The sequence below is a fragment of the Dermacentor variabilis genome, chromosome 9 (genome assembly GCF_050947875.1).
Source record: "Dermacentor variabilis isolate Ectoservices chromosome 9, ASM5094787v1, whole genome shotgun sequence".
NCBI classification, from domain to species: Eukaryota; Metazoa; Arthropoda; class Arachnida; order Ixodida; family Ixodidae; genus Dermacentor; species Dermacentor variabilis.
This window is the reverse complement of record NC_134576.1, coordinates 127,873,427-128,960,089: the sequence shown is the minus strand read 5'-3', so window position 1 is coordinate 128,960,089 and position 1,086,663 is coordinate 127,873,427. Positions and strand designations below refer to the sequence as shown.

Sequence of the window (1,086,663 nt, the reverse complement as noted above, 5' to 3'; positions counted from 1 at the left end):
TTGATGGCCGCCTTTTCGCTTTGGACAACGTTTCAAATGATATCATAGACTGCAAAAAAAAGAAAAAAAAAAGAAACGAAGAACACGTCAGCATGCGGACGCGCAGCGCTCAAAACCGCAATCAGCTACGATCATAAACATAAACGCGCGCAGCCTGGTGAATAAATTCGACGAACTAGAAGCTGTTCTGCTTGCTTACCAGCCTGATATCGCCGTCGTTACAGAGACATGGCTTCACTCGAACATCTTAAACCAAGAAATTGTGCCACCGGTATATGCAATTGTACGCAAAGATAGAAAGACAAGAGGTGGGGGCGTTGCACTGCTGTTTAGGCAAGGGATATCTTACAGCGTCATGCCCGAGGCTACAGTAACCGAGGCTGTTTAGTGCACCGTCCGTCAAAACGATGATGTCTTCCATATAGGTGCAGTTTATCGGGCGCCTGATGCTGAGCCACTATTCTTGGAATCTCTTTCAGAATACATGCAACAACACATATCCTATGTCAGTAAAATAATAATGGCGGGAGACTTCAACTTGCCTGACATAAGGTGGAATTCTGTGAGCCCGGGAAATGTTACGCTTGACACCATATCAGATATCCAGTTAGCATATAACCTGACACAAATTGTCGATTTCCCAACCAGAGTTGTCGGTACCTCAAGTTCACTCTTAGACGTTGTGTTTATCAGCGACCATTTCCTTGAGAACACTGTTCACGGTGAACATCTTGAAGGACTGTCTGACCACAAGATAATATCTTGTTCTTTACAATTCCCAAATCCTGTGCGAACGCTAGGTCCTATAAAGCGAGTGCTCTCGTTCAAAGATGCAGACGATGCAGCTATCATGACCTACCTTGCCTACAAATATGAACATTTTCTTGACCTCACTTCCGACCAGCAGTGTCTATTGATGTGGTGTGGACTCAGTTTAAAGCCATTGTGACGCAGTGTATAAACGCCTTTGTTCCACGAGTTCAAAGAAAAACTAGAAAACGCAGTCCTTGGATATGTCGAGATATAATCCACTTGAAGCGCAAAATAAAGAGACTTAGGAAAAGAAGAAAATCGCATATGTGTAAAAAAATCTGACTCGGAAATAACACTGCTCACGATGTCATTGAAAAGTAAAATACGTTGTGCCAAAAACAGTTTCCTCAAAAATTCACTAGATAGCTTTATCAGGGACTCGCCTAAAAAATTCTGGCGCTACCTAAGCGTGAAACGCTCTAACATACCCTCCCTGAATGCTCAGGAAAGTAAGCAAAAAGCTAACGCATTTAACAAGTACTTTCAATCCAATGTCACCGTCGATAATGGTTCATTGAACCATTTCGTCCCTAGCCACTGCCAAGAAAGCGTTTTGCGCACCCCAAATATATCGCAAGCTGGCATATTATCTCTCTTGTTGAATTTAGACGAAAAGAAAAGCAATGGCCCAGATCAAATTTCGAACAGTTTCTTGAAAATGCACGCTGAACCAGTAAGCAAGTTTCTTCATTTAATTTTCATAAAGTCACTCTGTGAGAGCCGCCTTCCTGCAGAGTGAAAGGTCGCAAAAATAATTCCCATACCAAAATCAGGTGGCACATCTTGCCTGTCTAACTACCGGCCAATTTCTTTAACATGCACGTGCTGCAAAATACTAGAGCACATAATCTTAATACACTTAACAGAATTCACGGAGTCAAACAATTTAATCCATTCAAACCAGCACGGTTTTCGAAACGGTTTATCAACAGTCACCCAACTCGTGGAAACCCTTCACGACTTAACTCAAAACATTAATGAGCAACTACAGGTAGACATAATTTTTATGGATTTCTCTAAAGCGTTTGATCGTGTTTCCCATGTTAATTTGCTTCACAAACTTAACTGCCTGCTTGGTAACGGCCCTCTTGTTCGTTGGATCAATGACTTTCTGGCAAACCGCTTTCAGTACGTAGAATACAATAATCACCTTTCTGATGCTGTCCCTGTTTTGTCCGGCGTTCCCCAGGGCTCTGTTCTGGCCCCACTTCTGTTCTTAATGTACAGAGATGATATTAAAAACCAAGTCGACGTTACCATTCGCCTCCTTGGAGACCATTGCATCATTTATCATACTATGAGTAACCACGAAGGTCAAGTAAAACTGAACAATTCCCTAAATAAGGTAGTGCGGTGGTGTGCAGATTGGTAAATGGTGATAAATTCCGACAAAACTGTCTGCACGTCGGTCACAAACAAAAAAATCAAGTCTGCAGTTCCCGTACGGTTTCAACGGCCCTGCTCTCCAAAGCGTCACCCAGTATAAATACTTAGGCGTAATCATCTCATCTGGCCTCAGCTGAAATACGCACATACAATACATAGCTAAAAAAGCTCTAAACAAACTATACTACCTCGAACGCACCTTATCGCATTCCACCAGCCAGACAAAGCAGCTTGCTTACGTCAGCCTTATCAGACCGGCACTCGAATATGCCAACATAGTGGGGTTTCCACATTCCAAAAACCACATTCATACGCTCAAACGCATACAAAGAAAAGCTACCCGATTTATCTATAATCGTTTTAAACGCACATATTCACCAACCGAACTTCTTTCTCGAGCAGGCCCCGCTACCCTAGAAATTCGAGCTAAGGTTCAACGATTAAAGTTCCTATACCTATCCCACTATCCCTCAAAAGGAAAGTGTATAACAGCTGTGTGTTACCAGTACTCACATATGGGGCAGAAACCTGGAGGCTCACGAAAAGGGTTCTGCTGAAATTGAGAACGACGCAACGAGCTATGGAAAGAAGAATGATGGGTGTAACGTTAAGGGATAAGAAAAGAGCAGATTGGGTGAGGCAACAAACGCGGATAAACGACATCTTAGTTGAAATCAAGAAAAAGAAATGGGCATGGGCCGGACATGTAATGAGGAGGGAAGATAACCGATGGTCACTAAGGGTTACGGACTGGATTCCAAGGGAAGGGATGCGTAGCAGGGGGCGGCAGACGTTGACAGATGACATTAAGACGTTTGCAGGGACAACATGGCCACAATTAGTACATGACCGGGGTAGTTGGAGAAGTATGGGAGAGGCCTTTGCCCTGCAGTGGGCGTAACTAGGATGATGATGATGATGATGATGATAATGATGATGATGATGATGATGATGATGATGATGACCTAGTATTACACAACGCGCTAAAATTGGATCCCGCCGCCTTTGTAAAGTACAAACACACCAGACCGACTCGGCATAAGCACGCTTTCACGCTAGAAGAATTTCTTTGTAACAACAATACTTTTTCCTTTTCATTCTTTCCGCGAGCTGTGCGAAAGTGGAACTGCTTAAACACGGCTATTACTGCCCAGCCCACATTAGAAACATTTACAAATCATCTAGCAGAAACAGTCGCTATCACAACTTTGTTTTTTTTTTTGCAAGAGCAATATTGTGAAGACCATGCAATGTGTTATTGAATGAATGGAAGTGTTCATGTTTTTCTATGCTGACTCCTTGTTTTTTCAGTTATTTTGGTCATATTGTACTTTTTTATGACCATGTGCCCATTCCTGTAATAATCCCTATCGCGATTGACAGTATTGTGAAATAAAATAAAATAAAATAAACTATAAACATTTGGAGGCCTCAAATAAAGCTTCATTAAACGTCGCCTCCAAACCACAGAATCAATCAATCAATCAATCAATCAATCAATCAATCAATCAATCAATCAATCAATCAATCAATCAATCAATCAATCAATCAATCAATCAATCAATCAATCAATCAATCAATTCAGTATCAAAGACACTTGGTGAGTACAGACAAAAAGCCATCTATCAGGCTTGACGAGGTCTGCACCCCCGAGTACTGGCAGACAAGGCGCACAAGAAATACAGCATGTCAACAGAAATAAAGCGAACAGTGTAGAGAAGTCGGGTACATTAATTGTACGGTCTTAAATCAGCTGCTATTATCATAAATACTAGTAAACAAGCATAACAAATCATTGTGTAAAAAAAATCTTGAACACACGACAGGTTCACATGAGTACATGAATACTGCATGAGCATACAAATTATGTTGCGAAAGGAGAAACACCGAGAAAAATACCGACATCACAGCAAAGCGAGTCAGGTGTGTTAATTGTACGGTATTAAATCAGTTTCTATTGTCATAAATACTAGTAAAACAGCATACTGACAAATCATTGTGTAAAAAAAAAACGGGCTTGAACACACGACAGGTTCACATGAGCACATGAATACTGCATGAGATTACACATTGTGTTGCGAAAGGAAAAACACTGAGAAAAATAGCGACATCACAGCAAAGCAAGTCAGGTGTAACAATTATACGGTATTAAATCAGCTGCTACTGTTATAAATAATAGTAAAAAAAGTTTCGTGCTGTTTACGTATAATCGGTGTTCGGCATATCCGGGTTTCAGTGAAAGATGCGTGGCGCGGCTCCATGGGCCTTTTTTCTTCTCTTCGGGCGTAATTATACCTTCAGTGTCAGCTCGGACAGCTCTCTCGAGTTTTTACAAGCGAACTGTTCTTAAGCGACATGACTCGTGCGCCAAGCGTCTGAAGCACTGGTCTGACCGAGGGAAGCGGGCATTCGGTCTTTTCCAGGCATGCGTCCGTGGCCTAATGGGTGGAGCATTGGGCTGTTGCGTTGGGGGAACCAGGCGAACCAGTCTAGAAACCCAACCGTCCTGTCGGATCTGTGATTTTCTGTGATTGTGAGGTCTTTTTTTCAACAATTGGTGATCTCACTGTCGCAGAGCACGACGACAGCATAATACGACAGCATATCGTACGACCAGGGTGATTCGATACCGGCAACTAGGCACTGTGTATACGGTTGGCGTTAGTCGGTAGAATTCGTCAAGCTGTTTGCAACAGCTTTTAGCCGACGATGTCCCTGGGAATGACTTTTTCACCCTTGTAAATAAAGTTTAGTTGTGTTCAGCCAGAACAAAGCAAATGCAATGCCGTAATGTATAATGGTATTTAAATAAGTGAATGCACTTGTGAATCTTTTTAGTTGACATTTTGTCAACACTGGCATTTTGTCCACGCTGACATTTCTTGTGCCTGTCCCCGTCGCACGACAGCTAATTGGGATCACAAGTAGGACGGCCACCAAAATGTCACAGGCGGAGATGAATAAATATTTCTTTGCAAAAATATATGCAACGTTTCACAAAACAGGCAAGACGGCCGATTGTTGTTACCTTTAACGCACATCGTACGAACTCCGGAGGTGTGTATGTGTGTGTGTGTGGGGGGGGGGATCTTTTCCAGAAATCACTCGTATTTCCATTGGCAAAAAAGAAGAAAGGAGAAAATGGTAACGATTCCACTCTGTGGAGATGGAATGGCCGCGAAAGCTGACGACAGTCAAAGCTCTCAAACGAAAGGCAAAGTGCTTTCGCTGCCATTCCATGTTCACAGGGTGGAATGGTTGTCATTTTATTCCGTTGCCAGTCTGGCGTCGTTGCTCGTTCGAAGGCGCCCGGGCTCGCGGTTGTCGTTTACTTTCAGCATCGCGGGAACGTTCTTCGGCGGTGGTCGTTTCGCACCGGCGCCGTTTACATTCTCTTTGCTGATCCCTCCGGTGCTCCTCGTACGCATGTTGTTCTTCGGGTGTACGAACTATGCGTATCCGCCTCATCGAGAACGCAGCTGTTTTTAGCGCCGATATACCTCTCCTGCTTATATACTGCAATAACCTTGACGTTGCGCTATTGTTCACGGCGAGCGTTCTAATCTGCTCCGCATGTTGCCATCTGCACCCCCGCAGTGCATGCACCCGTGCTGGTTCGTTAGAAATCGCTAAGTCCGCTTCTGTCGCCGGACGCCAAAAAAACACTACAGGAGGTTAGCCATATACAGCTTTCGTTGTAAAAAAAAGACCACGCACCTTTCTTGTAGCAGAAGACATTATGACACGTAGGCTTTCATCACTGATACTTATTTTAAAAAAAAGATAAAGAAGAGTAGAGGTACTGGGTATGCATTCCAGCACATGTCGCATGCTAAGCGAGCGCTCTACCATTTGTCCTGCACCCCCGGACTATTCGCTAAAGGGTCGCAATGCGTGTCCATGTCACGCTGTGAGCAGTTCCACATTGGTGACATACAAAGTGAAAAACCTTTCGTCCTAATTCGAGCCAAATCTAATCGTCAGATTGGCCTTATCTGTGGAAAACATTCCTGTCATCAGTGTTTCATAACAATATATATATATATATATATATATATATATATATATATATATATATATATATATATATATATATATATAAAACTGTCCCCACGAGAAAAAAGAAGTGTCACAGTGGAGGTGCTGGGTATCGATCCCAGTACCTCTCGCATGCTAAGCGAGCGCTCTACCACTCGAGCTACACCTTTTTTTCTTTCTTTCGTGGTGTTTATTACAGTAGCATTCAACCCGACATTCACCAGTTGGGCATAGTCAGAGAATAGAGGGCACAATAAAAGTCACACAGAGAAAAGGCATCGTTCATACTGTAGGTAGAAATGTAGGTTTCACTTTAGAAGGGTGGTGAGGATAGGCACCTCACCAAAATGGGGTACCAGTCCGGTTGTATATCGAGTCCGTCATAAACCTGTTTTGGGTGTAGTGTCATTTGGATGAAATGTACCTTTGTAGGTACAACCGTTTAGGCGTTTCGGTCCATCATTCGCGTTTTCCACAAACTGTGCATTCAGCTGAAAAAAAAAAAAGCATTCCGAAAGATGCACTATAATCAGAGGTCGGCAGCAAGTATCGCACAGTGTGAGCGTTAGTCCGTTGGAGGACATCCCAGAATAGTATGGCGTCGGTGCAGCTAACAAAACAATGTTCAGTTGTCTCTGGTACATTACAAAGGCGACAGTTAACAGAAGAGACAAAGATACCCTTTCTTTGTAGCCATGTTTTTACGGGTATGGTTTCACTATGAATTTATAAAAGAATGTTTTACAGCAAGAAGATATGCGCATTTTACGAACTCGCTTCAGAACATCGTGACCTGGTCATTGAATGTACAGTGATCGATAAAATAGAGGCGGAAAAGGCATGGACAATAAATCTTTGTATAACGTTTTACGCGACACAGAGTACAAGTATTCAGTGGAAAACCGAACTGTCAGGAAACGAACAGCCAAGTAAAAAACTTCTTGCATGAACCCCCCACAAGCATAAACGTCGAAGAAAAATTTGAAGAAACAACTAAATCAGGTAACGCATTAACAAGTGCGACTTGCGTGAATGACCGAATTATAGGATGCGAAGTATCGCGAAAAAAGAAGAAACGAGACACTATTAGCCGAAAGATGTACTAAGCCCAGCCTGCCTTCACTAACAGACCTAAAAATATTGTCTCGCCTCATGGACTCCAAAGTTGAAGACCATACGAAGGTTGCAAAGATTCGGTGAAAGCGTTGGATGTATAGCCTGGCACAATGAATAACTCGCAATACTTCGTAAATTTTTGTTGCCAAGAACTTATTGGAAGCTTCAGCTTTCCCGAAAATAGAAAGTCGTTGTGGAGCGAATGTCAGCGCGTAACTTTTCGGGGCCAAAACCCGTTATTTGCAATAGTGTGCGCTTAATTTATATGCCTCTAGCGGCACGCCAAGATACTTTGGCGGGGCATCAGTCCAGTTAACGCCGGAAAACAGTTCTGTTGTGTAGCACCATGAGCCAAACCATAAGCCTACCCTTTTCGAGGGGTTCACTCGTGCTCCTGATACGCTGCCGAATTCCTCTATTGTCGATACTACCTTTTCAAGCATGGACTTATCTGTGCAGAAGCCCGCTAGATCATCTGAATAAGCTAAGTCTTTCACCTAATTACCCAGTATATTGAAGCCATGGATGTAACTCGACTGAATTACGCTTAAACATGGCGGTTCCAGGTAAAGGGCGAACAGTGGAGGGGGGGGGGGGACATCGGGCATCCTTGTTTTACTGATGAGCAAATAGAAATGCGTTCGGTGAGATGGCCATTAATAACTAAACGTGTAGTACAACAAATGTAGCAAAGCCTTTAAGCACACCGGAGACAACATTGGCATGCTCCAGAAGAGAAAATAAATAGGAGTGACTGACACGATCAAAAACTTCAGCGAGGTCTACCTGGAGCATTGCAAGCTGCTCAGTGGAACCATAACGGTATTGCAGAAGTGTACGGGCGATATGTATGTTGGTTTGAATGTATCGGCCCCTAATTCCACACGTCTGATGGGAACCAATTAGAATTGACATCGCAAATTGCAATCTATTAGATAAAACTTTTGCAAAAAGTTTGTTATCAACGTTTGACAGTGTGATTGGTTGGTAGCTTTCAACAGAACGCAGTTTCTCTTTATCTGGACTTTTGGGAATTAAAAATGTGTGGGTTTTGCAATAAGATTGCGGAAGGGCGTCCACCTCTAAACTTGTAATAAAAATGTCCAATAATATGTGACTGATAATTGATTTGAAAGCTTTGTATAATTCACTTGAAAGTCCATCAGGGCCGGGTGTTTTCGACAAAAGCAGCTGATCCATACCTAGCTCAATTTCTTGGATCGTAAGACTACCACTGATGAAGGCACAATCATCATCCTGTAACGGTTTTGCAAGAGATACAAAACTCCCTAAAACTTTTGCATCGTGATCGTTGGGAGGAGCACTAAACAACACAGTGTAGTAAGTTTCGAAGTGAGAAAGTCTTTTTCATTCGTATTTGTTAGAAGACTACCTTTGGAGTATATTTCCGCAATTACTTTGGAAATAGCGTGATGTCGCTCGTCAAGTAAAGCTTGACGGGTTGGGTGCTCAGACTGCAGAGCACGCCTATTTCGGGATCGAATTCGCGCACCTCTGTAACGCAGTGCATCATACTTTTGTAACTCACATTTCAGATTTTCTGTGTCAACAACGGAAGTGCCTGGCATTTCGCATTCCATCTGATGAAGGCTACATAGGCTCTTAAGAAGCATTTTTTCTTAATTGTTTCTATAGAATTATTTCACCGATCCAATTTCTATAGCCACTGTACGAACCTCTTGTTTAAAGGATTCCCAAGCAGCAAATAACGGCAAGTCAGTAGAAAGTGAATTTGTTAGGGCCATGTGCACGCGAGTAATAAATTCCTGGTCATTTAGGAGCTCGGAGTTAAGCTTCCAGAGTGCCCACTGTGGTCAGAAATTATTTACAGATTTCTCACCAATCATTGCGATAACCATACAATAATAGAGAATGAAACTGGGATAGTAATACAGCGCAGTCCTCGGGAGAGGAGTGATGAAGAAACACAAATCCTATCAAGTAGTCGGGCGCAAGAGCGACCTTAAATTCGCGTATAAGAGCGCACTCCCTGTTCCGGCACTCCTATATCAATGAGCCCTGCATTTTCTATTACGTTAGGCAAAACTTTACCACTCCTGTCCCGCTGAGTGTTAATGCCGCTTCGATCGCTTGGATTACACACACAATTGAAATTTACCATTAACACAATGCAACGATCACAGTCCAATAGACTAGACACAGTATCAAATAAAAGAATTCGTTTTGCAGCGTCTTTAAATGCATAGACGTTGGCTATTCGCCATGGCACACCCTGCAAACAAAATCACAACATATATATCGACCTCCAGTGTCTACATGGTAACTAAATGCTAAACGGCGTAGGCTCTTTTTCAGAAACAGGAAACAACCCGCGGATAAACCAAGAACGTGTAAAACGCACACGGTATACTCAGACAGAAAAGGTCGCAAAGCCCTTTCTGTCTCGTCATCACGTGTTGAGATGCTTGGGTGTATCAGATGAGTCATCTGCGGCTGCCTCATTCGCTTGCTGGGCAGCAACTGGTTGCGTGGTAGCGGGTGCTTCTTTGCGTTCTTGCTTGGATTGGCCATCTTTCTCTTCGCTGCTTTCCTTTTTCACGGGCAGTACTGGGATGCCACGTCTTTAACGTGTAGAGGGGCCTTACTGGCACAGCCGGACTCCGCGGAAGAGGGAACGTCTCCAGTCGCGTCGAGAACCTCCGTAATATCCATTGTGAGATCTTGCAAGCTTTCATCCGGAGGCCTTATTCTGTGTTGTAATTTATCGGCGTATGCTACGACACACTGTTCAGCTGTGTGGCCAAAGCCCCGGCAGGCTTTGCAACGTGGGGTTCTGCATTTTCGACGAATGTGCCCCACCTTGTTACAGCGCAGACAAAGCAGGGACCGGCCTGGAATCAATACAAGTCTCTGCACTCCACAATTAGGTAGTAAATGTGGAACGTCCCCCACGCTGACTCCATCGGCAACAGTCAACACCACGTCACAATTTAGCGTACGAATTTGTTCCATCTCCGATACTCACCAGCTTTCTGCTGATATAGACTTCACTGTCCCATGATCTTGGAGCGCATCTCGAATGTAGTCGTCTTCCAAACGCTCAGGAAGCCATAAAAGGTTCATTTTAACTCCCTTGGGCTCAGGATCAATAACGACGCAGCGTCTACCTTTTACTGATAATTCCCCACATGTGACTAGCTTTGATTTTGTCATGCCTGATTTGCACGTCACCGTCCACACGTGCGAGATCTGAAATTGACCGATGGAACTTATTTCCTTCAGGTCAATAACGTCCCGAAGGGCGTATCTGCCGTCTTGGGCTCTGTACGGTCGACCACTTACGTCAGCGTGCAGGAAAATGGTGTCCACAACCAGCTTACCGGTAGGAAGACGAGGTAGCGCAACACGGTTGTCATTGCTGCTAGCTGAAGCCTGAGCAGCACCTCGGCCAGGGGCCGATAAATCCTTTGAAGCGGATAACATAAAAAAAGCGACCGTTCAGAACGCTGTCTTCGGTCGATGGTGCGCATGCTCTTAAGCGGGGTTTTGTATGAAGAAGTGCGGACGCGGCACATATGAACGTGCCTTCGATGCTGCGTCCACTTCCTCTTCGATAGGGTCCCGCCAACAACAGCCTCCCACAATTTCCGATGCGAACGTAGCACGTTTAAGCTATCGCGTTCCGTTCTTAAAGGGAACTTTAACCGTCTTCAGTTGTTGTGCTAGCTGTGATATACTCACCCTCGTTAATACTCGCGTCTACTCACGCTCACTCACCTTCGTACTCCCGTCTACTAATACTCGCGAGCACTTACATTCATACCGTCCTTTACACTCACACTCATATTCAGAGACACCTCAACTCACAAGCACTCACTCACATTCACACTGACCTGCACTCACACTCACGTTCACAATCACCTCCACTCAATCACAAATACCACGTTCACACTCATTTCCACTCACTCTCACAAGCACTCACACACGTTCACACTCACCTGCACTCACTCACGTTCACACTCAGCTGCACACGCACTCACAGACACTCACTCACCTTCACACTCACCTCCACTCACTCACAAGCACTCACTCGCACTCAGCTCCGCTCACACTCACTGGCACTCACTCACACTCGCACTTACTTCCGCTCACACTCATTGGCACTCACTCACACTCACCTTCACTCACAGTCACTGGCAGTCGCTCGCACTCGCTATCCCCTCCGCTCACACTCACTCGCACTCACTCGCACTCGCACTCACCTCCGCTCACACTCACTGACACTCACTCGCACTCACCTCCGCTCACACTCACTAGCACTCACTCTCACTCGCACTTACCTCCACTCACACTCACTGGCAATCTCTCGCACTCGCTATCCCCTCCGCTCACACTCACTAGCACTCACTCGCACTCACCTCCGCTCACACTCACTCACACTCACTCGCACTCACCTCCGCTCACACTCACTAGCACTCACTCTCACTCGCACTCACCTCCACTCACACTCACTGGCAATCTCTCGCACTCGCTATCCCCTCCGCTCACACTCACTAGCACTCACTCGCACTCGCAATCACCTCCGCTCACACTCACTGGCAATCTCTCGCACTCGCTATCCCCTCCGCTCACACTCACTAGCACTCACTCGCACTCACCTCCGCTCACACTCACTGACACTCACTCGCACTCACCTCCGCTCACACTCACTAGCACTCACTCTCACTCGCACTCACCTCCACTCACACTCACTGGCAATCTCTCGCACTCGCTATCCCCTCCGCTCACACTCACTAGCACTCACTCGCACTCGCACTCACCTCCGCTCACACTCACTGGCAATCTCTCGCACTCGCTATCCCCTCCGCTCACACTCACTAGCACTCACTCGCACTCGCACTCACCTCCGCTCACACTCACTGGCAATCTCTCGCACTCGCTATCCCCTCCGCTCACACTCACTAGCACTCACTCGCACTCGCAATCACCTCCGCTCACACTCACTGGCAATCTCTCGCACTCGCTATCCCCTCCGCTCACACTCACTCGCACTCGCACTCACCCCCGCTCACACTCACTGGCACTCACTCGCACTCGCACTCCCGCCTTTGAAATGAGTGCGAGTGAGTGTGAGTGAGTGCACTCATGAGTGACGGCACCGACCTATGATGAAAGCAATTTACCACCGTGCGGGTCTGCGTTTCGGCTTGCATTCCGGAATACCAACGCATCATTTGAAAATAGTGGGATTGTGTGAATATCCCAAACTGTCGAATAACGCATCGAATAGTCACTATTAGAAAATGCGACTACTTTTCGACTATTTTTAAGCGTCAACAGCGCTCACTTAAACATAAGATTGAAGCAAAAGCACGGTAAATGTTCACCACACACCTCGCGGGCACGCTATAGGCATAAAACATGAGAACTTGGTAAGCGGAGCAGGCGACGTTGCTTAGGTAGCCATACTTTACAGGTTATATGGCGATCATTCGCAACCTCTGAAGAGCACTGTGCATGAGAAGAAACTACTCGTTTGATCATACAGTGCTCCATTTGTGCTTTTAACAAACCCCGCTTCATAACGTACTATGTAATGATAAAATCTTGCAAACTTTAAGAATACTAGGATGCGAAAATCGTTTTGTATTAATTGTGATAACGGCCCTTCATTATTCGAAAACTGTTCGAAACTCGATTCTACTTCGATTCGCTTCTCGCTCTATCCTATTCGCGTTCGATTCGGTCTCAAGGCTTAGAACGACAGAAAGCTGAGTTAGTTGGTAAGGATTCATTATGCAAAAAAGAAGTGAGGCGTGCCGACAGGACGCACGCCTCACTTCCTTTTTTTGCATTCGGTCTCGAAAATCGCCATTCGCGCACCCCTACAAAATATAGGGACGTCGTTTTGTTTCCACGTAGGCTCGGCTGAACTACGCGCTACGTGCGTGACCGCGCGTACACGTGCCTTTAATTTCTCCTGGAATGAAGTCATCTGTGACCTTTGAGCTATCCAGACTAAGTTAGAAGAGCAAGAAAACGCATGAAGCAAGCGCGTAAGTGACATACAAGCACGCCAGCGCTACCTCTTAAACTCGCCATTTCCGTTAAGGCAAATGCTATATCGGCTGTCGAAAACAAGAAGCGGTCACGGATTCTTGGCGTTTCTTTAGTCGGACTCTTTTGTTGGTTTCCAAGAGCCCAAAATCACGCGGCACATGTGACACCAATTCGTTTAAGCTTCTATAGCTTCCCATAGCTTCTACAGCTTGGAAGCGGAAGGTTCAATTGCTTGTGCCTTAATTGAAGATCAAACAGTATAGCGGTAACAGATGACGTAACAGAACTTGCTGTCGAGCTGTAAGCGTAAAATTTACTCGCCATCCCGGCCTTGTGAAAGTGGATGTCCCGCCAAACTGTTGAAAACCGCCACTACAACTGTTGAGGGGGGGGGGGGGGGGAGGGCATGCTAAGTTTTATTGCTTTAGAGTAATGGTAGCAATGGTCATTTAGAGTAATGGTAGTAATGGTAATTTTGACAGCACGCCGCCGCTGGTCGTATGCCGTTTCTTTTTCGCTTTGCTGCTCCTTGTATTCACGTTGCTTCTCGGGAGTCCTAACTATGCAGTGCGTATCCATAGTCGTGCTGCAACAATAATTATATCAGTTGCTAGGACGGTGCTTTTATGCACGAAAGGCTAGTGACGTCACTCCCCACGTCGCACGCTGCCGTCGCCGCGGCAGCCTGTGCAACAGCAATATCTGTCGGCAAACGTATGCGGGGAGCGCTACGTGCTTCGGATTATCAGGAGCGCCTGATCAATTATGTGGTTCGGATGTTTGTTTTGTTCTTGTTCTTTATTGAAACGAATGTTGTCCTGTATGTTGTACGCGGGCTTCCAAAGATTGTATGCACCTTTCGCTTCGCTTTGCTGAGTACTTAAAGCCTGCTTCACCTCCGCGGTGGGTCGGCCCGGTATTGCAGTCACTCCGGGATCGGCCCACATGTTTCCCCACTGACGAGGACACGAAAAATCCCGGCCAACTGGAGGCTGGCACTTTGGCTGTAATAACTGCATCGTCAACACGGCGGACACAAGAAAGTGCGAAAGACACGAGAATATGTATGTAGCGCTCACCATCTGTGTAAATTTCAATTTACATGTAGCGTTAAATATCAATTTGTATTTCAATATCCATGACCGCGTCACTTTAGCATCGTATAGATAGGTATAGATAGTTTGCACATGACGTCCCGGACGCCGCCTCTGACCGTGCTAGTAATAAAACATGGTGGCCGCAATGACGTCAGTGACGACAATATTACCACGCGTACATTGTTTGCCCTTTTGACCGTTGACCGTTCTTCATCGGTTTATCACGGTTACCAATTTGTCACTCGGTACAAGACGCGCCTTTGGTGCTGTGACATTTCTTGTTAACACCAATTTTTCGACGTGCTGATACCCCAAGATGGCGGCCAGAATGACGTTATTGCAATCCATCTATATGTCCTTCCTTTTTCATAACCTTTCATGTTTTGCGTGCGCGCGCGCGTAAGTGCATGCGTGTGTTCGTGGCCGTGTGTGCGCGTGCGTGCGTGCGTGCGTATAATGGAAACGACAGCGTCGGTCCTAAAAAGATCGGCGACGTGGCTTTTCCGATCGCTTTGTATTTTCGCTCACACGGTAGCCAATGCAAGTTAACCACGCAAAAGGGAATATTTCTTTGCGAACTCTGTTGATTACGAAGAAGGAGATACTTTGCGCGATATAATCTTTAGTCGGGTCACATCAATCCGGTCTGATATTCAAAGAGAAGAAAACAAGTTGCGCTATACTCACTTGGTTGCACACAGGGGCACCGATAAAGGCTAGCGGCGTAGTAGGTGTTATTCTCGTTGTCCCTGGCAAGGAAACTGCTGCATCTCGCTCCGTGCACACGTGCATATAGTTGCAAAAGCCTTGTCTATGTCGATAACCTTGTTTCACGCAACAACATTCTTTTGTTGGCTCGCAGTCTGCGCTTGGCGTGCAAGGCTTTCCACCAACGTAGTCGACGGCGTTCTTATCCTGTTGCACAAGCCAGCTGTCTCTCTCTCTCTCTCTTTTGCTTGCTTACAACTCTGTTGCCTTAGTACAATGTACATGGTCCAGTTCTTGCTCGGCTGTGATATTGCTGGTCCCCACAAAGCAGCATAAGCGTTGAAAAGTTACACTGTCTCCCCGCATTTCACGTAAGCATGATCTGGAGGGAGGCCGGAGTGCCGACCCGCTGCTCGCCGGAGAGAAACCAAAAGTAGAGCCGCACGCGTAGAGAAACGCTATTCTTCCTTTCTGTTTTCTTGCTGCTTCATCTTTAATGTTTCCTTTAATGACAAGTATATGTATGACCTTCGCACGGGCGCTGAACTTTACACTATGGTATCCGCGGTGACTCACGTACAGTACAACAGCAAATGAGGAACGTGGCTTTCTCGCTGTTGTTTCTTTTATGTAGTTACCTTGCTATCGTCCTCGTTTTTCTTTTCTTTAACGTGTTCACGTCGTTGCCGTGTGGTGGCATTATGTGCAATTGTGCTAGTAGATTTGTGTACATATTTGGGCGCCACTCGTATTTACATACACCAGACTCCTGCAGGCTTCTTCTAACGTGTCTATCCTGTTACTGTTCCAAATACGAAACCATGCTTCCGAGACTGATGCCCGTGACGACTCTACTTGAAAGCCGGTGACTTGCGTTAGCGTGTTTGTAATGTCTGTCATTTTTTAGCGTGTTCTCTCTTTCTTTCATTGGAATTAGCCTTCTAGGAAACTTCGCAAAATTTCTGCTATGTTTGTCCGTGTCTATCATCTTTCGCATACCCTGTTATCGAAGTTTCCCACCAGTTTGAGCCAATAGGTTATCTGCCGGCTCCTTTAATGGCGTGCAGATAACGTGGGACGATGGAAATGTGCCCGAACAGACGACTGGCCTAGCAGACGACTTGGGTTACCGGGTACGGTGCCACTGGGTACCAGACAGACGACTCTGGCACCCAGAAAGACAGACATCTGGCATCTACTTTCAATTGCGCGATGACTGACACTTCCAAGTGTGTTATGCTTCCGCGTAAATCAAACCTGCAGATTGGATAGAATAAACTTTATTAAAGGTGCTGTAGGGCGCGCGTCTCCCACGTAGAAACCAGCAGATGTTTTCGTAAAGCTTAAGTGAAAGCCTACGATGATTGTTCGCTTCTTGTTTGTGCCATCGCAGGCTTTCCTAACTGATCTGACGCCGCAACTGCCGAAAAAATACAAAAGTGAATAACTTTTTAATTACGTGAAGCCGCTTTTGAGGCCTATTACTTGAAGCGATTACAGAGACTCTGTAGAGTGAGAAGTGTCTTTATGAAGTAACGCGTGGTAATTCAAAAGCAAAAAAAAGCAGGTCCTGTATTCACAAAGAAGGCTATTACGCTACCTTGAAGTCCAATGCGAGGTGCCAGCGAATCGGATTATTTGGCATTTTATTGGAATATGCGCCCGGCTTATATCGAGCTGCACTCGCGAGCTTCGTGAATACCACTCCTGCAACTTCTCCCGACATCAGCGCCAATTGCGATGAATCAAGAATTCAGGTGAAAACTTGCTCCTTTTTTGAGGCACAGGGGCTCGCTCTCTGAAGCACTAGTTTTTATTTCTGATTAGTCTTTTTTGAACGCGGTCGCAAAGCAATTCATGTTTCGTTCATACCTATGGTTACAGTATCGAAGCATGCATTTGGTGTTGCAGAGAATGCCGCAGTTACGGAACATTTTTATGACACTAGATGCCTCACAGAAGTGGTCAAAAATGAAACGATGAGAAATTTTAAAACAATGATGAGATTGATGGCAATAAGGGCGTTCGAAAAAAAAAGGAATCTTCGAAGTTCTGTGGCGGTACGACGTGTGCTTCTCAGGAAAAGGGCTTTGTAGGACGAATCTGCGCATCCAGCGAAGTATGGGAACCAATGGCCGGCTACTGCTGTGTCACACCCGCGTATACGCACGACAGCAAGGTATATGCCAGGGACGTGCTCTTCTTAGGGAGTGGTGCTCCATTACAGTACACAGGTCCAGCGTTGTGAACAATTAATATGCCCCACTCGTGCGGACCTGCCCCCGCGTACAACCGAGTGGGTGACGGCAAACGTTAAACTGAACATTGCAGAGCCCCAATGTAGCATTGGGTTTGACCCTTTATCTTAATTTTGCTTATTTGCGTCAAAAGAAACTGTTTTAGGTGTACAGCCTGTTTTAATTTATGCCCTTTCGTTTCGCAGTTTTTTTTTTCATTCATGAATTATTGCGCTACAAAAATCATGTCGCATAGCAAACACCGCCTTGCCCTAAGAAGAAGTTAATCAGCAGTAAATGTTGCACTATATGTAAAGTCAAGCTTTGTTGAAGCGGGTAACTGAATGCTGCAGTCCAACGGATACCTCAATGCATATATGAATCACTCTACTGCTGCACCATGAGAAGCCAACAAACACTGACACCAAAGACAACACAGGGGAAATTACTTGTGCTTAATAAATGAAATACAGAAACGATGAATTAATGGAAATGAAAGTGGATGAAAAAACAACTTGCCACAGGTGGGAAATGATCCCACAACCTTCGCAATACGCGTGCGATGCTCTACCAATTTAGCTACCGCGGCGCCATGTCCCCATCCACTTTCCTGGGTATTTATGTTTCCTAATAGAACCCCGGGAGTGTTAGCCAGCGCCACCACTCGCAGACCTTGGCGGTGGATGTGGAACATACTTTCTGCCGCAGGCGTCACGAGAAGGTGATCTTTTGGGGTGAAGGCAACTGGTCAATAAACCCACGCATGCTACCTGAAGGCACAAATGTTGTCAGATTCGACACCCTCGTTATGTATTAAACGAGAAGAAAGGGGGTTGACCGAGGGGCCCGATTTTTATTGGTCCTATCATGAGAAGCCCCAACAAACACTGACACCAAGAACAACACAGGGGAAATGAAATAAGCAATGAATTAATGGAAATGAAAGTGGAGGGAAAAACAACTTGCCGCAGGTTGGTAACGATCCCCCAACATTCGCATTACGCGTGTGATGCTCGCGTAATGAGACACCGTGTTAGACTGCACTGCCTGTGGGATCCGCCCATATCTTTCGTCAGGTGGGTACCTGCATGGTCTTTGAGGTTCGCCTGTAATAGCATTGCATTAAAAATGAAGTTCCATAATTATTGAACGCTGAAGTACATTTTTATATACATGGTCAGATTTCCCAAAGCAAAGCCGATGAAAATAAAATGATTTACTCATTCATACCATGTAACGACATAACTCCGAAAAAAACAACTATCCGTGTAAGGCGTGCCCGTTAAAAAAATTGAAGTGGACAAAGCCTAAAAATTGTGCATGACTTTTCAGGATGCCACCATTGCTACGTAGGGATATTGTAAATCTACCATGAAGAACGAACTCTTATAACAGGCATGTCCACCAACTTATGTCTTACTGAAAATTACTGATAGGAGCCGATGACGCCCTCACGATTGCCTGTTTCAGAGCATTAAGACAGTGCTGCGAAGATAATGTAAAGCAGTTGTTAAGCTCACAACAGTATATATTATTGTCCGATTAACTGTCCAGGAAGTTTCTTGTGCTCTTACTAGAGCTGAAATGTTCGCAATACATCAAAGCGCACTCGAACGCTGTCAAACGACTAGACGAAGTTGAAAGTTTGAGTAATTTTGCACATCACTCCTTTGTGGTGCTAAACAGCGTCGTTAATCGAAGTCCTCGCAACAGCAGTCGCAGATTTGTCGCCAATTTGTTTCCTTCTTTTAATGCCTCACTTGCTCCAGGACGTTAAAGGGCCGTAATGCATTGGGCATCCGCCAAAAATAAAACGTGGGTTCCTGGACCACACGTGGAAAAGAACTTGCGAACTCTCGCCGCAAATGAAGCGTTCTTCCTTTTTCGATACATCATGAGTGCATCCAGTGTGTAATATTACAGGAACCATGCGTCCGGGTACACAGGTTTCAAGCTCGTTCTACAAGCCCTCACAAACATGGCTGCTAAGCGGAAGGCACAGCTAGAGCCCTCGCAATCCAGACGCTGCCGCAGCTTCACGCCCACCTCAACCCCTCACTCCGACAAAAATTCTGGCAGCACTCACGCGCCATCGTTCCACCGTGTGTATGCTACCTCCCAAGTCGCCATGCTTGCGCAGGAGAAGTTGTGCTCAGGAGGCTTCGCGTAGGGGTGGCCCTTACACCGGCTATCACGTATACTCGGAAATGGCCGCGCTTTTCACGGGGGCGGTGACGTGTTCATACTGCCTCCTTCCGGTGACGGAAGGAGATGCCTACCACAATGGACTTGTCCAAGCTTGCAGGAGGAACGCGCCAGTCTCCTGCTCCAAGCTGGCCTCCGTTACAGCGCCACGATGGTCACTGGGTACATGAAAACAGGTACCACAAGACACTGCTCGAATTTATACAAAATACGGGCCTTACAGCAAGCATATACTGCCCACCAAGCCCTGTCTTAAGGCAAGTCTTCATTGCAATAAAAACAAAAAAGACAGTACAGTCGGCGAAGAGCTTACAGAATGCAAGAGAGAGAAACGAAAAGGGAAAAATACGCAGGTTAACCAAGGACGTGCCCAGTTGGCTACCCTGCAATTGGGAGCGGAAAGCGAAAGAATAGATAAGAGAAGAGGGAACCATTCGCAGAGTCAGTCGCAGAGCAAGATTTCGCGAGAAACGGCATTGGTCATGTCGTAGTATAGGCCTGACGGCACTCTTGGCACTGTGCAGAGATACTGAGCTTGGCATAGTGGCAGAGACGCTGTCGGCCGTACACGCGTGCATGCGTCCGGGCCGATTCTCGCTAAATCTCGCGAAACTAATCGCCAAAAGTCATCGCCCGATGATACTACCTCAGAGCAGTCTTTCTTCAGACTGGGAAAAATTGTGATCATACGGAACAATTGGGGTGTTCTGCTTAACCGCTCCGCGCACTTCTGCTTTTCGCGCTCTGCCTTCTGCATCACCCAGGAGTGCGTTGACCAGCGCAAATTAAGCCTTTGCTTCAGGAAAAAATACGCGACCGATGGAGGAAAATGCCAAGTCTGACGTCGTGCAGCGAGTAGAACATTTGAAACACGTCACGTTTCCAGGCGGGAAGGAAACAAACCTATAGAGCTCTTCTCTTCGTGGAAGTTAACCTTTGCTAATGCACTCCGGTTATGTACTTAAAGAGGCCTCATCCGTTTGTAGAGTCAGCAACCCGCGGAATAGCTCAGTTATTACATGAACATGAGCGCACCACTTGGGTGCGTTGTTATGCTTAATTTGATCCTATCTATTTTCGCAGGTCCCCCACGAAGTGTTCAAACTGTAAGTACACTTCATGCTGTTTTGTTTGCCATTCAGTCTGGCATCTATATATTCACTTTCGCGGAAACGAACGCATCCTCTCGTGTTACCCTTTACGGTACATATGCAAACTTTTCTATCTCGTGTTAGCGTGCGATGAACGCGCTCCTAGGGTTATTGATGGTAGATCACCCTATTAATGCGTAAGATTGTCTGGCGACTAACCCGCATCGTCACATGAAATATGTAGCGCCTTGTATCTGCACGAAGCTTTGTAATTTGCAAAGTTGACATTTAATTGTTATAATAGCGTAAATGTAGATCAATGGTAGATTTATGTGTCCAAAGGAACAATAAAAAACAAAATAAAATAAAAAGAGAATGCCCATACATATACACACGGCTCCTTGAATAATGCACGGGGTAGCTTATAGCAGAGGCGGGCCAAAAGAATTTTGTGGCCGGGTCAACTTGAAATTTCGATTTGGAAGTATCGAAATTCGGGGATGCACAAAATGAAATTTGTGGGTGGGCCAAATGAAGTTTCGGGGTATGCTAACGCATATTTAGACAACTCCAGTTGAGGAGGAGGAGGAAAAAACTTTATTCAAGAGAAATTTTCAGGGCTTTGTAGATAGCCGCTTCTATGCAGCGAGCTCTTCCGCCCAGACAACGGTTGCCTTTTCTACTTCTTATTTTTTTGGGGGGGGGGAGTAGTGTCCCCATGCCATTTCTGAGTGGGCTGTCAGAAGCTCTTCGGCTGGGGGAAGGCTCTCGAATTCCCAGAGGATGTAGCTTTGGCTTGCTATGGCGATTCTATTCCAGTTTTTTGCACACTGGGTCAACCTATTCATCTGTGAAGATCGCTAAGCGATGAGGAGTGGTGAGACTGTTTGAATTCGGTGGACGACAGTGGCCTGCACTCTCGTGAGGTTGCTGTGAGGGAAAGGGCGTCTTCTCCTGTCCTATCTATATAGGTTCGTAAGTGCGTTGTAGAAAGTCACTACCTCTCCTACCAGGAGCGGGGAAGGGGGAAAGGGGGGTTTGGTTCCAAGAAGAGTGCGAGCCGGCTTGTTAATACTCGGGCCAGTTTATGCGCTTCGTCGTTGCCGGGATATCCCGACTGACCGGGGACCCAGACAAGATTGATTTTGGTTCTGTCTGTGTGATTGAAGTTTCTCAGGATATCCGCAGGATTTAGCCCCACGCTTCCACTCACAAAGCTGACAACAGCGCTCTTTGAGTCGCTAAGGACCGAGTGGGTAGTTGGGTTCAAGGTGGCCAGCGCTATAGCCACTTCTTCGGGCTCTTTGATTGATGCAGCTCTAGCTGAGCCCACCGTATAGGATTATAAATTCTCCATCCACTGCAGTCGGAGCAAGAGCTCTTGGCCGTAATTCCGGCGGGTGCCCCAGCCCACGAACTCCCCGCACGCAAATCGTTCTGATTCGAAATAAAGTTTTCTCACCCACTCACTCGGGGTGCCGTATGTGTTCGTGTCCCTGGCTGGCGGCATCGACGAAGACCGCGGTTTGGTATTGCTTGGGCTCTTCGCGTAGTTTGTCTGCCCGGGCTTTTCTCTGGGCGTCTTGCCGGCCGGCCAGGATGTTTTTGGGTATGGGTTTGATATTTAGGTAATGTCTGATTGCGGGAGACAGCGGTGCTCTGCCTCCCGTTGTGTGTATGGGTTTAATGTTCAGTCTAATCAGGATATGCAGTCCCGTAATCGTGTCTGATAGCTGTGTTATTTGTGCTCTTTTGTGTGCTTCGATCAGCTCCTCCAGGGTGTAGTACACTCCAAGTGGGAGGAGGTTTCTCGGTGCTGGCAAAAACAGGCAAACGTGGGGTCCATATGTACGCTTGTCGAATTATAGCTTCTTTTTTATCCTTGTCTGATTTCCTGAGGTCATAGTAGTGGCAGGAGTTCACTACACGGTTGATTAAGAATGCCTGAATCAACCTACACAAGTCCATCTCCTTCATTGCTCTTTGTCTGTTGGCCACTCACCTGAGCAGTCCACGAAATTGTTAGGCGGTGTTCTGCAGCTTTGTTAGGGCCGCGGTATTCTATGTGTTATATTGAATAAGCATGCGCAGCACTCTAATCGTCTGAACCGGAGGAACCGGGCCCCCGCCTTCCAACGCAATTTTGACCGGTGCTTGCTGTTGGGTGTCAGTCGCTGGCGTATTTTTGATTTTATTTCTAGTGATTAGGATTTCTGATTTCTAGGGGGAGCATATGTTAGCTTGGAGTGCCTGACATGCTCTTGCGCAACGTCTGCTGCCTGCTGTAACGCGTCACCTATCACACCATCTTTGCCGCTGTTTCTCCATATGGTAACATCGCCCGCGTAAATGGCACATTTGACGTGTGGCATCCTGTTTAGTTGTTGTGGTAGGTTCATCAGGGTGACAGTAAAGAGTAGGGGGTGAGAGAACGGCACCTTGCGAGGTGCCCCTTGTCTCTAGCATAAGCTTTTGATTGACCCGTCCACGTTCGCATTCTGCTTAAGGAAAAAAACACGAAAAATCTGCGGCTGAAAGTCGGAAACGAAAAGACTGACGCAGAACGACAATTACTGGAAAATAATACACGTGAAACTTACAAGTGGCGACGAAATCGACTTTGTCTTCATTCATTAGCGTAAATGCTTACAAATATTAATATTTGCGAATTCACATCGGTGATGCATATACACATTATATATATATATATATATATATATATATATATGTATATATATATATATATATATATATATATATATATATATATATATATATATATATATATATATGGATACTACGGCATGTCCCTTATCGGGGAGTCTAATTTGTAGGGAACTAATAATTGATAATCGAAGCCTAGCAGAGGATCATGCTATATCCTGGACTGATTTCTGCACGCCATATTTATCTAGAGTGCTGATGCCGGCTTGGTGCGGCGCGGCGATGCTGAGTAATCCTGGCCACTTGGCAAGTTCATGCCAGATGCGCATCCACCAGCGCTTCTTCCCGAATACAAAAGACACTCTGTCGTTGGGTAGTCCACTTGTACAAAAAAGAGAAAAGAAACCTACAATAAAATGTTATCTGACTAAAAGCCGGATTGGTAGAGTGATTAGGTATTTCGTACTTGCTTTTCCGAATTATCCACAGCTGAAAGCTCCCTCCAGCGTATAAAAAAGCAGTTTCCTGTTTTCGATGTTTGCAGTGCCTAAATCAAGATATTGAGGTTTGAACCCATCAAAGCGTAAGTAATACGTTGGGCATGGCAGGGTTGAAATCTGATATCTTCAATTCTTTGTCAACTAATGCCTGCTGTCCTGTTATGCTTCCGCGTAACGCAAGCTTGCACATTCTTGTGTGAATTTTCAATATAAGTCTGTGATGATTATGCGCTTTGGGTTCATGAGAGTGCTGATTTTTATACTTGATCTAATGACGCGGTGGGCGAAATATTACGAAAGTGGACAACCTCTTGATTATTTGAAGCCAACTTTTTGAAGCAAATATAGTAGCCTTAAACCTGCTCGTGCTGGAAATCGCCGAACTTCATCACAGTACCGAGTTAGGTAGCCAGGTAAACACCTTTCTATGGGTGCCTATAGTCTTTGTGGTGTGATTGGCAATGAACTCGCCGACAGTGAGGCAAGATCGCCATTTTCTTCCTCCAATGAAGTAAGGATTGCTTACTCGCGAGCTGGCACCAACTCTTTGATCAAGGCACTCGCGCATGACCTTACAAAGGCATGCAGAGCTCACGATGACAACATCCACAGACGCCTAAATATCATCCACTCAGACGGTAAATTCTGTTTGCCCCAAAGTTTACGCGGAGCAAAGCGTCATTGCTATGCAGGATTCGGCTGGGCGTTGCTGACCCGTCGCTACGCACACCTCATCGGCCATTTGAACAGCCCCGATTGTGACCACTGCCACACGCCTGAAACGCTGGAACACATACTGTGCGATTGCCCAGCATATATGCTGCAGCGAAAGACGCTGGAAAGTTCCATAGCCAGCGTTGGCGGGCAACCACTGTCGGAGGACGCTATCTTTGGTCCATGGCCCGACACTGCAACTTCAAGGTGGGCAACTGAAGCGCTGTTGAAGTTTCTGCAGGACACCAAGCTAGACGAGCGGCCCTAATAGGGCCACTGTTCAATATATATAAGCACTCACCACTTCTGTTATCAGCATCACCCATCCGCGTACTTTCGCTCCCCTTCCATCTTCCCCAGTGCAGAGTAGCAGACTAGAGCGCACTAGCTCAGGTCGACATCAGTGTTTCTCCTGTGAATAAATTCTATATACCTTAACACGAAGTAAATAAGAAAACTGGAAAGCGAGGCCCGTATTAATGATAGCTTTAAGCTAGTTAGAACTGTTTGTAAGAGCATTCAACAAACGCGGCCAGCCAATATTATATAGCGAAATGAAAAGCTTTGTGAATGCGACTTCTAACAGTTCGCACGCTCGTCCGCGTTAATAAAAAAAAAACGGAAATTGGAATTGAACTTGTATGTTTGGCACTAAATCGCGGTGGCGAAGTGATGCTTGTGACGCATTCGCAAAGCGCTTCGTGTTTGCTTCATACCATTGGTTGCAGTATCGATGGTACATTTTTTTTTAAAAGAAGGACAGAGTTCTATGAAACAAACCTCTTGTGTAAATTAGAACCGATGTCTCGCACACGTGTGAGAAATTAAAGAAGAAAATTTTAATAATAATAATATTTGGGGTTTTACGTGCCAAAACCACTTTCTGATTATGAGGCACGCCGTAGTGGAGGACTCCGGAAATTTCGACCACCTGGGGTTCTTTAACGTGCACCTAAATCTAAGCACACGGGTGTTTTCGCATTTCGCCCCCATCGAAATGCGGCCGCCGTGGCCGGGATTCGATCCCGCGACCTCGTGCTCAGCAGCCCAACACCATAGCCACTGAGCAACCACGGCGGGTAAATTTAATTATAGACTACTGCATATATGCGTCGTATGCAGCAATTTACGAGGTTGTGCCGGTGCTGTGCTTATCTTTCAGAGTGGCGGCAAAGTAGGAAACGCCTGCGAATCAAGCGGTGATTGCGGCTCATTCGCAGAGTCCTGCTGCGTAATACTCTACTACGGACCAAACCAGAGAGGCACTTGCCAAAAGCGTGGTCGTATTGGTGAGCCGTGCTCCGTTACAATGTACAGAACCAGCTCAAACAACAATCACCACGCTCCTTACCTGGGAGCCTGTCCCTGCTACCAACCTCGTAAGTGATTGCAAACGTTAGACCAAACACTTCAGAATTTCAATGTGTCAGTGACTTTTAACTTTTATTTCTTGACTGTGTGCATCGGATATCAAGGAATCTAGCGGAACATTCGGGTGGTCACTTGAGCGCGCTCTGGCCTTGTTGCGAGAGCGGTGAAAAAACGGCTTTAACGCCGTATTGCGAGAAGAACCGGGTGTGGAAGTGATGTGACCCTGCTTCTGCACCGTCAGCGGAGCCCACTTACGCTAGAAGTGAAGCTTGGTTGCTCTTTATTGCATAAACATTGCAGTGCTGCCAGAGCGCTCTCAAACGACCACCCGAATATGCCGTCAGATTGTTGGCAAACGTATACTAGTTTACGGACCACCGGAGACACGGAACGCGTGCCGTAGCGCTGGCTACGATTTCTTGACAAATTGGCACCAACGACACAACACGGAATTGCGCTTACTTGCAGCGTCAATATCCGACGCTTTATGCTGGTGCAAAGGCTTTTGGCAGCAATTGTCATCGGAGTATAGTGCACTTATTTGTCTCCCTTCTGCTACAACAATGACTTAACAAAAAATGTATCTAACGCGTTGTGGCTGAAGATTGCGCGACAAGATGGCGCCACCAGCACTGATGATTGCATAAATGTACCCAGTACTGGGGAATTCCAAAGCTGAAATAGACTTGCGGACACGCTAAAACTCTCCATTGATGTACCTAGTACTGCGGCAGTGGATAATGCGTATATTGGTTTGTTGCAACAACAGTTATTAGCTAAGGAAATGGGTTTGCGCTTCATTGACCGTGCATTCATAACGGCTGTGCCTTCTGCTTCAGAGCCCGTGAAGACAGATGCATGCTAGCCCAATCTTTGGTCATCTGAGATGCAAATGTATACGCTTAGTCATCAACGGCGAGCGACTTCTTTATTGTTTGGCTCGTGCCATACACATACGATTATCGAAAGATTTGCCGAAACAGATGGACGAAAGCCTGACATAACAACACTTAAGGATGTTCTGTAGGTCATCATCATCATCATGCATAGCCATATTATGTCTTCTCCAGGAAGAAGCCTTCTTCCAGTGGTTTACAGTTACCCTTGTCTTGTGCCAGCGGACTCTATCTTGTACCTGCAAATTTCTAAACTGCATTGTACCACCTAACCCGCTGTGGTTGCTCAGTGGCTATGGTGTTACGCTGCTGAGCACGAGGTCGTGGGATCGCATCCCGGCCACGGTGGCCGCATTTCGTTGGGGGCGAAATGCGAAAAAACCCGTGCACTTAGATTTAGGTGCACGTTAAAGAACCCCAGGTGGTCAAAATTTCCGGAGTCCTCCACTATGGCGTGCCTCATAACCAGAAAGTGGTTTTGGCACGTAAAACCCCATAATTTAATTTTTTTTCGCACCACCTAGTTCAGTGCCGTTCCCGACTGCGCTTTCAATCTCTCGGCACCTATTCTGTAACTGTAATAGTCTGCCGGTTAACTGCCCTGCGCATTACATTGCTTGTACAACGCTATCTTGATCTATTTCTGTTGATGCGATGTATTGTTGAATACCCCGCGCCTTCCTGAAGCCAACCTGTTCTCTGAGCTGACTGAAGTGTTGCCCTAATTCTATTAGAAATTATTTTGGTGAATATTTTGTCTAATACTGAAAGAAAGAAAGCCTGATGAACCTTTAATCATTCAATTCTTTAGCGCGTCCGTTTTTCATGGATTAGTATGATGTTGGCATTCTTCCAACTGTAAACATGTAATCTTTTATTAAGGGTCGCAAATATTTTTCTATTTATGTCTTGCGAGGCCGTTCTAACTTCACCGCCTGTTACACGCGGAATTTCTCTGTTCTGTTCATCCTATGTCTAAACACGGTCACGTGGCTGCTCTGGGTACCGTACAGTTCAGGTTACTGGGGGTCCCGAGAAACCAGCGCTAAAATTTTTGTATGAGTGAGTGCCACGCAACTGGACCGAATCAAGGTAATGTTTTTTTGCCGTCGTTTGGAGACAGCCAGAATATATATTTTTTTCTGTTCCGCCGAATCACATAATTAGTTAGAACTGCTGTACTACTTCGAGATGCGCGCAACGTCGTATTAGTCCGCTGTCGGATCGCTGGTCGTAGCCTCCGAAACACACGCAAAGACACCAGCGCTCTCGGAGTCTGCGCGGGGCGCAAAAGCCAGGAAGACTTGTTCAGCTCCAATATTTCGGGAAAGACTATTGAACATTTTTTGTTTATTTAATTGCAGAGGCGCCATCAATTGTGATATATTGATGCGCACTCCGCAAATAAATACCTTAATCATTCCGCTGGGCTATACCTGCTGCCAAATTTCTCATGATGTAAAGTTGACCGCAATGTTCGCGGCCCACGGGATCTGAAAAACAACTCAATATCTCCGCAGCCTGTTATATATATTAATAGTGCATGCGAACGACATTGTGATGTTCTGTCTTACTGTCTACTATTACAGGCTGCTCCGAGCTTAAATGTTTTCTGAGGTGCCGGGAGACGAGAACTCCTGGCCGTAACCTCGCCGTGTGCCCCAGCCCACTAACGCGCCTGACTCGAATCGTTCTGATTCAAAATGAAGTTTTCTCACTCGCTCCCGTGGTCGTTAAACACTTGTGGTTGAGTTTACAGTTCGCTACGCTTCTTTGTTTCTTGTGCAAATGAACACAGACGGATAATTTCTCCAGGAGTGCATTTCAGTCGAATGGTTCTCCGTCTAAAAGACGTTTATATGCACTTCAACTGCACATTCTTGCGGCCCTTCTTGCGAAACTATTATTGACTAGAATAATCTTATTAATGGTGCTGCAGTGCAAGATGCGCCCTCATTGTTTCGAAATCACGTCATTCGATTTTATTCCTGTTTACTAGAGATGTAGCATTTTGATCCAGCTAACAACAGCGACACAAAAACTAATATGTCCTTCATCAATTGCAGAACTCACGACGTGTGACCATAGCAACCCAGGCGATCATGGGTTAGGGATTTGTCGGCGGCGATGAATGCAGATTTGGACAGCATATGGCTAACCTAAAGACCGTTTCGCGCAGCTCTGTGCCTGATGGTAAAAACAAAGCAATGTATCTACTGCTTGTTCGGCGTTCTCATTCACAATTGTGCAAGTTGATGCTCCGTTGCGTTTCTATACTTAGTAAACTTCAAACACATTTGCACAAACTTTTCTTTTGATTGAATGTTCGTCTATTGCCGCAGCTAAAGCAGAACGTATACACGCCTGTCGGCGAAGAGTCCACGACGTAAACTGAAGGAATATTGTTAACTAAAGAGTAACTTTGAGCTAGAGCAAAGTTGGAGTCTGCATGCCGCACGAAAAAGTTTCTTGCACAGTCTTTCGCGTGTACCTTTCTCCCAGGTGGGGGAAAATACCGTTGACATTGCGTACTTTTGGTTCCATAAGGCCACAGCTGAACTTAAAACGGCTATGAAACATTCTAGCCGGCTGCATTTTTTTTTTCGTACGTTTCACCCATCTACAGCGTAAGATAATTCGTCCTCGCCGTTGTGGCATCATTTCCTGTATCGCTCATAATTCACAATAAATGTAGCACGATAAATTCCACGGTCACGATAAATGTAGCACGTGTTGTAGGCATTGAAAATTACTGGTAAATGAGTGAACTGGCAAAATTAGTAGTTCAATAAACAACCTCAACCATAAGGTAGGAAAATCTACTTCCCAAACATTACTCGCCTCCTAGCGAGGCTACATGCTTGCGTTGTCATTTCGCGTTCATCTGACACACCCGCCGTAGTTAAGGTACGGCCATGATGATTTTCTTGCTTCGCGTTAGTAGTATTCGTCTCCAGCTGTACAGTGGAGCACGGCAGCATTGCAGTAGCACTGAAATACTTGAACGAAACTCTTTTGACTGTTAACGTGTCCAGTGGATACCAGGGCATTGCGACATTCCTGGCAACACAGCAGCCGATGAAGCAGCACGACAAGTGCACCTCAAAGATGATACGGCTCCGCTCCCAATATCAAAGGATGAATTACGCTGCATTATAAGGACAACGTCTTTCAAAATGTCTAGAAACACTTGGTTTGACCAGAATTGTAAGAGCTCGGACTTATATCATATTGATCCATTTATTGAATTCAAATTTTCATTGTCATTAGATAGGACTATGGAAATCCTTATTTATCGATTAAGGCTAGGCACTGCCTACACAAAGCATTTCTTACACAGAATTGGCCGTGCGGAAACCCCCGAATGTGATTGTGGATTTGTAGACGAAGATATATATCACCTCCTTCTAGATTGCCCATATCACGACAGACCAAGAAGCCGACTTAAATCAGCGCTAATTAAATTAGACCGCAGACCTTTCAGTTTAAGGAAACTTCCGGGCCCTTGGCCAACAACGGCCTTACAGAAGAGTGCTTTAAAAGCACTAAATACTTTTCTTGAAGACAGCGGCATTGCTGGACGTTATTAGCGCTTTCATTGTTCCCTTCATTTCATTGTCACTGTATATATCCATCTGTTTGTGAATTATGTTATGTTGACTGTTCCGTTGTGACTGTATGTGATAATGCATTTACACGATGTATGTACCACCCGCTGACTAGACAATGTGTTAATAGGCGACAATATCTTTTGTACTTTTGAGACTTTCATCTACATAAGTGTGGAGATATTTACATTGTATATTGTATGTACCATGTGTTCCTTACGTCATAGTCTTCCTGTGGAAACGTTGCGTGACAAGTCCTGGTGCTTGTGTGAAAAGACTATTTGATATGTAACCTTGAACCCTGTACGATGTATGACGGAACCACTCAAGAGATGAGGAGTAGCCGGCCCTTAAACTGTGCGCCAACATCTCCTTGTATCATATCAATAAAAAAAAAAAAAATAAACGTGTTGTAGTGTTGCGGTGAGAAGAATGCCGGGATGTTCTTCCAGATTATTTGAGCTGCTGATTGCAGCAAAAGAACGTTTTCATGAGTTAAAGATACTTAATGACTGTCCACGTGCTATTTAAAAAAAACGTCACGCTTCATCGCGGCCCAGACACAGAGGCGCACAAGCTGAAAAAAAGAAAAGTCGAAAGCAGTGCTGCTATCTATCTGTCTCAGCAGAGAAAAAGCGAATTGTCTGAGGATGTAGTGTCTTTTCTTTTTGTTTACGTAGAAGGCAGATACCATAAAAAAACAACGCACCAATCCAGGAACATATGTGTTCAATCGTTTACCCTTTCTTGCAACAAAATAATGCATGACGCCCAATGGCATGAAAATTTACTTTTTTTATCAGCCATGTCTTCCCAGGTAATGTCTCCCTGGGCAAGCCAAAATAAGAAAGCCTTCACTTGCGTTGAAAAAGTCATCTCCGTTTTAAAAACGCCATTTTTTTTAGGCCTAGACATAAACATCGACCGTTAAATTTGTATTGGTAGAACTGGGTATCCCTGCTCAACCTCGTGCGAGTGAAGCGACTCAGGTAGCAGAGCAGGAAACGCACCATCGGTGATCTACAAATCAAAAACAACTTTTCGCAAAAACATTTTCTATCCTCTGTGACATTCGGCCTGTGGTGACACCAAATTGTCATAACGCTGTTCCCAAGCTAAGTTGGGAGATGGTGCGCAAAACAAAATGGATCCGTCACGTCTTTGATAACAGGAAGCGATTCACCACTTGACGTGGAAAGGCTTATGCGAACGCCAATGCGCCGTCACACAACCACCAAAACAGATTCGTGCTACCAATATTGTTCCAAGTGGATACACAAAGAAATACCAGGAAGATTCTATGCAACTTTTGAACATTGACTGGGGCGGTGCAAGCAGTTGAAATAAAAATATGCTATTCACTCTCTTTTGTCTATTGACTCACATTTGTCTTCTCTGTACATTTTGTCTTGCGCATTATTTTAAGTGCACCAGCACAAATACTCCGTAGCTGTTCCTGGGCACTATAATAAATATTTTATTGACCAATTGATAGATAGATTGATTGAAAAGGTATAGGCATCACCATTACCAGTGCTGAATAATGCCTTTTGTTTACATTTCAGTAAAAGAAAATTCGCCCACGATTGCGATGCTCCCTAATGAGAAATTTGAGCGCAGCTTTGAACGTGTTTTCATTTCACAATATACTGGCTACCGCGAAGAATCTGTCTCGTGCGGCGCTTTACAGACGGAGCGAAGTGTGGCGCGACTGCCTCTCTAATCGAAAGATGGCGAGAGGCAGCGCGTGGGTGACGCGTGTGCGCGATTAAGAGCAGCAGCCGCAGACAGACCCCCCCCCCCCCCCCCCGCATGAAGCGCTTTATCGCCACATATGGTATCGGTGGACGCGCTCGCCGCATACTCTTGGTGAACAGACGACGGCGCGCTATTCTGGCGCCATCTCGTAGCGGTCGTCGGCGGTCGTAGCACCACGCTTTTGTTCCCACGCTTTCGCCATACCCTCCTCCTTCGCTTTTCTCCTCGCGCTCTCTTCGCTATCGCCCTCTTGCAACCGCCGATGCGCTCCGCTTGAACGAAAAAAACCAGTCAAAAACACAAAGGACAAGAGGAGAGGTTCACACCACAACGTTGTGGTGTGAACCTCTCCTCTTGTCCTTTGTGTTTTTGACTGGTTTTTTCGTTCAAGTATGTACCAACTGGCCCAGATTTGAACCCTTCTGATGCGCTCCGCGTTCGCTCTTTCGTCCTTCGCTTTGCTCGTTAGCTCTGTTACGTCGACGCCGACGCGCAACGCTGTAACGTAAGCTTCGTTAAGTCAATGAATAGGCCTTATGTGAAGAGATTGTTTTTAATGTTATTCAGGACACGTTCCTTAACAGTAAACAAAGCAATCCATATTGACCTTGCTTCTGGGAAAGAAATCGGGGGGTTTTACGTGTCAGAACGACTTCCTTATTATGAGGCACGCCGTAGTGGTGGGCTCCGGAAATTTTGACCACCTGGTGTTCTTTAGTATGCACCTAAATTTAAGTACACGGGTGTTTTCGCATTTCGCCCCCATCGGAATGCGGCCGTCGTAGCCGGGATTCGATCCCGCGACCTAGTGCTCAGCAGCGCAACACCATTACCACTGAGCAACCACGGCGTGTGACTTGGCTTCAGCAAAACAAAATTGAGCAACACATGTTGTGTTGTTGTTTCTTCGTAAAATGTTACGCACATAAAAAAAAAATTATCTTTTCGACTTCTTTCGAAAAGGTAGCCTTGACGGATAGCGGGCAAAATTGGATAATTGTTCTTTTCACCATTGTTAAACATCATAGGCTACAGGCTATTCCACTCTAACTCCTTTAGTTTCGTCCAGGAGAACACCGGATTCAATATGAAATTTGAATTGTAACTAAGCGTAAGTGTAATAAATTTTAAAATACATTTCGCTGAAATTATTTGCAAATCGTCCATTTCTATAGGAGCTTGCTGCGTTTGAGATTCATAAAAGTCGAGTGCAATTCTGAATCATCAGTTGGACGCGCACAAATAAAAGATTCTGCAGGTTTCCCTGTCGCTTGACGAGCGCGACATTGTGATGCACTGTTAACCAGCGAACTGCATTGTTACGTCTCAAAACAGCGATGAGCATTCGTTCGACGCTTCCGACGAGGTAATCCTTTCGTCAGCGGGTGCCCAGACGGCGGCAGGGCCCGTCATAGACCGTGACGCGCAAGCGAGGGAGCTCACTTCGAGGCGACAGCAGCCGCCACCATCCGTGGAAGCGGTAACTGCCGCGAAGACCACTCTACTTGAACCTGACCCTGACAAGCGGAACGCCACAAAGAGCCCACGAATCGACAAAGGGGCCAACGTCGATGACTTCCATGGAAACGGCGTCGACATCAAGTTAGCAGTTTGCCATGCCGTTGTCTCGTATTCGGAGGTGATCGCGCAACATTGGAGGCGGAGTCCGGCGGAACGGGGCAACGTGATGGGCGGAATTTCGCGACGCCAACGTAGGATGACTAACCAAGGACAACCTGGCGAGCCTCCCTGCCTTTGCTTCAATTAATAATAATCGCCGAGTAACCAACGCACGAAATCAAATCTTTCGGCGTTTAGAAGTTGAGAAAGTAGTTTGCTGTGTCCATGCTCTACCCTATGTTCCCGTTACGCCACCCTCGATCGCCATTTTGTCGCCGTCACCGTTATCGCGATGCCATGCCACCCGCTTCAAGCCTCGCCGTACGACGAACGAAAACGGTCTGGCCGATGCAGCGACCATCATGCTGCCGTCAGCGTGAAGATACAAGACGACCGTTCTTGAAAAGTCTTATCGGACTTCCAGCGCTATGCAGGGTTACACTCGTGTTTTTTTTTGTTCATGATCCGGCCACATCAAAACAAAAAGAAACCTTGCCCACTTCTGCCACGTGTGTTTACACCGATGACGTTAGTTCGTGACGGTATTTTCTTGCTTTTCCCGGAACTGTTCAACGGGTCACGCTAACAAAGCCTATTGTTTCTCAACTTAAGGCTCGAGTACTTCTGCGCACGATCGTACTCTCCAATGTTTATGTGTAATACGCTAGGCAAAAAATCATGGCGCAACTTCTGCTGCCTTGACATTTCTTGGCTGAGCAGGAAGCATCTGTAACTCCTCCAGACTGGAACGTGTTGACACGTGCATTTATCCTTTTGTCGGGGACTGCCTTTTAACCGCTAAGAACATAAGGTTATCGCTCAGCGCAAGACGCACATGCGTCATTTGGAACTTGCTCGAAGGTTATCGTTGATTCTATATGTTGTGTCTGTCGTCACTGCGCCTTGTTACAGCGAAGCTGCATATGACTAGGACGTTTCCGTCGTCACCAAACAACGCGCGTACTTGGTTTAATCTATCACGTGCAACGCTGTGTAGGCTAGATATATATTTTTTGTAGTGGCTGCGTTCGCACTTAGAAATAGCTCGGCATTTCTTGACCCGATTTTTGTGAAAATTTTCTTGGTATAAGCTGTTCTGAATAAAAAAAAAAAGAATGTACTCTTAGAAACAAACAAACAAACCACGTACTGATACTGCTTTGAACACGTACAACGTGCTCGCGCGAGCGGACGCCTCCTGGCGCGCAGCGAAGTATAGGCGAGAACGCGCGGAGTGATAAATTTTGGTGACCGGACTACTTGCGTAGCTTCCACAGCGTTGCACGGGATGTACGAAAAGGAGTGTAGCTCGCTGGCGCCTTTCGGTGCAAGTGTACGAACGCAGTCGTGCCACTGCTGATGCCTTCGTCCCCCGCAGGGGCGTCTGCGTCAGCAGGCGTTTGGTGTGTTGCGACACCACGTACCCGAGCACACGAGGGTTGGAACCCCTCGCGTGTAGCCGTGCGCGGCTTAGCCGTGTCCGGGGAAAGGGGGATCCTCGGGGTTGAGCCGATGCCGGGTGTTCGGACCGTTAAGTCCCCCCGGCGGAGGCAACGCACCCCTTTGGCCTCTGCTTCACGTAGACGGCACCTCCAGGCTGACCCACCTGGAGGAAATCGGCAGTCACCTTTTCCTGTCCTCCTCTCCAATCTTCGTCTTTGTCTCTCGCCTTTTTCATCTATCCTGTCTTATCTTCACTTCTCCTCACTTCCTAGTTTCCCGGCGGCAAGGGTTAACCTTGTGTGGCTAGCCAGCCTTGGTTATGCTGTATTTGGCTATGGCAGCGATGTACGGCCGGCGTTGGCAGGGTTTCTCTAGCAGGAACTTCTGTCACGTCCTCCTGTTGGGCTCCATGGTGGGTGGTTGGCATATCACGGCCGAAAACACAACTATACTTATGGAAAATGCATTTCCTAAACTCCCTGAACGCCTTCAGAAACGGGGGCGCACCGAAGAGGTCTTTCAGTTTTTCGGACGCCAAGTCCACAATTTTCCTCGTTTACAAGTAATTCACTCGGAAAAACCAGACAAACCAGTACAAACCATTTCACCCTTCCTTGTTTCGAAGTCTCTGACTGGAGTTTTCGGTACAGGATATAAGGCGTCGAGGATGGCAAGCGGTGATCTCCTCTTGGAGCTCCGCGACCAGAAGCAGTTTGAGAAACTGCCGAAACTTCTGTCATTTGGGGAGACCCAAGTAACAGTAACATCGCACCGTACTATGAACACCACCCGTGGTGTTGTCTCGGACGATGACTTGCTGGAGCTCACTGAGGCTGAACTCTTGGAGGGCTTCAGTGAACAGAATGTCATAAATGTTAAACGAATAAAGATGAGGCGAGATGGTAAAGAGATCCAAACCAAGCACCTAATAATAACCTTTGGTTCAAGTGTCCTGCCAGAGTCAATCGAGGCCGGGCACATCAAGCTCCGTGTTAGGCCATACGTGCCAAATCCACTCCGATGTTTCAAATGCCAGCGCTTCGGCCACAGTTCGCAGAGCTGCCGAGGCCGCCAAATTTGTGCGAGATGCAGTGCCCATGAACACACAACCTCTTTCCAGAGGATATCGCTAGAATTGATTCTCTGTATAGCACATGCCTCTGGGATCTTGGGTTTCAAGGGCTCTTGTGAGGCAGTAGTGCTCTAGACAATTTTAGCATCTCACGTATTTTATATATTGCATTATTCTTTTTCAATGCATTCTAATGTACATAGTACACGCTAATAGTCTTCCCCATAATTTTATTACTTGTACATATTATGGAATTTGCATCAACTCTCTTAGGCCCCTTTACAGCCATGGCGCGTTAAGATCACAGAACCCATCAGTCCACTGCGAACTCATTAACATTAGCATGGCGCTCTTTGCCCACACATGGCCCTTGCGCCATTAAACATCAAATATTCGATTCATTCACGCCTTCGTCGTCGCCGTGTCCTTCCACAGCTGGCTGTGCTGCCACTTATTGCTTAAAGTGGCATGAGGCCTTCATTGGCAAGCGGAAACTGTCGTTGTCATCGTCATCATTAACTATCATAATCTGGAATGGCTCGAGCATCTTTTTCTTTTTCCACAGCTGGCTCCGTTGCCGCTCACCTTTCCAGCGCAGAATTTAATCTTCCTTCAGCAATCGTTACGGAGAGGCCGCGTCAATTTTTTTGAAAGCACAACTCTTTGACGCCCGTTCCCGTGTTGCGCGTCGCCGTCGGCCTCGTCGTAACCAAGGTCATCATCCGCTCGCTGCTCTAGCTGCTCGCGCTCCTGGCGGCATCTCTCGCGCACGGCGCTCTCTTCGCTCTCTCCGCTGCTCCTCCAATGCCACCCCTGTGCGGCGTCAGTCAGAGCGCCGGCTCGGGGGCGGCTGATGTCGATGTGCTGCTGCCCAAGCCTTAACGCATAGCCACCGCCGTTCGAAACTGCGTGTGCCTGGACGCTCCCAACGCGCTCCGACGCGCCCGGTGTCGAGCGACGCTCGCCCGCGCGCCGATCACGTCGGACTATAGACGCGCCTTCAGTCGTTGCCATCTCTTCGCCGCGCAACGTTCCTATGCGCCTACGCGCTGCCTCTCGCGACCTCTCGATAAGCGAGGCAGTTGCGCCAAGCTGCGCTCCGTTTACGTCGGCTGGTGCGAAATGTTCCGCACGACACGGACTATCCGAGGCTCACAGACGGTTTACATGCTCAATATACCGAAAAACCGATACAGCTGAAGAGCTGCGCTCAAAATTCTCATTAGGCAGTAACGTAATCGTCAGCATTCTTTTTATTTTTTTTTTATTTACGGTGGTACGAACTATTGTTTAAAGGGCCGGGGTATGAGCCATTCATAGTCTTGCGTGACGGACGCCTTTAAGAGCAGAGGTGATACTAGAATGTATGTGCATAGCTGTCGTTAAGATAACCACCGATCAGGACAATAAATATTTTCGTACTTTTTTTCAAAATTCTGTGCCACCTCTTTGCCATGTGCTAAAGTTTCGCTGCTCATCCACCTTCGCAGAGTGGAATGACTCATAAATTTTTAATCTGATTGCATGCGCTACGCGAATTGTGTGGTACCCTCTGGACGACAGGCGGGCACCAGCGATTACGCTGCTACCTTCTGTGTCGTATCAGCGGCAGGCAGCATGTGCGGTATACCCGCCTAAAGCGGTAGACGATGCGCTTGACAACAGAAGGGTACTAGCGCTCTCCCGAGCGATCTGTATAAATTACCGCCGCTCAGTAAAGCCGGGGCTTTTCCCCACTCCGGCACTTGGTCACGATGAATGTGATACAGCTTCGACGAGTCACGTGTAAACGCCGACGCGCTTGACCTGCAGATCAGATTTTCGAAGAACGCTGACGTTGCTAGCCGCTATCGTTGTGCTTTGGTGTTACTTGTTGGGCACAGGTTCGCTTGATAAAGAATTTGTAACTCACAGTTTCGACACTGCGTCGTTCTTCACCCTCACTGCAACATTACATTCGTATAAGCAGCACTGCAAGGGGGTATTCTGTGAGAGTCCACCTAGTGGACTGTCCATTTCGGCCGTTGTTGATTAGCTAGGGTCGTTTGTCTCCTCCTCTCTCCTACAGCTGCATCCAATCAGCTGCGGCTGAAATGACAGTCCACTAGGCAGACTCTTACAGAATACCCCCTCAGAGCTATGACAGCAAAACTCGCAAGAACTTCCCGATGCGCGCACAAGTAGCAGCACGGTTAAACGTAGAGTAAACACGGGGGTGGGGGAGTGTGGTGGGGGGGGAGTAAATAAACTATGGGCGGGCGAATATCAACTCTACAAGGGAATTTGCCTTGGCTAGGATCTGAAAAAAAAAAACCCAGATGGGTCCGAATTGTTGACAAAAAAAAATCATCAAGGAGGCCGATTCCGGTAATAGTGAAGAAAGGGTCCAAGCTCTACGTACCCCTGTGGGCTCGCTAGTGTATGACGATGCGTGTCGAAACGTCAGTGCATATGTGCAAAGTTAAAAAAATAAGAAAAAGAAAAAAGAGAACAGAACAACAAGAGAAATAGCAAAATAAAGGAAACAAAAAATAAATACTAAAGAATACAAAAGAAAAAAACGAAGTTACCTGTTCGTGCCGTTATTCAACCAATATAGCACAACCACCATAATGAACTTCCTGCTCCCTCGGCGCATAGTTCAGCCACAGGTGAATATGGACGTGCGGACTTCCCCTGTGCTGGAATTCCACGAGCTCCTTTGTTAACCTCAACCAAGTTTCTGCCCTTTGTGTTAGCACCGGTTGAATGCAACGACTGTGCACTTTTCGACGACGGTGGTTAGCTCCGTGTCAGGATTTGGTAATGTCTGCCGTGTGCACTCCAATCTATTTTTATTCTTTCGTAAATTTCCCTCTCGTGATCAGAGATCCCTGTGAGAAATTGATGTAGACAGACATACTTCTGCACCAACTCCGGAGGTTGACTTGCGTTCACGAATTCTTGTTCCTTTTGCCAGGCTACTGAAGGTTAACGTTGTCTTCTGCATATTAATTTTCAACCCCACTCTTACACTTTTTTGTATAACGGTCTTCAATCATTTGTTGCAGTTGGTCCCCAGTGCTGCTGAAGACGAAAACAGTCACCTGAAGTCCGAAATGTGTTGAGATATTCGCCGTTTAGCAGCCCTCCTAAGCCTTCCCAGTCTAATGGCTTGAACACTTCTAAGCATGCAACTGGAGAGATTGTGTCTCCTCGTGTGACCCCTTTGTTAAGTAATTTTCTACTTTTCTACTGGAGAAACAAGATTTGTGTGTATTCCCGTATGCCTCCTATATTCCTTGATTGCGCAGTGCCTCCATGACTACTGATATCTCTACCGAACGAATTGCTATTTCATAATCGATGAAAGCCATATAGAGGGGTTGACCGTACTTCGCATATTTCCCAATTACCTGATTGATGACGTGGGTGTGGTGCATTATAGAACATTCCTTCCTGAAGCAAGCCTGTTCTCTTGGTTGATCGTAGTTAAATGCTGCCCTGATTCTGTTGGAAATTATCTTGGTGGATATTTTATACAATACCGAAAGCAAGCTAATGGGTCTATAATTCAGTTCTTTAACGTCTCCCTCCTTATGGCTTGGTGTGATGTTGACCTCCTTCCATCTCTATGGTACACGAGTGATTTCGCGTAAAGTGCCGCAAGCTTTACAAGCATAATACCTCTTTCACCTATGATGAAATATATTGTATTCCATCTTCTTCTGCCGCTTTTCTCCAGGCCCGTCTTGCAAGGCCCTTTCAACTTCATCACTAGTTACAGAAGCAGCCTCTGCATACTGTTCATCACTACTTCCAATGAAGTCTGCGCGGATACACGAGAGTCTGTACAGGTAACTGTAGAATTTACTTGTCGTGTAGACGCTTGTCGTGTTAGTCACGTCGCGTAACAAAGATTTACTTTAAAAAGTGAGGAAAGCGCACTCTCGTAGATGACAATGAAGACATAATTATGCCTGAAAGAAGAAGCCCATGCAGCCCTGAAGTCATTCATTTAAAATCAGGTATGCCGAACAGCAGTTGTACAGTGTCCACAGGTCAGAACTGACGGTGGTCGGGAGGCCATGTATTTCACGAAGTTCTGTGGCCTCCAAAGGCTTATATGCCGTGGTTGCTAGTGGCGCACTGTGGCACATTTCTGCGGCATGTCGGGTCTCGCGTTTAATTAGGTTTTACTGCCGGTTTTTGTGGTACTGCGCCGATACATCTCGCTGCTTTAGCGTAAAGTTCGGCCACACCGATTAGCGCGATTCTGCTAACGGGGAGCTTCCGTTCCAAGACGCTTTTGCTCCGTTCCGCACGCATATTCCACGAAGCATTTATTTGCCGCAATTATAATCAAAGAATGAGAAAACGCAGCACGAGCAAATGGTTATTTCTTTATTTATTGCATCCCAAATTATGTACTTCCCACTTTAGGGTATCAATATTATTTCTCCGGACGTTCATTCTTCATGGCCTCTGGCAAGTTCCTAGCCCTCCGCTCTCAGGAATGGCTCTACAAACGTAGGCTGCAATGAAGAACAACGTATGTAGCTACGGGTACATAAGTACCAGGCGCGATGAACGCCTCTGTTTAATGAAGCAGCTGCAGCAAAGGAACAAACAGCATGAAATGAAATGAAATTGTTTATTTGCCTTCTTCACATTTACAGATGGAGGGACTGTAGAAAAAAAGCTATCCTTCAACAGCTTCACGTGTCTACAATTCCTGTTTCTGCAGGGAGGCAGCATAACATGTGTGCACATACATATAAATACATAGATATAGCTGTATACATAACTTCACTGACATGTTTCTCACTCACATTTTGCTTCATGTCAAGAAACAAATTTAAATACACAGATACATAACGCTGCCAGATATTGCATCGAAACCGTATACACCAGTTTCAGTTCCTTGGATGATGACGTAAAAAGATCAAATCGGACCGAATTATAGTAATTTAATAGCATTGGTATTATGTATTTAAGGCATTGTTTCCCATAGTTTGAACGTGGTGTTGGTACTAACCAATCCTGGAAGTGTCTTGTAACGCAATTTGTAGCTTTTCTGTGAAGTTGGGCTAGAGTACGCAGGTTGTTGATATTTCGATGGATTTCCAGTTTATATACATGACTCAGACGATATCTCTAGAGATTGTGAGCTGGGATCACACCACAATTATTAAAGAAGGTTATTGTCGATGCTGTGTAGGAAGCGTTATATGCGGGGCGGAGATACTTCTTTTGTAACAGGTGAATATGTCCCAGATTGGTGAATGTTGTGTTACCCCATACTAATGGGCAATAGCTTAAATGTGATTGGAAAAGTGAATTGTACAGCAAGAGTTTAATACGTGTGGAAAGAATGTATCTCATACGGCCTACTACACCAGTTATTCTACTTATTTTGCTTAGAACATATTTGACGTGATTGTCTCATGACATGTTCGCTGAAAAGATGACACCCAGACATTTGAAAGGCTAGACTATTTCAATACTCCTCGAGTTTAATACAATGCCTTGATGGTGAAGTGTTTGCTTGTATTTCGGTGTGAATATAACTGCTTTTGTTTTGTTTGCATTTATCTTAATTAAATTCACTCTCGATCGTTCCTCTAAGGATTTCATTGCATTGTTACATCGTTCTATAAGAACATGAATATTATTACCAGTGAAAAAATACTCATGTCGTCCGCATAAATAATAAACCTTGCCTGAGAGCTAATATTGACGATATCATTCAGATAGATATTAAAAAGCAAAGGCCCTAAAATACTTCCCTGTGGCACTCCCCAATAGACAGCTCTAGCTTTAGAAGTGAAGGTGTCGATTTTCACAATTTGTGTTCTGTTAGATAAGTAGGATTTGACGAGAGATAATGCCTGCCCTTGCATTCCATAATAGTTTAGTTTCTCCAATAAACCGTTATGATCAAATAAATCAAAGGCCTTAGAAAAGTCTGCGAAAATACCAACAACTATAGCTTTGTTTTCAAACTTCGTTAATATATATTCTTTCTGCTCTACTAATGCTAACTCGATAGATTTTTTCTTACGAAAACCATATTGGTGTGGCGTTAACAGGTTATGCTTTTCAATAAAATTTTAATCCTCAAATGCAAATTGTTTTCAAACACCTTTGAAAAGATTGATAAAATAGATACCGGCCTGTAATTTCCCAAGTCATTATGATCTCCTTTTTTATATAGAACGGTTACTTTCGCAGACTGCATTTTCACGGAAAAAATTGCCGATTCCAAACACATGTTAAAAATATGGGGAGTATTGGGGCAATAATTTCATCTACATGTTTAATTGGGCACACTTGAAAACCGTCAGTGTCACAACTACTGCTATTGTTTAAGGTTTTTATAACTGACACAACTTCATCGGCTGTGACGGGCTTAAGGTATACTGTGTTCTCATTGTTAGTGCAAATATATTTACTAGCATAACAGGTCGTAGCGCGAGTACTAGCCATATCTGCGAAAAAAATAATCAATGCGTCAGCTAGTTTAATACCTCATAATTATTTGCCGTTAATTTGCAACTGCGATAAAGGCTTGTGGCAATCACTACGATTCAAAAGTCGGTTCAACCTCGACCATGGCAGACTGTGTTTACCGCTTTCGATGTCCAGGAAAGATTAGTATGCTGTGCGTGCAGGCCATAACTTCTTAGCTAACTTGTTTCGATACTTTTTAAATATGGCAAGGCCATCTGTTGATCGCGTGTGGAGGAAATGTTGGTATATCTTGTGCCTCATTTTCACTTCATCGCGTAGATCAGGTGTAATCCATGGTTTCCGGGTTTTTCTACTTTTCCTACGCGTCCTGGAAGAACAGCTGTGGTGGTATAGGCGGGACAATATATCAATGAACATATTGTAAGCATCAGGAATCTGTTGGGTTAGTTATCACATCCCACTTTACTGTCAAAAGTGCATCACAAAAAGATTTCAGAGTTGTGTCTGTAATTATTTGGTACGACAGTGGTGGGAACATTTTTTCTCTTAATTCACTTATTTCAGCCCACCAGACAAAGAAAGCAATAAAATTTACGTTTCCCTAAATAACGGTCGTCGAATTTCGAAATTCTGAACACGAATTGACAGTTCGGGCTATATTTGATTCGTACTGAAATTTTGATATTGTCAAGCTGTCGTGACGGTGAAGAATGAAACGCATTCCAGAGGCATGACAAAAAAATTTCACATCTTTATCGGGAAAACCTGTGCCTAGAGTGTGTATTCGCTGTTGGGATTTTTACGCCCCCCTTACACAATGCCCTACGGGCCTGTAAGGTACTTAAAATAATAATAATAATAATAATAATAATAATAATAATAATAATAATAATAATAATAATAATAATAATAATAATAAAACAAGGGAAACTCCGAGTGCAATGAAACGGAGAGCACGATCGTGTATCGTCGAAATCCGGGGCGCGATGGGAGATCGTTGTTCGACGCGCGTGTTCGCTTTGCGTTCACTTTCGGCTCACGCGACTGGCACAGGCCGCGCCCTGTCGTCAGCCGCCGAGATCGTGCCCCTGATCTCCGGCTCAAGCGCGTGGACTGTTTATAGATGACTCGTGGATTAGTCGAGCGTAATCGCTGGTGCTAGCGTGCGATCCTCAATGTACTGCTACCACCGATGCTCGGTCGAGGCAATATCGAAACCGAACGCGCCTTGAGCGCAGGAAAAGGCGGCCCCGCTATCATATCAGACAGGAAACGCCCCGTGACGACAAACGCGAGCAGAACGTCTCGGCCAGTCGCGGCAGATATGAACACGGCACGTTTTGCCTGGAAAGCATCTGCCGCAATGTGTTGTGTCCTGGGCCGCTATTTTGTAGCGATGCCTTATGCCTTATTCTATGCTATTCTTATCATCCACCACACACGGCCGCCTGATCCCGTTGATAATGTGGGCACACCGTCGCTCTGACCACTGGCCAAGCGCGAAAAGTCTGAAAAAGCACAGAATCGGTAAAGGCATCGCTAGAAAATACGGGCCCAGTGTTTGCCGCGACATGCCATCATTCGAACTTCGTTCTGACCTTTCGTCCCGGGGTGATTCCGTCTGATGGACTTAGCTTTGGACGCGCGCTCGGTTTCGATATTGCTTGAATTGAGCTACTTGCTTACCACTAAAGAGTCCGCGACCTGCTAGACACGCGTCTTTGTCGACAAGCGAGCCTGAAGATCCGCTAAATCCGCAACGTTGATCGCGCATATGTTGGTAAAGCTACTGCAGTATTTTTGTGTAGCGTAAAAAAAATTTGTTACGCTAGCTCTGCGGGGCATTCACACACTGCGTATTTTAGAACATACATAACTACGTTGTCGTTCTGATCTGATTTAACGCTTCACCATGCAATTCAATCAACAAGCCGCAGTTTCGCCCATAATAAGGAGCACAGACACGATGTCCGGCGCAATATTATGCGCAGATCGGTGGCCCAGTCACACTGGAGGAAAAATTTGCCGACAATTGCGATATTCACTATTGCGGAATTTGAGCGATATATTGGTTGGCGCGGACAATCTGTCTCATGCGGCACGTTGAAAACGAGGTGAAGTGTGGCGCGACTGCCTCGCTAAACTGGAGATAATGAGAGGCGGCGCGTGGATGCCGCGTGGGCGCGTTTCACAGCAGCCGCTGCCGACAGGCCTCCCAGGCGACGCGCGCTACTCTGGCGCCATCTCGTATCGCCGCACTACGCTTTTCTTCTCACGCTTTCGAGATACCCTCCTCCGCTATCCACCTCAGGGTTCTCCTGCATCCTCCCCCTCCGCTTTCCTCCTCGCCTTTCATCCCCCGCGGCACTCCACGTTCGATCTTTCATTTTTCGCTGTGCTCGTTCGCTTCGGTTACGCCGACGCCGACGGCCGCCGCAGGAAAGGGCACCTAAGAGCTGCGCTCTAAAGCCCATGCTTCACGTACGCTTGCGGACGCATGCGCAGACAGTGCGACACGGCTCGTAGCGTCGAAACACGGCGCGACCTCGGTGAACAGCTCCTCTCTCTTATCGCGCGCTTGGGTTGCCTCGCCTGGCTACGCAGATAGGGCGCGGTACATTCAACTCTCGACGAAGCAGATTTATATCATGCAAGAAAGTGCTTAACCTATCGTTCTTGTGCGGATCTAAAGATATAACAATTACGTTTATAGATATTGAAGCATTTTGAAACACTGTCAGTAACAAAGTACGAAGTGGCGTATTCCAAGGCGTCTATGAGTGAGCCCAGCGAACGCGTGCTGTCGCGCGCATGGAAGCGCGTCTTTGTGGATTCAAGCCACCATTCCTCGCGAGCCGCGGCATGCGCAAGGCGCGTAGACGCGAGCTTGGGCGCGTTCGCAAGCGTTACGTGTGGTCTGGGCCTAAAACGTACGTGGCGCGCTGGCGGCGGCGAAGCGCTACTGCGGCATTGCGGCCACACCGACTGGCGGCGCGCCGCTGCTGCATTCACGTGACGTCATGAAAACATCGTCTCCTCTCTTTCACTCTGCGTGTAGGTGCGAGATGTCGCACACCTTTGCCTTCGTCCGCTGACAGCACAGAGTTTCAAACAAAAATTACCGGAGGGATCCCCCGGTGCTAATGTCTACAGGAGCTGCAATCGGGACGAGTCAGCAAGAATGGGAATTATAGGAAGCACATGGATTTGCCTGAACTTCGTCCTTGTGGCTTCAAAGCGGCTCCGCGACATTGTAAGTTGATCATTTTCAACAAAATACTGCGTAATAAAGAGTTGAATAATCGTTAGGATTGTCGCATGGCAGGATTCGAACACAGAACCTATATCATAGAGCTCCGGTATTGAAATCATTCGGCAAGTGAAACCATCGAAACTATCGACAAGTGGCATAGAACATCCTGATGGATTCCTTGCAGGCAAGCCAGTGTGTTAAAAAGCTTGGCGCGTTTCAATTTCGCCACCTAGGCAGGTTGAGCCGCTGCAATTGTAGCAATTGCGCGTGTTCGCAGAGTATTCTGCACTTAGAGAAATATAGATAACTTTGAAATTTAGGACAATGAAGGCAGGTAAAGCATAATAAACAAAGAGGCAAGAACGCCTGAATCCACAAGAAATCAGAAATTCTTCACTTCTATTTTTTTTTGCCGAATTGCGGCTGTAAATGCGAAGTCAACATATCCATTCCCAGTGGTGGACCTTTCTTGGACGAGCCCGACCTTATCTGCCGGTAGCTCCGCTACACGGCGCTGCTGTCAGTTGTTGGAGATGGCGGTTGTGCTTCACACGCTCACGGCGTACGATCAACGAAATGTGATTTGTTTTCTATGGAGAAAGTGACGAACGCCCATCGAAATCCGTAGGGGGGTGGGAAGAGAGAGCAAATGATAAATGAAAGGTAGGGAGGTTAACCAGGGCTGGAGCCCGGTGGGCTACCCTACACTGGGGAAAGGGAAAAGGGGACGGAAAAATGAAATGCAGCCCACGTATAGGGAAAGGTGTCTCGCTTAGACAAGTCTGAGGTGGTGGCGTTTTGAGTTTGCAAAAGGCCGTGAAGACTTGCGTGACCATGAGCGTTCGGGGAGGCCGCGAACGGGAATACTACAACAGCGCATCTCAAATTCAGTGCTTCGATGGGACAAATGTGCGAACCGGTGTGGGGACTATTCGCAAAAATGGTGTAAAGTACGTAGAATAGTAAGTGATATTTGTAATTACGCATATGTACCTTATTTTGGCTAATAAAAAATAGGGGCAAATAATTTCTGATTCGCCATCGTACTTCCCACCATTCCCATGGTGACTATGGCTGACAGAAATGTTCTTTGCTTACGTTCTTCGACCTTCGTTCTTAAACTCGAGCCATGCCTGGGATGATGACGACGCCACTGCCACTGAGCCATTTCCACGCGAAACGTCCCAGACTCCTAAAGTGACCATCGCCAATTCCCTTAGCAAAAAATTTGGCTACTTGGTGATTGTGTGAGTAAGGTATCGCCAAAGTATTTTTCTCCTAAAAAATTCTTTTGGGCGTAAGCGCTCCTTGAAGTTTCCGCAAAACAAAAGTTGTTTGAAGGTAACTTTTTTTAAGTGTGAAACTAGGTACAATGACAAACCTTATTTTAGAATATTTTACTGTCGTGGTTCTTTTATGTGGCACTACAGGTAAAACGAGAACAAGATGAAAGCCGGAGCTAACGTACCGACAAGGGGACTTTGGTCTTTGAAAAAAGACAAAGGACACGCTTCTCGCCTCGGAGGCAATGCGCGGATTTCTCGGCGGCGGCACCAGATGGCGCAGCGTGTCTACAATGAAACGCGAGAGAGACGCCCGGTTGGCGTTTGATGCGTTTCCCAGCGTTCACACTCACCGGCGCGCCATGCATTTCGGAGGCCATGCGGCAGACTTTGCTGCGGCGGCTCTAGATGATACCTAGTGTTCTCAGGGAAGCACGTCAGAGGAGTCCCGTTGCGGTACATGCCCCATACGTAACTCTGTTCGACGGTGGCCATATTTTTGTCGCTATATCATTAAATGATAACGCATTACCGTCGGCAGTCATCATGAAATGTGTTCTGCCGTAATTTGTTGTCATCGAATAGCTGCTGATACCCGGTGACCCAGGTCTGCATGCAAGACATTAGATACAGCCGAACGGGTGAAGTTCTCAAAGAATGTCAATCACATGAAAAAAAAAACATAGGGATCGCATAATTAACCAGTGGGGAGCGTCACATGTATATCTTGAAGAGTAGTTGTAAAAATAAGGAGGAATTATGGGAAAATGCGCCCGAGCACGTGATGGCAAGCGGTGTTTCGTAGACCCCACGCGGCCCTGCGTTAGGCTCGTCTTCTTTCTCTGCTGCCCCACTCGCGTGACGACTGTAGCCTTGTGCGAAGGAGATCAAATGCGATCTTTGATTGCCAATAACTCCGCTTCTGCTGAACGCATTAAAATATTTTATGATGCAAAGTATTTCTGAAATAGTGCATTTTAAAGTGAAATGTATTTCTCGACTTCGATAAAGTGGAGCAGGGCAGATTTAATGTTTCAATGGGTGTGCGTGGCGTAACACGCCGCTGACTAACCTCTAGCTGAAAGACTAAGCGCCCGTGAAATAATTACCCCGTTGGCGCAAACACTGGATAACAGGAAACGCGCCTTCATGGTTGTGTTCTCGTTCTCGCGCTTTTATTCTGACACGATGGAAAGTATTCGAAATGAGAGCGTTCTTTTACCGTAAATGTCGATTCAGACGCTACTTAATCTTATTTTTGCCAACCAGGTTTTATAGAAGTCAATGACACCGAAAGAAGAATTAGAAGCCACAGTTAGAAGACTGTAGGCTATCAGAATGCATTGGGAATCATCTAACGGTTCACCGCCAATGCTATTTCAATTGGCACACCATTTCATGTTCGAGTTCTAACGTTCGCAAATTATAACTTTAGATAAGGTCAGAGGGAGTAACAAACCGCAAATAGTTTATATGCTGATCGTTGACTTGGTGCCGAAGATAATTGCACTTTTTGGTAAAAGCCACTAAAATCAGTATACTTACGTGATAGGCAGGGGCAGGCCCCTATGTGGAGCATGTTATAGGCGGTGGGCTTCGCGTTCGAAGACTGTGCTGTCGAGCATTTTCCCAGAAGTCCAGGTTTCTGTGTGCAGACTCCGCTTGTTTGACCATTGCTTTTTATCACGCAGCATAATTCCGTCACGTTACGGCAGTCACTGTCACCACGGCAACTTCCTTGCTCACCGACCTGTTGGAAGATTCGCCATGTGCAGTGTATTAGCAGAAGCGCATGGGAGAAATCATTCGGTTCTCAAGCACCTGCGGCAAACTTTTGCCACACACAAAAAAAAAGGATATTAAAATTTGATACATTAAAAAATTAGTATCCCACTAAGTTATCCGTATCGTATCGTCGAATACACATGAGAAATCATTGCGTCATTTTTCCTATGCGAACATAAGTGAGTTCATTAAGAAGCATTTTTCAACTTCGTACAGTCTCTCCTATATATATATATATCATAAGAAGCCAACAAACAGAGACATGATACGACTAATAAATATCTGGACCCTCGGTTAACCCCCTCTCTTCTCGTTTATATATATATATATATATATATATATATATATATATATATATATATATATATATATATATATATATATATATATATATATATATACACACGTCTCCCTAGTGCGTGAGCTAGGAGCGTCTAGATTATTGAGAAAGTGACCTGTGTTTGTTTGCGATCCTGGGATGTAATGTTGTCAGGGTGATTTCTGCGTTCGGTCTGTTGGTGTGAAAATCGTTTATGAGCGTTTTCATGGCTTTAACTGTGTCGTCACCGGTGTCGTGTGTGTCGTGGGGTCGTCACCGGTGTCGTAGACCTTTATTTATTTATTCCATTTCAGTATTTTCTTTTAATTTTTTTTTTCACGAGGACCGGTTCCTGACGCTCCTTCTATTATATCTTTCAGAGGCACGATAGCGCACGACCACCGACGAAACGGGTAATAGAGCGCTGTTGTGCACGCCGTTGACACGCCGGCTGACACACGGCCGTTGACACGTGATTGACAGACGGGCGTATCTCTGGCCTTGTACACAGCACTCTTTTATTCTCAATTCTACCCCTCGCCGCTAAAACACCTTCGCTCGTTGCCGCACCCACCCACCTTACGCCCTCTCCCCTTTAGGAGAACCCACCTATATATACTGTGGCGAGGAAAGAATATTTCGCCTTGAAGAAGGCAAGTCCACTCGTCGAAACGTTGGCTCCTGCTTTCACCTTGTTCTCGTTTTGCTCATTGCTTAGTATTGAGAAATACATAAACGGTAATTTTTCCACATTGTCTTTCGGGCTCCATATCCGTGACCAGATACCATGATTACGTCCATAGTGGAACGTCATCTGCCGAGTCCTACCATGCTATTTAACAGTATCTGGATGTTTTCTACCCATCACTCAAGGCTGGCATCAATATTCTTTTTTGGTTGTTTCACTGAGGCAGCTTTTGTAAGGCTGACAAGACGAAATGAATCCAAAGGAGAAGGCACATTTCCAGGTTTCTAGACTGGGTCTACTCTGGTTGTTCTATAAGTCGGGAGGCGTTCTGAAATCTAAATGTCATTGAGCACTTCTAGTAAGATTTATGTTTCAAGCGAACCAAGGTTTCTTACGCTCCGCAGGTTATGTAATCTTAGCCCGCGGCAGCCTTGTTTCGGCAAGTTTTAAGCATACATTTCACTTCCCCGATAGAAAATGGTTCATTGAGTTTCGGGTTAAGTTCATTGTACTGTTAGGTAACTAGTGATTCAACTTCTGCCGCTGAGTTTTGAACACTATCGTGTTCAGAGTAATGCAGTCTGACAAAAGTTGATTAGCAGTTGTTATTTCTGAAACTTGATTTGCTGAGGTTCAAGCACTAAATGGCTGTTGCTATATGTCACAGGCCTCATATGGCTGTGACTAACAAAGATCGGGCCCTTCGCTTCCCTTTCTTCTTCAGGCCAACTAAAGAATGTTACAACGTTTCATAACTTCAGCTGCAGAGTTAAAGCTGTACTGACATGATATTTTCGACTGTTCCTTATTTGCTTGCCTTAAATGAAGGTCGTGTACATCTATATCTCCCGACACAGTATCCCCCTGGAAATTAAACCGAAAGTGGCTGTGGAAAAGCTATTATGCTGATTTATTAACGGTGCTCTGAGGCTTGTCACCATTTCTTCTAGGGTTTAGAGGCACAAGGTTTTCACTTTACGCAAGAAATAAATTTTGAAGTGTTTAAAAAGAAGCAGAACCCTTCACCACTTTCTGCTCAGTTTCTTACGTTCAGAGCGTATTTTAGAGTATGTTTTACGAAATTCTATGCATGCGTCCAGAAGTCCTCTAAGCCGGCACTTCCGCTCCAGCCTCTGTCAAATAGCTTTGAGCAGTCCGTATGCTGAATTTGCAGCGGTATAACCGCGTTTGGTATAGTTATGGTCTTTGTTTCGGAAGTCTATGATGTTCTGAATGAGTAAAACAAGACTTCCTACATCACTTATCATGTCAGTCATATGGAACTTGAATGCTGGTCTTTTTGTCGTTTTAGTAGTTTGAAAAGGCTGCCAAAAGCGCGAACGACCATACTGACGCGTGTACTTCTTTATCCTTCTTATGGGGAGTGTATTTCACCCAATGAAAACTTAATGTTAGCGCTCACCGTAAGACGTGCCTGTACGAAATGGAACTTGCTCGAATGTTATCTTTGATTCTATTGTTGTGTATGTTCTCGCCGAACTTTGTGTAATCAGATGCCATGCGCGACACGGATTGTGTGGTACTTTCTGGAAGGCGCGCGGGCACCAGCAATTACGTTGCAGCGTCCGACGAGTCATGTGTAAAAACCGACGCGCTTGATCCGCAGACAGGATTTCGACGATCGCCGACTGCGCTCGCCGCTATACCGTTGCGCTTCGAGTGTCACTTGCTCTTGTGGGCACAGGCTGGCACATTAGTTTCGCAATTCACATTTTCGCTACTGTGTTCTTCACCGTCACTACAACATGACAATATCGTATAGATAGATAGATAGATAGATAGATAGATAGATAGATAGATAGATAGATAGATAGATAGATAGATAGATAGATAGATAGATAGATAGACAGATAGATAGATAGATAGATAGATAGATAGATAGATAGATAGACAGACAGATAGATAGATAGATAGATAGATAGATAGATAGATAGATAGATAGATAGATAGATAGATAGATAGATAGATAGATAGATAGATAGATAGATAGATAGATAGATAGATAGATAGATAGATAGATAGAAACTTCATTGCAATGGAAAAGATTTGAAGGAGGGGTGGCCGGAACCTCTCAGTCCAGGGCCCCACTGGCCTCTGCCGCCTGCCCGACCTGGCTAATTAAGGACTTTTGTCCTGCCAGGTCGGAGTGGGCGAGCTGTGCCTCCCACTGCTCCATTGTGTTACTGGTATTTGGCCTATGAGGGTGATTAGTGCACTCCCAGTTTATATGTATTAGGGTAGGTATGCCACCCCACCAAGGACAGTTGGCCCTATAACGAGTGGGATACATGGCCTTTAGCACTTTTATATGGGGGAATACCCCGGTCTGTATTTTACGCCAATGGGCTGCCTCTTCCCCGCTAAGTTGTGAGTGAGGCGGCGGGTATCTTCTGCGGACTCCGCGCTGATAAGCAAGGGTGTCGTTGGCATTTAAATTGCTGGAATTTTGTGAGGGATAGTGCGGGTGGTTGGGAAATGGTCACTTCCTCTTCTCTCCACATCTGTTCTCTACTCTATTCCGCTTGCGAGATAGCTCGAACATAACGTACGCCCGTGAGCAAAGCATTCGGACCAGAGGGTCGCCGAAAAAGACAGAATTTCTTCGTAATTAACACGCATAAACGGAAACTGACACGTGCACTAGGAAATTTGCAATGTCAAGCTTGGACTGCAATCTTTACTTTCAAGTTGCATTCAAAGACACAGGAGAAAATTAGTGTTATCGCGCAATCTCCAGTCCGTGTACTTTTGCTCACGGGTGTACGTAAATTCAAGACAACTATGGAGTAATTTTACCCACGTAAGAATGTTACAGAGCCATCATTTCACAGACATAGACCCTTCTACATAACCTTTCGCAGTATGTTTCCACGGCCGTCACATTCGTTGTTCCCCCCCCAGCAGCGTTATGCGCTATAACATCACCACAATGATAACCGTGCCTTTACACAAGCACAGAATCCGCATCAGGGCAGAAAAGAAAACCTTTGTGGACGGCGGAAAACGTACACTGATTACTGATAAGCTCACATTTTCGATTTTGACTTCGATTGCCACATATTCCGGTATATCGAAAATAGACGCTTCTACGCTGCTAATTTGAATGAAGGTAGGTCTTTACACACACGGATCATTGCTTAGGCGAGTAGATACATACCATGTGTAAACCACATAGTTCGTAGTTCGCTAAGTGATAATCACTAACCACCCCTGCTTCCGCTATTCTTAGCACTGAGAATGCATGCTGCGCCAGCTGTTTCTGGAAATCTGCGCTCTTGGACCCAAGGCTGCGAACATTCTCTTGAAGTACCACCGCATTTTATAACAAATTATCAAAGTCTTTGGCGTCTCACAGAGAGTGATTTGCAGCATCAGATGCTCCATCCAGAAGATCGTTTTAATTTCAGACTATTCCCCTGCAGAAATTGGGAACAGCAGTGGAAGAATGAGTTTCACAATCGAGAAAGCAAAGCTCGGCCGTGTTGTCTCTCTTGTTGGTTGCAGTGTTCCCATCTCGTCCTTCCTAACATCGCGAGTCATCGTGTAGGAATCGCTTCTCTCCTTTCCTGTTTGCGACGTTCCCTTTGTGTGCTGCCACGCGCCACATAGGTGTGTTGCAGAGCCACTTGATTCACTCGAAATATCTTGTCGGGGTTCCGGACCACGAGTATCGAGAGTCGACAGGGGCCCTCAGACCTGTCTCCATCCCCCCAAAATTTTACAACCATAGTGTAACTGGGTGTCGATATATATCGCTTGCGGTGACTTTCATGATTTTCGTTCTCGTACTCTGAATTGATGGTGCTTAAGGTGAGAAGGGCAGGGCCACAGGCTGCTGTGAGCGTTAAGAAGCTCGTGTTGGCCCTGTCGCGTAGCTGTCATGTTCTGTGGGCAACCAGAAAACTATGCGGCGTAGGAACCAGTCCGATTCCCGCACTTTGGTTGTCGTAGTGATTTCCAGTCATTGCAACGGTGATCTTCTGCACACACTTAATTTACAACGTATGTTTCCTCTGCATTCCTTCGCTAAATGGCCAAATCTCTGGCAATTGTGAGACTGCAGTTCAATTACACCTTTCGCACGAAATTACTTATGCAAGCGCTCCAGAGCTTGATAAGCATAACTAGATGGGAAATTTGCCCAATTTCTTGAAAGAACTAATCGCGCCACAAAGTTGAAATTCTGGAAGACTAGGGAGCATCTTATACGTGATGATGCATCCCCGCAGTGTCAATAGTGTCACTTAATCACAGATGTTCCAGAAAAAAAATTATACAAGCGTTCGAAAGCGTCATGTGGCCATTGTACTTTAAGATAATTGTACTTGACACTAACGACCTTCTCATACTATCAGTTATAGAAATATATCTCTACGCGGCCGACGCCGCGATTGCACTACCGGCGAAAAACTACAACGAAGGAGCTCGTGTTATGCAAGACGATATAACATGTTTGTCAGATTGGTTTACTCAAAATGGAATCTTTATTCATAACTTTAAGAGAAATATGTTCTGTTTTCACAATCCTCATAAAAAATAAGATATCCAATTCATTTACCTGATAGTACCTTTAAAAACTATGCATGTAATCCAGCGGATCTAATTATTGTTATCATTATTATGTCTATATTCTATTAACACCGCTATTATGGCATCATCACAGAGAACAAATTTCACAACGGTTAAAATTAGTGGGTGAACACCTGTAGGCGTTCCCTTCCTTATGCGATATAGGTGTCAGAAACTTGGCGTATTAGGCCTTCGGTGAATCGATCATTACATATGGCTTGATTTGTGAACCACAATAATTGTGGATCTCAATTTGTGTATCGCAACAAAACAAATTTGTAAACAATATAGCAGCTCACCTCGCAAACAAAACACAACATTATGGAAAGACCAGTGATGAAATAACGGACCACATTCAAATGCTTTATGTTCGTGCACAACACATCTTTGACGCCTTATTTAAAACAATTTATTTTCTAGCAGTTTTAAAACAGGTAATGTAAGAACGCGCTGTCGAAGACGCACAGATTAATATATGCTACATCGAATCTACACCAACTGCGAGAAAAGAACCCACGCCTTTGTGATCCCTTTGTGTGTGTGTATGTATATATATATATATATATATATATATATATATATATATATATATATATATATATATATATATATATATATATATATATATATATATATATATATATATATATATGTATAATGAGTCTTCTCATACTTCAATGACTAAAATTAAAATATTTCTGAGGTCATGGGTGCAGCTAACCTTGATGCAATAACTTCCCATGGGTATAGCGTCCGCATAAATTATATATTGTATGCTGCAGCTCCGTGTTTTCATTTTTACCTTCTCTTTGTCCGAGACTTGTGTTGCGCTGTTACGAACCTTATATGATGTATCCTCTGCATTGTATCGGTAGGGCTCTTGAGCCTCGTGTGAGCATACTTCATTTAGGTTGTGTGATGTCGCAAGCCCCGTTTACAATGGTGGCAGTAATAACTTGGCCGCATACCTAATCCGCGGAGAGGTTGCTACATCAATGTCGTAAGAAACCTATGTTGTAAGCAGCTGAATATAGCTCGAGCAAAGTGTTTCTTTGCCTGAGTGCCGAGGCACTTATACAAGCCGTACATGCTTCGTAAAATGCACATACAGGGTGTCTCAGCTAACTTTAGCCTAAGATTAAATTTATGCAAAGGCCGCGATGCTGGACAGAGCAAAAGTAATGTTGTTTGACGTTGCTTGGAGATGCTCACACTACTTTGTTCATTCAGCCTAATTAGATAATTAGTCTCAGTTGATTAATCCACTTCTCAAACATTATAATTAGATTAAATGTGTCCATGAGAAAATTGTAGCGCGACATGAAAAACACCCGATACAGCTTTCTGTTGCTCAATACGTGCTACACGATTTTGAAAGCATGTTCTGTAGAGACGCTATGAACAGGCATTCTGCTCCACATACTTGCGGCAAGAATTATCTGCGCCAGAGGCAAAGGAAAATAAATTTTCGCATGTTTATTCATGAAGCATTTACGTACGGGCCATAATATTTGGTTCATCACAATATATATAAGTGGAAGGTGTTAGCCCGAGCAGGTCCGAAAAATCAGGCTTAGAAGTCGGCCGGGGACTGTCCTGAAGTCGGCCGGGGACTGTCCTGTTTCTTTTTAACTAAATGTCCTAAACTGGAACCTAATGAAAGAGGTCGCAGTTTCGCCCGCAAGGCGAAGCACCAAATTAGTGGACGGCTAAACGAAATGCGGATAGTAGTTATATGGGCCGCACAAACTTGTAAACATAGGAATACTAACTAAAGTAACAAGCATGGTGCTGCGCGCACACAAGCGAAGATGAACATATCTCACTTGGTGACCGCGGAAACTCCCTGTAAAAGCGCTGCAGTGAGGAAGAACGGCAGCAGCAGCGAGTGAATTGACCTTCGTGCTGCCTCTCGCATCAACACGAACTAAGCCGGGGAAACACAGCGCGCGGTGGGCTTCAAAATACAACGGCCGGGGGGGGGGGGGACGCGCGTCCACCCGCACGACCACCGTAGGTTGTAAATCTATTAGTGCCAATATAACAGTCGTAAACGAGCTCCAAGGAGCAGGCATTTTGCGATAACATCGCAAAGGTCGGCAGGTACGTCGAGTACTAAACCTATAGCAGCATGTACCACAACTGCAGATGCAGCTGACACGTAAACTTGATTTATAGTACGCCTTCTCCAATATTTGGTTTTTCTGTTTCTTTTTACAAGTGAACATCATTTCAATTTTCAATACGACGGGGGGGGGGGGGGGGGGAGAGGAGCTTGCTCCACAAGTTATTGCAATTTGTTATTTAATAAAAACAAATAATTTCCTTCTGTTTTTTGTTGTGAGGTAATCTAAACGTTTGCGGCAACTTAATGCGGTAATGTTTTGCGGTCAAGTTTGCTATCGTAAATGTTGTGTGGTAATGTGAAAATTTCACTCTTCTACAGAATGTTGCGCATGTACTCTGACGAAGCATGTCCCTTAACTGCGATTGATAGTTTAATCTCTGAAGCGCGTAGGCCAGCACCATCCAGTCTCCATGTCTAATGGCAATTTTCCTAGGCTTTTCGAAGACAGGCGCGACCAAGGTTCCCCCTCAACCGTCTCACCAACTCTTTTCAGTCGTTCAGTGAGGCGCTGCGTGTTCTAAGAAACGAAGTATTTCGCCCATTTTTGTGGCTGCCGGCGTCTCAAAGCGTGTGATCATAGGCCATCTATAGAGGAGCCGTTCTCTTGGTTCTCTATTCGAGCTGGCTGACGTGACCCACAGGTTTAGCTTCAATACAAGCACTTGGTGAGACAATTAAACTTACTTGCTTGTTCGAGCCTGCTGTCGGTGGGCAGCTGCTGCTCCCCTGCGTGAGGAAAAAGAGACTGTATGTAATGAGGAATACAGATTCTTGAATTGTTACTACAGAAAATTTCCTAACAGACCACTCGTCTTCTTTTATTTTCACCGAGGACTTGCGCTACAGGAGGTTCTTTTTCTCTAATTTTTCGTCAAGTGTCTAATCGTAGCATGGTATGCATTTCATGGCTCTCAGGAAGGCTATGAAAAAAAGTCCTGTATTGTAGAAAGATAACTATAACTACAGCAATTATTAAATTTCTTTGTGGCAGTATATTGTGTGGTGTGCACTCTACATCTACGAGCACTGCGTTTTTAGCTATGACCCGCCGTGGTTGCTCAGTGGCTATGGTGTTGGGCTGCTGAGCACGAGGTCGCGGGATCGAATCCCGGCCACGGCGGCCGCATTTCGATGGGGGCGAAATGCGAAAACACCCGTGTGCTTAGATTTAGGTGCACGTTAAAGAACCCCAGGTGGTCAAAATTTCCGGAGTCCTCCACTACGGCGTGCCTCATAATCAGAAAGTGGTTTTGGCACGTAAAACCCCAAATATTATTATTTTTAGCTATGTCATTCGCTGTATATTAAGGGATGGTGGATCGATAAAAGGGCCAAAATAGTCAGAAAACACAACAAAAGGGTGCGACAGCGCAATCGCGTTCAATGACAACGAGATTCACTTTTTTGCATTCTTCGTTGCGGTATGTGTTTCTTCACATTTCAGCTGCAGGTACTGCACACTGATTGTCGGCCCTCTTATTTAACGCTATTTGTCACGACAATGACGGAAACAGTTAGTTCAAAAAAATGCACGCTCACCTCTGCCAGAACTTAATGAACAGTTTGAATTAACAAACTGTATAATAGCCTCATTGTCACGATGTGTGGCGGTGAAGAACGGCAGTCACTTCACTGTCTAACTCTGAGTCACAAATCCGACTCTTCATTGGACGAACTCACGGAATCGTCTTCAAAAAGAGAAAGACCCGCTCAATGTACATACTATGCATTTGTCAAGGCACAGGCGCTGACAAAAGTGGTTACAGGGGCCAATACACTCCGATATAACGCGCGCGCGCTCGTCATGGCGACGTTACGTTGGCGAAAACACGACCCTCTGCAGTCCGGCGGCATCTGGCGCCGACGCGACCGGCGGCATTCAGCGCGCTCGGACGTCGTCCGGCGCCGAATGCAACCGACTGCATTTCGCGCCGACTGCGCCGAGCAAGTTAGCGCCTAGCGCCCTCTCTCGTCGAGGTAGAGACTCGCTACTCGGCGGGCTGAGCCAGAACGAGATTGCCTCTTCGCAAGAAATCGTGCATGACTTGTGCGGCTCCGAAATCGAAAAGTTTCTGGACGCCGTCCAGCAACACCCTTGTGTCTACGACACCAAAAGAATGGACTACTGGGATGCGGAGCGGGAAAACAACGCGTGGCAGCAGATACGCATGTACTGTACTCCGGCCTCTCAACAGGAGTGTCAATGCTACGCGCGTGTGTATATACGTCTCCGGACATGCTCTGCACTCAGCGCCTGTTTGTTTGTCTTGTTTTCCCTGTTTCAGTCGAAGAGTGCCTGAAACTATGGACGCGGCTGAGGGACCGCTATACTCGTGAACTGAGAGCTATTGAAGCGACGAAAAGGAGTGGCAGCGGCTACGTGTCTGTGTTATGTAGAGAGACCTGTTCCTTTTGCGACGCAGACGACGCACCAACAAAGCGAGAATAAAGCAGGAGGCACACGGTACGATTCGGCGTCCGATCCGACGTGCGGCGCCGCATGCTCCGGCACGCGGCATACGACGATTCGGGGCGCACGGTGCGTGCGTCCGAAAGATTGAGCGGCGCGTAAGCTCCGCCCGGATCCAGCTCCCCAGCTTGACTTCAAAGCCACGTCGAGAAACGCAATATAAACTCGGCACAACACTGCTTCGCTTTACACGAACACTGTCAATAAAATCATGCCCCTGCAAGTGACAGAACACTTCACGACGGCGCGTTGTCTACTGACGACTCCGCTAACAGCCAGCGAAAGGGCCGGTAGGCCTAGCTAGCCAGACGGCGCTTACGATCCAACCAGAGCTCGTCGAAGAGCGCTTATGTTTGCCGAAACAACTAACACTGTACACTCAGGTCGCCCGTAATTAAATACACTTGGTTTACTCGACGCAGTCGTTGCGAAGGGCAAACGGGAAAGCGAAGCGAGCAGCGTCGCTCAGACGGTCGGTGGGGGATGTCTGACCGCGAAATGCCCTCGCGTCGCAGCTTCCGATCTCGCCAGCAGCTTAGTACTAGTGTACAAGGCGCTGCTTTGCATAACAGGCACACGTTCGAGATAATTTGACTGAACTGGCAACTATTTCTTGTCGGAAACAAACTGCAGCAGGCAAGGAAAAAAAAAAGCAAACACTGCGAGAAACCGGCCAGCCAGCGCCGCCTCCGTGGAGGGAACGTCGGAGAACGTCACATGCCAGCCGCGCTGTCATTGGCTGCGGCCAGACGACGGTGCGGTTGCCGGTCGCGTCGGACGATGAAAATCTGACCTGTTTGGCGCACGCCGGTCGTCCGATCCGGCGCTTCGGCACGGCAAAACACCTCGATTCCGGCTGCCGTTCCGGCGCGTCGGACGCCGGATCGGACACCGAATCGGACCGTGTTCTCCCGCTCACGTAACCAGGTAATTTATACGCTTAATAGGCGGATTTATTGACTATAATCACTATAAGGATCAGTATATCTACTTCTCCTTGCTAGCCTGATATGCGACAAACATGTAGGTTGAAATGTTTCGAATGCATATGGACGAGCCCAGAATATACACGCAGAGCTCTCCCAGCAGTACACAGAGGTGGCGTAGAGAAGGATTGACCTATTCGTTAAACTGCAGGAAAGTTATCTTCAAGAGGGCACTTAGTAATGTGCTGTTTGGTATATAAACAAGGGTGCCAGTGATACCAGTCACGTTACTTTTCAAACAGACCTAGCATACGATGACGCTTAACGTGGCTAGGGCAATTAGTGCGCGCGAAATTGAAGATATAGAAACCTGATTGAAAAGGAAAAAAAGAAGTGCACTTACAGTTCTTGTACTTGAAGGCCCAGCGAAAACACCTGATATGAAATGGAGAATAAGAACGCACAAAAGTGATGCGTTCATGTCCGTATAATGACAGAACCACACAATGGGTTAAAGCAAGCACACTACTACAAATGGATGCACGCGGTATCTCCTTCATATACGTCACCAGTCCGCATTAGCAGCGACGCATACTTCTGAAAAGGCACACCGAAAGAAACATCCTATTGGCTGGTTTCAATATGCAACTGTGAACGTCACTTGCTACCTGCTGTACTGCGTCAGGCTTGACATTTTACTCCCGCAAATCATGTTATGACGCAAACTATCCACTAGCACGGCATACTGCATACTTGAGTCAAGAAAAAACGCACATAAAATTCTCAGCATTGTCTACTAGCGCGTAGCCATTCTTCGCTTCGGCTGCTACTTCGCTTTTGCTTACTTATTTCGCTAGCTTATGCATGAATACGCATCGCTACCAATCATCTACTTTTAGACTGTTATAACAAGTACGTGTATGAGCTTCCTTATTATATGCATTAATTTTGCAGATATATCGTATCAACTAAGCCGAAACACCGACACAAATGTTTTGTGACGGTGTTCATATTTTTTTTTTCGTTTTTGTTACGGCCTTGAAGTGGCCACAGCGACGTCACCACTTTCTTTTCTGACGCTGCCAGTCTGCCATTAGACTACTATAACGATTACACGTGTTAGGTTGACCGATTATGCATTTATTTTGCAGATATAAGGCGCCACAGGACGGACAGATTTTGTTGGGGCGCAGGCTAAAGATTGCTTACGCATTAGTGTAGGAACGTAAGAAACTAAGGAAATAGAGAGAAACCCCTTAATTTCCTTTTGGCCTGAACCATGTGCGATGTAAACTGAGGCCAAAGCAACTTTCACTCTCATGAATGTAATGCGGCTAACACAGACATCTGCCTGCCATGGTGCAGTCTGTAGTATGAATACCGATCAGAAGTTTCTTTTGTTGTTGTTGTTTTTTTTCCTAACGTTACCAATCATCTACTATTACAGTACTCTAGCGATTACATGTGTTATATTTAACAAAGAGGAATGTGTGTCTCGATTCAACTATTTCCTCAGCGCCATCTCTAAGGGCACCATAGGTCATTGACAATGTACGGAATCATTTTTGTCCTAGCAAAGTCGCAACTAGCATGCCGTGTTTCGCCTTATCAAATCGCACTCGGCATGTTTATGTTGAACGTGCTTTATTTTGTTTTGTCAGTAATGTGGGACCACACACCTGGCAACAACTAGAAGGGCTCTTACGGACTATTTGAAGAGCACGGGACCAGACTCGAGTCATTGAAGCGACAGGACAACGCTCAGAAAACGAATCGATTTAACCCCGCTGATGGAAAGATTACCTTTTGTATCGGCTAAAACGAGCCCCGTCTTTCTCATTAAACGTGGATTTATTAAAACTTTTCGCGGAGCAGTTTCCTCTAGAGGAACCAGATGGCGCTTTCGGCGGTGCGCCGCACGTTGCCTCAGCGAAAGCGCACGAATACGAAACCATTACCACTTCTGCCCCGCTACTGCGCGATCAGCTGTTGGAAATGCTTCTGCGTGTTCACCAATGCACTGGGCTTCATTAACGCTGCAAAGTGTTTAGCGGATGACTGGAGACGTGTGCAGAAGTTGGTTGGAAAAATACTGGCCGTCATGCTCAGGAATGCAATTTTTTAAAGATTAGATTCTGGGCTCTTGCGTGCCAAAACCTCGATATGATTATAAGGCACCCTGCAGTGGGGAACTCAGGTTTAATGTTGACCATCTAGGGTACTTTCACGTGCACCCAATGCACGGGCGTTTTTGCATTTCGCCCCCATCGAAATGCGGCCGCCTCGGCCGGGGTTCGTTCCCGCAACCTCCGGGTTAGCAACGCCCCACCAAAGTCACTACGCCCCCATGGCTGATGAGGGAATGGAATGCACGTGTGTGGCCAAGTTCGTGTACCGCTACTGCAAATGTCTGCGTTGCCGGCACTTCGAGATGTACGGCTTTTCTCGAGGATAAAGAAATTTGTCCATCCGTCAGCGTTGTGTCGCTAACATTAAATAAAGAAGAGCTTCAGCTCCGGAACGTCGGCAAGAGCAGGCACCGCACGCTACACAGTGAAAAAGGGAGTAGCGTCGCTTCCTGGAATAGTAAGTTTCTCGAACTTCATCTACATACGTCCACAGCGGCTAACACGCCAACGTACGCCCACCCTATCGCCAACGTATCAAGTTAGTGGGCGCGCACCTGAATCTACGCGCCGAAGCTTGGGTGCCGGTGACTACACCGACAGCACACGGATGTTCCAAGGTGAATGTTTCGTGACGGCCCACAAAGTAAGCTAGTGACTGGCGATAATACGTCTTTGCTACCAGTTTTCACGAAGTACAGCACATCTGCGTTTCATGCTCTTGGACGCCACAAGAGCAAATCTATCGCAACTGAGCACACGCATGAGCGATTAAGCAGAAAATGCACAATCACATAGCGACCGCACCGAGGAACATTAACGAGTCAGAAACATGACAAGCTGCTGCATTAATGGGTTTGCCAAATAAAGAACGAAGAGCGAAACACACTGATTTTGATTTACTTTATAAACACAATGTTTGAACAGCTTCGAATACATTTCTAGCTCCGCGTTTAGTACAAGCACCATGTACGCAGCTCGTGCCCTTTGAACAAGGCGTAATGAACTCCTAAAGCGCTTACGTGTCCTTTGGGGCTTGGGCCAAAGCTTCGCGTCGTCCGCCCAATCACTGTCTACAATATCTGCTGAAACAGAGGTTTGCTGAGCCAAACTAGGGCGTCATGCACATCCAAGTCAAGCCATGGACACGTTACCACGTGATCAAATATGGCCGCGCCCACGAGATCGCCGTGAAAAGGGTCAATATTTCTGATTCTTTAGTAAAAGTCGGGAAAAAATGACATTTGGCGCCGCACGTGGCAAAAACATGGAGCATGAGCGACGTGTCACGTTACCTTCTACTAATGCGGTTCCTGGTCTTCTTTATTAGTATTGAAATGCAGTAAGCGTTTCTTTCTAATAGCAGTTCTTTTTTCTAACTTACAAAGGGCAGATCAGACTTCATTTGTAGCAAGTATAAAAATGGGCGCTGCCTTCGCCTTCGTTTTCAATTAGTTGTCCTGGCTCGCCTGTCGAACGACTAACGATGCGGGGTGCCAGCGAGCCATGATGTAGGCGTGAACATGGGGAGAAAACGGGGTACAAATACAATAAAGGTATCTACAACAACGCGATTTTACTGCAACAGCTTTTTCTTTTCCGAAGCGGTTGAGAAAGTAAAAATAAAGGTGGTTAACCACAGTTGCACTCACTCTTCTATATGCAGAACGACGGACGGCTTTCACAATTTGCGAGGCGGGTTATCGGCATCGCTCTCGCTTCTCAGCGTTGCTGGAGGAAGAGGAAGGAGTCTTCCTTTTTTTTACAGGCTGCTATGATCGAACATTTCTGCTTTCAAGATATCCACACGTGTTTGGAAGTAACCGCGGCAGGTGTAAACACTACCGAGTTTGAGCTTATTTTGTTGCGCCATGAAAAACTGGGTCCTCAAAAATGGGTTGTCAGTCCCTTCAAGGAAACCACCCTTATGCGGTTAATATACATACGCGTTCCTTATTCCTTTTCTCATCATCATCTTTCGTGACTTTTTGTCCTTTTCCTTTTTCCCTGTGCTAGAGTATCAGGCCGGAGCGCACAATCTCAGGTCGACTTCTTTGCCTTTCAATCAACAAATTTTGCTCCTCGCGTTTCATTTGCAGTGGTGCGCGAATTGTGTTCGGAATGTGTGCGCAAGCTTGCTCCCACGAAGTGTTCTTTTATTTTTTTATTATTTTTTTTATTTTTTTTTTTGCGGGAAGGTGTTGGCTGTGACACGTTATATTCTTTCTTGGAAGCAGATCGATCACTTGCTTAGAATCAGCAAGCAGCTTTACGGTTGCATTCCTGCGCTATGAGAAGCCGTTTCTGCAGCAGGTGAGTGAGTGAGTGAGTGAATAAACTTTATTGTAGGTCCGGCGAGGACGCGAACTCGTCGCGCACCCGGCTAGTCCCACGTCGGGACCGGCAGGTCTAGCCCACCGGCCCGGTCGCGGGCACGCTGGACGGCCAGGATTTGCTTCTCTAGAGCGGGGCTACGCAAAAGCGAGTCCCACTCCTCCTTGATGAACTTGGGGTATGTCGACCCACACTCCCACAGCATGTGCGCTAGAGTGGAGGTCTGGCCGCAGGAGGGGCAGGCGTCGTCGCGATACACGTCCGGGTAAGCCTCGTGGAGAACGGACAGACACGGATACGTACTGGTCTGCAGAAGCCTAAGCGAAACGGCTTGCGCCCTATTCAACTTGGGGTGAGGGGGTGGAAAGACCCTTCTAGACATGTAGAAGAAATTAATAAGCTCGTTGTGAGTAGCGGGAGCGTCCCTGTGGCCGTAGGGAGGAGGGGAGTCGATGCTTCTTGTAGAGGAAGCGCGGTCGGTGAGGTCACGCGCAGCCTCGTGAGCAGACTCATTGAGGTTCGGGGGAGCACCCTCGACCGACCCTACGTGAGCTGGAAACCAGTGGATTGAATGATGCGTGAGAGCATCTCGACTCGAGCTGCTAAGCGGACGAGCAGCTTGCTTGGCGATGCAACCCTTCTGAAAAGCCCTAACTGCTGTTTTGGAATCGCTATATATCTCGGATCCACGACCGTCTAGCAGGGCGAGGGCGATGGCGGCTTGCTCGGCGACACCGGGGTCTGAAGTGCGAATGGAGGCGCAGTTGGAAATCTTGCCGCTGGAGTTTTGGTCCTCGTGAGATCGGCGCATGTCATTACCCCAGCAGATGAGAATAGAAGGAGCGTGACCACCTGCTCATCGCGGAGTACAGCGATGAGCAGGTGGTCACGCTCCTTCTATTCTCATCTGCTGGGGTAATGACATGCGCCGATCTCACGAGGACCAAACCAGTTCTGACTGCCGTCACCTCGCTTTACGCATAAGCGCGAACAGAACGCAGCATGCGTCGGGATTTGTGCAGTGTTTTGGACGTTTCGGCTTTTTACAGCGAAGCTGTCCACGGCTAGGGTCCGGGATTTCATGGCGTCCGTGTGGAAAGACTCTCCCCTAAAAGAAAGTAAGAGTGAAAGAACCAACACCATAAGCAAATGCATATCGTTGCTCGCGTTGGAGATCGGTTACACCTGTGTCTAAAACGACGTGTCTCTGTGAATGTGTGACGTAGTGTGTGACGTAGCGTGTGCCTCATAAGGCGACCAAGGGGAATTTTCGGTAGCATTTCGCTCCTCCGTTGCTCTGGAAAGGGTGTATGCGGTACGACACCGCGGTGGCACCGAGCGACTTATCTCGCTGTTGGCTTTGGCGAGCGGAGTAGGGTGGGCACTGGTGATTTTCCGTGGGTCCAATGCTTACATGATACGGCCTCTGTTTCCTAACATGAGTTTCTTTTTTACGCGAAAGTGTCAAATGGGGCCCATCGAGCGAAAGCGCCTGCTATGTCTGCAGATGCGAAAGTTCCCGTTGGCTGTGACGTCACGTCAGGCTGGCTCGCGCTTGCTGGCTCGGGCCCCGACGGAGCCGAGCGGACGAAAGGGAACGCCTGCGGCCGCGGCATTGCGCGAGGGGAGAGGGAATCGCCGCAACGCCACGTCGCGTCACCCTCGCTCTCGGAAGCCTCTCCTTGTCCGCCCAAGCTCTCGCCTTCGTTCTGACTGCGCCTCGCTAAGGCCACATCAAATTGCGCCAAGCGTTTCAACCCGCTCGCTTACCCTCGAGGAGTTCACAATTCGATGGACCCCACATCGTGTTCAATTGGTCATTAGGAGGAGGCTTTAGCTCGGGTGCTCCTCTCTAAATACATGTAAAAAGAGAATGCATTTTTTCTCGGCAATCATTGCACGAATTTGACTAGCTTTGTTGCAATTTAAAAGAAAGACTTAAAATCTAATGACTCTTCGTTTAGAATTTCCGATTTAGGTCGTCAATTTTTTATTATAAATTGGCGGAAATGGCAACTTTTCACAAAACGAAACTATCAAGTTTACTACTCTAACTCAGCACCGAAAGATGATGTCATAGTTCTGTGAATTATACCTTATAGTACATCTAAAGCGGACAAATTTGATATTTTACAGATGAATTTGGAAAAACAATAGTAATATGGAAATACAGCTTTTGCAGAATCCATATAAACAACGTGACAAATTCACGTAAGATATTAATTGACATACAGAATTTGTCCGCTTCGAATGATCTAATGGGTGCCGTTTACAGAACTGTGATAACTGTTCTTGATGGAGAGCTGTTAAGTTGTATACTCCCAACTTCCACTTCTAACAGTCACTAGACTCTAACTTTCTAAAATGCAACAAGTTTCTTTAATGTCTTTAAACGCAGAAAAGCGTTTCTGCGTTTTACATCTATTTGAATAGGCCGCGTCGGAGTTGGGCCCGAGCTAAAGCTTCCTCCTAATGATTTCGCATTCACAACTCATAAGAGGTACTTGGGTGTCCTCAGAATTTCAAAGCGATAGTTTACTAACATCGTCGAGCCGAGTTTCGCTGTCGCCGCGAATTTGACCTTCGTTTGACCGCAGCTGCGCCGTAGCATTGGCAACGCAACGCGTGACTCGCCGCGCCGAGCTCCGCCGCCACTGCCGGCGGCTTGGCGCATGCGCCCTGCGCAGCTGGGTCGCCGCCTTACCACGTGACTCGCCTCGCGCCTGCCCCCCCCCCCCCCCCCAAAGACACCTAGGAAAAAACCTGGCTAAGAGGAGCGACGCACTCGCCTAGTCAAGTGCGAGCTTGGCCATGGGTGAGAGTGAGGCCGGGCCGTCTTCTCTGAGCGTTGCGCGGCAGCGGGAGGCTTTGAGCCGTCGTCGCCAAGCGGCGTCTGACCACGCGGTGAGGGTCTGCTTCACTGGAGGGGGTCTGGAAACCAACAAACGTCGCATTGTCGAGACCAATGCAGCGACCGCGTTCGCGCCTTGTCCGTTTGGGCTTCGACGCTGCGCACGTTCGCGGCGCCTCTTTGCACGTCTAGCGCTTGTGATTTCCCTGTGGCACAACAGGCGTCGCACCGTGGAACAATGCGCGTCCACCAAGCCTAATCGCAGTCATGTCTAGCCACCAACCTAGGCACAGACGTCACACCTGGCTTAACGATGATTACATACTTATGTAATTACAGCTAAACCAAAGGTTAACCAAGTAAAACCAAGCTAAACCAAGCTTTCGCTTTGTATATCCAGGGTTAGCTTAGCTAAGCCGCAACCAACTTTTTCCTATGTTCCTCATTCCTGGCCCTGAAAGTGAAGCCGCAGCGCGCTTCATGTACGAGGGCTTGTGCGCTCCTTGGCAGCCCTTGCGGTAAATAAAAGTGTCCTCGGCAAAGTGGTGGGTCGCTACATCCTTTGAACGCTAATCGCATTAGCGTCGACAGTCAGTTTTATTCCACAAACCGAACGAGTGAGGCTTAGAATGAGGAGGTGGGCTGAATATGCGACGGCCTCAATGTCATGACGATGTAACCGTATACGGATGGATACGTCATGTCGAGCGCCACCCTCGACTTCGCCCCACTTTTCTACGCTGTTTTACTTTTATGTTCCAGTACTAAGAGTTTAATATCCAAGCATATTAAGTATTACCAATGTCTTCCCAATTTATACAAACGCAGATACAAGAGACGTGTAGCCGCCGTTGCCATGCCAACCGTAATGAATCGTTACCAGCAATGTTTTTATTGCGACAGCAACTACATGGACACTCCAGGTGCATTTCTGCCGTCGCCGTGAGGTTCCGTATAAAATCTGAGGGCAATAAAATCGTCGTCGCGCGCCGTATACTGTACGTGCGGTTGAAAGCGTGCGAGGGTGAGCCGGCGAACGCGGCTCAATCTCGCGTGCGCGAGCGAGATTGCCGGTAGCTTCGTATGCGCTGTGCTTTCGACGTTTCGTTCGCGCCGAAGCGAGAGATGCGCGAAGGTCAATTAGATGGCTGCTGCTGCTGCTGCCGCGATTCCTCACTCCAGCATTTTGACAGTGAGTTTCCGAGCGAGATGTGTTCATGTTTACCTGAGCGCGAGTGACACCGTGCTGGTTAATTTAGTTAAAAACACGTTGGCGGGCTAGTTCGTTGGAATCCACGGTAAAAATTGTAAGCGCGACTGAACAAGGACGTAGAAAGAAACAGTCGCCCAGAGAAAGCGCTGTATCTGTGTGTGTGTTTATTTGTACGTGCTCGTTCAGTCGCGCTTGCATATTATATCATTTTTCATTTAGTTAGTAAGCGATGGTTTGCAAGTCTTTTACGGCTGATAAAGCTACTATCCTTACCATCTACAAACAACTATCTACAAATTTGCGATCGCAATCGGCGCTTCGCCTTCAACGCTATTTTCGAGCTTTCCAGGTGTGTGAGCACGTACACCGCATGAGTAATTCATGACTACTCAGTGCGTTATGCCGCCTGCTGCTTAGAGAAATGTCACGGTCCATATGTTTGCGTTTGCGCAGTGTCGACATAGCACATAGTTGTGTTACTTTCAGATTTGAAGCCGGCGTTTCACATAGTGGATCCCAAAATATTATTGCAGAAGCTAGAAAGGCCGTAACCTCGGAGAGGCAATCCGCATTTTCTTTTTCAGCAAATTATTATAAGAAGCAGCGCGTTTCGTTTCAGGATTCCTCGCGCGCAACACAAACCGTTGGAATTCATGTTCCCGGGGTCATTCCTGGGTCCCGCGCCATTTTATATACACGCTAAACACTTCCCGGTAAATCTGCTAGAAGCTAAATCCGTAATGCGTTGTCCGCAAACTTAGTGAACCTGGCATTCGTAAAAAAGGCCGACATGCCGCAGAAAACTCTGACAATTGCACAAACCAGTAAAACCCACTGTCCTTATATACACACGTGGTCCCGTTACTTCAGAAAGCTCGTCATCGATCCAGATTCGAAAATTCCCATACTTTAACATCGATGGGATCTGAATTTAATGCTCTCAGAGTCTCTCTTATCTACATCCAACAACAGCCGCCTAACAGGGCGGTCCTTATTTTTTGAGACCATGGCTGCCGTCCAAACTCTACAGCCTACTTAAGTGTCCTCAAGAATGACCCATGTCGGAATAAGGTTGGCTTATCACGGCGCTGTCGAAAACACGTCCACAATTAAATTTCGGTGCATCGCTGCCGGTCATTGCGACATTTTTCATCTGTTGTGCCTCTTGTGATAACCAGTGGATAACAGTATTCTTGAATCTGTCCAGTGTACAAGTACCTTGGTGTTCGTATTATGACTGACCTGTGTTGCGCGTTCATACTGAGTAACGATGCTATAGCCAGAAGCTAAAAATTACCATCGCCGAAATTTTACATCGGCCCCGTCCACTCTAATGCTACTGCCCTATACGACACTGATACTACCAAAATTAGCATATACATCGGTAGTTTGGGAGTCATGTCAAGGTATGCTGATTACTTCTCTTGAACTTGCTCAAAATAATGGTGTTCGTCCAATTATTTCCAACTACAATGGAATACAAAACATCAAGCGTTATAAAAAGTAACCTCAACTTACTGTTATCAGCATCTTGCCGCAAAATATCCCTCATTTAGCTTTGTTCCCATATGTTCTACCATCACCCTAACTGAGAATAATCATCCATCATCCTGTACTGCGAAATAGTGTCATTCTGGAACCGCTGTATGTTTCTCATCGCGCTGATCATTATCCAAGATATTTCAGCCATTTTTTACGCGCACATCTTGCTGCAGACTGTTGCAGTTACTGGTAACAATGCCTTTAAGCAGCATTAGCTGACCTTGTATAAATGGCAGCTATTCTGTACCCACCACACCTTGCTTCTTCTCTAGTTATTGCCTTACCTGACTTTATGTTCACTGTAGTAAGTGCCTGACCTAACATTGTTCAATTAGCAGCAATTTTTGTTCTTTTCTATGTTGTAGCCTAGCGGATTCTTGTAAACATTGTGCAATTTTTCATAACCTCTCCCCGCCGCATTGCATCTGGCATTGAGAGCAGTATAAACAAACAAACAAACAAACAAACAAACAAACAAACAAACAAACAAACAAACAAACAAACAAACAAACAAACAAACAAACAAATAAATAAATAAATAAATAAATAAATAAGTAAATAAATAAATAAGGGCACTCTTTACGTGCTGCTCAGCCGACTGGACCACATAACCTTCAGAGAAGAAAAGATATGCTAACAATGAACTCAACCATCGTGCGAATAAAAAGCCATCAAATTCCCGCTGCACTTTTTAAAGGTGACTGTGATGTGCGACCGCCTCGAGTGAACACTGAACGCAGTTGTTCGCAAAACTTCATACATATTCTGCTAACAAATTTTTATTCATCTCCACCTTGGCCATTTTGGTGGCCGTCCTATACTTGTGATCCCAATTAGCTGTCGTGTGGCGGGATGAATGTCAATGAATGTCAGCGTTAACAATGACAATGAATGTCAGCGTTGAGAAAACGTTGGCTGAATATATTTTCAGGTGCATTAACTTACTTCTATACCATTATAAAGTATGGCATTGCACTCACATTGTTCTGACTGAAATGAACTGAACTTTATTTCCAAAGGTGAAATGCGTCCTTCTCAGGACGTCGTCGGCTAAAAGCTGTTGCAAACAGCTTGATGAGGCCCAAGAAACTTACAATAGATGACCAAAACACTTAATAAAGTAAAATACATACAAAAATGCACGTTGTTACATCGCTTTAAGCACGATAAAAAAAGAAAGAAATACACCGTGCAATATTCGTGCATGTTTCGTTCGCCTCGAAAAGCCGAAACAGCTGAAGGGCTGCGCTCAAATTTCTCATTAGGAAGTAACGTAATCGTGCGGCGCCAAATGTCATATTTTTGGCGACTTTTACTGAAATATTAGAAATATTGACCCTTTGCACGGCGATCCCATGGACGCCGCCATATTTGATCACGTGGTGACGCGTCCATGGCTTGACTCGGCGGCCTCGGTCGCCTCCGTGTTTACCTTGGATGTGCATGACGCCCCAGTTTGGCGCAGCAAACCTCTGTTTCGGCAGGTATTGTAGACAGTGATTGGGTGGACGACACGAAGCTTTGGCCCAAGCCCCAGAGGACATGTAAGCGCTTTAGGAGTTAATTACGCCTTGTTCAAAAGTCACGAGCTGCGTACATGGTGCTTGTACTAAACGCGGAGCTAGAAATGTATTCGAAGCTGTTCAAACATTCTGGTTATAAAGTAAATCAGGATCAGTGTGTTTCGATCTTCGTTCTTTATTTCGGAAACAATGTAAAGCAGCTTGTCGTGTTTGTGACTCGTTAATGTTCCTCGGTGCGGTCGCTATCTGATTGGGCATTTTCTGCTTAGTCGCCAGCGGGTGGGCTCAGTTGCTATCGGTTTGCTGTTGTGGCCTCCAAGGGCATGGAACACAGATGTGCTGTACTTCGTGATAGCTGGTAGCAAAGACGTACCATCGCTAGCCACTAGCTTACTTTGTGGACCGTCACGCAACCTACAGCTGCGAACATTCGTGTGCTGTCGGTGTAGTCGCCGGCACCCAAGCTACGGTGCGTGGATTCAAGTGCATGCGTACCGATTGAGCTTTACGATGATACATTGGCGATAGAGCGGGGATAGTTAGCGTGTGATTCGGAGTGGACGTATGTACATGACGTTCGAGAAACTTACTGTTCCGCGGATACGACGCTACTCCCTTTGTCGCTGTGTAGCATGCGGTGCCTACTCTTGCCGACGTTCCGAAGCTGAAGCTCTTCTTTTTTTAATGTTATCGATACAACCCTGACGGATGGGCAAATTTCTTGATCCTCAAGAAAAGCGGTACATCTCGAAGTGCCGGTAACGCAGACATTTGTAGTAGCGGTACGTGAACTTGGCCACACAGACGCATTTCATTTCCTCATCAGCCGTGGCGGCATAGTGACTTTGGTGGGGCGTTGCTAAGCCGGAGGTTGCGGGCACGAATCCCGGCAGCGACGGCCGTATTTCGATTGGGGCGAAATGAAAAAAAAAAAAAGAAACACCTGTGCATTGGGTGCGCGTTAAGGAGCCTTAGGTGGTCAACATTAACCCGGAGTTCCCCACTACGGCGTGCCTTATAACCATATCGAGGTTTTGGCACGCAAGATGCCAGAATCTAATTTTTAAAAATTGCATTCCTGAGTATGTCAGCCCCTATTTTCCCACCCAGCTTCTGTACACGTCTCCCGTCACCCGCTAAACATTTTACAGCGGTAACGAAGCCCAGTACATTAGTGAACGTGCATTTGCATTAGAGACAGTTGATCGCGCATTAGCAGCGCAGAAGATGTCATGGTTTCGTATTCGTGCGGTTCCGCTGAGGCAACGTGGACGCGCCGCCGAAAGCGCCATCTGGTTCCTCTAGAGGAAACTGCTCCGCGAAAAGTTTCAATAAATCCACGTTTACCCGCCGTGGTTGCTCAGTGGCTATGGTGTTGGGCTGCTGAGCAGGAGATCGCGGGATCGAATCCCGGCCATGGCGGCCGCATTTCGATGGGGGCGAAATGCGAAAACTCCCGTGTGCTTAGATTTAGGTGCACATTAAAGAACCCCAGGTGGTAAAAATTTCCGGAGTCCTCCACTACGACGTGCCTCATAATCAGAAAGTGGTTTTGGCACGTATAACCCCAAATATTATTATTATAAATCCACGTTTAATGAGAGAGACGGGGCTCGTTTGAGCCAGTACGAAAGGAAATCTTTCCGTCAGCGGGGTTATATCGATTCGTGTTCTGAGCGGTGTCCCGTCGCTTCAAGGAATCTAGTCTGATCCCGTGCTCTTCAAACAGTCCGTAACAGCCCTTCTAGTTGTTGCCAGCTGTGCGGTCACGCATCGCCGACAGAACAAAATACAGCACGCTCAACCCAAACATGCCGAGTGTGACTTGATAGGTCGAAACACGCCAGGCAAGCTGAGACTTTGCTAGGACAAAGATGACTCCGCACATTGTGAATGACCTATGGTGCCCATAGAGATGGCGCTGAGGGAATTGTTGAATCGAGACACACATTTCTCTTGGGCAAAATTAACACACGTAATCGTTATAGTGGTGTAATATTAGATGATTGGTAGCGCGAGAAAAGAACAGCGACAAAAAGAGAAACTTGTGATCGGGATTTGAACCCTGGACCGCAGCGTGGCAGGCAGATGTCCGTGTGAGCCGCATTACATTCATAGGAGTGAAAGTTCTTTGGCCTCAGTTTACATCACACATGGTTCAAGTGAAAAGGAAATTAAGACGTTTCTTTCTATTTCCTTAGTTTCCCATCGTTCCAACACTAATGCGTAAGCAATCTTTGACCTGCACCCCAACAATATCTGTCCGTCCCGTGGTTCCGTATAACTGCAAAAGAAATCATAATTGGTCAACCTAACGCGTGTAATCGTTATAGTAGTCTAATGGTAGATTGGCAGCGTTAGAAAAATAAAAGTACTGACGTCGTTGGGGCCGTGTCAAGGCGATAACAAAAGCGAAAAAGAAATATAGTGAGGCAAAAAAAGAAAATTTGAAACCGTGTTCCGGTTTAATTGATACGATATATCTGCAAAATTAATGCATATAATAAGGAAGCTAATACACGTACTTGTTATAACAGTCTAAAAGTAGATGATTGGTAGCGATATGTATTCATGCATAAGCTAGCTAAATAATTAAGCGAAAGCGAAGTAGCAGCCGAAGCGAATAATGCCTACGCGCTAGTAGACAATGCTGAGAATTTTATTTGCATTTTTTCTTCACTCACGTATGCAGTATGCCGTGCTAATGGATAGTTCTCGTCATAACATGATTCGTGGCTGATGGTGTAAAATGTCAAGCCTGACGCAGTACAGCAGGTAGCAGGTCACGTTCACAGTTGCCTATTGAAACCAGCCAATAGGGTGTTTCACTCGGTGTGACTTTTCATAAATATGTATCTCTGCTAACGCGTACCGGCGACGCGTACGAAGAAGATGCCGCGTACATTCATCTTCAGTAGTGTCCCTGCTCTAACCCACTGGGTAGTTCTGTTAGCATATGAACATGAACGCATCACTTTTGTGCGTTCTTATTCCTAATTTCATCTTAGGTGTTCTCGCTGGGTCTTCAAGTACAGGAACTGTAAGTGCACATCTTTTTTTCTTTTACAATCTGGTTTCTATATTTTCAATTTTGCGCCCACTAATTCCCCTAGCCACGTTAAGCGTCATCGTATACTAGGTCTGTCTGAAAAGTAACGTGACTGGTATCACTGGCTACCTGTTTATATACCAAAAAGCAAATTACTGAGTGCCCTCTTGAAAATAACTTTCCTGCAGTTTAACGAACAAGTGAGTCCTTCTCTACAACACCTCTGTGTACTGCTGGGAGGGTTCTTCCTGTATATTGTGGGGCTCATTAATATGAATATTAGGAACGTTCGAGAGATTTCAACCTACATATTTGTCGCATATCAGGCTAGCAAGGGGTACATATACTGATTCTTATAGAAGGTATAGTCGATAAATCTGCCTATTAAGCGTATAGATTACTTGGTTATGCATACCATGTCCGTCGTTGACGAAGAATAGATGGTGACATACTGTGCTTGTAAAATACAACAGCATAACCGGAAAAGTTGAAGTCATTGCTTAAATTATGGAGGTATTATCCGTTGTGCGGAAGTAACACCGGGTAGATCGACTTTTTTGACTTGAAGAAGATCAAGGAGGTTACTCCAAAATGTGACCGGATATCTTTTTAGCTGGTGGGACAGAATTATACCACTTAGTAGAATAGTTGGACAGAATTAAAACATGATAAAGCTAATAAGAAATCTGAGGACACTTAAGCACTTCTTAACTATTGTGAATACGAAAGCATCAATGTACAATTGAACGCTGCTTAGTGGTCCTTCGAGGTATGAACTCCTAGCGGGCAAGCGAGCGCGTTGAGGTGCTTCACCGCAGTGCCGGTGCACTTCGATCCGTGACGTCATGCCACCGTGCCTGACGGCCACGTAACCTCATGGGGGTCCGCTCCCAAGTATCAGCGGTTATTTTGACGACACCCCTTTCGTCATGCCAGGCTTGGCTGTCCGAGTAGCATGATGTTACAAAGCAGAGTGCACAGGCTTGCCGTGGTTTAGCGAAGTGGATAAGACACTCCGCTTCTGAGCGGGGGCTTGTAGGTTCGAAACTTACTAGCGCCATCGCTTTTCCTTTCGGCTTGATTGCTTTTATATACACTAATTTTTTATAGCGATTACCGAGGCGAAGTTAGAACGGAGGCGCAAGCTTACACGGACAAGCAACGCGCAGATGACACAGGCTTCCGGAAACGAGGATGACGTGGCGTCGCTGCGATGCCCTCTCCCCTCACGCAACGCCTGGTGCGCAGGCGTGGCAGGAGGTGTTCCCTGTCGCCCGCTCTGCTCCGTCGAGGCACGCGCGTCAAGTGGCGTGGCAGCCAATGAGAGTTTAGGCGCCATTTCTTTTGCTACAGACACCGTATTTTTCGCTCAATGGGCCATTCGATGATTTCTCATCGAGAGCGAAACAAAGGATGCCGAATAACGAATAGATCGTGTTTAGAATATTCGAATTGCTCCATCTTGAGGATGAAGCACACAAGAAGGAGTAGCAAAATAGATTATAAAGCATTAAGAGAACGGTTGCGGAAAGTTTGAAATCAGGCTACAGCCAAATTCGGTGTGGCTAGAGTGTGGTATTTCTAATAATAAAGTAGGCCAGACGAAGGGGAATCCAGCGCAAAAGTGGCTGTGTTTAATCGAAATCATGAGGGAAATAATATCCATAGCTGCACTGTTGCAGCACTAAACGACGTGGTTTGCTGAATCATATTGATCGCAAGCTCTATGCGAAGATTTCAATTCTGCTCATTTAGAAGCACCTGAATATCTCAGAATGCTAATGACGGCACTGTGCCTGCGAACCCTTCAGCTGGCAAGTATAACTCATTCGGTGTTCCTTCGCGAAAGGACGTCAAATAACACCTTCAGTATTGTCTCGAATATTTCCATCAATAAGCCACCAAGATGGGGCAGCATAAAGATTTTAAGGACGCTTAAGCTTCGCCTTTATTAGCGGAACATGATAGCATTCAGAGATCCCTGACTGGTTCTCAGGCTTCCAGGCAACTGCAGCTCATGCAACGCTATGCACGAAGGTGGTGGTGGTGGTGGTGGTGATAAACTTTATTGAAAGGGGGAAGGGTAAAGAGGGACGTGGCTGAGGGTTAGGGCTCAAGTAAGGCCCTGGGCCTGCTTGGCCTGTGCACGAAGGCGAGCTTTCTCCTAGAGACGCGGCTTCTTGCGTGGGCTGCGATTCGGAGGAGGTGAGAGCCGTCTGGAGGTGTTGCAAGGAACCGAGTGCGCCGCTCATTGACCTCCGAGATTCGCGCGCGCCAGTGCGCGCAAATCTCAGACGCCATAGACGGTCTATGAAGGGTAGGAATGCTGGAAAAGGCATTTGTGTTTGAGTTTCCGCGTAACATAATTATGTTTTCTCGTAATTCAAATTGCAATCATACGCCATCATGTCTGTAGGTTGCAAGTAGTATTTTAGGATTTTTCTGATGTATATTACTTTGAGTTGCGTAATTTTTTGCGCTACACGAAAGGTCTGCGTGGTTCGGTCTGCCTTGTTGGATTTGCATCGTTCAGAATGATTTGAGTTCAAAATGAAGTGTAATATGGGTTTAGGCAATGTAGACGTACAACGACGCTTTTAAGGGAAAACTAATTTCGTTGCCAAGTTTGCTCTGCACAACAACAAAATAGCACTCTCGTTGCGTTCTTGATAAACACAAAGAATTTTACGTTGTAGGTCACACTCTACTGCTCAACAAGCTAGTGTTAATGGGTTTTAAGAAATATCTTAAGCGAAAAAGAAATAAGTGTGGAATTCCACAAAGATCTACAATCAACCCACTTCTCTTCAATATTCACACAAATGATGTGATTACGTTGTTATCGTCTTCCGTTTTTATACCAGCACGCTGATGCTGTTGCATCAGTGAATGCAGGCACTTCCCGTGAGAGGGCAGTGACATGTTGAAGGAAAATTTTAACAGAATTGTCGCTTGGACGTCTCAGAATGAGATATATGAGAACCAAAGTTAAACGAAGTTTAAATGCACGAGAAGTCCCTATAAAATCTATAAACACATATAGCCACACATATGGACACTCCAGGTGATTATCCGCCGTCGTCCTCGCCGTTGGCATCACCGATGTCTTCCGTAAAAGTCGAACTGTGCGATAAGATCACGACCGCGCACCGTAGGCTGTACGTGCGAGGAAACCTTGCGAGGGTTAGCCAATAAGGGCGGTGGCTTCATCTCGTCCGCGCAAGAGAGAGGGGTGGGGGGCACCTGCGCCGTCTTCTCTCGCGCGCAAGGGTGGGGGGCGGAGGAGAGAGGAGGTGTGTGCTCGCTTGCAGGGAAGGGGGCGGGGTAGGGTAGCACTCTTCTTCTCGTTTAGTGCTGGGGCGACTGCGTATTGCGAGATCACTTGCGGCCTATCTTGAAGGTAACTTGCGGTGGGTGCAAAGGCTCGACAAACCGAGATAGCTGATGGCTTCGGGAGTGCTTCGTTCCCGTCACCCTAGTTCGCGTTGAAACGAGAGGCAGCACGAGGGGGCCGTTGTTCGCTCGCTGCTGCTGCCGCTCTTCGTCGCGTCAATGCCATGAAGTGTCCGTGGTCATCGATGGAGATGTGTTTTCTTGTGCGCGGCGTCACGCCATTCTCGGTAATTTAGTTAGTAAGCGAATATTAACAGCAGTTTACGGGGCCGGTAAGAGTAATATTCTTGATAATTCGTGTACAGCTGTCAAATAATTTGCTATCGCATTCAATGCTCCGACTTTAGGGCGAAACTGCGACATTTCCGGCTCGTCGAGTATTGTTGACGCAGAAAATCAGTCCCGTCCCAAGCCATCGATCATTACAAGGCTGGCAACAAAAGGAGCATGGCAGCTCTTTCAAAACATGTTTGATCCGCGAACAAGCACTAAGAGTGCGAAATGCTATATAAGATGCGCGTTTGCCATGAGCATTTCTCGATAGACGTCATGGTATACTATCGAGTGCATAAAACACCTATCTACCTGTTTCTGCATGCCGTCTACAGAAAGTTTTGTAGCACCTTATGGCATAAATTGTATGCCTGCGCTCACCGTCTCTTAACAAATGCGTGGTAGGTACTGTGAGCAGGTCTTTTTTCCGGGTGCTTCCGCAAGTTCGTGCAATAAAGTTTGGTTTGTGGCTCGGAATGTTGTGACAATAAGGATGTTCTGCAGTTTGGCCATTCAAACTGTTCCAACAGTGTTGGAAGGGGTGAGCTTGGATTTCCTTGAACTATTTTCGTCATTCTCCTAACAAATAACGCTCAATAGGGGGCCTACACATAGTGCACAGTACTTGCAACTGGAAGGTCATGAACAATATACCAGAACGAGGAATATCAAAAAGTCCGTCTCGTATTTCCACCTGATTGCGCTGTCATCCTTTTAGTGTCTTTTCTGACCATTTTAGCCGTTTATCTGTGGCATTTCTGGTTATGCAACTAATGACGAAAATAGAAACATAGTGCTATGAAGTATAGCGTTTACACAGCACGCTACTGCCACAGAGAAATTTATTTTTTGATGTCAGTATGGTTATCTTTCTATGATAAAACAGTTCTGTCAGAGCCTCCCTGACGCCCATGAAAAAAAAAATATATATATATATATATATGTATATATATATATATATATATATATATATATATAGAACACACTACTCCCTTCTAGCAGACTTCACCGTTAGTAATATTTCAGTAGCGTCGTTTCGGGCCTTTCTTTCGGATGTGTTAGGTTAGAGGATTTGCAGTAAGCATAACCAGTTCTTTTTTGATAGATCTTTGTGTTATGGCTTCCCTTGACGCGTATATGCTATCGTGAACTATGCGTATACTACCCAGAGCTCATATGGAGGCTTCACAAGGTCGGGTATACGTTAGCTGTGCCTGTGCAGTAGGCAACATAGACGTTAATGCTTTGTAGCGTTCGATGGACTTGAACAATTCTTTCAAAACGTGCCATGTATACGATGCTTCGTACTTCGTACATGTTATCGTCCTGGCGGAACTGTGTCGCGATTGTGACTAAGTGTTTGTATCGTCACTTGTTTGAATAAACTTTCCTAAACACACGATTGAACACAGCTTATCCCGTAGCCTACGAATTTTCACTGAGCATGGAAGGATTTCAGGTGCTGCGCTAAATTTTTAGAAATGTCGTTATTTGTTCAATGGTTCCCCACAGATACGCCCAAGTCCCCTTTCCCGTCTTCAAAATAGCGATTCTTTTCGTATTTTAGGCCTTGATCACACCTATGATGACATATCAGATTCTGTGTGGCCCTCAGTTCTTGAAGATGTATGGCAAAATATTCAGGATGTTCAAGGGTGTGATTTACCCTTACTAGAAAGAAGGTACTTAGCACAATCTGTATCTTGCGGCCGTGTGTGGCATGTTCGTCACGTCGTACAGCGACCATTACTGGTTACTAGGTCATTGCAGTCCCTTCTTGGTTTCTTCTTCTGGTCGGGCAGTACAGAACTGGTCTGTCGCGCGGCGCTTGGGCAACCACGCTATCGCGGTGGGTTCGCCTTCCTATCCGTGTCTGTCCGCTTCCGGCTGCTTGCTTTGCGATATCTGTTCCGCGTGTTACAACGTGATTTGTTGTGATCCTGAACCCGCGCTTGAACTCGCCTGCCGTGAACTCGTCTTGGCACAAAAATTCGGTACATGCTACCTGGCGTACATTTAAACCGCGGACCACAAGTGTTAAACGCGCCTGCATTTTACTCTACGGTCGTGGCATTTGATCGCCAAGTACAACAGGAATGTCCTGATGTAGATGTTCTCGAAAACCATGTTGTGGATGCAATGTCAGCTTTACTGCTTCCTATAGTTCCCCCAGCGCGCCGCGCACGCTCCAACAATGTGTCGTGGGGTGCAAGAACAGCGTCATTTCGGCCTGGCGTCTAGGGTGGCAACTGCTCCCAACGCGTGACAGATTAGAGCGGTAGGGCACCATAATCCCATCTTCTCTGTGTCCCAATTGCCCCCTTCAGTAATCCAACAAGCACGTGCAGCTGCAATGCGTGGTTGCCAGGGTATTTTGGAGGGCCGCGCATGGTGGTTGCCGTGGCCTTGGAGTGAACCGCTTTATTACATCTGGTCACTGCTCACGTGGCCGCTTTGCGCGTCTTTTAATTGCGGCAGGGCCCTTTTGTCTGTGGTGTAACCGGTGCGAGGCAGTTGTCGCGGGGCATTGTCGCCGCGCTCTGTTCCCACTTCTGGAGGGGCTATACTTTGAGCTACTGTTGTTTCTGTCAGAGGAGTTGTTTCTTGGGGAAGAGGAGTTCCTTCGACAGTGGTCATGCCGTTTCCTGTAAGCGGCTGATGGACGCGTATAGCTTAATTTAAGACGAGGCTTGTTCTTGTCGCCAGGCCATCAAGATTATTCGGTGAATACACATGTGTGCAGGTGCCCGTGATTCTGTGGTCTCGTATGCATGATCATCTTTGTAAACACACATTTCAAAGCATCGCTACAAACTATGTAAAGTCACATCATCATTGTACATAACCATTGTGCACACTGTATATATTGAACATCATCTTGTGTAATGTGACAGTTTATGTGTAACTGTGCGTTTCCGTGGGTATATGCAGTTATGTGTTAGTTAGTGCGGACTCGGACACTTTCAAAACGTGCCATGTATACAATGCTGCGTAATTTGTATATGTTATCGTCCTGGTGGAACTGTTTCATGATTGTGACTCAGTGTTCGTATCGTCTCTTGTTGAAATAAACTTTTTCTAAACATATATAAAATCACCACCCGAGCACTCCGTACAGATGGTTAACCAGGGGAGCTATTCTGTAAGAGTACATATCCATTTCGTCTGCTGCTGAAGTGCTGATTGGCTGTGGCGTCTCGCCGCTGCGGACGCGCAGCCCAGCCCAGCCAAATGGACATGTTACCTAGGTGGACTCTTACAGAATACCTCCCCAGTGAATCTGAAACCTGTGGCACCGGTGTTCATCACTGGGTTAATACCGACGGTTCATTAAACGACGGCCTGGTAGGCTGTCGGGTCCTCGGTACGCAGTTGCTGCTTCCGCTCGGATTCACGAGCCTGTTCTTGTACCCGGGATGCAGCATCGGCAAGGCGTAGACGAGCTCGTTTCCGGTTCTGCTCGCGGCGTCCCTGATCGAAAACTGCCTGCTCTTCAGGAGCACGTATGGCGAGTGGGCTACCCATTTCGAAGCCGGAGAGAAACTGCTGCGCGTGCGCTCGACTGCGACGGAGAGCAACGACGTCACCACCGGTGCAGCCAATCGTGCGCCTCTTTCTCTTTTTCTTTCGCGCATGCGCATTGGGCGTCGCCGGAGGAGTTTTCGACGCGCAGGCGACAGTCAGACGGACGGACGAATCAGCTAGCCATACACAGCTTCACTGTAAAAAAGAGAAGACGGTTACAAAATGTTTTGTACTAACAAGCCAAGATGTGCATTGCCCATTACATACGGTCTCTTTTTCCTCACGCAGGACAGCAACGGCCACTCAACCACAGCAGATGGAAACAAACAAGTAAGTTTATCTCACCTACTGCTTGCCTTGGAGCTAAAGCTATGCTTCACGCCAGTCAAGTAGACTAGAGAACCAAACGAAGGGCTCCTCTATCGATCGCCTCAGATCACCCGCTCTGCGACGCCGACAGCCGTATAATTAGGCTGGCTACCTCGATTCTCGGAACACGCAACGCTTCAATAAACGACTGTACATAGTTGTCGAGGGGGGTGAACAAGAACCAAAGTCGTGTATGTCTTCGAAAAGTCAAGAAAAGTTTCTGTTAGACATGGAGGAAGTAAAAAAAAAAACTGAGAACGGGCCTCACTCAGTCCACGCACTAGGAGAAGAGTGCAGATTATGCCTCGTGGAATTTATCGCTGTAGAGGCCATGTTGTCGAGGCACATTGGCGGCTTCATTACGGTGGTGTCTGCTGAGTAATGTAACGCAGTGGTGAGTAGTGTGTGCTGAGCAGAGTAACGACCCTCTTCCGAACTCGAAGGAAAGTGTCTGGAGTGGCTTAAGTGTGTGCTGCTGCGTAGATCTCTTATCGTGGCTAAGGCGTCACGTGTGCTTTCGCTTACGCTTTCAAAGAGTTTCTTTGCAAAATATTTATTTGCATGGCTCTTACAGAAGCATGCTTAATAAGCATTTCTTCGCTAAGGTATATAAAATCGGGCCCCTCGGTTTACCTCCTTTCTTCTCGTTTATTGCATAACGAGGGTCTCGAATCTGGCAACACTGATACCTTCAGGTAGCACGTGTGGGTTTATTGACCGGTTGCCTTCACCCAAAAAGGTCACGTTCTCGTGACGCCTGCGGCAGAAAGGATGTTCCACGTCGGCCGCCAAGGTCTGTGAGTGGTGGCGCTGGCTAACACTCCCAGGGTTCTGCAAGGAAACATAAATACCCAAGAAAGTGGACGGGGAGACGGCGCCGCGGTATCTCGGTTGGTAGAGCATCGCACGCGCAATGCGAAGGTTGTGGGATCGTTCCCCACCTGCGGCAAGTTGTTTTTTCATCCACTTTCCTTTCCATTAACTTATGGTTTCTTTGCTTCCTTTATTAAGCGCGAGTAGTTTCCCCTATGTTGTCCTTGGTGTCAATGTTTGTTGGCTTCTTATGATACCCTTAGAATAACAGTAGCACTCACTTGTTTTGCGTAGGAAAGAAATTGACTGTGGGTGCGCAAGAATCAACTTATTTCTGCCATATGAATTTAATTTTCCCTTATACTCTAATATACAGCTCGTTCTGCGGACCGGTTGCACGGGAAGCAACCAGTGTGGTGACCCAAGCGCTCAGTGCTGTGTCATAACAAGGCAAGGTGAAAGCCGCGGAACTTGCCAAGCGAAACCAGGACTCGGGAAAACGTGCTCAACGGTACATTCTTCGAACGGCAGACCCAGGTCTGGTAACCTTCTTTACTTAATGGGCTGTCCCTGCGGAGATCCTGGTAAGCAAACTGATTTTCTTGGCTTTTGCCGAAACTCGCAGTTCTCTCTTCGTACCAAGGCACTGATTACCGCAGAAATTAATTTCGCTTTAATATCGTTTTGTCGCTTTATCTAAACATAAATTAGCGAATTTTAATATTTTGATCGGGAAGGATAAGGGCTATTTGGCCGGTAAAAATAGCACTTGCAGTGAACTCGGAGCTGAAAAGCCGAAAGGCATTTTTGTAACGTCAACTTACAGGGTATTGCTTACCGTTTGCCTGAGTGCGTTGACTTTTGCAAAACACCGTTGCTAAATATAAAAGGCAGACTGAATCGCGTATAGGCCAATATTTTCCGACAATAAAGAAAGCTTTCGTGACACATATTTAACATGATGCCGGAATAAAACGCGAGCACTAAAAAAACAAGACAGAATTTTCAAGGCACATTCCCCATTTGCCAGTATTTGAGAAACTGGAGTATATTCATCCTCATGTGCTTAGTTTCTAGACTAGAACCCCGTTAACGACAGGTTATGTTAGTAAGGACTACTTCTGCGCGAATGTATGCCTACTGTCCTCGTCGTTTCGACCTGTTTAACTTCCAGTGTGTTGTAACAACTTTCGCATGCTGCCTAAAATTAGGGCATGTTTGTTTTACAATCGGGAAAGTTATTGTGCAATATTGTAACTTTTCTACGCGGCTCTGAAGCCACCTTGAAATGATGTTACCAAGAATAACCAACCACCTATGGGTGAATTGGTCACAGATGAAAATATTCCGTCAGAACCCATCTCACGATGGATATCGATGTTAATGCGCGATTAACATTAAATGAATGTAGCGACACACCGTATTGTCAGTGTAAACACATGATTGACAATCTAGCTACCCAACCACGAAGGCAAGTGATACCACGAAACAGTATACTTTGTTGTAATCACTGCACCCCATGTTAAAACTCCGCAGTATTCCTAGCATCATGGATGCAACTTCGTTTCGATGGCCCTCTATCGTGCAACCACGGTCGACTCGTATTTATGTTGTGGCTGGCGCGCTATCACTTTGATATGCATAGGGATACATGCGTATTGGGTCACCTTGGTACCTCTATTGTGGAAATAGGCTGAAAATTGTCACATACCAATGCCGCGTAACACACGCAGTGCCGAAGTCCTTTCTTCGGGCACATGCCCAGTGGTCTACGTCTGCTCAGCAAGAAAGCAGTCAGCAGATACCATAAGGGTCAAACCTAGTAGAAAACTTGGGTCACTGTAAACACATGAGCCACCGCGTCATCTGGGTCAGCCGGGGTCCCCGGGTTTGTGAAGCAGGTTAGATACAACCAGACATGCCGCAGAAGTGGCTGACGTTCCTAGAGGACTGTAATCGCATTAAAAGCACGTCCTTAAAGCTTCACGAAGCAGCCACTATTTTCATGTATTTGTGACTTGTGATGGCGCTAAACATGATCGTATAGTTGAAAATTTAGTATGGTAAATTATCACCCAAATTTAGCAGCTCGAACTATTCGATTCACATTCAAAATCTCGTTATTTGTGCGCCCTTGTATGAGAAACGATAGATTATTGTTTCGTTGACTCTTTGAGATATTAGTTCCTTTGTTCACGGCGTTCGCCTGACGTGCTCAATGCGCCTTGTTCTTCTGTAGTTACGTACGTTGTTGTTCATTGCAGGACATTCGTGTACCCATGATAGTCCTCTGGAGAGAGTATTAGGCGTTTGCTGAGTGGTCTGAAGAACGCACATCTGCACAAAGGATAACTATGCTAAAGTGTGGAGTGCGCGAGTTGCTGTTTAATCATTAAAGCTGATACTTTGAGTATTGTGCTGTTTATTTCTCGTTTTAATTCTAACGTGTGGCAAATAAACATGTATGCATAACGAAGTAAATTGAACTTCAACGACTTTTTTTTTCTTAGTGCAGCAGCATACCATGATGCAGTTACGTTTGCTCTGCATCGTAGTGTAAAATGTCGGAGTAATATTTAACGAGAGGTCTCTAGGAAAAATCAAACTCGTGTATAGCGATGTCTATGCGTCTGCGCCTCTGCCGTAAAAGCGTCTTCTTGGTTTCTGAAGCTGCCAAGACGCCGCCGCGCATGATGGCACTCAAAAGATGCCTTGCCAAAAAAGTTAAGTAGCGTTTCACTTCCTGAAAGCGGGTGACGCGCAAGCGTATGGGTGCTATAGCGATACGACGCTATCTTATCTCGGTGCACCTTGACGCCTACACTCTCCTCATCTCAGATCTTATTCAAGACGGCTTGCTCGGCTGCGTCATAAGCAGCAGCAGCCGGAGTAGAACGCCCCGTCGTAAACATTCGCTCACTATCTAAGTTACCTAACATGATGTCAATGCGCACAGGCAAACACTTCACACTTCACACTCGACGACCGCGGACACTCGCTGTCGAAACGGCGGTGTGAGGAATCGCGGCAGCAGCAGCGAGCGGAGTGGCCTTCGTGCTGTATATCGCTTCAACGCAAAATTGAGTGGTGATGACATAGCGCACGCAAAGCTACGAGCCGTCAGCCCAGCCAGACTGTGCCTCCAAAGCAAATCGCTTTAATCCTAAAGTCCGCGCAACCGCGCGCGGCCGAAGTATTATGGTTTGTTGTTGAATTGTTAATGGCACGAAGGGTTTCTTTTTAAATTCGAAAGCGTTATACGTCCCACGAGGAAGAAAATCCGCGGTGATCAAGCGACCGTACCAAGACATCGTCATCATCAGTGACTTCAAATCAGAGGCTTGTATGACGTCAATAGGAATACGGATGATTGTAAATAGTAAGCGTCTTTTATTACTTCTTTAGTGAGACAGAAGATAGTAAATGGTGTAACAACATCAATTAGTAGTTATGGGTAATTAAAGTGAATGAAGGTGAATTAGAGTGAAGTAAAGTTAGTTAAAGCTAAAACAAGTAGAATGAGGTGACTTAAGGTGCAGTAAAGTGAATTAAAGTGAAGTAAGGTTAATGAAGTGAACTAAAGTGAATAAAGTGAAGGTGCATTAAGCTAAAAAAAGTGCAATAAAGTTGGTAACCGGCACATTAGAACCATTACAACAAGGTTGATAATGTGGTATAAGATGGATTAAAGCGGATTGAAGTTGGTACAGATTAGAGTAATATGAATAAAGGTGGAATAAGATTGATAATAATATTTGGGGTTTTACGTGCCAAAACCACTTTCTGATTATGAGGCACGCCGTAGTGGAGGACTCCGGAAACTTTGACCACCTGGGGTTCTTTAACGTGCACCTAAGTCTAAGCACACGGGTGTTTTCGCATTTCGCCCCCATCGAAGAATAAGATTGAGAAAAGTGGATTAAGGTTTGTACAAATGCTAGCAAGGTGAATTAAGGTGAAGTTGTGGAAGACACGTGGCAATATTTGACGTCACGTATCATGGACGTAACCGATTAATTAGAGAAGTCATAATGCTTTCGCATTACGTAAGGATACTGACTGTAAATATTTATTTCATCTGACCTCCATTGCAAGATTCGATCCATGCGTCATCGGCAGTTTTCGACACGAGATATTGACTGTGGCCGTATGTAAGCCGGAACTTTGAGATGAAACAGCTAAGGGCATTATTGCCAACACATTGCGCGCGTTCCCGGCCGTACATCAGATATCAGATCGCGTTCACTATATTTGGAATATTGCTCAACAATAAAAACGCGTTGTTCTCTCGTGTAGCACTCCATTTTTTTAATAACCCTGAACTGTCAGCTTTCACAAAGGGCGCAAAATTCAAATCTTGCTTGAATTTCGGGACACCCTATGGATGGGAGACAAGCAAGCGAATAAACGTGGAAGCAAGCACACTCATCGCCTTTCCTTACGATGGGCACGCAGGCTTCGTTCTTTAATTCGTCGGTTGAGGGCGCTATCGCCCAGACGCTCAAAATTTTGAAATTTTGGTTCTAGTTACGTGAAACACACGGTGCAATCTGTCTACTTTGGCTTTACGGTAACGACGATTCGATGCACGGAAAACCAAACGTCTTTTTTCTCCTTGAGCACATTACTCCGACTAATAATGTGAATTTTTGGGAATCTCATATTTTGCGTTTTGATTTTCTTTATGCCATGCCTCGCCCCGCCTATCTTAGCCTACGTAAGGGAACAACTGCCAGTGTGAAGTTGTTTGAAGTTGTTTTCGCGACGTGGCCTTGCGCACTATTTAGTTCAGCAGTCATTTGGGATTATCTTAATTATTCAACGACCTTTAGATTTCGCAACTCTAATCTTCCGTTATTCGGCTTTTCACGTGCGAAACCACATTAACTACATCGTTACTGCTTAGCATAAAAAATTAGCAGGCTTCAGCAGCTTCTTAATTTTAGAGCGCAGCTCTTAGGCGGCCGTTACGGCTTTGAGCGTCGGCGTCCACGTAACCGAGCTAACGAGCACAGCGACGGACGAAAGAGCGAACTCGGAACGCAGCGGCGGATGAGAGACGGCGATAGCGAAGAGATCGCGAGGAGGAAGGCGGAGGAGGAGGGTACGGCGAAAGCGCGAGAAGAAAGGCGTAGTGCTGCGCGAGACGGGCTCCGCGGCCACTACCGCTACGAGATGGCACCAGAATAGCGCGCCGTCGTCTGTCTACCGATGGCATGCGGTGAGCGCGTCCACCGATATCATATATGGAGTTAAAGCGCTGCATGAGCGAGGGTCTGTCTGCGGCTGCTGCTCTGAATCGCGCCCACACATCGCCCACGCGCTGCCTCTCGTGATCTCCCGAGTAGCGAGGCAGTCGCGCCACACTTGGCTCCGTTTTTAAACTGCCGCACGAGACCGATTGTCCGGCGAAGCCGATATATCGAGAAATAAATACACGTATAGAGCTGTGCTCAAATTTTTCATTAGGGAGTATCATAATCGTGTGCGAATTTTTTTTTAACTGAAACGAAATCAAAACGCATTAGTCAGCACTGGTAATGGTTATGCCTATGCCTTTTCGATCAGTCAATTAATCGATTAGTCAAATATTTATTATAGTGCCCAGGAAGAGCTACGGAACCTTTGTGCTGGTGTACTTAAAATAATGCGCAAGACAAAATGTACAGAGAAGGCAAATGTGGTTGACAAAACAACGTAAGATTGAGAAACAAATAGAGAAAGAGAAACAAGGCCGCAAAAGGGAGTTATTCATACAACATTATCATCTACACATATGCAAAACACAGAGAATGAACTCGGAAATATGTCAATAAGGCTGAAACCTTAACACAAGCATAATAGTAACAATATTAATGCAAGAAGAAAGATCACCGGTTCAGAAAACTTAAAATGAGCTAAAGAGTGTAAATGAGGTCTCGATATAGACCTAGGCAAACTGGAACATATAGAGAAATGGCGATGCCTCTTGATGCCGCAAACTTGGTGTAAAGCTTTTGCGATCGTTCTCAAACTGCTTCAGACGACAACTTAATGACAGCGGCGACGACAGCGCTATGACGATGACGACCCGACTATGGGGACGGTGACGGTGGGACGATGATGACAGTGCAATACGACATGACGGCATGACACGACACCACGACAAATCTTTCATAACGATCGAGTAAAGGATGGCCCGAATTTTCACCGACCTACTGACGACACGATGACAATATCGACTTGAAGACATTTTTCTGGCGGGAATCCCAGAGAGCGAATAGCAGATTGTTGTATTTCAGCTGCTGCACCGCTCCAGTGAATGTTCAAAAGTTGCAACGAATCTTCGCAATGTTTCTGTGGGTATCCACGTGGAATAATATTGGTAACCCGAATCTGTTTTGTTGGTTACATGACGGTGGACTAGCATAGGCCATTCTGCGTCGAGTGGTGAATTGCTTCATCTTATCAAAGCCGTGAAGGACTCATTTTTTTGCGCACCATCTCCCAACCTTGCTTGGGAACAGCGTTATGACAATTCATTGTCACCACAGAATGATTTCCCGGGAGGATAGAAAGAGTTTTTCCGAGAAGTTGTTTTTAAATTTTAGATTACCGTAGGTGCGTTTTTTGCTCTACTACCTGAGTCGCTTCACTCGCACGAGGTTGAACAGGGCACCCAGTCCTATCAAAACAAATTTAACGGTCAGTGTATATGTATAGGCGCAAAAAAAGGGTGTCTTTAAAACGGAGATGACTTTTTCAGCGCAAGTGAAGGTTTTATTATTTTGGCCTGCCCACGCAGACATTACCTGTGAAGATATAACTGAGAAATAAATAAATTGTCATGCCATAGGGCGTCGTTCATTATTTTTTATGCAAGAAAGAGGAAACTATTGAACACATATGTTCCTTGATTGGTGCGATGGGGGTTTTCTATGGTATCTGCATAAACGTAAAAAAAAAAGAAAAAAAAAACACTTCATCCTCAGACAATTCGCTTTTTGTCTGCTGAGAGACATAGAGGGTAGCACTGCTTTCGACTTTATGTTTCTCAATTTGTGCGCTGATGTTTCTGGGCACGCGATATAGCGTCAAAGTCTTTTTAAATAGCACGTCGACACTCATTAGGTATCTTCAAGTCGCAAAAACGTTCTTTTGTGGCTATCAGCTGCTCAAATAATCTAGAAGAACATCCAGGCATTTTTTTTTTACCGCAACACTACAACACGTTAAGCGTCAAAAGAGCTTCGTTCAAGTATTTCAGTTCTACTTCAATGCTGCCGCGTCCCAGTAAGCAGCTGGAGACGAATACTAATTACGCTAGGCAATGAAATCATCATGGCCGTACCTTAACTGTGGCGGGTGTGTCAGAGGAATGCGAAATGACAACGCATGCATGTGGCTTCGCCAGGAGGCGAGTAATGTTCGGGAAGTAGATTTTCCTACCTTATGGTTGCGGTTGTTTATTGAACTATTAATTTATTTAGTTCGCTCGTTTGCGAGTAATCGTCAATGCATGCAACACGTGCTACATTTATCGTGACCATGACATTTATCGTGCTGCATTTCTCGTGAATTATGAGTGACACAGGAAACGGTGCCACATCGGTGAGGACGAATGATCTTAGACTGTAGATGCTTGAAACGGACGAAAAAATAAAAGACAGCCGGTTATAACGTTTCATAGCCATTTTAAGTTCAGTTGTCGCCTTATGGAACCAAGAGTACGCGATGTCAACCGTGGTTCCCTCCACTTGTAAGAAAGGCACACGCAAAAGACTCCAACTTTGCTATAGCTCAAGTTATTTCCAGAGACCTTTTGAAGGTTACTTTTTATATAACAATATTCATTTAGTTTACGTCGTGGACGATGCGTCGACAGGCGCACGTTCTGTTTTTGCTGTGGCAATACATGAACATTCAATCAAAAGAAAGGTTCGTGCAAATGTGTTTCACGTGTACTAAGGATAAAAACACAACGGAGCATCAACTTGCAGCATTGTGAATGAGAACGCCGAGCAAGCAGTAAAAGCAATGCTTTGTTTTAATCACAGACTAAGCTGCGCGCTACGGTCTTTAGGTTAGCCATATGCTGTCCAAATCTTCATTCATCGCTTCCGACAAATGCCTAACCCTTGAGGCCTTCGTTTGCTGTGGTCGCACGTCGTGAGTTCTGCAATTGATGAAGTACATATTTGTTTTGTTGTTGTTGTTGTTAGCTGGATCAAAATGTTACATTACTAGGAAACAGGAATAAAATCAAGAAAGGTGGTCAATCAATCAATCAATCAATCAATCAATCAATCAATCAATCAATCAATCAATCAATCAATCAATATTTATTATTCATTCATCATCAGCCTGGTTACGCCCACTGCAGGGCAAAGGCCTCTCCCATACTTCTCCAACTACCCGGTCATGTACTAATTGTGGCCACGTTGTCCCTGCAAACTTCTTAATGTCATCCGCCCACCTAAATTTCTGCCGCCCCTGCTACGCTTCCCTTCCCTTGGAATCCAGTCCGTAACCCTTAATGACCATCGGTTATCTTCCCTCCTCATTACATGTCCTGCCCATGCCCCCCCCCCCATCTCTTTCTCTTGATTTCAACTAAGATGTCATTAACCCGCGTTTCTTCTCTCACCCAATCTGCTCTTTTCTTATCCCTTAACGTTATACCCATCATTCTTCTTTCCATAGCTCGTTGCGTCGTGCTCAATTTAAGCAGGACCTTTTTTGTAAGTGTTCAGGTTTCTGCCCCATACGTGAGTACTGGTAAGACACAGCTGCTATACACATAAAAATAATATACATCATCATCATCATCAACAGCAGCGGTGGCGGCGGTGGCGCCGCCGCCAGGGCAAAGGCCTCTCCCATACTTCTCCAACTACCCTGGTCACGTACTAATTGTGGCCATGTTGTCCCTGCAAACTTCTTAATGTCATCCGCCCACCTAACTTTCTGCTGCCCCCTGCTACGCTTCCCTTCCCTTGGAATCCAGTCCGTAACCCTTAATGACCATCGGTTAACTTCGCTCCTCATTACATGTCCTGCCCATGCCCATTTCTTCTTCGCGATTTCAGCTAAGATGTCATTAACTCGCGTTTGTTCCCTGCCCCAATGTGCTCTTTTTTATCCCTTAACGTTACACCTATCATTGTTCTTTCCATGGTTCGTTGCGTCGTCCTCAATTTATGTAGAACCCTTATCGTAAGCCTCCAGGTTTCTGCCCCGTACGTGAGTACTGGTAAGACACAGCTTTTATACACTTACACAGCTGTTATACACTTCAGATACAGATAGTAGTATACAGAAGGAGGTCTCATAGTTAAAACTGAATTGGGACCTCCTGTTCATGGTTAACATAAAAGTTCATTTGGCAAGCAACGGCACCTCAATTGGTACAATGAGTGCGCATCTTCCACTGCAACACCAATAATAAGATTATTCTAGTCAATAATAGTTCCGCGAGAATAGCGGCAGGAATGTGCACTTGAAGTGCATAGAAACGTCTTTTAGACGGAGAACCATTCGAGTGAAATGCACTCCTGGAGAAATTATCCGTCCTGTGCAACGGCCCAGCGTAAGTGTTTTCCTCAAACTGTCCATTTCCACAAGAAAAAAAAAAAGCGTAGCGAACTGTACAGTCAACCACAAGTGTTTAACGACCACGCGAGTGAGTGAGGAAACATTATTTTGAATCAAACGATTCGCGTCAGGCGAATTATCGGGCTGGGGCTCCCGGCCAGGTTAGGCCCAAGAGTTCTTGTCTACCGGCATCTGAGGAAATATTTAAGTTCGGAGCAGCCTGAAATAGTAGCCAGTAACACCGAACATCACAATGTCGTTCGCATGTACTATTATTATATATAATAGGTTGGGGAGATATTCAGCTGTCTTTCAGATCCCGTGGGCCGCAAACTTTTGTGGCTGACTGTACATCATGAGAAAATTTGGCAACCTATCTAGCCCAGCGGGGCAATCGAAGTCTTCATTTGTAGTGTACGCTTAAATATATCCCCACAATTGATGGCGCATTTGCAGGTAAATAAAAATGACAATAATCTTTCACGTAACATTGGCGCTGAATAAGACTTCCTGGCATTTGCGCTTCTTTCGGAGGCTACCACAAGCAATCCGACAGCGGACGAATACGACGTTGTGCGCATCTCGAAGTAGAAGAGTGCATCTAATTATGTAATTCGGCGGAAAAGAAAAAAAAATTATTCTGGCTTGCTCGAAACGAAGGCGAAAAACATTACCTTGGTTCTGTGCCGTCTCGTGGCACTCGCACAAATTAAAATTTTAGCGCTAGTTACTCGGTACACCGTGTAGCCGGAACTGTACAGTCCTTAGATAACCCACGTAACCGTTTTTAGACGTAGGATAAACAGAAAAGAGAAATTACGCGTGTAACATGCGATGAAGTCGGAAGGGCCTCGCAAAACAAGAACAGAAAAAAATTTGCGACCCTTTATAAAAGATAACATGTTTACTATACAGTTGGAAGAATGCCAACGTCATACTAATTCATGAAAACAAAACGGGAGGCGCGAAAGAATTGAATGATTATAGTTTCATCAGGCTTTCTATCTTTTTGGCATTAGACAAAATATTCAACAAAATAATTTCTAATCGAACTAGGGCAACACTTCAGTCAACTCAGAGAAGAAGTTGGCTTCAGGAAGGGGTATTCAACAATACATCACATCAACAGAAATAGATCACATCAACAGGAATAGGCAATGTAATGCGCAGGGCAGTTAACCGGCATGCTATTAGACTTATAGAATGGGTGCCGAGATATTGAAAGCGCATTCAGGGACGGCAGTGAAGTAGGTGGTGCAATGAAGTTAAGTTATTTGCAGCTACAAAATAGAGTCCGCTGGTACAAGACAAGTGTAACTGGAAATCGCTGGAAGAAGCCTTCTTCCTGGAGAAGAAACAAATTGGCTATGCATGATGATGATGATGACCTGCATAACCTCCTTAAGTGTTGTTATGTCTGGCTTTCGTCCATCTGCTTCGGCAAATCTTTTGATGATCGTATGTGTATGGCACGAGCCAAACCATAAAGAAGTTGCTCGCCGTTGACGACTACGCGTATACATTTGCATATCAGATGACCGAAGATTAGATTATCATGCTTCTGCCTTCACGGGCTCTGAAGAAGAAGGCACAGCCTTTGTGAATGTACGGTCAATAAAGCGCAAACCCATTTCCTACCTAATAACTCTTGTTGCAACAAACTTATATACGCGCTATCCACTGCCGCAATACGAGGTATATCATTGAAGAGTTCTAGCTCGTCCGCAAACCCATTTCAGTTAATGGAATTCCCTAGTGCTGCAGACATCTATGCCATCATCAGTGGGAGAGATGACTACGAAGTGTCCTGTGTGGAACGCTGCCTTTTTGTCTCTGAGAACTTGAAGCTATTTTGTGGGAGACGCCGTTCACTTAACTACGGCGATGAACGTGGAGTCGCCTGGAGAGGTTCCTGGTCCTTCTACGTCAACAGCGGCCGCACCGAGAAAGCGGTCTAGTCGCCCGAGTGACATCGATATCGAGGACACTGTGATCTACTCAGGGACCAGTGATGAAACCTCGGATGACAGCGACATCGTGCCCGTAGCGAAGCACAAAGCAAAGAGAAGACTCGTCAGGACATCTCCTTCCACAAGTAAGGCAACTGTGATCCCGACGCCAAAGCCATCAGACCTCACCATTTTATTTGCGCCTGTGGCTGCTAGCGACAATCTAAAGCGGATCAACCGCCAAGCCACATCTGTATCGCTCGAGGCACTTATTCGGGGTCAGATCAAAGATGTAAGGATCAACGCCCGTAAGAACATCCTCGCTATAGATGTCACAAACCGCAGCACGCTAGACATTCAGAGCAACGTTAAGGCGCTGGATAGCATGAACGTACGCTGCTATAAACAAGACCATCATGACTCTACGGCCGGCGTTGTGTATGACGTAGACCAGCAACCATCGTTGTGTATGACGCATGACTTAGACGTTCCTTATCGCCTGGGCCTGACGGGCTGACATACGCAGCTCTTGGAAACCTCGGTCAAACAGCCCGGCATGCACTTCTAGACGTGTGCAATAATTCATGGCGTGAAGGAGAAGTTCCTGCTGCATGGAAGTCCAGCCGCCTTGTGCCTTTGCTTAAGCCAGGTAAATCACCCCTAGACGTGGCGTCTTATCATCCCATTGCTCTGGCCAGTTTTCTAGGAAAGGTGATCGAGAGGATGGTGCTGACGCGTCTAGAGTGGTGTCTAGAACACAAGTTATACCCTGACGCTATGGCAGGCTTTCGACGCGGACACTCTCAGTAGACTGTTAAAAAAGCCTCAGGAGACTGTCAGCGGCGATGTTCCTGGATGTTAAAGGCGCATATGACAACGTAACCCATCAAGCCATCCTGGACGCTTAGGGCGATGTCGGCCTAGGCGGCCTTGTTTTTCGGTGGATATCCAGCTTCTTGAAGGACAGGTCATTCTTTGTGCAAACAGAGGACGGTGCGTCATCACAACGCAACACCTACTGAGGCGTACCACAAGGCGGAGTCTTGAGCCCCACTCTATTTAACCTGGTGCTCATCGACCTGGTTCATACCCTTCCGGAATCCGTCCATGTGTCGATCTATGCAGACAATATATGCATTTGGTCATCAGGAGCAACGCGTCCTCAGGTGCGCGCCAGACTTCAAAAAGTGGCCACACTAACCTCAGGTTATCTTCGAGCACGAGGTCTGGAGCTGTCCTGCGAGAAGTGCTCTATAATCGCTTTCACGCGTAAAGCAATGAAACCGTACGTTATCAGAATTAATGGACAGCCAATTGCCTACGAGAAGACGCACCGCTTTCTAGGAGTGATAATAGATCGAGACCTTTCCTGGAGTCCTCATATCTCCTACCTAAAAAGGAAATTAGTCATGACAACCGATGTGCTCATATTTCTTGCTGGAAAGTCATGGGGTGCGTCTGTGAGTGCGATGCTCTAACTCTATAACGCACTGTTCCTCGGTCTCCTGCGCTATAGCATACCTATACTGGGTGGGACCGGCAAGACCAACCTCCGTGCCCTCCAATCTGTACAAGCTCAAGCTCTGCGAATTTGCCTTGGTCTTCCCAGATGTGCGTCCACGGCAGCAAAAATAGCCATCGCACATGGCTACCCCATCAACACGTATCTTCAAGTCGACACTTTAAAGATGCATATCAGGCACTTCGCCCGACTTCCATCGCTTCATCTCGCCTCCCTTCCTGCCGCTCGACCTCGTTCAGCGTTAAGCAAGATTGTTGCCGCCAACCATGGAACTTTACCGTCAAACATCACGCCTGCAGCATGACCATCTCAACCGCTGTGGTGCCTCCATCCACTCCAGTCTCTTCTTGTTATTCCCGGTATCAAAAAGAAAACGGAGAAGTCAACTTTCGCCCTCAAACAAACCGTGCTTTCAGTGCTACATGAAAAGCACAGAGGACGCATCCACGTTTACACGGACGGTTCTGTCTCCTCTAATAGTTCAGCTGGAGCAGTGGTGATTCCCGTAGAGTGTGTCACCCTCAAGTTCAAGACATCTCATATTACATCATCGGCGGCTGCAGAACTCGCATCTATCCGTGCTGCTCTGGAGTTTATTGTTCACAAATCATCACGTTCATGGTCCATCTTATGTGACTCAAAGGCAGCTCTTCAGTGTCTGATGTCCCCTTTCAAGCATGGACCAAATGAGCAACTAGTCGCAGACATCCGACTACTCCACCATCACGCAATCAACAAGGGACACAGCATTATCTACCAGTAGATACAGGGTCACTGCGGAATTTCAGGAAATGACAGTGCGGATGACGCTGCCCGGTCGGCTCATGATGGTGCCCAGATTATACCCATACCGCTGTCAAGAACAGATGCAGCCACAAGTCTTCGCTCCCTCGCCCGCGAGCTTACACAGAATCTGTGGAACACCAGTGAATTCACGAACGCACGTCTCCACAAATTGGATCCACGTCTGCAACTCCGCGTACCACCAGGGTTGCCACGAGCGGAAGCAACACTTCTGTGCCGCCTGTGGCTCGGCGTGGCATTCACGAACTCCTATTCATTCCGCATTGGAATGGCCGACAGCCCTACTTGTGACACCTGCGGCTGCGAGGAGACGATTGATCCCCTTCTTTGTGACTGTCCCCGTTACAAAGTGCGAAGGGCTCGTGACCGCTCTCGCAAAACTGGACAATCGCCCCTTTACAGAGGAAAAAGCTCTAGGGCACTGGTCCAGACGGGCTTCGGCACTCAAGGCCTTAAGGGCTTTGTTGAAGTGTTTAAGGACATGCGAATTGTGCGACCGCCTTTGAACGTTGTAGCGCGTAGTTTCGCGTTACTGTGTGAATTTTCTTTTTTTTCCATTTGTTCCCTCTTCTTCTTTCTCCTTTTATTCCCTTCACGCCTTACCCCAGCACAGGGTAGCCAGCCGGTACTTACACTGGCTAAACTCCCTGTCTTTCCTCTCCTTTGTCTCCTCCTCCTCCTCCTCCTCCTCCATCATCAGTGCTGGTGACGCCATCTTGTCGCGCACTCTGCAACCGCAACGCGTTAGATACATTTTTTGTTAAGTCATTGTTGTAGCAGAAGGCCGGGAAACAAATAAGTACACTGTACTCTGGTGATGATTGCTGCCAAAGCCTCTGCACCAGCATGAAGCGTTGAACATTGACGCTGCGAGTAAGCGCAATTCTGTGTTGCGTCATCGGTTCCTATTTGTCAAGATAGCGTAGCCAGCGCCACGGCGCGAGTTTGTGTCTCCAGTGTTCCGCTGGTCCTTAAATTCGTGTACATTTGCGGACAATCTAATGGCATATTTGGGTGGTTGTTTCAGAGCGCTCTGGTAGCGTTGCAATGTTTATAGAAAAAAGGGCAACTAGGAGTCACTGCTAGCATAAGTTGGCTCCGCTGACGATGCAGAAGCAGGGACATCACTTCCACGCCCGGTTCTTCTCGTAATACGTCGTTAAAGCCGTTTTTCACCGCTCTCGCAACAAGGCCAGAGTGCGCTCAAACGACCACCCGAATATTCCGCTAAACTCCGTGATATCCGATGGATACCGTCCACGAATAAAAGTTAGAAGTCAATGACACATTGAAATTCTGAAGTGTTCGGTCTAAGCAGCCACTTACCAGGATAAGCGCAGGGACAGGCTCCCAGGTAAGGAGCGTAGTAATTGTTGTTTACGTTGTCTCTGTACATTGTAATGGAGCACAGATCACCAACATTACCCCTTTTTTGACATTTGCCTATCTGTCGTGGTTTGTAGTTCTGTATTACGCAGCAGGAAGCTGCTAATGACCCGCAATCAGCGCTTGATTCGCAGGGGTTTCCTACAGTGCCACCAGTCTGAAAGATAAGCACAGCACCGGCATAACCTCGTAAATTGCTGCATACGATACATGTATACAGCAGTCAATATTTCAGATTTTCTCCTTGTGTAATTTCTCCCAGTGTGCTAGACATCAGTTCTAATTTACGCAAGAGGTTTGTCTCATATAACTCTGTCCTTCTTTGAAAAAAAAAACATCCAAACTGCAACCAAAGGTATCGAGCAAGCACGAAACACTTTGCGAATGCATCACACGAATCACTTCCTTGCCGCGATATGAGGCTAAACGGACACGTTCAATCTCAATTTCCATTGTTTTTTGTATATACGCCGACGAGCGTGGGAACTATTAGAAACCGCATTCAGGAAGATTTTCTTTTAGCTGTCTTATAATGGCTGGCCGCCTTTGTTAAATGCTTTGACAAACAGTTATAGCTAGCGTAAAACTATCATGAATGTGGGCCTGGCTTTCCAGTTTCCTTATTTACTTAGTGTTAAGGTAGATAGAATTTATTGGCAGGAAAGACAGAGGTCTACGTGAGCTAGTGCGCTCTATTCTGCTATTCTGTACTGCAGGGGAAGAGGGAAGGGGAGTGAAAGTACTGGGATGTGTTATGCTGATAACAGAAGGGGTGAGTTCTTAAGTATATTGAACAGTGGCCCTACTAGAGCCGCTCCTCTAGCTTGGTGACCTGCAGAAACTTCAACAGCACTTCAGTTGCCCGCATTGAAGTTGGAGTGTCAGGCCATGGGCAGAGGATAGCGTCCCCCGACAGTGGCTACCGCCAAAGCTGTCTAGGGAACTTTCCAGCGTCCTTCGCTCCAGCATATATGCTAGGCAATCGCACAGTATGTGTTGCGGCATTTCAGGCGTCTGGCAGTGTTCACAATCGGGGCTGTTCAAATGGCCGATGAGGTGTGCGTAGCGACGGGTGAAAGCAAGGCCCAGCCGAATCCTGCATAGCAATGATGCTTTGCTCCGCCTAACGTTCAGGGGCAAACAGAATTTACCGTCTCAGTGTATCATATTGTCACGCGGTAGTGACGTTAAAGAACACAGTAGCAATACTGTGAAAGACAAAACTAGCTTTTATTGGGCGAACCTGTGCCCACAAAACAGGCTACACTTAAAGCACCACGAGAGCGGCGAACACAGTCGGCGATCGTCGAAAACCTGATCAGCGGGTCAAGTGCGTCGGCTTTTATAAATCAGTCGTCGAATGTTCCAGAGTAATTGCTGGGACCCCCATGCTTTCTACAAAGTTCTACGCCATTCGCGTCGCGCATACATGCAATAAGATTACACAAGGTTCGGCGACAACAGACAGCGGATAGAAGCATCGATAACGTTCTAGAAACTTTCGATACATTTAGACGCGTCCTGCGCTGAGCGATTAGATTAGATTGGAGCCAACTTTATTTATGCCTGCAGTTGGGCGCTCGCGCGCATTTCGTGGACGGTAAAAGCGCTCACCCGTAAAAGATATACGAGTTCACGTGTTAATATGTAGGCGTCTGTGGATGTTGTCATCGTGAGCTCTGTATGCCTTTGTAAGGTCCTACATATGACACACTTCGGTGAAAGAAGAAGCAGCGCATCTAAAGAAAGCAGCAGTGGAATCACGGCTAGCCGGAACACCACTGTAGTTCCGTACGTTCACAAAGTTTCGGATCCCACACTTTGAAGAAACGTTTCACAGAAGGCAGGTGTGAGACAGTTGTTTGGTACTGCCCTCGCAAACTTACGAGGCCCCCCGGTGCTGTGACAAGCACGCCTGTACCTACGTGATGCATATACTACGCATTGAAAATGCATGCACAGAAAACCTTGGCCGCAGCCTGGCGAATACCATCACAGAGGCGATGAGGGAAGCTTCATGCCTCCTAACGTTGACGGCAAACCGTTCCCAACTTGACGTAGAACTGGAGAGGCTAACCGTACTTCCACGACGAGTTGAAAGGATATACAGGCGCACGAAGCCAGTTTGTGACCTATGAATGGCACGGCAAACGCAGAAGAAAATCCAGCGCCATTTGGACAAATTGCAGAAACAACGCTGGAAGGCCTTTTGTGAATCATTGGACCCTCGCAAACATCTTCCATACATCTAGAGAACTGTTCGTGGCCTGCTCTCGTCTCCTTTCATGGCCTTAGCCCTACAACACTGCCAGACGCAACTTGAGGTGGCGAATGATATTTGTGTGTGCGGATCGCTGGAGTGTGTTTCACCCCCAATGCCGAAAACGCGAGTGTCGTCACTGTGTCTCGTGTCCCATAAATGGGAATTCCATTTACTGTTGAAGGAATGCACGCCTCTTTGGCTGATTCTCGACGCTCCTCTTCACCAGGGCCCGACGGCATCACCTATGCAGCTCTCGCCCATCTTGGACAAGAGGTCAGGCAACAGCTGTTTAATTACTACAAGAGCTTATGGCATCAAGGCATCGTTCCTCAGCAATGGAAGATTAGGAGGCTCGTAGCGCTACTCAAACAAGGAAAGTCTCTTTTCGACCTGACGTCATATCGCCCTATTCCCCTGGCAAGCTGCAAAGGGAAAGTAATGAAAAAGATGATTCTTACACGCCTCGAATGGTATCTTAACGCAAGAATGTGTAACCTAACGCCATGACAGGTTTTTGACGAGGCAGGTCATGAAAATAGAAAATGTTACTTACCTATTAACATTCATACAACAACAAAAATGCCTCAAGTGCATATCAGTGGCACTCTTTCTTGATGTGAAAGGGGCGTACGACAATGAAGCGATCCTCGAGTCATAGGAGGCTGTTGGAATCGGTAGTGAAATGTTTCTGTGGATCCCTGACTATTTTACCAGAAGGTCATTCTTTGTGCTGACCGAAGATGGCCCGACTGCCAACTATATTACACACGGTGGCGTCCCAAAGGACGGGGTCCTAAATCCTATTCTCTTTCACCTATCTATGGTTGGCCTTCCGGAAATATTACTCAAGACAATTCACCTACCCATGTACGCTGATGATATTCCTCTTTATTCTTCTGCAGTGACTCGTCTTCAAGTGCGCGCAAGAAATCAGAGGGTAGCCACCTTAACATGTTCGTGTCTCCGCAAACAATGCCTATGGGCAGCCATCGAAAAATGTTCCCGTTAACGCGCAAACCCATGACACCATAACTTGTTTCTCCCTTGGCCAGGTTATCAAATACCAGAAGTATCTCCGCTTTGTAGCTTTGACTATTGACAGGGACATTTCATGGAGCCACCACTGCATCTGCCTGAAGCGGAAACTAATTTTGATTGTACATATACTGAGGTTCCTGTGCGGAAAAACCTGCGGCACGTCGGTACAGTCCATGCTGCAGCAGTACAGAGCGCTGTTTCTGGGCTTTTTACTGTACAGTTCGAGGGTTTCGGCGAACACATTTAAAACAAACATTTGTGCCCTCGAAAGTTTGCAAGGCCAGGCTCTACGGACATGTCTTGGACTACCACTATGCGCTTCGACTCAAGCAACAACCATGATTGCTAGACTACTTGGTTCCAACATATATAACGATTGACAACCTTAGAGCACACATTCGACATCTCTGTCGCGTATCCAATCATTATATTTCTGCTTTGCCAGCACAAACACTTCACGCCACATTTCCTAACTTGTTGCGACACATCAAGGCTACCTCCCGCCGCGCTTTACACCAGCAGCAAGACCACTGTTACCACTGTGGTTCCTACGACAACCACAAGTACTCCTCACGATTCTGGTAATAACGAAGAAGACCCGTCTTTTAACAGTGGCTATACGTGAGTTCACACTATTATTACTGAACGAGGCATATGAACAAAGAACGCACATTTACACCGATGGCTCTGTCTCAGGCACCAGCTCCACAGGCGCTGTTATCATCCCGGCCTTACAAGTTGCAATTACTTTCAAAGCGACCTCTACGGCAACAGAACTTGCCGCTCTGCGTGCCGCTGTTAATTACATCGCAAAAGCCAAACCTCGAAAGCGGGTCATTTTTTCTGACTCCAAAGCAGCCCTTCAGAGTATGCTGTCAGCCTTACGACGCAAGCCCCATGACCAGCGGGTGTTTGAGAGCAGAGAAGTTCTTCATCAAGCCCTCATAAAGGGGCACGACTTCATCTTCCAGTGGCTTCCTGGGCACTGTGGCATCATCAGAAATGATCTTGCTGATGATGCCGAACAGTGAGCCCGTAAAGAAAGCCTGACATTTCCTATATTTTTATCAAGGACCGATGTTGCCAGGGGCCTTCGGTTTCTTCCCCCGAACCCAGACTGAAGCTTTGTGGAAAACCCCGATTTTCTCCTACTGCCGTCTCCACCGGTTGGATCCTGCATTGAAGCTCCAGATTCCATCGAACTTCTCCCACCGCGATGCAATTTTCCTTTGCCGCCTCTGATTAGGGGTAGCTTTTAAGAAAGCCTACTCATTCCTTATTGGAATGTCCGACACACCGATCTCGTGCAACTGTGAAAATACGATTGAGCACGTGTTGTATTTTTGTAATCTCTATGACAACAAACGCGACATGTTAAACCGATTAGATAAGAGACCATTTTCAGAGACTAAGATTGTCGGACCATGGCCTCATGTGTCGCAGGCTTAGAAAGCGGCGCGGGCACTGCTACGTTTCATGAAAGCAACTGGCCTCATTGACCGATTATAGGCGTGATGTTATGGGCATGAGCATATACTCACACCGATAGTACCTTCTTCCCTCCCTCTCCTTTCTTTTCTTCCCTGAAACCCCTTCCTCGGTTTGCTTCCGGTAGGGTAGCAAACCGGACGAGCGTCTGGTTGATCTCCCTGCATTTCCTTCCTTCCTTTTCATCCTCCTACTCGAGAAGTTTTCAAAGTTTCTTTGGCCTGTGGCCGCTGCTACTTTGGTCGAACTGGCCGTTTCATCAGTTTTGTGAGCACGTGAACTAGCAAAAGGCTGTGCCTTCCAGCCACTTCCCTAGCCATCTACCCACGCGCAGCTGTTTCCGGACTTTGTTCGATGTGATCTCAAAACGACATCGGAAGCGCGGAATGGGCTAACCTTCCAAAAGTCTTTGCCATATCTTCTTCAGTCGCCAATGAATTCTGCCAACGGGAAGTTGAGTTTTCACCGCCTTTCTTGAGCCTTCAAAATCACGAAAAGCGTAGAGCGGCGGAAGACATTGAGAACTTGCGATTCTTCCACGAATTTTGTAAAGTTTAATGACCGCGTGTGGGCTCGTTGCGAGAACCCTCCAGAGTGTAGCGTCACACATGAGAACGTCAGCTGCGTCACGGCCTCTCGGAATGTCAAGTGGCCACTTGTGAAGGCTATGTGAGGAAAACGTAGTAGTTAATTTCTCCTATGGTGGTGCCTAGTCCCATTGTCTGTTCTCATCATGTAATAATAAATAAAAAAAAAGACCTGGGCCTTGGATCAACTTGTTCATTTCACACATTGTAGTTTGAAGTACACTCCGCGCATAAATTTAATATACTTGGATAGCGGGCTAAAGAAAGAAAGATTGACTTCTTGAGAATGTTTCGGACGTCAATTGCTGAATCCGTAGAAGAGACGGAGTCGACAAACCCACGTAATATCCGTACTAACCCCTTGGAAGAAAGTGAATAGTAGGTGACCTCTGAAGAGACCATTGACCTTGTTGTAAAACTGAGGGCCATATTAAATGACGTCAGAAAAAGTGATTGACGCCGTCGAAAAGACGTGGTTAATAATAAGTGATACTAAATAATTGCGGCACAACTCATCTCACGATTTCGGTCGATGGTAATGCGATTAGTATTCGAGTAACGGAGTGACACACCGCATTTCTGCAGTCCAATTTGTTTAACATCTGTAGTTGTCGCGCTGAAACCCGTTGCTTTGAATATATGCGGCGTAGGTATCCTTCCATGCACTGCTACGGCACTCTATGTTGCCATGGTAACGCTCGAGAGTGGCGGCACCACGACGAGTGTATGACGCCGATGCACTAACGAATAGGATTGACGTCGACGATACCAGAATGGCGGCGCGATCACAATGAGATACGAATTTTTTGAATGAGGACATCGGTACAACGACGACAGCGTGACGACACCGTGACGACACCGACATGACGACAATCCGTCTTTTCTCACGGCGGGACGGCGCATGCGCCCCGTCCTGGCGGATTAGTCTGGAATCATGTTGAAGGGTCGCATGCGCCGCCGTGCGGCCCGATTTCGAGAGAAAGCCTCCCCCCCCCCCCCTTCCCGAAAAGAAAATGCTGAAACTCCACTGGAGTTTGAATGTAGGCTAAAGAACTTCCACCTACGTTTTCGACTCTCTCAAAGAAGGAACGGCAACCATCCAACTGGGTGAAATGCATGGTCAAAAGCTTACGCTAGGGGCAAAAGGCACCTCGCAAGGCGCGGTTCTCTCACTCCCTACTCTTAAAGTCACGCTGATGAACCTACTACAACAACTGAGCAGGAGGCAACACGTCAAACGTGCCATATAAACGGACAATGTTACCATATGGACAAACGAAGGCTCGGATGGTGCGATAGATGACACGTTATGGAGGCAGCAAACGTTCTGCATAAGTATATCAGGCACAAGAAGCTAATGTGCTCCTCCTCAAAATCTGAACTCCCAATCATTAGAAATAAAGCCAAAAAGACGCCAGTGCCTGACGCCAACAGCAAGCACCGAACAAAATCGCGTTGGAAGGTGGTCCGGTTCTGAGCATTAGAATGCTTATTCAACATGCTTATTCAACATAACACGTATAATACCGCGGCCCTAACAAAGCTGCAGAACACCGCCAAACAAGTTGGTGGACTGTTCAGGCGAGTGGCCAACAGACACAGAGGAATGAAGGAGATGAACTTGTGTAGGTTGATTCAGGCATTCTTAATCAACCGTATAGTCTACTCCTCCCACTATTATCATCTCAGGAAATCAGACAAGGATAAATTAGAAGCTATAATTCGGCAAGCGTACAAATAGACCCTGTGCTTGGTGTTTATGCTAGCATCGAGAACCTGTTCTCACTTGGAGTGCACAACACCTTGAAGGAGCTGATCGAATCATACAAAAGAACACGAATAACAGGGCTATCAGACACGATGACGGGACTAGATATCCTGAGTAGACTGAAGATTAAACCCATACACACCACGGGAGGCAGAGAACCACTATCTCCCGGAATCAGACATTACCTAAAGATAAAACCCATACGCAAAAACACCCTGGCGGGCAGGCAAGGCGCCCGGAGAAAAGCCGGGGCAGACAAACTACGCCAAAAGCACAAGCAAGACCAAACCGTGCTGTTCGTCGATGCCGCCAACCAGGGCCACGAACACATACGGCACCCCGAGTGAGTGGGTGAAGATGAAGAAAAAACTTTATGAAATTATGGTCCGGCAGTTTTTGTTGTGGTGGCCTGAGGTGGCGGCTCGAAGTCCTTGGAGTTGGGCGGCACCTTCGGCTTGCTGGACGGCCCAGAGCTGGTCTGCCAGCTCTGAACGTTTGAGAGCCGCCTTCCAGCGGCGGCGACGCTGATGGAGAAGGTCCTCGGCAGCTCCAGCAGCCGGGGCGGCGTCGGGGAAAAGCGAGCTCGAGGCTTCCTGTACTCTGGCAACGGCCGTAGTTATGGACGCGTCGCGGAACGGAGGTGGTTTCAGTATCGTTGTTGCCGGCACATTCCCAGAGCATGTATCGTAGCGTTGCTCTCTGTCCGCATGCTTTACACGCATCAGTTAGATGTAAACCGGTGTAGAAGTTGTGTGAGACGGCGGGGTTAGGGTAGGTGTGTCTGGAGCAAGCGTAAGGTTATGGCCTCGTTCCTGTTTATCGTGCGGTGGCGGCAATATACGCCTTTCGAGTCTATAGTGTTGGGTGACGTCTCTGAACGTAGTTAGGCGATCGCCCAACGCCCACTGGAATTCTTGTTGTGGGTGAGAAAACATTCTTTCGAATCAAAACGATTCGCATGCGGCGAGTTAGTGGGCTGGGGCACCCGCTGAGGTTAGGGCCAAGAGTTCTCGCTCCCAGTGCAGTGGATGGGGTATTTGTAATCGTAAATGGTGGCCTCAACTAGAGCCGCATCAATCAAAGAGCCCGAAGAAGTGGCCATAGCGCTGGCCATCATGAACCCACCTACCCACACTGTCCTTAGCGACTCTAAGAGCGCTGTTATTAACTATATAAGGGGCAGCTTGGGATCAAATAAAGTCAAGATCCTGAGAAATCGTCATAATCGCGCAGAGCGACAACCTCTTGGAATTCGATGGCCTTCCACCACCCGGAGAGTTTCTGTCAGCTCACTCAGAAATGGCATGGGAGACCCTTATGTGGTCTCCCGAAGAAAGAAGTACAAACAGCTATCATTGCCTGGGTGGAAGAGGTCAGCGCATGCAAGCGGCCATCTACAAAGCCCTGAAATTTGAATAAAGTTGTTTCCTCCTCCTCCTCAACTGGAGCTGTCTAAGTATGTGGAAGCATACCCCCAAATTTCAGTTGGCCCACCCACAAACTTCATTTGGCTCGCCCGCGAATTTCAGTTGGCCCAAATCGCAATTTCAAGTTGATTCAACCCCAAATTTCAAGTTGACCCGCCCACAAAATTCAGTTGGTCCACCTCTACTATAAGCTTCCCCATGTATTTTCCAAGGAGGGCTATGTATCCCTATATTCTCTTCTTATTTTATATTTTTTTGTGTTTAGATTGTCCCTTATCACTTATAAAGCTACCAATCATCTACACTTACACTGTTATAACGATTAAATATAGTAACTTTGCTAATTACGCAGCTCTGTGTAGATAAATGGCACTATGCTTTTCGCGATACGTGGCTAGTTGGTCCCTAAAGAATGCCTACGCATTAATAAGGCAATCTACCATCAGTAATCCAAGGAGCGTCTTCATCGCACGCTAACTCGGGGTAAAAAAATTTGAATATGTACGCTGAAGGGTAACATGAGAGGAGGAGTTAGTTTCTGCGAAAATTAATATATAGATACCAAACTGGATCGAAAACAAAACATCACGAAGTGTACTTACAGGTTCCCTAATTCGTGGTGGACCTGCAAAAATAGATAGGATCAAATTAAGCATAACAACACACCCAAGTGGTGCGCTCATGTTGACGTGATAATCGAGCTCTTCCGCGGGGTGCTGACTCTACTGCAAACGGACTAGGCCTGTTGTTTAGCTGTATCGCCGGAGTGCATTAGCAAAGGTTAACTTTCATGAAGAGCACTATCAGTTTTTTTCCTCACCACCTGGAAACGTGACCTGACGTGATTGATTTGTTATACTCGCTACACGACGTCAGACTTGGCATTTTCCTCCATCGGTCGCATATGTTTTTCTGAAGCAAAGGCTTAATTTGCGCTTGTCAACGTACATTTGGGCGACGCAGAAGGGAGAAGGCGAAAAGCAGAAGTGCGCGGAACGGTTAAGGAGAGCACCCCAAGAGTTCCGTATGATTCCTTATTTTTTATTTTTTTATTTAGACATACTGCTAACCCTCATGAGAGGGTCATGACAAAGACGGAATACATCACAAATACAAAATTTATATGGAAGGAACTTTGACTGATCATAAAACTTCAACAAGACATAATCGAAATATATCGAGATCATCGAACAATCAGTAGAGAATGATTGACAGGAATGCATAACATCACAAAAACATTGAAATAATTTCAGGGAACAATACTATCAAGAAAAGCTTCAAACGCTTTTACATCAGTGCATTCAGCAATATGTGCGGGAAGTCAATTCCATTTTCCGACGACATCAGGAAAAAACTAATAACGAAAGACGTTTGTGCGGATTTCTTAAGGACAGATGGTTGCATCATGATTTATTCTCTTGCTAAGTCTACTAGGTGCGCGTATGTACCTGTTATTATCAACCTTTACGTGACTCTGGAGAATGTGAAATAATAATTTTATCTTGTTCCTCTGTCGCCTAATTTCTAATAATTCCAAATTACATGAACTTAGCATTTCGATAACTGAGTCTGCTTTCTATACCTGGAACATATAAATCAGAGTGCAAGTCTTTAAAATCTTTCCAGTTTAGCGTTTAGACATTTTTGATGGGGACTCCAAACTTCGGTAGCGTATTCTATAACAGGTCGAATAAAAGTTTTGTATGCCATTAGCTTGACATCTTTGGTTGCGTTTCGTAGCTTTACTCGAAGAAAACACAGCCTTTTGTACGATGCAGAGCACATATTTTCAGTCTGACTGCATCAGTTTAAGTTATGAGCAATCAATACACCAAAATATCTGAAACTAGACACATTCGTCAAAATAAAATTTCCAACACGATACTGGAAGGAAAGGACGTTTTTCTTTCGGGTAATGTGCGTTAAGGTGGTTTTGGCATAATTTATTTCCATGTCCTATTTCTGTCACCAAGTATGAAGACCTTCGAGACAGTGGTCAAGTTTTACCTGATCGTTTTTACAGGTCTCTGGTGCATAAAGTAAGCAGTCATCTGCAAAAAGCTTCAACACCACTGGCGGCTGAACAACTGTAACTACATCCTTATATAAATCAAAAACAATAATGGGCTTAGCACCGACCCCTCTGGTACTCTAGAAAATACCTCCAGAAAACCTGAAACACAATTACTAACGTGTACAACTTGCCTCCGACCTGTTAAATATGATTCAATCCGTTTTAAAATGTCATTATTGATACCTACATGGAGGAGTGTAAAAAGCAGTTTATTATGTGACACTTTATCAAACGCTTTCCTAAAATCAACGCAAATCACATCATTCTGTTGGTGTTCGTCTAAAGCCACTGAAAAATCGTGAACCGTTTCGATTAGTTGGGTAACCATTGAGAGGCCCTGTCTGAAACCATTTTTTTTAATTAACACGGCAAGCTGGGCGAGTTGGTGATTGAACATGTTCCTATGGGTGGGCAGCGCAACCCGGACGAAGGACGAGACGAAGTACAGAATACGAGCGCAGACTAACAACTGGTTTATTATTTCAAGAAATGGACTACAATATTCAGAAAATGTAAACACGTGTAAAGTGACGTTTACAAGGGTGTTAGCCTATCTTGCCATTCAAAAAATCAGTTTCTTTATCCTGCAGAGTGATAGAAGTCTGGCTGACGCTAACAGGGCTCCAGGTAGAAGACCCATTCAAAGTAAAAAACTCGGAAGATGTAATTAGGTTTTTACAAGAGGGGGTTTATCCAGCATGCACAACTTTCAGCATCGACGTCACAAGTTTATACTATTCCCTTCCTAGAAATAAGCTGATCAGGACATTCAAAGATTGCATTATGGAAAACGACGCGTTAAAGTTTGGGAATGATAGTGGCGTCCCGGTTCAGCCTTTTCTCGAACTCTTGATTTTCTATTTAAATTCCACGTTCGTTATCTGGGATAATGAAATTATGATTCAGAAGCACGGGGTCTGCATTGGCTCTCAGGTCGCAGCAATTCTTAGCGAGATCTTTCTCGGCACTGTTGACCGGGCACTCGAGAGCGTCTTGGCAGGAACATTGATCAAGTGCTTCAGGTTTGTTGACGACTGCCTGGTAGTTATCCGCTCCCAAAACAGTTCCAAAGATATTGGAGTTAGTCTTGCAGCCTTTGATAAAGAAGGAATGGGTCTCAGATGTACTCATGAACTGCCCAGTAATAATGAAATTCAGTTTTTGGATTTGCAGTTAAGATTAGCAGCGCAACATATGTGTTGACAATATAACCTCAGGACATGCAAACCAATTCCAAACTACGCCTCGGCACACTCAAAACTAGTGAAAAGAGGAATTGCTATGACGTGTTTGGGTTCCGCACTTAGAAAGTCATGTCACCACCTCGCCTATCTCAGCTTTTCGCAACAACTCAATCGTCTAGAGAAGGCCGGTTTTCCTAAATCTATTATCGTGTCAATATGTGAAGTGCTAGTGAATAAAATAAAAAGGGCAAGCACCCCAAACACAGATCGAAAAAGTTAAAAAGTACGCAGTCATCCCTTATGTACATCAGATGGGGCATGGGTTAAAAAAGACAGCCATGAAATATGGTGCTCAAGCAGTCTTTTCAGCAAAGAACTCCTTAAGCAAGATTTGCAATCTTGTCAATAGACCTCAACAGGCATCCTAAGCTACATGCCGCGTCAAACACTCGGGGCAGCTTGTGGCATGCTCGGTGTGAGTGGTCTACGTCATTCCACTTTCGTGCGGCAAAATGTACTTTGGGCAGACGGGACGCTGCCTTAACATCCGCCTTAGGGAGCACCAAGGCGCGATCAGGAATGAAACAGGTTCTAATCTGGCCGCGCATTGTAGAGTTTTCTCATGCAAACCCATGTTTGAACAAACGAAAATACTGTATAGAAATATGAATCAAATTAACCGCCAGATTGTAGAGGCCTACTTCATGCATGTGAACTCAGGCGCATGCGTCAGCCAGACTTCTATCACTCTGCGGGATAAAGAAACTGATTTTTTGAATGGCAAGAAAGGCTAACACCCTTGTAAACGTCACTTTACATGTGTTTACATTTTCTGTATATTATAGTTTGTTGCTTGAAATAATAAACCAGTTGTTAGTCTGCGCTCGTATTCTGTACTTCCTCTCGTCCTTCGTCCGGGTTGCGCTGCCCGCCCATAGGAACATGTCTAAAACCATGCTGATTTGCATAAGGTAACTTATTTGTTTCCAGAAAATGAATAATGTGTTTTGCTATTACGTGCTCGAGTTTTCAACATACACATGTCAGGGATACAGGGCGATAGTTGTTTGGAAGCAAGCGATTTGCACTTTTGAACACCGGAACAACAGCAGCGCCTCGCCAATCTTGTGGGAGGGAATGAGGCGTAAAGAGTGTTCAAAAATAATTTCTAAAAAAAAGGACATGCACTCGGCTTGTCGCTTCAGAAATATCGTCGGTATCCCGTCGAGGCCACTGGCTTTATTTGAATCTAAGTTTAGCAGCTGATGAAACACGCCCTCCTGGTGAAACGAAAGGGGCTCCAAAGGAAAAGCGCAGGAATAGTTTACGTCATCTGTGACGTGAGTATATGTATCTCTGTGAAACACCGACTGAAAGAACTGATTGAAACCATCTGCCATTTGTTGCGTGTCTGTCAAAAGGTCGCCTTCTATTGTTATCTGCTCTATTCTTGCTTTCTGTGCTCCGAAAAAACGCCAAAATTTTTGTGACGCACTTTTAAGGAAGTTGCCGAGAATGTAATTGAAGAACTTTCTTGTTGATTCTGATAATGCTGTTTTAAGGTTGCTCCGCACCTGTGATTGTTCGTTTAGCTTCCTTGACTGTTTGAGTAGCCTTTTTATTTTACGTTTCACGTGAACAATGTCGCGAGTTATCCATGCATTCTTGTTTTCTTTTTTGTAACAACTTCGTACAAATCTGTCGACGCAAGTTGTAATAATACATTTCAATCGCTGCCACAATTCCTCGACTGACTCCGACTGGGAGATAATTTCAAATTCGTCAAATGATTGTTCTAAGTAGTCCAAAACCGAATTATCATCTGCTCGTTCGTAATCTTTAACCGAGATTCGTTCTTTCCACTTTAAGGGGCAGAATGATTGCACGATGAGGGCAGTATGCTTACTGAAACCATCTTATGATCGGATATACCATGCAGAATTGATAATCCATAAGCTCCGACATTACTGGACAGAAACACCAAATCCAATATTGATCGGGATGCGGGTGTCCCCCTTGTGTATTCGTTAACAATTTGTCTTAATTCACGAAAAAATGCAATTTCCAATAATATATTTGCACTCATTGTCTCGGTGTGGTTACTTGACAGAGCCTCCCAATCAATGTGTCCTAAGTTAAAGTCGCAAGCCAATATTAGTCGAGTGCATCTGTTTACATGAGTGCAGAGAAATTCGTTGAGGCCATCTAAAAATTCAGGTGAAGTAGCTGGTGGCCTGTAAACTACTCCAACAAGGTACGAAATGTTCCCAAAAATAATTTACACCACACTGACTCTGACATATTGCTGTCTACCATTATGGCCAGACAACAATTTTTAACAATAATGGCGGCGCCCCCACCTCTTGCATCTCTGTCCCATCTAAACATGTTATACCTTGGCGGTGCAATACAATCGCTTGGTATCCAGGTGATTAACCAGCTTTCGATTATTAACATGACATGAGGGTTTGACGACAGTAATATATATATGCGAGATCAGTAATTTTATTAATAATGCTACGAGCGTTCAAGAGAATCAAGCGTAGCTATGGTTCAGGTGGCTTAGTCCGAGACGAATGCGTGTTCTGTGCTATGCCGGTTTCAAAACCTGTGCTTTGATGCCCTTTATCTCGGCGACTCTGATTTGGGCACCGTTCATTTCGAGCTGTGTTCCATATGTATACTTGCTCGTCTATCTTAATCTTGTCACCGAGAAGAGTTGCCTTTTTGCCATTCGCCCTGTCCGTAGCAGCACTTTCCCACAATGTTTTGCGAACTACTACAGTTTCATGCGCATAATCATGGCTGATGCTTAGAGAGCTCCCTTTCAGTTTTTTTGCAATTTTGCAGCACGCTATCCTTTTTCCTGCCGTCAAAAAATTTCGTTATTGTGGGTCGACATTTTGCTGGGTGTTTTTTTTTTCCGATGTGGTGAATTATTTCTATTGACTTTACTTGAACGCCCAACTACTTTCCAAATATGTCATTCACAACAGCTTTCTTCAAGTCAGCCTCAGATTCTTCGCTCCGCTCCTGAACACTAAAAATTAGAAGGTTGTTGCGTCTGCTTCTATTTTCTAAGTCTGTTAATCGTTCAGCCTGGTATCTTAGTCTTTTCAAGAGAAGCAATCTTAACTTTCATTTCCTGGGCTACCTCAAGCATATCGGTTAGTCGGTCTGTTTGAAAGTTTAGGGCTGAGGTTTACTCTGTAATAGCATGTAACCTGCGGTCCGATTTAGCCTGGTTGCCCAAAATTGTCTGTAACATTTGCTCTATTGGTGGGCAAGGATTCTCCTCTACATGTCCCGATGTCCACAATAATAGCATCATAGACCAAACATCAATCAGTACAGCATGACACCGCCGAAGGCACGACAGAAGCAACAAAAATCTATCGTCGCTACGCTATGAAGCAGTATCATTCCCAGAAGTAACCTGGAAAAGTAACAGTAATCGTTCATTCATACTGTCCGCCATATAGATGCCGTGCCCTCTGATGTGGTCAATGTTGTGCCGCTCCTCTTGTATTCTTCCTGCCGGTGACGTCACCGTCGACCGCCTTCGGTCAGCCAATAATGCAGCCATCGTCTCGTCGCCAGTGCGATGAAGCAAGATTTTGCCGCGCGTTTCATGAGTGTTCCTTGCCGTTGCTGCCGCAATCCAAAACCAGGGCATGTTCGGGAAAAGTAACAGTAGCCGTTCATTCGTACTGTCCCTCAGATAGGTGCCGTGCCCTCTGATCATACTGTTTCCCAGTCTGAAGAAAGACTGCTCCGAGGTGGTATTATCGGGCGATCACTTTCGGCGATTAGTTTCGCTTTCTGGAGATTTAGCGAGACTCGCCCCAGACGCATCCACGCATATACGGCCGACAGCGTTTCTGGCGCTATGCCAAGCTTACTATCTCTGCACAATGCCAAAAGCCCTGTCAGCCTTATACTACGACATGGCCAATGCCGTTTCTCGAGAAATCTTGCTATGCGGCTGACTTTCCGAATGGCTGACTCTTCTCTCGCCTTAATTATTCTTCGCCTTTCCCCGCCCCGATTCTAGGATAGCCAACCGGGCAAATCCTAGGTTAACCTCTCTACGTTTCCTTTTTTTCATTTCTCTCCCTCTCTCTTGCATTCTGTAAGCCCATTGTGGACTGTACTGTCTCCTTTTGTTTTTATTGCGATGAAAACTTGCCTTAAGACAGTGCTTGGTGGGCATTATGTGCTTGCTGTAAGGTTCTTATTGTGTATAAATTCAAGCAGTATCACCGTCATCCGACAGACCTTCTGAAGCAGAGTAATACAGCGGGGTGTCCTCGTTGCCCGTGTGGCTCATGAGGTGATTGCGCTTCCTCGGAGCGCTTGACGCTGTAACGTCCGTCTCATCCGTACGTCTTGCTGACTCCGCTTCCATCGCCGAAGGTCTTGGGGCAGCGCCTCCCGAAAACACGCAAAAATACTCGCAAAAGGAGAGCAGTGGAAAACAGGGTTCCGCACAGGAGTCACTTCGTCTTCCCCTCAAGTGGATGGAAGTTGGTACACATCAGAACAAGGCAGATTATTGGCGTGATCTTCGCCTCTTGTCAGCCAATTAGATAAGGCAAGTCGCTCAGTGTAGGCAATGTTATTCGTTCTCAAAGCAAACAGAAGTGACCTCCTATGAACGAGGATAGCGCTTGATTGGTCTGTTCAGACAACCCTGTGGGTATCCGCCCGATGCTGGCGTCGGGAAGTGCGCAAATTTGACGTCAGGAGATCGGAATAAAAACATATTCGAATAGTTTTACGTTATATTTATTGACTATGGCCGTATGTTAGTCACAACTTTGTGATGAAACAGCTAAGGGCATTGTGGGCGATTGCCAACACGTTGATCCTATTGCTGGCCGGAAAGCAGATCGCCTTCATTAAATTCAGAATATTGCTCAACAATAAAACCGCATTGATCTTTCCCGTAGCGCTCCACATTTTATTAACCTTTAACTGTTAGCTTTCACGCTGTCTTTTTTTCCCCTTGGCAACACTTTACCACACAACTGGTGCAATCAAATCTTGCGTGAATTTTGGGACGCCCTATGGATAGGAGACAAGCAAGCGACTGAACATTGATGCAAGCGCACTCGTCGGCTTTCCTTACAACGGGCACGCGGGCTTCGTTCTATAATTTCACGGTTGAGGACGCTGTCGCCCAGCCGCGCAAAATTTTGAAACTTTGGTTCAAGTTACATGATTACACGCGGTGCATTGTGTCTACTTTGCCTTTACGATAAGGACGACTAGATGCACGGAATCGAAACCTCATTTTTCTCCTTGAGCATATTACTCCGGCTAATCATGCGAATTTTGGGTAATCTCATATTTTGATTTCTAGATTTTCTTTATGCCATACCTGGCCCCTGTATTCCTCTTATCCTACCCATGGGAACAACTTACAGCGTGAAATGGCAGCTTTTCGCAATGTGGCCTTGGGCACTATCAAGTTCAGCAATTATTTATGATTATGCTAATTATTCAGCGACGTTTTGATTTTGCGACTGTAATTTTCAGTTTATTTCTGTTTAGTCTGGTCATTGAAAGGAATAAATCATGCATTGAGCATTGTGGAGTTACTAACGCTTGCCCTACATCATTACTGCTTAGCATAAAATATTCAGTAGACTTCAGCAGCTTCTTAATTTTAGAGCGCAGCTCAAAGGTGCCCGTTCGAGCATTGAGCGTCGGTGTCGGCGTAACCGAGCAAACAGGCACAGCGAAAGTTGAAAGAGAGAACGCGGAGCGCAGCGGGGTATGAAAGAGGGCCACAGCGTAGAGAGCGCGATGAGGAAAGCGAGGAGGAGGGTATGGTTAAAGCGCAAAAAGAAAAGCGTAGTGCCATGCAAGACAGGCTCTGTCTGCAGCGACGACCGCTACGAGATGGCGCCTGAGTAGCGCGCCGTCGTCTGTTCACCGATAGCATGTGGCGAGCCTGTGCACTGCTACCATGTTTGGAGACAAAGCGCTGCATGAGCGGAAGTCTGTCTGCGGCGGCTGCTGTGAATCGCGCCCACGCATCACCCACGTGCCGCCTCTCGCGATATCTCGTTCAGCGAGGCAGTCGCGCCACACTTCGCTCCGTTTGCAACGCGTCGCTCGAAATAGATTGTCCGGGTCAGCCATTATATCGCGAAATGAAAATACACGTAGAGCGGCGCTCAAATTTCACATTAGGGAGTATCGTAATCGTTGGTGAACTTCTTTACGGAAATGAAAACAGAAGACGTTAGTCGGCCGTGGTAATGGTGATGCCTACACCTCTTTAATGAATGAATCAATGAAAAAATCCCCCCCCAATCAATCAAATAATAAATAAAGTGCCCAGGAACACCTACGGAGCCATTGTACTGGGGGTATTAAAAAAGTAATACGCAAGACAATATCTACAGAGAAGAGAAATGTAGTGGACAGAACATTGTGAGGTAGAGAAAGAAATAGGGAGACAGAGAATTTGAGCAGGCAGGCGCAAATGGGAGTTATTTATGCAACATGACCACCTACACATATACAAAAGGCAGGGAACAAACACTAGAACATATCAATATAGGCAAAAAACGTATTACACGTATAATAATAACAATAACAATGTAAGTAGAAATGTCACCAGTTCGGAAAATCCAAAGTGGAATGATCTAAAGTGAGTAAATGAAGTCTTTATGTGGACCCTGGCACACTGGATCATACTGAGACAAAAGGCGATTGCCCCAGATGCCATAAACTTTCTGTAAAGCTCTTGCGATCGCTTGCTAAATGCTCCAGACGACAACGTCATGACACCGACGACGACAGCGATTTGACGACGACAATCCGACTGTAGAGATGATGATGGTGGTACAATGATGACAATACGTCACGACACAAGGACACGACACGACACCGCGACAAATCTTTCATAACGATCGAGTAAAAGATGGCCAGAATTTTCGTCAACCTACTGACGACACGATGACGATATCGACTTGAAGACATTTTGCTGGTGGGTATCCAAGAGGGTGAATAGCAGGCTCTTGTATTTCAACTGCTACACCGCACCAGTCATGTTCAAAAGTTGCATCGAATCTTCGCGATATTTCTGTGATACCACGAATCTGTTTTGGTGGTTGCGTGACGGTGGACTGGCATTGGCACACGCCTTTCCACGTCAAGTGGTGAATCGCTTCATGTTATCAAAGACGTGAAGGACCCATTTTTCGCGCACCAACTTTGCTTGTGAACAGCGTTATCACAATTTGTTGTCACCACAGACCGATTGCCAGGGAGGATAGAAAGTGTTTTTCTGAGATGTTCTTAACTTGTAGATTAGCGTTGGTGAGTTTTCTGCTCTACTTTCTGAGTCGCTTCAATCGCACGAGGTTGAACAGGGACACCCAGTCCTGCCAAAACAATTTTAACAGTCAGTGTATGTGTCTAGGCCTAAAAAAAAGGTGTCTTTAAAACGGAGAAGATTTTTTCAGCGTAAGTGAAGGCTTTCTTATTTTGGTTTGCCCACGGAGGCATTACCTGTGAAGACATGGCTGACAAAGAAATGAATTTTCACGCCATGGGGCGTCGGGCATTATTTTGTACGCAAGAAAGAGGAAACGACTGAACACATGTGTTCCTTGATTGGTGCGATGCTGCGTTTCTATGGGATCTGCCTTGAGCGTAAAAAGAAAAAAAAAAAGGACACTTCAACCTCAGACTATTCGCTTTTTGTCTGCTGACATAGATAGATGATAGCACTGCTTTCGACCTTCGATGTCCTTCAGCTTGTAATAATAATATTTGGGGTTTTACGTGCCAAAACCACTTTCTGATTATGAGGCACGCCGTAGTGGAGGACTCCGGAAATTTTGACTACCTGGGGTTCTTTAACGTGCACCTAAATCTAAGCACACGGGTGTTTTCGCATTTCGCCCCCATCGAAATGCGGCCGCCATGGTCGGGATTTGATCCCGCGACCTCGTGCTCAGCAGCCCAACGCCATAGGCACTGAGCAACCACGGCGGGTCCTTCAGCTTGTGCGGCGCTGTTGCTGGGCACGCGATGAAGCGTCACGTTTCTTTAAGTAACACGTCGACAGTCATTAGGCATATTTAAGTCACGAGAATGTTCTTTGGCTGCTATCAGCAGCTCAAATAATCTAGAAGAACAGCCAGGCATTTTATTACCGGAACACTACAACACGTTAACAGTCAAAAGTGCTTCGTTAAAGTATTTCAGTGCTACTGCAATGCAGCCGAGCTCCAGTGTACATCTGGAGACGAATACTAGTTAGGGCGGGCAAGGAAATCATCATGGCCGTACTTTAACTGTGGCGGGTGTGTCAGAGGAATGCGAAAGGACAACGCATGCACGTAGCTTCGTGAGGGTGCGGATTATGTTCGGGAAGTAGATTTTCCTACCTTAATGTTCCGATTGTTTTTCGAACTAATAAATTATGTTGTTCGCTCGTTTACGCGTAATCTTCAATGCATACAACATCTACTACATTCATCATGACCAAATTAAGAGTGATAGAAAAAAGTGATGCCACAAACTGCTGGCACGAATGAACGTAGGATGTAAAACATACGAAAAAAATACAGCCGGCTAAAATGTTTCATAGACATATTAGGCCCAGTTTTCATCTTTGAAACCAAGAGTGCGCATTGCCAACATTGCCACCCCCCCCCCCCCCCGCAACCTGTGAGAAAGGTAGACGCAAAAGCAGTGCAAGAAGCTTTCTAGTTCGCCACGCAGACTCCAACTTCGCTATAGCCCAAGTTATTTTTGCGTTTCCAGCGATTTCTTTAAAGGTTACATTTTATTAACAATATTCCTTCCGTTGTCCAGCGCGCTGCGCAAACAGGCATGCAGTCTCCTTTACTGCGGCAGTGGACGAGTATTCAGTCAAAGGAAAACATTTGGGCAAATATGTGCCAAGTGTACTGAGGATGAAAACACAACGGAGCATTGACTTGCACAACTGTTAATGAGAACGCCGAACAAGCAGTAGAAATAATTTATTTTTTATTTTAGTCATCACACACGAAGCTCTTTAGGTTATTTATCTGCTGTCCAATCGTGCGTTTGTCGGCTCTTACAAATTCCTAACGATGGTGTTCTTGGGTCCTTGCGGTAACACGTCGTGAGTTCTGCAATTGATGAACGACATATTAGTTGTTGTTGTTCTTGTTCTTGTTGTTGGCGAGATCAAAATGTTACATCACCAGTAAACACAAGTAAGGTCAAGTGAAGTGGTTTAGAAACAATGAGAGCGCATCTTGCACTGCAGCAGCATTAGTAAGGTTATTCTAGTTAACAATAGTTTCCTGAGAAGGACGGCAGAAATATATGCACTTCAGTTTCACCTAAACGCATCTTAGGTGCCGAACCATTCGAGTGAAGCTAGAGCACTCGTGGAGAAATTATCCATCCTCTGTTGCGGCCCAGTGTAAGCGTTTTCCTCGAACTGTCCATTTGCATAAGCAAAAAAAAAAAGAGTAGCGCACTGTACAATCAACTACAAGTGTTTAAGGACCACGGGATTTATGAAAACGTTTAATTTCGGAGCCGCCTGTAATGGTAGCCATTAAAACCGAGCATCGCAATGCGGCTCGCGTACACTAATAGAGGCTGGAAACGCGTATACCAGGCTCCGTTGTGAAACTGCTGAAATAGTCAACTGTTGTTTGTAATCCCGTGGCCCGCCCACCTTGGTGGTCGACTGTACATCATGAGAAATTTTCAACAATTTGTAGAGTACGCTGAAGCATATCCAAACAATTGATGACATCTTTGCAGTTAATAAAAGGAAAAGTGTTCCATAGTGTCTCTCGAGACATTTTAGCTAAGTATTCCTAGCTCTTGCGCGCCACGCAGACTCCGATATCCCTGGCGTCGTTACGTGTGTTTCGGAGGCTATGATATACAAGACGATAGCGGACGAATACGAGGTGTCGCGCGTCTCGAAGTAGTTCTTGAGGAGGTGCTTCATCATCAGTCGTTATCGGTGCAGATTCTCTTTCCGTGTGCAGCACCACATTTACGTATATCTCTTCTGAATTGAGCTTATCTATTAGTTCCGCATGACTTACGTTTAGTCAATTTGCTGTGTGCACGAGAGCCGGTATAATTTTTCAAACTCTATTCTATGACTTTCTTGCGATCCACCTTTCCTTGGACTTTACGCGAAACATCACGGCAACGCTGACGGCGACGGCAGAAATGCACCTAAGAGTGTCCATATAATTGCTCTTGCAATAAAATATTCGCATTTACAAATAGCGGCTACTCGATTCGGAGACCGAGTCGAATACCGCCATATAAGATTCGTTATCCCAAGATAGAGAATATTCATGCAAACCCAGTGCTAAACGTAACAAACTTTTTGTGTGTTTTGTGAGTTTTCTTTAATGCTTGAAGAAAAAAAAAACCGTTATGTAGTACGCATTGAGCAATGGAAATATGAATCGGGAATTTTTCATGGTGGCCTACAATTTTCTGATCGACAGTATTGCACTGATTGTAATATTTGAGAAGTCAAATAATTCGTAATAATACTAATTATGTAACTATACAGAAAAGTAATCTGGCTTGCTCCAAACCACGGCAAACAAGATTACCGTGGTTCTGTCCAGCTGCGTGGCAATTGCATATTTTTTTTAAATTTTGCCACAAGTCACGGGGTAAACCCCGTGTACGCAAGTGTACAGTACGCAGTTAGAGCAGCCACGTAACCTTGTTTAGACGTAGTGATGAACGGAAAACAGAAGTTCCACGTGTAATATGCGATGAAGTTAGAAGGGCCTCGCAAGACACGTCAAGGGAAAAAGTGGCAGGACAAGATGGAATAACAGAAAAAAAATTTGCGACCCTTTATGCAAGATTTCACGTTTACTAGACAGTTGAAAGAATGCAAACATCTTACTAATCCATTAAAAGGGAGACGCTTAATAATTGAATTATTATAGGTTCATCAGGTTTTCTTCCGGTTCTTTGTGGTATAGTATCCAAGGTAATTTCCAACAGAATTAGGGCAACACTTGACTTCATTCAGTTTCAGAGAACAGGTTGGCTTCAGGAAAGGGTGTTGAGCAATGCATCACATCCACAGCAATAGATCAAAATGGAGTTGGACAGGCAATGTAATGCGTAGGACAGTTAATTAGCCGGCCGACTATTAGAGTTACAAAATGGGTGCCGAGAGATTGAAAGCGCAGTCGGGGACGGCCGTTTGAGAAATTTGCAGGTATAAGACAGTGTCAACTAGCAGAAGACAGGGGTAATTGGATATTGCTGGAAGAAGCCTTCTTCCTGTAGAATGACATAAATTGGCTATGCATGATGATGATGATGACCTACAGAAGCTGCGTACATGCTGTTGTTCTGTCTGACCTTCGTCCATCTGCTACGCCAAATCTTTGTGATGATCGTTTGTGTATGGCACGAGCCAAACGATAAGCAAGTCGCTCGCCGTTGATGACTACGCGTATACTTGCATCTCTGATGAGTGAAGATTGGGTTAACATGCTTCTGTCTTCACGGGCTTCGAAGAAGAAGGCACAGCAGTCGTGAATGTACAGTCAGTAAAGTGCAAACCCATTTCCTAGCTAATAACTGTTATTGCAATAAAACTATGTACTCTATCCCCTTCTGCAATACGTGGTTTATCAATGGAGAATTTTAGTTGTTCGCGAACCTATTACAGTTTATGGAATTCCCAATTATTGGAGACATCTATTCTACTATGATGATGATGATGATTGAATGGCATTTCCTTTGAAAAGGGGCGATGACAAATAGTCACCTAGCCTGCTTGATTCAATCAGCTATGCATACATGTTTTTTATCTAGTACTTTTGTGTACATATTCTTAACCTTTTTTCCCCTTCAAAATCTACCTTGTACCGCTAGCTATGAGTGTAAGAGGTCCGGTCGTAGCAATGTCTTCTCTGCTTTTCTTCCGCCAATACGCTAAACGTCTCTTGCTTGCCTCCACTACTGACCGGTCGACGCTTCCGTCCACTTTAAACGCAAGAGCGTCTGGAAGGTGTACGTCACCTGCAGTTCTCACTGGCTCAATCCCTTCACATTTCGCTAGGAAGTGCCGAGTCTTCTCCGGATGTAATTACACCCGGTAATTCTCGCAATACATCGTTAAAACCGTTTTTCACCACTCCCGCAAAAAGGCCAGAGCGCGCTCAAACGACCAGCCGAATTTTCCGTTAAACTCCGCGATATCCGATGGGTACAGGCAACAAGTGAAGGTTAGAAGTCAATGACACATTGAAATTCTGAAGTGTTTGGTCTAACGTTTGCAGCCACTTACCAGGATGGCGGCAGGGACAGGCGCCCACGTAAGAAGCGTAGTAATTGTTGTTTGTGTTGTCTCTGTACATTGTAATGGAGCACGGCTCACCAAGACCAGGTAGTTTTCGGCATATGCCTTTTTGTCCTGGTTTGTATTCCTTTATTACGCAGCAGGAAGATGATAATGACCCGCAATCAGCGCTTGATTCGCAGGTGTTTCCTACAGTGCCGCCACTCTGAAAGATAAGCACAACACCGGCATACTCACGCAAATCGCTGCAAAGGATGCGCATATATAGTCGTCACTAATTAAAAATGTCTCCTTGTTTAATTTCTCCCACGTGTGCGAGACATCGGCTCTAATTTGCGCAAGAGTTTTATTCACGATGTATCACGATGTTCACTTAGCATCACGATGTGGGGCGTGATTCAGCGTTTCAGCTTGTTCGAAGACGCGAAATTCTTTGATAATGGCGCCAATAGTTGAAATATCGCCGAAAATGAACAAGTTCAAGGCGTCGTCTGCGATACCCTTAAATACGTGGGCCACCTTTTCTGTTTCAGACATCTTGTCGTCTGCCTTGCGGCAAAGAGCCAAGACGTCTTGTATGCGCAGGGCTCTGTGGGGCTCTAAGCAAGCGTCGCAATATCACTCTGTCCTTATCTTGAAAAACAAAACAAAAACAAAAAAACCCCGAAACTTACCTTCGATACCGTAACTAAAGGTATCAAAAAAGCACGAAGCCCTTTGGTGTTGCGTCACAAGAATCACTTCGTCACCGCGGTTTGGTACTAAACGAACAAGTTCAACCTCAATTTCCAATTTTTTTTTTTCATTGACTTGGACGACCTTGCGAACTGTCAGAAGCTGCATTCAGAAAGCTTTTCTTTTCGCTATCTAATATTGGCTGGCCGCCTTCATTAAGTGCTCTTACGAACAGTTCTAGCTAGTGTAAAACTATCATGAATGCGGGTCTGGCTTTCCAGTTTCTTCATTTACTTAGTTTTAAGATAGAATTTATGGACAGGGCGAGCTCGACCTGAGCTCTAGTCTGCTACTCTGCACTGGGGAGGAGGGAAGGGGAGGGAAAGTACTGGGATGGGTGATGCTGAGAAGAGAAGTGGTGAGTGCTTATGTATATTAAACAGTGGCCCTACTAGAGCTGTTCGTCTAGCTTGATGTCCTGGAGAAACATCAACAGTGCTTTAGTTGCCAGCATTGAAGTTGCAGTGTCAGGCCATGGGCAGAGGATAGAGTCCTCCGATAGCGGCTGCGGTTACCCATCAATGCTGGCTAGGGAACCTTCCAGCGTCCTTCGCTCCAGCACATGTGCTGGGCAGTCGCACAATATGCGTTGCAGCATTTCAGGTGTCTGACGTTACTCACAATCCCAGCTGTTCGAATGGCCGATGAGGTTGCGTAGCGACGCGTGAAAGCAAGATCCAGCCGAATCTTGCGCATAGCAATGACATTTTGCTCCGCGTAACCTTTGGGTTTAAACAGAATTTACCGTCTGGGTCGATTGTATTGACACGTGGACTTGTTTATCTTTTTCGCGTGAGCGCTTTTTCGCCGTCTAACAAATGTTATCGCTCGGCGCGGGACGCCTCTGCATGTATCCAAAGTTTCTGGAATGTTATCGATGGTTCTATTGGCTGTCTGTTGTCGCTGAACCTTGTGTAATCTGATTGCATGCATGCACGACGCGAATGGCGCAGAATTTTGTGGAAAGCACGCGGGCACCAGCGACTGCTCTGGAACGTTCGATGACCCGTGTATAAAAGCCGACGCGCTTGAGCGGCAGATCAGATTTTCAGCGATCGCCGACTGTGTTCGCCGCTATCGCCGTTCTTTGAGTGTTTTAGCCTGTTTTTTGAGGGCACAGGTTCGCCCACTAAAGCGTTATTTTCGTCGGTCACAGTTTTGCTGGCTTTTTCACCGTCACCAGTACGTGAAATCTGGTGGAGGTGCTGAGTATCGATCTCAGTACCGCTCGCAGATGTCGCGTAGGCGTCTGCGGATGTTGTCATCGTGAGCTTTGTATGCCTTTGTAAGGCCCTGCACGAGTGCCTTGATCATAGAGTTGGTGTCAGGTCTCGAGTAGGCAATCCTTACTTCATCGGAGGAAGAAAATGCCGATCTTGCCTCACTGTCAGCGAGTTCATTGCCAATCACACCGCAATGACTATAGGCACCCATAGAAAAGGGATCACGTGGCCACCTACCTAGGCGTTGCAATGAAGTTCGGCGATTTCCAGCATGAGCAGGTTTAAGGTTAATGTATTTGCTTCGGAAAATTGGCTTCAAATAATTGACAAGTTGACCACTTTCATAATATTTCGACCACCGTGTCATCAGATCAAATATTGAAATTCACCAACCTCACGAACTCAAAGCGCACAATCATCATAGGCTTACATTGAAAATTTTCCCCAAGAGTGTGCCAGCTGGCGTTACGCGGAAGCGTAAGAGGACAGCAGGCATTAGTTGCCACGGAATTGAAGATATCAGATTTTAACCCTGTAATGCCCAACGTATTATTTACTCTATGCTGAGTTTATAACCTCAATGTTCCGATTTAAGCACTGTAAACATCAAAAACGGGAAACCGTTTTTTTTTATACGCTGGAGAGAGTTTTCGGTTGCGGATAATTCGGAAAAGCATGTACTAAATAAATAATCACTCTACTAACTAGGCTTTTAGTCAAATATCATTTTATTGTCTTTTTTTCTTGTACATATGGGCTACCCATAGACAGAGTGCCTTTTGTATTCGGGATGAAGCGCTGGAGGATGCGAACCTGGCATGGACTTTCCCTGGAACCTGCATTACTCGGTTTCGCTACGCCTCCCCGACCCGCGATCACCACTCCAAATGAAAATGGTATTACTATCGATAGTATTACTATCGATAGTATTACTACGATAGTATTACTATCGCGCGTCACGTAATCATTATGAAATAACAACTATCACTAAATACGCAGCTGGTCTCAAAACGAAGATTAGGCTCTGTGCTCAAAGCTGAAAATGTTCAACTGCAGCTCAAAAAGACAAAGGTCACACGTAGCCCTCGTGTATGTCTCCGTTTTTTTCTTACTTTTCTCAGTTTTATTGAGCTGCTGGTAGACATGGTCAACGCTTTTTCTCTCAGTGGCTCGAAATCGGATCCCGACCACGGCGGCCGAATTTCGATGGGGGCGAAATACGAAAACACCTGTGTACGTAAATTTAGGTGCACGTTGAAGAACCCCAGGTGGTCCAAATCTCCGGAGTCCTCCACTACGGCGTGCGAAATAATCAGAAAGTGGTTTTGGCACGTAAAACCCCATATTTTTTTCTCAGTGGCTGTAAGAAATAATTTGTAATTTAGCACATTGGTAAAAGAAAACGAATTTCTGCTTTATTTTACATCAGAACACCACTGGACAGATAAATATGAAAACAGGAATATTAAAAGAATTGTTTATGTGCACTAGGTTCAGAAAACAAGCAGCATCGCTTTTCCTCCAGGTGTTATAACAGCTTAAAAGTCAATTTCCCAGGCTATAGATGAACTTCGCCTTGCCGTGGATCGCATGCGTACATTGGGAAGTCCAAAATCAAGAAGGGGGCTGACAGCTCATTACCTCTGAAGTCTCTCCCTTTATAACCAACCGTCACCGACAAAAACTGCACGTGGCGTCACTGCGCTAACCCTTTGGAACTAACATGCTGAGGATGACGAGGCCGCCTTTGACGAAGATAGGTCCTCCTATCGAAACGTTGGCCAGCCTTTTTGAGGCACCTTATTCCTGTTTACAAACTTTATACCACTGCGTACATAGAGAAGGAAGAACAGGAAAAAGTGCATGCCGTTTCAAAGGAAGGCAAGCGAATAAAGACGCACATCTTTGCGTATAATACAACGGTAGATACGGCTGGCCAAGTTACGGAACGCGCCCAACTCTGTCAGTGAGTGAGTAAAGAAACTTTGTTATGAATGCCTGCAGAACGGTTAGCCTTCCCCTGTTAGGGAGTCGTTACCGTGACGCGGCCATGACGTCTTCCCGGCGTGTGGCGCCTCTACTCCGGCCGTGGCCGCATCACTCCCTTTGGTCGACCGCGCTGGCCCCTCTTTTGGGGTGGCAGCCTCCCTCCGGTTTTTTTTTAATTACTCAAGGAATGTACCCACCCACAAATTTACGATGCAAAATAGCATCAACATGGGTGTGCAATGTGTATGAGGCTTCATGGTACGTTTGCATTATGTCACAGTGTCCAGGTAATGTGAAGTGCACAATGAATAAATGTGCGTATTTTCAGAATGCAGATACAATCGAAAGCATTTTTGATGTAAACAGTAACTGTTGTGTAAAGTCAGATATTAGTATAACAATCGTAGCTGAGCCGCAAAATAGCAAAAGTGTTGTCGCTTGAATACTGTTTAAACTAATTTCACTCTAACGCTTGCTTTATTTTTCAATTAATGAATTCTGGGATGTTACGGGCCAAAACCACGCTTTCATCATGAGGGGCACACCGTAGCGGTGGTCTCCGAATTAATTTTGGCCACCTGGGGATCTTTAACGTGCCCCTAATGCACGGGACCGAGGCGTTTTTGCATTTCGCCCCCATCGAAATGCGGCCGCCGCGGCCGGGATTTGATCCCGCGACCTCGTGCTTAGCAGCGCAACACTACAGCCGCTTAGCCACTGCGACAGGTGTTTGTTTTTTTCTCGATAAACCAAGGAACCAGATATTTCATGGAGTCATGCGTGACAAAGAGCACGTGGCAACCCTAAGCAGCGGTAAATGATGCTATATAGAAGAACCAGGCTACAGTTTGTGTCGTGCAAAAATAAGAAAAGTGGTATATTGTAAAGCAAGAAACACTGACAGCTGAATAGGCCACGTGAAGACAAAACAGAAGCAGCGAACTTCTTACGACAGTTTAAAAGAACCAGCTTATATATCAAACCATATTGCTGCTGAAACAAAAACTAAAGTGGCCTCGGCATTACATTGATGAAGGGTTTTGCTTTAATACTTGATCACGAAGACACCTCATTATGGAGAAAACTTTTGGTGCGAGGCCGTGCTGCTTGCTTGCGCGCTAGATCTTGGTTCCTCTCTCAGGGCGTCATGCTGCGTTTGACCTGAAAACAACAGTAGCAGTGTTGCTTTAATATAGATCAGCAGTAGCATGGTTGTACAGAACTGAGTGAAGCACAATACATTTTTTTCTGGAAGAGCGATCAACAAAGCCCTGCAGTGTGTGCGTATGTGAGTACCATGTAAGAGGCCACTTCCAAATTATGTTTATTCCAGCCAGACTACTATTTTGTTTCAGATGACTGCAGAATATTAATACGTGGCCAGTCAGTTGCTCCGCATACACTTTGAAAGGAACAGCGCTCACGATGGGACATATTGTACACGCCCTCCGCCCCTCCCTCCCACGCACAACACACACGTACAAAACACACGTGCACATGCGCACAACACACAAACACACAACGCACACACAACTACATGTTGGTGGTCGATGTTCGCTTAAAAAATGTAGAAGCCTATACAGAACATTGCACTGACAAGCTTCATTTTGTTGCTGCCAATATGCACTAAGCTGGCGAATGTGTGAACCTCATGTTAATTGTAGGGTCTGTGGTTTCCTTTAAGTACAGTTAAGTATACAAAAGGCGACAGATTCAGAATGAGTGTTGCTTCATTTTAAAGGGACAACAGTCAGTGAAGAAAGGAAAGAATCTCAGGTTTGTCTCCACCGGTTCAGCTACAAGTGCAATTACCACCTTACCACTATCTTGGTCGTTTTGTTGGTTGTTTTTATGCGTGTCGCCTATTCATGACAATATTAACATACCGTTTGTGCAATATGGTTCCAACATCTTTTAAACCATGCAGCCAGTTAGAAGGTGATTTCAAAAACGAATGTCCATATTATTTCCTGACTTCCTCTTTTATAACTTTTCTAAACTAATCTTAGTATTCACTTTATGGCACATGTTGAAATTGCGGAATTGAAGCCGATCAGGTCGAGAAGTGATTCGATGATTTGATTACTTCTTGGCCTCAATTTAGGAATCTATACATATGCTTTAAATAGAATACTTGTGAAGTTATTCAGTCAATCGTTTTGACTAACAACCTGAACATTGCAATCTGTCGCTGAAGTCCTTTTCTTCATGTATTTCATATCAATAGGGCGGATTGTGGTTTATGCTCCATGCGTTTTTTTTTTTATTTTTTGAAGTAAACAAAAGCGGCACTTTCGCCGGAAAGGCGAAGCATCGGTTACGACAGCTAATTAGTAGACAGCTATACAAAGTAAGGATACTAGTTTTAGCTGCAGTATAAACTTGGAAACATTCGCTTACCAACTGAATTAACAAGCATGGTATGCTTCCTCCGCTGCTATTTAACCTTGCGACGCTGCATCACCCGGCCCAGCTAAACGGTATTGAAGGCGTGCGGTACGCGCTGTACACCGACGATGTTACCATCTGGGCCCCAGAGGGAAAATAGGGCACATGGAGGAAAACCTGCAAGCAGTCGCCCACTTAGTGGATCGCTACGCAGAGTGCTGTGGACTCCAGTGTGCACCAAACAAATCAGAATTTGTGCACCTTCGACCAACACCTATGGACACTACACAAATTCGTCTCTCTTTGGCTAGTGGTCCCATACACGAGGCCAAGGAGCTCCGAATTCTCGGACTCTTTATCCACAATCAAAGAAGAGTCGACACAACACTATAAAAGCTCCGCAAGGTTGGGGACCAAGTGGGCTGAATGGGCCGGCGTGTCTTCAACAAGAGAGGGGGATTACGAAACAGGGATGCTGTGCGGCTAGCTCATGCTTTCGTAACCAGCCGAATTCTATATTCGGTCCCCTATCTCCATCTGCGGAAAAATGATGAAGCCAAACTCGAGGTCATCCTCCGCAAAGTGATGAAGAGGGCCCTTGACCTCCCTGTCACAACTTCGAACGCGAGACTTCTCGCTTTGGGAATAGTGAACACCTTCCAGGACCTCAAGGAAGCCCACCTTAATAGCCATTACACACGTCTAGCTCAGACAAAGCCGGGACGGCATTTGCTGGACCGGCTCCACTTGAAACTTAGCTTTGAAATTCAGGAGTGGGTCCGAGTACCGGAACACTGGAGACGCGCCATGAGAGTTCGACCCCTCCCCACAAAGATGGACAGGGAAGACCACAGTGGTCGTCGCCTGGCGAGGGCGGACGCCTTGCGACGCCACTACGGCAACAAACGCGGAGTCTTCTACGTGGATGTGGCCGGTCCATGCCGCGGGAAGTGGTATACGGCAGCGGTCATCCTCGAGGAAAAGCAAGTAGATGTGCTCACTTTCAAAGCCTCGGGCTCAACACATGCAGAAGAAGTAGCTATTGCCCTAGCTGCCTCTGACCCCCGGTCTGGATATATCATAACCGATTCGCGCGGGGCTTGTCGAAATTATGAAGCTGGTTGGGTCACTCCGCTAGCGGAACGAATATTGGAGAACTATAGCAACGGGGGAATTGACCCTACGCCCCATTGCCTGGTCTGGACTCCGAGTCACCAGGGCCCAGCAGGGAATGACGCCGCGAACACGGCGGCCCGAGCACTCATTTACTGGGCGTCCCAGTTAAACCGTGAGTAGCTGGAATCCGAAGGCATTTATCTTGTAACATTCAAAGATATCACGACCTTTTACAAAGATAGGCATCGCCAATAGCAAACTCCTGCAAAAAGGCTTGACAAGGCTAATGAGCACATCTTGATCATACTTTTCACTAACACTTTATTGTGCCCTGCAATCTTGAAACATTTCGATTGTTCCTTCACTGGCAAGTGCCAATACTCTGGGGAGGTGACAGACACCTACCACATGGTTTGGGCTTGTCAGCTAAATTCAGCTTTCCCTGAACTCTAACCCAACCCGAAAGGAGTGGGAGGCGACGCTACTCGATTGCTCGGACCTTCAGGCCCAAAAGGCCTTGGTCCGGAGGCCTAAGCTAGCGGCTCGTACCAATGGGGTCTCGGAATAGGGACTCCACCCATTGCGGAGCCCCTTAAGGGCTCCCCCCCCCCACCTCTTTTTTCGTTTTCAATAAAGGCTTTCAAGCAAGCAAGTCTGCAGATCAAGTTCAAGATACGGCGCGCGGTCGCGAAATGCGCAGTCGCAAACAAATTACGCATCGGCTATTTTTGTAACAATGTCCAGCAGAATGACAGAAGGTAGAAAAATTGTCCGGATGATTTAAAGCGGTAAACACATTACGTTAACTGTATAGTATTAGTTACGTCAAACAATGACACGTGTTGCTTTATTACATTACTTACTAAATACGTTGCTTCAGTTCAATTTATGCAAATTTTGACCATTTGTTTCTCACCTTTGCAGTCTACCATTCATACATTTTGTTATTCTTTGTCAGAGGCAGTAAATGAGGCTACCAGACAACATGCGAGCAATTTCTTCGTGACCACGAGCGCGACGACAGCATATCTTCGCTGCTCGAGTACTAGCACCTTCCGCGCTGTGCTCTTAAAATGCCCAGAGAGTACACAAAGCCACACAGTCTGGTGTTCCTGCTAACTATCTTAAATGTGAAGCCACTTAGTCAGTGGCAAGGCAAAATCATTTCCCGACGGCAACGCACTAAAAATACTCGAACCGCAGCTAATGAAGCAACAAAATCAGTACTAGGTATATCATGTGCCCTCATATGCAGCGGGTTGATATGCCAGCATCAAAACAAATAAAATATTACACAACACAAAAATTTCGCACTTCGCGTTCACTCCAATAAAGTAAACACTTTATCTTAGCTAAGAGCTCACATCGCCTAGTCAGCTTTCTTGAGAGCTCACGCATGCTTTCTTTTTCTCGCAGCCAAGCAAAAGCAAGTGCATTCCGAAAAGGCAAGAATAGACAATAATACATTTGTCAAGCCCGCTGGCTAGCCCTTACGTGTGCTGTAACAAAAAACTAAAGCTAAATTTAATACCCAAATCCCACATTACGTCACAAAGCGCAGCGTACGCTGAAATACGTAGTTGCTAAGTTATGTCACTGTCCGCCTGAATTTTCTTTGCCGGCTACATTGTAGTCCTTGCGTGTGCCATGAACACTTCTGAAAATATTGCGCAAGAGAATACCTCGTGCACTGTTTGTAATGTACTCGAGAAGAAAACCACTCACCTCTTAGGATTTTCGAAAGAAGAAACTGAGCAGTGCCAACATGCGTTGACTCGAAGAGCAGCCATCTTGATTATGGCACGGGGCATCAAAGCGGTACCGCAAACTGCGCGTCGTGCTTGGTATATACGCAAAAAACGGTGTGTATGAAAAGAAAAAGATTCTTCAATTTTATTAAAATTTTTTACGCAGAGACAATAATTTAAAACGGTTCCATATTTGTTTTCACTTGATTTATAGGCTAGAGATCAACAAGAACCGAAAATGCTTGTTTTTTTCTTTTAACAGGTTTCTGTCATTGAGCATTCACAGCAAATATCTTTTGTGGTACAAAAAATATCTGTAAATTTTCTTTAAATTAGCAGCTTTTTTTATATTGTACGCTTTCATTATCAATCACCAATTCGCGAGAATTTATGCTCCCTGATACGAGACATGCCGTAGTTTTCCCCTTCCCTTCGTTGGCCTCGAAGTCGTCCCTGTAAATAAACACGTTTTCACCAGCGTAGCCAGAAATGGCGTACCGGATGTTCAAATATTTCTTGCCGTGGAACTTTTTTGGGCATTACAGGGTTGAAGGAAGCACAAAGTGCATTGACCCTCTCCTTGGCTGGCACTGCGAAATTACTTAAGATGAAATTAAGAAGTTTCTAGGTGCCGAGCACGTTAGTAGTTTGGTGATTATCGAATAAAGTCGATGCTTTCAAGTGACGAAAACACTTCCTTGCACGCCCCTTCTGGCGCCGCTGTTCACTTACATGAGTTTGGAGTGCTTCTGGACAACGAACGGATAAGGCTTATTCAGCTCCAGCCTGACCATCCGACTCCGGGCTGTCGAGCGTGCCGAAGGGGTAGCCGCCAAGCACGCCTAGCGAAACCACGCATGAATTCTTGCTCGTTCCCGTCCAACACCCGATAAAATATAGGCGTTTCTCTCTCTCTCTCTCTCTCTCTCTGTATATATATATTATATGTATATATTATATGTATATGCATCGCACATGGGAATTCACAAATATTAATATTTGTAACATTTAGGCTAATTACTGAACACAAAGTCGCTTTCATCGCCAGTCGTAAGTTTCACGTCTGTTATTTTGCAGTAACTGTCGTTCTGTGTCGGCCTTTTCGTTTCCGAGTTTCAGCCACAGAAACCTATTGTTTTTGTCTGAAGCAGAGTGCGAATGTGGACAGGTCAATGCACACACACTTGGGTGAAGGAAGCAACGCATCCAAAAAAAAAGCAGCAGTGCAATACGGCTAGCCAGAACGCCACTGTAGTTCCGTGCGTTCCCAAAGTTTCGTATCACATGCTTTGAAGCAACGTAGCACAGAAGCCAGGTATGAGACTGTTGTATGGTACGGCCCTCCCAAACTTAGCTGGGCCCCCAACTGTGTGAGAAGCACGCCTGTACCTACGTGACGCATATACTACGCATGGAAAATGCATGCAGAGAAGACTTTGGCCGCAGCCTGGTGAGTACCATCAGAGAGACAATGAGGGAAGCTTCATGCCTCCTAACGTTGACAGCAACCGTTCCCGATTTGACGTAGAACTGGAGAGGCTAACCGCACTTCAAGGACGAGCTGAAAGGATATACAGACCCACGAGGGCAGTCTGTGACCAGAGAATGGCACGACGAACACAGAAGAAAATCCAGCGCCGTTTGGACAAATTTCAGAAACAACGCTGGAAGGCCTTTTGTGAATCAGTGGACCCTAGCAAACCACTTTCATACAGCTGGAGGACTGTTCGGGGCCAGCGCTCGTCTCCGCAACAGCGACATCCTTTCATGGCCTTGGCCCTACAACACTGCCAGACGCAAGTTGAGGTGACGAATGATATTTGTGCGCGGATCGCTGGCATGTGTGTCACCCCCAACGCCGAAAACGCGAGTATCATCCCTGTGTCTCCCGTCCCAGAAATGGAAATTCCATTTACTATGGGAGAACTGGAGGCCTTTCTGGCTGCTTCTCGACGCTCCTCTTCACCAGGGCCCGACGGCATCACCTATGCAGCTCCTGCCCATCTTGGACAAGAGGCCAGGCAAGAGCTGTTAAATTACTACAACAGCTCTTGGCATGAAAGCATCGTCCCTCAGCAATGGAAGATTAGTAGGCTCGTATCGCTACTCAAACAAGGGAAGTCGCCTTTCGACCTGACGTCATATCGCCCTATTGGCCTGCAAGCTGCATAGGGAAAATAATGGAAAGGATGATTCTTACACTCCTGTAATGGTATCTTGAACGCCACAATGTCTAACCTGACGCCATGAAAGGTTTTTGGCGAGGCAGGTCATGACACTTTTATTGACCTAACAACGTTCATACAACAACAAAAATGCTTCAAGCGCATATCAGTGGCACTCTTTCTTGATGTGAAAGGGGGGTACGACAATGTTACACATGAAACGATCCTCGAGTCATTGCAGGCTGTTGGAATCAGTGGTGAAATGTTTCTATGGATCCCCGACTATTTGACCCTGAAGGTCTTTCTTTGTGCTGACCGAAGATGGCCCGGCTGCCAACTATATTACACACGGTGGCGTCCCAAAGGACGGGGTTCTAAACCCTATTCTCTTTAACCTATCTATGGTTTGCCTTGCGGAAAGATTACTCAAGACAATTCACCTATCAATGTACGCTGATGATATTCCTCTTTGGTCTTCTGCAGTGACTCGTCTTCAAGTGCGCCCAAGAAATCAGAGGGTAGCCACCCTAACATGTTCGTGTCTCCGCAAACAAGGCGTTTGGGCGTCCATAGAAACATGTGCGTTGATCCCATTTAAGAGCAAACCCATGACACCGTACCTTGTTTCTCTCTATGACCAGGTTATCAAATACCAAAAGTCTCTCCGCTTTGGAGGTGTGATTATTGACAGGGACATTTCATGGAGCCACCACTGCATCTGCCTGAAGCGGAAACTAATTTTAATTGTACATGTACTGAGGTTCCTGTGCAAAAGCACCTGGGGCACGTCGGTACAGTCCCTGCTGCTTCTGTACAGAGCGCTGTTTCTGGGCTTTTTACTGTACAGCTCGCGGGTTTTGGCGAACGCATGCAAAACAAACATTTGTACCCTCGAAAGTTTGCAAGGCCAGGCTCTACGGACATGTCTCGGACTACCACTATGCGCTTCGACTCAAGCAACAACCATGATTGCTAGACTACTTGGTTCCAACATATATAACGATTGACAACCTTAGAGCACACATTCGACATCTGTGTCGCGTATCCAATCATTATATTTCTGCTTTGCCAGCACAAAGACTTCACGCCACATTTCCTAACTTGTTGCGACACATCAAGGCTACCTTCCGCCGGGCTTTACACCAGCAGCAAGACCACTGTTACCACTATGGTTCCTACGACAACCACAAGTACGCCTCACGATTCCGGGAATAATGAAAAAGACCCGCCATTCAACAGTGGTTATACGCCGGTTCACACTATCATTACTGAAGAGGCATATGAACAAGGAACGCACATTTACACCGATGGCTCTGTCTCAGTCACCAGCTCCACAGGCGCTGTTATCATCCCGGCCTTACAAGTTGCAATTACTTTCAAAGCGACCTCTACAGCAAGAGAACTTCCCGCTCTGCGTGCCGCTGTTAATTACATCGCAAAAGCCAAACCTCGAAAGTGGGTCGTTTTTTGTGAGTCCAAAGCAGCCCTTCAGAGTATGCTGTCAGCCTTACGACGCAGGACCCATGACCAACTGGTCTCTGAGACCAGAGAAGTTCTTCATCAAGCCCTCATAAAGGGATATGACATCATCTCCAGTGGCTTCCTATGCACTGTGGCATCACCAGAAAGGACCTTGCTGATGATGCCGCACAGTCAGCCCATAAAGAAACCCTGATTTCCTATATTTTTATCAAGGGCCGATGCTGCCAGGGGTCTTCGTTTACTTGCTCAAACCAAGACTGAAGCTTTGTGGAACACCACGCTCCAACTGCCGTCTCCACCGGTTGGATCCTGCATTGAAGCTCCAGCTTCCATCGAACTTCTCCCGCCGTGATGCGATTTTCCAGTGCCGCCTCTGATTAGGGATGGCTTTTAAGAAGGCCTACTCATTACTTATTGGAATGTCCGACACACCGATCTGTGACTCGTGCAACTGTGAAGATAAGATGAAGGACATGTTGTATTTTTGTAATTTTTATGACAACAAACGTGACATAAGAGACCATTTTCAAAGACTAAGATTCTCGGACCATGGCCCCATGTGCCGCTGGCTTACAAAGCGACGTGAGCACTGCTACGTTTCATGACAGGGACTGGACTCAATGACCGATTATAGGCGTGAAGTTATGGGCATGAGCATATACTCACATGGATAGTACCTTCATCCCTCCCTCTCCTTTCTTTTCTTCCCATAAAGCCCTTCCCCGGTTTGCTTCCCGTAGGGTAGCAAATGGTACGAGCATCTGGTTGATCTCCCTGCCTTTCCTTCCTGCCTTTTTATCCTCCCTACTCGAGAAGTTTTCAAAGTTTCTTTCGCCTGTGGCCGCTGCTACTTTGGTCGAACTGGCCATTTCTTCAGTTGTGTGAGCACGTGAACTGGCAAAAGGCTGTGCCTTTCAGCCGCTTCCCTAGCCATCTGCCCACGCGCAGCTGTATTCCGGACTTTGGTCGGTGTGATCTCAAAACGACATCGGAAGCGCTGAACGGGTTAGACTTTAAAAAGCCTTTGCCATATCTCCTTCAGTCGCCGATGAATTCTGCCAAAGGGAAGTTGAGTTTGCACCGCTTTTCGTGAGCCTTCAAGATCACGGAAAGCGCACAGCTGCGCAACACATTGAGAACTTGCGATTCTTCCACGAATTTTGTACAGTTTAATGACCGCGTGTGGGCTCTGTGCGAGAACTCTCCACAGTGTAGTGTCACACTTGAGAACGTCAGCTGCGTCACGGCTGCTATACTTGGAATGTCAAGTGGCCACTTGTGAAGGCTATGTGAGCAAAACGTAGCAGTTAATTTCTCCTAGGGTGGTCCCTAGTTCTATTGTCTACTCTCACATAACTGTAAGTAAAAAAAATGCGGGCCCTGAATCCTCTTATTCATTTCACACATTGTAGCTTAAAATACACTGCACGAAGAAATTTAATATACTTAAATAGCGGGCTAGAGAAAAAAAAGGGCAACTTATAAAGAATGTTTCTGACGTGAGTTATTGACCCCGTAAAAGAGACGGAAGTCGACAAACCCACGTAGTATCCGCACTTACTCCTTCGAAGAAAGGGAATAGTAGGTGACGTCTGAAGAGACCATTGACGTCGTTGAAAAACTGGGGTCAATATTAAGTGACGTCAGAAGAGGTGATTGACCCCGTCGAAAAGACGCGGTTATTAATAAGTTAAACCAAGAAAGTTACGATGCAACTCATCTCATGATTACTGTCTATAGTGAAGAGATTAGCATTCGAGCTACGCAGTGACACATCGCATTTCGGAAGTACAATGTGTTTACCATATGTAGTTGTCACGCTGAAACCCGTTGCTTTGGTTATATGTAACGTAAGTGACCTTCCATGCATTGCTATGGCACTCGATGTTGCCAAAGTATCGCTCGAGAGAGGCGGCATGATGACGAGTGTATGACGCGGATGCACTAACGAATAGGAAGGAGGCCCACGAAAGCGAAAAGGTGGCACGATGACAGTGAGATACAATTTTTTTAAAAGATGACATTGGTACGACGACGACCGCGCGACGACACCGACATGACGACAATCCTTCTTTTTTTCACAGCGGGACCGCGCATGCGCCCTGCCCTGGTGGATTAGTCGGGAAACGTTTTGGAAGGGTCGTGTGTGCCGCCGCGCCGCCCCCCCCCCCCAAAAAAAGAACAGAAAACAAGAAAGAATGCTGAAACTCCACTGGAGTTTGAATGCAGGCTAAAGAACTTTCGCCTGGGTTTTCGACTTTCTCAAAGGAGGAACGGCAACCACCCAGCTGGGTGAAATGGTTAGTCAAAAGCTTACGCTTGGGACAACAGGTACCCCGCAAGGTGCCGTTCTCTCACCCCCCTACTCTTCAATATCACCATGATGAACTTGCCACAACAACTAAACAGCGGCTCGGATGGTGCGATAGATGACGCGTTTTAGGAGGCAGCAAACGTTGTGCAAAAATATGTCAGGCGCAACAAGCTAGCATGCTCCCCCTCGAAATCCGAACTCATAACCATTAGAAATAAAGCCGGAAAGACGCCAGCGACTGACACCCAACTGCAAGCACCGATCAAAATTGCGTTGGAAGGCGGCGCGGTTCCTCCGGTTCGGACCATTAGAGTGCTGGGCATGTTTATTCAACATAACACATCGACTACCACGGCCCTAATAAAGCTGCAGAACACCGCCATACAAGTTGGTGTACTGGTCAGGCGAGTGGCCAACAGACACAGAGGAATGAAGGAGATGGACTGGTGTAGGTTGATTCAGGCATTATTCATCGACCGTACTCCTACCACTATTATCATCTCAGGAAATCAGAGAAGGAGAAAATAAAAGCTATAAGTCGGCAAGCGTACAAAGGGACCCTATGTTTGCCTGTTTATGCCATCATCGAGAACCTCCTCCCACTTGGAGTGCACAACACCCTAGAGGAGCTGATCGAAGCAAACAAAAGAGCCCAATTAACACGGATATCAGACACGATGACTGGACTACATATCCTGAGTGGACTGAACATTAAACTCATACATACCCTGGGAGGCGGAGAACCACTATCTCCCGCAATCGGGCATCGCTTAAATATCAAACCAATACCGAAAAACACCCTGACGGCCAGGCATGATGCCCGGAGAAAAGGCAGGTACAGGCGAACTACGCGAAAAGCACAAGCAAGACCAAACCGCGGTCTTCGTCGATGCCGCCAACGAGGGACGCAAACACATACGGGACCCCGAGTGAATGGGTGAGAAAACATTATTTCGAATCAGAACGATTCGCGTCCGGGGAGTTAGTGGGCTGGCTCACCCGCCGAGGTTACTGCCAAGAGTTCTTGCTCCAAGTGCAGTGGATGGAGAATTTGTAATCGTAAATGTGGCCTCAACTAGAGCCGCATCAATCAAAGAGCCCGAAGAAGTGGTCATAGCGCTGGCCATCATGAACCCAACTACCCACACTGTCCTTTGCGACTCTAAGAGCGCTGTTATCAGCTTTGTGAGGGGCAGCATGGGACTAGATACTGCCAAGATCCTGACAAACTTCAATCAGAAAGACAGAACCAAAATCAATCTTGTCTAATTTCCCGCTCACTCGGGAAATCCCGGCAACGAGGAAGCACACAAACTTGCCCGAGGGTCAACAAGCCGCTTGGCGCTCTCCTTGGAACCGAACCCGCCTTTGTCCCTTCCCCACCCCCGATGGTATAGGTAGTGACTTCCTGCAACGAACTTACTAACCTATATAAAGAGGACAGAAGAAGACGCCCTTTACCACACAGCAACCTCACGAGAGTGCAGGCCACTGTCGTCCGCCAAATTCAAATAGCCCTACCACTCCTCATCGCTTAGCGATCTTCACAAATGGAGAGGTTGACCCAATGGGCAAGACACTGCGATAAGATCGCCATAGCAAACCAAATCCACATCCCCTGGGAAGGCGAGAGCCTTCCCCCACCCGTAGAGCTTCTACCAGCTCACTCAGAAACGGCATGGGAGACTCTAATACGGTCCCCCAAATAAAAAGTACAAAAAGCAACCATTGCCTGGGCGGTAGAGGTCACAGCAGGCAAGCGGCCATCTACAAAGCCCTGAAATTTCTCTTGAATAAGGTTGTTTCCTCCTCCTCCTCAACTGGAGTTGTCTAAGTATGCGTAAGCATACCCCCAAATTTCAGTTGGCTCACCCACAAATTTCATTTGGTCCACCCCGGAATTTCAGTAGGCCCAAATCGAAATTTCAAGTTGACTCAACCCCAAATTTCAAGTTGACCCGCCCACGAAATTCTCTTGGCCCACCTCTGCTATAAGCTTCCCCGTTAATTTTCCAAGGAGCCTTATGTATATGTATGGACAATCTCTCTTTATTTTATTTCCTTCGTACGGATTGTTCCTTATGACTTATAAAGCTACTATTCATCTACATTTACACTACTATAATGATTAAATGTCAACTTTGCAAATTACGAAGTTTCATGCAGATAGAAAACACTACATTTTTCACGTGACGCTGTTGGTTAGTCGCCAAAGAATGCTTACGCATTAATACGGCAATCTACCATGAATTATCCAAGGAGTGCGCTCATCGCACGCTAACTCGTGGTACGAGGTAAAAAAAAAGTTTGCATATGTACCCTGAAAGGTAACATGAGAGGATGCGTTAGTTACCGCGAAACTAAGTATGTAGGTGCCAGACTGAATAGAAAACAAAACAGCATGAAGTGTACTTACAGGTTGCCTAACTCGTGGTGGACCTGCTAAAATAGATAGGATCAAATTAAGCATAACAACGCACCCAAGTGGTGCGCTCATGTTCATGTAATAACTGAGCTATTCCGCGGGTTGCTGACTCTACAAACGGATGATGCCTCTTTAAGTACATAACCGGAGTGCATTAGCAAAGGTTGCCTTTCACGAAGAGAAGAGCTCTATAGCCTTCTTTCCTTCCCGCCTGGAAACGTGACGTGTTTCAAATGTTCTACTCGCTGCACGACGTCAGACTTGGCATTTTCCTCCATCGGTCGCGTATTTTTTCCTGAAGCAAAGGCTTAAGAGGAAGCTTTAGCTCGGGCCCAACTCCGACGTGGCCTATTCAAATACATGTAAAACGCAAAAACGTTTTTATGAGATAACCCCTGGACCGATTTTGATGAAATTTGTCGCATTTGAAAGAGAAAGTTAAATTCTAGTGACTGTTGGAAGCGGAATTTCGATTTAGGGCTTGAATTTTCTTAAAACGATTTTCAAATATTTGACCGTTTGAAAAAAATAGAAAAATGAAGTTTATAAATTCATAGCTCTGCATCCAGAACCGATATCGCGGTTCTGTAAACGGCATCCATTAGATCATTCAAAGCGGACAAATTCAATATGTCATTTTACATCTTACGTGAATTTGTTACGTTGGTTACAATGGTTTTGCAAAAGTTGTATTTCTCTATTATTAAATTTTTTTATATTCATGTGTAACATATCAATTTTGTCCGCTTTAGATGTACTATTAGATGCAATTCACAGAATTGTATCATCGTTTTTAGTGGTTAAGTTACAGAGTTGTAAACTTGATAGTTTCGTTTTTTGAAAATTTTCGATTTTTGCCAATTTTTAACAAAAAATTGACAATCTAACTCAAAAATTCGAAACCAACAGTCACTAGATTTTAAGTTTGTCTTTTAAATGCAACAAACCTCGTCAAATTTGGTGCAGTGGTTGCCGAGAAAAACTAATTCTCCTTTTACATGTATTTAGATAGGAGCACTTGAGCTAAAGCTTCCTCTTAATTCCATTTTACTCGTAAGAAAATTGACGTAGCATTCACTTGTGAGGTTTGAAGGCAGGAGCTGTAACGTGCAAGCCATCGCTTCACATGGCTTTTTTGGGCGGATGAGGGGCCGTTGTTTTGTCAATCCGCGTACTGCAGTCTGCCCGCTTAATATTTTTGTCTTCAAACCGAGGCATAGTGTATATTCTATAGCCAAACTTCAGTTCTTTCACTGACGCATCAAGTGGAGCAAGCACGAAAAAAAAATACGGTAGGAAAGCGGCTTAAGTGCCGGGGAGAGCTGTGTGGTAGGCAGGGTTTATTGCAGAGAAGCCGAGCTTGTTGCCCATCTGCAGAGTTCAGGTGGTCTGTCATTGGGCTGGTCTGCACGACCACAATAGAAGTGAAGGGGCAGGAAAGGATGACCACGTAACTACGGTCGACATCACTTCTGGCGAACCTTGCACGCTTCTGCCTAACACGTACGCAACACAGACTGCACTCAAGAGTATGTTCAAGCAGCGGTCAGCACTACACCCGTTTAAATGCCACACCTATCGCTCTGAAATCCCTGCCTGCAATGAAACATGGAGAAACATGCAGAAACATGGAGAAACATGTTTCATGAAACATGAAACATGCGCCTAGACATGGCGCCTTCATGCGTCCCATGTCCAGGCGCGTCCGGGCTAGAAGATGAGATGCAGGCTCCCCTGCACGCCTCCCCCCTCCCTCTTTTGCGCGCGCGCGACTAGGCGACGTGCGTCAAGTCACCATCGTTCCCGGTTCACCTTCGCACGCTTTCTCTCACACCTGCAACATACGGTGCGTGGGCCGCTATCTTACCGCACCTGGAATTTATGGGGAACCTTCCGGTGACGTGGACGCCGGCGGCGAAAGTTTACTTGGAATGTCCTTGTAACCCATTTCCTGGGTATACTAAAGCTACGCACTATCTTCTGCCACACATGAGGTCTATTAATTCACGTTGTCCACAGTTTATGGAATTGTAGGATACCGGAGACATCTAGCCATCATCAGCGCTGGTAGCGTCATCTTGTCGCAAACTCTTCAGCGAAGACACGTTAGATACGTTTCTTCTTTCTTTTTGTTAAGCCATTCTTCTGGCAGAAGGAAAAAAAATACGCCATACTCTGATGATTATTGTTATCAGCCCCCTTGCGCTAGAAGATCATGTTGGACATACTCACTGCAAGCACACATAATGCTGTGTGTTGTAGCTGACGTCAATTCCACAAGATAGTGCCGCCATCGTCACGGCACTCGTTCGCGTCTCCAGTGTTTCGGAGGTCCGTAAACCAATACTTTTATGGAAACGTTAAACTGTGATATCTGGTTGACACAGGCAACCAATGAAAGGTAAAAGTGAATGCCACATTGGTGTTCTGAAATGTTTCGTCTAACGTTTCCAGTTACTTACGAGGGAATTTGCAGGGGCAGGCGCCCACGTATGGGGCGAAGCGATTGTTTGTTATGTGTGATCTGACCATCGTAATAGAGCATGGCTGATTAGGAAGAGCAAGTCTCTGGCAGACTCCTTTCAGTCCCGGTTGGTAGGCCTGAACTACGCAGCAGTGGGTATCTAGTGAGCCGCATCCATCGCTGTATTCACATTGTTGTCCTGTAATTCGGTCCGCCTGAAAAACACACAACGTACCAGCATGACCTCAAAAATTGCTATTTGCGATGCCTACCGGTATGCTAAATTTCTTTTTGTTTCAATTTTGACTTTTCTACGAAATGTCGGTTCTCATTCACACAAGAGGCGTGTCTCATAACACTGGCATTCTGGAATAAGAATATTTACTCTAGAAACCGCATCGAAAGCGGTGAAGTAAGCACCGTGAGTGCGCCACTAGAGTTGCTGTTTAAAGCGCCCATGCTCTACAAAAAAAGGAGCCCAGGCCAACTAAAACATAAATTTTTTTCTCGTATTAAGCAGGTTAGAACGGAGTTTTGCTTTGTCTGGGCATTAGGCAATTAATAAACAGCCTACTTTTATATTGTTTCTGCAATTGAGTTGTCATAAGCAAAGTCACAATGATTTGACTTTAAGTAACACAATCATCATAAGCATGCATTCGAACTTTCTGAAAGCTTACATTATACGCCGAAGCATAATAACCTGATAGCGGGAGTAAGTTCCTGTGGAATTGATAACAGGCGCCCGCTTAAGCAAAATTATTAACAAAGCGCAAAGTGCACTTACCAATCTCACACTAGGCTTTGCGAAAATATTTACGATGAAATTAAAAATAACAAGGCGCACAAACAACGTGCTCATGATTACGCGATTCTTAGCTATTGAGCGGGTTTCCAATTCGAGAACGAAGACGCTATGGCAAGCGAAGGATACCTTTTGCTTTGTCTTCTCGTAACGCTCGCCACTTTCAAGCATTCGTATCCGTTAACAGTTGCAGCACGACAGAAGCGCTTGACATCAAATCGTACGTTCCAGGGAGCAGCACTCGGAAGCACGACGACACACTTGCGTCATAAACAACGATCACTCATCCAAAAATCGCGCTCTTCCTTGACAATAGGTACCTCTGGATAATGCAATACTCATTGCCATGTTGCTTCTTTTATCTATTTATTCATTTACGCGCCACTGCAGGAGAGGTTGGCGCCAGCTAGCTTTCTTAAAAGGGCAAGCTCCTCAGCGTTTGGACTAAGATGAAAGTGGGCCAAATAGGACCCGTATGAGAACAAGTTAAGGACTGCTCGAAGAGCGATGGAACGAAGAAGGTTAGGCATAACTTTAAGGGACAAAAAGAGAGCGGTTTGGATCAGAGAGAAAACGCGTATAAACGACATTCTAATTTGACATGAATAGAAAAATATGGCGCTGGAAAGGTCATGTAATGCGTAGAGTAGATAACCGTAGGACCATTAGGGTGACAGAATGGGTACCAAGAGAAGGGAAGTGCAGTAGAGGACGACAGAAGACTAGGTGGTGCGACGAAATTAGGAAATTAGCGGGTGCCAGTTGGAATGGGTTGGCGCAGGACAGGGGTAATTGGAGATCACGGGTAGAGGCCTTCGTGGACATAAAACAGTCTGATGGTGATGATCAGACATTAAGCTCATGAGGTTAGTTTTAAATGCGTAAGCATTTCTATGCCTGCTCAACGCGGAAACCCGACCGTCGGTCCATCTGTCACGTAAGATGAATTGCTATAGGTAAATTATTATAGGAAACAAAATAAATTCAACAGCAAAACGGTGGCTGTGGGGTGTTTCGAACCTACGACACCACGCTCAGATAGAGCCCCTTAAACTTCGTAAAGTAGTGCCACGCTTTCAAGAATGCCGCCTCCTCCTCGCGCGCTCTGGCCGACGCCGCGTCGCTATTGGTCTAATAGCATCACGTGGGCCCTCGCGCCGTGCATCAGCGCCATTTCTGCTCGAGAAGCTTCTACGGAGTGGAGAGGAGCGCGTGTTGGCGCCGTTGCTACGATCTAGCAGTGTAGGCGGCGCCATGGTCGAGCAGGGAGCGTGAAAGAGACGAGAAACGAGGAGGAGTGAAGGCGGAGCAGGAGAGTGCCGCTCCTTTACGAAGTTTAAGGGGCTTTTAGCTCAGAAGCCGAGAGTCCAATTAGTGGGCTGAACACCCACTCTTCCAGAAGGTGACTACATCTGACCCATATTGTACCGGCGGTACAAATGCCAAAGGAGAACAGTTTCTGTGAAGGCTTTGTTGAAAGCTTTAGTGATGGTAGAACAAACTCTAGCACCACATGTGGCCGACTTGGAGAATTGTAGACATCAAGAAAATTTGCATGTTTCGGAAACTTATTGCCAAACTCGCCCCATCCCCGATGTGTTTCGGGGGTCGCAGGATGCGCCTTCCGTTGGCGCCGAAATGCCACCGATCTCGGAGGGCCCGTGTGCTTCACATCGCTCAACACACACAGATAAGCAGTCATTGAGTTGATAAGAATGATAAGAAGTAATGAGCAACTATATGGGTCTCATCAAGGTTTATAATGGTTGACGCCGATTGATAGGGTACTAAAGAGCGATAAGGGCGTATATTGGTCGGTGTAATTCTGATAAATAAGCACAGATATGGGTTGGTAAGGGCCGGATCAAGTCCGATCAGGTTGATAAAGACCGATAAGACTTGATAAGGCTCGGATCACGTACGGTAAGTTTGATAAAGACAGATAATGGTTGATGGGATCAGATCGATTGTGCTCAGGTTGATACCGACCAATAAGGTTTGATAAGGCTCGGATCGAGTCTGATAGGGCTGATAACGACCGATAAGGCTCCTAAGGGCTTATACTGGTTGGAACAAATTTCATAGCATTGACGATGACACCGGGCTGTGGGGAGATCGCAACGCCTACGCATACTTTGAAAACTCCTAGAGGAGTTTGTACGTGAGTTTTTTTTACCCGAAAAAATTAACTTCTTTTAGGGATAAGAACAGAGGTCATACAAAATTTTGCTTACAACTTCTACTGCTTTGAAGTGACTTTCTTTCTTATTTAGCGAAAACACGGGGAAGGCGGGAGATGGAAATTCAAGACGTTGAGCAATACGAGAACAAGGTGAAAGCTACATAAAAATTGTAACAGCGCAAACACATGCAACCACAGATTATCAAGGACAAGACGCAAGCGCTCGTCCTTGATACTTTGTGGTTGCATGTGTTTGCGCTGTTACAATTTTTATGTCAAGTATGCACCAACTCGCCCAGAAAGAAGCTTTAAAAAAGGCGAAAGCAGGAGCCAACGTTTCGAGAAGTGGACTTTTCTTCAAGGCGACATTTTGCGACATTCATTATTCAACGGAAGCCAGTGTGTGCGCGTTTATGTGTGATTCTCTACCTATTTATTGAAGTTACGTCCTGGCAGGCGAACACCACAGGGGAACACGTTCCCCTGACCTCGGTGCCAATTGCGTAGATGTATGTACCCACGTAGAACACGTACCAGATATTAGGATTCTAACAATAGAGTTTGTAGAGAATAAAAACATTATCGACACACTCTGTTGTTATCACCTTGATATCTGGTACGGGTTATATTTGGATCCAAGAGAACAAATTATTTTTTGGAATTTGGCGAAGTACTTGAAGCCTGCTGCATTTCCTCTGTGTGTCGGGCAGATATCGTATTATGCTGCTTTTGTTTTATTGTGATATCAATTAATATGAGCACTTCAGGCGAATTTTCGCTGTTGCCGTCGTCGTTGTCGTGAGGCTCCGAGTATATTTAGGTATATGTTTTCTATGTGTCATGCCATGCTACAGGACATGCTATATTTGCGAGTTATATTTCCACACTATTCTAAAAGTAAAGTTGCTCACACCATGTCTTAGCTTCTTCGACAAAATCATTGCTTGGAATTTCGACAATGGCAACCCACAAACAAATGTCATGAAACATAAAACTGACAGCGCATGCCTTTGTCTTCAAATCTTTCCAGACTAACAACTATTAAAAACGTGGAACAATATCACAGCTGAAACCTGAAACCGATGTAATCGTACTGGCGTGGTAGGCTACCCTATCTCCAACACCTGCCCACGAAAGAGCTTTGAACGTGCCCGATAGGGAAAATTCATAGTAAGTCGCTAAAAAAGACTTCGTCTTTAGTAACTAAATATGAATGAAATTACCCGTCGACAAGATTCTACTAGAGGTCCCCCAGCACAAAAGCGATTAGAAACTCTAACCATTGAGCCACGGGTGCATGCCTCAGTAAACAGAATAGAATGGCCTTAGGAATTTCCCCCGTGCAAGCCAGCGTGTTGAGACGCTTGGTGCGTTTATGAACGCTCCACGCGATTTCTCGCCATCTTGAATGATTACACATAAAAATGCTAATGCCTTCAGCTGTAATATATTTTCGGAAGAACACTACTCACATTGATTGCGCGATGTTCCTCTACGTCAGAACTTGAAAGCCAGGTAGCCAAATATGTCTCGGCGTGTTCGTGTTCCAATCGCAGAGACCGGTGCACAGAATAAGCCGTATTCTAAGACCTCCGATTCGACAAGTTTCCTCGCTCGCAATGAAGCAAGGAGAACCCGCATTCGCCCGAAGGCCACTCCGTTAGTTGAGATGCGGAAACAATGTGCTGCTCTGTGCTTGGCGCACGCTGCAGCTCAGCACCGATGGAGCACACAGGTGGTGCTTCGGGGACACGAGACCAAGAATAAGCGACGACGTCGTCAAAACCGTGCAGTTCAAAATATAGATAGTAATCAAAAGAACGAAATACGACTTGACTCTGCAACCTCTGAGGGAGCACGGAGAAGCGTGGTCAGGTGGAGGCGGAACGGGAAGCTAAAGTAGATAGAGAAAGACGGAGGAGGAGGAGTAATAGGTTCCGCTGCGTGCGACAGGTGGTGGTCCTCAGCAAAGGGGCCAGCTTTGTAACGGGCGCTCACAAGTTGGAGTTTGCCAGTTGAGTCTACGAACTCCAGCAGGCTTCGTCGCACAGGGAGTCGGGGACACACTGGAAACAGCAAGTCAGTCTCTGCGGCCATTGGAAGGCCGTAGCGCCCGTAAGTCGTGACGACTTTGAAGCGTTCTGGCGTCAAGAGTGGCCAGACACAGAGAAGGCGCTCCGGAGTCTCGGTGTCTCCGCACCTCTTGCAGAGAGGTGACGTGGCGCCGCCCTTGGCACACAATCGCGCCGCAGTCCAGGTGCAGCCATTCTGTAAGCGCAGGAGCATGGAACGGTGTCCTCTGGAGACGCCGTTCTTAGGAAGCGGCTTGGGAGCCTTGCGACTAGTCATCAGGGGTTCCGGGTGGATGGAGGTGAGCAGGCACCATAGGGGACGTCTCGTGTAGTCCGAGGCCGCTGCCGCTCTGGTAATGGGGACTCCATCGCAGCTTTGGCGCGTGCGTGCACCTCCTCGTAGCCGGCTATCCCTACGTATGACAACCGCCAGTGGAAAGATATGGCGATTCCGGCGGTGGCTAGAGCTGTTAGCTTGGCAGGCAGCAGCACCCCTTGTAAGTCCTGCCTGCCGTGGGTTGACCAGGACCTGGAGCGCCGGCTTAGAGTCGTACATCACCGCCACCGGCTGCTGGGGAGGGTCCTCAGCGAGGGGATCGGCAGCAAGATGCAGCCCCGCGAGCTCAGCTGTGGTGGAGCTCGCTGCAAAAGGAAGCCGGCACTGCCTGTGACAGGCGAGGGCTGGAACTGTGCACCCCGCTGCTGTTGACCCGGTCGGGAGGACCGAACAGTTCGAAAGCGCGAAGACGGACGCACACGTTTTGCCTGCAGCGATGCATGCCTCTGCACGGGAGCGCGAGGCCAACACAAGGAGACAGTTCTGGCAAGACGCTGTAGTTTCTAACCGATGCGGCTCGCGGTCGCCGAGTTTTTCTCTGTTCTTGTGTCTGCACATGCCACACCACCTGTGCTTATTTAGTCAGCTTACGTTTGCTGTAATTCATACTGCCACTACAGCTACGAGCCTTACAGTTCGTGTAATTATCTAACATATGTTGCTATCGCATTCATTGCTTCGCCCTTATGGTGAGACTGTGATTTTTTTTGACTGGCGAATGGAACGCAGTTGATGTAACTTTATTTTGTATAACTGAGAATAACACAAAGGGCGCAAGTAATTGACTTAGAGTAGCCTCTTTAAAGCGAAGCTGTCTTTACACCCCACCCCCACCCCTCCCCGATGTTTGGTGCAAGTATGTAAGTACAAACTCCTCGCCGAATACACAACACAATCAACCCTAAATGTTGATCGGCGAAGTAGTGTCAGCAACTGCACCTGCTTTCTGTGTATTCAAGCCGTAAATCACGACATAACACCTGTACGTAATATGTACAAAGCATGCGATAATGTAAAAGAGCATTCGATGGTTCGCAGGTGCCATGGCAGAAGAGTGTTTCTCTTTTTCTTTGTTTGAAGTTACTACAACTTTTGTGAGATCACGAGGACGACCGTACACCGCCCCCCCCACCCGGTTATGTCGCACCCATATACTATGACCTCCACTAACCTTTGAGTTACGCGAACAGCATTCCATTGCATTCTTTGCACATGTGGTATCTTTTTTCGATTACGGTCAAACTGCTTTTTATACAAACTCTAACGCGTAGTAAAAAAATGAAGTGACATAAGTGAGTAATTACACCACCAAGTGAAGCAATAAGCATCAACATAACATAAGGCCGCAAAGCATCTGTAATAATTGAGGTGGTACTATACTCGTACATTTGGCTCCATAAACACGGTATAAGTTGTACGCTTTATATAACCATTAATGACTGCATAAAACAGACAGGAAAGATATACGTTGCTGCACCAAACATGTCGGCAATGTCGTGAGCATGTCTCTTGCTATAGTTCAGCACACATGTCAGCTTACCTATGCTTTCACTAATTTACTCTCTCTCTCTCTCTCTCTCTCTCTCTCTCTCTCTCTCTCTCTCTCTCTCTCTCTCTCTCTCTATCTCTCTATCTCTCTATCTCGCCCTAGAAAGCGTGGCGAACTTGTGTATTAGAAATGACTCGCAAGCTTCTCTGTCGTAGTGAGTGGAGAATACTGATTTCAAAATAGTGGCCTCAAGTTCTTGGAGTGTTCACATAGTGTGTTCGCATGTTTAGAGAGAGGAAACTACGGCGTCGATATTACATGTGATTTGCGATCGTTAAAAGTGTAGCCTAAAACAGGTTTCAGTTTATCCGATGTGTTGCATTTTTACGTATGGCTGCATGCACTTCTCATAAGAAGTAAACAAACACAGACACCAAGGACCACATGGGGGAAATAACTTGTGCTTAATAAATGAAATAAAGAAACGATAAATTAATGGAAATGAAAGTGAATGAAAAAAGAAGTTGCCGCAGGTAGGGAACGATCCCACAACCTTCGCATCGCATGTGATCGTTCCCCACCTGCACCAAGTTGTTTTTTAATCCACTTTCATTCCCATTAATGTATCGTTTGTTTATTTTATTTATTAAGCGCAAGTAATTTCCCCGATGTGGTCCTTGGTGTCAGTGTCGGCTTCTTATAATATGAATAATAAAAATCGTGCCCCTCAGTTAACCCCTTTTCTTCTAGTTTATTGCATGCACTTCTGTTGTGTGTGTATATATATATATATATATATATATATATATATATATATATATATATATATATATATATATATTGCACAGTCAATCACAAAGAACTTGCAGAACGCAACCTTTGCTATTTGTTTGCGTAAATGCTCGCTCTGTGGCGTCTCTTCCTGTTCCGCCCGAAAAGCTCGGCTCAAACCTTCAGGTGAGCGGCGTGCAAGCTTCACATTCAGCTATCAGGCTGAGACGTCGCGTTGTCTCCAGCTAACGATAAGATGTAACCGCGAAAATGCGTTCACCTGCTCGCAAAAAGTCCCTGTATTGATCGCCGCATTGATAGCTGGATTAACAGGATCGCCCTAAAATGCCGTCTGTCTGAAAAACATGCACCGCAGCGGCTGGACTTAAAAAAATTGCTACTTCGAATGCCTAGAAACATTCTGAAATACCTTATTCCTTGATTTGTGACATCTCTGTGTGGTGTTGACTCTCATTTAAACAAGACGGGCGTTTCATAACTCCAATAAAAAAAAGAAGCTTACCTTTGATACCGTATTCAAAGCTAGGAAGTGTGTATTAAATGATTCGCGACTTAAATACTGCGATACAGTGCCTCTGCGCTTCAAAATAATGAGCCGAGGTCAACCTTAATATAATTTTATTCTTTTCTGAACGTTATATTATTTTATGGATATTTCCTATTTGTTTTTTAACAGAGTCGCACCGGCATCGTGCGCAATGTAAGAGTTGTCGGACGATCCTACCGCTGTCAACCAGATGTAGGAGTCGTCGGACGATCTCGCCGCTGCCACCATTTGAACGAGTTGACGGTCGTAAAGAGGAACTCGGTGAACAGGATTTATTTACATTATTTACATCTTAGACAAGACATGTATAGACAGTCTAGCGTGACTCCCATATGATGCCCGCAAGTCTAACATGCAGCAAACAGCTTACGAGCACACAGCTCACTAGTACATCTCGAGCACGACAACGAGCACACAACGAGCACTCACTACCAGCCGACCAATCGCTGCTTATATCCTCTCCGCTCGACGTCATAGTTCGACGTCATTGAAGATGACCCGCCCTTTTGGAGGAGGCGGGCTCACATACACGTGTTGCACAGGTTTCAGTGCCGCACACACACACAGGTGTAAAGGTCCGGAGCCGACGTCAGAGGGGCTTCGTAGAACTCTGCTCCGTCCCGGGTGGCACGCCGGGTAGCACATTCCTGAGCTGACCCCGCGTCACGTGGCTGCCGGTTATTCGCAGTTCTCTGAAGTGCGCCCCGTCCGGTTGGATTGGAACACGTGCAGCGGGCTGAAATAGCTGGCACGTTGTCACCCCGTACGGCCATTCCTAACAGCAACCATTCTAATAACGAAAGAAACGGATGCGGCTGAGATGCGCCATGTACGCGTCACCACGTGATCAAACATGGTGGCGCCCACGTGATCGCCGTGAAATTGATCTATACTAAGGAGGGAGCTAAAGACCGAACTCGTCAATTTTCGGGAAGTTTTACTGAAACACAATGGTCCGAATACTCAATTTTAGAGAAATACTTTCAGAACACGTGTCGTTGAAGGCATTGCTGTTCCGGCTAGCAGTTCTACACACATTTCGTAGAGTACAGAAACATATGTGGAACAGCAATGTGCATCGCTTGAGATTTTTAGTAATGTGATAGCGCTCTACGAGTGTTGACCGAGTCACTGCCGTATTACGCGCGCAGACGTTCCGTAATGGAATTACAACCGTTCAAAGTCGAACAAGACATCAAAGTTTTATTGTCCTTGTTCTGCTAACACTGTGGAGCATTTGCCTTTGCGCCTGCCTACTCTTTGAAGTCAGTTGACCTAAAAGACACTATTTGCCAGGTTATTCTACGGCAGCTGCACAAACTTTTTACAACAGTTGAGCGTTAGGAATGAGTTGTATAACATAAGACAAAACAACATAGCTGGTATCACAATATGAATTGGATTGACTTACGGGGTTTTACTTGCCAGAACCACGCTCTCAGGGGGTACACAGTTAAATCAAGATGCGCATTTGCAAGGCTGCTAATCAGCGACGCATACTCCTCCATGTGGAACATTACCATTCACCAAAAAATTGCACTTTCGCCTGAAAGGCGGAGCATCGATTGCGCTGGCCAATTAGTGGTCGGCTAGAAGTAAGAACAGTAGATATATCGGCCGTATAAACTTGTAAGCACAGGAATACCAACTAAATTAACAAGCATGGTGTCACGCGCGCACATGCAAACACGAACGCATCTCGCTCGGTGACCGCTGAGACTCGCTGTCACAACGTTGGAGCCAGGAAGCGCGCGGCAGCAGCAGCTAGCGAATTGACCTGCATGCTGCGTCTCGGACACGGAGCAAGAAACATTTAGGAGTGGAAACCACAGAACACCTATACAAACTTAGAGAAGGGAAACTGTACCTTCCACAGTGCTACGGAAATAAGCGTAGCGGTGGCGTCGTGAACTAAAGTATGCGACCACAGGTGGCGCTGTACAACAGGAAACGGAAACGGGGTTTTGCACAGCATGGCCGTTGGCTTTACCAGGTGTTCTGTGGCTTTACTGCCTTTCTGGCTGCTGCGCCTCGATCGTGCACCCGCCAGTTTAGTTGCTGTGTGGCAGACGGCGCTACGTTTGCCACACGTAGGCGCTACGTTTGCCACACAGCAACCAAACTGGCGGTAGCACGATCGAGGCGCAGCAGAATACATGTAGCCCTGAGTCATATCGAGTTGAGGCACACTCTGAACTGACTTTTAAGGGCATCCCGAGCGGGTTTCCGTTTATTACGCCGCCGTTACCCCGAGTTGTGCCGCCGCGCTCCAGCTGTTGCATTTCGTGTAGGGCTACTGACAGAATGCGGTTTTCAGGTGGCACGATGGCCTCGACTGGAATAAACGCACACGACACCAAAGATTGAGTAAGCCTGAAAATATTTTATTTGCATTTTACAAGTAAAACAAAGAGCACACGTCTACGCATCCACACAAACGCGGTTACATAGTCAAGAACATAGTCAAGAAATGGCTCATTAATAAGGGTAGCACAAGCGCGCAAGAAAGAAGACCTAAGCTACAAAACGTACGGTCGGCTGCTAAGTATAATAATTTCCCTGTCACCGCGTGTCACTTTTGTACAGCATCTTTACAGCACTACCAGGCCGAGTAGTTTGGCGGAAAGAACGCAACAGCTTACGGCCGTCAGCTGCCTCTTCCTTACGGGTGTCATAATTATCCTAATCTCCGCATCAACGTCGTGCAAGTCCGCAAACAGGCATCTGTATCTGAACCATATGTACCAGCTTAATACATGTGTAGTAAAATTATGATAACCACTGCGTCTTATCAAACGTATTGGTTTTGCAAATGCGCATTACAGCTGACGGAACGACATACTGTAAGTGAAGCACAAGAGAACAAGGACAAAAGGAGGGTACAACACTTGAAGAAAGGAAGAATTAGTAGGCGTACAGCAAGCAAGCGATGACGGAGAACACACAATGATGCATCGGGTGTTCTGCGACATCGGTTTGCGTACTTACGGTGTTATGGAGATCAACGGCATAAGAACGTACCTCCAAGCGTACTCCCTCAACCTCCGCCGCATTCATTATGATAATCAACGCCCAAAACAAAATGAGGCACTATTTTTTGCCAAGGGTAGACCTCTTTACAGCAAGTCTATGTAATGACTCGCAGACGAAACCAGCATGCTTTCGAAAATGTTTTACCGCCGTAGTATTCGAACGCCAACGGCCAGGAAACACATCGATACCAATAGGCTGTCGGCTGTCGGTGGTTAATCAAGTACAAAAACCTTGACGCTATGACTAAAAAGCAGCTTCAACAATCTAATTTAAAAAAAATCAACTGCCTATTTGTCTGAGGTAACAAAACATCCTTAGACACCTCGATTGTTTATGTCAATGCTTTGGGTAAAGTAAAAAAATCCGGCATGTTCAGCGCCCCTAGCAGAGAAAGCACAAATTAAAGTATTCGACCAAATTACAGTAGCTACACTTGCGCTTACGCTGAAACGCGCCTCGATTGACTTTTCGCCCTCTGTGGCCATTTGTTGAACTTGAGAGTGTGCGGGGCCTGTGGAAACTCGCTGTTTGCGGCGACCAGAAAAGGTCACAAGCCCGCGGAGCCACTATCATGCTGGCGGCGCCTGGCGACCGTTTCGGTTGCCAGGGCAACCGGTCGAGCGTGTTGCTCCCGTTCGGCCGCGCGCGCCTGACTTCTATTGAGGGCACGGAGGAAGTGGCCGGAGAGCGCGCCGGAGCCGCCTGCCCGGGCGCTGCATTTTTTTTTTTTCGCTGCGGCTTCTACGACGCGCCGCATGGCGCCGCATGGCGCCGCCACTGCATACGGCCCCGTCGGCACATACAACAATTGTGACCTGATCTGGTCCCCGCGCTCGCTCGCGCTGACGGGAGTTTCACCTCCTAAATGTCTTCCTCCGTGGTCTCGGATCAACGCGAACTAATGCAGCGGCCCGGGCCGGCGCGCGCGGCCGCTCCGGCCGCCCGCAGTAGAACGCGCCCCCTCTCTCTTCCCTCCCTCGGATCCTTGCGCGCGACAGAAGGCGGCGCGCGTGCTCTTCGCTTTCCTCCGTTGCGGACGCGATATTGAGTCGCGATCGCCGTCTCACGCGTGCGCTTTCACTCGCGCATACAGCATACGGCGCGTGACGACGATTTTATCGCCATTTGACCTTATGCGGAACCACACGGTGACGCCCACGGCATAAATGCGCCTTGATTGCCCATATAATTGCCATCGCAGTAAAATTATGCGCACTTTGAACATTGGTGCAAAGTTGGTATACCGTTGCATTGATGACAGTTATGAAGATATTGGCATCTCATATGAAACGGGCAGGGGATATATCTCACCAAGCTCGTTCTTTCAACTTGCTAGTGTCTTTACGTCTTTAACTACTTCGGCACCCTACACTACACTTGCCCTCCGTTACTGACGCATACAAATGAAAATACTTAGCGTGACGTATTGTTCACAAATACTGTTACGTCCGTAGAACGCGTGCAACCAATTCAGTACATATTAGACAGCTTTAGTTACACGTACGTAGAGGCTTTGCGTACGTAGAGCTTCTACGTGTGAGCAGTGCGCATGCGTAGAACGTAGCGGGCGCGCGCGCGTCTCACGGACGTACGTGAGATTCAATTCTTTGCGTGCGTTTCTTGCGCACGTAGGCAGCTTCGCGCGGGAGTTCCGCAAGATCACGAACAAGCGATAGCGGGCCGCGCGCGCGCAGACGGCTCGTATCGAAATTGGCTACCGCCGTGTTCACATTTCCCGATAGATGGAGCTACGGGGTCCCTCTTGGCGTGCGTCGCGTACGTGTAGCTAAAAGCGTTTCAGATGGCGTGCACGTAAGGTGCGCAGGCTTTTCACGTTTGCGTACGTGAAGCCTCTACGTACGTGTAACTAAAACTGTCCATTATTGCCCAAGTATTATTGCGCAACAAAAAAAGACACGGACGTAGGAGAAGAAGACGCACCAAGCGCAAACTTTCTACTAAATTTATTGTACCACTGAATCGGTTTAGGTATGTGAAGCAGTATAGGCTGCGCATGCGCTTATACGAAGAAAACGAACTGCGCATTCGTGTAACATTGTTACGAGTCATGTGATGCCGCCTCCAAGAAACTCAATTCTTTTTCTGTGAGAGCCAGTGAAGGGTGACTAACGCACTCATCACCCAATTTAGCAATCATCTGCACTTTAGTTATTTCACGAATGAGCTGCGTCCGGCCACGCGACACGATCGCGCAATCGTCCTCGATAGGTTTACAGCCACGATCGCGACAATGAATCGCCAGGAACCCACCGGTGCCATTTTTTTTTGTTTTTTACGTTGTTGTGGTGTTCTCGGAGCCGATCATTGAGACAACGCCCAGTTTGCCCCCATAGATTGCTTGATATATGTTTGCCCGATCCTAACTCTCTTGCATGCGTAATCATGCGAATGGCAATTAAGATTTCTAGTCGGATATCTCGGAGCACGGACACGGTGGAATTCTTCCAGCGGATACCGTGTAGGAACACGACTGCCTCTAACTTTTCAATACACACATGCCCACTTACTGCAGTGAACAAAAAGTCAATTATTTAATTTTAGCTAGTCGGGCTGCTGACAGCGATAATTATCGTCTCGCTTTGTGTCCCCCTGGCCACATAACTTATTTGCACTGGTAATCTTGGCGTGCCTCCCAGTGCCTAATTTTCAGAACACCGTAAAGCTTAATTTTTGAACACCGTGTAGATAATACGCATCACGAATAAAACATTTGCAAAAACGACAGCATAACCATTTTCGGTGTGCGCAATACTATATATAAAGCCTCTCAGCAAATTTAAATCCCAGATAATTTGTACTATACTTATGGTCTCTGTGTTGTTACCGTTTTGTTTGTATTTTTCTATACACTACATTTCACAAAGAACTTGAAGTTCGCTTCGCCTCTGTTATCGTCCTGTGGAGCTTTGGCGCGTTTTTACAAGGTGAAGGACTTGTGACTTGTGACTCAGCGCACGTTAATGTTGAATAAGTGTTTCGCTTTCTCTGCAAGGTCCACCGTAATCTGCCGCACGTCTTTTGCCGTAATGCGCCATTGTGCCTTGCTGGTTTATGAAAGCTTAGCGTACACCGATTCCCACAGTGCGTGTATCCGCTTAACTTCTTCACAAAAAAAATTTATGCTGGGGCTCTACCGAAAGTATGTCCCGTGTAAGGTCACGGCACAATCATCTGGCAAAGAAGTGAGTTGGCAATACTTTACGTCGAGGTAGCGAATCTTGTGAAAACAGTTGGTAAATAGAACGACCTTTTCTTTAAAGAATGTGGCGTTTAAGGTCACGTCTTGTTGATGTCCGCAATATTTGCTTGCATTGCATGCAAGCCAGAGGATTGACATTTTCGACTACTAGGCTATCCTAGTCGTTTTTTTTATAACATTATACGACCTTTTAGAAGTACGACTACATTTGCAAAGATGACATGTACGTGTACATTCAACACAAGTAACAACTACATCGCCAGCCTCAAAATGTTACGAACAAGAAAAACAAGGCACGTCATCAGAAGCCGTTGTAAAATGCGAAAGGGATGTTCAGAGCACAACGAACATGCCAGAGTCGGCAGCACAACTAGCGGTCGTAGTCGCACAAGAAAAATAAGGGTAGCAAATGTGGAAGCCGGTCACTATACCAACCTGCACGAACATGCTAACCCTGTTTCCGCAGTTTAGACAGGACCACTAGCACCGCTAGTAAAGCTAATATAATTTGCTGTTGCTCCTTACCTGTAGCCAGGCTTTGATGGTACGCAGAACACGTGGTATGACCGATAAGTGCAGAAGAAGAGAATGACCAGCCACCGAACAGTCGGATTCCACCTATCGTAGGGCTCTGGACACACACAAAAAACGAAGAGTAGTTTTTTTTTTGCAGTTATTTATAGAATATGCCACTTCCGCTGCATGTTATTGTCACAGAAACCTTTGTGCAGTCTGAGCATGATTCTTACTAAGGCTTAGCTGCAATGCGAGCTGCGCATCCCCTAGAAACAATTTGTATATTCTCTTGAGACCCCTTGTATGCAGTGTTACACATGCATTGCGTATATTTAAAGTATTGTATACATATATTTGATGTCTATTAAACAATACTCTTTATTTTTCAGTTAACTCGGGAGCGATTACGGAAAATATTTACACCGGATGTAAACTCCGGGGGGGTATGCGAAACTGAATGGAAGCTGTTTAAGCATATTCTTGTCGTCATCTGGCCCTATGATTGGCACACATTTGATCAAAACCCTTGTGTCGTTACACGGGACGGAAATCATCCTGGAACGACTGTGTTTTGAAACCGCGAGCTGACACGAAAATGTAGGCTGTTGCACAAACACGCCGACTTATATACGATGCGATGTTACAACTTAATATTTGTGCATAGGCAATAAAAAAATGGTTTTCGTGACAAGAAACATTAGGAAATGGTTACTTTCTCCACGCACATGAAACTACTGCAATCAGCACGAGACCGCAGTACTTAGGCAAGAAAAGTGAGATTTTCAAGTACATTTCCTTTGGCAATGAGAACCGACTTGAAAAGCGATTATGTCCCGGTGTTGTGAAAGGAGGATATCCAAGTGAGCTACCATCCGTTTGCTACCGTTGCAACGCTGAGGGCTGGTGTGATTTTTTATCTCGACAATCCTAAGCAACATCGATACCGGGCGCATTCAGTAAGCAAATATATATTATATTATTTATTTATTTACAATACTGCTGCTCTCATCTGAGAGCGTGGCAGATGGGCGATACAGTATACATGTATATCAGTACCCATCTAGGCAGAACAGTTAAATGAAAAAAGTAAAAAAAAATTACCGACGATTACGTTACTTCCTGATGCGAAATTTGAGCGCAGCAAATAAGCTGTTTCACCTTTTCGATAGATTGAGGCAAAGAAATCGAGCAACACATGTATGCGCTATCACAGAATTTTTTTTTTTATTTTTCACACGTATTCCTTTAACAAAGACTCCACTAACAGTTCTTGACAGTCATGAAGGAAGCTTTGTGGTCGGAGAAATAGACTGATATATGTTCGACTTGGTACACCAATGCTTGATTCTCAAAGACGAGACCTATACAAGTGCCTCGCGAGGTTGTCACAGCCGTGAGACGCGTTACGAGCGAGAGGAACGGGATGTTCTCCCGCATAAGTGTTAGGAAATTGCTGTTTGTCTTTATGTCAAGCCGCCACCGATCTGGCTCTCTGTTTGCCACCGCACAGGGCGAACGGCAGCGGCAATTTCGGCTCGGGCGGTGCACATATACAGATCCGCCGCCACCGATCTGGCTCTCTGATTGCCACCGCACAGGGGTTGCATTGGAGGAGGAGCGAAGAAAGGAATTAAGTTCGAGCCGGCGCTTTGACAACCGGAGACTCGCAGGAAGAGGGGGGAGGGGGGCGGCGTGTACACCCAGCGGCGAACGATGGGGGCAGAAGCGCGCGCAGCAAGCGGACAACACGATAAGGGGAGGAGGGAAGAGATAGCAGCGACTGACTGATGCCGCTGACGCCGATAGTGAGTCAACCCCAGCTGCGGAGTTGGTTTCAGGGACAACGCCGCCGATGCCGACACAAACAATATGATACCCTCGCTTCCGCAGCGCTAAGAACCAGGTCTAGCCGTGGGAAGGTGGTCACGTATTCGTCGACGTGCCGGGGCCTACGTGAAATAACCGGCGCGTCGGCAACTGAAGAGCACCCTATCCGCCACACAAGAACAGGGGGGGGGGGACCCTTTCCTCCTCTTTCTGCATGGCGGCGACGGTGTTCTATGCAGTCACGTTATCTTGACTCTCTAGCGGCGTCAGCGGCATCCAGCGGTATCAGTCGGTCGCTGCTAGCGCTGGGGGGATGAAAGGGGGGCGGAGCTGGTTACGAGGCCGACGACGACGCGAAACCCAGGAACGGACGCCAAAGAGCTGCGCTCTAAAGAAAGAAAACGATTGCCCAAGGATGGCAATATAAGAAGAAAGCTGAGTTTAGGAGTTATATGAGCTCTTACTCCTCGCGCGATAGAAAGGTCTATAGCCTTGCCACATCTGCGCTGAGCGCACGTACGTTGGTCTGCAGAGGTTTCCTACAATGAATACTATAGGAAACTCTGGCGCTGCGATGAGCTTATCTTGTCGCCATACTATAGTATTCATCTATGTGGCGCGTCATTTCTGTTATTTTTTAACGCCGCAGGCCCGACACTTCCACGACAAGGAATGGTATATGCGCGTTATCAGCGTGGCGTTGTAATATATTCTTGACAGGAAAAAGGAGCGAACGCGGAGTTTTCAAGAGTGCGAAGGCAAGTAAGACAGATGGCGATTGTTGTTTGTGGACAAGATATATACGCCCCAGGGAGTGTGCGCTTTGTTGTTTACAGATATCCACGAAAGTGGACGGGAGGACGGCTGACGTGGTATAGCTCAATTGGTCATGTGTATGATGTGGATTTGGCTGCAACCTGCGACAAGCTGCCTATGCGTCCGCTTTGATTTCCCTTTTGCTTAATATTTCTGCATTTCAATTAAAATAGGAACCCCCTATGCTTTCTCTTGCTTGGTGCACTGTCTCTTGGCTTCATGTGGTTGGCACTAAACAACAACAACAACAAAAAGCGAACTTCTCGATTCTGCCTCGTTCTTACCTCCCCAAATGAAGACTCAGCCGTGTACTCGAAAAATCAAATGCAGCCTGTACAAGTCCGCGTTTTCGCAGCGGTCAGATTTCGCCGCTTACCGATCATACGATGATTAATTTCTTTGCACTTTGAAATAGTTCATCCTGACCCGCTATACCTACATCCGCGGTGTTAAATTCGCTGACATTTGACGGCCTAGCAAACATATTCCAGCCCACCACTTAGGATGCAGCGCACTTCCTCTTGTACGTCTGTCTCTCGTTAGATTGTTTGGGAACACAGTAAAACTGCCCGTCAATGGATGCAACGCGGAGTGCGCCGTGAATGCCAAGTGTTTCGAATGGCGACCATCTACAGCTTTTCTTTTCTCGACGATTATCACCGCTGTCTGACCGAAACGGCTTCATCTTGTAGATTGTCTGTTCTCTAGTTCAGAACAACTGTCTCTGTGTGGTGTCGCGCTTTTAAAACCTGCCTTTTTATCAAGATGCACCATCCATGTAAAATGTGAGCGCGTTGTTAGTTACCTGCAGCCTGTTCGTAGGGCTTCGCACCAAATCAACCTTTTCCGCATTTGCCCCACAAAGCTTCAGAGACCCCCGAAAATTCTATAGAACACGAACTTACTCTTGCATTCACATTAAAAAAAGCGAAGGCTGAATCAGTCGCTGAATGCTACTGCGCCTCAAGAAGCGCCTTAGGCTGTAAACTTTGTTGTGCAAGTGCTTTGCGACGAGGTGCAACAACATCAAATTTCTTGGAACAAATACATGAATGCCGTAAAAAAAAAAAATAATCAACGCGGCCTCAAGCGCTCATCACTTGAGTATATCTAGTCTTGTGGACGAGAGTTCTTGATGGTCAGAGAAGCTAAGGGGGCCAACATTTAATAATAATAATAATTGGGGTTTTACGTGCCAAAACCACTTTCTGATTATGAGGCACGCCGTAGTGGAGGACTCCGGAAATTGTGACCACCTGGGGTTCTTTAACGTGCACCTAAATCTAAGCACACGGGTGTTTTCGCATTTCGCCCCCATCGAAATGCGGCCGCCGTGGCCGGGATTCCATCCCGCGACCTCGTGCTCAGCAGCTCAACACCATAGCCACTGAGCAACCATGGCGGGTGCCAACATTTAGAGACGTGGGAAAGGACCAGTTGGCTGATATTTGTAAAACAACCGAGGAAGGTGCCCCCAATTCTGGCTAAACGTGTACAGGGGGTTTCAGGGAACACTTTCACCATTATTTTTTAACTTCTTTTGGAAGACTGCAGCACAATTCTATAACATGAACTAGTCTACTGGAACAGACGGAGATTACTTGCACAAAAATTGAAATGCATAATCGACTAATTACCAAAAATTCCTAATCAAGTTTCTAACTAATTACCGTATGGCACATATTGCTATTTGCGAATTCTAGCGGGTGAGGTTGCAACACGTATCCATTTGAAAATAACTGCGTGGATGACGCCGTCAACCTTGAGGTAAACATACACGATCGTTCCACTTGATTTCTTAACATAACGTTGTTTTATGCATTGAAAACAACAGCAAATGGAACGCCAAAGCATTTTTCTGGAAAGTTCTGGAATTAATATCTAGAAACTGGTGCCGTCCTTATAATTAATTCTAAATGGATCGGCCTTGCAAGTTTCCCGGCTAGAATTTGTAAATTGCAGTATGCACCATAAGGTAATTGGTTAAAAAACCTAATTGGTAAACGTTTATTAAGTATACGAACATGCATTTCAGTTTTTGTGGAAGTAATGCCCACCCAATTGAGTACTCCTTGCAGCACACGGACTAGAATTGTGTTATCCGCCACAGGCAATTTTTAAAAATTTTTTGAAAGTATTCGCTGAAACACCCGGTATACACACCGTGGTATCGTTTCGGCCGACATATACAAGTATGCTTACAGTAGGGCATGAACTTCCTTTATGTAAATAAACTGCACCTTCTTTTTTCTTCCTTGCCTTGCTTTCCCACAGGGAAAGTAGCTGGGAAGTTTCACCAACGCAGGTGCGCTCCTTTGCGCTTCACTGCAAATAAACGTTTGCCCTTTCTCAGTATAGGCACTCATGCTTAGGTAACTTTTTCACTGATGGCTTGCTTGCGTCAAGAAGCATGCCACGCGCTGTATTTCGTGCCGAATGGCACCTAATACGCAGGATATTTGTCGCATCAGTGCACTAGGTGCTATATGAGGAGTTTTAGGTTGTTCGTAAACGCATTGCCTTTTGAAGAATACCGAGTGGCCTCAGACGCAAACGTGAGCGGCAGGGTTGGTAGCACCACCTCATGGCACCGAGTTTAATTAGAGGGGACAGAGATGAATTATTACGGGAACCAACCGTACTACTTCTTTCTTTGCTTCCGGTGTAAAATGGCGCAGTCGTTTACATCCAATCCTCCTCTTCGACAGGAACACCCCTGTAACTCAAAAGCGTCTCTAACACATTGTGATTAGAATGAGCGTCATACAACGTATTCCGTGAAGGTTAACGTGGTTCCGCACATGCCAAAAAGCCCTATAGACCACGGGGCTGAGACTCACAGGGATTTTCGTTGAGAAGTGCTGTTTTTCAGACGCTAAACACCTTCGCTAATGATATGTCCGTCACTATGATTAGCTGTCATCCACTCTTACGAACACTCCTAGCGTAAGTACTATTCTTTTTTTTTGGGGGGGGGGGGGGGGGAGGTGGAACACGGGCCAAAATTGGGAGACACATTGCGCGCACATAATAACAAAGCCGGCGCAGTACATCTGGCTCGTCGCTGCTGAAGGAGTCAGCGGGTTCCACTTAGGGGCACCACGTGTGTACAGGGTGATTTCGCACGTCAAAAGTCGGCAGATTTCTTTTTTAATTAAGCTTGTAAAAAATAAGCATAAAAAACATTATTGCTTGGCGCCGTCAGTGCTGACGTTCCAAGCAGGAATTTCCATAATCCTAAAGAATGTGTGGCGCGCGTCAGGCTTCTGTCACATGTTCTAACGGCTGCTTTTTGGGCCCCTATAACCTTTTCACGTGCAAATGCCACTTGCATTTTAGCGTTGCTCACGTACGTATGCGTTTCTGTGGCCCGAATTGTAGCTCGTTTAAGGTCATAAGAGGCACGCCGCCTTTCAGTAAGCGGTTAGTAAGAAATAGGGCGTAGTTCCGCAGAAGCGCAGTTATCATGTTTCAATTGAATATTTTCTTGGCGTCCGCTAGTCAACGTCATCCAACAACTGACGAGTAAAAAACGGAACATGTGCACCTGATGACGCAAATTAATGTAGGAGCAGGCACCGTTGTTTCGCTTATAACTCACTCAGTAACATCGCTGGTTATCGGTTCGGTTCTAGCTGTGCCAGAAGCCGCATTTCCAATGAGAACGAAAATATAACATTAAAGCAAGGATCAACACAAAGAAGCTATGATCAACCTTATTGGCAAAACTATCGAGCCTCTTCCGTCGCTCAACTCACGTAGCATTTGATACCGAACGTCGCCATGACACTATAATTCCATGGCGACGTTTGGTAGCAAATCCTACATGAGGTTAGCGACGGATGGGGCTCGATATATAATGCCGTGGTGACGTTCGTAAGCAAATGCTACATGAGGTTAGCGACGGAAGGGGCTCGATAGTATCTCAAATAAGGGTGATCATAGCTTCTTTGTTTTGCTCCTTGCGTTAAAGTTATATTTCCGCTTTCATTGGAAATGCGGCTTCCAGCACAGATAGAACCGAACCGATAACCAATGGTGTTACGGAATGAGTTATAAGCGAAACAACAGTGCCTGCTCCTACATTAATTTGCGCAGTCATGTGCTCATGTTGCGAACTCTAGTCAATTGGTTCCAATTTTGAAAGGTGTTAACAGTGAGAAAGAAGGCAAAGCGCAAAAGGTGCCACATGAAAGTACCAAAGACAGTGAACGAAAGGATAGCCGGCGTGGTGCCTTGCTGGGGAGCATCGCACGCTTAGTTATGAGGAAGACGTGTTAGAATCACACCTGCGGCAAGTTGTCCATTTTCGTCACCTTTACTTTTGCTTTTTTCTTTATGTTCAACCCAATGACTTTCTTAGCGAGTTACCCCCACTTTTCGGCATCCGGTATGTCTGTTTATAGCCTTTTTTCATTGGCCGATCCTGGAGATGATGAAGTCTAAAGATGTAGACCTTTCCTGTGCGTATTATTCGCTCTGCAACCAGCGAAGCAGGTAACAGAGGGTTGCTGTGCACGCCCTTTACACACCGGCTGACACACGACCGTTGACACGTGACTGAGCAGGCGGCCGGGTCACCGGCCTTGTGAAGAGCACTCCTTTATTCTCAATCCTACACCCTCGCCCCTAACACACCTTCGCTCCTTTCCGTACCCACCCGCCTTACCCTCACTCCCCTTTAGAAGAACCCTATCTATAAATACTGTGCCGAGGAAAGCACGTGTCGCCTTGAAAAAGACAAGTCCACTTGTCGGAACGTTGGCTCCCGCTTTCACCTTGTTCTCGTTTTGTTCATCGTCTTGAATTTCCGTCTCCCGCCTTCCCCCTGTTTTCCCTGGATGTCTTGGAATTGGTAGATATTTAGCGGGAGAAGATTTGTCCTGACAAATCGTGCCCTACGGGTGACAACCAAATACGTGGACAAGCGCGATGCAATGCCAGTACACTGCGATGACGTGCACGATATCTCAGCTGAAGCAACGCGAGCCAATTGGAGCTCTCCTGCAGGTTCAGTCAGCAGACGTCGCTTTAATTAAGCGCTGATTTGTGCTACCAGTCTGAAAGGTAGAATGGTTGCACTGACAATCGTAGCTTTCAAAGGAGGACAACGATTCGCCTATTTCATGAAGGTGGAAAATGGAATGAATTTACGCGAAGTGGTGAACTATGCAAAAGAAGTTACTTCAAAACAGTGCTAACATAATGTCCTCCGGCTCTGGCGTTCACCTCGTTTAAGTGCAAAACGTGTTCACCTTTAATGCAGCTAGAATATTAAAACTCATGCCGTTTTCTGTCTAGTGTTACAGGAAGCCAGCTTGTTTAAGGTGCATTCCGAGCAACATCATTCCTTTTAACGGTTTTGGAAGAAGTTCGGACTAAACGACGTCAGCATCAGCAAATATGTGACATTTAATTGTTGAGACGTAGGCTCGGTGCCCTTAAACTGGCTTTTCAGCTTTATGTGAACTTTTCGGCGCTTTCGATGATTGTTGATTAAAGTTCATCTCGTCTGTTTGCTTGCTAAAAGTCGCCATGACACCATCCTCCCTGGTTCGCCAAATGCGTGTCTGCTGACCTTTGCCTCCTATGGCTTTCCGCCACGCTCTGCATTTAATTCCTGAGTAAAAACCAAATAAATATGATGCCAGCGGTGCTGTACAGCTTTCATTGTCCGGGAGGGAGTCTGTTAGAAAGGATCAGGGCTACGAAAGGGCAGCAACGCGCACGTGCTATTGCTACATTATTGGGTGGTACTGAATTCCACTGCTTTTACATTAGAAAGCTGCTGTACTTGTACCAAGAGGATGGCGTGTTTGCGCATCGTTGTAGCGGTCACTGCAATTGCTATACACTTATGCCTGACTACTGCGGCAGTGACGAAAGAAAAAGCGACACCTAAAGTACCGAAGATAAAAGTAAGCCTTTCATTTGACTTCATCTTGATTATGTCGTTATCCTTTTATTGTGAACGTAATGGTGTCACTAAGTAGGAAATCTTGTGTACACGCCTCTTCAATCGAGTAATAGGCCAGTAATCAAAAGCTGGAGAAGCTGGTTTTGTCTTGGTTTTATCTTGAATATCTTGCATCTAGGTTAACCTTGTTCGCGGGTATCACACGCTTTCTCCCTATCGTGTCTGTATTGCATCATCTTTCTTTCGTTTTTCGTTTCTTCGTCTTATTCTTCTTCTTTTTATTTTTTTGAAATCACACAAACTACCACCGTCTTTCTCGCTGGTGTTTGAAGTCAAGGAAACATCTTCTTTCCGGCTGTCGCCGGATGAGAGCGCTGTATTACGATAACGCATGAGCGAAGTCGCGTGGTTTTATTTGATATATCGTGGGCTTTCTTTAAACGCCGGAAAAATCATCCCGCAGCTCGTACGTTGCCACAAAAAATTTGGATCGGTCGTTTCGGAATGCCTTCTGCAACAAAACGAAGCGGACTAATATACTTAAAATTTCTATAATTGTCCTTAGTTAATTATCTAATTAAACGGAACATAAAATGTACTCTAAGGGGCGCCACATGACGTAAAATAATTAGTCGTTGGTTTCGTTCAGCTGCGGTTAAACACCTTTTTTTTTTAAATCCTTGGTTAAAGTTACGTGAAACAGCCTGTATAGAGTGCTAATTTTATAGAGGAGTAATTGGTGGGACACATTGTCGGAACGCCTGCGACATCCAGAAACATGCATTCCACCTTCAATCCTTTTTCCGCGGCGAAAGGGGAAATAAGTGGTGGTAGATAAGAGTTGCGTTCTGCATGAGTAGTTCCTGCGAAAACCACGCTGAAAGTCGCTGAAAAACGAGTTAGAGTGTAAAATGTTTGCGGATAGGTAAGCATTACATGTACGAGTAATTTGCAGGGAATACTTGTTTTAGATGTTGGATTGTAATTTAGGGGACAATGCGGGTTGCCGGTTTTAAATACAGGGACCACCTTCCCCAACTTCCATTCAAGAGGGAAAGTTGAACACTGTAGTGACGTGAACAAATGCGATAAGAATATTGAAGTGTAAACTGCAGTATTTTTGAGAAATATCACATTGATTTTGTCAATGCCGCAGCTAGAGGACAGTTGAAGTTTCTGGATTAAATTTAGAATCCCAACGGAGTCCATCGCAGTGGCATCTATGCCACAGGAACAGCTGTTCTGTAGCTGTGGCATTGAAACTGCGCAGGAAGAAGAAAGAAGGGCATCGCAAAAGCATCATTTAGTGCTTTGACGCCAACTTGGCTCACTGTCTATGCGCCACTGTGTATATGTGCCGCTCTTCCAGGACAAAATAAAATATTCCGGCAGACCCAATGTCACAATGAACGTCGGCGTTGGTGTGATTGACATTGAGGCAACGTAGCGATACTGCACAGCATCCCGATGCCCTACCCATTACATCCACGTGGCCCAAGTTGGCGGGAAAACACTTAGGCACGGACAAACCCACAGACATACCACCAAAGAATGTTCCCAAAGGATGCTAACAGCATTAAAATAAAAGCTTTCAAAGCTTCTTGGGTGTACAACGTGATCGATCCCGCGTCATATATTTATCTGAAGATGTGTTCACACGCGCGCTCCGCGAGAACTTCGCGGCGGCACCACTAGATGGCACTGCGTGTTCGGAAGGATGCGCGACAGGGGAGCCTGGCGGCAGTACACGCCTCATATATGATACGATTCGGAGGTGGCAACACGTTGCATCGCTAAATTGCTTTAAACGGCTAATCGCAATAACGTCGAGAGGAATCCTGAGGGGGGATTCTGCCGTAATTTCATGTGAATACGGGTCTTGAATTACAGGCTGCGTGCCCATACCTTGAGAATACATAGCTTTTCCTTAAAGTCTTGTGCCATGTAGGCTTTTGACGACAGCTGTGCCTGAGCGTTTCGTAAACCTAATAGATGGTATCCTTTGGGTGAGTCGGATCCCATAAGCAAGATACCACTGAAAAGCAACGGGGACATTATCGACAATAAGAAGTTGTACAGAATAAAAAATTTAGGGGCTTAACGTCCTAAAAAAGTTCGGCATCTTGTTCCACTCCTGTAACGCGTAAAAGCGAAAGGCTGCTGCATACGCGGTAGTGCATTAAGCTGTACGATCGGATATGGGTCAGACTTCAAGACATAACGAGCCGCAGTGTGAAGTAAACGTATGGCGCTTTAGGTCGACCTCCTCCACGACACATGTGAGCACCTAATGTACTACCTAAAGGTTGTTTCATTCCTTTTTTCTTTCTCTCTTTCTTTCTGTCTTGTTTTCTTTTGTTCTTTCTTTATTTAGTTCTTTCTCTTGTTTTTACTTTCGTTTCTTCGTTCACATGCAGCCATTGCTGTTTTGCTTGCTTACGGGAGTAAGAGTCATTCTTGATGGCGGTATTTTTTTTCTCTCACTGGACTATAAGCCGCTTTTTTCTAGTATGAACCATTGCAACCAGTCACTTAAAGCTTTCGAATTAATAGCACAGTTATTTGTGAAGGACGCCGTAGTCAAGGAGTCCGAATTAATTTTGGTACGTAAGGGTTCTTTGTTGGGCACTTAAATTTGAGCACCAGCGCTCTTGCATGTTGTCCCCATGAAAACGTCAATAGGATAGGATAGGATAGATAAACTTTATTGAAGGAATAATCAGAATAATCACTAATGGTTGGGGCCCCTAGTCCAGGACTCCGCTGGCTCTTGGCATCTTCTCAACTCTCTGGGTCAGCTTGAGCTGGTCGCCGAGGGCCGAGCTGGACAGCAGTGCCCCTCCCATTGCTAACTCGTGGTGCTCGTGTCGTGGTGTTCAATGTTGTGTAGCGTGCACTCCCACGTAATGTGGTGTATAGTTGGTATGGCCCCACACCACGGGCATTCGTCCCTGTAGGCTAAGGTACTGAACCATCACGATGGGATACGTTGTAGCCCTGCAGTTGTTGTTGCTGCTTTCCCTTCTTCTTCTTCTTCTTCTTCTTCTTCTTCTTCTTCTTCTTCTTCTTCTTCTTCTTCTTCTTCTTAATTTTAGATGTATTGGAAGGTATACAGACACCACGCAAATAAAATTTAAAAGGGGCATGAATGTTGTGGGATAAAGCGAACCATGTACCAGCTATCACCGCGGCAAGTTGATGTATTGAGCATTACATACGATCACACGCCCTGACATGTCGAAAATGTTGTTTCTCGTCCAACTTAGGAGGGTGAACCGTGCGACGGCGATAACGAGTGTGACAGTGGATTGTGCTGCGTGCGCCCCACCATTGATAGTGGAACAGTGTGCGCAAAGTTGGCCAAATTGAACGAATCATGTTCGAATGTTAGGCTTGAAGAGGATCGCAAAGTATTTTCGTGTCGAGAAGACGCCGAAGCGGCAGGATCGACAACAGACGTGTACAAGCCTCCTTATGATGGAGCGTGCCCTTGCGAAAACGGTAAGTGTTTGACTGACATCATTAAAAGTAATAAATAGCCAGGGATGCATAGTAAACTAAAGTATTGGATATTTGAGTTTTTATACGCACAGTGCCGGCGTCATTTCGCGGATATACTGTGGTAACTGCTGTCCTGATCCACGACATCGCAACTAGTGGTAAGAAGTGAGGATGAGGACCGCGCGAGCCGGTGCGCTCGCAAAGGCAGGTGTAAGCCCATCGGGGGACTGGCATATTAGCGAACATGATCGGTCAATGGCAAACAGCACTTACGAAATAAAAATTTCTTGCATTCAGCCCAGGCTTCAGTCAAACGAATCTAACAGACTGTCTGGCCAGGCGGTCCTGCTGAATCGACTGGGTTTCAATTGATGGTGGAGGCCGCGGCTGCAGTTGGTGATAGGCTGAGAGCCTAGCTCTGATATGTATGCTTATTAGCATAACGAAGCGACATACGCAGATTTGGCTTGTGACGTCACCCGTTTAAACAGAGGCTCAGAGGAACAGACTGACTGACTAATTGGGCTTACTGAACGATTGGCGGACGGGGTGGAGCGGAACGAATGGCAGGCGCATGTGTATTTCATTACCCGCCGTGGTTGCTCAGTGGCTGTGGTGTTGGGCTGCTGAGCTCGAGGTCACGGAATCGAATCCCGGCCACGGCGGCCGCATTTCGTTGGGGGCGAAATGCGAAAACACCCGTGTATTTAGATTTAGGCGCACGTTGAAGAACCCCAGGTGGTCAAAATTTCCGGAGACCTCCACTACGGTGTGCCTCATAATCAGAAAGTGGTTTTGGCACGTAAAAACCTCATAACTTAATTTTTATCTCGAAAAGACCCGTTCCGAACGGAGAAGGTAAACAAAACAGACGTGCTTGTCCCTCGCCCGCATTGGAAATATCTCGCGATAACATACGTACGCACGTGCAACCACTTCTTGACAATTCATGTGACTGCTGCAGTTCGCGCCCAATGCTCAATATTTATGCCCCCCCCCTCACACCACCCTGGGTAACATAAATCTAAATGTACGTATCTACAACACCAAACAACTCGTGTATTTGGAAGTGCATCTTAACAGAATTAAGTATAGGGTTAACACGGGTTAGGCTGCATCATATCAGAATAATAAATAAGTATGTGAACGGGACTTACAAACATCATCATCATCATCGTTGTCGCCGTCATGATCATCATCCCATTTTATGTCCACTGCAGCACGAATGCCTCCCCCTGCGATCTCCAACTACATATATACATTATACATATATGCATATATACTATTTTGCAGTGATCTAATTTAGACGGCATTAGATGAAGTGCACATTTTGTAGACTATTCTATTCCCTTGCATGGCAGTGTTTATACGCCGCGATTGACTTTGTTATATTTTTAGGTGTGTACATAGAGACTGATGTGAAGTACATACGTATCAGACATTTATTGTGTATTGTATTTTGCGTTGCCGGTTTCAGTGCGAAAACGATTTGCGCATTTGTCAATGTGAGTGAATTGTATGTCGTTTGCCACGTGAGATCTCGTTTTATAGATTTGGACCTAACGACGATCTCCGACCAAGTAACAGGGGATGAGAAATCCGCCTAATAGCAGCTGCTTTCTTCACTTGTGGTGTTCTGTAGTGTGCATAAAATTATAAACTACTGCTTCTAGGCCGCCTTCATCTCGGCACACAGGAAACACAGGACAAGCGCTGAATACATAATTACTGAGCTCTTCATGCGTTCTCATCTTCTTGTGTTCCCATTTATTACGCTTCCCTCAATTTCATGCTATGGATGGCGACATGCAAGTATAGCACAAAGTTTGGATCAGGAAGAAAAGATGAAAAGTTACACAATCATTATTTTCTAGCTACCTAAATGATTAGAGTAAAATAAAGTACTTCAATTGGCGCGTGTGTATTGCAGACAGGATTACTGTAGTCGTTCTAATTGTCCTATCTAACCAATAAGAAGGGGAACTGAGGGCCCGCTTATTATAAGTCACTACCATATTACGCCAAAAAGTTAATGAAGCAATGGAAAGCACAGAGGAAATAACTTGCTGTTCCTAGTTGAGTTTGGAAATGATAAGGCAAATAGAAATCAATGTGGAGCCAAAGCAACTTTAACATTGTCAGCGCCGAACCTACATCATCGCAGTCCTTTCGTGAGTAGACTTATTTTGAAGAAGAAAAAGGGGGTAGGGGACATCACTGCTTTTTACTCCGTGTGTTAGCATTGAGGTGGCGTAAAATTCAGTTTAGGTGTCATACGTGGAGAAAAACCATTCATACATATGTGTGCTCTTCTATCATGACTATAGTTGTCACGCAGCGAGTGCGTTCCCGGATGAACGCTGTGTTCGGCAAAACGATGAATTCGACGACTATATGGGTCGCTTGCGCGTGTGTCCTTTCAGGCATCTTGCCCTTGCCTTTGTCTGTAAATACAGTGTAAATATACGGTCCTTCTACATTTCGCTGCCGTCGCACTTTGGTGGAAGTGCGGGATCAGCCAAACCTAGCAATCAAACTCCGTCATAGTATATATAAAAGCTTTCATCACGCCACCGTGACATCTTTCAGGGAGTGCGTCTAAATGTTTTCCTGCTGGCAGTGTAGCTTTGCGGACGTTTACAAGCGCACACCATAATCACATATACTTGTTTATTCGTTGGGACACTAAACACCAGAGTTCAGCCGTAGCATAATAGCATCTACACGATTGGGGTATACTAGCCGTCATCACGGTATCTAAATCTTCGAAAAATCGGAGCAGTGTACTGTGCTGTTCGAGAGCACTCAATATAACGCGCGCATACTGTGTTGAAGGCCATGAAATATCTATAACTAGTGACGATTATTGCCTTCCATTTTCGTTGCGGCTGCAATAACTTTGAATTCACTTGTTTGCCTTATGCCCTGTGTCTAAACATTTCCGAACTGCTGCCCCGTGTTGCTTCCTTTCTTTCTTTTCACTCGTAAAACCTTGAAGTTCACAAAATACTTCGTAGTTTAGTAGACGACCGCGTATGTGTTTTGTGCATTAGTACTGGTCGTTGCCAAAAGACGCGTATTTTTTAAATGTGTGAGTCATTTATAAGAACCCTAAAGAAACAGATATGTGATCGCATTTTTATATCAAATTTCAGGTTTCGTTTGTAAGTTCAATGGAAAGAAGAAAAGAAACGCCAAAGAAGAAGTGGAAACGTTAGGAAATGAAAAAGAAGTAGTACTTGGAAGGTGTAAACCGCAGGAAACTAAACGGCTATAGAGAAAGGTACCTATATATAACCCACACCTTGCAATTAATTAGTTGCCTATCGCCTACAAAATAAACACATATATTTAATCTCTCTGAGTCGTTTCTTTTAGTTCTGCCACGGACCCAACATCATCATCTCGCTGATAGAGCAAGAGCGAAATAGAATGTGGGCAGTTTTCACTAGTGGTGCAAGGTTGGGTCACAGCGGAGCTAGTTCTCGATTTTGCTATGTATTGCTAGGTTTCGCTAAGTTTTGCGAGGTTATACATGGCTCGGGTAGATTCATACTAAGCGTTGCTAGGCTTCCCTAAGTCTTACGAGGTTATGCATGGCTTAGCTATGCTCATACTAAGTGTCGCCATGATTTGCTAAGTTTCGCCAAGTTTTTGCGACGTCATACACGGCCAGGCCGGTAAGCCGCACAAGCCCCAGCAAGTCACGCGCATACAAGCCACAGTACGTGCGTCACAATTTATTATGCACAGTGCTTCAGTACCAGTCGTCATGATCGTCGATCCGGTCCTCGTCCTCGACGTCCGACCGTCGTCGTGGTCGTCGTCGTGGTCGGTGGCGTCGCGGAAGGTTTCTCGAAGCACTTGCAAGGCAGAGCTCTTCTGTTCAAAGTTCCGTATCGAGCTCACCGTGGAAAGATTCACGTCGAACCAGAGCCGGTCACAGACGCGGCAGCTGTGCCCGAGCTCTATGCCGAGGAATTCGCGCTGGAAGCGGCCGTTCGCACCCCCCGTGTATTTGCGGGCTTGGCGTTGGAAGTCCTCGGTGGCGCGCAGGCCCGGAACCGATTCCCGCCTGCGCCGAGCATTCAGTCGGCAGCGTTCGTTGTCTCTGGACCGATACTCGGGATCCTCGGCTCGGCGACGGCGTTCGTCGACGGCGGCCTCGGCCAATGCCTCGGCGCGATGGGCGGGATGGGCTCTCCTTCGTCGATCGTACTCCCGCTGAGCCGCGCGCCGAACTTAATATTAATAATAATTGGGGTTTTACGTGCCAAAACCACTTTCTGATTATGAGGCACGCCGTAGTGGAGGACTCCGGAAATTTTGACCACCTGGGGTTCTTTAACGTGCACCTAAATCTAAGCACACGGGTGTTTTCGCATTTCGCCCCCATCGAAATGCGGCCGCCGTGGCCGGGATTCGATCCCGCGACCTCGTGCTCAGCAGCCCAACACCATAGCCACTGAGCAACCACGGCTGGTGCGCGCAGAACTTCATTGTAGGTCACAGACGAGACAGCTGTGCCCGAACTCTATGCTCAAAAATTCGCGCTGGAATCGGCCGTTCGCACCCACCGTATCTCGGCGGGCTTGACGCTGGAAGTTTTCGAGTAGTCGCAGGCCGGGATCGCTTTCTCGGCGACGTCGAGCGTTCAGGTGCCGACTCTCGCGTTCCATGGACTGAAACTCGGGATCCTCGGCTCGGCATCGCGTCTTCTCAGCCGCAGCTTCGACGCGGCGTTCCGGATCAGCTCGGCGGCGACGTATCGCTTCTCGCTTGTCAATACGGCGCTCTTCCTGATAAAGGCGGAACCGCATGGCGCGATTGCAGGCGCGATTGACGCGCGGATGGTGGGACGCGCGCGTCATTTTGACGCGCGCCCAACATGATCCGTCACGAAATCGCGCCGCCGCGTGCTGCTGCTCGGAGTAGTAAAAATCGCGTCGCGCGGCGCGTCCACCAATCAGAGTTCAGCTAAGTCACGTGGCATTTGGTCACGTGGCGTTTTGGTTCTTTTTTTGCCACCAGATGGCCCTGCTCTCTGCGCATCTCGACGGAACCTCCTTGGCGGAATTTTTTTTTTTCTCGGCAGAACTGGCGCGCGCGTGAAGGAAAACGTGTGCTACCGTGATTTGGTTCGCGCAGCGTGTTGGTTCGCGCATCGTGTTCACCTAAAATGAACAAATCAACTTTCAACGAGGCCCTAATAACTAAAGTGGAGAAGCGTCGCGTCTCATCGCTAATACTGGCAAGACAATTTGCTAATATTACCAGTGTATGGTGCTCGCTCTCTTCTCAACCAGGCAGGCCGCACCCACATGTACCTCCTGACGCGCATTTTTTCTTGCTTCAGTATCAGCAATCCCCAGTAGCAATCGCCTATTCTGCTCGGTAGTAAGCGGCCGACTCTCCTTTTTATGTGAAGTTGTAAACAAGCAGCGGCTTCTCAGCATGCGGAAGGTACATAGTCGCAGTTTCGCGCACAATATTGCTGCTTGAAATTAAGCTTGATAAATACACTTTGGAAAGAAATGTCGCTGTCTAACTACACTCAGATTATTTTTATTGTAGTGTTCTGTAAGTTTAAGGGCATATTATATATGCGGTAACAGAGACAATACATGTCGTTGAGAGTTATGTTGTCTGGCAACCCGGAAAACGCGGCGCTAAAGCGCCGCTCCCTTTTTTTTTCGTACGGGTGGTCGCGCGTCGGCGGCAACGCGGGCGTTTGCCGCCCATCGCGTTTTTCGCTCGCGAAAAACGCGCCATGCGGTTCCAGCTTAAGCCGCTTCTTCTTCGGGCGTCGGGACTTTCTTCGGTCTTCCCCATGGTAGCAGCACGTACGCACGGGGTAGAGGAGGCAAGAGGTGTGTCGCCGCGCCGGCTGTTCCGCGCTTTTACTCACTGTTGGGAACTCAGCGCTGACGCCCGTTGTTGCACCTGGGTCGCAAGCCCCAAGGGTAGCGTTGGCCTGGCGGCCTGGGGCACAACTGGAAGCATCCGAAGGTCCCGGCAAAGCATCAGTCGACTAGTAACAGAACAACTTGTTTATTCTAGCATCGTAAAAGAGCGGGCGGTCAGGTCGACCGAAGTGGAGAGACGGGAGAGCACGTAACTCAACTGAAGAAATCGGAGCCTCTCTCTTGGCGTCCGGGGGCAGCTGCTTTTATACTCTCGCAGTTGAGGGCAAGAAGGAACGCCTCTATAGACGTGCACGTGACTGTGCCGCTCGGGAACGTTGGGACGAGTAGGTGACGCATCCGCTGGGCCGGCGCCGCTCGGGCACGTTGGGAAGAGTAGGTGACGCATCCGCCGGGCCGGCGCCGCTCGGACACGTTGGGACGCGTAGGTGACGCATCCGCCAGGCCGGCGCCGAGCAGACCTCCTCGCTTCACAGTTGGGGAGCTCCTCTCCCCGGCTGCCGCGCTTCGACAAGCGTGGCACCAACATACACACACACACACACGCACACGAAGACACGTGGCATTGGAACATGCCTGGACGCGCTTGGCGGGGAGGCGTAGCAGCGGCGCCGAACGGGCCAAAATGTCTGCCGCTTTGAACTCCGTTGCATCCGCGCCGGCTATACCGCGCGTCGTAGGCGAAACGTAACAGACCGCCCCGCCGGGGGAAGGAGATCCCGATGGTCAGGGGACTGCATCCGCTGTCCGGAGGGATGTCGCTCGATGATGCTCATAACCCAAGTCGGGCGTCCCTCGACGTTTCTTGAACGCAGCGCACAGAGAAGGCCTCGTTCTCTCGTTCAGGTTCACACAGGACACTGCAAAGTGACTTCGGGAGAGTTCACATTTTTGTTCTCGTTCCCGGCAAGCGTTAGAACTACGCCGAAACTCAACCGCTCAGTCAGCAAGCACGGCACAACCCTCACTAAGCCCTGCCAGGCTCTTTCCCCTTCTATACCACTGCCTAGTTCCTTACAGTAGTCTAGCAGCACTTAGAACGCGTCCACAAATTGGAAAATTGCACTAGAAAGCACGTCATCACTTTGAAACACTAAACAAAAGCAATATGTTAAAAATCCTGCCTCAGGAAGAAAAACATCAGTAACAAACAATTTTGAGGCTGATTCCTACGTTAGGGGCTTCGACTTAAGCCATCGGCGTTACCGTTGAGACTCCCCTTTTTGTAACGCACCTCAAAGGAATATTGTTGCAAAGCGAGGCTCCAGCGCAGGAGGCGGCCATTTTTGGGAGAGATGGTCTGCAGCCATTGGAGAGGGCAGTGATCCGTCTCAATGATAAACCTCGAGCCGGCTAGATAGCATGACAATTTCTGAACGGCCCACACGAGACACGCACACTCTTTCTCGGTGGCGCTGTACGCCTCCTCACGACTGGTCAGCTTACGACTAGCATACAGGACGGGGTGTTCTACTTCTCCATTTTCCCATTGGCACAGTACAACGCCCATGCCTCGCTCACTAGCATCGCACTGAACAACGAACCCTTTTGTATAGTCTGGCGATCGTAGCACAGGCTGGCTTGTTAGGGCGCTCTTTAGGGCGCTAAAAGCTCTTTCCTTTGTCTCGTCCCAGACGACTGTTTGCGGCTCTGTCTTTCTTAGAGCATCCGTCAGGGGAGCCGCGATATCAGAGTACCTGGGGATCTACCTCTGATAGTAGCCGGCGACACCTAAGAACGACCGAATATCGGTCTTCGTGCGCGGTTGCGGGAAGTCTCGCACAGCGGCCACCTTTATTTCAGAGGGGCGGCGACGACCCTGACCAATCACGTGACCGAGGTACACAACCTCGGCCTGTGCTAACTGGCACTTGGGAGCCTTGACTGTCAAGCCCGCATCGCGCAGGCGGGTTAGCACTGCCCGCAAGTGTGCCATATGCTCAGACCAGGATGCGGAGAATATCGCTACGTCGTCTAGATACGGTAAAGCGAATTCTTGCTGTCCCCGCAACACTTTATCCATGAGGCTTGAAAAACAGTATGGCGCGTTCTTCAAACCAAAACTCAACACTTTAGGACGGAATGTTCCCATTGGTGAAATGAACGCCGCATACCTACTAGCCTCTTCTGTAAGTGGAACCTGCCAATAACCCCTGACAAGATCTAGGGTGGAAATAAACTGAGCGCTACTAACTTTCTCAAGGCGCTCCTCGATGTTAGGGATCGGATAAATTTGATCCTTAGTGATGGAATTAAGCCTGCGGTAGTCGACGCAAGGACGAGGTTCCTTGCCCGGCACCTCAACTAAAATCAAAGGGGAGGTATAATCACTCTCACCTGCCTCAATAACACCGAGCTGTAGCATTTTCTTTACCTCAGCCTCCATAATATCGCTCTGGCGGGGTGACACCCGGTACGCCTTGGATCGTACTGGCTCTGGGGAGGTAAGTTCTATATCATGAGTATGGACAGAAGTCCTACCAGGCCTCTCAGAGAGCAGACCTTGAAACTCTTGTAAGAGCTGGTGTAGTTCGGTTTTCTGCTCAGGCGACAGCGATGCTCTACTGATTAAGTCACTAATGACTTGATCGGTGTCTTTCCTGTTCGTCACTGAGCCTAGTCCCGGAAGCTCGACCGGAAGCTCTTCAGGAACGTTTACCATCATGCACACCACTGCTTCCCTTTGTCTATAGGGTTTCAGCAGATTACAGTGGTAAACTTGCTGTGCTTTCCGCTTTCCTGGCAGACTCACCACGTAGTTAACGTCCGACAGTTTTTGAACAATCCGTGCTGGGCCCTCCCACTGCACATCTAGTTTGTTTTTTAGCGATGTGCGCAATATCATGACCTCATCGCCCACCTCGAAACGACGGGCCCTGGCTGTCCGATCATAATAAACCTTGGCCCTCTGCTGGGCCTTTGCCATTGCTTCACCTGACAACTCCTGTGCCCTTCTTAAGCGTTCGAGGAGCTTAAGCACGTACTCCACCACGACTGGGTCGTCGCCCCTGCCTTCCCACGATTCTCGAAGCATGCGAAGCGGAGACCGCAGCGAGCGACCGTACACCAGCTCAGCTGGCGAAAACCCCGTAGCCGCATGCGGCGCGGTCCTTAATGCAAACATCACCCCAGGCAGACACAGCTCCCAGTCAGTTTGATGTTCAAAACACAATGCTCTCAACACGCGCTTCATGACGGAGTGGAGCTTCTCAACGGAATTCGACTGTGGGTGGTACACTGAGCTGTGTAACAGCTTTACCCCACACCTTTCGAGAAAAGTTGTCGTCAAAGCGCTAGTAAACACTGTGCCCTGATCTGATTGGATTTCCGCAGGAAAACCAACTCGCGCAAATATGGACAGTAGTGCATTGACTATCTCAACTGAGCTGAGTTCTTTAAGCGGCACTGCTTCAGGGAACTTTGTCGCTAGGCAGATCACAGTCAAAATGTGTCTGTACCCCGTGGCTGTTACCGACAGAGGTCCCACTGTATCAATAACGAGCCGTCTAAAAGGCTCCGTAATGACAGGTACCAACTTCAACGGCGCCCTCGATTTGTCCCCTGGTTTGCCCACCCGCTGACAGGTGTCACATGACCTCACGAAGTGGTCTGCGTCCCGAAAACACCCTGGCCAATAGTACTCTTGCAAGAGACGGTCCTTAGTTTTCTTAACTCCTAGGTGTCCGGACCACGAACCCCCATGCGACAAGCGCAACAGATCCTCACGGTAGCACTGAGGAACGATCAGCTGATCGAACTCCACTCCCCTGCGGTCTAGATACTTCCGGTACAGGACCCCACCTCTTTCCACAAAGCGAGCATTTTTCTTGGCGATACCGTCCTTGATAATGCAGCGTATGTTTTCTAGGCTGCCATCCTTTTTTTGCTCGGCTATCAAAGCCGACCGGCTGACTTTTAGCAACCTATCAAGTCCGTCTGACGTAGGCGCGATGAGCAAATCTGCAGATAGCTCTTCTAACTTTCCCGCATCGGTAATTTCCTCTCCAGTATCTGGTGCCTTTAACGCTACAGGCTCAATTTTATTCAGTTCAGGCGTGCTCTGAATATCAGCTTGCTGCGCCTCTGACCCTTTTTCATTGTTTGATAACGTCGGCCCCGCAACTACCGCCTTTGCAGCGAGCTCCCGAACCTTCGATCTGGTTAAGGCCTGAACGCTAGCCTCACCAAACAAAAGCCCCTTCTCGCGCAGGAGGTGATCGGACCTGTTCGAAAATAGGTACGGGTACTGGGGGGGCAGCATAGATGACACTGCCGCCTCCGTCTCAAGCGCTCCGAAAGGTCCTTCAATAAGCACTTTTGCTACGGGCAGACACACGCTATGAGCTCCCACGGCTTGCTTGATCCATGCGCACTCGCCCGTGAACATATGGGGTTCTACGTACGAGGGGTGAACTACATCCATTGTAGCTGCGGAATCGCGAAGCACTCGGCGCTCTTTCCCGTTCACGAGGAGGTCTCGCATGTAAGGCTCGAGAAGCTTCATGTTCTCGTCAGTGCTGCATGATGACAAAAACACGACTTTTGTTTTTGTTTCCGGACACTGCGCCGAAAAGTGACCCGACTTCTGGCACGTATAACAAACGCGCGCTTGCCTCGTCTCGAACCGCTTTCTGCGTTCGGCTTCGGCTGCCGCCGTCTCCTTAGGTTCGGTCGCACTGCTTTCACTCGCATCCGCACTACGTGTGTTCCCCTTTGCTCTCATGGGTGTGAACTTCGGCCTCTCAAACTTCCAGCCAAATTCACCCTTTTGACCGTCCTTAGCTCCGCGAGCCCGACGCGTCACAAACTCCTCGGCTAGCTCCGCGGCTTTAGCCACCGTACAAACGTCTGGCCTATCCAAGACCCAGTACCGCACGTTCTCAGGTAACCGACTATAAAACTGTTCCAGCCCGAAGCACTGCAGAACTTTATCGTGGTCACCAAACGCTTTCTCTTCTTTGAGCCACTCCTGCATGTTTGACATAAGCCTGTACGCAAACTCCGTATATGACTCACTTCTGCCTTTCTCATTTTCCCGAAACTTCCGACGGAACGCCTCTGCTGACAGCCTGTACTTTTTTAGCAGACTCGATTTCACTTTGTCGAAATCCTCTGCCACCTCTCTATTCAAGCGAGCGACTACGTCGGCCGCCTCGCCGGGTAACAAAGTGAGCAAGCGCTGTGGCCACGTTTCCAGAGAGAACCCCTGCTTCTCGCACGTTCGCTCAAAGTTAACCAGGAACAAACCAATGTCCTCTCCAAGCTTAAACGGCCGCATCAGGTCAGTCATTTTGAACAATACTCGTTCTCCTGCACCGTGTGCCCGACTTCCATTACGAGCGCGTTCCATCTCTACCTCGAGACGCTTCATTTCCAAAGCGTGGTCGCGCTCTTCTTTTTCTTTCTCTTTTTGTTCTTTAAGTTCGCGCTCCTGTTTCTCTTTTTGCTCTTTAAGTTCGCGCTCCTGTCTTTTTGCAGTCTCCCTCTCCTCAATGGTCTCAAGGCATTCCGACAGCTCGTCATCCTCAGCTTCTAAGTCAAGAATAGCCCTCAGCAGTTCTGGTTTGCTGAGTTTGTCTGAGACATCCAGACCCACCTCTCTTGCAAGCTCCAGCAATTTCGGTTTGCGCAACGACTTCAAATCCATGGCTGCTCTGAATGCTGCTTTCTCTACTGCCTACTATTGTCTTGCCGCAAACTAACCCGGCAGCAACGACAACCACAATTACCAGCTCTGTTTCTGACACTAACAAAAGCCTGGCAAAACTCAGAAGAAGAAAGTCCCGCACTCACCAAACCTCGCAGCCAAGAATTCAGCGCAGTCGTTCCGCTGCAGGCAACCAGTCATCACACAGGGCTCGTTGCACTGCTCCTGGATGGTCGTTGTGCTGCTCAGCATACAGTCAACTGCATATCTTCGCTGCTGGCCTCCGTTGTCGCGATCTCACCGCTGGCAGACAGTTGTTGGGAACTCAGCGCTGACGCCCGTTGTTGTACCTGGGTCGCAAGCCCCAAGGGTAGCGTTGGCCTGGCGGCCTGGGGCACAACTGGAAGCATCGGAAGGTCCCGGCAAAGCATGAGTCGACTAGTAACAGAACAACTTGTTTATTCTAGCATCGTAAAAGAACGGGCGGTCAGGTCGACCGAAGTGGAGAGACGGGAGAGCACGTAACTCAACTGAAGAAATCGGAGCCTCTCTCTTGGCGTCCGGGGGCAGCTGCTTTTATACTCTCGCAGTTGAGGGCAAGAAGGAACGCCTCTATAGACGTGCACGTGACTGTGCCGCTCGGGCACGTTGGGAAGAGTAGGTGACGCATCTGCCGGGCCGGCGCCGCTCGGGAACGTTGGGACGAGTAGGTGACGCATCCGCTGGGCCGGCGCCGCTCGGGCACGTTGGGAAGAGTAGGTGACGCATCCGCCGGGCCGGCGCCGCTCGGGCACGTTGGGACGCGTAGGTGACGCATCCGCCGGGCCGGCGCCGGCAGACCTCCTCGCTTCACAGTTGGGGAGCTCCTCTCCCCGGCTGCCGCGCTTCGACAAGCGTGGGCACCAACATGCACACACACACACACACAAGCACACGAAGAAACGTGGCATTGGAACATGCCTGGACGCGCTTGGCGGGGAGGCGTAGCAGCGGCGCCGAACGGGCCAAAATGTCTGCCGCTTTGAACGAAGCCCCAGCGTCCGTTGCATCCGCGCCGGCTATACCGCGCGTCGTAGGCGAAACGTAACATCACCTGTGACGTCACGACTCTGCCTTATGCGCCTGGGGTGCGAGGAAGTTACGTGGCTCGGTGCTCTCCCAGGTGGTTGCTAGGCAACGAGAGGCGGCGCACAGCTGGGCTGTTTTCTGGTGAGGCTCCACGGCGGAACTAAAAGCTTAAACAGCTCCGCTGTTAAAACTGGACAGTGTTGCCCGAAGAGCGGAAGCACTGCAAGCGATAGCAAGGTTTAACATTGCGCTGAAGCTGCTCGGACTGTATGGGAACAATACGCGAAGGTGACATGTTGGCATGACGCAGCACGCAAGGCTACAGCATAAACAGTGCCCCTGCAGCTACCAGACGTCCCACAACGCTGGCGTGATGAGGTGCGCCTCCACCGGCGTTGCAGCTGACGCACATCCATGGTGCGCGAGATGAGAACGAAGGAAGGCCGCGGCGTTTGTATCGCTTGAACTTTGCTGTCACTTCCGCTCAGACCATTGTATGCATCACGGTCTGCACGGTACGCACACAGCTTCTCACCAGGAACGCTACTGTATGCTCCCACAACGCTCATGCCAGTGTTACAAGGCGGCGGAACGCTGCCTTGTGGTTTACTGCAGAGCTTATCGGACAGATTGAAGTGGCGAGTTCATTTCACTTAGTTCAGCGTTTCTCGCGGGCAAATGCGTTCCGCGCCTCTGGAGACCTTCTAACCAACCGCGCGCGCGAGCGCACCGTTAATAACTGGACAGTGGGACAGCGCGAACCACGGTCGCGCTGGAACGCAGGCAGATTTCAGCGCTGCCGTGCGCGACGGCGCCTCGAGTGTTCGTATAATTGATGTAGCATTAAAGGTTTATTTCCTATCGACTCTTATGGTATCTACGACTGGTCGCCCCCATCCCCTGAAGCGGAGTTGGGCAGATGCGGCGTTCCCCGAACTCGGAAGTAGAGGACGAGTGCGCAAGCCGAACGTGTGACTCGCTCCCAGAGGAGGAGATGGCGGATGCGAAACCGCGTGGCTACTGCCAACGTCCGATGTTTCGCCCATGCAAAGCTCCCGGCGCTGGGACGCGCTGTGGGAACAGCGTTTTTCGAGACGCCAGCAGGGCAGTGGCCTAGGTTGCCTAAGTTACGGTGGACCGTCGCCATAGAGTTTCTCACTATATTACCTAGAGGGAAATTTGGCGCTGCTGCGCTGTGGTATGCATGGGAATGCCGGTATATTGTGACTTCAGATTGGCACCGTTTTTGGGGAGCCACGACACCTTGCACACGCGCCTGGCAAGCATAGAGTTTCTCACTACATTACCTAGAGGGAAATCTGGCGCTGCTGCGCTGTGGTATGCATGGGAATGCCGTATATTGGGACTTCGGATTGGCATCGTTGTCGTAGAGACAGGACACCTTGAAGACGCGCTTGGCAAATACCGTTCCGTCTGTCACAATGATTCATTTTCTACTAAAGCAGCACGTGAAAAGCTGTTTTAGCTTTATTATTAGGCGAAAACATGTTTTGTTTAACTATGAGACCTTGTTATTGTGTGTACGACTACATGTTACGTGAAAAGTATCAGCGGGCCGCTAAAGTTGGAGGACAGACGACAACGTTCACGCTCGCTTTGAAACGGTCGTCTGTTCTTGCTTTTCTTCGCTTGGTCACGCATTGTGGGTGAGTAAAGATGTAATATGCGTGAATGGAAACAGTTTATGAAGATTTTACTTTGAGAACGCGTTATTTGCGTAGCCATATCCACGTTTTAGACGAAGCCTCTTACAACACCAGCCAACACGAGCCTCGCAGACACATATACCGTCATTCCCATGACGGCACGGTGCCCCCTTAAGAAACTCCCATAGACGGTGGCGCGAGATTGCCCTCTAGGTGTTATAGTGAGAAACTCTATGCTGGCAAGCACCGTTCCGTCTTTCACAATGATTCATTTTGTACTAAAACAGCACGTAAGAGGCTGTTTTAGCTTTATTATTACATAAAAACGTGTTTTATTTAACTATGGGAACTTGTATTGCATTTACAATTATATGAAACGTAAAAAGTATCAGTGGGCCGCTAAAGTTGGAGGGCAGACGACAAGATTCGCGCTCACTTTGGAACAGTTTGTCGTCTGTTCTTGCTTTTCTACGCTTGGTTATGCATTGTAGGTGAGTAAACTTCACTGGAAGATGTAATATGCATGAATGGAAACATTTTATGAAGATATTTCTTTAGGAATGCGTTATTTGTGTAGCCTTATCCACGTTTTAGACGAACCCTCTTGCAAACACCAGCCAACACAAGCCTCGCAGACACATATACCTAATTCCCATGACGGCACAGCACCCCTTAGGAAACTCCCATAGGCGGTGGCGCCAGATTTCGCTCTACTAAACTGTTGCCTCTGGACTGCCGACACTGTGCGCAGTGACCGCGTGTGTCAGTGACTGCCTCTGATTATTAAAAATTGGTTGTTCAAGTTAACACTGATAACTTTTGATGACCAAGCTTTATAGCTTTGGTATATATACAAAGTTACCCTAATATCGTCAATAAAATGCTTGATAAGATATCACTATCTAGCTCATAATTACTGTTAGGAGACCTGTTGTGATTCCAGAGTCGAAGTCAGCCAGTAATGAAAGCAAGACCGCTTACTGGAAGCATTATGCGTAAAGCACCAGTTTCATATATATTGGCTCAAAATGGGCGGTGAAGTTTATTTCTCTTCCAGATGTTGGTCTGTTAGTTTCGCTGGCCGCTGAAAACGAACATCATATTTACTGTGACAGTACGATTTGCGTTCTAGGAAGCGTTAGCTTTGTTTACATCAGTTTCGCAAACACCCTATGCATACCTTTAGAGATATTTCGTGGCAATATGTAGGGTACACATTCTGCTTGTTTTATGCAGCGTAAAAAGTAGTTCATAAAATTCGTATGTGTTTTTTGCACATTTGCAAAGATCTGACATCGGTCCTTCATTTAAAACCTCTATTTTTGTAAAATTTAAGGGCCAAATAAGAGCGTGTTTTCACTAATCAATGAACTTCAGCTTTTTTTTTTTAGTATAGCACGTTGTATTCCATACGTTGAGTCGTTGCCTAATAGTACAGTTCCGTGATCCACTTGCCTTTAAAGAGAAAAGCACACAGGTGAACTTGCTATTTTTAAAAGCAAAGCTTATCATTACGCATCTCGCCCGTTTTTCGAGACCGAGGGTGCTGCGGCGTGGCTGTTCTTTAGCTGAGTAGGCCAACCAATCACTCGACGTCGCAGCGCATCCGCGCTCGCCTCCACGCGTCCACGGGGATATTAAGAATAAATTCGGCACAAAAGAAAGCGTACTTCAGACTCAAACTGATTGAGTAGCAACATAGATGTCTGAGAGATCAATATTTAGCATAGAAAACATCTACTGAAAAAAAAAAAGCAGAAGAAAATGTCCCTAGTAACACGGCCGCAGGACCCGATGAAATCCCAATACCGCTAATCATAAACATCGGTCCAAAGAGCAAGGCACAGCTGACTAATACCATATATTAAGTGATTAGAACGAAGAAAATTCCGCTTGGATGGCGTGAGAACAAGATTAACCTCATCTGCAAAGGCAAAGGTGATAAGGATAGAACGAGCTCGTACAGTCCAGTTACAGTGACGTCGGTGATATAAAGAATGGCAATGCGAGCCATAAAATTGGAACTGTCTAAGTGGGTGGAAGAAAATTATGTACCGGAGGAACTACAGAATGGGTTCAGACCAGGCAGATGCTTAGAGGATAATATGTTTGTACTAACTCAATGCATATAGGTTTCAGTAGCTCAGAGTATACCTTTATTGATAGCATTTATAGATATTAAGGGAGCCTACGCCAACGTACACAGGGAATTGTTGTGGGATATTCTCAAGCAAGAAGACACAGATGACGATTTTGTGGAGCCGCTGAGTGAGATATGTATAAGTCAACCGAGTACACATTGTATGGGAAGGCCGAAAATTTAATGAAGCAGGGGAAATTCACCAAGGACTGAAGCAAGGACCTCCCCTGTCTTCATTGTTGTTTACGCTTTATGTTAAGGGCATTGATTGACGACTGGAAAACAAGGACTTAGGGTTTGATTTATACTAGACACCTAATAGACAAATTATGCAACAGGAGGTTCCCGGACTGATGTACGCGGACAACATAATGATACTAGCGGACAATGCAAGATACTTGCAGACAGTTGCGAACATCTATGGCAAGCAACGACAAATCTAGGCCTTAAGTTTAGCGCAGAGAAATCGGGAATTATGATATTTAATGAAGAGAGGAGTAATTGCGTGGTGTCAATTAAACAACAACTCAAGCAATATAAGTACCTCGGCGCAAGCACGTGCCCAGGGGGGGGGGGGGGGAGCACTAAGCCGCATACAACACCTCACCCCCGACCCCCCGCGCTACCCCACGCCACCACTCCTCACACACATTCCTAAAGCGCCGCCAAATCGATCTCGAGACTTGACAGCTATTCAGCGGTCAACATTTTGCTGCCTTTTTCACTCCTTTTGGATGGTGGTAGTTGTCGGCATCTCTTAGGGTGCGAAGGCCAGTTTTCTCATCGATTCGGTGCCCGCGCGATTAACTCGAGGTGCGTTCAGTTGTCACCATCTACTGCAACGGTCACGCGCGCGCATCGCTGTTGCTTTGTTAGTTCAACGTTCTTTGTTTAGACAGATCCAGGGACCAGGAAAGGGATTCGGTTCGTAGTCAGGGGGTCTGTATGCTCGCGGAAATAGTTGCGGCTGCAGACAACGCCTGTTGCTTTTACCATTTCCTTTTGCTTCACTATTTCCTTGAGTGACGGCTCGCCGTGACGCTGGCAGATCCTCGAAACCATACACCCGTGATATGCGTTAGATAAGGTAGAAAATAAAATATTGCGAAACAGCGTCCATTACCAAACCCTGCAATAACCATATGACTGTTTTTCCCTAATTGTACAGCACTTTTCATGCAAAATTGGCAACTGCAAACAAGAGTCGCAAGGAGTTGAGAAATTAAGCTATCTACTAAGGCAGAAAGCCGAGGCAACTGCCAAACAGGAAGAAAGAACGAAAACTAACAAATTTATCCGTTGCTTGTGAAACTATTTATGGATCAACATCTTTTAATAAAAAATGAAGTAGAGAAGGGTTCCAGAAGTGGAGAAGGATTCCGTGTGTTTTGAATGACGCTTCTAACGTTACAAGTCAAGCCGCTTGGCGTAGCCACTTAGCCTGACTCCTGCTTACGCGGTGACTGCCACGTGTGCAGCGCAGACCTCTGACTTTTTAATCGTTTGTGTTAAATAATAGAAAAGATGTCGCATCAACTAGGCCGAAACCTAAGGCTTGCATGGTACTGTACTTCTTTTATTTCCAACACTTTGTGAGTCGTGGTCGATGCTAGAATGAATCGACGTTGATACATATGTTCAAGGATAACGACGACATCAGCAATGGCTAATAATAACATATGCCATAATTTTTCCCAGGGAACGGGTGGCATTCACCTGAAATGTAAAAGCAAATAATGCAGCTTCAATTTCTGCAGAGAAACGGAAAAACATAAAAAAACGTGCCTTACGGTTTTAAATTTATCACTGTAGCACGTAAACTACTTAATCATCAAACATATAGATATTAATCATGCGGAAATCAAACATAATTGCTCCTATTGTTTGTAATTGTAATAGTAATTGTGATTTAGTTTGCACAAGAGCGAGCTTGAGCTCGTTGGCGTGCTAGGCAGAACAGATAGGCAAGAACCCTTGCGCGCGAGCGCCTGCAAGACTGCCACGCGGTGCAGGAGAAAAATAAACAAACGGGCAAATGAATATGCATTATGACAAGAGTGAGCGAGCATAGGATGAGATGGAAGCAGAGTGAAATGAAACGAAAGGTAGGCAATGCGAGATGTGATGAAGATGACCATAGACGGAAGTCAGAAGTAGAAGTGGAACAGCGACTCCGTGATGGAGGGACGCGGAGTTGTGGGGAAAGACTGGAGTTAGCTAAAGAGGGGAGGAGGGGAGGGAGAAGGACGAAGCGCTTTGTTGTGACCGGTCTTGAAAAGCAAAACACGTCAACACCTTCGAGAGTTCCTGGGACTCTACATGTGCGGTGGGCATGTCATGAAGCAGAGCTAGAGGGATGGACAGGAATTCCTTAACGGAAGCAGGGAGCAGATACTCGCGGTGCCTGTTTGTCCTGCCGTGAAGTGGCTCGGGGTTGTCCGGATCTCTTGCCGACGCGCATCGAGGACGACAGCTGACAGTCGCGAACGAAGCCATCGAGGAGTCTGCAGAACCCGTGGACTATGAGTACCCTTCGACGCTCGTCCAATGGCCGTCAGCAGAACGATGCTAGGCGTGCAGGGTATGCCTTTCCCGCCCTGTCGTGAGCTTCGCTCACGACATGGCAGGAAAGGATACCTTGCATCTCCTCGTTCTTCTTTGCGACACCTACCGTGAGCGAAGCTCACGACAAGGAGGAAATAATTCGCGTAGCCCGGCGCTGGATGCCCTCAAGTCAGTCAATTAGATGGCGCTCGTGAGCGAACCAGACAGCGCAGCAGTATTCAAGCAGGGGAAGGACCAATGCGGGGTGGAGAACTCGTCGCGCCGTAGGGCCGCAGTGTTTTGCTGCACGAGATACGAAGCCAAATCTTCGCCGAGCTTCAGCGACGACACAGCCAACGTGCAACGAAAGGTCCAAGCTGTACGAGAGCGTGACGCCCAAAATCGTTGTCGGTGGCTGTCAATTGAGACTCTGTTATCTTGCAAATAGGGTTTTGGTTAAGCAGGTGACGCTGCTTTTTGAAATGTTTAGCGCTAAACGATTTGTCAGGGCCTTTTGTTAGTCTCATCCGCAGGAGAAGACGTTCAGTACCGCTTCCAGACACAGGTTGCTCATTCACATGTGTGTGATTGGGGCCGTCGCTCCCCTAGATGACGGATATATCGATTATTTACTCTATGCCGCAATAATACAACTGATCCGCGGGGTATTCCTAGTAGAAAGTAGGGCATGTTGGTGAGCATTCATGATGGTAACAGCGCGAAAAAAAAAGAAACGATGGACGAGGTGAGAGAAAAGGGACTATTTTTTACCACTAAGGGCTCCTCAACACGGGCCGAAATTAAATCTTAGACATGCCGCACGCAGGGTTGCGTGGTGTGAACGCCTATAAGAAAAATTTCATTCATCCATTCATTCATTCATTCATTCATTCATTCATTCATTCATTCATTCATTCATTCATTCATTCATTCATTCATTCAAATAACTTTATTGAGTGCAATTTGGTGGAGTGGGCCTGCACCCCGCCTCGTAATCAATTGCTTCTTGTATTCCAAGAATATTCAAGACGCATATACCAACCCTCACGAAACCTATCCCACATGAGGATAGCCTACTGTTGTGCTGCGTTTCGAAGGAACAAAAACAAAAGAAAGAAAGAACAAAAAAAAAAGAAACATTGACCCTTGTTTTCAAGCTTCTCCTGAGCGTCTTATATTTGCGGAACCGGGGGTATACCATGATAGTACAAACAACATTACGAAAGAATATACAACCTAATACATTCGCTGCGATGCGTAGAACAGCGCGCAACCACACAATGAAGGCGCTAGATGTTGAGGCGGGTACAAACTCGGCAAGCTCGTTGCGTTTACTTGCCTTCCGCCCCCTATACCCCGCACTCTCTGCACGAGCGCCATCAGAGCACCGTACAGACACCTATCACCACCTGAACACGATGACGCGAAACTTCCAGCTGCAGCCATGTCCTCTGAGAATGCGCGCGCTGGCAGGTTTTGCTCCGGCTGTCCCATTCGGCGCGCTTCCCAGCCAAAACAGTGTGATCCCACTCGCGCCCTTGTATGGGCGCTCTGGCCGAGGGCTCCTAGAGTTACTGTATATGCTACCAAAAAAAGTATCATATACTGTAGCAGCATATAGAGTAACTCTAAACGATCTTGCACCCCGCTGAGGTGACTGTGAAGCGCTGACCGCACGAGATCTCAACCAAGACATTGCCTCTCTCTTTCGCGTGTTGCGAAAGATTTTCTGCGAACATAACCCAGGCAATTTTTCGGCTCTGCCTCTAGCATTTTGCAGTCTCTCCCATGCAGTTCTCTAATACCTTTTATTTTTCCCCGTACCTTTCTATATTCTTATCCGTTGATTTGGTAGTATGTTATGATAGGTCTAGTCATTAATTTTTTTAAACGAATCATGTATGGGTTCACGTACCATTTATTGTCTCTGAAATTGTACCTTATCGTAGATGGCAGAGTTTAATTGTTGTTGCCTTCTTTTACTTTGTTTCCTTTCATTTATTTTTCTTTTTGCACTTTTGCATTGCGATGATTGAGCACTTGATATGACATTTGCCGCGTTTGTACTGACTAGCTTCAACTTTCACCTTATCACGAACGTACAGACTGCTTACTTACCTTGGTTGGCCAGACAAGGGCAATATTCCTGGTAGTACCCTCCCATAATTTGATTTTCGCTGCACCGCTGGCAGTACTTCGCCCGCCGTTTACAGGATCTGCCGCCGTTGTGACGCACACAGCACAGTTTTTTCCGGCATTCATCGCTGTTCAAACAAGGCTGGCCAAGCTTTTTCTGAGGCAGGTAGAAAAAATGACGTTTAGTTTCACATGCGTGTAAGGAGATGTTGGCGCATCACAGAGGCGCAGGCAGCTTCTCTGTTCCGACGTTGAACACCTTGTACCTAATATCTCGAATACCAGGACAGAGCCACAAACGATGATGGCTGTCCGTCGTACACGCGGGAGTCGGGCACTTAATGACACGTTGCAGTATGATCAGGTGCATATATCCAAACATGAGAGCAGGGGAAGGGCGGGGTATTCTGTAAGCGTCCACCTAATGGGCATGGCCGTTTCGCCTGCTGCTGAAGTTCTGATTATTTGGGCTGGCGTACGTGTCAGAAGGAGACAGGCGCCCTCTGCCAATCAACACTTCAGCAGCAAACGGAAGGGACATCTCCAATAGGTGGATAATTACAAAATGCCCCACGAGGTGTCAGGGACATCCAAACACGAAGAGCGCTGAAGACAAACTTTGTTCACCCGAGAAAGGGGAAAGATTGCGGGGAAGGAAGCAGACCCACGGAGCTGTAAATGCGCATGTTGTCCCGTTGACAAATGGGTGTCTGGGCTTGGAGGAAAGCTGGATGGTTAGAAGGAAGCCAGCATGTTCAACTTCATTAGTGCACCTATACTTGATTGAGTTGAGCATCTGGACATGTCCAAGGCGTCGCTTGCTGCGGATTAGAAAATTCGCGGTCGCGCACTGCAAGCCATTTTTCATATAAGTAAGCGAATCGGCACGATGGACAGCGTTTTCAACAGTGCGCCTTCATACTTGTGTACAAAACACAACATAACAAAATTTAGCCTCACGTTCGTTGCGTTTGCAGTCACTCTATAGTGTGCCTAAAGTTTTTGCAACGTTTGCCTTACTGCACGCGAGTTCAGTTGCAGGACCACCAGACTAGTATGGAACGTGCCCTGTGGTTTTCGCGGACTGCTGAGATGCTCTTGACCGCTATATGGGTGAATATAATATCACTGCAACTACTTTTCAGCATACTACAGTGTTTGCATTCGACGTCTGCCCATTTGTGCTCCGACGGCGTTAGACGGAGCTGCCGACAGGGAAGGAAGCCGAGGACACGCTGACTGGTGACCTTATGATTTATTGCCGGTAAAAGCACCGCCATTGCACATTCATGGCCCCATCACAGGCATCGACAATCGGTGGTCCGTGAGCCGGATCCGAACCGAAAGGCGATGTCATGCGGCAGTCATCCCGTGCCTAAGACAGGTAGCCAACCCTTTCGCACGCTCTGTCAAAGGTACTTGATACGTTTGAAATGACTGTAGCTGCTTGAAACGTTTACAAGGTTGCGTCATTCGGGATCGGGTAAACGTGCGGTTGCATTTGGATGCATAATTGTATTTTCTCAGTGTCACTTCGTTTTTTTTCCTCTTCTAATATTTGTCAACTATTTATTTTATAGTCGTAGATCGCTGTTAGCGAAGGCCGCCGTGCCCCAGGTGGTTACCGAAAGAACAAACGGGTCTCATATGTGTCCGGTATTGATAGGATGATTCCTTACGAAGACCTGCGTGAAGACCAAACCTGCTGAAGATATAATTACGTATTGGTGTTTTGAATGAGCAAATAAATTTCGCGGAAATGCGCGAAGTAGACCACGTTTCCCGAACTTCCATGCCATTCCCCTTCCTCCTCTTTACTCGCGGTCTTATTTCTACGGACATTTTCTTTCCTGTGAAGACAGGCGTTGTGACACACCTGGGGATAATAGCCAGTCATTTTCTCCCTCTCTCTTTGACCGTTTTATATACACAAACACATAATTGACAAAAACTAGGCCAGAGCTTAGCACGACTACATCTAAGTATGCGACTGCAGGCTTAGACTGTGATGACTGGCACGTTTCGTTTTGGCAACTGCGCGCGCAAGCCTCATCACGGGCGACCTTGCGCACCTACATTTATCAAAGCGTCCTTTACCTCGTATCCTTTGTGTTACGTTTCAGACAAGCGGCTGTGACAGTGATGTCGCGTACCGGGCAAGAGGGACGGACTGTAACTGACGATGTGTTTGCTTTGTTATGTGCTCTCTCTCTCCTCCCATCTTTCATCCCCCCCATCCCGCTCCCATGTGTAGGGTAGCAAACCGGTTAGGCTACACTGGTTAACCTCCCTGCCTTCCTTCTCCACTTTTTCCTTCCTTCCTTCCTTCCTTCAGGCATCAAGTACAACGCCGTGGAAGCTACGCAAGAACTTTGGTCACGAAAATTTATCACTCCATGCTTTTCTGCGCGCCAACGGCGTTTGCTCGCGCGAGCATGCACGTGAGGCTGCCGCACCGGGCTGCAAATAAAAAAAACCAAAATGGAGAACAACGAAAAGCATTAACAGTCGTATACCACAGTTTGTTTGTTTCTCAGGATAAAACTTTTTCTCATTCAATATTGAGCCTATTCAGGGTGTTTTAGGGAACACTTTAATATTGTTGAAAGTTGCCTGCGGCAGATAGCTGAATTCTAGTGTATGAGCCGGTCTACTCGAAGCGGCGGACACTACTTGCACAAAAAAACGGAAATTCAAAGTTCACTAGTTAACAAGAATTTATCAATTAACTTTTTAGCTAATTATCTTATGACCCATATTGCAATTTACAAATTATAGCCGTGGAGTTCACCAGGCGGATCCACTTGAAACGAATTCTCAGGACGGCACCAATTTCGAGATGTAAATTCCTGAACTTTGCGGAGAAATGCATTGGCATTCCAGTTACTTGTGTGCTTCAGTGCATGAAACGACGTTTTGTGAACAAATTAAGTGGGACTCCAGTGCATTTCTCCGTAAAGCTAGGGAATTTATGTCTCGAAGCTGGTGTCATCTTGAAAATTCGTTCCAAGTGGATCCGCCTTGCGAACTCCACTGCTCGAATTTGTAAATTGCAATATAGGTCACATCGTAGTTATTTAACAACTTAATTAGTGAACTTTTATTGATTTGTCTATTTTGCATTTCAATTTCTTGTGCAAGTATTGTCTGCCACTTCGAGTAGACATGCTCATGAACTAGAATTGTGATATCTGCCACAGGCAACTTTTAAAGATATTGGAAAGTGTTCGCTGAAACACCCTGTAAATGAAGAACCGTTCCGTCGAAAAAACATCAAACTATTCTGTAAGCACGAACGCTGGCACTGCAAGAAGTACTTCCAAAGCGTTGAACCTTTGATATCTGAAACGGAGTGCACGGGCTTGCAATTTCATGCACAGTTTGACGCGCTCGCGTACTCTAAACCATAGTCAATATCTCCAAAGTGCCTGAAGTCCTCCTATAATGCTGTGAAGAAATGCGTGACCGACGGTGGCATCAAACTTCTGTCGTCCAGCACAGCAGTGCAGTGCTCTTACCATTTAGACCACGATCGCACGCATGCTTCTCTCGTGCCACACTGATTCTTTAAAACGCCTGGCTCTTGCGTCACGTGCCAGTTGTTCGCATTCTTCACTCGTGGCGGCTAGCGCTTTGATACGTGTTAGACCGCACTGCTTTCGGGATCGCTCACATTTTTAACGTGAATCATCCTTGTCCGAGTCAAACCAGTTTTTGTTGCCTACCTGGCCCTTCTCGTCGGTCGATCCAGGAGAGAGTTCAGTCAAAAATGTGTGCCACTGAGACCCTCTGGTGCGTGCCACTTGGTCGTTATGCCCATACCAGCCGTATGTATGTGTGCGGCTGGTATGTGCAAAAAATGTGCACGACTGGGTATGTGCAACTGGGGCCACTAGTTATGTCCGACTGGGTATGCTCTGGAGCCACTGAGTGTGTACCACTGGATATGTGCCGCTATTCAGCTGATCTCTTAGATGCCACCTTGTGCATGTGCCACTGAAAGTGTACGTACCCAAGAAGTGTCCAGGAGCTTTACGTCGGGTTGGGTGGCACCAGCGACTCAACGCATACTAACAGCCAAGCTGCCAGAAAGAAATATTAAAATAGTGTGGACACTGGCTCACGCCTCCCTGGAGAGCACTAAACTCGCCTACTCTAAAGCCCGAGAACATGCCGGCCAGGCCCTGGAGGACGCAGAAGAGCTCACTAGACTGACAACATATCAAGAAATCGCTCAACACTACAGACTCAACCGCAGAACATCCCCACGTCCAGAGCTCGCGAAGACTCAAGAGACAACACTCAGATCGTTGCAAACAAACATGTTCCCGCACCCAAGGAGGCTTCGTCTCATGTTCCCTACTCAATATGACGATCAATGTAAGTACTGCGAACAGTTGGGAACATTCCCGCACATTGTCATAGATTGCAAACAAAATCCAGAATTGCCTCCTCTACCCCCTGCCTCCCCCATCCCCCAAGAGCAGCGGGAGATGCTGCTGGGGATTCAGCTCCCACCTGTCGCACCAGATTATCTTGGTGGAGAGGGCGGTCGCAGCCAAGACGGCGCATGGATTCTCGTGAATAGGGAATCACTCCTGCAAATCAAATTAAGGATGTTCTCTCTCTCTCTCTCTATCTATCTGTCTATCTATCTATCTATCTATCTATCTATCTATCTATCTATCTATCTATCTATCTATCTATCTATCTATCTATCTATCTATCTATCTATCTATCTATCTATCTATCTTTCTCTCTCTCTCTGCCACCACTGGAATATGCCATTGGATATGTGCCGCTCTTCAATGAATGTATTTGACACAAATTTGGGTCAGTGGGTATCGCACTGAACGATGCAGATATAGTGACATCTAGAAAGTAGAGTTGAGTGTGGTTGGATTTTTTAAAGAGTGCCTTTGGGATTGGCCTGTGCTCTTAGTCCAGACGGTAAAACCTCCATTTTCTAAATTCCAACAAAAACTTATAGTTTAAACATGTATATGCTCAATTTCATTACGATTCCTTTTTTTCCATTCCTTAAGAATTGGCACTTCACTAACATAGTCAGGCGGTTTCCATTGTCTTTGTCGTCGCAGCAGCTCAGTTAATTTCAAACGGCACCAAGCACGGCTGCAACTTGTACCTCACTTTATGGTATGCCACACCTCTGCCGTAAAAGCTACATATTCGCTATTTCATCTATCCACTCTGGCAACCTATGTTTAACGGAGCACTTACGCTTATTTTCGAAGTTGTAGAAACTCTGGCAGACAATGACACACATAAGGGGACATCGCACTTGGAAAGTGCGAAGGTTTGTACGCAATTTTAAGGTAATTTAGTTAAATACTAAAATTGACCTTTACAATGATGGACCGGGCGTCGCCGACATTCATCGTGAAGTCGTGACAGATAGCGAAATTCGCTGGCATTGTGTAGCCGTGAGGCTAGGCACGGTGACGTCGCTCGTGGAACATGCGCAATAGTGGCGCACGCGTTTCTTACATGCAGCAGCCGGAGTGCGCATATGGAGCTGAACGAGCCATTCCTTCATGAAGTCACGACGTATCCGCTCCCTGCGCATGGAAGCCGAAATTGAAGCCGAGTTCACGAAAGCTTTTCGTTCCTAACAGTTATATTTGCCATTGACCGGACGCCTTCGCTAATAATAGGTTCAGCAGCAGGGTTGGCTCGAATTCTCTCTTACGAAACAATTCTAGCGTAAGAACTTTCTACCCTGATTCGGAGAAACAATTTCTACTGTAAATTATATAGGACTTTCTCTGGCTCTCGAGTAGTATATTTTGTTATGGTTTACAGCGCCTGGACTTGGTTTGGACATCCATTCAACGCAAAATAAAACAATATCGAAAGAAAATCCTAAAAATTTTGTCAGTGCTACTTTAAGTTATAGCTTTCTTTTGTGTGTGTGTGTGTGTGTGTGTGTGTGTGTGTGTGTGTGTGTGTGTGTGTGTGTGTGTGTGTGTGTGTGTGTGTGTGTGTGTGTGTGTGTGTGTGTGTGTGTGTGTGTGTGTGTGTGTGTGTGTGTGTGTGTGTGTGTGTGTGTATTTCAATTTCTCGCTGAGTGCCGCCAGAATTTTCCGCTATTGTCACTTTAAGCTAGTCGCTTGCTGAGTTACTGAATCACGTGCTTCCATAGTGTGGCGAAACGCGCATGCACGAACGCGTCGAAGTATCTGCGACTCTGCTAAAGACTGTGCGAAATGGCAAGACGGCAGTGAACACGTCATAAAATCTCGTTTTGAAAGGACCGAAGAATTAAGTAACTCAAACACATCTAAAACGCTTTCAAACTTGGTCTCGCTCGCTCAGTGTGCATCAGCGTAAAACGTCGAAATTGGGAGATCGGTCTCATATGGAGATGAAAAATCTACATTTCTTTTTTTCATAGTTAGCAGGCAACGCTACGGAAGTCACGGTAGTAGAAGTGTGTATTGGAAAGCATATTACTCGTGCGGTATTAGAAGTACCACTCCGAACGTCTCGCAGCGCAATTGATATCATTTTTTTTTCTGCGACCCTTTCTACGGATTAACTATACTTACCTGATGTTTCGGCCGTGGCTCTTCGTCGACAATTCCAAGGTCAATAAAATCCACAGGCACTTGATGCGAGTTTTCGTAAGTCGCTGTGTGTTGCACGTGAACGTATAACAACATTATAATCGCACAACGCGTCACCAAGCACCGCATTTTTTTCTTGCTGTGAATTTGTTCTCCGGAACTTTGAACGTGGCTCGTCGCTGGCGTCTTGGGGAGTGGGGCGTCGTTTGGCGCTGCTTGCATCGGCGTGCCGCTTCCGTCTTCTATAGTTCTCGCAAAGGCAATAAAATATATAAATAACAAATAAGGTGACGCTTACAAGATGTGCTCTGCGTCAGTCTCGCCGAACTAGCAGTAAATTGTTGCGAAATCGTCCACTTTCTTAAATGGCATATGTCGTGCTCTCGCCAAGTAGCCATTTTTGCTACTGCACATAATCACAGTTTTGTAAGATTTGACTGAGCAATATGCAGGCAGCTTCTTCATCGCCATTCGACCTCCTGCGGCGCAAATATGAAAAGATGACAATTGCTCGTTTGACATTTTGCCGTTACCATGGCACTTGAGGGATCGTTTCGCACGTTTATGTTTTCGCTTGTTGGAAATGTGAGAAGTATTCGCTAAAAGGAGCATAGATTTTTTTGTTATTCTTTATACGTGAGCGCTTTGCTAGAGCGAATTGCCTACCGAGTTTGCTTGTCTGCCTTATTTCTAACAGATTTGCCACTGTCCTTTTGAATTTCCTGCTGTATGCAGAGAACAAAAACTAGGAAGAAGAAAAAACGTGACGCACGTAAAGCCGATGTGCAGCAAAAAAATATATATATCACGCACATACTCCTCTGGGAGTCATCTAAGACATGCGTCAGCATTTGCTACTAATCGCCTACTTTTCGTCGACGTAGGCTGGCGTGTTTTAGTATAATGGCGAAAAACACCACGAAAGTCGTATAGAAAAACAGACAAACGTTGTTGCAACGCCGTGATGTTAATTAAACGAGCATAATCAGCAAAGTCATGCTGCCCGAAGCGCCGGTCAGCATGAACTTCTTTCTTCTTCTGCTGTAGCTCTTGGTCGCCATCATCATTCATTAACTCTTGTTGCTGTTGTTCATCGCTCGACCCAGGTGCCACCTTGAGTTGTTTCTGTCGTAAACTATATACTGCCGCTGACGCTCTGCAAATTTGCTTCACTCGCGAAACACGACAGACATGTGGTTTCGCACCGCTTTGTGGCAACGAATGGGTAGCGCAGAAGAATGCGATATGATCAGCGTACCGCATGCTTCTGCTCTGCCCACCCGTTCTCGCGAAGCCGCGCAAAACCACATCCGAGGAGAAGCCTAGTATCGATAAATCTGTTTCTATCACGGAAGAGTTTGTTACCGTCTCCGGTGCGCAAATGAATCACTCTATGAGCTCCAGCTTATAGTTTGGACGTTGGGCCATCAGACCACCACATTATGATGTCATTGAATGGTCTTGTCTGCCACCCAAACTGTGTCATCTAAATACCTGGAAGTTCCACTGCATACCTACAAGTTAGGTGCACACTACTGAAGAGAGAACTTTCCAGCCCTTTAGCGCTACACAAATATATTTGCCCGCACCATCTTTCAATATTTGGAAGAGCAGAAGCCTGCGCCATGTTTGTGACAATCATAGTTTTCTATGTCTTTCAGGCTTTTCACTGCGCGGGGATTTACATTCAACTTTCTCACAGAAATTCTTCAACATTGATATGGCCTTCCAGTTTTGAAACTATGAGACGCGAAAACATTTTTTGACCAGTGATTGCTGGAGGGTTAGGGTTGGCGCATTTGTGCGTGAGACAGTTAATCTTGCGATTTCTCTTTTTTCGGCACAGCTCTCATCCGATATTACGAGCCTTCTTTCAGGTTAACCTGGCTCATGTCCTGGAAGAATTGGTGGTGTCTTCGAATTTCCTTTCCAGGCTTTGTTTATGGAGGCTCATGCGTGAGGTTTACTTTTCTGCTGCTTTTCTAACTGTTTGTTCTTATAAAGATTATTTGAGTATGGATAATCAGTGAAAAAAATTTGGCAGAGCGATGTCGTATACGTGCTTAAAAGTCTCGACAACATTACATTGCCATGAAAAGATATTCTACGCAACGAAATCAATTCTCTTCGGCATCTTAGAGTAGCCAGCGCCACAACAACCGGTGGAGAGCCATCTTCTATTCCTTTTGGAACGGGGTCATCTTTCAGCTATTAAAAAAAAGATATTTAGAACGCTTCAGTTTTGTCCCTTATGTTCATACATCAATATCGCAGGCACGTCGCTTTGACATGCTAAGTTTCTGTGGTTTCTTGGCGTCGTGTCACAGATAGACGAAGTGGGCGTGGGCCGAAATCATTTTGACCAATCGCGGAAGGTTAATGGTGACAAAGGCGTAGAATCGGATGGGAACGGTTGTTGTTGTTGTTGTTGTTGTTGTTGTTGTTGTTGTTGTTGTTGTTGTTGTTGTTGTTGTTGTTGTTGTTGTTGTTGTTGTTGTTGTTGTTCGGCCTGATCACACATATTCCGTTTGTACACATCATCTTCAGGTGGAGACTTTTGAGGTTTTTCGTGACGTCTTCTGAGCTCAAAAACTCTAAGCAATTGTGGATGGCAACTTAAGAAAATCCAATAGAAATACATTGAAATACCTTGACGTTATAGCGTCCCAGCATCTGTTTTGAACTTAACAGTGTTGCGTGTTTGTTGAACAGAGCAAGTCAGACGCCCCACTGCTTTTAAGTAGTCGAGAGCTGTACCCAAATTCTGATGTCATAATGGTCCACAACAAGCTGTGCGATAAAGTAGTACTCCCACACCCATAGCTTAGCTTTAGAGATGCTGGACGTCATGCTGTACTTTGTTGGTTGCCTAAGGATACTTACTTGCATCATATGACGTGCGCTAGAAATTGAGCGTAGTTTTAACACCACTGTCAAGACATCTGCCGTAATGTAGTTTGTTAAAGTTGGGTTACTGAGTGTGGGTACAGATTATTTAGACAGCTGTGAACTGGTTTATAAATGTCCGGCACTGCTAATAATGTGTTCATATAATAATTGCCACTATATAACTACAGCACTGCTTTAAGAATTGCTGCCTCTTCGCTGGAACACCCGGTGTGAATACCGGGAATCGAATGTCCCAAATGTTAGAAATCTAAACAATGTAGAGCTTCACAACAAGGTGAAAACTGGAAATTGTCAACGGTGGGTGAACAAGGCAGGCCTCAGGCTGGAGCCGACGTTTGTACAAGGGGATTGCGTCAGAGCAACCGCCTTACGAAGTAGTTGGCCTGACGAAGACAAATTCCTATGTTCAAACGTTCGCACTGAAGCATCCCTTGCCCGGCTGCTGTAGATCACTTTAGATGTCATAGGACTCTTACAGTATTTTCTTTGTTCGTTTAAGTACATATTTAATGAAGATAGTTTGTGTAGCAATAAATTCGAGGAAGCAATAGTGTAGTGTAGCAATAGCTTCGAGGAATACGGACTCAGTCTCTTTTTCAGTTTCTCTTTCAGCATTCAGTTTTCTCTTTTCTTTGTAGTGTACGAATGTTCTAAGTATTGATTTTCCATTTAGAAACGTTGCATGTAAATCTTGTATATGCCAACCTATTGCTGTTCATGTGTACCTGAGGCACCGGATGCTCCCTCAAGCTGCTTTTAGCAGCTTTTATTGCCCAGTATGCCCTCTTCCCTGCAATGTTTTGCACCGCGCGAAAGAGGAATAAACTTTCTATTTATAACAATGCACTTCTATTCCAGTTAACGCTTCCCGTAAGCTTAGGTGACCGCTGAGAATTAACGTCATGTTGATGCGAAAGCGTCCAATGGCCCGTTGAGCGAAAAAGCCAGCCCCTGTTTGTAGCACCGAAAGGGCGCCAAAATTCGCCTTGCGATTGGTTGTGACGCCGCGTCACGAGCCTGCCTCCGCGGAGCAGAGCGGGCCAATGGGAACACCTCCTGCCGCGTTAGCGCACCAGGCGTTGCGTAAGGGGAGAGGGCACCGCAGCGACGCCACGTCACCCTCGCTCTCATTCTCGGAAGACTGTGCTATAGGCGAGTTCCTTGTACGCGCAAACTCTCGCCTGCTTTCTCTCTGTGCCTCGGTAAGGCCAAATCAAAACACGCCAAGCATCTCAACATGCTCGCTTGCCCAGAAGAACGTTATAACTTGAAGGACCGCTCAGCGGCCCTTCAATTTATTAATGCTTTCGCATTAACAAGTGCTTAGATGTTCTCGGATTTATTTATTTTAGTAGTGCGATTTGTGTCAGGGAAAGTGTCACTTTTCGTTTAGATCAGTTTTGCAGAGGCTCTTCTATAAATGTGAACATATTTCATGGCGATTTATGATGTATGACTTTTTTCTTGTTTTGTGCACCGTAAAGTGCAGTTAACAAATTTCATATGCAGTTTTATTACATTTGTAGCGTCATAAAATTGGCAGTTCATGTTAAGAAAAAAAGTACTTTTTTACTTTATTTGAAAGTTATTCAGAACCAAGCCGAAAAGTCTTTAGAATAGTCACTGGACTATAGGTTTCGTTTAGGTGTAGCACATTTTATTCAATATGTTGCTCCTCCGATTAATGAGCCCATTTCTGCGTTTCTTTTATCTTTGAATGGGAAAGGGCACAGAAAAGTCGCTCTTAGGCAGATAATGTGACTTCTTTTTTATGTTGGGCGACAGATGGCCTTGCTCTTACCGTCACATTGTTATTGGGAACATCTACCTAATGATTTCAAACCGCAAAGCCGCCTACATGCAGTTCTTTTATTTCACCTGAGTCGTGGCAAATGGCGTGATGAATCGACGTAGAAACATGCTCAGAGATAATTATCACCTCAGCGAGCGTTATTAATAGCACCTCCCATAGTTTTTCTTGGGGACCATGTGGCATTCGCCTGAAACGTAGAAACCAATTATGTAGCCAGAACTAAAACAAAAAAGGATGCAGACATTAAAATGTACTTTACTGTGTTACAATTCATAATGTATCTCGTCAGATACATAAATGGTCTAGAGGAAAACAATATATAATGCTTAATACTTGTTGCGGTGAAGTCTTCACTTTGTCTCATCTGCAAAGGAAGTCACCCTGTGATCCCCCAACAGGTGTATTGCTCGTTTTCATCTGTGTGATTTGGTCTGTGACTCTCCTGATTGATAGATACACACATTATTTGCCTCTGTTTTCTTCTGACATACTCATATGCCCGGTATTCCACATTAATGGATAGAGATTGTTACCACTGCCAGATGTTCCTGAACGCGCACCGAAATTTCGTTTAAGGCAATCGCACACAAATCTGCGTGGTGTATCGGAGATTGGCTTCGGCTTGGCTGCGTTATTAGCCCCTTAATTCGTATTCAAGAATTTACGGTCATTGAAGATAAAGCCTGATCGTATACAGACACTCGCGAAACTTACACCCCTTGAGGATACTGTATTGTTACCCTGTGTCCTGAAAAAAAAAATGTCGCAGTCACGCCCGAAAGGCGAAGCACCGATTGCGATAGCAAATTAGTAGATAGCAGTACGAAGTAATGGTAGTTTTCTCGGGCGCATAAACTGGTAAATATTGGCCTACTAAATAAATTAACAATGATAGAATGTTTAAGCGTGATTCAATGGCGTAGAAAGAAACGGACACTCAGAGACAGCGCTGTCTGGGTCGGGCATTCTGTGCCTCGGGTGGCCATTCGCGCGGCAATTTTGCGCGCATTTGCGGCCTTCTTTCACGCTCGGTAAAACACTTTTATGTAGCACGTATGGAGCAGCAGAAAGCTGTATCCGGAGGTTTTTCATGTCGGTCTATAATTTTCTCATTGGCACTTTTAATCTAACTATAATATTTGAGAAGTTGATTAAATAATTAGGGCAAATTATCTAACTAAGCGGTATGAAAAGAAAAGCTTGAGTATCGTCAAGTGACGGCAAACAACATTACATTTCTTCTGTCCAGCTACGTGGCATTACCATATTTTAATCTCTGGAATAAATTAGCTGGGACACCCTGGTGCTGGAGTTATCGCTTAAGCACCATTGCTGCTGCTGTTTTAGCGTGTGCACCGTAATTTCAGTATAATACAGTGCTAAAAGCTGCAGTATTTTAGCTATCAAAACGTAGTGTTTGATTGGCTGGCTTATCATGGATTTTAAATGGCACCCGTAAATACGGCATCCAAATGTGGATCGTCTTTTTTGACCCTACTCATGTGTCCTTGTCCTTAGTGTTCTTATTTTAACATTGTAATGCCCGTTTCATTTTTTTTTTTTTTGCACTGATTTCCTCAAGCATGTTCTTGCTGATTGGGCACTGTTTTACGTTGTTGTCACCCTGTGACCGGTTCCATCTGTCTCCTTATTGTGAACATTCTAACTGATTCCTTACCTTTCCGGCAAGGGCAATATTGATGGTAGTACCCTCCCATCATTTGGTCTTCTCTGCACCGCTGGCAGTGTTTCGCCCGCCGCCGACATGATCTTCCACCATTGCGACGCACACAGCACAGTTTTTTCCGGCATTCGTCGCTGTTCAAACAAGGATCGCCAAGTTTCTTCTGAAACCGATACGAAAACATGTTTCATGTGATTATATATATATATATATATATGTGTGTGTGTGTGTGTGTGTGTGAGGTAGTAGTTCTACGGAAACCCGCAAGGTGGAGAGAAGTAATGAATAAAGGGAAAATCAGACATCCACCCGTTTGTAGCAATTGCTACAAAGGAAACCCAAACTTTTCCTCGAAAGAAAAGCCTCATATTTGAAGAAAAATTCGTCCTGGTCCGGGACTCGAACCCGGGACCACCGCCTTTCCAGGGCAGCCGCTCTACCATCTGAGCTAACCAGGCGGCTAGCAGATGGCAGGGCGAAATCGAATTTGTCGACAGCACGAAGCAAAGGCAAGTGTTAGACGTTTCCTTTGTAGCAATTGCTACAAACGGGTGGATGTCTGATTTACCATTTATTCATATATATATATATATATATATAACATTAATTACCGTACGTAAAGAGGTGTTCGCGCCTCGCAGAGGCACCGGCTTCTTTTGTATTCTCGAACTTGCGATAATCAAACACTTTGCAATAAATAAAATGTCATATATTTAGAAATCATGTCATATTGCAAAAAAAGAAAATGGCAGAAAAGGTATTGCAGAAAAGAAAATAGTGCATGTTGTGGGCGAGTCGGTCGTCCATCGTTAAGCAAGGTGCTGCGCAATACAAACATAGACAAAAAGGAGCATAAGGACTTCCCTTGATCATCACCCTTGTTCTTTTTCATAAGAACCTTTAGTTACACGTTAGGTTCGTTGCCTTTGCAGGAAGAAACAAAATATAAGTATTTGGGTGTCACAATTACTCACAATTTATCATAGATTTGCACATTGATAATATCTGTTCTTCAGCCTTGCGTAAATTATATTTTTTGCGACATAAACTAAGGGATTCCCCACCTAACGTAAAACTGCTTGCTTATGATTCATTAAACCGAAACTTGAATATGCATGTGATGTTTGGGACCCGTTTACTAAACAAATTATTAAATGTCTCCACTAGCCAGAAAAGAAGTTCAGTGGGGCCCGTATGAAACAAGAGTAGCAACATACAGGCCACCACAATAAACCGTACCATACCATTCTAATAATTTTCCCCGATTCTAGTTTCTTCTATAAATTCTATAAGCACACGCCTAGATTGCAATAACGCTATACAGCACCTGAAGTAAAATGTGCATCTTCGCTGATTCATCTGTCTGCTCCTGCAACCCAAGCTTAAAGGAGCATTAAGGCATTTCATTTAGAAACACTATTGCATATGTTTGTCGCAAGTCAAAGGACCGCGCTTACACATAAAGATTGAGAAACGCTAAAGCTATTTTAATTTGTCACATAGGTTGCCTCGCAACGACATAATGATCGCGTCCCCACAGTACAGAATAAAATGTTCTGACGTTGTGTAATAATGCGACTACGTATGGTGGTGTTGCTCATAAAAATGGCAAACAGTGATGGGCGCATTTCTCGTGGCTGCGCTTGCACATGGTAGCCACATGACCAGCTACTCTAACATGACGTCATGACGCATGCACCACCCTTATAAAAACCGGTATCAAAACCGAAACTGGTTCGTAGAGACACGTATTAATGTAAACTATTCAGGGCGCGGTGATACACGCTAGTATTTTTCTCAGGTATACAGCCTTTTGGCGTTCATTTAATGCAAAAATACATTGGGAATATCGTGCCTGTATAATTTTTTAGGTTATAGTTACCTTGCTTCAGTGCCAAGTTACGTAATATAGTAATTCACTGACAGCCGCGAGAACTTTTCCTCTATAGTGTCCGTATAATCTAGTTGCTTTCTGAGTTAATAAATCACTGGTTTCCCGTCTGGACACTGGTCCAGACGGGCTTCGGCAATCAAGGCCGGGCTTTGTTGAAGTTTTTAAGGACATGCGAATTGTGCGACCGCCTTGGAATGTTGTAGCGCGTAGTATCGCGTTACTGTGTGAATTTTCTGGTTTTCATTTTCTTTCCTCTTCTTCTTTCTCCTTTTATTCCCTTTACCCCCTTCCCCAGCACAGGGTAGCCAGCCGGTACTTACACTGGCTAACCTCCCTGTCTTTCCTCCCCTTTGTCTCCTCCTCCACTGGTTTCCTCGGTCTCTTGCATGCACACACTCCAACGCATTGTATATGCGTATACATGTCCGAGAACAATTCGCCAGGTGAAGTCTGCAATGAACACTTCATCAAGGGTCGTTTTCAGTGGACTGAAAACTAAGGAAGTCTAGCATTTAAGTGACCCTGTTGGACAATGTCCCTTTCGCTCCGTGTGTATCTGTATAAAACACAAAGATATTTGAGGTCAGCCGCTTATCAAGCAGATAATATATATATTCAGTTTCTCACTTATCAGGCAACGCTGTAGAAGCTTCGAGTCTCGGGAGTCTGATAGGAGTCTCACTGCTCGCATTTCTCAGTTGGCTGTTTATCTGTGGCTCTTTCTAGCCTATAACTTCTTAATATATGGTAACTAATTAAAATTAAATTATGGGGTTTTACGTGCCAAAATCACCTTCTGATTATGAGGCACGCCGCAGTGGAGGACTCTGGAAATTTCGACCAACTGGGCTTCTTTAACGTGCACCAAAATCTAAGTACACGGGTGTTTTCATATTTCTCCCCCATCGAAATGCGGCCACCGTGGCCGATGTTCGATCCCGCGACCTCGTGCTCAGCAGCCCAACACCATAGCCACTGAGCAACCACGGCGGGTATATATTGTAACTACAGTTTTCGGACGTGAGATGGCGTTAAATTGTGTGTTGTTTTGTGCACCTTTGTGGTTACAGTGCGCCACGTACTGTGGTTAGGTCACGTGTGCAAACGTTCTGGGCCCACTGGTGACAGAGATGTGTCACTCCGCTCGCTTGTTCTTTGCTATAGCTTGAAATCTACTACGCATTCCATGTAATTATTACGTCATATTTCGCGCGAAGTGCCACGTGAATAGTCACGTGACACTTTTTTGGATTCCTCGGGCGCTCTTACAAGCTCGAAAAAAGGAAGACATTTATCTAACATGTATTGAGCAACAGAAAACTGGATCTCGAAATTTTCAGTGTGGTCTACAAATTTCTCATTGAAACATTTGCTCTGAACATTATGTTTGCGCAGTTCATTAATTAATAGCAACTAAATATATTAATGAGCGAAATACAAAATGTAAAAAAACAAAAATACAAAAACTTGTTGCAATCGACGGCAAACACTATATACCTTGCATGTGTCCAGCTACATGGCACTTGCATACTCTTTAAAAAATTTCACGCACTTTACGTGAGCCCCATTATATATGAAACAGTGCATAGAACGGAGTATATCCTTCGGCAGACAAAACGTTCCTTCTTTTCTGTTATGATTTCGGCGTTCTTTTCGTTATTTTGAAAAGATTCCTACATCACTCAGGAAACGCTGCTGTGCTCACGTTGAACTGTTAAAACGTGGCGCGTCTTCTAACAATCTGCGCCAAACTTGATTGTTGCAACAAATCTGATTGTTCGTCTTGCTGGTGCTGACCACTGGCACTTCGGAAACATAGCAACGCATAAGTCAAGGTGACTGAAAGAAACGCCGAAGACCGTCGTGGTTTCAGTATCACGTGTCTTATGCGCCGCTACGTTTTTTGAAGAAATTCTTACCTGATGCATTGGCCATGGCGTTTCGTCGACAGTTCCAAAGTCCGGAAAATCCACGGGAAACTGGTGCGAGTTTTCGTAAGCCGCCGTCAGACGCACATGAATGTCTAGCAACAGCATAACCGCGCCACACGTCAAGAAGCACCACATCTTGTTTTTCGCAGTGAATTTGCTCTCCGGAACTTCCAACTCAGCGCGAACAAACTTGCTTGTCGCAAGCATTCTATTTATACTTACGTTTCGGGGAATGGTCTGTCGTGTCGCACTGCTTAACTCAGCACGCACGTGTGTTTCCTGTAGCTCTCGCAGTGGTGACGTCTGTATCAGGACAAAATATAAAAGAACTAGTAATGTGACTCTTATACGACGTACTGTTTCTCGGTCTCATGGCTGTTGCGAAATTTAGAGAAATAGTCAACTTTTTTAAATGGCACGCATTATGCTGGCGATAAGTAGCCATTACGACTGCGCGTTACCATCTGTTATAGCACTCGAGCGAGCAATGCGCGGCAGTTTTTTTTTTTTTTTTCCAGCACACACTCGAGCTTTGACGACGCAAATGTGAAAGGGTTGGCAATTGTTCGCGTGACATTTCGCCGCCGCTGTGGCATGTCTCGAGCGAGGGCGGGAACTCGTCACATGTTTCTGTCCTTTCGCCTTCTGAAATGCCAGAAGCATTCGCTAAACGAGGCGCAACATTTCTTGATACGTCTGTTCGTTGTTGCTAAGGGAGGTGAGCCTTGGTTTGTTCTGTGCCTCATACCTAATAAATTCGCTATGGCCCTTGCCGATCTTCAATGCTATTAGCAATTCTGTGGCAACTTCGCCCAGTCAGTGGTATGTCTCCATCTCTCCATGTATATATGTATTTATGCCCGCGCATATCCTTTCATCGGCCACCTCAGGTCGCTGGGTAGTCCTTGCTAAAATAGGAGGAGCACCGGGTCGCTGTGCTGGAGAAATCGCGTTCGGAACCAACCGTTGGGCCAAGTTGTGTGATTGGGTACGGAACTCTGGGTATGTGGGGCGCTACAATACAACTCTTAAAGACCAACTTGGATCGCCGCTCATGTGTGATTGTGTATGTGCAGTTTTTCATAATAGTTATCATTAAACGAAACATATCATCAACAGTTACCCAGCAACCATAAAATTTATTGCTAATAGCATTAAATCGCCAGTCATCTCTAAATAATAGATGCACCACCGGTACCTTTGCTGTGATAATAAAGAGCGACGAATTCCGCCCAGACGTTTAAAAACAACGCGCAGCAAATAAGTGGCTATTGTAAGTATAACTGGTGAGTCTTTAGAGCTATGGTAATCGGCTTTTTGTATCATGTTAGCAGAATGCTTCCAAATGGCCCGAGTAAATTCGTAAATGAAGACCAAAGTACAAATGATGTACAGTTCATGTTGCAACAGATGGAGATGGATAGTGCATTTAAGATATAATTGAAGAGCGTGGCAAATGCTTTTATCGCAAAGTAACATTTAATTACACTAAATTTTTTTCAATAGCGTGAGCTGCAGCTGACTATTTGGTTGTTTGTGGCGGTGTCCTTATCGTTGTTTGCAGCCTTGTTAGTAATAAATCATTTAATTATTGTTCATGTGCCAGAAAGTCCCATTGAAGGATTACATAGAAGAAGAGAAAGCCGGTGCATTATTAACAAGCATTTGAACTGAAAAACATCTGCTAATAGAAATATCTACAAGCGATAGATAGATCTGCAGAAGAGGCATTGAACTGAGAAAGTATTACGTTTTGAAGAAGCTCAACAAACGGACGACAGACGAATCATCAATAACAGATACCGCGTCGTAGCCAATTTCAGTGACATTGGCAAGAAAAAGGAGGTGAATTACGAGACGGCTCAGTATATGCCGAATGATATGCTGTAACCTAAAGGGGTGACTTCAAGGCTCAAAAACATGAAGGGTTGCCCCGATATAACATCGTCTTAAGTTCTCAACCGAGATTTATGATAGTAAACATTGAAAAATCAGATAACGTGCGAAAAGGAGATATGCACGCTTGAACATCTGCTCTGGGAGTGTGGGTCGCTCGGCCCTGGCATTTCCCGGAATCGGTTTTTAGGAATGATCAGATCTCCAGATCATATCCCTCAAGTCCTGGCTGTCCAGTACGCCCGTGATAGGGCTAGGAGGCTTGACCTCCCGGTCCCAACATGGGACTAGCCAGGCAGGTGGCAACACCTTGTACCGGACAAGAATAAAGATTTTTCCTACTCTTCCTCCATAACGTGTGTTAGTATTTTACGATTCTTTTTTTTTTCCAAATTCGCCGGAAGTGTTCCCGGAGTGGCCAACGCAGCGAGGTAAATTAAATCTTGCAGTGGTTGTGTCGATGCTTATTGCAAAGCTATACTACACCCTAGTACACATACACACTTGTCTAAACATGTGTAAACAAGCCATTGAGTAAACATGTGCTGTATTGAAGAATTCTTTGAGATCTTCCTTCCTTTCTTTCTTCCTATTTTGTATTGTTTCTTCTTTGAATTGTAAGGAGATGACGCTTTGCTTGTTCGCACTTCTTTTTTTTCTTTTTTTCTTTCTTGTGTTTCATGTGTTATTAGGTTGTTAAACCCTTTATGTATATCACCCGCCGTGGTTGCTCAGTGGCTATGGTGTTGGGCTGCTGAGCACGCGGTCGCGGGATCGAATTCCTCCCAAGGCGGCCGCATTTCGATGGGGGCGAAATGCGAAAACACCCGTGTGCTTAGATTTAGGTGCACGTTAAAGAGCCCCAGGTGGTCAAAATTTCCGGAGTCCTCCACTACGGCGTGCCTCATAATCAGAAAGTGGTTTTGGCACGTAAAACCCCAAATATTATTATTATTATGTATATCCCACTCCTGCCTAGGGCCTTGAAAACAGGCTGGCCGTACAAAATAAATAAATAAACGCCTGAACGTTTCAAGCTATATTTAAAAAGTTAATTCATTTATCTCGGCTAATTACTCAAAGAAAGACGCGCAAAAAATGGTACTGTATGTTTAGATAAACGCTAACAACATCCACGCGATTTCTGTTCTGAAGAACGCATAGGTTCTTTTTTTTTTCAAAATCTTGGTCCAAGTTAGCTGGAACACCCTGTATGCTGTCCATCCGCGGTACTGCGCTTCCAGTGAAATTTCTCGATATCATCTAGCTTTCAAAAAAGCATTCATTAGGATCTCGTGGAGTAGCCGATAACGACTAACCGTTATCGGATTCTTTAACATTTGAGCGAGTATTTCCGAGCAGCATTTGCAGCGACGCTCGACCTTCGACGTCGCAAATATGAAAAGGCTGACAATTGTTCATTCGACATTTGACCACTAACACGACACGTGGCGGATCGTTTCACGTGTTTCTGCTTTCACTCGTAGGAAATGCGGGAAGTATTCGCTAAAAAGGCATCGAAGTGCTTGATACGTGCGCGCAATAAGCCGAGTTTGATTGTCTGCCTTACTTCATATAGATTCGCTGTTATCTTTTCGAACTTTGTGCTATATACAAGTGAACAAGAAGTGCGCCAGACATGTAAAGGTGATGGCAAGCGAGAAAAAAAAGAAAACATTAGCTATTGTGGAGACAGCCAGCTTGTCTGTATATATAGATCTGCATTATTTCAACCTCTTATATTATGTCGGCATAAGAAAGAAGTTGACATGGTGATACTGTAACGCCTGAAGGTTTACATGCTGCATTGAAGCCATCAGAAAGGACAGCATTCCTCATCTGCCGCTGCTCTACTTGCCCGTGTGAGAGGAGCGTGGCAGTCGCCTTCTATGTCCGCGCTCTCAGCACTGGAGATAACAAACACGTGAACGAATCGTCTTATGTGCATAGAAACTGATACCAGCGCTACCTGTGTGCTGCATGGTTAACGACTCCGTTCTCTGCGGAGTGAAACGACAAACCCCACCTAAATGTCCTCACTGAAATAAACGTACGCCTTCTAGGGCGTCATTCATTTAATAAATCGAGTAGCTTTCTATAAGCGTCTGGCTATTCGCTTACTTAGACAATTATCGTCGATGATTTTTGCAGAATTCTTTCTTTTTTGCCATGATTGTGACGAGGGCGATGCTGAATATGAGGAGGTGGCCTAACGATGCGACATTGGTAACATGGCATGGTGGCGACGGCGAGACGATAGAAGTGTAGCGTAAAAGACGGACAAACATTGGAAAACCTGTTTCGAGCTTTTAACAGCTGTCGCAGCGCTACCTGCTATGTCAGCACTATGCACGACCGCGCTCGTGTGGAGACTATATGCTCCATGCGCTCGACAGTCGAACCCTGTCTGATGTGTATCGTTGAGTATACATACATATACATACATATACATACATATACATACATATACATACATATACATACATGCATATACATATATAGCCTGAATTTGTATACATAATCGTTCGTGTCATTGGGCAAACTTCCGAAATAAAATGGTGCAGATAGCTGTCGCAGCAAAATTATTTCGCATAGCATACAGTATATAAAACGCCTGCTGGAGTTCTTACTGATGACGCGAAAAAGCAGCAGAATAGCAGTTTTGCCCGAAGGTGAAGAGCTGAGAACGATAGCAAGGTTTAGCACTGCGCTGGAGACCTCTGCGAACGCTGACGTGGTGACGAGCGCCACCAGCAGTGCCGCAGGCGTCGCACCTATAGATGTTACAACGGTGCACAGGAGATGAAACCGAAGGAAAACCGTCGGTAACTGTTCCCTTTCCTTCCTTCCTATATCTCTATCGTCTCTCCATCCATTCGCCTCCTTCGGCACAGTGCTGAACATTGTTTGTTTCATTTTCGTTACTGTGGATCTAAAAAAATGAGAACTTGACTAACCTCCACCGCTGATTGCCACTGTGTGTCTTCCCGACAGCTGGGTTAAATTTAAAGAAGTCCCACCAAGAGCGTTGATTGGGTGCTCGGAGGCTCGCCAGCTCTTCTTTTTTTTTTTTTAGTGTTTAGATGTGGAGGACCGTCAATTAATGCACAGAATGAAGTGTCGAAAGTATCATGTAAGTACTTATTTTAAGGAACGATCTAACGGTGAAAAACGCGAAGTACTGCCCGGACGCGAGCTTCACTAAATCAGGATTTATGATGATAAAGCTTATGGTAATCTGATTGATATCAGCGATGGTATAGACGACGATATCTGTCGTCGATGTTTCCGTTGACCAAGCGGGTGCGCACGGCAGGGTAAATTATAGACAGTGGTGGTCGCTCTGATGATGATGGCGTACCACCCTTCCTGTTCACACCCGGGAAGGGGAAGTACAGCGGAGACGGCTGATCCATGCAACATCAAAACAAAAAAAAGCTTTTTATTGTTTGTGTGAAAGAAATGGCGCTTCGCAGGTCAGTGAGTCGATACACGGCAGTGTATAATATATGGTTAAGGTTATCTTTGCCACGTCAGCGTCGCTTGGCATACGAACATTCGCCGAACCTCCGGCCCCTAAACATGTAGCAGTGACCTGAAAAAAAATAAAAAAAAAATAAAAATGAACAAAGAAAGAATTGAGACGTCACAGATAGCGTTGTTTACATCTTGCGCCTGCGAACGACAAAAAAAAAAAACATCTCTTTTAGAGCGATGCTTTCTTAGCGATTCCTCCCGGAATGTGGTGACCGTGACTTGCGAGGTTCGACAGCGTCTATACATTGTGTCTGACGTAACTTGAAATAAACTTTGAATAATGGTGCACGATATATCGTGTACCATTATTTAAAATCGGTATTGGTTTTTAGTAGTGTCGAGTTACACACTGCTTTCGAGAGCGATTAGTAAGCTAATTAATTAGGTTGCAGAATGCGAAATCTTAAGTATCCGTTTTAGTTTAGTACGTACGCCGTCCATGAAAAGCTGCAGAGCGCTTTAGGCACAGCCAATGAATTTGTTTCCAAGATGTCTTTCATGTGGTTCTCTCTCCTTTTTTTGTTTTTAACTTTCAAGAGGAGCACCAGAAGAAATGACGCAACAGGGCTTCTACGCTTCTAGGTGGCACCGCTCCCAATCGTGTTTCGAAAGAACGAAACCCGCATGCCCACCGCAAAAAAAAAAGAAAGCTGAGTTTCAGACGAATGTATTCCCACTGTGTTTAGATATGAGTTCACGAGAAAGCATACGTGCTTATGGTCGCCACCACTAGATACAGAGCTTATGTAGGGAACCAAAACCCCGCACAAGTAACCAAGCGTGAAGGCTACGCGACAGTGGTCAGCTGTTTCAGCAAGCGGACACAAGCGGCACATTGTCGAATGCGGGTCCAGGAACGCCCCCTTCTCTCCAACCACGGTTTTGACAGGTAGCGTTTCTTGATGCAGAGACGAAAACATAGATTAAAGCAAGTAGATGAACCCTAACTGAAAATCAAGTTCCTGAACTGTAACGCTAAGAAGGTGCGGGGAGTGAGAGAAGACCGCGGCATCCCAGAGAGTCCCAGAAGACCGCGGCATCCCTACAGACTGTTTCATAGATTATAAGGATGTCTTGTTCTTCCGGGACGCTCTCCAGATGAAAAAAGAAAACGCTTAAAAAATGTTTAAATGTCACGCCATCCGCAATTCTTGTCTATCTTTTCGGAAAACAACCGCCACATTAGTTGAGTGTCTATGGGGTTTCGCTTCCGAGCTCGATGTCCTGGGTTCGATCCCGGCGCGGCGTCCGCAATTCGATGGGGGAGAAATGCAAAAATACATATGTACTTCGATTTAAGTGCCCGTTAAATACCCCAGGTGGTCCAAGTTAATTCAAGTCCTCCACTACGGCGTGTTTCATATTGAGATTGTGGTTCTGGCACGTAAAACCTGAAAATTCGTTTTACATTGCAACCTCTTTGAAAAAATTCCTTTGACCAACCGTATGACATGTTTATGTTACTGCATAGCATTTGACGCCTGTGGAATATCTGACAGAATCGCTGAAACACCGCAAAGCGCTCGGTTCTTCTTTCGGGTATCTGCTGCATCAATTCGCAGCGTGAGTGTGTCGTTTTTTGTGTGTGTGTTTGTGCTCTAAGATTGTCAATCGTTATATATGTATGAACCAAGTACTTTCTAGCTATTATGATTGTCGTGTAAGTTGAGATGCATCGTGGTAGACCAAGACATGCCCGTAGGGCCTGGCCTTGCAAACTTTCGAGGGTACGAATGTTTGTTTTCAAATGTCACCAAAACCGGCAAATTGTACCGTAAAAATCCCAGAGACAGTGTTCTGTACAGCTGCAGCATGTACCGTGCCGACGTGTCCCAGGCTTTTCCGCACAGGAACCTCAGTGTACGCGCAATCTGAATCCGTCTCCGCTTCAGGTAGGTGCAGTGGGGGCTCCATGAAATGTCCCTGTCAATAATCACACCTAAATATCGGAGAGACTTCTCCTATTTGATAGCCAGACCATCGAGAGAAACGGGGTACGGTGCCATGGGTTCGGGCGTAAACGCGATCAACGAGCATTTTTCGATGGACACACTAAGGCCCTGTTTGCAGATGTACGAACACGTTAGGGTTGCTGCCTGCTGAATTCTTGCAGGTGCTTGAAAACGAGTCACCGCAGAAGACCAAAGAGAAATATCGTCTGCGTACATTGATAGGTGAACTGTCTTGGGTAATATTGTATTGGGTAATATGATAGCGCAATCGCTGGTGCTCGAGCACGTTCCCGAATCTGCGCCACTATTCGCGTCACGCGCGCAATGCGATTAGACGTGATTATCTCGCTATAGAACCGACGACAACGGTCGGAAAAGTTGCAACACATGTGCGCGTCTTGCACCGAGCAGCAAACCGGAAGTGCGTCTTGTTGACCTCCCTACCTTTCCTTCCTTTTCCTCTTCTTCCTGTCATTATTTGACACAAAACCAGCTAAGTACAGCCACACTGCGCTTCTCAAAACGTCCTCTTTGCTCATCGTTACGCATCGCGTCGTTCGTTGAGACCGCGTTCCCACAGAAATAAATAATCAGCGTCACCATAAGGTAATAAGCGGCATTGCGTGATGAGCTTCATTGAAGGAGGAACTCGTATAAACAATGTCCGGGCTGTGAGAATTGCGAGGATCCCGGGGCACGGTGGGGACATACAACTACTTGCTTACCAGCTCTGCTGTCGCAAGGGCAGTGACCCAAGTAGGATCCGCCTTTCAGTTGATCATTTGTGCATTTCTGGCCGAATCTAGATAGCGCCTGGCAAGTTTTTGCTCCTCCCCGTTGCCTGCAGCAGAGCCGCGGGTAGCATTCGTCGGTGCCCTTGCAAGGCTGTCCTACGCTTTTTTTCTGAAATGTACAAACAAGACAGTTACAAAGAGAAGCATGTCGACGCTGCGCTGTTGTGCGTGCGTGCGTGCGTGTGTGCGTGTGTGTGTGTGTGTGTGTGTGTGTGTGTGTGTGTGTGTGTGTGTGTGTGTGTGCGCGTGTGTGTGCGTGTGTGTGCGTGTGTGTGTGTGTGTGTGCGTGTGTGTGTGTGTGTGTGTGTGTGTGTGTGTGTGTGTGTGTGTGTGTGTGTGTGTGTGTGTGTGTGTGTGTTTGAGGTTGTGCGAGGTTTTGTGAAAATTGACGCTAAATTTCATATAGATCAATGTGTCGTCACAGACGAAGAAAAGCAACCGTAGAGTGCGTTTCGAATTTGATGAGATGACTTGAAGATCCAGAATCTCCATTTTCATGTACATGCTGCCTTCAGCATCCAGCCGTAGTATCTAAAGGGTAAACAAATGTTGTTTTTTTCACATTCGCAATGTGCTAATGTATTTTTAAAGACCTACATGAAAAATGTCCTTCTACCTAGCCGGCGTCGCGAAAACTTGGTTTTACAATCATGAGCGTGATTTCGTCAACTAGAGCACCTTTAAACACCATCTACGCCAGATTTTCGCGAACTCGTCTGTCCGCTCCGATATCGCCAAGAAGCAGCTTGCTGAGCATGTTCAGCACTCGGGCGAGTCGTACACTTCGTACATAGAGGGCGTCCTCGCCCTCTGCCGCCGCGTGGACACATAGATGGCAGAGAGTGACCGTGTACGCCACTTGCTCAAGGGTATTGGGACTGTGGCATTCAATACTCTTGTAGTACTGAACCCCACTACCGTCGCAGACATCATCAGTAACAGTATGTGTCAACGTCTCGATGAGCTTCATATGCTCCGCTTACACCCTGACGCATGTGATTTCAAGGCGTCCAACGACAGCGAGCTGCGTGCCTTGATTCGCTCCATCATTCGTGAGGAACTGCACGCCTAAGCTTCGTCAACCCCTTCGGAGGTCCATATGACGCCTCCTGGTGGCGGCCTGCACCATATCGTGAGGGAAGAGCTAGCTGCCGTGACCTGCCCTCAAGTCCCGAGCCCGCACCCTATCCCTACGCCAACGTACGCTCGGTTTGCCTCTAAAGTGCCACCCTCCGAGCAGCCACCACAACAGGCACCTGCACCGCATGGGTCCCTACTACAAGAACACCGCCTCTTCCGTCTTACAACGCATGGAGCCCACCTCGACTGGTCTGCTACTATTGCGGCATCCGCGGCCACATTTCAGGGTTTTGCCGACGCCGTCAGCAAGATGAAAGGCGTGACTATGACGGGTTTGAAAAGGATGAGTTTTCTGGCCCTATACCACAATGTCTGATTCTTACTACAATTATTATCTACGACGTTCCCCATCTCCGCAGGAATTCAACGCTGCCGGTTCATTGCGTTTCCCGCGTCGTCGCTCTCCATCACCGATGCGGCGCTCCTCTCCCCCTCTTCGACCGGCTACTTCGTCCTCCGATCACCGCCCGGAAAACTAAATGTTGCAGCTTCAGGAGGGAAAGCCGCATCTTTTGGACAACTTGAAACTCCTCCAGAGCGCCCGTCAGATGTACTTTGGTGTGTGTTGAAGGTGTCCGAACCGAAGGCTTGGTTGACACAGGAACATCGCTTTCCGTTATTAGTACTGACTTGTGTTCTCGATTGCGAAAAGGGAAGACGCGGTATAATGGCCCTCCCCTTCGTTGTGCTAATGCAGTTCTTGTACAGCCCTCCGGTGTTTGCACTGCGTGTGTTTTCATTGATATCATCCTTACAACTATCTTCGTGTACCTACGCGATGATTTTGGGATGGGACTTCCTGTCCTGCCTCAGCTTTCATCTCTTGCCGTCAGCGAACTATTCATATGACGGACACTGAATCTTCGTCCGCCGTCGATGCTCACAGCCTACGTTTCGTCACGTCTACCGACTGTTTCATTCCCGTGGGCAATGAGCATATTCTCACAGCGACCTCCGACACTATTGTTAACGGTGATGTGTTCCTTCCGCCGAGCGGTAGCTGCATTTCTGGTGGGCTTAGCCTTACCCTTAGTCTGGTATGGTTTCAGGGTGGTACAGCGTTCGCCGCTGTTCGTAACCCTACTTCTTCGCCACTTGTGCTCTCCCAGGGCACCACTGTGACTTACTTTACTGACATGGAACCTCTTTCGCTGGTACCGCCTCACACGGAATCACCACGTTTGTCTACCACAAATGGTGATCATACTGTTGCCGCTGCTTTAACGGCCGCGATAAATCCTGGTATAACTGCTGCGCAGAAAGAAGACCTTTTAGCACTACTGCAAAAACACCGCGCCTTATTTGACGTTCACTCCAAGCTTCTGGGGCGCACATCCGTCGCAGTACATCGCATCGAAACCGAAGGCAGTTCGATTGTATGCCGCCGCCCGTATCGCGTGTCTTCCGGAGAACGGAAAATCATTGCGGATAGCGTTGATGACATGCTCAAAAGAGACATTATTCAGTCATCGTCCAGTTCTTGATCGTCTCCAGTTGTGGTGGTTGGCAAGTAAGACGGCTCTGCATGATTTTGCGTCTATTATCGAGCCCTTAATTAGATCACGCGCAAAGACCTATGTACGATGCCAGGAATCGACGATGTCATTGACTCCCTCCAGGGAGCAGAATATTTCTCAAGTCTAGACCTCCCATCCGGGTACTGGCAAATCCCCATGCACGAACCGGACAAGGGCAAGACAGTCTTTGCAACACCAGATGGACTTTACATGTTCAACGTCATTCCCTTCGGTTTATGTAATGTTCCTGCAACATTTGAACGAATGATCGACACAGTTTTAAGCTGCCTTAAGCGAAAGACCAGTCTGTGTTATTTAGATGAGATCGTTATTTTTTCTACAACTTTTTGTCAGCACCTTGAGCGTTTGAACAAAGTTTTCGCGTGCATTTCTAACGCTGGACTCCAACTCAACACAAAGAAATGCCATTTTGCCAGAAAGAACAACATAGAATTGGGCCACCTTATCAGTAAATATGGCGTTCGACCAGATCCCGACAAGGTTACTGCCATGCTTCGCTTCCCTCGCCCTGAAAATAAAAAACAATTAAGAAGTTTCTTGGGCCTGACATCCTACTTCCGCCGCTTCATAGGTCATTTTGCTGCCATGGAGTCGCCACTGCACAAGCTGCTCACGTCAGGCACTGCTTTCCCTTGGAAAGACGACTGCGAACTTTCTTCCCAAGCCTTCAAGCAAGCATCTACCGCAGGCCCTGTCCTATGTCGCTTCGATGAGAACGCACCAACTTGTTTGCACGCCGACGCCAGTGGCCATGGGATAGGTGCTGTCTTTATACAGCGTGATACCGCCTCACGAGGAAGAGTTGTTGTCAATGCCAGTCGCGCATTAACGGCTGCCGAAAAGAACTACTCGATCACAGAGCAGGAATGCTTCCCAGTCGTTTGGGCCGTACAAAAATTTCGACCATATCTTTACGGACGCCACTTCACGGTCATAACCGACCACCACGCCTTATGCTTGTCGTTAATGAAAAATTTTTCTGGACGCCTTGGTCACTGGGTGGTCCGTTTAGAAGAGTAAGATTTTGACGTTGTCTACAAGTCTGGGAAAAAGATTTAAGATGCCGACGCTTTCTCTCGCTCCCCTGCCAATATTATCTTTGAGTACATCTCTCCATTTCTTGCCACTTGATGATGAGACTAAGTCTCCACTTCCATCATTACCTCTAGCGGTTACTGGCACATTATCTTCCAATCGCGTCTCTCAGCTCACCTCGTGTCAACGGTCTGATCCCTACTACAACAGCATTATCCAACGCCTGTGCGTAACTACTTGCTAGATTACGTCTACAACTGCAACTATTTAAGCTCGACAACGATGTGCTGCACCGCTACATTTACAACTCCGATGGACACCACTGAGTACCTGTTCCTCCAGGTTCGCTGCGCACACAAGTCCTTGAAGCCTTTCACGACGACACATCTGTTGGCCATTTGGGTTTCCAGAAAACCTACCACCGCGTTAGGAGCCGTTTCTTTTGACCAGGCACGTCTACCTTTGTGGCCAAGTACGTCGCTTCTTGCGTCCAGTGTCAACGGCGCGACCGACTTCGCCTCCTGCTGGCCTTTTACAAGCCATTCCATGTCCCGAGACACCCTTTGCCATCATTGGGATAGACCTAGTCGGCCCTCTGCCCATAACACCGGCAGGTCATCGATGGATCGTGACAGCTGTTGATCGTCTCACACGTTACACAGAGACCACTCCTCTACGCTCTAGTTCGGCCTCAGACGTTGCCACCTTCTCTCTGGATGCCATTGCGCTGCGTCATGGTGCACCTCGTGTACTGTTAGGTGACCGCGGCAAGACTTTCATGTCAACAGTGATCGAAGAAGTACTCGGAGCTTGTTGCACAGTTCATAAGACTACACCCGCATATCACAGTCAAACAAATGGCTTAACAGCGATTTCATCGCACACTAGCAGATATGTTATCAGGCCAAATGTATACCGGGCCAAACCACGACAACTGGGGCAAACTTTTATCTTTTGTGACGTTTGCTCACAACACCGCTATCCAACGAACTACGGGGTACTGACTTTTTACCTAGTTTACGACCGTTCACTGGCATTCACCATCGACGCTGCTTTCTTGAATGCCCAAACTAACACTTCGGCAAGTATACCCGAGCAGTTCGTCTCGAGACTTAAGGAATACCGTCAACGTGTTCGCTTCAACACAGAAGTCAGTCAGCTGGATGGCAAGCAACATTACGACATCTCTCATCGCAACGTCTCCTTTCGTCCTGGAGAGGAAGTGCTCCTTTGGACGCCCATTCGTGTACCCGGTCTGTGTGAGAAGTTTGAATCCCGCTTCCTTGGACCCTACATTATTAATGAACAAGCATCCCCCGTGAACTATCGCGTTACTCCCGTAGACGCTTCTTCGGAACATCGTTATCGTGGTTCGGAGATCGTTCACGTTTCGCGTCTCAAACGATTCGTTCGGCGTTTGCCTCATGGCTAAGTGGCAGCCTGGCTGGCCACTTGCGCGTGCGGGAAAATTAATGTGAGTCTGGGCATTATTCATACGCTTCGTAGTCTCATCTGCACATACTCATCATCACCGTTTTGGGGCCTGATGTGCGGCTCTCACTCTGGAGAAAAAAAGAACATTGCCTAAACATTTCCTCACAATATATATATATATATATATATATATATATAACACGGGGAAGGTCGCTGGCAGTTGACGCGTGCACACTTGTCATAGAAATTGTCCTGCGTTGTCCTTTCAAGAAAGAGCGATAACTTTCTGACAGTGGTTAGCTGGTGACAAAAGCTCTTCAGAAAAAATATAAACAGTATGTGCGTGCCAATAAAATATACTCGTGATACCTTTTCACAAGTAATTCGCGATTGTTTTTGCGCACGGAGCAATGCTCTCCGAGCTTAGGATATGCTGTACATCCTCAAATAGCTCAGAGGAAATTTAAAAAAGAATACTTGCATGGATAGACCAAGATTGAGCAAGGCAAGTCTGAGTCCAATGACGATACTTTTACTAAAGAATTGTATTCTCCAAGGTTAGATACTTGTTTCTGCAAGGTCATTTGTAAAGATAAGTTGGCTCTTGGCTGCATCTTTCCATGCATTGCCTAGCATCGATTGATTCGTTTGGAACTCCATGGTGGGACAACCATATACTAGGTAATATATATCAAAGTTGATAACATTTTCATATAGTTATTGCTACTTGGGCCGAATTATATACTAACCCGATATTTCTTACGTATTCCGTTGATTTCGTCGAATATGGGACTTTGCACACGCCTTTGGTGCCAGTCGTCGTTGGCCGTTGTTTGGAGCGTGAGTACTGCTAGATACAGAGCAACGAAGCTTATCGATAACAGTGTCATCTTTACCAGTTAACTTGCTTTCGCAAAAGGCGGACAAAAGTTAACAGGCTCACGACTCCTGCCAAAGGGTCTCTTATAGTTCTGTGTCACTCGTACGCCATCACGTTGACCGCGACAGAAACACGTCACCTTTCCGTGATTTTTGTATTTGACGCTGTCACGCGGTCGCGTAACGAAAGACCGATCTCCAGGAGAAAACAGAAACGTAGCGGACGACCTTTAGCTACTAGAGCTTTAGTGAAGGATTGCTAGACTTTGTCCCGGAGCGAACAAACAGAGCAATAATAATCGCTTCCGGGAATCGGCCCTCCTCCGCTCCTAAGAAAAATGAAAAGTTATATATATAAAAAATGGCGCCCAAAACTTCTCGGCGTGACATGACCTCAAAGTGAAAATGTCTACTTCTGTTCACGCAAGTCACCACGAAAGCTTGTTTGGGCTGGAGGATCACACGACAACTGTCATTCAGTGCCAGGGGCTGCGCGACAGCAGACAGTAAATGTCCGAACCACTCAACGCGTGAGCTCCGATATCAAAAAGTCATCCGCCGTAAACATCCTTCCTTTTGACCTTAGAGCGTCATTAGAGACCTTAGAGCGTCCTCATTTGATCAGATATATATTTTTTTTTCTTTTTTGTCAGCGCAAACAAGAATAACCAACTCGTTCTTGCTCATCACCTTGTGTTCAGCAAGGTGACAATGGTAACAAAATTTAAACACCGAAGAGTTTTCGTTTTCTCTACTACTGGTGTGTAACGATCACTCAGATGATACAGCCACGCTAAACACCTAACTCTTTCAACGTCTTTGTCTTTCCGGTCAACTCCTAAAGAAGCAAGTACGGACGTCTGTTTCCATCCACTTGCAGTTAAAAAAAAGTCCAAAAAAGACCTGAAACTGATTCCAATCCTCAGAAAAACAGTAACTATCACTGAAAGGAAAACGAACTCAACAATATTTCTGAGCTTCTTTCAAAATAATTGAAGGAAATATATAAAGAGTTACTAACGTACCATGTTAGTTTGAAACCTAATCAACTTCAGTTTTCTTGTATTCGGAACCTCCTTCCCACCATCTCGCTTCGCTGCCAAAAGACCGTCTGTGTGCCTCTTTTTGTCAGGAGATATCCGTTTATCACGACTGCCTCCGTACAGATTTGCGCATTCAAAGACTCCTGGTACCTCCATGGTGTTTCGCTTACCCACAAGGTCGACTTTCAGTATCAGGCAGCAATACGAAAGGAGGAGTGTTGTCGTCAACTCCGAAGCAGCCACCTCTACTCATTCTACGCGAGACTTACAAGGACCATCTTGAGATTTATACTCCTTGCTTGTCCACGCGAGTGCGGAGGGACGTTGGAGGAATCAGTAGCTTGTGCATCTTTCCTGCAAAGCATATCGCCATGTTGCTCATGGCCTCTTACCAGACAACGTTGACTGCTGCGGAGCTTGCTGCTGTTCAGAACGCACTTCCTGAGATTTGTGAGTAACCGTCTCTAGAACGGAACGTCTTGACTGATTCTAAGGCAGCAATACGCTGTTTGCTATCTGCCCGGCAGTGTGGACAACACAACCAACCATCGCTTAAAATAAGTGAGCCGTATAATCACATTGCCGAAAAATTGCACTGCGTTGCTTTTCAGTTACTTTCAGGTCACTGCGGCATCACGGTAGCCAACATGCCGATGAAGCTGTTATTGGAGCACTCACGAAGATGGCGTGCAAGAACCAATCGCGCTCCCAAGAACCGATGCAGCTACGAAGCTTACCACGCTCGCGCGTAATTCCCTGTGGAACATGTTAGGCTTCTTCCACACCCATTCGCATCATCCATGATCCTTCTCTCCGACTCCGTATCCCATAGGGACTTTCTCGAACCGAGACAACTGTTCTATGCCGACTGTCCACTTGGTGCAGTTTTTACGAATACCTTTGCTTGCCACATCAGAATGGCGACAGGACTGCTTGTAAAAAATTGTGTCAGCGAAGAAATCATTGAACATATTTGCCATTGTCCTCACTACAGCGCGCAGAGGCGACCACTCGCCACCGCGTTGGCACGCTTTGACAACCAGCCACTCTAGGAGCACTCTCGATCTTGGATATCCTGCACATACCGGCGTGCTACCAGAACGCGACGAAGGCGATACTAAATTTCCAACTCTTAAGTGACCTTGTAGAACGATTAGAGCACCACCACGTTTTATATATACGCCTGCACGTAAGTTTTTCTATCTCCCTTGCTGTGCTTGTGCTCCTCTTCTCCACTTTCGTTTCCTCCTCCCTGCCTCGCCTAACCATTTATACAGTACGGGGTAGCAAGCCCGATCTTTGCATTCCGGGTAATCTTCCTGCCTTTCGTGTCTCATTCCTCGCTACCTTGTATTTTGAACGAAGTAGAGGTGTCGTCTCTGCAGGAATACGAATCCAGGCCTTCACCAAAGCGTCACGTGAACGCTCTACCACTGCGCGCGGCACGCGACATACTATCGCGTTGTTGGGAACTCAGCGCTGACGCCCATTGTTGCACCTGGGTCGCAAGCCCCAAGGGTAGCGTTGGCCTGGCGGCCTGGGGCACAACTGGAAGCATTCGAAGGTCCCGGCAAAGCATGAGTCGACTGGTAACAGAACAACTTGTTTATTCTAGCATCGTAAAAGAGCGGGCGGTCAGGTCGACCGAAGTGGAGAGACGGGAGAGCACGTAACTCAACTGAAGAAATCGGAGCCTCTCTCTTGGCGTCCGGGGGCAGCTGCTTTTATACTCTCGCAGTTGAGGGCAAGAAGGAACGCCTCTATAGACGCGCACGTGACTGTGCCGCTCGGGCACGTTGGGATGAGTAGGTGGCGCATCCGCCGGGCCGGCGCCGCTCGGGCACGTTGGGAAGAGTAGGTGACGCATCCGCCGGGCCGGCGCCGCTCAGACCTCCTCGCCTCACAGTTGGGGGAGCTCCTCTCCCCGGCTGCCGCGCTTTGACAAGCGTGGGCACCAACATGCACACACACACACACGCACACCGAAGACACGTGGCATTGGAACATGCCTGGACGCGCTTGGCGGGGAGGCGTAGCAGCGGCGCCGAACGGGCCAAAATGTCTGCCGCTTTGAACGAAGCCCCAGCGTCCGTTGCATCCGCGCCGGCTATAACGCGCGTCTTAGGCGAAACGTAACAGACCGCCCCGCCGGGGGAAGGAGATCCCGATGGTCAGGGGACTGCATCCGCTGTCCGGAGGGATGTCGCTCGATGATGCTCATAACCGAAGTCGGGCGTCCCTCGACGTTTCTTGAGCGCAGCGCACAGAGAAGGCCTCGTTCTCTCGTTCAGGTTCACACAGGACACTGCAAAGTGACTTCGGGAGAGTTCACATTTTTGTTCTCGTTCCCGGCAAGCGTTAGAACTACGCCGAAACTCAACCGCTCAGTCAGCAAGCACGGCACAACCCTCACTAAGCCCTGCCAGGCTCTTTCCCCTTCTATACCACTGCCTAGTTCCTTACAGTAGTCTAGCAGCACTCAGACCGCGTCCATAAATTGGAAAATTGCACTAGAAAGCACGTCATCACTTTGAAACACTAAACAAAAGCAATATGTTAACAATCCTGCCTCAGGAAGAAAAACATCAGTAACAAACAATTTTGAGGCTGATTCCTACGTTAGGGGCTTCGACTTAAGCCATCCGCGTTACCGTTGAGACTCCCCTTTTTGTAACGCACTTCAAAGGAATATTGTTGCAAAGCGAGGCTCCAGCGCAGGAGGCGGCCATTTTTGGGAGAGATGGTCTGCAGCCATTGGAGAGGGCAGTGATCCGTCTCAATGATAAACCTCGAGCCGGCTAGATAGCATGACAATTTCTGAACGGCCCACACGAGACATGCACACTCTTTCTCGGTGGCGCTGTACGCCTGCTCACGACTGGTCAGCTTACGACTAGCATACAGGACGGGGTGTTCCACTTCTCCATTTTCCCGTTGGCACAGTACAACGCCCATGCCTCGCTCACTAGCATCGCACTGAACAACGAACCCTTTTGTATAGTCTGGCGATTGTAGCACAGGCTGGCTTGTTAGGGCACTCTTTAGGGCGCTAAAACCTCTTTCCTTTGTCTCGTCCCAGACGACTGATTGCGGCTCTGTCTTTCTTAGAGCATCCGTCAGGGGAGCCGCGATATCAGAGTACCTGGGGATGTACCTCTGATAGTAGCCGGCGACACCTAAGAACGACCGAATATCGGTCTTCGTGCGCGGTTGCGGGAAGTCTCGCACAGCGGCCACCTTTATTTCAGAGGGGCGGCGACGACCCTGACCAATCACGTGACCGAGGTAGACAACCTCGGCCTGTGCTAACTGGCACTTAGGAGCCTTGACTGTCAAGCCCGCTTCGCGCAGGCGGGTTAGCACTGCCCGCAAGTGGGCCATATGCTCAGGCCAGGATGCGGAGAATATCGCTACGTCGTCTAGATACGGTAAAGCGAATTCTTGCTGTCCCCGCAACACTTTATCCATGAGGCTTGAAAAGCAGTATGGCGCGTTCTTCAAACCAAAACTCAACACTTTAGGACGGAATGTTCCCATTGGTGAAATGAACGCCGCATACCTACTAGCCTCTTCTGTAAGTGGAACCTGCCAATAACCCCTGACAAGATCTAGGGTGGAAATAAACTGAGCGCTACTAACTTTCTCAAGGCGCTCCTCGATGTTAGGGATCGGATAAATTTGATCCTTAGTGATGGAATTAAGCCTGCGGTAGTCGACGCAAGGACGAGGTTCCTTGCCCGGTACCTCAACTAAAATCAAAGGGGAGGTATAATCACTCTCACTAGCCTCAATAACACCGAGCTGTAGCATTTTCTTTACCTCAGCCTCCATAATATCGTGCTGGCGGGGTGACACCCGGTACGCCTTGGATCGTACTGGCTCTGGGGAGGTAAGTTCTATATCATGAGTAAGTACAGAAGTCCTACCAGGCCTCTCAGAGAACAGACCTTGAAACTCTTGTAAGAGCTGGTGTAGTTCGGTTTTCTGCTCAGGCGACAGCGGTGCTTTACTGATAAGGTCACTAATGACTTGACCGGTGTCTTCCCTGTTCGTCACTGAGCCTAGTCCCGGAAGCTCGACCGGAAGCTCTTCAGGAACGTTTACCATCATGCACACCACTGCTTCCCTTTGTCTATAAGGTTTGAGCAGATTACAGTGGTAAACTTGCTGTGCTTTCCGCTTTCCTGGCAGACTCACCACGTAGTTAACGTCCGACAGTTTCTGAACAATCCGTGCTGGGCCCTCCCACTGCACGTCGAGTTTGTTTTTTAGCGATGTGCGCAATATCATGACCTCATCGCCCACCTCGAAATGACGGGCCCTGACTGTCCGATCGTAATAAACCTTGGCCCTCTGCTGGGCCTTTGCCATTGCTTCACCTGTCAACTCCTGTGCCCTTCTTAAGCGTTCGAGGAGCTTAAGCACGTACTCCACCACGACTGGGTCGTCGCCCCTGCCTTCCCACGATTCTCGAAGCATGCGAAGCGGAGATCGCAGCGAGCGACCGTACACCAGCTCAGCTGGCGAAAACCCCGTAGCCGCATGCGGCGCGGTCCGTAATGCAAACATCACCCCAGGCAGACACAGCTCCCAGTCAGTTTGATGTTCAAAACACAATGCTCTCAACACGCGCTTCATGACGGAGTGGAGCTTCTCAACGGAATTCGACTGTGGGTGGTACACTGAGCTGTGTAACAGCTTTACCCCACACCTTTCGAGAAAAGTTGTCGTCAAAGCGCTAGTAAACACTGTGCCCTGATCTGACTGGATTTCCGCAGGAAAACCAACGCGCGCAAATATGGACAGTAGTGCATTGACTATCTCAAGTGAGCTGAGTTTTTTAAGCGGCACTGCTTCAGGGAACTTTGTCGCTGGGCCGATCACAGTCAAAATGTGTCTGTACCCCGTGGCTGTTACCGGCAGAGGTCCCACTGTATCAATAACGAGCCGTCTAAAAGGCTCCGTAATGATAGGTACCAATCTCAATGGCGCCCTTGATTTGTCCCCTGGTTTGCCCACCCGCTGACAGGTGTCACATGTCCTCACGAAATGGTCTGCGTCCCGAAAACACCCTGGCCAATAGTACTCTTGCAAGAGACGGTCCTTAGTTTTCTTAACTCCTAGGTGTCCGGACCACGAACCCCCGTGCGACAAGCGCAACAGATCCTGACGGTAGCACTGAGGCACGATCAGCTGATCGAACTCCACTCCCCTGCGGTCTAGGTACTTCCGGTACAGGACCCCACCTCTTTCCACAAAGCGAGCATTTTTCTTGGCGATACCTTCCTTGATAATGCAGCGTATGTTTTCTAGGCTGCCATCCTTCTTTTGCTCGGCTATCAAAGCCGACCGGCTGACTTTTAGCAACCTATTAAGTCCGTCTGACGTAGGCGCGATGAGCAAATCTGCAGATAGCTCTTCTAACTTTCCCGCATCGGGAATTTCCTCTCCAGTATCTGGTGCCTTTAACGTTACAGACTCAATTTTATCCAGTTCGGGCGTGCTCTGAATATCAGCTTGCTGCGCCTCTGACCCTTTCTCATTGTTCGACAACGTCGGCCCCGCAACTACCGCCTTTGCAGCGAGCTCCCGAACCTTCGATCTGGTTCAGGCCTGAACGCTAGCCTCACCAAACAAAAGCCCCTTCTCGCGCAGGAGGTGATCGGACCTGTTCGAAAATAGGTACGGGTACTGGGGGGGGGGCAGCATAGATGACACTGCGGCCTCCGTCTCAAGTGCTCCGAAAGGTCCTTCAATAAGCACTTTTGCTACGGGCAGACACACACTATGAGCTTCCACGGCTTGCTTGATCCATGCGCACTCGCCCGTGAACATATGGGGTTCTACGTAAGAGGGGTGAACTACATCCATCGTAGCTGCGGAATCGCGAAGCACTCGGCACTCTTTCCCGTTCACGAGGAGGTCTCGCATGTAAGGCTCGAGAAGCTTCATGTTCTCGTCAGTGCTGCATAATGACAAAAACACGACTTCTGTTTTTGTTTCCGGACACTGCGCCGAAAAGTGACCCGGCTTCTGGCACGTATAACACACGCGCGCTTGCCTCATCTCGAACCGCTTTCTGCGTTCGGCTGCCGCCGTCTCCTTACGTTCTGTCGCACTGCTTTCACTCGCATCCGCACTACGTGTGTTCCCCTTTGCTCTCATGGGTGTGAACTTCGGCCTCTTAAACTTCGAGCCAAATTCACCCTTTTGACCGTCCTTAGCTCCGCGAGCCCGACGCGTCACAAACTCCTCGGCTAGCTCAGCGGCTCTAGCCACCGTACAAACGTCTGGCCTATCCAAGACCCAGTACCGCACGTTCTCAGGTAACCGACTATAAAACTGTTCTAGCCCGAAACACTGCAGAACTTTCTCGTGGTCACCAAACGCTTTCTCTTCTTTGAGCCACTCCTGCATGTTTGACATAAGCCTGTACGCAAACTCTGTGTATGACTCACTTCTGCCTTTCTCATTTTCCCGAAACTTCCTACGGAACGCCTCCGCTGACAGCCTGTACTTCTTTAGCAGACTCGATTTCACTTTGTCGAAATCCTCTGCCTCCTCTCTATTCAAGCGAGCGACTACGTCGGCCGCCTCGCCGGGTAACAAAGTGAGCAAGCGCTGTGGCCACGTTTCCCGAGAGAACCCCTGCTTCTCGCACGTTCGTTCAAAGTTAACCAGGAACAAACCAATGTCCTCTCCAAGCTTAAACGGCCGCATCAGGTCTGTCATTTTGAACAATACTCGTTCTCCTGCACCGTGTGCCTGACTTCCATTACGAGCGCGTTCCATCTCTACCTCAAGACGCTTCATTTCCAAAGCGTGTTGACGGTCGCGCTCTTCTTTTTTCTCTTGTTGCTCTCGCTCTTTTTGTTCTTTAAGTTCGCGCTCCTGACTTTTTGCCCTCTCCTCAATGGTCTCAAGGCATTCCGACAGCTCGTCATCCTCAGCCTCTAACTCAAGAATAGCCCTTAGCAGTTCTGGTTTTCTGAGTTTGTCTGAGACATCCAGACCCAACTCTCTTGCTAGCTCCAGCAATTTCGGTTAGCGCAACGACTTCAAATCCATGGCTGCTCTGAATGCTGCTTTCTCTACTGCCTACTATTGTCTTGCCGCAAACTAACCCGGCAGCAACGACAACCACAATTACCAGCTCTGTTTCTGACACTAACAAAAGCCTGGCAAAACTCAGAAGAAGAAAGTCCCGCACTCACCAAACCTCGCAGCCAAGAATTCAGCGCAGTCGTTCCGCTGCAGGCAACCAGTCATCACACAGGGCTCGTTGCACTGCTCCCGGATGGTCGTTGTGCTGCTCAGCATACAGTCAACTGCATATCTTCGCTGCTGGCCTCCGTTGTCGCGATCTCACCGCTGGCAGACAGTTGTTGGGAACTCAGCGCTGACGCCCGTTGTTGCACCTGGGTCGCAAGCCCCAAGGGTAGCGTTGGCCTGGCGGCCTGGGGCACAACTGGAAGCATTCGAAGGTCCCGGCAAAGCATGAGTCGACTGGTAACAGAACAACTTGTTTATTCTAGCATCGTAAAAGAGCGGGCGGTCAGGTCGACCGAAGTGGAGAGACGGGAGAGCACGTAACTCAACTGAAGAAATCGGAGCCTCTCTCTTGGCGTCCGGGGGCAGCTGCTTTTATACTCTCGCAGTTGAGGGCAAGAAGGAACGCCTCTATAGACGCGCACGTGACTGTGCCGCTCGGGAACGTTGGGATGAGTAGGTGGCGCATCCGCCGGGCCGGCGCCGCTCGGGCACGTTGGGAAGAGTAGGTGACGCATCCGCCGGGCCGGCGCCGCTCAGACCTCCTCGCCTCACAGTTGGGGGAGCTCCTCTCCCCGGCTGCCGCGCTTTGACAAGCGTGGGCACCAACATGCACACACACACACACGCACACCGAAGACACGTGGCATTGGCACATGCCTGGACGCGCTTGGCGGGGAGGCGTAGCAGCGGCGCCGAACGGGCCAAAATGTCTGCCGCTTTGAACGAAGCCCCAGCGTCCGTTGCATCCGCGCCGGCTATACCGCGCGTCGTAGGCGAAACGTAACAGCGTTCAATATGAGCTGCAACACGCCAGCCGTGGCTGCAGCGATGCCCTCCAAAATAAAGGTGGAGACACTCGAGGCACCCAAGGCCTTAATTATTCTGCGCCAAGTTCTTAAGGGCTCGTGAATTGTTCGACCGACTTTGAAAGTTGTAGCGAGCAGCGTCGCATTATCATGCGATGTTTTCTCACTTTATATATATTTTTTATTTATTTCTTCTAACTACTTTTATTCCCTTTACCTCTTTCCCGAGCACATGGTAGCCAGCAGGTACTTACCCTGGCTAACCTCCCTGTCTTCCCTTGCCCCCTCTCTCTCTCTCTCTCTCTCTCTCTCTCTCTCTCTCTCTCTCATGCTTAGGCAGGGGCCAACCCTGATGCCACCTATTCAGATATATGTAAAACGCAAAAATGCTTTTCTGAGGTAAGCTCTTCATCGACCTGAATGGAGCTCATTGCATTTGACAGACAAAGTAAATTCTAGTATGGAGCAGAATTTTGACTTAGGCGCTGGATTTTTTTATTTGCAAAATTTGGACAGTAAAAAAATAGAACCATGAAGTTTACAAATCCACAACTCTGCACCAAAGACAGATATCGCAGTTCTGTATCCTGCTACCTTTAGAGAAAACAAGCCAACAAGTTTGATATGTTAATTTATATCTTACAGGAATTAGTTGCACTGCTTATGAGGGTTTTGCAAAAGTTCTACTAACGTATTATTGGTGTATTAAAGAGCCATGTAAAATACATACATTTCTTCCCGCTTGATATGTTCCATTAGATGAAGTTTACACAACTGTAATGTCGTTTTTCATTGCTCAGTTATAAAGTTGTAAACTTGATAGTTTTATCTCCGGAAAATTAGGAATTTTCAACAATTCTTGTGAAATCATTGCCGCCCTAAATCAAGATTTAACTACATTTTTACTATTTCTTTGACAGGAAACAAACGTCATCCAATTAAGTGCTATGGCTGCCGAGAAAAAAAAAGCGATTTCTCCGTTCCCATGTATATACATAGGGGCCCCTAAGTTATGTTTTCCTCGTAGTCCTTGCTTGGGTGCGCTGCTTCAGTAGGAGCAGAAACATCTCATTCAGTGGGAAATGGACACTAGTAAACAAATTACGCTTCTCGATATTTTTGCTCCCAACGGTGACCCCTTCATTGCGCGTCGTGGTAACTTTATTGTTTTGTCGCGAAGCCGAGTAAATGTCGTGATGCTAACAGTCCTCCAACCGGTCACATGTTTTGTTTTCTTCTTCGACTTAGCAAAACACGTCGAAGCGGCAAATGTGCCACAGAGCAGCTTCCCGCTTCTATGCCGACACTTTCGCGACGCAAAAAGTCTACCGTATTGTTCGTTCGGAACAACTTTTACTTCTGTATCCTCGCCGAAACGTGACTTTGATGCCAAGTGTCTGACTCGGGATGTGCGTGAGCTCGCCGCCTTTCTCTCTTTGCTGTCCGTCAGTTTTGACGCACAGGCTGGACACACTTATCTGTTTTGTGGTGTCGCTCGTGTCAACGCTACTTGTCACCAAATTGGTGACATATGTGTGGTTTGTGGATTTGCTTGGCGCGGGAAAGCCTCTCAAGTACGCGAATAACAGCTTGTGCTGTCACAATAGTCCGGCACTGTCGCGGTTCGGGGACGCAGAACACGCCGAGCCTGATGACTTTTTGTCTGCACCCACCCTATGTTCGTGATACTGAAATAAGGATTGATTGATTGATTGATTGATTGATTGATTGATTGATTGATTGATTGATTGATTGATTGATTGATTGATTGATTGATTGATTGATTGATTGATTGATCGATCGATCTTTCGTCTGCTCTTGTTGCTATACGAGAAATATCACCCAGCACTGTGGACCTTTTGGAACGCGCAATAACGCCAAATATTCGGGCGATGTTAGGCAGTGCTCTATCTTTCTCTACTTTGCCAGAAAGAGCAGCAAACTGCTGGTTGTTCAGAAAGCAAAGCGATTTTGCAGTGTATAGGAACACTGCGCGTGTAAAATCCAAAGTCGTTGCGCACTGTTAAAGGTTGACAGTGCGAAAAAGACAATTGGATAACGCAGGACAGGCATTGAACTCACAACCATGAAGTTTATGCGAATCGACGAAGCAACTGAATCAAAGCAAGAAACAAAAAGTTATAGGGTTCCTTCTGCTACGCTGAATAGGGTGCATGCGGAAGCACCGTACCACTTGGCCTCTCGCACGCAGCACTCCCGCGATGTGAGGATACCCGGACGCTACCAGCAATGCCACCGGCACCTCCCAGTCATTCTGTTTTAGGACGTGACTTTAATTTGCTTGTCTACCAAGTGCAGGTTACATGAATTATGAGGAAATTAACAAATCCTCTCGAGAAAGAAAAAACGCCACATCTAACAGTCCCATGTCAAAACATACAGACCTCATATAAAAACCAGCATATGTATACAGGGATGTCCCAACTATCATGCACCGAGATTTAAAAATGTGCACATGCCACGCAGCCGGACAGAACCAAGGTGATGATGTTGGCCATCTCTTGGAGATACTCGGACTATTTCTTTTTTTTGCATTCCGCCGAATTGCATAATTAGTCTTAACTAATTGATCAACTTCTCAAATGGTATAATTAGATTACAAGTGTCAATGAGAAAGTTGTAGAGCAACACGAAAAACTCCCGCCACAGCTTTCTGCTGCTCGATACGTGCTACGTAAACGTGTATTGCGGAGCGTGAAAGAAGCCCGCGAATGCACGCAAAGTGCTTCGAGCGGCCGGTCGCGCGGCAATTTACATAATACAATATATGGATTTCATATGCAATGTAAGATTCATATAAGTTGAAATGGGGTATGCCTCGTAGATATATTGAAACATACGGGCTTTTATATGGGTTATCCGTATGTTCATGTGAGATTATTGGATATGTGGTGTATGGGTTCTTTTTTTTTTTTTTTTGACAGGGAAGAGAGCTGTCATAATGACATATAGGAGCAGAATGGAGTAATGAAACTTCAAAAGGTTAAAAAATCGTCACATAATCACGAAATATGACATATGTACGGATGTCAAACAAATGCAAGAATGGAATAGAAGCAGCTCGGCGCATCAGCAACCGGAAGAGCACGAAATGTTAAAACCGTTCGTTTAGCGCCATACAATAAAGAAGAAAATTACAAGCATAAAATAAAGAACACATCAATCAAGGAATGGCAGAATGTGCATAGTTATAGATTAAACAAATACGGAACACACAATAACGGTAAGACGATCTCGTCACCTATCAGTTCACTACGTGTGTTTCGATACAAACGAGATCTTTCCCTCACCTTTAGTGATGCTTGCACCTTCCAGCTGCAAAACTAATTGTAAAGGTCGCGAAGCCTGCACGGACTGCTGAATGCCGGCAACTGATAATGTAATGTCATGATAATGTAAGGCGCATTCATTATCCCTCCTCGTCTCTAATGTAAATGTCGTCCGGTTTCAACAGGTGCTCTTTTGTCTCTATCCTCCCGTCGAACTTGTCAAGCGACAGCGTCGCGAACGTGTGTCGTCACAAGAAAATAAACGCCGAAGCTCGCACATCAGTAGGGCTACGCTTCGAGTATCTCGTGCAACCTGTCGCTGTTACTCATCTGTGCTAGGCGACGCGTCTCTCCAGCTTCTGAACGAGACTCTAAAAAGAGAAAAATTATTTGATCTGTATTTGTAAGCTATCCTTCTGCAATATTTATTTATTTATTTACTTATTTGTTCATTTATTTATTCACAATACCTTACAGGCCCATTGTAGGGCACTGAGTAAGGAGGGTAGCAGTTTCTACAGAACAGGGAAGAGGTTGGCATCAAATAACGGGGTAACGAAACAAATGTTACAAATAGTACAGTGTAAACATCACTGAACAACGTTATCAGAAAGCGCATTCGGGTTCTCACGAAAAGCTCCGCGGTTTGATGTGGATGCAATGTGGTCCGGAAGATTGTTTCAATGGGCAATAGGACCCGCTGTGGTTGCTTAGTGGCGATGGTGTTAGGCTGCTGAGGACGAGGTCGCGGGATCGAATCCCGGCCACGGCGGTCGCATTTCGATGGGGGCGAAATGCGAAAACACCCGTGTGCTTAGATTTAGGTGCACGTTAAAGAACCCTAGGTGGTCATAATTTCCGGAGTCCTCCACTATACGGCGTGCCTTATAATCAGAAAGTGGTTTTGGCACGTAAAACCCCATAATTACATTACATTAAGGGGGGGGGGGGGGGTAGCAGTTTCTACAGAACAGGGAAGAGGTTGGCATCAAATAAAGGGGTAACGAAACAAATATTACAAATTCAGTGGAACATCACTGAACAACGTTATCAGAAAGCGCATTCGTGTGCTCACGAACAGTTCCGCGGTTTGATGTGGATGCAATGTGGTCCGGAAGACTGCTTCAATGTGCAATAGCGTGAGGCGATGATCATGAGTTAAATGCCTGCGTTTCGCCATCTATGCGCGTGGAACTGAGTGCGCCGTGAAGGCGTCGTGAGGTGCACAGAGGTACAGGAATCGCCGGACGGTGAGAGAGAGAGAGAGGGAGGGGAGAGAGAGAGAGAGAGGGAGGGGAGGGAGAGAGAGAGAGAGGGGAGAGAGGGGGGAGGGAGGGAGAGGGGGAGGGGGAGGGGGAGAGAGGGAGGGGAGGGGGAGAGAGGGGGAGGGGGAGGGAGGGAGGTTGATATAGGAAGGCAGGGATGTTAACCAGTCAAGACTCTCGTTGGCTACCCTACGCTTGGGGAAGGGAGAAAGTGAAGGGAGAGAGAAGGTGTAGATACGTGTATGGACAGTACTTGAGATTTATCGACAGAAATGTGCCCGTGAAACAGATGTAGAATAACGATCACTCAGTGAGTTTCCAATCACTGAAGTGAAATGACTTTTTATTTTAGGGCTATGCTAGAAATGTGGCCGTACTTGGGCGGTATGAATCTGGCTATACTCTATTCTGAACAGCTTTTAACATGCTGGCAAGGTACTCCTGATATGGTGACCGGGTGGATGAAGCTAATTCCAGTAGCGGACGAACATAGGTTAGGTATGCTAATTTCCGTGCATTAGAAGGTGCAGGTTCCTACGCAGATAACCCAGAGACTTCGAAGCTCTGGACGAGGTATAGCTTCTACATGCGTACTCCAGTGAAGATCAGGTGTAAGGTGAACGCGAAGATATTTGTACGATGGGGTGTTACAAATCATGGTGTTATTAATCGAATAACGAAACACTGAGTTAGGGTGTCTACAACTAAAAAATATTATATTTGCATTTATAGGCGTTAAGCGAAATCTGCCACGTTTTGCACCAACTACAGGCTGGGCCAAGGCCATTTTGTAGACTAGAATTGTCGTCGAAACAATTAATAGTGCGATGGATAATGAAGTCGTCAGCGAGCAATCTAAAAGAGGATGATAGGGTAGCGGGTAAGTCGTTACAGTATATTAAATAGTAATGAACTGAGGACGCTGCCTTGGACGACACCGGACGTGACTTCACAAAAGTTAGACGAAAAGTCACTACTGTAAATTGCTGACGCATACGCAGGAAGTTACGAATCCAAGATAGTGTTAATGAATCTAAACGAAGGGCAGACAACTTGTACATCAAACGGCAATGACGTACAGCATCGAAAGCTTTAGGTAAATCATGAAAGAAGCAGTCGGTTTGGTCGTTAGCGTTCATGTGAAGGTCACTTGTGAATTCAAATAAGTGCGTGTCACATGAGCAGCCTTTCCTGAAGCATGATTAGAGAAGAAAAAGTAATTGAATTCAAGGTGACTATAAATATGAAAAGCTATAACATGCTGAAATAATTTGCAATATATGCATGTTAGTGAAACAGGTCGATAAAACTGGGTGAGTGCCAGTCACCAGATTTGAAAAAGGAGAACCATCTTAGCGATCTTCCAGTCCTTAGGTAGTTCACCAGATTATGATGATTGGTAAAAAATGAGACACAGAACGTGACTGGAAATATCTGCAGTATTCTTTAGCATTTTTGAGCTTACGTTATCAATGCCAGATGAAGCAGAAGCTTCAAGACTGGTAATCAGGTTAGAGATACCTTTGGCAGGGACTATGATTCATGCCATGAAGGCGAACTTTTGCTCTGGAATGAAAGCCACATTGGCACAATCTTCCGGGGGAAAAGCAGATGAGAAATATATACGCGTTGAAACCGACCGGAGAAACTTAATTAGAAAGCAGAGTTTTCATTACATCGTGTATCGCGATTCGTTTAGTAGAATTGCTAGGGCAATGTACTTCCCAGAATTTTTTTTAGGATTATGCCTTGTAAATAATTTCAAGCCCTGAGAATATTTCCTTTTGGTAGCAGCTTGACAATGCAATATATATATATATATATATTACGCGGATCCAACGTACACCCCTGAGCAAACAAAAGTATTCGGACCACAGGATCACCGGCAAAAAAAACTGATTTTCTTCGTCATTAACACGCATAAATTGAAATTGACGAATGTACTGAAAATTCCGTAATGCCAAGTTTGAACTTCAGTCTTTAATTTCAAATTCCATTCGCAGGCGGAGCAGAAAATCCGCTTTATCAAGCAATCCCGGGTCCGTGCACTTTTGCTCACGGGTGCACATTTTGGAATCTATGTGAAGTGGAGGTTTCGCAAAGCGGTGAATGAAATACTGTAAATTTTCCCATTTCATCCACTCGTCTTCTGCGTAAAGGAAACCGCCCCGCGCGCATGCGCACCCACGCACACGTGCTATACGCAGTGTAACACATCATCATCATCATCATCATCATCATCATCATCATCATCAGCCTGGTTACGCCCACTGCAGGGCAAAGGACTCTCCCATACTTCTCCAACTGCCCCGGTCATGTACTAATTGTGGCCATGTTGACCCTCCAAACTTCCTAATCTCATCTGCCCACCTAACTTTCTGTCGCCCCCTGCTACGCTTCCCTTCCCTCGGAATCCAGTCCGTAACCCTTAATGACCATCGGTTATCTTCCCTCCTCATTACATGTCCTGCCCATGCCCATTTCTTTTTCTTGATTTCAACTAAGATGTCATTAACGCGCGTTTGTTCCCTCACCCAATCTGCTCTTTTCTTATCCCTTAATGTTACACCTATCATTCTTCTTTCCATAGCTCGTTGCGTCGTCCTCAATTTAAGTAGGACCCTTTTCGTAAGCCTCCAGGTTTCTGCCCCGTACGTGAGTGCTGGTAAGACACAGCTGTTATAAACTTTTCTCTTGAGGGATAATGGCAACCTGCTGTTCATGATCTCAGAATGCCTGCCAAACGCACCCCAGCCCATTCTTATTCTTCTGATTATTTCACTCTCATGATCCGGATCAGCAGTCACTACCTGTCCTAAGTAGATGTATTCCCTTACCACTTCCAGTGCCTCACTACCTATTGTAAGCTGCTGTTCCCTTCCGAGACTGTTAAACATTACTTTAGTTTTCTGCAGATTAATTTTTAGACCCACCCTTCGGCTTTGCCTCTCCAGGTCAGTGAGCATGCATTGCAGTTGGTCCCCTGAGTTACTAAGCAAGGCAATATCATCAGCGAAGCGCAAGTTACTAAGGTATTCTCCATTTACTCTTATCCCCAGTTCTTCCCAATCCAGGTCTCTGAATACCTCCTGTAAACATGCTGTGAATAGCATTGGAGAGATCGTATCTCCCTGCCTGACGCCTGTCTTTATAGGGATTTTGTTGCTTTCTTTATGGAGGACTACAGTGGCTGTGGAGCCGCTATAGATATCCTTCAGTATTTTTACGTACGGCTCGTCTACACCCTGATTCTGCAATGTCTCCATGACTGCTGAGGTTTCGACTGAATCAAACGCTTTCTCATAATCAATGAAAGCTATATATAATGGTTGGTTATATTCCGCACATTTTTCTATCACCTGATTGATAGTGTGAATATGATCTATTGTTGAGTGGCCTTTACGGAATCCTGCCTGGTCCTTTGGTTGACGGAAGTCTAAGGTGTTCCTGATTCTATTTGCAATTACCTTTGTAAATACTTTGTAGGCAACGGACAGTAAGCTGATCGGTCTATAATTTTTCAAGTCTTTGGCGTCCCCTTTCTTATGGATTAGGATTATGTTAGCGTTCTTCCAAGATTCCGGTACGCTCGAGGTCATGAGGCATTGTGTATACAGGGTGGCCAGTTTTTCTAGAACAATCTGCCCACCATCCTTCAACAAATCTGCTGTTACCTGATGCTCCCCAGCTGCCTTCCCCCTTTGCATAGCTCCCAAGGCTTTCCTTACTTCTTCCGGCGTTACTTGTGGGATTTCGAAATCCTCTAGACTATTCTCTCTTCCATTATCATCGTGGGTTCCACGCGTACTGTATAAATCTCTATAGAACTCCTCAGCCACTTGAACTATCTCATCCATATTAGTAATGATATTGCCGGCTTTGTCTCTTAACGCATACATCTGATTCTTGCCAATTCCTAGTTTCTTCTTCTCTGCTTTTAGGCTTCCTCCGTTCCTGAGAGCTTGTTCAATTCTATCCATATTATACTTCCTTATGTCAGCTGTCTTACGCTTGTTGATTAACTTCGAAAGTTCTGCCAGTTCTATTCTAGCTGTAGGGTTAGAGGCTTTCATACATTGGCGTTTCTTGATCAGATCTTTCGTCTCCTGCGATAGCTTACTGGTATCCTGTCTAACCGAGTTACCGCCGACTTCTATTGCACACTCCTTAATGATGCCCACAAGATTGTCGTTAATTGCTTCGACACTAAGGTCCTCTTCCGGAGTTAAAGCCGAATACCTGTTCTTTAGCTTGATCTGGAATTCCTCTATTTTCCCTCTTACCGCTAACTCATTGATCGGCTTCTTATGTACCAGTTTCTTCCGTTCCCTCCTCAAGTCTAGGCTAATTCGAGTTCTTACCATCCTGTGGTCACTGCAGCGCACCTTACCGAGCACGTCCACATCTTGTATGATGCCAGGGTTAGCGCAGAGTATGAAGTCTATTTCATTTCTAGTCTCGCCATTCGGGCTCCTCCACGTCCACTTTCGGCTGTCCCGCTTGCGGAAGAAGATATTCATTATCCGCATATTATTCTGTTGCGCAAACTCTACTAATAACTCTCCCCTGCTATTCCTAGTGCCTATGCCGTATTCCCCCACTGCCTTGTCTCCAGCCTGCTTCTTGCCTACCTTGGCATTGAAATCGCCCATTAGTATAGTGTATTTAGTTTTCACTCTGCCCATCGCCGATTCCACGTCTTCATAGAAGCTTTCGACTTCCTGGTCATCATGACTGGATGTAGGAGCGTAGACCTGTACAACCTTCATTTTGTACCTCTTATTAAGTTTCAGAACAAGACATGCCACCCTCTCGTTAATGCTATAGAATTCCTGTATGTTACCAGCTATATTCTTATTAATCAGGAATCCGACTCCTACTTCTCGTCTCTCCTCTAAGCCCCGGTAGCACAGGACGTGCCCGCTTCTGAGCACTGTATATGCTTCTTTTGGCCTCCTAACTTCACTGAGCCCTATTATATCCCATTTACTGCCCTCTAATTCTTCCACTAGCACTGCTAGACGCGCCTCACTAGATAACGTTCTAGCGTTAAACGTTGCCAGGTTCATATTCCAATGGCGGCCTGTCCGGAGCCAGTGATTCTTAGCACCCTCTGCAGCGTCGCAGGTCTGACCGCCGCCGTGGTCAGTTGCTTCGCAGCTGCTGGGGACTGAGGGCCGGGGTTTGATTGTTGTGTTCATACAGGTTGTGTTCATGTGTAACACAGGCGGCGATCATCTCAATGAGCTATCTGCCGTTGACACGAAAGAATGATAATGTGTGATTGTGACCTAAGGATTAGAGCACGGCGTTTCTGCGGTGAGGCACATAATTTCCATGCCACCATATAGGACACGATATGCAATTGTTTTTATCTGAGAGCTATTAAGCCACACAGCAGCAGCACCCAGAAGCCACGGTCAGAAAGACTACTAGGGGAGGGCTGGCGAAGAAAAGGAGGGGTGGGGGTGAGGCTTCACTTTAAAACACTGTTATCTTAACAGAATAGGCCTACAAACAAAGACGCCAAAGACAACACAGGGGAAATTGCTTGTGCTTACTAATTGAAATAAATTATAAATTAATGGAATTGAAACTGGATGAAAAAGTACTTGCCGCATGTGGGGAACGATCCCACGTCTTCCCTTTACGCGTGCGATGCTCTACCGATTGTTAAATTCCACCAACTTCCAGGACACGGAAATTCGACGCTTGCTCTGTGGTTAGGGAATAGGCAAGGTCCAAGGCACAAAAGAATTGCGCAGGAGGGAGTTCAGATTCTAGTTAGCTCTCTTTTCTTTTTTATTGCCACTGTGTTGGCACTGTCGACTTCGTAACGGGACGAGGGCGTGGAAACGTTCAAAGTCCTGGTCTGCAGTTATGGAGGTATATTTAGAAAAGCTGTAATGTGTTTTCGACTTCAGCATTGTCGTCGAGGTGCTAACGAAACAGGACAAGATGCAAGACAATAATAATGCTCCATGGGTACGTTTTAGCTCTGCATAATCATTTCAGTGTAAAAATGAGCTTACGCTTGTTGCACTGCAACTGAAATATACTGTACAGGATTTCTAATTGAATACACGTGCAACTAAGCGACAGGGCGTTTAAATCAACGTTTACTCACGCGGCCGGGGCTGAGGGCCCAAAGGGGCCTCTTGGACCAGGCCACGGGGTAAGACATATTGGAGGTGAAACTCGCCGTCAGCGCGAGCGAGCGCGGGCGACCAGATAAAGTCACAATTGTTGTATGCGCCGACGGGGCCATATACAGTGGCGGCGCCATGCGGCGCGTCGTAGAAGCCGCAGCGAAAAAAATAAAATGCAGCGCCCGGGCAGGCGGCTCCGGCCACTCCGGCGCGCTCTCAACGCAAGTAATTTCTTTCCAGGCCGCCAGGCGCCGCCAGCACGATAACGGCTCCGCGGGCTTGTGACCTTTTCTGGTCACCGCAAACAGCGGAGTTTCCACTCCTAAATATTTCTTGCTCCGTGGACCAGGCGGAGAGAGTTGACAGAATCCCCACTAGTGTCCTGGAATAGGGACCCACCAAACCGCTTCCCTCGCACCCTGCCCTTTCCCTATTCCCCTCTTTCCTCTCTGTGATTAATAATGTTCCTCCTCCTCCTCCTCCTCCTCATGCGCCGTTCATAATCAACGTCGTTGTCACCGTTTTAGGTCCACTGCGGACGAAGGGCCCTCCTTCAGATTTCCAGATACTCCATGTTTTGTGCCCGCTGACACCATCTTATGCCTGCTAATTTCCTTCTTTCATCACAGCACCTGGCCGTCCCCGAGTGTGGTCCCTTTGTCTTGGCACCCAGTATGTGACTCTAATATACCACCGGCTATCTGCTCTACACATTACATTCCCTGAGTGCGCCTGCACAGGTTGTGTGACAGCGCCCACGAAGACAGTTTCGTGTTGCGTTTACTTTTCCTGTTTTCCTCGCATCTTTCGCACCCCATTCCATCTGTCCCGGTACCGGGTAGCCAACCGAAGAAATCCCCTGCTTACCCTCCCCCCATTTCCTTCGCATTTATCTCGCTCTCTCTCTCGCCCTCTCTGCCCAGCTCCATTTCTCCCTCTCAATTTCAACTTGAATATCGCCGTTCGTACGTCTAAAATAAGCACATGAGTTCTTTCATGGTAACTAACGAAAAATTAGACGAACGATACATCTCCCAGTAAGCGAGAGCTTCCGTACTCTCACATTTCACTTGATGTGTTCAGGAAGGCTTTTTAAAGCTACCGGTACTCAAAAGCTAGAATAATTACTCCATTAAACGTAGAAGGTCATCAAGTTCAATAGCAAAGGCATCGCGGGAAGTGGTATGCAGGTGGCAGTATGAATGCCGGCAGACGTCTTGCTCCTTCTGCCAAACGTACTACGCCTACAAAACCTTCATCTATCGGCGCTGCGAAGAAATATGTCAAATACGTCATTAAAAGTTTTTAGGTGGCTCTTTATACTTTCTTACTGTCAGATGAAAGTAAAGCGGCACTTATCCTTTCCCGTAGCAATGAACGAGAAGGAAGGGAACCCCGGGGGCCCAATCTTTGAGGCTAACAAAAAGCGGGCCTCTCGTTTTCCCTCTTTTCTCGTTTATTGCCTAGCGGGGGTGTCTACTCCGAGAGGTTTGGTGCCTTCAGGGGAGGTATTCTGTAAGAGTCCCACTAGTGGACATGTCCATTTCGTCTGCTGCTGAACTGCTGATTGGCTGTGGTGCCCGGTTGCTGCGAATGCGCAACCAATCATAACTTCAACAGCAGACGAAATGGACATGTCCACTAGGTGGACTCTTACAGAATACATCCCGAGGTGGCATACGAAGGTCAGCTGCATGAGAGAGAGAGAGAGTAAAAACTTTATTGAATATAAGTCAAATAAGGCACGATCTGGTTCCAAAAAGTTTTACTCAATGCGCGACACCTTCGGTCAAAAGGTTTTGCCACATCCGCCCCTAAGCATGGCCACGTGTGGCCCTGGCGAACACTTGCAGGGTCGGATCTTGCGCACACAAATAAATGCCCAAGGATGTGGACGTCGAGAGACAGCCGTCCCCGTAGCTGAATTAGAGCACCGCACGCGTGGTACCGAATATTTGGGTTCGGCTCCCAGCACCGGCAACTTGTCTTGCTTTTCTTTTTTTTCATCCGCTCTCTTTACTCCACCAATCCTACATTTCGAGTAAAACAACGAGTAGCTTCGGCTGTGTTTCATTCGGCTTCATTATCTGTTGCCAGAGCAATGGCAGAGAAGCAGTCAACGTTTTGCAGGATTGCTCCTGCAGTGGCATAGATTTATCTTTTTTTTTTTTCTGCGTCATATAGTACGTGGGTAGGTGAAGCAGCGAGACGGCCCGTTTGCAAACAAACAGAGCTCATAAATGAGAAATTATTCTCTGTCTGCTCTCCAATCAACATTGCTTAATAGGAATGCTGGGACTAAGAACTCGAGATCTGCATTAAATCTAAAAGGCTGCACTGGACCGTTATTTCGAGCACCTAATTTTTTTCTTGGGCGCATCCAATCTTCATAAGCTCTGCAGAAATTCATGTAATTATCAACAAATTGAAAGTTTCACGCTTTTCTTAAAGAAAACGTTTATGAGAAACACGTTGGAATACTCTGCAATCATTTTAGAATGTGTATTTTCCCCAGCCTCCTTGTGGAACATCTCTTCCGAATGAACGGCGTACGGGCAAGGTGATTTCCGTGCACACATTCGGATCGCCATCCGATGCAAGTAATTACTGTGCAGTCTCGCTCACTACCATGTTATTTAAATATATGAAACACATCATATTCACCTACCTTTTTTAGGGTCCGGGTTCTTTACGCCTGTCCAACACGGTTTCCGATAGCTGTTTTCCTGTCTATCCCTTGGTTTCTTTATTGAACTCTTTTGCTGAACTTTTATTTATTCTTCTGTTCTTTATTTCAGGAGATTGTACCTTGTTTGTATGTTGTTGCACCTGACTTCACATTATTCCCCATCGCGCACTTTTGCTTTCTCTCGGTTTCCGTGGGGTACGCTTGTGTTGAACTTTTGTTTTCTTGTGTTATTATTTCAAATCTTGGTACCTTGTTTGTATTCACTGATCTGCAATGTGTAGCTCGCCTACGCCCCTTTGTAATGTCGTAAGGCCCTGAGGCTATAATAAATGAACGGGAATGAAAAAGGGGTATATCATTTTTTTTGTTATCTTCAAAGCTGTCATTTTCTAAAACTTTTTTTTCCGAAACAATGAGAACTGTCATTATGTAGGTTCAATCGTTTATGTAGATATCACATAAAATGACCGTTCAGTAAATTCGTACATACTTCTTCCCGTGTTAATTATTTCGCAATGATTATCGCAGAAATCACTTTTTTTTCTCTGCAATTCTGTTTATCGGTATGGCGAGTCTTCGGAACCGCTCAGCGAGCTTTCGTAGAGACTTCGTCTCATCGCGTCAGCTTCCAGCCATCACTAAATAATGTGGAACAATACTTTTAAAAAGTACTTGGAGAATAGTGCGACAAAAATGTCAGTGTAGCGAGAAATGCCAATATTCTGACATTCCACCACAAGCGTCAACGGTTTCGGCAAGTTGGTGGCCAAGCATTCTTGACTGTGCAGCGCCGTGGACTAGCACTTGAAGGTCTCGTGCAGCGCACATTCCTTTGTTGTCACATATTCAGCGCTGTGCACTGAAAAACCACTGAACCACACCACCAACCTAACGCTCGCATAAAGACGATGTGTTTGAGCGTCATGTATCTAAAGAAACTAACATGAGTCCCTGATCAGCGTTAAGTTTTTTGCAAGTAGTTGTGTCTCTTGGAAAATAAAATTAAGAGCGAAACGATTGAGTCCTCATGAGGTCACGTGGGAGAGCTTATAGGCAATGAAGAATAAATAAACTGCGGCGCTGAAAGATCCAAATGAAAAGAGGGCAGAGCAGAACTGCTTGTACGGAATATTTGTTTATTGTTTGTTTCATTCCTTCGATCTGGTTACGTGCTGCCTTCATCCCCTTCTCTGTGACTAATCCCCTCCTCCGTTTGAGCCATGTTTCGAGGCTACGATAACAGCTACTACTACTGCCGCCACTACGACAACTACAACAAATAAATTAAATTATGGGGCTTTACATGCCAAAACCACGATTTGATCATGAGGCACGCGTAGTGGGGGACTCTGGAAATTTGGACCACCTGGGGTTCTTTAACGTGCACCTACATCTCAGTATGCGGGTGTTTCCGCATTTCGCCCCCAATCGAAACGTGGCCGCCGTGACAGGGATCCGATGACCGGTCGCGGTCATGACCTGGTGCCTAACGCCATAGCCACTAGGCAACCAAGGCGGGTACTACTACTACCACTCGCACACTAGTTCAGACAGAGCTGCTTGAAGGCTCCTGCGAGTAACGATGAATGACAGCAGTGGTAAAGAAGCTACAAAAGGAGGATGTGGAGCAGGAAAGAAAGGGAGAAGTTGTACACGAAAAAAAAATCATCGATGCCCTCCTCAGTCCAGGGCGTCGCTGGCGGCGTGCTTGAGTGGTAGGCCGACAAAGACCGCAAAGAATCGTTGGTCGTGAACGTGTAGTTGCGGCTGCCAACCACTTGGCGGAAGGGATTGGTGTAGAGAGATGCCAGTTTTAACGCGATAGCGTTAAGGAGCTTGCATTGCAGAAAATCTGGTGTCGGCGTCGGACGCCGTTTTGGCAAAAAGATTTTCGAACCACCCATACCCGGGCTCTCCGTGTGGCGCGATATACTTACTGAACTAATCGCATTTCTCAAGGTGAAATACGTAGAAAAATCGTAAAGTACGACTTACACACAAACTACAGACATGAGTTCTCTCGGATGGTAATTTGAATATACGACAAAAGATAACTCTGTTACGCTAAAACTCAGACGAACCCCTTTTTCCGGCGTTTCTACAATTCATATACCGCCGACGGCGTCCGCCATTTACGCGCGCCGGCGTGTGAATATCTCTGAGTCCACGTAGCGGCGCGCCCGCTTCATTGAAACACTTCCAGATGGCACTCGCCTCCGCCGCATCGCGGAGCACGCAAAAGGCCGCGTTTCTACCAGAAAGCCCACCTATTTGTAAGCGGTCGCCGCCAGCCTTTCCCGGTAGACGTTACGGTTACATACTCTGCAGTTGCCGAGAAGCGTGAGAAGCAGTCAAGGATATTTAAATGCTGTCGCGTCGTACTCTTAAAGGCAAAGCCCAGGCGTCCTGCAAATTTTTTGTAACGGGAGAGGGGGGGGGGGGGTAGTATTGGATGTCATTGCCATAAGACGTGCGATGAGTTGGGAGGATAGACACCGCAGTGGCTACAGCGACGGGGGTCTTCAGTAAGTAGGTCCTCAGACGAGGTGCTTCAGGGATGGAGTGAGCAGGGTGTTCGTCTGAGCTTGTCGGATGAGTGTGCCCTGTTGCCTTGTAATGTCGGGCTGTAGCTTTATACCCTGCGTTCGTCCTTATATGGGTGTAATTGTAGTGAAGGCGTTCGTGAGACAAATGTATTTAATTGGAAGCTGTTGGCAGCTTGGAGTACCATATCGCAGGATAGCTGATTAGCTCGGTCATTCCCCAACATCCCCTCATGACGAGGAATTTAGACAATGTCTACCTGTCAATGGAGAAATGTTTGTAACTGCTTTGGGATATGTTTAAGGAAGTCGTCATATATGAACTTTGTACGTGCTGGCATCGATTCAGTAAATATGATGGGTGAGTAATAAGTGTTACTGGAAGATGCATCGCTGCTATTACTGCTTGGAGTTCTGCTGTGGCAGTACCAGTGTGAAGTTAATTCATTGTATATCTCCCGAAGGGTGTGATCTATTACCGTTATAGCAGTGTTTTTGTCTTAGACGCTAGCATTTGGATAGCAATAGGTGCCATGTGGTTTGTGCCCTACGTGTCTTTGGAAGAATGCTACTCTCTGTGTCCCCCTTGCCTAATTAATCACAGGGTGAACGCGTCTGGGGAGCGGCGCGACTTGTAGGGGGAAGGGAAAGTGGAATAGAAAGGAGGCAAGATAACGAATGTGGAATTGAACAAGGAAGTCTTACTCGCCCATTCACGTGGCCACTCTTTTTTCAAAGCAAGCGCAACCACAGTTGCATGTTAGGTGCACGGATCGCAGTTTACTAAGCGTTTCTACCAAACAGCTACTGCCTGTACATCTCTGTCTTCAGCATATAGAGACCTTCGAGCTGACAGTACGGTCTGTATTATTTTGTTCTGCAGCAACAATGTTTACACCTAGAAAATATTTAAGGACGCAACGCTTGTTCTTTTTTTCCATAGTTTGAAGCATTCGCGTGGCCTGTCGTAACGCTTACACAGACTATGAGTGACAGTGACGAGCACACTTTAACTCCATGTTACGACGGGATATAAAGAAAAGAAAAAAAAACTCGTGTGGTTGTGTTTTGACAGGACATCGGCGTTTATGCGCGATGTGTGCGTGCCAGCACTCGTGTTTTTCTTTGGTTGCCAAGGCGACGCCTGTGTTTAGGCATGTCGTTCGGCCGCTCAGCTTAAGTTCCTCGGCTTCAATACATGGTACGACGGCGGCACTTTGATGACAGAGCTAAACGAAAAAAGAGAGAGAGAGAGAGCAAAAGAACGACTGCACACCTAGGAAGGTGTTTCTTTTTTTTTTCATTCATTCGTCATAAAGAAGCCTCAAAGAAGGAACGGGCGGTCTAACTCGAGTCGTGAAGCGCCGCCATGGCGTCCCCTCATGAAACCACGTGACTCTTTTGAGCCTCAGGAGCGGGATATCAATTCCTGCGCTCATTCCGTGTCACTGTCGCCGTCGCAGCTGCAGCTTGTGTGTGCAATAATTTATGCGCTGACGGTGATGTATACGTTGCATCTCAAAGCCCCGTTTGCGGTTTTAACAATAAGTAAACGTCTGAATCAGGCAATATGGAGACCATCGGTGATATCCAGCTGCGCCTCTTCAGACGTTTCCGAATGGTTCGTGATCTGACTGTGCGCCTCTTTCTCTCTCGCACGGCTTGTTACAGTTAGTGCCCCTCTTAGAGAAGAAGCGAAGGGTAAACCAAGGTTAGAGGCATCCCGGGGCCAAAGGTGAACTTGATTAAAAGAGTGCTTGCCATTAGGACCATAGGTCCAGTTGCGTATAGTTGCCTACAGGCCATGGACGTTGGAACATTGCTCGTCGTTGTTTGCATTGCGCTGCTGACCGTCGCTGTGTCTGTGCTGTCCGAGGAAGAGCGCGCATTTGTGGAGCAGCAACCGATCGATCCCATCAACAGACGGCCTTACTTACCTGTAAGCTGTTTCTTCATATTGTCACGCTCTTTCCAAAGCGCCAGAACAACAAGATCTAATTACGAACCTTCTGTTCCTTTCCATTCAGGTTTTATTGCTTTCGATACACCCATTGTGGAGGTACTGTCCAGGGTCAAAGAAAGCTATCTTTCAATGCAATCTGGAGATCATTTAATTGATTTGATTCTGATTCTTCAGGTTTGACGCTCCACAGCAACATACGGCTGTGATAGACGTCATATTTGTCTTGTTTGCGTTATCTTTATTGAATACTTTGCACTCGCTACCTCTCTGTCAAGAATACTACGTCACACTGATAACGTACATGCCTTTCGTCACCTGCAAGTACCGGGCGCGCAGCATTGAAGAACGGAAAGGCACGGAAGATAGATAATTATTTTGGGGTATAAGATAAGCTGGAACGGGCGCAAACCTTTTCTTAGAGCTCAGATACTCAATAATTTTGACGGCCTACGATATTATTTTTCTGAGGGGCACCTATATCTGAGCACACTAGCGGTATTGAACTACGCCCCGATAGGAACGCAATGACCGTGGCTGGGAACAAACCCGCAAACTCGGGCTCAGGCGGAGATCGAGCCACCGCTGTTAAAAAAAATAAATTCTAGAATTTTACGTGCCAGAACCGCCATATGATTTTGAGGCATGGTGTAGTGGGGGACTATGCATTGAATTATACCACATTGGGGTCTTTAACGGGCGCCTAATGTACCGCACACGGGTGTTTTTTTTTTTTTTTTTGCATTTCGCCTCCATCGAAATGCGGCCGCCGCGACCAGGATTTCATCCCGTGCACAGGAGCTTAGCAGCGCCGCGCCAAAGCGACTACGCCACCACGGCGGGCGAGCCACCGTTGTGTATGCCTGAGATTTTGCGCATCTGAGACATGGCCGTTTAGAAGGAAGTGTCATTCGCAGTTTTGACGCCACTCGGATTGTTCTGCGGCCTGTCGTGACATTGTACGCCGTCTGGAAACGACGCTCGGAAGTCGCGTCGACGGATGGCTGTTTCAGAGTGTACGACGTGCTCCTCCTCCGATTTTGTTTACGAAGGGTTTGTCGCTCGAAGGACGACCAAATTTGTAGGCGCGGATATTCTGAATTCTTCCCAGCGAATAAGAGACTCTCCGACTACAGGTTGCACAATTCGAAATTATTGACACGACACCTGTCGAGTAGTGGTCGATATGACCGTTTAAGTGAGTTTTTTTTTTTTACTAGCATTGTAGACACTCACAGGTCACTACTGCTTTGGCTGGCCTTTTACGGTTCATATCGTTGATCGACCTATATTTTCCGTAGCATTTCGCTCAATGCATGCTTGCGGCTGACAAGCACGCTCACGTACGAAGTGTGCGCGAAAAATATCAGGCGCATACAAACTTTCTCATTGGTCTTTATTTTTTCATATTGCGTTGGTGTCTCGGTTGTAGCCATACGCAGAGTGCCGTTACATAACAACGTTATTCTGAACTGTCGCGTCATGCGACAGTTCAGAGGTGTTTTGCATGCTAAGAGGTGCTTCGCATGCAACCACATAAAAAAAAGATCACGGCGACTTTCTCGCACGTTTTGCAACGAATTGACTCTACGCTCATAATCATTTAGTTAGCCATATGTAGGCTAATTTAGCCCGTTACATTTCGGGGCTAAATTTACATAAGCTCGCGAGAACCAGTTCACTCCGATCATTTATTTTTGTGTCTGAACTGATGGAGTCAAGGTGGCACGTCTTCATGCGCACAGAGAATCTCATGTGAAGGAACTGCCGGAACAGTTGGTCAAGCTACCCCTGCTGTAACAGCAACACCACCACTGCCATTACCAAATAAAGCACCCACAACATGGATGGGACTCATTATCCTGCCATAAGACTTTAAAACTATTAATGTGTGTGTGTGTGTTTTTTTTTTTTTGCGATGCGCTGGGCTCAGTGAACGCTTATGTTGTTGGAGAATGATGAAACTATATGTCATCACTCGCTGAAGGGAGAAAACGACGATCTTTGCACGTGTACGTCCTGGTGGGCAAATAAATTTTGTTGGGCACCACGTCACAAAACTCCATTGGTTTGCACTCCAAATTGGTGCAACACTGGAACGACTCCTGACCCTCCCAGGGGCTCAACATCGACGTAACATCGAGGCAGCTACAGGAGGTGCAAACAGCAGCCACTGCTGAAGTTCAGCAAGTTGTGCACCTTGAAATGTACTCGGGACTGGCATCGGAGCGCAAACCAAAGCAAAACACGTCCACGGAGACAGTGGGGAAATGCTTCTATTCCGGTGGACCGTGGCCCCATGAGTGCGGATGATGCTGCTGTCTCGCAACAAACAAAACTTTCCAGGCGTGCAGAAAACGCGGTCATTTTTCTGCAGTCTGTAAGGGAAAGAGCCAACACTGAGGTACAGAACACAGATTAGTGAAGCTAAGCTCAAGCTCGAACTCTGATGACTAGGCCTTTGCAACACAACGCAGCAATGCCAAAGCCCTGACAGTGATGGTGTCCCTCAATGTCCTCAGCATTGAATTCATCATGGACACGGGAGTGACGGTGAACATCAGTAGCCGAGCAACATATGACGCCGTGCCAAAAAATCAATCTTGAGCGGTTCAGCGCTACAACTGTTTGCCTGTGGATCGAATTGAAGTATTTTCCACCTGTAGGACAAAAGCTTAGACCCATCCCATTCAGCGTCTAAGATGCAGTCACATAAGAGGTTGAGCGGCTCGAAGGACTCGATGTACTTGAGAAGGCAACTGGCCCCACCACATGGGTCTCTTCGATTGTTGTGGCACCGGAACGCCAGTGACCAGTCGTCGTACGAATTTATGTGGACATGCGTCGTGCCAATCAAGCCATAACAGGAGAGCGGCATGCATCTTCAAAGTTAGAACTTGTCACTAGCCTGAGTGGTGCATCAGCCTTCTCAAAGCTTGACCTAATTGATGGGCATCGCCAACTGGTGATACACGAAGAGTCAAGGTACATCACGACGGAATCACTGCCGCAGCAGAGTTGTTACAAAACACAATGAGAGAGGTTATAACAAGCATCCCAGGAGTCATCAACATTAGTGACGACATTCTTGTGTACGGCAAAGCAGAAGCAAAACACAATGTCTGAAGATGGTGCTGTAATCTCTTTATAGCTGTGGTCTAACACTCGATCCAAAGAAAGTTTGCTTCTCGCAACCCGAATTTATATTCTTTGGTCAAATATCCTCAGCAAAAGGCCTCAGACCTGGCCCAACAAAGGTCCAGCCAGTGATGTACATGTCACTACCAAACAAATGAGGAGCTGATTACATACTGTGGCAGATTTATTTCCAACCTAGCAAACGTCTCGCAACCTCGTAAGGAGAGACGTTGAGTGGAAGTGGATGGTCTACAACAAGTGGATGTCGCCTAGCTGAAAGAATTCCTGACAGGTATCCATGCCCTGGCCTACTTAGACAGCAAGAAGTCAACCCATCTCACCGCTGACGAAGGGCCAGAAGGTCTTAGCGCCATACTGGCGCAGAGAGATTATGACAGCACCCAAATTGTGGCCTATTCAAGCCACACGCTCACCAGTGCAGTGTGCCGCTACTCCCAAATCGAAAAGAAATCTTGCCTGTTGTGCGGGGAATTGAACACTTCAACATTTGCTTGTACAGAACTCACATCGTGCTCCACACTGATTACAACCCATTTGTCAGCATCCTGTCTAATCCTTCTGCTTGACTCTTTGCTAGAATAGGGTACTAGTGTCTCAGGGTCCAGCTTTATAGCTTCTCCGTGCAGCATTAGAAAAGCACAGACACTCCATCCGACCGCATGCCACGTCATCCACTCAAATTCGCTCAGAGAGGGTACAGAACACACAAGGTGACTGATGAATATCTCCTGTTCTTGTCGCAAGTAACAGTGCTAAAAGGAGTGATGACAAAAGAGGTAATGGAAACAACCAACGGTAATACTACCTACGGTCAACCAAGAGAAGCCATCTAAGCTTAGTGCACAAGGAGCACTAAAACTGCACAGAAATGTTGAACCATTTTAATGGAGGCGAAATCCAAGAACGCCTGTGTGCCGTGCATTTAGTGCATGATGAAGAACCCCAGCTGACCGAAATTAATCCGGAGTCTCCCCACTACAGCGCGTCTCATAATGAGATAGTGGTTTTGGCACGTAAAACCCCAATATTTAATGTTTAGTACATTTGTTCATTTTATTCTGCCATTTTTTCTCGTATATTCTTAAACTTCATTTTGCAACTTTTCATTTAAGAAAGGGGCTAACATAGTCTATCGGCCCAAGCCAAGCCAACCCAGAAGCCATGCAGCAATCTAAGGCAAGACTAAAAGTGAGAATAAAGACAGTGTCGTCTTGGAAATCAAGGCAGTGTCTACGTCCTCCCTCTTCCGTAGCGTTGAACACAAAGTTAAACACAACACCGCCTAAACGCCATCCAGCTCTAAGGATGTGCACACTCAGGAGTGTCTATACCAAGGTATTTATGCAGTCGAAGTTACGTATCAGACAAAAGTAGTTAACTAATCAAAACACTCCACCACTCTAACTAAATTTCGTGGACACGCACGCAAGACATGTGACTTTAAAAAAAAACTATCAAAGAAGCTGCAGCTTGGCTTGTCAATGAAGACACGCCAAATCGTATAGATAAATATGTACTGTCCATCAATCCTGCAGTCATTATTCCAGCGACACGTGTCCCTTCGTATTTTTACGCCAAAGCTATTTGGCTATGTCCAAACTTCCGGTTTGACAGGCCCATTATCCGCACTATTTTTACAATTCCTGCCAATTCCCTCTGCAATGCATGGGAGCCAGTGCGAGCCACCAGCACATCACCACATTCCCTGTCATTTACACATGTTGTTCAAAGAGCATTGATAACATTCGCCACGCGCTCCAACCGCTCCGTGCCAACTCTGTGCTCGCTCTTTGATTCAGCATGGCGTCTGATGAAAGGAAGTTGAAGTATCCCTAACCATGCCCCATAACATATTGACCGCAAATAAAGACGGGTAAAAAGGGAGAGAACACATAAACAGCACGGGCGGTAACTTTCAACTGTTTTATTCACAGCAGCCCGTGGGCATATATAGGCAAATAGAACATGCGCAGATCGCAGCAAACAAGCAGTAAATACCAACTAGGCCAAAGAAGTTCTTCTCATGGCCCATAAACTATGACCAACTACTGGAAAAGTGGCGCCCTCTAATGACACACGGTTTCGGCGTTACTGGGCAGGAATTCTGAAGAATTAGAGGAGGCTGCGGTAAGGTGATTTCCCAGTGCTGGCGGTGTGTGAAGCACGCGTCTTCATTGTGTTGGATTGTGCCTCTTTCGTGCGAATTGAAATTTTAGGTGTTTACCTGGCATTGTCTTTTCGCAACGCAGGGATCGGTGGGACCTGGGGGCTACTGCCAAAGCACGCGGCAATGTCGCCGCGGTTGGTGTTGCGTGAAACAGTACAAGCGCGGTGATTACACTTGTCAGAAGATGCTCGGAATTGGTCGGAGGTGCTCTTCGCAGACGGAGGTTAAGGCTGGCTTGTACCTCAAGCGCTGTCCCTGCGTCAGCCATTGTAAGTGACATTTAGACCTGGCTATAGCACTGAATGAAGGAACGTTTCCTTTATATGTTTATTTACGTTTCTACAAAACCGTAACGTACAAGCATTCACAACTGGCACAGCACATGAAAATTAAAGCAGAAACAAATAAATCAAGCCAGAGGGGAAAATTACTATCAAGTCAAAGCGAGTATAAAAGGTCAAAATCTTACACAAAAATTATCTTGCATGTTATATTCGTGACAATACCGAAGTAACAATTATACGCAGCATGTGCAACCATATACAAAACCAATACATCCATATTAGCGGTGAGCAATAAACAAAAGAGGTACATCGACAATAATATACGTAAAGAAAACTGCGCAACGCAATGGCAGTGCAATGGTTCTTCACACTGAATGAATGAATCAATTATTAATTCTCTTTCGTTGCCCTTTTCTCGTTACAAAGTTGACAGAAGGAGACGACTTGGCCATTATGAGATCATAACTCCGTGACGACGATGAGGCGTGCCAAGCTTACTGGAAGCGTTTTTTGGTATATACCTCAACTTCGCGTTGTGGTCTCGCGCTACGCTCACGGTGCGCAAGCTCCGAGTGCGCGTGTCAGACGTGCACCGGGGGTTCGTGCGCTCCTAGCCGCCACGCATACAGGGCGCCGCACCGGACCCGGCCCAGTCCGTGTGCCGACGCACCCCACCGGTCCCAGCTAGGGGTGAAGGCGAGACCGGGCTCGCAGCGAGGGAGACCCCAGGCGAAGCTCTCCGGAACGAACAGATCAACATTTATTAGGCAGGGGGTTCGACACACGCGCAAGTTTAAACAACACGTCCGAATCTGAATCTAATCGCGACACAAAACGCGGCCGAATGGTCGCCCATGGCCGCTAACGGCGTCCTGCGACAGAAAAAGACAAAGAAGAAACCAGCAAAGAGAGAGATAGAGAGAGAGAGAAACAACTTTATTGACCCATAACGAAATGGAGCGCGTTAAGCGCCTGACGGGGTGGCTCCCTCTTCAAGGGTTCCATATGCTTCCCGAGCCTGGCAGCCCTGGAAGCATATTGTATTGTATCTGGCGCAGCACTGGCTTCGCATCTACGGCACGTGCGACGTGACCGATACAGGTATCGCACATGACACATAGTGGTGAGGGAACATACCCTCTCCCATGTAGTGTATATATACACGGCTGTTGAATAAACGGGGACGCTTTCCGCTCCCCTTGCTTGGAGCCTCTGGTCATGTCTTGCCTGCGGCACCGCACGATACACATATGGCCCTGGAATAGACGAGGCAGACCATCCTTCGGAGAGCACCTGCCATCGCACACCCCGGTAGAAGAGAAAAGGAAAACAGAATGAAAGTGAAGAACAGGCGCACAACCGCTGAGAGCGGTGGAAACCCCACAACATTAACTTAGGGGATAACCTAAATATGTTGAGTTACATATGTTATACTACACGTTGTGGAGAAACAGAGTGCGCAACGTTCGAAGAAACGCAACAGCGCAGCTTCGACACGATATGCACGGCGAAAATGGCGTGACGTGTTATGAAAAAAGAAAGGCGAGGAAATCGTAGTGGAACCATTACCGCTGCCTGCAAATGAAGGCACAGGAGATTTTCCGTAAATGCGTGGCGTAACAACGTGGCTTCCGATGCTGCAAGTTCTCGTGTTGGTGTCGTGATGGTGCAAATATGCTGCACAAACGTTTTTTTTTTCTTTTGCGTAATGTGGTAATTACAAGAAAATATGTTTTAATTTCATTTTGGTTCCATTTCACCCCTCGATGCTGGAGATGTTACAAGGGACTCTGAAAATATTTTTGCCAACACAGGACTTTCACTGTTTCTTGGAACCAGGTTAGCACGGCAGTGAAGGCAGTGAGTCGACCTTATCAAATGCTCAATAGGCCTGTCTCTTTCGAAAGGTTACTTCTAGGGGTGCGCGAAGATCCTAACCTTTCGGATAAGGAATCGAATAGTGTCCTATTCGACTTTGTCTTCGAATTGAATAGTCACTATTCGTAAACGCGAATATTTTTCGAATACTTTTCGGATATTTCAAAACCTCAAATGCGCCCAATAAACATACAATTGGAGCAAAAGTGCGGTAAATTTTTACTCCTGCGGTCACAGTATAGACATAAATCACGAGAAATTGCGTAGCGGAGCAGGCTACCACGCTTAAGTAACCATACTTTACAAGCTATACAGCGGTCATTCACACTGTCTGAAAAGTCCCGTGCATGCGAAGAAACTGCTTGACAGTTCCTAATGCACCAAATGGTTTTTTTAATAAACGATGCTTCGTAACGTACTATGTAATCACAGAAACTTGACAGGGCAGGCTATCGTTGAGTGTACGACGAATGTTTAAAATATGCAAACAATGAGTTACTGCCTTTTATCGGAAATTACTTATGCAGGCGTTGCAGAGCATTATGAGCGTGTTTTATGACAACCCGCGTAGAAAGTTTGCTTGGCGTCGTCAAAGAACTACACGTGGCCGGGAGTTTACATTCGGCGGTAATAGTTGGTGATGTGCGGGCAAATTTTCGAGCGAGAGTTAATCTCAGCATTTGCAAAAATGACTGATTTAAATTCTGGAAAGTTTTACACAGGTGGTATACACGATGTTACCCAACGTCGTGGCAGAACGGAATGTGGTGCCGAAGTTCACATTTGGTGAAAAGGGGTGGAGTGATGTTAGCAATAATATGCCGCTAAAGTTTGAAGTTTCTGGACTAATTACAATTTTCGCAGGTAATTATACTGAGTACTTGTTTCCCCTTATTTCCACGCGTAATAGTAATCGCGTAGTTTTCACCGGTGTCCTTATCGAGCCGAACGTGACACTTAATGCATATTTGGTGAAAATAGGGGGCGGACGATAGGTGATGCGCAGAAGTTTGGAAGGTATTGTCATTTGCAGCACATTGATAGAGCGTTGTAAGTGTCCTTTTATCTAAAGAGCTACATAGAAGGTTTGTCAGCTGGCCTGGGAGAACTGTATCTGACACAGAGCTAATTTAGTTGAAATGAATGCATTATATGATTGATCTGCTTGTAAAGTGTAAAAGTCGTACGCTGTAGTCACGGCTTATATCTTAAAATGTACATTCAAGTACAAGGAAGCATTATATACATAGCTGTTATTTGTATAACCAAATTTGGCGCCAAATTTATACTTCTGGAAATAAAGGCTACGTTATACGTCATTTACCGGTAACGTTCAAGGTTTATGGTACAACTGCAGTCATTGCCGTATCAGATTGGTGTGCATGTGCTCTAGTGCTTTGTACGCGTGCTTGACAGACCGCGTTGAGTGTATGGCCATTGTTCTGTGAGAATACCTCAGCGCGGTACCACCATTTATTGAAGATGAGGCGCATTATGTTTTATGTACAAACAAAATTAACATGTATTCTTTAGTCATGTTTTCCAAGGTAAATTATCTACTGACTACTGGAGACTGTTATACAACATTCATACGCAAATTTTCTTGACGTCCAGGGAAAACGAGTTGTAATATAAAGAATATAAATATTCGTGAAACTGGAGCTAGGGTATGGTTCAAATGGGAGCAAAATTTTGAAGTGTGAGGTTTAATCGCAGGCATTCGAAGTAAAAAGAAAAGGGGACTAATTCAACTGCTGAAAAGAAACAGCTTCGTTAAAACATAGGCTGTGATTCTGCTAAATAAGTCAAGTGCGTGGAGATTTTTGTCCCCTGAGAACCGCACCTGACTTCATTTGTAAGAACATTCATGGACTTGTAAGCGTTGTGCGTCACTCTCGGAGGAGGGAGTACGAAGTCTTTCAAGGTCACACTTGTACATCACTTAGCTGCTGATCGAGTTATAGTTAGGCCATTGCATCGGCATTCATGACATCTTGGCCACGTTTGTTCAAGTGTTCTGTTTTGATCTTCCATTGCAGTGCGGTGTCGCGGAACTCGTGCCCTGAAGTTGTGCCTGCCGAAGAACTGGTGGCCCGACGTCGCACCGTATTAAAGTTTGCCAAGCTTGTTCCCGTGTCCGCAAACGTCGGCGCTGTCGTAAAAAAAATAACTAGCGCAGCGAAAAACGCCTGCACCCTGATCACTACACATTGGGTTCAGTATTACAATAGGTGGCTGGCTTTGTTGCGGAATTGGCGCGATACGAGCTCATACTGAAGGGTACCGCGAGAATCAAACAACGAATTCAGCAGCCTTCTTTGCAACAGGCGCAGTTGGTAGAAAGAACGTCGTGTGACCCTGCCACGTATATAGTGTGACACTAGTGACCCTGCCAGCATGCAGGCAGGCGCCGCAGTACATGAACATCTAAGAGTTTAGGACTTTATGGAAGGAGCTTTCATTCAGCAATCAGATGTGTAATGTGATGGGAGAGTACACATGAACGTGGCCTAGCGGCCATGGCGGTGCGCTGCTCAGCACGAGGTCGCGGGTTTGGATCCCGCGCACAGCGGCCGCATCTCAAATGGGGTGTAATGGAAAAATGTCAGTGTACTTAGGTTTAGGTACGTGTTAAAAACTACCCCGGTGGTGAAAATTGATCCGGAGTCCTCCACTGTGGCGTGTCTCGTAATAACATTCTGGCTTTGGCACGTAAAACCCGAGGTACCGTAAACAGAGAAACGTGATAACGCAGTCGTCAGATAAAGTGTAGAGCTTAGTAACAGGAATGCTATTGTAGGTGGCAACCCAGGAATGCATAGACAAATGCATACTCCGATGTCCAACTTGGAAAACTTCTAGAGGTGCGTTAGTCAATTACAGTGGTTCCTTCCCGTGAAGTCAGAGCAGAGGCGAAGATATTTCAAAATCTGAGTTTCTCGGGGACCATTTTTCCAGAGTTGAGGTACAGGGGCCGGATGGGGTGCGGTGTCATTTTCCTTTTGGGCGGAGTATGTTAGCACTTCTTAGGTATCCGCCGAACGTAAGGATCAATTAGCTGCTATAGTGTCTGCGCATGTCTACAGTACAGCCCGTCATACAACGTGTAAATGGCGTTAGGTGTATGAATTAATCTAAACTTCGGCCCTTTGGCTTTGAATGACCTTTTGGTTTGTCATATTAGGCTAACCTGACATCGTAAATGTACTGTATAGTAAAAAGTAGTATCATCCAGTCACCTGTTTTCTTTCCTAAATGGTTTTTTGTTCAGTATAAATAAATGGAAGTCTACGAAATATAAAATATAATAAACCATATTAATTTTTAGTGCAAAAATCTTCTTTTCAGTTTATTTGTGCACTCGCCATTACGCGATATTATGCGTTCATTGCAACTAAGGTTCCGCATTTTCAGGTAAATAAGAAAAAACTTCTAAACACACTCGCCGAAAATTTGTCCCCAATTAGGATTTATTAGGCTTTTCTTCCTCGGACTTGCCAATGCATTTCACCGCCAACTCCGCAATTAGTGACATCTTCAGAAAGGAAAAAGAAAGCCACACGCCAAAGTGCTACAAAACTTGGCTGGAGATACAAAAAACATAATCAAAACACGTTTCCTCGCTAATAAAATGTTACTTTATCGCAAGTAAATACGAATGAAGAAAGGGCACGCAGACCAGCGTACTACTCGTCGAGCTAGTCTCCCATTCGATGATGCTACAGGCGCATTCCACTTTGTCAGAAAACGATATGAACACGTGCAGGCCTCTCCCGGACTTTTCCTGGCACAGCGCAGTCCACCGAGTCCACCCAGTGCTTGCTGTGTGCCTGAATGCTCTCTCTCTCTCTCTCTCTCTCTCTCTCTTGGAAGTGGAGAGATGAGCCGCTAACAAACTTCGCTGAAGAACTTGACCGCATGCTTGACATCGTTGAACAGGAAAAGCGATCTGACGCAGTTGGCCTTTTCTTTCTAGCAAGTTCTGCTACACAGTGTGTGAGAAGTGAAACCGTACTGTCCAATAGAACGTTGCCCATGAACAGATAAGAGCGACTCATTCTGGTGCTGGGTGCAAATTATAAACCCCAACGTATAAGAACCGATTTCCCCCGGAACATTCGAGACCTACATGTCACTGTTCGCCCTAGTTGTGACACAAGATGATGATGCATGCATGCATGCTCCCGACTGGCCTGTTTTTTTTTGTGTGTGTGTGTGTGCAGGAAAAAGACGACGAACATGTTGGAAGTAAACATGGCTTACTTCCATAAGGTTCGCCGTTTTTTTCCTGTCTGTATATATACATATATATATATATATATATATATATATATATATATATATATATATATATATATATATATATATATATATATATATATATATATATATATATATATATTACAACCAGTTGTAACCAGCAATCACGATTCTGGTACCAGTTGCCGAACAAATATTTTTGTATTAACAGTGCCTTCTTGTGTTAAAAACAGATGCCTGAACTTGAGAACAAATAAACAAAATCCAAAAAACTCCGACTTTGGGATATGTAATAGTATGTTAAATTCAAACACGCCGAAAGAACTTCGAATTTCTTTTTAAAATATTACCTCCGAAAAGCACTCTCCGAGGTTGTCCAAACATACACGCCGAAAACGCAGAACCCTCATTCTAACCTAGTTAAAGCACTCAATACTAAGACAGCAAAATACAGTCATGTCCTTTTCGGGGAAATTGTACAACGCGCGTTATAGTTTAAGACCGGGCTATGCGACGTAATTCTCATACCCGTGACATTCTCTTTCTTTTTTTTCTTGAGAGAGAGTTTCACTCATATCTCTCCCCCAATTTATTATCATGGTTCATTGAATTTAATTTCTTTTTGCCCAGTCAGCATTTATGTATAGTCTACGTCTTCTTTATTTCTCTAAGTTTTCGACTAGACGTATATTTGTACTCACTGCTTTTCTTTTTTTTTTGTAGGCACATTTTACTAGGTATCTTCTGCAACATCTCGTTTTTTTTTTCATTTTCTTTTGCAACTCATTATTGCCCTTTTCGAAGCCTAACGCTGCTTACTTCCGGCTTTGCACAAAGTCAAGTCCACCAGAATGACAATGTCTGTCGACATACAACGATGTTTTTCACCTTGTTTTACATCTATAAGAAGAAAGTGCAACACGTATACGCCCAATTCCTCTCAGTATAGTAACTGACCATTTCTTGAACGCTTCCAGTTCACTTTCATTGCACCCTTTAATACTCGCTTAGGCTCCTAGTACTCCGCAAAGGACGAGGTACTACATATAAACGCTGCCAAGTGAAACACTCGTTGCCTTGACGGAAACAGGTCTCGTTGTTAAAATCAGTGCTGTCACGGGTCATAAATATTTGTTAATTTATGTTCATTACAATTCAAATACGCAAAGCCATCACCATCGCCCTCAACCGTCATCTTCTTCTTGCATGAGTGGCGCACTCTGCTTCTCCAAGTACCGATAATGTTCTCCACTACAGCAGTAATTTTTGCTTGAAAAATTTCTCGAATTCAGTAGATTCTTTATGATGGCAAAAAGGCATCTTCTACGAAGTTGTCGCCGGCACGGATTCAGCTTTTTGTTAGTTGTGCAATGCGCCATCTGCTTCGGTGGTAACACAAAACAATTACCTACACATTTCTCGGTGCAGTACGTGATTTAAATAACCTAAATGACGCACCGCGCGTCTAAAATACCATCTGGCACCGCGCGTCTGAAGTGTTCAGTGTGTTTGAACTGGATGAAATCTGGTACCTGACGTCTGGAGTCTGAAGTGTGTTTTGGACTAGATGACGTCTGATACCTCAAGTCTGAAGCATTACGTGTGTTTCGAAAAAGACATCTGGTACCTCAGTTCTGAAATGTTAAGAGTGTTTTTACTATTTCAAGTCCAAAAATGGCAAGAGAGGTTCATATCGCAGGCTGCTCGAGCGCAGCAAAAGTTTCTCGCGCTAAACCGTGACCTATAGCAAAACTATAGCAAAGTACGATTTCTTTAGAATTATCAAATTTCGCTATTGTTCTTTTGTGAAGACGCAAAAAATCTGTGGATTCCAAAGCTTTATCACTTCACTAATACTTGAAGAACATCAGTACACCCACTGAAAAATCACTACCTGTGGCAACACTGAAAACTTTGGTTCCAGCCTGAGGCTTCCTTTGTTCGCGAGCTTATGTTCAGTGATAGAGAAAGGAACTTGCAACTCTAGAGGCTTAGATACTTGGACCTGGACCACTAAGTAGTGGTCCTGAAAGGACTGTTTTTAGTGTAGTGAAAGGCTTTCTTATGACTACGTACACGTGCTCGAAATACTAGGGGCGATTTTACGCAGTGTCCCCTTCGCTGCTGATATTCGAACTTTTCATTTCTTTCTATTTTTCTCTTTCTTGTGTGCGTAGGTGTCTGCCCGTGCTAAATTGTCGTCTTATTGTCAGGATTCTTTATCTCTTTCGTCATTTCCTTAGCAAACTTATTATTATTATTATTATTATTATTATTATTATTATTATTATTATTATTATTATTATTATTATTATTACATATAAGTGAAATGGAGTAGCTAGAGGAGTACTGTTTCCAACCGGTCAAGTTAGACTTCTTTGACGCTATCCTGCTTACCCACAGGACATTTCTCTACGAGGCACAACCAGAGCAGTGCCAAGGCAGGACATAGAATCAAATTTTCACACAAGAGTGTAACTCAAATCTAGAGACAGAGAGGTCAACCCTTATCTTGTAAAACGAGTAGAACTTGTTGCTGGGCGAGTTGGTTGGGATCTGAAGAATACATTGTTGCGCCAAAAAAGGAAAATAAAGACTTGAGAAGGAAGAGTACGAAAGCGCTCAATCTGTCTTTTCGTACTCTTCCTTCTCAAGTCTTTATTTTCCTTTTTTGGCGCAACAATGTATTCTTCAGATCCTTATCTTGTAAATTGCTCCTTGTGCGAGCCGTCGTCGTTGGACCCTCCGGTAACACGTCGTGCGGTACATTGCGTAAGAAGAGACATCACCGCGGTGAAAATAACTTTAAGTCAGCCTGGACAAGGAGCGCCGCCTAGAGATTCTCAGCGACGATGCAATTCCAAGCCTTCTCAGACAGGCGAATGGGGGCGCGAGCGCGTCAAACTTTAATTTCAAATCGAACAAGTTCGGGGAGCTGCTGAGCGATATATATATATATATATATATATATATATATATATATATATATATATATAGAGAGAGAGAGAGAGAGAGAGAGAGAGAGAGAGACAACCGAGTGCAAATTGTATCGGAAGGCCGAAAATGTAATCAAGCGGTGGAAATTCACCAAGGAGTGAAGTAATGATGTCCTCTGTTTCCATTTGTGGTCGCGCTTTATGTTAAGAGCATAGAAATACGACTGGAAAACTGTGAATTAGAGTTTGATTTATCCTGCATGCGTAATGGACATATGGTGCAACAGAGGGTCCCCAGACAGATGTATGTGGACTGCATAGTGCTACTAGAGGACATTGCAAGATATTTACATAAACTTGCGAATATTTGTGGCAACGCAGCGAAAAAACTTGGCGTTAAGTTTTGGCCTAGAAAAATACAGAATTATGATAATTAATGAAGAGACGAGCAATTACGTGGTGTGAATCCAACAGCTATTCATACCAGCATACTGGTCATACGTGTAATCAAGCAATATAAATACCTCGGCGTATACATTAACGAAGAAAAAAACTTACTCAAGCACCGACCAAGATATTCTGAAAATAAACGTGAAGCGGAATGCAGCAATAATGAAACATAGAGCACTTTGGGGCCACAATAAACATGCGCCGTGTGGAATCTGGAAAGGAGTACTGGTGCCAGCGCTAGGATTCGCAAATGCCATTCTGTGCTTCGAATCGGATATCTAGTCGGTGTTGGAAGTTAACCAAAGATCGGCAGGCTGGGTGGCATGTAACCGCAAATTAGGCATTGCAGGGTTACATGAACTGGGCCTCTTTTGAAGTCTGAGAAACTCATAGGAAAATGAGTTTTGAAGAAATAATTAGGAACATGGATCAGTATAAATGGGCGGTTAAAGTGCACAAGTATCTGTATCTGACACTGTGGACACAGAATGGAGGAAGAGGTCAAGGTAGTTGGCAACCAAGTACAGGGTGATTGAAAGTGTAAATAAGCAACCAGGGGTCATCAAAAAGAACGAGAGGGACAGAGACAGTGAGTTGGTTGCAAAGTATGGAAACAAAAATGACCGTGGAGATTTACAAGAATGTGAAGAAGTAAATTAGAAGGAAAAATATGTACGGTATAACATGAAGGGCAGTGCCTCGTTAGTTGACGCTTGAGGTCGTTGCCTCACGACAAAAACCTACCGGACCAAATATTAGCAACAAGGTAAGGAATGTGTATGCTGCAGCGAAAATCCGGAGACCACACAGCACATGCTAAAGGAATGAGAAAGGATTAACCCAGTCAGTCGCAGAGGTCACGTACACCTTTCAGAAGCACTTGGAGTCAAAGTGGACGGAAGCACCAACCGGTCAGCAGTTGAGATAAGCAAAAGACGTTTAGATTATTGGTGCAAAAGAGCAGGGTAGAGATGTATACGAACGCATCTGTTACAGTCCTAGGTAGCGATACGCGATAGAGAAGTGTTGAGGGAAAAAAGGGGATTGTGGAGCTGCATGCTAAAATGCTAGAACGAAAAACATGGACAGTATACCTGATTAAAGTAAGCAGGCTAGGCGACTATTTGTCACCGCGCCACTGAAAGTGGATGCCAATAAGTCATCATCACCTTCATGAAACAGAAACAACTGGAGTGTACTAGAAACAACCTATCCGACAGCAAAGCGACGTTTTCTAAGGGAAAGAAACGTCAGATCATTAAGCTTACTAACTTGCTGAGGATACATCGAACTTTATTTCCTTAATTATTTTTGAAAATGCGTCACAAATTGTGTCGCACTTTTTTATTCTGATCTGTGAAGTTCCTTAAGTCTCTTGTGATCACTGTCAATCGTAGTATTACCTTTGTACTTATCTGGTTCACGCGCATCATGTTTTTGCCATTTATGTGTTGAGTGTGAACTTTTTCAGAAGAGTCTGCAAAGATCTGCCTGGGCACACGGATCTCGCCAAGCTGTCGCAACACAAGTTTTTTCTTCATGTTTCCTGCACTTCTTTTGTATGGAATGTAAAAAAAATTAATTAAATAAATGAAATACTACACACTACCGGGATTACGTTTACACCTACAGTATTTATAACAGAGAGAGACGCTACAAGGGATCACGTTTTCAACGAACACGTGTTGTTAACGAAACATGTGATATATTGCCTACTTTATTTTTTGTTAATCCAAGTTCTATAAATATTTATTTGTATCGGCAGTTGTTGAGTTGTCTCGCATTCGTTTTGTTATTTACTCTGGCCTATTAATAACTCATTGGCTGGTATAGCGCTAGCGTAAAACTATTCCAATCTGTTTTTATTCCAAATCCGCCATCAGCCCTGCGTGATAGGTCAGAATGGTTCGAGTCCAGTCCATATAGGCGGGTGCCACGCCCAAATAGGCAGAGCCCAAGCCCTTCTGACCTATCACGGAGGGCTCATAGTGAATTTCGAATAAAAACAGATGGGAATAGTTTTTACATTACTGGGTCTATGGTCTCGTACTTCCTGTAACGGCCCGAGAATAGCTAACAGCACCAATAAATAAGCACACTGTAAACCTTATTAAGAAACAGTTCAAGAGCCAGAGTCATGAGCTTATCTACGGAGCCAACAGAATTGACGTTGAGGAGCTGCTCGTTTGGTCTTGCTCAGCGTCTCCTGAGTAATGCGTTTCTCTAGCTCGTTAAAAATGTGTAAAAATAGGAAATCTTACCCTTGATTGTTATAACATTTGTTAGAGCTGTCATCGCTCCGGGAGCGAGCGCAGCTGCCTTAGCTGTCCTTCTCGCTCGATGGACCAGTTGGAGCTGGTCCATGGAGTCGGAGCTGGACAGCGCTGCCTTCGGTGGCTTTTCGTGAAGAGGGAAAATTTGTCATTCGCCCGAATGGAGCACGAACCTAAAAAAAAAGTTTCACACTTTAAGATAAGTTCGTCCTGGTACGGAATTCGAGCATGAGACTATCGCCCTTCCACGATGCAGTCGCTTTATCTTCCGAGCTAACCAGAAGGCAGGGGGAACCAGTCGACAACCCGAGCCTCAGAGATAATGAACATGAGTTATGCGGAAATCCGCAAGGAGGAGGAACATTTACGAAAGGAAAAAAATGGAAAGCTTTCTCATGCACCCGACAGCAGCATGAACCTACAAAATAAACCATACGGGTTTTTTTTGTTCCTTTCTGTCGAAGTCTTGCGCGAAAATCACTTTGTTCTTGTTTATCTCTTTTCTCGAAAGTGACGTGAGGAGATAGAAGGAAGTTCCTTGAACGAGGCACAATTCAGCACGCGGACAACATCCTACAAAGCAAGTCACTACTCTCTGGCGGCGGCGGCTTTGACACCCGATGACGAACAAAACAGTTTCTGGCTTGCCGAAGCCATCGCTCGCAATGGTAAAGGAGAATGACTGCGAGAGGCCAAGTACAGCTGCGGAACCATTCACATCACGAGCGAAGCGGCTGACATTTTTCATAGCGCGTTGACGTCAGCATCCGGATTAGGACATTGAGACCGCAGCAGGCGCTCCGTCTGACACTCGTATTTAAATTTTCACGCAGCGATAAATTCGTATTTTTCGTGCGCGGTTATATACATACGTGAACGTACATGTACATGCGTACGTTACGTACGCTACGTGCGTTTGTGTACGTGTGTGAAATCTACATGTGTGAAGCGTATGATTTAATTGCTTCGGACTGAGAGCGCCTATCAGTTAAGGTGTGTTACGTTTCGCCTACGACGCGCGGTTTAGCCGGCGCGACTGCAACAAAGCGGCAGACATTTTGGCCCGTTCGGCGTCGCCGCTACGCTCCCGGCCAAGCGCGTCCAGGCATGTTCCGATGCCACGTGTCTTCATATGCGTGTGTGAGTGTATGTGCCATTGTGCCCGACCGGAGGCGCTACGAGAATAGAAGTCACCTTCTCCTCCCAGCCATTGTGCCCGACCGGAGGCGCTACGACAATAGGAGTTACCTTCTCCTCCCAGTCTTTGTGCCCGACCGGCGGCGCTACGACAGTATGCGTCACCTTATCCCATTGTACAATCACGTGCTCGTCTATTGAGGGGTTCCTTCTTGCCCTCAACTGCGAGAGTATAAAAACAGCTGCCCCCGGACGCCAAAAGGAGGGCTCCGATTTCTTCTGTTGAGTAAAGTGCTCTCCCGTCTCTCTACTTCGGTCAACCTGACCGCCAACTCTTTGCGATGTTAAAATAAACAAGTTGTTTTGTTGTTACCAGTCGACTCATGCTTTGCCGGGACCTTCGGATGCTTCCAGTTGTACCCCAGGCCGCCAGGCCAACGCTACCCTTGGGGCTTGCGACCCAGGTGCAACCACGGGCGTCAGCGCCGAGTTCCCAACAGGTCGTACCATCGGTGCGACCACAACAACCGTTGCCATCGGTGGGATTCAAACAACTGTCTGCCAGCGGTGAGATCGCGACAACGGAGGCCAGCAGCGAAGAGATGCAGTTGACTGTATGCTGAGCAGCTCAACGACGATCCGGGAGCAGTGCAACGAGCCCTGTGTGATGACTGGTTGCCTGCAGCGGAACGACTGCGCTGAACTCTTGGCTGCGAGGTTTGGTGAGTGCGGGACTTTCTTCTTCTGAGCTTTGCCAGGCTTTTGTTAGTGTCAGAAACAGAGCTGGTAATTGCGGTTGTCGTTGCTGCCGGGTTAGTTTGCGGCAAGACAATAGTAAGCAGTAGAGAAAGCAGCATTCAGAGCAGCCATGGATTTGAAGTCGTTGCGCAAACCGAAGTTGTTGGAGCTTGCAAGAGAGTTGGGTCTGGATGTCTCGGACAAACTCAGAAAACCAGAACTGCTAAAGGCTATTCTTGAGTTAGAAGCTGAGGATGACGAGCTGTCGGAATGCCTTGAGACCATTGAGGAGAGGGAGACTGCAAAAAGACAGGAGCGCGAACTTAAAGAGCAAAAAGAAAAAGAAGAGCGTGAACGTAAAGAACAGAAAGAAAAAGAAGAGCGCGAACTTAAAGAACAGAAAGAAAAAGAAGAGCGTGAACGTAAAGAACAGAAAGAGCGAGAGCAACAAGAGCGTGACCGTCAACACGCTTTGGAAATGAAGCGTCTTGAGGTAGAGATGGAACGCGCTCGTAATGGAAGTCAGGCACACGGTGCAGGAGAACGCGTATTGTTCAAAATGACTGACCTGATGCGGCCGTTTAAGCTTGGAGAGGACATTGGTTTGTTCCTGGTTAACTTTGAGCGAACGTGCGAGAAGCAGGGGTTCTCTCGGGAAACGTGGCCACAGCGCTTGCTCACTTTGTTACCCGGCGAGGCGGCCGACGTAGTCGCTCGCTTGGATAGAGAGGAGGCAGAGGATTTCGACAAAGTGAAATCGAGTCTGCTAAAAAAGTACAGGCTGTCAGCAGAGGCGTTCCGTCGGAAGTTTCGGGAAAATGAGAAAGGCAGAAGTGAGTCATACATAGAGTTTGCGTACAGGCTTATGTCAAACATGCAGGAGTGGCTCAAAGAAGAGAAAGCGTTTGGTGACCACGAGAAAGTTCTGCAGTGTTTCGGGCTAGAGCAGTTTTATAGTCGGTTACCGGAGAACGTGCGGTACTGGGTCTTGGATAGGCCAGACGTTTGTACGGTGGCTAAAGCCGCTGAGCTAGCCGAGGAGTTTGTGACGCGTCGGGCTCGCGGAGCTAAGGACGGTCAAAAGGGTGAATTCGGCTCGAAGTTTGAGAGGCCGAAGTTCACACCCATGCGAGCAAAGGGGAACACGCGTAGTGAGGATGCGAGTGAAAGCAGTCCGACCAAACGTAAAGAGACGGCGGCAGCCGAAGCCGAACGCAGAAAGCGGTTCGAGATGAGGCAAGCGCGCGTTTGTTATACGTGCCAGAAGCCGGGTCACTTTTCGGCGCAGTGTCCGGAAACAACACCAAAAGTTGTGTTTTTTTCATTATGCAGCACTGACGAGAACATGAAGCTTCTCGAGCCTTACATGCGAGACCTCCTCGTGAACGGGAAAGAGTGCCGAGTGCTTCGCGATTCCGCAGCTACAATGGATGTAGTTCACCCGTCTTACGTAGAACCCCATATGTTCACGGGCGAGTGCGCATGGATCAAGCAAGCCGTGGAAGCTCATAGCGTGTGTCTGCCGGTAGCAAAAGTGCTTATTGAAGGACCTTTCGGAGCGCTTGAGACGGAGGCGGCAGTGTCATCTATGCTGCCCCCCCAGTACCCGTACCTATTTTCAAACAGGTCCGATCACCTCCTGCGCGAGAAGGGGCTTTTGTTTGGTGAGGCTAGTGTTCAGGCCTTAACCAGATCGAAGGTTCGGGAGCTCGCTGCAAAGTCGGTAGTTGCGGGGCCGACGTTATCAAACAATGAAAAAGGGTCAGAGGCGCAGCAAGCCGATATTCAGAGCACGCCCGAACTGAATAAAATTGAGCCTGTAGCGTTGAAGGCGCCAGATACTGGAGAGGAAACGCCCGACACGGGAAAGTTAGAAGAGCTATCTACTGATTTGCTCATCGCGCCTACGTCAGACGGACTTGATAGGTTGCTAAAAGTCAGCCGGTCGGCTTTGATAGCCGAGCAAAAGAAGGATGGTAGCCTAGAAAACATACGCTGCACTGTCAAGGAAGGTATCGCCAGGAAAAATGCGCGTTTTGTGGAACGAGGTGGAGTCCTGTACCGGAAGTATCTAGACCGCAGAGGAGTGGAGTTCGATCAGCTGATCGTTCCTCAATGCTATCATCAGGATCTGTTGCGCTTGTCGCACGGGGGTTCGTGGTCCGGACACCTAGGAGTTAAGAAAACTAAGGACCGTCTCTTGCAAGAGTACTATTGGCCAGGGTGTTTTCGGGACGCAGACCATTTCGTGAGGACATGTGACACTTGTCAGCGGGTGGGCAAACCAGGGGACAAATCAAGGGCGCCGTTGAAGTTGGTACCTATCATTACGGAGCCTTTTAGACGGCTCGTTATTGATACAGTGGGACCTCTGCCGGTAACAGCCACGGGGTACAGACACATTTTGACTGTGATCTGCCCAGCGACAAAGTTCCCTGAAGCAGTGCCGCTTAAAGAACTCAGCTCAGTTGAGATAGTCAATGCACTACTGTCCATATTTGCGCGAGTTGGTTTTCCTGCGGAAATCCAATCAGATCAGGGCACAGTGTTTACTAGCGCTTTGACGACAACTTTTCTCGAAAGGTGTGGGGTAAAGCTGCTACACAGCTCAGTGTACCACCCACAGTCGAATTCCGTTGAGAAGCTCCACTCCGTCATGAAGCGCGTGTTGAGAGCATTGTGTTTTGAACATCAAACTGACTGGGAGCTGTGTCTGCCTGGGGTGATGTTTGCATTAAGGACCGCGCCGCATGCGGCTACGGGGTTTTCGCCAGCTGAGCTGGTGTACGGTCGCTCGCTTCGATCTCCGCTTCGCATGCTTCGAGAATCATGGGAAGGTAGGGGCGACGACCCAGTCGTGGTGGAGTACGTGCTTAAGCTCCTCGAACGCTTAAGAAGGGCACAGGAGTTGTCAGGTGAAGCAATGGCAAAGGCCCAGCAGAGGGCCAAGGTTTATTATGATCGGACAGCCAGGGCCCGTCGTTTTGAGGTGGGCGATGAGGTCATGATATTGCGCACATCGCTAAACAACAAACTAGACGTGCAGTGGGAGGGCCCAGCACGAATTGTTCAGAAACTGTCGGACGTTAACTACGTGGTAAGTCTGCCAGGAAAGCGGAAAGCACAGCAAGTTTACCACTGTAATCTGCTCAAACCTTATAGACAAAGGGAAGCAGTGGTGTGCATGATGGTAAACGTTCCTGAAGAGCTTGCGGTCGAGCTTCCGGGACTAGGCTCAGTGACGAACAGGGAAGACACCGGTCAAGTCATGAGTGACCTTATCAGTAAAGCACCGCTGTCGCCTGAGCAGAAAACCGAACTACACCAGCTATTACAAGAGTTTCAAGGTCTGTTCTCTGAGAGGCCTGGTAGGACTTCTGTCCTTACTCATGACATAGAACTTACCTCCCCAGAGCCAGTACGATCCAAGGCGTACCGGGTGTCACCCCGCCAGAGCGATATTATGGAGGCTGAGGTAAAGAAAATGCTACAGCTCGGTGTTATTGAGGCAGGTGAGAGTGATTATACCTCCCCTTTGATTTTAGTTGAGGTACCGGGCAAGGAACCTCGTCCTTGCGTCGACTACCGCAGGCTTAATTCCATCACTAAGGATCAAATTTATCCGATCCCTAACATCGAGGAGCGCCTTGAGAAAGTTAGTAGCGCTCAGTTTATTTCCACCCTAGATCTTGTCAGGGGTTATTGGCAGGTTCCACTTACAGAAGAGGCTAGTAGGTATGCGGCGTTCATTTCACCAATGGGAACATTCCGTCCTAAAGTGTTGAGTTTTGGTTTGAAGAACGCGCCATACTGTATTTCAAGCCTCATGGATAAAGTGTTGCGGGGACAGCAAGAATTCGCTTTACCGTATCTAGACGACGTAGCGATATTCTCCGCATCCTGGTCTGAGCATATGGCACACTTGCGGGCAGTGCTAACCCGCCTGCGCGAAGCGGGCTTGACAGTCAAGGCTCCTAAGTGCCAGTTAGCACAGGCCGAGGTTGTCTACCTCGGTCACCTGATTGGTCAGGGTCGTCGCCGCCCCTCTGAAATAAAGGTGGCCGCTGTGCGAGACTTCCCGCAACCGCGCACGAAGACCGATATTCGGTCGTTCTTAGGTGTCGCCGGCTACTATCAGAGGTACATCCCCAGGTACTCTGATATCGCGGCTCCCCTGACGGATGCTCTAAGAAAAACAGAGCCTCAAACAGTCGTCTGGGACGAGACAAAGGAAAGAGCTTTTAGCGCCCTAAAGAGTGCCCTAACAAGCCAGCCTGTGCTACGATCGCCAGACTATACAAAAGGGTTCATTGTTCAGTGCGATGCTAGTGAGCGAGGCATGGGCGTTGTACTGTGCCAACGGGAAAATGGAGAAGTAGAACACCCCGTCCTGTATGCTAGTCGTAAGCTGACCAGTCGTGAGCAGGCGTATAGCGCCACCGAGAAAGAGTGTGCGTGTCTCGTGTGGGCCGTTCAGAAATTGTCATGCTATCTAGCCGGCTCGAGGTTTATCATTGAGACGGATCACTGCCCTCTCCAATGGCTGCAGACCATCTCTCCCAAAAATGGCCGCCTCCTGCGCTGGAGCCTCGCTTTGCAACAATATTCCTTTGAGGTGCGTTACAAAAAGGGGAGTCTCAACGGTAACGCCGATGGCTTAAGTCGAAGCCCCTAACGTAGGAATCAGCCTCAAAATTGTTTGTTACTGATGTTTTTCTTCCTGAGGCAGGATTTTTTTTAACATATTGCTTTTGTTTAGTGTTTCAAAGTGATGATATGCTTTCTAGTGCAATTTTCCAATTTGTGGACGCGTTCTGAGTGATGCTAGACTACTGTAAGGAACTAGGCAGTGGTATAAAAGGGGAAAGAGCCTGGCAGGGCTTAGTGAGGGTTGTGCCGTGCTTGCTGACTGAGCGGTTGAGTTTCAGCGTAGTTCTAACGCTTGCCGGGAACGAGAACAAGAATGTGAACTCTCCCGAAGTCACTTTGCAGTGTCCTGTGCGAACCTGAACGAGAGAACGCGGCCTTCTCTGTGCGCTGCGCTCAAGAAACGTCGAAGGACGCCCGACTTCGTTTATGAGCATCATCGAGCGACATCCCTCCGGACAGCGGATGCAGTTCCCTGTCCATCGGGATCTCCTTCCCCCGGCGGGGCGGTCTGTTACGTTTCGCCTACGACGCGCGGTTTAGCCGGCGCGACTGCAACAAAGCGGCAGACATTTTGGCCCGTTCGGCGTCGCCGCTACGCTCCCCGCCAAGCGCGTCCAGGCATGTTCCGATGCCACGTGTCTTCATGTGCGTGTGTGAGTGTATGTGCCATTGTGCCCGACCGGAGGCGCTACGAGAGTAGAAGTCACCTTCTCCTCCCAGCCATTGTGCCCGACCGGAGGCGCTACGAGAGTAGAAGTCACCTTCTCCTCCCAGCCATTGTGCCCGACCGGAGGCGCTACGACAATAGGAGTTACCTTCTCCTCCCAGTCTTTGTGCCCGACCGGCGGCGCTACGACAGTATGCGTCACCTTATCCCATTGTACAATCACGTGCTCGTCTATTGAGGGGTTCCTTCTTGCCCTCAACTGCGAGAGTATAAAAACAGCTGCCCCCGGACGCCAAAAGGAGGGCTCCGATTTCTTCTGTTGAGTAAAGTGCTCTCCCGTCTCTCTACTTCGGTCAACCTGACCGCCAACTCTTTGCGATGTTAAAATAAACAAGTTGTTTTGTTGTTACCAGTCGACTCATGCTTTGCCGGGACCTTCGGATGCTTCCAGTTGTACCCCAGGCCGCCAGGCCAACGCTACCCTTGGGGCTTGCGACCCAGGTGCAACCACGGGCGTCAGCGCCGAGTTCCCAACAGGTCGTACCATCGGTGCGACCACAACAACCGTTGCCATCGGTGGGATTCAAACAGGTGCTTTCATATTATACATGGTTGCGCGATCAGCCGTGGACTGAAATTACCTGACTTCATTCCGTTAACACTACTTAAGGGTGGAGTAGCGTTAATTTGACGCAATAAATGTGAAGTGTTTTTTTTTTAATATCGAATACATGTTCGCATTTCTCAACGGAAACTTTTTGGCAATCATAATGGGAAATGTATCTCAAGTTACGGCATCCTAAGTAATGAAGTAGTGTCTCTCTCAAGAGCCCTATTCCTCACTGTGCTTGCGAACTTTGTGTTAGAGGAGACAGCCGCGGGAAGCAGTGTGGAAAAGTTATTTCCCTGTGAACTTAATGCTTCAGAGATAGAATTTCGAGCTTTCTCTCGCTCAGGAGCAAAATGGAGAAATGTTGAGCATTATATCCTGCTCTGGCAGATCCTGATGTTCGACATGTATTTGTTTCCATTCCTGCGCGTAAATTACGGCTTTTGCAACAGCACCTGTTACCTGCCAAAGAGAGAAAGAGAGACAGAGAGAGAGAGATACCCCTCTTGCAAAGATACTTTAGTCGAGCAGAAGCCTGCTCCGGAAAATATCCGCTCCCTATCGGAAGCTTGCTGGGACGATTGTCGTAACGAGCTCCGTGTCCTACTTCATTTCTTCGGTTCTTTTTCGGTTTTTTTTTTCTGTTTGTCTCAGTACTTACTTTTCCTGATAAAAGTGAATATCTTTTTCACTTACAGCTGCTGAAAAGCTCAAAATGAGAGGGTCAGCAAGCTTCGGAAGGTTGGGCCATCTCATGACCATGCCACGCTTGGGCTTTGTAGACATATCGGGTATGGAGAGTTGGAACACCTCAATTTGGAATTAACTTCTGTCTCAACGATGCCAAATCGGAGCTCGGGACTTTGAATGCAATAATTCAGTTATTATTTCTCCGGTTTTACGTGCGAAAACTATGGTCTAACTATAATGAACGCCGCAGGTGGGCTTCGGATTAATTTTGACCACCTTGGGTTAAAGACCACCTTGGGTGAAGCCCACAGGTTCTTGTATTTTGCTCTGTCCAGATGCGGCCAGCGTGGCCCGGATTTGATCCCCCGACCTCGTGCTTAGCAGCGCAAGACCATAGCCACCAAGCCACCACGGCGAGTCATGTAATGAAATGATGAACCTGGATGGTAGTCAACATTACTTAACGATATGGTGACAAATTTTAACGTGATCAATCATGTCCGCGGTCAGGCTATATTTCGGTGCTAATTACATAAGTAGCATAAATATATTTAGATTGATTACCATAATTTAGGAGTGCAGCGCCTTATACTACAGCCGGCGTCAAAAGTTTACCGACAGCAGTCCAAGCATTTCATGCCCGGTGCCAGTAAAGCACGCAACATCATGTTGCTCACATGTACCAGTACACGACGCTGTTCTCAGTAGTCATTCATATAAATGACACTATGCTCACCAGAACCAGTATCAGTAAAGATTTTTAAAAGCCGACATTTAAGACTGCTTACTTGCGGGAAGGCGAAAGCATTATACCGTTTGTAGACCTCAGAACGCTATGGACGCGCTGATGTTACACATACATGACGTAGCGCCACCTCCTCCCAATTGGCTGCGCCGTCACGGGCCAAATGAAGCGCCCACTAGGCTACACCTTTAATCAGTCAGATGGCTGCGGCGTGACGTATGCGATGACGCAAGCACTAGGCACACTTTTAGTCAGCCAGAACCGTGGAGGCGCCATGGGGTCGGGAACGCGTGCTCGTCTCGCACCCTGGAAGCCCGGGAACCAGATTCTCTTTTCAAGGCCATTAATTTACTTTGCTTAAAAAAACCTCCCTGAAACATTTGAAGCCAGTCCGAGCATTTTGACGTGTTTTTACTATTGGCGCCATCGGCCATTTTTGGTACCATATTTCGGTCACGCCGACGCCGACGGACTTTCGTGTAAGGGTACATATAATGCTTTCGCATTAAAAAAAGATATCGCCACACGTTATCTTCACAAGCTACTCACGGGCCACTTGAGATGCCGTAGTGTGGCTGCGCACTCCATGTTAATTTTTGGCCGCCTGAGGCACTTTGACGTGATTCCAAAGCATGGTACACAGGCGTTCATTGCGTTCCGCCCCCGTCGGAACGCTTCCGCCGCTATCGGGAACCAAACCCTCGACCTCATACTCAGCACCATTACGCAATAGCCGGCGATCCACCGCACATGTCACTGCAACTGTCTCACAAGTTCTGTTTTTGGACGCTTTGTTTGGTCCGCCGCCATGCCGGAAATGCGGAGCGCAGTGACCTTCTCAACGAACTGCGCTAAACAACAGAAGGCCTTCTGATGGGTAGGAGCGATGACGAATTGAAGGAACAAGGCCGGTGGCCGAAATGTTGCAACGGAATGCTCACGTTTTGGTTCCTGTTTAGAGTACGTGTCCCCAGTATCATTTCGAGAGACAACCAAAACATTCTTTAAATATCTTAGGCCTTATTCCTTTCAAATTTTTATTTGACACCTCGACCCGACTTTCCTGTCATCACGATCAAATTACCATGTGATTGTTCAATCTTATTATCTTTATATTTTCTCCGTGCGCAACGTTTGTACATACGTTGGTGTGGCCTCCTTGGCAAGAAAGTTGCCACTGGCAGGTCACAAAGCACAAAGAATAACAGAACAATTTGGTCACCAAGCATCGGTGGCATGAACCATGGCCGAGACAGTAGATTAGAATTAGTGCATGGCACAACATTCCTATGAAACAATGTCTGAAAGCAAAGCTGAATATTTTCGTGCTTATTTGGCGCGCAACACGACAACATTTCATCATGAGAAATCAGGTGTACATAGAAAAGAAAGAAAGGATAGCGAATACTAAGAACATGTTAGAGAAAGTGTATCTTTAAGTTCAGTAAACACTTGCGACCTCAAATATAATAACCTGAACGCATTCATACATAAGTATAAGACATGTTATCGAGAAACACCTCTCGAAGGTTTAAGCGTGATTGTGCGGTGCGAACAGTGAGGCGGCTGTTTGGCTTGTTCAGCGAAGAGAGAGAGAAAACAAGGGTAGGAAAGGCAGGGAGGTCAACCAGAACAGCATCCGGTTTGCTACTCAACACTGGGGTTGGGAGAAAGGGGATGTTCAGCGAAGTGTGTGCCAAAGGGGCTATAGTAAATATATTTATAGCAGTGAGGAATGATGTGCCACATAGTTTCATTGTCAAATGATCAGAATGGTACAAATGGTATTAGAATGCACATTGTTATCATAATTTTTAATGTGATAACAGGCAGCAATTAAGATACAAAAGAGAGTAGTGCCTGGCCAGGGCGAACAAAAGTGAAAACGTCCGCCCCTTCTTCAGAACTGTTGTCACAGAAAGAGTGCCGAGAAAGAGGTGCAGTAAATATGACATGTCACATGATTCTTAATTATTAACTTATTTTGATAAGGTGATTTATTGACGGCAAGCGGCAAGCGAAAAAACCAGCACAGCATCAACAGAACACCAGTCTCGGGCCCAACAGCTCATGATCTGCGCTGGCGCCCCATGTCGCTGGCAGTGCTCCAGTGCTGGCTGTTGGGATGGAAAGCTAGGCGTGTTGGTTTGGCATATTCTGGCGGGAAAGGCGCGTAGACGACGACACACACGAGAGATACACACGCGTTGGGCGTGGGCCTCTCTTTTGTGTGTCATCGACTAGGAGCCTTTCATCTCAGAAAGTGCTACTTACTTCTGTCTTCTTCACCACAATTTATAAATGCGTTAGCATTCTTTACGCACTTTTCAGGGGCTATCTATAGATTTATGTTTGTATTTATGTATCTGTCTATGAATGTTTGTATGTAACTGTCTTCCCGCGTACCTGGGTCACTGTGTGGTCAGTGGTGCAATGCGTAACACATCGAGCAGCTGGGATGAGGTAACAAGGTTCGAAGCCAGCCATCGGACCAACTTGGGTCACTGTGTATATGTGGCAACGTGTGCTTACGTTCCGCCGATCTTCAACGAACCTCTTTCAGCCGATATTGGTCACTGCAGTGTTGATGCCGGACTGGGTAAGGCACAGCTGCTCGAATTAACCATGAGGCCGACATGGACCACAGGGTATGTTCCACTCGGTCCTTGCTGACCTTCAATGAACCTCTTTGATGCCAACTTTAGCCACCGGGTTCATTTCAGTCGGTCTGAGCTGGTCTTCCATGAACCTTTTTGATGAGCAACGCAGCAACAAAGAACGCCAAGCGGAATGTCAGGGAGGCTGAATTGATCTCAAGGGTGGCGCGGTTATGGAAAAGAAACCTGCCATGAACTACTTAAGTGGAAAAGACGAAATCAGGAAAAGACACTTTGTGATAACTCAAAGGGAAGCTCGTTACTTTTGGAAGCGAGATCAGGGTGCCTTAGAACACGCACCTATAAAGCGAGATATAAGAAGGAAGAAGAAGCATGTACTTGCTGCGGTAAAGCTAGGGAAACGATGGAGCATATGTTTTATTAGAATGTGAAGACATCTGCCCAGCGGCCGATTAAGGCACCACTGGCCTCCTTGAAGCCCTTGGGTTCAGGGAGGCCAGTGGAAACATGTCTGCACTAGAGATTAGTAAGAGGCTATATGAAGATTGGTGGAAGAAAAATAAGGAAACGACAAAAAAAACGGAGGCGTGCAAATACGAAGTTCACAACAGGGGTTCAGAAAGTTTGGTCATGGGAATTCATCGTGGGTTTTTCTTTTCTTTTTTTCTTTTAACCTAGGTTGGACATTAGGTAGTATAATAGCAAGAGCTTGGTGGCGCAACACGCCGCCCCGTTCCAAAGGGGACGCTCATAACATCCATCCGTGCAGGCTTCGTGCAGGCTTCGCAGCAGCAGCGCCTGCTGGCGCCGAGTCTTAGAGAAGTGCGAAAGAGGAGTACTGTTGCTATACACGCCTCAGGCACAATTAGTTTCGTCTGCAGGAATTGCGTTGTGTCGGTATGTTGATTCGATGCTAAGGCGTATTACCGGCGACATTCATCGTGAGATGGGTTCTGTCGCTTCTTTTCTATTATTGTTCTTTTTAGCTTCTGCCTGATGCGGTGCGCGTAGCATTTCGCCACGTTCCAGAAACGAATGCACTTACCTTCGCACTGACAGTTATTGGCTGTAAAACACAAAGACGTGGTAAGTCTGTTACATCGTCGAGGGTGGTACGCAGCAGACAGAGCAGAAGATAGTGTCTCAGAAACTGCGCATGCAGGACGCGAGAACACGACATTTCGGCTCTAAACAAAGATCGCAGAGGCTCCGTAGAAACATTTCACGTAAGTGTAGTCAGTTTTGCTTGCAGAAACGCTCAAACGCGTCACTGGTCTTAGTTCGCGTTGGAGAGAGACGCGCGGGCGCCTATCTTGAAAGCGATCTGCAATGTGCGCAGAGAGCGGCGAGTGCTGATAGCTTCGTGAACCCTGTGTTGGCGCCGCTTAGGTGCTGCCTTCGTGCTGCCTCTCGCGTTGACGCGAGAGGCAGCACGAAGGTGAATTTGAAAGCGATCGCCTTACGGGACGGACGGGCGGTTTTGATCGTTGGATAAGCATTTAAAAACTGACTGTGCCATTAGCCGGTGCTGTGGCGCGTCTTGAAACGCAGCACTCTCATCGCCTGTCTAGTTATGAAGCGTTGACCGCCTGACGGGTTGAGTATCATGTAAGAGGGGATGAGTTCACGTTCCACCGCTCTCGGTGGTTTATGAAAGAGAGAAGCTGATAACGCGCAGCTCTCTAAAGAATACATTTCGAGGAATATGAAAATACATATGTACGTATTATATGTATAGCAGCCGGCCCCGGCTGAGTGCGACCAAAACCCAATCCCCTAGGTGCGCACAGGTTCGCGTAGGCTTCTCAAAATATGTCGTACTACAATGCGCTGATCGATTATCTCGGTACACAACTTTAAAAAAAGATACCGAAAATCTGGAACAATGCTCTTTGTTTCCCCTTGCCGGTCCCGCTTGCCCAACGCCGCCCAAACACAATGCACCCCGAATGGGGAGGGGGGGGGATGACGCACGTGAGGTAGTGATTCGCATAACAGAAAGCCCTCCAGGGCCGGATTCGCAGCTGCGCAGAGGGCAAGTGTTATGTACGAACCACGCTGCGAGAATTTGAATATTTAGTATTTCCAACTTAAACGACGCGCAGTGACGTGAATGACGAACGGAGACGGCGCTCGCGATTTCTCCAGGCTTTCTCCGCGGTCTTCTTAAGGACACCGACGAGACGCGTGCAGCGACGGGACGATGACGACCACAGGTGGACAATGACAGCACAGTCTTCGGCAGGTGCGCCCGGGCTGTGTGCCTTTGTCTTCGCGGACCTCTCTGCCTTTCGACCGGCGCCTGCGAGCTGACGGCAGTAAGGGAGTGCAGTGTTGGGACGGAGGGCGAATACCGGAACCCCCCTCGTCGGCGTTTTGCCTCACCACCCAAGAACGGAATGCGACAGTCTCCACAGCTGGGGAATTCGAGAATGCCCCGCACGAGGTGGTGTTGACAACGTCGCCAGACTCGACGCCGCCATTAGCGGGCTCCGCCCACAGCGACCGCGCCCTTTCGTCATTGAAGGCATCATCCTCGAGAGGACTCGACACCGGTCACAAGTGTGCTAATTCGCTGGGTTTTTTTTTTTTCTTGTCAACCCACTTCTGCAGCATCTAACCAGCTTCAGTCTTCATATGCCTCTTGTGAAGAGTTCGCACTGACCGGTCATGCTGCTCCGATTGTCAGTTTTGCTGGCGACATGCGCGCTGTCGATGGCGGCGGAACAAGAGGACAACCCCTTCCCCACGTGGCTGATTGAGGCCGGCAGTCACACCAGCGAAGCCGACACGGCCATCGTGAGCACTCGAAAGCCACGAGTCACGGGCAAAGTGAGTATCCATATGTGCAGCCACACTGTGGGCCGACCTACACCCTTAACGGTGTTCTCTGTACATAACTCGCGCCGTTACACTCCTAACGGTGTAAGGGTGTGAGTTGTGGACCGAGTTACACTCTTAAGCGTGTGTATTGTTTCACAGCGTACTGTCCCTCAGCCACGCTTCGTGTTGCGCAGGCGCATCGCGTCAGCTGGTGGCCTTCGCGACCGCTGCCTTCGGATTTGTTCGCCTCACGTATCGTGGACTATAAAGCTTCTTGCTAAGGCGTTTTTTTTTTTGCAACGTGTAAAACAGCCGAATTTTTATTTTTATTTTTGCGTGAAAACCGTGATCCCGTTATCAGGAAGGCTGTAGTGGGAGTACCCCGAATTAATTTCGACCACCTGGGTTTCTGCGACGTGCGCCCAGGGCACAGTACACGATGGAGTATTTTTGCATTTGAGTCCCACACGGAAATACGGCTACCGCGGCCGCTGGATCGAACCCGCGACCTCGTACTCAGCAGCTTAATGCGATATCTACTCATTTACCGCAAGCGGTTCTTCGTTTTATGTGTTACTTGATTTCTTCAGTGCAGGTGTGTGTGCAGACTACGTTCTAGTATCTTATTCGCCCTCTGTCGTTAGCTATCTTCATATATAAGGCGAAATGTTGAGTGTTTTGTGTGTCTTTTTCATGTCCTTCACCTTTCCTTCGTTCAATGCCGTCTTGTTTCTTTTTCCATTGGTACGTAATCTAGTTCTATGATGAAAAGGAGTAGGCAGCGTCGCTTAAAGGCGCCGACACCTCTTAAACATCGTGTATTTAAGGAAGAGGCCCTAGGGGAGTGGCCTCACCCTTAATCAGCCGAGAAAGCCACATGAAGGCACCTCCTGTAGCTGCAGGCAACTCGAGTGTCCAACCACACAGGCGCGCTGCGCATTGCTTTGAATAATCTTAGCTCCTGTATTCTCTCTTTCACTCCATCATCCCTCTCTTTGCATGTACGGTAACCAACTAGACAAAGCGTATTTAACTTTCCTGCCTTTTGTGCGTACCTTCCTTCCTGCATCCTCGCTCTCTCTCTCTCTCTCTGCACTCTTTCTCAATCTCAATTCGCGCGCGCTTAGTGCCTCCTCTCTTTTCTATATTTACCATCTTGCGCACCCTTTCTCTTTTTCTTTAGCCCCTCATACTAGTGCGTAGAAAAGGGAGCCGGAAGCACCATCTGGTTACTTTTCCTTCTCGCTCTTCAATTTCATTACTTGCAATCCATCGTTAGAATTTATGTATATATTTTCTTCTTCTACTACTTCTTCTTTCTTATTGTTTCTTTATATACTGCTTAAACTTGCTACAGTCTGCTTGCAGCCTTTTTCCCACAGCATTGTGGCACTCAAGTATGTTCTGCTCGCGTCATTCGTATTACGTCTAACATAATACAACCAGGGCAAAGGGATCAGTCACCCGCCGTGGTTGCTTAGCGGCTATGGTGTTGCGCTGCTAAGCACGAGATCGCGGAATGGAATCCCGGCCATGGCGACCGCATCTCGACGGGGGCGAAGTGCGAAAACAACCGTGTACATAGATTTAGGTTCACGTTAAAGAACCTCAGGTGGTCCAAATTTCCAGAGTCCTACATTACGGCGTGCCTCATAGTCAGATCGTAGTTTTTGAGCGTAAAACACCTTAATTTTTTTTCAGAGTGATTAGTAGAGAGAGGGAGAATTAAGTAGTACGTTGCAATCTTACACAATGTTGCCTCCTACTTTTCTCGTTCCGGTCTTTCTCTCCCTTCGCATTTATAGAAAATAACAGCGTGCCGCTTTGTATCTGCATGTTTTCAAAACAGATGGCTCGCAAGAAAGCATTGTGGGGTTTAGATTCTTGCTGCGGACTTTCAGCGAAAACAAAGATCTGCTGTAGTTTTGGTCTTGTTAATCTGTGTTATGTCGCTCGGTTTGTCTACGCTAGCATTCAATACGCGATGACCGCTGTGCAGGTCAATAGCTTTGTGTTGCATAGATAAAACTGACACACATAAGAATATCTGCAGATCCTATGCACTATGGTAATCGGTTTAAGCAAAGCTTTCATTGGTGCTTAAGAGGAGTGAGGTTGCTGCTTAGCGACCACTTGCAAGTAAGCACAACTCAAATTGTGCAGATTTTTTACTGCGAACGGTGTCGCTAAACATAAAACTTGTCGCATTCTGAATGTGACTCTGTCGCACATGAAGATTACTGTACAACGACGACGGAAGGGCGACGATGGTTTAACGACAATGGCATGACAACACTGGAATCTCTGCGGCAAAATGACAAATATACAATTACCAGAATGGCATACCGAAGACTACATGACGACCGTGGAATGACGGGTATGAAGTGGCGACGATAGTATGACGGCGACGGCGCGATGACGTGGTGATCATAAGATGACGAAGCTGTAGTGGCGAAGATGGTGTGACGACAATGGCATGACGATGACTGCATTATGACCATTGGATGATGGTGTGACGTAAACATGACGCCGATGCTCTAATGACGCCAATGGTATGACGATGACAACACGAGAACGATGGTGCGACGACCGAAAGGACGAAGCTGGAATTACGGCGATGGCATGACTACAATGGAATGCCGATGTTAAAATGATAACAATGGTATGACGATGCTGGCGGGTCGATGACGTCGTGACGACAATGAGATCACAATGTAGGAATGACGATGATGACGTTACGATGGCCAAGGGATGATGGCAATGGGATGATGACTCAGGAACAACTACGACAATATGGCGACTAATGGAGCAACCATGGTGCCATGACATCGACTCTGTGATAACTATACCCACTGACATGACGACGACGGTTCAAAGATGGCGACGTTCTGACGACGATATGACAACGAAGTGACAACGGCAAAGTGAAAACAGAGGAAAGATGACGATGACACAACGACGATGGAATGATCATAATGGCTTGAAGGCGATGAAATGACAACGACGGCGTCCCGGTGTTGGAGCTCACGTTCACGTGCATAACCTGACGCTGTTGGCCGCCTTAGTTCGCACTGTGTTCGGTGTCTGCTTGCACCATGTCCGGCACCGGCCAGCCGGAACGACTTAATCCCGACTTATATATGGTGTTTGCATTAACGTCAGGTACCGGCCTACCAAGACAGCAGCAGCATCAGCAGCAACTGGAAAACTGAAGCAAGAGGCAAAGCAAGTTTCGCTTTGAGAAGTGGACTCGAGCACGTCAACGCTGCAAAATAAGAACCCTTAGCAGGAAATGTTCAAGACGCAGTCGATAATCGTGCGAGCCATCGTGCACAGTTCAGTTTGCAAACGATCGGTCATTTTCGCCCGAATATGCAACTATACATTTCAGCAATGCCGTAGGAACATTGCAGATTCCGGTGAAGAAAAAGTAGATTCCAAGAAGCTTAGCACTTGGCGTTTATGTGGCTGAAAAGGAATTATGTGGTTTCACGTGATATACGCTGATTGGTTCGGTTACAACATTAGACATAATCTTGGCCAAAGTTAAATACATGCAACACCGTTGTTGAGTAGCTGAGTGATTGGATTGGTGTGGTGGCACTTCAAACCAAACTATTCTAGCACAGAATGAGTGAGACATTTCTTGTCTGGTTTTGGAAGATTCGCACTGAAGTCTCCAAGGATGATCGCAGGGGTAGTGTCATCGCGGCTAACCCATGCAAAGTGCTGGACATGAACTCGATATCCCACATGGGTGCGCCTGGAGATATATATACACAGTGGATATCCCAATTCCGCCTTTCGTTTGTACGGCACAAACTTCCCCACAGTCAGTGGCATTGTCCTCTTGCGAGCCAAAGATGTGTGGTTGTACATACACTCTGCAGGGGAGTCTTTTTCTTTCTCTATGGTCTAACCGCGCACGGCTAGGCCGTGTCCATGGAAAAGAGGATTCTGGGGGTGGAGCCAATTCTGAGCGTATGGACCTTCATGGCCTCTCGGAGGCGGTAACACGCACCTTTGGCCTCGGCTTCACGTAGACAACACTCTGGGAGAAATCGGTAGTTGCCTTTGCCTATTATCCTCTCAAACATTCGTATTTTTCTCTCAGTTTCATTCTTTCCTGTTTTCTTGTCTCTTCTATATTCCAATCTTTTTGGCAGCGAGGGTTAACTCTGCGTGAGTAGCCAACCTATGTAATGTCATATTCGGTTATAGTGGCGACGTACAGCTGGCGTCTGTAGGACCTGTGTTTACAGGCGCTGCAGCGTCCCCTTGTAGGGCTCCACGGTGGGTGGCTGGCGTTCATGCCGAAAACTACAGTTTCATTCCTTCAGACCCTGATCGCCTGCAAAAAAGAAGGCGCACCAATGAAGTCTTCCAGTCTTTTGGTCGCCAAAAAGAAGCTTTCCCCATTTCCATGTCATTCATTCTGAAAAAACAGACAAACCAGTGCGAACAATTTCACCATTCCTTGTTTCGAAGTCTCTTACCGAAGTTTTTGGTACAAGTTATAAAGCGTCCAGGACTGCAAGCACTGATCGCTCTTGGAGCCCTGCGATCAGAAACAGTGTGAAAAACTGCCCAATCTAGTGTTATTTGGGGATGCCCGAGTAACAGTAACCCCACACCGTGCTACCACCCGTTGCGTTGTCTCAGATGATGATCTGTGGGAGCTGACTTAAGCTGAACTCCTGGAGGGCTTCCGTGAGCAGAACGTCATCAGCGTTAAACGAATTAAGATGAGGCGTGACGGCCAGGAAATCCAGACCAAGCACCTGATACTGACATTCGGTTCAAGTGCTCTGCCCGAGTCCACCAAACCGCGTACATCAAGCTTCGTGTTAGGCCATACGTGCCCAGTTCTCTCAGGTATTTCAACTACCAGCGTTTCGGCCACAGTTTACAGAGCTGCCGAGGCCGCGAAACTTGTGCTCAATACAGTGCTCATGAGCACACCTCTGAATCCTTGTGAAAACTCTCTCCACTGCGTAAACTGTGATGGCGAGCACGCCGCACACTCGCGGTCGTGCCCATCCTGGAAAAAAAAAATAGTTACAATCAAAGTAAAATAAAATATAACTTTCAAGGAGGCACGCAGGCGGGTATCATACCTGCCCAAGGATAGCTTTGCCAATGTGGCACGCCAGGGGGCAGCGCTACAACGACTTCCGGCAACCGCCCGGCCCACACGCAATGAGCCGCCAGTGACGTCATCCGCCCCATTGGCGGCTGCAGCTGGCGCTGCTCCGCCGACCCGGCAGAAGGGGTCATCCACCTCCAGGCTGGTGGCCTCAGAGGTCTCGTGTCCCAAGACGAGGCCTTCAGCTCAAACGTAGCGCCGTCCAGTGCCTCGCAGGAGGCAACGGACACAACAACCAGCCAGACGGTGCCGACAGCGCCTAAGGAGCGGCGAGATTCTCGCGATCGCTCCAACGAAGACAAATCTCGCGTCATGGCGCCTGGAAAGGGCCCGCGAACTATTTATTCTTGAACACACACCATCACACACACTATGAAAATGAACACACAAATCCAACAGTGTAATGTTAGAGGACTTCTCCACAATCTCGACGATGTCACAGAACTACTCCATAAGTTTAATCCAAAAGCGCTGTGTGTTCAGGAAACACATTTAAAAACCCACACAAACAGATTTCCTCAGCCAGTATGCTATCTTCCTGATATACCATGACGACGCGGTTGACTCGTCCGGAGGTGCCGCAGTACTCGTAGGTAAGTCTGAGGCGTGCCAAAATCTTTCTTTCCAGATACCCCTCGAGTTGGTGTCTGCGCGAGCGATTCCCTTTCTCAAATTAATAACAATCTGTTGCATTTACATAGCGCCTTCTTACCAACTTTGCAAAACAGAAGTCTACAAGCTAATTGGCCAGCTCCTAGAACCTTATGTTATCGCTGGTGATTTTAACGCTCACAGCACTTTGTAGGGAGACTCCCGGTGTGGTGCCAGGGGTCGGCTTATAGAAAACTTTCTGGCAAACACAGGTGCGTGTCTCCTTAATAAAAGAGATCCCACCTATTACAATATCCACCACATTTCATTTTTTACCACAGATTTAGGGATTGGCACTGCGACCCTCTTCGCTTATGTAGAATAGAATGTCGTTAAGAGTCCACTTGGGAGCGACCACTTTCCTATAACACTCGCCTTGACGCAGAAGCATGATAATCCACCCCCCTCCTTTGGAAAGTAACATAATCTGACTGGAAACATTTTAAAGAGTCAACTTGATACACGATTTGATCAACAATTTTAGTATTTATGACGCAGTAGCGTATTTGTTGTATACTCTACAAAGCAGAAAAATTCATTCCACAAGAAAAGTACCTCATGTAAAAGACAGATGTCTTGATGTAATTAGAAGTGCAGACTGGCACAGAAGAAATAAAACAAAGCGCGGGGTGTACTGCGTCGCTTCCCGACTATGGAACATCTCATAGAATTTAAATTTGTAAAATTACGAGGAAGGCAGACGCGGAGACAGGCGAGGAGAGCTAGCGCTGGGACAGGTTTCTCTGGCATAATATCCTACACTCAAGAGTCTAAAGTAGGGAATGGCCTAAGAAAGCAACACTGTAAGAATTTTACACTCTTGAGGGTGCTTTCTTGTCGCACTACCCTTACTGTTACCCTTGCTGTTACGACCTTACAAAACCTTATAGAGGACGACAACGGAGCTTCAACTAGACGTGCCGTGACAAAAGACGCAGTTGAAAACTACTTAATCATCCTGACAGCCTTGGTCGCACAGAAATATCCGACAGGAGAGTTTCATATCTCACCCTGTGAAATTCTTTTGTTGGATAAGTCTGTGCGCCCAAGGCTGCCAGAATGATTACGTAGTTTTCAACTAGGTCTTTTGTCATCGCCCGCCTAGTTAGAGCTCCATTGTCTTCCTCTGTGAAGTTTTGTAAGGCCCCATCGGTAAGAGTGTTAGCAGTGCCAAAAGAAAACACCCTTAAGGGGGTAAACATTTTCACAGTGTAAAGGGGCAGCAAATCCATCCATTGCCCTTAGTTGACGACCAAGGGAATACCTCGGAAAACCAGGCCAACGCTCTGGGCGAACAGTTCGAGCGTGTATCGAGCTACACATATCACTCAATATCATTCCTTAAATACAAACAAGTAGCTGAACTTACGTCACTGGATCGTAAATGCCGGCTGAATGAACCACTCAACCGCCCTTTTAATATGGCAGAGCTGAAAGCTGCCTTGAGCGCATGTAGAATGTCTGCACCGAGAGCTGACAGAATGATGTATGACATGATTAAAGACCTACACACCGACACACAGATGACTTTTCTTTGACTTTTCAACACTATCTGGGCTGCCTGCTGTCTGCCATCATCATGGAAGGAAGCTATTGTTATTCCCTTCCTGAAGCTTAGTAAACACCCTTCCTCAGCGGCAAGTTACCTTTGTTCGATAGCTCTCACAAGTTGCCTGTGTAAGCTTCTTGCAAAAAAAATGATTAATCGTCGATTTATGCAATTCCTCGAACTGAACAATATGCTTGATCTCAATCAGTGTGGCTTCAGAGAAGGGCGGTCCACAACTGATCATCTTGTGCGCATTGAAGGAAATATCCGTGACGCATTTGTACTTAAACATTTTTTCTTATCGACATTCCTCGATATGGAGAAGGCGTATGACATTGCGTGGCGTCACGGAATCCTGCGAGACTTGTTGGGAATGGCCATCCGTGGAAATATGATAAACATAATAGAAGGCTATTTGTCCAATCGTACCTTCTGCGTGAAAATAGGCAATGGATTGTCGCGACCATTCATACAAGAAACTGGTGCGCCCCAAGGAGGTGTGCTTAGCTGCACGTTCTTTATCATGAAGATGAACGCGCTTCGTGCTTCATTACCGCCAGCTATTTTTCATTCCGTCTACGTAGATGACATATAAATAAGTTTGAAATCCTGCAACCTCGCAGTGTGTGAGAGACAAGCACAACAGGGCTTCAACAAGTGTCCAAATGGGCAGACGAAAACGGATTTAAAGTGAACCCCCACAGAAGCTCTTGTGTGCTTTTAAAAAGGAAGAAAGGGATCATTGTAGATCCTATTATGCAAATGTATGCCCAACAAATACCTGTGAACAAAAAGCACAAGTTTTTATACTTTATACTTTACTCCAAACTAACTTTCATTCGAAACATAATATATCTCAAGGAGAAATGCTTAAAAACAATGAACTTACTGCAAATTTTATCCCACACAGCATGGGACAACGACAGGAAGTGTTTAATGAATATTTACAAGAGCCTCATTCGATCACGATTGGACTATGGTGCCTTGATATATTACTCTGCCGCCCCGAGCACGCCTAAGATGCTAGATCCCGTTTACCATCTAGGTATCGGCCTGGCCACTGGCGCTTTCAGAACAAGTCCTATTGAAAGTTTATAAGTCGAACCAAATGGATGGTCACTCCATCTGCAGAGAACGTACATCAGCCTAACATATTTTGTCAAAGTTCGCTCTAATCATCAACGCACGTGCTCTAATACCGTTAACTATATCACATGTGCTACACTTTTCGTAACCATCCCTCTATAAGACAGCCTTTTTCACTGCGTGTGAGTGAGCGTAACGTTGAAATGGATATCCCACTCCTCGAACATCGCTTAACGCCTCCAGCTAAGCAGCTACCGCCTTGGGAGCGGCAGCTGATAGAGTTCTATATATATTTTCTAGAAGTTACAAAGCATGCTCCAGAGTTCCAAATCTGAATGCATTTCATAAACTTTAGAGTTTAGAGCTTAGAGTTTTACACAGACATTTTAAGTCACATGGCGGGGTATCTTATGCAGCCGTCGGTCCATCTTTTTGGGAATTCGGTGTACTGCACCCGGAAGCAATTATCTTTATGGCTGAGGCCTATGCGCCATTGTCGTTTGTGAATCATATAAGAAAATCAAAGCAAAAATGCAATTATATTTACAGACTCTTTAAGCGCCGTAAGAATGCCACGGCATTAAAACAAAAGGGTGCAGTTCTTCATTTGCTGAACCACCACAACAGGCTGCGTTTGGAACTTTTGCGTTCAAACTCGGCCTGTGTGTCGCTGGCGGGGCTTGGGAGAACCAGCGAGCCAAATTACTTTGTTGTTGCGTGTTTTCTTCTTTTCTCAACAGAGGTTTGTCGTTTGCGCGGCACCAAACCCTTAACACCTTTTCCCACCCCAAGTCTCTCCTGCCCATATTAATGCCACGCACGTTGTTCTGCCGAGATTCGACTCCGCAGCCGGAATCAAAGTGACACCGTGTCGAACAGCCTCCACTATAATCAACTACATCCAGGGCTAGTTCGCCGTGCGACTAATTAGGCGCTCCACCCAGAGACCCCAACTACAGATGCACGCAATCACGGTTTCACCGGTAGTGGGTTCGCAATATACACCGCAAGGTCCTTGAACCCGCCACCTCCCATATTCGAAGGAAGAAGCGTTCATTGCATCTTGTCACGAAGCTGGTTATCACTTCATAGTTTGCAGAGGTATATGTGTCTGTCGATAGCGTCATTGCATCGTCGATAGGGACAACGTGAATGCGGCAGAAGAAATGATCAGTGAGCTTTGCAGCCCAACATATACAGCTGCGCCTGTACAGTGGTTGGAGACGTGGGAGGGCCAGACACAAATGTGTTCTCGTTGTAATGCGATTATAATTTTATTGTGATTAGCATCATTAGGGCACTCCAAGCACCTTCCGTTGCTTTCTATGTATGTGGCTGCCTGTCTTTCCGCCTGTATCTCTACCCGCCAACTTGGATCACTGGGTGGCCTATGGTCTTATGATTCACACCGTCGCGCTGCTGTGATCAGGTAACCGAGTTCGAAAACAGTCCTCACGCCAACTTGGATCACGGGTACCTGTCACAGCGCATGTGCCTCTCATCATTAACTCGTTACTGGGCATGTGCTGCCACTTATATGCCGCCGTTCAATGAAGTTTGTTCATCCCAACTTGGATGACTGGGTACGTGAAACTAGCTATGCGCCACACATCAACGAACCTCTTTAATGTCAATTTGGGCCACCTCTTTACCGCAAACTTGTGTCATTAGTTATGTGCCGTAGGGGCGTGGTCCACAGGGTAGATGTCCCTCCTCAACGAGTCTCTACGCTTGCCGCGCTCTCGGTGGTGCAGCCTGTAAATGCGTCGCGTTGCTATCCCTGAGGCACCATTGTGGAGTGGCTTCGATTGCTCTCGGCCTCGGAGAAATTTAAAAGATCTTTTTCGTCACTTCAGCGCAGCACATTACTAGTGGCACATAACTGGTCACCCAAGATCGTTGAAGAGCGACGCAGACCTACTTGCACATAAACCGTGACCCAAGTTGGAAACGAACAGGTTCGTTGGAGACGAGCACAGACCGCGTGGCGCTTGCCCTGTGTTCCGAGTCGGCGTCAAAGAGTTTCTTCGGACAGCGGTACCTAGCCGGTCTCACGTGTGCAGTGACCCATGCCGGCGTCTAAGAGGTTCGTTGAAGAGCGGCACGTTTCTAAAAATTGCCACGTGCTCAGTAAACCCAAGTTCCGATGGTTGGCTTCAAGCCCTGTTACCGCACCACATCCGTCCGATGTGCTACCCATCCAACCACGAACAATCCAGTGGCCCAAGTAGGCGGGAAAGCAGACAGACAGACAGACAGACATTAGATAGATAGATAGATAGATAGATAGATAGATAGATAGATAGATAGATAGATAGATAGATAGATAGATAGATAGATAGATAGATAGATAGATAGATAGATAGATAGATAGATAGATAGATAGATAGATAGATAGATAGCCCTCGAAAAGAGCGCGAAGTACCCAAATTACCCTAACGCATTAAAAATGTGGCAACTTTACCATCAGAGCAGCTGTCTGTCTTTCAAAATTTCGGATGAATACAAAAGATAAATATTATGGGGTTTTACGTGCCAAAAGCACTTGCTGATTATGAGGCACGCCGTAGTGGAGGACTCCGGAAATTTCGACCATCTGGGGTTCTTTAACGTCCACCTAAATCTAAGTACACGAGTGTTTTCGCCCCCATCGAAATGCGGTCGCCGTGGCCGGGATTCGATCGCACGACCTCGTTCTCAGCAGCCCAACACCATAGCCACTGAGCAGCCAGGGCGGGTAAATACAAAAGATGAACCGGGCATGTAACATTTTTTTTCTCCGGATAAAATAGGCTGTACTTTGTGGAACAAAAAAATTGAGCAGCCATTCCACTCTGTCAAGCTAGGTGACCAGCCGAACCTGTAGCTCATCACACACAGTTATACTAGGGTACATGTATTTATTTTCATGGTCGTAATGGTAATGACAATAGCTTTGATATTACAGCGATCGTGCACGCTTCAGTTGACAAACGATCGGTCATTTTGGCCTAAATATGCAACTATACAATTCAGCAATGCAAGAATGATGTTGCAGATTCGGGTGAAGAGAACTTAGCAGATTAAGATCTTTAGCACTTCGTGTTTATATGACCACAAAAAAAGTAATTGTGGGTTTTCATGTGCACCACGATCTGATTACGAGGCATGCCGCAGTGTTGGGCTCCTAGTTAATTTTGGCGAAATGGAGTTCTTTAACGTGGATCTGAATCTAAGTGCACGAGCTTTATTTTTCTTTTTTTTTTGCATTTCGTCTCCATCGAAATTGGCAGCGCCCCGCCATAGCCACTAAACAACCGCGGCGGGTCTATGTGTTTGTTCATTTGTTCCTGTGAAAGAGGGAGGGAGAGAGAGGGAAAACAAGAGTTGAAAGGCAGAGAGGTTAGCCAGATTAAGTGTCTGGTTGGCTACTCACCACAGGGGGACGGAGTAAGGGCAGCGAAGATGAGAAAATAAGACAGAGAGAGAGAGAGAGTAAACTTTAATGACGACCAGCAGTTCAGTCGGCTGGGCCTAGGCCTCCCACGACGGGACGTCGAGGTCTTGCCTCTTCGCCGCTTCGTAGGCCTGCTGGGTCGCCCAGAGTTGGTCGTCGAGATGGGAGCTGCGCAGGGCGGCGTGCCATCTCGACTAGAGGGTCACGGGATTAAGGTCTTGGTATTGATGTTTGCACTCCCATAGCATGTGGGGGAGTGTTGCCGATTCAGTTTTACAGACCTTGCACGTCTGGCTCGGGTAGATGTCGGGGTATATAGTGTGATAGCGTGTGAGGGAGGGGTATGTATTCGTCTGTAACAGGCGAAGGGTGGTTGCCTGTGCCCTGTTTAACTTGCGGTGAGGGGTGGGGAAGGTTCTTCTTGCGAGGTAAAACGACTTTACAAGGTCGTTGTATCTTGTAAGGCGGTCGCGTCCTGCGGGTGCACCTGCACCGTCTCCGGCACGGTTGACTAGTCCTCGTGCTACGGAGTGTGTAACCTTGTTGAGGTTGGTGAGGTGCGGGTGGACAACGCCCGCGTGTGCTGGGATCCAGACGAGGTTGATTTGATTTTCAGGCGAATGCGGGGCTTGTCGTAAGATACGGAGTGATTGATGAGAAATACGACCTTTGATGTAGTTGTTGACCGCTGCGCGAGAATCACTCAGTATGGTGTGACAGGCTGGGTCAAGAGTGGCCAGGGCGATGGCCACTTCCTCGGCCGTCTCGGCATTTTTGGTAATGATGCTGGCAGCATGTCGGAGCAAGCCGCCTACTGTGGTAACCGCCGCAAAGCGCCGTCCATCTTGGTACTCAGCTGCGTCGACGAAGGTGACGCCCGCGGTGTTGGCGTACAGTATTGGGGAAATGACAGAGCCTTGCGGTGTGCCCGTGCTGCCGAGGGAGAGTTCCTCCGATCGAATGTCTCCGACCGACAGGAAGGCCTTCCGATTAGATAGAAAGTCTCTTACGTAGTTGTAAGTGCGTTCTCCAAGGTTGAGCAAGGAGATGCGCTCGAGGATGGTGGAGTGCCTTATATTATCGAAGGCGCGCTCGAGGTAGAATAAAAAAAATAACCCATCAGTTCGCACACACTGCAGCTTTCGATCAGTCCAGTTCATCTTAAAAAGCACACTAGCCCTTTTAAAGCAGTTGCAGACGACGCCTGGGACCAGGGTCCAAGAATTCTGGTTTCCATAAGGGGTCTGTTGTCAATCTTGTCGAGCGTGTTGCTGAGAACGTTTCTTTTTGCATTGAAACGACGACACTCACAATGAGGGTTCGCTAGCGTCTCTTTGCACCCGCAAATATCACGTTGTGGACTTGTGGCCGCTTCGACAACGTAGGAGTAGGCATTAGTAAGAGCTACTCCTAACCATAGACGAGAAATGAGAGTTACCTGCCGTCGTGGTAAACTGCAGGTAAGGCGTAGCTTTAGATGGGGATAAAGGGAAGAAAGGCGCCGGTTTGTATTCTCTGTCGGGTTCCATCGGGCCAACGTAAGCTCGCGAGCAAGCGCACAGAGCTTTCCCGCTGCGTCTGTCCTTGACATCTGGATAGTGACGCAATCCCTACTGCACATGTGTAAATCGAGCGGCTGCGTTTGCTTGTTCGCTTTCAACGATGCCACAATGACTAAGCAACCATTGAAACATGATGTCATATCCTTTCTCAACCACCCGATGGTAATTCTTTTCTGTGTCCGCGACAAGTTTTTCGTGGGGTCCGTGGAATAATGCGGAGACCAGACCCTGGAGGACGGCTGCCTTGGAATCGCGGAAGAAGGACCGTTTCTGGGCGTTTCCCGATTGATCGATCGAAGTATTGCATGCACAGCTGCAAGTTAGACAGGCATCGTTGATGTCAAGTGTGACGTCCTGAATTTTATCTCTGTAGATTCTGATGGGACAAACACTGCAGCTGCTGAACTAGAGTGCATGACCGACCTATCGGTGTGAACATGAAAGCGGTCACTGTGGACTCCGTGTACTAGCAATAATAGCGCCTGCTTCAATGCTGCTAACGTCATTTGTGCCTTCTTCTTGGTGCCTGGAACGGTAAGGTACACTCCAGCTAAATGTACAGACCACTGTGTCAACGAAGACCATGCTGCTGCTAGGACCTAACTCGGTGGTAAGGATGCTCCGCGAGTACCCAGGAGACGGCTAAAACTCGTATGTGGCCTAGTTGTTGGCAGGCAAGCAAGATGGTGAAAGGGTATCCCAGCGACATACAGAGTGTATACATTAGAGTGCCGTCTGCAATGTTGTTACAGGGTGGTCACGCGCACTGGCGATTGTGGATGCTGTTAATGCACACTTAAAGGGTCACTAAAGGCATAATGTATTAAGCCAAGCTGAAGTGCACGATAGATTCGTCAAACGAAATCAGGATTTAGAAGAAAACTTGGTCTGGTCGGGATTGCTCAAAGTCAAGGGTAAAACGGACGCCGATCAAAACATTAAAAAAGTAAGACCAACACGTTCCTGCTCCCATACGGGGCCTTTCTTCACAATCGGTTTACAGATTAGTCCTAGAGAATGTCTAAGGATTATCGCGAACAGAGCTTTAGTAATCGAGAAATTGAGGCAAATGCAGGATGCGATTAGAGACTCCCCCGGGACGTTCAAATACTAGCCCGATGACGAAGGCACTGCTCATTAGAATTCTGTCACTAGTACTCAACCACTCGCAATAAAAAGATCATTGTATTGCATTACAAGACAAAGGAAAATGATGTGTCCAGTTCTATTAGATATTTAGTAATAAGGAACCCATTGGCGTTACTCCTGACAACGACACGGGTGGCCGAGAGGTTTCGTTTTCTCGGCTCTGCGCCGCCTGTGCTTTCGAATTTCTGTCGATTCATTAGAGACTTTTAGCCTGTCCGCTAATCCGGCAAAGGGGAGCGGTTTGGGCGGATTGCCGGATTTGCGGGAGCGTAAACGTGTCCGGCCAGAGCGGTGCAGCCGCCTGGTAGCGTAGAGTTCAACCAGACAAACACAGAGCTAAAGCTACAGTTACCCACGATATCCTGCTTCGCCGCTGGTGCAAATTTTTGGCAGCGGTGTAATTGTGAACACGATTACACCGCTGTCGAAATTTTGCACCAGCAGCTAAGCAGAATATAGTAATTAGCTTTGTGTTTGTGTGGTTGAATGTGCGCCACCAGCTGGCGCCACTAATTTGGCCACTCACGTTTACGCCCCCGCTAATCCGGCAAACCGCCCGCGCTTGCCGGAATACGAGACGCACGAAAATTCTCTAATAGAGAATTATCGCGTGACGTCGCAGCGAATCCAGTGCTTTAGCTTGGCTCTGTTTCTCCATGACTGCGTGTTTGCGTTTTGCAAGAAAATCGGCAACGCCGTCTATCGGGCGCCGTCGTGGCGTATGCAACGTCACCACTGCCTGCTCGGGCGCGGGTGATTTGAATTGCGCTAAAGGCGTGCGTATCCTTCAGACGCAACTTCGCCGTATAAGTCGTTTCTCGGCACAGCACAAGCGGGGCGAGGTTTCTGGAACGATGTTTTAGCAGTCCATGTTGGCTTAGCATTCGCCTTAGCATTTGAATTAGCGTTTGTGTTTAGTTTCCCTTTAAGAATGCCGAGCCACGTTCGTAAGACTTGGACTCGTATGCTCAGGAGTGTGCGTAGGTTCGTATTACTAATGCTACCCGGCGCGGGCACGCTGTGTCTTAGACACCCCATAAATAGTGCATGCCCGCGTGACTCTATGCGCGCGAGTAACTTTGCGTGTATTCGCGGGCTTTCTTTTTTCATGCTCGGAAAAACACTTTTACTAGCGCGTAACTGAGCAACGGAAAGCTGTATCGGGAGCCATTTCATGTCGCTCTACAATTTTCTCATTGACCCTTTTCAACAAATTATAATATTTGAGAAGTTGATTAACTAATTATGTAAGACTAATTATGCTTTTAGCCGGAATGCAAACAAACAACGTATCTCCAAGTGATGGCAAGAAACATTACCTGGGTTCTGTCCAGCTACACAGCATTCACACGTTTTTTTTTTTTTAATTTTGGTGCATGATGGTTGGAACACAGTGTATATATACATAGGGTCCTGCTGTAGCTGCAAGCAACTTGCATGTCCAACCGTACAGACACGCTGCGCGTTACATAATCTCAGTAATAATTTCTTAATAATCCCATAATAATCTTAGCTCCTGTATTCTCTCTTTCACTCCGTCATCCCTCTCTCTGCGTGTACGATAACCAATTAGACAAAGTATATTTAACTTTCCTGCCTTTTGTGCGTACCTTCCTTCCTGCGTCCTGCCCCTCTCTCTCTCTCTCTCTCTCTCTCTCTCTCTCTCTCTCTCTCTCTCTCTCTCTCTCTCTCTATGCGCGCTTCGTGTCCCCCCTCCTTTCTATATTTATCATCTTACGCATCCTTTCTCATTTTCTTTACCCCCCCCCCTTACCAGTGCGTAGAAAAGCGAGCCGGATGCACATCTGGTTACTTTTCGATCTCGCTCTTCAATTCTATTACTTGCAATGCAGCCTTACAATTTTGTATTTCTTTATGTAGCCTAAGGTATATTTTCTTCTACTACTACTACTTCATCTTTCCTTCTTGTTTCTTTATATACTGCTTAAACTTCCCAGAGTCTGCTTGCAGCCTCTTTCCCACACCACTGTCGCATTGAACAATGTTCTGCTCTCGCCATTCGTATTCCGTCTAACAGAATGCAACCAGAGTAGAGGCATCAGTGACCCGCCGTGGTTGCTCAGTGGCTATGGTTTTGGGCCATGACGACCGCATATCGACGGAGGCGAAATGCGAAAACAACCATGTGCTTAGATTTAGGTTCGCGTTAAAGACCCTCAGGTGGTCCAGATTTCCGGAGTCCTCCACCACGGCGTGCCTCATAGTCAGATCGTGGTTTTGGAACGTAAAACATTTTTTTTTTTTCAGAGGGATAGTAGACAAAGAGAGAGAATTAAGCAGTACCTTGCAATCCTACAGCATGTTGCCTCCTACTTTCCTGTTTCAGGTCTTTCTCTCCGTTCGCATTTATAGAAAATAATAGAATGCCACTTTGTATACGCACGTGGCTGCACAGATGGCTCGCTAGAAAAGCATTGTGTGGTTTGTATTCTTGCTGCGGACTGTTCAAGCAAGAACAAAAATCTGCGGTGTTTTCGGCCTTGTTAATCTGTGTTATGTCACTTGGTTTGTCTACGTTAGCATTCAACTTGCGATTACGGCTGCGCCAATTGTCAGCTTTGTGTTGCATCGCTAAAACTGACACACACAAAAAAAAAAATCTGCGGATCCTACGCACGTGGGTAAAAGGTTTAAGCAACGCTTTCATTGCTGTTGAAGACGAGTGAGGTTGCTGCTAAGCGACCATTCGCAAGTAAGCACAACTCAGCTGGACACATTATTGACTGCGAACGGACCCGCTGTTTGGGATCGCACCGCTGGTACGATCTGTTGGGAACTCGGCGCTGACGCCCGTGGTTGTACCTGGGTCGCAAGCCCCAAGGGTAGCGTTGGCCTGGCGGCCTGGGGTACAACTGGAAGCATCCGAAGGTCCCGGCAAAGCATGAGTCGACTGGTAACAACGAAACAACTTGTTTATTTTAACATCGCAAAGAGTTGGCGGTCAGGTTTGACCGAAGTAGAGAGACGGGAGAGCACTTCACTCAACAGAAGAAATCGGAGCCCTCCTTTTGGCGTCCGGGGGCAGCTGTTTTTATACTCTCGCAGTTGAGGGCAAGAAGGAACCCCTCAAAAGACGAGCACGTGAATGTACAATGGGCTAATGGTGACGCACACTGTCGTAGCGATGCCGTAGCACCATGTCGAGCACGATCTCGTAGCACCCTGTTGTAGCGCTGCCGTAGCACCATGTCGAGCACGATCTCGTAGCACCCTATTGTAGCGCTGCCGGTCGGGCACAAAGACTGTAATGAGAGGATGATCCCTGCTTTGGCATCGCCTGTTTCGGGCACAATGACTGGAATGAGAGGATGATCCCTGCTTTGGCATCGCCTGTTTCGGGCACAATGACTGGAATGAGAGGATGATCCCTGCTTTGGCATCGCCTGTTTCGGGCACAATGACTGGAATGAGAGGGTGATCCTTTGCGGTCGCATCGCCGCAGTCGCGCCTGGAAACACCTGCCGATGAGTGTTGCGGCGACGACGATCGGGCCAAAATGTCTGCCGCCCCGCCGCAGTCGCGCCGGCAAAACCACGTGTCGCAGGCGAAACGCAACAGACCGCCCCGCCGGGGGAAGGAGATCCCGATGGACAGGGGACTGCATCCGCTGTCCGGAGGGATGTCGCTCGATGATGCTCATAACCGAAGTCGGGCGTCCCTCGACGTTTCTTGAGCGCAGCGCACAGAGAAGGCCTCGTTCTCTTGTTCAGGTTCGCACGGGACACTGCAAAGTGACTTCGGGAGAGTTCACCTTTTTTGTTCTCGTTCCCGGCAAGCGTTAGAACTACGCTGAAACTCAACCGCTCAGTCAGCAAGCACGGCACAACCCTCACTAAGCCCTGCCAGGCTCTTTCCCCTTTTTATACCACTGCCTAGTTCCTTACAGTAGTCTAGCATCACTCAGAACGCGTCCACAAATTGAAAAATTGCACTAGAAAGCACATCATCACTTTGAAACACTAAACAAAAGCAATATGTTAAAAAAAATCCTGCCTCAGGAAGAAAAACATCAGTAACAAACAATTTTGAGGCTGATTCCTACGTTAGGGGCTTCGACTTAAGCCATCGGCGTTACCGTTGAGACTCCCCTTTTTGTAACGCACCTCAAAGGAATATTGTTGTAAAGCGAGGCTCCAGCGCAGGAGGCGGCCATTTTTGGGAGAGATGGTCTGCAGCCATTGGAGAGGGCAGTGATCCGTCTCAATGATAAACCTCGAGCCGGCTAGATAGCATGACAATTTCTGAACGGCCCACACGAGACACGCACACTCTTTCTCGGTGGCGCTATACGCCTGCTCACGACTGGACAGCTTACGACTAGCATACAGGACGGGGTGTTCTACTTCTCCATTTTCCCGTTGGCACAGTACAACGCCCATGCCTCGCTCACTAGCATCGCACTGAACAACGAACCCTTTTGTATAGTCTGGCGATCGTAGCACAGGCTGGCTTGTTAGGGCACTCTTTAGGGCGCTAAAAGCTCTTTCCTTTGTCTCGTCCCAGACGACTGTTTGAGGCTCTGTCTTTCTTAGAGCATCCGTCAGGGGAGCCGCGATATCAGAGTACCTAGGGATGTACCTCTGATAGTAGCCGGCGACACCCAAGAACGACCGAATATCGGTCTTTGTGCGCGGTTGCGGAAAGTCTCGCACAGCGGCCACTTTTATTTCAGAGGGGCGGCGACGACCCTGACCAATCACGTGACCGAGGTAGACAACCTCGGCCTGTGCTAACTGGCACTTAGGAGCCTTGACTGTCAAGCCCGCTTCGCGCAGGCGGGTTAGCACTGCCCGCAAGTGTGCCATATGCTCAGACCAGGATGCGGAGAATATCGCTACGTCGTCTAGATACGGTAAAGCGAATTCTTGCTGTCCCCGCAACACTTTATCCATGAGGCTTGAAAAACAGTATGGCGCGTTCTTCAAACCAAAACTCAGCACTTTAGGACGGAATGTTCCCATTGGTGAAATGAACGCCGCATACCTACTAGCCTCTTCTGTAAGTGGAACCTGCCAATAACCCCTGACAAGATCTAGGGTGGAAATAAACTGAGCGCTACTAACTTTCTCAAGGCGCTCCTCGATGTTAGGGATCGGATAAATTTGATCCTTAGTGATGGAATTAAGCCTGCGGTAGTCGACGCAAGGACGAGGTTCCTTGCCCGGTACCTCAACTAAAATCAAAGGGGAGGTATAATCACTCTCACCTGCCTCAATAACACCGAGCTGTAGCATTTTCTTTACCTCAGCCTCCATAATATCGCTCTGGCGGGGTGACACCCGATACGCCTTGGATCGTACTGGCTCTGTGGAGGTAAGTTCTATATCATGAGTAAGTACAGAAGTCCTACCAGGCCTCTCAGAGAACAGACCTTGAAACTCTTGTAATAGCTGGTGTAGTTCGGTTTTCTGCTCGGGCGACAGCGGTGCTCTACTGATAAGGTCACTAATGACTTGACCGGTGTCTTCCCTGTTCGTCACTGAGCCTAGTCCCGGAAGCTCGATCGGAAGCTCTTCAGGAACGTTTACCATCATGCACACCACTGCTTCCCTTTGTCTATAAGGTTTGAGCAGATTACAGTGGTAAACTTGCTGTGCTTTCCGCTTTCCTGGCAGACTTACCACGTAGTTAACGTCCGACAGTTTCTGAACAATTCGTGCTGGGCCCTCCCACTGCACGTCTAGTTTGTTGTTTAGCGATGTGCGCAATATCATGACCTCATCGCCAACCTCAAAACGACGGGCCCTGGCTGTCCGATCATAATAAACCTTGGCCCTCTGCTGGGCCTTTGTCATTGCTTCACCTGACAACTCCTGTGCCCTTCTTAAGCGTTCGAGGAGCTTAAGCACGTACTCCACCACGACTGGGTCGTCGCCCCTACCTTCCCACGATTCTCGAAGCATGCGAAGCGGAGATCGAAGCGAGCGACCGTACACCAGTTCAGCTGGCGAAAACCCCGTAGCTGCATGCGGCGCGGTTCTTAAAGCAAACATCACCCCAGGCAGACACAGCTCCCAGTCAGTTCGATGTTCAAAACACAACGCTCTCAACACGCGCTTCATGACGGAGTGGAGCTTCTCAACGGAATTCGACTGTGGGTGGTACACTGAGCTGTGTAGCAGCTTTACCCCACACCTTTCGAGAAAAGTTGTCGTCAAAGCGCTAGTAAACACTGTGCGCTGATCTGATTGAATTTCTGCAGGAAAACCAACTCGCGCAAATATGGACAGTAGTGCATTAACTATCTCAACTGAGCTGAGTTCTTTAAGCGGCACTGCTTCAGGGAACTTTGTCGCTGGGCAGATCACAGTCAAAATGTGTCTGTACCCCGTGGCTGTTACCGGCAGAGGTCCCACAGTATCAATAACGAGCCGTCTAAAAGGCTCCGTAATGATAGGTACCAATTTCAACGGCGCCCTCGATTTGTCCCCTGGTTTGCCCACCCGCTGACAAGTGTCACATGTCCTCACGAAATGGTCTGCGTCCCGAAAACACCCTGGCCAATAGTACTCTTGCAAGAGACGGTCCTTAGTTTTCTTAACTCCTAGGTGTCCGGACCACGAACCCCCGTGTGACAAGCGCAACAGATCCTGACGATAGCATTGAGGCACGATCAGCTGATCGAACTCCACTCCTCGGCGGTCTAGATACTTCCGGTACAGGACTCCCCCTCTTTCCACAAAACGCGCAGTTTTCCTGGCGATACCTTCTTTGACATTGCAGCGCACGTTTTCCAGGCTGCCATCCTTTTTTTGCTCGGCTATCAAAGCCGTCCGGCTGACTTTTAGCAACCTATCAAGTCCGTCTGACGTAGGCGCGATGAGCAAATCAGTAGATAGCTCTTCTAACTTTCCCGCGTCGGGATTTTCCTCTCCAGTATCTGGCGCCTTCAACGCTACAGACTCAATTTTATTCTGTTCGGGCGTGCTCTGAATATCAGCTTGCTGCGCCTCTGACCCTCTTTCGTTGTTTGATAACGTGGGCCCCGCAACCACCGCCTTCGCAGCGAGCTCCCGAACCTTCGATCTGGTTAAGGCCTGAACACTAGCTTCACCAAACAAAAGCCCCTTCTCGCGCAGGAGGTGATCGGACCTGTTTGAAAATAGGTACGGGTACTGGGGTGGCAGCATAGATGACACTGCCGCCTCTGTCTCAAGCGCTCCGAAAGGTCCTTCAATAAGCACCTTTGCTACTGGCAGACACACGCTATGAGCTTCCACGGCTTGCTTGATCCACGCGCACTCGCCCGTGAACATATGGGGTTCTACGTAAGATGGGTGAACTACATCCATCGTAGCTGCGGAATCGCGAAGCACTCGGCACTCTTTCCCGTTCACGAGGAGGTCTCGCATGTAAGGCTCGAGAAGCTTCATGTTCTCGTCAGTGCTGCCTATTGAAAAAAACACAACTTTTGGTGTTGTTTCCGGACACTGCGCCGAAAAGTGACCCGGCTTCTGGCACGTATAACAAACGCGCGCTTGCCTCATCTCGAACCGCTTTCTGCGTTCGGCTTCGGCTGCCGCCGTCTCCTTAGGTTCGGTCGCACTGCTTCCACTCGCATCCGCACTACGCGTGTTCCCCTTTGCTCTCATGGGTGTGAACTTCGGCCTCTCAAACTTCGAGCCAAATTCACCCTTTTGACCGTCCTTAGCTCCGCGAGCTCGACGCGTCACAAACTCCTCGGCTAGCTCAGCGGCTCTAGCCACCGTACAAACGTCTGGCCTATCCAAGACCCAGTATCGCACGTTCTCCGGTAACCGACTATAAAACTGTTCTAGCCCGAAACACTGCAGAACTTTATCGTGGTCACCAAACGCTTTCTCTTCTTTGAGCCACTCCTGCATGTTCGACATAAGCCTATACGCAAACTCTGTATATGACTCACTTCTGCCTTTCTCATTTTCCCGAAACTTCCGACGGAACGCCTCCGCAGACAGCCGGTACTTCTTTAGAAGACTCGATTTCACTGTGTCGAAATCCTCTGCCTCCTCTCTATCCAAGCGAGCGACTACGTCGGCCGCCTCGCCGGGTAACAAAGTGAGCAAGCGCTGTGGCCACGTTTCCCGAGAGAACCCCTGCTTCTCGCACGTTCGCTCAAAGTTAACCAGGAACAAACCAATGTCCTCTCCAAGCTTAAACGGCCGCATCAGGTCAGTCATTTTGAACAATACGCGTTCTCCTGCACCGTGTGCCTGACTTCCATTACGAGCGCGTTCCATCTCTACCTCAAGACGCTTCATTTCCAAAGCGTGTTGACGGTCACGCTCTTGTTGCTCTCGCTCTTTCTGTTCTTTAAGTTCGCGCTCCTGTTTCTCTTTTTGCTCTTTAAGTTCGCGCTCCTGTTTCTCTTTTTGCTCTTTAAGTTCGCGCTCCTGTCTTTTTGACCTCTCCTCAATAGTCTCAAGGCATTCCGACAGCTCGTCATCCTCAGCCTCTAACTCAAGAATAGTCCTTAGCAGTTCAGGTTTTCTGAGTTTGTCTGAGACATCCAGACCCAACTCTCTTGCAAGCTCCAACAATTTCGGTTTGCGCAACGACTTCAAATCCATGGCTGCTCTGAATGCTGCTTTCTCTACTGCTTACTATTGTCTTGCCGCAAACTAACCCGGCAGCAACGACAACCACAATTACCAGCTCTGTTTCTGGCATTAACAAAAAGCCTGGCAAAGCTCAGAAGAAGAAAGTCCCGCACTCACCAAACCTCGCAGCCAAGAGTCCAGCGCAGTCGTTCCGCTGCAGGCAACCAGTCATCACACAGGGCTCGTTGCACTGCTCCCGGATCGTCGATGAGCTGCTCAGCATACAGTCAACTGCATCTCTTCGCTGCTGGCCTCCGTTGTCGCGATCTCACCGCTGGCAGACAGTTGTTTGAAGTCGGAGGCGATCTCACCGCTGCCAACCAGATGTTTGGGATCGCACCGCTGGTACGATCTGTTGGGAACTCGGCGCTGACGCCCGTGGTTGTACCTGGGTCGCAAGCCCCAAGGGTAGCGTTGGCCTGGCGGCCTGGGGTACAACTGGAAGCATCCGAAGGTCCCGGCAAAGCATGAGTCGACTGGTAACAACGAAACAACTTGTTTATTTTAACATCGCAAAGAGTTGGCGGTCAGGTTTGACCGAAGTAGAGAGACGGGAGAGCACTTCACTCAACAGAAGAAATCGGAGCCCTCCTTTTGGCGTCCGGGGGCAGCTGTTTTTATACTCTCGCAGTTGAGGGCAAGAAGGAACCCCTCAAAAGACGAGCACGTGAATGTACAATGGGCTAATGGTGACGCACACTGTCGTAGCGATGCCGTAGCACCATGTCGAGCACGATCTCGTAGCACCCTGTTGTAGCGCTGCCGTAGCACCATGTCGAGCACGATCTCGTAGCACCCTATTGTAGCGCTGCCGGTCGGGCACAGAGACTGTAATGAGAGGATGATCCCTGCTTTGGCATCGCCTGTTTCGGGCACAATGACTGGAATGAGAGGATGATCCCTGCTTTGGCATCGCCTGTTTCGGGCACAATGACTGGAATGAGAGGATGATCCCTGCTTTGGCATCGCCTGTTTCGGGCACAATGACTGGAATGAGAGGGTGATCCTTTGCGGTCGCATCGCCGCAGTCGCGCCTGGAAACACCTGCCGATGAGTGTTGCGGCGACGACGATCGGGCCAAAATGTCTGCCGCCCCGCCGCAGTCGCGCCGGCAAAACCACGTGTCGCAGGCGAAACGCAACACCGCTAAGCATAAAACTGATACATAACGTGATGCATGCCGGTTGGTTCGGTTACAACCTTTGACGTAATCTTGGCCAAAGTTAAATCCATGCCACACCGTTGTTTAATAGTTGAGTGATCGGACTGGTGGGGCCATATATATGTATATATGGTTTGCATTGCGCGCAATCGCGTAATTAGTCTTAATTAATGAATCAGCTTCTGAAAAATTTTGATCAGTTGAAAAGTGTCAATGAGAAAAGTGTGGACCGACATGAATATATATATATATATATATATATCATAAGAAGCCAACAAACAATGACACCAAGGACAACATAGGGGAAATTACTTGTGCTTAATAAATGAAATAAAGAAATGATAAATTAATGGAAATTAAAGTGGATGCGAAGGTTGTGGGTTCGGTTCCCACCTGCGGCAAGTTGTTTTTTCATCCACTTTAATTTCCATTAATTTATCATTTCTTTATTTCATTTATTAAGCACAAGTAATTTCCCCTATGTTGTCCTTGGTGTAATTGTTTGTTGGCTTCTTATGATATGACTAATAAAATCGGGACCCTCGGTTAACCCCCTCTCCTCGTTTACGGATGTATAATATGCTCACGCACTAATAACACATTCTTTCCTTTGACAGGTCAGGGGTGGCACCGCCTGCCTCAACACCGAAGAGTGCGGCATTGGCAAGTGCTGCCTGCGACGGTCCAAGGACCCACGCCGTCGCTGCAGACGTTTTCAGCGCGCTGGCGAGCGCTGCACAGACGAGCAGATGATGGGCGGCTACTACTACGGCCACTGTCCCTGCAACAAGCACTGTGCGTGTCTCTTTTTGAAAACGTCTACGTCATAGCGGGATCTCGTTAAACCGAACCTCGGGGCACCGGAGACGCACAGTTCTGTTTGCGGCGGCCAAAAAAATTGCAGAGTTGCAGTGCTATGCGTGGTGGATCATTTTGAAGTATTGCGGTTTTCTTCTTTTTTTATATATATATATATATACGTCGCTTGTTGTACCTAACACAATACTAGTGTTTCAAGCTGGATTGTCCAGAGAAGCGTCGATTACTTGAAAGAAAAAGAAAACGAAAAACATTTGCAACTACATCACAAGAATTGGCTAATTAACTTTTTTTTAAGTCATTACTTACGTATTGCAATTTACGAAATGTAGCCAGCGAGCTTGTAAAGCTTCGCCACTTGGTGTGAATTTCCAAAATGACACCAGTCTGCACCATTAGACTCACCGTAAGAATGCACTGTTGTTCCACGTGCTTAAGTTAACGAAACGCTCCTTTATGCATTGAAGCACAGAAGTAATCGGGACGCCCGTGTATTTAGCCGGACAGTCTGGCAATGAACGTGTCAGAACTGGTGTTGTCCTGCACATTCAATTCAAGTGGACACGTCTTCCAAGTTCCCCGGCTACAATTCGTAAATTTCAATAGGTACCATATTATTTGGGATGGTACTTAGTGATTTTTTATTAATTACAGGGATATGTGTTTCAATTTCTCGTTCTAGTAATGTCCGCTTCTTCGAATAATTCAGCTCACGGACAAAAAAATAATGTTAGCTGCCGCAGGCGAGCATAAAAAATTCCGGGAAACTTAAAAATGATGACTGCGTAGAGATGCGTGTACTATGACAAAGAAATCGTTTCGATCGGCATCCACAGCGCCAAAATCCCAAAGAGAAAGTTAGAATATACACACTGTAGGAAGCATATTTTTAATTAAGGCAATCATTGTGGCTTTAAAAAATTCAAGAAAGTGTCAAGATTAGTAGTAAAAAAAAAAGAATTGAACCCAAGTTTACAACACGGCAACTCCGTAATAAGAAGAACGATGCCTGAATTTTAGTAAAGTGCACTTATTGGTCCGCGCAATGTTATGTATTATGCGTCGCTTTAAAATGTACCAGTAAATATTGAGTACGACTGATGCAATATCCTTCGTAAACATTGTGACAATGTTACGTGAACTGCTGGCTTATGTGTTGCATTTATTCGCTTTAGATGATATAGCAGTGATATAGAGCAGATGCAGTTTGAAGAATAGCGATATCTGTCTTTGGTGCAGATTTATGGATTTGTAAAGCTTCCACTTAAGTTTCTTTTTTAGACGACAGTTGCCGGTAGTATTCGCAATGTATGCTTGCCAGGCACTACACCAAAATTTTGCTTTCTGTAGAGTCAGAATTTGCATTTCTCTCTTATATGCCGTAAATTTATTTCCAGTTGGTTCGGCAGTTGTCTGGCGAGAGTATTTATGCACCTTACATGTATATGAATCGACAAATTGGAGTTGGCTCCCACATAATATTTCCTCCTAGGTGTCCGATCGGTATTACGCTTTCGGATACGCTAGAACTCTCTAATCTTACTGCGATAGCAGTTATACGGACATTCCAAGCGAATAGCCACCGTCGGCGTTGCCGTGATGTTCCGTATGTATTTATGTGTCTATGCTATATGTTTGATTTATGCAGGATGGAAGAATATCATTATTGTTAGCAATCATGTGAACATACATAAAAACACGTGAAAGAGAAAGAAAAGCGGGCTATGAACTGCCTCCTAAACGGGGAGACCGCGGCCGCCTGCTTGCAGGTGACAGAGAAAGAAAACGAGAAAGGAAAGAAGGAGACATTATGAAGAAAAAAGACGCAGTTTCTCCCGAAAGGCGAAGCATCGATTGTGATAGCAAATTGCTAGACAGATATACGAAGTAACCTGCGCTAACCCTGGCATCATACAAGATGTGGACGTGCTCGGGAAGGTACGCTGCAGTGACCACAGGATGGTAAGAACTCGAATTAGCCTAGACTTGAGGAGAGAACGGAAGAAACTGGTACATAAGAAGCCGATCAATGAGTTAGCGGTAAGAGGGAAAATGCAGGAATTACGGATCAAGCTACAGAACAGGTATTAGGCTTTAACTCAGGAAGAGGACCTTAGCGTTGAAACAATGAACGAGAGTCTTATGGGCATCATTAAGCAGTGCGCAATAGAAGTCGGTGGTAACCCCGTTAGACAGAATACCAGTAAGCTATCGCAGGCGGCGAAAGATCTGATCAAGAAACGCCAATGTATGAAAGCCTCTAAACTTACAGCTAGAATAGAACTGGCAGAACTTTCCAAGTTAATCAGCAAGCGTAAGACAGCTGACATAAGGAAGTATAATATGGATGGACTTTAACCTGCTCTCAGGAACGGACGAAGCCTAAAATCGGTTAAGAAACTAGGAATAGGCAAGAATCAGATGTATGTGTTAAGAGACAAAGCCGGCATTATCGTTACTGATATGGATGAGATAGTTCAAGTGGCTGAGAGTTCTATAGAGATTTATGAAGTACCACTGGCACTCACGACGATAATGGAAGAGAGGATAGTCTGGAGAAATTTGAAATCCCACAAGTAACGCCAGAAGAAATAAAGAAAGCCTTGGGAGCTATGCAAAGGGGGAAGGCAGCTGGGGATGATCAGGTAACAGCAGAGTTGTTGAATGATGAGATTGGGTGAGGGAACAAACGCGAGTTAATGACATCTTAGCTGAAATCAAGAAAAAGAAATGGGGGGCATGGGCAGGACATGTTATAAGGAGGGCAGATAACCGATGGTCATTAAGGGTTACGGACTCGATTCCTAGGGAAGGGAAGCGTAGCAGGGGTCGGCAGAAAGTTAAGTGGGCGGATGAGATTAAGAAGTTTGCAGGGACGACATGGCCACAATTAGTACATGACCGGGGTAGTTGGAAAAGTATGGGAGAGGTCTTTGCCCTGCAGTGAGCGTCACCAGGCTGATGATGATGATGGTGGGCAGATTGTTCTGGAAAAACTGGCCACCCTGTATACGCAATGGCTCATGACCTCGAGCGTACCGGAATCTTGGAAGAACGCTAACATAATCCTAATCCATAAGATAGGGCACGCCAAAGACTTGAAAAATTATAGACGGATCAGCTTACTGTCCATTGCCTACAATGTATTTACTAAGGTAATCGCAAATAGAATCAGGAACACCTTAGACTTAGAAATGACCAGGCAGGATTCCGTAAAGGTTACTCAACAATAGACCATATTTACACTATCAATCAGGTGATAGAGAAATGTGCGGAATATAACCAATCCTTATATATAGCTTTCATTGACTACGGGAAAGTGTTTGATTTAGTCGAAACCTCAGCAGTCATGGAGGCATTACGGAATCAGGGTGTAGACGAGCCGTATATAAAAATACTGTAAGACATCTATAGCGGCTCCACAGCCACCGTAGTCCTCCGTAAAGAAAGCAACAAAATCCCAATAAAGAAAGGCGTCAGGCAGGAAGATACGATCTCTCCAATGCTATTCACATCGTCTTTACAGGAGGTATTCAGAAACCTGGATCGGGAAGAATTGGGGATAAGAGTTAATGGAGAATACCTTAGTAACTTGCGATTCGCTGATGATATTTTCTTGCTTAGTAACTCAGGGGACCAATTGCAATACATGCTCACTGACCTGGAGAGGCAAAGCAGAATGGTGGGTCTAAAAATTGACCTGCAGGAAACTAAAGTAATGTTTAACAGTCTCGGAAGAGAACAGCAGTTTACGATAGGTAGCGACACACTGCAAGTGATAAGGGAATACATCTACTTAGGGCAGGTAGGGACCGCGGATCCGAATCATGAGACTGAAAATATCAGAAGAATAAGAATGGGCTGGGGTGCGTTTGGCAGGCATTCTCAGATCATGAACGGCAGGTTGCCATTATCCCTCATAGGAAAAGTGTATAATAGCGGTGTCTTACCAGTACTCACCTACGGGGCAGGAACGTGGAGGCTGGCGAAAAAGGTTTTACTTAAATTGAGGACGACGCAACGAGCTATGGAAAGAAGAATGATTGGTGTAACGTTAAGGGATAAGAAGAAGAACAGATTGGGTGAGGGAACAAACGCGAGTTAATGACATCTTAGTTGAAATCAAGAAAAAGAAATGGGCATGGGCAGGACATGTAATGAGGAGGGAAGATAACCGATGGTCATTAAGGGTTACGGACTGGATTCCAAGGGAAGGGAAGCGTAGCAGGGGGCGGCAGAAAGTTGGGTGGGCGGATGAGATTAAGAAGTTTGCGAGGACAACATGGCCACAATTAGTACATGACCGGGGTAGTTGGAGAAGTAGGGGAGATGCCTTTGCCCTGCAGTGGGCGCAACCAGGATGATGATGATGATGATGATGATGGTGATGATGATGCCAAGTAAGGATCGCAGATCACTTTCAAGACAGGAATCACGGGGCCGTGCCCTACGCAACAGCCGCTAGAATAGCAGGCCCCACCCATCCCCCGCCCTTCCTGTCCCTGACGGAAGACGGCGCGCTTCCTCCTCGCTTTCCTCCCTCGCGCGCGCGATTTATCCGCCATCGTCGGCTCGCCATTGCACGCTTTCACTCGCACATACAGTAGACAGCGTGCAGCGATGGTGTTATCGCCCTTGGACTTTACGCAGAACATCACGGCGAGGGCGACGGCAGTGGCAGAAATGCGCCTGGAATGTCCGTATATTGTTATCGCAATAAAAACGGAGAGGAATAAAGAACATGGTCGCACGCAGAGTACTAGTGTTACAAACGAGAGTCTAGTCCCGTGGGCGACAAATATTCCTGTACACCTTTGTAAGCCTCATATCGAGCGGGCGCACGACATTTCAGAAACGATGTATCTTTAAGCGCAGTTCGTGCAAGATTAAGTCGTTGAGACTTGTTCAGCTGAACGCAGCGACAACTTGGTTCAGCTGAGCTGGAAGTCTTAACAGCAAGTCCTCGAGCCTTTCGCTGGAGTGTCCACAGGCGAGGCATGAAGAGCTTGGTGCGTGTCCTTTTCGGTGAAGGCGATGAGCGAGATTTACGCACCCGATTCGTAACGCCGTCTGAAGAGTTCCAGCACAACGCTAAACTTTTCAGTTGCCGTTAGTGTTTATGGTGGCCCCTTCGGGCGATACTACGAATTTCATTATTATTTGTGTGTGTGTGTGTGTGTGTGTGTGTGTGTGTGTGTGTGTGTGTGTGTGTGTGTGTGTGTGTGTGTGTGTGTGTGTGTGTGTGTGTGTGTGTGTGTGTGTGTGTGTGTGTGTGTGTGTGTGTGTGTGTGTGTGTGTGTGTGTGTGTGTGTGTGTGTGTGTGTGTGCCCGCGCGTGCGTGCGTGCGTGCGTTTGATCTTTCTCTTTTCTCTCTGCCTTGAGAAACTTAAAATTTTGTCTCACTCTGTTTTCTTGTAGCCGACTGCACGCCCGTCCACGGTGTCCTCAAATGCGTCAGGAAGCAAGTACACCGGCTCACTGCCCCGGGAACTCGGCCGCAGACCGTACCGCCGGAGGACACGGGCAAAGAGAGCAAAGAAAGCGATGAGACGCCGAAACGCCTCGCGCCACCACCGAAAAAACCGAACTTCAACGAAACCAAGCTCGAGTTCCCGGAAATACCGGAGTTCTTCAAAACCTTCGCCGTGTCAGATAATCCCGCGCCGGCCACCGTTCCGCCCGAGGAAGGCGGAGGAGAAGAAGGTGGCGAGGAGGGCGGAGAGGAAGAGGGTCTACCGAATGGTGCCGAGGACCTGCCTGAAGATATTACCCCGACGTCAGGAGGCGGCAAAGAGCATAACGAGTCTCCAGAGCCGCCCGAAACTTCGAACGAAGGCGCTGCCGAAACAACTACCACGGACGCGCATTCACCGCTACGTGGTGGTGGAGGCGGCGGAATGTCGGAGCACTCTATGTCTGCTCATCCGGTGCGGCATAGCTCACCGCATATGCACTTTGTGGGTCTCCCAGGTTCGCGTAGCGTACCTCGGTTGCCACCGCCTCCTACGCTACGCCAATAAAGCGCCGAGCAGCGATTCCCGTCGCCAAATGCCGTACCACGTCCTGCGGCAGGTCTCGGCAGTGGCGCAGGGGGACTCGGTCTGCGAAATTCTATAGATGCAGATGTATTATACCAGGGTCTGCTGTGTCGCAACTTGGTGGCAATAGAGCGGCAAATCTGGGGTCTCGGTCGCCTAACAGAGAATGACTATCTAGTGCAGGCACTGCAACTTCACTGTCACAACCAGCTGGTCCCTTCCAAGTGCCTCCGTCGCCTGGAGCGCGCCTAGTGGGTTCAGAATTTCCTGCAGGACAGCCCGCAGAAATTGGAGCCGGATATCCGGGGCAGCCTTTTTTCATTTCTCTGCAGCAGCCTCCAATGCCATCGACCAGCAGAGCAGAGCTCAGAAGGACCGGCTAACTTATGGGTCGTAATCGCGCACCTTTCCGTTGCTCAAGTACTTCCGCCTCCTGAGGCATCTACTCTATTACATCCTCCACCGACGCCTCGCATGTTTTAAGCACCTCAAAAGCTGTCGGTTCCCAGCCTCGGAAAAGAAGACGGTGGCTTAAGGAGCTGAGAGATCACTAGAAATCAGATCACACGAAAGAACGTTGAAGCACGCGCTGAGCCAGCAGCAATTACTGCCCACCAGATAGATCTGTCCCGACTCTTTTTGCTAAGGTCGAAATGGCTTTCACGGTTCTGAAGACCCATTATTTACTCAGGCTTGCGTCCCTACTATGCGGAGAGAGGGCAGATACAAAAAAAGGAAATTATTTACAGCGTGTCGTTGCACTTAGGTTCTCATTTTCCGTCACCTACCACAGTGATGAGGTTGTATCGTGGGGCCAGCCACTGCGCGTGTTACAGTTTTTCGCATTCATTCTAAACGCGATGAACTGCCGCTACTGAAATCCTCGTGAACACTCTCTTCGGAAATATTTTGCAAACTTGTGACAACAATAAATTCGCACTTACCCTCTTTCCGCTGATAATTTTAGAGCCTCCTGCGGTACTAACTGCCGAGGTGTAGATATATAGCTTATTTATTTTTTTTTATTCTGGGGCGACGCACTGCCGTAAGCGTTTACCATATTGCGTCAGTATGAGTTGGCCAAAGTAATCTTCTCGCGTCTGACCGCTTCTTCTGTAATACAGTGAACTCTCACTTGAGTGAACTTCAAGGGACCCAAGGAAATAGTTCACTTAACTGAAAGTTCACTAAACTGAATATTCACTGGAATATCGAACAACATGGAGCACAGCAGACGTCGAGTCAAAAGTGTGAAATGCAATTTATGGAGTTACGTACATCATCATAACCAGGTGTGTAACAGTTACGTTGCTGCCAATCTCATGTTGAAGAAGAAAAAAATCTAAATTTCGCTAGCACTGGTGCTCTTAAAGCACAAGTATATAGTTACAAAGTTGACCAGAGCGTCTATGTTTTCGTGTGCTTCCTCTAGCACAGCTTGTTGCGGAGACCCGAAGTCTAGAAACTTTCCAAGGCGTCCTACAGTCTCAGCTAGAATTACAGGAATTGAATCGTCCATCGGATCTTCCTCGTCGCACTCTTCTGCTTCGGGACGAACACTGGAAACAGTTTCCAGACCTGAAGGTTCAGCGCAGGTCACCAGCTCACCGTGGCACTGCCCATAGTCGCCGCTGGAGGAGCGATTAGGGAGCGGCGGGCATCGGCTACGTCAGCGCTGGAGCGCTCAAAACGTCGTTGAACCGATTTCAAAAATGAGCCCGGGTCCGCTGGTGAAGTTTGTTCAACTGAAATATCCGCTCTTTAGAAATTTGCCTAAGTGAAATATTCTTGCATTGAATGCGCAGGAAAACTGTCGAGGAATTTTTAAAAGCTTGTTATTCCGAAACATCGTTAAACCGGCGTTCGTGCAACCGGGAGTTGACTGTAGCAGCATGAATGCAAGCGCGAACGGGTCGAAAACGAGTTGTTACTTTACTGTTGCGTTTCCAGGTTCACCTGCGTTCTTGGCCTAATTTAGGCTCCAAAGCCTACGTCTGGGACACTCCGCTGTTAGAAATCAGCTACGTGGCGGTTGCACGTCACACATCCGTGTAGTTGCGGGCAACAGGTATTTATGCTTGAATACAGGAGTAGAGGAGAGCCAGATCACTGTCTGTCTGTCCTCTATACTCCTATTTTCTGCCAACACTCTGCGCTGTCTCACGTATAAAGATCGACGGTGATCGGAATAGCTCGCGTCACGAAATGCTGCGTAACAGGCGTTCTAATCAGATTCTTGCTGTTCGGATTTGGATTTATGCTGAAAGTTCGCGCAATCTAAAGTGAACGAGTGTTTTCGCAAACGATGATAGATTGATTACGTCGGATTTCGTTGTGCGCGCATACGATTTCCTGTGTGCGCCTGCTGTATACTTGAATAAGCAAGTGCCATTCCCTAGACGAATGCATCCGGTTATGAACTCGCAGAATGCCTGGTTTGCTCGTGTCCCGCCACGATGATAAACCATAACGGCTTGGTGACTGCTGCCGCGTTGAAGACATCCATAAAGTGATAACCTTACTTTGCAAGCTTTCTCTGTCCTATCGTGACGCACCAAGGACAATCCACGGCCTGTCCAAGAGTTGAAACGGGACTTCTCTCGCGTTGTGCGCACGCTTATACTTACGCCACATTATAAACACCGCGAGCATTACTTCTCTACAGCTTGAAGAAGTGTGGGTGAGCTGTAATGTTGGTCCGCATCCCCTATATCAATCGTTAATTTTCGGTGACACCTCAACGCGCTAATGGCAGTACACGTGACGAAAGTAACTGCTCGCGAGGAGCACCTAGCTACCGTCAGCACTGTTCTCATTTCGCTCCATTTTCGAGAGCATTGACATGATAGGCAGAATAAACATCGCGACGTCTAGAAGTGGTTTTCGCATTAGTTAAAGTAGCGCAATACTTTACTGGTTGACAATGAAGCTTCCATGAACGTAACAGGGCTGCATCACAATGTTAAGAATGTCTCGACAACGGCATTTCTTGAAATGAAAAGGACGTGCACCTATTAATGCGATTAGCATTCTTTGTCTACTTCAGTCGCTATGAGCCTATCTATCTATCTATCTAATCTATCTATCTATCTATCTATCTATCTATCTATCTATCTATCTATCTATCTATCTATCTATCTATCTATCTATCTATCTATCTATCTATCTATCTATCTATCTCCTTATGCCGACCAAGTGACTGAAGTCCTCTAGCAACGTGTCCCACTAGGTGTGTGCTCGTGGTAGCGATGCCGTCGCAATTGCTCCGTCGTCGTCTCCTGACTCCCGTCATGCCGTCGTCGTCACGCCTTATAAGCCGATATAGTGGCCTAAGTTACTAATGGATTGGGCCACTAGGTCTTGCTCGTGGTCACGTTGCCGACGTGGTCATTGTCTTCCGGCTTTGTCATCAGACTATTGTTACGACATCGTCACGCCATTGTCGTCATACATTCATTGTCATACCCTCGTAGCGATACCGCCGCGGTCGTTCTATAATCGTCATTGTAATCTCGTCATTCCGTTCTAGTCAGCCGTCGTCGCCACACAGTCGCCGTCATTAAATTGTCGTCACGCTAACGTTTTACCATGGTCATCAGTTCAGAAAATTCATTCACTCGTCGTCACAATGTCTCGTGGCTCCGTCTACGTCATTCCTTTTGCGTCACTGTAGCGTACTCGTGCTGTTTAGTAACGTGGCCTGCAGTGACCTTATACTGCGTGTGACCTGTACTGTGTGCGTGTTCTGCTTTATTCATAGGCATTTGCCATTTTGCTCTTTCTTTTCTCTCTCCTGCCCTCCTTCCCCTCTTCCTATCTTATATTTTTATGTTTCTGCCTCCTGCTTTCTGAAGAGCAGACAGGCGTTGTGCGCTTTCTGCTGGCAGTTAACCAGCCTGCTCCTCGCTTTTCTGTTCCTATCGAGTGCATCTATGTTTCCAAATCAAATAATAACAACAATAATAATAATGCTGTCTTCATCCAAACGTGATTATGCCACCGTTGTCACGCCATCGTCACAATTGGGTCGTCGTCAGACAATCGTCATGTAATTCCTGCCATGCATCCATTGCGATACCGTCGTCGTCATAGAGTCGTCATGGCATTCATTGTCATACCATCGTCGTGATTCTGTCGTGGTCGTTCCATCGTATTCACTCCAACTTCGTCGTCTGACTCTCATCTCGTCGTCATCGTCATACGTTCGTCGTTGTCCAATTCTCCTTCTCGTACCGCTGACACGCCATTGTCGTCATTACGCCGTCATATTGTCGTCGCCCTGCCGACTCGGACGTTCCATCGTCGTCGTTCCAACTTGGTCTCATTCCACTCACGCCATGCCTCCGCTCTCGCTGTCGTTTTGCCATCGCCGTCGCTTCAAAAACGTCATCCCATTGCTAAAGAAAACCTGTCCCTAGGTATGAAGTTGATATTATCGTTGACACACTGTTTAGCAACGATGCATATAGGGGCTGGGTGATACCCACCATTATCAAATTGTTTAGGTCAAGCTCGCCGACTAGTTCTCTTATGCTCAGCTCTAGAACATGTTGTCTAACTGCAGGAGGTAACTTTGCACATAATCTCCAGGACACCATCAGCACGTTTAGAGATAAACGTCACTAAGCCACGCCGCGATACATATCGGCGTTCCAAGTTGATCTGCGGGACAGGACTTGACGGATATTTTTGATGACGCAGCGAAATATGACGCAGCATATTTTGCTGCGTACTTTGCCGGCTGCATTTTTTTAAATGTCGCACTATTCTGAAGACTTGCATTACTGAATGTGACATGAAAACTAAGCGGATTTAATTAAGTTTTCGTGAAAGGTTCCACAAACATCAATTGCCTAAGTGCTGCAAGACACCAACACGCGACGAAGTCTTTAAAGCAGTACGGATAAAAAACGGATATATCAATGGAAACTGCAGGTGCATTTGGCTTCGTGCCTAGTACAATAAAAAGGCCCTAATAAATTCATCGAGCATTCACTTTAGTAAACGCAGACGACAGTGGCTTCACCTTCTACGTGCTCAATCGCAAAAACAACGTTAATAGCGTCGGCAAAGTTTCTTCTGAAGTCCTAAACACGGAAAAGCTGTAGCATCAGCCTATATTGGGATCTAGCTCAAGGAAATCCCTTGCTTCGCAACAGTAGTTTTGTTTGTTAGATACCAGAATACTGCAGCGTCAACTGGCGCCGCGTTTGGGTGCTTCCGCCGTTTGTCCCGCATCATCCAGCCCGGAGTTTGTGCAGGAGTGAATGAATCCGCACAAGCAGTGAGCTTAAACTGTGCATACAGCGGCCATAGAATCCACAAACACTGGCGAGTCCCTTAACTGCTGTCTATTAACTTCTGAGGTATTTATTACGATAGAAAGGATGAGAGGTCCGCCTGAATCAATGTTTTGACTTGCTACTTGGCGTTGGGGGAAGGGTGTAGAAAGAAAGAATAGAGAAGACGTTGATTATGAGGATGAAGGTGGCGGTGAAAATCTTGCACGCTCCAAGACTCTTCAAAGTCTCTTGTCCAGTCCGCTCTTATACAAAGATTTGTTGAGGGCCTTCGCACTACCAGGCTAACGAAAGAATCAGGCGAAGGTCCCAATGGAACCTTTCATTTAATGATCCAACACTAAATTTTGACAAGATGTCTGTGAGCGATTTTCTCTGTTCATCAAATCGCGGGCAGATGCACAAGAGGTGTTCTGTCGTCTTAGGAATACCGCATTCATCACAATTCGGACCGTCCGATGAGATGTAGGTAGCGCCGGGTGAAGGCCACACCTAATTTTAATCTGTGCAGAGTAACTTCAGAAGCCTCAGCTGTAGCAAATTGCACAGTTCTTTAGAAATCCTGGTGGGCCAGGCGAACACAACCTCCAGTGGAGTCGCAGTGGGTCGGTGTACTGAAGGCTATGTCCGTAAACGCTAAAAATATCCCCATTGTGGGTTAATTCGTCTAGGTGCAACTTCGCAGGTTGAGTTACACCTGCCTTGGTATAGTGGCCGCACAACGCACCAACCGTCGGAAAGGTCACATCGCAATGTTTAACGATATTCGCGTAGACAGCAGGCACGAGTGAACTGCCTTGAAACATCGACATCCATCTTTCGATGTGCACGTGAAAATTATTTCTGAGTCTAAATATTCGTTTTCAGCTCTTGCTGCATGGGATGTACTCCTACTAAGAATTTCCGCAATTTTGGTAAGTATGTCATTTTTCTGTGTGTGAAGCGATCCCGATGATGCAATGAAAACAGGGCTGATGCCGGAAATGGTGCAATCCGTGGTCGTGTGTGTTGGAGAGCTGGGCATATATATATAAAAGGAAGCATTGCGGAAGTGTGGTATTTGCACCTGCATCATGGAACAGCGGCACATTCTGAAAGCCAATAAGTGTCTCGCCTGACTTATACAGCAGTACTTGATGTAGAACACATGTAGTTCGTATGCGGGTTATAGCAAAGCAAAGTTAACTGATGCAAGAAGAATATGAGCAGCATTTATTTGGACCGTTTCAAGAAACCTTCGCTTGTTTGAAAGATCCCGACAAGTGCGCTGGATCTACTACTTTTTTTTTGTACTTGTCAAGAACTTTAGAACTATGCTAAGAGCTCTCTGCTAGTTTGGTTTTTACTAGTGCCGGTCACGTTGAATAAATGTAGGACAAATGAACACAAAATCGAAGATGATTGCAGGAATATATACAGTTTAATTGCATCCGTTTCTGTACAACATGCGTGCTATTTCTTTGTACATTTTCTCTATTGTGGATACAGCCTGAATCGAAAACAAACGGAGTTTGATCACGTGTGTTAGCACCCAAAAATTCAATACTTCAAGGCGGCGTTGGGTGCAGATAAACAGAGTGACGGTGCCGTATCAGATAGTACGCCTTCTTACAACGCTACTGCAATAGACATCGCATTTGCTGGCACTTACAGCAGAGGAATGAACCAAGTAATTTTCTTTATTTCACTCTTACTAGAGGTTCAATTTATTGCCAACAAAGAAAAATTATTACCTTAAAAGGTTTTGTTGCACCTAGAAATAAAATTCACAATGGATTGAGTTGTGCAGTTCCTCTTCGTTGTGTTTGAGGGACCATAGATATCGTAGGTGTGGTAACCGTGAAGGCAAAGCTGTTTGCTTGAAGACCCGACTTCTACTAGCTGGTATTCCATCGGATCTAACTCTGAAGCGTACAAGGCATCAAAACAGTGCATTGCTATCATTTTAGGGACGGTTCTTGCATAATACGTTAAGTTCTACAGCCACACCTTCTAGCTGCCACAAACATCTCCGAAACCCATCCGCTAGGCTTCATCAGTGTTGCGGAGGTTGTGCCTATAGTGGACGTGCTTATAGCGTTTCACGTCCGTCATTCCCTGACGGATTCAAAAAAGATAATACTTCAGAAAGTGAACCCTATTTAGAATGTCATCTGAACATCGCAGCCTTATGCGAGTGCAAGCCTCCGTTTTTATCAGCCGTAGTTATCAAACTTCAGTGATCTTCGATTCACGATTATAACCGAGACGTGTACCAGTCGGCGATATCTTGAAGAACTTGTTGCCCCATTTCGCCAGGTTCAGTGAGAAGGCTGTGGTAGCAATCCTTGTACACCTGTAAGGGAAGAGTGTGTTAGCTTTGATAGAAGCACTTAAGCTTTCTTTTCTAGTAAAGTAAAAAAAATTGTGTTGGGCTTTCCATCTATGCCAGCACACGTAAGACAAATATTAGAGTCCAACCAGCTTTAGTACAGTAACACGGACAGCAAGTATATGTTTATGTATCTGTCGCAGCTTTATTTTTGTTCTCTTTATTGTCCCGTTAAATTATTTTTTGATGTGGAATAGGAAAGAGATAGCCGATGTAATGTCAACTTCAGTCTACAGAAATTGATTTATAACTGAACAGAAGACAAATGAAACGCAGTCATCGTATATGCGGATCCCACTGTGCTGCAGACTAAGTATTCGAGACGTAACCTTACTGTCTAAAAAAAGAATGTTAGAGATTTGGAATTAAAGAGTAAGGAGCACGAGCCGAATTTTAACGTTAAGCCACGAGACTGTGTTCTTCGGCCACATACTGCAGCGGATTCTTACGCAGGCGGGACCGCCGAAATAATTACTTTATTAACGCGCCTTTCGCACGAACACAATTCTGCCAGTGCTAATTTTGACCTGCCATGCTAAATTGCGTGTATCGGTTACATGTTGGTAGACTTTGGACTTTCGCACTCCTTAGGGACAGAGAAAGAGAAGGGTTTGGGGGAGTACAAGAGGTGAAAGGCAGAGAGGTTAACCAGATTACGTGTCTGGTTCGCCGCCCTGCTCAGCGGGGCTGGGGTAAGGGCAGAAAAGATGAGAGAGAGTTAAAGAGAGCAAAGGCAGGGAAGTCAACCAGACGAGCGCCCGGTTTGCTACCCTACACTGGCGTTGAGGGAAAGGGGGAATAGAAAGAAGAAAAGATAAAGGAAATGATGACTGTGTGCATTAAAGCACCGTGACACCGAAGTGGAGTTCCACAGGTGGTGATCTGCGTCGATCACATCTGGGACGACCAAAAGGCCAATGATCGTTGCGCGTAAAATTGGGGCGGTGGCCGCGCTTCGTGAAGAGCTGGATATACAGCCGGGTCACTACGAGATCAATCGAAATGGCTAAGTTTATTCTTCGCCACGCATCGAATGCGCTTAAACCGGGACGACGACGCCCTTACAGCTTCAAACGGCCATTCTCCGACATGCCTTTGTAAATGACGTTTTTTTTTTCTTCATATTCTACACTTCCTTCTAACAGTATTTCTGCATTAATAGCGTGATCATCGTACCTTGAAGCTCTTGTCCTTGCTGGGCGCCTTCTTGAAGAAATCTTCGGAGCCAGCAAGTTCGCAGAGTTTGTCAGCAGAGCCGTGCTGAATGAGGAATGGCGTGTCGACCGAGTCGATTTTAGCCTGGAGGTCCTGCGAAAGAAGAATTTATTCATGTATTTATTTATTTTTTATTTTTTTGCATCCTTGACGGAGTTCAATGACTCCAGGCAATACGCTCCATATAAGAAGGAGGCGAAGAAAAGAGAAGGCAGATGAACGCAGGCATATTGACCCGAAAGGCGTCCCGTTCGCTACCTACGCCAGGACGCCTTAGAACGGCTCAGTTCCGACCACCTGCAGGGGCACATTAACGTGCACCCAAAGCACGTCAAAATACGAACGTTCTTAAGTTCCGCCCACACCGCTATGTGGCACCGGGACGAGGTAACCGAACCCGCGAACTTGAGCTCAGCAACAAAGCGGCCCTGCTAATCACTGTGTCAGGTGACAAAATGTTTCTTCGCCCACCAACGTAGCTGGGTACATTAAGTAATGCTTAGAAAATTCGATTAGTATACGAATGACCCGATTATATTAAGTTATGGCGTTTTACGCGCCAGAACCACGATCTGATTGTAAGACACGCCGTAGTGTGGCACTTTGGAACGTTTTTTAACCGTCTGTGGTTCTTTGCCGTGTACCTTAATCTACGTAGACGAGCGCTTTTTGCATTTCGACCCCCCCCCTGTAATGCAGCCGCCGCGGATGGGATCGAACCCGCTACCTCAAGCTTATCAACACCCCATAGCCACTAAGCTATCGCGGCGGGTAAATGGCCTCATAGTGACTCATTAAAGATCATTTATAGATTGATTGATCATATAAGGCAATGTACTAGTATACCATGCTGAGCTCATATTTGTGCAGCAGACCAAAGCCTTATACTGAATACGGTTGATGAAAATAGCAGGATACTTTAGTCAGCAACCTTGCGCAAACAGTGATGATAAAAAGAAAATACACGCACAAGAGGGGCTCGCAGCTCATATTTAACTACTTTGCATGGGTACTCCGTTAACACAATTCAAGAACACATAAGGCCCTAGCATGACAAAGCGATAGCGTCTTCGTTAATCCAGGAGCCTGGATCAGATTCTCGACTCGCCCAAGCATATAACTCAGTGCACGTCAGCATGTTACTAGAAAATCTGTCGGAGCAGCATAATTGTTCCTGCGTGTAACCGGAGTGCTGAAGAAAAAAAGGAAACGTTTACTCTGACATTCCATGTGACGCTAATGTGTCAATCCTTCATGCACTGTAAAATAATTTGCACCGTTGAAAGTTAATAAGGGTGTAAATTAATATAACTCAGACCCTTAGACCCTATTTGGGTCTAACATTGTAAGTTTGGTTTACACCCCTTATTCATTTTTATGGGTGTCATTGGTATTGCAATATTTGCTGCAATGAAAGCGCGTGCAGTCGGCATATACTGAAACGCAATAACTGACCAGAACGCCCGTTGCGCGTAATAGCATATAACCACGACGTGCAATCGCTCTGCAGCCGGCTTGTAAGCAAGTGTGCGTTTCGGAGTACGACTTTGACTACTGTTACACAAATGCACGAGAACCCGGGAACGGAACGACAATTAGCGTAGTTTCGTAAATGTTCGCGTTTCTATTTAGGCTGATAGTACCTTCTGTTGTTTACGTATAGTTTCGTTTACAATACGGCTATATATCAGCGGTATCACCCAGTGACCTAGCCGGCTAAATTTAGCGGGAAAAAAAAAAGAAAGGCAAGGGCAAGTAGCAGGAGTGACTTTGAACAGAAGCCCACGGCATTGTATGTTTTCCAATCACAATTTAACAAGTCCTGTTTGCCGTAAGCTGCGCAAAAATTGACAAGTTCTAATCTCGAGGCATTGCGCGCCTCTACCTTCCATCTGAAACAGTAAAAGGAGACCTTCTTGTAGGTCGAAACAAAATGCGCCTTTTTTTTTTTTTTTTTTTGCCGTAGTAGACTGATAAGGCACGTGACCGGAAGTTTCTTGGGGCCGCGGACTCTCTGCCTTTATCGCGCACACGCACGGTACGATGCAAAATCTATTGACTACGACTGCACTCGCTTCAACGTCAATGACCTTGAGCGAAGCTGAAGCATAATCACTATAGGCAACGACAGAAGAAGCCGTGCAACCGGCTGAGGCGCACGCTTTTCCGGGTTCTTGCGACCAGCACGTCTTGCGTCAGAGCTAGGTTGCCCAAGACAGAACGATATGCACGCTCAAGCCCCCCCCCCCCCCCCCTCCAAACAGTACTTGCAATCGTTTTCTTGCTCCAGGCCACTATAAAAGCGCAAGCGTCGGAGACGTTAGAGGCACGTTTTGGTACTTACGCAAATCACCATAACTGTTCTCACTTTGCGCAACTTCCTAACGGACGTGATTAGAAGGAAATTTGCTTTAGGATTGACATTTCAAATTGTATAACGGCTGATGAAATTTGTAAATTTTGAAGAGGTTCGTTGCGTTCGAAGGAAAACGATAAAAAAGACCAACTCTAGGGTGTAAATTTTTTTTATTTAGACTATAACTTTTTTTTCTATAATACGTGAAAATCGCAAAATGCGAAAGAAAACCAGTATGAAGTATATTGTCGAGTTTACGAATCTAATTCAGCAATAAAAAAATATCCCAATTCTGTTACCTGCACATCTTGAGCTTTCTAAAGGAGACAAATTAGGTGTATCATGAACTTTTCTGCAAGAGTAGAACTGATTTGCGAGTAGGACTTTTACAAAGCACTCGTATACGCTGTAGCAGCTTCATCTTAGCTATAAATCTCTGGGTCAAGTTTGTTCACTTCAAGTGTTAACAGGTAGTTTGCAGCACTGCGATATCAGTTTTGGGTGCAGAATTACGGATATCTAAACTTGGTGCTTGAATTTCTCTAACTTACTAAATTGTGGCACTCTTTATTTTAAAATATTGGCGCCATAAAAAAACAAGCATTTCGGTTTCCTCCTTTAAGCGCGGCAAATTTCATTCAAATCGGCATTGTGGTTCTTTAGTAAAACCCTTCCTGCGTATAAGACTTTTTTTTTTTCACTTGGGTTGCCACGCGGCATAATGGCATAATGGAGTTAAGTATAAGCATGCAGGCCCGTTTCATAAAGATGCTGTAACAGTGACCTACGATTTATTTCAATAGAAAAGTCTGAGTTCACCCTGAGCTAATGATTCCTCATAACGTACTTGGTTTCATTTACTTTGCTAGAACAGAATTCTTTTAATGGGGTTTTAATAATCTCATAAAACCTCATAATAACCTCATAATCGGATCATGCCAAAAGCATGATCCGATTATGAGGCACGCCATAGTGGGGGACTCCGGAAATTTGGACCACCTAGGGTTCTATAACGTGCCCCTAAATCTAAGTACACGCATGTGTTTCCGCATTTCGCCCCCCTCGAAATGCGGCCGCCATGGCCGGGATTCGATACCGCGACCTCGTGCTCAGCAGCCCAGCACTATAGCCACTAAGCAACCACGGCGGGTAGAACTTAAATTCGGACTGGCTGGTTGGTTGCTGGTTATTCATGACTGTCAAATACCAGCGCGTCAAAAAAAAAAAAGAACGGACGAACGTGTGAGCAGACATACGCAGCGCTGCGTGCTCCATTACTTAGGTAACTGACGAAAACCGAAACAAAGAAAAACGGAAGAATGTGGGTACCGTATCTGAAATTCCTAAAACAAACCTTGGCATATTTGCCCCTGCACTGAATGTCGTTGCACAAGACTTCTACACAGCGAAGATCAAATCAGCTAGGGAACATTTAACTCTTGCACGAGACGACTGCGCCCTCTGGAATGCGGATCGAGCCACATTTACGGAAGAGCTGCAGCAAGTTGCTGTCGGACGATCTCCGAACGGGTGATTCCAGCGCTTTGCGCGGTGTCAGCCAGCCGACGAACTCCGAGGTCATGGAGTCCCTTTCAAGTTCGGGCTATACCCTGCCTGCAGCAGATGTTTGTTTTCTGATGAGCGATGAGAATCCAGCGGTACGTTATACCGAAGGAGGTAAGGGGCCAACGCTGAAGTGAAGGAAAATTTTGGGTGTCTGCTGAAGTTTTAGTACCTGATTATGTGGAACAAAGATGTGGGCATCGTCATGTGAGTACATTGATCCCGCTAGTACTGGATGCAACAACTACTTTGAGGTCCAAGGTTGCGCATATTTTGACCATGGCTCATCCAGGGGTATAGTCCGAGTACAGAACATATGCAGATGATGTCTCCTTTTTATTCAAGAAAATGGAAACAAAGAAACGTATATGGTGAAATTCAGTTAGTAAAAACTACAAAGTTACGAAGCAATAGGTAGATGACGCAACAAGGAGTAATTGCTAAGGCAAGGCACACTAAATGTGTCGGAATGCGGTGCTATCTCTGCACGCTGCAGTGCTGTGGGCACTGTCCTTTCTACGTCTCCTCCGCAGTGTGTCTCACGCTAGAACTCTCAAATTAAATAAAGTTCAATTTACTAACGTTCTGCTAATACCCTAGAATAAACCCACAATCTTTAACCCTTTCCCACGCGTCATCCCTAACGTACTCTCGTTTCACTGCAAATTTAAACTCGGCGTAGTCTTTTCTTTTTTTTTTCAGGACAGCTGTAAAACGTACGCATACTATAACCCTTTCGTGCGCCTCCAGTCGCACTATAAATTTTCGCTTAAAACAGTCGTTATTTCTACACTATTAACGCAGTATTACATGGTGTACGAGAGCAGAGCGAACTCACACACCTGGAGAGCGTTCAGCATGGCCGCGGCCCAACCGACGCGTACGCTGCCGTGGTATCGCAGTGGGTCGTTGGTCATCCAGGCCACCGTTTCCGGGTCCTTGGACACCAGGGACAGGTCCAGGTTGCCGATGGGAAGGGTGGGCACCACTCTACCAAGGATGCGAGCCAGGGTCACCTGGTGTTGGCGTAGCGAGGCGAGAGACTAACGTTAGCAAGAGTCGGATGTGTGGCACACTCATTCGTTCTTCGCAGCAGCTAAGCGTGGCTTTGTAAGTTAATTTCGCTTGCACCTCCTCCAGGCTGTACTGATTCGTCAGCACGCGCTCTCAGAACACGTACCATCGTGGACGAGTTAAATGCGAACCAATCAGAGTTAACCAGAACGCGTCATTTCTTTTCCACTTTGTGGACCTCGCGCATCGGTCATCGTGATTTCGACTTGCACCCGTAGTTTGAGATATTCAACGTTATTTCAACAGATTTTTCAGCCTCATTTCAACAGGCTTTCAACAAGAGAGTAGGATTACGAAATCGATCTCTTGTCGTATTAGTTGTAAGAGGCCGGCGCTCTAAGCTTTATATTTTCCTGTTCGCGATTTCTTGGCCCCCAGTAGTACAATCAATAAAACTGGCTCGACATACGGGGCACACGGGCCCGCATGCATTCATGTTATGGTGATGCAGTAAGTCAAGTGCAGACACGATAAGGTGCTTCATGCTTATGTTAATGACTAGCAACTGTAATCTGTCATGTCTAAAGCCACGGATGCGCCAACGAGGGTGCCCTGCCGACTTACTGAAAGCGAGGTTTGGCACAGGCAGAGAGATATCGAAAACAAACCGACCCTACCATTAAGTACTTCTTTCAGTCGTTCGCTTATTGAATGTCCAATACGGACTATAATTCCGCACGCCCAGCCGACAAAGGCCTCAAACATCTCTTCGAGGGCACCGCTTAAGTAAAGGTTACGCCATCCGCATATGTAAATATCGTCTGCCACTGAACGCTCCAGGAAAACGATCACGCAGCTTTCGTAATGGTTAAGAGTAGTCAGCATTACGCGTTAACGTCGCCTGCCCTGCCATTAACTGGTCTCTTATCACCAGATGTCATCGAACAGCACTTATAGATACGCAATTTAAGGCTTCATTTCGCATGCAGAAGCGACCGCTATACGATTTAACCGATGCCGCAATCAAATCGCCAATGCATTGACCGCTAATGTTTCCGACAGCTAGCGCCGAGGCAGCATGTGTGATATAGTCAACGAAGCTATAAATTATCCTACGTTTCACCTGTCGATCGGTACAAGGGCAGAGAAAAGGATTGATTCACGGGGAAGAGGAGAGCTTGCTGAACAAATGCACCGTGACTGTACAGCGCTCGGCTGACTCCTGAACGTCGGTCAGCAGAGTGGGCAAGGAGGATAATGAACGGAAAGATGAGAGACAGGAAGGAAGTGGGCTCAGAGCTGATATTGCTCTGCTGCGGCATGAGATGCTCTGCGAATGTCTTCGCAATTTTCTATTTGGTGACCGTTTTATTATTGGCAGATGCGTTTTTGACACAACCTTGAGTGAACGGTCCTTAATTAGTCAACTGAGAACGTACGGTCGGCAACAAAAGCTTACGGGACATCGGTTCCACGACAAGCTAATTGCTTCTCTGTTTAGGCATGCGCTTCTAATTTAATGGATCCCTGTATGTGATCGGCCTCTACACATTTAAACTTTGTATTGAAGGTTGTGTGCTGTGGCTTCGCAGGAATTCGCCTTTTCTTTCGCAAACCCCGCCTTCCCCGTAAACCTTTGTGGCCGACCGTACATCTGCACAGGTTTATGGACCGACGCAAAGATAAGTAAGATGGGCCTGGAAATCATTAACAAGACTAAATACGTCGGTTAAATCAACAAAATTCACACACATTGCGGCTTAACGCACGTTCGCACAGAAAAGATTCAGTGCACTTTCATCCGACACAACCATAGTCGGTGACAAATTCAGAACGTAGTGTCAAATACATCGCTTCCCAACTCAAAGAATCTGTATAGATGTGCCAGCCAATTACATTTGCGGATATCCGTGACGTCCCCCAGCAGACGAACTTGTTTAGAGGGATGCTTAAGAGAAACATTGAAGCAGTTTTGACTGATAGCTTCTTTTTTCGAAACTACTTTCGTTAATCGCGCGATAAGTTGCTCACGACTAGAAGAAAAAGGTGAAAGCCAAGCTTGCATTTTTTTTTTTTTTTTGCTAACTTCACCTCGAATTCCCTGCGCCGTACGTAATTTTTTGAAGAATGTTGTCGTACTTTGGTGGCGGTCGCGGGCTCCAGTTCAAGTTCTCAAAACTCTCCCAAGTTCGGTCTGTGGCTCCTCGGAAGTGCTGCACAGTCCCTATTTACCGATAGACAATTACCTATTGGCCCGAGCAAGCGGTGTCAACCTACGTCCGTGACGTCTCGTCAACGTCGACGACGTCGCGGTTGGCTGGTACGGGAAGTTCAAGGCGGCGTCACCACCAGTCCACAATTTGTTGTCACTTTTTAGGATACTCTCACAGCAGAAATAGCTTTTTTTGGCATTGTAGAAGCTTAATTTGCTAATATAGCTCTTTTTCGTTTTATCTTCATTGTCCCTTTAATATCGCTCTCTTTCACTGAACTCTTTCGGAGCTCGGAGGCATACAAGGCTGGTGGGGTGCTGTTTCGTGGGCAGTACTTGCGATGAATTCTGAATAAGTCACCGACACACACGACCGCAAGAAAATAAGGGTGGGGGGGAGCTTTGCCTGTCCTAGCACTGTCCAGCACAAACCTCACTTGTTTCATATGGGTTGCTTACAGTTGCGTTGTTGTCAATATTGAAACACCGGACACACCGAACCGGCGAGATACGCAAGGAGAATAACGCACAGCGCTGGCACAACCGACGAAATTCACAACTTCAACTCGTCGTCGGAATGATAAACTCAAATTCAGCTACTCAGTCGTTTCATGCTTGGTCGTACAAATCGTAGTTTTCAGTACAGACTTATTGTCTCTTCATCTTCCGTGCCTGCCATCATACTCGTCTTAAGTTGGTTCAATCCACAGTTATGGACCGCAAGGCGTTCCGCTGCGTTTTTCGGGCAGAAATATGGCGTCTTATTCCACCAGCCACTGTGGCACCGACCGGGATGGACCAAGGCCAACTTATTCAGGTTGCAGTGTTTCGTGTTAGCTATAGCTTGCAGGACTTCGTATTTCGGTGTCTCCTTACACAAACCCTCGTTCTCCTTAGTTACAGCTCAGAACTGCTTACCAAAGCACCAACAACCGAGCGACGTGCGAATACATCAATCGTCACACGATCTTTCGTGTCTTCTCCAAGGAACGCGAGCTGAATCACCGGCCAAGGGAGCAGTGCATTTAATTTTTTCAACTCCAACGCGGTAGCGTCGTTCACAAACAAGGAAAAAAAGCACAGCGTTTTTAAGTATATATACACTTCAGCACGTCACGCAAGCACCAAACATGCATCGACGGAAGTGTCCCGTCGTTCCAGGTGCTTCACTTTGGACCCTTAAGACGGCACGCATGTTCCCAGCCAGACGGTCAAAAAAAAAACTTTGGATTTCGTCCTGCTTTCGGGTGTCGATCGTTTAGCTGCGATCACCCCGACCACAACCACCACCACCACCACCACCACCAGGACACAGATTCACATGCCGACGCACCTTGAGCCAAGTACCCTGCTCCTTGTCGATGGCTAAGAGCGGTGCCATCATTATGACGCCCGCAATGTCCTTGGGTCTCCTTTCGGCCGCCAGGGCGACTAGTAAGCCTCCCTGTGGAGAGAAGCACATAACGTCTGAACAAAAAGCGGTGTCGTTACCTTGGTCCAGCTGCACTGCACGGGATCCAGCCAGACGGCCGGGGCGTTCAGCACCATGCCGGCGAATTCGTCTGGACGCTCCAGGGCGCTCCTGGCGCACACCGTGCCACCCTTGTGTCGGCGAGTGCGGTTCCAGGGCGCGCCGGGAGATGGCGTTGTTAGTAAGACGGGCACGCAGCGATGGAGAGAGTTAGTAAGACCATGATTAGTCGGGGAGAGGAAGCAGCCTGATGAGCATTAATTATAGAAATCAATAGTGGCGATATATGTTACAGGTGAATCAGCATTCGCAGTCCGGGAGGGCGAGGACTGTCAGTGAAATTCAAAGAATGACGGAAACCCGTCAGGTATAGTAGTGATACACGAGACACCGCGGAGAACGAAGGGAACCGAGGGGTTAGATTTTGTTATTCGTGACCGCACAAAGCCAACAGATATGGAAGCCAAGGAAAGCGTCGGGGAAATTACCTGTGCTTGAAATAGTAATGTAGAAAATAATGAATAAAGGGAAATGGAGGTGGACGAAAAGGTAGCTCGTCACCGCAGGAGCCGAACCCATAACCTTCGCCTTACGCGTGCGTTGCGCTACGAATCGCGCCAAAGTTATCTTTACCGTTCACTTTCATTTCCCTTTTCTTCATGATTTTCTACATTTCACTTTCAACCACAGTTAATTTCCCCGATGCTCTCTTTGGCTCCATTGTCTGCTGTCTTTATGCAGCCATGATATAAAGGGATTCCACGGAATATGGGTTTTCGATAGGGAATTAATAGTTAGTAGGGTCTAGTTTTTCATTTCTATTGAGCAAGGCTCCCGCGTGTGAATCTAAAGGTTAATGCTGCTTACTTTCGTTGCCGGCGTTAGTTTTAAAGTAAAGACGATTGTAGGGTTAACTGCTACAAAGTATAAGACTGTTACTTCTCCATATATCCCCAAATCCGCCCGGCGGACTTATTGACTTGCCGCTCAGGGATGGAACGTAACAGGGGGAAATGAAATCGATGTTGGCAGGCGCCAAAAAAAGAAGCTCAGTTTAGGAAACAAGCTTTAAAGTTAAACTTTTGCTGACAGGTGTGCTCCGAGCATAGAAGACTAACACACGCACAATTTATATATATATATATATATATATATATATATATATATGCCTGAACTCATGACTAGTGACAAAAATACATCGGCGTTATATCTTGCAACATTTTTCGCGCAAATCAGCTCAAAAAAGCACGAGAAAATGCAAAGCAGGTGAGTAAAGCTGAAAATATTTGTAAGCCCGCAGAATTTATAAGAGCAGCGTCTGAGCTTTGACTCGTGATAAAGACAAACGCAATTTTTAAAAAAAGCGCAGAGCTAGACCTGGCGAAAGTCGCGATTATTGAACCTCGCGCCACAGTTTGCAGCACCAACAGAGATACCAAAGAAAGAAAGAAATCATATCGTAACGCCACGTCTGACGACGGTGGGTAACCCGAAGATTCAACAGCGCGAACGAAAAGAACAGCTGACGAAATATGTCGCAAGGAGCCGCACTCGACAGTTTCGATCTGTCACCCACCGTAGCTTAATAACATCTTCGAGTTGGCAGCGGAGAGGGAAGGGCGCACCAAAGGAAGTGGGAGGCGGGAAAAGGAGTTTTGAAGGGGCACACAACCTGTCGTCTGTTTCGAAAACCAAGCAACCTTTCTCGCTTGTTGACGCTTCGCGTATGTTGTTTGTACGCAGAACGCGGTCGGTGTGTGCGTTGTTCCGACAAAAACTGTCATGCCCTCCAGACGACGCGAAGCAGACGAAAAATGACGCGTGAAAGTCTGCTCCGCGACGGGCGTCAAAACGGGATTGGTTTGAAGCTAACAAAAAAATGCCGCCAGCGACCTTCGTCGAGATGTGTGACCTGCGTGGTAAAGTTGCAGAAGCACAAATGCCGAAGGCGCCTCCAGCTAGGAAGCGGCGGAAACAACGCGGACGCCCTCCTGCAAGGTGGTCACCGTTCTTTTCTGCAGACTGCGAACGTTAAACAAGATAGCAAAACCTCGGCAGAACGCCCGTCTCTTTCTGGCATCGCCGTTTTGTTGTGGCCTTCTGACCTGTACGTTTCTTAAAATGCTGTCGTCCTATTGAACCACAATGTGCACTGGAATGACAGCTTCAATATTAAGATGGGTTAAGGTCGCTTGTTCTTAGATTGCTCGGTGTTAAACGCTGCTTGCGCGGTGTGCTGATGGCCCTTGTCGCAATGTTTAGTTTCGTTACTGGAAGCAAGCACTATCCGAGCGAATCGAGCGGATAATTTCTCGTTTTCGTCGTTAGCATTCAAAATGCCGCGGCAAAGAGCTGCGACTGACTGACTGGGCAAAGGAACCGAGGTTTTATTAGAGCCGCTACCTTCCGTTTTCATATTACTCGCAACTGGTCCGCTCTGCACTCGTTTGTGATAGGAAGCAAACAAAGGCGGCAGACACACTTAAGACTGCTTACGTGTGGGAATGCGAAAGCATTGTAGTCGATTTGGCGAAATTTCTTTCGCTTAGATATGCATTCGCGTGTCATCGTGCACGTTGTAAACGTGCATGGCGTTCCATTTGAAACGTGATATAGCGGTGGTTCATCTCATTTTATACACTTATGATGTGGCGTCGAGTGTGTTGTTGTGGTTGTTGTGGCTGTGGTTGGAGTGGTTGACGTTGCGATGGTTGTTGTGGTTGCGATGGTTGTTGTAGTTGCGGTTGTGGTTGTGGCTGGGGTGGTTGAGGTTGCTGCGGTTGCAGTGGTTGCGATGGTTGTCCTGGTTGCAGTGGTTGTTGTGGTTGCGTTGGCTGTTGTGGTTTCCTGTCACGTATGTGGTTCCTACACACTACGGGGGATTGCTCAAGAAATGGATTCGCAGAATGCAGTGGTGCCATTTCTTATCGAAGGATTGTTAGCGCGTGACAGAAGACGATGACCCGCAAATCATTAAAAGTGTCGCGTGAGGTTTTGCATGTAGGTAAGACATGATGTCGGGACATGTAAGACACTGAGAAATTTGACGTCAAATCCGAGCATTTATTGAAGTGTTCTTTTACTCCTTGCGCCGTCGCCCATTTTTTGGTGCTATGTTTCGGTCACGCCGCGGCCGGATTTCTGTGAAATTGGGCATATAACGATTTCGCATTAATAACCGCACCTCTGATTCCGCAATAACAAAAAGTAGCAGGACTGCTTAGTGGTCGACACTGAGTACTGGTACGTCAAGGGGAAACGGATAAGCGACACCACAAGGTGAACAATGGTATGAAAAGTAACTCATTGCAAAAAAAAAAAAAATGAAAGCGCAGGACAAATAGCACTGCTCTCTAGATCTTTTCAGATTGGCTACTGTGTGTCTCATTAACGTTCCAGAGACGGCGCAGTCCAACAGCACAAATCGGCATTGATTTCTATCAAATTCTGGTGCTCCTCCTCTGCAATTCGAAGCCGGACCCAAACAAACAAAAAAAAAGCACACTGACGCACAAAAAATCGCCGCGTCATGCTATTGCTGCTCCTAGACTAAGCGCAGTCAGCAAGAAAATGAACGCAGCCCCCAACGTGGAATTTGCGGAGCTCTTTTGTGCTATTCGAATTGGGTTCGTACTTTTCTTTTTTTTCTTTTTTGGCATCGCTTCATCCAACGCAACGACAACTGAACAGAAATACTAGGCGAAGAAAAAAAAAAGCTCATGTTCCGCTGACGACGCTTTCCGCGCCATTCGATCCTCGTTTTTCTTCATTTCTCGGCACTATAGGCTGCAACCACACGAACCCGCCGCCCTCGCAAACCATCGCCCGCCTGCCCGCCCGCCCACCCACTTGCCAAATTCCGCGAGAACTGCTACGATCGACATAAATCTATACCCGGTTCTCTCGTTACCTCCTTTTTATTTTGCCTTCCGTTTTAGATTTTCAGCGACCCAATTTGATCCCGCTCTTTGATTGCGGCCTCCGTTCGTCATCATACCTGCTCTTTTATTTCATCGTGTCCTGCAAACTTTAATCTTTGTGACGTTCAGTGAGGCGTTCGCGTAACGACTGTACGCCTATACACACCAAGCCATGGATCGTCTCAGCAAACGACAATTCAATCATGGGCGGGATTTCTTTTTTTCGCTAATCTTTTTGAAAGTGGAATTCATCTTTTGTGAACCGTTTGCGCGGTGTAGTCCGTTCTTTGCCGCGGAGAACGAAATGACGGCTAGATGAGCTGTCATTCCAGCGCTATTCGGCGTTATAAATAGCTGTGTGAGAGCGTGTTTTTGAGCTCGTCTCTATCACTTTCTCTCTCTCTCTCTCTCTCTCTCTCTCTCTCTCTCTCTCTCTCTCTCTCTCTCTCTCATTTTTTTTTTTGCGAATCAGGGTTGATAATTGTGTCGGGCCTGATACTTAGAAAGGCGTTTCCATTCTCTGCTAGCATTTTCGCGCTTTTGGACCGCAAACGTTTAACATTCGTGACGATGTCATTATGCACAGGTTCGCTACAGTTCACTGTTCGGTCGCGCTCTTGGGTGCAAGACTACAGCGCGCGAAGGATAGTCAATCGAGTGACCCAGCAGCATAGGGTTCTAAATATTATTCTGTTGTGGTTGTTGTTGCGGTTGTGGTTGTTGTTGCGGTTGTTGTTGCGGTTGTTGTTCAGTCACTCCAGACGTGGTAACTGCGATGCGCGACGTTGGCTCCCTTCGCTGCGCGGAAGCTGCGCCCTCTACAGCGAATTCACTGAACCTGTCGCTGCACATAATTCAAGCCCATGCACTTGAAGAAAAAAAATTGTGCACGTCGTGAATAGCCAGGATTCTTTGCAATGTAAACAAGGTCGCGTACTATTGGGCCCGGTTCGTTTGAACGGACACCTCTACGTCAATTTCATTAACACGTCAGAACTTGGGTAACTCGGCACTTTGCCACAGAAACAGAAGCCAGTGCCGGTTGTCACCTTGCAAAAGTCGTGGAACTTTCACGGGCAATAATATCCCTTAATCACAATCTCATTGTTTTTTTTCTTTTTGCTGGAGTGTTCTTGTTACACTTTCTATGGTGAATGCAGGTGCAGGGCTCATTTCTCGCATGATTATGATCATCCAATAAATATATTTACCACGACTGATGACTCAGTATTAGATGGCGGCTGCTTAGCGGGAATGAGAATCAGAAAAGAGAGGAGGCAGAGAGGTTAACCAGAAGAGCGTCTGGCTGTCCACCCTTCGACGGGGGGAAGGAAAATGGGAAATGGAAGGCCGGGAGACGACGGAGGAAAGAAGTGGTGAATGCGTGTACACCCGCGAGCAAAAGTACACAGACCAAGGTTTTTGTGATAAAACTCATTTTCTGCTCCGTCTGTGAAATTAACGTGACGTTAGAGGCTGCAATCCAAACTTGTCATTACCAATTTTCTAGGGCACTCGTGAGTTTTCGTTTATGCATGTCAACTACTAAGAAATTATGTCTTTTTCGGCGATCCTGTGATCCGTACACTTTTCCTCGCGGGTGTACGTGCACGTAGACTGCGCCAAGACAGTCAAAGACGTTCGCACAAGCCACACCCGCCTTCAAGAAGCACAAAAGAGTATTCACTGGCTTGTTGGCCGGCGACGAGCGATACGTTGTTTGAGTAACAGAACTGCTTGTTGGCCTAGTTGTCTTTAGGCGTCTTCCTTTTGTGTGTGTTTTAACTTGCGGCAAAAAAAAGCATGTTTAAGTAGCACTAGCGCACGGACGGCGCGGCTGATCGCCAAAGTCGTCGCAACGCGTTGCCAAGTGTCCTTGTAAACCAAACAGTGGACAGTGGCCAGATTTTTACTCCGTCAGATGCGGGCCGACGATCTGAACCGACGCTGCTGCGCGGCTCGACAGAGATGGTCACTTCGGGCGTAGATCCCTGGAAATCGCTTAAGGCTCACTCACGCTATAGGGCGACCCGACACCGATTTGGGTCTGCCAACTGTCGGCAACAGCGTTTTTATTTTTTTTAAAGACTTAAGCCTTTAGTGGTATCATGAGTGTCCGGGCGCATTCCGTGGTGGACGCAGGAAAGCGGTGATCACCGGCTAGGGGAGCAAGTAGAGGAGGCGCCATGCATCCCATGCTCTCGGCCGCGGCGGCATCCGTTCGCAGAACAGTCCAGACAACAGCTACAGAGGCATTCATAGATAGGCTTTCGCCTATCGCCGTTTAGCTCAGGAGAGTACCCATAGATGTTTACCTTCGTGTCGGCGCCCCTGTCGCACTGTACACAGACGCCGAAAATGTGCCGACAGTCGGCGGAAAGCTCGGCGTTGGTACAGTGTGACAGAGGCGCCGACACGAAGGTAAAAAAAAAAGTTACCGACGATTACGTTACTTCCTAATGCGAAATTTGAGCGCAGCAAATAAGCTGTTTCACCTTTTCGATAGATTGAGGCAAAGAAATCGAGCAACACATGTATGCGCTATCACAGAATTTTTTTTTATTTTTCACACGTATTCCTTTAACAAAAAGCGGCAATTTCGGCTCGGGCGGTGCACATATACAGATCCGCCGCCACCGATCTGGCTCTCTGATTGCCACCGCACAGGGCGAACGGCAGCGGCAATTTCGGCTCGGGCGGTGCACATATACAGATCCGCCGCCACCGATCTGGCTCTCTGATTGCCACCGCACAGGGCGAACGGCAGCGGCAATTTCGGCTCGGGCGGTGCACATATACAGATCCGCCGCCACCGATCTGGCTCTCTGATTGCCACCGCACAGGGGTTGCATTGGAGGAGGAGCGAAGAAAGGAATTAAGTTCGAGCCGGCGCTTTGACAACCGGAGACTCGCAGGAAGAGGGGGGAGGGGGGCGGCGTGTACACCCAGCGGCAAACGATGGGGGCAGAAGCGCGCGCAGCAAGCGGACAACACGATAAAGGGAGGAGGGAAGAGATAGCAGCGACTGACTGATGCCGCTGACGCCGATAGTGAGTCAACCCCAGCTGCGGAGTTGGTTTCAGGGACAACGCCGCCGATGCCGACACAAACAATATGATACCCTCGCTTCCGCAGCGCTAAGAACCAGGTCTAGCCGTGGGAAGGTGGTCACGTATTCGTCGACGTGCCGGGGCCTACGTGAAATAACCGGCGCGTCGGCAACTGAAGAGCACCCTATCCGCCACACAAGAACAGGGGGGGGGACCCTTTCCTCCTCTTTCTGCATGGCGGCGACGGTGTTCTATGCAGTCACGTTATCTTGACTCTCTAGCGGCGTCAGCGGCATCCAGCGGTATCAGTCGGTCGCTGCTAGCGCTGGGGGGATGAAAGGGGGGCGGAGCTGGTTACGAGGCCGACGACAACGCCGACGACGACGCGAAACCCAGGAACGGACGCCAAAGAGCTGCGCTCTAAAAAAAGAAAAGCGCTGTCGCCGACAGTTGGCAGACTGAAATTGGAGTCGGGTCGGCCTATAGCATAAGTGAGCCTTTGAGGACGATTGTTTCGGCTCTTCGTTGGCCAGGCCTGTCGAGAGCGACTGACTTTTGCCCCCGAGTCCCAGCCACGGCGTAGCTCCGCGCTTCGCAGGTGAGAGAGACGCAAGCGTCGCGGCATCGAATTCGTCACCACAGCATCGCGCGTTGGGTGTTAGTGGGTTACGACACCGCCCTTGTGTCGAGCTGCACTTCGAACGAGCAACCGATTGCGAAGATAAGGTGGGCTGCAGAGGGCGCACTGAAAGAGCTGTAGGCCAGCTCGTTCTGCTCGCTGTTTGCGTGCGACGTTAAAGAGCGGGGAATGAAATGCAACGCAAAGGTAATCGATTACGTCTTTTTATTGATTACTCGATTACTTTAGTTGGTCAGTAATTTACCACCGTAATCGAAGTTATTGTAATCGATTACTCCTTTTTTTTTTCTGTTACGTGTACAAGACTCACAACAACCACGAAAATGGTCGATGTAAGCTTCAAACTGGGATACATAGTGCAAGAATGGCACAGGGACGAAGCAGGAACGCGGGACGAGCGCTCGTCCCGTGTTCCTGCTTCGTCCTTGTGCCATTCTTGAACTTTGAACTTCATTTGTATCTATACAACGTACAGATAGCAGGGGCACAGACAAAAAGCCATAAAATCGGCTTGACCAGGTCTGTGTCCCTTATTGGTTTCTTTGGCATCACGTAGCAATGCGTGCACAAGTACGAGATGAACAGATGTATTGGAAGAACAATAAAAAAATATTAACAATATGTGGATAAATGGGACTAGTTATACAAAGTTACTTCGCACTGCGGCGAAAAAATTGACATGAATGCAGAAATTGTAATTGTCATACAAGTTACGAAAAACAGGAACAGGAAAACAACAAAATGCGGACAACATGAATCACTTTTCATTTACGGGTAACATTCACAGAAATACAAAACTAAATAAGTCACTGTGCAATTACAGCTTAGAATACGTATACATCAGAACAAAATACAAGGAAAAACACTAAGCATTCACGTGAATGCCAATATGAGTGGCAAGTTTGGCCACCTAATTGAAATGATAATAAGTATGGCGATTAATGAAGAGAGTTAAGTAGAGATGGTAGTTCACGGCGCAGCATTTGATTCCCGCAGTTAGTTCTTGAGTGCGGAATATGCCAAGTTTTTTCTGTGACGTGTACTGAAACTGCTTGTATTTAGTGTTAGCCTTGACGAGTGCTAAGTACGCCGGTTTGTATGTATCCAGTCAACACGCCCAAACTTATTCCCTGCTAAAGATATAAGCTTCGCTGGCGCACACACGACGGGCAGCAGCTCGGGAAGATAGTGACGATTTAAGGCAAAGCTGCAGGAACTACATGCGGACGAGGAACGAAGTCCGTGCTCACGATTGTGTAAATATGCTGTGTAACCTGTAAAAAGGAAACTAACTTGAGTTAAAGTAAGGTTAACTTACACATATATGACAGTGACTACGCAAAGAATACGACCGACTGCGGTGTCACCAACGACACAGGTGCAAAACAAATCAACTTTCGCAAGCGAATAGACATTGCAGTACATTTTTTTTTTTAACTTATGCTTTAGGACGAGTCGAAAGGCAAGTTGCCGAATTTACCAACCATGGAATGCCCGAACAGGAAGACTGGCGTGCCCGGGAACTTCTGTTTGACCAAGTCGACGTGTGTCAAGATGTCGTCCACGTAGATGTCGGCCGACTTGACGATGCCTCGTGGACCGTCGCTTTTGCCGTGGCCAACTGCAAACGCACATCGGAGATAATCGCACTCGCTGAAGGTTATCGCTGTCGCGCGGCCATAATTTCTCATTAGCACCGCACGACGACAAGCGTTTCCTGGTAAACGCCCTTGGATGGATAACATCTGGGCAATGTCGCACAAAGCGGCTCTGCAACGTCACCGAGGTATACGGTGGCTCTTACAGAACCACGCGAACCGCTAAGACGGGCGGTGTATTAATTACCCCGATGCAAATTAACCGCGTTGCGAAGTCTAACCACAAGAGCTATCTACTACGACATCTTTTACGCTTGACATGCGCCGTCGCCAATAAGGAAGTTAATTTGCGCATTCGAAACCGCACAGCACCTCACTCGGCCGACGTATCATGCAGAGATGCTGGAAAGATTCAGTAAGTGCGTGTACGCTAATACATCTCCCGTATACTGAAGTACGCTGTGACTTTCCTCTGTCGTTTAAGATTTCGTAGAACTTATCGATGTTGAAATAACTCAAGAAACGCCAGATTGAAAAAAAAAAACATCAGCTCAAATGCGCGCCGTGCTTGCGCCACTTAAACGGTTATGCGTCGTTTACTTCTAATCCTTCGCGTCACCTACACGCTGTTAGATTTTTTTTTTCTTGCCCTTTATTCAAAGTCGACATGCCTGCTTGCGTATCGCCGGGCTAGTTATTCGTCAGTAGCTCTTTACTACAGCGATGTAAGAATTGTCGTGATTTACTGTTTTCTCACGACCGCCCTAATTTCACTTGTATCTTTTTTTTTTTTTTTTGCAGCACAAGCTGTGATTGCTTGCAACACACAACGATTTTCATTATGTGGAAGCCTGGAAAGATTTAAACATACGCCTTAACCCAAGGCGTACGCCTGCTTGTGTAAGAGTTCGCGATACCGAATGCCATTCGACGGTGGCAAAGACAACTCCCACGCCGATGCTGTTCTGGGCGCCGAATGTCAAAATTTGCCTCTCGAATTCATCAAATACCTTTCATTACACGGAGCTTCTCGTGTCTCGGTTCCGTAAATCGCTCGGACACGCGGTGAATTACCTTTTATAGCTTACGTCATCGACCGATCGAGGCAAGACACCGCACATTGTAACATCTTCGCCAGCCTATATTTGGTAATCTGCATGTACAGTCGCGATCAATTTGAAGGTGATCGCGCGAGCATCGACTGACGGGCCTTCCAAGCAGCATAGCGGCCGATTTCGCAACTGCGAAGATAAAAATTGCGCTGCCTTCTTCCCCTATTATGCTCTTCCAGGCTGCAACCATCACCCCCAAGACCAACTCGCCACATTTTGTGTTTGTTTCCCTTTCATAGCAATGATCTGTCTGCGTCGCTTCCTCATGCATATCTCGGCTAACAATGACGCCTCTGTGCAAAAGCTCATAACGCAATCGAAATGAATTCGCAGGTTATGCCATGAACGGTGACGGGAGTGACAGCTTTTCAGGGAACACTAAAAGGGAGAGAGGGGAGCTATCTGACGTTTCCCTCTCGACCGACGGTGATGACGTAACGTGGCGCTGCTCCTAGTTTTGCTCGCCGCTCGAGCGATCACCTTCAAATTGATCGCGACTGTACGCGTTGGTCCTCATGGCAATCACTTCTAAGTAAAGGACGACCTACTTCTGCCGTGTAAGTCCGTGCTTGACACAGAACCGGAGATGTCGCACGCCCAACCGCGGGAAGACAAAGCTGGCACCATCAATTAAAGGCATGTTCTGCGAGACCAATGAAGTATGCACAAAGAAGCTTCGCTTCGCGTTTCGTTTTCAGCGACAAGCTATGCATGAAAAAAAAAAAGCGAGCACCAGCGTATCGCGAAGACAAACATTTCAGAGGTTGTATAACAACTTTACAAGAATGCGAAAGTGGTTTCTCTCGGGATCAGCACTGAACAGCGCCGATACCGGTGGTTGTCTGCAGCGTGAACTTAAGCTTACTTGAGAACAATTGATGAATTAATAATTAGTCCATTGTTCTCAAGTAAGCTTAGGATCACGTTGTAAATAAGCACTGGTATCGGTGCGGTTGAGTACTCCGCTTTATTACAAGCCATGCACTTTTAACTGTTATCGGTTGTATGGGATAAAGCAGGAAATTCGCGGACTTCAGATTTTTTTAAAAAATTAAATTATGGGGTTTTACGTGCCAAAACCACTTTCTCATTGTGAGGCACGCCGTAGTGGGGGACTCCGGAAATTTCGACCACCTGGGGTTCTTTGACGTGCGCCTAAACCCAAGTACACGGGTGTTTTCGCATTTCGCCCCCATCGAAATGCGGCCGCCGTGGCCGGGATTCGATCCCGCGACCTCGTGCTCAGCAGCCTAACACCATAGCCACTGAGCAACCACGGCGGGTACGGACTTCAGATGGAGTCGCTATAGCGCAAGAGGGGAGTAAGCGGGGCTCGCTTGTCTAGGCATTTGTCCTACAGTAAAAATGAGGAGGAGGAGGAGGAGGAGGAGGAGGAGGAGGAGGAGGAGGATGCGTTGTAACCAACCACACCAGTTTAAATTACGAACATCAAGCTAGGCTAGGTGGCTTGTTTTCATTCTTTCCCTGTTTGACAACGTAACACAGCCCGGAAGTCACTGCGGCATCGTCAAGTAAATGAACCACTAGCCAAGTATCGATAGTATCGATAGGAGCCGAGAATGGATTGCGCCGTTGCCTTTTCCTCGACTCCGCGTATTATAGTCTCAGCCGCTCAGGTCATTCTCGGAAGCAAAAGATCCTGGCACTTCGGCCGAAGAAGGCCTGCGGGCGCAAAGACGCTGCTGATGCTCTTGCTGAAAGCAACCATAGCTGTACAAGTGCTTGCGACCACACCTGAGTGAGCATCGACTAGTGGGTGTGCGTGGGACCTTACATGCCCCGAAACATCTAAAAAAAAAAAACGAATACCTTTCTTTTTCTCCAAATGCACGTTTCATTTGTATTTAACTTTTGCCTCGCCACACGAGCTGCCGTAGTAGTAAGATAACTGGGGTGGGCGATACAGAGCGTGCACGCTGGATTAGCTAACGCAAACGAAGGCTGTCGAAAATAGATGAAACCGAACGGCCCCACTACGCAGTGTGGCTCGCCGGCCGCCACTCTAGTGTTTTGAACGACGTCTGTAGGAGAGCACGAGTGACAGATAGAGAGAGGAAAGAACTATAAAATCAAGAGGAACCGCAAGGTCCTTCTACACGAACGACAGGCTTCAGTCCTTACGACAGTACGCCTGGGCACCAGTACATAGTATAATCTAACTGGCGACCCTTTTCTTTTTTTCTCTACTTCCCATCTTCTGAGAGTCTCCGCGTCCACAAGTGCTCAGCGAAGTCACGTGACATCGGAGAGTCGCAGCTCTACTTTTAACGCGCTCGCTACGCACTAGTGCACACCAAGGAGTGTTGTAAAACCTCCTCGGTGCACACAGCGTTACGATGTGGCGGAATAGATGAAGCGTTTCTTTTTTTTTTTTTTTTCGCTTTCAGCGGTTTTGAAACGGCCAATTTCGCCATGCAGATTATTGTTGATGTGTCTGTCACCCGTTTTAGGATCAACATTGAACGTCTTGACAACTTGTTATGGGAGATCGCGATATGACGAATAAGCCAATGGCGATATTCCAGCCCCAAACAACAAGCTTTTATTCTTCAGTCACTCCGGAATTTATCATCGCAGAGTAAGAGCAGCCGCACTGCCACTATTCTCCGCCTAGTTCAGCACGCTTTTAACGATGAAGTCGGGTACAGCGCTGGCTTCACCTCCGCTGGTAAAAATCTGCGGGAGTTGCCACTCCAGAATTTTTTTGTAAAACCTCCTTGGTGCACACCGACTGCGTAAATATTTTCATCAACGTCTCTGGATGAAAGTATAGCACAAGAGAGCTGCAGGTATAAGAAGAGCAGCATTCCGGGCAAGTTGGTAATCCATTGCTTAAATGATATTGCGCGACATAAAAACGACACGGACGTGAAAGAAGACGACACACCAAGCGCAATGGTGTGTCGTCTTCTTTCACGTCCGTGTCGTTTATATGTCGCGCAATATCATTTAAGCAAGGTATAAGAAATGTCGGAGAGATAGCAGGCCATGGCCGAGAGGACCAACAAGAGGGGGGGAGGGGGGAGGTGTCACGAGTTGTGGCGTCTCGCTCCCGCACGATCACCCGAGTGGACACGGTTTCGAGAGAGCGACTGCGTCAGGACCTCCTCGCGCGCCTCACCGGCGAGTGCACAGGGCATCGTAAAAACGCTACGCGGAAACGGAGTCACGTGGTGAAAAGCATACAGCGTCCATCTTCAACAGCGGTCACCGCAAAGCCTTGCACCGGTGTGTAATAAAATGACCCACGTGCGGCTCGATCCGCTGGCGCAGTTCCAGGCACCGGCAACGGGAAGAAGCTCGCCCCTGTTGTTTCCTCCTCACGGCGGTTTCGCCGCTTCGGTTGCCGACAGCGTCGGCGCGTGTCTGCGATCATGTTGATTACGCGGCATGCAAATTGCCGACGAAGGATAACGCGCCGCAGGGCCTCGTCGTGTCTGGAGTGTCACGCCCTTGGCGTAACACCACAAGCCACTGTGAGAGCATGTGACGCGTACTATATGCCACCAAAAGAAAAAAGAAGAGGACAGGTAAGAGGGAGTTAGGGGGGGGGGGGGGGGAGTAACGAACATGCGTAAGTGTACCTCTCCTACTTTTGTGTAAGGCATATCGCACGCGCTTCAGCCTACCGTGCACATCCAAGCATTTCGACAAATATTTTTTTTTCTTTCTCTTACGCCCATTCCTCGCCTGTGTTGTGATGTCAAGATACTATCAACTGCATGATGGTCCAGATTGAAGACGACGACAACAACAACAACTCCGGGTTGTTGGAATCGATGCTATATTAATTAGCGCTGCATTTTGCTTGACTGTAAACGCCGGGTATCTTTTTGCGTTTGTCTCGGCGTTTCAAGAAAAACGCTTTCAGTGGTTGCACAACTAAGATGTCCATCGGTTCCACATTATCCTGGGCCTGTCGCTCACAATAGGCCCATGGCGCCCCGCGCAATTCCATGGCATGGCATATCATCAGCAGCAGCAGCAGAAACAGCAGCTGCCTATTTGAATGCAGGACGAAGGTCCCTCCCATCGATCACCAATTACCATTGTTTAAGGGCGCACGGCATACATGCATCCTTAAAAGCGACCGGGCTCGGATTAATTCCTCTAATATCAAGAAGTTCTTCCGACGAGAGGTGTTCGTAGATAGGTACCTATTTGAATCACTAGACACGATCACCCCTCTCGGCTGCCGTCACGGCTAGGACGGGTAAACGTATACCCGGCGTGCAGGATGTGGGGATTGCAGGGCACGCGAGCCCAGAAGTGCCCCGCTAGGCTAGTTTCCGCGAGAAACTTAAGAGGCTGGAGCACGTACGGCCTTTCATCGCTCCTGTTGATCCGCTAACCGGTGCGTGAAAATGTATTCCTGTCGCCTCGCACCGCCGCACTGAATCCCCAAGTCGCGCCACCAATAAATACGTGCCTGCTTTCGCGGCTCGCGACATTTGCATGGGCGTCCATTAGCGTAGTCACGATTAGGGAATACACAGTGCACGTATGCCGCCAGATGAAAGCAGAACCGTGAAAAGGCTTGCTTAGTTTAGGTCAGAGGGCAATAGCAATTGTACAGCGTTGAGCCGATAATGTGGCTAGTCGCGCACTGCGGTCCCTAGTGGAAACGTTACTCTGCGTGTATGCACTGCTCAATAGTGGACGAGGAGATTCGAACGAAGCTAACCGGATATATAGCTCGCTCTCGGCGGCGAATTCCCGAGGCCACGATTCACTTTTTCTTTGTGGCGTTCATGTTTCCTTGGGGAAGGGGGGGCAGGGCGGGAGATTAAAAGCAACGCCGGTATCTTTGCGACTTGTATCTCATCAGTTCACCAGGACGTCGTTTTGGCAACAAGTTTAGGGTGAGCGCCCTGTTTTTGCACAAGGAGACCCTGTGTGGGGTACACGTCACTGAATAGTCGGGGCATGTCTTGCCAAAGACCGTGAACGTCGGTCCTTCCGATGATAATCGAGCGACACGGGCATTGGGCCTCGAAAATACTGACAAACTTTTATATATTTGTCACAAAGCCGCCTGTGAATTTTGCTTATAGACAGATGGACAGACACACAGAGAAATACACACAGAGACAGAGACGCAGACAGAGAAGCAGCCAGAGACAGAGTACCGGCTCTGACCACGTCCCTGTACTCAGTGTACACTGAGGACAGATCTGGATGTCTTGCGAAAATCGCGTACGCCTGCGATGGTTAATTACTGCTTTAACGAGGCGGCGACGGGACTGAGCGTACCGTGGTCGTGAGCGAACACATAGCATCCCAGCTCGACGAGCCTCCTGGCCAGTGAGTCGTAGCAGGGGACGTGGCAGTGCTCGGCGTAGCCGTGGGCCAGGAACACCAGCGCCCTGCAACGGTGGCATACGTAAAGAGGGTGGGTGAGAACCTACAATCGACATTCTCGTGACATATCAACGATGAAACAAGGTTAAATCGGTGGAGTTTAACCCCACAAAGCCCGAACGCCGTTCCACACACAGGCCGTTGATAGTGCAATCGTACCCCTCCACCCACCCACCGCCACACACACACAAGAGAATGAAAGAAAAACGCTACGTTATTTGAGTTCAAGAACGTCAGTATAGTAATTAACTAATGATTGGTTTTCTGAGCGATCGACTGATTTTTCGCTCCAGCATGCCAGAAACATTATTGTGGACTTTGCGTTACGTTTCCCGCTCTGAAATGTACATTTTAAGGTATCAAAATCAAAAGTAATGTGCTTTGTCTTCTTGAGGTCAAGGTTCCGGCACTGCATGGTGCTTTGTGAAGGACGTCATAGTGGAGGCCGTGGCGATAACCTTGACCACCTGGCGTTTTTCTAACCTGCACATGTACAGCCGCCCTGATTTTTAATAATATAGCGCGAGCGTCGACTGAACTGCTGGTGAGCGCCTTATAACGGCGATAAGCGTGCAACAAGAGCGTGCAACAAGGCGAGTGCAACAAGGCAACAAGGCTCGTGCGCGAACTCTCGCCTTGTTGCACGCTTATCGCCGTTATAAGGCGCTCACCAGCAGTTCAGTCGACGCTCGCGCTATATTATTAAAAATCAGGGCGGCTGTACGTAAGTACATGATGGTTTTTTTTTTCTACCTCGTCCCCATCGAAATGCGGCCGCGGGGACCGGGTGTCGAATCCTCGACCTCGAGCTCCGCAATTGCACATTCCTGAAAAAAAAAAAAAAACCTTAAACACTCTTAACACAGAGTCACCTTTACACAATGTTGAATTTGAAACGTTCCCTCTCGAGAACTGACGCTCTAATGAAGTGATGACGCTCTAATGAAGTCATGACAATCTAATGAAGTGCTGACGTCAGGATGTTTTCTTTCATGGTATTGTCAACATGGAAAAGCTAATAGACGCGAAGTATGCAAAGATGTAGACGCTACGGTGGAGCGCCAGAGTTACAGAATAGGTGCCAAGGGAAGGAAAGCGCAGTCGAGGACGGCAGAAAATTGGGTGGGGGGGGGGGGGCGAAATTAGAAAACGTGCAGGTGCAAATTAAAATCAGCTAGCGCAAGACAGGAGGTAACTTGAAACCGCTGGGAGAGGCCGTCCTGAAACGGACATAAAAATGGCCAGATGATGATGATGACACCAGTGTGAACCTGAACACGCACCCGATTTGCTTCTTAGAGCTGGTAGTTATTCTTACTCTTGAACTGAAGTAAACTTTCCATGAGCGCGATTTCTCAGCATGACAACCCCCTCCCCCCCCCCCCAAGAGAAAGTAAGAGCAGCGGGTGGAATTCTGAACTGCTGACCCGCAAGTTTGTAAGAATCGCTGTTAGAACACATACTAACTGTTCCTTTTCATAGTGGTGCAGTGTATTCGCCACCATCGAAAAGAGGCTGCCGTGGCCCGGATTTGATGCCGCGGCCTCGTGCTTAGCAGCGCGACACCAAAGCAACTAAGCAACCACGGCGAGCAGGGATCACTCTCGCCCCTTACATCCGCGTTCCCCGGAGCCAAACGGTACGTGGGCCTAGTTAATACGTCACAGCTCCTTAGTTCAGAAGTTCTGCGTGTTCACATGCGAGTGTGCGCTCACACGCACACAGACACACACACCTCTCGTCACAAAACGAGTTCTTGGTGATAACTCCGAACCATTGCAAGCGCTTCATACACAAACGCTCCTTGACTTTCCATTTCTTGACTAATAGTTAAGAGCGCAACCCTCATGCTGTTTGTTTTCTTTCACCTTTCTTTTTTTTTAGATGTAGCAACATGGGAAGGCAGGCTACGTCAGAGCCGGCAATTCCAAAAACCTAGGATCGTTACACAAGAAAAAAAATAAAAAACTATCTCGAGGAACACGACACACACAAGCGCGCAAATATTATCCCATCTACTCTTTGTTCTCGTGGTTTCTGTGGGATGCTGAAAACTTACTGCCCCCATTTCTTTCAAGAACTAAATCTGATCGAAAGAGGTCTCGCGTGTGTTCGCGGTATATCAGTAGTGAGAGAGGCTTTTGTCGAAAAAAGAACACCCACAAACGCATTTCTGCTCCTTTCCTGTTTCGCTAATAATCATCAACCTTAACCAAGCAGTATCATTTCCAATAACTTTGCAGTGCACGCCATGTCAGCGATACTGGATGTCATCTTGGCGTCGAGCTTTCCAGTTAAGCAACACTTGAAGGAAAAAGCAAGGGACGGGACAATATGTTGCTTTTCTGCCGTCTTATTTGCCATATCGACCGCACGTGCCTGACCGCTTTCGCCATTCGTACACACTTTCGGGAATCGAGGAAGCTGGCAGCAAAAAAAGAAAAGCGCCCAACGGGTGCAGTGTGCGCATAACGCCCAAGCGTATTGTGCGCATCGCCTCTCGCCAACGGCTGCCCGGGAGGCATTCGTGAGGCCACAACAAACGCGGACGCTTCTCGCGTACACGCGCACGCAACTCTTTCGTCAGTGCTGAAGCGAGACACGCGATTCTTCGCTCCAACTCTTTCAGAGGTGACCTACCGACTACACGCCAAGCAAACTACAGACCTGCCAGCTCGCTGGCTCACTCACCGACCGACTGACTGCGTTATTTATTTTATTTATTTTTTATTGTTTCAGTAGGCGTTTGATTGATTCGGTGGACTTTCGATTGTTCGATTGATTTGGAAGATGCTCGATTGATTCGGAGAACGTTCGACAGATTCGGAGAACGTTCGACAGATTCGGAGAACGTTCGACAGATTCGGACAACGTTCGACAGATTCGGACAACGTTCGACAGATTCGGACAACGTTCGACAGATTCGGACAACGTTCGACAGATTCGGACAACGTTCGACAGATTCGGACAACGTTCGACAGATTCGGACAACGTTCGACAGATTCGGACAACGTTCGACAGATTCGGACAACGTTCGACAGATTCGGACAACGTTCGACAGATTCGGACAACGTTCGACTGATTCGGACAACGTTAGACTGATTCGGACAACGTTCGACAGATTCGGACAACGTTCGACAGATTCGGACAACGTTCGACAGATTCGGACAACGTTCGACAGATTCGGACAACGTTAGACTGATTCGGAGAACGTTAGACTGATTCGGAGCACGTTAGACTGATTCGGAGCACGTTAGACTGATTCGGAGCACGTTAGACTGATTCGGAGAACGTTAGACTGATTCGGAGAACGTTCGACTGATTCGGAGGACGTTCGACTGATTCGGGGGACGTTCGACTGATTCGGAGGACGTTCGACTGATTCGGGGGACGTTCGACTGATCCGGAGGACGTTCGACTGATCCGGAGGACGTTCGACTGATCCGGAGGACGTTCGACTGATCCGGAGGACGTTAGACTGATCCGGAGGACGTTAGACTGATTCGGAGGACGTTAGACTGATCCGGAGGACGTTAGACTGATCCGGAGGACGTTAGACTGATCCGGAGGACGTTCGACTGATCCGGAGGACGTTCGACTGATCCGGAGGATGTTCGACTGATCCGGAGGATGTTCGACTGATCCGGAGGATGTTCGACTGATCCGGAGGACGTTAGACTAATTCGGAGGACGTTAGACTGATTCGGAGGACGTTAGACTGATTCGGAGGACGTTAGACTGATTCGGAGGACATTCAATTGATTCGGAGGACGTTCCATTGATTCAGCGGTTGTTCGATTGATTCAGCAGATGTTCGACTTCTCTTGTCGCTAGCTTGATTGGTAGAATGAAAAATATGTTGAATTGTACCTTTCTTGGTAGATTGATTAGTTGAGAGGTTGGTTGGTTGTCTGTCTGGCTGGTAGGCTAGCTGGTTGGCTAGCTGGTACGCTGGTAGAGTTTCACGTCCCAAAACAACACATTAGAAAAAGCTGCAGGTAGGCTTCGGGTGAATTCTGACCACCTAAGAATCTTTCAGACGTGCACCCGTTGCTCAATGCACGCGTATTGCCTTTCATTTCCCCCGCCACAGTAGTGCGGGAGTCGAACCCGCTACCTCGTACTAAGCAGTAAAACAGGCATTGAGTTTCGACAAAGAGCGGCAAGCTATTGCGAAGCAGTGAAGCGTTTAGCACCATAATAACCAAACGCCCGTGTACCACGCATTGGATGCGCGCTAAAGAACCCACACATGGTCAAAATTATCCCCCACCCCAGCCCCCAAAACCGCGTACCTCCTAATTATATCTTGGCTTCGGCACGAGTAAAACTCAAGAATTTAATGAACTTAATTTATTACTGGCCCTATTGCGAGAAGTACTGCTGAGAACGTACGAAGCCGCCTTCCCTAACACTGCACCGCACTAAACCGTGCACCACACTAAACCGAGTGACACGCGGAAAGAAAAAAGTGCGCAGTCTACGACAGAGCGATTTGCAACGCACGACACGACATCTCGCGATGGAGAAATTGATTGCGCGTACGCACCGGCGCACTTTCCTGGTTTGTCATTTCTGCTTGTTACGAAGGAGGAGGAGTAAGGAGGAAGGAGCAGCGGCGGCTGCACAACGCTGCGAAACGAGGCCGCCCCGTTCGGTGCAGCTCAACCGAACCTTGAAGACTACGCAATATCCGAGCGAATAACGAAGCCGAAACACAAGTGGCGTGTTCTTGTAGGGCCCACGCTACTACTTGCACAACTGATGCGTAGGGTGGTTGCGAAGGCTGTTGAAAGATGCATTATTACGCGTCAACTTACTTGACAATATTCTTGAATGACTCTTAGCGATAGCCAGTGTAGCTTTAGTCAGCAAATTCTTCCAGTGCATCGGTTGGCCAATTGATTCGTTTATTGTTATGTATGACATGTTGATGATATGTGCGATTTAGTCGCGCAGGGACCCGGTCTGTCCAAAGAGCGCCAAGTAAGTTCATGACACGTTGGCAACAAATGTCGCCGAAGATGCGTGCATAGTCCGTCCTCGCAGTCACTGCACTGAAAACGCGACGTGCGCGTACTTGACGTTGCTGCATTGCCCTTCCTTCCTTCCCTTTAACCTCGCCATCCTACCTGTACATAGTATGCACGTACGTCATGCAACGATACTCCGCGGCTTCCGGTTTACGGCAGCGCCATGTTGGGGAACCTATAGGCCTATGCCAGCCTATGCGCGCGCCTGTTGATAAGGTACCCCAAGATGGCGGAAGGTAGTGCGGAAGCAGACGACAGCAGCGGATGTGACGTCACGTGCATACTATGTATACTTATAATTCGTACACTGTGGCTTCGGGAACTGCTGACATGGGGCTAGAGCGTCAGCCAATCACGAGCGCGATCCCATGAATGCACTAGCATAAACGACGCCGCGGGTCCATCTGCGTGACGCGTTGTCCTCTCAGAATCTGGAGCCAAAACACACCTGTTAGGTTTCATTCTAGTGCCCAATATTTGATACAGTAGAGGGAGCCGGTGGGGCTCTTTAGTTTTATGGTTTTGAGGTCGATGGTTGCTTTCGACCGCCAACAACACAAAACGTCAACACGACGATCGTCGTCGCTTACGTGTAGCCGTCCTCCTTGATAATGTGGACAGTCAGACCACTGCCGTGATGTCACGGTTTCCGTATTTAAAGAAGCCTGCAGTCTGCGAGGAGTTGCTCCACCATCACAAGCACGCGCTACTCTTCAGCATTGAAGCTACGCTGCAAAGTGCAGGCGAAAATGCTAAGGCCGGCTCGAAGAGCAGAAAACCTCTTCAACTGAGGAACTGAATCACGTTGGTTATCCAAACACAGCAGTGACAGTACGTGTCCGATGACTGAAGCGTCTCGCTCACCTCTTCGGGGGAAACCAAATTCACCGCGCTGTGGAATCGGCGACCGGATGAACCTCAGACTGAAGGAAACGGCTCATCGTGGAACTGTCAGCGACGGCGAGCCCTTGCTTGGGGATGACTAACGAAGCCGTCTACGTTTGTTTCGATGAGCTGCGCCAAGCCCCGTTCTCTTAAACGCTGCGATTGAGCGAACTATATGTAGATTTAGTACCTACCTGTTAGAAACTCGAAAACTGTGGCCCAACATCGTGTTCATTTGGTTGGAGTTTGTCTATGTCTAAGTCATATCTATCCTTGGTTTGTTTTACACGCGTTCGTACATGTATACCTCAAAGACCTAATGCGGACTGGTTGTAGTGGCTAACACAACTGGCAATTAATACAGAAAGCACACGGTTGGGGTAGTAAACGAGCATAACTATAATAACGAAAATTGACGCGATAAGCTATATTTTGCTCCATTTATGCACCCACTTTTTGCACGTTACCACTCAAATTTCGCCACGAGTTGAAAACCTAGGATGTAGAGAAGAGTTCAAACGAATGGTTGGAGCGAACGCTGCCAATGCTGCCCACCGAGCGCACGAGGACGGGAGGAACAGCTGTTCATTCGTTTATTCATTTCTTTTCTAAGGTTTCTGCGTTAATTTGTTCCTTTGTTTGCTCGCTTTCCCTCTGCCGGTACGTCTCGTGCATTTTCCAGTGCAGTGAGAACTGGGGACGATTGACAACGCATGTCATCTCATGAAATGACCTCACGAAATGCCAAGCCAATACTGAAATCATCACTGACGCCATTCGATGGGACACAATTCGGCTTAACCATATTACTAGCACCATGGTGCGAACCAATGCGATACAACAGGGCTTTCTACCAGCTTTGAAAAAAAAAAACATTTCTTGGGGACAGTGGCATTTGCGAGTATAGTTAGGCGATATCAGCGTATCTACATTCACCATACGAACATTTCTTTTTTCTAAATAGAAAGCACCTTGTTCATTTCAGTGTTTTATTTGTACCATCACTCCCAGCTGCCCAGCTGTCTGTGTTAAGTGCTAGCGCTGTTTCGTTCGCACTGATATACAGGCACCTTCATTGTAACGCTTTGATATTGTTGTAAAGAAGATTGCACGTTGTGCACATGTTTGTGTTATGTGTTTACAGTATTTTATGCGCGTGTGTCACGTACGCGTACTACGTTTCGTATATGTTTTCCGTACCGTCCACTGCCAAGCGCCGTGACGAGGTACAGGGAAGGTCCACCGCCACCAAATATGTTACGCAGGAAGACGCAGACGATAAGCTATACGTGTACGGTTATATTTACAAACATATACGCCGCAATTGGCCAAGAGGCAACAGCCCGCGCTAGCCTCTAATCGTCGTGATAGTTACACTACTGGCCTCTTCGTCATCGTAGATAATGGCCCGTAGCAATACGTTACGTGTGCAAGAGTATCAGAGAGTATCGTGCCATGTCTGAGGAACCATATAATTTGATTATACAAGCAGTGGCGGTCGGAGCCATGCGTGTTTTATTAATATAAAAGGCCAAGCGACCGCGCTCTGTAGTTTTCCGCTGGCATCGTTAAGAGTGGAGTTTTCCTGCTTGCGTTTCGCTGTGCCAACGACTACGAACTTGCACCACGGAGACCACCCCGTCTCTATTGTCCACTGGTTAGAGGTTAGACATTAGGCAGGCAGGAGGCGAAAGTCGCACTCGACAGCGCTTGCCTTCATTGTTGTGGGATTTGTGTCGACGCCGAAGTCAGTGTGTACCGCGTTTGTCCGAACAGAAGGAAACCATTGTTCCCGCTGCGTCTCCGTGTGTGACGGATTTCTTTTTTCATTATTCATTGCATTGTAGACTTGCCTTGAGGCCTAATGTTTGTTGTGTATAGTGCGTGCGCTATACGGCCTGTGTTGTGCATGAAGTCAAGCCCAACCACACGACCTGTTAAGTGATCATATGTCGCACCAGGAGTATTGCGGTATAGGCTGACGAGCAATGACAGCAGATACCGCAAAACTCGAGTGCGGCAGATCACTTAAAAGGTCGTGTTGGTGCTGTTGCGTGAGTTAGATTATTATGCCAAAAAAAATAAAGGAAGCAGGATACGCCATGGGCAAGATAGAAAAGACAGCCGCTCAACTGGCAGGTCGCTCATTTTGAAAAATAAGCATTTCTGGTGGGCACAAGCGCAGTATGAAACGCACCATCGGGTTTAACGAACAGCAATCAGCAAGCTCATTGTCAGTGGCAAAAAAAAGCTATAACAAAAATCGATGTGTGAATAAACTACATTGGCCAACGGACTGACGTAGAGGAAAACTCATCAAAGGCTACTGCGCACCTCACTGGTAACATGCAAATAAACGTCATATATACAGTCAAACGCGGTCTTAGATAACGAGTTCAGATTAGTCGAGCTAGTGTGCGCAAACTAAGCATCGAATGAGATCCAGCCAGATGTACGTGCTGCATCGGTGGACTCAAATCAACCCTTTGTTTACCAAAGGCGACAACTGTTGCCGTCAGGGTACGGATGTCGCCGTATTACAATTATTGCGGTCATTAGTGTGAAGGTGTATTTTCGATGTCGAGGTACGCGACACATTCGTGCTTTATGAAACATCAAACTTCATTTGTCTTAATTGATCCACTCGAAGGCAACGAAAACCAAATGTACGCATTTCGCTCGTATCGTCGGCCCTCGACATTTCCTGCAAAAACTGGTAACTGATTTATCGCCACATTTCACATTCGCAGCTCGCTGACTTAAATATTGAAGCACCCTCTTGTGGGGAACGCCGTATGACAGCACAGAACACTTGAACGAACCTCCGGCGCCCCCCCTCCCTTTCCTTGTTTCTTTAGAGATATTCAACGCTCGTTCCTGACGGAGCTTCTTGTGGAGCCTGAGACAGCGACCTTTGGGCAAATCCTGTCTGGGAGTTTCCACGAATGCTGCCTTTCGCACCTGCTGTCCTCGCACGTGGGACTTACGTAGGTGAAAACGCGGCACCCAGTCTGCCGGTTCGCGCTGCCGATCTTTAGGCCCTGCCACCGCTTTCGCGTTGCCGTTGACGCTCGGCGTCCTTTTGTTCTCCGGTTAATTGCGTCACGTTGCCCCGCCAGGAAAACGAGACAGGGAAGCACAAAAGACAAAATGCGAGTCGGAGAGGCGTTATCTCTCCTCTCCAGAAACTTGACCGCCGTGTATATTTTTTTCGACGTCTCCGCTTCCGAGGGGAGCCTGTCGGTCTGGAGCTCCAACCGTTGATATAACTTTGTTTTGCACAAACGTGGTCTGACACGATAACGCTATCAACGAACCGGGGCGCTCACACGCGCAGTTCAGTGTGCTGTAGAGCGCAGCTCAACACTCTCAGTGCTTTTTTTTTATTATTGCAATGGCTTCCCGCCCATCTTCGCGCTGTCTTGAATGATTGTTCTTTACCGTAATTCGCAAAAAAAAGGGGGGGGGACTCATTTCGTAACTACAGTCGAACTCGGATATATCAAACCCGGAGGATCACAAAAAAAAATGTTCGTTACATAGGTAATTCGATATATAAAATAAAACCTTTATACAAAAATTTTCGTGGGAATTTTACTGAGTTTCGTTATGCACAATAATTCGTTATATGTGGGTTTGATATATCCGAGTTCGACTGTATATCTTTTCCTTTATTTAGTTTATCCCACTCCCATTACGCCATTGTATACGACGTGGTATCGGTTGATTGCTTTGGATACGGCAATACAACAAGTGAAAGAATTTACAGAAAATTGTTTCGATTTTCAGAGATGAGCAAGCGCGAGACTAATGTTTCGAGTATGATGTGACGCTATCATTATCGTTACTTTTGTTTTATTCTCTTTTCATTTGTGCAAAATGTACCGCATTACGACTAAAGTTTCCATCTTCCTCCTCGCATCACAGAGTGCTCCAAGCTGGCGCGACCAGCCTGCTTGGTATGCCCGGAAACATTTCTTCAGCTGCTGCCGTCATCATTTTTCCTCTCCCGTCACAAATGGGACGCCACAGACGCGTGTGCTTGGAGATTAGACTTTATGTATGCAATATGTAGGATGGTGAACAAGGAAGTTATAGCCCCTACTTTTTAAGCCAAGTTAGGGCTGTAAATGCGAAGTCAAAAATTGGAGGCTTATCAAGGTTAAGCCCAGTGGATGCGAAGCATCCACTGGGCTTAACCTTAGCGTATCCTTAGCGTTTGGAGGCATCTTGACCGCATACACGCCCGGCGCAAAGACGCTGGCGCGGTTGCGGGCACAGAGACTGACGCGACGGCGGGCGCGCGCCGCTTCATCTCTGGCGTGACGTCACATATCACGTGATGCAGCGATGGTGGCGCCGCCGCCGCGTCGCGCGCGACGGCGCGGACCGAAGCGTGGAGGCCTCTGCCGGGCGACGTCCGACGGCGCGATATGAGGCCCCATCTGCAGCCGGTGTGACGTCATCACGTGACGTCACATCATGTGATCTCACTTCAGGGTCAATGGTGGCCACCGCCGGGAGGCGACCGACGGCGCGATATGAGGCCCCATCTGCAGCCGGTGTGACGTCATCACGTGACGTCATGTCACGTGACCCCACTTCAGGGTCAATGGTGGCCACCGCCGGGCGTCGCGCGAAGGCCCGAAACCTACGTTAATATGCTTCGCATAATATATCCGTTCCCACCGGTGCACTCTTCTTGGACCGGCCTGGCCTTAACTCCCGGTAGCTCCGCGGCACGGCGCTGCTGTCATTCCCTTTTTCAAGATGGCGGCTGTGCTTGAGATGTCCACGGCGTACGAGCAACCAAGCGCGATTCGTTTTCTATGGAGCAAGGGATGAACACCCTTGGAAATCCACGGGGAAATGCAGCTCACGTATGGGAAAAAGTGCCTCGCTTTGAAAAGTGTGACGTGGTGGTGTTGCGAGTTCACAAAAGACCGCGAAGACTCGCATGACAACGAGTGTTCGGGGATGCCGTGTGCATCGCTGACTCACGACAACGTGGCACAGGGGCATCTCACAATTCAGTGCTGCGATTGGACAAACGTCTGAACCGGTGTTGAAACTATATAAATGTTGTAAAATAAAAGAAAATAGTGTAAGATACGTAAACTCGTACGTTAAATCTGTAATTACCTGTATGTACCTTAATCTGGCGAATAAGAAAAATAGGGGGCCAAATACTTTCTGATTCGCCCTCGTACATCGACAGCTGTTTACGGCGAGTGTGACGTAACAACTCGACATAGCCGACAATGCGCAACATCGCTGGTGGGTCTGCACCCTTCGTTTGCGCCGGAACCGGCGCACTGCACTGGCGCGGAGCCGAAAGAGCAGAGCACCTTTCCAGCGCTGAGTTGAGTGCGAACAAAGGGACACCCTCACGCGATCCGTGTTCACAACGTAATCAAGGACGAGCACGGCGGGTTGGCCGTATGCCCGGCGTAGGTTAATAGAGTCGAGGTTGTATAGGAAGCACGTCTGGCCGGGAAGGAAGATGCCTCCCGATTAGATTAGTGACCGTAATTGCGATAAGTATGCGTCGTTTTCCTTTCTCTCTTTTTTTACAGTTATGTTGTCTTGCTTTTCAATCTCTTCGCATGTAAGCGCCACGGCTAACGAGTAACGGAGACGGAGGGCAGATATCGTCAGGCCTACTACATAATTAATTAGCTATAGATATGCAATTGTATTGCTTTGACGTATACCTTCCTTTCTATATAACTTATTTACGTTACAGTATAAGCATTTCTCGTGTTATATTTGTGCACTTGTGTGCTATTTTGATTATCCAATACCGTGATTCTACTGTTGTGCTTTTATGTTATTCTCAGTAATTCCTTGCAATATGCATTTACTTACTACTTATGTTGCTCACTGACATTTCCATATATTGAATAGGCGCCAAGTAAAGCCAGCGACTAAACATCTAGACGTTATCATGCGAATATGTCGTGAAAACTTAGCTAAGAATACATTGAATCCAAGGTTTTCCAGTCCCGCCTGATACCACCACGGCGCTTTCTTTGTCCGATACAAGAGACTTCGCGATGGTTTGAATGTAAAAAGCAACAATAAAGCTCAATTGCAATGACAGACCATGGAAATGTGCGTTCAATGAAGTGCTGCACGCTATATATACGTTAAGATTAATATTCACCGAGGTTTCAGTACTCCGAGCGGTTGGACGCGCGATTGTGCGCGGATGTTACGAGCCTTGTGCGCGGAGTTATTTATCAGCATCGAACATCTTCAGACGTACAGAATTAGAACAAATCGAATGGTGGAACGGTGGTATAGTAATGCCGCTCCCTTTCTTGTTCCCTGTGATGCAGCATTGGCAGCTTGCTTGGCTTATCTGCGACTACGTGCTTGCAGTAATTCCGTAACATAGCTTGCAACACGCGGATAATGATATTGAGCGCATCCCAGACTTCGGAGGCAGAAGCGTCCGAGTACCTTGGCCGCATTACGTGCGCTCATTTCGGTAGCTTTCTTTTCTGGTATCGCGGTGAATTCGTTTATCTGCGCAACACTTTCGGCGTATCAGAAGAAAGACAAGAAAATGCGGGGAAATCAAATGTATCGTTTGGTTTGGAGGAGCTGGCTCACTGTTGGCCGCTTCGACGTAAGCGAAGATAAGGACAGCATCCCCGCGTCCTTAACTTCGTCTGCTGCTACTGCTGCTTCTGTGCTGCAGGAAGTTACGCGAGCCAGACGCACGCACGATTTGCTACCACACGCAGGTGGTGGGGGCTTAAGCGGTGAAAAAAAGTAGGAATGGGATGGACGGACAGACAGACAGACAGACAGATAGACAGATAGATAGATAGATAGATAGACAGATAGATAGATAGATAGACAGATAGACAGATAGATAGATAGATAGATAGATAGATAGATAGATAGATAGATAGATAGATAGATAGATAGATAGATAGATAGATAGATAGATAGATAGATAGATAGATAGATAGATAGATAGATATACACCCGCAGCTGCGCATACAAGTGTACAGGCGTTCAAAAAAATGGAACGGCGAGATCCTAACGAAAATGCCAATTTTTGCACGCGACTATTATAACGGCACACACGTTGCCGTAACGCGAGTAATTGAACGCAAATTAACAAATAAAAAATTGGAGGATGCTTAAGCTTCGCCTTCAAGAGTGGAACGCGACAGCGTTCCCGTCGACCCACCAAGGGGTGTAAGACAGTGGGCTACGGCGCAGCGACTACGCGCCCCGCATCGGACGCGGTGAGCGTCGAGCAACGCAGCGTTCGGCGCGACAACGAAATGTGCGCCTGAGCAAGCGACGCACGCCTGAGCCTTAGAAACAGTTCGTTTCTAAGGCAACACCGCGTTCACTAGAGGCGCTTTTGTACCGCTTTGACGCATCGAACTCGTGGCTCAGAGGTAACGTCTCCGCCTCACACTCCGGAGACCCTGGTTCGATTCCCACCCAGCCCATCTTGGAAGTTGCTTTTTATTTATGAAGTGCCTGCCGTGATTTATCGCTCACGGCCAACGCCGCGGACGCCGACGCCGACACCGACGCCGACGACACCGGCTTTTCTGCGACACGAGCTCCTTAACGCTATCGCGTTAAAAGTTCGCACGCGATGAACGCGCCGCGCGTCTTCTCGTGGGGCGGCTTTACGTTCTTCGGTAACCACCGAACAACGCGGCTAACGCGGCCCGCCTTGCGATGAGGCACCCTCGCAGCCTCGAGCATCCCTACAGTCTTCGTGCTGTCGCCATGTGACAAGACAGACGCCACTTCCGCGAAGCTTTCCCCCTTCTGCCGGCGCGCAGATAGTGACAGCATTTCCGAGGACAGAGTGATAACGCTAAAGAAAAAAAAAGAAAGGAAAATATTGAAGAAATGGAACACCATGGAATCACAACGACGCGTGCGGCGGAAGTTCTGAATCCGTACAGCGGGCGACGTTTTCATCCACGCTGCCGGAAGCGCCCTTCCCGGGGCCGGCGAGCTCTGCGATGCATAGGTGTGACGCATCGTCTGTGAACGAGGCCCACACAGCGGGAGTGTCTGACGCTTGCCTTCGAATTGCCCGCACGTTCGCAATGCCAGTTCAAATTGCTGGGCGTGCGATTCAGAGCGCGCCTGAGAGAAGCCGTCAGTCAAGTAAGCGTACGCGTAGCGGATGTCTAGTGTGTTCTTTCATGCACACACCGGGGTACCCTATTCAAGTAGGCCATGCTCGCGCGACGGTAAAGCGCAGTTGTGGATGTTGCACCACCGCACGAAAAGAGAAACATAAATGTGTCAAACAGCGCTCGTGTGTGAATCCCCGCGAGTGCCGATGTTCCTTAGGGTCTTTCCTCTTCTTTTTTCTTTCTTGGCGGTAAATACTTCCTTTAGTATGCACAAACTGCAGCCGAAGAACAAGTTCCGTGAAAGCCTTGCTACCTCCTTCGCTTTGCGTGTAACGTCACCGTGCAACGACTACTTCCAGTGGACCGACTCAAATTTTCATCTTAGTTCAGCCGGGGAAGAGAGAGGGGGGAGAAAGTGAGGAGAGGAAAGGCAGAAGTTTCGCAAATGTGTGATGTTACCTGAACTATTATCGCGTTGCTAATTTCTCTCTTTCTCTTTCTTCCGCAATATAAAATTGTGTCAAAATAAACTTTTATTTTTGTTCACCTATTCGCATTTCATCTATTTCTCATCACAGACTGGAAGAAGCCTGGAGAGCACTTAGGGTTACTACACTTTCAGACCGCGTATGATGTCGCGCGCGCGCGCGTGTTGAAGAAATAACATCAAGGAAACGAAAATTTTGCTTTCGGAGTTAAGGGGTTTCATCACACAGCGCTTTCTCTCCACGGTGTGTCAAGAACTTATCGCGGATTTCCAGCTGCAACTGAAGGATACGTCGACTCAGCAGCTCTTCATTTCGCAACTGCTTCGCCTTCTCGCTTACACCGAGCGAATGCTTCGCCTGCTGTTCTACGGTAGTTTCCCCATCACTGTAGAGGTGAGCACACCAACGAACAGGCAGAGCGAGATAAAGAATTCCTGTGCGCGTTAAACCTAACGTCACTCGAGTGAATCGAGCAAGTGAACCTGGTGACGGAATCGGGCGAGAGATCGTTCGATTGCTCCCCATTTTCGGAAGCCCTTTATCGTGGTGTTCACGTTACGAGCTTCTATACGTGGATGTATCTTCTTGCGTGCACGTCGAAGCAAAAAAAAAAAAAGAAAACAGAACAGAACAAGAAGAAACTCTGACGCCTGAACCAACTGCATTGTCAGCAATACGAAACGAAAAAAGAATATGAAGGCGAAGAGAAGGAGGGCGGTGAGAGAAGGGGTGTGCTTTTTTCACTTGCGCATGGCCGTATCTCATTGCACTTCCGCGCGTCCGATGCCAGTGTACCGCGTGGTGCGACGTAAATAAACGAGCGTGCAAGGAGTCGGCGCGAGGAACAGCTGCTCAATTGACAGCACAGCTGCGCGCCAAGCGTATGGGTCGGAACTGAGCCTCAAACGTCGCCCCGTGCTCAACATAGACAGCCCTCTATGTCTCTCACACACACGCGCGCGCTCATACACGCACGCACACGCACGTACACACAAGCGCGCACACTATTTATTCTCACCCCGCTTCCTGCACCCTCCTGTCACGCCGTGGGTCACGCCGTGGGTCACGCCACTCCGGGGGGAAGGGGGGGAGGGGTGTGCCGGTTTCTTATACTCAATGGCCACCGCTGTACCGGCTTCGTCCCTGGGACCTTCCTTGTTTTTCTTTCTTCCCTTCCATTCCAGTCTTCCCATCCTTTGCATTCTCTAAACTTGTATCGAAGTAAGCTCGTAAGTGAATCGCGGAGTTTAACGTTCCGAAGCAACATAAGGATGATCTGGGACGCCCGTAGTGTATAGGGACCCGGATCAACCCCGAAAAGCTGAGCGTATCATATCTGATACGGAGAGGTTTGCTACCTCGAAAATGCTTAATTAAGCGCGGGGAAACTTAAAGCAAAACCAATTCTAGCGTTTTCGACATCCTGAAGCGACGTTTTAGTCGCGGACAGTTCAGAAAACTGATTACTACAATAAACAATTACTACTACACTAACCAACTTAATTACAACTCAAAGAACTGTCCTTTTCTTACTTATTAATTTTTTACGAATGTACTGCTTCTTGAGTACCAAAAATGAAGGTGACCGAGTTTTTCTAATTTTCCTTGATGTGAAAAGAGTGTTCGGGCTTTCCTAGTTTTAACCTGAACCACTTGGCGGATCTTTAACGTGCTCCTAAATCTAAATGCTCGAGCGTTCTTGCTTTAATTATGTGCCCGTTGAAATGCAGGCCACCGTGGGCGGGAATCGAACCCTCGACCTCGCGCTCAGCAGCAGAACGTCACTGAGTCCGCCGCGGTGGGTCTATATATATCTCGGAGTACTGCACTGTACTGTTGCGCCCCTGTAGGGAATGGATCGCGTTTAACTACGCAGGCTGCAATTGGAATGAAGCCGTGCGCACGCAGCCACGGAAAGCTTGGCGTTAACAAAGAATGGGCTCTGTAGCCAATGGTGACAGTGGAGACAGAAACACCTCTGATGCACCGCGCGTGGAGAAAAGAAAAAAAGAAAAGCACGCGGCCGCTTTCAAAGGAGTCCTAACATCACCGAAGGGAACGGCTTGCGATTTGAACAGATCCATTCTACGCTTTTCTTTCTTTTTTTTTTTTTTTGTAGGGCAGTTAAAGTATCTCGAGGTACAACGTTCGGCCATTGCAAACGTGATACCCGGGTCGCAAGGTAGTCGGCATGTATTTTTTTTTTTGTCCCATTCTCTCCTCGTTTACTGACATGGGTTGACATTGGGGGCACCGAGTTGATGAACTGTACTACAGGATGAAAGTGAGGGCCCTTGTGAAGCACCATGCGATTGCATTTGGCACACCCATTGGATTGTAACGTGCAGTCACCATGGTGGCAGCTCACCGGTGTCGCAAGAAGCCCCGGCAGAGCATGTGGTCCGCTTATCGCATTTAAATTACTCAGCACTGCAAGTCTCGACGCGGCCGAGGCGCCCCAAAACGACGTTCGACGTGTAGCCGACGCGAATACGTAGATACGCGAAAGCGTCAGTCTCAAAGACGTATTATATCCTGCATTGCGCGGGGCGGTGGTCTTAGGGGCACGCTTTTATTTTTGTCACGCTCTTCTGGCTTCCCCTCTCCCTTCCCCTAGCGCAGGGTAGCAAACCGGAGGTTTTAACTTAAGAGGAAGCTTTAGCTCGGGCCCAACTCCGACGCTGCCTGTTCAAATACATGTAAAACGCAAAAACGTTTTTTTGAGATAACCCCTGGAGCGATTTTAATGAAGTTTGTTGCGTTTGAGAGAGAAAGTTAAATTCTAGTGACTGTTGGAAGCCGAATTTCGATTTATGGCATCAATATTGTTAAAAAGGTTTTTAAATATTCGACAGTTTGAAAAAAACAGAAGCACGAAGTTTACAAATTCATGGCTCTGCATCAAAAACAGACATCACAGTTTTGTAAACGGCATCCAATAGATCATTCAGAGTGTACAAATTTGATATGTCATTTTACATCATACGTGAACATGGTATGTTGGTTACAAGGGTTCTGCAAAAGCTGTATTTCCATATTACTATTTTTTTTTAGATTTATGTGTAACATATCAATTTTGTCCGCTTTAGATGTACTATTCGATGGATTTCACAGAATTGTATTTTGATTTTTTGTTGATGAGTTACAGAGTTGTAAACTTGATAGTGTCGTTTTTGAAAATTTTTTACTTTTTCCAGTTTTTAATAAAAAATTGACGACCTATGCATTCGAAACTAACAGTCACTAGATTTTAAGTTTTTCTTTTAAATGCAACAAACCTCGCCAAATTTCGCGCAGTGGTTGCCGAGAAAAACGAATTCTACTTTTACATGTATTTAGATAGGGGCCCCGGAGCTAAAGCCTCCTCTTAAACGGACACTAAAGTGAAACATGATTTCTTTTGCATCAGTAAATTACCGTTATACAACATCAAAGACTCCACTCGTACAACGATAAGACGTTTGGTAAGCCAGAAAAAGCGCAAGAACGAAATACGGGTGGCGACGCCTACTTGAGTATCCGCACCTGGGGCTGTGATGTCTTGGATTTTGATGGCATCTTCTAGGACCTACTAATTATATATAGCGGTACAGATTAACTACATGGTGTTTTAAAGGAACCAAATAATAAACATGGCAAGTTTCGGGAACCTTTATTCAGCCAACGCGGCACAAATTCGAAAATATACTTTGGAATCCCTGACGTCAGGCTGACGTACGGGCGCTGGGGTTTCGGCGCGAAATTCAAATACTGATACTTGGACCTTCATTTTCTCATCTAATAATCAAACTATGTTTTTTAAATAACTGCCAGCAGGGTTCTCAAACAACGCTTAATTATTCTAAATTGATTTATTGTTTCGCTTTAGTGTCCCTTTAAAGGCAGGGAGGTTAACCTCCCTGCCTTTCTCTCATTTGCATCTCTCTCTCTCTCTCTCTCTAAGAAGTCGCGACCACGCAGCATGCACTCGATGAGGACAGGGAGAGAGTGGGAGGACAGAACGGGAAGGCTCCGGTATCATGTGCGTGCCAAACTCGAAACCCTGCAGGCGTTCGTGCGAAACCGAAAACAAGCGATCCGCGGGACTGCACGTCGGTTCGTGGCGATATGGCAGGTTTAGCCTGGCGTGCAAGGCCGGCAATCGTTTGCCTGTGGGCTGTCGTGCTGAAATGGGCCCACTATATACCCAGTAAATAATTCTGCACCATTAAAACAAATATTATGTCACTCCAATGTCCAGGAGTTCAGAGACACCCTATTCACCTTTAGTGAATTCACAAAACATTTCTCTCTGGAGAGAAGAATCTTTCCTCCACCACATGAAAAGCTTACAGGACCTCAGGCATGCTTCAGACTAGCTCTTATCTTAGTCTGGCCTTCATGCACTGTTTATTCCCGGGCGTTTTTAGCTCAGTGTCCTAGTTGCGGTGGGGGACATGCAATTTAGATCACATGCTCTGGCGGTGTCCCTCGTTACGAGAGTATAAGGACATCACTGAACAGAAGTGGAACTCGGCCATAAAGAGCTCTGAATATCATCGTCAGCTTTGGGCTGTCCAGAGAGCCTGCGATGCGGCAGTTAGATTAGGCCGAACTGTCCCCACGTGGGAGCGGCCCACGGTGTCGCCCAAAAGGGGCGGCACTTCTCAGGGTCCTCTTAATCTAGTTCTTTGTATCCGTATCCGTATGTCGTCTTACGTGCCAGGACAACGATTTGATTGCGATACACGCCGTATCGAGGGACGCCGGATTAAGTTTGACCACTTGCGTTTCATAAATGTGCATCTACATATAGGCACACGAGCTTTTTTTTTTTTGTATTTCGTCCCCTATCGAGATGCGGACGCGATCGAACCCGCGACCTGGATGCCGCCTAGCGGCACGAAGCTTCACCACGAACCCAACAAGGCTTGTTGTTCTGCCTCGATGACTCGTCGAGCTTGCCATTTTGCGCGTCGAGTGCTATAACCGCGGCGACCAAAGTGTCGGGGTTAGTTGAATCAACAGTCCCGTGAAAGGTTGGAGCCCTGGGCCTCTTTGGCGAAGTTGCACGTACGCGCGTTTCCTTGACCCTTCTGAGTCAATTCACTCGCGATCAAGTTGATGCGTCATTGTTGTTAGCAATAGAGAGTTTTAGTTTAGGGGACGCAAGCGGCTTGCGTACGCAAGAACTAGGGTCGACGCTACTACGCATGCGCAAACCCAGACGTGGCGGTCTGCGCATGCGCAGTAGCGTCGCCCCTAGTTCTTGCGTACGCAAGCCGCTTGCGTCCCCCTAAACTAAAACTCTCTAATACTGTGCAGACCCTACGGTCAGCAGAAGTATTCGAGGCGGGAGATGACTGAGAAATGCAGTGACGCGGCGGAGCCGTAAAACATACTATCGGTGCTCTGTTTACACGTGTCGCTGTGGCGATATTGAGGCAGAAAATACTTCGGCTACTTCATTGACATGTCATAGGGCAAAAAAATAATTAGGAATGAAAGGTTGCCGTGACGCAGAGTTTGATAGGTGACGTCCATATCCACGATGCACGGACTGCTCTCTCGGGGTACCAAGCTAATCTCGAAGGCCATGCCTTCGCTAATTGCATGCGCCGGAAGCAATTGTGGTCCCTGAAACACGTAATACACGCCACGTTTTGGTCGCGACCTATTGACATTTACGTAGTGAAAGTGCCGATACACAAATTCAGCATAAACATGACTGTGATATTTAGATGAAAAAAGTGCCCCAACAGGGTCTAACGTAAGTGCAGGTTTAGTATACTGGAAGTATAGCATATGGGCTGCTTCCATTCATGTGCTAACGTGGGCTGAAACGCGACGTGAATGAATGAATGTTTGGTGTTTAATGGCGCAAGGGCCAAGTATGGCCAAAGAGCGCCATGCCCATGGTAATGAGTTTGCAGTGTAATTATGCGTTCTATGAAGTTGGTGTGACGTGGCTGTAAAGGGGCCTTAAAAAAAACGCGACGTGAGCCAGTTGTGCTATGATGAAGTGAGCGAGGGCTTACACCTTTCGGCTCACTTCCTGCCGCATTCGGGGCAATAAATTTCGTTCATTTATATTTATTTGCTTTGTGCACAGAAAAATAAAATATGTTGAGACCCGAAGCCAATAGCTAGCAGGAAGTCAAAATACTACGTGTGTGTGCGAGGAACAGGAAAGTCTGCAAGCAGTGGGGAATCAGCGTGAAACAAGTCTTGGAGTAAGGGCAACAATTCGTACTTATTTGTTCAGCCAACTAGCTTTTTAGCCATGGGGACGCAGTGGTGAACGGGCGATAAATTTTAGCTCAGCAAGCTGATTTCCTTTTTCTTTGTTTTTTAACTGTTTGTTAGTTGTTTGTATTATTACCTCGGTGACGCTGGACTCAGGCGTGCCTCTCGTAGGCACATTCGAAGCGCCATGTCAGCGAACAAAAACACAAGCGTGAACAAAACCGCGTGAACAAAATTTGTTCGCGCGAGTTCGTTTATTTCCTCGGAAAGGAGTACACCTGCTGTGTGTCATGGGCTAAACGCGCCTCAAAGACCAGAGTACATTACGCAGTGACACGCGACGGCATCTGTATTGGCGTAGATACCTCATTTGAAATTGTAATGTATAGCCTCGCTCAACTATGGCTGGGCGGAGCCCGTGAGGGCAGCGCGTTAGAATGGAACTACAAACGTTACTTTTTGCCCAGCCACGACCCAAATGATGCATTACGGTGTATCGCTCTTACCGTTTCTTTTTCTTTTTTTTTTTTTTTGACGCTCCTGACGGCAACGTACGTTTCAATACGTCTCAGTCCCTTTCTCGCAAACCAAAGCATTAATTACTGCGATACATCCTAGCTTGCACACATTCTACTCCGCGTGTAGATAAGCTGTGGCTGGAGACGTCTCCGGAAAATATACGTTTCGCGGCAACAAGTAATAATACTTCTCTGTACTCAGAACTCGCGCGCATTGTTTAGAGACCGGCTGAAAGAGAACGTGCATGTTAGTTTGGTATAGCATGGAAGACAGCATGAACAGGAGTACGCATAAGTGTTCGTAAACAAGTTCACGAGTAAGTTCATAAACAAGTTCATAAATTAACAAATAAACACACAAGTAAATTCACCACAAATAGATTCAAACAAGTTCGCAAGTGATTTCGCAAGTACGCAAATTGCTTCGCAAGTAAGTGCACAAGTAAGTTCACAATAACGTCCATGATAACGTCCATAAAGGGCGACATCTTCGTGATACCACCGGTAACAGAGTTGTTTTTTAGCAACTCCACGTGGCAGCTTCCTCCATAAGGCAGTTCCTAACGACGCTGATGGAAGGCAAGGCCACTCCCACAATACCACAGCCATAATTTTTTTTGCGAGCTTCCGCCACTAAAATAGCACCTTGCAGAAGTTGCACAGCTTTCGTCCGAGGTCTCGGCGTAAGCTGCTCAGCCATGTTTACACGAACCTTTCCTCATCTATTATCTGCAGAGCTCGAGGGAAGCCATCCCGGCGCCATTGTAAGAATTCAAAGCGCGCTCAAGAACTGGTTTCCCTTGCTAGAAAATACATAGCGCACTGGTCACAGAGATAAGTCCTCTTACTTATTTTTTTAAAGCGTCATTCGTTGAATTACTTGCTGTGCTACATACGCTTGATGTGATGTGCAGCGAGCTTATTTAACTTGCGACTAATTGTGCTATGCGTGTTTTGTGACGTACAATGGACTCATTCGAGTTTTCTGTGAACAGTACGGGAGCCCGATAGGACTTCTTTTTGTAATGTTGCATCGTTCTTTGTTTGAGCGGACCTAAATTTGAGAGAAAAAGAGAAAGGATACGTAGAAAGGCAGGGAGGTATACCAGAAGTAGCTAACCAGTTCGGTCGGCTATCCTGTACGGTCGGAAGGGAGCGAAAAGGGAGAACGGAAAGGGGAGAGAGAAAGAAAGACAGACGATCTCAAACCAAGTAGCCGCGTACGCTACAGACCGGTAGCAGACGGCGTTCTTAGTCTATCTTTAAGGCCCGTGCACCGCGAGAATCTTAGTATAGCGCGACTATAAAGCCTTCTGCGCGGAGTCTCTCTGGGCGCACAGGCCTAGAACGTTTAGCTCTGATAGCAGACGATCGTCCAGTTGGTGTACGCACTCTGCACACCACTTGCCTCTCGGCAAAACAGCACGGGCAGACGCAGGTAGTGTGTGCGAGCGTCTCATCAGAGCTGCACGTGTCACACGTTGGGCTCTTTGGCCATTCCTTGCTAAACGCGACGCTGGGCCATCAAACTGTACAACATGGCCTGTTCGCGTCGCGGTAATCAAGGCCGTATATGTAGCTGTACATCCGGGAACAAACGAACGTGAACGGCACGCGGTGGAAACGTTCAGAGTTCGACAGTGGCAATGTATAACATTCCTCGAGCGCTGCCCAGCCGCAGCCGGCAGATCGCGGAAGCGGAATCAAAAAAAGAAAGGAACAAAAAAACATCGACCGCTCTCGTGCGCCGATCGGGCCGGCTTGATCGTTGTTGTTATTCCCGCTGATATTGCACCGTACCTAAATTATTTCATATGAACAGTTTTGCTAAGCTGAGAAATAATAGCCAGTATCACGTGATACCAAACTCTCCTAAACACACGCGCAACAAACAAACAAAAAGACCTTCTGATGAACAGGCCAGGCATAAACAATTTGTGCTTTGAAGTTGTGTCCGCTAAAACTTTGTGAATCTTGAATTGATTTTAGTTTCATGAATTTAAGACGAGGCGCGTTCCCAGCTGCAAATTTCGCTGGCTATTCCTCCCGACGTTATCGAAAAATTAGACACCCCCAATGCCTGCCTTGGATACCGCGAAATCCCGCCATCTTGTACCCCCTGATTGGGCAACGGGGATGCTGTGCTCCCTGTGTTTGGCTCGAAATGCCAGCTTGACAGTGCACATATTAACGCACCACGGAACAAAGCTCAAGCGTACAAGCAGTAGGATACACACTGCATTCGTGTACTGAGAACCGGTATAAGTTAGAGCCTCGGAGCATTTGGCACTAAGCTCATCGAGCTGCTTGCCGCCTTGATCTGCGGCTGCTGCTTTTTATCGACATTTAAGAACTTCCTTTATATACAGTTTCGCAACATCTTCCGAATATCTTCTTGTTCCTCCTCACCACGGGAGTACTTCTTTGTTGCCTCCTCGCAGAATATCTCTATGGCGCCTCTGCCCACTTCCACGTCAAAACCATCGAGGCTCGAAGGCTTGAGCTCGCTCCGACGTAACAAGCTAAATGTGGCGCCTTCATTACGAGCCATGGCGAATGTGACCCGTTTTTATTGCCCCGAGGTTATGAGCGCGGGCACCCAACGACGTTTGTTAATTCTCGATCGCACACAGGTTAATTGCTTCCATGACGCAGATGGTCGAAAGTCTTTTTTTTTTTTTTTAAGAACGATGCCGGATTTGCAGGTGTGGTCGTTGGCGTCGTGAAAAAAAAAAAAACCAGCCACAGAGTTCGCAACGACCTCAGCGAATCTAGAAACGACTAAGCCGCGTCCTTTCTTTTTTTTTTTGTATTTGCTAAATTAATTGGCATACGCTACGGTTTCGCAGAGCACATATCGGCCTGGCTGGTATCGATGTTACACGTTGAGTTGACGCGCGTTAATCGCCGGTTTACTTAGACGCCTTCCCAAACCGAGTTGCGCAATCTAAGAACCCGGCGTTGCGTGATGCTTACGCAACCACCGACGCCACTGCCATTAACGTACGCTTCCTTTCGTCGCGGAATGTCTCAGCTATACGCACACACACGTGATTCCCACGTGCGCCTATTCAGCTTCCCACGTGAACGCCGTATTATACTCCGTGACTTGAGCCACACGCGAGCGTTCTCTCACGTAACGGAGAGAGGGGAGGGGGATTTCGTTGCAATACACATCACGCGACGAAGCGGGTGTCACGTAGTACGTGTAGTAGTTATTTCTTGCCTGTTCGTCCTTGCGCGATGAATTAAAGCTTCACGCTGTTCCACGACCGTAAAGAACGGCGTTGCAAGGAGAGGAGACATCTCCACAAGCGTTTTTCTAACACCCTTAAGAGTGTATAAAGGGTGCTTGATGTGTCTCACCGCTCAAACCCTTACTCTTGAAGGAGTAAGATTGAATCGATGGGGTCAAGTGAAGTTTTCTTCATATATACTTTTTGCGACTTGTGAGCGACGTGATAGCTACGAGAACGGCACTAGGACTGCATGAAATAAGCTTTAATACTTATTGATGTCTTTTTAATGAAAATAAAAAGAGATGTAGTCACGCTATAGTGGTGGCGGCTACCTTTTTTATCATAGCGTAAATAACAATATACAAAGAAGATGTATAGTATGAAAGAAAGAGAGAGAGACAGAAGAAAGGGGAAAGGCAGGGAGGTTAACCAGAGGGGTAGATCCGGTTTGCTGCCCTACTTTGGTGAGAGAGGGGAGGGGGAGGTAAAGCGATAGCGAAGTAGACAAAGAAAATGAAAAGCGACGTCACAGGGTCAGAAATCTACAGCATAACGTCCTACACATCCGGGAACAAATAAATATAAACGGCAAAGGCAAGCCGCATCACCGTGAGTTTGTTATCGATGTCTTAATTCTCTTGTCAGATATTACGGCGCGCGCCAGATGGTCATAATTAATAGGGAGTTTTCGAGCACGGTTTCTCTAATCGGATCTCATCGGAGGTGCAGCTTCACCTGACATATTTGTACAGACAATTTGTTTTACGGCCTTGGGACTGGGCCAGCATCCTTGAGCGTAAAAAGAAAAAAAATTGAGTAGCCCTCTTTGCATAGCGCATATCGCAGTGCCAGTGTGTAGTTACAGAGGCGTAGGTTGGATGTGCAGCTCAGTTTTGTAGGGGTTTGTTATCCGCGTACAAATTTCGCAACCACCGAACCAAAAATGCTCGCGGTTCGTGCAACGCATATTATATATATATATATATATATATATATATATATATATATATATATATATATATATATATATATATATATATATATATATAGATAGATAGATAGATAGATAGATAGATAGATAAGAACAAGGTAAAAAGCGGGAGCCAGCGTTTTGAATACGTTGGCAGTGGAATTTCGAACTCGTCACGAAACATCGAAACTCGTCTAGTGGAATCAAGACGATAATGGCCTTGAATTACCTTGCATCTCCTGCCTTCCCCGTGTTTTCCCTGGATACTTAGTATGCCGCATACGGGTGGCAACGTGCATAACATTATGCACTCAAGTTCAAGTGCCTCGCGGTTACCTCAGACCTCGCAATTCGATGTTTCCGCAACGTGCGCCGCATTTTTTATTGCCGCAGACGACTCGAGACTTCGTGTAAAGGTCTTCTAGAGGACGTCTAGTAGAGGAGCGCAATTAAACCTTCGCGCGCATTCCTGCTCATGGTCATTCGCCGATTATAACCAGCGATCTCGCAGTCCCTATAAATCGATGGAGAACGATGGCGTACAACAGTAAAGGGGGGGGGGGGGGGGGGCGACACAGAGTTAAGCGATTCCTCCAGCTAGACTAACTCCTTTACGGCAACAGCAGCTTGCCTCACGCGGTGCACAGTACCACCTTCTCAAATACAACATTTTGAAGCCCACAATATCATCCTGGGTGGGCTACAGTGGACCTACAGTGCCTGCAGTGGACCCCCAAAATGTAGACACATACGCCGCCGTTCCCACGGTCTGCGTGGCACACAGAAATCGGCGCAACAAAAAATATTTACCATCTGCAATGCAGAGTTGCGTGGTAATGCTGTGGCTAGCTCGGCTGTGGCTGCGTCAGCTCGCCGCTATCACGAACCGGCGGGACGGAAGCACATCGCTGGCGAAAGTGGCGCAGTCAATGCCTTCTTGACTGCCCTGTCGCCTTTTAAGCGGCAGCACGCCCTGTTAGACGCCATGTTCGTTTTTACGCGGACGGTTTGGGCGCGCCGCAATCACGGCGTGCAAGTGGATATGCCACGTGGTGTATTCTTGTATTTCGCGGGCACCCGCAGTAAGCTGAAGAACAACAATACTTAATCGATAGAAAGTTAGACGAAATCGGACGTTTTGCAAAGCGCTCTTCAACTTCCCAATTGGAAATGTTTGTCTAACCGTTGCTTCTGAAGTTGGTTAATTATTCTTGAATAATTATCTAATTAAGCAATATACAAAACATAGCGTGACACACTGCATACAAAAGTGAGCAATGGGCATTTGGTCGCGTCGTCTTAGAGTGCATCGGCGTATCTTTAAACTCTGGCCAAAGTTAGCTGAGACACCCTGTATACCGCGGTTGCTGTCGCTGCCCCTGTTTTAGGCCTCCTGCGAAACCGCGATTTTTCTTTTGGTTGTTTCCTTCCTACTGCAGACAGTACGTGCTTGTTACCGGTAAATCTCCAGAAGGACTAGCAGGCGAGAGGGCAAACCGGCGATATCCTCTCTTTAAAAATCAGCTCATTTCAGCGACTGCCCCCTCCGGCTTTGCAATCATTAAACGCTGCCGCTGGCAGCTTCCCGCAGAGGTCACCTTCATCTTTTTCAAGAAAAGCTACTTCGTGATGCTTAAGACGTAGTCCTGCCATCGTCTTCCATCCAACGAAGGGTGGGCAGCCGGACGTTTTGAGCGTCTAACTGAGGTCGCAGTAACGGTCACTAAACGTACCATGACACCTAACAGGGGGGTATTCTGTAAGTGTCCACCTAGTGCACTGTGCATTTCGGCCGCTGCTGATTGGATGCAGCTGTACGAGCGAATAGGAAGACGCGCGGCCCCAGCCAATCAGCAGCGGCTGAAAATGGAAGGTCCACTAGGTGGACTCCTACAGAATACCTCCCCAGACGTCAGTCCAAGCCGCTGGAAACGTACGAACCGAGTCGAGGTCTATCTAGCTCCCATCGCACTGCGCGGATTTAGTTGGGGGGGGGGGGGGGGGGGGGGGGGGGGGGGGGGGGGAAGAACGAAACGCTATTTTCTCTCTGCCATTCCCAACGTTATTCAGCCGCATTTCTTTCTCACGCAGGAGCTGCCAAAATGTATTTTCTTTCTTTCCCTCGTTCTCAGTGGTCGCAACGAACGACGCGGGCAGCTCGTCCGAATTTCACGCGTGACGAGGAAACTTGGATCCGGTCACTCTCGACTTCGACGTGTGTCGAGGTTGCCCGACCGAACGCAGGCGCAACGTCGGCGCGCTTGCAGCTGTTGTCGTGCGGGAAACATTACCGAGAGGGCGACGAGACTTCTTAATGATTCTGCCGCGATGTAAATAAGCACCGAGCAAGGTCGGAACGCTTATCGTATACCGCTTGGCGTCTGAATATCTGCGACACCGCGTCGCGCTTTCCCTTTCGAAGTTATGCTGCTGGTTTTCCTCCTAAGCGTGCGGTATTCACAGTTCCTTTACCTCTTCTGCCCTCCTCTCGTCTTTCCCTCGCTCGTTGCAGGTAGGAAACCGGATGTTCCCATCTGGTTAACGTTGCTGCCTCTTTCTGCATGCACTGGCTGGGCGGGCAGCCATTAACGATGCGTTTTCCGTTGAAGCTGAGGGACCAACCTTCTCGGGATCCCGTGGGCAGGGAGAAGGCGTGCTCGCAAAGCAATTAGAGCCGTCTTTGACATTATGCGGAGAAACTTGTCTCGATGTGAGCCGGGTGTAAACAGTCTTGTCACCGTGCTCGTGAACTTCACCACTGTAATGATCGATGTTATCACCGTGTCATTTCCTTCTACACTTCCCTCACTAATGCTCAGCATCTCTCCAGAACATTACCGACTCAGACCGCTATCTTTCTTTATGTATGATTTCTTTTCCTCTCTGTTAATCTACTCATGGTCTCGTGTGAGCGCTCTAGCACCAAGCAGATCGAAACTGGCATGAATCTAGGCACAAACAGGAAACAGTGTCAGGCGCTTAGTGAAGACGTATTTTATCGCTCTCGAGGATTTCGTTGTTTCCGACTTCGACTGCGACTATGCACATTTTTTCTTTTCGGGAACTTTTTAGGCTGGAGAATAATTTTGCGGGCACATGTTTCGTACGACTCTAAAGAGAGAAAGTTTCGCCTCCCTTTCTCCCGGCAGTTGCAGCTGCTACGTTTTACCGCTGCCCCGGTCTCACAACGATTCGCACGGCACTCGCGTCTTGGCTGCGATCCAAAAGACCAGGCGCACCATTGCGTGACACAAGGCGGTTGCGTTCGCAGAGTTCGTCGAAGCCTTGAACCCTCTTCCACGGAATTTTTTACCGAAAGAAACAATTGTACCGTGCAGTTAAGATGTGGGAATACCGTCGGCTTGTCTTTAGCCGCGAGACAAGGTCGCCGAGCGCTTTGTCAATGTGCTCTTTGTGCTTAAATCTGTACCGCTTTTTTATTCCTCCATTGCTTCTGGATAAGTCTCTTACTACACTACTGTATCGCAATTATTTAAATAGTCAACCAAGAATCGACCACAATGCGACATCATTGAGTTTACCCTAAGATGCAAGATACAGGTGCACGCTTCACTACTGTTTAATATCGCAAATTACCGCTGCGATTGTATCGGCGCGTTCTCGAATAGATTGTTCTGCGACACGGGAATGTCGTCTCACTCCAAATTGCTTTCAAACGCCCAGCGTGTAGTCTTTGCATTACAGTAGACTCCCAGTTATATTGAGCGAAGAAAGTTTTGGTCAACATCCGGAGCGAAGTTCGTGTCCCCCCTAAGCCGAGAAGTGGGCGCGCAACGCTTCACGGTCGTGCAGAAAGGACTCTAATTGCCTTGAGTATGGCCTCATCGAGGCTGAGAGATGAATGAAGACAGACCTTCCACTTAATGGCAACAGAAGGACGCGCTCTTCGGTTTAAGTACCATTTGACCTCGAAAGCCGAGGCTGCGCGGCAATTCGAATGGAGCAAGCTCTCCGGCTATCCGTCTGGTGGTTCGGCACGAAAGAGCAAAGCGGGCCAACGCGTGAAAGTTCGTGCACGGATATTGACACGCGTACTTGTGTATCTTCTTTCGGGTGACCGCTTTTCACCGTCAAACAAACGTTTTCGCTCAGCAGGGGCCGCGTGCCCACGTGTATCGCAAGTTTCTCGAATGTTATCGATGGTTCTTTCTGCCGTCTGCTGTCACCAAAGCTTGCGTGATCTGACCGCATGTGTGGCGCGAATTACGCACAACTTTCTGGAAGCCACGCGGGGAACAACACCCCTGCGACACCATGCTAGCATTACGCTGACAACTTTTTCACTCGCAACAGTGCAGACGACATCAACCGTTCTACGTCGCCGTGATACGTCGCTCTGACTACCACTGTTGACACTAACGTCACTCTCGGTGTTAGCGGCTTAAAATTTCTGCGCCGGAGACCGTTACACACTGACCTGTTCGTTCATTGAACAAAGTCATAGGACGACTAAAGGCCTTTTTCTCCACGGACCCATACCACGGTTTCGCGTTCAATATTTCAATGAAGTTGTTCTCTCTCTCTCTCTCTCTCTCTCTCTCTCTCTCTCTCTCTCTCTCTCTCTCTCTCTCTCTCTCTCTCTCTCTCTCTCTCTCTCTCTCTCTCTCAGAAGTAAACGACATCGACAAAAAGAACTTTACAATCATGTAATAAGTTTCACGCTTGGAGCTAGGCGGAGACACTAAGTCTGGACAGCGATTATTATTGTTTTTTTTTCTGTCTTCCGCGAGGTTCACTGCGCGGCCTAAACATGGGGCTTGACGTCACATGACCACGCCTCCCTCCGCTGGCCTCGGACAAGTTCATCACCGTGCTTAATAAGTATAGCTGACTCGAGCAAAATGGCTGTTGCACCTGCGACCTTTTTTTTTTTTTTTTTGCTTATCGTCGCTGACGCATTAGGAAAAAAGATATCACCTAGATGCGGCCTGTGCTTACGAACTTAGGAGGACCATCTTCTGTCGGGATCTTTTATCGGAATGCAGGAATAGCAGGTGCTAACTTTCAACAGTAATGGAATGCTTCTTTTTCATTACAACAGCGCAGTAATTCGTTAGAACGATTTCGATGTCAGTATCCAAAGCATGCACAAGTGAAAGGAAAGAATTAAATTATATTGTGAAGTTTTGCGCGTATATGAGTGCTTATAATTTAGACCCTGTAGCAATCTAATAACGTTTCCGCAATGTCGTCTACCAGAAAAGTCCGCAAGCGTCAGCACACTAAACTACAGTTGGTATGGGAGGTATACAAGTGCAGTGCGAGAGGCGAGAAGTATCAGTAATAAGAAAAATCGCCTTTTTTGACACATTGCGTCAAAATATACGTTCACGCACGCCTCATAAGCCGCGACACAAATTTCACGCCTCACCGAAAACTTAGCATAACAAAAACAAAATGCAAGTCATTGAGCACCTCTAGACACATCGAAGGTGGTGGGTAAGTACAGAACATTCATGCAAAAATTTACAGCCTGGAGGACACCTTAAAAAAGGTGGTTCACAAACACGATGAAAAAAAAAACGCAAGATAACGTTCTCATACCTTTTTCGTTTTTAGATGCCAACTTGTCTAACGGGGAAAATAAACTGTAGTTCGGGCAATCGTAATGAAGCGAAGGCACTTATTCGTCCAACTGACATGCCGAATTAACTATACGAGATGGAGCCTGAATGACACAAACCTGGGTTGAACTTCGGGACTCCAGGTGACGCAGGCGATCTTGTGTCCGTCTCGGTTGCGGAACGAGCCGCTGTCGTCTGCTAGCACACCGATGGTTGAAGACATGGTTGACCAACTTTTGTAGCGTCCTCCGATCCTCGATAGCATCAGAGATGACGCTGTACTTCCCGACGCTTCGCCTCCTGCCCTCGACACAGGTGCCAAGCTCCGAGTCCTTTGACCCGCGCTCACACACACCGAAAGGGAACGCTGGCTGAGGTATCCAAAACGCAGAAGCGAAACCGACTCCGCCGATGATGTCGTCTGCAAAGAGCGGCACAACTCGTCGTCTGCAAGCACAACCGCGGGGTCACAGCTTTCCAACTCGCGAAAACGGCCGATACTCGAAAGTTAGTAGGAAATTGCGATATAACTTGTTTGCAATTATCAAATAAACTTGTAGATAACATCAACTCGCGAAGCCCAAAACGAAGTTAAATGCCGACCGCGGGGCTCCGGAGTTCGTAGCGTCGCTCGCGGTGGAGCAATGCCAAATGTGAGGTTGCGGCGGCGCGTTCCGGTTTTCAAAGCAGGTTGTTGGCGCGCTGTGCTCGTTTCTGTCTTTTTTGCTTGTCCCCTGACGACGGCGCACCGACCGGTAGTGACGTATGCTCGTGACGAAACTACAGTATACTCTCTTGCTCTCCTCTCCAGGTTTCTCTCCCATCTTCCCATCCCGCCAATCGACTGCTTCCTTCACTCTCTTCCCAACGAAGCGCGTTGAATTTTTTGGTTTCTCTCGCTTGCAAGAGCGGGAAACTCGAACGATCTGACGTGGAACCTCGTTGCTATCGATGCTCGAGTGACGAAGTTCTGCCTACCTTTTTTGTTCGCAATTGGATAATGACGCCATCTACAAATAATGACAGAAGCCACTCATCACAGTCGACAGAAGGCTGTGCACAGCCGTGATAGCGAACTCCTCGAACTGAGTTCAAGCTTGAGTTTTTATTAAATAACGTTGGCTCTCTGACCAAACACGACACTCACGTAACGAAGGCTGCGTCTTTCAGTTTATCCTGAGCCGGTCTGTCTTAATCGCAGTTTTGTTATGACCATCCAAGCTAGGTTAATGTCATCGCTAGCTACCACAAAGAAACGGTCGGACCGAGCATACGAGGTACCGACGCTTTTTCAGATTATTTGGGGCGATAACGGAGGTGTGACGTATTCTTTACGTTGCTATTATTGTGGCAACTGACCAGCCTTTTGTACTTCGAGCACTACAAGACTGGTGGGCTGACACGGCACACGAAAGTCCTGACCCCCTGTCTTTTGATCAGTGGATCGATTGGGCGCAATTCCGTAAGCGGCCGAGGGCGTGTGAGAGACGCCGTCACGGTATGCCCTAGATTAAGTGTTAGCACCTAAATTTTACCACCTCAGCCATTAATTGCGAGCCCGAGACCACGTTTCCTCAGGAGAATGCCATTGCCGCAGAGTCGCCTGGCAGGTCCTTATTTTCCGCAGCATCTGGGTTTGATCATACTGCTGGCAGTTCGAGAGCCCGTTTCAGAACGCTCTGACAGCGCCGCAGAGTTCACGTTCAAGAGATACTAAACGGGATTCCTGTTGCATACGCCGGCTACAGTGATGAGGAAGCAGGATCATCGCTTCTATTTACGGCTGTTCTCGTATTACAGCATTAAAGATGCCTTTCATCCGCTTCGTATATAGCACCACCGGGGTGCTTCAAAACGACCACACTAATATTCCAAGGATGTGTGCGTATGCGTGTGTGTTTCTTTTGTATATTACTTTTTGCACGTAGTCGGGAAGAAATTGCTTGAAGCCAATCAGCTCACTGACAAGCCTGCTGTGGCTCGTGATTATGTGTATAGCCCATGAACGTGCACGTGACATAGAAAAGAGCAGTCACACAGTGCGGTCTCTCTTGTCCCGCCTCGCGCGTACAGGCGCTGTACGTCGTCCAATCACGAATCACCAGCCGGCACAAGCTTTCGCAAAGCCGTCGCCGCAGCGCGTGACCAAACATGCTGACGTGGCGATCACCCAGAACGTCGAGTCACGTGGTGGAGCATGCTGCGTGCGTTTATTTAATGCATCGTCAGAAAATGCTAGTGCGGGACAAATTTCGGCTGTATAGAAGCTGGGAGGACTTACAGAAATGAGACATACGAAAACAAACTACGGGGGGGGGGGGGGGGGGGGGGGGTCCGAAAATACCCCCCGTCGTTGCCCCCGCCGGCATTCTGTTTTCTTCGCCTTCCTCGCGGCGAGGCAAAACAGGAAGAACGTTTCCGGTGGCCGAAAGTAGCAGCTGGCTCGCGCCTGGCCACGCATAGCAACCGCTCTCGCGTTAACCCGTGGGCACACTGTCCTCCGGTCAACGCACCGAGCCGGCCGCACTGGTTTGCTCCCCCCCCCCCCGCTTGCTCTGGTCTCGTACCCTCCTTTTAGGTGCTCTTCGTTTCGTTTTACCTAGTTCACTGCACTGAGGACTATATCCGTAGCCGTCGTCCCACCACTGCTGCGGTCGTCTGGAGAAAACGCACCGGTCACGTGGGTCATTAGCATATACGGCGGATTGGCGAACTCTGGCGAGGCATGGGCCAGAGATTCGAAATCCTCGTTCACCGATCTGAACTAACTCGACCGCCTCTTTAAGATAGAGTATCGCTTCGAGTAGGCTTGTCGAAAGCGGTGGCTGTGTTCTTGCGACTTATCTTGAAGATCTTCATTAACAAGAGTGAAGGTTCTTTTTTACTTGTAATTATGGGGTTTTACGTGCCAAAACCAGTTTCTGATTATGAGGCACGCTGTAGTGGAGGACTCCGGAAATTTCGACCAGCCGGAGTTCTTTAACGTGCTCCTAAATCTATAGACGGGTGTTTTCGCATTTCGCCCCCATCGAAATGCGGCCGCCGGGGCCCCGATAAAGTGAAGCTTAAAGGGGCACTAAAGCAAAGCAATTCAGTCAGTTCAGACAGATAAAGCCTTCTTTGAAAACTCAGTTGTCGTTAATTTCAATATAGGTTGATTATTGGAAGAAGAAAATCAAGGTGAAAGCTCCAGATTTTTTTTAAATTTCGCGCTGGAAACCCAACACGGGTACGTCACTTTGACGTCACAGATTTCAAAGTAATCTTTTTTTACGTACTTGGGCCTCGTTGACTCGGTAAATATTCCAGAAGCTTGCCACGTTCAGTCCTTGGTTCCTTTGGAACACAATGTAGTTCATTTTGTGCCCGTAAAGAGTGAGCTAGGACCTAGCAGACGCCATCAAAATCGACGACGTCACAGCGTCTTGATGCGGGAACTCGGAGTTTGCGTCGCCACTCGTGTCTCCCCTTCGCGCTTTCTTACTGGCTTTCCAAGCGTCTTCTCGGGGAAGGGGTGGTGTCTTTTGTATTGCGTAGGAGTAATTCACTAACACGGCCAAAATCATATTTTCCTCTGTAGTGTCCTTTTAAGGCTCGCTCTGACGAAAGATACTCTGCCAGGCCTTCAGACATACTGTGCGCTTCTCAGGTAGCGGATCCACATTTGGGCGAAAGCATCGGTAGAAGCTCGAGGGATAAGAAAAACTTGCGCAAGCAGGCATGCGGCCAGACGTTTAAACTCCGCGCCATCAAGCAAACACACAAGCGGCCATCAAGTTATGTTCTCACTGAAGGAGCTTTGTGCTATGCGTGGTAGCCGCTGGTGTGATTGTGCCAGATGCCGTTTCTTTTTTCGCGTCTCAGTTATTTTCCCGTTCGTCAGGAGTAAAATACTCTTCCCCCGTTTTATGCCTCGGGGCAAAATTTCAAATTACAGACAGTTCGCTGCAGAGCCCATCGAACGTGAATGTCGAGACTTATCTGAGCCTTGTGGCTAAAATTAAAGCGCATCATGATTGCCCAAGTGAGCGAATAGCCTTACGCTGACCTCATAAATCAAATGAGCGCACTAGCAATATACTTGTTAAATGGGCTGCTGGGGTCGTTTTTTTTTTTCGTTTGATGATGATGGCACCGCATATTATCGCAGGTCTGTATTGGTGGACGGCACGCCAGCGTGACGACGACGATGGAACGACATCGGCTGCACGTCGGAGCCTCTCCGCTCGTTCACTACTCGAAGGCCAGACACTCCTCCGGCCATTCGCATTAAAACATCGATGGAAGGACGGACGGACGGACGGACGGACGGACGGACGGACGGACGGAAAGATGTTATGAGTGTTCCCTTTTGAACGGGGCGGTGGGTTGCGCCACCAAGCCCTTGCTACTATACTGCCTAATGTCCTACCTAGATTGAACGAGAAAAAAGAAAGAAAAAGAACACGATGAACTCCCACAACCAAATTTTCTGACCTCCTATTGAGAACTTTGCTTTTGTACGTCTCCGTTTGTTTCTTTTCTTTTTTTTTTTTGTCGTTACCCTACTTTTCTTCCATTAATCCTCCGACCTCCTCTTACTAATCCCTATGGAGGACACGCTTACTTTTCCCCTGCTCTCGATGAACCCAAGGTCTTCAAGGAGGCCAGTGGTGCCTAAATCGACCGCTGGACAGACGTCTTCCCGTTCTAATAAAACACGCTCCATCGTTTCCCTAGCTTTACCGCATCCCCAGCACACGCGCACTACGGAGTGCGCCCCCTGCCGGAAATGGCTGGGCGCGCGACGTACAGGCGCCCAAATCTTTAACTGGCGTGCGCGAGCGGCGACTTTTCCGTGCGTCAGCGCCGTATGACGGGGCGAGGCTGGAAACAGCTTAGCAGACGATGGGCCCAGCTGAGCGCGCTTTGTCCGCATGCGCTTAGCCTCAGACTCTTTCCAGCCGCGCCCCGTCATACGGCGCTGACGCACGGAAAAGTCGCCGCTCGCGCACGCCAGTTAAAGATTTGGGCGCCTGTACGTACAGGTGCCGCACGGCGATTCTGTCACATCCCGCGTAAAGGCTTGCCGTTTCAGCCGTACCGTAGTTTGCCAATCGAAACGCACACTCGCCGGGAAATCCCGAGTCTGATTTAGACCTTCATAATTCGCACGCGCCCAATCCGGCAGCTTCCGCAAGATCTCGTTCTAAACGAATTAACCCCAACTTGTTTTTCACCTAACCTAACCTAACGTTGCACCAACTTTAATCTCCATGCTAACACGCGCTAAAGAAAGTTTCGCCAGTGCGAGAATTGTCACTCCCTAGATGGCGCTGCATCGCCGTGCACCACGTAATCATCACCATCAACCAACCATCTCCGGCAGGGGGCGCACTTCGCAGCGCGTGCAGCACGTTTCGTAAAATAACGCAGATCCCAACCCTCTGTGGGATTCGGTCTACACGCGAAGCTGTGGTGAGCCGGCGATGTGAACCGGCTACAAAGGACGAGGGGACCCCGCCGCAACCGTCATCCGAGGTGCCGGACGAAACGTGACGCAGCGCCGCCGACGGAAACAGCAACGTTTGAACCTTCTGACGTCACAAATCCCTGGCGAGAGCACGTGCGTCTTGAAGGCGCCATAACTGGCGTTCGGTGGCCAACGCGATCCCCAACCCGATCCGCCGCGCGATAGCAAGCACCATGCGCATCGGATCACTTGCATATGGTCTGTTACGTTTCGCCTACGACGCGCGGTATAGCCGGCGCGGACGCAACGGACGCCGGGGCTTCATTCAAAGCGACGGACATTTTGGCCCGTTCAGCGCTGCCGCAACGCCTCCCCGCCAAGCGCGTCCAGGCGTGTTTCAATGCCACGTGTATTCGTGTGTGCGTGTGTGTGTGTGCATGTTGGTGCCCACGCTTGTCAAAGCGCGGCAGCCGGGGAAAGGATCTCCCCAAATGTGAAGCGAGGAGGTCTGATCGGCGCCGGCCCGGCGGATGCGTCACTACACTCGTCTCAACGTGTCTCTCAGCGTGTCCGTGCCCCGCCGTCACGTGCGCCTCTGACGAGGCGTTCCTTCTTGCCCTCGACTCCGAGAGTATAAAAGCAGCTGCCCCCGGACGCCAAGAGAGAGGCTCCGAATTCTTCCGTCGTGTAGCGTGCGCTCCCGTCTCTCCACTTCGGTCGACCTGACCGGCCGCTCTTTTGCGATGCTAGAATAAACAAGTTGTTCTGTTAGCAGTCAACTCATGCTTTGCCAGTACCTTCGGATGCTTCCAGCTGTGCCCCAGGCCGCCAGGCCAACGCTACCCTTGGGGCTTGCGATCCAGATGCAACAAGGCGGAGAAAGGCCGGCCGCCGACCACGGAACGGGCAAAATAGCCAAAAGAAAGCCATTCGCTCGAAAGAAAATGAACGCTCTACACGGCGAAAGAGTTGACAAAGCCCCTACAGTAGTAATCGGTGGACAAAGCCTGGACTTTGCAAAAACAAATCACATAGCGCAGTGCGCGCACCTCTATGGATGCCACGAATGCGGCGAAGGATGTTTTAACGCGCTAGCATCACGCAGTACATTGACCGGACGTTGTTGACGTGGACTCAAAAATAAAGAGGGGCTGATCTCGAAGGCTTCATTCACTTGACAGTGCGCACTTTCAGCAGTGCGAGATATGCACGTCCTCTCAACGTTTCCGACGCGATTTGCAACGGAGGCGCAGTGCTGCACCGGAAATCGTAATAAAGATGCGTCGGTCCCGATAACCGACGTAAAGTCTAGGTCAAGAACTTCGCGCTCAGTGCTGCGGTACTCTTCGCCGGCAACCGCTCCCAAACAGGACGCTTCGGTGAACCCCTATGAAAGCCTGCTGTTTTGTCGGGGCTGAAAGTTTCCTGTGGAGTTTCAGCGAATGCCAACCGCCGAGGTTAAGCACGTATCCGGTCACGCTATGTGAAACTATGGTTGCGAGTGGCTAGGGGCGACTATGAGTGTCCCCACTGTTGGCAACGCGCATGCAAACGCGATCGCGTTGGGTGAGCTCTTCGAAACCAGCGACGAACTGCAGGACGCGGTTCGCGCGACCCGAAGAAAAGAGTTCACGAGGGAGGGAGCCAACGTCAGCTACACACCGACTGTCGCCACGCCAACCACCAATTCTTTCTTGTCTCGCCTTGACGCGGGTAGCTGCTCAGGTTTAAAAAACGAGTTAACAAAGCTGCCGGCTAGCGCGGTCTCAGAGCCACTACCAACTACTCGCCTGAAAAGAAAAGAAAGATGAACACTCGACAATGCGGAAGACCTGACAACGCTTGGACGCAGTCAGCGAAGTCGCATAGTGCAGTGCGCGCCTCTGTGTAAGCATGAATGCAGTGTGGAATGTTTTAGTGCGATAGCATCGTATGCAGCACATTCACCGGCCATTGCTGATGCGAAAAGCGGATACACGGCGGGCTCGTAACTAATAAAACTTTTAAAACGAGCTAACGAAATGACCTTCCAGACAGCGCAAAACATGCGTGCAAAACAAAGCTTAATCGCTTACCTCAGCTTGGTTCGGTGGGTCCCTCCCACTCCAGTGCTGGCACATTCGTGCTCCGCCCCACGTAGGTTCCGTACCGCGTAGCAGTCGTCTGTTCGGCACAAGTTGTGCCCACGTGGTTCGACATAAGCGATACGAGGTTGAGCCGCGGACCAACAGCATTTTTGCCGGCCGGAAAAAAAAAATCTGCCTGCCCCACTCGTTAAGTTTTCGCGAGCAGGGACAGTTTTAAAACGCTCGTTTTGCAACTCGGAACGTTGTCATTGCCACGTATAGCGTTAGGTTTCTTGCAGTGATGCGTACTGCAACTTTCGGCGAGGCCAGCCACGCGGGTCACATAGAGTTTCCCTAGAATTACTATGAGGAACTGTGGTGCAGTGATCGTTCACCCACCATGGGAATGACGGGTAGCCCATGGATTTGTCTGCACTTCGTGCTTGGCTTCGTTTGGCTTCGCGGCTTATTCGTTTATCACGTTTTATCTCTTCCTAAATTGTACTAAATTTCAAAGCAATTTATAGCTTTCTTTAATGCAGAGGGTGATAAGACTCTGCAAGCAAGCATATAATCGCTGCTACTTGCAGTGGTTCCGCTGGTCCGTGCGTCCGTGGCGTACTGGTTTCAATATCGGGCCTTCCGTGCTAGAGGTCCTGTGTTCGAATCCCGCCGTCGGACACCTTTAATTATGTTTACTCAATTATTTAAAACGCGGCAAATTCTTAATAAATGGTCACTTTTCGAATTCAGGAATCCGTTTACAGCCAAAGGGACGAAGTTTAGGCAAATCCATGTATACTACCCAGCATTCCCGTGCTGACAGAACTGCCTCGCTTGCAGCTCGCGCAGACAGTAGCGCCACAGTTACCCCTAGTGTAATTGTATGAAACTCTATGACTCGGGCTGTGACGTAGGCCGTGACGTAGGCCGTGGCGAAATTCTAAACATTAGGAAGCGCGCGTGAAGGCTTGGCGATCGGAGCGCTACTGTATACAACTGCGAGGTGAAGCATTAAATCGAGAATGTGAACGTCATGACGCAACCGCCCCTGTCCAATAGTGCAATGTTCAATTTAAAAAAAAAAAGAAAAAAAAGACTATGGTAGGGCGAGAGTGGTCGCATGGTCAAAATAAAACTAGCACTCGCTCGAAGTAGGAGGAAAACAAACGTGCATATAATTGACGTCTCGAGGTTGCTATAAGGGTCTCCTGTCCTTAACGAAGAGGTGCGCGAGAGTGCCCGTTCTATCACGACTAAATTGCCCTGTCTTGTCGGGCTAATTAACTGTGAATGTAATAACGTCTCAAACCCAAGAACTGGACTTTATTAAAACCGACGTTGCGGTACCAAATCGGCTTCTTCGGCAGTGTTTGAGCGACGGGGATCTGGGGGCGGAGCACAGCTTTATTGAATATCTTTATAATGCAGAAGGTATTGGTTTCACTAGGGTTGGCAAGCTCGTTATTTTTTTTTTCGACGCTGTCAACAAACAGGGATGGTGAAGGAGGGCGAGAAGGAGTGCGTTGTTTGAGTGTGGTCTACGTGTGATGGTATATCGACACTGAAGGGAAGAGTCTACTGTTGTGGTACGTCGCCTCTTTGTGTCATATATATATATATGTGTGTGTGTGTGTGTGTGTGTGTGTGTGTGTGTGTGTGTGTGTGTGTGTGTGTGTGTGTGTGTGTGTGTGTGTGTGCGTGTGTGCGCGCGCGCGTGTGTGTGTTTGTGTGTGTGTGTGTGTGTGTGTGTGTGTGTGTGTGTGTGTGTGTGTGTGTGTGTGGGTGTGTGTGAGAAGAAAAGGGGTTAACCGAGGGGCCCGATTTTTAATAATCGTATCATAAGAAGCCAACAAACAATGACACCAAGGAAAATGTAGGGGAAATTACTTCTACTTAATAATTTAATTTATTTAAAGAAATGGTAAAATAATGGAAATGAAAGTTGATGGAAAACCAACTTGCCGCAGGTGGGGAACTATCCCCTGTCTTCGCATTGCGCGTGCGATGCTCTATACCACTTTGGTCAAAGAAGGAAATTTGCATTGCGTAAATTGAGACGAAATCGTATAGGGTATACTTCAAGGCGAGGCATCTTTATTGATTGCTTGGAAATTTATTTGCAGAAGCGATCTGAGCCGTGGGTTGGCTCTGAAACTGGCGCCCGGAGTCTCAGCAGTGACCTCGATTCGGCTGCCTCCGAATTATTTGGAGTAGTCTATTGGTTGCGCGTCGGTACAGATGGCTTTCGCGTGACGTCATGCACGGACGCCGCTTCTCGCCGTGCCAATGTGGCCCAACATGGCGGCCCCGACGACGTCAGTGCACCCTTCTATCACGCGCGCATTGTTTTGCATTTTGACGGCGACGGCTTTTTTTTTTTTTTCACCCGGATCATCGCTGTTATCTATTTGTCGGCCGGCGCAAGATTCGCGTGTCGCGTACTGTCACGTAACTTGTCTACGCACGTTCTCGCCGTGCTGGTGTATCGCGAGTTGACGTCGACGCAGAAATTAATGCGAACAACCAGTACTTCTGCTGCTTCGACACTTCTGCTGCTTCGATACTTCTGCTACTTCGGCCCTGTAGACTCCAGTGAGTGTCCTTACTCTTATTATTCGAAAAAGAACGGGAAAATTCGGAAATTTTGTATCGCGAATTCGCGAATAGACTAGCAAACACAATTCGCATCGTACCTTAAGTTTCGAGCATTCGCGGAAACCCAGTGCCAAGGGGTCAGAAACGCAGCTGAAGACAGGCACTCAAGTGCAGTAACGACACTCATTATGAAATTTGAAGGCGTAGGAACAGAGTTTGGCTGAATCAAGGCAGTCGATTGAAGGTTGTTTGGAGAGACCTTCGTCCTGTAGTGGACGGGGAATATCAATTAGTTACACGTTCTGGGGTTTTACGTGCCAAAACCGCGATCTGACTGCGGGGCACGCACACCGGAACTGGGGGACTCCAGTTCTTTAAGGTGCGTCGAATGCAAGGTGCATGCACCTCATTCAAAATGCGGCCGCCGCCGAGAGTCGAGCCCGCGACCTCGGGCAACGTCGTTGCCGCTAAGCCGCCGTGGCTAGTTGACAGAAAAATATATACGAGACTCAACATCGGGATGCTCATCATCATCATGAGCAGTCACGAAATTCGATACTGCGCGTTAATATAAACTGCTCTCTGATGAAGGTACTCTTTTTGTCTTTTTTTTTATGTGAGCTACCGGACTTCGTCCTGAGCCCTAAGTGGGACAGTGACGTCAAGTTCGTTCGAACACCCACACATCCATTCTATCTTATCGCATGTACAGTGCCCGAGGTGCAGATGTCTTACACCATGGCCGAATCTGATGCTTCTCAATGCCGGGCTTCGAACAATGGAAGTCGGCGGCCGTGTACGTTGAAACTGAGACGCGATGCCCACCGGTACAAGGATACTGTCGGGCAGGAGTCGGTACTTGGCTAGTATTTGCGGTCTATCTCTGACTCAGAAAGGTTGGCAGCTGGGCGAAACAATCGCCTCGCGAGACTAAAGCAGCGCGAAAAACGGAACACGAAGTGCAGAACAACAGGACAGGCGCTTAACTCGCAACTAAGCCTTTTTTTGGCAAGAGCACTTATACATGCACTATAGGAAGAAAAAGAAAACTCAGAAAAACAAGAACAAAGGAAAAGAATGTGCTGCAAATTGGCCTCAGCTGTAGCACATGCGCAAAGTCATGATAACCCGTCCCCCCAACGTCATCTGATATATCAAATAATTTAACTAGATTTCGAGGCTTTACGTGCCGAAACAACGATCTGATTATGTGGGAAGGTGTAGTGGGGGGACTTCGGATTAATTATGAACACCTGGGGCACCTTAATTTAAAAATAAATTATGAGTCAATAAGTGCCAAAACCACGATTTGATTATGGGTCACGCCGTAGTGGTGGACTCCGGAATAATTTGCATCATCTGGCGTCCACTAACGTGCACCTAAATCTGAGTACAACGGGTGTTTTCGCATTCCGCCTCCAACGAAGTGCGGCCGCCGCGGCCGGGATTCGATACCGCGACCTCGTGCTTAGCAGCCCAACACCACAGCCACTAAGCAGCCACGGCGGGTTGGCGGCTCCTTAAGGTGCACGTATATCTAATTACACTAGCGCTTTTGCAATTCGCCCGCATAGAAATGCAGCCGCCGCGGTGGGGATGGAACACAGTGTGGCACGTAAGTCTGTGGCTTAACTAAGTTTATAGCCTTTTATTCCACGAGCGAAATCATGCCTAATACCTGCCGTAAACCAGCCCATCAAGTCCTATACCAACGCGGTGATAAAATATCGTAATTAGCGCCTTTGTTAACCAGCGCGAACTGTGTTCTGATCATGCCGAAATATACTAAAAATTAGAGGTTGATCCTATCCCGGCGAAAACGCAGCCTTCTTTTTCTTGTCTCCATCCGCTTGTCGCTTCTTAATGTTGGACGGATGGACCACCTTCTCCAGAAGAGGTCTGCTCTGGGGAGAGCCTTGCCGAGAACCAATCGACAATATCTTTGAGTACCTGCTGTCGAACGTCTTCGGGTTCGCACAAGAGATCGTGGTACGCTCCAGGATAGGTCTGCGAAAGACAAAGGAAAAAAAACAATAACCATAAAATTTCCACGTGCAGGAGTGTATTCACGGAGCAGTTCTTACGCTAGTTCGTAAGAACAAGAGCCAGCCAGTCAGCGTTGGCTGGTTCTTAACATCGACCGTCTTTTAAGCGAAGATGTTTACTTAAATGCTTAAACCTATTTCCATATTCAAATGTTAATTTCTGCATGCAATATACCTTGTAAGGGTGTTGCCAGTAGTACAAATGAAAAACAGTTTCCCCCTTTGCTTTTCTAGGCATAGTCTAAAATCAACAGCACTCTATTGTTTTTCGGGGGGGGGGGGGTCTGATTCTGTCTGATTCTGAAAATAGATAGTAGTCAAGAATTTAGCAAAGGTCAAAAATACGTAATATTTATTTGATGGTAGCCCTACAGTTTCCACGTTTATTTAAATGTGTAATATATCTCGCAATCTCGTGTGTTGCAAACACTACAAGTTGAAAACAGTTGCCACCTTATGCCTGTCACGTGTTTGGGCACAATTTAAAATAAAGCAGCAGCTTCTTTTTTTTTATGCATAGCGTGTCTCCGACTTATATTCATGATTCGAAATCGGGGGTCTCAAGCCATCATTCATAAGTTTCTGAATCGCGTTTTGAATCGTTGTTTTCCCATTTCGCGCCCATCGAAATGCGGCCGCCGCAGCCGAGATTCGATCCCGCGACCAGCGTGACACCACGTCTGCTAAGCCAGCCGGCAGGTTGTAGCGGCAACACCGTGGGACTGAAAAGCGCGGAGTCCAGATAATCGGCAGCTTATGACGATTATTGCGATTTGTTTTTCATTGGCATCCCCTTTAAAACAGGGTGACGACAAATGGTCACCTAGGCTGCTTGGTCTAATCAGATTTTGCTACATCTGTCGCAGTCTAGCATTTCGTCCATCTGTCCTTGAACTTTTCCCTCTTCATTAAAACATATATCTCCACACTGTACAGCCACCTGCGCCTGTGACCACCGCGGCCTTATCGATCTCTTTCCTGCTGTCTTTTTTTTTCATGTATCTTGCTTATCTCGACTGGTAAACAGTTAATACTTCCGTCCGCATTGAATCTCAGTGCCACTGGAAACGACGTTGCAAACAAGTCTTTTCAAACAAGAGCGTCGCCGCGACGTTCAATATCGACGTCCACGCGTCTTCCAGAGAAGTGCGCATCGAGAAAGAGAGAGCGCCAGGGGAGAGGGTAGCGAACGGCTGGAGAGGGAAAGCCTTCGCTCACCTTCGAGCTCAGAGTTGTTTATGGGGCCCTGTAGGTGTGCTAAGATTAGACACACGATAAGGACACAAAGTGTTTACCTTCATGGTCTTATCCTTGCTGGGAGCTTTATCGAAGAACACCTTCGAGCCTTCCGGGTCGCAGACCTTGTCGGCAGAACCGTGCTGTACGAGAAGCGGCAGCCCCACAGAGCTTGCGTGTTCCACTGCAGTCTGCGAATAACAACAGATACCGTATGCACTCGATTCTAACGCGCAGTTGTTTTTTCCCCGAAGAAAACGCTAAAAGAATGAGAAGCACTTTAGAATCGACTGTGAAATCGAAAACTACAAAACGTTTTGCCCAAATGTCCCGTCCCAACGTCGAATCCCGTCTGCCATGGTTTGGGAGACGTTTAATACCCCAGTCATACGGGGAACGTTCGGTGGCGATTAACACGATCGGGATCGAGTTTCTCGATCTCCATTATTGACTCACCTCCCGCCGCTTCGCGCGGCAGAGCCAATCACGTTCGAGCAATTCGGTCGCGATCGGGTCCGATCATGTCACAGTTATTCTTAATGAAAAAGATACTTCAGCAATCTCTCCTCGCATGGCCATCGCGTCGTTACTGGCATACAGAACTGATATGCATACTAAAATACCGGAACGCAACCACATTTCGCGCAACGCCCGCACAGAAAAAATGCTATACATAGAGTATCGGTGGACGTCGCCGGCAGCACATTCTTGAGGAGAAACCAGCGATGGAACGCGCCCTCCTGAAGGGCGCCAGGTGGCGCCACGGTGACGTCAGACGTAAAACTCCTTAAACTTCGTAAAGTAGCGACACTCTCCTCCTCCGCCTTCACTCCTCCTCGTTTATCCTCTCTTTCACGCTCCCTCCTCGACCGTATAGAGCCGCCTATCCCGCTATAGCGTAGCAACGGCGCCAACATGCGCTCCTCGCCACTCCGTAGACGCTTCTGGAGCAAAAATGGCGCTGATGCACGGCGCGAGGGCCCACGTGATGCTATTAAGCCAATAGTGACGCGGCGTCGACCTCGGCCAGAGCGCGCGAGGAGAAGGCGGCATTCTTCAAAGCGTGGCACTACTTTACAAAGTTTACAGGGCTTTAGGCAGAACGGGTTGCAGACGACGGCTGTGCGAATCAGGCCTAACTGTACGCCTTTAGGACCTCTCTTTGCCTTGTGTGTGGCGTTCAGCGTTGGCTACCGTGCCACACTGACACTCACCTCGAGCGCAGTGATCATGGCCGCCGCCCATCCGGCACTGGCGCTGCCGTGGTAGCGGAGTGGGTCGCTCGCGAAGCGACGCACCGCCTCGGGGTCCCTGGACAGCAACGCCGGGTCGAGAGTCCCCACGGGAAACGCCGGCAAGACGAAACCGAGAACGCGAGCCAGGGTCCTCTGTTGGGAAGCACGGGACGCACGCGCGAAAATGAATGAATTATTTGCGCACATTGTTTCATAAAGCGAATCTTTCTTTACCTAGCCCATGACAAGATTCGCTTCTGTCAGTCGGTATGGTTTTGCCGAGCTGTGTGTTAGTACACCTGCCTACCTACATACGTGCATACCTACCTACATCCGCACCTGCTACATGCATACCTGCTACATTAATACCTCGCCGTGTGTCGATTACTACGTCATGTCTTTTCTTTCTGTAATGTCACCTATGTTTTGTGCAATGTGCGGATGACAGGACCCACGTCAGGCAGATTTCTACCTTTAGCGTTGTCATCCCAGACAAACTTGAATCTAAAACAACTTGAACATAACTGAAACCATGCTACCTGCATACATGCATGCCCACTTACATGCATACCTACATTACCAACATACATACATACATACATACATACATACATACATACATACATACATACATACATACATACATACATACATACATGCATGCATGCATGCATGCATACATACATACATACATACATACATACATACATACATACATACATACATACATACATACATACATACATACATACATACATATACACACACACATACATACATACATACATACATACATACATACATACATACATACATACATACATACATACATACATACATACATACATACATACATACATACATACATACACACATACATACATACATACATACGTGAAGTATGATCTGCAACACCAGTACCCGTGGTCGAAGGGGCTCCAAGACTGTACCGCTGCGCAGACACAGGTAAGTTCCAGACCTAAATACACCTTCAATTAGTGGCATTTGTTAAACCGCTATTTCGCATGTCACAGCCGCCGCGCATGTCAGAGCCGCCCCTTCGACCACGAACAAGGGTGTTGCAAGTCATACTGCACGCGACTGTACACTGTCTTTCTGTTACGCTGCTTGTAATAATGATGTCACCTTGAAGGTTTTTCCTTTCTTGAACTTACCCTGAACCAGGTGTCCAGTTCCTTGTCGAATCCGAGTAAAGGTGCCACCAAAACGAGGCCGGCGAAGTCGTCGCGCCTTCGCTGCGCTGCGATGACCGCCAGCAGTCCACCCTGGGCGGGATTGGTCCTCCCCAATGACGACAGTTTACGAAGCGCAAGATACGGGAAACAAAACAACAACAGCAAAAAAAAATGCGGCAGGTCCAACGCACCTTGTTTCAATCTACATACTCTACGGAGCTTCGTCTATAGCTGCGCAAGGAGTGCCCAAACCTGCGTTCGTTTCTGCGTTATTGCAGCATCACTTCGTACCAAAAGTTTCTGCCCAAACCACATCATCCGCCTTACAATTCGTATTTGCTCGGGCGCACGCGGCTGTGCTATACGCACGCAATGCGACACACGCGACGATCATCCCAAATGCCCAGTAGCCGTTGGCACTATTGAAATGTACGTGCGATTGTTGCGTAATGGTTAGAGCGTCGGGTTCCTGTGCCAGGTGACCGAGATTCGACGCTGACATCGGGCTCCTTATTCAGTTTCATTTTCTTTTTCCAAGTGCAAGCTATTCGGCAAAGCAGCAGAAGCAGGCACAGTGGCGTAGCTAGGTCATCTGGCACCCGGGGCCCGTAGGTCTTCTGTCACCCCCCCCCCCGGGTGTAGCCGGCGGAAAGGGTGTCTTCAGACGTATATGACACCCCCCCCCCCCCACTGGCCCCTTGCACACGGGGCCCACGCCCCCCCCCCCCCCCCTGTTAATACGCCACTGATGCTGCAGGCACGGTCGGTAAAGTCGTGAGATGTTCGCGAAGAAAGCTACGCTTTAACATTAAATGTATTCCCGGCTCTATTCACATCACGATTGCACGCTGGGAGCGCTGGACACCGGAAGTTATGCGATACTATCGCAGTTGGCCCAACACCGCCTAGATAGCACAAGGCCTTTTCACTCCGATCCTCGTTGTCCTCCTAGCGGCCCGACTTTCACAGAATCTAGCGGGGATGCTCCCGAATAGGCAACAGTGCTTTCGACGTCACCGCTTTCGTAACGCCAACCTTGGCAGCGAAAATTCTGGGCCAGTATCATGACGTAGTCCACAGGCCTTGTGCTATCTATCTAGGTGGTGTTGGTCGGGCCAGCAGCCCTGCACTCTACGTCATTGAGTTTCATACAGTATCTGTGCTCTGCGTGACAACCACATGTACGCGCATCTGGACGACGATGACTGGCCGGCGATGCGCACTGCCGAAAAAAAATATAAAGTTGAAATTCGAAACCACGATATCATTATGAGGCATACCTTATAGTGAGGGAGGGGATGGGGGGGGGGCTGGACTCCGGATTAGTTTTGACCGCTTGAGGTTCTTTTAACTTGCACCCAATGCACGGTTACAACGAGCGTCATGTTCTTTCTTTCTTTTTTCATCTTCTTTTTTTGCATTTCGTCCACCTAGAAATGTGGCCGCCGCGGACGGGATTTCATCCCGTCCCCCTCGGGCTTAGCAGCGCGCAACGCCAAAGCCGCTACGCAACTACGGCTAGTGACGCTCACTGTGTATACTTTCAGTTATGCTTTGGGCGCATGCGCTCCGCTGTTCGTGTTTTAGTTGACCTCGAAAGCACAGCACTATCCGCACCGCGCGCAATCTGATCATCGTACACGCCTCCTTCACTCCACTATAGAGCTGGCGACAAGGTTTAGGAATTTTCAAATACTGTCGACACGTCTTGCGTCGCGAGCGCTTGGAAACAGCGGTAATCCGGTGGAAAACGAACACCGACGAATGGAAAACGACGAAGCGGATCAATATTTTTTCTTCGCTCCTCGATGGCTTACGCAACAGTTACTATAATAGGTCTCCACTCTTCAGTCTTATCGGAGCGCCGTATATGCTGAAACGCTGCTATGACGAGCTTCGCAAATCGTGAGATTGAAGAGCTCTGCAGCGTAGAAGGGTTTCTCTGGATCTCCATTGCATTTTAAAGCCGCTTTTTTTCGAGTGCTTCCGATTTTTTTTTTATTTTTACCACGCCGGTTCACTGACCATGGAATGGCCCACGAGGTAGACAGGCCTGTTGGAGAACTTTGACCGCTCCGTGTCCACGTGCTTGAGGATGTCGTCGACGTACACGTCGGCGGACTTGACCATCGCACGACGCCCTTCGCTCATGCCGTGGCCGACTGCGAGGAGGCGAGCGTATACCATTCCTCGATTACGGCTTATTTTACACAATGTCGTACAGTCGACTCCGTAAGTCTGCGGAGCGCTGGTTATCGAGCGCGAAAGCTGCGTCTACCGCACACCGTGAATGCGTAGCCCATAAAAGGAGCACAGCGTTATGTTAATGGCGCACACTGCTACAAGCTGCGTATGTGCACACTTCTTAGCGTTACACGGGCCCCGTAAACCTTTCTTTTTACGAGCGATGTTATTTTTGCTCTAAATAAAGAAGGAAAGACACCTGAGGGTATGCGTTCGTTATGATCCCAAGTACTCTGAATCTGAGTATGTGAGCGTCGCTTAAAGAAACTATTGTCAAAGATGCTTGAGATAACGCACTTACGAAGAGAAGTCCGAAGCATTGGCTCTGCAGGCTGAGGCCTGCCCCTGCTCACCCACTTTGGTCGCAGTTTGTCGTTCAATAAGCGTAGGCAGTTCGCTTAGACGTCCATCGTGGGCGCCATCTTGGTGCACCACTAGCACATCGAGAAGCCGCGTAAACAATAAACGTGACAGCCCGGCAGGGCTCTGACAAAGAAAAAGTTCCCTCGTTCGAGACGTTGGCTACAGATTGAGAACATCGCTTGGCAAGCGATGTTCTCAATCACCACTCTCCGTGACTTTGTGCTCTGATTGGCTCAAAGGGATGCCGCCATTACGAATGATAGAATTAGACTATGTCCAAAATAGCAAACCTCCTCTCCCCCCACCCTCCCATCACTTTGAGTCTTCGTCTTCCTGTGAAACCAGTCTCGCCGCATAGATCACAACGCACACCACAGCGTAACAGAAGCAAAGGGGAATGCATGGAGCTCACGCTGTTTTAGAGCTCTTAACTCTTGTCGTAGTAAAACACTCGATAAAGGATCATTTGCACGTAACATCACTGCGGATAACTTGCCGTGGTCGTGAGCGAACACGTAGCAGCCGAGTCCTACCAAGGCCCGGGCCAAGGTGTCGTAGCTGGGCTCGTGGCAGTGCTCGGCGTAACCATGCGCCAGGAATACGAGCGCCCTGCATGTATAGAGAAGCAGCAAGGTGTGAGCTTGTGCAGACAAGCACTGCTGCTGATCGTCTTTGTTGGCTCGCAAACGTTGCACGCAACTAAAAGTAAGGGGAAGAAATGTGCAAACGCACATCTCGGAATCTATGCAAAGCAAAATTTTCGTGCAGCGGGTAATCAAATGCTATAAGTTCGCCCGTTTTTGTTTTTTTCATTCCTGTGCCTTTCGTGTAACGGAAACGGGCTACGCGAGAGTTAGTAGTCGAGTAGAACTTGTAGTCGATGCCGCTGTGCCTGTCATCATTAACTGTCAATGATCCGTCATTAGTCGCTTTCTGTTGCCTGAAGCCTCTTTCTTCATTTGACGATGTCAGCAGCGACGAAATCTTATGACTACATTAGAAATGTACTTTCCCGGATGCGTACGTGTAGCTTTCTTTCCAAATCACGCGCACAGCACACGGCACTGTACCTCGGTTCCGATTCGCCCCTCCAAGACTTGCAGACGATCTTGTGGTTGTCGCCATTGTAGAAGAAAACGCTGTCGTCGACTTTGACGTCCGAGCTCGGTGCTGTCGCAGGAGCGCTCATCCTGACGCGCCTTCGAGGGCAGTCGGGCGATAATGAAGGAGGTGACAATGGGCCATTGTACAGAGGTGTCGCGATGACGACGACGATCGCGCTTACGCTGCAGTTTGAATTCAGGTACGGCCGTTTCGCGATCGCATTCCTGGCATTTTCTCCCCAAAAAATGAAATAAAGAAACGAATCGTTTCTGAAACAAAAGATAATGAATTCGCTATCATCTTTTTTTTTATTTTGCCACACGCAATATTACAGTGAGCCCCACAAGGGTCGGACTCTAGGTTGTGCGATAGTATATCAGTGACATTCTGCATGTCCTACTTTGGCTCGGTCCTCCATCCGTCCGATGTTCTCTAACACTTACGCCTCCTTATCGAGCGCTGTCTCAGTTGCTGTAATCTCATAGCAGGGGGAAAAGCTAGAATGGCCTAAGTTTAGTTAGTCTCAAGTCTTTCTGTCGTACTTGTTGTTGTTGTTGTTGTTTTAGCTGAAAAGTTTGGGAGGTCGGCACCACAACACGAGCGGAAATTTTGAAAATGAAATGTTGCCGCACATACCATTAACCAGGAAATTTACTATCTGGGTTCCAACGTTCAAATGGTCAATTCCCCTTGTTTTTATACGCCCAATTCATGACCAATACCCCACTGTGTGTGTGCGTCACCACCACTCAGGTCAACAACAACGACGTGCACATAAAGAACCAACTCGGCTCTGCTCTTTGCCCCAGACTAACCGTCCAGAGTCAGCCATTCCAAATTTACGTTTCACCGCTGCTGTACTGCATTACGAAACGATGCGCCGCATCGAGTTTCACCGTGACCCAGCTTACTACTTACGTTGAATGCGCATGTAACTGGATGAAGATGACATACACGTAATCACCTGTGATGGATGTATCGGGCTAGATTATGTGAGCTCATTCTCATCGTCACCAACCTTCCGGGCGGCTTTCATTGCAATAGCAATTACGTGGACACTTCAGGCGCATTTCTGTCGTCGCCGTCGCCGTGAGCTTGCGCATAAAGTCCAAGGGCGATAAAATGGTCGTCGCGAGCCGTGTGTTGTGTATGAGAGTGCAAGCGTGCGAGAGTGAGCCGGCGATCGCGGCTCAATGTCGCGCACGCAGGGGAGGAAAGCGGGGAGGAAGCGCGCTGTCTTTCGTCGCGCGCAAGGCTCTGGGGGGAGGGTAGAGAAGGGGGCGCGTTCTACTTCGGCCCGCTGTATGTTGAAAGCCATCTGCGACGTGGACAGAGTCCGCCGTGCGTTGGGTTTTCGCGGCTTAGTTCGCGTTGGGGGAAGCGAGAGGTAGCGCGAAGATCAATTCGCTCGCTGCTGCTGCCCCGCTTCCTCACTCCAGCGTTTTGACAGCGAGTTTCCGCGGTCATCGAGTGAGATGCGTTCATGTTTGGTTGTACGCGTGACACCATGCTTGCTAACTTAGGTAGTATGCCTCTGTTTATAAGTTTATACGCCCAACAGAAATACTATCCTTAGTTCGTATAGCTAATTTGCTATCGACTAATTTTCTATCGCAAGTGATCCTCCGCCTTTCGGGTGAAACTGCGACTTTTTTCTTGTCAGCCGTCCATGTGCATATATACTTGAATTGATTGATTGATTGATTGATTGATTGATTGATTGATTGATTGATTGATTGATTGATTGATTGATTGATTGATTGATTGATTGATATCCCGACTGAATAAGCTTGTGCAAGTGAACTTGAAGTTTCGTTTAAGTAAGACGATAGTGTGATTGATACCTGATACCGTATCCCAATAACAATTCTTTTTTCTCGAGGCCACGTTTTTCAACGAACCTGATTCCCTATTCGTCATACGTTCTTACGCTAGAACTGTTCGTAGAAGCGCATGGTAGCTAATGGCTATATTGAACATACCAGTGAAGGAGACCGACCAATGAAAAACGTCGCTTACGAAAGAAAAGCTTTGTTAATTCGCCCGTTCAATCTCAGAATTCTTTTCACGACACAACTTTCATATCACGTCACGACGAATTTAGCGTCCAACATCGACTGGAAAGGTGCATTCAACGCACCTAAACAACTGCTGCTGACTGACAAGTGAACGGTTGCTGAACCTGTCGGTGCGCGCAATGCATCACCATAATTATTCGCATAATACTGGCACCCGTCAGAACAGCAATGAAAAAAAATCATCGCATGCTCGAAAAATTAATGCCCCGACAATCGTCTGCTTCTTCCGACGTCAGTTTTGGCACCGACTCTGAATAGGTCGGGCCGGAGTCTCTTAATTTATACGTTTAGTGACTCTGTATGTTTAGCTGGTGTTTAGTGGCCCTTGTAGTTCGAACTACAAGGGCCATTGTAGGGTTCTACTCAAGCGGGATCCCGCTTGAGTAGAACCTGTGCTCTTATTATAGACCGTGAGTTCTTTGTGGAAGCAATAGTTTGTTTGTGTTTATAGTTGCTGGCTTGAGAACCCCTATTTGCAGCCCCTTTATTATTATCATCTTTTTCAATTTTCTATCGACCACCTGGAATCTTCTCTCAGGAAATTTCTCACGAAAAATAAGAGTGCCTGCCTTATGCGAGTAACTTTCGTGTTCAGCGCAAAAACTTGATGAAAAAAAAAGGATAGAGCACGAGAAACATATCAGCGCTACTTTCAACAACTGCTCATGTAAAAAGTAGCATCACGAGTGAATATACCCAAGACAAAAAAAAAAGAACAAGCATGCGCGAACTATGAACCAGCGAGGAATGACAGTTCTCTCAGCGGTAACAATGGTGAAGGCGTAAAGACGCATTTCTGGCCAACGTTATCTGTTGTTGCGGATTCAGTTATTAATCTCGTCATATCTCGTCTTGATGGCTGTGTGCTCGACAAAGCAATTACGGAACAGAAGCGAGCAACGACGTGTGCTGCAGTGTGCAGATAAACCAGCTGACCATCGCGTCCTTTGTCGACATTACTACAGCGTTCTCTAAACCTGTCGTTCATGCAATTATTTCTGTGTAATGCATAGACACATTATAAGAGAAAAGAAGGGGGAAAAAGCTTAAGTTGATGGGCCCCGATTCCTTACAGTACGGCTATTAACGACAGGTGAAAAAAAATTTAAAATCTCGTAAAATGTAATTAAAATAACATACCTTATAGAGGAAATTATAAGCAAGTAGACAAAGATATATAGGCAGATTGCGCATTTGAAGCAGTTGTGAAGAAAGCCAACAGATATGTGTACAAGTGTAGCAGTTGATTACTACTACTATCATTATATATGCCGTGCTTTTTTTGCTTGACATACACGAAACTACAATCACGGAAGATAAATAGTCGCCCCTTCGCTTGTCAAGTCAACAGCTGTAATATCTTTGATTGTTACGTTCCCTTTCTTTATGAAACCGTCTAATCGTTAACGTAGAGTTCTTGTATCTCGTATGCCCTTTCCCGTATAGGCCTGAATAGGCTTACAGGATTGAACAAATGAATAAAATAAATAATCTATGGGTCTCTCTTACAAATCTTACAAGTCCCACCTTTATTTCATGTCCAATGTATGTCCTTCGTGCGATAAATAAATTGTGAACTTGTGAGACGACCTTCTCTGTTAGCATAACCTATATACGGGGTGCTGGATTTGTGGACAAGTACTTGATAGAGTTTAGAAATTGCACAAAGCAGGGATAAGGCCACCTCTTGACAAAAAAAAAAAAATAGGTTCAACCAATCGAGATGTCGGCCAGCCTGCCTGAGACGGGTCGACCGACGGCCGTCCATCTATCGGTTCCCATCTTAATAATAATAATAATAATAATATTTGGGGTTTTACGTGCCAAAACCACTTTCTGATTATGAGGCACGCCGTAGTGGAGGACTCCGGAAATTTTGACCACCTGGGGTTCTTTAACGTGCACCTAAATCTAAACACACGGGTGTTTTCGCATTTCGCCCCCATCGAAATGCGGCCGCCGTGGCTGGGATACGATCCCGCGACCTCGTGCTCAGCAGCCCAACACCATAGCCACTGAGCAACCACGGCGGGTCACGGTTCCCATCTTGACTAAAGAGAGTTTACTGCATCTTCAAATTCAGTCACAGCGAACGACTCGGTTTTTCTTCTGAAGCGGCGTTTATGCAGTCGAAGTCATTGCTGTGAGAGTTGCTGCGTCACTCTGCTGTTCGCCGGACGAGTGCGGTCGCGCTGTCGGTGTCTCCTCGGTGGGAATCCTCGAAGAGCACCAGTTAACGATGTCTTTCAGGGCTTGCTGCCCGACACCTTCGGGTTCCTTCAGCAGGCTATGATACGCGTCGCTGTAGATCTGTTGAGCACAAAGCAAAAAAAAAAGAGTATTTTTAGAACAGATTCCGGTAGGCTTGTTCAAACACAACTTGAGAATATTGTTCGAAATATGCTCTCGTAGGGTGTATCTTGTCGACGCACGAAAGTTGCCGTGCTTCAGTTTTGAGTTCTGAATAGCGATATATTCTCGCATTGGAAACAGAAAAACGAAACAAAACGCCGACAAATATGGTGCTGCCAAAGGGGGTGGACGTTCCGGCTTCCGCAAGGGAGCCTTGTAGTCTAGATTCGTCCCCATGTTACTCGCGTTAGCGAAAAATGCTTGCGTGTTAACAATCATAACCAAGGTAATAACCAAACTCGTAGGGCACGTTGAATGACACCGACCAGCACCAGGTATTTTGGCAGGACGTCTTGTACTTGGTGATATTTTAGGTAATGACAGTAGAATGTATGCCACGCGCGGAGGCATTGCTATATATGGTTTTTATTTCAACTTCAGAGGTTTAGTTTCGTAGCCTAAGAAACCAACTTTGAGAGGAAGTAGGCAACTAGTCAGAATCCCTTGGTTTGTGTGTTTCTCCACGGGCCCATGAACTCTATAATTCATTGATCTGTGCTTAGGGGATAAATAAAACTTTGTCAGTACGTTTGCCCAAGACAGTCATTCTTGCTTTCCTATCAACCTGTATCGGGTGCATAATGTTCCAATAATAACGAACAACTATCGACAAATTGGCAATGGCCCAATGGTTAGCACGTTGTACGTTTGGCACTTGGCGAAAGATTGGACCTCGGGGTGCCTTCTCACTCTGTCACAAGTACTAGACAACAACGAACGCAAGGCTTTAGGCAAACAACCCGGGCGTGACGAAACTTCAAGCACTCGAAAAATTGCTTCCGTATTTGTATATCTAATATATCCAATCCAATCCAATATCCAATATAGCAGCGTCCCGATGAAACGAATCAATCACTCGATAAAAAAATCGACCAATCAAATCACTTTGTCTTAAAACACCTAGAAAACGAATATCGAAGTATCTGGACCAATAGCAGAGGAAGGCTAGTTCTTGCTCCAGCAAAAGATGAGATATGCAGGTCGCTGTAGAAATAACAACGTGACAAATAGCCACGTTTGAGGATTTTCTTGCAGCATAGCTAAAAAGTGAAGCGGAAGTAAACAAAACACGATAGTTCAGTTACAGATTCTGGTTTCCGAAAGGAAGCAACTCGCCACTTTGCTTGCAGTTTCGTGCAGCCTCAATCCAGAGGAGTAACACATAGCCCAGATTTTTTTTTTTTTTCAGCTGCAGAATTCAATTACTCTTTTAGCATATGCATCGTAACAATTTGGCAGGTTAGTGTGGCCGTTCAAAGAGTGCCTCGTATTGCGGGCCGACAGAAATGGTTTCGGGCTCTAGTAAAAAAGTCACACACGAAAACTCTTGCTTAGTGTCCTCGCTGTTTAAGTTTGTCGGCAGCAATCGTGAAAACTGAACGAGCAAATGTAGAATAAAACCGGGAGTGCAGACATCCAAAGCTGCACGGATCCGCTGCAGCCTGAAGAGCTGTCGGCCACTTTAGCGAGTGATAAAGGCAGCGGCACAAACTGCAATGCTGCATGCAACACAACCACGTAGAAGTTTCCGCGAACGGGCACCTTGATACTCTTGTCCTTGCTGGGAGCATTCTTGAAGAAACCAAATGAGGCGTCGGGGTCGCACAGCTTGTCGCCAGAGCCGTGCTGGATAAAAATTGGCAGCTCCACAACGTTGACCTGGGCGTGGGCGGCCTGCGATCGAAGTTTTAGGATATTTGATTATAATTACTCGACTACCGAATGCTCCACATGCGGCATTCATGGCCGCCACAGTTGCAGCTGCTACCAAAAGAAAAACTCCCGTTCACCTCTAATGGTATTTCACGTAGATGACAAGGCCACGCAGTCTGAACCTGACGGCGAACGAAAAGAAAGCTCTATGTTGCTACGGGGAAGGCTTGAAAAGTTCCACTGTGCTACGAAGTTGCTTTTGGCTCTCGAGCTTCTGCTTAAGCGTATATAAATGCTTGTATGCCTTAAGTTGAATTCGTTCACGTAGTTTCTCGTTTATGTAGTTATTCGTTTACCCTCGTTCTTTAATTCGGCGCTTTTCAGTGGGTCCATGTACGTGACTATCACGTGATTGAGAGAGGTGGGTGAGGAAGTTCGCAGAGGGTCCGAAAGGAAGGGGAGCTTGAATAAACGGCAAAGACGTGTCAATTTGGCGCGTGCGTACATATATTAGTGAAGTATAATTAATAGACACTGTTTTAGCACTTTCACAAGATGCATAAAATGAAAAGTATTAACAATAGAAGCACTTAGGCAAAAATGATTTAACAGTTGAGGCACTCGGGACCCACCAATGAAAAAAAAAAGAAATAGGTGCAGTTGAGCTACTACAGTACAGAATATCGAGGCTACACGCCCACCTGTATTGCCGCGGTCACGTGAATACAGAAATTTCCATCTGTGCATCTGTCACTGCCAAGCAGACTTCCGCAGAGCTGCTCTCGGTATTTTCAGTTCAAACCTCACCAGAGCCCTTATGCATTGTCTTCAACGTTATTTTTTTTCAGGAAACCGACGTTTAAACAATCACCCCCAAAATTCATTCCAAATATGAAGTCAGATTCAGGCAGAACTATGCGAGCGTGATTCAATCGTATTCTCGCGCGTAAACTTTCGTGAAACTTTTACACTAATTTGATCTGCTTCGCTGTGTCATCACTGCCGACGAAAAAGCAACCGTGAACGTTTACACTAATTTGATCTATTTCGCTGTGTCAACCCTGAGGACGAAAAAGCACCCGTGAAACTTTACAATAATTTGATCTACTTCGCTGCGTCATCACTGAAGACGAAAAGCACCCATGAAGTGCGCTTCGAATACGGCGATACGACGAGAAAGAAAGTCCAGGATACGGCGTTAACGTGTCAGCCCAGGACCCGCCGCGATAGGTGCAGGTCGCGGGTTTTACCCCGGGTCCATGGCGGCCTCAGTTCGGCGGAGGTGAAATGCAAAAAAAAAAGAGAGAAAAACACTAAGAAGAAGAAAGCTTGTGCACTTAGATTTAGGCGCGCTTAAAGAATTCCAGATGGTCGAGGCTAAACTAGAGTCTCCCACAACGGCGTGTACCTCATAATCATATCGTGGTAGTGGCACGTAAAACACCAGAATTGAATTTAATTCTTAAATTCCAACCCACGACGCTATCCTACATCTCGATCACTATCCTACATCTCAGAGCAGTTCTTTTTAACCATAAAAAACATAAGGAGACGGTTACTTTCGCCCCCTATGAACATGTCGCTTTTTTCGGCGTCTAACCGTAGTGTGAAATTACACAGAAAAAAAATTCTTTCGCGTTCGCAGCAAATCAATCGGTAGTAAGAAATAACTTGGTTAGTGATTTCGTCACTGAGCTGTCTTAGGGACTATACAGGGTGATCACGTTTAAGTTTTATGTAATTTTTAAAGAGATAGCCTGCTGCAGATGACATAATTCTTGAGCTTAATTATTCAAAGCGGCGGACATTTCTTGCATGAGAAATCAAAATACTTATTCAAATAATTTGCAAAAAATCACCAATTATATTTTAAATTAATTACTTTACGTCACATATTGCAATTTACGAATTGCAGCCAGTGAGTTTCGGAGGCGTATCCGCTTGGAATGAATTTCCAGAATGACTCGAGTTTGGAGATATGCGCCATCAAACTCGGCGTAAAAAAGCGCTGTTGTTCCACTTACCTCTTTAACAAAAACGCTCTTTGATGCATTGAAGCACAAAAGTAACTGGAACGCGCACGTATTTCGTTCCACAATGTGAGAAATAATGTCTCGAAACTGGCGCCATCCTGGAAATTCATTTCAAGTGGATGCGTCTTGCAAGCTCACTGGTTCTAATTCATTAATTACAATATTTACAGTAAAGTGATTAATTAAAAAAGATAATTAGGTAATTTGTCTTGATTAGTTGAATGTGTGTTTCTATTTCTCGTGCTAGTAATGTCCTCCTCTCCGAATCATCCAGCTCAAGGACGACAATTTATGCTGTCTGCCACAGGCGATTTTCGTAAAAGCTCCACAAAACGTAAAAAACGATCATTCGTATTAAGCAAGACGAGACAGAATAGGTCCTCACCTCGAGCGCACTGAAGATGGCGGCTGCCCAGCCCGCACTCACGTTGCCGCGGTAGCGCAGGGGGTCGTCGCTCATCTGCTTGACGGCGACGGAGTCCCGGCACGCCAGCTCGACGGCCGTCTTGGCTATGGGAAGGCTGGGCAGCAGGCGACCCAGGACGCGAACGAGGTTCGCCTACCCAGAGTAGAGCCTCTTGCTCATCGAGCACGTGGTTCCCGGCTACTGTCGCCGCAATTTCTACGTAAGTGGAATGCGATAAAGCGGCCCCGTGGTGGGCTAGCTCTAGCTTAGACGCATTTAATGTCAATACGACCGCGCTCGAGGAGGAAAGAGGGAGGTGAGGAGGAACAGGTGGTCGGAACCAACATAATTTCATTTAACAAAATCACGAGGACACGTAAGCACTCCTTGCGAGTTGCGAATGCGAAAGCATTGCTGTCCAATTGAACGCCGTTGAGAAGTCGTTCGGGTTATGGGCTGAGCTACTCGCGGGCAAGCGAGAGCGTTGAGGCGCTTGGCGCGTTTCGGTTTGGCCTTACCGAGGCGCAGTTATAGAACGCAGCCGAGAGAGGGCTTGCGCGGGCAAGGAGCGTGCGGATGACGCAGGCTTCCGAGAGTGAGAGCGTGGGTGACGTGGCGTCGCGGCGATTCTCTCTCCCCTCAAGCAGCACCTGGCGCGCTATCGCTGCACCAGCTGTTCCTTCTCGCCCCGCTGTGCTCCGTCGAGGCGCAGCTCGTGACGTGGCGTTGCAGCCAATGAAAATTCAGGTGCCATTTTTCGTTTGTCCAGACGACAGACGGTGGCTTTTTCGCGCAATTAACCATTCGATGCTTTCGCATCAATACATTAAACTATGCCGCAGCGAACGTTCCTCTGCTATGGATGTGATGTCTTTCTTTCTTTCTTTCTTTCTTTCTTTCTTTCTTTCTTTCTTTTAATCAAGTGTAGAGATTTTCTACAAAAGTTCATGTAGCTGAGTTAACATTGCTCATAATTGTTTAAAATGATCAATCCGCAAAGTCACGCAGCCATTTGAAGCCAAAAGTAGGAAGTTTAGCGGGATATTAAGCGACCCGAACCGCTATAGCACCAGTGCCCGTAGACATTCACGAGCCCCAGAATTACCTCTAGTAATTTATGCTGCAAAATATATGTTCGAAGCAAAAACCTTAGCTCGCGGTGTGTCTTAGTTTCCATTACAATGGGTGTTGGACGCAATGGCGCATGTGAAAGAAGGAATGCACATTCGGGGTGCTTTACTTCCTAGTTCGCGTTTTATTCCAGCGTGATAGCAGACACAGAAGGGTGTAGGTTTGGGCCCATTAGCAAACCATACCTTAACCGTCTGGATGATCAGCGTAAAAAAAAAAATTAAGCTATGAGCGCTTATTTAAGCCTTGTCTTTTAAGGCTTACTTTTGTTACGCTGACCTGAACGACAACTGAGCTACGCTAAATGCGTTACAAGAAGTACTTACTTTCTGGTCAATCTACGAATCACTGCGCTTTCAATATGTTAATTAAAGTAAGAGGACAGAGCATCTATAGGCATAGCGATAAATCTCGTATTGCGCAGTGATTGTGTCGTATATCGACTACTTCCAGGTGTCGTTTGAGAGTTTCCGCCTCCATTATTTAATTTGTTCGCTCCTTGTTAAAGAGGCTACACAGAATGCCCTCGCAGAGATTCGGCAGTTGCCGAACAACGTAAGGGGCGACCTGACGAAGACAAGTATACACCCTTGCTGACACGTTGGCTCATAAATGGGACCTCATTTGTCTCCGGGTCGTTCATCGCTTTCGAGTGTCCCGCTTCCCGCGTACCTCTGTGCCGTCGCAGAGAAGAAGGTTGAGCACCAAGTATAATAAGGCACGCATGACGAAGACTATACACAGTCACCTTGAAACACGAGACCTGTTCAACGCCCAGAAGTGGCGCCAGCAGTACCATGCCTGCGAAGTCCTTGGGCCGGCGCTGGACAGCTCGGACGACGAGGAGGCCACCCTGCAGGACAACAAGGCGGTGGGACCGCATGACTGATCTTTCAGGACTCGCGAGTCGCCAAGAAGGAATCACGACTGTTAGGCTTTCAGAGTAGGCGAACGCGCATCGAATGCAGTTGAGGAGCTTTTCTGTTCTGGAACGTGCACCTATAGGTCATCGAAATGTGCCCTCTCATTCACAGGATCGTGGTATGAGATTTCAGCCCCGCCCACCGGGACAGTTGCAGGGACATCGTGGCAACGCAAAAGGGAAACGGCTTTAAGTCACAGCCGGAGCCTTCCAGTGCGGACTTCGGGGCCCTGACTTTCTCAAAACAAGAAAGACGATTCAAATGAAGTGCCTGTGGTGACACCGTATTCTGTTTGGATAGATTAACCGACACAATCTGTAGACCCATCCAGGAAGCACTTGTGCGTTAAACATTTTACAATCTATAGATTATCAATAGAATGTATTTTGATTGTTCAGCTTACACACATGTTTCTTCTAACTTATTTGTATCAATTATTGTCTTCTCCCCCTCCCCCGCCCTGTATGTAATGCCCAAATGATCGTTTAAGGCAAATAAATGAAAAAAAAAAGAAAGAAACGCTTCGCAGACCGCGGAGAATGAGGCGCAGTGGCGGATTTCTATGTGGCAAGGTGCGCTAAACATTGTGACTGCATATGTTTCTTCCATTTAAATTAGGCGGAGACTTGCTGTCGTTTGTTGCCATTTTCAAGGCTACTTAACTCGTATCCGTGCACAGTACAAAGACGGAGAAACTTACTGACCGCAGCGCATGTTTCCGCAGCGGGAAAACATTTGCATGTAACATGTCGTCAACGTGTGCACGTTTAAGTGACGAAGCAACTGCGTAGGCTGCAAGGGGAAGTTACGTTTACTTTCAGCTCCTGGAGTTCGGTGTGGGCGGACGCATACAATAGCTTTTCTTTTTTCAGTTTCTTTGACGTGGCCTAACTCGAATTACGCAAGCCACGTTTGTAATTGTGCTTGCCAGCTGTTACTTTCTGTTCAGCACCAAAGGTTCTGAACCTGACAAGAGGCCTGCTTCAGAAAGTGGTGAACTCTTAAAGAAAAAAGTCGTAGTAGTCACTACCGAGTGCCACACCATTTGCTACGTTAGTATAACTGCAGTTGGTGTCGATATAGTTGGTAACATAACTGAGTAAAAAAAAAAGGTATAGTCACTGTTACTAGTGGGTCTCAGCTACCAATTCCAAACGCAGTTACCACCGTCTGATACAAAGACACCTCTGCTGCATATATCAGACCAGCTGGGGCGTATTCCAAAGTGGTTCGGATGTATGTTTATAAAATAGAAATTTTGGATCCGGTGGTGCTAGCCTAACGGCGTTCGGAATTTGTAGCTGACACCAATTAGTACCAGTAACTACCTCGTTTAGTCAGTTATGTTACTAACTCTATCGTTACCAACTGCAGTTATTCTAAGGTAGCAAGTGGTGTGACACTAGGTAGCAACTACTCCGACCCTCTTTCTTTTTTAAGAGTGTATACGCAGACACATATTTAAAGGGCCTCGAAAGCCACTCTAACCATAGAATAGCCCAGGAGGTAGACAGGCTTGCCCGAGAACTTGGCCCGGACGGTGTCCACGTGACTCAAGATGTCATCCACATACACGTCGGCTGACGTCACTGTTGCCCGGGGCCCATCGCTCTTCCCGTGGCCGACTGCGGCGGACAAAGTGAAAATGCTTCGTCGTCAGGGCAACACGGCAACCTAGAAGTGTTCAACTGTTAACCTACCAGCCTAGCCTAACAATGTAGCTTTCGCCTAGGCTGTCTCACATTGTACGTTACCCATCAGTAGCAAGCAAGGTCAAAAGCGCTGAAATTTAAATGCCACCCAGCTCAGCAGAGGGAGTAGCGGCAGGGAGGCGTATGTGCGTACAGTAACGACTGTTCACAATATCTGCTTGTCAGGAAAGGAAACTTCGCCATCCACCATATGTGGCTTTTCGTTAAATTCACTTCACTAATCTGCCTGTTACTGGCCGACGATTTCATTATTTCATTTATTGTGACAGCCGTCTAGTCCTTAATGTACGAACTGTTCTAACGTACGCATGTCTGGTCTCGCTCTACACAAATTCTGTTCATTCCTGGTATAAGTGCCTCTGAGTTATACGAAACGCTCCCGAATAAACTATGTTCGGTTAATTGTTTCGCTCCACTCCGCATATAATCATGTTGCAACTGATGACCTGCGCGTTCCCGAGCCCGACATTGCCGATTTACGAATATCTCTTTTCTCTCTCTTCTTTTTTCTTCTAGTTTTGAGAGCAGTATCCATATCCTCCATGTCCGCTGCCGAATCCTTGCATTCCACAACGCGTGTACCTGCCACCTCCTGAGTTTCATCTATGAATTGAAATGAACTTAAGAATAGTCTCACTTATTCTGACTTATTCGCTTCTAGGTTGGTCGTAAGCACTGTGTGAGAACTACTCCATAGTTTTGTGGCAGTAATTTGGTTCTAACTCTCTCATCAAAGGCGATTAATCGAATCACCCACTCGCGTCACTTGCTTCCATAATCGACGTCATACTGCTTTCATTTCTGCTGCTGCTGACGGTCAGCTCTTCCAGTGTCTTCTCTGATTTTCTTTCTTTTTCTTTTTTGTTCTTTATCGTCTTGTAATAACAATAATTGGAAAGTAACACAGAACAGAAACTGGCTTGTGTTCATCACTCTTTGTAAGTGCTCGTCTTCTTCAGCACAAACTTAGCTCAACAAACGCGCGAGACAAGCTTGCCCATCGGTCATTCCTCATGTAGCGACAACTCTGACTCGCTCTCACTCGCGCACGCTTGATATATCCTGCCCTGCTCTGAGATGCACTGAAGATAATAGGAAGTTGAGGGAACTGATAAGGATTCGTTCTATCAAGAGGTAGGCGTGAAAAAAAAATGGACACAAGATCATGGACCGTACGAAGGGCAACACAATTGTCGTGCCGCCCTTTTCGCTGGCCTATAAGCTTCTGGGATAAGCAGGCGTTGCGCGCCCATATGCAAACATTTGGGGCCGAACATCTCTGGCCACAGTGTGTTAACTTGCCGTGGTCGTGAGCGAACACGTAGCAGCCGAGTCCGACCAGCGCCCGAGCCAGGGCGTCGTAGCTGGGGTCGTGGCAGTGCTCGGCGTAGCCGTGGGCAAGGAACACGAGCGCCCTGCGTGAAGGTGAAGTTGTCGCTCCGCAGTCATAATTATGACGATGATCATCTCAAAAAATGGGTGCGAATCAACAATGGGGGGAGGGCTAGAGGGGAGGGGGAGGCTACGCGCAGAATCTTGTGGTAGTGGGAAAGTGAAAAGATGAATGAAATTGTAAAGTAAACGTGAGCGAATCAATGGAATGACTAACAGGGTAGAGTCAGCCTTTCGTAAATTCCGCAAGGGTTCAAAGCTCTAGGAACTGCAATGGTGTATTAAAGTAGACAAGTGAGGTCCCATACACAGCGCCTCCAACAGCGTACTAAGAAAGGACAAAAATTGTCGGCTGCCCGAAAGGAATGGGAAGATACAAAGGAATGGCCGCACAGTGCCAAGTTCAGGGTCAAACCCGCCAACGGCGCCCTCTAATCGCCGGTTGAGGTCATGACCTCCTTTATTAAGATTATAAAGAATATTGTAGAGGTTCAGGTACACAATAACGAGTTTACGCTCGCAAGACACAGCAAGGCACGCGTCATGGGGAAGGCGAACCCTGTGTTTGCTGCGGCCCGGTATTGTGGCGCTCTTTCACGCACTAAGCGATTCACGGCTGTTGCTTTTGATGTTTCGGCGCATAATAACGCGCGCATGTCCGTGTGTGTATGTGTTCGTATAGATTGCGATCAGAAGTAACATTTTACAGGGTTACAGATCTCGGAGGCGCATATGACACACAAGAGGCTTCAGGCAAGAGGCTTTGCGAAACAATACAAACACTACTTATAACTTGTAATTGCAAGTAAAAAGGAGGCGTTCACAAGCGACAGTAGCACATGAAGAGAGCTCACGACCTTGGTTCTGCGTCAGCACTCCAGGACTTGCAGACAATGTTTTGGCCGCCACTGTTGAGGAAGGAAACGCTGTCGTCGACCCGGACTTGCTGGCTCGACGCTGTCGGCGAAGCGCTCATGTTGGGACGCGTTTCGAGATGTAGAATCTTCTTCTTCTCCTTCTGGCTATCCAATGGCACCTGCCCTATATGGGTAAGTGGCCAATTATCAAGTTGTTCAAAAGCATTATGCAGGTCCAACACACACGTTGGCGTCTGTGTGGGTCGAAGCTTTATTGAAGCGGTTAATTAAGTCACACTCTACTAGCGGTGATGCGCACCACTGTGTTTACTTTCACCCTACGCAACCTATAATCTCATACAATGTTTATATTTATCCAGCACAAAGATTGCAACTTCAACAACATCCAATATTTTCCCTGCCCCAGTGCAGGAGCTAACCGGAAACTCGCATCTGGTTAAACTCCCTGCCTTTCCTCTCTATCTTTTTCTATCATGTAATGTTCATGTTTACGCGGAACAGTCGAGGATAACGCTTGACTATGCGGATCCCACGCACGATAACGAAAGAATGACGACGTCGGCATGACAATAATGGAATGATGACATTGTGACGTCGATGACGCGATGACTACAATGCAACGACGACAATGCCGTCACGATTTTGGAATAATGACCACGGTACGACGACCTTGCGACGACGGCGTGACGGCGAACGCATTACGACAATCCTGCGATGACGACAGAACGGTCGACGACGTCGAGGGCACGATGAGTCGTACGAGGACGAGGCAATGAAAGCCATGGCGCGATGACAGTTGTATGACGACTCGGGAATGATGACGACGGTATCGCAACTACGGCACGACAATGCATGACAACACTGAAATGACGACATTGGGATCAAGAAGTTGGAACGACGACGATGGAGTGGTCACTATGGTATGACGACAGCATGATGACAACACTGGAATGACGACATCGGAATCAAGAAGTTGGAACGACGAGGATGGAGTGGCCACTATGGTATGACGACAGCATGATGACAACACTAGAATGACGACATCGGGATCAAGAAGTTGGAACGACGAGGATGGAGTGGCCACTATGGTATGACGACAGCATGATGACGACACTAGAATGACGACATCGGGATCAAGAAGTTGGAACGACGACGATGGAGTGGCCACTATGGTATGACGACAGAATGATGACAACACTGGAATGACGACATCGGGATCAAGAAATTGTAACGACGACGATGGAGTGGCCACTATGGTATGACGACAGCATGATGACGACACTGCAATCACGAAGACTGCACGAAGAAGTTATGATGGAGAATGTGTAGTGACGACGATGAAATGACGACGATGGAGTGTCCACGATGGCGATACGACGACAGTATGACCACGTATACATGACGATTTTATAACGATGACGCAGTTACAACGACGGAATGATTATATAAGCATTGTGCTCATATTGGCACTCGGAGCACATGCAAGCTTCGTGTATATTGCAGAAGGGTTGAAAATTGAGCCTGTTGGTATATTACGAGAACACTTTGTGTAAGAATAGACCTACCTCTGTTTCTCTGTGCCCTGTGTTGTCTATTCATGTCCAGTCTTCCCGCTCTGTTCCCAGGTTTTTTCGTGATATAATGTTTCCGTATCACGGAGGACACTCTCGTAACCGTAACCGACAACCGAGAACACATTCCACTCCTCAACTTCAGCTTATCGATCCAAATTCTCCCGCAAGACATCTCGGAGGCAAGCGTGCGCGCGCTCGACGCACGCGACTTAACCGCATCCTCGTTAGGTGCCGACATTCTTTCGAACCCTTCGTCGCACCCAGCACCTCCACCAAACCGGTGCGGGGATTTCGCGTACACAAAAAATGGAAGCGAGAGTGCACGTACCCGACATGTAAGTACAGTGGTGTCAAGCGGCAGCACCGATCAGCAGCACGTACAGCGCTTCGCCACAGTCCCGTTTCTTTTTTTCGCGGGACTCTCGGAGGCTTCGGGTTGACGCGTGAGTGCCGCGTAGTGTACGTCCTAACCGCGAGTATATCCGGCGAGGAAGCGGTGACGGAACGCCAAGCACAGGGGAAGGGGGCAAGAAAGCTTCGCTTTATAGAAAGTGAAGTCCTGTCAGAAGACAACAGAAAAGAAAGAGGAGGAATAAAAAGAGAGAATATTAGGAAAGGGAAAATAACAAAATGGATAGATAATTTAGCTAGAAAATTGCCTTGAAAAAAAGGAGAAGCTCCTCAATGAAGAAATTGCTCAAGAGCGGAGGTTTCCCGAGAGAAGATATGTGGACGGAAAAATGGATGCGAAGAGTTCATCTACTTTTTTTTTTCACATTACGTGTTACGTGCACTCAGCGCGGGGATTGAGAACGTTAGTGCCAAATGAACAAAGCTGAAATGTCTTTTTTTTTTTGTTACTTGAGCTACTCGATAGCATTACATTTGCGGGCTTTGACATTATAGGCAGATGTAGTGGTGCTCAACTTCGTTGTTCTTTACTTTTGTTTAAGATTACTGTTATTGCGCAATGTTTAATATTTTCGTGGAAATGCGATAGTGTAGTGTATTTTGTTGTGTTTTTCATTTTACTCCGATTACTCGTATGTTCTTTTTTTGTTGTTCCTTTGTCTCGAGAAGTAAAAATGTGTTCTCTGTTTTGCCATACTGTATACAATTCTAGTGTGTAGAAGAGGAAGAAGAAACTTTAATAAAGAATAGTCCGGTAGTTTTTGTTGTGGTGGCCTCAGGTGACGGCTCGAAGTTCATGGACTCGAGCGGCATCTTCGGCTTGCCGGACGGCCCAGAGCTGGTCTGCCAGCTCTGAACTTCTGATAGCCGCCTCCCAGCGGCGGCGACGCCTACGGAGAAGGTCTCCGGCGGCTCCCGCATCCGGGTCGGCGTTGGGAAGAAGCGAGCTCGAGCTTTCCCGTACTCTGGATATTTATTTTGTTTTTGTTTTCTCTCTTGCTTTACTTTTCAGGCGAGCCGTCTTTCTGCAAAGTTGTTGTGCATAGTTGCAATCCAGTGTGTATTCTTCTTCGTGACCAGTTTTCTTGTGCTTTTCGTCATGATGTCACACGCCTCTAATATTGATTGATTGATTGATTGATTGATTGATTGATTGATTGATTGATTGATTTCGAAAATTCAAGTGAACGAGGTGGCTGATAGCCTTGTGAGAGCGGCCACCAGAGGTTCGATTATATCGACACTTCCCGCTTCACCTTACATAAGTGCTGCTAGGAGTTAACAAAGGTTCGAACTAGGAATGTCGGCTGAAGTCAACGTTTCTTCACGGGGACCTGCCTCTGTCAGGACTGCAACTAGTAACCTCAGCAGCGTTTACGGACCAGTAGCTCACTCTCCCCCACCCTCGATACGTTGAGGAGGAGGAAAATGAGCTCCACGTGCTTGAGCGTATGAATCCTTCTTTCTTTTTCGTTGTTGTCAACCCTGTTTCCTGGAAGGACTGGCAGCAGTACCTCCACATTTTCCCTATATACTGGATGCTTTCTCGAAGACTGCCAAAATATTTGTAAAAGTCGACTAGGGCAGCAAAATTCTTGTACTCTAGCTGGATTACTCGAAGAAGCGGACATCACTTCCACGAGAAATGGAAATGCGTGATCGACTATAATAACATGCTACCGATTATGTTTCAACTTATTAGGGCACTCGTTCGAGGTCGAAGCTTTGCGATTCCCGCGCGCTTTTCTGCCTTTCCCGTCTGCAAGCGAGACGCCTGGCTCTTCAGAAAACGCAGTACTCATGAGCGTATTAACCTTACCTACGGGAATGTCGATCCTCAGCGCAGGTCTCCTTTCGTGCATCGTTTACCTGTTTATCTGCTTCGCCTGTCTTACCGTTCCTGGAAAGATTCGTGCCAGCCTACACGTCGGCGCACGTCAGCCAGTTCAACGCAAACAAGATTCCCCTGTAATTGCAGCCTGGAAGACATCGATAATAAGTCGAGAAAGTGTCGGCTCAATTACGTTTGAGGGCAGGGTACCTCCACACGCGCGCCCGCGCACCTTTCTACCTACTTGGGGGCAATAGACGAAAACGCCCGCTCCCGACCAATTTGTTGCTAGGCCAATAAGGGCGTGAATGAGTTAAGAGCAAGGCGCAACAGACCAGGACAGAAGAACACAAATGACAGGACCGGCGTCGTTTGTGTTCCTCTTCTGTCCTGGTCTGTTGCGCCTTGCTCTTAACTCATTCAATCATGAACCAACTAGCCAAAGCAAGAGTTTTACTTGACCAGTAAGGGCAATAGACGGCCATTGGACGACAGCGTCTCCGACTAGACACGAACGTGCATCTGGACACACGCGTTATTCTAAAACGAAATACGGCCACTCTCTTTGTGTGAAGACGTCGAACGGACCACTGTTTATATATAGTATATATATAGTTCAACACTCCCACCAGTGCTAGGCTTTTAGCACGAAGAAAGGTTATCTGGCGTAAATTTGCAAGTCTTTCGAAGAACGATAGCTTGCTTCTCGCCTTTCCGAAAAAAAAAAAAAGCCGGGACTTATTTTTCTGGCAGCTGCCCATTTCCTCCCATGTCCTGTCAGAGTGTTAAGAATGCTCTCTTTGTGGCGTTTGTCTCCGCTAAAACAAATTATAATTCAACTGCAAAATAAGAAGCTCATATATGAAGCCGCGTTTTTTTTTTTTTTTCAGTAATGTACAAGTATGGAGATAAAATATGTTGGCGGGTCCCTCTCTGATGTTTCGCCCATGTTTCGTGGCTAGCCCCGCGAGGTCATATTACCGCACTCAGATGTACTGATAACACTGTTCTATTTTCTTTCAGGTCCAGGAAAACGGCTGACTTCTGGTGTCAATGCCCAGGTTATCGACTAAGCGCAAAACATGCCGTGTAAACACCGGTTGCCTGATTGTTCAGTCAAGGGGCATATGCTCCAAACCGAGGGCATCCCAACGTTTATTATTAGTGCGAGGTTACAGAAGGGAAATTCCCGCCATGCTAAAACATTCCTTCGTCGAAGTTGTTTGTGCCCACAGAGTTCAAAAGCCGCTTAAATGAGGAATTAGCTCAGATGTGCAAGGCTTCACCAATGAAGAAAGTTGAGCGCCGGGGCTGGAGACTCCTCGCAACCGTTTCTTTGGTGAACTACCGGCGCCAAAGGGTTCATTCATTCATTCATTCATTCATTCATTCATTCATTCATTCATTCATTCATTGACGTCGGGTACCGCTCTCCTCCTCGCTTTGTTTCAGGACACGTTGCATTTCAGTCGGAGGTTTAAATTTGCCACGTTCGTAGAGGATTGCAAGGTTGCTTGGGATTTCATTCGTCTTTGGGGGAGGATGAGTGGCGTTTTGTCACCACAAATCGCCCACAGGGCACGCTTTTTCTGCACCGAATAACGCTTGCACAAACTATCATACTTGCAAACGTAAAGGAGGCATACCACTGGGCAAACACACCTAGACTACAATATTAATTTTTTACAAAGACATTTAGAAAAAAAAAAGCAGCGAAGATTACGCGCGAAGGTCGCTGACATGACGTCATGTTGTTCTGATGGCACCACGGCGCCGGTCTCGCATACGTCATCACCTGTTTACCGCTTTGACTGCGCGACGCGTCTTGGTTTAGTGCCGAGGGTCCTCTTCGGCTTGAAGCTATAGGCAAATGTGACGCTTGGAAAGAAACCCCACATCTGTGTACAAGAGACAGGCCCGACGGCCTCGCGACCCCACCAGCCGAGATAACGATAACACCTCTCCGCGAGAGGTCATTACCCGGCGGTTGACAACACTGGCACGCGTCGCCTTCCTGTAGCGAACGCTATGCACGCAGCGTCGCTGAAAGTATACCTGGCACACGGCGTTAATGAAAGGAAACATTCGCAAAAGCCATGACGATCGCGGTTGAGGGACAATATTGCAGCTCGTAAGCTGCAAAATGTTATAAACCCTAACTTCCTCATCGTGCGAAGTTTGAGTTTACAAAAAAAAAAAAAAAACGAGTGGTAGTTTTGAAATTTTGCAGGTCAGTCTGCCAAAGGTTGTTCTAGATCAGTTAAGGATCCAGGCTAACGACAAGTATTGAGCATCTTGTCTTTTTCCTTGTTTGCTCTGAATGCTAAGTTCGTCACTGAGCTAGAGCCAGCCCGCTGCGAGATTCTCCTTGATTTTTGATGGCCAAGTCGTAGCGCATAGCTTGCAAGTAAACGCCGACTATACGTGCTACAGGCTTCTTTTGCACCTCCGACGGGCCACATCTGTGCAGTGTCAGGTACTTCGTCGTGCACCTGGACGTCTTGCGAATACGAATTAAATTCGTTGGGTTGCACACTGTGAGTCAACGAACTGCTGGGCTTTTTTTTTTTTTTTTGCGTGCGTGCGTCGGAGCCTCGAGCCTGCGGCTTTTGATATGCAGCCCCAACTCTTTCAGGAAAGGGTGAGGAGGGACAATATTGAGGGCACGCGCATGTCTCGCGCGCTGTTGTTGCCCGCATCAGCTTTGCCCGCACGAGGTGTGTCAAGATTAATTTATTCACTCCATTGGCGTCGTTTCTGCGTTGTGCGTGCAGTATATGTAGGCGCATAAATCTTCGCGAGAGGTGTATGCTTACTTTTTTTTTTCGGGCCAGATGTACAGCAGGAAAGCTATAAGCAATACGTGAATGAAATTGCGTGCATCGAGTACGTCCTTTTTTTATTTATCTTTTTTACGTGCATCTGCTTTAGACTGGGCAAACAGCCAGGGAGATTTCTTTAGAACCCGTACATTCGCTTGTTTCACCACCTGCAACTGTGGGTTAGGCGGGGGGGGGGGCGAAGAGAGTGAGTTCTTCGTACCAGGCACGCATGAGCAAGGCCATGCGGCATGCACGTTTGCAATACTTAGTTAACTGGTCCTTCAGTCAGTCAATCAGTCAGCGATACTTGAAAGACACGGGACTTTCTGACAAATTGTGACTATACACTGTGTGACGTAGGACTGTACGGTGACACTGCGTAAGACTAGGAACGCCTTTGCGGGCTGCGTGACAGTGCCCGCAGAAATAGTTCGTGTGTACGTGCGTGTGTGCGCTTAGATTTTCTTTTTTTATTTCTTTATCCTTCTTTCTTTCTCACCTATTGCATCCCCTTGCCCCTCCCCCAGTACGGGGTAGCCAACCGGAGATGATCTCTGGTTAACCTCCCTGTCTTTCCTTTGCCTTTTTCTCTCTCTCTATCAGTCAGTCAGTCACTCAGTTAGTGAATGATTTAACCATACGCAGTCGATAAGTTAGCTCCTTAAGTAATCAGTTAGTTAGTTAGTTAGTTAGTTAGTTAGTTAGTTAGTTAGTTAGTTAGTTAGTTAGTTAGTTAGTTAGTTAGTTAGTTAGTTAGTTAGTTAGTTAGTTAGTTAGTTAGTTAGTTAGTTAGTTAGTTTTTCACAGTGTAAAAGCAACTAAGACCACCTATATCCCTAAGACCGCGGTAGCCCGATGGCGCAGGCGTTGCGCTGTTGAGGTCATGGTCGCAAGCTCGATCCCTATCGCGGCGGCCGCATTTCGACGAGGCCAATTAAATGCAATTACACCCGCGTACTTGGATTGATGTGCTCGTTAAAATAAACAATCCGAGGTGGTCAAAATGATTTCGGAGTCCCCCACTACGGCGTGCTCCTCATATATCGCATCGCGGTTTCGTCCCGTAAACCCGACAATTCATTTTCTTTTAGTTTTCAAAAGAATGGCTTGTAAGGTGTCTGTCGACGTTCATATTCTGTTCCGTTCGCATTGTGTGGTGCGTGTACTCGCGTTTCTTTTCGTGGACGGCGCCTAAAGAAAAAAAACTGACACGACTGAGTCTAAACCACACCCGTCATGTACCACTCGCGCTGAAGAAAAAAACAAAAAACCTCCACGCGGAGGATTTATCGCCGTCCGCTTGGATCTTATGCGGGTCCGGGATCAGCATAAAGAGCGCCCGCAGCGCGCGCGACCACCACGTCAGAAACCATTCGTGCGCAGCCGCCACTCAGTCGAAACGTTGGAGTCTTCGGGGCTTTAAGGAAGAGAAACAACAATGCATTCGATGGTTGTGACAGTCGCTTTTGTCTCGGCGCTTGCGGCTACGACGCTGGCCCAATCCAACGGCCAGGTGGACACGGAGTGTGTCCGGCGCTTCCGGGTCTGCGAGCAGGAGTGCGTCGCCGAGGCCGAGACGTCCAAGCAGATGGCCAACTGCACGCGAGAGTGCGAGTCCAAGAACGACTGCGACCAGCCCAGTAAGTGTGCTTCCGGGAACGACGGCGGTCATATTCCGCTGGTGCCGTCTTCTCAAGTCCCGGACGCAGAGTTGTAAAGCTGCGGTCACGTACGATGGACGTAACGTTAAGGGGATAAGAAGAGAGCAGATAGGGGGAGAGAAAAAAACGCGAGTTAATGACATCTTAGGCGAAATCGAGAAAAATAAATGGGCATGGGCAGGGCACGTAATGAGGAGGGAAGATAACCGCTGGTCATTAAGGGATACGGATTGGATTCCAAGAGAAGGGAAGCGTATTAAGAAGTTTGCAAGGACAACATGACCGCAATCACCGCATGATCGGGGTAGTTGTGACTTATTATTATTATTATTATTATTATTATTATTATTATTATTATTATTATTATTATTATTATTATTATTATTATTATTATTATTATTATTATTATTATTATTATTATTATTATCGATTTCAGTGGATGTTTTGCGCGCCCAACATTTTTTTCGACACCTTTACGGGTGTATACAGGGTGCTTGGTCGTCCCACGGCTTACACCCTCGCGTTGAAGGGGTAAGGTCAAATCGTTGGTGTGGACAAGATCTCTTGTTTGCCGACTTTATGGTGTCGAGTAATGATGATAGATGCGACAGACGACACGAAATGTGCACTAAATAAACATTAACAGCTATCGCTGTTCAATTATCGAAACAGATAATTCTGCGCTGCCCCTGGGAGGTCATGTGATAATAATGAACAGTTTTCAACTGCGCCTTTTCTGATCGCACGTGTGTTTAGATCTCGCTGTCACGTGTAATTAAATGTTATAGCCGTAAACGTGAGGGTGTTACCTGTCTGGGAAAAACCAACATGCTTGAGAGTGTAAACACTTTTAGGTTTCTAGTTGTTTTCGCTGACGTATCGGGGACTGCAAGTCCCCGATAGTCAGCGTAGTATATATCTACGTAGTATATATACTACGTAGCTATATACCCTGTAGTCACCTGTAGTATATAGCTACGCGGTAGCCTTCTTGACTAAACTATATGAGATCATGTGTTAATACGTCGACGCGCCTTTTCAAGGGCAGTTTATCAGTATAAAGTTGCCCACGAATTCTTTCTTAGCTTTAGGAACTAGAACACTATTTTCTCCAATATTTCAGCCATAACTAAATCAAATTGTCCTGCTCATTTCACTAAAGATTCTTGTCTTTCGATGGTTCCACACTGTCTAAAGGCCTACAAGGGCCCATACATTTATTGCAAGACTTCGAAATCGTTATTGTAATAATAAATTTTACAAATTCGCAACAGTTGTTTATGAATAGAAACAAATCATGTTTGCAGTACACCCCTCCAATTGTCGTTGTACTAAATGATACGTTTTGCATCAACCATAATGGTTGCATTTCTCGGCCAAAAAACGATGTTCTTCTTGAAAGTTATCTTGTGTGTTTCAGATCAGTTTGTTCATGTGCTATGTTCTGCATTGCCTCAGTGCTTATAATGTACTGTATAAGCGTGTCTGTTTTGCTGTATGCGTATGTTGAGAGCATTGTTGCTATGCATGTAGCCATGAGAGCCAGAAAACGGCACCAAGAATTGCCTCGAGCACACAAGCAATGACTTTTCTCATTGGTTCGTTTCACATTATCTAGCTATGTATCGAGAAAAACAAATAAAATTAATAATTAAATAAGTAATAAGTATGTTATGTACATTACTGACTTAAACCACGCAACGCCCGAACAAGATTCTACATAAAAATGAATTAGAAGAACTCCGTGTTCACCTTCATATTTGTCGCCACGAGAAGTGCATTCTTATACGAAACAATACGCATTTATCAGGCGCAAGTAACTATTATTGTAATTATCAATAATTAGTAGACAGTTTCCTGAGACGCCTACAATTGACGAATTACTCCCGGTATACATTAAAAAACGCTACCATGGGCTTTGCGTTAACTTTGCGTTAACGTGAAAATCGGAGTTTGGACAAATATTTAGTTATTACGTTTTAGTTAGTTATTACGTAACGTAACCGTGATTATTATTATTATTATTATTATTATTATTATTATTATTATTATTATTATTATTATTATTATTATTATTATTATTATTATTATTATTTTATTATTATTATTATTATTATTTTATTATTATTATTATTGTGATGATGATGATGATATCAAACGTGATACGTTGGGCCACGTGGGGTCAACACACATTTCACCTTACATCGCCTCTTTCGGCGTTACGATAGCTGGAAGAGAAGGCAGAGGCACGCCGGCACTTGATCAGCCCTGGTATAACATATATAGAACAGAGTTGAACACGCCCCTTGAGAAGGCCTAACGCTGCTAAGACAGAGTAAACGGATTATAAGGAGGACGGGCAGAATGCTACCACACGACCACGTTCACCCCGCACTCAATCAGCACATCAATATCAAACGATTGGTAACGTTTAAATCTCATGACTATATCTTAATGCTGGTCGGATACGAAGTGCATAAGAACTCCACCAAATGCGTTTCGCGCGGTAATTTCTCCAACTTCAATTTCAGCCTCTCTGAAAAGACAAATCACTCTTCCTCATCGATCAACTTTTGTCTCAGAAGGCTCTCTTTGTACCTTATAGCCAGACCCTTACTGTTGTCGGCGTGGCGTGATATCATAAGAGAGAGAGAGAGAGAGAGAGACAACTTCATGTAGTCGCCTGCAGAACGACACCATGACTAAATGGCGCCGTGACGCGGGCCCTGACGTCTTCTCAGCGGGTGGTCTCTACTCAACTCCAGCGCGTGTTACTCCCGCGGTTGGTCGCCCTGTGGGGCAACGTTCCGTCGGTTTCGCTCGGCCTTTGTCTTTCAAGAGCCGCCGAGACCTGCTGGACGGCCCAGCCTTGCGCGAGAATGGCTTGGATTTGAGACTTTCGAGAGTTTCCACAGTCTGTGTTCGTTCGAACCACCACTTCAGACGTTAGCGTCAACAATTTCCTATATTTCTATTTCTTGCTCCCCCCCCCCAATTTTCCCCTTCCCCAATTATGTGACGCATGTTAGAACCTCGTTTCATGCCAACCTCTAGGTCTTTTTTTTTTCTATCGTAACGAAATTCCTATCTTTTTCAGGCTGCCCTCAAGACTACGACGAAAGCAAGTGCCTGCTGCAGACGCCGTTCCTCAAGACGTGCTACGTGGACGCCATGTGCCCCGAGGGTAGTCGATGCTGCGCGACGGGGGACGAAGCTTGTGAATGGAGGTGCACGTGGCTCTTCTGAAATCGCTCCCCCTCCCCCCTCTGGGTCACGTGTCTTTCGCCTTCAGGCAGAGAAGATGTAGCCGTCTCTTGCGCATCGTTGTAACCTCCTTTATCCGCAGTTCACTCTTGTCAAGTGGGACACTTCTTGCGAAACAGGAATGTACGGCTGGTTGGTGAAAGGGCTTATTCTTTTCTTTTTTTTGTATGCTGCGGCTAGCACCCTTGCAAGAAATAAAATGATGCTGTGAGTCACCCGCTTATCTCCCACTCTCTGACTTGTGAAAGAGTTTGCAACGTGGAAACGTTCGATCGCCGATACAGGCCGCGTCGTATGACGTCTGCGCGAAGAGGGTGACATGGTAGTGTTTGCGCAATTCATTCATTTATTTATACATTTATTCGTATCACTACGTTAGCCCGGAGGGCATTATTGAATGGGAGGCGTATTATTACAATGCACACAGAGCGAGATGTACAAAAGGATTAGCACAATTATACACTGTAACGCTTAAATAAAAGGCTCAGAGCACTGAAAAGGATAAGGAGACAACCGTGAAGGGAACAGGATGTATAAAGCCAAAGAAGCCCACCAATTCGCGCGGCACTAACTTGGCGTAAGAGGAAGAAATCACGGGGCCAATTATCTGGACCTTAACTTGGTTCCGACACTCGCGCCTATATACGTACTACATAACTCGCCGAGGGCTGTCAGTCGAAATAGTAAAGTACGTGCAATCCATTTTCACGTGTGAATAATAAAGTACTCGGTTGAGTAACAGCATCCTCATGCGGAATTACAGCAGGCTATACCGCTCTGCAAACCAGAATCTGCGTTTGACAGTTTTAACGTATTGATTGCGCTAAATACACCCCAGCCATTAGCCATTTACTCTGTTAGGCTGGAGTAAAGTATAGACGGAGTGCCATGTTACTCCGGCCTTAACAGCCTGGGGAGTACGAAAGGGACATGACGTGATTTCACACCGGGTGCAAAGTAGTTTTCTAACATCCCCCTCCTGCCTCTCTCCAGGCAGGGAGATTTAAGAGGGCCTGCGCAGACAGCGGGTGGTCACGTGGGCACTTGCCATGTGGCTAAGCGTGGTGCCAGCGAACTGTGGTACTCAAGAACCTAGAAGCAGGTGACGGTTCCTTTTTTTTTAACAACGGGGAAGTATTTTGCACGATGCGTAGCAAGGAAATATGGTGCAGGAGGCCAAAAAAGCCTACCTACCCTCACGTCGGGGACTTGGCACAAAAGCAAAAAATCACGCGGCCAATTATTTGGACCTTCGTTTGGACGTAACCCTCGCGACAACTACGCCTAATTGTCGTCTCCGCTGGTTCCCACGGGTTCTGGCTTTAAAAAAACATGGTTGGGAACGCAAGGTGTCGGTCGGAGCGAAGACACGTCGAAATAAGTAAAACGTTTACGCGAGCTAGATACAAGGAAAACAGCAGGGCACACACTGCACTGCGAATTGCGTCTTCTGCTTTATTATTATTTTTTTCTTGAGTACGTGTTGTTTGACTCCTTATTTATTGTTAGTGCTGTTCGAATAAGACAATTTTATAACCGAATCGAATACGAATGTTCCGAAAAGCTACGTTCGAACATCGAATCGTATGCCGAATATTTTCTCATTTCTAAACAAAGTGAAATAGTGTAGCGTAGTCCGCTTGGTGAATAAGAAGGAACAACAGGTGCACGTTAATAACCCCAGGCGGTCCGAATTTCCTGACTCCTCCCACTACGAAGAGCCTCATAATCACATCCTGGTTTTGGCACGTAAGACCCCAGAATTTACTTTTCTTTTAAATGAGAAAAAAACTAACTCCCATCATTTTATACATGTAGAGGTGTTCTAACGTGGATGACCGGTCAACTGGGCAGTTTGTAAATTAGAAACATCTGAAAGGTGATCGCCCCTTGACGACGACAGTAATGAGACTGTCGGTCCTGAGGATTTTTCCGAGGAGTTGGGGTAATGAAAACTGATAAGTATCTTTACCATGTGTCTTTACTCATATTTATGTATTCGTTCGTTCGTTCGTTCGTTCGTTCGTCCGTCCGTCCGTCCGTCCGTCCGTCCGTTCGTCCGTTCGTCCGTCCGTCCGTCCGTCCGTCCGTCCGTCCGTCCGTCCGTCCGTCCGTTCGTTCGTCGTTCGTTCGTTCGTTCGTTCGTTCGTTCGTTCGTTCGTTCGTTCGTTCGTTCGTTCGTTCGTTCGTTCGTTCGTTCGTTCGTTCGTTCGTTCGTTCGTTCGTTCGTTCGTTCGTTCGTTCGTTCGTTCGTTCGTTCGTTCGTTCGTTCGTTCGTTCGTTCGTTCGTTCGTTCGTTCGTTCGTTCGTTCGTTCGTTCGTTCGTTCGTTCGTTCGTTCGTTCGTTCGTTCGTTCGTTCGTTCGTTCGTTCGTTCGTTCGTTCGTTCGTTCGTTCGTTCGTTCGTTCGTTCGTTCGTTCGTTCGTTCGTTCGTTCGTTCGTTCGTTCGTTCGTTCGTTCGTTCGTTCGTTCGTTCGTTCGTTCGTTCGTTCGTTCGTTCGTTCGTTCGTTCGTTCGTTCGTTCGTTCGTTCGTTCGTTCGTTCGTTCGTTCGTTCGTTCGTTCGTTCGTTCGTTCGTTCGTTCGTTCGTTCGTTCGTTCGTTCGTTCGTTCGTTCGTTCGTTCGTTCGTTCGTTCGTTCGTTCGTTCGTTCGTTCGTTCGTTCGTTCGTTCGTTCGTTCGTTCGTTCGTTCGTTCGTTCGTTCGTTCGTTCGTTCGTTCGTTCGTTCGTTCGTTCGTTCGTTCGTTCGTTCGTTCGTTCGTTCGTTCGTTCGTTCGTTCGTTCGTTCGTTCGTTCGTTCGTTCGTTCGTTCGTTCGTTCGTTCGTTCGTTCGTTCGTTCGTTCGTTCGTTCGTTCGTTCGTTCGTTCGTTCGTTCGTTCGTTCGTTCGTTCGTTCGTTCGTTCGTTCGTTCGTTCGTTCGTTCGTTCGTTCGTTCGTTCGTTCGTTCGTTCGTTCGTTCGTTCGTTCGTTCGTTCGTTCGTTCGTTCGTTCGTTCGTTCGTTCGTTCGTTCGTTCGTTCGTTCGTTCGTTCGTTCGTTCGTTCGTTCGTTCGTTCGTTCGTTCGTTCGTTCGTTCGTTCGTTCGTTCGTTCGTTCGTTCGTTCGTTCGTTCGTTCGTTCGTTCGTTCGTTCGTTCGTTCGTTCGTTCGTTCGTTCGTTCGTTCGTTCGTTCGTTCGTTCGTTCGTTCGTTCGTTCGTTCGTTCGTTCGTTCGTTCGTTCGTTCGTTCGTTCGTTCGTTCGTTCGTTCGTTCGTTCGTTCGTTCGTTCGTTCGTTCGTTCGTTCGTTCGTTCGTTCGTTCGTTCGTTCGTTCGTTCGTTCGTTCGTTCGTTCGTTCGTTCGTTCGTTCGTTCGTTCGTTCGTTCGTTCGTTCGTTCGTTCGTTCGTTCGTTCGTTCGTTCGTTCGTTCGTTCGTTCGTTCGTTCGTTCGTTCGTTCGTTCGTTCGTTCGTTCGTTCGTTCGTTCGTTCGTTCGTTCGTTCGTTCGTTCGTTCGTTCGTTCGTTCGTTCGTTCGTTCGTTCGTTCGTTCGTTCGTTCGTTCGTTCGTTCGTTCGTTCGTTCGTTCGTTCGTTCGTTCGTTCGTTCGTTCGTTCGTTCGTTCGTTCGTTCGTTCGTTCGTTCGTTCGTTCGTTCGTTCGTTCGTTCGTTCGTTCGTTCGTTCGTTCGTTCGTTCGTTCGTTCGTTCGTTCGTTCGTTCGTTCGTTCGTTCGTTCGTTCGTTCGTTCGTTCGTTCGTTCGTTCGTTCGTTCGTTCGTTCGTTCGTTCGTTCGTTCGTTCGTTCGTTCGTTCGTTCGTTCGTTCGTTCGTTCGTTCGTTCGTTCGTTCGTTCGTTCGTTCGTTCGTTCGTTCGTTCGTTCGTTCGTTCGTTCGTTCGTTCGTTCGTTCGTTCGTTCGTTCGTTCGTTCGTTCGTTCGTTCGTTCGTTCGTTCGTTCGTTCGTTCGTTCGTTCGTTCGTTCGTTCGTTCGTTCGTTCGTTCGTTCGTTCGTTCGTTCGTTCGTTCGTTCGTTCGTTCGTTCGTTCGTTCGTTCGTTCGTTCGTTCGTTCGTTCGTTCGTTCGTTCGTTCGTTCGTTCGTTCGTTCGTTCGTTCGTTCGTTCGTTCGTTCGTTCGTTCGTTCGTTCGTTCGTTCGTTCGTTCGTTCGTTCGTTCGTTCGTTCGTTCGTTCGTTCGTTCGTTCGTTCGTTCGTTCGTTCGTTCGTTCGTTCGTTCGTTCGTTCGTTCGTTCGTTCGTTCGTTCGTTCGTTCGTTCGTTCGTTCGTTCGTTCGTTCGTTCGTTCGTTCGTTCGTTCGTTCGTTCGTTCGTTCGTTCGTTCGTTCGTTCGTTCGTTCGTTCGTTCGTTCGTTCGTTCGTTCGTTCGTTCGTTCGTTCGTTCGTTCGTTCGTTCGTTCGTTCGTTCGTTCGTTCGTTCGTTCGTTCGTTCGTTCGTTCGTTCGTTCGTTCGTTCGTTCGTTCGTTCGTTCGTTCGTTCGTTCGTTCGTTCGTTCGTTCGTTCGTTCGTTCGTTCGTTCGTTCGTTCGTTCGTTCGTTCGTTCGTTCGTTCGTTCGTTCGTTCGCTCGCTCGCTCGCTCGCTCGCTCGCTCGCTCGCTCGCTGTAAGGATAAAGGAAAATGGTTTCGCTCCCCGGTATAGGAAATGCATCGGAATGTTCACAGCCGAGAGTATGCCGCAGAACACAAAAGGAATTCACAGCAGAACGTCATAGTGGTGACACTAAGGACAGGGTCGTATGACATATCTATGGCCACGGGTCAAGACCGGTACTGAAGCGAGGCGTGCCGGTTCAGTATGTCTCCAATGGCTCATCAATACACACAATTAAAAGAAGTAGCCAGTAATGCTTCTCAGTCCCCGCACTCTCAGAACAGAAGTGGACACAGCAGACCTAGTAGATCGGTAAATTTTGTAAACTAAGCCTATGTGGACATCTTTGGTGATCAGATTTCATAGCACTGAATTATACCAGTAATTGTGAATACGACTTTAGCACTTTTGCGTAGACAGTGTACCAGTTTAGTATAAGCTGCAATCTACTACGTCATTCTTGTCATCTACGGGCATCTAACAGATGCAGTTTATAGTTGTGCTAATCTGCGCTTGGTGCTAAGTAACGCCGTTTTATAGTTGCTGCTTCTTTGATTGATTGTTTAATTTGTTCGTTGACTGGACGGTCAGTTATTTGGTTGGTTATTGCTCAGTTGTTTGTTTGGTCGGTCGGTCGGTCGGTTGGTTGGTTCTTTGTCGAGCTTGCTGATTTTTGACAATTGCGGTAAAATATTTGAGGCCTTCAATCAAAAATCTGCTTACTACAATCGGTCGAATTTAGCTTTCTCTTGTAAAGGCAACACACTTAATTCAAATCGATTCGAGAGTTGTCTAATGACAGCATATCTGCGTACTGCATGAATTTGAATAGGAAACTCATTCCGCACAATACGGTAGCCACTCTGAAAAGTTTCATCGTGTAGTGCGTGGGAGAAGAAAGCCCACAGCACATGCTCCACGCCCTCTGTAGGGGTGGTGTTCAGTACAACGCGTAGCGTCGTCAGCCTCACTCGCGAGATGGCAGCAGGTTAACATTCTTACTTCACCTTGCCTACCACAGATGGCGCCACGAATCCACAGCACCTGCCTAGTGTATGCGCGTGGTCTCTATTTGCATCCACTTGCGATAGTTGTGCGTGTAGCTGTTCTCGGCAACGTACTGCAACCGCCTCTGATTAACTTAACGTTAGAATATTGCCTACCGGGGCCGGCGCTGTGTTTCGACAGTACCTTCGCGCCTTGATGGTTCTGTATGAAATAGCATTCCGAAAGCAGGGTTCTCAACTACCATAATAATTACCTGCGATAGTATTATACTTAGAAGTAGCCTGTGGCCTTTTACAGCGCAAATGTGCTTTTGTACTGAATGTCTCGCAAAGGCGGACATTACTTGCTCAAGAAAGCAATATGTATCACTCACTAAATTAAAAATATGTACCACTCAACTTTTGAACTAATTACTTTAGGGCAAATACTGCCATTTACGAATTGAAGCCACTGAGTTCTCAGAGTACATCCTCGAACGAATTTTTAAACTAGAACAACGTTTGAGTAAAGCGCCGTTATACTTGTCTAACAACTATGGATATAAACTAGTGCACTGTTGTTCCATTTCCTTTTTTAAGGAAACGCCTTTTTAGATTGAGGCACAAAAATAACTGAAACTCCAATATATGTATTGGAAGACTTCCGGAACCTATAAATCGAAAATTTAGACAGCGTGTTATACTCCTGTAACATGTGAAGGCGGAAGCCTACTGCACTCGTGGTTATACATTAACTTACACCATTGAAGGGGTCAGACTTCTTGCAAGACAGAACGAGCCGCAGAGTAAAGTAAACGTATGGCGCTGTAGATCGACCTACCTCCTCAACGACACATGCGAGCACATAATGCACTACCCAAGGTTCCTTTCGTTCTTTCTTTCTTTCTTTCTTTCTTTCTTTCTTTCTTTCTTTCTTTCTTTCTTTCCGTCTTTCTTTCTTCCTTCCTTTCTTTCGTTCTTTCTTTCTTTGTTCTTTCGTTCTTCCCATCGTTGCATTTTTTTCGTTATTTCTTTCTTTCTTTCGTTTCTTCATTCATATTCAGCCATTGCATCTTTGCTTGCTCACCCCCGAGGGGTATATGAGCAATTCCTGATGATTATATTTTTTGCATCACTGGACAGACGCCGCTTTTTTTCGGGTATGAGCCATTGCAACTAGCCACTCGAGGCTTTCACCTTAAAAGTGGATGTGCCTTGCCGGCTCACTGGCTGAAATTCGTAAATTTCAATACGTACCGTAAAGTAATATCGTTTACAAGCTAATTAGTGAAATTTCGGTTGTTAATTCGTTGTGAATTTCGATTTCCTATGCAAAAATCTGCGCCTCAATTCACCTCAAGGAGTATGATTCTGCATTACAGCGCGTTATCGGGGTTGTGTTCCGGCCTTATAATGTCATATATGTAGAGACAGATTCAATAAGAGGAAGCCTTAGCTGAGGGCCAGTTCCAATTTCCCTAGCAAAACACATGCTTTTTTTTTTTAATAATAAAATGCCTTTAATACCGTAGTAAAACGCAGAAATGCTTTTATGGCACAAATTAACCGCAGCACCAACTTTAACGTAATTTGTTGCATTTGAGACATAAAAGTTAAGTTCTGATTTAATTTAGGAATTTTGAGTTAAGGCCTGCACGTTTTTGCAAGATTCCCGGAAGTTAGTGCGTTCTTTTTTTTTTTTAAGTGAGGCAGGAAATTTACAAATTCATTACTGCGTACACATAAAACAGATACCTGTTACTGTTAGAGCATGCCAGGCGGACAAAACTTGATACATGAATTTACAGCTTACATGAAACTGTTGCAATGTTTACGAGGGTACTTCAAAAGGTCAGCGCACAAGCTGGTATGCGTACTTCAGAGCGGCGCATAATATATCAATTCTGTCCGCTTGAAAAGCCTTCGTAGGTGAAGCTCACGGAGCTTTTTTTTTTTTTTCGATATTGCAATTTTCCGCAATCTTTGTGTTTTTTTTAAACACCGCCCTAAATTTAAGAAATCTCTTCTCTACATTCCCTAGATTTTAGCCTTTAAATCCAAGAAACCTACAACATCACTGCAGAGGTTGCCGAGAAAAACTATTTTCCCGTTGCCACACATATTTAAATAGCAACTTCCGAGTTACCTTTTATGGGGCATGGAGGAAGGCATTTTAATTGTTTTCTTCGTTGAAGAAACACACCGCCAAATTAAACAGTGGTGGGCGCCGAAAACGAAACAACTCTGTCAGCATGTCAGCAACAACCAGAATTGCCAGCGTGGAGCAGTCTGTGCCCATGAACCGACAAAGTTACGTGACAGCAATGACTGAGCAGCACTTCAGTATAGAGATGCAGTATATAATTGTCTAGTCGCGCGGCACTTTTCCGTATTTCGCGGGTTTTCAATTTCAGGCTTGGAAGGTACCTTTATGCGGCACGTATACTGAGCAGCAGAAAACTGGACCGGGAATTTTTCAGCGTGGTCGACAATTTTCTCATTTCCGCTTTTGTTCCGAATGTAACATTCGAGCGGTCGATTAATTAATAACATCCAATTTTGTAATTTTGTCCAAATAGAATGCATTGTCTGACTTGCTCCAAGCGACGGCAAGAAACGTTACCTTGGTTCTTTCCAGCTATATGCTACTTGCATATTCTTTAATCTTGGCACAAGTTACGTGGGACTAGTGGTACGACACGCTTCTGTTAGGAAAGCTTTGTGGACACACACGAAACGGTAAATTAAGTGTAGCCTTAGAGATTAACAACTAAGGCGCGCCTGTTTTGCATAGTGTACTGCACTTTACAACCTTTCAAGAAGCGGATGTTTAAGTATAGCCTATCAGGTCGGCAACTGAACGCATTGTTTTAGACGCGTTATTCATTGTTATAACGAATAACGCCCAAATAAGGCCCGAACTACAGCATTGTCTCCCAGATTAAAAGAGTGCTCATTCGAGGAAGAGATGCAATCATAGGGAACCTCACGGCGACGGCGGCGGCAGAAATGCGCCTGGAGTGTCTATATAATTGCTATCGCAATAACACGGACATGGAGGAAGCGCTATCCTAGTTCTTGCATGTGTGCTCGTCTCTTCTCTCTGTATGGCGCTCCGTATGAGCTACAACACCGGAGCCCGTGGTCAAGAGGCTCGGAGACCATGGACATTATCCGAGAATGAACATCGGTGCCCACGTGCGAAAAATTGGGGAACGAAACGATATTTCAAACTGGTATTCAGTTCACCAGTAAATGATGATCAAAACGTTTTTCGGCTCCTGCAATTGCCTTCGGCGTATGCAACCTGCAAAAGCGTAGCCTTCAAGAGTGGCGTTCGTTACTAGGTGTTCGAGAGTGATGTCCGTCGCTTGAAGTTGGATCCGAACACCAAGTATTAGTGCGATAGCAATTATATGGACTAAAAGACATGTTTTTTGCCGCAAGTTTAAAACACACACAAAAGGAAGACACATAGAAGACGCCATTTTGTGTGCGTGGTAAACTTGCGGCAAGAAACATGTCTTTTAGCAAGCACCAACTAGGCCAACAAGCAGTGCTGTTGCAATTATATGACCACTCCAAGCGTATTTTCGCCGTCGTCGTCGCCGTCAGGTTCCGTATATATTTAGGTATATGTATGCTGTATAAACCACTCTGTCACTAAAGTTGCTCATACCAGGTGTTACGTTCTTGACATCATAGGGAGTTTTAGAATAGGGGCCCCAATAGTTTGGGGCTCCAAAGAGCTTTGCGGGTGTTAGCGTTGGGGCACGTAGGAGTGAAGAGTTTTAGAATAGGGTTTGACGTTTGCGGATAGCGTCTTGGGCTGACAGCGCCACTACGGCGTCAAAGAAAAACTATTAGAAATAATTAAATAAAATATACCATTCTATGAGAGCAATAATAATTTTTACTTGTGTGTATTTGCGTTTAATTACAATTTAGAGGTTATTCTCTGTAAGCAGGAAACAATTAGTTGCGCTTAGTTTTGAGCAAACCAACTTTACTAGCCTTCACCAGCCAAGCTTAGCCGCGTTAGGCCTACGAGCCATAAAATCCACAATCGGATTCAAAATCAGCGGCGTCTAATGAGTCAATCTTCAGAACACACCCTAGTTGAGAGAAAGCGATAACCGCACTCACTTCTCCTAGCTTGCGAACTTCACGCGTTACCGCGAAGCGAACCTAGTTTTGTGCTAGGTTAGAGCCGTCGCTTCGATGGGTGCCGCCATGTTTTCCGACGCAAAGCTTTTGGGGCCGCTATTTGGGCTCTCGCTAAATCGGTGAAATAGGGTTCCCAACGCAAAACCCAAACGGAGTTTGCGTCTTGCGCATGCGCAGTGGCTTCGACGCTATTTCTTTGGGGCCCCAAAACGTTTGGGGCCCCTATTCTAAAACTCTCTAATTATTCTTCAGAATTTTGAGGATGGCCGCCCACAAACAAATGTCATGAAACAAGACACTGACACTGCATGCCTTGTATCTTAAGTCTTCTCAGACTTAAATTTTAAAAGTTCGAAACAATAACAGAGCTCAAACCTGAAAACGATGTAGATTTAGTAGCGCGGCTGTACACTACCTCCGGGACCGGCCCAGGAAAGAAGTTTGAAACATACCTGATACGGAAAAGTGGTGGTAAAGTCGCTAAGCGAGTTTGGCTTTCATTAGTAAACATAAATGAAATTGTCCGACGGCAGGATTCAAGCAGAGGACCCATAGCACAACAGCTCGTCTTACTTATGCAGGTTACGTTTACTTCAATTCATACTGCCACTACAGCTGGGAAACTTAAGCTTCGTGTAATATTCTAATATGTTGCCATCACATTCATTGCTTCACCTTATGGCGAAACTGTGATATTTTTTTATTGAGTGTTTGTGCCATTGCGCGGTCTCGCATCCCCTTGGGCCACGAGCTCCCGTGTTGTAACTCATATTGAACACAATAATACTAAGTACTTGCAAGGTCCCGCTAACATAGTACAACGAAAGGTTGAGTCCAAATCGCAACGCTGCCGACGGCACTTCGAAAACAAGAGGATCGAATCTCAAAGGCTGCGCTTTTACGTACTGCCAGCGCCAGGAACAATTACAGAACCGTGTGAACATCACGGCCGCCGTCTTTTAGATACTCCTTAATGTTTCATCGTGGCCTCTGATATCGAGTGAACGCGCGCGCGTCAAGCAGCTCAAATATTTGTCAATGCGGCATGGCCTCCAAGGTTAAACAACCCGCCATCTCGGTGGCCAGAACTAGGTGGCGTCCAAAACCCGACGTCTGTGACGTGTTTCCGGCTCCCGAGATTGCGTTCGGCGCACGGGGGGCACAGGCTCGGCGCCTTCAACCATGCATGCCTTCAGCCAGCAAAAGCATAGCCTTTAAGATCAGCATTTTCAATCCAGAGGGCGCCACCTTACGAGGCGTGAATTCTGTCTCGAGTAGACGTTTCCTGGCGACAGACGGCGCAACGCGACAAAAGACCGGCATCTGTGGCGTTTAGTTTCGGTTCTCCACCACCTGCCTCGCCGGCCGCGCTGCTGCAGCCGCGCGGTACTGCGGTTCTCGAATGCGGAGATTTTATTGCCTAGCTTCTCTCAGTCGGTGGTTGCAACGTGCAACCATGCACGTTGCAACCACCACCGGCAACCAGCAAAAGCATAGCCTTTAAGATCAGCATTTTCAATCCAGAGGGCGCCACCTTACGAGGCGTAAATTCGGTTGCGAGCAGTCGTTCCTTGTCGACAGATGGCGCAACGCGACAAAAGACCGGCATCCGTGGGCGTTTAGTTTCGGTTCCCCACCACCTGCCCCGCCGGCCGCGCTGCTGCAGCCGCGCGGTACTGCGGTTCTCGAATGCGGAGATTTTCTTGCCTCGCTTCTCTCAGTCGGTGGTTGCGCGCCGCTCCGCACGCAACTCCGCGGGGTTGCCTTGGTGCGCGAGGTTTCGCTCTTCGCGGTGGTGTTTTTGTTAATTTTTTCCTTATGTGGGTGCGCGGACTAGGGGTCGCCTGCTGAGGCCCAAACCCCGACCCCCAACGAGCTTCTTGTGCTTTTCTTTTTTTGTTTTGTTTCGTCGCTTCTGTTCTGTGTTGCGCGCCTGAGTTTCTTTTTTCTTTTTTTCGGAATACTTTGCTTTCCTCCGCGTGTCCTTTGACGCTGAGGAGAAGGATCAGCTGTCATCTTCTCTGACGTCTGCAGAGGAAGGATATATGGAAGCAAAGTTTCTCCGCATCCCTATCGGCCAAGTTGTGAGTTGTCGAAGCTATTGCTACGCTGGATTCTATTGGCTCGCGATCTGAGCTTAGGTTGTCGTTTTTCATGTTTCCCCTTAGTGCAATCATTTAACGCAAATTTACTATACGTATTATCTTATTTTGCAAGCTATTTTTTTCTCTCTCTTGATCCTCTCGGAACGAGCTACCAATATTTATTAATTTAAAGTTACGCGGTCGGGGTGCTTCCAGTTTCCTGAGGTTACGATCGAGTGTCTTCACAGATAGTGTTTCCTATACGGGCGCGGCTTCTTTCCTTATCGAAGCGTTATCGCTCGACATTGTCTGCCTTTTCAGCCTATCTCTGACTCGTTCAGCTTCTTGCGTGTAGTTTATTGCTGCCGTTAGCTCTGGAAGCGCGGACACATTCCAAGTCGCTGATACAGCGGAAGCACTTCTTAACGAACCTCCGCGCGTAGCAGTGACCTTCCTGCGCACTTAAGCGGCGCAGCCTAGTGGCGAAGCCGAACCTGCTTTTAGCGTCGGCCATAGCGCTGTGCGGTACTCGTTCTATATTTTATAGTGAATGCGAATAAAAATAGCGATTTTTTTGCATCGGATAAAGTAGATTACAGATTACATCTGTCGCATAAGGAAGAACTTGTAGGGTGAAACGAGCATAGGCGCTGAGGAAAAGAAAAACGGAAAGTGAAACGCGAGGGACGTGGTCTCGAAGCGGAGCAGACGACGCCGTTTTTAGTTTCGAGCAGTCGAGGACTTCATTGCCGCGAGCAGACGACACGGTCGCGCAGAACACTAGAAATCAAGGAAGGAAAATACGGAGAAATTTCTCCTCGTGAAGTGTCGGTGAAAGCAAGGTAAAAAAAAAAAAAGCGATTGCGAAAGGCGGCTATCGGATCGTCTTCGCCGGTGCCACTTTTTTTTTTTTTTTTCTCCAAGATGTCGGCCTGGCCCGGTGTTCTCGCGCGCAATGGTCGGTCGAGCCGCAGCCGGGTGCAGCTGCCGCGGCGTGGATATCGTCTGCTGGATAACGGTCGCCGCCGCGGGCAGACGACGGCTCCTACCGCTGTCGTCTGCTTCGTGCCCCGCGCAGCTTCTGCGTGACGCTTTCCCTGAGTGTTGCGAGGAAGTAAAACGCCCCTTCTAAAGGCGCGTTTCGAGTGCGTGGTTGATGACAATGCGTTGCGATGGGTTTGGACCGCGGGTCCCACGAGACGATTGACGTGAAGAAGTAAAGAAGACGTCGTGTCGGTCGCTGGTGTGCGTGTGTGTGTGTGTGCGCCGTACGTGAAAAAAAATATGCTCGTCGCCGGGAACTTGACTACTGCGAGCAGACGACTGATCAAGACCCGGATGATGACGTCCCCTGCCCGGCTTATGCTACTTCTGCTTGAAATCGTCTGCCTCTGCCTCCTAATCGCCGCTCCAGCGCACGCCGCCCCGGCCTTTGATAACGGTGAGTACACCGTCAACTCTTTTGTTGTTTTTGGCCGCCACGCTCTTGATAACTATCGTTTCGGCGTTGCCGGCGGTGCTCGTGCGAGCGGTTTATGTGGTCAAGGTCACTTGTTCATTTTGCTCGACGTTATCTTATATTTAGAGTAAGAGGGACTAGATATATTTCGTCTGCTCATATTCGTTTCCTACCTTGCCCGCCAGCAATCATGCGTGGTTTTCGACATAACTGCCCGTGGCAAAGTACGCAGAAAGATAGGCATCTGTGCGTGCGTATATGTGGCGATGTTCTTTTGAAATGTCTAGGCACCAGCATGGGAAAAGCGGATCTATGACATCGCGTGCTGTGTAGAATTCAATAAGAGCAAGTTAATACGAGTTTCCGGTCAACTTGAAATCGGTCAACTTGAATCGTTCAGTAATACCGGGAGGTATGAGCAAGGACTCAACGTAGCACTTTGTTTTCCAGCTTGCAGTTTAGTAATTTTCCCCAACGTATCACGTATAACGAAACGTACAAGTAGTTGGGAATAAGTTTCAGATGACGAAGCAATTACATAAACTCAGACGCCTATCTGTTCAATCCACGCGGCCGAAGAAGACGACCTCAGGTACGAACACACGGGAATAAGTTATTAACTTCAACTTGTATAAATTTCCTGAGCTGGCCTTATAGAGAGCACTCCGGTCTATGTAGGGGCTTCCTATAGTTATGTCTGATCTAAACACCCTCAGTTATGATAGAGCGGTGTTATCTTTGCGAGGTATATCTAAAGATATTTTCAATCATAGCACGAAGGCATTACGAAGCTTAGGTTCTGTCCAGACTCGTAAAAGTTCGGTAGTCACGGAATTACCCGGCAGCTTGAACATAGGTTTGAACATTGATACATACATACATACATACATACATACATACATACATACATACATACATACATACATACATACATACATACATACATACATACATACATACATACATACATACATACATACATACATACATACATACATACATACATACATACATACATTTGAACATCGATACAAATCCCTCAGGCGTTCCTTCTCTATGAGCCCACATTTTGCCTTCACGGGCTTTTTTTTTTTTTGTACAATATGTGCGCCGAAACAAATTCGAACGAGACACCACATCGGGGGCAGAAAGAAGTTCGTGTGGCGTTCTCCTTCGCTCCTCTCTGGACCGCTGCGGTATCTTTTTGCCGCGGCACGAACGGGGGACCAACCACGACTGAGGAAAAACGGACGACGAACAAGCCAAAGATCCAGGAAGCTACCGGATCGAACTCACGTACCGCCTAATATGCCTAATCGACCTCCCCGATTAAACCGCACGAGGCCTTCCCTTGATGGCACTGGCGTTCCTAAATTGTCGGACCGTGATCACGGCGCACGACGTACGAAACCAGGTCTTGCGGGGCAGCGTCCTGACGCACTGTGTACAGCGCCCCTCCCGGCTTCCATTGCAACTTGACCGTTTGCATCGAAGTGCTGTTTATAATTGCCTTCTGTGTAATGCGAGGTTCGGACGAAACGTGACCCATTCCTACCAAAGCAGTTATTCTTCCGTTCTTTCTTCCTTTGTTCCTTTCCTTTTTAACCTAAACGCCTGTTTCTTAATTTGGTTGTTTTTTCTTGCGTGTTTTTTTTTTTGCGCAATCATTGCAGTCACGCTTTTGCTTGACCCTTCTTTCTCCTTTATTTTTAGTTGTGGAATTCATCCTCAGACACCACATGTTGAGTTTACATCTAGCAGGGAATAAAATAGGAAGCCTTTTTTGTTGTTGTTGCTGTTGTTTTCCGCTTACTGCTGTTTTACATATTCTTGCAGGGTAAGATTTCCAGCGATCGATGCGACAAAAACTTTAGTGCGAGACGCAAGGCGCATGCATACTACAATTCGCCAGCTATCGCGTCACTACTTTTTCTTTTTTTCTTTTTTCATTCCGCTCGTGCTTTAATTTCAAACTGCTCTAATTATTACTTTACCCACGATTTTACTTGGCCTGTAACGATGCGAAAAGCACTTAATACCACGATTATTGTTATACAATCTGTGTTTAAGGATCGGAGGACGACATTGCGAGGTATGTAGGCGACTGCGATCTCGAAAACGAGTGAAGCATACGATTCCTTTATTTATTTATCTTTCTTTACAAAACGAAATCGCGAAAAAGAAGTTACTCTTGCCGAGAGCTCTGGTTGAACGCTACAGCGCTATACGGCCGCGCAATATAGACACAGGTGCACACGACGCCCCCGTGAAGTTTCCGGTCGTTATGGGACTACGTGGCTAGTTTGCTCAGACGTTTTCGTAACTCTTTTCTTCTTTTTTTTTTTTGCTTATTCTCTCATCGCTCTCTTTCTCTTGCCTTCTCATTTCTATTTCTTCCTTTCTTTCTTTCTTTCTTTCTTTCTTTCTTTCTTTCTTTCTTTCTCCATATTTTTCTACACCGCAAGAGAATATTGCTCAACTGGCGTGTAGCTGCCCTCGTGGGTCCGCGCGTATCACATATGTGTACACGTTGGGCACGTCCGTGTCTCTAGAACACGTATAGTGCAGAGGCATTTCGCGCGGGGTATACATATACGGCTCTTACGCGGAGATGGAGCAGGGGATGTTCCTAAACTGTACACTTTGAGATGTGCGCCAGTGCGTTACAGTCGCTATGTACATGCCCGTTGGCGTTTCCTCGTGGACCGCGGTGTGAAAGGAAACCCTGGGCTCCCGAATTTCAGTCAACGCTCACCAGCTGGTCGTCTTCGCACCACGTTTTTTTTTGTTTTTTTTTAGACCGATCGTAATTTTGGTAACAGCGCAGAAAAAGCAAACAAAGACAAAAGGAAGAAAACAACACGGCGCTGTGTTGTGTCGTGCGTTTTTTCTTCCTTTTGTAATTGTTTGCTTTTGTTGTTGTTGTTATTGTTGCGCTGTTGCCAAAAGTGCGTTGAATCCTAAGCAACTCGCCCGCTTTGCTATCTTGCGCCAGCATGCTTTTTTTAGACTTTGCCTGCACCCCCTCGGTAAGGAGTCTGACCCGCCGATAACACGCGAACACAAAGACATCCACGATCGGTCGCAGAAAGATAACGAAACCGAAGCCCCCAACCCTCCCTTCTTCGTAAATCCTTCCCATTCGAAAGCAGCCATCTCTCGCGACGACGATTGCCGCTGATATGAATCCCAGGAAAGAAAGAAAAAGAAACAAAGAAAAGAAAGAGCGATAAGGAAACAAAGAACAAACGGGTTTTCAAGAAAGCAAAAAGCGTCGCTTAGCTCTCTTTAACTTTATTACTATTGTTATTATTATTATTTCTGGTACCACTAAAGGGGAATGTAGGAAGACGATGTCGATGCCACTTGCTACGAGGAGGAAAGAAGTCGATTGCAATCAGACAGAGGCGGCGCGCCGGAACGTTCACGCACGGTGCGGTTTTTCTTTCCTGGGTTCGCTCCGTGCTCCGACGTGCTCCGATCTCCTCAGGTTATCTCTTTCTGTGAATAATCCCGTCGGGCACATACACCTGTCACTGCTCGCGTTACGCCATTATCAGCAACACAGTTTCCTCTCTCTCTCTCTCTCTCTCTCTCTCTCTCTCTCTCTCTCTATATATATATATATATATATATATATATATATATATATATATATATATATATATATATATGTGTGTGTGTTTGTGTGTGTGTGTGTGTGTGTGTGTGTGTGTGTGTGTGTGTGTGTGTGTGTGTGTGTGAGGAAAATTGTGCGGCCGGCCAATCCTTGATAAAATGCCGGAGGCGTTCCTCTGCGGACAGACAGCTTGTCGAGCGTGCATGTGAGCTCTGTGTAATTACAAAGTGCCGTCGTTCGAAACCCCGTGAAAAAAAAATAAGGAAGCGTTCCTTTCGGTTCCGCGTTCGTTGTATGCGGCGGCGTTGCTGTGAGAACCGTCGCATCGTACGAGCCGGCTTGCTGACTACGCCGCCGCTGTTTCTACTGGCAGCGCACATTAAATTCAAATCGTATAGCGTGACGCTGCAATTGTACGAACGCGGCGTGAAAAGTAGGTGAGTAACAACTATACACGTTCACTGTCGGAGCTCCATCGATCACACTCTTGGAAGCTACCCTTCGGTGTCGTCCGTCTTGTTTTGTTCTTGTTTGTTTTTCGAGATGGGGCGCGGGCGTGTCCCAAAGCTATAAATGACCATGACATGCCTCCATACCGAAGAGCTCCGAACTTATTTTGGTCACGTGGGGGCTATCATGCACCAAGGCATCATTGTTCGCGGCTGTCTGTCTGTGCGTACGTCTCTTACCGTGCGAGGAGCCGAACCTGCGACCCCCGATCTAAGCAGCATCAGCAGCAATCACCTCAACGACCTTTAGATAAGGGCACGCAGGCTTTAAGGTAAGGGTATGCGCAGGTCGACCGTGTCTCCGAATTTATAACCACCGTTGGAACTTGAGCATTCAGCAGTGGCTGTATTTCTTCTTGTTTGTTTGTTTTTTAAAGCTTTAAATGCACATTTGATCGTCTTTCATTGGAATGCGATGTGGACTCGGCGCTAATTCAGAAGAGTCCAGAGCTGTAGATACAACAAGCGCTGGGCATCTAAAAGGGGTCAATTCACGAAGTTTTTTCGTTCGTAAAGCTTTTCGTTCGTAAGTGCTTTAATAGCTCCCGACCAGCCGCCATAGCTAATATGTCCAGCATCGCGATTGGCTGAACTTTCTTCTCACGAACCGGGATTCCGGCTATGGAGTGTTTCTCTTTTTCTTTGTTTTTTGTTTTTTTAAATACTGGCCCTAGCTCTACCTGCGTCTGCTGTGCCACCTAACTCTGAATCCACTAACATATGTGCATTCTTAAGCAGCAACTCGCAAACTACGCTGCGTGTCTCTGTTAACAAGTTCATCTCTTACAGCTAAGACCCGCGTCCGGCGTAGTTGCAAGCCGTCGTTCGGTGTGACCAGCGCGAGATGCCGGCGCTCTTTCGAAGAGACGGCGTGGGCAGCGTAAAGAGCTCGGTCTGTGACAGCCGCTGTCCCTTTCTTTCTTTCTTTCTTTCTTGCTTCCTTCGTACGTGCTGCACGTTAGCAGCCCACGCTAAAAGGGCGCGTCGGCAATTATTCTTGCGCGGTCCGCCCCATCGCGTATAAGCCCTCTGTCACGCGGACGCACACACCCCTGCGGCCGCGATAGTAGCGTGCAGCAAGCAAGGCGGAGTCTGGTCTCCGAAGAGCGACGGCTCCTATGGGCTGTGTACAATGACATCCCCACGACGGCTATACTTCGGCTGTGTTTGGGCCACAGGTTGCACGGTATTCGAAAAAAAAAATGTTGGCAAGTCATTATTTGCCGATGAGGAGTGTGTCGAAGGCACACACACACACACACACACACACAGATATATATATATATATATATATATATATATTGTCTGGAAGAGGATGGTATGAACATAACCGGGAAGGGATATTTCTTCCAACAGTTGTGTCGGACCCGAGTATAAACCTGAGCCGTGTCGTAGAAGTTTACTTGTATCTGATAGTTCACCTTACTTTGTACTTAACTAGTACGACAGCAGCCTACATTTTACATTCTGCAACAGCTCGGTAAAGCACGGCCAATGTTGGCCCATCATTGAATCATATCGTAATCACCATTGATACATGTTGATTCCTGCATTAGATTTAAACTGTCCCAAGCTTCTTCTACTGCTATTTGTGTTCAGTGCTTGCCATGCTACCCAATTTTTTCTAGTCATTTCTTCTAAGCACCGGGACACAGAGAAAGGTTTCGAAGGAAGTCATCCACTCCTGGGCACTCAGGCACTGGGTCACAAGTTTGGACGCTGTCAAATTCAGCCATCGCGTCGTGTTCACCATCGTGTCAGTTCTGATTGTCTCTCACAGGCCTGCTATATACGCCCTTCTCTGACTAGCTCAAAAATGCCAAAGATGGTCGAATTCGACAACATATACGACGGAACTCCACACTGTCCCTAATTGCACCCACCGCCTAATTCGTCCACGTTGACTCTTTGGGCCAATCAGAGAGGATTGAGTATAACTGACACCCAGTGAGTCAAACAAAAAAAGCTGACGAAGATCGCGGATTTCGCGATACGGCGGGGATTTTACAGGGCGCAGGATGTCAGACGTCAGAGAGCCGAGTTTCAGGTGCCGCATTCGCAAAACTTTTGGTTTGTAAGTGCGGCCTTCCATTGACCGCGGCCGCCTTTGTTAATTATATATGTCCAACATCAGGTTTGGCTGGATGCAAAGATCTTGGGAGCCTAGCCTCACAGTTCATTAGCCCATAAAGCAGTTCGAGCGCTTCTTCCACTACCTGAAGGCAACAGACTTGAGTGCCCGACTATAGACATCCTGCACCTAACTTAGCGTATGGGAAAGTGCGGTGTAGACTCATGTTCTTTCTCTCTCTCTCTCTTTCACTCTCCATACCCCTCCCCACGTGTAGGGTAGCAAACCGGCCTCAGTCTGGTTAACCTCTCTGCCTTTCCCTCTTCCCTCTCTCTCTGTTGGAATTTGCTCTTGCGAGCGATTGAATCGTAAGAGCTTCTTTGTGCATTGCGGCCTGCAGGTGTTCAGAGCGAGGCGCGTGTTCTCGCCTCGCATATAGCCAGCCCCGAATACTGCACGGAAATTTCGAGCCGGCGAGTTATATACGTATCCGTGCGTCACGCTCCTCCTTTCCCTCGCGCGGTCGCCCGCGTCTACGCTTTCGGTGCTTCGCCCCCCCTCCCCCCCGCCGCAGGATGTCGCCTATACGGTACGGCATAGCGCGCGCAGACGCCGCGCTGTCCGGCGCCTATGAGGCGACGCGACCCACCTCGTGGGCGGCGGTGTTACGGCAAGGCGTTGTCGTTCTTGCCGCTGATGCGAGCGCTGAGGCGGCGAGTCCTCGTACGCCGACTGCTACGTGTGGGCTCTGCAGATATTGCGCCGCCGTTTTGAAGCACATATAGTGTATACTCGCCCGTATGGAGAGAGAGAGGGGAAAGGGAGAGAGAAGTGTCAGTGACTTTCGGAACAATCCTACTCCCAAGCACCACCGGTGAATGGTGCACGATCGTGTGTGTGTGGATATGTGAGAAGGACCGCACAATCAAGCGATGAAACGACGTGCGATAGGCGGTTACGTTAAATGGACAGCAAACAAACAAATAATTTGAGATGTAATAGTAAACCTTTAAGAAAACATGGAACATGTAACTTTGAGCTCTTTATTTTCTACATTAATAATCAATATATTAACCCGACATTTCACGAAAATATAGCTTTAAAAGCATATACGTGCACGATAAGTATAAACTAGTTTAGCGTATTCCCCTCGTAATCGTAGCTGTCCCACCTACGTTCTCTCATAGAAGTTAACTCCTATCAGACACCCCAAGATAAGGAAGACAGCGGCTTCGACTAGAGAGCGAATGAGGATAGCCAATATCCTAGTTGAAATTAAGAGAAAGAACTGGGAGTTGGTTACGTGGTGCAACGCGTAAAATGGATAACTGTGGAGGTTATTAGAAATAAAGAATGGGCGCCATGGGAAGGGAAACGCATTAGAATGCGGCAGTAGATTAGATGATGTGATAAGATTAGGAAATTCGCTGGCTTATATACAGGGTGCCCCAACTATCATTCACCAAGATCTAAAAATATACACATGCCACACAGCTGGACAGAACCAAGGGAATGTTATTTGCCGTCGCTTGGAAATACTCAGATTGCCTTTTGCGTTCCGCCTAATTACGTAATTAGCATCAGTTAATTAATGAACTTGTCAGATATTGTAATTAGATGAAAAGTCTCGATAAGAAAATTGTAGAGCAACATGCAAAAACTCCCGATACAGATTTCTGTCGCTCGATACGTGCTAGATAAATGTGTTTTTTCGAGCGTGAAAGCAGCCCGCAATACGCGCTGAATCGCCGCTCGACAGGCCCGCTTGCACATTAATTTCTCCGCGGCTCTTATACGCATGTCCCATCTGCACGGTTTCTCGCGGAAGCCATTTCCTGTCAGACATCTCGCGAGTCCAAAACAGTTGCTCAAAACCAAAAAAACAATAGAGACGGCCGCGGTAAGGAGCAGCAGGTGGGTATAGAGGCTCTAAAATATACGTGAGCGGAATGGAAAGACTGGGAATATAATGGAGATAACAAAACGACAGCGTGGGGAGGCAGTATAGTCGATGAAGGCTCGCGATAACTGCGCGCACTGTGCTATGCAGTGGGCGGGAAAGAGCCGTCGAGGCAGGACAACCGCGCGCATTCCTTCATGACCAGCGCTCGCCGGAAACTGTCCTCGAAGAAGCGGCACCACCGCACAGAAGCGGCGGTCTTCCAGCAGCCGACGCCCTCTAGTCGGGCCTTTGTGTGTGTGGGGGGGGGGGGGGGAGGGGGGCGAAGCCGGGGCCGCTGCATTTGGAAGAGAAGAAACGGAGGTCGTTGGTGGGGGACGCCATGTTTGGGGCAGTTGTTGGCAAGTCGTTGGCTCCCGGCGCGCGGTGCATAAGCGCGAGCGAGAACGCGAACGAGTCTCAATTGCCCCGCTTGCCTGTTCTCTCTCTCTCTCTCTCGACTCATTTCCGTTGTGTCTTCGTCCAAACGCCCCCTCGCCGCTCTCCCGAAATACGACGGAGATGCGAGAATCGAACGGGGCTGACGGCAAGTAACCATTTTAACGAGTGTTGTTCTCTGTCTCGGAAAGTGTGGTTCGTTAGGTATGCAAACGAGGCTGGACAGTCGCAGGAAGTTATAGAGAGTCGAATTCACGTACGGTGGGAGCTAACGTTTCGGCAAGCGGGCTTGATTTCGCCCTGGCGAATATATTTACACCCTCGCTGAAACGTGGGTACCGTGAGAAGCATTTCTTTGTTTTCCCCACTGTTAATCAGTTCACTGTTCATTAGTTCACTGTATTCTGTTTCACACGTATGCACGCAACGCTACGAAGGCGAGCAAGACTTCTCTCACTGGTCGCATGCGCTACCCAATAATAGTACGTCACAATTAAATAAAATGTATAAGTATGCGTCTATATAATTCGGATGTAACAGTGTCTCATACTTTTCTGTCGCAAATTAGGACGTAACGATTACGCGGAAGGCGCCGCAGGTCTCAATCCAACTACCAACGATCGAGCGTAGTGACACATTTCTGTGACCGTCGGCCGCAGCACACCGCTTGCGTTCACGGCAAAAACATAGTACGCCACATATTGGGAGCACGAAGATATACAGATAACAGGTGATTTGACTTAAATTAAGGTCCACAAATTGTAATTGTAGCGTGTGCAGTATTTTTTTGCGCAGAAAGCGTAGCAGATAAAGAACTGCCGAGAAACGCGCGGAAGTGAGAGTTCCACGACAGCACTACTTGCGTAGGTTCCGCCGCGTCGCCTGCCATTTGTAAAACGTAGTTACAGCAGTGTGTTTTACTCGTTTTTGTTAGCTCTCTACTTGTGCGTAGGTCCATCTGCCAAGTTCGTTGCGTAAAACCAGAATATGTCGTCATTAAGTCATCCAGAGCCTAGTTATCAGATAAAGTCCTCCTCCCCACGAGTCAGTACCACAGTTGGCTTCTATCATTTCCTTGGGCGCATTGTCCGTTGGCCGCACGCGGTTCTTACAACACGTGATCCTCTGCCACTCCACCACGTTGTGCATGTGCCATCGAGAACCCCGCACCCGAACAGTTGGGAGGCCGTGCTGTCCAGCTGGCACCCGCGTGGCCAGCGCAAACTGGTGTGGTGGTGATGGTCCTGGGAGACTTCTCTGGCCGCAGGAAGCCTGGGCTAAGGACATCCCCCGCCCCCACTTTTCTCCCCCCGTTCTGATGGCAGAAGTTGGAAGAACAAAGCCAGCTTTCGTTTTCTCCCTCTCTCTTCTTTTGCCGTCGAAAAAAAAGTTTGTTCCTCCCACTTCTCTGGGCAAAATCAAATCAAGTCCGCACGACAGGCCGAGAGCCGCAGCTGTCACTCACAAAGCCGGGCGTTCTTCTCTCGCCGGATCAACTCCGGGCGCATCGCCGCGTCCCCCGGAAGGCGTTGCGCGACGACAAACAATGCCCACGAGCCCGGCTCGTAAAGCGTGAACACCGCGTCCTCTCTTCGCGAGTCGTTGACGCCTTCTTGGTTGCCGTAACGCGGTCATGGCTCCATCTTCTCAAGAAGGACGCTCGGCGCACGTCAAGGCCGGGCTACCGCCGCACTCGCTCGCCGTGCGGCTAGGTCCTTCGTATTGTTCCGAGTGTGACCACTTAATTCGAAACCGCTCGTACAGGTGTGCTCCCTCGTATTCTTTTCTGTGATCCCTTCTCCCTGTATTGCTTGGCGCGAGAATTGATATGCGGTTCCGTTTTCCTTGTGGCCGGCGATAATGGATGCCTTGGAGAGGCAAATCAGTCACTGCTGTAATCAGCCTTCGGAGGAGTTTCGGGGAGGTGGGTGTCTGCTTCTTTTGAGACGCGTGAAATTGCCGAGGCGCGGCCGGTGACCCTGTGTGCGTTGCTTTTGTTTGCGAGCGTTGAATATAAGCCTATTGTTTCCGTTATCTGAAAGAGCATGGAACTTTCACTATATGTATTTATGTTACGAGGTCAAATCTATGGTTAATCGGATTAGACAAGTTTAGATGCAATGATATGCAACATGCACTAGCGAAAATTTTATTTTTCCCCCTGATTCATGAAACACAAATGTAGTTGTCACTGAGTATTGCTTTGAGGAGAGCAGTAATGAGTTTCACAAGATTGTAAGACGCCGCAGCACTTTAAGTAGTTTACTCCAGCAAAGGAATTTCAGATTATTAAGCTTGTTACTTCAATGCTTTTGGAAATATCTTCTCCCTATAACCGTTTACTGCGTTGACTGCTCTTGCCGACTCGGGCACTGTGCATTCATTAACTGCCTTTTGGGCATACCTAAAGCCACAAGAGCTGCTGCAGCTGCATTTTCTGAAGTCAGCCGGACTGAGTGACCCTCGGTGAGGAAGTCAGGATTATTACGGTTCTTCCGAGTCTGCATAATGTTTAAACTATGTCCTATATCATCCTCTTCGTCTACTTTTTTTACACTTTCCTTTTTGATACATACATACATACATACATACATACATACATACATACATACATACATACATACATACATACATACATACATACATACATACATACATACATACATACATACATACATACATACATACATACATACATACATACAAGAAGTTGCATGGTATCATAACGATGTCATAGCTATATGATCGTTCTTTTGCTGTGGCAAGTCATGTACCAGGCATCGCTTTACTAGTGCGAGTGCATTTGCATCTACTTGCACCCGTGTACACGGTGTATGAAAAAGATGTAAATTGCGACCACCCCGAGGTATAACATTTTTTTTTCTTCATTCATTCACACTTCTTTTCCAAGTCTGTTCTGTCAGGATCTCCGCTGTGGCCATTTCTACTTTCGGCTTTCTGGCGTCTTATTGAGACTAAGGTCATTCACTTGCCAGTCAGTTTTGTCTACTTTCGGCTTTCTGGCGTCTCACTGAGACTCAGGTCATTCACTTGCCAGTCGTTTTGTTCTTGGCGGTCGCTTTTTCCTTACTTGCGAACTCCTGCTCCAATTTGCTCCAACCTTCTTTTCTTCTTGTTGGTAGTTCTTCTTCTTCCTTTTTTTTTTCTTTTTCCCTGGTTTATTTAGGAGAATTGCATGGAACCGCGACCATTCATACACGCGCCAAGCACATTTCGCAAGGAGGCAGCCACATCTTCACTGCCGTTTTCTTCGTGTAGTCTCCTCGGTTTCCTTTTCGGGCCCTCCCATCGTGAATTTGTTGTAGAGTTTAGAACTCCGAGGAAGGGCCCACGACAATGACGCTTCCAACAACCGCGGAGCTCTCTTCTCACCTGTACTACGCTGCAAGAACATTCGACAGCGCCGAGGCCTACCCACTCGTCTCTTTCTTTCTTTTCAGTTTTTCGTCGTTCGCATTCACTTGTCTGTGGTCTTCTTTCTGTTTTTCTTGCCGTCATATTATTTTTTTTCATTTCATTTTTCTTACCCGCCTCTGCCGTCATTTTCAAGAACATCGCCTCGCGCTGCCTACTTTCCTCGCGCCGTCCGCCAACTACTCCATCAAGCCCGCATACGCGCACCGTCCAGTATAGCACACTGCTAACGAACTCGTAGAGTCGTGCCAGGAAAAAGAAAGGCCAAAAAAAGACCAAACTATAACACTATAGAGACTCGCAAAACAAGAGGCACTCACGCTAAGAGAAAATTACATCTCCAACGAAAGAATGAAAGAAAGAAACAAAGAAAGAAAGAAAGAAAGGAAGAAAGGAAGAAAGACTCGCGCTCGTTTTGTACGCTTGAGTCAGACCGACCGACCCCCGCTGTAGTAGCTCTCCGCGGGTTCACTAACGTGCGGTCGGTGATGGCGACCGAGATGCCTATCTACACCGACGTTCTTCATCGTGCTCGGCTCGAGAAGGTATACCGCAGGCCCGCTGGCCCAGTGCGTGCGTTTCTCAAGAGCACGGCCCACCACCGCCTGCGCGTTCGGGCATTGGACCAGCGCGCGTGCGCTGTAGTTTGCACGCCACGCCGAAGGTATACAGCAAGCGAGCAGCAGCATAGCGGCAGCACGGGGCGATGAAGGCAATGCACCACGCCCGCGCGTGCTTGGTGCATCACTCCGCGTGCGCGCCTTGCTGCGTCTTTACGGAAGCTTCTATCTCTCTCTCTCTCTCCCTCCCCGTCTCCGCCGCTGGCTTCGACGGGGCCGCACGCTCACCTCCCCCCTCCCCCCCCCAGCACTCCATCGCTATAGTCATCACCGCGTGTGCGTTCATTGTTAGACGCGCTCGGCCAAGCACGACGGACGCGAGGTGCGGGCGGTTCGAGAAGACGAACTCGAGAAGAGACTCGGGCACTATCGGCAGCGAAGCATCACCACGAGAGAGCGTCTCTCGTGCCCGCCGAGCGGTGGCGCTGTTTGCCGCCGCGCGCACACGTGATCGGGGGTTTCGGAAGCGTGGCGGCGGCCGCTTTTTTGTTTGTCGCAGTTATTGCTTCGCTTCCCCACTGTGTTGGCGCGGTTTTTTTTGGAGAGTTTTCATTTCGCGGTTCGCGGCGCAACGCCGAAAACGTCGAACTTCCTGCAGGGACTGTTCTGTGGGGCTTATGTGACTTCCGGATCTGACGAAGTTCAGTGTTGAAGCTTTTGCGCACCGCAGTCGTCAATCCTGTTCATTGCCCGCCACTATGTGCTTCGACTTCCCTTTAAAAAAAATTCATTGCTTACCTCAATAAGGTGATGAAATCTTATAGCAAATTTCGTCTGTGACGTCACCGTACGTCATTTCCAACAGCCTTCTCTATCCAATGAATGAATGAATAAAACCTGTATTTGCGGAAAGGATGGCACGATGGCCAACAATGTAACTTGTGCTCAGTGGAAGCAGTGCTGGACAAACTACTCTCAAAATCACTACGCACTGAGGCCACTGGGCGAGTTAGCCCTGACTATAGGCTCTCAGCGTTTGCTCGCTTCATGGCCAGCCAGTTCTCGATTACTTTAAGCAAGTGCTTTTCACTGCGAGTTGCCGTAACAACCTTGCTAAACAACAAAAGCAAGTGGTATACCTCCCTATAGCCCTCTTCCTCATGGCAGAAGTGTCATCAACGATGATAAGATAGAAGTTTTGAGACGTCAGTCTCTTTGAAATAGTTATATTATCGAACTTCTTTCGCGCTAGCTAGCACCGCTACGTTGATGCACGTAGAACGTCAAATAGTCCATATTCTCTTTTTCTGTATTTCATATGTCTCTTCGCAGCATGCCAACGTACAGTGGGGTCCGCGTTTAAAGAAGACAGATCAATGTACGGGTCTCGTTTCTCAGCACTCCAGCTGCAGATGCCGGCTGAAGATGTATGTCAATGCACTGCGCATGCGCTTAAGGAGGTGTTAAGGCTACCAGCCGCAAGTCGGGTGCACCCGTCAAAGCCGAGCGCTTTGTCAGAGGAAGACATTCGCACGTACTATAGTGTGACGCCTTTCAAGACAAAGGACGTATTTGTGCTCAGAATGCACAAGAACGTCGTAGGCCAGTGTCACGCTCTGTTTTGCGGGAGCATTCGTAGCCTCCTATCTCGTAATAAAAAATAAAGAAAGAACAAACACGTAACGTTCCGTACAGCAACATTTCGCCGCGTCCTTCCCTCTGCTTTCAATCTTCTCCGCTCTGAAGCGCCTCTCCTCCATCGGGCGTATCATTCCTGATCTTCTAGGGCGTATACGCACCCTCGAGCATCATGATCTGAGTGACAGTTAAGAGCGTCTCACTAAGGGCAACGGACGTACGTTCCACTTCCGACCTCTCCGCCCACCCCGTGCAACCACACTCTCTCCATCTCCACAAAGCAGCGCCGCCGCCTCCCCGACATACGCTGCTCTTGATTACAATTAACGGCCTTTCCAATTACGCAACGACGAAATCCCCCCTTACTCAGGGGCCCTTTAACTCTCGCCGACTCCCTCTACGGCCAAGCCATCTTCTTTCCTGAAGGGGGGGGGGGGGGGAGCGGGGAACGCCCAAGTGGCTCCGTAGTGGCGCCGGCGCACTATCAGTCTCCCACGCGAAGACACTGGCTTCGTTCCCTCTGCGTGCCGTCCCAATTCATGGTTCCCCTCCTCTGTGCTATGTAAGGAATTGAAGGGGGGTGCGGAGTGCTCCTCACACACATAGACTCATCTTAGCTGAGCGAGACGACGACGACCCGTGAAGAGCCGCATAAAGAACAAAACCCTGCACCCCCGTCTAATGGCGTCTGCGCTGTCGTCTGCTCCTTGCTTTGTCTTCATGTTGAAGTCCATTTTTACTGTTGTAGACGTTCCTTTCCTTCGTTTCGCGTTTGGTACTACGTGCTAACTTGCATTTAGCATCCACTTGTTATGTCTCTTCGGCAGAGCAGCTGATGTTCGTAAGAAGGGAACATTATCTTCAAATTATCTTCGAAGACAGACACTCTTTTTCGCAAGGAACATGGTTTCACACTTTCAATTTGATACGCAGATGGTACGTTGCCTTCTGGAGTTAATTGTCCAATGGAAAGAAGCTCAGGTCCTGCGTATTATGGCACTACGTTAATGGTTCGTTTATAAAAGAATGACAAAAGAATAGGTGGATATAAGAGGTGGTGGTTACAACATCTTTTTTGAAAATTATGCCGTGGCCTCAGGGTGTCCCCTGTTGGGGGCGACTCCCTCGGCCCAAGTGACGATCTTCAGTTCTTCCCCGAACTTGGTGGCACTTCTAATATAAGAGAAGGACCATCTAAAGACGGTCGAGCGCCATGAAATGGTACTCAATAAGCCTACAAATGAATGCCGTTCTGGAAGAATGTTTCCTCTCGTGGAGAAAAGAAACAACTTGGGCGAAACGTAAAAGTTCCTCATGCATATGTATACAGTCATGTCTTATTTGAGTATCGATCAAAGGTTATTCCCATGATACGCATTTTGAATACAATTAAAGCAACACTCACGCGCCAGTGTAAGCTGGAGCTGCCGATAGCACGTTGCAAACACGTTCGATGTGGCTTCTCCTTAACCCTCTCAAAATTTTTATAGAAACTACGTTGAGCTTCTGTGGATTGTGCGTTGATCTCAATGGAGTTATTGCTGAGATTCGATTGCGAATCCCATTGCATCATAAAACCCGTTACATCCACCGATGAATCGAAATGCATGCATGATTTTTGCAAGGTGTATGAAACTGCCTTCACGTTTGCGCTGCAGGGAAGAAAAAGGGGTCAGCGAAAAACACAAGGAGTATATGACGTCATCGTCCCATCCCTCACTCCGTTGCAGCGACTCTCTCCTTCTTCGTCGCACCAATTTACCCTTTCATCTCGGTGTCTCTCTCTCTCTCTCTCTCTTCGCGCCGCGCCGTAACTAAGTGGGAAAGGCAGAGACACCGAGCGTGCGACGCGCACAGACATGCTTGCACGAAAGAAAATTTTTAAATAAAGAAAGAAAAGAAAGCGTCACGAGATGAGGAGAGACCGTCTGGGCGGCGTGAACTCCGCGGTCCGCTATTTTTGGAGCTCCGCCACTCGTTCCCGCGGTGTGAGCCATGGCGGAGGCGAATAACCGGCGGCCCGTGACTCTTTCTTGTCTTGAAATTCGGCCAAGGGGACAGAAAACCCTGGGCGTCTCTGAATGCGCGTGTGTGTGAGCCCGCGGCCCGGAACCGCAGTGTCTGAGCCAAGAAGAGCGCGCAGACAGACCGTGCCCGGGGCTCCGACGCGGAGGGCCGGCGTGTTTCTCTTGGCGAGCTGGCGGGACGGTTTGGAGACCGACGCCCGGCGGTGTCCTGCAGTGTTCGTTCATGCGACGCCCCATAAGACCCCGACGACGAGCACAGGGCGGAAACCGCCTTGCTTCAAACTTGGCTCCCTGTGCCTGGGTGCGTGTGTAAGCTGGCGAACACAGGACGACCGCATACCTGAAGCCGAGGGAGAAATTACCTGTGTGCCCGGTTTTGGGGAACGTACGCTGTCTTCCCCCTTTGTGTGCTCAGTGTTCAGGTGTTTCCGGAGCCAGAACATTGGACGTAACGGATTTCGTATTCCCTGTGCCTTGATGCGTGCGTGTACCGTGAACACGTGACTGTCGTATCGTCAGCTGTGGGCGATTATACCTTACGGGCCGTGTCATCGCAGAAGCGCATACCCTGTTCTTGCCCTTCGCTTGTTCGGTGTTGACGTGTCTCCGGAGCCAGAACTCTATAGAGCAGTCTCGGATTCCGTGTTTGCGCATTCTTGCGAAGGCGCGGTGAACCGCTACGCATCCACTGATAACTGTGTCACGAACTTTTATCGCCCTCTCAGTGAGACAAGACTTTCGCGAGGGTGACTCAGGTCGAAGATGTACGCCTTCAGAGCTTCGAGGACGGCGGTGATCGCTGACGTCGAATATTGCTGCTGACCGTTGGATTTAGGTTAGGTTAGGCGTTAGGCGTTGCTGCCGACAGTTAGGTTCGACTGTCAGGTTCCACGACAGTGCGTCTTCGCTTTGCAGCGCAGGTTTAGGCGCACGTAGTTTACGAGATCCTCCATGCGCTGAGATTTCCATGAGGACTGTTTGAGCTCTTGAGCGCTCGCCGCCAGAAGCGTTCGAACCGTTGTTACTCTAGGCTCAGCGGAAGCTCTAAAGCGACAAAGGCGAGGTTCCTTGCGCTTGACATTTGCGAGAGCATGACACGTTGCGCGTCTGGTGATCTGTCATCGACGGAGCCCGGCAGGTGTGCGTGATGCGTTGGTGTCTCGTGGTCCGTAGTGGCCGTGGCTGTGTCTCGTGCAAGGGCCGCCGTGACTTCCTCGACATGCTGCTGGAGCTGATGCTGCTTTCCCTGGAGCGGAGCATCAAATCCGTGGCCGTGCTCGCTGCGCTGGGTTACTTCAATCAGAAAGGTAAACCGCGCGGCCACGGCACACCTGCGTTAATTGGACTTTTTACGCGGCGCAGGTTTTGTTCTTTCTTATCCGCGACCACACCCGAGGAAGAATTCGCTTCGCGTTTCGATTCGTATAAGCGCTGCTTGACATTGGCTAGCCTCCTTGTGCCCTGATCTTTTTGGGCGTGAGATCCGCTTTTACGAAACCGGTTTAGTCAAAGAACTTTGTTAGCCTTTGTTTGGCAACACTTTAATGATGATCGCTACCATTTTGCAACATCCCGTAGACATCTTGCAGCATTCTCAGTCATCATGTTCAGCCTCGTCGTTTCCACTGCAGAACAAAAACAGGACAAAAGCCTCTCGCGGAGATCTCATTGATTTGTTAGTAAACTGATGATTGTTGGCATTTCTAAGATTTTTCCGAATGCGATGGCTAGACTCGCTGTTTCGTAGCGTAACAAATGACGGGTCTGCAACAAGGCGATATAGAGAGGCACATATTCTAGTCCGTGTCTTCCTCGCAACTAAACTGTCCACTCTTACGCTGCTACGCGACGCTTCTAACCAATGCAGCCACGATACGTTTCGCCAACCGTAGCCCCCGTCGCAACACTGGTATCCGTCCAACATTGACTGTAGTCATCCTCGGCCTAATTAAGTTCATGGCTGGAGAAAATTCACTCGCGGGAATCTCGCATCCACTGACCAGGGAACGCACATTATGCCCTCCACGTTAGTGATCTAATCACTCGTTCTGATTATCTGCTTTCCTCGTCTGCGGTTTCCTTATCTTGGTATCCATTCTCACATACTCAGTGAAACACTGGCTATTTGTTGTTCGACGCAGCGCATGGATTTCCCTACTCTTCTTCTCTCACCTAATATCAACTACAGCGTACCGTCAAGTCACCATTCCCTCCCCCTCCCCCAACTCCCTAAGTTCTAGGCTACTCTGTCCAGGCCAAAGCGCTATTGCATGCGCAAGGTCCACAAAAGACTTATTGCTCTTTTTTAAAGGAAACGGGACTGTACTAATGCTTGTTATACTGTCGGTGAACATTACTCGGCGAGTATGTTCGCACTGACAGCCTCTTTCATTTTTTTTCTCTCTCTTTCCTCCTTTCCGATGCACTGTAGGGTAGTGAACCTGACGAGGCCTTGGTTAACTTCCCCGCCTTGCTTCTCTCCTTGTAATAACTGACGTCAAAGCGGCAGCAGCTTTTGCAATTAAGACAAGGCTTTATCAGAAATACGGCGGGTTGCTTATCAGCGCACATGCTATGAGCTCAAAGGGAAGAACATTGGTGGTGAACGCGATATCTGGCCAATTCGTGCACTTATATATCGCACTTCTCCTCCTCTCCTTTTTTCTTTGTAATTATGCTAGCTCTCACAGCAGGGCGCCCAGCAGCGTCCCTCATTGCGCAATTCACTTCCCCTTTATTTAACATTTGGTGACACATGTGACGCCATTCGCGCATTGTCGTTGACAGTTCTTGCTAAGCGACCTGTTCCGCGAACGCGCCTATGCCCTCGTTGGGCATACGGAGTCCCCGAAGAGCGGCTGTTGCCGGCATTTCCTCCAAGCTGTCGCAGGCCTTCCTCGCTTGCCACTCCATCTCTTCGGGGAAGAGCGCATATACAAAAAAACCTTGCTTCGTCCCGTTCTTCTCGTTGTGTAAGCGGGTGTACGGACGACGCTACGCAGCGCCACGAGCGTGCTCTTTCTGTATAGACGTTCTCGGAGAATAACTCGGAGACCCAGGAGGGCAACTCGGCTTGTTCACCCTGTGTGCCGTGAATAATGGATGTTCGCGCTGCCGACGCTCCAAGTGTCGGCGCGTTCGTTCGGCACGCCGCTCTTTTTCCGCTTGCTCTAAAGCGCGAAGCATGCGGATGCGTTGGACCAATGGTTCCCATCCAGCGGACGGGGCGACCGACGCTCGCTTTGCTGTCTTTACTTCGATCGTTACAGACGGTGTCGTCTGTCTCTTCTTCCCTGAAGTATATGTGCAGTTGTGGGCGCCGGGCTTGTAGGTCTTTTTTTGTTGTTTGTTCGTTTGTTCGGTATGTATTTTTTTTTATTTGAGTAAGTTTTCATGCGGCTCAAGGGGGCAGCCAAATGAAACAGTGCAGGCCTCACAATACACAGACACTTAAGCCTAACTAACCCAACAAAAAATGCGATGCAAGCAGGCGTGCGCAAGCATGTACGCATTGTTTCGTGCGAGTGCTTACTCTGTGAACATTTCTTTGCAGGCGTGCTGGTAGCTGCATACAAAGCGTACGAATGACGTTAACTATTGCGAATGTTTTCTTAGTCGATGCCTGACGCGGCACGCTTCGGTTCCCGCTTGAAGACATCCACGAGCTCTTTTGGTTAAACGCTAGCCATTCACTATTCCCGAACCTTCGTTAATAGGAATTCTGCTATTCTGAATTCCACGGAAGATCGCTTCTTCAGGATGTGGCCATAGAGTGTTCACTTCAACTTAGTTGCTTCGTCATATAGCATTACCTACTAAAGGACGGCACCACGAAAATAGAATCGTCTCACGTCCTCTCATAGGAGAGAAAAAGGTGGATGCGCGTCAGTTTGGCTTTGTAAGTTCATCACCAAAGCCGTCCAGTCAGCCGGCTATAGCCCCAGTCAACGAGCCATGGCGCAACGAATTCGTACGAAAAGTGCCTTACCTCCGTACGCCCCCGTGCCCGTCCTCATAGCAGGCTCCACAATTTGCCCGCTTACGGGACTGGAACGAACGAAACGGCCGACCCAAGCACCGCCTGCCGCGAGCTTAGCATCGTCTGCTACACACAGCGACGCGTGGGAGTCTTCTGCTTCTTGTCGTCTGTTCTTTCCTATATGTCTTCTGTTCGTCTTCTGCTTCTTACCTGCTCTTTTCTCTATCTCTTCTTCTGCTCATATTCTGCTTGTTGTTGTCTGCTCTTTCCTATATATCTATTCTTTTGTCTGGTATTTCCTTTATCTCTTCTTCTATTCGTCTTCTGCTTGTTGCCTTCCGATATTTCCTATATTTCTTCTTCTGTTCGTTTCCTGCTGTCTTTGCTAAACCTGAAGGAAACAGCGCTAGAATGTAGATGGTGTCAAGAGGAGACAAACACATTCCGTCTGCTGTCTTCTACTATGTACAATACGCTGGTCTTCATATCCATTCTTTCACTGCGGGAAGTTTTTCTCAGTATTTCTTTTTCCTGCTAACCTGACCCTTTGCTTTCAGCATCGACAGTTTCGTTGCTGTGTCTTTCAATGCAGTTTCTTACTTTGTTTTCCTTTATTGGTATGTTAGGAGATCATTCTGTCTTCACCGTGATTTCGGCAGCAGTCCAGTGCTGTTGTTTTTTACGGTTCAAGCGAGCTGCTTCTTCCAACTCTGACGACGTCTCGCTTGGAAGCACTCTTCCAAGCGTGACAAGCCTCCCATTTTTTTTTTTTTCCTCGAACCTTTTGTCTTTCAACTTCGTCTTCTGTTTCGGGCTTCAGGTCTGTTTCCTGCCTCGTTAACGCGTGCTCGGGGCTTTACGTGCAGAGATGTTCCAGTGGCCGACGCTTCACCCGGGAGACCGGAAATGTCCTTCTCTCTCTCTCTTGCTCGGTCTTTGTTTCCCTCATATTACTGTTTTCCTTACTCGGCACTGCGGAAGCTGAAAATTAGGCTGTTCTGCACGAGTCTTCGTGTTTTCCTTCCTCACCGTGACTTTGCGTATACGAGCGGGTGAGTGTGGGTGTGCGTGCGTGCCGAGCGATTCTTATATCACCGCACACACCGTCTACGTTATTACGCAACGCGCCATTCTGCTTATGCTTCTTAGCCAGACGTTTCTGGGTTTCTGGTCTTGTTTTGTTTGCCCTCTGTCTTCTGCTCTGTCTATGCCTTCTGCTTCTTCTTTATCTTATCTCTTCGTTTCTGGATCGCTGCGGCATATGCTCGCTTGGCGTGGCATCCAGACCGTGCCTACGCTCTTAGATCAAGAACCTGGGGATGAGCTCAGCGCTGCAAGCGATGCGAATCTGCGCGAGTTCGTTGGCTTCGCAGGGCTCCTACGCACGCGATCGATGAGCAAGCTGAAGTTGCTAGCTATGTTGCTACGTTACGCGCCCGGCGTCAAGGTATGGCGGTTCTTTGGCTCAGTATTGCTGAACGCAAAGTTCAGTGTGCGAGTTCGGCCGTGTAGTTCTGTCTGACCTTTGTTGCACGCGACGTATGCATACGAAATGTTGATTCTTGTTCTTCGAAGAATGAATATTGCGCAATTGGCTTCGGTACGCGGCCGTCGTAATGCTGTCTATAATGTGCGCAGGCGTGCCCCATATTATCAGGGTAAAGGCTTGCATTTCCGATTTAGAACAGTGTCATACAGTGCAAGGTACCGACATGTTCGCAGTTACGTTTTGATCACTGCGTATATGTCAAAATTGAAATTTCCTCACCCGGTAACTGGAGTAGCCCGCCGGATTATCAGCCGGGCCAACGTCTCCAGCTTCTCATAAAGTCAGCGTCTCTGTCATATTCTTATTCCTCTTTTTGTTGTTGTTGTTGTTGCTCTTCGTTAATACTGGAACACTGTAAAACAATTCAAACCCTCAAATTTGAAAAAGGGTGTAAATGTTTTCAGAACTCCAGCTTTTACGCCTTTTTTGTGCGTAAGGGTGTTCGTTGTAGATCAATTTGCACCCTCATTCACTTCTAAGAGCGTAAATTATTTCACAGCGCACTTTACCGTTAAGCGCAGAGTTCTGGGAACAGTCGGCCCGTAAGAAACCACGCACGCACAGACGCACGCACCTTTGGGCAACCTCGTCAGGCGGGTAACGCGATACGCTCACACAAGAAAGGCTCGCCACGCGTCTGGGCGCCCGCCGAGCTGCACACTATCTCGCGGAAGCACCGACAAAGAAAGAAAGAAAGAACGATAAAAAGATGGCGGCGAAAGGCCAGCGCCAGGTCACTTTTCAGCTTTCACCGCACGCTCGCATGCAAGTGGCCGCGGCGCCCAACGCATCTCCGCGGTCTTCCTTTTGTCGTTTCGTTTCGGTTTTCGCGGGGGCTGCTGCACATTGCAGCTTTCGTTTCTGCTGTAGTCGGTCGCCGCAGGCTCGCTTCGTATAGGAGAGGCAAGGCGCGCCGCCGGCTTTAATAAAACGTTGCCCGCGCACGTCGCATGCGAAGTCGCGAGGTTACACGGCGTGCGAGCGATCCGCTTCGTGTGTGTACGCCCACGTGTTCAGCCTTTCCTATACTGCAGCAGTCTCTCTCTCTCTCTCTCTCTCTCTCTCTCTCTCTCTCTCTCTCTTGCGGCCGTCCGTGGAGTAAACCTCCTCGAAGCAGGGGCAGGCCGGAAGACGCGTTCCCGCGACGCCGCCAAGCACTGCTGCCAAACTCATTAACAGAGACGCCCACGCGGTCCACTGGGGCACGTGCTACAGAGTCGGAATGCTATACAGCGCGCGGGCTTGCGGTGTGAGCGTCCACTTCCGCAGTGCGCAGATGGGATGCCGTCCGCGCATGCGTAGGCATGTACATACCAGGACGTACGCAAGCAAGCCGTCCGGTCGGTAGGCAGATGAGCTGGCCAGAAAGGCTTCGCGAGAAGCCATGGTGCGGGCGGGCAGGTAGGTGCGGGGGTGGGATTGCGAGTGCCGTGCTCTGTACCGCATCAAAAAGAAAGAAAGAAAGAAAGTCCCATGGGAATATAATGACGTATGGGATCTCGTATAAAAAATCTCTGTTTGAAAAAAGGGACGGGGTTTTACGTGCTAAAAATACGATTTGATTATGATGCATGCCGTGGTAAAAGACTCCGGAATAATTTGGACCATCAGGGGTTCTATAACGCGCACCAAACTCCAAGTACACGGATGCTTTCGCATTTCGCCCCCACCGAAGTGTGGCCGCCGTGGCAGGGATGCGATCCCGCGACCTCGTGCTCAGAAGCCCAACACCATAGCCACTAAGCAACCACGGTGGGTAAAAAAACCTGTATGTACCTATATATGTATACCACATGAGGGAATACCTAGTATGATATATGGAACATACGGGGATAAGTCCTATATGATGGGTGGGAACATACGAGTTTTCAAATGGCAACCCTGTATGTTAAATTGGAGTATTGGATATGGGCTTTTTTTTTCGATAGGGCATTGTAACTTCACCTCTTAATGGGGATAAGCATGTGAACACTTATGGAAAATTGGGGGAGGGATAAGAGAGATAAGGTGATAGGGTTTGGATGCAGAAGAGAGTCGCAGGTCTAAAGAGATGAACTAGAGTTTATCCTAATTGGCTTAGTTATATTAGTACTGAAGGTGGAGCAATTGAAGGCGCCGGATGGAGACGAAACTATAGGCCCCAGCAGCGCACATCGGGTGAGAGTAGTGATCATTATGTAACTCATTACTTAGCTGCTGGCTTTACTTATAGACTACTATAACGCATACTTAACTATACTGCGTTAAGAAAAACGCCGAAGAGCAAGGCAGCTATAGCCTTCAAACCCTCAGACGGTGCCAACGTTTCAACCAGCGGTCTCGTCTGTTTTGGTCTTTCGACTAAAACGAGCCTTCACGTCGAAACCTCCTTCTGCTGCACTTAGGCTTGTAGGTTCGCTTTTCTCTTCATAGTTCTGTTAATGCCCGTTTTCATATTGCAAGCACGATTCGATCCACCTATAAGCAGAACACCATTGCCCTTGGATTGACGGATCAGCTTTGTCGACGACTCGGTTTTGGCAGGTAATTGCCATAGCAATTTCGAGTAGTTCACCCGACGTCGATGGCCTAAAGCGACGGCATTGTCACCGGATTGACACTGATGCGCATGATCGCGTGGTCATGGTCAATTGATGCTTTCATCGCTCGTCGCGCGTACTCACACAGAACGCAAGTGGCAACGCAATCCACCTTTCAATCTATCCAGCTTTCACGTTCTTTGCGACTGGACACGGTACCTGGCGCCGCGGCATTATAGCGCATACGGATGCCGAGGTACGGAGTTCTCATTCATTCGTTGTCCACAAAGACCAGGGCCTTCTGAAACGCGCTGTATGTATATACTGTATACACTGCGTAGTGAAACCCATCTCCTGAACGACGGAGCCTCTACGTCCGCTATAGCAGGTACACGCTTTTTTTTTTTTTTTGCGCGACGCCTAGCGCCGAGATTCGACGGGTCCCACGCAGGCGCTCGTGCAGAGAGATAGTATACGCGAGCGAAAAGACAAACAAACAGACCCCACGCACCACGGAATGACGAGGGACCAGAGCTTGTTTCCGTGTCCCCTGCCGTTTGCGCGCGCGCGCTAGCTAAAACAATTGCGCTTCCGAATGCATAAATAGAGACGCCATTCCCTGTATACACTACTACTACGTAGAACGTGTGTTATACTACATTGCGAGGCCTACCCCGAAACGGGCGCCGTTGCGAAGTGTATATCACCGGCGGCGCCAGCCGACTGGCACCAGTCCGTCCGATTAGCGGGATTTGTATTCGGGCCAGCGCTCTCGCCCGCTGCCCAGGAGCGCGCGCGGCCGGAGAGGAGGAGGAGGTAGGGGGAGGAGGAAGCTATGCAGGCCGCGCAGGCGGAGAATGCTTTTGTGAGTCGGGGCGCGCTTGCGCGCCTCTCCTGTACCGTGTTTCTTCTTCTTCCTCTCGTTTGCGTTGTTATACTCGCTTATTATGCCTCGCGAAACCGCCTCGATCTTCTTTGATCTTGATTCCTCTCTCTCTCTCTCTTCCTCTCTCTGTGTGTTTTGTTGTTCTCTTCTCCCCCCTCCCCTTTTTTTTTCCACGCGGAAGTGATAGCCGAGGCCCGTGCGACGGACGGACACGTCGCGTCGTAGGCGGAAATGGATGGCACCGCCGCAGGTGCGATACAACAAAAGCGGACCGCCTCACAACCCCCGCCGTCGTATAGCATGTATACGCTTGCGGAATACGTATATGCGCGCATGCCTTCCCTGTAGCACCGCGCTTTTCTCATTTGCTTAGGCGGTGCACGCTTGAGGTCTCTGTATAAGGTCCGCGCGCCCGCTGTTGTTTTGTAGAGTTTTATTGCGATAGGGATTGTACTGACGCTCGAGGCGCATTCCCGGTCGGCTGTCGGCGCCGCCGTCATGCTTATGAAGCGCAAATGTTATACAATGTTAGAACATTTAAAAAATGTATAATATGTAAAAAATAACATGTAACAACACATGGAACACATAGAACGTACAAACATACCGTAAATATAACATATAAAACAACATGTAACAGCACAACATGTAGAACATACAAACGTAACATAAATGTAACAAATAAAACAACATGTGACACAACATACAGAACATATAAACATAACATAAATGTAACATATAAAAAGCGCAAATGTTGTGCGCGAACGGTTATGAAGACGCTCTCACAAGAGACGCGGAGTGTGGTTGTGGACGCACGCGCGCTTCGAGCGTCTATGGGGCTCTTCGCAGTCGCAGTGAAACGACGAAGCGACGTGGACGCACCGTCAACGCTCCAGCGTTCAGTCCGCTCGGTCTGCAGCTTCCGCTCCAGGCATGAGCGTTGTACGCACGCTCACCGTGAGCGTGCACGCTCCACACATAGCGTGAGCTGCTGTGCAGTTTGCACTGGTCTGAGCGGAACGGAGAGTACGTAAACGTCAAGCCACAGCGACACCCGATATGTCCACGATTAGCGCTGACTACATACACGCCGACGGTTTCCCGTCGCTCTCGCCTCGGTGCATCGATCGCCGAAGGCCGCCGCGGGCTGGGAGTCGAACCCGCGGCCTCGTGCTCTGTAGCAGCACAGCGTTGTTATTCTTTCCAGGTCTTGTCGAACGTGTGCTCCTGTGCGATATGTCTCTTTTTTTCACACATTTCGCTAAGTATATAGAAAAACATTCTCAAAAAGCTTCTACGCGCGTTTCCCCGTCCGCTAGGTTAAACACGCAGCTCCGAACGTCCTCCGTATAACTAAAAGGCGCAAGGCCGCCAGCGTCTCTCGCCGATTCCTCGCGCAACCTTGTGGATGCATACAACGGAGCTATATAGGCACGATCTCGTCATGGCTACCGGCTTCGAGTAACCACGCAGGCGATTTTGGGGGCAACTACGAGAAGAATGAAGGGAAGAAATTAGCAAAAAAAAAAGAAGAAAAATAGACGAAACGACCGAGAGAGAGAGAAGGGCCGAAGAAAACGGGCCGCAGGCCGCGGGGACGAACGGCGTGAACTTGGCGGCCGCGCCACCGCTTCCGTGGACGTTAGGCCAGTCACGATACCGTGACGCCCCCGCCGCCGACGGCCACCGCCTTCCTACTACCGCTGGATGTACGTGCCGTAGGCCTCAGGAAAAATAAAAAAAAATAAAAAATAAAGAGCGGTTCGTGGATTGAGCCGCGAACGGGCGGAAGAGGAGCTACAACAGCGCAAGGGTTGATGAATAGAAGTAGGGGCGTGGGTGTTTTCTTTTATGCACCGCAAGAGGGAGTGGGAGTCGGAGAAAGAGCGCACGCGGCGTGGTGGCTGACTAAGACGCCGAAAACGGTATTTCTCCGCGGGACTAGCGTGCGGCGAGCCGCGCTAAATGATCCCGCGGAGGGAGAGAGGGTGTGCGATGCGTCCGTCGGTCAGCAATGCGGCCGACCACGCCAGGTTGCACTGTATGACGGCATCACGTGGTTTGGACGCGCGTGACGGTCCGTTTTTCGGGAGCGAAAGGAGGAAGAGAGCAGGGGCGTTGACTTGCCAGGAGTTGTCCAAGCCGGAGCATTGCGGGCCTGTTTAAGGGAACGCTAGATAAGTTATCTTATAGGGATTCTAAAAAGCAAGGTTGCAACCAGCCGACCTGAGATAAGGTTATGCGGAGGTCGGTGGGAGAAGCCTTCACTCTGCAGTGGACATAGACATGATGATGATAATGATGATGATGATGATGATGAAAAAGGGACGTTGAATCCCTTGTCACTGGTGAGGTATTCTTTCTTTCAAGTATTTTCTTTTTCTTTCTTTGTCGACAAGTAGGTTACTTTTACTAGCCGAGAAAATAAAGAACAAATAAATTTCGCGCTCAAGCTGCAGCGCCAGTACGACAGCGTGACATCGGAGATGTCCAAATATATTACTATTTTCATGCTGTCGCCATTACATGTAATCGGAGGCTGCCGGCTCATATTTTTCGACGTTTGTATAGCTCGTACTCTTTATCAGATCACGCTTGGCTGCTCAACAGTCCTTTCAGGACTCGTCGCTGGGCTTCACGCATCTAATCAGGTGACCTGTAGTAAGGATGGAGGAACACCGGGTAGTGTCCCCCTTCCCACCTTTTCCCGAAAGTTCTGTGTACCGAGGATACCTGGCATAAAACGACGAATGACAGCACCAGCCTGCCCCGCGCCCTCTTCCCCCGGTCCATTTCGAGCCACCTTCCCTCCGCACATGCCCCCCCCCAAAAAAAAAAAAAACAGAACGAAAACTCTCCTGGCTACGTCACTGGTATTCAGATGTGTGCGAGTGATACGTAAGGAAAGGAGAGGAGCTATTTTCTGTGCTTCATTTTCGATGTGCCAACGTCTCGTCATCAATCAATCAATCAATCAATCAATCAATCAATCCTTATCGAGCACAGAAGTTGACGAGGACATTAGAAGACAACAACGATGGAACGCAGCTTGATTTGTTCTAACAGTTAACTACCTATTCTAAAAGTGACACCAGGAATGTGGGGAGTGCGTAAAGGGAACAGAAAATGTGTCAGTGTTTCTATGCCGTATCGTGCTCCACAACCGTAAGCGAACAACGTGAGTGCTCCTTATCGTCTGCATTCGATAAACTGAGTACTATAAGCCCCTACGAGGTCCGCTCGACGAAGTGCAGTATCGCAATTCAAAATGGCAAATTACGCCTATTGAAGCGCGGCGTCGGTGAATCAACGAACGAAGCTCGTCGCAACAAAACGCCAGCGCGTGTGTATTTTGAAGCCGAAAAAAAAAAAAGAAGAAGACGCGCCCGCGTCCCGAAATCACAGCTCTTACGATGCGCGCGAGCCCACCGTGTAGATATACGGTACGCCAGCGTCCGACCTCGTGTTATATTCGTTCCGGCTAGCTCGGCCAGCGAGCACGCGATGGCCAGGGCCCGATAAAACAGGCGCGCGAATGGGAACATTGCTTCGCATCACGCAAGGTCGCGGTACTCTTTCTTTTTCGACGCATTGTGGCCAGAAAAGAAGAACGGCCGCAGTGACAAAAAAAAAAAAGAAGAAAACTAGGAAAGAGAGAGGAACGTTCGGACAATCTCGTTCCGGATGGGCTGCCATATGTATGTAGAACACGCAGTACTCCACGCCCAGAGAGCTTGTGGTCAGCGCGGCTTCGAATGAGGAATGACGGGACACAAACACCACGCACGCGCTCGCACGTAGCTAACACGCGAACAGTTCACATAATGAAAAATAAAGAAAAATAAATAAACTGACATGCGTGCAAGCACAACACAATCACGCAACTAAGCAAACGTACGCACGAACGACCGCAACAGTCACCACCTCTTTCCCTCCTCTCCGACCCTCTCTCTGTCTCACTCCCTTGCTATCTCGTTCTCACCCATTCACTCTCTCCCATTTTTCGTCCCTCACCGACGCAGGTGTCTGTATGTGGCGCTACCCTCACTCATTCTCTCCCTAACCTTTCGTGCATTCTTTCCTCTCCCTTGTATTAGCGCTCTCCCTCTCTCAATCTCTCTTATCTCACTCGCTCGCTCTCTCTCCCCCTGCTCTCGCCTCGAATAGAAGCACGCAACCATGGGTGCGTGGTGGTTTATAGAGAAAGAGGCGTTCGTATAATAGTACGGGTGTTTGCGAGGAAAGTATATATATCCCGTATGCGTCGCGTACAATGAGAGGCGTATGGACGTGAAAATGAGCGGTGTTTTGGGAGTATACCGGAATCTCGACTTTTTCTCTTTCTTCTTTTTGGGGGAGGGGGCAGCGCGGAGAAGAGGGGAGGGGGATTGGTGAATGGAACGCCGCGCGAGGCCTTCCCGAGGCATTCACGTAGAAACTTCCTCTTCCGGCCAGGAGAATACAGAGCGTGCTGCATATATATATATATATATATATATATATATATATATATATATATATATATATATATTGTGTGCTTTTACTTCAACCGCGCCCAGTATTTATTTTTTTTTTTTTTGCTTCCTTAAGTCGGTTGCAAGAGGGTGTGACATTGCCCGGCGTATCTGTATTCGCAGGGCAGCGCTGCAGTGTAATGGAACCGGGAAGAATTGTAGGACGGAGGTTCGTGTAGACGGCGCGGATATCGGGGTGCCGTTCATGGGAGAATTGATAGAAATACGCAGCAGGCATTAAGCGAGCGAGAAGCAAGAAGGGGATCCCGGGGATGCCCGATTTCTTTCGTTAGGTGCAACCCTACGAAGAAAACGGGCAATGAAGTCAGAGAAAGCATGGGAGAAATTAATGGTTTTAATTGAAATTCAGAAATAGTCAGGTATACAGGTATTGAAGTTCGACGAAACGACACATTCCCCCAGCTGGCAGTCGAACCCACGGCCTCCGCGTTGCGCGCGCGGTTCTTAATCAGTTAAACTACCGCCGCTGCCATATCGCACCTTCTTAGGCATTTGCGTACTCTGTGCAAGATAAGGCGCTGGAAGTGTTAGCCAGCACACCTCACGGATTACCAAGGTAGAATTGGGAATATTTACCGAGCCATGTGTGCTATAATGTGCTTATTTCTGGGTTTATTATGTGCGTTTTTATAACGTCAAATTATGCGTTTGTTTCACTTCGTTGTTGCTGTTCGAAGAAACTTGAAATTTTTTGGGGAGGTTGAGGTTCCTGTGGTACTTAAATGCCTGTTACTTATATACGACATCGCAGCAATGTATGCGGGAAGCGTGTATGGTATTAGCTGACTTGACGAGGCCTTACACCGCCGATATCGCTTATTTCCTACAAGCGTGCCGCCCAGACGTTATTTTGACAAACAGTATCCCGCGTATACAGCAGCTATTGTGGCCGGTAAGATGTAACGAAGATTAAATGATTGCTATCTATCATATATGCTTACGTGGGCCATCAAGAACACGCCTTCTTCAGATGAGCAGGTCGAAGCAAAGCATTGCTATCCCAGACCGCGCGTAGTTTTTCTTCACAGCAAGGAGAAAATGAGGGTCGTGAACCAACGGCCTCCAGTTTGTGTTGCGCGATAACTGCATGACCACACTGGCTATGAGTGTCTGCATAGCTCTAAGCAAGACCACCACCTCGACATAATGTTTGAATTGATTGACCGCCACCCCGACATAATGTTTGAATTGGTTGGTTGATTCATTGATTCCGACATTTGTTTTGGTATCAGTATACAGATATCGCGAAACTTTTCTCGCTGGCCCTTTGCCAGCGTGCTTTTGATAACCAAGGCAAAATGACGTGAGATTCGATAAAGCGAATACACGAGTGAAGACCACTGAGGAGCTATTGCACCCTCACACATGGCGCGAACGTTCGCTGCTTTCTGTAAATTACAGCGAGCGATATTGCATGCTATCACAAAAGTACAAACAACTGAGACTGGGGTTTGCAAGGCCGGAATTGCTATAGCGTTTGCTCGCGGATTTCGCGCTATAGTATTCTGGAAACAGCGATATCTGCGACGAGAAAGGCGACGCAAATCGTAAAGGCGAGAAAAGATGGCGGCGCGCACGGCTTCTCAGATATGCGCGGTATACACGTATACGTACTGAGTTCGTACATTCCGTGCCTTTGTTTATTGTTTTTTTTTTAAACTGTTGTTCTTGATTTGTCGTGGTCGTCGTCGTTTCGTCCAGCCTTCGCCTCGTTCGGGGGGTTCCCGCGAGAGACCACCGCCACCGTTACGACGCAGCAACGGCGTATAAAAATGGAAGCTGCCTACACTGGGCTATCAGAAAAGAAGAGAAAAAGGAAAGATAGGAAAGAGTGTGACCAGACGAGAACTTAGTGAACTGTGCTGAAGAAGAATTCTTATTCGAGTCGTTATCGCCTTGGCGTGCGTGTTTCGTCCCTCTTCACGGCCCACCTCCGTTGCCGATTGTCTCGGTCATGCTCGTGACTTTCTCACCGCTCTCTTAACGTCCCTAGATGTGTATTTTTTTCTGTCTCCTTACTACGGGAGCTCGTTGTCACCTTGTATAGTAGTAACACGAGTTCGAGTTCGTTCGTCCGCAGACAGCATTCCTTTTATTTTTATTATTTTTTTTCTTTCTTTAGAGACTCCTAGTTCGTGCCTCCCCGTGGGATCGCGGGTTGTCGTTCCGTGCGGCGAGCATTGTTTCCACGCAGAAACAGGCGGCGATAAATGTTTCGAATCTGGGTGACCGTCACATGGAATCGGGGGACGCCAACGAGAAACTGGGACGAGTCGGTCGCGAATAAAACGGACTTAGGCCTCAGAATTCGGTCTTTCTTTTCCTTTTCTTGTAAAAAGGGGCAATCGTGTACGGTAGATCGGTGGGGTCCGTGCTGCTGTCCCGTAGCAAAACGATTTGTGTGTATCTCCAAATCAAAATGGTCGCCACGACCTTGATCTTCGGAGTCCGCGAGGAAGGACTTAAATAGTGCCCTTGAATGTAGCGCGTAAACGTGAGGTTCTACATATCCCGGTGCTCGCAATGTCACAATGTGGTGGCAGATCATTATTTTTTTTTTTTTGCTCTAGCTTTGTTTTTGGGACTATCACGAAAAACCGCACCACAACATTGGCCTGCATATACAGTGACCTAGCATCCGCCTCGTTTACGTGAGATGCTGTTCAATACAAAATGCCGTGGACAACCACACGGAATTTGTTCCTTCTTACCCAAGTGCGCGCATGTGCTGCTACTCTGTTGCTCGCGGAAGAAAAACGTTCGAACAAAGTCTCCTCTGGTTCTTGAGACCAATATAAGCTATTTGCGACGTGGGTCTTTACGTCAAGGTGCGTGATACTTATTTGTTCGTTCTTGTTCCTTATAAGTGTTTGACCATTAGCGATGAACCTTTGCGAACTGTCTGGCGAAACCTAAGTTCCCTAAGTCGAACGTCTTCGGTATAGGTGTCGGGACAGCTGAATTCGGGACGCACTTACCTACGTACTCAAGGACCGCAGTCTTCGTATTAGACATTCAAGTCTTGGAACTACAAACGTGTGTGTGTGTGTGAGATAGATAGATAGATAGATAGATAGATAGATAGATAGATAGATAGATAGATAGATAGATAGATAGATAGATAGATAGATAGATAGATAGAGAGAGAGAGAGAGAGAGAGAGAGAGAGAGAGAGAGAGAGAGAGAGAGAGAGAGAATCCAAAAACGTACAGTGATTTCATGGGAAGTGCGGGGCGCAAGCCTTTAGGTACACGGTGATTTTGATGACGATCTCAACAATCTACTGCCACATGTTTCAAACAAGAACACTGCGTAGGTTTGGTCGAATCTCCTATGCGAGAAAAAAAAGAAAAAAAAAATAACGAGACTGCCCTTATCAATATAAACTTCTGCACATGTGTTATTGCGCCACGTGGTCCGGCAGAGCTTGACAGCGCTTTGTTGTTAAGGTTTCTATTATAGGCGCAGACACTGATTCAGGCAAGCTCGCTATGTTTGCAATAGTTTCACAATTACCGAAACGCGAAAGACTACGACGAAAAAAGAAAAACGTGATTTACCGCGAAGTGGTGTATCTTGTGTCCTATTTAATTTGGTATAAGCACTGCAGTGAGATGCTCACGCTTTCTGTTTCCAAGCTTAGAAAAAAACTCGAATGAGATCACGGGACTCTCTTCAGGAGCTCTTTCGCACGAGGCATGTTTCGCCTCCGTATAGCTTTTCCTTTGGTTGCCATGGAAAGTCGTACGCAAGCTTAGTTCTTGAGGTTGGGGTCATTTCGTCCAGGCGAATGTCTTGCGTTTCTTTCCTTTCTTTTTCGATGGAAGTGTTTTGTGCAGGTGTTCTTGCAGGAGGGGTTCGCGGAAGGGTTTCCAAAGAGACACCGATTTGACCTCGCTTGCGGCAGTGTCTCGAATGTATGCGCGCTCGTTTGCGCATGCGCACCACAGTCTCGCCAACGGTTTCTCGGCAGCGACCACCTGCCTCCGTAATGGCAAACGTCAGCGAACGACGTATTCCGAGGAAAAAAGAAAGGCTGCTCACGTTCAGCGCGAAAAAAAATTAGGAGTCCTCACGCAGGCCTCCCCGCAGGGTGTCGAACGCGCGACCTTGAAGGCGACGAGCCAGAGGCCAGGGCCGGGCACGTATCATACGTCCGTTTGCCTGCGCACACAAACACACACAAAAAAAGCCAGTAGCGGGACCGGTTAGCACCAAGATACACAAAATAATACGCGAACGATCTGCGTATCGATAGTGCGATTTCTTTATTAATTTTTTTAGGGACCCCGTAGAAGCAGACTCTCACGTGAGCTATTACATAAGTGTGCACGTATACGTGTGAACGTTTCATCCTGTGCGGACGCGGCCCCCGGGTACTGGTTGTTAATATATACCCCCGGGGGAGTAGGAAAAAAACACCCGTCGCCGTGGTCAGTGGTCGAGAAACACCTGCTCTCGGCCATGGACTGCGCATGCGCGAATCTCCCGGCGTGTGGGAGCCGCTCCGACGGCTTGTCCCCACGTCTTGGATACTGGAGAGAACGACGTTACGTACAGGATGTGTGTGTGTGTGTGTGTGTGTGTGTGTGTGTGTGTGTGTGTGTGTGTGTGTGTGTGTGTGTGTGTGTTTGTGTGTGTGTTGGCACAATGTACGAAGTGAATTAACAACGATCCTCGAACACGAACGATTCATTAATTCAATTCAACTCGGTTACGCACGTGCAGGCCCATATTTCCTGGCTGGGTGTTCCGCTTCGTGTAATAGATGTGAGCAGATAAGTCAGCAAGGTAAACAGGGTTCGCGAAAAAACTTGCCTTGATGGGAAGAGAACTGAACGGTGGCGTTTAAACTCCGTTTCATAGATCAGCTGCAATGCTGTGGAGGCTAGAGATACTTTTTTGCACTGGCTGCGTTCACACTTAGAAAGAGTTCGGTGTCTTTTGACGTATTTTTGTGAAGATGTTCTTCATATAAGGTCCGTTCTGAATGAAAATAAGAATTTACCCTTAGAAGCAGGCAAGCCATGCGCTCGTTCGGCTGCTAACACGTTGTTTTGTATCAATTTTCTTTTCGTTGTTCTTTATTTACATTCCGGTCGCGCCAGCTTCACGTGCATGCTCGTGCGAGCAAACGCAGCTGGCACCCAGCGAAGCGTAGCCGGAACGCGCGGAGTGATACAATTTGGAGACCGCACTACTTGCGTACCCTATTGCAAAAACCAGCGCCACTGGGACCCAGTGCGCCGGATTATGGGCCCAGCGCAGCGCGCTGGACGCTGGGAAGGCGCGGCGTACTGGGAGGCACTGGCTACTCGTGCGAAAAACAGCTCTGGCGCGTTAAGTATGCGGTGCCTGGACACTGTATATATATTTTTGAATACAGAAAGCAAGGAAGAGCGCTTTAGTGCAATAAAAAAAAATGAAAAAAGAAAACGTTAATAATAAAATTGCTCCGACAAGGATTCGAACCACCGACCTACAGATTCCAAGCCCTTCACTTTACCACTACACCACGCCATTTTTTTTTTCTTTCTTTCATGGTATTTATTATAGTTGCATTCAACCATTCAACCAGACGTTCACCAGTTCTGCATAGTCAGAGAATGGAGGGCACAATGAAAGTCACACACAGAAAAGGTAGCGTTCATACTGTGAGTAGAAACGTTCGTGTCACTTTAGAAGGGTGGCAAGGATAAGCACCTCAACAAAATAGGGTACCAGTCCGGTTGTACACCGAGTCCATCATAAACCTGCCTTAGGTGTAGTGTCATTTGGATGAAATTTGCCCTTGTAGGTACAACCGTGTCGGCGTTGCGGTCCATCATTCGCGTTTTCCACAAACTGTGCAGTCCCATTACAAAAAACATATCGAAAGGCGCACTATTATCACAGGTTGGTAGCAGGTATCGCACAGTATGAGCGTTAATCTCAAAGTCTTTCTTTAAAGTCCGTTGGAGGACATCACAAAATAGGATGGCGTCGGTGCAGCTAATAAAACAATGTTCAATTGTCTCTGGTACATCACAAAGGCGACAGTTAACAGAAGAGACAAAGATACCCTTTTTTGTAGCCATGTTTTAACCGGTATGGTTTCACTATTACACGGAAATTTGCGGATAATTTGCCATGTCAAAACCTAGAAGCAGTTTGTTTCGCAGAGCTACGTCTCGTACAGACATGGTTGATGCGCTATCGCCCAGCAACTAAAACTCACGCCTGTACCAGAAAGAAAAAGTTGCTGTCCGTATTCAGCAGTGTGCTTGGAAGTGCCACACCATCGATTTTCACTTGCGATTGCTGTTTTAACTTCGAAAAAAGGTCCTAAATGAACCGCCGACCCGGGATGGTGTATGGCCTGTTACTGCCGATTTCGATAGCCATTTCTGGTTCTTTACGCAAAGGATATGCACCGTTTCCTTAGTGCAGTGATGCCTTTCAGTCAAGACGCCTGGCTAGTCATAGATCTTCGTCAGAGAAGCGCGGGCTAGTGCTGGGAGCCTTCGGCGATAGCACACATACCTGTGTTTATGACGCGTCACATCTGCGGTCATCGCTTCTTATGCTGGCACTGTAGACATGACAAAAATGTTTATTTAAGAACATCGATGCGAAAGCTGACATATAGAGTGATTTATCCTTGTTAGATTTCTTGATTCCTGCGCCTAGACACTCCCAGAGGATGGACTCGGCGGATACGCTAGCCTTAAGCTTCGCTGGAGAGCGATCTCGACGCGGGTAGTTAAAATAGCAATCGCAAGTGAAAATCGATGGTGTGGCACTTCCAAGCATACTGCTGAATACGGACAGCCACTTTTTATTTCTGGTACAAGCGTGAGTTTTAGTTGCTGGGCGATAGCGCATCAACCATGTCTGTACGAGACGTAGCTCTGCGAAACAAACTGCTTCTCGGCTTTGACATGGCAAATTATCCGCGAATTTCCGCGTGACGGCGTGGCGTAGTGGTAAAGTGACGGGCTTGGGATCTGTAGGTCGGTTGTTCGAATCCTTGTTGGAGCGATTTTATTATTAACGTTTTCTTTTTTCATTTTTTTATTGCACTAAAGCGCTCTTCCTTGCTTTCTGTATTCAAAAAAAAATATATATACGGTGTCCAGGCACCGCATACTTTACGCGCCAGAGCTGTTTTTCGCACGAGTAGCCAGTGGCTCCCAGTACGCCGCGCCTTCCCAGCGCCCCAGCGTCCAGCGCGCTGCACTGGGCCCATAATCCGGCGCACTGGGTCCCAGTGGCGCTGGTTTTTGCAATAGGGTAGCTTCTACAGTGTTGCGCCTGATGTATGAAACGGAGTATAGGCAAGCGTAAGCTCTGCACCCAGAGCACGGGAAAGTGCTCTGGATACTTCGACGCCTGTGCCGTAAGTTTCCGGCGCCTTGCTCGACAGGTGATGCTTTGTCATCGCTGCAGCTACAGTCCAGATGGACGGATAGCAGCCGTGACCGCCAATCAGCGCAGCTCCCGTAATTTCTTCAGTGCATCTGATCCTCCCCGTCTCGGACCTCACCGTACCGGCTAATCTGCCGTCCTCGGTAGCACTTTCCTTGTCTTAGCACAAATTCTGTTACTGTAACAGTCATCTGCTGTACACATTTCATAACTTACCCTTATCCACCTCGACAGCTTAATATCAATTAGAATGTCATCTACACGCGTTTGATAAATAATCTACACAACCTTCTTCCTACCTCCTAAAGTTAGACATAGCATTCCGCTCCATAGCTTCGCTGAGCTGTCCTTACAGCTTCTTCTATAGGGCTTCTTAGTTATTCTCGTAGGCTGGCCTTCTCATTCTCATAGGATGCTAGTAAATGACTTCGAGGCGCCAACTATACCATGACCTTAGTACTGTGTCAACAGCAGGCGCCAATCGGAGGGTTACCGACTCACCCTATACAGATTGCAAGGAATTAGCGTTCGCGTTCCTTGACGCCCGAACGTTCCAGGAGCACATCCTGCCGATAAGGGTCCCCCCCCCCCTCCCTCTATGGGCCTACAGTCACTTCGTTTGGCTTGTGTTCTTGCTGCATATTTGGCTTGTGTACTGGTTGCATGCTGCTGTCGACTGAGAGCGACTATATATATATATATATATATATATATATATATATATATATATATATATATATATATATATTTATATATATATATATATATATATATATATATATATATATATATGCCGTGCCAACGGCGCGTCCAGTATGGACTCTCCCGCCGGAGATATAGGTATACTCATTAATCCTTGATGGCGGGTGGCAGGGACACGGCGCTGTAGCGTATAGCGATGCCGGCGAAGCCGCTGTGATGAGCTCTCGCGTGTCCTAATTGCGCAGCCCCCAGATTCCAGCCGGAGAGCGGAGAATTAGAGGCGGCCAGGAGGTTCGGCAATTGCGATCGATGGAGTTGAGTGCAAGGTTTCTTGGTTTTTTTTCTGACTTTCTTCATCTTGCGTTGCTTTTTTCTTTTTGCTTCTATATTTGACGCATCAGGTTGTTTATAACTGAGCGCAGATTTATGCCATTAATGAAGGATCGATGACCTTGTCGAGTTTGTGTGCTAGTTTCTTTTCTCTTCGTTGTCATGCCAGTTGATACGGTCTGCCCCGTTGATCGGCATAAAAGTTGTCATTTTGTGCAGAGAAAATGGCACTTCACTTGCAAGCTAGTAGCCGCTTCGTTTACTAGAGCCCACACGAAAAAGGAAACTAGAATACGCTTTCAAGAAAGGGAATCGCAAGTCGTGAAACCCTATCGATAGCTAGTATTTAGCACCTAATAATGCGTGTAAACGCGCTACCTTTATTCTTTTCTATCTGTTTTTTCAAGACATGGAGAACAAGATACTGCGCTCATTATCGTACTCCTGCTGATTGGAAACGTCATAAAGCCTGTCTTTATATCACGGCTGGTATATCGGCATAGCCTGCAATATACTTTCTCTTGGGTGTCCTGACTACTAGCTCAGTCGTATCCGCCTCACCAGATTAGAGCTTTCACTGTATGTCTGTAATTTCTCCGTGAAATTCTGCCATGACAATATCGCTTCAAGTATGCAATATTGTTAACCAGCGTTAAGCGGATCAGACGTAGCCTTTATACGGCATATTTGGGTCTTAGCTACAATGTTGCATACATCGAACACACACACACACACACACACACACACACACACACACACACACACACACACACACACACACACACACACATATATATATATATATATATATATATATATATATATATATATATATATATATATATTACCCTCTCCTAATATCTCCCATCCCCTCTCTACCTATACCACGTGAGGGCGGCTTCCCTCACTTTACGCAGGCACACTTTTTTTCGACTTACTCCTTATCGTAACGCATTAAAAGAAGGGAGAATGTTAAGGCGCGCGGTATGCTGGGTGCAGTCAGGCGTTTGCCACCTAAAGAGGCCCTTAAATCGCCCGCAAAGCTCACGTTTAGGGTCGCGCCCTTGTCGTTACGAAGGGGGGGGGGGGGGAGGCTCTTCGAGCGCCCTCGCAATATCCGCATGTCTATGGGGTCGCTCGCGGAATACAATCAGTCCTCACACGAACACCGCGCCGTCGTGTCTGGCATGCCGACGCCGTCTCCTCGCTTTCCGAAGGGCTTCTCTTCTTTTTTCTTATTTTTTTTTCATCTTTCCGCTGCGCGTGCTTACGATTCATAAATTCAGAACGAGTCGCCCATCGATACACGATAAACGCGCGCTCGGACTGCCCGAAAGAGCGCCTGCTCCGGCCGTATAGCTATTTAATGCACGACTCTCCCCTTTCCCTCCCCCTACCTCTTCCTCCTCCTAAACCGCGTCCTCACTCTCCACTCTTCCCGCTTATTACTTTTTTTTCCCCCGCTTGCTTATCAATGCGCGACCCTCTGCCTCTCTCCTACCTCCTCCTAAACCGCGTCCTCACCCAAACTCCCTCCACTCTTCCCGCTTATTACTCCCCCCCCCTTTACTTATTAAAGCGCGACCCTCCCCCTTTCCCTCCCCATTCCTCCTCCTATACCGCGTCCTCACACTAACCCCCTCCACTTCTCCCGCTCCTTCTTTTTTTTTTCTTTTTCCCTGCTTATACTGGTCAGTGCGCGCTGCCACTGCGTAGTTCCGCGGGCGTGTATAGCAAGGAAGGATCCAGTCGGACCTGTATTCTCGCTCGTGCCGAGCCGACCGGCGTGGCGCCGTCCGGCGGGCTCCTGGTCATCGCCGAAAGCCGAGTAATACCGTGTTTTCGCGGTCGCAAGCCGCGGAATTATGAGCGGCAGTAATCGTCGATATACTTCTACGGCAAATTCAAAAGGAGGCTCAGAAAGTCGCTGTAAGATGGAGACCGTACATTCTTTTTCTGGCAACCGCTTGCCCTGCTGCATAGATTTGTATTTAGAAAGGAAAAATAAAGAAAAAGATAATATGGAGGAACGTACATCAGACAGACCTATATTTGCCTATCTTGTCATTACACTGTTCTCTCTCTCTCTTCAAGCGTGAGGGCCCTCATTTTATGTAGAAACCGATTAGCGAACTTATTGGCCTTGACCCAACGCCTGACTGTCTGTCTGATCCGTTCGTAGTCAGCCCCCTTGGCAATTTTTTAAGTCCGCCCGATAGTTTCGTGGGAGAGTCACAACATGTGGCGAGTGCCCACAGGGTATAGATAGATGCTGGACCAGCGTCATTTGGACTAGCTCGCGGGGTCTTCGGGTGCTGGAACCGAGGCTATGGTGAAGGAAGGCGTGGGAGGCCGCCCCAGCCCTTCAAAGAGAGGCTTCCTGCACCCAAGTGAGACTGCGGGGTAGGGAACGGACCCACGGATGGAATAAGACCGCTGTGTCCCCATAAGGAAATGATATGATGGAGACTCGAAAGTGGTCGACAGTGGTTGAAAGAGGGATATATATATATATATATATATATATATATATATATATATATATATATATATATATATATATATATATATATAAAGTGGTCGACAGTGGTTGAAAGAGGGATATATATATATATATATATATATATATCCCTCTTTCAACCACTGTCGACCACTTTCGAGTCTCCATCATATCCAGGAGGCAGAATTCTTATCTGCCATCGTGTTCGCTGACAGAGGTCATCTGGACTAAGGCTATTTGCTCATTAATCCGCTGAGCGACAATAAATTTATAATATATATATATATATATATATATATATATATATCTTATCTGCCATCGTGTTCGCTGACAGAGGTCATCTGGACTAAGGCTATTTGCTCATTAATCCGCTGAGCGACAATAAATTTATAATATATATATATATATATATATATATATATATATATATATATATATATATATATATATATATATATATATATATATTATAAATTTATTGTCGCTCAGCGGATTAATGAGCAAATAGCCTTAGTCCAGATGACCTCTGTCAGCGAACACGATGGCAGATAAGAATTCTGCCTCCCGGAGTGTGCAAGGTTGCCGTCGTCAGCCACCTCTCGGGTGGAAGGGCATAGGGACAGGTAGGTGGGGCCAGGTGGCGCATGTAGAAGGCGGAGGGTAGCACGTATCCACAGCATACGATAGGTATCAGGGCGGTCGCTGCAGTGCATGCATGGATAAGGATCTTCTGTGATCAGCCCTTCGGAGATAGTGACTGCAGGTTGGGGTGGGAAGGGTCGAGCGAATGAAGCATCGGCCCTTGGTAGATTGGTAGAAACGTCTGCTCCAGGATGAGGCTTCTCTTGTTCTGCCTCTGTGCTGATGACTTCTATAGGGAAAATTGTACCAGGCACGCCATTCTATATATGTACATATATCTAATCCGCTCTCTCTTAATCCTATTGTAGTTAGTAATACGTAAGGAAAGTGTGCGTCAAACGAGGAAGACTCCACGACGGACCACTGCGCAAGCGCAAATGCGGTAACTGCGCTCTCCCTGTTGGAGGAGTCTCTTCGGCAGCACCCAAAGCTGCCCCCGACGCCGGTCAGTTGCGCATCGGCTGCAGTGAGAGCGAAGATGAAGGGTGCTGCGCAACCACCCCTCCTCCCTCGCTCCTTCTCCCTCCCTCTCTTTTCTGCGTGCCGAGGCTCTAACTGAATTACAGGCTCGGTGTCCGCGCGTACGCGGGCTCGAGCGTCTCGGTCGTCGCCGCATTAGGTGATGCCGCGTTGCCGCCACTGCTGGCGTCCACGCCGCTTCTCGAACGCGTCGATTGCGACGGCGGCCCAAGAACACGCACGCTTCCGGCTCCTCCGGAGGCAGCCGTGGGGACGCCAAGTGATTGGAGGAGGCGGAGCGGTTTGGTGGCGTGTGTGTGTGTGTGTGTGTGTGTGTGTGTTAGCGTACGCGCGCGTAAATGTAAAGAAGGGAGAGAGTGTGCCGAGGAGCGAAGAAGACCTGGCATGTATGATACAACATGCTTGCGGGCGCCGTGGCGGGTTGCCTGTGACGCCCGAAAACTCTCGTGCGCTAACTCGGGGGACCGCACCCTTACGATGATCGACGAAGGAGAAAACGCTGTTCCGTTGGTCTTTCTTTCTTTTTTTTTTGCTGAGATTGGAAATGCTTCCGCGTCGACGGAGCGTCCCTTGAGGAAGACGCTAGCTAGTTAGACACGCTCACTCCACTAACGGTACACGGTTGCCTCGGCTTCTGGCTGCCTCTCCTCTTGGCTCGTTGAGGCTGCTTCTGCACCATAGTTAAGCGTGGTGCGTGAGGAAACTGTATCTCTCTTCGAGGCCTCGTTCTTCATTGAAGATGCTATCAGCTGAGCCGGCTCAAGAGACGTAGCTATTTATTCTGGTGTTTCTGAAATAGTTGCTGCTTGCACGAGGTAATCTGTTCGCGGATTGAGTCGTTCTGCTGACTCGGTGAGTGAGTGAGTGAGTGAGTGAGTGAGTGAGTGAGTGAGTGAGTGAGTGAGTGAGTGAGTGAGTGAGTGAGTGAGTGAGTGAGTGAGTGAGTGAGTGAGTGAGTGAGTGAGTGAGTGAGTGAGCATGCGAGCGAGTGAGTGAAAGTGATTCAGCGCGCGAGTGTAGGCGTGATTGATTTAGTGCGTGTCTGCAGTTTAATGAGTGAGTTGAGTGGTCGTAAAGGTGAGCAAAAAATAATGTCAGGAAGCACCGATTATACAGTAATAGTCGAGCGGGAACTTCTGTTATTGAGTGCAGAAGTGTTTTCTCTCTCTCTCTTATAGCACAGTCAACGTTTAGGCAAGTTCGCCTTGCCACCTCCTATACCGCCACTCAGCTCCTCTTCGCCGAGCAACGACGTAGGCTCATCCGAGCAGTGCACACGCCTCGTACCAGCGATAATTGCCACGTTGCCCGCCGATATTGATTACGTCGCCGAGGACACGCTGCGTAGCCAAGGAGGACAGAGAGAAGGAGGAGGGTTAGGAAGCAATCTCCGAGCGACGCCCACGGGAAAGGGAGGGGGAGGTAGGGCGACAGGTATAGAGGCACCGTCTGCAAGGACAGCCGGACAGCAAGTGGGGTTGACAGCCTACATAATAGATGCGCTCGCGCAAACGGACGACGATCCCCCGGTATACACTGCTGACACTGGCGCGACCTTAATTCGGGTCCGGCGTCGCCGTAGTATACGTTACGGCGTTCGCGATGGCGACAGTGTCCTGCTTTCTCTTATATACCGCCTGGATCTCGTGCCTCTCTATCTGCGTACGCACGCGTTTCGAAAGCTGCGGGGGCCCTTGTCGTCGCTTCGTCGGTGCGTTCGGGAAAGAAAGAAAGAATGCCTGAGCAGGTAGCGAAGCTCGGCGCGCAGCTGGGTCTGTAATTATCACGAAACTTATTTGTTTGTTCGTCTCTTCAGCGTTCGCGCAAAATATCGAGAGCGTTGAAGGGACGCTGACGGGTGCAGAGGACAGGAGGGACAGTTCGTCTGCTTGGCTCTCGAGAACAGACGACAGCTATTGTTAACCTGTCACCTTTTTTTCCCCTCCTTTCTTTCTTCCTTTTTTCTAATCCCGGTGTCATTTCCTCGCGTGCGTAGCCACGAGGAAATGCGTAATCTGTACGAGAGGAATCCTCCTACTTCGTTTATCGTTCTATTACTATAATGAGTGCTCTACTGTTCCAAGGGTCCTATAAATATTATTATAGCTGAAGGACCGCAGCACCCTTGGTGATATCTTTGTCGAAAACTCTATGCTTGACAACGTCCGCAGTGGCGCTCGCGGTCACGTGATCTTTGCGCTGAACTGTAAAAGCCGGCGATATCACCGTCCATTCCACGCCCCGTGCGGGCGATCTCACCACATTGGCGTCCAAGCACCGCAGCTATAGCGCACGCTTTAGGTGTAAGAGCGAGACCACCAGATGGATATGGATCGAGCTAGGCACGCTCGAAATTGGATTAGTGCTCCGTCTTATTTCCACACGCCCCCCCCTGCACACTTCCTCCCGCTGGCCGTTAGCAATATTTCTCGAGCGGCTTGGCCTTATCTCTCTTCTCTTTTCTTTCTCTCTCTCGATGCGTTTCTCGCCATCACTCAGGCGTTCTGTAGGGTTTCTAGCGCGCTCAATCGACCCGCCTACGCAGCTGTCCGAAGGTTATTACGCTCCTTTGCCGTGGATCTTGCGTTGGATGACCTTGCGCAACGGCCCCCTTTCTTTTCGTAAGAAAAGAAAGCAATTTCGTCGAAATTTCGCCGGATTTGCGTAGATTCCGGTGTATATAGCCTTCTCTCGACAGTTTACTGAGTTTTCTCGGAAGTTTTAGTTAGCGATCCATTCTCTTCCTTGGAGATCTCGTTTTTGTGGCTGTAAACTTCGAAATATTCTTGGTTTTTCGTTTGCCTAGGCTCATCTTGAAAATTTCGTTCTCGTCTTTCGCCCTTATTCTGCAGTTCGCTTGGAATATATATATATATATATCCTTGTTCAAGTGTGTGTTGAGGGTTTTCGTGGTATGGTTATTACGTCATATGAAACTTCCTCAAATTCTCTCTTTGCACAGCTAGGTGCGAAGTCTGCCAGTGTTGCGGTGGTTGCTCTCTTTTCTATCTAAAGATGAAGAAGAAAAAATTCACTTCTTAGATTTGATCGTTCGCCCTTCTGAGCGTCTCAAACTACCTTTCGCAGAAGCCCCACCGTTTTTCTTTTTTTTTTTGTCGACTGTTGTTGCTTACATTTTTGCATCTCTCCCCTCAAATCGCTTCTTCCAGGATGCATAGGTCTAGTTACAGTAGTAAAACATAAATACTCCAGAAAGTGGACGGGAAAACGTCGCCGCGGTACCTCATTTGGTAAGAGTATCGAACGCGTAATGCGAAGACGCCGTTTCGTGTCCCACCTGCGGCCAGTTGTCTCTTTTTTTTTTCGTTATCACTTCTTGAATTCAGTTAATAAGTAGACGTAATTTCCCCCACGCTGCTCTTGGTCTCTTTGTTTGTTGACTTCTTATAATATGCGTAATACAAATTGCGCCCTCGGTTTCCTTCCTTCTATTTCATGCACTGCAGTCGCATTGTGACGTAGTCTTACGCCATTGCTTTTCGTTTTCTTTTCTTTTTTCTAGCCGATGTAGCAATATATATGGTTCCAATCGTTTGGTGCAGTACAGGAGTAATTGGAGATTGATTGGATATATATATATATATATATATATATATATATATATATATATATATATATAGTGGCTACGACGTCGCGCCGCCGAGCATGCGGGATGAACCATTGTTCATCCTTCACGAAATGCTTCTCGACACAAGTGGCCACGTACCGAGAGAAAGAAAGAAACAAACAGAGTACGAGCAACGCACGAACGACGCAGTATTCAAACTTGCAATTGCTAACCACGGCGCGCGCGCGCTTGAGCGCACACGAGCGAACACGCGCGTCCCGAAAAACAACGCGTTCAACTGCAGAGGAAAAGTGTTACACACACACACACACACACACACTCGAGCCAGTGCGCATGCGCGCACACACACGGCCCGCGCGGGGCGACGTCTCTGCGCGCGGCGTTGATTGGCCGCGCTGTCAAGCCGATTGATGGATGGAAAACGTGCTGCGTTGCGTACACACGTTTGCGGAAACTCCGATCCATCTTTACTATTTATTTTTTTTTTTTCGCGATATAAGCTGCAGTTTCGGAGGATCAATAAGTTCGGCAAAAGAAAAAGAGAAGCGCCGCGTATCGACCCCCCGTCAGGGCGACCTGTCATCGCCGCAAGCCTTTTTTACCCGCACTTGGAGCTGCAGGCAAGCGAGGCGCTGCCGACTCGAGCCGTTTGCAACGAATCGCAGATGCAGGGACTGCGCACCTCACCGGGTTCGAGCAGACAGGCTGTCCACCGCCGCACACTCTCAGACACGTGATCGCCGACCGTAGAGAAACGGAGGCGCGTGTTAAATGCTCGGAAACGTATGCAGGTGTGGATTACATGCGGGCTAGAGATTTGTCGTGGTGTATACATACTGTCGCAGTATTTCCGCCGCTGGCACCGATACTGAACCCCCATGCAAGCACATTTCGTTGCGTCCGCTCCTCCGGGTCATCCGTGAAGTCGGTGCGGGGAGAATTGAATGCGGCTTAAAGGGGAAAAAGAAGAGGGTGAGGGAGAACGTGTAGTGGTACCAAGCGGCGGTGGCGCGTGGATGGAGGGGGCTTAGTGGTATCCGGAGAGATTAGCCTCTAGCCACAGGCAGGGCAAGCTGTACCCCGTGGTCCGTTGAAATGAGGTAAATTATTTATGGATCTCTGACGCTTGCATGCATGTTTCGTTCTTTCTTCTGAGGTTTACAAGAATTGCAAGAAATGGCAACTCGGACATGATGTATCATTACTCCGGCAAGAGGGGAGACTGCCTGGTTATCGGCTGCTCGACCTCGCTGATAATATGGTGCAAGAGCGTGATTGGCTGCTGCACCTGCTCTTACGAACAGTTGTGCACCGTAAAAACTTTCTTGCCACAGGGACCGAATTCACAAAGCTTTCTGTTCGCAAGTGCTCTTTGCCATTGGCTGGTCGCCCGCCTTCGTTAATGATATGTCCAGCACCAGGATTGGCTGAAATTTTTACTTACGAACAGTTCTATCGTAAGATAATCTTTGTGAATTCGGGCACACAGGATTCTCAAAATGGCGTATGCAGAACATGTCTCAAGGCCATTTTTTTTTCTTTCCGCCGCGAAGAATCATAGACGAAGATTAAAAAAAAAAAAAAAAGACATCAAGCAGGAATTGACCACTTTCGCTTCCGCTGGGCGCAGCCTGAGACTTCTCGAGCCCTTTGCGGTGACGCAAGAAAAAAAACAAAACAAGGTTTTATGCCTGTGTGTTTTGCGTGTTTATGTTCTTAGATGCTTGAGACTTCCTTCCCTGCTTCTTTTCCTAAACTTCTTTTTTTTTCTGCGCATATTCCAGTGGCGTTGTTTGACACCCCGCGTGTCGACGTTCCTCCTCTTTGCCGCGGGGCCAAGTGCGACGTCATTAGAGGCGTGATAAATAGCCTCCCCTTATTACACGTATGCTATGGCGAGCGGTCTCATACACACGCGAAGTCGCCTGTGGCATCGGCTCTCGCAATTCGAGGGTGCTTAACTTTTCTTTTCGGCCGCGGTCACCCATGCGTCGCCCAGCTCCTTCCGACGTTTCTTTATGCGCGTGTTTATTATTACGTCGGCGCGTCCTTCTTGGTGCAGTTTGCTCGCCGTTGAGAGCGAAACGTGTGTCTCGCTTATTATCACCTGCGCTTATTAGGAGGAGCAAGAGGTCCTTCATTTTTTTGTCCCTCTATCTCTTTCTCTCTCTCTTCGGAGACCTCACTGCAGTCGTAGACGTAGCACCGCTGTATACAGTGATGCCTATACGTGCTCTCCTATACCTAAGAGACTGCAGAGATGGAACAGCCGCCGCCGTAGCTATATTGGTAGACTGTAGGGCTGCTCGCGTTAGTGTTTTTGGTGCAAACCGGACGAGCGTCTGGTTAACCTCCCTGCCTTTCCTCCTATCTATCTATCTATCTATCTATCTATCTATCTATCTATCTATCTATCTATCTATCTATCTATCTATCTATCTATCTATCTATCTATCTATCTATCTATCTATCTATCTATCTATCTATCTATCTATCTATCTATCTATCTATCTATCTATCTATCTATCTATCTATCTAATCTCATACTGTGGAGAGTGAGGTCTTAGGTGTAGCGTATACCCGACGGAAGACACAGTGTGTTTGTGTGTGTTAGACAGTAGCACATGACTTTAAATGTTAAGCAGTAAACAAATAAATGTCAGCAGCAGAGTGCTGTCGGCTGTCCTGTATCGGCGCACTAGACCTAAGCCCTAAACTGGTACAGCGTCGTATACGCGACATGCGAAGGTTGTGGGTTCGGTTCCCATCGGCGAGAAGTAGTCTTCTTTCCCACTTTCATTTACCTATCCCTTTGTTAACGATTCGTGCGAAGCTCATCCCAAATTTAGCCCTCAATTTCATATGTAATTCTACATTTCTGTTAGGAAAACATTTCTTTTATGATCAATATTATTTGCGCACCACTTGGAACAACGACTGAGCTGTAACCAACTAGCCCAAACCAGTACCCTTTCATGAGATATTTATTTTATGGCTTCCTTAGATTCATTCTTCTGACCACATAGATGTGACTTTCAATTAACAGCCCTTGTGAAAACATTTACACATACGCGATGCATAACTGCATGCACTTTTCCTCAAGCACGCGAGGTCCCGTGTAGAAACTCCTCGGTTGCTTCGTTGCTTGGGCGAGTTGAAAACACAGGTGCTCCTTACCGTCCTGGGCTATCGGAGCGTCAGGCTGTACTATAATAATGCTGCCGGTCAGCAATCAACGTCTATTATTACTGGTCAATCGTATAAGCTACATGTGATTGACCAATGTGCAACACTAAACTCGAAGCACTTTCGTTCGCTACGGATTTCGGGTGCGCGAAGCACAGTTTGTTTGAAACACATGTAATGGGGCACGTAGGAGGAACGAAAAGAAACAGTTTGCTTGTTCTATTCATTCTCCCTCATTATATTTTGTTGCTTCTAGGAATGGGCACGTACTCGATGTTTCCGACTGATGGAGTCCGAAACATATACTGTAGCTTTAGCAGCAAACGCGTCTATATCTGCGCATTGAAACTTTAAGAGCCCCTCTGAATGAGAAGGGCTATGAGTACATAGTGCCAGACGTCGTAAAGTTCGCGCAAGCACCTACTTCTCCGCGTCACATAATCAGCGTGTGGCGAGCAACTTAATGACTCACTCACATCTCGGAGGGTGCAACAAGGACGGTAGCAGACGCAACTGCATGCTCGAGCCTTTTTTTTTTTTTAATATACGTGTGACATTAAACGAAGTGCGACTTTTCCGGATTACGTAGGCGCTCGGCACACAAATGTGAACCCCGCAGACGCCCAACACCCGCCAGCATAATCTATGTATTCGCCTGGAAACAAGTACTCGAGAAAAAATACCAAGCGCGTTACGGCCTCCCCTGATAGGAACATCCGGCGTTTCTTTAAATGACCTTCTCGTCGGGGACTAATGTGGGAAGTAGGCAGACAATTCCGGATCCCGGTTGTTTGCTTCGCTGTGTAAGAAAAACGAAGACAGAGTGTGCGCGTGCGAACGAACGCGTCCGTTTAGCGGCCACGTGCTAACAACGCTCTGACCTCGGCCCGTCACCGCCTTCGTACACGCGCGCCAAGCTTTTTGTCCGGGGGACTCATTTTGACGCCGCGTGTTACACTCTGGCATTAAGACGCTTCGCTTCTTGAAAGACGGTCCCTTTAGGCTGCTATTTCTATACCTTAATCCACTTAGTGCCGGAGGCTTTTTATCCTTAGCTGGCATTTCTTCCCACACGCAGCCGACGGATTAAGTTGTCTCGACGTTCTTCGATCAAAAGAGGGGCTTATCGGCACAAAGGTGAAGGAACAAAGTCGTCGGTGCTCCGCGCAAAGTTCTTTAAACTTGTATTTCGACTGTCTCGAGATGTCTTATATAGGATGCTTTAGGGGGCCGCGAGCATCGCATTGCAAAATGAACTGTCTCAGCATTTCTCTATCGGGATTTGAGAGAACTTGGAGTGCGGAGTAGACAACGCTCGGAGGATGTCCTCAAAGGCGCGTGTGTGGCCTTTCGATCACACCTTTGGCACGTGCTTAAAGGGATCTGAGTGGTTGATTTAACGCGAACTGTTGCGCAACTCGTCTCTCTGACGAGATTTGAATTTCACAATTTCGAGTGTGTAAGATAGAACGCTCGAAAGAGAGTCTCTTAACGTAAGCGCGATACTTGAGTTATATATATATATATATATATATATATATATATATATACCTCCGACACGTTCAATTGTCGTCCGGGCGCGTTTCCAACAGCGTATACTTAAAGGTCGCTTCTGTTCAATGCGTCCGCTAATCTTATCTTCAAGCATTTCAACGATCGAAGTCCCTCGATAGGCACATCCACCCTTATCTTATCGACACACGTTCCGCTAGCTCTCACTCGTCTTGTTAAAAAGTGTAGTAGAGTGCCAAAGCGGTCTTCCTCCTGTTCTTATAATCTTTCTTTCTTTATTTCTTTATTTCTTTCTTTCTCATCCAATGCTCGCTTCAGCTCATTATTCTTTCGTTCTTACCCTCCTAAGAATGCCGGCGTCTCATCCAGAATTTCTAACATATGCCGACAAATAAAAAAAGTACGCTTCTCGCTCGGACGCGCACCCATTTCCATCCCATTATACAGCTAGTTCGTTTCCCGATTCGATAACATTCAAATTCCCCCACGCGAGCTTCCTTAGGCACGCGCGAGGTCGCCTGCATGGCGCTTCGTTTACATTCTCTTCAGGTCCTGCGTCAGCCTTCGCATAGCCTCTTGTTTCAACAGGTGCCGCCTGAAGAAGCGAGGCGAACGTGTGCCCAGAATCCCTTCCGCACACACATCATCACTCGCGTCTCCGCACCGGTTTGCCTCCAGCGTCCAACATGAGCACGTTTAACGAACAGAAAGACTTTCAGCCCTTCGCTCAATTGAACACACACACACACACACACACACACACACACACACACACACACACACACACACACACACACACACACACACACACACACACACACACACACACACACACACACACACACACACACACACACACACACACACACACACACACACACACACACACACACACACACACAAACACACATTCGGCTCTTCGCCCAATTGAACTCACACGCTTTCAGCTATTCGCTCAATTGAACTCACACACGCACACACAAACACTCACACGGCGAGCGCTCGTATAACAAAAGTCCACTGTCTCGCGAGCCTGTCCCAGCCCACGCGCAAGTGGTCGAATGTTTATCGAGACGCCCCTAGGGGTATACACTATACACCTTTAATTCGCTCTCACAAAAAAGAAAAAGAAGAGAAAGCGATAAGTCGCGCGGACTGCACGCGTGTCGAACGCGCGACCTTTTCGACCGCCTCTTCGCCTCGCCGATTCGTACACACACACACACACACACAGCCGGAACGACTCCGACGCGACGTTACATCTCCGAATGAGCGGCATCTCTTTTTCCGTCTGTGTGTGCGTGTGCTTTTGCATGCGAGCTAGCTCGTTCGTTCAGACGTGTGCAGAGCGACGCCGTTTCCGTTCAACGACCGCGCAGGAACTCCGAGGCTGTACACAGCGCAAACACAGACGCGCAGAGCGCCCTCGCGAGAAAACGCGTGAAGTTGCGCTGCGCGCTTCAGGAAGGGAAGCTGCGCACGGCAGCCGTCAAAGTGCAAACATGTTTGAACACACCGACGACGCTGTGAATGCGCGCGCGCGCGCGCGTCGTTGAATCTGTTCGCGAACGAACGAAATCAAAATACGTCATGGGACAAAGAAGTGTGGTAATCGCGAGTCTTGTTTTTCTTTCTCACTTACATTCTTTTAACCGCTTGAATCGCTTCTTTAATCTCTCGCGCGTGTCGACTATACAGCTATACGAGTTGAACAGGAAAAGCTGCAGTATACACGGCAAGGGGGGCACGTAGATTGTGTTTGAACACCTTGGACGCCCTTGTTCGCGTCGCGCTATATATATACATATAGTGTTGTAAAGCTCTCCCTTGTGACTGCGAACTGACATACGATTTAGGGGGACGAATAATGTACATACGGACACTGACCTTTAACTGCAATCGTTTCTTGTCGTCTGTTACACGGATAGTGCGTATACGCGTCGCCATCTCCGCGGCGGAGCGCGTACGATCGTTCGAGTCATTGCGCAGCCTTCGAGATCGCAACGCAGCACCTTTGCTCCAAACAAAGCTGTTCCTCTGCGATCTCGAAGGCCACGGTTACTTGCATGCTCCCGCATGGGCTCCCTAAAGGGAGCCGTGTACAGTAACTCTACGATATGTCAACGTGAGCGAGCTGCCACCTGGCGCAGAGTAAAATCTAAATTCCATCGCTGCCTAGGCATAGGTGCTTCAACACAAAGGCAGGCTTGACACTTTTCCGTACAATCTTCACATTACCGACGTACATATCGCACTCTGTGCACGGTGAAGTCGCGAGAAAATTTATTCATATTCTCCTTTTACGCACTCCGAAATATTGCGAGGGCGATTGCACGCGCTACGCCGCGACGACTTAAGTCGAGAGACACATACGGTCGTTTCTTTCCGTGCGTACACGCTTTGCTGCCTTCCAGTGACGTCACTCTCGCCTGGATGAGTCCTCACGGTCATTCCTATGTCGTGAGAGTGTTGAACCACCTAATTAACCCACGCGCCTCCTACAGCGCCCAGGTCTGCGCTGTTTCTCGCGTTGCTGGCGGCGATGCGCTCACGTTCATTGAGCGATACGGTTCCTTGCGCGCGAGGGACACCCTGAAGGCGCGAATGGTTGCCCCCCTACCCCCGCCCCCAGGGCGCGCTCCATTTGTCGCGTGAGCCGCTCGAGCCTGCGCGGAGGCGTTCGTTGTTCCGAATGCGTAGAAGGGGTCACGGGAGTAACGCGCGGCAAGTGTTTGCGCCCCGAGCAGCTTCGTCTCTCCTCCTCTTCCCACGGTCAATTTAGTTTATTTGAGCTTAGATGTGAGGGTCTTACCGGGTTACATAAGGAAGCAAAAGCGGCGATATTCAACGAAAGAAAGAAAGAGAGAAAGAAAGAAAGAAAGCAGCTTTGTAGACGGCCGTGTGACGAATCAATAACTTATTCTATGAATCGCTTTTGTGCTCCCGACGCACAGCACCTGTGTACCGCGACAAATGGCGGACCGACTGTGCTCGTATTCACAAAGCACATTATGCGCTGCTTTTATTTATTTATTTATTTATTTATTTATTTATTCATTTATACTGCTGGCCTGCCGGCCGTTACAGGGCGGGCTGTGAAAAAAAAAAATCACTTTCATGACCAATACATCCTTACATAGCAGTAACATTAACCTAAGAAATACCATCACAGCACTTGCTGTAATCTACAAAAACAAAGAAAGGACCATGGTATGCACACAATGCATTGCATTTACACATTACTTGGGACTCTGCAACAGGTGCCACTTGATAGGAACAGCGTGTGCGTAATTACAAGAGCACAACGTTTACCCCGTCTCTAGTCCAGGTCATTCAAAAGACGTGGTGAGCGATTTCTATACATACCAATGGGATCACTGTGCGCGCTTGTGCGATAAATGGCGTCTATACTAGTACGTTGCGTCCCGCACAACAAGGAAGGCTTACACGACGAGCATACGACGCTTGGTGTCAACTCGATTACGGTGTCCAAAGCACGGGGCAATGCCCTCTGCTGTGACCGCAAGCCCTTCCCTCCTGCGACTGACCCGACGCATTCAATGTGACAACCAAGCGATGGCCACGTCGAGATGAACATAATCTCTGCAGCACACCTCCCACCAAAGCAAAAAAAAAAAAGGAAAGCAGCGTACGCATCAAGCACACGCACCCATACACTGTGAGATTGGTGTTGTTACGCGGCGTGAGAAAAGAAACGAATGTGACCGCGTCGTCGCCCCCCGATCGCCGGCTACACTTTCTCTCCGTCTCGCTCTCTTTCGGAGGGCCGATAATAAAGCGAAGAAGAAAACCCGAAACGAAACAAAGGAGAAGAACAGAAACCACCCCGCAGTAGCGTGTCATCGGCGATGGACAACGGAAGGCGCGACCAATAGACACTTGCAGCGTATAGTAGGGGGTCGACGATTCTTTCTTCGGACAGGAAGCATCGCTCGAGTGCTCGCGACAAGCGACTCCCACGGAAGAAAAGAAGAAAAAAAAAGAAGCCGTCGCGCAGTGAGAAGAGGCTATAATACCGCGCGCTACGTTGGTCTCTCTCGTCTACGAGAACTGACGCGTCGGGAACGGGAGGAGGCACCGGAGTTACGTAAGATAACGGGTGTATGCGTGTATATGGTGGACGCGGGCTCGGGAGAGGGGGTGGTCGCTGGAGAAGACGCTATATGGGAGCCGCGCACGCCCAGCTGTGTGTGTAGCTTAGCCGTATACGGCTGTGGGCCTGCCTCCGAATTGGCGATTTCCGGCGTTCAATGGAGCGCGACCGAACCGACGACGGGAGAGGAGGGCGCCTCCCCCGTGGCGCCACCGCCTCCACTCGCGTGGCCGTGCTTCCCGAGTGCGTCCCCCCCCCCCACCCCCACCCGTCGCCGGTCCCTTTGCCGTTCACACCTATTCTTGTGCCCCTAGCTTCGATTTGCATGTGACTGATACCTGCAGCGCCTCGTAGCAATATGTATACACACGATAGCGTCTACCTATCTGTCTGATCAAGCCATCTATCCTCTCTTTATCTGCATAACCTTCTGTATATCTACCTGCTCTATTATTCATCTGACCTATCTGTTTATCTAAACATCTACGTGTATTCACTGTATCTACATATTCATCGCTACATCTGCCATTGATGATAATGGTGATGACGATTACGAATACAGAGCTTTACGACGAGGAGACAGCCCGGGGATCTTTTCCGTGCGTCGTCTTTCGGACGTCTGCTCTTCTATGCATGTACGGCTCTAAAAAGCAAAAAAAAAAAAATGACAGCAGGCCCACCTCAATGCGAAAACATCGGTAGCATTCGGATTCGAATGCGAGCACCCGTACGTAGGAGGCCAACTTGGCACAGCCCCCTGACGCGCGAGAGGCACAGAAGCGCTGCCGCACGAGCAAGCAAGCGTCCCCCACCGTCGCTGAAAGCCCACGTACTACATTCGCGTGCCCACGCTGTATAAAGGCTCTTCCTTGAGCGCCGGCGACAGGCTTTCCAGCATAACAGCGGAAGCCGAGACGAAGTGCTCTTCAGATGTCCGGATTGATGAAAGCGTGGCAAGCATATTGGATGGAGTGGTGAATGGAGCGTTCGAGTCTGAAGCGGGGCAGTTGTTATTGTGTCGAAGCGCAGGCTGTATGTATTTGCCCCGCGTCGCGTTTCTTGCGCAACGTGTCGCTCCCCTGAGGCGTTCTAGAGGGGGTCCTCGAACGCCGAATTCTCCGCTGTCACTCTCCTTCTTCTTTTTTTACACGAAGCCACCTCGTGTTCCTTGTGGGATAGGGCTGGTGCATTACTTTGGCGCGCTCCACTGCTGCATCAGATTTATCGTGCACTTGCGTATTATCCTGAGCTTGAAAACTCCGTTAACGGTAGCAGTAGTGCGCTCTTAAAACAGTTGCGCCCTTTGGGGTTTGCATATTTGTCCCGCAGCAATAATCGTCATCTGCCTTGCTTGCGTTTCCTTTCTTGAAAACGCTGCTGCGCTCGATATACTTTTATGTCGAGAGACAATGCTATGTCACGCTGATAACGCGCCTGTACTGCGTGACCTGCATAAGCACTGGAGAGTGTAGCAGCTGTAGTAGAGTTAACTCAAACAGTAAGGAACAAGAAGAGGAGGAGGGGGGGGGGGGATTGCGGGCTTCGTAACTGTCCTGTCTGCGCATTCTTGCGCCCCTTGTATTACATCTTGAACGACATCCAACTACTCCGTCCTGTTCTAATCCAAGTGGGCCATCAGTTGTACTGCTACAACTGATGGCCAAGCACGCCAGGCTTGCTCCGCCTGTTTGTCGCGCGAATCAAATCAAATCATTGTTTATTTCATCTCCAAAGGAGAAAGAGAGGGTCGGGTAAAGGATGCAAACAACAGCCTGACAAAGCACGGTCCCCCTATGCAAATTCGACGACACTGAAGCAACTACAGGGTAAAGTAAAAAGAAAAATGATACTCAAACATGTCGACAAGCAAGTGCTGTGCTCGAACATAAGGCATAAATAAAAGCATGCAAAAACTCAAGGTGCTGCTGGTAAAAAGGAACATAATAAAGCAAAAAAAATGCAGCCTGAGAATATACGCAAAGCACGTGTATATAACTGCGCGATTACAAAAGCGATAACACACGTGAAAAGAGAGAGAGAAAATAAAAACGCGTGCCCTAACTTGCGTTAACGCAATCATCATCCCCATCTCCATCGTCATCATAATAATCGTCATCGAGCGAAGTATGATGTTCTTTGAGCTGAAAAGTTCGTTCAAGCCATGTATCACCGTATAGCCCTGAATTCCTTTCTTGCGCCGTCCCATGATATTTCAGCACATGTCCTTCTTTCTCTCTCTCACCACTCAGAGGTACCGTACCAAACCCCGAGCTATTCCACTCCCATATTCTCCACCCGCCCGGACAGGGAGTCCTTCCGACTCACAACCACGCGACATGTGGCCCTTTGTTGGCCACTGTATTGCTCTATTCACGGAGTGGAGACCCTGGCTTCGCGACTTAAAAAGAGAAGAAAAGCAATACAACTCACCCCCACCACCCCACCTCTTAAACAGACCCCACCATCGCACACCCGCATTGCCCTCGTCGTCACCCACTTCTGCGCCGAATGTGTGTGCGCGCGCGCGCGACGCTTTTCCAATAAAAGGAATATCACCCCGACCGAGTCAAATCGGCCTCCCAGAGTCAAAACCGTAGCCTACGCGCTTAAGCTCGGAGGCGCGCACCTCTTGAACAATGAGGCACGGTGTGGCTATGGTCTATCTGCTTTATTCCTTTCTTTCTTTCTTCTCTCTCTCTCTCGACGGAATCGACGCCAGCTGCCGTCCAGGACGGGACAGACGCACACGGTGGGTGGGCGAAGATGCAGCCAGGAGGGGTGGGCTGTCACGCCTCCCCCCCCGCCGCCCCCCCCCCCCATCGCGTCTCTCCAACACAGCCCCCCCTCTCCTCCCGTCAACTTTCTTTCGGAGAGAGATTGCAAGCGTTGAATCACAACGGCGACAAAAGAAACCGCACTGACACACAGAGCCTCCTCCTCCTCCTCCTCCTTTTACCGCTCTCTCCCCTGCTCCAACTACGCACGTGTATGCGGTACGTGCAGCGCGGCGGGACATGCAGCTTGCGCTTTCGGGCTCAGCATGATTGTGTTAGGGCAGGCTGGAGGTCAGCAACAGTAGTAGCAGCAGTAGCAGTAGCGAAGCGGGTGAGTGAGTTGAGGTGAGGTTAGTGACCCTGTCGCCGCTTCTGTCTGGCCTATAACTACGACGTCTTGTCGGCTCAAGGCCCGGTAAAGGGCTTCGAAGGCTCGGTGGCGCGCCTCGCCCCCCCTCGACACGCGTCAACAGCGAGTGACAGAAGACGCATCGACCGGGATTCCTCTTGTATCCTTTCGGACGATTTGTGCGGGGGTACCGCAAGTTCGTCGGGTTATACTGCGTTCATCGCGAACAGGAAGGGAACGTTAGGTGGAAACTACGCAAAGATAGAACTGCTCGAATGCTTCGCGAAATTTTCTGCTAGGTTTTTCCTTTTTCTTCCCCCAAGCTCTTGGGAATAACCCTTCTTACATTTGAAATCTGAAGCTTGAGTGACGCAATCCTTGAAAAAAAAAAAAAAACAGAAACGTACGTTCCAGTTACTGTTGTGTTTCAATGCATAAAGCGACGCTTTGTTGAGAAAGTAACTGTAACTCCAGTGCGATTCTCCTCAAAGTTCGGGAATTAATATCTTGAAATCGGTGTCGTCCTCTTAAGAATTCGTTCCATGTAGATCCGCCTTGCGGACTCCACGGCTAGAATTTGTAAGTTGCAATATGGGCCATAAGGTAATTAGTCAGAAACTTAATTAGCGAATTCTTGTTAATTAGTCAACTATGCATTTCAGTTTTCTTGCGCAGCTAATATCTGCATCTTCGAGTAGACCAGCTCACGAACTAGAATTATGCCATCTGCCACCAGCAACCTCCAAATTTTTTTTGAAAGTGTTGACTGAAACACCCCGTATATACACACCTTTCGTGGGCACTAGCGTCAGTGTTCCCTCTATAGCAACGTTCGTTGGAAAGTCTGCGAAAAGTTCAACGATTTGTCGGACAGCGTCGAATCGCTTAAAGTGTTTCCTTGCGCTGCGCGAACACAGATGCGCGAATGAGGTTCAGGCTGTCGTCGGCTGACGCTTGGAAGGCAATAAGCGCCTGTCTGTTTCTATTTTTCAACAACAACAACAAACGAACGAATGAACGCTCAAAGCAGCAGTGCTGGCTTTTGTTAACGCCGCGAACGAACGACACCGCCGGCGCCCGTGGCAGCTGTGGCGGCGGCCTTCGTCAAACCGACCTTTGAACTAGGACAGGTGGCCCAAAAGTTTTGGCACTGGTTCTAGTATATATATATATATATATATATATATATATATATATATATATATATATATATATATATATATATATATATATATAACGTGCTTTGTGCTTTTAATGGTGTTGGGCTGCTGAGCACGAGGTCGCGGGATCGAATCCCGGCCACGGCGGCCGCATTTCGATGGGGGCGAAATGCGAAAACACCCGTGTGCTTAGATTTAGGTGCACGTTAAAGAACCCCAGGTGGTCAAAATTTCCGGAGTCCTCCACTACGGCGTGCCTCATAATCAGAAAGTGGTTTTGGCACGTAAAACCCCTAATATTATTATTATTATTATTATTTGTGTTTTAACGTCCCATTTCCAGAAATTTGGGCTTCCCTTTGCGGTGCAGGCGTGTTGTAACCTGCTCGCTTCGCATTCGCATCACGGACCACGCCCCCTTGTGTGTACGCGTTCGAGCGCTGATCACGTGCGCGGGAACGCCTTTTTGCATGGAATTTGGCGAGCTGAAGTCTCACAGTGTAATTTTGGCCATTGTGCACGAAGACACACGTTACCGTTTTCTACAATGCCCTCATCGTGATATACCCAAGGCACTGAGCTTAATCGTCACTAGTGTCATTAAACCGCGGACCATTAGGTTCAAAGAAACCATTTGGTAGTGGCCAACTATAGATTCACGCGAAAGTGCACTTTGATAGCGTTAAAATAGTTTTTGAGGAAAGCAGCATTGTTGGGTGCTGTTAACTGATGTTAAACGCGTTTGTGCGTCATAGTGTTGCTTTCTTCTTTTTATTTTCTCACTGTCGTCGTGTATATCATGCGTTAAGGTCGTTTTCGTTCACATTGTTGCATTGAGTGTTTCTTTGACATGTCTGTTGTTTGACTGCTATGCTGTAATAGAGTTATCTGTGTATTAATATTTTTCCTACTCGTTCTTTTGCACAAGCTCTTCGCGTAAGTGCACAAAAGTACGTGTAACCGCAACATATTTTCATGAGCCAAGGAGAAGTCGCGCCCATATTTGTGCGTCAACAGCTTCCTTCGCCCATTGTCTCAGTGAGGAGTAAAACAAACACGCACATACACCCGCCCAACCACACGCACTGTCGGGCAGGCAAGGCACGCAATCAGCTCTTCTGACTACCGCATATATATACAACACGGAACAGGAGACACGAGCCTCAGGCATTTGTTCTCCCAGAAGCCGTCTCTCTACACCAACTAGGAGGATTATACCTCGGGGCTGTCGCCGGAGAACTCAAGGCTCCGTCAAAACGCAAAAGAAAAGAACAATAAAGGCTCTTGGCCGTACAGCGCGCCACTCTCTTCACGCACTCTCTGCGCATGCGCCGTTGCCCGCATACACGCGTCGACATCCAGCTCTAACGACCCCGGTCATTACCTTGTCAGGCCGTGCCAGTTGAGGATTGGGGCGGGAGAAGTTACAGAGAAAGACAAGTGTGTGTGTGTGGGGGGGGGGGGGGGGGAGAGGGTGGAGTGGAGTACATATTGGCGCGCGCACCACTGGTTCGCCATTATTAGCCGCGAGAGGGCGCCCGCGTATGTGCGGCTCGCGCGCCCCCTGGAGCCACTTCCGTCCGCGCGGCGCTATACGCACCGCGCACACGCGCGCTGACGTGCATTCCTCGACTCGTATAAGTGCTTTGCCCGTATGTGCGTGTGTGCACACTCTCCCCGCGCTTTCTTGCCTGTGTATGCAGTCTCGAAGCAGCCGCGGCAGGCTACCGCGAAAAGGTTTTATCGTACCTACCCACACGGTCGACTCGAAACCCCGTCGACGGGCCGCGCCGCGCCGCGTCGCCATTTGCGTCAATCACGACGAGCTCCTGAGCCTGGAACGAGATTGAACGAGAAGTGGGCCGGGGGGGGGGGGTAGCCTGGCGTGCATCTTTTTGAATTGTTTGTTGTTTCCTTTAGACGCTGTGTACGTACCCTTACAGAAATGTATTTATATGCTCTCCGTGGACGATCTATTATGGAAATGTATTTATATACTCACCGTGGACGATCTATACAGATAGGTCATTTTTCAGGTCTGTATGTTTGCTATTTTGTCTGTAAAACAGAAAGTATGGGCTGCCTTCCATAGATGAAAGTCGTTAAGGTGTCTATTAATTTTGGTCTATTCTGGCCTACGTACTATGCATTAACAAAAGTAGTTATCTGTTTTAAAAGATATGCATTTGTCTAAAGGCTAGTCAGTCAGAAGAGTTGCTAAGGTATCTATATCTTCTTTAGCTTACTTCTGGTCTATAGCTACTAGATCGCCAATTATCTACTCAGTGCACCTTCTCCACCCTCTCACATACACAGACACATACATGCAATATACAATTATCACTCGTTCAAACTCGAATAGATCGAAAACAATTTGAAAACGACGTTGCGTTTCCGAGATCGCCTACATTTGTAAAGGTTAATTTGGACTCTTAGACGTACACTTTGAATTACTCCAAGCTTAGATACTGGGTACGTAGTGATTAAACGTAGCTCTTCCACTTGATTGCGCGTAAAATGCGTTCTGATACGTTTGCTGGTAGCGTTTCAATATTGCCGATGTTACATTCCGGCGTTTGAATAATTGCTCTAACTGGTTGTTCGATATCTCTCGCGACCTTCTGCACTTGCTAGGCATCTAAAGCGTGTAACGCGCCCTTTCCGCTAGCCAGAACCATAACGATCGCAACCCCGGAATTCGGTTTAAAGGTGTCGCAGAGATACTTCGAAGACAATTCGGTGATTCGTGACGGTCCATTACTCGCGTCGACCTCGACGCGTCAGTCACGGTGCCTCTCTTAACGGAATGGACAGCTAAGCCTAAAGATGGCGCTGCGCGCGTACTCGACACAAAGAGCGCGTTTCCCTTCTTGTTTTGTATACGACTGTATAAGGCTGTATCACGTCATCGTCTCTTTGCGCTTTCTCGGGCACATGTGCCGCGTATATACCCCGATATCCGGCAAATGCCTCTATGGGTGTCTATATTTCTGGAACGCTGTTTTGCTTATGCTGCATCTGTCCATCGCTTGCTCGCGATTCAAAATCGATCGCCCTCTACCGACCGCTTTTGGGGCTTTGGCACCTCGGGCAGTGAGCGAAGTCTCCTTTCTTCTTCTTTCTTTTTCGCGGCCTTTTGGTTTGCTTTCATTCTCAATCTTTTCTTGCTTTCTCTTTTCTTGTGGACGGGGGAAGGAGGGGTCGCTGGTTTGGCACATTTGAGGGTATTGGCATATCGATTCCCGCTTATGTGAAGCGAGCGATTTTCAAGAGGTCGCCTCCGACTCGTAAGAAACGTGGGCGGTTACTTGATTTTATGCTCTGCTTGCTTCGTGTTTGGTTCGTATAGGCTTGCGGAGAGGCGAGGAGGGTGTATTACGCGTGGTCTATAAAGTTTGTGCCCGCCATCTCCCAGTCAAATACCAAATCAGGCCACGTCACCAGAAAAAAAAACAAAAGAAAAAAAAAAACGAAACGAACGTGCGCTTACTCTTTCTCGTCTTTTCACCGTATAGCGCTTACCTCGGTATCCATGGATCATTCCAGGCGTTAAAGGTATATGCATTGAGCGCGCTGATATAATATATATATATATATATATATATACTCCACGAGAGTCTGCAGAAGCCCTAACGAAAAAAAAAACATATACCCCGTAAATCCCACATCCTTGTGATATATCGTACCATGCGCGTCTTCATATGGAATCGCCATGTGTTCATATGGGAATATTCCAAATAACCTGGGACCGCAGTCACACACACACACGCACACACAATATTCGGGGCCCTGATATATATTAACCATAATCTCAAATCCAACAATCCCTTTAGTCAAACACTGAACTTGCTAAGTTCAGTGTTTGACAATCACACTACGGTACACAGAACGGACAGTGCGTGCAATGCAGAACTGCAAGGCAGCGTCTCGGATACTTGCGTTTTCTTCATCTTTTTTGTCTGTTTATTTCTTTTTTGCGTCATTTCTGGTTTGCCGAGCCAATTTTTTTCACGATAAGAGTGACTTTCTTTTACTCTTTTCTTGTATTGTAGTAGGGTAATTTACTAAAACAGGGCAAATGATTGTTTTATTTCTCTCTTTATTGTCCCTTTGAGGTACACGGCGCCTGAACAATGTTCTAGACAGCTGAAACGAGTACTGTATACATCCCCAACAAGCGATTCGCAACTTCGAATATACCCCTCTGTACTGCTCCTCGACATTCTGTACGCCCATACCTGTTTACGCACCAAGTGGACCTGCAGCGCCTCTCCGCGCCGTGATTATTCACGCTTTCTCTCTCTCTCTCATCCCGATTCGGTCACGGTATCCGCGATCACCGTGCGTAGCGAGCAGCAACGGCATCGGACCTCCTGTAAAATCGAAGCGCCGCACCTTGCTACTCTTTGTTGGCGCTCTATCTTTAAAAGCGAGCGACAGCAGGAAGCGTCGGCGTCGACTGACGGTTTCGCTCTCTCTCTCTGTCTTTTTTCTTCTTCTTTTGTTTAGATCTTATTACCTGTGTACGCAGGTGCCCATGTTGAGGCAACTTGTGTGTGTGTGTGTGTGTGTGTGTGTGTGTGTGTGTGTGTGTGTGTGTGTGTGTGTGTGTGTGTGTGTGTGTGTGTGTGTGTGTGTGTGTGTGTGCGCGCGCGTGTAGCCAGTGGAGCAGATCGCCAGCCGAAACGACCAGTGAGAACGAGTTCAAGAGCCCTCGAAAGTATAAGGAAGAACCGAAGCGGCAGAACGTCAAGTAATAGGAACAGAAAGAAAGAAAGAACGTTACACGGATTTCTCCAAATGGATGCTCGCCTCTCACTGATCCTCGATTCCTTCTCCTCTCCTCCCCCCTCTCGACACACTCTCTCTATCTCTCTCGTTTTCTCCTTTCGCTACACTTTCGGCGTCTGTGTTCGCTAGATATATACCGCATCGTTGTTCCTTCCGCTCTCTCTCGTCGGCCCAGCTTCGAAAGAAATACCCCCCTCAATCCTCCAATTCGCTACACACCACCTTCGAATGCGCTGCTTTCGGCTACCTCGCTTGTGCGTCTATCCCTGAGAGACAGATCCGCTCGGGCGAAATGCTTGCGCCCGAGTGATTCCAGCGCCCGCCCCCCCTCTGCCCCCCCCCCCCCGCCAGCTCCCCTCTACGACAACCTCTCCGTATACATAGGCTCTCCTTACTTCCTTTCTGGGCTTCGGCTTGTAACGCATCGCAGCGCACCGCCAAGCCGCGCCACAGCGTTCGAAGTACAACCTATATCGTAAGTTGTTGCTCCAGGCGGTATACGGTGTAGTGGAGGTGACGGCGGCGACGGACAGAGTCGACTCGAAATCGCGGCCAACCCAGCAGTTCTTCGAACATTGATCTTTTCTGTCCGTCCGTCGCTCTCTTCTTTTCGCGTCGAGGAGTGGAGGAGGGGAATTCGGGATGGAGGTGTTGTTGACGGTGGGTGGGCCGCGAACACTGGTACACAGTGGCGTGTGTGCTGTACTTTGCGTGGCTCGACGAAATTGACGCTGAAGTGGGACTCGCAGAGCGGTCGCTGCTCGCGCGTGCTCGAAGGGCTCTGCCTGCTCTCTCGAATGTGGGTTGTCCTCCGCTTTTCCTGTTTTTCGCCTTCTTGCCCTTCTTCTCCCTCTCGTCCTTATTATTTCAATTAGTCTTGTTCTCGCCCTTGTTCTTGTTGTTCTTGTCACGCTCCTTTATTATTTCTCTTTTTTTTTTCATGCATTGAAACTTCAGGCCGTTTCCTTTCGTCGGACTTCGATATAGACTAGCTCGTGTCGCATACTATTTTGGTACGCCGCTTAAAAGACACAGATTGGGCCTGCACAGGTTGTGTGGTTCTCGCTAGTCGCGTTTACGTGGGTGCGGCAGCGGAGCATCACATTTCCTATAGCGCATCGAGAGTAATCGATGCGCCAGCGCTTACATGCAGCGCATTGCGTTGTCGCATTCAAGTAAACGCGGCTACTGGCTCGTGGGCGGGAACGAAGCTGCTGTAGCGGTTACGAAAATCAAATGGCGCGTTCGATTGGTCGTTTTAAAGCGCCCCGATGGAGAGCTATGTAGGACTATGTACGCTAGTGTATTATTTTTGTTTAAGTGTAGAAGTTAGGTGAAGCATGAAGCCTTATGCTGCGTGTACGTTTCACGCTGTAGTCAACAGGGGCGCAGATGGCACAAGCGCGCTTAAAGACGCGTGTGCCTTTCCCAAAACCGTTCGATGAGTTTCGGCTTCGATTCTCCTTTTACTCGTTCGAGTGCAGTAGCGGAGGGCTTTCTTGTCTGTTCTTTTTCTTTTTGGCTGTTTTACCTCTCTCTCTCTTCTTGCCTTCCTTTCTTTCTAAAACGAATGACACACGGCCCACGGATGCGCTTAGGAGTCGATGCCGCATGCCCCTTTGAGGAAAAGGACAATAGAGCCACTTGAAAACAAAGGACCCGCCGCAGGTCGTCTCGTGCCAGGGCGTCGACGGAGCGGAAACTGGCAGCCGAAAAGGTCGTGCCCTGTGCGAATGAGCCGATCTAACTGCGTTTCTTTACCGGAAGGCCTCACGAGTCGGACCCGACGAGCTGAATGAAACAGCTAGCTTTTTCGTCGCCGTCAGTGCGTATTCCTCCTCGATTTTGTGAACGGCAGTGGTTGTAGTTTTCAGATAGATAGATAGATAGATAGATAGATAGATAGATAGATAGATAGATAGATAGATAGATAGATAGATAGATAGATAGATAGATAGATAGATAGATAGATAGATAGATAGATAGATAGATAGATCGCAGGGATGCGTCGCCGTTCGTTGTCATCTCTGGCCACAAGATTCAGTACACAAAGATGTGTTTTCGAAGTATAAGCTTCAGTAAGGATGCGGTCGCCTCGTCTGGGAAATCGAACCGCGGCGACCTCAAGATCAGCAACAAGACTGGCCATATATCCTCGGTGAGCCGCCAAAGCCGGCCGCTGTCCTTCGTTGAAAGCATACAGTACCTCGAGTGCTCCTGAAACAAATCGAAGTCGCGTATAGTCGCGTGCCTTCTCTCGGTGGAAGACAATGGATCACTATCGAAACAAAGGGCCCGCCTGTATTCTTAAGAGCTGGGCGTGGGCCGACCGGAACCCGGCTGTCGAAGCGGTGCGCCGTTATAAACGAGCTCGGTCGGTTAACTCGATTTCGTCGCTTGGTATACGGGGTATACGTAGATGTGGACCAATCTCATTGAAACGGGTGTTCTCCATTCCTTGTCTTACTTTCACTGCGAGGCCAGTGTCTTTGCGTGCCGTCGGAGCAGTGAGTATTTGTTGTCATCTATTTCGTCGCTTGGCACGGACACACCGTCCGAAGCACAAAGGGCCGCCACGTTAGTGTTAGTGAAGTAGCTTAGGTACTGGACGTGCCTCAGTTCCATACCGTGGTAGTCTATAGGAAGAACTCTCATAACAGAGAACGAAGGAGGGAACGCAGAGAGGTCAACTAGACCCTAGTTTCCGATTTCTTATCTTGAGCATGGAGATAGGGTGTTAGAAAGAAGCGAGGTGGTGAAAGAAAATGATAACAATCAAACTTTATTATAGGCATGTCGATTATGGAATGAAAGGGAGAGAGAGTGAGAGAGACGAAGGAAAGTCAAGCATGTCAACTAAGCATAAAATTTATTTTGCGTTCAACACGCAACTTACAAATTCCTTTCAACGCGCAACCCAGACACGGAGTCCGATAGTGTCGTTCAATACACGACTTCGTTTCATATTTCTCACTTTCCGAAAATGCGACCATTGCGCTAAAGAATAAATTGAAATTAGAATCGACTGCAGAAGCCGAGACTCGTGATTAGCTTGGTTCGCTTATATGGTTAGCTTAGATTGTGCTGTCTTGTTTGTTTATAGAAAAGCACTCAACCTCATGGTGCTGTACACCTTACAGAATCTCTCCGTGATTCTCAGCCGCCCAGTCGTACGTGATTCACAATTGCCCGGGCCAAACGCGTCACGAGCATTGTTTCGAGGCGCCACCTGTCGGTGCGGAGAAGTAAACAAGCGCGTGATCGGGCTGCGAGCGGTCGGTAGCACGGCAGTCCGCGAATCAACAGCGGGCGCCTTGGAACAATGGGATGGGATGCGGAGGCTTCGCTTTCTCTGTAACGCCTCCCTCGCTCTCGTGTGGCCACACGCGGGTTGCAGCACGATTTGGGACAGGAAGGAACAGACGCGACGACGGCGCCTCGATATAAATATACGCGCGCCTTCCTGCCCGCACGCGGTATGAAGTACTAACCTTATTATCCGAGCAAAAGAGAGCGTCGGTTATACATGGGCCGTCTGCGGTATACAATAGATGTTTCCTTGTGCGTGTGCGTCGGAGTGTAAGTGGGCTGGCTTTTTGTTACCCGCCGTTGCTGCCTCTTATAGAGCGTGGGAAAAGCTGGAATAAACTATTGTACACACCGAAACAAGGAACACTAGAACAGAATGAAACAAAATCGTCGCATATAGTTTTATAACATTAAACATATGGAGCTGAACTCACGCAGCGTTTTGTTCACAAGTGGTTTTATTTTTTTTTAGGTGGTCGCCACTAGCCCGTCACCCTCGTTAATATTAAGCCTGTTCAACATGAGGGTTGTTCGCATCAGCTTCTAAGAACTAACAGTCTTAGCGTAAGCACCTTTTTGATATGGGCCCTGCGGCAGCATTCACAAAAAAAAAAAAAAAGAACTTTGCGCTGTAGAATGTTTCGTAAGAGAAAAATCTCGGCCAATCTTCAGGCTGGACATAGGGCTGGTCAAACAGCCCTCAACAACGAGAAGATTCGCAAATTCGACACCCGTTTTCGTCGTCATGATGGCCGGCCGATGATAGGTAGTTTCTACTGACGAAAATTTTCGTGATTTCGGCGTCTTCTACGGAATATATGAAGCTATTCGTTCGTAAGGGCTGTTGTTCAATGCATAATTAAAAGCGCAGATTTATTCTTACAGAACAACTCTCAGAGCAACGCGCGGAACATGGAACAGCGTGCAGGTAGCGCTGGTATGCGTGTTTGTCGTCTGTCCTACTCAAAAAAAGAAAAGTTCAGAACTAAAAGAACGAAGCGTTGCAGAAGATATAGAGAAAGCCGTCTGCTTATCGCGTTTTCCCTGGCAGACGTCCGCGCTCAGACGAGCTTCCAAAGCAGACGGCGCCCTGCACATCTTGCACCTATACGCACGTCACTCGACGTATATATGCAGACCCGTAAGCGAAATTCAGCGTTGCCCGTTTTGGAGATGGCTGCGTGAGCGATGCGATCTCGAAAGCAGAAGTGTCTCCTTGGCATTTGCGCTTTCAACTAACCACTCCCGGTGCTGGCGGGGCGAGTCCGGGCAAATGCGAGAGCGAAAGAACACTTAAGGGCACGGGCATCCGCGCCGGGACCCTTGTTGCGATGCTTATCGCGTGACAGTTCTTAACCCCTTGAGTCCTTTCGCTTCTCCTCTCCGTCTAGCTAAAACGGTGCAGCATTGCGAAAACTGTGAGTCCATTCGATTCCGCCCTGCACTTCGTGAATTTATGATTCCCCACGACTCGCTGTTCACTGCAGCTAGAGTTCGCTAAGGACGAGGGCCACGCGTGCCCATTTGAATAACCGGTCGGTAACCGGCGGCAGCGTTGTTTTGAACAGACGTCCTCCCGAAGTCGCTGCGGAAAGCTCAGCCACGAGGCCAAGGGCTGCGGTCACACCTGCGGCTACAGTTCAGGGGCCGAATCCACATACATTTTCGCTCGTAAGCGCCCTTTGCCATTGACCGGCCGCCTTTAACACTACGTCCGGCATCGTGATTGGCTGGAATTTTCTCTTACGAACGTTTCCGTAGCTTAAGAGGCGGGCCAAGTGTCGGCTTCATGGTCGTTCAGAACCAGCCTGGAACCATGCTCCTGCACGATCTTTGCACTGTGTCTCTCCTCTCGCCAGTGCAAGGAATTCTGTGAAAACTCGTTCTGAATGACAGCTTGCACTGGGTGAAACGAACGACGATGTGCAGACGACGCCGTGTTGCACTGTTTGGAATGAATGCAGTGAATGCAAAGCGGGTGCAGCACCTCCTACCCTATGACTCAGCAAGTGCAGGCTAATCGAATGGATTTCATGAGAGTCGAGGCGTCGGGTATATAACCCGCACACCGGTCTGCCTTTGCAAAAAAAAAAAAAAAATGTTGCTTCTTGCGCTGGAACTGTTCGTAAGAACTGCTGTCAGCCAATCGCGATATACTTATAGCGAAGGTGGTCGGCCAGTGGAAGACATTTCTTGCGTACAAAAGAAACTTTGTGAATTCGACCCGAGAGCGCGTGTTCACTCCCCTGCCCTCGGCCAACAGTAAACAGCACTTGTGAACGGAATACTTTAAGACCGAATTCACGAAGATTTCTGTTTCGCTCATATACCCTAAATCGGGTTTGGCGATAGCACCTCCACTTACGAAGTTTTCTGGCGTACGAACATTTCTGGCCGATTGGTAAATGGCAAATAGCATAAACAAACAAACACCCTTTCTGAATTCGGCCCCATAGCTGAGAAGCTGTCTGCACACTGGTGCGTTTCACGATTCGTCGGCGGCTTCTCAGCGGCGATATACATATACCAATCATGATTGACGAAGGCAACACAGCTGAGGCTTATATGCCCAATCGCGTTTGCTTTGTTTTTTAGTATTATTAATTTCTTCTTTTTTTTTTGTGGGACCAAAGATTCGGGAATTCGTCCCGCGTTTCTCCGCCTGACAGCGTTTTCAAATCACGCAAGAACGTGTTGCACGGTTCTAACGAGACGCGAGGTGGTCGTCCTCGGTCTTAGCCGAAGCCATCGCCGATTGCAAGCATCGCTGCTGGCTTATCGCCGCGACGAATCGACGGCTACGCCGAGACGTCCGCGAGATCTGCGTCGTCCTCTTCCGCAGAAGCGGTGAAGGGTAATGGTCGTTAATTCCCCCCCAGCGGGAGACGCGACGCCCTCTGGCGACGGCGCGGCGCACTTAACGGTCGCTGCGGGCGACGCGGGCGAGATTGACGAATGAGCGGATGGCACGTGTGCTTTTTTTTTTTGCGCTGTTCACGGCGTGCAGAGAGGAAACATTGTTACTTTTTCGCAACTGTTCGCAGCTTGCGTGCCGATTGTACAGCGCCTGCGGGTCGTCAAGATGAGAAGCCATGCAGACAGGCCATTCGTAAACGACCGGGAGGCTTACCTCTTCCCACCATTCGTCCATATTCTGAGTTGATTGATTGATTGATTGATTGATTGATTGATTAAGAAGTGAAGCACCAACAGCCAGCAGCATTGCAAACGCTACAAGAAGCCAGAACACAGCACACTCTAGCTGTCCACTGAGTCGTTGCGTTTCATCGAAATGTCGTCACCGCAACTGGAACACGAACCCTCTACCTAGCGGCCAGCAACATAACCTCGGCTAGATGCTGAGCCACTGCGGCGATTACATTAATGCACTGAAAACCGCATCCCATCTCCGAGAGAACTAGCGCCATCATCATCATTAGTAGTACCGAAGAAGATTGAGAGATAGAGATTCTTATTTGAGGAAGGAAGAATTGGGGTAAAGTGCAGCGCAGTAACTGTCTCTCAGATGAGGACAGCTCAACAGATTGACAACTGCCTCGGTAACTGATTGGAATTGGATTGGAACTGATTTGGAACTGATTGGCAATTGCCTCCCCGGAGGGGCGTACTGTACGCGATCTGCCCTGTTCTCGAGCTCCTCGTGACCTGTTTCTGTTCGTTCAGCCGCTGTAATGCGTTGGTTAAGTCGTGCCTTCACCACACTGACAATTGTGGTTGCACGCAGACTAAACTACTTGTAATCTCTGTGTTTATGTGTGCGTGTAGGTTCGCAGCCTAAGCGCATGCGTACACGTTGCCACACTAGTACCCAGTCGGTAGGCTTTGAGGATGCCTCTCGATCGGCTTCTATTTCGATCTCATGCTCGTATAAACTAGCAGCGCGAAATTATGCTTGCTTTACGCGAGAAAATGCGGAGTCTTCTCTCTTCTCTGGAGTCAGCACGGCCAATGCATTACACGGTTGTCGGGCCTCTTCGGCTTCGAAAAAAGAAAAATGGGGGGGAGGGGGGCTCGCGATGCGATTATACCACGCGTCGGGTCGGAAGCCGCCCGGTCAGGTTCTGCTGCGTTATACGCCACGCCCGCAGTGGATCGATGCCAGCCTATAGTGGTTATGCTGTTCCGGTTTTCTTGTTTGTTGTTACTTCTTTCGCTTTCCTTTCTCTAACGTTTCGTCGTCGTTGATGTGCTTTAGTTACGTATAGGAGTCGTCGTTGCACGGCGGTGGAGGTTTTCCGCGCAGCCGGTTTGTGACCCCGACGCCAACAGACTTCGCTGAGGTCTCTTTCTCTCCTCTCGTGACGTCAGTGCGCGACGCCACGTGGTCTGTGCCGCGGTACTCATCGGGCAAATGCAAGAGCTACCTAAGAAAGGAACGTGGCTTGGATCAACTACCACTGCACTCGTCGCTGTAAAAATTAAAATTATAAAGCGGTGTTCAAACATTGTTCTATAGTGTACGCAACTAATGGAAGGAAATTTTGCAGCGATGTACGAGGGAAGTTTGACAGCGTGAAAAGGTTATGGAACCTCACTTGGATAGGCTGTTCTTAATATACCTTTTTGGTAAAGCGATGAAGAAACGTCTTTGATAAGCTTCTCTTGGTAAACGATAAAACAAGTAAGCGTTGTTGGTGGGAAGTGTTGCCTGTAGACCATATTTTGCACAAGCGTCTCAGTGCAGCCATCTTTGGCTGTTGACGCTGCCGCTTTCTGTCAGTAGCAACGAAGTGCACACTGGTATACAGCCGAGATTCGTGTGCATGGAAATGGTTGTGTGGATGCGTTCACGGTTCATGGTCGAGCACGTTAACTACGAGTCACTTTGCGCAAAACTCAGATACGTAGCGCAATGTGTATGTGTGTCGCTCTTTTCTGTACTTCGCCTGAGCGCATGGTATTCCAGAATTTGAACTGATGTATACAGTTCAATAACCGGCTCGAGATGGCGGCGCCCATCACTCTGAACTTCCTTCGCGTTACGCACATCCACTTCACTTCACTGTGCGTTCACTGACGGTGCTTTTGTTTAGTGACGCGTACGCGCGGTCTCGAATTTCTGCACGCGTCCCATATATTATACGAGAAAGCAGTGGCGCTATAGAGGTTATCTCGAAGCACGCCGTCAGAATGTGCGTTCGAGGTGAATTCTTTTGTACCTTGCTACGGCAGGGGTATGAAAACAGAACCGAGCTTGGCCGTGCGTTTACAATAGCGCATTTACGCGTGCAAAATAAAATGAAAAGCTAATAAGACAATAAGACAAGCCAATGAATTAAGAAGGCCCGCCTTGCGACGTGTTCCTTTGTTTACCAGACATATTTGATCAAAGAAACGTGCGTCGGGATTCTGACCGGGAGAATAAAAGAACGGCTCGAAGAGAAAGAAAGAAAGAAAGAAAGAAAGAAAGATGACTCGATCAATCTGGCGCTTGTTTTCGTAGATGCCTCCCACTTGCCGCGTACGAGTAATAGAAGCAAGAACAACAGCGGTGAACAATTCAGCGGGGGAACTAAGCAGATTGCGTTCAATATATCGGCACTCCCATATATACGCGAACAATACCGGGCGCTGCCAGGCAGGCCGGGCACTTAAAAGCCTTTCGTCTTTCGCCCGCGCGGGGGTCGCACTCCAACGTCGGTGGTGGTGGGCGCGCTTTTCTGAGAGATCGTAAACGCCCTTGTAATAAACGGGAGCTGCAGGTTCTTCCGCAGTGTCTTTAAGGCGAAATTTTACGGGCTTCCTTTTACGGGGCCATCGCTTCCACTCCGTCCAGCGGGCCTCTTGAGCGACGTCCACTAAATCTCGCTTGTCACGCCGCGTATACGCAGGGCAGTTTTGTATAATCCGCGCATGGACGGCAGCCAAGAAGCCGCACGTGCCATTCGGCACGCATGGAGGAGCGCCAGGCGATCCGTGTATTTCTTAGGGAAGCACCGTTTGGGGCTTCTCTTTTTTGTGTCGTCTGCTTCGCGGCCTTATCTGGCATTATGAGAAGCGCTAAATTCTTGCATGCGTCGCTGCCTCCGAGGTATCCGCTTTGCTTTGTCCTGTACTCTCGCGCTGTAGCGTTCATATATAAAGCGTTCGTGAGCGCCAGCTGCGTAAAACGAAACTCGCTGGCTTTAGAGAAAGCGGATCTCTGTCCGGCGTTTTTTGGGGGCTGGACAGACAACCATACTTGGAATGTCACTGCGTAACGCTGCGTGGCCGTAAGCAGGAATTTGTTACCGCTTCGCTCGACCGTCGACAGTGCGCGACACGGTCCGGTTGCGTCTTACATGTATTCCGGTTACCTCGACTGTCCAGTGCTGCTGCTAGCCTAAGGTAGAGCTCCGCTGGTACTAAAGTGTCTGGCTTTGGACACGGAATCGCGGTGGCTGCGCAGCTCAAACACACTCGACTTGCTTGGAACGCGGGGCTAGAATTTCGGTGAAGCGTGATATGGGGCTCGCCCTTACGATGCAAACACTACGATATGGCTAGTTGGTACGCATCCGAGGCTACTGGCACTGCGACGCCGACATAAGGGACAGACGACGCGGTGGTTACAAACAGGATCGACAGAACAGACGGGTCCGCGAGGGACAGAAGAAGCGATGGCTACGACCTCGCAGACGGGTACGCAAGGGTACGCAAACAGACGAATACGCAATAGACAGACGACACGATGGCTACAAGCGGGGCAAAGCAGGTGACAATGCATCGTACAGACGACTCATGGGTACAAGCAGTGCAAAGCAGACGAGGGCACTAGGTACAGACGACACGATCGGTATACGAGCAGCTCAAAACAGACGGGTACACAAGAAACAGGCGACAGAAGCGCTAGAAGGCAATCTGCTTCCTCGGAATACGGCTGCCGCGGCAGGGTGTCAAACCTGCAACCTGGTGCTCGCCAGCATAACTCCTTTGTATCCACGGCGGCATCTAATCCAGTGAAGAGACGTCGCGCGTCGTGCCTGGTCACCCACCAAGCACACTGCACACCGGACGGGGGCTTGTTAATTCATGGAGTTTAACATCACAGTAAAGTAGCACTGGGATTACAAAAGCCACCCTGTAGTCGCGAACTCCGGATTAATTTTGGCCGCGCGGGCATTTCTTTAACGTGCACCTAAACCTAAGTGCACGAGCTTCTTGCATTCGGCTCCGTACGAAATGCGGCCACAAGTGCATGCTGCCGGCAATTGAAACCACGGCCCCCCTGCTCAGCAACCGAGAACACGCAGTAGCCTCGTAGAGCTACCGCGACGGGTCACAGACAAAGAGTTCCGCGACGCGCCACGCCCACTTCAAATCCTCGCACACCTTAGTGTCGTGTGCAGACGATCGCTTCGGCATGTCGCGCGCGATGAAAACCCCACCGAGCGAAGATTCGTGGGATGCACGGAGCGCTGGGATGACGAGACCGACGAGACTTCTAACGAAACGTATAAATAGAAAGAATGGAATGCAGGGAGGTCGAAGACTAACTGCAGTGATTTTTTTTTTAAATCGGACGTCCGGTTTGCTACACTGCGACAGGGGAGAGGGAATAAGCGCACGAAGAGGCAGAAGGAAGGGGAGAGAAAGGTGAAGGCGCCCACACGTGCCGGGTGCTCTCTCTCACTTATCAGTTATCCTCTCTCGAGTCTATACGCCTCGAGAGAGAGAGAGGGGGATAACTGATGAGAGAGCGGCGCCTTCGGAGATGCCGGCGAGCTAATGAACTCTTGTTTGTGTGCACAAGAGGGCGCTTGTATTGCGGGGCGCGCGCGCATAACCCTACCCACGTGCAACGGCCCCGTGAGCAAGGCGGCGGATTAACATAGAACGCTCCTCGCAGTCCCTATGCTAATCCGCGGCGCCGGCCGCCTATACCGGCGCATACTAATCGCGTGCGCGCTCACGAAGCGTCTTGGAAGAACAAAAAAATAATAATTACAAGGTGATGCTGTGCGGGAAATGTTTTATTGTTCTCGGAGCTCTTTGCCCCGTCCGCGCGCGTTGAAATGAACGCCGCGGCGCCTTCCGTTCCCATACGCGTGCTTTGACCGTTAGCGAAACGCGTTGAATCGAAATGAGCACTGTGTGCTTCATTCTTCGAGTGCCCCCCCATGTGCGCGATCACCCCTGGAATGCGTACACGCGAACGTCCCGCTGCTGGCGTCGAGTGGCGCATATGTATATATACACACACACCCTTGTGTATTTACACCGCGAGAAGAACGCCACTTTGCGGCAGGCACGGTCGCTGCGGGTGGCGCGGGGTGACACGCTCGAACACTTTCTCACGCGTGCAGGGTATGGACCAGCGGTGGTACGCAGCAGTGGTGACCGCGTGTGTCCTCTACGGTGTTCCCCGAGCCCCTTGGTTGCGTGTTCGCGAGTGATGTACCATAGCTTGCTTGCAACGCGCCACTATCGAGGGACGGCAGTTTAAGCACCTCCTTGCCTCTCCCGCAGAGGGTGCTGGGTATTTGTGCTTAGGGATCCTTGAATATGCTGTAGCTGAATTTGTCTTTCTTCTAAATCGTTCAATTTTGTATTCCGTAGGTCCAAGCTTGTTAAAGTTAAGCAGCTATACGTACGTCTCTTCATTGCTCGAGTTAAGTGTGACGGAGACTATCTATGCTTCCTCAAGAACATTTGTATATTAGGAACTCCTCAGGAACATTGCTCTCTCTATCTCCTCTCTCTCTCTCTCTTCATCCCCACACCCCTTCCCCCGATGCAAGGTAGCAAACCGGACCTGCGTCTAGTCGACCTCCTTGCTTTTCTTGTCCCTCTCTCATTCCCCCCTCTCTCTCTCAGGAACATTCGTTGTTGTGTGCGTGTGAACTTTAGAACTGTTTCAACTTTTGCGTCGTTTGGTGCAAATATGTAAATTTAGCGCGATATATACCCAGCGTCGTCTGCAGGCGCCAAGGTCTATTTGAGCACAGATAATAATAAAAAATAAGTAGACCTTAAACCGTCTAGAAACGCTGGTTAAACGCCTACTTCGGTATATACAGGATCGGTGCTTACAGTAAATAAGTTCGGTGCCGTGACATTAGGGAAGACCTGTAGAACTCCGACAGTACAGCAATCTCGCACGCATGTCCAGCTGTTTGGGGCTCCGTGTTTAATGCAGCTTGTTCTCGCTTTTTATATCCAGAGAAGCTGCAAGTTCCTCAATAAACAGCAGTCATGGAGGCAAGAAGACTAGACGACTGTACGCCGACAGGTTCCTAACGCATATTAATACTCAGTACTAATAAGTAATAGCGTGGGCTTCTGGGAAGGACATCCTTACCGCAAGTCTGAGAGCAACACTGTTCTTGCGGAGGTTTGGAAATTTTAATGCGAGAGCATTCTTTTTGCTATACCCTGCCCCGCTTTGGTCTCTCTAAAATAAAAATGAAACAATAAGCCACAGTAACCGTTATTTGTTGCAGGAACGAAGAACAGGTTTTAGAGAACGCACTGTGGCTGCTGATATCAAAACAGGAACATTAAGACTCATCTTTATTTTGCGCTTAAAAGGAGAGTTCCTGACCCAGCTAGTTGAGTAATGATCCAATCTAAAACTCCGTAAAGGCGAGTTTTCAAACTCCTTATCCGTCAGGCGCCCTAGAAGACGGCGATATCGCCATGCCGAGAAACAGCATTTCTTTTTTTTTTTTTTGTACGGGATTTTGAGAAGCCAGGCTACGAAACGCGGTGACACATCATAAATCTTTTTTTTCTTCTTTCTTTCTCTCTCTCCTCGCACAAAAGGCCGGCCGAGCTAGTGAGAATTTACGTTCGACCGCAAAGGACTTTGCATGCGTTGGCGGTTTGGAATGAAGGAATAAAGCACGGGAACGCTACATAGGTGTCCCACATAGAAAAAAAAAGAAAGAAAGAAATGATCGCAGGCTAGGCCTAAGAAAACAATTGCGGAGAGCAAAGGGACAAGCCGAAACGTCGCGTGGCAAGACAAATGTCGCACACACAAAAGATGAGAGAGAGAGAGGGGGAGAGATGTATGTATACGGTCGGCGGGGCATTCCGCCGAGGTTCTACTATATGTCACACAGCTGGGGAGCGTGCGGATTGGGGGCGTGTGCATCGCCCCCTCGTGTTGATTTATGTAGTCCGTCCCACATCCACTGCCGCCGCCGATGCCTTGACCCTGTCGTTGGATATCGCGCGGCGCCATTCTGCGGCGTCGCGCTAGATCTTTGTTCTCTCTTGCGTGAAGTTATAGCTTTGAGCGAACGCTGTTGTACAGTTTAGCTGGCGCGCAATGAATCGACCCGTAAGTTATTTGCGCTGGACTCGTTAGTTCCTGTCCTGTGCGAATTGGTTTCCCATGTTACCTCGGTGCGACTCAAAAGAAGCCCCGGTTTGCTTCGTCTATTTTTTTATTAACTTGTGCTGTATAGCATGCTGAGGTTTCAGAAATTATTTCCTGAAGTTAGAGAGAGAGAGAGAAAGTACCGAAACGCTGTGGTTATAATTCTAGGAGATATTGTTCATCTGGTTCATGATGATTTTAGAAAAGTATTATGTTATGTTTTAATCCTATGATTTCCCATGGCATCCCAAAGGTGTTAAGGATTATAGCTATATATAGAAAGAAAGTATAGGAATACTCCGGTTATAAATAGTGAGGATCAGAGTGTGGCATGGAAACAAGAAGCGGCGTATTTAGGTCGTTCATTTATATGCAACGAACGTTCTGTAAATATAGCGCATTGTAAGCATTTTTTTTAGGTTGCCTGCTGTGGAAGGTCCTGTTATGTTTCAAACTTTATCGTGAGGGCCAAGTAAACGAGTGGATACTGAAAGACGTGTACCACAAAAGGAAGTGCTGCGAACAATTTTATTCACCGAAGTTGTTCTCTCGGCCCGGTTTCGATGGCCCGCGTTAACCAGGAAGGTAAACGTACAAAACAAAGCAGGGCGTCCTCGGTTAATTAGCCATTCACCGCGGAGTGTCCCCCCTTCGGGACCGCAGAGGCCTGTTGCATCCCAGGTGCGACGGTGCGACCTTGTTTAAGAGACGCCGCACGCTTTCCAAGAACAAAGACCTTCCCGCAGCGCGGCCAACAGCAGCCAGCCCAAGCCAAAGACACTGTAGCAACGCGTGGATATTGCTGCAAGATGCCGCGAGCGTACCGCGCTTTCGCAATTATAATGTGCAGTATTTAGAGCAGACATACGGAGACGCTAGGAGAAGGATTATGAACTCCAGTTGTGCTAGTCAATTAGCGATACCGCAATATAGCAAAGCGGGTACTTTTTACTGTCAAAGAAAGCTCGCAAAGAAGGAGAAGTGCGCCAGATTCGATAATGCGCGTGGCGATCGACGCCGCCATGAAATGTCCTAACCAGCTCGTCATGACGTCATTAGTTTTGATAGCTTTTAGCTTTGTCTAGTACATTGTTAATCCGTTGAGAACGACTCAATCGCATTTTAAGTGAACCAAAGACGCAGCAGAACAGGTTTCGGGGATGTCTTCCTTGTGAGGCGCCGTAATGTCTGAAACGGGAGGAAACACTTCGAAATTGGTGGCGTCGACCGTGCCGGCGATAAAGTTCCGGTGCGAAGCAATAAATCGGGGGAGGTACATGTGTTGTCGTTCTCTTATAGATCAATCAATCTTTATTTTCTGTTTATCAGCAATGTATACTGACAGAGGAGCTTGTGAAAAAAGAAAAGCTGCCTCTATAGAACACGCTGACAACTTCACAGTCCTTTAAGCATTCCGGAATGGTAAATGCGAAATATGGTTACAAAAATATCACTGTTCAACATACGATGCCGCTGTCACCGAACTATTGAACACGCAATCAACCATAAATCGATCATAAGTCATAAAGGCATTGACGAACTTGAGCAAACGGAAACGTGCACTGTCGTCACGGGTTAATGTTGTAACACAGGAAATACACTAGTAACCGACCCAGCCCCCGTATCAAGCATTAACGGCCTCCGCAGCAACAAATGGGCGCAGAAGTGGCAATAAAACAGGTTTTTATTCAAACGCCAAATGAAAGAAAACAGGGTTTTACAACAGTACTTTGTCAGTTTAAAGAGATTTCGGGTTTCACATAGGGCGCTTTTATATCAAACTACTGATACAAATGGCACGCGAGTCTTGCGAGTTCGTTAGTGGCCCTTTTCGGAAATCCACCGCTGCGTGCGAAAGGCCGGTTCTAGGAAAAGTGCTTCGCGTTCTTTCATCCTCACAGCCCCTGACTCTCGAAACGACTTTGGAACCGTGGTTGAAGGTTTCATTCCCCCTTTCTCTTTTACCATTTCCTCGCTCTCTGACTCTCTAGCGCTTGTTACAGCGTGTGCGGGGGAAATGAACGTGAAAATGCGGTATACCCTGGTCGAATTCGTGGTGCTTTTCTGTCGTCTGCAACAGGGCCTGCAGCGTGCCCTGTTGCACACCTCGCCTGACGCACCGCGGTCTTCTGCTTGCACCGTATGCGTACGGCGTCTTCCGGCCGTTTTAATTAGGTCTTTGTCCCGCAGACGACGCCCGAAAAGGGGCGCTAGAAGACGGCATGTCGTGTACGCCACGTTTTGCAAGAGAGCGCTCGCTCGCTGGAGAGCCGCCCGGTAGCGCAGGGCCAAGGAAGGGTCGGCTTGTCGGGACAAAGGGATCACGATCAAAATAAAGGGAAGAGGTCGACGGGGAAAGGAGGAGAACGCGTTGACGTGAGACGGCGCGCGCGTCGCGGTCCAGCCGCCGGTTTTAACAACACAAAAGGAAGGGTCGGGGACTGCGGTGCGAATATATGTACGTACCTGTCGTGCGCAGCTCTGGTCGCGCATCTCATTAGGACTAACGAAAGAGGACGCTTGGTGTCGTCTGCCATCACGCACGTCTGCTGGAGACGCGCGCGTCGTCTTCTGCTGCAGCGCAGACGGGTTGTGTACGAGTGGCACGCGCCTGCGTGCTCCGGAAAGGAAACTGCTCTCGGGGAAGCGAGAGTAGATTACGTTCGCTCAAAGAAAAGCGGTACGTTACAGTGTGCCGCTTCTTTATTTGCGTAATGAGCTGACCCGCTTTCGTGCCCGCACGCGCGCCGTGTCTACGGACAACAAAGGACAAAGGGAGAAAGGTTCACTGCGTGGTCGGCCAACGGCCAGACAGAAGTTCGTTGCGACGTGTGTGCGCGCTGCGTTACCTCACGTCGCGTGGGCGCTCGAGCTATACATACAGCACAGTAACGGCGTAGCTTCCTGTCCCAACGTTCGCGGACGGCGCGGCTTTGCGCACACAATGCGAAATGGCGCGTGCTGCCACAAGAGTCGTGCAGACGGCGCGGGGTGGGCTGCGTCGAGAGCCCTTGAGATCCGGGCGCTGTGTAGCAGACGACGCGATGCCGTCGAGTGTCACTCTCTCCCCATCTCTCATCCGTCTTCTTTATATTGCATTTTCTGTACGTCTTTGCTAAGTACTTTCACTGGCACCGGTGACGCCGTTGTTTCGAGCACAATGTTTCTTTAAAGGCCTCTTCGAAGCCCTTGCAGTGCGTCCATCGTGTTTATTTCTTTCCGGGCTCTCTGAGCTGTTGCTGCTGCTTTGTCGTCTGCTTGCTCGGCTATCCCGCCGCCACCGCGCACGTCTGCTTGATGCAGCCGTCTGCTTTTTTGTGACTCTGTTTTTCTCACAGAAACCCCTGTAGCGGTTAGGCTTGGCTTTATTGAGTCACTCACGCTCCACGCTCCTCGCCGCCGTTCGAGTGACGACCCCTTCTTTTCTTCTTCTGAACCCCCCTCATTTCTGTACACACACCAAAAGATTAGGGGCGTCTTGTCAAGAACGGGATGGGAGGAAGTGAGAAGTGGAGCGTTATTATCATTTTGGTTCGTTCGTTCAAGACATCTGTTACACTTCACTAGCTATATATCTAATGAAATGTCATTATTCTCCGAGCAGTTCCCGGTAAATGTTGCAATTACATCTAAATACCGTGGTATATCGACAGTGCGACCACTACTTTCTCCAAGCACAACCACTTGACACGTCTGGGCGTGACAACAAGCACAAGGCAATAGTTTGCTGATCGCGGAAGCACATATTCATTAGCGCAAGTGAAGTTGTGATATAAATGGACGAATGGATTCTGGCATTTTAACGAGAATCACTGACTGTATAGATGCCGGATTCGTGAAATGCGCATGGCAACCACTCTAGGAAATTGTACTTCGTTGTCTGACTCTCCCTAGGGCATTGCTCTGAAAGCTGCACTCAACTCGTCCTATGCATTCCTCGATACAGCGATTACATAACTGTCGCCTTGTCCTCATTGACAGCGAACACTTGACAGCGTTGCTCAATCTTCGTTACTGCAGGTTCGCTGCGTAATTAAGTACCCTTCAGCCCGTTTTGCATTTCATCTGTATAGCATTACAACCCCGCCCCGTTTAGAGTACAGTCACGTTAACAGCAGTTCAGAGTTTTCATTACCGAGCAACCAGAAGAAAGAGTTAGATGGATATTCTCTGCTTAGCATTGCCTTCGTAGGCCCATTTGTATTCCATTCGTTGAGCAGCCAAGTGCTACCAGCTTGTCTACAAGTACATGCTCACAGACATGTTCACTTGCTTCTACAAAATACACTATAGTCATTTGTTAATCCGTGAGCATGGGCATGTTCTATGCTTGTGTACTGTGTATGAATACGTCATACTATACGTCACCCTCATCAACAGGGGTGTAGCGTGCTGAGCGTATGGTCAGGCGAACATCTCCAGTGTCTATTAAAGAACGCTCCTCTCATCGCAGGTGTAGTTGTTTCTTTGATTTACTTTTTTCCCTCTTTTCAGTGCACGTTTCTCACCGTTCGTAAACCCACTTTCAGTCGTTCGTGCTGCGGAGTCATGCAGTGCGGCTCCTCTGACAGCGTTCGCTGGAGCCAGCCTCCAGGATTCCTAACCAGGACGGATGGAATAACAGAAAGATAATAAATTCGAAACGGACGGCGAAGCGCGAGGCGTCACGATATGTGTGTCAAACAGATGCCACTGGAAAGAAGAAGGTTGGCCCGGCGCTTTAGACGCCGAGACCGATCGGCATACCGCGCCGAGGTTCCATATGCAACGCACCTGCGGTCGAGGGCATAGATTTCGCGTATATATGCACGGCCGATTGCGTTCGCGGTTCCTTGCGCCCTCACGCGTAGCGCGCACTTGGCGACGAATAGTGCGTTCCTCGTCACATTTCTATCTATCTATCTATCTATCTATCTATCTATCTATCTATCTATCTATCTATCTATCTATCTATCTATCTATCTATCTATCTATCTATCTATCTATCTATCTATCTATCTATTTTCCAGCAAGATTTTAAGAACTTTTTTTTCTTTTAAGAGCTTGGCCAACGTTAGTTGAGACGCACGGTATAGCCATCTGACCGCTTCTGTCCTGTACGGAGTTAGGTGGGGCCTAAGCGTGCTGACTGCGGCGAATATACGTTTTCTCGTGCACAAGTCGTTTATCAAAGCGAAGCTTTGTTTCGCTTCCTTCCCGTGGTTTGGCGCTTCCGTTCGGTTGATCTCTCGCCTATAAGCGGACCGATACCGGTGCTATAATGTCGATGACAACCTCAGAATAAAGGGTGACGTGTATGATGTCCAGCACAAACACAATTTGTCCCGGGCAATGGGGGGCACGTTAAAGATGCCGTGGTGGTCAAGATCAATCCGGGTTACTCCACTGCGGCGTGTCCCATAACCAAATCGTGTTTTCTTTGCACGTAAAACCCAGAATTCCATTCACATACACGCTTTTCACAGATGCGTCAGGCAATTATGTTCGCTCGCTTATTTCCGTGACGTCAAGCGATTCTACACGTTTTGAAACGGCAATATTTTTCTGCGTTACAGATGTGTCTGTGTCACTGGTTTTAGGATGAAACCTGAACGTCGTGGTAAATTTTATTGGTGATCTTGATATCAGTGCTCAACCAAATGTAATATTTCAGCTTGAAACAACGAGCTTTTATTTTTCAGTGGGCAAAGCATTAGCACGAGCAGAGCAAAGTCGCAAAGTTGAGCGTACTGCAGCCGGCTCGGCCCTCTATCAGAGGCGAGGAGCAGGTGCTCTGCGTTTTTTATGGGTGGAACTTGGGCTGAATTCTTGCGTTGCCGGTGCGTGATCACAATTGCACCGATCGCAATGACAATATTGTTGTAACACACGGTCACGCGGGTGGCGTGATCTGATCGACGGCATCTGAAATACGGGCCTGATCGCTTGGCAGGCATGTATCCGCTATGCTACGAGATGCGACGCAGAACGCGAAACGTTACGACTGCGTTATTGCGAAATGGCACAAAGCTTGTGCGGCGGCAGAAGGACGTGAGTTTGGAAATAAGATAAAAATCGCAAGCATCATGTGTTTCTTTTCACACCGTTTAATCTAAACGTTTCTGTCGACGTTTCAAGCTTCGCTTGACGTTGATTGTAACAAGTTCGTTGCAGATGCCATAGCTTTAAAGTGAATAGCTTTCTTTCCTGGCTTTTTTTGGCCGTTCTTGTGTTTCGTAGATGGTCGGTCGATCGAATGATCGCTCTATCACTCCTTCGTTCGTTTAGGCTATTCGCTTACATTGAAAATCACCGTCGATATCATACATCGACCCGGCACAGGGTAGTCGAGTGGGGATAATCTCTGGTTAACCCCCCCTCTCTCTCTCTCTCCTTCGATCGTTGCTGCGCAATTCTTTTCTTTTTTGACTCTATCAATGGCGGCTATCTTTAACAATAGGAGCTGTTTGGAGCTAAGCAGACAAACACTTCACACTTCTGGTACGCGAACATCTCTGCTTTCTGTGCAGATGCCTGAGCAGAAGGCGAACGTCTGCCCTGTGCACGACTTTTTAAAGGGAAGCTAAAATGTAAAACTAAATCAGGGTTCTGATAAGTATTCAACAGCACCAAAGTGATCTTCGAGTAGTCCACGTTCATTCATTCAGCGATTCCCCGCTGAAACTCGAGCGCCGTTGCCTCAATGTGTCGTCCCGGATTTCAAAATATTTGCTCGTATTAAGGCTGTCGTGTTTTGCGAACTTCTGCTTTTAATCGTTCCCTTCTGACTTAGAAAAGTAACAATAAATAAATAAATAAAAAGAAAGAAGAAAAGAACTGATGTCTGTCACGGTTACCTGTAATGTAACTACTTCCTTTCTTTTTCTTACTTGTTTTAAAATTCTGTTTGTTACGCGCATCTGTATACCACGATACGGTCCGCCGTGAGGCTGCTTGTGAGCGCCGCCTCAACTGCGCATGCGCAGTTCAAGACAGACAGCTATCGAATACCAATCGCGGCACTTTTCCGTACACGCCTTGCCCAATGTCGGGCAATCTCACCCATACTACCGACGATTTCGTCTCCATAGCGAAAACGTACAAAAAGAAAAAAAAGAAACACTTCGTGTGCCGTCTGTTCTGGAATTTTACAAAGATCTCGGAAACGCCCGTGCTATGTTGTCACAATCTAGAATGGGAAGGAAAACCGTACATCATACTTTGCGAGCATCTTCGGCAAAGGACGCCACAGTTATCGGGACCTGTCAAGAAGAGGAAGCCGTGACCTCGAAGTTGAGCGTCCTGTCGTAAACCGAGAGGTCGCGCCCAAGTCGCGTGCCTTTCTTCGAGTTTTAAACACCCCGACCCGTCGAGTGCTTTTGTAGCTACCGTTGGCTGACATGTGATTTACGATCTGCTGAGGTCTGCCCTGTTGCTTCTTCTGAAGAAAATGAACTTGAAGATACAGAGAGAATTTAGGGAGACTACGGACGCGTGTGTATGTGCGTGCGGAAAGAAGAAGGGGGACGAGGTACGTTGGAACGTTCTAGGCAGCGGACAAGAAAGCCGGGGAGATTTCGTCGCTGAGATAAGACAAATATGGCGGCGGTGGCACTATTAGCAGGCGCGCATCCGGACTTGAGAGAGAGAGAGAGAGAGAGAGAGAGAGAGACCTACTCGGAGAAGAGGCGCGCAAAAGAGTCGTCTGCTTCGAACGTTGTTTTGTCTGTCATGTTGTGCGTGCCCGTTCAAAATTGTCTGCCCAGTTTCTAACACGTTTTATATTTGTTACATCCCCCCTCCCCCCTCTTATTACTCTTACAGTTGCTTTCAGTTGCTCTTAAATCGCTTGCCGACAAGGTGCTTGCATTTTATCTGTTGTTGATTTCCTGCTTTCCGCGAAATCGTCTGCTACCCTGCTTACTACATGCCTTCGTCTGCCGCTCGTTCCTTGTCGTCTGCTACACGACTGTCATTTTCTCGCCGTCCACTTCTGCTTTCCTCCGCTCTCGGGCGCAGTTCTCGAGGCGATGCCTTATCTCGAGCTTTATCGGGCGGCTGTGTTATTACGGAGAGTAAGAGTGACAGCGCCGCTTGTTCAAACGTAGAGGAACAAAGCAGAGAGAGAGCGAGCGAGAGAGAGAGAGAGAGAAAGCGATGTAAAGGAGGAGTAGGCGGCACGTCACGAAGTTTCGCGATGACTGCTCGACGAAATGGCCGAGGAGGTGGAGTCGGCGGCGTCTTGTAGTTCGGGGACCGCGCAACACAATGACCGCGCCTTCTTTTTCAATTTCTGCCGGCACAGATCTTTCTTTTTCAGTCTCCGGGTTCGTTATGCTTGAACCACATTTTGTAGTCGCTGTGGCATTTCGCCGGACGTGTTGTACACGATATCGCGTGGGCATCGTATGCACGTTCCGGAGACGGATCTGCGATCAAAGCGATAACAGGTGACTCTCCCTATAAAGTTGCTTGCGAATTGTTCCAGAAAGGATACGATTTTAGGTCGTCTAGCGCTTACCTGTGTCGGAATGGTACGTGCTCGCCGGCAAGATTTCTTCTTCACTTCGAGGTAGTGGGAACGTCTGGAATTTTTCAAGGACAGTTGGCAATGTGCGAATGGAAGCAGAAGAGGGCCCGGCCCGTATTCACGAGAACGTTCTTACGCCAAAACTGCGCGTCATAGCAGGTGCAGGCCTATCGTGTCGTTGGACATATTAGAGAGTTTTCGTGTGCCCGGTGTTCGGGTAAACGCAAGCTGGCTGGGCGTTTCACCGGATGAGTGGAGGCGCAAGCATCAAGTGCCTGCACGGTGCAGCTGCCTGGTAACGCAGAGCTTGAGTGGTCAGGAAGTGTCTAGAGCGGCCAGTCGCGCGGCAATTTTGCGTGTGTTCACGGTCTTCCTTCACGCTCTGAAAAACACTTTTATGTAGCACGTATTTAGCAACAGACAGCTGCATCGGGAGTTTTTCATGTTCGTCTACCATTTTCTCATTGACACTCCTAATCTAATATAATACTTGAGAAATTGATTATTTAATTAAGACTAACTATGCAATTAGTCGGAATGAAAAATGTAATCTGCGTATTTCCATGCGACGGCAAACAACATTACTTTGGTTCTTCCAGCTACGCGCCATCTGCATATATTGAATGTTGTTTCGCTAAAGTCACGTGGAACACCCTGTATTTGAAACATAAGGGGCTTCAGACAAGACGACACGAACCAGTGAAAGCAATAAGAAAAACTTGCAGAACTACTAAAATTTGCTAGATTAGACATCTCAGGGGGGACATATGACATACAAAGGGCTTCAGACAAATGTCTTTGCAAACCACTGCAACGACTCTATAGTACAACACGATATCGCGTATCGAATCCGCATCGAGAGTGCGAGCCGGGCTGGCTGGAGTGCATCCACGTTTTCGACAACACGGTGTCAGATGTGTTCGTAGTGTCTTAGTCATAGCGTTTCTCACTATAACACCTAGAGGGAAATCTGGCGCCATCGTCTATGGGAGTTTCTTAAGGTGCGCTGTGCTGTCATGGGAATGACGGTACGTGTGTCTGCGAGGCTTGTGTTGGCTGGTGTTGTAAGAGGCTTCGTCTAAAACGTGGATATGGCTACCCAAATAATGCTTTCTTAAAGTAAAATCTTCGTAAAATATTTTCATTCACGCATATAACATCTTCCAGTGAAGTTTACTCGCCTACAATGCATGACGAAGGGAAGAAAAGCATGAACAGACGACAAACTGTTTCAAAGCGAGCCAGAATTTTGTCCTCTGTCCTCCAACTTTAGTGGCCCGCTGATACTTTTTACGTTTCATATAATTGTAGATGCAACAACAAGTTCTCATAGTTAAACAAAACATGTTTTTGTGTAATAATAAAGCTAAAACAACTTGTTACGTGCTGTTTCAGTATAAAATTGATCATTGTGACAGACGGAACGGTGCTTGCCTGACTCTCCGAGAACGATGCCAATCCGAAGTTACAGTATACCGGCATTCCCATGCATACCGCAGCGCAGCAGCGCCAGATTTCCCTCCTGGTAATATAACGAGAAACTATGTGGTCTTAGTGGACTCTACTGCCCGGTGCTCACGTGGCGTTTCTTCTTCTCCTCCGCTGCAGGTGATGGCGAGGCGGAGAAGATCTTCGTGCGCGTCGGGGCCAACGTGACCTTCCGCTGCCCGGACCTACCCCAGTCGGGTCAGCAGCCGCGTCACCTGACCTGGTGGAAAGAGGACCGGCGGCTGATCGAGGCGACCCGCGAGCGCGTCACCGTGGCGCCCGAGGCCGGAGCCCGGGTCGCCCTGATGCCCGGCTCCAGTGCGCTGCTCTTCCGCTCGGTCGTGGCCGAGGACAGCGGAGAGTACCAGTGCGTGGTCAACAACCGGCAGGGCAGGCGGGGCATCGTCCGACTCTACGTGCAGGGTGAGCGATCACATTCTGTATAGTATACGACTCGGTCGTCGGCTGCTTTCCCGCACGTCTTCAAGTCTACAGTCAATGCGTGTACGTGTTGGACACTTCGTGGGCTTCGATGGATGCGGATATAGCTTGGATACGAATGTTTCTCGAGACGTGATCAGAGTTGCAGCATTAGATTAACGCGGTTGACGGCCCAATACGGCTTCGAACACCTTGATACGAAAATTATATACCTATACAATAAAGAAAAAGGAAAGATAGGGAGGTAAACTCAAGTAGTACATTGGTCTGATTTGCCTTGACGCGGGCGTAAATATAGGTATGAATATATACATTTATAAAAGAGTATGCAGATTCAACGCAGCGTCTTAGAATCGACGTGAATTAAGCGAAGCATGCTTGATGCGGTTGATCAAATGCTCTAAATTTGCCCATTTCATTCCCGCGTCTGCGCTTCGCGGCATAGTAAACTCGCGAAGTTGCGCCACGCAGTGTGACGCATGCGACGATAATCTCAATATTTGTATGGTGTTGGCACGATATAATAAGTGTATATGTACATCAGGCCACAACATATTACCGAGCATGAGATCTGAGAAAAAGCTGGATGTCTCCCCATCCTGACAACGCAGCCTGGTGCTTGCATTTCGGGCCTCGACTGGAATATGCCAAAAATATAGTCGTGTACAGTTTTACTGGCTACTGCTGCAGGCGTCTCGGAAATCGAACGCTTCCTCGAATCCTGCGGTCCGTAAACTTTAGTGGCCGAGTGTACGTGCGACTATGGCATAATACAATTAAGAATGAAAAAAAAAAGAGAGAAGCGATTGTGGCTTAACGGATTGGACTGCTGTGCTGGGGTATACGGAGGCTCGATCTGACCATCGGGCACGTAATTCAACTTCTTTTTTTTTTAGCTATATGCTGTTTGGCAAGCTAGCAGCAGAACCAAGCGGCACCCACGGTCAGAAAATCCGGGGAGGGTTCGCGAAGACAGCTTCGCTTTAATGGAACGAAATAGGAAAGGAATAATGCTGCAGCGTGCGGTCAAAGTAAGTAAAGTTCAGCCAGGTCATAATTTAAGGCGCTTGCAGCATTTGAAGAAGCGAAAAGCGCAAGAATGGAGTTCACGTGACTTCACTAGTGAGCTATAGCACCGTAAACGCAAGGTCGAACAAGGGTTCCAAGTCTGTACTTAACCATGTTCATTCTGTTTGCTACGATAGCGACACGACAAGCACTTTCTACTCCCCCGTTGCAGGGTATACCGAACCGGATGCATTGCCAACTGGCCAGCGTGCCCGCGTTTTGCTTCGCAGCACGTTTCCCTCTCCCGAAAATGCGCGTGTCACATTTTCGCCATGTTCTCAACCCCCTTTCGAGGCGCTAATCGCGCTCTCCCGTACCAATAGGGCACACCGCGTCGGTAAACACGGACAGGCATCACCAGCGTGACGCAGCGCGTTGACAAGGAAGCGGTGTCCTCACCAACGCCCGCGTTGGAATGGCGTTGCGGAGAAGACCAGAAAAAAAAAAAAAAAGCGTGCACTTTCACAGATGACACCACCTATAGTTCGATCATATATATCCACGTCCTGTGGATTCTCTGCGTGTATTCGCAAGGAGAAATGTTTGCACATAACTGTTCGTAAGGGGAAGATCTTAACCAGCCGGACATAACATTGCGTTGGGCATAGTGTATGACCGGCCAATAGCAAACAGCCATTACACGAACGAAAAGCTTCGTGAATTCGGCCCCCCGAAAGCTTAATTCTTGGCGTGTTGTAGATCGTCATTCAATGCTTCGACGTCCGTGTGTGCGTAGCTATAAACGTGGCCAGCTATACCTTCTATACATCGATGGATTTCCGAGGGGTCGGCAGAAGCGCGACCCGGTTTTACGCCGATCGGTTAATCGACGTCCGTCGCGAGCTATTCCCGTCCCCTTTTTTTTTCAATCGACCGTTACATATGGCTGCCACTTCGCTACGCAAGTCACGGGGGGGGGGGGGGGGTGAACGTGAGGGTCATTTCTGTGACAAAGTGCACGTGTCTTAGCTCACAAAAGCGCGCACGCCCAAACTTATCAGCCTTGATATCAGCAGAACAACAGCTCAATGACAGCTGGCTTCCCTCGCGTCCTTGCGCCATCGTCTGGCTTCCTTGTCAAGAACTCTCGAATAAACCCGCGCTTATTATCGAGATACTGTCCAGAGAAAGCCGATTAAGGTCATCGGGGGTTACCGGAAGGTCGTCAGGACGCAGCAAGTAGCGAACAAAGTGGATTTATTGGTACAGAGCGTAGAGATGTCTTGTTCCTGACATCGTTATGTCCGTGGGCAGAAAGTTCACGTATGTGAATATGTCGTGAATTCGATCGAGATTCACTTCGCTGCAAAACGCCGCCGTTCTGATGTGATCTTTCGTTGCTTCCCGCTGTAAAATGAACCGTTTGTTTTTGAAGTGGGCAGTCAAGCAAACTTCTATACTAAATTAAGTTAATTACATTATGGGATTCACGTGCCGATTACAATCACGATTTGATTATGAGGCGCGCCGCAGTGAAGCCGGACTCCGGCTTAGCTTTAGCCACCTGGGGTTCTTTAAGGTGCTTAAAAAAAATATCGCAGTTTCGCCATAAGGGTGCAACAATGAATGCGATAGCAATATGTTAAAATGATACACGTGGTGTAGGACTCGTAGCTGTAGTGGCAGTATGAGCTGAAGTAAATATAAGCTAAGTAAAAACGAACTGTTGTGCTATAGGGGTCCTCCGTTTGTATCCTGCCGCGGGACAATTTCTTTTATGTTTATTAATCAGAGTCAACGCCCTTTTTTAACGACTTTACCAACACTTTTCCGTATCGGGTATGTTTTAAACCTCTTTCCCTGGCCGATCCCAGAGCTATAGCGCACAGCTGCACCAATAACATTACATCATTTTCAGGTTTGAGCTCTCTTATTGTTTCGCACTTTTCATATGTAAGTGCGAGAATATTTACGATAAAAAGCATGCGCTGTATGTGTTTTCTTTCATGAGATTAGTTTGTGGGCTCTCAAAGTTCCAAGAAATAATTTTGCCAAGAATTTGAAGCCTGGTACCGAGAAACTTGAGTGATAGATTGGTGTGGAATATATAACCCGCACATACCGCATGCCACACAGCAATGCGTGGCATATAGCATAAATACCTACGTATATACGGAACCTCGCGATGATGGCGACGACAAAAATTTGCTTGGAGTGTCCACAGAATTTCGCTTCCATCGAAATGCGGCCGCGCGGCCGGAATCGAGTCTTTTGGCTGTACTAAGCGACGCTACGCCATGACCAATAAGCTACCGCTGTGGGTAAAACTTCCCGTGCTCACGAAACGTACATATATGACATACACGTGTCCCTTTTCTTCGCGTGGCCAATCAAGTTGCATCCAACATTGCAATTCGCATCTCATAACAATTACCTCCCTCTGCATACACGTTCCGCTCAGAGTTGTGCGGGCGAAACGCGTGTCATTGTGTTGTGGGCCCCCTGCCGCTAAACAAAGGTCTGCGGTGTTTCCGAGAGGCAATTCAATCTACCTCATCGCCCCCCCCCCCCCGTCGCCTTATTGAAAGCACGAGCTTAGACCCTGCGTCCGTGTGGCGACCAATCGCGTGATTTCCGTCCATGAGCAACGTTTCCCGTCGACGTCGCGAGAAAAGAAACCACGATACGCGCACACCGGGCAATGCTCTCGCGGCCCGTCATTTGTGCGCCATCGTTTCTCTTTCGGTCCTTTCTCTTTCGTCATCTTTTTTTTCTTCGACACGCACACACACGCCAAGTTACACCGCTCAGGAATAAGCCCCGTGTTTATTTCGGGAGCGCAATCGTTAGTTGGAAACGCTCGCTGCTCGCCCGAAGCGCTTCTTTTCCGCGTAGCGCTTCAGTTGTATGCGCACACACCCGCGTTCGCATGCAATACCCCCAGGTGCTCTGGGAGTACGCGGCGAGATAGATCGCGAGAGTAATCTAATCGAACGTCGATATCAATTTCCCCTAATGCGGCGTTCTTTGCTCGCTTGCATGTATAGCCTGCGCGAGTTGGGTCGCTTTCTCGCCTCGTGCGGTCGGCAGTTTCTTTCGCGTTTGGCCGAACGCGGCATCGGCTGAGCCGGAGGGGGGGGGGGGGGGAGACATAGACCGCGGCGACGCGATCCATATCTTCGATCTTCCTGTGATCGAAACGCCGGATTCGAGTGAGCAATATATTCGGGAGGCATCTGTACGTATGAATGCGTGGTGCGTGCTTCTGACCTGCATTGGCGGCTGGTTGCTTGATTTTTCTGTATTCCTTTTCTTTTTTGTCCCCGCCCCGGGCGAAATGATGTGCGATAGAGAAACAACGCCCGTCATTTTGACCTACGCCGTCCGATGAGCAGTATGCGTGGAACACGTACCGGTGCTTTCGCTTTCGTGGTAGCTTAATGGAGCGCATACAACAATAAGAAAGTAGGGCACGAAGTAACCGCGTCCATTAAGCATTGCTATTCAGGCTAAACGGCGCACACTGCTAGGCTAATCGATTAATTTCATCTCTTTCTTTCTTTCTCTCTCACTCTACGTGTATAAGTGATAAAGTGATATAAGTGATATCAATGTGATAACGTAAGAAGGCAGGGCGGGTAAGCAGGCTGAGCCGGGTTGGTTATACCCTGCACTGGGGAAAGCGTTCTGAAAAATGAGACCAGAAGAAAAGGTCACGCCACGCATACACATGCACACGCGTGTACGTGTGTAAATGTGTTCAGTCAGTACGCGTGTTCCCGTCGTTCGCTCAGCCACAAGCAGTCGTGTGTGGGCTGACGTGTGTACCCTCGATCGAAAGTATTGTATACGAACTACGTTGTATGCGGCGGCCAGGCTAACTATGCTAGACCGCTTAAGATTCTATCCTGTGGCATTCTATAATCTCTAATGCCGCGTGGAATCGAAACAACTGTCGTACTAGCTACCTACAGAGGCCTGGATGATTGCCAGGAGCGACGTGGGAGCCGCACCGCTCAGCCGAACGAGGGCATGACCTCCGAGATATGCGAGCGCGATCTCGGAGCCCATGGAGAGGGCACGGAGTAGCCTGCATACGCTTTTGACAAAGGCTGTACACCGTCTATAGACGCACGATGCCGTATGGTCCCACGATCTTCCGGCGGCCGAATTCACAAAGTTTCCTCGATTCCTCGACTTTATGATTTCGCTCCTTCCGAATGCAAGATTAGTATAGTACAGTTAGTATAGATCCACGACAAGCCGAGATAACTGAACATTTATTTCGAAAAAAAAAAAAAGAAATCGCCGTCTATAGATCCGCGCTCCGCTTAGCAAGGGGGCGCTGTTAAGCGAGCTGGCGCGTGATGGAGTGCGCCAAAGTGAGCATAAATTTTCAGACGAGGGAAAATCTTAGCTTGGCCAGTTCGAGCGTTCAAGCGGTGTATCGTCCAGCCCTGCACCTCGTTGTTGTAACATTGTTGCATTGTACAAAACTGCGCACGCTTTCAGCAGAGCAGAGAGAGATTGTTTTCTTATTCAACCCTGTGCATGATGTACGTGTACCATTTGTAAGGAAAAACTATACCTCTGAGCGTGCAGACCAACAGGCGAGCTGGCACGTGATGAAGTGCGCCCCAAAGTGAGCATAAATTTTCAGACGAGGGAAAAGCGTATACATCGGCCAGTTCGAGCGTTCACGGCGCGAGCGCCCGTATATTGTTCGGCCCCGCACCTCGTCGTTGTAACATTGTTACATTGTACAATGCTGCGCACGCTTTCAGTAGAGCAGGGGGAGATTTTTTTCTTCTTTTCTTCAATAACCCTGCGCATGGTGTTCGCGCACAACCTGTAAAGCAGAACTATAGCTCCGTGCAGCCGAAAAAGTGTGCGCACGCCTGTGTTCTCTCTCCGGCGGGCCTGCACCAGCAACAGGGCCTCTTCGAGATTGCCGCTCCACCGCATGCCGCCGTCTGTAGCTCAGGCCATATCGCACCGCCATCTCCTTCGTGCGCTTTCGTGTATTTACTTTCTCCGAGTCGTGCGTTCGGAAGCTACAAGCCACGATGCTACCGACCGACCGACCAACCGGCCCAGCCGCGGGACTACCTTCCCATTGCGTCGGGCACGCTTTGCAACTTGCATCGCCACCGCTCTCTCTCTCTCTCTTACCGATTTCTCTCCCCGGACAACCACGTCGTATAAGCACGATGATGGCTGCTTCACTCTTTCCTGGGCGCTGGTCCGGCCGGTTAGAGCTCTCTGCACCGGCTTCATCTATCGCTTACCGCAAGAAAGCCACCTCCCCCCCCCTCCCTCTTTTACTCTTACCTCGACGAGAGAACAGAAAGTATCTGTCCAGCCTGTAAACTCTCCGTCTCTCCCTCTCACCTACTCTCTTCATAACCTGCCGCCGTCTGCACGCGCAACCCCCCCCGCCGCCGCCATCTTCAACTCACATCCACTACTGTCTTGTTTGCGGCCGGTTGTTGCTGCTGCTGCAGAAGTTGCTCCTCCTGGCTTCCTCCTCCGCTTCCACACCGCTGCGTGGTAGCCATTTGACCACCGCCGACAACAACCCTGACGCCACGAACCTCCCCCCCCCCCCCCCCCCCCCGCCGCCCACCTCAACGAGCCTTTCACAAGTCGTCTAGCGAGCCGTGCCGCGAAGCTTGCAGACGACGGCCTTCTGGTCGCTGCCTCCGCTTTGCTCGAGGAGTGGGGGCATTAGGCTTAGCCCTCGCGAAGAGCCCTCGCTCTCTTTCTCTCTCTCTGTAGAAAGTCGTGACCAACCGACTCAACTTGGTAGCCCGCCGCCGAAGACCCACACCCCTCGCTGCCTACCTTGTCTGCCCCTCCCGCTCGCCTGCCTACCTGGCGGCTCCCGCCGTAGCTCTACGCACCTCACCCCCCCCCCCTCCTCTTTGGTCGTTTTGTTTTTGTTCCGTGCACCACCATTGGCGATGCCTCCTGACCCATCCTGTTCTTTTGTGTAGTTTGCTCGCAGTCGTGCCATGCTTCTTCGCTTCTTACCAAGCGTTCGCGTGCCTCGTGAACCGCAGATATAAGGGAGGGGGGGGGGGGGGAGATGCGGGAGGAGCACGGAGGTTTGTTCGTTACGTACCGCCATCCAAGCTCCACGAACTGCTGGGTTGTTTCTTACGATGATAGTCGTTGCCGGGAGTTTTATGTTTCAGCTTCTTACTCTGTTTATTTCGCCCTACAGGGAGGATATATATGTATATGCACGAGGACTTCGTCTTGTTCCTCTTCTTATTTCGTACACGCAGCGTCATGCCGTGCTATAAACGGTTGCTCCGAAGTAGCAGACGGATGAAGGAACGAGCAAACGAACGGACTGACAACGCGCGGTGCGTCTCAGAGGAGGGCCTCTCGTTTCACTGTGTGTCTTTCCTTTCCTCCTCATGCCGGACACGCCATATAGCAGGTATTCCTTTCAGAGAAGCATCCCGCTGCGAACGGTCTCTTTCTTTTTTTCCTATTTCTGTTTATTCGTTTCACGGGGCGAGGTTTGCTCGGCGAAAAAACTGCGCGCACGTGCTTGCTACTCTCAGGACGTGCAAATCGTGAACACGGATCTTTTGCGGTCTCGGTGGTGCTTACGCGTGTGAGCGCAAGTACAAACATTTGTGGCTTTCTTTTTTCTGCTTGCCTCTGCGCGCACTCATATTTGTCCCCTGCAACTGTTTCATTTCTTCGTGCGCGAAGCACAAAAACGTAGTTTTCGGTTCCTTCTATTTTAGACGTTCACCCTATCTTATTTATGCTCCAGGCTGCGCTTCTCCCTTTTTCTGTCGTCTGGACACATTTCGATTTCTTGTTACTGCCGCCTGCTTTATTCTTGTCGTTTTACGTCTGCACACATGTTTCTTCTAACAGACGACCGTCTGCAATGTGTTTTCCCTTCTCTCTCGACCCGCTCTCGTTCTCCTTTGCACGGATTCGAACGACATGGCTTCGTTTCGTTCTATTATTATTATTTTTTTTCTTTCATGTACTTCTCTGGAACGTGCGCGCTTGAGTACGACGACACCCTCACTCCTTCGTGAGCTTCATAACGCTTACACTGGTGAGGAGAATAGGCCTATTAGACCGAGTTCCGTCTGCACCTGCGCTTTCCAGAAGACAAGCTTCTGCAACTCGTGATGGAGCTAGCAGGATCATGTGGGCAGCCTCCCCATTCTTCATCCCAATGCGCTATTTCGAAGCGCGGTTCACGTGCCATGCCTGTAAGCCGTTTCTTAGGTACGACAAGCTACGCCTGTATATGATATGTAGTATAACGTCGTACGTATACATTCTCTGCCCGGGGGGCGTTTGCTCGTCGTCTGCTCGAGTTCGTGAGCTCGATGGCTGGAATCGTGCCCTAAACGCAGCGCCATAACGAGGCCTACTCACGCTGTGCAAACAAGTCGTTCGGCTCGATACGTAGAGTTCCGGCATCGAAGCGTGCGTGGTTGGCAAAGACAAACAGGATGGGAGAAAGTGAAAATGCATGACTGTCATTTGCGCTCGTTTATTTTTTATTTGTTTATTTATTTAGTTCCGTCGTATTTCGTCGAAGCAGGCTGTTGGCCCGTTGTATAGGAAAGAGACATTCGGATATCGCCTATTGTGTCGACCGCCTCACGCCCCGCGGAAAAGCAGAGAGTGGTTAGTGGTGGGAACCGTACGTGCATTGTTTGAGCATTCGCGTTATATTCGACCTGTTTGCACAGCGGTAATAACTTTCTCCTCCCGTTGGCACAACAGTGTGTCCCTCCGTCTGTACGCGTCGATTTCTAACACACTCCTGTTTTATGGGTGTCGCTTGGCAGTGTTATAGTTTTGCGGCTATATATGATTTATTTCATGTTTCTACATTTTATTATAGCGTGTGTTATGTTTTCCTTTACAATCTGGATTCCGCATACAACACCACAGTCGCGTTTAATTTTTAAGTTTTTTTTTTCTGACTGCTATTCACTGTATAGACGCTACTTCAATGGACCCCTTTCCCACTCCTTTCCTCCTTTTCATTCACTCTTCAAATTCGAAAGGCGTCGCTCTTTGAGGTCTTCAAAGGCGTACGGCAGTTATTTCGCTGTGATCACGAACTCATGGGCTGAAGTCACAAAGCTTTATCGTTCGTAAACGTTCTTTTTCAGTGGCTGGCCATCGTCCCTAATATGCCCACCACCAAGATTGGCTGAAGTTTTCTATAGTTTTCTACGAAGAATTCTATAACGTAAGACGTTTTTGTAAATACAGGTACAGTAGATCAGCACTAAGCAGAGTGCCTTGATAAACTCAGTCGTTGCTGTGTTTTAGTAAGTTCCTTCTTTTTTCTTTTTTGCCCGTCGGTGAATTGGGACTGCACTGGGCTCAAGGAAGCGCACAGAAAAAAAATAATTCTGACGCGAACTAGCAACGGCGAGTCACCTGTGGAGAAGCGGCACCTTTACAGTTGACTGCCGTGTGTCAACGTGCGCCATGAAGGAGGGAGCGATGTCTCAGCAGGGCGAGCAGAAAGAAAAAGGCGACGCCTCTGCTGCTCACTCAGAACTCGATGTCTCTGCGGGACATCGTATATATGATGGACGTACGCCCGTTCCGTATTTCCCTGTGCACGGTACGTCATGGAACCAGTCTCACCGGTGGCATCTTCTGCTTCCTCCATGAACACCAAAAGTAGTGACGGTCGTGCCAACGTCAGCACTTTTTTTTTTCAAAGACAGGGATGACAAGGGCTGCCCGGAGCAGAGCATCCAGGAAATGACGTCCTCGCCCAAAAATGCATATACACTTATAGAGGAAGTTTGAGTTATTTTTTTCTTAGTCCGTCAGTGACTCGAAGTCGACAAGCGCAGTCTCGTTCAATTGGTCTTCTGCTTCGACTTCAGTTTCGTCTTCGTCTTCGTCTCTTGCTTCCATCTCCGCTTTGTCGATGTTGTTGCTATTGCTCTCTTATTGCACACCAGCGGGCAAAAAGCCTGAACGACAGCCACGTCGCCCTCCCGTTCCCGGAATTCAGTCACCGCTCAAGCCATTGCAATCCATTGCAGCTCGTATGAGCGTGTATAACCTCGCGCCATAGCCCGCGTTTCGCGTAATACGCAAAACGCGCTACACCGACACGCCTTCTATACGATGCATCGTCTGTTCCGCTGCATCCCGGAGCAGGCACCGATATTTCGTCGTCTGCTATCATAACTCGCTTCGCTCATGCAAACATGCCGTAGAGGCACGCCTCCTACGGCGCATCGTCTGCTCCTACTGCGTCCGATGCAGACGGCAACGTGTCGTTCCATTTCCACAAAGGCGCCATGAAAGGGCCGGTACGAAGAAGAGAGGAGAAACGCTTTATATGCTTCGAACTCCGTGTGCTCACGGTATAAGAACGCCAAGCATCGTTTGCTCTGTCTTTTTTACCTAGAGAGAGCGGGGACAGGCAGAACAGCAGCGCCAGGGCCGCTGCCGTCGCTTCTGTGGACGATGCGCCCACATGCATGTGGTTAGCTCACCGAACTCTCCATTACACCACCCGCCTGGCGTCTTGTACGTACATGCCGGCTCGTTTTCGGTGGAACCACCTTTTCTCTGTACCTCTGTCTTCCCGCTAGATTCGTGCAGCACTGTTGAAGCTAACGCCGAGCACAGGTCGTTTGGGGACAGCGAGTGTGCCCATTCGTGAAGTATTTCTATGTAAACTCTTGCAGACAAGGATGCCCACTCCGCTCCCGAGACTGTAGTATCGACTGTGCCAAATGCACACACATGAAATGCCAAGCATAAAGCTATCGCAGAAGGGTACTTTACTCGAACAGTTTAACTCGAGCGTCAGAAACTATTTCAACGGAAGACTTAGCGAACATGCAAATTATCAGCGTTTGTGCTTCACTTTGCATGAAAGCAGACTACCATTCGCTATGCAATGACGTTTTCTCGCGATTCTCTGAAAGCAGACGATACATGCACCATGCAATGTTGTCTGCCAGCGATCTTTTGAAAGCAGAAGTGCTTGATGCATGTGCCGTCTGTGTTCCTGCAAAAAGCAGACGATAGACGTTTCAGAAGAGAGCGGCCACCGCACAGCTCACACAGTGCTGCACGAATCTAGCGAGGCAGCGTGTACGCAGCTCAGACGTTCGTGCCCCCGTGCGCTTGTGCGTGCGTCGCGCACGTTTGTTTTGCGTGCGCGGGTGCGCGCCCGCGGTTTCCGTAATACCAGGAACTAGCGGGGGTTATGTGCTGCCCCCCCACCCCCCCACCCTCTGCTAGCATAAGCGTTAGTGCCCCGCGAAACAATGATGCATTTTGCGGGCATACAGGTTGCCTCGAGGGAGGGGGGGGGGGGATGCGCACGAAGATGGTTCCTGCCGTAATGACCGAGGCTTGCATGAAACAAACGATCGTGAGGGGAAACGACGAAAAAATGCGGATAAAAGGCCGTTGGTGATGACGTTTCCGCGGCCATCTGTGATTGGTTCCCGATTCCGTATTCTGCGCACCGAGAAGCGTACTGATACTTGGTGTATATTTTTTTTATGCGTATCAGGAATTTTCCCTACCACGAGCATGGCACACTAATGGGAACATTTGTTTTCCTATTGGTGTATTGCTCGTACAAAGAAAAGAAAGAAAAAAAAACAGCGACGCATACGCAGCTATATTGTACATGTACAGAAAGGGCGCCCGTTTTTCCTAATATACATGCAGTGCAACGAAAATGGGTCGCTTTTACTATATGCGGATCACTCTGGCTCCGAATATCGATGAATTTCGTTTGATTGGGTATTTATTCATTTTATTTTACGTTGTTCAAGAGGGAGAAAACAAGGGTAGGAAAGGCAGGGAGGTCAACCAGAACAGCATCCGGTTTGCTACACTACATTGGGGGTGGGGGAAAGGGGAATAGAAAGAGGAAGAAAGGGAGAGAGTAAGTACTGTTCAAGACATGTAATAGACTATATACCGCCACCGCATATTGTACTGTGGTTATGCTTGGAGAAATATGTCGCGTGACCATGCTGATTTGCGGTTGGAGGACAGCTATGCATTTTTTTTATTATTGTTATTAGTCTGCGCAATGTCTTTCACCACGTGTTTTCATTGGCAGAGATATGAAGTGCACGTCTAACTTGAACGATCAATGGAACATTGAACCCTTCGTTTTACGGTATAGCGATTTGCAGGCACCGTTCCATACTTTCATGAGCAGTATTTCCGGTGTTCTTTAAACCAAAATAAAGTAACTACAAAACATTTCTGCTGAGAGTAATCTCGACTAGGGGATGCCCGCTTATAACCCCTCCGTCACATCTGAAGATCAAATTAAGTTAGCAAGTTTCTTGCGTCAGTGTATGCATATAGTTTGCAAAACTGTGATTGCAGTGCCTTACGCATTTAGCGAAACAATTTCTCCTAACGGTTGAAACAAAAACTAGTCCTTGTAGTTAACAATCAGTTTTCCGTTTAATGTACCGTTTGCGCGATTATACCGCGCCCGTGATTGTAACGCGCAGTGATGTTACCGCCCAAATATCCATAAAATAACTTGGTGCCGATTCTACCGTGCACATCAAGTAGCGAAACCTGAGTCTATGCGTACCGTGTTCAAACAACTTTATGAAACATGCAGATGCACACATACGCACACACGGCTGAATCTTTGCGGCTAGTCGCTATCCGATGACAACTTCTTTTCGCTGTCTACCCACCACAGAAAGTCATCTTCAGTTCCATCTATTGCATTGAAAATGTCGCACTTACAGCAAACTGGAAAATAGCGGCCGCGAACCAAGCCTTAAAAATAATAACGTCCGTTCGGTGGCAGTGTGGCTTTTGTGAATGTGTGGCTTGCATTGAGCTTTTATTTTTTTTTAGTGAGAACCGGTTTCGTTTTTCATTTTGAGTAGAATTAGTTACGATTGCAACGCGCATGCAAATTTGAACGCATTTTTTATTCAAGAAAGGTGCGTGTTAGAATCGTGCAAATACGGCAATAAGCGAGGACTTGCGGCACTGTAACTTTCGGGCATTTGTTGAAATTAAACACAATGGATTGGCAGTAATAATACTATTACGCTGCAGAGGTCCCATATAAAGATGCATTTGCAATATTTACAAGAGAGACAACGATGCATAAACAAGATGGCTGTCGAGATCGATTCCACCTCTACACGTCAAATCGTCATCTTCTGACTGGCACCACTTTTGGTTTCTCCTTAACAATACTATGCAGGTATTCTTTTTTAAACGGTAAAGAAAGGCTTCGCGTTTGGCCGAGAGAAAACTTTCGGATTGTTGACAGGCTTTTCACAATGACAAAAAAAAAAAAAAAAGATGGCTCAAGCCGCTAGCACATTCATTCTTCTTTATATAGGTTGTGATATCTAGGTGTTGGTGGCGCCTTTAGGTGGTGCCAGCTGCTTCTTTTTCATGACGTTACATAAATATAAGGTCACATGAACCGGAAAAAAATACCACGTCACACAAATATCTACTATATTCAACGTCAGCTGTACTATACTATGCTATACTGTACTACAGTAAACTGAACTACTAGACTATACAACTATACAACTACTATACGTCAACGGACCGTTGAAATATCACGTAATACACCGTCACCTGAAGTCCAGCCACATAAGTACACTAATGGCAGAGCGTATAAATGAAAACAAGGAGCACGCTTCCTTCAAGCAGTGCCGCCTCAGTTTCACTGAGACTAGCAAAATAAATAGGCGAAGATGGTCCTCAAGAATGCAAGCCTCGCAAAGCGAATAAGCACTTCGAACTCGGCGGCAATTGTGCGAGTTCTCTCCCATTTCCGGTAGAGCGAATCCGGGTTCCGCATTCCGGTTCGACCGTTCGTGCTTTGGTTCACCAGTCTTGGCTGTCTGTCACGCGCACGCGTATTCTTAACCGCGCTCACGCTTGTTCTCGGAAAGTCTCGGGGGTTTTCCCCGACTCTAAGACAGTAGCAATAATAAGTAAGCAGGGCAGTAAAAAAAAAAGGAAAAGTAACGGAGCGACCAGTGGGGCGAAATCGACTTACGAAAAGTGCAATATCTCTGTGTTACTCAAGGGTCCGCTCTTAGTGACTTATTATAGTATACTAATTATAGTACTTGACTCTCGCAGACACGAACACCTGTCTATTTACTTTACGTAACATTTACGTAACAGTTCGACGGAATGCTGTCTGGCAAGAGAGATAGAAACTGCTCTGAGAGAGAGAGAGAGAGAGAGAGAGAGAGAGAGAGAGAGAGAGAGAGAGAGAGAGAGTATAGAAAGGCAGGGAGGTTAACCAGAGGTAGTTCCGGTTGGCTACCCAGAACGGGGGGAAAAGTTAAGGGGGATAAAAATAGAAAGAGAGTGGAAGGGGGAGATCTGGATCTGGAGAAGAAATATGCACTCACTAAAACAAAAAAACACGAATGCTTACGCTTCGAGGCCGGGGCGCCTTATTCACAACTCAACTATGAATATGCAGTTCTTGCTCGCACCCCGGATTGACGGCGCACTGAACGCGAATATGCATGGTTGATTGTCTCCACACGTGGCGTTGACACGGGCGTAGAATTATCCTAGCTGGAGAAGCGCTTAGGTGGGTAGTTTTTTTTACATGGCGATGATAGCTGCGTCTCCGTCTACATAATATGTGACCTGTCTGTTCCTGATGCTCGGTCAGCGAATTACCTGCTGAGCTCCCACTTGCTGCTTCGTACTGGTGTTAGCACCGGTTCGTACTGGTTTTGCACTGGGTGCCCATCTTGCGTTGATGCATATCTTCTTCACTACAAGGCAAGCAAATAAATATATATCAGCGATAACACATTACGTTCATAGTACTGAGTAAAACATCTTCGCCCGGCTCTCAAACCGCGAAATTGTCGTCGTTTAACCGCCGCTTCCCCACCCGTCTACAATGTAACCAATGTAGTCATTCGTACGGCTCGCCGCAGGTCCAATTAAAGAACTAGGCAAGCAAGCCCGGTTCGGAAAAGAGAGATTACTTCTTCTCCGCCGAAACCGAAAACATAGTGGATAGGTTGAAGCCGAAAAGGTCTCAAACTATCCGTGCCCTTTTTCCTTTCGGCAGTCAGTTAAATAAAAGAAGCTCGCCCTACCAGCGCATGCAACTGGCCCTGCAGCCAGAAACGGAAACGGAGATTCCGAGAATCCTGATTAATTTCTCACTCACACCGCGCGGCGTTCCCATTTCGAACACGGGCCGTTGGCAATTAGGCCGCCTGCGGGGAGTCGACGACGGCCCGAAAGGCAATCGAAATGGAGGGCGCAAATGGAGCGGGCCTCGACCTTTTTTTGGCGGTTGTGGAGGGCGTGTGTGTATTACTCGCCGCTGGCTTTTGTGTTCGTCGACGGCCCTTCGTCTGTGCGCACTTAAAAGACTCGCGCACCGTTCGTAGAGCGAGAGAGAGAGAGAGAGAGAGAGAGAGAGAGAGAGAGAGAGAGAGAGAGAGAGAGAGAGAGAGAGAGAGGGAAAGGCAGGGAGGTTAACCAGGTGGGAAGATTTGGTTTGCTACCCTACGCTTGAAAGAGAGAGGATGGGGAGGTAAAGTGATAACAAAGTAGAGATAAAGAAAGAAAGGAGCATCGCTCGTGGAAGTTTGAGAAAGAGTATACTGCGCGACATGACGTTCACGAATTTTCATTTTTCTTTAAGCGAAGCTTTGCATGTTACTAGCCTTGTCGATTATACAACAGCTTGGGTCGCTGGACATGTGCAGCTGGGGCATGTGGCAGTGGGTATGCTTGAACATTGTTGGCCAGTCATTCCAGAATAGAGAGAGAGAGAGAGAATAGAATTTATTGACAGGAAGGACAGGGAGGTCGACCTGAGCTAGTTCGCTCTAGTCTGCTACTCTGCACTGGGGAAGAGTGAAAGGGGGGTGAAAGTACTGGGATGGATGATGACGATAAGAGAAGTGGTGGGCGCTTATGTACATGAGACAGTTGGCTTGCTAGAGCCGCTTGTCGAGCTTGGTGTCCTGCAGAAATTTCGACAACACTTTGGTTGCACGCAAAAATTCCAGAATAGGTACGTGACGCTGCATATGGGCCGAACACACAAGCGGAACAAGCGCCAAGAAGTCGGCAGCGGAGAAGAGAGGAAGTCGGCATCGAAAGCAGCGGAGCGCGGAGAAGAAGCGAACAGAGCGGGACCAGAGATTGAATGAAGAGCCTTGAGCCATCTGGAAGTGAAAGAATGACAAGCAGGAAGACATTTCAGAGAAAATCGAAGAAAGCATTCATTGCAACCGATTCTCACGTAAACCTGGCATCGGCCGATTTTATGCGTTAGACAAGGGTTCTTGACCCCAATAACGCCAGAAAACAGTTTAGAAAGCCGCAGAATGCCTTAAGTGATCTGCTCTAATAGCTTTCCTGTAACCAATTTCGATTTCGCTTCTTAGGAGTTGTATGTGTCGTGACGTCATGAAGGCAGAAGCTGGTGCCACGTAGCAGCATGACATCGCGACATTTTGGCAGGAGGAAAATGTTGAATATCGACAAGCAATCTGCGATTACTAGAGGCATGCGCCGTCGTCCTTCGTATATTTTCGGGTCGTATAATTTATTACTTTCATGTGTCATAGTTCCCCTTCGAAGAATTACTGAATTGTTGTATGGACTGGGACTACAACAATAAAAAAAAAACATGACTAAACTCAAAGACTGGCTAAAGATAATTCTGCGAAGTGTTTGCAAGGCTGTGTGTTCTTTTCACAGCGCTCACTTATTCAAACTCATGGCATTATTAACGTCCAATCATTGTTTTGTTACAAACCCTGTTAAAAGTATAAGGTTGGGATCTGCAGCTTAAAATTATAACACACAAAACAGTACATATTTTACATACATCTACCAGAAAGCTTATCATCGGTATGCTACATGAAAACCGTAAAAAATGGCATGTATAGATAATTACCGTACAAGCTGCGGAGAAGAACAGGTCAGTCAAATTACGTCGGTTATCTTTCTGAACACGTAACACAATAACTGTGCCCATCGACCTAAATTTTAATTGGTCTGCATGGCATATCCACCGCCGTTGAAGGCGACGAGTAACCGGAGCCCCTGAACGGACGCTACCCCCCCCCCCCCCCGCCCTTTTAGCATCGTTTTGTCGCTGATCTCGAGCAGTCGCCTTTCTTAACAGCGGTCGACTTGGACACGTGATGTGGACACGTGACGTTGACACGTGACACTCGGAGGAGGAGGGACGCCTTCGCTCGAGTGATTGGCTGACGCGAGCCTCGGTTCCTGCGCATGCGCTGCACGCTTTTAGCTATATACAAAACACGTATACAGCCGTGACAGGCGGACGATCGAAGGCGATGCTCGAGTGATATCTCGGCTGTGTGGTGGTGCGAGTGATCGATCTTGCTGCCTGTGATGCGAATACCCAAGTTGACCGCGTCCGTACGAATGCCCCTTCGTGGCTACGCAGCTGTGCTGCGGCCGCATTCCCGTTCCCATCCTGTCGTTATATTAGGCCTATAGCTGTAGCAGCTCGGTAATCGCCGCACTATTTCTACCTTATTCGTTTTTCTTTTCTCTCTCTCTTTCTCGTGTCGCGTTATCGTTTCTTTTTTTTTTTTTTGCTCGTATTCCGTGCCAACTTTGCAGGTGTGCCAAGCAGCCCTCGCAGCCCTGATTGGTCGCCTATTTTCGGTGTGACCCGCGCGAGAGACGTGAGCGGCAAGAAATCGATCTGTGCGCGAGCTGCGTGCTCTAGGCGGCCCGCCCGCCCGCACGGGTCGGCGTGATTCTCGAGAACACCTCTCTGGGAGCTAGGCTTCGTTACCGAGCTCATCGCCTTCCCTGCAACCTCTTGAGCGATACTTCGGTTCTTTCTTTCTTTCTTTCTTTCTTTCTTTCTTTCTTTCTTTCTTTCTTTCTTTCTTTTCTTTTATGCCGCAGTTGTAGGCCACCGCTGCGACACTCGGGGTGTGTAAGCAAAACGTGCCATGCCAGTCGTAAGTTTGATCTGTCCTGCTTCACGATATGCAGGCGGGAAGCGACAAGCTATATCTACACAGCGCAGGCATAGAGAAAGACGCAGGCACGAACGGAAGCCTAGCTATACCTAATACGCCACGAATAATGGCAAGAAGAAGGTGATGATGATAGTAACGACGACGCTGATGGTTTATGGTGACGTTGTCGTGATGAGGATGATGACGTGAACGTATCTTATGAACAGCTGGCGCATTCCATCTGTTTTTTTTTTTTGTTTGTGTCTTCTCCTCGTTTCGGTTACGCTGTTTCAGTTTAGAAGGCAAACCCGTCACCGAGATCGTTGGTGAGGGCTAACTACCTGGCCCTCAGCAAACTTACCGTATTCTTCTCTTCGGGCCGAAACCTAGCTGTCTGTACGTCAGTGCGTCTTCGCGACCTTAAAAGCTATTTTCTCGCATTAGGCCATTTTGGCAAAGAAAATAAAGGTTGTCGGCATTAACATTGTTTTGAGTTTGCAGTTCAGTCAGACCGCAGTATATATTTGTGTTCCTCCTGTACCTGCAAAAAAATTAATGGACCCGCCCGAGCAGACGCTGCCGAAATCCGTGACGTCATGGCGAGATAGTGCGGAAACTCCATCGTGGGGCCGCCACCTGTCCTTTTTGTCGCCGCATTTGCCGGTTTAGCGAGCATAATTTCTTGGTAATAGTGTTTGTGCTTCATTGCAGAATTGTAACTTACTGATATAAACCATCACCGAATATTTATCTGTATAGCGTATATTTATAAGCGTTCACATCCACGCGCGGCATATACATGTCTTCGTTGACATATAAGTGGTTAGGTTCGGTACCGCCAGGTTAGGTCAAGTTAGGTTAGATGAGGTTAGTTATACGCTACGTCATCTCTCATCGAGCCCTTGTGTAGTAATAACGGTGTGTAGGAAGGCGCAGGTACACATTTATCTACAGTTCGCGACTAGGCAAACATTTGCCCTCATTGACGCAGCACAGGGATTTAAATTTGTTGTTCGCTGAGCCACTTTGCCCCTTTCCGCTCACTAGAGAAAGAGAGAGGCATAGATGGTGAGACATAGAGAGAAAAAGAAATAGAGATAGAAAGATGGAGGAAGATATATATATATATATATATATATATATATAGAGAGAGAGAGAGAGAGAGAGAGAGATGCAGAAAATGACAGGAGGGCGTTGAGAGAGAGAGGGGGGTGCGCTGGTAAAGCGACGTCTGTTAGTATCGAGAGCGCATTGCCAATCGAAGTGCGGTCAACCATCGGCACGCGTCGAATTGAGCAACGTACAGAACCGCCTGGTGTTTGCATACCACGCACCAGTGGCCTTTGCCGAGTGCATCGTGGGGGCAGTGCGACTCCGCCGCGGCAATACCATGCACCATATGCGAAAGCCGAGAGATTGTCCGATCCATTAATTTGTGTGCAGAAAAAAAGAAACGCATTAAAAAATGAATGAATGATATCTGGGCCCGTATTCGCAGAACGTTATTACGCCGTAGAACTCTTCCCAGGAACAAGTTCCTGCTAGATCCGGCACCGGGCATACTATTAGCGAAGGCTGCCAGTCAGTGGCACAGAATACTTACGAACGAAGAGCTTTGCGGAATTCGGCCCCTGGCCTATGTAAGCTGCCAAGTACGTATCCTAAGCCTGTATTTCGGCGATACGGGCCCAGGCTGGGGTGCGTATTCACGACAGAGTTCTTAGGCTAGAGCTGTTCGTGTGAGCAGTTGCCAGTTGAGCGGGACATTCGACATATCATTGGCGAAGGCGCGCGACCAATGCTAAAGGACTCTTACGAAAGAGGGCCCGTATTTATAGACTTCCTCTCACGCTAGAATTATTCGCAACAGAAAATTTCAGCCAATCGAGAATCTATCTATCTATCTATCTATCTATCTATCTATCTATCTATCTATCTATCTATCTATCTATCTATCTATCTATCTATCTATCTATCTATCTATCTATCTATCTATCTATCTATCTATCTATCTATCTATCTATCTATCTATCTATCTATCTATCTATCTATCTATCTATCTATCTATCTATCAAATAACATTATTTCCGCCAAAAAATTTACTGGAAGAAAGAAGACAGGGAATATCATTAGGGAACCGGGCAGGCCAATGGAAAAGAGCATTACGCTCGAATAGCTTTGTGGATTAGGCTCAAGAAACTTCGTGAACTTGGCCCCTGGGATCGTGTTCGCCAACACCTCTCGCGCATGGAATTCTTCGTAAGCGGAAATTCTGGCCCATGCCGATGCTGGACATATTATCAGCTAAGGCCATCCGTCAGCTAGTGGCCAGGAAGCTTCGTGATATATCGGTCCCCGGGGCCCAATTCATAAAGCTTTTCTTTTCGTACATATAAGCGAACTTTGCTGCCGTTTGGCCGCTGTGGCCTTCGCTAATAATACGTCTGGAGTACCAAGAGTGGCCGAAAAGATTTCTCTTACGAAGATGATCCCAGCGTAAGAGGTTTTTCTTTTTGCGTGAACACGATCCCAGGATTCGCATACACGCCATTTCTTAGAGCCAACGCTAACGCTGCACGGATTTCTTGCGACGGACAACTACGCGCCCGGCGCGCGGGGTTCAGGTCGATAAATTCCAGGGATTGCTTCGAGCGCGCGTGGCGCCTGCGGCAAGAACGCGTGGGCGGCAGCGACCGGACCGGTGTTTGCGCCGCGAGCCTGTTCCGCGCAGAGCACTTTCTTAATGGGAAACGCAGACATCGAGAGAGAGAAAAGAAATGTTTTAGAAATTGCACTCCTCAAAGGGAGGGGGGGGGGTGAAGGTGAGCGCACGTCTGCAAGCTGTAACGGCGACCATGTTGCGACACACTTTGTGAGGGGCGTTACACATACTGTTATACATTCGTTCTACATTTGCTATACTTTCTTTACACATTTGTTCTACGTTCGTTCCACATTCGTTATACATTCTGTTACATTCTGATACATACTGTTACACATTCGTTCTACATTTGTTCTACATTCGTTATACATCCTGTTACACATTCGTTGTACATTCATTCTACATTCGCCATACTTTCTTTATACATTTGTTCTACATTCGTTCCACATTCGTTATACGTTGTTATACATTCGTTATAGATTGGTTCAACAATTGTTCTAAATTCGTTCTACATTCTGTCATACATTCTGTTGTACATTCGTTCTACATTCGTTATAGATTCTGGAGGAGCGAGCAGGATTAAGGGAGGACGTCATCTCGGCGCCTCCGGGGTGCGAGATTTGTGGGTTGCGTGACGCGTGTTTGGCCGGCACTCTGGGAAGACCTCGAAAGTTTCTTTTTTCTCAAAGTTTCGTTGTTTGAATTTCGATTAGTTTAGCTCATTGTTCGTGTTACGCTCAGCGCGTGTTGCTAAATGTTGCATTGTGGTATTGTTCCACTTATTGACTGCATAGTTGTCGCGCTTTGTGTGGAACTCGGCTTTCTTCTGAATAATGAATGTTGCGTATGTTTTTTTTTGTCATTGGTTGTAGCGTTCGCATGCTTTGTATGGAACTCGGCTTTTGTTTAACAACCTGGGCCCATATTCACAAAAATTGTCTTACGCTAGAATTGTTCGTGAGAGAAAATTTGAGCCAATCCTGATGCTGGACGTAATATTAGCGAAACCGGCTGACCAATAGCAAAGCAGCACTTACGAACGAAAAGCTTTGTGTATTTGGTCCCTAAGGCTGTTCATGGCATAGTAATTTCTTTCGTGCATTTACTATCATAAGGTCTCGCGCGCTCTCAAACCTTTCATTATGAAGCTTTTGTATCTTCTTTATTGTAATCTATTTTCTTTTTTCAGATTTATCACAATAGAAATCGAAACGTTGAAATCGAAATACTCCCTATATAGAACGAAAATGCCAACCCAATTTCATTTTCGAACTGAAAGGAACGAACGCTAACTAGATGGCGCCACCAGTACCCTGCCACATTAAACACGGATGCTTTCAAGAAAGAACATTAGCACAAGTACATCAACGTGCACCCGAAGCGGTGCATAGTTGCTGAGGCGAGCACGATTACGTCAGCGCCAAGAGATACATGGCCCCTTTTAGCACGAAAGGCACTTACGCACTAGAAATTTTCATAGGAACATGTGCTGGCCGATCGGTTTTAAGGACATATTGTTAGTGAAGGTGGCCATCCAACAATAACGAACGTAAACTTCGTGTTTTCCTGAGCATGCCATCGCGAGCTCTTTCTACCGCAGTTCAATATCAAGAGCGTTCTGCTCTCTTTGTTCTTTTTGGGTCTTTCCAATTTATTTTCTCGTTTCCTTCGATATCGATCTCCTTGCGAATTGTCGTATGCCACTTCGAAAATGGCGGCACTGGGCCATGACACGCACACACAAACGCGACAGTTTATTTCTTCCCCTCTTTTTGCTACATCCCAAAGGATACTCATTGCCCCGTACACACGCCGGCCACAGTAGAATCAGTATAAGCCTTCTATTGAGTTTGCATTGACTTTGTGTTGCATTCAGTGTACCTTCTGTTGAAATGCGATTAAGTGTCATGAATGACGTTTTACGAGGAATTTTTTACATGCTCGCTTGCCGCGGCTTTTCTCTGTCGACAGTGACTGTATGCAAAGGAACAAAACGTAAGTTCCCTTCGAGTGCGACTTCGAAGAAAATCCCCTACAAATGGAACCGCGACTCTCGAAATGAATTCTTCAGTGGCGTTTGTTAGGGGACCGCCTGAGGGGGCGGCGATAAGAGTAATAACCTTTATGCTATAGAGCCGATATATGCCTTTCAGTTATTGCTGGTTATAGTTAAGCAAGCATAGGTCGGCTAAACGTAATACAGATTCCTTTGCCATATAAATGCGCGCGGAGCGACGCAGAAAGGGAGGATGACTTCACAATAATATAATGTAGTGAAACGATGCCCAAAACAAACTTACCGGTTAATAAAGAAACTTTAGATGTTAGCTGAGGATTTGCCAGCGAGTCATGTGACGGGAAATTATAAACATAACGTTGACGGAAAGGAAGACAACCGCACGGACTAGAGAGCGAACTGGGGTTAGCCGATATTTCATGGGTGTGATTATAACAGAACTAAACGGAGCTCGGCAGGCCGTGCAATGCGCAGGGCAGATAACTGCATGGTTGCGTATTACAGTTAAAGTACAGATCTCATGGGAAGGAAAACGCTGTCGGCGACGGCAGGGATCTCTGTGATGCGATGAACTTGGGAAATTTTCAGGCAATAGGATGCTTTTTCGAGAAATAATGCATGATATCGAATCGCACCTCCACATACGTTCTATTGAAGGCAACGAAATAAAAGTCAACAGAAAGAGAACATTATCTCTATAATGTTTTTTTGTAAGGGATGCTTGGCGTCAGCTCACTCGAGACATGGGCAATCGAGGTCTCAGGGAGAGGCCTTCGTCCGGCAGTGGACACAACAGATGATGATGATGATGATGTAGCATAGGCCCGCGTACGCATCCGGAAACTTCGGCTTAAGTCACGTTTGAAGTCGGTAATGATAAACTATTGCCCTGGCAAGGCAGAAAACACCTCTCAGCGTGATGACGTGCTCTTTTATTGAAGCTAACAGCGCTACTTGGATCCATATTTTCCTGCCCCAGGTCAGGTTTCGTTTATGCAAATGTCGGAACGGACCGGGGGTAAGAGGACCGGGCGCTTCTTAGCCGTAAAGACCTAACACCTAGTTTCCTTTCACATCCTTCGTTCACTTCTGCTTTACAGTGACCTCAGCGTTCTTTCTTTCTTTATTCTTTTTTCTTTCTCTCCATATTTTTATTCCCCCCCAACGTATGCACCGGAACATTCGCAGATGCCTGTTTAACGACCGAAGACTAGGAGTACTTTCTAGGAGGGCGAAAAAATAAACGCGAATAAGTAAATAATTCCAAACAAGCATTGCGGTGACAGCTCCTGCGTGCCAGGTAACGTTGTTCGTCGAGCGGGAAACGGCGGCCGCTATAAGACAGTCGTTTCGTAAAAGACTCATTCTTCGTCCGAGATAAGAAGCTTTCGTTATGGGGCGAAGTCTTTTTTGGTAGCCCGTCGCGGTTACTCATTACGACTGCTATCCCAAGTCCCAGCAGCAAAAAAAAAAGAGGACCGTAAGAATGGTCATTCCGCCGCCTCAGCAATGTGTCTGCTGTAATGTGTCCGCGCTATACGGCGCCCTGATATTAGCGGGGTTTAAGAAGCGATATTTAAAGCTGTACGGGCGTGTTATTGTTGGGAGTTAGGATTTGAACGGCGTGGGAGTCGCGGTCCCTGGAAGTCGGCTTTCCCGTCGTCGTCGCTCTCTGTGTTATCCTTGTGGAAGCAGGATCCGCCGAATTTTGTGGCTTTCAGGAAAGAACGAGAGAAAGGAATGAAGAAAGGAAGAATGGTAGAAAGAATTAATGGGGCTGTGTCTTTTTGTTCAAAGGCAGAAAGAAAAAGAATAATGCGTATGCTCGTTTTCGTTGTCTCCCTATAGCTCCAGAAGGCATTTTTATTTTTTGTCTCCGTTTCATGATTCATCTCGACGCCTTCCCGCAAGCATCGTGGCTCGTTAACCGTAGGAATTCGCAGTTTCACGAGTCATAAGTCACCGAGAACTGGAAACACCTCGGGTCCCGAATTCACAAAGCTGTTCGCTCGTGCGCGCTATTCACCGTGGGCCGGCTGCCTTCGCTAACGATATGTTCAGCATCAGCATTGGCCGGAATTCACTCTTACGAACAACTAACTATACCGTAAGGCTTATATATATTTTCTTTTTTTTTCTTTATTTTTATTTTGTGCGTGTGTGTCTGAATATGGCCCGTCTTCACTGCATATGGGTAGTTCACCGTGCGAGGTTGGTCGGGAATGAAAAGGGGGTGGAGTGCATATATATATATATATATATATATATATATATATATATATATATATATATATATATATATATATATGTGTGTGTGTGTGTGTGTGTGTGTGTGTGTGTGTGTGTGTGTGTGTGTGTGTGTGTGTGTGTGTGTGTGTGTGTGTGCACGTTTAGTGCTGAATTACAGCGTTAGGATCAAGTAACAAGAAAAGCAAGGCACGTCTTTTCGAAAAGCTTCTTACGCTATAATTATTCGTAAAAGCAGGTACCGTCGGCCATATCGTGATCTTGGACGTAATTATTATCACCGAAGACGGTCCACCAATTACTACAAGGCAGCAGTTACGAAGGAAAAAGAAAGCATCGCGAATGCGGCTCCTGATTTTTTTATCTCTCTCAGCAACATACAAGAGTGCACGCCACTGAGACGTCGGCCAGCAATAACTATTACTGGAGCGATCGTAAGGAAGTCCTTTCGCGTAACGAGGTGCGCAAGCAAAAGGAGAAACGTTGCACGCGGAGCGACATTTGGCCCTCGATCTTCTGCGGGGTCGATTGTCAACTCGGCGGGGCTGATCACTCCGTTGGGTAAACGAGCAAGTTTGCCGGTACATACCTAAATGAGAGCGGAGTAGCATTGCCAAGATGGCGCCCCCTAGCCGTTTGCGCGTTGTGGGCTCGCACTTCTTGGCCACACACACGGAGAGAAAACGAAACCAATAAATTGTGAGCGATAATCCTTAACGCAATATGCGTAAGCAACTATCTCAGCCTTACAGTCTGTTTCGAGACAGACGGGGCAGACTAGAGGCTACTGCACTAAATCGCCTAAAATTTGCACAACGAACAGAAGTTCTGTTGAAGACACTGTCAAAGTCAAGCCGTCCTATGAAATTATGGCATATTTTTGTCTTTAACCAATCAGAGTGGGTGTAGCCACACGGTGAGCCAATCGGAGCTGTCGAGATGGCGAATTTACTAAAATGGTGGGATTTAACCGAGCCTATAGTAGCACTTCTGCAAAGCGTCGCTGTGGCAGAAACGACCACCAGATGCCCCGGTTGTGTTCACAATGCTCCCTACCTTAAACCTTGCCTACACATACCTGCAGCCCCCTAATTTCGTCTATCCAGATCTTCCTGCCGCGCGCACGGTTGTCGTCTGCTAGCCCGAGCCGACAACCAGACGGGATATGTGTGTCGCCAGCGCGCTGTCGCATCCTTATTTCTTTATCTATTTTCTGTTTCTTGTTGTTTATTTTGCCTTCGCGCATCTTCGCCTGTCCACACACACACACGCACACACACACCTCAAGCGTGGGCTCATTCACGTGCGCCACATGGCCCTTCTCGTCGACTCCTCTTCAATCTGCAAAAGCTTAATGCGCTGCCGAGGCCGAAATGACCGGGATACTTTAGCCACGTCGCTCGAGATCTCGCTTTACTCCCACTCTCTGTCCCGCCATTTTGTTTTTATGACTTTCTATTCTTCTTGTTCGGAAAGCCATCGGACTCAGGCCAAAATCGTACCATATTTCCCGGTCTGTAGTCCCCACCGGATGCATATGTACTTAGGATTAAAATTAGAAGTTCTTCCTGAGATAGTACGTGCCCGTTTTAAAATTAGCGGTGACGAATGTAGGCCAAAAATAAGCTTTTTTCTTTTCGTTAGCATCTTCGCAACCAGTATGCACTTGGTTCTGCTATGTAAATTACAACCCGAATTATGCGTGGTGTTCTGTTGCATCCCAACAAATTTTATATTGACGACAACAAGAACTCATCAGAAAGACAACAGAGTCTCAACACAATCTCAATCTGAATCTCTTGTAAGGGTTTTGCCAGTGTACAATCGACTTCGCTGCGTGATTTAGCGCGTGAAAAAGTTGCATGTGCACTCGGGTCATGCTTTTTCTTTTTCTATGTCCGAATAAATAAATTATTAAATAATCCCGAATAAATAAATAGCGTTCAGTTCTTAGTCACAGACAGTCCTTACCACGGAAATTTTCAAATTTGAAATGAGTGCTGACAAAATGTTTACGACATTCTTTTTCGTTAAATGAAGGTCCAAATATTCTGAGCCTTAGAGAAAGAAATGCCCACAAGAGTCAAAGTGCTCTAAATCATTTACTACAGTACTAGTACTCGTTTCTACAAAACATAGCCCGTATTCACAAAAAATCTCTTACGCTAAGAATGTTCACCTGTGCGAATTCCAGCGAATCCTGATGCAGCTGGAAACATTATCAGTGAAGGCGTGGCCAATCAATGGCAAATTAAAAGCACTTACGAATGAAAATCTTCGTGAATGTGGTCTTAGTTTCGGTTTCGGTATCCAGGGGGCGTACGCTCCGTGATGTCATGATACACCCGCTTGCTCCATTCCTGCAGTCGCCGTGGCTGCCACCCGCGATCGCACTTATAACAAACGCACTCTGCACTCTTGTTTATTTTTTCTTGAGCAACGTCGTCGTACCTAGCTTTACTGCTACACGGCGTCAGTAAATTTTGCTCTGAGTCATGACGTCACGATAATGTCGAAGACTCCAGGTCGGGCACTAAATGACAACGTAAGCATCAAATTAATATATCTTACAAGTATTTCCCCGACCTCCATAATTGCCGAGTGTCATACTTTTTACGTGAGAAAAGCGTATGGTCGACTTTCCGCAACTTCGAAGGCTTGTCAGTTACACCTTTAAGCACGTGTTGCACCGCGGACTATAATCTGGAAAATGCGGTACACGCTGCTAAGAGGAAACTGGCGAGACAATTTGCTTGTTTGTTTGATGCGTGCCCAATGTTTTCTTTCTTTATCTTTTCTTTTTCGCAAAGCGAACGGCTATTTTCTTCGGAAGAAAGAATTCCCGAAAACGGCACCTTAACAAATGGAAGGAATTCTTCCTCGCCGAACGGCAAGCGTTGGCGATCATCATCGTTTCCGTGCCGAATTCTGGGCAAGTGCTGCGCCTTTCCGAAACCAGGCCTGCGTCGCACACTTAGCCTGACTGGCTTTCTGGCAACGTGGTTGGAGGCGTTAGCAAAAGGAAAAAAAACAACGTGCATTTTTTTAAATGTTTCTTTTCTTTCGCATAGCAGGAGATGCTGCAATGCGAAATCGTTTGCTCTCGTATGTGACACCATTACGTTTTAGTGGGCAAACGGTGATACAGTGAACCGAAATCTGTGACGACGCTGAGCGATGGCCCAAAGAGCGGCTGGCTGGTGGTCTTATTCTTATTTCCTTGAATCTTGTGCTGCTTCGCACGCCCCCCTCCCCCCCCCCCCCCCGCTACTCTGAGTCTTTAGTGGCCTTTATTGACTTGCGGCTTAACGCGTGCTTGCTAACGGACCCAGAGACGTAAAGCTAGAGGGAAATACCAAATGAAATATAATTCAAAATGGCGACGCGGGCTATGAATAGAAATACAAGAATTGGGGAAGAGATAGATAGATAGATAGATAGATAGATAGATAGATAGATAGATAGATAGATAGATAGATAGATAGATAGATAGATAGATAGATAGATAGATAGATAGATAGATAGATATTTAAATTATTAGTGCAACGCGCGGATTCGCGACATGCTGCTGCTGCGCAGTGCATGTTTTCTTCCGGAGGTTACGTATCCAAAGAGTTTTGCATTTCACGTGCCTGAACGTTCTTACCGTTACCGAACGTTATCGAAGCAAAGCGGCCGAGAACTTCGCAGAATATACGCGTACGCTTTATTATTTGATACCGACGGGCCGCCTCTCCTTCTGAGCGGCAAACATTCCTTCCAAATACCAGCGCTGGTTATCTTACGATGATTTCAGCGCGGCAAGCGAACGCACGAAATTCATTTTTTGCGCCGCACCCGATGCACCTTTTCCGCTTCATTGCGAGGGTATGTTGCAGTAACAAAGATTTCGTGGTTGCCAGACTGCTCGTCAGCCGTTGTACACGCCCGCTCGCAAAAGTTTCCGGTCCAACTTGCGCTACCTGCTGGCTACATAGCGGTCGTATCACTCCACACACTGTGGCTTGGACTGATTTACGCGTCTTTTGTCCTGTCTTATCCAGTTAATCAGATTGAGTCAGTGTACCCGATAGCGTGACTTTTTCATCACCATCGTCATCAGCTTAAAGCTGACAGGCCTCTCACGGGCAAAGGGGGGCGGTATTATAAAACACAACGCACTCACTGCTCATGCCCCAATACGTATAAGAAATACATCCATTATTAAAATACAAGCAGAAACAATACAACCACGTATTGCAAGTATAGAACGTACGCAACTTCTCGGTAAATTCACGTGCAAGTATTACAAATGAACGAGGAGCTCCTATAGAAAACATTCAAATGGTTTGCCAGTGACCAATGAACCTTGAAGGGGCTTCGTTCCGTTACTCTGCGGCATGGCAATTCGTTTTAGTCCGCAGTCACAATGACTAAAACTGCCTCAGCGTAATCGACCGTGAAGGCACTGCAGACATAGTGAATCGAACAGTCGAACAGTCAGCGCGAAACACCAATTCGACTGCAAAGAGAAGCGCGTCGCGCAGGCATTCTAAATTGGTGCAGTCGGGTTTCAGAGAGACACATAATCGAAAAACGTACATCGCATCTATTAGCAGAGTGGTCGACATAGTAGAGTGCAAAGTGTCCGGACAACGTGCCATCGTAACGCAAGGTTGGCAAGAGCGCACTCAAATCTCAGATAATTTAAAGAAGGGAAGAAAAAAAAACGAAACAACGGAAATGAAAGTGCCGCCAGTGCAGGATCTCGGAAACGTCCATTGATTCATTTCCTATTCAAGGACACGGGATTCGTTCGGCTCATTCCAATCGCGTCCCCTTCCTCTTAACGTCAAATCCGCCGCGCATTACAATTGCCTTCTTCTTATTACCATACGACATCTGGGGAAGGGGAGGGGGATTATAAGCTGGCATCCTGAATGCCATAAATTAAGTCCATCGTCTATGGTTACATCGCACCGTATCGGGGCGGTGGGATCGTGGGAGGCTTAAAAAGCCGTTTGTTTTTGTCCACGCACAACAGCCTTGTATGCCGCTCCGTCGGCGTCTCAAATTGCCGACTGTGTACCTGCATGCGCGGGCTTGTAAGACCGGGCGGCTTATGGTTGTACGGTGCTCCATAGAGAACCGGATTGTCTTTTCTTTATAACCAATCGAAACGAAGAGAGAAAAAAAAAACAGGAGCGGTGAGCGAGCTTTCAGTTCGGGAACACTCGCCGAGCCATTTATGCATGCCGTATACGCGGTGTATACTTCACCTCGGTGGGTATGGGAAATGCAAAGGAGCCCTCCCCAGAACGGCCAAGGCTGGGGGTTCCGTGGTTAACGCCCATAACACGATCCTCGAGTTTGTCCCTTCGGTCGTTAAAAAAAAAAAAAAAACGGCGGGCTTTCGTTGGCTGGATCTTTGAATTGCGTTACGCCGCGCCCGCATGTAAGTGCGCCCAAACTAGCGCCCGAGCGTTCGAAGCGAGTTTTTTTCGAGCCAGGGATCGTTTGCTCTTATAAGCTACATTGGAAAAATGTTTCGCACACCCACAGTTGACCACGAACGTATGCGCGACACGGGCTGCATTAAGGATGTGTGTGTGTGTGTGTGTGTGTGTCAGAGAGAGAGGTAAAGAAGAAGAGGAAGGAAAGACAGACTTCGTCCGGTCTGCTACCCTGCACACGTGGAAAGGAGGGGTGCAAAAGAGAGTAAACACGAGTCTGTTGACCAATCACGCGCGCTGGACCGGGAGCCTGCAGCCGGGCACTTCGGCGTGTCGCCTTCAGCTTCTGTAGAAGGAGATCGCGTGGGTTTCTCATCTGGTGAGCTGTAGTGCAACGCTCCCAGGACCTTCGCTTCGATAAGAGGCCGATTCATCAAGTCTGATTAAAGCACGCGCTCGAGAGTCTAGCGCTGCCATAGCTCTTCAAACTGGTGACAGCGGCACCGATAGAGGCATTGGAAGTCTCCTCACATCTGCACTGAGCAAATGCGGGTACATGTTCTGTCAAGGCAAGGCGCTCCTAATTTAACGGTATCACAGTGCGGACCTCAAATAGATTGCGAGAGCTATGAAATGTTGGATTCGAAGCCATGGGAGCCATGGGTGCTATAACGTAAAACTATTCCAAACTTTTCTATTCCAGTTCTGCAATCAGCCCTCCCCAATTGGTCAAAAACTTTTTTGGACCACCCCCGCTTCACCTGTCTGTCACGCGACGTCAGGAAAACCGCGATAGCTCTCTGTTTGATATGACGTGTACACACTGATTATGCATGATTTGACACAACAAGAGAAAAATAGTTATTTCTGATTCGGCGCCTCTTCGCCATTAGTCCTCGGCTATTGGTCAAAAGATTTCGGGCTGCACCAACTTTACCTGCCTGTCACGCGACGTCACAAAATCGCGAAAACTCACGCGTCAAAGTGACGTGTACGTGATAAAGATGCATTTATGCCGAACAAAACTGAGTTTTCTTCTGAATAGCAGCAGGCTGCCCCGTTCTGAAAGGAATAAAAGATGGCTGCCGCCGATCGCTCACGCACTGGCTACTCGTACCTGCCAGAGCGCATGGGTTTATTTGCGTATAATAAAACTTCTTGCGTGGCCGTGTAACGTTTTTGAGCACTTTCGGCCCGTTTACGACCTCGTTCTGCCAACTATTCTTTGCTGAGGATCCGTTTTAGCGTCATTCTTAAGCTTTCGTTGCATGCCGCCGCGATTTTCGACTAGCCACCGCAACTAAGCAAAGAAAGTGGACCAATCGCAGACGCCGGCACCAGCCCCTCTATCCGGTTATCGATTTTTAGTGCAGTGGCTCGGCCCCATCGAATCCCTCTCCACTTGAGTGGGCTCGTCGCCTCCTGTCAGCTAATTAGATAAGACAACCAGTTCATGCAGTGTAAGCAATGTTATTCGTTTTTCAAGCAAACAAAAGTGACCTCCTACGAACGAGGAGGTCGTTTGATTGGTCCGTTCAGACAACCCTTCTGGTAACCGCCCGATGCTTGCGTCGGTGGTTACGCAAATTTGACGTCAGGAGATTGGAATAAAAACATGTTGGAATAGTTTTACGTTATAGCGCGCCATGCGCCCGGACTTCGCAGAAACCGAATATTTTCGAAAAAATCCGGGTCCCGTAATGCTTTGCGGTACCTTGTCTGCAGGGCTTGCTTTCGCCTGAGCAAATCTAGGATGCTGTATACGGCGTGCAATTGCTTAGCATGTCGTCAATGCTATTGACACCTCACATCTACGGCTATACTATAGTCATGCAGCTATTTGCTTCGTTCCAGCGTTGTACGCAACCTTCCGATTCCGAATATATGCTTGAGGTATACTCGCGAGAGGCCAGCTTCACGCTATGCCACGCCTGATCATGTCGTTTGGTGGTATGTAATTGGGAGGAACGTCTCACTCGGCATGTTTTTTTTTTTTCGTGTGGCATTCGTGAGGGACCTCACCTGCACGTGCCCAGGAACATTTGCATTTTGTGAACTTTGGAACTAATGTCCGTCTATTGCTTCCCCCTAGTTTTCGCTTGCGACTCATCTGTTAGAACGCATATTTTTCTAACGTCGCCGTAATCGGAATACCTAGAAAACCTGCTGCCTGTGCATCTCCCGTGCGCATTAGCAGAGCACACCGTACCTCTCCTTGAAAACAACTGTGGCAATAACAAAAAAAAAAAAACGGGCACACCGTTCAGACACCCCCTTCGTACCTATCCGAAAGGTCTGTCACTTTCTCAGCACCACAGCCCGCGTTATATGCAAAGTGCCCCGGTCCTTTTATGTCAGACAGCCACGCTAGAAGCGAACAAAAAAGAAAGAAGGAAAGAAATAAAGAGAGAGAAAATGAAAGAAAGAGAGAGAGACGTGCACGACGACGCCACTCAGTGTCAATGTCGCGGCCTTCGCAACCCAGCCGTCACACAGTTATGCGGGGCGCCGCCGTCCGGCACGCCGCCGACTCACGCCTTTGCCGCCAGGCGGTGCTGCACTCTGTGCTTCGCGTAATGGACTCTTTTGACACCTTTACGACCGACGCGTGTTCCACGCTGGAACAAGCGGCGCCCCCGGCCCGCCGGTGCTCCTCCTCCTTTTGCACCGATCTCTCCCTTTGTCACCCTGTGAACCCCCCTCCCAACCCCCCTCCCCGTTCCCCTCCGAACACCTCACTGCCAACACGCCCCGACTGTGTACCCCCAGAAACCAGCCAGCAGCGTCTATCTCCACCTGGCTTTTCCACTTGAATTCACTGCACGTAGCCCGCCTCCCGTCCGCTCGCATAAAGCACCCCCGACCCGACACACGGCAGAAACCCCGCCAGTCGCCCTTTTGTTGAAGGGAAAGTCGAGCCGAAGAGCACGCGTAGCTGAGGCGCTCTGACGTCATTGCCCCCATATTTTTCTATAGCCAGCAGCGCCTGCTCTCCTGCAGCCGAAACGTCGCCTGCCTCCCCCTCACCTCTTCATCGTACCTGCTGACGCCCAACGTCTCTACGGCTTCGGCATGCTGCGCCGTCTGGCGGCAGCTGGCTACGTTTGTTGCGTGCATCATGCTTTCATACCAGGCTCTCTCTCTCTCTCTGGTTGGCCTCGCTAGAAGCGTGCTAAGTTGGGCAGGCTCGAATTCACTTCAGATAACCTTATGAATATGGCTGAAGGACGGTTTGGTTGGTTGACCGAGTAATGCGCCGTGATACAAAGCGGTAAAAAAAGAAGTTAAGGAGGAAATTAGACCGATGGTAAACGACGCTGTACCCACGACTACCATAATCTCCAGCCGTACAGAAAGTTATAGTGAAGAAACCTGACATACAGAAGAAGGATGCTGGACTAACATCTGGGGGCTTGCTCTGTTACTAGTTCCCCGTCTTTCGATTTTTTCCTTGAACTTTTTTACCGCTGGAAATTGTGGCGCGTCACTGATCTAATCTCACCAAGGTGTACCCGGAAGTCTGGTTGGCAGTCCATTATAGCGTCGATGGATAACGATGGGCAGTAGAATATCTTTCATAGCAATTACCGCTCTACCGTTAACTATGGATATCGCCAAATGGTATGTCTTTATCACGCTTCCACTGTTGGAAGGGCGGGGCAAGCGGTATCGGTCAAGGCAGAGCGATATGCTAATATACTCTATGGTACGTGAAAGAACGGAGGCGACAAAGGCAAGTACGTAGCTAGATGTAAATTATTTATGTGGAGAGTGCTAAGTTACCGGCACATTCGCAAAGTGCGAGATCGACTCACGCGGGATGCGGCAGCGAGCGTTGTAACAGCGTGTCGTGAGTATTGATCCCCCGATGAGCAGGCAGACTTCGACAGCCCACCGTGGGGCAACACGTTGACACGAATTGCCAGATGGTCTCTTCACTTCCTTTTCTTTTTCTTCATCTTTATTTACGTGTTCGTCGTGCATATTTAAACCATCAAATCAAAGCCGCAGTTGCAAGACTGTTCTCAGGGTCCGTATTCGCAAAAAAAAAAAAAAAAGAAGGTTCTTACGCACATGTTCATGAGAGCAGGTCCCAACCAACCGTTATCTTGGGTGTTGAAGGCGGCAGCCAACGTCGAAATGGCAGTTACGAATTCGAAAAACTTTGTTAACTCGGTCTCCGGTATCTGTCGCTTCTTTTCCTTTTTCAGCCCGCGCCTTTCCTGCGCAGTGTTTGTAGCTGCCAATCGTGGAACCGTACTCGCACATCTGCTCGCACTGTAGTCGCGCTATCTTATCTCACCCCGTCTTTGATTGGTCGTCGCGAATGCGACCGCCAATCCCGAGCTCTCTCTCTCTGTTCCGTCGTGCGCGGAGGGGTTCCGCCAGTTCGCACCAACGCGTGCTCACGGCAACTCCGCAGCTTTCACGGCGCTGCACGGTTCTACAGATGGCGCAGCATTGCGTAACAGTCACCGCTGCTGCGACAATACTTCGTCATTGTGCTGTTAATGATGACGTCTACTACCCTCTCGGTCCCTCCCTGTCCACGTGAGCTGTGCCCCCTTTATTGATGGGGAGGGGTTAGGACCCCGGGGCGAGGAGAGGGGGTGATAATGATCGCGCGACACGTTTCGTTTCATTGTGAGAGCGGCAGCGAACGAAGTGGTCCACACCTGCCTCCCTTAGTTCATTTCTTTAGTCCGCGTTCCACGGTTCTGAGACGACCTTTTATGTTTGGCGACACAAAAGTAGTGGGAATGAAGGTTACATATGGAGGGGAGGTGGGGGGGGGGGGGGGGCAGAGCTTGTCGGAGCGATATATTTCCCGCGCTTTGTGGGAGCCTACTTTATCAGAAGAGGTACAAGATTGAAGTACTTACACGTACTATAACAACTCTCCCCCCCCCCCCCCCCGGTCACACTTCGCGCGTTGAGGCATTTTTTTTTTTACTGCACGTCTTTATCTCTCGCTCCAACCCATTTCATTCGCCACCAGATGGTATGGCTGTTCCACGAGGAAGACTCGGGTCGTCTGCATTCTTCAATAATGCATTTTTTGTAATCGTTATGGAAATAACTAAAAACATAGATTCTGCCTTATAATGTTTTCTTCTAATATGAATGAAGGTCGTTATTCCTGACGCTGGCGGCAAGAACGAGTAGCGAAAGCAGCTACGTATACTTCGAGAAGAATTTATGGGAGAGAGTTGGGCTATATTTAATTTAGACAAAGACATGTTGGGCTACACTGTAATATAATTTACGCCCTTACAAGCGAATAAGAGCGTAAATCGTTCTACAACTCACACCTTTACACCCCTTTTTGAGTGTAAGAGTGTGAGTTATAGACCAATTTACGCCTTTATTCACTTTCAAGGGTGTAAATTATTTTACAGCGTAGTTGAAATTTAGACAAAGAAATGGGGAGGTTGGGCCACCTGTTCATAATTCTGTTCCTTCTGAGCAACCAGGTTCACATAATCTCTCTATATATACTACTGGTCGCGTTATATGTACTTTCACCCTGCTGCTTTATGATGCGCGTCTCCTGCGATCACTATGAAGCTGCGTGCAGTATGAGGGGAACAAGCCTTTAGTTATGAGGTCGCCGTATACGATGGTTGTGGTAAAAATGTATTTATTTGAATAGCAGGATACGACCCTGCATCTGTGGTCCTTCCGACCTTGAGGAGACGTGCGGACGGCTGACGCAAATTGTTAAGTCGTCACGTGTTAAGTCTCACGAGTAGCCTCAATTAATAAGAAAAAACCTCCCCCCCCCCAAAAAAAAAAAAGAAATACAACTAGCGTGCTGCGGTTAGCTATGCCGTACGCGTGATTGATTGATTGATTGGCTGATTGACTGATACAGTCATTCACTGAATTGTTGAATGCGTGTAAATGGGAAGGATGCCAGAAGATGAAAGCTATAGGAAACCAAGACAACTGGGCAGACGTTATTCCTACACCCGCCGCGTTAGCTGTGCTGCCAAGGTCGTGGGTGCGACTTCCGGTGGCAGCGAATGGCGAAGACGTTCGTGTACTGAGCTTTGGGTGCACGTTTAAGAACCACAGCTGGTCAAAGCTATTGGGTTTGTTAATTAATTACGCGTCTTTCATAGGTTGCGTGTTGCTTTGGGACATCAATCAATCAATCAATTAATAAATCAATCAATGTTTGCTATTGAGCGATAAATGAAACGGTTGTGCTTGTTAGCTTGCGATATTCGTCGAGCGTGCGTTTATCCTTATGAGAGCTGCAGGGTCGAAAGAGGCGGCATGCGCCGCAGCGAGGTCGGGGCGCAGATCGAAGCTTGAGCTGTGAACCATAACCGCGGCGTTCGCTGAAATCTATCGCGCTATAATTGTTCGCAACTGGAAATCGCAGCCAATCCCGACGATGGACGTGTTACCAACGAAAGCGGCCGACGAATGGCAGAATGGCAAAGAGCACTTACGAAACGAACGGCTTTGTGGATTCGGCGCCAGATCTGCGTGGGCAGACGGCGATTCTGCGAAACGGACATATCCGTCCCCGACAACGGATTTTCAGATATTTTTTTTTTTTCGTCTGGCAGCTCAAAAAATCTGCTGTCCGTCATGAGACCGCGAGGCTTAATCCCACGCAGCTCTGGTCTTGAAGTCAACGAAAACAATTAGGAACCTTTTAATCTTGTTTTTCCTTCTTTTTTTTTAACGCAAGACCTGCCATATCCCTGCTTCAGACCTTATTAGAGGGAGGCCATGTAAGCGTCCCAGACGACGGGGGGCGGGGGGTTTTTGTGCCGCAATCAACGAGAAGAGAATGAAGCCCGTCATAACAACAACGACGGGCTAAACGTAATCTCTATCAACGGGGGGATAATCCGATTACGGATTTCAAAGGGAAACTCGCCGACGTAAGCAAGATTATAGGCCTCCTGTGCGGGGGCACTCGCGGGACCGGTCTTGCCCGTCCCCTCCCGAAGGGAGGAGAGCTGGGGAGATAACAACACAAGCAACGTTCCCTTTCATCGAGGCTAAAAATGCGTTATAACATACAGAAACGAGAAGGCGTAAGCTGCTCGCAAAGAAGTGGTAGAAGAAGAAGAAGGCGGAATGAAAAGTCGATGAACAGAAACAGACAGTAGGCGTGACAAAATAACGGGCAACGAACGCGCAAAATCATTGCTGCCGTATACCTGCGTCACGCAGTGCTGCTTATGCGTTCGTTTGATATTCCCGGTCCGTTCATATTGCGACTGCAGATCCACCGCGACAGATCCCCCGAGTGAAAATCGAAAGGAACGAGAATAATAAAATGGCGACGAAAGCAGTAGTAACTTGCTGCAGAGAAGGAAGAAAAGGAGAAAACGACTCGCGAACAGCAACACAGAGTTTATGAAATGAAGAAATAGGCTGGTGGCAGTACGAAATTCTCTGTGCTAGTGTATTATACGAAGCTATATTGGAAAATAATATATATTTATATACATATCAAAAAAGCAGGTTATATAACAAGAACGTGAGGAGCTATGAGAGAGAAAAATACTGGGGAGAAATAAGAAAAAAATAGTAAGCTTCACAGACCCTCGTCCCCGAAGCAGTTATTGCTTTCGCATCAAATATCCGAGGAATTATAAGTCTCCGGATTCCCCGCATGGAAGGCAATTGCGAGCTCCGCGCGTGAGTGCGTTTTCTTTTTTTTTTTTCGCTGTCATTCGATTTTTGGCGAGCGAGTTCCTTTTTCTCTTTTCATAACCGGTGTTACCCCGTGAATTACGATCCGCTTTCCTTTGTTTTTTTTTGTTTTTGTTACGGCTACGCTACAGACGCGTCGCCGTTTCTCGGGATGGTCTCTCTCCGTCCTGTTCCCCGGTGCCACGAGTTCAAAGCGCCCCGCAAACACACACACGCACACACACACGCACACACACACACACACACACACACACACACACACACACACACACACACACACACACACACACACACGCACGCACGCACGCACGCACGCACACGCACACACGCACGCACGCACACACACACACACAGACACACACACACACGCACGCACACACACCGGCTTCCCGGCTTCCCCAGGGCGCGCACGCCATCTCGTTTAAGCCTGATCGACGAGGGTTTAATGACATGCTTTAGTAGATATATCTCGCTGTAGCGGCGCTGAACTGAAGCGCGCGGCGCTGAGGCAGTCATTCCGGTTTCCCGTAAGACGCCGTTTATCGCTATATCTTTTTTAAATGCCACTGCAGCGGTCTTCGGTGCCGAAATTATTTTCTTCCTACAATTGTAGGAATAGAGTTCAAATGCACCGTCCCTTATAAAAGTCGTTATAGGGATTCTGTTGTATTTCTGTTGGCGTTTTGTTGTACTCAGCAGGCTCTCTGCTGAGATGTAACTGGGTATCATGCTTATTGTTGTCTTTATGTTGACTTTTTTGTTTTGCTCAATCAACTCTCTGTTGAGATGTAACCGAATATCGATGAATACGATTTTTTGTGGTATATGTTTTTCTTGCTACTGCAGCGGTCTACAGTACCGGAATTCCTTCATCTATTGCAGGAATAGAATTCAAATGCACCTTCCCTTATAAAAGTTGTTATAGAGATTCTGTTGTATTTCTGTTGACTTCTTGTTGGACTCAATAGACTATGCTGTTGAGATTTAACTGAGTACCATGCATATTGTTGTTTTTCGGTTGACTTTTTGTTGTGCTCAATCTACTCTCCGTTGAGGCATAACCGAATGTCAATGAATACGATTTATTTTGTCTCCTGTGATATATATACTAGCCCTGCTACGCATTTGTCACCCGAATTTCCTGCAGGAATAGGCTGCGCCCACTCCGGCTGATACAGAAAGGCCTGTCGCATTTGACGACACGCGGATTCTCGTGAAGTGTGTCTTGCGTTCCGCCAGAGGTAGCTATACTCGTATGAATTAGAACACATTGTAATATATAATCTACTTTGCGATGGGGCACCGCTGATTAACGTTTCGTTTTTTTTATCACGCGTGCCGCTGTGTTGTCGCACTTGCTCGTGCGACGACCGAGCTGCGGCGCGCGGCCTGCTTAATTAGTCCGGGGAAATTTGTGGACAGTGCTTTGGGCGCACGACTCGTAATATTTAATGTCAACCGTCGCAAAGCGAATCATGTATCCGCTTCTAACTCACGCACAAAAAGAAAAGAGAAACAATGAATGCTATAGAAGTCAGGAGATACGGCACTGACAGATCGAAAGTTCCTTACACAAAATAAACGTTGACATACTATTGTGTGTCTATTTACTTTATGTTGTCCTCAATACAATGATTGTTGAGCCGCGATTGAGAGTCGCGCATTACTTCTGTAAGGGGTGACGTTGGCGTTGTAGTTCTCGGATTAACCAGTGGTGCAACTGTTGTACTGACGGTTCGAAAATGTTTTTTTTAACCACAGGCGTGTGCTCTCACTGTTCTCGTAAGACACTCCCGTTTTCGTTCTTTCTTCTAAATCATTTTTCTTTCTTTTCTCAACGCGAACATGTTTGTATATGTCTTCGTACCCTCTTACGCAACCTAGTTGCCGCTTCCCCTCACCCCCCCCCCGGGGGGGGGGCAATAACGACCGCCTCGATGCGTGCGTCAAGTACAGTGTCGTTGTCACGCTGCCGACGACTGGCAAACCGCCCCGCGGCGCACACTCCGGCCTCGCGAGGCAGCGCGCAAAGAACGACCTCGTTTGACTCGGCTTCAAGAGCCGCGCGCATCGCCCCGTCCGCGCTAATTTGCCGCGCGGCCGTCGCACGCTGCAAGCCAGCGCTCGCTCCGACACACGCACACACACGTGCACGCGCGGGCAGGCAGAGAAGAGCTACGCGGAGAACAATTGGCTCGCATCAATGCGCGCCTCGCTCGCTCGGCGTCGGCTGCGAGGCAAACGCGCTCAGCCGTCGCCGCGGCAGCCGTATTACGGTAGTAGTACGTTACGCTCCGAATGGTGCGAACGACCTCGGCTCCGCCGCCGCCGTACGTCGTCCGCGAGGTCCGAGGATTTAGGCGACACGCGCAATCTTCTCGAGCTCGTGTGTGCGTGGACGCGGGTCTTTACGCGCGAAGAGGCGCCTCGGCGCTGTGCAAGCGTGGGACGTGTGTCGAAGGCTGTAGCGTGTGTATCCACGGTGTGTCTGTGTGTAGTTGCCGAGAGGAAAAGTGTTTGTCGCTGACCCCCCCTACCCCCCCCGCACACGCACTCTCTGTCTGACGAACGGGCACGACGTTTGCCGAGGAAATTGGTCCCCCCCCCCCCCTCCCCGCGGCTAAGATGCGAGGAGCTCTGAAGCGCGGATGTTTGCGAGCGAACTACTCTCGAGTAAGGAGTTACGCGAATACTGTACGACGTGGCGTCGTGCGGACGCGGCTGGATGGGGCGACTCGTGTTGCTCCGGCGTTTGGACCTCGTTGGCACTTGATCCACAAGCACGCACCCACCCAAGAGCAACGCACGCGAGAATAACTTTGCCTACGTGAGATGAGCAGGAGCAGCGGGCGTCATCCATGATTGCCTATACCTCTCCTGCACACACACACTTTTAACACAGAATTTTTTTTCAACGCACACGTACGCACGCAAGAACGCTTGTACACATGCATTTGTGCATGCATATACGTGTACAAGATTGGACTTGCGGTTGCTATATACAAATGTTATATGTATATTTTTGTGCTTTCCATTTGTATACCGCAATATATATTCCTGAAACACACTGTACAGCTAACTGTCGGCGTCATTGCGATCCCAGCAAGCTACGGCGTATTGCGGGAACAGCTCAATGGGACAGAGTTGCGCAAAAGGAAAGAAGAAAAGACTTTAAAAAAATGGCCGCCCGTCCGCTCCCCCTGACCCACTCACCACCAGACAGCCTCGCATCCAAGGCGATCCGCGCGACACCGCGTATACACGCGGCCAAAAAGCGCGATGTGCTTGCCCCATCACCACCGCTCGTTATTTTAATTGGACGCTCGCGCGAAGTGCTTTTGTGCGTTAGCGAAAGCGAGCCACCGGCGACAGGGGGCGCGCCAAGGCGACGACGACAACGCAACCTCGTGGCCACGGAGTGACTCTCTTTGTTTATGGGGGTGACGCTGGTTAGAGGGATGCGCGTTCTCGATTTCCCCTCGTGCAGAGGGCGCGCGACAATGAGGAACGATTCTTTTGAGGCTTTAGTATAAGAGGCAGGAAGAGATGGCGGCCGTGGGTCGAGAAAGGGCCTGTTTTCTTCCGCCTGGGGAGCACTACAAGGCACCCAGTGATGCCACAACGTGGCTGCCGGCCGGAATCTACCTTCGCGTTTTTTTCGTACGCTCTCGTAGACTCACCGAATCCAAGGAGCGCTCGCACAGTGCATACACGTCATCGGGTTTCCTCGATCAGCCTGGTTTCCTACATAGACCTATTCGCGGCCGCTGACTCTTACTGACAGACCTAGTGATGGATGAAACGAGCGTGGATGAAAATTTTTGATGTGGGGTTATGGTATAAATCTCGTTCGAACTGCTACTATATATATATATATATATATATATATATATATATATATATATATATATATATACATATATATATATATATATATATATATATGGTATTTATTCTAGCGATTGCATCATTCTGTACAAGAACTGCACAGGTTCTCATAAATCACAGATCGATTGTCTGACAAGGGCCTGAAAAACACGATTTGTACGTGTAAGTTACACCAAGGAAAAAAACGTGAACACATATTTCCACTCAAAGAACGTGATAACGAGAGGCAGCTTATCAAGAGAGGGCGCCAGTCCGGTTTGGAGCTCCATTTGGTCATTCAAGCCCTTCGAGTCGACACTCATATAAACAAACTGAGATTTTGATGAAACGTTGGGCTCACAGCACTGAGAGCCGACGCACGTCTCTTCCGTGAGCTGTGTTATCCAGTCAGGAAAAAGCATTTTAAGAAAAATGCAGCGGATCCAACGAGTTGGAATCTATCCACAGCAAAGCTTTGTGTGAGTGCATAAGGAGTTGAAACGCGAGTATGCGCACAAACTCACACACGCACGTACAGAAACACACACACAAGCGCGAGCGCACACAAATTGTACGGAGTCTTTTGTTAGGCGCAGTTGCTGGCCATACTATAGCGTGTACGACGGACGCCTTGAACGCATCACGGTTTCAGAGGCAGCATTCGAAGGTAGCGCAATTCGAATCCATTCTATCGGCAAGAAGGGTTTACGTTCTCATTACCGGGCAGCCACGGATGCGCGAAGGCGAGCTTTCAGGTTCTTTCTGTCTGTCTCCCGCACGGCCAGCGCCGCCGCGAGCGCCATCTGGTGGTGGTGATTCAAGGAACCCAGCGGCGCGCGCGGCACTCGTACTACTCTGCGATTGGTTGGCTCATTCGGCAAGAGAACAGCCAGGCCGCAGCTCCAACGGTCTACGAAACCCGGCGAGCGTCGCAAAGAAAAGGTTCGGTTTTAAAACGTTAGGGACCGTCGCGAACAGAGATGGAAAGAAAAACGTCTTACTCACACAACGATGAGAGGAGAGGAAGACAGCGATGTGGATTATATAGATAGCAAACTCTAATAGCCTATATTCTTGCCGAAATTGAGTAGAAATTTAGTGGCGCGAGTCATGGCAATGCGTAGGGTAGGTTAGCGATGGTTTATTACACTTACAAAATGGGGGCCAAGCGAAGGGAAGCGCAATCTATGACGGCAGAGGAGTAAGTGGTAGCGATGAAACTAGGAAATTTCCAGACATAAGACGGGGTCAGCTGGTACCATGTTAAGGGGCAATTGGGTATCGCTGGGAGAGGTCTTCGTCCTGCAGGTTACAAATATCGGCTGTTGATGATGATATCAGAAGTACAGCATCTTCATGGGGTGCAATCAAGTATTGAACCGCGTGTGGTTCGATCATCTTTCTGCGGGATCTTTTGCAGCCCTCCCAAAACAATACTGAATCTTTACAACTCATAGAAACTGCAGCGCATTGTTTTATAAGTTGATTACGTTGCATGCGCGTCGCGATGAAAGTGCGCTCCTTCGTCTTCAATCTCGTTTGCCCAGAGCGCGCATCCTTGACTCCGATTGCGCCCCCAACCGGTGATGCAAGGAATGAGCCTTTTGTTTCGAGTTGCTCTCGCTACCGGCGAAACAACAAAGCCTGGTTGCTTCCTCTTTATCTGTTTCTTCATATTTCTCTCTCTCTCTAGTTTGGGTGTATATGCATTTTCATGTGTGTTTCTTCGAGCGTTGTCTTTACGCTTACACCGCCACCATTCATCGGCTCACTGTACATCACGCTTGGTGCTGGCGGGGATAACGCACATTATCGCGCGTACAGAAAACGCGTTTAGGGCCCTACGGCGACGACCGTGAAGCTCGACGCTATATGCGCCAGCAGTCGGTGTCTCCGTTGTGTGTTAACAAGGTTCGCCACGTTCCTCTTTGTCTTTTTCTTTCTTGTCGTCTTTCCTCAGAAGGCCAATACGCGGCCATAGGCGATGAGGTATACTGTGCGGCATTCTACACCGGACAGCTCAAGGTGGCGAGCCATCAAAGGGTGGATGAGCTCGGCCTTGGAGAAAAAATGGCTCTTATCATCCGATATCTTCGCGGCCATTACACGAGAACCTGCGAGCGTGGCATACGCACTGAACCACGGCTTCCAATTTACGCCTCCTAATCCAAATCTTCCAATTGGACAGATTACCCCCAGTAACCGGCTTACACCGCATGTGGCTAGGCCTCAGGTCGAGGGGTGTCGTTGTTACACCCTTTTGGTAAAGGTGTAATGTTCTGTGCGAAAACCTGAGCGCGCAAACGACTGTCGCGACTGTCTTCATATATAGTCGTTATCATACACTTTTCGTTTCATTATAACTAGTTTATGTTCGAGTTCTCTTCCACTTTGTAGGTTACACGAGTGTGACTTTCTACTTGCGTGCACATTTGGCATCAATGATGTCTCTTGCTATTCGTGCGGAACGGCATCACTACTCATAACCTAACTTTCTTTCTTCTTCTTTTCGCGTTTATGGTGAGTATCCGTGATGAACTTGTCAAACGCCTGTGAACGCAAGTTAAGAATATACCTTCTACAGCAAGACTACGAGGAATGCGATACATCTATTTTTCCGTCTCCTGCTTTATTGTCAGTATTATTATTCTTTTAGCAAGTGACAGTACCGCATTAAGTATACGAAGCGCTAGATATCTGAAACGTTTCACATCACCTATCATCATCAATCATTCGATTGCTAACTGTAATTTACGGTTCTGGAGAATCGGGCGGCGTATGCTGTGCTTGCATGCTGCCAACATCTCCGATCCATAATACAAAAAAAAAAAAAATCAGGCAGTTCATCGAGGCTTCCAGCTGCACGTACTGCTCATTTTTTCTAACAGAGCACCTCCTGACCTGATAACAGCGTGATAATCCGGCCCTCTGGGACTCCTCCCTTCGCATGAACTATCCAAGGGTGCTTAAGTACTTCGTGCGGAACGTGTCGGCACGCTTATCTGGCTTGAATTCCGGATGCGAAAAAAAAAAGAAAGGAACGAAAAGAAAAGGGGTGCTATATGTCGAGAGGTCGAGATAAACGAGACGACGGTTTCGCGCCAGTACCGCTGACCTACTGACTACGTGGTAGAACCCTCATGGGCGCGCCTAACCCCTGCATACTAAACAGCCCAGTGTGCTTACACTGACTTCTCAGTGTGCACTAAATCCGTACAAGGTGTACGCTTAGAGTGCACACCTGCCATGCATATAAAACTACACTTATCTCCGGTAAAGACATGCGCAATCGGTTTCCTTTCTCTCTTTCTTTGTTTGCACCAAAGGCCTATCTGAAGGAAATATCGGTGCCGTCATAGCGGGAAGTCCGTATAACAAACGCTGCGCCGTTTTCATCGAAATATCGTCGTGAGCTGCTCCCGTCGCAAATCTGTGACGTAATTAAAACACGCGTTCGGCCTACGTGACACCTGTGTCCCGATAAAAAGTAACGCATCGTCATTGAATCAGTTAAACTTTGTCACATGAATTAGCTGCACCAGACTATAGGGTCGGTGGCTGCGGCGTTGTAGCTCTGGAGACGAGGTCGCGGGTTCGATCCGCCGGGGCCACATTGCACTGAAGGTGGAATGGCGAAAACGCCCGTCCTAGCGTGCTTTAGGTGTGCTTTAAGAAACGCCACTTGGTCAGAAAGAAAACATAATCTCGGAGCCCTTCAAATACAGCGTTCCCCGTAGTCCTATTTTGCCGTAAGATATTGAACCCCCATAATGAGCTCGTTCAACTTCGTCGACAGTTCGTTCTTCACTGCCGATCATTGAAACAGTCGCGAAGGCGCGCTGGACTGCCTAACAATCTTAGGACGATCACTCTTCAGGATGTGGAACAATGATAGATAGATTGGGCTAAGGTTTCGAGCTACTGTAAGTGGCCGAGGAGGCAGTCTCGTATAGTAAGCAGGAAAAGTATTATGAAGTGCTTAAGCCCTTCTGTGGGATTGCCTCAAGCTACCTCTTCCCGCAAGCAAACCACCCCAAAGCCCAGTGGCGCACGTCGGGGCAGTGGCTCACCGGATTAGCCGAAGCGCTAAATCACCCGCTTCCCGACGCGGACGCTGTAGAACCTTCCAGAGGCACCGGAGGCGGCGGTGTCCCGTATTCCACTGTGTGTCCTGTTAAGGCCCCGTCAAACAAGGCTAATCAGCGTTGCTTCCGCAGATTGTCTCGGGAGGCAACAAAGAAAAGGATATCGGTGGAGACGGAAGGTGTCGTGACGGCTGATTTATGTCCCCTGCTGGAGACCCGGTCGTGCAGACCATGGCTAGTGATCGGGCTGCCAGCGTTATGGAACGAAGCAACATAAACGCTTGAGTGCAGTGGGGTCGTACGGGGGCCCGGGAGCTTGCGTGCTCCAAACTCCTCAGTCTTACATTAAAGTTTTTATGATGATGATGATGTCCCCTGCTAAATCCCCTCCGCGAAGGTTACCTCGAGCCGACCGTGCCATCTATTCCCCGTGACTCCTCTCCTCTGGCAATCCTTAAATTTGCTGCCCCGCCGACTTACGCACGGTCCGTGTTAGTTTCTAGCACTAGATTGAACCGCTTCCTCTGACCAGACCGGAAGGCACGAAAGAGGGAAGTTCATTGCTGCCTGCGACTGGCATTCCGTTCGAGTGAGTAACCCTGACCCCCTGGAACTGAACCGCGCCCGACCATTTGTCGAATGAACTACTAGAGGAGAGCCAGACGGAAAAGGGAGAGGGCGTGTTGGAAGGGGGGGGGAGAAGGGTCGGGCTCGCAGCGCCCCCTGAAATTGAGCGCTAACGAATGCTTCCTTCTCGAGTTCCAGAAATTTCCGCCGCCGGATCAGCCGAAACGGGGTGGCACCGGATCGTCCAATTCGCGCCCCCCCCCCCTTCCGGAGCTTTCGGCAGAACGTCGCGGTACCGAACTTGATAACTTCTTTTCTTTCTTTTTTCGCTCCTTTCCTATCCCGGGCCACGCGTCCTTCCGGATTATCCGTAGGCACGCGGCAATCCGGCCGGCTCGCGCCTCCTTACCCTGCCTTCCTGATTAAGACCCCCACCAACCCCGTGTGGATTAGGAGCGCCAGAGGCGACCGAGCCCGTGGTCAGACTCGCGACCGTTTCTCTCCGGGCGTGGGTGTGCGTGTGGGCTGCAATGCGTGGGCTTCCGTGCGAGCAGCCGTGCAAGCGTTTCTGGGAGACCGGAATTGATATACCCACGCTTCCTCGCAAAGCTCGTAACTCTGCTTGACCCGAAGGATTAAAGGACGTTACTTTGACAGGCCCCGTTCCGGGGTATGCGACGTGCAGCGACGCCTTTCGCAAGCGAGGGCGATACGCACTTTAATGATATGCCGGAGATGTTAGCCAGAGGCCTGATCGACAGTAGCCAGATACCTTTCGAACGACGCACTTTCGTAATTCTATAGTTTTCGAAAGAGCTCGCGTATTTAAACGAGCAGTCGTGTTCTTCGTGACCGAGTTGGCACTGTGAGTGGGATTCTTTTTTTTTTTTTTGTGATGAATGGCAGTTGCCACAATGTGAACTGGAATCGCTGGGTCGATCAAGATGAATGATCCCGGAGGCAGCGTTTGGGAGCGCTGGGGATTGTTACGTTCGCAATAACCGAATGTGCAGTATGCTAGAATCAAATTCTTTGCCACATTATATCGCGAATTCCAAACATCTCAACAGCTGCACTCAAAATTCGCATTAGGGAGTATCGTAATTGTAAAACCTGGTTGAAGTATGAGTGTACTGCACAAGTACCGAGAATTGGCCGAGTTTAGTGAAGTACAGTCGCGATCAATTTGAAGGTGATCACGCGAGCATCGACCGGCGGGCCTTCCAAGCAGCATAGCGGCCGATTTCGGAACTGCGAAGATAAAAATTGCGCTGCCTTCTTCCCCTATTATGCTCTTCCAGGCGGCAACCATCACCGCCAAGACCAACTCGCCACATTTTTGTGTTTGTTTCCCATTCATGGCAATGATCTGTGTCCGTCGCTTCCTAATGCATATCTTGGCTAACAATGACGCCTCTGTGCAAAAGCTCATAACGCAATCGAAGTAAATTCACAAGGTTATGCCGTGATCGGTGACGGGAGTGACAGCTTTTCAGGGAACACCAAAAGAGAGAGAGGGGAGCTATCTGATGTTTCCCTCTCGACCGGCGATGATGACGTAACGCGGCGCTGCTCCTAGTTTTGGGCCGGTATTTTGTAGCGATGCCGTTTCCGATTCTATGCTTTTTCAGGCTTTTCGCGCTTGGCCACTGGTCAGAGCGACGGTCTGCGCACATTATCAACGCGATCAGGCGGCCGTGTGTGGTGGATTATAAGAATAGCATAGAATAAGGCATAAGGCATCGCTACAAAATAGCGGCCTTGGTCGTCGCTCGAGCGATCACCTTCAAATTGATCGCGACTGTATGTCAGTGATCTGTCTGCGCAAAAACTAGACAAAAAAAACGATCACTGGCGCTCGTAAGCTTGCGCGCACATGTGCATAAGTCAGCCTTTTATCACTTCCATCGCGAGGGATCTTTTCAAATCAGGTTGAAGCACACGGGAGGTGCGTAGTGCCGTTTTACAAGGTGTTGGGTTTTTAGTTTTCGTTTTTTCCACCTTGGTGCAATCCGCGTTATGTACAAGGTGCCCCTCCCCACCTTTCGTTTAGCTGCACCATTTTTTTTAACTGCGTGTGGCAAATAGCACAATTCTAACCCTTGATCTAGATTACTGGATGAGGCGGCCGTTACTCCTATGAAATCGAAACGTTTAACTGAATAATTAGCGTAATTATTCTACCTAACTTTCCTATTAATTGCATTATTTCAATAGTGGCGGCACACTAGGAAGGAACAAAGACAAGAGAAGGCGCTTGTCGGACAAGCGCCTTGTCCTGTCTTTGTTCCTTCATAGTGTGCCGTCACTATTGGCGGTTCATCTATTGAAAGCTATGCACCAACTAGCCCCACAACGTGTTTTACTTTAATTGCATTATGGCACGTATTTCAATGTAGGATTCATACATATAGTGAGTATGCAACCCAGGCATATGCACTTGGAACTAATTATCAGGGCTGTGCACCAGTTTCGAGATATTAATTTTAAGAGCGTCCGACTAAATGCACTGGCATTCCAGTTCCTTTCGTGCTTTAATGCATCCAAAAAACGTTTTCTTAAGCAAAAAGTAACTGGAACAACAGTGAATTTTTTACCGCGAGCCTTATACGACGCATATTTCGAAACCGGTGCCGCTCTCAGAATTCGTTCTAAGTCGACATGATTTGCATACTCACTAGCTACAATTGATAGATTGAAACATGTGCCATAACTTAATTAATTCAAAGGTAATTAGGGTAATTACATTGATTTGTCAATTAGACATTCTGATTTATCTTACAATCAGTGGCCGCCTTGCCGATTAAGTCAGATCTATGGTTAGACGTGTGCTACCTGCACCAAGCAATTTATTTTTAAATTTGGAGCAGTTAAAAAAAACAGGCCTACGTATTGGCCACGTGTTTGCATTAAAGTCTCAGTAGCTGGACAGCGCCTGTGATACCATCTTCTGTTTTTCGTTTCTGTCTAGTTGCTGCGCGGTCAGAGCACGAAGTGCGAATACCTTCTTATATATCTACATCATATTGCTTTCCGCCCAGAGTTACAAGGCGTTGGCAATCACGGTGTCGGCGCGGCATCTCCACAGTACATACACTGCATCGGCATCCGAAGCACGTAGCTAATTCACCCGCTATCTATCCGGCACTCTCTTATCGACCGGTCGGGGATGCCCAAACCGACGCTCCATCTTTTAGGCACCGTGCAAGCGCTCTCGGCTGCAGCATGCGGCGAAGCGAGGCCCAATTAGCGCGTCGGCTTCTTGTTACTTCTAAACATGATCGCCTCGCGAAAACACCCAACTTCCCTTCAGTCTTCCATCATGATAGACAAGACGATCGCGCCAGATAGGAATCAGAGAGCGAAGGAGCTTTCTTTTTTTTTTCTTTTTCTGTTTTCAACGCTGTATCTACAAAGAGGGGAAAAAAAAACAAAACAAAGCGTGTTAAGACACCTCGAACGACCGCTGGATCGTCCAAAATGGCGCAACGAGATTGCGTATCGGGTGATATCTCGGAGAAATGGGTGTTATCGCGCAGAAAATCGAAGAACAAGTCTCGGAAGCTTGAAAAAAAAAAAGAACAAGAAATAGCGGTCTGTAAGGAAGAGTGTGGAGTGTTGGGAGCCCTAACGGAGAAAAAAAAAAAAAGAAATAAACAAAAAAAACGATGAGGAGAGCCGGCTGCATCCTCGTCGGTTTGTAATTAATTTACCGCGTGGGCCGCTAAATTGAGAAACCGTCTCAGCAAGCCGCTTACAGCGTTCGCGGCGGAGTCCTAGCTCGGGCTCTAACCGGCGCTTCTTATGCGGCCCGCAAGGCGGCGTTCGCGTCGTCGCTCTCCGAGCAAAGTTAACGTTCTTTATTTCTTGTTCGTTTGTTTGTTTGCTGAACGTTCTTTCTTTCTTGCTGTTCGTTTGCTGTTGGCGCGTTAAATGTTACGCATCTTTCTTAATTTTTTTTTAGTTCTTTTATTTCCTTTAGTGTTTCGTTTTTGTTCTTGCGATGCAGTACGATCTCCGTGCATGGAAGGCGCGCCATACTCACCGCGCTCGACTAAAAGCGTGCAGCGTTTTAGAAGCTGGATAAATTTTGGTTTCCGCTACAAGGCCGGGTGATGCGGTCAGCTTATTTTTCTGTTTGGGAAGTAACGTCGTATAGGGACACTACAGAACTGGACTAGTTCAGTTTGTAAACTTCCAAAGTGTCCTTTGAGAAGTACTTTGGTTAATTTGACAGAAAGAAATAATGTCCGTTAATAGTAGGGACAGTAAGAAACAAGCGTCTCATTTTTTTTTTCTTGCGACAAGTCGCCAGCGCTGACAGATACGTCGGGATGACTTCAGGAATTTCGAAGTATTCACTCGCAGTGAACTGAGTTTATTGCTGCTTGGTTATGCGTGTCCCAATTCAGAAAGAAAAGTAGAATACTTAGCCCAAATGCTATATTTACGGGTGCAACAAAAAAAAAGAAAGAAAAATAACAGAACGTGAAAACAGCAGTTCAAGACGGCACAGTCCGCATTATTAGAGTGCGCGCAAGAAAACGAAGGAAATTCAGCTACTGTAGCATTAACGTGCGACCCCTGACAACGGTTTTCGAACAGTAGTTGACGAATATAACCGATGGTCATTAAGAGTTACGGAATGGATTCCAAGGGAAGGGAGGCGTAGCAGAGGGCGGCAGAAACTTAGGTGGGCGGATGAGATTAAGAAGTTTGCAGGGACAACATGGCCACAATTAGTACATGACCGGGGTAGTTGGAGAAATATGGGAGAGGCCTTTGCACTGCAGTGGGCGTAACCAGGCTGATGATGATGATGAGTTGACGAATAGAGAGCACTCGATTCCTCCTGACACATGCAGGAGACACGTGCGGAGTGCACAGAACACATGTTTACATTGGCATAATCATCTATGTACCTATATGCGCGTTCCTTATAGTATACCATGGGCCACGCTATGCTACAATCGGGCTACGCAGCGAACAGCAGCGTAGCACACGACCGAGCTAAGCGGAACGACTGCCGAAATGTGTCGCGACGTTCTTCTCCCACGTGACCACCTTCTGAATCATGAGGTCATGACGCATACGCCTCGTACGCAAGCTAAACCGAAACTGATTTGTAGAAAAGATATTACAGCACATTATTTAGGTCGCTCAAAAGCTTAACATAATTTTTTTTCTATAGTTTACATAGTTTAGGCTTTCATTGGATAATAATAATAATAATAATAATAATAATAATAATAATAATAATAATAATAATGCAAGTCTTAAATGCCGTGCTAGTATTTGCTTAACGCTGTAATACCTATAGTGTATCATATACTACATCATGCGTGCTGGAAATTTGATTTCAAGACGGTAAAGTGTTAAATAAGCCCGACGTAACGTTTTTGATATGCTTCAGCGAATTTTGAGTTGTGGATAGCTCAACCAAACAGAGACCAGATACTTAACGAGTATGCTAGCTAAGTTTAAACTCAATTGGCTAACATTTCATTGTTCTTTTCCATAAGTATGCTTTCCATGGCTAGCATCAAAGGTCGACAGCGTTTTTTTTTTCTCCAATTTTTGTTGGCGCCGAACCCTCTTACAGTGTACTTACGTCATACAGCCAGACTTAGTCATACTTACAGTGTTACGTATGAGAGAGGTTGTACCAGCTTTGCAATAAAAAATTATGCGATTTTACGCGCCAGAACCACGACACGATTATGAGCTGCGCGCAATATAGATCGGGCAAGGGGGTGTAGGTGCTCCGGATTAATATTGACCACCTGCAATAAATCTAATTATACAAGCGCTGTTCGTGTTCCTTTTCTTTCTTTCTCATTTCGCCTCCACCGAAATGCTTGCGCCGCGGTCGGTATCGAACCCACGACCTCGAGCTCAGCAGCGCGACGTCACACCCACCTGGGCTGTGGCGCGGCGACCTGCGCCTCATAATACCACCAACTGCCTTGCACGTTCGACCGATGATTAGGCGAGGCTGCAGTCGTAGCTCGAGCAGTGCTGCACGGTACTAAACAGAAAGAAAACGAGTCGAGATCACTAATTTAGCATCGGATGTTCGGCACTGCGCTGCCTTCATATTTCTTTTTTTTTTTTTAAGGCTACAGCTCGTTTCTCCGCACCGCGTCTCTGGAGTTTCGCGCTCATTTGGAGGCGGATCGCGAGCGGAGAAAAACCTGGCATTATTATTAACTTCCCGCGAGCCTAAACTCCGAATACCGCGTGCTTTCATTATGTGTGGGGCGGGTTAACGTAACATGTACCGTTATGCCCCGAAGACCAAAATAAGTAAATAAATAAATAAAGCACTTGCTATAGTGAGCATTTGGCATGCGGGTACCTTTTTTTTTTTTTTTTTTGTCTTTAAGCCTCCATTCAGAATGGCGAATCAATTGACGAGGACGAGGACGAGGAAAGTAAAAGGAAATGTGGTTAAAGAAAGGTACACCAAACATTAAATTACGCGGACAGCGCGACCTACTTTTCTTATCTGCGCCAAGATAACGAGGTTCGTCCAGGTTACGTTGTTTAGGGAATAGACAGGAAACAACTTCGTGACATGTAAACAGTGGGTAGATATTTACGACGCGCGTTGATTTGAGGATTAACGCTGTCTGTACGTTGTTGGCGACTAATCTGAGATGTTAGCTAAGGAAAGAATACGAAGGAAAAAATACGAATGTGCAACGACGCTTGCAGGTTAAGCTCGTTTAATCTATATCTAATGCGTCATTGAGACAATACCTCTCTTATGCCGAAGCCGAGCTTGTACCTTCCCTCTCGATTGTGGAAACACAGCGCAAGGACAACATCACAAAGCCAGCTGTATATTGCTTCTCGCCGCGAGTGGCTGTCTCCTGTGTATGGCCAAGCCCCATTCCTGGCTATGAGCCAGGAATAGGACTTGGCGAGCCTCAACAACAACAACAACAACAACAACAACAACAACAACAACAACAACAACAACAACAACAACAACAACAACAACAACGTCTGCTCCGGACATGCGCTGAACTGTTCGAAAAAAAAATTATTCCTCGCATCCTCGCCTTCTTCGCACCGCTGCGTTCCCGCGTGCGGAAGTTCAGCAACCATCTCGCCCAGCTCACTACAGGGCCGCGTTATGCGTCTTAACGCTCCACAATTAGTGCCGTAGTTCATTCAGCTGGGCGAGTGTTAGAGAAACGCTTTTCGTAATGCCCGCCTAATGGCGAGTCATTAGGCGCAACTGTGTCTCTTTCTCCTCCTCCCCCTCACCCGCAGCATTTGTCTGTCTCGTCGAGACCACTGACCCCTCGACCACACGGGAACTCACTCTAATCTCAGACGCGAACAAGCTCCGAGGTCTTTCCGCTTCCCCCACCCCACCTGGATGTACTATCACTGATAACCCCCAGGTCGCTTGTGCCCCCTTTGTCTCGACTACGGCGACCCCAGATCGATGGGGCCGCTAACCATCGGTAACCATTAACCGAACCGATCAGACGACGCGGCACGCGCGCTCGTTTATTCTCGGAAGACGCTCCCCTCCCCCGACCCCCTTTCTTTCCACTTGTTTTCTTGCAGCGCCGTAGCTCGAGGGGGGTCGGTAAACCGCGCTGCAACGACCTTTCCCGAACCAGTGACGCGCGCACCAAATGGCGCGTCGGTTCCTGTACGAGCGCGCGGCGAAAACAGGCAGTATATATATATGCACGCCGGCGGCAGTTCCGATGTCTTGTTCGATGCTCACTGCAGTCTCCTTCGGTGGTGCCTGCGCGGTTTTCCTCTCGAAGCGACAGCGTAAACTGGGCGCATCGAATCCCCAGCTTTCGTGTCGATAGGCACGAGAAACGCTGGAAGAGAGCGGACGGGGAGAGCTCATTACGGCGCCGATTAGGATGAGCATTTGTTTCACCAAACAAAGAGGCAGTCGGGTTCCTAACGACTGCAAAAAAGAAAAAAAAGTAAAGAAAGACGTCAATTTGTCTTCTACTCCGGCGGCACATCTAAAGAGTTATTTTTCTTTGCACTCCCGTGTGCGATGCAAACTTTCTTTTTTATTGCAATTTGCATGAGTGAGTGCCTGCTTAAGGAAGGAAGGAAGATGAGAGTGGATGTATAAAGAAATTAAGAGGGGGTTAGGGGGAAGCTACGGATTTATTTTGGCCTCCTGAGGGTTCTTCAACGCGCGCCTATACGATAATAAGTTAACGACCGTTTGCGCATTCCACTTCCGAATTAAAAATGCGGCCGGGAGTCGAACCCACAACCTCCTGCGCTCAGCAGCACGTCGTAAACAGTGCGGCTGGTCAAAGAAAGGAATTGAAAAACAGAAAATTCAATAGAAAATGGGCAGAAAGCATCGGAGCAGGGTGTTTGTCAGTCAAGCGATATATATATATATATATATATATATATATATATATATATATATATATATATATATATATATATATATATATATATATATATAGCTTCTCGATATAGGACTGCTGGGATGCTCTTGTGGGTACACTGAATGCGAAGTACTCTTTGCGGGGACAAATATCCGGGCACAGCACGGGCCCACCGAGTCACCACCGTTGAAAAACAAATGTCTCCGAGGTCCGGGCTTAATATCAGTCCGGGCTTAATACCCGGGCAATCAGTGCGGGCTTAATACCCGGCCAGTCAACTTTTCCACGCTATGTTGGGGAAAAAGAGTGGTGACGGGAAGGCAGTTCGTATAAAAGGAACACACATCGCACGCAGGGCTCAATTGTGTCGCGTTCGCCGGAGACAAAAGAAAAGAAAAAAGCTCGGGCAAGGACCCTCCCATTTCGAGTTGGCTGAGATACGCAGTTGGCTGCGCTTCTCCGGATTGACCACCAGGCTCATCTGGCAAGCGTAACGAAACCGGAAACCATGCCCGATGCTGTAGTATAGCCCTCCCCCCACTCACTCACACGCGGTACCAAGTGTATGCCACCCCACCTCTAGCTTGGCTTGGCTCGGCTCCGAACTCTCCCTTACTGTCATCCTTAATGCTTACACACCACTGCACGTATGGCTCACGGGAAGCCCGCGTAGTTCCAGTCGACCCCCCCCCCCCCCATCGCGGATCTATTTTCACTTTTCCCGTCTCGTATTCTTCCCCGTTTTCCCTAATCTCCGCGCGTCTCGGTTTCAGCTGGCTTTACTCGGCGCACTGAACGCACACAGTAACCTTTTTTCTTCTTTTTCTTCCCTGACTTCGCTTTCAATTACACTCCATTCTTCGCTGAGGTGGCCACGCCTACTATCCCACTGACGCCCATAAAAAACGGCAACGGAAACGGGCCACTGAAACACAATACAACCTAGAAATCAGGTAACAAACAATAGCGCATGCTAACGCTACCTTTAGTGACAGGGGAAGGTGGGGGGGGCAATGTGGCAGTTTTGGGGGAAGTTTGGGAGAACCGCGGATACGCGGCCAAAAGGAAAAGAGGGGAGTCGGGGGAAAGGAGGAGTTTGGGGGGATACGTACGAAACGAGCACGTGCCTAAGTGCGTCCTCTCATCAGTCCGTGCGCATATAACAGGGGACGCCCGGTCCAATTCGACTCACCACCCACGAACCCCTCCCCCCTTCCCTTTCTCTCCCCACACGCGGTATGGGTTTGGCGTCCGCTCCTGCGCACGCTTGCGCGAGCACCAAGCTTGTGCGAGCCATTTATTTAGGTCCCCCACCGTGTGCTGAGCGGGCGGCCTGTAGATCCGTGGATAATAAATAGAATAGGTCACTTGTGCCTATCGCTGATGGACGCGTTGCTGCCCGGGGTTCCTTTCTTTCCCCACAGCTCTCCCTACGCGAGGTGGCTTCTCCTGCACGTGATGCTGTCAACACCACGCGACACCAAACCCAGTTCGACGACGTTTCCGTTATGCGTGTGCGTTTTTGTCAGTTTGTTTCTTTTTTAAAAGTCGGACTTAAACTGGCCTCGTCAACGTCGTAAGAAAAGCGCAGGAAAAGAATAAAGCAAGCCAGCTCGAAAGTTATTTTGTTTTACGCGAGACATATTCAATCCCCGCATCAGGATGAAATTGGCTTTTTCGTGATGCTTCCGAGCCTGCGGCGAAGCCCGCTTTTAAAAGAAGCACGGAGAACGTTGAGCTTTCAGAGCAAATCCGCGTTTCTCTCCCGTCTAAACAACACCCTGTGTGCTTTTGTTGCGTTAAGGTTCAAGTATGTGATGTATGAGGGCACTCTTTGTGCTTTTAGTTAACACGAAGTGCTATTTTTATATACGTGTTCTTGATTCTTTCTTTCTGTTTCCCCCAGTCATATTGGCACTCAGCTCACATCAATTCAACACTCCTCTTGTATGGCTTATCAGAGTCCTTATAAGTGCGTGTCAAAACCAATGACTCATCAATTAAGCGCGAGCATGGTCGAAAAGAAACAGAAAATAAACGAAAAGAAGCTTCGTTCAAAATCCATTTTTTCCCGCTAATGTTACCGATGGTACTAAATGCGGAGGAAAATGTAGAAGAAAGAAAAAAATTCACAACGAAGCCAAAACCATCTGCCGTTTGAGTAATTGGCCCTCTTTCCTCCGGCAGACGACAACAGGGGAGTGCATTCGCAGACGACAAACTTCTGACGCAAATTAGCCGCGTCGTCTGCTAATACTCGCCGAACCCCCTTCTGCGTTCATTCGCTATTCGCTGTCTCACTTGACAAGTGGCGCCATCACACGCGATGATACCCCTTCCCGCATCCCCCATACCTTTCTCTCTTTTCTTTATTTTCTGTATTGTTTTTGTTGAACAAACACAACTGCAAGAGGCTGCAAGAAACGCGCAAGCAACCTGCAACATACGAAAATCGTATTTGAAGCCTTCACCCTTCTTTTACTATGTATTTTTCCTTCTGTCTATCATCTGGGTGGGTCTCTTGTTAGCGACCAACTGCAGTACACTCATTCCCTTCCCCAGTCTCGAATTTTGATTGTCGTTATGTCTTCGATTCCTCTCTGTATTTTGGGTGAACGATAAATGGTTCTCTCGAACTGTCGTGTTCCTTAATCCTGGCTCCCGCACTTTTTTCGAGAGGCGTTTAAAAAGAAAGCAATCACACAGGGCATAATTCCTGCTTATAACTGCAGAGTGATATTGGCGATCCGGAATTCTGCTTCCGGTTTGTCAACTTTGCATGAAAAAAAAAATAATAATAAGGCACGCATTAGCGAAAGAACTACCTCGAGGCAGGCGCCCTCCGTTAATGAAATCATGAGGCGGCGCACGGAAAATGTTGAGAGAAGCTGTGCGGATAATAAATTGCCCCGAGGCGAGCGTTGAAGCGGGGCAGGTTTTCCAGAAAACACGCCACCTTGTTTCAAAACTTACTCGATACAAACTTGGCGCCAAGCGGCTTGCCCTCTCACTCGATGGTACTCCACTGTGGTTGCCTCATTATCAAATCGCGTTTCTTGCACGTAAAACCTCAGTTTTCTTTAACAATGCCAAGAACAAAAAACATTATCTTCTGTCAGAACCATCCTATATATCAAACAGAACCCATCACTAACATTAAGTACACGCACCATTATCCCGGACTAAGCTATTTATTGACTCTTTTGTTCCCAATACACACAGAGAATGGAACAATCCGCCCGCCTCTGTCTCCGAACTGACTGATGTACTTGCATTTAAGGCTGCTGTTGAAGATTGCAATAGGATGCATTTATAACGGATTGCTTGCGGCCTCTGGAATCATCTCTTATGCAAGTCACTTGGTTCTGAAAGTCGTGAACCGCACAGCTCACGATGGAACTGAAAGAGAATTATTCCTTCGCTATACAAATCATTTCGTTGTAGAGGCACTGGACTGTACTTGTATTCTTAGAAGCCGCCTTGTTGTTTCACCGTGTGAAACAACGCCGTAAGCTTTGAAAAGCTTTGCAGAAGCTTTGTAGATGGTAGCGCCATCTCTGTCGCACTCCGCAAACTGTCTGCTGAAAACCGTGGCCTACGAGAATGCAGAAGCTCAGCATTGCGCCAGTGCGATGTTGAAGGCAGCGCAAAGACGGTCGTCCTTTATGTTTCCCCCTGTGCAGTAATGACATCGCAGAATACGGCTTTCTGTCATTTTCCTAATCGGATCTAAAATATGAAAGTAAAAGACATGCGGTGCCAGCAAAGTTCCTTTTCATGGTTTCGTGAATGTTAAAAATTTCTCATTATTCTAGGAAAATCGAAACAAATAATTACTCAAATACCCAGGAAAACTAATGAAGAATTATTTGGTGGCAATCGCGTACACCACTACTTCAATTGGCTCCGATAGCAGTGTCCCATCGTCATTCATGTCTATCATAGGAAGGCGTACTGGGATTAAGCGCGCTTGAATATATTTCACAGAAGTCTGGCGTTACTGTGCATCGGCGTGGAGTTAGTCGTTTGGATGAGTAATGGCTCGACATGGAACACGTGAGATTTCAATGCTTATCTGGTGCTTGCACACGTGTTATTTCTTTCATAAGGAAGTCATTGACTCAATATTAGCCGGTGAACCTACTTCTAACAGGTATTTCATTTCTTTCTATGATACACCAAATCACCTATATATAAAAAGAGAAACAGTGCCCTTTCACTCTCATGAAGAAGGTTGACCAGCGAAGCTGTGTATGTGGGCCCCTTAACGGCGAACTGCACCTCCGCCGCAGGCCGGCATTGCACTATCCTCGGGATCGGGCCACGCATGTGGTGTGCTTAACGCCTGCTTCACCTCCGCTGCGGGTCGTTCGGCATTGCACTATCTTCGGGATCTTCCCATGTGTGGGGAGTTTTGTGTCTACACAGGGACAGGGACAGCCTTTAACAGCTTTGCTGTAAGATTGGTTACCTCTCTGGGTTCGTCAATTAATTAATCAATTAATAAATAATTAATTGGCATGAGCGCGCGTTCACGCGGCAGCGCCGAGGGGCGCCAACGAGCCAGCTGTGAAAGAAGACGACGACGCTGGAGCCAATCGTGATGATGATATTTTGTGTTAACACACGGACACGATCTTGGGGGAACTAGCCCTTGACAGCTACGCTGTAAAAGTCGGTATTCGTAATAATTTATTTTTGCAATTATGAAGACTGGCCTGCTATGAAATATTCACATACCTTTTTAAAACTTTTCGCAAAGTCCGCACCGTACTACCACGAACATATATGTATAAATGTAGAGGGCTTAAGAACGCCGAGTTATAATTCGTGAAAGGGGACAAGACTCCATGCTTCTTATTGCAGTTAGAGAAGGGGTCTGCATAGATCTAGCGCATCTTTAAGACAGCATGCGTCGCGAGTGTTGTTTTCATCTCTTACTGCTTCGATAAGAACTCGCGCTGAACGATTAATCCAACCTTGCCCCATTTCGTTTTAAAAAAAATGCTGTTAACAAAAGCTTTCCACGCTGTAAGTTGTAAAGAAAATCAGAAAGGTCTAGATATTATGATTGCTGCCACCGAAATATTATTGCTAAAATACATCTCCACACACGCAGTGACAGTAATCTCAGGGATGAGTCAGAAACGTTCTTCGGCGTCGACATTTAATTTTCGAAAAGGAACCTTGCTTTAGCGCTTGCACAATCAAATGAATTAAAAAAAAAAATAAACAACCACATGCGAAGCTACAAGGTACATTACCAACGAAGTAATGCAACACGCATATACGGGGTGTTTCAGCGAACAATTTCAACATTTTTTAGAGCTTTCCTATGGCAGACAGCACAATTCTACTTCAAGAGCTGGTCCATTCGAAGAGGAGGGCATTACCTACACAAAGAATTGAAATTCATAATCGACTAATTAACAAAAAAGCCACTATTTAGGTTTTTTAACTGATTACTTCATGGTCCATTTTACTATTTACAAGTTCTAGCCGTGGAATTCGCAAGGCAGATCCACTTGGAACGAATTCTCAAAAATTACACCAGTTTCGAGATATTCATTCCCGAACTTTGCGGAGAAACGCATTGGCGTTCTAGTTACTTTCTTAACAAAACGTCGTTTTATGCATTCAAGCATGAAAGTTGGTTTTATGTGAAGGCAATTTCTTCTACCTTTTCTTTTTTCACTGCTGTTTCTGGGTTGATTGTACGGTACAGAGCGAAAGGAACAGTTTGCACATTCAACCTTCTCTTTGAAGCCACTTTTTACCGCACCCTGACATCTCTTTCGCACATGAAACCAGCCAACCAGCCAAACAAACAAAAACATTTCGTTTGTTAAGCGGCTTACCCCAGTACTAGCCGCGTGCCTTCAAGTTCAATTTTTCTCGTCACTGCCCTTCACACGTGTGGGAGGCCTCATGGAGAGAAGTTTTTACTGAAAGGCAACGCTGCCAAATTTTGTTTCCTTCGCGTGCCCATAATACATCAGCGATACATTATCTTCCGTCATCCGAGGGTTCTCGGTGAAGTCATGACAACGAGAGAAAAAAAAAAACAAAAAAAAACGAGCAACTCGATACAACCGGTCACCCGAGGACCAAGATTATCCCGTACTTTTCCCGGACATGCCGTCGGAGGCAATCTACAACATCAGCCTTTTCTTTCTTTATCAGACTTTGACGTTGTATCCCTCTTTTTTCATTTCTTTCTTTCTCTTTTTTATTTCTCTGTACGCCATCATATTTGCGAGCATGATGGAAACGTGAGAACGTCCTTTCAAAAAAGCCTGGCCCCTTCGCGACTCTCTGTGACACGTGCGCCAGAAATAACCGATAACGTCAACAGATGTCGCCACGTGCCTACCCGCATCAAGCCTGCCTCTGCAGTGACGGCGGCACAGCGCAGTTCTATACGATTGGATTAAGAACGCTCGGGTTGATCCCCTCCATTGTTACTCTACATTTTGTTTAAACTTCGCTTTTCTCTCTCTCTATCTCTCTCTTTTGCCTCGCAACCTAACAAACGCCCGTTCTGGCTAACAATGTCGCCACGCGTCTTATCTCTCCTTTGCTGCCCGGTAGCAGCAGCCGCGCACGCAACCACCGTCTTTCCTTTCCGCGATTCAGTGGTGTTGGTCGTATCCGGCTATATACTCGTTAGATAGCGAAGACGTTCGGGCTACGTACTCGCTATACCGAAGGCGCTTTTCGAAAGGCTCTGCAACGAGGACCGACCAAGAGTGTTGTGCATCTTTTTGCCACAACTGTTTTACTTTTCCGCGACCTGTGCGCTCAACGCCATTCTTTTCGGGGAAGCCTGCGATGTCACCGTAAATGCGACGTCCTTGGTGGGCGTGACGTCACGTCGGGAACGCGAAATTCGCTTTAGCGTACGTCACGCGATGTCGCCAGCCGCTGTCGCGCTCAGTGAGTGCTGAGCGCTAGTGTCACGTTACTTATCACATTCGAAAAACTCAAAACAACACCCGGACCTGAACGCGCACGTCATATGCTAATACTGACGAATATAATTTCATCTGTACTGCAGACATATAGGGGCGGGAAAGCGTGAAATCGAGATTTCTGAGCGCAAACCTTATCAGATAGTGGCAGTTCGCCGATCAATAGTTTCGTACAACGTGGGCGTTATGCGTGTAGAAAAGAAAAATAAAAGGAGGTAGGGATCAAGGGAGGTGGAGTTAACGCATTATAGTCTAAAGCCTACTGGGATAACCGTACTGCTCATTATCAGTCATAGTAATCTAGCCATTGAACGGTTATTTCTTTTACACCGTGCAAGCAACCTATTCGGCAACGTAACACTATATTCTCATTATTTTGCAAGCTCGTGTGTTGGTGCCCTATAGTCGAAAAAAAAAAAAATTGACGTTTTTTTCTGCCCCTGATTGCTCTCGAATATACTATACTTGAATGATGTCACTACTCACCACGCGTTCGTCTCCTGCCTACTGAAAACATTTTAATTGGAAACAAGTATTGTATAGGTATACTCTTGCATTTTCCAGCCCCCACAGCTTGGCTAACGTTAGCTGGACACCCTCTGTAAAAAAAAAGAAATGTCGCCGGAAGTCCCACTGCCGCTCTCCTGAAGTTGAATCGCCCGCGCCAAATTGGTCGAGTTAACGCAATCCCCACGTGATCCCCCTCTCTGCCGCCCTCTGGACACGAATCAGCCGCTTCGATTTCCCTACGAACGACAAATTCCTTATTCGTTGCCACGTAAACTCAAAGCATGTTTCAGAATAACTCTCGAGGCCGCGTGCGGACGAACAAGAGACGATGCAAGTCATTGCACTAATTTCACATGCACTGCACCAGGTGGCGGTCGCGTCTGCTGCAGCCTGTGCAAAGAGGACAGTGTCCTCTTTGCACAGGCTCTTGTAGAATTGTGCTAACTGCCATAGGAAAGCTCTAAAAAAATGTTGGAATTGTTTGCTGAAACACCCTGTATATGCGTGTTGCATTACTTCGTTGGTAATGTACCTTGTAGCTTCGCATGTGGTCCATGGAGAATTCGCCTAATGAAGATGTACACTCTTCGCGACGGTCACATAGTAAGGGAGTATATTCATTACTCTCTTTTCGACAGCACTGCGTGCCACGTGATCCGGAGGAGACCCGGCACACCTGAGATCCTTCTGCGGCCCGCGCATACGTGTAATGCAATATTGATCGCGCACGCCAAGCTGACCGTGATAGATGATGACGCTGCGGGAGCGTCCAATCATTCGGAGTTCATTTTCCGCGACACGCCGGCGGCCTTAGCTGAGGATAGAACGGTCTTGTCGGTGCGAGGAGAGAAGAGATACCCGAGCGAATTTTTTTTAAGTGTCCGGCTTCTTCTCCTTCCGGCTGGGAACGTCCCACGCCACGGATTAATTTTTAAAGCGACCGCCGCTGACCCGTCGGCGCTTCCGTTACGCCCCTTTGTCTTTGTGTAACCGCAGGCGGAAAAGGCCAGAGAAGTCTCGTCCGGGCGGATATTTGTTTTCTTTTTTCGTTTGTTAAAATGACAGAGAACTGTTGGCAGGCTTTCTTTTATTCCACATTTCACAATACGGCCCCCCCTCTCTCTCTCTCTCTCTCCCTCTCTCTCTCTCTCTCTCTCTCTCTCTCTCTCTCTCTCTCTCTCTCTCTCTCTCTCTCTCTCTCTCTCTCTCTCTATCTCTTTCTGTCGCCGCCTTCATTCTTTTTTTATTATTACGTACTGGGAACGAGAATATTTTGCACACAAAATAATCTGCAGTTGAGAATAGCCATGCACATGGCCGGAGCTGCGTTATAAATGAAGCGGTATATATATATATATATATATATATATATATATATATATATATATATATATATATATATATATATATATATATATATATATATATATATATATATATATCATTATACGCGCGCTCTGGAAGCGGAGTATAGCTGTGCTGGCACTTGCGTGGTGATCCTTCTCGCGTATATTTGCACAGGGGAAAAAAGGAAATAAAGAAAAAACTTCCATGGAATGTCTAACCTATGAAGTTGTGTGCGCCAAAATCTACAGTAACGGACCGGCTGACGTACTCAAAACGCATTTCTCGACACAGCTCACAATTTTCGGTCGTCGCAGCGCGAACATTCGCCCGAGTTCCCGCATCATTAAATATCCGAGTAAATTGGCTTTGCGTTTTTTATTTAGTATAGTAGTTCATAGCATTATTCTTTTTTTTTCCGTTGCTCAAAAGCTGCAAAGTTGGCCAGAAAGGAGTCGTTGCGAGGGCAAGTTGGTGCGGTTTGTTATGTATATTCTTTCTGACGGCGCGAAAACACAGACTACACAAATAGCACACGCGTGCATGTGTGTCGAGTTCTCAGTGGGGCCGTCCGTTTTTTTTCGCGCCGTCAAAACGAAATTTATTGCAAAGTAGGCGTGGCGTTTCACTCCAAATCTTTACTTCAAATTTTGCGTTTGCGTACACAAACCGGGTCTCACGTTTAACTTGTCATCTTAAACGAAGGGGGTTGCTGACGCAAAGCGTGTTAAGTAAACAATCAAAATGTCCATCAAACTGGTTCCATCGTTTCTAAAAGTATGTACCAACAGGCCCAGCAACGGACTCTTCCACACGAGTGGTCAATAATAATAATTAATTAATAAATAAACGAAGGTGGCGTGTCTATCGCCTCGGCTAGAATTACTGACGCGAACTTGACCGTCTCTAGGAAGCTATCTATAAGGCAAACAGGTTGAGCTGTATCTGTGGCGAGTTACTATCCAAAGGTTACGTACGGCGAAACAGAAAATGAAGCCAGAAAACAAAAAGTACATCGCAGCAGTGAATTGCTATGTTCAATTGAAATGTAGAAATGAGCGTTCGGCTCCCCACCTACGGTTAGTTATCTTTTCGTCCCGCTTTCATTTCCATTCACCTTATTATTTCTACGTTTCAATTAAACTTGCCAATTAACCTCTCCCCTATGCTTTCACTGGCTGCGCTGTCTGTCACATCATTCTGTTGTTACAATCAAAAAAATTATAATGATAAAAGTCGAGCGCCTCGGCGATCCTCTTAATCGACTCGTTCACTACCCAAAGAAGCAGGCACTTGAACGGGCGCTTCGGAACTTCCTCGCAAACAGCCGTCGCTGTCACCGAACAGTGCAAACACGCGCACTTCCAATCCGTGGCTCTTTGCGAAAAAAAGAAAGAAAAAAAAAAGAAAAGAGCGTCGCGCACTGCGGAATCGACTTCCTAATGCAGGATGCATAGCGTAACATCCGCCGTCCTGTGGCGTCCTCCGCTCGGCTTCTCCGCATAGCTCTTCCGCAGCTCACGAAAGGAACAAAAAAGTCATAACCCCTCCGTCTTCTCGAAAGGAACGAGGTTGAAAGCTTTTTTTAAATGAATGGCCCGCAGGCACAAGGAGTGTATGGGGTTTGTGCGTTCGCCTACTTCGCCTAAAAGCGCGCGCTCGCGCGCGGGGATGTTTAGACAAAAAGAAAAAGAAAAAGAAAGAAAAGAAAGAAGAAAACCGAACACGAGAGGCACGTTCTCTCCGGTTACACGCGCGCTGCATCGAGCATATATTGCGCGCCCACGTCAGAGTCTTGTCGGAAACGCCTCGGGGCCTGCGCGCGTGCCTTACGCGGTACTATATGGATTTCCCTATATACCTTGTGCGGGGCTTGCCCCGTTTTCGCTCGGGCGAGGTGGCGATGGGGTGTGTGCGCTTCGTCTTCTTTCCTTTTTTTTTCTTTTTCTCGTTCTTTGATGTCGGCGGCCACCGTCCAGCGCTCTGCACTGCTTCGGCGTTCGTGTCTTGGTTTAGTGGCCTGTAGTTTGGAACCGCGGAAAGTTGAGCTGTAGTTGGCGTAGGAATTCGTGTTAGAAGAAAGGAAGGTTAAGACGCGTAGACACGGACAACGGGCGCGGGAATAGGCAAACGGGTGGTTTTCTGTTTACCTAATGCTTTCTTTTCTTCTTCTTTCATTTTTCTGACGCTAAGGCCTATAGTTTAACCTTCCGCGTCTAAAAAGATATTAATACGAAACCATGGAAATGATCCGTGGTTGTTCGGAAACGGTGCTTCTTGGCGTCTGTGGTGGCACCTTCGGAGTGACCGAAAATCGCGTAGGACTCGTGTGTCAGTTGCGAACACGCATGCAATACAACAGGATCTGAATTCACAAAAGGAAAAAAAAAAAGGAAATAAGCTCTTATACGCTAGAATTGTTTGTAAGCGCAGTGGCCAGTTGTGAAGATAGGCATATCATTAGGGAGATGGGGAGGCAGCTTGGCCATATGTAGCAGACAGCACTTGCGAACAACAACAACAAAAAAAAAAAGAATATTTTGCGAATTCGGCGTCAGATATGACAAGTTAGCTGTAGCTTTAAGACGTACGTCGAAATGGCGCAACCGCGATATTGCAGGCTTTGTTGAGGCGTGAGTACACGTGATTACATTTACAGCGTGGATGAATGAAATAAACTTCGAGACTCGAAGCTATCCTCCTTGAAGCTGTCCGCTTCGCCTTTTCTCTCTCTATCAAGAAGCCGGTTCGGCCCAGTGTGTGTGGTTCCCCGTAGTTTTTAAGAGACGCGCGTCTTCTTTCGGGTGCTTTACCAAACGCTCTGTGCTGTTTGAAGTCGGAGGCGATCTCACCGCTGGCAACCAGATGTTTGGATCGGACTGCTGGTACGATCTGTTGGGAACTCGGCGCTGACGCCCGTGGTTGTACCTGGGTCGCAAGCCCCAAGGGTAGCGTTGGCCTGGCGGCCTGGGGTACAACTGGAAGCATCCGAAGGTCCCGGCAAAGCATGAGTCGACTGGTAACAACGAAACAACTTGTTTATTTTAACATCGCAAAGAGTTGGCGGTCAGGTTTGACCGTAGTAGAGAGACGGGAGAGCACTTCACTCAACAGAAGAAATCGGAGCCCTCTTTTTGGCGTCCGGGGGCAGCTGTTTTTATACTCTCGCAGTTGAGGGCAAGAAGGAACCCCTCAAAAGACGAGCACGTGAATGTACAATGGGCTAATGGTGACGCACACTGTCGTAGCGATGCCGTAGCACCATGTCGAGCACGATCTCGTAGCACCCTGTCGTGGCGCTGCCGGTCGGACACAATGACTGTAATGAGAAGATGGTCCCTGCTTTGGCATCGCCTGTTTCGGGCATAATGACTGGAACGAGATCCCTGCTTTGGCATCGCCTGTTTCGGGCCCAATAACTGGAATGAGATCCCTGCTTTGGCATCGCCTGTTTCGGGCACAATGACTGGAACGAGATCCCTGCTTTGGCATCGCCTGTTTCGGGCCCAATAACTGGAATGAGATCCCTGCTTTGGCATCGCCTGTTTCGGGCACAATGACTGGAATGCGAGGATGATCCCTAGGCGGTCGCATCGCCGCAGTCGCGCCTGGAAACACCTGGCGATGAGTGTTGCGGCGACGACGATCGGGCCAAAATGTCTGCCGCCCCGCCGCAGTCGCGCCGGCAAAACCACGTGTCGCAGGCGAAACGCAACAGACCGCCCCGCCGGGGGAAGGAGATCCCGATGGACAGGGGACTGCATCCGCTGTCCGGAGGGATGTCGCTCGATGATGCTCATAACCGAAGTCGGGCGTCCCTCGACGTTTCTTGAGCGCAGCGCACAGAGAAGGCCTCGTTCTCTCGTTCAGGTTCGCACGGGACACTGCAAAGTGACTTCGGGAGAGTTCACATTTTTGTTCTCGTTCCCGGCAAGCGTTAGAACTACGCTGAAACTCAACCGCTCAGTCAGCAAGCACGGCACAACCCTCACTAAGCCCTGCCAGGCTCTTTCCCCTTTTTATACCACTGCCTAGTTCCCTACAGTAGTCTAGCATCACTCAGAACGCGTCCACAAATTGAAAAATTGCACTAGAAAGCATATCATCACTTTGAAACACTAAACAAAAGCAATATGTTAAAAAAAAATCCTGCCTCAGGAAGAAAAACATCAGTAACAAACAATTGTGAGGCTGATTCCTACGTTAGGGGCTTCGACTTAAGCCATCGGCGTTACCGTTGAGACTCCCCTTTTTGTAACGCACCTCAAAGGAATATTGTTGTAAAGCGAGGCTCCAGCGCAGGAGGCGGCCATTTTTGGGAGAGATGGTCTGCAGCCATTGGAGAGGGCAGTGATCCGTCTCAATGATAAACCTCGAGCCGGCTAGATAGCATGACAATTTCTGAACGGCCCACACGAGACATGCACACTCTTTCTCGGTGGCGCTATACGCCTGCTCACGACTGGTCAGCTTACGACTAGCATACAGGACGGGGTGTTCTACTTCTCCATTTTCCCGTTGGCACAGTACAACGCCCATGCCTCGCTCACTAGCATCGCACTGAACAATGAACCCTTTTGTATAGTCTGGCGATCGTAGCACAGGCTGGCTTGTTAGGGCACTCTTTAGGGCGCTAAAAGCTCTTTCCTTGGTCTCGTCCCAGACGACTGTTTGAGGCTCTGTTTTTCTTAGAGCATCCGTCAGGGGAGCCGCGATATCAGAGTACCTAGGGATGTACCTCTGATAGTAGCCGGCGACACCCAAGAACGACCGAATATCGGTCTTGGTGCGCGGTTGCGGAAAGTCTCGCACAGCGGCCACTTTTATTTCAGAGGGGCGGCGACGACCCTGACCAATCACGTGACCGAGGTAGACAACCTCGGCCTGTGCTAACTGGCACTTAGGAGCCTTGACTGTCAAGCCCGCTTCGCGCAGGCGGGTTAGCACTGCCCGCAAGTGTGTCATATGCTCAGACCAGGATGCGGAGAATATCGCTACGTCGTCTAGATACGGTAAAGCGAATTCTTGCTGTCCCCGCAACACTTTATCCATGAGACTTGAAAAACAGTATGGCGCGTTCTTCAAACCAAAACTCAACACTTTAGGACGGAATGTTCCCATTGGTGAAATGAACGCCGCATACCTACTAGCCTCTTCTGTAAGTGGAACCTGCCAATAACCCCTGACAAGATCTAGGGTGGAAATAAACTGAGCGCTACTAACTTTCTCAAGGCGCTCCTCGATGTTAGGGATCGGATAAATTTGATCCTTAGTGATGGAATTAAGCCTGCGGTAGTCGACGCAAGGACGAGGTTCCTTGCCCGGTACCTCAACTAAAATCAAAGGGGAGGTATAATCACTCTCACCTGCCTCAATAACACCGAGCTGTAGCATTTTCTTTACCTCGGCCTCCATAATATCGCTCTGGCGGGGTGACACCCGATACGCCTTGGATCGTACTGGCTCTGTGGAGGTAAGTTCTATATCATGAGTAAGTATAGAAGTCCTACCAGGCCTCTCAGAGAACAGACCTTGAAACTCTTGTAATAGCTGGTGTAGTTCGGTTTTCTGCTCAGGCGACAGCGGTGCTTTACTGATAAGGTCACTAATGACTTGACCGGTGTCTTCCCTGTTCGTCACTGAGCCTAGTCCCGGAAGCTCGACCGGAAGCTCTTCAGGAACGTTTACCATCATGCACACCACTGCTTCCCTTTGTCTATAAGGTTTGAGCAGATTACAGTGGTAAACTTGCTGTGCTTTCCGCTTTCCTGGCAGACTTACCACGTAGTTAACGTCCGACAGTTTCTGAACAATTCGTGCTGGGCCCTCCCACTGCACGTCTAGTTTGTTGTTTAGCGATGTGCGCAATATCATGACCTCATCGCCAACCTCAAAACGACGGGCCCTGGCTGTCCGATCATAATAAACCTTGGCCCTCTGCTGGGCCTTTGCCATTGCTTCACCTGACAACTCCTGTGCCCTTCTTAAGCGTTCGAGGAGCTTAAGCACGTACTCCACCACGACTGGGTCGTCGCCCCTACCTTCCCACGATTCTCGAAGCATGCGAAGCGGAGATCGAAGCGAGCGACCGTACACCAGTTCAGCTGGCGAAAACCCCGTAGCCGCATGCGGCGCGGTCCTTAAAGCAAACATCACCCCAGGCAGACACAGCTCCCAGTCAGTTCGATGTTCAAAACACAACGCTCTCAACACGCGCTTCATGACGGAGTGGAGCTTCTCAACGGAATTCGACTGTGGGTGGTACACTGAGCTGTGTAACAGCTTTACCCCACACCTTTCGAGAAAAGTTGTCGTCAAAGCGCTAGTAAACACTGTGCCCTGATCTGATTGGATTTCCGCAGGAAAACCAACTCGCGCAAATATGGACAGTAGTGCATTAACTATCTCAACTGAGCTGAGTTCTTTAAGCGGCACTGCTTCAGGGAACTTTGTCGCTGGGCAGATCACAGTCAAAATGTGTCTGTACCCCGTGGCTGTTACCGGCAGAGGTCCCACTGTATCAATAACGAGCCGTCTAAAAGGCTCCGTTATGATAGGTACCAATTTCAACGGCGCCCTCGATTTGTCCCCTGGTTTGCCCACCCGCTGACAAGTGTCACATGTCCTCACGAAATGGTCTGCGTCCCGAAAACACCCTGGCCAATAGTACTCTTGCAAGAGACGGTCCTTAGTTTTCTTAACTCCTAGGTGTCCGGACCACGAACCCCCATGTGACAAGCGCAACAGATCCTGACGATAGCATTGAGGCACGATCAGCTGATCGAACTCCACTCCTCTTCGGTCTAGATACTTCCGGTACAGGACTCCACCTCTTTCCACAAAACGCGCAGTTTTCCTGGCGATACCTTCTTTGACATTGCAGCGCACGTTTTCCAGGCTGCCATCCTTTTTTTGCTCGGCTATCAAAGCCGACCGGCTGACTTTTAGCAACCTATCAAGTCCGTCTGACGTAGGCGCGATGAGCAAATCAGTAGATAGCTCTTCTAACTTTCCCGCATCGGGATTTTCCTCTCCGGTATCTGGTGCCTTTAACGTTACAGACTCAAGTTTATTCAGTTCGGGCGTGCTCTGAATATCAGCTTGCGGCGCCTCTGACCCTTGTTCGTTGTTTGATAACGTCGGCCCCGCAACTACCGCCTTTGCAGCGAGCTCCCGAACCTTCGATCTGGTTAAGGCCTGAACACTAGCTTCACCAAACAAAAGCCCCTTCTCGCGCAGGAGGTGATCGGACCTGTTTGAAAATAGGTACGGGTACTGGGGTGGCAGCATAGATGACACTGCCGCCTCTGTCTCAAGCGCTCCGAAAGGTCCTTCAATAAGCACCTTTGCTACTGGCAGACACACGCTATGAGCTTCCACGGCTTGCTTGATCCATGCGCACTCGCCCGTGAACATATGGGGTTCTACGTAAGACGGGTGAACTACATCCATCGTAGCTGCGGAATCGCGAAGCACTCGGCACTCTTTCCCGTTCACGAGGAGGTCTCGCATGTAAGGCTCGAGAAGCTTCATGTTCTCGTCAGTGCTGCCTATTGAAAAAAACACAACTTTTGGTGTTGTTTCCGGACACTGCGCCGAAAAGTGACCCGGCTTCTGGCACGTATAACAAACGCCCGCTCGCCTCATCTCGAACCGCTTTCTGCGTTTGGCTGCCGCCGTCTCTTTACGTTTGGTCGGACTGCTTTCACTCGCATCCTCACTACGCGTGTCCCCCTTTAATCTCATGGGCGTGAATTTCGGCCTCTCAAACTTCGAGCCAAATTCACCCTTTTGACCGTCCTTAGCTCCGCGAGCCCGACGCGTCACAAACTCCTCGGCTAGCTCAGCGGCTTTAGCCACCGTACAAACGTCTGGCCTATCCAAGACCCAGTATCGCACGTTCTCCGGTAACCGACTATAAAACTGTTCTAGCCCGAAGCACTGCAGAACTTTATCGTGGTCACCAAACGCTTTCTCTTCTTTGAGCCACTCCTGCATGTTCGACATAAGCCTATACGCAAACTCTGTATATGACTCACTTCTGCCTTTCTCATTTTCCCGAAACTTCCGACGGAACGCCTCCGCAGACAGCCGGTACTTTTTTAGCAGACTCGATTTTACTTTGTCGAAATCCTCTGCTTCCTCTCTATCCAAGCGAGCGACTACGTCGGCCGCCTCGCCGGGTAACAAAGTGAGCAAGCGCTGTGGCCACGTTTCCCGAGAGAACCCCTGCTTCTCGCACGTTCGCTCAAAGTTAACCAGGAACAAACCAATGTCCTCTCCAAGCTTAAACGGCCGCATTAGGTCAGTCATTTTGAACAATACGCGTTCTCCTGCACCGTGTGCCTGACTTCCATTACGAGCGCGTTCCATCTCTATCTCGAGACGCTTCATTTCCAAAGCGTGTTGATGGTCACGCTCTTCTTTTTCTTTCTCTTTTTGTTCTTTAAGTTCGCGCTCCTGTCTTTTTGCAGTCTCCCTCTCTTCAATAGTCTCAAGGCATTCCGACAGCTCGTCATCCTCAGCCTCTAACTCAAGAATAGCCTTTATCAGTTCTGGTTTTCTGAGTTTGTCTGAGACATCCAGACCCAACTCTCTTGCAAGCTCCAACAATTTCGGTTTGCGCAACGACTTCAAATCCATGGCTGCTCTGAATGCTGCTTTCTCTACTGCTTACTATTGTCTTGCCGCAAACTAACCCGGCAGCAACGACAACCACAATTACCAGCTCTGTTTCTGACACTAACAAAAGCCTGGCAAAGCTCAGAAGAAGAAAGTCCCGCACTCACCTAACCTCGCAGCCAAGAGTTCCGCGCAGTCGTTCCGCTGCAGGCAACCAGTCATCACACAGGGCTCGTTGCACTGCTCCCGGATCGACGTTGAGCTGCTCAGCATACAGTCAACTGCATCTCTTCGCTGCTGGCCTTGGTTGTCGCGATCTCGCCGCTGGCAGACCGTTGTTTGAAGTCGTAGGCGATCTCACCGCTGCCAACCAGATGTTTGAAGTCGGAGGCGATCTCACCGCTGGCAACCAGATGTTTGGATCGGACTGCTGGTACGATCTGTTGGGAACTCGGCGCTGACGCCCGTGGTTGTACCTGGGTCGCAAGCCCCAAGGGTAGCGTTGGCCTGGCGGCCTGGGGTACAACTGGAAGCATCCGAAGGTCCCGGCAAAGCATGAGTCGACTGGTAACAACGAAACAACTTGTTTATTTTAACATCGCAAAGAGTTGGCGGTCAGGTTTGACCGTAGTAGAGAGACGGGAGAGCACTTCACTCAACAGAAGAAATCGGAGCCCTCTTTTTGGCGTCCGGGGGCAGCTGTTTTTATACTCTCGCAGTTGAGGGCAAGAAGGAACCCCTCAAAAGACGAGCACGTGAATGTACAATGGGCTAATGGTGACGCACACTGTCGTAGCGATGCCGTAGCACCATGTCGAGCACGATCTCGTAGCACCCTGTCGTGGCGCTGCCGGTCGGACACAATGACTGTAATGAGAAGATGGTCCCTGCTTTGGCATCGCCTGTTTCGGGCATAATGACTGGAACGAGATCCCTGCTTTGGCATCGCCTGTTTCGGGCCCAATAACTGGAATGAGATCCCTGCTTTGGCATCGCCTGTTTCGGGCACAATGACTGGAACGAGATCCCTGCTTTGGCATCGCCTGTTTCGGGCCCAATAACTGGAATGAGATCCCTGCTTTGGCATCGCCTGTTTCGGGCACAATGACTGGAATGCGAGGATGATCCCTAGGCGGTCGCATCGCCGCAGTCGCGCCTGGAAACACCTGGCGATGAGTGTTGCGGCGACGACGATCGGGCCAAAATGTCTGCCGCCCCGCCGCAGTCGCGCCGGCAAAACCACGTGTCGCAGGCGAAACGCAACAGTGCGCACATATTCTCCCGATTTCTTCACGCAGCTTGAGTGTTTATTTCTTTATTACAATGTGTACGTTTATCGCCTCGTTTGCAGGCTGCGAATGCGGCAGCCACCCGCTGTTGTTTGGACGCGTTGTCTTTTCGGAAGAACGTGCGCACACGCGGACGGTGGGAGAAAGCTGCTAAATCTTACTGCCACATGATCATCACGTCTAGGACCTATAGATTTTCTCGCCTTCAAGTTTTTTACCTTGCTCTCCGTCGTAGACATTTCCTTGCTCCATAACATACAGCACCCCGTATTCCTTTTATTCGGCGGATCTTGAAGTTTTGTATGTCGGATGGAAAGCAGCGGCCCCTTGTGCAGAGTACTGGAACTGCATACTGCGCAAAAGAATGACGGCGAATATGCCCTACGTTCACACAGCGGTTTTTAAAGCGCATCTTTTAGGCGCCCGTTTCTGCGACGAGCGTTGGCGTTTCGCTCCTGAGCGAACGAACACAGCGAAGGACGGAACGGAACGCGGAGAGCAGCGGGAGGTGAAAGACTGCGATGGCGAAGAAAGCGCGAAGAGGAAAGCGGAGGAGGAGGCTGCGGCGGATCCACTAGTTGCAAAGCGCATGAGCAGGGTATGGCGAACGCGTGAAAAGGAAAGCGTAGAGCCGCGCAAGGCGGGCTTTGCGGCGACGATGGCGACGCAAGAGTAGCACGCGTCGTCTGCATGACAACAAAGCGCTGCATGAGCGGAGGTCTGTCTGCGGCGGCTGCTGTGAATCGCGCCCACGCGTCACCCATGCGCCGCCTCTCGCGATCTCCCGATTAGCAATCGAGGCAACGTGCAACGTGCCGCGCGAGACAGATTGTCCGCGCCACCCAATACATCGCGAAATGAAAACACTTCTAGTGCGGCGCTCAAATTTCCCATTAGGGAGGGTCGTAATCGTCGCTGAATTTTTAACGTTCACTTTTCCTGTTATTACGAACTTTAAACGAGGCTATATTGTGGTTATATCGCTCTCGAAACCCCGCCAGAATGGTTGGGAAACTTAATTCGGTAGCTTTAATTGAAAAAGAAAAACTTTTCTCATCAAGCGGAGTAAGCAGATTGAGAGATCATAAAGTGCTGAAAACTGAGAAAAGCCGGGCTTCGCTTATGGCTTAATTTTTTGTGCTCTTCCAAGTTACCATCCGCGTCATCATGCCCCGAGGCCTTCTTTCTAGAAGAATTTATATTCGCCACACGTGTCACAAGCGCATACGGAAGAGCAGTGAAAAAACAACCACTATTATTTCGTTATGAGAACCGCGTCGACGTTGCTGCGCCCTAAGGCGACAAGAGTTGTGCGTGACGTCCGGCTCGGCTCGGCTTGGCCTGGTCCGGCTTCGGAAATTCACTAACGACAAACAGAAAAAAAAAAAAGCTAGAAGGTTCCAGTGAACGACGTTGTGTACACCTGTATCATTCAATTCACTTTTATCTCCTCTTTCCGTCTCCAGGGCACCGCGGCAGATGAAAGCGCCAAAGAAAGTCTGTGGCGTCGTCCTACAAAGCTCGTTCACCTTGCTTCAGCTAGCGCCCGGATCGAAAGATGGCGGCGTTGGTTATAAACGCCGGCGCGCGCGCCCAGACACGTCCGATCGTAAATCTCGATTACGTCACGCCCTCGCCGCCTTCACCTCGGCTGGAGAGATTTATTCCTTTACTTTATGACCGCTAGCGGCTCGACTCAATCACACCTTCTATATCCGCAGGTTGTAAGATCGTTTGTGTCATTTTAACGCAGGCGACGAGACTTTCTTCTTTTTTTCTTTCGTTGCCGCTTCTTTCCCCGGGCGGTGTGTATGTACCGGTGTTGGCTGCCTTCTGCTACATACATGCGTGATGCTCCGCAAGAAAAGGCTTAGCTTCCGACGTCTTTGTTATCGTCTGCTACTCACATGCGCGGTGCTACACGCGGTACACAAAGAAAAAAAAAATCGAAAGAGGCTTAAGCTCTGACAGAAGATGTAGCGTCAGCGTTCGTGACAGAATAATGATAAGCGTGCCGAAGGGAGCTGGCGAATACGTATGAACGAACATGCTCGGGAAAAAAAAAGAAAGAAATTACAACTACGACGTAGTACCTGTGCTCCGGTCCGGATTCCTGCTGATAGCAGCATGTCGGCGTGTACCCCTTTTGTAACAGTGAAAAACAACTTTCAGACGTGTGTCTTCTCTTGACATCGAAAAACAAATATCCTGCAACGGCTGGCGGCCGCTCGCCGGAATCCTTCCGGTACGGTGCCAAGGAAACATTATTTTTCATGTTTCATTATTGCTATTTTTTTGCATGCTATATAACCTGTTCAACGAACGTACGCTTTCCTCAATACCACAACCCATTGTTGATTTTCATTCTGTTCTTTCGCTCTGGGCCTAGATAGTTTTCCTTTTCAGCAGTATTCATCAAAAATGGTGGAGGTTGTTAACCCCATCCTCCTAAAGAAAGTGATAGGGTGTACCTGTATCGCTTTTAATGATCTGATAGTACAGATTGATGGAACCAAGCATATATTCAATGTCGTGTTATACTATCAACAATATAGCGCCAGCAAATGTAGTCCGGTCTAAAATAACAAGAAAACTTTATAGTGAACCCAGATCCAGACTGAAGCCACTCGGTGTGCGAATGAGCTCAGAGCAGCGTATACCATTTTCCTCATATAGCGGGTAAAACAAGGAAGTATTTTTCTTATTTATCATCATCATTGCTTATTGCTCATTATCATAACGTAGATAGTTATTAGTAATGGCGGGAGAGGAGCAAGTGTTCTTGTAATCTTGATTATTGTCGTCGTTATCACGAAAACCAGCGGATCAGAGAAATATTGTCGCAGTAAGCAAATGCAAAGCACCGGCGAAAAGTGCGGCGGTACGTCGCTAGATTGAGGCGAAGTAATGAATATGAACGTCTCTGCAGCGCAAATGAATGAATGAATGAATGAATGAATGAATGAATGAATGAATGAATGTCGTTTGCTCACAAGCTTTGGAACAACCGAGCAATTCCATGCCGCTTAAGCTTCAGTGGGCTGACCAGCTAACATACAGGGCTTCTATGTACTGTGGCCCGGCCGAGATTTGGCAAACTCATATGGATCCATTATAAGTTCAGTTCCCTATTTGTGTTCTAGTTATAAGTTACACTGTGGCACTTAGTCTGCAGAACTCGGGAAGACGGTCGAGTCGCTAATTCGCAGGCGTCGTCACGTGATGACTCGGGCGCGTCGATGCGCATGCGAGGAGAGTCACTGCGCCAAAGCGATTTCTCTGGCTCCAACGTCACTGCCCGAGCTGTGTTTTCGGCGCACGGACGCGAGCACGCCGCCACCTTTTTCCGGTTCCCAAAAATTGAAACCAGCAGCTGCTCCCACAGGAGGTTCACCTATCGACCCATGCACTCTCTCCCTGTGAATCCCTTGAAACATTAAGAGAAAAAGGAAGTGGAACGATAAACCGAGAAAACAAGGCCAGGTGTAGAAGAACGCCGCATCACGTTGTGTGCCCTCACAGCGGCGGCGTCGCACTGGAGGAACGTGCACCACCGAGTTTACGATCCGGGAAGAAAAAAAAAACTCGCCCCACAAAACCACCCATTCCACAAACCTGCACTCCCGCTACCCGCACGACGGCCGCTAGGGGACGCCACCGAACGGTATACACGAGGGTAATTACCGCTCAGGCTGCCACGCTCTTCTGCGGTCTCCGCCACGATCACGGATGGATGGCTTCGGGCCTTTCCTTTCTTGTTCTGTTGTTCCTCCGAGGCATAGGAGTGGGGGGGGGGGGGGGGTTTAGACCGCAATTACGAGCGGTGAAGAGAAGCCCGTCACACCGCACTTGCCCTCTGACACCCAACCCTCACCTTTCATTTGAACTCTGGAGAAAAAAAAAAAGTGCGAGGGCTTCTTTTGCGCTTGCCTTATCATTATTTTTTATTTCTAGTGGTTTTGATCCAGTTAGCTCTTCGCCGAAGCCACGCCCCTTTAAAGCACAGCCGCGCTTTCAGCCGAAGCCGTAATTATCTGGCGCTACGATCGCGGTGTACTCATGACACAGCAACGCGCGGGGTGCAGATGTAGCAGCGTTGTCACGTACCAGTCGGGCTACGGGCAAGCTTTCCGCACCAGCTGTAAGTTCCTAATTGCGCCAGTGCCGGTCTCCCTTTCTTTCTTTCTTTCTTTCTTTCTTTCTTGTTCGTTATATAAGGCGTCACACAGACTTCACGCGAAACTCGGCTACGAAATCCAGCCATCTCTCTTCGACCAAATCACCGAGAGCCGTACGCGTACGCGACGTATTAGTGGGCCCAATACGGCAAACCACTGTCCTGTCAACTATCGATTAACTTATAGTTTATCCGCATGTCCGGCGGTTGCGTGGAACGTTATTATCGCCACTCGATCAGCAGCGCTCCCTACTAACGGCCTGAAAAAAAACGTCCGTTTATTATTCTTTCACTTCTGTTGTCGCTTTCTTTTGTTTGTCTGTTTGGAGTGTATCTGAAACGATGGAGGAATGGACGAAAGTGTAGCTGGCTGTTTCATTCATTTCTTTTAGCGCCTTTAGAATGCAACGCGGCAGTCAATCGATTTCTTTGTAACTGCACCCCACTACGCCCCGTCATAACCGACTAGTTAGTGCGGAAACTTCACGGAGGCGGAGCCACCCGTCTGCCTTTCGTCTCTGCGTATTTTCTGACTTGGCGAAGCCGCGGCAACAGCGGCACATCTTGCTATTAAAGAAACGTAATTTACTGATACAGTTTAACCTTTTTTACAGTGCTTCGGGTTTTATCTGCCTCTCACCAGTTTAACTTTAGCGTCCCTCGAAGAAGACTGAGCACTTTAAAGTCGCCGAGCACTATAAAAAAATCATCATAATTAGAGAAACACTAAAGAGAGAAATATGTCGATCTGCATGAATAAATATACCCTTCGACAACACGCACAAAAATGCCTAATATAAACCACTCTTAACGTAAGAAGAGGCTTGCTTAGCTAGTGAGCACTCAAGAACTAAAGACTGCATGTACCCCGTAAAACAATTTACACCCTTTAAATTGCATATGGGTGAAATGTGCTCATAACTCGTACCCTTACTCCCTTTCTGGCTGTAATGGTGTGCGTTACACCTTCACCTTATTCATTACATTACTACATCATTCAGTTACACCTAAGTGAAGGCGTAACATTTACACCTTCATTCAATTTTAAAGGTGTAAGCTGTTTTTACAGTGTAGGCAACGCCGTCTCGGAAGTTCCCGCACCAGCGCGCCTTGACGTTACACATTCTGACTGCTTCTAGTTTATGGCGCCTCGTTAATCTTTTTCATCTGTAAAGATATATATCGGTTTAGACTACGCGGTCTCCTAAAAGAGGCAAAGAATGAATTTGGTAAGTGTCAAGGGGATCCCTATATACTTCGCCGCCCGCAACGGCACATGTGCAAAAGAAAAGTATACTTTAAAATTTATGACGTCACAGTGACCCCCCGGCTCCGAGGTTCCAGCGCGAAATCCGAGAAATGTAACGTTTGCCTTCTTCCTCTCTTCTAATAATCAACCTCTTAGACCGCGAAGTTAACGCGAATGGAGTTTTAAAAGTACACTTAATCAGTGTAAATTGATTTGGGGTTTTCTCTCTCTAGCGCCTCTTAAAAGCTGTCGAGCTAAATACGCAGGTGTAAACTATTTTTACAAGCGCACCGCAGTGTTGCAAAGTCGGCGGGGACGTGTTAAAAACGAGGCTGCGCGGTTTTCATGACGTCAGCTTTGACTCTCGCGACGCCTTGCGCACGCACGTCGCCATAGCGAAACTGCGCGCGTAGGCGATCTTCGCGCCGACTCTTTATGCATGCATCCGAGGTTATGCGCGCTCTCTTCTCATGAATAAAGCTCACCGCGGCGTACGAGCTGCGCGCGATGGAGCGCGCGCGCGCGAGATGATTGTGACGCGCAGCGTCGACGCGGCCTTGGCAGCGCTTTCATGCAAATGAGTTTACGGTGTCGTCACGTTCGCGGTGGGGCATAAACTGGAGGCACGCGAGCCACGGACGGTCTTGTATGTGTCTACGCTCGGAAGCGAAACAAATAACTCGCGCAAGTACAACGCGACACGACGATGTCGCGGAACGGGGGACTCGGGTACCAGACAACCACCGTGCAGCGACATCGCGTTGTACGCGACAGCTGGGACAGCTCAAACGTGGGAGACGAGTTGCGTCGCGCGCTATGCGTACGGCGACGAGATTGAGCCAAGAAGAACAACGACGACAAGAGCCGTAATCACGATTACGTTGCGTGGAGTTTTATAACGCTGAAAGTACGAGGGCCTGTTATCCGCGGCAGGAGAGGAAGGTCCTTCCTTGTCGTATGCATAGTCGTTGATATATTCAGTGTTAAAAACACAGCGCAACGTAATCATGAACGCGCACCCCGTTCCCGTTATAGCCCGCCGTTCATCGCTCTGCTAGACAACAACAAAAAAGAGAAATTCTCGTAAACTGAGACGTGGTTCGTCCCTTCACCTTCGTTTAAAGTTTTCAGTGTTCACAGTGTTCTTACAAAAGTTTGTGTTGAGCATAGCTAACGTTGAGTCCGGTCGTGGCGCTGGAAACCGGAACGATGACAGGCGTTTAGCTTGCGGGATCTTTCTATTAATTATCCATGTATAATTTCATCATGTACAGCGGTATCCCACATGTTGTTGTTGTTGTTGTTGTTGTTAACTGCACGCGCCAGTTGCGCCGAAGAAGAAAACACGCGCGTACCCCGCTCTCTCGTTCTCGTTGACTTCATCGACAGCCCGCGCCTACTCGCTGCTCTAAGACTCAAGCAACAAACGCCCAGTGGAGCTCGCACGCTCGGTGGAATGCTAAACGGTCGTTTTTAGCTTGCTTGTGCACCACTCTTGGCGCTGCGCTGCTGCCTAACAGAGCGTTTCTCCAGCGAGAGAGCGCTCAGAGAAGTGCCGTGTCCTTTTTTTTTTCTTTCTAGTTTCTTTTTTCTTGCTTTTTCTTCTTCTCGTGCATCCGCACGAACCTTCTGCCGTCTCAGGGAGCAGATGTTTTCCCCTGTGGCGATACTGCCTTGTACACGCGCAAAGGAAGCAACCAGGAGGCAGGGAAGACGAGGGGTGGGGGTGGTGGTGGTGGTAAACCAGCTCTTTGGCGCTCTCCGGGGCAATGCTTAACAGCTCCGCCCTTCTCTTCGGTGATCTTCTAAAACCGTGCAGTGTGCGTATACTGCGCAATCCGGTAGGGTTCCGCTGCACAGCAGCGCGATCCTGTGGGCTCGCGTTCTAAACTGTCACGGTGCACACAATTATAATGCAGGCCGGTTTTACACGTTCGGGTTTTACAGTACAGCATGTATATTGCTACGTGCTACTCGAAGAAGATGACGTCGACTTTTGGATTTAGTGGGACGTATTCATAAGCGGCCTCTCGCTGATCTGAGAACGACGATGGGCCTTTGCTTGATGGCTGGCTTCCATGTTGGCCAGTGCTTGCTATACCCCTTGCAAATGTACGTTGTAAATAGTTTCTCTGCTGTGGTTCCCACGTAACAATATTTCACTAAAGCCGCGCAACTTTTGTGGAAGGAAGCACTGTAGACAAAGATAGATGTTTTTTAAACAAACAGGCATAATACAGACGAATACGTTGACACTTCTGGTCGTCAGTTTATTCACTCAGCGACATTCCCGACGATAATCTTTTGCAAAGTAAGTTCGATATATGTAGGCCTGTCTTGCGCTGAACGATAACATTGTTAACAGTATAGTTAGCGGGTCAAGAACGGTCACTGGAAACAGATAAACAATTTACTCGTGTCACTGTCGAAAACTCGGTGTCGTGTAATAATTTGCCTTGAGAGCAAATTCACGCCATTAGAATGCGTCAAACTGTATTTTATTTTACATTATTTTATTTTTGCCCGCATTGAAAGCGACAGAGTGACATCGATCTTTGTGAGAAAAAAAAAAGTGATATTCGCGATGTGGCGTTCTTGATGGTAGTCTGTAGCATGGCTTTCAGCCTGGAGGAAATCTTGACGCGCGCATGTCACTTTGAGAGAGCGTCAGCTTGCCGAAAACTGAACGTGCACCAAGTTCAGTTTTCGGGTTGAATCCGAAAATGAAGCTTTATCATTGCGCAGCCAGCAGTACGTGACTTGGGCGCCATGCGGTTACTGCATGATTCAGCGGGTAAACAGGCGCGGGTAAACAGTCGGAAGTCGCGCGTTCAGCTCGTAGTACTATATACTTAACGCAGCTGGAAACATGCCAGTATCGGTTATGAAAGTCTCGGGATTTTGCTGCAATCCGCCCTGTGCTTTTCGGACCTCATGTCGTCTGCATCGTTTCTCTTTCTTTCTGTCTGCTCATATGTCCTGTTTAAAAAGAAAGAGAGAGAAAAAGAAAAGACAGACGACGTTGCAGACGACATCAAAGGGGCGGAAAAGGCGATGAGAAAACATTTTTCAGTGCTGCCACTAACACATTGATGTCCTACAATAAGTTGGTATATAACGAAATCTACAGAGCCGATCCTGCGTTAATGGTGCGCAACATTTTGCAGCGCCACAGCACTTAAATTCGTCGTTTCCGTCCAATGCCGTCGCTCTTCCATTACCAAACGTCTGGGCCATGGGTGCGCGTGTCTTAATTGAGTTAGTCTTAATTGAAAAGAACTCATACGTACAAGCGGTACCATTTTTGACGACACGGCTCTATATTTTTCTGCCGCCCGTTTGTAACTTCGCAATAATGCCTCTCACCTTAGATGGCGTTTCATGATTTCCATATCAAGCTTTTCCGCTCAGCTGTGGTCTCATACAAGGCAACCCCGACGTCTGCTCCCGAAAACTGCCAGCAGGCGACGCTGATAAATCAGAGTACCCTGATAACTGCCGTTGAATAAAGCAGCACTTAACACTTCTTGGTTGGCGTTAGCCATACTGTCTTCGACATCTTACAGACACCACCTCGAAAAGGCCTCGTAGCTTCTCCAACAGTGCATAGTTTTCTGGCGAGACATCTGCCTCCGTCTATACAGGGCTCACTTTGACTTTTTCCTGACTTTGCTTTCTTGAGCTCGAGTTCCTACGAGAAAAAGAGAGGCCATCGGTTGGCACGCGTGCGCATACGCCCAACATTGAACGCGCAAACAGAAAGAAGTAAAGATAAACAAATGCGCCCTGAAGGAGGGCAGGTGTGATATTTCTTTCTCCATCGGGGCCCATCGGGGCCATCTCGTGAGAAGAAATACTTCACTGCGTATCGACTGACGCGGTCGTTTAGAGTTCAAAAAAAAAAAAAAAAAAAAAACTCCCGCGATGTGCGTCAGGCTCTCGCACGCACTGCCCTCTGGTGATACTTAGCACTGGCTGCGACCTCTAGCGGTCTTTCTTTTTCTTCCTTTTTCTGTCTGTTCATGAAGCGCTGTAATGGGCGTCGTCTGTTCCATTGCCCACTGCAGTATTGCAGTTCGTGTTTGCTCCTGAACTTCGCACCTGCATGACCCCTATTTCGGTGATGCAGTCAATCCATTCTCTGTGACTCATTGGTTCATTTTTTTTTATTTCTTAATCTCCTCAAAATGGCGCATAATGAGGTGCCCTAAGAGTCGCTACCACATCTGCGGCATATCGTACTGGCTCAACAGCCAAATGTACGTTGTCAATCCTTTCTGTTTACTTGTTTTATGCAGCTAGCACGCCTCCGAAGTCAAATGTCCAGGTGGCGACAAGTCGTACGCGCCTTATGACGTGCTAAATTTGGGTGCGAGGCTGGCTGTGACGTCATTGAGGAGAGTACGAGAAAGCCGTCGCTTGGGGCACAAGTCTTCAGGTGTCCGTGACTCGTTTTTCAAATCTTCTGTGCTTTCAGTTTGTTTGTGACAGCTGTAGTTGAAGCACAGGTCATGCAAGTTCTCCCTCAATGACGCATGGCACCCAAGTATTCAAGCAGATAAATCGGAGATCAGCCACAGCGAGCTGAATCTCAAGAACGCAGGACACACGGTATACTAGCCTATATTATAATGTCCGCACCAATGCGCATATAATTTTTTGTACATATTGTTTTCACACCACCCAGACTGTCTAGAGGACAGTCCCTAATAATCTGGCCTTTTCACTTTTTTTTGATCAATTATATAGTCCGTGTCGTGCAGCACGTAGCAAGAAAATTACGTGAGGAGCAAAACAAAGGTGTCCTCAGACGGGACTATGCAAAATTATTTTTATAGGTGCCACGCCCAAACCCAACGTCTCGCTGAGCCTGAACCGCACCGAAACAGAACGCACGCGCAGACGCAGAAGCGCAGATGTGCGTTTTATATTTCTTTTAACAATTATTTGGTTTTGTTTTTAACAGCGCACCATTCGTTTTTCCGGGTTTTCCTATCTCCCCCCCTTTTTTTTTTCGTGCATAGCACAAGCAGCAAGTATGAAGAGCCACGAACTACCTCCTTTCATTGTCCTTTCTTGCTTTCCATAGCTTGTTTCGGCGTGTTTCGAGTTTTTAAGTCTATCTGGGTTTCAATCAGCCTGGCTTTCAATCTATCTGGGTTTCAATCCAGTATGCGGCAATTCAAAATGCGCTCAAAAGCCGGCGTCACCCGCAGATGTCGCGCACCGTACGCAGGCCGTGTTCGCACGTAATCATTTCGCTGTCGCACGCCATGGCGTCGTCTCGACGCCGGGATATGCACCCGACACTGGCAAATGAGTCCGTAATCGCGCTATGCGCGCATCGGCCACTTCGGTTGTGGCAGAAGTAGCAGCATCACTGCAGTATACTTAGTGCCCTAGTATATATATATATATGCCTGCGTACGCATTCGTCATCCTCGGCGCGCTCTCCCGAGAGAGGCACCGTGAACGCAGAGAATCGATTTTCTGATGAGGCCCCGTGGAGAATGCCTGCCGAATAGAGTGCTGATGCGAAGGATGTTCGTCCTCCCACACTGGCTTATCAATCCTGGACAACCGTTGGCGAAATGAGAAACGCTGCCTGCGCCTTTGCCCATCTGGCACCTATATCTCTGTATGCGCTTTCCTCAGCGTCGTCGGAATAGCGAGGACTGGCGTTTTTCTCTTTTTCGTCGTCGGCGTGTCGTCTGCTACATACTGCGTCGTCTGCGCGCACGCGACGACAGTCGGCCATTTTAATTACGTTCGCCTCTTTCGCCTTCGTTCTAAGCAGGGGGTATCTTGCAGTTGTCTGCAATAAAAACAAAGGGCATTACGCCGTTGCAATTTTCTTTTTCCTTTTTTTTCTTATTTGTGTTAGCTCGTACAGTAAGCGCGAAGTAGAGCAATTGGAGCTCGAACTTTGTCTACATGCTTATAAACAGGCCGAGTATTCGTAAACAAGCCGGCATATATAACACAGACAACAAGAAATATATGTACATATAAAAAGTGCGAACGATACGTTCACCTTTCTGTTCGCCGCTTTAAATAAACATGCTTAAAATATACCTTTAGTACATTTGACAACGTCTATTAATCTTGCCTTCGGAGAAAATTCGCGTCGTAAGAATACGTCCTACCATTTGCTTTTGCCCGTGCTGAATGCGATGGCAGCTCCGCCAAATTTTCGTGACGTCACGCTTCGTAGCTTGTCCATAGCCCACACGCATTAGAAACCACGTCGCCCACTCGTTCTGTACGAAATTGTACTGTCGATTCATCACACAAATCAGCTTAAATGATGAACCATAATGTAATATATTGCCTACTTTCGAGCTCATGACCGCTTAGCCATTGGACACTCTCGATGCCAATAGGTATGCTTACACTGAAAAAAAAAAAATCACCTGGTTTATGCTTTATGTTGTTGTTTTGTCCTACTTGTACTTTCTGTAATTGATCGTTTTAAGCTGTTCATTTTGTTGTACGCTATATATGCATTTCTTCCTGTCTCGTTTACATCGACAGATGTGCCCGACCCACCAGGAATCCCCATCGTGGTGGGCTTCACCTCACGTTCCGTCAACCTGTCCTGGACTTCGAGCGTCAACACGCACAACAGTCCCATACTGCAGTACATCATACACATCAGGTGAGCGATCGAAACTTTCGATCCGAGAGCACCAAGGAACTGGGCCGTTGTTTGCATGCGCGCTGAAGTCAAGAACAGATCGCTAAAGTTCACGATAGAATTGTTTGCAGCTGATTTGTTGCCCGTTCGGTAAAATATTGCAATCATTGCATTCTGGGGGTACTAACGTATGGAACAGAAACTTGAAGGTTAACAATATGTTTGGGGAGGTTTTAAGCAATGCACAACGAGCGTAAGTTGGAACGAAAATTAGTAGTATAGGCGCAGCGCTGTGAGAGGCAGGAACAAGACAAAAGACACGAGATAGGAGTATAGGGGACACGAAGACAGCGGTGTGGATTAGAGAGCAAACGGGCCAACCGATATTCAAGTTGAGGTTAAGAGGGAGAGATGGAGTTGAGCAGGCTATGTAGTGCGTAGGGCAGATAACCGGTGTACTGTTCGAGTTACAGAAAGGGTACCAAGGGAATGGAAGGGCATTCAAAGACGGCAGAGAACCGGGTCGTGGAATTAAATGAGGGAATGTGCAAGCGTGGGGTGGTGTCAGCTGGCGTAAGACAGGGGTAATCGGACGTCTCCGGAAGAGATCTTCGTGCTGGAGGGGACATGCATAGGGTGATGATGGTGTTGTTGATGCTGATAATGATGATGTGAAAGAAAACACAAAATTTGAGAAGGGCGGAGATTGGAAGTGCGCTTCCCTGCTGTGCACAGCCACTGTCAGGCTTCACCAGAACGATCAAGGCACATCCCTAGTGATTTAATCCCGACAAACGCAGGCTGTGAGAAGCAAAAGTTGATGACCTTGGAAGGAGGTCACGTTAAGCTAGCCGTTTCGTGGCAGCCCGACCGGAATATTTGAACCCTGTCCCCGGGAGAAACGAAAACGCGCTTAAGGCGTGTTCGGGTAAAGCACGATGGAGGCTGTACGCGCGATATCTTTGTGGCCGTTTTGATCTATCGGTAGTTTCATTCGCCGGATTGCTTTCTCCAGTGGCCATACGGCTACCACTGATCACTACTCATTAAACTCGAATCCGCGAGCTCGCGCTTAGCACCTGAATCGCGGGCGGGGCCCCCCGCCAGCAAAACGAAAAGTGTAGGGGATTCTTTCCAACTAAACTGGCGACAGGGGGAATTGCATAATGCGCAATACGACGGAATGCCGGGCAGCGCTTGGCTACGTCTTGATGGCCGATAACCGCCTCGATTAGGCGGAAGGTGTTGCCGCCAAGGCTGTGCAATAACGCACCTCCGGACTGAGGTATTCTTCCTCCCGGTCTGAGGCGTGGGACTCAGGCCGTGCTATATTGCAAGGGACGCGAGAAGATTTGAGATCTCTTCGCAGCGGCTAAGAACATTTCACACGCGCCGGGTACGCCCCCCCCCCTCCCCTTCTCGTGGAGATGCTAATTGCTTTCCCTCTAATTGTTGCCTCCTTCAGCACGTACTCGTGCCGCCTCCCCGGGCGTCTAATGGACGCCGCAATTAGGCTAAGCGTCGTGTCGAGTTCTCGCTGCACGGACAGCCGTAATTTGTGTTTCCTCTTCAATTTATTTTACTTTCGCCTCATGCTCGCGAAATTCTGCGCAGAGTGTGATTAGGAGCGCCCCTAAACGAGCGAACCGTTCGTACAACGAACGAACGAACGAACGAACGAACGAACGAGCGAACGAACGAACGAGCGAACGAACGAACGAGCGAGCGAGCGAGCGAGCGAGCGAGCGAACGAACGAACGAACGAACGAACGAACGAACGAACGAACGAACGAACGAACGAGCGAGCGAACGAACTAACGAACTAGCGAACGAACGAACGAACGAACGAGCGAGCGAGCGAGCGAACGAACGAACGAGCGAACGAACGAGCGAGCGAACGAACTAACGAACTAGCGAACGAACTAACGAACTAACGAACTAGCGAACGAGCGAGCGAGCGAACGAACGAACGAACGAACGAGCGAGCGAGCGAGCGAGCGAACGAACGAGCGAGCGAGTGAACGAACTAGCGAACGAGCGAGCGAACGAACGAACGAACGAGCGAACGAACGAGCGAGCGAGCGAACGAACTAACGAACTAGCGAACGAGCGAGCGAGCGAACGAGCGAACGAACGAACGAACGAGCGAGCGAACGAACGAACGAACGAACGAGCGAGCGAGCGAACGAACTAAAGAACTAGCGAACGAACGAACGAACGAACGAACGAACGAACGAACGAACGAACGAACGAACGAACGAACGAGCGAGCGAGCGAGCGAACGAACGAACGAACGAACGAACGGACGGACGGACGGACGGATGGACGAATCTCGTGGGTTGGAAACCACCGACACTAACCGGCTTGAAACTGGGCTTCTTTCGTGAGCAAATGCTTGAAGCCTGACTCATTCAAACTCCTTATGAAGGAAACCCTGTGAACACAAACATCAACTGAATGAGTGTATGTCATGTGTGCGAACCACTGGCATTAACTAGTCTAACGTTGAACTTAACGAAAAATTACCTTGGCGCCTGAACGTTCAAACTGCTTTCGAAGGAGTCTGTTTGGGCACAGTCTAGAATGACTGAATAAATGAACGAGATCACTAGGAGATGGATACATCGCTAACCTTTATCGTTCAACTGAGCTATATACGTAAACAGCACTTAGGGACATCACTATATTTTTCTGGCACGCTTCGGTGTGGAGAACCAATTTCCCGGAACTTTCTTTCTTTTCTCCTACACCACGTTTCGCTCCCTATTGTGAAAATAAAAAAATATATATAGGTGTTTCGTGAAATCGAAACGACGTAACAAGGCTGTCGGTGCAGTAGCGATCCGTCACACAGTTTGTTATAGATTGCACTGCCGTATTAAGGGCGAGCATTCATCTGATTTCTGTTTAAACTGAGACGATCGATGAGGTAACTCCTGTAACCCAAGTCCCACAATTAAAGTGCTAGCCGCCGAGAACAAAGGCAGCAATTGTAACGATTTCTCACCCGTTAAAAAATAGAATTTAAAAAATATTGTTTCCCGATTGATCTTGCCGCCATTAATTTTTCTGTTATTCTTAAGGCGCATACAAAATACCGTCTTTCCGGCCTAATAGTCAGTCAGGAGTTTCATTTTTTAATGAGGTTTCTACTAGCGTCTGCGTTCTTTTATATGTTGCTATCTTTTCCTCTTATTTTCTCTATCTTGCTCCTTTTTTTTTCCTCGCGCCAGGATAACTTTCTCCTAATTACATCCTAATAAGTGAACCGCGCCCTGTACCTGTGCCGTTGTATATTTCATACACCCCAAGTCAGCGGTAATGGCGCATCGTCACGAATTTCCGAAGAGATTCCTAAAAATTTCCCAAGAACGCAATAATATCAAATTTAAGAGCAAACAAATTGCAATGGCGATTGCCTTCGTACCACTTCATTATAGATCATCTTCTCTCTTTTTTTTTTTTTTTTTCGCGCGTCGACCGTTCAGCGACATATTACAAATCGAGAGAGAGAGGGGGAACAGAAAGTGCAGAAAGAAAAGGCGACGACGCTATTTTAAAGTGTTTTGCCGGGGCTAGTTTGTACAGTGGGCGACATAAGTTTGCGGGACGCGGGTACCACGACAAATGCGAATTTCTGATCCCGCAAGGCATGGCGCTTCTAATTGAACGAACCACTGCGTAACTCGCAAAAAAAAAAAAAAAAAGTGTAGTGCATGCGGGGAAACATTGAATTCAAGACTATGTGCCCAGACTTCACGGGAATTCAGGGACCAAATTCAGAAACATTTCGTTCGTAAGTACTCTTTGCCATTGATCGACCTCTCGCCTTCTCTAGCGATATATGTCCAGGACGAGGATTGGATGGAATGTCCTCTTACGAAGAAGTTACAGCGTACGAGCTTTTTTCCACTTCTTTTTTGAATACGGGAGTCCAGTCTTTTATCGCAAATTTCGTGTCCTGTTAGCATTATAGCGACTTTTTGTGCGTTGTTATTTAATACGAAAACAGAGCACACCGGAGCTCCCTTTCTTTGTGCTGTCAAGGGCAAGCTTTTTAGCCCGGGAGCGCACAGATCTAAATACATGGGAACATGAAAAAGCATTTTTCTCGGCAACCGCCGCACTGAATTTGATGAGGTGCCTGTCGCACTTAAAAGAAAAAGGCAATGCCTACAAACAGTGAAAGTAAATTTTTGGTTCAGGCTACCAATTTCATCTTTTAGTTTTGCAGAAATGTTCGCAGTTACCAAACTCTAAGTAATCTGACGCATCAAGTTCGCAACTCCACAACTCCGGAATTAAAATATAGCGATATGGCAGTCATATGGAAACAGCTCCTATTGAAATTGACTGAAGTTGCACGTTGGGGGCTGGTTGGTGTATCGTGATGGCGGCAAAAAGGCGTAGCGCATCAGAAACAGGACAAAAGAAGAACGCAGACGACAAACACAGCGCCAAGCGTCCACAAACACAGACGACGAACACAATGTCAAACGTCGACAAATACAGACGACAAACACACTGCCAAACACGGAACACAATGCCAAACGTCGACAAGTACAGACGACAAACACAGAACACGGCACCAAACGTGTGTGTCGTCTGTGTTCTTCTTTTTGTCGTGTTTCTGATGCGCTACGCCTTTTGCCTCCATCATATTTGAGACATCTAAAGCGGCAAAAGAAGGGGCGTATTAAACATTCACTCTGAAATGTGCCGCTGATTTGCGTGTACGAGTTTCACACAGACCTCGTAACCCATCGTAGTGGTTTCACGTAAGCTGTCATCTCGTATACAATATTTGCCCGCTTCAATCGCTCTTATAGGGATGGTGTTTACAGGACACCGATATCTGCTTTTGGTGCAGAGTTAGGGATTTGTAAACTTTGTAATTCTTTCTTCTAACTCTGATTTGCCGATGCGTGGCCCCAAATTAAATTTCCGTTTTATACAGCCGGTATGATTAAGGTTTATTCGCTAAATGCAACAAATTTCATTTGGGTCGGTGCCCCGGTTGATTAGTGAAACTGCGGGATCGAATCCTGGTAATGGTGGGAGCATATCGATAAGGGCGAAATTAAAAAAAAAAGAAAGAAAAAAAGAAAGAAAAAGGAAACGCCCGTGTAGGGTGCATTGGCTGCACGTTAATGAACCCCAGTGGTAAAAATTCACCCGGAATCCCCTACTACGACGTGCCTCATAATCAGATCGTGGCTTTGGCCCGTACACCCCAGAATTTATTTCCTTTTTTTTCGTTTAATGAGTCAATTTCTGCGTCTCACTTGTACTATTTGAATAGGCAGAATCGAAGTAGGTCCCGAGCTAAAGTTTCCTCTTTAAAAGCGATCTGTTTTCATTCCAAATTACAAGTTTTTTCTTTCTCTTCTCTTCGTTTTAAGGTTCATGCAGTCCTACGGTACCAATAGTTGACCGATTTTAAGGACTCTCCTTTCCTCGCTCACTTAACATACAATTTCGTTTCCCCTCCTTTCACACGCATCCATTAATTAGAGTGAAAAGTCGTTAAGCTCCTCCGACTCGTCTTTCCTTCTTTTATTGTTCTTTCGTATCTCTTCACCCCTTCAAACGCTCACCCGCTTCCAGTTTTCATAGCTTCCCTTTTTTTCCTTTTTTCCCCTTTTTTTCGCCCTATCTTTCCTTTCCTTTAGTTCCCTTCTTTTTATGCACGTGCGGACCATGTCTCGTTTAATTGCAACTTCGTTTTGTATTCCGTTTCAAAAAAAAAAAAGGAAAAGAAAGAAGAACGGGCACTCGTTCTTCCTGGTCGCAATTTTCGTAATTGCCCACTCCCGGAACGACGCCGTATGCCTTTTTTTTAACGAACTCCTTTATGCACAAGTGGCAACCAATCCCGTCTCGCTTATTCAACCGTGTTTTTCCCCCTTCGAAACTGTTTCCACGCATTTCACCATCGTTTAGGCCATCTTATCGAAGATGATGTCGTCTAATATACCCGTATTTCTTCTTTGCTCGGTAATATTTCGCTGGTCGGTCTATTAGTCCGACACTTAGTCGATAACTTGAGAGAGAGAGAAAGGGAGACATTTATTACGGGGTGAACGCTTAGAAGTAGGCGTGAATCGAAGTTCTGGGCCGCGATTTTTACAGCAATGCCTTTTATACGATGATATTCCTTTTCACACTTCGTCAATGGCTAGAGTGACGCTCCGCCCAAGCGTTAGCAACGGTGTCAGCATTCCTTGAACTGTGCATGATATCACAAGAGCGGCATAAAATGCAATGGAAGGCATAGATACAAGATCGTAGCCCTGGCCAGTTACTCGGTGTTGGGGAAGGGGAGTAAAAAAAGGCGCAGTCAATAACCGATTAAGCATTGCACTCGTATAGTAGTTTCCCTATATTTCTTGCCGGGCTACAGTAATAACCTCCTTATAACGAAGTTGAAGGTGGAGCCAGAATTACTCCTCTATATTCGTTACCTCGTTATATCCATTGCTGCGTGTACTGCACTACAAACCTCTAAGGAAATTTCAAACGGAATTTCCCTGACTTCGTTATATCCATTATTTCGTTCTATCTCCTTGCGTTGTAACAAACTTTAACTGTAGTTGGTTGGTTCTTGTTATCGGTGTAACAGTACTCGAAACATTATTATGTAAACACAGGACGGGAAACAGCATCGTCTGCTAGTTCCTCTCCTGTTATTTCGTATTGGTTTGACCCCTGTTACGCTAATACCACGTACAGTAGACCATGTTAACAGTGCCTGTTTTTAATGATATAGCTGGTTATTTAGTCAACTGCTCACTGGCACACTTACTAAGAGTTTACTTATTTCCTTGCAGTTTGTTTGGAAGTTTTTTTACGTTTATTTGTTAATTGTTTGAGTGGTGTGCGTAATTCGTGCAAAACAGCGTCATCCTTGCTATGGGTTGAAATATCGGTATTCAGTGCCATATTTCCGGTTGTTACCTGCTAAAGGAAGTGTAAGGTGGCGCTTCTTCCAACTAATTGCTTAAATGAGCAGCAAGCTCAATTAAGGCGTACTAAGCAACGGATCTTTAACAACTAAATGTCTTAACAGTGTAAAAAAAAAAAACTACGTCGTCATTGATTTATTGAAGGCCTTTCCACCGTTTCTCCGTTATCGAAGGCGAGCTTTATAGCTCTCCGAAACAATTACAAATGCAAAACACAATAATAATAGCAGTAATAACAATAAAGTATAAAACGTCGTGTGACCACAGACCACGCGCAGACGACACGGACGTGACCCTTTACACCTGAATAATAAATTCTCTCGACGCCGGTTTGGGTTTCCCGTCCTGTATTTCTAGCCGTATTAGCGCTGGTCTCCTCGTATTCTTTTGCTTTTTTGTTTTGTTTCTTTCTTTCTTTCTTTTAAAGATTGATGCACGAGTGTATAGCGTACGGGATTTCCGGAGGTCGTTACCGTTTCGTCGTTACCACGGTCCGTTATACGGCTTGTCGCAATTTCTGGCTTCCGAGCCCCCCCCCCCCCCCCATTTTCGCCGTGCGCCATTTATTACGTTTATTTATTTATCTCTTGCACGTGCGCCGCCATCTTCTCAACCCGAGCCGTTAAACTATGAACCCTTCCTTCCTGCGGAATTGATCTTCATTTGGTCGACACTATAGCGTTTCCTCTGTCCGCTGATGTTGCAGTTATTATTATTATTTTTTTTTTTGCTTTCTCGTATACTATTTTTTTTTTTCTGTTTCAAAGGGACGCTCAGAGTGAGAAGCGAAGGTACGGGAGAGGGCGGGGAGGCCCACCGTAGCAGAAAATAAAGTTTGCGACCTTACACTGAGGGATGGAGCGCTAGAAAAAAGAATATTAGGGAAATTGAATTGAATTGAAATTTGGGCTTTTACGTGTGCCAAAACCACGATTTGATTACGAGGTACGCCGTAGTGGGGGAACTCCGCATTAATTCTCACCACCGGGGGATGGATGGATGGATAGATAGATAGATAGATAGATAGATAGATAGATAGATAGATAGATAGATAGATAGATAGATAGATAGATAGATATTTATTTATTTATTTATTTATTTATTTATTTTACCTTCAAGGTCCGAAGGCGTTACAGAAGGGAGTGGAACGAAATACAGAGCATGTGCAGATACCATGGTATAATAATAAAATAAGTAAATAAATAATTAATAATAATAATAATAATAATAATAATAATAATAATAATAATAATAATAATAATAATAATAGATAGATAGATAGATAGATAGATAGATAGATAGATAGATAGATAGATAGATAGATAGATAGATAGATAGATAGATAGATAGATGCAGACGCAGAAAACCTCGAAACAGTTAAGCGCTCGCTGAAACTTGTTTCTTCGAACGAGGAATAAAAATACAGATAAAGGGTGTAGTCGAAGGAGAGGGCGTAAACAAAGAAACGAGAGGGAAATAAAGGAAAATGACGCGGATCACGTGCCGTCAAAGAACGAACTTTCGCATTCAAATATTGCCATGGAAGGACCCCCAGCTCACGCATATCGCAGTTATTCCAAATACCAAACGCTTCAGCAATCTTCACCCCATCAATTCTGAACACGCTTAGGAATTAATGACAGGAGAATCAGAGGGACTGCGTTTTTTATTTGGAAGTGCGATATATGCGTTAGCTGTCCGTTCAGATCGCAATTAGATCGCAAAATTAGACCGCACGGGATCCAGGTCTTCTTTTTTTTTTCTTTGTTCAACTCCTCTCTTTCTGCTCCGCCTTTTTCCTGGCAATTTATTTCTCGTTCATATAAACGAATTTCAGCAAACGCTTGTTCTTTGTTAGCGCTCCTTTACCACGAGTCTATGTTCTGGTCTAGTCGACTGTTTATCGGTATAAAAGAGGGACTAGACAGCATTCTATAAAAGAATCAAATACTAAACCTAGCACGCATCGAGAGCTTTATCTGCGCCGAAAACGGTACACAAAATTTTCACGTCAAAATGACGTACTGATGCTTTTGAAGGTTCAGCACAAAATTCACAGAAAGGGTTGGCCTTCGCATCCTACTGTGATAAACGACTTTCTCTTTCTTTCGCCAAGCGACTGAAGATGGGGCGTTGTAAAAGTATGCCCTAACAGTTCAAGCTGATTTACACTGTTTCATTAATAAGAGAAGCATTGCCGCTGCATCTTTTTTATTGATAAACAAATTCGTCCACATGTCTGGTGCATGGTGTTAGGCTGCTGAGCACGGGGTCGCGGGATCGAATCCCGGCCACGGCGGCCGCATTTCGATGGGGGCGAAATGCGAAAACACCCGTGTATTTAGATTTAGGTGCACGTTAAAGAACCCCAGGTGGTCGAAATTTCCGGAGTCCCCCACTACGGCGTGCGTCATAATCAGAAAGTGGTTTTGGCACGTAAAACCCCATAATTTAATGTCTGGTGCATGGAAGTATATATTTTTTTTTAATTCTTAGGGAACGCTTATCGCCGACACCCGCACGTTCTCAACGAAAAATGTATAACTTTCAGGCGTTCGAAGTAGCTGGATGACGGGATCAAGCTGGACATATAACGCATGCAACAAAACTATCACGTGGCCAGCCGGTTTCCGGTGAACAGGCCAGCTGCGGTCAGCACGCGAGCTAACCAGGGGGGGAGGGGGGGCGATGGCGATGGCATCGCCGTCAGGCCAAAACAGTGATCGATGGCTTCGACCGCCCGCGGTCCGTGACCTCATATATAGTGCGACAATACCACGCACTGCGCAACTCTTGAGCCGTATAAGACCCACCACCGTCCTATCTTTATTCTTTTCTTTGCTTATGCTGCCATGGATGCCTTAGAAGAAACTCCGCGAATCGAGCGAATAAACCGATCGCCCGTTGCTTTTTCTTGTCTTCCCGACCGGCCGGACCTTCTTTCGGCGTTACCCGCCGTGGTTGCTCAGTGGCTATGGTGTTGGGCTGCTGAGCACGAGGTCGCGGGATCGAATCCCGGCCACGGCGGCCGCATTTCGATGGGGGCGAAATGCGAAAACACCCGTGTGCTTAGATTTAGGTGCACGTTAAAGAACCCCAGGTGGTCAAAATTTCCGGAGTCCTCCACTACGGCGTGCCTCATAATCAGAAAGTGGTTTTGGCACGTAAAACCCCAAATATTATTATTATTATTATTATTCTTTCGGCGTGCCGGGACGGAGCCCGCTGCATGGCCTCCGGTATCGCTCGAATCTCGGAGGCCAGGCCAGTATACCTTATAGACTGCCCAGATAGAATTACCAGAAGGACATGCGGCGCTCGGGTCTTCGGGAGCTGCGAGCATATGGCGCAGTTCAGCCATCGTGAGAATGGGGTGGGTGGATGGGGGGTGGGGAGGGGGGGCCGCAGCGCACGAGGATTTCCCCGAGAATCGCCTCTCTGGCCTGCAAAACGACATTGCGCGGCTTCGCAAATTGGTCGTTTTCAACAAAATATTGCGATCGAAGCATCCGAGTTCTCCCTAGCAATTTTTTTTATTTGCAGTGAACTCTGCTGCTCGTATACCAACATGCAAGCAAGATAACCTCCGCGCACATCTTTGTGCCGGCAAACAACCACCGTCGTGCATTGATCGGCCTGTCCAAATAGATCCGAGCAAGCTCTCTCTCCAGAAACCCGAAACCTCGGGTATGTACAGCGCCGCTATATATATGGAGGAGTTCCTCCTATATGTGGATCAGCTCCGGCATGTGGAGCAGTTCCGCTATACGGAGCAGTACGCCATTATGTGGAACAGTTCCGCTATACGGAGCTGTGCGCCAGTATGTGGAGCAGTTCCGCTATACGGAGCAGCACGCCATTATGTGGAACAGTTCCGCTATACGGAGCTGTGCGCCAGTACGTGGAGCAGTTCCCACTATACGGAGCAGCTCCTCTATACGGAGCAGTTCCACGATACGGAGCTGTCCAGCTGCGCGGATCAGTTCTAGGCACGGCGCCAAAGTGTCCACAGCCCCGGGGCATTCGCTCTCGTCTCCTTTTCGAGCAGAACTCGTGGTACTTGTCATCCGTCCAATACCCTCGACGACATCGCGCGGATCGAACAGAGCGGGTGCGGACGTGTGTCGCCAGTTCCGTCCACTCGAATACGAAACTGAGGACCGTCCCTTGCTTCGGGACAAAAAAAGAAATTGGGTGAACGAGAACCCGCTGTCGGTCGTGCGGTGCCCCAAATTCAATGGCCGCGGAAGACCAGTCCGGAGAGGACTGACAGAAGTGAGCTAAGGAAGAAAGTGAAACAACTACGGACCTTCTATATAGACCATCTGTATACTTTCAGTCTCTTTCAACGCTATAGGTTACAGTTATAAGCGGCCATTTTCTGCAAATATTTCCCGTTTGCTTAAATGGAATGGCTTTCGACATACTTGAACTTATTTTTTTTTGTAAGTACACATCACAAATGGACATGTGGAACTGTATTCCAGTGAGAAAGCCACTCTTTAAAGCAGCGTTCCACATACCAGTTACTTTTATTCGGAACGTCGTTTCACGCACCAGTTCCATATATTTATCGTTATGTGCGTCTAAAAGCAAAAACACTCTAAAATATCAGTTGTTCCATATAAATTTTGCAAAATTGTTCAGACCGCCGTTGCATTTAGGCAAGTGGAAAATATTCGCAAAAAAAAATTTTCCCCTTACATCTGGAATCTGTGTGGATAAAGAGAAACCAAATAGAACACGATTAATAAAGCTATGAACGGGGCGGGGCTAGTTGGTGGGCGTTCATGATTGTATTGCGCTTAGTCCACGTACTTTTTGTTCTTTTATGTTCGTTCTATAGCCCTTCCGTCAGTGTAATACTAAGCGCAACACAATCATGAATGAGAATACGTGTGCATGATTCTGAGCCATCGGTGTGGCAGCCATCTTGAGACTCCCTAGTCTTGTAACGCGAACGCATTCTTGTCGTACCAAACGGTGGGCCAATGAATAATGCACAAATGCGACGCCAGATATGCCCACACGATAGATTTTAACATGTTTTGTTTTCCTTTCTTTTTTTCTTCTTTCTTTCGTTCTTTTTTTAATAATAATAATATTTGGGGTTTTACGTGCCAAAACCACTTTCTGATTATGAGGCACGCCGTAGTGGAGGACTCCGGAAATTTTGACCACCTGGGGTTCTTTAACGTGCACCTAAATCTAAGCACACGGGTGTTTTCGCATTTCGCCCCCATCGAAATGCGGCCGCCGTGGCCGGGATTCGATCCCGCGACCTCGTGCTCAGCAGCCGAACACCATAGCCACTGAGCAACCACGGCGGGTCGTTCTTTTTTTAATTCGAAGCATTTCTCGATACCTTCTGGTCATCGAGTCAAGGTAACAGCGCTAATACTTTGTTGTCGGATTCACATTTATAAAGCCCAAATACACCGATGAGGAGGGGCGTAGGCGAAAAGCCACAGATATGGAACTGACAGTGGCTTACCTCCGTATCACTTTGGGCGCAGCAAACTGTATTGTAGCTCCTGTTACACCACGTATATAATGAAAGGTAAGCTAAAAGGCGCACTCCGTCAGGCAAACGTGATGCGAAATTTTGCGGGCATTCGGGTTTCTTTTATTATGGCAGAAATATTTGAACGAAATTCACAGAAGGGCCTTGAGCGGAAACGAAGGCTCTGCTAGAAAGCACCAAACTACGGCTGCGGGCGAGGCGTTTGATAGTCATTATTGACGAAACATTGAAGTTCTTCTGCCGTGTCGTTTCCTGTCGGTGGCTGATGGACGCGTATGGCTGAATTTTCGTCCAGCCTGGTTCTTGTAGCCAGACCATCAGTATTCATTTAATGCACATAGAATTCAGGTGCCCGTGATTTCTGTGCGTGTGTCCCCTCGTATACATGATCATTTTTGTATATACACATCTCGTGCACATCACTTCAAAATTGTGTAAAGTGTTCTATCACATCATCATTGTACATAACCATTGTGTACACTGTATATTGAAAATCATTTTATACATGTGGCATTTAGTTTATGTGTAACTGTGCCTTTCCGTGGGTATACGTGTTTATATGTTGGTGCGTGAGGACTCGGACATTGCTTACGTTGAAAACGTGCTCTGTTTCGTTTCTTACATGTTATCGTCCCGGTGGAATTGTGCCGTGAATATGACTCAGTGTTCGTATCGTCTCTTGTCGAAATAAACTTTTTCTAAACACAACTGTTTGATAGTCAACAGCGTTTGTCGTGCTGTACCGCTGGACGGCGCATGCGCGGCTTACGATAGGTGGTTTACGGGGGCTACAGAGACGCGGACTGCGTTTGGCTGGCGTACAACGACAAAGCGAAGGCGATCCACCGGCAACCGCATTGGTGGCGGAGCCAGGTCTCTCGGCTTCCTCGGCTTGCTTCCTCGGGTTGTAGCGATATGTGCAACTTGCCTATGAGTCTCCTCAAGTCAATTTATTTCAGCATTTCTTTTGTACAAGAACAGAAGAATGCTAGGACAAGCACAAAACGATGCTAAGCTGCAGCTTGACTGGGTGCTTGCCCCGTGAGTACTCCGCGACGAAAAGATACGTGGCCCGGTCGTTCGTACGCCCGAACCACTAGTACAGTGTGGCCTACTGTTAAAGGGAACACTCCAATGTGCGCGCCTCTCTTCTGGCGCCGCAAGTTCCAGCTGAAGCTGTGTGGGCCTACCGCTGCAGGCGTTTTAGACAGACGCCAGCGCCACCAACCACACCACATACTCCGCAATGCTAGGCGAGCGCATAGTCACTTTCGCAGAGGCGAAAATTCACCCGTATTCTATATATGCGCGCGTTAAGAGTGCACCACACAGTACAGGAACGCTCTATCGGCCTGCTACTCTCTGGCTTGCGTATGCTGCGTGCAAGCTTCAAAGCGTGCGTGATCTGTCATTGTTGAGCATGAGAAACTAGAGCAGTACTTTGTATTCGGTTCGTGCTATACTTATTTGCTACTGAACTGGTACTGGTACCTTCATTTCTCACGACTATACTGAGGAATTCACTTATCGCCATGTTGCTCTTTTTCGCGCTGGTTCTGCAGCGTCTTCTGTGTTCTATACAGTGGAGACGACAGAGCCGCTGGGGTAAAACGGCGCACTAATGGGCTCGTTCACCTCACCACCGGCATCTGAATGATCACCTGTTGCTGCATATATAAAACGGTGATGCGTTCAAAGCATTACAACAAACGAATGTCTTATTCACGAGCGGCTGGCTGTATTGCTCTGCATTCCGACCCTACAGAACGGGGAGCTTTCTTGTGAGAACTCACCGTTTCCATAGGTGTTAGTTACCGCTCGGTCAGCACACGTACGTAGCACGTGTGCTACATGTAGCAATGCGCTGCAGCAAATGTAGGGACTGCGATAGTACTGACGCGTACGCAAAAAAGAAAAAAATTGCTTCGTGATCAGATCTCACTGCAGCCTTTCCAAAATTCAGAAAAAAAAAAGAAATACGCTCTCTGTGGCATCTCTTGCATCTTCCTCCACACACGTAACACACCAACACTCTCTCAAATGTTATACATATGCCGTCGATAAGAAACAAAAACGCTCAGCTTTCAGTTCTCTATGAATTGAGTAAACATGTTGTTTTGCATAAGGCTGACGAGAGATACACAGAAACGCTTCCCACAGCTTCACTCTTCACTGCAACTGCCAGGCGGAAACTGCGACGGACGTTTAAAGAAAAACTTTTCTTCCTTTTTCTTCCCGTTTATTTCTTTTTTTTCGAAGTCTTTGCCTCTGTTCTTCGAGCACACCGTGCTCTTTCTATAACGACGTATACTCTTGGCCTTCGGCCCATTCCTTTACGCCCTGGCTGACCTAGTTTTCCCGTTACGCGTTGATCTGTCTGTCCCACACTCTCCCCTCTTTCCTTCTTTCGTGCCGTCTTTCTATCCTTGCTCCTTACGATCCCTCCTCGTTGTCCCACAGCCCGGAAAAAGTGGCGGGACGGAAGGAAGGAAAGGGAGTTCGGGAGAGGCGCGGCGTTCGGCGTGGCGCAAGAACCAGCGACCGGTGAGGATAACTCAAGCGTTCGGAAAAAGCCATAAAACCGGGACGTGTATAGGTATAACGGGCTTCGGCTCAGCCACCTCCCCCTAAAACAGCGCCGCGTCTACATCCCCGCACGTGTAGTATACGCGACTGGATAACAAACCTGGTTTGTGCGACACTAAAAGCACTATCGAGAAACTTGATACGACAAAAAAAAACGAAATAAGAAAAACTAGAGGAAGAATCGACGTGCCAGATCCGGAGAGAGAGAGAGAGAGAGAGGTGCCCTTTTCTCCCTATTGTTCCCCATCTTCGTTCAGCATCTTCCGCTACATCCTTTCGCCCGCGCCCTGCCACGTTTCTCCTTTCTTTCCCGTTCGTTCCTAGAAGAGCGGACGACCTTTCTTCTTCACGTTGTATTTTCCTTTCGGTAACATTCTTTCCTGTTTTTTTCCTTTCACATCGGGACTTGCTGTAGGAGGGAGAGAGTAGTCTTCGAGGACGGCCAAGGGTGTTTCCATGGCAACGCCTCTTCCTCACCTCCAGTGTCTTCTCGTCCCTTTCCTCCTTTGTCTCTCTGGCGTCAGTCCTCTCTTCTCCACCCTCCTCTTGGCACGCGCGTGTCCGAATCAATAGGACACTGCGGCAGACGCCGGCGTGGGCGGATGCGAAGTCCCGCTCGCCGAGGAACAGAGAGGGCCAGCGCGAGAGCAAGCCACCATCGCTGGCGCCGACAGCGCTGAGCCGACCTCCTGGCGGCGAAGTAGGGAACTGCGCTCCCTATTTCGGGATGAGGTCGCGGCGCAGGCGCGCGGCCCAATTCTGCTCCCAGTTTATTTTTTTTTATTCCCTGCTCCGCCTCGCCTTCGCTCATGAAGCGCGCCGCCGTTACCGAGTTTTGACACTTTTGTCGCCGCGTTGCCGCTACGTGATAACGCGTACGGGCCCGCTCCGAGGGGAGCGTGGGAGTGACTAGATAGCTAGGTGGGGTCGCGGTTGCCGACGGCTCTTTCCCGTTGCTGCTCACCTGGCAGTGTGCCAGCTTGGGAGGCTCTTGTTCTCGTGGCACTTGTTATACTCCGACACCAGTACGGCCTCTCGCTTTTGAAGGTTCGGTGTCTGCACGTTTGTCTCATTATTGTCGGTATCCGGACGCGTAAACGAGCTTTATGTCGTCTTCTCTCTTCGTTTTTTTTACATATATTCGAGTCAGATGTGCGATCCGAGCTGTGACTTAGTTTGTCCAGCTTTCAATTTAAGCTGCCCTTTAACGTGCGATGACAGCAGGAATTTTCTGGTAGAATTTTAGCCGAGGACGAAGCCTTACGCCAACAATCTGTCGCATTTATGTATCGTGGACTAGAAACAGTCATTTGTGGCATTCTCTATCTCGATTTCCTTTTCCCGGAACAAAAATCGTGTGTGCATACAGCGTAAATGTTTGCGCTGTATTTTTATGTCATGTTAATACTCCAAATGTTAGAGTAGAACTGCCTGGTCGCGCTACAGTATAGTTAAATTTGCTGTTCGTGTTGCTGCTTGCTTTCTTTCTTTCTTTCTTTCTTTCTTTCTTTCTTTCTTTCTTTCTTGTGCATGAAGGAGCTGGAGGTATCAACGCGTTTTTACTACGCATAGAAACCTGGCGCTGGATGAGAATTTGTGGAACTAAAATTTTTACAGCACCAGCGCTTTCTAGACTTTACGAAATGGTCAATATAAGCTCAATTGTTTCACTATTACTTCAAGCGCCCGTAGAGTGCTCGTATGTTTGGTCTACGTTTCATTGGGCTGCCAGACGTGCTATTCGCCCTTGGGCCACCTTGAGCGCAGTACAATACACATGCAATTGCACATTATGACTGGTCGCTGTGGTACGCTCCAGCTGTGCTTTACTGCATATGGAATAAACGAGCACTACAGCGATAATAGAGAATTTAATCTCTCCATTTACGTGTTATCATTTGCGGAATAAAAAAATGCCTATGACGTGGACGCGAGAAGCAGTGATAGTGGTGCCATCTCGTGATAGTGCGTTTAACCACAGCACACATAGATGTGATCGCAATGACCGACCATATTCTACCTTGCCAGTGGCGTAGAGAGTCAGCAGTAACACAATTATTAAATACATTACCTGTTTTTATCAAAACATTTCTGACACATTGTGGTTCAACAAACCATCTACGGTAGCAGCAGCGCTACCAGCGCTGCTGCTACCGTCCATATCACCGATGCCCCGGTAGCCTGCAAGGGGTAACACGTAATGCGGACAAGCTAAAACTAACAAATTCTACTGTGGCTTCATTAAAGCCTTTCAAGCCCGGGTATACTCGCACTAAAGTTTCGTAGATGTTTCGTTAAAGGGAACGACGCCACAGGCGAGTCAAGCAGTTGGGAAACACACACAAACACACGTACGAACACTCAAAGCGCCGACTTACAGCTGAGTTTAAAAACACCAAGGGATCCATTTTCAGAGAGTCACAGACAACAATCTGAGCCATTGGTACGCTTACAGTGCGGTCGATTTCTTCTTCAATTTCTTGTTCTACTTGCCAGCGGTCATATCAGTTATCAAGGACAATGCATGTCAGACTCAATTTGATTTTGGGGACATTCTTATTAATAACAAGGAAAGCCCTCGAATAATACCGCGAGTCGTCAAAATAAGAGTAACGTTATAAACACACAACGGATAGCTCAAAAAAGAAACATATCCTTTCTTTTTTATCTATACTCAAGCTGAAACAAGCGAATGTTTGCCACTCGCTTGTCTCATTTTTTAGCGTTGTTCCCTTCAGATGTGTAGCGTTACGAAATGGCTAAATAGAATTTCATTCGGGGGGTTTACGCGCCGAAACCACTATCTGATTATGAGGCACGTGGGGGATCTCCCGATTTATTTACTTACTGGCTCGGATTGAGACCTTCGTCGCTGTCTTAGGCGACCTTTGTAAGCTCTTTTCGAAGCACTCACAGACGACAAGTCGAATGGGCCATGTCTGGCGACTAAGGTGACCTTATAGGCGGTTCTCACTTTTTTTTTCTTGCTGTGCTTCCTTCCACGCGAAACAAGTTTCGTAAAAACGCTTCTGTTCTTCACTACTCGCGGTGCATTATTACCACTCTCCATCAGCTGCTCTGCGCGGCCTCTGGCCACCTTATCTTTATTATAATCTGATTCGGAGTGCCCTTCACTTTATTCTGTTTTTTCGTTATCACTCCTTACATTTCTTTATCTTCTTTTTCATAAGAGCGTACCTTCCATGCCGCAGAGCTAGTTGGACCTCTGTGTTCAGAGTTGTTCCTGACAGCTTTGCTAAAGATCGTTTGACGACATGCGGCAGAAAAGGGGGAAAAGAAACAGTAGAGGCTGGAGAAGCTGCAATAGAAAGCTGGAGCGCGTCATGGTGAATTCGAGACTTTCCCGGCTGAGCGACAGAGGGAGCAACAAAAGGGTCGAAGGAGCCAGAATCTCGAGATTAAATTACCGTCGGCTGCGAAGCGCACAAGTATATAAGGCAACGACACGCGCTATCTCAATATTGGACGGAACATGGCGGCGCTCGGGCCGCAAGGAACTGTCTTTGTTTCCTTCCTTGCGCGTGCGTTAGCCTTCAGGCATTTGTTTCTTTATGTTCGTTTTTGCTGGCGCGACGAAAAAAGTTGACTGTACTCTCTTGACTTTGTGGTTCAAATCGGGTATAGGAAAGCACGCGGCTCGTGCCCTCTCTCTACTTATCTCGTTTCATTCGCTCTCTCTACAGGAAAAAAAAAGGAATTTGTTCGTGCTCTGTCCGTAGTTCGAAAGGATTTTTCCCAGTGTCTCTGAGGGAGGGTTCAAACCCGGAAGCGCACCGTCTTGAAAGGGGGGGGGGTTGTAGGGGGGAGAGGAGGCGAGTTCGGGCTCGGGCGGGAAGGGTCACGGCCCGAATTTTCACGGCTGGCCGCGCGCTATGTGCGCTCCGCGTGTCCGTCGGCGCGATTTCGATTCCCGCCGGGAGTGGCCGGTAGCTTCCGCACCGTGGCGCTCGAAGCGGTGTGGTTCTTCGCGCCCCTGCCCCCTCCCCCCTCCTGCTCCCATACGAGAGGAGTATAATATGGTGACTTCTGGAATCTTAATGGCGCCAGCGCATAAACGCCGTCCAGCGTACACAGGCAGGCATCAGCGTGCCGAAATCGAGTTCCTTTCGTTCTTGTCCGCCACTAGCGAGAGACAGCACAGACCTTTCGGAGCGTCGAATCAAGCTCATAAATATTTATCAGATGTGTCCCAGTCTACTGGTCTCTTAGACGGTTGCAGAACATCTCGGCGCGCTCCCTTGCTAGCTACAAGCACGAAAAAAGCTTCTGATTTCTTTCTTCTTTTTAAATTCCAGACGCCTACCTTTAGGCATAATACAACGAGATGTTTACAAGTACGTAAACCGATTTGTTTCATGGAATGGGGCAAAAACCTGTCTAACTTTAGAACCGCACCGTACCATACTAGGCAGGCTTTTAGATCATAGAATGGTATAGAAGCCTACCCTTACGCATAGTGCAATACGCCTGCACAAGTGCACAAATATGTTTCATAGAAAACTACACAGAAGATCATGGTATAGAAGGGTCCGTGAATCAAGTGTTCGAGGTCGGGGGGTGCGGGGTGGCGGGGGGCATACGCTCCGGAAGGCGACCTCTAACATCGGCTCAGTTGCCTCGTGCCCGTTGTCTTGCGTTATCTTCCTTCCTCCAAACTCAATCGCATCTCATGCCTCGATATGCGCTAAAGCTAGTGTTTCCCGAACTGTATGCCACAAGCCACGCCATACATTCTGGTGATATCCGAGCGCCGTGACATATATCCACTCAAGTTGCTGCCGCAGTTCGGAAGATGCCGAAATCGCGCAGCCGCTCCTGTTTGCCCGGCGAGCGACGCTAATGGAGAACAGAAATCGAGATTCAGTCCTTCGCTCCAACCATGACACACGGTCCCGTGCCTTTTCTCGTTATATGGTACTTGGATTTCTCTTTCTTCCGCCCTCACTGCAGTACCGGAACTTTCTCTTCGCAGAACGCTTCTGTATCGACCGCTTTGGCGTAGCCAAGTGAACCCATCGTACAGGAGAAAGTCAGAGAACGAAGCAGTGCTTTCTCTCCTTTCCGGCGATCGTCCCTACTCTCTCGTATCCCTGCAGCTCTTTAACGCTGCCCGACGCATATAAGAAATCCGCGGTCAGCGAGAGGCCGTTCTCCATACCTACAAGCTTCTACGTCTCCATTAATCTTAACTTTTTTCTTCGCTAGTTGTTTGGATTTCCGGCAGCGGAGAATCTCACTGCACCTGACTATTTCCGCGCAGTGCAGCGAGAGATATGGGTCGCGAATCTGCCGACCAAAAAAAAAAATTATGTCCACACACAAAAAAGGAAAGCCCTTACGATAGAATTATTCGTAAGAGAAAATTCAGATCAATCCTGATGCTGGAAATATTTTTGTACTGCGAAGGTGACCGACCAATCGTTGAAGAGCGCTTCCTCCGCGTTGCCCTCTTCTGATCCCATCCTCCGCGCGACTGAACGGAAGCTTCACGGAAGGATTAGTAGCGGACAATGAGCGATGTCCTCCTCCTCCTCCTCCCTTCTCCGGAACGCGCAGCCGGCTTGCGTTACTCCTGGTCTCCTGGTTGGCTGATGCGGGCGCTATAGCCTTCACTGTACTGCGCAGAATTAGTGAGATGGAGTACAGTAACGAGGAGGAAGGAAATTAGAGGGAGGGAAAGGGGGATTGGAGGAGTGAGTGAGGGGGAGGGAGAGAGGGAGGGAGGGGGTAGCCGTGTCACTGTGCTGTTCCGAGAACCGTTCTTCAGCCATTCCTTTTTTTCTTTTTTGCAGGTAAGAACAGCACTTCCATGCATCGTACGTTGTGTGCTCGTAATTGAAGAGCATGTCGACAAGTCTGTGTGCGTTCCGTATATTGCGGCGCTGTTATGCCAGCAATTTTCGCTAGCGACGCTGTTTTTCGTTTAACAGGAAAGAGAATTTGATGGAAGTCGAAGGATGTCAGCCCTGCTATGTGCGAGGCAGATGAGCTGCTTGAATTGACGCGAAGAGTAAAATAAAATAAGCGAAAGCAACAACAAGAAGAAAAATTAGTTGTAAGTAAGCTAGTCACAAACAAACAAATCAGACACGCATGATTGACAAAAAGTGTGACAGAAGTATACTGGCAGAGACAATAAAGCATAGAGTACACATCAAACTACGTTATTGCACTTCTGAACAGGCAAACGGCACCAGTTTTCGTCGAGCGCTTGAGTTTCGCGTTCCACGACAAGAAATAAAAGTAATTAATTAATTAATTAATTAGCTGAAAGCGTGTGGGTGACCTCGCGAGTCATCGTTACCCAGACCAATTTATTTGTGACGTCACATCCTGTGGCAAGTTCCCGGCAAGGTTTTAACCGATCCTTAATCGAATCGTCAGGACCACTTCAACGCTGAGAGAAGCTTCAACATGTGAGCTAGTGGTATAGCCTTTCTCTCTTCACTGCGACTACGCGTTTTATGTCGCACGCGAACATGTGTTCACAACCGGTGAGCCGCCATAGCAGCTTTCACTTGGCACCCAACGTAGGTGTGTGTGTGCATGGGTGATACTACTGTTTATTGGGTGTCGCCTTTGCCAGACGACATGTGTGTGCTGTGCATCTATACTTCAGCGGGGCGACTCACTCGACTGTGATCATTGCGGTATGTCACCTGTGTTCCCCGTGTTTGCGACCAGGTACGCGCGATAAAGAAGGCAGGCGTTGGCTGGATGGATGGATGGAAGGTAGGAGCGTCCCCTTTGAAACGGGGCGATGGCAGTTGCCACCATGCTCAGATTTTTATTTTGCCTTTTATTTTTATCTGTGTTGTGTGTTATTGAATTTCTCGATTTTCTTTAAATTCGTCTTCCTACCCTTTTAACCTTATGTCACCTCTCTGCTTTTGAGCCACCAATCCTCCAATGGATGGATGGATGGATGTTATGAGCGTCCCCTTTGGAACGGGGCGGTGGCTTGCGCCACCAAGCTCTTGCTACTATGCTGCCTAATATCCTACCTAGGTTAACCAATGAGAAACAAAAAAAAGGACACTATGAACTACCACGTCCAAATTTTCTGATACCCTATTGCGAACTGTGCTCTTGTACGTCTCCGTCTTTTGTCGTTTCCCTACTTTTCTTCCACCAATCCTCCAATCGCCTCTTACTGATGTCTATTGCGGACCTGTTTGCTTTACCATTGCTCCCGCTGAACCCAAGGGCTTCAAGGAGGCCAGTGGTGCCTAAATCGACCGCTGGATAGACGTCTTCACATTCTAATAAAATATGCTCCGTCGTTTCCCTAGCTTTACCGCAGCAAGCACATGCTTCTTCTTCCTTCTTATATCTCGCTTTATAGGTGCGTGTTCTAAGGCATCCCGATCTCGCTTCGAAAAGTAATGAGCTTCCCTTTGAGTTATCATAAATGGTTTCTTTCCTAATTTCGTTTTTTCCCCTTAAGTAGTTACTCATGGCAGGTTTCTTTTCCACTGCCGCCACCCATGAGATTAATTCAGCCTCTCTGACTTTCCGCTTGACCTTCTTTGTTGCTGTGTTGCCCACCCCACAGGCCACATACTTGCTGGTAAGCTTCCTAGTTCTTTTCCTCCACTGTGAATCAATGTTTTGCCTGTTCTGTAATGATTCTGTAAGACCAGTGCCCCCTGGTGGTGCTGCTAAAACAGACGCTTCCTCCTCACCGCTCCTCTCGACAAGCACCCCCCTAAAGCTCGCCCCCCCCCTTTTTTTTTCTCGGGCTATTCATTCGCAAACTCGAGCTCTAGCTCCCTAAATGCCACAGCGACGTCGCGATGACAGCAACACGTCGCAGCGACCACTTCAACCGGTCGCTAAATAGGAACCGAAAATGGCCGCCCAACTCCACGAGACAGATAGTGACCCTCGTAAGTCGAGTCTAGTTTACGTAATGAAGCCCGAAAGCCCCTCCCCACCGGCGCGTAATATAATCACCCGCTTCACGCACGTGTGACGCCTTTTCAAAAAGAAAGAGGAAAAATAGAACGCTGTTGAGAAAGAAGCAGCCGAGCAAGAAGAACCGTTGCCATAGTTTCAAATTGAGTTTCGACCTCGCTTGTCTGCGTATAGCTCCGAGCTCTCGCGTTTCGGCGCTTGTACCTGCTTCTTTCTTTGTTCTTAACGTCTTCTCCGTGTATCTTCGGCCTAACTTCTTTTTTTCTTTCATCTGTTTATTTATTCAGTGTCTAGCTCCCGTTTCTGTTCGGCGAATTTTCGCTTAGCCACCTTTGCCCGTCTCGTGGCCGGCCGGAAATATTCCCTTCAGTGGCGAGGCTCTTAATGACGAAAGACTATTCTTCTTTTTTTTTCTTCTTTTTTAAGTTCGAGCCTCCACCTGCATCTCCGAGAGACACACCAAAGTCCGCACCGTTATGCTAATAAGTTAAATCCAACGAGATTGAATGCTTTCTTTTAAAAATAGTTTTCTGTTTTATGCTTGTGCTGATGCCACGTGCCTCCTGCGTGTGCTTCAGGTCTAACGAGATTTCGGGGAACTTAGTTATCGGCCAGGCAGTGTTCTCGTTAGAGAGCGCTACTTGCGCAGCCTATATATACGCCATCTTTGCGCACTCACAAACACAAAGAAAATGACTTTTTTCAACTCCATGATAATTTGATTCGCTCGTCGACATTACATTGTCATGAAGATGGGGATTTGTCGAGCTGAATCCACTTCCTCGATAGACTAACTAGCTTACTAAGTATGCTAACAAGCTATCTAGATAACTAAATAAATCTATTGCACTTTAAAGGCTGTACTTCCCTAGAGTTCGCGGATGAGAATCAGTGGAAGAGGTCGAATAGGACTGGTGGGCTTTGGCGTTTTCTTATTACACTATCTATCTATCTATCTATCTATCTATCTATCTATCTATCTATCTATCTATCTATCTATCTATCTATCTATCTATCTATCTATCTATCTATCTATCTATCTATCTATCTATCTATCTATCTATCTATCTGTCTGTCTGTCTGTCTGTCTGTCTGTCTGTCTGTCTGTCTGTCTGTCTGTCTGTCTGTCTGTCTGTCTGTCTGTCTATCTGTCTGTCTGTCTATCTATCTATCTATCTATCTATCTATCTATCTATCTATCTATCTATCTATCTATCTATCTATCTATCTATCTATCTATCTATCTATCTATCTATCTATCTATCTATCTATCTATCTATCTATCTATCTATCTATCTTTGGCTCATCGGCTCAGATAATTAGACTGTTCATATTCATTCTTTATGATATACACACAATAGTTAGTCGCAAAAAGGTCCGCATGAATATGCACATTTCGTTTCGCGAAACTTCAGCAACGTCGGCTGGCTTCGGGCAAACAGGTCATCTGTTGCCCAACGTTGTTTCACTTATTTATTTTCTTTTTTTTTCACTTTCTTTCGCCGTACACCGAATAAAGCCGACGAAAAACAACTCAAACGTCATTGAAAAAGGACAGTTCTTATCACAACTATTCATTTACTCTGTTCGCTTGTGAAGCAGCACGTTCGTTTCCGTATCGCCTTATCATTCCTCCATTCGCTTGCTCTGTGTCCTCTCAACCCCATTTCCTTAGCAAAGAAATGAGGCGGATAAAACCACGACAACTGGGCTTTTTATGCTTTACGGGCGCGATTAACGCACTCTCTGGTTCCCCCTCCCCCTTTTTTGTTTAGTTCACTCACACTTTTTCTTTCTTTTTTTTCAAATCTTGTTGCCGCTTAAATATGTCGCTCTTTGCTTTGTTTACATGCTGCTTCTTTCTTTATCTTTTTTTTTTTTTCAATAACTGAGCCGACAGCGCAGAACATATACCATATCCTCGCCGATTAATTACCTCGAGTCGTCGGGAACGACGTTCATTTCCTTTTTTCGCGAAGCCTGTAAGAAACAACAGTTCGGAGCACCACATAATGCTCTCGGAACACTCTCAATACGGCAAGCCGTGGTTTTAAACGACCCGAGTAAATGGCGCGGGCGCATACATTCACTGCGTTGTCTTTTTCTTTCTCTTCTGTTTTTTTTCCACGCGCACTGTATACAGAAAACCCAGTCAAGAATCGCGTAGCACGTACGGCGCGACCGGGAAAGATATTTCTCATTACATCGCCGTCTCTCTCTCTCTTCCTCCGTCTCTCTATCTCTCCCTGTATCTATTCCTCCCTCCCCCATTACTTCGGTCTCTCCTGCTCCCTCTCCTTTCATCCCTATATATATTTCGCTCTCTTTCAATTTCCTCTATCTCTCCTTTTTCTCCCTCTCTTTTCTTCCTTGTATATGTATTGCTCTCTCTCAATTTTCTCTCCATCTCTCTTTCCTTCTACCCTTTTCGCGTCGCTCTCTATCTCCCGCTTCTCATTCCTCTATATATGTCTCCCTTTCTTCTCATCCATCTATCTCTCTCCTATACCATTTATTTCCTTCCTCTTATCCCTCTATCTCTTACTCCCTCTCTTTATCTCTCCTTTTGCATTTCTCTCTTTCGCTCCCTCTCTTCATTATTCTATCTCTTTCTGCCTACCTCTCCCTATACTATCTCTCCCTCTCTCAAAATGATTCCCTATTGTGGGCGTAAGAGCTCTCTCTCTCTCTCTCTCTCTCTCTCTCTCTCTCTCTCTCTGTCTCTCTCTCTCTCTCTCTCTCTCAGCGCTCGCAAATTAAACCACGAGATGGCGCGGTCGGAAATTGTCCCAGAGCATTTTGTTCCGTTTGGGAGAAGCAGCGACGAAAACGCTTTGTGCTGCTCGCGACGCGCTGTTGCCGCTGCTGTGATTATAAATGAACAAAACGGCGACGGCTGACGCGAGGCTCATGTTACGCTTATTGTGCGCTGCGATGGTCATGCGTTCGCGATTGCTCCCATTTGTCTTGGCTGGAATATGCGGCACGTTTGGCTTTGTTCGCGTACAGGCTCCGTGTTCGGAGTCGCGCGAGCATCGTTATATTTGTACGCTTCCATTATGTTACGTTGCACGAGCGCACCATTACCGAAACTTTCAGCTTTTCGAGAACACTTTCGGAATTATTTTTTTAACCTCCCGCGTAAGTGCCACGTCGCGTCACCCACCGTTTGTTTCTTTTTTTCATTTTTATTTTCACATTAGTCAGCTCGACTGAAGCGGACAGAATAATCTTTATATTTTCGTCGAAATATTTGTCCCGTTGCTGGAAGCTTTGTCACTGGTTCAAAGCACTGCAGACGAACAGTTCGTGAGTATGTAATAGTACTAGGGTCGGCAAAAAAAATAAAAGAAAACGAAAAGCTGGTTAATTTAGCTTAGCGTCGACTGATCAATGTATTTGCTCGCTACGTTCGCTCACATTCACGTTTTGTGCGTGTGTACAGGGATACCAAACCTGGCAAAATCATTACAGTTTCCCGCGCATCGCCTCGCACTTCCCGCAGAACTTTACTGTCGTGCAGAAAAGCGTGCTTGCCGTAGCATGAGGCTGTTTTCGATGAGTCGCTCCCGAAAACGGCTCCATACGCAATTCTTCTATAATCGCTATTTTGTTTCATGCGGTTCGAGGGTGGTTCAAGCTATGTGGCAGGCGCATTACTGTGCAGAAAAAAAAAGTAATAAACTTCGGTTTGTATGGCGTTATAGGCTAAATTCAGCTGACGCACAGACGGGATCGAGTTTAGCTGTTGAACTGGATATCGCTGAAAGAAGACAGCGGGCTTGAATGACGATGGTGATTATGTTGATGATAATGTAGCATTAACATTACAAGGGCTGCATCTAGGGAATCGGCATTGCTCCGAATGCACTTACCGCATCACTTTCTTCGAGTTAAAAGGTCCCTGTACCTGCACGGCAAAAATGAACCCGTTCCTTTGCGTGACGTTGCATCTTTTGTTTGTTTTCTCTTCAGCAACACTGTGGGTGCTCTTGACACCACTCTCAGTAACGAATGCGTCGCTGTATTGTCGCAGAATCGGGGAGAAAGGCGACTGGGACACGCGGAACAAGGTGATGACGTCGGACAACAGCACCAACTTCCAGGTGATCGGTCTGAAGCCGTTCACGGTGTACTCCTTCCGAGTGCTGGCAGTCAACGCCATCGGCGCCAGCAAACCCAGCAAGGAGTCCTTCTACATGGTCACGCTACGTGAAGGTACGTCACCTCTGGTCAACGCCGCAGTGGGCGGGTTACGAACACAGGTGTTGGAGGTAGGTTGAACGGGTGTCTAAATGACAGAGTATTGCAAATCAGTTATGCGGAAATTCCGAAATTTCGTGAAAGAGAGAATCGTCCGCAAGCTGGGAAAGCATACTGCTGGCGTCCTCGTCCGTTGTTTCATCCTTCGTGTTCCTGTATATGTTACTATTTCATCCTCGCAGCAAATCCAGGTTCTTTATTCTATGGCAGAGCGCCCCGACGCAGCTTGTCAAAAATGACATTAGCCCTAGCTTCGTTTCCTCCGCCAGTATACCACACCTTTTCTCGCCAAATAAATGGAAGCATAGTCTTGAAAGAATGTTCCCCCTTACTTCTACTTTTATATTTTGTTCAAGAACGTGCAATGTCGACTTGATTTTTTTTCCCCAGCGTATGTTTGCTCACTGCCGCTTCATCCTTCCTGTCCCTCTCGCCCTCCAATCTTGCAGTGCCGGAGGGAAAGCCGACCATCGTGCACGCGCAAAACACGAGTAGCTCCACCATCCGTATACAGTGGACGGCTCCCCCGAGGCACACCATCCACGGCGAATTCGAGGGCTACCGCATCACCTACCGGCCTAGGGACAAGCCGCAAGAGGAGAGCCGGGAAATCGTCGTACGAGACAGCAAACAGACGGTGAGCCACGCTTCCTGAACGGTTTGTTTTAGGAGCTAGCCAGGTCGCTACCTCGTAGTGACAGCTGCAGAACAAATAAAAGTTCCGCGCCGACTCGTTGATATGCATTCTTTATATTAAACGTAACATTAATAAAGGGAAATCCTGAATTGGTTTGTATTGATAAAGTATTCACGGAGAAATCTACTTTCGTTGATTTCGCGTCAGCAGGTTTATTATTAGAAGAAAAACCGATGGTCAAAGAAGTTTCACTTTCGAATTTCGCGCTGAAATTTCAGGGCCGGTACGTCAGTGTGACATGACGCATTGCAAAGCATTACAAACCGTGACGCCCCCAACTCCCCCTAAAAAAAACAAAACAAAAGAAAAAAATTCCTGGCTACGCCACTAGGCGTTAGTGTTAAAGAACACTGCTCTGCAAGGTTGCACTTCTAAGATGCGGCAGACATATCTGACGGGTTCTGCTCGCATTCATTCTTTCGCTTTCTTTTTTCAGACCGGCGTTATATTATCCTTTCAAATCCTTAATGAAATTTCGAGTGAGTTCGCCTCGATAGTGTGCGAAAATCTTGGCGCTCTTGCGAGATCGAAGACGCCCTTCGCTTTTAGCCATCTACGTTGTCGTCTGCTCAAAGAATCGACAAGCGCTGCCTGCTTTGCGGCGCGACCGACGCGCCATCTTAATGTGCGAGACAAAAACTCAACGCAATTGTGCCGCCATCTGACGATAAACTTATAAAAGAGGAACTCTCCGCTTTTGCTGGACGTCTTTTAATTCTGCGTAATTTACAAGCGAAACGCACTCATTTTCTATCCAAAATGTTCTGCAGCGTAAGCGATATTTTATTTCGCCCGCCTACGCGTGCCTTGTTCGGTTTATTTTCTTCAAATCTCAAGACGCCGGGTTTTCGGGCGCTGCCGGGTCCGAGGCTATGATCATTTTTATTTCGGCGTGCTTGTGTTTTGGTGTTTGTGTATGCGTTCGCTGGCTGGGCTGGCGCTGTTGGTGCTTGGATGTGCCCGTCAAAGTGGTGCTAGGCTCGAGGCCCCAAAAAAGAGTGAACCGAACGCCCAATGTCGTCTGGAAAGTGAACAAGGCCGTGCCCGACGGCGTTTTTGCATCTCCTCCCGTCATTTCGTATCCGCCAGCTACAAAAAAGAGATCACGGAGTGTCCGCATCCCTTTCTTCCAAGGCAAGATCTTTTCTCCGATCGGCGTCCCCCCCAACTCTTCGGGCGATCGCACAGTTTTATCTTCTCGTTTCGTTACGCTCCGTCTACACCTTATATCGGCCGGTTGATCGCTCTGAAAAGCCTGCGCCACCGAAAGTATGAATGGAAACGCGTGAAACAAAGCCGGTTGTTTGGAGTACACTACAAGCGAGAGCAAAATAATGTATCGACCCTCGTTCGACGCGGACCCGAATGAATCGCATGCACACGGTCGTGAGCCCGTCCTGTTGGTATGCGCGCTGGCGGAGCGTGTTGTTTTATTAACGAGCGTCGGCGATTAATCTACCGTGCCCGCGAGGCCGTAGCACGACGCGCAGGTCCCGAAGGTGTCGCCCGGAAGACGCTTCCCTTGCCGGGAAACTTCGGAGAAGTCGTCTTCCTTTGGCTGATCGACTAGTTAAGTTGTTAATTTCTTGCTAGCCGAGTAGCGGGTCTGGAACTAGTTCGGCGAGCGAAGCAATAGGTGTGGTGGTGTCTGCTCGCGCGCGGCTCTTATCCGGGTTGCGCTGGCGTCCTGCGAAGAGCGAAAGTTGTTTTGGTGTTGCGTAAACGGAAAGCCAGTTGGTTGGCTCCGATTGAAGTGTTGCGGCGCAGTCCTTGTAGCTCGTCCTGCGTTGACCATGAACTTTGTTTTATTTTATTTTTTTCGTTTTTTTTTCGTCAGCTTTGGCCGGAGTCATTCGCGTTGCGGAGCCTGGAAAATATCCAGCAGTACTCGTATGATCCTCATAGATATTCTGTAGCGCGCTCGCCAAGTTGTTTAATGAAAGCGTTAGCTGCTGCGCTGAGCTGTTTCGAGATTATTATTTCGCACTTACTTGCAATAAACATTCATGTCTCACACATTTCTGGACATGCTAATTTCTTTCCGCGCGTTACATGATGGTGTGCGCTGCATGTCAAAATGCGATTGCACCACCTATCGCGGCGCGTTTCGTTTTAGGGTTGATTTTCCGGTAGCCTAGATTTTTTTTGTGTGTGTGGTTTCTCCAAGTCTGGCATTTGACTGGCACTTCCTGTGCAGCGGGTCATGTTTTGCATGTTTTCCTGCAATGTCCAACATGTCTGGTCATGCCCAAGTTCACTCTGTGCCCCACCATGTCCTCACACATGACCTGCCGCTTGTCGCAACAGTGTTCTAGCGCAATTTTCATGCATACATTTGTTAATTACTGTTATAAAGACGTCAGCTTATGTGCTTTGCGCATTGTATGGATTTTCTTGTCACATTGTGACATTTGTTTGAGAGTTGTGCAATTGTCAAATTTGCAGTTGCTGTGGACAGCGTAATATGATACTACTGCGTTGTACCACTTCCTTGTCTATGGAAATATTTGATTCAAGAACAAATAGAGACAGTCACAAGCATTAATAAAACGTTTGCATGTGCACTTCACATAAGTCACATCATATATTGACAACTGCTTGTCTGCGCAGCTCTATAGAATTTGGTGGGTACACGAGTTTGAATAGCATTGTTTGAAGCACCAAAGCTTTAACTATTTACTCTACAGTAAGTACGAGGCAGTAGTGACTGGTCACAAGTTGTTGTTGTGTATGTCACAGGCAATACACATGTGTATACTGTCAGTTGTGACAGCATGCTTATTCTATACTAGCCTTGGCTAATGGGGATTGAGATAGGTGGCCATTCAGGTTATTGCCCTTTGGTGTCAGCTGTGTGCTTTTCATTTGGGGGTCACTGAACTAGGTGGTAAAACTGAGGAAATACATAGCATAGTTGGTAAGCACCCATTCGAGTTAGTGCCTTTTTAAATAAGAATTAATCATGTCTCACGTCCTACTTGTAAAATGCAAAAATTAGCTTATGAAAACTTGGTGTGATAGTAAGCCCCCTTTTTCTTTTTTGCATGGGGCAAACCTGAACTTAAAAAGACGAACCCATACCAACTCACCCAACTGTCAGTTCTCATAAAAAATTTACCTGGTGTCACACGACCTTTAACGGAGACAAGTCCTACTGATTATCATTGTATTATGCCTGTTTAGTGGATTCCTTTGCTTGTGCAAGTAGAACAGCACAAACCAAAGTATACCTGCAGAAACGATCTCAAGCTGATTGCTAATAGCTGAGAGGCACATGTGGGTATGAAACCGTGCTAGAGCCATGTGGAACACGACTCATGACGTCACGTGTTAGTGTTGCCAAACTGCTATGTAATTAAAGTGCAATAGTAAAATAATTTAAACATATATTATGTGCTGTACCGAATGCACTAAAGCTTTGACACCTTGCTATGGGATGTGTAGGGACGCCCACACCATGAACAGTTTGGGTTCGAGAATTTGGTGTCACGGCCTCTTCGACGTGAATATAATCCTGAACTTTAGAGTAGCAGTTGCTAGAGTTGTGTGGGCATTCTGTGATAACATGCCGTACCTCCTCCTTATGCAGCAATACACCATCCGGAACTTGGATACATTCACTCAGTACCTGGTGTCTCTGCAAGTGTTCAACCCTGCCGGACGAGGACCGGCTGTGGTCGTGCCGGTCATGACCGACGAGGGAGGCAAGTGTTCTATCAGCCGCACTTTTCTGTGCCTCATTTAACAGTTGCGTCTCCCATTTCTGCATGAACTTGGTGTCTCTGACGAGATTTAACCCGTCTCTCACGAATTGACTAATCGTCTTCCTTGCATCTGTACCTTCCTCAGTAAATTTTTGTTTATTTACTTATTATGGATTAAAGAAAAGATCACTTTTTTGTGGACAGCTGGTTATATATACTTTTGAAGGCAAATGAAATGTAAGCAAGTTAGGGCTACTAGAACACATTCTTTCATTCCTGGTTTTATGAATTTGTTCCCACATTCATGTAATGTCAGCATGATTTCGGCTTGTACATTTAGTCCAAGGACTGTACCTTCTTTGATAACCAGATAAGTTGCAGTACAACACTGTGCTCTTGAGTTATCACTTTCAAAAGGTGTTTTGCTTTGTGATTTCTTGTTCACCCTTCATTTGTCTGCGACAGCACAGGCTGTGGTACAGAGCGACCAGTGATGGTAACGTCATGCAGAGTAGACCTTGTTCCACCTTTCGAAGGGCCCACATTTGGTGGCGCTGTTCCCTAACCCCGGCGCATCCTCACCTTCTCTCTCTCTTGTGGTACACGCAGTGCCGAGCCCACCTGTGAACGTGACGGCGGTGGGTGTGACGGACAACACGGTGCGGCTGAAGTGGCGGGAACCTGAGAAGCCCAACGGGGTTCTTCAGGGATACTACGTCTACTTTCAGCCGTCGCGCAACGGCTCAGCACAGCAGCAACGCCGTACAGTCTCCCACCCGCAGCCCATTCAGGAGTATGCGCTCACCAATCTCCGTGAGTAGAGTCCCAGCACAACCGCTTGCAGCTGTTGGTTGTCTGTTGACAAAGCAAACGAAACGACAAATGCGGTGCGAACTCTATGTTTGTCTTTTTCTTTTTTGTTTTTCACTCCTTGCCCCCAACCACAAACCTGAACTGAACTTGAACTTAAACCTAAACCAATTAGCACAATTTTCTGCACTTCTAAACATATTAAGATGTTTAACCCAAGCTAATTTGAACCAAATGGCTCATGTCCAACCACTGCAGGTAAGTGCAGAAGATTGCCACACACCTAAATGTTTAGGGCTGCTTGCGCTTCACAAAACAAGAGAGATAGGAAGAAAGATATTATCCGGGGAAAGTCAGAGAGGTCAGCCTGAGCTAGAGCACTTTAGCCTGCTACTCCGCACAGCGAGGAGAAGAGGAAGAAAAGAAGGGATGACTGGTGATGACGACAGATTAAAGGGGAGCTGGGTGCCTGATCTTGCAGCACTACCAAGGGCACAGGCATACATCGATGTTGCGAAAATGTTCCGGAACATCCCTAATGAAGATTGTTGCACATATTGTCAAGCGACTGCTGTCGCATGGGAAGATTCTTAAAGGCCAGTTGGGCATCGATACGTATCAAAAGGGCAAACTGGTGACTGTCACTCATTCACGGACGTATTAAGAAAGCGTATATTCACTTTACAAACTGGGCGCGCCTCCCAATTATAAAGCAGAACTCACGGGAAGCAGCGTACAGCTGGTATAAAGCTTGTGTTTCATGCACACGGGCACATGCACAAACATACAAAAAAAGTGTGCATGCATGGTTGAACATGCGGGACAAGGTGGGGGCCATCTGTGAGAAGCGAAGCTCTAAGATTGAGGTTGAAGAAAGCTTGAAGAAAGCTTTCGCTACCGCAGGTGGAAGAATAGGCTTTCACTTACTGATCAAGCTGAGGACAACAATGAGACCCGACGGCAGGCGCATTACTGCTGTGTCCTTCACACAAAATAATTGCGAACATACAGCAATTTTTTCATGCTGTCATTTCTTGCAGAGCGACATAGTTCGTAGACAGGACCAGGTAATTATAATCATATTTGTGTGCGTCGCGGCTGATAGCGCCTCGGGTTCTGAGGACACATCCACGCTGACACGCAGCATGTGCAGTTCCACACTGTCGCACATTTCGACTTTTTTGATGTACTCGGTGTTCACCTACATCGGTACATGCTTTTTATGTTATTTTGGGTTTAGTGCTGTTGCTTGCTTTAGAAGACAAAATAGAGACATTGCCTCTGGCTTAAGAAGGGAGGGGTGATGTAGAAATCCTGTCGATTTTTTAGAGGTACTGCGTGGGCAGTTACTGCATGGGACGGCAGGTATACTTGGCAGGGTGCGGCTCAGTTAGTATGCCACACTATTTCCGTATACTGGTGAATGCCGCTTGTAGCCGGACCACCCTGCAGGTCTGCTGCCATAGAGCCAATCAGTCTGCAGGGCAGTCCATTAGTTCACTCCAACCTTATAGATGCCTTTTTTCCTTCAAAGACATAATCTCTTCTGTTCTTCCCATGTGCTATGCAGGGCCATTCTCGTACTACGACATCTGGGTGAACGCCTTCACGCAGAAACATATAGGGGAGTCTAGCAACCTGCTCAAGATACAGACGGACGTCCAGGGTGCGTGCACAAGCTGCTGTGCTGATGCCTCATCGGCCGTGCACGGATCGTTTGAAAGAGAGGCGTGACGCTGGTGCTTTCTATTTTTGTGGTGCAGGCCCCAGTGCGCCGACCATAGTGAACCTGACCTGCCAGTCATTGGACAGTCTCTTCCTGCAATGGGAGCGGCCACAGACCTACTACAACAAAGTGGACTACTACTTTGTGCACTACCGCTCGGAGGAGGCCTGGGGCTTTGAGGAGATCGCCATGGCTGCCACCGACCGGCTAGACCATGTCGTGAGTATCCCGTTCTGCTTGAAGGCCCACTGGAATGAAATTGTGGACCGTGTAAGAAGCCTAGTTCCAAATGACGCAGGTATACTGAGGGTTGGATAAACAGGAGTGTGAAGTATACATGATTGTTCCAGCTAAACCACTTGCTGATTTCTACTCAGTTTTCACACAGAGGTAGTACTTTGCAGTAGGTTAAGCTTAATGTTATGTTTGCGGGCATTATTTGCCTGTTTCATCCACAATAAATTCGATGTGTGCATTGTCTGGGGCGACACCACATAAAACATGTTGGGTCCGCTGGAACAGAACAGTGGTGCTATCTGTCACAGCTACGACGGACATGATAATGACGCGCATGGCATTGCCCTAGATGATGTACAACATTGTATTCATGCTGTGTGCCTGATTGACATTCATCTTCACTTGTGAACGTGTTTGCCCTTCCCCCTTCCTCCTTTCTTCTGCTCCCAGATGTTCATACCAAACCTGACGGCCAACACACTGTACGAGGTGAAGGTGCAGGGGGCGACGCGGAGTATCATTGACCAGACGACCGTGTTCAAAGGGCAGTTTTCTGATTCCCGGAAGGTGCTCCTCCAGAGTAAGTGTCAGAGTAAGTTGACACCACACGCCGGGCCTGCGTCGTCTCTCACCACTTCTCTCTTTCTCTCTCTCAACGGTTGTTGTTTTTCTCTCTCCTTTTCTGCAACCTCTTCTTCTTCTGCATGTCACCGGCTGCTTTCAAGCTTTGCACGCTTTCCGTCTCTTTGCCTTTCGATGGTGCATCTGTGTTGGCTTGCGCTCTTGGCTGAAGTTCAGCCTCTGTCTGGTGCGGTAACCCAATACCTTTAAACCCAAGGCCTTTAAAATTTGCATGCCTAATAGGCTTCCTTTGTGCAAGCTTGCAGAAAGGAACCAATGGGGCTTGCGGATTTCAATGGCCTTTGAAAGTGTGCATGTGATACGCCATGATAACGCATGTGACATTCTGACAGACATTTATGTGACGGCACAAGTGATCCCTTCCAGTCTCGTTAACTGTGTTTTGGGATGGTGACATATTGGTGACATGCGTACGTCTGTGCACATCCTTCATCTGGGTTGCTGCATGTGCATGCCTAGCTGTTGCCCCCTTGCTCTCAACTAGCATGCCTGCCTTTTTCGTTGGTGTTGTGCTTGTTTCGGGTTAAGCTTCTGCAACACTCTGCTCATCTGTTTGAGCCACGTGCTTTAGCGTTTCCTCTGTGGCTTCATATTAGATTGTGCATATATTGAGCTGTGCATCCTGGCTTCTTTGACCTTGCCATTATTGTTGGTGAGTCAGTGCAGTAAGGATCGAGCGATTAACTTACTTGAGCGATAACCTCATTCTAGTTTGGTTTGAGTAAGCATTATGGTTGGGTTAAGCAGAGCCTAAAATGTCTCCTCTTACTGTAGATGTCTGTGGGGAGGTATGTTATCAACTTAAGCGCAGATGTAATGCTGAGCATTGTGACAGTATTTTTCACTTAATTCCACAGAAAGGCTATGCTAAGCAGTACATTTAGTCAAATCGAGGTGGTTGAGCTTGCACTCGAAACGTTTGGGAAGCCAGGGCTGGTACGTCAGGCGCGGGACGGCTGTAAGTGGTACAACATTTTCTTCACGCTTCAAGCGTACAGTTGGCCCTTTCTGACGGTCAGTGTGCATGGGAAAGCCTGATATACAGTAGTTGGCTTTAGCATGGGGGTGCTTCGTCATAAGCTGATCTCCTTCCGTCCACATCTGGGAGGCTCGTGAAATTTATAACACGCCTAGTTCCAGCAGTTGAATTTGTGTGCGCGCTGCTTTATGACATTGCACGTCTTGCTAGCCATTGAGCATCTGGCTTCTGTGAGTCTCACTGTTAGACATGAAACTAATATAATGGTGCAGTCGACTTTCACAATGCGACTTCATTTGGACAGGGACTGTTGGTTCAGATTACTGTTTTGTGCAAAAGGGAGCGCCAGTATTGAAGAGGTACGGAAAGATGGTTTAGAGCATGAAGAGGAAAGAGGCTTACTTGCAACACATTCATGTTCTCTGCTTGTCTTTCCATACCACTTTAGCGCTCGCCTTTGCACAAAATGTGGTACCACTGGCCCGCCGCATGCCACATCCACATGCACGAGTGTTTGGTACTTTGGTACGTGTTTGGTACTTGCTCTACGAGGTCGTATTAATGAAAGTCAACTGCATCTCTCATTTGCTAGTGCTACCCTATCGAAAAACCCATGTGCACCACAAACCCCATATCCAGTAATCCCACGTAAACATATAGGGATCTCATATAAAAACTCGCCTGTTCCCATATAACATATGAGATTATTGGATATGGGAGCTATGGGGACATGTGTTTTTTTTTTTCTCATTCGGGCAGCGCTGCAACTCCTGCTAGGCTGAAAGCATCCCGCTGAATGCCGCAGGCGATCGCTAAGCCAACTTCCCCTAAAACCGCGCATGTTGAGAATGGTCTTGCGAGTGAGCCGAGCATGCCAGAAAGCTGCTGAGAAAGCGAGCAGGGCACGTCTGGCTTTCTTCAGCTCCCGTGGATAATTGCGCAGTAGTATAACGCTTGTCTGTGGCTTTGTTCCCCCCCCCCCCTCTTGCCGTTTGATTCTCTTCCCCTTCTTGACAATGTTTGTCCCATTGACACAATTTTTCTGATTGGTGTGCAGCCTTCAACGATGGTGCCTATTCCGATCCCAGCCTGAGTGCCGCCGTGGTGGCCGGTGTGGTGTGCGTGTCGTTTGCGCTGTTTCTGGCCATCATCTCCTTTGTTCTGTGGAAGTGAGTAGCACCACCTTCTTTTTATGTGCGGGCATTCTTGGGGTACTTCATGGACTTCTTGTGGACTGACTATCTAACTGTCTCTCTATCTATGTACTATCTATGTTTTTTTCATATCTAACTGTTTTCCCGTAAAGCTGGGTCACTGGGCTACCCATGGTTCAATGAGTAGAGCATCGGGCTGCTGAGATGAGGGAACAGGGTTCGAAAGCGGTCGTCAAACAAACTTGAGTCAGCGAGCATGTGGCTGTGTGTACATATGTGCCACTCTTCAGCAAACCTGTTTCCCTCCGACATGGGTCGCTGTAGGTGCGGGAGTGGGCGTGTACTGCTCTTCAGTGAAACTCTTTGACTCCGACTTGGCTCACTCGGTATGCGCCAGCAGATGTGCGCCACGCTTCAATGAACGTCTTTGACGCCAACTTGGGTAACTAGATATGTGCTGCTGGGAACGTGCCACTCTACAATGATGAGAAAGATCCCTTAAATTTCTCCGATGCCAAGTGGAATTGAAACCATTCTCACAAGGGTTTTCAAGGACAGCTTTGGCAGGCTGCACCACAAATGCACTGCGTATGTGCCGCGCATTTCAGTGAACGTCTGTCACGCCAACGCTCTTGCACACTGCACCACGAATGTACTGGTTATGTGCTGCTTTTCAATGAACCTCTCGCCAACTCGGGTCACTGTGTATGTGACAGTGGGTGTACGGCAAGTGAGGGAACAATTCTCAGCACTCGCACGCACTGGCGCGCCGTGCTTCTTCTCTCGGAGGACATGCGCACACTTCTCAGGAGCGCTACTAATAGCTGCAGCATACTTGGCAAGGAGCGTGACAGAGGGGCCTGGCTGCCACGTGATACACACCTCGGCGTTTTACATGCACCATTGCGCCACGCGTTTCCAACGCCGCGCGCAGGCTTTACGGCGTCTACGTTAGATGCCGCCAAGTGTCCTTAGGGAAGCACGAAAGAGGAGTCCCGCGACAGTACACACCTCGTACATAACTTGTTTCAACGGTGGCAGTGTGGTTGTGGCACTATATTGATTTCCTGGTTAAATAAAATTTGATTGGTTGATTGGTTGATTGATTGATTGATTGATTGATTGATTGATTGATTGATTGATTGATTGATTGATTGATTGATTGATTGATATTCATTGCCATTGACAGTCATTGTCAGATGGGTTCTGGTGAACTTTTTTTTTATCTCCCACTCTTTTTAACACATTCCTCATCGGTGATGGGCTTGACGTCACAAACAGTGAACCCTGATTAGAGTGCTCTGAGCTGCACCACAATGATTCAGTGACTACGGCAGCCTGTTCCTGAGTGCAGGGTCGCTGGTGCAATTTCTGGGCACAGCGATCGCATCTGGATAAGAGCAGAATGAAAGAACGCTCACGTACCAAGTTTTGGGTGCACATTAAAGGACCTCGTCTGGTCCAACTTAGTCTGGAACCTTTCACAACACCGTCTCTCGAAGCCCCTGTGTTCGTTTTTTGGGAAGGGGGGGGGGGGTCGTTTAACCTTATCTATGTCTGTCTCTCTGTCCGTCCGTCTGCCTATGTATCGACCCATGCACCCATCTGCCTATCTATCTAGCAGCTATCTACCTACCTGCCTGCCTATCTACGTATTCCTGCCTATCTCACTACCTACACGCATTTCTGTGTTTATATATATATATATATATATATATATATATATATATATATATATATATATATATATATATATATATATATATATATATATATATATATATATCTTACCCATCAGTTAATCTAGTACAGCAGCTCTCACAGCAGGCTGTGCAGCCTTTGGGTGCAAAACCGCATCAGTTATTATCTGCCCAGCTGTTGCTGCAGGAATCCTTTTCAAATGTCCTCTCTCAGTCCACAATGCCGGGTGTACGTGACAGGAGGAGATGTTGCCCACCTTTTTACTATTATTTATTTCTTATGCCATCCCTGGAGAGACTCCCAACAGTCTTCTTGTGCACTGCAAGCACACACTGTGCCGCAGCTCCTTATCACAGCTCCTTATCACAGCCTTTTACAGTTGCGATGGCTTATCCCTTTCACAGCCTCTTGCTGCAGCAGCGTTTTCCATTTCAGGTTCCCGCCATGAGGTTTCGTTATCTCGTCGCACACCGTGTGCCACACCGCGGCGCTTTTGCCGAGAGACCTGTCCGCCATTTTCGTAATCGTGATAGCAGATAGCACGTGGAGTGGTTCCGAGATAAGGACGGGGAGCGCCTCGGGTGAATCGGAAGACGAAACGCGCTTGCGTCGGTGCATTTATGAGAGGCCGGTGTCTTGCGACGGGAACTTCATGCCGGATGGGTTTGAGCCCACATGGACTTGTACTGCAAGAATTGCGCCGGGAACTTGCCAAGGCTATTCAGGTGCCTGGTTTCCATTCCTCGTGGTGGCTTGTCTGTGAAAGTCATTCCATGTTTGTGTTAATTGTTCAGGGATAGCACTGTTAATTGTATTATAATAATGTAATGTGCCAAGCATAATGTAATGCTTTTGTGTTGCAGCTACATCAACCTGTAACAATATTCTGGCTGCTGTGTGGAGTGATACCTATGTTCAAAAAAGGACTGAGGTAAAGAAACCTAAATTTAGGTTGTTGGTTTATTCTGTGGATCACCTTTTTGATACCCACTTCTTGGCCAGAGATTTGAGGAGTTTAATTTTCTACAAGACATACATACAAGACGTACAGAGAGACTGGTTTCGCTTTAGCAAACAGATGTCGACACAGTTAAGTCTCATTGTTGAAACGTTGGCTCCGAGCTGAGGCTTCAGTTGGTCAGTGCTTCAAGTGATTCCCATAATGCTTGGAAGTTGGCAACGTTGAAGATTTGACTGTTGGATGAAGTGAACCTTATTCCTTTGTCATGTGCAAATGTGTATTTGCACATTAATTAGGACTTCAGTTTTGGCGGTACCATTTACAGAAAGGAAAGGCTAGGGGGGGGGGGGGTCGTCTGATTCAGCATCTCATGCGTACAGCAAGTCCAGTAACACTTGCGCTCTTTCTCTCGTTGCAGAAAATATTTTCAGGCCGCTTACTATTACTTGGACGACCCTCCAGGAAACAGAGCTTCGCCGCAACTTTCTGAAACCTTTGGTGAGTGCCACATCTTTGGTGTTTGACGCGCGCTTTTCCTTGTCTGGTATCGACAGCTCAATTCGCTTGAAGCTTTATATGCTTGGATACGTCCAGCAGTTACATACTGCTCTGTCTAAGTGCCACATGCCTGTTCACCAATTAGGTTGCCAGTAAAGCTGCTTATGACAGGTGGCCAAGAGCAAAATGCGCTTAGCAACACAGGCATAGTGTCATCTACTTAGCATCATCCATTATAAGTACTATAATAATATTTGACTGTTGATGGACAGAGCTGTATAATGTCACACACCATTTTGTAATTGCACTGATAATCTTGTGCAATATGTGTGGGCCTCTTATATGAGCCCCTTAGGGCACTTGGGTAGTACATGTATACATCTGTCTGTATGTGCAAGTATCAATGAACATGTATGTATAGTTATATATGTGTATAGGCATATAGTATATCTCTGTTAGGGTGCAGATATGTGTACGTAGTTTAAATCCATTATCAATAGCATGGACAGCACATTCTAGATTGTTTGTTAGCGCTGGATACTGGCCCCCGCCAAGCTGTACGCGTGCAGCTTTCTTACCAGGAAGGCCTTCAGCAGGATTTTCATGTGTTGTTAATAAATTTGACTTCAATTGATAGTGCTAAAAGGTCTGCTGTTGCTGTTATTCTAAAGTATAGCACGTGCTATACACATGACCGCAAGCTTTTGTCAGATCATGGTGTGTTACCTCACAGTCACATGGTGACTGTGAAGTCACCATCACAGTCAAGCCATGGTGATAATTGTGTTGCTGGCAGCAAAGTGCGTCACAGCATAAGTGACTGCTATGAGTTCACACAGAGTGTTAGTTCGGCGTTTAATTTTTTTTGTCGTGAGCACAGTCGCATGTCCAGAAAGGGGTGGAGATGGGGTTATAGGCGAAGTTCTCAGAGCATTGAACGACAGAAAGCTGAGCTAGTTGGTAAGGATTCATTATGCAAAAATAGAAGTGAGGCGTGCAGACAGGACACAAGAGTAGAGAAGTGGACACTTCTCTACTCTTCTCTACTTCTCTAAGAGTAGAGAAGTAGAGTAGAGAAGACGACTTCTCTACTCTTGTGTCCTGTCTGCACGCCTCACTTCTATTTTGCATAATGAATTCTTAGAGCATAGTTGTGACTTGGTGTGCGGGGCATTCATTTGTGGACAGAGGCTGTGGTGTGGTAAATAAATGCTAGCCTGCCTTCACTGCCTCACTCGTAGAAGAAACAGAAAAAAATTAACAGATTTCAGACGACTGTTGAAAAACATGTTGTTGTCTTAAGCTTTGTAATCATGTCTTGTGCTTTTGCTACAGGTTCAGGGAAGTGGGGGGGGGGGGGGGGGCTTGAATAATGTTCATTGTGGTGTTCACACGATGAACGCCACCTATTTTGTACATGAGAGCATGTTCCTGCATTGCTCATTGCAGACGACTCGGAGTATGCTTCTGTGCACGTGAGCCAATGGGCAAAACACGTGGCTGACCTTCATGCCGATGGAGATATCGGGTTCTCGAGGGAGTACGAGGTGTGTTGTTTGTGTGTCCTTCTTTGCATGTTTTTACTTTACTTATTTATTTGCCCCAAAGTCCAAGGAGGTAGCAGGTTCAATTTCCAGGCCCCAGTGGCTGCATTCTGATGGGAGCCAAATGCGAAAATGCCCATGCGCTTAGGTTTGGGCGCACATTGGAAAACTTCATGAGATCTAAATGAACCCAGAGCCCCTCAATATAGCATCGCTGATTGTTTAATGTGCTGCTTTAAATTGTTAAATTTGATTTCTTTATTTAGTTCTGGATACTGCAGGCCACCAGATCATTACAGGGTGGGTTAATGACAGTAATACGAGTTCAATATACACTGTGTCATTAGCAGTGATAAAGCTCCAGATAATGAGAGGTGTTTGAACTACACATAAGTTCAACTTTTACCATATTACAAGAGAAAATCGTCAAACTTCGAGACGGCACTCCTACACGATTTCAGGTTTAAGGTGCTGCGTGCGAATTCTTGCGTAGAAAACTGCAAGGACGACAGAAAAAGGAACCCAGAGGTCCTGAAACTGTAGTTCTGGAATAGTAAGTCAAAATACAAAACCACAACAGTCATAAGCACATAACTGTTCACAGTTTAAAGTGTGAGATATGCTTGGTATGGGGGGGGGGAGGTTCACTGTAAAAGGGAACACCAGGTTAGTTGGGTTAGCTACTAATGTACCATCAACTACAATGAAGATATGACTTGAATGCCTGCAGGCTTATGCTTATGCATATAACTGTCTGCATGGTGCTTCATGTTAGTCCCCTTTTGCCCAATCAAAGCAGAAGAACTGTTGCTGTTGTGTCGCCCGCCTGGTTTGTTCTGGGCAGTTGGGTCTCGTGGCCACTATTCGTGTGTGCTTGCTCAATCCGGTTTTTTTTTTTGTGCATACCACATTGAGTGTGTGTGTGTGTGTGTGTGTGTGTGTGTGTGTGTGTGTGTGTGTGTGTGTGTGTGTGTGTGTGTGTGTGTGTGTGTGTGTGTGTGTGTGTGTGTGTGTGCACCCATGAAATTGGACATCTGCTATGCAGGCCATGAACTAGCTTGCGTGAAAGCTTGTCTTTAGGTGTTTCTTTTAAGAGTGCATCATACTGTATATTACAGGGACACCTTGCACATACGCACAAGAAAAAGACCATTTGTCACCAAGCTAAATGTTTACTGCACTGGAAAGTTCTACTAGTGCAGGCAGAGCTGGCTTTAAGCTTTATTTGAACTGACAGGATTGCCTCAGTTGACAGTTTATTAAGCTGCCTCTTTTAATGAGTTATCATTGATCATTTTAACACAAACATGATGAGTTGATTATTGATTCGTCACAGTGCAGTGACTTGCTCGGAAAAGAGGCACAAAAACTAGTGGATACTAGAAACAGTAAGTTGGCAGCGACAACGATTGCATTAGATGATTTCCCAGGAAGCAGTTACCATGTTATGCCTTACATCGGTAGAAAATACCCAGAGCCCAAATAGCTTCTGTGCGGCTCAAAAGTTATTTAAGAAATCTTCTTTTTATGAAGTTTTATAGAGCTGCCAGAGCTGTTGGTATTAACTATGGCATGCTCTTCATGTTTACCTTTCCACTGTACTTGGGTATTCTTCCAGCAGAAACATTGGAATTCATTTGAGATAAGCTTTTTAATTGAATTGTGATGGAGGTCGTGATGTTCAGCTTAAAATATCTTCTTTATTTTCCTATCCCATTACAGTCTCTCCAGCAGGCTACGGATTTGGATCTGTCTTCAGACTATTCTCAGATGGCAGAGAACAAGGGGAAGAACCGATATGTCAACATCGTGGCATGTACGTCTTGCAGGTTTCTGTGCCTCGCGTCTTCCGCATTTGCGCCGACGTTATCTCGCAGCAGTTAACTTGCAAGCCCTTTGCAGCTGAGGAGCTTCACTATCGTAGTGCAAAGGTTCTGCTATCCGACAACCTGTCTACAAGATAAGAGCACATTTGAATAAGACTGCTCGTTGGCAGCAGGCCAGCAGAACGGATTCCGCGGATGGTGTTGCTAACGGTGGTCCCACCACATCTTGGTGCTACAGCACAGTCCACTTATAATGACCGTCACGAAATGAAGAAACCCAGTCATTACAGCAATACAGATATAATGATAACCACTCACTTTATAGCAATTAAGCTCACTCTGGCCATGTGCAATGATAACCAGTTATCATTTATTTATCTGTAGAGTTCTGTTCATAAAGAGCGAGCAATCATCATCGTATTTGGAGTGAGATTAAAACTGCCTTCTCAAAACGCCTGTATGCTTATGTAAGGGCAGGGCTTCTTTTTGTTCTTACCTTGACAAGGTGCTGCATCGAAAATGTGCACATTTTAAGCTAGCTCTATTCTATGATTACCTGCACAAACCTGTGGGACCACTTTTGAAGAAGCCACTTGGTAGAAAAGGGACATCGAAAAGATGAAATCTCAGTTTTAGCGTTCAGGAAGCTAAAATCAAGTTGTGTGTCGAAGTGAAGCTCTGTCAACGTCTTTAACTCTACATCAGTCTGCATGAGGTATGGCCTGGCAATAGCGTTATACCATCTGGGCACTCCAAGAATTGCTGTGGACAGCTCTTAGAAATGCACAAAATTGTGCGCCAGCTCACAGAGCACGCTCATCTTGCCATCTGCGATGATTCACGATCGTATCGGCATTGTTGCCCTATAAGTATTTTCCTATGTCATTTTATCTATAGTGCTCCACTTTCCCAGAAAATGGCTTTTCTAGGGAAAGAATTTCATTATTATATCCAACACGCTACAATAATTGCATCACTCATTGTGTGCAGTATGCTTTTGCATAGTGCTGCTAAAGTCACTGAGGTAGCTGATCGCCGAAGGGATGTACCATTATACCTAGCCTTGCTATGGGATGTTCACACTGTAATTAGCTCACCAAGAGCATTTGTTCCTTGTTCTTGTGGAGTGTTTCACACATAGGTCACTTCGTTTTGTTTTGCGCTCTATTATAGCCAATGTTCTTCAACTCAAAACGACGCAGAGCGTAAGTCGCAAATGGCAAGTCATCTACAGGACTGCAGACCAGTGCTGTGATTTGAAAGCCTTGCTGACCAATAATGTAGTTAATGATGGTTGTTGTTGTGTGTTTGTGTGTTCACTTTTGTCACCTAATGTTTGCAGATGACCACACACGTGTTATATTGAAGCCTACCCCTGGCCAGAAGAAATCAGCTGACTACATCAACGCTAACTACATTGATGTGAGTACTACTAGTTGGAAAGCAAGAGCACTGCCACCACAGGTTTCAGCTTCTACAGTATTATTTATCGACACCTTTTGTTTATATATTAGTGTTCCTGCTCTTTAAGTATGCAGTGAAATTTCAGTGGAGTATAGCAGTATGAAGGCTGTAGTGTTTTAAAAAAGTTTTGAATGCTAGTCAGGCCAATGGTGACCTAACACTCTTCTCATATCTTCCCCTCCCCCATATGTTTCATTATCTTGCATATCTTTTGAGGTTTCAGAAGTTATATCCTACGAAATACAATAAACTTGACACCAAAGCAAAAATGGGGACGGGGGTGGAGAGTGCATGGAAATGGTCTGTGACACAAGGAAATCTTTAAGTGCTTTCAAATTGTTTCTTATGACTGAGCAACAAGTAGTGCTAACTATGTTACTACTTGCCCGTGCCTGTCACTGTTATCACTGTCTTGTTAGAAAGTACTTTAGGAACAGTAAGACTGATGTAACTGTTACCAGAGAGTAACTGTGACCAGCGACACTGATCCATCAACGTCCCGTCTTTCTCCCTTTTTTCATCCCTTTTGGCAAACAGGGTTACAACAAGCCTAGGGCCTACATAGGCACCCAGGGCCCCCTGCCCTCGACTTTTGACGACTATTGGCGCATGATCTGGGAGCAGAGGGTCTGCATCATCATCATGATCACCAACCTGGTAGAAAGAGGACGGGTGAGCGCACTGTCCCTCACTCTCTTTCTTACGCTGCACCTTGAGGGGCACACTTCTTTGCACCTGCCAGTCGCACATCACTGGAGTTGTAGTGACAAGGAAATTATAAATTGTGTTTTAATACTGCAAACACGTCAAAAGAACTTGAAGCTGGGTTAGTTGTTCATTATCCTGCAGGTATCAGACTAGAAACAGAGACAAAGAAGCATGAAGTGGGCGAGGACATTGCTGCACTAACAACTAGACTTCATTAGAAAAAGCTTGCATTTAAAAAGGCTAAAGTATGGCTTAAAGAAAGAAGGTTACTGATGACTTGCATAGATGCACTGCTTGCAGTAGATAACCACGTGCAGCTCAACCGATGTTCTTAGTTGATAGTCTGATTAGTCTGTTATGTTCAATAAGCAAGCAGCACTCCATTGATGCAAGATGAGCAGACGAATTCGTCGTTTCCAGAATTTGTGTTAACGTTGGCGTTTTCTGCCGATTCAATGCATTCCAAGAGCAATGTAGTTGTCATTCTTTTCATAAGGATGAATAAACAGTGACTGCAAGTGACTAAGTTTTAATCTTCTTTGTATACTTGGTTGTGGTCAGGTGTGGGGGAGGAAGAGTTCCATGTGCGTTATGTCCTGTCCTGGTCTCCATGCTGCGTTTAAATAAAGACATCATATAAGCCAGGCCAGACCTTAACTGTTGCGTAGTTTCACCTTATTCTCTTTAGTCCTTATTGTGTGATGCACATTCAAATACAGCACACAAACATGATGAAAGGTATAGAACAACTTCTTGAGGACATTCTCGGCACTAATAGCATATAGAGCTAAAAGACCTTCATTATTGTTATAATTCTATGTCGTGCACACACCTGACTTTTATTTCATTTCAGATGCATGAGTGATGCAACGACAGATTCAATGTTGAACTCTTATACTAGGGATAAGAAAATAATAACACAGAACCTTGCTCACGCCACGCAAGGTACTGCATGCTAATACAGAGTCTCGTAGTCTTAAATAAAGGTTCTAAATAAAATAGTATGTCACACTGTATCCCAAAAATTTGGCAAGTTGTGGCTCCATACCTTTTCCACAGAGAACATGCATAGCACTTACGTTGAGATGGTTGACTTGCACTCATGACAAGTACACAGAAGGAGACAACCTTTGGACATTAGATAAATTAGTGTGTTCTGTCATGAAACATAACAGAACATGACATCATGAATGAGAACATCTAAAGCATCTTCCATTACTCATAGCATTTCTTACATACATACTAAGTTTTTTATTGTTTTGTCTGGTCTTCCCTCTTTTCTTATCTTTTCTTGTTTGATCTGTCTTGTGGCGTTTCTTTCCTCTTTTTCTGTCTCTTTTTTTTTTTTCCTCCTCATGTCTCTTTTTCGTTTTCGGTCGGGGACACGCAAAACAGCGCGCTCGTAGCGTTTCGGCAGAGTTGGATGATCTTGTGAGTATTGCATGCGAAGGATTGCGTGGCTCTCTCTATACTCTTGATTCCCTAAAGGCTCCTTCTATGTGTCATGCTGTCTATTATACTCTTTGGCTCCCTAAAGACTCCATGTTTCTCTGTCACTGTTCCTGTATTCTACGTGTGGTGGCTATCAGTTTGCTCGCTCTTTCGCCTGGTTCATTTGCATGTTTCACTCCAGATTAACATCCGTTGCATTTGACTAACCGAGAAGAAAAAGTGTGACCTAATCATCTGTCGGTGTGCCTTGTCATCTTTTTAGTCTCTTCTGTCCTTCGTGCTCTCTGTCGTGGTTTGCAAGCCAACTAATACCACAGTAACTTTACTCATCACGTTAGCTAAGTGGTTCCTCTTTCTTTTCTTTCGTGAAACACACTAAAATTTCTTACATATAATGCGATATCTAGTCGTAATCCAGAAAAATATGAAGAAAGAATTACTCTAAAATTGAAATCAATTGATGTTTTGTTTGTTTGCTTTTTTACGTTAGTGACTGTTAACAGCCTGAAAGCTTTAGCTTAGTGCACTACTACATGTAAAGAAAAACAGCGCCCAATAAAGATAGCATTGAATATGCAAATATGCAATATGAAAATTGAATATGCAGCACAGGACAGCATAAATATCTAAGCAATATCACTAGTAGTGCATGCTGATACAATTTAATATCTAGACTGAGTAAACATAATGGCAACTATGGGGACACTGATCAAGGAACGATGTACTGTATAGACTCGTGTAAGATCTGCACTGTTTTCAATTTTGACGAGCTGCGGCCCTTGCACGGGACCGAACCTTGTGGTCAAAACGGGGCCGGCCCAGCCGGCGACTTGCGCACACCCCGGATCTTGTGCGCACCCCGGCTCTCGCCACATCTATTAGCAGCGTGCGGAAGTATGCACAGCAAGAAAATTCACAGATGCACGCGCGTGGCATCGGGGCACCGAACGCAATTACTTCTCCGCTGGAATTTTTTTCTCTCCCAATTTTTTTGCTGCCAATTTGGGGGTGCGGGCCTTACACGGTTGTGGTCCTCACACGAGTCTATACGGTATGATCTAGGCCTAGGAGATTGGATTAATTAAGTGAATCAGAAGTCCAGTAGGCAATGCGGGGTAATTACTGGACAAATTTACAAAATATGTCAGGTTGGGCAGGTTAAGAGAGTTGTAAATGGGCTAACTATTTGAATATGCCGTTTAAATCTTTAAAACTGAGTCAAATGTGCATTTAAATTTGGATAAGAGTGGGTTAATGTTAACAGTAATTTTCTTTGCATCAGCTTGATTTAGCACAGCAATTTTCACAACAGGGCTTATTTGAAAATTACTGCCAAAGGGGACACATTCTACTGTCTTTTAGCAAAACTGCTGATTAGGGGCAGTTTGATAAGGTTATCCCATTAGCTGAGGTTTCCTCTGGGGTGTGTTTCAAAGCATGACTGTTGCATAAGTCATAATGCATAAGTCATGGGACGCAACTTGCCGTGGTATGTCGGATTGGTTCACAGGGGTGATGCAGATCAATTTCCCATCTAGCCTTTACCACACAAATAATGGTGGCTACTGGGAAAAATCTGCATCATCAGTTAAGTAGTATTAATTCAAACTTTTCTGGCTTCCCGAAACAAAGCAACGCAGTTGGCAAGCTAAGAACTATGAGGAACGAGAGATAAAAATTTGCTTAGATTCGCTGCTATGTGTTCAAAAAGCATTCCTGCCAGATGGCTCCATTAGTCCTGTCACACATTAACAGCTATATCTCATTTGTGCTTTTGGATAAGCAGGATATTATGAAACTTACTTTTCCTTCACTCCTCTTTCACGTAAAGTATCCATTCGGTTTATGTTGATTGATGATTAATCATGACTTAATCATTACCTTATGGCAATTCAGACAAGGCTTGGCTCCCTCAACGTTTGAAAGGTTTGTGTTGAATGTATGGCCATTAAAGCTTTTCTGGATTGTTAAAGCTTTGCCAGTTAAATCTGTGCTGGCCATAATATTATTCATATACACTTCGTCTAAGTGAGACCAATACAGAGTAGGCTTAATGAGTGCTAATTACTTTAATTGAATTGTTGAGAATTGCGCTCCAAAAGCATGCGAGCCGTTGAGTTATACCATTGATGTGTCATTTAGCCGTGCCTGTGTAACAACAAATCTGTCTAGCCAACTCTGTGTCAGTCTGCTGACAGCAATGTGATGCTTGTTGTGCATAACACATTCAATTTGCTGACTAGAGTTTGTTGCAAAACTGACTGTTCCAGTGATTGTGTAACTAAATTGTGCTTTTCTCATCGTAATCTCCTATTAGTTCAGTTTTACTTGGATAAAAATAATTCCTGTGCTTTCTGTACACCTGCAGTGCACTTAATTGACAGGTAAGGTGTTTGGAACCTATTGTTCTTGCAGTTATCTGGTTTATTTACAAAAAATATTGGTCACTACTTTCTGCAGACGATTCACCTATTAGTGTCGCTTAAGCATTAAAGAACAACAGGTATTCTGTTGCCTCTCAATTGTGTTCTTTGTGATGTCGTTTTTGAGAGTGAATTCATTCGCTGAGCTACATCACCTGCGGGAAGAATTACTTATGGTTCCATTCCTCGAACAAATCCCCAGCTTGTTGCAGTGTATTGTATGTCACGAGCCTACTGGGGTTGAAACTTAGGCACGTCTTGTTTTCGTGTTTGCATTGCAGCGTAAGTGTGATATGTACTGGCCAAAGGAAGGTACTGAGACCTATGGCATAATCCAAGTGAAGCTGGTCCAGGAGGTTGTCATGGCAACATACACCGTCCGAACCTTTGCGATCAAGAACATCAAAGTGAAGAAGGTGAGCGCACGCATTTTCTCCCACCTCTGTACTCCCACTATCAGATTAAACATGCAGCCTTATCGTCATCTGCTTGGCATGCCTGTTCTTTTTGTCGCAGCTGCGTTGACAATGTGGGAGTTGTGGCATGAACTGAGCAAACACACCTTGCTTTTGGCATGTGCTAAAAGGTTAGAAGCAATGCAGACCACACTGACTCGGAAGTGCTCCTTGGTGTTGTTGCGTTTACTGCACGGTACCTCGCGTCTGTCACACTCGGAAGCCCAACGGCAGTAACACGAAAGATCTCTTACGTGAGCTCCCACAAATGTGAAATGATTCTTTGAGGCATGCAGAAGAGAGCAGCGGAACGTTCGCCGAGGCTTACAAAACCACAGTCGAAGGATGCCGTTTCCTCCAATGCCAGTACACGTGGCCCAACTGACCGCTTCCAACCTTTTGCAGAAGCAGGCGTCTGAGCGGACGGTGTACCAGTATCACTACACCAACTGGCCAGACCATGGGGTACCAGACCATCCTCTGCCAGTCCTCAGCTTTGTGGCCAAGTCTTCTGCTGCCAACCCTCCCACTGCAGGACCCATGATCGTGCACTGCAGTGCTGGTGTAGGAAGGACGGGCACCTACATCGTTCTGGATGCCATGCTCAAGCAGATGCGGCATCGGCAGAGCGTCAACGTCTACGGCTTCCTGCGGCACATCCGCCAGCAGCGAAACTACCTCGTCCAGACCGAGGAGCAGTACGTGTTCATCCACGACGCTCTGCTCGAGGCCATCGAGAGTGGAGACACGGAGGTGAGGGACCGGTGCTCGCAGCAGGTGCCCTGGTCGGCCAGTTGGGTCCTTCGAGTGTGCAGCTTAGGAGTCGCTAGAGGGCTCTGGAGCTCTGCTTGCCCGGCCAGGACTGTAGGGAGTGTCCACCCTTCCAGAAGGGATGGAATTCAAGGCTGATTGGAGCGTTAACTGGTCATTTGCCGAAATAACCAGGAGACGTTTTAGAGTATTGACACAAAAACAGCAAGGAAGAGATGGAACGAGGTTTGTTACAAGCGCAGGAAACTTAAGAGTATAGAGATAAAGGCTTTAAATGAAAATAACATAAAGTTGAGATAGGCAGAATGCTAGACTGTAATAGACTAAGTAAAATCTAATTGGCTCAAGCATGCTTGGTGATTTGTCACTGCCCTAATTCAAATTGGATGCCATTGTAAGTCATCATCATCTTAGTATGTAGCAGTTAGTGTTAGCAGCTTAACTTGTAAAGGTATTTCAAGGTTGAGATGCACCATAAAAGCACAACCTTGCAGCATGGGCTGTCACACCTTCAGAATGCATGCTCATATCATCATCATCACCTTTGAGAGCTGCTGGTTAAACTATTGCAGGATTGATGAGTACACCGAACGTCAATACGGTGGTTCCGCCTTTCCGTCCACACACCACATGGTGTCATGTTTTGCCATAATGGTGACATATGGCACCGCCATTGTGGTGTATCAAAATTATCATTTTTTTCCAGCTGGCATTGCAGTAGACGATGCGTCCTTCTGATTTATTCTTGGCAAAGCTTGTGAGTAGTGCACCCAAATATGATATTAAAGTGCATATGTTACAAGGTGCCACCTCTGTACGTAAGAGTTAGGCATAACTGACATCTCTATTTACACATGTGTGCAGAAAAGATTGTTTTGTGTGACTTTGTATAATATGATGATATATAATATAATCATTCGCAATTATCTTAACCAACTAGTCTGCTGTCAGCTTTTTTTTTTTTCTCGCAACATTCAGAGTGGTGCTTGTTATAGTGTTATAGTATAGCCACAGTTACCTGTGGCTTAGCGTCCCTAAACGCTTAGTACTTAAATTTTCTCGAGCCCTATGTCTTACGAAGAACTTTTATGATGTGGAACTGATTGCCTTGCACAGCTAACGGAGTTGTGCTTCTGTCCCTTCCAACGCGCAGGCTGGGGTCTCACAGCTGTCTCGCTACGTGCAGAGCTTGCAGACAGCTCAGGTTGGAAACACAGGGAGCGGGGACAATATTGACAAGTCCTGGTCACTCCTAGAGAAGCAGTTCAAGGTATGTACCAGCAGCAAGCTCTGGCAGCGGCCGAGAGGTTGGATTTGACGTCCACGTCAGAGGCCAACTGCGCCGAAATTTTGCAGTTTGGCTAAAAAATCTTATAGAGGAGTATTAGTATATACTGTCGAAGCAATCTTGTATATGTACGGGGCTTATGATTGTCTAATTTATTTATTAGCAGCGTTTAAGTACTAGCACCTTAGCAGACAATGCGTGCGTCTGCTATGTAAGTTCCAGCACGTCACCTCTGACATTTAGCATGCGCTGAGCAGCCACAGGCGTTGCCCATTCTCAGGGGTCATGCAAAGAAACTAGAGCACTGCATGGGCTCAGGCTGGCCTGAAAGCCTGGGCCACACCAGGTAGAGTGTTTTTGACATGCCTGGGTCGGGCCCAAAATTGATGCCCTCAGGCCTGGGCCGGGCTCAAATTATTTAGCGTGCTCTGACGCTTGCCGGTGTCTATCCTAGGATTTAGAGGATTGGGACCTTTCAGTGCAAGAAAGTAAGCCAGAAATGTCTGGTCATTACTCCTTTAAGATTGATATCTCTGGTAATCCAGAAGCGCAGTTTGCCTTTACAGCATAAACATTTTTTTTTATTGTTCCTTTGCTTTATATAGTTGAGTTTGGTTAATTTGGCCCAGACGGGACAGACAACATCAGCTCAGTTATCCGGTAAGTCAAATTAAACAGGAGGCAGAAAAAACATCAAAACACACTGCTTATTCATTTGGCAGTACTTGCTCAGGTTCTAACACATCCGCAAATAAACAGGCACCTACTTTTATGGGTTCAAAGTATAAAGCTAATGTTGTAGAAGTCAAACACGCACTCCATTTTTTAGCAGGGTAAACATTGCATGCCTCTGATTTTGGCATTAAGAAAAAAGACTAAACCAGTGAACTTTACCTTCACAGAATAGTTCATTTATACCTACAGTCTATCATCATAAGTCTCAGGAAGTACATAGTACTTTATAGCCATCTATGAAGAACTACAATGTGTTCTCTGTACGGTTCATAGTGCGTTTGATGTTCTGCATTTATCCAACGGTTCCGCAACAATCGCAAATGGGGTGGTGGCTCACACCTAGACTAACCACTTTGCTAGCTCATCCTGCACCACACACGATTCTCCAGAATATCAAGAACATGTGACAAAACTTGTTGCTGCTATCCTTACACGTAAAATAACCTATCATTTGAATGCACTGTCGTATTCAGACCGAGAGCAGCACGTCTTTGTCGTTGTGCTATGCGAGAACTCATTCTGTCGGCATCTGTGGTCGGGACCTTGTAATGGCAGTGACGATGACGTTAGCCAGGCTGGCTCTGACGGTAGGCTGTTGTGAAAGCAGCTTTAGTTTTGTGTCAAATTGCAACGCTGAAGCCATTTTTCGGACGAATTTTCATGGAAAGAAAGGAATGCATTAGAACTAGGCAAATACTGTAATAATTCATTGTCAGCTACCCTTCTCACATTAATATTGACTTGGGAAACGCTGAAAACAGGCGTTTTTCAATGTGAGATGGCGTGTGTTCACACAATCACTGTACCCCAAGCGCTGCCAAGGCGGATGCTGCCGCTATTGGAGTCACCACGGCGGCGGCTGTTGGGGTCGGGCACTTGTGTGATGACCAGCCAAGTTTCTAATTATCCAGCCAAGGCTAATTTTAGGATTGAAGTAACGAAAGTTTGGTCCCCTAGAAATGTATGGTTGCCAGCCCCGAACCTGCGGTCGGGATCAGATTAACACAAGTCTACTGCAGTAGCTTTTCTTGTTTCACTTGGGAGCACTTGTACTCAGTTTGACGTGGTCGTTTCTGTTGTTCGTGTGTGCAGCTGGTGACGGTATTCAAGGCGAAAGATTTCAATGTGGTGTCAGCTGTGAAGCCCTGTAACAAGGCCAAGAACCGGTCACTCAACTTGATTCCCATCGAGTCTCACCGGGTGCACATCACCCCAAAGCCGGGCACGGATGGCTCGGACTACATCAACGCCACTTTCCTACAAGTACGCCCGCGTTCCTGTCACATTTCTCTGGATTCCAGTGACGCTTTTTTGTTCTTGTGAAGCCTTGCCTCAAGCAAGCACTAAAGTTCGCAGCTGTGTAAGATGCAAGCGCACGTGAAATTATCAAGGCAGGGAATGTCGAGAAACTATTGCGTAGCCTGGGAACGTGCAAGTTGTCTGGTATGTCTGTGAACCAGCTTAGTTCTTTTTTAGAGCGCAGCTCTTTGGCGTCCGTTCCTGGGTTTCGCGTCGGCGTCGGCCTCGTAACCAGCTCCGCCCCCCTTTCATCCCCCCAGCGCTAGCAGCGACCGACTGATACTGCTGGATGCCGCTGACGCCGCTAGAGAGTCAAGATAACGTGACTGCATAGAACACTGTCGCCGCCATGCAGAAAGAGGAGGAAAGGGTCCCCCCCCCCTCCTGTTCTTGTGTGGCGGATAGGGTGCTCTTCAGTTGCCGACGCGCCGGTTATTCGTTGTCCCTGAAACCAACTCCGCAGCTGGGGTTGACTCACTATCGGCGTCAGCGGCATCAGTCAGTCGCTGCTATCTCTTCCCTCCTCCCTTTATCGTGTTGTCCGCTTGCTGCGCGCGCTTCTGCCCCCATCGTTTGCCGCTGGGTGTACACGCCGCCCCCCTCCCCCCTCTTCCTGCGAGTCTCCGGTTGTCAAAGCGCCGGCTCGAACTTAATTCCTTTCTTCGCTCCTCCTCCAATGCAACCCCTGTGCGGTGGCAATCAGAGAGCCAGATCGGTGGCGGCGGATCTGTATATGTGCACCGCCCGAGCCGAAATTGCCGCTGCCGTTCGCCCTGTGCGGTGGCAATCAGAGAGCCAGATCGGTGGCGGCTTGACATAAAGACAAACAGCAATTTCCTAACACTTATGCGGGAGAACATCCCGTTCCTCTCGCTCGTAACGCGTCCCACGGCTGTGACAACCTCGCGAGGCACTTGTTAGATCTCGTCTTTGAGAATCAAGCATTGATGTACCAAGTCGAACATATATCAGTCTATTTCTCCGACCACAAAGCTTCCTTCATGACTGTCAAGAACTGTTAGTGGAGTCTTTGTTAAAGGAATACGTGTGAAAAATAAAAAAAAAATTCTGTGATAGCGCATACATGTGTTGCTCGATTTCTTTGCCTCAATCTATCGAAAAGGTGAAACAGCTTATTTGCTGCGCTCAAATTTCACATTAGGAAGTAACGTAATCGTCGTCAATTTTTTTCTTTTTTTATTTCTCTTGTCCTAGCAAACTTCCATGAAGACATTGACGTTTTCTATCATATAGTGTAAATGAAGAAAGCCATAAGCTTTCGTGCTCTGCTCCGTAGATGCAGTGACGCTTGTGCTTTTGTTCTTGCAGTAGCGTAAATTTAGTTGCAGCAGCCAGAAAATTGTAATTTGTGGAAACGAATTGCACGACCACACGATCACCCCAGGGTTACTGATCCAGCTGCAGTTTTTGTTGATTAAACCTTGACCAGGACATGAGGGCTAAGTAGTTGCCGATTTGCACGGTCAAGCAATTGTGCATTTTTCACTGCCTCCTGTGCTTGCCGGAGTTAGTCTAAGATTTGTCTTTTTTTTTTCCACTATTGTGGAAATTGCAGGGTTACAACAGGTTGCGGGAGTACATAGTAACGCAGCATCCACTAATGACGACCATGGCCGACTTCTGGCAGATGGTCTGGGACCACAACTCGCAGACGGTCGTGGTCCTCTCGGTCGTCGACGAAAAGGTGAGTGACCCTGTGCGTCGTATGCAAACTGTCATTGTTCAGATTAAGTACAGCAAAAGATAAGGAACGATGCTTTCCTGTTAATTATGTCCTGTGGCAACATCACCTTTCTCATACAATTCTCTTCCACTTCTGTTATTGTCGCTGCGCCTTGTGAGTCAACAGCTACCTTCTGTGCGCGTCATCTGCCTTGGTGGTTTGGTGGCCATGGCATTCTTCTGCTAAACAGTGAGGTTAACATTCCACCACCTGCCACAGTTTAATAAAATGCAGAAATGCTGGCATATTTAGATTTTTGTGTGCGTTTCAAGAAGTTCAGATGGTCAAAATTCATCCAGAACCCTCGAGGATGGCGACTCATTTCCTGGGTGTTGTTTTGGTATGTTGAACACTGCCGTTCAATTAGTGTGACACATCCAATTAAATAACAGCCAGAATATCATCAGCCTATCTGGTTCTCTTATCCAGGCTGCTTTCTCTCCTTCTATATGTTGAAAACACTGCAGGCTCTTTGAACAAAAATGACTGGAAGGACTCACAATAACAAGTTAGGGTCTCTTTTTCACAAGGTACCATTGATAAACTCAAGGCGCAGAAACCACACACCTTGATGTGAAGCCTCTGTGTTTACTGCGTTGCGATATTGTAGTACCATCTAGCATGCATTTGGCAAATAACTTTTGTTGCCTCTGAGATTTTAGTGAGCACTTTAGCGCCCTTTCCACTTTTTTGTGTGTGTATGTTTAGACATGCGACATGTAAAAGGCTTCATATAAGATAACATAAACCAATGCAAACACCATGTAAAACTTGCTATCGCATGTAAACTTTTTCACAATTACAGATCTCGGAGGCACATATGACACTCAGTGTGGGCTTCTGACAAGAGTCTTCACATATAAGTGCAAATGCTATGTATCGCATGTGGTGTGGCTGAATGTCTGACAGACCTCATACTGAGCTTGCCATGATCTGCCCCCACTGCGCTTCTTCTTTTTAACAAGAGTAACATCATGCTGACTGCAGAACCAACAGAGCGTTGCACGTCCTTTCGTCCAAATCCAAGAATTCAATATGTCAGTGCTGCCACATGCAATCAGTTACTGGAATGATCTCCCTGACAGCACTACTAACATCCATGATCATGTTGCCTCAGAAATGCAATATTAACCACCGATCATGCTGTTTAGCGATTGCTAGTACCAAGGTAATCCTATACCTTTTTAACTATTGTATAATAAGTTTTTCTTGTACGATGACAATTTGTACAGTAAGTAAAAGAAGTGTTCTATTTATTGAATTTAGCCTTTTTAGAATGACAGTGTCTTTGTTTTTGTTTGCTTGCCATTCATGTGCTCTACATTTTTGCAATATCAATGTACCGTCCTCCCTTCACACAACACTCCAAACAGGAGCCCATGAGAAATGTGTGGTGAAATAAATCAATTGCTGCGTCATTCTCTCCCTTTCAATACGTCAGGAGTACCCGCAGTTCTGGCCCGACACAGACGAGGAGCAGGACTATGGGAGCTTTAAGGTGAAGCCCACGAGCGACGAGACGGCCACGACGGCGTCGACGGACACGGTTCCGGCCGACGAGAAGCCGAGCGGGGGCCCAGGCTTGGTGAGCCGGGACTTCATCTTGCAGTCGACGCAAGACGACTACGAGCTGTCCTGCCGTGTGATCCAGTGCCCGGGCTGGCCCCAGGCTTGCACCCCCATGGCCACCCTGTTTGATCTGATCCGCACGGTGGCCGCACGACACGCCGAGGACCTCAACGGCCCCGTCGTCATCGTAGACAAGTGCGTGTGCATTGCTGTGTCCTTACCTATTTTGAAAATCTTGCGTCCTCCATGAAGGCCGAACAGCTTCGTTCTTTTGGTACTGAAGGGACTGGAAAGGCCCACTGCTGCTCAGGCTTAAAACGAAGCACATTAGCAGGGATGTGGGAACATACGAAAGAATAAGAAATTGTATACTGCCCTATTCATGAACAAAGAACATGGTAGCACGAAAAAACGGGAACAAGGAAAGGTACGTACGCAGGACAGGCCTTTCTTGATCCTTGTTTTTTCGTGCTGCCCTGTTATGTGTTCAAGAATGGGGCCAGCAAGCCCAAACAAGAGCTTTACTGCCCTTTTCGATTCGGTCCTCAGGTTGAGTAGTCACTGTTCATAAATATGAATATTTTTCAGATATATTTCAAATATTTTAAATCACTAAGTGTGTCCAATGAAGCATAAAATTGGAGTAAGAAGTGCGACAGATTTCATCTCCGAAGATGGCACAAAACATGAAAAGTTGCATAGTGGAGTACGCCGCTTTGCCCAGGAAGTGAGACTGCCCCGGCTTAACCACCACCATTTGCCCTCACCAGTGAGTCCTGAGTAGGCAGATAAACTGCTTGTTTGCTCTTAATGCTCCATTTGTGCTTTTAGTAAACAGTGCTCCATAATGTGCAATGTAATGACAAAAACTTGCTAACATTGTGAATATAATGGGATGTAAAGATTGTTTAATGTTAATGATGAGAACACCAGCTCTTTATTTGAGAACTGTTCCAAAATTACTTGATTCGGTTTTGCTTCTGGCATCATTCTATTCTTATTCTATTCCATCTTGAGCATTACTATCTGCGCACCTTTGACATTAGCCACTATAACTCCACAATTACTTAAATGTCCAGCAAAAGATGTCAACGAATTGACAGATTAGCAAAAATAAGATGTGGTTGGAGGCAGGACTTCTCTTTCTCAATTTCTCACATGCCCGAATAGGCGCTGTAATGACAGCTCCATTGCTTCTTGGAGTTAGCAATCTCTGACTTAGCTGCGGTCCTTTGCCTGCACATGAAGTCCACCAAAGTTCATATTGAACAGATCCCGAAGTTCACCGGCACGCACGCAAAAAAGTAACATAAAAGGCAGACAGGACAGCGCTTTTGTTACAGCGCTTTTATGTTACCTTTTGTCTGTGTGACGGTGCGCCTTAACCAACTTTAACCGACTATCCCGACTCGTCATATCCCATCAAAGCTGCTTGTGTGATCTTCTTTTCATCTTTTTTTTTCATTTTCAAAAAGCAGTGGATCCCTCATAATTCAACTACTATAACCAATTCGATTCTTTTTCTAATTCAATCTGCTGGTTGTCCCCTGCCAATGGGGGTGTATCTCTTTGGACAGAGCCCTTGGTTATTTTAATACTACAAGTGCTGCAGTCAGATGGTTCCACGTTGGCTGTGTAAGCTGGAAAGAAAAGCTGCTCTTTAAATCTGTAGTGGCCAGTATGCTGCGGGATTGCCGACAACAACCACGAAAAGTGTTCGGGAGGCGCTGACATGCGAACTGCCCTCGAGCGTCGCTGACGTGCAGCTTACTACCAGCCGCTGGCTTAACAGTAAACGACAGTCGCCCTGAACCTTGCATCTCTCCAAAAGCCTGAGTCCCTTCCCAGACTGTGGAGTGTAGCCCTTTTTGTGATGCCATACTAAGTGGTGTTATTTACTGATTTTATATATACAGCAGACTTCGTGCAGGCCCAAGTAGTGTTGTTAAAAGAAAAAAAGACATTTAAACACACTAGGAGAGAAAACGTGCCATTCTATAACGTGATAAATCAATGCGATAGAGGATTCTAGTCTTTATTGATAGGTGTTCACTCAAACACCTCTGTACGTGCAAAATATATTGTGCCACGGGGTAGAGTTGTTGGTGTCAGGCGTGTTCAAATGTTTAATGCTTAAGATATAGTGAAAGTTCAATAATTATTGCCTGTTGGTGAGGAAAGTCAAGGCAATACATATAAAGGGGACAACTGTATGCCGGCTCTTATCATCAGGATATAGTTGGTGAATTAAATGGAGAAAATTTTGAATGAATGAATTGGATGCCTTTCCTCTTCATTCTTTCAAGTGTTATGAATAAATCACCGAATGAATGAATGAATGAATGGGTGCATTCATCGCTGTCTCTTTTCTGGCTGTGCGTGCAGGTGTGGAGGTACGGAGGCAGCCACCTTTTGCTGCCTCTCATCGCTCTACAAGCAGCTTGAGAGCGAAAAATGCGTGGATGTGTACCTGTACGCGAAGCTGTATCACATGAGGAGGCCTGGAATATGGAAATCTCAGGTACGCAGTCCCAAGAAGCCCTTCCTGTCACACTCCCAACATTGCACGAAGGAAACCAGCCGCATGGGAAAACGATTGCTTTGTTGAACGCTTACTTTGTCGAACCCATGACCTGCACGCGGGTCATGGGTTCAATTTCTGGGAACCCTGCAGCTGCCGCATTTCTATGGGAACGCAATGTTTAAAAATGCTGATGCACTTAGATTAGAGAACCCCAGCTGGTCGAAATTAATCCGGAGCTTTCCACTGTGGTGGCCCTCATAATCCTTTAGTTGCTTCGAGACGTTAAAGAGGCACTAAAGCGAGAAACTAACTTCAGTTTCTGTATTAATAAATTGCACTTCTACAACGCCAAAAAAATCCACCGTCATAGGGAGAAAAAGCTCGGTATACCTCTTCCCCTCCCTCCCCCCCCCCCCTCAAGACAAAAATTAAAGTAAAAAGATAATTGCAGATCCTCCGCATGCTGTGGCAATCGGTGCAAGCAAAGCATTAATTGGTGTTTGGGAAGAACGATTGCCCTTGTTTATCGACCATTTGCAAGCGTAGCGCATGCAACCAAGTTGGACACATTTTCATAGGATGCATTTTCACGCCTGGTGCGACATAAAATGTGAGGTGCATGAAGTTGTGTGAGCCGTGCTTGTACAATGCCACTGTTATTGTGAAAGAGAGCCTTGGTAAGGGGAAAAAAAATAAAGCCACAAAAGTGAAAGACGAGTGGCGAATGCCGCCTTGAAGTATCCTAGCTAGCTCACCGTGACGTGATGGATTTGGACGAAGTCCACTTGGGCCTAATAAAATTTTTATAGAAAGAGATGTAGTACGTCATATTGTAAAAGAGCCAAAGGCTGAACTTAGCTACTTTTGAAAACTTTTACTAAGCCACAGCGGGCCTGATATTTGATGCATTCAGTGCTTCGAAAGTGATCCTCCGAGAATATGGCCCAAGTTTCTCAACACATTGCTGTGTGCCTATGGCCTGTGTAGTCCGTATTTCGACCATTTTCATGCTGTCGCTACAGATACGCAAAAGTACCGTCAATGCAGGCCCCCGACTGTTGATCCTCTGGCAACATAACCAAATTCAACTTAGTTACGATAGCGGTGCGATTGTGGGCTTCTTGCAGCAGTCATAGTCCGGCGCTTTCTTCGTGAAATCGCCACACTTGTCGGTGCTGACATCGGGGTTGGAATTGGCGCCTCCTGAAACTGCTTGGAGGAGTTCCCTGGTATCATGTCGCTGTTTAATGCACAAACTAACAAAGGAGAAAACACTGAGCTCACACGACAAACACCAAATGCAGCTTATGCAGCCCTTCCTCGTTTAGCTGCTTGACTTGGCTTTTCCTGCAATTGGGGTGCGTTCGGCGACTGCTGTATTGTCTAGGCTTTGCTAGTTTCGGTTTCAAGGAAGAGCCAGCGTCATATTAAAACCAAGGTACACCTATTTTATTTCTCATTTCTTTGGCCAGATTGGCACGTGGTCATGCAGGTGAAGTCCTAATATAAAGCAGCACGCCGTACGGTGTCCGGAATTTTTAAAATTTTCCGCCATGACCATGGCGCGTCAAAAGCACATGTTGGTGGTGGCCAGAAGTGCCGACGGTCCGTTTAGTGCTGATGATTTTCTTTTACGTTGTTTACATCAAAGACGGGACATTTAATATATTTTTTTGTATTTATACAACAAAGTCACAACGTATTACACAGGAACAATGACATGTCAAAGAGGATTCTGATAAGATGTCTATGAACCTTTTGACCAGGCTTTAGCAACGTCATACCCGAGAAAACATATGAAAGAGGACCATATCAGCGGGTTTCTGCAACTGATTTTGCATCGTATCTTGTTTTCGTCTTTGCAGTCTTTGTATTCTGTGCTCTCCACTCTTGCAGTAATCCTTTGGGGCTGCATTGTGTTGAACTTAATAAATAAATAAAATTGATTTTTTTTTTTCATTTCTCTTCTTCACCTAGGACGACTTCCTATTCCTGTACCGAGCAGTCGAAAGCCTGCTGGCTGTGAGTAATAGCCCGGCGGCGGCGGCGCCAATCCTCGCCAATGCCACTAACGGCCAGCTCACCAGCAACGGGCATGCGGTCAAGATTGAGGAAGTCGCCGGGAAGATAGAGAGCCCCGACTGAAAGAAGGCTGAGAACAGTCACTTCTTCCCCTGTCCAGCCGTTCGCCGCGACGGCGTGCGCTCACCTTTGCTTCTTCTGGTCATCCCGAGCTTGGCACCGAATGAGATTTTTTTTTTTTTGTTCCCACGCCTCGTTTTTGTGCCGGTTGCATCGCTTCGTTTCCGTTCTCGAGGTAAAAGAGAGGACAACCGAGGAACTTTGGAAGGCAGAGAGATCAGCTGTGACCAAACGCAGAGAGCGTCGGTGCATTGTGCCTCATGACGTGCACATTCTGGTAATGTTCGAAATGCGCGTGCACATGTGTTTTTCGGATGTTCGTCCTCCATTGCCCCGCAAGTGTGAGCAGTCTGAAAGCTCCCGTTTTCACGGCGAAACGTTGCATGTATCGGGAGATGAGAGAGCAAAAAAGAAAGAGTGTTGCTGGAAGAATGCCATGCTCATCTGGCAGTCTTAACGACGGAGCTATCGTGCTAGGTGCAGAAGCATGTCTGCATCCTTAGTTTGAAAACGGACGATTTTGTCTGATTCAGGGCAGCTGATGAAATTCACATAGGTTGGAAACAGACTCTCAATAAATGTTAGGTCTGAAAACGAAAAATTTTAGCAGGTAATGCAACGTTGTAGTGGTTAATCACTACTTTTACTGTGACTTGAACTTAAGATTCAATTTGGAAAGTTACCTTGGCAAAGCCTGACACTTGTTTGGGGTGCCTTGCTATGTATAATGCCCCTGATTGAGCAATACCACGAAAACCCTGGAGCAGCCGGGATTCTGAACCAGAGCAGCATCGTTCGGTGGGCTCATTTTTTTATGCCACGGTGTCTTTTCGAACCTTCAGAAAGGACGGCCTGTTCTGTAAATGGTGTAAGATAGTTGACATTAAGTTGTACATTATTGCGCGTCATGTTTCACTTCACATCGCCGACCGATTGTGTAAATTTTTTTCTTTTTACCTTTTTTTTTCGACTTGTGTTTGTTCAGTCAGCTGTCTGCTAAAAGCAATGTTCTTACTGTTTTCATGCTTAGTAGTGGCCAACTGCTTTTGGATGAAGTGTGTTTTTTTTTTCTCATCGTGGGTGAATGAGCCCACGAGGGAGAAAAGCGATGCGTTTGGGGAATGGGTGCTGAACGCACACAAGGCTGTCACTGCCAGATGTACATCGCAACACCTGTAGCCTAGAGGGAACGCATCCCTCCCAGCTGTCGTGATAGTTTGAAGTCAACAAGCACAAAAGGGCTTGGCTCTCTGCAGGTTCAGTAGATGAACCCTGTCTTCAGCACTGCCGTTTTATCGTTTTTTGTTGTTGTTGTTCTTTTTTTTTTCCGCTGGGCTTTGCGTTTAGGTTTCATACCTTTACTCACTTTATTTATTTTCCGCGCCGCTACATTAAGAGATTTTGTTTATTGCAAGGAACGAAACCTAGATATTATTGGTGTTTAACGAAAGACGGACAGTTCCGAGTGACTGCCGAGGCCTTTTCTTGGGCAACACAGGAGTTGTGTTTTGAGTTCCACGCCTCTGATGATGACACAGCGCAGACGAACGATGCAGTCGGAAATTACTACGACGACGGCGACAACAGCAAAAACAAGAGAGACGGCGCGATCAAAACAAGAGACAGCCAATGATGAAAGGCGCGGGGATGGAAGAGACAAGACAGGAGTACGCAGCGTGCGAGCATGCGCGAAGGGGCCCCGCACACAACGGAGACGTGCCAAGTTGCGCAACACACGCGCGCGTTCAGTTGCAAGCCTCGACAGATGATGAATAAACGGCCTTGACGTCGATAACAACCGCCCCCGCCCCATTGCCCCCAGCTCCCAACGACAAACGACGCCCCCCGATCCAGCAGCAACAACTTCTAGTCTGATATCATCTATGTGCTGTCAATGTTCTGCATATTTTTATTATTTTTTTTTCTTTCCTTCACTTCTGCTCACATTCAGGCTTTTCAAGATTTCATGCACCAAGCGAACGAGCGTAGGTGTGCATTTTTGTTGATGTCTGTGGTCTTCGACTCTTCACGCTTGTTGTTGTGTTTCGTATTATGTCGCAGGTTTCTCACTGTCGTCGTTTCACCTTACCCCATCACTAACAGGCATAGTTTTTCTTACCTACCACTGGTTTCAGACCAGATGAAGCCGTGGAATGAAAAAAAAAACAAAATACTCGACAGCATAGCTGTTTCATCTTTCTAAAGGGCACGCACTTCTTCTGTATCTATTCCTTTCTGAGCAGGCATTTACTTTCCTCATCAGCCCTTTGTCAGCATACTGTGTCTATACAAAACATTTTCCTCCTAGCCCCATTCCTCAACGTCTTCAGCATGCTCTTTTTTTCTTCTTTTTTTACAAGTCAGCTCTTAAAAAAAAAAGATGCTTTCTCAGCAGGCTAGCGTAGGAGAGTGTTGCCTGACAAGACGCCGCAACACCTTGGCATTGCTGTCGAAGCCCGGGGTAGCGTCTAAACATTGTTGCAGTGTTATTGGCAGTGTTTACCCAGTGCCGACAGTGTTGCTAGAGTGTTTAGTGTTTCCCGGGTAATGGTTGTGTGTTGTTTTTCTTTGTGACGCGCTGTTGCTTCCCAAAGATGGACACACGCCTAAATAAGTAACCAGTATGCCCAAGGTGTTGTTGTTCAATATATACACGCATATAAACTTTGTTGGTAGCACATAAATATAATTCCCTCCTCGGAAAGAGAAGACCCAGAGCGAGAGCTTCGAGTTTGTTGACGTAGTGTTCAGATATATATACATAACATATAATCTTCTAAAACCCATCGCATAACTTGGAGTTCCGTAGTTTTTTAAGAAGTGTGGCTTCGATGATTTCACACTGTCGTGGGAGATCTGGCCGCCATTTTAATATTGAACGGCCCTGGTAGCCATTTCTGACCTTGGGACATAATATACTGCCTTGCTTGAAAGTTTGTTCGTTCATGGACTCCAAAGAAAGCTTTGTTATACATAACTAGCGACTGCGTGACCAACGCATTTCTCATTGTATGTAAGCTGGGTTAATTTAATTATACGCTCATTCACAATGGTCTCCCAATCAGTATTTCTTGCAAACACTCCTAAAACCAAGGAAAGAGTTCCGTCACGGGGTTTCATTAGAATATAAATATAGAGTACCGGACCAAATGTCACTGCTAAACGTGACGTCATCGCCTAATGAAAACTCTTCTGTCTTCATTCAGTTTCCACCAGTTCTTCAGAACTGCCAGCTTGGTGAATCCGGTGATTTTATTATGATGCGTTGAAATTTGTGCTGCCTTAAATTTTACTCTACAGTCCTTGTTTACTATGGGGTATTCCGTCACCGTTCCTTTTCATGTCTGTTCTTTCTGGTCTGTATTGTTTTTTTGTATGTTCCTTGTCACATTGAAGAACTTGTTTACATGTTATTTATCTTCTGTAATATGTGCAAAAACATCAAACATTGAAAAAAACAAAAGAAAATGTGTCTGGTATTTGTTGAGTTGAGTGTTGAGTTCTTGCAAGTCTTAGAAGCCACTGTTATCTACAAAGATCATTTGTCTCTGAATTTAGTGTAAATTCTTTCGTGAGGTCTGATTGTACGGACTGGCTATCTCACATGTAAATATATATATTGAATGTTAATTATTATAATTAGTGTGTTATACACATAGCTGCATTGTGTGCGTAATGAAATACCATAGGTTTCTGCCGAATGCGTCAAGTTGTGCTTGTCATCACAAGTTTATTTCACTCCTCAGTGAAACAATTTTTTTTCTTTGTGATCCAGTCGTGTCCTGTTTTTTCCTCAGTGCTGAGGTCACTCTATTGATTTCACTTCTGACTTTTTTTTTCTCAATTCATTTTCTTTCCCCTGTTGTAGATTCGATTAATTAGAAATCTTCAGCTTCCTCATCAACCAGTCTTCTCTCCTGTCTGCTTTATGCTATTACATAAATCTATATTAAAAAAATCAATATATGTGATATGTATTGACTGCTCAAAATAAAACAAAGACCAAATATGGATAAATTGGCGTGTCCTTTCTTGGTTTTTGAGCAAACGCCTCGATTGTGGGATCTATTGACTTATTTATTCGTATACCCTCGGGACCAAGAGCATTACAGAGGGAGTGGGCATGAACAATCAACAAAAAAACAATGAAATGTGCAGTAGGTTAAAATACTATTTATACAATGTTAGCTAATGCAAAATTGCTTAAAGGCACGGGTAGGTAAGTATCCATAGCTATCGGAGACAGTCGGAAAGCATAGTGAACCACTTGTGTTGCACTGAGTCAGATACTTTATAAAAATACAGAGGTCAGCCTTAGCCTGAGCTAGTGTGCTGCAGCCTATTCCTATGCACAGGGAGAAAAGGCTTGGAAAGAGGTGATTGGGACAGATTAGAGGGATGCTGGATTGCACAGTCTTGTAGCACTGCTAATGGCAGAGACATGTTCAATGCTGTGGAAATATTCCAGAACGTCCCTCAATGCATATTGTTGTACATCTTGGCCAGCGATCACGGGTTCAAAGGAAGGGCGGCACGTAACTGCGTTATTGCGTAGCGCGCAAATGTAGGAAAAGGGACATGGAAGCGTAAAAGGCGCATTCGCATGTACGCAATGCCGCCGAAGCTTGTACCCTAAGAAGGTCAGTAACATGGAAAGTTGGGCGAGTTGCAGACTTAATCAGCAGTGATGACTAAATCAGCAGCAATTGTCACGTTTCCTTGTGTTATTTCCGCTTTGTTTTGTTCAGTGCGTCGCTTCACCCACATGGTACGATGATTCAAAGGAAGGTACTTGCCGGATGTCAATACGAAGGAAAAGGACAGACTGGTGTTTGGCACTCATTCAATATCTTTCTCTGCTCATTCACAGAGGTACGAGAGTTTCATAATTAAGGTGTCACTGAAAACCTGGAGTGAGTGTGGCTCCAGTATACAGCAAGAACAGCTGTATGGCAGGCTTAGTAACTGGCGTTTGAAAAGCGGAAAGAAGAATCACATAGAGTTCAATAGGTGCCTCCGCATGTTGTGAACTTTCTCATAGTTGTTACTTTTGAGAGAGAAGGGAAGAAGGAAAAGCAGGGAGGTTAACCAGACTGAGTCCAGTTTACTACGCTACACATGGGGAGGGGAATGGCGAGTGAAAGAGAGAGGGAGAGAGAAAACATGAGTCTATACCGCACTTTCACATGCACTAAGTTAGGTGTAGGATGTCTATAGTCGGGCACTCAAGTCTGTTGCCTTCAGGTAGTGAAAAAGTGCTCGAATTGCTTTCTGTGCTAATGAACTGCGAGGCCAGGCTCCCAAGATCTTCTGTAAATGGCCTGTCATCCAGTCTATTCAAGGTGCACTAGAGAGTCTGACATTGGTTGTCAAAGCGAGAACAGTGGCACAGAAGATGACTGATGGTCTCTTCACACTTGCACTTATCGCGCATTGGTGAGTCTGCCATTCCAATACAATAGCTGTTGGAGTTGGTGAATGCTACTCCTACCCACAGCCAACACAGTAGTGTTGCGTCACGTCGTGGAAGGTTCGCTGGTAATTTTAAGTTTCAGTGATGGGTCGAGGCTGTATAAACGACACTTAAGAGTTCTGTGGTGTATGCCACTAACTTAACGTGATGGTACGAACGAGACTGCGAAGCTCTCTTGCAGCGTCTACTCTCGATAAAGGTAAGTTGTTACTTTTAGTGTGCCTTTCTGGCTTGGGGTACCACTGGGTTCGTCAGCATACTTGTTCAGCTCCTTATGGCAAGGAGCAATGCGTGATATATCGCCACTCACTTCACTGAAAAATTTGCGCGCTGTAATAGTGTTCTAGCCTTGTAGCATGCACTCTGAATGATAATTGGGTGCTATTATCATTAACCATCTATGACACATGAATAGCTACAGTTGTGTCCGAAAGCGGAACTATCATTGAGTCTTTGCTGGGGTGTGGAAGTAAACAAGCACGCAATTATAAGCTTGCATGCGATGCTGTGGGGCAATTAGCATGACAAATTCAAGAGCAACCACTTGAAAGTGCCACTGTGAAAGAAGTTCTGAGGGAAAGTGTGCCAATGTTATGTACCTCTCTTGTTATACTTCACGATAAACGACAAAACACTACTACAGCTGCTGCTGCTGCTACTACAACTGAAATACCTAGTCAAGATATATTGGGCTACTATGGATTGCCAGTTCTTTTTGTAATATATATCGTTAGTCCCTCGTAAGACTTTTTGAGTTGAAATTATACATTTCACATATGTTTAAGCGATTCAAGATAGCCCTGGTATAGTATATATAGAATCCTATTTATATATATACACACATATATATTAAAATTAAGTCCTAGAGAACAGCCTTCGGTTCTCGTGTCAGCAAAAGTAAAGTGAGAGCAATGCCTATATAACTGGAACGAACATGACTTCAAGAATACATTCACCATTGGAAAAATGCTTCAAGCGAAGGTAAGTGCAGGGGCCAGGGAGGTGTAAAGGTTCTTTCATTTTTGTCGCCTTTTACTAATGCGATCATGTCTCCTCATACAATAAATGCGAGGGCGAAAGTAATGATAAGGTACAGCGCGCACGAGCACTGTCTGTGATTACAAGTTCTGATACTTTTGCGCACGCCAAGACCATCTGGCCATACTACATCCTAAACACGTTGACTGACGGTGTATCCAAGAAATCGATATTGTATCCAGATCGCCACACTTCGATTCAATTCAAAGCTGCAGAAGCAGGAAATGAAAGAACAGTCATAAAATAGTTGCGGTTTACTTCTTACGTCGTGAGACGCCAGCACGGAGCATCGCTTTTCACCGCTTCGCGTTTTTGTTCGGCTGTGTATTACTCCGCCACTTTTCCCGCGCTTTTCAGGCGTGCTGCTCTATTGTGCGGAAAAACTGGTGAGTAGCGACAGTGCCTATTTCTTGGTGAAATTATTGAATACATATTTCTCAAAGTCGCCGTCTATGCAAGATGTTTGTTTGTAAGCCTCAGCTATGCTCCTAGCTGCCGCGGATAAGTGTTGCCATTTGTAGAAAACAGTTACTGCATGGTTGGCTCTTTAACAACGGACCTTTAAATCGAGACTCATTTAGGTTTTGAACAATAAGATCGGCATTTCTACGTGTTCACCTGTTATTATCCGGATATATAGTCGATCTTAAGCTTTCTATATGCGTTGATTTGTGCAGTGACAGCTAGGTAATACTGAGTTCAACCGAGTTTGTTGAATTAACGAGCGGAAATTTGTTTGCTTAGCGGCGTGGCTCAGTGATGTAATACTGGAATCGACAGCTATATGATCCGCCTCGAGCGAAACAGTGTCCGCGGCAGGAAATATGCCCCTCGCCCACGGTTAACAAGCACTATTTATGAACTTGTTTGTTGCTATTCGAAGATATTTCGTTGCGTGCTGTGCTCGTCAACCGCTTTTTTTTTCTTCTCCTTTTTTGCTAGTTTGAGTAGAGCTTTGGCCCAAATCGCTGGAATATCCAGTGTTCAGCGTGCTAGAAAAGAAAAGAACAAAACAGACTGATTTATTCTCTGAAGTAAACATTATATTCTGGAATGTCTTTGCGGGTTTTTAGCTGGTGCCATGCTTGTAGTCGTTGGTGCAGCTTTTTTTTTAAACCTTGCGTTGATTGATGAGTTGATCGTTGTTACCAACTTGATATAGAAGGCCCTCACGGCGTCAAAGCTACACGTTGTGTTTTCGGTGAACAGAGTTATTCCGAAGGCAGAATTGCCACTTAATTAACTCACCATAACTACAAAAGTAGTAGTCGGTCGCATTCTATTTGTTCGTAGGCATACGGTAAGCGCTTGCTGCACCCGTGCGTGTTTGTTGACGTTGTCACGTTTTGTTTGGTTTGCTTCTCACATTGTGCGTGTCCAACACTGAACATTCGTTGTTACTGTGAAAGGAGTGTAAGCTTCTTTTTTTTTTTTAGCTGTTTATTGTTGCTACATCGAATGTAATCGTCAGATATCTGCGGATAATTAATGCTAAATCACATCTATAGTCCTTGTTCTACAAACTTTGTGTGTATACTGAAGCTGCAACTATTTCAACAAGTTATGCTGGGCTTTTTCATAATTCGGCCACTGATGTGACATTGCACCTGAATGTGCATTGACCTAGACGCACACTACAGCCCGGAATTTTGGTATTTAAAGTGTAGAAATCAAGAAAAGACAGAAGTTCACGGGAAAATATAAGCTTAAATAAAACTGAACAGGGGTTAAACAAGGGATGTTTCTGGGGTCAATGTTCATTTAATGGAAACAATAAAAATTGGTTGTTTGGTTGATGTTTCTACAAGGGAACTTAGTAATAAGCCCTGACGAGGATCAGTTCTTATGTCAAAATTTTGTCTCCAGACTGTGACGTCCCTTGTTGATTAACTTCGTAGCGGAAGGACAATTATCTTTAAGAGTAATTAAGGGCTTACAGGTGCTCATCGTGAGTAAGCTTTCTAATCCCATCTGCTTTGCTGTTGCCAGGTCAGACACTCAAACCCACAGAGTCGGTAAAGAGGCAAGATGTCTGACGGCCCTCGATCCAGAAGCAGCAATGTGGCATCGCCACGTTCTCGAAGCAGCAACGTGGCGTCGCCGCCTTCCCGGGGTGGCAACATGCCGTCCTCACCTCCAGACCTGGGCACGTCGCCGCCAGGTCGCGACCTTCCACCATTTGAGGACGAATCTGAACTCCTCGGTGGCGTCGGCAATGAAGATGACGATGTCCGTCGTGACGATGAGCAAGAAGAGGAGGGGGAAGAGCTGTTCGGAGATAACATGGAGGAGTAAGTAGGTCTTGATGAGAAGCTCTGTTTAGTCTGGTTAGTTTATATTGTTACAGCACTCCAGACAATTTAAGAAAGCAGCACTTGATCTTGGCTCTGAAGTTGATGACACTGTTGACTTTCCCGCTGTGTACTTATTTATCCCTTTGCATCTTGTGTCTGTTGTCATGTGCACATTACTTGGCCTTTCCCTGGTCCCCGTTTTTCACCGTATTGATAATGCTACAAAGTTATAACTCTGCACAAGACTGCCTACTGTATCCAAAATTTCCTCAATGTTGTTGCTGATTCTGTAGAGAAGGTGTCTTGTCTAGTCAGATTGCATATGGCCACACGATTAGTGTTGTTCATTCTCCGATACATGCAAGCACAAGCGATCACGCTAAAGTCAACAATGAATCATATAAATAGCAGACACACGATAGCTCGCTGCTATTGTTGTGGTTTGAATGTTGCTTGTTTTTCGGGGCACTAGTTTGCCCTATAAAGAGTTATTCTTAACTCGCGGTTAGGCAGTATTAGTCTTCACCATCACCGCAACATTCCGTAAACAGATTTCACTTTTGCTTTCCCTTTCCACAACATTTTGATGAAGGCACAATACTTTGACACCTCCTTTAAGAGAACTCAACAGGTTCTGGAGGTGATGTAGATGCACGTAGACACAAATGGGCACTGTCAGTCATTCAATGCATTTCCAAGGTTTCCTAGGTTCCACATTTTAGGGACACAAACATGCTTGTAATAATAAGGAATATACCTATAACTTCATTATTATAGCATCATTTCAAAAAATTATTGTGGCTGTATGTTCACTGTAGGCTGGTATATCGCTGCCACTATAAAAAAAAAAAAAAAAAAAAAAAACATTTGAGCTCAAGGTGGCTTTAGGGCCCCTTTAAAGTGTGTGGAGTAGTTCACTCTAGTGTCACAGGTTATGGGAATGTCAGGTAGTTTTCATAATTGCTACAGCATCGGACAAACAGTGATCTGATTTTGAAAGTTACATGCTTGTAGGGTTTACGTAGCTTTAACAGAGGAAAGTACTACTTACATTTTGGGCATCTTGTTTATCTCAAGTTTTCTGTATGCTGAAAAACCATCAATAATTACCGTGTTTTTATTGGTGAGGCTTCTTTTGCCATTAATTTAAATTTCACAATTTACACACTAAAAAAAAAAAGATAAGAGAAAAAGGTGCCGATTTTACCCAGGCCTTTCTTCGTACCAGGAAAAAAGAAAATGACTTGTACCAATGAACAGCTAAGAGTAACATTATCAACAGTATGGGGAAGTGAGGATACTTTTTTTTTTTTAGTAGTAATGTTCACACAGTGAAAGACAGGTGGATGGGCAAAATACAAACTGTAAACTAGAATTACAGAATAAAGGAAACGTGAGAGAAATATGTGTTCACAGTGGAAGCATGTTCAACTGTTTCCCAAAATTTTGCTTGTTAACACACTGTCCAGAACAGCTTTTTCGAAAGCTGTGTGGTATGTAGTCCTCTAAAGCTGTGTTGCAAATATGTTGTGTATTTCTGCAAGAGAGTTCAGTGCATATGGTGTATATGAAACTTTTTAGAGCAGCTAAACTTCATTCCCTTCAGTAACCAATATAGACCACTCCTCTGGGGACCATTTCTCACTGCAACTGCAACTTACTACTGACCAGTCATTTGTGGGCAGAGTGGAGTTGTGACTCTGTTTCACCCTTCGGAGCAGCCAGTTGCGTGCAGTGATGTGTTGCATCCGGCAATCGTTCCATCAAGCAGAGACGTTTTGGCGGAAGTTGAGGGTTCTTTCTTTCTGCAGTGACTACCGTGCAATTCCAGCACTGGACACCTACGACCCGCAAATGCTGGATGACTCGGAGTACAGTGCCTTGTCCGAGTCGGACCGTAGGGTCGTCGAGGAGCAGATGCGGCAGCGAGATCGTGCGGAAGGCCGCGTCACTGGCCGCATGCGAAGGGGCCTGCTGTATGGTTAGTCGCCACTTACGTTCCACTGCCTTGGCTTGTTTTGCCAACCCTTGAGGAAAGAATGTTATTGTTTTAGAAAAACTTTTGGAACTTGGATTTCTAGAGAATAGATGGCCGAATGTGAGGATTGATGGGGAATGTGGGGCCATTTAAAGGTGGGTGAACAAGAAATGTCTTCATTCCTAGTTTTAGATTTACTTCACGAAGCACTGATGTCGAGGGATGTGTGTTGAAAGGGGAAGTACGTACAATCTGTTAATCCACATGCGTGAATCTTGCAGTTCTTGGTGTGAGTCGTTGTACCTGCATTTATATTTTTCTTTGCATTTCAAAACAAATTTTTTTGTGTTTAGCCCGTCTTGTCTGTTTCTCCCTCAACAGATGAAAGCAGCAGTGAAGCCGACAGACCCGTCCGGAGGAGGCGGTTGGCTGAGCGCGCAGCGGAAGGTGCTTTCTCGGAAGACGAAGATGTGAGTACATCTCGGATGCCCTTTAATATTGGTTCCTTGTATGTTTTCTAGTAATCCACCACCACGGTTTGGTGGCTTTGGCGTTGTACAGCCGAATACGGGGTCTTTGGTGAGGTCTCGGATTTCCTTATTGGCTGCGGCAGCAATATTCCGATGGGGGGCAGAATGCAAAAACACCCGTGTACAGTGGAACCCCGTTCATACGTTTTTCACCGGACCGGGGAAAAAAAACGTAACAGCCGGGAAAACGCAACAGTGAGGAAAGCTCCGAAAATGAATGAAAAAAAGTGCAGCTTCAACTATAGACAATTTATTTCCACAGAGTGCGCTTAGGACCTAAAAAAAAAAGTCCAGAATTGTGGCTTGCCGTTTCTTTCGCTCGCTAGAAATCACCACACGTTTCTCAATAGCCTGGAAGGCCGCATTGCTGTCAGCGTCGCTGTGAGGTGCGACGTACCTGCGGAGGAGGTCCAGAGCCGCAACGGCTTTTCGAAAGCTACGATTTGGCAACTCCCCGGCATCATGCGGCTCGTGCATCGCAGTCTGCGACTTCACTCGCGACCGAGATCCCAACGATCTCGGCAATGCTCTGACACTCTGACGTCCCGACAACAACATCCACGGCGACGTAGTCGTCGTATGTGACCGCCATTTTGGCTTTTGGCGAGTTTTGGCCGGGCTTGGCTATGGAGTTGGCTGCAAGAAGCCGCACGCCAATTCGATGGCGGCCTCTCGAACTGGCGTGCGGCTTCTTGCAGCCAGTTCCATAGCCAAGCCCGGCCAAAACTCGTTAAAAGCCAAAATGGCGGTTGGAGCGCGTTGCCTACTTTAGCCCAGGCGGGTTCGGGGGGCTAAGTTGCGACGTATCATGCGGGAACGTTTTCACAGCTACGACGTAACAGCGGGGTTCCTTATACATTGGATCCTACGGAAGCTATGCCGGGACCGGATGAAAACGACGTAGCAGCCGGGAAAACGCAGCAGTGAGGAACGTAACAGCGGGGTTCTACTGTACTTAGATTTGGCTTGCTTAGATGGGGCTGGTGCAGAACGCTGCCGCTATGTTGTCCAAACAGATGCAGCTGTAAAAGCACAAATTGCAGCAGAAGCGTGAAGCCGAGCATTAGTGTGTTACCTCGTGATGCAATAAGAGAGTATTCAGTAAACACAGATTAAGTGCGTCTTCATTGCTGAAATGTTTTCACCTTTCAGTAATGCGATAACATTTCAGGGAGACAGGTGTTCCAATCACTTTAGTTGTTTTTTTTTTTGTCAATAATGATAAAAAATCATTACATTCCCATGAAGTTTGCACTGATTTCAAATACGCTGTTACTTTAGTTGCGTGAATTTGACTTTACTAAGTTTCTTTACTCTAGAAACTTTGTTTCTAAGATGACAGTTCACCTCCATTGCTTGCGGCCATGATAGAAAAAATAGAAAATTAAAAAAAAATATTTCTGAGGCATAGTTAGATCAAAAGAGTAAGGGAAGTGTTGCAAGCACTTTATTTTTCTGACCATTACTAGCTATTTTACACTCTCCTTAATTTAATTTGGGAGCCATGTGGTAGAAAATGTAGAAAAAGTTTCTGAAATGAAAGCAAGAAAGTCTGCTTGCGATACCCCCTCCCCGCACACACACGAGGCAAAGTTTTTGGTCTACAAGACCCGTGTCACGCCTGCGTTATTTTGTTTTCTCCTTTCTGTTTTCCAGATGGTTGAAAGCATCGAAAACCTTGAAGATATGAAGGGCCACACAGTCCGAGAGTGGGTGACGCAGATTGGTCCCAAGACGGAAATTTACAACCGCTTCAAGAACTTCTTGCGCACGTTTGTTGATGAACGTGGCCACAACCTTTACAAGGAGAAGATCAGGCAAATGTGCGAAGGTGGGCGTCTCCCTTTTAATGCGTCACAAGAAACATTTATGTGAACGTTAAAGGAAATACCTTAGGGAATTGCAGCAAATTGTTGCAAGGGTTAGCTAAGGAGGAACAATTGCTGGAGAATAATGAATCGACAGTTTTATCATGCGCTCATGCTATAAATTCAAATGTGTTTGAAGTTCCTGGCTCGATTTCTTTGGCTATCACTGTATGACAGGCAGCAAGCATCATCTGTTGGTTTAGAGCAGGAACACAGGACAAGGAAGAACAAGTTATGGCGTGCAACTCACTTTCCTTTCGGAGCACGTTCAAGAGGAGACAGACCCGCTCGCAGTTTTATGCCTGGTGTTTCCCCCCGATTGCCGAAAAAAGTTCCCACAAAATATTTTTTCTTTGCTTTCATTATGCTTGTTATCGATGTGTTTTGCAGATCTAGATAGAAGATAATTTTTTTCTCTGGTATTTATATGTTATCATTAGAGGGTTAACATGGGAGGGTCTATGTGTGTACTTCTAACATAACACTGCATGACTTATAACCCAAGCCCTTCCAGTATCTAAATTGTCCATTCTCCAAATACAGCTCTTACATAAACATGTCATAGACATACCGTGTGCAAATGTGTGTGAGCTCATTTTATGTGTTGTTAATGCTTTTACTCCCTTGTGAACTTCTAAGTGATAACTTTTTTTCTCTTCATTGCACTGAGAACATCTTGGTATAAGCTGTGCTGCATGGCAAGCTTCACAAAAAGAAAGCAAATATATTTTGGTTATTCTTTATATATATTTTAGCCATGTGCTGTTGCTGTTTCTTAAAGAAAATATTTCCTCCAGTATGAATGCTCTAACAAATGTATAAATTTTCATGCCCTATTTTCATCAAAGAACTGTAGCCTTGTCAAACTATGTTAATTGCAGCTTTTATTACTACAGCCACCATTTTCCTATGCAGGAAGAGGTGTGAAAAGCATTAATTAGCTGATTGATTCATTCAATGAGCAAACCTTTCTCTGTAATGCTTGCAGAGAACAAGCTCAGCCTGGAAGTTAACTACAACACCTTGGCCCAAGCTGAGCAGGTCCTAGCTTACTTCCTGCCTGAGGCGCCTGCAGAGATGCTAGTCATTTTCGACGAGGCGGCCAAGGACATTGTTCTTGGCATGTTCCCACAGTATGAGCGGATCACCCGGGAAATTCACGTCCGCATCACTGACCTGCCCCTCATCGAGGACATTCGCAGTCTCAGGTGAAGTTATCCGGTCTGACACTCAACCTAGCTTTCCTGTGCTTTTTAATCTCCAAAGGAGGCTTCAGCTTGAGGTCAACTCAAATTTCTTTGTCCAAACACAGGTGAAACATAGAAGTGTGGTTATTAAATGACCATGGAACTGATTTTAATAAAATTTGTTGCGTTTGAGGAAGAAATATAAATTGTATAGACTGTGGGTAGTGAAATTTGGCTTTGGGTCTTATAGTTTTTACAAAGAGTGCTAACGATTGGTGAGTAAAAGAAAAAGCAAATTGAAGTACGAAGATTCGTAACTAGGCACCGAAAACAGATATTGCACTCTGTAAACTGTGCCTGGTAGAGCATCTAAAGCAGATAAATGTGATGTACAAGTGTGCAGTTTATTTAAAATTGTGACTGTATTTACAAGGCCTTTGTAATAGTCCTACCCTCATATTTGTGGTATATTTCATAAGGGCGCATAAGACATCACTTTCTCTGCTTTTGCTGGCTCAATAAGTGTAGCTTACATTCTCATACCCTCGTCCCATACTCTGCTGTAGCTTACAGAAGTGAAATTATTGTTATTATTGCTTTTTACTAATGAACGAGAGTTGTACACATGACGCTTCAGTTTTTTAATGTTTATAATATTTCAACAATTTCTGTCTAGAACTTGATAGTTTAAATCAAAGATCTACACCCATCCTGTCGGTAGACTTTGCCTCTTTATTTTACAGATGTAACAAAACTAATCGAATTGAATGTGGTGGATGCTCAGCACAATGGTTTCTCCATTCTGCTTTATTTAGATAGGATTTGCAGAGCTAAAGATTCCTCCTAACAGGACACATCAATCAAGTTGTAATGCTTAGTGCACGTCTCATATAAAACAGACGAAACAGAGGGAAGGAACGCAGCAAACATTGTCTCTTACTGCTCCTGTCTCTTCACAAGTTGCAATGATTGTACTATGTTTATTTCACTCTACATGCGCCGGACACTACAAACAGACTACCATTAGGTAAGCTGGAAGGGTTTGACCTAAGCTCAGTCCAGTGGTTTTCAGCCATAGATGTGTTGGGGACGCTTTGTGGACTGGCGAAAGGGATGGGGGATCCCTTGCAGTGAGGGGGGCTGGAGGGCGGGTAAATTAATACAACATGCAGCATGAAACAGGTGCCTTTCATTGCTACTTGGCAAAGAATTTCCAAACAAAAGTACCACATCAATTCAATCTGAAGAACTTGTCAATACATGGTGCGATCAGCTTAAGCAGAGTTGCATATCTGCAGCCACATTCAACCTGTTTCTGTATTCGCTTTTCAAGTATGCAAGCCTGGAAAAAGCGTGCATGCATACACGTGTCGTAGAAAACTGCAACAAAAGCTTTGCAGCCATCTCACGTAGAATGGGTAACATTTCTGTAGTCCCCAACCAGAATGCCTCGAGGGTTATAGTGTCCACGCCTGGAAACAAAAAAAGAATTGCAGGCCTGGCTTTCGCGGATCCGTGGACCCCCATATTAGAACCACTGGCTTAGTCTATAGTTCGCTTATACAAATGGTCCATTCTGCCAACTAAGTGCGGTACCACAAATATGTTAGTTTGCTTCTTGATCATGCATGGATTTCTTATCGGTGGCTCATTTGCTCACTGACATGCTAGTGTCATGTACTATACTCGTGGAATGAAACATGTCAGTTTAGGGCTAACTAATGTGCATATGTTTGTTTCCACCATCTCCAGTTTGTGCGAAGTCAGTGTAAATTTTGGTATATGATTTGACCAAAGGCTGTGCTGCTTTTAGCGACCATATGCATAGTGTCATGATATCGCACTTTCGGGTAATTGCGCTTAACCGGCACTCTAAATTTCTGTCAAGTTTCACTCCATGAAGATGGTACGGTACCCACACAACTGATTCATTCTGCTGTTACAGTAGACTTTCGTTAATTCGACCCTGACGGGACCGACGAGTCCGGCGGGTCGAAATAAACAAGATGCCTAAAAAACACCAATACACATTGCCAATTCATTTACCAGTATTTTCCAGAGTATAACATGCCTCTGAATCAAATGCGCATCCACTTTCTGTGTGCCCGAAGTAGAAATCTAGCATGCACCTGATATTTTAGCAAGAAAAAAGGGCACTTGTCTAATATGTGTGGTACAATTGCGGCCCGTTCTCGAAAGTCAGTTTCGCTGCATGATTTTTGAAGTCGCCTTTGCCGCTGTACACTTGTGTTATGCGGTAATGCATAGGACCCTGTGAAGGCAGTTTTGGTTTCGTATTCAATTGCGCTGCGCAGGCAATTTTTGGCCCAATTTTTTTGAAAAAAGAAAGGTGCACATTAGAATCGGGTAAATACTGTAATGAGACATTCTGAGCAATGGTTAGTGCTTGAATATCCTCCCAGGGCAGGCCGAAGTTAGGCATTTTCGACGGGAGATGATGCTTGTTCGACACATTCACTGTCCACTAAGCTCTATAGGGGTCAGACGCATGCATGTTGACTGTTAAAGTTGGAATTATCCAATGGAGGTCAATTTCAGGATCGCAATAATGAAAGTTTGGCCCTATAGAAATGCATGTGTGCTAGCCAGTAACACTTTTTAAGATCTCATTGATGGAGTCAAATTAATGGAAGTGTACTGTATTCTTTATCAGTTTCAGTTTATTGATGCATTTGAAATTTCGCACAGGAAAACTAACTCTAGGAGGTCCCATAGTCTTTGACTATGGGACCTCCTATTACCTTAGTTAATTTAATTACTTGAATTGTCTAATTATGTGGCCATCCAGTCTCCTTGTTCACAAACACTTAAATGAGCAGTCAAAATAATAAGTTTGCACTGTTATTGCGATGGAGAAATTAGAAAAAAAAAAGTGTTTGTTACTGAATATTCAGGTTTATCTAATTAATGTGTATATAGTAGTTCTCACTTGTATGGGCAAGGGCTTTGCCTAATGAATGAGTGATTGGTCAGCTTTGGTCTTTTGGACATTTTGCCATTAAAGGCGAGCCCGAGCTGGCTAATAATTCACTGGTAATTTGTACACGCACTCACATTCTCGGTGTGTTCTCTGAACATTTTAGGCAACTCCACCTGAACCAGCTGGTTCGGACTGCCGGGGTAGTGACTAGCACCACTGGTGTGCTACCACAGCTCTCCCTGGTGAAATACGACTGCAGCAAGTGTAGCTATGTGCTCGGTCCTCTGGTGCAATCTCAGAACCAGGAGGTCAAGCCAGGATCTTGTCCCGAGTGCCAAAGCACGGGGCCCTTCACCATCAATATGGAACAGGTAAGGGTGTGTCTGACTGCAGTGAGATGCCATTGACACTTTTGAGTATGCAAGAAACTACCTGCTCTTCGAATTTCAATAGAAGAAGTGTTTAATGCCTTACAGTACGTCCACACTAGCGAGGAATGTGCGTGACATGCCATGATCTGGAAGAAAATGTATGGCAGATACGTACTGCAAAGGTCACACTGACCCGCACGTTGCAGGGCGTGGCAATCAGTGATATCATCCGACGTCCTAAGTTCTCTTGTTCCACTCTCGGCTTCTTGAGAAAGCATGCACCTTTATCTTCTTGGTCTTCCCTGGCGTCTAGACAGCAGTAAGCAAAAAACTCAATGTTAAAGGCATGTCGATGTGACTCGCTTTTTGCTAGGGTCCTTTTTTTTCCCCGGCTACTGCAAGAAATGGATCTCAGATCCATTCGAGCTGTTGCCAACTGTTCCTACCACTTTTCTCAAACTTTGCTGATCACAGCATCTAACTGTTTCTTTTTTTTCCTCACCTGTGTGGATGCACTTTTAGAACAGTTTTAGTGAAAACTCAGCGCTGTAAGTGCTAGTTAGAACTTACACAGATGTCTAGAGAAGCCAGCTTTAGACTTTTATGGATCTTGCATGTGACAAACAGGCTAAGGACTGAAGAGATGTATTGCAAACAGGAACAAAAAAGTAGCAGAATCGTTGAAGGGATACGTAACTCAAATTTGCAGCTGATACGTATGCTACTGCAAAAAGCAAAAGAATTAGTATTGTGTTTGTAATAACATTTAGTGTGTATTGTCACTGATAGATGGCTGAAGGTACTGATCTATCGTGTATCTAGAGAAATCTAGGGAAATTCCTTGGCTGTCGGTTGACATATTTCTCTACTTGTTTTCTATGTGTTTAAAAAGTTAAGTGCTTTAGATTGATTGAATGATTGAACTAGTACAGCTACTCATCTTAAAATTTTTTATTTGATCTGTTTGATTACCTTTAAATGCTGAGGGGTGCTCGTGATGGCTTGAGAATCTCCTGAGAATTGATCTATATAATGTTTTGTTGGCTGCACAGCTTGTAAATGATTGGCACTGCTTCCAACACTTCGCTATGTGCGTATTTCAGACCTTATACCAGAACTACCAGCGCATTACCATCCAGGAAAGTCCTGGCAAAATAACAGCTGGTCGTCTCCCCCGATCTAAGGATGCCATCTTGCTGAGTGACCTCTGCGACTCTTGCAAGCCCGGTGACGAAATTGTGAGTGTGTAAACAATAGTTCATGTAGTTTATACAACTGTAGTGACCTCTCTTAAAACACGGATGAATATAGTTGAAACATGGAAAATCAATGCATTGCTTCAAATCATCTGTTTGACAATCGTATTTTGCATGTTTGAACTTGCCAATTTGGGCATATTGTGGCTTCACGATACTTCAGTAATGTAAAACATACAGTGTTCTACCAAGCCACTTGTGGCCGGGGCAGTGAAATATTATTACAAACTGCACAAAAGGCACTTTCTGAAAAGAAAAAAAAAATATAATGCAATGAAACTGAGGTGATATTGCTTCTTTCCCAGTGCTTGTTTAGCTATAGTCAAACCTGGATATATTGAACCCACATATAGCTAATTGTGTATATTGAACACCTGTAAAATCCCCTGGAAAATTTTGTATGAAACTTTTTTATTTTATATATCGAATTACCTATATATTGTCACGTTATAGTGACCTTCAAGAACACAGTAGTTAAGCTGTGAATGGTGAAACTCACTTTTTATTGGGCGAACACAGTCGGCAATCGGCGAAATCTCATCAGCTGGTCAAGCACGTCGGCTTTTATACATCACTCGTCAAAGGTTTTAGTGTAATCGCTTGTGCCCGCATGGTTTTCAGAAACTACTACACAATATGCAGTCTGATAATGCAGTGAAAGCTCGTTAATTCGAACTTCAATAATCCGAATTTATGGATAATTCGAACTGTACGATTTAGTCCGGCCAAGCTCCACAGAAGTCTATGCATAAAAAAGTCAGTTAATTCGAACGCGAGAAGGTTCCGCCGCAGATAACTTGAACTACACGCCACCGTGCTGGCGGCTTGGCGCCTGGCACACGGCCAGAGAGATGCGCCTACTGCCTACACCCAAGGCTGCATCGCCTCCTGAACAGAGAGAACGGCGAGAGAAGGCAAAATCGGGAAAAATCTAACCGGCACGGTGTCGACCAGAAGCCAGTGGCGGCTGCCTCCTCTCCGTTGACCTCCGAGACTTCTTGCCTGTCGCAAATCTCGGGGGCTTTGCAAATCTCCTTTGCTGACTATGTCGACGTGGACGAAAGTGCAGTGGTGTGTGGTGCGCTGACAGATGACACAATTTCTCGGGTCAGAAGCGCTGAACCTGTCGCTGCTAGTGACGAGAAGGAGGAGGAATACGAAGCGCCAGTACGGCCCTCCGCTGCGGAAGTCATGGCTGGATTGAATGCTACCCGTCTCTTCTTCAGTGTTGAAGAAGGCAAAGTGGAGGCCTTCGCCACATTCGCTCGTTAGAGCAAAGAGGGCTAGCTGTCGCCTTCAAGGAAAGAAGGCATACTACGATCGCGGACTTTTTCAAGCTTTAAATTTCTGACATGCCCTACTGCTTCCAAATCGCAGTGTACTGTTGCTCTCCTTCAATTTCGTTAGTTCGAACTTTCGTTAATTCGAACTGAAGCGGCTTCCCCTTGTGGTTCTAATTAACGAGCTTTTACTGTACATGGTTCGACGAGGACATACACAACAAATAAAATTAACGATAACATTCGCCTAAGTTCCAAATTATGCAGGTGCGTCTTGCGCTGAGCGATATCGTTTAACATTTGCTAGCTGGTGAAAGCGGTCACTGGAGAAACAAAGAAGTACACGTGTGTCAGTATCAAACTTTTTTGTAATCCCCCTTCAGATTCAGTATATCCGGGTTCGAGTGTAGAATCCTTTGCCGAAAATTTAGATGGTTTATAAATTAGACTAAAGTAAAAGTAACTTAAGGGGACATTAAAGTGAACAATGATTTCTTCTGCATCAGTAAATTGCCGTTCTACAACACCAAAAACACTGCTCTTACAACGATAAGATGTTTTGTAAACCAGAAAAAGCGCAAGAACGAAATACGGGTGACGACGCCTACTTAAGTTCCCGCAACTGGTGGCTGTGACGTCTTGGATTTTGATGGCATCTTCTAGGGCCTACTAATTATATATAGCGGTACAGATTGACTACATTGTGGTCTAAAGGAACTAAATATTAAACATGGCAAGTTTCGGGAACCTTTACTCAGCCAACGCGGCCCAAATGCGAAAACATACTTTGGAATTCCTGACCTCACACTGACGTAGCGGCGTCGAGGTTTCAGCGCGAAATTCAAATACTGATACTTAGACCTTCATTTCCTCATCTAATAATCAAACTATTTTTTCGAAATGACTGCCTGCAGGGTTCTCAAACTATGCTTCATCAGCCTAACTGATTTATTGTTTCGCTTTAGTGTCCCTTTAAGAAGGAAGTTTACATTACAAAGTTTGATAACTTCCGTATTCACGTTAGCTGGTAATTGTGAGACTGATTATACCATATTGTATTGTAAGTTCAGTAAACAAATTTTTATCTTGCAGGAACTTACAGGAGTGTACACAAACAACTACGATGGATCCCTGAACACTTCTAATGGCTTTCCCGTGTTTGCGACCATCATTATGGCCAACCATGTGCTCCGAAAAGATGATAAAGTTGCTGCGCGGCACATGACAGATGATGATGTGCGTCGCATTGTGGCCCTGTCCAAGGATGAGAAGATCGCTGATCGAGTAAGTGTTCTTGTGTACCGGGTGTCCCAGCAGCTAACTTTAGCCAGAGCTTAAAAATATGCCAATGCCACGTAGCTGGACAGAACAAAGGTAATGTTGTTTGCCGTCGCTTGGAGATACTCAAACAATTTTTTTCATTCTGCCTAATTAGATAATTAGTCTTAATTAATCAACTTCTCAAATATTACAATTATATGAAAAGCGTCAAGGAGAAAATTATAGAGCGGCATGAAAAACTCGCGGTATAGCTTTCTGTTGCTCAGTACAGGCTACATAAAAGTGTTTTTCTTAGCGTGAAAGAAGCCCGTGAATACGTGTGAAGCGCCTCGAGCGGCTAGACGCGCTGAAATTGCTTGCATTTGCAGACGTTTGAAGGCTACTTTCACGCTCAGAAAACCACTTTTATGTAGCCTGTATTGAGCAGCAGAAAGCTGTGCCGGGAGTTTCTGATGTCGCTCTACAATTTTCTCATTGACACTTTTCATCTGATTCTATTTGAGAATTTGATTAATTAATTAGGACTTAATTAGCTAACTACGCAGAATGCAAAAAATAGTTTGAGTAACTCCAAGCGGTGGCAAACAATATTACCCTTGTTCTGTCCATCTACATGGCATTTGTATAAACTCTCGTAAAGTTGGTTGGGGACAGCCTGTACTATATGCATGTGTGCAAGTGCCAGCTTCATAAAGATCTTGTGCGAACTTATGCTAGTCTGTCTCTCGTCAACTTGTGCAGTCTGCTTACAATCCGAAGAGTTTGGCAGTTTTGCTCTTTTCACTCTGTCAAGTTGCCGGGCTGATTTTTGTATTGTTCCTGCTTTTTCCTTGCACGCCGAAACCAACCATTTGTAGATTATTGCCAGCATTGGTCCTTCCATCTACGGCCATGAGGAAATCAAGAGGGCCATTGCACTTTCCTTGTTCGGTGGTGAATCAAAGAATCCTGGTAAGTTTTGAATCTTCTCTGTGAGATTTTTTCCTCCCCCTTTGTATTATGAGAGTGACTGTCGATCTTAGATCAGATCACTCTCAGTGCTAGTGTACCCCATATTTTAATTTTATTTTTGTGTTCTTTCTTTGATAAATATTGCTTGTAAAAATGTTAAAACAGAATGTGGCCCCCTAATACAAAGGTACTAAATGTGGGTGGTATTCTTTCACATAAGACCTCAAGGACATGGAAACATTGCTACAAATTGACCTAATTAAGTGCAGCAGGAAATTGGACTAAAATGTTGTTAATGCTGATGATTCACACAAAATCTTGGCCAGCTATTATGGAAACTGGTGCTTCTTTTACGTCTAATGAGCTAGAAATACTGACTTTTTCCTGCGTCTTTCTTGTCCTGAGTCACTTTTTACTAGTTGCAGTGTCCGAGCCCTTAGATGTTTTACGTTTGTAATCAATCTTGAAATCATATCAAATCGACTTTTCACTTGACATCAACAGTCACAGATGTCTAGGGTGGGTACAAGCTAAAAGCTCGAATACATATTCGGCTTCTTCTGATAGGTCAGAAGCACAGAGTTCGTGGCGACATCAACCTCCTCATCTGTGGTGACCCCGGCACGGCCAAATCACAGTTCCTGAAGTACGTCCAGCAGATAGCGCCGCGCGCCGTCTTTGCCACGGGACAGGGTGCTTCAGCTGTGGGTCTGACGGCGTACGTGCAACGCAGTCCCGTCACGCGCGAGTGGACACTGGAGGCCGGTGCACTCGTCCTCGCCGACAAGGGCGTCTGCCTCATTGACGAGTTCGACAAGGTGTGTAGTCGCCCCTGCTGCTACTGCCGGGTGCGATTTTAAACTTGTGTGCGAAAACTGCAGCGCGTAGAGCTCGTCAGGGGCCGTGTCCGCTGCCCTGTTGTGGGCGCAGGTCACGCGCACGAGATTGCACGCAACATTCGATGATTTAAATACGACAGGGCCGGTGCGCAGCCTTTCCTGAGCTCTGTCGCACGCGCAGTGAGGAAAACAGTCAGACCTCGTTACAGTGATGTCACAGCTGACATGAGAATATGATCGTTATATCCAGTTCGTGGTTACATTGCGCTGAGTTTTACACTGGCAAAAGAAAGATAACAAAGAAGGGAACAAGGACGTGGACGGACAAAATGCAAACAACCAACTCTTTATTTTTGTTAGAGAACACGATAATATACAAAGTGAAAGGGGAGGGGGGGGTTTAAGCTGTTGGTTTTATTTAGAACGGTTGGGTCACATGATGTCATTACGACAGCTTATAACAGTACCTGAACTTCCTAGTCAATCAATGAACTTATTTGAAGATTACGGGCGGTCTCACTGACTACTTAGTTGTAGCTTGACTTCAAAATTTTTGCTCTTCTCACGTTTTCTTCCAGAGGCACTGTTTTTTGCTTTGAGTTTATTTGTTGTGCTATTAAGAAAGTGCTGGTGTCTAGCTGCACTAAGTCCTAACTGGCTTGTTAAATTAAGAAGTTCATGCAGTAGTGCAGTTGGTGCTTTGCCATAGTGCACAGTACAGTTACAGTTAAGGGGGGAGGCTACACTTGAAATACAACTTTTTTATTTGTGGACAGATCTGAACGAAATTTTCACAGTTTGTGTATTTTAATATGCAGATTCTAAAAATATAATTAATTTTGCCACAGGATAAGTAGTTTCTGATATACTCTAAATGCATTGTATAAGCTGAGTCCTTTGTTTGGAGGAAAATTAGCATCTAAACAGAAAACCCTAACACAGTAATTTGAGTATAAAGACTATCTAGGATGTTCAGGGAGTGCCATAAGGTATTATTCAATGTTCTAGGCTAATCTGAGCAAGAGTTAGAGCTCATCAAAGTTGTGAGAAAAAAATGCCATCTTGACATGTCAAGCATGTGACTCATTTCAAAAACTTTTTGAGAAGAGTGCTGCTTTGAAAAGGTGCATATTGCTTACTGCATACATTTATCTTTCTGGCAAAAAAAAATTAAGTTGGTAGCTGAAATAGGACAGAAGCTATTTTACCTCCAAAATTGGAAGTCTGTCGGAATTGTTGTTTTGAGAAATCAAGGAAAAACATTCTGCAACATCTTTATTGAGAACGTACCAATAAAATCTCAAGGAAATTCACCAGGGGCATAATCTGGATACATCCTATCTTTTTGCCGCTTTTTCGCCAGCTTCCTTGCGCTCAAAGAGGCTTCTCGCTTCTTGCTGGAGTTAGCACTTCGAAGGTCCGGCGCTCCGGACGTTTTCCGGCGCTCGCTACGCGCTCGCTACTTTCTTCAGTCGTGAAGGAAACGGTGCCTGCACGATCTGTGCCAACACGCGTGGCGTGGGCGGACGAAGTGTTGACGCTAGATGTGCCACTTTGCAGCTCGGAACTCGATCCGGTAGAATGTCCAGGCAGACCAGCAACCGGCAACTCCGCGAGTATGACAGGCCCAGCCGCCTTCCGTTGCGCATTCCACAGCCGCTTGACGCGGATTAGCCTTGAGACGACAATCTTTTCCAGCCATTCGGGCAGCGAAATGAGCATCTTATCAAACGTCGCGAGGCAAGCGGCTGAACAAACGTAGACAGCGGCGCGATGAAACCAGAGATAAACAAACGTAGCGAGACGCGAGCGGTCGAGCGCGCGCCGACGAGCACCGGACCAATAGGAGCGAGGCGCGCGGGGGGTGTGCGCGCTTTGGCCAATCGGCGGCACGGACACATCCTCCAGAAATGACGCGATAGCGTCGGTTTTCCTTCACCGACGCCATTTTGAACTGGTGCAAAATGCGCACAAAGAAAACAGCTTCAAAACAAGCGCAAGATGGTGGCCATCGGCCACCGCGTTCGCAAATGGTGATGGCGCGAAGTTTGAACATTTTTGACCAAATTTTGCTGATTTCGCGTTCACCCTGGCCCCTTTAAGCGCGATTTTTTATTATTTTCCGATTAAATTTAGCTTCTAGATTTCGCGGAGGGATTCTTGAATGTATAAACGTAGCGAAAATGCACTTTTCCGAAAATCGACTTTTTTGTGATTTTTTGCCGTTTCAAGACCCGCGTCCCCCCTTAACTTTTCTTTAAGTCATTCTTTTTCTCTGGAGACTGCTGTGGGTATTACCAGGCTTATAGCTTGACAAATATGTGAATAATTGCGCCTTTCAAAAATTTGTACTTTGTGGTTAAATGTTTATAAGTGATCTTCACATTTTTCTTGCCACAAGAGGCTGCGCAATGATGGTAGCAGTGGGGCTCTTCAATCTGTCATCCCAGACTACCCAGAACTGCCTGAGATGGTGCTTTCAGCCAATGCGCGTTGGGGCATGTATTGTTTTGGGCAGTCCTAAACGGCTTGGCAAATCGAAGAGACCCAGTAGTTCATGGCTGTAGATGTTTCACACATGTGACAAAATGTTGCCGCAGATGAACGACGCAGACCGGACGAGTATTCACGAAGCAATGGAGCAGCAGAGCATTTCCATCTCCAAGGCGGGCATCGTGACGTCGCTCCAAGCACGTTGCGCTGTCATTGCTGCAGCCAACCCCATCGGTGGTCGCTACGACCCATCCTTGACATTCGCCGAAAATGTGCGTTGCGTTCACAATGCTTTTCTTTATATCTGTTGAGGCATTCAGTGGCACAGAGATGCTGTAAGGGTGATGCAAGATGCTGTAAGCCGGGCCAATTTGTGTGTGCATCTGCGTTTGGAAAAAAAACAACTGCAAAATAAACATGCATAAATAACCTGATGATGATGGCAGAAGTACTGGATTAACAAATTGGAAAGAACCGTCTAACAAGCACAATCCTCAGAGTGTAATGCAGGGAGTGAACAGGTGACACGAAAAAAAAAAAAATATATAAAAAAACTGCACTTTTTTTTCATTGTCTTGTAGGTTTTTGGTTCATCTTTTTTGCTGCGTTTTCAAGACAATGCCACATAAAGCTCATTTTCAAAATGAGTTGCTCTTTATAAACTGTAGGGTTTACAGAAATGTTATGTACTACATTCTGGCTAGCTGGAAAACTAGCAAGGCTAGGCTAATTTTGCCGTTTTGCCAATTTGCTTCGTTTTAAATTATCAGTGGCTACCTGAAGGAACCAGTGGAGTTATTCCTGTTTACATTCCTTGCAGAGAGAGTGAAATGAGTGCAATTCTCCACAGAAAATAATTCTGGAATTGTGCGAATACTATACAAATACGAATCTAATAGTGACATTTGAATAATTTGATTCATGAATCGAATATCTGATACAGTAGACTCTTTAAATTATTTCTACTTAATTCAATTTTTGGGTTAATTCGATCCCAGCCGAAGGTCTCGGCTGGTGCCCATGCATTTTTATGGGCCCAAACTTTCGTTATTTCAATTCTAAATTTAGCCCTTCACTGGATGATTTGAACTTAACCAGTCAGTATGTACACGCATGACCCCAGTGGTGACCCCAATAGTGACCCATTTAGTGGCAGCTTCTGTGTTGGTGGAGCTTGGGGACAGCAAATGCGTTGAACACACGTCATCTCCTGTTGAAAATGGCTATTTTCTGGCCTGTCCTGGGAAGATTTTCAAGCATTAACCGTTGGTCACGATGTCTGGTTATGGTATTTACCTTATTCTATTAAGATCCTTTTCTTTTTTCCTAGAAAGTTTATTTGAAGATTGCCTGCATGGTGCAATCGGATGCAAAACCAAAACCGCCTTCGTGGCGTTCATATGCTGTACTGCATAATACGGATGTATTGCAGCGAAGCTGGCTTTAGGAAACTGGCTGCCATGGTGCAACACATTTATTTATTTATGTATTTATTTATTGATTATATACTGGCATCGCCCATGCAGGCATTACAGCAAGGTGGATTACATTGTGAAGGAATAAACAAGTGATCACATTCTTAAAGCGCAATAAAACGCAATTAGCAATGTCAGGCGAAAGACCATTCCATTCTCTTATAGATCGAACAAAAAAAAAATACCTAAAGACATCACCCCTGAAAGGGAACTTGCGGACTTTCAGTGCATGGTCGCGTCTCATCGACGTATAAGTCGACATCGACATATTAGACCCTTGTCCGTTTTTCTTGCTGGAAAATTCGGTGTGCATTACATTTCCACTTCGTTTAGAAGCTTTGTCATTTCTACATTAGTTTTCTACTTTGTGCACTTAAAGTGGATGTGTGTTTGGTTTGGGGCTGTGTTAGAACCTGGCGAATGCTGCCAAATGAATCAAAGGTGTATTTTGACATTTTCTCCAAGTTGTTTAATGTGAGCCACCGGATAATTCGATCAATTTTGTTGGTCCCATCAGGGCCAAATTAATGGAAGATGACTGTATTGGGCTTTTTGGATATTCAGTATATTCGGCGAAAGACCTGACTGTGGTCGGTTCCTTAATGCGCAGCCTTTCCATGGTGCCTGGTTTTGGTCAATACTAGGTTCATACAAGTCGACAGGACCAATTGAAACGATAATTCGACACGGAATGATGTAGCGGTTACAAAAACAGCGTGTGTGAAATGTGTGGAAGCATGTGCAAAGATTGAAATTACCAGAAGACACAGATTACATCAAATAAGTGTGTACGCACGGGCAATTCTCGCTGTCTGGCTATTTTCTGTTCCCATGCAAGCTTAATTAAGAACGGAGCCAAACTTTCTACGCTTGCTCAGGGTAGTTGCCATCTGTTTTCCTGCAGACCCAAGCGGTGCTTCAACAGTCGTCAAAAAAACTGCACAAACACAATAGCACCAAGCTTTCGGCTTGCAGTCTGTTATCACACCAGCCAGCAGTGAAGTTACATGGTGCCCACATTGCTCAGCTCTTTAGGCGCAATCGGTGTTGCTTCGTCAAGTGTTGGTGACTAAAGTGGCGGTTTGGTGTTAAATTGATGTCAATCCATTCACAATGGCTGCAAGACGGTCAAAAAGCCGACAAACTGCCCTGTTAATGAAAGATGAAAGCGAGTGCATGGGATGGGGTACCAATGTGTTGTTCCCGGCCGTCATCTTTGCGACACACTGTACATGGCCTGTGTAGTCTCTTCAGGTCTCTTGTAGCTTTGAGCAACCTGTCACAAGACTACCTTTGTATTTACACACCATGTGTGAAAATGTCACATGACTGAAAATGTCACATGACTGGTGCGCTGACTGCCCGGCTGCAAGCACATTTCCACGGAGGCAGATAGACGCAAGAGGACAATGAAAGAGGGGTGTTGTGCAAACTTGCCCTAGCAGTTCCAGAACCTTCAAAGAACTCCGGATCCTACCCGTCAAAGGTACACACCCATTACTGTCAATGGTGACTGCGGTCAACCCACGCTGCTGCAACAATGGCTACGTACAGAGTGGTGTCAAGTCACGTCTGCAGTGTCAAGCCTTTGTCTGTCACACCAATCTAGATTGACCTTAACGAGCTGATAATCCACGCTACCCACCTGCTGTAAAGGTGGGAAAACCCTTCCGTTTTCTGGAGGAAAACTGGGAAGCTACACTTTCTGAACAAACACTAGAAGATAGCCTTGAAATACAGTGTGGTCCACCACCTAACTGAAAACCAATGAGGTTTTTAGTTAGGTAGTGGACCACACTACAGTCGAACCCGGCTATATCGAACTCGCAAAAAAACGCCTATCAGTTCGATATAGAGCATAATTCGATATAAGCCTGCTAAATAATTGGATGTCATAAAAGCACATACCATTTATAAAATCACTTTATTGATTAAACTAGCTTAGTTTCGCACGAAATAGTCCTGCATTTTCTTCTGCTTTGGCAATTTCGCTGCCTGCGACGCACGCACTTTTCCACATTAAGGAGTCTGAGCAGCTGAGGCCGCAACTTTCCGCATTCGCGCAGAAGCACCGGACTATTGCGAGCGCACCAATCATTTCGGTGGATGTGGGACCGTCGTTGCTTTCCTCATTGTGCCCACTTTCACTTGTGCTCGGTACGATGTTGGCAATGTAGTCTTCGTTTTCGGGCTCTCCCGTGGTCGCGACACATCATTTGCGCTCACAAACTCATCCACCGTTGATTCGTCAACAGCTTCCGGAAATTCTGACAGTTCGCTCCAAACTTCGGCAACACTGGCAACGGCTTCGTCGCATTCATCAAAATTTACGGTCATCACCGAGCATGCGGAAGTCGGCACGGCTGAAGCAATTTCAGATTAACCACTCGTACGCGGCCGTGCGTACGGGTCGGGCGCCACGGGCACCGGGTCGCGAGATTGGACGCTTTAGCCCTAATCTCCCCCTTATTCTTCAAGATCGTGCCGAATGCTCCTCGGAATCTTGTGCTCTGCGGGGACATCCGACTTCTCACCGCGTTCGACACGATTTATGATTGCGAGCTTCACGACGAAAGGCGAATTCTGCCGCTTCATCACGGCAACACTGTGGGAGAAGGCCTACAAGGCGCACACATAAACAGCGAGACAACGCGCACTTTCGCCATCTTGCACGACGAGGGCACAAGAGTATCTGATTGGCTGTCTGAGCAAGCGCTGTGGGCGGGCCAGGATCATTTTTTGCAGGGGGGGTGCCGACGGCTCGTCTGAGGCAGCGCGGTCGGGCGTGGTCACGGTAGGGAGAGCGGTTGGATGGAGCCGCGCAGCCGGGTTTTCTCCGCCACCGCGAGGGAAAGCCAACTTCCAGGGGCACTTTCCGCCGCTTGACGTTCGATATATCGGGTGTCGCTGCTATTTTTGTTCGATGTAAGCGTAATTTTTGCGATATATACTCATTGTAACTATATCGTGTCCTGAAATTGTTCGATATATAGAATAATTTGATGTAAACGGGTTCGATATAGTCGGGTTCGACTGTATATCTGTAGACCACACAGGACAGCAATAACTTCACTATTTCTTCAGCTTAAGGGGGGAAAGCACACTTGATTCTATTGAACAGACGTTCTGTTCATGAAAAATATTTTCCTGGCCTTCACATACCAACTGCGTTGTTATCAGTGCTGGAACACTGATTTGGTGTTCCATTTAATAGTAGTGACCATACTGTACATCTTGATTCCTAGGAACCCAAGTTACTGATAGCTTGCAACATTCCCGTTATGCAAGTAGGCTCTTGATCATTTGCAGCACCATGTTCTCTTGCACAAAATTTGTAAGCATTAAACTTTGTGTTATATTTTCTGATATTCAATATTCATATTCTATTTCTTGATGCAAGTCGATATTTCATTTGGAATCAACTATTCAGTATTTGCACACCTCTATATATTTCCATTGTATTCACCAGCGTAGTTGCAACATCTGTTTTGTTTGCATTCACTCGTTAATCTCTCAGCCACAGATAAAACTCCGAAAAGGGGACGGTAATCAGGGAGCCCCCCAAAATTAGTATTTGATAAGTTGTCACTGATTGTCTTGTTAATATTAATGGCATCTGCTATGAAAGCATAATGTTGTTATTGTGATCTTATTTCCATTTCTTTCTTCCCCTCTCTCTAGGTTGATCTGACGGAACCCATCTTGTCTAGGTTTGATGTGCTTTGCGTTGTGCGAGATCAGGTGGACCCTGTTCAGGTGCGCAGGTGAAACCCTCCCATTAGCTTATGCGTGTCGTAATGTCCGTCACCTATGAAGCATTGAATTTTCCTTCATTTTTCCTTATAAAAAGGATTGCCAGTTTCGAGAGCATAGAATGGTAACAGCTGGAAAACATGATTCAAGTCAAACATTGTAGTTAGGTACCTTCGGCATTGCTGGGCAAACATAATGCAATCAGTGTTCTATGACAGTCATACTTACATTTTTACTCGGCAGTGTTTACCAACAAAATGCTGTTGTGTGTATCACTTACTTTCTATTTTTGTGTGTTTGTTACATAGCAGTGTTTTCTTTTTATATTTGCAGGACGAAAAGCTTGCTCGTTTTGTCATTGACAGCCATATCCGTCACCATCCAAATGCGAACTCTCAAGAAGATGCTGACGAGACAATGGAACAGGTTGGCTTGCTCCCTAGTTCATATACAAGGCAGTGGTTGAGGGCCATGCCACGACGTTGCAGAATACACACATTGTTTCACCCTCAGGCATGAGTTCGTTGTGCGTTGCTGAGAATGTGATTTTGGGGTTCGACTTTCACACATAGTTGCCGACGTGATAGTTTGGACTCAGTGGGATCAGCCAAAAAGTCTGAATAATGGAGGCTTGAAACATCGTAGTTGCCAGGAAAATGCGTAATTTTATTTCACAAGAAGTCAAAAAGCTTGTCAATGCGTTGCTGCATCTGCACCCTTGCAACTTTTTTTTATCACACACGCATCGGTTGCACGGCATGTCAGCACAGCAAGAAGCGGCGACATCGGCAATGGTATGCGCACGCAAAAGCGAGTTCAAATGCCATCCGCTATTCTGTTCCCTTCAAGAGCGCACACTACAACCTGTATTCATCTTTTGGCACATTTCCAAGTTTCTCATTCTGCTAAAAATCCCCCTCGCACAGGTTGTAGGCACGAATGCCGTATTTACTCCATTCAGATGCACTCCCTCAATCTAATGCTTGCTCAATTTTGTGGGTTCATAGTAACAAAATAATGTGTACCCAAATCAAATGCATACAAAATAAGAGATGACACCTGGATTAATTTGCTTTCATAGAATGTAACTTTATCACGCCTAATGATCGTCACTGTCGGAAAGCTCTTTACCATTGTCTACGGACCATAACAGGTTGTCCTCCATACAGTCCATTGCATTTGATGTTTGGCACCCTTGAACAACTTTGCAACCATCGCAGATGAGATAGTAGCATACACTTCTAATAACGACTTTACTCTTTCGCTCTTCAAGACATCCAAGTCTCCTGAAAGCCAAAAACATAATGCATCTTTGTTGCTGCTAAATGTAAAATTACTTCATTTTCTGTAATGAGCTTTTATAATAAAAGCTGCACACGGCAATCGCCAACCTACACGAAAATGTTTGTCTATGACAGTAGGAGTGATGTTGACTCTGACTGTAGGTGAAAGCCATGATAAGGTTTCAGTTTCACGTTCAGTCATAATGTGGAGGAAACATTTAGTACCATTTTCTTGGAAAAAGTATGCATGTTAGTATGGAATGCAATATGTGTTATGGTCATATGCTGCAGGACAGCCAAAGTCAACATGACGAGAGTGGCGACACAGGCCCCGAGAAGATCCCGCAGGATCTTCTGCAGAAGTACATCATGTACGCTCGCGACAAAGTGCACCCCAAGCTCCACCAGATGGACCAGGACAAGGTGGCTCGAATGTACAGTGAACTGAGAAGGGAATCCATGGTGAGCTGCCCTGCGTTTTTTGCAACTCTTATCTCCTTTTCACTTTGTGCAGTCTGTCACAGAAGTGTAAAGACCGCTTACACTCGTCACCTTAGCTTGCTAATTCTTGATGGCAGTCCACTTACTGTCCGTCAGGTGCTGCGAGACTGCTTCAACCACCATAGCTTGGAATGACATGAGCAGATTGCTCCGGCTGCGAGACTCGTGGCCTTTACACTTTTGCTACAAGCTATGTGTTTTTCTCTACATACTGTTTTATGTGTTTACAGCGGTGTTTACAGGGTTTCTGTAGTCTCAGTACTTGGCCTTTTGCTCAAACCTTCGCCAGCATCTTGCTGTCATTGAAGCAGTGCGAATGGTGCGATGTTGCTGTGGACATACTTTGATTTGCAGAGCTTGTGGCAATTATGCATTAGTATTTTTCTACGGGCTCAGCTGTTGTGCCTCCGAAGTCTTGTGTATCCAAGTGCTGTCATTTTGCTGACATTCATGTCGGCATCCCAGCAACGAACTCTGTCCTTGTGTAGCAACACTCCCAGTTTTACCGATAATGTTCTTAGCCCTAGAAAAGCTAATGCATCCACTTACTCGTTCAAATAAGGTGTGCCCGTAATAGAAGTCGGTGTACAACTACTGCGCAGCTGCTGGGTATTCTTACATGATGGCTTGTTTTATTCTCGTCTCCTTTACCAGGCCACAGGAAGTGTCCCAATCACAGTGCGACACATCGAGTCAGTGATCCGTCTTGCAGAGGCACATGCGCGCCTGCACCTGCGTGAGCATGTGCTCGAGGAAGATGTGAACATGGCTATCCGCATCATGCTGGAGAGCTTCATCAACACCCAGAAGTACAGCATCATGCGATCCATGGCCAAGGTGAGCAGTGGTGTCATAGTGTGCGATTTGCATAGTAGGTGACAGTAAAGTACACCGTTCATCTAGAGATGAAACATGGATTGATGTTTGATAGTCTGTTGTAATTTCAGCATTGCCATTTGTTGGGCGTGTTGGTAAAGTGAAAGCATATTTAGCGTCAGCAAACAAGGACGGAAGGGAGACTAGCGCATTGTGGTGCCCTTCCGTCCTTGTTTGCTGGCGCTAAATATGCTTTCTGTTGTAATGTCAAATTTTTTTTTCCCTCTACTTTTCCCACTTTCCTTTTGCGCCTCATTTGCAGAGTGGTCTCAGCAAGGAAAACTGGGCTAATGACTAAAAAAAAAAATTAGAATGACATTAGTCCGAATTTACCCACATTTCTGCAGTTCTTGTGCCTTGTCCCTAGTTCCGTGGTAACATGACGCTTTAACTCTCCTGCATGCTCCTCTTAATGTTATGTTGCAAGCCATAGTCTTAAACAGTGAAATGTAGTAATTTACTGTCTAGAAAGTACCTGTTGTGTGTGACAGCCTTGACTTTGCATGAACGTTTTATCACATATTATCACAGAAGCACTCGCATATTGAGTTGTAAGTTTGTTTGTTGATAATGCCTTTACACAGGGACACAGATTAATCAAAATTCGTAACCTTTTATTGCATGTTTTCTCCACCACAAATATATTTCACCCACAAAAGAAAAAATTTGGAAAACACCGTAAAATTCCGAGCAAGCCCAGCAAGTCGAAATCACTGGTAAAGTGGGGGAGAACACTATCCCGGAACGGCGCCAAAATTCAAGATGGCGGCGTCATTTTCCCCGCGAGAAAAAAAAAAGCGCAGTGCACATGGATTTAAAATTTTTTTTTTTTTACTTCTAAGAACATAAACTTTACTGAGCGAAAGATTCATGATTGCTATGTCAATCACTTTCAAAACCATCGAAAGACTCCTCCTAGTCAGTCGAAAAAAAAAGTTCACAGCATTCCGCTTGAAGCGCACCCCGGTCTTCTGGCGCCACGGCTCCAACATCTGCCAGTCCACCATGCAGGTCGCCGTCCTCCGAGTCATCGAGTGCGTTAGTAATGCCGCATCCCTTGAAGGAGCATACCACAGTCTCCTTAGGTACAGCAGCCCACGCCTCGGCAACAAAATCGAGAGCGTGCGGGCGCGACGGCTTCTTCAGGTTTCCTTTGGGCATCCTGTCTTCTTCGTGCATATATTCTTCTCACAAACACCGTAGGGTGGACTTGAAAGGCTTGTTCCAGTAGACGTCAGCCGACTGCAGGATGCTCGTGGACCCCGCAGGCACATAGAGCACGTCGGTATCGTGGTCCTCGAAAGCTTTCTTGGCAGCTTGTGTTTTATGGATGGGCGCCTGGTCCAGTACCAGTAAAAGCCGCACGTCATCGACGTTTGGGCCCCAGATTCCTGACAGCCACTCCTGCATCTTTTCCGACGTCATCCAGTCATTTTTTGTGGCGGTGAGACAAACATTTGCTACGAGTGAAAGAAAGAAAAAGTCAGCGTTTTGATAGAATGGACTTAGTGACATTGTGTGATTCCTCACCCCATTGAAAAAGAAAAAAAAAAACATTCTCACCTGGTATGCGAAGGCTCGTGAAGAGGGTACCCTGCCTGGAATTTTCCCGGTTTGTTCCTTGAAAATAAAGAATGCCAGGAGCTTGTGGCCAGTGGCACGTGCGGCTAGGCTAACCGTGAAGGCCCATCGGGCACACCCGGTGTTTGCGATCCGTGTGGTGCTTTCGCCGACCACGTTGTTTATCCTCTTGGCTGGGTTGTCTATTCAGACCATCGTCTGGTCCATATTGGCGATGTTGTACAACGTGTAGTCGTCGCGCCGTCGCAGGGAGCTTTCGGCACACCGAAAGGCACTTGCTGCCTCCGAAAACTCTTCGGGCCTCTTCTGGCTCTTGTTCGTAGAACGGCGCATTGACACGCCGAACCACTACTTCCATTGACTTATGTAATTGCTGGAAGCTATGAAGTTTCCCAACTGCATGTTGTTGGCTATTCTGACAGCCTCTTCAGAGAGAAGCCGGTTACTAACGGCACGTCCTGCCATTCTTTCCCGCTCGAAGAACTCTAAGAGCGCATCATCCACGCATTCACTGAAAACTGGGGCGCCGTTACTCAACTTTCTTCGAAGTATTGCTCTCCCGTAGTTTTGCTGTAGCAACTTCTGGAAATTACTGTCCCATTTCCGTATCTCTTTGTGGTTGAGCTCGAAATGTCGAGACGTTTGCTGCACGTTTCTTCCGTTTTCTCGATGCCATTGTACGACCTCAACTTTCTTTGCCACTGTGTACGAATGCATCGACATCGCGAACTTCACAACAACAAAACAAGACGACAAATGGCGCATGTGAACGAGCATGCGAATGGCTTGAAAGGAAGGATTGGATTAAATTAGCTTCTTGGACTTGATGGGGCAGACCAGTGTTGCTCAAGCACGGCACGTGATAAGGGTGCGGGTGGGGGGAGGGGCCATTTTTCCGGAACGGCACGGAAATATCAAATTGACAGTAAAGTTAGTGGGGGGGGGGGGAGGCCTTGCACGGGTGGGGGCGCTTATTTGGAATTTTACGGTAAGCTGCGCTTGTAAGAGTGGAGCGCCAATAGCATCCAAAGATTCCTGACTGCTTCTCATGCTTCCCGGCAACTGGAGCATATGTAACCATAAGGTCCGCTGGGAAATGCTGGCCACTAATGCTATGCACGAAGGCAGGCTTTCTGGTAGAAAAGAGGCGTCTTGCATGGGGCCGCAATGCGGCCGAGGCGAGCGCCATGTAAAGGTATTGCAAGGAATTGAGCACGCCGCTCCATGGTCCCCAAGATACTCGCGCGCCGGCGCGCGCAAGTATCTCGCGAGTAGACTGTGGCTGGTCTATGAATGGTAGAAATGCTGGAAAAAGGGGTTTCTTTGAGCTTTTGTTTAACAGAATTATGTTTTCTGACGCTACCATGTCTGCAGGTTGTGTGTAAGTCTTACTTTACGATTTTTCTACTTATTCTAGCTTGAGAAAGTCAATTACTTGAGAATTCAATTAGTTCAGTTAGCCGCATGGAGTGCCTGGGTATGGGTGGTTCAAAAATCTTTTTGCCGAAACGACATCTGACACCGGATTTTCTGCGACATGGGGCCCGTAGCGCTTTCCCGTTAAAATGGCACTGTGGGGTAGCTGTGCTGTAAGAAAAGGGAAATAGTGGATCAACTGGCCAGTAATGCATAGTGCTCTTGCGTGACCTGTCCTGAAATACTCTGCTGAGAAAATGAGTACGTTTGCTGTTTATCAGGTTGGGTGGGTCAAAATTCAACCAAACTCTGGGCCTGTGTATTGTAAGGATTCGTTCGCTCAATTGCATCTTTTTTTTTTTTTAACCGTCTACCACTTGTAGCCAGCCAATACTGGCGATGACGTAGGCTGAGCACCACTCAGGCTATTAATGGAGCCTGAAAAGAAAAAGCATTAGAACAGAACACTTGGATTATCTTTGACCTGGTTGGTTTGGTAGAGAAGCGCTCGTTATTTGCTTATCAGTGCGCGACCATTACGGGCCACTGCGGCAGTTACACCAGAAACCATTGAGCATATGCTGGTGGAATGTCATGGTATCCATCTAGCCATAAATGTGCAACTAATGGGCCTGTCAGACTGTCAGATGTGTTAGGGTTTAGGGCAGTAAAGGGAACAATCTGTCATCAAGACAAGAGGCTGCTGGAAGATAGGAATAAAGCTAACCTTCTATTTCAAATAATGTAAGTTGCTCTCTAAAGATGTTTAAAGATTTATAAACACCAGTAACATGAAAACAATGAGCTTTTTAGCATGTGCCACTGCCTTTCTTCTCAAAAGGAATGCTCATATCATCACGATCACCATCACTATTCGTTTCGTTTTTCGCAGACATTCCAGAGGTACCTGAGCTTCAAGAAGGACAACAACGAACTGCTGCTGTTTGTGCTTAAGCAGCTGGTCCAGGAACAGATCAACTTCATGCGGAGTCGTTACGGCAGCGAGCCAGAAGTTGTTGAAATCTCCGAGAAGGACTTGCAGGAGAAGGTGCGCTTCTTTTGTAGTCTTTTCCTAAAAGGTGTCATTTTACCTAGAAGTTAGACTAAAAATGTGATATTGTGTGAACAAGTCGGATTTCAGTGGTTGCCGTAACTGGTAATAAAACATTGGAGCGAAATGTCGTCAACTGTGGCAAGCAAGTAGAAACTGTTGGTTGCATGTATAAGTACACCCTTCACACATTGGTTTAGCACTTTCCTATCCGTGGGAAAAGCAGCAGTTTATTGATAGTAGGTAACTTTCTTTCCTATCAGAGAACATGCTTGATACTAAAGGGTATAGTATCAAATTGCATAGAAAGAAACTCTTTTCGATGCTACTAGTACCAAACAACCTATTTATTAGGAAGAATTTGAAAAAAAAGAAGAAAAAGAAACATCAAAACAAAAATATCGTAAACACAAAAATTACATAAAGACGTCATTGTTGCTTTGCAAAAAAAAAAACTTAATACAAAATTTGGAATGCACATTTACAATACAAAGGACCTGTGGAGTATTCCATCAAATATCAGCGTTCTATGTAAACAATTTCTTGAGATATATAAGAAAACGTTAACCCTAGTGACTAGCCCTAGCGTGGTGCGGCGGTCATTTCCCGGCCGCCTTATGGCACAATAACCAACTCCCCGCTCGGCTGTGGGCAAGTGATCCCGAACGAAGGACGTTCACGCCCTGCCGATTAGAACTGTGACCTTTAGAGCGCGCCAAATTTTGTTTGTATCGGCACATGGCAGCTTTGAAATGGTTTGGAGAAGAGAGCGAAACTTTGGTGCTGAAGTCTGATGAATCAAAGTTGTCTTCCCCATTAGTGTTGCTTGCGAAGTTCAAAAATTCACGTGCAGATGCATCAGAACTGGTATTTGCAAATCTCTATTGAAGAGGATACAGAAAGCACAAAATAACTGTTGTATTTAGGGAGGTGTTTGGAAGACACTTTAACTGTTTTGCGATTCCTCGTGGCATCTGTAGGCATTAGTGCAATGTACAATTTCGCTTCCGTGCCAAGTTGTGTTAACAGTTTTCCGACGGTTGAAATGGCATTGAGCGTGTAATGTCGTACGGTAATTGACGACAACTGTCCTTGTGCTCATGCTGATTCCCTCGAATTCCAGGCTCATCAGTTGAACATCACCAACCTCACGCCGTTCTTCAAAAGTGACCTCTTCCGGTCTCACCACTTCACGCACGATGCCAGGCGTCACCTTGTCATTCTAACTTTCTAAGCGCGATGACCATCGAGAAATGCTCAAAGACAATGTGACTGTAAGTTGAACCTGCTGATATCTGCACCATGCCCATGATGTGGCAGCAGCTGAATGTCATTTTGTGTGTACAACTCCTTAAGAATCAGTTTTGAAAGTGTTTTGTACGCTCCTGCGGGAGCACGTGAGAGTGGAGAAAATTGGGCTCGGAATCTACTACACGGATTTTAATGAGATTTTAATTATATTTAACCCTTTCAGTGCTGGGCTTTTTTCTTGGATATTATAAAACAAACACAACGGTCTATTTTTGGTCATGCAATGGGGGAAAATGACACGAGTGATGGCGAATGGCTCTCGCAGAAATGTGAAAATGTACTGGTACGTCACTGACTCTCAAAACGTTGAAAGCAATTGTTTAAGTGTACCCACTGTAGTCAGAAAATTTTATTATTTAGGCCATCAGTTTTTGTTGGAGATATTTGTTGAAGATAGCTAAATTTTAGAACACTGAAAGCATCAACTTGTCACCTCTCTAACTCTGGAATTTGAAAAAAAAAAAAGGAAGTCACAATTCTTTAAACTGGAAATACTGAGGCATCTAAATCAGACAAAAATGAGAGCATTTCTGTTTTCCACATGTAAGTGAGCAGGGATGCGGTATAGCTAAAAACCAAAGCCTCCTCTTAAGCTACTTTACAGACTAGTGCAAGAAGAATTATATTTTTTTCAAAATGGCAGTTTTGAAAATGCAGTGCTTTCATGATATTCAGCCTCCTAGGACCAGGCTGCCCCCTTAAGAATGGCACAGTTGTACGAAGTGACAGGTAATGGAACCAGAGAATGCGTAGGGGATGCTCATTGTTATGTTTAGTTGAAATGTAGAAATAATGTAAAGGAAAATAAAGCTGGCCATAGGCGAGGGCCAAACCCACATTTCCGCATTAAGCGTATGTTGCTCTAGCTACAACCCAATAGCACAGGCAGTAAATAACAGGACTGGGATTGTATTTTGCTTTAAAGAACGCATTCTTTATTTCCATGCTTCATGAAACTCTAGACAACCAAATAACTGTACATCAGCAAAGCTCATGAATTACTCTTCAGAAACTTACATGGCAAGCGCTTGCCTTTGGATAGGCAAGCTTGAAAGGCACTTTGAACAAATACCAAGCAGAATAACCGCCCTTATGTATTTGATGAAACAGGCCTTCAGCTTTTGTTTATTCGCTTTTTGTACCTTCCAGCTCTGTTCATTCTGTTGTTGCGGTGAAGATACTGATGTGAGCAAAGCACTTCTACATACACGTGGTGATATTTTACCATAACACTGGAAAGCGGCATAACCTCTTTGCTGCCTTTGTATTTATGTAAATAGGTGATAAAACTTGAAACACAGATCAATGTTTCAATGACTAGCTGTTCTCCTTAATGCTGAGCAAGATTGCTTACTGTTTTATGTACAAGCTAATAAAAATTGAGGAAACCTTGAGTGCGGATACATCACTGTGTAGAATGAGAACACTAATATCGAGAAACGGTTGGAGGCTACGGTATGAAGACGCCAGAAATGAGTTAATTGGCTATGTGATGTGGCTTTCCAAAACCTTCCATGTTATGAACACTGTTGGCTGAGTTTCTTCTTACGTTTGCTTGAACATGGTTGCTTGACTACTACATTGGAAAGTGGTTTTGAAGGTTTCTCTTGGCAAAAGACAAGTTTTCACTCCCAGAAATGCATTGTCTGACAATTCCTTCGCCCCAACAATGGCTATCCTCTACTCTCTTCATGTCCGTAAAAATCTGCAGCTCTAACATACACAGTAACAGCTTCAATGTAGGCAAAAGCAGCTGTGTGTATATATATATGGATGTTTTATTTTAATCTCAACAGAATTCTTTAAAATATCTTATGAGCACAATTCTATTCCCTGAGCTGGATTACTCGTAGAGGTGTATGCTACGTATGCAAACTGTGAAAATACATTGAGACCAATTAATCAAGTTTCACTAATGAACTATTTATCTAATCCATTTACACGCCTATGAAAATTCACGAATTGGAGTCGATGAGTTTGCAGGGCACAAACTCTGGACAGGCATTCTGAGGCTGACGCCAGTATTGCGATATGCCATCAGTATTGCGTGATGAAGTGCCTTGATGTCAGAAAATTGGGTGACTCAGCAGCACACTTTGCTGAAAGTGGGAAGGTGCTTATCTCAATACTGGTGCTAGCTTTAAAATTTGCATCAAATGTCGTGCTTTGAGGGCTTTTCAACTTCTGTTCGTAAATTGCAATACGTGCCTTAAAGGGAATACAGTCAACGACCCATTTTCCGGGCGCCCGATTTCTCGGACATGCTCGATAATTTGGACGCCTTCGTGGCACCGCCACGTACCGCGTAGAGTAATCTATTATAGAACGTCAGAAACTTCGGACACGAATACCCTTCGCCGTCCGATTTTCTAGACTTTCTGCCGTGACCGCAGGTCCAAAACGGCATTAATCGAAGCCACCGCCGCCGCCATTTTGATTATATTTCCACTTCGAACCAGGGCTTTTCTTTCACACACATCCGCTGGAAGCCGTAGCCACCACCGCGGTGCTGCTAGGTGCCACGGTGGTGGCTAGCTTCAGATTTAAGCATCAGACCTTAGCATCAAGCGTTCACTACCAAGCTTCTTGCTGTTCGCTGCCGTGCTTTTCATTGAAAGAATTCACTGCTGTCAGCAATGGCGATGACTCTTTTTTGCATAATGATGGTTCCCGAAAGTTTGTTTTGCCATAACACAGCAGTGTTACGAGCCTAAGTATTGCGGTGAGGCATACCAAGCGTGGAAAGGGGCAACTGTCAGGGGACACAGTATGTATTTCTTAATTATACAGGCGTGTGCCTGCCATCTCCTGTCACAGTACGAGCACCGATACATTTAATAAATGCAGCCTTTCAGAGCTATTTTGGACATGTCTGTGGAGATTTGAGCTTTGGGGACAGTAAAAGGCATGTATTCATTTTTCGCAACCCCTAGGTAGTCCGAAAAATCTGAAGTTGACTGTAGGAATAAAGGTAATTAGGGAAAATTTTTAATTTGATACAGCACTTGTCATCACCATTTCTTGTCCTTGTCCTAATGTGCAACATTAATTTGCAGTATTAATCATTAGTCCTTTAAGCAGTGTGGTGATTTCTCATTGAAAGTAATGCCAAGTAATGCAGGAGTAGAATTCAGTAATCCAAGGAGTAGAATTGTGCCATCTGCAACTAACAACATTTTAAAATTCTGTTAAGGTTAAAGTGAAACGACTGGTATAATGGTAGCCCTAGCATATTTAAACCTGAAAAAAAGACATAAAAAATGCAAATGTAACAACATTATTCAGCATTATTTGCACCAGCTGTGAATAGAAACCATTTCACCCTCGAAAAACAAAAATGATTATCTCAAGCACGACGTCCCTTGTGACACGCGTGGTGTGTATGAGTTCTCTTCTACCCGTGTTAGTTCACAACCTTCATTGTGATTTTGGACCAAAACACCTGCCCGTTATACATCTGTATCGTTTGTTCTCGCTCACACATTGTGAAACCTGCAGCGGTGACGAGGCATGTTTCATAGGGTTTTGGTCAATATTTGAGAGCCAGGCCGCGAACCCTGAGGTGACGAACAGTCTTCACGGTCGTTGTCGTCAATCCAGGGATGAAACGATGAGGGCTCGTAGTTTCTATGCGACGAATTGCCATTGATGTAGGCTGGTCGGCTGACGATGAGCTCAACGGCATCTCCCGCAGAAGCCATGAGAGGGACGGTCAGGCAGCAGTCGTAGTCATGCGTCTTGGTTTCATTCACCTGAGAAGGGAATTTGAAGTGGTTGCTTAAGGGAGTGCTGTATAATAACATAAGTTTGATGGAAAAGGTTTGCTTGGATTAATTTCTTGCAGTACTGGAGCCTTATTGCGTATGAAGCGTGGGAGCTCCTTTGACATGTGCACCACTTTCTGCGAGTGGAGTCTGACTATTCAGAGCTAGAATCATGCTAATTGCGAAGCAGTACTTGAATTGTACAAGAGCTTGATTTAATCATGTACACAATAGAGAGCTTTAGCTTGCCCGGTATTTGGGCAAATGCAGACGGACTGGGTGTTCGGGCGGAGGGGCGGAGGCATGAACGTGAGTGGCCTGCATGGCGCAGTCACCTGGTGGTACAGAGCTCAAACAGACAAAAAAAGCTTGCACTACAAGCATTTTTGGCAGTGGCGTAATCATGTTGCTGCCAAAAACTTGCACTAGCAGCAAAATGTGTCTCCTCGAGCGCTAAGGTGCATTTATAGGCCATTTTTTCCTCTGCATGCTAGCAAACGCTGGCGTCGCTCAGTGTTAGAGTAGCTGATTCCCACGCAGCGGGCCCAGGTACGATCCCTACGGGAACTGGGTTTTTTTTTTCTCATTCCTGGCGATAGCTACTACGGACACTGGCACTGGAGCAGTGGCGGCAGACACCATTGCCCACCGAAACGGCTTTTGGAATGAGCCCATAACAGCTTACACTGTGAAATATTCACATTGGTAGCCCTGTATCAATTAGAAATTATCAATAACATGTTCTAAAAACATGGCAGGCCAAGTGAACTGTAGGGGTATGTTGTAATTACAGTGGAACCCCGTTCATACGTTTTTCACCGGACCGGGGGAAAAAAACGTAACAGCCGGGAAAACGCAACAGTGAGGAAAGCTCCGAAAATGAATGAAAAAAAGGGCAGCTTCAACTATAGACAATTTATTTCCACAGAGTGCGCTTAGGACTTAAAAAAGCCTAGAATGATGGCTTGCCGTTTCTTTCGCTCGGTAGAAATCGCCACACGTTTCTCAATAGCCTGGAAGGCCGCATTGCTGTCAGCGTCGCTGTGAGGTGCGACGTACCTGCAGAGGAGGTCTAGAGCCGCGACGGCTTCTCCAAAGCTAGGATTTGGCCACTGCCCGGCATCATGCGGCTCGTGCTCCTCGTCGTCACCGCGCCACGGCAATGGCAACGGACGAAGGAATATCCGCGGGAAATTTTGCCCTCTTTGGCGTAATCATGCTAACCTGCTAACGACTGTTTAGTATTGCTGCGGAGCGCGCGCATCCGAGCAGCCCGGTTGTGCGCGGCGCGGCGTGGGAGAAATGTAAACAAGAGAGGAGAGCTGTCCCGGTAGGCGGAACAACGCCACGAGCAACGCCAACTTCCGGTTTCACTTTTGCTTCACAAAGAGTGACGTGAGGGCCTCTCCCGAGTTTCCTTCCTCCGTGAGTCGACCCGTCCAACAACCATGCGGTGACCCTAATCACAGAGATGATAGTGAGAGCATTTTTCACGAATGGTCACTTAGTGCGGCCTCTCGAACTGGCGTGCGGCTTTTTGCAGCCAGTTCCATAGCCAAGCCCGGCCAAGCCCAGCCAAAACTAGTCAAAAGCCAAAATGGCGGTTGGAGCGCGTTGCCTACTTCAGCCCAGGCGGGTTCGGGGTGCTAAGTTGCGACGTATCATGCGGGAACGTTTTCACAGCTACGACGTAACAGCGGGGTTCCTTATACATGGAATCCTATGGAAGCTATGCCGTGACCGGATGAAAATGACGTAGCAGCCGGAAAAACGCAGCAGTGAGGAACGTAACAGCGAGGTTCTACTGTAAATGGAAGTGTGATTTGCGCTATTAATATAACGTCAGCACAGCTAATGCTTCACCTTAGCATGATCGCAGCTTCAGAAACATACCTGTAGGATCCTGTCGAAAGGTTTGAGTATTCCACTCATGTCAGCAGGTCCACCCGGTCGGATCCGGTTGACATACACACCCTTTTCATACAGGCCATCAGATACGCTGAAGCCAAAGTCCTCGTAGACTTTGTCCTTGAAGAGCGTGACTCTATGCACCTCAATGGGAATGGGTGCGGTCATGCGACCACCGTAGTTGGGATAAGGGGTCACGGAACCATCGTGGCGCTGTCCATCATGTTGTACTTCGTACGGGGACAGTGTGAACGGCGCTTGCTCGTGGTCAGCAGCCTGGAACTCGCACTCCGTCGATGTGTCGTCGGACTGAAGTCGAGACTGGAACCCGTAGAGGTCGTCGTACTGAAGGTTTTCCGGGTTTGGAAGATGCATGTCTGGGTGTGGCAGAGGTGCGATGGAAGGCAGGCTACCCATGATGCTGCGCTCAATCTGCCGCAGCAGTTTGGATTGCCCGCATGTTTCAAGGTCTTCGAGAACCTTTGACCAGTCTGCAGAGCCGCTGTCTGATGCCGCCGAATGGTTGCTTGTCGTGATGAAGGCCTGAGGGTTTGCTGTGCTTGGGCCAGGAGCAGTGAGGTTTGGTGGTGGTCGGTGACCCCAGACCTCTCTCTCCCAAGACTTGAGCTCAGCAGAAACGTTTGGGCAAGACTGTTGCGGAGAAGACGGCTGGGCCGCACTTGTTGGAGCATCTGCATTTTGAAAGAAAATGGTGTAAATCATCATAAACACTCTTGAAATTGAAAGTTACTGGGCATCTTGCTGCAATATGCTAAAGCTTGCTTTGGTACAAAACAAAACATCATTTTAAGCAAGCCAGTTGGAACTGTTTCAAATGTCCCTGTATCATAAAGTGTGGCTGTTCCAGCTTATTGCAGATTGAATGAGGTTACTTCAAAACTCTCTAACCAGCTAGGTTAGGCCATCAATTATAATGATTATCCAATTTGGTGTCAGTGTGGTACATGTTTTATTAATGTACACTAAGTGTACTGGTATGTGTGCCGTACAGAGACAGTAGTTAGCAATGGCAGCTGAATTGAATATTGCTCTGAAGGCCCACATAATATGCTGTGCCAGTCCTTTAGGAAAGCCTAGAGCTTAGGATTTCAGTGTAGTAGTAGCAGGGTTCGACTTGGTGCAAAGTTGCCCTGATAGGACAGTTAAAATACATGACTGGCCACAGTACGAACTGAAAGATGTTTTTGATCCTGCTCGGGAGCATTGCTTATAAACACGAGTTCTTTTAGTGTTGTTTACTTGCGCCATGTGGATCTGCAACCTCACAAGCTCTTATCAATTCCTCAACTTCATTTAACTCTCAATAAGGCTTCAACTGCGACTGGTTGGTACATAATTCAGTTTACGTTGCTGTTTTCTGTACTAATGACAATACCAAGAAACACAAGGACAAACAATTGCGCATCTGTCTGTCATAAAATATATAAGGCAAGAATAAGTCATGTTGGGTAAGAAAAAGGTGCATACAAAGAAATAAAATGCAGTCATGTCATCACTTCTGCTTCCTCAATGACAAGAGTGGCTCTATATAGTTTTTGTCAATGAATTTGAAAGCTGCTTCTCGCAGGCCCACTGGAGGTGTGCTCACATCTTGAGTGGTCCTTCTTGGTGTTGTCTTGCGTGTGGGAACCAACACAGCAAGCTTAGGGTACGTTCGGTTCGCCTGAACTGGTTCAAGACCCACCTGAACCAGTTCACGAGGTGCACCCTGCCATTCATTTCAATGGTACAGCAATGGCGCCCGCAGAACCGCGCCGTTCTTTTCAAGAGGTGCCGGAAAGGTGCAGGGGTGGTTCCTGATTTTGCTGCACCCACTCCACAGTCGGTGCCGACTTGGTGCAGGCGTACTGGTGCAAAGCAGCAGATGACGCAGCACACAGGTGCGAGCACCGTTAAAACCCCACTCACATACGTCAGATGTGTATACGCAAGTGGTGGTGTGTATTGATGCCCCAGAAGCCGATCATACCTGCAGTTCAGGACCTCTCAAACTTAACGCACTCTGTGCACATTAGTCTGACATAACATAATGTCTGCACCACATCTGCACCTTTGCATTCATTTCGAGTGTCTAGCTGGGCCCCCACCTGAGAAATCGAGCTGTGCAATTTTTGAACTTCTCGTCAACCGCCGTGAAATAGTTCACAGTGGTGCAGGCGAATCCCAAGACCCCAAATCGTGCAGTTCTTATCATATCCAACTGTACCTGCTTCACGACGACTGAGATCAGGTGTCGGAGGGGGCAAGACCTTATTCTGGATCGGCGCAGGTCCGTTGGCCATCGCAGCTGCAGCCGCAGCAGCCTCAAGTCCGCCATAGCTGTCCCATGACTCGACAGCACTGTCGACGCTTGGGATAGGGGTGGCGTACAGGTTCAGGAAGCCGCTGGGCTCGGGCTGAAACGTGGGGGGGTGAGGCTCTTTGGCACAGGGTGTCGGCGTTGCCACCAAGCTTCTGCGAAGCGCCGAGCTCACCTCTTTGGGCCGTTCGATCCGGTGTGCGTCCAGACCTGGAAAGGTCGGCCGACTCAGTATAAGTGGTGTGCTTTATACTAGTACATACCAACTGAAATGTGCGCACACAGACACATACACACACACACACAAAAAAAGACATTCGCTTCTGCCATGTTCTCAAGTACTACAAGATATTCAAGGTGCTCAACATACATGCAAGTTTACCTAAATGTCAGCAGGGCTGCTGTTCACTTAGCTAAATATGTGTCGTCTTGGTAGGTATACAAGAAAATCAGAGGCTTGCAGTAAAATAAAAATATTTTATGCTAGTTGAGAGCGTGCGGAAGATGATCAAGTATGATTTTTTTTTCTTTCTTTAAGTCTGTACATCATGCACAAATGGAATGTTCTTTTAAACATGGAATATTTACCCTGAGCAGTTCGTACACTTTAACCAAGCGACACATATATCTTGAATTTTTCTTCCGCGGTATCTATCCAAGTACACATCCACATCTAACCTGCGTACAGCTAAATCTGTCTTGTGGTAGAATCAGCACTGAAATTTCAGAGGAGCATTTGCTTTAGTGTGGGGCATACACAAATATTCGCCTGTACCTTGGTTTCTTGGTGACTTGGATATTTTGAGTGTTACCACGTCCCCCGAGTTTTGAAGCAGAAGAATTGCCTCGCTGAGGGGCTTTCCACGCAGGCTTTGACCATTGATGGCGAGGATTCGGTCGCCAACATGCAGGGCCCCGGTCCTGCATTGAGAAAGTGTCACGATTTCCTTGCAGTATTTCGCGGGTTGTTTGTCATATGGAATGCACATACTAATGCATATGAGCATATTGTAGCAGCAGTGTGCTATGAAACAACAGACATACAAGCATAAAATTTTGTGTTCTCGCATCTGTTGTTACATGGCACTTCTGCTGCTACTGCATTCGAACAGCTTTTCAACACATATTGAACACGCATGCATGTCTTTAATTACTGTAATCAGGATTGACTATAAAGCTGTCCTTTGGTAATATGTCATCGCCACAGGCTTAACTCCTCGTGCTATCGCTGTCATGTCTTATCTGCTCTACTGGGCATCTCGTACGCATGTTTGAAGCTTCATTATCGTCATCATCAGCCTATTTTTATGTCCTCTGCCGGATGAAGGCTTCATCCAGCGATCTCCATTCACCCTGGCCTTACTCTAGCTGATTCCAAGCTGTGCCTTCAAATTGCCTAACCTCATCGCACCACCTAAAGCTCTGCTGTGCTAGACTGTGCTTCCCTTTTCTTGGCACCCACTCTAACTCTAATGGTCCAGCCGTTATCCAGCCTATTCATTACATGTTCGGCCCAGCTCCATTTTTTCCCCTCTTAATGTCAACGACAATATCAGCTACCCCAGTTTGCTCTCAAATCCACAGCACCAATGTCCTGTCTCATAAAGTTAGGCCTCACATTATTCATTCCATCACTCGTTGCGCTGTCTTTTTTTAACTTCTTCTCAAACTTCTTTGTTAAACTTGAAGTTTCTGTCCCGTTTGTTAGTATTGACAGAATGCAATGATTGCAGAATTTTCTTTTTCAAGCATAGTGATAAGCTCTACCAGTAATGATTTGGGAATGCCTGCCGTATGCACTCCAACTCATTTTTAATCTTCTGTGAATTTCCTTTTCGTGATCAGGGTCCCCTTTGAGTAAGTGCCCAAGGTAAACATACTCATGCAACTTTGCAAACCCAAGTTTGAAACTTATGTTTCCATATGTCTCCAGCTGCGCTGAATGCCCAGTTTGCATGCTTGGAACTTGTCGCGAATTCAATGGTATGTCAACTGGGCGTGCAACCGACTCCAAAGCATCAGCAGCCAAGTGACATAGTAACAATACCTGTAGGCAACTCTCTCTGACAGTGAAGGGTAAGCTACAAGGGCAAAGCTCCTCCACAGTTATCAGATCACCAAGAACTCCACGTTACCTTAACAGGCAAAATGCTACAACATGACAAAACAAGCCTTTCGCCACAGCAGTGACATATTGCACCAGCATTCTGTTGCAGCGAAATCGACATTTCTTTAGTGCTGTTGCTGCAGATGATGTGCGCACTTTGGCATTATTGTGAGCTAAACGGGCAAGTAATAGTACTCACAAACTGACATTAAACTGAGCCCACTGCAAAATTGAGCGGAAATCGGCCAGTGGTTTAGATCGGAGATTTATGTATATATGCCTGTGCTCCTACTTCTGCAACACTTGGTACTTTGTGTGAAACTTCGAATTCTTAACAAAAAAGTGTTTCCACCTTTCTGCGAGGCCTCCCTCAGTGAGTCCCGATATGATGATGGGGTCGAAAGGTTCCTCCGTCCCCGAGATGGTGATGCCCAGCGGCCCACCATGCCTGGCCAACTCCACAGTGAAGATCACGGCTCCCGTTGCGTCTGGTTCCTCTGCGTGAAGATGTTCGGCATCTTATGCGCATGTTCGTTCAATTGCGTATACGGAGCAGCCATATCTGAGCTTCAGCGTGATAACTAAGCAAGCGTGGCTCAAGCCGAGTATTTTAATCTGCTTCCTTTTGTGCTTGCTGGCAATTAGTGTAAGACTGTCAAGAACTGTGCGTGCTCAATGAAGCACAGCATTTTCATTCACTCCGTTTGCTGGAACTTTAGCATTGAAGTCAACTGTGCTGAGACTTCTTTCTCTTTCTTTATTATCTTTTTTGTATTTTTTCAGCCCTTCAGGTGTACATTAAGCTACACTTAGACGAAATACAAAATTTTACATTAGGTTAGACTTGAAAGGGAATTTTGCTTCTAACATTAGGTGTACTGGTTCAGCCTTACCAACACTTGGTGATGTGAAGTTGACCATAGCTTGATTTTGATTGGTTGATGTCCCAGGGCTACATAATGGGAAATGAGGGACATTATAGTGCAAGGGCTCTAGATCAACTTTGACCCCCTGAGGTTCTTTAACACTCGTGCGAAGCTTAGTACAGAATCGTTTCTGCATTTTGCCCCCATCGGAATGTGGCCATAGTGGCCGGGAATTGAACTTGTGATCTTGCACCAAAACCAGAACGCCAAAGACACCAAACAGCTACAGTGGGTTCCTAGCTTTGTTCTAGCAGAGTGAGAGCATCAAGGTCTGCTGCCAGCCTTTCTGCAACTGTGAATGTACTCGAAGAACCCATCAAACCATGACAGGATAAATTTTCTGTTACCAGAATTTGAGACCAGCTCACCGCAGAAGGCTTCGTCCTTGCGTATCCGCAACTTGACGACCTCCTCTGAAGCCTGCAGGATTTGGGCGGCATCTTCAATGGTGCAGTTGTCCATGCGGACCGAATCAATGGCAAGGAGGTGATCTCCGGGTTGGAGGGTGCCCGTGCGATGCGCCACGCTGCCATGCTTGATGTCCGATATCAGGAGGGGTTCACCAGGTCGCCTGTTCTTGGGGGCTAAGGAAAACCGAGTTGTTTAGCGAGCAGCTGGTAATCAATGAACAATCTGAAATATGAATATGTTCCCTCGCCTCTAGCATAATTAAGGATGTTCTTTAATTTACCTTAACGTTGCACAACGCGAACCATCTCATTTGTACATTCTTAGTGCTTGTCTCATGTGACACACCTTAGCATACAATACTAAGACTGTGTGCGCGACAAGAAGGTAGTTGGTTAAATTACGTTAGTGAGCAAAGTCTTGCTGCATTTGAGGTTAGCCTTGTTCTGTTTGCGATCAGAGTGTCTCATGCTATTGAGAGGTCAGTTGTTGGTTCTTTTCTTATTTTTTTCTCCCAGTCTGCTTGTCTACTGAGGATTGCTTTGTAACATACAAATGAGTGACAATGGCCCAAATTTGCTACTGAAGCCCACCCGCCACTAAATGCTCCACCCCATTTGCCTATTTTATTAGGTTGTGGGTCTATTAGTGCCTAAAAGGCTCACACTTATTCACTGACCACTCCAGTGAGTGCAACCAGGTTTTCATTTCGTGAAAATAAGTTTTACCAATATACAAGTCCTCAGGTGGACGCAAAATTAATCAGTATGAACAATATAGCATTGCAGCTACATAGGACATGTTCATATGAATATTTAACTATATTTACAGAGAATGTACAAGAGAGCCTTCAGGTGCAAAGCTTCTAATACAGAAGCACTAAAAATGGTAGAGATTTAAGCATGCTTACATGTGATAGTGATTCCAAGCCCGGGGCCCTTTTTCGCCAGCTTTACTGTGAAGGTTCCGCTGCTTGGGATGACCGATTCTGCAACATCAAACTCGATGTCTAGCACTACACGTGGTCGGGACTGTTGGATTAGCTGGGTGACTTCCTCGAGTGAAAGGCCTTCGGTTGTCTGCCCGTTGACAGAGAGAACCCTATCCCCAACTTGCACGACTCCCGTCCTGCAGAAGCAACATTTTTATATCGAAAAGTTAATTAGATGCTGTATATCTCAAGCATATTGGCACAGCTAAACAGGTAAATTAACACAGTGAAAGAGGCACACAAGAAAGAGAGACAAAGACATGCACTACTCACAACTGTTTAATGGCAAAGAAGGATTCTACATATATGTCCTCTAGTCACATGTGCGCATGTAGAACAATATAAACAGGGCATGTGCACATCAAAGGCAGTCATGCAAGAAGTCGAACTCAGAATCAAGTAATGCGATAGACGGCTCACTTACACACCGAACTCTGTTCTTGATAAAGGACTCCAGTGCAAGACTAGATGAAGCATTATCGCTGCTCCCTAGAATTGTCTCTGAAAATCGAGCATCACACCCGCACGCGCTAACATGGGCCACCATATGTGTGCCCTTCTCCTCCTCGTTTTTTTTTTTCCGTGTGTTCTTTTAACAGTTGTTCACCCAATGTTAGGTTTGGTCGATACACAACTTCCCACTTTTATTGCTCTAATTTTCTTGTTCAGCTATGCAAAACCAACTAGCTCAACAATTAACTCTTCTAGCATATGGGTACAAGCCCTCAAAACATTTAAGTTGAGGCTGTGCTTAGAGATGTGTTGTAAAAAAAAAATGCTTTGCCACATAGCATAACGGGCACTGGTCTACACTTTCGGCATTAGTTGAAAGTTACATGTAAGGAGTCAGAATTATTTCTTTTGTTATTTTCACAAGTATGAAAGAGGTCAGGTGTACTATTAAAGGGTGGCATGCCCTTAACCTGCCACAGCAGCTCAGTGGCTATGGCGTTGCCCTGCTAAGCTCAGGGCCGCATTCTCGATCTCAGCTGCCGCGGCTGCATTTCGTTTGGAGCGAAATGCAAAAGCGTTTGTTTAGATACGGGTGCACATTAAAAGAACTTAAAAGAAATCTGGAGTTTTCCACTACGGCGTGCCTCATAATCGGGCCGTCGTTATGGCACGTAAAGCCCCAGGTTATAATTTAATTTTGATCTTCACCCCCTGTCAACATGGAGTCGACAATGCAGCCACCTTTACTAAGATACATTGGGATTCAGCCACTCACTCCACTCAAACACAATCAATCAGTGTGGCAAGCCAGAGTTTGCGAAAGCATTGACGCACCTCTCAGCTGGTCCCCTTGGGTCGATGCTACTGATTGTCGGAACAGGTGGCAGCGGATCGGCGGAGTAAGGGGTGGGGCCCTGCAGGGCGAAGCCAAATCCCTTGTGGTCGGCATAAATGACTACCTGGGTGGTCTCTGTGTGGCTCAGCTGGCTTGGTCCGACCAGACCAGGGGGAACCCCATACACGGATGAAATGGACGCTGCAAGCCAAATGTGCTTGCGTTGAGAGCATGGCTACACAGGCAAAATAGGAAGCTCCGTATTTCAATAGTTTAGAAGGTGGTATTGCATAAGTGTTGAAGTACAAGATTGATTTACATAAAGATAACAGATAACTATGTTTAGTAATAACAAAAAGCTTTACTTATGCAATGCATGGAGTAACTGTGTTACTTTGTGAAGTTTGAAGTGCTAGCTGAGACACCGCAAAAGTGAAGCTTGGCAACCTTGCTTGACGCCATGATGGAGACCAACAAACAAGTTTCATTCAAATTTGCCATGACAACCGCATCCCAATTGGGGGCTGAATGTAAAAACGCCCTTGTACCATGCCTTGGCTGAGCATTAAAGAACCCCAGGTGGTCAAAATTATATCCGGGTCCTCCATTACAGTGTCCACATGACCCACTATGCATTTTTGGGGTCGTTGGATAATTTATTATTGGTTATTGTACTTAATTTTGAAGACACCACCTCGGCATGACTGGATGTTTTAACTTTGTTTAAGGTGTGCCAACATGAATGACACTGATGCTGCATATCAAAGAAACAGTTGAGGGCATCAAAGTTGCGGCAAGTTCGACTGGTCATTTCAGAACGCTCCAGCAGTCACCATAAGACAGCGAGAGCTAGCTTACTGAGAGCATAAACAGCCTCAGATGACTGTAGCAAAGCCTGATCGACGCTATTTGGCCAGCTTTAGTCTTGTAATAAAGCTCTAAAGCTTTCTTGTACAGCTTTGGTAGCACTTCCGCAGCATTAAAGAACAAGTAGCCAACTATGCCATCAAATTGCAGCAGCTAAAGAGAAGCCTTGAGATCTACGGTCCCGATTCTCGGCTGCAGTCATGGGTTAGCCATTCTTCAGTGAGTCTATAATGTTCTACCATCTCTTTCACATTGCAAAAGTTCAACATATGATACCATTTGAAGAGCTGGAGAGGTATTCTGGGAGGTGCTTTCTGCTGGGCTTTCCCCTCCGCGATGAAGATGGGGTTGAGGGCACTTGCGGAGGAGGGAGCGGCGGCAGAGGGCAGCGTCCCGCTGCTGCCGTTGCTGCTGACCGGTTTGAGTGACCCCCCATGGACGAGAGGGTGTCGTAGCTGGAGGCATAACCATGCGGAGGAGGCGGGGGAGCCCCACCTTTGGTTTTGAGAAAACAGAAGTGTGTGGTTTTACTGGAGTCAGGAACAGTGAATTTATTTAGTTTATAAACATGTACCAGTGTATCTGTAGTCAAACATTATTCCTTATTGAATGTCTTACGGTGCAGGAAAGACGAAGGACAAATTAGACAAGAAGGCAACACACATGAGTACATCAGCAGCCACGTGTGTTGCCTTTTTCACAATGTAAGATAATCAGCATAGCGCAAAATCAACTAGGCCGCCTACAATCCAAACATTGTTGCAACACCAATATCAGGAGACCCTCCTTCCATGTAAAATGACACTAAACGTCAAAGTTTATGTGAATAAATTTGTGTTGATGTTTAGGCTGAAGGATCTCAATCACAAATAACAAGAAGCATATTGTAGCCCTAATTTTTAGCTTTTCTTTTTCCTTTTTAATTATTTGGTCAATCACTTGTCAGAACAAATGAAATGTAGCTATCTTCTCTGCCATAAAGCATGGCAGGAATGCAGCTTGGGACAAAAGTTTGAAAAGCAAGATGTTTCTGATGATTCTAGATTTTTTTTAGTATTTGGTGCTACCAATTTTTCACACATTTGTTTCCATGAGGACTGTATTCCAACTCATGCAGGTCGTAATTCTGGCAGGTATTAATTAAAAGTTTGAGAGTGTTATATGGCGGTACCAATTGAAATCCTAAAATACAATGCAAAGCGACTTCTTGCATGATTCAGACTCCATGCTTTCTTTCCTTCTTGGATAAGGATGCTGTATTGTTGTGTGGCACTTTTGCAGTTAGCAGATAGAAATTTAGGCTGTGCTTAAATGAAGAACTGCTCTACTGTAATTCATTCAATGTCTTAGCATCTTTAGCAGAGGCAATTTTAATAGCCCCTGTTGGTTTGGCGTCGGAAGTCAGGGAAGCACAAGATGTAATGTCCTTTGAGATTTGGGCTGTAGTTGAGAGCTGGTGGGAAAAAGCTTTCATTTAGGCATGGTCTGGTAAAACATGGTCAGTGTCCCTAAGCTCACTGGTTTTGGAGGTGACGCTGGATGAATAAGCATTACCATGATGAGCATTAATGAAGACTTTCAGGGGGCTTCTTGTACATACAGTAGTGAGCAAAAAAAAACATATTACACTTCTGTTATGAAAAATTCACTGCCCACATTCAATATGCCATTAGTTGCTCTTTCATCAACCTTGTCCCACAGGACGCGTGCCTTTGCTGCCAGGGGGACCACATTAGATAGCACTCTGTTCATTACCTCTCCAGCTATATCACTGAACTCTTTTTTTTTTTTTCTCTAGCATGCGCATGTTTTGTGATTTGCTGGTCAATGTATACGGTAACCGTGTTTTTCGTTTTCGGAATGCGCAAGCTTTGCAGACACTGTGCAGTCTATGTGGTGCAGATAACATGGCAGTCAGTGGTAAGAGGTTATTGTTGGAAGCTAGTGGCCTGGTTTGACCGTGTCACTTTGAGCAGTTTAGCTAAGATCGACTATTCAGTATACATATGTATATAATATTTAACTACTGCACATAAGTAGGTTGAAAATGCTAAGCGAGGCAGTTAATTTGTGTTTCAAAATGGTCTGAAGTGGTCCACATAGCTGTTAACAATTGATACTTCTCTACTTCTCTGTGTTCTTCCATGCGATAATTCCAGGATCAGGTAGTTTTGCATGCAGTTTGCTGGGATTTGAGTTTAGAAAATGAACTCAAAGCTAAATTCTATGGTGGGTTCTCACAACCAGCTTATTCTTCAGCTGACACCACTTCTAGTTATCGCAGCCACTGCCACCCCAGAAATGGTTTTAGCTTACTCCTTTTCGACTGGGTGCTGGGGCATTTCCTGAGTGCCATCTGGCTGATGGGCAGGATCTCCAGTCTGATGACATCTCCGACGGCCATTTTCAGGAGCTGCATGGCCTCTGCCGCTGTCATCTGGTCCACCCGCGTCCCGTCTATGGCCAGGAGCTGGTCGCCCACGTGGAGCGCCCCGCACCTGGTGCCATGATTGCGTGCAACAAACTGTGTCACCGCCACCTTTGTACTCGATTCATCCTCCCACATGTATATATAACACCTTCTTTTTCTTCTTCACTGTTTGTTTTTGGCACTTTTGTGTCCTGTTTTTAAATGTTGGGATATTAAAGTCTCTTATGCATTATTTTAATACTAAGATGTGCACATATGTTTATCTTGTGTAGTTTTGCACTTGTAATCAGAGAAGTCCACAGACATGTAGTGCAACTAAATTTCACCAGAAAAAAACCAATGCAGCTTTGTGCTGAACTTAAGTTATATGACATCACTGTTCTAAATGAAGGGGTGTTACAACTCGGCGCTTAGTGGCTACATCACATTGGCTCATTTGGGCAAGTATCTAAGAGGGTGCATTTTGTCACTGATCGCAGTACCTGCTGCTCCTGGTGGCAAGCATAGTGATTGGTTCGACTCATATTAAACAGATTTTGGCTTGTAATTCTTGCCAAGTCACCTGTAGAAACAACTGATTGATCATTGTGGTGGTGGGTTTTTTCCCAGTCTTGCAAGCCTTTTTAGTTGCTAGAACCTTCATTTGATCCACAATGAGGCTTGCACATTTTAGCTGCATCACTATTATAAAACTCTTTTACAAGTCTAAAGGTTATCGATGTCATTACTTGGCTCAGGTTGGCGTATTAATCAATGGTGCTGCTTGACTTTTAACCATTTATGATCAATATTGTGGTCGTATCAGACCATGTTTAAAAACTTGAGGTACAGCAAACATTTCTGACTCAATCAAGCAGGATCTTTAAACGAGTTGAGATAAAATATTTCGCTTGCTTTTGGCTATTTCCTGGCAAAATGTGTCATATGTTAGGTGCTGTTTTTAAAACGAGCGCAGTTTCTCCAAATTCATCTAGTTTCTCTGTAGTGTTTCTGTGTTTTAGTAAAGACCGAGTGCATTTACACAACAGATATTTACAGGATTTCTTCGGCAGCATGCATAAAGGCTGTCTGTGAGAGCTCCCTTACATTTGTCTAAAGTTAAAGGTTCTTTCTTTCTTGAGGGCATGTTATACAAAAACGTAATGTAAATTGTTTTTTCTTAAATGTACCAGCAGTTAACTCCTTGACATCTACACTGTGACCTGTGGAGAAAAGGAAGCCAGACAGAAACATAAAGCCATGCATTTCCACAGACAAGCATCGTGAGCCACATTTACACGAATGCTAGTGCTTATTTTGTCACACACCATCGTTCTAATTCAGTGTGCCATTGTTTACATACACCCGTGACGGTGCTCCTGTGACGGTGTCTGAAATTAGCTCCAACGCGCTTTTAGCAAATGCATCTCGCTTGTCTGTGAGTGATCATCAACATCGGCCCATTTATGCGATCTCCAATCCCCCTGCATTGCTCCAGCTCATCCTATCTTACACCTGCAAATTTCCTAATTTCATCACACCACCTTGTTGTCTGGTGGCCCCGACCACGCCTCCCTTCTCTAGGCACCCATTCTGTAACACCAATAGACCACCGATTACCTGGCCCATGTATTACACGGCCAGCCCAGCTCCATATCTCTTTCATAATGTCAACTATAGTGTCGGCTAAGCCCATTTGCTCTCTAATCCACACCCCGCTGTCTTCCTGTCTTTAGTCGTCCTGCTATTGGCTCTCTACCCCATAATGAGATTCACTGGAGGCAACTACACCAGCTTAAGCTATCTCCAGTTGGCGCTTTAACGTGTGTCTTTCATCATTGCCGTCTACATGAATGTGAAGCAGTGACAAGGTAGATGCTATGCGCCACTGTCGCATTCATGTTAATGGGGCTATAATAAACATGTGGGCTTACCAGTTCAACTAGACATTATGCCAACCATTCAGGGCTGCAGCATATGTTGGAGCATTTCCTATTCTTTTTTTTTCTTTCTTTAAAATAAAGAAAGGTTACTAGGGATGACAGGTGTAAAAAATGGGGCTCACGCCTTCGTGTCGTACAGGTCGTTATTTTTTGTGACATTAAAAGAGGAGAAACTGGTCGTCACCTTTCAGCCACACTTGCTTGCTTAATGCTGTCAAAAACTATCGCTCCTTCACCATGCGGAACTTGAGTCAACGTCGCTCCGAGCTGTGCTCCTGGTGTCTTGTCAATTTCCACAAGCAGAGGCCCCGACGCATTCCGCACAGCATCTGCACATGTGAAGAATTGGAGGCTGTTAAATAGACACTAAATAACAACACTATGTTAGTTTAGTCCAGTGAAGTTTTCTTTTTCTTTCAAAACTCAATGTACCTTTTCTTGCCAGCTAGGCAAGAAAAGTTAGGTTATTAGTGAAGAAAATGAAGCTTTTACTTTAGCTTGTGTTTGTCGATCATTTCATAGTCCAAGGGCTTTTTCTACCCTTTTGAATTTTGCAGTTGGACATGTTGTGCCTGTGTATTAATTAGTATGATGTATTATATTTCAAGGTACTTTTGCACACTGGGGCCATTTTTATTTGATAAAAGTTCTCAAAACTCACTAACTTGAGTCTTTGGCTCCTTTAGAATGCTATGTAATCTTTATCTACTGTACCTATTACTCTTGTACACCTTTATATTTGTAGCGATATTAAGCACTTCATTAACAAGCAGGAACATTGACTCATGCTTTCTCACTCTGAAATTTTAAAACTGCTGGTACTCTGGCACAGCTGACGAATTAAGAAAAGGAAAGCAGATAGGAACTGTACGTGGTGTCATCTGAATTTGATTCATCAGCAACATTTCACTGACATTTCACTAGCACTAGCCAGTAGTGCTAGAAATGCTTAGCTTGAATGCAGCCCTCAAAGAAGGAACACGATTGTACATACTTATAATGCCCTAAGAAACTAAAACTGCACTTTTAGCGTGCTCGTAGTAGTTGCCTTTGCTTAGCGTGAGACAGTATGTACTTGCAACATTTTTATAATAACCAATTCTTTGTAACAAAAACAGTAGATAGAGTCTTTTGGCACCTGCTTTATCTTTAGGTGTCTGTACTGTTGCATTAGTTAACGAACTTTACAGTCCTGGATGAAAAATCGGGAGGAATGCACGGTACTCACCCATAACCGAGACGTCATACTCTATGGTAAGCAGTGCTTGCTTCTCAACCTGCTTCAGGACAGCCATGGCTTCATTAAGGGAAGCATTGTTGAGGTTGATGTTGTCAACTGCCAGCAGTCGGTCTCCTGCCTTAATTGTGCCTTCCCTGAAATCGAAATTTACCAGAGTGACAGTGAACGTGTGGTCAGGTGTAAACCGTAATTGCATTAAGCAAGCATGAAGAAATGTGTATATAGACTTAGAATAATTAGGAATCAGTATTTTACTTGCAGAAACAATTAATAGGTGAACTTGGCCTCATGAGGACGAAGTTCTTGTGGTTGAATTGAAAAATATTTTGAGGCAGACTTCTGTAGTTAAAAGAACGGGAGAAACAAGGTTGGTTAAACTACAAGAATTAATGACGAATTCTATAAAAAGGGGCCCCCAGCAGGTCCCTTGGCACATTCTCTTTATACACTGCAAATTGTAAGGTGTCGTCTAAAGAGCATTCTACTGAAATTATTTTTCAGATCGGTTCATTACTGGAGGAGATAAAAAAAAAAGCACTGTCTTCTTAGCATACCACCAGGAGGTGAGCATCACTGATAAGAGACACTCTCCCCTTTTGCATAGAGTTTCAATCAATTACTAGAGGGAACTGTGGCAGTAGTGTATATGGGAGCTTGAAGCAGGACAGTTCAGGCAGCATGGGAATGATGGGTAGTACATAGATTTGCCTAAACTTTGTCCTTCTTGCTTTAAATAGCTTCTTGAGTTTGCAAAGTGATCATTTTTAAGAAAGTAATGCATTGTAAATCATCAAATAAACACTATTCAAATTGTCCGACAGCAGGATTCAATTACAGGACCTCTGGCTCGGAATTCCATTATTGAAACCATTGCACCACGGATGCATGGACAAGCGAGCACAACCACTGCAATTAGCAGCGATTATGCATGATTGCAGAGTCTTACTACCCTCTGCATTGAAAAAGGTATAAATTGCTTTGAAATTTAGGCCAGTTCAGGTCCAGATAAAACGTAATAAACGAACCCACGAGAACATCTAAAGTCCAAAGCACGATCAGTTAAATTACTGCCCGCCTTTCTCATGGTGGCTGAACGATCGCAGCTCCAGAGTTCCCACTATTATTTGTAGGAAACTTTTTTCCTCGAGAGAGAGAGAGAGAGAAGTGGTGCTTTATGAAGAAGGGAAAGGTTGGCAGCATCTGCTAGCGGAAATAAGATTGCGGCCGCGCACTATGCTATCAGGTGCAAGTGAAAGCTTGCGACGGTGAGCCTAGAAGCATGGTGGCTCGACCTCGCGCACGCAAGGAAACAAAGGTGGGGTATAAAGTGCTTTCCATGCCCCAGCAGCAGGGGGAGGGTCTGTTCTACTCCGGCCGTGGCATGTGGCACAGCTGAGCATGGGCCCCGTCTTGGAAGTAATCTGCGGTGTGTACAAAGTCTAGCTGCACTGAGGGCTGCTGGCTTTGTGTGCGCTACGTTTGGATGGGAGCGAGACGCACAGCACAACGGGCCAATTGCTCACTGCTGCTGCTCTTCCTGAAGCCAGCGTTCTGACAGCGAGTGTCCGCAGTCATTGAGTCAGGTGTGTTCGTGTTTGCCTGTGCTCGTGTGATGCCATGCTTGTTAATTTAGTAAGTAAGCAAATGTCTACAAGTTTGTATGGCTGATATAACTACTATCCTTATCTAGTATAGCTGTCTAATAATTTGCCATTGCAATTGATGCTTCGCCTTTCGGGCAAAAGTGCTACTTTTTAAACAAATATTTTTGAGATGTTCTTGCACTGGACAAGTGCTGCATTTGCTGAGAGCGTAAAGAACACAGTCGCTACCCCACCCCCATCGTGACACTAGCTTAGCTGACCTGTCGGCAGGGCCTCCTGGTCGCACGTGGGTGATAGTCAGTGGACGGCACTTTAGCTTTTCGGGGCAGTTGCCGCCGCGAATGAGGAAGCCAAAGCTGCTGTTCTCCTTCTCCAGCTTGACTTGGATCACCTTGGGACAGACGCACATGGACATCTCTGCAGCTGCACGGGTGGGAGTACAGCGGGTTAGTGAAGCCTGACGAGAACTTAAACTGCATTGTTTATTACTGTGCCCTAAAACAGCACGCCATTCCTTTTCATTTGGTGCACTAGTATCTCTAAAAATATGATGAGTCATACCACTCTATGAAGGTGGATGATCAGTGAAGCTTTGTAGCATAAGACAAAGAGGTGGCACAGAATTTTGAACAAAGGTACGAACACATTTATATTGCCTTGATCGGTGATCGTCGTGACACGCATTTATTTTTGTACATTTACGTTCGTCCGTATTACATTCATTATGCTCATTCGTTATATACATTTGTGTTTTCATTTCGCGATGTATTGAGGCAAAACATTTTGAGACTGAAATCACCGCACCAATTGGCAGTGGGCCAGTGCCTTCGCAGGGGGAAGGGCAGTATGGGAACGCTGGCATGGTAAGTGGAAACGGAGCCATCTGTGGAACCAGATGACGAACGTGGAAGCAGTGGCATGAGTCATTGCTGATGATGCTAGTTTTTGTTTACACAGATTTGTTGACATACACTAAATATGTGCAAAACCCTAGCCATAAACAGCTTCACTGTAATAAAGGTAAGCCGGACACAGAGATATCCGACAGGAGAATTTCACAGGGATAGATATGAAGCTCTCCTCACCAATATTTCTGAGCACCCAAGGCTGTCAGAATGATTACATAGTTTTCAATTATGTCTTTTGTCATCGCATGTCTAGTTAGAGTCTCGTTGTCGTCCTCTATAAGTTTTTGTAAGGCCCTAAAGGTAGCGGCGTTACCCGTGTGGCCAGAAAACACCCTCAAGGGTGTAAGCATTTTTATAGCGTAACTGTAACGAAGGCGCTCTTACACCCACCTGTGCTCGGAATCTCATACTCAACGTCAAGCACGACTTTGTCACCGGCGTTTTTAAGCAAGTTAACTATCTCGTCATGCTTGAGCTTGCTGGTCCGGATTCCGTTCACGGCTACAATGTGGTCACCGACAGCCAGGGCATCGCACCTGCGTTTAAAAAGCGAGAGGAAACAGTGGGATCCAAGTTTGGGTCAGTTTCGTGTTTTGGTCTGCAAGCAGAATACAAAACTGGCCGAGTTTACAAGGTTAATATTCAGGGCACAGTCAAAAAAACATTTTGATACTTTCAAGAGTGCTGAATTCTCCCGTGACTAACACCCTTACTATTAAGGGTGTAAACAATTGAATCTACGCAATATTGCACTCAAGCTGCATCTGCGATGGGCAAAGCCGTTGTTTAAAACTATATTAATTCTGACCGCATAGCGCGCACCAAACTACTTGACATGGGAGCTTGACATTGATAGATGTGACGGTTTCTTTTATGCAGTTTTGGTGCTTTCTGTCGCAGCTGTCATCCTCTTTACTTGTCACTATATGGTCGCCAAAAAGGAACACTTGTCAACAATTTGATCTTGCACCTTAGAGACAAGGGTGTTAGCAATGGGAAAAACCAAGTATCCTTTATACAGCCATAAGGGTGTCAAAAACAGTTTACTGTGACCCATATGTACACTCTTTAAAAAATTTACACCCTTTGGGGCTTATCTTGTCCCACAACAATAATCGTCATCTGCCTTGCCCGCATTTCCTTTCCTTAACACTGCGAGCCCAGTACTTCCAAGTCACAAATGGCATGCGCGTCACCAACGTGACAGCATTCTCAACAGGAAAATGGTGCAGCATTTTCAAAAAAGGAAATGCAAGCAAGGCAGTAGACAATTATTTTTGTGGGACAAACATACACCCCAAAGGGTGCAACTGTTTTAAGAGTATAAGCCAAACAATTGCCATTCTCATGCTTTTTTTTTTTTGGTCTTTCTTAGCAAAGCAAATACTACTCCTTAACAACCCCAACTCTCTATCCTGAATGATCTAGGCCAAACGCACTCAGTATTATCACTCAGCAGCACAAGATCAGGGAATTCATGATTCGAGACAGACCAACATTGACCTGCGAGTCTGAGTAAGCCTGAGTGAGTCCTACAGGGTGTGTCTGAGTTGGTCGGAGTGGTAAAACAAGCGTGAGCTTGAACTCCTGTCGAGTCTGAGGGAGCCAAGGCGAGTCCGAGTCTTAGGCATCAGCAGAAACTTTTTCAGGAGGGGAGACATTAACATACCAAAGGCAGGTTAATCATTACTAGAAAGGAAAGAGGTCCGGGGAGTACATTTCGTGAAAAATAAAATAAGCAAATAAGTGAAGTAACTGAGTTCTTATACAATATATGTTACTGTTGAGGGGGTATGTGCAATTGCATGGAAATCATCGGCATCATAAATGAACACACGGATGTGCTTCTTGTCCGGTCTTCCATTGTGGGTGAACAGTTTTGCTCCTGTGTCCTGGCAGCGATTCTTCAAGAAGCTTGAAGATCAGTGATCAATCACAGCCCCGTAAACCGAGACAAGGGAGGGTCTATCTAAAGCCCCTTAAACTTCGTAAAGTAGTGACACTCTCGACCGTGGCGCCGCGTAGACGCTCCTCGAGCAAAAATGGCGCTGATACACGGCACCAGGGCCCACGTGATGCTATTAGGCCAATAGTGACGCGGCGTTGGCCTCGGCCAGAGTGCGTGAGGAGGAGGCGGCATTCTTCAAAGCGTGACAGTACTTTATGAAGTTTAAGGGGCTTTAGGTCTATCTGCCTTCCCCCCTCCCCTCCTCCTATCGAAAGCACGTGGTCCTAGCAGGTCCGAGTGAGTAGCGGTGAGTCTGAGATCTAGCTGGAACTAGACTGGGTCCGCTTTCTGATTATCTTAGTCTGATTGAGCCCCGAGCTAAATGCACATTTTGTTTGCAGATCTTCATCAAAAAAAGCTGTTCAACTCGTTCAACATGTGCACCGCTGAGAACCTCATAGTCTGAAAATTTTCGATCTCCTGAACCATGTCCCCCCTTTCTCTTCCCCCCATTTCTCCCCTAAAAGTCGGGGTGCACACTATACTATGGCCTAATTAGAGCACTTGAAACTCTGAAGAAACTTGGGAAGAATGTGGTGTGTCACGCAAGTGTGCGAACTCTGGCCAGTGAGAAATATCAGCATAGCGGTTGGAGAGCTGTGTATGTTCTAATAAGGCACTCGAAGTGTTACGAATGCCTAATTGGCAGCGTTCCTTATAGAGGCTTGGGCAGGTGTGATGCACACTTTCTCAGTATCTTGTTTTTAAACCCATTGCACCTTCATGTGGAGCTTTTATATCCAATCTTCGCACCATATCGCTGCGACAACAGACTTACCTGTGTGCTATGCTGCCCGGTCGGAGAGACTCGACCTTCGGACGGCTGCCCTTGTCGATGCCACCTGCGTTAGTGTTTGCGGCACAGAGCAAGAAACATTTGCTAAAGTGAAATTAAACTGAAATGCTGGATCAATTTAACTGGTATATTAATATTCCAATAGTTTCATTTATTTGAAGGAAAAAAAAATCTTTTGGTTAATTCCTAGTAGTGCATATGGTGGTCACAGTTTCTTTCCTTGGATTTTGCACCCGAACTCCAGCGCAAGCTGGTCATTTGGACATCACGAATGCCGAAGCATTTTCGCGCAGCTTAGCCACTTTTCCGCAGTAAAAGCTCCCAAATGTCTTTAGATTAAGTATTTGGTTTGTGTAGATTGCAATGTTATGTATATCCTTTATTGATAAACGTGTTTAACTAAAATAAGCATGTATCTCATCCTGTCGAAAAATTCAAAGCATTGCAGTCGCGTTGTAGCCGGGACATCTATTTGTGTATGCACACACATATATGATAAAAAGCCATTCTTCGGCCAAAACGTCGAATTCAATGTTTGTTTTTGCTTTACAGCGAAGCTGTATATGGCTACCCCCGGCAAATTTTCTGCGTCCGTGCGTGTACACTGTCACGTCGACAAAGGAAAATTTTTGTCTCTAGAGCTAGTTTAGAAGACAGTCTCGTCTTGTAGGTTCATTAGCGTAAGTGTCAAAACCTGTGATCTGTGATAGATGGTCCATTGATTGATGACTCGTTGTTCTGCGCGTCGAGCTCATTCGCCGCCTCTAGGGGGCACACCGTGTCCGTGTAAAGGCTGTAATAAACGCACACTTACGTATCCTCCAAGCTGTGTTCGTTTATAGAGTTACGTCAGTGTCACCTAGCGACCTTATCGGCGGTTTTTGAGCGGTACCATGGGGTGGACGCGTATCGCGCGCACGGAAGAGGAGCAACGTATCCTCTTAGAACGACGGCGGGAGTGACAGCATGAATGGGCGTGCCGACGGCGGGAAGCCGCTAAGGCCGATCATGCGTCTGTCGATGAGCCTGGCCCAGTGTGTGCCAACCGACGAAGACCCGTAGCGTGCTTGTCAAGAATGGCCAGTTTGACTGGTCATCCTCCACGGAGTGGAAGGGCCGATGAATTTTTGTACGTGCACTCGCACTTCTTACACGACTTGTTATAACGATCATATCCAAAGATTTACGTCATTCATGCATACATATTTCTAAGCTCGAGCCCCTTTGGTTTTCTTGTAGCATTGTGCTTTAGACACGGACACAGTACTCAAGATGCGATCATCAGAAATGCAGCTGACTTCATTTTTTAGCTTGTCCTCGATTTAACGAAATATCGAATTTACTTCATTAAGTCAAGGTCTGACTGCCCTAGCTCCTAAATAAAAAGAAGCAGCAACACTCAAATCCTACTTTGCATTGTGGGAAAGGAACTGAGTCATGCTTACGACTAGACGCCCGCTGCCCCCCAACACCATCATATATGGAGGCATACACACCACACGCACACACATCATTCACCATGTCTGGGCACTGACCGGATAGTATGAGGCCCAACGTAGATCCTTCCCTCTTGACTAGTTCCACTGTCGAGGAGCCACGCTTGTCCTCTGAAATCCAGAAGAAACATTGTACCGAACTGTTATGAACAAGAGAGAGATTCACGGGAAGGTGGAACCGTGAAGTGATCAATGTAGAGTGAGGAAGCCGAAATCTTACGTGAATTTGTTACATTATGTACAAGGGTGTTGCGAAAGTTCTACTCGCATATTAGTGGTTTATTTGAGAGCCATGTATAATCTGTCGATTCTGCCCACTTTAGGTGTACTATTATGTGCAACTTACAGAACCACGATATCATTTTTCATTGCTGAGTTACTGAGCTGTAAACATGGAGGATATATCCACCCAAGAGCGAGGATCGATTGCTCGCACCTGATGTCTCTGCTGCAAGCATCGCAAGGCCCTCATATTGTGATTGGTGACTAACGCGCACCATCCCCTGCGGGGTAGCACTTCGATGAATTCTTGTGGCAAATATTTGGCTGACTTTATGTGTAGTCGGGGACTAAATGTGCTCAATGACGGGTCTCCTACATTTATTCGTGGCACGTCCTACAGCAGTTGTCTTGACCTAACGTTTGTATCAAGGAGCCTTCTGTCTTCAGCATCCTGGTCGACGGATCTAGAGACTCATGGTAGCGACCACCTCCCCACTTACGTTCACTTTAGCTGGTTTCGCCGTTCAGCCTCACGTTGCATTCGTCAAACAGACTGGATTGCATTTAAGACCTCTGTCGACACCGCCTGTCAGAGTATGACATCTCCATCCGAAATAGAGGACATCATTGCCTCTACCCTGCGGGACAAAACTAGAGAAGTCAGCATACCGAGGCACAGGTCATCGGTCGACATACAATATGAGGCCCTTCGTGCGATCCGTCGCCGCGCAGAACGGCGATACAGAAGAACAAAGTCACCGTCCGATCTTTCGAGCAGTCGCCGAGCTCAACGACATGTTCTTCGACATCTGGAGAAGCTTGACAGACAGCGTTGGAGGGCTTTCTGTGGATCCCTAGATCCAAGACAGCCTCTATCTAAGATATGGCGGGTCATACGAAGTCTCCAGGCAACTCCACAACAAAGACACCCATTCCATGCGGTGGCTCTACATCAACGCCGGACCGAATTGGAGGTAGCAGAGGACTACTGTAAACTGATTGTGGACGCATCTAATGCAGTGACTTCATCCCTTGTCACCATCGCACCCCCGTCACCTGATGAGCGGCTCGAAGTACCGTTTACGATGCAAGAGCTTGACGCTGCGCTTTCAGTTTCTCGACGCTCCTCGGCACCAGGACCAGACGGAATCACGTACGCTGCACTCTGCCATCTTGGCACCGAATCACGACGTCTTCTCCTATCTTTTTATAATACGACGTGGGAGAAAGGAAATGTTCCAGATGGTTGGAAATGCAGTCGCGTTGTAGCGCTGCTTAAACCGGGAAAGTGCCCCAACGAGCTTTCCTCCTACAAACCGATCGCCTTAGCCAGCTGCGTCGGCAAAGTAATGGAAAGAATGGTTTTGTCAAGACTGGAATGGTTTCTAGAGAGCAATAATTGCTTTCCTGATTTTATGCACGGATTTAGAAGAGGCCGTTCTTCGATTGACGGAGTTATCGACTTGGTCTCCACTGTTGAACAGGAAAGAAGTCGACGTCGGTTAGTTGGAGCTGTCTTTCTGGATATTAAGGGTGCATACGACAATGTACTACATTATGCAATCCTTGATGCACTGGAAGATTTAGACATCGGTGGCCGACTATATACATGGCTTGTTAGCTACCTCAGTGGCCGCACGGTGTATATGTCGACAAGTGATGGCGACACCGGACAGTACCATATACATCGAGGTGTTCCACAAGGGGGAGTTCTCAGTCCAACTCTTTTCCATGTTGCATTGATTGGCCTTGCATCCGAACTTCCTAGCACGGTAAAGATTAGCACATATGCCGACGACATATGCATATGGGCATCTGGAGCCACCCGTCCCCAAATGCGTGCTAGGCTTCAACATGCAGTGACAATCACAGCTAAGTATCTTCGGCGTCAAGGCCTCCGACTCTCAACTGAAAAATGTTCTGTGATTACGTTCACGCGAAAACGAATGACCAAGTATCCGATCATTGTTGACGGCGTAGCGATACCTACGGTTACACACCACAGATTCCTTGGCTTAGTCATAGACCGGGGATTATCTTGGTCAAGACACGTCGCCGCACTGAAGTCAAAGCTGAAGACTTTTGTTCACGTCCTTCGCGTCGTGGCAGCAACAAGATGGGGCCCCTCGGAGTCGTCATTACTCCAATTGTACCGAGCCCTATTCGTAGGGTATATACGGTACAGCATGCCGGCGCTCTCAAGCATGGGACTTAGTTGTGTGCGCGCGCTCGAGAGCATTCAAGCTCAGGCATTGCGCACATGTTTGGGCCTCCCACGATGCACGTCAACCAATGGAACAATAGCGGAAGCTCGTGCTTGTCCTATTCGGGTGTACTTGCTCTGCGAGCCTCTTCGAATGTACCTCCGCGTGTTGACCCGACACAGGCACCATCCTCTGTCATCGCTCCCTACCACACACCCAGGTTCCAGCTTTTCAATGACTATATCGCGGCATCAGAGTGTTTTGCCGTCGAGATTCTCTCCCGCCTGTATTCCGAGAACACCCCCGTGGGTTCTGCCTAAACCTGTCGTTACATTGCAGATCCCTGGAATTACTAAAAAGTCTTTCGTTGCATCTATTGGCCTCAGGCAACTCACCTTGTTGCACATTTCTACAGAGTACGGAGATACTGTACATGTGTATACCGATGGCTCTGTCACACCATATGCCTCCACTGCAGCCTTTGTCATTCCACATATGATCATCGCTCGCCGGTTTAAACTAGACCATAGCTCAACATCAACTGCCGCAGAACTTGTTGCTATCCGGGAAGCACTTCGATTTCTCTCCGAGGAGCGTCCTCACGCATGGACGATATTCTGCGATTGCAAGCCAGCTCTGCAAACGATTGACTGTGTCCTCAGACGGGGCCCGTATCATTCTATGGCTATAGAAATTACAGAGTATCTCGACCACGCAACTAGAAATGGCCACAATGTCACCTTTCAGTGGATACCGTCACACTGTGGCGTGATAGGGAACGAACAGGCAGACGCTGAAGCAAAAACTGCTTTAGATAATGCTTGTGAAGTACGCATTCCGTTCTCACGAACAGACACAAACGCCCTACTTCGTCGCGTAAACCACAACTCTACGTTGGAACACTGGGCCCAACCTGATCGACGACACAAGCGATTACACAAATGGGACCAAGAAATGCGATTTCGTATGCCTCAAAAGTTCAATAGAAACCACACGAGCATGGTGCACCGGATTCGCCTTGGTGTCGCATTCACCAACCGTTATAGAAATATGATAGGTGCCAGTGATACTAGCCCAAACTGTGAATGCTGTGAGGTGCCAGAAACACTTGAACATATATTTTGCGTGTGTCCCGCGTACGCGCAAGAACGACAGCAACTTGTCTCTTCCATAGCAAACATCCATGAGAGACCGCTATCGGACGAGTTTCTTTTAGGTCCTTGGCCTAATGCAACCAGCGCAGCCCTGGTCACAAGAGCCGCTGTAGCTTTTCTCCAAGCCACTGGGCTGGACGCACGCCTTTAGAGATACCACAACTCTGTGAATTTGTATATACGCATCTCTTCCTTATACCGTCATCATTCATCAGCCCTTTCCCTCCCTGTCCCTTTTCCCCAGAGTAGAGTAGCAGGCCAGAGCAAGTTATAGCTCAGGCCGACCTCTCTGCCTTTCTGTAAATAAATTTCTCTCTCTCTTCACCCAAAAAAATTGATGCCCTAAATCAGAAATTTACAACCAGCAGTAACTAGATTTTAATTTTTTTAGTGCAACAAACCTCATCAAATTTGGTGTGGTGGTTGACGAGAAAAATTATTTCTCCTTTCCCATGTATTTAGATAGGAGCGCCAGAGCTAAAGCTTTTTCTTAAGATTAGGATGATTGAAATTAAATTTGTAAAACTGAATGAATCGGAAACTGTTTACAGCGCAAACACATGCAACCACAAAGTATAAGGGACAGGACACAAGCGCTTGTGTCCTGTCCCTTATACTTTGTGGTTCCATGTGTTTGCGCTGTAAACAGTGTTCATGTCAAGTATGCACCAACTCGCCCAGAAAGAAGTTTTAATGAATGAGTCGGAGTGCAAGCGCATGTCAACGAGAGATCAGTGTCCAATAGTATCCCGACTGCTGCTTGTAAAACAGTAGGAATATAAATAGATGCGCAGTGAACTTATCTCGCTCATTGGTGCAGGTCATGGTAGGGACGACGATGATGATAATCACTTTGGTACAAGTTCATTCCATTGCTTAGTGCAACAAGAGGGGACAGAGAAAAGAATGCTGTGGAGCAGCTTGGCTGGGCTTGGCTTGGTTCTTAACAGCGGGATCACGCAAAAGTACAAGCATGTAGCATTGCACCTTCTCGTCACACAACATGAATGTAACCGATGATGTGGTAAAGAAGAAAAACGCAAAAGTGAAAAGAAAGACACTGTAAAATTATAGAGCAAGACGCAGAAACACATGTAGACAGGTTATCCAAAACAACACAGAAGGTCACATGAAGATGGAGGCTTGAAGTGATTGACTGCTCAAACAAGCAATTTCGCTGGAGCCAATGTCTTGCCAGGGTGACTTTGTGAATAGGTTTGTAAACAAATGTAATACAGTGCAAGAAAAAAAAAAACCCAAACAGTGAGCGTGACTAACAAGGGATAAACGAGTTGAGTGAGTGTCTGGATTTGCTCAACATAATGCATTAGCTCCAGGCTGAGCCTTACCCTTGTTCGACTGACGTAAACAACAAGACATCCAACATTAGACGACGACGATACGCCTGAATAGCAGTCTATGAGGCTCTCTTCACACGGCGTTCAGGGCTGTCGCGATTTCTGTGAGAATTCGACGTCATATATGCTTGCGGACTAATGTGGGCTCGCGAAATCTATTTTTCTTGCGGCTTCATGCTGCGTTTTTTTTTTAATTCCCACTGTATTGTGAAAGACAGCTACAGAAGTTTGAGGCTTCGGTGGAACTCTGCGCGGACATCGGTGACATGGCTTATCGGATGGTTATGTTTACTTGCCTATGCACACTTACCGTTGATGAAGCTGAGCCTCTTCGTTAGTGTCAGCGAGACATCTTCCAGAGCCTCGGTTCGACGTCGGTAGGCCACGTCCTCGCCTGCATCGAACAAGAGGTAACATTGACATGGATCAGCGTGAATGCCCAGCTTTTAAATTTTGCGCCCGAACCTCAGTGCTGTTGCGTTGGTATGACGTCATGGATTACACAGTATACCTCATATTTTGGCCCGTCATGATCGCAGTAAATGACCGCGAAACTTGCTGAGCTCAGTTTGGTTCCTTTAGAATACAATTTAGTCTATCTTTCGTGATAAAAAAAAAATTTAACTAGGCCTGAGCAGAAATATGTGATGTCACTGCAAACTATAGTTCGGGAACTTCAAGGCAGTGGTGCCATCTGCTTTTAATTTTTAATTGCATCTTTTCTGGCGTTACAAAGCCCCTTGTCACAGTAAAAACTACTTCGGGGCCAGCTATGATTTCCTCGTTCGAAAGTGTATGAAACGCAAAAATTTTCTCATTACACAACCGACAAACCAATTTGAATGAAGTTTTGTTTCGTTTAAGAAGGAAGGCTTAATTCTATTCACTAGGACAAGCAGAATTTTAATTCAGGTCTGGAATGTCTTGCAAAAATTGACGGAAAACAACAGCAAAAAGAACCTGGGGCACAGTTTGTAAATCCATAACTCCGCACAAATATACAGATCAGAATCTGTATTTGGTGAAACTGTCAGTGAACCTGAAGGCGAGTCTGATAGACAATGTAACGCAGAAAAAAATGTGGGAGCGAATGTACAGAAGATTTTCGTTCATGTACTTTGCCATTGCTGGCCGCCTTTGCCAATAATATATCCGGCGTTAGGATTGGTTGGAATTTGTTCTTGCGAAGAATTGTAGCGTAATAGCTTTGTTTTTCATTTTTAATCTGGCCGTGTTTTATAAATTTACAGCCTAAGTGAAATTGTTGAAGTTATTACGAGAATTTTGCAAAATTACTGCTCATAAATTTGTGAGATATTTCAAAGCAGTGGACAATACAATAACTTGGAGCGCCTCGCGTGTCTCCATAGATACAGAATTTGATATCGCTCGGTGCAACACGCGCCTTCATGAAACGGGAACTTTCTCAAATGTTAATTGTCGGCCGATTGTATAGCGGAAGAATCTTATCTAGTCTAAATGCGCGCGCGACTCGAATAGCGTACTCTTAGGCAAAGTTACACCCTTTAGGGTGTATCTCTGCCACACAACGGTAATCGTCATCTGCCTTGCTTGCGTTTCCTTTCTTGAAAACGCCGCGCCCGCTACTTTCCTGTCGGGAATGCTATGTCATGCTGATAACGCGCATGCCGTTCTTTACTGGAAAGTACCGGGCTCGCCGCGTTATGGAAAGGAAATGCGGACAAGGCAGACGACGGTTATCGTTGGTGTAAACTTTGTTTAGAGTGTGGACGAGCGTACAAAACGTACAAATGTAGAGAAAATTTTAGTCTTTTTTTTTTTTTTATGCCTTTCATTGGCGCCGTTTTTTGCGCACGACGCGCAACTTTCGATACTGCTTTGATGCCCCGTGCCATAATCAAGATGGCTGCTCTTCGAGACAGCGCATGACGGCACTGCGCCGTTTCGTCTTTCGATAATCGTAAGAGGTGAGTGGTTTTCTGTTCTTCAAGTACGTTACAAACAGTGCACGACGTATTCTTTCACCCGATATTTTCCGCGTGTTCGTGACAATGTAGCCCGCGAAGAAAATTAAGGCTCACGGTGACAAAATTTAGCAACTACGTGTTCCGACATTTCGGCGTACGTTGCGCTTTGTGGGACATCGTGGGATTTGGTTCTTAAATTTGGTTTTAGTTTTTTTTTTTGTTATAGCACACGTAAGAGATAGCCAGTGCGCTTGACAAGTGTTTCATTGTCTATTCTTGCCTTTTCAGAATGGGCTTGTTTTTGCTCTGACTGCGAGAAAAAAAAAAGCATGCGTGAGTTCTCAAGAAAGCTCACTCAGCCACGTTAGTTCTTAGCTGTGATCAAGTGTTTGGTTTGTTGAAGTGACCGGACAGCGTGACTTTTTTTTTTCTCGTGTAATATTTGTTTAGATGCTGGCATATGAAGCCGCCGCATATAAGGTCACATGACACCCAGTATTGGTTTTGTTGCTTCGTTACCTGCTATTCGAGTGTTTTTAGTGCGTTACCGTCGGGAAATGATTTTGCCTGGTCACTGTCTAAGCCGTTTCATTTTGAAAAAATTAGCGGGAACGCTGGACTGTATGGCTTGGTGTACTATCTGCGCATATTGAAAGCACAGCGCAGAACGTGCTAGTACCCGAGCCGCGAGGATATGCTGTCATGACGCACGTGGCCACAAAGAATTGTTAGCGTGTCGTCTGCTAGCCTCGCTTCGTAACTCTGACAAAGAATAATTAAATGTAGGAATGGTGGGACTGCAAAAGTAAGAAACAAAGGGTCAAAATTTGCATGAACTGCAGCAAAACGTTTAGTAAAAGTAAAATGCAGCATGTGTCATTGTTTCGCGGAACTATATAATACCACACCAATACTATACGATTAACGTTATGCGTCCACCGCTTTAAATTATCAGGGCTATTTTCTACCTTGTGCCATTCTGCTTGACTTAGTTACAAGAGTAGCCGACGTGTGATTTGTTTGCGACGTACACTCGGCCACAAAATATTGTGGGGCACGCGAGCGCGCGGTGAGATAGCGAAAGCGCCTTCTGGTGGCGCACCTCTGCTAGAGACCTACGCTTCCGCGCATGCGCACTTTCCTCTGGGGTCGGCGATAACCGAGAGTAGCCGCGAGTTGCCCCGCCTCGTGCGATTTGCGAAGCGCATGCGAAGCGTGAGCTGGCGCGAGCCGATGCGGCTGCTTTGTTCGTTTGTTTGTTTGTTTTGTCGAGTCACGAGCGCGGACGCAACAAGTCGTCCGTCTTTCTGCTCTGCGCCTTTTCGCGGCCCGTCTTCGTTCTTTCTTTTTACGAGCGCGGCGTTCTGTCGCAGAAGAGCGTGGCGGGAAGAGCGCCTCTATTAGAAGGAGACGGGCAGGACGAAAACGAACTCTGCTGATTTCCGTTACGTAAACGGAAGTTTTGCCCGTCGAAGCCGCCCCGGCGCCAATCTGTTGAGGGGCTTTAAGCCAATCTAAAAGCCAATCGCGAGAGGGGCGCCTCGCGGCCCCACTTGGTTATCGCCGGCTCGCGAGAAAACGCGGAAACATGCACGCTTGCATCAATTAAGGAGCTGTGAATATCTGATACTGAAGTAAACACCATTTTGTTTTTTTCGTTTCTGCTGTTGAACGTTACTGTCGACGAGACGCATAGAATACAGCACACGGGAATTCGCATCAAAAGGGGCTCGCGATGAATGTAGTTTTGTCTTTCATGCCCGGTGCTCCTGCGCGACTTTCTCAGCGTTGACAGTAGAGGCCGCACAGAACACGCGCTGATGGTAAGTGCGTCCATAGGGAAAGAGATGTTGTGGTGGAGACTCCATGGGCTCCGCCATCCAAAGGGTGGAGACCGTTAGCATGCTTACGCACTCTGCGGAATGTGTGTGCACTGTTGCGATTCGCCTGCGACACGTGGTTTTTCCGGGGCGACTGCGGCGGGGCGGCAGACATTTTTGGCCCGATCGTCGTCGCCGCAACGCTCATCGCCAGGTGTTTCCAGGCGCGACTGCGGCGATGCGACCGCAAAGGATCACCCTCGCATTCCAGTCATTGTGCCCGACCGGCAGCGCTACAACAGGGTGCTACGAGATCGTGCTCGACATGGTGCTACGGCATCGCTACAACAGGGTGCTACGAGATCGTGCTCGACATGGTGCTACGGCATCGCTACAACAGGGTGCTACGAGATCGTGCTCGACATGGTGCTACGGCAGCGCTACGACAGTGTGCGTCACCATTAGCCCATTGTACATTCACGTGCTCGTCTTTTGAGGGGTTCCTTCTTGCCCTCAACTGCGAGAGTATAAAAACAGCTGCCCCGGACGCCAAAAGGAGGGCTCCGATTTCTTCTGTTGAGTGAAGTGCTCTCCCGTCTCTCTACTTCGGTCAAACCTGACCGCCAACTCTTTGCGATGTTAAAATAAACAAGTTGTTTCGTTGTTACCAGTCGACTCATGCTTTGCCGGGACCTTCGGATGCTTCCAGTTGTACCCCAGGCCGCCAGGCCAACGCTACCCTTGGGGCTTGCGACCCAGGTACAACCACGGGCGTCAGCGCCGAGTTCCCAACAGATCGTACCAGCGGTGCGATCCAAACAGCACCCAGCGTGACCGCGCGTCGCGCATACGCCGTGACGCTGGGGAGCCCGTGTCATGCCGGTCTTCTTGGTGACTGCCACATGTTTTGACCGCACCTAGCCTGCGTTGCGCGGAAGCAAACGTCGCTTTCGGCTTCATATTTCAATTGCAGGAAAGAGCCAGCTTCGCGTTCGTGCAGAGGATGTACCGTGTTTTTTGTCTTCTTGTACTCAGTTTCAGTTTATTATTCTTTAAATACAATGCATTGGTAAGATACAATATACAGACCAGAGTCCCAAAGACTGCAACGGGACCCTCGGTTATATATAATTGCGGTAGCAATTATGTGGACACACCAGGCGCTTTTTTTTTCGTCGGCGTCGCCGTGATGTTCCGTATAAACCCCAAGGGCGATAACACCGTAGTCGCACGTCGTGTACGCTGTATGTGCGAGTGAAAGGTGAAATCACGCGAGGGAAGCCCACGATCGCGGCTCAATCTGGCGCGCGCGAAGGAAGAAAGCGGAGAGCAAACGCGCCGTCTTCCGTCGCGCGAAAGGCCGTGGGGTAGGAGGGGGTGGGCTGGCAGTGTCGTGCTCCAGCAGCAACTGCGCATTTCGCGACCGTGCGCGAAGGGAACTAACGATTGCGGCTCAATCCAACACCACCTAGATATGTTATCTCTAGGTGGTGTTGCTCAATTTCACGCGCGATTAGGTATAGGCGCAGTATATGGAGGAAAGCGAGGAGGCAGCGCGGGAGAGAGGGGAGGGGGGGAGGGGTTGTGGCTCCGACTCCGCCAACAAGTGCGTACTTTGCACGGTCGCGCGCGCCGTACCCTGAAAGGGATCTGTAGACGGCTCATACCTTTGCGCGCGCTGTGTTCTCGCCGCTCTTGAGTTGAACCAATAGATCGGACGAAGGTCACTTCGCTGGCTGCTGCTGCTGCTGGGCTTGCTCACACCAGCGTTTCGACAGCAAGTGTCCGCGCTCATCAAGTGTGATGTGTTCAAAAGTTTGCTTGCGCGTGCTCACACCATGCTTGTTAATTCAATTAGTAATCGAATGTTTCCCAGTTTATACCGCCGATAAAACTGCTATCCTTACTTCGTATAGCTGTCTGCTAATTTGCTATCGCAGCCGATGCTTTCGGGCGAAACTGCGACTTTTGTTTTTTAGTTCGAAAATGAAAAAGCGCGTGGAGCATATAGCACAATTGGCGTATTGATTTGGATTACATGAAGAATGAATTCGACTTTACTTGAGCGACAGATTGTAAAGTTCAGGTTGGTAATTAAAACGCATATCTACAAATTCCCAAATTGAGGCCAAGGAGTGATCAAGTCACTGCTTCACTTCACTGGTCGGCTTCAATTCCGCAATTTCAACATGCACCCTCAAGTGAATAGTAAGATTAGAAGAGATGTAAAATAGGAAGTTATGAGAGAATGCATATTCGCTTTTAATATCACATTTTAACTGGCTGCATGGCTTAGGATATGTTTCAGCAATATTTACACAGACGGTATGTTAATATTGTCATGAATAGTTGACACGCATAAAAACAATACCAACAAAACGACCAAGATAGTGGGAGGCTGTATATTTGTACTTGTAGCTGGACCGGTGGAGCCCAACCTGGGATATTTTCTTTGTCTTCACTTACTGTTTTTTTTTTTTAAGATGAAGCAATAGTCATTCTGAGTGTGTCTCCTTTTTTTATGCTTAACTGTACTTTAAAAAAAAGACAGACGCCTCAATTAACCTGAGGTTCCCACATCCCCTAGCTTAGTGCATATTGGCAATAATAAACATGTCAGTGCAATGTTCTGTATAGGCTTCGATCGAAATATTTGAAACAAACGGCAATCACCAACATGAAGTTGTGTCTGTGTTATGTGCGTTTGTGTTGCGTCTCCTGTGTGTTTGTAGGGGTGGGGAGGGGGGTACATTTTGTCCCGTGATAAGCGCTGTTCGTTTCAGAGTCTATACGGTGCCACTAACTGGCCACGTACCAGTATTCTGCGGTTACCTGACACGAAATAGCCATATGGCTGGTATAAACATTATTTGGAAGTGGCCTCCCACACGGTACTCAGATACGCACACACTGCAGGGCTTTGCTGACCACTCTTCCCCCCCAAAGAAGTCTTGCGCCAAAGCGCTTCACTGAGCACTGTACAATCACGTCACTGCCATATGTATGTTAAAGCACCAGTGTTGTTTTTCAGGTCGCCGCATAACTCCCTGAGAGATGAAGCAAGGTCCAGCACCCAAGCAAGCAGCTCGGCCTTGCACCAAAAGTTGTCTCCATAATCAGGTGTCTTCACGATTGAGCTTTAAAGCAAAAGTCTTCAACAACGTAAAGCCGAAGCCACTTTTGAGTTTCTTTGTTTCAGCTTTATTATGGTTTGATATATAACCTGGTTCTCTTGCACTGTAGTAAGAAGTTCGCGGCTTCGGTTTTTGTTTTCATGTGGCTTATTTAGCCAGCACATTTGCTTGCTTTAAAATGAAACACTTTTGTATTTTTGTACGAAACAAACTGTAGCCTGGCTCTTCTTTGTAGCATCATTTACCACAGTGTTAGCGTTGTCACCTGCTCATTGTCACGCATGGCTCCATGAAATATCTGGTTCCTTGGTTTAATTGAAAAAAAAAAATGCTCAGGTACCCGCCACGCTGGCTAAGCAGCTATAGTGTTGGGTTTCTAAGCACGAGGTCGCGGGATCGAGTCCCGGCCACGGCAACCACATTTTTATGGGGGCGAAATGCAAAAACGCCCGTGCCATGTGCATTAGGGACACGTTAAAGATCCCCTGGTGATCAGAATTAATCCGGAGTCCCCCACTACGGCATGCCTCATAATGAAATCGTGGTTTTGGCGCGTAACACCTCAGAATCCATTCATAGAAGAAAGAATGAACAAGCGTTAGAGCGCAATTAGATTAAACAATTTTCAGGCGAGAACAGTTTTGCTACTTTGCCAGTCAGCTACGATTGTTAAACCAATATCTGGCTCTACACAACAGTTCATTTTTACATCAAAAAAGCATTCGATTGTATCCGCATTTTTGAGAATACGCACTGCTCTTCAATGTCACCTCACAATATCTGGACACTGTGACATAATACATAATGCGCACCTACCGCGTGATGCCTCATACGCACTGCACACCCATCCTGATGCTACTGTGTGTCGCAAATTTGTGCATGAATACATGCCGTGACTAATTCAAAACAAATTTAATGACAGGCTTGGGGGAATTCCGTAAATTGGCCATAATTAAGTGCCTGTTATACACAAACATGTGCGTGCTTATTTCGCTTGCCTTGCTTTGAAAGGGCATGTATTTTTTTTACTCTTCTTGCTTTACGTACGCGTGCGACGCTGCTTGTTTTCTGAACTTAGTGCGCAAAAGCAGTTCTGTTTTCATATTTATCTGTCCAGTGGTCTTTCGATGTAAAATAAAAAAAAAACGAATTCGTTTTCTTCTGCAATGTCCTAAATTACAAATTATTTCTTACAGGCACTGAGAGAAAGTGTTGATCACATTTAACAGCAGCGCAACAAAATTGAGTAAAGCAAAAAAAAAAGAGAGAGAGAGAGAGAGAGAGAGAGAGACGAGCGCTACGTGTGACTTTTGTCTTTTTGCGCAAGCCTATATCATGTCATTTTTTGTTTCGTTTACTCGTGCACATTTAAATGTGTTACTCAACCTTTATATTATAGTACTGTACTTACCGATACCGAGATTCATTTTAGTGTTCCCGTTATTTATGCGCATTCAGAATTGTGTAATATCTCTCGTTCGCCTGATTTAGATATGAACAGCATCCTGAATGTGCCGTTAAACTTCCTTGATACCGCGGTGTTTTCCTTTTACCCAACTCGTATTTCTTTTTCTTCTTGTTTGTTCAGGTGTTCCTATATTTGCCACAATAATGCTGTACTGCACCCCACCCTCCCCCCGTGTAAATGCCCTTCAGGACCTTTAGGTTACCTAAATAAATAAAGTTGAATATTTTCAGCTTTTACCACGCGGCCTATATTTTGTGTGGGGGCCAGCTGCATGTTTACATGATATTTGTTACAATGATTATGTGGCGCGCGATAGAAAACTCAAACATGAGAGAAGTTCACACGAAATTGGAGGCTGGAAGTTATAAACAGTGGTCGCACAATGAATATCGGCTGCAGTCAACGTTCCGACAAAACAACAACAAAAAACGAAAGAACTCTCTACGTGTGGGCGGCCGGCAATTAACTGCCCGTCGCCGTCACGAAGAGAAACGCCCTTTCGAAGCGTTGGCTTCAGCAACAGTCCCGGTTAGCCCATTATTCATTACGATAGAAGCTTGTCTTTACACATCAAATTCCTGTGCATACGAACAGAAGAAAAAGTGAAGTAACAAAAAAATATAAACAGAGAAAACTTTTTTTTTGTGTGTCTCAAAATGGAGTAATGGTTTTACACGTACAGATTCTGTAAAATAAAACAGAAAACGTTATCAAAATTAAAACAGAAAACGGAACTCTTTCTGTAATACAAAACAGATAACTATTTTTAAACGCAAATTTTCTGTTAATCTAAAAGAGAAATAACTTGTTAAATAACAGAAAAAACAAAAATAGAAAACGGAGGTTTACAGAAATTTTCTGGCAAGGCAGCTTCCAGAAAATATTTTTTTACGGATTTTTTTTTTTTTGCAGTGTTATATCGTGACCAAGCTAACGTTAACCAATCTGTTAGACAAAAAAATAAGAAAAATAAGTCACGAGTGGGTACATTGTATACATTGTAGTCGTGTTAAATTTGGATTTACTGTAGATATTTAGAGAATCTACAGTACTTAAATATACAGTAGATACACTGTATTTTATGTTCGCTAGTCGCAAGTCTCACGACCGAACAGCGTCGCATTTACACCAGTATCTTGCACCGCGTTTTTTTTTTCTTACATTTTTTTTTCTTATAACACCTAGGCTAACGTTAGCTGAAACACCCCATATAGCCGGTACTGTAGTGTATACGTACACGCTAGCGTTTGATGAAAGCACAAGCTGCTCGAAGCAGTGAACAGCAAGACGCGAGAACAGCGCAGCGTGTCGCCTGCCACCTTGACAGTGCGCGCTCGGAAACAACAGAAGCGTTACGTCTCGATCGAACCTCTGGCAGAATGCGCGAAATACTGGTCAGAATACTGGGTCAATTGTAAGGGTTCTTTTTTTTTTAATCGAAAGTTTGCCCCTACGGCACAAAAGAAGGAGTGACGTATGCATGTTGAACCACGCATGTTGTGTCACGTATCCAGCCTCCCAAAGCTTTTAATAACATCGCGTGAGCCTGGAGCGCACAAGAACGTTAGGCGCATTATGACAGCGAGAAGCGGTGAGATCGGTGATAGGTCATGGCCTCCGAGATCGCCCGATCTCGGGGGCCATAGATAAGTACGCGCAAGCGCACAAGGCGCTACAGTGCGAGCGTTCCAGTGCTCCAAAGTGCTTCAGCGAGAGCGTCGTCGGCGACGCTCAATACACTTCAGTGGTGGACGGCATAGAGTTTCCTACAAAAATTACTAGAGGGAACTCTGGCGCTGCAGTCGTTGTCCTACCTTGGGAATGATGGGAAGTACATGGATTTGTCTGATCTTCGTGCTTGTGGATTCAAACGTTCTTGTGGCTTTGTATATTACGCTATATAAATCTTATTGTCGTATATTTCAGCGCAGTCTATATTCTTCGAAGTGCAGAAGACGCCGGCAACGCGTACAATTGCTACTAATTGCAACGATTGAGCTTGTCCAGGTGGCCAAATCGAAGCGCGCCAGGCGTCTCAAGGCACTGGCATGCCTGTGATAAATTCATAAGGGCGTTTCATTCGCTTGTCGATACTTGGTTTCAATATCAGTCTTCTGTGCTAGAGTCCCTGTGTTCGAATCCTGCGATCGGGCAATTTTAATGATGTTTATTTAATTATTTATTACGCAATACACTGCCGTCTGAAGCCAAAAGGTCGAAGTTTAGGCAAATCCATGTACTTCCCATAATTCCCATGCTTCGACAACCGCTTCCATTGCAGCTCCCATAGACACTAGCGCCAGAGTTCCCTCTAGTGATTTTTGTAGGAAAATCTATGGTGGACGGCTTGCCGCTGGCGCCAATGCAACGTACACGCGTCTCCTCCTCAACGCAAGCTCCTCCTCCTCTCTCTGCGGAGCGATCACGTGAGACGCCCGATCAGCGTAGAGTTATCAACGCGCGTTCGCAGACTGAGGATTCCATTTTGATCGATTCCATTCCATTCTTATCAACCACGTATATATACCTCTCACGACCAGTCAGTCCCGGTGACGACCGAGGCGGAGCGCCGCCCCGAACACTGACGAAGCGCGAAGAATCGAAACGGAATCGTTAAATTGGAGCGCGCGCCGTATACCTGCATGTCTATGAACGAAGAGCGCCGGCGGCTGGGCTCCATAGAACCAAGCACCCATTCATACCTGTATAGACATTCAAACCTTAAGCCTCAAGCGCAATGCTGGAAGAAAAATGCCCGCCAAGGAAACGCGCGAGGTTCCAATCGCAGAATGTTGCGAGTGTGTGTGAAAGAGAGAGGGGGATCCTGCAGTTTCAGACGGAGATGCCATGCATGGCATCCCCCTCTGAAGCTGCAGGAGCCCTGGAGACGCATGCGCTCTCTCTCTCTCTCTCTCTCTCTCTCTCTCTCTCTCTCTCTCTCTCTCTCTCTCTCTCTCTCTCTATATATATATATATATATATATATATATATATATATATATATATATATATATATATATATATATCTGTCTCTCTCACACGCACACACACGCGCACACACACACATTCTTCTTTTTTGCACTGTAAGAGATGCGTATGTGGGCATTAAAATACGTGGCATGCAGTGTGAATGCCAGCGATAACCCATATCTGTGTGTTTTCGCTTTCATGTTGTGTTTTATTGTTTGATAAATGTATGCGTGACGCCCGCGCTTTTTTGTTCTTCATTTTCTGATTGTTTGAAACGTTATTTCTTGCGTTTATAGTAACAGCTTTATGTTAACCACTTATGTATATTGTGCGTTACTTGCCTTGTATTGTTGTTGTTGAGTATCGAACTGCACTGTAAGATAACTTAAACCCGTAGAAGCGATAAGAATGCACATCAATTTATAGCTCACACCCTTACATCCTTTTGGATGTAAGGGTGTAAATGATGTTTTTTTTTTTTTTGCCTGTGTACTACGGTTATTCCTTTTTTTAAATAGTGCCTTAACAGTTCCCGTCAAGGCACTAGCTATATATATATATATATATATATTGTCACGTAGTAGTGTCGGTGAAAAGGCAGCCAAACTGTCATTATAGAAACTGGCGTTTTATCGGGCGGACACACTGGGCGATCATCGAAAATCTGATCAGCGGGTCAAGCGCGTCGGCTTTTATAGATCAGTCGTCGAATGTTACAGAGTAACCGATGGGACCCGCGCGTGTCTTCCACAAAGTTCCACACTATTCGCGTCGCGCATACATGCAATCAGATTACACAAGTCGCGGTGAAAGACAGCGGAAGGAACCATCGATAACATCCCACAAACTTCTTTAACATGCAGGCGCGTCCTGCGCTGTGCGATAACATTTGTTAGGCGGTGAGAAGTAATCGCCCGATAAAGATAAAGAAGCACACGTGTCTATATATATATATATATATATATATAAAGCACACGTATATATATATATATATATATATATATATATAGAGAGAGAGAGAGAGAGAGAGAGAGAGATAGATAGATAGATAGATAGATAGATAGATAGATAGATAGATAGATAGATAGATAGATAGATAGATAGATAGATAGAGAAAATTTGACAGGTAATGTGGAGAGGTGGGCCTGCGAACGTTGCCTCTGACCTGGTTGCTTCACGAATGGGTTAAAGAGTTATCGAGATAGTGAAAGAAAGAGGGAGAGATGGGGTGACGATGCAAAAAAAATCTATAGTGTACGTTTGTGATGGTATATACACACCGCGAGCAGTGCTACGCATGCACGACACTGGCTGTCTTCAGCTTATTGAAAATTAATAGAGTTATACGGCGTCCGTGTGATGCAGAGCGTTAGCGAGTGAACAAGGACGTCAGTGGTTGGTACTACATAAACGTGACTCGAGCCAGTGCCGACGAGGTGGGACTGGACGCGTGTATGAACGTGCCGACGAGGGTGAGTGCACGCGTGAGTGTTATTACATAACCTGCAAAATATTGGTCAGTACGAGTATGTCTACTTATCCTGCCGACCTATACGGTATCGGTTTCCTTTGTACAGTTTCGTGCAGCCTGTCGGGTGGTCGACAATTAACTAGCTTTCGTGAGGCGTGTACCCGCGAGCTATTTTCGAGCTTCGAATTGCACTGCGACGGCTGCGATGAATCGGCAAGACAAACAAAAACAAACGTGGTGTAGCGTTCGTCAACCTCTGAACTTTTCGAGGCGCCCTCAGCCACGCGTGCATTGCGGTCTGCACCACCAACAGCCAGCCAGCCCGCCCCCGCCGGGGTCTTCTCGCCGCCGAACGGAAAATCGGCGTGCGCGGTTCTCATTAGACGTCGGGGAGCGTGTGCACGCGTGCGTGCAAAGCGTGTGCTCGCAAGCTGCCAAAACAAGTGCTTGCGGCGTCGGGCCACGTTATAAGCGCCGTCTTCTCCCTCGCCGTCTATTCTGTGCACCACTGTATGGCGTTTGTGGGAGCGGGAGAACAGCGAAGGCGTGCTGAACATCTATCTATCTATCTATCTATCTATCTATCTATCTATCTATCTATCTATCTATCTATCTATCTATCTATCTATCTATCTATCTATCCTTTTCACACGCACGTATGCACACACACGCATACACAAACGTCAGACGTGCGCGCGTCCTTAGCGAAATGCCGCTTCGCAACACTGCACGCAAATTATGATCGGTCGAGTTCAACGTCTCTCAGCAACACTCGGTTCACCGGCGGCGCTTTAACAGAGAAATTTACGGAATATTTCCAATCAGCTGGAGTTCTTCAATGTACACAGCCAAAGCACAGCAAAGCACCGTCCCGGCCCCCTCCCTTCCCCTTCTTTCTTTCTTTCCTTCTTTCTGCATTCTGTTCTCATCGAAATGCGGCATCCGCGGTCGGGAGTCGAACCCGCGACCACACACAGCCACGTGTGTGGTCCTTTTCTACTCCATCGTCTCTAACTCCTCTTCCTCATCTCCAAAGCCCCACCCCACTACTCGCTTACGTCTAAAACCAGCGACGCGCCAGAAGTTTGACACAATATATATTCGTGTCGTATTTAAGAGCCATGCATAATACATCAATTTAGCCCGCTTTAGGTAGAACCCGCGTTCACAGACAGCCATCACCCGAGCCACATCGCTGGGGCCAACGTCGGCTGGCAGATGCACCGAAATCGGTCGCTCCCGTTTTCGACGAAGGCGGCGATTAGCCCTCGTTTGCCGTATAACAAAGCGCGCGCGCACACACCCGCGGGACCGTCCCGGCGTGTACGTAAGGATGCGCGATTTGCGATGGCGCGGGCGGTGGATTTGTCACGCGTGGCCCTCGCGCTGACAGCCGTCCCACCGCCCGCCAGGCCGCGCCGCGGGGTTTATTTCGGTCGCGCGTGCTGAAAGGAAAGGTGTCGCGCCTTTTTTGGGTGCGGGGAGACAAAAGAAAAAGAGTAAGATAGAAAAGCGGATCGTCGTATCCGTATGTCGGGCGCCTGCTCTTCGCAGAAGCGCATTTCGGCGCGATGCTGCAGCAATTCCCCCGCGAAAGAACAGCGCTTACGTTCCGGACTTCTCGAAGTTCCAGATGCACCCCCAGCCGTTCTTTTTTTTTTTTTCTTTTCGGCACGCAAAGAGAAGACACTGCTCCATAGACGACGTTCCAGCACTTGTTCAGTAGGAAGGAGACTCGTTTTAATTGACGCGATCCCATTGTGGTCGATCTTCGCGCTGTCTGGAGGTGTCCTGCAACAGAACATGTGGACCGATCTCGAAGGCAGTGCAGTCGGAAAATGTAAGCCGGTTCCCGAAGGCAGCGCCTCAGAGCGCTCGCTATCGCGAGAGGGAGGAACGCGAGAAACTGATGCGAGATTCCCGGGGCGGCAGGCGTTTCGAGGAACCACTTTTGCCACGAGAGAAGCATGGGTGAAATCGTGGCCTAGCGGTTATAGAGCATTGGGCTGTTGTGCTGAGAGGTATAGAGGCTCGATCCCCACCATCGGTCACACATTTCCTTTATTATTACATCGTAGGCGGACTTCACCCGCTTTGGAGGTATCTAAGAGGGAATCGAATGAGTCATTTGGGACACGAGTAATTGGAGATCGCAGGGGGAGGCCTTCGTCATGCAGTGGACATGAAAGATGATGATGATGATGATGATGATGATGATGGAAAACTCGAGGTGTCGAGCTTATACGCGAGCGCCTCACATTGTGCAGGAACTCGCAAGTTTGTAAAGTATACAATGTACAGAAACGTAGCTTACGTTAGTTCTCACGATAAAACTGTTCGTAACAACGGATATATCGGTCAGCTGTGACGTCGGATACGTATATCGTCTTGGTCAGTAGGCACAAGTCCCTGGCGCCGGCGAAGGAGTGGAGGTTTATTTCGGAGGTTACGTGGCAACTGCTCAGGTGGCCACACGGGCAAACTCCGCACGGACGAGCGCACAGCTACAGCTAGGACGTCCGTCATGCTTTGTATAATTACGATGTAGACTCCACGAAGAACTTGTCGTGGGCATAATAGAAATTTACCACGGGGCAGTTGAGAAAGGAAGGCGTGGCATAGCAAGAGCTTTCCACGGCAAGGCATTGGCAAACGCGACGCCCGGCTCATAGCCAACATAAAAGGGTAGCGCCTCTTCGGGGAACTCTTGGTGGAAGCCGCAGGTTGCACCCCAAGGTGTGGCAAACTTCTTCTGGCGCGTCGCTGGTTTTATACATTAGTGAGTAGCGGGGTGGAGCTTTGGAGATGAATGAGGAAGAGAAGTTACAAACGATGGAGTAAATCAAATGAAGGGACGTACAAATAAAACACTGTGCTCTTACCTGTGCTACTGTGCTTGTGCATGGTTCCACAATATTATAGACCTTTTGCAAAACCCTTGTACACGATTTAACGAAGTTTGCGCGCTTTGGATGTTCTAATGGATGCAGTTTATAGAACTGCAATATCCATTCTTGATACTGATATAGGTATTTATGAATTTTGTACTCCTATTTTTTTTTTTAATTCACTAATTTTCGACAACTTCTGTAAAAAAAAAACCAGGCTCTTAAACTCAGCTGACTACAGTCACGTTCACCTCTCAAATGCAACAAATTTCATTATACTCGTCCCATGGGTTATTTCAGTGAAGTGTTTCTGCGTTCAACTTGTACTTGAATAGGCGGCATCAAAGTTGGGCCCGAGGTAAGGCTTCCTCTTAATAACGGCACGCCTGTTGCGTTCCGAGCGTGGCCCGAAACTAACGCGTTCGTATGGCCGAATCGTATAGTGCAAGGAGGAGTGGGACTCGCTTCTGCGTAGACCCGCTCTAGACAAGCCAATCCTGGCCGTCCAGCGTGCCCGCGACCGGGCCACTGGGCTAGACCTGCCGATCCCGACGTGGGACTAGCCGGGTGCGCGACGAGTTCGCGTCCTCGCCGTACCTCCAGCAAAGTTCTTTCACTCACTCTCACTTGAGCGATGTAAACCGTACTGAGGCAAGTCTCACCTGAGGACGTTGGGCCGAAAAGAACAAGGGGCCGGGCTGCCGCCCGAACAGATGAACATGGTTGCTAGAACCACCACCACAGCGAGTCGCTAACCGAAAATAACCGAGAATCGCCATTACATCTCGTAGCAGGGCACGTGGGCAACGTGGCCGCGTTGTAATGGTGGTCGCGTGTACAAAGTCGAAACTCCGCGCGCACTTTCCAGGGCTAAATTTCCTGCATCTTGTATCATGCTTACAACTTCCATACTCGTGGTTTCCGAGGCTTCATGAATGTTGACAAGGAAATTTATTCACCCGTAGGCACGCTTACAACTGTGGTATGACGATGCTATTCTGCCCGTACTGCTTTTGGAGCCGAAGTATTCGCGCTCAACGCTAGATGTTATTGCACATAGCCACCGCAGTCGTTCTGGCAACTTTAGTGAGTTTCTGACAAATATTTTTTTCATCGTCCCATTGAGGAGAACAGCAAAGCATCCTTCGTGAATTGCTCCACAGGCAACTTAAGTCTTTAAGCTCAATATGACATATATACAAATATTTAAAGAGAAAAAAAAGGCGGTATTCGAGGCCCTGTTTTACAATATCGCGATTTTTGAGAGCTGTCAGAACCACACCATGGACACGGACTCTGATTTAAAAGAAGTCGCAGTTTCGCCCGGAAGGCGAACCACCGATTGCGACGGCAAATTAGTGGACAGCTATACGAAGTAACGATAGTAGTTTTATCGGCCGTATAAACTTGTAAGCATAGGCTACATTAACAAGCACGCTGTGACGCGCGCACAAGAAAGCGTGAACACATCACACTCGATGACCGCATGCAGATACGCTGTCGAAACGCTGGCGTGAGGAAACGCGGCAGCAGCAGCGAGCGAGCCGACATTCGTTCTGCCGCTCGCATCAACTCGAACTAAGCAGCGAAACGCGGCGCACGACGGACTCTTGTCCCCGTCACAGATGACTTTCAAGACACAGCGGCCCAGGCGGACGGGCGCGGCTGCCGGGGCCGCCCGTTGTCGAACAGCCCCCCCCCCCGCCCTTCCCTGCCCTCCCCACTGAGGCTCGCGCGACTTGGAAGCGCTGCGAATTCCGCTGCCATCGACGTTGTCAAGCGATACGTTTTGAACTTGATAGCGGTGGCTTTTGCTGGAGTGACGGCAGCTGCGGTAGAGTTGTTCCGCCGGACGGAACCCTCGGTGTATATGTGTGTGTGTGTGTAAGCTGGTACTTCTCATATAGTAAGAGTGAGGTGAGCTGTTTAAGAGCCGGCGATGATATATTTGCTTTTTTTTTTCAGACGCCAAGTATTGTCGGGGTTGATCCGTGGCTGAGTGAGGCACCAAGGAGGAGTCGAAAGTTTCGCGTCAGGTGTGAAGCAAGATTTTATAGCCTCACGATGAGCGGTTACCGTTCGGTAGAACGAGGCACGTCTTCTTTCCGCAGCTATTGAGGCTAGATGGTGGCTAGGAGTCCGGACAAGGTGCCTTACGGACACTTACGTTGAATGCACTTACGTGCACTTACGTTATTTACGTGCTTCAACTGTGGTGTGGGTTTTGAGGAGGCGGCCTCTGGCGATTGCAATAGTTGCCGCCGTTGATGCACTTCGAGGAAGACCTCGACAAAGCCTGAGCGCCTCAGCCTGAACGATTTGACTAGTACGTATAGGCTTGTTTTACTTGCGTTGGTCTCATTTCGGCAAGTTGTGCCGCAAAAATAGGCGAAAAGGACTCTTGTTTGTCGTGTGCACGTGGGTTGGAGTAGCATTCACTGATGGCCTACTCCTTCCTCCTCATCGGAATGACGAGTCCGTAAGGCGAAGCTTGCGGGGGGTGGCAATAGACGATTGCGCACCTTCTGTACGATTGCCGTGGTTTCAGTGTACGAGGAAACGTCCTCTGCACTACGCTCGACAAGTTTGTCAATTTTCTCGCATCTTGCGGGGGAAAAAATATTGGCAGTGGCTTATCTGGGCTATGCCAGGATATACGTAGCGAAAGCTAAGGCGTAGCATGGTTAGCCTTGGTTAATCTTGATTGCAAGTCCAGGTTAGTCTGGTTGTCTAGCTATGTTGCGGCGTTTAGCCAGTAGTTCGGCGCGCTGTTCGTTTGTTTCCTGGGCGATTCGTTTCCTCTTCATCTCGTTCTGATGTCGATTCCAGGCCTCCTGCTGCTTAACAGAATTGTCGCCGTCCATACTGCCGCCTCAACTGTGGTTGCGGCGCACGCGAGCTCTCCTTTTCAATCCTCCGAAATGTTATCAGGCATGCGACGCAACTGGCGAAGCGAGCGTAGGCGAACGCAACGGCGAGGAACGCGGTGTGACGTCATGTGCCTCCTCGGAGCACGGCCACGGCAAACTCGCAAGTTCGCGGCCCAGTAAAGCTTTCACTTAAAAAAAACATAATTATTGGATCTTGCATGGTCCCAACCTACCTCAGGCCGAGTTGCTCTACGTGGGAAGTACCCTTCATGCGAACTACCACGTTTCAGACATGATGCAGGTGGGACAGTGTAGAAGCGACGCAAGAAGTTCGGTCCCAACAATGTATCACTCCGCGCGTTCCATCCATGCTTCGCTTCGCGCCAGCGGCGTTTGCTCGCGCGAACACGCACGTGAGGCTGCCGCGACGGGCTGCAAATGAGGGAAAAAAAGAAAAAAAAAACCGAAAAGAAACGCAACGAAAAGCAAATTGATTTAAACCAAAGCATTAGCAGCCGTATACCACAATCTGTTTGTTTCTAGAGGCTAAGACGTTTTTGTTCGATACTGAGCCCATGTATAACAGTCTCGCGCGATTGGGGTAAAAAAAAAAAAATTGGAACTATCTTCAAGTGGGAACGCGGCCACTGCAGAATGGCTCTCTTAAAACACTACACTCGAAAACAGTTGCACCCTTCGTGTTGCATATTTGCCTCGCAACGATAATCGTCACCTGCCTTGCCCGCATTTCCTTTAGTAACGCTGCGAGCCCGGCACTTCCAAGTCCCGAACGGCGTGCGCGTTATTTAGCATGTGTGGGGATGCGTGACTCTAACGCCTCCCCTGAGATCTAGTTTTCCCGCATGGCTCGTCTCCTGCAGGGCGGCTTCGCCCGCCGCGTGGCCTGGCGCCCGCGGCGGTCGGGTGGTACAAGCGCGGTGCGAGAGATGGCGCGAGCGTCGCGCCGCTGCGGGGTTACTCGGGCGTCGGGAGACAAGGCACTCGGGCTGTTGGGTTCGAGACAGGAAGCGGGACGGTCGTGCCGCACGTGCAGCGACCCTCTTGCCCGGCGGGTCGGCGCACGGCGGGGACGTCTCCCGCGTGCGCGCATACCCATGCTTCTGCGAGACCGCCTCGCGTGGCCGCCCTCGAACGCGCCACGATTCGCGTGACCATACACGCGAACGACCAGGCCTTGGGATCCAGCATGGGGCGAACATATTCGCTCGCTTCCGGTCGCGGTGAGTCAGACTTCTAGATTTGTCGCGCGCCCATCGGCATGTTTTGCGGATAGCAACTCGGCTAGCAGGCACTGATCTATGAAAGGTGCAATAAATGCCCTTGTGATTGTTTGCACTACTGTGTTGTCGTTCCTTTGTCCCAAGAGCACGGGTGTGAGAGACCCCACACATGACAGACCATTATTGACAGTAAAGTGGCGTTTTCAAGAAGGAAAGGCAAGCCAGACAGATCACGATTATTGTTTTGAGGCAAATGTGCATCCCAAAGGGTGCAACTGTTTTTAGAGTGGTCTGAAACGGTGTATGGGGGGTTTGTTTGCCGGCGGCTTCTTGCCGATGATTCATCACCGACACCGTGGTCGTATATACATACGGCCGCTTTGGTGCTCTCACGCAGGCTGCGTTGCTGGACCACGCCGTCAGTCTTCCACCGCTCTTACGAACAAATGTGACGGAAGAGCTGTTTGCGAATACCGGCCCTGGTGTCCGGGTAGACCGGGCCGGTGCGCTAGACCTGCCGGTCCCGACGTGGGACTAGCCGCGTGCGCGACGAGTTCGCGTCCTCGCCGGACCTACAATAAAAGTTTCTTCACTCACTCACTCACTCAAACGCGACGCAGCCACAATCCCTGCTGCCACTTCTTGTGATTTACTCTGTGCGATACACGGGACTACCACTACTACTCGGTTACCGCCACCAATACTACTACTACTACTACTACTACTACTACTACTACTACTACTACTACTACTACTTTCACTGCTGCTGCTGCCGCCGCCGCCGCCATCCCTGATACATCAACACTAATAAACGCATACGCACGAAGTTTTACTCCACGTCGGCATGTACAGTGCGGTCCACTGTTAAAGGGAACACTCTAATGTGCGGCTCTCACTTTGTTGGTGCTGCAGCAGCATGCACTTGCTGAAGCTATATCACTGCACTGCACCAGTGTGTAGAAAGGTGCCATCGCCGCCAACCAGAAGTCACCTGCTGCAAAGCGGGGTGATTGCACACTTGCCAGAGGGGAAAATTCGCACGGGATTGACATTCCTGCGTTCCCTTCAACAGTGGACCGCACTGTACATTGCAGCAACGTATCGACGTTACGGCTTCTTGCGTTTGCGCAATAACTTTTTGTGACAAGATTGCTTTTTGTATGGACAAGATTGCTCTTACGTGTATTGCGTCTACAGTGCGCATCCGCATATAGGACAACGTGTATATAGTATCTCATTGTACCATAACATAATCACCCGCCACCTACCTTCCCTGGGTATGCACAAGATTACTCTTACGTGCATTGCGTCTACAGTGCGCATCCGCATATTGGGCAACGTGTATATAGTATCTCATTGTACCATAGCATAATCACCCGCCACCTACCTTTTCCTGTATTTCCCAATTCCTCTTTCCCCAGTGAGGAGTAGCAGGCTGGAGACACGCTCTCCAGGCCGACATCTCCTCCTTTCTGTTCATTAAAATCTACTCCTCCTCCTCTTCTGCCGATCGTCAGATCGGGCATGTCCCCACGGTCCTTGGAAACTGCGAGGTGCGCGTACATTGAAAGCGCGACAAGCTGCCTTTGAGGGGGGCACCACTGCGAGCAAGGCGGGCAGAGCGGGACCGAGAAAAATTCGGGCCTTCGCGCGGCGCGTCGTCGGCGAGATGCCGAATCGAGATGCCGCGCCCGACGCGCCATTCTTGTCGCGCGACCGGAAAGATTTATTTTTGGTGAGAGCGGTCGGGGGTTTGGGGGGGGGGGGAATCAAGGGGGGAGGCGGGGGGCTCACGCCCCCGACATGCCACCATCCTCGGCAACGCCGGATGCCGCATTGCTTGCCGCTTTATTTGTTTATTTTTATTTTTTTAACGATGTGGTGGGTGTAGACTATACAGCGCTGGGCGTCAGTTGGAAGTTTTGAACTCGATTTGACCTTTGCCTTAGGTCAATTAATTAACCGGTTAAGTAATTGTAGTTTATTTACATTCATTTTGAATACGATGCATCGTGTATTAAACAGGACTTGTATTCACAAAGGAATTCCTTTTCTTTTTCCCTTGTTGCTTACTGATATGCTTGCTTCAGTTTCTGGTATCTTTCATTTTGGTTTGGTGACATAATTGTCTTCACTTCTGCTGACTCTCTAATGTTTTGTATTTGGAGTGTATATGTGACATCGGATATTACTACAGCTGTACGTTTATGCTTCAGCAATTGTGGACAACGGGCCTTTACTAGCCTTGGACTATTGGTTTTCAGCAGCTTTACTGAAAATGACGTTTTTCTGCCTTGAAAGAAAAAAAAATGTAATAGAAAAGATCATTTTTCTACGCTAAACTGGGGCCGAATTCACAAAGCCAATCGACCAGCCCTTTTCGCGAATAATATATCCAGCAGCACGATTTGCCAGCATTTGCTCTAACGGAACTCTTGCGTACAAGACCTTTTTTTTTGTGAAAATGACCCTTGAGCCCATATTCAAAAAGCATTTCTCCGCTAAGATTGTTCGTAAGTAATAATTCCAACCAATCCTGATGCTGCACATACTATAACCGAAGGCGGCCAGCCAATGGCACAAAGAGCACTGTAGAACAAAATTCTTTGTGAATTCAGCCCCAATGATCGAATTTACAGATCTTTGCGTTCTTATAGGTGCTTCTTCCAATCGGCTGTCCGCCTCCGCTAATAATCTACCCAGCATCGAGAATGGCTGGGATTTGCTCTTACGAAAATTTCTATAGCGTAAGAGCAATTTCGGTAATGCGGGTTTTCGTTCGTAACTGCTGTTCGCCATTCAACGGCCACCACTAGCTGCTAATAATATATCCGTCATCGTGATTGGCTGTCATCTGGAATTACACACAGTTCTAGCATAATAAATGGAAAATGAGACATCCACCCAATCGTAGCAGTTGCTACAAAGGAAACCCATACGGGTTCCTCGAAAGAGAAAAGCCTCGCAGTTGAAGAAAAATTCGTCCTGGTCCCAGACTCGAATTCGGGACCACCGTCTTTCCGGCGCAGCCGCTCTACCATCGCAGCTAACCAGGCGGCTAGCAGATGGCAGCGCGAAGCCGAATTTATCCACAACTCGAAGCAAAGGCAAGAGTTCTCATTTACCTTTATTGATTACTTTACTCCACCTTGCGGGTTTCCGCAGAACTATTACGTCAGTTCTAGAATAAGTGCCTTTTTTTTCTGTAGATACGGTCCCGGAAGTTCAGCTCCATAGTTAAATGTTATGCTAAGGCGCTTCGCAATAGACCCGACTATAGGCGAGAGCCCCATAAACTCCCCTCCCACTCACACCTCCCCTCTTTCCCGTCCCGACACACCGAGCATTGTCGTCAACGCGACCGCCGCTGTCTCCCGTGGCTGCATAGATGGCGCTGTGTGTGTGCCTAATCTCGCGAGAGGCTCAACAGCGAACTTATGGCGAACGCATGAGAGTGCCGGCGTCATCCGTAATTGCGTCGGCAGACGGTAATTTTATTACCGCCAGAAGTGGAGAGGAGGAAGGAAGGCAGGCGGGGGGGGGGGGCGGGGGGCGAGTTGCGGCTCGCAAATCTGTCTGCGCGTGCGTTGGCCACATATGCCGCCATGTGCTTTTTTTTTTCTTCTTTATTTGCCAAGTCGAGTCACCACCCGCAGTCGCTCGCTCATTGCGTTCTCGCGTGTTCGCATCCAACGCGGGCCGAGGGCGTAATAATGGGACTGATGGAAGGCGGCATTGGTTTCGACGGGTCAGTCACGTGATCCGACTTGACCCGACCAGGCGAGCGGCGAAACGCGAAGCTGCTTCTTCGTGCTCGCATTTCACAGCGGAGACTACGTGGCTTCGCCCACGGTGCCGTGAAAACTGTGGACTGCGTCAGCCAGCCGCAGTGTTCACTTCCGTTAAAATGACATCGGTTAATTCGACACCGCTTAATTCGACCTGCCTCTTGATACAGATACGTTCAAAAGTGCCAACGTAGGCCCGCGCCCGTCAAAGGCACCGTAAATTCGAACATTAGGTAATTAGTCGAGCGAGTCAGGTACGTTCGGGTCGTGTTAGTGTATACGGGTTGGGCTATTCACCAGCAACCAATTTACGGATGGTGCTACTGCGAACGTAGCACGAATCTATACTAAATACAGCGCCGTATGTGCAACTTTGTCAAAAGTCACTGCGTGCTTGAAGATCAACACTAGTACATAATACGTATGCAACAATATGCGTGTAATATGCGAGTAATATCCCGTTCTGAACATAGGTGACCTTTTCTATTGAAAACATGCTAACTAAAAAAAGTCTTCGGTGGCATACAGTGCAATTCTCGTACGTCGACTGGAAGAGAGAGACATTATGGACACGAGAAATCGCACTGGGATGTTATAGCTAATTAATAAAGTTTCATTAGCTGCTTGTAAATATGCGCGTAAGGGCATTAATGTCACCCAGTTCACGTTAAAGTTAACATTTGCCGGCGCCGTGATGAGGACAAGTGCTGATCTCTGTTAACTGGAACGCCAATGCATTTTGCCACAGCTTTACAGGACATACATCTCGAAACTGGTTCTAAGCGAACGAATCCTTCAAAATGAAAAAATCACTTCATTCTTGCTCGGCTTCGATTCCACTATCAAGTCAAGCACCCTAAGGCGAATAATTACAAATATAATTAGTGAAACGGTTCGTTAGCTAGAATAGTCAGTTATGTATAGATTTATGGCGCAAAAGCAACTAAGACTGATGCTCCACATCCCATCTGTGATGAGCTAAAGCATCCCATCCCGATTTGTATAGAACAAGAAACGCGCGCCTCTTCTAGCAATCCAGCCGATGTGACAGAATTGCGCTGTCACAGAAGACATTTGGTAAGCCTGTTTACACTAAAGTATCGTGGCAGAAACCATCGAAGATGATCGTCAATGTCAGCGATAGCTTTTCCGTCTGCGTGACCCCTGCTGCGTATCACCGCGCCATCCGAAAATTGCGGACCCTTATGTGTGCATCAGCAGACACACGAAATGGCAGTCTCATGGCCAACCACAATTCCAAATGATACTACTATATAGTATGCATCGTAATCGCAACTCTCCGGTCGAAGCTTCGTTTCACATGGCTAAACATCAAGCGGCCACGTGCACTTGACGCGAAAGTATATCTGCTGCGGATGGAGCGCTATCTCTTTAATATATTTAACGCTACATATGACATGTGACACCTTAGCACATCGATTTTCGGGGATTGGCCAAGAATGGGGGGGTGGGGGGACACATGCCAATACACGTACCATACAGAGCCAACCAAAGCTAAACAAACAAACAAAAATGCTGGTCCAGCAAACCCGAACCGATGACTGCGCTAAGCAGGTCCACCACAACGCACCCGTTCACACGACCTGGCAACCTCGGTCATTACAATCAAACGAACGCGTGTTTAGGCAAGCAATGATCAAGATTATAATCTCGACGTTGAACGCCACTGTGCGGTGCTCGGTATAACAGTCATCACTTCGCGCGCCCTTGCAAGCTGTCATATATTAATCCCATGAGTGGCGATTCGTGGTTATTGGTGGCACGGTGAAGTTCGCAGTTCTCTGGCCAGTGGGATGCATGAGTCGGGAACAACCCATCCAAAGCTGTTTACCCAACCACTCGACACACAGGAGGGATTGTAACGGCCTCGGAATATGTGACCCGCCGTGGTTGCTCAGTGGCTATGGTGTTGGGCTGCTGAGCACGAGGTCGCGGGATCCAATCCCGGCCACGGCGGCCGCATTTCGATGGGGGCGAAATGCGAAAACACCCGTGTACTTAGATTTAGGTGCACGTTAAAGAACCCCAGGTGGTCTAAATTACCGGAGTCCTCCACTACGGCGTGCCTCATAATCAGAAAGTGTTTTTGGTACGTAAAACCCCACAATTTAATTAATTTTTCGGAATATGTGCGGGGGACTAATTCGCGGTTTGAAAGGAGACATATACGCAGTGTGTACGCTTCGACACACGAGGCAGCTCGGAGGCGAGCTCTACAGAATAGCGGCTCCAAGTCCGCAAAGATATCATTTTTTTTTTTTACCCGATATAAGTATCTCAGTTCCAGCTGGGACCGAATTCACGACGCTTTTCACGAAGTGGCTTTCGCCTGCAATACGCGCTAGTCGTAATCAGTTTGAAAGGGAACACTGAATACTTTTAGAACGACGTTAACTCGTGATGCATGGATTCAAATCTTGGAACTCGATGCATAGTGTTTTCCTGTTTAAAACCTTGTTGAACACACTGTTGAACACTTTTATGGAGGGCATGTGTGTTTAGTGCCCTATGGACGTTTGAAAGAAATATCGAGGTGAACGTTCCATTTCAAATTGACGAAGACTGTACGTGTCTCATCAGCATCGGCTGGCATATCTGCCCAAGCGAACAGCTGCGGCGCAAGTATACCTTTTTATGAACATGGAGGCCCTCGAAGGGTTTTATTCACTCACATTCTAAGCGCCGAGTTTTGCATGTTTTCGTTCGTAAATGCATGCTATAGACGCAGCCGGCAGAGGTGTCGCACTTATTGGCTCTGCAGGAAGAGATTGGTTTCGGCAACAACTTCAGGACACGGAAGATTCGATCGCCCGCGTCGCGCATGCGCAGTACGACGCTCTATAACACACATTCCGTGAGTCTGCAGAGTCGAGCTTTTTTCGAACACATTTCGCGGGAGACCCACTGCTGCTGCTGACGCTGCTGTCACGTGGGACGCCTGAATGAACGAGATTGATTGGGAAAACGTTCCGGCGCAATATTGCCGCCGTGTTGTAAGGCGCAGTGTAGTAATTGGTGTAATCCATACGGGCGAGGACGTTCTCGTGGTCCTGTAGCCGTCGCTTTCGCTTACGCCTCTATACACTTCCAGATTAACGGCGTGGATGCAGGTGACATCTCTCATTTTGTATTAAAATAAACGTGCACTAAATAGATTTATCAAATTAAGCTCTATTAGTAAGCAAAAAAAAAAAAAGGAAGGCCAATATCAACGTGAGAGGAGGTCTTGGTGAGTTAGGAAAGAAGCAAGAAAAAAACGAAAGACGAGTTGCGACACCGCCCTGAAACTCTGATTGGCTCAAGGGGCTGCTGCGTATTACGCTCTGATTGGCTCAAAACGCAGACAGGGCGCAATTCAACTGTGTCCAGAATACAACTTCGCCGATTTGGGAAAAAATAAAAGAAGGGGTGAGAAGCTGTGCAGCTTGAAGGAACATTGTATTGTTTCGGGTGATTTTCTTCCAACAAGGAAGCCCTCCTTTTTGTAAGCCTTTTACCGAGACACAAGAGGTAAGCAACAAAAGTTAGGGTGGTTAACCTTACAAACAGTAGGTTTGCTACCCGACATGGAGGAAGGATATCGAAACGATGATAAAAAGGCGATAGAGCAAGAAAACAGCTCACGTGCACAGTAGAAGAGACGGTGTGTGTAAAAGGCCTCTCAGTTCGTTTATAAGAAAGACACTAATAGAACTCGCAATGGGGTAACCTTGTAGATTAGTTACGTTTTTAAGGGAATAGAAACGTTCGGTCGTCGTTTGTTGCGTCGCAGACTTCATTCGTTTAATCAATAGTTGTTACATGCACGTATCCCGACATTTCATGTTACCTGTAGATATACTATACAGTCAATTGTGCACGTGGTGCTGTGACAGACAGACAGACATCTGCCGATATTTCCAACCATCAAATATTTCTAACGCTCTCTAACGTGTTTATAGATGAAAATCAAAGTATCTGTCATTTTCTAAAATTTTCGAGGGCAGATGATGTTTCAAGCATGACGTTCTGACCTTTCATTACTGTGTGTGTGTGTGTGTTTTTTTTTTTTTTTTAAGTAGCAGCGAACACACTTTGAAACTGATTTAAAGACATCGTTTAAGAATGGTGTCGATCGTTCTGTGCCTATCATTGTAATAAATCTAAATGTAAAAAAAAATCCCTGCTGAAAAGTACCCTTGGGATATCTCGTTCCACACAGCAGCTGAGGAAAAAAACACTGAAAAGATTAAAAAGAGAAGATCCTCGCTAAAGGATAGTAGATTAGAACATGAGATAGCTACTTTACGCAAGTCTGGAGTGATGTCGCGCACGATAAAAATAATTACTACTTTTATCGCTGGCAAACTTTATTTTCAATTACCTGGAAAATTTTTGGTGGGCGAGTGTTCCTTCGTCACGTGACTGTGAAGTTTATGATGGTTTTACAACGCGTGACCGTTGATGATGACGTTCCTGTTAAAATTAAGCTATATGCCAATGACTGCGTTATATACACTGAGATTAAAAACGTATCCGATCAACTGCTCTTTGAGCGTGCGTTACAGGAGGTCGTCTCATAGTGGGAAAATGACGAATGCCCTGAAATATTTAAAAAGAAAACTGTACAAATGCGAATTGCTCAAAAGAAAGTTCGTTTGTTCTATCAGTACATCAACTATTTTCTAGCCGGAGTGACAGAATAACTATTTATGGCTTTGGGCAACAGGCGACCTTGATCACATTGATCACGTTACATATAGCGCACACCGTAAGTTATTCTTCCTTCGTATAGCAATGAAATTATCTACTCCAGCAGTTTTTCTTGCATACAAATATGTTATTTTACCCATGTTAAATTACGCAACTGTTATCTAGCACACATTCCTAAAAAATAATATTGAAAGGCTGGAAAATATTCAAAATAGAGCTGTTCGATTTATTTACAATCGCTATTACCAATAAATGACCTAATAACAAGGGCCAACTTACGCGCTTTGACAGAAATCGTTACAAACGTTTAAAATTGTTGTATGTTGTAAAATTGTTGATGGACATGTCTTCTATTACTTCTTTTTTTTTTTTCGGGTTAAAATCTAACAACGGCATGACCGAAATATAACACCTTCTCTATCTATCTATCTATCTATCTATCTATCTATCTATCTATCTATCTATCTATCTATCTATCTATCTATCTATCTATCTATCTCTAATCTTTCGGTCCGTCGAATGGCTAATCTTAACAATGACGATGATAAGTAACTCCCGACGGTTTTCTTTTTGCTCAGTGCAGGTAAACAGCGCCTACCGTGGGCCACGGAGAGCAGACGGCGCTTAATCCACTTCCAGAAGCGAGACCGTCGTCTGCTTCTCACAGCCGCCGTTGTTGTTGCTGTCGTTTGTCGGCGAGATGCTTCGTTGTTGTTGTGACACGAAACGGTTGTGAGTTCACGTCCAGCGCCACAGCAGCAACAACACGAGTCGCACGGCCGACATCCATCTCCGACGGAACTCATTCCGCAGATCGAGAGATAGGCAGAAACGCGAGAGCGAAAACACGGTACAACTCGCGCCTCACAGTCGGGCCGACACCACGCACGTCAGAATAGTCGAACACACGCGCACATCCTTCGCGAGGCTCTCGAAGCCAAACACAACTTCTCGGTGTACTGGCAGAAGCAGACCTTCTGTACACGACAGGTGACGTTCTTTCGCAAAACCGTGACAGGCGAACAGCGAAAGCCGTTCAAAACGTTCAAACCGAGCGACGGCAAACGGCCGTCTCGCACTGCACATGTGGCAACAGACGTTCGCGGGGCAATGCAGACGACGGGCCGCTGGCAGACGAACCGGCGCCTCCACTCGCTTCTGTTTTCTTTCCCCGCAGACTTGGCGGAGCAGTGGACTCCGCGGGCGAATGTCATTGGACGAGGTGTTTTCACTCTACGGGGTGCATGTGTGTGAGTGAGGGCGGAGGTGTGAGGGCGTAAGATGGGGCAACGGCGCCGCAATGCCAGGGCTACTGTCCCGCTCTCCCCTGCGACAGATCTTTCATGAGGACAGGGGCACACTGACTTGCCTTGACAAGGGTAACTGTGCCCCCCCCCCCCAACTCCGTACAGATATATAAGCCGAATACTTTCACCTCCCGACCTCCTCAAGACCCCAATCCTGCGCAGCGTGAGCCCCACGTAACTTTACCTCCGCTTTCCTCCTCGCCAACGCTTACGAAATACAAGAGTTGGGGAGAGGCGTAAAGCCGCAGCAGCGACGGGGGAAAGCGGGTGATGGCGTTGTTTTCCTTATTTCCTTTTTTTTTTTTGCAATGCGGCTGTCTGCGGTTTTCATTCACTCCCGCCTCTCTCGCGCTCTCTCAATCTGTTTGTGGCTTTGCCCACATACAGGTCTTCGTTTTGCTTTTTTTTTTCCCTTCCTATCAACCTTCTCCGCTCCGGTATTTTCCGGGCGGCGGCCTTCGACGCATAACACGCTTAATGTATCAACTCCGGATAATACAAACACGCGTTTAATGCGAATGACAAGCCGTGTCGGCTAAACCGCGCGCACCGACTTGGAAAGGTAGAACTGGGGAAAGGGTGGGTCGACTTATATCAGGCGGCCGGAACGAGTAAGTTTCGATTTTGAGCGCCTGTGCGTCAAAATCTGCGCACTCGATCGTATCCTGATTGTTGAGGGCTGTCCGAACTGCAGCGCTTTCCTTGTGTGTGTGTGTGTGTGTGTGTGTGTGTGTGTGTGTGTGTGTGTGTGTGTGTGTGTGTGTTTGTGTGTGTGTGTGTGTGTGTGTGTGTGTGTGTGTGTGTTCCTAAGTATTTCGCTTTGTGCGGACTACTCAAGGTTGCCAGGCGGCTCTCGCGCTAAACCGGTATTTGCTTCTGCTTCGGGCATGATTCATTCCGTGAATGTGTCGCACGTGCGAGGTTGAAGGATTATCTGCGTTCCCCAGTGAAAAATGATCGCGCAGCTTGTCGCCCGTTTTTGGTTTTCGAGTAAGGAATGGGGGCATGGCACACGTATGCTTTAAAACGGAAGTCTTACTAAACAAACACTCAAACGAACGGGCGCGTCGCTATGCGTCATTAGACGCGGAAAGTCGTATTTCACTGTCTAATGTATAGTAGTAGAAGAACTTGAAGCGACTTCTTTCAAAGCCAAATTGATGCGCCAAAAGCGGTCCTTGAAAATATTTATTTACGAAAGAAAACTCACGGAGAAGTCGAGCAAAACCTCGCGGACGTTTCCTAAAAATGCCATTTTGCGCGTGATCTTATGAGAAATGCTCCCGAACGCTGTTACCACCAATTGCTCCTATTTATTATTATTATTTTATTTCGTTACTAGTCAGCATTGTGTTCGTGTATCTGTGCGTCACGAGATCTGTAGCGTGCACACCGAAGTCCTGAATAGCATGCTTACCGCTATATCCTTGAAACGTAAACGGTGCAACACCTGAGCGTTCTACCAGCGGTAACTTATGGGACTTAAGTTTGGAGGATGGCAAGTAAGCTTGAGAAGCTAGGGACCGCTAACGAGCGATGGAGCGGTGAACGGTATATAGGTGAGACGTGACGCGGACGTGACGTGGGTGTGACGTTGACAGGAAGCGGTGTGTGTTAGGGAGCAAACGGGTATAGCTGATATACTGGTTCACATTAACAGGGAGGAAGTCGAGTTTGTAATGCATAGGACAGACAGCCGGTTGTCTATTATACAGAATTACAGGATGGGTGTCAAGAGAAGGGAAGCGCACAGTCAATATAGGTGACGGCCGCGGTAAGCAGCCGGTGGTGCGATGAAGTTACGAAATTTTCAGGCATGTAAAATTGAATCGGCCGACGCAAGGCAGGTGTAATTGGAAGTCACTGGGAGAGGCCCCTGTCTTGATGTGGACGTAAGTGAGGCTGACGATCGATAACTATGAATGATATTGCGAAGGTCCGGCGACGTGCCCTAAAAGGGCAAACTAATTAAGCCCACTCTTCGCTGATTACTCCATGTGTGCTGAAGTGACGTACGCGCTATATTTAAAAATAGCGGCGGACGCCTATGTGTGTAGAGAGAAAGGGGCGGTAGCAATAATGCGTGTAATGATCACCTAATCACTTTCGATAAGGACAGCTGCGGGTAAGTCGTATTTAAAGCAGCGGCTTTAACTCAAGTACTGTCCGTACGTGTATCTACACCTTCTCTCTCCCTTCTCTCTCTTCCCCTTCTCCCTTCCCCCAGCGTAGGGTAGCCAACCAGACACTTGACTGGTTAGCGTCCCTGCCTTCATATATTCCTGTTTCTCTCTCTCTCGACGATTTAAATGAAGTCGCGATTTTTCTCCGTTAATTACATACGTCAGCATTAGTAATGCAAAAGTTTTCTTGGCTAACAGTTGTTCGAGATAATTTGCACGTTATTCTGGCTAGCGTGCTGATAAAAGAAAAAAAAAGATACCGAACTTCGAGGTCATGCCACCCTTGAAATCTGCAGCAAACTATTTTAATTATTCATACGAAAATGAGAGAACAGTCATTGCGTAATTGTAGTCCATTCTAAAGCTGCAACAGGGCAGAAAAAAACGGGAGAAAATAGCAGGCCGTTATAAGCTGACTCCTTATCCCAAACTCGACAAAAGTGAATAGACATATTTAGCTGTTTTAGCTTGCTTTTGTGCGATTCCCGTTTACTGAATTCCGGAACACCGAATGTTATAACAGTGTTGGTGAACATTTCGTGACGCATTGTTCAACCACAACGTGCTAGGAAGGTTTTCTTGTGTTGCTAGGGTGTCCTTAACCGAAAGCCGGGTAAAAAGAAAAAAAAAAGTTATTGTACGTCAATGACTGTTGCCCCGACCCCCTTCCATCAGCAGCTAAGTAGATCGTGGACCTTTGCGGTAATTAATTTGTCGCGTTCTAGTTGAACTCACGATGTCGCAAGATGGCCGCATCAGCGCTCCGCACTGTGTTACATTCCGTATCGCAGTAATAGTTAACGGACGAAAGCTAAAGAACTCTCGATTTACTCGGCGAATTAATCGCAGGACGTTTCTTTCAGAATAGAAGGCCCCCCTTTGAACTGGTCAAGACCAAGAATATAGACGGCCCCTTGAAGAACTTCAAGGTCAATCAACGAGCAAATCACTCTATCGATTAGCTTATCAGGTTATTATGAAGAAAAAAAAGTGTATGCACAATAACGTCCGAAAGCACTCGCACCCGCCATTCAACCAAAACCAGCGAACGAATCGCGACATATGTCACAAATGTCACAACACCGTTTCCCATCTACGCGTCTCCGCTTTGTGTAGTAACGTTATAATAAGCGCCGTACCGTGTCCACGTATAATGCCGTCGGTTCCCTTCGCTTCCTGTCGGACTCCTTCTCGGAAAACATAACTCAGCCTTCCGCGCTTTTCTTTCTTTCTTTCTTTCGTGTTGTTCGTTGTAAGCGTCACATTTGCTGCTCCGGTTCAGAAAGGAGGCACCCCCCCCTTCCTCTCCCCCCAACACACACACAAACTTTACCATCGCGACGCATGTGTGTTCTGTTCGGCGGCAATTTTTGATCTCTCTGTTTACTTTTGCGTGCCTTAAAAGGGTCCTGTGCTGCGGTTGACGTGGCCGCTTTCGTCTTCCGTACAAGTATAGAACCTTCTAGCCTCTATAGTACAAGTATTACTGCCTTTTTTTCTGCGTCTTTTTTTTTTCTTTGTAGCGCGAGGAACGTGACTCTGGCTGTAGCCTGCTTCCGTTGTTGATATGTGTGTTTTCTTTTTGTTCCGTTCCGACGAGGCTTATAATCCGCTTTGTGCAGAACAATGATAAGTAATAGCGGCCTGTCCCGTGCTGGAGCGGCGTGGGAGGGAGGCGTTAAGTCGGTGTTACAAATCCACCCCATCGTGGGCCCCCTTTTTAAGAGTTGTTCTCGGAATTCCTTTCTTAGAAGAGAGATAAACATCGAAAGCCACTTTTGTATAGATTCCTTGCAACTGCATCGCGTATTATTATTATTATTATTATTATTATTATTATTATTATTATTATTATTATTATTAGTAGTAGTAGTAGTAGTAGTAGTAGTAGTAGTAGTAGTAGTAGTAGTAGTAGTTTAAAAACTTCGTGAAAAATAACTAGGATGTCGGACCTTTTTGTGGCATCTCAAAGGAATCATTTGGCTAGGATCCTGCGGTCTTGCGAAGAACTCTCACATGAAATCGATATTTTTCTCAAACATTTGCTCACCTTTCAAGCAGCACTTTGGTCTACATCATAACCGCAGTTTTAGAAATTTTCGATCAATGTCCATTTTGTACGTATTGCTGTAGACCAACATTATTGAAGTGTGTACCCTTTATTCCTGTTTACCGGTGTCCACATGTCCGTTCTGTACAGCGTAAAAGTTAGCAAATTTGGTGTCACGACGGATTCTTGAAAACTGTATTTGCTCAGTGGCTATGGTGTTAGGCCTTGTGCTGAGCACAAGGTCGCGGGATCGAATCTCGGCCACGGCGGCCGCATTTCGATGGGGGTGAAATGCGAAAACACCCGTGTACATAGATTTAGGTGCATGTTAAAGAACTCCAGGTAGTCGAAATTTCCGGAGTCCTCCACTACGGCGTGCCTCATAATCAGAAAGTGGTTTTGGCACGTAAAACCCAATAATTAAAAATAAGACTGTATTGTTTGATGTCTTTCCAGTGCCTGCCCGTTCTTGTTCTGAATCAGTACGTGACAGTTGATTTGACCGAATCAAACTATTTGATGTGCCCAGCCGAATACTAGCTGTGAAACGGGCGCTTCTCCAGCGGTATATATTATTTCTGTTTTCACATGTGCCAGTAGGGAGACCAGCTAGCTGTTCCTGATAACACTGATACAATGATCCATTGATTGATTATTTGCTGATTAACCTCCTCTTCGGAAACGTTACAAATGATACATTGCACGCTTAGAACGTTGCTGCATACTTTAGCTGTTAACAGTTTCGTTATTAATGAACGTATTTCAGCGGCTCTGCCTAACCTTTACGTACCCAGCAGACTATGTAATGAAAAATTTTCCTACTGTTACATTATCCTTCCTCAAGCGAACTGATTTCTTTTTTTTTTCAGTTTATTGTGCTTACTCAGTATTTTGTACGTACTCTCTGCCCATGCTATTATGGATATCTTTTTTTTTTTTTGTAATCGCATTTGCAGTCCCTGGCTCAAATGCTTTTGTTTCTGTAGATTTATCATTTCTACATTATGCACTTGCACCTCCTGCTGGCTGTGTTATTTGTGTTGGTTATTATAAGAGTGGGGGGGAGAGGGGGAGGGGGACCAGGCAAGTCGCCGTTATTGGTCACTTTTGTCCTAGCGCCATGGAATTACATACATTAGTTTTGGATGACAAAGCTACAAGCGTATCTTAATTTAATTTACCAGGGCTTATTTTATGCTTTCAGAAAGTGTAAGTTACACAAGTGACGTCACCAAGCTACAGCACGCGCCATCTTCGAGGCTGTGACAAAGATGGCTACAGGTTAATTCCGACCGTATAGGTGAAGGCCTCAGGAGAACGGGAAGGAGCGATTTTGTCTCAACTTAGATCATTCTATTAATCGTACTGGCAATCATCGCGCAGGTTTTCACTTCGCAACTGCTTGAAGCTTGGTCATAGCGTACCGCCTATCTACAGCCTTTTGAAGCAGTCGCCGGAAAAGCAGGTGAAATAGAATGATTTAAGTATCATTCCGCACGTCGCACTGTAAAACTACTTTATTTCTGCCCTTTGTGGCATGGCATACCGCCTCCTCAATTCGATAAGAAGAAAAGCAAACAACTCAAGTCTGAGCAGACAAGCGCCTTCTTCGCGGCGCCAGTTATCTCTTCTTTCTTCTTTTTTTCTTAGGTTTCACGTGCCAGAACCACAATACTATTATGAGGCACGCCGTAGTGGAGGACTGTGTATTAATTTCGGCCAGCTGGGGTTCTTTAATGTGCACCCCATGCACGGTACACAGACGTATTTGCATTTCACCCCCATCGAAATGCAACCTCGTCTGTTATCTCTTGTCTGTCTGTCTGTCTGTCTGTCTGTCTGTCTGTCTGTCTGTCTGTCTGTCTGTCTGTCTGTCTGTCTGTCTGTCTGTGCCTTCTGTCGGTCCATCCGTCCGTCCTGTTATATGTAGCTCTATTCTTTCCTATTACTCTATTACACAAATCTATACATATAAGATAGATAGATAGATAGATAGATAGATAGATAGATAGATAGATAGATAGATAGATAGATAGATAGATAGATAGATAGATAGATAGATAGATAGATAGATAGATAGATAGATAGATAGATAGATAGATAGATAGATAGATAGATAGATAGATAGATAGATAGCCCGTCGCTTTGAAATACGCCCCAGCGCCTTCTGCGTTCGCCTTCTTTTCGTCTGCTTCAGCTCACTTTTTCTCGAACGCTTCGTCATTATTACTTTTTTATTCCACACGCCCTGGACCGCGTCCTCCAGAGTCGTTCTAAAGCGGTTGTTTATGGCGGCCAGTGAATCGGCTCGTCTGCCCCCCCCCCCTTTTCCCCCGGCTGTCCTTGCGTTGTCCACCCCGCTTTTTTGTCCCCAGGAACACACACACACGCACGCGCATTGTTATTGTGTCGCACCGGAGCAGACGCTCGTCTGTCCGTTCCACGAAGGCCTCAATCTATAGATGGCCGATATCGGGGAGCGGCGTTTACCCACGAAGCTTCAGGACGGCGGGGCCCTCGTTTCCGACCGTTTCTTGCTTTTCAGGATGGCCGGCACTTCGTCTTCTTCCCTCGTCTTGCTTCCCTTCAGTTATTTACTTTTTCTTTCTTTCTTTTCTGCGCATGGACGTTCCTGTTTCTATTCACTAGCTCCTGTGCGTGACCAAGGAACTTGTGTTTTCGAGTGCTTGCGTAATAGTCTGTGCGTGTTAGTGTCTGTGCGTCAGCGTCCATGTCTGCTTGTGTTAGTCTGCGCACGTTGACAGACGTGGACGCACGCTCAAAGAAAGCTCGTATCAATTGACAAATGCCTCGGGTCCTGTGCTAGCTAGTGCGGAAGCTTTTATCTTGTTCGGTTGAAGAGCGAACTGCAACAAGAAGAAACCGTCGTCTTTCAGCTGAGCCTTTATTTTAGCGCCCTTCCTTTTTTTAATTCTCGGATCTCTCTCTCTCTCTCTCTCTCTCTCTCTCTCTCTCTCTCTCTCTCTCTCTCTCTGTGTGTGTGTGTGTGTGTGTGTGTGTGTGTGTGTGTGTGTGTGTGTGTGTGTGTGTGTGTGTGTGTGTGTGTGTGTGTGTGTGTGTGTGTGTGTGTGTGTGTGTGTGTCCTTGCGATTGCGCCGCTCAAACCCCAGGTTTCGCTCGTTGCTCCGAGTGGAATGCTTCGATGATTCAACCGGAGTGTGTGCTTTTGTTTCCGTTTGCTTGCTTTTGTTCGTTTCTTTGCCCGACGCTTCAGTCCGTGTGCAGCTGAAGATCGAGATCCGTGAACATGGCCCACATTTTCTGCTTCTTTTGAAGTATCTCATGAGACAGCTTGATTGTGGGACGTGCTGGCTCTTCTGAATTCATTGAATTCATTCTTCGGGGTTATGTAACCTTGCATACCGATGGGAGAAACCAGTTTTATCGCCGCTGACCCGATTTCACGCGGTAAAACGATTATTTGCAACAGGGTATTCAGTCTCCAGTATCTGTACTATTTCATCATCATCATCATCATCATCATCATCATCATCATCATCAGCCTATATTATGTCCACTGCAAGGCGGAGGTATATCCCCGCGATCTACAATTAGCCCTGTCCTGCGCCAACCGATTCGAACTTGCGCCTGCGAATTTCTTAATTTTATCACACCACCTAGTCATCTGCCGTCCTCGACTGCGCTTCCCTTCTCTTGGCAACCATGCTGTAGCTCTGATGGTCCACCGGTTATCTATCCTACGCATTACATGGCCTGCCCAGCTCCATCTTTTTTAGCGGACTATTTCCTGTAAGGCAAACAAATTTTGTCATTTATTCTACGATTCAGAATAATCTCTTAAATTGATCTCCGGAAAATCTACTGACATTCACAAATCGGGCTTGTTATTCATTACTACATCCGGAAGTGTCGTCCTTGAGGAATCCCTTGCAGCATGATACCTCCCAATTTTCGTGGAACACGTGATTAAGGAAATGGCCAGCAACTTTCATGACCTAGTGGCCGTCGCAAGGACGCTACATACACTGAGTCTGATGGAGTATCGATTGAATTGCGATGTTTCTTTTGCAGACCAGCCATGCGACCCAGTCCTGAGACATGCATAATGCATGCCCCGAGAAAAGTCAGCCTCACTGGTGTTGGAACATATCCGCTGCCTGCCAGTTCGTAGCGACTATCGGTCATTCGGTGTTATGTGCATTATTATTATTATTATTATTATTATTATTATTATTATTATTATTATTATTATTATTATTATTATTATTATTATTATTATTATTATTATTGTTGTTGTTGTTGTTGTTGTTGTTGTTGTTGTTGTTTAGATATTGTCCGCATAAACGATACGCTTTGTTTGCCTCGTTCTGTGCAGTGTTCACAACAACTGACCTGTTTTCATAATCTTTATTGAAGTGCGGCTTTTCGCGTACGCTGATCACGTCAACCAGATGACGTGTTCCCCCTCACTGAAACTATGATTTTGGGATGTCCATGCGCTTGGGGGGGTGACAATGCATGTCGATGTAGATAGCTGCAAGAACACGTGGTTTAACTGATGCCTCACCTAGCTGCTGCGGCATGTAGCTTAGTGGCTATGGTGTTGCGCTGCTGAGCTCGAGGTCACGTGTTCGACCGCGGCGAACTCTCGTGTACTTAGATTGTAGGTGCACGTTAAAGAACCCCAGGTGGTCAAACTTAATCCGGAGTACTCCACAAGGGTGTGTCTCATAATCGTATCGCGGTTTCGGCACATAAAACCACACACTCATTTTGTTGTTCTTGTTAAATTGACCTATCTGTTTGAAATTGAAATTACCCTTCACGTCACAACGTGGAGGGATCTTCCAACTACGATTGATAACAATCGAGAACTTGAGCGCCGGCGTGTGCCAACGTTAGATGTCCTTGGAGCAATCCGTTGCGGCGTCGTTATAATTGTTATGATTATTTATATTGCCACATATTTAGTTTTTTACTGTTGTTGCACTATTAATCATCAATTTATTTTGCTATATAACATAGAGAGGTGGAGCAGTAGAGCTGCTGTACGCCTCGATCTCCCGCCAGAAACCTGTTCATGGCAGAACAGAACTGGACGTACATCCGTGAGCAAAAGTGTACGGACCAGGGATTGCGTGATAGAACTGATTGTCTCCTCTGCTTGTGAGTGTAACTAACGACTGCACTTCAAACTAGGTGCTGCGAATTTTCTAGTGCATTCGTCTTTTTCTGTTTATGGCAGATAATTACGAAGAAATTCTGTCTTTTTTGACGACGACCCTGTGGCCCGTATACTTTTTCTCACGGGTGTATACGTTTTGTCGTATCCATCCCGGCCGCGACGGCCGCATCTCGATTTGGGACGAAATGCAGGAAAGCCCGTGTGCCGTACAATTTGGTGCACGTTAGAGATACCCCGATGGTCAAAATTAATTAGGAGTCCCCCCCCCCCCTATTTAATTAATTTAATTACTAACGGGAGCAGACTTAGGTCGGCCCGTGTGAGACGGCCTCTGAGATTCACGTGAAACGCAGGTACAGCCTCGTTCGGACACGAAACTGTTTCTGTAATTTGAAGAGAACTTGCTGCGTTTTAAAGAACATTTTAACGCATATTGGCTTTTATGAGCAGATTTTTTTTTATTTATGACCATTTCTTTCAAGGCCTAGTTTTAAAGAAATGTTTCACAGTTAACAGCACGTCCTCTCAACATAATTACTCGGAGACCAGAAAAAAAAAAGAATAGCACGTCATTCCTCATCACAATAATTATTACTTTTTTGGCCGATAATTAGCTCATTTGGTCACTACTTTACCGAACAGGGTAACCAGCACCTTCGCTACATATGTCTCACGACATCACCCTCGTACCTTCAAAGGTTTGCTTCTCGAAAGCATATTTCCAACTCGCTAATGAATACGAATACTACCGGAGAAGCCGCTGCGGCACAATTGTTGCGAACTTTTTTAGTTCCGTCCATATAAATCGCTCGCTAGTTCGAGAATAGCGCGTTTGTCAATTCGCACGACAGGTCTCGCGAGCGAAAGCAACCGAAGCAGTATACGAGTATACGAGAGAACAGGGACACACGCACGGTGACGCAGCTCTCCGATTACGGAGTCAACCCTCTCTCTCTCTCTCTCTCTCTCTCTCTCTCTCTCTCTCACGCACGCTCTCTGTCTCAGTCTCTCTCTATCTCGCTCTCTCTCTCACGCCGCACACTCTCTTTCTGCCCCCGGTTTTCCATTTCACGAAATCCTACACCGCCGCTGTGCTAAGCGATTTCAATGCGCGAGCGCTTCGAAGCTATAGCCGGCTAAAGCGAGGCCGGGGGTGGGTGGGGGGGGGGGGAGGTGTTGAAAGGCCGCTGCGCTTTTTAAATTAAGGCGCAACCGGCGTTTCTTTTCTTAAACGTTTTTCTAGATTCCCGTCGTTCAAACCTTTGGCTTACGTTGCCGCGCGCCGGTGTCTGACTTTTCTGCCTACGTTCGACATTTGCAAAACAGAAGAGAGAGAGAGAGAGAGAGAGAGAGAGAGAGAGAGAGAGAAAAGACGCCTTCGCCAAGAAAAGGCACGTGTGCGGCGGACAATGAGATGTGTGAAATCTGACGCGACCACGGTTCGGAAAGAGAGGTCGAGGGGACAGAGAGGGGCCGACACAGCCAGAGAGAGAAAGAGAAAAAAATGCTAATGTCGTTAAATCAGGTTGGCTGAAGTATTTTTCTCTTTATTGTTTCCTCTTTCGACTCTCGAAAGCACCACACTTGCGCCGAGGGCACTGCAATAAATAAATAAATAAATAAGTAAATAAATAAATAAATAAATAAATAAATAAATAAATAAATAAATAAATAATATAAACCGTCAGAAATCGAAGCACCGTTAAAGGGTCACTGAAGACAAAGAAGTACCGTTATTTAAGTCTCGCGAACAACTTTTCCGAGTTTGAATTTGCGTTCGTACGGCGGAAAAAAAGAAAGTTCGGTCCCACATCCACACACAAAAAAAGATCTTACGCTACATAATTGTTCGTAAGAGCGAAATCCCGATGCTGGGCGTACTAACGGAGGCGGTCGGCCATTGGCAAACAGCACCTTACGAACCAAGAGTTTTGTAAATTCAGCCCTTGCTTTAATAACTAGCGCCTCAGTGAGGAGTCAATGAAAGCCATATTGCGTCGATGTCAGAACGTTCTATCTTCAGTGTTAAGTCAATTAAAGGCCTAATGAGTTCTGTTGCGGGAAGTCGAAGGCACTTTATGCAAAGACTCTTTATGCAGGTATTGGGACACCGCTACTCGAGCTTGCCTGCGTTATTGTGAAGAAAATGTAGTGGGTGTTCCAGCTAACACTTATCAGCAGTGCCTTTTCTCTCGGGATTCTTAGTACAGTGTTAACGGACAGTGCAACACTTTTGCATCTCGCCACAGGTTTGGAGCGCGCGTCTTCTCTTTTTTTTTTTTCGAAACTGTTGCATCTCTACGCGGGATTCCCGCTAAATGGCTACGTCTTTTATTTTTGGGCTCGACTTTGATTTCGCAATTGGAACAAGCGCCCGCAAGTGAATAATCGAAAAAAAAAATAAGTTCATTGCCGGAACTTTGCTAACTAGCTAAAGTCATACTGTGATCCATTGTGCGTCCGCATCTTGATAAGCAATCCAGTTGATACGCGGCAGATGCCGCGCTGTCAGCAACAATTCGAGTGAAGAAATCACCTGGCATTGTCAATCCCTCTGAAAGATGAGCTGGTCGATTGTTCTTAACACCTTCAGGCGCTGTCTTCAGAACTGTCCACAACATAAGCTAGTGAAATGTGTCGCACACATATTGAAACACTTTAGAATGGACCAGGGCCGCAATTCTGAAAAAAAAATATGTAATAAGTGTGTGTGTGTGCGTGTGTGTGTGCATACGCTTTTCGGGACACTGAAGTGTGAAAGAAATGCGGTGAAACTAAAGTTCCTAATGGACAGGATAAATTGCCGCCCGAAGACGCTAATTTTATTCAAGCCGGCCGGAGGGCGCTACGCTAGCTCATATTCCTCGCCGACGCAGCGACTGTGGAAGCGTGCAAACATGCAAAGCAGGAAACAGTCGCTGGTGACTTCAGTAAAATGAAGCTAAAGGCGCCTCCAAGCAGCGTGGCGGGTCGCTAACGAGACGTTTAGCCCTTTTAAAGTGAAGCTTTCTTTGCCTCTTCATTCGACTTTCCCGCTGCTGCTGCTGCTGCTGTGACGCGAGAAACTCGTTTGGACCTCACCGCGTCGAATGTGCACTACGACCCCTGGTGCCCCCTGGACGTTGCCACATTAGCCCCCTGACAGCTGTAGTTATCTTTGACCCCCTTCAAAAGCATTGCAGAAATTTCAGTGTTTCCCTTTCTACCAACGTGCGAGGCCAGGGGGGGGGCGCAGAACTGTAAAGAGGAGGGAGGAGTGGAGACGGTTCACATACAAGAGGGGGGGGGATGACTTGAGAAGGCAAGGAAACCCTACTACTATACGGCAGTGGTTGCGGGGAAACTGGGTAAGCTTAAGTTCAAGGTATGGGACAGTTACGTTCCTGCCATATCTGAAAAATAAACACCATGCAAATATGTCAAGCGGACAAATTACGCAGAGAAGAAGCAGAGCCACATGAAAGCGCACCGCAGGGTCCAGGCGACGCTGCGGGTGCGGTCGATCGTCAAATCAACACTTCTGTGACCGCCGCGGTAATTTTGCGGTTATGGCATTGCTAGACGTCGTGGATTTTGTCCCGACCGCGGCAGTCGCATTTCGACGGGCGAAATAGAAAACGCACGTGCACTTGGATTTTGGGACACCTTAAAGGACATCACGGGTGTCAAAATTAATCCGGAGTCCGCCAATACGGCGTGCCTCGTAATCCGATTGTGGTTTTGGCGCGTGCAGCCCCACAATCCAATTCCAGTTTAATACTTCTTCCACGATGTGATGTGCCATGTGAGGCAATGACAATGATTAACCCTCTTGGAGGTTACGAAATATGGCGCACAACAACGCCTCAAGCAAACACCTCTCCCTGTGTGCTCTGTGTACTACGCAGACTTACAGCAGTGGTGCCCGCAAGGTAACCTTTAACATCAACTCGCCGCTCTCGTGTTAGTCTAAACGTTGAAGAAATTAGGCTTTCGCCGTCAACATCAGCGCTAATTGTCGCCAATCAAAGCAACCAGCACAGAAAGCTTCGCTTACATAGATTCCCACAGTGCATGGGATCTGCATAATTTTTTGATTGAAAAGAAAGATGCAGTCACCTTATAATGGTGACGGCTACTCCTTCTGATATAGCAGAAATATATATATATATATATATATATATATATATATATATATATATATATATATATATATATATATATAATATCAGCGGCTGCTTTTCGGGAGTGTCGTTTTCACGGAGTGCATCAGATAGCCGACCGCCTCTAGGTGTTTAGTGGGCCGGTTTTGTCCGGTTTCATGCGCGTACGGGACGTTCGAAATAAACTATGGCGCCTAGAACGTTACAGAAAACATTGTCGTTTATACTTCTCATCGCTTATGTGTAGAGTTTCCGCAGTATCGACTGAAAGTCAAGAAAACGTCCACCTATATTGAGCACACTCATTAAGATGTCTACGCACTTTTGTTGGTGTCGAACAAAAGAGAGTTCGATACGACGTGAAGCTTTTTAACCCCGAGTCAAGTCTCTGTTGAGTACTAGTATAGTCAGTAGAGAGAGAGGTAGCCAGAAGGAAGGGGGAAAGCCAGAGACGTTAACGAGAAGGGAAGGTCCAGTTTGCTACCCTACGCTTGAGAGGGGAGGGGGATGTAAAGTGAAAAGAAAAGGGGAGAGAGAGCACAGATACACAGTCACAGTCGGTCACTGTCGCTGCATACAATTTCCGCGCAGCAGCAGTACTCGTAGCACTGCAAACATCTGTAGATTTCTCAAGAAGTCTGTATACCGGGTAGAGTTAACTGCTGGGCTAGTTGGTGATTGTGCATGCTGAAAAGATTTTGCGCCAAAAAACAACACACACAAGAAAGACGACGACACCACGGGCTCTTAGCAGACATGTAGACAATCTGTATATAAAAAAAAAGCCTGTATACAGGCTTTCAGCGAGATTGACTCTTCAGATCGGCTATTAACCTAGGGAAAGGGAATACAGAAACCTTTATATTCGTGCACTCCTATCTCGTTCAAAAGAGTAATAAGAGCTCATCACGGAGTAAACTAACACTTTATTGTGTTGCTATAGGAAGGTTCTCGGTAGGGTTGTGTCAATTAAAGGGCTATTGAGTTCTATTCCAAAAAGTCGATACGAAACTCAATAATTTTTCATTAAGGTCCACTGATCGATCTCGCCTAAATTATGGGTGACCTTTAGCAGAGCGAAGCACAGGAAGCATCAAGCCGGCACAGACGCTTTCTTTTACTGCAGTCGCAGCTTTATTGTGTGAGGGGTGTGAGCTAGCCACTCACGCGGTTCTATTCAGAACAGAGGACAAAGGAAGAACGTAGACGCAAAGTTTAGAAGAAAAGATGTCTTTGCGAAAAAAAAAAAGAAAGCGTGAACAGAGGAGACGGGGGGGTTAACGTAGTAGAACAAAGAAAGTAACGAATCGTTCGGTACGCTAGCGCGGCGATATTGAAGAAACCAGAATAGATAAAAAAATAGGAAATTCAAAAACACTCTTCGAAGTCGAAGCTTCTGACTTTCATATTATTGTGTTCTTTTTCAAGGAGAAGAGATGTCGAGTTACTGAAAACAAAAGGAAGACAAAAAGAGAGAGAGGGGGAAGTTTATTCTAGGGAAAACAGAGAAGTGAGCCCGAGAAAGAAAAGTTCAATAGCTTGCCCACTACTCAGCTAGAAAACGAAAGAAGGTGTTGCAAGAAGTCAGCGAGAAATAGGTTCTTGAAATGAGGAAGCAAGAAACAAAAAGAACACAGGAGAAGAGTCCCGAACTGCGCTGCGTGGGCGGAGCCGAACCTTTTGAATAAGGAGGCTGCTTGAAATCGAGCACGGATCGGCCCAGTTTTTCACTCCCTCTTTTTGGTCCGTTCCCCTCTTTCTTTAAACTGCCCAACCTCTCCTTTGAATGCAGGGCGATCGTAAACGCCGTGAGATGAAAAGCTGCCGAGCGGAGGCGTTATAAGTAGCTGAATGCTGGTACCATGCAGGGTATGACGCGAGAGCGATTGGAAACGGTCCTTTCATTTTACATCGCGCCATGCTTAAAAACCGTGCGCCCGAAAATTTGCAGCCCTTATCGCATCTACGAGGCTCCTTTCGGTGGCAATAGGACCAGTGAGTGACCGTATATCGAGCCACACAGTCGCCCATGTCTCGCGAAGCATGTATTAGTGTTTTGTGTACACTGCCGTGCCTAAAAAGACTGAAGCAACGTTTGGGTACGGACTAGTTGGTATTCCATTGTTTCAAACCTCACTTACAGCGCATACATGGGCAAGAGGACCCTGTATGCGCTATAAGTGATGCCTACAAAGGCGCAGTGCACTTTGTCTTGTAGATTTTTAATGCGAAAGCATTATGCGCACGCGAAAATCCGTCGGCGACGCCACCGAGTGATGGTACCAAAAATGGCCGACGGCGCAAAGAGTAATGTGCCAAAGAGAACCTGCTGTGATTGCTTAGTGGCTATATGGTGATGTGGCTGCTAAGCGCGAGGTCGCGGGATCGAATCCCGCGGCCACGGCGGCCGCATTTCGATGGGGGCGAAATGGGAAAACACCTGTGCACTTAGATTTAGGCGCACGTTAAAGAACCCCTGGTGGCCCATCTTATTCTGGTGTCCCCAACTACGGCGTGCCTCATAACCAAATCGTGGTTTTGACCCGTAAAACTCCATAAATTTATATGCCAGAGAGAGTGAATGCACACGTAAGCAGTCGTAAGTCTCTCTCCTTTTTCGTTTTCCAGACAACTGATAGATACAAGCGATAAGCAATAATTGACTGAAAGTATGGGGGCACAAGCCTGGCATCTAGGTCATGTAAAGACAGTTAATAAACTCGCCATGGATAAAGTGTTTGCTGGCGAGCTATAGTTAGCGGTGCACTCTTCGGGTCAGTGTTACAGCACATGTAAAAAGCGCACAGGAAATGTTTTACCGGGTCGCTTATTTGATGGGTTAAGTTGGTGTAATAGCGGCAAAAGTGCACTGCGAGCAAGGAAAGTGCTCTCCACACAATTTTTTTTTTTAAACTTCTAGCCTCTGGCGCTACATGACAGGCCGCTTGCGCACGGTGATGAGCTGTGCGCAGAACATGTTTCTCACGTCGCACATGTAATTACTTCACTGTAAACTATCGTTGACATCTGTACTCTCTCTCTCTCTCTCTCACCTGCGCATAACAAATGTTCTCCCTTTCTCATTAAACTTCAATGTGCTGCGAACGGCTGCGATCGTGTGCGCGAGCTCGGTGTCTCTATCTCTTTCCGGTCTTTCCACGTCGCCGTCCCCCCGGTGTAGGGTAGCAAACCGGACCATTAGTTCCGGTTGACCTCCCTGCATTTGGTCTTCGCTTCGTCTTTCTCAGATACTTATGAATCATGTCATTATATAGACGCAAGCTACGCACATACATACATACATACATACATACATACATACATACATACATACATACATACATACATACATACATACATACATACATACATACATACATACACACACACACACACACACACACACACACACACACACACACACACACACACACACACACACACACACACACACACACACAAAAACTCCCACGCGCACGCGCGCACACACACACACTAAACAATCACGCAGTGAATACAGGTCCTCGCATTATCGCGACAAGCATCCCCGACTGACTGCTGACGTCAGATGAACCCTTCTTCCACAATGGCGCACAGTTTTAGCGAGACTGCTCCTCCTTTTGTCACGCGCCTCCCGCTTTCCTTCTCTCTCTCTGTTTCTCTCTTCCTCTCGGCTCTAGCCTACTCGACCAGTGTCCGCTAGCTTGCTCAGCCTTTTGTCTTTATAGGTTCTCACTTTCTTTTTCCTTTTTTTATCGGTGAGTCTGGAGTGCCTTCCTCGAACTTTATCTTGTACTATAGCGCAGTGGCGCGTCTCACTCTCGCTGGCCGCTATATATATAGTCTGACCAGCCGACGTTCTTACTTTTTCATTATTATTTTTTTTTCCTTTGAAGTTAGAGTTCTACGTTTTTTTCCTTTGGCGCGCCAGTGGTATTTCAAAACACCGAATTCTCCCTGAAGGAATCTTATTGCCCTGCACGCCAGTCTCCGACATTTTTTCAATACGTATTTTACTTCCACGTGCTATCGAAATTCTGGGCGTGCGTTTTCACAGGAGGTGCTCCGCTTCTTGTCAGGTTTCATTTCCTTGCTATATACGCTGTTGTTGTTGTTGTTGTTGTTGTTGTTGTTGTTGTTGTTGTTGTTGTTGTTGTTGTTGTTGTTGTTGTTGTTGTTGTTGTTGTTGTTGTTGTTATCCTCGCTGTGAACGGGGTGTTGCAACGAAGTTGAGTCCAACCGCACGTTGGTTCAGAGGCTATGAACTCTAAAATAATTTGTACACCTTAAAAGCAAGAAAAAGCGTGCAAGTCGGTCCATAACTGACATCCTCCCCTCACGCTACTTTTGGGTGTAAGGGTGCGAATTACGGATCGATTTACGCCCAAATTCGATCGAATTCACACCCTTAAGATCGAATTAAGGGTGTAAAGCTTGGAAGACTCTTAAGCTTCGCCTTTAAGAGTGGAGCGCGATAGATTTCAACGGTCCCTGACTGCTTGTCACGCTTCCCGGCAACCGCAGCTTTCTTGCGGAGGCATGGAGCCGAGCGCGATGGTGTTGTTGAAAGGAAGGGAAAAAGTGGAGAAGGAAAGGCAGGGTGGTTAACCAGTTTAGCTCAACCGGTTTGCTACCCTACACATGGGAGCGGGATGAAGGGGATGAAAGATGGGGATGGGAGAGAGAGAGAGATCACATAGCACAGCACACACATCTTCAGTTAGAGTCCGTCATCCTTGCGTGGCACGTTACATCACTGTCACAGCCGCTTGTCCAAGCCCGTCTCCTTCGAAAACCGAAGTAGTCCTTTCGTCGCCTTCAACTGCGATGTCTTCTGTCGGCGACACGTGAAAATCGTTTCGAGTGACAATGGTTTAGTGCCAAGGAACCGAGCGGCGCTCGCTGCTCGGAAAAAGGGGGCTTGTATTTGAGTTTACGCGTAACAGAATTGTGTTTTCTGGTACATTCAAATTAAACTTCGACGCTATCATATCTGCAGGTTGTGTTTAGGTCGTGTACTTTCCGATTTTTCCACACGTTTTACTTTGAGGAATTCAATTAGTTCGGTAACGCCTCTGGGCCACGCGGAGGGCCTGCATGGTTGTGGTTTGCGATCATTTTTCTCCCAGCGGCTTCCGACGTCGATTTCTTTCTTCTTTTTTTTTTTTTGCGACACGGGGTTCTTAACGCTGCATTCCAGCTGGGTTCGGGCAAATATACGCAGTGAAGTAAAGGCGCGTATGAAGCGATTTATTGAAGTTTCGGCCGGGGTGCGGCTTTCTTCTGAAACATCTGATGAAGGTTGGACCCCGGCCGAAACGTCAATAAATCGTTTCATACGCGCGTCTACTCCGCTGCATATATATATATATATATATATATATATATATATATATATATATATATATATATATATATATATATATATATATATATATATATATATATATATATATATATGCTTAAGAAACCTGGAAGTGGTGGCAGAAATCACCTGGTCTCGAAATACGCAACCTCGCGATCGAAATTCGGTCACCCCGGTTTGCGCGTATTAAGGACTCTGTATTCCACACATTAACCGTTTACGTTGTTGGAATGTCTGAAGGCGGTTTCTAAGGCGATTGCGCAGCTCCCAACTAAGTACACGGGAACGGAGTAATCGCTCCTTCGCTGGGCACCCGGTGCACCGTATTTTATGAGGCTTTCTTAGAATTAAAGAAAATAAATAAGGTTGAAAGGAAGTGACCTTTTATTTAGGCCATCGATATTTGCTTCGCGGTAATCGTTGATGTCGCGAAGGTTATTAAATATAAAGCATCAAGATTACAACTCTTACAACTGTAGACTACGATATATATATATATATATATATATATATATATAGGGCGCGATCGAATTCGCTATTTCGAGCTCAGCAGCGCCCAACTCCATAGGCGCTATGCCACCGTGGTGGGCGCATCTCTGGATTTACGATCAACATGAGATTCTGTGCCCGACAGTATGCACTATAGAGGTACATAATTACAAAAGGTACATAAGAGGTACTTATATATATATATATATATATATATATATATATATATATATATATATATATATATATATATATATATATATATATATATATATATATACATACGCGCATATTTCAAAGCCCACAAATGAATGAATGAGGTTTTATTATTACTAGACAAAATAGAGCCCGAAGAAGTATTATGCAGAAGGAGGTTCCGAGGTCAGACTATAATGAGACCGTATTCAGATAGCCAACCTCCTGGAAAAAAAAAAAAAAAGAACCTTTCTCAAATTTGACGACGGCTGTATCGTTTCGAACTCCACGCAAGCAGTTCCCAGACCGCCCGGAGGTTCTGCATAACTACTCGGAACTTCCTCGCCGAAGCCACAAACTTTTTCCTGTCGAGAAAACGTGCGTGCGTCAAGGGGGGGATATTTCTTCCGCGCACTAACCACTACATACCGAAGCAGGTCGTTACCGAAGCGCCGTTCACGGAGCTGTTCCCAAACGAGAAGCATTACGTTTAGGCCGTACGTCACTTGGTATATACGAGTTCACGACGCTCCTGTAGCTCGACGAGTTGCGAATGTGGTCTATGTATATGTAATTACACGGAGCAGCGCATGCGCTCTGGTTCTATTTGAAAAGAGTCTCTCTCTCTCTCTCTCTCTCTCTCTCTCTCTCTCTCTCTCTCTCTCTCTCTCTCTCTCTCTCTCTCTCTCTCTCTCTCTCTCTCTCTCTCTCTCTCTCTCCATCTCCCTCTTCTTTTCTATCTGCTGGTATTTGTAACTATCACGTCCAGATGGTTACTGAGCCTTTAACGAGCCTTTGCGCGAAGGCGATCGAAAAACGAACGCGTATTCTGCATACATCCCGCGCTCCCCGCTCAAGCCGTCGCTAAGACCTCCTAAATTATCCCCAAAATGCCGGGGAGAACATTTTTGCCGAGGGTTACCGCGAATGCTTTGCCGTTCCTGTGTAATCATTCTATGTTAATCTTCTTTCTCTTCTGATTAGCCAGTTTCGTAGTTGTTGCGGCCACAGAGTTTACTAAAAAAAGAAAAAGAAAACATCGCTATAGAGGCAATCACGGCGCTGCGCAAGCGATCAGCATACCATGGGAAGGATGGTCAATTAGTGCACATGGATTTGTCTAATCCCCGTGCTTCTGCCGTCACGTCCTCATTTTTTTTTACGGCGTTATTTATTTCGTTGTATATTTCTCAATTTCAAAGCAATCATAGTTTTTTATAGTTTCCAAGCAATCATAGCGCCAAAACTGTGAATCACGAATCTAACTTCTTATTGGGTGAACTTGTTCCCCCTCCCCCCCCCCTTCCAAGAAGAAAGAAAAAGAGGTGCTAATCAGAGAGCAAGCATATCTGCGAGCACGGCCGTAAGTCGTTGCTGTCTGGTCTCACCGGGTCAAGTCCGCCCGCTATTCATGCGTGTATCACATTACATTACCGAATCGCCCGCTCGCATTTGAGTGCGGATACAACGGCGTTCTCGTCGCGGGCGCACTCTAATAATTTACGTGACTGTTTCGCTACAAAATCCGCGTCAATTAACATTAAACAGTTCTTGACTACAGCAGTGCCTCTTATAGCAGTAACCATCCCCGCGGAAAAAAAAAAAAAAACGTTCACCGTCAAAAAGCAATATACGATGTAGTAGTATACGTGTGACAATATGATCATGCATATTAATTTTTTTTCCTTTTTTATTTATATACAGTCTTGTACCCCGCACCTCCACCAATATGTTACGGGGATGTTGGGAGTATAAGATTGTGTTTACAATGTATATGCAAGCATAGTCAATTGGGTTGAAATGGCTGACTAGAACAACACGCAGGAGCCAGCGTCTCGCGATCTTCTTCCTCTCTCTCTCTTCTTTCATCTTTCCGTAACAATATTTTCGTTAAAACATTTAGTTGGACTTCTGTTCCTATCCAAAATTGTTTCATGGTACCGTGACGTTTCCTCCTTTGTATTTATTTCTTTTTATAGTTATATCATTTGGGTACGGCAGTTTCAGAAGAGACGACGAGCCCCCCGTACCGGTTCCGCACCTCTTCTCCGTCGTGGCATTCCAAATTTAGACCTCGTTCCCGGCGGCCTCCCAGTCGGCTTGCCGCCCAAAGAAACGCTGACAGAGGAAGTTGCGAACGCGAGGCGAGACGAAGAAGAAACAAAAAGCCAAGACAAGACAACAAAAGTGCAACTAAAAAAGAAAAAAAAAACTAAACAATAACACGAAGTGTTGTTGCGTAATGCGCACACAAAGAAACGCAGCGTATAGTAACGTGTAAAAGCAGTTGAGCGCGCGTTAAAGTCACGCGCCTCTGCGAACCCTTCCCGTTCATACCCCGTCCCATTAGTATTGTGCAGTAGAGCCAAGGTTGGGAGCCATGACGACCGGCGCATTTCGTGCGTATTTGAGTGTTTATGCGTGTAAGTATAAGAGCACCGAGTACGTAGATGGCCGTGCCGCAACGCAGTGAACAGTTCAACAGTGAATCTCGGGAATTTTCAAACTTTAACCTTGTAATGTCCACTCGGCCGCGGAAACCCAATGGCGAAGAAGTTGCGTTACTGAGGTCGTGGGTTCGATGCGTGCCGTGGCGGCAGCGTTCAGATGGGGTGGAATGCAAAAGAGAAAAAAAGAAAGAAAAGAAAGAAACCACCCGTGTACCGGTGGTCAAAATTAGTTCGGAGTGCTCTGGTACGACGTGCCTTGTAGGCAGTTCGTGTTTTGTACGTAAAACCTCAGAATTATTCTTTTATTTTTTTTTTAGCTTTCCTGCTCCGCGAAATTTCATTCACAATGGCGGCGCACCCTGTGCTCGTTCCTAAATGTTAGGTAACAATGCAGCGTCTGCTAGCGTGTATTCTGCTTCTCCGGAGAAGCTTGCGTACAGGGTCTGGTTGTTTTGATTCACTTTGTCTAATGCCGCAAAGCTACACTGGAGATTTTAGAGATGCCGATTAATTTCGACCAACGAAGTCCCCCCCACCTTTTTTTTTTTTTTTTTTTTCTTTACGTGCACCTAAATACGCGAGCGCTTTAAGCTATCTGTCCGTTCGCTCTCGTTTCTCTTTTCCTTCGTTATTTTCTGCGTTTACATTTCAACCACAGCTAAGCTTCCCCGATGCTTTGCTTGGCTTCATTGTCTCTTTCTATATATTATTAGTGTTCCTTTAAAGGACACCGCGCCAGTCTCTTTCCCCTTGAGTACCGGCGAACCCTCGTCTCGGTCGTCAGCTGGGAGTTCGCGGCTGCGAAGGCGATGACGTGGCTCTGATGATGGTCCCCGAATAAGAACTCCGAAAGGGACCGCGCTTCGCCGCGGGGGTGGGCCGCGGGCGAAGCCGCAGGAGCGAGTTTCTTGGGCGAGGAGGAAGAGGAGGAAGGGTGCAGCCCCCGCGCCCTAAACGCCTGCACGAAACCGTGCAACGTGGTGGCGAAGCTTCGTAGCCATGTTCTGGCGCCCTGAGACCAATTTGGGTGCACCGAAAAGCGTCATAAGCGCTGTTGAGCACGATTATATTTGAAACGTGATGGAACACGGTTATAACGGCGCGTTTTGAGGACGGGACACAGAAAGAATGCACTGGGGACAGTCGCCGATCCTCTGTGCGTTGTTTATTTCGGCGAGTCTCCTCTGTGCATTCTTTCTGCGTACCATGCTCAAAATGCGCCGTTATAACCATGTTCCATCAAGCCTGCAACCAATTAGTCTAAGTCTTAATATTTAGAACGTATCGCGTGCATCTTGAAGCACTTTTGACTGTACTAGTTTGATATTGATACCTAATAATGCTGATTCTGCTAAGCTAACATTATTGAGCAGCAGAATAATATAGAATGTTCATTGCGTGAATTAGTTCGTGATGAGTTTGTAAAACTACTTGTCAAATTATATTGTATGATTGTCTATTACTATGTTGTTTTGTTACGAAGAGTGTAGCCAATCCTCTATTCTCTACTTTTATGTTTGCTCGCATTCTGTACTCGCTTCTTCTATGCCTTGCTGTGCAAGATGGCAGTATCTGTAAATAAATAAATAAATAAATAAATAAATAAATTTAGTAAGTTGTGTCGGAAGGTAGACGTTTGGGTGTTTACTATCAGCGTTAGTATGACCTCACATAGTTCTTGTGTCCTCATCATACTAACATCGTAGCGTGTTTACTTCTTTCGTCGTTTTCTTTTTTACAATGATTTGCACCAGGCCTATTTTTCAAGTGGCCAGATAGATGCTTTTTTTCAAGTATGCCAGACATGATAGAGTTGGTGTTCTCATATCTGGCCTTCCTTGCATGTAATCAACATTTTCTAAGCTTGATAAAAACTCACTGAGGATTCTAAAATTCGCAATCCGTTCTCGGCTGTAAGCGCTGTTCGTAAGGTACAAGAAACATGGTAAAGCTAAATTTCCATCGAAAAGAGTCAATTGTCCCCTCTAATAGGAAAGGGCACGCTGTGCTGAAGCCTTTCACAGTGACGTGAGCGTCCTTCAATTTCCGTCACGTAATTGTAGCATGTGACGGAAGCAAAATGCGAGAGACGGGGCACGCATTATCCGTGACATCTCCGCTATGGTGGTATCATCCACCACATCATACCATACCGCGGAGATGGCACCATACCATCTCCGTGGTAATTGTGTCAGTAGAAGATACCATACCTCCGGCATACACTGAACGTGGCTGTGTCGCGAAACCGTTGTCGGATAAGGCAAACTGCCGATGCCTAGACTGTGATAGCCGCGGCAGATATATAGAAACCGTGCATGACATATTAGTTGAACGTCCCCCTTATCGCGACGAGACATTTTGTCTTCAGCGCAAGATGGACATGATTTATCACGCCGCTCTCCGTTACGTGTCATCTTGGGTTGTATGTGTGTTTTGATCTTGAAGATAGAGGTGGGGGACCACGGATTTATTGTTCACATATACCTTTAAGAAGTTTATCTCTGAAAGGTTTAATCACAGTTAGCGTTGGTTCAGATTTATTAAGCGGTAAAGTAATACAGGAGGATGTCCCAGAGTTCAGGACTATCAGGGGAACATCCTAAAAATAATAATAATAAACAGCGAAGAGTAAAACTCTACATATGTAAATAAATTGTAACGCAATGCTAGCGCACAACGCATACACACAGTGCTATAAAATAAATGAAGCTACTGAGAAAATAATTAGGAACTGTGCATATATTTCTTAAAGGCATGCGATGCAAGCATATACAAGGAAAACATATATTATCTACTAATAGAGCGAACTGAAGGAACTACAGATAGCGTGGAATGTTAAACTTGTGTTATAAACATACAATTTCGAATTTTTCGCGATTGTCTCACCCTTTAATATCATTATCCAGTTTGCTAGTATATCTTTGGTTTTTAAAAGTTTGTTTTTTGCGAACCTCGCCTGACTTTCGTCACCGTGGTTGCTACGTGGCTGTTCTCTTGCCAAATAGGCCAACCAATCACAGCGGAGGACGCGCGCGACGTCACCGCCGCTAGGTTGCTTGCACCACCACCAGACGGCGCTCGCCTCAGCGGCGGCCGTGACCGTGCGGGCAAAGCAAAAAACAAACAAAAAAACCCCAGAAAAACACAAAATCGGTGTTTCGACTCTATGCACTGACACAAAGCTTCGCTGAATGTAGATTCCAACTCTTTGGATCTGCTGCTTTCTTTTTCGTTTTTATTCCTTTTTCTTCAATTTTCCTCTGGAACATCATGTTCCCATTCCTACTACAAGCATATAATCTCATCTTCATATGATCAGAACACGTGTGCAAGCTATAGGTACCGAAGTTTCTCTCTCTCTCTCTCTTACGTGATAGGGACAAGGACAGAAAGCTGACATTAAGTCGTCTTCACCAGAATAAATTGCCGCGGCTTCGTTTAGTTGTCGCGTGCCCCACGCTGCACGGTAATTTTATCGATACTGCCCACAGGCAGTTCCCCAGCGGATTCACGGGTGGCTCGCTTCGGCTTTATTCGGCTTTCGACGCGCTGTAGCTACAGACTCCTCTCCGAGGCGATATCGCCTGCATGCATCGTCGCGCGCTTTGTACGGTAGAGCCGATCGACTGCCCCAGTTTCAACGCCTCACCCCCCCCCCCCCCTCCACACAAACACACACACATGCACACACATGCGCACGCGCGCTCTATATTTCTGTTTTACTTTTCTTTCTCTGATTTTTCGTCGAAAAAGCGTTGTTGGAATTACCTCGGATAGACGACCGAAGCCACGCAGTTGTAGAATTCATGGGGAGGAACTTTCTATCGGAGACCACCGGTGAAGTGACCGCCGATCGGTGCGTATGCATAAATCCCTTGCGAAAAATCAGGCGCGGTATTGAACTGAATATCAAAGTCTATCGAGGGCAGCAAAAAAAGCTAATAGAAACGAAACAAAACTTTGATGACGTCTTTTGTGGCACATGGCACTCTGGCACATGACCAGATTTTATCTGTGCAGTTATTCTAACCGAAGAAGTGTAATTGCGTTCCTTTTTTTCTCTTTCGTTTCTTTATTTTTGTGAAACGCGAGTCCTTAAAAGTGCCTCTCAGTTACAAAAAAAAAAAAAAAAAAGAGAACAGCAGAATACGTGAACTTAAGAGTGACGCAGCCTTGTGTAGCGCACTCAAGGGGTGTACGTTAAGGGTACGCTAAGCTGAAGCAAGAAATCAGTTAATTGACTGGTAATATACCTTTCGAAAGCGCATTTTCATTCATTCATCAGACAGATGCTCTTAATACTAGTGGATGGAGAAACCAAACCAAAGCCAAAGTTCCCTCCAGTCTGCCCTGTTTTGAATTTCCTGCGGTAACCCATCGTGGTTGCTGAGTGGCTACGACATTGCGCCACTAAGCACGAGGTCGCGGGATCGAATCCCGGCCGCGGCGGCCGTGTTTCGACAGGGGCGAAATAAAAAAAACAAAAACGCCCGTGTACCGTGCATCTCGAGCACGTTAAAGAACCCTAGGTTGTCAAAATTCAGTCCGAAGTCTCCCGCTACGGCGTGCCTCATAATCAGATTCTGGTTATGGCACGTATACGTAACACCCCAGAAATAAGTATATATATATTTTTCGCACACTATCTTAGCGCCTGCCCGCCAATGCAATGTCACGAATTTTCAAAGTACCTTGTATGTTTTAGTCATTCTGGTTGCCCACGGAAAGTTACCGAAAGCCGCTAAGCCGAGCCATTGTGCCCTTTATATGCTGCAGTGTAGTCCTTCCTTAGCGACGTGCAACGTACTAACATTGTTGGTAAATGTCAAGGGCCGACGCGACACGCCCAATCGGAGCCGGCGCCAAACGAGCGGACTTAAACAATGCGGCCGACGTAAACAGTGTTCGGCGGACTGTAAGAGTGTGTCCTTTTGTACAATTTCTTTTGTGTGCTTATAGCTAATTCTGTACTCATTTTTTTGTAATATAGCCATATTTGAGCGTTTGCGTTTGCTGTATGCCATGTACAAGGGGGGAGGGCTAAGGTTTCCTTCAAGCGAGTGTGTAGCTCTTTCCCTGGGCCATCCCGCATCTTCCTGATGCGAACGAACGAACGAACGAACGAACGAGCGAGCGAGCGAGCGAGCGAACGAACGAACGAACGAACGAACGAACGAACGAACGAGCGAGCGAACGAACGAACGAACGAACGAACGAACGAACGAACGAACGAACGAACGAACGAACGAACGAGCGAGCGAGCGAGCGAACGAACGAACGAGCGAGCGAGCTGGCGGCAGTATCTTATTTTGTTGTAGCGCAAGCTGAACAAGGACGACAGAAAGGCACATCTGACGCGCACAGCGCTGTGTGTGTCAGATGTGCCTTTCTGTCGTCCTTGTTCAGCTTGCGCTACAACAAAATAAGATATGCCGTACGAACAAGCCGCTATAGCTAGCTAGCCCGCGGCAGGGCTGCTGCAACCAGAGCCGGCGCAGCTCAACTTGCGGAACTGCCAGACCAGTCGCCGCGCACCGTGCTTGCGCATTCCTTCGGCTTGGTTTGCGGATTCCGAGAGGCGGAGTGGGCCTCCACGGCCGTGGGAAAGGCGTTCGCGGTCCGGCGGTCTGCAGGGCACACTTCTGCCGGAGTCATCACCTCCGAGCGATGGTGTTTACACTAACGCGACGCGAAGTAAGTGGATTACCCTACATGCGGTGCTGCGTCGTCTGTTTCTACCCGAGGGATCCCAAGTGCGAACTCGGAAGACCCCGTGTACGGCCACTCTTTACGAGAGCGCGCGACGACACGGGGCTTAACAGTTGTTCCCACGCTCATCTATGTATACGTAGGGAGGGGGACGGAGGACGGAGGCGCGGGAGCGGTCGGTGACCTATACCAGAACCAGTGATCGTTCTGGTTGTGCCGTGGGCACGGAGAAAGAAACCTTTAGGAGTGGAAACTCCGCTGTTTGCGGCGACCAGAAAAAGTCACAAGCCCGCGGAGCCGTTATCGTGCTGGCGGCGCCTGGTGGCCTGGAAAGAAATTACCGCCGTTGAGAGCGCGCCGAAGCCGCCTGCCCGGGCGGCGTATTTGGAAAATCCAGAAGGGCCAACGCATGGCAACCGCAGCGCCACGCTATTGGCTGCCGCCTGCGGGGACGCGCCGTGGCGTCATGCCTAACAACGTACTCTCATCACCAGCGGTTTCGCGTAGCTTGTTGTGGGTCGTGGCCAACGCCGTGGCTGGCACGCAGACGCGGTCGCGAGCCGAGGGTGACGCGACTTTCCGTCCCATCCATCGAAGCGCCCTCTCCGCCCTGCCGATTGATAGGAATCGGGACCTACGCCGGTGCGACAGTTTACGCTGCGAGGACCGCTGGGCGAAACCCATGCCGACAAGATCGGAACCTGTGAGATGGAGTCGTATTCCACCACTACTACTAATGATACGCAGCGCGATGCCCTCAAGTGGAAACAAAACGCCCTTGCGATTACTGTGCTGCTCACGTCCTGTTAATGCAATTCGGCATACATCGACACGGCGTGAAAGCACTGAATAGTTTTTTAACGTACGTGCGCTGGCACAAAACGTTATAAACAGTCCCGAAAGAGCCTATATTGTGTTGGAAGTTCACTCTAGATATCAATAAATGTTGCAGGTATGTGCCAATTTCTTCACCTAATTGCAGAGAACTCTCTCGGGCCGTTATTGCATTTTTATGGCTTCCTCCATGTCCCAATATGCTGAATTTCAAGTACATTGAAGTTGTTGCAGATGCGAAATGCCACTTTTATGATTTATGTGGTTCGCCTGTTAAATATAGTTTAAGAAGTTCTGTTCAAAAAGAAATTCCCATCTTTTTACAACTGGGATAAATAATGTTAGAGGTGGAAAGCTGTTATAATGGCATTGTGCAAGCTAATACATTAAGAGCACTGCTTTAAGTGAATTTCTAAAGCACAGCAATTTTGCTTGCCTTTTTCTGTTTTATAAACTAAAATGTACATCTTTGAAAGGCAGCCTGACCCTCTTTAAATTCGAAATATTGGACACAGACTGGGAACACTGCTTCCCAATACACTTGCTGAAACTGCCTTATCAGAACACCCTAGTACACAATGCAGATTCATTAAGAAGTGACAAGACAGCTTGAATATTTTAATCATTGAAAGACTTAGCTAAACCTTTTTTGGGTTGTTTTTTCTTGCTTTCAGACGCTGCACATTGCCTTTTAAGGCATGTTTTCAGTGTTCCTTTTTTTTTATGGGGAGGGCGCGTTAACATCTTTTACACCATGTCAATTATGTGGTGCCATAATGTGTTCTTGGATGGAGTCTTGCCCTTTCATTCAGTACAATATAATGTCGTTTATTGTATCATAGGCCGTTTTACATTTGAGTATAAGTGTAGCATTTTGCTAAGTTTTGCCTCTGTCACCCAAGCTTGCAAGTTCGCTACCCAATGCTACGCGTTAACATCTTTTACACCATGTCAATTATGTGGTGCCATAATGTGTTCTTGGATGGAGTCTTGCCCTTTCATTCAGTACAATATAATGTCGTTTATTGTATCATAGGCCGTTTTACATTTGAGTATAAGTGTAGCATTTTGCTAAGTTTTGCCTCTGTCACCCAAGCTTGCAAGTTCGCTACCCAATGCTGGTGACGTGTGACACATGTGACTTTTGTTCAATAAAAGGAAGTCTGTCACTTATCCTGTGCACAGGTTGTCTTTTTGAATTACAATTTGTTGCCTATATTAGTTCTTTTGTTGCATCTCAGATTAGGAATGGCTATCATAGTTGACATCATTTAACCATATTGCACACAATGTGGATATGTACTTGCAAAATATGGCCACCATAAATATAAATAGAAGTTAATAATTCAAGAATAGTGCCTTTGCATGGTGGGACAGCCATAAATTGTAGCTACAAGGTACCAGCGCTGCAAGTAGCACTGTTTGTGCAGAATATAGTTCAGCTCAACTACTTTCAAACATCATTGTTTTTGTCTGCATTTGTATAGCTCCAATTCCTGTGAACAACACACATATGGTGTAAGAGTGGCTTACACCTATAGTTGGGCCCAATGAATATCCAAATTTCTGCACATTTTCATGTTATTAGCATATTAGTAGAGGCGGTCGTTCTTATAGTAGCCTGTTTGCCCAGTGTAGAAGCCACTGCGGGTGTCAGGATGTTGTACACATCTTCGGCTTTGCAGGGGACACAGCATCTGGCACATAGTTTGTCACAGGCCATGTCTTTGAGGCAAGTTGGGTTTACTCACTTGCAAAGGGAGAACCAAGCTTGTTGGATAAGAATTAAACCGCCTGTACACTCAGTGGCCTTCTTCATTCTGTGTGACACATATGGTTATAGCTGCCCTTGCTTTATGCACTTCTTGTCCGGCAGTCAGTCCTACTTTTGAAACACTTGGGATAGCTTTCAGCAAGCTGAACAGGAATAGCACTGAAAAACCAGCAGATGTTAATTGTCGCACTTGTCATGCGAAGCTTCATACAGTATGATGAGGGGGGAAATTAATGAGGGTCTTCCTCAAGGCCTTGCAGCACATGTCATGAGTTTGGAGCAACGTGATGTATAGCACTTTTCTGTTCGCATACTATAGGTTCAGCAGGTGTGGCCGTGGTTTAAGAGCAGTGCAAGGTCAAGAAAACAGATATCTATGAGCAGCAACCTGGTGAAGGAGACGCTGGGAAAACTAATGGGAAGCCTGTTGAACATCTAATTGACCAAGTTGCTGGCTTCATCAGGCAAAGTGTGATAAAGAGAAGAAAGTCATCAACACATCAGAATGTTTTTGCATATAGACACTGCTAAGGTTCTCAGGCACGCCAACAAGTCTTAGTGCGCAGGCTATGCAAGACCAACTACGTATGCCTTCTGTTTGGACAAAGAACTGTTCATTGTAACTGGATGAAGATGGAGTGGACAGAAATAAACGGCAGCTCTATTAATCTGGTTTCACTGGCATTAACACTGATATGTAAGTGCGCATCGCCATACTCCGCAATGCCTTGGGTGACATCAAGGACCAGCTTGAGGCAAAGGATAATAGACATCTTTACAAGCTAAAAATGCATGCATGGAGAGCACTTTGTGTCCAAAAAGTAGGCACTTCCACAGGGGCACTGGAAAAGGAACATATTATTGACAGTGGGCAAAGAAAAGCTTCTCTGCTACTATACACCCAGCATTGTTGCCATGTAACGACATCTGAAACAATCCCTCTCAAAGAGGAAATCATCTTTGTGTATCCACAAAGAGGGCAGCAGGCAAAGCCCCTTCAGCAATGATGCCAGCTTCAAAAGGCCCACTTGCACATCCTGAATGCTTTCTTCTTAGACTTTGCTGGGTGCAAGCATTCTACTGTCCAAAAGTTGTCATTGAGAGCACTGTTCGTTTGGTTGCAATACAGTTCTGAAGTGATTGCAACAAATTTCCCTTCCAAGTTGGTCTGGAGGCTCACGGTGCTCATGAAGCAACACCATGAGATAAGCAAGGTGACAGGATGCCTTCAAGCCCTTGTTTATTTATCACACTGTTTTGTTAGTAACAACCATGAGATCCGAGACCAACAAGCTCACGTTCAGCAATCTAATGGTTACTGTAGAGGATCCATAATAAAAAGCACAAAACAGAAAACTCAACAGAAAGGATAAGGCACCATTTAACACTTAGTATTGCTGCAGCCCATCCCCTTTTATTTTGTCTGGTCATGGTACATTTTTTTTATAGATAGGCATGAACTTATCCTGAGCGCAGCTTACTGCAGAGAGCATAGGTGATGTTCCCAATCGGTGTCCGATTTTTATATACACTATGTGCTGGCTCAAAGAGGCTCGAAACACTGCAATGGAAGCTTCTAGTAGAAAAGGTACCTGGAAGAAAAAAACTGTGCTACAACCACCTTGGCAACATCTTGTCCCCTTAATAAAAATTGTGCTTCCGTATCAACTTCAGCCCTCCAGTTTAGAGTAAGTACCAGTGCACTTATGAACAACGAATCAATTCTCAAAGAGCACGTGCAGTCCAGCCAGAAGCATAGGCATGAATCCGCATTGTGCTCCTGCATTGAAGGTGAATAATGCATTACAAAATGCCGAATGTGCCTTAGTAAGCTTCCCGGCAATATGAATTTGTAATGTACAAAGAATTGTCAATAAAGCTTACCAAGAGCACAGATGCACTTGCAAATTATATCACAATTGAAAATAATGAGGAAACCTATGTGCCCTTTCCACTCTTAGTATGCTTTACTGCACCCCTGTATTGCAGTGTAGCAAGCTATGAAAGAAACGTTGCATAATTGAGCTTTTTAAGATTACCTTTTTCGCAATACATCTATGTAATGCGGTGAAGCATACTGAAAGTGGAAAGGGGCCACTCACTGTCACTGGACATAAAAAGAGTTCTTTAATTATACACTCGCGCAACCGCCGCCTCTCAGGTCGCCTGAGTGGACATACTATTCTGGGTGATAGCGGTCCCCTCCGACTTTTAGTGTCCTTCAGCGCGTAACTAAAATGTACTGCGGCGAAGAAGCAGTACATTTGTATTGGGTGAATAAACAAATGGTTTTTACAACAGTACAGAAATAAACGCGCACCATGCATCAGTCTACCACATGGAAGAGGGTCGCAACAAAAGGTAGCTGATTCAGAGAGGCTGTGTAGCCCGCTTATCAGTCGTAAAGGCTATTATGGGAAATTCAAAATTTCAGACACACAGAAATATGTTTATATGTTTACGTTCGCACTCCTTGCGTAATAAGACTGCCAGAACTTCCACAATAGGAAGTAATTTACAACACACAAATGCAAACAACACAGACATATGCCTTGTTTTCAACTCGGTCGTCATGCAAACGACATATAGCACGGAAAAACGTGAACATGCTGTGTGTTAGCATCGTAAACTTCATACTAGGCAAGGAGCACACCACGATCCCGCGACAGCCGCTAATGAGACCAAAACGGGAGCACATATCTGTGAACGTGCAAATGGAGACTCCTAAGCCACTCTGCTCTTCCACCACCCCCCGCTGCACGGCTGCACCACTCGTTTCAAGCACAGCACACCTAACACACATTCAGCGCTGAACAGTTCATGGGCGGTCGACGCAGTCGCATTTACATGACTTGTAGCGAGCAGCACATCCCTCGATGTCCGTTAAGCAAAGTCGGACACGGCGACGCGACACATCGCGGTTCGTAGAACTTCGCTGCCGAGGCGCTAGGCCAGTTCGACATTTCAATTGTCAAGGAAGCACGGGTCACACAACGCAGATTCTGTACTGCCAGAGCTCACCGAGGCGAAAGTCGCACTGCCGCACTACCACTACTCACGGCTTTCCGCCAAGTAACACAGAACCTAACACCAACACACAAGCAACGCAAGCACGATCACATAAGCAACGTTGAACAACGCACCGTCCGCGCGAGCCGGAGAACGATCACGCCGAGAACGAACACGCCACGGCGTCGCTCGGCGCCACCATCATGCCTTCTCAAAAATCCCTAAACGATCCTGTCCCTAGGCACCTATGATCAGGTCACGTGAGCAATTTTTATACGGAGAGCACCGGGAACGAGAGTTATCGCTTGGCGCCGTTGCTAGGAGTGACATCACGGCGTCCCGCAGGCTCGTAAGCCAATAGCGTGGTGCTGCGGTTGCCATGCGTTGTACTTTCTGGATATTCCAAATACGCGCCCGGGCGCTGCATCTTTTTTTGTCTTTTCGCTGCGGCTTCTACGACGCGCCGCATGGCGCCGCCACTGTATACGGCCCCGTCGGCGCATACAACGATTGTGACCTTATCTAGTCGCCCGCGCTCGCTCGCGCTGACGGGAGTTTCACCTCCTAAATGTCTTACTCCGTGGCCGCGGGAGAGGCTGCTGCTGCAGGTCCAGACCAGTGAACACCTAGAGCTGCTTGGAAAGAGTATGCTGCCAAATTCCGGACCAATGGACGAATTCTGGGAAAGGGGAAATGTCAGTTGATTGGACGTTACCGTGCGCTGTAGTGTGAAATAATATTTAAAGATCGGATGCAACCTTTCGGGGCAGGACACACAGGACGTATAACAAAGATCTGAACAATGTCCACGCTTGTCTGGAAACTAAAGTCTTCTATTTGAGCCGAGCATAGCAGCACAGAATCAGTGTTGCGAATTAGGAGTCTCGGAGCGTAAATTGAATTTCGTATAAGGCCACTTAATAACGATCGTATCAAGCTTCAAAAATCTAACTAAGTTAGCGAGAAAGTCGCTAAATTTAGCGAGCTTTTGTTGGCATTATGCAATTTTTGCCTTTGGGAGTCTTAGTGACTTTTTACTGACTTTCCTTAGCGACGTATAAATACAGGTAAAATCTTCTTGGCAAAGTTCAGCGAGAGACTGTGGCTAATTTTAATGGCTCGCCCCAGTTTTGACCCAAGTGAGACGTACGCGCCTCCATTTGTCGCTCGTTCCAAAGACGTACTGAAGAGCTGACTGACGAGCCACCTGTGTTCATCAAAGCGGCTTTTCTGCGGAGAGCGCTACCCCTGAGAGCTGGCATACCGTATCCGAAACATGCGGTTGATTCCCCTTTGCACGTTCCGACCGTCGACTTACCACCGAAGGAGGTAATTTAACTGGAATGATCGAAACATAAAACCCCATTTTCACGAGCGGACGCCAATTGACACGCCTTCGCTCAAGTATCGTATACGAAAAGCGTCAGAAAAAAAGCACCGTGACCATCCGGAAGATCGCCACAAGCGACTCCAGAGGTTCGACCCTAACATGAAATTTAGGCTACTGTACAAAAAAATCCAGCGCAGCTGCGCCAGTCATCTGCACAGACATAGGCTGGGGGGAGGGGGCGGGGGGAGGGTGCCGTTTGCGCGTGGGTGCATGTACTTCAGAGTCTCCAGACTCTGAGCTCTACCACGTGCTTGGGACCATACAAGGCATGTGCTGTCTGAATGCCTTCAGTTATGTGTACGAGTGACAGAGGTTGAATAATGATCTTGCGCGCCTCGACGGTCGCACCGCTGTCGGATGACGTTATTTTAGGCCCTTTGGCGTGACGTTAAATCTAGTTTTCAGCCCATTCGAGGCCTTATTTGACTTGTTGGGAAGTACACGTCTCGACTGTATAGGCTTGGAGTAGACGTGCCCGTCACATGTTTCGCATCCTACCCATCTGACGTCATCGTCTTCCCATCATACTCCTCTTTCTATTCACTTAAAAGACCCCTCCCCCCCCCTCCCCCGGCCCAGCGCAGAGTAGCATGGCTAGAGGAATGTACTACCTCAGGCCGACCTCTCTACATTTCACATCAATAAACTTTATTTTCTCTTTCTCTCTCTAAAAACGCTAGAAGTTGGAGCAAGTCATCGTCGTCGCCGAGGGGCTTACCGCTAGAAATGGAGTATTTCGGACGGCGACTTGGCGATCTTATCCAAAAATTAAAGTTATAGTTCCCAACAAACACTGGTCATTCGTTATTTTGGTCGTCGTTATTTGGTACTTGTTCCTACACTGTTTATGCTGTTTTTGTCCCCCTTACCCAATGCCCTTCTGGGCCCTGTGAGGTGTTTTAAATAAATAAATAAATAAATAATCTATACCCAAGAAGATGCTGTCGTAATCCCAGACGTCACGGCGAACTAGTTTGCGAATTTCGCGGCCGCGGCGCCACCAGTCTTTTGCGTCGTCGTCGTTGTGTGTGTGTGTGTGTGTGTGTGTGTGTGTGTGTGTGTGTGTGTGTGTGTGTGTGTGTGTGTGTGTGTGTGTGTGTGTGTGTGTGTGTGTGTGTGTGTGTGTGCGCGCGCGCGAGCGCACGCGCGTTTTATTCCTTTTCTCGCCTTACTAAGCTACACTGTAAGAGTCGCCTCAGTGCTATTGTAAAAATGTAAGTTACTAAGACAGCTTAATCTAATCAATATCCCTCCTCGGGTGCCCCTCCGTACTATAACGCCGTGTGAGGGAGCCTTTATAGTTAGCCAGAAACGTCGCGAACATTCTTTTTTAATGCCCGTGCGCATTGTTCTTAAGTACACAGATTACTGCACACTAAGGCAGACTCGCGATGAACTATGAACTCGGCCGAAAAGCACGCAGTGCCAACGCGTAAGCCCCCCCCCCCCTCCCGCCCCCGATGAGCCGCGGCAAAACTATCCGCAACTCGCGCCCGGCTGCAGTTACTATAGAGCTTTAGGTTAGGGGACCCAAGCGGCTTGATTACGCAAGAAATAGGAACGGCGGTACTGCGCATGCGCAGACGCAGAGGTCTGCGCATGCGCGGTGCCGTGGCCCCTAGTTATTGCGTACGCAGGCCACTTGGGTCCCCTAACCTAAAGCTCTCTAATACGAAGGTCATCGGCGCGGTCGTGCACGCAGGTTTGTGGACGTAGGATTAGCAATCAAGGCCTAGTGACGCAGCTTATGTGTAGTGCGTACACGGCCGATCCCAACAAACCAGCTCCCAGCTATTGCTTAAATCGGCGCAGTATTCGTAGCAGAACGCTTCAACTGTGCGTGCTCGCGGATAAACTGAAGCACTGGCGCTGCCTTTCCGTATAAAGGAGGATACACGACCGGTATCTGAGTTGTAATGAAATTGAACGGTAAGACGGCATACCGCTATAGTCTATTGTTAACTAATCTCACATTTTCTTTCTTCGAGGCTGTTGGCGCTATACTTTCAAATGCAGTATCAGCGTATTTACAAAACTGCGATTTGTTCAATACGTAGACAGCATTATGAGCTCGTTTATTTCGACTTTCCCGCATGGCACGAACGTGATAGTGGGAGTTGCTGCGCGGCCTCCGAGACTGGGCAGCGTGAGACAGCGCGCGCCGTCGGATCTCGGAGGCCGTAGTTGGTGTCTGCAGTTGCGCAGCCATAACGCTAAGTGGCGCGGGTTTTCCTATCGCTTACCTTTTCGCACAAAGGCGAACGCGTGAGTAGTGTTGAGTTTACTAGCTTATTTTTTTTTTAATTTCAGGCATTATTGTTGAAGGAAAATGGAACAAAAGTGAGCGCGAAGGCGGCATGTGCCGGTACTACCCCCCCCCCCCTTGCATGGCCTCACCTCTTTTTCTCGAAACTCACCGGCTACAAATCGTGAATTGCAATATGTGCCGTCAAGAAATAATTAACAAGGTAATTAGTGAAATTTTATTCATTAGCTGAATGTGTGTTTCGATCTCGTGTGCAGGTAATTAATGTCCGCCTCCTTCAATAATCCGGCTCGAGGACTCTACCCATGTTGCCGCCGAAGCTTTTTTTCTAATTCTGTAAAACATAAATATAATCACCCAGTATAAGTACATACAATGAACAACGAACACGCGAGAACTTATCTCTGGTGTCGTGCGCTCTATGTGTTGCCACAAACGCCGGAAACGTCAATGCACGTGTCTAGACATGCGTCATACATAAATAGTCGTAAGAAACGTCCGACCTCTCCGAAAGTAATTTGAAGTTCCTAATTATTTGTTTCTTAGATGAAGTTCACAAATGCGCGTACTGCCTGTATTTGTATTGCACGGTATTAATTGTTGGACACGCGCCCAAGAATTTCTCTAATGAGAGTAATTCTGCGTTTCATGAGTATTTCTTTCATTAAAAAAATGGTAGCTGGCGCCCTTGTTAGAGCTTCTCTCTTAGCGACCGGCACCTCAGTGCTACTCTGCGAAATTTCTGTGGATTAGCAGCGAGTAGAACAAATGGTTCATATATATATATATATATATATATATATATATATATATATATATATATATATATATATATATGTATATATGTATATATATATATAGGGCGCGAGATCGAACTCGCTATTTCGAGCTCAGCAGCGCCCAACTCCATAGGCGCTATGCCACCGTGGTGGGCGCATCTCTGGATTTACGATCAACATGAGATTCTGTGCCCGACAGTATGCACTATAGAGGTACATAATTACAAAAGGTACACAAGAGGTACATAGAGGTACATAAGAGGTACTTACATATAGAGGTATATATAGAGGTACATGAGCCTAAAAGAATTCACTCGGCTACGTTCGTGCGCCGCGTCAGCTGCTGAGGTCAGTCCGCGGTGCCAGCGTGTGTGACGCTGGCACCGCGTCACACGCGTCGTTGGTGGAACGAAAGCGCGAGGATAAAAGTGTAGTGCCGCGCAAGACGGGCGGCGCGCCGACGATCGGCTGTACGATGTGGCGCCAGAGTATAGCGCGCGTCGTTCCCGTGGGAACAAAGCGCTGCATGAGCGGAGGTCTGTCTGCGGCGGATGCTGTGATCTCCCGAGTAGCGAGGCAGTCGGGCCCAGACTTCGCTCCGTTTGCAACGCGCCGCACGAGTCGGATTGTCCGCACCATGCTACGTCACTCGCAGCGTTCCCTGCCTAATATAAAGCGTGTACCTATACAATCATGATACAAAATATTGACGCGCGAAATGAAAACGCGTGTAGCGCTGCGCTCAAATCTCGCATGAGGGAGTATCGTAGTCGCCGGTTAATTTTTTTTTCATCCGTTTTCATTTTCATTTGCTGATCATTTCTTTCGTTCAATGAAGAACTGCAGATAATTTCCCCTGCGCTGTCCTCGATGTCATTGTTTGTTGGCTTCTTATGACTAATAAATATTAAAAAATCTGGCCCCTCGGTTTTCTTTCTTCTCATTATATATATATATATATATATATATATATATATATATATATATATATATATATATATATATATATATATATATATATATATATATATATATATATATATGGTCGATTAGAAGCGTACGCTGAACCCGGGAAAGTAAGAGTGAAAGAAATATTCGTACCTTTAACAAAAGTACTATTATTTTACTGACGTCCCGGCCGGTGACCCGGCCTTCATCGGAGTGAACGAGACTACTGAACACGATCGCTCCAAACTTTTACTTAATATTTTATTTTTTTTTTCACTGAGAATTCGTTTGCAGCCACGTGCGCTTTCCGCGTGTCTTTGCCGCTAGAAAACATCGAGCGCTCGCGCGAGAGATCGCGTTCACCGTTTGGAAAACGTCAAGCTTTCACTGCAAGTGTCTGCACCACCACCACCGTTCACCTTGAAGAAGATCTTGAGACCATGGCCTCGCATATCGCAGCTACAAAAGGCCACAAAAGCTCTGCTGCGATATTTGAAGGCTATATATACAGCTGGATTGAGTCAGCGACTATGATCCGGACTGAGTGACTGAACGATATCCCCGGTGGACTTTCTCTTCTTCTTTTAATCTTTCCGTCCCCTTTTCCCTTTCCCCAGTGTAGGGTAGCCAACCGGGCTCAGTCCTAGTTAACCTCCCTACCTTTCCTTATCATTTGCTCTCTCTCTCTCTCATACCCAACGCGAATTTGCCGATGCGAGGCTACCGTGATTTTTTTTTTCGGCTGTGGCTAGGAGTGGCTTTTACGAAGTCGTTTGCTTTTCGCCTCGGATGGGGGCCGACGACGCCTCGAGACTTGAGTCGCGTGGAGATCCTTCAACACGTTCTCTGTGACCGTCCTCGCTGCACTGTACGGAGACGATCGCTCGCAATCGCGATGGCGCGCTTTGATCAATGACCGTTATCAGAGGAAATCATTTTAGAATGCCGAAACCTCGCAAGCCATCGTAGCTGAGTGTGACGAAGGCACTGCTACATGTTTCGAGGTCGACGGGCTTGCGTGAGCGGCTATAACCTCAATTGGTGTTTGTAGTACTGCAAGTGACCCTGTGCTGGAGGTAGCCTGCTGCGATAGTGACCGGTTGTGATTGTGTGTTTGTGCTTCCTTTCTCTCTGCTTCTCTCTACTTTCCTATATCTTTACCTTCCTTCTGGTTAACTTCCCTGCCTTTCCCCTTTCTTCTATCTCGGTGCCTATTTTTTTTTTTAAGTTGCCCATTTACGGCAAGCTCTATAAAAACGATATCACCTTATGCTTCCGACAGTCGGCGAAATTCTAGGCTTCTCTACGACATGCATCAGATTTCATTCCATTCGGTTCATTAGTTTTCTAACGACACAATTTCTGTGTTTCACCGTGTAGTTGAATGGGGAAATTGGAGTTGGCGCTGGTGTAACAGCGTCTTCTTAACCTCAGATGCCTCGTTATGATGTGCGAGGACGCGTCATGGCAAACGTGTATTTCAGGTATTCATTAGATAGCAACGCGAGCTCTCTTATGCGACCGAAGCTTTTCGCCCACAGTGCACCGCGGTATTACTAAGTTTTTTTTTTATATAAATTTAGTAAATAGACTTACTGAAACAGCGTAGCTTAAAAGGCAGCTCTAACGTGAGAAGAGCACGCATATTATTGAGGGAAAATATGCATATATCTCGGTACGTGTGCTATTGTTCTGGAACAAAATTCGATACCACTCCATCTGGCTTCGCGGCACAGCGCCAAAGCCACTATACGCCACCACTGCGGGTAACGTTTAAGTTACATCATAGCCGTCCGTCAGAGTCGCAAAAACGAATTGTTTACACATATTGACCACTCATAGATGATTCGCTATATATCACGAATCACCAACGAGAGTTATCCAGACGCAAGAAAGAACACTAATTAACAGCTGTGATACACAGGAACACGTTCGCTTTCTCCTCACACATGGCAGATCACCTATTATATATACCGTTGCACAGAGTTACTCTGAATTAAAGTGACTAATGATATTGTTTTTGGTTACCATTTGGTAATGTGTACGTTCAGCGCCATGTTCAAGGCTTGCGCGTCGTCGACATTGTGGTCGGAGTATTCGAAAGTAAGTTACGTCGCCACATGGAGACACAGTGATTGAATTGTTTATAAAACACGCGTCTGTAGTAGGCCACGAAAGTTTACGGGAAACGGCATTTGTGAAAAATCGGACTTGCCGCGAAGTATGGGCGCTTATAGCCTCAACCTCGAAGTTTCAGTGCTTAGTTATGTCCTGTGTCCCGCAAAGATTTGTAGCCGACTGTACACTTTTCTACTCGAACGCATACATATTAGTCCCGACACGAACATTACATCATGGCAACATACCTGGCAGCTTCTTCGGTCGCTTGACTTTCTGTGAGATTCTCATAAATCCTTCTATAGTGGCTTCGGCTTCCAACGCCCCGGAGTGAATCCAACAGAGCCGGGCTCAGGCCGCGTCGTCTGCTCAGGACGCGTTGTCTGCTCCCAAACAACGAAGAAGCTTCGCTCGCTAACGTATGCGTGATCTGCCTTTCAGGAACGGAAAACCACGCACCGCTGCGTCTGCGAGGAAGCTGTTTTCAACGGGACGACGGAGAGCACTGTCTCGAAACGTCCCGCATTCGCGTCAACCGACGCACACGCAGACGCAATCTTTTTTTACGCCTCGCCACCGCCAGACGGCGCCACTATCCGGCGGAGGCGCCGCCTAGTGGTGGCGGAATGCCCGCCTGTGATTCCAGTCCCGTGGGGAGCTGAAACTCCGGCTCGGCACAGGAGTTGACGTATACACCACGTTGGGTCTGGAAACCGGGGTACTATTTCGCGAGACTGACCACCGTTCTTTTTTTTTTTCTTTACGCAAGGCTTTTCTTCTTGCGTGGCGCTTTATTTAATCCCACAACGCCGAACGTGTGATTTTCGATACGCTGAGTTTGGTACTGCAAATGATGGTTTAAGGGCGCAGACCTTATTGCAAATCTCACAGTTGCGTTTCTGACTCGATGAAGCGAAGCTTCACTTGTGGATAGTTCAACAAATAAATTACGAAATAATTATTATACTAATTAGTTAGCAACCAACTAACATTTCATTGTTCTTGGTCCGAATGTGCTCCATGACCAAAACTAACGTGAACAAGTTTAATTTTTTTAATTGTTTAGTTCATGTGAGGCAAAAGGAACCTTAGGTAAAAGTAATTTGAGCTGTATTAGTAAATAATCGGTCTACAAATACCAACAAAGACATCCTATACCGTGTGAGGACACCTGGTAAGCCTTCGCCTTAAGGCGACAGCACCTCGACGTCACGTGACGTCGTGAATCTGTGACGTCTCCACTCCAACGTGACCTCACGAATTTTGACATAGTCTGCTCGGGCCTAGTTAATTTTTTTATCGCTAAAGATAGACTACGTCGTGTTCTACACGATCCAAGGCGGAACTTACCTAGCTTCAAGAACATTTACCGATCCGCGGTGGTCGAAATCGTAGAAAATACCTCGAAATCTGCGACGTCACACTGAGGTCACACTGAACTTGTGTGAGGTTCCGGCGCGAAAAAAAAAAAAAAAAGCAGAGGTCTGAAAGATATGCCTTTTTCTGGGGGCTCCTCCACTGTCATGTTATTAGACGATAACGAAATGAATACTTTATCTGTCTAAACTGTCATAGTGTTTTCCTTTTTCCTTAGTTTCCCCCTTTAAAGTGGCTTTATTATGTTTTCAGCTCGCTGTAGTGCAAAATAAAGATTTTTGTAGCTTTAAGAGTAAAGATGTTACCCACAATCTAAAAAAAAGTTCGCACCCTTTTGGGGCGTATTCTGCCCGCAAAACAATAACCGTCATCTGTCTTGCTCGTGTCTCTCTTCCCGAAAGCTCTGGGTTAGCTGCCTTCCTGCCGAGAATGCTATGACAAGAACGCGCATTCCGTTAGTGACCTGGAACTACCGGGCGCACAGCGTTAAAGAAAAGAAAAGGCACGAGACCACAGAGAGCGGATAGAAGCATCGATAACATTCCAGAAACTTGCGATACATGTCGGCGCGGCCTGTGCTGAGCGATAACTTATACTGGTAAAAGCGCTCACCCGTAAAAGATAAACGAGTTCCCGTGTCAATATCTTGATTGTATAATGGTATGCAGCATGGGTTTAATACGCGAACGTTTTCTCTGAATGTACTTCAGCTCTTAATTGGGCGTACGTGCTGCGCACTTTTTGTTCCGGTTCTCCTCGTTGCCCTATAACTTGCCCTATAAGTGCACACCATGTTGCCTTTATTTATTCAACACTTGAGTATTTCCCACTCGGTAATTGCCTACCTGAAGTAGTCCAAGAGTAAAAAAAAAAAAAAAAAAAAAAAAAAGGACGTATTAGACATCGCTTCCGCTTTCGCCAACTTTGCTTCGTAACATCTCGTAGCCATAGCTTATAGACATAGTCATAGACATTTCTACATTCCTGAGCTGTTTTGTGCGCATCGAATTGTCTAACCAAAATGTATTCCCGACCCCCCTCCCGAATGCGACTGGCGTGTACTCCCACAGGAACCTCATTCGGCGCCGGTTTGAAGTCATTAGCCTCCGCAGGCGGACGACTTTTTATGTCCTTTTCTTTTTTCATCGTGATATTTATTTTCAATGCACACCAGCGCAGATGCTGGTTTAAACGGGAGAGAAAATTGAGGAGACGCGTAGTGAAAATGAAACAAGCCCTGCTCCGTTATGGCGAGCAGCTTCTCTTCTATTTCTCGTAACCTTTGATTTCCTTTCTTTCTTTTCTTTTTCGTCGGAATTCCCGTTTCGAGCCGCTCGGCTGGGTTCCGGGGAGCGGATGTATTTTTACGCGGTGTCCCACGTAAGCTGAAAGTTGGGTCGGAGGGCGGCGGGTGGACCGAGCTTGTTTCGGGAGAAGAAGAAAAAAAAAGAACAAAGGTAGACCAGCGACGACTGACTCGATGGCTTCTTATCTGCGCGCTCCGAGAATGTGTCCTTCCGCACTCCTATGTGTTTTCGCTCGGTCGCAGAGAAACTGTGCAAGGTTGCCGAGGCTAGCGTGGCGGGCACAGTCACGTGATCGAACGCCGAATTCACGAAGGTTCGCGCGCAGTGAGAATGGATGGCGCGATGTTTGAGAGAGAGAGGGGGGAGGGGGAGAGAGAGGGAGAGAGAAGGTTAGCCGGGTGCGAGCGTTCGATCTGCTACCCTGCGCTGTGTTGGGTTAAATGGGACTGCGAGAATCATTGACTGTTCATTCCCTGACAAGCTAGCGAGCTCTACAGCGCAATTAGATCGAGGTGTGGCAGTGACCGCCCCGGAAAGGTATTGGTCGTAGGTTCGACACCCGAACCAGAAAAATTTTTCGTCGACGAAGCTTTCTGAGAAACCCGCAGGGTTTTCTTTGTAGCTTTCGTGCTTCTGTCGGGTTGATGGCAGTTCTTCCTGTCGTAACCACAAGGGCGCGTTCTTCACGTAATTTGATAGAGAGAGAGAGAGAGCTCTTTGTTGAAAATGCGGAGTGTTAGGCAGCGTGTTTTCGCCTATATGCTACCCTGCACGGAATAGGATGACAAAAAACAAACAAACAAGCAAAATGCTCGGGCAGCAGAGACATTATGCTTTTCGTGTTTTGTATTCTAGCTCTTACAACTGTGATTTTTTTTTTTTTTTGCTTATTGTGCTCGCCGCGATCCTGCCATCAGGTTGATGTACAAGTATCGCTCCCTTGTATACCAAGTGTCTTGTTTTAACGTCACCAATCTTCTTTTTTAATTGCTCGTGCCATATAGTAGAACTCTCTCTACCTCTTGATCTGGATTACCTGAAGAGGTGTACGTTACTTACACAGGAAATGAAAATGCGTAATTGATCAATGAACTGAAATTACTTAATAGTCGTTTTGACTCAATCACTATAGCACACATATTGATATGCACAAGCTGAAGCCAGTGATTTCACAAGGCGCATCCACTTGTGGTAAAAATGCACTGTTGTTCCTATACCTTTTTTTTTTTTATCAAAACGCATTTTCATACAACTGAAGCTCGAAAGTTACTGGAACACCAATTCATTTTGTCGCAAACCTTTGGAACAGATATCTCTGAAGGGGTGTCATCATAAAAGTTCGTTCCAAGTGGATATCACATACGTAGTATCCGGCTACAATTCGTAAATTGTAATACGTACCGCAATGTAATTAGTTTATAAATTATTTACAAGAGTCGTTAACTAGTAAAATACTGCGTATATTTCTTCTGGAAATAATGTTATCTATACTTGGGGAGAGAGACAGAGAGAGAGAAACAAGCTTGAATGGTATGCTGGAGATGTTATCTACAGTTGTCTGGCTCAAACCGTAGAAATGTCGCTTATTAGAACTATGTCACTGATGTGTTACGGGCGAAAGTTCCAAGTACCGAACTGTGCTTTACGTGAGTAGTTCCCGTATAGTGAGGCGTTTTTTGCGATTTTGTCAAGTGTGTTCACGTTTGTGCATAGTGCATATTGATATTTTTCTTCTTTCTTCCTCCTTTTCTTACTCTTGCCTGTGTAACGAATACGGAATTTCGGAATAGCCGGCTCTGGCGAAGCCCATACCTTCCCGTTTTTCCACATCTGAAAAATAAGGTTCAAAATAACAGTAAAGAACTCGGCCTAACGCTACGATCTTAATCGCATCGCACATACGTTCCACGAAGTGTCACACTTCTGCAAACGTGTTCCGCTTAGTGGAACCTATGTCGGTGAGATTAAGAGTGCGCCTCTGTTTTCACTGCACTGCACATCTGTAGTGGCGAGCAGCGTACGCTACCGCCTCCCCCCCCCCCCCCCTCATATTTCTTTTTTTTTAAATTTATTTCGCCTCATCGTGGCCTCAACGGCAAAAAGAGCGACTCTCCACTTAGAAGCACGGCATACTGGATCGATCCTTCCGGAGAAGCTATAGAGAGGCGTCGACACACTCTGACAGGCGCGACCCCGATATGTAGTGTTATTGGCAGCGAGGCGCGAACAGCGTCGTCTGCTGCCCGTGAATCTCCACTCGAATCTGTCGTCTGCTTCCTTCTGTACGCATACCGCAGTTTCGCCGCGCTCGCTTCTCCCTAAACTGCTCCGCGCGGATCTCGGCTTCGCATGTTTTATTGAGAGATTTCCCGAGACGAGCAGTTTCAGTGGCCAACTTCCTTCAGCTACAGTTGGATTTTTTCTTCTTTATTCTTCAGTCGAGGCTGGAATGTAAAAAAAAGAAAGGAGGATATGGAGTATCTGGCACTACTTACTCTTCGTGCTTATCTGTATAGGAGGGCACTCGTGTCGACTGCATCTGCAATATAGGCGAGTGGTGTTTGCGTTTGAGTGCGCCATCGTCGTGTCTCTACTTCAGTTTGGAGTTTTCGTACGGCTTTGCTTTCGCTTCGAAACCCTACGTTTCTCTGAACTGCCACACCAAGTGTTTAAAAAGAAAATATCAGCTCGTGCTGTCCGTTAACATTGGCCGAGAAGACGGCGGCTCCTTTTCGCCTGCGTATATTGCAGATGACATATTGATTTTGGCCGCTGAGCAAGCCGTCTGTTTGGCGTCTCCCATTCGCACAATATTTAAGGCTGCGGTTATTTATTGCCGGAACATCGCACTCTATTCACGAGCTTGCGAAAGTATCTTGGGCAATGTACGGTGGGCCTGCTACTGCGGTTTTGAAGAAACACGTCCAAGTTTATGGCGACAGTTCTTTATGCTTCGCGCTGACACATAAAGACGCCGTTATGACGCAAGCCGCGGTTGTCTGCTCGAAGGGTTGTACTTCTGGAAGGGCTACGCGTCTGCCACACTTCAGTAAGTATTAAACTTGTTTCTTTGTCGACAGAACGCGCATACATGTTTTCGTACATGCAGTTTGCGGGCGTTACCATCGACTTTAACGCCGCGCGACACTTCTTTTTTGTGTATTTAGAGGGCTTTCTTTTAGCATTTAAAAAAAAAATCACTTTTGCGTTGTGCGTATTGAGGAACAGAACGCTGAACCGGGAATCTTTCGGGATGGCTTGCGATTTTCTCATTGACACTTCTGCTCTGAATATAATATTTGAACAATTGATTAAGTAACAACACGTAATCGTGCAATTTAGGCGAAATACGAAAACAAAAAAGTCTGACTTGCCTCAGGTGACGGCAAAAGAAACTTTACCTTGGTTCCGTCCAGCTACGAAGCACTTGCACATTCTAAAATTTTGGCACGAGTTACGTGGGACACATCGCATATATAGTACTAATACAGGAGCCCAAAAAGCTAGAAACAAGAAAGAAAAACGTTTTAAAAGAGAAAGGAGCATTCCCGCTTACGAAAGAATTCAGCCCCAGCAAGAGAAGCTCACATTGCGAATTTCTTTCTTTTTAGGCCTTCGGGTTCTCGCGGAAGTGTTGAATGTTCAGCCACGCACGAAGTTGCGCGCGATAATGGCTTTTTTTTTTTTTCAGCCCATCCATTACTTATTAAAATAAAGACTCGCTCCAATATCCAGTGGTCGCGCCTACCCTGTAATACGTGAATGAAATCCAAATCGTCGGATTGCGGTAAATCACGTTTTCGGGCCCCCGCAGGGCGCATCGCGAGTAAGTATATAAGAACGATAATGTAGCAATAAAAGCACCGGCGATAGCGCTCGTGAAACTGACAGAACCAGGTAACAAAAATGACGACGATAATAACAACTTCGAGAAACTGCCTTCATACATTTCTTTTTTCCGTCTTTTCTTTCGTGTGGCTTTTGGAATGGAGGATTGATTCAGAGGGCAAAGGAGTTTGCGAGCTTTTTTACCCCTGGCCCGGCTCACGGATGAAAGAGAAAGGCGCGCCCGCGCGTCCGTTTTCGTTGCAATGTAGCGGCGAGCCGCGTACGAAGGTCATTCACTGGAACAAACAAAAACATAAACAACGGCGCGATGGAAGTGTGCCGCAATTCAACCTGCACCTGAAAAGGGGCGGACTGCAGTCCCACGCCGACGAATTCTGGGTTGCGGAAGAAGCGAGCGCGCGCTTTGGTCCTGAAAATGATGATCGCTTGTTCTCTCTTTCTTTTCTCCTTCCCTTTTCTTTTTACTTTCTTTTTTTCACGACATCCGTATGGTCATCGCGGCACGTTATGCCTTTGGAAATAGCCCCCTCCCCCCCCTCGTAAACACGTTTTTAGCTAGCTACTTTGTTTGCTTGCTCGTTTTTTTTTCTTGTTTTTTTGTGACCGCACGCGCCATATTGAGAAAATGTTCCCGCCTCGACTTCCATGCGACTTCGCATGCCGCCTTCCCTCTTTTTTTCTTTTTGTTGATGTAAATTTGAGATTTCTTTCTAGTATATCTCGGGAGCACTTGAAAAACTTGCGCATGTTTTCGACATCACCTCCGCGAATCGCACGCGCTCCGGAATGTACGGAATATGGACCATCGCTATAACAATGTCACTTTATTCGAAATATCGCTTTATTCGGAGCTCTTCGTGGTACCGACCGCAGTGCACGCATTTCGGGTCGGATTTCTTGAAGTGCACTATTTCTTGAAGCACCGGACTCGGCCTACAGTGCGAAGTGCGAATCGAGAAATCGGCGCTGGACCGCTGGGTGTAGCCGCAGCCTCTGCTTAGGAAGCCTCTATTTAGGAGGCTATGGCATAGCACATGCATGGTGGCCCTTTGCGTTTCTTCGGACCGACATGCCGAGGCAAAGAACGCTACGAAAATTAACTCGCCACTTGGCGGCAGCTCCTTTGTGTTAACTACACCACGCGACGGGAACCGGCAAACGAAGCAGGTGGGGGGGGGGGGGGGCGTATTCTGTAACAGTCCACCTAGTGGACTGGCTGTATGAGCGAGGAGGAGACGAGCGGCGTTAGCCAATCAGCAGCGGCTGAAATGGACAGTCTACTAAGTGGACTCTTACAGAATAGCCCCCCAGCTGTTAGGTTCAACTTCGCCACTGCCATCACTCATACCTGATCATCATCGTCGTCATCATCGTCGTAATCATCGCCGTCATCATCGCCATCTTATGGTGGTGTCATCAACAAAAGTTCAGAGCTGGAGGAATCGCTGAAGTGTGCTGGCTTTTTGCAGCATTCATTTAAGTTTTCGCTTCCTCACTGCTCGGTGTGCGCATGCGCACCGACGTTTGAGCGATCGTCGGTGATGTTGAATCTCACCGTTGGCCACGGTTTCCGGCTGCCCTGTATTGCTTACAGCTATAGCTGTACGCCATAGATTTCATATAGCATGCCGATAGGAAATCAAAGCGCTAGCTGTGACGGGGGAAGGACCTGTAAAGGACTTGTAAAGTTGACGGGGGAAGGACCTGTAAAGGACTTGTAAAGTTATTGTTCTCCCGTTATATGTGCATGCGTCCGTGACCTATATTGTCTCCTGCACGAATATCGTCGCTGATAATTAAGCGGTTTCGGCGCTCGCCTTCGCCGCACTTGTATTCGTCGTGGAGATAAGGCACCTAAGTCAAACACTCTTTGGACAAAGCTGAGACGAAATGGGACGCCCTGCTATAGCAAACGAAGGCTGGCGGCCGCAGTTGCGGCTCGATTGGAGGTCAGCGCTGCTATAACGATGGACGCAATGATGTCTAGCGGTTACGATCGCCGATCTGTGGAGAACGGCCCCAGGGACACGTTTATTGACTGAGTGACCTGGAAGCGAGGTGAACAGGTCGGGCCTACGACACGGCGAGGCTTTGTTTAATGACAGGTCGCGTGCGTTGCGGGCGGAAAAGGGTGATGGCTGCGACGGGGACGGCGATCGTCCTTGGACAGTCGACCGTCTTCGGCATCATCTTGCCAATGCAGAGTTATCAGAAAGGATTTATTTATTTATTTATTTATTTATTTATTTATTTGTTTATCAACTCACCGGTTCATTTATTTATTCATTCATTGGCTCACTGAGTAGAGCGAGTGAACATCAGAATTCATTCATTCATTCATTCGTGCTTTGTGGTGCATTCACGCAGGATATCTCTCAGTCACTTGCTCGCTCTCTTGCCCACTCACTCACTAACTCACTCTCGCTCATTCTATTCAGTCAGTCAGTCAGTCAGTCAGTCAGTCAGTCAGTCAGTCAGTCAGTCAGTCAGTCAGTCAGTCAGTCAGTCAGTCAGTCAGTCAGTCAGTCAGTCAGTGAGGAACGCCAGTCAGGTATCTAAATGGACGAATCATCTACAGACCTGACTGGCCAGCCTCATTGACTGAGTGAGTGAGTGAGTGAGTGAGTGAGTGAGTGAGTGAGTGAGTGAGTGAGTGAGTGAGTGAGTGAGTGAGTGAGTGAGTGAGTGAGTGAGTGAGTGAGTGAGTGAGTGAGTGAGTGAGTGAGTGAGTGAGTGAGTGAGTGAGTGAGTGAGTGAGTGAGTGAGTGAGTGAGTGAGTGAGTGAGTGAGTGAGTGAGTGAGTGAGTGAGTGAGTGAGTGAGTGAGTGAGTGAGTGAGTGAGCGAGCGAGCGAGCGAGCGAGCAAGCGACTGAGAAATATCCTGCGTGATCGCAGCGCAAAGCAGCGCAATACGGGACGATAAGCTAGCGGAGAGGACAAACACAGGCGCTTGCTAGCAACTGACCGCCACTGCTGACTCCCAGAGAAATACGCACAACGCATACGTCGACGGTGAACACCGTCACCGTCGCGCTGTTGATTACGTGCGCATCGCAGTGCGTGACCACCAAAAGAGACCGATAACCCTATTCGCTGAAGAAAGCGAACGTGCCCTGCACGCTGCACAACCAAACACTCACCAGCCGTACTACGAGTTGCCTTCACCGCAGAACAAGCCTGACAAGAACGAAGCACGCTTGGCAGGAGGAAGTATTCCACGGCATCCACGTTTGCGCGTGCACCATTTAATGCTGCACAGAGCAGCCAACTGCCAATATTATCTGGTTAACCTCCCTGCCTATCCTCTCTCTCTCTCTCTTTCTCTCTCTAGCCGGAGCTCCGTCACACAGGTTATATCAAGCGAGGCGTGCGGAGAAGCGCCCCTGCAGCTCCTTTCACGCCGTCTATTCCCTTCAAACGACACACCGGAGCGTAACAGCTAGCAGGAGACGTCGATACAGTGCGTCCTCGGTTTCAACTCGTATTCAAATACGCACGACGGGCGCGAGTCACCGGCGAGCGCGAGTCGCCCGCCGTGGACACCGGCGCATCTCGCATACGAAATGAGGGCCCGGTGGGGGCTTTCCGGGAGGAGTTCCAGTGGAGCGGCGAGCACATCCGTGGACTGACGAGGACGCCGAGGGAGTCCCTTCGCGCCGCGCCGCGTTCGGTGTCGGGCGACGAAATTGAACTTAATCATTCAAATTCGGAGGAGCGGTGACTAGCGAGCGCCCGCATGTAGCCTCCACCGCCTTGCAGATTTAACGAGTTTTTGTGCGAGAAAGAGGACGACAGCGTCTCCTCTGTTTACAGAGTCTCTTAACTTTCTCAGCTTTCTTTTTTCTTTTGCGCTTGGTCGCCCTGCGACGTTGTTCATTTCGCGCCTCCGATGGATTCATAGCGTCGGGCCGGCCACGCGTGACCTAAATACGGGCAATACACGCGCGCCCACTGTATGTACGCATGCCGTGTTTACTCGAATGTAGGGTGATGGTTTTCCTTAAACCATTGTCACGATGTGGCGACGGTGAGGAACCTGTAAGTGCCGAAAACTGTGAGTCACGGCTCTAACTCCTTTGTGTCCACAAGAACAAGCAACACTCAAGGCAGCGCGATAACCCACGTCGGTCGTCGAAATCTGATCTACAGGTCGGCTCTACATGTGGTCCTAGAGATGGCGCTTTATTCCACCACCACCAAATATTTAAACAAAAGCCTTCATAGAAACTGTTCTCCTTGGACGTTTGTTTTCTACTGCCAGTACGACACGTTCGTGCGGTTCAGAAATACTCATCCTCTGCAAGCGTGGATGTTTAGGCCAGTGAGATGGCACACCATGGACAATTCGTTTCCTACCTTTTAAAGATCCCTGTGGCCCACTGTATGACATGTTCGTGTTACTTGGCCTACATAACCTCTGGCGCAGTGGAATGTGCGACGGGCACGCCGAACCACCGCGAAGCACTCGGTCGTTGTTTTCGGGAATCTGCTGCTTACGGTCGTAGTGTGTCCCCAGCAGCTGCGAAGCAACTGACCACGGCGGCGGTCAGACCGGTGACGTAGTGTGTGTACGCTTGCACAAGAAACAGCGCCGGACCGGATGTCCTTGTTGGACGCTTGCACGTACGCTTGCCTGAGTTTTGAATGTGCTTTCAGACACCTTAAATTTCTTTAGCGCTTCTCTCTCTCACCTATTGCATCCCTTTGCCCCTCCGCCGGTACAGGGTATAGCCAACCGGAGATCATTTTTGGTTAATCTCTCTCTCTCTCTCTCTCTCTCTCTCTCTCTCTCTCTCTCTCTCTCTCTCTCTCTCTCTCTCTCTCTCTCTCATTTTTTTTCTGAACAATCTGTTTTCGTGTAATAAACAAAAAAACCAACGGTTGTTTAGCCCAGTGGGTAAGACACTCGGCTTCCAAGCGTGTGGTCGTAGGTTCGAAACTCATCGCCGTCGACGTTTTTCCTTTCGAACTTATTTTAATTTATACTTTAATTTCTTTATAGAGATTCTCTTACGTGACAGACGGAGGTACGGACGGGTTTCCTCGTTGGGTCGGCATAAAAATCCTTGTGCATTTAAAAAAAAAGAAAATGTTGACGTCGAGTGTCTTACGGAAAAAGAGACAAGGTATTTGTGCTATAGCAGTTTGTCTTACATCACTGAGCATATGTTACAGTTTAGAGTTGTTATGTGTGTGTGTGTGTGTGTGTGTGTTATGAATGAGTTTAGAATATTTCGTACTTTCTATGTGTTAATATTCGTGCTGGTTGTACTGCTGCTTTTGTTATCGGTGGAGGTGAGAGCTTTGTCAAACTGCCTACAATGAGCAGCTTTCTTTCTCACCCGCCTTAGTTTCGTACTTTCAGAGAACGAAGTAAACTATTTGTCTATTTTTCGCAGTCGAATGGACTTGTTTTGGTGTTGTTCGGCTTACATTCAAAGAAAGCTTTATTTTTTTCCTGACCTATCGTATTTGTACTAATATCGAGGTCCGGCATATATGTTCGAATACATACGGTAGTGCGGCGGCTGCCTTTTCACTCTTTTCCTCTTGGAGTGCCATTTCCGAAAAGGAGAGCTTAGCTGAACTGTAAATGCGGTGGTTCGGTTCGCTCTTTCCGCACCGTATTTTTGGCCTCGCTTAGTTTCTTTTCGTTTTTTTTTTCTCTCTCTCGCCCGGTTGGTTCTGTTGCTTCTGCAGAATGTCTCGCGTTTGCCGAACGAGGAATTTGTAAGATACCCGTTCGAAGAGCGGGAAGTATGAGATAGAAAAAGCTGGAAGCTGGGAATAGAGGAGGGTGGGGTGGAGGGGGGGGGTGGTGTGAGTCGTTCGCGAGACATTGGAAATGCAGCGGGAAGCGATAAAAACACGTGGCTTGTTTTCCACTTGCTGGGCCTTGCAAGTTTTTTAACAGCCCTTGCATATGCAAAAATCGGGGCCTAAAGAAAATAAAAAAGAGTCGGGTAGCTCTTATCCGCGATTACAACTGGCCTCGCCGATTTCGTTTCGTTCCAGCGTTCTCTCCTTTTCGTCTTTTTTTTTTTCTTTCCCCTCCTATTTTGTACATCTGCTGCTCGTCGGTGCTTTGAAGGCCCGCCACAGTCTTAGAAAGAGTAGCGAGGGCCAAGCGATGCATTTCTTGATTGTTTTTCTTTATTTTGCCCTGTTATCAGATTGTTTGGTTTCATCTCAGCTCGGCTCAACAAACATGACCATGCTTTATATATATATATATATATATATATATATATATATATATATATATACTGACTGGGTAGCCTGGCTGGCTTCTTGGCGATCGGCCACTTGAATAAAACATGAGGTCCCCGAACTATCTATTGATTTTGTTTTTATTCGGCTTCTTTCGGATAATGCGAAGCGAGCGTTCAGTGTAAGGAGGTACACCGTTTCTTCCCTGCCCTGTAAAGTAGGACGAATTGTATTAATGCTATCTTTTAAGCTTCACGTTTTCTGATACTTCTCTTGTTTGCTTCAACTGCTGGCGTCCTCTTATCCGTCCGCCGTGTGGAGAGAAAAAAAAAAAACCTTTCGGGGAGTTCGTGCTAACTCGTTACGCCCGCGGCAATGCTTGCAGATTACCGACGCCCATGGTTGCCTGGCTTCCTCGCAAGCGGGCTCAATTTCCTCTAATAATGGCGTGCTGCCGAAACGTTTCTCGATGGCAGACTGCAGTGTCAATTCTGTCGAGTAACGAAACGGAGAAGGAAAGTAAAAGAAAACGTTGATTGAAGTCTAACCCTGTACGGTCGATAACAGCGACTACACATTACCTATCTTTCGTTATCGCTTCGTTGCACTAACTCGTACACGTCCTGACTTCAAACTATGACCTGCTGCTGACTGATTGCGCGGCTTTGTAGGAGCTCTCGAGTTCTGTGCGACAACGTTTCGCCCAGGGACCTCCAACTAGGAGTTTGAAATGAACTTAACAGCTGACTGTATATATAATGACACGTGCACCTATTTATCTTTCTTTCCTGGGACTGTATTTCATCCGCTAAGAACTTAAAGTTATCGCTCAACGGAAGACCTGCCCGCATGATGTGGAACTTACTCGAACGTTATCGTTCATTCTATCTGCTGTGTCTGTTGTCACCGGACCTTGTGTAATCTGACTGAATGCGCGACGCGAGTTGTGTAGCATTCTCTGGAAGGAACGCGGGAACCAACGATTGCGCTGGAACTTTCGACGAGTCGTGCATACAAAAGCCGATGCGCTTGACCCGCAGATCAGATTTTCGACGATTGCTGATTCTGCTCGCCGCTATGTCGTTAGAGTTTGAGTGCGTACTCGTTTTGCTGGGCCCAAGTTCGCCCAATAAGGAATTAAATTTTCACCTCGAAGTTTCGGCACTATGTCGTTCTTCGCCGTCACTGACACGTGAGCATCAGTTGGAGGTGCCTTTGCACCTCCACCTGATGCACAATGCACAACCTTGGCCGTAATTATGCAACAGGTAACGGAGATTATAGACTGGCAACTAAGTGTGGCAAGTTGGGCGGGTTGGAAAAGTTTCATGGTGACGAAGAAACAGCGTACAAAAGCGTAGTCTACGCGTCTTTTTTTTATCGCCGTTTATATATTCACCAGGTAACGAAGAGTGTGCAAAGATGGCGGAGGGGGAGCACCTTCGTAGAATAGTTGACGAGCAAGAAAGCGGGTCAGCCACTGCAAGTCTGCAAACGCGTGATAAAACGGCGACTCAGTTTATAAATTACGAGCAGCAGTCATCAGCATACGTCGGCAAAGACTGTTCTGTGTCCTTGTCAATTGACTGGAAAAAAGAACAACGAAAGAAAACTGCCACGTAATAACACAAACACGTCACTAAATTTCTCAGCAAATAACGCGGCCATTCTGTCGCACAAAGCAATGAATAAATCAGCCAAGCGGCCGTAAACGAGCCGCTCAACGCTGCTCGATTAACAACGAAAAACCACCAGTGAGAACACAGAACAGCCGCCGGAGAGTTTGCCCAGACTGCCGATAGTGCCCCCTTTTTTTCAGCCGCGAACACAATGGTGGAGTTACGTTCAATAAGGGCAGCTCTTTTCGCAGTTTCAACTAGCAGAGGGAGAGGCGGGGCAGCCCGTTGTATTGAAGGCACTCGAAAGCCCCTACAGCGCACAGCGACGGGCAACGCGGGACTTTGCAAAGCCTTTGTTCCGATGCCGAACGCGGGCGCAGACTACTATGCGGAAAGCCGGAGGAGATGCGTCTGCGGGCGAGCTGGCCAGTGTGTGTGCGTCTGTGTTTTGGTAGGGTGGGCGGTGGGGTGGGCTCTCAATTCAAAACGTCGCCTCCCCTCTCCCGCCTCCCCCTCCTCCGGCCCACCCTTTAGTTCGCCCACGAGAGAACTCGCGTCGAGCCACGCGCGACATCTGTGCGTGAGCTCGACCACGCTTTGCGTCCAATTCTATGCAATGCGGGCGAAAACTATATACGCGTCGCGTTCAGCCAAGTCGGGAAAAGAGAGAACCGCAAGCAGGGCTCCCTCCCCCATCGTGCGCCTGCAATCGCGGCCGACTTATTGGAAGCTTCACGGAAGGATCACTAGAGCGCAACGGGCGGGCGTTTCCTTTGTTTCTTTGTTTCTTTTTTTTTTTCCTGGAACGAGCCGCCGGGCTCTGTCGTTACCCACTGGCCGACGCAAACTTCTAGCCTTTGTCGCACTGCATGGAGACGTTGAAACGGAGTTTAGTCTCCAGGGGAAGCTCGCACAATTAGAAGGGGGCGTTGCAGAGAGAAGTTTGGACCGCCGGATAGACACGCATTCGCGAGCTTGGAAAGCAAGCAAGGAGGGAAGGCGGGCGGGCTGGGTGCCTGTAACTCGATGAGGCTCTCGGGACCTCAGGACCACGCCGCCTCTTTCCCTCCCGGCCTCCCTCCCTCTGCCTCATACTCTTTCAGCTAGTAGAGTGCGTTTGGGGCCTCGTTAACGCTGCGTCGCGCTGAGACGCTGGCGACGACGACTCGCAACTTGTAAAGAGACATTAGAGAGGTTTAGCTTGTCCGCGCAGCGTATTACCCCTTCACGGAACACTGCGTTGTCGAAGACGCGAACTGCAGCGGAAACACTGGTTGTGACAGCTCGTGACGCTTTGTCCAACCGCAACGCGTTTGAAAGGTTTTTTTCGTTACGCGGATATTCTCGTCGAAGGGGAAAAAAAGTGCGTGTTAGCGATTACGCTGCAGTTGATTCCTTACACCAGCACACACACACACACACAAAAAAAAGAATATGGTTGATCACTGCGGTAACAGTAACAGTTCACGGCGGTAACAGCCGGAGGTGACCGGCTGACGTTTGCGCCGCAAGGTGGCACCACCAACGCGACCGCTTACGTGGACGTGAGCAGTCACATTGGTGGCGCTACCTTGTGGCGCATAGTTTAGCCAGAGTTCTCTCTGGTTGCAATCTTAGCTGGTGGTGTAAAGCATCAGCAGCGACGCAGTCGTCAACATGCAGTTCTCTCTTATTTCCCCGAAAATGGTTGCATAAAAAAAATTTCTAATGGGTTGTGGTTGGACGAAGCGTCACGAGATATATACCAGCGTTGTTACTTCCGGCCACATCTCCGGTCGCCCGACTCGGATATTCCCCAAAGGGCAATACGTGCTTGGACAAGCTAAACCTCTCTAATGACTTGTATCCGTGCTGAATAAAACGCCCTACTTTGCATGTATTGCAACTTACGGAAAAGCAGAAGAGCGGAGACGTCGATAAAAACAACATAACGTCCCTGAAACAACAACAACTGAAGCAACAGTGACTGTAGAAACATCATATGGCCCTTGGTGCAACCACAATCCGTCGGAAGCGTTTCTCTGTTGCATGACTGTTTGCTGCCGACGAATTTAGACCAGCAGCTTAGTAGCACATAATTGGTCATTGATCCCTGTGACTCAGAAGTAGCGAGCGACCCGCGAAACCGTCGCGTTGCTCGAAGGAAGTCGAAAAGGAAATTTATATTGCATCACGCACACGCATACAGCGTACACGACATCAGGACACAGGCAAAATTGCTTGAATGTTAACTTGACTATAGGTCTAGCTGGTGCTCTCTATGCATATAATTTCCCCTTTGCTGTCCTTGGCGTCATTGCTTGTTCGCTTCTTATGATATGACTATACATATACATATATATTCGGAGATTACGTAGGCAATCGATCAATGTACACGACGACCCACAGACGCGATTTTGCACTCACCGTTCGAAGCGGGTGAATTGGTGCGCCCGCTGTTAATCAAGTCCCTCAGCGTTTCTTTAAAGCAAGCGGTTAGGACTTTCTCGCGTTCAACCTAGCTCTCCAGCTTTGTTTTGTTTTTCTTATTTTTTTTTGTTCCGAAATCCCTGTATCCCATGCGTCAAATGGGAAGTCTTTGTCCTGTATCGACGCACCGGCTGGGTTTCGCTCTCGCGTCGATACCGAACATTTATTCTCCTAATGACTTTGTCGATCCTCGCAGCAGCCGTATGCCAGTGTTGACCCTTCTCTCCCCCCTCCCACTCTCACTCCCCGCTTCCCTTTACGGCTCAGCTTGCAACACACGAGCTATTATAAAAACTCATAATAAAGAAAAAACACGCTAGACCGTGCATTGCCTTCGTACGGTCGTCTGCGTTGTCGTCGTCTGCGTCGTCGAAGCTCAGGCTTTGACCCAAGATATCGGCTGCGGCTTCGACTTTCCATGTCTGGCTGTCGTCGTGTCGACACTGGACTGTCGTCTGGTTCAGTTTGGTATTGTCTTTTTGCTTGTTATTCAATCCCGCTGAATGAAGCAGAAAATCGCTCGCAGCCTTTAGAACTAAGCATAAACTGGACAGGACGCCATTGGCGCTCTAGGTTGTGTTCAAAACGTGGTGGCCATGTTGCATTTCCAGCTCCAGCAGTCGCTTCCGAATCATGCACGAAGTGAAAGCAGAGCCTTCAAGATCATATTTTGTTACTCAGAGGGATCCGTCATTCGGTCGTGAATTTGGATACCACCTTTTCATCGTCTGCTACATAGACAAGCTTCGTGTTTGTAAACAAGCAGGTATAATGCAGGCACAATACAGGCGAAAAGAGTGGACGATAGGTAATGTTCAAGACACGGCGTCCATGACGTGTTTCCGACGCCCGCAGTATAAAAAATCATGATCTTCAAGATTAGTTTCTATTATTTTGAGGGAGCCGTCGCTTATTAATATTATAGAGGTGCGATGTGGACACATACCGCGTTGACACTTCTCTTTTTTTGCGTCGATATCGCTGCTTTAAACAATAATATTTGCCAAGTAACGTTCGAAAACCTGTCCACGTATTTTGACTTTGCCTTCCGCGAAAATAGTGCACGCAAATAAATTTGTCTTACCTTTTTACAGCGACGCTGTTAGCCTCTAGTTGATCGGGATTTTTCGTGGCGTGCTCATCCAAAAACAAACGGCGGCTGGGAGGCTTGTGTTTGAGTTTCCGCGTAGCAGATTTATGTTTCCTCGTGTAGTGGGATAACAATCCGAAGCTATCCTGTCTGCCGCCTGTGCGTATGTCGCACGTTATGCATTTTCGGACGGAATTTACTTTGAAACATTCGTTTAGTTCACTAATGCACTTCGACTTGGTGGAGGGCCTAGAAGAATGAGAATGTATGCTACACTTCCGCACACGTGGGTGAGACGCGTGACGTACGTCGCTTGTGGTGGTGCATCGTAAGGTCGTCTAACGTCGGTTGTGCTTGCCTAACGCTGGCAACAGCTTGGCTGCACATCCACTTTCACAGGGTTGAATGGACGATAATTTTTAACGCGATAGCGTTAAGGAGCTTGTGTCGCAGAAAAGCCGGTGTCGTCGGTGTCGGCGTCCGCGGCGTTGGCCGTGAGCGATAAATCACGGCAGGCACTTCATAAATAAAAAGCAGCTTCCAAGATGCGCTAGGTGGGAATCGAACCAGGGTCTCCGGAGTGTGAGACGGAGACGTTACCACTGAGCCACGAGTTCGATGCTTCAAAGCGGTACAAAAGCGCCTCTAGTGAACGCGGTGTTGCCTTAGAAACGAGCTGTTTCTAAGGCTCAGGCGTGCGTCGCTTGCTCAGGCGCACATTTCGTTGTCGCGCCGAACGCTGCGTTGCTCGACGCTCACCGCGTCCGATGCGGGGCGCGTAGTCGCTGCGCCGTAGCCCAATACCCCTTGGCGGGTCGACGGGAACGCTCTCGCGTTCCACTCTTGAAGGCGAAGCTTAAGCGTCCTCCAATTTTTTGTTTGTTTGTTCGTTCGTTTGTTTGTTTGTTTGTTTCTGTGAGAGCTCTGAAATGTGAGAACAGCGTCGCCGCACCTCCGTGGCTTTTCTCTCTACAGCTTGTCTATACATCTATGGCCTCCAGGTGACGAAACCTTACAAAAGGGCTCACCATTTTCTTCTCAGTTTTTCTTCATTTACAAAACAAGGTCTGTAAAGGAACTGGCTATTTTAGGACGCCGAAAATTGGTATTAAAGACTACGGCGAAAAGGGGACCACCTCCTGTTTGTAAGAGAAGGCAACGAAATGTGACCAACATTTAACGGCCACGACAGATGGCGGAAAACAAAAGCAAGAAAATAAGCATAATAACAAACAAGCGGCATCCACCGTTGAGCACGGATAGTATCGATGTCAGCGTTGAGGGTTATTAACTGTCGCTGTGTCGTCGTATACTTGGCGGGCGTAATCCATCCGGGGAACACGTCACTTAGGTTAATATCACTGGCTGTCGGGACACTCAGCAGGAGCCTGGAGACAACACTCCGCCTCGGCAGTTCGATGCAGTGCCGCGAGTGCTACGACAAGTGACCTTCGGGATGATTACAGATATTTCTTTTACTTGCGATGGTGCTTATGTTCTTAGTATTTGTGCAAGGTCGTAAGGCCTCTTGTCTGAGGCCTTGTGTGGATCATATGTGCTTCTCAGGTCTGCAGTTACGCCCACTTTTACTTGGTATTTGCACCGGTTTGAATTCATCCTGTCAGGAAGCCAACTAGAAAACTGAACCAAAAGAAAGAACACTCCGTTGTCCGCCTCCGCTCGTCCTCCGCGCGGTGCAGAGTGAATGGGTGCCCCATGGCAGCATTAGCAAATCACAGTGGGCGATGCCTTGCTCTCTTCTTTGGAACACGCATCCGGCTTCCTTTACTAATTGGCAGAAACGAACGCCGATTCCGGCACTGCACGGAACTGGTGAGACGAAGTGTACGTGGAGCCGTGTTTCGACGCTAGGGGGCGAAGGACAGGACAGAGACAGGAGTGGCGATGAGAGCGTTCTGTGATTATTCTTTCTTTCTTTTTTTTTTTTCGTCTGATAGACATCTGAAAGAAGCTACGGTTCTCTCTGTCCTTATTAGGCCATGTTTCGAGGGTCGAATCTTCGCGCAGAAAGGATGGGGCGAACATAAACAGCAACATACATGGGCGAGACGTATACAAAGGAACACACTGGGGGCCATTGAAAATGTTGGCTTAGTATTTTATATAGTACATTCATATAGTGTATGAGAAAAACGTGAACAAAGTGAATGCAGGAGCCAACGTCTCGACAAATGGACTTGTCTTCTTCAAGGCGACGTACGTCGCCTTGAAGAAGTACACTTGTCGAAACGTTGGCTCCTGCATTCACCTTGTTCACGTTTTGCTCATCGTCTTGAATTTCCATCTCCCGCATTCCCCGTCTTTTCCCTGGATTCATATAGTGTAGTAAGATATAATTATATAGCATATAGTCAGTACTGTTAAGAGGTCGTATTGCTGCTACATGTTCAAACACAGATTCATGGTCTTTTCTAGTCATCGTCCCTTAGCCTATCGAATTCATTCTCTTCCCTTATCTGAGATTTTAACGTATAGCAATACGCTCTTCAAGGTCGAAAACACCCGTACTGCATGCTTGGAGATAACTTGACAAGTGACTTTCGGGATGATTACAGATATTTCTTTTACTTGCGATAGTGCTTATGTTCTTAGCATTTGCGCAACTTCGTAAGGCCTCTTGTCTGAAGCCTTGTGCGGGTCATATGTGCTTCTCAGGTCTCCAGTTACCCCCACTTTCTCTTTACTTGGTGTTTGCACCGCTTTGAATTCATTGTCTGAAACCATTCATCTGTTGCATATGTAGTCATGCACAGGAGGAAAATAGGCGAGAAAAAGTCACCGAAGTATGTGAGACAACGGCCTTAACGTGTCGATAAATGCATACTAGGTGGCGCCACAGTACACCACCGCAGCAATCACAAATGATTCATCAACGCGCGTCATGTATGTGCCTTGCAATAACGCAGATTTCGTTAGCGTTCACCCGAAGTGGCGATTGGCGAAAAAAGAGCACGTGCGTCAGTGGCACCGCGCGCAAGAAAGACCTGAACTCGCTTTGGCAAGTTGTTTCAGTCGCCGTTTTACACGAAAAAAGCTTTAGTCTCGTAGATGTTCGTTAATGGGTGCCGCATTCGGCGCTATGCATTTGGCCCTTTTATGTTAGCATAAAAGTATCGGCAACGTTAATAAGGACGAGGTAGGTTCGGAAGTCGATTTGTTGGGGAACATGTGCGACATCGCAGCTTCCGCGGTCGTTGACCTCCTGCGACCCTCTGTAGTCGCACCACGGGCCGTTTTCTTGTATAGCGTTCGAATCGATTACTGTTCTTGGGGGGGCTTTGTTTCCGAATCGCCTCATTAACTTGTCGTCAATCTTGAACGCGCACGCTCCTTTTTACTTCCAATCGGAGTCGAAACAACATCGCCGCTTGTTTCTTTGCCGCCACATTTTAGTTCGGGTGCCTTTGTTCGACGGTTGCTTTCATCGCTAAGGCGTTTGAATTTGCGCCACGCGTTCAACCGTTTGCTCACGTCGTGGTACAAAAGGTGCTTTCGGCGCACTTACGGTGTTCGGCTGTACCTCTAGCTCGCTCTAATCGTTGCACGCTGAAAATCAATTCAGGATTGTGTATATCACTTAAGCAGTCCGCGTCAGGATTGCACTTTCTTTTTTCTTCTGTCTCGTTTAGCTCGCTTTTTTTTTTTCTTTGCGGGGTACTCTCTTAATTCTCATTGCTATCACCTCGCTCATGGTCTGGACCACCGCTTTCGTTTGCTCGGGCGATGCTTAATGAAGCATGCAGTATTCGCGCGAGAGATTAAACTGCTTTTCTCCGTCTGCAAAGGCTGCGACCAGCCTTGATTTTCAGTACACATGTTCATTCTCCAATCGCTTTTGAAAGCCAGAACACCGCTTCAGTACTGATTTCTTATTTGGCGCGAACGCAATGTGGCACAAATTCGTTTCGCAGAAGCGCGAACAGTGAGACGGGGCTCGCAGTGGGCTTTCGTACGTAAGGAACTTACTTACGTAGATACAACCACTTTCGTACGTGAGAAAGTACGCGGCTTTGGTGCGTAAGGAAACGGCCTACGTGAGTACAATCACTTTCGTACGTATACGCACGTATGCATGCCTTTCTTGTGCTTAAGGAACGGCTTGCGTAAGTACAAAGACCTTCGTACGCAACAAAGTAAGGGACTTTCGTATGAAAAAAAAAAGACACGGCTTACATGTGTACAATGACCTACGTATGTAAGAAAGTACGGGGCTTCCGTACGTAAGGAATGGCTTAGGTACAATGTCCATTCGTACGTAAGAAATCACGTTACGTTCATCATCAGACGCCGCGTGTTCGCGACCTCATCGCCTAGCGATGTCAATCGGTCGACGACGAAAGTTCTTACGAACTGTCCTTGCACTCAGACGGTTTCGTAAGAACGGCGCGAGGTCCGTGTTGCGCGTCTGGAACGCCCACGTTCGGCAGCCTCACTAGCATGCTCCCACACGTGACGTCACTCCGATTCCGCAGATTCGGCACGCACATGCACGCAAAAACGAGGACTGCCTATATCTCTCTAAGGCTAGCTCTTAAACTCGTACGAAGTTTAATGATAACAAGATAAAGAAGAAAAAATAGAACATAAAGTAGCGCCCTGTCCTTCTGGAAACAGCGTTATCCCTTTGCCACTCCATATCGTTTCCTGTGTTTTTTGGTTGTATGTCTCCTTTAAGGATCTTCCGCGGGTGCAGTGGTTTGCCACGCAGAGGTAAAAAAAAATCAGGCAGGAGAGGTGACATCAGTGCGATCGGCACAAATATCTAGCTATAATACCCTCAGGGACTTTAAAGCTTCCAAGATGGGAGTGGGTTACAGGTCATATCGCAGAGATTAAAAGAGAAAAAGGTATGGAATGCGAGCTGACACGCATGTATACTTTGGCAGGAATTCACTGAGTAAGAAAAAAAGTATTAGTAAAATATTGTAACAGGCTGGTGAAGTTGATAGTAGACACCACTGAGCGAAACTGCACTCTAGCAAGGTGCTCTGGCTTAGGCGGGACGTCCGAGAAATGAATGACTGCGCGAATGTTTTTATGGCAGCAAGAAGGGACATATACCTCATAAGGGCAGTCGACTCGGACGGGACACAGAATGAGGAGTATGAATAAATACATCATGTTATGCTGCATGGCGAAAAAAAAAGTTCACGAAATTCAGGCAGCCAGAAGTCCACCTGAGCTCAACGTAATGCGAGGCACTGTCTTTTTTTTTTTGGTTTAGAAGGGCACGCACCAACCGTGGTAATTTTCTGACGCAAAACGTACACCGCTGGTTGCGAAGATGAAATGTTTATATGGTATTGCACTATTAAAGATGATGATTACGTACAATTTTACATTGTTAGAGTATGTACGATTGCACATATATGTACATCACTCGACATAATTACTCAATATCCATCGGTTTCATTGATTGTTGGTTCAGGTCACATACGACTTGACCAGTGGCACCACACGTGGATTCGCCGGTCGGGGCGGAGCGAGCCCAATGTGCGTCACGGCTGACGTCAATGCGCACTTATGGAAAAACCCAGCTACACTATGCCTAGAATGGGAGAGTGAATGTGACTGTGATTGTATATTGCCGTTACACCGGGTCTGACGGTCACCTGGGTGTTTGTGCGCTCCAAGTACAGTCATATAGGTCACTGTGCGAGGTGCTTATACACGTACGACTGTGTGACGTATGAGTGCGTGACAAAAAGTTATCCAGAGGAAGTGCCTTAAACATTACATCGCAGTATTTGAGGATCTTTAAGCGCATTTTCCGAAAGAACGCGTAAGTGATATTGCGGAATACTGGAGGAAAGGAGACGTCGATGGGAGTCAAAAGTCAAAGTGGAGTTTATTTACATCGCCAAAAATTAACGATGCGGGTAGGCCCAGGTAAAAAGTGAACAGAATCACTTGAGGGACGCCCGAGCCCCCCTGTACAAGGCCATGCAGCGAAAACGCACAGTGCAAATGGCTTGGTATTGTTCTGGCTATTTAACAGCCAGAACAATACAGCAAGCATAACAGCAATAATAACAGCAAGCAGCACAACGACAACAATTTCCCTTCGACAAGAACGCGTATGCAGCCGATGAAAAAAAATTTTCTAGCGCCTTTGCAGTCTAATAAGTCGTCCCGCTGAAACTCTGTATATCCGTTATCGTTGGCGCGGGCCTGCATAGTGGTGGTGGTCAGCGTTTTCTCCAGGATCCCGAGATTTCTTTGCTGTAACGTAATCCCTCGGTATCACCAAGGACGACGCGTCTTGCGCAGGCATGCGCGGTCAAGGACACACGGTTCAGGAGGAGGTCGTGATTGCAAAAGAAAGACATACGTGATACGGACACCCGCCCGCGCCGTGGTGGAGGACGGCAACAACGAGGCGGAACACGACGCGGCTCAAGGGCTTACGTACGGACCGAGCCGCGGTCGCAACTGTGACGCCGCGGCACCGCGTCCGGTCGTGACGGCGAGGTAGACGAGTGGGAGCACAGAATGACCAGACATTATGGCATCACAGAACACCACAGGTTACAGAGGGGCATATTGCCGCGACCTCACGCGAAATTGACAAAAAAAGCAGTCTGTCGCATGGAGGCAGTTACAAACTATGGGACGCATCCGAATCCTGCGCTCTCGCACATCGTACATCCGTATATATATCAAACGGAATCGGTTGGCGCAGGACAGGGGTAATTGGAGATCGCAGGGAGAGGCCTTCGTCCTGCAGTGGACATAAAACAGGCTGATGACGCTGACGACGACGACGACGACGACGACGACGATGATGATGATGTCGCGGCCTCTAGTAACAGCCTTCGCACGCGCTGGGAGACCGCGCTGCCCAGCCCCGCCCTCTAGGATCAACTGTGGGCCGTCTAGCGGGCCGAGGTTGCCGCAAGGACCCACGAACTCCTGGCCGTCACCCAGGCGCGGGGCCTTTGGCCCTCCCCACCAACTAGCAGGACAGGCAATAAAGTTATTTCCTCCTGCTTAGCGAATCTTTGATGACCGCGTCCCGGCATTATTTCGGTGACCGCATGGCTACTGCTGCTGTCTAGCCGAATATGGCCCACGCGCACAGGAAATAAAATGATTTCGCGTCCAGCTGCGGGATCGAACCTCGGTGTCCGAGCACAAGAACGCTGCGTTCTAACCATTAAGCCTCGTTTTGTATCCTTTGTTTTTTGCTTCGCGTTCGTGCGCCTTTCTATTCAAACACCATTCTTTGCTCGACAAACTTCGCCTTCATACACGTGACGTCACTGCAAGGTCGGCGTCTCGCAGCGTGCACCGTTCGCATTAACTGCTTTTCGGCGTTTCGGCGCAGCGCCCTGAACGGTGTATAGTAGTGCATAAACGCAAACATGGTATCGCACGACGTTGAAGTTGTGACCCTTGCGGTGCGTATAAACGTAAGGGGGCGTTGCACGGAATTACGCGTTGCACAGAATGACAATGTAAAGACACACTCGTACGCGCCGCATTTGGTTTCATAGCGTTCAGATAAACGCTTCTATAGAGGTAACTGTGCTTCACATAAATTCCAACATACGTGCGTTGACAGGAAGCGGGCAGTGACTGTATAGTGCCCGTAAGGAACGTCGCAAGAAAGTAGAGCCCATCGAATGTCACAATAGATCTTTTCTATTTTCTTTCTCTTCTTCTTTCCTTCATCTTTTTTTTTTGTGTCGCTTTTGCCGTGGTGGTATAGTGGCTTCTGTTGGGCCTCGCGGATTCACGGATGGCTGCATTCCTCACCCGGGGGTGTAATGTTCGTGAGTGCGCTAGCGGACAGGCGACGAGCCGCGTACAATATACGCCCGACGTATTGACAAACAAGCCTTATTTGTCTCAGGCCTGTCTCTTACCCGAGCCGTGGCTCGCACTTCCACGACGGCAGAACATTCTTCACTCGCACGATATATATATATATATATATATATATATATATATATATATATATATATATATATATATATATATATATATATATATCAAGGATCCGCGTCGTGGAAAGGTCGGAGTACATAGGATGGCTGGACTACATATCCGCGCCCGCGGACACTTCTGGTTTAGACGAGCTTTAAGACGACGTTCCTTTTTTGTCTGTTTTTTGAGAAAGGAGAGCGGTTATGACCGCAGCTCGCTTGAGGTGCGAACATTTGGGGCTGTTCGAAAACACCGTCTGAAATGATGGCCAGACTGCAGTGTGTGCCTTTGGTTCCTGGAACTCGGTGACTGTGAACGTCGGTTGTAAGCTCGTCGACGCGCTTGGGAAGTCCTCCCACGTGATCACGGAGAAGGAACTCCATCCCGCCCTCTTCCGTCCCTCATCCTTAAGTTATTCTTGGAAAACGTTGAGTGAACTCCTGCGCACGGGCACACACACGTGTAAGCACAATCACAAACACACGTGCACAAACACGGGCACGCACGCACAAATACACACGCTGTGTATGGCTATCAAAGCGCAAAAAAAGAAGACCCACGATGACTGCGGGAAGCGCTTTCCACGCTTTGGTGTCGTCACAAATCTACACCAACCTGCCCAATCCGTTGTCGTCCGGCTCCGGCAGCAATGGTCGCCAGTTCGAGTGCCCCACAACGCTCTGCACATCTAATACTGCCCGTAATACTGGCACAGAGATAAATGCGAGCAGGAGCATTGGCTCACCCGGCAGCGTACACAACGAACAAATGGGATACGTCGCGACAACTATAAAGCATGGTTACTCGACAGAAGGAAAGAAAGGCCGAAGAGGAAGAGAAAGAGGCGAAGTATAGCAGAAGTAAAAAGTGGGCAGTGAGACAGTAATAGTAACATTACGGAAGAAGGCAGAATAAAAATAAAGAAGCGTGGCACACAAAATCTCTGCAGGCCCTCTACTTTCGCCTGTTTCGCCCGACGAAAAGCTGACGGTGCAGAGTGCTTACAGGGGCTTCTTTTCTGCCGACAGGAGCCGCTTCCGGTAGGCTCTTCCCTAAAGGAAGCCTACACAGTGACTCCTCCTCCTCCTCCTCCTCCTCTTCTTCTTCTTCTTTCACGTTATTTCATTGGCTTTTCTTTTTCTCTTGGTCATATACGGAAGCTCGCGTTTTCACTTTGACGTCGCCGAGGAGCTTGCTTACACGGAGGCCACTTTCGTTTCTTGCATGCCAACGCGTCGCAAAGAGGCCCCCTTGTTGTCCTCGATCACACGCGTCTCGGCTGTTCTACCCGCCTCGTGTTAGGCAGGTTGTCCTTCGGCGCGTTGATTCTGGTCATTTCTTGCGGAGATCGTGCTTCCTTTTTTTTTTTCATTTTGACGTATCACCGAAGTGCCTGCTTACACTGAGGTCATCTCCGCCTCCAGAGTACCGACCTGTCGCTCTATAGAGGAGCTCATCACGCCGCTGAGCTGCGCTATTTCATCCGTTTCGTGCTTCTGGGTTGTCCTTCGTCACGTTGCTTCCTGCCTCTATTGTTACCCGGCTCGAGGTAATCGCGTTACTATTATTTTTCGCTGTTCTCATGCGGGAAGACCGTGTGAGCCTGTTCTATAGGTTGTTACCGAAAGCCGCGGGTATAATACCTCTATGACAGCGACGGCTCGAGAGGGCTGCTGAAGGTAGCCACGGCTTAGCAAGAAACGGACGTCATCGTGACGTCAAGGCAAGGATGTAGGTATCGCAGCAAACGAACGAAGCTAAGGTAAATGAATAAAAGATGACGCCTCTTCCGGCATCGCATGCGAGTTCACCCCTATCGTCCGGGAAACAAGCTTTGCATTCGACTGCGCCGTTGGGGAGGAACCGAGAGCTCTCGTGGGGATCGGTGCCACTTGAGAAGCAGCCATTGCGGTGCACGAGGCAAGCGTGACGTTCGATTCCGTGTGGTCTGACGTTCCAAGACCAACGCAGGGGGGCTATGATGGATGTCACAGTAAAGGGCCGGATAAATTTCTGACCAGTTTCTTTTTAATGAGTACTTACATAAAATTTACGACTTGTTCTTTCTTTTCTGAGTTTACTGAAGGTTCAAACCCTCTAAAGCCTACAAAAAACAAGAATACTCATGATGGAAAAGCGCCGCTGAAACGGATACTTAGGAAGAACACACGACAAAGCGCTTCCCAAGTCTCCAGGACAAAACTGTTGCAAAGCCTCCGTTTTAGCAGCTCTTTTCCATCAAGAACGTTTACCAACAGGCCCAGCTGACAGCTATTCTAAAGAAAAAAAGATACTGGCAAGTGTGAAAGATCCCTAGTAGTGGTAACAACTTTATTTCGTCAACAGAAAGGATTTGGTTGAATTTAGTGGGCTTCCAGCATGCGTGAGGTGGCCGTCCGATCAATTCCTCCAGTGCCACCTGTTATGGCTGTGAGGCCCTGTCTGTCGGCAACTTCCAAAGTCCAGCTGACGGCTTGCAGTTGAACCGCCGGGTCCGAGCTGGACACCTAAATAATTTTCTTTAATACTTGTTTCTAAGGTCCGTAGTATCGGTTTTGGTACGCAGGAGGTGGATGCTTCGTGACGTCATGATTCACTGGATTGCTGCGGCTGCGACATGTGAGCGCAGTCGGAAAAAACGCGTGCAGCATTCTCGGTAATTTCTTTTTGTTGTTGTTTATCAGCAACCTCATCGTACCTAGTTTCATCGCTAAACGACGTCAGCAAATTTCGCTCTGCGTCGCGTCGTCACGATAATGTCGATGACGTCACGACAGGCACCGTAGTCCATGCGTGTGGGGAGTTTGTAGTAGAGTTTCTGCAACTTCGAAAAATCGGTGTTTCGGTGCTCATTTAAAATAGTTGCGTGCAGTACAGCATATGCCTACTGATGTCGCTCTGTTGTAATCACTCCCTCGCTGTAATTTTACGGAGCCACGGCAGGATGTTTGCGAAGCTAATCAAAAATGGCGACAAGTAGCTATCGCGGCACGTTCAAACGGTTCATTCGTGTATACGTATCAAGCTTCCTTGAACTCCAGCGTTCACACCAGAGAAAAATAGGGAGGAAAAAGAAAACACGTAAACAGGAATCTATAGCAAGTTGCGAAAGTGGGCGCAGGACCAATTCGTTTTTGCCAACACCTGTTTCGCGCCTTTTCCGTTCCCAGCCGATTGAGAAGCGCCTGTACTGCCACCATTCGAGTCCTTCTTTATTTCAATCGTCGTCCCTGCTTATTTTAACGTGCTCGAACTGCCGTTCTTTGGATTGGATTCTTTAAGTTCTTTCTTTCTTCCTTTTTTTTTTAAAGCTTCTTTATATCCTCTCGACTAAACTTGAATGCAGACTCTCAACAGCGTCGTTACCTGTTTACAAAGAAAACCCGAACGCACAATTACTTTTTTATTTTCTCCTCTTCTCTCACTCTCCCATTCTATGCTCCATCTCACTAGTTGCATGCAATGCAGCGAAAGATGCGAGTCGCGTCCAGTGTTGCTAACTGGTTGAGAAAGTAACTAAATTTAGCTTGTTCTTAATAACGTTTAACCACAATTTTGCCTTTCTTTTAAGTCTAGTATAGAAACTGCTTGAGTATACTGACGAATGTAACCGGTGAATTGTCCGGTTAAACTTACTCGAGGGACTAAATTCGAGACCTCGCTCCCACTTTTATTCCGATGGATAAGGAGGGGAGAGGGGGGTGCGTATATGCGCATCCATTCGCCGCTGGAATTTTAGAGACATACCGTTTCAGGCGCTAAAATGAAAACGCACAGATGACTCTGTTAGGGAGATATATATGTGCGTCAAAGACGCTTTGCAATGCGCAAAGAAGAATTTCGAGGTCTGATACCTTGAGAAAATCGGGGTCGTTTTAGCTTCTGGCCTCATGACCATTGAATCGCCACTGCAGGTAAAAAAAATTCAACGTAAGTGAACTTCATCATTACCATCATTACCTAGTGACTCATCGGAAAATGAGTGTTTTGTGTCGCAACCTGCCAACTTCGTCCCTCCTCCCCAATTTTTAAACTTCTTATATGAGCACTAGCAGCGTCAGCCAACCAGAAAAGAGAATCCGAGGAAGGGCTTCCTCTGGTTGTCCGTCCCCGATCGCCCTCCGCGAGACATCGACTTCGTGGTAGCGTCACGAAATGATTATCAGAGTACAATGGGCGATGCATACACTACACGTACAACGTACAACTGCCGAAGCCTGCACTATTATACGAGGCCCATGGTGTCCGTACTGGGATTTACGCTTACTTGCTCATATACTGATCGAATACCAGACTTTTTTTTAAAATTAATATGTACCCTGCAGTGCTTGACTTGGCGTCAGAAAGCTTTATGCTTGCGGAACATATAAGCGCTCTATTCATTGTCTCCTAACAAGTTAAGATGATTCAGGTTTGCGCTGCTTACACCGTTCTCTGCGCTAACACACTTTCTGATGCATTGGCATTTATCATTTATGTGCTTTCTGAAAAAAAACACGTATGCCTATTTTCTATGCGCGCTCACTTTAGTGTTTTAACCGATACGCGCTCATGAATCACCAAGTGTTTGCTTTTCTTCATTTTCGTTGTTTTGTGGAGGGCAGGGTGAATTACAACCCCAGGCTCGTTTTCCGTGGGCGAATTCCAACTCCAGTGGTTTGTTTTCGTTTGCGAACGAGCCACAACAAACTTCGCGAGCGAGTTCATGCCCTCGCCCTCCCATTCTCCGGAGCTGATTGGCTGATTTAACTGACTGGCTGATAGTTGCTGATTGTAACTGGAACGAGCCGCCACCAGCCGTGCACGCATTGCACGGAATCGGTGAGACTGAGCACCAGCTCTTTCCCCTCCTCCCCTTCCCCCTTTCGTCGAAGCGTTCCCTGAAAGGGTTATCGAACGGATGCCGGGAAAGTGACGTGAAAGCTTGTTTATTCTCGAGAGGCCGTCCGAGACCTCTCACGGCCACATTTGCGCTTTTACCCTTGGCGAGCGAAGTGTATTATGTACGGACGCCCTGCCTCGGCTTGAAACCTGCAATGCGCCGTGAAGGCTGCGGGTCCCTCGCGACGCTGCAAGCCCTGGCTACGTTGCGCCTGGTTACCACTAGTTAGGAGTTAGGTGAGGCGTTGGACTCGGGCCAGGTGGTCATAGGTTGCTCGCTGCGAAGAGCTCGAAAGACACGGACGAGGCAGGTCGAGACGGCGACACAGGTTGTTGCAGCCGCGTTTTAGGATTGTTTGCTGCTAGTCAGGGGTTCGGTGAGGCGTTGGACAAGTGGTTGTGGGTTGCTCGCTGCGAAGTGCATGAAATACACGGACGAGGTCGAGACAACGACACATGTTGTTGTTGCCGCGTTTTAGGATGTGTTCCAAATCTCGGCGAGACGGCTATTTTTTTTTTTTTTTTTTTTTGCTGTCTTCTACCATTTGCGACTGAATACCCACATCAGCCGTCGAACCTAAATCGACCAACGAAATCACATCGTGGCGGCTCAAGTTTGACAAACACGGGCTGTAAGGTGCAAACATAGAATACCTTTTTGAAGAAAGACGCTCTAAGCTGCCGCCATTAAAGGCAACCTAACCCAGAAACATTCTACGCTCTCTGCAAAGGAGGCGAAAAGGAGATTAAGGCGCGTCAGGTTAAGACGATAGTGATGCGCACGCACGTGCAGACATACGTCATAATCATCATAATCTTCGTCGTCATCATATTTATGTCCACTGCAGGACGAAGGCCTTTCCCAGCGATTAGTACATATCTTGCGTAAGCTGGCTCCATCATACGCCTGCAAATTTCTTTAATTTCATCACACCGCCTAATTATTCGCCGCCCTCAACTGCGCTTCCCTTGGCACGATAATTCGCACATACATACATACATACATACATACATACATACATACATACATACATACATACATACATACATACATACATACATACATACATACATACATACATACATACATACATACATACATACATACATACATACATACATACATACATACATACATACATACATACATACATACATACATACATACATGTCATCCCTTTAGGTACATACGTGCTTGTTTCTTTTCTTTTTCACTGTTGCTATAGTTGCGTATACACTGCTCCATCACTCAGCTTGGCAATTTGTGCGTAGTTTTGCGCCCCGCGCAGATTCTGAGAGCAGATGCATTTAAGTGCACGCGATTCGGAGGCCACTAGGGGCTTCCTCAAGAAAGGTTCTATAACGCTGCACGGAACTATATGGCGACGCTGTGCCAAGTTTTGTTAGCAACTTCTGAAGCCGGAGCGCCGTCGTCCTCTTGGGCGACTTTGTAAAGTCCTCCAGCTTCGCCACCTCAGTTTTGTTTGTTTGTTTGTTTCGCTCTTTCTTTCTTTCGGGTAGCATGTTATTCTTTCGCCAAGTCCTGCCTCTTCCTTATACTTTCGAATTGAAGTTTCTCGTTTTACTGCCGCGTTGAAAAACGTCGCAGCCTAAAACTTAAGCCCGCGGCTGCCCTCTCGCGCCTTTGTTTAAAATAACGCCGCAGAGACAAGCGGTCGAACAAAGCGAGCCGCGAAGCCCCAGTGTCGGCTCCGCCTAATGCCAGGTGCAACCGACGTGAAAGTTTCGGGGCACCCCTCGGCGTTTCGCGAATGAGCCGGATTTTCGCTTACGCCACTCGTTTCACACTTCAGGGATTTGATAGAGCTACGTAAGCCTGCGATGTGTTTCTGTGAGTGTCTGTGTTTGTGTGTGTACGTTTGTGTGTTCGTGTGCGTGTGTGTTCGTGTTTGTGCGTGTGAGGGGCAGCGGGGGTTGTGCGTGTTTCTGTGGGTTTGCGCGTGCATGTATGTGTGCATGTACACTCACTACTATAGAAATGAATGAAGCTGAGGAAAGCATAAGGGTAATTATAGCTGTGGTTGAAATTTAAATGTAGAAAACAATGAAGAAAAGGGGAAATGAAAGTGAACAAAAGAGAGAACTTGTTTCCGGTGCCGACCGAACCCAGAGCCTTCTCAAGGCCCACTGTAAGGATTGGGAGGTCAATCCCACCGTTCGTAACCAGTTGTCAAGATTGGAGTCGGGCATGAATTGGAAGGTAGCTGGCCCATGCCGTCGTCCAACTTATTCACGCTGAGGACGTTGTTGAAGGGAAGGACTGCTTCTCATCGAGAACGAGCAGTATGGGTTTATTTACAGTATCTACATAAGGACGTTGCAGTTCATCAGTCTAGCATGACTGCGAGAGAAAGTACACTGAGCAGCCGCACAACAGCGGTTTATAAACACTCGGTCCTCCCTCGATCCCTAGGTGAGGGAAACGTTCGATCAGTAGACGTAGACGAACCGCCTCTCTGCGGGAGGGCTTACACACACACACTTCCGCACAGGTTCACGGTCCCCACCAAGGTCAGACGGTCTTCGCAGAACTCGGGACCTACGTCAGGAAAGGCGCATCTTATTCCCCGAGCTGACCCCCGCAGAGCGGCCGCCGGTTCTCCTTTGCCTTGCGTCTTGAAAGGCGCGTGGGCCGTTGCCGCCAAATTTGTTCCCTCGGGAACTCCCCCGCTCGCGACAGAACAGATCGGCGGTGGCGTGTTCAGTCACAAAGCCTGGTTCGTCGAACTCATCTCGGCAATCCCGCGACGCAGAGTGGCGGACGTGGCGGATTGTCCCCCGCACACAGTAGATTTGGTGACGCCGTGTGGCTAGAGGGTTGCGGTGGCTTTCCAGGAAAAGTCGACGCCGCTCTCGCACCTGGCTGGCAAAACTTGCACCTCAGCGGGCCGTTCTTAACACCACACAGTTCGACGGTCTGCACTGTAGCAGCGAGACGGCGGCGTCCGGAGTGCGAATAGCGTTTGACGAGGCTATATAGCCACCGTCGAAGCAAAGTCCTGGTCACCCCCAGACGAACACCGGGAATCTGACGATGCAGGAAGAGGTATGCTTGAGAACGTGAGGGATGTTGCGTACTCCAGGGTAGCGTACCGTACTGCTGCCGAGAAGCAGCGGCGCCTGCCTATCGAAGCTCGACCGACATTACTTATTGGGTAGCGTGGCGTTGTCGGCGGGCTGCAGGTATCCGGTAGACCATGGCGACCAAGCAAGGGCGAGACGATTTGCTAGTGCGAAACTTGCACGGTTTATTCAAAGGTAGTTGAAAGAAAAGAAAAGCATGGAGTATATATAAAAGTACATTTCGGAGCCCCTTAAATAGGCTCTCTACAAGTGTGGGCGGGATCTTGCTTCCGTCGATGTCACGTGACAGGCACAGAGAGAGGGCCCCTCCTCCTCTGGCATTACCGAGCAAGGAAAGGAAAAGTCACGCCTCATTTCGACGAATCCTGGTAGAAGGTCGGGTGAAATTCCTGTCGCCACGTGGTGTCAGACGCCAACCCTAACAGGGAGTAACCCTTGGCACGGTAGAGGCATCGAAGCTCCATGGATACGAAGTCCAGTGGTTTCGCATCTGCTCCCGGTACACGGGCTTCACTCTTCAGGAGTGGCACGGCCTTCGTCCTGCGGTGGACTCAAAATAGGTTGTTGTCGTTGTTGTTGTTGTTGTTGATGATTATGATGATGATGATGCCTATGCCGACGACGACGACAGCACCTTCCTCCCTTGCGATCAGAAGAACATAGTGATGAGCCCGCCTCTGGAAGGCCGCCCCCCCCCCCCCGGTCCACTAGGAGGCACGAAGCACGGACCTGATGCCCGACGGATTCACTCCTGCGCCCGGAGCACTGGCGAACACCTTCTTCCCCGCTGGCTTGCTCTTCTCCGTCTTTTTGTTGTTGTTGTTGCCGTCGTCGTCGTCGTCGTTGTTGTTGTGGTTGTTGTTGTCGTCGTTGCCTTCAACTTGTTCCTCTGCACTCCCCGGATTCTTTTCCTTCTTCATTTCTCCTTCGGCACTGCCGAAGGAGAAAGGTCACTCAATGGTTGAGCGCTTCATTTTTTTTTCTTTCATTTCATTCGTGCAGCCGTCGTTGTCATCGTCTTCGAATTATTTCTTCGGCGCGCTCGTGCAGCCACTGGAGCGCGCAGTCTTCCGTTGTCGCAGGGCCTGACCCCACTCGCGGTATTCGCGGACTTCGGCACATCACAAGCGGCGAACCCGGTTTAAATCGTGCATCCGACACCCACAAAGAGGTTCTAACGCATATTTCTCTCGAATTCACAAGTAAATCGCCACTGAATTTTTTTTGCCTACCTTTTATATATCTCTTGCTCCAGAGAGAGAGAGAAAAACTTTATTTTCATGCTCGGTGGTAACGTGGAAAGGCCCTCAGTCCAGAGCCTCGCTTGCGGCATTCTTCAGTGCAGCACTGATAAACGCCGCAAGGTACCGTTGGTCGTCGGCGCTGGCTGCTTCTGTCAGCCACCCGGCATGGGGTTTAAGGGAAAGATTTGTGGGGGCAGGAAGGGGAGGTGGGGGTGGTCCACAGGACCAGAGGATATGGGATGTGTTCGGGTGTTCGCCACAGTATCGGCAGGGTGGGGGATCTTCAGGTAAGAGGCCGCGGAGGAGGTGCATTCGCGCTGGTGCAGGGAGTGTTTCAGTCTGGGCCTGACGAATCAGTACACCCTGTTCACGGGTGAGCACTTTGCTGAGCTTGGGGAACTTGCGTCTTGCCTCTTGATATGGCCGCAGAAGCAGGGGAGCCCACCTTTTCGTCTGGGCTGGTCGCGGAATGCAGGGTGCCTGGTTCAAAGTCTCGCAGAGGCTTTCACCATAACGCAAGAGCAGCCGACACAAAGACGCAATTCAATTCAATTTTATTTTATTTTCAACATCAGAAGACAGTGATATTGCGGGCAGTGCACAAAAAATAAAAAAAGCCTGGAACACGTGGTTCAAAGCGTCCACCGACCATCGCATTTGACAGACAGCAGCACAACGGTGCAAAATATAATACAAAATCAGCATTGCACATACGAATGTGTCAAACAATCGATGAACTACATGCTCTCGAGTTAACTCGGGAACGCGTGCACGCCAGCTGCGCCCATCCGTACACTCCCAACTTCCTTCGAAAAAAAAAAAAATGTACCGGTTCTAGACCTAACTAATCCCGCACCCCCCTCAACTATATACCCAACCGTCTGCCAAGACTCGGCGAGTATCGTCGCGACTGTCTGACTCCCGTTAATTCGAGCCAGTCAACTCCTCCTTTGCACTAGACGTTCTTCACCGAGCAATCTCCGCCGAAGCGTACGAACGCCTACTTGTCTCCTCGAGTCTCGCAAATGCCGAGAACGCACGTGAGGGTTATGCGCGTCACTAATTGCGTGCAGTGCCGCGGGTAAACTACGCCTTACTTAGCGGTGTTTTCCAAATGACATAGCGATATCCAACGATAGCGGTTCAAGCGGTTTTTTGATCGTGTTTTGCAGGAAAGTTCACATCAAGAAAATTTATACGTGTAAGCATATCATCATCAGCCTATTTTTATGTCCACTGCCCAGGTCGAAGGCCTTTCCCATGCGATCTCCGATTACCCCTGTCTTGCGCTGGCTGGCTCCAACCTTACGCCCGCAAATTTCCTAATCTCGGCACCCCCACCTAATTTAATGCCGTCCTCGATTGCGCTTCCCTTGGCACCGATTATGTGACTCTAAATGGTCCACCGGTTATTTGCCCCCCGCATCACATGGCTTGCCCAGTTCCATATTTTATTTCTCCTAATGTAAACTAGAATATTGGTTATCCCCGTCTGCTCTTTCATCCACACTGCTCTCTTCCTGTCTGTTAACGTTACGCCTAACATTTTTCGTTCATTCGCCCCTTTGCACGATCCATTACAGTGTTCTCGAGCTTCTTTGTACAATATTCTTTTCAACGACAGTGGTTAGCTCCCAGACAGTATTTGGTAATGCCTGCCGTGTGCACTCCGACGCATCTTATTCTTGTGCAAATCTGTGAGTAATTAAGTGACCTAAATACACGTATTCCTCTGCAGACTCTAGAGATTGACTGGCAATGCTGAATTCTTGTTCCCTTGCCAGGCTATTGAACATTACCTTTGTCCTCAGCATATTAATATTCAACTCCACTTTTAGACTTTCTTGGTTAAGGCCCTCGGTCATTCGTTGCAGTTCATCCCCTGTGTTGCTGAATATGAAAACGTCATCTGTAAACCGAAGGTGGTTGACATATTCGCCGTCAATCTTCACTCCTAAGCCTTCCCAGTCTGATAGCTTGAATACTGCTTCTAAGCATGCAGTGAATAAATAGCATGCGAGAGACGTGCGTCTCCTTGCCTGACCCATTTCTCGATGGGCAATTTTCTACTTTTCTTGTAGCGGAGGGCCCCAGCGAAATTTTGACCGATTGTATAGTGTCTCACAATGTGCACCTAATTCTGCGCCAGTCTCACATTCCAGCGGCCACAGCGGTCGGCAGTCGAACCAGCGACCTTCGGCCGAATTCACAAAGAAGAGGAGGAATTCACGAGGAGGAGGAGGAGTAGATTTTAATGAACAGAAAGGAGGAGAGGTCGGCCTGGAGAGCGTGTCTCTAGCCTGCTACTCCTCACTGGGGAAAGGGGAAGTGGGAAATACAGGGAAAGGTAGGTGGCGGGTGATTATGTTATGGTACAATGAGATACTATGTACACGTTGTCCAATATGCGGATGCGCACTGTAGACGCAATGCACGTAAGAGTAATCTTGTCCATACAAAAAGTAATATTGTCCCAAAAAGTTATTGCGCAAACACCATTTCGCACTGACTGCACGTCTCACAGCTTCTAGAGGCGATCGTCTAGACCAGTCTCACTTAAAAAGTTCAAAAGTGATTTTATGGCACGTTGGGCACAGTGAACACTCCTCCACGCGCCCAAAAGCTTTTCACGAAGCTTTTCGTTTTCTTTGGGAGCTGCTTGTCATTGGCCGCCCCCTTCGCAAATATTTAGTATGTATAAAATCGCGATTGACTGTAGGCCTGTACATCTGCAGCGTAAAAAAACGAAACAAAAAGAAACAAGAAAACAAATTGCGTGTATGACCACAGCCCTGATGTCGACCATCAAGAACACAGTTTCTATGCAATGCATGCTGAGCCTATTTGCATCAATACCACCGGTTTTGTTTCACCTGTGCGTACCATGATCATAAGTTTCTTTTTTTTCGTCTTTCTCGCCCCCCCCCCTCGTTTCTTTCCCTCCGCAGGTGGCCAGGCCACAGGTGGCACGTGTGGCCCAGGTTGACCTTCCTTGGTTGAGGGGCTGAAGGTCAGGACTCGATCTCGTGAACCCACCTAAGTGTTCCGTGTGTTCTCCTCCTAAGGCCTTTCTCACTGCGATTCCATTCCCTATGCACAGTGATAAGTAGACGCTTGCACATACACCAGCAGAATTCTCTGTATTTCATTAAAGATCTGTCTGTCTCTGTTTCCCTCTCTCTCTCTCTATGTATGTCTCCCCCTGTCTGTCTGTCTGTCTGTCTGTCTGTCTGTCTGTCTGTCTGTCTGTCTGTCTGTCTGTCTGTCTGTCTGTCTGTCTGTCTGTCTGTCTGTCTGTCTGTCTGTCTGTCTGTCTGTCTGTCTGTCTGTCTGTCTGTCTGTCAACGCTCATCGGCCTTTTCGTACGACAACTATTGCCGACGTCATCAGTCTGTCTTGCCGCATTTTTTCCTCTCAGCGCGTGCGTGAAAAGAGAAGTTGAACCCAGTGCGGACGACGTCGCGTGACCGCACGTTGTTTGAGCAGAATCGCCCCCGCGGCTGCGATCAATGCTGGCCGCGGTGCAGGCCGTGGTGGACCCGCGCTGCCACTTCTCGAAGGCCTGTGCCTCGACGCTGGCGCGCAATAACGCCAGAGCTGACGCCGCGGGGCTGGCGTCGTTGCACGCTTCACCGGTCGGGGCGCAAATTGAATCTCGGACTCGGCTATCGATGACGTCGCTGGCTGCTTTCCCGTTTTCTCTCTTTTTTTCTGTCTCTGTCTGTGTGTTGACTCTCTTTGTAATGCAGGTCTGGACTGATCTGGTTTGGTTTGGCTTGGCTTTGTTTGGTCTTGTCTGTGTATGCTCTGGTTTAGTGTGGTCTTGTCTGGACTTGCAATGTCTTGTTGCGTCTTGTCATGTCTGTCTCTCTCTGTCTGTCTGCCTCTCTCTCTCCCTGTCTCTCTCTCTCCCTCTCTCTCTGTCTGTATGTCTGTCTGTCTCTTTCTCCCTGTCTCTCCCCCTCTCTCTCTGTCTGTCTGTCTGGGATTGTCTACTTGCGTTACGTTCGCTATTGAGCCGAAGACGAACAAAAAAATCAATGGTAAAAAACACTCGAAAAGGAAAACATTCAGGCAGAACCCATCCTTTCGGGAAGGTTTATCGTCGTTAATGCGATCAGCATTCAAGTGGTGGTGCACAAGTAATTTGGTGGTGTGAGATAACGTATCGCCATTGTTTTTCTTATCACGAGCTCAGGTTTAAAGGTCAGTAGAGAGAACTGGAAGAACCACCGCCGAAACCAGCCATGTATAAGCCGTCAACTGCAGCTGGGCTCCTCTATCGCGCTTTCCTCCGGACACGCTGCGCCATCCAGCGGCGCGCGCGCGAAGCTTCCCTCCTGTTGCGCGTTGCCTCCGAGATTGCAGCGGTGGTGCCGAGCCGGTGTATGCTTATTGAATTAATCAATAAATTAATCTTGCGTTGCCCAGCTCGTGATTCGAACGACAGTCCCCAAGCTCTCTAACCGGATGCCCTATCGACCACACCAAAGACGTAGGTTTGTAGTGGGTCAACAATTCTCGCCTTTTCCGAACGCCTTCGCTCGCACGAACTCGCGCCTTGACACGACTGAAACACTCATTGATGCTTACAAACGCACAAGCGCTTCGCAACGCTTATAGAAACAAAAAAATTTCGACTCGTAAATGTATGCTAGTCGAATATGCCTTCATCACGTGGGAGAGAGGAAACCTTAATTACTTTGTTTAGCGCAAAACAACGGACGCAAGAAAGACGACAGGACAAGGTCCTGGCCCTGCAGGAAGAGAAAACCTTAAAAGGCTTTAGTTTCGATTTCCGATCACTAAGAAGCATGGCGCGCCATCTGGTCGGGGGAAAAAAACCTCAGTGACCACATTTCAAATTATAAGATATACAAGACGTATTTTTTTTTGGGGAGGGGTGGGGGGAGGATTATACGATTTTTTTTTTAAATGGCTTGTTGCAGCCCATTTCTAGTTCTTGAGATGTATTGCTCGAAGAGGCGCACGCTACTTGAAAGGAAAATCAAAATGTGTGGTCGGATATGGTGCGCGAAATTTCACTAAAGCTCTGAACTAATTATTTTACGGCGCATAGTGTACTTGAATTGTAACCGGTGAGTTTGCAAGCTTTCCACTACTTGTGCGAAGACACCAACGGCCCGAATGCGCGAAGATACTTCGAAATTGTTTACGTCACACTGACATATCGGTGCTGGGGTTTCGGTGCGAAATAAAAGAAGGAAAAAAATACTTTGAAGGCCGGTATTTATTTCCTCTTCTAATAATCGGCATCTTAGCGCGAAATTGACGGAATTACAGTTTTTGACAGGATACTTATTTAGAGCTTCTCCTTAGCGTTCTTTTGAGCAGGAAGCAAACGAGATGGCAGAGTCTCACTGCCAGAGTAAGCTGCTTACGCAGTAAATAATTTCGCTGGAACAGGTATCGCTAAAATCTACTTTTTCTTGCTTTACTCTTTTTTCTGACTGCCTTATTCTAAAGGCCTGCCAAATTTCGATGGGATTCGTTAGCGGATGAAGGCAGGCATTTCCGTGTGCACGTTAGGCAGAGGCTTATATCCCGTCAGTGATGCAGCGCTCGTGCCAAAAATAAGTCAAAAAAGGAAATGTACCCTTAACCTCGAGCGATTTGTCAGCATTCTCCCGCTCTCTATGCGGGGCGACCATATTTAAGCTTTCCGGAATTAAAAGAAAATCGCTTGTTGCAGGTAACATAGTCCTTGATCTGGATTATTCAGAAAGATGGACATGCACGAGAAATTGAAACTCCATGTCAACCTAATTAATAAAAGTGTGCAAATTAACTTCTTAGTTAATTACTTTACGGCGCATATTGCATGCAATTTACGAATTGCAGCCGGTGAGTTTGCAAGACTTATCTATACTTGGAATTAATTTTCCAGGGTGACGCCAGTTTGGAGATGTGCGCCATCAAACTCGCCGTAAAAAATTCACTGTTGTCGCGCTTACATTTTTAACAAAACGCTTTTTTTTTAATTCAGTGTAGCACAAAAGTAACTGGAACGCCCACGTGTTTAGTTGCACACTTTGGGAAATAATTTCTCGAAAGTGGCGTCATCCTGGCGATTCAAGTGGATACGCCTTGCAAACTCACCGGCTACAATACGCAACGCGTACAGTAAAGTAATTAATTAAGAAGCTAATTAGAGAATGTTTGTTAATTAGATGAATATGTGTTTCTCCTTCTCGTGCTGGTAACGTCCGCCTTTTCGAATAATCCAGCTCAAGGACAAGAATTGTCCTAACTGCCTCAGGCCATTTTTTGTTAACATTTCGGAAAACTTTAGGAATGATCCCCCCCCCCCCCCTTCGTATAACAGAGTGCGCATGGTTCCAGTAACTGATCAACGGGCGCTTGCTCGACAAAGTGCATCGTAATTACTCTTCGCGACATCTTCGCGTCTCTCTATAGCGACGTTAACCTGGACCTTTAATTGTGTCTTTACTAAGCGAAGAAACATGGGAAAGAGTGCTTTTCTCTAAATTAATTACCGTGTGCGCTACTTGGCAAAATGTAAGAAACATAGAAAAGATATAAAGACAACTGGAAACATGAAATCAGCATGTGAACTACTGGCGGGAACTCGTGTTTGAGTGCCTTTGCGTCGTTGTGGCTTTGTTATCCCAGGAGTGTTCATCTATTTAGTGCACGTTGGAGAGCAGAGGAGTATCCGGCGTCTCTCCGAGGCGCCAAAATCGCCTTACATATATAATAAAAAAAGAACACGAGCATGCACATGCACTGACGCAAGTCACAAAAAAAAAAACGCATGTATAGTGCCACCACGGGCAGCACTGCCGGGAGCACGGTCTGATCATTTGGGAGAGTCGTATAATTAAATAGGAAGGCTTCCACAGAGCCCTTTTCAACTGTATATGTATGCGGCATCCAAACTTAAAAATAGACCTACTTACCGAAAAAACACAATACGCAGCTGCCACTCGGACTTATCTGAAAACACACTGCCGCGGCATGAAGGCCGGCCTCGTTACATACAGTTTCTCATTTTATTGCGATATCAAATAGCCACTCCAGGCGCATTTCTTCTTTCGGCGTCGCCGTGATGTTACGCATACATACTAAGAGCGATAACATCATCGCCGCGTGTCATATGCTTTATGCGCGAGTGAAAGCGCGCGAGGGTGAGCCGACGCTGGCGCCTCAATATCGCGCGCGCGAAGGAGGAAAGGAGGGAGGAAGCGCGCAGTCTTGCGTCGCGCGCAAGTCACCGCGCGGAGGGGAATAGGGCGTTCTACTCCGGCAGCCGCTGCGTATGCCGCGGACGCCTGGGCCCTGTCTTGAAAGAGAGAGAGAGAGAGAGAGAAAGGCAAAGGAAAGACAGGGAGGTTAACCAGAGATTATCTCCGGTTGGCTACCCTGTACTGGGGGAGGGGCAAGGGGATGCGTCGGTGAGAGAGAGAAGGTCAAAAAATTTTAAAAAAGGTTTAAAAATATCTGCGATGAGTACAGACTCTAGGCGCACCAAAGGCTAATGGCTTTGTGTGCGCTCTGTTCTCGTCGCTTAGGTCTCGTTGAAGGGGGTCAATTCGCTCGCTGCTGCTGCCGCGCTTTCTCCCTGCGACGTTTTAGCAGCGAGTGTGCGCGGTCATCGAGTAAGAGGTGCTCATGTTTTCTTGTGCGTGCGTGGCGCCATGTTTGTTAATTTAGTTAGTAAGCGCATGTTTACAAGTATATACGGCCGATAAAACTACTAACCTTATTTCCTATAGTTGCCTACTAATTTGCACTCGCAATCGATGCTTCGCCTTTCGGGCGAAACTTCAACTTTTCTTTCTTTTTTTCTTTCTTTCTTTCTTTCTTTCAGGGCGCTCAGAACTGCTTTTTTCATATATATTTAGTGCCCCCCCCCCCACCTTCCTGCCTCTGTTCATCCGTTATTTCTAGATGCGTGCAAAGCAATGAGACACGGCGGGCTTAGATAGAGACGCGCGTGGAACGGAGCCAAAAACGCTACGGGGGCGCCCCCCACCCCCCTATGTCCTGGACGCGCGCGTACGCGTCACCCTCGCCGCTCACGAATGAAACCGATATAAAAGCGACGACGTGCGCGAGATGACAGGCGGGAATGCGCGCGCTCTCTCCCTTGTCAACCCGCTAAGGAAAGCTCGCGCCGGGCTCGTATAGGAATTCCGAGATTGAGACGGCGACGCTAAAGAAGCGATAAACAAAATAAAAAAAGCCCAGGAACAAAAAGCGAATCTCGTCGGCAGGACCTTTCTCGCAGTTAGCGGCTAAATCCAGGAAGCGCGGAATGCGCCTCCGGTGCCGTGGTAAAGCGATGCCGGAAAAGGGATTCTAATATAGCTGAGGACGATGGTGCCACTCCGAGCAGTGTTAATATAGTCACCATCGTGTTCGTTATAGTCATCACCAGCAGCATGTTGCATGTGCACTGCCGGGAGGAGGTCCTCTCCCAGTGATCTCCAGTTGCTGTTGTCTGGCGTCAGCCGACTCCAATTATGCGTGAATGACTGAATGCTGTGAATTTCGATCGCCAAGGGCATTTATTTTCTAGACTGACTGAGTTGATTGCTTGATTTGATTGTTTGACCTGTAGTTGCTGACCTCACTGACTAATTGATTGGCCCAAAGTGGCTGACCTGGCTGATTGACCTGGACTGATTGACCGACATGAACTGACTGACTTATATAGTGGCTGACTTGAATGACTTACTCATTCAGCTGATTGATTGACCTGAAGTGACTGATATGACCTAAACTGATTAACCGACGTTTAACTGATTGACCTAAGGTCGCTGACCTGACTGAATGAATGTCTGACCTGAACCTATTGACTGACCTGACAAGACCTGGACTGACTGACCGTCTTGAACTGTCTCACATATAGTGGCTGACCTAAATGACTTACTCACGCACGTTACCCGAATGATTGAACAGAAGTGACTGGCCTCACTGACCGAGTGAATGAGTGAGCTCAAGGTCCCAAGGCAATACACGTGGTCTGTGGAGAAACGCCGTAGGGAGGGTGGGGGACAGGTTTGACCACCAGGGGCGGGGTCTTTAACGCGTTCCCAAATCGCGGTGCACTAGCGATTCTTTGAGTCGCAAAGAGAAAAAAATATCTACGCCGACATTTTGCACTGCTTTTTGTTTGTCGAGGGTAGGTAAAATCATGTAAAGACAAGACGCAACGACTGTGTGACGAGACTGTGACATTTGGCAGTTATTTGACAGCTGTCTGATGACGAGTATTTGACAACGGGACTACAATTATTTATCATACACCTCATAAGTAAAGCTAAGTGTAGTTATTTAGAAGAAGACGTGCATACCTGAGGCATACACGCTAAAGGATAGCACGTATGTCATCTTCCACTGAATTTCACTTCCCTTTAATGTGGACACGAAGATAGTCGAAAATTTAGCCTTTATATTTAAATAATTATACTGTTAGATAGAAAAGTCAGTTTTCTCCGTGCTTTAATTAGATTTCTCACAGCAACCCTTCTGCGGCCGTGATTGAAAATTGGCACCCTCGTATTTCCTACATTTCCTACAACACAAAGCTTAGGAGATTGGTATGGGTTCACAGTTTCAGAGGTTAGGCGTAGGAAACACGGACACGACAGGAACGAAAAGGACATCACCAACGCCCTCTATCAGCGGAAACGTTGACTTTTTCGTAAAAGATCACCATTATACAAAAAATCTAGCAAGTCATGGCACAAAACGCTCCACTTTTCTCTAGATGTCTTTAAGTGATTACGATGATAACTTTCTTAAAATATGGTCTTTTTTGCGTGTGCGTATTTATGTCTTCCCAACCGTCTTTTAAACTATAGCTTTAAATTATGCCACCTGCAGTGGTGGGTATAAGACTGTCGGATCGAGTGCCAAAAGGAAAAAACAACCCCCCGATTTTCTAAGGCAGCGTCACATCTCGAGGTTGTGCTTTGTCTGGAAAAGCACTTATGATGCAACTAGAGGGCTCAATAATACTCTCTTCGGTGCGTTTTTAGAAGTGGAGACGTCTGAAGCTACATGTATCCTCCTGGGACAGAAATGGGGCAAAACATTGAACTTAGCCAAAGTCCTTTGGAAAGCAGCGCTTCGGTCCGGGCTTCTCGCTTGGTCATCGTTTACTGGAAACAAAACAAAAATCTGACGAAGACAGGCATAAAGAAGTTGTCTTTTCTATGCCTCTCTTCGTCAGGTTTCCGCGCTGTTTTTTCCCGTAAGGATCCCTTGAGGAACTTCACCAGAACAATTAACCGGCTACTTGGGTCACCTAAAAAGGTCACTAAGACTCCGAAAAGGAAAAGCTGTCGTTTGCGTCACTGAAAATTCGCCAGATTTAGCGAGTTTCTCAGTAGGTTACCAACACTGTCGCACAGAGACGGAAAAAGAGTGACACACACACACACACACACACACACACACACACACACACACACACACACACACACACACACACACACACACAGTAGCTGCGCATGTTCAAGGGTAAGATACCGTCAACCCGTCAATCATACGGATGCGTGTTCGCTCCAGACAGATAACGGTTAGGGCATGGCGACATTCCATTGTGAAAAACAATAGGAGGCTGGCTTATGCATGTGATGATAGCGCCAACGTAGGACGCGACCTTTAAAAAATATAAATTATGGGGTTTTACGTGCCAAAACCACTTTCCGATTATGAGGCACGCCGTAGTGAGGGACTCCGGAAATTTCGACCACCTGGGGTTCTTTAACGTGCACCTAAATCTAAGTACACGGGTGTTTCCGCCCCCATCGAAATGCGGCCGCCGTGGCCGGGATTCGATCCCACGACCTCGTGCTCAGCAGCCTAACACCATAGCCACTGAGCAACCACGGCGGGTAGGACACGACCTGGTCAACGTAAACTGAGTTGAAAGCATAAGAGAGGGTGACTTTAGTGCGCTTGCGTGGTACCTCCACGAAGTTGCACTCGGACGCGTTAAGCTGCATGAGCCACTGAATGCATTGTTTTAGCGTTTTACTTGCCAAAACCACGACCTGATTATGAGGCACGCCGTAGTGGGGGACTCCGGAATAATTTGGGCCCAGCTGGGGTTCTTTAACGTGCGCCTAAATCTAAGCCCACGGTTGTTTTTCCATTTCGCCCCCCATTGAAATGCGGCCGCCGTGGCCGGGATTCGACACCGCGACCTCGTGCTTAGCAGACTAGCACCGTAGCCACTAAGGAACCACTGAGCCACTGAGCAAGTCAGTCTTCTATAATTGTTAGTTCACTATGCCTCTAAGCCATTAATTGATCGTTAAGAAGGGGGAACGAGGCGGTAAAGGATGCACTCGTGTGGCGAAAATACAGATGGTTGATGCGATACTCGAGAAAAGATTATTTATGAAGTCTAAAAACAGCAGTGGGCCGAGAACCGGCCCTCGCGGCACATGTACCGGGTTTACGCTGATATAGTACGCTTCCGTCATATAACACGCAACTTCTTGTGTCCCTCTTGCGCCTCTTTCTTTTTTTTTTTTTTTATCCCAGCCTTTCAAACCACAACTCCGCGGATTCTGAGGCAGTACAGAAATTCGTAGGGGGGATGATCATGTCCTCCGAGATCAGGCGGCGCATATCGTGCATGGGTGCAAGCATTGGAATATACCGAGAGCTATAACGAAGCTCAACACATGACAGCGCGTTATATGCACAGCGCTGATGGCGTTGGGCTCCGTGCCAGAGGATGAATGGCCGGGTGACAAAGGAATGTGGAGCAGTCGCGAGAAAAGTGAACGAAATGCTTGTGAAGGGGGCAGCTCTGCGGCCGAGGGGTCATTGAACCGACCGCGCAAAGCGACTCGAGTTTTGCCCCCTTGAAGCATGCCACGCTTTTCTCAAAAGGACGAAACGAATAGGCTGGGAAAGAGAACAGAAAACAAGTCTAGTCTTTTCTATCTTGTTCTTTTCTTTCTTTTTTCTCTTTCTTTGGGACCTACATCTGCACAAGAGTACCCTTCTCTTTCGAATGGACGAATAATATCCGTGTCTAACTTCCTCTCCTAAAGTTCTTTTCTCGAGATTTCTTGAATAAAGATATCTCGAAGCTGCTTTCCGCCGAAGAGCGCTGGCGTCGTCTCGTGCCCAAGTTCGATTTCTTTCTTTCTTTCTTTCTTTCTTTCTTTCTTTCTTTCTTTCTTTCTTTCTTTCTTTCTTTCTTTCTTTCTTTCTTTCTCTAGTCAGTGTTTAATGCATTCGCCGGAAATGCCCCGCCGCTCATCAGTGATTCGCCGGCGATTCCGTCTAAGAGGTCCTTTTCTTCTTCTTCTTTTTTTTTTTGTTCTTCCAAAATGTCTGTCTTCGTAGGATTTGTTGTTTGCGCGGTGTTTGTTGTTCAGCTCCCCCGTTACGATTGCTGCGTCTTGCTTCCAGCTAATGCATTTGAAAAGGAAAAAAAAAAGAAGGGGGCACGGCCGGGACCTAAATGTACGAAGGTAAAAAGCTAACGCAAATTAAGAATTAAGCGGTGCTCTAGAAGTTTGTTCCGGAGTATCACGGGCACAACGCGCCAGTAATACAGGCTATACAGTATAATACACTGCGTCTTTGCGACCCTACATGTTCCGGAGTGGCGCGCACGCATCGTAAACAGCTTCCGGTTTTAAATTGACGAATGCGGTAGCCGCTTATCGACCCGTAGCCCGACTATAACGCGGCTGCGCCAGACAGGCCTTAGGTTACGTGGTCAATAACCAAACTTCCTTAATGGTTACAATGAAAGCATGCCATAAGCAGCGTTAGGGAGCAGCGTCAGGGAAAACTTTACCCCAGGATGTTCCTATCTAAGTACATGGCAACGGAGAAGTCGTTTAGCTCGGCTTACAACGCAGTTAAATTCGACGAGGTTTACGGCATTTAAAAGCGAAAAAAAAAGTTTAAGTATAGTGACTGAAAGGAGTAGATTTTCTTTGTTTACGCCGTCAATTTCTCTTTAATTCTTTTTCTTTCGAATATCGCGAAACTTGAGAAATTTCGAGCACAGAGTTTACAACGCTGACACTCAGCAGTAGTATTATAAAAAAAATATCGAAATTCTGTAAACGACACCTGATGAAACGTCTAAAGCGAGCGAAATTGACGTATTTTACACCACTCTGTACTACGTACACCATGGCTTTGTGAGTAGGACTTTCGCAAAACCACTCTAAACATTGCAGCAATATTATGTAAGCTGTAAACTAATATATCCATATTTGTACGCTTTGTATGCTGTAACTGCTGCAGCTTACAGAACTATATTTGTTTTTGGTACATAGTTATTGATTGATAAACAACATGCTATTTTTTTCTTCAGGTTGCCCATTGGCGGCAGTTTTTGTAGCATACTCGATTCCTTAAGTCAACATTTTGCTTGCAACAGTCGACAGAATTCAGTATTTTTTTGCTTTTAAATGCAACAAATTTAATTCAAGATGGCTCAGTCATTGTCTAAAGCTAGCATTTCTGTATTGCACATGCATTTGAATAGACAAATCGGATTTGGCCAGTATAGTTGGGCTTCAATTTAGGAACTGCGTTTGCCTGTGTCCGCCTCTTCGTTCGGTTACGCCGGCGACGGTGTCCTCAGACCACTTTCCAAACCGTAGCTAAACAATCGCCAGATGTCGGAGAAAAAAACAAAAACAAATCCGAGTACACCTGAGCACTTCTTATGTGTTGTGAATGCGAAAGCATTAAATATCCAATTGAAATCCCCTTAGCGGTCATTCGAGTTTTGCGCTGCGAGTAATATACCACAGCGGTATGTGCTGCCCGAGCCAGCTCGCAGCAGCAGCAGCAGCCTGCAGTATCAACGCCGCATGTTATTAGAGGTGGGCGAATATTCGAAACTTTCGAAAAACGAATCGAATATAGGGGTGTGCGAATATTCGAAACTTTCGAATAACGAATCGAATATAGGGATGTACTAATATTCGAAACTTTCGAAAAACGACTCGAATAGTGTCTTTTTCAATTCAGTCTTCGAATCGAATAGTCGCTATTCGTGAACGTGATTACTTTTCGAATACTTTTCGAATATTAAAACGCCAACTGCAGCCGAATAAACATAAAATTGGAGAAACAGTACGGTAAATTTTCACCCAACCCAATTCAACCAATTTTCACCCCGTGGACACGCTATAGACATAAAACACGAGAACTTGCGTAGTGGAGCACGACATATCGCTTAGGTAGCCATACTTTATAAGCTGTCCAGCTATAGTTTGCGCTCTCTAAAGAACGCTGTACATGCGAAGAAACTGCTTGTTCAATTCTAATGCTCCATTTCTGCTTGTAAGAAACAACGCTCCATAGCGTACTATGTAATGGCAGAAACTTGCTAAACTTTAAGAGTACTAGGATACGAGCATCGTTTCATATTAATTGCGGTAACATCAGTTCATTATTCGCAAACTATCCGAAAAGTATTCTCTATTCGATTCCATTCGCTTCTGGCACTATTCGATTCGTATTCAGTTCGGTCTCAACAATCGCTATTCGCACACGCCTAGCCGCATACCACCGACGCCCTGCGCGACCAGAGACCCGAGAAAGCAGCAGCGACCACCAAAGCCGGCAGGCACGCGGAGTAGCTAAGCCCAGAGGGGGTGAGAGAGAGTGAGAGATACGGACCGCCTGCCGGTTTCCGAGAGCGACGGTGACGTGGCGTCGCGGCGACGCCCTCTCCCCTCACGCAGTACCTGGCGCGCTAATGAGGCAGCAGGTGTCCCCTTTCGCGTGCTCTGCTCCCCAGAGGCGCGCTTGTGACGTAGCGTCGCAGCCAATGGGATCTCCGTTGAGGCGGGCTTGTGACGTGGCGTCGCAGCCAATGGGAATTTACCTGCCGTTTCGCTGCTGCCGCCTCCAGGCGTAGTCAATATGCGGACGCATCAGAGGTGCGAGCTGTGCGTCGGCATGTTGTGAAGCGCAACAATGGTTCCCATAACATCAATTCCCATAGCACGTGGGAGCTGGCTGTCTTTTTTTCTTTACATTTCTTCTTCTGATACTTATCTTCCTAACATGGGGAAACAAAGACTCATAATGATACTAAAGAGAAAACATCGCTACACGCTCATTCAAAGCTCGGGTAAATTCACACGCGCACAAGGGCGTCCAACAAGTGCATCCTGTCCGGTGAAAGATCGTGCGCAGCATACGTAAGATGCAGTTTTTTTTTTTGTTAAAGCCGGGGCGGACCTGGCAGATTGCGAGTTTTCGTCATATCGATCGCATACTATAGATCTCTAAACGCCGCATAATACGAAGCTGCATGATCATGTCATGCGGAATAGCGTCGGTATTCTTAAACGCAAGAAAAACATGACGTGACGTATGACGTGATGCCGACGTCCTCGAAGAATTCGTTGAAGGTTGGCACGAGAAACTGCGTCACCACTGCAGTCTTAGAAGAGTGATCTATATTATCTAGGCACCTCTATCTCACATGCTCTTGGAGTGTGGGTCGACATACCCCAAGTTCATCAAGGAGGAGTGGGACTCGCTTTTGCGTAGCCCCGCTCTAGAAAAGCAAATCCTGGCCGTCCGGCGTGCCCGCGACCGGGCCGGTGGGCTAGACCTGCCGGTCCCGACGTGGGACTAGCCGGGTGCGCGACGAGTTCGCGTCCTCGCCGGACCTACAATAAAGTTTATTCACTCACCCACTCTAGGCACGGAGGTACGGTTGACAGTTCATTGTCCTCGGCTCAAAAAGGTACAACTCCAATTAAACCAGGCATGCGGTGACCGTGCAAATCGCTGTTGAAATGCGCGTCTCATGACGCTTACTATGGCTTCCGTCGCCTCGGATTCGATTCAAATCGTCAATGTCGCAGACGTCGCAAACAAAGAGAGCACCTATGTTGTGTGGCTAAATTAAACAATGCAATAAAATAGCGTTTTATTTCCATCAAAATATAAACGAGGATGTGATGCATAAGCAGCCTGACCGAAGCGCTATATGCAATCGGTGATTATTGCATCACCATGCTGGCCATAGAATTTCGTACAATAATTACATTGTAGGAAACTCTATGATGCTGGCGACACTGCTGTCACGTGTCGGCTGTAGTCGACTGTAGTCGCATGAAAACGCTTGTTGGCTAGATCGAAACAAAATATCAACTTACAATGCGTAGATGAACACATGTTCAGAGGCACATGTGGATCAAAGGATGCAAGAATAACATTAGGATTCATTATTGCTCGTGTGGAAATAATTTAGTTAAACCGAGCAAATACTCTTAATGTTTCGTTTTACAGTTGTTAAACTTTCAACTCCAGTACTGCTGGGTTCAATCAAAAGAAAATGTGGCGTACGTAACACTTTCACAATATTTGACGTAAATTGAACGTTACGTTGTCGTTCAATCGCGTAGTCCGGTCCCGCGCATTCTCACAGTGTGATAACGGGCACTTCGTATCTTTCGCGAGGTTGTCAGTTAGTGGATAACATTGACCCACCTGTCGCTCTAAAGAATCACTGCTCGAACAGTTCGGTACGCCAAGTGATTAAATACGACGGCCTTTATGGTCTTGTTCGAAGTGCTTAAAGTTCAATTCTTTTTTCTTGACCGGTTAAAGAGAAACGAGTTAGTCGCTTCACTGCGCAGCCTACCGTTCTAAATGAATTGTTGGTAGATTGTGCCATCATGTTTCTTGGTAAAATTGCTGTTCTTGTCTTGTATTTTTTGGTTATAAACGATATCCTGTAGCCTCTTATGCTATAGTTTATACGGAAATTACAGAACTTACTTGCAGACGAGCACACGAAAAGTGAACTCACGTTGGTGTTTCTGGGAGCTCCTTAAACAACCAGATCCCCAGGAAGGCATCCTGTTTCAAGTCTTGCGCAAAAGAGCCAAGGCGTGGCCACGTTTTTCTTCGAGCGTCGAAGCACAAGGGTGCAGTGGCGTACCAAATACGAAGAGGTGCTGGTGGTCGTCCTCAAAGTCGTAACAAACAGAGCACACAGAACACCAATGACACCTCACGCACAGGAAACGTGTCTCCACCGAAAACCACCACGGCTAAGTCGGAGTAGGCCATCCTTGTTTTGTTGTTGTTGTTGTTGTTGTCGTTTTCGTATTCTGACGAAATCCCGTGTAATGAACGTTGGCGCACAGGCAACTCGGCCCAGGCCGTTTCGCTTCCGTAAGTTCGCCCCGAGAAGCGAAGTATAAAACTGCGTAGCGATTATCCTTTCCTCTGTGATGTTGAGAAGACTCCGACGTGATCGCCACGCCAAGAGCTTAACGGAAAAACACACACAAAAAAAAAAAACAAGAAGTCGCGTTCCGCGCACGGTGACGTCACCACTTAAGGAGACAATCCCGATCCGTGACCCAATCAGCGGTTCTAATTGGGAGGACGCAGCAGGCGACCGTCGACGTTCCCGTTCGCCGCGTCGTCTGCTACGGATCGGAACGGTTGGAGGGGTCGTCTGCTAGACGGAGAGGGGTGATGGGGTCCGTGGGGGGGAAGGGGCGTCCAAAATAAAAGCAGTTGCCACGGAAACGGAGACGACGCTAGCGCTCCCATTGGCCAGGACGTAGAGACCGCAGGGGTGACGGCGGCGGTACGTTCGTGTGCCGTAAATAAAAAGCAGCGCCGTTTTTCCCAGCGTTGGGGCCCCGCGTCGAGCACGGCGTCGCGGGCATGGGGCCAACGTTGCCGAAACGCCCGGCTCGCCGGCCGTAGGTGCGTTTAAAAATAAGATTGTCCCCCCGGAATGAAGCGTGCGACAAAGATTAAAAGCAGCGCCCTCACGTATTTCCCTTCTTACTCTTTTGCCGGTTCGGGCCTCGCCGACACCCGACCCTTGAAGGAAGAAAGGGAAAAAATAGCGTTGGCGGTTCGGTGGTTCGTCGCGTCTCCTTGTTCTGGCTTAGGTATTTTCTGTGAGCGCTTTCTGGGAGGAATACGCCGAATAAACACGCTGGGTGTAGTAAGGTCGTTAGTGCCTCGTGTTTGTGGGAGGCTGACGTGCTTCAACGAGGAAACAGCTGCCACGGGGCAAAACGGGCGGAAGTCCCAGTTCGAAGAACCCTTTGCTGTACTTCTGCGGGCTATAGAAAAGCAGAAGTCGCGTGTTTGTAGCCCTGCGGATATGTTCTCTATGTCTAGTGTTATAATCTCGCTTCACGACAGTAGCTGTTGTGGACTCTTACCCCTCATTCAATATATTTTAACAACCACTTATATCGTAAGCAAAGAAAACAATATTATATGAAATATAACATTCGTCGCTCCAATATTTGTCGTAAGGTACAGCACATAACTACGAATGCAACGTGCACTTTATCAGTCTAGATGACTAGTCATTTGAACTTTAGTCGCTTCAAAACAACATAAAATATATATTTTCCTTTACGGTGAAATTAATACTCTGTCATTGTTTCTTTTCTTTTTTTTCTGGGCATCGTGTGCAGTTGTATATAGGTGTACGTTAACGCAAAATGTTATGTACGAGCTAAATTAGTTATGCATAGTCGCTACTAACGGTGATCGCATGTCATCACGTGCCAGTATTGTACTTCTGGAACCATCCGACCAAGAATTCTCCCTCGACCCCCGTATGTTTCATCGACACCGTAAACGTCTTCGCCAAAGATGGCTTCTCCACAGCACGCGGCGGTGTGAGGAGAAGACCGCTTTGATCTCTTGTTTAGCATTGCAAGCGCGATATCCAGAGTATCGCAACCGAGAATGTTTCCACCGCAAAAGGGCGCTCCACTGCCGGGAACGAACCGGCAGACCTTTCGTATGCTGAGCTTGTCGTGCCAGCAAAAGATAGAAAATTTGCGTGCTTTAAAGGAGTATACTAACATGACATTTCCGACTTGTCGTTTCTTTTTTCGATTTCATAAACGTCCGAGCCTTCTAAACTCTAGAAAAAGAAAAGGATACTGACAATTGTCAGGGCCCCCCGGATAATTAACTACAATGCTTGTTTATACAAAACCAAATTCGGTTTCGGTACCGAGGAGGTGGATTCGTCATGACCTCTGAGACAACAGTGGCTATTGCTGCAATCGCTGCGGCAGCCCTGTGCAAGCTAAACCGGAGGAAACTCGCGCAGAATTCTTCTTTATTAATTCGATTAGCATGATTAGAATGCTTCACGCACATTCCCGGATGTTTTTCTTATGTTCTTGTTGAAACGTATTTATTAAAGCTCGTTCTCCTCCCCTGTAACCGTCCCCCCAACTTGGGACACCTCAACGAACCTTTATGGAGAGTTTGGCGGCGCATATCTACAAACTGGCGTCATTCTGGAAATTCATTCCAAGTGGATGCGCCTTGTGAACTCACCGGCTACAATTCGTAAATTGCAGTATGTGCCGTAAAATAATTCATGCAAAAGATAATTAGTGGATTGTTGTTAATTAGTTTAATATGTATTTCGATTTCTCATGCAAGTCATATCCGCTTCATCGAATAATGCAGCTCAAGGAGTAGATAATATTGTTATCTGCAGCAAGCTACCTTTAAGAATTCTGTAAAACTTAAATATGATAACTATATATATATATATATATATATATATATAGTCGCGGTACAACGCGGACAGAAGACAAGGAGACGTTCAAGAACAACAGGACAAGCTATTCAAAAACAAACGGAACCGAGACACGTCTTCTTCGTCCTCTCCAGAATCTCAGCCATCCACTAGACGGAGTCCGTTATTCCCCCCATCGTCGTTGTCTTCTAAGTAGAATATACGCGTCAATATATTCATTCATTTCTTTGCAGAAGATGTTCTCAAAAATTGCCAAGTCTTTGGTTCCGTTAGAAATGCGATGCATCGACCTTCTTCACAGATCAATAAACAATTAAGTGCGCCCGAGTGGACACAGAAATGGTTTCGAGCTCTTTTATCTAAATATGTCGGAACGGAGAAATCGTTTGTTTCGGCAACCACTGCAGTAGATTTGATTAGGTTTGGTGCATTTAGAAGAAAATGCTATCGTCTATTGACTGTAGCAAGCAGACTTGTTTTCTTTTAGGGGGGGGGGGGGGGCGTTAATTCTTTTAGAAAATTTATTTAGAATTGTGAAATTCAAAAAATGATTATCAGGTTAGCAACTTTGTAACTCAGCAACGAAAAACGATATCACGTGTATGTAAACTGCACCTAATATTACATGTAAAGCGGACAAAATTGATGTATTATACACTGCGCTGAAGTACATACTACTAATACATAAGTAGAACTTTTGCTAAACCATCGTAAACGTTGCAACAATTTCGCGTAAGCTGCAATTCATAGACCAGGTTTGTCCACTTTAGATTCTCTAACGGATGCAATTTACAGAATCATGATATCGCTTTTTGGCGCAGAGTTGCCGAATTGTAAACTTTGTGCTTCAGTCATTCTTGCTTCGAATTTGCGGGAATTTTTGATAAAAATTACAGACTCTGAATCGAAAATCTGCTTTCTGCAGTCCCTAGAATTTAACTTTCTCTCTCAGATTCAACAAAGTTAATTAAAATCGGTCCATCGGCTGTCTCCTAAAAGCATTGCCGCATTTTGCATGCATTTGAATATTGAAATCGAAGTTGGTCCCGAGCTCTTTAGAAAAAGCTCTATCTAGCTCATAGTCGACGTCAACCTAAGGATGCAGTGGCATATGCTCCGCTGCCAAACGCAAGAAAATTAGTATAGAAGCGCCAGCCAATTACGTCCGCTCATGTTCGTGACGTCACACCTTCTTTGACGTAACCAAGATGGCGGACGTCGGACTAGGATCGTAATTGAAGAGTCACTATATGCGGGACGCTGGCATCATTCCTGCCGCCGCCCACTCCCCACCCACATCGTCCGAGCTTTCAAAACGCGTGTCTCAGCTTTAACAGCGCTACTAGCGGAAACGCGGCCATATTGCTTAAAGCAAAGTAGCTGTGTTGGAAAGCCTGCTTACGTACTTTCGCATATCGTCTACTGCACCGTACAAGTCTACCTTCATGAAAGTCGAAACGTCCTGGCAATTTTTATGAGGAGATTACGACATAGTACAGGGCCAATTAGATAATATTTTAGGTAGAAACAACGAGCTTTCGTTTTCCACAGTAAAGTGCTAACTCGGGCGGGTGGGTGCATGTTGCATAAAAAGAAAAAGCGAGTGAAAGCGCGAGAGACGGGACATGAGAAGGAGACGGACGAAACGCCATCTAATGTTCCATTAGCCTAGCATTTGTATTAGTCGTGGCGTCATTTGGTGCGTACCAATCAAAGCACTTCTTGTGGCAACGGCTTCGTCTTTTGTCAGGCCCTGCTGGCGCATTCAGAAGAAACGGCCTATCTCAATGGTGACAGCAAAGCGGCGCCAATACTTTGTCCGTGATGAGAGAGAGAAACATTTATTTCATGAGATGAGGTAAAGCTGTGAGCGAACTCCAACTGACGCGGCTCTCAGAGGCTATGTCGGGGGCCAAGCGCTGGCTTCAGCTTACCAGGGCCCAAGTTCCAGCAGCGGCTTGTTGTGACGTCACTCATTTTTGACGGGGTCTGTAGAGACCTATAGTTAACCTATATCGGTAAAGATGGACTACAATGTATTCTAAAAGAGCCAAGGACTGAACTAGGCAAGTTTCAATATTTCTTTAGTTAGCCACAATGGCCTAAATACGAGAAAATAAATTGAAGTCCGTTACGTCACACTGGTGTGCCGGCGCTGTGGTTTCTGGCGCGAAATTTTAAAAGAGGCGAAGGTTTAACTTTCATTTTTTCTTTTTTTTTTGTTTAACTTTTTACCCAGACACCAACGAAAAGAGTTTTCAAAGCATACTTTATCACTCTAAACTGATCAATTGTTTCTCTTTAGTGTACCCTTATTATTCCTCTCCTGGGTACTTTTGAGATGCCAAAGGACAAACATTGCACCAAGCTGGCATAGTAATCTCCCACCTTAGGAATGCCGATTGAAAAGACCAGTATCACCGGAATTGGAGGCCTGGCTAGGAAAGAGGCAAAGATGGACAGATGGGTGTGTTTGACGGCGCGATTGTATAGCGTGGATAGCGTTGCAAATAAAATTAGTGAAAGCTAAAACTATGGAGCGCCCCACACCAAATCCCACTGGAAATTTCGGAAATTTTTTTCCAAGCACCGTCTAGAGAGCGCTTTACCGAAATACATTTTTTTTTTTTACGAAGTGGTTCGCTGCTAGGGGAGAAAGGAAGGATACCTCACCGTACGGTCAGGAGACGAGCTCTACACTTCCAATGCAAACCCTCCCTACCTTTGCCACAAGCAGCGTCAGCAAACGAGTCCTCCCTGCCTTCTCCCATATCAGAGCAGAGGGACTATTTTGCAGCATTTAAATATTATATGAATATATAGTTTTTCCCCCTCAAATTCTTACTTAAAGGGACACTAAAGTGAAACAATGAATCAGTTTAGACTAATAAAGCATTGTTCGAGAACCCTGCAGGCAGTCACTTCAATATAATAGTTTGATTATTAGATGAGAAAATGAAAGCCGAAGTATCAGTTTTTGAATTTCGCGCTGAAAACCCAACGCCGGTAAGTCAGTGTGACGTCAGGGTTTCTAAAGTGCGTTTTCGCATTTGGGCCGCGTTGGCCTAGCAAACGTTCCCGAAACTTGCCATGTTGAATATTTGGTACCTTTAGAACACAATGTAGTCAATCTGTGCCGCTATGTAATTAGGTAGGCCTAAGATGATGCCATGAAATGCGTGACGTCACAGCGATGAGGTGCGGGAACTTGAAGGAGGCGTCGCCACCGTCTTTCGTTCTTGCGCGTTTTCTGGCTTACCAAGCGTCTTACGGTGGTAAGAGTGGTGTTTTTGGTGTTGCAGAAAGGTAATTTGCTGATGGAGAAGAAATCATTTTTCTCTTTAGTGTCCCTTTAACTTTGAGGTTTCGAATACTAACCGAATATTACATATTACACTATTTGCATTCAGAGAACTATTAAGTACTTTAGAATATTTGAAGCTAACCAAATATTTCGCGATAAGTCACGTTGCTGTTCTCGGTCTGGTAAACGTACTGCACACCCTCAGAAGTGAAACGACATAATCTTTCCAAGGAATGCAGGAACAGCATGGAGAATGCAAGTTTTGTTTATAGTTTCGCGGCGAAAACCTACGCGACAAGCTGAATGTTTTGCTTGTAGTCTGTCATTTAGCATGTCTGACTGTCTAGTTATGTAGCAGGTTTGCCTTTTAGGTAACGACCAGTGATTTTTTCTTGCAACGGGCCCTTTTACATGTACACATACTGCACACAAGACCTTGAGCGGCTATACATTTTTTTTTTCTAGAAAATATCTTTTTCGGCAGCTATTTATTCAGCGTTTTTGTAGAGCTGCATACCATACAGTAGCCATTAATTCTGGGAAATCTTGTTTGCAACTCAGACCTAAATAAGATGTTCAGAGGCTACCAGTGAGGTTTTCTAACAATCAGAAATCTTGCGTTTAAAGCAGATTTTTTTTTTTTTCGTAATAGCTGCCTCTCTTGGACTTGTTTGCAACTCGGCTCTAAATAAGATGTTGAGAGAGGTTACCAATGAGGTTCTCTAACCACAATCAGAAATCATGCATTTAAAATAGTTTTTTGTGTGTTCGTGATAGCTGCCTCTTTTGGACTACTCAGTCAAAGCGTGGTATGCAGATATACATATTCTTGCCGTAAATATGAATATGCTCCAGCGTTTGGCTATTCAATATTTGGCATTTGTTATTCGTATTTGAAAAATTTCACAGTCGCCCACCTGTACTTATGAATACACCATTCTACGGTTGTACCCATTTCCCAGCTCGGACAAGAACTCTGTAGCTGCTCGTTTCTTGCGAATTCTCCCGTGGAGGGTGAGCACAACTAGCCTCTATAGCACAACTGTTCAGGAAAGAAGCAAACAAGCAAAAATTAAGACAATAGTCATCCCAGTGGGAGAATGCCGCTGTCACAGTAGACGAGTTAGAGCCGAAGGAATCGCATTAACCTCCTGCCGCTCTCAGTCTTTTTTTACAATGTGTTGGCATTAGGAGTGTCAAAGTGGGAAAAGAAAGAGCATGCGTGATAAGTGTAAGAGGCCGGTCACATGGTAGAGGTTGAGAAAGTATGGAAGAGCGCGCGTATGTGTAGTGCAACTGAAGACGGTGGCCTGCTCCAAACCACCGTCAGTTGCACTTAGCTGCTCGAAGAGGCAGAATGTGTGTTGAGTGAGCTACTGAACAGCACCTTGCAATGTGGTGAACACATTTTAAATCATCAATCCGGGACCTCAATGAGGTGCAGTGTAATGCTAACGCATCTCTCTCGCACTTAGTGCTATATCGCCACTGATATTTTTTTACCCTTCTTCTTGCCACAATCGGCGACATTGCAGGCAGTGCATCTGACGTAGAAGTTTGTGCGTGTGACCTCTACTCTCCAACAGGAAACAGGCATCCCTCGAGAGAAAGGACCCATGGGCTTTCGTTTGAAATTTTAGGTATTTTCGCGCCACGCAGTTGTTCAATACCTTGCAGACACCATCATAGATCAGTCAACAGAATTTGTTGTCCTTCAACTTCGTCTTTTGCTCCCTTTGTGCACTTCCTGTAGAGTTGCAATTGAATACCAGGTTTGATCTTTTTTTAAAGAAAAGTTAAAAGACAGGTGCTGTGGCTAAATGCCTGGAAAGTTCGGCAGGAGGGTAAAACATTGTCTTAACACAACCCTCTAACAAAAGTAACCTAATTTTTTTGTAAGGCCAGCTGCAAAGAAAAATGGCTGGACAGGAGGCGGGAGCTTCCAAGGGTGGAAAGGAAATGTTTTCTCTCGGTTGCAAACTTGACTGAATACATTTGTCTTGGCAAATTTCCTCCCCTGAAGTGGGTACGAGCCATTGATGGTGAGCAATAAATTCCCAGTCACATACAAATTTTGTGACGGGGAAGGAACGCACATCAGGCCGACCTCTGCATTTCGTATCACTAAACTTTTCACTGTCTCTTTCTCATGAGATGGGAAAAATATGCCTCATAACATGAAGAAAACAAGATGAGAGACAATGCTGTACTTCTTACATCACACCTTGACCTCTCGCACATGTTGCACTGTGCTTTGTATTTGCTCAGAGAAACGTGATCATCTTATAGCCACCATAACTCTTTGCAGGCAGGTTCTAGCTGAATACAAGTAAATTTTCAGATGAATGCCTGTGTAAGGCTGCATGACTCGAGATTTTCTGCGATTTCTGCAATCAGTCACAAGAACACTGGGGGAACATTGCCCTCTGCAATGGGGGACCCAAACCCTGCCCAGCAATTGGGTCATGAATGACCAGTTCGTTATGCCACCGACGTGAGTGACCGCTTCGACCCCAGCATGGTCCCGATTGAGTCACCTGATGGCTCCTCCACTGAATATATGGGCTAGGACAGCGATTTTACCTTGGCGTCAAGCCGACGTCTGAAGAGAAATATAAGGACATCACCGACCAGTCGTCAGGTGACGAAAAAGGCAAGCAGTCATACACATACATACGTACCAACAACGACAACAGACCTCAACTCACTGAATAGGCAGAGCCTGTCGGAATATTTCGAACTGCCCATGGTCAAGTTGAAGAATATGTATAAATGCTCGAAAGAACATCCTTTCAATTGAAGTCAATGAACAGACACTACTGGAAACACTAAAATACGTCACTCAGTCATGCATTCCCCACATAATACAAGGAAGCAACGACAGGCATCATCTACAACGTGGACATTGATATTACGGACACTGACCTCACAAAGCTACTGTCATCGTCGGCACCTGTGCTCAGCTTTCACCATTTTGGATGGTCCCAATGCATGAAACTAGTGTTCCAGTCAGAAACTTTGCCAACACGCATCAAGGTTGGATATACGAGGCATTTGGTACGTCCTTATTATTGAGGTACTGTTGAAAAGCTATTGAGTCAACAATTTATCAACAATATGCCAACAACATTTCAAGTCATTTTCATAAGGGGGCCCTTACGTGCCAAGGCTTTTTACAGTGTCATAAGTGCATGAAACTTGGGCATGGCAGTGCAGTTTGCAAGGGTGCAGAAGCATGCAAATGATATGGTGGGCCTCATGGAGACTGAAGAGAATGCAAAGATGGAAGATATTGACGTCAAGAATATGTTGAAAAATTTGATGGGCTCCATGTGCAGGATCCTTTCCCGCCTAAATACCCAGGCTGCCAAGGCTGCCGTGCAGCTACTTGAGGTGTTGTAACCACTTCAAGTGGTTCTACACTAAGCAAGTATGGCAATGATGTTTGAAGCATGGATGCGTCAATTGCAAGTACTAGCTTGTACACGTCACGATCTGGTGTACTTCAGACATGACGTCCCCTCGCATACTAATGATTACGTATGCTTTACCATAAAACACCGACGGCACACACTCACAGTGATTGGAGGACACATACATCCAAGAGCCAAGGATCAATTGTTCACACCTAATGTCTGTGCTGCAAGCATTACTAGGTGCTCATATTGTGACCGGTGACTTTAATGCACACCATCCCCTGTTGGTAGCACTGTGATGAATTCTCATGGCAAACATTTGGCCGACTTCATGTGTAGTCAGGCACTAAATGTGCTCAATGACGGATCTCCTAAATTTATTTGTGGCACATCCTACGTCTTGACCCAGCATTTGCATCATGGAGTCCTGTCTTCAGCATGCTGGTCCACAGATGTAGAGACTCGTGGTAGTGACCTCCCAACTTACATTCAGTTTAGCTGGTTTCGCCATTCAGCCTCGTGTGACAACCGTCAAACAGACTGGATTAACTGCCGCAGAACTTGTTGCTATCCGGGAGGCACTTCGATTTCTCACCGAGGAGCCTCCTCACGCATGGACAATATTCTGCGATTCCAAGCCAGCTCTTGAAACAATTAACTGTGTCCTCAGACAGGGTCTGTATTACTCAATGGCTACAGAAATTACAGAGCATTTCGACTACGCAAATAGAAATGGCCACAATGTCACCTTTCAGTGGATACCTTCACACCGTGGCATGATAGGGAACAAACAGGCAGACGCTGAAGCGAAAACTGCTTTAAATAATACTTCTGAAGTACGCATTCCGTTCTCGCGAACGGACACAAACGCCCTACTTCGTTGCATAATACCCAACCATATGCTGGAATACTGGGCCCAACCAGATCGACGATACAAGCAAGTGCATAAATGGGATCATGAAATGAAATTTCGTATGCCTCACAGGCTCAAAAAAAGCCAAACAAGCATGGTGCACCAGATTCGCCTTGGTGTCGCATTCACCCAGTGTTACAGACATCTGATAGGTTGCAGAAATAGTAGCCCAGACTGAATACTGTCAGGTACTCGATCATACGAGGTGCGACACAAAAAAAAAAAAAAAAAATGAGACTGGTCCTATAACTTATCGCACTTACTGAATTAGTTCTCTGTCACATTATCACCTTCAAAGTAGTCCCCTTCAGCATTCACACACTTCTGCATTCGGTGCTGCCATTGCTGGCAACAGTTCTGGAACGAGGTTTTTGGAAGGCCCTTCAGGAGATTCTCCGTTTTTGCGTGAACCTCTTCAACTGAGGTAAAATGGGTTCCCTTTAAGCAAGATTTAACTTTAGGAAGTAAAACAAAGTCGCATGGAGCCAAATCAGGTGAATAAGGAGGATGCCCTATCACAGTAACGTTTTTGCTGGTCAGAAACTGCTTGACAGATAGGGCCATATGAGAGGGTGCCTTGTCCTGGTGCAACAGCCATCCATCACTCCACAGCTGTGACCTTTTTTCCTAATTTTTTCACGAAGTCTTTTTAGTACTTCAATGTAGTAGTGTTGATTAACAGTCTGACCATTGGGAACCCACTCAATCATTACAACTCCATTAATGTCGAAGACAATTAACATTGCCTTGAATTTTGATTTTGACGTGCGTGCTTTATTGGGTCTTGGGGATCCTGGAGACTTCCACTGCATTGACTGGCACTTACTTTCTGAGTCATAGATAAAAATACGTCTCATCACATGTTACAACAGATTCCAACAAATTTGGCTCGTTCTAACATGTCCACACACACGTCTTTACTGCACTGTTTTTGGTCAACGGACAGAAATTTTGGAACAACCTTCGCACAAATCTTCATGTGTAACTCGTCCGTTAAAATGCGTCGAACAGCTTCCCTATCCAAGTGAACCGGCTCCGCCACTGCACGAACGCTTAATCTTTGGTCACCACTGATCACATCACGAACTTTGGCAATGTTTTGGTCTGTAATCGCTGACCTTGGGCGCCCAGCACGTTCATCTTCCACACTGTCCCTTCCCCCTGAAAACCGCTTATGCCATTCAAACACACGTGCACAAGACAAAGTTACATCTCAATAAGCCTCGGTTATTATTTGAAATGTTTCCGTGGCTGATTTCGTAAGTTTCACAAGACACTTGATGTTGATTCGCTGTTCGGTTTTTACATCAGACATTTTTCCGGCAGAATGCAGTTGCACATGTTCACTCAATGACGCAGCACTCGCAAATGGCATGATCGGTTTCGTCGAAACTGGACGCATGAATAGAGGAGGTGTATGGAATTACGTCAGCAAAACAGTTGTTGCCAACTCCACTCTTTTTTCGAGCTACACACTTAGTCTCGTTTCTTTTGTGTCACACCTCGTATATTTTGCGTTTGTCCCTCGTACGTGCACGAACAATAGTCTCTTCCATTGCAAACGTCGATAAGAGGTCGCTATCAGACAAGTTTTTCTTTTATGTCTTTGGCCTAATGCAAGCAGCACAGCCCTGATAACAAGTGCCGCTACAGCCTTTCTACAAGCCACTGGGCTGGACGCATGGTTTTAGAGATGCCGCAATGCTGTCAAGTTGTATATGTGCACCTATTCCTCGTATCGTGATTATCCCTTTTCCTCCCCGTCCCTTTTCCCCAGTATAGAGTAGCAGACCAGGGCAAGTTATAGCTCAGGCCAGCCTCTCAGTCTATTCAGCTAGATTCTATGCAATTCCTATCACCTACCATTCATGGCCGGCGCGTCCCAGTGATAATGTGGGCAGAATGTCACTCTGACCACAGGCAAAGCGGGGAAAGGGATAGCATCACAAAAGGAAATCGCTACAAAAGTGCATTCTTGGCCGTAATTCTTCGACACAGAAGAAACCTTAAGTAACTAAGTATGGTATGGCATAGTGGCGCAACATAATGCCAGCAACCACTCACAAATGCTAAAACAACAAAATGGTAACCTTTGGGCACTCGAGCCATAAATTACTGTTCTGTTGTATTATCTATGGTCTTTCTGCAGACAAATACATGAATTCTCCTGCTTATCAGTAGACTGCAATAAAATGAGCCTAAGTCCATGGCAAGTCCCAGTAACAACTGTGTTTGAGCACCCACATGATGGCCATCTTTTTAGGAAAGCATCGTGGGTTCTAGTAACCGAGCTCATTCATGGTAAAAAAAAAGGCATGTTTATTTCACAAGGTCCGACACTCAAATTAAAAAAAAGACTCATACTACGTCCATGCAACCGCCACATGCATTCACAGCACTAATGCACCCACAAGCAAAAGATGGCAACTGCTATATGTAAAAAAAAAAGAATTAAGCTTTCCACGCCTGTCATAGCAGAACACCCACATTAAAATGCAGAAAGCAGTTCCAGTTTGCTCATTCAAGAGTCTGTAGTGGGCACGTGAACACAACGTCCTCTTCTGGGGAAAAAAAAAAAGAAATCCACACCCGAGGCGTATTTCCCTCTAGATGGCGGCAAAATAATGAGGCCCTCAGTTGTAGCAACAAATCAAATTATTGCTCTACCTGCAACTGACGTCGGACTGAACCGCTCGCCATGGCGTTTCTTAATTTATTATTATTTTTAAGACCAGATGCCGCGCGTTCAGCCCATCAGCATGCACGGGCTTGAGATGACTTTGGTTCAGGTGTTTTGGGGAACCACTAGCTCCTTGCGGGTAGGGGTGGGGCTCTGGGTCAAGGTTGGATGGGGAAGGGGGGGGGGCAGGGTCAAGGCGACAGTTGTGCAAGCACAAGCACATATTCTCAGTGACACTTTGTTCCGATGCTACTGACAAAGATACATCTCTCCTTTCAACAATGAGAACGGGGTTCCCTGCTAGAATGGTCACTCAACAAAAATGCTTCCTAATGCTTAGAACATAAGGAAGAGAGCAAAAAAAAAAAAAGAAAGACAAGGAAAACCTTGGGGCTGTGGGAGCATGGCAACATAGCTGGGCAGACAGTCTCAAGGCCTAGGTAACACACACACGAACAGGAGGGTCGGGGACGATGGACATGTTGTACGTGGAAGATACGAGCCTATCTCAACTAAGAAACACACTCGTGTAACCTTGCTTCTTTGAGGTGAAGGAAGGAAGTGCCGGACTAGAAGGACGGGCAAAAGAGCCACCTTCTACGCTCCGCAAAAAAAGGCAGCTCGGACACGCACTGCACTAGTGCAGGCAGAGGAAGCGGAGGACAACGGAGCACCCTCCGCCACCCAAAATACGCTCTTTTAGACTCGTTCTTTTTAACCCCTACCCCCCCCAGAAGTCCAGAGAAACATGTTGTGGTGCACCGCCACATCCCACGCATGTTTTGTGACGACTAGAGAGCTGCCACGAGACAAGCCGCGCATGCTCGAGGGAAGAGGTCGTCGACAGGCACGCTGCGGCGGCCTGCTCCGTAGCGACTTCGGCGGTTCCGCTGCGAGAACGTCGGTTCGACGTTGACGGGGGAGTCGGTGGCGCTGAAGAAAAAAGCTACTACAAAAACACCCGTGCTTCGTCGTCTGTCCTTAGTCCCAGCTCTCGTCGGAATTGGGGTAGTCCATCAGTTCCTCCTCGTCTAGCTCCTCCTCATCTTCAAGGGAGTCGTAGTCCTCCTCAATGGCAGCTATGGCATTCGCTTGGTGGTTTCGTGGCTGTGGCCGGTTGTTGGCGTTGCGCTGAGCACGCAGGGCCATGCGCGCCACGTCTTCGGGTCCTCGCTCCTTTCGGAACTCGTAGACAAGCGGGAAAATCTGTTCAATGGCGTGCTGGACATTGGCCACACTGGGTGCTGCAGAGAGCATGAGATACAGAGGTTTGTCACGAAGTTTCCACGCTCAACCTAGACTGCAAATGTAATATTTACCCCGATTTTAACATACACCTTAAAAAAAAAAAGTGGGAGATTGAGATTTGCCTGTGCACCAGTAAGAAATTGAAGCCGTGTTCAGGACATCGGCAATATCCTACTGTCAGAGCCACTATTCTACTGCAACATCCTACTTCAGAGACAACTGCTATTGCCGTTAAATGATGGTGAGAGGACAAATTTTTGTGTTGGGTGGTATTAAAGAGGCCACTTTCACTACGTAAGTTATTTTACTAAGCTAGTGGCAATCGACATGCTAAGTTTGCAGAAATGGAGCCACATCAGATGCTTTTGAACTTCTGCAACGCATGTGCGTCCGGAACGAACTGGTGAAGTGGTGGCTAGATTAGGCATGGGTAATATCCAGTTTACAGTGACAGCGAAGTTCTCATTGTAAGTTGACAGCGAAGTTGACGTTCCGCAGAAACGCGGAAGATCCAATGTAAAGAAAGAACCACTTTGATGACATGTTATGGCCCATAGTGATTAAAGAGCTGTCAACAGTGATGACGGTGAACATTAAATGTAAATAAATTATTATTTTGTGCAGATGAACTCTGAAGGTTTACCCGTTTCCGATTTCCGGAGTCTGAAGCAAGTCGGGCGTGCGTTGAGTTTGCATGCACATTATTTTCTACTTTGAACCAATTACAGTGATGCTACCGGCCTAACCCATTTCGGAGCAGCTTTTGGAGCAGGTTTATGAACGCGATTGCAAGCTACGTTATAAGGGGATTTTACAGTGGGCAATGCATGTGAAAGCAGTAAACATTAAAAATGACTACCCCCTTATATCACAGTCCTTACTGTGGACTGTGACGAAGTGGTGGTATCCTAGGACGTGCTAAGTGTACTAAAACATATTGTGGAATAAGGGCATGCAAAGCAGACAACACCCTTGCAAGTGGGCTACTAAACCGAAGTTACAGTTTAGGACAGTTTTCTTTAGAGCTAACATGCGAAATCTCTCTGGCAGAACTGTGCCTTGGATCACGTGAGAGCTGTTTAAATGACAACCATGGAATCTGTTCTTCTGCTTGTGCAGTATTGCAAGTCCCCCTAACGTGCAAATTCAGCGGTTGAGGTATTACGAGGTATTTACGAAGTGCCACTGACTCAACAACCATGCCACCCAATGTGCGACCTTATATTCTCCAAGGCTTCTTTTCTGATTTGGCAGCCTCCTAGAGCGAACTCCGTGCCACAGCAGTACAAGGAGTGCCCAACTGCAGCACAAGAGGCACAAACAAGCAACAACCACACAGTGGCAGTACATTGCAACCTAAGCTGAAGCAAAATGCAACAAAAGCGAAAAAACTGGCAAAAGCAGCGATGGAGGAAGAACGAAATAGACTATATCCATCGCCTATGGTCGTTCCACTGACTTCCATGATGATGATAGCATGCTTATGCTTTCTTCGGCAGCAGGCTCGCCGCAACTTTCCACTAAAATGCTGGTTTGTAGCAGGATGACTCGGAGAATTGCTCTTGGCGCACTATAGCGCACTTGACACAGCTGTTCCACTACCGTCCTTATCATGCCTATTTAGTAATGTATAAGCACAAATTATGGGTCTAGAAGCATTTTAATGGCACTTTTACTGTGCACACATATGCCTACTTGGATGTTGGAGCCTACATCAAAATTTCAGTCTAAGAATGCCTTTCTATTTGCATTTCATTCTAGCTTTACTTTGTTTAGGATGTTATCACCTGCTAGCGAACTTGGGTGAAGGCAGCTGATTGTTACCACAAACGCTTTGCCAGTGTAAAGGCTAGCTTTGCAAAAAACAAGAGCATTGCTGTGAGAAGGGCCCAAACAGTGCTACATAAAAATACACTTGAAGGTGACTTAGTGTACTTGCGCGCTCACTTTCCATTCTTAGCCAACATGATCGAGAAACTTGAATTTTTCGGAGCAAGTGACCCGGAATGTGAAGTCCTCTTTGGACGTTCAGGAAATGAGCCGTGTGCTGATAAATTTAGTTAGAACCTTGCATCTGCCTCAAACAAAAATCCTGGGTTTTTGGTGCTGGAAGAACTGTCCCAGGTTCTACTGGAAAACATTCTGCGGAACATTCTTTCAGAGGACACTGGATCAGTGAACATTCCCAAGTACAAATATGTGCTGCTAACTTCGGTGGATGTTGGGCATTCCTTTTCTGCATGCAAACCAATATTCAATGAAAAAAGGCACACCACGAAACCAAAGAATCCTGAGATGGTGCTTGTTTGTCACCACTTTCACGACCTTTCTCGTGGTGTCTACTCACACTAAACTTCAGATAAATCTGGTAACCTACACAACTTTCCCAATTCATTTTTTACTGAGAAAATAAAACGAAGTTCACAAAATGGGGGTTTAGTGGGCTGCGTCCCTTATAACATCATAACTCATACTCAGATGCACAGAGAAAGTTACTCTTTGAGCCTTATAGGTGCCTAAAGTACAGTATATGGTTTGAAACGCCGCTTTTGAGACCTTCCTCGCCTCTCACGGACACGCTGTGCAGGAATGTGAATGTGAAGGAGAACTTTTTTTTTCTAAGCAGTTCACCTTTTTTCCCCGCTATCCAGCGATTTTCAAACATGCTCCGAAGTTTTCGCAATCGTGAAAGTGAAAAGCAAAAATGGCTTCCCACTAGCAATCATTTGAAATGGCAATTTCGAGACCTTCCGCCCCGCTCACAGACACTCTGCAGCATCAGACGTGAAGGAGGAGAACTACCTACATTATTTCCTAAGGAGTTCGCTTTCTTCCTGCCAGGCATTAATTTTTGGACACGCTCCGAAGCTTCGTGATTGTCAAAGTAGGAATCAAAAATGGCCACCTCCGGTGGCAGTGCACGCACATAGAAATATCGTAGATATCGCAATTCCGCTGCGTCTACAGCTGGTTTTATTGATGGATTGAGCAGCAGCAAGCCTGAGGATGCTGCCTTTTCATCAGACTTTGACTCTGAGAGCCATGACGACTCAAGCCAGCCCGGAAAATCGGTGGCCGTAGTCCGGCACGCCCAACTGTAATGCTTGCAGTTAAAATTTTTGTAGTGCAATACCTGTTCAATGAGTTTTTTTTTTTTTTTTTGAGATAGTGCCTTTTAGACAGCAATACATTTTGTACATCTCAATCTCAATTTTTTTTTTAGATTTCTTAGTGAATACAAGCGTGTCTTTACAAACTTTGTTCAATTTTATCCTACAATCTTGATTCTGGCAAGTTACATAGTATATTTTTTATGACATGCACCTCTTCCATAAAACCTTTATGTGCAAGAAGTGCATTCATACTGCCTTTTATTTATGTATTACATAAGATATTGACTGCAGTAGTTCCTTCAGAAAAAAAAAAAAAATATGGCGTAACCCACAAAACACACATTTTCCCCACGGCAGGGAAAGAGTTGAGTACCAAGTATACCAAGTTACCTAGGAAAGTATTTATGGTACAGTATTTCAAGTAGAGTATTTAAGTTGCCTACAAGGTTCTCCACTGCTAATTGCCCTCCATGCAATAATGACTGAATGGAAGATTTACGGAAGGATTAGTGGCACACAATGGGCAAACTCTGTTCTCTTCTCTGGAATGTTCCCACAGCTCTCATTACAAATTGGCCAACACAAGCCATTGCCTTTGGCTGCATTGCATGGAGACAAGTGCATAGACGCCAGCCTACCTGTGACTGTGATGCTGCCCGTGGAGAAGATTTTCAGGGTGGCCTTCAGATCTTTGATCTTGTACGTGACACCGGGATGTAACTCTGGCTCGTAGCTACACAATAGAGGGGGAAAAAGAAAGCACTTACATTAAGAATCGTCCGACAGCCCGAAATAATAAGACAAGTGATGCAGACCGTTTCAAGGTAATCTGTCAGAGAACTGCCTAGGAAGGTCCAAACAGGTTTTCACTCTTTCCCTACTGCGCCGATTGGGCATTGTTAGCCTGCTATCAATGGTTTGAAACGCCGCTTTCAAGAACTTCCGAGGCACTCATAGACACACTGCACCATTGGACGTGAAGGAGAACTATATTTTTGTTTCCCAAGCAGTTTGCTTTTTTCCCCGCTTGGCGGTGATTTCTGAAGGCGCTCCGAAGTTCGGCTACTGTCAAAGTAGAAAGCAAAAATGGCCGCCTCCGGAAGTTGGGCACGCACTTCGAAATCTTGCGATTCCGCTGCGTCTGCGGCGGATTTTATCAATGGATCAAGCAGCAGCAAGTTTCTTTAGTGCTTTAATGTGGGCAAGGAAGTTTAGTTTTTTGTCAAAGATTACTCCCAAGAATTTATATTCTTGTTTTACCGGCAGTGCAACATCATTCAATTTTAAATCCGGGTCTAAGTACAACCCTCGTTTTTGCGAAAATAGCACTGTAACAGTTTTTTGAGTAGAGAAGCGGAAGTCATTTTTCTCAGCCCACTCCATTAGTTTATTTATTGTTATCTGAAGCTGCCTTTCACATGTTCGTAAGTTTGAGGTGCGGCACGCTATTTGCAGGTCATCAACGTATATGGAGTGCATAACAGAGGTGGGAATGACTTTGTTGATAGAGTTCACTTTTACTATAAAGAGTGTTGTGCTAAGTACGCAACCTTGTGGCACACCATTTTCTTGGATAAACGTGCACGAGAGCGCAGTGCCTAGACGGATTTGGAATGTTCCGTTGGACATAAAATCTGCGATACAGTTTAGCATTTCGCCACGGATTCCTAATGCGGCGAGGTCACGTAAGATTCCAAACCTCCATGTGGTGTCATACGCTTTTTCTAAATCGAAGAACACTGCCAGGCAGTGCTGTTTGTGTACGAATGCCTCACGCATTTCGTGTTCAAGTCGGACGAGGTGGTCTGTCGTTGAACACCCTTTTTTATAGCCGCACTGATGAGAATCAATGGAGTTCCGTATATGAAGCGTGAAAGTTAATCTGGCATTTACGATACTTTCATATGTTTTCGCCAAACAGCTTGTCAGGGCAATGGGTCGAAAGCTGCTTGGAGATGTGGGGGGATTTACCTGTTTTTAAAAAAGGCACAACTATTGCGTTTTTCCAACTTTTTGGCATGCTTCCGGATTCAAATATTTTGTTAAAAAATTTAAGGAGAGCATCTACGGATGCTGGGGACAGGTGTGCAAGCATGGAATAATGGATCCGGTCAGGACCAACTGCAGTGTTCTTGCCAGTACAGAGAACCCTGTTAAGCTCTTGTAACGTAAATGGAGCGTTGCATTTGTCCCTTGACGTACAAGTAGTTGGTAGTTTCTCTTTTTCTGCTGACAGTTTGTATTTTAAGAACCTGTTTGTATAATTAGCCGAGCTAGAGGCGTTACAGAAATGTTCTCCAAGTATATTCGCTTGTTCTTGTAGTGTTGTCCGAGTGCCTGAAGGTGTGAGTATGGGTATAGTGTATGGCGAGTAGTCCCCCTTAAATTTCGTGACCTGGTCCCACATCCTTTTGGATGTGACGGTGCTATTAATTGTAGATACAGATTTCTGCCAAGACAATTTTTCCGCCTGTCTCCGAATAAATTGGGCTTTCGCTTTGGCTTGTTTGAAATTGAGAAAGTTGTTTTGTGTTGGGTATCTGCGTAAAATTCCCCAGGCCTTGTTTTGCTGCTTTTCTGCTACGGTGCATTCACATGTCCACCAAGGATTCAGGTTTTTCCGAACCACACCAGAGGATTGCGGAATGGCCTTTTCAGCTGCAGAAATTATGCAATTGGAAAACTTTTCATTATTTTCCTCAATGCTTAGGTCTGTTAAAAGTTCCTCCAGCCTGGCACTTTCCGTAAAAACAGCCCAGTCGGCCATTTGTAACTTCCAGTGGCGTGGTTTGTGGGATATAATGGGTAGTGTTGATGTAAGATGGATTAAAGCAGATAAATGATCACTGCCATACGGATTCTCCAGTACGCCCCATTTAATATCGCTAAAGATATCCGGAGAGCAAAATGCTAAATCAATGCAACTAAAAGTACGTGAACTCGGTGAAAAATGAGTTGGTGCACCTGAATTTAAAAGACGGATGTTGTTTGTTCAAATAAAATCTTCAATAAGTTGTCCTCTTTGGTCATTCTTATCGCTGCCCCAAAGAGTGCAATGAGCATTAAAATCTCCAACTAAAACAAAAGGCTCCGGCAGCTGGCTAATTAAATTTTCCATGTCTCGAGTTGTGAAATGGGTATGTGGAGGGATGTACAATGAACAGATGGTGACAGTCTTAAAAGTTAAAGCGGTGACAGCTACTGCCTCAAACGCAGTATTTAGTGAAACGTTCCGTGTAGGGATGCCGCCTTGAACAACAATAGCGACACCTCCTGATAGACGACTGGAGTGCTCGCGGTCCTTTCTTATGACTGTAAAGCCTTTGAGAAAATTTGTATGCTTTGGTCCTAGGTTCGTTTCTTGAAGGCAGAATGCCACTGGTGATAACTTATTTATAATGTCTTTGATGTCACCTAGATTGTGAATTAGGCCTCTGCAATTCCAATGAATGATGAAAGCCATGTTATTGGGATTGGAAAAAAAAAATTACTTGTGTGTGTGTGAGCTTACGAGTTGTAGGTGACATGTATTTAAAAGCTGATTACTCTTATGAAAGGCGGTAACCGTTCTGGTTACCTTTCCTTTTCTCAGCGAAGGTATAATATGCTTATCCTTCTGTAAGCGCTCCAAGGAACGCGGGTCTTTTGGCGTCAATGACGCCGGGGTTTTCGGATCGACCTCCATCGCCTTTTCCAAGGCACTGGACGATCGAGAGCCAGGCGCCGAGACGCGCGTCTCAGGCCATGGGGTACGGTTCAACCTAGGGCCCTGCGGCACTGTGGTCTGCTGGGCCGTCTTCGCTGCTGATGGAGCAGCACTGGCTGCAGCCACCAAGGGGGCGGTTGGGGTTTCTACAGGGGTACCAGATGTGGACCCTGTAGATTCCTGAGGCCGGTGTGACACTGCCCCCTGCCGCATCACACTGGCATAGCTTGCTTGAGGTAAGTGCCCTAGCCTTTTCCTCGCTTCGTAGAATGAAATCTTTTCCTTTACTGTGATTGCAATTATTTCTTTTTCTCTTTTCCAGCAAGGGCGGCTCCGCGAGTAAGCAGGATGATTGCTCTTGCAATTGACACATTGTGCGGGAGCATTGCAGTTGTCAGATGGATGGTCGTTGGCACTACACTTCGCGCATGTCTCCTTTCCTCTGCATGATTGAGATGCATGCCCGAACCTCTGGCACTTGAAACACCGCCTTGGGTTGGTTATGTACGGTCTGATGTTGATTTTCAGATATCCTGCATCGAGTGAACTCAACCCCCAGGATCCCCCTTTCCCCAGACATGGCTAAGCTGCACATGGCTACACGCGGGAGGGGCCAACCCTCGTGTGCTCGGGTACGAGGTGTCGCAACACACCAAATGCCTGCTGACGCAGACGCCCCTGTGGGGTAAGGACTAGTTGTGGCACCATCAAGAAATTAAGGCTTCATACTGTTTTACAAAGTCATGAGCTACTTGAAAAACATCAAAAAATTTGGCCAGGCACAAAATGTTCATGTCATTACTCTTTTAATGCAGGAATGCAGTGTAGTTATGTTTTGTTGTCAAAAAACACGACCTGCATTGAATCCTATAGGCATTCGCTGGAGATACAAAAATATAAACATATCTGTTGTCTCGGGGTATATTCATCAAGGAGTTCCAACTGCATCACTTATAGCATTAGGACACCTTCAAGGTTCGAGACGGCTTACCTGGCAAGAGCCCGGTTATTTTGAGAGAATGGAATGAGTTTGATGGCAAATGGCATGGTGCAGGTGCCTAGGACGTTCACCACTCTGTAGTTCATGAACTTGACCCGGAAGCCCAGCTTCTGGAGGATGCGCGCGTACCGTCTTGCTGCTAACTTGGCAGTTTCCTCACTGAAACACGCACACACAAAGGGCAACGGAATGAACGCTCCCGAAGGAAATATGGAAGCAAACATGTATGCATATAATGCCAATTGTTGATGAAGATGTTCGCTGACCTGTTAATTGATGGTCACTGGGAACTTTCTTTAACAGTGTTTCTTAAAAAAATAAATATAAGTAAACAGTACCAAGGTAGGCTATGGAAATATTGTGTCAGGCAGGAATAGGTAAAATAAACAGAGCATTCATTATACATCCGTTATTATTAGTTCCTCTTCAAAATTTTCTTCAGGAATATATTTATCGAGAGGTGTTGCCCTCATTCAAGTGTGTTCTCAGTTCTCAAGAAAATATGTTTGCAAGTCCCCTTTAGATAAAGTTTGCTAACTTTACAGGTCCAGAGCTCATTGGCAATCAGTTAACAGTGTGGTCCTCCTTCTAATATGCATGACGGCATCACTAATTTGTGTCCCACTCTCTCGCCTTGAAGCCCTAAAAAAATGCGCTCCTGCCACCCACTGCAATCTTGTAACCGAATCGTCATTGAGCAGGTGCTGCATCTGTCACATATGATTAGGATTTCATGCTTATCAGCAGGTCATAAGGCTCTCACCCCTTTGAGTATTGCAAAAGGTGATGATTTTGACACTATCTATATTGTCTGCTAAAAACTTTGAACAGGCAATAAACAGCTTCTATGGTGATTTATAAGCTTTTGTCCAGCACTGCAAAAGGTGATAAAATTGGTGCCGCTATCCAATGACCGCATTATGAACTTTGGGACAGGAGATAAAGAGCTTACGATGTTTTGCCTGTCTGTGGCCATTCACAAAAGCACAGATAATTTACAACCTTTCATTGATGGAGAACTGCTCAACTGCTATGCTACTTAATAAAGGGAAAATGAGACAGGTTTACACACCCATATAGGTTCCTCGAGTTCTGGACCAGAACGAATTTTTCTTCAACAGCAATGCTTTTCTTTCGAGGAACCCGTATGGGTTTCCTTTGTGGCAATTGCTACAATTGGGTGGATGTCTCATTTTTCCTTTATTAATTACTTCTCTTCACCTTGCAGGTTTCTGCAGAACTGTTATGTCGTACCATGCTGCTGCGACGTACGGACCCTCCTGGGCTATATTTATTGTGACAACTGTTACTCCCCTGTGCTTGCCGCACCTAACTATTACGTTGTACTATGCTGCTGCGACGTCCGGACCCTCCCGGGCTATATTTATTGTGACAACCATTACTCCCCTGTGATCACTGCACTTAAGTAGCACCGCCACATGCGTTCATTGCACTGCAACAAATCGGCCACCCAGGGGCACCCAAATTCTGTCATTGTACAGGCAAATGTGCTGCAGTGGTTTTCACTGTAGGGGCATTCACGATATGTATATAAATAAACGATATGAATTTGTCTGGGACAGGCGGAGTCCTCCGTTAGGCACATCATTTTGTCCTAGAGGCATTCAACTGTACAATATATACTACAGGTACACGCTTTATCATCACTCAAAGGTTCTGCGATGTAGTCGGCATGGCAGTAAGCATTGTGTAATGGCAAAACTTTCGCCACACTAGCGATTCTCCAACATGACGCGTAACTACATCCATACAAGGAATTACGCACCACTTTTCTCGGTAGGTCATAAAAATAAGTATTTGTCACGTCTTTTCTTTTTTTCTATGTTGCAATCAATGTTTTCGACGCCTAAACAACGACTGAAATTTGGAATGTGACCTTTCACAGTTCATTTCTACTTCACCGCAAAAGCCACAAATCAAGATTAGTGTAAGAGCATCCAACCACGTGGGTGTGAAAGCAACATCACATATTATGATGATGATATGCAACATCATGTATTATGTTGATGAGATTATGATGTGGGCCACAGCGACGAGCCGCAGCTTACCTGGTGGCCCCAGTGCAGGTGATTTTGCCCGAGGACCACATGCTGGCAGTTGTGTAAGGAGTCCTAATCTTCATTGTCAGCATCTGTTGAAAAGCAAAAGCGCATTTCTTATTTTTCAACTTGGTGGTAGAACATTTATCAAACATTCAAATTGGCACTGAAATACGCAAACTTACACGCAACTACCTGCAGGTTACCCAGAAAGTACACTATTACCGCCTATACCCCCAGTTTTTGTGCCGCTCTAGAATCTACAGCACATACCGAGTCGTGCACTTCTCCCTATCAATTAAGGCCACACACTTTCCTTTAGACTGCAGGACAAAGTGAAAAAAAAAAAAAATATGTGCATGACACTGAAGCACAGGTTCTGAGAACTTTGTGAAAGCTTCTGTGATGACTTAAAGCAAATTTAGTTGTGGCAGTTCTGTAAACAGGAATGACACAAGGATACAAGAGAAGAAAGCTGAAAGCAGAAGCTAGCCCGCACTAGCACTATCCCGCATTTGTCACTAGCCTGCATTACGATTCTAGCCCGAGGTTCGCCAATTTGGTTATGTCAAACGAGGTGTGTGAAGTGCACTTGCAGGGTTGCACATAGTCTATCGGTTGTGAGCAGTACACAAGATTTTGGATATTTGGAGTTAAATGGTCTCTTGTAGCCCGCGACTAGTGGCTACAACTATAGTTCGTCTCACCAACTACCTGCAATGCAGCCTACACTAAGGCTCATATCAGCCAATCAGTGACAAGGAGCAGCCGCATGTTCCAGAGAAGGGCTCACGCATTGCACATAGGCAATTCTTCCATGATCAAGCTTCCATTCAGTCGACGTTGCACAACGGGAAATCAACGGCAGACAATGGAGAAGTCTTTCTGTTTGGCAAAGCGAGCCATAGCTGTCACTGCCTCGCACATGGATGGCAAGATATTTGAGAAAAGTCTGGAGCAGCAGAGTACTTCAGAACATCAAGCCAAGTAGTGTACTAACACAGCCGTCGCAAATCGGTTTGCAAATTATGGCGGTCACCTCCAGTAGTCACAAAATCAACCATATCTTTCAAGCACACAATATATTATTTTTAAAATAAAGTAAGCCCACTAGGTCGATAAATGTGCTATGCAGGATGCACAAGAGGGCAGGAGAGAATGTAGTCATTCGTGCCATATTTCTTAACATGGCTTCCCCTAACATTGCGGGCATGACCCGTTGCAAACTGCTTTGCAATAACGACAGACTGGCTACTAACAGATTTGATCTGTGTAGCACAACCCCCCCCCCCCCCCCGCCCCTCCATTTTCCAACTACAACGTTTCACATGGCTTCGTTTCCTTACCGCAAGTTACAAATGATCGCACGTCTGCCGCCACAATAAAACGAACAAAATTAAAAAGGCGCGCCGATCAGTGGGTAGTAATGTTCACACGACAGGCAACGTCGGCGACGGTGCGTCTAATCAGGCGCTCATTGAACATGTGTCCGGCGATTTCCGCGGATCGCCAGTCAGGCTCACACCGATATTACGAGCGCGCCTTCAGTGGTCATTGACTTTGATCAAAGTCCGTTCGTGCGCATCGAAAACCGTCGATGCCGAACAGTGTCTTTCTTTTTTTCCTTCGTGGGAACAACTTAGCGATAAATACAAATCATTTGGAAGCGCCGGTAACCTTTATATACTTGAATTGTTCTCGGGCAAACTTTGTGACGAATCCTTACGACGCAATCTAAACAACTTCGTCAACCATTTCACTAAACGGCTTTCACGCACGTCGCAAAATGACGACAGACGTGTTTCTGTGTGTGTTTAAACGAAGTTTGACCACACATCCAACAAGTAATACAGCACTATCGCGGTTTTATGCAACGTCTAATACGCGGACATGGTTTTACAACAGCAATAAAGTAAGAATGCGCACTACCCTATGTTTTCTAACTGTATACTTTACAAACAAGTCGGTTACAGATCCAAAAACTTGGGCGAATACGATAAAGTGAATTCCCATTTCAAACGGCGCGGTGGCCATTGTCATCACACTCCGGCATTGACGATTTTTAATGTCATTAATATTTACAATGCTTTAAGCGCATGATTCCACCACCCCGGGGCCATGCACATCGTTCAGCGTGCTTTACGGGTTGCCAATCTTCTAAATATTGTTTACGTGTATTGAACCGATGTTTACACATATCAATGCTGTCTCGGAACCCTGGGGCTTCCCAGACACTGACCGCATTTTAATCTAACTTTGTACGTGCATATTCCGGAAAGGATCTTTAACGTTAACAAGACAGAATGTGTATCGACAGGTCGGTACGCCGGACACAAGGCATGCCCGATGAAAAACGGAAGGCCGGGGGCGGAAGATTTTACTCCCTCCCCCCCCCCCCCCATCTCCCCGCGAGGAGTTCGAGGTCATCGCACCGGCGAGGTGATGCTACGCTAGCGAAGCCAACCGTTTCACCCGGGACGTATTCAACGCCATGCCACCCCCCCCCCCCCCCTCGCCCCCAAATAAACGCCACCTTCGGTCTTCTAACCTAGCCCAGACACCTCTACGTTCAACCACGATGTTTCGAGTCTTCTGCAGCCCGCCGCAAGAACCGCGGCGTCTTCAGATTTTGTCTTTATTTTTCATTGGGGGGGAAACGCCGCCGCCATTAATGTTCTTACGCAATTTGCTCGCTGCCTTCTTGCTCACCTGCCTACCCCCCACCCACCCGCCGCCCCGTCATCTTCAGCGGCCGCTCCACGCACCGCCCAAACCGCCTTCCGGTCAAGAACAAAGCGCAGAGGGCGGTCAGCGAAGATGAAACGCTCGATACAATGTGTTGAAACGGAAGACGCGGCCGCGTCGGCATCCAGACAACGTGCGGAAGAGAGAGAAAAAAAAAAACAAACGAACGAACGAACGCCAACTGTCGGAGCGACACCTTTCAAGCTAGACGAGATGACGTATTTGCTATTATCGGTGCGGTACATCGGTCTTTCGAGAATTTCGGAGCTCCCGCAAAGTTCTGACGAGTGCCCCAACCTCTTGCGTTTTGTCAGCGTGGCGGCGAGGTGTACTGCCTGGGTTTGCGCTTACCTTTACCGACCCTCTCTTCACAAAAACGAGTAGGATGTAACACAGGCGGGGCAGAGAGAGAGAGACCATCGCGAACGTGTGCGAAATGTAAGAGTGCGAAAAAAAAAAGGAAAGAAAGAAACGGAAGCAGCGAACAAAGACGGGAATGCACAGTACTACGCTCATTCGGCTCGGAAGCTCGCACCTGAGCTCGGCGCCTGAATCCGCGGTAGCGGCCTGGAGGAGGCCAGACTTCCGCAATCGAGTCTTTCAGATGACAAAAGAAAAGCAGTTATGGGGCACGCCGACACACCTTGCGTTTTCCAATCGCTTCTCCCGATTGGAGAGCTAGAGCAATGCCCGCTCGTAGATCGGCATCACAACACACTCGGGGTGGCTGGCTAATTTCGAAGCGAAATGGGGCAACGCCACAAAAAGCTGCGACGCGACATGCGCTTTTTTTTTTTTCGAGACGCCAGCCACATTCGTTCCAATCGCTCATTACGTAAAAGCGCCAGCGTTGCTTTGCGATTTCGCTGGGGAGGCCTCCGGGACTGTTGCCACTGTCCTAATTGCTTTATCGACGCTGTTTCAAAGCTCGTCGCGTTCTATCGCGCCGTCGTAATACGCTGCAAGGCTTTATTATTTTATTGTTGCTTCGTGCATTACTGGCGGTGTTAACTTCCATTTCGGTATTTGCAGCACGCAGCGCGTCGTTGGCTTTTAAAAACGTCTCGCGACGAAAACGCACCTTGACACATCGAGACGCCGCAACGGGGACATGCGCGTCGAGGCAGCGCCTATCGAGACCGCAAGGTGCGAGACGTGGGCGTAGGGTGCGCGCACCCCACAATGGAACACGAGACCCAAATAGGAACGATAGCCGGCCCGAATGGACCCGCTGTTTACCTCGCACTGGATGGCGCCTTTTAACTTGCACCGCATCCGTCTCTCAGTAACCGCGGCAAAGAAATAGGTTGGACGCATTTCCGTATTTTTAGAAACGGCGGGATGATGGGCGGGGAGGACGGGGAAAAAGAAAGCTGGAGAAAAAAAAAAAAAAAGACCAAGAGAGTGAGCGGTAGCGACGATAAATAACGTAGGATGGATGCCCGGTGCATGAGGCCGCGGGCAATCGCAGTAAATTAAGAGCGCTAGAAGAGGAAGGCGAAAAGGAAGCCGAGCGGGGTGGCTAAAATGCGAGGCCCCCGGGCGCGTGCACACGAAAAGAAAAAAAAAAATCGGGATCGCGCAGATCGCCGCCGAAACAATGACGAGTCGTCATCACTGCACGAAGACTGAAGGAGGGCGGGCGCAGTTTCGAAAGAGCAGGCCATGACAGACATGCGGTGTCGTGCAGATCGGCGATTCTCAAGGTTCCGTTTTTTGTTACGCTTTTGCTATTTTTGTTCTCGGCGCCATCTAGACAAAGGGCTGCCTCGACGGCGTCGACCAGAGGAAGTGAATCGCAGTAGCAGCACCGTTACGCTTCGCAGCAAACAAGCGTGCGACACTGCTGCCTACAACTCCGCCCGTATGAGACGACCGTGGACAAAGGGGGGGCTGCAGAACGAACGCAAAAAAGAAGCTTCAGAAAGGGCGGATGACTTACGCCGTTCTCGCGCCGATACTCCACGTTGGAAGCAGTCAAAGCGATCTGGCGCAGGTTGAGGTGGCAGCGCACGCTGAAGCTGCAGACCACGTTGTTTATCACAATGTCGATCACGGGGCTCGAGTCGGCCTCGCTGACGCCGGCGGCAGCGGTCGGTTGCTCCATCGCCCCCGCGCTCGCGACCACATCCTGTCCCGGCTCGAGCTGTTGCTGCTGCGGCGTCGTCGACGGATCCTTGGCACAAGAGTTATCCGTCGGCTCGGACGACTTGACCACGTCTTTCGAGAACTGGTGAAACGCGAAGTTGTTGTTCCCTTGGCTGAGCGTGGCCATCGCTCGCCCACCGCACACCACACACAGCACTCTTATTTTTCTATTTTTTCTGCACCGGCGACCGACCCCGTCAGCGCAGGAGAGCTGTCGTTTGGGCGCTAGGCCTATGCGTAGGCCTAGCCCAAACGCGGAAGAATCGGTGTCACCTCACAGTTTCCCGGCAATTGAACACCCGCCACCCGAAAACGAACAAATTTGCGAGCCTTTGAAAGCGTCACGACGCCTTTTCGGCGTGCCGACACTCGTTAAAACGGCGTGAAACGATACACACGCGCGTAAGTCTGAACAAATCTCACTACGCGTCTGCTAGCGGTGTGCTCAAGAAGCGTTCTGATTGGGTATTTAAAAGAGTGCCACTTGTCCCCCTGGCGAATCAAATGCGAACTAACTTGTCGGAGATAAAGATACGTTATGTCTTCAATGTAAGACCGCATAATTGTCAGTGAACACAGAAAATCGCGTTCACCCTTAATTATCGGTCAAAAATGCTCACGGCACTAATTTAGTCTGTTTTCCGCTGACTGTGAAAAAGCGAATTGCGATTCGATGAGAGTTTGTAGCGTTCGCGGCGAGAAACTGCCCGAACGTAACTGAATTGATGTTCACCGGAACGGACGCCGACTCATAACTGTATAGTTCTCTAAAATTAGGGGGCGGGGGCAAACTTTGAGCCATGGAGTTTCTTACAATAATTATCGTATGAAACTCTATGCTTTGAGCCACTACATAAAACACAGACGCTAAGTGTGGTTAATCGCAACCTTTATTACACGTGAAACAATGCCGTAAAATGAGCAATAAACGCTGCAATACGTACACACTTTCTCTTTTTGTTCTTTTTTGTCTTTGGCATCTCGGTTTGGCATTTATTTCACTGCTCACTGTACAACTTTCTTGACGGACTCGGTAAAAGCGCTCGGGTAATTACGAAAGAACGGGTACCGACGCAAAAGAAAAAAAATCACGAAACGATTTGTTGACTTGTTTACCTTGTCGGATTTGGATGACAAATACTTAAATATATCAGTCACGTTACAATACTGCACCTACACTTCGTCTCACAATCTATGCAGTATCAGTCCGCGGCGTATCAATACGCGCTTGTGCTACTCCACTGTCGTACACAAAAAGAAGCGTATTGCACGCAGTTATCTACGATGTCAGAAAATAAACATTTAGGTAGCGTTTGATTATGTGCATCTGCAATACAACCTACGCCGAAACATGGAACTACATTTTACTGCGTAATACGCGGTGATGCCTTAGCAGGCCTCGTAGCTTTCACTGTACTGAAAGTTGATTTTGAGCCTAAGTGAAGATACAGCAAAGGTTCTGGCAGTTTGACAAGGTCAACGGCTAAACAATATATGATGCGGATTGTTTCACTCTGCTGCTTGAATTTGTTGCTCAATTGATGATCTTACGCAAGTATGTGCTTGAAATTAGCCTGTATGGAAAAAGATAAGGAAGTGTAGAACCCCTGAGCACTCGTTAAATGTTAGTGAGATGCTTGAATGAGCAATGAACACAGTGAAGCAATATGTACACCACAAAATGCACAACTCTCATGCAAAGACGGAATCAGAGCCACGCAAGCTTCAAATGCACTGTCTACAGTGGGCCACAGAGGCAAAACAACAGAACTTGCGATAACAAATCTTTCACAAAACTGCAGTCCTAACCTCACATCAATAAGCAAATGTTCTGTCAGGTACAACTCTTCTAACATACACATCCACACATCCAATGCATTTGTAAGTAATGGGAACTGCAGGAACATCAGCGACTCCAGAGAACAAATAAATTCTGCTTCAGTTTGCATATGTAAACAGTACTGCAGTAAGGATCTTCTACGGTCAGTTCCCCAAAGTTGAACACAGTGCTCCTCTATGATCATGGTGCAGACTGAAAATGCAAAGCTAATACCAACATGCACTCAAAAGCAAGTAGCCATTTGCCAAAGTTTACGTATCTTGATATAAGTGGCTGCCTTAGACAAGTGGAGCCAAGAGTAAGCATAACATGACAACAAATCAAGTGATTGCAGTTATGTTTGACACTGCGTAAATCGGAAGCCGTAATGTGTTGTGAAGCAAGTACAGAATTAACCCCTTAACTGCTAATGACAATTCATCATGAACTTTAGGCAATTTTTGCCAAAAGATATGCAAAAATAGTTCAGGCAAAAGAAATGGCGCAAAATACACAGGTCCTGAAAAAATTTTGCACTTGTAAAAATTTTTTCGGAATTGGTCACACTGCATTAGGGCTTAATACTCTCACCAACGAGAGCCTACTGTTTAAATTCAGCAGCGTCATACTTAAGTATGCTTAGATTTTAAAAGCACGCTGTACCTAGTTCTGTGCTGTGTACCAGCACATTTTTGCTAACTGCCACAGAACATGAATCGCAACCTTCACGGGTGGCATAAAAATTAATTTTAAAACGACAAAATTTCGCATCAATTTCGCTGTTTGCCGGTCAGCCCAAGTATACCTTTGAAAGAGATGCAGAAACTTGGCCAGATAAAAGAAATTACACGTCACCAATTCATGACTCCCGAACTGAGTATAAAATAGAACACCATCAGACTGCTATTAAGAGAATTCGTAAAACTTTTTACAACCTCAAGACGATATATAAATACGTTCTGTTTCAAAGGCTCTTTTAAGCACATAAAAATCATTAAACATTGAGATAAACGTTGCCACATAAACTATCCGGTTGCATGGGTACTATAAACACAGACAGACATTCAGCAAGATTTTGATTATTTTAACAGTATCAGTTCGCTCTTTGCGAGTATGCAACATATAATGACAGAGACGATGGATGGAACGGCTACCATATTATTTACCACATCCTGTAACCTTTGTGGTGCTCACAACACTCGCCAATGCTAACTAAACTGAGTATCGTACTGCAAGCAGCAGTGACAGCGTCGATCCTTTTTGTTTTGTTGGGTGAAACTGCTGGAAATTGCTCACAGGTGTGAACGTGGAATGCATCCGCGGTTGATTAAGACCAGGTAGAGAATGCTTAATGCCACAACATGTCACGTTCCTACTCGGTACCCCTGTACCTCCTCCAAACCAAACATGCACTATTACACTGTCTCGAAACTCTGGCGAATCTTGGAACACGTACACTTGACACCTGCTGCAAAGGACAACACGTCGAACAAGTAGATCCAGGTCAGCCGCCATGCTGCAAAAAGTCAACTTGTGCACATAAAAGTAATCTCGAGTACACTGCACTACATACTGTTCTGGGACTTGTAGCCGCTCCGTGGTAGACACTTCTGAATCTGCCATTAGCTCTCACACAAAGGCAATAACAGTATTTGGGCATCGAGTTCTCAGGTGTACAGTTGACCGCAAAATTTGGTGGGGCACGGGTTTAACGAACCCCTGTGCAGGTCACAGAGGCTAGGACACACACAATGGAACAGTAAATTTGAGTCTATGTGCTCAGGCTTCACGGTAGTTCAGCCTTCTTGCAAACTGTGTCCTGTAAACTTTAGTGGCTGACTGTACAAGTATGACAACAACACACTTCTGAAAAGATGTCTAAAATTCTGTTTCTAAATGCATGCCGAGTCAACAGTCGCTTAACTATACGAAGAGACAACTGTGTCTTCAAGCAATAGTCATCAGTGATGCTTCAACATGTCACAAACGAAGCATGCAGCTGTCCTCCAGAATTTGCTACTCCAGAACTTGCTACTGAAAGGCTGAGTACTACCGCTTTGTGGCGAGACGTAGCTCTATTACCACTCCCAAGGCTTGCACCTGTCATGGATGTTAACAGGATTGATCGGTGATGTTGGGCTTCCACGATATTCTAAATAGAACCTGGACTACGCGACAGGATCCCGGCAAAAACGGAGCTCTATGCTGACATGAATGCATGCAACTGCTACAGCTCGAGGCAGGAGTGGTTACGGAGCCTAACAGTAACTAGCCTGAAAGCACAGAGCTCTTTGCAGTAACTTCCGTGGAATGTCATAGTGGGGTCCTATGCATTAAAAAAAAAAAAAAAGTGGAACGCTCAGAAACTTCATATCACGCACAGTTGGTGCAAGTTGAGCATATCATTGAAAGGTCTCACATTTTTGGCAAAATCATTGGGCAGTCGCACCAGACAGCTGCATGCCATTCTTCGAAGGCTCCAATGAACCCATTTCTACATTCAAATATCCTTAAATGGACACTCTAACAACCTCTTATCAATTCTCTGATCTTTGAGCACTGCATTTCCCATAAGGCACAAGCTCTCCAAGTGGCATCGATTTTTGATATCAATGACCACCCAAAGCTTGCGCATCAAAAACAGGAAGAAATGGGACATTGCCCAACACTGCACACAATACTGCCAAGAAAGTGACCTATATAACAAGCACAAGGTTTGTCCAAACAAGACGCATCAGAATAGCTTGTGCCGGTTATGAATTAGATGCCGTCCACTTTAGACAAGCATGACTACAAAGTGCACATCGTTCAAAGAAAAGCTTTGAGAGTAGTTCTTGGCAGGACAAGCTGTTTTTCTGCAATGCGCCTGTAACACGCAATAGCAGTAGCCCAGCAGTACACGCGGGGAAATGGAAGCTTCAACAGAGCTTGCCCTGCTACCACATCTTAGGTCAGTGGTCCCCGAAATGCTGTTCATCGCCACCACACGGTCTTTCCTGCACCTTCGACTTCGGTGCATTTGGGTAGGAGATTCACACGTGGCGCAAACATAAAACTAAGTGGACTGACCAGGCATTTTGTTGGGGACCAAAATAAAGAGTGTCACACAGCTGGCTACAAGAGGGTACAGTAGCGTCTGGAACAAAGCTGCAAGAAGCCACGTCTTCGTAAATGCACAAGCCATGCTTCCACAGGTTGCCAACAGAGGAACAGTGCGATATCACTAGATAGCCTTGATCGATGAGAAGTTCTCAAGGCTGCCTCCAGGTGTCTCCGTGCGGCATGTCACCAGAAGTACCTTTCCTGGGACAGGACCAAGCGCGAAACTGCAATCTCGACAAGCGGAGAGAATGTAGCGTCGAACCTGCACCTCCAGACAAGGCACGTGGTCAGTACACAGTAAGCACTGCCATATCGAGGTGCCAAGTAGTTGAGTGTTGTTTTGAATCAAGAACAATGATAGCGCAGTCTCGAAACAGGCCCCTGCTTTCTCAAGTTTCACCCTTCTAGCAGTTTCAAAGCTCCGGTGTTGTGAGCAACGTCTCTGGTCTGGCTTGTGCGGTCCCTGGATCTTGCAATTGCAGGGCTGATGCCCAGCTGGGCTTGTTTTCTGTTCTTTCTTGTGTAGTTCTTTCTTTTTCTTTCTTTTTTTTACTACAAGTGACCCTCGGCTCCGAAAATAAGCAAATTCGTTTGAGTCTACACTGTGACTTGCAAATCGGATTAAGCAAACAGATAAACACAGACTTCCAGCCAGGCATGCCCACAGCAGATAAGGTGGTGTCGCGGTGTCCACAACAAAGACACAAAGCGTGACACCTTCACAAATAAAAGTCCACTCCGGTCGGCGTGCTGCACGTAAGGGAAAGTTATATGATGGCCTCAACAGGGGCCTCCGCAAAGGCCGCTAGAGCACGTTCCCAACCGACGGGCTGGGCGCCCCATCGTCATCGCAGTGCCGATCGTCCTTTTCACAGATGACCTTGAGCTCGATTGGGTCAGCGGCAATGCACGTGTGGCTTCGGCGCCGGTTGGCGAGCAGGAAAATGTAGAGACGCAGCTCGGGCACGAGCGTGCGTAGCGCGGAGTAGATGCCGAGCAGGTTCTTGATGAGAAAGAGGGAGACGTCGTGGCCGAAGAAGCTCCAGAGGTAGATGCGGATAGCCAGGTAGGGCACATTGACCAGGCCCATGTGCAGTACCTTGTACAGCAGCTTCAGTCCCAGGGGTCGCGGCAGCTGCCCAAACTCGCACTGGCTCAACTTGAACAGGGCCAGGGCTGCACAAACGGAAATTGAGAGTTTGTACGAATTGAGCAGTAATGAGGGAGCGAAAAAAATAAACTGAGTAAACACGGACCGGAGCCAACAATTCGACAAAGGGTCTTGTCTTCGTCACGATAACAGACGGGAAGCTAGTCTTGGACGATCACTTTTATTGCACGCTGACTGGACGGTCAAGCAAACTGGTCGAGCTGATTGGCTGGTTGAGCAATACTGCTCGACTCATACAATGCGCCACATACTACGTCCCGCGAAAGGGATATTAGTATAGCAGATAGTGATTGTCCAAGAATACATCCACAGTGTGAGTGAATGTTTCTATAGTTTATACAATTTTTACTGCACCTGAAATAGCCTAAATATAAGAAAATACTTTTAAACCTGTAACATCACACATATTCCATGTTTGTTCTGCGGTTTCAGCACAACATTCAAAAGACTGAAAGGTCTAAAAATAATATTTTATTCCAGTAATAAACGTCTTACTGATAGTTTGAAAGGACACTAAAGAGAAGCACTAAACCAGCTTAAAGTGGTAAATTATTATTTCAAAATTCACTTTTGTTAATTTGGCAATAATAGGTTTATTATTCAATCAGAAAATGAAGGTGAAAGTTCCACTACATAAAACTGAAGCGCCAGTATGTTAGTGTGACATAACAGATTTAAAAGTTCATTTGTATTTGTTTTTCCCCTAGATTTGGGCCGTAGTGGCTCGGCTCAATCTTGCCAAGTTCTGTCTCTGGCTCAATTAAAATACAACCATCATGGTGGCTTAGCGGCTACGGTGCTGCGCTGCTAAGCACGATGTCGCATTTCGATGGGACAGAAATGCAAAAATGCCCATGTCCCGTGCATTGAAAGCAATGTTAAAGAACTCCAGGTGGTCAAAATCGTTGCCGTGAGCCTCATAATCATATTGTGGTTTTGGCACGTAAAATCCCAGAATCTATTTTCAATTTCAATTAAAATACAATGTTGCCCATTTTTAACAATAAAAAATTAACTATGCTGAATCAGGCGCCATCGAAATCCATAGCGTCACTCCAAGCTCAAGGCAGCATCGCCACCTGCCTTTCTGCTTTTAAATTTTTTCTGTTGTATCAAGCGTCTTCTCACAGTAAGTGTGGCTATATTCTGGTGCCACAGAAGAAAACTAACTGATACAGCTCAAACAACTTTTCTCTTTAGATTGTCATTAAAGGGCCCCTCACCAAGACCCATTGCGAGTTTTGGGTATGCACTGGAAGTTGCAAAACGCCGTCTAAAGAAGGCTTTAAGAATTTTTCGAAACTGTTCATTATTAGAGGATACAGAAGTTAACTGTCCTGTTACCATGCCGCCAGGAGGTGGGCATCACTACCAACTCTCTCCCTCTGCATCAACTAGCATTCACAAGCGGTGTTCCTTTTGGCCTTCTCCCCTATCACAGCAGAACTTACTGCAGTGTCAAGCACTGCCTCCTTTCATTCTTATTTCTTTCTTCTCTTCTGCTTCTGCTGCATGGTGCATTTACTGTGGTGACGTTGCGTCTTCCGCATTAAATTATTAACCGAAGCAATGTGTCGTGGCGAGTGGCGTAGATAGCACTGCGAAGAGGCATTTGTGCGTGCGACCTTGGCTCTCTGGCTGGGAGCGGAGCTTTGTCGAGAGGGAGGGCATGCAGCACCTGGTTTGAAATTTCAGCTGTTCTCATGGCGTACGGCACCACATTACTTTGCAGATGCGATAATCAGCGCGCGAAGTATACACTATGCTTGTCCAAACCCAGGGAGGGTCCTTTGAACGAAAATAGTATTCTGAAAGAATACTGTATCAGATTAAAACTGATTTCAGCGTTTCTCCTTAGTGCACCTACAAGAGCATCTGCAAGGGTTGAGACTCACTGGGCAGCAGGAAATTGACGCAGGTGAGCGCGAGCACGGCATTCTCGAGCGGGTACGTGAGCGTCAGGTGGGTCTCGTTGGGGAACAGCAGCCCGAGGAAGGTGATGCTGTCCAGCACCTCAAAGGTGGTGCCCGTGCAGAGTGATTGCAGGTACGTGCGCTGCTCGGAGCTGGCGCCCGCCTCGTTGTGACTCTCGACAAGCAGCAGGAAGACCACCGCCGCCACCGCCAACACCGCCTTGAGAAACTGGGACCCGTACACGTTGTCGTCTGCATGCGGCGCCAACAACAGTGTTCACTATCAGTGCGAATGCTTTCAAATGCATTCAGTCAAACCGTCGGAGAACACTTGTCTGTTTTTCATGTTATAGCTCCAGAGCACGAAAAAACCTGGGCATGAGATGAAGAAAGGACAGGACGATTGCCGACTTCAAACTGAAGTTTATTATACGCAAGCATGTAAAAGCAAAACAAGAGTAACAAAATGCATGCATGCGCACATGCATGGACAAAGTTTTTTTTTTCGCGCTGTGCTGCCATAACGTGGTGTCATGCACAAATGCCCAAGCTTCAGTGCTTCGTCTGCATTGCCGCTGCTGCCTCCACTGCCTTCAGAAACTGGGATCAGTCACATTGCGCAGAACGCACAGGAAAGCTGCATTTTGTGTATTATGACAGGGCCGGATAAATGTAACAGTTCTATTCCAATGATATTCCTGTTCACACGTGTAGGTGAGCTAGTCGGTAGATGATATGGAAACAGAGTGAAAAAAAAAAAAAAACAGGCTGAAACAAGAAGACACAAGATAATGCACTGGCCTGAGCAGTGCCCGCACCATCCATATGGTGATCGGCCAGCTGTGCATGGTGGATGGTAAGAAAGGAATAAAATAAGGCGAAATTGAAATTTATTTGCATATTACATCTACCCAGCATTTTCTTTTTTCTGGGAGGAGGAAAGGCGGTGAGGGCCTCTCATAACAGTCTCTTCCAATTAGCCTTCTGTGTTGTCACAACCAATTTTATCCTACGCCTGCACATTTCCTGATCTCTCCATAACACCTAACCCTTTGCTGCTATTGAATGCGTTTCCCTCCATCTGGCGCCTACCTATTCCGTTACTCTAACAGACTATATTGATAGCAAATTGATATTCTATTGATATATAGTATCACTACTCCATTGATACTCAATACATCACCTGTACAAACTCCAGTTCTCCCTTTTAACCTCAACCAGAATACCAGTCCACCTGTGTACTGTCCCTTAAATGTTACACCTCTCATAGTGTCACATAGACGGATGACGAAAAGTGGGCCTTGGGTTTGTCTGGTCACTCAGGCCTAGCGATGGAGCCTGAAAACCATGTAGGTGTAGAAATGTTCCTCTACGACTTTGTCTTTTATGTGCCACTTTAAGCTGCCAGGTTGCCTTAATTCTATCACTAGCATCACAGTTGCCGACGACCGACCCTGTCACTGCCAGGGACCACCACTCTGTACATGCAGCAAAGCTTCACGATTTATTTTTAGTGTCCTACCACGTCACGACCTACAACAAGAAAGGTTCAGCAGTTGCTTGGCTAACATCGCTACCAGTACGCATAATGGCACTGTGAATGGTCAGGGCCTACAACCGAACTAAAACCACGACAAAAATCGAACCACCTTTATGGTTATGAAAACAGAATACAAAAGCAAAAATTATGCAAGAAAGCTGTCAGGCACTCAAAAAAGCTAATTTGGTTGATCAACTGTTATTCAGCAGGGAAGAGAGAGAGAGAGAGAACAAAAGTTGGAGCGTTTGCCCGTCCTGACTGGGTCAAATCGGGATTCAGGACATTTACGCGAAACTCGGCACTGTCCCACTAAATTTGAGATGGTTGGCAACCCTAGTCAATGTCCCTCCAAAGCTGTTCAACAGGCTCCCATACACCCACCCTGCAGCTTCTGTGCCACATCCATGCGAAAGAGCAGGACCACCTTGGCCACCAGCAGCAGAGCATACAGCAGCCAGGACAGGTAGCACAGTGGGAAGCGACCCAGGACTTGGTGCGGGGGCTCGGGCTCCGGTGTGGCGTCGTCTGGCTGGTCCTGCACGCAACCCGGCTCATCTTAAAAGGTATCGCATAGAACTTGAAGTACTCACGATATGACATGTTTTGCAAGTTTGAATAATATGTGTAAAGTGCTTTAAATAAAACTAGTTGGAAGGCAGGCGGCTGCACGCTTGCTTACGGTGTGAGCATGCCATCATGCAACGACTTGATTTCTTTCATTGCTTTTCATTACGTTAAAACAGGCATATTTTTCAAGTGGCCGGGATGGCTTATTCTAAGTATGCTAGACATGAAATAGCTGATGTTCTCATATCTCACATTCCTGTAGAGAGTTCTTGAATGGAGTCCACACTTTATAAACATGACAAAACTCGCTGAAGAACTGAGAATACTGAATTCGTTCTACAGCTGTTTGCTTTTCACGATTCTGAAGATGCAAGAAATTTACTAGAATAAAATTTTGAATGGACAGAAAATATTGGTGCCTGAAGAGGTTAAGACGCAATAAAAAAAGAAGTATTGTGTTGAGCCAGGTTGAAAGATCAGGTTTCTGTAATAACGAATTTGTTGTTCACATCAAAAACAGAGCTTTTGTAAGAAGGAAACTGACAAAAGTGAAAAATTGGAGTGGCGCCACCTATTTCAGACTACAGCACCTCTCATGAGTGACATCAGCATTGGCTGATTGACAGAGTGTAGCAGAGAAGGAGATCACGTGGGGATCACATCGACCCGTTTGTTTTGGATTAGGCAACTCAAATTAAGGAGCATTATTAGCGGGGACCTTCGGGGCCAATTTTCTATCGAACAAAGTCGTAAATTGGCACACAGACAACGAAAACAGACCTCAAGAGGAATAATCTATCTATCTAACTCGGCTTAGTCTTTTCCTTTGGTGTCCTTTTAAAGGGCCCTTGACCAGGTTTGGTACTGAGGAAGGAACGCTTCGGAGCTCAGCTGTGTCGCTCAGCTGTGTCGGAGAAAGTGTGGTGGAAGTCACGCATGCTTTTCACAACAAAGGAGTGCTGGAACTGGTAAACCAAACAGCAATGTTGTCACAGAAACCGCACCTTGGTCCCCAAGTCACACAAGTGAACACCCACTGCATTCGCGATCACTGTGCATCAGTGTCGGTGCGTCTGCACTTTGACAGTGCAGAAGGCACCAACATGGACGTACTACAACGATGGCAAGTGCAATGCTGGCTGTGCACGTCCATGAAACATTTCCTTTGATGCTGCGCCGTAATTCCGGCAGCGCAAGCTCAGTTGCATGACATACACAGATGCCAGTGCGAGGGATGTGAGGAGCAACTGGTGGGTCTTTGGGAAAGGGTAGAAGGAGGAGGTGGCCCACCAAGATGACACTCTTCACATCCGGCTTCAAAAAAATGACATCAGGACTCGTCCCATTTTGTTCCCTTCCTTCGTGAGGTTTGGGCATTGCAAAAAGACAAAAGCAGTGCATAGATCACATGCAGACGATTGCGTCTGCTAATTATCACCCTGATGTACAGTCATCGTCAGACTTGATCCAAACAACGAAGACACATTTATAGCAGTTTAACTCTTCCATTACTAAGCCTACACAAATCGATCAGCGGTGAACAATTATTTTGATCAAGGATTCCAGCATGCCTATACGATTTCTCAAATACATAATGCTTTCAAAATATGAAGCACCAACGGTAACGGCACACAAAGAAGGAACAAAAGACAGGAAGGTGCTTCCTGTCTTTTGTTCCTTCTTTGTGTGCCGTTACCGTTGGCGCTTCATATTTTGAAAGCTATGCACCAACTAGCACCACAACGTGTTTTACTACATAATGCTATCCAGTAGGTAGCCCAGGAAGCGGCTTTCAGAATCGGTTTAAGTTTTATTTCTGCAGCAAAACTGTGATTTTTGATGCAAATTTGCCTTCGGCCACTTCTGAAAATCAACGCATGCAACTGGCAATTATGGTGAATCAATATTTAATTTTTGTGATCAGAGCACCAGTGGCGAGTCAGGGGATGACATTACATTGTAAGATTTATGTTCTCATAGTGCTGAAGGACATTCATTGAAAGAAAGTGTCAGAAAAGAACAGTTGTGTGTCAAATAACTTCTTACAGATAAGAAACCAGAAGAAAGGGTGTTAACTGAGGGGCCCGATTTTTATTAGTCCTATCATAAGAAGCCAACAAACACCGACACCAAGGACAACATAGGGGAAATTATTTATTAAGCACAAGTAATTTCCCCAATGTTGTCCTTAGTGTCAGTGTTTGTTGGCTTCTTATAATATTCTTACAGATAACTGTTTATGGAACATCTGCCTGTGAAACGTATATACTGAATTTCTTTTGACATTTTTTTTCTAGATACTATATTGATTTTTTGTTCTAGTGACCCCAAAAAATGATGGCATCACAAATTTAAAAAAAATGTTTAGTAAATATTTTTTTCATGAAAAATATCTTTAGAAACACCAATTCATTTTCTACAATTTGTAATGCTGCATTATATGCTAAAGTGGTGCCCAGGACAACAAAATTTTTTTTTTGCTGAACCCTTGAAAAAAATTGTCATTTTACCATGGTACCAAAAGTTAGCTTTAACAAACATGAACGGTAAGGAGAAAACATTGAATGCTTTACTTTGTATTATACAATTGACTTGGTTGATACTCTTGTGTTTAATTGCAGAAAGTGCAGAATCTGCCATTTTCTTGCTGCTTATTTTTCTATACTGACTGTTTCAAGTATGTTCATAAAGTGTGCTTTATTGCCAGGATGCTTTTATATCACCCCACAATATCATCTGCTGATCGCTGAACAAATTTTAGTTTGTGCCAAAACTGGTGAAAAACAATTGGCAATGTTTGCACATTCATCCAAATATAAAGCACTCACTTGAATGCTTTGAAATTAAGATGCAATTAATATTCAAAACACTCCCCAATTATCAATAGTGGCATTGGATGCTCTGCAGTTGTACCTTACGTCATTGCTGCATTTAGTCACAAAGCATACATTGAACCACTACGCCATAAGGTTGGCTGCAGTTGTTCATGCCGTTGGACGAAGTGAGCAAATTAAAGAAACAGGCTTCTTCTTTCACTAAGTATTTGTTGAATTCACTCGAAATAAAGGTTTTTGTTTGCTGAATGTCCTTAGCCTGCTCTACTACAAGTTGTACGCAGTGTATTACGGTTGTCACAATTGAGTGACCTGTACCTCAAACAATTTCGGAAGTCCCAAGTGTTTCCTTATAAAGACACGTGACTATCTCTAACTAGCCAGTAAAGCTGGGCTGGATTCACATGAAGGAGGCGAACATGGACAACCCGGTCTAGTGACATAGGATGTACGTCATATCACTTCGCAGTTAGCAATCGCATGACAGATGAGAAAACCAGATAACACTCCAGCTCTTGAAAACATGAACAGTGCAAATGTTTTGAAATGCTGCCCTCTATCACTGATGGCCATCCAGCTTGTAATCCAGCTAACAGCATGAGCTACGTCTTTCTGTAGTGCGCATTCTATTTTAACGAGTTATTTGGATTGATAATGGCTTTTAGCAGACTAAGATGTTACGGTACTTTGGTGTTTCTTGCAGAAAATCCCAATGGTGATTTTGTTTTCGGGAGCATCACAAGTGGTTTCACGTGGACCAAGTGACTACCATGGGAACTGGTGATGTATGATCGTGTAACACGCAATCCACAAGGTCAAATCAAAATTCAATCCGTCATGTGAATACAGCTTAAGCCCTCAAGGTTTCATTTCTTTTCAAAGTAACTACTACAATGGCAAATTTTTTAAATGTTAAATGCCTTAAAACATGGTTCGAACATTGAAGTAAGACTGCAAATATTGTAGAAAATCTAATTCAATAAAAGTGATAACGATAGAATCTCTACTGCCATCTACGTTGTGAGGTGGACTTATCACAAGCCGAAAAATGACCATCGCTCACGATGAGCTGAGGCCGTCAAGGTTCCTTCAGGGGTTAAGAAGGTCAAAGGGGCCCAATACTCACAGGAGACTGTGCTGACCGCCTGAAGTGGCGTCGAGCAAGGAAGACAGCCGACATGATGCCTATGAGAACGAGGAAGTCGGCCAGAAACCAGAAGTACCAGGCGACCGATCCCTGGTTGTGCTGAATCAGGTAGAAGTCGAGCGTCGAGCCCTGGAAGATGACCGCCACCAGCAGCACCAGCACGTCCAAAACGGCCACCAGGCGCGACACGGAGCAGCACCGGGCCAGTGCAGCTCGGAGCAGCATCCTCACACCACCAGAGTCTGCGCTCACGGGCTGCATCGTAGGAGGAGAATAGGCACAGGTCAATCCTAACAGATCGGATTACTGGACAGCCATCCAATACAATTAAAGAATTCAGCGGTGAGTGCATTGCAAATGGAGCATGTATGCAATCCCCAGCCAACTACACATTCCAGTTCTCTTCTCCTTGCCGTCTATAATGTGTTTCTATGTTTGTCTTGCCCAGTTGCTATAGCAGTGCAAAGAAAGCTTTGACTGATGTTTGGGGTTTTATGGCACAAAGAGGCAAAGGTTGTAGGCTTGTGAAACACAGGCAATAGCGGTGTCTGCAAAGAGATTAAAGGCAACAAAATTTCACTTTGGCCAAATTTATTAAGAACGACTGGCACTTATCCCCTCCAGATACTACGTAATTCTGCCCAGTGAAAATTTAGTTTCACCACATTTCTTGCATTTTCAGAATCGTGAAAAGTATGCAGCTGTAGAAAAATTCTGAATGTCCAGTTCTTCAGCCAGTTCTTAAAGTTCACGGAATCTGGACTCCATGCATTCTACAGAAATGCCAGATAAGACAATGTTAGCTAGTTCGATCTAGCATATTTCGAAAGCACATACTCAGCCACTTGAGAAAGAAGTGCCGGGAGTAAAAAATTGTGAAAAACAATGAAAGAAGTATAGCTGCTACACAATGACTTACTGACACTAAGAGCTGACACCCTGACTTCTTTCACTTAAACACTTAACATGTATTGTTGAAAGTTGCAGCACGGGTCTAATCAGAAGTGTTTCAAGATGTAGGCAACACATTTTAAATATTTTTCATTGGTGCTTTTGATGCACTATCTTGGCCTGCCAGTTGTGCTGACAATGGCTTGAAAGGATATACTACAAAAGCAATCCTGGCCAAGCTGCATGGCTCACAATTTGTCAATTTTTTTTTTCATTAACAACCTTTAAGTAGCACTTAAGAAGACAATGCACACACATGGCAGTTAACAGATGTGATGCAGACCACCTAACAGTGCTTCCGAGACTGGCTACATTTCAGTTGGCCTTTAACTCGGCATTCAGCAGTGAATATTTACTACAGCAGCATGCATCTTGCTTTGTATGCTGTAGGAGGAACAGCAAGAAGGTTATTTGGAAGCACGGCCACACAAATCCTTCTCCTAAACACTGTTCAAAGCTCTTAGTATTTCTCTGTGCGCATGTGTGCATTGCAAGCTGTAATTTTTTCCCCTTTGCCTGCAGATCTGGCTATTTCCACATATCATGAGGGACACAGGCACATTTCTTGCTGATGAACCTCGTAGAAAGAGCCTCTTTTGCAGTCCACAGCTTGTTACAGACCACAGCTGCTTTAGACATGTTATAAGCCCTTTCAAGCTCACTGATTGGTAGAGGTTTGTAGTCGTGGTCAATACGCCCCCCCACCTATTCTTTTCCTTCCACGCCGTCATCTTCGGTGCACTGGTCGTAATTATAAACTCAGTTTAATAATGTCCCTACATGTCTGCAGTAGTCTGAATTCGTTATTGGCAGGACTGAAGCAACACAGTGAGTACTTAGATACGTTGTTTTCATTTCTGTTCCGCAAAACCTTCAACAGCCAATGACAGTCCATCAAAATGAAGCCGACCACAGCTGCTGGAGTCACGACGACGGGCAAGGCAAACTGTGAAGCCAGCCTCACCAGTGTGCCTCCACATGCTCAGATGTTTTCTCGAACCAGGCGCTATCAGCAGACATCGCCCATGCAGCCCAAGGCATGCCACTTGAGCTCTCTAGATAAGCCTGTCACCAATTGTACAAGGAACTTATGAAAACATATGCAATGCAGTCTAGTTCTTTTCTGGACCGTTCGTTTTGCAAAAGAATGAAAAATGGAGAGACAACCTCCTTCACGATGGATTTTTCCACTCTGTGATCTTTATGTGCTGTGGACATATGGCCGCACCTGCTAAAAGGATTGTAGCAACTGAAATGGTTACAAACGGTGAGCTTAGATTCCAAGCCTTGTCAGAAAGCCATAATGAACATGCTAGATACAGCACTTGTACGCTGTCTATTTGCTTGACTTTCTTTGTTGCACTTGACTGTTCTTCAAACGGTGAGATCTTGCAATGTGAAGCAAGCTAAAATAGCACAGCTACCTGCGTGCGTTTCGAATATTGACAATGGTCATGGCTAATCTGCAAGCTATACTAAAGATCAGTTTGCTCCGTCAGGCAAAAGAAGTGAATACACACAGGATGTCTGTGATGTGACAGAAGTGGTTTTATTGTGTTTGATTAGTTTTCTTTGTACTATGAAATGTCTCTATTATGTCTACCAAAAAAATTTATTCAGTATTCGATACTCCTTGTGTCTACTTTTTCATGCACAATATTTCCTGAAAAATTACGATGACGCAGACAAAAATGTTACACACAAGGAAACTCAAATGCATGTTCACAAGCGTGTGATACGCATTTCCAGCAGGTCAATATGTAAAAGTGGTGTTGGTATTTCTAGCCGAAAAAGAATTTATGGGCAGAATGGACAAACACATGGTAAAGAAAACCAGAAGTGAAGCCCAAGAAAGAGTGCCCAAAATATCTGATAAAAGGTGTGTTTATCATGATAGACAGGTAAATGGCGCAAAAGAAATCATTTAGCTCTAAAAATGCTTACATCATTCTGTTCCTTCAAAATGCTGTAGCATTTACGTTGATGGGCATGTTGCAAATGTTATTACCACCAAGTTAGCATCACAGTGCGTCAAATAGTGCTAAGAAAGGATGTCCCCATGAAATTTAAGTACACATCTGCAACGCCATGTTCAAAGCAGACGTTTATGCTCCATATTTAAAAAAGAAAACGAAAACAAAATAGCAAAGACCACCTTCTCGCGGTTTCGTTTGGTTTTTACTCCATACTCGCCGCTGTAGGTGCAGTGGCGATTTTGCGTCTCAAGGCAAGCATCGATTACGCAAAAGCGATTGCTCAAGCTTACACGAACGAAACTGCTGGTTCCGGCGCAAACACTACACTTCCGCAAAACGCACGTGCTAGCATGTAAAAAGAGCCAGCGTCAACGCAAGTGGCAAACGGAACAGACGAATGTCGATGTAGCGCTCGCCTAAGGACAAAGCACAAAAGAATTTTAGAAATCATTGTGCACCTGCGTCAGTTGTCTGAAAGAATGGAAAGGATTGCACCGAGTCGCAAGTTTTCGCGCCTCGAGCATATATGCAAGGAATAATCCAGACACTCCGAGTCCGCTGTTTAGAGAGGTGCCCGCGATGACAAGTGAAATGACAACTGAAACGCCAGCCTCGCGCACTACGCGCTTTTCCAAGCTGTCAGCTGATAAAACCTAGCCGCGCACAGGTGCTAACAAAGTCGCTGACGCAAAAGGTGACGCCCACGGTGTTGGGAGGGCCTGAATCATCGCTGCGGGGCGCCGAACACGGGTTCGGACCGATGAGCTGGTGACAACTATATTTTAACCAAAAAACAAAAAAAAAGGAGAAGGAGAACGAAACAGCGTTAGCCCTCGTGTTCGTTGCGCTGTTGCGGGCGTTGTGATCGAGGCGAACGAAACTTGCAAGGCGCGAGGCGCAGACAGCAAGCACAGACGCTTGGGGCGCGCCGTAGCTACTCACCATAGCGTATGTCGCGTTCGCCGACGCGGCGTCTTCGGTGACGGTCAAAAGCACGGCTGCTGGTCGCTGCAACGGTGGAGGGACTTCTGCAGCCGCCGCAGCAGTGAAGAGGAGCTGAGGGAGCACTCCACAATATCCATCAAGCTTTCTTCACTCGAGTTCGTGTCGGTTGGCTCGCGATTCAGTGCACTCGCGCTCAACTGTCGCGTACAAAGCGACGGCGGCGGTATGAATCACCCGTCGTGCCTTTAGCGAAAGAAGCGAGCCCAAAAGTTCAACGAGCGAAGGAAGACTGCTGCTGCGCGCTGCCAATGAAACAAAAAAATGCAAAGCAACAATTCCCGACTTCTCTTTGGAGTCTGTATTTTCACGGCGTCTCCGTTTCGTCGACGGTGACCGTGCGAATAACAATCACACTATTTTGAGGCTTGTCCGCACATGTTGGTCCAGTATGGTCCAGTCAATTGGTCCAGTATGGGTCCTGCCTTGGTCACAGCTGTTGCAGAGGCCACTCGAAAGGCTCGAAATATGACGGTCGTTTTCGGCGCTTGCAGGACCCAATACCACGGCACTTCGGGATAGGTTTGCGAAGTTTCCGTTACTCCGCAGAAGCTGTTGCTGGGGGTACGTGCGTTGTGAAGATGAGCAGGGACAAGAATGTTTCGGCGTTCCAAGCGATAACATTGATATTTACGCAGCAAATTCCGCACTGCATTTATAGGATAAGATAAGCAGATGCGTTATCACTGGAATTCGCCCACTTAGCAATCTGTTTTGGTTTCAGTGCCTTGTCCGCAAGGCAGCATCGGGCTTGTAATTTTCAAAATTGAAAGGACACGAATGGTTTTCGATACGTTTACTCATGTGTTTATTATAATATCGTGGCTCTTTGTACATAAAAACGGTAATCAGATCCACACTGCATTTCATCATTGCACCTACATACAAATTTTGTATGTAGACAACGTGCTCAAAAGTAAAACACTCACTCGAGGAAAACTGAGAAAAGAAAAAAAAGATACAACTGATACAAAGGACCTGTAATGACCACTACAAAACAATGTGGCCACCCACTTCACACTGCAGACATGCAAGGCGGTTCCCTTAAAATCTACACACACACAAACCTGACAACTTGCAGTATTGTACAATGTTAAAACGAAAGGCAGTGCTAGACGTACAAACAAAGACGAGAGGGATACCAACATTTGAGTGTTTATGCAACACATTACGAAATGATTACTGCATGCTGCTTGAAGATGTTGCAAAATTTGTGTGCATGCGAGTTTATTCACAAGTTTCACTTCCATGACGCATGGTTGTCAAAAGCATTCAATAGATCTGCAGCATAACAATTCACATCAGCAAGTCATGGTTAAAAAATGTGTAACAAAAATCTATCCATTCCAGGATATGAACATGACCTCCTCAACCATGTCATGCAGCACTGCCTTCTATATCATCGGCCTGATCTCAAATTGTTGTCCGGTACACTTCAAAAACAAACTTGAGCACTACAACTGTCAGGCACAAATCTTCCACCACTTCTTTTGAATGATTTAACATCACTCTACTAAAAACACATTCACCAAGTCAACGCTGACAACAAACTTCATTACAGCAGAAATCAGCTACACAAAAACAGCTGTGGTCGATGCGGTACTTCAAGCAAAAAGCATTTTCTAAACAAATTGCAGCTTTTCATTGCCTTCTGTTGCACAGTAAGGGATTGCAAGCTGAAAGTATACAGATAAGTTGCCATCAGCTTCAAGAATTTCTTTCTTCATGTATGGCACGTCGCACAAGCACAGGCTGTCGGACAATGCCTCACATGCTCGTAAGACTCCGTTTCATACTTACAGTGCAACACTGTGGAAGGTACAGCAATTTTGCACACTGGCCACATCCGGAAGCAAAAAGTATTGCGTTGTACATCAAAAGAAAAATATACTAAATTATTTTGTGACTATATGAGCTCATGTGTTAGAATAGCTGGGCACTAATTAACTATGTAATGGTGTGTAATAATTTTGCATTGTTTCCTTTTTTTCCCGCTGTGTTCTCTGCTCCAGCATTTCCCAAAGACTGCTTCCAATCGTGTCAAAGATGTCTTGGAAAGCATCTACCTTTCCTTTGCAGAGGATGGAATCTGACATCAGGGGGGCTATACTGCAAGTGTCCATCTAATGGACATGTCCATTTCGTCTGCTGCTAAAGTGCTGATTGGCTGGCAGCGCCTGTCTCCTTCTGACGTGTACCCCAGCCCAGCCAATCAGGACTTAAGCAGCTGACGAAATGGACATGTCCACTAGATGGACACTTGCAGAAAGTTTACTTAGGGTTTGCTTTCATATAACTGCCCGTAAAACCAAAATGTGTTGAAGCCATGACATTTTGATTCAGAGTTGCGTGTCCAAACCACCTGACCAGGAAATGCGTAGAGCGACACATTTTGATGACAGAACTTCTTGCAGAGCTTCCGCAGTGTTGGATTTTAGGTATGAAACGGAGCACAGGGTCTCATTTGCCGTGAACGACGAGAAGGCACTGCAGGTACAGCCCGACCCTGCTTGGTCGTCTGCCGCCAGCAATGGCCGGCATCACAACCCGTCTGCCCGAGCAGTTCGGTGCAACTTCGAGTCCACATCAGAAGGCCGGAGAGCACAGCACAACGCCAGTGATGCCAAGACTCGAGAGTGCATCAAAAAGGCCATTTGCCACCACAGCAGAAGACCGCTGCCATTGTCAAGGCAGTTCTATTTTATATCACTCGGAGAGCTATTACCCTCAGAGGGCCACAAGTGAGCCACAAAGAGCAACACCACCGGCTCCAATATGTCACCGCTCCGGTGGAGTGCGGTCGGCGACCTCCATGCGGTCCACCACACCGGAGAAGGTCGCCCTCCTGGCAATTCGTGGAGGTGAACCTCTCGCTTCGGCCGGCACGCTGATGGCATCGGAGTGATGCAGGTAAGCCTCCCACAGCTCACGGCGCCAGTGGACTAGGGCGCGCCAGAGGCGCTGCAGAAACCTGGCGGACACCAGGAAACTTGAAATCGCGACTCGCCGCGTCGTCGTTAATACAATTGTTGCTGCCCGTTCCATCTTCCACTGCTGGGGTAGCACCTGCGAGAGAAAGAAATAATTTTTGCCCAAGCTCCTGCATAACTGCCAAACCGTAACCCTCAAAAGACGTAAAAATCCCACAGGCACAACAATCAACGGGTCAGGGCTAGTACGCATTTATCTTTAAGTTTGTCCTGTGCACGCACATTTTGCTGGATACATATGCACTTTATTAATGATAATTTACCCTTTGGACACAGCACAGACTAACAAGTGACATGACAGACTGTTTACAGATTATTGCGACTTTTTCAGCGACCTTGCCGTTGCCGATTTCGTCTGCTTCGGGACCTCGTCTGAGCAGACCTACTCGAAGCAGATACCCATCTGGGTGTCCGTTCATATTCAGAAGAGTTCAAAGGGTATGAGACCAACGAACGAAACAAATTTATTTTTCGTAAAATTTGACTCAGCATTCGTAAAATTGTAACGTGAGCCTGAATCTGTAAACTGTACGAAAAATTCAAGAAAGTTGGCAGGTATGGTGCTGCGAGGTATGGGCATTTTCAGTGCACTTGGCAGTCTTCAGGCTCGCCATGCGGTGATACGAGAGACATGCTCATGTACGAGTAGGATGCATTTTGCTTGTCTGTTTGTTTGTTTGTTTGTATGTGTTATTTGAATCATTAAATCATTAGGTAGTTGGCACTTTGCATCTCCTTCCTCTGTACACCTCCTTTTGCAACCCAAAACTATGTTTGCTCTGTAAAGGTGCTGTTATAACTTGCACTCCGCTCCACAGTCATAGCAAGAATGATTGACGGCAGAGATGTTAAGGAAGTGTACTGCCGAAATTGTCCCGTAACAAATGCCTGGCTGCCATTACACATTCATTCTATAAGTTCATGTCACTGCAAGGGTGGGTCCATGCAATAAACAAACCCAGAATACCAAGGTATGAAAAATAATTCAGCGACTGTGTTTGTGTTTGAATTGTTCGTTGATACTGCAGCTGTTTTTAATTACGATCATTCAATTTGTTTTTACTGTATTGAATGTGTTTTCTTGTTGCAATTTGCTTACTAACTTGTAAATAACTACTGCCGTACACAATGACCTTGCAATGTATTTTATCGTGTATTTTTGTTTGTATTCATTCTATATCCAACTGTCCATGTTTTGCCTTTGTTTTGAAATATCTGCTGCTGTAACTGCACTTTATTCACTACCTCTTCTCCCCTTTATGTAACGCCCTCGCGATTAAGTGTATAAGGGTACAGTTTACTCCCATTAATCTGGTGCTTGCGAGACAACAAGATTCTGTCCACTTATCTGAACGATCGAATTGACAAACGGCAGCAATATAAACGAATTCAAATTTATTTATTGCTTTAAGTAGCGTGTAATGATGTATTCTTGATTTTCGCTCTTGAGCGACGCTACAAGGTAAAAATAAAACGCTTCACACCTAGGAAAGCAGTAGCGGTGTGTTCACGTTTTTATTAACCGCTGCACGCACAAGGGGGCACTGGTGGGGGTCGAATAAACCAAAGCAACATGCTTTTGTGCTCCGACTAAACGCGTTTTCTTTCCGTAGCCCCCACTGTATGTTTTCCCATCAGGACTTTCAGTGTGCTTGAATCAAGGGAAAAGTCGAATTAATCAAGGTCAAATCAGCAGGAGTCCATTGTACTCCGAGATGCAAAATATGAAAAGCTGTAAACTTACTGGCATCAGTAAGCCTGACACAAGCAAGCTCTGAAGTAACAAGTATAAAGCACTTGAAAAGATGAGGATAAGGAAGGTGGACACCAACACGTGCTCTAGCTTTCAACAAATGGTTTATTTGAAACCAAGGCACACACATATGCATTGACAGCACTTATATGCCATAACAAATGCTATGCGCCAATAAATGACTTTCCTTTACACTTTCCAAAAAGAAAACGCCCTTCTATCATCTACCAAAGTGCACGCTAGGGTCGCTGTTTTATAGCAATGCCTTTTTCACTGCTAATGCCTTTTCACACTCGTAAGAGGTCGAACGCAGCCACTCGCGCACAGAGGAAAGCGAAATAGTGGCCTAGGATGCACTCAAGAATGGTGACTCTTCCTTTGACAAAGAGAGATGGAGCGCTTACACAGTCAGTGCCCGAACTTGCAATTTTCGCTGTTTCAATTATTAATCTTGCAAGTTCGTCTCTGTGCTTCGGAAGTATTGTTCGGGTGAACAAATCAGCACTCCAAGCTGTGCCGACGATCAGAAGAGAAAAGCTGCTATACCAATTTGTACAAGATCTCGCACAACTTGAAAAGGCTGGTGGAATGCGCCAACGTTACAGTAGTCTTTTTCAGCCCCATGTAAGTTGAATATAATTTGCAAGATCAGAGACCCACTACATGGTAAGACACATGCCTGCAGTATATGGCCTAGAACACAGTTTGTGATTTGCAGGGAAGCAGTTGTGCACCAAATACTTCTTTTCTCCAGCAAGCAGTATGTTGGGCAGGCGATTTACTGCCTGAATGATAGAGGAAAGGACATGATTGGTGACCAGCATTGCATTGTAGCAGGCCACAGTGCGACATGTTTTTACACCGCGGTTTTATCAACACACAGAGACAAACCTTGCATGGCATTTTAGTGCGCCCTGCGTTTCCGGGAGGGAGGTGCTTCGGAAAAAATCGCGTCCAACATTCTACACATCACTGCTTCCGCCCTTTCCTTTTTGCTGCCAACTTTCGCCTGCATCCCTGACACTATCAAGGTGTGGCCTTTTCTTGTGCATAGGGGGCGCAATGAGAGACTGACAGCTGACATCAATAGTCAAGACTTTCTTTACTCTGTGGGAAGTCAACATTTGGCCAGCGGTTGGTGCAGCGAGAAGAAATGTCGCAGGTCAGTGTCCGCGACAGCAGCGGGTTGATCCCCGCAGCAGTGCAGCAATCCGCTTCATCGAGCTCATCGTTGTCAACCGAAGTCACCAGACCGCCTTCAGGCCGAGTTGACTTCACTGCACAAGGACCAGCCGACAGACAATTTAATGGTCCGTAAAAACTTTTTTCTTTTTTCCCCCTGTATTTTACGGTTAATTTCTATTAGTGTAGTGTGCACTGCATCGCAACTTATCTATCTAGTCTGGTTATCTTATCTATCTAGTCTGGCTACCTTGATCAGGTGTGGACAACAGGTTCTTAGACGTCGTACGAGACCGCATTTTTTCCATCTTGTACAATATTTTTTCCTGTTTTGTTTTTTTTTCTCTTGTGTGTAAGGTAATTTTAAGCTCCTTGTGTTGCTCTCTCACTTTTGTTTTTTGTTTTCTGTCAAGCATTCCGCTTTGTTCCTTTGTTTATTTGCTCTCTACCCTGTCATAGTAATTAAGTGCTTTGCTTACTTCTTTTTCTAGCACATGTATATACCTGCTCCTGAGTCTGAGCAGGTAAATACCTGCTCCTGTAAATACCTGAGTCTCCATCATTCTCCCACAATATTGCCACATCTGCACCCCATGCGGGCCAATCGTCAACCAATTTGTTATGCACCACTGCAGGGCTTTTTAAGGTGTTGCAGGCGAGAGTTTTAAGTGGGGGCCTGTGAGTCTTTGCCGAGACATTGTTGTAGGACAGCAGGCGTTTTGAAGTGTGCGAAATTACAAGATTAATAAGTGAAGTTGCGAAAATTGCAATTTTGGCCACTGATCCGTGTAAGCACTTAGTCCCCCCACTTTGTCAGAGAAAGTATTATCATTTTTTAATGTGTCCTAGTGTGCTCTTCGACAGATGATAAAGGGGCTGCTTTTTTGGGAGGGCATTGTCAACTCCTCGGTTTCAAATAAACCATTTGTTGAAACTTAACACTCGAGTTGCGTCTTTGTCCTAGTCTTTCCAAACACTATATACCTGTTGCTATTCTATAGCAACAAGGCCAAGCGTCAAACCTCGTCAAGCTCTAAACAATGTGCATTTTACGATAAATTCATAAGCAATGGCTGTTATGCAGTACCTACTTTGCGCAGGCCTCCATCGATGGCCACTCCAATGAACTCCATGCCTCGGAACCATAGGGCAAACACACCGGAACCAACTGCCTCCATGGCAAGGCTAGGGCTCCAGCCACGACCTGCACAGTAGGCACTGGCCGCCAGAACCAGCAGGAGCCAGGGCACACGAAGCCGCCACAGCCAGAGCAACGATGACAGAACCGCCAGGATCTGTGCCTCCGAGCGCCAAATGTGCAGCCGTTCAGCCAGGGATCTGGCAGCACAGGAAAATAAGAGAAGTGGCGATCCATTGCAGCCCTTTGGCGGGCAAATAGATGCAAGGTCAGAAAGACCACAAAAATTACTTTAGGGAAACGTGGTGCCAGCTTCTACGGGAGCTGCAGGCATGGAGGGTTCCGCTTGCACGGAAATGATGGGTAGAGTGTGTGTTTACCTAAACAAGAACTAAGGTGAAGCTGAGATGGGACAGTTCCCAATTGTTTACCTGCTTGAGTGTGTGATCAATCAGTGCTACACATTTTAAGATTGTGGGGTTCAATGACACGACACTGCAAAGTGGGTTATGGGTGACACTGTGGTGGAGGGTTCATAATATACATTTGACGACCTGCCATCATTTAACAAGCACCCAAAGCACTGTGCAGGGGCATTCTTTTTTTTTTTCTTCCACCCTGGTCGTTTATGTATGTGTCAATCTCACAGGCAATCAGCTATGTTGCCCATCCAGACTTTTAAACGACACATCGGACGTTTGTGCTGCGAATACAAGGGCATTTTAGACTTAACGAAGGCAACTTTGCAGTTTTTTTTTTCTAAATAAAACCAGGCAATGAACTGTGCTAATTAAGCGTCACGTTGAACTACGTTCACTCCGAAATGCGATTTTTCTGCGAAATTTTGAGCAAGTGCAGCCGTAAGCGCAAAATCTTTTTTTTTTTTCAACAATTTTAAGCAAAATGTGCGCGTTTGCGTATGCAAAGCAGCAAAACCCGTGTTTCTTTCGCCCCTTGCCAATAGACCGTTGCACATAAACCCCCGCGGTAACGCAGTAGCTACATGACGTTGCGCTGCTGTACTCGAGGTCCCGGGTTCGATCCCAGCCCCGGCGGCCGCATTCCGATGGCGGCGGGATGCGAAAAACGCCCGTGTACTTAGGTGCACGTTTAAGAACCCCCAGATGGCCAAATTAATCCGGAGTCCCCCACTACGGCGTGCCTTATAATCAGACGGCGGTTGGCGCGTAAGTCCTCAAATCCGAACATTTCGTCAAGAACGGGAGCACAGCCTACCGCTACTGCTAAGGACACGTCTAATAATTGTTTGCTCACCCATGAGTTCTGATCGCGTGCTTGGTCCACAGGTCGAGTGGCAGAAAGATGCAAAACTGAAAGGCCATATCCAGCAGGAAAGACATTGCAGAAGCGAAATACGCCGGCATGATTCGATGAAAAGCTGCCAGCGATACCCACAGCACCGCAACCGCAAACGCCGGGAACTTGAACGGGCGCACGCGTATTATGCAAGGCATCATGGATTACGGCGTGCACTTACTAAAGCCCCTATCAGAGAGATGTTACGAGGATGGGATCTGGTACAAAGCAAAATGATGATGATACCGGCCTCTTCGATTTGTCGGGAAAGAATCGAACAGGCCCACCACGTGCACAACCGTAATCTGACTGCAAAACGACGCACAATATAAAAACGGAGGGTTAATAATAAATAATAATACTTTATTTGTATTCAAAAGGGATGTGGTCAAGCATACATGGCGGCAAAAGGCATAACGCCCATTCCGGAGTGGATTGCGTGCCCTACCTGTGACACGTAAAATTACTAAAGTAAAAACCTTAAAGTGCTAGTAAAGCTAGAATATTTAGGCTAACTGAATCTAAATATCAAATAGTCATTAAAGTCCAAGAATAGCATATAATGACTGAGACATAGGAGGATCTGAGAGGTGAATGACATGAAGTTTCGACTATTAATTTCTTGCCTTAAATGAAAGACCTAGACGTGTGGACATGAGCCGCCATGTCCACACGTTTGGTTTTTTGTTATAGGCAGCTTTCGCTTTGCTTCCAGGAGGGCACCATAATGTCGTGACGTCACGAGTGTATTGGTGGTATCATACCACACACTTTTTATGGCAATACATTGCGAACGTTTTGACACTCTTGCTCGGTCGTCCGCTATGTCGCTACATCGGCCCTCACAACAAATAACAGCATACGACGCGACCAAACATAGAGAAACTCTATGACCAAGCATGCGCCGGAACGAGCGGCAACAGACCGACGTGGTCAGAACGTCGCCAACGTCAAAATGTGGTTATAGAATAAAGAACCAACTTCGCAAAGCGCTACTCCCACTTGACCACACCATAGAATCATGCATAGAATAAAGAACCACATTTTGTGCCATGACGTCACCACATGCTAATCCTTCTGACAAACGAAACCGAAACTGATTGTCAGTTTTTTTTTTTTAGGTCCGCTATCTTTGTTTATCGCAAAAAATATGAATTTTCGAAAAATTTAACGCAGAGAAATATGTGGTCGAGCGTAGTGATCTTCTATATATAAGTTCTGAGCCGTGCTCCCATAAGGGCATAAGAAAATGGCACCTTCCTCTGTACAAAAACTCAACCATTATATTTAAATTCCAGGAAACCAAAGGCGCTGGCCATATCTCCCTTCTTTATTTTATGATCTCCCGGACTCTGTTCACCAGTGGTAGCTGGTCCTCGCAAGCATAGAGTTTCTCACTATAACACCTAGAGGGTAATCTGGCGCCACCGTCTATGGGAGTTTCTTAAGGGGGCACCGTGCCGTCATGGGAATGACGGTATCACGACCTACTGGAACTCCAGACCTGCACAGATATCCGGCTTCTATGGGAGCAGCTTGCGCCCACTTTCGTTCAACCAACGGCCGTAGGTGGCGCTTTTATAACCTGTTCGTCTGCTACGCGGTGGGCGGCTGTGCGGCGTTGTAATTAGTACGGCAGCTGTTGCGTTGTGACGACCTGCTTCTCTAGTTGATGATTTTTGCTAACACAGTGACAGTGATGTCACAAGGCTTTGATCGGTTACTTGGCTCCAAAAGTTGACTGCCCGAACCTAAAAAATGTCGGAGCATGTAGTCCGCTGCTCTCTAAAATAGCGTTAAATAGCCGCTCCTATTGCCTTTTTCAAGCAGATTATTATAAATAACATTGTGTATAGAGTTCGCAACGTACACGTTGTAAAATTCGCTTCTGCGCTCTTTAGAAACTGAAAGCCACCATAATGTTCGTCGACAGAACGATTACCACTCATTTTAACTCTTAAAAGCTGTCCGTGAATGCGTCGCGAGTTCAAAATGTGAATTATGCACACAGCTTCACTGCGCACGTATCTTAAGCACCAACGTTATGCTGCCGCCGTACCACGCAGAAAAGCTAGCTTTACAGTTTGAAAAGAGTTCCGTGACACGATCTTTAAGGCCTGCAGTGCAGCACGTTTAGCACTGGGATCGCTTAATTTTTTGCAAGCTTTCCACTGAGCTAGACATCCAACGACATTAAAAACAAGATGTGCTCACCTTCCCTTGAAACAGAATCGATCAGCCTATTGCACATATCGGGCGAGGACTTACTCGTGAATACTTTTACTAGATCATCTGCCTTTCACTACGGCACACAGCAGCAAATCCTAATGTCATCTACGACATTAGGCTGTCTGTAATCAACTAAAAAAGGCTAGATTATCCTATGAATTTTTTAAAACAATTTTTCCAGTCTCTTACGGAGGCTAGGAAAGGGAAATTTATGCTGTCGATCTAGCATTGCAGCGGCCACCTATGCTCGTTTACATTTCTTGCACCGCTCCTCCTCTTCTAGTTTCACTATTAAAACGCAAAGCATTCGTAAATATGTCTTCTTTTGTATATTTGTGAATTTATTCATTTACCGCCAATAGAAGCGCTCTGTGCCTGCCGAAATGGCAAGACAAGCGCTGAACAGAACGCAGAAGCAGACGACAGCGAACAGGTTATAACTAGCGCCAGTTTGCTCGTACGTTCTTTCCCTAGCGGCAAAAGGGGCGAACTAGACCAGGCGTGCTGGAGGAGGGAGATCTGTGCTGGTCTGGAGTTCAGTAGGTCGTGGACGGTATATGTGCCTGCGAGGCTCGTGTTGGCTGGTGTTGTAAGAGGCTTCGTCTAAAACGTGGATATGGCTACGCAAATAACGCGTTCTCAAAGTAAAATCTTCATAAAATGTTTCCATTCACGCATATTACATCTTTACTCACCCACGATGCAAGACCAAGCGAAGAAAAGCAAGAACAGCCGACCAACTGTTTTCAAAGCGAGCGCGAACCTTGTCGTCTGTCCTCCAACTTTAGCGCCCCGCTGATACTTTTTACGTAACATGTAGTCGTACACACAATAACAAGTTCTCATAGTTAAACAAAACATGTTTTCGCGTAATAATAAAGCTAAAACAGCTTTTCACGTGCTGTTCTAGTAGAAAATGAATCATTGTGACAGACGGAACGGTACTTGCCAAGCGCCTCTTCAAGGTGTCCTGTCTCTACGAGAACGATGCCAATCCGAAGTCACAATATACCGGCATTCCCATGCATACCACAGCGCAGCAGCGCCAGATTTCCCTCTAGGTAATGTAGTGAGAAACTCTATGCTCGCAAGAGAGCTGGGCCCCCCCACTGCTCTTCGGTGGTTACGTAGAGTTTCTCTGGTGAGAAACTCTATGTAACCATGTGACCCATAAAGTTTCTCTAGTGAGAAACTCGGTCCGAGTCATTGTTTTCTCCTCTATGGTTTTCTCTCTCTCTCTCTATGGGTAGTTACGTTACGGACGTGGTTCTTGTTGCTCCTCCACTATGGTGGTTAGAAGGGGCCCTCTTCTAGCCACCATACCTCCACACACCCACACCATGTGGTGTAGGGCGTTGGGAAAAACAAAAAAAGACAAGCGAAAAATTTGTTCTGTACCAGTCTGATAGAAAAAATGAATAAAATAGCGCGACTGGAGTCCCTGTGGGTAGAAGTAGTAGCAGCTGCCCATCGCAAGGGATTTCAGCGTTCCAGTGGTTACCATTCTTTATGCTTTTACTGTGATAGCGACATCTAAAGCGAATTTTCGCCGTTTTCAATTTCCATGTGTGCTCGAGCTCGTTGATTGTGGGGAAAAAATGGGGACGCTGAAAACCTGAGGGGGTTGTAAGCGGTTATTTAAGCACTATGTAAATTAATATTTGACTTGTGAAAAACCTGGCAGGTTGACAGGTACGTGTTCAAAAACGTAGGTTTGCTGGAACCGAAGAACAAACTAAATGTAAATCCGAAGAAGCCATGAAACGCAGTAAGAATGACGTGTTTGTGGCCTTCGAAAACTTAGAACAGACAATTCATGGGTAGTTTGCGTAGCGCTTGGACAATCACTCGGCAAGAAAAACCGGCGCCCAATTCCAAATAGAAAGAAAGGGACCGACAGATGGCAGGAAATGTCTGCATCGGCATTCTTTTCCTACAGAGCAGCATCACACATTCATAATTTTTGCGGGCACTAGCAGCAGAAATTATGGAAGCCTCTTTCAAAACAAAGCTTGTATATAAACAATCCAAGTTTTGGTTTCGCTACCTCATTGAAACACGGGATGGACCAGCCTTTGAGATCTCCAACAAGGCTCGAAGCTCGGAAGCCGTGATAAAAGGCAGACGTGATGCACCAAGTGGTCGAGCGCGGCGAGCTCGATTTTGTTTTGCGATCACCTCGGCAGTTGTTGACAGATCCCGAAACTATGTTGAGGCGCATAGCACCTGCATGGTAAGGCCGCATTTTGTCCGTCCGTGCATTAGCACAATTTGCACGAGCCCTAACTCCGCAAAAATTGGCCGAAAGTTTGACTAATAAGTCCGGCAAAAGTGGTTTTCACTGGTCGATTGTCGTCAGCCTTATATGGTACCACAGTCCGCTTTGGTTATCTCGTGCTGCGCTCGTAATCACGCGAAATTGCTGGGTCGTTCTCTTGTTTTTGCTACATTCTGAGCTCTTCGGGAAGTTTCGCTCCATTACATGACTCCGTGCGCACGGTAAGTCGGCGTGCGCTGTCTGTAGCGAGGTCCGCGCGATTCATGCTCTCTTCATAGTTCGTGTTTTGGATGTGCCACGTTTGTTTGCAAGAAGAATTGGAATACCCCAATCAAGTTCGTTGTGACAACGCAACGTTTCGGAGTCGTTACGGCGCCTCAAGTGCTGCCAATGAAAGTGTGGCTCGGCGATGCGATTGTTCTTGTTTACCCACCGTTCGGTGCTAGCCACGCTGAATGCGTGACTGCGCTAGCAGCAGTTCATGCTGCTGAAGGCTGGCGGGTCCGACGCTCAGCCACGTTGGCCGAACTCCGATGGGGGAAGCTCGTGTACCGTGCTTTGTGTGCATGCACGTTAAGGATCCCCAGTGGGCCTACACTTTGGGGTCATGCTGAAAAGCACCGCAAGTCACCGCCATGGTGAGATGAACGCTTGTTAATAATAGACTCTGTCAAATGACATGCGAGGGTGCTGTTCTTCATTGGGACTAGCGCAGGGCGCCAGTCCTACGAAGTGTCCAGAATCGCAGACGTAAAGTTGCAGGTTTTACAGCGTGCAGATCGCGAATCATGTGGAGATAGTCTGGAAGATCTCGTTGAAGCAAACATCATATGAGGATTCCTCCTTCTTTTTACTGCCACTCCCGAGTGTATTTGTTTTGGATTTTCAGCACTCTCCTTGCCTCTCCAGAAGCAATGCTTGCAAAAAATGACATTGCATTCCTGTTGTCCTATCCATGGAGAAGTCATCTTAACACACAAAAACCTTGGAAGCTAAATTTCTGACTGGCGGTTGAGTAAATGTCTCACTGCTCTGTCATGCCAGGGCAGCCATGGTGAACCAGCACGACAGGTCTGACTGCGTGCACTTTGACAGCCGAATGCATTTATAAATACTTGATTAATTCTGAATTGGAAAATGCTGATGATGGAGAACCAGGTTCTATGAAGAATGAAATGTTGGCTGAATTGACTAGAAAAAAAAGAAATACAGCTGGGACTGAGTGTCGGAAGGGCAGTCCTGGCCATGGTCAGCATGGCATGCCCGTCCGCCCAGACTATTAAAGATGAAGGAATTTATGAACTGTTCACAAGTACCGGAATGGGAGAAAACAGCGATGAGAAGCCAGCTTCCATGTAGCATGAAATGACCACTGAGCCAAAAAAGAAACCTAGCAGGGGCTGTGTAGCAATTGGGGGTTAAAAAAAAAAGAAAAATGTGGCAATCTAAGGGTTAAGGAATCTTTTGGAAGGTCCGTGAAGCTTGGAGTGGACTTTTGCTGTAAGACATATTTGCTGCTAAAAGGACACACAAAAAGAAAATGTGTCTTTAAAAATTGACACATTTCCATTGGTGGATGACAAATTGTCATCCACCCTTGGGTGGATGACAATTTTCCTTTTGTTGAAAATTCCTCCATTTTGTTGATGTCTGCAGTATTGGCCTGTTTAATGTTAGATACACTGAACCGTTATTCCTTTGCCAGTAGGAATGCTTCAGGCTGTGCAAGGTGCTGGGATGTTTCAATTTGTCACGAAGACACTTGAAGCATTTTCTGGTGGCTTTCCTTAGTGCCGAGGCGTCACAAGTATCTTTTCTTGAAGTGCCTTGTGCTTTCTGTTAGCTCGGCGTTCTTTGCAAAGTCATTCGAAGACTGTAGGACAACGCATGAAGTGCCAGCTAGCATCAGACAACGAAGAGGTTGAGTTTTTTCTTTGTGGATATCGTGTGCCACTCGCATTAATCCCAGGCTCCGTGTATACTTGCCAGTGCAAACCAGCTTGCTTCTACACGCCTGTGCGTCACCCACGCATCGCATGGAATGGCGTTCAGCATCTGTGTAGGCCGTACGTCAGAGCTCATTCAATCCTCTCTAGGCACTTAGGCAGATGTGACTTTGTACTTTGCTTGATAGTGTTTGAAGCTTCTTATAAAACACATTGAATATATTTATTTGCTTTCATGAGTTCGAAAGAAAGCTGGCCTGCACCACACAGTGGCTGCCAAGGCGAAGCAAAGCACTCAAGACAGCTACGTTCTATGAATGGTCTTCGTCGACCACAACGCTCCAGGCACATGGCGACACGAGCCAGTGGAAGCACTCATATCTGACTGGTGCAAATGTCCACGTGTGCACAAACATTTGTAGACATGAGCTGGTGCTCGCCGGCAAGTGTGCGTGGAAGTCTGGGCTCTGGTGGGCCATTTAGTCCTTTCCTATAAGGCAGACCATTGCGAAATGTTTACTTTCGTTTCATGTTTGTCGTTTGTCCTCAAAAGATTCAAGTGTGCGCAGTTCATGACTGAACCAGCGTGAATGAGGAGCTTCAACAGTGCAATTATAATTACGCTGGTTTCCCGCTACCTGGGTCTGCATTGTAAAGAATGTGTGTGCACACCCTCTTTTGAAAGAAATGGATGTAGTGAACAAGGGAGATCATAGAAGCCCTTGCTATTTACAGGCTGAGTGACAATAGTGTAAGCAATTCTTCCATCATCCTCATGGATTTGCTGTTGCTTTCTCGAAATTCCGAAGAGAAGTTGACTGTGATGCATTGAAAACTTAGCCTGTTGCACACACTTTATTGTTTTTGCACTTTTTGTAATTTTTTATGTTGTTTTTATACCACAGCCAGTATTTATTCAGAAGCGTATCAGAACAAAGCTGCAGTTGTCAAAGGTCTTGTGTTGTCTTTGTCTCGTGGCCCTGTCCCCCATTTTAATGTCCTATCAAGTTCAGCATGCATGAAAGGGAAAAATGGTTATCTACCCGACTGTAGCACAAATCTACAAAGGAAACCCATACAGGTTTCTCATACGGAAAGCTTTGCAGTTGAAAAATTCACCCTGGTCTAGGATATACTGTATGGATAAATTTTTCTTCACTACGAAGCTTGCTTTTTGAGAAACTCGTAGGGGTTTCCTTTGTAGCTTCATCCTATGGTCGAGTGGATAACAATTTTTCTCATCGTGAACCTTCCTCCACCTTGTGGGCTTCTGCACAACTGATTTGCTATATTCAACCTGCTGTGCACACTTAGCAGCTTGCTGGTCTTACCTGCATTGTCTACTTCTGCTTAATTTCTTGCAGCTGCCACAGCATCATCCTCTAGTTACCAGCCTACTATCGCTCTAAGCCAAAATGTTGTCATATTTAAAGAAGCGCATCGAAGATAACCAAGGCATAAAAGTTAGCAAGCTGCCGGGCCACCTTGCCCAACTGCCGCCAGAAGTACGTGCCAAATATGGTGGTAATGAAGAGGCCATTCGGAGCTTCATACAAAAACATCCGGAAGTGTTTGTGATTGACAAATCTGATCGTGTGTTTTTGCGGCCACCACCCTCACCGAAAGACACAGCACCTCCTGATGTTGCAACAGATGATGCTGCAGCCCTTTGCAATGTGACAGGAAAAGTGCTGCGCATATTCCCAGCTTTTGGGTTTATAACAGCAGAACACCCTATCAAAACGACTGTTTATTTTGACGTTAAGAGTTTCGAACAAAATCGTCACACCACTCTGACATCCTCTGGCTTAAGTGAAGGCGACTGTGTCATCTTCGATGCAACCAAGTCATTTGGACACAAGGCTGCCTTCAAAGCAACTTGCGTGGAACGCATCGAAATGGAGGCTGATTTACCCTCTTCAGCGTCGCAGCCGACAAAAGAGCCTTCAGTAGACGGGGATGACAGACTCCACAACGAGTCTGGCATTATACACACGGTGAAGCCAGGCTTTGGCTTCATTACATTTGGCCCGAAAAAAAAGAACTGTGCATTCTTTCACGGCAGTGTTGTGGACAGCGCGCTTACCAAAGGCAGCAAGAATTTGACTGACGTTCTCACCACGAATGACAGGGTCCGTTTCGACGCAGAGCCAGACAGCAAAGGCAGCAAGTGGTGTAAGTGGAAGGCCACCAAAGTTTGGTGCGTTCCCCCAGAAATGGATAGTGAGCCTAACTCGAATGCCGACAGCGGTGATGAAGTGTTTATGTCTGAAGATGAAGCCGAGATCGAGGGGATGCTTAATGATAGCAGTGAATTGGACTCATCTGATGAAGATGGTGGGGATTACCCTGTGGGATGTCCCGACTGGGAAGATCTTCCGAGAAAGTCACTAAATCCAGGTGACGAGTCTTCTGCAGAGCAGCCCGTGGCATGGTCCACTCGACGAAAACTTGCGGGAATCAAGGGCATCTTCTTCAAGGAGTCCGAAAATGCTGGCCACATCTTCTGGCTCGATGGGAAGGTTGCCGCACGGGTGGTAATCACCATCGTGTACCACATGGGCAGGCAGATCAAGTCCTTCGACGAGCTGCCCTGGAACTCGGATTTTGAACTAGGGGTGGAGGCGTTTTTCGACGCCGTGAAAAGCGACGACACATGGATCGCAACACTTGTGTGGATTGGTGATCGGCCACCCAGACTTGGTGTAGACTCCAGTGAAAACATCTTCAACAACATCCTTGCTCTAGCAATGGACGAGACGTTCACAAAGAACAAGCACATTGTTGCAACTTGTCAGCCACCTTCCACCTCTGAGCCGTTGGTTGAGATATTCCCAGATAGAAGGGGTGTTGTTGTTCGGGCTGCCAAGCGCATGGCGTGGTGTCAAGTGCGGGAACCCTCTGGTTCCAGGCAACTTAAGTTCACTTGTCTCTACAGGGATGGCAAGGCCTACACAGATTGTCTGGACAAAGTTCTGCAAGCGGGTGACATGGTCTTTGTTGACTTCATGGTCGGCATGAGCCATGGTAGAGAAGAGGTGCACTGCTGTCTCGCGTGGCAAGGGCAGAAGCCATTGGACGTTGCATGTTTTGAACCGGAAGACTTTGTCAAGCTGCTAAATGCCAGGGCAGCTGAAGACAGCAGCTCCAGCAGCAGCCCTGAACAGCCCTTGTAAGTACTTGATGGTCCATAAATGCTGCAAGTTGGCTAAAACTACGGGCCGTGATAAAAGCTCGTTAAATGGCAACTGCAATGAAACTTTACTTTAGTTAAATTGGTTGTAAATGACTAGTGTATGCATTTTAAGCAATCTTGGCAAAGCTGGGGTGGGGGGGGGGGGGGGCTAGCAATAGCCGAATTTTCTTATTATCAGCATTTGAATGAGCAGATGATGCATGCAACAGGGGGTTAGTGGATATGACATGAATGCAAGCAGATGATCTGGCCTCTGAGATTTTCGGCACGCTGCGGGCACCACCTAATTTTTGAGATTGTACCCAGGAGCCACGCTGGCTTTCAGTGTTCTTGTTCTGTGTCATTTCCAGTAAGCTGCAGTGGTTCCTTTTTTTCTTTCCCTCTCTCTTTTCTTAGATTCAATTTCAAAAACACCTGTTTTTGCTAGCTTTTCGGGACGCATTGCCCTCGTACACGCACTTGGGCATCACATGACATCATCACTGGCACTTTTGGTATAAGCAGCTCTCTGTGAAGTCTGTAAAAATTTATTTCTCAGAAATCTACAAGGGGTTTGTTTGTAACTTCAGACTACTATCGAGCAGGCGACTGTTTCTTTTTTTTTTTTAACTTCCTTCACTTTGCAGATTTCCTCAGAACTCATTGGCTACAGTCAAACCTGAATATAAGGAATCCAGATAAAGCAAATTATTCTCTGAATTGAACATGCAAAGCTCACTGACCGACACTCGTGTAGAATAACTCGCTCATGGCAAACTAGACATTTGATGCTACATCACACATGCAGGGGCGCTCATCGCCAGCGCTTGCATTCCGCAAACAAACTCTCTTGAAGAAGTGTGCACCCTTTGGGGCTTACCTTGACCGGCAAGAATAATCGTCATCTATCTAGCACACATTTCCGAACGACATGCATATTATCAGCATGACATAGCATTTTCCACAGGAAAGCAGCAAGCACAAACTTCTCAATATAGGAAATGCAAGCAAGGCAGGTGACGTTTATTGTTGTGGGACAAGATAAGGTCCAAAGGGTGCAACTGCTTTAATAAGAGTCTAGCGTCCGGGAGAGTTAATTTAGAGTTCCTCTTTTTTTTTTTAAAATTAAAAAGAAACATTTTAGAGCATACAACTGAGAACACCCGAAAGTGGGCCGGTAGTGTATTGGAAGCATACCGGAAGCGAGATCCTGTCAAGTTGCCATCTTTAGTGACTCTGCCAAACTTTCAAGGTTCAAATAAAAAGTTACTGCCTGCTACATGTGGCATTGTTTTAAAACAAAGAAATGTAATTCCATCGCAGCTTAATTTTTCTACTGGTGAGAAAAAAATTGATAGAGAATGAATGCGTCACAAAAGTTCTTAAGCTCATTATAAGCGAGTTTTGGTATATATGATTACCTGATATATCAAACTATCTTTAGTACATCGTCTTGTTTGCTGCAACCAGGTTTAACTGTTTTCTGAAGTGACTAAATTTACACATCAAAATTGTTTGTGAGCGGCAGTCGGGAGTCGCTGAGCGGAACGCCTATTGAATTGCAAGGGGCATTCATAAAGTTTGTAATCATCAGTGGCGTGTATGCGGAACAGGCGAACACAATAGGCATCGAAATGAGTGCGCGTCTGCTTCTTTGTAACAGAATATAAAAATTATGTGCTGTATAGCATTGCAGAATACTGCTAGGGCATAAAAACAAAAATAGCATTGTCCACCGAGTATGTTGGTTGAGGGCAAAAACTGTTTGGAAATGTTAACATTTTTTGTTGAATCCATGCCCCGTGAATCTCTGATGTTGGCTGCATTTGCTTTTGCTTTTTAAGTTTTTAAGTTTAAGAAAACATTTAAGTTTTCTTCTTTAAGTTCAGTGGCAGTGTCCGCTGCCTGACGATCTGCGCAGCCCTGGCCGAGATGTTGAGCTGGATGGGAGACAAAAGAACGGTCACCAGTCGCCGTCACCAAATGCTTACGCAGAACAGATGTTGGGCGTAGCGGTCAGTGAAGAACGTGCTGTCGTTCGACAACCGCAGAGTAAGTCTTGTTTTCAGTTTCTTGTCAGTTGCAGCGGCACGCACTCGAAGCAATAAAAGAAAATGGCGCGTACTTGAATAAGGCGCAAATGTGGAGGTCCTTACAAAATATTGCCTAGAGGGAAATCTGGTGCCACCCGCTGTGCAAGTTTTGTCACAGGCACCGCATCACCACAGGAATGCAGGGATGTCGGTGTGCGAGGCTCGTCTTGAGCGCGCCTTGGCTTAAAACATAATCATTTCCCCCCTCACAAATCATGCTTTCCTAGAATGAAGTCATTGCGTAAAGTTTTTGTTTGCCTGCAGTATATCATTTCTTATTGTTTACTGGCATTAATACTTTAGCAGTCGCCAGTACTGTTTCTGAGGGAACATCTGCAGGCACTGAATCTTTTGCATTTAATATTAAAAACCATAAGGTCATTGGACTTTGGACACTTTTGGCCGCCAAGCATTGTTTTGCTGAGGATGCTTGGTGCAAATCTATTGTTGGAACTGCTGCAAGTACTGCTGCAGAAGAGCAAGGAATGGTGTTATCCGTTCCTTGTTCCATAAATTTGTAAAGTGCATCATTTGAGTTTTGTTGCAAATGTTAAATATGCTTTCATCTATGGATATGGTAGAGAACCACCACATTTTTTTATACCCCTTTTGCTCTTAAAGAAACCTGTGTGTATCAGTATGAAATATTATTGTGTAAAGTCTGATGCTACAGCCAAGAAAATCGAAACCAGAAGCAGTTTTGATCGCCATCATCAAGATAAGGAAGTCCACAGCAAGAGCCAATGCTATTCTGTATAAATCTTATCCACCTCTTTTGGCTGTTACGCTGCTACAACTGCTAGAACAAGATTCTTCCAATTTGGCGTATGTGTTACCCGTGCCATCCCCAATTGCTTGGCATCAGGGATTCAGTAGTGATGTCTTGTCCGCTGGATTGACTTTGTGACCTCGTTGTACTAAAGTTAGTCCTTATTGGTCTTCAAGCCCAGGAGGCTTTGATTTCACGGCATGGCTAAACCAATTTAGTTGTCTTTTCTGAAACCGTTCTGCAGAGGCTACAATTTTGACCATTCGTCAGTGGCAGTCAGTCTGAGTGCCATCTCTCTTTGCCACTCCAGGTGGTACTTATGTAAATGTTGTTTTCATTGTGATTCATTTCTTATCCATCCTGCTGGTTGGCTGATCTCGGGGGTGCAGCTTTGTTCGAGCAAGTGATGGAGGGCATAAATAATGGAAAATAAAAAGAGTTGTTATGCAGTACATTCCAACATCTGTTTCTGCATCACTTCACTCACTTCGTTCTATTCAACTTCAGCTTTTTCGTTATGATTGTTTCATTTCTACACACCATTGCTGGTGATGCCTCACTGTGCGTCCTGTAGGCTAGGCTTTTCAACTTGTCTGCTACCTTGTCACCAGAAATAAGAAAAGCAAAGAAGAAATCTTACCAATTATCTTGCTTTGGCAGAACTTTGTTAGTCACTGCTCTATGCATGTTACTTCAGCCACTTCATTCTCTTCAACTTTTTTGTTATGATAGTTTCAGTTCCACACACTATTGCTGGTCATGCCTCACTGTCTGTCCTGTAGGCTAGACTTTTCAACTTGTCTGCTACCTTGTCATGGGGGGGGCATAAGAAAACTTTTTAATTTTGCCTTGACAGGACTTTGTTGGTCGCTTCTCTTTCCATGTTGCTTCTCTATCACGCCACACAATCATCATGCTTAGACACTTTCTGACACAGCTGTCCTCGTGTTAGTAATATCTTTGCCTGTGTGACATCCCTTATGCGTAACTTGGTTTTGCTTTTTGGTTGCGTCTTGAAAATTTCCTTGGGGACTGAAACTCTTCCCAGCTGTGGCAGCCTTGTTTTCATGGGAGTGAAATGTAAAAACACTCGTGTACTTAGATTAAGGTTAAAGAACTGGACATGGTTGCAATAAAATTTGAGCCTTTCACTATGGTGACCCTCGTGGTCCGTGCGTTGCCTTTGGACTTTGAGCCCTGCAACTTGAAGTACTTCACTTAGCACTCTCAGTGTTGGCCAAAAAACACTATCATCTGCATGGAGAATGTTCCAAGGTGCTTCTGAATATTTCTCCTGCAGAACATTTTTTCATCACATTAAACAGGAAAGGGCTTCATTCACTCTGAACCTTGGCAGGTGCCAACTGACACTTCGATAATACTTGTTTGTCGTCGTCTTCTTCTCTTCATCTTCTTTATATATACATATACAGTGTAGCATTTGTGTTAGGGTGCTCGTTTCTTAGGGGTCTTCCAGACTCTTTTCACGTGCATAGGTAAACATTCGGCAGATATCTGCCTGGTTAGGGACAACTGCGTTAAAGGGAACGGAAACTGCAACCAAAATTTATTTTGAGACCCGACGTTTTGAATCTTTGCTTCTTCTCCCGAGTTTCCGGACGCTGCTGTAATGGTGTTGCTGCGCGTGCTGCTGGGTTTCTTGCAACACCACCAGATGGCGCTCGCCTATGCGTATCCCTAGAGTTACTGTATGTGCTACCGCAGGTAGCAGAGTTGCGCGTCTGTTTTATCACGCCGCTAGCGCCTCTATTGGCAGAACGTCATCACGTGGTAGCCAAGCAACCGTGCATTGCGGAGAAGCAGATGTTCGGGCCAATTTTTGTATTTCCCGACGCCGCCGCTGCAGCGAACTGGATTGACACAAGTTGTCGCCAGTCAAATTCAAATCCAATCCGGCCGATCTTGCCGTTCGCTGTCCACGTGCGTGCTAGCTGCGTAGCAACAACGCAACGTGCGCAGCGCATCTCACGTTTGTTTCGTCGGCCTGCCTCGTGACACCTTACTGCAGTAATTGTTTTTCTTCCTTTGTAAAACTAGTGAAGGGTGTTCAGGTAAAGACACCTGAACAAACAAATTTTCAGCCAACTGCCTATTGCGTCAAGTGTGTATGAGATGAAATTGCTTGACTAACAGCTACGTGCTTTTTGGGCTGTGCTAAAAAAATTCACAGCTGGAATATTAAAAGCTACTGCAAGTCTGCATATTTTTAAATAATGGAAGCACGTAGAGTTATACAGGAGATTTAGCTGGAATTACCAGTTTTCTGCATGTGATGCACCACACTGCTTTCACAGAAGTGTCGTAAAAAAGCCACCTCACATTTTCATGATTATGCACTGCTTGGGTTGTTTCTGAATATCAAAGAGGTTACTACTAAGTAAAGATATTTAATCTACTACAGCTTATGTGAACCAGGATGCAAGAGGAATGAATGTCGTCATTTAACATACGGTAAGGGCCTGACTGTGTTTTGAATTATTCCCTATAATGTAGCTATGTCAATCCTGTGAGAAAAACTTTCGCTACACTCCCACAGAAGGCTACTTTTGGAATCCCTGCAGTGAAAAGGCACATAATGAAATCACACTTGCAGGTGTAGCTGATAACCATTGCTTGCTGGTAGATGGATATGTTCCTACACAAGATCTAATGGGGTACCAGAGTCGAAATATCAATGGTTGGTCATTGATTGACCAGTAATATTTTAGACTGGCTACATGTTGAGAGCTATGGCACATAAGCAAGTAGGAGCCTCATTATATTTAGTACAGTTCCCTTTGTAAAAGAGCACCACTTGATAAAGCTCACTATATCAAAATATTTGCACGCGCATATACTAGTGTTTGTTTTTTTCTCTGAAATTCGCATTGTGATTTTATTGCGTTGCGGCTCGGTGCTTTTTGTTACTGTTTACATGCTAAAAGAGCACTGCACTGCTCTTAGTAGCGTATTTATCTCTGTTGAAACAAAACCTGAGTGCCAAGCAGTATTCAAGCGAAGGAAAGTTATTAAAGTATCTGTTTACCTCAATTACTAAAGTTTGTCCAGTTTTTAATACGCTATCTTATTTCGAACCTTATACTACTTTGTGAAGTAGCTTTTTCGCACGAAAATTTTGTAGGATTTGCGGAATCTATGAAATAACATCACCATATTCCCTAAGTTTATTCGGTGCGATCTAATCGTTACCGTCGCGGTTCACGAATGCTGCATCTGATCGGCGTATATAGAATACACAATCTGTTCTAGATACGCGATACCCGCCGTGGTTGCTCAGTGGCTATGGTGTTGGGCTGCTGAGCACGAGGTCGCGGGATCGAATCCCGGCCACGGCGGCCGCATTTCGATGGGGGCAAAATGCGAAAACACCCGTGTGCTTAGATTTAGGTGCACGTTAAAGAACCCCAGGTGGTCAAAATTTCCGGAGTCCTCCACTACGGCGTGCCTCATAATCAGAAAGTGGTTTTGGCACGTAAAACCCCAAATATTATTATTATTATTAGATACGCGAGTGCCCATACGTTATTAGGGCGGAGAAAGTGCACAGGTGAATGCAACTCCAAAGAAGAACCAATATACGCGCTGCATCTTACGCCGCGCGCTAAAAAAGGGCAGCGCCTTTTTCTTCACAATCTAATCAAGTCAGCTGTTTCGATGCGCTTTGTTTGCGATTTGGCGGAAAAGCGGTGCACAAGCGATGCAAAAGCGCCCACGGTCGATCGACGATACGCTAGACATGTCGCCTGCAAAAACGGAGTGCGGCTTCGCCGCATAGACTTGGTTGCTTCCCAGGCAAGATGGCGGACCTACGCGCAACTCTGCTACCTACGGTAGCATATACAGTAACTCTACGTATCCCAGTAGCTTGGTGGCGCAACCCACCGCCCCGTTCCAAAGGGGATGCTCATAACATCCATCCATCCATCCATCCATCCATCCATCCATCCATCCCGGCCGGGGAGGGTGCGGGCCGGAATGCATAGTTTGTGTGTATGGTACGTGCGGTGTTTGCTTTCCTATGCAACGAAAATGCAGGTGCTGGGCGGTGGAAGTCGCAGGCTGGGCTGTGATAGTGTAAACATGACAGTCATCCATAGCCTGAAGAGATCACTTGGAGCAGGCGTCTCAACAGTGCTGGCTACTTATGCAAAAGGAGAACGTAAACACATGGTGGCAAAATGGCTCCAAAGCATGCACTCGGCGTCAAGGAAAACCAGACCCGAAAGAAGGGTTGTGCGGAACAATAGTGTCTTTGCTAGGCAGCGAAACATGGTGCAGATTGTGGATGTATGTATACAATGTATACATACAGTTTTATAAAATGAATTGAATTATGTACAGCCCCATAATTCAATTAAAATTTAACACTTCTGCTACAATGCGATGTGCCATGTGAGGCAATGGTAGTGCTCAACTTTCAGAGATTATGAGCAGTGACGCACAATGCCTCTAGCAAACATGTCTCCTTATGTGTTCTGTGCACTATGTAGACGAACAGCAGTGGTGCATGCAAGGTAACGTTTAACATTAACTCACTGCTCGCGTATTAGACTAAACGCTGAAAAAAAATTACGCATTCACTGCCAACGTCACCGCTAATTATCACCAGTCAAAGCAAACACTGTACAAAGCTTCGCTTACATCGATTCGCTGAGTGTGGGATCTGCATGTATTTCTGTTTCCTGACGAACATCAATTGCTCATCAGGAACACTTCCTGTCATTTACGCTCGAGGTCTACGAAAAATGCCTGCACGCCTTTCCAACTGCCCAAAACACATATGAGCTCTGCTATGCCTCATGCCATCTCACCCCTCAAGAAGGAGCCTCTCAGGCTCCGAAACGTCGGGTTTTAAAATAAATTTTGCTTGGAGTCTTCCTTCTCTTTAATTCTCTTCACGCTGTATAACAGTATGTCCCTACATCAATGAAGATTGTGTGGGTCTGTTATACTCGTGGACAACTTTCCGTGACAGTGAAAGGAAAACTACAAAGGCAAAGCATGTGCAAGGAACAGCAAGCCTGAAAAAAGTCCCACATTCTAATCTGCGTTAGTTTAACCTGGACAAGAGAAAACATTATTATCTTATTTATGATAGCAAAATAAGGCAAAATACGGCATTGAGTGTTACAATTTGACTTATTTCTACGCTTTTAACTTTTGTGTTTGCTCACGTGGAAGCTAGGCTGATTCAGTATCCATTTCAAGAGACCAGAAGCGCTGTCAAATGCTGCCGGACTACTTGGTGCAGAAGCTCCGCCCCTGTAGCTTTCCCCTGATTTCCAAAGAAAGATTCCCGTGAGTGTAGATTCCCCTGCCTACCTTTCTGATGTTGCAACTATACATCAATCAGTCAATCAATCAAGTTTATTTTTCCAGTTTGTGAAAAAGCTTTTTTCTTTTCTCCCCCGATTTGTAGAGCACCTGTAGCAAAAAAATCTTAGATTTAGTTTTATGCACGAAACATTTGATGTTGGTGGTCATTAAAAGAGAATGCATGCATACATGACACAATAGTTTTGCACCATCCTGGGCAAAGCTTGAATTCATGTTCGTAATCTGCGCGTTCGTTCGAAGTAGTACCGTCACGCACTTTCGAAGTTCTGGAATCTGTACCAGCCGCTTCTTGCACGTGGAAGGATGACACTCGGCAAGTAAATACCACAGTTGATCTTGAAATGATGTCATGGCAGAGATTAAAATGTGCTGACGTAGTGTAGCTAGGTATGATGTTGCTAATCAGAAATAAACAAGTGCTACTGGTTTTTTTGTTTGTTTTTTTTTGCTTTCTTTTTTTCTTTTCTCCTGGTTGTGTTCACATTTGGCAGCCACAGCGATTGCAGAAACATGGCAACAAAAACGAAAGTGCATGCAAAAAAGGCAGGAGCCTAGATATGATTTTTTAAAAATGTTTCAGCTACTGCGCCCAAGCACGATGATGACACCGCACTGCACCGCATATTGGCGCATCTCAACAATGCTGTGCGAGCCAAGGAGGGCATGCCTCTTGCCAGGCTACAAGGCATCCTCTCGCAGCTCCCGCCATCAGTCCGGGGCCGTTTCGGTGCAACAGTCGAAACCATACGGTTGGTCGCAAGACAGTTTCCCGGCACAATTGTCGTAGGCTCAGACGACAAGGTGTACACCTGTGCAGGGCCTCATGCATCCACTAAAAACGATGCATCAATGAGCCATAAGCCACCTGACAAGAAACGCCTCCCAAGTACCAAAGCAGGTTAGTAGAAACAAGTAGGGGTGTGCGAATGTTTGAACGTTTCGAATAATGAAACGCCTAGTGACATGTTCGATTCGGTCTTTGAATTAGACTGGCACTATATGTAAATATGAATATTTCTTAAATAGTGTTTGAATATTTTAAAGCATCAAGGGTGCACAATAAACGTAAAAATGGCACAAAGGCACAATAAATTTCATCCCCATAGGTCATAGTATTGGGATAAAACAAGAACTTCTATAGCGTAGCAACTTATGTCATTCAGGGTGCCGGACTTTATTGGCCATATAGGTATCGGTCCTGTTTATGCAAACCAACTAGTTATATCTACCTAATGCTCCGTTTCTGCTTTCAATGAACAATTCTTCATAACGAGCAATGTAGTGACAGACACTTGCTAATGTTCTGAATACTAGTATGTGAACATGGTTTCATATCAACTGTGAAAAATGGCTGTTCATCATGCGAAAAGTATTCAATATTTGATTCGCTTCTGGCACTATTAGATTGACATTTGATTTGGTCTCATAACTTACTATACACACACTCTTAGAACAAGTGTTGCGATAAACTACATATGTAGGTACTCTTAATTATTATCGCTATTTTGGAGGATTGTGAGAGCTTGCGCCTTCTATAGCTTTTAAAAAAATGTCAAGTTGAAAGCATTATTTTAGTACTCCTTTAAAGCAGTGCCATGTATAAATGTCACATTACTATGTGGTTACTATGTGACTATGTGCTTTTACCTTGTTCTCATTTTGCTCATCGTCTTGAATTTACATCTTCCCTGTGTTTTCCCTACATTACTGTACTGTCATGTTGTTACAAATGGGGGTTAAGGTGTAGTAGCCTTAAGCTTCGTGACAATATTACATATAGCCAAGTGTTTTTCTCGTTGAGGGTCTGTGTGGAATTTCCACAGCCTCAACTGCTGCTTTCGTCTTCCAGGAACCACCAAACCGAAGCAGACTGGTGCGTGCGCTGTTTTAAATGTAAGAGCACATACGTGTTGCGTCTAATTCCTGCAGACCTCCCTGGCATGGCCTACAGAAACGTGTATTTCCATGTTCCACGCATGCGCTTTGGGAGCCGAGAAATGCCTGTGTCTTGGCTTCCTTTCTGGCAGTGACCCCCACCCCTACCCCTGCTTCTACCTTCGCCAGCTTCATTGAATGGCTTCCCAGGCCTAGCACCTAACCACTTTCAATCTGTCATTCATTTCTCAGTGGTTGTGTGAAAACACAGTCTTCAAACAGCAGCATACTTGCCAACTTTTTATGGTACTTTCATGATACTGGTGTTCACAGGAGATTGTGATCAGGCCCAGTCCGGATTGAGCTCGACCCAGATAGAGTGCTGCTACATGGTCACTAGTGATCGCATTCTCGCTCGATCTGGATCCAGATTATCGCAACCTGTGCATTGCAGTCATGCCCCTCAATGACAGTCGTAGGCTGACGTGTGCACCTTCTAGCTTGGTGTGGTGGAAAACGCTAAAAACGAAAAATTAGAGCAGCCCAATAAATGCATGTGTAAAAGCATTTATATACAGTATGTTAGACAAATTAGATAAGCGCTTTGGACCTGCTAATGATACCTGATGTGCTTGAGCCCTCCCAAATACGATTCGGATCATTGGACCATGCAGCAGTGCTCATTGTGAATCGTGATCAGAAATTACAATGTGACACTGGTACAAAACACCAAAATTTTAAGTAGAACTTGTTAACTATTGTTATATTGACCCTAGTAACGTAACAATTTCCTTTTTGCATCCAGTTGATGGCAAAACTCGGTTTCAGAAGGACGCACAAAAGTACTGTTCTTTAAAAACTGCGTTCTGATGGAAATCTCGCTGCTGCTGACGCATGTGTATGCTTTCAACAAAAATGGCTGTACTACACAAGCAGCAGCAGTGACTTTATTATTTCATTTTTATTTTTCGCCGCTCCAGTTGCGTGTGAAACAGCTTTTAGTTTTGATGTTTTAACACTGGGTTTTAAGGCTTTAGCTATGGCTTCCTGGTGATTCAAGAACCTGAGTGGAGATTATATGCATTTTCACAGGCCAGTGCAGAAGAAGTGCCAAGGTTTCCCGCGCCCATGGCACGCACCGCAGAACCTTCTGTCTCTATCTATCCCTGCGTGAAAGGAACAGTTGTCCAAGTCCTAGACTGCATCGCCACGGTCAGAGTGAAAGAGGCAGAAGGCACACGTGACATACAGTTCACAAACGACTGCTTCTTCAAGGACGGTGAGGTTGTTCTGGATAACCTCGGCGAGGTGCTACATGAGGGAGACAAGGTCGACCTCAACTACATGGTTGGAAGCCGGGGTCGTAAAGATGATGTTGTCCACTGCGACCTTGTCTGGCTAGGGCGGCCGCCAGATAATGTACAGTGCCTGGGCCCCGACGAGTTTGCCAAGAGCCTCGGCATCAAAGCAGCCTCCATCGGTGTGAGAGCATCAGCCGACGACCTGCGCAGGCAAGTTGTAGCCTGATCCCCACTTTGCCACTTTCTTGTGCATGTCTTGAGGATGACAGAGCAGTGTGGGTTGAAGGCCAACTGCAACAAAAGCTTTTGGCCACGGAAGAAGCCTAGTTTCAGATGGTGTAAATATCCGGCAGCCACTGCGGAACTGGATGTGGAAAAACAGGATGGGGCCAAATTCGCCCAGGGACAGATGGGCTCTGACTGCTTGCAGAACCCTAAGATGCCGTTCACGGAACCCAGTTTGAGAACCCATGTGATTTAATGTTTCCCTTTAGCGCCCCTTTTAAAAGAGTACTGGCATGCATCTTCAAATTTGTGGGAGCTCTTCCACACGCATCTTGCATGTAAAAGCTTGACGCTTGGAAAGTATCAAGGTTGGGAAGCACTTGTAAGATTTTATTAAATTTTATAGTACAGTTGCTCTAGAAGCATTGGAACTCTGCCACACTCGACATTATTGGGACATTATGACACATAGCAAAATTTTCCAATATTGTGTGCCAGTAAGGCTTCACATGACAACATTGCTTGTGAAAAAATAAACAAAGAGTGCTGCATGCATGCCTGCTGGCTGTGCCCATGTGCAGTGGCAGCGGCAGCCATTGCAGGAATGACGCAAGTTAGCATATCATGACGTTATGACAGGCCTGCCTCTCGGGTGCTGAATCTGAAACTGGTCAGAAAAAAGTAGCAGTGTAGTAAATTGTTCAGGGCGCTCTTAGCTTGCCAGTGTGTTCTCTAGGGTTAAGAAGTTTTGAACCGTCACTTAAAACACACACACGCAAAAAGGAAGATAGCAAGTCGAAAGTCACCTGTGAGTGCCTCCTTGAACGAACACTAAAGAGAGACATTAAGTCAGTATAAACTAATTGAGTGTTCCTTGAAAACTCTTTTCCTGTTAATTTCACAATAAGAGGAGGATTAAAGGGACACTAAATTAAAAGATTAGGCTTCTGTGATAAGGAATCGTCATGCGTAGTGAGAACAGAGCGTTTGTAGGCGAAAAAAATGGCGAATAGGGAAAGCTGGGAGTTGCGCCTCTTGTTGTGGACTAGGTACCTCTCATGCGACATCAGCAATGGCCAATTCACATTGAGCACCATCTTGGTGCGGGCAGTTGAAATTAGGGAGCAACAGTGGGACCTTAGGTGATATATTGGCATGCAGAAAACAATGGCATACTTCTAGGTGAATAGTCTATCGGATCTAACTCGGGGTAATATTTTACTTGAGTGTTTCGTTAACCCTTTAAGGATGGAAGGCAAGCTCAACTCGTCAAGCGAAAACTTGCAAAATAAAGACGAACAATGAGACCAGCTCGTCCAGTGTGTTTTTTTTTTTCCGTGCAGGCCTGAAGACTACTTGAACTGTGGTGTTGCTCTGTGCTTCCTGATTGCATGCTTTATTTTGCAGCCAGCAGCAAGGTGCCCTGCTGGAGAGCATGTCAGGGAACCGTGCCGACTGTTCCGTGTCACGCCGAACTGTGCCTGCAGAACTGTGCCACGTCACGGAGAACTTTGCATCGCAGCCAGAAACTGATGGAGCTGGTACAAACCAAGCAGCAGCTGGTCCTTCATTCGAGCGACGACCCGAGCAGCTTGTAGAGGAACCTCAAGTAGTCACCACAAAATCAGGTTGGACAATTTGTGTGAGGCTTAAGAGGCAGGGTTTGTACACCTTGATAACCCTTTAATTTGGGGGGGAAGAGATTCAAGGGCCCTTAAAACTCCTTGAAAATAAATGTTCTAAAACTTGATTTAGAGGCGACTTCCCAACATTCAAAGTAACAAACTTCGCATTGGGGCTATGCCATGGACACTGTCTCTCTGGAAACTATCCTAGATATTGTCTTTTCGGAGTGTCGCTAAGCTATGCAATGTGGCTTGCCCCCACCACCTATGCTAAATATTTTTTTTCCTAGTTGGTTCACACTGCAATTTAAGTTTCAACCATTTGGCTTTGATATGACGAGTGTCTTTGGCTGAAGCCAGACACTGCTATCGTGCTAGAAGGCAATTGACATCATTACAATGGGAAAGCTGGGTAAAGTGACCAAACTGTGCCATTATTTTTGTTTTGCTAGTTGGTTCACACCGCAGCCATCATGGCTCCATTTCCGAGCCCTGGCAGAAAGTAAGTTTCAGCCATTTGGCTTTACCACAACGAGTGTCTTTGGCTGAAGCCAGACAGTGCTAACTATCATGTTTGAAGGCAAAAGACAGCATTACAAAGAGAAAGTCAACTTTGAAAGCCACCTGATGAGCTTGAAGTGTGGGTCCAAATAAGCAGCTGCTTAGCTCCAAGAAACTGCAGCTCACAAAAAGGAGATTTTACTATTTTCCCATGTATGTGTATGAATTGTGTGAATCAGGTTTGTTTTCCCCTCCTTGAATTTTGGCCTTTGGCATCCTTGAATAGTCGTTGAATTTTGAATCTGGTGTTCTGTACAAACTCTGAAGAGGAAGCTTTACCCCAGTGAGCAGATAAAGAGAGAGAGCTCTTCATTGAAATGTCAATAATTCTGTGGGCGTCTGTGTAGGTACCTACATGCTACTTTGTGTAGGGAAAGGGATTGGAGAGAGAAAGAACCTAGGAGGAGGAGGATGGGAAAGGAAAGTAGCAAGAAAATTGACAATCATGGTATGTGCAGGCAAGACAAAGGTGGCTGGTGTTCATGTGAACAGGCTTGTCAATTAATGTCTTTAAAAAATGTGCTCGTTGCTTTGAAGGAGAAGGTGCGGGACGAAGCACTGTTCCTTAGATCCAATGGCTCTTGGGAAACAGTGCCTGTTCTACTGAAACAACAAGTTCTCTTGTCCTTCTAATCCGTACATTCCAACAAAATTTGTTCCACATTTTCCACATTTCCACGTCCATGCCTACGTTCCACGCACCACATTTGATCACAATGCGGGTTGGCGGTCAGTCCAAGACGGCACAGGTAGGTGATTGGTGAACCTCAGGAGAACTTATCTAAATACCGTATTTACTCGTGTAAGTCCTGCCCTTGTCAGGTCCCCTGCCCTCTTCACTTTCAAGATCAGAAATTCGCAGAGAGAGGGGAAAAAAAAGGAAATTTTCGCCAATGTTACCTACCACAATGCATGCACTGCACGACAACTGTCTCTGGGAATGGGGAGCAACTGAAAGTGACACGGAACTCGATCAGTGGTGCTGAACCTTGAATAAACGTAGGTGCACTGCGTAGCCAGTGTTTGCCGTTATTGTACACATCGTTCACAACATTGTCCGCTCGTACACGAGTCGTATCTTCAACTCGGGTACAAGGTGCACCCTGAAAGCTACACACCATCACCAAGAGTAATGACGCCAGCGCAAGTCACAAAAAAAAAAAAAAAGTACCCAGAACAAGAAAGGTGCTGCCAGCAGTGCGCAAACGCTTGCAAACGCTTGCGCACTCTGTGTGCAAACGCTTGCGCACTTGTTCCCACGGAAACTGCGCAAGTGCAACCACACAACTCCACTCCAACAGGAAGATGCGCGTAAGCCCCGGATCCCCTCACCTGGCCCCGCTTGTTGGCTCGGGTGCTGAGGTAAAAAGATTGTCGCTACTCTTACTTTTATTCGGGGGTCTCGCTCACACCGAGTGAGCGAGCGATCCTTTTCGTTGGCGCGCACCCTCTCTTGCATGCCGCGCCCTTGTGTTATCAGCGGCGAGCAGTGGCGCTGTGTAAATACTGCACAAAGGATCCAACAAATGTGATTCCGAACCATCTTCTATGGGCCTGGCGGGTTCAAGGCCACCCAAACCAAGACCATATTGGCTCCATCCTGCATCTTGAGCAAAGGAGCTAATCGCTACCAAGAAATTCGATTCCAATCTGGCTCGATCGCGATCGAAAATCCTTTGCGTGACACCTTTAATAGACTTTTGTAGAGCTGTGCTAGTTCAGTTCCTTTTTTGTTCCTTTCTTTCTTTTAAAGATTTTATGAAGTCACTTTTATCGAATTACCACTTATGTTGAATTTTTTCGCTGTCCCGTTCACTTAGATATAAAAGGTTTACTGTATTTCCATAAGTTCTTTTTCTTTAGTTGGGTGATATTTGGCAATTTTTTGTAGATACTATGAGACCAAAAATGAAATTTCTGCTTCCTCAGTCGGTACAATTCAGATGTATTGAATGCTACGGATTTCGTTCAAATCGGTTGAGCAGTTGTCTGAGAGAATTTCCGCATTTTACCTGTACTATTCTAATAGGGAAACCTGAGTTGTTCCTGAGCGAAAGCCACTTTTAAGGGGGGACGAGGCACTTTAAATTATTTTTTTATTTTTAAAACAATTTTAATGAAATTTGCACAGTTAATCTATTTTTGCCAGCTGATCTCAGAAATGCAGTTATTTTTTTACGATATTCAATGATATCCAAAAAATGAGTTTCTTTGTTTAGGGCCTAATTAGCTAATTAACAGCAACTTGCACAGTAACATACGACACACTGAATCGATTCTGAATGTTCACAGTGTGTCGTAAGCTATAAATCATTATATGTTGTCAAACTTGGTCATAAAAATGCCCACCTTGATAATAGAAAAATATCAAGTCGAGCATTTGTTATGACTAAGTTTGACAAGCTATAACTTTGTTTCAAAATGGGCCTAAAACAACCATTTATAGCTTACAACACACTATGAACAGTCAGAGTCGATCCAGTTTGCTGTACGTTGCCATGCGAGTTGCTGTTAATTTGCTAATTAGGCCCTAAACGAAGAGCATCCTATTTTGGATATTATAAAAAATATTTATCATAGGCAAAAATTATTTCACTTTTAAGACCAGCTGGTGAAAATACATTAACCGTGCAAATTTTATTCAAATTGTTTAAAAAATAAAGTTCTTTGAAGTGCCTTGTTCCCCCTTAAAGCAGTGCCGTAACAGTCTTTAACTTTTAATGAGTTTGCACTGTTTCATTCTTGTGTGCATGCAAGCATCCCTGGTGGGCTTTAAATAGCAATTGTGCCTAAGAATATTTTGTAATTCAGCTTTAAATCTTTTCATTCATACTGCGAGGCTAGACCCCGTCTTATTAGTCCATGTATGTAAACACGATAGTGAAATGACAAGGTAACAGTCACAATGGGAGCAAAATGTAAACAACATGTATTCTTCATAGACATTGTGATTATTATTGCTATTACTATTTTAAACATGGTTTTGTATGTTATAAGTGACCTCTAACAGATTACGGCTGCTTTTTGTAATGCGCAGCACGGGAATCGGATACAAGTGAGCTCGTAACCACCGGTAGTGTCTAGGTGCATTAATTCGGTCAAGATATTGTTTTGTATTACAGACTCTAGTATACCATGCCAGTATGCCAGTATACCATGTCAGTAGCTACCAACCTTCTCTTCTCCCCAATAACTATATATCTATAGGTGCCGTCTGCAAGGTGATTATACTAAGATGTCTTTTGTTTCTGTACTGCTCTTTGCAGGACTGGCTAATGCTGCTGCGCCTTGCATTTCACCTGGACATAGTGTGAGTAGTAATGCAGCGCGTTTGTTGACTTAAATGGTGCTTTGTTTTTCGAAAGTTATACTCCTGTCAGCCAGGCAAATTTACTGCCACTCTAAGCAAGTGCACTTAATTCGTCATCCACTCGGTCTAGCGCTCGCTGTTTAGGAAGGTGTCTGGTCCTTCATACCTTGACGTGTCATGCGCGTTATGTGATGCTGCTTACATGTGCAAAATCTGCATGCTTTGCTATGTTCTGACATTATTTCTTGTTACCAATACGTGACTTGCGTTATATTTCAAGGTGAACGATCAGCAGTAGTTGTACCACGCTGATGTAAAATGCACTGGTCAGTGCTTTGGACTGTCATCAGCATTCTTCCTAAGGTATGGTGCGCTCTACAAATTGGCAAACAAATGCTGAAAGCAGCGCTCCACAACATCTTATAGTGAGTAGGCGAAACACATTTTTGAGAAGTGAGAAAGCCAAAATAGAAAGCACGCATCAAATCAGTGGTTAGGGTTACCTTTTATCTTCATGTTGCAGCACGATGTGCTGTGTTAGGCGCTTGCTTTTGTGGCAGCGGGTTTAATGCGAATGGTGATTTATGGCTACTGAATTCGATGGGATTGTAGCTGTCATGATTGTTTGACAGCTTAGAAGAGCTGGTGCTGATGACATTGTCACCTGCCAGGTGGTAGTGCCACGAAAGCACTGCTGATGTTCTTGCAGCCCAGAAGACTTAACCCCTTAAGCCTTTCAATATTTTAATTAACAAAAAGTGACTTTTGGTTTTTTTATTTTATTGGTTCTTTTCAACTTCGCTCCATCGAAAACCCTTCTAAATATTTTTCAACCAATTTGCTTCATGTGTTTAGCTTGCAAATCTCATTTTTACGTGTTCACTGTGTAATATTATCAGGGTATCTACCAACCGGGAAAACTGGGAATTCTCAGGGGTTTTGAGTAGTCTGGAAAAAGTCGGGGAAAACTCAGGGAATTTGGGCCTCTATCAGGGAAAATTAGCGCCAATTTTACTGAAAGGGTCGAAAGTCGCGGTAATGCTGGCTCGAGTAACAGACAGAAATCGTAATGAATCATCTTTGACGTGTTTTCGTCGGCTGGAGGAGTTGCCAGTATGCAGTCAACGACCGACTTTCCGGATTCCCGATAATTCGAACGGCTTCGCGGCACCGCCACGTAACCCATAGAGTCAACGTATCAGAACGTGTGAAATTTCGGACACAAGAACTCTTCGCCGTCCGATTTTCCAGGCGTTTTGCCGTGACCGCGGGTCCGAAACGGCAATAATCAAAGGTACCACCGCTGCCGTTTTGATTACTTCGCCACCTCGAACCGGCACTCTCGCACGTAGATCCACTGGCAGCCGTTGCCACCATTGCGGCAACGCTAGGCCTAGCTGCTTCGACGTTCGCTATGAAGCTTCTTGCCGTTAGATGCCGAGTTTTTTATTGAAAGAATTAGCTGCTGTCAGCAATGGCACGGACTCCGAATTTGTGGTCCTCGTCATTGGCTTAGGAACTTAGAAAACATGGTGCTGTGCATAATGCCGTTTCCCGAAAGTCAGCTTCGCCTATGTACAGAAATGTTACATGGTGAAGCATACGCAGAAATATTGCAGTGAAGCATAACAAGCGTGGGAAAGGGCTATTGGCACGGAACACAATGTGCATCCCTAATTATACACGCGTGCACCCTGTATTTCCTGTCACAGTAGAGCGCTGATATGCCTAATATGCGTACCGACAGGCCTTCAGAGCGTTTTCAAACGTGTCTGTCGCGGTTTGAGTGCCTAAGGGCAGTAAATGACACGTATTTATTTTTTTCCAACTGGCCGATTTTTCGAAAGTTTTTCCAACCCCTAGGGAGTTCTAAAAATCGGTCGTGGACTGTGCAACTGGCCAAGATGCTTCAAATGGTCCTTGGGGTGAACGAGTGGCAGAAGGAGGACAAGAACAGAAATGATGTATGCATTGAGGAATAAACAGGAAAGGAAGCTTGCTGCCGCCGTTTTGAAGAAGTTTGAGCTCAAAAAACAAAATTTTGGCTGATGCCGAGATGCAGGTGTCCCTCATCCAAGCCAAAATAAGCTCTTTAAAGCAGTGAAACACAGCACTCAGGCGTCGTGCGCGGGCTGAGAGTATGTCAGGACAGTTGAGGTTGACTTACGAGTGGTTGAGAGAGAATCTCAATTGTGACAGAGTTCGGGCCTCATACCACTGCAGCTTGCTATCAGTTGATAGAAATAGCTCATATTCGAATGTATTTTCTTCTATGTGCATCTCCTTTTTATTCGTATTTGTGAATGTCCGACTTCATTTGCAATTTTTTTCGAAGACACTTTTATTTGCTGTGCATTTTACTAACGCCTGCCTTCTATTCTCTTTTTGAATAACATAAACACTACTCCTTAGTATTCAAATTGGATTAAATCGCTTTCTTATTTTTTTCATTTGCTTACTAGAGAATGACAGCATCAGGCGATATGGTTTCAGCCCGTCTTGACATAAAACATAGTTCTGTATCACTCAGGGAAGTGTGCAACGGCACTCAGGGAAAACCTGGAAAACTCAGGGAATTTCGAAATGTCAACTTGGTAGACACCCTGATTATCTACTTGTCATTGCCACGAATTGTACAGTTAGAAACAAGAAAAAAGGCACAGTAAGCATGCAGTTTCAAAAATGTGGTCTTTGAGGGCTGACAAAGTGCTGCCATTTATGTAGTAGAAGACAAAAACCGCAATAAACACACCCCTCCACTTCTGACAAAATGGCCGCCATTTATGTTGTAGAATATCAAGACTGAATCAACACAGCTGAGAAAGTTTGGCATCTATGCATCTATACGAGTACAGGATTTATTTACAATATTTACATTACGACAGGAGATACATTTCAACAGTCCAGCATGACTCCCAAATGGAGCACGAAAGATGAAGCACGAAGCCCCAAGCACAAAGTACAAAGCACACAAGCACGACGAGCAGCCAAAAACTGCTGCTTAAAAACCCCCTGTCCTCCCTAGATCCCTAGGTGAAGGAAAACTGTTGTCCAACCTTTGTCCAATGGGAGCATCTAGCGTCATCGTAGTCGTCCCACCTTTGAAGGGGAGGATTCACCCACTCACTTCCGCACTTTGGTTTCACTGAACACACTGAAGTGAACGGGTCCTCGTAGACAGGTTGTCACGCTTGACCCCTGCTGGCATCTCTTGATTGCAGAGTGAACTCCTCAGGTAGCCGCTGCAACTGTCAGCAGACTGTGACAAATCCTGGGCCCCATAAAAACACACTGCAAAACACCCTTTTCCAGGCGTACGCTTGCTCCAAGTAGACCGTAAAGCCGACAGCTAATCAAGTAACAATACTTGGTCCGCCGAACGTGGCTAGCCTTGCCGGCGTCACCGACTCTCTGAAGGAGGCGCTTGGTTGATTGACTTTGCAGTGGTCTCCAGCTCTCCGAAGGAGGTGCATGGTTGCTTAACTTTGCTGGCGTCGCTAGTTCTCCAAAGCGCCACCCCCGCAGGCTGATCGTAACACCGTTCACAGACTGAGCTCACCCAAAGCAGTGTTAACCAGTATCGCGTAAACGAGCTGAAATCATCCAACACACTGAAAGGGTTAACGAAACTTCGTAAATATCTCTAATGTGTGTGTGTGACTATATGAGTTGCGTATGTGATCACTATGTATATCATAATTATCATCCAGGCTAACACTTCCAATATATCAGTAAAGCTTTCATCTCTCTCTCTCTCTCTCTCTCTCTTGTCAAACAAAGACGTTGTGCCAATGGCGCAGCATGGTCACAAATCAGCTGAGCTTATGCTCTTCACTGCTTCTGTTACCTGCGATGGTGCGACCGGCATGTCTTTTGCGTCTGACACACTGGCCTGCCGGAGTTTACATAACTCAAAGGGTTTCGCTAGACTGCTCGGTCAGGTTGCGATTTCATTTTTTTCGCTTTGTTGCTTATTCAAAATCATTTTCAAATTTGTGGAGAAATTCTACTATCAAATGCATGACTGGAGGGTCTTGGCAATGAAATTGTCATAACCCTGACATGGTCGAAAGATTGCCGGAGTTTACTTTTAAGGATCGCACCCTGCAAGAAATACAAAAAAGAAAGTGCGAGCCTTATGAGTAAGCACATTATTTACTCTACGACAGTGCCTTCAATTTCAGATGACTTTTTCCTTTCCCACGTTGCAAGGTGGCGCCAAAATGACACTCGCTGTGACAGTACACTCGCTAAGTAACACTAGATTTCCCCATCTGACCAGGCAATTAATTGTAACCTGTAAGTACACCAACAGTAATTCCAACAGGTGCTGTAAGAGCGTTTTATATTCGTGCTGCAGACAGATTTAGATTTAGTGTAGTAAAAATAGACTTAAAGCAATAATGTCTACAGATGTAGTTAGCCATTTCTTGCCAGCTTGTAGAAAGAAGTCAAGAATGAAAGAGTTTAATGAAGGGATACTAAAGAGGGGACATTACGTTAAGCGGAACCGGTAAATTACACTTTTCAAATACCCGAAATGTCAGAGTGGAGTGTTGGTCAGCTGGAAAAGAAATTAAATATGATTAGTGACTGGCTTGAAGTTCCCATGCTCTTCGTGTTGTTGCAACATGTGGACTGCACCTGTTAAGTACTGGTTGATAGTTCATTGATAAACAAGGATTATGTTGCATTTTAAAAGAACCATGCTCCCAACCTTCTCAGTTCTGATAACTTTTTCAACAGTCGAAACATATGAAAGTACTTTGAAATCCATGACATTGTGCTAATGTACCAGCACTGCAGTTCAGGCTTGAAAGTTAAGAAAGGACATTTAATTCATCATTTTCTATGTGGACAGTAGAGTACAACCTTGTTACGTTCCCATTACGTACGTTTTGCCACCACCGACGTTTGCAATCAAGAACTCAGAAAAAGGACCCAATAGAGTTTTGTTCATATTTTACGGGTTCATACATTCCCGGAAAGCACGATTTTTCGGCACCAACATTCAGTACGTTGCCAAACTGCGATCGTGTGGTACGTTTTCTGGCCGCTAGATCCCATGTAAACAAGAGAAGGCGCGAGGCTCACGTGATCGAGAAGAGTATATTGCTGCCCACCACGGCAGCTTCACCACAATACTCGCCCGCCTGTCTCACGTGAAAATGCCGGTGTGCACTCAGTTTCTCGCTTCGGTGCCAGCAAATCTTCTCCGGTGGCGTCGCACATAGCATTCACAGCTATCACTGCCCACCCTACTGCGAGAAGCATCTTCGCTTATCTGTTTCACAGAGCGTGGTGCATAGTGCCATTGGTAGCGTACTGCACGCTTCTAGTAGGTGATAATCCAAACTCGCTGTCATTCCCTGTTGCAGGCGGCACGATGTGGGCATCGCGTTTCGCTTTGGCGGTATCTGGCGTCGCCCACCAGCTCAATTTTGTTTCAGGTTCCCAAAAACAACAGAACATGTTTCGGGCCACCGGAACACCACCAGCTTGACGCATGTCGGCGTCTCATGCTGCAACAGTCCGCGTGACGCTTTGCATCCCGTAGATGTGAACAATGTTGAGTTTGTCGAAATTTATTTTAGTTACTTCGGATCGTACATTTTCCTGGTTAGTATGTTTATTCTACTGGATTCTTCCAAACCGCATGAACGAGGTTCTAATACACACAGGCACATACACAGGCACATACATACATAAATGCATGCATGCATGCAAACAAACAAACTAGCCTTCTTCTGCTAAATAAATGCAAGCTGACTTGAGTGAATGCTTGACCAGACTTAACTAACCTAGCATTGTTCCTTAGTGTCCTTTTAGAAGATTAAGTCTACATTGGTGACTTACTAATGGTACATTTTTGTTGTGTTCAGGATGAGACCCTGCTTCGTCTTGCAAGGATGGTGATTCAGGAATTCAGGGCCGAGTTCCAGGAGGACTTGCAGAAGTGTGTGGAATCATTGATAAAGCATTCGAAAATCGTGGTACGTGATGCCGAATCTCAGACGAGCATGGACGATCCACGCATGGGCTCCATTGGTGAAAGCACTCCACCTTTCTTCAGCCCCTGTAGCACTCCGACGCAGGAATTGGATGTGTTTGGTGCATCGCCGCCAAGACCAGATGCTGTTGTCTCACAGCCATCGGAGTTGCAGAAAGCAACACCTGCTGATAGCACTGCTGTTTATACTTCATGTGAACGGGACGACAAAAGCACATCACAGCAACCCGTACAAGTTCAGATTGGGAATATGGTGGACATGGCCGAGACTTCTGATCAGGCCTGCTATACCAAACCACTGGATGCTGAGCCTGAAGGCACAGTTGCTTTCAAGCCACTGGAGTTGCAGAAAGCAACACCTGCTGATAACACAGCTGCCCGTACTTCATGGGAACAGGACGACAAAAGCACATCACAGCCACCCGTACAAGTTCAGAGTGGGAATATGGTGGACATGGCCGAGTCTTCTGATCAGGCCTGTGATATCAAACCACTGGATGCTGAGCCTGAAGGCACAATTGCTTTCCAGCCACTGGATTTGCAAGCAACACCTGCTGATAACACAGCTTCCCGTACTTCATGTGGACAGGACGACAAAAGCACATCACAGCCACCCGTACAAGTTCAGAGTGAGAATATGGTGGACATGGCTGAGTCTTCTGATCAGGCCTGTGATATCAACCCACTGGTTGCTGAGCCTGAAGGCACAATTGCTTTCCAGCCACTGGATTTGCAAGCAACACCTGCTGATAACACAGCTGCCCGTACTTCATGTGAACAGGACGACAAAAGCACATCACAGCCACCCGTACAAGTTCAGAGTGAGAATATGGTGGACATGGCTGAGTCTTCTGATCAGGCCTGTGATATCAACCCACTGGATGCTGAGCCTGAAGGCACAATTGCTTTCCAGCCACTGGAGTTGCAGAAAGCAACACCTGCTGATAACACAGCTGCCCATGCTTCATGTGAACAGGACGACAAAAGCACATCACAGCCACCCGTACAAGTTCGGAGTGGGAATATGGTGGACATGGCCGAGTCTTCTGATCAGGCCTGTGATATCAAACCACTGGATGCTGAGCCTGAAGGCACAATTGCTTTCCAGCCACTGGATTTGCAAGCAACACCTGCTGATAACACAGCTGCCCGTACTTCATGTGAACAGGACGACAAAAGCACATCACAGCCACCCGTACAAGTTCAGAGTGAGAATATGGTGGACATGGCTGAGTCATCTGATCAGGCCTGTGATATCAACCCACTGGATGCTGAGCCTGAAGGCACAATTGCTTTCCAGCCACTGGAGTTGCAGAAAGCAACACCTGCTGATAACACAGCTGCCCGTGCTTCATGTGAACAGGACGACAAAAGCACATCACAGCCACCAATACAGGTTCAGAGTGGGAATATGGTGGACTTGGTCAAGATTTCTGATGAAGCGTGTGATAACAAACCAGTGGATGCTAAACCTGAAATCACAATTGCTTCCCAGTCATTGGAGTTGCAGCAAGCACCTGCTGACAACACTGCTTCTGATACTTCATCTGAAGTGTATGGCGACAGCTTGGCACACCCACCGGAACCAGTTCGCAGTGAAAGCATGGCAGATATGGTCAGGAGTTCTTCCAATGGGACCACTGATGTCAACAGTACCATTTCGCAGCCGTTCGAGGCTTTAGTTATGCAAGATAGCCATGTTGAAGAGCTAGCAGTGCACATTGGTACCGTGGTATTAGAAGTGTTGGATAAGTCCTGTACGGTGAGCGAGCTGTCAAACCTGTCAGAGGCAGCAGATGGGGCACCTTTGAGCTCTGCTGAATCCCACAATGTGCTGCCTCAGAATGGTACTTCAGGCAGGCTACTGACTGAAAACAAAGAACTAGGCCTGTCAGGAGAGCCCAAGGAAGCTCCTATCGACGCAATTGTTATGCAGGCAACAGAAAGTTAAGTACCTGTCGTGATTGAAACTCCAGACCCTGTAGGCACCTACGAAGCGCTTAACCTGTTGGAGATGCCGGGCAGTGCAGTTGTAAGTGCCATTGTTTCAAAGCCAACAGAAACAGTGATCCCAATGGCTGCCAATGACTCAAGTCCACAGCCAGCAGTTACTCTACATATACTGATCAAGAACGATGGCATCTTACCACCAGTGCTGTCTGGTACGTTCAGTGCCATGGATGCCGGCTCTGCCGATCTGACGCAGGAATGTGACGCACAACAGGTCAATATAAACTCGAGTGATGCTTTGAAGGCGTCGGATATATTGGAGAGTATGCTCTAAGCAACCAAATAAACATACCTGCTCATCAGTATGTGAAATGCATCCTTGAAAGACGGTGTTCCTACCACTAGGGTCCACTGCTGCTACATGCTGCATCTTGGATCCACTGCAAGAAACATGCAGTACAGCAGCAGATGCACAAGAGATATCGGATTGGCTCTTCTCAAAAAACGGAATAACTACAGCTGACTGACGCATTCCGTAAAGGTCCAGTGGACAATCTTTATTTATTTAATGAAAGAAGCAGTGATATGTTTAGTTTGTATGTTGTTTTGTGAGTACTGGCATTCGACAGTATTGGCCAATGGGCAGGTTAATGACATGACATTGGACAAGTTAACACTGCGTTCCCTAAAAACATTACTTGACCCAAAAGCTTGCACCAACAGCCCAAGCAGTACTCATTGAAGCAGCAGCTTTTGGATTATACCAAACCCAACTAGACTCCCGAGTTCGTATGAAAGTTTATTAGCAATGAATTATGTAGGTATATTATGCAACTTATCTCGCACTTAAATTACTGCCTTTTATTTTTCTTGAAAATGGTTCCAAGAGGTCGATCATAGGCCCAAAACCATGCCTGAAAGACTGAAGATATTGCAGTGCCTTTTCTTTGGTTTTCCCTCTTTATCACTTCTGGGTGTCATGTGAAAGCACAGCCTTTTCATTTATTTGTCCTGAGCAAGGACATTTGTATGGTTTAATTCTTTGTTGTGACGGTGGTGCAAACCTTTTTCTTTTTCTCAAGACTGCAGATCTTTTGTATGGTTGTATGTGTGCATCTTTGCAGATGTTTGTATCGAGGAAGGATATGTGGGAATTGTTGAATAAACCTGTTTGGATTTTCCTGCTTATTGCACCTTTCGTTACCTCTATGCACTGCGAGATAACAAGTGCAGGGATTAACCAAGTTGGCCCCTGGTTTGCAACCCTACTCGGGGAAGGGGAAGAAAAAGTGAAATAAACAGGTAATACATGCATACAACGGCTATCAAAGGTGGTCAGGCACAGAAGCACAGTTGAGTTCCAGTGGCTTTCCTCGAGGATGGTTCTTGAGCCAGGACTCCTAATGTGTTCTCGAGTACATGTTGTCCACTCTGTTTAGTGTCGCACACAGGGAACATCCTTAGTTGTCAAAAGAAAGGGCATTGGCTGAGGGTCTGTAGTTGCAACGAGACTCGGATGTACTCTGCAATGAGGTTGCCGAGTGGAGTGTCTTGGGTTGAGAGACGAGCTCTGCTTTAAGGAAATGAATCCCATGGTGATATTGAGAGTCTGAGGTGTCTTCTAAAAGTGATGTTTTTAAATGTATATAATCCTATTTTAGAGTGGAGCATTTTACGTGTTTAGGAGGAACTGTGACCTGGAACATCAGGGTAAAAAAAAAAAAAAGACAAAAGGATATAGGGCACGTTGTACAGTCATGCCTTCATAAATAAAGTGAACATGAAAATTGCATAATTAAACTTAACAGCTGATATGGGTGTGTTTTACCTGAGGAAAATGGTTGGATTCTTGTTGCTTGTTGAGGACATAATTTACCTTTGGCATAACGTACATGGTTGCCTCTCTGCACTTTTCTGCTCTTTCAGTTCTAGAAAGTTTGCTGTATAAGAGTTTGAGATCTGGAGTTGCCAGTTGAAGCAGTTTCAGTGAAGTACTTTGGCAACTCCATTATTTAGAGCTAAACAACGGCGACAGCAAAAGGATGAAGATTATCGTACTTGTGACGTGAACACTTTTGTCAAGACTGCAGTGGCACACCGATATACCTGCCAGCGAGCCGTTTCAGACAAAATGGGCCCACAGTCAGGAGAGCAAAATGAGCATTCAATTAGCCTATCACGATGGCCAAAAATCATATTTGAACTACATATGTGCAAGGGCGGCATAAATGTGTCCCACATGGCTACCGCTACTAAAGAAAGCTTGTTGAATCGTACCTACCAGAGCCAGATCCTTCAATCATTGTGTGCGTTTGTGTGTACGTACGTGTACACAGACACATTTGCTCGTGCAGTGCAGTAGTAAAAAGCTTTACACCGTACCTTCATCGCGGCCACTTAACGAGAGCAACAAATTGTGAACAGGACTTGCTTGGCAGCCAAGCAAGCGATATTTGAGATGACTTGAGATTGCGTAATGCGTGTGTGTGACAGAGTAACTGCCATAATGGCATCATTTTTTCTCAAGGGCACACAGATTACCACCCTAGCAAAAATGCCAATAGAATTTTCTATTGGTCCAATAGAGCTGTGCTATGGGTTCTATAGGTAACTGATTGGAGCTCTATTGGTTTTATTGGAATTCTATTGGTACCCATAGGGTCCAATAGGCGGCATCTATTTCTTGCCTATAGGTCCAATAGACTTTGCATTGGTACCAATAGGGGACAGCTATTTGTCACTTATAGAGCCAATAGATTTGTATTGGCACCAATAGGGTCCAATAGGTACCAGCTATTTGTCACATATAGGAACAGCAGAATTTGTATTGGTACCAATAGGGCCCAGTAGAGCTTGTATTGGCACCAATAGGGTCAAATGGATGGCAACTGCTACTTGTCCTATAGAGCCAGTAGAGCTTGTATTGGTACCAATGGGCATCAATAAGTGGCAGGTGTTATCAGTGATCTAAATACTAATGTGGTTGTTATCGGTACCAGCAGGATACTGCTAGGAGTTTTGAGTTACTTGGTTCAAATTTAGTCAGTAGAACATTATTCCCTGTAGAACTGAGAGCTTCATTTGGATCAACCTTAATAAAATGGCAGTATTGAGTCATTCAATAGAAACTGCATGAAATATATATGAATGAGGATTTTTCAAAATGTGGCAGCAATTTTACTAATACTTGATGCCTTAATCGCTCAGTAACAATTCTCTATTAATTGAACTTGTGCAGATATTCTGCTCAAAATTATACTTATGCTATAAACTTGTATAAAGTTGAACAAGGTCAAGGTTCACAGGAAGTGAAAGGCTTCAAGTGATCAAGTGGTTGATCAAAGAATGTCCCTGGAGCATATAATTAACAAAGGAATTGTGTTCATCAGGGCAGGAAATGCTTTTCTTGGTAGCTTTCATGTGTACGTAGCCTACTCGCCCTCAATTCAGTAGGAGAAGCTGGTGCATGAGTATAGAGCAAGGGAGTCAATGTATAAGGCAAAATTAAAGATGATCGATGTTTGCTTCCTTTTGAGTTATTGCCACCTCAAAAAGAGCCACCAGCAGCACTACCAACTGTTCCCCCTCTCACGCTTAACACCTCCCACTTTCTTTTTTACGCTTTCATTACCCAAGCTTACTTTATGCACCGGCTTAATCTCCTTCTCACCTATTGAAGGTACGGGGCGATTTACTCATGCCTAAATGCTGCAGCTATAGGGGCCCGTTTACACAAACGACGCTCCACAGGAGTCTTATATGCAGGCGCGTGGAGGTTGCAAGAAATGCCTTTGCGATAGGGACGTCAAGACGCCGCGAGAGTCGCCTTCGATAGCGGTCAAGCACAATCCCGATCGAATTTCTCGATCGCTTTTGGCTCCCTTTTTTGACCTGCGAAAAGGAGCCAATTGCGGCTATTGTATTCAATACTTTTTGTTATTAATTTATGTGCTTGTGTGACCGCAGCTGCCAAGGGTGGCGAGGCCCAGTCGTAAGCCCAGTCAGGCACGTTCAGTGCCTTTTGTCACGTGCCCCAAGGCATTTCTGTAAGGAATGTCTTGGATAAATGACTAAAGAAAGAAAGAAAGAATCGCGATGGTGAAATTCGACCCCGATCGGGCTCGATCACGATCGTAAGAGCTCCGTGATGCACTGCAGCGTAAAACTAAAATGGCTACGTGGGCTGCCGTAATTAATTTGCAGCACATTTGTGGATGGCGCCGAGATCTCTGGTTGTGTGTTTTAAATGTTTTAGCGATTAATGCGCCTTTCTTTCACAGAATTCGGTGTTTGCTCTTGACAGTTAGTGTTTGTTAAGCGCTGCGTTATCATCGATCGTGGCATATCATTCTCGAGCAGTGTTTTCAAGAAAGCAAACGCAAGCAAGGCAGATGACGATTATCGTTGTGGGACAAGCCCCAAAGGATGTAAACTTTTTTAAGAGAGTGGGGACGTGTAGGTGTCTATGTATTTGTCTGGTAGTCTCTGTCAGACGACAGCCTCTGGGAAAATCGGCACCTATTGTTAAAAAGGCTTAGGTTTTGAAACCGAAACCGGTCCGCGTCGCAAGAACCAATCAGCATCGTTGCTTCGCCACATGCACGCGCATGGACTCGCGCGCCTCGGTCGTACCTCGGTCCGAGGGCTCGCGCATTCTCTGCCGTGATCGCCGTAGCGTTCGAACGCCATTTCAGAGCTGCTGTGTCCACCGCCGAGGAGCAGTCATGTCTTGGTAAGTTGCTCATCTATTTCACACGACTCGTACTTACGATGGTGCAGCTCTCAGAGTTGTGTGTTTTGTCCCCCCTTCCATGAAACTCATCTAGGAAGTTCTACTATTACCGCGAAACTTGATTATATGGAAGAAGTGACAGTTTTGATTACGCGTTCCTTCCGCGATCGCTCGCCACGCTGAAGTGTGATTCAGGTGATCGCCTTTGCCTTAAATTTATTTATCTGGATGGTGTCAATCGGTGATTGTAACTGTTCGCAATCGCACATAAATGGCGTGGCTTCGTGGTGTCTCGGACGCCGTGGTCATGGTGTACGTGTGCAGTTCGCTGTTAATGCACGCGCACTTGGTTAAGGCGCAAAATGTCTGCGAAACGTTTTAGTCGCTCTTGGACGTGGCATTAATGCTCGGAAGGGTTTTGAAAGGCATTCGAAAACTCCAGGCACTAAACCGTCACCGCGTTGGGAAAGAATGGAACGCGTTCCACAAAGATGGCGTACGCGTTTTTGAGCACGAGAGCTTCTTTCTCGCGTTTGCGCGCGCCCCTTGAGCGCATGCGAAAGAAAAATCTGGAGACTCAAACAGTATATTTTCCTCACTGATGCTCGATTGTGCGCGATCGGTATTCAATAGCGCTGCCTCGATTGGGTTATTTGCGCACTCGAGCCATCGAGAAATTCGAACGCGCCTGAAAGTGCCTCGTATATGTGACTGGGGTATAATTTGCACAGACGCAAAACAGCTATCGAATGCATGTATTTCTTGCGTCCCTACAGTCGTGGTTGGCTGCTGACGATTTATTGAAACTCGAGGAACCAGGAACACGTTGACAGTAGTTCAGGCGTCGGAGCGAGCACTGGCGAGGCGTTCGATTCTTCAGGTGCGTTCGTGTCAAAAGCGCCAGTACCTTAGCGCGCGGTTTTTTTTTTTTTATTATTGCGTTAGTTCGACTTACGGCATCTAAAGGAATTGCGCACTTCATCGTTGTCGTTTTGTGGCGACTTATCGGTTAGAGCATGTATGATGGAGTTGTGAATGCGAAATCATTTACGTCCAATTCACCGCCGCTGAGCGGACCTTCGAGTTACGAGCTCCTCGCGGGCAGGCGAGCGCGTTGAGTCGCTTATTTTGGCCAACTGCTCCTAGCTTGCACGAGGCCGGTGCACTTTGATCCGTGACCTAATACGATGCCCTCTTCCGATGCTACCTTGCCTGACTACCATATAAACTCATGGGGACATAGCGGATTAAGGCTACAGAGCGAGAACCGACGGAGGCAAAGGAGGCACACAAACGCTGGAGAAGGACGCTTGGCTAGGCGCGTTTTAACTCGACAGCGTTAAGGAGCTCGTGTCGCAGAAAAGCCGGTGTCGTCGGCGGCGTTGGCCGTGAGCGATAAATCCCAGCAGGCACTTCATGAATAAAAAACAACTTGCAAGATGGGCTGGGTGGGAATCGAACCAGGGTCTCCGGAGTGTGAGACGGAGACGTTACCACTGAGCCACGAGTTTGATGCTTCAAAGCGGTACAAAAGCGCCTCTAGTGAACGCGGTGTTGCCTTAGGAACGAGCTGTTTCTAAGGCTCAGGCGTGCGTCGCTTGCTCAGGCGCACATTTCGTTGTCGCGCCGAACGCTGCGTTGCTCGACGCTCACCGCGTCCGATGCGGGGCGTGTAGTCGCTGCGCCGTAGCCCATTGTCTTACACCCCTTGGCGGGTCGACGGGAACGCTGTCGCGTTCCACTCTTGAAGGCGAAGGTTAAGCGTCCTCCAATTTTTTATTTAGCCTTATAAGCCGAGGTGCGGTCAGAACGCAGGTGATCGCCAGCACGGAATTAAACGCGCTGATAACAAAGGCCTCCAAAAGCCAGAGTGACGTGGTGTCGCGGCGATGCCCTCTTCCAACACCCTCTCTGTTGCCTCTTCCCTCACGCAACACCGGCCGCGATTTTGTAGCGATGCCTCTTTCCCGTTGCTAATACCTTTTCGGCGCTTTTCGCGTTCGCGAGTGGCCGCGTTCGACGCTCCGCCGTGCAGAGCGTCTCTTGACCACTCACGAACGCGTGAGTGGTGGTCAAGAGACGCTCTGCACGGCGGAGCGTCGAACGCGGCCACTCGCGAATGCGAAAAGCGCCGAAAAGGCATTAGCAACGGGAAGAGGCATCGCTACGAAATTGCGGGACGCAGCACACTAATGCGCCAGCAGGTATTCCTTCCCTGCACGTTTTGCTCCACCGACGCGCGTTTGTGGCATAGCGTCTTAGCCAGTGGTCATTTAGGTGCCATTTTAATGCGATATCGCATTAAGAAGGTTTTTTAGCTCGGGCCAAACTCCGACGTGGCCCATTCAAATACATGTAAAATGCAGAAACGTTTTTCTGAGATCACCCCTGGACCGATTTTAACAAGATTTGTTGCATATGAGAGAGAAAGTTCAGTTCTAGTGACTGTTGGAAGCCTAATTCGATTTAGGGCCTGAATTTTGTTAATTTTCTATAATCCGGAAGTTTGAAAAAAGATAGAAGCACAAAATTTACAAATTAACAACTCTTCATCAAGAAAAGCTATCACAGTTCTGTAAACGGCACCCATTGGATCATTCAAAGCGGACAAATTCAAATGTCATTTTATATCTTACGTGAATTTGTTACGTTGTGTACGAGGGTTCTGCAAAAGCTGTATTTCCATATTACTAAATTTCTTGAGGTTCGTGTGTAACATATCAATTTAGGCTGCTTTAGATGTACTATTAAAGGCAATTCACATAATTGGGATATCACTTTTCATTGCCGAGTTACACAGTTGTAAACTTGATAGTTTCATTTTCTTAAAATTTTATATTTTTGCCACGTTTTAATAAAGGATTGACGACCTAAATCAAAAATTCGAAACCAACAGTCACTAGATTTTAGGTTTTGCTTTTAAATGCAACAAACCTCGCCGAATTTAGTGCAGTGATTGCCGAGAAAAACGCATTCTCCTCTTACATGTATCCAGATAGGAGCACCCAAGCTAAAAGCTACCTCTTGAGGGCCCCATGTGGCAAAACCAGTGTGGGCGTTGGACATCATTTGGCGAAAAATCATTCTGAACCAGGACATCCGCGTGGTACAGAGGCGCTACTGAAATAATTGAATTTCTCAAAGTAAAACCTAAACACAACCTACAGGCAAGATAGCGTCGGATTGTAATTCGAATATACCAGAAAACAATTCTGTTAAGTGGAAAAACAAACCCCCTTTCCAGTGTTTCTACCATTCATAGAGTGATGCAGCCCGCTTGGTTCCTTGCTACAACACCGTCCAGATGGCACTCGCCTCCACGCATCCGCAAGAAAGCTGCAGTTGCCGGGAAGCGTGACAAACAGTCAGGGATCTCTGAATGCTATCACATTCCACTCCAAATTTTTTCGCTTGTCCAGACGACAGATGCCGGCTTTTTTGCTCAATGGGTCATTTGATGCTTTCGTATCAAAAAGAAAAAACGCGTGCACGCATGCATTATGTAGTGGGGCAACTCTAATTGAAACTTGAATTACTTCTATGAAATTATCTTACCTAATGCCCATTGCATTTGTTTAGGATCATAGCAGGTGCCTGGTTCAGATGTATTTGTTTATGAAGTTATGTAGATATAGTTTCCCGTGTGAAAGCTTCCAACTCCCAGCAGTCGGCCTTTGGTGCTCATTCTTCAGACGTACCCCAATTTGTAGCAGGAGGTTATGAGTGCTGCCCTATCTAATTCGCCATTGGGTCCTTCCTGCATGATTACTTTGTATTTCTCCTCTCTGTGGCTCCCATATTTGTGTAATATGGGTGTGCGTTAAATGGATGTATTTATTGTGAATTTGCTTTGATCACTGCAGTGCAACAAGTAGCCAGAGTGAGAGAAAAATTACCATATTTACTCGGTTATAATGAGCCCTCGATTATAATGTGCACCTTGTTTTCAGACTGAAATTGGATATGTAATGTGCTCTTGATTGTAACATGCACACGGGTTTTCATATACTAAAAAAAAAGCACAAAATGTAATACCCTTATATTGTTCCCTCACAATAGATTTTGATGGTAGCAGAGAAATAGTGATATTTTTTGGCACCCCCCCAAAAAAATGCATTTTGTTTCATCTTTGCCACAGGCACCTTTCGCCAATGCTGTTTGAGTGAGACCCGCCGTGGTTGCTCAGTGGCTATGGTGTTAGGCTGCTGAGCACGAGGTCGCGGGATCGAATCCCGGCCACGGAGGCTGCATTTTGATGGGGGCGAAATGCGAAAACACCCATGTACTTAGATTTAGGTGCATATTAAAGAACCCCAGGTGGTCGAAATTTCCGGAGTCCTCCACTACGGCGTGCCTCATAATCAGAAAGTGGTTTTGGCACGTAAAACCCCATAATTTAATTTTTTGAAGTGAGGTTTATGCTGTTTGAAGTGTGATTAGAGATTTGGACACCACACGTTGCAATTTTTGTTCATGCTTGATTTAATAATGCGCACATAACGTTAGCTAATTTTTCTGGAGAAAGTGCGCTTTAGAATGGATAAATGGGGTACTTTGTGCAAATCGAATGCTTTCGAACTTTTTATGCTGTCCGTTGACTTCCTGGTGCAGACTACCGGGCACATGTTCTTTTTATGCTATACAGAATTTTTACTCATCCACCGCGGCAGATTACTCAGAGAAATTGCTTGCGCAAGAAATCAATGTATAATAGGTTAAAGAAAACTTCACTAAATAGTTTTTTATCTGACTACTAGAAGACACATATTACAATTTACGAATTCTAGTTGGTGAGCCTGCAAAGCATATCCGCTTTGAAGGAATTTTCAGAATGACACCAGTTTCAAGATATCAATTCTCAAAATGTGCAGTGAAACACATGAGTTTCTCATTTGTTTTTGGCTTCAATGCATAAATGACATTTTTTTAAAAAAGCAAGTGGGACAATAGTGCATCTTTATGCAATTGTGATGGCACGTGTACCTAGACCAGTCTCACTTCAATTCAGAACTCACTTCAATTCGTAAATTGCAATGCGCCGTAATGTGATTAGTTCAAAATTTTAATTTGTGAATTAATGAACTTAATTAGTGACAATTCTTAATTCACTTATGCATCTCGATATTTCGTACATGTTCACCTCAAGTAATCCAGCTCAATGACTAGAATTATGCTTCTGCCACAGGTGGTTTCTAAGAATTTTGTCTAATTAAAAAAAAATGGCATCCTGTGTACTTGTACATTTGTGGTACTTTTTGCCCATTGCAAAAAGTACCACAAATTTTTTTTCACTTTCATTGCAAAAAGTACCACAAATTTTTTTCCACTTTCATCTTTTCAAGCAGGCAATAAGTCAAACTTTTTTGGCATTTTCATTGCTTATTACTTTATTAGTTTTTGTACTGTCTCGGTAGTTATTTCCCCCACCCCCCTTATTTTTTACAATATTGCTACTATCTTAACTTACCTTTCACTCTTATTTCCTTGTGCTGCACTTTTTTTCTCAGTCGCCAGACACTTGAGGTGTCCACAGAAGAATGAGGAAGTTGCAATGCCTGCAGCTTTTCCATTCCCTCTTTGGTCCTCCTCTGTTATTGCGACAACTTTGCTCTGCATTTGGCTTTCAATTGTTTTCAAACTTGTAATGACAAGAAGAAATGAATGAAAAAGCTATTGAAGCACTATAATTTGCCTTTTTAAAGTTTATAGCAGTATTTTATTGCTTTATTCAATAATTGCCGGCCACGTAGCAACAGCATAACGCTAGGTTTCCTTCAACATGCGAAAAATCATTAGTTACTGTGTACTTTTTCCATGCAACCAGTTCAAAACATGCGCCAAGCAGGGAGAAAGAGTGTACAAACAATGAGACGTGAAGATCAATCAAGCAGCCAATCAAATTTATTTGACACAAGATTGTCATCATCCATCCTATCCAATTATCCATCTTAGCTGTCACCAAATGCAGCTTGGCTTCTTGGCATAGGGGGCGGTTACGAGGGTTACTTTTCATGGTCACCAAAATAAGGGGGAGGAAGGGGGCCACGAATTGCCGATGCATTTGTCGGTCATCCTGGTGCACAATTGCTGTGAGTCATGCAGTGACCATGTCACTGAAGGCTGAATGAGCAACGCATCTGTCCTTCTCTCTGCTATCACTCTGCGCTTATGCACATTTGACACTGGGAGCTTGGTCTGGTCCTCTGCTGTTGCTTTTCTCGGAACATACCGCGATCTTCTCTTCTGTTATCTCCTCTATTACCATATAAAGCTTTTGATACAATTGATTGCTGCTTCAATCTCCACACCCACCCCCATATACCAGTGAAATCACATGACCACACCTTCTCCTTTTCATATGAGAAGGAACCCTTGGTGAACACACCCTACACCAAGAAGCAGTGTTCCGTTTGGCTAGCACTTTAAACGAATTGCATTGAAAGCGTGTATAACTTATTATTTTTTGTGAATCTGATAAATTTAGGTCCCACATACTGAGATTGTGGACACGAACTACTAATAAAGCAAAAAGAAAAATGTGAGACAAGTTCTTGCAATACTCTAACGCTCACTGACCACTTAATAAATTATTTTGACTGCAATAACTACAGCTGAAGGCAATGAAACCTTTAAAGACTACACTACCTAGTTGGTCATTTGGATGAATATCCTTCATTATTGCCATTGGTTGCATGATTCTAACGAAATTCTACTTGCTGCAGTGTGCACCTGAAGCCTCCTGCCAGCTATGTCCACGCAGGATGATGACATCGCGCTCTGCACTATATTGGCGCACCTCAACAACGCTGTGAGAGCTGATGAAGGCTTGCCTATCTCCAGGCTGCAAGGCATCCTTTCACAGCTTCCACCTTCAGTCCGGGGCAGGTTCGGGGCAACTACTGAAACGATACGGTTGGTCGCAAGACTGTATCCCGGCACAATTGTTGTAGGACCAGACAACAGAGTTTATACGTCCACACAACCTCGCGCATCTGCCAAGAACAGTGCAGCGAAGAGCCGCAATCCCGCTGACGAGAAACGCCCCGACACGACTGATGCACCCATTGAGCTGTGCAATGTGACCGGCACAGTCTCAAAGTTGTTGATGCTTTATGGATTTGTTGATTTAACACACCCCCTCAGAGCTAGTGTTTTTTTCGACAAGAGATTCTTTGAGAAAAACAGACACTATGACCTGACCAAGTCGGGGCTCAAGCTAGGTGACGTCGTCATACTAGACGCAGTGAAAAGCCCACCAGGTCACAGAGCGAAATATCAGGCCACTCGCATAGAACTTCTGCGAAAAATGGCAAATACCAGCAGCCCCGCACCGAACCAGGCGGTGTGGCAGCCAGGTAGCGGCAGCATGACCAATCGATTTTCTGGCAAAATCCAGGCTGTGAATCCAAGCCATGGGTTTATATTATTTGGTGAGGATAATAAAGAGTGCGCTTATTTTTCTATTGACAACATTGACAAGTCCTTGCTCCAGCCAGAAAAGAGTTTGAATGACTTGTTTAGCGTCGGGGACAATGTTCTCTTCGATGTCCAACCAAATCCTAAGCCGACCAGCTATGCCAAGTGGTGGGGCACCAATGTGAACAAAGTGCAAAGTGCCGAACTTTCCCACGCCAACGACAGCGGTGACGAAGCATTTCTGTCCGACAATGACATCGCTGAGCTACTGCTCGACCAAAAGGAGTTCTCTGCGCGAAGGAAAATGTCCGGCATCCAGGGCTCTTTCTTCCCGAACTCCAAGGTTACGGGTCTTGTATCCGTTGTTGAACCCAATGTCATGGTCCTAGTGCCAGACACAGTTGCATACTGCAACGGAAGGAAGATAAGGTCATTCGGCGAGATGTTGAAGGACAGCGCTGTCTCAGAAGATTTAGACGTCTTTGTAGACGCTGTCGAAGTGGAGCGTGACACGTGGGTAGCAACGCTCATGTGGACTGGTGAACGGCCCGAGCACCCCCCCGTCGAGCAGAGCGAAAGCGCGTTTCACAACGCCCTTGCTGTCGCTATGAGTGAAATGCCCACGGGCACTCGCGACCTGGAAGCGGGAGACCTCGGTATCTTCAGCACGCCTCCCAAGTTCTGCTCCGCTGCCGATGTTGACCATTCGGTCGTGGTCTACCCTCACAGTAAGGGGATCCTCAAGGCTGTGAACGACAGCAGCGCAGTGTGCGAGGTGCAGGAGCCAGAGGGATGCAGGAATGTGGAGTTCTTCACATTCCACAGGAACAACGTGCCCCACGTAGGCCACTTCAAGAACATCCTCCGCGAAAACGACGTCGTTCAGATCGACTACATGGTCGGTACGGTTGGCGGGAGGGAGGAGGTGTGCTGTCGCCTCGTGTGGCAGGGCGAAAGGCCAAGCGTGCACCAGACGAGTCCCTCGGAGTTTGGCCTGCTACTGAAGGCCAGGGCAGCGCAGCAAAACATCCCTGCAGTGCCGGGCAAGCTCAGCGCACTGGCGTAAGTTGTGGAAAGGTTTGATGTTTTATTCAAATTGTGTTTCTGTCACTGTTTTTAAGTTGCCCAAAGTGAATCTAGTATAATTGCACGAACCACGACTGAGTGCTAAGCACAACAGAGCACATTTCGCACATAGCAGGCGAACGCTATGAAGGCTAGAGCGGCTTGTCTCACAGCCTTATTTGCGGCTAAAGAACAGTGCATCACATATGAAAGAAAATCTACACTATCTGTTAATTCAGTGTAATGTGAGGCATCATACATTTATGTTGCAAAATATGATGTCACTATGTGACATGGGAGGCACCATAGATTGGAACCTCTTTAGCTCCGCACTAATGAAGTGGCACGTTTCTGTGACCAGTGGCCACAGCCTGCAGTTTCTGCTTACGCTGCAACCAAACAAATGATGCACACTGGAAGCACAAGACTGCACTAATCACCTTATGGCCACATGTTGCAGTTGTGATTTTAAGTAAATTATTCCAGAGAAAGCATTGCAAATTAACATGTAACTAGCAAAACACACTTGAGTGAAATTCCTATAGCCGCACTGCTTGCATGGCAACCGCAGCGTTGCCTGCTAAGTGTGAACGTAGCATAGTGAACATTTCATTTCTCTAGTTAGCATCTCACATGAAAATGCCTAGAGTTGTCTCCACAGGTTGCACTTTTGTCCTTCACACCATGTATAACTAGGTTACATGGTTGGATGAACTGCAGTCATCAGAGAACTTTTAGCTGTGTTGTATGTGACCTGTGGGGCAGCCCCTCTGGTGTGGGTGCTGTAATACAGGCCTAACGTTTTGTTGTCACTTCTTGTATAATGTAAACATCTTTGGCTGAAATCTGTCTGTGAAATCTGAATCTGTTTGGTGCGTGTTAAATCTGAACGTGAGCTGCGAATCCGAGACGCAGAATCTATTTGAGGGAGACAATCGGGAAGAGAGAAATATCTCCATCCAAGTTTGAAAAATGAGTCCTGATGTTGCAATGACAATTCAGTTTCTTTCTGGGAAGCCGAATCAGCCTCGAGATATTGTAACTCTGATTTCTTGAACATGGATAGAGTCAGAGTCAGAAATGGTTTTATTTAGGCATTAAATTACAAAAATTTGGGTATACAGAATGAGGTCCCACAGTCGGACTGAATTGGGACCTCCTATGGTAGCGAATGTAGAAAAATAATTTAGAGCAGCGTGCATACACCAGTAGTGAAATCAAACAATAAAATACATCACAGGCAAAAGAAAAAAGAAACAGAGCAGCAAACAAAGGAACCAAAAGCCACAATTACACAGGCTAAAAAGCAAAAGTAATTCAACACACCTAAGCAGTTGTCAGATGGTTACAGGGTGAAAATACTAAAAATAAACGAAAAAAAATAGTCTATTTTCAGCAATTTAAAGAACCCCTGATGAGATGCTTCATGAAAAAAAGGTTGTGGACAGGTAGCTATGATAGGGAATGGGACAAAATTTAAGTAGCAACAATTATGCAGAATATGGCATGGGTGTGAGGAAAGGTCCGAGTTCTTTCTTGAATTTTTCAATTGATTGAGAGCTTTTGATTGCCGGTGGTATGATGTACCAAAGACTGATTCCGGTGAAGTATGCCATTTGTTTGCCATAGTTGGTATGAACAGAAGTTAAAATGGAATTCTGATTATGTGCAAACCTTGTCAAGTCAGTATTCGCTAGGTTGGATTGAGGGATGATGAACAGAGGAAGCTGATTGTTGATTTCCTTTAATAATATACCTAGCTTGTATTTGAGTGTTATCAACCGTTAGGATGTTGTTGGCACGTAAGATTTCTTTTGTGTCGCTGCTATATGGACTACAGGTAAGTATTCTAATGGATTGATTTTGTAAAGTTTGAAGGGAGACAACGTGGCTGCTGTAGGTATTGCCCCAAGATGTGATACAGTAAATAGTATGGGAATGAATAAAAGCGTAGTATAATGAAAGTAATGTAGGTTGAGAAAATATATCACGAGATTGAATTAAAATATGTATGCCGTAAGCTATTTTTTTTCGTAGGTGGGCAACATGCGAGTGAAGTGGTTTACGGTCGAGGCTTTGCTTGTATGGTGTCACCTTTTTGCAGACTCCCCCCCCTTTCCTTGCTTTGTTGAAATGTGCAACTGATCAGCACAGCATGCCCACAGGCATAGCATGAATTAAATCGAATGAATAAAGTTGCATCTTTTCATATAGCTGACTACACACAACCAAAAGCAGCAAGGTGCAACACCTATGTTGGGATACTTTTAACTGTTATTCGCTGACATAAATTCTTTTTTTATTTGGGGCATGACCGTGCACAGTGAACCACAGTCTCACGGCGATGGACGCGGAGGGCCAAGCAGTCCGGCTCCAGGACCCAGTTGCTCCAAATGGCCATCGTCAGCTTTGCATGGAAGGAAACCGGTTGACAAGCAGAATGGTGAGCTTGGCGTATGCTTCGTCTTGTGACATTTGATACATTTGATACATTTAAAGAAATGTATGCTCTCTGGGGCTTCATAATTATGACAGCACAAAATATGAAGATGAAGGGACGAAATGAAGTGGCAGGACTATGCGCTGGCTATCGACTGATGCTTTCTTGTTGGAAAAAGCATTTTGCAGAAATGCAAGCTTTATCTCGCACATGCTCGCCATAATGACACGCCATCACGCCACTATCTAACAAAATGCACCTGCATCAATATAAAATGCCTGTTTCAATAAACATCAGCTGAAAATCAGTGTACAATCCTGTTATTTTACAGCAGAGCTGTTTATGTCTAGGTTATGGCAGATCTAGTCCCCGTGGACATGGACCAACTATTTTTCATACGTGGACCGATCCCGAAAATGGTGCAATGCCGGGCTGACCCGCAGCGAAGGTGAAGCAGGCGCTAAGCAACGGAGGGGCCCAATTTTTATTAGTCATATCATAAGAAGCGAACAAAGATTGTTGTCCTTGGTGTCAGTGTTTGTTGGCTTCTTATGATACGGTTATAGTGTAGTAACATACAGATAGTGTACGACAGGCAGTGTAGGATTGATTGTGAATAATACGAATGGCTTGATTTTGGATATACTCATGAGACCCCTTGTAGTATGTATTGCACATTGCCTCTAATACTTTTCAAAATTAGCTCAGAAGAGATTATGTGCAGGGTGTTTACCAACCTGGAAAACCGGGAATTCTCAGGGATTTTGAGTAGTCTGAAACAACTCGGGGAAAACTCAGGGAATTTCTGCCTCAATCAGGGAAAATTAGCTGTAATTTTATTGAAGGGGTCGAAAGCCACAGTAATGCTGGCTTGAGTAACAGACAGGAATCGTAATGAATCGTCTTTGACACCCTGTCGTCGGCTGGGGGAGTTGCCAGTGTACAGACAACGACCGACTCTTCCGATTCCCGATAATTTGGACGGCTTCGCGCCACCACCACGTACCCCATAGAGTCAATGTATCATAACGTCGGAAATTTCGGACGCAAGAACTCTTCGCCGCCAGATTTTCCGGACGTTTTGCCGTGACCGCAGGTCAGAAACTGCATTAATCAAAGCCACCACCACTGCCATTTTGATTACATCGCCGCCTCGAATTAGCGCTCTCACACGCAGATCCACTGGCAGCCATAGCCACCACTTGCGGCAATGCTAGGCCTAGATGCTTCGACGTTCGCTATGAGCTTCTTGCCTTTGGGTGCCGCATTTTTTATTGAAAGAATTCGCTGCTGTCAGCAATGGCACAGACTTCACTTTTGTGGTCCTTGCGATTGGCTTAGAAGCTTGGAAAGCACGATATGTTGCATAATTCCGGTTCCCGAAAGTCGGCTTCACCTCTGTACAGAACTGTTACTTGGTGAAGCATACGCAAAAGTATTGCAGTGAAACATAAGCGGTGGTGGTGGTAGAAACATTTTATTCAAGAAGTTAATAAGAGAGTTGCTTGCTGTGCGCCTGAGTGGCAGCCCCTATTCCGGGACGCCAATGGAGATGGCCGCTGCCCAGGCGCGTGCGAGGGAAGGGGCTGTTGCCACGGGAAACAGTATGTATTCTTTAATTATACACACGTGCACCCGGTATTTCCTGTCACAGTGTGAGCACCAATATGCCTAATATGTGTACCATCAGGCCTGCAGAGCGTTTTCCAATGTCCCTGTGGCGGATTGAGCCCTTAAGGGCAGTATAATACATGCATTTCTTTTTTTCCAACCGGCCGATTTTTTTGACGTTTTCGCGGCCTCTAAGGAGTTCGAAAAATCGGACGTGGATGGTGCAACTGACCAAGAAGATGCTTAAGATGGTCCGTGGGGTGAATGCGTGGCGGAAAGAGGACAAGAACAGAAAGGACCTACACATTGAGGAATGAACGGGAAAGGAAGTGTGCTGCCGCCGCTTTTAAGGAGCTTGATCTCAAAAACCAAGTTTTAGCTGACGCCGAGATGCAGGTGTCCCTCACACAAACCAAAAGAAACTTTTTAAAGCTGTGAAGCATTACACTGAGGCATCATACGCAGGCTGGTAGTATGTCGGGAGAGTTGAGGTTGACTTACGAGCTGTTGAGAGAGGATCTCAATTATGAAAAAGTTCGTGCTTCGTACCACTGAGCTTGCTATCAATTGATAGAAATAGCTCATATTCGAAAATACTTGCTCCTGTATGCATCTCCTTTTTATTTATATTAGAGAATGTCCGACTCGATTTGCAAATTGTTTTCGAAGACATTTTATTTGCTGTGCATATTACTAACCCCTCCCTTCTATTCTCTTTTTGAATAAAATAAACATTACTCCTTAGTATTCAAATTGCATTAGGTCATTTTTTTTTTCATATGCTTACTAGAGAGTGACAGCATCTGGCGATATGGTTTCAGCCCGTCTTGACATAAAACATAGTTCTGCATCACTCAGGGAATTTTGCAAAGGCACTCATGGAAAATCTGGAAAACTCGGGGAATTTGGAAATGTCAACTAGTTAGACACCTTTTATGTGGAAGATTCATACAGGATATAAAGTCTGATGCTTGTGGAACTGTGTGAATGTGGTTTAAGCTCATATGTGCTGTCAGCTTTCCTAAACGTTTGCACTAACTTGATCTAAACCATTGTGTAGGCACAGATGACAAAATGCAAGCACCCGTGAAGAACGTTTTGAATGCCACGAGTTGACAGGAGAAGCCGTGATGTTAAATGTTCACCTGTGTTTAAGCAGAGAAAAGCAGCATTTTACAACAAGAACATAAATTGATAATTACTTTCTTTGTGTGCATGAAGATGCTGTGATCAGCATCTAACTGTGGTAATTAAACTAAAAAAATGTTTTTTTCATCTTAGTAAAATAGCAGTCGGTAATAAGAACCGAACTTATAAAGCAATTAAACAGCTGAGTCGCCTTTTTGAGGACAATGCGGTATCCACTGCAGAGAAAGCTACCTCTTTGCATGTCCTAATGTTGTCACTAATATTTTTTTATGTTGCGTTTCAGTAACCAGCCCACCACTACCCTTGGGTTCTGCCACTGGCAACGTAAGTGATAGTACAGGTCACTTGTGACCTGTGGGCAGAATGTTTTACTTTAAAACATACAGATGATTTGTAAAACGGGCAGTGAAGGAGGCAGTCAGCACACAAAAACGGAATAAGAGTGTACACTGGAATTTTGATGTGTTGGAGAATGCAACGCTAGAAAGACTCATTGACAGTGTGCAAAATATTTATAACAAATTTGAAAACTAGCGTGTATGATTCCTGAACTAGCATGTGAGAAAAGGGATGTGGACACGAAAAAATAAATTTAGTTTGTAGTAGTGCATACTGATGCAAAAAAAAAAAGTTATTTAAAATAGATAGGCACAAAAATTAGTGTTTGGTCTTGTGCATGTTTGTGTTGCTGCTGTTATGCTTTCATAAGAATCATGAATCCTCGCCAACTAGCCTAGTTTCAAGTGTCACTGAAAGTTAACATGGTGTGAGACAATAATGAATGTTTAAAAATGTTTGTTTTGGCACTAAAAAGAATCGAATCGTTTAAAGTGATTATTACTGATTGATTTTACTGCAAAGCTTTTATGATGGTGCTGTTCATTATTTGACAATTGGTTATTATTAATCAAAAAGAAAGTGGAATTTCATTTTTCTGTTGTCAGCACAAATTGAAATGAAAACAGGAGAACCCTGATCACAACGTGTGCTATGCATCACTGCATAGAGCTGTAGCTGATTTAAGCATGTATGTGCACTTTGGAGCACATACAAGAAAAATCGCTGTTACTAGTAGACTCCCCAGAAACATTTTTTCAGAATCTTGCTCCTGTTCTTTGTCGAATCTTGTTCTTGCAGAGTATTATGTACAGTTACTGCAACCAAATGGCAAGATTTGCTTGTTCAAATTGTGTTAGGAAGCTATGGTCTAGGCCATGCATGGAAGACACGTGTCTCCTTTTCATTCGCTTCCTGGAGGGGGAGGCTGAGAGCCACGCATGATTACTTGCCACTGTGCTCATACTTTGCTATGGTGTAGTAGATGCTGAACGATGAGACAATATTGATATGAGCAATATTGTTAAGAACACTGTTACCTGTCTTGTGATATTTTCATACCATTTGGTGTATTTCATGTTGTAACAGTGACAACCATGTGTGGATGGTGCTACAACTGTTTTTTAGAGGGGAGGAAGGGTTCTTGAAGCGTGTTTGAAGCTTAAGCTTAACCAAGTCATGACCGTTATTCAGTGCAGGTCAATATGCAGTATGTAGTTACTTAGCTGTAGTACGTAATTACAAATGTCGCATCTCGCTCTGCCAATGGTTCGGCAGAACAGTGAGCCTCAGCAGCACAGCCACGTTAAGAGCACTATTGCTGAGAACAATATTTTCATACCGTTTCGCGCATTTCACATTGTAACAGGGAGAACCATGTGTGGATGCTGCTACGACTATTTTTGGGAGGGGAGGAAGGGTTCTTGAAGCGTGTTTGAAGCTTGAACTCTCATTGGTCATCACCAAGTCGTGACTGGTATTTAGTGCAGGTCGATATGCAGTATGTAGTTACAAAGCTGTAGTACATAATTGCAAATGTCGCATCCTGCTGTGCTGGTGGTTCGGCAGAACAGTAAACCTCAGTAGCACAGCATGCCAGCATAGCAGAGGCGAGGTGGACCTGTGGAACCACGGAAAGGAACGTTACAGAGAAAGGTGAACATGCACATCTGGTTTCAAAGAAAATTTGCAGATCCAATCCATTGCTTGAATCTAAATGTCACAAAGCTTGTTTGAGTTGGCGAACTAGCAGCGGTAGTGAATGACGAACATACAGCCTCAATGCCTGTAGCTGTTAGCTTTTTGTGTCAAAGCATGTGTTGATGGGGGTTGTATACACGGAGGAGTATGACAGATATGCAAATGCATTTAATGCTTTTGCATCCCTTGTGTCACAGTGGCACATTTCCATTCTGGGGGATTGGCGAAGGATGGGCAACTTACCCCATGGCGCCTATCCAGTGACTCAAGCTGTCTACTTGGCTAGAAAGCACCTGCAGTGTGTAACAATGAGGCAAAGAAAGCTGTCATTTAAATTGTTTTTCTACATCGTCAGTCTTGTTTCAGTTCCTGCTCCATGTATGCCAAAATGCAAACACATGTTTTGCAGGCTACCATGAATAGGACATCCACTGCAGCTGGGCCCTCCCTGGAGCCTACAGTCTACGTCTTCTCGGGCAGGAAGGGCACAGTGATGGAAGTCTCCGACTGTTCCGCCAAGGTGGAAGCCAGGGAGGGGCAGACCATCCGGGAGGTGACGGTCAGTGTGGACTGCTTCTACAGGGACGGCAGGACAGTCGTGTGCAAACTCAACCAAGTTCTCCACAAGGGGGACATTGTCAACATTGACTACATGGTTGGCAGAATGGGCTGCAAGGACAGCGTCTACTGCAACCTGGCCTGGCAGGGCCGGAAGCCTCAGGGAGTGGTGTGCCTTAGCCCGGATGAGTTTAAGGACAAGCTCAGCCCTCGTGGGTCAGGCAACCCTTTCATCAGTGACCTGCAAAGGCATGCTTGTGGCATTTTTACTCTTTCTTTCCCTACGCTTTCTTTGGAATTATCTGTTACTTTTACTTTGTACAATTGTGGACTTACAAAAAATTGGGCTCTCCTTGGATCTCCTTGTTCTTTTAGCTCATTGGCTGGTCAGTGCCTTGAATTTGGCAGTCTTGTTGACGTGCAGTGGCATACGAGGAGGGTTTATTGGCCAGTTACGTGCTTCTAAGCTCAGATTATTAGTGCCCATGGTTGAAAGGACACTCCGCATCAGCCATGTCTGCCACCTTGGCCGTGAGCTGCACTGGCTAACATTCCGAGGGCTAAATCTGCACACTAACACCCAAGAAAGTGGACAGGGAGATCAGTGCCATGGTAGCGTAATTGATCTAGCCATGGAGTTTTGGTGCTAAAATTATTAGAGCGAACTCTGGTACTGCAATTGTTCAACTACCCAAGCGGATGATGGGTTAGTACATGTATTTGTCTGATCTTTGTTATTGTGGCTTCAGATGTCCTTGTGACTTTGTTCTCTATGACGTATCTGCCTTTATCGGCCTGAATTTTTTAATTTTCTAGATGCGCAAGGCAAGAAGGCTCTGCTTATGTGCAGTCATGGCAAATTGAGTTTCTATTCCAGTGTTTTGTTGAAGACAACCAGTTTGCTTAGTCACGACACTGTCTGAAGCCAGAAGGATGAAGTTTAGCCAAATCAATGTAATAACCATCATTTCCATGCTGGCTGAATTGCCGTGTTTGTAGTGCCCCTAGACACTAGTGCAGGAGTTCCCTTTAGTGATTTTTGTGGGAAACACTATGGGTGCATGTATGATATGGTATATGTGGGTTCGGGCCTCATCTGCTGCAAGTTATCTTTTTGCTGACTTTCATTTGCCTTATTATTTCCTCATTTCAGTGAAACATAATAACCCTATCGTTTCCTCTGGCTTCATTGTCTTTCAAAACTTCATATGATTGTGACTAACCAAACCCTCCTTGGATCCATTTGTTTTCAACTCGCAGACTGTAATGTTTCCGCGACTTGACACCATTGAAATTGAAGTGCCTGCATCATTTTGAGTTTTCAGAGTGGCAGTTCAGGGGGAACACAAGTGATGAGAACTGTAGGTGCTGGCTAGGCTTGACTTATGGCTTATCAAGTACAGTTCCGACTGCAGCCATGCAAGTCCCCCTTCCTGCAGCAGAAGTGCAACAGCGTATTGTTGGAACACTGAGTTTCCGGTGGAGAACCATTTGCAGGTGTTAGTAGCTAGCGTCCCATAGTGAGTGAGTCTGTCAGCCTTGGTGTAATGCAGGACAAGATAAATGTGGTTGTGCGGAGATGCTAATATAGCATATGACATCAGGAAGCATTAATGTGATGTGAGGTACCACAGAATTTCGTGGGACAGAGTTTCCTAGAGTTGACAGAGTTGCCTAGAGCTTCCTACAAAGGTTACTAAGGGGAACCCTGGCACTTGTTTCTGCAAGTAACTTGGTTCAGTTGGCAAGGCAATGATGGGCGGTAGAGTTGAGCCTCCTCGTAACGAAGCCGCATCAGACAAAAACACCTTTGTGAGTATCCAGCACTTGTTGCAAGCATGTATAGGTGGTGTCCAAGTACAGTGCTCACATGACTGCTTCCTGACAGTGACAAACAGTTCTCAAAGGCAATGCTTTTGCGGGCAGTATGCGCTGGAAGCAATTGCAGAGCTGCAAACACGTTGTGGTCCCACCTTGTTTTGGACACCTCCCATTTGGTTAGGGCTCATACCAGTGAGAAACATTTTAGATTTACTTTTTTATATCTGTTAATATTTTATATACATGTTTGTTACGTCCAGGTTCAGCTGTATGTGGATTTGCCCTAGCTTTGTCCTCGTGGCTTCAAACGGCTTTGTGACTTCTTGTTTTCAACAAAATGTTGCGCTATAAGTGCAACAATTCGCAATGATTATGCATGTGTCAAGAGGCTTATTGCCTTGCCATGCATATAAGGGCAGCTACAGTTAATTTCCAATTTTTTGGACTTCCTAGGGACCGCGAAGACGTCGGAAAGAAAGTCCAAAAAAGATTAACGCTTACCTTTAACTGCCCTCAAGGGCTTAAATCGCCACAGCCCTATCTGAAATAGCTTTAAAGGCCTGTTAGTACAATTATTAGTAATCTCTGTGATGCCGGGCACATACATATTATGTCCCCCCATCAGTATCCCCTTTGCACTATTTGTGTGCTTCAGCGCACTACATTGTGTACGCTTGACTGCTTAACGTCACTATCACGGCGAAGCTGACTTACGGAAACCAGCATTAGGCAACGCTTTAAACCCTTGCTGTGCTTCTTTGACGCCATCAGTGAGGATGACAAAGGCGGAGTCGGGGCATTGCCGACCGCGGCAATTCCTTTAAATGAAAAACACGACCCTGAATAGCGGGAAGCATGATAGTGCACATTGAAGCACCTAGGCGTAACAAAAGCACAAGATGACTACTATGGCTGCCAGTGAATTGGTACGCGAGAGCGTTGGTTCAAGGCTGGGAGATAATCAAAATGGTGACTGTGGCAGCTTCAATTCCATTTCGAACTTGCGGCAATGGCAAAACGTCTGAAAAAAATCGAACGATGAAGGGTCTCAGCGTCTGAAACACTGGGGTACATGTTGGTACAGTGAATGCGTCAAAATTATCAGGCACATCCGAATAATCGGTCGTTCACTGTACATGATTGTTTGAAAATTTTGAAAGCTAAAGAATAGAAAAACACTTTTCAAGAATGCCTGAAGCCACAAGCACAAAGATTGGACAAATCCTTGTGCTACCCTTGTTCCCACAGACGATTGCAGTGCCAGGGCTCCCAGTAATTTTTGTAGGAAACTGGGTACCAAGTGTTTGCTCCTAAACTCTGCTTCAAGGCTTGATAAACACTCCTTGATACTTCACTTGTTATGCTACAGGCGTTGGTGGCATGACGCCGCTATGAGATAGTCATGCCTGCTCAGCAGAATTTCCAAGACAAATCGCAACTTTTTGAAGTATCTGTGCTTGAAATTTACAATAAAGGTGCATCGGCATTCCAATGAAGGTCATCCCAAATTGGTAGAGGAATGATTTTGGGATACGGTTAACAGGAATGCAAATGTATGTTATAGGACGGTTTTTCTTTTAGTGCTTTTGCTTTGCTTTTTTTAAAATACCATTCTGGCAAATGCATTCTGGGATTCCAGCGAAGGACCTGGGCAGAAGAGCACCCTGTATCTGTTGCGCTGATGTTATGCCATCTCAGTGTTGAAAAGGGAAAGGGACAAAGACGACTGAAGAACGCAGGACTAGCACTGGAAGGATTCATTTAGAAGCATTACGTAGATATACGAATCGCAATGCGTGCGCGTACCGATACACATGTACACTTCTATTGATATTCTTTCAGTTAATAGTAAGCACTTGTTTTGGCTTCTTCAGTCATCTCTGCCGTATGTTGTTTTCCTGACGGCAGTGGTGGTCCTGATGTGCCATTTTGGTTCTACTTGCCCGTGCCATTCAAGTGCCATTTGCACCTAATCTAAAAAAAATTAAATTATGGGGTTTTACGTGCCAAAGCCACTTTCTGATTATGAGGCACGCCGTAGTGGGGGTCTCCGGAAATTTTGACCACCTGGGGTGCTTTAACGTGCACTTAAATCTAAGTACCACGGGTGTTTTCGCATTTTGCCCCCGTCGAAATGCGGCCGCCATGGCCGGGATTCGATTGCGCGACCTCGTGCTCAGCAGCCCAACACTATAGCCACTAAGCAACCACGGCAGATCCACCTAATCTCCAAAAGGCTTCAAAAATCTCCAAAAAAGCTCCAAAAATCTCCTGGTCCAGAAATTGCTCTATATCCTAATTAGGCTGCACCACCACTATGCATCCACACTGACTGGCCCACCTCACAGTTTTTTCGATGTGACACTTGCTTCACTTGTCACTTGTGACACTTGCCATTGTGACTTTTCTCTGCAGTAGCACTTTTTCAAAGATGCCCTGCAAAGATGCTCCAAGCGGTCCGGCGAAGTACCCGCTGTCACAAGCCGATGCACGTCTGCAGATGGAAGTGCACCAGCCACCACCTCCACAGACATCCAAAGCAGGTTCCAGGAATCCAAGCCATGTGTCCATACCGTCAACAGGTTGGGATACACTCTTATAACAGACCTCTTGCATGTGAACATTACAGAACGCCATGCTTACATGCCATTCACACCCCCGCAGGTGAAACCAATGCCAGACACTGGAAGCTTATTGTGAGTATGCTTTTGTGGCCAACTTTTATTTAGCCTTTCAGAACCCACTTTGTTTTCACTGAAGTTGCCAATAAATCCTAAAAGGGGCCTTGAAACATCTTTTCAGCATAGTAAGGAAATGTTGCCGATCTTAAGAAAGGCTCCTGTGAACATGTGAGCCAAATACAGTGGAACCCCGTTCATACGTTTTTCACCGGACCGGGGAAAAAAAACGTAACAGCCGAGAAAACGCAACAGTGAGGAAAGCTCCAAAAATGAATGAAAAAAAGGGCAGCTTCAACTATAGACAATTTATTTCCACAGAGTGCGCTTAGGACTTAAAAAAGCCTATAATGATGGCTTGCCGTTTCTTTCGCTCGGTAGAAATCGCCACACGTTTCTCAATTGGAAGGCCGCATTGCTGTCAGCGTCGCTGTGAGGTGCGACGTACCTGCAGAGGTCTAGAGCCGCGACGGCTTCTCCAAAGCTAGGATTTGGCCACTGTCCGGCATCATGCGGCTCGTGCTCCTCGTCGTCACCGCGCCACGGCAATGGCAACGGACGAAGGAATATCCGCGGGAAATTTTGCCCTCTTTGGTGTAATCATGCTAACCTGCTAACGACTGTTTAGTATTGCTGCGGAGCGCGCGCGTCCGAGCAGCCCGGTTGCGCGCGGCGCGGCGTGGGAGAAATGTAAACAAGAGAGGAGAGCTGTCCCGGTAGGCGGAGCAACGCCACTAGCAACGCCAACTTCCGGTTTCACTTTTGCTTCACAAAGAGTGACGTGAGGGCCTCTCCCAAGTTTCCTTCCTCCGTGAGTCGACCCGTCCAACAACCATGCGGTGACCCTAATCACAGTGATGATAGTGAGAGCATTTTTCACGAATGGCCACTTAGTGCGGCCTCTCGAACTGCCGTGCGGCTTTTTGCAGCCAGTTCCACAGCCAAGCCCGGCCAAGCCCAGCCAAAACTCGTCAAAAGCCAAAATGGCGGTTGGAGCGCGTTGCCTACTTCAGCCCAGGCGGGTTCGGGGTGCCAAGTTGCGACGTATCATGCGGGAACGTTTTCACAGCTACGACGTAACAGCGGGGTTCCTTATACATTGAATCCTATGGAAGCTATGCCGGGACCGGATGAAAACGACGTAGCAGCCGGGAAAACGCAGCAGTGAGGAACGTAACAGCGGGGTTCTACTGTATTGTTACACAGCATGCAGCAGGGAATTCACGATGTCATGATGAAAACAAAAGATTGCATGCTTCCGCATTCTCGTCATGCAGCATCGTTGCAAGCAGCTAGACCTATTTCGTGATGGGAAGAACATTCTCAGCAGTAAGTAATCGCTAATTTTGAGTCAAATAAATGAAACGTATAAATGTCTACCATCTCAAAACAACAAAAGAAATCACTTCCTCTTTGCACTGCCGGTTTATGTGCGACAGTTGCGTTGCAGCTGTGTTTACATTTTTTGTTGTTGCCAAGCTTTCAAAAACTATCATTTCGGGCTTGTGTACTGTGAGAATGACTGTAGTTCTCAAAATGGGCGTTAATATCTTCATTGAGTGAAAGGGACAATGTGTATTGAATATCTTCAATGAGTATGCTATGTGCGAACTCCCGGGGAAATAAAATAAAAATAATAAAAACTTTGCAGTTATAATGATTTTGGGTGTGAAAGGGTTGCATGTTTCTATTCACGCCCAGGCCTAGTGCTCCACTGCTGCGCCACCTGAGCGTGCCACATTTCTAGGTGCTTTTTCGCTGAACCACCACAGCACGCGCCCTAGATCCTTCTAGGTATTTGGTTTTGCATCCCTGGCTGTGCCTGGGCGCACATTCTGCTCGGGACAGCCTGTATTCGCAGAGTTTAGGAGGTGTAGATAAGTTTTAATTGTAAATGCATAAGCATTCGTATGCGCTACTCAGCGAGCAAGCCGTCCTTCTAGGTATTTGGTTTTGCATCCCTGGCTGTGCCTGGGCACACATTCTGCTCGGGACAGCCTGTATTCGCAGAGTTTAGGAGGTGTAGATAAGTTTTAATTTTAAATGCATAAGCATTCGTATGCGCTACTCAGCGAGCAAGCCGTCCTTCTAGGTATTTGGTTTTGCATCCCTGGCTGTGCCTGGGCGCACATTCTGCTCGGGACAGCCTGTATTCGCAGAGTTTAGGAGGTGTAGATAAGTTTTAATTTTAAATGCATAAGCATTCGTATGCGCTACTCAGCGAGCAAGCCGTCCTTCTAGGTATTTGGTTTTGCATCCCTGGCTGTGCCTGGGCACACATTCTGCTCGGGACAGCCTGTATTCGCAGAGTTTAGGAGGTGTAGATAAGTTTTAATTGTAAATGCATAAGCATTCGTATGCGCTACTCAGCGAGCAAGCCGTCCTTCTAGGTATTTGGTTTTGCATCCCTGGCTGTGCCTGGGTGCACATTCTGCTCGGGACAGCCTGTATTCGCAGAGTTTAGGAGGTGTAGATAAGTTTTAATTTTAAATGCATAAGCATTCGTATGCGCTACTCAGCGAGCAAGCCGTCCTTCTAGGTATTTGGTTTTGCATCCCTGGCTGTGCCTGGGCACACATTCTGCTCGGGACAGCCTGTATTCGCAGAGTTTAGGAGGTGTAGATAAGTTTTAATTTTAAATGCATAAGCATTCGTATGCGCTACTCAGCGAGCAAGCCGTCCTTCTAGGTATTTGGTTTTGCATCCCTGGCTGTGCCTGGGCGCACATTCTGCTCGGGACAGCCTGTATTCGCAGAGTTTAGGAGGTGTAGATAAGTTTTAATTTTAAATGCATAAGCATTCGTATGCGCTACTCAGCGAGCAAGCCGTCCTTCTAGGTATTTGGTTTTGCATCCCTGGCTGTGCCTGGGCACACATTCTGCTCGGGACAGCCTGTATTCGCAGAGTTTAGGAGGTGTAGATAAGTTTTAATTTTAAATGCATAAGCATTCGTATGCGCTACTCAGCGAGCAAGCCGTCCTTCTAGGTATTTGGTTTTGCATCCCTGGCTGTGCCTGGGCACACATTCTGCTCGGGACAGCCTGTATTTGCAGAGTTTAGGAGGTGTAGATAAGTTTTAATTTTAAATGCATAAGCATTCGTATGCGCTACTCAGCGAGCAAGCCGTCCTTCTAGGTATTTGGTTTTGCATCCCTGGCTGTGCCTGGGCACACATTCTGCTCGGGACAGCCTGTATTCGCAGAGTTTAGGAGGTGTGGATAAGTTTTAATTTTAAATGCATAAGCATTCGTATGCGCTACTCAGCGAGGAAGCCGTCCTTCTAGGTATTTGGTTTTGCATCCCTGGCTGTGCCTGGGTGCACATTCTGCTCGGGACAGCCTGTATTCGCAGAGTTTAGGAGGTGTAGATAAGTTTTAATTTTAAATGCATAAGCATTCGTATGCTTACCCAGCGAGCAAGCCGTCCCTTCGTCCGTCCCGTAATAAGACGACCGCTTTCGAGATGGCGCCTACAGCAGCGAGCGAACTTGCCTCTCCGTTGCCTCCCACTTCAATGCCAACGAAACGGTTGAAACAGTGCCGACGGTGCTCTCAACAAACAGCTCACTCTGCCACTTTTGCAGATCGCTTTCAAGTTAGGGGCACGCACATCTCTCAAACGCTAAGCAACTGGCGAGAACGCAGTGTGCAAAGCTACGAGCAGTCGGCACTCTTTGTGGGCATCGCAGATCGCTTTCAAGCTGCGGCCCGCGCGGCAGCGCCATAAGAAGCCGCTGCCCAAGTACGTTCACAGTTCAATAATGGTTCGACATGGACGGATGAGGAGCTAAAGCGCAGTAACGGCTTATAATGATCGGAACGTCATCAGCGCACCTGGTGCATCCATCTGCAGTACTTTGCTTGCGTCATCAATGCTCCTTGTGCCGCCGTCGGCACCAGTTCATGTCACCACTGAGCTGTCGTTGGCACTGGCCTAATCAAGTTTCATAACATTGGTTATGACACCGGGCTGCCTGGAGACGAGCAAGTGGCACAATGCTTATGCATGCTTAGTCTAACTTCCAGTGGAGCTTTTGCATTTTTTGTTTGTTTCTGGATGTCACACAATAGTTTAATGTGTGTGGCACCAATGATTTGCTATTGTTCTGGCTGGAAGAAAGATAGTGATGTCAAGAAAGGACGCTTGAGCGCAGCGATGATGAGGCTTGTGGTGCGAGAAACCCTCGGTGCCCCACGATTATCCCAGCTTTTGTAGATCAAAACACCTCGCACACCAAGACCAACTTCTTATCACACCCTTTTATCCCCATATCCAAACTGAAAAATTTCGTCCGGTGTCAGCTTCCGCACACAACTTTTGTTTAGAAATAGCCTCGGCGGTGTGTTTTCAAAAACCTATTTCCTCTTAGCAACAGCTGTTAGAGCAGATTGTGCGCCCAGTCATAACATCCCCCTAATCCCACCAAGAAGCAGTACTCTGCAAGTCTGCAGTACTCGCGTACGGGGCAGAAACCTGGATGCTTACGAAAAGAGTTCTACTTAAATTGAGGACAACGCAACAAGCTATGGAAAGAAGAATGATGGGTGTAACGTTAAGGGATAAGAAAAGAGCAGATTGGGTGAGGGAACAAACGCGGGTTAATGACATCTTAGTTGAAATCAAGAAAAAGAAATGGGGGGGGCATGGGCAGTACATGTAATGGGAAGGGAAGATAACCAATGGTCATTAAGGGTTACGGAATGGATTCCAAGGGAAGGGAAGCGTAGCAGGGGGCGGCAGAAAGTTAGGTGCACAGATGAGATTAAGAAGTTTGCAGGGACGACATGGCCACAATTAGTACCTGACCGGGGTAGTTGGAGAAGTATGGGAGAGGCCTTTGCCCTGCAGTGGGTGTAACCAGGCTGATGATGATGATGAATCCCACCAAGTACCTACCTACAAGGATCTAGGGTGCTCGCCGTGGCGCTTCAGGCAAAATACCTAGAAATGTAGTAGACGGGAGCGGCACAGGGTGGTGCAGAGGTGAAGCACTGGGCATGGGCGTAAATAGAAATGCACGGAAGGGTTAAAGGGCCCCTTGCCAGGTTTGGCCATCTTAAACAGACAAGTGCAGCGCATACCTCGCGCAATGCCGATCATCGTCTGCAAAGTATTGCAGCACGTCACACTTGCAAAAGCAACTGAAATTTAACGCCAAATGCTATGTGTCCTCCCTCTGACTGAAGCGCTGTTCCTAGCCAAAGAGTCGAGGTGACACGCACAAATGTTGCGACGCAAATTGCAGTAGTCCGCTACTTCGATAAATTGTCTAATGCGCAATGATGCCAACAGAAGTACGCTGCAAAAAAAGTGAGTACAGTTCATCATGTGATCCCAACATGGTCTCTTGGCTCTGGCATGGGAGAAGGTGGAAAAGGAATATCGCTCGTAGACACTGCTCAAGGTAGATTGAGAGAGTGTTGTCTTTGTTTGCAATTGTACCGGTCTCCTGGCTGTATCATATTGACGCGTGTATTCTATGCAGACGACGAGGACGATGGGAGCACTAACGGACTCTGTCTAGTGGGTCAGAGTGAGATTGGGTGATGACGAAGAAGACTTGTCTCTGCTCTGTTTGTTTTTGAACAGATTGTCCTGTTGCTCATGAAGAACGTCTCCCTGTGTTCTGTCCCCGCTGTACCGCGACAATATGGTAACATAATGAACTGATTTGAAAAATTATTTAGCTAAAACAATTCCTAGATGGCATTTTAGAACTTCCAGTGTGTAACTAAAATTTGCAATAGGGCCTGGTGAGGGACCCTTTAAGGAGTATGGACACATTCATTTTGACTTTTTTTTTTCATTTAGTGCTGTTCCTGCACTCTGAAACCCTAGAGTTGCAGTTTCACTTTCTTTCCAGAAGATGTGTGTGTATGTGTGTGTGCATGCGTGTGCGCACGTGTGTGTCGTGACGTCAAGAGATCGAAGGTGATCACACGAAAGCAGAACATTCTGAAGTGTTTTGACAGTCTGTTTAGCTCGCTTGGTCGTCTGCTATGCTGTTGCATTGGGCCTTGCGATGAGTAGCAGCAGGGCAAGTGATCAATCGAATCCAAACCACAGTTAATTATGGTACATGCCGTAGCCGGGGACTCCAGGATAAGTTTCATGACCTGGAGTTTTTTCCCACGTGCACGAAGTACACGGGTGCTGTTGCATTTCGCCCCCATCAAAATGTGGCCGCTATGACCATAAATCAGACCTGTGGTCTCATGTTAAGCACCCTAATGCCATAACCACTAAGCCACCGCGGTGAGTATGCACGTGTGTTGGGGGCACAAAGTGCATGCTGTATGTCAATGCGCTCTTAGGTATTACAACTAGTGCAAGGCGAAAGACGAAAAAGCAAAATGAGACAAAGGGACGGGCACTTTCTTAGTCTCCTTGCGTGTTCTTGTGTTGCGTAATGCACTGGTCACAGTAATGCAGAGACCGACTACTAGCCCAAATGTGCACCTGCCTCATGTGGATTTTCTTTTATGTCCAGGAAAATGTGTGCGACCACATCAAAGGCGTTGTGGCAACAATAATTCAAACCACGTTGCATGACGAGGTCACTGAAGTCATACAAGATTTATTGGACTCTCGACAAGCGATGAATACAGATCACAGCGCTCAAATTTCGCAAGGTGAGGGTGACGGCGGCCCTGTTGCTGAACCATCCGAAAGGCAGTCCAGTTTGGTGCCCGGCCCAGCTGGCAGTCCCACTTGGCAGCCGTCAAACGCGTTGCAGCAGCAGAGTGTTGGTGCTGGCCCATCGCAAGCATCACAGGCGACCTGGGGCGATACCGTTGGGCAGCTTGGAGGAAAGCCACCATCCAGCTTCAACATCAGTCTAGCATCCGCTGTGCCGAAGATGCAGCAAGTGATGGTAAATCCAGCTTGGCAGCCCTCGAATGCATTGCAGCAGCCAAGTGTTGCCTCTAGCCAAGCATCGCAGACGTCCTGGGGCACGGCTGTAGGGCAGCTCGGAGGACAGCCACTGTCCAGCTTCGTCAGTTTGCCTTCTACCCTGCCAAACATCCTTCCAATGACTGCCGGTTCCATTTGGCAGTTGTCAAACTCTTCACAGCAGCCAAGTATTGCTGCAAGCCCAAACCCTCAGGTATCTGAGATGTCCTGGGGCGCAGCCATAGGGAAGCTTGGAGGAAATCCGCTGCCCAGCGCTAACAACAGTCTGGCTTCCGTTCTGTCTGAGGTGCAGCCAGCAACCGGCAGTTGCATTTGGCAGCCGTCGAATGCAGTGCAGCAGCCAAGTGTTGCCGCAGGCGCATCGCAAGCGTCACAGACGTCAAGCGAGGCCATGGGGCAACTTGGAGGACAGCCACCATCCAGCTTCAACATCAGTCAAACTGTGGTGTCCACTGTGCCAAAGGCGCAGCCAGTTACCGCCAGTTCCACCTGGCAGCCCTCAAATGCATTGCAGCAGCCGAGCATAGCCGGAGGCCCACCTTCTCAGGTATCACAGATGTCCTGGGGCGAGGCCTTGGTACAACTCAGGGGACAGCCTCTGTCCTGCCTCAGCACCAGTCTGGCTTCCGTTCCACCAGAGGTGCTGCCAACAACCGTGGGGCCTGTAGAGGGTGCCTGCCCCCCGTTGGGGATGCAGCAGGATGCAAGCATGCGTCCGAGAGACAAAAGTGACTCACGACGCTTTCAAAACTTGGGCATTTCATTTGACACACCAGCGGCGGTGGAAGGTGTGCCGTTGGATGTCGGTGCTTGGCGTCTCGGCTCATCCAGCATGCAGCAAGAGGGTGGACCAGGTGCTTCCTTGTCTTCGGACTGCAAGCCGCAGGTGCGATTTCCGAAGGTGCACAGCGCCTCGGTTGGAGGGCTCTTGGAGGAGCCAGACTAAAAATAAAGGATTGGGTGCGAAGTGCAAGGTTTGTAGGCAAATCAGGCATGACGTTTTTTTTCCTCAGTTAAAACGTGCCGTATCTGAGCAGGAACTCTTCATTGAAATTACGGAGCAACTCGCTTCTGCCATTACTTTAAGGATATAACCTAGGGGGAAATATGACGCCAATGGTCGTTAAGCATCAGGCTATTGCACTCAAGGACTCTGATTTAAATCGCTTCATGAGACACCAAAATTTTGTTGAAGGGGCCTGAAGTGAGGCTAATAAATAAATAGTAAATAAATAAACAGGGACATATCTACACACTGGAATGTGCCTCTCATGATCAGCCGGCCCTCAAACTTTGCATGCCAACATTAATGCTGTAACATGCAGCCTAGCAAGCAGATGAAGCAGTTTTTGGTAGGATTTCGCATCTGCAAATTCACCGAACACATGGCAGCACACGTGTCTAGCATCTGACCTGACTGGGCATTGGCTGGTCATTTGTTGTTGGATGCAAGTGTTTATACAACTCTTCGTCACGTCACTGTACTGTCCAGTTCAGTGACTTGCATTCTTAACAACTTTTAAAAGATTTTGCATTTACCACTGAAGATAATCGTTCGGGCAAGATTGTACTTGTATACCATGATGGCAGGTTTTGCACACAATAACCTGTGAAGGCGCTGGCACTAACGCAAACTTCCAAATTAATTTTGTTGATAAGCAGGTTGAAGTTTATAATACATAAATGATACGTGTATAACTTTAACGCAAACATGCAACACACGTGCACACTAAACATGTTAACTATATTTGCAGCTATGAGTGACTTCTCCTGGCCCACCTTGTTGGGCAAATTGCGTTATTGTATCTTGCATGTGTTCACATCACTTACAGATGATTTGTTTACATTTTTTTTTTCTTGTCACTAACCAGATGTATCTGTTTCATAAGCTTCATCCAGTCCATCATTCAAATTCAGTTGTAAGTTTGCACTTGTGTCCTTGTCTTGAAATGTTATTGTTCACTAGTCTGTGCAAAAAAACCACTGCCATGGAACATTCATCACTGCTTTGTTCTGGTTCTAATTTCATATATTGTGCTCCTTATTATTTGGTATAGCACTAAACTCTGCTACATGTCTGGTTTATAAAAAGACCCACATAGTTACTCTTAATTGAGCTACCTGTAAATAATGGAAACAAATCTAAAGGAGGATGGGGCTGGGTGGAGGTGAGCATGGGTCTCCTCCTCTAGCCTGCTGCATGCACCTGCCAGCATGCCCCATCTTGCAGGTAATCTGCGGCGGGTGCAAGGTTAAAGCGAGTAGAGATGGCTGTGGCTTCATGTGTTCTAATCCTGCGCGTTGAAGTGCGAGGAAAGTGAAGCGTTTGCTCCCCTCTGCCTGCACTTCTCGTGATAGCATCGTCCCACCGGGGCGACACTGCCCAGTCGTGGAAGCGGAGCAGATGCGAAAGCATTGTAGGCTTCGCTTAGTACCAACGATGTGAAGACATCGACTCGGAGTGAAAGTACATCTTCCGTCACCTTCTCTCAAATTCAATGAGCTTTCTCACCTTGCTGGAAACAATTTTTTTCTGATTACCCAATAATTCAACATTGTGCAGTCTATCCTCTGTAAGGAAAACCCATCAATGACTGTACTTTCTGCATAAAAATTAAAATGCCAGTATATCAGTATTTCAGTATAGTGAAGTAAAGATCTACTGATTTCGTTATATCAAGGTTTAACTGTATTGAATTATCAGGACCATAAAGTACAGTTTTTGCCATGAAATTTTACAAAACAAAAATGCAGTGTATGCTGAATCTTGTAGGTTAATTTTAGTCCGTAAGGTAGAAACACGGGTTGTTGTAGCTAACTGAGCCTTGAACACCTAAATCAACTCAAAGCAAGATGCACAGGCAACCAGTTTTTTGGACAAGTGTTGTTTGTTGTAAGAAAAGCTTATATTGTCATGTGCAACACAATGTGGCAACACTTGACACTTCACAATTGGATTGTGCACCTATGCGCATAACTGAATTGCGTAAACCTTGTAATGGCAACAGACGATGTGGGCTTTTCTTGCAAGTGTGTCCGTAGATCTGTACATTGTGGCCGGCCAACTTTCAATTACTGTACCGAAGCTGCTGTGTTCAATTAGGTTAGTTGCCTTGCTGTATATGGAAAGCTTGTATCTATATGGTTTCACTGTTACATTTCTGGCTGAGAGTGGAGATGAATAGTGTACAAACACTGCATTCTGCATTCACTAAGATAGAGGGCAGAAGCTTGGAAGTAAACAAGGAAGATTGAAGAGAAGCTAAGAACTGTGCTAGAGGCTACAGAGCGAAAAACGATGGACATAACATCGAGGAGCGGGAAGACAGGTGGTGTCGATTAGAGAGCAAACAGTGGTAGACGTTAGCTCTCTAATCCCATTAAACCGTTCTAAACTGGTGGACTTTTTATCTTTGATGAAGAGATAGAACGGGCGCCAAGAAAAGGAAAATGCAGTCAAAGACTGTTAAGGATTAGGTGGCGTAATGAAAATTGAGAAATGTACAGAGGCACAGGGAGTTGTCCATCACAGCAAAGTTTCCTACAAAGATTGCTATGCTAGTGTGTGTCGAAGTTGCAAGCATGGCAGTTCAGGGAGCACGAGAATGATGATTACGATGATGAACCTCTGTCCTGGCTCGTACTTGCTAAGGAGGATAGGCCCAGAATCGGGCGGCAGGGGGTAGCTAAAGGAAATTCTTGTTTGAAAACAATATATGCAATGTAAACGAAATAAGAAAAAAATGTTGCAATAACTAGACTAGTATGCAAGCGAGCAGTCTGACTAAGTGAAAGGTGAATGTTAAGGGGCTACAATCAAGGAGAAAATTGCTAGTAAAGAATTTAGAGAAACCAAATTTAGATGAAATCAATGCATATTTGATATCTAGAATAAAGATACAATAATTAGCAGGGTAATCATTTTTGTTTCTGTTAAATCAAATGCTGCGGAACAAACGTCTCTGTGACTATAGTGTCAAGGCCCCAAATGATAATACTGGTATACCTTACCCTAATCCAATTTCGCAGAGTGAAGCTTCGAGTAATATCTTCCTCTGGTGTGAATATCGTCTGCATGATAAAAGTAGTGGTCTATTGATACAATTTCTTTACAATTGTGGCATAGAGGGGACATCGTCGGACCATTACTAAGATAATTAAACTTAGAGTGGGAATGCTAGCACAAGGATTTGCTTAAACTTCATCCTTCTTACTTTAAACGGCTTTGTGGCTTTGCAAATTGATAATTTTGTGCAAAAAAACTGTGTTACAAATGCAATATCTTGCACTGAGATTATGCATGTACGCAGTCTTAATTTCTTCTGCATTTGAATTGTGATTTCTTAAAAATTATGGGTGATGAAGAGAGGTAAACTAAGTAAACTAAGCCGCAGAATCATCTCGAGCCACAAGCACAAAAACCAGACAAATCCATGTGCTAACACTCATTTCTATGGCATCTGAACAGTCGCAGTGCCAGAATTTCGAGTTCCCTCTAATAATTTTAATACGAAACTGTATGCATCATAAAACGGGTGTAATGTGAGATTGCTCAGCGGTGCCTTCAACTTGCAGTTAACAATAACAAATCTGACGAAGATGAAAAATTAAGTCCACAGTTGAACAATTTTGGCAGAAAGCTTGTGGGAGAGGATATCTCTGGAGATTATTTTCTGAAGCACGCATCAAGCTTTAAGATGATTCTTTCTTTCTTCCAGGATTTCCTCGAGGCCTGCTTCCAGAGAGCTCGTTTTGAGCACTAGAACCAGAAAAAAGAAAGTGTCTGTGATAGAAGCAGCAGTAATGCTGCGAACTCATTCTCATGTGATATTTGAGTGGACTTTCTCATTCCTGTGAATGAGACCCGTGTTTCCTAGCCTTTGCTGTCGCCTGGATTAAAGATGTCTACTGACATGAAAAGTCTGTGTCCTGCTTTGCTTACTTTTTTTGGTGGCTGTAAAGTCCCTAATTACACTTTGAAGCCTCAACTCCTTGAGAGTGCAAGAAATTGACTGTGTCAACATTTGTGACTAGTTTGATGCCAGTTCAACGTGCACCAGTCTGTAGTCTGTAAACCGTCGGGCATCCTTGGATGTTCATGAGGTGGCCTACGCTGATTTTCCAGAAACGCATCATTTAACCAGTATGATCTGCGTGAAGCTGTGCTCTAAGGTTATCCAGTTGAAGCTGACTGCTGAAAACAAGGTTGTTGCCGAACAGGACTTGGTTGCAACTTTGAATGTCTGAAAAATGGTGCATGCATAGGCTGCTGGTTTCGAGCACAGTTTGCATCTTTTATTGTTCATACAGTTAACAATAAGTAACTGCCTTGGGCACAGTGCTGAGGCTAGCGTATTTCTTAAGCATATTCACTCTTCAAATCTAATAGTCACTATTCATTAATGTGAATGCTTTTCAAATATTTCAAAACAAGTGCACCGAATTAAACTTGGACCAAAAGTGCACTAAATTTTCACCACTGTGGGCAGAGTATAAAACATGAGAACTTGCACAGTGTAGCAGGCTACGTCACTTAGTTAGCCATACTTTACAGGCTATATAGCGAGGATCTGTGCCCTCTGAAGAGTTCTGTGCATGGGAATAAACTGGTCTGCTTCATTTGTGCTTTTAATAACACTTCATAACGTACTATGTAATGACAGAAACTTGCTAACTTTAAGAATGTGAACATCATTTCTCGGTAATTGTGATAACTGCTGTTGATTATTCAAAATCGATTCGAAAACTATTCTATATTCGATTACTTCGGGCACTGTTGGATATATATTTGGTTTGGTGTGAAAAATCGCTATTTGCGCAACCCTACTTTCTGCCTACCATCGTGGATTTGGCGCGGCTGTTGCTTCTGCTGGATTGATTGGTATCAAGGCGGATATGTTTGTGAATATATTTATATGAAGGTATGTGTGTTTTGAATGCATGTACAAACTGTGTATGCTGACGGAAAAAGCAGCGCCAGTAAGCACGCTTGCATTGTCTGTTACATATATTAAGAAATTCATTATATAAAACCTGCACGTGATATAATGTTGGCTCACAGAATTTGCAGCAGCTGTCATTTTCACCACCATACTACCACCACCATCATCTTACCCTATATCTGCTGTTTCTCCGAACCCTTTCCCAGTACGAAGTAGCAGGCTAGAGTCGCATCACTTGGGCCAACCTCTGTTAAAATATCTCTCGCATGCGAGAAAGCATGGCAACTTGTTAATGTAGTAGTGCGCCGCTGGGCTTCTGCCGATTGTTGGCTAATCCTTCAGAATAGGTATGGGCAGCAGCGGCGACAAAAGAGGCACATGATCCTTCAGTGTAGCTAGATATGCGTCATGATTTTCTATGCATGCACCTGTCATCGCCAGTCTTTTCTTGACGAGCATCACACACCCCATGTAGTGGTTTCTCTACGATACACAGACTTCGTCCTTGTGACATCACTGCAACGACGTCTTGCTCTGTGCATCTTCCATGTTCAGTGTTTGCGTTTCAGCATAGTCTGCGAGCAGTGTGGTGCGTAAGGATAAATGGTGTAGTGCACAAAACACAACAATTGCATGAGATGAAAGTTGTGACCTGTGTGTGATATAAAGAGCATTGCAAGAAGTTGGACACTGCATCAGATGATAGTAAACACATTGTTGTTAGCTGTATAAGAGATTTAACCCTTTATGAATGAGTGTTGCCTACAGCCAAAGCACCATTGTTTTTTTTTTCTGTTCTTTTTTTTTTTTTGCTGAGTTCTGGTATTGACTACCGAGTTTCTGGCCAAAAAATCTTTGGCCAACACTATATGACAGGCAACAAGCGTCATTTGTTGTCTGTTGTTGCCTAGAATGTGTGGCATGTATCCATGAGGGAGGATTGGTGAAGGTTCGCAATGGAATGCCTTCCTTTCCATTAACTTAATGGCCTGAATTAGCTACATTTAAATGATAATAATAAATACAAAGAAATGTAAAGTGATATGCCAATTTTGGATGATACTGTTAAAAAGAAAATGAATCAAATGTGAATAATGAGAAAAACGGTATCTAACATGTCATCCTCCCTGTAGCAATGATGTACTCATGTACAATCTTACATAATTCCTTTCGTGCGGGACCAAGGTTCTTTGGGCGAAAAGATAAAATATCTAGGACTGAGAGAGAAAGGCCAACATGCAATGGGAGTTGTTCTAAGTATGTCTTTCTTTTCTGATTATATCTTCGGCAAAAAGAGAGTAGGGAATGGTCCAATGATTCTACTTCCCTAAATGACGCACGAAAGTTGGATGGTGCGAACCTACGCCTACTGAGGCAAAAGTTTGTGATATTCGTTTAGAGCAGGAACACGCGATGAGGAAGAAGTTTGGTGTGCGACTCTCTTTTGAAAGCACTGTCAGGGGAGACAGGCAGATGCAAGATCTCCAGCTGCAGTAGTATTGCGCACTTAACAGAAAGCAAATGCAATGTACACCGTATGGTTCACATATAGCGAGAGCTACCTAGCTGTACTCAGTAAGACACAGGTTACTTGGGATGAAGCCCATTTCCAGTTGTTTTGCCTTGTGTTAGTCAAAAAAATTCCGAGAAAATGTTTGTAAATTGTGCTTATTTTGAATGTATTTTGCCAATATAGGCGGAAATTTTTTTCGGGTATTTATTTCTTTCGTTCCTAAAGGGACCCTGAAACACTTCTCTAACCAATCATAGAATGACGTCACTATTATGTTGCCTCACGAATCTCCTGCTGCAAAAGATTTTCAAATCCTTCAAGCACAGGTGAAATTAGACTGATGAGCAGCTTCCTTTCTCCTTTCATTTCCTTTAGCGCACTTGAAACTACATGGGGGAGATGGTAATTAGGGGCACAAAGGAGCAATGCCCTGCTGGCTCCGCCCAGAGGTTGAACGTCTCGGCGATGAGATGGCTCTTGGTGGCACTCTAGGGCGGTGGCGCTATCTATGTTACACTTTTACACACCGTGGTTGCTCAGTGGCTATGGCTCAGTGCTGAGCACGAGGTCGCGGGATCGAATCCCGGCCACGGCGGCCGCATTTCGATGGGGGCAAAATGCGAAAACACCCATGTACTTATATTTAGGTGCACGTTAAAGAACCCCAGGTGGTTGAAATTTCCGGTGTTCTCCACTACAGCGTGTCTCATAATCAGAAAGTGGTTTTGGCATGTTAAACCCCATAATTCAATTAATTATGTTACACTTTTCATCTTAGAGGCCATGTGCAGCAGACACAGCAACATGCAACTGTTGTGTGCAGACTGGCAGCGCAAAGACGAAATGTTTTTTTTTTTTGTCTTTTTGAGATTGTAGACATTTACATTCTTAAATTTTTTAACTCACGCGAGTTATTATTGTATTAGAGAGAATGTTCTCGTGATCACGAAATCGGCCAGTAGCTAATGTGGGTCCAGCAGCTTGCGATGTCGCTGCATGACGCTGTTGCAGATGTAAGAGCAAGCAATTTTTCACCGTGTTTGACGCGAGATTGTAAATTCCATGCTGCATGCAGTGCAGTAATAGTTAGCTCACACGTTCGCAGGAGCGTCATTTGCAGATTGACAATCTTTTCTTACTATGTTAAAAAAGGAGTGTTTCAGGGCCCACTTAGTGTGTTAATACTGCTCTACTAAAGATTTGCTTAAAATATACATTCCAACATTTACATGCATTGAATCTGCGCAATTTTGTTTATGACTTTCGTTTTCAAGCGAAGCTTTCTTTGCAACTTCCGTGGGATTTGGTGCTTGTCGTCATTTCCTTGCAGGGTGTATTCGTGGACATACATAGACAACTTGGGTCACTATGCGCCCAAACAGCAAACTTGCTTCTTGGAGCTGTCTGGCCTAGTAAACAACTTGGCTGTGTGCCACTGAGAGTGTGCCCAAACAGACAACTGGGGCACATGGTGTGCGCCGATTCTTGGCACATTCTCCAGAATAGATGTGCCACTGTTACAAAAGATGCAACACAAGGGGTATGAATCTTTAATAAACATATTTAGGTAATATGTGCCGATCACACTTGTTTGTGCACATGCACCTCTCCTCGACATTCTTCCCTAAACAAGCATCATAGATATTGCCTTCATCCTTGTGATGCAGTCAGCTACAGGTGACGAGGCATGTGCTCATCCACTACTGCTGCTACCTGGCCAGCAAGCCTCACATCATTTAGAATTATACATGTCTTAATTTAGATTACTTGACTAACTCAAGCAAGCTAGGTTACTATTTGTTGGCATCTCATTTCACAGGGCATGCCAATAAATTGCCATCATTGGGATGGAGGGGAAAGAGAGAATTTTTAGTGGCAGAAAGGTAGAAGTTGGCTTGAGTGGAGTGCATCTAGCATTCAACTGCATGCTTGGGACAGAAAAGAGCTAGGGCACGACTGGACGTCCTGGACATTTTCAAGTTACGCCATGTTGCCGATTTTGGTAATGGCGGCATTTTGAGCCACTCGGAGAGAGAGAGAGAAGGAGATTCTTGAATATGGGAAGGAAAGGTTGGGGTAAAGTGCAGCGCAGTAAAAGGGAAGCAGCTCCGGAGCACTGGCAGGGAAAGAGGGATGAGCCGCCGGACGCGCAAGTGCAACGCCCACGCCTTGAACACGTTACTGATGTTAATCCCCATGCCTTGCGTTCGCGTGAAAGAGAAATAAGAAAACCGGGATTAGGGGCGCACTCCATTGTGAACCGGTGAAAAAGAAAGGGTCAATTAACTAAACACGCGTGAATTACAATACGAATCAATGATTCGAACATATGAAATCAGCATTTAACATGGAATAATTTCTTTAGCGTCAATCGACACTGGTTGACATTTTATTTTTTTATTTTTCTGTGCTGTTACAGTCACCGCAAGATGGGGCAACGACGTTCGGATATGGTTTAATTTGTCGCGTAGAGCTATGTCAATGATTTGTTGAGGTGTCGCCATTCTATGTTGCCACTTTGAAGTGGAGGTCGACGTGCGAGCATAAGTGCTCCGCTGTGAGATTTCGAGTGACGCTCAATCTGCATCCTACTGCAGGTGGGCGCAAACATTACGTTGACCTACTTGTACGGGGACAACACCTCTTGCAGAAAAGCCACCGTGCGGTAATAAATTAATGGCTCGCCTGAGTGAGCAAATTCAAACTTGCGGCGATGATGATGTCTGCCGCGAGAGATACGATCCGTAAAGTGAATGGCGCGAAGACGCACAGTGCGTTCAAAGCGTACGCGTGTGCGTTACACATTCCCGACACGTCATCGCTTGGTCCTCGCGGTGGGTGGTCTTAAATGAAAATTCCTCCATTCTCTACTCAAATTGACCGTGGAAACGGCACGCAAGAGAAGATAAAAAGGTGCTGCCGCATCTATATATAGCCGTCTGCGCCGTGGAACGCTATATCGGCCACGCGTTCACTGCGCCCGCGCGCTCTTCCATTGTCTTCCGGCGCACAACGGCGGCCATCTACTACATCTACTAGGGAGCCTCGGTTATACTGCATGAGTTCACCTGAAGACCGGCTCATTACTGAGGTAAGACTCGCAATACAATGTTATCGTGCATTCAGAAAATAGCACGCGATCGAAGAACGCCTCAAGCGCTTTGTTGTCATTTTGCGCGACGCTTGCTGGCGAAGTTTTCTATTTTTTCCTGTGAAGGGATCAACGTACGTACCATCTCTTTCCCTTTGGTATATATGGTGCACTACGTATCTCGGAGATGCAACGGTTTGGGGGAGTAGGGAAGTGTGTCAAGATGATGCATGCAGCTGGGTATACAGACCACCAGGAAAACCCACTGGACCACCCCTGAACCGGGGGATCCTAGATATACATGGGGGAGGAGAAATCATTTCTCTCGGGAACCACTGAACCAAATTTGACGAGATTTATTGCATTTCAAAGAAAAAAAGTTAAATTGTAGTGTCTGGTGGCAGCGAAGCTTTGCTTTAGGTGATGGATTCCTTGGGAAAAAAAATTGTTGAAGATAGGAAATTTTCAGAAAACGAAACTGAAGTTTGCAAGTCGGCAATGAAAAATGTTATCATAGGTCTGTAAATTGCATCTAATAGTACATCTAAAGTGGACAAAATGTATGTGCTATGCATGGATCTCAAATAGACCACTAATATGTGAGTAGAACTTTTGCAATACCCATGTAAGCAATGTAACAAATTCGCAAATGTGTCCGCTTTGGATGCTATAATATATGCAGGTTACACAAGTTCAAAATCTGTTCTTCGTACAGAGGTAACGAATATGTAAAGTTCGTGCTTCTATATTTTTTTCAAATGTACCAATTTATGAAAATCCATCTAAAAAAATTCAGCCCTTAAATCAAAATTCTGCCTCTATCAGTCGCTGTAGAATTTGATTTTACCTCTCAATTAACTGCAACAAATTTTATTTAAATCGCTCCTGTGGTTATCTCAGAAAAGCATTTCTATGTTTTACATGTATTTGAATAGGCAGCATCAGCTAGAGTTGGGCCCGAGCTAGAGCTTCCTCTTCAAGGGCTGCAGAAAATAGCACCTCTTCCATCTCCAACATCGCCCTCTCTTCGAAACCCCTTTTTCTTTTTGGAATCTATGTGTCTAATTGTGCTACGAGCTGTCTTCCCCAGACCTGACGATTTTGGCTGTTCGTGCGTGTGGTGCACACGACCGCATGCACAGCATGCTTATTGTGCTGCTAACAGCTGAGGCGCACTTTCTCTTCCTGCCTGCCGGTAGCATGAAGAGCAGGCACGTATCACATTGGGAGGTCCATTGACTACAAATGCCAACAATACCACAGCTTGCCATCTCTTAGTATGGAAGTGTTTCAAGTGTATCGGATATTCCCGCATTGCTAAGAAGTAATTTTGATTGCACGGTGAAGTTGCCACGGCGGTGTTCATGCCATAGTCAAGCTCGGGAAGCATCTGGTACTACAACTGCTTCCTGCTGTTCTGTTCTCTGGAAGCTGTTCTGTTCAAATGAATAGAACGAGTGCCAGTAATGTTGGACATGGCATATATATCTGCTTAATTATGTGGGCATGGTTAACAGAGTTTGTCATTTTACACATTCACTATATCAAGTATACAAATTAAGTAACACCTTTACCCCCCCCCCCTCCTCCGACGTTTACGCTGCAGGTGATAGTGCCATTTGCTAGTTATGAGGATATTTGGAAATGTAGAGTGAAGTGTATGTTTGGCACTGTTGTGAAAGCTGGAAAAACAAAGAGACGATTGGCTCTGGTTATTACTATACAAGGCAATTTCGTATAAGTACTTTTCTATTGCTGCAGGAAGCTGCTACTGGTTGCTCCCGTCATGGCAGGGCCTGATGATGCTGTTGCCCTGCAGACATTACTGGCACATATCCAAACTGCAGTATGGAGAGAGGGTGTGCCTATTGCAAGACTGGAAGAGATGCTTGCCCAACTTCCTGCAAAATTCAGAGGACGGTTTGCGGCAACAAGAGAAACCATTGAGTTAGTTGTCAGTCACTTTCCCACTAAACTTTACATAGGCTCTGATGATAAAGTGTATACTCGTTCGGAAGCCCACCAGGTGTCTACAGGCACGTTGGAAAAGCACAAGTTCAATGCTAAAGATGAGGCAGGCGCCATCACACATTTCCGTGACGTCAAGGGCTACATCTCCAATGTGATGAGTGGCTATGGCTTCGCTGAGATGAAACATCCTGTGGAAGCACTCGTTTTTGTGCACAGGACAGTCGTCAAGCATGGCAGACCAAATGACCCAAACAGACTAGGTCTACAAGAAGGGGACACAGTCATTATGGATGTGAAAAAGACTGGTTTAGGCACAAGTGTCCAGTACCAAGCTACGAATGTGAGAATTCATGAAGACGCATCTCGGCCTGTGCACAATTTGCTCTCTGTCGCGGCGCCTCGTGTGGGCAATGAAGAGCACATATCAAACCAGATTGGCACCATTCACCTGCTTAAGCTCGACAGTGGGCTCATCAGTTTTGGCCCTGAAGGTGCAGAGTGTGCCTTCTTCATGAGGAGCTGCATTTCTAAGACATTGCTGAAACCCACAGAGAAGTTGTGTGAAGTATTTAGTGTTGGTGACAAGGTGTGCTTTGACGCGCAGTTAAACCATGATACAAGCAAACAAGAGAAGTGGCAGGCAACCATGGTTACCACAATCCAGCGCTGTGGGTCTCACAGCACGGTGTTCGGTGATGTTTATGAGGCACCTACCAGAACTGCAGTTGCGGTGAGAAGGTGCGTTCCTGAGACCTTGCGGAAACCCTCAGAGACACTGTCTGAGGGATTCAGTGCTGGTGGTAAGGTGGGCTTTGATGCACAGCCAAACCTTGTTCCAGCCAGGCAAGAAATGTGGCAGCCAACAATGGTGACCACAGTCCAGTGCACTGGGTCTAGCAAAGTGTTCGGTAATGCCTACAAGGCACCTATCACAACTGCAGCTGCGAGGAGCTGCATTCCTGAGACCTGGCTGAAACCCACAGAGGCACTGCCCAAGGTATCCAGTGTTGGCGACAAGGTGTGCTTTGATGCAAAGAGAAACCTTGTTCAGAGCAGGCAAGACAAGTGGCAGCCAACCATGGTGACCACAGTCCAGCGCAGCCAGTCTACCAAAGTGTTCGATAATGTTTACAAGCTGCCTACCATGACTGCAGCTGCAGTAGAGGAGAATAAAAAAAAGAAACCATCTTGTGCTGACATCAGGAAGAAACATGCACGTGGTGGCTGTCACCTTGACCAGTGTGTCAGTGTAGAGTTCTCCGCCCGCAAAAAAATGTCAAAGTACAGAGGCACATTTCATGCTGAGTCTGAAACACTGGGGCACGTAAAATGCCATTGTGATGGCACGATTGTGTTAACGCTCATTGACACTGTGTACGGGCAGGGCAAAAAGATCCAGTCCTTTAGGAAGTTGCTGGAAGGCCCTGCTGTTGAAAACAAGGTGGATGTCTTTGTCGATGCTGTTGAAGCTGAAAGGGATTTCTGGCTCGCAACTCTTGTGTGGACGGGCGAGCGCCCTGTGAAACCGCACGTGTATCGCAGTGAGGACATGTTCTCTTCCCTTCTTGCCTCTGTGAGGGACGAGAAGGGGAACAGTGGTTTCGCAGCGGTCAAATACAACCTTGTTGCCTGCCAAAAGTGTCTCTCCACTCCTGGAGAGGACACTTTGCTCTACCCGACCAAGAGCATTGACCTACCTGCAGTGCAGCAGACAACAATTCAACTGCAGGAGCCCAATGTCTGCCTACCAACAGCATTCTCTACTTCCCGCAAGGGTGGCATCGTCCACTCTGATGTGTCATCGGGCTGGAAACCCTGTGCTGCAGTCCCACTCGACCACAGTCGGTCCTCTGGACTAGTTGACGTTGCTGCCACACAGAAAACCACATGTCCTGCTCCTGTCGGCATTGCCATGCCACGGTGAGTATCAGGGTGATTGCCAGAAGCATTAGGGTATTTCCCAGTGAAGCTTTGAGCAAGCATTTCAGAAGGTCCTTCAGTTTCTTTGCAAGTGAGCGCTTTGGTTTCTGCGCGCTTTCCATTTGCTCTTACATTCAAACTTCATTAGAATGGAAGGAGCATCCGACCTGAAATTAGCTTCATTATGTCCAATATTTATTATATGCGTATTGACACATATGCTCAACCCATACCCGCCGTGGTTGCTCAGTGGCTATGGTGTTGGGCTGCTGAGTACGAGGTCGCGGGATCGAATCCCGGTAACGGCGGCTGCATTTCGATGGGGGCGAAATGCGAAAACACCCGTGTGCTTAGATGTAGGTGCACATTAAAGAACCCCAGGTGGTCGAAATTTCCAGAGTCCTCCACTTCGGTGTGCCTCATAATCAGAAAAATGTTTTGGCACGTAAAACCCCATAATTAATTAATTAATGATGCTCAACCCATGGGCAAAGTAATTATTGCTGGTTTTGGTTTACACTAAACACATGCTGTCAAAGGGGACAAAACAGAGGATGCCTTCCGGGTAGAGAAAGACGACAATTATTGTACGTGTGAGGACTCAAAATGGCCTTTTCTGGTTTGAGCCAGACGTGATAACTTATTCGTTACATGCTGAAATCGGTGTGAAGCATTTTAGATTTGCTTTATTGTACCCAATAATTTGTTAGATCCACATTCATTACATTGAGGTTCAGCTGTAATTATTTTGGTAGTTTTTATCCAAAAACACACAGCCACTTCTTTGTACTGTGACAGCACAGTGGCAACAGTGTACAAAATTTAGGTTTGTTTCTACAACTAAAACAGAATTAGATTTTGCTTTCTTCAACTAAAATGAGTACCTACTTATGGAGTAATGAAATTGCTTGAAATTTTGCGGTAGAACGTGAACTGCAGTAATGGCCATTGATCGTCAATGCCAACTAATTAAAAAAAGCCCTGTTAACACCTTAATGTAATTCTGCTATGCTGCTAAGACGTGTTTTGTTTTTGTTTGGATACCACCCACTCTTGAACGAAAATAAATGAAATGAGGCTTGCTTGCTTCTATTACATCATGTGCTACAGTATGAATGGCCATTACCAACAGAGTTTTAGCTTGTTCGTACATGCACATATTGCAGTTTACAGAATACCAAGACCCTAGAGTTGTGAACAGCGGTAGCACTCGTGGCATCTTGTGGCAGTTGGTCCAACTACAAAGTGCCAGAAACTGTTTTTTGTTGTGAAATGCTGTTCTCATGGAAGGAAAATTTAGAAAAAGCCACTGTAAAATCATTACAGTGTTGTAGACTCCTGTACATAATCAACACCTGTGTAGCACATTGCCTGTCATTGCAATAATAGTTTTGGTTAAACTAAGCACCACCAAACAGTGCCATCACTGCTGCTGCTAAAAAAAAAAAAAGAGTCAAGGGGCACTTCGTTATTTCTACGTGGATTAATATGAAAGCATTGTGACCACCGCGTGATGCTTAGACATTATGCCACAAGATATGGCTGTGGGTTTGATTCCCACAACCAAAGGTCGTGGGTTCAATTGCCTTAATTAACTATATCTTAATCCACTGTGTTTTAATTAGCTTCATCTTATAACGAAATGTCATATGTTCGAGTGCCTCAGTTAACTCTGTCTTAATTAACTTCACCTTAATTAGCATCAAGGGTCATTGGATCAACTTCCACCAAAGGTCGTGAGTTTTAGTGCCTTAATTAACGATATCTTCATTAAGAATGTCTTAAGTAACACCAAAGGCTGAGGGTACAACTGCCACCAAAGGTCATGGGTTTGAGTGCCTTAATTAACTTTATCTTACTTACCTGTGCCTTGATTACCTTTGCATTAATTGCTACCAAAGGTTGCGGGTTCGACTCCCACCAAAGGTCAAGAGTTCATAGCCCTTTTGTACCATCGTGTGGTCAGGCTGCCAATGCCGGATTTTTCGCCTCATGAGCCATTTAATGCTTTTGCATTAAAAACAAGAAAATACCTTGAAGATTTACAAGATTGGGAAGAAAGGAATTAGAATGAAAAATCTGTTTGATAACACGAAGTGCAGTGCCTTGTGATTTGAGGTTGAGCTAGTGGCCTAAGGACAAAAGTATACCGGAGCAAATATTCGCAACAGGATGAGCCATGTGCGTGTTGTAGCATAAATTTGGAAACAACTCAGCACATCCGAATGGAATGTGAAGTTATTCACCCAGTGAGACCTGTAGGAGATGCCGACCTTTCAGAAGTGCTGGGATTTGAAGCGGAAAGAAGCATTAATCGATTTGTCGTTGCTCCGTTTCAACGGGGATGCCAATAAATCATCACCATTGTCTCCAGTATTCCACAGATGGCAATACACTCATGGACAAGCTAAAGCTGGCTGATATCTGAAGGTTTTTGCCACTTGTGTACACCACCTAGAGCACCTGCGATGTCTGCTGCAGTAGATAAGTGGCTGAAGGGCATTCTTTAACTGATCACGAGGTTGCAGATTCAACTCCTGATGGCTGCATTCCAATGTGGGCATAATGCAAAAACACTCGCCAAGCTTTGGGTGCATGTCACTGCTGCACTTATCATAGCCCCTGTGTTGCTTAGGTATGTTAAATCACATCAATCCATCACCTGCTACCCAGAATGTAATCATTGAAATGCCATGCAAAAGACAGGCAGAAATGTATGGTGCAGACTTGTGATTAGGAATGAGAAAGGAATCCACCAGCACAACTTATTTGCTTTATTTTCTTGCTCTCGATGCCAAACTATAAGACAAATCAGCAAGATGACTTAAAAAGAAAACAAATTGCAGTGTAACGTACATATGTACACAGTCAGTGATGGCTACCTACTTGGCTGCTGATGTTGAATACAGGATTGTTGGAGCCAGGATGATGGCTTGTCCAATGTAGTTTTGGAATATGAGAGCGAGAAAGAGCAATCATTATTGATTACAAAAAATTCTAGGGGCACTTATCCCTACGTGGATGAATGCGAAAGCATTGTGACCAATGCTTAGACGTTATGTCACAACACAATATCGTGGGCTTGACTCCCACCAACGGTCTAGCTATCAAGTGCCTTAATTAACTATATATTATTTACTGTACCTTAATCAACACCAATGGCCTTGAATTTGAGTGTCTTAATCTTAATTAACTATGAATTAATGGTCATTAATTAATGTTACATTACATCAATTTACACCAACGGTCGTGGGTTCAACTCCTGCCAATAGCTGTGGGTTTGAGTGCCTTAAATATATCTTCATTAACTGTGTCTTAATTAATTTCACCTTAACACCAAACGTTGTGGTTTCAACATCCACCAAAGGTTGAGGGTTCATAGCCTTTTTGGACCATCGTGCGGTCATGCTGCCAACGCCGGATTTTACGCCTCATGAGCCATTTAATGCTTTCACATTAAAACAAAACCAAGTTTGGGCCTATGTATTGTCTCTTCAGTTGGCCAGGCTGAGCTACGAGATAAGCGTGACCAGCGCCTGCATGCTTTGAAGAGAGAGGTTTGTAAGCCACCCTTCCAGGGTTGTTGGCCGTTCTGAAGATGGAATAGAGGCCAGTTACTCTTGCATGGCAGTACAGCTTCCCAAGCAATCCCACAATACGTGGGCAATGTCCGGCAAGTCACCGCATGCCTAACATGAGGGTCACTTTGGCCTCCCCAGTATGTTGTGTATAAAGTGTGATGTCAGCAGTGTGGTGACGCCCACATCTACAGCAATGCTTCTTGCCTTGTCGTGGTTGGAGTAGGTGGTTGGCCGAGAACGGTGTTCTTTAGAGCTTTTCCAGTACGTCTCTCCCGTCTGTATCCATGCGAGAGTTCAATTTTCTTCAGGGTCCACTTCTTTTTTTTTTTGATGAGGTTTTATTATTGATTGACTTGCTCCCGCCATTGCAGAGGGGGGCCTGGAAGAGATACATTGGAGATGGCATATCAATGGCATATATATCAGATGGCATATGCCGTCTCATTCCTCCTAATTCTTGCGTGACCAGGAATCCACTGTACTGTTTGAATGTCTTGTGAAACGTTGACTCATTATTTGGTGCAAGTCTGGCGTCAGGCAGTTAGCGATAATGGCTTTACATGCCATCTGACCATTAGTCCTAATGATGGCATGTCTGCCGTGTGAGAAATGTGTGGTAACCACTTCCATAATGACCAGAAGTTCCGTGTGAGTCTGCAATGTGACATTTTCGTGTAGCCCCTAGAAGAACGCTCTTGATGGTGTCACCAGTCATGTTCTGCACCCTCTCTGTCCCGAAGAGATGTCAGTGTAGAGAATAGAGTCTTCCTGTACTGGGGGGTCTTAAGTGCTTTGTCTGCTCGACGTGTATCTCTGGGTTCTTGTTTAGTGGAAGGGGACCCACCCCTGTGTTGTCTAGCGTAGCCCAAGGCGGGCGGTGTGGTTGTGCAATCTGGTGTGTTAGATGACCGATAGCCAAGCACGCCGAGAAGAGCTCTACTTTGAGGTGTGCTTTGGAACCATGCATGTTGTGCCTCCTTTGTGAGCTGGCTGATGTCGTCGAGAGCAGCATGTGGCTAACCTCTCAATCCTGGCATTGGGGCATACTTGCGGAGACCAGGGGACGTATTCACAGACAATCACTTTTGGCAATACTATCGCCTTGGTGTAACGTAGTGCTCAACCAGCCAGTCACGCAGCTCATCTGATTTTGCTCTGGAAGCCAATGAAAGAGTGTGCACCTGATGGCTGAGGCAATAGTATCGCTGAATGACCGAGTGCCGTCTCGACTAATTAGTGGAAGAGTCTTTCCAGTTTACTTTTCTGCATCTTCATAAGTTGCAAGTAGGGGTATTGATACATGACTATGGGAATTGCCATGGCTTTAATGATTTGTAGCGCCTGGTGTTCTTTGAGGCCTCTAACCTTCCTTGTAATGCATTTGAGTAGCCATTTGATTTGTAAGAGTTGCTCTGTGATGTGATGCATCTGAGGTGTAGGACCGCCATTGTCTTGGAGCCAGTATCCAAGTGCTTCCATGTGTTGACTTCACAGTATCGCACTGCTGTCTACTGTGAGAGAAATTTGTTTGTGAACACTCTTATGCCAGAGGGCATGTTCTATTAGTGATGACCAAGTATTCAGACTTGGTAGTGTAGAGCGTTAGCCCTCTTGTAGAGAGGAATTACTTTATGGTGTCTATGGCCTGCTGTAAGAGAAATTTGTTTGCGAATACTCTTCTGCCAGAGGGCCTGCACTATTAGTGATGACCAAGTATTCAGACTTCGTACTGTAGAGTTAGCCCTATAGTGGAGAGGTATTACTTAATGGTGTCTATGGCCTGCTGTATGGTCTTTTTCAGTTGAACTGAGGATCCTTTCCATGCCCAGAGTGTGATGTTGTCAGCCTAAATTGTGGATTCAAGATATATATGCCAGAGTTTGTGTGAGAAGTGGTGGAGTTTGAGTGAAAACAGGGTGGATGACAGTACAGAGCCCTGCAGTCCGTGCTGTGACTTTGTTTGCCCACGCCCACATCGTGTAAGTCCCCTGATGTAGTGATAAAGAGTTGTCCTGTTTGGATATTACGGAGACTTGCTATTACAGCCTTGTGAGAAACATTGTCGAAGGTACCCAGAATGTTGAGCCCAACAATGACTTGTAGTTGACTGATGCCTTTGTCAACTGAGGACTGTTATGTTGACATAAGTTTGCGAAATCTGATTACTCTGGGCATCCCTCTTAGTGTTGTTCTCTTGGATCCAGTGTAGTCAGGGTCCAAGATCCGATTAAGGTCAGGTAAATAGGACGTAGGTTCGAGATGGAAGTCAAAAGCTTCTTGGGCTTCGGTATGAGCATTACTTTCACCTCCTTCCACACGTAGGGGACTATCCTGTGCATCTATGCCTTGTTTATCATGTCCAGTAAATGTTGATAGTCATCTGGCGAATTGTGTAGCATCTTATGCCATCCTCTCTGGGAGCCGTATTACATTTAGTCGTACTGAGGGCAGCCTTTAACTCGCCCATGGTCAACACTTGGTTCACTTCAACGATTGTTTGGGGGGTCCAGCTCAGGGAGGTGCCAAAGTGTTGATTGAGAGGTGGCTATAGGGAAGCAGTGATCTGCAATGCATTCAGCAATATCACTCACTGAAATGTCATCTTGAAGTGCTTCCTGGTGATCCTTGCTTTCTGGATGGCCCAGGAGGCTGCAGAAGAGTGCCCATGCTCTGCTTGTACGCACGTTGTTGCCTGTAGTTTAACAAATCTGCATCCAATTATTTGCAGTATTGCTGTCCAACCTTTCTTTGAGATGCTTGCTTTTCTTGTTTATTTTTTTCCAGGCTTGGGCTAGTTTGTGGTGCCTATCTCAACGAGTAATGAGATAACAGTCCACCTGTTGTTGGACTTGTGCTTATTGCACCACCTTCATGGTTGCTGTACGTCTTTGCTTGAGGAGTAGTTCCCATTCTTGCAGAGAGTCGATGGTGGTGTCAGCCAGCATTCATGTAAATCTATGCCAGTCTGTGAGGTGTGCTGGTGTGCAGCGAGTCTTCGTACGAGCCCTTGTTCTACAATGGGTACGGTAACCTCTAATATGCAATGGTCACTGCTGAGTGTTCCACCTGTGCTACGCCACATCCATTCTCTCGTGCGGCCCATGTGGTTCCCTGTGTGTGTCCGCATTGTTGTGTCGTTGAAGAAAGATGTGCTTCATATGCTGATTGTAGGAGCTGTCTACCGGCCATCTGGAGGGCTACTAGTATAGCCCCAAGTTTCATGGTGACAGTTAAAGCCACCCAAACAAATGACGTCTTGTTTGTGAAGGAAGGTTAAAGGTCGTTTCCACTGTTGTCCAATAGATCTTCCTGTTGGTGCATGGTAGGTGTTGGTGTGAGCGATATCGTACATCTTACGGAATTTAACGGTGCAGAAGCACGCTCTCCTCGTCCTAACTGTCGACATAACCCATATCCTGTATGACCCCGTGGACATTTGAAATGAGCGTCACTGTCGCTGCTGGAAGGACAGGTGGTCTTTCTGAAGAGGGGTTACCTGCACACAGTATGCTACTTTTATAATAAGCTGCATATCGAGGCAATGTTAAAGGGCCCAGCGTTGGAAGTCATATGTAATTTGCTGAGTTTTGTAGACATGATACAGTGAAATGGTAAAAAGGGTGGCAGCATGGAACGTTACCTTGGGGACAAGCATGCATGCTCCCTCTACTAACGCGCTCTTTGTTATGCCAGTGTTGTGACTGCAAGCGTTCGTGGCCATTGAGTAAACCCTGTTTGCGTGTGTATTTAGGCACACGAAACCACACATGTTTAGTTATCAAGCGAATGCCTGCTGCATTTTGTGCTGCCAACAAAGCTATGGGCCTTACTTTGTGTTATGTTCTAATACTTTTCCATAGCCAAAAAAACAAGGTGAAGCTGGGCCTTTTTTTTTTCCTTTTCTTTTCAAGCTATGCATGCATGCTAACTCTTCATTCTGTTACTGTTGCACTTTTTATTTTCTCAGCACTGCAGGCACATCTGAAGCGACAGCATTTCAAGGCTCCGTTGGTGCCGATTTTGCCGACACCTTGTCCGGGCAGCTGGCAGCGTGTTCTGACATGCCTGGAACAAGGCAACCGGCAGCAGCCTTGCTTAGCAGAGATGACTTGACTGAAGAGTACGGTAAGCAGAGTCCACACTTCAGATTTTGAAGCAAGAAAATCGGCCCTAATGTATGTATGCCGTGTGAGCTTGTACGTGTGTGCGCTGAGGCTCCTCAGTAGCCATAGCATTCTGCGGCTGAGCATGAGCTCATGGGTTCGATTCCCAGCCCCCATGGGCACATTTCACTGAGGGCAGAATAAAAAAAATGCTCGTATTACTTAGATTTAGGTGCCTGTTAAAGAACCCTAATTGGTCGAGATAACCCCTTCAGGCACTATTTCTGTCCACTGAAAATTTTTCTTCACCGTGTTCCTTGCATCTTTAGAATTATGATGAGTGCCTAGCCGCAAGACAGGTCACATATTTTCAATTCTTCTGTGAGCTTTATCAAGTTTGCAGAATGGGGACTTGATTTGAGAACTCTCTACGGGAATGCCAAATTGCCAGATGTGAGGATCCTCACATCTGGCAATTTGGCAATATCAATATAAAGTATGTCATGTCTGCATGTATTTAAAGAGCCACTGTGAAGACATGCATGATGTAAAGCATGGTAAAAAGCAATGAAAGAAGTGAACCCATGCTTACATGACGACATGTTGACACCAAGAGTTCTCAGTATTCTGAGGACTGGGTCTTCTACGTTCCAACTTGTTTTACTGAAACACTTTACACATATTACTCAAGCTTGCAGCACACATCCAGCCAGAAATGTCCTTAGATGTGTATAACATGTTTTAAAAATCGTTATTTCCATGAGAATTTTTTCTTTTGATGCGTTATTTTGGTGTGAAGGAGCCTCCTGCTATGATGTCTCTGGTAGCCCTTGTACATGTTGCTTTGGGGCACTGAACCCTGTGATTTGATTTTTGATGTTGAGACTTTTGTTTGCAGTTAAATATTTCTGGTGTTCACTACAATTACATATAAACTAACGCACATATAATGTGCAGAAAGAGGATCCGGAGCAAGATTCCTTAGTGGGACCTCTTGCGGTAAACTACGAAGAATAGTAATACATATCAGCAGCGACTAAATTAACAGTGATTGCAAAGTACTGTTAGCAGTACAAATATCAGCAGGTCACACATTTATGCAAGCAATAATAACAATAATAGTTTAGTAAAACAAAAAGAAAAACTCGGTAAAACAATGCAACACAGCTTAGGGTATCTGGTCAACTGCATGTTTAATATGAAATTATGCTGCGGGTAACAAATGTATTCATAAAGCTGGCGTTTAGACGATGGCACAGAAAAGGCACATTTAATATTGTAAGGCAAGGAAATTTATAATTTAATTGAAAGAAAGCCAACTCTTTCAATACCATATTCAGAGTGGACTGATGAGCTGCAAAAGCAGGATGTACTATTCTGGGCAGATGAAATGCAAACAGGATATTATAGAGCAGAACACATCCTGTTAACAATAACACGAGACCTCATACTATGCGTGGAAGTTGAAACCTTGCTTCATTTTTTTTCTTTTTTTTTTCCTTAAAGACCCCGTGACGGGGTATTACATAAGGGGGCGCACGGGTACACTCAAAATCTTGACAGTGGGCACGAAATAATGCATCTTCTTTAGCCTTGTTCACATTTAATCTTGTCCTTCCGCCCTCTCACTGTTATTTCCAGGTGACCTTGATGACGGAGACTGCAATCTCAATGTGAGTTCATTGACTTGTCTTGCTGCACGCCAGAGTCGTTCCTCCCCTCTTGTTTAGTCAACTTGTTGACTTTCAAACAAGAAAAGTTACTTTAGATTAACTGCTGATGCCGCAATGATTTAACCACAATGGGAAAAATGAATTTCCTAAGGAAATTTGAAATATAAAGAATTTTTTTTGCCATGCTTTTTCTTGTAATTTTTGGTCCTTTCTATTATTCTTCAAGACTGTTGAGAGCTGTCTGCTTGCTTTGTAGATTTCTAGAATGTTAATTGTTCACGATTTTGGACTAAGTTTATTGTAAGGGCAAATGTTGTGTATTTTTAATCATCTGTGGCATATAGTGAACATTACTAACTACAAATAATTATGTTCAGGAAACTAATTGGCAAACTTCCACAAATTGGCTTTTATTGGTTCGTTTTAGGGTAAATGTTGAAATTCACAAAATTGAAGCTAGGTAATTGTGAAGTCACGCCTCCTTTGTAAACATCTCGAGACTAGCAGCATGTTTGAGACATTCATTCTCAAGATTAACTGTAAAATACAATGTTGTTCCAGGTAGCAGTTTCCCAAGAGCCCCATCACACAGTTGGGGACATCAATAACTTAATGGTCTATAAGGTTACTGATGCATTTATGGTATTGGACTAACAGTACAAGAACAAGTGTCCTTTAGTCGGATAGGTCTATTGGCACTGGCACATAATGTACTATAAGGAGGGTACATATTGATTTGCAATTACTTTGCACTCTTAAGGCTAATAATTAAAATGTAATTATAGCTTCTATGGATTAGCCAGCTCATTAGTAATTTAATGTATAAATCCGATGTCCACCATAAGGAATAATGAATTATCAGAAAATTGTTTCCATGTCTTCGACAGAATCGTTTGGATATTTCTTTCATTAAAGAAAGAAAGCTTGGTCAAGAATTGAGCATAAACCAGTTAGCTTAATGGGCACCACAGCAAAAGTAAGACAAAAACCTATTAAGCTAGCCCTACAAATTTCTGCAAAACAAATACAGTGACTAAGAGAATAGTATACAAAATCTCTAGTTTATAATTTTTGCTAGGAATATTATGTGTTAAAAGCAACTGTCATTTATTCCTTCTTTCAGGAAGAAACTTTGCAATGGATTACCGCATGCATCGAGGAAACAGTCCTAAATGTCATCAAACGGGAGCTGCAGACAGTCCGGCTCGAGTTTCTGGGTCGCATGGGGATTGCTGGGGAAGCAGCTGGTGTGAGGTCAGCATTGAGAACTGCACGTACATGCTCTGCCAAATGAGGGGGTATTTAACGTGCGGTTAAACCTTGGAATGGTCAAACCCTGCAATAATGAAATTTCATCCGTCATGGGAGTATTTCCCTTATATACAATGTTTGTTATGAGAACACATATTCATTACTTGCTGATGTTGGCTAGAAGTGTTTTTTTTAGGTTTACTTAATTATGTCTAACAATCCGTAATGAGTCGATCCTGAATATGTCAAACTTGGATGCACTGAGCTGTTGTCTACTTAAGTGTAGCGCTGTACTACGCATGTATCGGGCTCCCATTCAACACCAGATTCGATACATCCAACGCTGCACAGAGCTTCTCACACCATTGGTCATATTTATTGCCAGTTAATTCGAAATTGCACCGTTCGTCAGATGACGTCAAACAAGCGATTGAATCTGAAGGGCGGTAAATGCCATTAAAGAAGAATGACCAGGGTGTAGCTCAGTTTTGCTTGCTACACTTATGGAATGGATTGTTAAAAATGTGGCTGTTCGTTATCGGCGAGAAATGTAGCACCACTCTGCTTCAGTAACGTAAAAGGCCTCCCGGTCCCACGTGCATTCCGCAAAAGCACATGGATGACAGTCAATCTTTTCGCTGAGTGACTACGGGCACAGGATGCCTACGTCGTCGGGTCTAATTGTCTTCTTGTAAACAAGGGCTTTCCGTGAACACAAGTTCTGGGTTTTGCTAGCAGCGGAAACTAATACTTCATTAGAAACCCCACTTAAGATGCATTTTCACCTTACATTTTAGGTTAAGAGAACCACTCTGCAGAAAGACCATCGTTGCAGCGGGCAGGACTCTTTACTTTGTGATTCGTGGGACCACATTTGGCGCTGGACATGTTTCATTTGTGCTCGCAGGGTTACGTGTGAGTGGGGATAGACTTGCTTGTTCTGGAAGCTGAAAGTCGCTTTTGAATCTAACAGCATCTATGCAGTGTTCGCAGTCACTGACACAGCGGCCAGACGGGAAGGCCCGAGGACGAAGGAACGGTGAGGTGTCGGCGGGTCTTGCGACGCACAAGAGATGGGTGGGCTTAGGCCGAATGAGGAGCAAGGAAAACTGGTTCAAACAGACAGTCAGTTCCGAAGCTGAAATATGAGCCTGTCTGTTTGACTCATTGCCGACATATGATGATAGACTGTTTGGGCACATTCGCGGGTGTAATATGCAGTAGAAGTGCGCTGAGGGTGGCAAGGCGCGTATCCATACAGGCTGGTTTTCTTCCACGCTGCGTCCATTTCAACCTTAGGCTGAATAAAAATGCACGACTGCTTCACCGCATGTGAGGCCCACGGTGGTCGCATGTCCGGGCGACGCAGGCTCTCATCGTTAGTGTAATTACCATTGCAATCAGTATAACAAAGACCATTCCACAGCGCAAGTGACTTGCACAATTTTTTTTGCAAAAGTATATGGAAACTTGTGTGTTCAACACGACCCTGGAGAAACAACTAAGTAAATTTCTCTTTTTCTTTTTGATCTTGGAAGACGTGCGGAGTTTTCAGGTAAGCTTTAGCTAGGCATATTTTATATTGCAAACTGTTTCGCAACCCCCTCCAGTTCAATACATTTGGCATCAACTTATTTCTCATTGATAATCAATCCATCAAAAGCGAAGTTGTGTTGCAATTGGTCTTTAAGCAAGGGCCGACTGTGGAGCAGTGGGATTGGTTCACGTTTGATATGAGCGCCGTCTTTTTCCTTTAGTACATACCACAAATCATGGTGTGAAACCTTAGTCATTTCAGCATATAATATCAACAGTGTCATGTAAAGCCTTTGACTCCAGCAAGTGGCTTCTCTCGTTTAGTCACTGTGTATAATTTTTCCTATGCTCTATCCACCTGTGAAACCTTTGTCTCGTTTAAATGTCAGCATAGTATGCATTACGAATAACACTTACTGCAAACATTTTCGCTTTTGAGTGACATGAGCACTCGAAAGCTCATGAGCAAACAAGCAGACTAGTCTCCGTACAAGTTAGAACCTGTTGGGCTGTGTTGGCAAACCTCATTGTCAGTGGAATTTATAAGGTGCGGCATTAAATTTTATAGCCTGTCTGCCAGTGTCGCTGTTCTTGTTGCAATGTGCCTGCGCCTGCTGATGTTAGTTTTTCATCACTTCACCAGTTCCGGCCACAACGGTCCCTCCGTGGAGAGCTCAAAGACTTTAGTGGACTCGGAGCAGCTGCAATTGCAGGCAGCTGAAGCACCAGAAACAACTGCAGGTTGGTACTGACTAGGCTAAACATGTATGCAAGTTACTCGCAACTGTAGCACAGTGGCTATGACGTATTGCTACTGGGCACATGACTTCAGGCTTCATTGCGAACCACCGTAACAGCATTCCAATGGGGCACAACGTGAAAACGTTTGTGCCTCGAGGACTGTGTGCATGCTTAAAGAACACCAGGAGTCGTATTCATAATCTTTCACTTAATTTTCTATTCCTTCGCCCTTTGTGACTTATCTCGGTTATGACTTGCACGCCATGGTGCCAACTGGAATTGCCCACTGAGCGCACAACATATAGTCATTATCGCTGATTGTTATGATTGCCTTGCTTTTTTTCTTTATTCCTCATTCTCTTGGAAAGTAGCCACAGGGAAGACCGTGTTCCCATCAGTGTCTGGTGATTATGGAATACCAACTATACGTTCTCCATTGCAGTGTTTGATTGTGTTCCTACATGTACATTAGCAACACATTTACAGATCGAAGCTTTTCGCATTCATATTTCTTTGATCATTTACAGTGATTGTTATTTATTGCATCACTGTAGCCTTCTATTTTTTCTGATCTCAGCTGCTGGCCACAAGAACTACTGGGATCTTCATGTGAGTAGTTAACTTTCTTTGCTATGTGGACTTTCAAACAAGTAAAAAAAAATTTTTTTAATAAAATGTTAATGCTGCAGTGACTCAACGACAATAAGAAACATTATTTCCTGAACAAAAGTGAAAATGTTCGAGATTTTTCTGTTGCTTTTACTTTTTTTTCTGAAGTACTTCTGGGTCTTTTAACGTTATTCTTCAAGTTTAATTAGAGTTGACTACCTCCTTTGTGGCTTTCTCTGATGTTGATTGCTTAAGATTCATCAACATGTTTATTGCCAGGACAAATACTGTTTTTCTTAAATCATCTGTGACATATAGCAATATTTGGCCTCATGAACATTACTAACACGACAAATAGCAATGTTCAGGCGGCTCATTAACAAATTCCACAAGTCGACTTGCCATAAAAACTGGAATACAGGTCAACCCTTTACCTTAAGCCTTTAAGACGAAAGATGACCCCAGCTCATCAAGCAAGAACTTGCCAAGAACACGGACGAGACCGGATTGTCGAGCGCTTCTCAGACGCTCAATGGTTTGAGCTTTTGTTTTGCTTCCTGCTTCTTCCAAGTGGCGTGCTTTATTTTGTGCTTGTTGTAAATAACATTAGAAGCTGTTGAAGAGTGAAGTTGGGAGCATATATACTTACCTGTGTGCAGTGAAGCTGACCTTTGTTACAGTGTAAAACATTTCGTTTTTCCTAGTAAACTTCTTCACCTTTCTGGCAAATTTTACGCGTGGTCTTGCTTTATATGATCACGAGAATCGTTTGCACGTGATGTTGGGAGCGTACACTAACTTGTGTGCTGTGAAGCCCGCTTTTGTTAGTGTAATAAAATTAATAATCCTAGTAAGTTCTACCTTGCTGACAAAAATTTTTTGCATGGTCATGCACTATATGATCATAAGACTCACTCACCCACACACACACAAAAAAGATTGCTTTTTTGCAAGTTTTCTTTCTTCATTTTTTCACTGTCTTAAAGGGTTAAAGGGGGAAAAAAGAAAAAAAAGATACTTACGATTACAATACTCCCTAATGTGAAATTTGAGCACAGCACTATGCGGGTTTTCATTTCGCGATATATTGGCTGGCGCAGACAATCTTTCTCATGCAGCACATTGCGGATGAAGCGAAGTGTGGCGGGACTGCCTCACTAATTGGGAGATTGCAAGTGGCAGCGCGTGAGTGACGCGTGGGTGTGATTAGCAGCTGCTGCCGCAGACAGACTTCTATTCATGCAGCATTTTGTTTCTAGATATGGTATCAGTGGGCTTGCTTGCTGCATGCCACCAGTGAACAGACGACGGTGCACTACTCTGGCGCCATCTCGTAGCGGTCGCCGCCGCAGAGACCGTCTTGTGTGGCACTATGCTTTTCTTCTCACAATTTCGCCATACCTTCCTCCTCAGCTTCCTGCCTCATGGTTTCGCTGCGCTTTTCTTCTCGCGCTATCTTCACTATTGCCGTCTTTCATTCCCCACCGCGCTCGTTCACTCAATTAGGCCGATGAACGCCGACACTAAATGCAGGAACGGGCGCCTGAGAGCTGTGCTCTAAAAGTAAGCAAAAAATTGATAAATGTTTATTTCCACAATGGTACCACTCATCCATCATTGAAACTGCAGTTTCATTCATTCAAACTTGCAGAAGTGTCTTCATAAGACGACTGTTTGTCGTTTACCAGCACTTTTTCTTTTCATGCTCCCCCCCCCCCCCCACCAATACTGTGCACTTTTTTTTTTTTTTAAGAAATCCAAAGGTGGCGCAAAGCGGCCATGTTGTCATTACCTCTGGCAAAGTCATTTTATCTTGAACACTGCTGAAAACTGTCTCTGCATGTTGCTACTCATCGCTCACTAAATCCTGGAGAATGATGCAGACCTCCTCAGCGGCGATGTCCACCTCCAAGAATTTATCTGCTTTCTCAGAATGACGGTGGGGAACTGGTGGAGATGAATGCTGCAGGAGCCACTCTGGGTCGTCGTGGTAGGCGTGAATGAGAGTGCAGAGTTGCTGGGAGGACTGCGATTTGCTGTTGATAGGGTCTATTGGGGCCCTCAGGAGGACCAGGTCTTGGCCTCACTTGGTGTTACTGATTAGCTGGTCACAAAAGCCACGGCAGTTATTATGAGTAAGAATGTGAGCACAGTCCTCGGCCTCTTTTGATAGGAGATCAACATGCTTGCGAAGCTTCCTATTAAGGCGTCGCCATTTCTACCTGCGTGTAAGCCTGCAACGTGCTTTGTACAAACGAAGGAGGTCGGGGCCCACACCCTGATTCCGGATACTCAGTTGTGGTTATTGCGTCTGACAGCTTCCTTATCGTCATTAAGTTCAGAAAGCCATTGCTTATACCCGTCCTCGACAGGGGAATCCGGATGGCATACCCAAAACAATGTCCAGTTCGTGATCTGGACCTTGTGTTCAGGTCGCCGAACCCTCCGGAGAGGTAGTACCGTGGCCACAATGTAGTGGTCACTCCACAAGTGCTTGTCAAGAGTGCTGTGCGCAGTGGCTGATCCGGCATACCTAGAGAAGGTAAAGCCCGGGCACATATCGTGTTATGAAACACTCTTTCCCACCGGTGTGGGGAGCTCTAGCTCTGTATGCCATGTAAAGCGGAGGTCACAGATGACACTCCAGGGACACATCCTCTTGGTTGTAGCTCTAGGGTAGCCCCACACCAGGTGAGGTGCATTGAAATCCCCGTGCACCAGCAGTGTGCATCCAAGATGTCTTAATTCAATAAGTAGGCAATGAAAAAAACGCTTTATAAAGGGAAATAAACTTTATACAGTACATTCAGGATGTAAAGCCTTTGGCTAAGTCTGCCTTGCATGATGATTCCTAGAATCTGGTGGGGGATATCTGTGTCTGAAGCATCAGGAATGCATGTCTTTTGATACTAGAGCACCTACTAGTGACAAATTCCTCACGCAGATGTTGTATACTGTTAGCTTGAGGGTGCGATTGGGTTTTTGTAGTACAATCGCATCGGGAAGTCATTTGGTTGTGACTGTGTATTGCTGCAGGGAGCCCTGCTTTTGACAGAACCTCCTGCAATTCCATTTCTACATCGTTAGTTGGAAGTCGTTATGCGTCACCTCCATCCTCATCATTGCCAAGTGGCAGTCACGAATAGGGGTGGATTATTCTCCTATGGCTGGGGGCGAATTGAGTGCATGTATTTGTGACCGAAGTGGTGAGACCCCCTATAGGTGTTACCATGTCGGCCAATAACCTGTTTAATCTTCTGCCAGAGTGACTGAGTCTCCTGCTGTGCATTCGCAAGAGGTAATTGAGTTCACGGAGGGGTTCGGTATTCACCCACATTCGGAAAGACAGTGGGGAAATTTGGAGAAATTGTGTGTTGAGTTGTGAGGTGCCCTCTGGCCCCGCTTACGTCCTGGGGTGCAATTTATGCGGTGGAAGGTGCCGGGGGCCTGCAAGAACAGCTGATCCATGAGCTGCTGGGTGTCCAGAGATTTAGAAAGCAGCGCTTGCTTGCATGGCTGGGGTGGCATCAGTGGAGCTTGTCACTTCACTGCAGGGTGGGTGACTGGCATCCGCGAGTGTGGTCTTGTACGGGAGCTGGACCGTGATCTGGCGCTTGACCCTGGGTCAGCTATAGGTGTCGGCCTTTTGTAGTGCCTGGACTCGGACCTGGGATTTATAACGTGCCAGCGAGGCCGAGCGGGCATGAGGTGGCTGCTGCTACTTCTTGGTCAGCTGAGCGAAACCATTGGATTTGATCGGTTGACTATCGGAGTAGCCACTTCAGAGTATCCACTTCTTCTACCTGAGCACCTTCCTAGGTGTCAACCTAGGTCTTATTGAAGGGCTGTTGCTGTCGATTTGGGCAGTCCAGTGCAGTGGTTGGATGTTCCCTGTCGCAGGATTTGCGGTGAGGGGTACATTAATGCGAGGGATTCAAGTTCTTGACTCCATACAGTTCACAATGCACAATGTCTGGTGTGGGGCAGGGGTCACTGTGGTGACTCATCCTCATGTATGTCCTGCGCACCAGTTCACCTGGACTGTGCGGATAGCAGCGCATCTCCGCCCCGAGGAAGTGTACAAAGCGAGGCAGTCAGAGGCCCTCGAATGTGACCAGGGCAGAGCCTGAGGCACCCAACATGTGTGGATTTTTTTGAGTAGGGCATCAGCAACATGCAACAATGGTGTACTATCAACCGTGACATCCTGATCCAGTCTAGTCCAAAGGATGAGGTACCCCCAATCTTCCATCTTCAGGCCTGCCTTGGTTCACAGCATGCTAGCTAAGGCAGTGGTTATAGGATGACCTTCTCGTCCCTCAGTGGTAGTGGGGGAGGCGAGCAAGTCTGTTGTCATGATGATCGTTTGGTGCACAGCCCTCGACTCACCCAGTGTTGGCAGAGTTCAAGTCGTCACAGCCGGCCATACGTTCGTGCCGTTTGCGGCATACAACTTTGGATTTGCCACCATCAAATTTGTCCAAGTCTAGCCTGTCCGCCAGTGGTTGTCATAGTCGGATTCTCTTCCATGACGTCTCCTGGTGGTGAGGAAGAACCTGGATCCGCTTCAGTGTGCTTGTCATTGCTAGGATCCCTTGATGACTGGTTTGTCATCGATGAATCTGTAATTTCTGGCGGCATATTCGTGATATTCGCCGCTTCAGAGCCAATGTACTGCACATGGGCTGCATAGAGACCTGGCGAAAGGTCAGTGAACCTTCTGTTCAGCAGATGAAGCCATACTCGGTGCATGAACCGCCTGGGAAGAAACACGGGGTGAAGCAACTACAACTAGGGTGAGAGCAGGCAGAGTCCATCGGCGCCGAGGAGGCTCCAAGCCGAAGCAGCCAGGGACATGAGGCTGCCCATGTAAACAGGCAATGCCTCAGGGGCCTCATTAGGGGACGCCAGTCAATTTTCTCCTGCGGTGTCTCTGAGTGGTTGTTCGGCAAGTCTGCTCTCAATGAGTGTAGGTGGTGTTCTTTTCACTAGACAAAAAAAGAAACCATATCATGCACGAGGCTGATTGGAAGAGCGCACACAGGAAGACCTAGCGACAAGAAAGAAAAGACGCGCCAGCCTTTTAATATGCCTTTTAATATGGATACATTCTGCTAAGGGCCATTAATAAGACAGGGGTGACTTTGGCATGTTTATTTTTTTTTAAGAACATGTCTCAACTTATATTCCAGTTTGTATGGTACTAGTTAAATAGGGATGTGCAAATATTCAAAGTTCTCAACCAATCAAATAGTGTCCTGTTAAATTGAGTCTTTAAGTCAATTTGTCATTGTGCGCAATAAACATAAATCTCTAACGAAAGTATGAAATTTCATTCCCGTGGACATAGTATAGTCATGAGAACTTATTAGTGGAGCAAACTTCATCACTGAGGGAGGGAGGTTTTGCCAGATATACAGGGATCACTCGTACTGTCTGAAGAGCCCTGTGTCCGCAAACAAACTGTCTATTTGTTCCTAATGTTCCATTTGTGCTTTTAATAAACAGTGCTTCATAACGTGCAACAAAATGATAGACTTGCTAACATTATGTATACTAGGACATGAGCATTGTTTTATATTGTGACAGCGGCTGCTCATTATTCAGAAACAATTCGAAAAGTGTTCAATATTCGACTCTATTCTGGCACTATTCAATTCATATTTGATTCAGTCTCAAAAATACTGTTTGCACATGTTGCACTTGCAAAACTAAAGCTGGGTAATTGTGAAGGTGAAAATCCTAAGATCAGCAACAGCTTTCGAAGCATCTGTTCTCAAAATTTACTGCGAAATACTGTACTTTTTCGAATATAAGGCGAGGCTTTTTCCCAGGCTCCTTAGCCTCGAAGTCACCCAGCCCGCCTCATTGCGAGGCTGACAGATTCACTTATTGTTTCTATATAGCTGCAGTAGCGCCACAATTACAGTGATGCAGATTTTAAACGTCCGTGCAAATCATAGCAACTGATAAACTTGGCAGCTGAGGTAGTGCCGTATCTTTTGCAGATATAACCCACATTGAGAATGAGACAAATTTAACAGTAAAGGCAGTGTGTGGTTATATGCAAATTTCTCCTAGAGGTGCAACTTCACAGAAGTGGGAATTTCGCTTTCTGGTGTGGCTTCACCGCAGTTCGGCTCGAGATACTGCCGTAAAGCCTCAACATAAGGCGAAACGTGCGTGGCTGTGAAGTCACACCTCAAGGCAAAATTCGCCTATAACCCACATTGACTATTCCGGGGGCTTCCGGTTATTTGCTATTTTGGGCAATCCCTGCTGAGTCTGAATTACTCATTGGCTACTCTGTATCGCCTTTTATTAATGTGCATACTTAAGTTAATTTTATAGGGTCCCTGAACTGCATCCTCACCTTATAAGCGAATAATTACAGTACATTGTTGGCCCTGTTAATAGTTTCACTAAGCCCCCTCATATAGCTGGGGGTGTCAGTAATGTAATAGTCTATTAGGTTACTGTTGCTGTTATTGGCCTAGTATTATTAGACTGCCAGGACTAGACCGAGTGTTTATTAGTCGACTAGGTCTATCAGCGCCAGCACTATAATGTATTAGTAGGCTATGTCAACAAGCTGATGCACTGGCCAACTAGAACTACCTGTCATCATAGCGCACCACAATGGCCACGGTGTCAATTCCGAAATTACGATGCATCGTCTAGCTGATAAGTAACATATAATTGGTGATTTTTGTTCATTAGTGATTTAATATCTATAGCGGCTCCACAGCCACCGTAGTCCTCCATAAAGAAAGCAACAAAATCCCAATAAAGAAAGGCGTCAGGCAGGGAGATACGATCTCTCCAATGCTATTCACAGCGTGTTTACAGGAGGTATTCAGCGACCTGGATTGGGAATAAATGGGGATAAAAGTTAATGGAGAATACCTTAGTAACTTGCGATTCGCTGATGATATTGCCTTGCTTAGTAAGTCAGGGGACCAGCTGCAATGCATGCTCACTGACCTGGAGAGGCAAAGCCGAAGGGTGGGTCTAAAAATTAATTTGCAGAAAACTAAAGTAATGTTTAACAGTTTCGGAAGAAAACAGCAGTTTACGATAGGTAGTGAGGCACTAGAAGTGGTAAGGGAATACATCTACTTAGGACAGGTAGTGACTGCGGATCCGGATCATGAGACTGAAATAATCAGAAGAATTAGAATGGGCTGGGGCGCGTTTGGCAGGCATTCTCATATCATGAACAGCAGGTTGCCATTATCCCTTAAGAGAAAAGTTTATAAAAGCTGTGTCTTACCAGTACTCACGTACGGGGCAGAAACCTGGAGGCTTACGAAAAGGGTTCTACTTAAATTGAGGACGACGCAACGAGCTATGGAAAGAAGAATGATAGGTGTAACGTTAAGGGATAAGAAAAGAGCTGATTGGGTGAGGGAACAAACGCGAGTTAATGATATCTTAGTCGAAATCAAGAAAAAGAAATGGGCATGGGCAGGACAGGTTATGAGGAGGGAAGATAACCGATGGTCATTAAGGGTTACGGAATGGATTCCAAGGGAAGGGAAGCGTAGCAGAGGGCGGCAGAAAGTTAGGTGGGCGGATGAGATTAAGAAGTTTGCAGGGACAACATGGCCACAATTAGTACATGACCGGGGTAGTTGGAGAAGTATGGGAGAGGCCTTTGCTCTGCAGTGGGCGTAACCAGGCTGATGATGATGATATACATCTAATGTCCATGATAACGAATAATGCATTACCAGAAAAGTGTTCCCTTACCTCTGGCACTGTTGTTTCAATATTTTCTTTTTTTATTAAAAAAAATACTTGTTAGCTTAATGGGCACTACAGCAAAACTACCGTATTTTCAGGACTAAAATTTTCATCGGTGCGTCTTGTACAATGGTATAACATATATGTATAGAACTATGTATTATGGTGCGACCAATATGAGTGTTTTCTTTTTTCCCCGAGTACGCCATGCTGCAGAAGCAATGCCAGCTATGTGCCTGCAACAGCTCGTAAATGTTATTCAGAGGCCGATGATGGTGACCCAGCGATGCTGCCAGCCGAAGTAGCTGTACTTTTTGACTATGTCGGAGGATGAGGCCTTCAATGGCTTCTAGTGAAGCGCAATAAATGTTGGTTTTCTGTGCGTAAGAGGAGTGTTGGTTGAAGTTTCTTTTCTGCTAGAATTTGTGGCTTGTAAAAACTCTGTTTCCAGAGATTTAGTGCCCTGACATGGATAAGTACAGTACTTTGTGATGAGTGTACAAGTGCGCATAATAGCATTTCATCATGCCGGCCGAATAAGTGTACCTTACTTGCCGGTATGTCTTATATACCATTTTTTTTTCCCTTTAAACTCGCGAAAAGTGGGGTGTGTGACTTATACAAAGGTGCGACTTATAGTCCAGAAAATGTGATGAAACAAAGCCGCCTGTCCTAGTACAGATTCCAGCAATAAAAATAGTCACCAAGACTAGCAGAATAATCTGTTAGACTAGTAAAAATGTCCAGAGTTATAATTTCTTTGTGGATATATGTGGATTAAAAGTAAGTGCTGGTTATTTTTTCTTTCAGGAGGAAACAGTGGAGAAACTTAGAAAACGCATCACGGAGGACATCCAACCTGTCATACACCAGGAGCTGGAGGCAGTAAGGCTCAAGTTCCTGGGGCGTTGGGGGATTTCTACAGGAGCAGTTGACTGAGGTCTGCATTCAGAACAGACCTCAGTCAACTGGCAACACAAAGCCCATGGCTTGTGGCGCAGGCGTAATCAAGGCGATTAGAAAAAAGCCCGGGGTGTCGTCCGCTATAGCGAGCCGTCTGCCAAGACTTCACGAGGTGCCAATGGTGGTGCTCGGCGGAGCGCTGCCACGGGCTCTTGTCTTCCCACTAGCGTGTATACTACATTGCACACCTGTACATTGTTTGACTTATAAAGTTCTATTGGTCAAAATCACCCATGTTTGCAGTTCTTGATCACCTTCTTATACCTGAACTTTGGTGCCTTGTGCTGCATTTAACGTGATAAACATTTTTGCAGTCTTGCAAATGTTGGTTCTATTCATTTTTTCATTTTCATGTTGCTTGGCAGCTCCATCCTCTAATGATAAAAGGAACAATTGACTGAGTTGCCAATTCACTGTAGCAAGCTAATGCAAAAATCACTAGAAGATAAAGACAAAATGAAGACACAAATAGAGTACCTTTATAATCATTGTGTCTGCCCTTTTGTCTTTATCTCCGTGTGTAGGTTTGTGCACCCTATAATAGTTCAGCCCATTGCCACGAAGTTGTCATATTTCACATGTGTTCCGTATTACCACACATACTGCTGACACTCATTACCATAATAATCCAGCGAGAACAATCCGTTCTATCCAAAATTATGACCACGGTATGTTGCAAAATAGTGGAATTTCACATATACTGCTGTATAAACCGAAGGTGATTGTAAAAGCAGTGAAAATATCAGAATTAAAACAAATAATGGATAAATGAGCTTATGAGGTAATCTTGCAACCACATGGCACGGCACCTTGGTGTCTGCCATTTCTTAGGCGCTAGCTGCCAAAATGTGTCAGTTTTTCTTCACAAGCACAGATAAACGCCTGCACAACGGGAAGATTAACGGCTGGCACAATGAAGCGAAGCTGGCTGGTCATTCACCCAGCCCAAACGCACTGCTGCCACCAGTGGCACAGACATCAGCTACAGTGGTTAGTATAATAAACCAATCTCTTAATTTTATCTTTTGTGACAAGCGCGACGACCACTGTCGAACCTGTAGCACGAACGAAAGCTGCGATATGCAACAGGTTCAACTCGAAGCCCACGTACGGCGACTGCTGCGTGCTTGCGAGATGGCTTAATCGTATCGCGCGCCTTACAGTCCGAACGCTGTGAGTAGCAGTCTGTCTTCTCTTTTTGTGTGAGCTGATGTGATGAGAAATTAAGCACTCTCAAGTGTTTGATATGCTCCAATAATCACTGCATGCATCGAACAGATTGTATCCTACTCTGTAAATAAGGTCTTGTGCGAACAGCATGAACACGGCAAAATAAATACACACCCACACAGACAGCACAGACACAAGGTGTTCCTTCAAATGGGCACACACCCAGTTCCAAATACCGAGTGGTTAGTATCAAAGAAAATGAAATATTTCAAAGAATCCATTACATATATGATGAAATGTTCTTGGGTATCCTATGCTTATCGGCATGGATTTGTGACTAGAATATAAACAGAATTATGCTGTTTGTTTATTTTCTTCCAAGAGTGACTCATACCCACTATGGCGGGTGGATTGGCTGAGAATTGGGGTGAGTTAAGTGATTATGCAAGTCTAAAAAGAAACACTCTTGAGAAATATCGCATAGCTAAAAAGTAAGAAGTGTAATAGAAATTTTAGAATTTAGCAAGATCATCTTGATTCAATTACAATCGAATCTCGTTAATTCGAACTTCCGGTTTATTCGAACTGATACCGTGGCCGCGTCAAAGTTATGCGTGTTCCAGTGGACGAAAACGGCCGGCAATTCGAGCGCACAAGCATTTGAGACGGTCAATTCGAACACGCCGCGCTCCGACATCAGCAACGCGCCAAATCACGCGGCTTCGCCTCTGACCAGCATTTATCTGACCACGCCATAGAGGAAAAGCTAAGGCGAGACCCCTCAACGCCGCACGCTAAAAAAAAAGTGGCGAAAATTTCAGCCTCGCTCAAACGGCAAGGTCGCCGTTTCTGTGTGGCGCCGTAATGCCCCAGCCACTCTAGCGGCAAAATGGGCGCCGCGGGAGGTATCAGTCCTGGACCGATTTATCGCGGCTCGCTACAGCGGCAAGTGAGCCGCTAGCATGGGAGACCATTGAGAGTGGCCCCTACACTGACGTACGCGCGGAAAAATGATATCATGCGGACCCGCCCCACCGCTCTGTTCGTACCAGTAACGCCAACTCTAGGGAGTTATCCCTGCATCTAGGGGTTTTAAGGTGTGTTTAGGGATTTAGCGTCTTTCTCGAAGTATATAGGAATTTTTGAAGATGGCAGTTATCTCGCCATTTACGCCACTAAGCATATTCTCAAGTACCCACGCTGACTTTAGCGAGGTCACTGGGACCAGCTGCTTCTTAACTCTAGCATTACCAGTGGAGGTGGAGCAGCGCGTCCGGGAGTGAATCGTTACAATTGCTAGTAAGTGCAGCGGGTCGTTTGTTGTAAATAACATTAGAAGCTGCTGAAGATCGAGTGAAGATGGAAGCATAGACTCACTTGTGTGTCGTGAAGCCAACCTTCGTCACAGTGTAAAACATTTCTTTTTTCCTAGTAAACTTCACTTTTCTGACAAAATTTTTGAATAGTAATTAGTTTTGCTTTATACGATCACGAGTATCGTTTGCACGTGATGCTGGGAGTTTACACTAACTTGTGTGCTGTGAAGCCCGCTTTTGTTAGTGTAATAAAATTAATAATCCTAGTAAGTTCTACCTTGCTGACAAAAATTTTTTGCGTGGTCATGCATTATATGATTATAAGACTCACTCGCCCCCCCCCCCACACAAAAAAATCGCTTTTTTGCAAGTTTTCTTTTTTAATTTTTTCGCCGTCTTAAAGGGTTAAAGGGGGAAAAAAAAGAAAATTACTTACGATTACAATACTCCCTAATGTGAAATTTGAGCACAGCGCCGATCTGTCAGCAGACGAAGGAAAACGCACGCAGTTGGAAGCAGCGGCAACTCCGCTGCTTCGGTGGCAGTCTTCAGTAAAGTTATGGTGGTTAGAAGGGTGCATCGCACGCGAAATGCGAAGGTTGTGGGTTCGGTTCCCACCTGCGGCAAGTTGTTTTTTCATCCACTTTATTTTCCATTAATTCTTCGTTTCTTTATTTCATTTATTAAGCACAAGTAATTTCCCCTATGTTGTCCTTGGTGTCAATGTTTGTTGGCTTCTTATGATTAGGAGGGTGCACTGTGACGGGCGGGAGCCGGGGGGGGGGAGAGCGCACAGAAGCGATGAACGTTGTAGATGGCGATACGTGTCGCTGGTGTGCCGCTCTCACGGCTTTTGAAGGGGGCAGAACACGGCAGCTAGCCGGCGCGCCGCGTTTGCAGCTCAGAGATGCACTATCATTGCACTATTAAGACGGGTGACACTTCTTCGGATAGCAGAAAATGGAAAGATGCGTTATTTGCAACACCGGAAGGCGCAGCATATATATATATATATATAGCCTTGCGATTTAAAAAAAAAACGAGGGAGATCACATTTGAAGGCCACTCTGGGCGAGTTGGTTTTTACTAAAAGGCTTGGTGTTAGCGCAAGCGAACGTGGGACCGTGAACACGAAGACAACCCGAAACGCCGACTTTCAACTTTTGTAATTCGGTCATCCGCCGCAAATATATTTGCGGCGGATGACCGAATTACAAAAGTTGAAAGTCGGCGTTTCGAGTAGGCGCAGAGAAAATCGTACAGTGCGCAAACAGACAAAAACAACGATGAAGCTGCACGCATCACTGCGTCATTCATTTCGCTTTCCGCGTCCGCATGCACCGTAAAAAAAAAAAAAAAAGTACATATGTGGGCGCTTTGGCGAACCTCAACATGCGCTAAAGATTTTCCATCACTGCTTTTGTTGTGCAAGTCCACAAGACGAGAAGAAACCACTTCATTACATAGTACGGTAATCCACATATGCACACATCAGACCGAACTTAGCCGTAGGCTCTACGTCACTCTCCTAAACTTAAATATATGTGGCGCTTCCTTTGAAGAGCCTTGCCCTTCAAACATTTTGTGAAAAAGTGCAGCCTAGTTAACACCGCAAACTGGATCATTTTTGCAGTGAGCTCTTTGCGATTGAGCTCGCACCCCTCTTAGGCGTAGTGAATTAAACTGCTCAACAACTGCATAAAATAATGCACACTGAAAGCATAAAGCTCCTCTGTTGAAAAAAGTAATGTGAATGCGTCCTCTAGCGCTTTAATAATAATAGAGCGTGGTTTGGTTGCACTACGTCTTCTCCTTCCGTTTGACAAGCACTTTCTTGGTGAAGTATAAGGCATACGGAAAGACAGTAGGAAAAGCGTCGTCAGTCAGCTGCGCATGATCGCGTGGAATTTCGACTACTTCCCCATTTATCACGTACATGCCGAAAGGCCATTTTCGATGTACTTCAATTCTAAGTGCCGTTCGCAAACGATCCGCTCTGTTGTGAATTCCTTAGCACGTTTGATGTTTCGCGATCACAACTAACGCCGAGCTGCGTCTTAGGCAGTCGGAAAGGGAGGCCCTTTGGCTTTGCACGTTCTGTACCCGCTTCTGCACCCGGGTACAAAACATGTTTGCGCTTTTGACGCCATGAATGCACATAGCGTTGTCTAATACATAACACAGGTGCAGCACAATATATTACGCGCTAGGCACCTCAAAATAATCACAGTGGCACATGTGCGACGCTTCCCAGCTAATGATCCTAATGATCACGATCGACCTGCAGAAAGCGCGGTCAACATGCCTACGCTTTCCCGGCAGACCTCGCTGACGCTACACTCATAGAATAAAGAACCAGCCGACTGGCAAGGGCCAATCCGCGGCTTGTCCTTGCACACCAGCGCGTTTCAGCGCCCCTAGCGGGGCCTGAAAATTTCATCGCTCATCGCGCATCTTTCTCGCACGGCGCATACACAGAGACGTCGCCCGTCACACTGCCCCCTTCTAGCCACCACAGTAGCGTTCCTGTATGTACTACACCATAATGCACCATAATACACCATAGTATACAGTGGCCACTGTAACGACAGCAAAGCCTAGTGCCATCCATCAAGCTGCGGGAAAAGCAAATCCGCTTGCTTCCCGCTCTTCCTTGCAACTACGCTCCCCTCGCCTTCTCTCTCAACTCCCTCGCAACTCCCTCACCTTCGACGGTCACCGCGCGCGCCCGCCCTGACGGCCCGGCGCCAGCTGCCCGCTCCCTAAAGTTTCGTTTTCTGCCGTTGTCGGGGGGGAAGCGAGCGTTGGCCGGCCTGGGCAGTTTCGTGGTTCTCGCTCGCTGTGTGCTTGCGCGTCGCGATATTTCACGACTCGCACCATTCATGCATCGGGCTATGGTGCACGCGCATAGTTCAAGAACAAGTCCTTCTTTTAATTCGAACAATTTTCGGGTCCCTTCGAGTTCGAATGATCGATGTTCGACTGCATGTACCTTACAACATCTGCACCAACGTCCCTATGGTAATGTCCCAGAGAAGAGGCTCCCTAAGATAGCATATCGGTAATCGTTATATTCAATCCATGCAGCACCATGAAATTGTCCTTCTACAGTTTGTTTTCCTAAAGATGAAAAACTGCGGCATGACAGGAACAATAAGTGTTATATTGCCTCATCGTCACCATAGTATGAGCACAAGGAGCAGGGCGCCAGACCATATCGACGCATTGATAGTTTAATGTAAGTATTCGAAATCGGAATTTGGTAAACAGGACTTCAACTTTTCTGTTGCGGCAGAAGTTTGTGCTCCAACGAAATAGTAGGTGTCGGTAACCATAACCAGTTAAATTTGTTAATGATAGATTCTAAGAGGCTTGCATGACTGAGCGTCTCCTAAACATAGCAGCAGTTATGAAAGCTGATACAGGAAGGATCGGGAGAATTGGACCACTAAGAGCCGCCCTACAGTTCAGCTTCTTTGGCTTCTGGCTCACACCGACTATTGCGGATTGGACAAGCTTAGGACGGAGATGTACGCGAAAATTGCCTAAGCAGGCTTTCCCAAATATCTAACTTCACCTTAACACGATGGCGGACCTCCGGTTAGAATCGTAATTAAGGTGTCAACATGTGGGCAGCAGTTCTGCTGTTGAGTTGGAGTGTTCGGCAAGTGAGTTTTATTATGAGGTACTACAGAAAGAAAGTCCATACATGAGCTTGACGCCTGGCGCACGTTCTTTTATCTGAACACGTCAATAATATGTGCCTACAATATATATTATGCAAAAAAGTACTTCTTTTTTTTTTCTTGGCTAACTTGACTGTCAAAAATGCAGGAGTGGAACAATTGTCTGGGGTCCTGAACACACTCAGTACCTGGAACGCGGCCACTTTGGTTAGGGCACGTTAGCTGTGTCGAAAAGCCTGCTTACAGAATTTCACATATCTCCTATTAGAAGGCGATTAATGCCACGAAAACAATCGAGTTGGGGAAGAGTCAAAGCAAGAGAAAATAACAAAGAATAAAATCATTTTACAAGCATATATGCATTCTTTGTGACATTGATATTCTGCAGGTATATACTTCTATCTCTTATAGTTATCTATAACCACGCAGATGTCTGGTTGTGTGATGGCGCAGCACAGCAGTTGTCTTGCCGCAGTGGGGTTCACGATCTTCATTGGAGGAGGAGGAGTAGATTTTAATGAACAGAAAGGAGGAGAGGTCGGCCTGGAGAGCGTGTCTCTAGCCTGCTACTCCTCACTGGGGAAAGGGGAAGTGGGACATACAGGGAAAGGTAGGTGGCGGGTGATTATGTTATGGTACAATGAGATACTGTATGCACGTTGTCCAATATGCGGATGCACACTGTAGACGCAATATACACGTAAGAGTAATCTTGTCCATACCCAGGGAAAGGTAGGTGGCGGGTGGATGTTATGGTACAATGAGGTAATATATGAACATTGTCCTATATGCGGATGCGCACTGTAATCTTCATTGGAGCACGATATATCATCATCATCATCATCATCATCATCATCATCATCATCATCAGCCTGGTTACGCCCACTGCAGGGCAAAGGCCTCTCCCATATTTCTCCAACAGCCCCGGTCATGTACTAATTGTGGCCATGCCGTTCCTGCAAACTTCTTAATCTCATCCGCCCACCTAACTTTCTGCCGCCCCCTGCTACGCTTCCCTTCCCTTGGAATCCAGTCCGTAACCCTTAATGACCAACGGTTATCTTCCCTCCTCATTACATGTCCTGCCCATGCCCATTTCTTTTTCTTGATTTCAACTAAGATGTCATTAACTCGCGTTTGTCCCCTCACCCAATCTGCTCTTTTCTTATCCCTTAACGTTACACCTATCATTCTTCTTTCCATAGCTCGTTGCGTCGTCCTCAATTTGAGTAGAACCCTTTTCGTAAGCCTCCAGGTTTCTGCCCCGTAGATGAGTACCGGTAAGACACAGCTGTTATATACTTTTCTCTTGAGGGATAATGGCAACCTGCTGTTCATGATCTGAGAATGCCTGCCAAACGCAGCCCAGCCCATTCTTATTCTTCTGATTATTTCCGTCTCATGATCCGGATCCGCAGTCACTACCTGCCCTAAGTAGATGTATTCCCTTACGACTTCCAGTGCCTCGCTGCCTATTGTAAACTGCTGTTCTCTTCCGAGACTGTTAAACATTACTTTAGTTTTCTGCAGATTAATTTTTAGACCCACTCTTCTGCTTTGCCTCTCCAGGTCAGTGAGCATGCATTGCAGTTGGTCCCCTGAGTTACTAAGCAAGGCAATATCATCAGCGAATCGCAAGTTACTAAGGTATTCTCCATTAACTTTTATCCCCATTTATTCCCAATCCAGGTCGCTGAATACCTCCTGTAAACACGCTGTGAATAGCATTGGAGAGATCGTATCTCCCTGCCTGACGCCTTTCTTTATTGGGATTTTGTTGCTTTCTTTATGGAGGACTATGGTGGCTGTGGAGCCGCTATAGATATCTTTCAGTATTTTTACATAGGGCTCGTCTACACCCTGATTCCGTAATGCCTCCATGACTGCTGAGGTTTCGACAGAATCAAATGCTTTCTCGTAATCAATGAAAGCTATATATAAGGGTTGGTTATATTCCGCACATTTCTCTATCACCTGATTGATAGTGTGAATATGATCTATTGTTGAGTAGCCTTTACGGAATCCTGCCTGGTCCTTTGCTTGGCAGAAGTCTAAGGAGTTCCTGATTCTATTTGCGATTACCTTAGTAAATAGTTTGTAGGCAACGGACAGTAAGCTGATCGGTCTATAATTTTTCAAGTCTTTGGCATCCCCTTTCTTATGGATTAGGATTATGTTAGCGTTTTTCCAAGATTCCGGTACGCTCGACGTCATGAGGCATTGCGTATACAGGGTGGCCAGTTTCTCTAGAACAATCTGCCCACCATCCTTCAACAAATCTGCTGTTACCTGATCCTCCCCAGCTGCCTTCCCCCTTTGTATATCTCCCAAGGCTTTCTTTACTTCTTCCGGCGTTACCTGTGGGATTTCGAATTCCTCTAGACTATTTTCTCTTCCATTATCGTCGTGGGTGCCACTGGTACTGTATAAATCTCTATAGAACTCCTCAGCCACTTGAACTATCTCATCCATATTAGTAATGATATTGCCGGCTTTGTCTCTTAACGCATACATCTGATTCTTGCCAATTCCTAGTTTCTTCTTCACTGTTTTTAGGCTTCCTCCGTTCCTGAGAGCATGTTCAATTCTATCCATATTATACTTCCTTATGTCTGCTGTCTTACGCTTGTTGATTAACTTCGAAAGTTCTGCCAGTTCTATTCTAGCTGTAGGGTTAGAGGCTTTCATACATTGGCGTTTCTTGATCAGATCTTTCGTCTGCTGCGATAGTTTACTGGTGTCCTGCCTAACGGAGTTACCACCGACTTCCATTGCACACTCCTTAATGATGCCCACAAGATTGTAATTCATTGCTTCAACACTAAGGTCCTCTTCCTGAGTTAAGGCCGAATACCTGTTCTGTAGCTTGATCTGGAATTCCTCTATTTTCCCTCTTACCGTTAACTCATTGATCGGCTTCTTATGTACCAGTTTCTTCCATTCCCTGCTCAGGTCTAGGCTAAGTCGAGTTCTTACCATCCTGTGGTCACTGCAGCGCACCTTGCCGAGCACGTCCACATCTTGTATGATGCCAGGGTTAGCGCAGAGTATGAAATCTATTTCATTTTTAGTTTCGCCGTTCGGGCTCCTCCACGTCCACTTTTGCCTATCCCGCTTGCGGAAGAAGGTATTCATTATCCTCATATTATTCTGTTCCGCAAACTCTACTAATAACTCTCCCCTGATATTCCTAGTGCCTATGCCATATTCCCCCACTGCCTTGTCTCCAGCCTGCTTCTTGCCTACCTTGGCATTAAAGTCCTCCATTAGTATAGTGTATTTAGTTTTCACTCTACCCATCGCCGATTCCACGTCTTCATAGAATCTTTCGACTTCCTGGTCATCATGACTGGATGTAGGGGCGTAGACCTGTACAATCTTCATTTTGTACCTCTTATTAAGTTTCACAAGACCTGCCACCCTCTCGTTAATGCTATAGAATTCTTGTATGTTAGCAGCTATGTTCTTATTAATCAGGAATCCGACGCCTAGTTCTCTTCTCTCCGCTAAGCCCCGGTAGCACAGGACGTGCCCGCTTTTTAGCACTGTATATGCCTCTTTTGGCCTCCTAACTTCACTGAGCCCTATTATATCCCATTTACTGCCCTCTAATTCCTCCAATAGCACTGCTAGACTCGCCTCACTAGATAACGTTCTAGCGTTAAACGTTGCCAGGTTCATATTCCAATGGCGGCCTGTCCGGAGCCAGTGAGGCCGCCATTGGAATATGAACCTGGCAACGTTTATGCCCAAGTGCAATGCTTGCCTCGCGTGCACCCGCGCGCATGCAAGGATCGAGGTCACGCGCTCAGCGCGCACCAGAGCACGTCGCGAGCCAGGGAACGCGCCTCCAGTTCGATTGACCAGCTCACTCGGTCTACCATCTTGGCCATCAGCCGATAAGAGGTAAGCTATATCGCTCACACAAAGCCTGTCTGTATGTGCCAGCCGGCTTAATATGTTGATGCATGATGCTGCGCAGAACGGGCATCCAGTAATGCTTCAGCCGCTGCATATCGCGCATGCTGCTAACGGTCTTCTTTTTTTTTTTAACGCATCTGATAAAGCTCCTTATTCGAAGCACAGTCGAAAAAGTTTCAGTCCATAAAGAGCTCTATGGAGGGTCGAAAGCGGCAGCGAAATTATAATATCGCTGCCGCACGACGACGCGGAGCTCTCGCTTCGGTCCATCGTGCTATCGGCCGGCTCGCTATCTTATCGGATGAAGATCATTGCAGCGCTGCATGGCGTTATATGTGTTTGCGTTAGACTAAAAACATAACATTATACGTTTAATTTATTTTGAGTAATGACCCTGGACGTCGGCAGGGTCTTCACTACAGGCAAAAGGCTGGTATGTCTGGGAGCGAACGTTTTTGTACCAACCGCGCAGTATCGCAATTTCTTTCTACATGGTACTGCCATGTACTGCATTCGTTTCCCACGTGGTTTCCCAGGTGGCGAATCAGTTTCTACGTCAAGACGCACAAGGTGGCCAAGCGGTAGCTCGCGATGTTTCGCTACACTCGGCCCGACTCGCTTAATGGTAGCCCCCTGGGCCGCTAAGTAATAGGGCAATTTTTTTTTTTAATGATTAAGGATTTTATGTCGACTCACAGAGTCGCTTACGCGTGACGCGTAGTAGTGTCTTACCCACCGGGCTAAAACGCACGCTTGCAGAAGACGATCGAATATACAAGGGATGTTCCGAAAGTAAGTTTGGTCATTTATTTTCACACGGAAAATTTATTGTCAAAAAAAAAAAAAAAAACGCCATGACATCATGAGCTGTACGGCTTGCACTATTTTTCCATAAAGTCTCCACCGATATTGAGACATTTGTCGTAGCGTGCAATCAGTTTGAAGAAACCGCTCTGGTAAAACTCGGTGCCCTGCACAGGCAGGCTACTCTTCTTCGTTACACTATGAATTGTCGCACAGCTAGCCTGCTCCACCTCAGCATTGTTTGATAAGTGACGTCCTGAGAGTGCGGCTTTCAAAGCAGGGAACAGGTGCCCATTGATACCGGATAACAGCACCCACTTCCAACCACACTGTCAGCGCACACCTATCTGCCATCGTGATTTGTACTCGATCTCGGGCATGCCGGTTTGATGCTCTCTCTTCTTCGGCATGCGTCATTCCTCCTCCGCTGGTGTTCCTTCTGTCGTTGAACCAGCAACGGGCGAGAATTGTTATGCTGATTGTTTGTTTCACCTGTGTACCATCTTCTCATTAAAAAAAAAGACTACTTTCGGAACGTCCCCCGCATATGAACCATATGAATGTGTTGTACCGCTTTTTCTGTATTGTCGCGCAGCACAGACAGATAAGTGGTCAGTGAGTTGATAGATGAGGGGTTATATGGGTATGATCGCGGTTGATAATGCGACGCGGATAGATAAGGTGCTAAAGAGCGGTAAGAGCTTATAGAGGTCGGAACAATTGTGATCAGGTTGATAAGCACCGTTGAGGATTGATAAGTGTCGGATCAAGTCCGATAAGGTTGATAAGGCTTAATAGGGGTCGGGTCGCTTCCGATAAGGTTGATAACGAGCGGGTAGGGCTCATAAAGTTGGGTCGAGTCCGATAAGGTTGATAACGATCGGCACGGGCTGATAAGGTTCGGACATGTCCGATAAGGTTGATGAGGACAGCTAAGGGTTGATATAAGGGTCAATAAGAGTTGGATTGAGTCTGATCAGGTTTATAACGACCGATAAGGGTTTATACTGGTCGCATCAAGAACCAAAACAAATTACAAGGCCAATAAAGCACACATTTGGTGAACCGTCTGCTTTTTCGATTGCCGTAAGCAACATACGTTGTGTGGTATATGTGGAGATAAGCAAGTGGCACAATGCTAAAACTGTTGAGTGGAGTTATCATAATTTTTACCTACACTTTGCGCAGGTTCATACAGTTGAGTGTAGTGTCAGGCAGATGCTATGCTGTCATGTGCTGCACTGTAGAAAGCGTAGTTTTCATGCGATACTACCGCTATAAAAAATGGCTTCCTGTAGGTGGGGGGGGGCTACACTTTCTTCTACACCAGTTAAAAAAATATGGCAACTTCCTACACAAGCTACTCGTATAGCCAGTGTAGGTAAAAAAAAAAAGCTCTACTCACTGAGCAGCCCGATTAAAATGGACCATGGAGCGAGCTGGAGTGTACGTGCGTGTGTCGAAATGTCGCAATACCTTCCGCGTACATGAACACCTTTTGTGTCATGACGTCATGATACATAGACCTTATTAAACGAAACCGGAATTGGTTCCTGGAAAAATAGTTATAGTAAATAGGATGGTTTTCATAGTTTCGGAGTTGAGTATCATCATTTTATGCAAAAAGAAAGTAACAGAAGGCATCAAATTTAATGCCAGTACTCTTTTAATGTGAAAGTGTTGCAGTGCTATTCAGTAGCTACTTGCAGTCTCCATAGCAAACAGCATATTCCTAGAGGCATATTCATCTGCACTGTGTGATCTGCTCCACACCTGTTATCTCCTTGCTACCCTACTATAGCTATAATGTTTGGAGACCCACATGTACAAGGAATGCTAGATGGCCTTTATAAAGAATGTGGTTCTTTTGATAACTGCATTCATATTAGCTCTGTTATTGACATTATTGACTGCACCAAACACTATCAGAGCCAGCATCCTTGCCTATTTTGAAAAATGTAGCATCTTTGATCTCTTGGGAGATCCAGTCAAAGCCATTTTTCGAAAATGCAATGCTTAAACCCATGACAGCCCTCCTCCTTGTTATGACTGCTCTCACTTCAAATGTTTACAGCCATTGGACAGGGTCACCTATCATGCTTTGCATGTACCCACCCTAAGAAGTTTACAACAGTATTGTGATATTTTCATATGGTTATTTCATAAACAATAATGAAAGAAACAACAGAGTATTTTGATGTTAATGCTCAACAAACTCAAAAATGCAGATGCTCAAAACTTTCAAAAAGTGCAGTCAACCGTGCCAATAACAAGGCTGTCACGTCTGGAACTATGCCCTGCGGAGGAAGGGTCAGTATGCATCGTACATTCAACAATGGTGCAAGTTACTTGTGAGATAGAGCAAAGCTGGCTAAAGTCGTACTGAAATTTAGATTATACTGTGCAGCTGCTACACTTGCGGCAAGGCCATACGTACGAAAGAGCTACGTGGCCGTCAACAGCCATCCACACCTCTTGTTGCACACTAAGCTTGACCATGGAAGGCTGACATCAGTAAAAACAATTTCTTTTCTATGTGGCCTACAACCACGCACACAATAAGTGGATGTACCCATTTGACAAGAACATTAATTTGCGTTAAGTCGTTTTCTAGTCATCCTTGTGAAGTCGCCTCATGTAGCAGCACTGCAGCACAAAAGTGTGACATTTTTGATGACGCACTTAGCAACAAGTAGTGTTGACCAGCGCATGCTTATTGGAACCGCACAACCTATTCTTCTAATGTTCACATATGCTTCCAACGCTCGGCATTCGTGATCTTCTCTTCTTTTGTAGTGAGCCACATCGAAGTCATCGAATGACAACATTGTGCTGCAGCTTCTGCTCCTGCTGTTCTGATGTACCCTGACAAGGTCTAAAGCGCTGGAAACAAGGAGACAGTGGCAGCAAGGCCTAAAATGCCCACAGATTGCGACACAGATTCACAAAGCCTATATAATCTCAGAGGCACCGTCTCATGTGTCATGAACGGTTATGGGTTCATCACAGTAGAACACCCACGTAGATCTGTGTTTGTACACAGGTCAACTATTTTAAACCCGAGGCCAAATGACATGAAGAATTTAGGCCTAAAGGAAAATGACAGAGTAATCCTGGATGCCGAAGTAAGTCCAGTAAAGTTTAAAGTACGTTACCAAGCGATTCGTGTAAGACGCCTCGAATCTGAGAATGAAGCTGCCGCCAGCCCCATGAGTGTGTCAATGCCTTGTGCAGACAGCAATATGAAATTAGAGAATGAAGTGGGCACTATTAGCTGCGTCAGCAGAGACGGTGGATCTCTGAAGTTTGGCCCAAGAGATGTACTCTCTGCAGTCTTTGACAGAAGCTGTATTCCTGGAACACTTTTGAAGCCATCCGAGAAAGTTTCAGATATTTTCTCTGTCGGCGACAAGGTCTGCTTCCATGCGCGGGCTATTAAGGACGGCACAGCGTTTCAGGTAACATCACTGACCACTGTCCGACGAGAAGAATCTAGTGAAGTTTTTGTGTTTGGCCAGACGCCTACAGGATATGCAGCGAGTAGTGTAAAGAAAGAGGTGACCTGCACCAGCTACTGGGGCAATGCAGATGAATGCTCCAACTGGAGAGGCATTGCACCTGCCAATGAGTGCTCCAGTGTGAACAAGGGCCTCGTAAATCAGCTCATTCTTGTGCCGTTTACATCCGACCCCCGTGCACCTTTTCAGAGACCTTGGAGCACAATTGAAAATGGTGCATCAGCCATGCACTCAGCCTGGCAACAACTCTCCAAGGACACCAAAATACCTGCTTCAGCAAATGTCCTTCCTGGTCCCATCAGCGCTAACAGCAGCAGGTACAGTCAAGTGTTCCATACTGACGTTGCACCAACAATGTCGGTGCCAGCTGTAAAGAACAGTGACACTGAAAAAAAGGAAGCGTTTCCAGCAGAGTCGAATTTAGTTGACTGTGGAAGAAAAATCTCCACCATGGAACACAGTGCCCCAGTCAGTCAGGGCAATGGTCCGAAGGACAAGCCCATTTTTTTGCCAGCTAGTTACGACAACCGTTCTGAAAAGCCCGAGTGCACACTCGATGACGGCCATTTCTCCAAGGAGTCCTGGGAGCACAACGTCCCTGTGCCAACAAGCCGTCGTCCTGCTCCTGCCAGCACTGATCGGCCACCGTGAGTACATTCATGTTTACACAGCTTGGTCTCGCAGCAGCGAAAAATCATCCTCCTCCTTTGAGTAGCATGAAGCAACAAAGGAAACTTAGACAATGGTTCGATGTCAAAGAAAAATTCTGGTTGGTATACCAAAGACTGGTCCAGCAACATTTCGCAGAAGTTTTCTCTACCACCCGAGTTTAACCAGAAGGCTGGCAGATAGCTTGATGCCAAATTAATCAACTCGGAAGTATGGGATCACCAAATATAGCAAACATGTTCCGCAGGAATTTTCCTAATGAGCCAAGTTTCATAAAAACAAACATTGTCATCAAACCCACAAGTGGCACAAAGCTACAGAGGAAGAATGCACAGGTGGTGACTGCAATTATCTCACTGCATATTTATTTCGAATCTTGTGCTTGGGACAGCCGGAAATGAGTGCAAATTTGACGCCATACTGAGTTGCTAGAACTCTGGATTATAGCTGAAATTTTGGACAGCACTAAAATGAGCTCATTTGGCAATGCTTGAACCGCATTCTGAATTAAGGCATCTCATGCATAGTGCTGTTAAAATGTGATATGGCTGTAACTTGGTATTTTTCCTTTAGTGTGCCCTCAAATGTTAAGGAGAAGCAGTCATATGGGGACGCTGCTCCTTTTTGCTGTAGGCAGCAGTTATAAGATGGGAAATGGGCAGATCATGCTTCTTCATTAACCATAACGACATCAAATAGTATAGAAAAGATACCGGGATCACACTGACTGTCGTGCAGTTTCTAGCCGAGCATTCCAAACAATATGTGATGGCTGCTTTTCACAAGGAGATGGACGATACTTGCATTGAGAAATCATCCGTCCCATATATAAAATATCTGGCACAAGTGAAATCCATTTTTCGTAGCCTTGTGTGAAGCAAAGTGTGTGTACAGGATAGAGCGAAGAATACTGCTCAGCTGTAATGAAGAATTACGTCTGCCATGCAGCTTAGCAGAACAGAAGTTGGGCTTGTACTGACAAACATGTGCTGTAGCACAAGAGACAGCTCACAAGAATAAGGAAAGACAGGGAGGAATGGTTACAACCAAACAGAGTCATAAAGGCTCACATTAGAAAACATTGAAGAGCTGGTTGAACTAGAATGTTTAGAACTGAAAATGTAGCTTAAGGTACTACATTTCAAGTTCATTGAGCCATTCCATGTTTCTAACTTCAACCTTTATGATCATGTTGTTTTGGTGTAGTGATTTCTCCGCTTCTTACCTCATTAGTGTGAGCTGAGATGAACTTGACTAATTTTTTAGAAGCCTTAGTAGATGTTTTAGGCATGGAGATCAGTGTTGTGCAGATAAGTAGAAGTATTCTAAGGTGGCTTAATCATAATTAGAACATTAGCTGGTTTTACTCTGGATTCTGGCGTGTCTGGTTTTTCTCCTCGTATATTACATTAGGCACCCTAGTTTTCTAGTCTGCCAGATTTTAATGGCTTTAGTTCTACATATGACAAAACGTGCACATACACACCTCTGTGCATGAACAAACACAAATGCGTGCAAGTACGTGCAGGTATGGATGCTTGCATAAATTTATATACAGTGTTCTTTTATAAAGTTTTTTGCAATCCAATATTGCTTCAAGTGTTGTATTGAGGTTTGAGTTTTTAAGTGGGATTTCACAGCAGACCCACTTGATGGCTCGGTTTCATCTGACAGCATTGTCTACCACAATTCTCTTTTCTTTTCTGCAGCAGATACACAATCACTTCCGAGAGGACAACTGGACAAGGCTTCCACTTTGACACCACATTTGTCAGCAACGGCGAAAAACAGTGGGCCACACGAGTAAGTGATGGCCTGCCTACCACCGCTGCTGATGAAAGGCAGGCAACTGTGGCTGTTCCCAAGAAAGGCAACGTAAGCGATAAACCCGGTAAGAAGGAACCATGTACTTTGAAGTGTGCTATAGAAGCACCAGCATGAGATTTTTAACTATTTTTTTTCCGTAAATGAAGAACCAAAGCCTTAAAACCCTAAAATAATAAAAAAAAAATGGCAGGCAACACACCGTTCCAAATAATTTACTTTAACACTTGCTTTTATGAACTAGTTTTACTCTCCAGTGTCGTGGAGGTCGGCGCGTGATGATTTCATCACAGACTAGCTCGTTCCATTATCGAGATTGCTGCAGCTGCCGCACATGAGTACAGCCAAAGGAAACAAGTGTGTCACTGTTTGAAACACTGTTCCGGTGTTCTGGCAACAGCAGCCAGAACATTGGAAGTGAGCTTCATCCCAAGCCACCTATGGGTTCATTTGAAACCTGTACGTACAGTTCTCGTTGGAATGTCGAATGGAGATGTACACTGCATTTACTCTACATTCCCTGTGATACCGCTGCAATTGGGGACCTTGCACCGGCATTTTCCCTCTGACAGCACACCAACTCTCTCCTTCCTCATCCTCTGTTCCTGCTCTGATACTACAAATGACGCTTGCTGCCTGTCAATAAATCTTGGCTGAAGACATTTGGCCAGAAATTTGGAGCTCAAAACCAAAACTTGACAAGAAGAAAAAATTAGGTGCATCATTCATAAAGAGGATCAGTTGGTATGGTTAGTTCATATTTAAAACAGCACCAAAAAAACATGGACAAGGGAGGACACAGGACAAGCACTGACTGCCAACAACACCTTTTCAGTGCTCGTCCTGTGTCCTCCCATGTCCGTGTTTTTTTGGCGCTGTTTTAAATATGAATGATCCGTACCAACTAGCTCGCACCCAAACTCTTCTGGGTATGGTTAGTGCTCATATTGCGTTGGTTCTTTCCTCATCTATGGGTGCAGGTAAAGGCTTTTTCCGGTGTGCAACCACATAGCTAAATTCAAGGTACTGCATAAGTAAAAGTAAATGATCAATGCTATCAACATAAAGAATGACAAGAACAGACATGTAAGCTGCTTCTTGTTCTTCCAGTTTTGTCTTTGATATGATCGGTGTTATATTTTTATCTTTCGATGATGGCAAGCCCGAAGATAGGTTTAGTTGCAGAGTAAGAGATGCCACCCCTCTTTATTTTTTACCAATGCTGGAGTCATATTCTTGACAGAGTCGGGGAGCATGGCTTTCAGTGTAACCTGATGGGCTAAGCAAGTGGGAAGAATGCCCATTGTTTCAATGAGCCATGGCATTGGATGCCACATTATGCAAAGGTGAAAGTACTGATGCTGAAAGTGATAAACTGAGAATGTGGCACCTGGTTTAGCCCCATAACAGTTTCTCAACTTAATGAGTAGAACATAATGATGCATCCACATTGCTTCTTTGCAGTTTTGTAGTTGAGCTGACTGCGCATTGCTCATAAGAAGACACACTTATAAAAAAAACTTGAAATCAACACAGTTATCTGCGGCATCTATGCACGTAAAACGTGAGTGGAGCAGATTGTGATAAATTCACTGTTTTAATGTCAGCTAGAGTGACACAGAGAGGAATGCTTTCTCATCTTGTTTCTTTATTCGCGTTGCGTCACTTCGCAGTCATTCCGGCTTCTTTTACTATACCTGTTATGTTAGTGCATCCTTGCACCAGCTTTCTTTACATTTGTCTTGCAGTGATAAGTCTTTTCCGACTTTGGCAAAGATCAGCGTGAGAAATTAGTGAGGTTTGTTTGGGTGTGTTACAGATGCTGTTGCATTAGAAAAACTTGGCTTGGACAGTGGATGTGTAAGTAGCTGCTTGTGTTTGTCTGTTAAGTATATAACACTGTATATGTTTAACATGTACAGTTAAACCTTAATATAACGACAATTCTCGATATAACGAAGTATTAAAGTTTTTATAACTGGCTGTCCATACGTACAACACCACGTATTTGGAACCCCAGTGTAACGAAGTATGCTTATACACAATTTCAATATAACACAATTTAATGGCCACTGCAAAGAATTACTGACGCAGTAAATGGAAACTGCCGCGGGCACAGATGATCAAATCGTTAAATTACATGTGGTTGCTTGCAAACGTAACTCTCAAATCGCATGCTGACAGAGCGGCTGCCGAAGTGGAGCAACATAGTAACGAGACCCTCTCGCTGACATGTTGGAAGTCCAAGTGCAATAAGATCCTATCATATCATAAGAAGCCAACAAACACTGACACCAAGGACAACATAGGGGAAATTACTTGTGCTTAATACATGAAATAAAGAAACAATAAATTAATGGGAATGAAAATGGATGAAAAAACAGCTTGCGGCAGGTGGGGAACAATCCCACAACCTTCGCATTTCATATTACTATATTATACCTTCATATTATGATATGACTAATAAAAATCGGGCCCCTCGGTTAACCCCCTTTCTTCTCGTTTAAGATCCTATCGTGCGTCGTATGCTGTGGGTGCGAGGGAAAGCATGCGACTGTGAGCCGAGAAGGATAATGGCTTGATGCGCACGCAAGCGGAAGTGGCACACGGTAATGCGATCAAGTGTGTGGTATTGTTGTGGGAGTTGAGGGAAGGAGGGAGGGGGGGGGCGGGCGAGCGCATGATTCCTCTGCCTGGCCGTCGCCGTGCACGGCGCGGCTAAGCGAATTCGCGGTTATCGCACGCCACCTTGGAGGTAATCTGTGGTGGTTGCAGAAGCTGGGCCATCCGAGACGTCGTGTGCGCTGTCTTTCCCGCGAGTTCAGTACCTGGAGGTCACGTAATCTCGAGTTCCAGAGATGCGTTGAAGCGACAGGCAGACGAAGCGTTCGTTCCCCTCTGCCTGCATGCACTTTTCGTGACCAGTGTCATCCCTCTACGGGCGACAATATCAGCCGTGGGGTGGGGAGTGGATGCGAAAGCGTCACAGGCTTCGTACTGCCTATGTGAAGAGATCGTCGGCAGAGCTTGAGATCGCATCTTTGGCTGCCGACTTTCAAATTCGACAAATATTATTTTTTTCTCTCATTGAAATTTTTTTCCGATTGCCCAATAATTCGGAAACTTTTGCGGCCCGTTCCGTACGTCTAAGAAGACTCTGCATGCGACTGTACTTATTTGACTAAAAGGCGAAATTTAGTATAACGAAATGATCGAATTATCCGGCGGGTCGAATTAAACAAGATTCAGAAAAAGCTCCAAACGCACCGCTGATTCATTTGGTTGTGTTTGCTCGAGTTTAACACGCCTCCGAATCAAACGCGTGCCCACTGCCTATGTCTTCAGAGTAGAAAACTAACATAAGACATAAAGCTCCTAACCAAAGTATACATCTAATGCGCACCCGATTTTTTTAGAATGGCGGCTGGTTTTCTAAAGTCAGCTTTGCCGCACGGTTTAGAGTCAGCTTCACCGCTTTGCAGCTGTGCTATGAGGTAAAACGCACGGATGCCGCGAAGGCGGTTTTGGTTCCATATCAGATTGCACTGTGCAGATAATTTTCGGCCCAATTTCCTCGGAAAACAAAAGACGCCTGTTAGAGTCGAGTAAATACCGTAATCAGACATTGTGAGCTACCATTATTGCTTGGAAATTTTCTTAGGGCAGGCCGAAAATAGACGTTTTCGACAGGAGACGGTGTGTTCAATGCGTTCACTGTCCCCTCAGCTCCGCCAAGACAGACACTGCTACTAAAGGAGTCGTTATTGGAATCACCATAGGGGCCAGGCGCGTACGTGCTTACTGGTCATGATCGAAATAACGAAAGTTTAGGCCCATAGAAAGGCACGGGCACCAGCCGGGACCTTCGATCGGGATTGAATTGACTGGAGTCGTATTAAAGGAAGTCTACTGTGTAATGAAAGAAACTGCCAACTTCAGCGACTTAGTTATATTGACATTTAACTATAATTGACCAAATGCTGATGTGTCTGCCTTGCGTAAAGAACTATCTGATTGCACATTTTACAGGTTAGCCACAACAGCAGCAACTCCAGTGGTCCACCTCCCTGGGCACCCACTGACACAAGGTTATCCTCCCCAGGGTGCTGCGTGTCTGTGCACAGTAATACAAAAGCAGTGGTCGAGCGAGTCCAAGAGCGCTCTGCAAGAGTCAGATTTGGACTACAGGGAATCTCAAATTCCATAGATGTCATGGCAGTTTGTCTCTACAAGAATGGAAGAAACATCACGGGTGACCTCCGCTGCGCTCTATCTGAGGGTGACGAGATCATGTTAGACTACATGATTGGAAGCACAGGTTATGAGCTGTTGATCCACTGCAATGCGGCCTGGCAGGGACAGAAGCCACAGGGAGTGCCTTACGCCACTCCAGAAGAGTTTCGAGAGGTGCTGTATGCCTACAGGGCCAGCGATGAGGGATCCCTGCCATCTGCTGACTGGCGGAGGCAAGTTCCACTGACTGTTTCTTGTTCATTGCAGCATGAAGGCCCCATTGCAGATCATTGAATGCCAAGTGCTATAAAATATTGGACCGCTTAAGCGGCCAAGTTTTTTTATACTGTAGATACTGTGCATCACAATATTTAGCAAAAAAAAAAAAGATTGATACCAAAAGCAAAAAAAAATGCAGATTACTTTTCACCAAAAGTAATGAAAAACTCGGAATGTTAAGAGCCCCCAACAAGGCACCTTGGCATGCCTTCATATTGTACGGCACTCGGAACTTGGAAGCCACATTCTGGGATTTGTGTCATATCTGCAAACCACCAGGTGCTCATGCTATCTGTTCAAATGCTGTTTAAGGATTATTAATAAGAATAGACAGTAAACAGCCCTGGAACTTTGCCTATATTTCTTCAGTAATATCTACTACTAATTTATAACCAATAGAGAAAAAGTGACTACTCATTTATAACCGATAGAGAAAAAGTGAAGTTTTGTTACAGCTGGCCTTTCCGTGAGGGCTGACTGTGAAGTAATGGCACTGGTTCGTGTTTGGAGTGAGTACTGTCCTTTTGCTTTAATACATGCCACAAAGCATGATATGAAACACACATTTACTTCAGCATGTAATATCAACAGTATATAAAAAAAGGAAAAACAAACTTTTAAGCTCCAGCATGTGGCTTTCATTTTTTGCACACTTGATAATTTTTCGAAGTATTTATCTTTCTGTGAAACTTTGGTCTTGTTTAAATGTCAGCATAGTATGCATTATGAATTACACTTACTGCAAACATTTTTGCTTTTGGCTGTCATGAGCATGGAGCACACTATAATATGCTTCAAGGAAGCCACACAACTTCATGGCAATTACATATCTGATAATTACACAGGCTAACAAGACTACTAGTCTCCGAACAGGCTACAGTATGTGTGATGTTGCGATCCCCATAGTCTCAGCGGAACTTGCAGACTAGGTGGAGTTAAATTTTGGAGCCTGTCTTCCCGTGTTGCTGTTCTTGTTGCAACATGCTTATAGCTGCTAATGTGTTTGCCTGCTCACCAACAGCACTGATCGCAACTGCCCTCGATCGGTGGAGAGCTACAAAGCAACGGTGGACCCAGAGCAGCTGCCATTGCAGGCAGCGGAAGCACCCGGAACAGCTGCAGGTTAGTACGAAGAAAAAAAGAAAGAAAAAGAGTGCATGCAATTTACCTGCAACACTAGCTCAGTGGATACGGACTACTACTGCTCATTACGAAAGCCTCATAGGCTTGATTCCGAGCTACCGCAGCAGCATTCCAGTGAAGGCACATTGTGAAAATGCTTGCGTCCCAAAAACTGGGTGCACTTTTAAAGAACACTGGAAAGCATATTTTTTAACGTTCTGTGTCATCTTACATTCTTTATGACCTTTGTTGTTGCCTCGGACATGCCTTGCATGCCATAATGTCAGTTGGAATTGGCCACTCATTCTGTCATCAGATTGTTATTGCTGATTATGGTCACGTGAAAGGTTGCGCTCTCATCACTGTTTAGAAATTACGAAATACCAACTATTCCATTCCCATGCCTTGTGTAATTGAGTTTCTAGACATATATTACCAACACATGCACAAATCAAAACCTCTCATCCATATTTCTTTGATTATTGGCACTGATAGTTATAATTGCATAACATTTTCTTCATTTTTTCCTAATATTCCTTAGGAGCTTGCCACGAAGACCGACAGGCTCTTGATGTGAGTAGAGTTCTTTTGCTATAGGGAGTTGCGTAAAAATAGGTTTGTTTTGATGAATTGCCAATGCTGCAGCCATTAAACTACAATGGGAAAATTGAATTTCCTGAACAAAATCGAAAATTTCTTACACATTTTTAAATTTCTCTTCCTCTGCCTTGTATTTTTTTTTTAACTACTTTTAGGTCTTTCCCTGTTATTCTTCAAAGTTGTTTAGACTAGTCCACTTGCTTTGCAGCTTACTTGAAAGTGAATTGTTTAACATTCAGTACTAAGTTTATTGTAACGACAAATACTGTTTCTTAATCATGTGTGACATGCATCGATGTTCGACGTCGTGAAGATTACTAACTTGAAAAATAACATAAAAATAAGATTTAGGTAGCTAATTACCTACTTCCACAAGTAAGCTTATTAGTTCACTTTAGGGCACAGTTGCAATTGCAAATTTTTTTTTTCAATTGAAGCCAAGTAATTGTGAAGCCATGCCTGCTTAGCAAAAATCCTGAGACGAGCAGCAGTTCTGAGACATCCGTTATCAAAATTCATGGTGAAATAGATAGTTGCTGCAGTTAAAGTTCCTTGTACAGTGTTGTGACCGTTTGTGTGTTTGTCCCGGTGGTGCCACGCATGCTGAGGCTATGCAAGTGACATACCTGCAACGCCTCGTAAATGTAATTCAAAGACTGACTGTGGTGACCCAGTGATGCTGCCGGCCTAAGTGTCTAAACTTTTGACTGAATCGAAGGATGATGTCTCTGATGGCTTCGAGTGATGTGCAATAAGTGTGGGCTTTCTGTGCCTAAGAGGTGTGTTGGTTGAACCTTTTCTGCTAGAATTTGCGGGGCATACAAAAATATTTTTATGGAAATTAAGTGCCCTGAAATGGGTAAGGGCCCCATTTCACGATGAAGTGTACAAGTGTGCATAATCGTGTTTCATGATGCCACCCGAGTTAAAATATGTGTGTCTTATAAACAGGCGCGACTTACATGCCAATTTTTTCTCCCCAACTCTCGATAAGTAGGAGGTATGACTTATACAAAGGTGTGACTTGTAGTCCGGAAAGTATGGTAGTTTACTATGTTATTGACGTTTGTATTGGCATTAGACTAATGGGACTACACCAAGCGTTCATTAGGCAACTAGGCCTATTAGCACTGACACTATAATGAAATGAGGCTACGTTGACATGCAGGTGCATTGGCCAACTAGAACTATCATCCTAGCATGCCACAATGAGTACAGCTTCAATTCTGCAATTACAGTGAAATTCCTGGTGCCAATAATTAAAGCTAATTAGTGAATTTGTGGACTGGCGACCTCATTAGTAATTTCAGATGTGTCCAATGTCTGCTATAATGAATAACACATTGCCAGAAAACTGTTCCCGTATCTCCCACAATGTCATTTTAATAGGTTTCCTTTGTTGAAAAAAATTGCATAATCTCGTTAGTTTATTAGGCACCATAGCAATACTGAGACAAAACCTATAGGCTAGTACAAAATTCCTGCAAGACCACTGCAGGGGACTAAGGAATAATAGAATAATGTGTTAGAACCACAAAACTGTCATAAGCGTGTTGTCACAGCCGTTCAGACGTACTAGGGGTCTCACTCACGGTCTCACTCGAATACAGTTGCTGCTGCATTCTCATAGCCGGCGGTGCTCACTGACGGCTCTGATGCAGTAGTGTTTTTTTTTTTTTTGCAAGGAATACATGCTGAAAGCAAGTGTTGTTTATTTTTTCTTTTAGGAAGTAACCCTACGAAGGTTGGCCGCACACATGAAGAATGCAGTCGAAAGCCAGATCCACCAAGTGATGCAGAGGGTGAAGCTTGAGTCCCTGAGGCGCTTCGGCATCCCTGAGGAAGCAATTGGCGTGAGGTTAGCATTCAGGATGGCTTGTGCGTGCTCTGCCAACTGCGGGAACCTTAACGTGCAGTTAGTCTATGGTCACGAGACTAACGTCACTATACCGAAATTGCATCCAACACGAAAATACAATCTTTATATATGAAGTTCGTTATAAGCATATACTCATTGCATGCTGACATCGTCCCGAGTTTTTTTTCTTACTCCGTTATATCCGTTACAAGTTGATCCCGGATATATATCCAGGGTGACCAGAGGTCATGCTGCTATCAGCGAACATATTGGGCATGTTCATGCATGATTTGCAGCAAGAAGGGTGTCAGGGCACACATTTATGCAGGCTCTTTGCTTCCACATTTAATCCATTTCCAAGCTATCCTAAATAAGAAAACATGCAACAAACACTTCAAAGCACAAGGTGAACTGCACTGTGACATTTTGGGCGACAAGGGCTTTTAGGGTTAGCATAGTTAGCCTCACGATCAGTCCATTTCCACAGCACAAGTGGCTTGTGACATTTGCATGCAAAAAAGATGGTCCTTGACGTGACCTTAGAGAACCTGTTCGGTAAATTCCCACTTTTCACTGTCTTGGAAACCTGTCCAAGACATGCAGGGTTTTCAGATAAGCTTCAGACAGGCGTATTTACATATCTTAAATTATTGATATATCAAACTATTGCATTATCCCCTTCGATTTCATTATCTCCAGGATCAATTGTATTACTCGTTCATGACCAATTCATTCAAAGTTAAGTTTTGTGGCAGCTGGCATTCAAGTGATGAGTGACCACAGTATAGTGTCATTGGTTCATGTTTGAAATGAGTGTTGTCCTTTTGCATTAGTACGCAGCACAAATCAGAGAGCGAAACACATGTACTTGGACATATAATATCAGCAGTAGATGAAAAAAAGTTTGACTCCAGCGGGTGGTTTCCATTGTTCACAGACTGCTGATAATTTCTTGAAGCGTTTATTTTTCTGCGAAACCTTGGTTTCGTATAAATGTCAACATAATGTGCATGATGAATTGCACTTACTGTAAACATTTGTGCTTTTGGCTGTCATTAGCATGGAGCATAGCGCTAATGATTACACAGTCTAACAGACCACAAATGTGTAACAGGCTACTAGTCTCCAAGCAGGCTACAGTATGTGTGATGTTGCAATCCCCATAGTGTCAGCGGAGCTTGCAGACTAGGTGGAGTTAAATTTTAGAGCCTGTCTTCCCATGTTGCTGTTCTTGTTGCAACATGCTTATACATGCTAATGTATTTGCCTGCTCACCAACAGCAGTGATCGCAACGGTCCCTCAGTGGAGAGCTATAAAACAATAGTGGACCTGAAGAAACCGCCGTTGCAGGCAGTGGAAGCACCCGGAACAGCTGCAGGTTAGTACGAAGAAAAATAAATAAATAAAAGGATGCATGCAATTTACCTGCAACACTAGCTCAGTGGATGTGAACTACTTCTGCTCGTTACGAAAGCCTCATAGGCTTGATTCCGAGCTACCGCAGCAGCATTCCAATGAAGGCACAGTGCGAAAATGCTTGTGTCCCAAGAACCGGTGCCTGTTTAAAGAACACTGGAAAGCACATTTTTTAATGTTTCATATCATTTTCCATTGTTTATGGCCTTTGTCATCGCCTCGTACATGTTTCGGATGCCTTAGTGTCAACTGAAATTGGCCACTCGGTGTGTCATGTGATCATTATTGCTGGCCGTTATAATTGTATTGCTCTTCCCTGTGTTCCCATCAGTGTTTTATACTTATTGAGTGCCAGCTAACTGGCTCCCGAATGTTGGTTTTAATTGCATTTCTAGACATGCATTACCATTCCACCCAGAAGCTGGGAATATTCATATTTCTTTGATTATTCTCACTGATTGTTATCACTGTCACTTTTTATTTATTCTTATTTATTCGAAAAGCCTGTAGCACCATGAAGGCAGTAATGCCGATGTCATACAGAACATATATACAAAACCTAAAAACAAAAGTAATGCACCTATAGATAGCATGTTTACAAGAACAAAATAATTAATAAAGAGAAAATGAGACATCCACCGAAATGTAGCTAAGTGCTACAAGGGAAACCCATACGGTTTCCTTGAAAGGAAAGCTTTGCAGTTGAAGAAAAATTCGTCCTGGTCTGAAACTCGAACCCGGGACCACCACCTTTCCGGGGCAGCCGCTCAACCACCTTAGCTAACCAGGTGGCTTGCAGATGGCAGGCGAAGTCGAATTTATCAACAACTCGGAAGCAAAGGCAAGAGTTTGATGTAATAGTTCTGCAGAAACCCGCAAGTTGGAGAGAAGTAATTAACGAAGGGAAGATGAGACATCCACCCATACGTAGCTAAGTGCTTTTTTTGAACTGTGTAGCTTTCCTTTCGAGGAACCCGTGTGGGTTTCCTTTGTAGCACTTAGCTACATTTGGGTGGATGTCTCATTTTCTCTTTATTAATTTTTCTCTCCACCGTGTGGGTTTCTGCAGAACTATTACGTCAAGAACAAAATAAATGCACGACACATTCATTAAGCAATATTCTTTAGAAGTCAACGAACTTTTCGTTAAACTGGGATGCTACATGGACAGAATTTATTAGAAGTAAAAAAGCATAACAACTTCCTTATTAAACAATATTACTTAGGAATAAATGAAACTCTGCCTCAGACTGGTAACCTTCTATGCTATGCATAAGTTTGCTCCCCTGTAAAATGGTGTGCTATCTTTTTGTTCTAATCTTTCTTAGGAGCTGGCCACAAGGACGAAGAGGCTCTTGAGGTGAGTAATCTTGCATTGTTACGAGTACATTTATAAGAAAAAAAGTTCCTTTTGATGAATTGTTGATGCTCTAGGCACAGAACCACGATGGGAAAGATTAATTTCCTGAACAATATAGAATATATTAAGAAATTCTTGCTTTCATTTACTTTGTCATGATTGTTTGGGGGCTTAATATCAGGTCTTTTCCTGTTGTTCTTCAATGTTTATTTAGAATTGTATGTGTGCTTTGGCACTTTCTCAGGTACTGAATGTGATTCAGGAATATGTTTATCCCAAAAATAAATACTGATTTTCTTTCTTCTAATCACCTGTGAGGAAGTTCAGGTAGCTAAGTACCTAACTACCAAACATTTAGTGATTAATTCACTTTAAGGCACACATTGGAATTGAAAAATCGAAGCTAGGCAATTGCGAGGTCATGACTGGTTAGCAAAAATTCTGAAACTAGCAGCAGTCTCGACACTTCCATTCTTAAAATTGTGAAATACCACGTTGTTCCAGTTAATAGTTCCATGATAGCTCCCTTGCACAGTTCAGAATGTCACTAACGAAATAGTCCACACTTAATTGGTTTTAGACTTAAGATAACTAGACTAACCAAGTAGGACTATTAGCACTCGCACAGGAGGGTACATTGACAAGAAGGTGCTCTGGCCACCTAGAACTAATTGCCCTAGCACACCACAATGGCCATAGCTTCAATTTCGCAATTACAGTGCACCAAATAACACTGGTAATTCAAACTGAATTAATGCTTTTGCTCACTAGGGAGCTTATAATTTATATAACCATATAATGTCCACCATATAACAAACACTGCACTACCAAGAAATCGTCCCCTTATCTCTGTGTCATTTTAATACGTTCTTTTTTGAAAAATCTTGTATAAACTCTTGCATCATCCTGATAGCTTAAAGGGACCCTGAAACAGTTTTGTTGATTTTGTACAAACATACTGAGTCATTAGGGTAGCTCCTTCTGGTCATTAAGTGACACATTTAGGCGCCACGGTAATTTATCATAAGGTCTTAGAAATGTGCATCGCTACTGATTGCAGCAGCGCCACGCCCCTGAGTTTTCAGCCACCCGATCCCAATTGATGCTCTTGGCCCAACTGACGTCAGTTGGGCGAGCTAGCTGAATAGCTACACAGGTTGTGTCATCGATAGCATCTTCAACTTTATGGTAAATAAAGGTTATTCTTAATAGTTGGAATGTTGGTCAATTTGTTTCTACAAAAAAAAAAATCAACAGAAAGAGCATACAAAACGACAATTTATCACTGCACTGAAGCACTTCTGGTCCACAGCACATGTCGTCTGCTTGCGTTACAACGTGCTCCATGTTGACGCCAGCTGCATAGTCAGTGTTGGTCTTGAGCTTTCTTTTCACAAGCATCATGGTTCACCCTTGTCGCGTTGTAGGATGTAAACGTAGTGATGGGCGACATGTCAAGCTGCGACATCATGTCCTTCTGCAAGGCAACAGACGAGCAGAGGGGCTGCAGTGCATAGGACTGTCGTTATCTGATCAGTGCCAGGATTTACACGTTTGCGGCAGTCACTTCATGCTCGAACACTACTACCATAATAGAGAGATTTAGCATGTCCAGTATTCGGGTAAACGCAAGTGGAAGAGGACTGGGCATTTTACTGGATGAGCGGTGGTGCATGAGTGAACAGCCTGCTCGGTGCAGCCATCTATTGGCACAGAGTTCACCCAGACAAACACGGAGCTAATATAGCAGTAATCAAGTGCATTCTACTTTGCTGCTGGTGTAAATTTCGGGCAGGAGCGTAATTGTGAGCACGCTGTCTTTTTGAATGTTTAAAATGCTTTGCACTTTGTTACAGCAATAGCAGCTCTGTGTTTGGCTGGTTAAGCTCTGCGCCACCAGGTGACTACACCGTGCAGGCCACTCACGTTTACGCTAAGGTTACGCTAAAACCCGTTCCTCACAGCGATGGTAGTATAGAGGGGCTTTACGCCTCCACCCACCCACGAAAACATCCAGCTCGTTTGTGGTTCACGAAGTGCCGGACATGCGCAGCACTGCAACAGAATGCTCGCAACACATGCTGTATGGATAGCTCTCGCGGGGGATCGACGGCCAGGTGGCTAGCAGAGAGATTGGAGAGGGCTTGCGGCCTGGCTTCAAGGCACCGGAAGTAGATGACACGATGTCACACCATGACGCGAAGCTAGTGAAGCGGAGCTTAGCTTCGGTCACTCAGCGAACGAGTTGAGGAGGAAAAACATGGCTAGGGAGGAGGATAACCTGTAGTCATCTGTAACTCTGTTTATATGGGACGCTTCACTGAAATTGTGGTGCTGTTTTACTGTAGTTCTACTCTATGCATACAAAATTTGTCCAAACCGTTTCAGGGACTTTTTAATGAGCACCACATCAAAGCTAAGACAACACCATTTAAGCTGGAACAAATTTCTGCTAGACCAGTGCAGTGATCAAGATTAATAAAACAATGTGCTAGACTAATACATATCTCTAGTGTTCTCGTCGATAGGGATATATTTGTTGAAAGCAAGCATTGGTTCTTTTTTTTTCTTTCAGAAAGAAATAATGGATAGAATCACTACGCAGCTCTGGAAAGAAATTCCAGAAGTCATTCACAATGTGCTGCAGGCCATCCGGCTGAAGTTCCTGGTGCAGTGGGGATTGCTACAGAAAACTACAGCAGTTAACTACAGCGGTTACTACAGCGGTTAACTGAGGTTAGCCTTCAGAACAATGTGCATCTTTGCCAAATGTGGGAGTTCTTAACATGCAGTTGAGCCTTGTTATAACAAATTTGCATCTGACACAAAATTTCTTACATGCTGATACGATTGGCAAAAAAGTTAGGCTTAGATTGTTATATCAAATAATTTGTTTTATCCATGTTGGTTATATCAAGGTTTAATTGCATAACGAAGTCACAAAAATCTGCACTTGCTTCACTGAATGAAAATTTTGTTTGACATAAACATCAATTTGAGCCTAAGTAGTTGTTTATCAACCAAGCGTCGACATCGTCATGAAATTCATATTCAGGGCACAAGCCTCTGCCCCATTTTCTTGTGCATGCAGCATGTGTGGAAATGTCAGAAGGCACAAATTTACGAGTAGCATTTTGGTATTTTCACCTTGCCCTACCGGTACACTGGACAGCATAGAAATTAATTTGGGTGAGTTGGTTGAAGGTCATGATTAAAGAGCAGCACAAAACACCCAAGTCTGGGAAGCGTGTATAAATGAAAGGACTGAAGCCACATTTTCTCTGGCCTGTTTATTGCCTTCCTTTTGTTGCTTTTATTGCCCTTGGGTTTTTCTGTTCTGGACTTTCTTGGACCTGTGATGGTTGCCTAGTGCTTGCGATGTAGTGTCCAATAACCCCACTCCCCTTGTATGCTCGTTATCCAATACGATCTCTGACCAATTAGGTTCACTCAGTAGTCAGCACCTGTGCTTGTAGTTCTTATGCTTAACCACACTCCTATTTTATTCTTGTACTCTGGTGCTTGGTGTTGCTGTTACGTCATTGACATTTCTCCAAGCTTTGCAAGTTTTGGCTTAGTTCATGTCTAATTTTTCAGGAGCTTGACATCTCCATCATGTTTTAATAAAGTGATTAATTGAGCGAATAAGTGATTTATTATAGCCAGCTGGGTGTGAAAATCGGTGAGACAAAGTGAATAGGCACGGACGGAGCGCTTTTGGGTCCATCCCTTTATTACGTTTTGGTGTGTATTTGCATGCTAGCTGACTGTCTCCAAGCATTTGCCCCAAAGGTAATAAATTTCATGCGTGTTCAGTTTTTGTATACCTTATGAAGCAACAGTCCCTTAAGTAAGCTTGTATTTGGCAGAAAACAATATCCGTAATATTGAGGGCATTTGCAGAAACATCCAGTAGGGGGAACCCCTGCAGTGATTAAATTCAGTGCCGGCAGCCAAACAGAGAAGCTGTTTTTGATTTGTGAAGCTTTCTACAGAATGACTGTTTCATGTATTACACTTCGAATTTACAGATGTAAGGTTACGCCAAATCACATTATTTGTGCACCCGTTGTGCTTTCAGTAGGAGAAGCACTAGGTTTTGGCCATTAGGTGAAATGGTGCACCGTGACTGCTGCTCAAAGAAAAGTGTTACCATGATGATTAGGCGGTAAATACGCTTCTGTCTGCAACACCTTCCAGGTAATAAATACATAATATTTTGCAACATGAACGTACGAGACAGTGGCACAGCACAAAGGGAGACTAAATCATTTTCCAAATCAAAGTGTTCTTTAAAAGCTCTATTTTGTTAGATTCGCAATAACGGCTCGATTATAGGGGGTAACAAAGGTCAAAGTTATTTTGTGAATGTCGCACCAACGCCTCAGCACTGGTGTGTCAGTGTGACGTTGCAGAATTCAAAAACATGTTTTCCTGCTTGGGCTGCATGGGCTCGGTAAAAGTTCCCGAATATTTTCATCTTCAGTCTTTGGCTCCTTTACAACACAGTGCTGCCCAGCTTCACTGATAAGCGATTACGTAGGCCCAAGCAGGGGCCATCAAACTCCTCGATGTCACTGCTAGCTGGTGCAGGAATGTCAAGTTGTCGTTGCCACCGGTCTTTCTTTTGTGAGCATTTTCTGGCTTACCAGGACGCTTCACGTGGTAAGAGTGATGTTTTTGGTATCGTTGAAGGTTGAAGGGTGATTTACGAATATACTTGGTATAAACTTTCTGTAATGTCCTTTTAAAGCTACCTTGAACTACATGACACGTTTCTGTATCTTTCTTTCACATGTGGCGCACTACCTTTCGGTCATGAGTGTGAGCAGCTAGAGAGAGGCGTCTGGATAACTGCGCTCCCTCCTGTCCTCATTTGGCAACACCAACCAAAACTAGCAGAGCAAATTTCAACTCATAAGTAGCTTGGTGGTTGCAATACTCTGTTGTTAGCCACAGGGCCTTTGAGCTCGAATCAATGGTACAGCCACCATGTCACTGATGGGTACAGAATTCGATACTACCCATGTAGCTATGATTTCATTGTGTGTCTAAGTACTCCAGCTGACCGAAATCGACCCACAGCTCTAACCTAACATAAATAGTTCGGCTATTAATAGCAGATGGGAAGCTACCTGCTGCCAAGCATGATGTTATAGGCTCAATTTCTGAAATTCCCGTAACATTAAGCCGAGGGAAATGCAGAAACTTAAGTCTTTCAAAAAATATACAATTGCCTTCACTTTCTGATGGCCAAGTTATGGCTTTGTCATGAAACCCCATAATTAAATTTGCATGGACAATTTCTGTCGGTTGACGTTTTGTAGGCTGCTTAGAACATACATGAGATAAAGGTAGACCTATGTGCAGGACATTAATGCACCATATATACACTTTTTGACATGCATCAGAGTGTTTCATGTGGTGAAAGTAGTAACGCTTGACTGTTCACTTTCAGGTACACTTGAGTGACAACTCAAGCTGGAGTGGTCTGTTCCACAGCAGTCAGTGACACTTCGGCATGAACTTTTTGCAGTGCCTCAAATCTGCTCTAAAGCTTTACTGCTACTACCACCACTGCTCTGTGATAAACAGCTTTCTTTTTTGTTTTTCTTGCATGACGCCATTTGTGTCTGTTAGGTTGTTTACCTTAAAAGCAAAATACAGTATTTATAACTGAAAAAAAAGACACATTCTCGTTTCATTTTCTACACTTACAATAAATGTTACCAATCTGTCCCAATTTTTCTTGATGTGGAACTATGTTTGGCCATTACAGGGCTAACATTGCAGCCAGTGTTCAGCAGAAACATGTAATATGGTCAGTCATCCAATTAACGAGGTCACTTGTGTGTCTAAACAGCGTGTTTGTCTGCACTTATAGTAAAAAATGGGTATTTGAGCTAGATTATGAAGTGCTGTAAAGAAGCTTGAAAAAAAAAAAATTACTGTGGTAGAGGACTTGAGGATTGCTCAGTGCAGCCATGTGTCATTTTTCAAATCTTGTGTTTTTCCAGTCCTTTGCAGCATCGGAAAAATTTGAGACTTATGTCCTGCCATCATTCAACAAATTAAAACTGTTTTACAGTAATAGTGGTTACAGTCTAAATCTCTTAGTCATTCTTATGCTGTGACTTCGAAGCATGGCTCATATCCATGAGGAAGACTTGCCTCGCTGAAGGTGGTGAAAGCTACACACAAGTAATTAAGAAAGGAACACTCAAAAAAGAAACTTTTTGTAACATGGGCACAGCAGAATTTCGACAGGGCATACTTCACAAAGGAAAAAAAGGATTTGACCACAATAGGCACCCGTAGCAGCATAACCTTACAGCCGTTGCTGCGAACTTATGCAGAGCTGCTATAACGGACTTGTGGCTGACATGCATCAAATGACGATGGGTTTGACGTTGACAAAATTTATCCTAGCTTACTGGGCAGAAATATTGGGAACATTTTGTAAAGACTGGAGAAGCAACGGCAGGAAAGAAAAAGCTAATTGTATCCATCTTGTTACAAAAAGAACTGATGTCAGTAACACAGAAGTTGAAGGCAGAGAGAGAGAAATCAATTTACAGAAAGGCAGAGATAGCCTGAGCTATAACTTGCTCTGGCCTGCTACTCTACATTGGGGAAAAGGGACTGGGTGGAAAAGGGCTGGTGAATGATGATGATGATATGAGGAGAAGGTGTGTATATACAAGTTCAAACGTGGCATCTCTAAAGGCGTGCGTCCAGCCCAGTGGCTTGTAGAAAGGCTATAGCCGCACTTTTATCTGGGCTGCGTTCTTTGCATTAGGCCAAGGGTCTAAAATAAGCTCGTCTGCAGGGTAGCAAAACATTTAGGCAGGACCCACACGGGTATTCTCGGAATACAGGCGGAAGAATATTCCAGGGACATGATAGAGTCCTTAAAAACCTGCAACCTGGGTGGCAGGGAGTGATGGCAAAGGATGGTGTCTGTGTTGGGTATACAGGAATAGGACAAGCACGAGTTTCTGCTGTTGTTCCATTGGTTGACATGCATCATGGGAGGCCCAAACATGTCCGCATTAATTGCGCTTGAATGCTCTCCAGCGTGCGCATACAGCTAGGTCCCATGCATGAGAGCGCCGGTATGCTGTACAGTATATAGCCTATATATAGTGCTTGATACAATTGAAGTAATGACTCCAAGGGTCCCCATCTTGTTCCTGCAATGACGCAAAGGACGTGAATGAAACTCCTCAGCTTTGACTTAGTGTGGCGACGTGTCTTGACCAAGGTAGTCTCTGGTTTGTGACCATGCCAAAGATTCTGTGGTGCGTTTCTGGTTAACCTCCCTGCCTTTCCCCTTTCTTTTGTCTCTCTCTCTCTGTGGTGTGTTACTGCAGGTATTGCTGTTCCATTAACAATTATGGGATACTTGGTCATTAATTTCCATGTGAATGCAATCGTGAAACATTTTTCTGTTAAGCGCTAGAGGCCTTGGCGCTGCAGATACTTCGCTGTGATTTTCACTGCACGCTGAAGCCTAGCACACATTTGAAGACGAATGGCTCCAGATGCCCGTATGCATATGTCGTCCACATACGAGCTAATTTTCACCGAGAACTCCCCCTTGTGGAATACCTTGGGGGATATTGTAGTGGCTGGTGTCGCCATCACTTGTCGACATATACATGGTGCGGCCACTAAGATAGCTAACAATCCATGCATATAGTTGGCCACCAAAGTCTAAATCTTCCAGCGCATCGAGAATTGCAGAATGGAGTACATTGTCGTATGCACCCTTAATATCCAGAAAAACAGCTCCCACTAACCGGCGGTGACTCCTTTCCTGTTCAACAGTAGAGACCAAGTCGACAATGCCGTCATTGGAAGAACGGCCTCTTCTGAATCCATTCATAAAATCAGGAAGGCAATTATTGCTTTTAAGGAACCACACCATCCTTGACAAGACCATTCTTTACATTACCTTGCCGACGCAACTGGCTAAATTAACTTGATTGGTCTGTAGGAGGAAAGCTTATTAGGGCACTTACCCGGTTTAAGCAACGCTATAGTGCGACTGCATTTCCAACTATCTGGGACATTTGCTGACTCCCATGTGGTGTTATAAAAAGATAAAAAGGCACAGCGTGCTTTCTGTGCCAAGATGGCAGAGTGCAGCACATGTGATTCCGTCAGGTCCTGGTGCCGATGAGCGTTGGGAAACAAAAATTGCAGTCTCAAGCTCTTGTACCGTAAAAGCTACTTCGAGTCGCTCATCAGGTGACGAGGGCACGATGGTTACAAGAGATGAAGTCACTGCATCAGATGTGTCCACAATAAGTTTACAGTAGTCCTCTGCTACCTCCAATTCAGTTTGGTGTTGATGTAGAGCCATGGCACGGATTGGGTGTTTTTGTTTTGGAGTTCCCTGGAGATTTCGTATGACCCGTCAGGTCTTAGAGATTGCCTTGGGTGTGGGGATCCACAGAATGTGCTCAAACGCTGTCTGTCAAGCTTGTTGAGATGTGGAAGAACATGTCGTTGAGCTTGGCTACTGTTCGAAAGATCTGATGGCGACTTTGTTGCGGTGACGGATTGCACGAAGTGCCTCATATTGTGTGTCGACAGAAGATGTGCGTCTCGGCACACTAACTTCTCTGGTTTTGTCCCACACAGTAGGTGTAATGATGTTCTCTATTTTGGGTGGAGGTGTATACACCTCCAGTCTTGAATAAGGTCCAGTTTGTTTGACGGATGCAACGTGAGGCTGAGTAGCGAAACCAGGTAAAGTGAACAAAAGTTGGTAGGTGGTCACTACCACGAGTCTCTACATCTGTCGAGCAGCATACTGAGGTCAGAAGGCTGCTTCACATATCCAACCTTGACATGTGTTGGCAAAGTTACCGACTGAAACTCTAGTTTCAGACATCGGGACTGTCCAAAATGGTCAAAGCTAAACACAGGAGCCAACGATGACAATAGTTTTGCGAGAGTCAGTCTCTGTAATTTCAATGGCCACATTGTAGATGGCGCCTGTTGTCGCTTTCGTGCCATACATGAAGAACGCAGGGACAGGGATGCTTCCCAATTGAGTGAGTGTTTTCAGTATGTTGAGAATGGTCTGTCTGCTGATTTCCATCCAAAGGATGTTCTTTTGAGCATTTATACGTATTTGTTCAACTTGAACGTAGGCATTTCATTAAAAGTATTTTGACAGGGTCTACCTATTGAGTGAGTTGAGGTTGTCTGTTGTCGTTGTTGGTACGTATGCGATAGCATATGACCGCTTACCACTTGCCTTTTTGTCGCCGACTGTTCTGTGACGTCCTTCTTATTTTTCTCTTCAGACGTCAGCTTGACACCAAGGCATAATTGCTGTCCGAGCTCATATCTTCAGTGGAGGAGCCATCAGATACTTAATTGGGACCATGCTGGGGTCAAAGCAGTCACTCACGTCGGGAGCATAACGAAGTGGTCATTCAGGACCCAGTTGCTGGGTGGGGTTTGGGTCCTTCATTGCAGAGGACCACTTCCCACAGTGTTCTTGACACTGATTGCAGAAATTGTAGAAAATAGAAAACATAGAGCTCAAAGCTGAAGCTCCTCTCTAAGGCAAAAATACATACAGGACACTGCATTTGTCACCTTTTCCATTGCCTATGCAGGAATCTAAACATTCCCTTTACCCACTTACTACAGCAGGGTAGCCAGTCTGTCTACATTGGCTAACTCCCTGTCTCTCTCGCACTGAATAAAGTGCACTAAAAGAACATTATAAGATAGTTGCAATGCCTTGTAAGGATTTGCACTCTCGATCCACATATCTACAGTTGGGAGATTGTATCTCAGCCACTCCGCTTTCCTTTCTTCTTATGCTATTACAGTAACATCTAAAACTAACAGTGCACCTGATTAGCAAACTAGTGACACTGATAATGAGCATAATGGACACTGTAATGTAATAATACAATTGAAAGAGTTTAAATTGGACTAGACTCGTCGCTGAATCACGTTTTCTCCAAAGAAGTGGGGGACTTGCTGCTAAATCGCGTCACTGCTTCACGTTAAGGGCAAAAGATGCACTGTTTTAATAGTCAACTTCCGGTAACATCTACGGGACCAACAGTATCGACCGAATTATCCGGCAGGCCGAATTAAGAGGGGGGGCGCACGCAATATAATGTAAAGGCCTGTAGAGCTTGCCTTCAAAGGATGGAAATTTATTTGCAGTTAATGTTCACCGTCGTAAAGCACGACAGCGTTTTATCGTTTTTGTCCTCCGTGCTGTCCACTGTGTTTGGCATTCGGCATTTCGATCGTGAACGACTCCACAACCATCGCGAACGAGGTGGTGGCTCACGCCTACACCACCGTGGCCTAGACTAACCACTTCGCCAGTAAAACACGTTGTGGGGCTAGTTGGTGCATATAGCTTTCAAAAGATGAAGCGGCAACAGTGACGGCACATTAAGAAGGAACAAAGACAGGACAAGACGCTACTTGTTAAACAGTTGCAAGTAGCGCCTTCCTAGCGTGCCGTCACGGTTGGCGCTTCATCTTTTGAAAACCATTTCGCCGATTCGCTCTATGACGCACGCAAGGCTCCGAGGCGCCGAAAGCACGTCACAAAACTCTCTTGCTGCTAACTTAGCATGAAAAATAACTTCCTCGTTTAAATCAGCATTTGCGAATAAAACGATAGAGGCTAACGAAATCCGAAAGCGGCGCGTCGTCGTTTTTTGATGGCAATGGCGATGACGCTGGATCGACGTTGCTAACGCCCTGAATGGTTTCACGTGGGAAGAAAGTCGCGCATTACATTAGGGCAAAAACTGTAATCATTGTAAGTTGGCGTTCTCGCTTTGAATTTGCCCAAATGCATGCGAAAACTGGTGCTGATCGTCATACTTTTGGCTGCTCCGCAGCATACAACAACATGCTCTAGCTGCCCGGTGTTGCTATACAAATTTTCTTGTTTTGTCGCTTGTGGTACGTCTACTGCAAGGAAAATCACGATGTTAAATGTTTCGCTGTGTGTACTGTCCGACTTTTGTGGTGTCAGCGTGAGCGAAGCCTAAATTATGCCAATTGGTCTCTGAAACTGTCCCAAACTAGGCGCTTGCGTTTCAGGATCGATGCATTTGTAGTACGCGTCGCTGTCGTCCCAACACTTCAATTAAAGAACAAACACGGCCATATGAACATCCGAGCGCCGGTTTGTATGACGCGCATTAAGTACTATAATATACACGTTGCATCACGAAGTGCACAGCCTGTACAGTTTGTATTCTAATATGAAAAAAAAAAGTATATTTTCACTGTAGCATATGCACTTGCACTGGTAGAATGATTTGTGCCTTGGTGCACAAACTAGTTCAGACCGAAGGTGTTCACGGTAGCGAAAACACTGCAACACATTGCTTGACCTCATGGTGTCGCAGTTTTCAAGCAAACGCGTAGATATATGTTTACGGGTAGGCTTGCCGTGCTCTTGCTGTGGTCTAACAGCTTGTTTGTATATAACACTTCTTGACATTAAAATCAGACACCGAAATCAGAGGCGAAAACTAAAATTGCCAATCAATACATTCGCCGTTTGGCTCGAACCAAGTAGGACAACCATGCAGGACCGCTACACTTCTAAACGTTCCGATCGTGCGTGAGGTAACAGTGCCCCATGATGCCAACTTTATGTTCTGCACGTCGCATGGCACGCCGCAATACTAAATAAAGAATTAAAAAAAAAAAAAGCCCGTAGAACTTCGCCATGGCTTCGTGGCACAACGGCATATCGTAGCAAAACCAGAACCATACGCACCGGAAGTGTGCAGGCAACCTGGCGGAATCGACCGATCAAAGCGCCGGCGGAAATTACACGCGTAAAGCCGACACATCCGCCTGGCGATGGGTTCAAGACCCTTCAAGCTAATCTGCATTATCTTGCAGTTGTAGAAAGTTGTAGCGGACACTTGTGGCGTCTCGGGCCAGCCCGTCGTGGTCGCCGATTCCGCGTGGTACACGTGTCCACGAGAGAAAAAAAAAAATAAGTACTATTGGTAACACGTGGGCGCTCGAGGCCCCCTCCATGACTACTTCGGCTGGCGCCCATCGCGCAGGTAAGCACGCACTGGAACGAATGCTGCGCAGCGCCTTATCTTCTACGTGCTCGGTATCGCCTGCCGCCGTGCCTAACACGTTGCGGTCCGTGCAGATCTCTCGCAGTCGAGATATGTCGGCTTTCGGCCGCTGGCGATACCGTTTGTGTTGGCCCCGGCGAGTAAAAAAAATTTTGGCTCGGCAGAAACCACAACAGGCGAACGAACGGCCACTTGTTGCGTTCAGGCTTACGTCCCCGATGCGTGGTGGGCCGCGTAAATTCAAATTGGTTCCTCTTTTGTAGAGCGACCCGTATGTTGCGAGGCGGCTTGCGTACGACTTCAGGCCACTATAAGAAAGCGTTTGCTGTTGATCGACGTTTCTCTGCGCCGATCGGCACAAATCGCGTTTCGGCCTTTCTTTACGTAACCTACTAGCGTACGCCGTTTTGTTTTCAACGTCGTTCGTGACGTTCCTTTTTTTTTTCATTTAAGCTAATAAAACGGGTCCTGCCTGGCCGAACTAAATTTTGCGACAAGTTGTTCGCCTGAAATTTATCTCGAACCGTGAATATGCGATGCCAGTGTATGTTATTCAAGTTTCCTTGCGTCGTTACTCGGGTAAGTCACTCTCTGTTAAACAAGCGCTGCATGCCCTTCTAGCGAGCAAGAACGACAGCGTTAATCACTAATGACTTTCTTATGAAAGTGCCAAAAAGGGATTTGAAAAGAGGGGACAGAAGTGCGGCGTTTTTATCGTAGGGCGTGCATAACTGGTTACGTGAAAACAGTCCATCTGTAAGCATATAGCAACACTGTGCGATGACTCATGCACTTATTGGAACGAATAACTAGTTCGTCTCGGCAGTCTGCGTCTCTACATGTTGGAACTCTGACACTGGCACGTGTTTGGTTGGCACATGTAGCCACACATAATTCATAACCAAGCTAGGTCATCGCTGCGATTGCTGAACTGAAACTACAAGTGGCCAACACACGAAAGGAGAAAGAAATTATACTCAGTACTGTCCGTAATATGGTGCTTGTGCCCTTCTTTGGTATGTCATGCTTACATGCGCAGTACTTCTTAATGCACTTGGCATTGTTGCTGCCAGTTTTGTTGCATCTACTTTAGGTGCAGATGATTTTTCAATGCTTGTATCCTCATTTTCAGTGCCTTCTTGTTAACCTCGCGGAATCTTTTTTTTTGTGCGTAATTTTCAGCAGTGTCATTTTTCTTTTCATTTCTTGTTCATGTAAGATTAAACTTGAAAAACAAACAAAAAGCAGCTCTTCTGCACTGTCTGACACAATGTCATCTTCCGTTCCAGCACATTAAAGTGTGCTACAGACACCTTGGCCAACCATGCTCAACGGAAGCAGCAAGTCACGCGAGACACTCAAAGAGTTTCTCCGGAAGCGGGTCGAGTCGCACCCGGGCATCTCCATCCAGAAGCTGACCGGCCACCTGTCGCAGCTTCCCGCCGACATCCGCATGAAGTACGGTGGCAATGTCGATTCCATTCGCAGGGTGCTCGAACAGTTCCCCGAGATCTTCATAATCCGCAACCACGATCAGGTGCATGTCTCGACTTCGAAGGCCTCCAGCAAACAGGCTGGAACGTCGTCGTCTGCCGGGGGTAGTGACGATGAAACCACCACGTTAACTGGCGCGAAAGGAAAAGTGTATCGGCTGTTCAAGACTTACGGGTTCATTTCTGTGCAGCATCCAATTAGCACAAGCGTCTACTTCAGCCTGCGCTCATTTGAAAACGGACAGCATTCGAGTCTACTTTCGTCTGGCCTTCAGCTCGGTGATGGTGTTGTTGTTGATGCCGAGGTGGGTCCCAATGACTGTGAGGCCAAGTTTCGCGCTAGCCGAGTGTCGCGTATTAAGGGTGGAAGCGCAGCTTCGCCGTCTGATTCGTCGTCGCCAGCACCACAGACTACAGTGTTTACACCGCTTGTGAACAGAATTGGTGCCATAGAGACCCTAAAAGATGAGTTTGGTTTTATCAAATTGGAAAAGGAACAGGAATGTGCATTTTTTCATGCGGCCGAAATAGAAAGGTATCTTGGGACAGCTGTGCCTGCGCTGCCAGAAGTGCTGGCAGTCGGGGACAAAATTCGTTTCGATGCCGACCTCAACAAAAACACGACCGCGAGAGCCAAGTGGGTGGTGACTACCATACACAACATACAAAATGTGCCTCCATGCAATTCTGGAAGTGAGACTGAAGGCAGTGAAATCGCTCCAGGCACCATCATCAAGCGAGACGGACTGATACAAATGGTTAAACCTGAGTTTGGCTTCATCAAGTTTGGTACTAACTACCGTGACCGTGCCTTCTTTCACCTCAACAATGTAGTGATGCCTCCACGTGACACAATCAAGAGCCTGCCCGATGTGTTTGCCATCAATGACCGAGTGCACTTTGAAGCCAAGCCGAGCCAGAAGCCTTCTGAGAAGGTCAAGTGGCAGGCAACGACAGTTTGGCTTAGTGAGTTTGGGTCTAAAGGCGATGGCCTTGATTCCGCCGATGAAAGCGGTAATGAGGTCTTCCTCTCGGATGATGAGTCGGACATCATGGACCTGATACAGGAGCGACTGGCTGCTGACACTGACAGTGAGACGGAGGATGACATTCTAGGTGCCGGCTCGAAGCTACCTTGTGCCTCTTCGCACACAATAGTTGATGGACTGAAGCAGTACTTGCAGGGTCCTGTTAGCCCTGATCTGTTGCCAATATCAAAGGACCCGAAACATTTGTTCAACGACTTTCACAAGGATGACGGCTTTAGCCAGGTGCCCCAGGCAGTTGAGCCATCCATTGTCATCTTCCGTGGTGCCACTGGTTTTGTGACAAACGTCACAGACTATAGTGCTACTGTAGAGGTCCATGACCAAGCATGTTCCGTGGAGTCGATGAAGGTGGATTTCCTCAGTAGTGTTTTTTATCGTGATGGGGCGCTGTGTACAAAGGGACTATGTCAAGTGCTTGGCAAAGGAGACGCAGTGGCGCTGGACTTCATGGTGGGGAGCAACGGACCGCATGAGGAGGTGCGGTGTGACCTGGTGTGGCAAGGGTTGCGGCCTGAGGGTGTCATTCAGATGAGTGCGGAGGAGTTCTGTCGTCGGCTCAAGATCAAGGTGCCCCCTGTGCGTCACCGAGGGTCCTTGTATGAGGACTTTCAGCGGGAAATGTAAGTTGGCATGCCTTATATGTAGATGCCTTTGTCTGTGGCCCGACAGTCTTCACTTATTTTGGCTTCGCTGATGGTGTAGCAATGCTTAGTGCACCTGTCACAGTGGCTATGTGGGGGACAAGGTCAAAGTTCGATTCGCAGCTGAATTCGATGGGTCTGAATGCACGAACATGTGCTCGCCATGCTGTGGGGGCACATTAAAGAGTCCCAGTTGGTTGGGAGTTCACGTGGAGGGTCCCTGCAATGAAGTCTGTTATAGCTTAGGAGGTACTTTCTGTTGAAACCCTTAATTTAGTTGTTTAATGCTGAGGGCACAGGTGAACTGCTCGCGATTGTTTCACAGGTTTTAAATGGGCACTGAGACATTTTTTACAGATCACTGCGCATCACATATGCACAAAAACAGCATAGTTTCATGCTTACGTCAGGTTATATTACATTGATGCTTTGGGGTGTAAAAGAAGAACCAACTTTACTGTAATATGCCAACCAGCCCGGCAAGAAGCTTGCGAGTTTGTGACTGGTATCACAAAACTGGCTCGTGAGCATCCATTAATGTTTGCATGAATTGAATTTACAACTCCTAAGGTACTTGTTTTGAAGCAGAAAAGTTTAAGCATATCGCTAATAGTGCACTGTTGTAGAGTGGGAAGTTGCGAGGGTGGCTTTCTTGGAACCCTTAGTTTCTGCAAATAACTTTTTTGGGGATCTGCGGTCGCAGGAACGAGAATTTTGCAGGTCCCCGTGACCTTACACATGCATTCTGCAGTATCAAGGCCCAATTCATGCAGGCATTATCCACCCTGTCCCATCCCGGCACTGGTGTTTTTCAAGAGAGAGTGCTTCCTTGTCGGTTTCTCCTCAGCAACGTGATATTGACGACATTGGCTGATGCCCTGAATGTTGCTGGCATCCCATTTTTGAAGGAAAACCGTTGCGGAAACTCTCTCCCCTGACAGATGCCGATGCCGTAACGGTAGGGTGTGTGATGTCTACGGGGATCAGGCCTAAGGGGCGACACCCTCAGTACGCATGGCCTTCTGCATGCGTGCAGACATGCAGAAAACTGCACACGCTGCGCACAGGCGCACAAGTTTCGGTTTACACTGGGTCCTCGTGAACAATGTAGACTGAAATTTGTGCACGTGCGCGCGACAACTGCAGTTTGCCGCACAACCACATGCGTGCGGATTGAGCGTAAGTCACCCCCAAGGCCGGGCACTTGCTGTGTCCTTTGCACAAACACGTCTGCTCTGTTTAAGCCCACTTGAATACTGCCTGTTTGAGCAAACCCTTGCTTAGTAGAAAGCTTCTTGTCACAAAACAAGGATAATAATAATAATTTTTCTGGGAGCCCACAAAGCACCACCCACTTGCTGCAGCCTGGTCACTTCACCAGTTTGGTTACGACAAATAGATTGCACAGCAGCGTAGTAGTGTCGCAACTACTTAACTTGTGAACCAATAGACTGATTTCACAGAGTTCAGAGTGCATGTGCTGCAGCCCTGCTGGTGCCATGATGACATTAAGTAGTCCTTCCTCGCTGCTTGCCCACTGTACTTGTGTACAACAGGGGGGAATGCCAAGGGCATTGCCTTTGGGAATTTTTGCAGTGAACTTTAGGAGGAAGACACGTGTCTCACCAACCCGGCTCCTGTTGTAGAATCCTTTTATTCTCACCTCTCTGCCTTTTGATTTTCAAGGCTGAGTAGGTTTATGATGCAAACACAACATGCTTCTTACCAAGTATTGCTGTACGTGGCTCCAGTAGGGAGCCAGAGTTGCGTCTGTGCTTTCCATGTGCCTCTTGTGCTGCCATTCGCCGAGCGCTGCCACCTGTTCAGAAAGCAACCATGTAGTGCGGAGTAGCTCCCACTAGGGCGCATATAAACAAAGTAAGTAACACCACAGTCAGAGTAAGTAACACAGTGAGTAACACCACAGTCTGGCACTTTCTTTGACAAACAACTTCCAGATGACCGCTTCCAAAATTATTGTATTGTTTTTCTTTTTATGAGAAAAAAAATAGCATGATAAACAGCTTTCTTTCTTAGTATTTTTAATTTGTTCAGGGTTGAAGCTGTTTAGCATGTGATTTGCATGTGTTTCAACGTATGGTGCCACCACACTGCACACCACGAAGGATCCAACACTACACGATGTCTCAGCACATGCTACAGGGTGTTTTGTTCAGAAGAAATAGAAAGACTACCACAGCTTGTATGTATTAAGATTTCAGTAAAGTCCACAAGACCTGGTAGGGCAATATTGGCTCGATATCCCAGCATACCCCATTTATCTCAGTGAACAGGCCATACTTCTCCCACCTTCAGTGAAAGTCAAAATTACAGTAGCTCCAATTCCCAAGAACATGCATCCCGAGTGCAACAAGGAAAGGTGCAAAGCACATTAACAAGACGAACACATTCAATGGACGTACACTAATATCCATAGGTGCTATACGTACTACACGGATGCAGCTGCGTATGCAGAGGCGACTGAGCAGCACTACCAAAGGAGGTATGCCCTGGCAGTTGTGGACATGATCTGCCAGCAGCAAATAGCCGTGTCAGCACTGGCGGGATCCCCCACCTTGGCCCAAATGTTAGCAGTGGTGATCGCACTTGCTTATGCAGAGCATTCGCGGAGAGATTCTGTCGTGGTCATGGACACGGACTCCCAGGAGACATGTCGCATCTTTCTCATGGGGCACACGACTGTGGCTAGTCTCGCGATAATCCCCAAATCCTTCACCCACCATCATCGCCTACCTACTCTGGTGCCTGGGCCACACGGTTGTAGAGGGGAACAAACAGGTTAACGCATTAGCTTGAGGGTCTACTAAATGAGTGGCCGCGTCCTCCTCTAACCCCAACCACTCGCACTATCACGAAATCACATCAATTTAAATGCCAAAGACGCCCTTGCTCATTAGCGTGGAGTCTGCAGAAAATACCTGCTGCCTCACTCACAACTTAGTGGGACAGAGGCTGCCGATTGGCTCAAAATGCAGACTGGGGTATCTGATTCGCTGTAGGGCCAACTGTTCTTGGTTCGGTGGCATAGCCATCCTAATACATATAACCTAAGGGTGTATTAAGCGCCCTCATAGGCCAAGTACCAGTAACACAATGGAGCAGTGGAAGGCACAGCTCGCCCGCTCCGACCTGGCAAGACAAAAGTCCTTAATTAGCCAGGTCAGGCAGGCGGGAGAGGCCAGTGGGGCGGGCCCTGGACTGGGAGGCTCCAGCCAACCCTCCTTAAGCTTTTTTCCTGTACAGTAAAGTTTCTATGTATGTGTCCTGAAATGGTCCAGATAAAGCAGGTAGACCACGGGGGTCACGCAGGTCGATCATGATCAGTGATGCTGCAACGAGCTTGGCTGCTTCGAATGTAACGTGTGGCTTTCCCCGACAACCTTGGTTCATTTTGTGAGCAATATTGCAGACCGTCTTAAGATTAGGCTCCTATAGGGAGCACATAGAGTAACTCTATCATAATTGCCCTTCAGCTAGTCCGCTGAGGTCTGACAACATGTGAAGGGTCCAGAAAAGACTGCGGACAGGAGTGCAGGATTGTTTCTTTATTTGTGGTTTCCTTGCGCTATGTAGCCCTGTAATTTTTCCGAAAGGTGATTGTGACAGTACATTCTATATGACATGCGTGATCATTTAAAATATGTAGAAAAAGATGGATGGTTCTGGGGCCCAAAGTTCTGGGATTTGGTGATGCCCGTGGCGCTCCGAGAATCTCGAGGCTCTGTTCTGGGACTTTTGTCCCATCATCCAAGCACCAGATGCCCGCATTGTCTGCTTAGGTATTATTTTGAAGCCTGTTAACAAGCAAACTAGACAATTGGCAACCCCTTAGTTTTGCAGAGATTGCTTTGGTGGTGTAGATACTACTCATTTTATAACTAATGTGGCAAAAGTGAAATCTTATCATAGTTGGCCTTTAATCACGAAATGCAGCAAAGTTTTATAGGTTCATTTGTGTCACAAGAAAAGTTAGCATGTTGAGCTTGCATATCCTCATTGCCTGCCAATGTGCAGTGAGGACGTCAATGGTCTGGTAAACAACGAATGTTATTCTTGGTGAAGCCATCATTGCGTAAATAAAAGCAGACACAAGAAAGGCAAGGCTGAACAACACTTCTTTGTTTTATTTGCGCTACAATAGCTTCACCAAGAATCGACCAACTAGCTCAAGAACAAGTTATCTTGAGTGAGTGTGATCATTGGGGGTGTACTAGTGGAGAGAACATCATTAATGCGCTTTTAAAAAGAAAAAAGAAAAAGACACGTATTAATACATCACATCTTTAATCTGAATGCTATTGATAACCTTGAATTTTGTTTCAAGGGGATATAAAATTATGGCCTTTTAGCGAGCGCAATTTTCAATTTCTTTAAGCAATTTGTTGCATGTAGGATTTATTGTATATTTTTTTATTATGGACTGTGGGGCCCGGTTGCTAGGTGACTGATGTTCTGACGAGCAGCAGGTTGCGCGGCTGACTCTTAGATCTATTGCGATCGGGGTTGGAATGCCAAAACGTTTGTGCACAGTGTTTTAAGTACATGATGTATGTGAGTGTACATAATTAAGTACAAGTACCCTGTATGGTTAAAATTAACCTGAGCCCCCTGCCATAGTCATACCTGCCAACTATCACAAATTTTCGATAAAGTTTACAAGTTTGGACTTGTTCTCCAGTTTTTACAAATGTTCCAAGTTTTATTGAAGAATAAATCCCGTTCACAAAATAGTTTCGCCTGTTGGTCTCTGACCATACCCTTGGAAGTCCTGTGATGGGGAAAGGGCACAAGAGAGGGGTACCTGCTTTGGGCGAATTTATTTGGACAAAAAAGTATTAAGCAGGCAAAAGCAGTAATCGCAAGATCTCTGAAAGAGTCGCTGATCTACAAAATAAGTTAACTGCCAGTTTGTGCTGTTCCAAGTTTGCTGCTGCTTGCATGTCGTCCCTAAAGGTAAATTATTGTTAATAAAGTGCATTTGTATACTGCAAATTCTGTGTGCTCTGAACAAAAATGTAAAAAGTGCATACTATCTGCCCTCTGTTATAAACTATCTTGTCCAGTTTTCAGCAATAACACGTAGGGAGATTGCATGAAACTGGACGCCTTCTGTAGGTCTGCTTTGAAGCATTGTTTGTGGCACAAAGGATTGATATTCCGTATCACCTCTGCTGCTTTATTGGAAACGATGAACTGTCTCAATTACTTCGATATCTTCTGTCCTAATAGGCAGGAGGCAGGCCACCGCATGTCGGCGCACCCAAGTGTGTCGGACATCAACCCGCACCGGCGAAGAAACAATCACAGTCCACCATCTTTTGCACCAACGTCCAGTGAAGCATCGCCATCATCACCATCGGGGAGCATTCATGGGGACCATGCTATGCCTAATGGCATTTGTGGTGAGTTTAGCAAAATTTAGCCCTCAGCCATCTGCAGTGAAGTATGGATACTCTATAACTGCTGCGGTGGCGTAGTGTATGCCACGTGTTTTTGTCCCGCATGAGGTCGGATGCTTGATTGCTCATGACGGTAGCCAGCATTCCGATGGGTGCGAAATCCGAGTAAAGCTGTCGTTGAAATGTGTGCATTCAGAGTTCTCAAATCTACCTTTTGCGTTCACAGCTGTAATGGACCGGGATGGTCCTGGAATGTTGTACTCCAACGTGTTCACTTTAGCTGTGGAACCGGCTGCAGATTTGCGCTAGCTAGTTGGACATATTTAGACTAACAGCACGAGCATAAAACTTGAACACCAGAAAAGAGAAGGGGCAAATATGCTGCTGACTTTCAACTCGTTTTTAAAGGTACACTTAAGGGAAATATTACGTCAAGCTAAAGTGATAGATTGGTGCTAGAGAATGTAAGGCGCCAATATTATGCAAACGGAGCTTTAGCAGTCGAGAAATTGAGGTAAATCCAGGACACGATTGGAGACTCCCCCGGGACATTCAAATACTAACCTGATGGCGAAGGCACTCCTCAATATAAATCTGTCACTAGTACTCAATCACTCGTAATAAAAAGATAATTGTGTTGCATTATACAGTGAGAGATAATACGACTTATACAGTTCTATTTTATTTTTAGAAAAAAGAACTCGTTGACGTTATCCTTGGCGAAGATGCCCCGATTGAGAGGTTTCATTTTCTCGCCTCTGAGCCGCCCGCGCTTTCGCATTTCAGTAGTTTCATTATTGCGTAGTTCTGTGCTGGTTTTGGTGGCTTGCGAAACTCGCACAAACTGCAAGCAGCAGAGAATGCCACATCCGTGTGATGTCGCGAGATCCCCGAATGGTCCATGCCACTTGACCAAGAGCAGCTGCAGTGGGGAATCCAATTCTCTGTCTTGGCTCGGTTTCTCCATGGCTGCACATGTATGTTTTGCTCAGAAAACCGTAGCACTGCCTGTTGGGTGGCATGTCACTCATCAACGGCAGTAAAGATCGGTGATGGTGTATGCAGTGACATGTCACCACTTCCTGCTTGAGTGTGGGCGACTTGAATTGTGCTAAAGGTATTCAGACCCTTCAGATGCAATTTCCTTACACACTAAGTCTTTCCGTCTTGAATAAAGCACTGCGAGGTTTCTGGAATGGTATGTTAGCAGTCCGTGTCAACTTAGTATTTGCCTTTAGTGTCCCTTTAAACTTGAAACAGCAGAAGTGGCATGACTCGGCATGTGCATCATGTTGAATTGTGTTTGTCTTGCCTTTCATGCAAATTTGTTCGTGTTACTTTTATATTTTTATTTCTTTTTTTATTTTTAAGGCTTATTACTTTTTAATTGTGACACATTGTTTTGTAGTTTTCCAGTAAATAGTATAAAAGGCATCTATATTGAAAAGAATAAACCACTTGAAAGTCAGCACCACTGCGTTTGTCCCTTCTCTTCTCTGGTGTCCAGGTTTTACGTCTGCATTGTTAGTCTAAATGAAGTTATGAAACGTTAGCTTTCTCTTTTCTATATATGTCCACATGGCATGCAGATTCATTGCGTGGATGGCAGCCCAGTTAGCGTTGCACAAAGTGCTTCTCTTGTAATTTTCAATGCGTAGCCGTAAGTACTGAGTGTCCTTGTCACAGGGCTGTGCAAACAAATTACCTGTCTTTAATTAATTGCAGTTGGAAATACTCTGGCAACCAGCTCGCTCTTTTCCAGCGACATAAGTGTAAGTACTGCATATTGATTTCAAACTTCCCAGCTCGTGCTTACTTGCGATCTGTTTCCGGGACATCTTTGTAGAGGTGCCCTTGCCTTCAAACTGACTTGGTGAACCTTTAGCATGCCAGTGATAGTGTGAGCAGTGGTTTACCCATATCAGTGGCCTACCAGCTTAGTGGTTACGGCACTATGCTGGCGAGCCGAAAGTCCTGGGCTCGATCCCTGGCCTCAGCAGCCACGTTTGGGGGGGCAAATGCAAGAAAATGCACGTGTCCTCAGGTTAGGTATGTGTAAGAACCCCAGATGGTCAAAAATTAGTTTGTAGCCCTCCACTATGATGTCTATCGCAGCTAATTAATTGCTTTGAGATGTTGAACCTCACATTTTGATTGGATTTTTGATGGTGTTCTGTTTTTTGCTGGGCCATCTGTTCCTTGTACAAGGAAGGCTTCAACATTTCACTTTATGAGGGGAAAAAAAAAACAACGGGAAAGGCCGCCCTCACCGATACTAAAGGATCCAAACTGACCGTTTATTTCAAGATAAACATACATTGTGTTTCGGCATGCATTTCCGAGTCTCACAGTGCAGTTCTCTTTATACTTCGCTCTGGCCCCTTTCCATTGCCTCTTTCCTGGATTACTATGTAAACACTCTGCAGTTGATAATAGACGTTTGGTTTTGCCTGTCTCGTTCCAAGGAATGTACATACATTCCGTTCCTATTGTAGCCTGTCGGCTGTGGCTGTGTTACAGGTGTATTTAAATTATTTACAGGAGCTAATTAGAATGCAGTTAATGGTAGGTGCTCTCTTTTTTACATGCTTTGTCTATTAGGGGTGTCTATCAGCTCAGTACCTGTGGTGGTAGCTCAGTGGCTGAGGCATTCTGCTGCTGACCACAACCCTGTGGTTACACTTACCAGCTGTGGTGACTGCACTATGCATAGGGGCGAAATGCAAAAAGTTGCTGTGTACTTAGATTTAGGTGTACAGTAAAAGCTCATTAATTCGGACTTCTAGGGATCGTAAATTATGTCCGAATTATCGAGCGGACAACAAAAACAATAAATGCACAACTTTCATCAACATACCTTTACTGTGCAAAGCAATCGAGGATGCTTGTCTGCTTTCGCACAGACACCCGCGCGGATACTGTTTTTCGAAGTCCTTCCAGGTGCTTAGCAGCTCGCATGCTGTCTGAAGTGTCCCAACAAAATTCTTCCAACACAGCGAGGGCCTCCGTGGCTTCCTTCACAGTGCGAAGGGGGCTGAGGCTGCTCCTCTCACAGCTCCTCTTCCTCCTCAGAATCTTCGCCGTGCAGCACGTCCCTGGCAATTTCTTCTTCGGTAAGCGAGCCGGCTGTAACAACGCCGTCATCAATGCCGACGTAATCAGCGAGTGTCACCGCTTCCGGCAGAACTTCTCCGAAGTCCTCGCAGTCATCTCCATTGTCGTCTAGCGACACTTCGTCCACTGCATCATCGCCAGGCTCATGCACAACGAAGCCACTGTGTCTAAAACGGTTGGCGACGACGTGCGCGGGCGTGTTGTGCCAAACGTAGGCAAGAATGTTGACCGCGCTCAAAAGATTCACGTCGTACTGCTTGCCGACTTCATGGCACAGGAGCATACGTTCCAGCAGGCGCCTGCGGTATTTGGTCTTGACATACTGAATACGCTTGTTCCACCGGTTGGAGGGCCGATGTTGTGTTCGGCGGCAAGAAAACAACTTCTATGTTGTCCAGTCCGGTGACACTGTTATGCGCACTACAATTGTCCAGCACCATTAACACTTTGTGGTTCTTTGCGGAAAACTGTCGGTCCAACTTCTGCATCCAGCCTCGAAAAATTTTCGACGTCATCCAGGCCTTTTTATTCGCTCGGTATTCCACTGGAAGAGCAGGCATGTTCTTAAAGCACCGTGGCTTTTGTGCCTTTCCAATGATGACAAGCAGCAAGCGCTATGTTCCTGTCATCTTGGCGGCTGAAAGAATGGTGACGCGTTCTTTGGATTTTTTGCCACCGATGCACGGATCTCCTTTCACGGTCACAGTCTCGTCTGGCATAGCCTTAAAGAAAAGTGCTCTTTCATCAGCATTAAATATATCATTTGGATCGTAGGTGACGATGTGTTCGAGCAGCTGAGCATTCTTCCAGTTGTTGGCAACGTCTTCATTGACAGCACCTCTTTCGCCGCACACAGTCTTAAAAACGATTCCATGTCGCTCTCTGAATCGCGCACACCACCCTTCTGATGCTTTGAATGCATCAATATGCATCATCAGTGCAAACCTCTCGGCTTGCGCCATGATGAGGGGTCCACCCAGTGGCAGGCTTTCATTACGCCAGTCGACCACCCATCGAAGCAAAGCCTCTTCTAACTCTGGATGTGCTGTTCGCAGACGCTTTCGTGACGCTCGGAACTTCTCGCTTTCGAACGCTTGAAGAATCTGTTCTTCATTTTTCACATACGTGCCCAAGGTACTTCTTTTCACGTCGTATTTCTTCATGGCTTCTTGTTGAGAGAGCCCGTCCTTCAGGGCCCGCAAAATTTCCACCTTGGTAGCCAAGTCCTTGGCCTCGTATTTCGGCCGCTTCGCCGGCGTTGCCATCGGTGGAGAATGCAGTGACACGAGCTTACAACAGAAAAGCACCAATAAAGTTCAATAACTGAGCTGCGCTAAATCCAGCGGTCCTCGGCAAAACAGCGTGCAAGGATGTAGCGCACCAATAGCAACAAAGCAACAGAATGGCCCCGTCGATAACACCGACACATGCAAAAACAAGGAAAAGATCCCACCCAGCCACAAGTTGAGCCAATTGGATTGGATTGGCCGAGTTTCAGCCACTTGATGTCAATGGTGATGCTGCGTCTGGGTATCACTTTTGTGTCGCGTTTTCGTTTTCAAGCCTTGGTGGCTGCCTGAAATCGTCCGAATTATTCGAGGTGGGCTGGAATCCGTCCGAATTAACGAGAGTTTCGTCCCATAGACTCTTATCTATAATTGTAGAAACCAGGCGCGAAGGTCGAATTATCGGATTTTCCGAATTAACAGAAGTCGAATTGACGAGCTTTCACTCTATATTGAAGAACCTCAGGTGGTTAAAACCAGTCCGGACTCCTTTTTTTATGTCATCCTTCATGACCCACTTACACAGTTTTGGGACACTAAACCATACTTTTTTTTGGGGCAGTAGAAGCCACAAATGTAAGAAAAGCAAGGCGGCAACATACTGCACTTGCAATACACCCGATAGTAAGCCACAGTGTTTTGTTTCTGTCATGCCTTGTCATTGTGCTTTTTCCCATTCACTGCGTAGGCACTTTGTACGCTTTGGCATAATGGAATCCCGTCTTTCCCGTTTCTTCTTTCTTTCTTCTTATTTTAGGAAAGTGTGCTTCGTCGTGTTGCCAGGATCATGGCACAAGAACTTCATGCGCTGCAGCAACAGGACCGCTTGGCGAAGGGTGCGGTTCGGGACGTGAGCACGCAGACTACAGAACGCGGTGTTCGTCCACTTCCGTGAGAAGACTCCAACACCAGGAGGACACTCCAAATCAAGATGGCACCGGTGGTCTCCCGCGTGCTTGACGAGCATTGGCATTACCGTCGTCACATCGTGCCTTGAAAAGTGGGAAAAAGATTTTGTGTAGTTGCCATGGTTAGTTGTGCCTTGGGGGAATTTTTGGTGTGACATTGAAACAGGAGGAACCTGGTTCCATGGGCCTGCTTCCTTTTTCTTTTTCTTCTCTTTCATTCCTGATGCAATTATCCCGGTCATGCGGTATTTTGCCCGCTAACAATTCTACGAGAACTAGTACTCTGTCACTGATGACTTATTGTGTTTGCAAGATTGGCTGCCTTCAGTGTTGGAGTTTGCAAACCGTAACTTTTCATGGAACCACTAACACCAATCTGTGTGTTCCACGTGAAGTAGCATGGTTTGATGTGCTTGTGCATGTTGTTTGCGAGGGTGTATGGAGGAGGGGTATGGTGGGGCATTTTTCAAGATAGGCAACCCCCGCTGTTCAAGTTGCGTGCAAGCAGTGAATTGAACCATTAAAGCGTTTCCTGCTCTGTAGTTCTCTGCTCTGTACTAATAAGCATGTAGTACTCAATAATCACTGTCAGGGTAATGGCAAATGAATAGTCCATAAAATGAGTAAGTTTAATTGCAGTGTTTTTCGCTGCAGTGTCAAAAGAGATGAGGATATTGTTCGCATGATTGGCTAGCGTTGCAATTGAAACTGCACATAAGCTGTTGGTATAAGGCGCTAAATTATTGCCAGCACAATGCACACGAAGTTGGGCAGATAAGCACATAACTTGTGACACTAACTGCAATCTTAAAAAAATGTTTTGCCAAGAAAGTGAAATTAGCATATTTCATAGAGGGTATGAGGTCATGTCAGGCCCTTTAAGTGCGTAGTTTACTTTATTGGCTGCTTTGGCATTTCGGATTTGGCATTTTCGGAGTTAGAGGAATGAAGAAATCTATTTATGAACTAGTTCTGTGTCAAACACGCACAAGTATATATTTCAAAATACTGGCTGACCTCAGTGTGAAAATTTATCTGAATGGGAAAGATGAAATAGGAGAAAGGACGAAATAGTAAAACATTTGATGAGCATATTTCAGTGTGATGTAGATATGCGTATATTTCACGACTTCGACAGCTGTCGGTGCTTTCGTTTGTTAGTATACTGTTAATAAGATGAGTGAAATATTCGCTACAGTTCGCATAAAATTTGCTCTCTTGTGTGCACATGAATGACAATATTGGTCACCATTTATGATGGCATTGCAAGCAGATAAAATTGGTATCAATAATATGTATAAACGTATCTTATGCGAAGTATTACTCTGCTAAATATAACTGAGCACGTAGTTTACAGTAGTAGCTCTAATCTGTACAACATTGTTAGCGATTCACTTATGGAATTAGTAAAATTTGGCTGCTAATGGTGTAATAGAACACAAGATTCTAAGTGTTCTGTGGTCACTGTCTTTTCTGCCCAGCCTGTTGTCTAGCGCTGTTTGCAGTCTGCGTCAAACCAATCAACTCAACAATGCGTTTTGAGCGTGTGATGAAATTACTTGATATATTTCATCTGCTGTAAAGTCATAATTTGCTTAACATTATTAAACGTGTAGTTTATAAATAGTGGCTGCTTTCTGTGTTAAAATTACTAACGAACTGCTTATACAATTATTAAAGTTGGCCTGCAAATGGTGTTCGATAACGTGCAAGTCTTAAAGGCTTCTTTGTCATCCTATCTTCTTTGTCCGGTCTGTTCGCTTTCACCATTTGCACTCAGCCGAACTTGATAACTTAGCAGTGCAGTTTGATGACATTGTTTGGCATTACTCGGCTATTTCTTTTTCTTTTGCTGTGGAGTCATACTCTGCTAAACAACAGGGAGCATGTAGTTTTTGATGCTGGCTGTTACCAGTGATGAGGTTTCAACTTTACTGTGAATGAATTGAGTGATGTTGATCGACGTGGAAGCAGGCGTGCGTGGAACCATGTTCCACCTTGTTCATCCTTTTTTTTTTCTTTTTGGTACTCACTTTTAGATTTTATTCGTGATAGCAGTCTAGCTGGCAGACGGTCAGGCCTTTGGTGTGCTTGTTAAACACGCTCCATGGCAATCCTCCCCGCACCATGTGCCAAAATGTGAATCGAACGATGAGGAGGCAGACGTAATTTTGCAGGCCAGAACGTTGAGTCGGGATTCCCAAATGTGCTTTCACACAACGCCAAGATCTTTATTGTTTTTGTTTTATTTTCTACAATGGGTGTTGTTATAGGCTTGCGACGTATATGGATTTTCTTGCTCTACATTAATTTCAGATTTGTACAGACTTCTACATTGTACAACATTATTGTTATTTTTTTCTTCCTTTCTTTTTTTTACAGAATGAATTTCCAAAGTGCTCAAGATTGTAAGGTTCCAATGATATGTGCATGTTTTTTTTTAAGCATTGACATGTGTTGTCTTTACTATGTGACATGAGAACGCTTGGGTGTTAAATAAAGGTGAAACCTCCATGTCGCCATTGGTTTATGCTTTTCAAGTGGCAGTAGGATCGCTGGACTTGATGCCATGGGCGCTCATTAACATGCATACTCGCACATTTAGATGTTCACTGACACCATGTCTGCTCACACTTACTGTACTTATAGAACTCAGCTTATTTTTTATTTATTTTATTTCCAGAATACCTGCGTCACCTTGAAGGTATTATCGCAGGGGAGATAGTTAGAGAAAAATATATTAAATCGTTCATAAAAATACGGAAAAAATAATTAAAGTAACATCAATGTGGGAGCACACAATAAGGGAACATCTTCAAGCTCAACAGAAAAAGAAAATTAAGGCTGTAGTGCGTTGTCACAAACGCAGGCGGGAATAAAAATCGTGATTATCAGATATTGAAATGCACTCCTCTAGGGTACGATCAGAGATGGTTGTTCGGCGCGTTTGGCCTACTCCGCGCCGACGTCGCCAGCCGCGAGGCGCGGCCACGTTTTTGGTGACGTGAAAATGACGACATACTCCTGTAAATCCCTCCCACCGAGCATTTCGTCTGCTAGACGCCGAACCCGACGGGAGCTGGAAAGTTTGGAGCGATCATACGGCTTCGCATGGCGCGTCTGGTGGATTGGATTGGATCCAACCGGCGGCTGTGGCATGGAACGTTTGGATCCAATCCATAGTTTAATTCGAGAAAATGGCGCTTCCGTTGGGAACTTAGGTTGTTGCGCTGGCGTTTCTAGAGGAAGGAGGAGAGCGGGTGGCGGTGCGAAACGCGTTTGAAGAAATGGCCGAAATTGAATTCCGGCGTCGTTTTTGTTTCTCGAAACAAATAATTCGTTGGTTGTACAGTGAAATCGACCCCATCGTCGGTGCCAGCGAGCCACTGGAATGTTGTCGCTGCCTCTTGAAAAGTGCACCACTCTCCCCGTCGTTTCTTTTTCCTTTTTCTTCTTGCTGTGCGAGACACCACCTAGGGATGACGCAAAGAAACTAATAGTTATAAATTGCAGTAGTCACACATACTACTATTTGAAAACGTGTTTGGGCTTGAGAAGAAAAAATACATTTCTTTAGATAAATATTTCATTCATTTGGAAGACGAGAAACATTTCGTTTTGTAGTATACTGTCTGCAAGCAGACGACAAACGACGGAAGTAAACTTCTGGGGAGGTCACCGCTTCTTGATTGGCTGCTCTCTCCACCCCGTTGTCACAAATTTTGCATACTGCCACTTTGTGACGTCGCAGCAACCGAACGGAACGCGTATCACACAAAATATCTCCGATCGCGCCCCTGGTAACCAGTTGCAGACTGTCACAGTTTGTGGAAAAAAAGAGATTTGGCGAAATGGTGCGTATTGCAGCACCTTCTTTGAGTGGGTGAGTTGAGTCGAGACATAAGTTGGCTCCGACCGGTAGTTGCGGCTATCGATGCCTCTTTGATTGCAGAAAATACGGAGGAAGATTTTTACTTTGTTTTTTGGTGATTAATGATTCCCATCTCAGCAATACTATAGAGTGATACTTTTTTTTATTTATGGGGTTTTACGTGCCAAAACCGCTTTCTGATTATGAGGCATGCCGTAGTGGAGGACTCCGGAAATTTTGATCGCATGGGGTTCTTTAATGTGCACCTAAATCTAAGCACACTGGTGTTTTCGCATTTCGCCCCCATCGAAATGCGGCCACCTTGGCTGGAATTTGATCCCGCGACCTCGTGCTCGGCAGCCCAACACCATAGCCACTTTGGAAGGGTTGTAATTATTGGAGACGAAGCGTTCAGCCCGATTTTGAAGTTCTTCTATTACTTGTATCAAATAGTCTGATATGGGTCCCAAATCTTAGAGGCATAATCAAGGATAGATCTGACATGCAAGAAATAGTGTTTCTTTGGATGCCGATTTGAGATTTCTACGAATAAAAAACACTTGCCTTAGATACTGACTGCTGGATGTGTACATTCCATTTAAGTTTTGGCAGGAAATAAGCACCAAGATACTTGCACTCTGAGACTGTCTTTAGTGTTATTCAGCTTTGAACTGTGTTTCACGTTCAAATTTTTTGTTGGAAAAAATGGATGTGATCACATTTATTAATATTCAGGTTAATTTGCCAGCGTAGACAGCAATTTGCTATTTTATCAAGGCCCCGCTGCAAGAGCGTTGTATCTGATGGTGAATTTATTTCTCTGTAAAGAACATAGTCATTTGCAAATAATTTCAAGGGTGACTGTATGCCATCTAAAATGTCAATATATATGAGAAGTGATAGTGGCCCCGGGACACTGCCCTGGGGCACTCCTGAAGATACAGTTGTGTGTGATGAACCTCACCCATTAAGAACCACATACTATTTGTGACCATATAAATAGTTAAAAAACCCATTTTTGGGTGTTATGTATGTACAAAGATGTTAATATTCAGCAAGTGATGAGAAACTGTATTAAATGCTTCTTTAAAGGCAAGGAATAGCGCATCTACGTGTTTATTCTTGTCAAGGGAGGTACCTATAAAGTGTTGGAATTCAACTAATTGTGTGTGTTGCACGAGTAACCATTACGAAAGCCATGCTGTGCAGCAGTAAAAAGGTTAATAGATTCAAGGTATTTAAATAATTGACTATACAGTATATGCTCGAAAACCTTGCAGGATACTCAAGTAATGGATTTTCGATTCAAATTTTCCAACAGTTTCTTGTCTCCTGATTTAAAGATGGGATTAACAACCACAATTTTCCAGTCCGGTGGAAGCAACCCAGTCTTGTACGAGATTTGAAATATAACACAGAGATATGAGGCAACAATGCCGTGACATTTCTTTAGAACATAGGATCGAATTCTACCACAACCCATAGATTTAGAGGTGTCCAATTCCAGCAGAAAACAGTCGATACCATGTACATCTATGTTTATTTCAGGCATTTCAGGTTAGAGGCATAGTCGGGAGAAAGCGATGTGATCGCGTCAGTCACTGGTTCCTCTGGAAACCCCTATTTAAAGTATAGATGAGAAAATCCAACCTTTTCAACATCTGTCGTTATAGCAGTGCCATTCGACTATAGGGCGGGAACTGTAATGTCATCGGTTCTACCTGTTTTTATATATTTCCAGAAAGCTTTAGGTTTTTTTTTCCAGATCTGTCTTTAATCCGGCGAAAAATAATTGCTTTGCTTTCTTTATTCCCAGTTTCAGTGCCAGTTTCTTTAAGTGTTGGCGGTTGAGTGAAGTGTTGTTATTACAGCATTTTTTGTACATGCTTCTAGCTTTCCGGATTAGTCTACGCATTTCAAGATTGAACCATGGTTTATTTTTTTTTTCTTTAGCTGCAGGAGTTTTACAGGAACATGTTTGTCTAGCAGTCGTAATATTTTGTTGCTTATGATGCTGTAAAGTTTTAAACTTGGACGAGTTGGTTCATTCTACAATAAAAATGCAGTGCAACTGAGAGAAGGAGAAACACCAAGCTGCATCAGCCCTTGTGATGTAGCTTTGTGTTTCTTGTCCTTGTCTTAGTCGTGCTGCATTTTTATCCAAGCCTGCTTATGAGTACCCACTCACGTTCTACTTCACTTCCACTCAAGCTCACCACTGCTCACTCACGTTCATACTTGCTATGTGAGTATGAACTCATGCTTTTCAAGCGCAAGTGTGAATATGCCGACCTATGCTCGATGAATCTGCTTTTTTCATGTGTGATGTTTTGCTGCTTTGCTAGTAAGTGCCAAGCTTTCTCTCTGGTCCGACGTATAGCGTTAGTAACGTGATTAGATATGCGAACACAGCAGGCAAGAGCACTTTTTACCTTGAGTTACCAATTTATGCAGTACAGTCGACGTCCGATTTTGCGGATTCTTTGGGGACCCTGAAAACCACCGATAAATCGGGCAGTCGGAGAACAGAAATGAATGCCTGCCTTTTACTGCCCTCAAGGGCTCAAATCGCCACAGGCACGTCCGAAGTAGCTCTGAAGGCCCGCCAGTACACTGAGGCATATCCGTGTTCATTGTGTGGCCGGAGGTGGCAAGTGCACATGTGTATGATTAAGGGTTACACACACGCACACACACTGCATATAGGGACAGTTGTCCCTTTCCACTCCTGGTATGCTTCACCGCAATGCACGGCATATGCTTCACCGCGCAACACTACTGTATTGCGACGAAGCTGACTCGGGAACCGGTATCGTGCAACGCGTCGTGCTTACCAGCGATGTTCCGTGCAGAGAATTTTCCCTTTTTCGGGGAATTTTCGGCCACACTTTTGGACGAAAGGGAATCCTTGCGATGTTGCAGGGAATATTAAGGTTGATGAAGTAAATATTAGAAAATATTAGAAATTATCAAAATGGCGGTGGTAGCGGTTGGGAGTAATGCCGTTTCGGACCTGCGCGCTCACAGCAAGAAGTCCGGAATATCGGATGGCGAACGGTTATTGCGTGCGAAAGTTCGGATGTTCTTATATACATTGAGTCTATGAGTGAAGTGGCGGTGCCGCGAATGCGTCCGAATTATCGGTCCTGTCCGAAATATCGGTCGTCGGAAAAGCCGATCGTTGACTGTATTCCCCCCTCCCCAAATTTCTGCACTAGCGTAAAGCCAGCGCCCTCCTTGGGCCCGGTCAATTGCGTGCCCCCCTCCCGAAAAAAAAATTATTAGGTACGCCATTGCCCAAGACGTAAACTAGTTGCATCAACAGTGAAATCGGACCTGAGGCGGTTGAACTGCGGGATAATTCTAACGCAGTGGTGCTGCCCGCATATACGCGGCACAGCGTAAACTGGGGCCGCGAAAGTAACGCTATTTTTTTTCTGCTATCCGGATCTGAAACCCAGTGAGGCTTTGAGCGAGCCAGGCGAATTGTACAGATTTGAAGCATGCTCACCTGCTGCCGACACCGTCACGTGACGCGAACGCGGTCCAATGGGAGCTCAGCAGGGAGGCCCGATAGCGCGAATGAAGAGCCGACAGGAGACCGTTGCCATTTTGCCTAAAAATAAATCTGTAGTAAACAAAAAAACGCACCTGCAGCTAATGCGTTGCCATTCATGCGAGTGCTGCTTGGGTTTCGTATTGTTTTGCCGAGAATCTTTCCACCGTGCGATACGAGGGAGAGCCTGAACTTGGTAAACGTCGCGGGATCCTCGCACGGAGCTTTCCGTCAAATCACGAACCCTAGTTTCTCGCCTCCTGCGAACGTTGGGCCGTCGTAAGTTGCATGCCGTCTCGTTATTTCCCCCAGCGCTGAACAATCGAGTCGTTGATAGGTAGGCAGGCTTAAACTACTGCCATTCGATCGCGGCCAACTCTTGATCGAGCGGCCGTGCTTAAGCATATAACCGCCAGCCGAACGTCCGTGCGATGACGCGCTGAGGCGTCACACAGTGTGTACAGTGGTTATAGTTCCGTGAGCGCCATTCATCCGTGGGCCTTTTGTTGAGCAGTTAGTATCGTGTAGTGTCTGATGCACGGCTGAAGGTCGTTAAAAAATAAGCTGCGGACTAAGCCAGCACACATTGCACAATAGCCTTGCGCATTTCGATGTTACATACAACAGGTACAAGCGTGATAATCAGTTATTGAGTAAGCAATAAATATTCTATACTGTGATGGCTTCCCATTTTTTCGTTGAATAACCGCGAAACGCGAGAGAGAAAGCAGACGGAAGGGGGGGTGGCTGCAAGACAGTTCGACCTTCCTATGAAAATTCCTCCGAACGCATAGCTAATCATATGCTTATTCATTTACATGAACGCTTCTTATGGTAAACAGATATGTTAAAATTTCAGGCGTGTAATTTTCCGGCGATATTGGAACAGAGTTACTTTCGCTATTGCGTTGGTAGGAGAATCAGGCTATCGAAACTTCCAAAATATGAAACTTGTGCAGCGCATGTTTGGACCACAACTTTCAAAGCGAAGCTTTCTTCGCCTCTTCCTTCTACTTTTCCACTTCTGCTGCTGCTGTTGTTGTTGTTGTCGTTGTTGTTGTTGCTGCTACTGCTGCTGTTGCTGTTGTTGCTGCTATTGCTGCTCTAGCTGCTGTTGCTACTGCTGCTGCTGTCACTGTCTTGCACGCCGCGTCGGCAGGCCGTTCAGGTCGAACCCGGGGCACGGGAGAGAGTAAAGGCGACGCTCGTTTCCACCTTTTCATCGCGTCATCACAATGCCTTCTTAACAGCTGCATTTATCTGTGACCCCCGGAAAAAGCACAGCAGAAGCTCCAGCGCTTACCTTTGTGCTACGCGCAACAGTCCAGAGGGGACGTAGACAGAATAATAAGTGGAGAGGGGACATAGAGAGAGGAAAGAGAGAACAGGTAGAACCGACGCAGTTCACGAACCGAGTGAATAACAGCTCTGCCATTCTTCGCTCGCATTTGGCACACATGGTTATGAAAAATGGCGCACAACAACGTTTCAAGCAAACACGTCTCGCCTGTGTGTTCCGTGTACCACGCAGACAAACAGCAGGGGTGCACGCAAGGTATCATTCAACGTCAACTCACCAATCTCGTGTTGTAGTAAACGTTGAAGAAATTAAATCTTCACCGCCGACATCACCGCTGATTATATCGTCAATGGAAGCAAACAGCACAGAAAGCTTCGCTTACATCGATTCCCACAGCGCGTGGGATCCGCATATTTTTTTTTCTTATGTTTTTGTATACAGAACGGGTCACAAACTATCGGCGCGTATTCTGACTCTGGTGAAATGCACAAATTAGATGCGAGCATTTTTAATTCACAAGGTGGTTTCTCCAACTCGTGCCGCAGAGACCCAAGCTTTCGTGAAGCCGATGCGCAGACGTGCTGCGAGTAAAGGAATAATAATAGAAAAATAAGAATGTGCCAAAGGAAGAAGCTCATATACATATAAGCGCGAAGGATAGAC

General features: G+C 46.6%; 18 protein-coding genes, 2 long non-coding RNA genes and 1 other non-coding gene across 46 annotated transcripts; 10 read left to right on the top strand and 11 right to left on the bottom strand.

The window, feature by feature from the left end:
• Positions 1–91,302: 91,302 nt before the first annotated feature.
• Positions 91,303–107,898, bottom strand: LOC142558183 (uncharacterized). The gene is made up of 3 exons (XR_012822968.1): positions 107,693–107,898; positions 98,460–98,676; positions 91,303–91,440 (listed from the first exon to the last, which is right to left on the bottom strand). It is a non-coding gene; the product is annotated as an uncharacterized LOC142558183 (long non-coding RNA).
• An 11,489-nt stretch (positions 107,899–119,387) lies between these two features.
• Positions 119,388–140,377, bottom strand: LOC142558182 (uncharacterized). Its single transcript, XR_012822967.1, has 3 exons — positions 140,256–140,377; positions 122,668–122,884; positions 119,388–119,491 (listed from the first exon to the last, which is right to left on the bottom strand). It is a non-coding gene; the product is annotated as an uncharacterized LOC142558182 (long non-coding RNA).
• Positions 140,378–204,285: 63,908 nt separating this feature from the next.
• Positions 204,286–204,360, bottom strand: TRNAS-GGA (transfer RNA serine (anticodon GGA)). The gene has a single exon. It is a non-coding gene; the product is annotated as a tRNA-Ser (tRNA).
• An 8,689-nt stretch (positions 204,361–213,049) lies between these two features.
• LOC142557471 (uncharacterized) lies at positions 213,050–222,006 on the bottom strand. Its single transcript, XM_075669347.1, has 3 exons — positions 221,803–222,006; positions 215,838–216,015; positions 213,050–213,218 (listed from the first exon to the last, which is right to left on the bottom strand). The coding sequence occupies exons 1-3, from the start codon at positions 221,941–221,943 to the stop codon at positions 213,157–213,159; spliced, it is 381 nt and encodes a 126-aa protein (XP_075525462.1). The 5' UTR covers positions 221,944–222,006; the 3' UTR covers positions 213,050–213,156.
• Positions 222,007–248,435: 26,429 nt separating this feature from the next.
• On the top strand, positions 248,436–258,565 carry LOC142557470 (uncharacterized). Its single transcript, XM_075669346.1, has 3 exons — positions 248,436–248,928; positions 254,358–254,544; positions 258,477–258,565. The coding sequence occupies exons 1-3, from the start codon at positions 248,794–248,796 to the stop codon at positions 258,548–258,550; spliced, it is 396 nt and encodes a 131-aa protein (XP_075525461.1). The 5' UTR covers positions 248,436–248,793; the 3' UTR covers positions 258,551–258,565.
• A 21,649-nt stretch (positions 258,566–280,214) lies between these two features.
• LOC142557469 (uncharacterized) lies at positions 280,215–313,182 on the top strand. Its single transcript, XM_075669345.1, has 3 exons — positions 280,215–281,043; positions 305,993–306,170; positions 311,613–313,182. Exons 1-3 carry the CDS (start codon positions 280,882–280,884, stop codon positions 312,212–312,214), a joined length of 942 nt encoding a protein of 313 aa, XP_075525460.1. The 5' UTR covers positions 280,215–280,881; the 3' UTR covers positions 312,215–313,182.
• A 5,751-nt stretch (positions 313,183–318,933) lies between these two features.
• LOC142557468 (monoglyceride lipase-like) lies at positions 318,934–377,184 on the bottom strand. 3 transcript variants are annotated; one of them, XM_075669343.1, is made up of 7 exons: positions 376,628–377,184; positions 345,329–345,441; positions 338,829–338,965; positions 329,755–329,865; positions 325,880–326,053; positions 321,080–321,211; positions 318,934–319,867 (listed from the first exon to the last, which is right to left on the bottom strand). In XM_075669343.1, the coding sequence occupies exons 1-7, from the start codon at positions 376,771–376,773 to the stop codon at positions 319,769–319,771; spliced, it is 912 nt and encodes a 303-aa protein (XP_075525458.1). In that variant the 5' UTR covers positions 376,774–377,184; the 3' UTR covers positions 318,934–319,768. The 3 variants fall into 3 exon arrangements, with proteins under 3 accessions (XP_075525458.1, XP_075525457.1, XP_075525459.1); XM_075669342.1 differs by lacking the exon at positions 329,755–329,865 and adding an exon at positions 329,597–329,707 and having other exon boundaries at positions 376,628–377,180; XM_075669344.1 differs by lacking the exon at positions 329,755–329,865 and having other exon boundaries at positions 376,628–377,181.
• Positions 377,185–387,601: 10,417 nt separating this feature from the next.
• Positions 387,602–396,177, bottom strand: LOC142557467 (monoglyceride lipase-like). Its single transcript, XM_075669340.1, has 7 exons — positions 396,014–396,177; positions 395,440–395,552; positions 394,362–394,498; positions 392,316–392,426; positions 391,120–391,293; positions 389,965–390,096; positions 387,602–388,631 (listed from the first exon to the last, which is right to left on the bottom strand). The coding sequence occupies exons 1-7, from the start codon at positions 396,130–396,132 to the stop codon at positions 388,485–388,487; spliced, it is 933 nt and encodes a 310-aa protein (XP_075525455.1). The 5' UTR covers positions 396,133–396,177; the 3' UTR covers positions 387,602–388,484.
• Positions 396,178–400,246: 4,069 nt separating this feature from the next.
• LOC142558542 (monoglyceride lipase-like) lies at positions 400,247–410,763 on the bottom strand. Its single transcript, XM_075670674.1, has 7 exons — positions 410,645–410,763; positions 409,698–409,810; positions 408,172–408,308; positions 406,509–406,613; positions 404,609–404,782; positions 402,080–402,211; positions 400,247–400,435 (listed from the first exon to the last, which is right to left on the bottom strand). The coding sequence occupies exons 1-7, from the start codon at positions 410,761–410,763 to the stop codon at positions 400,247–400,249; spliced, it is 969 nt and encodes a 322-aa protein (XP_075526789.1).
• A 7,259-nt stretch (positions 410,764–418,022) lies between these two features.
• Positions 418,023–422,451, top strand: LOC142558180 (uncharacterized). Its single transcript, XM_075670339.1, has 2 exons — positions 418,023–418,943; positions 422,062–422,451. Exons 1-2 carry the CDS (start codon positions 418,742–418,744, stop codon positions 422,208–422,210), a joined length of 351 nt encoding a protein of 116 aa, XP_075526454.1. The 5' UTR covers positions 418,023–418,741; the 3' UTR covers positions 422,211–422,451.
• Positions 422,452–433,678: 11,227 nt separating this feature from the next.
• On the top strand, positions 433,679–675,002 carry LOC142557465 (putative receptor-type tyrosine-protein phosphatase mosPTP-1). Of its 4 annotated transcripts, XM_075669337.1 has the most exons (26): positions 433,679–434,046; positions 434,971–435,487; positions 522,460–522,762; positions 608,450–608,573; positions 635,602–635,783; positions 636,278–636,465; positions 640,115–640,229; positions 640,839–641,042; positions 642,610–642,705; positions 642,803–642,984; positions 643,453–643,594; positions 645,681–645,792; positions 648,858–648,937; positions 650,387–650,484; positions 652,204–652,297; positions 653,650–653,729; positions 654,309–654,443; positions 655,875–655,910; positions 658,636–658,770; positions 659,215–659,562; positions 660,734–660,850; positions 662,696–662,866; positions 664,479–664,607; positions 666,088–666,410; positions 668,601–668,736; positions 670,717–674,992. In XM_075669337.1, the coding sequence occupies exons 2-26, from the start codon at positions 435,331–435,333 to the stop codon at positions 670,882–670,884; spliced, it is 3,855 nt and encodes a 1,284-aa protein (XP_075525452.1). In that variant the 5' UTR covers positions 433,679–434,046; positions 434,971–435,330; the 3' UTR covers positions 670,885–674,992. The 4 variants fall into 4 exon arrangements, with proteins under 4 accessions (XP_075525452.1, XP_075525453.1, XP_075525450.1 ...); XM_075669338.1 differs by lacking the exons at positions 433,679–434,046; positions 434,971–435,487 and adding an exon at positions 452,543–453,009 and having other exon boundaries at positions 643,453–643,582; positions 670,717–675,002; XM_075669335.1 differs by lacking the exons at positions 433,679–434,046; positions 434,971–435,487 and adding an exon at positions 452,543–453,009 and having other exon boundaries at positions 670,717–675,002.
• Positions 675,003–677,632: 2,630 nt separating this feature from the next.
• On the top strand, positions 677,633–727,172 carry Mcm2 (DNA replication licensing factor Mcm2). Of its 2 annotated transcripts, none has more exons than XM_075669333.1 (19): positions 677,633–677,778; positions 679,382–679,683; positions 681,498–681,667; positions 682,046–682,134; positions 683,851–684,025; positions 685,051–685,270; positions 688,354–688,561; positions 689,665–689,799; positions 692,190–692,381; positions 693,236–693,329; positions 693,897–694,147; positions 696,769–696,933; positions 701,818–701,892; positions 702,223–702,315; positions 703,464–703,634; positions 704,328–704,510; positions 708,439–708,594; positions 709,721–709,871; positions 726,898–727,172. In XM_075669333.1, exons 2-18 carry the CDS (start codon positions 679,421–679,423, stop codon positions 709,829–709,831), a joined length of 2,751 nt encoding a protein of 916 aa, XP_075525448.1. In that variant the 5' UTR covers positions 677,633–677,778; positions 679,382–679,420; the 3' UTR covers positions 709,832–709,871; positions 726,898–727,172. The 2 variants fall into 2 exon arrangements, with proteins under 2 accessions (XP_075525448.1, XP_075525449.1); XM_075669334.1 differs by lacking the exon at positions 677,633–677,778 and adding an exon at positions 678,670–678,692.
• On the bottom strand, positions 710,816–864,875 carry Grip (Glutamate receptor interacting protein). Of its 3 annotated transcripts, XM_075669331.1 has the most exons (19): positions 770,741–770,963; positions 742,141–742,224; positions 736,932–737,003; positions 735,379–735,442; positions 732,983–733,128; positions 731,945–732,107; positions 730,069–730,214; positions 729,025–729,169; positions 726,804–726,985; positions 724,764–724,982; positions 723,620–723,821; positions 722,252–722,469; positions 721,302–721,517; positions 720,360–720,504; positions 718,676–718,821; positions 718,076–718,110; positions 717,808–717,997; positions 715,566–716,272; positions 710,816–713,660 (listed from the first exon to the last, which is right to left on the bottom strand). In XM_075669331.1, the coding sequence occupies exons 1-19, from the start codon at positions 770,946–770,948 to the stop codon at positions 713,424–713,426; spliced, it is 3,525 nt and encodes a 1,174-aa protein (XP_075525446.1). In that variant the 5' UTR covers positions 770,949–770,963; the 3' UTR covers positions 710,816–713,423. The 3 variants fall into 3 exon arrangements, with proteins under 3 accessions (XP_075525446.1, XP_075525447.1, XP_075525445.1); XM_075669332.1 differs by lacking the exon at positions 770,741–770,963 and adding an exon at positions 864,238–864,875 and having other exon boundaries at positions 717,808–718,110; XM_075669330.1 differs by having other exon boundaries at positions 717,808–718,110.
• Positions 864,876–876,901: 12,026 nt separating this feature from the next.
• Positions 876,902–893,773, bottom strand: LOC142557461 (TATA box-binding protein-like 1). The gene is made up of 5 exons (XM_075669325.1): positions 893,101–893,773; positions 888,423–888,505; positions 886,345–886,512; positions 882,286–882,380; positions 876,902–878,530 (listed from the first exon to the last, which is right to left on the bottom strand). Exons 1-5 carry the CDS (start codon positions 893,431–893,433, stop codon positions 878,268–878,270), a joined length of 942 nt encoding a protein of 313 aa, XP_075525440.1. The 5' UTR covers positions 893,434–893,773; the 3' UTR covers positions 876,902–878,267.
• Positions 893,774–894,178: 405 nt separating this feature from the next.
• LOC142557460 (transmembrane protein 121B-like) lies at positions 894,179–911,695 on the bottom strand. 2 transcript variants are annotated; one of them, XM_075669324.1, is made up of 5 exons: positions 911,269–911,695; positions 907,379–907,654; positions 903,233–903,386; positions 901,294–901,563; positions 894,179–899,403 (listed from the first exon to the last, which is right to left on the bottom strand). In XM_075669324.1, exons 1-5 carry the CDS (start codon positions 911,269–911,271, stop codon positions 899,033–899,035), a joined length of 1,074 nt encoding a protein of 357 aa, XP_075525439.1. In that variant the 5' UTR covers positions 911,272–911,695; the 3' UTR covers positions 894,179–899,032. The 2 variants fall into 2 exon arrangements, with proteins under 2 accessions (XP_075525439.1, XP_075525438.1); XM_075669323.1 differs by lacking the exon at positions 911,269–911,695 and adding an exon at positions 910,785–911,056.
• Positions 911,696–912,119: 424 nt separating this feature from the next.
• Positions 912,120–919,945, bottom strand: LOC142557462 (uncharacterized). Of its 3 annotated transcripts, XM_075669327.1 has the most exons (4): positions 919,667–919,945; positions 918,341–918,591; positions 917,178–917,348; positions 914,110–914,394 (listed from the first exon to the last, which is right to left on the bottom strand). In XM_075669327.1, exons 1-4 carry the CDS (start codon positions 919,867–919,869, stop codon positions 914,255–914,257), a joined length of 765 nt encoding a protein of 254 aa, XP_075525442.1. In that variant the 5' UTR covers positions 919,870–919,945; the 3' UTR covers positions 914,110–914,254. The 3 variants fall into 3 exon arrangements, with proteins under 3 accessions (XP_075525443.1, XP_075525442.1, XP_075525444.1); XM_075669328.1 differs by lacking the exon at positions 917,178–917,348 and having other exon boundaries at positions 912,120–914,394; positions 918,345–918,591; positions 919,667–919,938; XM_075669329.1 differs by lacking the exon at positions 917,178–917,348 and having other exon boundaries at positions 919,667–919,939.
• Positions 918,552–955,606, top strand: LOC142557458 (uncharacterized). 3 transcript variants are annotated; one of them, XM_075669321.1, is made up of 9 exons: positions 918,552–918,659; positions 927,526–929,333; positions 931,258–931,388; positions 938,137–938,454; positions 939,406–939,449; positions 940,524–940,942; positions 942,365–942,585; positions 946,410–946,453; positions 952,336–955,606. In XM_075669321.1, the coding sequence occupies exons 2-9, from the start codon at positions 927,577–927,579 to the stop codon at positions 954,412–954,414; spliced, it is 5,013 nt and encodes a 1,670-aa protein (XP_075525436.1). In that variant the 5' UTR covers positions 918,552–918,659; positions 927,526–927,576; the 3' UTR covers positions 954,415–955,606. The 3 variants fall into 3 exon arrangements, with proteins under 3 accessions (XP_075525436.1, XP_075525435.1, XP_075525437.1); XM_075669320.1 differs by lacking the exon at positions 918,552–918,659 and adding an exon at positions 924,060–924,170; XM_075669322.1 differs by lacking the exon at positions 918,552–918,659 and adding an exon at positions 924,226–924,436.
• A 3,416-nt stretch (positions 955,607–959,022) lies between these two features.
• Positions 959,023–991,778, top strand: LOC142557457 (uncharacterized). Of its 5 annotated transcripts, none has more exons than XM_075669319.1 (9): positions 959,023–959,145; positions 965,868–967,623; positions 969,951–970,069; positions 973,110–973,150; positions 975,273–975,637; positions 979,661–979,824; positions 979,907–979,938; positions 986,411–987,809; positions 991,554–991,778. In XM_075669319.1, exons 2-8 carry the CDS (start codon positions 965,894–965,896, stop codon positions 987,779–987,781), a joined length of 3,822 nt encoding a protein of 1,273 aa, XP_075525434.1. In that variant the 5' UTR covers positions 959,023–959,145; positions 965,868–965,893; the 3' UTR covers positions 987,782–987,809; positions 991,554–991,778. The 5 variants fall into 5 exon arrangements, with proteins under 5 accessions (XP_075525434.1, XP_075525433.1, XP_075525431.1 ...); XM_075669318.1 differs by having other exon boundaries at positions 979,658–979,824; XM_075669316.1 differs by having other exon boundaries at positions 975,273–975,670.
• A 4,670-nt stretch (positions 991,779–996,448) lies between these two features.
• LOC142557456 (uncharacterized) lies at positions 996,449–1,023,705 on the top strand. The gene is made up of 8 exons (XM_075669314.1): positions 996,449–997,381; positions 999,143–1,001,272; positions 1,008,821–1,008,978; positions 1,010,598–1,010,629; positions 1,011,753–1,011,883; positions 1,014,060–1,014,157; positions 1,014,735–1,014,766; positions 1,023,323–1,023,705. Exons 2-8 carry the CDS (start codon positions 999,168–999,170, stop codon positions 1,023,449–1,023,451), a joined length of 2,685 nt encoding a protein of 894 aa, XP_075525429.1. The 5' UTR covers positions 996,449–997,381; positions 999,143–999,167; the 3' UTR covers positions 1,023,452–1,023,705.
• A 9,670-nt stretch (positions 1,023,706–1,033,375) lies between these two features.
• On the top strand, positions 1,033,376–1,056,995 carry LOC142557453 (uncharacterized). Of its 7 annotated transcripts, none has more exons than XM_075669307.1 (12): positions 1,033,464–1,033,553; positions 1,037,169–1,038,537; positions 1,040,272–1,040,450; positions 1,042,203–1,042,243; positions 1,044,413–1,044,849; positions 1,045,917–1,046,017; positions 1,046,559–1,046,590; positions 1,048,345–1,048,475; positions 1,049,757–1,049,854; positions 1,051,221–1,051,252; positions 1,053,828–1,053,988; positions 1,056,711–1,056,995. In XM_075669307.1, the coding sequence occupies exons 2-11, from the start codon at positions 1,037,291–1,037,293 to the stop codon at positions 1,053,981–1,053,983; spliced, it is 2,454 nt and encodes an 817-aa protein (XP_075525422.1). In that variant the 5' UTR covers positions 1,033,464–1,033,553; positions 1,037,169–1,037,290; the 3' UTR covers positions 1,053,984–1,053,988; positions 1,056,711–1,056,995. The 7 variants fall into 7 exon arrangements, with proteins under 7 accessions (XP_075525424.1, XP_075525422.1, XP_075525421.1 ...); XM_075669306.1 differs by having other exon boundaries at positions 1,040,269–1,040,450; positions 1,049,760–1,049,854; XM_075669303.1 differs by having other exon boundaries at positions 1,040,269–1,040,450.
• Positions 1,056,996–1,063,084: 6,089 nt separating this feature from the next.
• Positions 1,063,085–1,079,791, top strand: LOC142557454 (uncharacterized). Of its 3 annotated transcripts, XM_075669313.1 has the most exons (5): positions 1,063,087–1,063,341; positions 1,064,652–1,066,524; positions 1,071,796–1,071,968; positions 1,073,691–1,073,737; positions 1,077,123–1,079,791. In XM_075669313.1, the coding sequence occupies exons 2-5, from the start codon at positions 1,064,687–1,064,689 to the stop codon at positions 1,077,258–1,077,260; spliced, it is 2,196 nt and encodes a 731-aa protein (XP_075525428.1). In that variant the 5' UTR covers positions 1,063,087–1,063,341; positions 1,064,652–1,064,686; the 3' UTR covers positions 1,077,261–1,079,791. The 3 variants fall into 3 exon arrangements, with proteins under 3 accessions (XP_075525426.1, XP_075525428.1, XP_075525427.1); XM_075669311.1 differs by lacking the exon at positions 1,073,691–1,073,737 and having other exon boundaries at positions 1,063,085–1,063,341; XM_075669312.1 differs by lacking the exons at positions 1,063,087–1,063,341; positions 1,073,691–1,073,737 and adding an exon at positions 1,063,375–1,063,941.
• The last annotated feature ends 6,872 nt before the right edge of the window (positions 1,079,792–1,086,663 follow it).

Bases quoted from the DNA above. Each gene is read 5' to 3' on its own strand.
- LOC142557471 (XM_075669347.1), bottom strand. From the start codon at position 221,943: ATGACACTGTTATCGATAAGCTTCGTTGCTCTGTATCTAGCAGTACTC. The intron at 216,016-221,802 runs GTTAGTATATAA...TGTACATTTCAG, and splicing joins GAATACGTAAGAAATATCGG to AAAAAAAGCGTAGGACAGCC. The intron at 213,219-215,837 runs GTAAGCAAGTAG...ATTTTTTTTCAG, and splicing joins CCCTTGCGACAGCAGAGCTG to GTCACTGCTACATGTTTAGG.
- LOC142557470 (XM_075669346.1), top strand. From the start codon at position 248,794: ATGGACGTTGGAACATTGCTCGTCGTTGTTTGCATTGCGCTGCTGACC. The intron at 248,929-254,357 runs GTAAGCTGTTTC...TTCGCAACGCAG, and splicing joins ACAGACGGCCTTACTTACCT to GGATCGGTGGGACCTGGGGG. The intron at 254,545-258,476 runs GTAAGTGACATT...CTTCCATTGCAG, and splicing joins CTGTCCCTGCGTCAGCCATT to TGCGGTGTCGCGGAACTCGT.
- LOC142557469 (XM_075669345.1), top strand. From the start codon at position 280,882: ATGCTGCTCCGATTGTCAGTTTTGCTGGCGACATGCGCGCTGTCGATG. The intron at 281,044-305,992 runs GTGAGTATCCAT...TTCCTTTGACAG, and splicing joins AGCCACGAGTCACGGGCAAA to GTCAGGGGTGGCACCGCCTG. The intron at 306,171-311,612 runs GTGCGTGTCTCT...GTTTTCTTGTAG, and splicing joins CTGTCCCTGCAACAAGCACT to CCGACTGCACGCCCGTCCAC.
- LOC142557468 (XM_075669343.1), bottom strand. From the start codon at position 376,773: ATGCTATCGAGGATCGGAGGACGCTACAAAAGTTGGTCAACCATGTCT. The intron at 329,866-338,828 runs GTTGGTAAATTC...CGCCGACACAAG, and splicing joins TCCTGTTCGGGCATTCCATG to GGTGGCACGGTGTGCGCCAG. The intron at 319,868-321,079 runs GTACGATGATCA...CTTCCCTTACAG, and splicing joins GCAAGGACAAGAGCTTCAAG to GTGTACAAGGATTGCTACCA.
- LOC142557467 (XM_075669340.1), bottom strand. From the start codon at position 396,132: ATGAGCGCTCCTGCGACAGCACCGAGCTCGGACGTCAAAGTCGACGAC. The intron at 394,499-395,439 runs GCAAGTTATCCG...GCCTCCTCGCAG, and splicing joins CGTGTTCGCTCACGACCACG to TCGGCCACGGCATGAGCGAA. The intron at 390,097-391,119 runs GTGAGTGTCAGT...TGTTATTCGCAG, and splicing joins CCATGATCACTGCGCTCGAG to ACTGCAGTGGAACACGCAAG.
- LOC142558542 (XM_075670674.1), bottom strand. From the start codon at position 410,763: ATGAGCGCTTCGCCGACAGCGTCGAGCCAGCAAGTCCGGGTCGACGAC. The intron at 408,309-409,697 runs GCAAGTTAACAC...TGTCCGCCGCAG, and splicing joins CGTGTTCGCTCACGACCACG to TCGGCCACGGGAAGAGCGAT. The intron at 406,614-408,171 runs GTTAGAGTGGCT...GTTGTCCTGCAG, and splicing joins ACCTCCTGGGCTATTCTATG to GGTGGCCTCCTCGTCGTCCG.
- LOC142558180 (XM_075670339.1), top strand. From the start codon at position 418,742: ATGCATTCGATGGTTGTGACAGTCGCTTTTGTCTCGGCGCTTGCGGCT. The intron at 418,944-422,061 runs GTAAGTGTGCTT...TATCTTTTTCAG, and splicing joins GAACGACTGCGACCAGCCCA to GCTGCCCTCAAGACTACGAC.
- LOC142557465 (XM_075669335.1), top strand. From the start codon at position 452,850: ATGCGTTGGTGTCTCGTGGTCCGTAGTGGCCGTGGCTGTGTCTCGTGC. The intron at 640,230-640,838 runs GCAAGTGTTCTA...TGGTACACGCAG, and splicing joins GGTCATGACCGACGAGGGAG to TGCCGAGCCCACCTGTGAAC. The intron at 653,730-654,308 runs GTGAGTACTACT...TTTGGCAAACAG, and splicing joins TCAACGCTAACTACATTGAT to GGTTACAACAAGCCTAGGGC.
- Mcm2 (XM_075669333.1), top strand. From the start codon at position 679,421: ATGTCTGACGGCCCTCGATCCAGAAGCAGCAATGTGGCATCGCCACGT. The intron at 692,382-693,235 runs GTAAGTGTTCTT...AACCATTTGTAG, and splicing joins ATGAGAAGATCGCTGATCGA to ATTATTGCCAGCATTGGTCC. The intron at 708,595-709,720 runs GTGCGCTTCTTT...CTCGAATTCCAG, and splicing joins AGAAGGACTTGCAGGAGAAG to GCTCATCAGTTGAACATCAC.
- Grip (XM_075669330.1), bottom strand. From the start codon at position 770,948: ATGAGTTCCGTCGGAGATGGATGTCGGCCGTGCGACTCGTGTTGTTGC. The intron at 737,004-742,140 runs GTAAGTGTGCAT...TCTGGATTTCAG, and splicing joins GAGGCTCAGCTTCATCAACG to AGGACAAGCGTGGCTCCTCG. The intron at 722,470-723,619 runs GTGCGTCAATGC...TTGCTTCTGCAG, and splicing joins CCAAGGGGACCAGCTGAGAG to GACGGGAGTCGTGCAAGTTG.
- LOC142557461 (XM_075669325.1), bottom strand. From the start codon at position 893,433: ATGGCCACGCTCAGCCAAGGGAACAACAACTTCGCGTTTCACCAGTTC. The intron at 888,506-893,100 runs GTAAGTCATCCG...GCTTTTCAACAG, and splicing joins AGTATCGGCGCGAGAACGGC to ATGCTGACAATGAAGATTAG. The intron at 878,531-882,285 runs GTAGGCTGGCGT...TGCTCTCTGCAG, and splicing joins GGGCAGCATCACAGTCACAG to CACCCAGTGTGGCCAATGTC.
- LOC142557460 (XM_075669323.1), bottom strand. From the start codon at position 910,850: ATGCTCGAGGCGCGAAAACTTGCGACTCGGTGCAATCCTTTCCATTCT. The intron at 901,564-903,232 runs GTGGGTGTATGG...CGCCGCATGCAG, and splicing joins TGTGGCACAGAAGCTGCAGG to ACGACAACGTGTACGGGTCC. The intron at 899,404-901,293 runs GTGAGTCTCAAC...CCGTTTGTGCAG, and splicing joins CGTCAATTTCCTGCTGCCCA to CCCTGGCCCTGTTCAAGTTG.
- LOC142557462 (XM_075669327.1), bottom strand. From the start codon at position 919,869: ATGATGCCTTGCATAATACGCGTGCGCCCGTTCAAGTTCCCGGCGTTT. The intron at 918,592-919,666 runs GTGAGCAAACAA...CTGTGCTGCCAG, and splicing joins CACGCGATCAGAACTCATGG to ATCCCTGGCTGAACGGCTGC. The intron at 917,349-918,340 runs GTACTGCATAAC...GTCCTTGTGCAG, and splicing joins TGGAGGCCTGCGCAAAGTAG to TGAAGTCAACTCGGCCTGAA.
- LOC142557458 (XM_075669321.1), top strand. From the start codon at position 927,577: ATGTTGTCATATTTAAAGAAGCGCATCGAAGATAACCAAGGCATAAAA. The intron at 931,389-938,136 runs GTAAGTCTTGTT...AAAATGTTTCAG, and splicing joins TGTCGTTCGACAACCGCAGA to CTACTGCGCCCAAGCACGAT. The intron at 938,455-939,405 runs GTTAGTAGAAAC...TTCGTCTTCCAG, and splicing joins CCTCCCAAGTACCAAAGCAG to GAACCACCAAACCGAAGCAG.
- LOC142557457 (XM_075669315.1), top strand. From the start codon at position 965,894: ATGTCCACGCAGGATGATGACATCGCGCTCTGCACTATATTGGCGCAC. The intron at 967,624-969,950 runs GTAAGTTGTGGA...GACCGTGCACAG, and splicing joins GGCAAGCTCAGCGCACTGGC to TGAACCACAGTCTCACGGCG. The intron at 975,671-979,657 runs GCATGCTTGTGG...TTTTCTCTGCAG, and splicing joins TTCATCAGTGACCTGCAAAG to TAGCACTTTTTCAAAGATGC.
- LOC142557456 (XM_075669314.1), top strand. From the start codon at position 999,168: ATGGCAGGGCCTGATGATGCTGTTGCCCTGCAGACATTACTGGCACAT. The intron at 1,008,979-1,010,597 runs GTAAGCAGAGTC...TGTTATTTCCAG, and splicing joins TGACTTGACTGAAGAGTACG to GTGACCTTGATGACGGAGAC. The intron at 1,010,630-1,011,752 runs GTGAGTTCATTG...TCCTTCTTTCAG, and splicing joins ACGGAGACTGCAATCTCAAT to GAAGAAACTTTGCAATGGAT.
- LOC142557453 (XM_075669303.1), top strand. From the start codon at position 1,037,291: ATGCCCACAGATTGCGACACAGATTCACAAAGCCTATATAATCTCAGA. The intron at 1,048,476-1,049,756 runs GTTAGCATTCAG...GCTCACCAACAG, and splicing joins GAGGAAGCAATTGGCGTGAG to CAGTGATCGCAACGGTCCCT. The intron at 1,049,855-1,051,220 runs GTTAGTACGAAG...AATCTTTCTTAG, and splicing joins AGCACCCGGAACAGCTGCAG to GAGCTGGCCACAAGGACGAA.
- LOC142557454 (XM_075669311.1), top strand. From the start codon at position 1,064,687: ATGCTCAACGGAAGCAGCAAGTCACGCGAGACACTCAAAGAGTTTCTC. The intron at 1,066,525-1,071,795 runs GTAAGTTGGCAT...CTGTCCTAATAG, and splicing joins GAGGACTTTCAGCGGGAAAT to GCAGGAGGCAGGCCACCGCA. The intron at 1,071,969-1,077,122 runs GTGAGTTTAGCA...TTCTTATTTTAG, and splicing joins TATGCCTAATGGCATTTGTG to GAAAGTGTGCTTCGTCGTGT.